Below are 1,153,433 nucleotides of genomic sequence, written 5' to 3'. Positions count from 1 at the left end.
TATACCAGATTATTTTCAACAGATATATTTGTGTCTGAACAATCTGGAGACACTACTGTTTTTCTTTACAGCAAAAAATGCAAAAAAGCAGGATAATACAGAGATTTGACCCATGGAACTGCAAAACCACACTTTTATTTCTCGGGCCTACACTGGACTATTTTCAAAAGATAAATTTGTGTCTGAACAATCAGAAGACACTACTGTTTTTCCTTACGGCAAAAAAGCAGGATAATGCAGAGATTTGACCCGTGGAACTGCAAAACCACACTTGTATTTCTCGGGCCTACACAAGACTACTTTCAACAGATATATTTGTGTCTAAACAATCAGGAGACACTACTGTTTTTCTTTACAGCAAAAAATGCAAAAAAGCAGGATAATACAGAGATTTGAACCGTGGAACTGCAAAACCACACTTGTATTTCTCAGACCTACACCAGACTATTTTCAACATATATATTTGTGTCTGAACAATCAGGAGACACTACTGTTTTTGTTTACGGCAAAAAATGCAAAAAAGCAGGATAATACAGAGATTTGACCCGTGGAACTGCAAAACCACACTTGTATTTCTCGGGCCTACACCAGACTATTTTCAACAGATATATTTGTGTCTGAACAATCAGGAGACACTACTGTTTTTCTTTACAGCAAAAAATGCAAAAACGCAGGATAATACAGAGATTTGACCCCTGGAAATGCGAAACCACACTTTTATTTCTCGGGCCTACACTGAACTATTTTCAACAGAAATATTTGTGTCTGAACAATCAGGAGACACTACTGTTTTTCTTTACGGCAAAAAATGCAAAAAAGCAGGATAATACAGAGATTTGACCCGTGGAACTGCAAAACCACACTTTTATTTCTCGGGCCTACACAAGACTATTTTCAACAGATATATTTGTGTCTAAACAATCAGGAGACACTACTGTTTTTCTTTACAGCAAAAAATGCAAAAAAGCAGGATAATACAGAGATTTGACCCGTGGAACTGCAAAACCACACTTTTATTTCTCTGGCCTACACCAGACTATTTTCAACAGATATATTTGTGTCTAAACAATCAGGAGACACTACTGTTTTTCTTTACAGCAAAAAATGCCAAAAGAAGGAAAATACAGAGATTTGACCCGTGGAACTGCAAGACCACAGTTCTAGTAATCTGGCCTACGCCAGACTATTTTCAACAGAGAAATTTTTGTCGGAACAATCAGGAGACACTACTGTTTTTCTTTATAGCAAAAAATGCAAAAAAGCAGGATAATACAGAGATTTGACCTATGGAACTGCAAAACCACGCTTGTATTTCTCGGGCCTACGCCGGACTATTTTTAACAGAAATATTTGTGTCTGAAAAATCAGGAGACACTACTGTTTTTCTTTATGGTAAAAAATGCAAAAAAGCAGGAAAATACAGAGATTTGACCCGTGGAACTGCAAGACCACACTTGTATTTCTCGGGCCTACACCAGACTATTTTCAACAGATATATTTGTGTCTGAACAATCAGGAGACACTACTGTTTTTCTTTACAGTAAAAAATGCAAAAAAGCAGGATAATACAGAGATTTGACCAGTGGAACTGCAAAACCACACTTGTATTTCTCGGGCCTACACCAGACTATTTTCAACAGATATATTTGTGTCTGAACAATCAGGAGACACTACTGTTTTTCTTTACAGCAAAAAATGCAAAAAAACAGGATAATACAGAGATTTGACCCGTGGAACTGCAAAACCACACTTTTATTTCTCGGGCGTACACCAGAAATTTTTCAACAGATATATTTGTGTCTGAACAATCAGGAGACACTACTGTTTTTCTTTACAGCAAAAAATGCAAAAAAGCAGGATAATACAGAGATTTGACCCATGGAACTGCAAAACCACACTTGTATTTCTCGGGCCTACACCAGACTATTTTCAACAGATATATTTGTGTCTGAACAATCAGGAGACACTACTGTTTTTCTTTACGGTAAAAAATGCCTAAAGAAGGATAATACAGAGATTTGACCCGTGGAACTGCAAAACCACAGTTCTACTAATCTGGCCTAAACAAGACTATTTTCAACAGATAAATTTGTGTCTGAACAATCAGAAGACACTACTGTTTTTCCTTACGGCAAAAAAGCAGGATAATACAGAGATTTGACCCGTGGAACTGCAAAACCACACTTGTATTTCTCGGGCCTATACAAGACTATTTTCAACAGATACATTTGTGTCTAAACAATCAGGAGACACTACTGTTTTTCTTTACAGCAAAAAATGCAAAAAAGCAAGATAATACAGAGATTTGACCCGTGAAACAGCAAAACCACACTTGTATTTCTTGGGCCTATATCAGACTATTTTCAACAGATATATTTGTGTCTGAACAATCAGGAGACACTACTGTTTTTCTTTAGGGTAAAAAATGCAAAAAAGCAGGATAATACAGAGATTTGACCCGTGGAACTGCAAAACCACACTTGTATTTCTCGGGCCTACACCAGACTATTTTCAACAGATATATTTGTGTCTGAACAATCAGGAGACACTACTGTTTTTCTTTACGGTAAAAAATGCCTAAAGAAGGATAATACAGAGATTTGACCCGTGGAACTGCAAAACCACGGTTCTACTAATCTGGCCTAAACAAGACTATTTTCAACAGATAAATTTGTGTCTGAACAATCAGAAGACACTACTGTTTTTCCTTATGGCAAAAAAGCAGGATAATACAGAGATTTGACCCGTGGAACTGCAAAACCACACTTGTATTTCTCAGGCCTACACAAGACTATTTTCAACAGATATATTTGTGTCTAAACAATCAGGAGACACTACTGTTTTTCTTTACAGCAAAAAAATGCAAAAAAGTAGGATAATACAGAGATTTGACCCGTGAAACAGCAAAACCACACTTGTATTTCTTGGGCCTATATCAGACTATTTTCAACAGATATATTTGTGTCTGAGCAATCAGGAGACACTACTGTTTTTCTTTACGGTAAAAAATGCAAAAAAGCAGGATAATACAGAGATTTGACCCGTGGAACTGCAAAACCACACTTATATTTCTCGGGCCTACACCAGACTATTTTCAACAGATATATTTGTGTCTGAACAATCAGGAGACACTACTGTTTTTCTTTACGGCAAAAAATGCAAAAAAGCAGGATAATACAGAGATTTGACCCGTGGAACTGCAAAACCACACTTTTATTTCTCGGGCCTACACCAGAAATTTTTCAACAGATATATTTCTGTCTGAACAATCAGGAGACACTACTGTTTTTCTTTAAGGTAAAAAATGCAAACAAGCAGGATAATACAGAGATTTGACCCGTGGAACTGCAAAACCACACTTGTATTTCTCGGGCCTACACCAGACTATTTTTAACAGATATATTTGTGTCTGAACAATCAGGAGACACTACTGTTTTTCTTTACGGTAAAAAATGCCTAAAGAAGGATAATACAGAGATTTGACCCGTGGAACTGCAAAACCACAGTTCTACTAATCTGGCTTAAACAAGACTATTTTCAACAGATAAATTTGTGTCTCAACAATCAGAAGACACTACTGTTTTTCCTACGGCAAAAAAGCAGGATAATACAGAGATTTGACCCGTGGAACTGCAAAACCACACTTGTATTTCTCGGGCCTACACAAGACTATTTTCAACAGATATATTTGTGTCTAAACAATCAGGAGACACTACTGTTTTTCTTTACAGCAAAAAATGCAAAAAAGCAGGATAATACAGAGATTTGACCCGTGGAACTGTAAAACCACACTTGTATTTCTCGGGCCTACACCAGACTATTTTCAACAGATATATTTGTGTCTGAACAATCAGGAGACACTACTGTTTTTCTTTACAGCAAAAAATGCAAAAAAGCAGGATAATACAGAGATTTGACCCGTGGAACTGCAAAACCACACTTGTATTTCTCGGGCCTACACCAGACTATTTTCAACAGATATATTTGTGTCTGAACAATCAGGAGACACTACTGTTTTTCTTTACAGCAAAAAATGCAAAAAAGCAGGATAATACAGAGATTTGACACATGGAACTGCAAAACCACACTTTTATTTCTCGGGCCTACACTGGACTATTTTCAACAGATATATTTGTGTCTGAACAATCAGGAGACACTACTGTTTTTCTTTATGGCAAAAAATGCAAAAAAGCAGGATAATACAGAGATTTGACCCGTGGAACTGCAAAAACACACTTTTATTTCTCGGGCCTACACCAGAAATTTTTCAGCAGATATATTTGTGTCTGAACAATCAGGAAACACTACTGTTTTTCTTAAGGGCAAAAAATGCCTAAAGAAGGATAATACAGAGATTTGACCCGTGGAACTGCAAAACCACAGTTCTACTAATCTGGCCTAAACAAGACTATTTTCAACAGAAAAATTTGTGTCTGAACAATTAGAAGACACTACTGTTTTTCCTTACGGTAAAAAAGCAGGATAATACAGAGATTTCACCCGTGGAACAGCAAAACCACACTTGTATTTCTTTGGCCTACATCAGACTATTTTCAACAGATATATTTGTGTCTGAACAATCAGGAGACACTACTGTTTTTCTTTACGGTAAAAAATGCAAAAAAGCAGGATAATACAGTGATTTGACCCGTGGAACTGCAAAACCACACTTGTATTTCTCGGGCCTACACCAGACTATTTTCAACAGATATATTTGTGTCTGAACAATCAGGAGACACTACTGTTTTTCTTTACAGCAAAAAATGCAAAAAAGCAGGAAAATACAGAGATTTGACCCATGGAACTGCAAAACCACACTTTTAATTCTCGGGAATACACTGGACTATTTTCAACAGATATATTTGTGTCTGAAAAATCAGGAGACACTACTGTTTTTCTTTACAGCAAAAAATGCAAAACAGCAGGATAATACAGAGATTTGACCCGTGGAACTTCAAAACCAAACTTTTGTTTCTCGGGCCTACACCAGACTATTTTCAACAGATATATTTTTGTCTGAACAATCAGGAGACACTACTGTTTTTCTTTACAGCAAAAAATGCCAAAAGAAGGATTATACAGAGATTTGACCCGTGGAACTGCGAGACCACAGTTCTAGTAATCTGGCCTACACCAGACTATTTTCAACAGATAAATTTTTGTCTGAACAATCAGGAGACACTACTGTTTTTCTTTACGGCAAAAAATGCAAAACAGCAGGATAATACAGAGATTTGACCCGTGGAACTGCAAAACCAAACTTTTGTTTCTCGGGCATACACCAGACTAATTTCAACAGATATATTTTTGTCTGAACAATCAGGAGACACTACTGTTTTTCTTTACAGCAAAAAATACCAAAAGAAGGATTATACAGAGATTTGACCCGTGGAACTGCAAGACCACAGTTCTAGTAATCTGGCCTACACCAGACTATTTTCAACAGATAAATTTTTGTCTGAACAATCTGGAGACACTACTGTTTTTCTTTACGGTAAAAAAGCAGGATAATACAGAGATTTGACCCGTGGAGCTGCAAAACCACACTTGTATTTCTCGGGACTACACCAGACTATTTTCAACAGATATATTTGTGTCTGAACAATCAGGAGACACTACTGTTTTTCTTTACAGCAAAAAATGCAAAAAAGCAGGATAATACAGAGATTTGACCCGTGGAACTGCAAAACCACACTTTTATTTCTCGGGCCTACACTGGACTATTTTCAACAGATATATTTGTGTCTGAACAATCAGGAGACACTACTGTTTTTCTTTATGGCAAAAAATGCCAAAAAAACAGGATAATACAGAGATTTGTCCCGTGGAACTGCAAAACCACACCTTTATTTCTCGGGCCTACACCACAAATTTTTCAGCAGATATATTTGTGTCTGAACAATCAGGAGACACTACTGTTTTTCTTAACGGCAAAAAATGCCTAAAGAAGGATAATACAGAGATTTGACCCGTGGAACTGCAAAACCACAGTTCTACTAATCTGGCCTAAACAAGACTAGTTTCAACAGATAAATTTGTGTCTGAACAATCAGAAGACACTACTGTTTTTCCTTACGGTAAAAAAGCAGGATAATACAGAGATTTGACCCGTGGAACAGCAAAACCACACTTGTATTTCTTGGGCCTACATCAGACTTTTTTCAACAGATATATTTGTATCTGAACAATCAGGAGACACTACTGTTTTTCTTTACGGTAAAAAATGCAAAAAAGCAGGATAATACAGAGATTTGACCCGTGGAACTGCAAAACCACACTTGTATTTCTCGGGCCTACATCAGACTATTTTCAACAGATATATTTGTGTCTGAACAATCAGGAGACACTACTGTTTTTCTTTACAGCAAAAAATGCAAAAAAGCAGGATAATACAGAGATTTGACCCATGGAACTGCAAAACCACACTTTTATTTCTCGGGCCTACACTGGACTATTTTCAAAAGATATATTTGTGTCTGAACAATGAGGAGACACTACTGTTTTTCTTTACGGCAAAAAATGCAAAAAAGCAGGATAATACAGAGATTTGACCCGTGGAACTTCAAAACCACAATTGTATTTCTCGGGCCTACACCAGACTATTTTCAACAGATATATTTGTGTCTGAACAATCAGGAGACACTACTGTTTTTCTTTACAGCAAAAAATGCAAAAAAAGCAGGAAAATACAGAGATTTGACCCATGGAACTGCAAAACCACACTTTTATTTCTCGGGAATACACTGGACTATTTTCAACAGATATATTTGTGTCTGAAAAATCAGGAGACACTACTGTTTTTCTTTACGGTAAAAAATGCAAAAAAGTAGGATAATACAGAGATTTGACCCATGGAACTGCAAAACCACACTTGTATTTCTCGGGCCTACACCAGACTATTTTCAACAGATACATTTGTGTCTGAACAATCAGGAGACACTACTGTTTTTCTTTACAGCAAAAAATGCAAAAAAGCAGGATAATACAGAGATTTGACCCATGGAACTGCAAAACCACACTTTTATTTCTCGGGCCTACAATGGACTATTTTCAACAGATATATTTGTGTCTGAACAATCAGGAGACACTAGTTTTTCTTTATGGCAAAAAATGCAAAAAAGCAGGATAATACAGAGATTTGACCCGTGGAACTGCAAAACCACACTTTTATTTCTCGGGCCTACACCAGAAATTTTTCAGCAGATATATTTGTGTCTGAACAATCAGGAGACACTACTGTTTTTCTTAGCGGCAAAAAATGCCTAAAGAAGGATAATACAGAGATTTGACCCGTGGAACTGCAAAACCACAGTTCTACTAATCTGGCCTAAACAAGACTATTTTCAACAGATAAATTTGTGTCTGAACAATCAGAAGACACTACTGTTTTTCCTTACGGTAAAAATGCAGGATAATACAGAGATTTGACCCGTGGAACAGCAAAACCACACTTGTATTTCTTGGGCCTACATCAGACTATTTTCAACAGATATATTTGTGTCTGAACAATCAGGAGACACTACTGTTTTTCTTAACGGTAAAAAATGCAAAAAAGCAGGATAATACAGAGATTTGACCCGTGGAACTGCAAAACCACACTTGTATTTCTCGGGCCTACACCAGACTATTTTCAACAGATATATTTGTGTCTGAACAATCAGGAGACACTACTGTTTTTCTTTACAGCAAAAAATGCAAAAAAGTAGGAAAATACAGAGATTTGACCCATGGAACTGCAAAACCACACTTTTATTTCTCGGGAATACACTGGACTATTTTCAACAGATATATTTGTGTCTGAACAATCAGGAGACACTACTGTTTTTCTTTACGGCAAAAAATGCAAATCAGCAGGATAATACAGAGATTTGACCCGTGGAACTGCAAAACCAAACTTTTATTTCTCGGGCCTACACCAGAAATTTTTCAGCAGATATATTTGTGTCTGAACAATCAGGAGACACTACTGTTTTTCTTAACGGCAAAAAATGCCTAAAGAAGGATAATACAGAGATTTGACCCGTGGAACTGCAAAACCACAGTTCTACTAATCTGGCCTAAACAAGACTATTTTCAACAGATAAATTTGTGTCTGAACAATCAGAAGACACTACTGTTTTTCCTTACGGTAAAAAAGCAGGATAATACAGAGATTTGACCCGTGCAACAGCAAAACCACACTTGTATTTCTTGGGCCTACATCAAACTATTTTCAACAGATATATTTGTGTCTGAACAATGAGGAGACACTACTGTTTTTCTTTACGGTAAAAAATGCAAAAAGCAGGATAATACAGAGATTTGACCCGTGGAACTGCAAAATCACACTTGTATTTCTCGGGCCTACACCAGACTATTTTCAACAGATATATTTGTGTCTGAACAATCAGGAGACACTACTGTTTTTCTTTACAGCAGAAAATGCAAAAAAAGCAGGAAAATACAGAGATTTGACCCATGGAACTGCAAAACCACACTTTTATTTCTCGGGAATACACTGGACTATTTTCAACAGATATATTTGTGTCTGAAAAATCAGGAGACACTACTGTTTTTCTTTACGGTAAAAAATGCAAAAAAGCAGGATAATACAGAGATTTGACCTGTGGAACTGCAAAACCACACTTGTATTTCTCGGGCCTACACCAGACTATTTTCAACAGACACATTTGTGTCTGAACAATCAGGAGACACTACTGTTTTTCTTTACAGCAAAAAATGCAAAAAAGCAGGATAATACAGAGATTTGACCCATGGAACTGCAAAACCACACTTTTATTTCTCGGGCCTACACTGGACTATTTTCAACAGATATATTTGTGTCTGAACAATCAGGAGACACTACTGTTTTTCTTTATGGCAAAAAATGCAAAAAAGCAGAATAATACAGAGATTTGACCCGTGGAACTGCAAAACCACACTTTTATTTCTCGGGCCTACACCAGAAATTTTTCAGCAGATATATTTGTGTCTGAACAATCAGGAGACACTACTGTTTTTCTTAACGGCAAAAAATGCCTAAAGAAGGATAATACAGAGATTTGACCCGTGGAACTGCAAAACCACAGTTCTACTAATTTGGCCTAAACAAGACTATTTTCAACAGATAAATTTGTGTCTGAACAATCAGAAGACACTACTGTTTTTCCTTACGGTAAAAAAGCAGGATAATACAGAGATTTGACCCGTGGAACAGCAAAACCACACTTGTATTTCTTGGGCCTACATCAAACTATTTTCAACAGATATATTTGTGTCTGAACAATCAGGAGACACTACTGTTTTTCTTTACGGTAAAAAATGCATAAAAGCAGGATAATACAGAGATTTGACCCGTGGAACTGCAAAACCACACTTGTATTTTTCGGGCCTACACCAGACTATTTTCAACAGATATATTTGTGTCTGAACAATCAGGAGACACTACTGTTTTTCTTTACAGCAAAAAATGCAAAAAAGCAGGAAAATACAGAGATTTGACCTATGGAACTGCAAAACCACACTTTTATTTCTCGGGAATACACTGGACTATTTTCAACAGATATATTTGTGTCTGAAAAATCAGGAGACACTACTGTTTTTCTTTACGGCAAAAAATGCAAAAAAGCAGGATAATACAGAGATTTGACCCGTGGAACTGAAAAACACACTTTTATTTCTCGGGCCTACACCAGAAATTTTTCAACAGATATATTTGTGTCTGAACAATCAGGAGACAATATTGTTTTTCTTTACGGCAAAAAATGCAAATCAGCAGGATAATACAGAGATTTGACCCGTGGAACTGCAAAACCAAACTTGTATTTCTCGGGCCTACACCAGACTATTTTCAACAGATATATTTTTGTCTGAACAATCAGGAGACACTACTGTTTTTCTTTACAGCAAAAAATGCAAAAAAGCAGGATAATAAAGAGATTTGACCCTTGGAACTGCAAGACCACACTTGTATTTCTCGGGCCTACACCAGACTATTTTCAACAGATATATTTGTGTCTGAACAATCAGGAGACACTATTGTTTTTCTTTACGTTAAAAAATGCAAAAAAGCAGGATAATACAGAGATTTGACCCGTGGAACTGCAAAACCACACTTTTATTTCTCGGGCCTACACTGGACTATTTTCAACAGATATATTTGTGTCTGAACAATCAGGAGACACTACTGTTTTTCTTTATGGCAAAAAATGCCAAAAAAACAGGATAATACAGAGATTTGACCCGTGGAACTGCAAAACCACACCTTTATTTCTCGGGCCTACACCAGAATTTTTTCAGCAGATATATTTGTGTCTGAACAATCAGGAGACACTACTGTTTTTCTTAACGGCAAAAAATGCCTAAAGAAGGATAATACAGAGATTTGACCCGTGGAACTGCAAAACCACAGTTCTACTAATCTGGCCTAAACAAGACTAGTTTCAACAGATAAATTTGTGTCTGAACAATCAGAAGACACTACTGTTTTTCCTTACAGTAAAAAAGCAGGATAATACAGAGATTTGACCCGTGGAACAGCAAAACCACACTTGTATTTCTTGGGCCTACATCAGACTTTTTTCAACAGATATATTTGTATCTGAACAATCAGGAGACACTACTGTTTTTCTTTACGGTAAAAAATGCAAAAAAGCAGGATAATACAGAGATTTGACCCGTGGAACTGCAAAACCACACTTGTATTTCTCGGGCCTACATCAGACTATTTTCAACAGATATATTTGTGTCTGAACAATGAGGAGACACTACTGTTTTTCTTTACAGCAAAAAATGCAAAAAAGCAGGATAATAAAGAGATTTGACCCTTGGAACTGCAAGACCACACTTGTATTTCTCGGGCCTACACCAGACTATTTTCAACAGATATATTTGTGTCTGAACAATCAGGAGACACTATTGTTTTTCTTTACGTTAAAAAATGCAAAAAAGCAGGATAATACAGAGATTTGACCCGTGGAACTGCAAAACCACACTTGTATTTCTCGGGCCTACATCAGACTATTTTCAACAGATATATTTGTGTCTGAACAATGAGGAGACACTACTGTTTTTCTTTACAGCAAAAAATGCAAAAAAGCAGGATAATAAAGAGATTTGACCCTTGGAACTGCAAGACCACACTTGTATTTCTCGGGCCTACACCAGACTATTTTCAACAGATATATTTGTGTCTGAACAATCAGGAGACACTATTGTTTTTCTTTACGTTAAAAAATGCAAAAAAGCAGGATAATACAGAGATTTGACCCGTGGAACTGCAAAACCACACTTGTATTTCTCGGGCCTACATCAGACTATTTTCAACAGATATATTTGTGTCTGAACAATCAGGAGACACTACTGTTTTTCTTTACAGCAAAAAATGCAAAAAAGCAGGATAATACAGAGATTTGACCCATGGAACTGCAAAACCACACTTTTATTTCTCGGGCCTACACTGGACTATTTTAAAGAAATATTTGTGTCTGAACAATGAGGAGACACTACTGTTTTTCTTTACGGCAAAAAATGCAAAAAAGCAGGATAATACAGAGATTTGACCCGTGGAACTGCAAAATCACACTTGTATTTCTCGGGCCTACACCAGACTATTTTCAACAGATATATTTGTGTCTGAACAATCAGGAGACACTACTGTTTTTCTTTACAGCAGAAAATGCAAAAAAAAGCAGGAAAATACAGAGATTTGACCCATGGAACTGCAAAACCACACTTTTATTTCTCGGGAATACACTGGACTATTTTCAACAGATATATTTGTGTCTGAAAAATCAGGAGACACTACTGTTTTTCTTTACGGTAACAAATGCAAAAAAGCAGAATAATACAGAGATTTGACCCGTGGAACAGCAAAACCACACTTGTATTTCTTGGGCCTACATCAGACTTTTTTCAACAGATATATTTGTATCTGAACAATCAGGAGACACTACTGTTTTTCTTTACGGTAAAAAATGCAAAAAAGCAGGATAATACAGAGATTTGACCCGTGGAACTGCAAAACCACACTTGTATTTCTCGGGCCTACATCAGACTATTTTCAACAGATATATTTGTGTCTGAACAATGAGGAGACACTACTGTTTTTCTTTACAGCAAAAAATGCAAAAAAGCAGGATAATAAAGAGATTTGACCCTTGGAACTGCAAGACCACACTTGTATTTCTCGGGCCTACACCAGACTATTTTCAACAGATATATTTGTGTCTGAACAATCAGGAGACACTATTGTTTTTCTTTACGTTAAAAAATGCAAAAAAGCAGGATAATACAGAGATTTGACCCGTGGAACTGCAAAACCACACTTGTATTTCTCGGGCCTACATCAGACTATTTTCAACAGATATATTTGTGTCTGAACAATGAGGAGACACTACTGTTTTTCTTTACAGCAAAAAATGCAAAAAAGCAGGATAATAAAGAGATTTGACCCTTGGAACTGCAAGACCACACTTGTATTTCTCGGGCCTACACCAGACTATTTTCAACAGATATATTTGTGTCTGAACAATCAGGAGACACTATTGTTTTTCTTTACGTTAAAAAATGCAAAAAAGCAGGATAATACAGAGATTTGACCCGTGGAACTGCAAAACCACACTTGTATTTCTCGGGACTACACCAGACTATTTTCAACAGATATATTTGTGTCTGAACAATCAGGAGACACTACTGTTTTTCTTTACAGCAAAAAATGCAAAAAAGCAGGATAATACAGAGATTTGACCCGTGGAACTGCAAAACCACACTTTTATTTCTCGGGCCTACACTGGACTATTTTCAACAGATATATTTGTGTCTGAACAATCAGGAGACACTACTGTTTTTCTTTATGGCAAAAAATGCCAAAAAAACAGGATAATACAGAGATTTGACCCGTGGAACTGCAAAACCACACCTTTATTTCTCGGGCCTACACCAGAATTTTTTCAGCAGATATATTTGTGTCTGAACAATCAGGAGACACTACTGTTTTTCTTAACGGCAAAAAATGAGTAAAGAAGGATAATACAGAGATTTGACCCGTGGAACTGCAAAACCACAGTTCTACTAATCTGGCCTAAACAAGACTAGTTTCAACAGATAAATTTGTGTCTGAACAATCAGAAGACACTACTGTTTTTCCTTACAGTAAAAAAGCAGGATAATACAGAGATTTGACCCGTGGAACAGCAAAACCACACTTGTATTTCTTGGGCCTACATCAGACTTTTTTCAACAGATATATTTGTATCTGAACAATCAGGAGACACTACTGTTTTTCTTTACGGTAAAAAATGCAAAAAAGCAGGATAATACAGAGATTTGACCCGTGGAACTGCAAAACCACACTTGTATTTCTCGGGCCTACATCAGACTATTTTCAACAGATATATTTGTGTCTGAACAATCAGGAGACACTACTGTTTTTCTTTACAGCAAAAAATGCAAAAAAGCAGGATAATACAGAGATTTGACCCATGGAACTGCAAAACCACACTTTTATTTCTCGGGCCTACACTGGACTATTTTAAAGAAATATTTGTGTCTGAACAATGAGGAGACACTACTGTTTTTCTTTACGGCAAAAAATGCAAAAAAGCAGGATAATACAGAGATTTGACCCGTGGAACTGCAAAATCACACTTGTATTTCTCGGGCCTACACCCGACTATTTTCAACAGATATATTTGTGTCTGAACAATCAGGAGACACTACTGTTTTTCTTTACAGCAGAAAATGCAAAAAAAAGCAGGAAAATACAGAGATTTGACCCATGGAACTGCAAAACCACACTTTTATTTCTCGGGAATACACTGGACTATTTTCAACAGATATATTTGTGTCTGAAAAATCAGGAGACACTACTGTTTTTCTTTACGGTAACAAATGCAAAAAAGCAGAATAATACAGAGATTTGACCCGTGGAACAGCAAAACCACACTTGTATTTCTTGGGCCTACATCAGACTTTTTTCAACAGATATATTTGTATCTGAACAATCAGGAGACACTACTGTTTTTCTTTACGGTAAAAAATGCAAAAAAGCAGGATAATACAGAGATTTGACCCGTGGAACTGCAAAACCACACTTGTATTTCTCGGGCCTACATCAGACTATTTTCAACAGATATATTTGTGTCTGAACAATGAGGAGACACTACTGTTTTTCTTTACAGCAAAAAATGCAAAAAAGCAGGATAATAAAGAGATTTGACCCTTGGAACTGCAAGACCACACTTGTATTTCTCGGGCCTACACCAGACTATTTTCAACAGATATATTTGTGTCTGAACAATCAGGAGACACTATTGTTTTTCTTTACGTTAAAAAATGCAAAAAAGCAGGATAATACAGAGATTTGACCCGTGGAACTGCAAAACCACACTTGTATTTCTCGGGACTACACCAGACTATTTTCAACAGATATATTTGTGTCTGAACAATCAGGAGACACTACTGTTTTTCTTTACAGCAAAAAATGCAAAAAAGCAGGATAATACAGAGATTTGACCCGTGGAACTGCAAAACCACACTTTTATTTCTCGGGCCTACACTGGACTATTTTCAACAGATATATTTGTGTCTGAACAATCAGGAGACACTACTGTTTTTCTTTATGGCAAAAAATGCCAAAAAAACAGGATAATACAGAGATTTGACCCGTGGAACTGCAAAACCACACCTTTATTTCTCGGGCCTACACCAGAATTTTTTCAGCAGATATATTTGTGTCTGAACAATCAGGAGACACTACTGTTTTTCTTAACGGCAAAAAATGCCTAAAGAAGGATAATACAGAGATTTGACCCGTGGAACTGCAAAACCACAGTTCTACTAATCTGGCCTAAACAAGACTAGTTTCAACAGATAAATTTGTGTCTGAACAATCAGAAGACACTACTGTTTTTCCTTACAGTAAAAAAGCAGGATAATACAGAGATTTGACCCGTGGAACAGCAAAACCACACTTGTATTTCTTGGGCCTACATCAGACTTTTTTCAACAGATATATTTGTATCTGAACAATCAGGAGACACTACTGTTTTTCTTTACGGTAAAAAATGCAAAAAAGCAGGATAATACAGAGATTTGACCCGTGGAACTGCAAAACCACACTTGTATTTCTCGGGCCTACATCAGACTATTTTCAACAGATATATTTGTGTCTGAACAATCAGGAGACACTACTGTTTTTCTTTACAGCAAAAAATGCAAAAAAGCAGGATAATACAGAGATTTGACCCATGGAACTGCAAAACCACACTTTTATTTCTCGGGCCTACACTGGACTATTTTAAAGAAATATTTGTGTCTGAACAATGAGGAGACACTACTGTTTTTCTTTACGGCAAAAAATGCAAAAAAGCAGGATAATACAGAGATTTGACCCGTGGAACTGCAAAATCACACTTGTATTTCTCGGGCCTACACCAGACTATTTTCAACAGATATATTTGTGTCTGAATAATCAGGAGACACTACTGTTTTTTTTTACAGCAGAAAATGCAAAAAAAAGCAGGAAAATACAGAGATTTGACCCATGGAACTGCAAAACCACACTTTTATTTCTCGGGAATACACTGGACTATTTTCAACAGATATATTTGTGTCTGAAAAATCAGGAGACACTACTGTTTTTCTTTACGGTAACAAATGCAAAAAAGCAGGATAATACAGAGATTTGACCCATGGAACTGCAAAACCACACTTTTATTTCTCGGGCCTACAATGGACTATTTTCAACAGATATATTTGTGTCTGAACAATCAGGAGACACTAGTTTTTCTTTATGGCAAAAAATGCAAAAAAGCAGGATAATACAGAGATTTGACCCGTGGAACTGCAAAACCACACTTTTATTTCTCGGGCCTACACCAGAAATTTTTCAGCAGATATATTTGTGTCTGAACAATCAGGAGACACTACTGTTTTTCTTAACGGCAAAAAATGCCTAAAGAAGGATAATACAGAGATTTGACCCGTGGAACTGCAAAACCACAGTTCTACTAATCTGGCCTAAACAAGACTATTTTCAACAGATAAATTTGTGTCTGAACAATTAGAAGACACTACTGTTTTTCCTTACGGTAAAAAAGCAGGATAATACAGAGATTTGACCCGTGGAACAGCAAAACCACACTTGTATTTCTTGGGCCTACATCAAACTATTTTCAACAGATATATTTGTGTCTGAACAATCAGGAGACACTACTGTTTTTCTTTACGGTAAAAACTGCATAAAAGCAGGATAATACAGAGATTTGACCCATGGAACTGCAAAACCACACTTGTATTTCTCGGTCCTACACCAGACTATTTTCAACAGATATATTTGTGTCTGAACAATCAGGAGACACTACTGTTTTTCTTTACAGCAAAAAATGCAAAAAAGCAGGAAAATACAGAGATTTGACCCATGGAACTGCAAAACCACACTTTTATTTCTCGGGAATACACTGGACTATTTTCAACAGATATATTTGTGTCTGAAAAATCAGGAGACACTACTGTTTTTCTTTACGGCAAAAAATGCAAAAAAGCAGGATAATACAGAGATTTGACCCGTGAAACTGAAAAACCACACTTTTATTTCTCGGGCCTACACCAGAAATTTTTCAACAGATATATTTGTGTCTGAACAATCAGGAGACACTATTGTTTTTCTTTACGGCAAAAAATGCAAATCAGCAGGATAATACAGAGATTTGACCCGTGGAACTGCAATACCAAACTTTTATTTCTCGGGCCTACACCAGACTATTTTCAACAGATATATTTTTGTCTGAACAATCAGGAGACACTACTGTTTTTCTTTACAGCAAAAAATGCAAAAAAGCAGGATAATAAAGAGATTTGACCCTTGGAACTGCAAGACCACACTTGTATTTCTCGGGCCTACACCAGACTATTTTCAACAGATATATTTGTGTCTGAACAATCAGGAGACACTATTGTTTTTCTTTACGTTAAAAAATGCAAAAAAGCAGGATAATACAGAGATTTGACCCGTGGAACTGCAAAACCACACTTGTATTTCTCGGGCCTACACCAGACTATTTTCAACAGATATATTTGTGTCTGAACAATCAGGAGACACTACTGTTTTTCTTTACAGCAAAAAATGCAAAAAAGCAGGATAATACAGAGATTTGACCCGTGGAACTGCAAAACCACACTTTTATTTCTCGGGCCTACACTGGACTATTTTCAACAGATATATTTGTGTCTGAACAATCAGGAGACACTACTGTTTTTCTTTATGGCAAAAAATGCCAAAAAAACAGGATAATACAGAGATTTGACCCGTGGAACTGCAAAACCACACCTTTATTTCTCGGGCCTACACCAGAAATTTTTCAGCAGATATATTTGTGTCTGAACAATCAGGAGACACTACTGTTTTTCTTAACGGCAAAAAATGCCTAAAGAAGGATAATACAGAGATTTGACCCGTGGAACTGCAAAACCACAGTTCTACTAATCTGGCCTAAACAAGACTAGTTTCAACAGATAAATTTGTGTCTGAACAATCAGAAGACACTACTGTTTTTCCTTACAGTAAAAAAGCAGGATAATACAGAGATTTGACCCGTGGAACAGCAAAACCACACTTGTATTTCTTGGGCCTACATCACACTTTTTTCAACAGATATATTTGTATCTGAAGAATCAGGAGACACTACTGTTTTTCTTTACGGTAAAAAATGCAAAAAAGCAGGATAATACAGAAATTTGACCCGTGGAACTGCAAAACCACACTTGTATTTCTCGGGCCTACACTGGACTATTTTCAAAAGATATATTTGTGTCTGAACAATGAGGAGACACTACTGTTTTTCTTTACGGCAAAAAATGCAAAAAAGCAGGATAATACAGAGATTTGACCCGTGGAACTGCAAAATCACACTTGTATTTCTCGGGCCTACACCAGACTATTTTCAACAGATATATTTGTGTCTGAACAATCAGGAGACACTACTGTTTTTCTTTACAGCAGAAAATGCAAAAAAAGCAGGAAAATACAGAGATTTGACCCATGGAACTACAAAACCACACTTTTATTTCTCGGGAATACACTGGACTATTTTCAACAGATATATTTGTGTCTGAAAAATCAGGAGACACTACTGTTTTTCTTTACGGTAAAAAATGCAAAAAAGCAGGATAATACAGAGATTTGACCCGTGGAACTGCAAAACCACACTTGTATTTCTCGGGCCTACACCAGACTATTTTCAACAGATACATTTGTGTCTGAACAATCAGGAGACACTACTGTTTTACTTTACAGCAAAAAATGCAAAAAAGCAGGATAATACAGAGATTTGACCCATGGAACTGCAAAACCACACTTTTATTTCTCGGGCCTACAATGGACTATTTTCAACAGATATATTTGTGTCTGAACAATCAGGAGACACTAGTTTTTCTTTATGGCAAAAAATGCAAAAAAGCAGGATAATACAGAGATTTGACCCATGGAACTGCAAAACCACACTTTTATTTCTCGGGCCTACACCAGAAAATTTTCAGCAGATATATTTGTGTCTGAACAATCAGGAGACACTACTGTTTATCTTAACGGCAAAAAATACCTAAAGAAGGATAATACAGAGATTTGACCCGTGGAACTGCAAAACCACAGTTCTACTAATCTGGCCTAAACAAGACTATTTTCAACAGATAAATTTGTGTCTGAACAATCAGAAGACACTACTGTTTTTCCTTACTGTAAAAAAGCAGGATAATACAGAGATTTGACCCGTGGAACAGCAAAACAACACTTGTATTTCTTGGGCCTACATCAGACTATTTTCAACAGATATATTTGTGTCTGAACAATCAGGAGACACTACTGTTTTTCTTTACGGTAAAAAATGCAAAAAAGCAGGATAATACAGAGATTTGACCCGTGGAACTGCAAAACCACACTTGTATTTCTCGGGCCTACACCAGACTATTTTCAACAGATATATTTGTGTCTGAACAATCAGGAGACACTACTGTTTTTCTTTACAGCAAAAAATGCAAAAAAGTAGGAAAATACAGAGATTTGACCCATGGAACTGCAAAACCACACTTTTATTTCTCGGGCATACACTGGACTATTTTCAACAGATATATTTGTGTCTGAACAATCAGGAGACACTACTGTTTTTCTTTACGGCAAAAAATGCAAATCAGCAGGATAATACAGAGATTTGACCCGTGGAACTGCAAAACCAAACTTTTATTTCTCGGGCCTACACCAGAAATTTTTCAGCAGATATATTTGTGTCTGAACAATCAGGAGACACTACTGTTTTTCTTAACGGCAAAAAATGCCTAAAGAAGGATAATACAGAGATTTGACCCGTGGAACTGCAAAACCACAGTTCTACTAATCTGGCCTAAACAAGACTATTTTCAACAGATAAATTTGTGTCTAAACAATCAGAAGACACTACTGTTTTTCCTTACGGTAAAAAAGCAGGATAATACAGATATTTGACCCATGGAACAGCAAAACCACACTTGTATTTCTTGGGCCTACATCAGACTTTTTTCAACAGATATATTTGTATCAGAACAATCAGGAGACACTACTGTTTTTCTTTACGGTAAAAAATGCAAAAAAGCAGGATAATACAGAGATTTGACCCGTGGAACTGCAAAACCACACTTGTATTTCTCGGGCCTACATCAGACTATTTTCAACAGATATATTTGTGTCTGAACAATCAGGAGACACTACTGTTTTTCTTTACAGCAAAAAATGCAAAAAAGCAGGATAATACAGAGATTTGACCCATGGAACTGCAAAACCAAACTTTTATTTCTCGGGAATAAACTGGACTATTTTCAACAGATATATTTGTGTCTGAAAAATCAGGAGACACTACTGTTTTTCTTTACGGTAAAAAATGCAAAAAAGCAGGATAATACAGAGATTTGACCCGTGGAACTTAAAAACCACACTTGTATTTCTCGGGCCTACACCAGACTATTTTCAACAGATACATTTGTGTCTGAACAATCCAGAGACACTACTGTTTTTCTTTACAGCAAAAAATGCAAAAAAGCAGGATAATACAGAGATTTGACCCATGGAACTGCAAAACCACACTTTTATTTCTCGGGCCTACACTGGACTATTTTCAACAGATATATTTGTGTCTGAACAATCAGGAGACACTACTGTTTTTCTTTATGGCAAAAAATGCGAAAAAGCAGGATAATACAGAGATTTGACCCGTGGAACTGCAAAACCACACTTTTAATTCTCCGGCCTACACCAGAAATTTTTCTGCAGATATATTTGTGTCTGAACAATCAGGAGACACTACTGTTTTTCTTAACGGCAAAAAATGCCTAAAGAAGGATAATACAGAGATTTGACCCGTGGAACAGCAAAACCACACTTGTATTTCTTAGGCCTACATCAGACTATTTTCAACAGATATATTTGTGTCTGAACAATCAGGAGACACTACTGTTTTTCTTTATGGTAAAAAATGCAAAAAAGCAGGATAATACAGAGATTTGACCCGTGGAACTGCAAGACCACAGTTCTAGTAATCTGGCCTACACCAGACTATTTTCAACAGATAAATTTTTGTCTGAACAATCAGGAGACACTACTGTTTTTCTTTACAGCAAAAAATGCAAAAAAGCAGGATAATACAGAGATTTGACCCATGGAACTGTAAAACCACACTTGTATTTCTCGGGCCTTCGACGGACTATTTTCAACAGAAATATTTGTGTCTGAAAATCAGGAGACACTACTGTTTTTCTTTACGGTAAAAAATGCAAAAAAGCAGGATAATATAGAGATTTGACCCGTGGAACTGCAAGACCACATTTGTATTTCTCGGGCCTACACCAGACTATTTTCAACAGATATATTTGTGTCTGAACAATCAGGAGACACTACTGTTTTTCTTTACGGCAAAAAATGCAAAAAAGAAGGATAATGCAGAGATTTGACCCGTGGAACTGCAAAACCACACTTTTATTTCTCGGGCCTACACTGGACTATTTTCAACAGATATATTTGTGTCTGAACAATTAGGAGACACTACTGTTTTTCTTTATGGCAAAAAATGCCAAAAAAACAGGATAATACAGAGATTTGACCCGTGGAACTGCAAAACCACACTTTTATTTCTCGGGCCTACACCAGAAATTTTTCAGCAGATATATTTGTGTCTGAACAATCAGGAGACACTACTGTTTATCTTAACGGCAAAAAATACCTAAAGAAGGATAATACAGAGATTTGACCCGTGGAACTGCAAAACCACAGTTCTACTAATCTGGCCTAAACAAGACTATTTTCAACAGATAAATTTGTGTCTGAACAATCAGAAGACACTACTGTTTTTCCTTACTGTAAAAAAGCAGGATAATACAGAGATTTGACCCGTGGAACAGCAAAACAACACTTGTATTTCTTGGGCCTACATCAGACTATTTTCAACAGATATATTTGTGTCTGAACAATCAGGAGACACTACTGTTTTTCTTTACGGTAAAAAATGCAAAAAAGCAGGATAATACAGAGATTTGACCCGTGGAACTGCAAAACCACACTTGTATTTCTCGGGCCTACACCAGACTATTTTCAACAGATATATTTGTGTCTGAACAATCAGGAGACACTACTGTTTTTCTTTACAGCAAAAAATGCAAAAAAGTAGGAAAATACAGAGATTTGACCCATGGAACTGCAAAACCACACTTTTATTTCTCGGGCATACACTGGACTATTTTCAACAGATATATTTGTGTCTGAACAATCAGGAGACACTACTGTTTTTCTTTACGGCAAAAAATGAAAATCAGCAGGATAATACAGAGATTTGACCCGTGGAACTGCAAAACCAAACTTTTATTTCTCGGGCCTACACCAGAAATTTTTCAGCAGATATATTTGTGTCTGAACAATCAGGAGACACTACTGTTTTTCTTAACGGCAAAAAATGCCTAAAGAAGGATAATACAGAGATTTGACCCGTGGAACTGCAAAACCACAGTTCTACTAATCTGGCCTAAACAAGACTATTTTCAACAGATAAATTTGTGTCTAAACAATCAGAAGACACTACTGTTTTTCCTTACGGTAAAAAAGCAGGATAATACAGATATTTGACCCATGGAACAGCAAAACCACACTTGTATTTCTTGGGCCTACATCAGACTTTTTTCAACAGATATATTTGTATCAGAACAATCAGGAGACACTACTGTTTTTCTTTACGGTAAAAAATGCAAAAAAGCAGGATAATACAGAGATTTGACCCGTGGAACTGCAAAACCACACTTGTATTTCTCGGGCCTACATCAGACTATTTTCAACAGATATATTTGTGTCTGAACAATCAGGAGACACTACTGTTTTTCTTTACAGCAAAAAATGCAAAAAAGCAGGATAATACAGAGATTTGACCCATGGAACTGCAAAACCAAACTTTTATTTCTCGGGAATAAACTGGACTATTTTCAACAGATATATTTGTGTCTGAAAAATCAGGAGACACTACTGTTTTTCTTTACGGTAAAAAATGCAAAAAAGCAGGATAATACAGAGATTTGACCCGTGGAACTTAAAAACCACACTTGTATTTCTCGGGCCTACACCAGACTATTTTCAACAGATACATTTGTGTCTGAACAATCCAGAGACACTACTGTTTTTCTTTACAGCAAAAAATGCAAAAAAGCAGGATAATACAGAGATTTGACCCATGGAACTGCAAAACCACACTTTTATTTCTCGGGCCTACACTGGACTATTTTCAACAGATATATTTGTGTCTGAACAATCAGGAGACACTACTGTTTTTCTTTATGGCAAAAAATGCAAAAAAGCAGGATAATACAGAGATTTGACCCGTGGAACTGCAAAACCACACTTTTAATTCTCCGGCCTACACCAGAAATTTTTCTGCAGATATATTTGTGTCTGAACAATCAGGAGACACTACTGTTTTTCTTAACGGCAAAAAATGCCTAAAGAAGGATAATACAGAGATTTGACCCGTGGAACAGCAAAACCACACTTGTATTTCTTAGGCCTACATCAGACTATTTTCAACAGATATATTTGTGTCTGAACAATCAGGAGACACTACTGTTTTTCTTTATGGTAAAAAATGCAAAAAAGCAGGATAATACAGAGATTTGACCCGTGGAACTGCAAGACCACAGTTCTAGTAATCTGGCCTACACCAGACTATTTTCAACAGATAAATTTTTGTCTGAACAATCAGGAGACACTACTGTTTTTCTTTACAGCAAAAAATGCAAAAAAGCAGGATAATACAGAGATTTGACCCATGGAACTGTAAAACCACACTTGTATTTCTCGGGCCTTCGACGGACTATTTTCAACAGAAATATTTGTGTCTGAAAATCAGGAGACACTACTGTTTTTCTTTACGGTAAAAAATGCAAAAAAGCAGGATAATATAGAGATTTGACCCGTGGAACTGCAAGACCACATTTGTATTTCTCGGGCCTACACCAGACTATTTTCAACAGATATATTTGTGTCTGAACAATCAGGAGACACTACTGTTTTTCTTTACGGTAAAAAATGCAAAAAAGAAGGATAATGCAGAGATTTGACCCGTGGAACTGCAAAACCACACTTTTATTTCTCGGGCCTACACTGGACTATTTTCAACAGATATATTTGTGTCTGAACAATTAGGAGACACTACTGTTTTTCTTTATGGCAAAAAATGCCAAAAAAACAGGATAATACAGAGATTTGACCCGTGGAACTGCAAAACCACACTTTTATTTCTCGGGCCTACACCAGAAATTTTTCAGCAGATATATTTGTGTCTGAACAATCAGTAGACACTACTGTTTTTCTTAACGTCAAAAAATGCCTAAAGAAGGATAATACAGAGATTTGACCCGTGGAACTGCAAAACCACAGTTCTACTAATCTGGCCTAAACAAGACTATTTTCAACAGATAAATTTGTGTCTAAACAATCAGAAGACACTACTGTTTTTCCTTACGGTAAAAAAGCAGGATAATACAGATATTTGACCCATGGAACAGCAAAACCACACTTGTATTTCTTGGGCCTACATCAGACTTTTTTCAACAGATATATTTGTATCAGAACAATCAGGAGACACTACTGTTTTTCTTTACGGTAAAAAATGCAAAAAAGCAGGATAATACAGAGATTTGACCCGTGGAACTGCAAAACCACACTTGTATTTCTCGGGCCTACATCAGACTATTTTCAACAGATATATTTGTGTCTGAACAATCAGGAGACACTACTGTTTTTCTTTACAGCAAAAAATGCAAAAAAGCAGGATAATACAGAGATTTGACCCATGGAACTGCAAAACCAAACTTTTATTTCTCGGGAATAAACTGGACTATTTTCAACAGATATATTTGTGTCTGAAAAATCAGGAGACACTACTGTTTTTCTTTACGGTAAAAAATGCAAAAAAGCAGGATAATACAGAGATTTGACCCGTGGAACTTAAAAACCACACTTGTATTTCTCGGGCCTACACCAGACTATTTTCAACAGATACATTTGTGTCTGAACAATCCAGAGACACTACTGTTTTTCTTTACAGCAAAAAATGCAAAAAAGCAGGATAATATAGAGATTTGACCCGTGGAACTGCAAGACCACATTTGTATTTCTCGGGCCTACACCAGACTATTTTCAACAGATATATTTGTGTCTGAACAATCAGGAGACACTACTGTTTTTCTTTACGGTAAAAAATGCAAAAAAGAAGGATAATGCAGAGATTTGACCCGTGGAACTGCAAAACCACACTTTTATTTCTCGGGCCTACACTGGACTATTTTCAACAGATATATTTGTGTCTGAACAATTAGGAGACACTACTGTTTTTCTTTATGGCAAAAAATGCCAAAAAAACAGGATAATACAGAGATTTGACCCGTGGAACTGCAAAACCACACTTTTATTTCTCGGGCCTACACCAGAAATTTTTCAGCAGATATATTTGTGTCTGAACAATCAGTAGACACTACTGTTTTTCTTAACGTCAAAAAATGCCTAAAGAAGGATAATACAGAGATTTGACCCGTGGAACTGCAAAACCACAGTTCTACTAATCTGGCCTAAACAAGACTATTTTCAACAGATAAATTTGTGTCTAAACAATCAGAAGACACTACTGTTTTTCCTTACGGTAAAAAAGCAGGATAATACAGATATTTGACCCATGGAACAGCAAAACCACACTTGTATTTCTTGGGCCTACATCAGACTTTTTTCAACAGATATATTTGTATCAGAACAATCAGGAGACACTACTGTTTTTCTTTACGGTAAAAAATGCAAAAAAGCAGGATAATACAGAGATTTGACCCGTGGAACTGCAAAACCACACTTGTATTTCTCGGGCCTACATCAGACTATTTTCAACAGATATATTTGTGTCTGAACAATCAGGAGACACTACTGTTTTTCTTTACAGCAAAAAATGCAAAAAAGCAGGATAATACAGAGATTTGACCCATGGAACTGCAAAACCAAACTTTTATTTCTCGGGAATAAACTGGACTATTTTCAACAGATATATTTGTGTCTGAAAAATCAGGAGACACTACTGTTTTTCTTTACGGTAAAAAATGCAAAAAAGCAGGATAATACAGAGATTTGACCCGTGGAACTTAAAAACCACACTTGTATTTCTCGGGCCTACACCAGACTATTTTCAACAGATACATTTGTGTCTGAACAATCCAGAGACACTACTGTTTTTCTTTACAGCAAAAAATGCAAAAAAGCAGGATAATACAGAGATTTGACCCATGGAACTGCAAAACCACACTTTTATTTCTCGGGCCTACACTGGACTATTTTCAACAGATATATTTGTGTCTGAACAATCAGGAGACACTACTGTTTTTCTTTATGGCAAAAAATGCAAAAAAGCAGGATAATACAGAGATTTGACCTGTGGAACTGCAAAACCACACTTTTAATTCTCCGGCCTACACCAGAAATTTTTCTGCAGATATATTTGTGTCTGAACAATCAGGAGACACTACTGTTTTTCTTAACGGCAAAAAATGCCTAAAGAAGGATAATACAGAGATTTGACCCGTGGAACAGCAAAACCACACTTGTATTTCTTAGGCCTACATCAGACTATTTTCAACAGATATATTTGTGTCTGAACAATCAGGAGACACTACTGTTTTTCTTTATGGTAAAAAATGCAAAAAAGCAGGATAATACAGAGATTTGACCCGTGGAACTGCAAGACCACAGTTCTAGTAATCTGGCCTACACCAGACTATTTTCAACAGATAAATTTTTGTCTGAACAATCAGGAGACACTACTGTTTTTCTTTACAGCAAAAAATGCAAAAAAGCAGGATAATACAGAGATTTGACCCATGGAACTGTAAAACCACACTTGTATTTCTCGGGCCTTCGACGGACTATTTTCAACAGAAATATTTGTGTCTGAAAAATCAGGAGACACTACTGTTTTTCTTTACGGTAAAAAATGCAAAAAAGCAGGATAATATAGAGATTTGACCCGTGGAACTGCAAGACCACACTTGTATTTCTCGGGCCTACACCAGACTATTTTCAACAGATATATTTGTGTCTGAACAATCAGGAGACACTACTGTTTTTCTTTACGGTAAAAAATGCAAAAAAGAAGGATAATACAGAGATTTGACCCGTGGAACTGCAAAACCACACTTTTATTTCTCGGGCCTACACTGGACTATTTTCAACAGATATATTTGTGTCTGAACAATTAGGAGACACTACTGTTTTTCTTTATGGCAAAAAATGCCAAAAAAACAGGATAATACAGAGATTTGACCCGTGGAACTGCAAAACCACACTTTTATTTCTCGGGCCTACACCAGAAATTTTTCAGCAGATATATTTGTGTCTGAACAATCAGTAGACACTACTGTTTTTCTTAACGTCAAAAAATGCCTAAAGAAGGATAATACAGAGATTTGACCCGTGGAACTGCAAAACCACAGTTCTACTAATCTGGCCTAAACAAGACTATTTTCAACAGATAAATTTGTGTCTGAACAATCAGAAGACACTACTGTTTTTCCTTACGGTAAAAAAGCAGGATAATACAGAGATTTGACCCGTGGAACAGCAAAACCACACTTGTATTTCTTGGGCCTACATCAGACTTTTTTCAACAGATATATTTGTATCTGAACAATCAGGAGACACTACTGTTTTTCTTTACGGAAAAAAATGCAAAAAAGCAGGATAATACAGAGATTTGACCAGTGGAACTGCAAGACCACACTTGTATTTCTCGGGCCTACAGCAGACTATTTTCAACAGATATATTTGTGTCTGAACAATCAGGAGACACTACTGTTTTTCTTTACGGTAAAAAATGCAAAAAAGCAGGATAATACATAGATTTGACCCGTGGAACTGCAAAACCACACTTGTATTTCTCGGGCCTACACCAGACTATTTTCAACAGATATATTTGTGTCTGAACAATCAGGAGACACTACTGTTTTTCTTTACAGCAAAAAATGCAAAAAAGCAGGATAATACAGAGATTTGACCCATGGAACTGCAAAACCACACTTTTATTTCTCGGGCCTACACTGGACTATATTCAAAAGAAATTTGTGTCTGAACAAACAGGAGACAAAACTGTTTTTCTTTACGGCAAAAAATGCAAAAAAGCAGGATAATACAGAGATTTGACCAATGGAACTGCAAAACCACACATTTATTTCTCGGGCCTACACCAGAAATTTTTCAACAGATATATTTGTGTCTGAACAATCAGGAGACACTACTGTTCTTTACAGCAAAAAATGCCGAAAGAAGGATAATACAGAGATTTGACCCGTGGAACTGCAAAACCACAGTTGTACTAATCTGGCCTAAACCAGACTATTTTCAACAGATAAATTTGTGTCTGAACAATCAGAAGACACTACTGTTTTTCCTTACAGCAAAAATGCAGGATAATACAGAGTTTTGACCCACGGAACTGCAAGACCACACTTGTATTTCTCGGGCCTACACCAGACTATTTTCAACAGATATATTTGTGTCTGAACAATCAGGAGACACTACTGTTTTTCTTTACGGCAAAAAATGCAAAAAAGCAGGATAATACAGAGATTTGACCCGTGGAACTGCAAAACCACACTTTTATTTCTTGGGCCTACACCAGAAATTTTTCAACAGATAAATTTGTGTCTGAACAATCGGAAGACACTACTGTTTTTCCTTACGGTAAGAAAGCAGGATAATACAGAGATTTGACCCGTGGAACAGCAAAACCACACTTGTATTTCTTGGGCCTACATCAGACTATTTTCAAAAGATATATTTGTGTCTGAACAATCAGGAGACACTACTGTTTTTCTTTACGGTAAAAAATGCAAAAAAGCAGGATAATACAGAGATTTGACCCGTGGAACTGCAAAACCACAATGGTATTTCTTGGGAATACACTGGACTATTTTCAACAGATATATTTGTGTCTGAAAAATCAGGAGACACTACTGTTTTTCTTTACGGCAAAAAATGCAAAAAAGCAGGATAATACAGAGATTTGACCCGTGGAACTGCAAAACCACACTTTTATTTCTCGGGCCTACACCAGAAATTTTTCAACAGATATATTTGTGTCTGAACAATCAGGAGACACTACTGTTTTTCTTTATGGCAAAAAATGCAAAACAGCAGGATAATACAGAGATTTGACCCGTGGAACAGCAAAACCAAACTTTTATTTCTCGGGCCTACACCAGACTATTTTCAACAGATATATTTTTGTCTGAACAATCAGGAGACACTACTGTTTTTCTTTACAGCAAAAAATGCCAAAAGAAGGATAATACAGAGATTTGACCCGTGGAACTGCAAGACCACTGTTCTAGTAATCTGGCCTACACCAGACTATTTTCAACAGATAAATTTTTGTCTGAACAATCAGGAGACACTACTGTTTTTCTTTACAGCAAAAAATGCAAAATAGCAGGATAATACAGAGATTTGACCCATGGAACTGCAAAACCACACTTGTATTTCTCGGGCCTACGCCGGACTATTTTCAACAGAAATATTTGTGTCTGAACAATGAGGAGACACTACTGTTTTTCTTTACAGCAAAAAATGCAAAAAAGCAGGATAATAAAGAGATTTGACCCTTGGAACTGCAAGACCACACTTGTATTTCTCGGGCCTACACCAGACTATTTTCAACAGATATATTTGTGTCTGAACAATCAGGAGACACTATTGTTTTTCTTTACGTTAAAAAATGCAAAAAAGCAGGATAATACAGAGATTTGACCCGTGGAACTGCAAAACCACACTTGTATTTCTCGGGACTACACCAGACTATTTTCAACAGATATATTTGTGTCTGGACAATCAGGAGACACTACTGTTTTTCTTTACAGCAAAAAATGCAAAAAAGCAGGATAATACAGAGATTTGACCCGTGGAACTGCAAAACCACACTTTTATTTCTCGGGCCTACACTGGACTATTTTCAACAGATATATTTGTGTCTGAACAATCAGGAGACACTACTGTTTTTCTTTATGGCAAAAAATGCCAAAAAAACAGGATAATACAGAGATTTGACCCGTGGAACTGCAAAACCACACCTTTATTTCTCGGGCCTACACCAGAATTTTTTCAGCAGATATATTTGTGTCTGAACAATCAGGAGACACTACTGTTTTTCTTAACGGCAAAAAATGCCTAAAGAAGGATAATACAGAGATTTGACCCGTGGAACTGCAAAACCACAGTTCTACTAATCTGGCCTAAACAAGACTAGTTTCAACAGATAAATTTGTGTCTGAACAATCAGAAGACACTACTGTTTTTCCTTACAGTAAAAAAGCAGGATAATACAGAGATTTGACCCGTGGAACAGCAAAACCACACTTGTATTTCTTGGGCCTACATCAGACTTTTTTCAACAGATATATTTGTATCTGAACAATCAGGAGACACTACTGTTTTTCTTTACGGTAAAAAATGCAAAAAAGCAGGATAATACAGAGATTTGACCCGTGGAACTGCAAAACCACACTTGTATTTCTCGGGCCTACATCAGACTATTTTCAACAGATATATTTGTGTCTGAACAATCAGGAGACACTACTGTTTTTCTTTACAGCAAAAAATGCAAAAAAGCAGGATAATACAGAGATTTGACCCATGGAACTGCAAAACCACACTTTTATTTCTCGGGCCTACACTGGACTATTTTAAAGAAATATTTGTGTCTGAACAATGAGGAGACACTACTGTTTTTCTTTACGGCAAAAAATGCAAAAAAGCAGGATAATACAGAGATTTGACCCGTGGAACTGCAAAATCACACTTGTATTTCTCGGGCCTACACCAGACTATTTTCAACAGATATATTTGTGTCTGAATAATCAGGAGACACTACTGTTTTTCTTTACAGCAGAAAATGCAAAAAAAAGCAGGAAAATACAGAGATTTGACCCATGGAACTGCAAAACCACACTTTTATTTCTCGGGAATACACTGGACTATTTTCAACAGATATATTTGTGTCTGAAAAATCAGGAGACACTACTGTTTTTCTTTACGGTAACAAATGCAAAAAAGCAGGATAATACAGAGATTTGACCCATGGAACTGCAAAACCACACTTTTATTTCTCGGGCCTACAATGGACTATTTTCAACAGATATATTTGTGTCTGAACAATCAGGAGACACTAGTTTTTCTTTATGGCAAAAAATGCAAAAAAGCAGGATAATACAGAGATTTGACCCGTGGAACTGCAAAACCACACTTTTATTTCTCGGGCCTACACCAGAAATTTTTCAGCAGATATATTTGTGTCTGAACAATCAGGAGACACTACTGTTTTTCTTAACGGCAAAAAATGCCTAAAGAAGGATAATACAGAGATTTGACCCGTGGAACTGCAAAACCACAGTTCTACTAATCTGGCCTAAACAAGACTATTTTCAACAGATAAATTTGTGTCTGAACAATTAGAAGACACTACTGTTTTTCCTTACGGTAAAAAAGCAGGATAATACAGAGATTTGACCCGTGGAACAGCAAAACCACACTTGTATTTCTTGGGCCTACATCAAACTATTTTCAACAGATATATTTGTGTCTGAACAATCAGGAGACACTACTGTTTTTCTTTACGGTAAAAACTGCATAAAAGCAGGATAATACAGAGATTTGACCCGTGGAACTGCAAAACCACACTTGTATTTCTCGGTCCTACACCAGACTATTTTCAACAGATATATTTGTGTCTGAACAATCAGGAGACACTACTGTTTTTCTTTACAGCAAAAAATGCAAAAAAGCAGGAAAATACAGAGATTTGACCCATGGAACTGCAAAACCACACTTTTATTTCTCGGGAATACACTGGACTATTTTCAACAGATATATTTGTGTCTGAAAAATCAGGAGACACTACTGTTTTTCTTTACGGCAAAAAATGCAAAAAAGCAGGATAATACAGAGATTTGACCCGTGGAACTGAAAAACCACACTTTTATTTCTCGGGCCTACACCAGAAATTTTTCAACAGATATATTTGTGTCTGAACAATCAGGAGACACTATTGTTTTTCTTTACGGCAAAAAATGCAAATCAGCAGGATAATACAGAGATTTGACCCGTGGAACTGCAATACCAAACTTTTATTTCTCGGGCCTACACCAGACTATTTTCAACAGATATATTTTTGTCTGAACAATCAGGAGACACTACTGTTTTTCTTTACAGCAAAAAATGCAAAAAAGCAGGATAATAAAGAGATTTGACCCTTGGAACTGCAAGACCACACTTGTATTTCTCGGGCCTACACCAGACTATTTTCAACAGATATATTTGTGTCTGAACAATCAGGAGACACTATTGTTTTTCTTTACGTTAAAAAATGCAAAAAAGCAGGATAATACAGAGATTTGACCCGTGGAACTGCAAAACCACACTTGTATTTCTCGGGCCTACACCAGACTATTTTCAACAGATATATTTGTGTCTGAACAATCAGGAGACACTACTGTTTTTCTTTACAGCAAAAAATGCAAAAAAGCAGGATAATACAGAGATTTGACCCGTGGAACTGCAAAACCACACTTTTATTTCTCGGGCCTACACTGGACTATTTTCAACAGATATATTTGTGTCTGAACAATCAGGAGACACTACTGTTTTTCTTTATGGCAAAAAATGCCAAAAAAACAGGATAATACAGAGATTTGACCCGTGGAACTGCAAAACCACACCTTTATTTCTCGGGCCTACACCAGAAATTTTTCAGCAGATATATTTGTGTCTGAACAATCAGGAGACACTACTGTTTTTCTTAACGGCAAAAAATGCCTAAAGAAGGATAATACAGAGATTTGACCCGTGGAACTGCAAAACCACAGTTCTACTAATCTGGCCTAAACAAGACTAGTTTCAACAGATAAATTTGTGTCTGAACAATCAGAAGACACTACTGTTTTTCCTTACAGTAAAAAAGCAGGATAATACAGAGATTTGACCCGTGGAACAGCAAAACCACACTTGTATTTCTTGGGCCTACATCACACTTTTTTCAACAGATATATTTGTATCTGAAGAATCAGGAGACACTACTGTTTTTCTTTACGGTAAAAAATGCAAAAAAGCAGGATAATACAGAGATTTGACCCGTGGAACTGCAAAACCACACTTGTATTTCTCGGGCCTACACTGGACTATTTTCAAAAGATATATTTGTGTCTGAACAATGAGGAGACACTACTGTTTTTCTTTACGGCAAAAAATGCAAAAAAGCAGGATAATACAGAGATTTGACCCGTGGAACTGCAAAATCACACTTGTATTTCTCGGGCCTACACCAGACTATTTTCAACAGATATATTTGTGTCTGAACAATCAGGAGACACTACTGTTTTTCTTTACAGCAGAAAATGCAAAAAAAGCAGGAAAATACAGAGATTTGACCCATGGAACTACAAAACCACACTTTTATTTCTCGGGAATACACTGGACTATTTTCAACAGATATATTTGTGTCTGAAAAATCAGGAGACACTACTGTTTTTCTTTACGGTAAAAAATGCAAAAAAGCAGGATAATACAGAGATTTGACCCGTGGAACTGCAAAACCACACTTGTATTTCTCGGGCCTACACCAGACTATTTTCAACAGATACATTTGTGTCTGAACAATCAGGAGACACTACTGTTTTACTTTACAGCAAAAAATGCAAAAAAGCAGGATAATACAGAGATTTGACCCATGGAACTGCAAAACCACACTTTTATTTCTCGGGCCTACAATGGACTATTTTCAACAGATATATTTGTGTCTGAACAATCAGGAGACACTAGTTTTTCTTTATGGCAAAAAATGCAAAAAAGCAGGATAATACAGAGATTTGACCCGTGGAACTGCAAAACCACACTTTTATTTCTCGGGCCTACACCAGAAAATTTTCAGCAGATATATTTGTGTCTGAACAATCAGGAGACACTACTGTTTATCTTAACGGCAAAAAATACCTAAAGAAGGATAATACAGAGATTTGACCCGTGGAACTGCAAAACCACAGTTCTACTAATCTGGCCTAAACAAGACTATTTTCAACAGATAAATTTGTGTCTGAACAATCAGAAGACACTACTGTTTTTCCTTACTGTAAAAAAGCAGGATAATACAGAGATTTGACCCGTGGAACAGCAAAACAACACTTGTATTTCTTGGGCCTACATCAGACTATTTTCAACAGATATATTTGTGTCTGAACAATCAGGAGACACTACTGTTTTTCTTTACGGTAAAAAATGCAAAAAAGCAGGATAATACAGAGATTTGACCCGTGGAACTGCAAAACCACACTTGTATTTCTCGGGCCTACACCAGACTATTTTCAACAGATATATTTGTGTCTGAACAATCAGGAGACACTACTGTTTTTCTTTACAGCAAAAAATGCAAAAAAGTAGGAAAATACAGAGATTTGACCCATGGAACTGCAAAACCACACTTTTATTTCTCGGGCATACACTGGACTATTTTCAACAGATATATTTGTGTCTGAACAATCAGGAGACACTACTGTTTTTCTTTACGGCAAAAAATGCAAATCAGCAGGATAATACAGAGATTTGACCCGTGGAACTGCAAAACCAAACTTTTATTTCTCGGGCCTACACCAGAAATTTTTCAGCAGATATATTTGTGTCTGAACAATCAGGAGACACTACTGTTTTTCTTAACGGCAAAAAATGCCTAAAGAAGGATAATACAGAGATTTGACCCGTGGAACTGCAAAACCACAGTTCTACTAATCTGGCCTAAACAAGACTATTTTCAACAGATAAATTTGTGTCTAAACAATCAGAAGACACTACTGTTTTTCCTTACGGTAAAAAAGCAGGATAATACAGATATTTGACCCATGGAACAGCAAAACCACACTTGTATTTCTTGGGCCTACATCAGACTTTTTTCAACAGATATATTTGTATCAGAACAATCAGGAGACACTACTGTTTTTCTTTACGGTAAAAAATGCAAAAAAGCAGGATAATACAGAGATTTGACCCGTGGAACTGCAAAACCACACTTGTATTTCTCGGGCCTACATCAGACTATTTTCAACAGATATATTTGTGTCTGAACAATCAGGAGACACTACTGTTTTTCTTTACAGCAAAAAATGCAAAAAAGCAGGATAATACAGAGATTTGACCCATGGAACTGCAAAACCAAACTTTTATTTCTCGGGAATAAACTGGACTATTTTCAACAGATATATTTGTGTCTGAAAAATCAGGAGACACTACTGTTTTTCTTTACGGTAAAAAATGCAAAAAAGCAGGATAATACAGAGATTTGACCCGTGGAACTTAAAAACCACACTTGTATTTCTCGGGCCTACACCAGACTATTTTCAACAGATACATTTGTGTCTGAACAATCCAGAGACACTACTGTTTTTCTTTACAGCAAAAAATGCAAAAAAGCAGGATAATACAGAGATTTGACCCATGGAACTGCAAAACCACACTTTTATTTCTCGGGCCTACACTGGACTATTTTCAACAGATATATTTGTGTCTGAACAATCAGGAGACACTACTGTTTTTCTTTATGGCAAAAAATGCAAAAAAGCAGGATAATACAGAGATTTGACCCGTGGAACTGCAAAACCACACTTTTAATTCTCCGGCCTACACCAGAAATTTTTCTGCAGATATATTTGTGTCTGAACAATCAGGAGACACTACTGTTTTTCTTAACGGCAAAAAATGCCTAAAGAAGGATAATACAGAGATTTGACCCGTGGAACAGCAAAACCACACTTGTATTTCTTAGGCCTACATCAGACTATTTTCAACAGATATATTTGTGTCTGAACAATCAGGAGACACTACTGTTTTTCTTTATGGTAAAAAATGCAAAAAAGCAGGATAATACAGAGATTTGACCCGTGGAACTGCAAGACCACAGTTCTAGTAATCTGGCCTACACCAGACTATTTTCAACAGATAAATTTTTGTCTGAACAATCAGGAGACACTACTGTTTTTCTTTACAGCAAAAAATGCAAAAAAGCAGGATAATACAGAGATTTGACCCATGGAACTGTAAAACCACACTTGTATTTCTCGGGCCTTCGACGGACTATTTTCAACAGAAATATTTGTGTCTGAAAATCAGGAGACACTACTGTTTTTCTTTACGGTAAAAAATGCAAAAAAGCAGGATAATATAGAGATTTGACCCGTGGAACTGCAAGACCACATTTGTATTTCTCGGGCCTACACCAGACTATTTTCAACAGATATATTTGTGTCTGAACAATCAGGAGACACTACTGTTTTTCTTTACGGTAAAAAATGCAAAAAAGAAGGATAATGCAGAGATTTGACCCGTGGAACTGCAAAACCACACTTTTATTTCTCGGGCCTACACTGGACTATTTTCAACAGATATATTTGTGTCTGAACAATTAGGAGACACTACTGTTTTTCTTTATGGCAAAAAATGCCAAAAAAACAGGATAATACAGAGATTTGACCCGTGGAACTGCAAAACCACACTTTTATTTCTCGGGCCTACACCAGAAATTTTTCAGCAGATATATTTGTGTCTGAACAATCAGTAGACACTACTGTTTTTCTTAACGTCAAAAAATGCCTAAAGAAGGATAATACAGAGATTTTACCCGTGGAACTGCAAAACCACAGTTCTACTAATCTGGCCTAAACAAGACTATTTTCAACAGATAAATTTGTGTCTAAACAATCAGAAGACACTACTGTTTTTCCTTACGGTAAAAAAGCAGGATAATACAGATATTTGACCCATGGAACAGCAAAACCACACTTGTATTTCTTGGGCCTACATCAGACTTTTTTCAACAGATATATTTGTATCAGAACAATCAGGAGACACTACTGTTTTTCTTTACGGTAAAAAATGCAAAAAAGCAGGATAATACAGAGATTTGACCCGTGGAACTGCAAAACCACACTTGTATTTCTCGGGCCTACATCAGACTATTTTCAACAGATATATTTGTGTCTGAACAATCAGGAGACACTACTGTTTTTCTTTACAGCAAAAAATGCAAAAAAGCAGGATAATACAGAGATTTGACCCATGGAACTGCAAAACCAAACTTTTATTTCTCGGGAATAAACTGGACTATTTTCAACAGATATATTTGTGTCTGAAAAATCAGGAGACACTACTGTTTTTCTTTACGGTAAAAAATGCAAAAAAGCAGGATAATACAGAGATTTGACCCGTGGAACTTAAAAACCACACTTGTATTTCTCGGGCCTACACCAGACTATTTTCAACAGATACATTTGTGTCTGAACAATCCAGAGACACTACTGTTTTTCTTTACAGCAAAAAATGCAAAAAAGCAGGATAATACAGAGATTTGACCCATGGAACTGCAAAACCACACTTTAATTTCTCGGGCCTACACTGGACTATTTTCAACAGATATATTTGTGTCTGAACAATCAGGAGACACTACTGTTTTTCTTTATGGCAAAAAATGCAAAAAAGCAGGATAATACAGAGATTTGACCCGTGGAACTGCAAAACCACACTTTTAATTCTCCGGCCTACACCAGAAATTTTTCTGCAGATATATTTGTGTCTGAACAATCAGGAGACACTACTGTTTTTCTTAACGGCAAAAAATGCCTAAAGAAGGATAATACAGAGATTTGACCCGTGGAACAGCAAAACCACACTTGTATTTCTTAGGCCTACATCAGACTATTTTCAACAGATATATTTGTGTCTGAACAATCAGGAGACACTACTGTTTTTCTTTATGGTAAAAAATGCAAAAAAGCAGGATAATACAGAGATTTGACCCGTGGAACTGCAAGACCACAGTTCTAGTAATCTGGCCTACACCAGACTATTTTCAACGATAAATTTTTGTCTGAACAATCAGGAGACACTACTGTTTTTCTTTACAGCAAAAAATGCAAAAAAGCAGGATAATACAGAGATTTGACCCATGGAACTGTAAAACCACACTTGTATTTCTCGGGCCTTCGACGGACTATTTTCAACAGAAATATTTGTGTCTGAAAAATCAGGAGACACTACTGTTTTTCTTTACGGTAAAAAATGCAAAAAAGCAGGATAATATAGAGATTTGACCCGTGGAACTGCAAGACCACACTTGTATTTCTCGGGCCTACACCAGACTATTTTCAACAGATATATTTGTGTCTGAACAATCAGGAGACACTACTGTTTTTCTTTACGGTAAAAAATGCAAAAAAGAAGGATAATACAGAGATTTGACCCGTGGAACTGCAAAACCACACTTTTATTTCTCGGGCCTACACTGGACTATTTTCAACAGATATATTTGTGTCTGAACAATTAGGAGACACTACTGTTTTTCTTTATGGCAAAAAATGCCAAAAAAACAGGATAATACAGAGATTTGACCCGTGGAACTGCAAAACCACACTTTTATTTCTCGGGCCTACACCAGAAATTTTTCAGCAGATATATTTGTGTCTGAACAATCAGTAGACACTACTGTTTTTCTTAACGTCAAAAAATGCCTAAAGAAGGATAATACAGAGATTTGACCCGTGGAACTGCAAAACCACAGTTCTACTAATCTGGCCTAAACAAGACTATTTTCAACAGATAAATTTGTGTCTGAACAATCAGAAGACACTACTGTTTTTCCTTACGGTAAAAAAGCAGGATAATACAGAGATTTGACCCGTGGAACAGCAAAACCACACTTGTATTTCTTGGGCCTACATCAGACTTTTTTCAACAGATATATTTGTATCTGAACAATCAGGAGACACTACTGTTTTTCTTTACGGAAAAAAATGCAAAAAAGCAGGATAATACAGAGATTTGACCAGTGGAACTGCAAGACCACACTTGTATTTCTCGGGCCTACAGCAGACTATTTTCAACAGATATATTTGTGTCTGAACAATCAGGAGACACTACTGTTTTTCTTTACGGTAAAAAATGCAAAAAAGCAGGATAATACAGAGATTTGACCCGTGGAACTGCAAAACCACACTTGTATTTCTCGGGCCTACACCAGACTATTTTCAACAGATATATTTGTGTCTGAACAATCAGGAGACACTACTGTTTTTCTTTACAGCAAAAAATGCAAAAAAGCAGGATAATACAGAGATTTGACCCATGGAACTGCAAAACCACACTTTTATTTCTCGGGCCTACACTGGACTATATTCAAAAGAAATTTGTGTCTGAACAAACAGGAGACAAAACTGTTTTTCTTTACGGCAAAAAATGCAAAAAAGCAGGATAATACAGAGATTTGACCAATGGAACTGCAAAACCACACATTTATTTCTCGGGCCTACACCAGAAATTTTTCAACAGATATATTTGTGTCTGAACAATCAGGAGACACTACTGTTCTTTACAGCAAAAAATGCCGAAAGAAGGATAATACAGAGATTTGACCCGTGGAACTGCAAAACCACAGTTGTACTAATCTGGCCTAAACCAGACTATTTTCAACAGATAAATTTGTGTCTGAACAATCAGAAGACACTACTGTTTTTCCTTACAGCAAAAATGCAGGATAATACAGAGTTTTGACCCACGGAACTGCAAGACCACACTTGTATTTCTCGGGCCTACACCAGACTATTTTCAACAGATATATTTGTGTCTGAACAATCAGGAGACACTACTGTTTTTCTTTACGGCAAAAAATGCAAAAAAGCAGGATAATACAGAGATTTGACCCGTGGAACTGCAAAACCACACTTTTATTTCTTGGGCCTACACCAGAAATTTTTCAACAGATAAATTTGTGTCTGAACAATCGGAAGACACTACTGTTTTTCCTTACGGTAAAAAAGCAGGATAATACAGAGATTTGACCCGTGGAACAGCAAAACCACACTTGTATTTCTTGGGCCTACATCAGACTATTTTCAAAAGATATATTTGTGTCTGAACAATCAGGAGACACTACTGTTTTTCTTTACGGTAAAAAATGCAAAAAAGCAGGATAATACAGAGATTTGACCCGTGGAACTGCAAAACCACAATGGTATTTCTTGGGAATACACTGGACTATTTTCAACAGATATATTTGTGTCTGAAAAATCAGGAGACACTACTGTTTTTCTTTACGGCAAAAAATGCAAAAAAGCAGGATAATACAGAGATTTGACCCGTGGAACTGCAAAACCACACTTTTATTTCTCGGGCCTACACCAGAAATTTTTCAACAGATATATTTGTGTCTGAACAATCAGGAGACACTACTGTTTTTCTTTATGGCAAAAAATGCAAAACAGCAGGATAATACAGAGATTTGACCCGTGGAACAGCAAAACCAAACTTTTATTTCTCGGGCCTACACCAGACTATTTTCAACAGATATATTTTTGTCTGAACAATCAGGAGACACTACTGTTTTTCTTTACAGCAAAAAATGCCAAAAGAAGGATAATACAGGGATTTGACCCGTGGAACTGCAAGACCACTGTTCTAGTAATCTGGCCTACACCAGACTATTTTCAACAGATAAATTTTTGTCTGAACAATCAGGAGACACTACTGTTTTTCTTTACAGCAAAAAATGCAAAATAGCAGGATAATACAGAGATTTGACCCATGGAACTGCAAAACCACACTTGTATTTCTCGGGCCTACGCCGGACTATTTTCAACAGAAATATTTGTGTCTGAAAAATCAGGAGACACTACTGTTTTTCTTTACGGTAAAAAATGCAAAAAAGCAGGATAATACAGAGATTTGACCCGCGGAACTGCAAGACCACACTTGTATTTCTCAGGCCTACACCAGACTATTTTCAACAGATATATTTGTGTCTGAACAATCAGGAGACACTACTGTTTTTCTTTACGGCAAAAAATGCAAAAAAGCAGGATAATACAGAGATTTGACCTGTGGAACTGCGAAACCACACTTTTATTTCTCGGGCCTACACCAGAAATTTTTCAACAGATATATTTGTGTCTGAACAATCAGAAGACACTACTGTTTTTCTTTACGGCAAAAAATGCCTAAAGAAGAATAATACAGAGATTTGACCCGTGGAACTGCAAAACCACAGTTCTACTAATCTGGCCTAAACAAGACTATTTTCAACAGATAAATTTGTGTCTGAACAATCAGAAGACACTACTGTTTTTCCTTACGGTAAAAAAGCAGGATAATACAGAGATTTGACCCATGGAACTGCGAAACCACACTTTTATTTCTCGGGCCTACACAAGACTATTTTCAACAGATATATTTTTGTCTGAACAATCAGGAGACACTACTGTTTTTCTTTACAGCAAAAAATGCCAAAAGAAGGATAATACAGAGATTTGACCCATGGAACTGCAAGACCACAGTTCTAGTAATCTGGCTTACACCAGACTATTTTCAACAGATAAATTTTTGTCTGAGCAATCAGGAGACACTACTGTTTTTCCTTACGGCAAAAAACGCAAAAAAGCAGGATAATACAGAGATTTGACCCGTGGAACTGCAAAACCACACTTGTATTTCTCGGGCCTACACAAGACTATTTTCAACAGATATATTTGTGTCTAAACAATCAGGAGACACTACTGTTTTTCTTTGCGGCGAAAAATGCAAAAAACAGGATAATACAGAGATTTGACCATTGGAACTGCAAAACCACACTTGTATTTCTCGGGCCTACACCAGACTATTTTCAACAGATATAATTGTGTCTGAACAATCAGGAGACGATACTGTTTTTTTTTTACAGCAAAAAATGCAAAAAAGCAGGATAATACAGAGATTTGACCCATGGAACTGCAAAACCACACTTGTATTTCTAGTGCCTACATCAGACTATTTTCAACAGATATATTTGTGTCTGAACAATCAGGAGACACTACTGTTTTTGTTTACGGCAAAAAATGCAAAAAAGCAGGATAATACAGAGATTTGACCCGTGGAACTGCAAAACCACACTTGAATTTCTCGGGCCTACACCAGACTATTTTCAACCGATATATTTTTGTCTGAACAATCAGGAGACACTACTGTTTTTCTTTACGGTAAAAAATGCAAAAAAGCAGGAAAATACAGAGATTTGACCCGTGGAACTGCAAAACCAAACTTTTATTTCTCGGGCCTACACCAGACTATTTTCAACAGATATATTTTTGTCTGAACAATCAGGAGACACTACTGTTTTTCTTTACAGCAAAAAATGCCAAAAGAAGGATAATACAGAGATTTAACCCGTGGAACTGCAAGACCACAGTTCTAGTAATCTGGCCTACACCAGACTATTTTCAACAGATAAATTTGTGTCTGAACAATCAGAAGACACTACTGTTTTTCCTTACGGCAAATAAGCAGGATAATACAGAGATTTGACCCGTGGAACTGCAAAACCACACTTGTATTTCTCGGGCCTACACAAGACTATTTTCAACAGATATATTTCTATCTAAACAAACAGGAGACACTACTGTTTTTCTTTACAGCAAAAAATGCAAAAAAGTAGGATAATACAGAGATTTGACCCGTGAAACAGCAAAACCACACTTGTATTTCTTGGGCCTATATCAGACTATTTTCAACATATATATTTGTGTCTGAACAATCAGGAGACACTACTGTTTTTCTTTACGGTAAAAAATGCAAAAAAGCAGGATAATACAGAGATTTGACCCGTGGAACTGCAAAACCACACTTGTATTTCTCGGGCCTACACCAGACTATTTTCAACAGATATATTTGTGTCTGAACAATCAGGAGACACTACTGTTTTTCTTTACGGCAAAAAATGGAAAAAAGCAGGATAATACAGAGATTTGACCCGTGGAACTGCAAAACCACACTTTTATTTCTCGGGCCTACACCAGAAATTTTTCAACAGATATATTTGTGTCTGAACAATCAGGAGACACTACTGTTCTTCTTCACGGCAAAAAATTCCGAAAGAAGGATAATACAGAGATTTGACCCGTGGAACTGCAAAACCATAGTTCTACTAATCTGGCCTAAACCAGACTATTTTCAACAGATAAATTTGTGTCTGAACAATCAGAAGACACTACTGTTTTTCCTTACGGCAAAAAAGCAGGATAATACAGAGATTTCACCCGTGGAGCTGCAAAACCACACTTGTATTTCTCGGGCCTACACAAGACTATTTTCAACAGACATATTTGGGTCTAAACAATGAGGAGACACTACTGTTTTTCTTTACAGCAAAAAATGCAAAAAAGCAGGATAATACAGAGATTTGACCCGTGGAACTGCAAAACCACACTTGTATTTCTCGGGCCTACACCAGACTATTTTCAACAGGTATATTTGTGTCTGAACAATCAGGAGACACTACTGTTTTTCTTTACAGCAAAAAATGCAAAAAAGCAGGATAATACAGAGATTTGACCCATGGAACTGCAAAACCACACTTTTATTTCTCGGGCCTACACTGGACTATTTTCAACAGATATATTTGTGTCTGAACAATCAGGAGACACTAGTGTTTTTCTTTACGGCAAAAAATGCAAAAAAGCAGGATAATACAGAGATTTGACCCGTGGAACTGCAAAACCACACTTATATTTCTCGGGCCTACACCAGAAATTTTTCAACAGATATATTTGTGTCTGAACAATCAGGAGACACTACTGTTTTTCTTAACGGAAAAAATGCCTAAAGAAGGATAATACAGAGATTTGACCAGTGGAACTGCAAAACCACAGTTCTACTAATCTGGCCTAAACAAGACTAGTTTCAACAGATAAATTTGTGTCTGAACAATCAGAAGACACTACTGTTTTTCCTTACGGCAAAAAAGCAGGATAATACAGAGATTTAACCCGTGGAACTGCAAATACACACTTGTACTTCTCGGGCGTACACAAGACTATTTTCAACAGATATATTTGTGTCTAAACAATCAGGAGACACTACTGTTTTTCTTTACAGCAAAAAATGCAAAAAAGCAGGATAATACAGAGATTTGACCCGTGGAACAGCAAAACCACACTTGTATTTCTTGGGCCTACATCAGACTATTTTCAACAGATATATTTGTGTCTGAACAATCAGGAGACACTACTGTTTTTCTTTACGGTAAAAAATGCAAAAAAGCAGGATAATACAGAGATTTGACCCGTGGAACTACAAACCCACACTTGTATTTCTCGGGCCTACACCAGACTATTTTCAACAGATATATTTGTGTCTGAACAATCAGGAGACACTACTGTTTTTCTTTACAGCAAAAAATGCAAAAAAGCAGGATAATACAGAGATTTGACCCATGGAACTGCAAAACCACACTTTTAATTCTCGGGCCTACACTGGACTATTTTCAACAGATATATTTGTGACTGAACAATCAGGAGACACTACTGTTTTTCTTTACGGCAAAAAATGCAAAAAAGCAGGATAATACAGAGATTTGACCCTTGGAACTGCAAAACCACACTTTTATTTCTCGGGCCTACACCAGAAATTTTTCAACAGATATATTTGTGTCTGAACAATCAGGAGACACTACTGTTTTTCTTTACGGCAAAAAATGCTTAAAGAAGGATAATACAGAGATTTGACCCGTGGAACTGCAAAACCACAGTTCTACTAATCTGGCCTAAACAAGACTATATTCAACAGATAAATTTGTGTCTGAACAATCAGAAGACACCACTGTTTTTCCTTACGGCAAAAAAGCAGGATAATACAGAGATTTGACCCGTGGAACTGCAAATCCACACTTGTATTTCTCGGGCATACACAAGACTATTTTCAACAGATATATTTGTGTCTAAACAATCAGGAGACACTACTGTTTTTCTTTACAGCAAAAAATGCAAAAAAGCAGGATAATACAGAGATTTGACCCGTGGAACAGCAAAACCACACTTGTATTTCTTGCGCCTACATCAGACTATTTTCAACAGATATATTTGTGTCTGAACAATCAGGAGACACTACTGTTTTTCTTTATGGTAAAAAATGCAAAAAAGCAGGATAATACAGAGATTTGACCCGTGGAACTGCAAAACCACACTTGTATTTCTCGGGCCTACACCGGACTATTTTCAACAGATTTATTTGTGTCTGAACAATCAGGAGACACTACTATTTTTCTTTACGGCAAAAAATGCAAAAAAGCAGGATAATACAGAGATTTGACTAGTGGAACTGCAAAACCACACTTTTATTTCTCGGGCCTACACCATAAATTTTTCAACAGATATATTTGTGTCTGAACAATCAGGAGACACTACTGTTTTTCTTTACGGCAAAAAATGCCTAAAGAAGGATAATACAGAGATTTGACCCATGGAACTGCAAAACCACAGTTCAACTAATCTGGCCTAAACAAGACTATTTTCAACAGATAAATTTGTGTCTGAACAATCAGAAGACACTACTGTTTTTCCAGATGGCAAAAAAGCAGGATAATACAGAGATTTGACCCGTGGAACTGCAAAACCACACTTGTATTTCTCGAGCCTACACAAGACTATTTTCAACAGATATATTTGTGTCTGAACAATCAGGAGACACTACTGTTCTTCTTTAAGCAAAAAATGCATAAAAGCAGGATAATACAGAGATTTGACCCATGGAACTGCAAAACCACACTTGTGTTTCTCCGGCCTACACCAGACTATTTTCAACAGATATATTTGTGTTTGAACAATCACGAGACACTACTATTTTTCTTTACAGCAAAAAATGCAAAAAAGCAGGATAATGCAGAGATTTGACCCATGGAACTGCAAAACCACACTTGTATTTCTTGGGCCTACATCAGACTATTTTCAACAGATATATTTGTGTCTGAACAATCAGGAGACACTACTGGTTTTCTTTACGGTAAAAAATGCAAAAAAGCAGGATAATACAGAGATTTGACCCGTGGAACTACAAAACCACACTTGTATTTCTCGGGCCTACACCAGACTATTTTCAACAGATATATTTGTGTCTGAACAATCAGGAGACACTACTGTTTTTCTTTACAGCAAAAAATGCAAAAAAGCAGGATAATACAGAGATTTGACCCATGGAACTGCAAAACCACACTTTTAATTCTCGGGCCTACACTGGACTATTTTCAACAGATATATTTGTGTCTGAACAATCAGGAGACACTACTGTTTTTCTTTACGGCAAAAAATGCAAAAAAGCAGGATAATACAGAGATTTGACCATTGGAACTGCAAAACCACACTTTTATTTCTCGGGCCTACACCAGAAATTTTTCAACAGATATATTTGTGTCTGAACAATCAGGAGACACTACTGTTTTTCTTTATGGTAAAAAATGCAAAAAAGCAGGATAATACAGAGATTTGACCCGTGGAACTGCAAAACCACACTTTTATTTCTCGGGCCTACACCGGACTATTTTCAACAGATTTATTTGTGTCTGAACAATCAGGAGACACTACTGTTTTTCTTTACGGCAAAAAATGCAAAAAAGCAGGATAATACAGAGATTTGACTAGTGGAACTGCAAAACCACACTTTTATTTCTCGGGCCTACACCATAAATTTTTCAACAGATATATTTGTGTCTGAACAATCAGAAGACACTACTGTTTTTCCAGATGGCAAAAAAGCAGGATAATACAGAGATTTGACCCGTGGAACTGCAAAACCACACTTGTATTTCTCGAGCCTACACAAGACTATTTTCAACAGATATATTTGTGTCTGAACAATCAGGAGACACTACTGTTCTTCTTTAAGCAAAAAATGCATAAAAGCAGGATAATACAGAGATTTGACCTGTGGTACTGCAAAACCACACTTGTGTTTCTCGGGCCTACACCAGATTATTTTCAACAGATATATTTGTGTCTGAACAATCAGGAGACGCTACTGTTTTTCTTTCCAGCAAAAAATGCATAAAAGCAGGATAATACAGACATTTGAACCGTGGAACTGCAAAACCACACTTTTATTTCTCGGGCCTACACCAGAAATTTTTCAACAGATATATTTGTGTCTGAACAATCAGGAGACACTGCTGTTTTTCTTTACAGCAAAAAATACCTAAAGAAGGATAATACAGAGATTTGACCCGTGGAACTGCAAAACCACAGTTCTAGTAATCTGGCCTAAACAAGACTATTTTCAACAAATAAATTTGTGTCTGAACAATCAGAAGACACTACTGTTTTTACTTCCGGCAAAAAATGTAAAAAAAGCAGGATAATACAGAGATTTGACCCGTGGAACTGCAAAACCACACTTGTATTTCTCGGGCCTACACAAGACTATTTTCAACAGATATATTTGTGTCTAAACAATCAGGAGACACTACTGTTTTTCTTTACAGCAAAAAATGCAAAAAAGCAGGATAATACAGAGATTTGACCCGTGGAACAGCAAAACCACACTTGTATTTCTCGGGCCTACATCAGACTATTTTCAACAGATATATTTGTGTCTGAACAATCAGGAGACACTACTGTTCTTCTTTAAGCAAAAAATGCATAAAAGCAGGATAATACAGAGATTTGACCCATTGAACTGCAAAACCTCACTTGTAATTCTCCGGCCTACACCAGACTGTTTTCAACAGATATATTTGTGTCTGAAAAATCAGGAGACACTACTGTTCTTCTTTAAGCAAAAAATGCATAACAGCAGGATAATACAGAGATTTGACCCGTGGAACTGCAAAACCACACTTGTGTTTCTCGGGCCTACACCAGACTATTTTCAACAGATATATTTGTGTCTGAACAATCAGGAGACGCTACTGTTTTTCTTTCCAGCAAAAAATGCAAAAAAGCAGGATAATACAGAGATTTGACCCGTGGAACTGCAAAACCACACTTGCATTTCTAGGGCCTACATCAGACTATTTTCAACAGATATATTTGTGTCTGAACAATCAGGAGACACTACTGTTTTTCTTTACAGCAAAAAATACAAAAAAAGCAGGATAATACAGAGATTTGACCCGTGGAACTGCAAAACCACACTTGTATTTCTCAGGCCTACACCAGACTATTTTTAACAGATATATTTGTGTCTGAACAATCAGAAGACACTACTGTTTTTCTTTACGGTAAAAAATGCAAAAAAGCAGGATAATACAGAGATTTGACCCGTGGAACTGCAAAACCACACTTGTATTTCTCCGGCCTACACCAGACTATTTTCAACAGATAAATTTGTGTCTGAACAATCAGGAGACACTACTGTTTTTCTTTACGGCAAAAAATGCAAAAAAGCAGGATAATACAGAGATTTGACCCGTGGAACTGCAAAACCAAACTTTTGTTTCTCGGGCCTACACCAGATTATTTTCAACAGATATATTTTTGTCTGAACAATCAGGAGACACTACTGTTTTTCTTTACAGCAAAAAATGCCAAAAGAAGTATAATACAGAGATTTGACCCGTGGAACTGCAAAACCACAGCTCTAGTAATCTGGCCTACACCAGACTATTTTCAACAGATAAATTTGTGTCTGAACAATCAGGAGACACTACTGTTTTTCTTTACAGCAAAAAATGCAAAAAAGCAGGATAATACAGAGATTTGACCCGTGGAACTGCAAAACCACACTTGTATTTCTCGGGCCTACACCGGACTCTTTTCAACAGATATATTTGTGTCTGAAAAATCAGGAGACACTACTGTTTTTCTTTTCGGCAAAAAATGCATAAAAGCAGGATAATACAGAGATTTGACCCGTAGAACTGCAAAGCCACAGTTGTGTGTCTCGGGCCTACACCAGAAAATTTTCAACAGATATATTTGTGTCAGAACAATCAGGAGACACTACTGTTTTTCTTTACGGCAAAAAATGCCAAAAGAAAGATAATACAGAGATTTGACCCGTGGAAATGCAAAACCACAGTTCTAGTAATCTGGCCTACATCAGACTGTTTTCAAAAGATATATTTGTGTCTGAACAATCAGGAGACACTACTGTTCTTCTTTAAGCAAAAAATGCATAAAAGCAGGATAATACAGAGATTTGACCCGTGAAACTGCAAAACCACACTTGTGTTTCTCGGGCCTACACCAGACTATTTTCAACAGATATATTTGTGTCTGAACAATCAGGAGACGCTACGGTTTTTCTTTCCAGCAAATAATGCAAAAAAGCAGGATAATACAGAGATTTGACCCGTGGAACTGCAAAACCACACTTGTATTTCTAGGGCCTACATCAGACTATTTTCAACAGATATATTTGTGTCTGAACAATCAGGAGACACTACTGTTTTTCTTTACAGCAAAAAATGCAAAAAAAGCAGGATAATACAGAGATTTGACCCGTGGAACTGCAAAACCACACTTGTATTTCTCAGGCCTACACCAGACTATTTTTAACAGATATATTTGTGTCTGAACAATCAGAAGACACTACTGTTTTTCGTTACAGCAAAAAATACAAAAAAGCAGGATAATACAAAGATCTGACCCGTGGAACTGCAAAACCACACTTATATTTCCCGGGCCTACACTGGACAGTTTTCAAAAGATATATTTGTGTCTGAACAATCAGGAAACACTACTGTTTTTCTTTACAGCAAAAAATGCAAAAAAGCAGGATAATACAGAGATTTGACCAGTGGAACTGCAAAGCCACACTTGTATTTCTCGGGCCTACACCAGACTATTTGCAACAGATATATTTGTGTCTGAACAATCAGGAGACACTACTGTTTTTCGTTACAGCAAAAAATGCAAAAACGCAGGATAATACAGAGATTTGACCCGTGGAACTGAAAAAACACAGGTGTATTTCTCGGGCCTACAGCAGACTATTTTCCACAGATATATTTGTGTCTGAACAATCAGGAGACACTACTGTTTTTCTTTACGGCAAAAAATGCAAAAAAGCAGGATAATACATAGATTTGACCCGTGGAACTGCAAAACCACACTTGTATTTCTCGGGCCTACACCTGACTATTTTCGCCAGATATATTTGTGTCTGAACAATCAGGAGACACTACTGCTTTTCTTTACGGCAAAAAATGCATAAAAGCAGGATAATACAGAGATTTGACCCGTGGAACTGCAAAACCACAGTTGTGTTTCTCGGGCCTACACCAGAAAATTTTCAACAGATATATTTGTGTCAGAACTAGAGATGAGCGTTGTTCGACTCAAACTGTTCGCCAATCTCAAATTCGAGCTGTTTTAGGCGGTGTTCGAGCCGTTCGGCGAACACGAACAATTTGAAAAAAATTCGGCTGTTCGAAGTTATGTTCGATAACTGTTCGTGCACAAAAATCATAACTGGATTTTTTCTCAGTAATGATGAAAATTAATGTTAATACGCAGTTTGAGTGTACAGCGGGGCGGGGGGAGGGGCAGGGGATGGATCTCTGCAGGAACAATGAAGATCTCCATTTTTTTTTCTCTTTCCCGCATTTGCAGTGGGGAGGTGCAATCTGTCAGCCTATCAGCAGCGCACACACGGAGCGAAGTGCTTTTTTTCACACAAGCAAGGGCATGTGTCATTGGCAGTGTATGTCACATGTCCTTGCCCTATAAGACCCAGCCATTTTCCCCGTCGCCACCATTTTCTCACTGCTGCAGCTGTGTGTTAGACGGCACCGCTGTGCGCTATACCTTGTTAATTTAAAGCCAATTTTCGCACAAATCTACAGATAGCTTGGGAGTAGGGAAGAGTTGTGATTGCAGTCCTTTTAAGGACTAGGTTACAGCATTTCCTACGACTTTTATCAGGCAGGTCTGTGCTCTTAAATAGATAGATTGTGGGAGTAAAGACTAATTGTAATTGGAGTCCTTTTCAGGACTAGGTTACATCAGTTCCTATCAGTTTTTGCCAGGCAGGTCTGTGCCAGTGCTGTGCAAGTTTTTTTCACAGCATTTGGCTGAATATAGCAAAGCTAATCCTTTTTGGCCTATTGCAGAGTGTGTTAGTCAGTGGAGTAGCCTATCTGTGTTGCAAGATATACCACCTGTGTATAGAATACCAATTTTTTTACTGCACCTAGTGAAGTAAAATCTTTTGGGCATAGCATCATTCTATTAGTCCATCTATACTGACCTCCATCAGGTTGCAAACTGAATATAATTTTTTTCTGCATCTAGCTCTGAAAAAATATTTGGGCTTCTAGCAGTGTGTGGGACTTGGTCTATTAGTCCATCTATACTGACCTCCATCAGGTTGCAAATTAAAAATAATTTTTTTCTTCATTTAGCTCTGAAAAAATATTTGGGCTTCTAGCAGTGTGTGGGACTTGTTCTATTAGTCCTTCTATACTGACCTCCAGCAGGTTGCAAATTGAATATAATTTTTTTCTGCACCTAGCTCTGAAAAAATATTTGGGCTTCTAGCGGTGTGTGGGACTTGGTCTATTAGTCCATCTATACTGACCTCCATCAGGTTGCAAATTAAAAATAATTTTTTTCTGCATCTAGCTCTGAAAAAATATTTGGGCTTCTAGCAGTGTGTGGGACTTGGTCTATTAGTCCATCTATACTGACCTCCATCAGGTTGCAAATTAAAAATAATTTTTTTCTTCATTTATCTCTGAAACAATATTTGGGCTTCTAGCAGCGTGTGGGACTTGTTCTATTAGTCCATCTATACTGACCTCCATCAGGTTGCAAATTAAAAATATTTTTTTTCTGCATCTAGCTCTGAAAAAATATTTGGGCTTCTAGCAGTGTGTGGGACTTGGTCTATTAGTCCATCTATACTGACCTCCATCAGGTTGCAAATTAAAAATAATTTTTTTCTGCATCTAGCTCTGAAAAAATATTTGGGCTTCTAGCAGTGTGTGGGACTTGGTCTATTAGTCCATCTATACTGACCTCCATCAGGTTGCAAATTAAAAATAATTTTTTTCTTCATTTAGCTCTGAAAAAATATTTGGGCTTCTAGCAGTGTGTGGGACTTGTTCTATTAGTCCTTCTATACTGACGTCCAGCAGGTTGCAAATTGAATATAATTTTTTTCTGCATCTAGCTCTGAAAAAATATTTGGGCTTCTAGCGGTGTGTGGGACTTGGTCTATTAGTCCATCTATACTGACCTCCATCAGGTTGCAAATTAAAAATAATTTTTTTCTGCATCTAGCTCTGAAAAAATATTTGGGCTTCTAGCAGTGTGTGGGACTTGGTCTATTAGTCCATCTATACTGACCTCCATCAGGTTGCAAATTAAAAATAATTTTTTTCTGCATCTAGCTCTGAAAAAATATTTGGGCTTCTAGCAGTGTGTGGGACTTGGTCTATTAGTCTATCTATACTGACCTCCATCAGGTTGCAAATTAAAAATAATTTTTTTCTTCATTTAGCTCTGAAAAAATATTTGGGCTTCTAGCAGTGTGTGGGACTTGTTCTATTAGTCCTTCTATACTGACCTCCTGCAGGTTGCAAATTGAATATAATTTTTTTCTGCATCTAGCTCTGAAAAAATATTTGGGCTTCTAGCGGTGTGTGGGACTTGGTCTATTAGTCCATCTATACTGACCTCCATCAGGTTGCAAATTAAAAATAATTTTTTTCTGCATCTAGCTCTGAAAAAATATTTGGGCTTCTAGCGGTGTGTGGGACTTGGTCTATTAGTCCATCTATACTGACCTCCATCAGGCTGCAAATTAAAAATAATTTTTTTCTGCATCTAGCTCTGAAAAAATATTTGGGCTTATAGCAGTGTGTGGGACTTGGTCTATTAGTCCATCTATACTGACCTCCATCAGGTTGCAAATTGAATAAAAAAAATTTCTGCATCTAGCTCTGAAAAAATATTTGGGCTTCTAGCGGTGTGTGGGACTTGGTCTATTAGTCCATCTATACTGACCTCCATCAGGTTGCAAATTAAAAATAATTTTTTTCTGCATCTAACCCAGCCAATAGTTTTGGCCTAATACCACAGTTTGGCCACTCAGCTCTGCTCGGTTACCATCCATTGTTTTTTTGTGCAAACAACTCCAGAGTTGTGAATTAGTTAACCACCAAAATGAGTGGAAAAAGGCCTGCTGCTGGTGGAAAGGGGAATAGGCGTGTTGGGAAGGGGAAAAAAGGTTGTGTCCGTGGGGTAGGTGCAGAAGAAAGACCATCTTCCAGCCAAACTAAAATGTCTACTTCTTTTAGCGGACAATGTGATAAGATCCCTTTCTTACGGCCACGCCAATCGCTACAAATTCCAGATGAGGCACAAAAACAGCAGGTGCTTCAACGGATATCAAGTGCTCCTTTAAGTGGGCTCTCCTCCACATCAACTTCAACATCACAAATACTCCAGTCCTCAAAGGTGTCACCCAAATCGCACTTGCTTCCTCACAGCTCCCAAATCTCCAGCTGCCCGTCTGAGTATGAGGTAGAACAGATGGTTGAGTCTGCAGAGCTGTTTACTCATACTATAGCCTGGGAATCAGAGGTCGACTCCAGCGCTTCTGTGAATCCAGACGAGGAAATGATCTGCACTGATGCCCAGAATCTTTATGAGTCGGATCCAGGACCAGACGCAGAAGGTTCTAACCATAATGTAGACCCTCATTCCCAAACTGTAACTCCTGTTGGTGGAGACAATGAGGAAGACGATGATAAGACTCAAATACCTGATTGGAGCGACAACTTTAGTTTTTTGTCAGGGCAGGAACAGGTTGGCTCTGAGGACGACGGGTATGATAACGCACAGGGTGATGATGATGAGGTCGGAGATCCCACTTACTGTCAACCCACAGTCAGCCAAGAGATGAGGTCAGCAGAGGAGGTGGAGGAAGATGCTAGTGACGACGAGGTCAGGTTGCGCCTTCCTGGACAGAGACGTAGTAATGGAAGCACGTCAACAACTGCATCCTCAAACACAACTCTGCCTCTCACCACAAGTCGTGGTGGCTCTTCAGGTCGCATGGGTGCTAAGCCTTGCATAGCCTGGGCATTTTTTCAGATCGATAAAGATGACCCAACTCGTGTTATCTGTAACATTTGTCAGCAAAAGCTAAGTAGAAGCCAAAAAATACATAGTTTGAGTACTTCATGCATGAACCGGCACATGGACATGAAGCATAAGTTGCAGTGGGAAGCTCAGTGTGCTACAATGCGGTCTAGCCGGCCGGGCCAACCACCGTCTGCCATATCTTGTGCATCCGCGGCCTCTTCATCCTCTGTGACTGGGGGGACAGCAGTCACACCTGTTTTGGGGCGCAGACCTGCCACCTCTTTACCCGCAACAGCCAGCGTGATTGGCAGGTCATCATTTTCTTTGGAGGTGGTAACACCAGCTGGTCTTGAGCGCTGTCCGACATCGATAGCACCACCTTTGGATCAAGGCAACCTAACATGTCCGCCTGCATCTTCCTCACAGACCGGCAGTTTGCCGGGGACACCCTTATCAACCCCGTCTAAGCACAATAGCCAGCCCTCGGTCCCTCAGATGTGGACAAGTAAAAGACCATTTCCTCCTAGCCATGAGAAAGCTAAGAGGTTGAATTTCACCATCTGCAAGCTCTTGGCTACAGAAATGCTGCCTTTCCGCCTGGTGGACACAGAGGATTTTCGAGACCTTATGTCCGTCGCAGTGCCCCAGTACCAGATGCCCAGTCGGCACTACTTCTCAAAGAAAGGTGTGCCTGCGCTCCACCAGCATGTCGCACACAACATCACCGCTTCTTTGAGAAACTCTGTGTGTGACAGGGTGCATTTCACCACAGACACTTGGACGAGTAGGCATGGACAGGGGCGTTACATGTCGCTGACTGGGCACTGGGTAACTATGGTGACAGCAGGACAAGGGGCTGCTGTCCAAGTCTTGCCGTCCCCACGAGTTGTGCGTCAATCCTCTTTATGTCATTTTTCCTCCACTGCTTCTGCCTCCTCAACCTCCTCTCGGTCTTCCACCTGCACCCAAAGCCTGTCTGGTCATGCCACAAGCTTTCTAACTGCGCAGAAGGGATCCTGCACACCTCCTTACTATGCTGGCAGTAGGGCTCAACGTCATCAGGCGGTTTTTACATTGAAATGTCTGGGAAATGTGAGTCACACAGCTGAGGAGTTGTGGTCAGCTCTGGAGAACCAATTTCATGAATGGTTGTCTCCACTGGACCTGAAACCAGGGAAGGCCGTGTGCGACAATGCTGCAAACCTGGGTGCGGCCCTTCGCCGGGGCAATGTCACACACGTGCCTTGTATGGCTCACGTGTTGAACCTGGTTGTCCAGCAATTTTTAGCCCACTATCCCAGACTAGATGGCCTTCTGCAGAGGGCACGGTCGCTGTGTGCTCACTTCCGCCGTTCGCATCCCGCAGCTCAGCGACTTACATCTCTACAGAAGTCGTTGGGCCTGCCACTTCACCGGCTAAAATGCGATGCGCCTACCCGGTGGAATTCAACTCTGCACATGTTGCAGCGACTGTGGCAGCACCGACAAGCCCTGGTGCAATACGTTCTGACGTATAGCCTGGGCCAACGAGATTCAGAGGTGGGGCAAATCACGCTGGAGGAGTGGTCTCAGATCAGGGACCTATGCACCCTTCTGCACAGTTTTGAAATGGCGACGAAGATGTTTAGTGCTGACGATGCCATTATCAGCATGACTATTCCGGTGATTTACATGCTGGAGCACATGTTAAACAGAATTCGGAGTCAGGTGGTGGCACAAGAGGAGGTGGAGGAAGTAGAGGAGGAGGAGTTGTATGCGGAAGGGCTAACATCTGCAAGGTCCAGACGGTCGGCAGCACCAAGGCGGCAGGCATGTGAGGGTGGGGGAGATGGTTTTACCAGGGCGCATGGTAGCAGCCAAACTAGTGAGGAAGGTGCAGGAGCCCAGGAAGAAGTGGAGGACGAACTGATGGAAGACTCATTAGATGAGGGAGACCTTGATCACATTTCTGTTGTGCGAGGTTGGGGGGAGAGGACAGAGGAAGGAAGCATGATTGTTACCTCGCCACCAACACAACAGGGACTTGGTGCTCCTGGATGCGCAACACACATGAGTGCCTTCTTGCTGCACTACCTGCAACATGACCCTCGAATTGTGAGAATTAGAAATAATCCTGACTACTGGGTTGCCACACTGTTAGATCCCCGGTACAAAAGTAAATTTGCAGAAATTATTCCTGCCATAGAAAGGGATGCACGCATGCAGGAGTATCAGCAGAGACTGTTGCAGAATCTTACATGTGCTTTTCCACAAAATACCAGTGGTGCACGTAGTGAATCTCACAGTTCCAACTTGCCAACCGTGGGACCGTCAAGTGTTCAGCACTCAAACCGTAACAGAACCACAGTATCTGCTGGTAACATCAATTTTGCGGAATCATTTCACCACTTTTTTAGCCCATCCTTTGCAAGGCCACAGGAGACAAGAAGTCTGACACATAGTCAACGCCTAGAGACGATGGTACAGGAGTATCTCCAAGTAAACATTGAAGCCACGACTGTGTCACTGGACCCTTGCTCTTTTTGGGCTTCCAATCTGGATAAATGGCCGGAGCTAGCCACTTACGCCTTGGAGATCTTGTCATGCCCTGCAGCCAGCGTTCTGTCTGAACGTGTGTTCAGCGCTGCTGGTGGTGTGCTGACAGATAAGCGCACGCGGCTCTCCACTGATAATGTAGACAGACTCACGTTCATAAAGATGAACAAATCATGGATCCGAAACGACTTTTCTACCCCTGTGTCATCCTGGGGAGAGTAAAAGCTTGATGATTGGTTAAAATCACCCTACCAACCGTTTTAAGCTTTCAAATTACTAATCATGTTTATCTGTATCTTGACTGGAAAATAATTTGGGCTTTGTAGCAGTGTGCAGCACTGATCCTATTAGGCCATCTATAATAAGCTTCACCAGATTTAAAATTAAAAATAATTTTTAGCTGCATCTAGCCCGGAAAATAATTTTGGGGCTCCGAGATGCGCAAGACACATAAGTGCCTTCTTGCTGCACTACCTGCAGCATGACCCTCATATTGTCAGAATTCGAAGTAATCATGACTACTGGGTTGCCACACTCTTAGATCCCCCAAACTTTTCGATCAACCTTTTCATTTTAATAAAGACCAAAAAAATGGTCATTTTTGAAATTATAAGCATTAGCAGGTTGTTAGAAACTGAAATCAAACAGTTTTCAACTCAAAACTTTATTCTAGGTGATGTTACATTTTCACATAGGACCCCTTGTTCGAAAGGAGCTTCTGAACTCTCTCGTCCATTGAATTTGTCAGGTTTTGGATGGTTTCTGCTTCAATTGTTTTGCATGAGGACAGAATACCCTCCCAGAGCTGTTGCTTAGATGTGAACTGCCTCCCGCCATCATAGACACTCCTTTTAATGATGCTCCAAAGGTTCTGAATGGGGTAGAGGTCAGGGGAGCATGGGGGTCACACCATAAGTTTGTCCCCTTTTATGCCCATATCAGCCAGAGATGCAGATGTTTTATGTGCAGCATGAGATGGTGCATTATCATGCAGAAAAATGATCTTGCTGTGAAATACACGGTTCTTCTTCTTGAACCATGGCAGGAAGTGCTGTTTGAGAAAATCCACATACATTATGGAGTTCATCTTTAGCGCCTTCAGGGATCCTAAAGGGGCCGACAATCTCTCTCCCCATGATTCCAGCCCAAAACATTACTCCACCTCCTCCTTGTTGGCGCTGTAGCCGTGTTTGCGTGGGGTGTCCATCAACCAGCCATCCTCCACTCCATTCATCTGGACCATCGAGCGCTGCACGGCACTCATCCGTGAACAAAACAGTTTTGAAATCAGTCTTCATGTAATGTTTGGCCCACTGGAGCCGTTTCTGCTTGTGTGAAGTGGATAGAGGAGGTCGACAGGATGGCGTATGCACAGCTGCAAACCTCTGAAGGACCCTGCATCTTGTTGTTCGGGGGACGTTGGAGGCACAAGCAGCTTCAAAAACTTGTCTGCTGCTATGACAAGGCTTTTTTGCCGCTGCTCTTTCAACCTGACGTAATTGCCTGTAGGAAAGAGTCCTCAATTTGCCCTTATCAGCACGCACACGTGTGTACTGTGAATCAGCTACATACTTCTTGATTGCCAAGACACTTCATCCTGATCATCGCACAATGTTGATTGTAGTCATGCCTTGACCTAAACACTCCACAATTTGTTGCTTCTCAGCAGCCGACACATCCTTTTTCTTTCCCATTTTGGCAGAAAATGTAGGCTGCTTAATAATGTGAGAGAGCCTTCTTAAGTAGTCTTGCCTTTCATTGGACACACCTGCCAAACTAATTAGCACAGGTGTCTGCAATTGCTTACAGTGATATAAAGAGCCCTGACACACATCACCATCAATGAGTTTAACTGACAAACAAACAAATTCTTCCCTTATCACTCCTAAACACTTTTTGCATAATAATTTGGAACGCGGTGTACATGTGCTTTTCCACAAAACACCAGTGGTTCACGTAGTGAATCTTACAGTTCTAACTTGCCAACCGTGGTCTGTATGGAATTGTTCAATAAAGGGCCCAAAATTAAGATAACATAGATGGGAGAGGTCTCTATGAATAGGAATTCCTAAGTATTTGATACCCTGTGAGGGCCAGGCAAAGGGAAAGTTGGACTGGATGGAATCCTATATGGATTTAGGGAGGGAGACATCGAGGGCCTCAGACTTCGCTGCATTGATTTTAAAATTTGACCATGAAACAAAGTGATCTATTTCAGCCATAACAGCAGGGATAAATGTGATTGAGTGATATATACTAGGACATCATCAGCAAATAGAGAGCACTTGTACTCGGTGCCTCCCACCTCAATCCACCTAATATTGGGGTTATGGCGAATTGATGAGAGCAGGTGCTCCGTCACTAGGATGTATAAGAGAGGGGACAGAGGACATCCCTGCCTTGTCCCATTGGTGATTATGAAAGGTTATGAAAATGTTCTGACGCGCCCCCTGGGCCTTGGGACACCCGGAGCTGGACCCTTTTTGGTGGATGCTGGTGGTTGTAGTCTCCGTGGCGGCGACCCGATTCCGTGGCTCAGGGCGGTCAAAAAAGTGGCGGAACTATTTATGTGGTCTTGATGTTTAAATGTCCGACTACGCCACCCGTGGATTGCGGTCAGAGTGAACCGCTGCTGTAGGGCAGACTGCTGAGGCTGGAGTTGTGGGTGCAGCAGAGCGTAGCATAAGTCCCAACAGGAGGAGTATAGCCTCAGGGCAGTGTATGCGGAGGATGGGGTGATGGTGCAGGGCAGCAGCAGTAGCGAGACGGAGTCAGTGATGCAGTCCAGGGCCTTTACTCACAGTTCTTATTATCCAGACCACTTCTGCAGGTAATGGCTGCCCACGTCGCACTGTGCTTACCTGGTGAGGGGCTCAGACAACTCCCAGATAACTTTGGAGCGCTTCACAGGACCCCCTTTGTGTGTCCTTTGTCTGGCCTTTCTTACCAAACCTTCTGTCCGGTTGCCTCGGGCCTCCTCTTGGTAAACTTGGCGCCAGTTTCCCTGACCCTATGTGGTGCCTTCCTAGCGGGTGTAGCGAGGGGCTGCGCCACATAAAATGTCACAGCCTCCGGTTTCTAGCTGAGGGTTGTTTCCCGCCTCCACTAGTTTCGGGGACCGGTCTCCCACTTTGGCCTGACCCCTTCACGGTGGTGGATTCGGGCGTGCGGTGGTGACTCGCCCGTCCGCACCCCTGGGTTCTCTTCGTTCCTCGTTCCTGGAGCCTTCTCCGCTCCTCTTCCTTCCTTCTCCCTCTTCCAGGCCTGGGCCTCTGTTACTAGGCCCGCCTCTGGAGCAGAGCTCATGCAGAGCCCCTGCTCCCTGTCACTTCTGCTCAGACTTCTCTGCACTGAACTAAGATGGTACCCACCTTTTATACTTTCTTCTCAATGCACCCAGGAACTGCTTCCTCCCTGCTCCTGCACTACAGGGTTCCCCTTCCTCAGTGTTCCCTCCCTCCCCCCCACTCTAGCCAGGGACAGGGACCCATCTCAGAGGCATATTGGTCGCCCTGCCCCACGACAATGTGGTGTAATGCATGCAGGTTTCGGGGTCCTGATACACACTCCATCCTTACCTGAGAGTGAGATATCACACCTCTGGGTGAGGTGCAAGACCTCTGTAGCAACCAAGCCCTCGGGGTGCTACAGTTCCATTTATCTTCAGCCTAGGTGACATATTGCGATACAGGGCCATGATTTTGGCTATTAAAGGGTCCCCTAGACCCCTACCCCAAGCTTTTTAAGAGAATAATATATGGCGTGCCAGGAGACTCTATGGAATGCTTTCTCAGCATCCAACGAGAGTATCTAATTACAAATTTTTAACTGCATCTAGCCCAGGAAATACTTTGTGCCTAGTAGCAGTGTCTGCTAGTCAGCGGATTATCCCAGCTGTTAAGCAAGCTACACCACCTGTAGTTTGGACACTTAATTTTTTCAAAGGAAATGCTTCGGGACCCCGGGATCCTCAGTGAAGAGCATCAGGAGGCACCCCAAGGCATAGGGGCTGGGACTGGCGGTAGGACTCCTTGAGGTGGACAGCCGAGCTCGATCCTTATAAAAGCTTTTTAACTGCAGCAGATTTAGTGGACGCTACTGGAGCTGGAATTACGGGGCTGCTGGCATGAGACTTGCCCTCCAATAGATCCTTGTAAAAGGATTTAAAGTGTATTCATTCAAATTAGAGAGACAATTTAAATTAAAAAGCTTAGACCTGCCTCCACCACAGGGGGCTCGCTCGACCCACAAGCTGACAGGCACCAGTATTGGGAGAGGGGGGCTGGCCGTCAGGGTCCACAGCGGCTCTGGCACAAACCCGGCGACACGGAAGTGGCACGGGCAGGAACGGACTGACCGTGTCGGCTTCTCACTTTTTGGATTTTAGAAGGGCATGACATGCCTATATCTGTGTCTCCCCCTCCTTTTACTCCTCCACCTCTTTTCTTTTCGCATGACTATATGTACTTGTCACTTTTCCATGTGTTAGTTATGTCTTCTGAGCAGTTTGTCAGCTTTTGGACACCTTTGAAGGTGTTTTCTATGTGTTTTTGTTTGCCTGCCATTGGTTTTAACGGTGTTCGAAGGTGGTCGACGAACAGTTCGACGAACAGTTCGGCGAACACAAGGGTGTTCGACGAACCGAACCGAACTCGAGCACTACGGGGGTGGCTCAACACTAGTCAGAACAATCAGGAGACACTACTGTTTTTCTTTACGGCAAAAAATGCCAAAAGAAGGATAATACAGAGATTTGACCCGTGGAACTGCAAAACCACAGTTCTAGTAATCTGGCCTACATCAGACTGTTTTCAACAGATATATTTGTGTCTGAACAATCAGGAAACACTACTGTTTTTCTTTACAGAAAAAAATGCAAAAAAGCAGGATAATACAGAGATTTTACCCGTGGAACTGCAAAACCACACTTGTATTTCTCGGGCCTACATCAGACTATTTTCAACAGATATATTTGTGTCTGAACAATCAGGAGACACTACTGTTCTTCTTTACGGCAAAAAATTCATAAAAGCAGGATAATACAGAGATTTGACCCGTGGAACTGCAAAACCACACTTGTGTTTCTCGGGCCTACACCAGACTATTTTCAACAGATATATTTGTGTCTGAACAATCAGGAGACACTACTGTTTTTCTTTACAGCAAAAAAATGCAAAAAAGCAGGATAATACAGAGATTTGACCCGTGGAACTGCAAAACCACACTTGTGTTTCTCGGGCCTACATGAGACTATTTTCAACAGATACATTTGTGTCTGAACAATCAGGAGACACTACTGTTTTTCGTTACAGCAAAAAATGTAAAAAAGCAGGATAATACAGAGATTTGACCCGTGGAACTGCAAAACCACACTTGTAATTCTCGGGCCTACACCAGACTACTTTCAACAGATATATTTGTGTCTGAACAATCAGGAGACACTATTGCTTTTCTTTACGGTAAAAAATGCAAAAAAGCAGGATAATACAGAGATTTGACCCGTGGAACTGCAAAATCACACTTGTATTTCTCAGACCTACACCAGACTATTTTCAACAGATATATTTGTGTCTGAAAAATCAGGAGACACTAATGTTTTTCTTTACGGCAAAAAATGCAAAAAAGCAGGATAATACAGAGATTTGACCCGTGGAACTGCAAAACCACACTTGTAGTTCTCAGGCCTACACCAGACTATTTTCAACAGATATATTTGTGTCTGAACAATCAGAAGACACTACTGTTTTTAGTTACAGCAAAAAATGCAAAAAAGCAGGATAATACAGAGATTTGACCCGTGGAACTGCAAAACCACACTTGTATTTCTCGGGCCTACACCAGACTACATTCAACAGATATATTTGTGTCTGAACAATCTGTAGACACTACTGTTTTTCTTTACGGTAAAAAATGCAAAAAAGCAGGATAATACAGAGATTTGACCCGTGAAACTGCAAATTCACACTTTTATTTCTCGGGCCTACACCAGACTATTTTCAACAGATATATATTTGTCTGAACAATCAGGAGACACTACTGTTTTTCTTTACAGCAAAAAATGCCAAAAGAAGGATAATACAGAGATTTGACCCGAGGAACTGCAAAACCACACTTGTATTTCTCAGACCTACGCCAGACTATTTTCAACAGATATATTTGTGTCTGAACAATCAGGAGACACTACTGTTTTTCTTTACAGCAAAAAATGCAAAAAAGCAGGATAATACAGAGATTTGACCCGAGGAACTGCAAAACCACACTTGTATTTCTCAGACCTACGCCAGACTATTTTCAACAGATATATTTGTGTCTGAACAATCAGGAGACACTACTGTTTTTCTTTGAGGCAAAAAATGCAAAAAGCAGGATAATACAGAGATTTGACCCGTGGAACTGCAAAACCACACATGCATTTCTCAGGCCTACACTAGACTATTTTCAACAGATATATTTGTGTCTGAACAATCAGAAGACACTACTGTTTTTCGTTACAGCAAAAAATGCAAAAAAGCAGGATAATACAGAGATTTGACCCGTGGAACTGCAAAACCACACTTGTATTTCTCGGGCCTACACCAGACTACTTTCAACAGATATATTTGTGTCTGAACAATTAGGAGACACTACTGTTTTCTTTACGGTAAAAAATGCAAAAAAGCAGGATAATACAGAGATTTGACCCGTGGAACTGCAAAACCACACTTGCATTTCTCAGACCTACACCAGACTATTTTCAACAGATATATTTGTGTCTGAACAATCAGGAGACACTACTGTTTTTCTTTACGGCAAAAAATGCAAAAAAGCAGGATAGTACACAGATTTGACCCGTGGAACTGCAAAACCACACTTGTATTTCTCGGGCCTACACCAGACTACTTTCAACAGATATATTTGTGTCTGAACAATCTGTAGACACTACTGTTTTTCTTTAAGGTAAAAAATGCATAAATGCAGGATAATACAGAGATTTGACCCGTGGAACTGCAAAACCACACTTGTATTTCTCGGGCCTACACAAGACTATTTTCAACAGATATATTTGTGTCTGAACAATCAGGAGACACTACTGTTTTTCTTTACGGCAAAAAATGCAAAAAAGCAGGATAATACAGAGATTTGACCCGTGGAACTGCAAAACCACACTTGTATTTCTCAGGCCTACACCAGACTATTTTCAACAGATATATTTGTGTCTGAACAATCAGAAGACACTACTGTTTTTAGTTACAGCAAAAAATGCAAAAAAGCAGGATAATACAGAGATTTGACCCGTGGAACTGCAAAACCACAATTGTATTTCTCGGGCCTACACCAGACTACTTTCAACAGATATATTTGTGTCTGAACAATTAGGAGACACTACTGTTTTCTTTACGGTAAAAAATGCAAAAAAGCAGGATAATACAGAGATTTGACCCGTGGAACTGCAAAACCACACTGCATTTCTCAGACCTACACCAGACTATTTTCAACAGATATATTTGTGTCTGAACAATCAGGAGACACTACTGTTTTTCTTTACGGCAAAAAATGCAAAAAAGCAGGATAATACAGAGATATGACCCGTGGAACTGCAAAACCACACTTGTATTTCTCGGGCCTACACTAGACTACTTTCAACAGATATATTTGTGTCTGAACAATCTGTAAACACTAATCTTTTTCTTTAAGGTAAAAAATGCATAAATGCAAGATAATACAGAGATTTGACCCGTGGAACTGCAAAACCACACTTGTATTTCTCGGGCCTACACAAGACTAATTTCAACAGATATATTTGTGTCTGAACAATCAGGAGACACTATTGTTTTTCTTTACGGCAAAAAATGCAAAAAAGTAGGATAATACAGAGATTTGACCCGTGGAACTGCAAAACCACACTTGCATTTCTAGGGCCTACATCAGACTATTTTCAACAAATATATTTGTGTCTGAACAATCAGGAGACACTACTGTTTTTCTTTACAGCAAAAAATGCAAAAAAGCAGGATAATACACAGATTTGACCCATGGAACTGCAAAACCACAGTTCTAGTAGTCTTGCCAACACCAGACTATTTTCAACAGATAAATTTGGGTCTGAACAATCAGGAGACACTACTGTTTTTCTTTACAGCAAAAAATGCAAAAAAGCAGGATAATACTGAGATTTGACCCGTGGAACTGCAAAACCACACTTGTATTTCTCGGGCCTACACCGGACTATTTTCAACAGATGTATTTGTGTCTGAAAAATCAGGAGACACTACTGTTTTTCTTTACGGCAAAAAATGCATAAAAGCAGGATAATACAGAGATTTGACCCGTAGAACTGCAAGACCACATTTGTATTTCTTGGGCCTACACTACTGTTTTCTTTACGGCAAAAAATGCATAAATGCAGGATAATACAGAGATTTGACCCGTGGAACTGCAAAACCACACTTGTATTTCTCGGGAATACACCAGACTATTTTCAACAGATATATTTTTGTCTGAACAATCAGGAGACACTAATGTTTTTCTTTACAGCAAAAAATGCAAAAAAGCAGAATAATACAGAGATTTGATCCGTGGAATTGCAAAACCACACTTGCATTTCTAGGGCCTACATCAGACTATTTTCAACAGATATATTTGTGTCTGAACAATCAGGAGACACTAATGTTTTTCTTTACAGAAAAAATGCAAAAAAGCAGGATAATACAGAGATTTGACCCGTGGAACTGCAAAACCACACTTGTATTTCTCAGACCTACACCAGACTATTTTCAACAGATATATTTGTGTCTGAACAATCAGGAGACACTACTGTTTTTCTTTACACCAAAAAATGCAAAAAAGCAGGATAATACAGAGATTTGACCCGTGGAACTGCAAAACCACACTTGTATTTCTCGGGCCTTCACCGGATTATTTTCAACAGATATATTTGTGTCTGAAAAATCAGGAGACACTACTGTTTTTCTTTACGGCAAAAAATGCATGAAAGCAGGATAATACAGAGATTTGACCCCTGGAACTGCAAAACCACAGTTGTGTTTCTCGGAACTACACCAGAAAATTTTCATCAGATATATTTGTGTCAGAACAATCAGGAGACACTACTGTTTTTCTTTAGGGAAAAAATGCCAAAAGAAGGATAATACAGAGATTTGACCCGTGGAACTACAAAACCACACTTTTATTTCTCAGGCCTACACCAGACTATTTTCAACAGATATATTTGTGTCTGAACACTCAGAAGGCACTACTGTTTTTCGTTACAGCAAAAAATGCAAAAAAGCAGGATAATACAGAGATTTGACCCGTGGAACTGCAAAACCACACTTGTATTTCTCGGGCCTACACCAGACTATTTTCATCAGATATATTTGTGTCTGAACAATCAGGAGACACTACTGTTCTTCTTTACGGCAAAAAATGCATAAAAGCAGGGTAATACAGAGATTTGACCCGGGGAACTGCAAAACCACACTTGTATTTCTCGGGCCTACACCAGACTACATTCAACAGATATATTTGTGTCTGAACAATCTGTAGACACTACTGTTTTTCTTTACGGTAAAAAATGCAAAAAAGCAGGATAATACAGAGATTTGACCCGTGGAACTGCAAATTCACACTTTTATTTCTCGGGCCTACACCAGACTATTTTCAACAGATATATTTTTGTCTGAACAATCAGGAGACACTACTGTTTTTCTTTACAGCAAAAAATGCCAAAAGAAGGATAATACAGAGATTTGACCCGAGGAACTGCAAAACCACACTTGTATTTCTCAGACCTACGCCAGACTATTTTCAACAGATATATTTGTGTCTGAACAATCAGGAGACACTACTGTTTTTCTTTACAGCAAAAAATGCAAAAAAGCAGGATAATACAGAGATTTGACCCGAGGAACTGCAAAACCACACTTGTATTTCTCAGACCTACGCCAGACTATTTTCAACAGATATATTTGTGTCTGAACAATCAGGAGACACTACTGTTTTTCTTTGAGGCAAAAAATGCAAAAAGCAGGATAATACAGAGATTTGACCCGTGGAACATTAAAATCAAACTTGTATTTCTCGGGCCTACACCAGAATATTTTCAACAGATATATTTGTTTCTGAACAATCAGGAGACACTACTGTTTTTCTTTACAGCAAAAAATGCAAAAAAGCAGGATAATACAGAGATTTGACCCGTGGAACTGCAAAACCACACTTATGTTTCTCGGGCCTACACCAGAAAATTTTCAACAGATATATTTGTGTCTGAACAATCAGGAGACACTACTGTTTTTCTTTACGGCAAAAAATGGCAAAAGAAGGATAATACAGAGATTTTACCCGTGGAACTGCAAAACCACAGTTCTAGTAATGTGGCCTACACCAGACTATTTTAAACAGATAAATTTGTGTCTGAACAATCAAAAGACACTACTGTTTTTCTTTGCGGCAAAAAATGCAAAAAAGCAGGATAATACAGAGATTACACCTGTGGAACTGCAAAACCACACTTGAATTTCTCGGGCCTACACCAGACTATTTTCAACAGATATATTTATGTCTGAACAATCTGGAGACACTACTGATTTTCTTTACAGCAAAAAAATGCAAAAAAGCAGGATAATAGAGAGATTTGACCCATGGAACTGCCAAAGCACACTTGTTTTTCTCGGGCCTACACCAGACTATTTTCAACAGAAATATTTGTGCCTGAACAATCAGGAAACACCACTGATTTTCTTTACGGCAAAAAATTCAAAAAAGCAAGATAATACAGAGATTTGACCCGTGGAACTGCAAAACCACATTTATATTTCTCGGGCCTACACCAGACTATTTTCAACAGATATATTTGTGTCTGAACAATCAGGAGTCACTAATGTTTTTCTTTACAGCAAAAAAATGCAAAAAAGTAGCATAATACAGAGATTTGACCCGTGGAACTGCAAAACCACACTTGTATTTCTCGGGCATACACCAGACTATTTTCAACAGATATATTTGTGTCTGAACAATCAGAAGACACTACTGTTTTTCGTTACAGCAAAAAATGCAAAAAAGCAGGATAATACAGAGATTTGACCCGTGGAACTACAAAACCACGCTTGTATTTTTCGGGCCTACACCAGACTATTTTCAACAGATATATTTGTGTCTGAACAATCAGGAGACACTACTGTTTTTCTTTACGGCAAAAAATGCAAAAAAGCAGGATAACACAGAGATTTGACCCGTGTAACTGCAAAACCACACTTGTATTTCTCGGGCCTACACCAGACTATTTTCAACAGATATATTTGTGTCTGAACAATCAGGAGACACGACTGTTTTTCTTTACAGCAAATAATGCAAAAAAGCAGGATAATACAGAGATTTGACCCGTGGAACTGCAAAACTACACTTGAATTTCTCGGGCCTACACCAGAATATTTTCAACAGATATATTTGTGTCTGAACAATCAGAAAACACTACTGTTTTTCTTTACAGGAAAAAATGCAAAAAAGCAGGATAATACAGAGATTTGACCCGTGGAACGGCAAAACCACAATTGTATTTCTCAAGCCTACAGCAGACTATTTTCAACAGATATATTTGTGTCTGAACAATCAGGAGACACTACTGATTTTCTTTACGGCAAAAAATGCAAAAAAGCAGGATAATACAGAGATTTGACCCGTGGAACATTAAAATCAAACTTGTATTTCTCGGGCCTACACCAGAATATTTTCAACAGATATATTTGTTTCTGAACAATCAGGAGACACTACTGTTTTTCTTTACAGCAAAAAATGCAAAAAAGCAGGATAATACAGAGATTTGACCCGTGGAACTGCAAAACCACACTTAGGTTTCTCGGGCCTACACCAGAAAATTTTCAACAGATATATTTGTGTCTGAACAATCAGGAGACACTACTGTTTTTCTTTACGGCAAAAAATGGCAAAAGAAGGATAATACAGAGATTTTACCCGTGGAACTGCAAAACCACAGTTCTAGTAATGTGGCCTACACCAGACTATTTTAAACAGATAAATTTGTGTCTGAACAATCAAAAGACACTACTGTTTTTCTTTACGGCAAAAAATGCAAAAAATCAGGATAATACAGAGATTACACCTGTGGAACTGCAAAACCACACTTGAATTTCTCGGGCCTACACCAGACTATTTTCAACAGATATATTTATGTCTGAACAATCTGGAGACACTACTGATTTTCTTTACAGCAAAAAAATGCAAAAAAGCAGGATAATAGAGAGATTTGACCCATGGAACTGCAAAACCACACTTGCATTTCTCAGACCTACACCAGACTATTTTCAACAGATATATTTGTGTCTGAACAATCAGGAGACACTACTGTTTTTCTTTACGGCAAAAAATGCAAAAAAGCAGGATAATACACAGATTTGACCCGTGGAACTGCAAAACCACACTTGTATTTCTCGGGCCTACACCAGACTACTTTCAACAGATATATTTGCGTCTGAACAATCTGTAGACACTACTGTTTTTCTTTAAGGTAAAAAATGCATAAATGCAGGATAATACAGAGATTTGACCCGTGGAACTGCAAAACCACACTTGTATTTCTCGGGCCTACACAAGACTATTTTCAACAGATATATTTGTGTCTGAACAATCAGGAGACACTACTGTTTTTCTTTACGGCAAAAAATGCAAAAAAGCAGGATAATACAGAGATTTGACCCGTGGAACTGCAAAACCACACTTGTATTTCTCAGGCCTACACCAGACTATTTTCAACAGATATATTTGTGTCTGAACAATCAGAAGACACTACTGTTTTTAGTTACAGCAAAAAATGCAAAAAACCAGGATAATACAGAGATTTGACCCGTGGAACTGCAAAACCACAATTGTATTTCTCGGGCCTACACCAGACTACTTTCAACAGATATATTTGTGTCTGAACAATTAGGAGACACTACTGTTTTCTTTACGGTAAAAAATGCAAAAAAGCAGGATAATACAGAGATTTGACCCGTGGAACTGCAAAACCACACTGCATTTCTCAGACCTACACCAGACTATTTTCAACAGATATATTTGTGTCTGAACAATCAGGAGACACTACTGTTTTTCTTTACGGCAAAAAATGCAAAAAAGCAGGATAATACAGAGATATGACCCGTGGAACTGCAAAACCACACTTGTATTTCTCGGGCCTACACTAGACTACTTTCAACAGATATATTTGTGTCTGAACAATCTGTAAACACTACTCTTTTTCTTTAAGGTAAAAAATGCATAAATGCAAGATAATACAGAGATTTGACCCGTGGAACTGCAAAACCACACTTGTATTTCTCGGGCCTACACAAGACTATTTTCAACAGATATATTTGTGTCTGAACAATTAGGAGACACTACTGTTTTTCTTTACGGCAAAAAATGCAAAAAAGTAGGATAATACAGAGATTTGACCCGTGGAACTGCAAAACCACACTTGCATTTCTAGGGCCTACATCAGACTATTTTCAACAAATATATTTGTGTCTGAACAATCAGGAGACACTACTGTTTTTCTTTACAGCAAAAAATGCAAAAAAGCAGGATAATACAGAGATTTGACCCATGGAACTGCAAAACCACAGTTCTAGTAGTCTAGCCAACACCAGACTATTTTCAACAGATAAATTTGGGTCTGAACAATCAGGAGACACTACTGTTTTTCTTTACAGCAAAAAATGCAAAAAAGCAGGATAATACTGAGATTTGACCCGTGGAACTGCAAAACCACACTTGTATTTCTCGGGCCTACACCGGACTATTTTCAACAGATGTATTTGTGTCTGAAAAATCAGGAGACACTACTGTTTTTCTTTACGGCAAAAAATGCATAAAAGCAGGATAATACAGAGATTTGACCCGTAGAACTGCAAAACCACACTTGTATTTCTTGGGCCTACACTACTGTTTTCTTTACAGCAAAAAATGCATAAATGCAGGATAATACAGAGATTTGACCCGTGGAACTGCAAAACCACACTTGTATTTCTCGGGAATACACCAGACTATTTTCAACCGATATATTTTTGTCTGAACAATCAGGAGACACTAATGTTTTTCTTTACAGCAAAAAATGCAAAAAAGCAGAATAATACAGAGATTTTATCCGTGGAATTGCAAAACCACACTTGCATTTCTAGGGCCTACATCAGACTATTTTCAACAGATATATTTGTGTCTGAACAATCAGGAGACACTAATGTTTTTCTTTACAGAAAAAATGCAAAAAAGCAGGATAATACAGAGATTTGACCCGTGGAACTGCAAAACCACACTTGTATTTCTCAGACCTACACCAGACTATTTTCAACAGATATATTTGTGTCTGAACAATCAGGAGACACTACTGTTTTTCTTTACACCAAAAAATGCAAAAAAGCAGGATAATACAGAGATTTGACCCGTGGAACTGCAAAACCACACTTGTATTTCTCGGGCCTTCACCGGATTATTTTCAACAGATATATTTGTGTCTGAAAAATCAGGAGACACTACTGTTTTTCTTTACGGCAAAAAATGCATAAAAGCAGGATAATACAGAGATTTGACCCCTGGAACTGCAAAACCACAGTTGTGTTTCTCGGAACTACACCAGAAAATTTTCATCAGATATATTTGTGTCAGAACAATCAGGAGACACTACTGTTTTTCTTTAGGGAAAAAATGCCAAAAGAAGGATAATACAGAGATTTGACCCGTGGAACTGCAAAACCACACTTTTATTTCTCAGGCCTACCCCAGACTATTTTCAACAAATATATTTGTGTCTGAACACTCAGAAGGCACTACTGTTTTTCGTTACAGCAAAAAATGCAAAAAAGCAGGATAATACAGAGATTTGACCCGTGGAACTGCAAAACCACACTTGTATTTCTCGGGCCTACACCAGACTATTTTCATCAGATATATTTGTGTCTGAACAATCAGGAGACACTACTGTTCTTCTTTACGGCAAAAAATGCATAAAAGCAGGGTAATACAGAGATTTGACCCGGGGAACTGCAAAACCACACTTGTGTTTCTCGGGCCTACACCAGACTATTTTCAACAGATATGTTTGTGTCTGAACGACCAGGAGACACTACTGTTTTTCTTTACAGCAAAAAATGCAAAAAAGCAGGATAATACAGAGATTTGACCCGTGGAATTGCAAAACCACACTTGTATTTCTCGGGCCTGCACCAGACTATTTGCAACAGATATATTTGTGTCTGAACAATCAGGAGACACTACTGTTTTTCGTTACAGCAAAAAATGCAAAAAAGCAGGATAATAGAGATTTGACCCGTGGAACTGAAAAAACACAGGTGTATTTCTCGGGCCTACAGCAGACTCTATTCAACAGATATATTTCTGTCTGAACAATCAGGAGACAGTACTGTTTTTCTTTACAGCAAAAAATGCAAAAAAGCAGGATAATACAGAGATTTGACCCTTAGAACTGCAAAACCACACTTGTATTTCTCGGGCCTACACCAGACTATTTTCAACAGATATATTTATGTCTGAACAATCAGGAGACACTACTGATTTTCTTTACAGCAAAAAATGCAAAAAGGCAGGATAATACAGAGCTTTGACCCGAGGAACTGCAAAACCACACTTGTATTTCTTGGGCCTACACTACTGTTTTCTTTACAGCAAAAAATGCATAAATGCAGGATAATACAGAGATTTGACCCGTGGAACTGCAAAACCACACTTGTATTTCTCGGGCCTACACCAGACTATTTTCAACCGATATATTTGCGTCTGAACGATGAGGAGACACTACTGTTTTTCTTTACAGCAAAAAATGCAAAAAAGCAGGATAATACAGAGATTTGACCCGTGGAACTGCAAAACCACACTTGAATTTGTCAGGCCTACACCAGACTATTTTCAACAGATATATTTGTGTCTGAACAATCAGAGGACACTACTGTTTTTCGTTACAGCAAAAAATGCAAAAAAGCAGGATAATACAGAGATTTGACCCGTGGAACTGCAAAATCACAGTTCTAGTAATCTGGACAACACGAGACTATTTTCAACAGATAAATTTGTGTCTGAACAATCAGGAGACACTACTGTTTTTCTTTACAGCAAAAAACGCAAAAAAGCAGGATAATACAGAGATTTGACCCGTGGAACTGCAAAACCACACTTATATTTCTCGGGCCTGCACGAGACTATTTGCAACAGATATATTTGTGTCTGAACAATCAGGAGACACTACTGTTTTTCATTACAGCAAAAAATGCAAAAAGCAGGATAATACAGAGATTTGACCCGTGGAACTGAAAAAACACAGGTGTATTTCTCGGGCCTACAGCAGACTATATTCAACAGATATATTTGTGTCTGAACAATCAGGAGACAGTACTGTTTTTCTTTACAGCAAAAAAACAGGATAATACAGATATTTGACCCGTGGAACTACAAAACCACACTTATATTTCTCGGGCCTGCACCAGACTATTTGCAACAGATATATTTGTGTCTGAACAATCAGGAGACACTACTGTTTTTCGTTACAGCAAAAAATGCAAAAAGCAGGATAATACAGAGATTTGACCCGTGCAACTGAAAAAACACAGGTGTATTTCTCGGGCCTGCACCAGACTATTTGCAACAGATATATTTGTGTCTGAACAATCAGGAGACACGACTGTTTTTCTTTACAGCAAAAAATGCAAAAAAGCAGCATAATACAGAGATTTGACCCGTGGAACTGCAAAACCACACTTGTATTTCTCGGACCTACACCAGACTATTTTCAACAGATATATTTGTGTCTGAACAAACAGGAGACACTACTGTTTTTCTTTACGGCAAAAAAATGCAAAAAAGCAGGATAATACAGAGATTTGACCGGTGGAACTGCAAAACCACACTTGTATTTCTCGGGCCTACACCAGACTATTTTCAACAGATATAAAGTATTTGTGTCTGAACAATCACGAGACACTACTGTTTTTCGTTACAGCAAAAAATGAAAAAAAGCAGGATAATACAGAGATTTGACCCGTGGAACTGCAAAACCACAGTTGTATTTCTCGGGCCTATGTCAGACTATTTTCAACAGATATATTTCTGTCTGAACAATCAGGAGACACTACTGTTTTTCTTTACGACAAAAAATGCAAAAAAGCAGGATAATACAGAGATTTGACCCGTATAACTGCAAAACCACACTTGTATTTCTCGGGCCTACACCAGACTATTTTCAACAGATATATTTGTGTCTGAACAATCAGAAGACACCACTGTTTTTCGTTACAGCAAAAAATGCAAAAAAGCAGGATAATACAGAGATTTGACCCGTGGAACTACAAATCCACACTTGTATTTCTTGGGCCTACACCAGACTATTTTCAACAGATATATTTGTGTCTGAACAATCAGGCGACACTACTGTTTTTCTTTATGGCAAATAATGCAAACAAGCAGGATAATACATAGATTTGACCCAAGGAACTGCAAAACCACACTTGTATTTCTCGGGCCTTTATCAGACTATTTTCAACAGATATATTTGTGTCTGAACAATCAGAAAACACTACTGTTTTTCTTTACAGGAAAAAATGCAAAAAAGCAGGATAATACAGAGATTTGACCCGTGGAACGGCAAAACCACAATTGTATTTCTCAAGCCTACAGCAGACTATTTTCAACAGATATATTTGTGTCTGAACAATCAGGAGACACTACTGATTTTCTTTACGGCAAAAAATGCAAAAAAGCAGGATAATACAGAGATTTGACCCGTGGAACATTAAAATCAAACTTGTATTTCTCGGGCCTACACCAGAATATTTTCAACAGATATATTTGTTTCTGAACAATCAGGAGACACTACTGTTTTTCTTTACAGCAAAAAATGCAAAAAAGCAGGATAATACAGAGATTTGACCCGTGGAACTGCAAAACCACACTTAGGTTTCTCGGGCCTACACCAGAAAATTTTCAACAGATATATTTGTGTCTGAACAATCAGGAGACACTACTGTTTTCCTTTACGGCAAAAAATGGCAAAAGAAGGATAATACAGAGATTTTACCCGTGGAACTGCAAAACCACAGTTCTAGTAATGTGGCCTACACCAGACTATTTTAAACAGATAAATTTGTGTCTGAACAATCAAAAGACACTACTGTTTTTCTTTACGGCAAAAAATGCAAAAAAGCAGGATAATACAGAGATTACACCTGTGGAACTGCAAAACCACACTTGAATTTCTCGGGCCTACACCAGACTATTTTCAACAGATATATTTATGTCTGAACAATCTGGAGACACTACTGATTTTCTTTACAGCAAAAAAATGCAAAAAAGCAGGATAATAGAGAGATTTGACCCATGGAACTGCCAAAGCACACTTGTTTTTCTCGGGCCTACACCAGACTATTTTCAACAGAAATATTTGTGCCTGAACAATCAGGAAACACTACTGATTTTCTTTACGGCAAAAAATTCAAAAAAGCAAGATAATACAGAGATTTGACCCGTGGAACTGCAAAACCACATTTATATTTCTCGGGCCTACACCAGACTATTTTCAACAGATATATTTGTGTCTGAACAATCAGGAGTCACTAATGTTTTTCTTTACAGCAAAAAAATGCAAAAAAGTAGCATAATACAGAGATTTGACCCGTGGAACTGCAAAACCACACTTGTATTTCTCGGGCCTACACCAGACTATTTTCAACAGATATATTTGTGTCTGAACAATCAGAAGACACTACTGTTTTTCGTTACAGCAAAAAATGCAAAAAAGCAGGATAATACAGAGATTTGACCCGTGGAACTACAAAACCACGCTTGTATTTTTCGGGCCTACACCAGACTATTTTCAACAGATATATTTGTGTCTGAACAATCAGGAGACACTACTGTTTTTCTTTACGGCAAAAAATGCAAAAAAGCAGGATAACACAGAGATTTGACCCGTGTAACTGCAAAACCACACTTGTATTTCTCGGGCCTACACCAGACTATTTTCAACAGATATATTTGTGTCTGAACAATCAGGAGACACGACTGTTTTTCTTTACAGCAAATAATGCAAAAAAGCAGGATAATACAGAGATTTGACCCGTGGAACTGCAAAACTACACTTGAATTTCTCGGGCCTACACCAGAATATTTTCAACAGATATATTTGTGTCTGAACAATCAGAAAACACTACTGTTTTTCTTTACAGGAAAAAATGCAAAAAAGCAGGATAATACAGAGATTTGACCCGTGGAACGGCAAAACCACAATTGTATTTCTCAAGCCTACAGCAGACTATTTTCAACAGATATATTTGTGTCTGAACAATCAGGAGACACTACTGATTTTCTTTACGGCAAAAAATGCAAAAAAGCAGGATAATACAGAGATTTGACCCGTGGAACATTAAAATCAAACTTGTATTTCTCGGGCCTACACCAGAATATTTTCAACAGATATATTTGTTTCTGAACAATAAGGAGACACTACTGTTTTTCTTTACAGCAAAAAATGCAAAAAAGCAGGATAATACAGAGATTTGACCCGTGGAACTGCAAAACCACACTTAGGTTTCTCGGGCCTACACCAGAAAATTTTCAACAGATATATTTGTGTCTGAACAATCAGGAGACACTACTGTTTTTCTTTACGGCAAAAAATGGCAAAAGAAGGATAATACAGAGATTTTACCCGTGGAACTGCAAAACCACAGTTCTAGTAATGTGGCCTACACCAGACTATTTTAAACAGATAAATTTGTGTCTGAACAATCAAAAGACACTACTGTTTTTCTTTACGGCAAAAAATGCAAAAAAGCAGGATAATACAGAGATTACACCTGTGGAACTGCAAAACCACACTTGAATATCTCGGGCCTACACCAGACTATTTTCAACAGATATATTTATGTCTGAACAATCTGGAGACACTACTGATTTTCTTTACAGCAAAAAAATGCAAAAAAGCAGGATAATAGAGAGATTTGACCCATGGAACTGCCAAAGCACACTTGTTTTTCTCGGGCCTACACCAGACTATTTTCAACAGAAATATTTGTGCCTGAACAATCAGGAAACACTACTGATTTTCTTTACGGCAAAAAATTCAAAAAAGCAAGATAATACAGAGATTTGACCCGTGGAACTGCAAAACCACATTTATATTTCTCGGGCCTACACCAGACTATTTTCAACAGATATATTTGTGTCTGAACAATCAGGAGTCACTAATGTTTTTCTTTACAGCAAAAAAATGCAAAAAAGTAGCATAATACAGAGATTTGACCCGTGGAACTGCAAAACCACACTTGTATTTCTCGGGCCTACACCAGACTATTTTCAACAGATATATTTGTGTCTGAACAATCAGAAGACACTACTGTTTTTCGTTACAGCAAAAAATGCAAAAAAGCAGGATAATACAGAGATTTGACCCGTGGAACTACAAAACCACGCTTGTATTTTTCGGGCCTACACCAGACTATTTTCAACAGATATATTTGTGTCTGAACAATCAGGAGACACTACTGTTTTTCTTTACGGCAAAAAATGCAAAAAAGCAGGATAACACAGAGATTTGACCCGTGTAACTGCAAAACCACACTTGTATTTCTCGGGCCTACACCAGACTATTTTCAACAGATATATTTGTGTCTGAACAATCAGGAGACACGACTGTTTTTCTTTACAGCAAATAATGCAAAAAAGCAGGATAATACAGAGATTTGACCCGTGGAACTGCAAAACTACACTTGAATTTCTCGGGCCTACACCAGAATATTTTCAACAGATATATTTGTGTCTGAACAATCAGAAAACACTACTGTTTTTCTTTACAGGAAAAAATGCAAAAAAGCAGGATAATACAGAGATTTGACCCGTGGAACGGCAAAACCACAATTGTATTTCTCAAGCCTACAGCAGACTATTTTCAACAGATATATTTGTGTCTGAACAATCAGGAGACACTACTGATTTTCTTTACGGCAAAAAATGCAAAAAAGCAGGATAATACAGAGATTTGACCCGTGGAACATTAAAATCAAACTTGTATTTCTCGGGCCTACACCAGAATATTTTCAACAGATATATTTGTTTCTGAACAATAAGGAGACACTACTGTTTTTCTTTACAGCAAAAAATGCAAAAAAGCAGGATAATACAGAGATTTGACCCGTGGAACTGCAAAACCACACTTAGGTTTCTCGGGCCTACACCAGAAAATTTTCAACAGATATATTTGTGTCTGAACAATCAGGAGACACTACTGTTTTTCTTTACGGCAAAAAATGGCAAAAGAAGGATAATACAGAGATTTTACCCGTGGAACTGCAAAACCACAGTTCTAGTAATGTGGCCTACACCAGACTATTTTAAACAGATAAATTTGTGTCTGAACAATCAAAAGACACTACTGTTTTTCTTTACGGCAAAAAATGCAAAAAAGCAGGATAATACAGAGATTACACCTGTGGAACTGCAAAACCACACTTGAATATCTCGGGCCTACACCAGACTATTTTCAACAGATATATTTATGTCTGAACAATCTGGAGACACTACTGATTTTCTTTACAGCAAAAAAATGCAAAAAAGCAGGATAATAGAGAGATTTGACCCATGGAACTGCCAAAGCACACTTGTTTTTCTCGGGCCTACACCAGACTATTTTCAACAGAAATATTTGTGCCTGAACAATCAGGAAACACTACTGATTTTCTTTACGGCAAAAAATTCAAAAAAGCAAGATAATACAGAGATTTGACCCGTGGAACTGCAAAACCACATTTATATTTCTCGGGCCTACACCAGACTATTTTCAACAGATATATTTGTGTCTGAACAATCAGGAGTCACTAATGTTTTTCTTTACAGCAAAAAAATGCAAAAAAGTAGCATAATACAGAGATTTGACCCGTGGAACTGCAAAACCACACTTGTATTTCTCGGGCCTACACCAGACTATTTTCAACAGATATATTTGTGTCTGAACAATCAGAAGACACTACTGTTTTTCGTTACAGCAAAAAATGCAAAAAAGCAGGATAATACAGAGATTTGACCCGTGGAACTACAAAACCACGCTTGTATTTTTCGGGCCTACACCAGACTATTTTCAACAGATATATTTGTGTCTGAACAATCAGGAGACACTACTGTTTTTCTTTACGGCAAAAAATGCAAAAAAGCAGGATAACACAGAGATTTGACCCGTGTAACTGCAAAACCACACTTGTATTTCTCGGGCCTACACCAGACTATTTTCAACAGATATATTTGTGTCTGAACAATCAGGAGACACGACTGTTTTTCTTTACAGCAAATAATGCAAAAAAGCAGGATAATACAGAGATTTGACCCGTGGAACTGCAAAACTACACTTGAATTTCTCGGGCCTACACCAGAATATTTTCAACAGATATATTTGTGTCTGAACAATCAGGAGACACGACTGTTTTTCTTTACGGCAAATAATGCAAGCAAGCAGGATAATACAGAGATTTGACCCGTGGAACTTCAAAACCACACTTGTATTTCTCGGGCCTATATCAGACTATTTTCAACCGATATATTTGTGTCTGAACAATCAGGAGATACTACTGTTTTTCTTTACAGCAACAAATGCAAAAAAGTAGGATAATACAGAGATTTGACCCGTGGAACTGCAAAACCACATTTGTATTTCTCGGGCCTACACCAGACTATTTTCAACAGATATATTTGTGTCTGAACAATCAGGAGACACTACTGTTTTTCTTTACAGCAAAAAATGCAAAAAAGCAGGATAATACAGAGATTTGACCCGTGGAACTGCAAAACCACACTTGTATTTCTCGGGCCTACACCAGACTATTTTCAACAGATATATTTGTGTCTGAACACACAGGAGACAATACTGTTTTTCTTTACAGCAAAAAATGCAAAAAAGCAGGATAATACAGAGATTTGACCAGTGGAACTGCAAAACCACACTTGTATTTCTCATGCCTACTCCAGACTATTTTCAACAGATATACAGTATTTGTGTCTGAACAATCACGAGACACTACTGTTTTTCGTTACAGCAAAAAATGCAAAAAAGTAGGATAATACGGAGATTTGACCCGTGGAACTGAAAAACCACAGTTGTACTTCTGGGACCTATGTCAGACTATTTTCAACAGATATATTTCTGTCTGAACAATCAGGAGACCCTACTGTTTTTCTTTACGACAAAAAATGCAAAAAAGCAGGATAATACAGAGATTTGACCCATATAACTGCAAAACCACACTTGTATTTCTCGGGCATACAGCAGACTATTTTCAACAGATATATTTGTGTCTGAACAATCAGGAGACACTACTGTTTTTCGTTACAGCAAAAAATGCAAAAAAGCAGGATAATACAGAGATTTGACCCGTGGAACTACAAAACCACACTTGTATTTCTCGGGCCTACACCAGACTATTTTCAACAGATATATTTGTGTCTGAACAATCAGGAGACACTACTGTTTTTCCTTACAGCAAAAAATGCATAAAAGCAGGATAATACAGAGATTTGACCCGAGGAACTGCAAAACCACACTTGTATTTCTCTGGCCTACATCAGACAGATTTCAACAGATATATTTGTGACTGAACAATCAGGAGACACTACTATTTTTCTTTACACCAAAAAAATGCAAAAAAGTAGGATAATACAGAGATTTGACCCATGGAACTGCAAAACCACACTTGTATTTCTCGGGCCTACACCAGACTATTTTCAACAGATATATTTGTGTCTGAACAATCAGGAGACACTACTGTTTTTCTTTACAGCAAAAAATGCAAAAAAGCAGGATAATACAGAGATTTGACCCGTGGAACTGCAAAACCACACTTAGGTTTCTCGGGCCTACACCAGAAAATTTTCAACAGATATATTTGTGTCTGAACAATCAGGAGACACTACTGTTTTTCTTTACGGCAAAAAATGGCAAAAGAAGGATAATACAGAGATTTTACCCGTGGAACTGCAAAACCACAGTTCTAGTAATGTGGCCTACACCAGACTATTTTAAACAGATAAATTTGTGTCTGAACAATCAAAAGACACTACTGTTTTTCTTTACGGCAAAAAATGCAAAAAAGCAGGATAATACAGAGATTACACCTGTGGAACTGCAAAACCACACTTGAATATCTCGGGCCTACACCAGACTATTTTCAACAGATATATTTATGTCTGAACAATCTGGAGACACTACTGATTTTCTTTACAGCAAAAAAATGCAAAAAAGCAGGATAATAGAGAGATTTGACCCATGGAACTGCCAAAGCACACTTGTTTTTCTCGGGCCTACACCAGACTATTTTCAACAGAAATATTTGTGCCTGAACAATCAGGAAACACTACTGATTTTCTTTACGGCAAAAAATTCAAAAAAGCAAGATAATACAGAGATTTGACCCGTGGAACTGCAAAACCACATTTATATTTCTCGGGCCTACACCAGACTATTTTCAACAGATATATTTGTGTCTGAACAATCAGGAGTCACTAATGTTTTTCTTTACAGCAAAAAAATGCAAAAAAGTAGCATAATACAGAGATTTGACCCGTGGAACTGCAAAACCACACTTGTATTTCTCGGGCCTACACCAGACTATTTTCAACAGATATATTTGTGTCTGAACAATCAGAAGACACTACTGTTTTTCGTTACAGCAAAAAATGCAAAAAAGCAGGATAATACAGAGATTTGACCCGTGGAACTACAAAACCACGCTTGTATTTTTCGGGCCTACACCAGACTATTTTCAACAGATATATTTGTGTCTGAACAATCAGAAGACACTACTGTTTTTCGTTACAGCAAAAAATGCAAAAAAGCAGGATAATACAGAGATTTGACCCGTGGAACTACAAAACCACGCTTGTATTTTTCGGGCCTACACCAGACTATTTTCAACAGATATATTTGTGTCTGAACAATCAGGAGACACTACTGTTTTTCTTTACGGCAAAAAATGCAAAAAAGCAGGATAACACAGAGATTTGACCCGTGTAACTGCAAAACCACACTTGTATTTCTCGGGCCTACACCAGACTATTTTCAACAGATATATTTGTGTCTGAACAATCAGGAGACACGACTGTTTTTCTTTACAGCAAATAATGCAAAAAAGCAGGATAATACAGAGATTTGACCCATGGAACTGCAAAACTACACTTGAATTTCTCGGGCCTACACCAGAATATTTTCAACAGATATATTTGTGTCTGAACAATCAGGAGACACGACTGTTTTTCTTTACGGCAAATAATGCAAACAAGCAGGATAATACAGAGATTTGACCCGTGGAACTTCAAAACCACACTTGTATTTCTCGGGCCTATATCAGACTATTTTCAACCGATATATTTGTGTCTGAACAATCAGGAGATACTACTGTTTTTCTTTACAGCAACAAATGCAAAAAAGTAGGATAATACAGAGATTTGACCCGTGGAACTGCAAAACCACATTTGTATTTCTCGGGCCTACACCAGACTATTTTCAACAGATATATTTGTGTCTGAACAATCAGGAGACACTACTGTTTTTCTTTACAGCAAAAAATGCAAAAAAGCAGGATAATACAGAGATTTGACCCGTGGAACTGCAAAACCACACTTGTATTTCTCGGGCCTACACCAGACTATTTTCAACAGATATATTTGTGTCTGAACACACAGGAGACAATACTGTTTTTCTTTACAGCAAAAAATGCAAAAAAGCAGGATAATACAGAGATTTGACCAGTGGAACTGCAAAACCACACTTGTATTTCTCATGCCTACTCCAGACTATTTTCAACAGATATACAGTATTTGTGTCTGAACAATCACGAGACACTACTGTTTTTCGTTACAGCAAAAAATGCAAAAAAGTAGGATAATACGGAGATTTGACCCGTGGAACTGAAAAACCACAGTTGTACTTCTGGGACCTATGTCAGACTATTTTCAACAGATATATTTCTGTCTGAACAATCAGGAGACCCTACTGTTTTTCTTTACGACAAAAAATGCAAAAAAGCAGGATAATACAGAGATTTGACCCATATAACTGCAAAACCACACTTGTATTTCTCGGGCATACAGCAGACTATTTTCAACAGATATATTTGTGTCTGAACAATCAGGAGACACTACTGTTTTTCGTTACAGCAAAAAATGCAAAAAAGCAGGATAATACAGAGATTTGACCCGTGGAACTACAAAACCACACTTGCATTTCTCGGGCCTACACCAGACTATTTTCAACAGATATATTTGTGTCTGAACAATCAGGAGACACTACTGTTTTTCCTTACAGCAAAAAATGCATAAAAGCAGGATAATACAGAGATTTGACCCGAGGAACTGCAAAACCACACTTGTATTTCTCTGGCCTACATCAGACAGATTTCAACAGATATATTTGTGACTGAACAATCAGGAGACACTACTGTTTTTCTTTACACCAAAAAAATGCAAAAAAGTAGGATAATACAGAGATTTGACCCATGGAACTGCAAAACCACACTTGTATTTCTCGGGCCTACACCAGACTATTTTCAACAGATATATTTGTGTCTGAACAATCAGGAGACACTACTGTTTTTCTTTACAGCAAAAAATGCAAAAAAGCAGGATAATACAGAGATTTGACCCGTGGAACTGCAAAACCACACTTAGGTTTCTCGGGCCTACACCAGAAAATTTTCAACAGATATATTTGTGTCTGAACAATCAGGAGACACTACTGTTTTTCTTTACGGCAAAAAATGGCAAAAGAAGGATAATACAGAGATTTTACCCGTGGAACTGCAAAACCACAGTTCTAGTAATGTGGCCTACACCAGACTATTTTAAACAGATAAATTTGTGTCTGAACAATCAAAAGACACTACTGTTTTTCTTTACGGCAAAAAATGCAAAAAAGCAGGATAATACAGAGATTACACCTGTGGAACTGCAAAACCACACTTGAATATCTCGGGCCTACACCAGACTATTTTCAACAGATATATTTATGTCTGAACAATCTGGAGACACTACTGATTTTCTTTACAGCAAAAAAATGCAAAAAAGCAGGATAATAGAGAGATTTGACCCATGGAACTGCCAAAGCACATTTGTTTTTCTCGGGCCTACACCAGACTATTTTCAACAGAAATATTTGTGCCTGAACAATCAGGAAACACTACTGATTTTCTTTACGGCAAAAAATTCAAAAAAGCAAGATAATACAGAGATTTGACCCGTGGAACTGCAAAACCACATTTATATTTCTCGGGCCTACACCAGACTATTTTCAACAGATATATTTGTGTCTGAACAATCAGGAGTCACTAATGTTTTTCTTTACAGCAAAAAAATGCAAAAAAGTAGCATAATACAGAGATTTGACCCGTGGAACTGCAAAACCACACTTGTATTTCTCGGGCCTACACCAGACTATTTTCAACAGATATATTTGTGTCTGAACAATCAGAAGACACTACTGTTTTTCGTTACAGCAAAAAATGCAAAAAAGCAGGATAATACAGAGATTTGACCCGTGGAACTACAAAACCACGCTTGTATTTTTCGGGCCTACACCAGACTATTTTCAACAGATATATTTGTGTCTGAACAATCAGGAGACACTACTGTTTTTCTTTACGGCAAAAAATGCAAAAAAGCAGGATAACACAGAGATTTGACCCGTGTAACTGCAAAACCACACTTGTATTTCTCGGGCCTACACCAGACTATTTTCAACAGATATATTTGTGTCTGAACAATCAGGAGACACGACTGTTTTTCTTTACAGCAAATAATGCAAAAAAGCAGGATAATACAGAGATTTGACCCGTGGAACTGCAAAACTACACTTGAATTTCTCGGGCCTACACCAGAATATTTTCAACAGATATATTTGTGTCTGAACAATCAGGAGACACGACTGTTTTTCTTTACGGCAAATAATGCAAACAAGCAGGATAATACAGAGATTTGACCCGTGGAACTTCAAAACCACACTTGTATTTCTCGGGCCTATATCAGACTATTTTCAACCGATATATTTGTGTCTGAACAATCAGGAGATACTACTGTTTTTCTTTACAGCAACAAATGCAAAAAAGTAGGATAATACAGAGATTTGACCCGTGGAACTGCAAAACCACATTTGTATTTCTCGGGCCTACACCAGACTATTTTCAACAGATATATTTGTGTCTGAACAATCAGGAGACACTACTGTTTTTCTTTACAGCAAAAAATGCAAAAAAGCAGGATAATACAGAGATTTGACCCGTGGAACTGCAAAACCACACTTGTATTTCTCGGGCCTACACCAGACTATTTTCAACAGATATATTTGTGTCTGAACACACAGGAGACAATACTGTTTTTCTTTACAGCAAAAAATGCAAAAAAGCAGGATAATACAGAGATTTGACCAGTGGAACTGCAAAACCACACTTGTATTTCTCATGCCTACTCCAGACTATTTTCAACAGATATACAGTATTTGTGTCTGAACAATCTCGAGACACTACTGTTTTTCGTTACAGCAAAAAATGCAAAAAAGTAGGATAATACGGAGATTTGACCCGTGGAACTGAAAAACCACAGTTGTACTTCTGGGACCTATGTCAGACTATTTTCAACAGATATATTTCTGTCTGAACAATCAGGAGACCCTACTGTTTTTCTTTACGACAAAAAATGCAAAAAAGCAGGATAATACAGAGATTTGACCCATATAACTGCAAAACCACACTTGTATTTCTCGGGCATACAGCAGACTATTTTCAACAGATATATTTGTGTCTGAACAATCAGGAGACACTACTGTTTTTCGTTACAGCAAAAAATGCAAAAAAGCAGGATAATACAGAGATTTGACCCGTGGAACTACAAAACCACACTTGTATTTCTCGGGCCTACACCAGACTATTTTCAACAGATATATTTGTGTCTGAACAATCAGGAGACACTACTGTTTTTCCTTACAGCAAAAAATGCATAAAAGCAGGATAATACAGAGATTTGACCCGAGGAACTGCAAAACCACACTTGTATTTCTCTGGCCTACATCAGACAGATTTCAACAGATATATTTGTGACTGAACAATCAGGAGACACTACTATTTTTCTTTACACCAAAAAAATGCAAAAAAGTAGGATAATACAGAGATTTGACCCATGGAACTGGAAAACCACACTTGTATTTCTCGGGCCTACACCAGACTATTTTCAACAGATATATTTGTGTCTGAACAATCAGGAGACACTACTGTTTTTCCTTAGAGCAAAAAATGCATAAAAGCAGGATAATACAGAGATTTGACCCGTGGAACTGCAAAACCACATTTGTATTTCTCTGGCCTACATCAGACTATTTTCAACAGATATATTTGTGTCTGAACAATCAGGAGACACTACTGTTTTTCTTTACACCAAAAAATGCAAAAAAGTAGGATAATACAGAGATTTGACCCGTGGAACTGCAAAACCAAACTTGTATTTCTCGGGCCTACACCAGACTATTTTCAACAGATATACTTGTGTCTGAACAATCAGGAGACACTTCTGTTTTTCTTTACAGCAAAAAATGCAAAAAAGCAGGATAATACAGAGATTTGACCCGTGGAACTGCAAAACCACACTTGTATTTCTCGGGCCTACACCAGACTATTTTCAACAGATATATTTGTGTCTGAACAATCAGGAGACACTACTGTATTTCTTTACAGCAAAAAATGCAAAAAAGCAGGATAATACAGAGATTTGACCCATGGAACTGCAAAACCACGCTTGTATTTCTCGGGCCTACACCAGACAATTTTCAACAGATATATTTGTGCCTGAACAATCAGGAGACACTACTGTTTTTCTTTATGGCAAAAATGCACGATAATGCAGAGATTTGACCCATGGAACTACAAAACCACACTTGTATTTCTCGGGCCTACACCAGACTATTTTCAACAGATATATATGTGTCTGGACAATCAGGAGACACTACTGATTTTCTTTACGGCAAAAAATGCAAAAAAGTAGGATAATACAGAGATTTGACCCGTGGAACTGCAAAACCACACTTGTATTTCTCAGGCCTACACCAGACTACTTTCAACAGATATATTTGTGTCTGAACAATCAGGAGACACTACTGTTTTTCGTTACAGCAAAAAATGCAAAAAAGCAGGATAATACAGACATTTGACCCGTGGAACTGCAAAACCACATTTGTATTTCTCGGGCCTACACCAAACTATTTTCAACAGATATATTTGTGTCTGAACAATCAGGAGACACGACTGTTTTTCTTTACAGCAAATAATGCAAACAAGCAGGATAATACAGAGATTTGACCCGTGGAACTGCAAAACTACACTTGAATTTCTAAGGCCTACACCAGAATATTTTCAACAGATATATTTGTGTCTGAACAATCAGGAGACACGACTGTTTTTCTTTACGGCAAACAATGCAAACAAGCAGGATAATACAGAGATTTGACCCGTGGAACTGCAAAACCACACTTGTATTTCTCGGGCCTATATCAGACTATTTTCAACCGATATATTTGTGTCTGAACAATCAGGAGACACTACTGTTTCTCTTTACACCAAAAAATGCAAAAAAGTAGGATAATACAGAGATTTGACCCGTGGAACTGCAAAACCACATTTGTATTTCTCGGGCCTACATCAGACTATTTTCAACAGATATATTTGTGTCTGAACAATCAGGAGACACTACTGTTTTTCTTTACACCAAAAAATGCAAAAAAGTAGGATAATACAGAGATTTGACCCATGGAACTGCAAAACCACACTTGTATTTCTCGGGCCTACACCAGACTATTTTCAACAGATATATTTGTGTATGAACAATCAGGAGACATTACTGTATTTCTTTACAGCAAAAAATGCAAAAAAGTAGGATAATACAGAGATTTGACCCATGGAACTGCAAAACCATGCTTGTATTTCTCGGGCCTACACCAGACTATTTTCAACAGATATATTTGTGTCTGAACAATCAGGAGACACTAATGTTTTTCTTTACAGCAAAAAATGCAAAAAAGTAGCATAATACAGAGATTTGACCCGTGGAACTGCAAAACCACATTAGTATTTCTCGGGCCTACACCAGACTATTTTCAACAGATATATTTGTGTCTGAACACACAGGAGACAATACTGTTTTTCTTTAGGGCAAAAAATGCAAAAAAGCAGGATAATACAGAGATTTGACCAGTGGAACTGCAAAACCACACTTGTATTTCTCATGCCTACTCCAGACTATTTTCAACAGATATACAGTATTTGTGTCTGAACAATCAGGAGACACTACTGTTTTTCGTTACAGCAAAAAATGCAAAAAAGTAGGATAATACAGAGATTTGACCCGTGGAACTGAAAAACCACAGTTGTATTTCTGGGGCCTATGTCAGACTATTTTCAACAGATATATTTGTGTCTGAACAATCAGGAGACCCTACTGTTTTTCTTTATGACAAAAAATGCAAAAAAGCAGGATAATACAGAGATTTGACCCATATAACTGCAAAACCACACTTGTATTTCTCGGGCATACAGCAGACTATTTTCAACAGATATATTTGTGTCTGAACAATCAGGAGACACTACTGTTTTTCGTTACAGCAAAAAATGCAAAAAAGCAGGATAATACAGAGATTTGACCCGTGGAACTACAAAACCACACTTGTATTTCTCGGGCCTACACCAGACTATTTTCAACAGATATATTTGTGTCTGAACAATCAGAAGACACCACTGTTTTTCGTTACAGCAAAAAATGCAAAAAAGCAGGATAATACAGAGATTTGACCCGTGGAACTACAAATCCACACTTGTATTTCTTGGGCCAAACCAGACTATTTTCAACAGATATATTTGTGTCTGAACAATCAGGCGACACTACTGTTTTTCTTTATGGCAAATAATGCAAACAAGCAGGATAATACATAGATTTGACCCAAGGAACTGCAAAACCACACTTGTATTTCTCGGGCCTTTATCAGACTATTTTCAACAGATATATTTGTGTCTGAACAATCAGAAAACACTACTGTTTTTCTTTACAGGAAAAAATGCAAAAAAGCAGGATAATACAGAGATTTGACCCGTGGAACGGCAAAACCACAATTGTATTTCTCAAGCCTACAGCAGACTATTTTCAACAGATATATTTGTGTCTGAACAATCAGGAGACACTACTGATTTTCTTTACGGCAAAAAATGCAAAAAAGCAGGATAATACAGAGATTTGACCCGTGGAACATTAAAATCAAACTTGTATTTCTCGGGCCTACACCAGAATATTTTCAACAGATATATTTGTTTCTGAACAATCAGGAGACACTACTGTTTTTCTTTACAGCAAAAAATGCAAAAAAGCAGGATAATACAGAGATTTGACCCGTGGAACTGCAAAACCACACTTAGGTTTCTCGGGCCTACACCAGAAAATTTTCAACAGATATATTTGTGTCTGAACAATCAGGAGACACTACTGTTTTTCTTTACGGCAAAAAATGGCAAAAGAAGGATAATAGAGAGATTTTACCCGTGGAACTGCAAAACCACAGTTCTAGTAATGTGGCCTACACCAGACTATTTTAAACAGATAAATTTGTGTCTGAACAATCAAAAGACACTACTGTTTTTCTTTACGGCAAAAAATGCAAAAAAGCAGGATAATACAGAGATTACACCTGTGGAACTGCAAAACCACACTTGAATTTCTCGGGCCTACACCAGACTATTTTCAACAGATATATTTATGTCTGAACAATCTGGAGACACTACTGATTTTCTTTACAGCAAAAAAATGCAAAAAAGCAGGATAATAGAGAGATTTGACCCATGGAACTGCCAAAGCACACTTGTTTTTCTCGGGCCTACACCAGACTATTTTCAACAGAAATATTTGTGCCTGAACAATCAGGAAACACTACTGATTTTCTTTACGGCAAAAAATTCAAAAAAGCAAGATAATACAGAGATTTGACCCGTGGAACTGCAAAACCACATTTATATTTCTCGGGCCTACACCAGACTATTTTCAACAGATATATTTGTGTCTGAACAATCAGGAGTCACTAATGTTTTTCTTTACAGCAAAAAAATGCAAAAAAGTAGCATAATACAGAGATTTGACCCGTGGAACTGCAAAACCACACTTGTATTTCTCGGGCCTACACCAGACTATTTTCAACAGATATATTTGTGTCTGAACAATCAGAAGACACTACTGTTTTTCGTTACAGCAAAAAATGCAAAAAAGCAGGATAATACAGAGATTTGACCCGTGGAACTACAAAACCACGCTTGTATTTTTCGGGCCTACACCAGACTATTTTCAACAGATATATTTGTGTCTGAACAATCAGGAGACACTACTGTTTTTCTTTACGGCAAAAAATGCAAAAAAGCAGGATAACACAGAGATTTGACCCGTGTAATTGCAAAACCACACTTGTATTTCTCGGGCCTACACCAGACTATTTTCAACAGATATATTTGTGTCTGAACAATCAGGAGACACGACTGTTTTTCTTTACAGCAAATAATGCAAAAAAGCAGGATAATACAGAGATTTGACCCGTGGAACTGCAAAACTACACTTGAATTTCTCGGGCCTACAACAGAATATTTTCAACAGATATATTTGTGTCTGAACAATCAGGAGACACGACTGTTTTTCTTTACGGCAAATAATGCAAACAAGCAGGATAATACAGAGATTTGACCCGTGGAACTTCAAAACCACACTTGTATTTCTCGGGCCTATATCAGACTATTTTCAACCGATATATTTGTGTCTGAACAATCAGGAGATACTACTGTTTTTCTTTACAGCAACAAATGCAAAAAAGTAGGATAATACAGAGATTTGACCCGTGGAACTGCAAAACCACATTTGTATTTCTCGGGCCTACACCAGACTATTTTCAACAGATATATTTGTGTCTGAACAATCAGGAGACACTACTGTTTTTCTTTACAGCAAAAAATGCAAAAAAGCAGGATAATACAGAGATTTGACCCGTGGAACTGCAAAACCACACTTGTATTTCTCGGGCCTACACCAGACTATTTTCAACAGATATATTTGTGTCTGAACACACAGGAGACAATACTGTTTTTCTTTACAGCAAAAAATGCAAAAAAGCAGGATAATACAGAGATTTGACCAGTGGAACTGCAAAACCACACTTGTATTTCTCATGCCTACTCCAGACTATTTTCAACAGATATACAGTATTTGTGTCTGAACAATCACGAGACACTACTGTTTTTCGTTACAGCAAAAAATGCAAAAAAGTAGGATAATACGGAGATTTGACCCGTGGAACTGAAAAACCACAGTTGTATTTCTGGGACCTATGTCAGACTATTTTCAACAGATATATTTCTGTCTGAACAATCAGGAGACCCTACTGTTTTTCTTTACGACAAAAAATGCAAAAAAGCAGGATAATACAAAGATTTGACCCATATAACTGCAAAACCACACTTGTATTTCTCGGGCATACAGCAGACTATTTTCAACAGATATATTTGTGTCTGAACAATCAGGAGACACTACTGTTTTTCGTTACAGCAAAAAATGCAAAAAAGCAGGATAATACAGAGATTTGACCCGTGGAACTACAAAACCACACTTGTATTTCTCGGGCCTACACCAGACTATTTTCAACAGATATATTTGTGTCTGAACAATCAGGAGACACTACTGTTTTTCCTTACAGCAAAAAATGCATAAAAGCAGGATAATACAGAGATTTGACCCGTGGAACTGCAAAACCACACTTGTATTTCTCTGGCCTACATCAGACAGATTTCAACAGATATATTTGTGACTGAACAATCAGGAGACACTACTATTTTTCTTTACACCAAAAAAATGCAAAAAAGTAGGATAATACAGAGATTTGACCCATGGAACTGCAAAACCACACTTGTATTTCTCAGGCCTACACCAGACTATTTTCAACAGATATATTTGTGTCTGAACAATCAGGAGACACTACTGTTTTTCCTTAGAGCAAAAAATGCATAAAAGCAGGATAATACAGAGATTTGACCCGTGGAACTGCAAAACCACACTTGTATTTCTCTGGCCTACATCAGACTATTTTCAACAGATATATTTGTGTCTGAACAATCAGGAGACACTACTGTTTTTCTTTACACCAAAAAATGCAAAAAAGTAGGATAATACAGAGATTTGACCCGTGGAACTGCAAAACCAAACTTGTATTTCTCGGGCCTACACCAGACTATTTTCAACAGATATATTTGTGTCTGAACAATCAGGAGACACTTCTGTTTTTCTTTACAGCAAAAAATGCAAAAAAGCAGGATAATACAGAGATTTGACCCGTGGAACTGCAAAACCACACTTGTATTTCTCGGGCCTACACCAGACTATTTTCAACAGATATATTTGTGTCTGAACAATCAGGAGACACTACTGTATTTCTTTACAGCAAAAAATGCAAAAAAGCAGGAAAATACAGAGATTTGACCCATGGAACTGCAAAACCACGCTTGTATTTCTCGGGCCTACATCAGACAATTTTCAACAGATATATTTGTGCCTGAACAATCAGGAGACACTACTGTTTTTCTTTATGGCAAAAATGCACGATAATGCAGAGATTTGACCCATGGAACTGCAAAACCACACTTGTATTTCTCGGGCCTACACCAGACTATTTTCAACAGATATATATGTGTCTGGACAATCAGGAGACACTACTGATTTTCTTTACGGGAAAAAATGCAAAAAAGTAGGATAATACAGAGATTTGACCCGTGGAACTGCAAAACCACACTTGTATTTCTCAGGCCTACACCAGACTACTTTCAACAGATATATTTGTGTCTGAACAATCAGGAGACACTACTGTTTTTCGTTACAGCAAAAAATGCAAAAAAGCAGGATAATACAGACATTTGACCCGTGGAACTGCAAAACCACATTTGTATTTCTCGGGCCTACACCAAACTATTTTCAACAGATATATTTGTGTCTGAACAATCAGGAGACACGACTGTTTTTCTTTACAGCAAATAATGCAAACAAGCAGGATAATACAGAGATTTGACCCGTGGAACTGCAAAACTACACTTGAATTTCTAAGGCCTACACCAGAATATTTTCAACAGATATATTTGTGTCTGAACAATCAGGAGACACTACTGTTTTTCTTTACACCAAAAAATGCAAAAAAGTAGGATAATACAGAGATTTGACCCGTGGAACTGCAAAACCACATTTGTATTTCTCGGGCCTACATCAGACTATTTTCAACAGATATATTTGTGTCTGAACAATCAGGAGACACTACTGTTTTTCTTTACACCAAAAAATGCAAAAAAGTAGGATAATACAGAGATTTGACCCATGGAACTGCAAAACCACACTTGTATTTCTCGGGCCTACACCAGACTATTTTCAACAGATATATTTGTGTATGAACAATCAGGAGACATTACTGTATTTCTTTACAGCAAAAAATGCAAAAAAGTAGGATAATACAGAGATTTGACCCATGGAACTGCAAAACCATGCTTGTATTTCTCGGGCCTACACCAGACTATTTTCAACAGATATATTTGTGTCTGAACAATCAGGAGACACTAATGTTTTTCTTTACAGCAAAAAATGCAAAAAAGTAGCATAATACAGAGATTTGACCCGTGGAACTGCAAAACCACATTTTTATTTCTCGGGCCTACACCAGACTATTTTCAACAGATATATTTGTGTCTGAACACACAGGAGACAATACTGTTTTTCTTTAGGGCAAAAAATGCAAAAAAGCAGGATAATACAGAGATTTGACCAGTGGAACTGCAAAACCACACTTGTATTTCTCATGCCTACTCCAGACTATTTTCAACAGATATACAGTATTTGTGTCTGAACAATTACGAGACACTACTGTTTTTCGTTACAGCAAAAAATGCAAAAAAGTAGGATAATACAGAGATTTGACCCGTGGAACTGAAAAACCACAGTTGTATTTCTGGGGCCTATGTCAGACTATTTTCAACAGATATATTTGTGTCTGAACAATCAGGAGACCCTACTGTTTTTCTTTACGACAAAAAATGCAAAAAAGCAGGATAATACAGAGATTTGACCCATATAACTGCAAAACCACACTTGTATTTCTCGGGCATACAGCAGACTATTTTCAACAGATATATTTGTGTCTGAACAATCAGGAGACACTACTGTTTTTCGTTACAGCAAAAAATGCAAAAAAGCAGGATAATACAGAGATTTGACCCGTGGAACTACAAAACCACACTTGTATTTCTCGGGCCTACACCAGACTATTTTCAACAGATATATTTGTGTCTGAACAATCAGGAGACACTACTGTTTTTCCTTACAGCAAAAAATGCAAAAAAGCAGGATAATACAGAGATTTGACCCGTGGAACTGCAAAACCACACTTGTATTTCTCTGGCCTACATCAGACAGATTTCAACAGATATATTTGTGACTGAACAATCAGGAGACACTACTATTTTTCTTTACACCAAAAAAATGCAAAAAAGTAGGATAATACAGAGATTTGACCCGTGGAACTGCAAAACCACATTTGTATTTCTCGGGCATACACCAGACTATTTTCAACAGATATATTTGCGTCTGAACAATCAGGAGACACTACTGTTTTTCTTTACACCAAAAAATGCAAAAAAGTAGGATAATACAGAGATTTGACCCATGGAACTGCAAAACCACACTTGTATTTCTCGGGCCTACACCAGACTATTTTCAACAGATATATTTGTGTCTGAACAATCAGGAGACACTTCTGTTTTTCTTTACAGCAAAAAATGCAAAAAAGCAGGATAATACAGAGATTTGACCCGTGGAACTGCAAAACCACACTTGTATTTCTCGGGCCTACACCAGACTATTTTCAACAGATATATTTGTGTCTGAACAATCAGGAGACACTACTGTATTTCTTTACAGCAAAAAATGCAAAAAAGCAGGATAATACAGAGATTTGACGCATGGAACTGCAAAACCACGCTTGTATTTCTCGGGCCTACACCAGACAATTTTCAACAGATATATTTGTGCCTGAACAATCAGGAGACACTACTGTTTTTCTTTATGGCAAAAACGCACGATAATGCAGAGATTTGTCCCATGGAACTGCAAAACCACACTTGTATTTCTCGGGCCTACACCAGACTATTTTCAACAGATATATTTGTGTCTGGACAATCAGGAGACACTACTGATTTTCTTTACGGCAAAAAATGCAAAAAAGTAGGATAATACAGAGATTTGACCCGTGGAACTGCAAAACCACACTTGTATTTCTCAGGCCTACACCAGACTACTTTCAACAGATATATTTGTGTCTGAACAATCAGGAGACACTACTGTTTTTCGTTACAGCAAAAAATGAAAAAAAGCAGGATAATACAGACATTTGACCCGTGGAACTGCAAAACCACATTTGTATTTCTCGGGCCTACAACAGACTATTTTCAACAGATATATTTGTGTCTGAACAATCAGGAGACACTACTGTTTTTCTTTACGGCAAAAAATGCAAAAAAGCAGGATAATACAGAGATTTGACCTGTGGAACTGCAAAACCACACTTGGGTTTCTCGGGCCTACACCAGAAAATTTTCAACAGATATATTTGTGTCTGAACAATCAGGAGACACTACTGTTTTTCTTTACGGCAAAAAATGCCAAAAGAAGAATAATACAGAGATTTGACCCATGGAACTGCAAAACCACAGTTCTAGTAATGTGGAATACACCAGACTATTTTAAGCAGATAAATTTGTGCCTGAACAAACAAAAGACACTACTGTTTTTCTTTACGGCAAAAAATGCAAAAAAGCAGGATAATACAGAGATTACACCTGTGGAACTGCAAAACCACACTTGAATTTCTCGGGCCTACACCAGACTATTTTCAACAGATATATTTATGTCTGAACAATCAGGAGACACTACAAATTTTCTTTACAGCAAAAAAATGCAAAAAAGCAGGATAATACAGAGATTTGACCCATGGAACTGCAAAAGCACACTTGTATTTCTCGGGCCTACACCAGACTATCCTCAACAGATATATTTGTGTCTGAACAATCAGGAGACACGACTGTTTTTCTTTACAGCAAATAATGCAAACAATCAGGATAATACAGAGATTTGACCCGTGGAACTGCAAAACTACACTTGAATTTCTCGGGCCTACACCAGAATATTTTCAACAGATATATTTGTGTCTGAACAATCAGGAGACACGACTGTTTTTCGTTACAGCAAATAATGCAAACAAGCAGGATAATACAGAGATTTGACCCGTGGAACTGCAAAACTACACTTGAATTTCTCAGGCCTACACCAGAATATTTTCAACAGATATATTTGTGTCTGAACAATCAGGAGACACTACTGTTTTTCTTTACGGCAAATAATGCAAGCAAGCAGGATAATACAGAGATTTGACCAGGGGAACTGCAAAACCACACTTGTATTTCTCGGGCCTATATCAGACTATTTTCAACCGATATATTTGTGTCTGAACAATCAGGAGACACTACTGTTTTTCATAACACCAAAAAAATGCAAAAAAGTAGGATAATACAGAGATTTGACCCGTGGAACTGCAAAACCACATTTGTATTTCTCGGGCCTACACCAGACTATTTTCAACAGATATATTTGTGTCTGAACAATCAGGAGACACTACTGTTTTTCTTTACACCAAAAAATGCAAAAAAGTAGGATAATACAGAGATTTGACCCGTGGAACTGCAAAACCACACTTGCATTTCTCGGGCCTACACCAGACTATTTTCAACAGATATATTTGTGTCTGAACAATCAGGAGACACTACTGTATTTCTTTACAGCAAAAAATGCAAAAAAGCAGGATAATACAGAGATTTGACCCATGGAACTGCAAAACCACGCTTGTATTTCTCGGGCCTACACCAGACAATTTTCATCAGATATATTTGTGCCTGAACAATCAGGAGACACTACTGTTTTTCTTTATGGCAAAAACGCACGATAATGCAGAGATATGACCCATGGAACTGCAAAACCACACTTGTATTTCTCGGGCCTACACTAGACTATTTTCAACAGATATATTTGTATCTGGACAATCAGGAGACACTACTGATTTTCTTTACGGCAAAAAATGCAAAAAAGTAGGATAATACAGAGATTTGACCCGTGGAACTGCAAAACCACACTTGTATTTCTCAGGCTTACACCAGACTACTTTCAACAGATATATTTGTGTCTGAACAATCAGGAGACACTACTGTTTTTCGTTAAAGCAAAAAATGCAAAAAAGCAGGATAATACAGACATTTGACCCGTGGAACTGCAAAACCACATTTGTATTTCTCGGGCCTACACCAGACTATTTTCAACAGATATATTTGTGTCTGAACAATCAGGAGACACGACTGTTTTTCTTTACAGCAAATAATGCAAACAAGCAGGATAATACAGAGATTTGTCCCGTGGAACTGCAAAACTACACTTGAATTTCTAAGGCCTACACCAGAATATTTTCAACAGATATATTTGTGTCTGAACAATCAGGAGACACGACTGTTTTTCTTTACGGCAAACAATGCAAACAAGCAGGATAATACAGAGATTTGACCCGTGGAACTGCAACACCACACTTGTATTTCTCGGGCCTATATCAGACTATTTTCAACCGATATATTTGTGTCTGAACAATCAGGAGACACTACTGTTTTTCTTTACACCAAAAAATGCAAAAAAGTAGGATAATACAGAGATTTGACCCGTGGAACTGCAAAACCACATTTGTATTTCTCGGGCCTACATCAGACTATTTTCAACAGATATATTTGTGTCTGAACAATCAGGAGACACTACTGTTTTTCTTTACACCAAAAAATGCAAAAAAGTAGGATAATACAGAGATTTGACCCATGGAACTGAAAAACCACACTTGTATTTCTCGGGCCTACACCAGACTATTTTCAACAGATATATTTGTGTATGAACAATCAGGAGACATTACTGTATTTCTTTACAGCAAAAAATGCAAAAAAGTAGGATAATACAGAGATTTGACCCATGGAACTGCAAAACCATGCTTGTATTTCTCGGGCCTACACCAGACTATTTTCAACAGATATATTTGTGTCTGAACAATCAGGAGACACTAATGTTTTTCTTTACAGCAAAAAATGCAAAAAAGTAGCATAATACAGAGATTTGACCCGTGGAACTGCAAAACCACGCTTGTATTTCTCGGGCCTACACCAGACTATTTTCAACAGATATATTTGTGTCTGAACACACAGGAGACAATACTGTTTTTCTTTACGGCAAAAAATACAAAAAAGCAGGATAATACAGAGATTTGACCAGTGGAACTGCAAAACCACATTTGTATTTCTTATGCCTACTCCAGACTATTTTCAACAGATATACAGTATTTGTGTCTGAACAATCAGGAGACACTACTGTTTTTCGTTACAGCAAAAAATGCAAAAAAGTAGGATAATACAGAGATTTGACCCGTGGAACTGAAAAACCACAGTTGTATTTCTGGGGCCTATGTCAGACTATTTTCAACAGATATATTTGTGTCTGAACAATCAGGAGACCCTACTGTTTTTCTTTACGACAAAATATGCAAAAAAGCAGGATAATACAGAGATTTGACCCATATAACTGCAAAACCACACTTGTATTTCTCGGGCATACAGCAGACTATTTTCAACAGATATATTTGTGTCTGAACAATCAGGAGACACTACTGTTTTTCGTTACAGCAAAAAATGCAAAAAAGCAGGATAATACAGAGATTTGACCCGTGGAACTGCAAAACCACACTTGTATTTCTCGGGCCTACACCAGACTATTTTCAACAGATATATTTGTGTCTGAACACACAGGAGACAATACTGTTTTTCTTTACGGCAAAAAATGCAGGATAATACAGAGATTTGACCAGTGGAACTGCAAAACCACACTTGTATTTCTCAGGCCTACACCAGACTATTTTCAACAGATATACAGTATTTGTGTCTGAACAATCACGAGACACTACTATTTTTCGCTACAGCAAAAAATGCTAAAAAGTAGGATAATACAGAGATTTGACCCGTGGAACTGAAAAACCACAGTTGTATTTCTGGGGCCTATGTCAGACTATTTTCAACAGATATATTTGTGTCTGAACAATCAGGAGACCCTACTGTTTTTCTTTAAGACAAAAAATGCAAAAAAGCAGGATAATACAGAGATTTGACCCGTATAACTGCAAAACCACACTTGTATTTCTTGGGCATACAGCAGACTATTTTCAACAGATATATTTGTGTCTGAACAATCAGAAGACACTACTGTTTTTCGTTACAGCAAAAAATGCAAAAAAGCAGGATAATACAGAGATTTGACCCGTGGAACTACAAAACCACACTTGTATTTCTCGGGCCTACACCAGACTATTTTGAACAGATATATTTGTGTCTGAACAATCAGGAGACACTACTGTTTTTCTTTATGGCAAAAATTGCAAAAAAGCAGGATAACACAGAGATTTGACCCGTGGAACTGCAAAACCACACTTGTATTTCTCAGGCCTACACCAGACTACTTTCAACAGATATATTTGTGTCTGAACAATCAGGAGACACTACTGTTTTTCGTTACAGCAAAAAATGCAAAAAAGCAGGATAATACAGACATTTGACCCGTGGAACTGCAAAACCACATTTGTATTTCTCGGGCCTACACCAAACTATTTTCAACAGATATATTTGTGTCTGAACAATCAGGAGACACGACTGTTTTTCTTTACAGCAAATAATGCAAACAAGCAGGATAATACAGAGATTTGACCCGTGGAACTGCAAAACTACACTTGAATTTCTAAGGCCTACACCAGAATATTTTCAACAGATATATTTGTGTCTGAACAATCAGGAGACACTACTGTTTTTCTTTACACCAAAAAATGCAAAAAAGTAGGATAATACAGAGATTTGACCCGTGGAACTGCAAAACCACATTTGTATTTCTCGGGCCTACATCAGACTATTTTCAACAGATATATTTGTGTCTGAACAATCAGGAGACACTACTGTTTTTCTTTACACCAAAAAATGCAAAAAAGTAGGATAATACAGAGATTTGACCCATGGAACTGCAAAACCACACTTGTATTTCTCGGGCCTACACCAGACTATTTTCAACAGATATATTTGTGTATGAACAATCAGGAGACATTACTGTATTTCTTTACAGCAAAAAATGCAAAAAAGTAGGATAATACAGAGATTTGACCCATGGAACTGCAAAACCATGCTTGTATTTCTCGGGCCTACACCAGACTATTTTCAACAGATATATTTGTGTCTGAACAATCAGGAGACACTAATGTTTTTCTTTACAGCAAAAAATGCAAAAAAGTAGCATAATACAGAGATTTGACCCGTGGAACTGCAAAACCACATTTTTATTTCTCGGGCCTACACCAGACTATTTTCAACAGATATATTTGTGTCTGAACACACAGGAGACAATACTGTTTTTCTTTAGGGCAAAAAATGCAAAAAATCAGGATAATACAGAGATTTGACCAGTGGAACTGCAAAACCACACTTGTATTTCTCATGCCTACTCCAGACTATTTTCAACAGATATACAGTATTTGTGTCTGAACAATTACGAGACACTACTGTTTTTCGTTACAGCAAAAAATGCAAAAAAGTAGGATAATACAGAGATTTGACCCGTGGAACTGAAAAACCACAGTTGTATTTCTGGGGCCTATGTCAGACTATTTTCAACAGATATATTTGTGTCTGAACAATCAGGAGACCCTACTGTTTTTCTTTACGACAAAAAATGCAAAAAAGCAGGATAATACAGAGATTTGACCCATATAACTGCAAAACCACACTTGTATTTCTCGGGCATACAGCAGACTATTTTCAACAGATATATTTGTGTCTGAACAATCAGGAGACACTACTGTTTTTCGTTACAGCAAAAAATGCAAAAAAGCAGGATAATACAGAGATTTGACCCGTGGAACTACAAAACCACACTTGTATTTCTCGGGCCTACACCAGACTATTTTCAACAGATATATTTGTGTCTGAACAATCAGGAGACACTACTGTTTTTCCTTACAGCAAAAAATGCAAAAAAGCAGGATAATACAGAGATTTGACCCGTGGAACTGCAAAACCACACTTGTATTTCTCTGGCCTACATCAGACAGATTTCAACAGATATATTTGTGACTGAACAATCAGGAGACACTACTATTTTTCTTTACACCAAAAAAATGCAAAAAAGTAGGATAATACAGAGATTTGACCCGTGGAACTGCAAAACCACATTTGTATTTCTCGGGCATACACCAGACTATTTTCAACAGATATATTTGCGTCTGAACAATCAGGAGACACTACTGTTTTTCTTTACACCAAAAAATGCAAAAAAGTAGGATAATACAGAGATTTGACCCATGGAACTGCAAAACCACACTTGTATTTCTCGGGCCTACACCAGACTATTTTCAACAGATATATTTGTGTCTGAACAATCAGGAGACACTTCTGTTTTTCTTTACAGCAAAAAATGCAAAAAAGCAGGATAATACAGAGATTTGACCCGTGGAACTGCAAAACCACACTTGTATTTCTCGGGCCTACACCAGACTATTTTCAACAGATATATTTGTGTCTGAACAATCAGGAGACACTACTGTATTTCTTTACAGCAAAAAATGCAAAAAAGCAGGATAATACAGAGATTTGACGCATGGAACTGCAAAACCACGCTTGTATTTCTCGGGCCTACACCAGACAATTTTCAACAGATATATTTGTGCCTGAACAATCAGGAGACACTACTGTTTTTCTTTATGGCAAAAACGCACGATAATGCAGAGATTTGTCCCATGGAACTGCAAAACCACACTTGTATTTCTCGGGCCTACACCAGACTATTTTCAACAGATATATTTGTGTCTGGACAATCAGGAGACACTACTGATTTTCTTTACGGCAAAAAATGCAAAAAAGTAGGATAATACAGAGATTTGACCCGTGGAACTGCAAAACCACACTTGTATTTCTCAGGCCTACACCAGACTACTTTCAACAGATATATTTGTGTCTGAACAATCAGGAGACACTACTGTTTTTCGTTACAGCAAAAAATGAAAAAAAGCAGGATAATACAGACATTTGACCCGTGGAACTGCAAAACCACATTTGTATTTCTCGGGCCTACAACAGACTATTTTCAACAGATATATTTGTGTCTGAACAATCAGGAGACACTACTGTTTTTCTTTACGGCAAAAAATGCAAAAAAGCAGGATAATACAGAGATTTGACCTGTGGAACTGCAAAACCACACTTGGGTTTCTCGGGCCTACACCAGAAAATTTTCAACAGATATATTTGTGTCTGAACAATCAGGAGACACTACTGTTTTTCTTTACGGCAAAAAATGCCAAAAGAAGAATAATAAAGAGATTTGACCCATGGAACTGCAAAACCACAGTTCTAGTAATGTGGAATACACCAGACTATTTTAAGCAGATAAATTTGTGCCTGAACAAACAAAAGACACTACTGTTTTTCTTTACGGCAAAAAATGCAAAAAAGCAGGATAATACAGAGATTACACCTGTGGAACTGCAAAACCACACTTGAATTTCTCGGGCCTACACCAGACTATTTTCAACAGATATATTTATGTCTGAACAATCAGGAGACACTACAAATTTTCTTTACAGCAAAAAAATGCAAAAAAGCAGGATAATACAGAGATTTGACCCATGGAACTGCAAAAGCACACTTGTATTTCTCGGGCCTACACCAGACTATCCTCAACAGATATATTTGTGTCTGAACAATCAGGAGACACGACTGTTTTTCTTTACAGCAAATAATGCAAACAATCAGGATAATACAGAGATTTGACCCGTGGAACTGCAAAACTACACTTGAATTTCTCGGGCCTACACCAGAATATTTTCAACAGATATATTTGTGTCTGAACAATCAGGAGACACGACTGTTTTTCTTTACAGCAAATAATGCAAACAAGCAGGATAATACAGAGATTTGACCCGTGGAACTGCAAAACTACACTTGAATTTCTCAGGCCTACACCAGAATATTTTCAACAGATATATTTGTGTCTGAACAATCAGGAGACACTACTGTTTTTCTTTACGGCAAATAATGCAAGCAAGCAGGATAATACAGAGATTTGACCAGGGGAACTGCAAAACCACACTTGTATTTCTCGGGCCTATATCAGACTATTTTCAACCGATATATTTGTGTCTGAACAATCAGGAGACACTACTGTTTTTCATAACACCAAAAAAATGCAAAAAAGTAGGATAATACAGAGATTTGACCCGTGGAACTGCAAAACCACATTTGTATTTCTCGGGCCTACACCAGACTATTTTCAACAGATATATTTGTGTCTGAACAATCAGGAGACACTACTGTTTTTCTTTACACCAAAAAATGCAAAAAAGTAGGATAATACAGAGATTTGACCCGTGGAACTGCAAAACCACACTTGCATTTCTCGGGCCTACACCAGACTATTTTCAACAGATATATTTGTGTCTGAACAATCAGGAGACACTACTGTATTTCTTTACAGCAAAAAATGCAAAAAAGCAGGATAATACAGAGATTTGACCCATGGAACTGCAAAACCACGCTTGTATTTCTCGGGCCTACACCAGACAATTTTCATCAGATATATTTGTGCCTGAACAATCAGGAGACACTACTGTTTTTCTTTATGGCAAAAACGCACGATAATGCAGAGATATGACCCATGGAACTGCAAAACCACACTTGTATTTCTCGGGCCTACACTAGACTATTTTCAACAGATATATTTGTGTCTGGACAATCAGGAGACACTACTGATTTTCTTTACGGCAAAAAATGCAAAAAAGTAGGATAATACAGAGATTTGACCCGTGGAACTGCAAAACCACACTTGTATTTCTCAGGCTTACACCAGACTACTTTCAACAGATATATTTGTGTCTGAACAATCAGGAGACACTACTGTTTTTCGTTAGAGCAAAAAATGCAAAAAAGCAGGATAATACAGACATTTGACCCGTGGAACTGCAAAACCACATTTGTATTTCTCGGGCCTACACCAGACTATTTTCAACAGATATATTTGTGTCTGAACAATCAGGAGACACGACTGTTTTTCTTTACAGCAAATAATGCAAACAAGCAGGATAATACAGAGATTTGTCCCGTGGAACTGCAAAACTACACTTGAATTTCTAAGGCCTACACCAGAATATTTTCAACAGATATATTTGTGTCTGAACAATCAGGAGACACGACTGTTTTTCTTTACGGCAAACAATGCAAACAAGCAGGATAATACAGAGATTTGACCCGTGGAACTGCAAAACCACACTTGTATTTCTCGGGCCTATATCAGACTATTTTCAACCGATATATTTGTGTCTGAACAATCAGGAGACACTACTGTTTTTCTTTACACCAAAAAATGCAAAAAAGTAGGATAATACAGAGATTTGACCCGTGGAACTGCAAAACCACATTTGTATTTCTCGGGCCTACATCAGACTATTTTCAACAGATAAATTTGTGTCTGAACAATCAGGAGACACTACTGTTTTTCTTTACACCAAAAAATGCAAAAAAGTAGGATAATACAGAGATTTGACCCATGGAACTGAAAAACCACACTTGTATTTCTCGGGCCTACACCAGACTATTTTCAACAGATATATTTGTGTATGAACAATCAGGAGACATTACTGTATTTCTTTACAGCAAAAAATGCAAAAAAGTAGGATAATACAGAGATTTGACCCATGGAACTGCAAAACCATGCTTGTATTTCTCGGGCCTACACCAGACTATTTTCAACAGATATATTTGTGTCTGAACAATCAGGAGACACTAATGTTTTTCTTTACAGCAAAAAATGCAAAAAAGTAGCATAATACAGAGATTTGACCCGTGGAACTGCAAAACCACGCTTGTATTTCTCGGGCCTACACCAGACTATTTTCAACAGATATATTTGTGTCTGAACACACAGGAGACAATACTGTTTTTCTTTACGGCAAAAAATACAAAAAAGCAGGATAATACAGAGATTTGACCAGTGGAACTGCAAAACCACATTTGTATTTCTTATGCCTACTCCAGACTATTTTCAACAGATATACAGTATTTGTGTCTGAACAATCAGGAGACACTACTGTTTTTCGTTACAGCAAAAAATGCAAAAAAGTAGGATAATACAGAGATTTGACCCGTGGAACTGAAAAACCACAGTTGTATTTCTGGGGCCTATGTCAGACTATTTTCAACAGATATATTTGTGTCTGAACAATCAGGAGACCCTACTGTTTTTCTTTACGACAAAATATGCAAAAAAGCAGGATAATACAGAGATTTGACCCATATAACTGCAAAACCACACTTGTATTTCTCGGGCATACAGCAGACTATTTTCAACAGATATATTTGTGTCTGAACAATCAGGAGACACTACTGTTTTTCGTTACAGCAAAAAATGCAAAAAAGCAGGATAATACAGAGATTTGACCCGTGGAACTGCAAAACCACACTTGTATTTCTCGGGCCTACACCAGACTATTTTCAACAGATATATTTGTGTCTGAACACACAGGAGACAATACTGTTTTTCTTTACGGCAAAAAATGCAGGATAATACAGAGATTTGACCAGTGGAACTGCAAAACCACACTTGTATTTCTCAGGCCTACACCAGACTATTTTCAACAGATATACAGTATTTGTGTCTGAACAATCACGAGACACTACTATTTTTCGCTACAGCAAAAAATGCTAAAAAGTAGGATAATACAGAGATTTGACCCGTGGAACTGAAAAACCACAGTTGTATTTCTGGGGCCTATGTCAGACTATTTTCAACAGATATATTTGTGTCTGAACAATCAGGAGACCCTACTGTTTTTCTTTAAGACAAAAAATGCAAAAAAGCAGGATAATACAGAGATTTGACCCGTATAACTGCAAAACCACACTTGTATTTCTTGGGCATACAGCAGACTATTTTCAACAGATATATTTGTGTCTGAACAATCAGAAGACACTACTGTTTTTCGTTACAGCAAAAAATGCAAAAAAGCAGGATAATACAGAGATTTGACCCGTGGAACTACAAAACCACACTTGTATTTCTCGGGCCTACACCAGACTATTTTGAACAGATATATTTGTGTCTGAACAATCAGGAGACACTACTGTTTTTCTTTATGGCAAAAATTGCAAAAAAGCAGGATAACACAGAGATTTGACCCGTGGAACTGCAAAACCACACTTGTATTTCTCGGGCCTACACCACACTATTTTCAACAGATATATTTGTGTCTGAACAATCAGGAGACACGACTGTTTTTCTTTACAGCAAATAATGCAAACAAGCAGGATAATACAGAGATTTGACCCGTGGAACTACAAAACTACACTTGAATTTCTCAGGCCTACACCAGAATATTTTCAACAGATATATTTGTGTCTGAACAATCAGGAGACACGACTGTTTTTCTTTACGGCAAATAATGCAAGCAAGCAGGATAATACAGAGATTTGACCCGTTGAACTGCAAAACCACACTTTTATTTCTCGGGCCTATATCAGACTATTTTCAACCGATAAATTTGTGTCTGAACAATCAGGAGACACTACTGTATTTCTTTACAGCAAAAAATGCAAAAAAGTAGGATAATACAGAGATTTGACCCATGGAACTGCAAAACCACGCTTGTATTTCTCGGGCCTACACCAGACTATTTTCAACAGATATATTTGTGTCTGAACAATCAGGAGACACTAATGTTTTTCTTTACAGCAAAAAATGCAAAAAAGTAGGATAATACAATGATTTGACCCGTGGAACTGCAAAACCACGCTTGTATTTCTCGGGCCTACATCAGACTATTTTCAACAGATATATTTGTGTCTGAACACACAGGAGACAGTATTGTTTTTCTTTACGGCAAAAAATGCAAAAAAGCAGGATAATACAGAGATTTGACCAGTGGAACTGCAAAACCACATTTGTATTTCTCATGCCTACTCCAGACTATTTTCAACAGATATACAGTATTTGTGTCTGAACAATCACGAGACACTACTGTTTTTCGTTACAGCAAAAAATGCAAAAAAGTAGGATAATACAGAGATTTGACCCGTGGAACTGAAAAACCACAGTTGTATTTCTGGGGCCTATGTCAGACTATTTTCAACAGATATATTTGTGTCTGAACAATCAGGAGACCCTACTGTTTTTCTTTACGACAAAAAATGCAAAAAAGCAGGATAATACAGACATTTGACCCATATAACTGCAAAACCACACTTGTATTTCTCGGGCATACAGCAGATTATTTTCAACAGATATATTTGTGTCTGAACAATCAGGAGACACTACTGTTTTTCGTTACAGCAAAAAATGCAAAAAAGCAGGATAATACAGAGATTTGACCCGTGGAACTACAAAACCACACTTGTATTTCTCGGGCCTACACCAGACTATTTTCAACAGATATATTTGTGTCTGAACAATCAGGAGACACTACTGTTTTTCTTTACGGCAAAAAATGCAAAAATGCAGGATAACACAGAGATTTGACCCGTGGAACTGCAAAACCACACTTGTATTTCTCGGGCCTACACCAGACTATTTTCAACAGATATATTTCTGTCTGAACACACAGGAGACAATAATGTTTTTCTTTACGGCAAAAAATGCAAAAAAGCAGGATAATACAGAGATTTGACCAGTGGAACTGCAAAACCACACTTGTATTTCTCAGGCCTACACCAGACTATTTTCAACAGATATACAGTATTTGTGTCTGAACAACCACGAGACACTACTGTTTTTCGTTACAGCAAAAAATGCAAAAAAGTAGGATAATACAGAGATTTGACCCGTAGAACTGAAAAACCACAGTTGTATTTCTGGGGCCTATGTCAGACTATTTTCAACAGATATATTTGTGTCTGAACAATCAGGAGACCCTACTGTTTTTCTTTACAGCAAAAAATGCAAAAAAGCAGGATAATACAGAGATTTGACCCGTATAACTGCAAAACCACACTTGTATTTCTCGGGCATACAGCAGACTATTTTCAACAGATATATTTGTGTCTGAACAATCAGAAGACACTACTGTTTTTCGTTACAGCAAAAAATGCAAAAAAGCAGGATAATACAGAGATTTGACCCGTGGAACTACAAAACCACACTTGTATTTCTCGGGCCTACACCAGACTATTTTGAACAGATATATTTGTGTCTGAACAATCAGGAGACACTACTGTTTTTCTTTACGCCAAAAAATGCAAAAAAGCAGGATAACACAGAGATTTGACCCGTGGAACTGCAAAACCACACTTGTATTTCTCGGGCCTACACCAGACTATTTTCAACAGATATATTTGTGTCTGAACAATCAGGAGACACTACTGTTTTTCTTTACACCAAAAAATGCAAAAAAGTAGGATAATACAGAGATTTGACCCATGGAACTGAAAAACCACACTTGTATTTCTCGGGCCTACACCAGACTATTTTCAACAGATATATTTGTGTATGAACAATCAGGAGACATTACTGTATTTCTTTACAGCAAAAAATGCAAAAAAGTAGGATAATACAGAGATTTGACCCATGGAACTGCAAAACCATGCTTGTATTTCTCGGGCCTACACCAGACTATTTTCAACAGATATATTTGTGTCTGAACAATCAGGAGACACTAATGTTTTTCTTTACAGCAAAAAATGCAAAAAAGTAGCATAATACAGAGATTTGACCCGTGGAACTGCAAAACCACGCTTGTATTTCTCGGGCCTACACCAGACTATTTTCAACAGATATATTTGTGTCTGAACACACAGGAGACAATACTGTTTTTCTTTACGGCAAAAAATACAAAAAAGCAGGATAATACAGAGATTTGACCAGTGGAACTGCAAAACCACATTTGTATTTCTTATGCCTACTCCAGACTATTTTCAACAGATATACAGTATTTGTGTCTGAACAATCAGGAGACACTACTGTTTTTCGTTACAGCAAAAAATGCAAAAAAGTAGGATAATACAGAGATTTGACCCGTGGAACTGAAAAACCACAGTTGTATTTCTGGGGCCTATGTCAGACTATTTTCAACAGATATATTTGTGTCTGAACAATCAGGAGACCCTACTGTTTTTCTTTACGACAAAATATGCAAAAAAGCAGGATAATACAGAGATTTGACCCATATAACTGCAAAACCACACTTGTATTTCTCGGGCATACAGCAGACTATTTTCAACAGATATATTTGTGTCTGAACAATCAGGAGACACTACTGTTTTTCGTTACAGCAAAAAATGCAAAAAAGCAGGATAATACAGAGATTTGACCCGTGGAACTGCAAAACCACACTTGTATTTCTCGGGCCTACACCAGACTATTTTCAACAGATATATTTGTGTCTGAACACACAGGAGACAATACTGTTTTTCTTTACGGCAAAAAATGCAGGATAATACAGAGATTTGACCAGTGGAACTGCAAAACCACACTTGTATTTCTCAGGCCTACACCAGACTATTTTCAACAGATATACAGTATTTGTGTCTGAACAATCACGAGACACTACTATTTTTCACTACAGCAAAAAATGCTAAAAAGTAGGATAATACAGAGATTTGACCCGTGGAACTGAAAAACCACAGTTGTATTTCTGGGGCCTATGTCAGACTATTTTCAACAGATATATTTGTGTCTGAACAATCAGGAGACAATACTGTTTTTCTTTAAGACAAAAAATGCAAAAAAGAAGGATAATACAGAGATTTGACCCGTATAACTGCAAAACCACACTTGTATTTCTTGGGCATACAGCAGACTATTTTCAACAGATATATTTGTGTCTGAACAATCAGAAGACACTACTGTTTTTCGTTACAGCAAAAAATGCAAAAAAGCAGGATAATACAGAGATTTGACCCGTGGAACTACAAAACCACACTTGTATTTCTCGGGCCTACACCAGACTATTTTGAACAGATATATTTGTGTCTGAACAATCAGGAGACACTACTGTTTTTCTTTATGGCAAAAATTGCAAAAAAGCAGGATAACACAGAGATTTGACCCGTGGAACTGCAAAACCACACTTGTATTTCTCGGGCCTACACCAGACTATTTTCAACAGATATATTTGTGTCTGAACAATCAGGAGACACGACTGTTTTTCTTTACAGCAAATAATGCAAACAAGCAGGATAATACAGAGATTTGACCCGTGGAACTACAAAACTACACTTGAATTTCTCAGGCCTACACCAGAATATTTTCAACAGATATATTTGTGTCTGAACAATCAGGAGACACGACTGTTTTTCTTTACGGCAAATAATGCAAGCAAGCAGGATAATACAGAGATTTGACCCGTTGAACTGCAAAACCACACTTTTATTTCTCGGGCCTATATCAGACTATTTTCAACCGATAAATTTGTGTCTGAACAATCAGGAGACACTACTGTATTTCTTTACAGCAAAAAATGCAAAAAAGTAGGATAATACAGAGATTTGACCCATGGAACTGCAAAACCACGCTTGTATTTCTCGGGCCTACACCAGACTATTTTCAACAGATATATTTGTGTCTGAACAATCAGGAGACACTAATGTTTTTCTTTACAGCAAAAAATGCAAAAAAGTAGGATAATACAATGATTTGACCCGTGGAACTGCAAAACCACGCTTGTATTTCTCGGGCCTACATCAGACTATTTTCAACAGATATATTTGTGTCTGAACACACAGGAGACAGTACTGTTTTTCTTTACGGCAAAAAATGCAAAAAAGCAGGATAATACAGAGATTTGACCAGTGGAACTGCAAAACCACATTTGTATTTCTCATGCCTACTCCAGACTATTTTCAACAGATATACAGTATTTGTGTCTGAACAATCACGAGACACTACTGTTTTTCGTTACAGCAAAAAATGCAAAAAAGTAGGATAATACAGAGATTTGACCCGTGGAACTGAAAAACCACAGTTGTATTTCTGGGGCCTATGTCAGACTATTTTCAACAGATATATTTGTGTCTGAACAATCAGGAGACCCTACTGTTTTTCTTTACGACAAAAAATGCAAAAAAGCAGGATAATACAGAGATTTGACCCATATAACTGCAAAACCACACTTGTATTTCTCGGGCATACAGCAGATTATTTTCAACAGATATATTTGTGTCTGAACAATCAGGAGACACTACTGTTTTTCGTTACAGCAAAAAATGCAAAAAAGCAGGATAATACAGAGATTTGACCCGTGGAACTACAAAACCACACTTGTATTTCTCGGGCCTACACCAGACTATTTTCAACAGATATATTTGTGTCTGAACAATCAGGAGACACTACTGTTTTTCTTTACGGCAAAAAATGCAAAAATGCAGGATAACACAGAGATTTGACCCGTGGAACTGCAAAACCACACTTGTATTTCTCGGGCCTACACCAGACTATTTTCAACAGATATATTTGTGTCTGAACACACAGGAGACAATAATGTTTTTCTTTACGGCAAAAAATGCAAAAAAGCAGGATAATACAGAGATTTGACCAGTGGAACTGCAAAACCACACTTGTATTTCTCAGGCCTACACCAGACTATTTTCAACAGATATACAGTATTTGTGTCTGAACAATCACGAGACACTACTGTTTTTCGTTACAGCAAAAAATGCAAAAAAGTAGGATAATACAGAGATTTGACAAGTGGAACTGAAAAACCACAGTTGTATTTCTGGGGCCTATGTCAGACTATTTTCAACAGATATATTTGTGTCTGAACAATCAGGAGACCCTACTGTTTTTCTTTACGACAAAAAATGCAAAAAAGCAGGATAATACAGAGATTTGACCCGTATAACTGCAAAACCACACTTGTATTTCTCGGGCATACAGCAGACTATTTTCAACAGATATATTTGTGTCTGAACAATCAGAAGACACTACTGTTTTTCGTTACAGCAAAAAATGCAAAAAAGCAGGATAATACAGAGATTTGACCCGTGGAACTACAAAACCACACTTGTATTTCTCGGGCCTACACCAGACTATTTTGAACAGATATATTTGTGTCTGAACAATCAGGAGACACTACTGTTTTTCTTTACGCCAAAAAATGCAAAAAAGCAGGATAACACAGAGATTTGACCCGTGGAACTGCAAAACCACACTTGTATTTCTCGGGCCTACACCAGACTATTTTCAACAGATATATTTGTGTCTGAACAATCAGGAGACACGACTGTTTTTCTTTACAGCAAATAATGCAAACAAGCAGGATAATACAGAGATTTGACCCGTGGAACTGCAAAACTACACTTGAATTTCTCAGGCCTACACCAGAATATTTTCAACAGATATATTTGTGTCTGAACAATCAGGAGACACGACTGTTTTTCTTTACGGCAAATAATGCAAGCAAGCAGGATAATACAGAGATTTGACCGGTTGAACTGCAAAACCACACTTTTATTTCTCGGGCCTATATCAGACTATTTTCAACCGATATATTTGTGTCTGAACAATCAGGAGACACTACTGTTTTTCTTTACACCAAAAAATGCAAAAAAGTAGGATAATACAGAGATTTGACTCGTGGAACTGCAAAACCACAATTGTATTTCTCGGGCCTACACCAGACTATTTTCAACAGATATATTTCTGTCTGAACAATCAGGAGACACTACTGTTTTTCTTTACACCAAAAAATGCAAAAAAGTAGGAAAATACAGAGATTTGACCCGTGGAACTGCAAAACCACATTTGTATTTCTCGGGCCTACACCAGACTATTTTCAACAGATATATTTGTGTCTGAACAATCAGGAGACACTACTGTTTTTCTTTACAGCAAAAAATGCAAAAAAGCAGGATAATACAGAGATTTGACCCGTGGAACTGCAAAACTACACTTGTATTTCTCGGGCCTACACCAGACTATTTTCAACAGATATATTTGTGTCTGAACAATCAGGAGACACTACTGTATTTCTTTACAGCAAAAAATGCAAAAAAGCAGAATAATACAGAGATTTGACACATGGAACTGCAAAACCACGCTTGTATTTCTCGGGCCTACACCAGACTATTTTCAGCAGATATATTTGTGCCTGAACAATCAGGAGACACTACTGTTTTTCTTTATGGCAAAAACGCACGATAATGCAGAGATTTGACCCATGGAACTGCAAAACCACAATTGTATTTCTCGGGCCTACACCAGACTATTTTCAACAGATATACTGTATTTGTGTCTGAACAATCACGAGACACTACTGTTTTTCGTTACAGCAAAAAATGCAAAAAAGTAGGATAATACAGAGATTTGACCCGTGGAACTGAAAAACCACAGTTGTATTTCTGGGGCCTATGTCCGACTATTTTCAACAGATATATTTGTGTCTGAACAATCAGGAGACTCTACTGTTTTCCTTTACGACAAAAAATGCAAAAAAGCAGGATAATACAGAGATTTGACCCGTATAACTGCAAAACCACACTTGTATTTCTCGGGCATACAGCAGACTATTTTCAACAGATAGATTTGTGTCTGAACAATCAGGAGACACGACTGTTTTTCTTTACAGCAAATAATGCAAACAAGCAAGATAATACAGAGATTTGACCCGTGGAACTGCAAAACTACACTTGAATTTCTCGGGCCTACACCAGAATATTTTCAACAGATATATTTGTGTCTGAACAATCAGGAGACACGACTGTTTTTCTTTACGGCAAATAATGCAAGCAAGCAGGATAATACAGAGATTTGACCCGTGGAACTGCAAAACCACACTTGTATTTCTCGGGCCTATATCAAACTATTTTCAACCGATATATTTGTGTCTGAACAATCAGGAGACACTACTGTTTTTCTTTACACCAAAAAAATGCAAAAAAGTAGGATAATACAGAGATTTGACCCGTGGAACTGCAAAACCACATTTGTATTTCTCGGGCCTACACCAGACTATTTTCAACAGATATATTTGTGTCTGAACAATCAGGAGACACTACTGTTTTTCTTTACACCAAAAAATGCAAAAAAGTAGGATAATATAGAGATTTGACCCGTGGAACTGCAAAACCACACTTGTATTTCTCGGGCCAACACCAGACTATTTTCAACAGATATATTTGTGTCTGAACAATCAGGAGACACTACTGTTTTTCTTTACAGCAAAAAATGCAAAAAAGCAGGATAATACAGAGATTTGACCCGTGGAACTGCAAAACTACACTTGTATTTCTCGGGCCTAGACCAGACTATTTTCAACAGATATATTTGTGTCTGAACAATCAGGAGACACTACTGTATTTCTTTACAGCAAAAAATGCAAAAAAGCAGGATAATACAGAGCTTTGACCCATGGAATTGCAAAACCACGCTTGTATTTCTCGGGCCTACACCAGACTATTTTCAACAGATATATTTGTGCCTGAACAATCAGGAGACACTACTGTTTTTCTTTATGAAAAAAACGCACGATAATGCAGAGATTTGACCCATGGAACTGCAAAACCACACTTGTATTTCTCGGGCCTACACCAGACTATTTTCAACAGATATATTTGTGTCTGGACAATCAGGAGACACTACAGATTTTCTTTAAGACAAAAAATGCAAAAAAGCAGGATAATACAGAGATTTGACCCTTGGAACTGCAAAACCACACTTGCATTTCTCAGGCCTACACCAGACTACTTTCAACAGATATATTTGTGTCTGAACAATCAGGAGACACTACTGTTTTTCGTTACAGCAAAAAATGCAAAAAAGCAGGATAATACAGACATTTGACCCGTGGAACTGCAAAACCACATTTATATTTCTCGGGCCTACACCAGACTATTTTCAACAGATATATTTGTGTCTGAACACTCAGAAGACAATACTGTTTTTCTTTACAGCAAAAAATGCAAAAAAGCAGCATAATACAGAGATTTGACCGGTGGAACTGCAAAACCACACTTGTATTTCTCGGGCCTACACCAGACTATTTTCAACAGATATATTTGTGTCTGAACAAACAGGAGACACTACTGTTTTTCTTTACGGCAAAAAAATGCAAAAAAGCAGGATAATACAGAGATTTGAACGGAGGAACTGCAAAACCACACTTGTATTTCTCGGGCCTACACCAGACTATTTTGAACAGATATACAGTATTTGTGTCTGAACAATCACGAGACACTACTGTTTTTCGTTACTGCAAAAAATGCAAGAAAGCAGGATAATACAGAGATTTGACCCATGGAACTGCAAAACCACAGTTTTATTTATCTGGCCTATGTCAGACTATTTTCAACAGATATATTTGTGTCTGAACAATCAGGAGACACTACTGTTTTTCTTTAAGACAAAAAATGCAAAAAAGCAGGATAATACAGAGATTTGACCCGTATAACTGCAAAACCACACTTGTATTTCTCGGTCCTACAGCAGACTATTTTCAACACATATATTTGTGTCTGAACAATCAGAATACACTACTGTTTTTCTTTACAGCAAATAATGCAAACAAGCAGGATAATACAGAGATTTGACCCGTGGAACTGCAAAACCACACTTGTATTTCTCGGGTCTTTATCAGACTATTTTCAACAGATATATTTGTGTCTGAACAATCAGAACACAATACTGTTTTTATTTGCGGCAAAAAATGCAAAAAAGCAAGATAATACAGAGATTTGACCTATATAACTGCAAAACCACACTTGCATTTCTCGGGCCTACAGCAGACTATTTTCAACAGATATATTTGTGTCTGAACAATCAGAAGACACTACTGTTTTTCTTTACAGGAAAAAATGCAAAAAAGCAGGATAATACAGAGATTTGAACCGTGGAACGGCAAAACCACACTTGTATTTCTCGGGCCTACAGCAGACTATTTTCAACAGATATATTTGTGTCTGAACAATCAGGAGACACTACTGTTTTTCTTTACGGCAAAAAATGCAAAAAAGCAGGATAATACAGAGATTTGACCCGTGGAACTGCAAAACCACACTTGTATTTCTCGGGTCTTTATCAGACCATTTTCAACAGATATATTTGTGTCTGAACAATCAGAACACAATACTGTTTTTCTTTGCGGCAAAAAATGCAAAAAAGCAAGATAATACAGAGATTTGACCTATATAACTGCAAAACCACACTTGTATTTCTCGGGCCTACAGCAGACTATTTTCAACAGATATATTTGTGTCTGGACAATCTGGAGACACTACTGATTTTCTTTACGGCAAAAAATGCAAAAAAGTAGGATAATACAGAGATTTGACCCGTGGAACTGCAAAACCACACTTGTATTTCTCAGGCCTACACCAGACTACTTTCAACAGATATATTTGTGTCTGAACAATCAGGAGACACTACTGTTTTTCGTTACAGCAAAAAATGCTAAAAAGCAGGATAATACAGACATTTGACCCGTGGAACTGCAAAACCACATTTGTATTTCTCGGGCCTACACCAGACTATTTTCAACAGATATATTTGTGTCTGAACAAACAGGAGACACTACTGTTTTTCTTTACGGCAAAAAAAATGCAAAAAAGCAGGATAATACAGAGATTTGACCGGAGGAACTGCAAAACCACACTTGTATTTCTCGGGCCTACACCAGACTATTTTCAACAGATATACAGTATTTGTGTCTGAACAATCACGAGACACTACTGTTTTTCGTTACAGCAAAAAATGCAAAAAAGCAGGATAATACAGAAATTTGACCCATGGAACTGCAAAACCACAGTTGTATTTCTCTGGCCTATGTCAGACTATTTTCAACAGATATATTTGTGTCTGAGCAATCAGGAGACACTACTGTTTTTCTTTACGACAAAAAATGCAAAAAAGCAGGATAATACAGACATTTGACCCGTATAACTGCAAAACCACACTTGTATTTCTCGGTCCTACAGCAGACTATTTTCAACACATATATTTGTGTCTGAACAATCAGAATACACTACTGTTTTTCTTTACAGCAAATAATGCAAACAAGCAGGATAATACAGAGATTTGACCCGTGGAACTGCAAAACCACACTTGTATTTCTCGGGTCTTTATCAGACTATTTTCAAAAGATATATTTGTGTCTGAACAATCAGAACACAATACTGTTTTTCTTTGCGGCAAAAAATGCAAACAAGCAGGATAATACAGAGATTTGACCTGTATAACTGCAAAACCACACTTGTATTTCTCGGGCCTACAGCAGACTATTTTCAACAGATATATTTGTGTCTGAACAATCAGAAGACACTACTGTTTTTATTTACAAGAAAAAATGCAAAAAAGCAGGATAATACAGAGACTTGACCCGTGGAACGGCAAAACCACACTTGTATTTCTCGGGCCTACAGCAGACTATTTTCAACAGATATATTTGTGTCTGAACAATCAGGAGACACTACTGTTTTTCTTTACGGCAAAAAATGCAAAAAAGCAGGATAATGCAGAGATTTGACCCGTGGAACTGCAAAACCACACTTGGGTTTCTCGGGCCTACACCAGAAAATTTTCAACAGATATATTTGTGTCTGAACAATCAGGAGACACTACTGTTTTTCTTTACGGCAAAAAATGCCAAAAGAAGAATAATACAGAGATTTGACCCATGGAACTGCAAAACCACAGTTCTAGTAATGTGGAATACAACAGACTATTTTAAACAGATAAATTTGTGTCTGAACAATCAAAAGACACTACTGTTTTTCTTTACGGCAAAAAATGCAAAAAAGCAGGATAGTACAGAGATTACACCTGTGGAACTGCAAAACCACACTTGAATTTCTTGGGCCTACACCAGACAATTTTCAACAGATATATTTATGTCTGAACAATCAGGAGACACTACTGATTTTCTTTACAGCAAAAAAATGCAAAAAAGCAGGATAATACAGAGATTTGACCCATGGAACTGCAAAAGCACACTTGTATTTCTCGGGCCTACACTAGACTATTCTCAACAGATATATTTGTGTCTGAACAATCAGGAGACACGACTGTTTTTCTTTACAGCAAATAATGCAAACAAGCAGGACAATACAGAGATTTGACCTGTGGAACTGCAAAACTACACTTGAATTTCTCGGTCCTACACCAGAATATTTTCAACAGATATATTTGTGTCTGAACACACAGGAGACAATACTGTTTTTCTTTATGGCAAAAAATGCAAAAAAGCAGGATAATACAGAGATTTGACCAGTGGAACTGCAAAACCACACTTGTATTTCTCAGGCCTACACCAGACTATTTTCAACAGATATACAGTATTTGTGTCTGAACAATCACGAGACATTACTGTTTTTCGTTACAGCAAAAAATGCAAAAAAGTAGGATAATACAGAGATTTGACCCGTGGAACTGAAAAACCACAGTTGTATTTCTGGGGCCTATGTCAGATTATTTTCAACAGATATATTTATGTCTGAACAATCAGGAGACACGACTGTTTTTCTTTACAGCAAATAATGCAAAAAAGCAGGATAACACAGAGATTTGACCCGTGGAACTGCAAAACCACACTTGTATTTCTCGGGCCTACACCAGACTATTTTCAACAGATATATTTGTGTCTGAACAATCAGGAGACACGACTGTTTTTCTTTACAGCAAATAATGCAAACAAGCAGGATAATACAGAGATTTGACCCGTGGAACTGCAAAACTACACTTGAATTTCTCAGGCCTACACCAGAATATTTTCAACAGATATATTTGTGTCTGAACAATCAGGAGACACGACTGTTTTTCTTTACGGCAAATAATGCAAGCAAGCAGGATAATACAGAGATTTGACCCGTTGAACTGCAAAACCACACTTTTATTTCTCGGGCCTATATCAGACTATTTTCAACCAATATATTTGTGTCTGAACAATCAGGAGACACTACTGTTTTTCTTTACACCAAAAAATGCAAAAAAGTAGGATAATACAGAGATTTGACTCGTGGAACTGCAAAACCACAATTGTATTTCTCGGGCCTACACCAGACTATTTTCAACAGATATATTTCTGTCTGAACAATCAGGAGACACTACTGTTTTTCTTTACACCAAAAAATGCAAAAAAGTAGGAAAATACAGAGATTTGACCCGTGGAACTGCAAAACCACATTTGTATTTCTCGGGCCTACACCAGACTATTTTCAACAGATATATTTGTGTCTGAACAATCAGGAGACACTACTGTTTTTCTTTACAGCAAAAAATGCAAAAAAGCAGGATAATACAGAGATTTGACCCGTGGAACTGCAAAACTTCACTTTTATTTCTCGGGCCTACACCAGACTATTTTCAACAGATATATTTGTGTCTGAACAATCAGGAGACACTACTGTATTTCTTTACAGCAAAAAATGCAAAAAAGCAGAATAATACAGAGATTTGACACATGGAACTGCAAAACCACGCTTGTATTTCTCGGGCCTACACCAGACTATTTTCAACAGATATATTTGTGCCTGAACAATCAGGAGACACTACTGTTTTTCTTTATGGCAAAAACGCACGATAATGCAGAGATTTGACCCATGGAACTGCAAAACCACAATTGTATTTCTCGGGCCTACACCAGACTATTTTCAACAGATATACTGTATTTGTGTCTGAACAATCACGAGACACTACTGTTTTTCGTTACAGCAAAAAATGCAAAAAAGTAGGATAATACAGAGATTTGACCCGTGGAACTGAAAAACCACAGTTGTATTTCTGGGGCCTATATCCGACTATTTTCAACAGATATATTTGTGTCTGAACAATCAGGAGACTCTACTGTTTTCCTTTACGACAAAAAATGCAAAAAAGCAGGATAATACAGAGATTTGACCCGTATAACTGCAAAACCACACTTGTATTTCTCGGGCATACAGCAGACTATTTTCAACAGATAGATTTGTGTCTGAACAATCAGGAGACACGACTGTTTTTCTTTACAGCAAATAATGCAAACAAGCAAGATAATACAGAGATTTGACCCGTGGAACTGCAAAACTACACTTGAATTTCTCGGGCCTACACCAGAATATTTTCAACAGATATATTTGTGTCTGAACAATCAGGAGACACGACTGTTTTTCTTTACGGCAAATAATGCAAGCAAGCAGGATAATACAGAGATTTGACGCGTGGAACTGCAAAACCACACTTGTATTTCTCGGGCCTATATCAGACTATTTTCAACCGATATATTTGTGTCTAAACAATCAGGAGACACTACTGTTTTTCTTTACACCAAAAAAATGCAAAAAAGTAGGATAATACAGAGATTTGACCCGTGGAACTGCAAAACCACATTTGTATTTCTCGGGCCTACACCAGACTATTTTCAACAGATATATTTGTGTCTGAACAATCAGGAGACACTACTGTTTTTCTTTACACCAAAAAATGCAAAAAAGTAGGATAATATAGAGATTTGACCCGTGGAACTGCAAAACCACACTTGTATTTCTCGGGCCTACACCAGACTATTTTCAACAGATATATTTGTGTCTGAACAATCAGGAGACACTACTGTTTTTCTTTACAGCAAAAAATGCAAAAAAGCAGGATAATACAGAGATTTGACCCGTGGAACTGCAAAACCACAGTTGTATTTCTCGGGCCTAGACCAGACTATTTTCAACAGATATATTTGTGTCTGAACAATCAGGAGACACTACTGTATTTCTTTACAGCAAAAAATGCAAAAAAGCAGGATAATACAGAGATTTGACCCATGGAACTGCAAAACCACGCTTGTATTTCTCGGGCCTACACCAGACTATTTTCAACAGATATATTTGTGCCTGAACAATCAGGAGACACTACTGTTTTTCTTTATGGCAAAAACGCACGATAATGCAGAGATTTGACCCATGGAACTGCAAAACCACACTTGTATTTCTCGGGCCTACACCAGACTATTTTCAACAGATATATTTGTGTCTGGACAATCAGGAGAAACTACTGATTTTCTTTACGGCAAAAAATGCAAAAAAGTAGGAAAATACAGAGATTTGACCCTTGGAACTGCAAAACCACACTTGCATTTCTCAGGCCTACACCAGACTACTTTCAACAGATATATTTGTGTCTGAACAATCAGGAGACACTACTGTTTTTCGTTACAGCAAAAAATGCAAAAAAGCAGGATAATACAGACATTTGACCCGTGGAACTGCAAAACCACATTTGTATTTCTCGGGCCTGCACCAGACTATTTTCAACAGATATATTTGTGTCTGAACACTCAGAAGACACTACTGTTTTTCTTTACAGCAAAAAATGCAAAAAAGCAGCATAATACAGAGATTTGACCGGTGGAACTGCAAAACCACACTTGTATTTCTCGGGCCTACACCAGACTATTTTCAACAGATATATTTGTGTCTGAACAAACAGGAGACACTACTGTTTTTCTTTACGGCAAAAAAATGCAAAAAAGCAGGATAATACAGAGATTTGAACGGAGGAACTGCAAAACCACACTTGTATTTCTCGGGCCTACACCAGACTATTTTGAACAGATATACAGTATTTGTGTCTGAACAATCACGAGACACTACTGTTTTTCGTTACTGCAAAAAATGCAAGAAAGCAGGATAATACAGAGATTTGACCCATGGAACTGCAAAACCACAGTTGTATTTCTCTGGCCTATGTCAGACTATTTTCAACAGATATATTTGTGTCTGAACAATCAGGAGACACTACTGTTTTTCTTTAAGACAAAAAATGCAAAAAAGCAGGATAATACAGAGATTTGACCCGTATAACTGCAAAACCACACTTGTATTTCTCGGTCCTACAGCAGACTATTTTCAACACATATATTTGTGTCTGAACAATCAGAATATACTACTGTTTTTCTTTACAGCAAATAATGCAAACAAGCAGGATAATACAGAGATTTGACCCGTGGAACTGCAAAACCACACTTGTATTTCTCGGGTCTTTATCAGACTATTTTCAACAGATATATTTGTGTCTGAACAATCAGAACACAATACTGTTTTTCTTTGCGGCAAAAAATGCAAAAAAGCAAGATAATACAGAGATTTGACCTTTATAACTGCAAAACCACACTTGTATTTCTCGGGCCTACAGCAGACTATTTTCAACAGATATATTTGTGTCTGAACAATCAGAAGACACTACTGTTTTTCTTTACAGGAAAAAATGCAAAAAAGCAGGATAATACAGAGATTTGAACCGTGGAACGGCAAAACCACACTTGTATTTCTCGGGCCTACAGCAGACTATTTTCAACAGATATATTTGTGTCTGAACAATCAGGAGACACTACTGTTTTTCTTTACGGCAAAAAATGCAAAAAAGCAGGATAATACAGAGATTTGACCCGTGGAACTGCAAAACCACACTTGTATTTCTCGGGTCTTTATCAGACCATTTTCAACAGATATATTTGTGTCTGAACAATCAGAACACAATACTGTTTTTCTTTGCGGCAAAAAATGCAAAAAAGCAAGATAATACAGAGATTTGACCTATATAACTGCAAAACCACACTTGTATTTCTCGGGCCTACAGCAGACTATTTTCAACAGATATATTTGTGTCTGGACAATCTGGAGACACTACTGATTTTCTTTACGGCAAAAAATGCAAAAAAGTAGGATAATACAGAGATTTGACCCGTGGAACTGCAAAACCACACTTGTATTTCTCAGGCCTACACCAGACTACTTTCAACAGATATATTTGTGTCTGAACAATCAGGAGACACTACTGTTTTTCGTTACAGCAAAAAATGCTAAAAAGCAGGATAATACAGACATTTGACCCGTGGAACTGCAAAACCACATTTGTATTTCTCGGGCCTACACCAGACTATTTTCAACAGATATATTTGTGTCTGAACAAACAGGAGACACTACTGTTTTTCTTTACGGCAAAAAAATGCAAAAAAGCAGGATAATACAGAGATTTGACCGGAGGAACTGCAAAACCACATTTGTATTTCTCGGGCCTACACCAGACTATTTTCAACAGATATACAGTATTTGTGTCTGAACAATCACGAGACACTACTGTTTTTCGTTACAGCAAAAAATGCAAAAAAGCAGGATAATACAGAGATTTGACCCATGGAACTGCAAAACCACAGTTGTATTTCTCTGGCCTATGTCAGACTATTTTCAACAGATATATTTGTGTCTGAGCAATCAGGAGACACTACTGTTTTTCTTTACGACAAAAAATGCAAAAAAGCAGGATAATACAGAGATTTGACCCGTATAACTGCAAAACCACACTTGTATTTCTCGGTCCGACAGCAGACTATTTTCAACACATATATTTGTGTCTGAACAATCAGAATACACTACTGTTTTTCTTTACAGCAAATAATGCAAACAAGCAGGATAATACAGAGATTTGACCCGTGGAACTGCAAAACCACACTTGTATTTCTCGGGTCTTTATCAGACTATTTTCAAAAGATATATTTGTGTCTGAACAATCAGAACACAATACTGTTTTTCTTTGCGGCAAAAAATGCAAACAAGCAGGATAATACAGAGATTTGACCTGTATAACTGCAAAACCACACTTGTATTTCTCGGGCCTACAGCAGACTATTTTCAACAGATATATTTGTGTCTGAACAATCAGAAGACACTACTGTTTTTATTTACAAGAAAAAATGCAAAAAAGCAGGATAATACAGAGATTTGACCCGTGGAACGGCAAAACCACACTTGTATTTCTCGGGCCTACAGCAGACTATTTTCAACAGATATATTTGTGTCTGAACAATCAGGAGACACTACTGTTTTTCTTTACGGCAAAAAATGCAAAAAAGCAGGATAATACAGAGATTTGACCCGTGGAACTGCAAAACCACACTTGGGTTTCTCGGGCCTACACCAGAAAATTTTCAACAGATATATTTGTGTCTGAACAATCAGGAGACACTACTGTTTTTCTTTACGGCAAAAAATGCCAAAAGAAGAATAATACAGAGATTTGACCCATGGAACTGCAAAACCACAGTTCTAGTAATGTGGAATACAACAGACTATTTTAAACAGATAAATTTGTGTCTGAACAATCAAAAGACACTACTGTTTTTCTTTACGGCAAAAAATGCAAAAAAGCAGGATAGTACAGAGATTACACCTGTGGAACTGCAAAACCACACTTGAATTTCTTGGGCCTACACCAGACAATTTTCAACAGATATATTTATGTCTGAACAATCAGGAGACACTACTGATTTTCTTTACAGCAAAAAAATGCAAAAAAGCAGGATAATTCAGAGATTTGACCCATGGAACTGCAAAAGCACACTTGTATTTCTCGGGCCTACACCAGGCTATTCTCAACAGATATATTTGTGTCTGAACAACCAGGAGACACGACTGTTTTTCTTTAGAGCAAATAATGCAAACAAGCAGGACAATACAGAGATTTGACCTGTGGAACTGCAAAACTACACTTGAATTTCTCGGGCCTACACCAGACTATTTTCAACAGATATACAGTATTTGTGTCTGAACAATCACGAGACACTACTGTTTTTCGTTACAGCAAAAATGCAAAAAAGTAGGATAATACAGAGATTTGACCCGTGGAACTGAAAAACCACAGTTGTATTTCTGGGGCCTATGTCAGACTATTTTCAACAGATATATTTGTGTCTGAACAATCAGGAGACTCTACTGTTTTTCTTTACGACAAAAAATGCAAAAAAGCAGGATAATACAGAGATTTGACCCGTATAACTGCAAAACCACACTTGTATTTCTCGGGCATACAGCAGACTATTTTCAACAGATAGATTTGTGTCTGAACAATCAGGAGACACGACTGTTTTTCTTTCCAGCAAATAATGCAAACAAGCAAGATAATACAGAGATTTGACCCGTGGAACTGCAAAACTACACTTGAATTTCTCGGGCCTACACCAGAATATTTTCAACAGATATATTTGTGTCTGAACAATCAGGAGACACGACTGTTTTTCTTTACGGCAAATAATGCAAGCAAGCAGGATAATACAGAGATTTCGACCTGTGGAACTGCAAAACCACACTTGTATTTCTCGGGCCTATATCAGACTATTTTCAACCGATATATTTGTGTCTGAACAATCAGGAGACACTACTGTTTTTCTTTACACCAAAAAAATGCAAAAAAGTAGGATAATACAGAGATTTGACCCGTGGAACTGCAAAACCACATTTGTATTTCTCGGGCCTACACCAGACTATTTTCAACAGACATATTTGTATCTGAACAATCAGGAGACACTACTGTTTTTCTTTACACCAAAAAATGCAAAAAAGTAGGATAATACAGAGATTTGACCCGTGGAACTGCAAAACCACACTTGTATTTCTCGGGCCTACACCAGACTATTTTCAACAGATATATTTGTGTCTGAACAATCAGGAGACACTACTGTTTTTCTTTACAGCAAAAAATGCAAAAAAGCAGGATAATACAGAGATTTGACCCGTGGAACTGCAAAACCACACTTGTATTTCTCAGGCCTAGACCAGACTATTTTCAACAGATATATTTGTGTCTGAACAATCAGGAGACACTACTGTATTTCTTTACAGCAAAAAATGCAAAAAAGCAGGATAATACAGAGATTTGACCCATGGAACTGCAAAACCACGCTTGTATTTCTCGGGCCTACATCAGACTATTTTCAACAGATATATTTGTGCCTGAACAATCAGGAGACACTACTGTTTTTCTTTACGGCAAAAAAATGCAAAAAAGCAGGATAATACAGACATTTGAACGGAGGAACTGCAAAACCACACTTGTATTTCTCGGGCCTACACCAGACTATTTTGAAAAGATATACAGTATTTGTGTCTGAACAATCACGAGACACTACTGTTTTTCGTTACTGCAAAAAATGCAAGAAAGCAGGATAATACAGAGATTTGACCCATGGAACTGCAAAACCACAGTTGTATTTCTCTGGCCTATGTCAGACTATTTTCAACAGATATATTTGTGTCTGAACAATCAGGAGACACTACTGTTTTTCTTTAAGACAAAAAATGCAAAAAAGCAGGATAATACAGAGATTTGACCCGTATAACTGCAAAACCACACTTGTATTTCTCGGTCCTACAGCAGACTATTTTCAACACATATATTTGTGTCTGAACAATCAGAATACACTACTGTTTTTCTTTACAGCAAATAATGCAAACAAGCAGGATAATACAGAGATTTGACCCGTGGAACTGCAAAACCACACTTGTATTTCTCGGGTCTTTATCAGACTATTTTCAACAGATATATTTGTGTCTGAACAATCAGAACACAATACTGTTTTTCTTTGCGGCAAAAAATGCAAAAAAGCAAGATAATACAGAGATTTGACCTATATAACTGCAAAACCACACTTGTATTTCTCGGGCCTACAGCAGACTATTTTCAACAGATATATTTGTGTCTGAACAATCAGAAGACACTACTGTTTTTCTTTACAGGAAAAAATGCAAAAAAGCAGGATAATACAGAGATTTGACCCGTGGAACTGCAAAACCACACTTGTATTTCTCGGGTCTTTTTCAGACTATTTTCAACAGATAGATTTGTGCCTGAACAATCAGAAGACACTACTGTTTTTCTTTACACCAAAAAATGCAAAAAATCAGGATAATACAGAGATTTGACCCGTGGAACGGCAAAACCACACTTGTATTTCTCAGGGCTACAGCAGACTATTTTCAACAGATATATTTGTGTCTGAACAATCAGGAGATACTACTGTTTTTCTGTACGGCAAAAAAAGCCAAAAGAAGAACAATACAGAGATTTGACCCATGGAACTGCAAAACCACAGTTCTAGTAATGTGGAATACACCAGACTATTTTAAACAGATAAATTTGTGTCTGAACAATCAAAAGACACTACTGTTTTTCTTTACGTCAAAAAATGCAAAAAAGCAGGATAATACAGAGATTACACCTGTGGAACTGCAAAACCACACTTGAATTTCTTGGGCCTACACCAGACTATTTTCAACAGATATATTTATGTCTGAACAATCAGGAGACACTACTGATTTTCTTTACAGCAAAAAAATGCAAAAAAGCAGGATAATACAGAGATTTGACCCGTGGAACTGAAAAACCACAGTTGTATTTCTGGGGCCTATGTCAGACTATTTTCAACAGATATATTTGTGTCTGAACAATCAGGAGACACTACTGTTTTTCTTTACGACAAAAAATGCAAAAAAGCAGGATAATACAGAGATTTGACCCGTATAACTGCAAAACCACACTTGTATTTCTCGGGCATACAGCAGACTATTTTCAACAGATATATTTGTGTCTGAACAATCAGAAGACACTACTGTTTTTCGTTACAGCAAAAAATGCAAAAAAGCAGGATAATACAGAGATTTGACCCGTGGAACTACAAAACCACACTTGTATTTCTCGGGCCTACACCAGACTATTTTCAACAGATATATTTGTGTCTGAACAATCAGGAGACATGACTGTTTTTCTTTACAGCAAATAACGCAAACAAGCAGGATAATACAGACATTTGACCGGTGGAACTGCAAAAGCACACATGTATTTCTCTGGCCTATATCAGACTATTTTCAACAGATATATTTGTGTCTGAAGAATCAGAAGACACTACTGTTTTTCTTTACGGCAAAAAATGCAAAATAGCAAGATAATACAGAGATTTGACCTGTATAACTGCAAAAGCACACTTGTATTTCTCGGGCCTACAGCAGACTACTTTCAACAGATATATATGTGTCTGAACAATCAGGAGACACTACTGTTTTTCTTTACAGCAAAAAATGCAAAAAAAGCAGGATAATACAGAGATTTGACCCGTGGAACTGCAAAACCACACTTATATTTCTCGGGCCTACACCAGACTATTTTCAACAGATATATTTGGGTCTGAACAATCAGGAGACACTACTGTTTTTCTTTACAGCAAAAAATGCAAAAAAAGCAGGATAATACAGAGATTTGACCCGTGGAACTGCAAAACCACACTTATATTTCTCGGGCCTACACCAGACTATTTTCAACAGATATATTTGTGCCTGAACAATCAGGAGACACTACTGTTTTTTTTTATGGCAAAAAATGCAAAAACGCAGGATAATACAGAGATTTGACCCATTGAACTGCAAAACCACACTTGTATTTCTCGGGCCTACACCAGACTATTTTCAACAGATATATTTGTGTCTGGACAATCAGGAGACACTACTGATTTTCTTTATGGCAAAAATGCAAAAAAGTAGGATAATACAGAGATTTGACCGTGGAACTGCAAAACCACACTTGTATTTCTCGGGCCTACACCAGACTATTTTCAACAGATTTATTTATGTCTGAACAAACAGGAGACACTACTATTTTTCTTTACGGCAAAAAAATGCAAAAAATCAGGATAATACAGAGATTTGACCGATGGAACTGCAAAACCACACATGTATCTCTCGGGCCTACACCAGACTATTTTCAACAGATATACAGTATTTGTGTCTGAACAATCACGAGACACTACTGTTTTTCGTTACAGCAAAAAATGCAAAAAAGCAGGATGATACAGAGATTTGACCCCTGGAACTGCAAACCACAGTTGTATTTCTAGGGCCTACAGCAGACTATTTTCAACAGATATATTTGTGTCTGAACAATCAGGAGACACTACTGTTTTTCTTTACGACAAAAAATGCAAAAAAGCAGGTTAATACAGAGACTTGACCCGTATAACTGCAAAACCACACTTGTATTTCTCGGGCCTACACCAGACTATTTTCAACAGATATATTTGTGTCTGAACAATCAGGAGACACTACTGTTTTTCTTTACGGCAAAAAATGCAAAAAAGCAGGATAACACAGAGATTTGACCCGTGGAACTGCAAAACCACACTTGTATTTCTCGGGTCTATATCAGACTATTTTCAACAGATATATTTGTGTCTGAACAATCACAAGACACTACTGTTTTTCTTTGCGGCAAAAAATGCAAAAAAGCAGGATAATACAGAGATTTGACCCGTGGAACGGCAAAACCACACTTGTATTTCTCGGGCCTACAGCAGACTATTTTCAACAGATATATTTGTGTCTGAACAATCAGGAGACACGACTGTTTTTCTTTACAGCAAATAATGCAAACAAGCAAGATAATACAGAGATTTGACCCGTGGAACTGTAAAACCACACTTGTATTTCTCGGGTCTTTTTCAGACTATTTTCAACAGATAGATTTGTGCCTGAACAATCAGAAGACACTACTGTTTTTCTTTACACCAAAAAATGCAAAAAATCAGGATAATACAGAGATTTGACCCGTGGAACGGCAAAACCACACTTGTATTTCTCAGGCCTACAGCAGACTATTTTCAACAGATATATTTGTGTCTGAACAATCAGGAGATACTACTGTTTTTCTGTACGGCAAAAAAAGCCAAAAGAAGAACAATACAGAGATTTGACCCATGGAACTGCAAAACCACAGTTCTAGTAATGTGGAATACACCAGACTATTTTAAACAGATAAATTTCTGTCTGAACAATCAAAAGACACTACTGTTTTTCTTTACGGCAAAAAATGCAAAAAAGCAGGATAATACAGAGATTACACCTGTGGAACTGCAAAACCACACTTGAATTTCTTGGGCCTACACCAGACTATTTTCAACAGATATATTTATGTCTGAACAATCAGGAGACACTACTGATTTTCTTTACAGCAAAAAAATGCAAAAAAGCAGGATAATACAGAGATTTGACCCGTGGAACTGAAAAACCACAGTTGTATTTCTGGGGCCTATGTCAGACTATTTTCAACAGATATATTTGTGTCTGAACAATCAGGAGACACTACTGTTTTTCTTTACGACAAAAAATGCAAAAAAGCAGGATAATACAGAGATTTGACCCGTATAACTGCAAAACCACACTTGTATTTCTCGGGCATACAGCAGACTATTTTCAACAGATATATTTGTGTCTGAACAATCAGAAGACACTACTGTTTTTCGTTACAGCAAAAAATGCAAAAAAGCAGGATAATACAGAGATTTGACCCGTGGAACTACAAAACCACACTTGTATTTCTCGGGCCTACACCAGACTATTTTCAACAGATATATTTGTGTCTGAACAATCAGGAGACATGACTGTTTTTCTTTACAGCAAATAACGCAAACAAGCAGGATAATACAGAGATTTGACCGGTGGAACTGCAAAAGCACACATGTATTTCTCTGGCCTATATCAGACTATTTTCAACAGATATATTTGTGTCTGAAGAATCAGAAGACACTACTGTTTTTCTTTACGGCAAAAAATGCAAAATAGCAAGATAATACAGAGATTTGACCTGTATAACTGCAAAAGCACACTTGTATTTCTCGGGCCTACAGCAGACTACTTTCAACAGATATATATGTGTCTGAACAATCAGGAGACACTACTGTTTTTCTTTACAGCAAAAAATGCAAAAAAAGCAGGATAATACAGAGATTTGACCCGTGGAACTGCAAAACCACACTTATATTTCTCGGGCCTACACCAGACTATTTTCAACAGATATATTTGGGTCTGAACAATCAGGAGACACTACTGTTTTTCTTTACAGCAAAAAATGCAAAAAAAGCAGGATAATACAGAGATTTGACCCGTGGAACTGCAAAACCACACTTATATTTCTCGGGCCTACACCAGACTATTTTCAACAGATATATTTGTGCCTGAACAATCAGGAGACACTACTGTTTTTTTTTATGGCAAAAAATGCAAAAACGCAGGATAATACAGAGATTTGACCCATTGAACTGCAAAACCACACTTGTATTTCTCGGGCCTACACCAGACTATTTTCAACAGATATATTTGTGTCTGGACAATCAGGAGACACTACTGATTTTCTTTATGGCAAAAATGCAAAAAAGTAGGATAATACAGAGATTTGACCCGTGGAACTGCAAAACCACACTTGTATTTCTCGGGCCTACACCAGACTATTTTCAACAGATTTATTTATGTCTGAACAAACAGGAGACACTACTATTTTTCTTTACGGCAAAAAAATGCAAAAAATCAGGATAATACAGAGATTTGACCGATGGAACTGCAAAACCACACATGTATCTCTCGGGCCTACACCAGACTATTTTCATCAGATATACAGTATTTGTGTCTGAACAATCACGAGACACTACTGTTTTTCGTTACAGCAAAAAATGCAAAAAAGCAGGATAATACAGAGATTTGACCCCTGGAACTGCAAACCACAGTTGTATTTCTCGGGCCTACAGCAGACTATTTTCAACAGATATATTTGTGTCTGAACAATCAGGAGACACTACTGTTTTTCTTTACGACAAAAAATGCAAAAAAGCAGGTTAATACAGAGACTTGACCCGTATAACTGTAAAACCACACTTGTATTTCTCGGGCCTACACCAGACTATTTTCAACAGATATATTTGTGTCTGAACAATCAGGAGACACTACTGTTTTTCTTTACGGCAAAAAATGCAAAAAAGCAGGATAACACAGAGATTTGACCCGTGGAACTGCAAAACCACACTTGTATTTCTCGGGTCTATATCAGACTATTTTCAACAGATATATTTGTGTCTGAACAATCACAAGACACTACTGTTTTTCTTTGCGGCAAAAAATGCAAAAAAGCAGGATAATACAGAGATTTGACCCGTGGAACGGCAAAACCACACTTGTATTTCTCGGGCCTACAGCAGACTATTTTCAACAGATATATTTGTGTCTGAACAATCAGGAGACACTACTGTTTTTCTTTACGGCAAAAAATGCAAAAAAGCAGGATAATACAGAGATTTGACCCGTGGAACTTCAAAACCAAGCTTTTATTTCTCGGGCCTACACCAGACTATTTTCAACAGATATATTTGTGTCTGAACAATCAGGAGACACTACTGTTTTTCTTTACGGCAAAAAATGCAAAAAAGCAGGATAATACAGAGATTTGACCCGTGGAACTGCAAAACCACACTTGGGTTTCTCGGGCCTACACCAGAAAATTTTCAACAGAGATATTTGTGTCTGAGCAATCATGAGATACTTTTGTTTTTCTGTACGGCAAAAAATGCCAAAAGAAGAACAATACAGAGATTTGACCCATGGAACTGCAAAACCACAGTTCTAGTAATGTGGAATACACCAGAATATTTTAAACAGATAAATTTGTGTCTGAACAATCAAAAGACACTACTGTTTTTCTTTACGGCAAAAAATGCAAAAAAGCAGCATAATGCAGAGATTTGACCCGTGGAACTGCAAAACCACACTTGTATTTCTCGGGCCTACACCAGACTATTTTCAAAAGATATATTTGTGTCTGAACAAACAGGAGACACTGCTGTTTTTATTACGGCAAAAAATGCAAAAAAGCAGGATAATACAGAGATTTGACCAGTGGAACTGCAAAACCACACTTGTATTTCTTGGGTCTACACCAGACTATATTCAACAGATATACAGTATTTGTGTCTGAACAATCACGAGACACTACTGTTTTTCGTTACAGCAAAAAATGCAAAAAAGCAGGATAATACAGAGATTTGACCCGTGGAACTGAAAAACCACAGTTGTATTTCTGGGGCCTATGTCAGACTATTTTCAACAGATATATTTGTGTCTGAACAATCAGGAGACACTACTGTTTTTCTTTACGACAAAAAATGCAAAAAAGCAGTATAATACAGAGATTTGACCCGTATAACTGCAAAACCACACTTGTATTTCTCGGGCACACAGCAGACTATTTTCAACAGATATATTTGTGTCTGAACAATCAGAAGACACTACTGTTTGTCTTTACAGCAAAAAATGCAAAAAAGCAGGATAATACAGAGATTTGACCTGTGGAACTGCAAAACAACACTTCTATTTCTCGGGCCTACACCAGACTATTTTCAACAGATATATTTGTGTCTGAACAATCAGGAGACACTACTGTTTTTCTTTACAGCAAAAAATGCAAAAAAGCAGCATAATACAGAGATTTGACCCGGGGAACTGCAAAACCACACTTGTATTTCTTGGGCCTACACCAGACTATTTTCAAAAGATATACAGTATTTGTGTCTGAACAATTACGAGACACTACTGTTTTTCGTTACAGCAAAAGATGCAAAAAAGCAGGATAATACAGAGATTTGACCCGTGGAACTGAAAAACCACAGTTGTATTTCTGGGGCCTATGTCAGACTATTTTCAACAGATATATTTGTGTCTGAACAATCAGGAGACACTACTGTTTTTCTTTACGACAAAAAATGCAAAAAAGCAGGATAATACAGAGATTTGACCCGTGGAACTGCAAAACCACAGTTCTAGTAATCTGGCCTACACCAGACTATTCTCAACAGATAAATTTTTTGTCTGAACAATCAGAAGACACTACTGTTTGTCTTTACAGCAAAAAATGCAAAAAAGCAGGATAATACAGAGATTTGACCCGTGGAACAGCAAAACCACATTTGTATTTCTCGGGCCTACACCAGACTATTTTCAACAGATATATTTGTGCCTCAACAATCAGGAGACACTACTGATTTTCTTTACGGCAAAAAATGCAAAAAAGCAGGATAATACAGAGATTTGACCCGTGGAACTGCAAAACCACACTTGTATTTCTCAGGCCTACACCAGACTATTTTCAACAGATATATTTGTGTCTGAACAATCAGGAGACACTACTGTTTTTCGTTACAGCAAAAAATGCAAAAAAGCAGGATAATACAGACATTTGACCCGTGGAACTGCAAAACCACATTTGTATTTCTCGGGCCTACACCAGACTATTTTCAACAGATATATTTGTGTCTGAACAATCAGGAGACACTACTGTTTTTCTTTACAGCAAAAAATGTAAAAAAGCAGGATAATACAGAGATTTGACCCATGGAACTGCAAAACCACACTTGTATTTCTCGGGCCTACACCAGACTATTTTCAACAGATATACAGTATTTGTGTCTGAACAATCACGAGACACTGCTGTTTTTCGTTACAGCAAAAAATGCAAAAAAGCAGGATAATACAGAGATTTGACCCGTGGAACTGAAAAACCACAGTTGTATTTCTGGGGCCTATGTCAGACTATTTTCAACAGATATATTTGTGTCTGAACAATCAGGAGACAATACTGTTTTTCTTTACGACAAAAAATGCAAAAAAGCAGGATAATACAGAGATTTGACCCGTATAACTGCAAAACCACACTTGTATTTCTCGGGCATACAGTAGACTATTTTCAACAGATATATTTGTGTCTGAACAATCAGAAGACACTACTGTTTTTCGTTACAGTAAAAAATGCAAAAAAGCAGGATAATACAGAGATTTGACCCGTGGAACTGCAAAACCACAGTTCTAGTAATCTGGCCTACACCAGACTATTCTCAACAGATAAATTTTTTGTCTGAACAATCAGAAGACACTACTGTTTGTCTTCACAGCAAAAAATGCAAAAAAGCAGGATAATACAGAGATTTGACCCGTGGAACTGCAAAACAACACTTCTATTTCTGGGGCCTACACCAGACTATTTTCAACAGAAATATTTGTGTCTGAACAATCAGGAGACACTACTGTTTTTCTTTACAGCAAAAAATGCAAAAAAGCAGGATAATACAGAGATTTGACCCGTGGAACTGCAAAACAACACTTCTATTTCTCGGGCCTACACCAGACTATTTTCAACAGAAATATTTGTGTCTGAACAATCAGGAGACACTACTGTTTTTCTTTACAGCAAAAAATGCAAAAAAGCAGGATAATACAGAGATTTGACCCGTGGAACTACAAAACCACACTTGTATTTCTTGGGCCTACACCAGACTGTTTTCAACAGATATACAGTATTTGTGTCTGAACAATCACGAGACACTACTGTTTTTCGTTACAGCAAAAAATGCAAAAAAGCAGGATAATACAGAGATTTGACCCGTGGAACTGCAAAACAACACTTCTATTTCTCGGGCCTACACCAGACTATTTTCAACAGATATATTTGTGCCTGAAAAATCAGGAGACACTACTGATTTTCTTTACGGCAAAAAATGCAAAAAAGTAGGATAATACAGAGATTTCACCCGTGGAACTGCAAAACCACACTTGTATTTCTCAGGCCTACACCAGACTATTTTCAACAGATATATTTGTGTCTGAACAATCAGGAGACACTACTGTTTTTCGTTACAGCAAAAAATGCAAAAAAGCAGGATAATACAGACATTTGACCTGTGGAACTGCAAAACCACATTTGTATTTCTCGGGCCTACACCAGACTATTTTCAACAGATATATTTGTGTCTGAACAATCAGGAGACACTAATGTTTTTCTTTACAGCAAAAAATGCAAAAAAGCAGCATAATACAGAGATTTGACCCGTGGAACTGCAAAACCACACTTGTATTTCTCGGGCCTACACCAGACTATTTTCAACAGATATACAGTATTTGTGTCTGAACAATCACGAGACACTACTGTTTTTCGTTACAGCAAAAAATGCAAAAAAGCAGGATAATAGAGAGATTTGACCCGTGGAACTGCAAAACCACAGTTGTATTTCTCGGGCCTATGTCAGACTATTTTCAACAGATATATTTGTGTCTGAACAATCAGGAGACTCTACTGTTTTTCTTTACAACAAAAAATGCAAAAAAGCAGGATAATACAGAGATTTGACCCGTATAACTGCAAAACCACACTTGTATTTCTCGGGCCTACACCAGACTATTTTCAACAGGTAAATTTTTTGTCTGAACAATCAGAAGACACTACTGTTTGTCTTTACAGCAAAAAATGCAAAAAAGCAGGATAATACAGAGATTTGACCCGTGGATCTGCAAAACCACACTTGTATTTCTCGGGCCTACACCAGACTATTTTCAACAGATATATTTGTGTCTGAACAATCAGGAGACACTACTGTTTTTCTTTGCGGCAAAAAATGCAAAAAAACAAGATAATACAGAGATTTGACCTGTATAACTGCAAAACCACACTTGTATTTCTCGGGCCTACACCAGACTATTTTCAACAGATATATTTGTGTCTGAACAATCAGGAGACAATACTGTTTTTCTTTACAGCAAAAAATGCAAAAAAGCAGGATAAAACAGAGATTTTACCCGTGGAACTGCAAAACAACACTTCTATTTCTTGGGCCTACACCAGACTATTTTCAACAGATATATTTGTGTCTGAACAATCAGGAGACACTACTGTTTTTCTTTACAGCAAAAAATGCAAAAAAGCAGGATAATACAGAGATTTGACCCATGGAACTGCAAAACCACACTTGTATTTCTCGGGCCTACACCAGACTATTTTCAACAGATATATTTGTGTCTGAACAATCAGGAGACACTACTGTTTTTCTTTACGGCAAAAAATGCAAAAAAGCAGGATAATACAGAGATTTGACCCGTGGAACTTCGAAACCACACTTGTATTTCTCGGGCCTACACCAGACTATTTTCAACAGATATATTTGTGTCTGAACAATCAGGAGATACTACTGTTTTCCTTTACGGCAAAAAATGCAAAAAAGCAGGATAATACAGAGATTTGACCCGTGGAACTGCAAAACCACACTTGGGTTTCTCGGGCCTACACCAGAATATTTTCAACAGATATATTTGCGTCTGAACAATCAGGAGACACTACTGTTTTTATTTACGGCAAAAAATGCCAAAAGAAGGATAATACAGATATTTGACCCGTGGAACTGCAAAACCACAGTTCTAGTAATGTGGCCTACACCAGACTATTTTAAACAGATAAATTTGTGTCTGAACAATCAAAAGAAACTACTGTTTTTCTTTACGGCAAAAAAAGCAAAAAAGCAGGATAATACATAGATTACACCTGTGGAACTGCAAAACCACACTTGAATTTCTCGGGCCTACACCAGAGTATTTTCAACAGATATATTTATGTCTGCACAATCAGGAGACACAACTGATTTTCTTTACAGCAAAAAAATGCAAAAAAGCAGGATAATACAGAGATTTGACCCATGGAACTGCAAAAGCACACTTGTATTTCTCAGGCCTACACCAGACTATTTTCAACAGATATATTTGTGTCTGAACAATCAGGAGACACTACTGTTTTTCTTTACAGCAAAAAATGCAAAAAAGCAGGATAATACAGAGATTTGACCCGTGGAACGGCAAAACCACACTTGTATTTTCGGGCCTACAGCAGACTATTTTCAACAGATATATTTGTGTCTGAACAATCAGGAGACACTACTGTTTTCTTTACAGCAAAAAATGCAAAAAAGCAGGATAACACAGAGATTTGACACGTGGAACTGCAAAACCACACTTGTATTTCTCGGGCCTACACAAGACTATTTTCAACAGAAATATTTGTGCCTGAACAATCAGGAGACACTACTGATTTTCTTTACGGCAAAAAATGCAAAAAAGTAGGATAATACAGAGATTTGACCCGTGGAACTGCAAAACCACACTTGTATTTCTCAGGCCTACACCAGACTATTTTCAACAGATATATTTGTGTCTGAACAATCAGGAGACACTACTGTTTTTCTTTGCGGCAAAAAATGCAAAAAAACAAGATAATACAGAGATTTGACCTGTATAACTGCAAAACCACACTTGTATTTCTCGGGCCTACACCAGACTATTTTCAACAGATATATTTGTGTCTGAACAATCAGGAGACAATACTGTTTTTCTTTACAGCAAAAAATGCAAAAAAGCAGGATAAAACAGAGATTTTACCCGTGGAACTGCAAAACAACACTTCTATTTCTTGGGCCTACACCAGACTATTTTCAACAGATATATTTGTGTCTGAACAATCAGGAGACACTACTGTTTTTCTTTACAGCAAAAAATGCAAAAAAGCAGGATAATACAGAGATTTGACCCATGGAACTGCAAAACCACACTTGTATTTCTCGGGCCTACACCAGACTATTTTCAACAGATATATTTGTGTCTGAACAATCAGGAGACACTACTGTTTTTCTTTACGGCAAAAAATGCAAAAAAGCAGGATAATACAGAGATTTGACCCGTGGAACTTCGAAACCACACTTGTATTTCTCGGGCCTACACCAGACTATTTTCAACAGATATATTTGTGTCTGAACAATCAGGAGATACTACTGTTTTCCTTTACGGCAAAAAATGCAAAAAAGCAGGATAATACAGAGATTTGACCCGTGGAACTGCAAAACCACACTTGGGTTTCTCGGGCCTACACCAGAATATTTTCAACAGATATATTTGCGTCTGAACAATCAGGAGACACTACTGTTTTTATTTACGGCAAAAAATGCCAAAAGAAGGATAATACAGATATTTGACCCGTGGAACTGCAAAACCACAGTTCTAGTAATGTGGCCTACACCAGACTATTTTAAACAGATAAATTTGTGTCTGAACAATCAAAAGAAACTACTGTTTTTCTTTACGGCAAAAAAAGCAAAAAAGCAGGATAATACATAGATTACACCTGTGGAACTGCAAAACCACACTTGAATTTCTCGGGCCTACACCAGAGTATTTTCAACAGATATATTTATGTCTGCACAATCAGGAGACACAACTGATTTTCTTTACAGCAAAAAAATGCAAAAAAGCAGGATAATACAGAGATTTGACCCATGGAACTGCAAAAGCACACTTGTATTTCTCAGGCCTACACCAGACTATTTTCAACAGATATATTTGTGTCTGAACAATCAGGAGACACTACTGTTTTTCTTTACAGCAAAAAATGCAAAAAAGCAGGATAATACAGAGATTTGACCCGTGGAACGGCAAAACCACACTTGTATTTTCGGGCCTACAGCAGACTATTTTCAACAGATATATTTGTGTCTGAACAATCAGGAGACACTACTGTTTTCTTTACAGCAAAAAATGCAAAAAAGCAGGATAACACAGAGATTTGACACGTGGAACTGCAAAACCACACTTGTATTTCTCGGGCCTACACAAGACTATTTTCAACAGAAATATTTGTGCCTGAACAATCAGGAGACACTACTGATTTTCTTTACGGCAAAAAATGCAAAAAAGTAGGATAATACAGAGATTTGACCCGTGGAACTGCAAAACCACACTTGTATTTCTCAGGCCTACACCAGACTATTTTCAACAGATATATTTGTGTCTGAACAATCAGGAGACACTACTGTTTTTCTTTACAGCAAAAAATGCAAAAAAGCAGCATAATACAGAGATTTGACCCGTGGAACTGCAAAACCACACTTGTATTTCTAGGACCTACACCAGACTATTTTCAACAGATATATTTGTGTCTGAACAAACAGGAGACACTACAGTTTTTCTTTACGGCAAAAAAATGCAAAAAAGCAGGATAATACAGAGATTTGACCGGAGGAACTGCAAAACCACACTTGTATTTCTCGGGCCTACACCAGACTATTTTCAACAGATATACAGTATTTGTGTCTGAACAATCACGAGACACTACTGTTTTTCGTTACAGCAAAAAATGCAAAAAAGCAGGATAATACAGAGATTTGACCCGTGGAACTGAAAAACCACAGTTGTATTTCTGGGGCCTATGTCAGACTATTTTCAACAGATATATTTGTGTCTGAACAATCAAAAGAAACTACTGTTTTTCTTTACGGCAAAAAATGCAAAAAAGCAGGATAATACATAGATTACACCTGTGGAACTGCAAAACCACACTTGAATTTCTCGGGCCTACACCAGAGTATTTTCAACAGATATATTTATGTCTGCACAATCAGGAGACACTACTGATTTTCTTTACAGCAAAAAAATGCAAAAAAGCAGGATAATACAGAGATTTGACCCATGGAACTGCAAAAGCACACTTGTATTTCTCAGGCCTACACCAGACTATTTTCAACAGATATATTTGTGTCTGAACAATCAGGAGACACTACTGTTTTTCTTTACAGCAAAAAATACAAAAAAGCAGGATAATACAGAGATTTGACCCGTGGAACGGCAAAACCACACTTGTATTTTTCGGGCCTACAGCAGACTATTTTCAACAGATATATTTGTGTCTGAACAATCAGGAGACACTACTGTTTTCTTTACAGCAAAAAATGCAAAAAAGCAGGATAATACAGAGATTTGACCCGTGGAACTGCAAAACCACACTTGTATTTCTCGGGCCTACACAAGACTATTTTCAACAGAAATATTTGTGCCTGAACAATCAGGAGACACTACTGATTTTCTTTACGGCAAAAAATGCAAAAAAGTAGGATAATACAGAGATTTGACCCGTGGAACTGCAAAACCACACTTGTATTTCTCAGGCCTACACCAGACTATTTTCAACAGATATATTTGTGTCTGAACAATCAGGAGACACTACTGTTTTTCTTTACAGCAAAAAATGCAAAAAAGCAGCATAATACAGAGATTTGACCCGTGGAACTGCAAAACCACACTTGTATTTCTAGGACCTACACCAGACTATTTTCAACAGATATATTTGTGTCTGAACAAACAGGAGACACTACAGTTTTTCTTTACGGCAAAAAAATGCAAAAAAGCAGGATAATACAGAGATTTGACCGGAGGAACTGCAAAACCACACTTGTATTTCTCGGGCCTACACCAGACTATTTTCAACAGATATACAGTATTTGTGTCTGAACAATCACGAGACACTACTGTTTTTCGTTACAGCAAAAAATGCAAAAAAGCAGGATAATACAGAGATTTGACCCGTGGAACTGAAAAACCACAGTTGTATTTCTGGGGCCTATGTCAGACTATTTTCAACAGATATATTTGTGTCTGAACAATCAGGAGACACTACTGTTTTTCTTTACGACAAAAAATGCAAAAAAAGCAGTATAATACAGAGATTTGACCCGTATAACTGCAAAACCACACTTGTATTTCTCGGGCACACAGCAGACTATTTTCAACAGATATATTTGTGTCTGAACAATCAGAAGACACTACTGTTTGTCTTTACAGCAAAAAATGCAAAAAAGCAAGATAATACAGAGATTTGACCCGTGGAACTGCAAAACCACACTTGTATTTCTCGGGCCTACACCAGACTATTTTCAACAGATATATTTCTGTCTGAACAATCAGGAGACACTACTGTTTTTCTTTACACCAAAAAATGCAAAAAAAGTAGGATAATACAGAGATTTGACCCGTGGAACTGCAAAACAACACTTCTATTTCTCGGGCCTACACCAGACTATTTTCAAAAGATATATTTGTGTCTGAACAATCAGGAGACACTACTGTTTTTCTTTACAGCAAAAAATGCAAAAAAGCAGCATAATACAGAGATTTGACCCGGGTAACTGCAAAACCACACTTGTATTTCTTGGGCCTACACCAGACTATTTTCAACAGATATACAGTATTTGTGTCTGAACAATTACGAGACACTACTGTTTTTCGTTACAGCAAAAGATGCAAAAAAGCAGGATAATACAGAGATTTGACCAGTGGAACTGAAAAACCACAGTTGTATTTCTGGGGCCTATGTCATACTATTTTCAACAGATATATTTGTGTCTGAACAATCAGGAGACACTACTGTTTTTCTTTACGACAAAAAATGCAAAAAAGCAAGATAATACAGAGATTTGACCCGTGGAACTGCAAAACCACAGTTCTAGTAATCTGGCCTACACCAGACTATTCTCAACAGATAAATTTTTTGTCTGAACAATCAGAAGACACTACTGTTTGTCTTTACAGCAAAAAATGCAAAAAAGCAGGATAATACAGAGATTTGACCCGTGGAACAGCAAAACCACATTTGTATTTCTCGGGCCTACACCAGACTATTTTCAACAGATATATTTGTGCCTGAACAATAAGGAGACACTACTGATTTTCTTTACGGCAAAAAATGCAAAAAAGTAGGATAATACAGAGATTTGACCCGTGGAACTGCAAAACCACACTTGTATTTCTCAGGCCTACACCAGACTATTTTCAACAGATATATTTGTGTCTGAACAATCAGGAGACACTTCTGTTTTTCGTTACAGCAAAAAATGCAAAAAAGCAGGATAATACAGACATTTGACCCGTGGAACTGCAAAACCACATTTGTATTTCTCGGACCTACACCAGACTATTTTCAACAGATATATTTGTGTCTGAACAATCAGGAGACACTACTGTTTTTCTTTACAGCAAAAAATGCAAAAAAGCAGCATAATACAGAGATTTGACCCATGGAACTGCAAAACCACACTTGTATTTCTCGGGCCTACACCAGACTATTTTCAACAGATATACAGTATTTGTGTCTGAACAATCACGAGACACTGCTGTTTTTCGTTACAGCAAAAAATGCAAAAAAGCAGGATAATACAGAGATTTGACCCGTGGAACTGAAAAACCACAGTTGTATTTCTGGGGCCTATGTCAGACTATTTTCAACAGATATATTTGTGTCTGAACAATGAGGAGACACTACTGTTTTTCTTTACGACAAAAAATGGAAAAAAGCAGGATAATACAGAGATTTGACCTGTATAACTGCAAAACCACACTTGTATTTCTCGGGCATACAGCAGACTATTTTCAACAGATATATTTGTGTCTGAACAATCAGAAGACACTACTGTTTTTCGTTACAGTAAAAAATGCAAAAAAGCAGGATAATACAGAGATTTGACCCGTGGAACTGCAAAACCACAGTTCTAGTAATCTGGCCTACACCAGACTATTCTCAACAGATAAATTTTTTGTCTGAAGAATCAGAAGACACTACTGTTTGTCTTCACAGCAAAAAATGCAAAAAAGCAGGATAATACAGAGATTTGACCCGTGGAACTGCAAAACAACACTTCTATTTCTCGGGCCTACACCAGACTATTTTCAACAGAAATATTTGTGTTTGAACAATCAGGAGACACTACTGTTTTTCTTTACAGCAAAAAATGCAAAAAAGCAGGATAATACAGAGATTTGACCTGTGGAACTGCAAAACAACACTTCTATTTCTCGGGCCTACACCAGACTATTTTCAACAGAAATATTTGTGTCTGAACAATCAGGAGACACTACTGTTTTTCTTTACAGCAAAAAATGCAAAAAAGCAGGATAATACAGAGATTTAACCCGTGGAACTGCAAAACCACACTTGTATTTCTTGGGCCTACACCAGACTGTTTTCAACAGATATACAGTATTTGTGTCTGAACAATCACGAGACACTACTGTTTTTCGTTACAGCAAAAAATGTAAAAAAGCAGTATAATACAGAGATTTGACCCGTGGAACTGCAAAACAACACTTCTATTTCTCGGGCCTACACCAGACTATTTTCAACAGATATATTTGTGCCTGAAAAATCAGGAGACACTACTGATTTTCTTTACGGCAAAAAATGCAAAAAAGTAGGATAATACAGAGATTTGACCCGTGGAACTGCAAAACCACACTTGTATTTCTCAGGCCTACACCAGACTATTTTCAACAGATATATTTGTGTCTGAACAATCAGGAGACACTACTGTTTTTCGTTACAGCAAAAAATGCAAAAAACAGGATAATACAGACATTTGACCTGTGGAACTGCAAAACCACATTTGTATTTCTCGGGACTACACCAGACTATTTTCAACAGATATATTTATGTCTGAACAATCAGGAGACACTACTGTTTTTCTTTACAGCAAAAAATGCAAAAAAGCAGCATAATACAGAGATTTGACCCGTGGAACTGCAAAACCACACTTGTATTTATCGGGCCTACACCAGACTATTTTCAACAGATATACAGTATTTGTGTCTGAACAATCACGAGACACTACTGTTTTTCGTTACAGCAAAAAATGCAAAAAAGCAGGATAATAGAGAGATTTGACCCGTGGAACTGCAAAACCACAGTTGTATTTCTCGGGCCTATGTCAGACTATTTTCAACAGATATATTTGTGTCTGAACAATCAGGAGACTCTACTGTTTTTCTTTACAACAAAAAATGCAAAAAAGCAGGATAATACAGAGATTTGACCCGTATAACTGCAAAACCACACTTGTATTTCTCGGGCCTACACCAGACTATTTTCAACAGATATATTTGTGTCTGAACAATCAGGAGACACTACTGTTTTTCTTCACAGCAAAAAATGCAAAAAAGCAGGATAAAACAGAGATCTTACCCGTGGAACTGCAAAACAACACTTCTATTTCTCGGGCCTACACCAGACTATTTTCAACAGATATATTTGTGTCTGAACAATCAGGAGACACTACTGTTTTTCTTTACAGCAAAAATGCAAAAAAGCAGGATAATACAGAGATTTGACCCATGGAACTGCAAAACCACACTTGTATTTCTCGGGCCTACACCAGACTATTTTCAACAGATATGTTTGTGTCTGAACAATCAGGAGACACTACTGTTTTTCTTTACGGCAAAAAATGCAAAAAAGCAGGATAATACAGAGATTTGACGCGTGGAACTTCAAAACCAAACTTGTATTTCTCGGGCCTACACCAGACTATTTTCAACAGATATATTTGTGTCTGAACAATCAGGAGATACTACTGTTTTCCTTTACGGCAAAAAATGCAAAAAAGCAGGATAATACAGAGATTTGACCCGTGGAACTGCAAAACCACACTTGGGTTTCTCAGGCCTACACCAGAAAATTTTCAACAGATATATTTGGGTCTGAACAATCAGGAGACACTACTGTTTTTATTTACGGCAAAAAATGCCAAAAGAAGGATAATACAGATATTTGACCCGTGGAACTGCAAAACCACAGTTCTAGTAATGTGGCCTACACCAGACTATTTTAAACAGATAAATTTGTGTCTGAACAATCAAAAGAAACTACTGTTTTTCTTTACGGCAAAAAATGCAAAAAAGCAGGATAATACATAGATTACACCTGTGGAACTGCAAAACCACACTTGTATTTCTCGGGCCTACACAAGACTATTTTCAACAGAAATATTTGTGCCTGAACAATCAGGAGACACTACTGATTTTCTTTACGGCAAAAAATGCAAAAAAGTAGGATAATACAGAGATTTGACCCGTGGAACTGCAAAACCACACTTGTATTTCTCAGGCCTACACCAGACTATTTTCAACAGATATATTTGTGTCTGAAAAATCAGGAGACACTACTGTTTTTCTTTACAGCAAAAAATGCAAAAAAGCAGCATAATACAGAGATTTGACCCGTGGAACTGCAAAATCACACTTGTATTTCTAGGACCTACACCAGACTATTTTCAACAGATATATTTGTGTCTGAACAAACAGGAGACACTACTGTTTTTCTTTACGGCAAAAAAATGCAAAAAAGCAGGATAATACAGAGATTTGACCGGAGGAACTGCAAAACCACACTTGTATTTCTCGGGCCTACACCAGACTATTTTCAACAGATATACAGTATTTGTGTCTGAACAATCACGAGACACTACTGTTTTTCGTTACAGCAAAAAATGCAAAAAAGCAGGATAATACAGAGATTTGACCCGTGGAACTGCAAAACCACAGTTGTATTTCTCGGGCTTATGTCAGAATATTTTCAACAGATATATTTGTGTCTGAACAATCAGGAGACACTACTGTTTTTCTTTACAGCAAAAAATGCAAAAAAGCAGGATAATACAGAGATTTGACCCGTGGAACTGCAAAACCACAGTTCTAGTAATCTGGCCTACACCAGACTATTCTCAACAGATAAATTTTTTGTCTGAACAATCAGAAGACACTACTGTTTGTCTTTACAGCAAAAAATGCAAAAAAGCAGGATAATACAGAGATTTGACTCGTGGAACTACAAAACCACACTTGTATTTCTCGGGCCTACACCAGACTATTTTCAACAGATATATTTGTGTCTGAACAATCAGGAGACACTACTGTTTTTCTTTGCGGCAAAAAATGCAAAAAAACAAGATAATACAGAGATTTGACCTGTATAACTGCAAAACCACACTTGTATTTCTCGGGCCTACACCAGACTATTTTCAACAGATATATTTGTGTCTGAACAATCAGGAGACACTACTGTTTTTCTTTACAGCAAAAAATGCAAAAAAGCAGGATAATACAGAGATTTGACCCGTGGAACTGCAAAACAACACTTCTATTTCTCGGGCCTACACCAGACTATTTTCAACAGATATATTTGTGTCTGAACAATCAGGAGACACTACTGTTTTTCTTTACAGCAAAAAATGCAAAAAAGCAGGATAATACAGAGATTTGACCCATGGAACTACAAAACCACACTTGTATTTCTCGGGCCTACACCAGACTATTTTCAACAGATATATTTGTGTCTGAACAATCAGGAGACACTACTGTTTTTCTTTACGGCAAAAAATGCAAAAAAGCAGAATAATACAGAGATTTGACCCGTGGAACTTCAAAACCAAACTTGTATTTCTCGGGCCTACACCAGACTATTTTCAACAGATATATTTGTGTCTGAACAATCAGGAGATACTACTGTTTTCCTTTACAGCAAAAAATGCAAAAAAGCAGGATAATACAGAGATTTGACCCGTGGAACTGCAAAACCACACTTGGGATTCTCGGGCCTACACCAGAAAATTTTCAACAGATATATTTGGGTCTGAACAATCAGGAGATACTACTGTTTTTATTTACGGCAAAAAATGACAAAAGAAGGATAAAACAGATATTTGACCCGTGGAACTGCAAAACCACAGTTCTAGTAATGTGGCCTACACCAGACTATTTTAAACAGATAAATTTGTGTCTGAACAATCAAAAGAAACTACTGATTTTCTTTACGGCAAAAAATGCAAAAAAGCAGGATAATACAGAGATTACACCTGTGGAACTGCAAAACCACACTTGAATTTCTCGGGCCTACACCAGACTATTTTCAACAGATATATTTGTGTCTGAACAATCAGGAGACACTACTGTTTTTCTTTACAGCAAAAAATGCAAAAAAGCAGCATAATACAGAGATTTGACCCGTGGAACTGCAAAACCACACTTGTATTTCTCGGGCCTACACAAGACTATTTTCAACAGATATATTTGTGCCTGTACAATCAGGAGACACTACTGATTTTCTTTACGGCAAAAAATGCAAAAAAGTAGGATAATACAGAGATTTGACCCGTAGAACTGCAAAACCACACTTGTATTTCTCAGGCCTACACCAGACTATTTTCAACAGATATATTTGTGTCTGAACAATCAGGAGACACTACTGTTTTTCTTTACAGCAAAAAATGCAAAAAAGCAGCATAATACAGAGATTTGACCCGTGGAACTGCAAAACCACACTTGTATTTCTCGGACCTACACCAGACTATTTTCAACAGATATATTTGTGTCTGAACAAACAGGAGACACTACTGTTTTTCTTTACGGCAAAAAAATGCAAAAAAGCAGGATAATACAGAGCTTTGACCGGTGGAACTGCAAAACCACACTTGTATTTCTCGGGCCTACACCAGACTATGTTCAACAGATATACAGTATTTGTGTCTGAACAATCACGAGACACTACTGTTTTTCGTTACAGCAAAAAATGCAAAAAAGCAGGATAATACAGAGATTTGACCCGTGGAACTGCAAAACCACATTTGTATTTCGCAGGCTTATGTCAGAATATTTTCAACAGATATATTTGTGTCTGAACAATCAGGAGACACTACTGGTTTTCTTTACAGCAAAAAATGCAAAAAAGCAGGATAATACAGAGATTTGACCCGTGGAACTGCAAAACCACAGTTCTAGTAATATGGCATACACCAGACTATTCTCAACAGATACATTTTTTGTCTGAACAATCAGGAGACACTACTGTTTGTCTTTACAGCAAAAAATGCAAAAAAGCAGGATAATACAGAGATTTGACCCGTGGAACTGCAAAACCACATTTTTATTTCTCGGGCCTACACCAGACTATTTTCAACAGATATATTTGTGTCTGAACATCAGGAGACACTACTGTTTTTCTTTACAGCAAAAAATGCAAAAAAGTAGGATAATACAGAGATTTGACCCGTGGAACGGCAAAACCACACTTGTATTTTTCGGGCCTACAGCAGACTTTTTTCAACAGATATATTTGTGTCTGAACAATCAGGAGACACTACTGTTTTCTTTACAGCAAAAAATGCAAAAAAGCAGGATAATACAGAGATTTGACCCGTGGAACTGCAAAACCACACTTGTATTTCTTGGGCCTACACAAGACTATTTTCAACAGATATATTTGTACCTGAACAATCAGGAGACACTACTGATTTTCTTTACGGCAAAAAATGTAAAAAAGTAGGATAATACAGAGATTTGACCCGTGGAACTGCAAAACCACACTTGTATTTCTCAGGCCTACACCAGACTATTTTCAACAGATATATTTGGGTCTGAACAATCAGGAGACACTACTGGTTTTCTTTACAGCAAAAAATGCAAAAAAGCGGCATAATACAGAGATTTGACCCGTGGAACTGCAAAACCACACTTGTATTTCTCGGACCTACACCAGACTATTTTCAACAGATATATTTGTGTCTGAACAAACAGGAGACACTACTGTTTTTCTTTACGGCAAAAAAATGCAAAAAAGCAGGATAATACAGAGATTTGACCGGTGGAACTGCAAAACCACACTTGTATTTCTCGGGCCTACACCAGACTATTTTCAACAGATATACAGTATTTGTGTCTGAACAATCACAAGACACTACTGTTTTTCGTTACAGCAAAAAATGCAAAAAAGCAGGATAATACAGAGATTTGACCCGTGGAACTGCAAAACCACATTTGTATTTCTCAGGCTTATGTCAGAATATTTTCAACAGATATATTTGTGTCTGAACAATCAGGAGACACTACTGTTTTTCTTTACGGCAAAAAATGCAAAAAAGCAGGATAATACAGAGATTTGACCCGTGGAACTGCAAAACCACAGTTCTAGTAATATGGCATACACCAGACTATTCTCAACAGATACATTTTTTGTCTGAACAATCAGGAGACACTACTGTTTGTCTTTACAGCAAAAAATGCAAAAAAGCAGGATAATACAGAGATTTGACCGGTGGAACTGCAAAACCACACTTGTATTTCTCGGGCCTACACCAGACTATTTTCAACAGATATACAGTATTTGTGTCTGAACAATCAAGAGACACTACTGTTTTTCGTTACAGCAAAAAATGCAAAAAAGCAGGATAATACAGAGATTTGACCCGTGGAACTGCAAAACAACACTTCTATTTCTCGGGCTTATGTCAGAATATTTTCAACAGATATATTTATGTCTGAACAATCAGGAGACACTACTGTTTTTCTTTACAGCAAAAAATGCAAAAAAAAGCAGGATAATACAGAGATTTGAACCGTGGAACTGCAAAACCACAGTTCTAGTAATCTGGCCAACACCAGACTATTCTCAACAGATAAATTTTTTGTCTGAACAATCAGAAGACACTACTGTTTGTCTTTACAGCAAAAAATGCAAAAAAGCAGGATAATACAGAGATTTGACCCGTGGAACTACAAAACCACACTTGTATTTCTCGAGCCTACACCAGACTATTTTCAACAGATATATTTGTGTCTGAACAATCAGGAGACACTACGGTTTTTCTTCACGGCAAATAATGCAAACAAGCAGGATAATACAGGGATTTGACCCATGGAACTGCAAAACCACACTTGTATTTCTCGGGCCTTTATCAGACTATTTTCAACAGATATACAGTATTTGTGTCTGAACAATCAGAAGACACTTCTGTTTTTCTTTGCGGCAAAAAATGCAAAAAAGCAAGATAATACAGAGATTTGACCTGTATAACTGCAAAACCACACTTGTATTTCTCGGGCCTATGTCAGACTATTTTCAACAGATATATTTGTGTCTGAACAATCAGAAGACACTACTGTTTTTCTTTACAGCAAAAAATGCAAAAAAGCAGGATAATTAGGAGATTTGACCGGTGGTACGGCAAAACCACACTTGTACTTCTCGGGCCTACAGCAGACTATTTTCAACAGATATATTTGTGTCTGAACATTCAGGAGACACTAATGTTTTTCTTTACAGCAAAAAATGCAAAAAAGCAGCATAATGTAGAGATTTGACCCGTGGAACTGCAAAACCACACTTGTATTTCTTGGGCCTACACCAGACTATTTTCAACAGATATATTTGTGTCTGAACAAACAGGAGACACTACTGTTTTTCTTTACGGCAAAAAATGCAAAAAAGCAGGATAGTACAGAGATTTGACCAGTGGAACTGCAAAACCACACTTGTATTTCTTGGGCCTACACCAGACTATTTTCAACAGATATACAGTATTTGTGTCTGAACAATCACGAGACACTACTGTTTTTCGTTACAGCAAAAAATTCAAAAAAGCAGGATAATACAGAGATTTGACCCGTGGAACTGAAAAACCACAGTTGTATTTCTGGGGCCTATGTCAGACTATTTTCAACAGATATATTTGTGTCTGAACAATCAGGAGACACTACTGTTTTTCTTTACGACAAAAAATGCAAAAAAGCAGGATAATACAGAGATTTGACCCGTATAACTGCAAAACCACACTTGTATTTCTCGGGCATACAGCAGACTATTTTCAACAGATATATTTGTGTCTGAACAATCAGAAGACACTACTGTTTTTCATTACAGCAAAAAATGCAAAAAAGCAGGATAATACAGAGATTTGACCCGTGGAACTGCAAAACCACAGTTCTAGTAATCTGGCCTACACCAGACTATTCCCAACAGATAAATTTTTTGTCTGAACAATCAGAAGACACTACTGTTTGTCTTTACAGCAAAAAATGCAAAAAAGCAGAATAATACAAAGATTTGACCCGTGTAACTGCAAAACCACACTTGTATTTCTCGGGCCTACACCAGACTATTTTCAACAGATATATTTGTGTCTGAACAATCAGGAGACACTACTATTTTTCTTTACACCAAAAAATGCAAAAAAGTAGGATAATACAGAGATTTGACCCGTGGAACTGCCAAACCACAGTTGTATTTCTCGGGCTTATGTCAGAATATTTTCAACAGATATATTTGTGTCTGAACATCAGGAGACACTACTGTTTTTCTTTACAGCAAAAAATGCAAAAAAGCAGAATAATACAGAGATTTGACCCGTGGAACTGCAAAACCACAGTTCTAGTAATCTGGCCTACACCAGACTATTCTCAACAGATAAATTTTTTGTCTGAACAATCAGAAGACACTACTGTTTGTCTTTACAGCAAAAAATGCAAAAAAGCAGGATAATACAGAGATTTGACCCGTGGAACTACAAAACCACACTTGTATTTCTCGGGCCTACACCAGACTATTTTCAACAGATATATTTGTGTCTGAACAATCAGGAGACACTACTCTTTTTCTTCACGGCAAATAATGCAAACAAGCAGGATAATACAGAGATTTGACCCGTGGAACTGCAAAACCACACTTGTATTTCTCGGGCCTTTATCAGACTATTTTCAACAGGTATACAGTATTTGTGTCTGAACAATCAGAAGACACTTCTGTTTTTCTTTGCGGCAAAAAATGCAAAAAAGCAGCATAATGCAGAGATTTGACCCGTGGAACTGCAAAACCACACTTGTATTTCTCGGGCCTACACCAGACTATTTTCAACAGATATATTTGTGTCTGAACAAACAGGAGACACTACTGTTTTTCTTTACGACAAAAAATGCAAAAAAGCAGGATAATACAGAGATTTGACCCGTATAACTGCAAAACCACACTTGTATTTCTCGGACATACAGCACACTATTTTCAACAGATATATTTGTGTCTGAACAATCAGAAGACACTACTGTTTTTCATTACAGCAAAAAATGCAAAAAAGCAGGATAATACAGAGATTTGACCCGTGGAACTGCAAAACCACAGTTCTAGTAATCTGGCCTACACCAGACTATTCCCAACAGATAAATTTTTTGTCTGAACAATCAGAAGACACTACTGTTTGTCTTTACAGCAAAAAATGCAAAAAAGCAGGATAATACAGAGATTTGACCCGTGTAACTGCAAAACCACACTTGTATTTCTCGGGCCTACACCAGACTATTTTCAACAGATATATTTGTGTCTGAACAATCAGGAGACACTACTGTTTTTCTTTACACCAAAAAATGCAAAAAAGTAGGATAATACAGAGATTTGCCCCGTGGAACTGCCAAACCACATTTGTATTTCTCGGGCCTACATCAGACTATTTTCAACAGATATATTGGTGTGTGAACAATCAGGAGACACTACTGTTTTTCTTTACAGCAAAAAATGCAAAAAAGCAGGATAATACAGAGATTTGACCCGTGGAACTGCAAAACAACACTTCTATTTCTCGGGCCTACACCAGACTATTTTCAACAGATATATTTGTGTCTGAACAATCAGGAGACACTACTGTTTTTCTTTAAAGCAAAAAATGCAAAAAAGCAGGATAATACAGAGATTTGACCCATGGAACTGCAAAACCACACTTGTATTTCTCGGGCCTACACCAGACTATTTTCAACAGAAATATTTGTGCCTGAAGAATCAGGAGACACTACTGATTTTCTTTACGGCAAAAAATGCAAAAAAGTAGGATAATACAGAAATTTGACCCGTGGAACTGCAAAACCACACTTGTATTTCTCAGGCCTACACCAGACTATTTCCAACAGATATATTTGTGTCTGAATAATCAGTAGACACTGTTTTTCTTTACAGCAAAAAATGCAAAAAAGCAGGATAATACAGACATTTGACCCGTGGAACTGCAAAACCACATTTGTATTTCTCGGGCCTACACCAGACTATTTTCAACAGATATATTTGTGTCTGAACAATCAGGAGACACTACTGTTTTTCTTTACAGCAAAAAATGCAAAAAAGCAGCATAATACAGAGATTTGACCCGTGGAACTGCAAAACCACAATTGTATTTCTCAGGCCTACACCAGACTATTTTCAACAGATATATTTGTGTCTGAACAAACAGGAGACACTACTGTTTTTCTTTACGGCAAAAAAATGCAAAAAAGCAGGATAATACAGAGATTTGACCGGTGGAACTGCAAAACCACACTTGAATTTCTCGGGCCTACACCAGACTATTTTCAACAGATATACAGTATTTGTGTCTGAACAATCACGAGACACTACTGTTTTTCGTTACAGCAAAAAATGCAAAAAAGCAGGATAATACAGAGATTTGACCCGTGGAACTGCAAAACCACAGTTCTAGTAATATGGCATACACCAGACTATTCTCAACAGATACATTTTTTGTCTGAACAATCAGGAGACACTACTGTTTGTCTTTACAGCAAAAAATGCAAAAAAGCAGGATAATACAGAGATTTGACCCGTGGAACTGCAAGACCACACTTTTATTTCTCGGGCCTACACCAGACTATTTTCAACAGATATATTTGTGTCTGAATAATCAGGAGACACTACTGTTTTTCTTTACAGCAAAAAATGCAAAAAAGCAGGATAATACAGAGATTTGACCCGTGGAACGGCAAAACCACACTTGTATTTTTCGGGCCTACAGCAGACTATTTTCAACAGATATATTTGTGTCTGAACAATCAGGAGAAACTACTGTTTTCTTTACAGCAAAAAAATGCAAAAAAGCAGGATAATACAGAGATTTGACCCGTGGAACTGCAAAACCACACTTGTATTTCTCGGGCCTACACAAGACTATTTTCAACAGATATATTTGTACCTGAACAATCAGGAGACACTACTGATTTTCTTTACGGCAAAAAATGCAAAAAAGTAGGATAATACAGAGATTTGACCCGTGAACTGCAAAACCACACTTGTATTTCTCAGGCCTACACCAGACTATTTTCAACAGATATATTTGTGTCTGAACAATCAGGAGACACTACTGGTTTTCTTTACAGCAAAAAATGCAAGAAAGCAGCATAATACAGAGATTTGACCCGTGGAACTGTAAAACCACACTTGTATTTCTCGGACCTACACCAGACTATTTTCAACAGATATATTTGTGTCTGAACAAACAGGAGACACTACTGTTTTTCTTTACGGCAAAAAAATGCAAAAAAGCAGGATAATACAGAGATTTGACCGGTGGAACTGCAAAACCACACTTGTATTTCTCGGGCCTACACCAGACTATTTTCAACAGATATACAGTATTTGTGTCTGAACAATCACGAGACACTACTGTTTTTCGTTACAGCAAAAAATGCAAAAAAGCAGGATAATACAGAGATTTGACCCGTGGAACTGCAAAACCACACTTGTATTTCTCGGGCTTATGTCAGAATATTTTCAACAGATATATTTATGTCTGAACAATCAGGAGACACTACTGTTTTTCTTTACAGCAAAAAATGCAAAAAAGCAGGATAATACAGAGATTTGAACCGTGGAACTGCAAAACCACAGTTTCAGTAATCTGGCCTACACCAGACTATTCTCAACAGATAAATTTTTTGTCTGAACAATCAGAAGACACTACTGTTTGTCTTTACAGCAAAAAATGCAAAAAAGCAGGATAATACAGAGATTTGACCCGTGGAACTACAAAACCACACTTGTATTTCTCGGGCCTACACCAGACTATTTTCAACAGATATATTTGTGTCTGAACAATCAGGAGACACTACTGTTTTTCTTCACGGCAAATAATGCAAACAAGCAGGATAATACAGAGATTTGACCCGTGGAACTGCAAAACCACACTTTTATTTCTCGGGCCTACACCAGACTATTTTCAACAGATATATTTGTGTCTGAACAATCAGGAGACACTACTGTTTTTCTTCACGGCAAATAATGCAAACAAGCAGGATAATACAGAGATTTGACCCGTGGAACGGCAAAACCACACTTGTATTTTTCGGGCCTACAGCAGACTATTTTCAACAGATATATTTGTGTCTGAACAATCAGGAGACACTACTGTTTTTCTTTACAGCAAAAAATGCAAAAAAGCAGGATAATTAGGAGATTTGACCGGTGGAACGGCAAAACCACACTTGTATTTCTCGGGCCTATAGCAGACTATTTTCAACAGATATATTTGTGTCTGAACAATCAGGAGACACTAATGTTTTTCTTTACAGCAAAAAATGCAAAAAAGCAGCATAATGCAGAGATTTGACCCGTGGAACTGCAAAACCACACTTGTATTTCTCGGGCCTTCACCAGACTATTTTCAACAGATATATTTGTGTCTGAACAAACAGGAGACTACTGTTTTTCTTTACGGCAAAAAATGCAAAAAAGCAGGATAGTACAGAGATTTGACCAGTGGTACTGCAAAACCACACTTGTATTTCTTGGGCCTACACCAGACTATTTTCAACAGATATACAGTATTTGTGTCTGAACAATCACGAGACACTACTGTTTATCGTTACAGCAAAAAATTCAAAAAAGCAGGTTAATACAGAGATTTGACCCGTGGTACTGAAAAACCACAGTTGTATTTCTGGGGCCTATGTCAGACTATTTTCAACAGATATATTAGTGTCTGAACAATCAGGAGACACTACTGTTTTTCTTTACGACAAAAAATGAAAAAAAGCAGGATAATACAGAGATTTGACCCGTATAACTGCAAAACCACACTTGTATTTCTCGGGCATACAGCAGACTATTTTCAACAGATATATTTGTGTCTGAACAATCAGAAGACACTACTGTTTTTCGTTACAGCAAAAAATGCAAAAAAGCAGGATAATACAGAGATTTGACCCGTGGAACTGCAAAACCACAGTTCTAGTAATCTGGCCTACACCAGACTATTCCCAACAGATAAATTTTTTGTCTGAACAATCAGAAGACACTACTGTTTGTCTTTACAGCAAAAAATGCAAAAAAGCAAGATAATACAGAGATTTGACCCGTGTAACTGCAAAACCACACTTGTATTTCTGGGGCCTACACCAGACTATTTTCAACAGATATATTTGTGTCTGAACAATCAGGAGACACTACTATTTTTCTTTACACCAAAAAATGCAAAAAAGTAGGATAATACAGAGATTTGACCCGTGGAACTGCCAAACCACATTTGTATTTCTTGGGCCTACACCAGGCTATTTTCAACAGATATATTGGTGTCTGAACAATCAGGAGACACTACTGTTTTTCTTTACAGCAAAAAATGCAAAAAAGCAGGATAATACAGAGATTTGACCCGTGGAACTGCAAAACAACACTTCTATTTCTCGGGCCTACACCAGACTATTTTCAACAGAAATATTTGTGCCTGAAGAATCAGGAGACACTACTGATTTTCTTTACGGCAAAAAATGCAAAAAAGTAGGATAATACAGAAATTTGACCCGTGGAACTGCAAAACCACACTTGTATTTCTCAGGCCTACACCAGACTATTTTCAACAGATATATTTGTGTCTGAATAATCAGGAGACACTGTTTTTCGTTACAGCAAAAAATGCAAAAAAGCAGGATAATACAGACATTTGACCCGTGGAACTGCAAAACCACATTTGTATTTCTTGGGCCTACACCAGACTATTTTCAACAGATATATTTGTGTCTGAACAATCAGGAGACACTACTGTTTTTCTTTACAGCAAAAAATGCAAAAAAGCAGCATAATACAGAGATTTGACCCGTGGAACTGCAAAACCACAATTGTATTTCTCGGGCCTACACCAGACTATTTTCAACAGATATATTTGTGTCTGAACAAACAGGAGACACTACTGTTTTTCTTTACGGCAAAAAAATGCAAAAAAGCAGGATAATACAGAGATTTGACCGGTGGAACTGCAAAACCACACTTGTATTTCTCGGGCCTACACCAGACTATTTTCAACAGATATACAGTATTTGTGTCTGAACAATCACGAGACACTACTGTTTTTCGTTACAGCAAAAAATGCAAAAAAGCAGGATAATACAGAGATTTGACCCGTGGAACTGCAAAACCACAGTTCTAGTAATATGGCCTACACCAGACTATTTTCAACAGATACATTTTTTGTCTGAACAATCAGAAGACACTACTGTTTGTCTTTACAGCAAAAAATGCAAAAAAGCAGGATAATACAGAGATTTGACCCGTGGAACTGCAAAACCATACTTTTATTTCTCGGGCCTACACCAGACTATTTTCAACAGATATATTTGTGTCTGAACAATCAGGAGACACTACTGTTTTTCTTTACAGCAAAAAATGCAAAAAAGTAGGATAATACAGAGATTTGACCCGTGGAACTGCCAAATCACATTTGTATTTCTCGGGCCTACACCAGACTATTTTCAACAGATATATTTGTGTCTGAACAATCAGGAGACACTACTGTTTTTCTTTACAGCAAAAAATGCAAAAAAGCAGGATAATACAGAGATTTGACCCGTGGAACTGCAAAACAACACTTCTATTTCTCGGGCCTACACCAGACTATTTTCAACAGATATATTTGTGTCTGAACAATCAGGAGACACTACTGGTTTTCTTTACAGCAAAAAATGCAAAAAAGCATGATAATACACAGATTTGACCCATGGAACTGCAAAACCACACTTGTATTTCTCGGGCATACACCAGACTATTTTCAACAGATATATTTGTGCCTGAACAATCAGGAGACACTACTGATTTTCTTTACGGCAAAAAATGCAAAAAAGTAGGATAATACAGAGATTTGACCCGTGGAACTGCAAAACCACACTTGTATTTCTTAGGCCTACACCAGACTATTTTCAACAGATATATTTGTGTCTGAACAATCAGGAGACACTACTGTTTTTCGTTACAGCAAAAAATGCAAAAAAGCAGGATAATACGGACATTTGACCCGTGGAACTGCAAAACCACATTTGTATTTCTCGGGCCTACACCAGACTAATTTCAACAGATATATTTGTGTCTGAACAATCAGGAGACACTACTGTTTTTCTTTACAGCAAAAAATGCAAAAAAGCAGCATAATACAGAGATTTGACCCGTGGAACTGCAAAACCACACTTGTATTTCTCGGGCCTACACCAGACTATTTTCAACAGATATATTTGTGTCTGAACAAACAGGAGACACTACTGTATATCTTTTCGGCAAAAAAATGCAAAAAAGCAGGATAATACAGAGATTTGACCGGTGGAACTGCAAAACCACACTTGTATTTCTCGGACCTACACCAGACTATTTTCAACAGATATACAGTATTTGTGTCTGAACAATCACGAGACACTACTGTTTTTCATTACAGCAAAAAATGCAAAAAAGCAGGATAATACAGAGATTTGACCCATGGAACTGCAAAACCACAGTTGTATTTCTCGGGCCTATGTCAGACTATTTTCAACAGATATATTTGTGTCTGAACAATCAGGAGACACTACTGTTTTTCTTTACGACAAAAAATGCAAAAAAGTAGGATAATACAGAGATTTGACCCGTATAACTGCAAAACCACACTTGTATTTCTCGGGCCTACAGCAGACTATTTTCAACAGATATATTTGTGTCTGAACAATCAGAAGACACTACTGTTTTTTGTTAAAGCAAAAAATGCAAAAAAGCAGGATAATACAGAGATTTGACCCGTGGAACTACAAAACCACACTTGTATTTCTCGGGCCTACACCAGACTATTTTCAACAGATATATTTGTGTCTGAACAATTAGGAGACACTACTGTTTTTCTTTACGGCAAATAATGCAAACAAGCAGGATAATACAGAGATTTGACCCGTGGAACTGCAAAACCACATTTGTATTTCTCGGGACTTTATCAGACTATTTTAAACAGATATATTTGTGTCTGAACAATCAGAAGACACTACTGTTTTTCTTTGCGGCAAAAAATGCAAAAAGCAAGATAATAGAGAGATTTGACCTGTATAACTGCAAAACCACACTTGTATTTCTCGGGCCTACAGCAGACTATTTTCAACAGATATATTTGTGTCTGAACAATCAGAAGACACTACTGTTTTTCTTTACAGCAAAATATGCAAAAAAGCAGGATAATAAGGAGATTTGACCCGTGGAACGGCAAAACCACACTTGTATTTCTCGGGCCTACAGCAGACTATTTTCAACAGATATATTTGTGTCTGAACAATCAGGAGACACTACTGTTTTTCTTTACAGCAAAAAATGCAAAAAAGCAGGATATTACAGAGATTTCACCCGAGGATCTTCAAAACCAAACTTGTATTTCTCGGGCCTACACCAGACTATTTTCAACAGATATATTTGTGTCTGAACAATCAGGAGATACTACTGTTTTCCTTTACGGCAAATAATGCAAAAAAGCAGGATAATACAGAGATTTGACCCGTGGAACTGCAAAACCACACTTGGGTTTCTCGGGCCTACACCAGAAAATTTTCAACAGATATATTTGGGTCTGAACAATCAGGAGACACTACTGTTTTTCTTTATGGCAAAAAATGCCAAAAGAAGGATAATACAGATATTTGACCCATGGAACTGCAAAACTACAGTTCTAGTAATGTGGCCTACACCAGACTATTTTAAACAGATAAATTTGTGTCTGAACAATCAAAAGACACTACTGTTTTTCTTTACGGCAAAAAATGCAAAAAAGCAGGATAATACAGAGATTACACCTGTGGAACTGCAAAACCACACTTGAATTTCTCGGGCCTACACCAGAGTATTTTCAACAGATATATTTATGTCTGCACAATCAGGAGACACTACTGATTTTCTTTACAGCAAAAAAATACAAAAAAGCAGGATAATACAGAGATTTGACCCATGGAACTGCAAAAGCACACTTGTATTTCTCGGGCCTACACTAGACTATTTTCAACAGATATACTTGTGTCTGAACAATCAGGAGACACAACTGTTTTTCTTTACAGCAAAAAATGCAAAAAAGCAGGATAATACAGAGATTTGACCCGTGGAACTGCAAAACCACAATTGTATTTCTCAGGCCTACACCAGACTATTTTCAACAGATATATTTGTGTCTGAACAAACAGGAGGCACTACTGTTTTTCTTTACGGCAAAAAAATGCAAAAAAGCAGGATAATACAGAGATTTGACCGGTGGAACTGCAAAACCACACTTGTATTTCTCGGGCCTACACCAGACTATTTTCAACAGATATACAGTATTTGTGTCTGAACAATCACGAGACACTACTGTTTTTCGTTACAGCAAAAAATGCAAAAAAGCAGGATAATACAGAGATTTGAACCGTGGAATTGCAAAACCACAGTTCTAGTAATCTGGCCTACACCAGACTATTCTCAACAGATAAATTTTTTGTCTGAACAATCAGAAGACACTACTGTTTGTCTTTACAGCAAAAAATGCAAAAAAGCAGGATAATACAGAGATTTGACCCGTGGAACTACAAAACCACACTTGTATTTCTCGGGCCTACACCAGACTATTTTCAACAGATATATTTGTGTCTGAACAATCAGGAGACACTACTGTTTTTCTTCACGGCAAATAATGCAAACAAGCAGGATAATACAGGGATTTGACCCGTGGAACTGCAAAACCACACTTGTATTTCTCGGGCCTTTATCAGACTATTTTCAACAGATATACAGTATTTGTGTCTGAACAATCAGAAGACACTTCTGTTTTTCTTTGCGGCAAAAAATGCAAAAAAAGCAAGATAATACAGAGATTTGACCTGTATAACTGCAAAACCACACTTGTATTTCTCGGGCCTATGTCAGACTATTTTCAACAGATATATTTGTGTCTGAACAATCAGAAGACCCTACTGTTTTTCTTTACAGCAAAAAATGCAAAAAAGCAGGATAATTAGGAGATTTGACCGGTGGAACGGCAAAACCACACTTGTATTTCTCGGGCCTATAGCAGACTATTTTCAACAGATATATTTGTGTCTGAACAATCAGGAGACACTAATGTTTTTCTTTACAGCAAAAAATGCAAAAAAGCAGCATAATGCAGAGATTTGACCCGTGGAACTGCAAAACCACACTTGTATTTCTCGGGCCTACACCAGACTATTTTCAACAGATATATTTGTGTCTGAACAAACAGGAGACTACTGTTTTTCTTTACGGCAAAAAATGCAAAAAAGCAGGATAGTACAGAGATTTGACCAGTGGTACTGCAAAACCACACTTGTATTTCTTGGGCCTACACCAGACTATTTTCAACAGATATACAGTATTTGTGTCTGAACAATCACGAGACACTACTGTTTATCGTTACAGCAAAAAATTCAAAAAAGCAGGTTAATACAGAGATTTGACCCGTGGTACTGAAAAACCACAGTTGTATTTCTGGGGCCTATGTCAGACTATTTTCAACAGATCTATTTGTGTCTGAACAATCAGGAGACACTACTGTTTTTCTTTACGACAAAAAATGAAAAAAAGCAGGATAATACAGAGATTTGACCCGTACAACTGCAAAACCACACTTGTATTTCTCGGGCATACAGCAGACTATTTTCAACAGATATATTTGTGTCTGAACAATCAGAAGACACTACTGTTTTTCGTTACAGCAAAAAATGCAAAAAAGCAGGATAATACAGAGATTTGACCCGTGGAACTGCAAAACCACAGTTCTAGTAATCTGGCCTACACCAGACTATTCCCAACAGATAAATTTTTTGTCTGAACAATCAGAAGACACTACTGTTTGTCTTTACAGCAAAAAATGCAAAAAAGCAGGATAATACAGAGATTTGACCCGTGTAACTGCAAAACCACACTTGTATTTCTCGGGCCTACACCAGACTATTTTCAACAGATATATTTGTGTCTGAACAATCAGGAGCAACTACTATTTTTCTTTACACCAAAAAATGCAAAAAAGTAGGATAATACAGAGATTTGACCCGTGGAACTGCCAAACCACATTTGTATTTCTTGGGCCTACACCAGGCTATTTTCAACAGATATATTGGTGTCTGAACAATCAGGAGACACTACTGTTTTTCTTTACAGCAAAAAATGCAAAAAAGCAGGATAATACAGAGATTTGACCCGTGGAACTGCAAAACAACACTTCTATTTCTCGGGCCTACACCAGACTATTTTCAACAGAAATATTTGTGCCTGAAGAATCAGGAGACACTACTGATTTTCTTTACGGCAAAAAATGCAAAAAAGTAGGATAATACAGAAATTTGACCCGTGGAACTGCAAAACCACACTTGTATTTCTCAGGCCTACACCAGACTATTTTCAACAGATATATTTGTGTCTGAATAATCAGGAGACACTGTTTTTCGTTACAGCAAAAAATGCAAAAAAGCAGGATAATACAGACATTTGACCCGTGGAACTGCAAAACCACATTTGTATTTCTTGGGCCTACACCAGACTATTTTCAACAGATATATTTGTGTCTGAACAATCAGGAGACACTACTGTTTTTCTTTACAGCAAAAAATGCAAAAAAGCAGCATAATACAGAGATTTGACCCGTGGAACTGCAAAACCACAATTGTATTTCTCGGGCCTACACCAGACTATTTTCAACAGATATATTTGTGTCTGAACAAACAGGAGACACTACTGTTTTTCTTTACGGCAAAAAAATGCAAAAAAGCAGGATAATACAGAGATTTGACCGGTGGAACTGCAAAACCACACTTGTATTTCTCGGGCCTACACCAGACTATTTTCAACAGATATACAGTATTTGTGTCTGAACAATCACGAGACACTACTGTTTTTCGTTACAGCAAAAAATGCAAAAAAGCAGGATAATACAGAGATTTGACCCGTGGAACTGCAAAACCACAGTTCTAGTAATATGGCCTACACCAGACTATTTTCAACAGATACATTTTTTGTCTGAACAATCAGAAGACACTACTGTTTGTCTTTACAGCAAAAAATGCAAAAAAGCAGGATAATACAGAGATTTGACCCGTGGAACTGCAAAACCATACTTTTATTTCTCGGGCCTACACCAGACTATTTTCAACAGATATATTTGTGTCTGAACAATCAGGAGACACTACTGTTTTTCTTTACACGAAAAAATGCAAAAAAGTAGGATAATACAGAGATTTGACCCGTGGAACTGCCAAATCACATTTGTATTTCTCGGGCCTACACCAGACTATTTTCAACAGATATATTTGTGTCTGAACAATCAGGAGACACTACTGTTTTTCTTTACAGCAAAAAATGCAAAAAAGCAGGATAATACAGAGATTTGACCCGTGGAACTGCAAAACAACACTTCTATTTCTCGGGCCTACACCAGACTATTTTCAACAGATATATTTGTGTCTGAACAATCAGGAGACACTACTGGTTTTCTTTACAGCAAAAAATGCAAAAAAGCATGATAATACACAGATTTGACCCATGGAACTGCAAAACCACACTTGTATTTCTCGGGCATACACCAGACTATTTTCAACAGATATATTTGTGCCTGAACAATCAGGAGACACTACTGATTTTCTTTACGGCAAAAAATGCAAAAAAGTAGGATAATACAGAGATTTGACCCGTGGAACTGCAAAACCACACTTGTATTTCTTAGGCCTACACCAGACTATTTTCAACAGATATATTTGTGTCTGAACAATCAGGAGACACTACTGTTTTTCGTTACAGCAAAAAATGCAAAAAAGCAGGATAATACGGACATTTGACCCGTGGAACTGCAAAACCACATTTGTATTTCTCGGGCCTACACCAGACTAATTTCAACAGATATATTTGTGTCTGAACAATCAGGAGACACTACTGTTTTTCTTTACAGCAAAAAATGCAAAAAAGCAGCATAATACAGAGATTTGACCCGTGGAACTGCAAAACCACACTTGTATTTCTCGGGCCTACACCAGACTATTTTCAACAGATATATTTGTGTCTGAACAAACAGGAGACACTACTGTATATCTTTTCGGCAAAAAAATGCAAAAAAGCAGGATAATACAGAGATTTGACCGGTGGAACTGCAAAACCACACTTGTATTTCTCGGGCCTACACCAGACTATTTTCAACAGATATACAGTATTTGTGTCTGAACAATCACGAGACACTACTGTTTTTCATTACAGCAAAAAATGCAAAAAAGCAGGATAATACAGAGATTTGACCCATGGAACTGCAAAACCACAGTTGTATTTCTCGGGCCTATGTCAGACTATTTTCAACAGATATATTTGTGTCTGAACAATCTGGAGAAACTACTGTTTTTCTTTACGACAAAAAATGCAAACAAGTAGGATAATACAGAGATTTGACCCGTATAACTGCAAAACCACACTTGTATTTCTCGGGCCTACAGCAGACTATTTTCAACAGATATATTTGTGTCTGAACAATCAGAAGACACTACTGTTTTTTGTTACAGCAAAAAATGCAAAAAAGCAGGATAATACAGAGATTTGACCCGTGGAACTACAAAACCACACTTGTATTTCTCGGGCCTACACCAGACTATTTTCAACAGATATATTTGTGTCTGAACAATTAGGAGACACTACTGTTTTTCTTTACGGCAAATAATGCAAACAAGCAGGATAGTACAGAGATTTGACCCGTGGAACTGCAAAACCACATTTGTATTTCTCGGGACTTTATCAGACTATTTTAAACAGATATATTTGTGTCTGAACAATCAGAAGACACTACTGTTTTTCTTTGCGGCAAAAAATGCAAAAAGCAAGATAATAGAGAGATTTGACCTGTATAACTGCAAAACCACACTTGTATTTCTCGGGCCTACAGCAGACTATTTTCAACAGATATATTTGTGTCTGAACAATCAGAAGACACTACTGTTTTTCTTTACAGCAAAATATGCAAAAAAGCAGGATAATAAGGAGATTTGACCCGTGGAACGGCAAAACCACACTTGTATTTCTCGGGCCTACAGCAGACTATTTTCAACAGATATATTTGTGTCTGAACAATCAGAAGACCCTACTGTTTTTCTTTACAGCAAAAAATGCAAAAAAGCAGGATAATTAGGAGATTTGACCGGTGGAACGGCAAAACCACACTTGTATTTCTCGGGCCTATAGCAGACTATTTTCAACAGATATATTTGTGTCTGAACAATCAGGAGACACTAATGTTTTTCTTTACAGCAAAAAATGCAAAAAAGCAGCATAATGCAGAGATTTGACCCGTGGAACTGCAAAACCACACTTGTATTTCTCGGGCCTACACCAGACTATTTTCAACAGATATATTTGTGTCTGAACAAACAGGAGACTACTGTTTTTCTTTACGGCAAAAAATGCAAAAAAGCAGGATAGTACAGAGATTTGACCAGTGGTACTGCAAAACCACACTTGTATTTCTTGGGCCTACACCAGACTATTTTCAACAGATATACAGTATTTGTGTCTGAACAATCACGAGACACTACTGTTTATCGTTACAGCAAAAAATTCAAAAAAGCAGGTTAATACAGAGATTTGACCCGTGGTACTGAAAAACCACAGTTGTATTTCTGGGGCCTATGTCAGACTATTTTCAACAGATCTATTTGTGTCTGAACAATCAGGAGACACTACTGTTTTTCTTTACGACAAAAAATGAAAAAAAGCAGGATAATACAGAGATTTGACCCGTACAACTGCAAAACCACACTTGTATTTCTCGGGCATACAGCAGACTATTTTCAACAGATATATTTGTGTCTGAACAATCAGAAGACACTACTGTTTTTCGTTACAGCAAAAAATGCAAAAAAGCAGGATAATACAGAGATTTGACCCGTGGAACTGCAAAACCACAGTTCTAGTAATCTGGCCTACACCAGACTATTCCCAACAGATAAATTTTTTGTCTGAACAATCAGAAGACACTACTGTTTGTCTTTACAGCAAAAAATGCAAAAAAGCAGGATAATACAGAGATTTGACCCGTGTAACTGCAAAACCACACTTGTATTTCTCGGGCCTACACCAGACTATTTTCAACAGATATATTTGTGTCTGAACAATCAGGAGCAACTACTATTTTTCTTTACACCAAAAAATGCAAAAAAGTAGGATAATACAGAGATTTGACCCGTGGAACTGCCAAACCACATTTGTATTTCTTGGGCCTACACCAGGCTATTTTCAACAGATATATTGGTGTCTGAACAATCAGGAGACACTACTGTTTTTCTTTACAGCAAAAAATGCAAAAAAGCAGGATAATACAGAGATTTGACCCGTGGAACTGCAAAACAACACTTCTATTTCTCGGGCCTACACCAGACTATTTTCAACAGAAATATTTGTGCCTGAAGAATCAGGAGACACTACTGATTTTCTTTACGGCAAAAAATGCAAAAAAGTAGGATAATACAGAAATTTGACCCGTGGAACTGCAAAACCACACTTGTATTTCTCAGGCCTACACCAGACTATTTTCAACAGATATATTTGTGTCTGAATAATCAGGAGACACTGTTTTTCGTTACAGCAAAAAATGCAAAAAAGCAGGATAATACAGACATTTGACCCGTGGAACTGCAAAACCACATTTGTATTTCTTGGGCCTACACCAGACTATTTTCAACAGATATATTTGTGTCTGAACAATCAGGAGACACTACTGTTTTTCTTTACAGCAAAAAATGCAAAAAAGCAGCATAATACAGAGATTTGACCCGTGGAACTGCAAAACCACAATTGTATTTCTCGGGCCTACACCAGACTATTTTCAACAGATATATTTGTGTCTGAACAAACAGGAGACACTACTGTTTTTCTTTACGGCAAAAAAATGCAAAAAAGCAGGATAATACAGAGATTTGACCGGTGGAACTGCAAAACCACACTTGTATTTCTCGGGCCTACACCAGACTATTTTCAACAGATATACAGTATTTGTGTCTGAACAATCACGAGACACTACTGTTTTTCGTTACAGCAAAAAATGCAAAAAAGCAGGATAATACAGAGATTTGACCCGTGGAACTGCAAAACCACAGTTCTAGTAATATGGCCTACACCAGACTATTTTCAACAGATACATTTTTTGTCTGAACAATCAGAAGACACTACTGTTTGTCTTTACAGCAAAAAATGCAAAAAAGCAGGATAATACAGAGATTTGACCCGTGGAACTGCAAAACCATACTTTTATTTCTCGGGCCTACACCAGACTATTTTCAACAGATATATTTGTGTCTGAACAATCAGGAGACACTACTGTTTTTCTTTACACGAAAAAATGCAAAAAAGTAGGATAATACAGAGATTTGACCCGTGGAACTGCCAAATCACATTTGTATTTCTCGGGCCTACACCAGACTATTTTCAACAGATATATTTGTGTCTGAACAATCAGGAGACACTACTGTTTTTCTTTACAGCAAAAAATGCAAAAAAGCAGGATAATACAGAGATTTGACCCGTGGAACTGCAAAACAACACTTCTATTTCTCGGGCCTACACCAGACTATTTTCAACAGATATATTTGTGTCTGAACAATCAGGAGACACTACTGGTTTTCTTTACAGCAAAAAATGCAAAAAAGCATGATAATACACAGATTTGACCCATGGAACTGCAAAACCACACTTGTATTTCTCGGGCATACACCAGACTATTTTCAACAGATATATTTGTGCCTGAACAATCAGGAGACACTACTAATTTTCTTTACGGCAAAAAATGCAAAAAAGTAGGATAATACAGAGATTTGACCCGTGGAACTGCAAAACCACACTTGTATTTCTTAGGCCTACACCAGACTATTTTCAACAGATATATTTGTGTCTGAACAATCAGGAGACACTACTGTTTTTCGTTACGGCAAAAAATGCAAAAAAGCAGGATGATACGGACATTTGACCCGTGGAACTGCAAAACCACATTTGTATTTCTCGGGCCTACACCAGACTAATTTCAACAGATATATTTGTGTCTGAACAATCAGGAGACACTACTGTTTTTCTTTACAGCAAAAAATGCAAAAAAGCAGCATAATACAGAGATTTGACCCGTGGAACTGCAAAACCACACTTGTATTTCTCGGGCCTACACCAGACTATTTTCAACAGATATATTTGTGTCTGAACAAACAGGAGACACTACTGTATATCTTTTCGGCAAAAAAATGCAAAAAAGCAGGATAATACAGAGATTTGACCGGTGGAACTGCAAAACCACACTTGTATTTCTCGGGCCTACACCAGACTATTTTCAACAGATATACAGTATTTGTGTCTGAACAATCACGAGACACTACTGTTTTTCATTACAGCAAAAAATGCAAAAAAGCAGGATAATACAGAGATTTGACCCATGGAACTGCAAAACCACAGTTGTATTTCTCGGGCCTATGTCAGACTATTTTCAACAGATATATTTGTGTCTGAACAATCTGGAGAAACTACTGTTTTTCTTTACGACAAAAAATGCAAACAAGTAGGATAATACAGAGATTTGACCCGTATAACTGCAAAACCACACTTGTATTTCTCGGGCCTACAGCAGACTATTTTCAACAGATATATTTGTGTCTGAACAATCAGAAGACACTACTGTTTTTTGTTACAGCAAAAAATGCAAAAAAGCAGGATAATACAGAGATTTGACCCGTGGAACTACAAAACCACACTTGTATTTCTCGGGCCTACACCAGACTATTTTCAACAGATATATTTATGTCTGAACAATTAGGAGACACTACTGTTTTTCTTTACGGCAAATAATGCAAACAAGCAGGATAGTACAGAGATTTGACCCGTGGAACTGCAAAACCACATTTGTATTTCTCGGGACTTTATCAGACTATTTTAAACAGATATATTTGTGTCTGAACAATCAGAAGACACTACTGTTTTTCTTTGCGGCAAAAAATGCAAAAAGCAAGATAATAGAGAGATTTGACCTGTATAACTGCAAAACCACACTTGTATTTCTCGGGCCTACAGCAGACTATTTTCAACAGATATATTTGTGTCTGAACAATCAGAAGACACTACTGTTTTTCTTTACAGCAAAATATGCAAAAAAGCAGGATAATAAGGAGATTTGACCCGTGGAACGGCAAAACCACACTTGTATTTCTCGGGCCTACAGCAGACTATTTTCAACAGATATATTTGTGTCTGAACAATCAGGAGACACTACTGTTTTTCTTTACGGCAAAAAATGCAAAAAAGCAGGATATTACAGAGATTTCACCCGAGGATCTTCAAAACCAAACTTGTATTTCTCGGGCCTACACCAGACTATTTTCAACAGATATATTTGTGTCTGAACAATCAGGAGATACTACTGTTTTCCTTTACGGCAAATAATGCAAAAAAGCAGGATAATACAGAGATTTGACCCGTGGAACTGCAAAACCACACTTGGGTTTCTCGGGCCTACACCAGAAAATTTTCAACAGATATATTTGGGTCTGAACAATCAGGAGACACTACTGTTTTTCTTTATGGCAAAAAATGCCAAAAGAAGGATAATACAGATATTTGACCCATGGAACTGCAAAACTACAGTTCTAGTAATGTGGCCTACACCAGACTATTTTAAACAGATAAATTTGTGTCTGAACAATCAAAAGACACTACTGTTTTTCTTTACGGCAAAAAATGCAAAAAAGCAGGATAATACAGAGATTACACCTGTGGAACTGCAAAACCACACTTGAATTTCTCGGGCCTACACCAGAGTATTTTCAACAGATATATTTATGTCTGCACAATCAGGAGACACTACTGATTTTCTTTACAGCAAAAAAATACAAAAAAGCAGGATAATACAGAGATTTGACCCATGGAACTGCAAAAGCACACTTGTATTTCTAGGGCCTACACCAGACTATTTTCAACAGATATACTTGTGTCTGAACAATCAGGAGACACAACTGTTTTTCTTTACAGCAAAAAATGCAAAAAAGCAGGATAATACAGAGATTTGACCCGTGGAACTGCAAAACCACAATTGTATTTCTCAGGCCTACACCAGACTATTTTCAACAGATATATTTGTGTCTGAACAATCAGGAGACACTACTGTTTTTCTTTACAGCAAAAAATGCAAAAAAGCAGGATAATACAGACATTTGACCCGTGGAACTGCAAAACCACATTTGTATTTCTCGGGCCTACACCAGACTATTTTCAACAGATATATTTGTGTCTGAACAATCAGCAGACACTACTGTTTTTCTTTACAGCAAAAAATGCAAAAAAGCAGCATAATACAGAGATTTGACCCGTGGAACTGCAAAACCACACTTGTATTTCTCGGACCTACACCAGACTATTTTCAACAGATATATTTGTGTCTGAACAAACAGGAGGCACTACTGTTTTTCTTTACGGCAAAAAAATGCAAAAAAGCAGGATAATACAGAGATTTGACCGGTGGAACTGCAAAACCACACTTGTATTTCTCGGGCCTACACCAGACTATTTTCAACAGATATACAGTATTTGTGTCTGAACAATCACGAGACACTACTGTTTTTCGTTACAGCAAAAAATGCAAAAAAGCAGGATAATACAGAGATTTGACCCGTGGAACTGCAAAACCACAGTTCTAGTAATATGGCCTACACCAGACTATTCTCAACAGATACATTTTTTGTCTCAACAATCAGAAGACACTACTGTTTGTCTTTACAGCAAAAAATGCAAAAAAGCAGGATAATACAGAGATTTGACCCGTGAAACTGCAAAACCACACTTTTATTTCTCGGGCCTACACCAGACTATTTTCAACAGATATATTTGTGTCTGAACAATCAGGAGACACTACTGTTTTTCTTTACAGCAAAAAATGCAAAAAAGCAGGATAATACAGAGATTTGACCCATGGAACTGCAAAACCACACTTGTATTTCTCGGGCATACACCAGACTATTTTCAACAGATATATTTGTGCCTGAACAATCAGGAGACACTACTGATTTTCTTTACGGCAAAAAATGCAAAACAGTAGGATAATACAGAGATTTGACCCGTGGAACTGCAAAACCACACTTGTATTTCTCAGGCCTACACCAGACTATTTTCAACAGATATTTGTGTCTGAACAATCAGGAGACACTACTGTTTTTCGTTACAGCAAAAAATGCAAAAAAGCAGGATAATACAGACATTTGACCCGTGGAACTGCAAAACCACATTTGTATTTCTCGGGCCTACACCAGACTATTTTCAACAGATATATTTGTGTCTGAACAATCAGGAGACACTACTGTTTTTCGTTACAGCAAAAAATGCAAAAAAGCAGCATAATACAGAGATTTGACCGGTGGAACTGCAAAACCACACTTGTATTTCTCGGGCCTACACCAGACTATTTTCAACAGATATACAGTATTTGTGTCTGAACAATCACGAGACACTACTGTTTTTCGTTACAGCAAAAAATGCAAAAAAGCAGGATAATACAGAGATTTGACCCGTGGAACTGCAAAACCACAGTTGTATTTCTCGGGCCTATGTCAGAATATTTCAACAGATATATTTGTGTCTGAACAATCAGGAGAAACTACTGTTTTTCTTTACAGTAAATAATGCAAACAAGCAGGATAATACAGAGATTTGACCCGTGGAACTGCAAAACTACACTTGAATTTCTCGGGCCTACGCCAGAATATTTTCAACAGATATATTTGTGTCTGAACAATCAGAAGACACTACTGTTTTTCTTTACAGCAAAAAATGCAAAAAAGCAGGATAATAAGGAGATTTGACCCGTGGAACGGCAAAACCACACTTGTATTTCTCGGGCCTACAGCAGACTATTTTCAACAGATATATTTGTGTCTGAACAATCAGGAGACACTACTGTTTTTCTTTACGGCAAAAAATGCAAAAAAGCAGGATAATACAGAGATTTGACCCGTGGAACTTCAAAACCAAACTTGTATTTCTCGGGCCTACACCAGACTATTTTCAACAGATATATTTGTGTCTGAACAATCAGGAGATACTACTGTTTTTCTTTACGGCAAAAAATGCAAAAAAGCAGGATAATACAGATATTTGACCCGTGGAACTGCAAAACCACACTTGGGTTTCTCGGGCCTACACCAGAAAATTTTCAACAGTTATATTTGTGTCTGAACAATCAGGAGACACTACTGTTTTTCTTTACGGCAAAAAATTCCAAAAGAAGGATAATACAGATATTTGACCCGTGGAACTGCAAAACCACAGTTCTAGTAATGTGGCCTACACCAGACTATTTTAAACAGATAAATTTGTGTCTGAACAATCAAAAGACACTACTGTTTTTCTTTACGGCAAAAAATGCAAAAAAGCAGGATAATACAGAGATTACACCTGTGGAACTGCAAAACCACACTTGAATTTCTCGGGCCTACACCAGAGTATTTTCAACAGATATATTTATGTCTGCACAATCAGGAGACACTACTGATTTTCTTTACAGCAAAAAATGCAAAAAAGCAGGATAATACAGAGATTTGACCCGTGGAACTGCAAAACCACATTTGTATTTTTCGGGCCTACACCAGACTATTTTCAACAGATATATTTGTGTCTGAACAATCAGGAGACACTACTGTTTTTCTTTACAGCAAAAAATGCAAAAAAGCAGCATAATACAGAGATTTGACCCGTGGAACTGCAAAACCACACTTGTATTTCTCGGACCTACACCAGACTATTTTCAACAGATATATTTGTGTCTGAACAAACAGCAGACACTGCTGTTTTTCTTTACGGCAAAAAAATGCAAAAAGCAGGATAATACAGAGATTTGACCGGTGGAACTGCAAAACCACACTTGTATTTCTCGGGCCTACACCAGACTATTTTCAACAGATATACAGTATTTGTGTCTGAACAATCACGAGACACTACTGTTTTTCGTTACAGCAAAAAATGCAAAAAAGCAGGATAATACAGAGATTTGACCCGTGGAACTGCAACACCACAGTTCTAGTAATATTGCCTACACCAGACTATTCTCAACAGATGCATTTTTTGTCTGAACAATCAGAAGACACTACTGTTTGTCTTTACAGCAAAAAATGCATAAAAGCAGGATAATACAGAGATTTGACCCGTGGAACTGCAAAACCACACTTTTATTTCTCGGGCCTACACCAGACTATTTTCAACAGATATATTTGTGTCTGAACAATCAGGAGACACTACTGTTTTTCTTTACACGAAAAAATGCAAAAAAGTAGGATAATACAGAGATTTGACCCGTGGAACTGCAAAACCACATTTGTATTTCTCGGGCCTACACCAGACTATTTTCAACAGATATATTTGTGTCTGAACAATCAGGAGACACTACTGTTTTTCTTTACAGCAAAAAATGCAAAAAAGCAGGATAATACAGAGATTTGACCCGTGGAACTGCAAAACAACACTTCTATTTCTCGGGCCTACACCAGACTATTTTCAACAGATATATTTGTGTCTGAACAATCAGGAGACACTACTGTTTTTCTTTACAGCACAAAATGCAAAAAAGCAGGATAATACAGAGATTTGACCCATGGAACTGCAAAACCACACTTGTATTTCTCGGGCATACACCAGACTATTTTCAACAGATATATTTGTGCCTGAACAATCAGGAGACACTACTGATTTTCTTTACGGCAAAAAATGCAAAAAAGTAGGATAATACAGAGATTTGACCCGTGCAACTGCAAAACCACACTTGTATTTCTCAGGCCTACACCAGACTATTTTCAACAGATATTTGTGTCTGAACAATCAGGAGACACTACTGTTTTTCGTTACAGCAAAAAATGCAAAAAAGCAGGATAATACAGACATTTGACCCGTGGAACTGCAAAACCACATTTGTATTTCTCGGGCCCACACCAGACTATTTTCAACAGATATATTTGTGTCTGAACAATCAGGAGACACTACTGTTTTTCTTTACAGCAAAAAATGCAAAAAAGCAGCATAATACAGAGATTTGACCCGTGGAACTGCAAAACCACACTTGTATTTCTCGGACCTACACCAGACTATTTTCAACAGATATATTTGTGTCTGAACAAACAGGAGACACTACTGTTTTTCTTTACGGCAAAAAAATGCAAAAAAGCAGGATAATACAGAGATTTGACCGGTGGAACTGCAAAACCACACTTGTATTTCTCGGGCCTACACCAGACTTTTTTCAACAGATATACAGTATTTGTGACTGAACAATCACGAGACACTACTGTTTTTCGTTACAGCAAAAAATGCAAAAAAGCAGGATAATACAGAGATTTGACCCGTGGAACTGCAAAACCACAGTTCTAGTAATATGGCCTACACCAGACTATTCTCAACAGATACATTTTTTGGCTGAACAATCAGAAGACACTACTGTTTGTCTTTACAGCAAAAAATGCAAAAAAGCAGGATAATACAGAGATTTGACCCGTGGAACTGCAAAACCACACTTTTATTTCTCGGGCCTACACCAGACTATTTTCAACAGATATATTTGTGTCTGAACAATCAGGAGACACTACTGTTTTTCTTTACATGAAAAAATGCAAAAAAGTAGGATAATACAGAGATTTGACCCGTGGAACTGCCAAACCACATTTGTATTTCTCGGGCCTACACCAGACTATTTTCAACAGATATATTTGTGTCTGAACAATCAGGAGACACTACTGTTTTTCTTTACAGCAAAAAATGCAAAAAAGCAGGATAATACAGAGATTTGACCCGTGGAACTGCAAAACAACACTTCTATTTCTCGGGCCTACACCAGACTATTTTCAACAGATATATTTGTGTCTGAACAATCAGGAGACACTACTGTTTTTCTTTACAGCACAAAATGCAAAAAAGCAGGATAATACAGAGATTTGACCCATGGAACTGCAAAACCACACTTGTATTTCTCGGGCATACACCAGACTATTTTCAACAGATATATTTGTGCCTGAACAATCAGGAGACACTACTGATTTTCTTTACAGCAAAAAATGCAAAAAAGTAGGATAATACAGAGATTTGACCCGTGCAACTGCAAAACCACACTTGTATTTCTCAGGCCTACACCAGACTATTTTCAACAGATATTTGTGTCTGAACAATCAGGAGACACTACTGTTTTTCGTTACAGCAAAAAATGCAAAAAAGCAGGATAATACAGACATTTGACCCGTGGAACTGCAAAACCACATTTGTATTTCTCGGGCCTACACCAGACTATTTTCAACAGATATATTTGTGTCTGAACAATCAGGAGACACTACTGTTTTTCTTTACAGCAAAAAATGCAAAAAAGCAGCATAATACAGAGATTTGACCCGTGGAACTGCAAAACCACACTTGTATTTCTCGGACCTACACCAGACTATTTTCAACAGATATATTTGTGTCTGAACAAACAGGAGACACTACTGTTTTTCTTTACGGCAAAAAAATGCAAAAAAGCAGGATAATACAGAGATTTGACCGTTGGAACTGCAAAACCACACTTGTATTTCTCGGGCCTACACCAGACTATTTTCAACAGATATACAGTATTTGTGTCTGAACAATCACGAGACACTACTGTACTTCTTTACAGCAAAAAATGCAAAAAAGCAGGATAATACAGAGATTTGACCCGTGGAACTGCAAAACCACAGTTGTATTTCTCGGGCCTATGTCAGAATATTTTCAACAGATATGTTTGTGTCTGAACAATCAGGAGACACTATTGTTTTTCTTTACGACAAAAAATGCAAAAAAGCAGGATAATACAGAGATTTGACCCGTATAACTGCAAAACCACACTTGTATTTCTCGGGCCTACAGCAGACTATTTTCAACAGATATATTTGTGTCTGAACAATCAGAAGACACTACTGTTTTTCGTTACAGCAAAAAATGCAAAAAAGCAGGATAATACAGAGATTTGAACCGTGGAACTACAAAACCACACTTGTATTTCTCAGCCCTTCACCAGACTATTTTCAACAGATATATTTGTGTCTGAAGAATCAGGAGACACTACTGTTTTTCTTCACGGCAAATAATGCAAACAAGCAGGATAATAAGGAGATTTGACCCGTGGAACGGCAAAACCACACTTGTATTTCTCGGGCCTACAGCAGACTATTTTCAACAGATATATTTGTGTCTGAACAATCAGGAGACACTACTGTTTTCCTTTACGGCAAAAAATGCAAAAAAGCAGGATAATACAGAGATTTGACCCGTGGAACTTCAAAACCAAACTTGTATTTCTCGGGCCTACACCAGACTATTTTCAACAGATATATTTGTGTCTGAACAATCAGGAGACACTACTGTTTTTCTTTACGGCAAAAAATGCCAAAAGAAGGATAATACAGATATTTGACCCGTGGAACTGCAAAACCACAGTTCTAGTAATGTGGCCTACACCAGACTATTTTAATCAGATAAATTTGTGTCTGAACAATCAAAAGACACTACTGTTTTTCTTTACGGCAAAAAATGCAAAAAAGCAGGATAATACAGAGATTACACCTGTGGAACTGCAAAACCACACTTGAATTTCTCGGGCCTACACCAGAGTATTTTCAACAGATATATTTATGTCTGCACAATCAGGAGACACTACTGATTTTCTTTACAGCAAAAAAATGCAAAAAAGCAGGATAATACAGAGATTTGACCCATGGAACTGCAAAAGCACACTTGTATTTCTCGGGCCTACACCAGACTATTTTCAACAGATATATTTGTGTCTGAACAATCAGGAGGCAATACTGTTTTTCTTTACAGCAAAAAATGCAAAAAAGCAGGATAATACAGAGATTTGGCCCGTGGAACGGCAAAACCACACTTGTATTTCTCGGGCCTACAGCAGACTATTTTCAACAGATATATTTGTGTCTGAACAATCAGGAGACACTACTGTTTTTCTTTGCAGCAAAAAATGCAAAAAAAGCAGGATAATACAGAGATTTGACCCGTGGAACTTCAAAACCAAACTTGTATTTCTCGGGCCTACACCAGAATATTTTCAACAGATATATTTGTGTCTGAACAATCAGGAGATACTACTGTTTTTATTTACAGCAAAAAATGAAAAAAAGCAGGATAATACAGAGATTTGACCCGTGGAACTGCAAAACCACACTTGGGTTTCTCGGGCCTACACCAGAAAATTTTCAACAGATATATTTGTGTCTGAACAATCAGGAGACACTACTGTTTTTCTTTACGGCAAAAAATGCCAAAAGAAGGATAATATAGAGATTTGACCCGTGGAACTGCAAAACCACAGTTCTAGTAATGTGGCCTACACCAGACTATTTTAAACAGATAAATTTGTGTCTGAACAATCAAAAGACACGACTGTTTTTCTTTACGGCAAAAAATGCAAAAAAGCAGGATAATACAGAGATTATACCTGTGGAACTGCAAAACCACACTTGAATTTCTCGGGCCTACACCAGACTATTTTCAACAGATATATTTATGTCTGAACAATCAGGAGACACTACTGATTTTCGTAAAGCAAAAAAATGCAAAAAAGCAGGATAATACAGAGATTTGACCCATGGAACTGCAAAAGCACACTTGTATTTCTCGGGCCTACACCAGACTATTTTCAACAGATATATTTGTGTCTGAACAATCAGGAGACACTACTGATTTTTTTTACGGCAAAACATTCACAAAAGTAGGATAATACAGATATTTGGCCCGTGGAACTGCAAAACCACATTTGTATTTCTCGGGCCTACACCAGACTATTTTCAACAGATATATTTGTGTCTGAACAATCAGGAGACACTAATGTTTTTCTTTACAGCAAAAAATGCAAAAAAGCAGGATAATAAAGAGATTTGACCAGTGGAACTGCAAAACCACACTTGTATTTCTCGGGCCTTCATCAGACTATTTTCAACAGATATATTTGTGTCTGAACAATCAGAAGACACTACTGTTTTTCTTTGCGGCAAAAAATGCAAAAAAGCAAGATAATACAGAGATTTGACCTGTATAACTGCAAAACCACACTTGTATTTCTCGGGCCTACAGCAGACTATTTTCAACAGATATATTTGTGTCTGAGCAATCAGAAGACACTGCAGTTTTTCTTTACAGCAAAAAATGCAAAAAAGCAGGATAATAAGGAGATTTGACCCGTGGAACGGTAAAACCACACTTGTATTTCTCGGGCCTACAGCAGACTATTTTCAACAGATATATTTGTGTCTGAACAATCAGGAGACACTACTGTTTTTCTTTACGGCAAAAAATGCAAAAAAGCAGGATAATACAGAGATTTGACCGGTGGAACTGTAAAACCACACTTGTATTTCTCGGGCCTACACCAGACTATTTTCAACAGATATACAGTATTTGTGTCTGAACAATCACGAGACACTACTGTTTTTCGTTACAGCAAAAAATGCAAAAAAGCAGGATAATACAGAGATTTGACCCGTGGAACTGCAAAACCACAGTTGTATTTCTCGGGACTATGTCAGAATATTTTCAACAGATATATTTGTGTCTGAATAATCAGGAGACACTACTGTTTTTCTTTACGACAAAAAAAGGAAAAAAGCAGGATAATACAGAGATTTGACCCGTATAACTGCAAAACCACACTTGTATTTCTCGGGCCTACAGCAGACTATTATCAACAGATATATTTGTGTCTGAACAATCAGAAGACACTACTGTTTTTCTTTACAGCAAAAAATGCAAAAAAGCAGGATAATACAGAGATTTGACCCGTGGAACTACAAAGCCACACTTGTATTTCTCAGCCCTACACCAGACTATTTTCAACAGATATATTTGTGTCTGAAGAATCAGGAGACACTACTGTTTTTCTTCACGGCAAATAATGCAAACAAGCAGGATAATACAGAGATTTGACCCGTGGAACTGCAAAACTACACGTGAATTTCTCGGGCCTACACCAGAATATTTTTCAACAGATATATTTGTGTCTGAACAATCAGAAGACACTACTGTTTTTCTTTACAGCAAAAAATGCAAAAAAGCAGGATAATAAGGAGATTTGACCCGTGGAACGGCAAAACCACACTTGTATTTCTCGGGCCTACAGCAGACTATTTTCAACAGATATATTTGTGTCTGAACAATCAGGAGACACTACTGTTTTTCTTTACGGCAAAAAATGCAAAAAAGCAGGATAATACAGAGATTTGACCCGTGGAACTTCAAAACCAAACTTGTATTTCTTGGGCCTACACCAGACTACTTTCAACAGATATATTTGTGTCTGAACAATCAGGAGATACTACTGTTTTTCTTTACGGCAAAAAATGCAAAAAAGCAGGATAATACAGAGATTTGACCCGTGGAACTGCAAAACCACACTTGGGTTTCTCGGGCCTACACCAGAAAATTTCCAACAGATATATTTGTGTCTGAACAATCAGGAGACACTACTGTTTTTCTTTACGGCAAAAAATGCCAAAAGAAGGATAATACAGATATTTGCCCCGTGGAACTGCAAAACCACAGTTCTAGTAATGTGGCCTACACCAGACTATTTTAAACAGATAAATTTGTGTCTGAACAATCAAAAGACACTACTGTTTTTCTTTACGGCAAAAAATGCAAAAAAGCAGGATAATACAGAGATTACACCTGTGGAACTGCAAAACCACACTTGAATTTCTCGGGCCTACACCAGAGTATTTTCAACAGATAATTTTATGTCTGCACAATCAGGAGACACTACTGATTTTCTTTACAGCAAAAAAATGCAAAAAAGCAGGATAATACAGAGATTTGACCCATGGAACTGCAAAAGCAGACTTGTATTTCTCGGGCCTACACCAGACTATTTTCAACAGATATATTTGTGTCTGAACAATCAGGAGGCACTACTGTTTTTCTTTATAGCAAAAAATGCAAAAAAGCAGGATAATACAGAGATTTGACCCGTGGAACGGCAAAACCACACTTGTATTTCTCGGGCCTACAGCAGACTATTTTCAACAGATATATTTGTGTCTGAACAATCAGGAGACACTACTGTTTTTCTTTGCAGCAAAAAATGCAAAAAAGCAGGTTAATACAGAGATTTGACCCGTGGAACTTCAAAACCAAACTTGTATTTCTCGGGCCTACACCAGAATATTTTCAACAGATATATTTGTGTCTGAACAATCAGGAGATACTACTGTTTTTATTTACAGCAAAAAATGAAAAAAAGCAGGATAATACAGAGATTTGACCCGTGGAACTGCAAAACCACACTTGGGTTTCTCGGGCCTGCACCAGAAAATTTTCAACAGATATATTTGTGTCTGAACAATCAGGAGACACTACTGTTTTTCTTTATGGCAAAAAATGCCAAAAGAAGGATAATACAGAGATTTGACCCGTGGAACTGCAAAACCACAGTTCTAGTAATGTGGCCTACACCAGACTATTTTAAACAGATAAATTTGTGTCTGAACAATCAAAAGACACTACTGTTTTTCTTTACGGCAAAAAATGCAAAAAAGCAGGATAATACAGAGATTATACCTGTGGAACTGCAAAACCACACTTGAATTTCTCGGGCCTACACCAGACTATTTTCAACAGATATATTTATGTCTGAACAATCAGGAGACACTACTGATTTTCGTAAAGCAAAAAAATGCAAAAAAGCAGGATAATACAGAGATTTGACCCGTGGAACTACAAAACCACACTTGTATTTCTCGGGCCTACACCAGACTATTTTCAACAGATATATTTGTGTCTGAACAATCAGGAGACACTACTGTTTTTCTTTACGGCAAATAACGCAAACAAGCAGGATAATACAGAGATTTGACCAGTGGAACTGCAAAACCACACTTGTGTTTCTCAGGCCTTCATCAGACTATTTTCAACAGATATATTTGTGTCTGAACAATCAGAAGACACTACTGTTTTTCTTTGCGGCAAAAAATGCAAAAAAGCAAGATAATACAGAGATTTGACCTGTATAACTGCAAAACCACACTTGTATTTCTCGGGCCTACAGCAGACTATTTTCAACAGATATATTTGTGTCTGAGCAATCAGAAGACACTGCAGTTTTTCTTTACAGCAAAAAATGCAAAAAAGTAGGATAATAAGGAGATTTGACCCGTGGAACGGTAAAACCACACTTGTATTTCTCGGGCCTACAGCAGACTATTTTCAACAGATATATTTGTGTCTGAACAATCAGGAGACACTACTGTTTTTCTTTACGGCAAAAAATGCAAAAAAGCAGGATAATACAGAGATTTGACCCGTGGAACTTCAAAACCAAACTTGTATTTCTCGGGCCTACACCAGACTATTTTCAACAGATATATTTGTGTCTGAACAATCAGGAGATACTACTGTTTTTCTTCATGGCAAAAAATGCAAAAAAGTAGGGTAATACAGAGATTTGACCCGTGGAACTGCAAAACCACACTTGGGTTTCTCGGGCCTACACCAGAAAATTTTCAACAGATATATTTGTGTCTGAACAATCAGGAGACACTACTGGTTTTCTTTACGGGAAAAAATGCCAAAAGAAGGATAATACAGATATTTGACCCGTGGAACTGCAAAACCACAGTTCTAGTAATGTGGCCTACACCAGACTATTTTAAACAGATAAATTTGTGTCTGAACAAACAAAAAACACTACTGTTTTTCTTTACGGCAAAAAATGCAAAAAAGCAGGACAATACAGAGATTACACCTGTGGAACTGCAAAACCACACTTGAATTTCTCGGGCCTACACCAGAGTATTTTCAACAGATATATTTATGTCTGCACAATCAGGAGACACTACTGATTTTCTTTACAGCAAAAAAATGCAAAAAAGCAGGATAATACAGAGATTTGACCCGTGGAACTACAAAACCACACTTGTATTTCTCGGGCCTACACCAGACTATTTTCAACAGATATATTTGTGTCTGAACAATCAGGAGACACTACTGTTTTTCTTTACAGCAAAAAATTAAAAAAGCAAGATAATACAGAGATTTGACCCGTGGAACTACAAAACCACACTTGTATTTCTCGGGCCTACACCAGACTATTTTCAACAGACATATTTGTGTCTGAACACTCAGGAGACACTACTGTTTTTCTTTACAGCAAAAAATTAAGAAAAGCAGAATAATACAGAGATTTGACCCGTGGAACTACAAAACCACACTTGTATTTTTCGGGTCTACACAAGACTATTTTCAACAGATATATTTGTGTCTGAACAATCAGGAGACACTACTGTTTTTCTTTGCAGCAAAAAATGCAAAAAAGCAGGATAATACAGAGATTTGACCCGTGGAACTGCAAAACCACACTTGTATTTCTCGGGCCTACACCAGACTATTTTCAACAGATATATTTGTGTCTGAACAATCAGGAGACACTACTGTTTTTCTTTACAGCAAAAAAATGCAAAAAAGCAAGATAATACAGAGATTTGACCTGTGGAACTGCAAAAACCACACTTGTATTTCTCAGGCCTACACCAGACTATTTTCAACAGATATACAGTATTTGTGTCTGAACAATCACGAGACACTACTGTTTTTCGTTACAGCAAAAAATGCAAAAAAGCAGGATAATACAGAGATTTGACCCGAGGAACTACAAAACCACACTTGTATTTCTTGGACCTACACCAGACTATTTTCAACAGATATATTTGTGTCTGAACAATCAGGAGACACTACTGTTTTTCTTTACAGCAAAAAATGCAAAAAAGCAGGATAATAAGAAGATTTGACCCGTGGAATGGTAAAACCACACTTGTATTTCTCGGGCCTACAGCAGACTATTTTCAACAGATATATTTGTGTCTGAACAATCAGGAGACACTACTGTTTTTCTTTACAGCTAAAAATGCAAAAAAGCAGGATAATACAGAGATTTGACCCGTGGAACTACAAAACCACACTTGTATTTCTCGGGCCTACACCAGACTATTTTCAACAGATATATTTGTGTCTGAAATATCAGGAGACATTACTGTTTTTCTTTACAGCAAAAAATTAAAAAAATCAGGATAATACAGAGATTTGACCCGTGGAACTACAAAACGACACTTGTATTTCTTGGGCCTACACCAGACTATTTTCAACAGATATATTTGTGTCTGAATAATCAGGAGACACTACTGTTTTTCTTTACGACAAAAATGCAAAAAAGCAGGATAATACAGAGATTTGACCCGTATAACTGCAAAACCACACTTGTATTTCTCGGGCATACAGCAGACTATTTTCAACAGTTATATTTATGTCTGAACAATCAGGAGACACTACTGTTTTTCTTACGGCAAAAAATGCAAAAAAGCAGGATAATACAGAGATTTGAGGCGTGGTACTGCAAAACCACACTTGGGTTTCTCGGGCCTACACCAGAAAATTTTCAACAGATATATTTGTGTCTGAACAATCAGGAGACACTACTGTTTTTCTTTACGGCAAAAAATGCCAAAAGAAGGATAATACAGAGATTTGACCCGTGGAACTGCAAAACCACAGTTCTAGTAATCTGGCCTACACCAGACTATTTTCAACAGATAAATTTGGTCTGAACATTCAGGAGACACTACTGTTTTCTTTACAGCAAAAAAATTTAAAAAAGCAGGATAATACAGAGATTTGACCCGTGGAACTACAAAACCACACTTGTATTTCTCGGGCCTACACCAGACTATTTTCAACAGATATATTTGTGTCTGAAAGATCAGGAGACACTACTGTTTTTCTTTACAGCAAAAAATTAAAAAAAGCAGGATAATACAGAGATTTGACCCGTGGAACTGCAAAACCACACTTGTATTTCTCGGGCCTACACCAGACTATTTTCAACAGATATATTAGCGTCTGAACAATCAGGAGACACTACTGTTTTTCTTTGCAGCAAAAAATGCAAAAAAGCAGGAAAATACAGAGATTTGACCCGTGAAACTGCAAAACCACACTTGTATTTCTCGGGCCTACACCAGACTATTTTCAACAAATATATTTGTGTCTGAACAATCAGGAGACACTACTGTTTTTCTTTACAGCAAAAAAAGCAAAAAAGCAGGATAATACAGAGATTTGACCCATGGAACTGCAAAACCACACTTGTATTTCTCGGGCCTACACCAGACTATTTTCAACAGATATATTTGTGCCTGAACAATCAGGAGACACTACTGTTTTTTTACTGCAAAAAATGCAAAAAAGCAGGATAATACAGAGATTTGACCGGTGGAACTGCAAAGCCACACTTGTAGTTATCGGGCCTACACCAGACTATTTTCAACAGATATATTTGTGTCTGAACAATCAGGAGACACTACTGTTTTTTGTTACAGCAAAAATGCAAAAAAGCAGGATAATACAGAGATTTGACCCGTCGTACGGCGAAACCACACTTGTATTTTTCGGGCCTACATCAGACTGTTTTCAACAGATATATTTGTGTCTGAACAATCAGGAGACACTACTGTTTTTCTTTACAGCAAAAAATGCAAAAAAAGCAGGATAATACAGAGATTTGACCCGTGGAACTACAAAACCACACTTGTATTTCTCGGGCCTACACCAGACTATTTTCAACAGATATATTTGTGTCTGAACAATCAGGAGACACTACTGTTTTTCTTTGCAGCAAAAAATGCAAAAAAGCAGGATAATACAGAGATTTGACCCGTCGAACTGCAAAACCACACATGTATTTCTCGGGCCTACACCAGACTATTTTCAACAGATATATTTGTGTCTGAACAATCAGGAGACACTACTGTTTTTCTTTACAGCAAAAAATTAAAAAAGCAAGATAATACGGAGATTTGACCCGTGGAACTGCAAAACCACGCTTGTATTTCTCGGGACTACACCAGACTATTTTCAACAAATATATTTGTGTCTGAACAATCAGGAGACACTACTGTTTTTCTTTGCAGCAAAAAAAGCAAAAAAGCAGGATAATACAGAGATTTGACCCATGGAACTGCAAAACCACACTTGTATTTCTCGGGCCTACACCAAACTATTTTCAACAGATATATTTGTGCCTGAACAATCAGGAGACACTACTGTTTTTTTACTTCAAAAAATGCAAAAAAGCAGGATAATACAGAGATTTGACCGGTGGAACTGCAAAGCCACACTTGTAGTTATCGGGCCTACACCAGACTATTTTCAACAGATATATTTGTGTCTGAACAATCAGGAGACACTACTGTTTTTTGATACAGCAAAAATGCAAAAAAGCAGGATAATACAGAGATTTGACCCGTGGTACGGCGAAACCACACTTGTATTTCTCGGGCCTACATCAGACTGTTTTCAACAGATATATTTGTGTCTGAACAATCTGAAGACACTACTGTTTTTCTTTACGGCAAAAAATGCATAAAAGCAAGATAATACAGAGATTTGACCCGTGGAACTGCAAAACCACTCTTGTGTTTCTCAGGCCTACACCAGAAAATTTTCAACAGATATATTTGTGTCTGAACAATCAGGAGACCCTACTGTTTTTCTTTACAGCAAAAAATGCAAAAAACCAGGATAATACAGAGATTTGACCCGTGGAATTGCAAAACCACAGTTCTAGTAATCTGGCCTACACCAGACTATTTTCAACAGATAAATTTGTGTCTGAACAATCAGAAGACACTATTGTTTTTCTTTACGGCAAAAAATGCCAAAAAGCAGGATAATACAGAGATTACACCCGTGGAACTGCAAAACCATACTTGAATTTCTCGGGCCAACATCAGACTATTTTCAACAGACATATTTATGTCTGAACAATCAGGAGACACTAATGATTTTCTTTACAGCAAAAAATGAAAAAAAGCAGGATAATACAGAGATTTGACCCATGGAACTGCAAAACCACACTTGTATTTCTCGGGCCTGCACCAGACTATTTTCAACAGATATATTTGTGTCTGAACAATCAGGAGACACTACTGATTTTCTTTACAGCAAAAAATGCAAAAAAGCAGGATAATACAGAGATTTGACCAGTGGAACTGCAAAACCACACTTGTATTTCTCGGGCCTGCACCAGACTATTTTCAACAGATATATTTGTGTCTGAACAATCAGGAGACACTACTGTTTTTCTTTACGGCAAAAAATGCATAAAAGCAGGATAATACAGAGATTTGACCCGTGGAACTGCAAAACCACAGTTGTGTTTCTCGGGCCTACACAAGAAAATTTTCAACAGATATATTTGTATCTGAACCATCAGGAGACAATACTGTTTTTCTTTACGGCAAAAAATGAAAAAAGAAGGATAATACAGAGATTTGACCCGTGGAACTGCAAAACCACACTTGTATTTCTCGGGCCTACTCCAGACTATTTTCAACAGATATATTTGTGTCTGAACAATCAGGAGACACTACTGTTTTTTAGTGTTGAGCGAACATGCTCGACACTGCTCGGTACTCGCCCGAGCATCACGCTACTCGGGATGTTCGGCGAGCACCGAGCATTTCCGGGTTACTCGGGCGGGAGCTCGGGTCTCCGCCCTGCATGTTTGGCACTCTTTACAGAGCCAATGAACATGCAGGGATTGCCAGCCAGTCACTGTAATCTGCCATGTTGTTTGTGGGCATTACAGTGATTGGCTGGCCGCACAGTGTCACCTCGAGTATTTAAAACCGGGCGCCGCCATCTTGGACACAGTCGCTCCGGATCAGACAGTGTAAGGACAGCGCTGCTGATTTAGGGAGAGATATATCCTGCAAAATATTTAGTGTAGGGTCTGTAAAGGCTGCCAGAGCAAACAAACAGTCCTTCTCAGGACTAATATCCATCCCAGGTATATCAGGCAGGCAGGCAGGCTGTATAGGAGATGCAGTGGTTATACCAGCAAATGCTGCATTACAGTCCTGTGTGCTGCTCCTGTTGCTGAAATTGCTGGACTTAGTTCCAGGTCCCGGGGGCCAGGAAAAATCCTTTTTTTTATCTAAATCCTCTTTTTTTTTCCTCCTTCACAATGTACAAATACCCATCTTATTAACCTTTTGGTGTCCCCCCCCCCAAAAAAAATCAGACACAAATATATCTGTTGAAAATAGTCTTGTGTCGGCCCGACATCCCAGTGTGGTTTCGCAGTTCCACGGGTCAAATCGCTGTACTATCCAGTTCTGGGCCTTTGTTATCTAAAAAAAAAGCAGTTTGAGTGTGTCGCTCACTGTTCAGCCGCAAATATCTCTATTTAAAAAAGTGTGGTATACCCCAGTAAACAATAACTGTGGTTTTGCCATCCCACGGTAAAAAATCTCTATTATTCAGGTTTTGGTAGTTTTTTCCGTAAGGAAAAACAGTAGTGTCTCCTGACTGTTGTGACACAAAAATATATCTGTTGAAAATAGTCTGGTGTAGGCCAGAGAAATAGAAGTGTGGTTTTGCAGTTCTATGGGCCATTTGTATCTAAAAAAACCAGTTTGAGTGTGTCGCTCACTGTTCAGCCGCAAATATAAATTTTTAAAAAAGTCTGGTATACACCAGTAAATTGTTACTGTGGTTTTGATGTTCCATGGTAAAACATCTCTATTATCCTGTTTTTGGCATTTTTTGCTGTATAAAAATAATAATAGTGTCTCCCTGATTTTTCAGACACAAATATATCTGTTGAAAATAGTCTGGTGTAGGCCAGAGAGATAGAAGTGTGCTTTTACTGTACCACGGTAAAAAATCTCTATTATCATGCTTTTTGCATTTTTTGCTGTAAAAAACAAAAATAATAGTGTCTCCCTGATTTTTCAGACACAAATATATCTGTTGAAAATAGTCTGGTGTAGGCCCGAGAAATACAAGTGTGGTTTTGCAGTTCCACGGTTCAAACCTCTGTATTATCCACTTTTGGGCCATTTGTATCTAAAAAAAACAGTTTGAGTGTGTCGCTCACTGTTCAGCCGCAAATATATATATATTCAAAAAAGTCTGGTATACAACAGTAAATTATAACTGTGATTTTGCTGTTCCATGGTAAAACATCTCAATTATCCTGCTTTTGGAATTTTTTGCCGTAAAAAATAAATAGCGTCTCCTGATTGTTCAGACACAAATATATCTGTTGAAAATAGTCTGGTGTAGGCCCGAGAAATACAAGTGTGGTTTTGCAGTTCCACGGTTCAAACCTCTGCATTATCCACTTTTGGGCCATTTGTATCTAAAAAAAACAGTTTGAGTGTGTCGCTCACTGTTCAGCCGCAAATATATATATATATTCAAAAAAGACTGGTATACAACAGTAAATTATAACTGTGGTTTTGCTGTTCCACGGTAAAACATCTCTATTATCCTGCTTTTGGCATTTTTTGCCGTAAAAAATAAATAGTGTCTCCTGATTGTTCAGACACAAATATATCTGTTGAAAATAGTCTGGTGTAGGCCCGAGAAATACAAGTGTGGCTTTGCAGTTTCATGGTTCAAACCTCTGTATTATCCACTTTTGGGCCATTTGTATCTAAAAAAAACAGTTTGAGTGTGTCGCTCACTGTTCAGCCGCAAACATATATATTTAAAAAAGTCTGGTATACACCAGTAAATTGTTACTGTGGTTTTGATGTTCCACGGTAAAACATCTCTATTATCCTGTTTTTGGCAATTTTTGCTGTATAAAAATAATAATAGTGTCTCCCTGATTTTTCAGACACAAATATATCTGTTGAAAATAGTCTGGTGTAGGCCAGAGAGACAGAAGTGTGCTTTTGCTGTTCCACGGTAAAAAATCTCTATTATCCTGCTTTTTGCATTTTTTGATGTAAAAAACAAAAATAATAGTGTCTCCCTGATTTTTCAGACACAAATATATCTGTTGAAAATAGTCTGGTGTAGGCCCAAGAAATACAAGAGTGGTTTTGCAGTTCCACGGTACAAACCTCTGTATTATCCACTTTTGGGCCATTTGTATCTAAAAAAAACAGTTTGAGTGTGTCGCTCACTGTTCAGCCGCAAATATATATATATTTTAAAAAGCCTGGTATACACCAGTAAATTATAACTGTGGTTTTGCTGTTCCACAGTAAAAAATCTCTATTATCCTGCTTTTGGCATTTTTTGCCGTAAAAAATAAATAGTGTCTCCTGATTGTTCAGATACAAATATATCTGTTGAAAATAGGCTGGTGTAGGCCCGAGAAATACAAGTGTGGTTTTGCAGTTTCACGGTTCAAACCTCTGTATTATCCACTTTTGGGCCATTTGCATCTAAAAAAAACAGTTTGAGTGTGTCGCTCACTGTTCAGCCGCAAATATCTCTATTTAAAAAAGTGTGGTATACCCCAGTAAACAATAACTGTGGTTTTGCCATCCCAAGGTAAAAAATCTCTATTATTCAGGTTTTGGTGTTTTTTTCCGTAAAGAAAAACATTAGTGTCTCCTGACTGTTGTGACACAAAAATATATCTGTTGAAAATAGTCTGGTGTAGGCCAGAGAAATAGAAGTGTGGTTTTGCAGTTCTATGGGCCATTTGTATCTAAATAAAACAGTTTGAGTGTGTTGCTCACTGTTCAGCCGCAAATATATATATTTAAAAAAGTCTGGTATACACCAGTAAATTATTACTGTGGTTTTGATGTTCCACGGTAAAACATCTCTATTATCCTGTTTTTGGCATTTTTTGCTGTATAAAAATAATAATAGTGTCTCCCTGATTTTTCAGACACAAATATATCTGTTGAAAATACTCTGGTGTAGGCCAGAGAAATAGAAGTGTGGTTTTGCAGTTCTATGGGCCATTTGTATCTAAAAAAAACAGTTTGAGTGTGTCGCTCACTGTTCAGCCGCAAATATATATATTTAAAAAAGTCTGGTATACACCAGTAAATTATTACTGTGGTTTTGATGTTCCACAGTAAAACATCTCTATTATCCTGTTTTTGGCATTTTTTGCTGTATAAAAATAATAATAGAGTCTCCCTGATTTTTCAGACACAAATATATCTGTTGAAAATAGTCTGGTGTAGGCCAGAGAGACAGAAGTGTGCTTTTGCTGTTCCACGGTAAAAAATCTCTATTATCCTGCTTTTTGCATTTTTTCCTGTAAAAAAAAAAAATAATAGTGTCTCCCTGATTTTTCAGACACAAATATATCTGTTGAAAATAGTCTGGTTTAGGCCCGAGAAATACAAGTGTGGTTTTGAAGATCCACGGTACAAACCTCTGTATTATCCACTTTTGGGCCATTTGTATCTAAAAAAAACAGTTTGAGTGTGTCGCTCACTGTTCAGACGCAAATATATATATATTTTAAAAAGCCTGGTATACACCAGTAAATTATAACTGTGGTTTTGCTGTTCCACAGTAAAAAATCTCTATTATCCTGCTTTTGGCATTTTTTGCCGTAAAAAATAAATAGTGTCTCCTGATTGTTCAGACACAAATATATCTGTTGAAAATAGTCTGGTGTAGGCCCGAGAAATACAAGTGTGGTTTTGCAGTTCCACGGTTCAAACCTCTGTATTATCCACTTTTGGGCCATTTGTATCTAAAAAAAACAGTTTGAGTGTGTCGCTCACTGTTCAGCCGCAAATATATATATAATCAAAAAAGTCTGGTATACAACAGTAAATTATAACTGTGGTTTTGCTGTTCCACGGTAAAACATCTCTATTATCCTGCTTTTGGCATTTTTTGCCGTAAAAAATAAATAGTGTCTCCTGATTGTTCAGACACAAATATATCTGTTGAAAATAGTCTGGTGTAGGCCCGAGAAATACAAGTGTGGCTTTGCAGTTTCACGGTTCAAACCTCTGTATTTTCCACTTTTGGGCCATTTGTATCTAAAAAAAAACAGTTTGAGTGTGTCGCTCACTGTTCAGCCGCAAATATCTCTATTTAAAAAAGTGTGGTATACCCCAGTAAACAATAACTATGGTTTTGCCATCACATGGTAAAAAATCTCTATTATTCAGGTTTTGGTATTTTTTTCCGTAAAGAAAAACAGTAGTGTCTCCTGACTGTTGTGACACAAAAATATATCTGTTGAAAATAGTCTTCTGTAGGCCCGACATCCCAGTGTGGTTTCGCAGTTCCACGGGTCAAATCGCTGTACTATCCAGTTTTGGGCCTTTGGTATCTAAAAAAAAAAGCAGTTTGAGTGTGTCGCTCACTGTTCAGCCGCAAATATCTCTATTTAAAAAAGTGTGGTATACCCCAGTAAACAATAACTGTGGTTTTGCCATTCCACGGTAAAAAATCTCTATTATTCAGGTTTTGGTAGTTTTTTCCGTAAAGAAAAACAGTAGTGTCTCCTGACTGTTGTGACACAAAAATATATCTGTTGAAAATAGTCTGGTGTAGGCCAGAGAAATAGAAGTGTGGTTTTGCAGTTCTATGGGCCATTTGTATCTAAATAAAACAGTTTGAGTGTGTTGCTCACTGTTCAGCCGCAAATATATATATTTAAAAAAGTCTGGTATACACCAGTAAATTATTACTGTGGTTTTGATGTTCCACGGTAAAACATCTCTATTATCCTGTTTTTGTCATTTTTTGCTGTATAAAAATAATAATAGTGTCTCCCTGATTTTTCAGACACAAATATATCTGTTGAAAATAGTCTCGTGTAGGCCAGAGAAATAGAAGTGTGGTTTTGCAGTTCTATGGGCCATTTGTATCTAAAAAAAACAGTTTGAGTGTGTCGCTCACTGTTCAGCCGCAAATATATATATTTTAAAAAGTCTGGTATACACCAGTAAATTATTACTGTGGTTTTGATGTTCCACGGTAAAACATCTCTATTATCCTGTTTTTGGCATTTTTTGCTGAATAAAAATAATAATAGTGTCTCCCAGATTTTTCAGACACAAATATATCTGTTGAAAATAGTCTGGTGTAGGCCAGAGAGAAAGAAGTGTGCTTTTGCTGTTCCACGGTAAAAAATCTCTATTATCCTGCTTTTTGCATTTTTTGCTGTAAAAAAAAAAAAATAATAATGTCTCCCTGATTTTTGAGACACAAATATATCTGTTGAAAATAGTCTGGTGTAGGCCCGAGAAATACAAGTGTGGTTTTGCAGTTCCACGGTACAAACCTCTGTATTATCCACTTTTGGGCCATTTGTATCTAAAAAAAACAGTTTGAGTGTGTCGCTCACTGTTCAGTCGCAAATATATATATATATTTTAAAAAGCCTGGTATACACCAGTAAATTATAACTGTGGTTTTGCTGTTCCACAGTAAAAAATCTCTATTATCCTGCTTTTGGCATTTTTTGCCGTAAAAAATAATTAGTGTCTCCTGATTGTTCAGACACAAATATATCTGTTGAAAATAGTCTGGTGTAGGCCCAAGAAATAGAAGTGTGGTTTTGCAGTTTCACGGTTCAAACCTCTGTATTATCCACTTTTGGGCCATTTGTATCTAAAAAAAACAGTTTGAGTGTGTCGCTCACTGTTCAGCCGCAAATATCTCTATTTAAAAAAGTGTGGTATACCCCAGTAAACAATAACTGTGGTTTTGCCATCCCACGGAAAAAAATCTCTATTATTCAGGTTTTGGTAGTTTTTTCTGTAAAGAAAATCAGTAGTGTCTCCTGACTGTTGTGACACAAAAATATATCTGTTGAAAATAGTCTGGTGTAGGCCAGAGAAATAGAAGTGTGGTTTTGCAGTTCTATGGGCCATTTGTATCTAAATAAAACAGTTTGAGTGTGTTGCTCACTGTTCAGCCGCAAATATATATATTTAAAAAAGTCTGGTATACACCAGTAAATTATTACTGTGGTTTTGATGTTCCACGGTAAAACATCTCTATTATCCTGTTTTTGGCATTTTTTGCTGTATAAAAATAATAATAGTGTCTCCCTGATTTTTCAGACACAAATATATCTGTTGAAAATAGTCTGGTGTAGGCCAGAGAAATAGAAGTGTGGTTTTGCAGTTCTATGGGCCATTTGTATCTAAAAAAAACAGTTTGAGTGTGTCGCTCACTGTTCAGCCGCAAATATATATATTTAAAAAAGTCTGGTATACACCAGTAAATTATTACTGTGGTTTTGATGTTCGACGGTAAAACATCTCTATTATCCTGTTTTTGGCATTTTTTGCTGTATAAAAATAATAATAGTGTCTCCCAGATTTTTCAGACACAAATATATCTGTTGAAAATAGTCTGGTGTAGGCCCGAGAAATACAAGTGTGGTTTTGCAGTTCCACGGTACAAACCTCTGTATTATACACTTTTGGGCCATTTGTATCTAAAAAAAACAGTTTGAGTGTGTCGCTCACTGTTCAGCCGCAAATATATATATATTTTAAAAAGCCTGGTATACACCAGTAAATTATAACTGTGGTTTTGCTGTTCCACAGTAAAAAATCTCTATTATCCTGCTTTTGGCATTTTTTGCCGTAAAAAATAAATAGTGTCTCCTGATTGTTCACACACAAATATATCTGTTGAAAATAGTCTGGTGTAGGCCCGAGAAATACAAGTGTGGTTTTGCAGTTCCACGGTTCAAACCTCTGTATTATCCACTTTTGGGCCATTTGAATCTAAAAAAAACAGTTTGAGTGTGTCGCTCACTGTTCAGCCGCAAATATATATATATTCAAAAAAGTCTGGTATACAACAGTAAATTATAACTGTGGTTTTGCTGTTCCACGGTAAAACATCTCTATTATCCTGCTTTTGGCATTTTTTGCCGTAAAAAATAAATAGTGTCTCCTGATTGTTCAGACACAAATATATCTGTTGAAAATAGTCTGGTGTAGGCCCGAGAAATACAAGTGTGGCTTTGCAGTTTCACAGTTCAAACCTCTGTATTGTCCACTTTTGGGCCATTTGTATCTAAAAAAAACAGTTTGAGTGTGTCGCTCACTGTTCAGCCGCAAATATCTCTATTTAAAAAAGTGTGGTATACCCCAGTAAACAATAACTGTGGTTTTGCCATCCCATGGTAAAAATCTCTATTATTCAGGTTCTGGTAGTTTTTTCCGTAAAGAAAAACAGTAGTGTCTCCTGACTGTTGTGACACAAAAATATATCTGTTGAAAATAGTCTTGTGTAGGCCCGACATCCCAGTGTGGTTTCGCAGTTCCACGGGTCAAATCGCTGTACTATCCAGTTTTGGGCCTTTGGTATCTAAAAAAAAAGCAGTTTGAGTGTGTCGCTCACTGTTCAGCCGCAAATATCTCTATTTAAAAAAGTGTGGTATACCCCAGTAAACAATAACTGTGGTTTTGCCATCCCACGGTAAAGAATCTCTATTATTCAGGTTTTGATAGTTTTTTCCGTAAAGAAAAACAGTAGTGTCTCCTGACTGTTGTAACACAAAAATATATCTGTTGAAAATAGTCTGGTGTAGGCCAGAGAAATAGAAGTGTGGTTTTGCAGTTCTATGGGCCATTTGTATCTAAAAAAAAACAGTTTGAGTGTGTCGCTCACTGTTCAGCTGCAAATATATATATTTTAAAAAGTCTGGTATACACCAGTAAATTGTTACTGTGGTTTTGATGTTCCACGGTAAAACATCTCTATTATCCTGTTTTTGGCATTTTTTGCTGTATAAAAATAATAATAGTGTCTCCCTGATTTTTCAGACACAAATATATCTGTTGAAAATAGTCTGGTGTAGGCCAGAGAGACAGAAGTGTGCTTTTGCTGTTCCACGGTAAAAAATCTCTATTATCCTGCTTTTTGCATTTTTTGCTGTAAAAAACAAAAATAATAGTGTCTCCCTGATTTTTCAGACACAAATATATCTGTTGAAAATAGTCTGGTGTAGGCCCGAGAAATAAAAGTGTGGTTTTGCAGTTCCACGGTACAAACCTCTGTATTATCCACTTTTGGGCCATTTGTATCTAAAAAAAACAGTTTGAGTGTGTCGCTCACTGTTCAGCCGCAAATATATATATATTTTAAAAAGCCTGGTATACACCAGTAAATTATAACTGTGGTTTTGCTGTTCCACAGTAAAAAATCTCTATTATCCTGCTTTTGGCATTTTTTGCCGTAAAAAATAAATAGTGTCTCCTGATTGTTCAGATACAAATATATCTGTTGAAAATAGGCTGGTGTTGGCCCGAGAAATACAAGTGTGGTTTTGCAGTTCCACGGTTCAAACCTCTGTATTATCCACTTTTGGGCCATTTGTATCTAAAAAAAAACAGTTTGAGTGTGTCGCTCACTGTTCAGCCGCAAATATATATTTATTCAAAAAAGTCTGGTATACACCAGTAAATTATAACTGTGGTTTTGCTGTTCCACGGTAAAACATCTCTATTATCCTGCTTTTGGCATTTTTTGCCGTAAAAAATAAATAGTGTCTCCAGATTGTTCAGACACAAATATATCTGTTGAAAATAGTCTGGTGTAGGCCCGAGAAATACAAGTGTGGCTTTTCAGTTACACGGTTCAAACCTCTGTATTATCCACTTTTGGGCCATTTGTATCTAAAAAAAAACAGTTTGAGTGTGTCGCTCACTGTTCAGCCGCAAATATCTCTATTTAAAAATGTGTGGTATACCCCAGTAAACAATAACTGTGGTTTTGCCATCCCACGGTAAAAAATCTCTATTATTCAGGTTTTGATCGTTTTTTGCGTAAAGAAAAACAGTAATGTCTCCTGACTGTTGTGACACAAAAATATATCTGTTGAAAATAGTCTGGTGTAGGCCAGAGAAATAGAAGTGTGGTTTTGCAGTTCTATGGGCCATTTGTATCTAAATAAAACAGTTTGAGTGTGTCGCTCACTGTTCAGCTGCAAATATATATATTTTAAAAAGTCTGGTATACACCAGTAAATTATTACTGTGGTTTTGATGTTCCACGGTAAAATATCTCTATTATCCTGTTTTTGGCATTTTTTGCTGTATAAAAATAATAATAGTGTCTCCCTGATTTTTCAGACACAAATACATCTTTTGAAAATAGTCTGGTGTAGGCCAGAGAAATAGAAGTGTGGTTTTGCAGTTCTATGGGCCATTTGTATCTAAAAAAAACAGTTTGAGTGTGTCGCTCACTGTTCAGCCGCAAATATATATATATTCAAAAAAGTCTGGTATACAACAGTAAATTATAACTGTGGTTTTGCTGTTCCACGGTAAAACATCTCTATTATCCTGCTTTTGGCATTTTTTGCCGTAAAAAATAAATAGTGTCTCCTGATTGTTCAGACACAAATATATCTGTTGAAAATAGTCTGGTGTAGGCCCGAGAAATACAAGTGTGGCTTTGCAGTTTCACGGTTCAAACCTCTGTATTATCCACTTTTGGGCCATTTGTATCTAAAAAAAACAGTTTGAGTGTGTCGCTCACTGTTCAGCCACAAATATCTCTATTTAAAAAAGTGTGGTATACCACAGTAAACAATAACTGTGGTTTTGCCATCCCATGGTAAAAAATCTCTATTATTCAGGTTTTGGTAGTTTTTTCCGTAAAGAAAAACAGTAGTGTCTCCTGACTGTTGTGACACAAAAATATATCTGTTGAAAATAGTCTTGTGTAGGCCCGACATCCCAGTGTGGTTTCGCAGTTCCACGGGTCAAATCGCTGTACTATCCAGTTTTGGGCCTTTGATATCTAAAAAAAAAGCAGTTTGAGTGTGTCGCTCACTGTTCAGCCGCAAATATCTCTATTTAAAAAAGTGTGGTATACCCCAGTAAACAATAACTGTGGTTTTGCCATCCCACGGTAAAAAATCTCTATTATTCAGGTTTTGGTAGTTTTTTCCGTAAAGAAAACAGTAGTGTCTCCTGACTGTTGTGACACAAAAATATATCTGTTGAAAGTAGTCTGGTGTAGGCCAGAGAAATAGAAGTGTGGTTTTGCAGTTCTATGGGCCATTTGTATCTAAAAAAAACAGTTTGAGTGTGTCGCTCACTGTTCAGCCGCAAATATATATATTTAAAAAAGTCTGGTATACACCAGTAAATTGTTACTGTGGTTTTGATGTTCCACGGTAAAACATCTCTATTATCCTGTTTTTGGCATTTTTTGCTGTATAAAAATATTAATAGTGTCTCCCTGATTTTTCAGACACAAATATATCTGTTGAAAATAGTCTGGTGTAGGCCAGAGAGACAGAAGTGTGCTTTTGCTGTTCCACTGTAAAAAATCTCTATTATCCTGCTTTTTGCATTTTTTTGCTGTAAAAATCAAAAATAATAGTGTCTCCCTGATTTTTCAGACACAAATATATCTGTTGAAAATAGTCTGGTGTAGGCCCGAGAAATAAAAGTGTGGTTTTGCAGTTCCACGGTACAAACCTCTGTATTATCCACTTTTGGGCCATTTGTATCTAAAAAAAACTGTTTGAGTGTGTCGCTCACTGTTCAGCCGCAAATATATATATATTTTAAAAAGCCTGGTATACACCAGTAAATTATAACTGTGGTTTTGCTGTTCCACAGTAAAAAATCTCTATTATCCTGCTTTTGGCATTTTTTGCCGTAAAAAATAAATAGTGTCTCCTGATTGTTCACACACAAATATATCTGTTGAAAATAGTCTGGTGTAGGCCCGAGAAATACAAGTGTGGTTTTGCAGTTCCACGGTTCAAACCTCTGTATTATCCACTTTTGGGCCATTTGAATCTAAAAAAAACAGTTTGAGTGTGTCGCTCACTGTTCAGCCGCAAATATATATATATTCAAAAAAGTCTGGTATACAACAGTAAATTATAACTGTGGTTTTGCTGTTCCACGGTAAAACATCTCTATTATCCTGCTTTTGGCATTTTTTGCCGTAAAAAATAAATAGTGTCTCCTGATTGTTCAGACACAAATATATCTGTTGAAAATAGTCTGGTGTAGGCCCGAGAAATACAAGTGTGGCCTTGCAGTTTCACAGTTCAAACCTCTGTATTATCCACTTTTGGGCCATTTGTATCTAAAAAAAACAGTTTGAGTGTGTCGCTCACTGTTCAGCCGCAAATATCTCTATTTAAAAAAGTGTGGTATACCCCAGTAAACAATAACTGTGGTTTTGCCATCCCTTGGTAAAAATCTCTATTATTCAGGTTTTGGTAGTTTTTTCCGTAAAGAAAAACAGTAGTGTCTCCTGACTGTTGTGACACAAAAATATATCTGTTGAAAATAGTCTTTTGTAGGCCCGACATCCCAGTGTGGTTTCGCAGTTCCACAGGTCAAATCGCTGTACTATCCAGTTTTGGGCCATTTGTATCTAAAAAAAAAGCAGTTTGAGTGTGTCGCTCACTGTTCAGCCGCAAATATCTCTATTTAAAAAAGTGTGGTATACCCCAGTAAACAATAACTGTGGTTTTGCCATCCCACGGTAAAAAATCTCTATTATTCAGGTTTTGGTAGTTTTTTCCGTAAAGAAAAACAGTAGTGTCTCCTGACTGTTCTGACACAAAAATATATCTGTTGAAAATAGTCTGGTGTAGGCCAGAGAAATAGAAGTGTGGTTTTGCAGTTCTATGGGCCATTTGTATCTAAAAAAAAACAGTTTGAGTGTGTCGCTCACTGTTCAGCTGCAAATATATATATTTAAAAAAGTCTGGTATACACCAGTAAATTGTTACTGTGGTTTTGATGTTCCACGGTAAAACATCTCTATTATCCTGTTTTTGGCATTTTTTGCTGTATAAAAATAATAATAGTGTCTCCCTGATTTTTCAGACACAAATATATCTGTTGAAAATAGTCTGGTGTAGGCCAGAGAGACAGAAGTGTGCTTTTGCTGTTCCACGGTAAAAAATCTCTATTATCCTGCTTTTTGCATTTTTTGCTGTAAAAAACAAAAATAATAGTGTCTCCCTGATTTTTCAGACACAAATATATCTGTTGAAAATAGTCTGGTGTAGGCCCGAGAAATAAAAGTGTGGTTTTGCAGTTCCACGGTACAAACCTCTGTATTATCCACTTTTGGGCCATTTGTATCTAAAAAAAACAGTTTGAGTGTGTCGCTCACTGTTCAGCCGCAAATATATATATATTTTAAAAAGCCTGGTATACACCAGTAAATTATTACTGTGCTTTTGCTGTTCCACAGTAAAAAATCTCTATTATCCTGCTTTTGGCATTTTTTGCCGTAAAAAATAAATAGTGTCTCCTGATTGCTCAGATACAAATATATCTGTTGAAAATAGGCTGGTGTTGGCCCGAGAAATACAAGTGTGGTTTTGCAGTTCCACGGTTCAAACCTCTGTATTATCCACTTTTGGGCCATTTGTATCTAAAAAAAAACAGTTTGAGTGTGTCGCTCACTGTTCAGCCGCAAATATATATTTATTCAAAAAAGTCTGGTATACACCAGTAAATTATAACTGTGGTTTTGCTGTTCCACGGTAAAACATCTCTATTATCCTGCTTTTGGCATTTTTTGCCGTAAAAAATAAATAGTGTCTCCAGATTGTTCAGACACAAATATATCTGTTGAAAATAGTCTGGTGTAGGCCCGAGAAATACAAGTGTGGCTTTTCAGTTACACGGTTGAAACCTCTGTATTATCCACTTTTGGGCCATTTGTATCTAAAAAAAACAGTTTGAGTGTGTCGCTCACTGTTCAGCCGCAAATATCTCTATTTAAAAATGTGTGGTATACCCCAGTAAACAATAACTGTGGTTTTGCCATCCCACGGTAAAAAATCTCTATTATTCAGGTTTTGATCGTTTTTTGCGTAAAGAAAAACAGTAATGTCTCCTGACTGTTGTGACACAAAAATATATCTGTTGAAAATAGTCTGGTGTAGGCCAGAGAAATAGAAGTGTGGTTTTGCAGTTCTATGGGCCATTTGTATCTAAATAAAACAGTTTGAGTGTGTCGCTCACTGTTCAGCTGCAAATATATATATTTAAAAAAGTCTGGTATACACCAGTAAATTATTACTGTGGTTTTGATGTTCCACGGTAAAATATCTCTATTATCCTGTTTTTGGCATTTTTTGCTGTATAAAAATAATAATAGTGTCTCCCTGATTTTTCAGACACAAATACATCTTTTGAAAATAGTCTGGTGTAGGCCAGAGAAATAGAAGTGTGGTTTTGCAGTTCTATGGGCCATTTGTATCTAAAAAAAACAGTTTGAGTGTGTCGCTCACTGTTCAGCCGCAAATATATATATATTCAAAAAAGTCTGGTATACAACAGTAAATTATAACTGTGGTTTTGCTGTTCCACGGTAAAACATCTCTATTATCCTACTTTTGGCATTTTTTGCCGTAAAAAATAAATAGTGTCTCCTGATTGTTCAGACACAAATATATCTGTTGAAAATAGTCTGGTGTAGGCCCGAGAAATACAAGTGTGGCTTTGCAGCTTCACGGTTCAAACCTCTGTATTATCCACTTTTGGGCCATTTGTATCTAAAAAAAACAGTTTGAGTGTGTCGCTCACTGTTCAGCCGCAAATATCTCTATTTAAAAAAGTGTGGTATACCACAGTAAACAATAACTGTGGTTTTGCCATCCCATGGTAAAAAAATCTCTATTATTCAGGTTTTGGTAGTTTTTCCGTAAAGAAAAACAGTAGTGTCTCCTGACTGTTGTGACACAAAAATATATCTGTTGAAAATAGTCTTGTGTAGGCCCGACATCCCAGTGTGGTTTCGCAGTTCCACGGGTCAAATCGCTGTACTATCCAGTTTTGGGCCTTTGATATCTAAAAAAAAAGCAGTTTGAGTGTGTCGCTCACTGTTCAGCCGCAAATATCTCTATTTAAAAAAGTGTGGTATACCCCAGTAAACAATAACTGTGGTTTTGCCATCCCACGGTAAAAAATCTCTATTATTCAGGTTTTGGTAGTTTTTTCCGTAAAGAAAACAGTAGTGTCTCCTGACTGTTGTGACACAAAAATATATCTGTTGAAAGTAGTCTGGTGTAGGCCAGAGAAATAGAAGTGTGGTTTTGCAGTTCTATGGGCCATTTGTATCTAAAAAAAACAGTTTGAGTGTGTCGCTCACTGTTCAGCCGCAAATATCTCTATTTAAAAAAGTCTGGTATACACCAGTAAATTGTTACTGTGGTTTTGATGTTCCACGGTAAAACATCTCTATTATCCTGTTTTTGGCATTTTTTGCTGTATAAAAATATTAATAGTGTCTCCCTGATTTTTCAGACACAAATATATCTGTTGAAAATAGTCTGGTGTAGGCCAGAGAGACAGAAGTGTGCTTTTGCTGTTCCACTGTAAAAAATCTCTATTATCCTGCTTTTTGCATTTTTTTGCTGTAAAAAACAAAAATAATAGTGTCTCCCTGATTTTTCAGACACAAATATATCTGTTGAAAATAGTCTGGTGTAGGCCCGAGAAATAAAAGTGTGGTTTTGCAGTTCCACGGTACAAACCTCTGTATTATCCACTTTTGGGCCATTTGTATCTAAAAAAAACAGTTTGAGTGTGTCGCTCACTGTTCAGCCGCAAATATATATATATTTTAAAAAGCCTGGTATACACCAGTAAATTATAACTGTGGTTTTGCTGTTCCACGGTAAAACATCTCTATTATCCTGCTTTTGGCATTTTTTGCCGTAAAAAATAAATAGTGTCTCCAGATTGTTCAGACACAAATATATCTGTTGAAAATAGTCTGGTGTAGGCCCGAGAATACAAGTGTGGCTTTTCAGTTTCACGGTTCAAACCTCTGTATTATCCACTTTTGGGACATTTTTATCTAAAAAAAACAGTTTGAGTGTGTCGCTCACTGTTCAGCCGCAAATATCTCTATTTAAAAAAGTGTGGTATACCCCAGTAAACAATAACTGTGGTTTTGCCATCCCACGGTAAAAAATCTCTATTATTCAGGTTTTGGTCGTTTTTTCCGTAAAGAAAAACAGTAGTGTCTTCTGACTGTTGTGACACAAAAATATATCTGTTGAAAATAGTCTGATGTAGGCCAGAGAAATAGAAGTGTGGTTTTGCAGTTCTATGGGCCATTTGTATCTAAATAAAACAGTTTGAGTGTGTCGCTCACTGTTCAGCTGCAAATATATATATTTAAAAAAGTCTGGTATACACCAGTAAATTTTTACTGTGGTTTTGATGTTCCACGGTAAAATATCTCTATTATCCTGTTTTTGGCATTTTTTGCTGTATAAAAATAATAATAGTGTCTCCCTGACTTTTCAGACACAAATACATCTGTTGAAAACAGTCTGGTGTAGGCCAGAGAAATAGAAGTGTGGTTTTGCAGTTCTATCGGCCATTTGTATCTAAAAAAAACAGTTTGAGTGTGTCGCTCACTGTTCAGCTGCAAATATATATATATTTAAAAAAGTCTGGTATACACCAGTAAATTATTACTGTGGTTTTGATGTTCCACTGTAAAACATCTCTATTATCCTGTTTTTGGCATTTTTTGCTGTATAAAAATAATAATAGTGTCTCCCTGATTTTTCAGACACAAATATATCTGTTAAAAATAGTCTGGTGTAGGCCAGAGAGACAGAAGTGTGCTTTAGCTGTTCCACGGTAAAAAATCTCTATTATCCTGCGTTTTGAATTTTTTGCTGTAAAAAAAAAAATAATAGTGTCTCCCTGATTTTTCAGACACAAATATATCTGTTAAAAATAGTCTGGAGTAGGCCCAAGAAATACAAGTGTGGTTTTGCAGTTCCACGGTACAAACCTCTGTATTATCCACTTTTGGGCCATTTGTATCTAAAAAAAACAGTTTGAGTGTTTCGCTCACTGTTCAGCCGCAAATATATATATATTTTAAAAAGCCTGGTATACACCAGTAAATTATAACTGTGGTTTTGCTGTTCCACAGTAAAAAATCTCTATTATCCTGCTTTTGGCATTTTTCGCCGTAAAAAATAAATAGTGTCTCCTGATTGTTCAGATACAAATATATCTGTTGAAAATAGTCTGGTGTAGGCCCGAGAAATAAAAGTGTGGTTTTGCAGTTCCACGGTACAAACCTCTGTATTATCCACTTTGGGGCCATTTGTATCTAAAAAAAACAGTTTGAGTGTGTCGCTCACTGTTCAGCCGCAAATATATATATATTTTAAAAAGCCTGGTATACACCAGTAAATTATAACTGTGGTTTTGCTGTTCCACAGTAAAAAATCTCTATTATCCTGCTTTTGGCATTTTTTGCCATAAAAAATAAATAGTGTCTCCTGATTGTTCAGATACAAATATATCTGTTGAAAATAGTCTGGTGTAGGCCCGAGAAATACAAGTGTGGCTTTGCAGTTTCACGGTTCAAACCTCTGTATTATCCACTTTTGGGCCATTTGTATCTAAAAAAAACTGTTTGAGTGTGTCGCTCACTGTTCAGCCGCAAATATCTCTATTTAAAAAATGTGGTATATCCCAGTAAACAATAACTGTGGTTTTGCCATCCCACGGTAAAAAATCTCTATTATTCAGGTTTTGGTAGTTTTTTCCGAAAAGAAAAACAGTAGTGTCTCCTGACTGTTGTGACACAAAAATATATCTGTTGAAAATAGTCTGGTGTAGGCCAGAGAAATAGAAGTGTGGTTTTGCAGTTCTATGGGCCATTTGTATCTAAATAAAACAGTTTGAGTGTGTCGCTCACTGTTCAGCCGCAAATATATATATATTTAAAAAAGTCTGGTATACACCAGTAAATTATTACTGTGGTTTTGATGTTCCAAGGAAAAACATCTCTATTATCCTGTTTTTGGCATTTTTTGCTGTATAAAAATAATAATAGTGTCTCCCTGATTTTTCAGACACAAATATATCTGTTGAAAATAATCTGGTGTAGGCCAGAGAGACAGAAGTGTGCTTTTGCTGTTCCATGGTAAAAAATCTCTATTATCCTGCTTTTTGCATTTTTTGCTGTAAAAAAAAAAATAATAGTGTCTCCCTGATTTTTCAGACACAAATATATCTGTTGAAAATAGTCTGGTGTAGGCCCGAGAAATACAAGTGTGGTTTTGCAGTTCCACGATACAAACCTCTGTATTATCCACTTTTGGGCCATTTGTATCTAAAAAAAACCAGTTTGAGTGTATCGCTCACTGTTCAGCCGCAAATATATATATATTCAAAAAAGTCTGGTATACAACAGTAAATTATAACTGTGGTTTTGCTGTTCCACGGTAAAACATCTCTATTATCCTGCTTTTGGCATTTTTTGCCGTAAAAAATAAATAGTGTCTCCTGATTGTTCAGACACAAATATATCTGTTGAAAATAGTCTGGTGTAGGCCCGAGAAATACAAGTGTGGCTTTGCAGTTTCACGGTTTAAACCTCTGTATTATCCACTTTTGGGCCATTTGTATCTAAAAAAAACAGCTTGAGTGTGTCGCTCACTGTTCAGCCGCAAATATCTCTATTTAAAAAAGTGTGGTATACCCCAGTAAACAATAACTGTGGTTTTGCCATCCCATGGTAAAAAATCTCTATTATTCAGGTTTTGGTAGTTTTTTCCGTAAAGAAAAACAGTAGTGTCTCCTGACTGTTGTGACACAAAAATATATCTGTTGAAAATAGTCTTGTGTAGGCCCGACATCCCAGTGTGGTTTTGCAGTTCCACGGGTCAAATCGCTGTACTATCCAGTTTTGGGCCTTTGGTATCTAAAAAAATAGCAGTTTGAGTGTGTCGCTCACTGTTCAGACGCAAATATCTCTATTTAAAAAAGTGTGGTATACCCCAGTAAACAATAACTGTGCTTTTCCTCTTCCACGGTTCTAATCTACTCTTTATTACCCTTTTTCCATTGATAGTGCAAGTGTAAGCTATTTTACTTCATTTACAATGGGCAAGGCGCGTGGCAAGGGACGTGGAAGTGGACGTTCTGGTGATGGTTCGTGCAGAGGACGGGGCCGTGGCCAAGGTGAAAATGTGCCACAACCAACAGCCACATCTTCTCGCTCCCACTTCTTGACTGAATTACTAGGGAAGCACAGAACAACACCAGTATTGAGAACTGATCAGTGTGAACAGGTTATTAATTGGATAGCAGACAATACTTCCACTTACCTGGGCACCACCACCTCCGGTCTGTTTTCCACACGGTCAACTCTTAGTAGCCGTGAGTCTCGACCGCATACTCCTCCTCACCCTGAAGCTCCTTCCTCCCACCATGCCGAGTGTTGTCAGACAGCAAGTGATCCCACACTTGGACACTCTGAAGAGCTGTTCACTGGTCCATTTCCATATTTGGGCCCCTCGCCTGATACGCTTGAAGTGGTGGAAGAGGAGATCCCATGTTGCGATGCCCAAATATTTGAACAGCCACGGCCACAGGAAGTCGACGTTGGCAATCTGTCACAAGAGGTGGACGATGACGAGACACAATTGCCAGGAAGTGAGGAGGAGGATCGTGGTGCTCAAATGGAAGAGGAGGAGGTGGTGGATGATCTAGTAACTGACCCAACGTGGAAGGAGGACATGCAGAGTGAGGCCAGCAGCACACAGGGGGAGGGAGGCAGAGTACCCCAACAGGCAGGAAGAAGCAGTGTGGTGGCCGCAGACAGAAGGCAGGCAACCGTTCCCCGTAACACCAACACGAGGGACGTTGCCAGTACAAGCGGTAGGTCTTCCAGAGTCTGGAATTTTTTTACAGACTCTGCTGATAACCCCAAAAAGGCCATATGTTCCACCTGCCATGCCAGCATCAGCAGGGGTGACAAAACTACCAGCCTGACCACCACCAGCATGATCAGGCACATGGCAGCAAAGCACCTGACTTTGTGGGGCAAAACCCAGGGTCCATGACCAGTGTCAGCGGGTGTCACCACTGCTTCTTCCACTGTTGTGCGTGCAATAGAACCCCCTGTTGTATGTGCAAGGCAATCCCCTGTCCATACTGCATGTAAAGATGCCCCCTCCTCTCAGTCTTCACTTGTTATGACAGTTTCTCAAGAAACAGCATCAACGTCCACGTCCACGTCCCACCGCAGCGTTCAATTGTCCATATCCCAGACCTTTGAACGAAAGCGGAAATTCGCAGCTAACGCCCCACAGGCCACAGTCCTAAATTCGCACATTTCACGACTGCTTGCATTGGAAATGCTGCCTTTTAGGCTGGTGGAGACGGAATCCTTCCGCAATCTTATGGCGGTGGCCGTCCCTCGGTACTCAGTCCCCAGCCGACACTATTTTGCCCGGTGTGCCATCCCCGCACTACACAAGCACGTGTCCTAAAGCATCTGCCGTGCCCTCAACAACGCAGTTACTGGGAGAGTCCACCTGACAACGGACACGTGGACAAGTGCTTGTGGCCAGGGACGGTACATCTCTCTGACGGCACACTGGGTAAACATAGTGGAAGCCGGGACCCAGTCGGACCTTGGGACGGAACACATCCTCCCCACACCGAGGATTGCGGGCCCTATGTCAGTCAGAGTTCCCCAACAGTGTACAGCTCCTGCGCATCCTCCTCCTCATGTTCAGCCTCCATCTCAGATATCACCACATCAGTTACAAGCTGGAAGCATTGCAGTACTGCCTCCGCCAAGCGGCAACAGGCTGTGCTGAAACTCATAAGCTTAGGTGATAAACCTCACGCTGCTTGTGAGTTGTGGACAGCTGTGAAAGAGCAGGCAGATCTGTGGCTGAGACCGCTGAACCTACATCCTGGCATGGTCGTGTGTGACAATGGCCGTAACCTGGTGGCGGCTCTGAGGCGAGGTGAGATCACACACGTACCATGCCTGGCTCATGTGCTTAACCTCGTGGTTCAGCGGTTTCTTAAATCGTACCCCGAGTTGCCAGATCTGCTCGTGAAAGTACGCCGCCTGTCAGCTCATTTTCGCAAGTCGACTACAGCTTCTGCCGCCCTTGCTGTGTTGCAGCAGCATTTGCAGCTTCCGGCACACAGACTGGTGTGTGATGTCCCCACACGTTGGAACTCTACCCTCCACATGTTGCAAAGGATTTGTGAGCAGAAGAGAGCAGTTGTGGAGTACCAGCTGCAACAAGGCCGTCGATATTCAGGTCAGACTCCACACATAAGACCTCAGGAGTGGACCTGGATGTCTGACATATGTACCATCCTGACAAACTTTGAGGAGGCCACCAAGATGGTGAGTGGCGATGACGCCATCATTAGTGTCAGCATCCCACTTGTCTGTCTTTTGCAACGCTCTCTGCAGAGAATTAAAGAGGAGGCATTGCAGCCAGAGTATGATGAGATTGATCAAGAAGCCGTAGCGGGCGATTACACACAGCCCAGCCTCATCTCATCCCAACGTGCATTGGGGGACAATGAGGGAGAGGAGGAGGAGGAAGAACAGGAGCTGCTATCATGCGCTGTAGACGGTAGTACCAGTACAAGTGTCATACCGTCGGTTCAGCATGGGTGGCCTGAGGACAGGGGGGAGGAGGAAGAGGAGGAGGAGGAGAGCATGGTCAGTCGTCATCTTGGTGAGGACATGGAAATCTTGCCCGTTACCAGTCTGGCACGCATGGCTGACTTTATGTTACGCTGCCTTAACCATGACCCTCGCGTTGTCAAAATGTTGAGTGACAGTCATTACTGGTTGGTGACACTTGAAGACCCCCGCTACAAGGAGAACTTTCACTCTCTTATTCCTGAGGTGGAGAGGTCTACAAAAATGGGGCAGTACCAGAAGGCCCTTGCTGCAGAACTCTTAAAAAAATTCCCATCTGAACACGCTAGCCCCACCAAGGCGTACAGGCGAGAGAGATGCAACTCCAATCCAGCAGAGGCAGGGGAACACTGTCAACGTTCTGGGACAGTTTTCTGACACCCGCCCAGCTTACAGGCCCTGAGGCGCGGGGTACTCTCACAAGGAGTGGAAAGTTTCAAAAGATGGTGAGGGAGTACCTTGCCGATCGTACCAGCATCCTCCGTGATTCCTCTGTGCCTTTTAATTATTGGGTATCCAAGCTGGACACTTGGAATGAACTCGCTCTGTACACCTTGGAGGTCCTGGCCTGCCCTGCCGCTAGCGTGTTATCGGAGCGTGTTTTTAGTGCAGCTGGGGGATTTATAACTGATAAGCGCACTCGCCTGTCAACTGACAATGCTGACAAGCTGACCCTTATCAAAATGAACAAGGGATGGATTGGGCCAGACTTCTCATCACCACCAAATGACAGCAGAGTAACATAAAGTCAAATCCACTGTGTTATTTCGGGAGGTGTATTCACATGCACCGCTTCACACCCACACATGGGTATATGCTTCCTCGTTTCGGCTGTTTAATCTTCTTCTCCTTATCCTCAGCCTCCACCACCACTATACCACCAGGGTGCCAGCATTGCAAGTTCCTCCATCCTAATTTTTGGCAGCTTTTGCTGGGAAAGCATAAGCAAATACTATGGGAGACCCACTCCCCAATAATGGGACTTATGTTTGTAATATGCTGTACTGCATGGCTCTTGTAAGGGGCATTGCAAGTTGCTCCATCCTAATTTTTGGCAGCTTTTGCTGGGAAAGCATAAGCAAATACTATGGGAGACCCACTCCCCAATAATGGGACTTATGTTTGTAATATGCTGTACTGCATGGCTCTTGTAAGGGGCATTGCAAGTTGCTCCATCCTAATTTTTGGCAGCTTTTGCTGGGAAAGCATAAGCAAATACTATGGGAGACCCACTCCCCAATAATGGGACTTATGTTTGTAATATGCTGTACTGCATGGCTCTTGTAAGGGGCATTGCAAGTTGCTCCATCCTAATTTTTGGCAGCTTTTGCTGGGAAAGCATAAGCAAATACTATGGGAGACCCACTCCCCAATAATGGGACTTATGTTTATAATATGCTGCACTGCATGGCTCTTGTAAGGGGCATTGCAAGTTGCTCCGTCCTAATTTTTGGCAGCTTTTGCTTGCAAGGCATAAGCAAATACGATGGGACACCCACTTCCCATTAATGGGACTTATGTTTGTAATATGCTGTACTGCATGGCTCTTGTAAGGGGCATTGCAAGTTGCTCCATCCTAATTTTTGGCAGCTTTTGCTGGGAAAGCATAAGCAAATACTATGGGAGACGCACTCCCCAATAATGGGACTTATGTTTGTAATATGCTGTACTGCATGGCTCTTGTAAGGGGCATTGCAAGTTGCTCCGTCCTAATTTTTAGCAGCTTTTACTGGGAAAGCATAAGCAAATACTATGGGAGACCCAGTCCCCAATAATGGGACTTATGTTTGTAATATGCTGTACTGCATGGCTCTTGTAAGGGGCATTGCAAGTTGCTCCGTCCTAATTTTTGGCAGCTTTTGCTTGCAAGGCATAAGCAAATACTATGGGACACCCACTCCCCAATAATGAGACTTATGTTTGTAATATGCTGTACTGCATGGCTCTTGTAAGGGGCATTGCAAGTTGCTCCATCCTAATTTTTGGCAGCTTTTGCTGGGAAAGCATAGGCAAATACTATGGGAGACCCACTCCCCAATAATGGGACTTATGTTTGTAATATGCTGTACTGCATGGCTCTTGTAAGGGGCATTGCAAGTTGCTCCGTCCTAATTTTTGGCAGCTTTTGCTGGGAAAGCATAAGCAAATACTATGGGAGACCGACTCCCCAATAATGGGACTTATGTTTGTAATATGCTGTACTGCATGGCTCTTGTAAGGGGCATTGCAAGTTGCTCCAACCTAATTTTTGGCAGCTTTTGCTGGGAAAGCATAAGCAAATACTATGGGAGACCCACTCCCCAATAATGGGACTTATGTTTGTAATATGCTGTACTGCATGGCTCTTGTAAGGGGCATTGCAAGTTGCTCCGTCCTAATTTTTGGCAGCTTTTGCTGGGAAAGCATAGGCAAATACTATGGGAGACCCACTCCCCAATAATGGGACTTATGTTTGTAATATGCTGTACTGCATGGCTCTTGTAAGGGGCATTGCAAGTTGCTCCGTCCTAATTTTTGGCAGCTTTTGCTGGGAAAGCATAGGCAAATACTATGGGAGACCCACTCCCCAATAATGGGACTTATGTTTGTAATATGCTGTACTGCATGGCTCTTGTAAGGGGCATTGCAAGTTGCTCCGTCCTAATTTTTGGCAGCTTTTGCTGGGAAAGCATAGGCAAATACTATGGGAGACCCACTCCCCAATAATGGGACTTATGTTTGTAATATGCTGTACTGCATGGCTCTTGTAAGGGGCATTGCAAGTTGCTCCGTCCTAATTTTTGGCAGCTTTTGCTGGGAAAGCATAAGCAAATACTATGGGAGACCGACTCCCCAATAATGGGACTTATGTTTGTAATATGCTGTACTGCATGGCTCTTGTAAGGGGCATTGCAAGTTGCTCCATCCTAATTTTTGGCACCTTTTGCTGGGAAAGCATAAGCAAATACTATGGGAGACCCACTCCCCAATAATGGGACTTATGTTTATAATATGCTGTACTGCATGGCTCTTGTAAGGGGCATTGCAAGTTGCTCCGTCCTAATTTTTGGCAGCTTTTGCTTGCAAGGCATAAGCAAATACTATGGGACACCCACTTCCCAATAATGGGACTTATGTTTGTAATATGCTGTACTGCATGGCTCTTGTAAGAGGCATTGCAAGTTGCTCCGTCTTAATTTTTGGCAGCTTTTGCTGGGAAAGCATAAGCAAATACTATGGGAGACCCAGTCCCCAATAATAGGACTTATGTTTGTAATATGCTGTACTGCATGGCTCTTGTAAGGGGCATTGAAAGTTGCTCCGTCCTAATTTTTGGCAGCTTTTGCTTGCAAGGCATAAGCAAATATTATGGGAGACCTACTCCCCAATAATGGGACTTATGTTTGTAATATGCTGTACTGCATGGCTCTTGTAAGGGGCATTGCAAGTTGCTCCGTCCTAATTTTTGGCAGCTTTTGCTTGCAAGGCATAAGCAAATACTATGGGAGACCCACTCCCCAATAATGGGACTTATGTTTGTAATATGCTGTACTGCATGGCTCTTGTAAGGGGCATTGCAAGTTGCTCCATCCTAATTTTTGGCAGCTTTTGCTGGGAAAGCATAAGCAAATACTATGGGAGACCCACTCTCCAATAATGGGACTTATGTTTGTAATATGCTGTACTGCATGGCTCTTGTAAGGGGCATTGCAAGTTGCTCCATCCTAATTTTTGGCAGCTTTTGCTGGCAAGGCATAAGCAAATACTATGGGACACCCACTCCCCGATAATGGGACTTATGTTTGTAATATGCTGTACTGCATGTGACGCGCCCCCTGGGCCGTGTGTACACGTGTGTGGGATACCCGGTGCCGGGTCTCTGGGGTCTGTAGTCTCCGTGGCGGTGACCCGGTCCCGTGGCTCAGGCTGGTCAAACTAGTGGCAGTCTTTCTTAGGTTTTGAGGTTAATTGTCCGACTGTGCCACCCGTGGATTGCGGTCAGGGAGTACCACCGCTGCGAGGCAGACCGCTGAGGCTGGTGTTGTGTGCGCAGCATAGAATGGGATAACTCCCCTCGGGAGTAGTACAGCCTCAGGGCAGTGAGTGTGGATGATGGGGGTGATGGTGCACGAGTGCAGCAGGAACGACTCAGAGTCTTTGCAGTGCAGTTCAGGGTCTTTACTGATGATTATAAGGTAGACCCTCCCAGGAGTACTGGCTAGCATAAGAGGCCTGGTCAGTCTGTGAGCAAGCAGGAGTTCCCCTGGCCAGGTGGAGTTGTAGGCCTCCCCGTCTGTCTGCACTCTTCCTGGCTACCTTGCTGTAAGTGGGTAGAAGTAGCCCACGTCCCTGAGTGTACCGTGTAGTGCTCACCCGTATGGCTGGTGACTTGGGGCCTTCTGTTAGCCTCTGCTCCACGACGGCGGTGCTGGTCTCTTGCTTGTGACTGAGCCTCCGGGCTTCTATGGCCAGAGGACCTGAAATCCCCTGCCGGCTGGTTTCTGCTGCTGGATATATAAGTCCTCACAGCTTCGGACTCCTGTGTCCGGTTCCTATTGTCTTCTGCCAGGGTGAGCTCTGCTCAGCTTCCAGCCCCTGGTCTTTAGCTCCTAGCTCCTACAGAGCTCCTTGCTGTTACTTTCCCTTGCTCTCACTCTGACTCTGACTGTTCTCTGACTCACTCAACCCCGCCCCAGATCCAGTTTATAAGGGCAGAATTCTCCCCTCCCAGGACTGGGGCAGGAGGATGTTGCATGTTTAAGGGATCCTGACCAGGAAACCTCCCACTTGCTCTCCGACGTAATATCTCTATTACTGTGGTGACCAGACCCCTGGGGTGCCACACATGGCTCTTGTAAGGGGCATTGCAGTTCCTCATAATTTTTGGAAAGCCTTCCATTCACTGCTTAGGCCAATAGTGCACGGGAGACCCAGTTGCTATAAATCGAAAAAAAGGTTTAGTTAACGCCCTCTGACCTCCATGTCATTTCCAAGGGGCATTGGAGTGGCTCGAAATTTTTGGTAGGCATTGCACTCACTGTATGCCCTATAACTGTGTAGCCGAGCCTTTTGTTACAGAAACATATCCTACAAGACATATCTGGTTGACTGGCCTGATATTGATGTGAATGGTCCCTGTTCCTCCTGCTCTTTCTCCTTTGCCACCACCTCATCCATCATTTATCACCTGAAGCTTTGTTTTAACGGGAGTCATAGAACTGGGATAGTAGCAGGAAAACATCCAGCAATCCTCGGAGGAGGTAGTATATGCGCCAAAACGCGGACCACCTCAGGCCTAGCCGCTACTACATACATGCGCTTGCATTCCAAGAAAACAAAGCAGATGCTAACTTCTATCATCATCATCATGCTCCTCACCTTGGCACTCTCAACTCCCCTGATGGAGAAGCCAGGGCCCACCGGAGGAGTCTGGTTCTCTGGTGGGCTCGTCCAATGCTGCCCTAAAGAAGGCCAGGCTAAGAAAAGTGTGGGGGAAGGTGACAGGAGAAATCAGGGCGGCTGGTGACCGAGTATGGACACCTGGCCGCCACCTGGCGGCTGGGGACCGAGCGTGGACACCCGGCCGCCGGGCAGCTGGGGACAGAGTATGGATACCTCGCTGCCGAAGCGGCCATGAGGTAGTGGCCAGCTTCGGCCTCCTCCAAACTAAAAGGCCCCATTTCAAGTGAAAGCTAGCAGTATGGTATTGCTGCCTGCGGGTGGGTAGGTGGCTGGCTGCATATTTTCGCTTGCATTGCAAGGAATGGGGGAGGTACAATTGAACACTGCCCTGGGACAAGGACTTGCATGGGGATAGTTGCAAGTCTGCATTTTCTGATGCGGCAAGGATCAATTCTGATGGGCACACTTTTAGACAGTGACCTGGGGGTCAGAGATGCTTCCAGGGGTCTTCCCCATGCTGATCCCTTGTCTTTTCAGCACTGTATGCATGTTTCACACAGCACTTGGCCAGATAAGGTTGTAAAATGTTAAAATGACATTTCCCGGTGAACGCATTTGTCACGGTTGAAAGCAATACAAAAGTGCAAAAACGCATGAAAAATGCTACTTGTGAACATAGCCCAAGGTGTGGAGGAGTATTTTTGTTTTTGGTTATTTATTTTACCTTATACACAAGTTTTTACCCTGGAAAGGAAATTCCTTAACATATTTCACAGGAAAACCGTTTCAGTTTCGTTTTTGAACGTTTTATTGTGAGCCCGCAAAAGTGGCTTAATACCTCTGACCACGTTGTTGACAGCAGTGACCTGGGGGTCAGAAATGCTTCCAGGGGCGATCCCCATGCTGCCCCCATGTCATTTGAGCACTGTCACTATCGTTTTGGGCACTTTTTAGGCTTTCTACAGACTGCCGGGGGTGCTGCCGCAAAAATGCTCGGGTCTCTCATAGACTAACATTGGGCTCGTTGCTCGGGTCGAGCACCCGAGTATCACGGTAAGCTCGGCCCGAGCTTCGAGCACCCGAGCATTTTAGTGATCGCTCAACACTATCAGTCGTCATCTTGGTGAGGACACGGAAGTCTTGCCCGTTACCAGTCTGGCACCCATGGCTGACTTTATGTTACGCTGCCTTAACCGTGACCCTCGCATTGTCAAAATATTGGGTGACAGTCATTACTGGTTGATGACACTTTTAGACCCCCTCTACAAGGAGAACTTTCACTCTCTTATTCCTGAGTTGGAGAGGTCTACAAAAATGGGGCAGTACCAGAAGGCCCTTGCTGCAGAACTATTAAAAAAATTCCCATCTGAACACGGTAGCGGCAGAGGTCACAGTTCGCTGCCCAACTAAGGCATACAGGCGAGAGAGACGCAACTCCAATCTAGCAGAGGCAGGGGAACACTGTCAATGTTCTAGGACAGTTTTCTGAGACCTGCCCAGCTTACAGGCCCTGAGGCACAGGGTACTCTCACAAGGAGTGGAAAGTTTCAAAAGATGGTGAGGGAGTACCAGCGTCCTCCGTGATTCCTCTGTGCCTTTTAATTATTGGGTATCCAAGCTGGACACTTGGAATGAACTCACTCTGTATGCCTTGGAGGTCCTGGCTTGCCCTGCCGCTAGCGTGTTATCGGAGCGTGTTTTTAGTGCCGCTGGGGGAATTATAACTGATAAGCGCACTCGCCTGTCAACTGACAGTGCTGACAAGCTGACCCTTATCAAAATGAACAAGGGCTGGATTGGGCCAGACTTCTCATCACCACCAAATGACAGCAGAGTAACATAAAGTCAAATCCACTGTGTTATTTCGGGAGGTGTATTTCCATGCATCGCTTCACACCCACACATGGGTATACGCTTCCTCATTTCGGTTGTTTTTTTCTCTTCTCCTTATCCTCAGCCTCCACGACCACTATACCACCAGGGTGACCGTGGTCCATGTTGCCAGCATTGCAAGTTCCTCTGTCCTAATTTTTGGCAGCTTTTGCTTGGAAGGCATAGGCAAAGACTATGGGAGACCCACTCCCCAATAATGGGAATAATGTTTTTAATATGCTGTACTCATGGCTCTTGTAAGGGACATTGCAAGTTCCCCCTTCCTAATTTTTGGCAGCTTTTGTTTGGAAGGCATAGGCAAAGACTATGGGAGACCCACTCCCCAATAATGGGAATAATGTTTTTAATATGCTGTACTGCATGGCTCTTGTAAGGGGCATTAAAATCGTCTTGTTAAGCTACTGTGACCTCCACATCTCTTCCAAGGGTCGTTAATATTGTCTTTTTATTCCACTGCGACCTCCACCACTCTTCCAAGGGGCATTAAAAGCGTCTTGTTAAGCTACTGTGACCTCCACGTCTCTTCCACAGGGCGTTGATATTGTCTTTTTATTCCACTGTAACCTCCACCACTCTTTCAAGGGGCATTGATATTGTTTTTTTATTCCACTGCGACCTCCACCACTCTTCCAAGGGGCATTAAAACCGTCTTTGTTAAGCTACTGTGACCTCCACGTCTCTTCCACGGGGCATTGATATTGTCTTTTTATTCCACTGTAACCTCCACCACTCTTCCAAGGGGCATTAAAACTGTCTTGTTAAACCACTCTGAACTCCACGTCTCTTCCAAGGGGCATTAAAACCATCTTGTTAAGCTACTGTGACCTCCACATCTCTTCCAAGGGGCATTAAAACTGTCTTGTTAAACCACTCTGAACTCCACGTCTCTTCTAAGGGGCATTAAAACCGTCTTGTTAAACCACTCTGAACTCCACAGCTCTTCCAAGGGGCATTGACATGTTGTTTTTAATTACCTCTAACCTCCACGACTCTTGCAACGGGCATTGCATTTCCTCCTAATTTTTGTCAGCTTTTGCTTTTCAATGCATAGGCGAACACTAAGGGAGACCCACTCCCCAATAATGGGTAGAAGGTTTTTAATACGCTGTAATCCACGTCTGTTTCAAGAGGCATTGCAGTGCCTAATAATATTTGGAAAGCCTTCCATTCCCTGCTTAGGCCAACAGTGTACAGGAGACCCAGTTGCTATAAATGGAAAAAACGGTTTAGTTAAGGCCCTCTGACCTCCATGTCACTTCCAAGGGGCATTGGAGTGCCTCGAAATTTTTGGTAGGCATTGCATTCACTGTATGCCTTATAACTGTGTAGCTGAACCGCTCCTTTTGGTACAGAAACATATCCTACAAGACATGTGTGGTTGGCTGGCCTGATATTGATGTGAATGGTCCCTGTTCCTCCTGCTCTTTCTCCTTTGCCACCACCTCATCCATCATTCATCACCTGAAGCTTTGTTTTAACGGGAGTCATAGAACTGGGATAGTAGCAGGAAAACATCCAGCAATCCTCGAAGGAGGTAGAATATGCGCCAAAACGCTGACCACCTCAGGCCTAGCTGCTACTACATACATGCGCTTGCATTCCAAGGAACAGAAAGCTAAGGAGGTGGATGGCCTCATGATCATGAATAATTTACTCGTTGTGTAGGAGGCCGACCACTGCTGCAGTCTACCTTCTGAACTTTGTGTTGAAGCCTGATTGACCCAGGACCCGCAATCCTCTATGTCTGGAGGACGTGTTGCATCCCAGTGTCCAACTGTGTCCCGGCTTCCACAATATTAACCCAGTGTGAAGGCGTCAGTGAGATGGACCATTCCTGGCCACATTCACTTGTCCACGTGTTTGTGGTTAGGCTGTCCTTCCCACTAAATGCACTGGGGAGGGCACAGGTAATGTTTTGCTATGCGCTCTTGTGTATAAGGCGCACCGGGACAAATAGGGGTGGCTGGGGACCGTTTATGGACACCCGGCCACCCCCACGCGGCTGGGGACTGTGTGTGGGCACCCGGCCGCGGGGCGGCTGGGGACTGAGTATGGACACCCGGCTGCCCCCTGGCGGCTGGGGACCAAACGTGGACACCCGGCCGCCGGGTGGCTGGGGACTGAGTATGAATACCAGGCTACCGACGCAGCCATGACGTGGTGGCCAGATTCCACCTCCACATGCCTAAAAGGCCCAATTTCAAGTGCAAGCAAGCTAGGAGTATGGTATTGCAGCCTGGGGGTGGGTGGGTGGCAGGCTGCATACTTGCGCTTGTATTGCAAGTTATGGGGGAGGTACAATTGAACACTGCCCTGGGACAAGGACTTGCACGGGGATAGTTGCAAGTCTGCATCTTCTGATGCGGCAAGGATCACTTCTGATGGCTACACTTTTAGGAAGTGACCTGGGTGTCAGAGATGCTTCCAGGGGTCTTCCCCATGCTGTTCCCATGTCTGTATGCATGTGTCACACAGCACTTGGCCAGATAAGGTTGTAAAATGTTAAAATGACATTTCCCGGTGAATGCATTTGTCACGGTTGAAAGCAATATAAACGTGCAAAAACGCATAAAAAATGCTACTTGTGAACATAGCCCAAGGTGTGGAGGAGTATTTTTGTTTTTGGTTATTTATTTTACCTTATACACAAGTCTTTACCCTGGAAAGGATGTTCCTTAACTCCTTTCCGACCTGGTCAGCAATAGTACGCACCAGGTCGGGAAGGCCGGTTTAGCGGTGAGCCCGCACTGAAGCGAGCACATGTCAGCTGATTATTGGAATCGCAATCCACCCGCGGCTGCTAACATGTTAAATCTCTGACAGTGGCATTTAGCTCGCGCTTCCGGGAGTCCTAAGCCCCGCCCATCAGTGACCCCGTCAAGTGATCGTGGTTCACCAATGGGTGGGCATGACAACTCAGGGTCTGCAGCAGACGCCTGTGGTTGCCATGTCTCAATTGCTATGAGCGCCACCTAGTGGTCAGCGCTCATAGCAAGTGAGCATTTCTCCTGCATACAAGCGATCTGCTCATCGCTTGTATGCAGTAGAAGCAATCAGACAACTGCTGCTTCTAGTCTCCTCTGTAGACTATAGAAGCAAGCAGAAAGTGTAAAAAAAAAGTTTTTAAAAAAATAAAAAAAATAAAAAATATATAAAAATTTAAGTCACCCCCCTTTCGCCCCATTCAAAATAAAATATATATATATATAAAAAAAAACACATACACATATTTGGTATCGCCGCGTTCAGAATCACCCGATCTATCAATATAAAAGAAGAATTAATACAATCAGTAAACGGCGTAACGAGAAAAAAATTTTAAACACCAGAATTACGTTATTTTGGTCGCCACAACTTTGCAATAAAATGCAATAACGGGCGATCAAAACATCGGATCTACCCCAAAATGGTATCAATAAAAACGTCAGCCCGGAACGCAAAAAATAAGCCCTCACCTGGCCCCAGATCCCGAAAAATGGAGAAGCTAAGGGTCTCGGAAAATGGCGTCATTTTTTTTTGTTTTTTTAGCAAGCTTTGGATTTTTTTTTCACCACTTAAATAAAAAAGAACCTATACATATTTGGTGTCTATGAACTCGTAACGACCTGGAAAATAATGATGGCAGGTCAGTTTTAGCAATCTGTGAACGTGGTAAAAAAAGGACCCAAAAAACAACTGTGGAATTGCATTTTTTTTGCAGTTTCACTGCACTTGGATTTTTTTTCCCATTTTCCAGCACACGATATGGTAAAACCAGTGATGGTGTTTAAAAGTACAACTCGTCCCGCAAAAAATAAGCCCTCACATGGCCATATTGAACGAAAATTAAAAAAGTTCTGGCTCTGGGAAGAAGGGGAGCAAAAAAGGAAAACACAAAAACAAAAAGACCCATGGTCGTTAAGAGGTTAACATATTTCACAGGAAAGCACTTTCACTTTCGTTTTTGAATGTTTTATTGTGAGCCTGTAAAAGTGGCTTAATACCTCTGACCACGTTGTTGACAGCAGTGACCTGGGGGTCAGAAATGCTTCCAGGGGCGATCCCCATGCTGTCCCCATGTCATTTGAGCACTGTCACTATCGTTTTGGGCACTTTTTAGGCTTTCTACAGACTCCCGGGGGAACCGCCGCAAAAATGTTCGGGTCTCCCATAGACTAACATTGGGCTCGTTGCTCGGGTCGAGCACCCGAGTATCACAGTGAGCTCGGCCCGAGCTTCGAGCACCCGAGTATTTTAGTGCTCGCTCAACACTAGTGTTGAGCCACCCCCGTAGTGTTCGAGTTCGGTTCGGTTCGTCGAACACTCGTGTGTTCGCCGAACTGTTCGTCGAACTGTTCATCGAACACCTTCGAACACCGTTAAAACCAATGGCAGGCAAACAAAAACACATAGAAACACATAGAAAACACCTTCAAAGGTGTCCAAAAGCTGACAAACTGCTCAGAAGACACAACTAACACATGGAAAAGTGACAAGTACATATAGTCATGCGAAAAGAAAAGAGGTGGAGGAGTAAAAGGAGGGGGAGACACAGATATAGGCATGTCATGCCCTTCTAAAATCCAAAAAGTGAGAAGCCGACACGGCCAGTCCGCTCCTGCCCGTGCCACCTCCGTGTCGCCGGGTTTGTGCCAGAGCCGCGGTGAACCCTGATGGCCAGCCCCCCTCTCCCAATACTGGTGCCTGTCCGCTGGTGGGTCGAGCGAGCCCCCCTGTGGTGTAGGCAGCTCTAAGCTTTTTAATTTAAATTGTCTCTCTAATTTGAATGAATACACTTTAAATCCATTTACAAGGATCTATTGGAGGGCAAGTCTCATGCCAGCAGCCGCGTAATTCCAGCTCCAGTAGCGTCCACTAAAGCTGCTGCAGTTAAAAAGCTTTTATAAGGATCGAGCTCGGCTGTCCACCGCAAGGCATCCTACTGCCAGTCCCAGCCCCTATGCCTTGGGGTGCCTCCTGATGCTCTTCACTGAGTATCCCATGGTCCCGAAGCATTTCCTTTGAAAAAATTAAGTGTCTAAACTACAGGTGGTGTAGCTTGCTTAACAGCCGGGATAATCCGCTGACTAGCAGACACTGCTACTAGGCACAAAGTATTTCCTGGGCTAGATGCAGTTAAAAATTTGTAATTAGATACTCTCGTTGGATGCTGAGAAAGCATTCCATAGAGTCTCCTGGCACGCCATATATGATTTTCTTAAAAAGCTTGGGGTAGGGGTCTAGGGGACCCTTTTATAGCCAATATCACGGCCCTGTATCGCAATACGTCACCTAGGCTGAAGATAAATGGAACTGTAGCACCCTGAGGGCTCGGTTGCTACAGACGTATTGCACCTCACCCAGAGGTGTGATATCTCACTCTCAGGTAAGGATGGAGTGTGGATCAGGACCCGACACCTGCATGCATTACACCACATTGCCGTGGGGCAGGGCGACCAATATGCCCCTGAGATGGGCACGACAGTCCCTGTCCCTGGCTGGAGTGGGGGGAGGGAACACTGAGGAAGGGGAACCCTGTAGTGCAGGAGCAGGGAGGAAGCAGTTCCTGGGTGCATTGAGAAGGGAGTATAAAAGGTGGGCACCATCTTAGTTCAGTGCAGAGAAGTCTGAGCAGAAGTGGCAGGGAGCAGGGGCTCTGCATGAGCTCTGCTCCGGAGGCGGGCCTAGTAACAGAGGCCCAGGCCTGGAAGAGGGAGAAGGAAGGAAGAGGAGCGGAGAAGGCTCTAGGAACGAGGAATGAAGTGATCCCAGGGGTGCGGACGGGCGAGTCGCCACCGCACGCCCGAATCCACCTGCGTGGAGGGGTCAGGCCAAAGGGGGAGACCGGTCCCCGAACTAGTGGAGGCAGGAAACGACCCTCAGCTAGAAACCGGAGGCTCTGACATTTTATGTGGCGCAGCCCCTCGCTACACCCGCTAGGAAGGCACCACATAGGGTCAGGGAAACTGGCGCCAAGTTTACCAAGAGGAGGCCCGAGGCAGCCGGACAGAAGTGTTGGTAAGAAAGGCCAGACAAAGGACACACAAAGGGGGTCCTGTGAAGTGCTCCAAAGTTATCTGGGAGTTGTCTGAGCCCCTCACCTGGTGAGCACAGTATGACGTGGGCAGCCGTTACCTGCAGACGTGGTCTGGATAATAAGAACTGTGAGTAAAGGCCCTGGACTGCATCACTGACTCCGTGTCGTTACTGCTGCTGCCCTGCACCATCACCCCCATCCTCCGCATACACTGCCCTGAGGCTATACTCCTCCCGTGGGGAGTTATGCTACGCTCTGCTGCACCCACAACACCAGCCTCAGCGGTCTGCCCTGTAGCGGCGGTTCACTCTGACCGCAATCCACGGGTGGCGTAGTCGGACATTTAAACATCAAAACCACATAAATAGTTCCGCCACTGGTTTGACCGCCCTGAGCCACGGAACCGGGTCGCCGCCACGAAGACTACAACCACCAGCATCCACCAAAAAGGGTCCGGCTCCGGGTGTCCCAAGGCCCAGGGGGTGCGTCAGAACATTTTCATCACCTTTCACAATCACCAATGGGACAAGGCAGGGATGTCCTCTGTCCCCTCTCTTATACATCCTAGTGACGGAGCACCTGCTCTCATCAATTCGCCATAACCCCAATATTAGGTGGATTGAGGTGGGAGGCACCGAGTACAAGTGCTCTCTATTTGCTGATGATGTCCTAGTATATATCACTCAATCACATATATCCATCCATGCTGTTATGGCTGAAATAGATCACTTTGTTACATGGTAAAATTTTAAAATCAATGCAGCGAAGTCTGAGGCCCTCGATGTCTCCCTCCCCAAATCCATATAGGATTCCATCCAGTCCAACTTTCCCTTTGCCTGGCCCTCACAGGGTATCAAATACTTAGGAATTCCTATTCATAGAGACCTCTCCCATCTATGTTATCTTAATTTTGGGCCCTTTATTGAACAATTCCATACAGACCACGGTTGGCAAGTTAGAACTGTAAGATTCACTACGTGAACCGCTGGTGTTTTGTGGAAAAGCACATGTACACCGCGTTCCAAATTATTATGCAAAAAGTGTTTAGGAGTGATAAGGGAAGAATTTGTTTGTTTGTCAGTTAAACTCATTGATGGTGATGTGTGTCAGGGCTCTTTATATCACTGTAAGCAATTGCAGACACCTGTGCTAATTAGTTTGGCAGGTGTGTCCAATGAAAGGCAAGACTACTTAAGAAGGCTCTCTCACATTATTAAGCAGCCTACATTTTCTGCCAAAATGGGAAAGAAAAAGGATGTGTCGGCTGCTGAGAAGCAACAAATTGTGGAGTGTTTAGGTCAAGGCATGACTACAATCAACATTGTGCGATGATCAGGATGAAGTGTCTTGGCAATCAAGAAGTATGTAGCTGATTCACAGTACACACGTGTGCGTGCTGATAAGGGCAAATTGAGGACTCTTTCCTACAGGCAATTACGTCAGGTTGAAAGAGCAGCGGCAAAAAAGCCTTGTCATAGCAGCAGACAAGTTTTTGAAGCTGCTTGTGCCTCCAACGTCCCCTGAACAACAAGATGCAGGGTCCTTCAGAGGTTTGCAGCTGTGCATACGCCATCCTGTCGACCTCCTCTATCCACTTCACACAAGCAGAAACGGCTCCAGTGGGCCAAACATTACATGAAGACTGATTTCAAAACTGTTTTGTTCACGGATGAGTGCCGTGCAGCGCTCGATGGTCCAGATGGATGGAGTGGAGGATGGCTGGTTGATGGACACCCCACGCAAACACGGCTACAGCGCCAACAAGGAGGAGGTGGAGTAATGTTTTGGGCTGGAATCATGGGGAGAGAGATTGTCGGCCCCTTTAGGATCCCTGAAGGCGCTAAAGATGAACTCCATAATGTATGTGGATTTTCTCAAACAGCACTTCCTGCCATGGTTCAAGAAGATGAACCGTGTATTTCACAGCAAGATCATTTTTCTGCATGATAATGCACCATCTCATGCTGCACATAAAACATCTGCATCTCTGGCTGATATGGGCATAAAAGGGGACAAACTTATGGTGTGACCCCCATGCTCCCCTGACCTCTACCCCATTCAGAACCTTTGGAGCATCATTAAAAGGAGTGTCTATGATGGCGGGAGGCAGTTCACATCTAAGCAACAGCTCTGGGAGGGTATTCTGTCCTCATGCAAAACAATTGAAGCAGAAACCATCCAAAACCTGACAAATTCAATGGATGAGAGAGTTCAGAAGCTCCTTTCGAACAAGGGGTCCTATGTGAAAATGTAACATCACCTAGAATAAAGTTTTGAGTTGAAAACTGTTTGATTTCAGTTTCTAACAACCTGCTAATGCTTATAATTTCAAAAATGACCATTTTTTTGGTCTTTATTAAAATGAAAAGGTTGATCGAAAAGTTTGGGGGATCTAAGAGTGTGGCAACCCAGTAGTCATGATTACTTCGAATTCTGACAATATGAGGGTCATGCTGCAGGTAGTGCAGCAAGAAGGCACTTATGTGTCTTGCGCATCTCGGAGCCCCAAAATTATTTTCCGGGCTAGATGCAGCTAAAAATTATTTTTAATTTTAAATCTGGTGGAGCTTATTATAGATGGCCTAATAGGATCAGTGCTGCACACTGCTACAAAGCCCAAATTATTTTCCAGTCAAGATACAGATAAACATGATTAGTAATTTGAAAGCTTAAAACGTTTGGTAGGGTGATTTTAACCAATCATCAAGCTTTTACTCTCCCCAGGATGACACAGGGGTAGAAAAGTCGTTTCGGATCCATGATTTGTTCATCTTTATGAACGTGAGTCTGTCTACATTATCAGTGGAGAGCCGCGTGCGCTTATCTGTCAGCACACCACCAGCAGCGCTGAACACACGTTCAGACAGAACGCTGGCTGCGGGGCATGACAAGATCTCCAAGGCGTAAGTGGCTAGCTCCGGCCATTTATCCAGATTGGAAGCCCAAAAAGAGCAAGGGTCCAGTGACACAGTCGTGGCTTCAATGTTTACTTGGAGATACTCCTGTACCATCGTCTCTAGGCGTTGACTATGTGTCAGACTTCTTGTCTCCTGTGGCCTTGCAAAGGATGGGCTAAAAAAGTGGTGAAATGATTCCGCAAAATTGATGTTACCAGCAGATACTGTGGTTCTGTTACGGTTTGAGTGCTGAACACTTGACGGTAACACGGTTGGCAAGTTGGAACTGTGAGATTCACTACGTGCACCACTGGTATTTTGTGGAAAAGCACATGTAAGATTCTGCAACAGTCTCTGCTGATACTCCTGCATGCGTGCATCCCTTTCTATGGCAGGAATCATTTCTGCAAATTTACTTTTGTACCGGGGATCTAACAGTGTGGCAACCCAGTAGTCAGGATTATTTCTAATTCTCACAATTCGAGGGTCATGTTGCAGGTAGTGCAGCAAGAAGGCACTCATGTGTGTTGCGCATCCAGGAGCACCAAGTCCCTGTTGTGTTGGTGGCGAGGTAACAATCATGCTTCCTTCCTCTGTCCTCTCCCCCCAACCTCGCACAACAGAAATGTGATCAAGGTCTCCCTCATCTGATGAGTCTTCCATCAGTTCGTCCTCCACTTCTTCCTGGGCTCCTGCACCTTCCTCACTAGTTTGGCTGCTACCATGCCCCCTGGTAAAACCATCTCCCCCACCCTCACATGCCTGCCGCCTTGGTGCTTCCGACCTTCTGGACCTTGCAGATGTTAGCCCTTCCGCATACAACTCCTCCTCCTCTACTTCCTCCACCTCCTCTTGTGCCACCACCTGACTCCGAATTCTGTTTAACATGTGCTCCAGCATGTAAATCACCGGAATAGTCATGCTGATAATGGCATCGTCAGCACTAAACATCTTCGTCGCCATTTCAAAACTGTGCAGAAGGGTGCATAGGTCCCTGATCTGAGACCACTCCTCCAGCGTGATTTGCCCCACCTCTGAATCTCGTTGGCCCAGGCTATACGTCAGAACGTATTGCACCAGGGCTTGTCGGTGCTGCCACAGTCGCTGCAACATGTGCAGAGTTGAATTCCACCGGGTAGGCACATCGCATTTTAGCCGGTGAAGTGGCAGGCCCAACGACTTCTGTAGAGATGTAAGTCGCTGAGCTGCGGGATGCGAACGGCGGAAGTGAGCACACAGCGACCGTGCCCTCTGCAGAAGGCCATCTAGTCTGGGATAGTGGGCTAAAAATTGCTGGACAACCAGGTTCAACACATGAGCCATACAAGGCACGTGTGTGACATTGCCCCGGCGAAGGGCCGCACCCAGGTTTGCAGCATTGTCGCACACGGCCTTCCCTGGTTTCAGGTCCAGTGGAGACAACCATTCATGAAATTGGTTCTCCAGAGCTGACCACAACTCCTCAGCTGTGTGACTCACATTTCCCAGACATTTCAATGTAAAAACCGCCTGATGACGTTGAGCCCTACTGCCAGCATAGTAAGGAGGTGTGCAGGATCCCTTCTGCGCAGTTAGAAAGCTTGTGGCATGACCAGACAGGCTTTGGGTGCAGGTGGAAGACCGAGAGGAGGTTGAGGAGGCAGAAGCAGTGGAGGAACTTTGACATAAAGAGGATTGACGCACAACTCGTGGGGACGGCAAGACTTGGACAGCAGCCCCTAGTCCTGCTGTCACCATAGTTACCCAGTGCCCAGTCAGCGACATGTAACGCCCCTGTCCATGCCTACTCGTCCAAGTGTTTCTCAAAGAAGCGGTGATGTTGTGTGCGACATGCTGGTGGAGCGCAGGCACACCTTTCTTTGAGAGGTAGTGCCGACTGGGCATCTGGTACTGGGGCACTGCGACGGACATAAGGTCTCAAAAATCCTCTGTGTCCACCAGGCGGAAAGGCAGCATTTCTGTAGCCAAGAGCTTGCAGATGGTGAAATTCAACCTCTTAGCTTTCTCATGGCTAGGAGGAAATGGTCTTTTACTTGTCCACATCTGAGGGACCGAGGGCTGGCTATTGTGCTTAGACGGGGTTGATAAGGGTGTCCCCGGCAAACTGCCGGTCTGTGAGGAAGATGCAGGCGGACATGTTAGGTTGCCTTCATCCAAAGGTGGTGCTATCGATGTCGGACAGCGCTCAACACCAGCTGGTGTTACCACCTCCAAAGAAAATGATGACCTACCAATCACGCTGGCTGTTGCGGGTAAAGAGGTGGCAGGTCTGCGCCCCAAAACAGGTGTGACTGCTGTCCCCCCAGTCACAGAGGATGAAGAGGCCGCGGATGCACAAGATATGGCAGACGGTGGTTGGCCCGGCCGGCTAGGCCGCATTGTAGCACACTGAGCTTCCCACTGCAACTTATGCTTCATGTCCATATGCCGGTTCATGCATGAAGTACTCAAACTATGTATTTTTTGGCCTCTACTTAGCTTTTGCTGACAAATGTTACAGATAACACGAGTTGGGTCATCTTTATCGATCTGAAAAAATGCCCAGGCTATGCAAGGCTTAGCACCCATGCGACCTGAAGAGCCACCACGACTTGTGGTGAGAGGCAGAGTTGTGTTTGAGGATGCAGTTGTTGACGTGCTTCCAGTACTACGTCTCTGTCCAGGAAGGCGCAACCTGACCTCGTCGTCACTAGCATCTTCCTCCACCTCCTCTGCTGACCACATCTCTTGGCTGACTGTGGGTTGACAGTAAGTGGGATCTCCGACCTCATCATCATCACCCTGTGCGTTATCACACCCGTCGTCCTCAGAGCCAACCTGTTCCTGCCCTGACAAAAAAACTAAAGTTGTCGCTCCAATCAGGTATTTGAGTCTTATCATCGTCTTCCTCATTGTCTCCACCAACAGGAGTTACAGTTTGGGAATGAGGGTCTACATTATGGTCAGAACCTTCTGCGTCTGGTCCTGGATCCGACTCATAAAGATTCTGGGCATCAGTGCAGATCATTTCCTCGTCTGGATTCACAGAAGCGCTGGAGTCGACCTCTGATTCCCAGGCTATAGTATGAGTAAACAGCTCTGCAGACTCAACCATCTGTTCTACCTCATACTCAGACGGGCAGCTGGAGATTTGGGAGCTGTGAGGAAGCAAGTGCGATTTGGGTGACACCTTTGAGGACTGGAGTATTTGTGATGTTGAAGTTGATGTGGAGGAGAGCCCACTTAAAGGAGCACTTGATATCCGTTGAAGCACCTGCTGTTTTTGTGCCTCATCTGGAATTTGTAGCGATTGGCGTGGCCGTAAGAAAGGGATCTTATCACATTGTCCGCTAAAAGAAGTAGACATTTTAGTTTGGCTGGAAGATGGTCTTTCTTCTGCAGATGTTACTGTTGCTTTAACACCTACCCCACGGACACAACCTTTTTTCCCCTTCCCAACACGCCTATTCCCCTTTCCACCAGCAGCAGGCCTTTTTCCACTCATTTTGGTGGTTAACTAATTCACAACTCTGGAGTTGTTTGCACAAAAAAACAATGGATGGTAACCGAGCAGAGCTGAGTGGCCAAACTGTGGTATTAGGCCAAAACTATTGGCTGGGTTAGATGCAGAAAAAAATTATTTTGAATTTGCAACCTGATGGAGGTCAGTATAGATGGACTAATAGAGAAAGTCTGACACACTACTAGAAGGCCAAATATTTTTTCAGAGCTAGATGCAGAAAAAAATTATATTCAGTTTGCAACCTGATGGAGGTCAGTATAGATGGATTAATAGAACAAGACCCACACACAGCTAGAAGCCCAATATTTTTTCAGAGGTAGTTGCAGAAAAAAATATATTCAGTTTGCAACCTGATGGAGGTCAGTATAGATGGACTAATAGAACAAGTCCCACACACTGCTAGAAGCCCAAATATTTTTTCAGAGGTACTGTAGATGCAGATAAAAATTAGTTTTAATTTGCAACCTGATGGAGGTCAGTATAGATGGACTAATAGAGAAAGTCCGACACACTACTAGAAGGCCAAATATTTTTTCAGAGCTAGATGCAGAAAAAAATTATATTCAGTTTGCAACCTGATGGAGGTCAGTATAGATGGACTAATAGAGAAAGTCCGACACACTACTAGAAGGCCAAATATTTTTTCAGAGGTAGATGCAGAAAAAAATATATTCAGTTTACAACCTGATGGAGGTCAGTATAGATGGATTAATAGAACAAGACCCACACACAGCTAGAAGCCCAATATTTTTTCAGAGGTAGATGCAGAAAAAACTATATTCAGTTTGCAACCTGATGGAGGTCAGTATAGATGGACTAATAGAACAAGTCCCACACACTGCTAGAAGCCCAAATATTTTTTCAGAGGTACTGTAGATGCAGATAAAAATTAGTTTTAATTTGCAACCTGATGGAGGTCAGTATAGATGGACTAATAGAGAAAGTCCGACACACTACTAGAAGGCCAAATATTTTTTCAGAGCTAGATGCAGAAAAAAATTATATTCAGTTTGCAACCTGATGGAGGTCAGTATAGATGGACTAATAGAGAAAGTCCGACACACTACTAGAAGGCCAAATATTTTTTCAGAGGTAGATGCAGAAAAAAATATATTCAGTTTGCAACCTGATGGAGGTCAGTATAGATGGATTAATAGAACAAGACCCACACACAGCTAGAAGCCCAATATTTTTTCAGAGGTAGATGCAGAAAAAAATATATTCAGTTTGCAACCTGATGGAGGTCAGTATAGATGGACTAATAGAACAAGTCCCACACACTGCTAGAAGCCCAAATATTTTTTCAGAGGTACTGTAGATGCAGATAAAAATTAGTTTTAATTTGCAACCTGATGGAGGTCAGTATAGATGGACTAATAGAGAAAGTCCGACACACTACTAGAAGGCCAAATATTTTTTCAGAGGTAGATGCAGAAAAAAATATATTCAGTTTGCAACCTGATGGAGGTCAGTATAGATGGATTAATAGAACAAGACCCACACACAGCTAGAAGCCCAATATTTTTTCAGAGGTAGATGCAGAAAAAAATATATTCAGTTTGCAACCTGATGGAGGTCAGTATAGATGGACTAATAGAACAAGTCCCACACACTGCTAGAAGGCCAAATATTTTTTCAGAGGTACTGTAGATGCAGATAAAAATTAGTTTTAATTTGCAACCTGATGGAGGTCAGTATAGATGGACTAATAGAGAAAGTCCGACACACTACTAGAAGGCCAAATATTTTTTCAGAGGTAGATGCAGAAAAAAATATATTCAGTTTGCAACCTGATGGAGGTCAGTATAGATGGACTAATACAACAAGTCCCACACACAGCTAGAAGCCCAAATATTTTTTCAGAGGTACTGTAGATGCAGATAAAAATTATTTTTAATTTGCAACCTGATGGAGGTCAGTATAGATGGACTAATAGAATGATGCTATGCCCAAAAGATTTTACTTCACTAGGTGCAGTAAAAAAATTGGTATTCTATACACAGGTGGTATATCTTGCAACACAGATAGGCTACTCCACTGACTAACACACTCTGTAATAGGCCAAAAAGGATTAGCTTTGCTAGATTCAGCCAAATGCTGTGAAAAAAACTTGCACAGCACTGGCACAGACCTGCCTGGCAAAAACTGATAGGAACTCATGTAACCTAGTCCTGAAAAGGACTGCAATTACAATTAGTCTTTACTTCCACAACCGATCTATTTAAGAGCACAGACCTGCCTGATAAAAGTCGTAGGAAATGCTGTAACCTAGTCCTTAAAAGGACTGCAATCACAACTATTCCCTACTCCCAAGCTATCTGTATATTTGTGCGAAAATTGGCTTGAAATTAACAAGGTATAGCACACACAGCAACAGCGGTGCCGTCTAACACGCAGCTGCAGCAGTGAGAAAATGGTGGCGACGGGGAAAATGGCTTGGTCTTATAGGGCAAGGACATGTGACATACACTGCCAATGACACATGCCCTTGCTTGTGTGAAAAAAAGCACTTCGCTCCGTGTGTGCGCTGCTGATAGGCTGACAGATTGCACCTCCCCACTGTAAATGCGGGAAAGAGAAAAAAAAATGGAGATCTTCATTGTTCCTGCAGAGATCCATCCCCTGCCCCTCCCCCCACCCCGCTGTACACTCAAACTGTGTATTAACATTAATTTTCATCATTACTGAGAAAAAATCCAGTTATGATTTTGGTGCACGAACAGTTATCGAACATAACCTCGAACAGCCGAATTTTTCTCAAATTGTTCGTGTTCGCCGAACGGCTCGAACACCGCCCAAAACAGCTCGAATTTGAGATTGGCGAACAGTTCGAGTAGAACAACGCTCATCTCTACTCAACACTACTGTTTTTCTTTACAGAAAAAAATGCAAAAGAGCAGGATAATACAGAGATTTGACCCGTGGAACTGCAAAACCACACTTGTATTTCTCGGGCCTACACCAGACTATTTTCAACATATATATTTGTGTCTGAACAATCAGGAGACACTACTGTTTTTCTTTACAGCAAAAAATGCAAAAAAGCTGGATAATACAGAGATTTGACCTGTAGAACTGCAAAACCACACTTGTATTTCTCGGGCCTATACCAGACTATTTTCAACAGATATATTTGTGTCTGAACAATCAGGAGACACTACTGTTTTTCTTTACAGCAAAAAATTCCAAAAAGCAGGATAATACAGAGATTTGACCCGTGGAACTGCAAAACCACACTTGTATTTCTCAGGCCTACACCACACTATTTTCAACAGATATATTTGTGTCTGAACAATCAGGAGACACTACTGTTTTTCTTTACGGCAAAAAATGCAAAAAAAGCAGGATAATACAGAGATTTGATCCGTGGAACTGCAAAACCACACTTGTATTTCTCGGGCCTACACCAGACTATTTTCAACAGATATATTTGTGTCTGAACAATCAGGAGACACTACTGTTTTTCTTTACGGCAAAAAATGCAAAAAAGCAGGATAATACAGAGATTTGACCCATGGAACTGCAAAACCACACTTGTATTTCTCGAGCCTACACCAGACTATTTTCAACAGATATATTTGTGTCTGAACAATCAGGAGACACTATTATTTTTTTTTACGGCAAAAAATGACAAAAGCAGGATAATAGAGATTTTTTACCATGGAACAGCAAAACCACAGTTGTAATTTACTGGTGAATACCAGATTTTTTTAAATATATATATTTGCGGCTGAACAGTGAGCGACACACTCAAACTGTTTTTTTTTTACATACAAACGGCCCAAAAGTGGATAATACAGAGGTTTGAACCGTGGAACTGTAAAACCACACTTCTGTTTCTCTGGCCTACACCAGACTATTTTCAACAGATAAATTTGTGTCTGAAAAATCAAGGAGACACTATTAGTGTAGCGTCGGCGTCCCTGCCCCCTGCTAGGCAGGGACGCCATTCCCCTCACCTCTCCGCTCCGTGCCCGGCGGCTTCCTCCCACTCTGCTGGCAGCGCGCGCTGCTTCTCGGCCTCTGTGCTTAGGGCGCGTGCGCGCGCTCCCCCTCTCTTAAAGGGGTCGCGCGCCGTCCTAAGGAGTCCCCGGCCAATGGCCAGAGGACCTCTCCATATATAAGGCACCTCCTCCAAAATGGAGGTGCCCGAGCAATGTTGTTGCAAAGCCTTCACTCTGCTTCAGCCCTCAGGTCCCGTTGCCAGTGACCTGCCAGTCACCTGCCTGATTCCTGCCTGTTACCTGCCAGTCATCTGCCAGATTCCTGCTTGATACCTGCCAGATATCCGCTTACCAGCTTGCAAGCCTGCGGTCCGACGGTCTGCTCTCCGACATCTGTCAGTCTGTCTATGGACCAGCCTGCCCGCTCACCTGGGAGCGCTCACCTGTTACTTGCCTGCTAGCCTACCTGGAGGCTCTGCCGTCACTTGCCGTGACAACCTGCCTGTCCAGAGACTCTTGCCCGCTCACCTGGGAGCGCTCACCTGCTACCTGCCTGCTAGTCTACCTGTAGGTTCTGCCGTCACTTGCCGTGACCACCTGCCTGTCCAGAGACTCTCGCCCGCTCACCTGGGAGCGCTCACCAGCCACCAGCCCGTTGCCCTTCTACCCAGAGACTGTCCCTGTCACTTGCCGTGACTACCTGCCCTTCTACCCAGAGTCTGTCCCTGTCACTTGCCGTGACTACCTGCCCCTCTACCCAGAGACTGTCCCTGTCACTTGCCATGACTACCTGCCCGTCTTCCCTGGGAGCCACCCGCTTCCTTACAAGGACTTCCCCCTTGTATAGTTGCACAGAGGTTCCACCTCCCAGACCCGTTACAGTTTGCTCGGGCCATGGAACCCGGTGGCCCCCAGATCTCCGATCTGCACCAGGAAGTCTTACGTCAAAAGACTCAGCAGGAGGTGGTACTGTCCTATCTACGTTCCGTTAACTCTCGTCTAGGCGCATTGTGTGACTCGTCTATGTCTACCTCTGGTCCAGCCGTGCCCATTCCTGCGGTACCGCAATCCAGTCCCTTCATGGTACCCGACTATGGACCTCGGCTTCTGGCACCTCCATGCTTTGCCGGCGAACCTACTTTAGCTCGGGGTTTCATAAACCAGTGCACCCTGCACTTTGAGCTATTGGCATACCAGTTCATCTCCGACCGGGCCAAGGTGGCCTTCATCATGTCCCATCTCACTGGGGAGGCACTGGCATGGCTAAATCCCCTGTGGGAGAGAGGGGATCCCCTGGTGTCCGACCTGCCGTCTTTCCTCGCTGCTTTCCGGAAAGTCTTCGATGAACCTGGACGGAAAACCTCTTCTGCCTCCTCTCTGCTACGTCTCCGCCAAGGGAGTCTCACCGTGGGCCAGTATGCCATATGGTTCCGCACCCTTGCTTCTGAGCTTGCCTGGGAGAATGAGGCTCTGGTGTCCGTCTTCTGGGAGGGTCTTTCCGGTCGGATTAAGGACGAGTTGGCTGGTCGGGACATTCCTACCACTCTGGATGACCTGGTGTTACTAGCTACCCGGATTGGCATCCGGTTCCAAGAACGTACCAGAGAGACTACCTGGGAGAAAGACTTTTCTTGCTCTGCTCCTACTTCCCTGAGACCTGCCTCTCAACCAGTCACTCCGCGGGCGCCCTCGCCTGAACCTATGCAGATCGACCAGACCAAGATGGTCAGATCTCGCCAAAAATCTCACCAAGCCGAGGGAAGCTGTTTCTATTGTGGCAGTATGGAGCACTTCATCCATTCCTGCCCGGAGAAGCCGGGAAACGCCAGTGTCTAGGACCGCTTGGAGAGGTCGTCCTAGACAAAAGTAAGCCCTCTCCGTCTCTGACTTAACCGGTCTCTATTGCTTGGGGAGAAAACCGTCACTTTGAACTCGCCCACCTGGATTCTGGAGCTGCTGGAAACCTCATCTCCCAGTCTCTGGTAGAGAGATACCGTATTCCCACCAAGTCCCTGGCTGAACCATTATCAGTCGCCTCCGTGGATGGAAGACTTCTCTCGGAGACCATCCTGCTCGTCACTGAACCCATAACCCTGCAGGTGGGAATGCTGCACTCTGAGGAAATCTCATTCCATGTGCTGTCCGGACTTTCTCACTCCCTGTTGCTAGGTCTACCTTGGCTCCAGACACACGAACCCGTATTGAACTGGCGATCCGGTGAAGTACTCCGATGGGGTCCAGACTGCCATAGGACCTGCCTGGTTCCGATCCGCCCAGCTCGCCCTCCGCCAACTCCAGCTAATTTACCAGGTCTCCCGGCTCCTTACTGGCCCTATGCGGACGTCTTCGGTAAGAAGGAAGCAGAGACGTTGCCACCCCATAGGCCATATGACTGCCCGATCGACCTGGTACCTGGCACCACTCCTCCCCGTGGGCGTATCTACCCGTTTTCTGCAGCCGAGACCCGGGCCATGTCTGAGTACATTGAAGAGAATCTGGCTAGGGGATTTATCTGAAAATCTATCTCCCCGGCTGGAGCCGGATTCTTCTTTGTCAAAAAGAAAGACGGCTCGCTACGCCCCTGTATTGACTATAGAGGACTCAATCAGATCACGGTTAAAAATAAATACCCCCTTCCGCTCATCTCTGAGTTATTTGATCGCCTTAAAGGCGCCAGGATCTTCTCCAAGCTGGATCTACGTGGAGCGTATAACCTGGTCCGTATCCGTCAGGGAGACGAGTGGAAAACAGCATTTAATACCCGGGACAGACACTATGAGTACCGTGTGATGCCCTTCGGTCTCTGCAATGCTCCTGCCGTCTTCCAAGAACTGGTCAACGACATCTTCCGTGACCTTCTTTACTCCTGCGTGGTGGTATACCTGGACGACATCTTGGTCTTCTCTCCGGATCTTCCCACACACCGGAGGGATGTTCACCAGGTCCTGCTTAGGCTCAGGCAGAACCGCCTCTATGCTAAATACGAGAAGTGCCTTTTTGAGCAGACCTCTCTTCCTTTCCTGGGCTATGTTATCTCCCAGACAGGCTTGAGAATGGATCCCGAGAAGCTCTCTGCTGTCCTAAAGTGGCCCCGCCCGGAGGGCTTGAAGGCGATACAGCAATTCCTGGGCTTCGCTAATTACTATCGTCTCTTCATTCCTCACTTCTCGTCACGGACTGCGCCCATATCTGCGCTCACCCGTAAGGGAGCTAATCCCAAGGTATGGTCATCCGAAGCTGAGGAGGCCTTCCTTTCCCTGAAACAAGCCTTCTCCTCTGCCCCTGTGCTGCACCGTCCGGACTGCAACAAACAGTTCTACCTGGAGGTTGATGCCTCCTCCTCTGGAGCCGGAGCGGTGCTCACCCTGAAGTCTTCCTCCGGGAGAATGGTAACCTGCGGCTTTTTCTCTAAAATCTTCTCCTCCTCTGAGCGCAATTACTCCATAGGAGACCGAGAACTGCTTGCCGTTAAATTGGCGCTGGAGGAGTGGCGTTACCTGCTTGAAGGGGCTCTATACCCGGTGATCATCTATACGGATCACAAGAACCTGGCATATCTCCAAAATGCCCAGAGACTTAATCCACGTCAGGCCCGGTGGTCTTTGTTCTTTGCCCGCTTCGATTTCATCCTTCATTTCCGCCCGGCGGACAAAAATGTCAAAGCTGATGCCTTGTCCCAATCCTTCCTGTCCTCCGACCAAGAGGAGGGGCCTATGCACATTATCGACCCCTCCAAGGTGATGAATGTGGCCCCCTTGGATTTGACTCGTCTTCCACCCGGCAAGACGTTCGTGGCGCCTCCAGACCGTGAGAGGGTTCTTCGCTGGGCTCATTCTTCTAAACTAGCTGGCCATGCCGGCCAAAAGAAGACCTTCCTACTCATTTCCCGGCATTACTGGTGGTCTACCCTGCGTAAGGATGTGGTAGACTTCGTCTCTGCCTGTTCATCTTGTGGCCGCAACAAAGTTCCCAGACACTTACCAGCTGGTCATCTCCTGCCGCTTCCCATACCTATTGCCCCGTGGCAACACATCGCTATGGACTTCATTACCGATCTTCCTGTCTCTGCCGGGTGTACTGTCATTTGGGTGGTCGTGGACCACTTCTCTAAAATGGCCCACTTCATTCCCCTGCCTGGTCTTCTGTCTGCACCTGAGCTGGCTAAGGACTTTATTCGCCATATCTTCCGTCTCCATGGCCTACCCCTCCACATCGTGTCGGATCGAGGGGTTCAGTTTACCTCACGCTTCTGGAGAGCCACATGTAAACTGCTGGACGTCACCCTGGACTTCTCCGCTTACCACCCTCAGTCCAATGGTCAAGTGGAGCGGATCAATCAGATCCTTACCAGCTATCTCCGGCACTTTGTTAATGCCCACCATTCTGATTGGGTAGACCTCCTTCCTTGGGCCGAGTTCTCTTATAATAACCACGAGAGCGAATCCTCTTCCAAGTCCCCGTTCTTTATTCTCTATGGCCAGCACCCCCGGATTCCGTTTCCCGTCTCCGCCTCTGTGGACAATCCTGCCGCGCAGTCTCTTGTCAGCGAGTTTTCTACCATTTGGGAGAGTACCAGGTCTGCACTTCTTCAGTCCTCCGAGCGGATGAAGCGTTATGCTGACAAGAGACGTCTGGATCCGCCTCAATTCCGTCCGGGAGACAAGGTTTGGCTCTCTTCCAAACATGTACGGCTCAAGATACCCTCCTACAAGTTAGGTCCTCGCTTCATCGGTCCTTTCGAAATCCTCAGGCAAATTAATCCAGTGGCCTACAAATTAAAACTCCCGGCCACCTTACGGATTCCCAACTCCTTCCACGTATCTCTCCTCAAACCCGTTGTCTTTAACTCTTTTTCCAACAATCCAGGTACTCCTCCTGCTCCGGTTTCCGCTGAAGACGTCTTTGAGGTAGAGAGTATTCTGGCCACTAAGAGGGTAAGAGGAAAGACCTTTTTTTTGGTAGATAGGAAGGGGTTTGGTCCTGAGGAGAGAACATGGGAGCCCCGGGAGAACATCCATGCCCTTCTCATCCTTGCTAAATTTCTCTCTGGCCTAAAAAAGGGGGGGCCTAAAGGGGGGGTACTGTAGCGTCGGCATCCCTGCCCCCTGCTAGGCAGGGACGCCGTTCCCCTCACGTCTCCGCTCCGTGCCCGGCGGCTTCCTCCAGCTCAGCTGGCAGCGCGCGCTGCTTCCCGGCCTCTGTGCTTAGGGCGCGCGCGCGCTCCCCCTCTCTTAAAGGGGCCGCGCGCGCTGTCCTAAGGAGTCCCCGGCCAATGGCCGGAGGACCTCTCCATATATAAGGCACCTCCTCCAAAATGGAGGTGCCCGAGCAATGTTGTTGCAAAGCCTTCACTCTGCTTCAGCCCTCAGGTCCCGTTGCCAGTGACCTGCCAGTCACCTGCCTGATTCCTGCCTGTTACCTGCCAGTCATCTGCCAGATTCCTGTTTGATACCTGCCTGATATCCGCTTACCAGCTTGCAAGCCTGCGGTCCAACGGTCTGCTCTCCGACACCTGTCAGTCTGTCTATGGACCAGCCTGCCTGCTCACCTGGGAGCGCTCACCTGTTACTTGCCTGCTAGCCTACCTGGAGGCTCTGCCGTCACTTGCCGTGACCACCTGCCTGTCCAGAGACTCTCGCCCGCTCACCTGGGAGCGCTCACCAGCCACCAGCCCGTTGCCCTTCTACCCAGAGACTGTCCCTGTCACTTGCCGTGACTACCTGCCCTTCTACCCAGAGACTGTCCCTGTCACTTGCCGTGACTACCTGCCCCTCTACCCAGAGACTGTCCCTGTCACTTGCCGTGACTACCTGCCCGTCTTCCCTGGGAGCCACCCGCTTCCTTACAAGGACTGCCCCCTTGTATAGTTGCACAGAGGTTCCACCTCCCAGACCCGTTACAATTAGCTTTTTTTTTACGGCAAAAAACAGGATAATAGAGATTTTTTACTGTGGAACAGCAAAGCCACAGTTTTAATTTACTGGTGTATACAAGACTTTTTTTAATTATATACAGTACAGACCAAAAGTTTGGACACACCTTCTCATTTAAAGATTTTTCTGTATTTTCTTGACTATGAAAATTGTACATTCACACAGAAGGCATCAAAACTATGAATTAACACATGTGGAATTATATACTTAACAAAAAAGTGTGAAACAACTGAAAATATGTCTTATATTCTAGGTTGTTAAAGTAGCCACCTTTTGCTTTGATGACTGCTTTGCACACTCTTGGCATTCTATTGATGGCCACTCATTTTTCTTTACTTAGCTGTTTTCAGCTGTGTATCCACCAGACTTCTGCACAACACAACTCATGGTCCCAACCCCATTTATAAGGCAAGAATCCCACTTATTAAACCTGACAGGGCACACCTGTGAAGTGAAAACCATTTCCAGTGACTACCTCTTGAAGCTCATCAAGAGAATGCCAATATTTGCGGCAGAACAGTGAGCGACACACTCAAACTGTTTTTTATAGATACAAATGGTCCAAAAGTGGATAATACAGAGGTTTGAACCGTGGAACTGCAAAACCACACTTCTATTTCTCTAGCCTACACCAGTCTATTTTCAACAGATATATTTGTGTCTGAAAAATCAGAGACACACTTTTTTTTTGGGGGGGGGGACACCAAAAGGTTAATAAGACGGGTATTTGTACAGTGTGAAGGAGGAAAAAAAAAGAGGATTTAGAAGAAAAAAAAAGGATTTTTCCTGGCCCCCGAGACCTGGAGCTAAGTCCAGAAATTTCAGCAATAGGAGCACACAGGACTGTAATGCAGCGTTTGCTGGTATAACCACTGCGTCTCCTATACAGCCTGCCTGACTGCCTGCCTGATATCTGGGATGGATATTAGTCCTGAGAAGGACTGTTTGTTTGATCTGGCAGCCTTTACAGACCCTACACTAACTATTTTGCAGGATATATCTCTCCCTAAATCAGCAGTGCTGTCCCTACACTGTCTGATCCGGAACGACTGTGTCCAAGATGGCGGCACCTGGTTTTAAATACTCGAGGTGACGCTGTGCGGCCAGCCAATCACTGTAATGCCCACAAACAACATGGCTGCGGCATTACAGTGACTGGCTGGCAATCCCTGCATGTTCATTGGCTCTGTAAAGAGCGCCAAACATGCAGGGCGGAGACACGAGCTCCCGCCCTAGTAACCCGGAAATGCTCGGTGCTCGCCGAACATCCCGAGTATCGTGATGCTCGGGCAAGTACCGAGCAGTGTCGAGCATGCTCGCTCAACAGTAGTAAAAGCAATGCACACATACTGAATGTAGCAGAATTGGGTCAAGTTCAGCCGAAACGAGTTTGTGATGTGGCCTGTGCAACTTTTAACAGGAAAAAGCAAATGAGGGAAAAAAGGAGCAAAACAAAAAAATTTACAAAATATTCTATTATCTGTCAAAATAAACGAGGTACATTGATTTCAATTCATTCTGTTTTGAAAACTGGATTAGAAAAGGGGTGCACCAGTCCTGGAGGTACTGCAATACCAGGTCAATGCGTGGAGTGGACAGTGCAAGCTCTTTTTCCATCTTCCTGTTCTAAAAATTTAATTATTATATATAGTCCCCAGATAGGGGACGTATGAGATAATAAACAGATAAGAACAGATTTTTTGATTGAAGCAGCATCCAAGGCACTGAAAAATGCAAATAAAGTCACACCAAAACACCACACAAGACGAGGATTCATGTGAACCCTTCCCGGAGGAGAGGGTGCCCAGTATAACTTCCCCATCCCTCTGAGCCATAAGGCCACAGCGAGGGTTGGTGTTCTCTGATGCTCTCCCTAGCCGAAGCAGGGGAAGAGCCGTTTTCATGCTCTCCCTAGCCAAAGCCAGGGAAGAGCGGTTTTCGTTCTCCCAGCGTCCAGCTAAGCTGCCACTCTAATGGAGCTGGGGGCCCTGTATTGGTTTCTCAGCTCAAAGCTGACCAGACCTCCAACCGGGTTTATAAAAATTCCCCTTCCTAGCCCGAAGGCCAGGAATAGTGGGGGTTGCTCAAAAAGTATGAATGGCTAAGGTGCGGCGTGCTACGAAGCCCGAGACTTTCTGGGGATCTCACTCTCAGTTAGCTCAGACTCCCACCAGGACGACCAACTCCTGAGGCACATTGCTCCATAAGCCCTCACACTTACCGAACCTTGTGGCTTTGACCCTGGGGGGCCATGCTTTCCACCAGATAACTATGTGAGCCACCTTGCATACTAACAAGTGCACCAACCCAGTGTGTATTGTGTATCAATTTACTAGGGTGGGAAGACGAAGTCCACCTTTTCGAAAGAAATACAAGGAAAGAAGAACTTGGGATGGCGCTTCCGTTTGAATGTGGAGATCAGCCAGTTCATATATCCATATTAAATGTATTGGTTTTAAAAACAGATTTTACTGTCAAGCCACATTTCTATAGTGACATATAGAAACTTTTATACCTTATACTTAACTAGTTGTGGGTGCAGTGTTCCCTCTCACAGATCCTAATCATCAGTATCTAGAATGGTGTCAGACACAGGGAACCTGGTATATATACTCCCGAGACAATGTTATTAAACCAGAACGATACTGGTACAAATATAAAATACATAAAAAAAAATTTAATTCACTTAAAAAACTACCTATGTTGGAATCTCCATTTGAGTATTAAAAAAAAAAATATATATATATATGTATATATATATATATATATATATATATATATATATATACAGTATATATACACTGCTCAAAAAAATAAAGGGAACACTCAAATAACACATCCTAGATCTGAATGAATGAAATATTCTCATTGAATACTTTGTTCTGTACAAAGTTGAATGTGCTGACAACAAAATCACACAAAAATCATCAATGGAAATCAAATTTATTAACCAATGGAGGCCTGGATTTGGAGTCACCCCCAAAATTAATGTGGAAAAACACACTACAGGCTGATCCAACTTTGATGTAATGTCCTTAAAACAAGCCAAAATGAGGCTCAGTATTGTGTGTGGCCTCCATGTGCCTGTATGACCTCCCTATAATGCCTGGGCATGCTCCTGATGAGGTTGCGGATGGTCTCCTGTGGGATCTCCTTCCAGACCTGGACTAAAGCATCCACCAACTCCTGGACCGTCTGTGGTGCAATGTGATGTTGGTGGATGGAGCGAGACATGATGTCCCAGATGAGCTCAATTGGATTCAGGTAGGGGGAACGGGCGGGCCAGTCCATAGCTTCAATGCCTTCATCTTGCAGGAACTACTGACACTCCAGCCACAAGAGGTCTGGCATTGTCCTGCATTAGGAGGAACCCATGGCCAACTGCACCAGCATATGGTCTCACAAGAGGTCTAAGGATCTCATCTCGGTACCAAATGGCAGTCAGGCTACCTCTGGTGAGCACATGGAGGGCTGTGCGACCCTCCAAAGAAATGCCACCTAACACCATTACTGGCCCACTGCCAAACCGGTCATGCTGAAGGATGTTGCAGGCAGCAGATCGCTCTCCACGGCATCTCCAGACTCTGTCACATGTGCTCAGTGTGAACCTGCTTTCATCTGTGAAGAGCACAGGGCGCCAGTGGCGACTTTGCCAATCCTGGTGTTCTATGGCAAATGCCAAGCGTCCTGCACGGTGTTGGGCTGTGAGCACAACCCCAATCTGTGGACGTCGGGCCCTCATGCCACCCTCATGGATTCGGTTTCTAACCGTTTGTGCAGACACATGCACATTTGTGGCCTGCTGGAGGTCATTTTGCAGGGCTCTGGCAGTGCTCTTCCTGTTCCTCCTTGCACAAAGGCGGAGGTAGCGGTCCTGCTGTTGGGTTGTTGCCCTCCTACGGCCCCCTCCATGTCTCCTGGTGTATTGGCCTATCTCCTTGTAGCGCCTCCAACCTCTGGACACTACGCTAACAGACACAGCAAACCTTCTTGCCATAGCTTGCATTGATGTGCCATCCTGGATGAGCTGCACTGCCTGAGCAACTTCTGTGTTTTGTAGAGTCCGTCTCATGCTACCATGAGTGTGAAAGCACAACCAACATTCAAAAGTGACCAAAACATCAGCCACAAAGCATTGGTACTGAGAGGTGGTCTGTGGTCCCCACCTGCAGAACCACTCCTTTATTGAGGGTGCATTGATAATTGCCAATAATTTCCATCTATTGTCTATTCCATTTGGACATCAGCATGTGAAATTGATTGTCAATCAGTGTTCCTTCCTCCTTCCTAAGTGGACAGTTTGATTTCACAAAAGTTTGATCTACTTGGAGTTATATTCTTTTGTTTAAGTGTCCCCTTTATTTTTTTGAGCAGTGTATATATATACAGTACAGACCGAAAGTTTGGACACACTTTCTCATTTAAAGATTTTTCTGTATTTTCATGACTATGAAAATTGTACATTCACACTGACGGCATCAAAACTATGAATTAACACATGTAGAATTATATACTTAGCAAAAAAAGTGTGAAACAACTGAAAATATGTCTTATATTCTAGGTTCTTCAAAGTAGCCACCTTTTGCTTTGATGACTGCTTTGCACACTTTTGGCATTCTCTTGATGAGCTTCAAGAGGTAGTCACCGGAAATGGTTTTCACTTCACAGGTGTGCCCTGTCAGGTTTAACAAGTGGGATTTCTTGCCTTATAAATGGGGTTGGGACCATCAGCTGTGTTGTGCAGAAGTCTGGTGGATACACAGCTGATAGTCCTACTGAATAGACTGTTAGAATTTGTATTATGGCAAGAAATAAGCAGCTAAGTAAAGAAAAACGAGAGGCCATCATTACTTTAAGAAATGAAGGTCAGTCAGTCCGAAAAAATTGGGAAAACTTTGAAAGTGTCCCCAAGTGCAGTTGCAAAAACCATCAAGCGCTACAAAGAAACTGTCTCACATGAGGATCACCCCAGGAAAGGAAGACCAAGAGTCACCTCTGCTTCTGAGGATAAGTTTATCTGAGTCACCAGCCTCAGAAATCGCAGGTTAACAGCAGCTCAGATTAAAGACCAGGTCAATGCCACACAGAGTTCTAGCAGCAGACACATCTCTACAACAACTGTTAAGAGGAGACTTTGTGAAGCAGGCCTTAATGGTAAAATAGCTGCTAGGAAACCACTGCTAAGGACAGGCAACAAGCAGAAGAGACTTGTTTGGGATAAAGAACACAAGGAATGGACATTAGACCAGTGGAAATCTGTGCTTTGGTCTGATGAGTCCAAATTTGAGATCTTTAGTTCCAACCACCGTGTCTTTGTGCAACGCAGAAAAGGTGAACGGATGGACTCTACATGCCTGTTTCCCACCGTGAAGCATGGAGGAGGAGGTGTGATGGTGTGGGGGTGCTTTGCTGGTGACACGGTTGGGGATTTATTCAAAATTGAAGGCATACTGAACCAGCATGGCTACCACAGCATCTTGCAGCGGCATACTATTCCATCCAGTTTGCGTTTAGTTGGACCATCATTTATTTTTCAACAGGACAATGGCCCCAAACAAACCTCCAGGCTGTGTAAGGGCTATTTGACCAAGAAGCAGAGTGATGGGGTGCTACGCCAGATGACCTGGCCTCCACAGTCACCAGACCTGAACCCAATCGAGATGGTTTGGGGTGAGCTGGACTGCAGAGTGAAGGCAAAAGGGCCAACAAGTGCTAAGCGTCTCTGGGAACACCTTCAAGATGGTTGGAAGACCATTTCCGGTGACTACCTCTTGAAGCTCATCAAGAGAATGCCAAGAGTGTGCAAAGCAGTCATCAAAGCAAAAGGTGGCTACTTTGAAGAGCCTAGAATATAAGACATATTTTCAGTTGTTTCACACTTTTTTGTTAAGTATATAATTCCACATGTGTTAATTCATAGTTTTGATGCCTTCAGTGTGAATGTACAATTTTCATAGTCATGAAAATACAGAAAAATCTTTAAATGAGAAGGTGTGTCCAAACTTTTGGTCTGTACTGTACATATATATATATATATATATATCATGAGCATTTCACAATGACAACATAAACATGTGGTGACCAAACTCAATTATTAATCACGGTACCTCTTATTAATTTTTTTTTTAATTTTGTCATTATTATTATTTTTTCTCTTTCTTTTTCTATTATTCGTTACATCCTATCTGTAACGGGTCTGGGAGGTGGAACCTCTGAGCTACTATACAAAGGGGCAGTCCTTGTAAGGAAGCGGGTGACTCCCAGGGAAAGTGGGCGGCTCCCAGGGAAAGCGGGCAGGCAGTCACGTCAAGTGACAGGGACAGTCTCTGGGTAGAAGGGCAGGAGGTCGCGGCAAGTGACGGGGACAGTCTCTTGACAGGCGGGGGGTCACGGCAAATGACTGCAGGATAAGAGTCTCTAGACAGCCGGGTGGTCACGGCAAGTGACAGCAGGGTAAGAGTCTCTGGACAGGCAGGTGGTCACGGCAAGTGACAGCAGGATAAGAGTCTCTGGACAGGCAGGTGGTCACAGCAAGTGACGGCTAAGCCTCCAGGTCGGCTAGCAGGCGGATAGCAGGTGAGCGCTCCCAGGTGAGTGGGTAAGAGTCTCTGGACAGGCTGGCAGGCAGGCAGGTATCAGGCAGGTATCAGGCAGGTATCTGGCAGGTGCTTCCTGGTCCCCGGGCGGACTGATCCATAGACAGACTGGCAGATGCTGGTAGGCAGACTGTCGGACCGCAGGATTGCAAGCAGGTAGACAGGTATCAGGCAGGTATCAGGCAGGTATCTGGCAGGTATCTGGCAGGTATTTCCTGGTCCGCAGGCGGACTGATCCATAGACAGACTGGCAGATGCTGGTAGGCAGACTGTCGGACCGCAGGATTGCAAGCAGGTAGACAGCACTGGAAAACAAGCTGGCAATGGGACCTGAGGGCTGAAGCAGAGTTGAAAGGCTTTGCAACAACATTGCTCGGGCACCTCCATTTTGGAGGAGGTGCCTTATATATGGTGAGATCCTCTGGCCATTGGCCGGGGACTCCTTAGGACGGCGCGCGCGGCCCCTTTAAGAGAGAGGGATGGCGCGCGCGCCCTAAGCACAGTGACCGGGAAGCAGCGCACGCTGCCAGCAGAGCGGGAGGAGGACGCTGGGCACAGAGCGGAGAGGTGAGGGGAACGGCGTCCCTGCCTAGCAGGAAGCAGGGACGCCGACGCTACACTATCCCTATGTAAGGTGTATAATCTGTCAATGGATTTCCCTGAGTATTCGTATTGTGTATGAACATTTGCAAGGAAACTCTCTCAAATTCCATCTCATGTTCACATCGGGTGTGGCTCAGGGAAAAAAACCAAGGTAAATGTGAACGGAGGGGAATTGAGTCCAAATAGTTCTCAAGCTTCTATTATTTCTTTTGAGGGGTTTGAATCTCATCCGTGAACATAGAGATGAGTTAGGTCACCGCATGTTTATGTTGTCATTGTGAAATGCTCATATATTTTTAATACTCAAATGGAGAATCCAACATAGGTAGTTTTTTAAGTGAATTTATTTATATATTTTTTTATTTATGTATTTTATATTTGTACCAGTATCATTCTGGCTTAATAACCTTGTCTGGGGAGTATATATACCTGGTTCCCTGTGTCTGACACCATTCTAGATACTGATGATTGAGATCTGTGACAGGGAACACGCCACCCACAACTAATTATGTATAAGGTATAAAAGTTTTTAGATGTCACTATTTCTTTTACACCAGATGATGACTTATAGAAGTTGAAAGGCATTGTGTTTTTAAAAGTTTTTTATAGTAAATGTGGTTTAACAGTAAAATCAGTTTTTAAAACCAATAAATTTATTATGAATATATCGACTGTCTGATCTCCTCATTCAAACTGAAGCGCCATCCCAAGTTCTTCTTTCCTTGTATACCTCCATGTGGAGTGGCTTCAGGGCCAGGAAAAGCACACTACCACGGCATTGGATAAGCAGCATACTGGAGGAGAAACTCCAGTCCTCTTCTAAATTTTCTGCCAGTGTTGTGCTTGTCCAGCAGAACCATTTTGGGTGAGTTCATTACATACACTTCACCTCTTCACAGTGTTACAATTAATTACTATGCTCAGGCAGCGCTCTCTGTTCTTTTTCCTTCTTTCATCTTCTTCTGCCAAGGATAACTACTGCTTTTCGAAAGATACTACACTTGATCTTAGGGAAAAGGTCGAGAAGCGATAACCTGAATTGGCATCGGCCTAGCGGTGCATCCTGGTGTCCAGAAGACACCCTTTGAGGAGATAGGCACAAGGACTCCCCTTAGGATGACATGTTGTCAAACACTAGACCCCTTAAATGCCACAACTTTCCTGATTGTTGCAGCTGCAACCCACACGTTTTATATCTGCAGAACTCCGCCTATTTTAACACAACCTCTCCTCCTCCCTGCTGTTCCCACACAGGTCAAGACCAAGAGCCGGAAGGGAGGGGAACATAGGCAACACTTTAAAACAACACCACAGACCAAACTTTTTTATATATTTTTTTTTAATCCACAGATAGAAAATTAAAGAAGTCAGTGCTCCACCAAAGGGAGACAGAATTTGACTAATGAAATCGTAGCAGCCCCAAAAACAAATTTAAAATGTGTGGTACTCAGCAACATCTACCTGAGGGGTCAATTAAAACAGTAAAAGCAGATGACAAGGGCACTGGCTAGGCAGGTGGTGTGTGTACAACAATGTACCAAAGGACATATATATTGTTGCAGCCTATCATACCACCTGTAGCTGGCAAACACACAGATCCTTGTCCGATCTGACTGTCCATCAAAATGGAAGGAAATAAGGGATAGATAGATAGATAAATAACATTGCATTACATTGGTAAAAGCAATGCACACATTCTAAATGTAGCAGAGTTGAGTCAAGTTTAGTCGAAACGAGTTTGTCATCTGGCTTGTGCAACTTTTAACAGGGAATAGCAAATGAGGGAAAAAAGAAGCAAACAAAAAAATGTACAAAATATTCTATTATCAATCAAAATAAAAGAGGTACATTGATTTCAATTCATTCTGTTTTTGGAAACTAGATTAGAAAAGGGGTGCATCGGTCCTGGAGGTACTGCAATACCAGGTCAATGCATGTGGAGTGGACAGAGCAAGGTCTTTTTCCGTCTCCCTGTTCTAAAAATCAATTTAATATATAGTGCCCAGATAGGGGAAGTATCAGATATTAAACTGATAAGAGCTGATTTTTTGATTTAATATAATCTTTATTAGCATTCATAAATAGGTTACCAAATAGTGTACAGCGCCGCAGCCCAGTACGCGCATCAGTCTACATCATTCGTACACAGCATAAGAATATGACACACTAACTATACATCACACTCCAATGCTACACAAAACACTCATGCTGAAAGAAAAAGCTGGTCAAACAATATAGTACAAAGAACCATGATAGGCGATGGGTAGTGGGAGAGAGGGGATAGGGAGGGGAAAATCAAGGCCTGAAGCTTTATAGAGAGACAAGACACATAAGGGGAAAGGAGGGAGGAGGAAAAGGGGTGTAACATCGGTGTCTCTGCCCCCTGACAGGCAGAGACGCCGTCCCCCTTACCGCCGTGCTCCCGGCCCGGCGTATTCCGGCTCTCCTGCTGCTGCTGCCGGCAGGCGCAGCTTCCTGGCCATTCGCTCCCTCTTAAAGGGGCCGCATGCGCTGTCCTAAGGAGTCCCCGGCCAATGGCCGGAGGACTTCTCATATAAAAGGCACCTCCTCCAAAATGGAGGTGCCCGTGCAAGGTTGTAGCTTTGTGTTCTAAACTCTGCTTCAGCCCTCAGGTCCCGCTGCTAGTCTGACTACCAGTCCAGTCCGCCAGCCTGACTACCAGTCCAGTCCGCCAGTCAGACTACCAGTCCAGTCCGCCAGCCTGACTACCAGTACAGTCTGCCAGACTGACTACCAGTCTAATCCGCCAGCCTGACTACCTGTCCAGTCCGCCAGCCTGACTACCAGTCCTATCCGCCAGCCTGACTACCTGTCTCCACCAGCCAAGTGTACTCTCCTGCCCGACGGTCTGCCTACGATCGAAACCCACCAGTCTGTCTATGGGCCAGGCTTGCCTGCCTACCCGGAGAACGTACCAGTTACCTTCCGTGCCTACCAGCCAGCCTACCCGGAGGCTCTTGCCAGTTACCCGTGGGAGTCACCTGCTCTCATACAAGGCCTGGCCCAGAGTAGCCGTGCAACCTTGATCAGTACGAGTTGATACCTAGTTATGCCCCTCTGGTCCCTCCTTGCACCGCAGCACAGAGGTTCCACCACCCGGATCCGTAACAGTTTGCACGGGCCTTGGAACCCGGCTGCCCCCAGGCTTCTTCGCTTTCTGAAAACCAATGAACACAGATCGAGGTTTCTTAAAAAATAACAATTCTTTATTTCATTCACAATAAAAAACAACAGAAAAAAATTATTAAAAAAGGCATAAAAGTATAGCATAAATAGGCATCACATGGCATGACCAAACACTCAATTGCATCTTTATTCAGAAGACAGGATAAACAGTACATAGATCTCCATAGTGAAAGAATGCCAAGGGATGGTGTTACAATATTGCCATCTAATGGCGACAAGCAGCAAGTTTTAAATTTAATAAATAAATAGAGAAATTACCTCTTTAATACAACTTGCTAATGTTATGTTCTGCTACCAAAGCTAAGGAAAGAGAGGAGATCTGTCCCTACTATAGGACTCAGCTGAATCCCTACGATGTAACAGGGAACCTGATCCTGCGATCAGACCTGCTAAAGTCCTAATCTAGTCTGTACGGAGACCTATAGATGTGGGGAGGGAATCCCTACAAGTACTAAGGACTGGGAGGAATATGGGACACCTCCTAACAGAAATAGTAGCAGACAGACGAACAAACAAAATAGATAGAACATAGAGGTCCGTAGACCAAGCAAACTAACAGAGCTAGATACAGAGCACAGGCTAGCTAGAAAGTAGATATACAATGAAGTCCAGCAAAGCCAGAAGGGCGGAGCAGGATTAAATAGGCCAACAAGGTCATGTGACCAGCAAAGGAAAAAAAAACTAACAGCAAGGTTCTAACAGCTAAATAATATATGTCCATCCATCATTTGGCATATTGATGGTGTCAAAGGGGCCTTAAACCTCAAATGTAACTTAGCACCTCATAACAGAGTAAACCCATGTCTAAATGGCACCATCCCTTTGAATAAATTCACTATGGATCTTCATAAATTCATTAAATATCCTATTAAAACATAATTACCAAACAAGGCGCAGTCAGCAATCAGCTATCAGTAATTGGCGGTCAGCCACGTAAGAATATCCCCCTTCGCTTTCTGACCTGTACCAGGAGGTTTTTCGTCAGAGATCCCAACAGGAAACCATCCTGACCTACCTGCGGTCTGTCAACTCTCGCCTGGACACGCTGTCTGTCCCACCTGTCCCTCCTCAAAATAAGCCAGTTCCTGGCAACCCAAATAGCGTCCTTGAAGCAGTTCATAAGGCGCCAAGCCTCCTAGATGGATCCAATGGTAAAAACCCCAGGGAAAAGTCTGCAAAACACAGAATGGTGAAAAGATGTTTCCTCCCCGAAGGGGCGCCTTAGGCAGTACCAAGTCTTACACAGGTTCTGGGCATGGATGAATGACCGGATGGGCAGTCTGCCCTGAATTGCCATCCACAACAAGTACTTGTGCCCGCTGCTCAGCCTTCTGGCTGCCTTCTTTGGGAGGGATATAGAGATATAAGTTGGGGGGGATATAGAGATTCTTCTCCGGTCTTTTTCTGGACAAATTTCCCAAAAAGGTTTTTGTCTTGATGGTTTTCTTCTTCAAAGATTCCTCAGGACAGCCCGATTCTTCTCCGAGTCTTTGTCTTTGCGTGGATTCTGTAGAGCTTCTTCCTCTGACCAATATACACCTTCCTTCTGTGATGTCAGCTGGGCTTCTTCTAAGTTCGATCGATCTCATCAAGTGTAGATCTTAGCTCTGTGTTCTTAAAAGAACAAATACTACACTTGATCTAAGTCAAAAGGTCTAGAAGCGATAACCTAAATAGGTTTCCCCAAAAAAAACACTGGATTTGAGTTTATGTTACGTTGCTATTATCCGCTGTTGTTGAGAAGTCTGGCTCAATCTAGTCCTTGTTCATTTTGATAAGAGTCAGTCTGTTAGCCTTTTCAATTGACAAGCGGATGTGCCTATCAGTTATAATACCCCCGGGTTGGCACTAAACACCCACTGACAAAACGCTAGCAGCAGTTCATGCCACATGTCAAGCTTGGATACTCAAGCTTGGATAGTTGTAAGGCACAGAGGAATCACGGAGGAAGCTGGTACAGTCAACAAGGTACTCCTTCAGCATCTTCCAAAACTTTTCCCTCCTTGTCAGAGTACCCCACGAATCAGGGCCATGGCGCTGGGAGGGTCTGAGAAAACTGTCCCAGATCTTTGACAGTGTTCCCATGCCTCTGCTGCATCTGGTTTGTTTCTCCCTCACCTTGGTTATCCAAGGAACTGTGACTTCTGCCATCAGCGTTGTTAGATAGGAATTTTTTTAATAATTCTTCAACAAGGGCCTTCTGGTACTGCAACATTTTATTAGAACTCTCCGCCACGGGAAGGAGAGATAGAAAGTTCTCCTTGTAGCATGGGTCTAGAAGTGTGACCAACCAGTAATTACTGTTGCCCAAAATACATACAACGCGAGGGTCACGGGAAAGGCAGCGGAACATAAACTCAGCCATGTGTGCCAGACTGTCAACAGCCAAGACTTCCCTGTCCTCACCAAGAGGACAACTGTTCATGTTCTCCTCCTCCTCCTCCTGGTTCTCTTCCTCGTCCATCCCCAGGCTATCCAACATGAACAGACGGCATGAATGTGGTGTGGTTACTCCCGTCTGTAGCGCAGGAAATCAGCTCCTGTTTATCCTCCTCCTCATTATCACTCAATCTGCATTGAGATGAAATGAGACTGGGCTAAGTAGCATTACCCTGTATAGTTCCATGCTCCATCTCATCGTGCACCGCCTGCAATGCCTCCTCTTTAATTGTGAGCAGCGAGCATTTCAGTAGACAGAGGAGTGGGATGGTGATGCTAATTATGGCGTCATCGCCGCTCACCATCTTGGTCGAGTCCTCAAAGTTTTGAAGAACAGCATAGATGTTAGACATCCATGCCCACTCATCAACTCTTCTGTGCGGAGGCTGACAGGAATACCGACGGGCGTGTTGAAGCTGGTACTCAACAACTGTCCTCTGCTGCTCACAAATCCTTCCCAACATATGCAACATTGAGTTCCAATGCATGGTGACATTGCACACCAGTCGATGAGCTGGAAGCTGCAAACACTGATGAACTGATGAAGCACTGCCAGGGCGGCGGAAGCTGTAGGTGACTTTTGGAAATGGGCACACGCAGCGTACTTTCACAAACAGTTCAGGCAGATCTGAGTAGGTTTTGAGAAATCACTGAACCACTAAGTTGAGCACATGGGCTAGGCATGGTATGTGTGCAAGGTTGCCAAGCTTCAGAGCTGCCACCAGGTTCCGGCCATTGTCACACACAACCATGACTGGCTGTAGGTTCAGCGGTGAGAGCCACAGATCTGTCTGCTCTATTACAGCTTTCAATAACTCTACAGCAGTGTGCGATTTGTTACCTAAGCAGATTAGTGTCAGCAGAACCTGTTGCCGCTTGGCCGACGCAGTGCTGCAGTGCTTCCAGCTTGCGACTGATATGGTCATTTTGGAGACGGAGGCTGAAGAAGAGGAGGAGGAGGTGCAGGAGCTGTAGAATGTGGGGCAACCCTGATTGACTCAGGGCTCGCAATTCTCATTGTCGGGAGGACGTGTTCCATTCCAGGGTCCGACTGGGTCCCGGCTGCCACAATATTAACCCAGTGTTCCATCAGTGAAATGTATCATCCCTGGCTACAAGCACTTGTCCACATGTCCGTGGTTAGGTGGACCTTCCCAGTACATTGGTGAGGGCCCGGGTAATGTTCTGTGACACTTGCTTGTGTAAGGCGGGGACGGCACACCAGGAGAAAGTGGAGGCTGGGGACTCAGTACCGAGGAACAGCCGCCACCATGAGAATGCGGAAAGCTTCCGTCTCCATTAACCTAAAAGGCAACATTTCCAGTGCAAGCAGTCGAGAAATGTGGCAGTTTAGTATTGTGGCCTGTGGGTGGGTGGCTGCGTATTTGCACTTGCATTCCAAGGACTGGGGTAGGGACAACTGAACGCTGCGCTGGGACAAGGACGTGGACGTGGTTGCTGATGGTGATGGTTGCAAGTGTGCAATGACAGGTGCAAGGTGGGAGGCATCTTCGCCTATGTCATGGACAGGGGATTGGCGTGCACGCACAACAGTGAAACAGGCAGCAGTGTCACCCGCAGACACCGTCTCTGGACGTTCAGCCCAACTAGTTGGGTGCTTTGCTGTCATGTGCGTGAGCATGCAGGTGGTGGTCAGGCTGGTAGTTTTGCTGCCCTTGCTAATGCTGACATGGCAGATATTGCAAATGGCCTTTTTTGGGTTCACTGGACAGCCTTTAAAAAAGAGCCAGACTCGGGAAGACCTAACAGTTGGACTGGCAACTTTCCTTGTATTGGTGTTTTGGAGAACAGTTGCCCACCTTGTGTCTGTGGACACCCCACTGCTTCTTCCTGCCTGTTATGGTGCTATGCCTCCCTCCCCCTCTGCGCTGCTGTCCTTGATATGCATGTCACCTTGCCAGGTTGGGTCAGTAACTTCATCGTCCACCACCTCGTCTTCCATGTAAGCTCCCTAGGCCTCCTCCTGACTTGCTGGCAATTGTGTCTCATCATCAACCACCTCTTGCAACAGTAATTGCACTTTCCCACCATCGCCTTCATGTGACCGTGGCTGCTCAAATATTTGGGCATCGCTATATGCGATCTCCTTATGCCCCGCTTGGAGCGGACCGAGCGAGAGGCCAGAATCTATAAATGGAAATGTGAACAGCTCTTTGGAGTGTCCAAGTGTAGGATCACTTGTCTCTGGGCACTTGGCATGTTGGCAGGAAGGAGGATCATGGTGAGGAATATGTGGTCCAGACTCATGGCTACTGAGACTGGACCATGTGGAAAACAGCGAGGTGGTGATGGCAAACTGACTGAAAGAATTATCCTCTCCGTTGACATCCCCACTATCCTCATGGGCGACTTTAACATCCCCATTGACACTTCCCTCTGTGCTGCCTCTAAGCTTCTATCCCTCACTTCCTCCTTTGGTCTTACTCAGTGGTCTTCCACTCCCACCCACAAAGACGGCCACACGCTGGACCTCATCTTCACCCGCCTCTGTTCCCTATCTAACCTCTCTAACTCACCTCTCCCTCTTTCTGACCAAACCTACTCACATTCTCTTCTCTCTCCTCCCCGGGGCAACAATCCCCACTCCACAAACTTGCATACCCTCGCAGAAATCTCAAACACCTTGACCTACACTCACTCTCTTAATCCCTCCTCCCTCTTACAGACATTAGTTCCTTACATGATGCAGATATTGCTGCCACTTTATACAACACCACAACAGCTGCAGCTCTCTATTTGTTCACCCCTCTCACACATACCAAGGCTCGCACAATCAAGAGACAACCCTGGCACACCAGCCTAACTAAAGAACTGTGACGGGTCTCCAGGGTTGCTGAGCGTAGATGGAAAAGGTCCCACTCCCATGAGCACTTCATCGCATTCAAACAGTCCATCACTACCTTCAAGTCCACACTCACTGCAGCAAAACAAACATACTTCACATCTCACATATCCTCCCTGTCTCACAACCCCAAACAACTATTCAACACCTTCAATTCTCTCCTCCGTCCCCCAGCCCCTCCCCACACCTACTCAACCCTCCTCGTCCGAAACCACATTCTACACCATTTCTGAATATCAACTTTCCTCCTTACTCTCCAGATCACACCTCACCACCTGTAAACTTGACCCAATCCTGTCCCACCTCATCCCAAACCTTACCATTATCTTCATCCCTGACCTAGCCCACCTCTTCAACCTGTCACTAACAACTGGTGTCTTCCCCTCATGCTTCAAACATGCCTCAATCACACCCATCCTCAAAAAGCCCTACCTTGACCCATCCTCTGTGTCTAGCTATCGCCCCATATCACTTCTCCCCTATGCCTCAAAACTACTGGAACAACATGTTCATTCTGAACTGTCCTCCCACCTCTCCTCCTGCTCCCTCTTTGACCGGCTACAATCTGGTTTCCGACCGCACCATTCTACTGAAACTGCACTGACTAAAGTCACCAATGACCTACTAACCCCCAAATCTAAGCGACACTACTCTGTCCTCCTCCTCCTAGACCTGTCATCTGCCTTTGACACAGTGGACCATTCCCTCTTACTACAGACTCTCTCATCTATCTGCATCACAGACTTGGCCCTATCCTGGATCTCCTCATACCTAACAGACCGGACATTCAGTGTCTCTCACTCACAGACCACCTCCTCATCTCGCCCCCTATCTGTTGGTGTCCCCCAAGGTTCAGTTCTAGGACCCCTGCTCTTCTCCATCTACACTTTTGGCCTGGGACAGCTCATAGAGTCTCACGGCTTTCATTATCACCTTTATGCTGATGACACACAGATCTACCTCTCTGGACCCGATATCACCTCCTTACTAACCAAAATCCCACAATGTCTGTCTGCGATTTCATCCTTCTTCTCTGCCATATTTCTAAAACTTAACATGGACAAAACAGAATTCATCATCTTTCCGCCATCTCATTCAACCCCCCCAACTGACCTATCTATCAACGTCAATGGCTGCCCACTCTCCCCAGTCCCTCAAGCTCGCTGCCTTGGGGTAACCCTGGACTCGGAACTCTCCTTCAAACCACATATCCAAGCCCTTTCCACTTCCTGCCGACTCCAACTCAAAAATATCTCCCAGATCCGCACATTCCTAAACCATGAATCTGCAAAAACACTTGTGCACACCCTCATCATCTCCCGTCTTGACTACTGCAACCTCCTGCTCTGTGGCCTCCCCTCTAACACTCTCGCACCCCTCCAATCTATCCTAAACTCTGCTGCTCGACTAATCAACCTGTCCCCCCGCTATTCCCCGGCCTCTCCTCTCTGTCAATCTCTTCACTGGCTCCCCATGGCTCAGAGACTCCAGTTCAAAACCCTAACCATGACATACAAAGCCATTCACAACCAGTCTCCTCCATATATCTCCGACCTAGTCTCCCGTTACATACCTGCACGCAACCTCCGATCCTCACAAGATCTCCTGCTCTACTCCCCTTTTATCTCCTCCTCCCACAACCATATAAAAGATTTCTCCCGTGGTTCCCCCCTACTCTGGAACTCTCTACCCCAACATATCAGACTCTCGCCTACCGTGGAAACCTTCAAAGGAACCTGAAGACCCACCTTTTCCGACAAGCCTACAACCTGCAGTAACCACCACTCCACCATACCGCTGCACGACCAGCTTTACCCTCACCTACTGTATCCTCACCCATCCCTTGTAGATTGTGAGCCCTCGTGGGCAGGGTCCTCGCTCCTCCTGTACCAGTCGCTGTCACATTGTGTTCAAGATTATTGTAATTGTTCTTGTATTATACCCCTTTTTCACATGTAAAGCACCATGGAATAAATGGCGCTATAATAATAAATAATAATAATAATCTGCTATCCAACCAACAACCTTTTCACACTGGTCTGGCTTCAAGAGTGATGTTTCACAGCCCCCTAGAAAGTGGGACAGGAAGCTAGGTTGACAAGATGTGGGTGCTTGTTGTGCTCCCTCAGCAGACATAGTTTCATGTTGTCCACAGCCTTGGCCTCTGAGTGCACCATCAGCATCACTTCCACTTCCCTTTATCACGCGCCTTGCCCATTTTAAATGGAGTTTAATATTTTTCAGCTTGCAAAAAATGTCAGGGTTATTACCGCTGTAATATTTGATCATGTCTGATGACCAATTTTTTAGGCAGTGCCGGTATAGCACTGGCAAAGGAAACCAAGGAGATAGGAGATAGGTGGGATGTGAGGCAAGTAAGGGGGAATGGGAGAAGTGAATATAATTAGGGTGGAGAGGGAGAAGAATAGGATGCTAAATAACCCCAAAGTTTTATCTTGCATGCTGACCAACGCAAGAAGCCTGACCAATAAGGCGGATGAGCTGCGGGCGCTTATATCGAAGGAGAGGTATGACATCGTAGGTATAACAGAGACTTGGCTAGACTATAGCTACGACTGGGCGGTAAATTTATTAGATTATAGTTTATTTAAAAGGGACTGGAAACAAGGGAAAGGCGGAGGAGTCTGCTTATATGTAAAGTCATGTCTAAAGCCCAGACTAAGGGAAGATATAGGAGAGGGAGAAGAGGGGGTCGAGTCCATGTGGGTAGAGATAGAGGGGGCAAAAAATAATAATAAAATATTACTGGGGGTCTGCTATAAGCCACCAAATATAACAGAGGAGAATGAGAATCTGCTATTAGGACAAATAGACAAAGTAGCAAAACATAATGAAGTGATTGTAATGGGGGATTTCAACTACCCGGATATTGACAGGGAAACAGAAACCTGTAGATCTCAGAAAAGAAAAAGGTTCTTGACAAATATTAAGGATAATTATCTCTCCCAACTAGTGCAGGAACCAACGAGAGGGAAGGCCGTGTTGGACTTAATATTGACTAATAGGCCTGATAGAATAACTGAGGTACAGATAAGGGGGCACCTAGGTAATAGCGATCATAATATTATCGACTTCAAAATGCCCTTCAGTAGGGTTATCAATAAGGGAACAACAAAAACATTAAACTTTAGGAGGGTGAAGTTTGATCAGCTGATAGAAAACCTTCAACTTATTGACTGGGACAAAGTTCTTAATCAAAGGAATACGAATAGTAAATGGGAAACCTTCAAATGAATTCTGAATACTCAGTGTGAGAGGTATATACCGTATGGGAATAAAAGGGCCAGAAATAAGAGGAAACCAATATGGTTGAACAAGAACGTAAAAGGGGCGTTAAATAGCAAAAAAGAGGCATTCAAGAGATTAAAACAGGAAAACAGTAAGGAGGCACTAATGTGTTACAAGGAAAAAACGAGAACCTGTAAAAAACAAATAAAAATAGCGAAGGAGGAAACAGAGAAAAGTATTGCTAGGGAAAGTAGATCAAATCCCAAACTGTTCTTTACGTATATAAATAGTAAAAGGACTAAATCGGATAATATTGGACCGATAAAAAGTGAGGAAGGCAAAATCATAGAGAAAGATGAGGATAAAGCTAATCTATTAAATAATTTTTTTCGACAACTTTCACAAAGGAAATAGAACTAACAGGAGAAATGAGAAGTGACAAGCTTAATCCTCCACGGATTTACAAACTATGTTATAGCGATGCTATTGGTCAGCGATCAAGTGTGGATATGTTTTGGACACACAACTGTCAGACTTTAAATGGAGTATAATATTTTGCAGCTTGTAAAAAATGCCAGGGTTATTACCATAGTAATATTTGATCATGTTTGATGACCAATTTTTTTAGGCAGTGCTGTTATAGCGTTGCTATTTCTAAGCGACCAAGTGTGGATATGTTTTGAACACACGACTGGCAGACTTTAAATGAAGTATAATATTTTGCAGCTAGCAAAAAATGTCAGGGTTATTACCACAGTAATATTTGATCACTTCTGATGACCAATTTTTTTAGGCAGTGCTGGTATAGTGATGCTATTGGTCAGCGACCAAGTGTGGCTATGTTTTGAACACCCAACCGGCAGACTTTACATGGAGTATAATATTTTGCAGCTTGCAAAAAATATCAGGATTAATACTGCAGTAATATTTTATCACGTCTGATGGCCACTTTGTTTAGGCAGTGCCAGTATAGCGATGCTATTGGTCAACGACAAAGTGTGGATATGTTTTGATTACACAACTAGCAGACTTTAAATGGAGTATAATATTTTGCAGCTTGCAAAAATATGTCAGGGTTATTACCGCAGTAATATTTGATCATGTCTGATGACCAATTTTTTTAGGCAGTGCCAGTATAGTGATGCTATTTGTCAGCAACCAAGTGTGGATATGCTTTAAACACACAACTGGCAGACTTTAAATGGAGTATAATATTTTGCAGCTTGCAAAAATATGTCAGGGTTATTACCGCAGTAATATTTGATCATGTCTGATGACCAATTTTTTTAGGCAGTGCCAGTATAGTGATGCTATTTGTCAGCAACCAAGTGTGGATATGCTTTAAACACACAACTGGCAGACTTTAAATGGAGTATAATATTTTGCAGCTTGCAAAAAAAGTCAGGGTTATTACTGCAGTAATATTTGACCACCTGAGATAATGGACAAGTTTCTCTGCTTGCACAATACAGCAATGCTATTAAAATCAACCAAATCTGGCTGTATGCTGCTAACAAGCAAATGGAGCAGTAAAAATAGTGTATTATATAGCTTTTCACTAATTTTATCAGGATTAAGAGCAAAAAAAATATTATTAGCCCTGATATCTTGGGCTATTGATAGGAGTCCCAGCAGCAGAAATAATGTGCAATGGACCCTATTCTGTACTATACTAGCTCTCCACAAACTCTGCCTAACTAGTTCTATCAGCAGGATTAATATTCATCAGAATGAGCCCTTACAAGGACTGTCAGTGTAGATTAATAATAGTGGTGTGGAATCCTTGTTTAAAATAAGCACCAATTCTCTCCCTTGCTCAGCTGCAGCTTTCCCTACTCTGTCTGTTTGATCGGTAGACTGTGACGAGCATAGGGTCCCAGGTGTTATATAGACCCGATTATGCTATGCGGCCAGACAATCACTGTAATGCCACAAACAACATGACTATGGCATTACAGTGACTGTCAGGCAATCCCTGCATGTTAATTGGCTGCCTAAGATGCTCCAAACATGCGGGGCGGGGACTCGAGCTCCAAACATTCAAAAAATACTCGCCGAGTAACGAGCATCTCGAGCACTGTGATGCTCAGGCGAGTCACGAGTAGTGACGAGCACGTTCGCTCATCAGTACTGGTAACATGATTCTCCAGTCAGCACGATTATGGCTTTATTAAATTTATATAGATTTCCATAGCTTCCACTCTAAAGGGGAATCGTTCAGCAAGTTTTTGTTATAAAATCTGAAAGCAGCATAATATAGGGCAATAAAGCCTGATTCCGGGGATGTATTACTTACTGGTCTACTTTGTGTAGTTTTAAGAGAATCCTTGGATGTTTGATGTAGATGTAGTAGAGCTGTGAATGCTGAGTTGTGTATAACCTCGCCAACACCCCTGACTAGCAGCTTCCTGTGTACACTGAGAATTGTCAGCAACCTGCTATTCAGTGGTGGGGGCAGGGTTACACAGATTAGCCTGACTACCTGGCACCTGAAATGTAGTCCTGTAGTGTTAATCTCCTGCTGATAAAATACTGATTGTATTAAAACTACATCACACAGTCTAATACTGACACATCCCTGTAATCAGAGTATTCTGTCCTATATCATGCTACTCTCAGATTAAATAGCATGGTGGCTCAGTGGTTAGCACTGCAGCCTTGCAACGCTGGGGTCCTGAGTTCAAATCCCACCAAAGACAACATCTGCAAGGAGTTTGTATGTTCTCCCCGTGTTTGCATGGGTTTCCCCCGACACTTCAAAGACATACTGTTAGGGAATGTGTGGCGCCCCTGCGGGTTCAGTCGCCACAGAGGTACTGCATCTCACCCAGAGGTGTGGTATCTCACTCTCAGGTAAGGAAGGAGTACTGCCCGGGACCCTAACACCTGCATCCAACACTAAACTACTCCAGACCGGCAGGAGGGGCAAGATGCGCTGCTCCTCTGCTAAGTGTTATGAACTGCTACAAGCACTAAGGAAAGATAGGAAAACTGTCCCTACAATAGGACTAAGCTGATACCCTACAATGCAGCGGGGGACCTGTTCCTTGTGAACAGACCCGCCTAAGTCCTCGGCTAGTCTGAACGCAGACCTATAAATATAAGGGAGGGGTCCCTACAAGAACTAAGGACTGGGATATAGTTGGACACCTCCTAGCAGAAATTGTAGCAGAGCAAAGACAAACAAACAAAAAGTACTAGTGGTCAAAAGACCAAGCAAACTACAGAGAAAGGTACAAGGCACCTGGCTAGCTTAAGAGTAAATGTGTTTATTCAAGTTATTCAGGTCTGAGGACGGCTATATATCTTTAATTTTAATAGCCGAAACGCGTTGTTTTATTTATAAGTTTTATCTATTTACTAACTTGAATAAATCTTCTGAAGAAGTAAATCCTTTTTTGGATAATCATTCCTTGTGACCCTGGAATCCTCAACCGCAGATTCTTAGAGGACAACCAAACCATGTCACCAACCGTAAACAAAACCTCTTGACGTTTCCTGTCAAAGTACCTCTTGGATTTTTTGTTAGCCTCTTGAAGGTTACAACGTACATCCGTCCAAACTCTCTCCAAATAACCGGAAAAATTCTCCTCCTCCGGCACAGCCGATACCAATTTAGAGAATGACCCAAACGACGGATGTCTCCCAGTACAACAAAAAAAAGGAGAACACCCAGCAGAAGAGGATGTATGGTTGTTAAGAGCAAATTCAGCCGGTGGCAGAAACTCAGACCACCCCTCTTCATTGTCAGCCACAAAACAAAGCAAAAACTGTTCAACATCCTGGTTCTTTCTTTCTGTCTGTCCATTAGACTCAGGATGATATCCAGATGAAAATGACAAATGAACTCCCAACCTGTCACAAAAGGCACGCCAAAAACGAGCCACGAACTGAGGTCCCCTATCGGAAACAATGTTGGTAGGAACGCCATGGAGCCTGACAATTTCCTTAACAAAAGCCTTAGCGAGTGTCTTAGCGCAGGGCAGTTTGATGAAGGGAACCAAGTGACACATCTTGCTAAAACGGTCCACGACCACCCAGATGACAGTGAAACCCACAGAGGCAGGAAAGTCAGTAATAAAATCCATAGCAAGATGCGTCCAAAGTGCACTAGGAACCTCCAGAGGGCAAAGCAACCCCACAGCAGGAGCATATGAAGACTTAGATCTAGCACACACAGTACATTGATGCACCCACTTAATGACTTCCTTCAGCCACCCAGGCCACAAAATACTGCGACCTTCAAGTCTCTTGTCTCCGAAATTCCTGGATGACCTGCCAACCGAGACTCATGACACTCCACAAACAAATCTCTCCTAAAGTTCCTAGGCACAAACAACCTCCCATGGGGAGTGTTAGATGAGGTATCCTCCTGGGCTTTCAGAATCCCATCTTCCAAAACGGAGTCCAATGCTGCTATCACAACACCTTCCTGTAAAATGCTCTCCTCCTCCTCGGTACCAACCATGGGAGAAAAACTGTGAGATAAAGCATCAGCTTTTACATTCTTTGTACCCGGGATGTAAGTAACAGAAAAATTAAACCGCGAAAAAAAAAGTGCCCACCTAGCCTGACGGGCATTCAAGCGCTTGCAGCATCAAGATAGATCAGATTCTTATGATCAGTGAAAACCTGAATGGGAAATTTAGCACCTTCCAAGAGATGACGCCAATGTTCAAATGCGAGTTTAATAACCAGCAATTCCTGATTACCGACATCGCAATTAAATTCGGTCTCAGAAATTTTTTTTGAAAAAAAAGCACAGGGATGTACTCCATCCTTGTTTTCCTGAGACAAAACAACACTGACCCCCACCGAAGAAGCATCAACCTCGACCAAAAAAGGCTTGGTCTCATCAGGCTGCATAAGGATGGGGGCAGAACTGAACCTCTCCTTGAGATACACAAAAGCTTCAATGGCCTCAATAGTCCACTGGACAGTATTCGCACCTTTCCTGGTGAGATCGGTCAGCGGCTTAACAATTATAGAAAAATTCTTAAAGAATTTTCTGTAATAATTGGAAAACCCAAAAATCTCTGTATTGATTTCAAACCAATAGGCCTAGGCCATTCCTGCACCGCCTGAACCTTCACCGGGTCCATCTCAAAGCCCTCGCTGGAGATAATGTAGCCCAAAAAACTAATTCTCTGCACAGCGAACTCACATTTCTCCAGCTTAGCAAAAAGTGAATTGTCACTTAACAACTGCAATACCTCAAGTACGCTCTGCCAATGAGACTCCAGATCCGGCGAATAAATCAAAATGTCATCCAAATACACCACCACATTCTTACCAATCAACGGTCTTAGGATGTCATTAATAAGGTTCTGAAAAAACGCTGATGCATTGGTAAGACCAAAAGGCATAACCAGATTCTCAAAATGACCCACCGGAGTGTTAAAAGCAGTTTTCCACTCATCACCCTCCTTCATACGTAACGAATTGTATGCCCCCCGGAGATCAATTTTAGAGAACCACTTGGCCCCCACTAACTGGTTGAACAAGTCAGGAATTAATGGCAGTGGGTAGGAATTGCGTACTGTAATTTTATTAATTTCGCGAAAGTCCAGACATGGACGTAAACCGCCGTCCATTTTTTTTACAAAAAAAAATCCAACAGCCACAGGTGACTTAGAAGGTCTAATGTGACCGGCGGCCAAGCTTGTCTGTATGTATTCCTCCAAGGCCTTTCTCTCAGGGATAGTAAGATTAAATAAGCGACTCTTGGGAAGAGTAGCTCCAGGGACAAACTCAATAGTACAATCATAGTCCCTATGGGGAGGCAAAACTTGCGACTCCTCCTCAGAAAAAAACTTCCAAAAATCCTGAATAGGTACAGGTAATTCCCCTCTTTCCACAGCAGCAATGCGACCGTTACAACATTTATCATAACACTTAGGACTCCAAGACTTAATTTCATTGGTAGACCAGTCCAGTACAGGATTGTGCAATTTTAACCAAGGTAACCCCAAAACCACTGGAGAAGGCAAATTATTTAATACCGCAAATCCAAATTCTCTTGGTGAATACCATTAATGGTAAGGGGAAATTCAAAAACCTTGTGAGTAATACATTTCAAGGGAGAGCCATCAACAGCAACCACAGAAATAGGAGATGACAAAAGTTTGGATTCTAATTTAAATTTTTCCAAAAATCCCTCATCAATCACATTCAGTGTAGAACCACAATCAACAAATACCCGAAATTCAATCAACTCCTCCTGGAATGAGGTGCTTCCAGAAAGAAATGCTCCTTTTGAGTTCAAACAAGCTATACGGGCGTAACTGACCTTTTTTTTTTCTTTGTTCAAACGAAGCACACAGTTCTTAATAAAGTGGTCAGATTTACCGCAATAAAAACATAATCCCTTAGCAAATCTGCGGTCTTTTTCCTGAGAGTGGGGTGACATCGCCCCAATCTCCATCGGTTCTCCACCTTCCGAGCAGACCCTCTGAAAACTAGGAGCTGCCATGGCAGTAGATTTCTCTTCATTAATCCTAGCACGCAGTCTCCTGTCCACACGTATAGCTAATTGCATTGCCTCCTGCATGGATCCAGGTTTTGGGAAGGCAATCAGCAGATCCTTAACCCTTTCACCTAGACCAGCAAGAAACAGGCTTTTTAATGCCGAGTCATTCCATTCCATTTCGGCCGACCATCTTCTGAAGTATGTACAATAATTTTCACATCACCTGATCCCTGCTTCAAACATCTTAATTCAGTTTCAGCAGATGAGACTAGATCAGGATCATCATACAACAACCCCATAGCAGAAAAAAAATCTTCCACAGATCTAAAACACGGATCATTAGGTTGTAAAGAAAATGCCCATCCCTGTGGTTCTTTGCGCAAAAGTGACATTATAAACCCAATGCGCTGTGATTCATTCCCCGAGGATCTGGGTCTTAAGCGAAAATATAATAAACAAGCGTTTTTAAAGGAAAAAAAATCTTGCTGTTTACTATAAAAAAAATCTGCCAGTCCTACCTTCGGTTCGAAAAAATGCGCTCCAGGACAGCTACTCACATGTTGCTGGAGCTCGGCCACCTCCAAAGACAGTCCCTGCAGGCATTGAGCCAACTCCTGAACCGACACCATGCTGATATCTGGATTTCTTTCCTTTGAGTGTTTTATTTATTTTGGTCTGGACTTACTGTTATGAACTGCTACAAGCACTAAGGAAAGATAGGAAAAGTGTCCCTACAATAGGACTAAGCTGATACCCTACGATGCAGCGGGGGACCTGTTCCTTGTGAACAGACCCGCCTAAGTCCTCGGCTAGTCTGAACACAGACCTATAGATATAAGGGAGGGGTCCCTACAAGAACTAAGGACTGGGATATAGTTGGACACCTCCTAGCAGAAATTGTAGCAGAGCAGAGACAAACAAACAAAAAGTACTAGTGGTCAAAAGACCAAGCAAACTACAGAGAAAGGTACAAGGCACCTGGCTAGCTTAAGAGTAAATGTAACACTGAAGTCCAGCAAGGCCAGAAGGGCGGAGCTGGATTATATAGGCAGAAAGTCATGTGACCAACAAAACAGAAAAAAACTAACAGGAGGGTTCTAACACTAAGCCCTGTCCCTGGCTGGAGTGGTGGGAACCAAAGTAGGGGGAACCATGTAGTGGGTGTGGGTGGAGGAAGAAGTTCAGGGGCGCTCAGTAGGAAATTATATAAAAGAGAGGGTGGAACATTCTAGAGTGAGTGGAGTTCTGAGGAGAGAGAGTCAGAGGAAGAGTTGAGGTGCTCTGCAGGAGCTCTGCTCAGGGAAGCGTGGCCTGAGTGAGGAGGCCCAGGAGAAGAAGAGGAGGAAGGAACAGGAGCAGAGAGAAGGCTCCAGGAGTGAAGAAGAAAGGATCCCAGGGGTACGGGCAGTGCTGGAGGCCACCCGTACGCCCAAATCTACCAGGCGGTGGATGGATCGGGTCGCAGAGCGGACCGGCCCCTAACTAGTGAGAATTGCAATATTCAACTAGGTAACTGGAGGGTGCAGCATTTAAGGAGCTGCAGCCACAAGCCACATCTATTTCACCGAGAAGATGGCCATAGAGGGCCCAGGGGACAGAGAAGACATCGCGCAACAAGGTCCGCGGTCACTGGATTGGGACACTGGGTGTGAGGTGCAGGCAGTGCAGAAGGAACACATAGAAGGGGGTCCCGTTATGTACTCCGTAGGTACTTGAGGGTTGGCTGAGCCCCTGCCCGGTGAACGCAGCACGACGTGGGAAGTTATGATCTGCAGTTGTAACCAGGAGCAAAGTGAGAACTGAGAGTAAATCCGGAAGACTGCATCCCCACTGTCTCTGTGAATTATTACTGCTGTGCCATCATCCCCTGCACTACACTGCACAGCAATACAACAATAACATCTACACTGCCCTGGAGCTAAGCTCTACCTGTGGAGAGCTGAACCAACTCTGCTGCACTAACATCAGTTCCAGAAGACCTGCTCTGCAGCGGAGGCTCCCTTTAGCCGCATACCGCAGGTGGCGTCACGAACTGTATATATAAACTTTATTTCCCCTGTAAATATCCCCTTTTATTGACCACCCTGGGTCACGGACCGGGTCACCGCCACTGTGACATCTCCCCTAGCAACGACCGGCCGGCACCGAGTACCCCACGGCCCAGGGGGGCGCGTTAAATGTAGATTGTGAGCCCCAATGGGGACAGTGCCCATAATGTCTGTAAACTGTCTGAATTGTAAAGCGCTGCGGAATATGTTGGCCCAATATAAATAAAAAGATGACTATTATTATTAAATAGCAAAAACCTGCTGACAGATTCACTTTAATTTTTCATTTGTGATTTCACCAAGAATAAATTCCACCTCCCATTACAGTAACATTTCATTTATAACTCTGTGTTCCAGTGTTAGTTTTTACATGATCGTGACACATTTTATACTTAAACAGTAAACATTCCAACTAAACGTGTCCGGCCTCACCCAATTCACTTGTATTGATCTAGGCCATGAACGCCTAGTCGACATGTGACCGCATGTATGCAATTCGGTTCTGGCGCTGGCACTGGAGAATTCTGAGAGCGTGCACTGTGAGGATTCACAAGTCCGCAGTCAAGTAGTGACTGCAGACTTGAACCCCAAGCCTGGACCATCCCTTTAAACCAAGAATTGTCTGCTTCTTTAACTCTTTAAAGAGATTAGATGCTTCAGATCTTTTGCAGAAATTTCTGTGACTGTCTCATTCATCTGAATAGGGTTGTAGAAATCTATATCTATACAGCATTAAAAAAAACTTCAGATACATGAAAAGGAATTTCATTTGCAAATCCCCCTCTAGCAAACTTACCCTAAGGCTTCATTCAGATATCCGTTTTTCACGGACAGAACACAGACGCATTATTACCTATGGAGATGTTCTCATGTTTGTGTTTTTTTGTGGCCTGTGTGTCCGACCACTGATTGACTGATCAACCACAGCCATTTCTTATTCAGTCAGAGCACATTTCCGCTTCCATGGAATAAAAAAATTGATGCAGTTGATCAGCGGCCACTGATTGGCAGCAGTGGTCACCAAGCGATCTTATGTCACTGCCAGAAAAACAGAGGAAAAATTACAGGAGCGACATCAGTCTGGGAGGTAAGTACTATATGTTTTTTGTTATTTTCTTATTGCATTTTTTATTCCCTTGTGACAAAGATGAGGCTTTTACATCTTCATATTTTTTTTAGTATTATATGGAGGAAAAGTTAAATAAAAACATAACAGTACTCCCTTTATAATTATAATAACTTTAACCCCTTTCTGACGTGGTACGTAATAGTACGCACCATGTCGGCACCCCCTGTTCAGAGCAGGCTCCGGCGGTGAGCCCGCACTGAACAGGGCACATGTCAGCTGATTTATACAGCTGACATGTGCCCGCAAAATCCGTGGGTGGAATCGCGATCCACACGCGGCTGTTAACCATTTAAATGCCGCTGTCAATCTCGGGTCACCGATGCGTGGGCATGACAACCCAGGGTCTGCAGCAGACCCCTGTGGTTGTCATGTAAAGATTGCTATGAGCATTTCTAATACATAGAGGCGATCTGCTCATCGCCTCTATGTAGCAGAGGCAATCATACTTCTGCTGCTTCTAGTCTCCTATGGAGACTATTGAAGCAAGCAAAAAGTGTAAAAAATATGTTTTTAAAAATATTACAAAAATTAAAAAAATATAAAAGTTTAAATTGTCCCATTCAAAATAAAATAATAAAAAATAAACCCCACATACACATATTTGGTATCGCCACATTCAGAATCGCCCGATCTATCAATATAATTTTTTTTTATCCAATCGGTAAATGTTGTCATGAGAAAAAAATTCCAAACGCCAGAATTGCGTTTATTTGGTCATCGCAACATTGCAATAAAATACAATAAAGGGCGATCAAAACATCGGATCTACCCCAAAATGGTATCAATAAAAACGCCAGCCCGGTGCGCAAAAAATAAGCCCTCACCCGACCCTAGATCCCAAAAAATGGAGACGCTAAGGGTCTCGGTAAATGGCGCCATTTTTTTAAAGCAAACTTTGGAATTTTTTTCACCACTTAAATAAAAAAGATCTGTACATGTTTGGTGTCTATGAACTCGTAGTGACCTGGAGAATAATAATGGCAGGTCAGTTTTAGCATTCAGTGAAAGTTGTAGAAAAAGAAAAACAACCGTGGAATTGCATTTTTTTTGCAATTTCACCGCACTTGGAATTTTTTTCCCGTTTTCCAGTACACAATATGGTAAAATCAGTGATGGCATTTAAAAGTACAACTTTTACATGGCCATATTGAACAAAAAATAAAAAAGTTCTGGCTTTGGAAAGAAGAGGAGCAAAAAACGAAAACGCAAAAACGGAAAATGTTCCGGTCATTAAGGGGTTAAATAAAATATTTCATAACACATTCCAGCCCTCTCATTCTTTTGTGTATAACGATACTAAAAACATGTACTTTTCTCAACAAAGGTTTTAAAGGATAACTGCTCTTCTTGTTGACAGTGCCAAACCAGCGTAAGGAGACTTATAGGTCATGCAATGCTCCTCTGGGAATTTAAGCATGCAAAAGTGGCATTCACTTTTTGGATTGATACATCCAATAGGTGGTGCTACAGTTCAAGTCCACTACCTCCTTAAAAAGACTATTGCTCAACACAGTAATGCAGGAAAATGTAAATGGAAAATTATTACAAACAGCTTGATAGAACTTGATAGAAAGTGTTATTTAAGCGTATGACTCATATAATGACTTAATCTACTACCAGACAAAATAGGGGCACTTCAAATGCAACGAGAGTTAGTGAATATACTAGTTTAACCGGTTATACTAACCTGTCAGGGTATGTGCACACGATGCAGAAATGAAGCAGAAAATTTCTGCATCATTTCTGCATCTCCCTGGCAGAAAAAACGCATGCAGATTGTGCATGCGTTTTTCCTGCAGAATACATGCGGATCCACATGCAGATTCACATGCGTTTCCACATGCAGATTGACAAGCGCTTTCCAGGCGATGTTAGCATCACCTGGAAAGTGCTTGATAACTAGGTCACACTATATAAATCCATGCAAACAGCATGGATTTATACAGTGTGAACCGAGAGAGTGTATATACTTACCTCCGATGGCCCGCGCTGTCCTGCTCACTCCGTTCTCCCGGCTGCCGGCAACTTTGAATTGAAAGACCTGCCGACGTCAGCGTCACGTGACCCGTCACATGACTCTGACGTCACCGCAGGTCCTACAACTCACTGCAAGTGCCGGGAACCAAGCGGGAGCGCTGCGCGGGCCGACAGAAGGTAAGAATACATTTATTTTTTATTTTATTCTTCTTTTTACAGCTTTTTTAATGGTACCTGGGTGTGGAGGAGACTCTCCTCTCCTCCACACCCGGGTACCATCCGCACATTAGAACGCACCAATTACGCAAGTACAAATGCTGTCTTGCGGAATTGGCGCGTTCTAATGCAAGTCAATGGCGGCGAAATCGCCGCGTTTCCGCAAAATTAATTGACATGCTGCGGATTTTTGACCGCAGCGTTAACGCTGCGGAAAAATCCGCATCATGGGCACAGCACATGCGGATTTCCATTGGGGAACATTGCTTCCCTTCTACCATGCGTTTTTCATGCGTTTCCGCGGCGTTTACGCAACTGCAAAAACGCCGCGGAAACGCATGAAATACGCATCGTGTGAACACAGCCTCATAATTCCCATATCATTGCTAAGCACTGTTCTTCAAATTAACTTCTTATTGTCCAGTCTGAAACACTATCAACAACATAATTTGGCTAGGTTGGCAGAATCATCTTTTTGTGCTATTGGACACATGCATTTCTTTCATATACTAGAAATAAAGGCATGGAACTGTGCACCAATTATACACTTCTTTTTACTGACTTGTCAAAAGGATGTGTTTGATGGATCCTTTTATTTTTTAAAGTGAAATGTAGATTTATTTTTGCCTGTCATAACTTATAAAGTGTGGTATGTATATCTCTTTGAAAACAAACTGCATCCAGATGTACACTTACCAAATGGGAAACAATATTGGCATGTGCCTTGCCAATAGAGACTTCTGAGTATCTTACAATATATTAACTGTATACTTTTTTCATCCAATAGATGGGCTTACATGAATCAGTCTTCATATAAAAGCTACTGTATGTTACTATAACTTTGCACAATACTGTAGTGCAATAGTAAAAACTTTTCTACTTCAGATATTTTCATTTGTTTTTCCCATGAGAAGATTATGGAACAAAAGCTAAAAAAAAAAAAACACCACAATGTTTTGAACATGCCAAGGACCCAAAAATCCATCAAAATGGTTTAAATAAAAAAAAATACACAAAACAATACATTGTTTACTGACTTACAAATAGAATCTGGCTGCCGTGTTTTGCAGCAAAAAAACCATCAAAGATCTCCAAGAAATAACAGCAAAAAAGGAATATTTTAGCGGAAACTGCTGATGGTCCAGTGTTTCATCAGTAGTGGTAAACTAAAATCCAAAGTGCAACCTACAGAGAGAAAAAAATACAATGATACATTCACACATCCATGTCAATTATACATCTGTGAGAAATAGACAATTTCCATCCATGTGGCATCCGATTTTTTGTCATCCATTTTTAAAAACTGTAGGAGGGGAGTTGTCTGAACCGTTCTTTCATCCATTGACACACATTTTTCCAGTGACTTTGCTCTTTAATGTAAAGCATGGAGAGGGGACGGCCTCCACACGTAAGAATGTTTCTGCAGTGCTTTGTCAGGTGGACTCTGGATGGAGTCTGAAAAAGACGTTGTGAGCACATAGCCTTTACAACTATTTTTGCCAAATTAAGGTGGATATTTTTAATGAATGTATTATTAGATTTTATGGGCCAGATGTTACATTAAAGTCTATAATCCTGTGAGGGGTTGTGTAACACTGAACAACCCTTTACTAACAAGCCCAGGAAGGTGAGGTATATAAAAAAATTGAGTCAACTCCTGGACTAGCACCGCTCTTCCATAGTCAGCACGGCATCCTCCTCTGGTCTGCTGGGATCAACATCGGTGAGAGCATCATGTGAACACTGCAGTCAATCAGTGGCCACTGAAATTACTACAGATAAAATTATTTAATTCCAAAATGTATAAATAATATTATATGCAGTTGAAACCAGAAGTTTACATACACTATATAAAAAGACACATATGCATGTTTTTCTCAGTATCTGACATGAAATCAGAATAAACCTTTCCTGTTTTAGGTTAATTAGGATTACCATAATTTCTAAAATTTGCCAGAATAATGAGAGACATTGTTTTATGGCAATTTTATTACTTACTGCAAAGTCAAAAGTTTACATACATTTCTTTAATATTTGGTACCATTGCCCTTAAACTGAATGACTTGGGTCAAACTTTTGGCATATCCTTCCACAAGCTTCTCACAATAGTTGGTTGGAATTTGGGTCCATTCCTCCTGACAAAACTGGTGTGACTGATCCAGGTATGTAGGTCGCCTTGCTCGCACCTGCCTTTTCAGCGTTGCCCATAAATTTTCAATAGGATTGAGATCAGGGTTTTGTGATGGCCACTCCAAAACATTGACTTTGTTATCCTTAAGCCACTTTCTTAGCATTTTGTCAGTATGCTTCAGGTCATTGTCCATTTGGAAGGCTCATTTCTGCCCAAGCTTTAACTTCCTGGCTGATGTCTTGAGATGTTGCTTCAGTATTGCCACATAATCTTCTTTTCATGATGCCATCTATTTTGTGAAGTGCACCAGTCCCTCCTGCAGAAAATCAACCCCACAACATGATGCTGCCACCCCCGTGTTTCACAGTTGGGATGGAGTTCTTAGACTTCCAAGCTTCTCCCTTTTTCCTCCAAACGTAACGATGGTCATTATGCCCAAAAAGTTCAATGCTAGTTTCATCAGACCATACGACATGTCTCCAAAAATTAAGGTCTTTGTTCCTGTGTGCATTTTCAAACATTAATCTGTTTTTTTTATGTTTCTTTTGGAGTAATGGCTTCTTCCTGGCAGAGTGGCCTTTCATCCCATGTTGATACAGTACTCATTTGACTATGGATAATGACACAATCTTACCAGCTTCTGCCATCATCTTCACAAGGTATTTTACTTTTGTCCTTGGGTTGTCGGACCAAAGCATATTCATCTCTGGGACACAGAATCCGTCTCCTTCCTGAGTGGTACGAGGGTCAGTCAATAAGTAATGCCTCCTATTTTTTTTACCCTCGTATAATGGCCGGACATTCCCATCTCGTTTGTACTTGCGTATAATTGTTTGTGCAAATGAATGAGGCACCTTCAGGTATCTTGAAATTGTACCCAAGGATGAGCCAGACTTGTGCAAGTCCACAATTCTCTTCCCGATATCTTGGATGATTTATTTAGACTTTCCCATTATGCTACCAAAGAAGCAGTGTGCTTCAGGTGTGCATTAAAATACATCCACAGGTGTGTCTCTAATTAACTCAGATGTTGCCAAAAAAACAAAAAATCAGAAACTTCCAAACACATGACATCATCATATGGACAGTCCAGAATTGTTTAAAGGCATAGTAATCTTCGTGTATGTAAACTTTTGACTTTGCAGTAGGTAATAGAAATGCCTTAAAACATTCTCTCTCATTATTCTGACATTTGGCAAATATTAAAAATTATGGTAATCCTAATTGACCTAAAACGGGAAAGGTTTATTCTGATTTCATGTCAGATATTGAGAAAAATATGCATATGTGTCTTTTTACATAGTCTATGTAAATTTCTGGTTTCAACTGTAGATTGGCACATTAGAACTTGGCAAAGAATAATCTAAATTACCTATATTTTGGTGTTTAACAAATTGTGCAAAATTTTTTTTGCAAAATAAAACTTATTTTATATCTCAGTTCTTAATCATCTATTTATATAATCATCTAATTCTGTCTGTTTGTCTGTAACGGAAATCCCGCGCCGCTGATTGGTCGCTCCAGCCGCCCGCAACCAATCGGTGACAGGCACAGTCCGGCCGCGAATTGGCACGGGATTTGAACCACCACACTTCACTGATTGGTCGCCCCCGGCCGGTCGCGACCAATCAGCGACAGGCACAGTCCGGCTGTGAATTGGCGCGGGATTTGAACCACACTTCGCTGATTGGTCACGCCCAGCTGGCCGTGACCAATCAGCGATATTGGCGTGGCTACTTTAAATTAACCCCCCAATGTATGCCCCGGGGCCCCTAATGAATTTCGTAAATACCTCATGCTGCCAATACTGCCTGTGCGCGGCGCTATCGCTGACCGTGCACAGGCAGCACGTGACCCCCGGCTGCAGCCGGCTCTTGCTTCCGCTTACGTCACGACTATTTGCGGCTACAGCCAGGGGTCTCCTGTTCCGCGTTCCACAGTGAGTGATGGGTTGTGGGCGGGGTTATTCCCCATCGCATCACACCCGGCATCCACCGCGCGCCCATTCATTGAGAAAGTGCGCGGTGGATGTCAGAAGCAAGAGCCGGCTGTAGCCGGGGGTTACGTGCTGTCTGTGCGCGGTCAGCGAAAGCGTCGCACACAGGCAGTATTGGCAACATGAGATATTTACGAAATTCATTAGGGGCCGCAGGGGGATACATTGGGGGGTTAATTTAAAGTAGTGGACAACCCATTTAAACCCCGCTTCGCTGATTGGTCACGCCCGGCCGGCCGCGACCAATCAGCGATATTGGTGCGCAATTTAAACCCTGCTTCGCGGCTTCGTCGTGCCCGGCCAGCTGCGACCAATCAAAAATATTGGCGCGGAATTTAACCCCCAGTCACAGTGAGACGTAGTTCACTCACGTTTACTGAACAAGTTCTGTCAGTCACAATGCCACGTAGTTCAGTCACGTTTACTGGACAATTTCTGTCAGTCACAGTGCCACATAGTTCAGTCACGTTTAATGGACAAGTTCTGTCAGTCACAGTGCCACGTAGTTCAGTCACGTTTACTGAACAAGTTCTGTCAGTCACAGTGCCACGTAGTCCAGTCACGTTTACTGGACAAGTTCTGTCAGTCACAGTGCCACGTAGTTCACTCATGTTTACTGAACAAGTTCTGTCAGTCAGAGTGCCACATAGTTGACTCACGTTTACTGGACAAGTTCTGTCAGTCACAGTGCCACGTAGTTCAGTCACGTTTACTCGAAAAGTTCTGTCAGTCACAGTGCAACGTAATTCACTCACATTTACTGAATAAGTTCTGTCAGTCACAGTGCCACATAGTTCACTCACGTTTACTGAACAAGTTCTGTCAGTCACAGTGCCACGTAGTTCAGTCACATTTACTGGACAAGTTCTGTCAGTCACAGTGCCATGTAGTTCACTCACGTTTACTGAATAAGTTCTGTCAGTCACAGTGCCACATAGTTCACTCACGTTTACTGAACAAGTTCTGTCAGTCACAGTGCCACATAGTTCAGTCATGTTTACTGAATAAGTTCTGTCAGTCACAATGCCACGTAGTTCACTCACGTTTACTGAATAAGTTCTGTCAGTCACAGTGCCACGTAGTTCACTCACGTTTACTGAATAAGTTCTGTCAGTCACAATGCCACGTAGTTCAATCACGTTTACTGAACAAGTTCTGTCAGTCACAGTGCCACGTAGTTCAGTCACGTTTACTGAATAAGTTCTGTCAGTCACAATGCCACGTAGTTCACTCACGTTTACTGGACAAGTTCTGTCAGTCACAATGCCACGTAGTTCACTCACGTTTACTGAACAAGTTCTGTCAGTCACAGTGCCACGTAGTTGAGTCACGGTTACTGAATAAGTTCTGTCAGTCACAGTGCCACGTAGTTCAGTCACTTTTACTGGATAAGTTCTTTCAGTCACAGTGCCACATAGTTCAGTCACGTTTACTGAATAAGTTCTGTCAGTCACAGTGCCACGTAGTTCACTCACGTTTACTGAATAAGTTCTGTCAGTCACAGAGCCACGAAGTTCACTCACGTTTACTGAATAAATTCTGTCAGTCACAGTGCCACGTAGTTCACTCACATTTACTGAATAAGTTCTGTCAGTCACAGTGCCACATAGTTCAGTCACGTTTACTGAATAAGTTCTGTCAGTCACAGTGCCACGTAGTTCACTCACGTTTACTGAATAAGTTATGTCAGTCACAGTGCCACGTAGTTCACTCACGTTTACTGAACACGTTCTGTCAGTCACAGTGCCACATAGTTCACTCACCTTTACTGAATAAGTTCTGTCAGTCACAGTGCCACGTAGTTCACTCACATTTACTGAATAAGTTCTTTCAGTCACAGAGCCACGAAGTTCACTCACGTTTACTGAATAAGTTCTGTCAGTCACAGTGCCACGTAGTTCAGTCACTTTTAATGGATAAGTTCTTTCAGTCACAGTGCCACGTAGTTCACTCACGTTTACTGAATAAGTTCTGTCAGCCACAGAGCCACGTAGTTCAGTCACGTTTACTGAATAAGTTCTGTCAGTCACAATGCCACGTAGTTCACTCACGTTTACTGGACAAGTTCTGTCAGTCACAATGCCACGAAGTTCACTCACGTTTACTGAATAAGTTCTGTCAGTCACAGTGCCACGTAGTTCAGTCACTTTTAATGGATAAGCTCTTTCAGTCACAGTGCCACGTAGTTCACTCACGTTTACTGGACAAGTTCTGTCAATCACATTGCAACATAGTTCACTCACGTTTACTGAATAAGTTCTGTCAGTCACAGTGCCACGTAGTTCACTCACGTTTACTGAATAAGTTATGTCAGTCACAGTGCCACGTAGTTCACTCACGTTTACTGAACACGTTCTGTCAGTCACAGTGCCACATAGTTCACTCACATTTACTGAATAAGTTCTTTCAGTCACAGAGCCACGAAGTTCACTCACGTTTACTGAATAAGTTCTGTCAGTCACGGTGCCACGTAGTTCAGTCACTTTTAATGGATAAGTTCTTTCAGTCACAGTGCCACGTAGTTCACTCACGTTTACTGAATAAGTTCTGTCAGCCACAGTGCCACGTAGTTCACTCACGTTTACTGAACAAGTTCTGTCAGTCACAGTGCCACGTAGTTCAGTCACTTTTAATGGATAAGTTCTTTCAGTCACAGTGCCACGTAGTTCACTCACGTTTACTGAATAAGTTCTGTCAGCCACAGTGCCACGTAGTTCACTCACGTTTACTGGACAAGTTCTGTCAATCACATTGCGACATAGTTCACTCACGTTTACTGAATAAGTTCTGTCAGTCACAGTGCCACGTAGTTCAGTCACGTTTACTGGATAAGTTCTTTCAGTCACAGTGCCACATAGTTCAGTCACGTTAGATATTCATGTAAAGGTTTATATATTTTGATGATCTGTTTAATAATTTCGTTCAGTTGTATTAAGTTCTATGAGCAATAAAATTTAATGATAATGTATATATTTTACCCAGAAAATCCTGTGTATTCATTGCATTATTCTTAAATCTTCATAAATAAACTACATACATATTCTAGAATACCCGATGCGTTAGAATCGGGCCACCATCTAGTATACCTATATACCTCATCAGCAATTGAATTCCTGAACTGTACAACTAACCTGTGAAATAATCTTTTATTTGGCAATGGTATTGCTGCTTGCAAAAGAATGTCTAGACAGAAAAGTCAAATAGTCATAGGGTAGTGAAGTGACACTGGCGGTGGGACCAGACTGCTGGTTTTCACCTTTGTCCTTAGTCTTTCGATTCAAACCTGAGTCCTCAATATGCGTTAATGAATTAATCTTACTTGTACAGTATATGAGTCTGCAATTAATTGTTCTGGAGATTATTGTAAGTATTTCACACATTTCTATACTGTATGTCTAGGAGAATCACAAAACCCCAAAATATCTCATCATGCACATGGCTGTATCAATAATACATGCATGCTATAGACTCATGTGTATCTCTGATGCTCTATAGACAGTTCCAGGGGTCAGTAATACAGATCCATAGGATAGCAACTCTGTGTCATGCAGGTGTAATTAGCACATTGTGAGAATTCCCCTGTATTTCCAGCTCGAACGGTCATCATGTGATTGTTTCATTCATAGTCTCTCCTCCACTTCTCTCAAAATAACATTGAGAGATACTGAAAAGTTGCTACTCGGCACATAACTGTGAGTATGCAAAATGCATACTTGCGCTCAGGTGCCAATATAGCCAGCGCAATAGAGGCTCTGAGGAAATTTGTGCTCAGTCTCGAAAACCTTTTTAAAAACATGCTTGTCTTTTTTCCAAGCGTTTTTCAAGCAGCACAGATAGGTTGATGGAGAAATAAACCTACTTTGTATGTAGTCCAAAAAAGAGGTGGACAGGCACATGCAATAATAAAAAATCTTCAAGCTTTATTCCAAATACATATCTTTAAAAATCAATACATGGATGATGTGGAACAGGAACTGCTCTGACGCATTTCTGGTGCCTACTGCACCCTTAGGCCGGTTTCACACGTCTGTATAGTTCTGGCACCACAGATATCCGTGTCCCGTGTGTCTGTATGTGTCACACGTGTGGCAACCGTGTGCCGCATCAGGATCACACGGACCGGAGCCTGGGAATTAGCGCTACAGTTACCGCTGTTCCCAAGCGCTGGGTGCTGATCACTGCCCCATCATAGTCCCCCGCGATCAGCACCAGCAGGGACAATGTTGACCCCTGCTGTAATCCTCTGACCGATGACGCCGAGGAGCCAGGGAGAATGAGCCACTACAGCAAGCGGACCCCAGAATTGCGCTCACTGAGTGACAGGACACCGCTCCTGAGCTCAGCTCGCTGGAGCAGCTCTTCGGCGTCAGCAGTCAGAGGATTACAGTGGGGGACATCTCCAGACAGATGAGTATATGGATTTTATTATTTTATTCTTATTTTTCCACAGGGACACTGTGAGAGCAGACTACTACTATGGTCCATGGAAACACACTGACATGTGTGCAGACCCATAGATTTGAATGGGTCTTCGTGTGTCAGTGTTTCCAGTACGGTTTTTTAAACTGTCACCACACATACAGGACACACTAATGTGTGAAAGAGCCCTTAGGCCACGGCCCCACTATCAGTATTTGGTCAGTATTAGGTCAGTATTTTTTTCTCAGGAGTGGGAGCCAAAACCAGGTGAGGAACAATCAGAGAAAAGGTATAATAGAAACAAGTGCACCAATTCTGCATTTATCACCCACTCCTGGCTTTGGCTCCCACTCCTGAGAAAAAATACTGACCAAATACTGATAGTGGGGCTGTGGCCTTAGTCATAGAGCATGAATACTGAGGTGTTACAACCACATTAAAAACACCAAACCACATCTTGTCATGTGCAAACTAATTAATCAGTAGAGATAAGCGGTGTTCGACTCGAACTGTTCGCCAATCTCAAATTCGAGCTGTTTTGGGCGGTGTTCGAGCCGTTCGGCGAACACGAACAATTTGAAAAAAATTTGGCTGTTCGAGGTTATGTTCGATAACTGTTCGTGCACCAAAATCATAACTGGATTTTTTCTCAGTAATGCTGAAAATTAATGTTAATACGCAGTTTGAGTGTACAGTGGGGCGGGGGGAGGGGCAGGGGATGGATCTCTGCAAAAATAATGAAGATCTTCATTATTTTTTCTCTTTCCCGCATTTACAGTGGGGAGGTGCAATCTGTCAGCCTATCAGCAGCGCACACATGGAGCGAACTGCTTTTTTTCACACAAGCAAGGGCATGTGTCATTGGCAGTGCATGTAACATGTCCTTGCCCTATAAGACCCAGCCATTTTCCCCGTCGCCACCATTTTCTCACTGCTGCAGCTGCGTGTTAGACGGCACCGCTGTTGCTGTGTGCGCTATACTTTCAGTGTTAATTTCAAGCCAATTTTCGCACAAATCTACAGATAGCTTGGGAGTAGGGAATAGTTGTGATTGCAGTCCTTTTAAGGACTAGGTTACATCATTTCCTACGACTTTTATCAGGCAGGTCTGTGCTCTTAAATAGATAGGCTGGGAGTAAAGACTAATAGTAATTGCAGTCCTTTTCAGGGCTAGGTTACATCAGTTCCTATCACTTTTATCAGGCAGGTCTGTGCTCTTAAACAGATAGGTTGGGAGTAAAGACTAATAGTAATTGCAGTTCTTTTCAGGGCTAGGTTACATCAGTTCCTATCACTTTTATCAGGCAGGTTTGTGCTCTTAAGTAGATAGGTTGGGAGTAAAGACTAATTGTAATTGCAGTCCTTTTGAGGGCTAGGTTACATCAGTTCCTATCACTTTTTGCCAGGCATGTCTGTGCCAGTGCTGTGCCAGTTTTTTTCACAGCATTTGGCTAAATCTAGCAAAGCAAATCCTTTTTGGCCTCTTGCAGTGTGTGTTAGTCAGTGGAGTAGCCTATCTGTGTTGCAAGCTACACCACCTGTGTATAGAATTCAAATTTTTTTACTGCACCTAGTGAAGTAAAACCTTTTCTATTAGTCCATCTATACTAACCTCCACCAGGTTGCAAATTCAAAATAATTTTTATCTACATCTAGCTCTGAAAAAATATTTGGGCTTCGGCTTGTAGCAGTGTGTGCGACTTGTTCTATTAGTCCATCTATACTAACCTCCACCAGGTTGCAAATTCAAAATAATTTTTATCTGCATCTAGCTCTGAAAAAATATTTGGGCTTGGGCTTGTAGCAGTGTGTGGGACTTGTTCTATTAGTCCATCTATACTAACCTCCACCAGGTTGCAAATTCAAAATAATTTTTATCTGCATCTAACTGTGGAAAAATATTTGTGCTTGGGCTTGTAGCAGTGTGTGGGACTTGTTCTATTAGTCCATCTATACTAACCTCCACCAGGTTGCAAATTCAAAATAATTTTTATCTGCATCTAGTTCTGAAAAAATATTTGGGCTTGGGCTTGTAGCAGTGTGTGGGACTTTGTCTATTAGTCCATCTATACTAACCTCCACCAGGTTGCAAATTCAAAATAATTTTTATCTGCATCTAGATCTGAAAAAATATTTGGGCTTGTAGCAGTTTGTGGCACTTGTTCTATTAGTCGATCTATACTAACCTCCTCCAGGTTGCAAATTGAAAATAATTTTTATCTGCATCTAGCTCTGAAAAAATATTTGGGCTTCGGCTTGCAGCAGTGTGTGGAACTTGTTCTATTAGTCCATCTATACTAACCTCCAGCAGGTTGCAAATTCAAAATAATTTTTATCTGCATCTAGCTCTGAAAAAATATTTGGGCTTGGGCTTGTAGCAGTGTGTGGGACTTGTTCTATTAGTCGATCTATACTAACCTCCACCAGGTTGCAAATTCAAAATAATTTTTATCTGCATCTAGCTCTGAAAAAATATTTGGGCTTCGGCTTGTAGCAGTGTGTGCGACTTGTTCTATTAGTCCATCTATACTAACCTCCACCAGCTTTGAAATTCAAAATAATTTTTAGCTGCATCTTGCCTGTAAACTAATTTTGGGCATATTAGCAGTGTGTGGTACTCATTCTATTAGGCCATCTATACTAAGCTCCACCAGCTTTGAAATTACTAATAATTTTTAGCTGCATCTTGCCTGGAAAATAATTTTGGGCATAGTAGCAGTGTGTGGTACTCATTGTATTAGGCGATCTATACCAAGCTCCACCAGCTTTGAAATTAATAATAATTTTTAGCTGCATCTAGCCCGTAAAAAAAATTTTCTTCCCAATAGTGGTAGCAATAGAAATATTTGGCGTGCTCCTGGCTAACAAAAATATACACTTCATAACAAAAAACACAAGCCTAGCGCACTGCATTAATAAGATGACATCATCGTCTCTCCCGTCTTCGCCGGCTAGCATTCCTGTGCCTAAAACACAATGCATGGGTCCGCGCTAGCCACGATGCTGAGGGGTCTAAAGCTGCTGCTAACGCTTTATCACAAGTCAATTGGCAGATTTTCACAGAGCTCCTCCCCAACGCCCACCCATCGGGCAACAGTTGCCCACCCTCCCTATGGGATCTAGTGGCGAATAGTTGATGCCATTAATCAGAGCGTCAGTTGCCCCGTCGACGTGGCAATCATACGGTAAGGCATGGGAAGAGTGGACACAACTAGTAGCAGGCAGACGGGTTGACCAATGTGAACAAGCCAGATTACAAGTCACCATAGAATTTCTCCACCAGCTAATGATGAGGGGCATATCAGGGGCGTCAGCGCAGCGGTGTCTGACCGGAGTAGCATTTCACTTCCAACTACTGAACTGGGGAGATATGACAAAGAGATTCATCATCAGACAATCCATAAAAGGGTGGAAAAGGGGTCAGCCAAGTCAGGAGTGTAGACGTCCCGTCCCGTGTCACTAAAACTGATTTCTCACATCATATCCCTAACACCATTAACATGACACTCACAATTTGAAGCAACACTACTGTCTACTGCATTTGCGATCACCTTCTTCGGGGCGCTATGCATAAGCGAATTAGTCCCTCAATCCATAATTACCACCAGTGGAGGCTTATTACACCAGGACGTAGTCATAGCCAATAATGCAATACGTCTACGCATACGCCAATCGAAAACGGTTCCAGTGGGCAGGGGCACTTGGGTACTTCTACAACCCACAAACGGTACACTGAGTCGGGTAACAATAGTAAAAACATATATAACCGTCAGATCACAAAGTAATTTCGTCCTATCACACATTGATGGAACGCCATTATCAAGATACCAGTTTCAAGCTATATTTAATAAATGCATAACATCGGCAGGGAACCACCCAAAAGATTACGGGGCACACTCATTCCGCATAGGCGCGGCCACAGAAGCAGCAAGAGCAGGACTGTCAGAAACGGAAGTTCAGAGGATAGGGAGATGGCGATCCACGTGTTTGGCGAGATACATAAGACCGTACTTGTTATCCTAACGTGGTTTGTTTCTTTTACAGGTGACGCTAAGCCAACAGTGTGGGTGATAGGCCACTCGTATATATATTAGGCAGAAAAAAGGGCGAAAGTCCACCCAGGCGGGAGGAAATTAGAGTTTCATGACACATATTTCAACTGAAGAGGTATTAGAGGCCTGCTATGGCCACAGGTACTAATGGAGGTAATCAAGGTAGGGAGAGAGGCAAGAGGTCCGGTCATCTTAGTTATACAGGCCCGGGGAAACGACCTGGGTCATCACAAGAGCGCATAACTAATGGCAATAATGAAACTAGACACTGAGCGCTTCAGAGAATTTTTTACAAAACTAACTATAGTATGGTCAGAGATTGTGCCGATAGCGGTATGGCAAGGTGCACGAGACATCACGGCCATCGAACGGACAAGGCGGGTAATAAATATTCGGATGGCAAAGTATAGAAAAGACAGAGGCGGTGTAGTGATACAACACCGACAACTGGAAGGAGATAAAGCAGGCCTCATACGGCCCGACGATGTTCATTTAATGGATATTAGACTGGACATATTCTTGTCAGGACTCCAGGACGGAGTGGAACAAGCGTTAAGAGTGATGGATGGGGGTCAGAGTCCTGCATACGAGTACGCAGGATCCTCCGTGGCCTGGAAATAGAAAGGACATGTTGGAGAGTTACACTTGTTTGCCAACTTGCCGGTGTGGAGACCCAGGGCATGCTGTAACAAGCTGAATTATTAAAATGCCTTTCTAATGGAATGAGTATAAAGAGTTAATAAAGCTGTGACCGATCCTCACCCATCCAGTTGTAAGAGTTACATTATTGTATTGTCAAGGAAAGAGGGGCGGTAGGGGGGCTGAGCGTCTGGGTTTGGTTGGGGGTCCCCACAGTCTGCCTAGGCTAGATGCATTTAAAAATTCTTATTAGATACACAGGCGGTGCAGCTTGCTTCGCAGCTGGGCTACTACGCCCAAAATATTGCCTAGGCTAGATGCAGTTAAAAATTCTACGCTGACTAGCAGACACTGAAGCTTTGGAGCAGACCTCTGAGTAAACAGCTCTTCAGACTCAATCATATGTGTTACCCCAAGTCATAGTGTATGTAGTTTCTTACAGTTAAAAGGGGGTGGGAGCGACCCAACCCAACTGGAATTGACGATGCCAACGTCACGTAAAACACAGCAAGGGGACTCCAAAAAGAGTCTCCATTTTTTCCAAAAATTGTGGCACAAACACCACTAAAGTGGCATCAATTGCCCCAGAGTTGCTTAAAACGGTTGTTTAGGTAATTTTGCCAAATCCTCAAGCTTTTAGTCTCCCCAGGATGACACAGGGGTAGAAAAGTCCTTGCGGATCCATGATTTGTTCATCTTTATGAACGTGAGTCTGTTTACATTCTCAGTGGACAGCCGCGTGCGCTTATCTGTCAGCACACCCCCAGCTGAACACACGTTCAGAGAGAACGCTGGCTGCAGGGCATGACAAGATCTCCAAGGCGTGAGTGGCGAGCTCCGGCCATTTTTCCAGATTGGAAGCCCAAAATGAGCAAGGGTCCAGTGACACAGTCATAGCTTCGATGTTCACTTGGAGATAATCCTGTACCATCCTCTCTAGGCGTTGACTATGTGTCAGACTTCTTGTCTCCTATGGCCTTGCAAAGGATGGTCTAAAAAAGTGGTGAAACGATTCCACAAAATTGCTGTTACCAGCAGATACTGTGTTACTGTTACGGTTTGAGTGATGAAGACTCGACAGTCCCACAGTTGGCAAGTTAGAACTGTGAGATTCACTACGTGCACCACTGGTGTTTTATGGAAAAGCACATGTAAGATTCTGCAACAGCCTCTGCTGATACTCCTACATGCGTGAATCCCTTTCTATGGCAGGAATTATTTCGGCAAATTTACTTTTGTACAGGGGATCTAAGAGTGTGGCAACGCAGTAGTCGGGATTACTTAGAATTCTGATCATCCGAGGGTCATGTTGCAGGTAGTGCAGCAAGAAGGCACTCATGTGTCTTGCGCATCCAGGAGGACCAAGTCCTTGTTGTGTTGGTAGTGAGGTAAGAATCATGCTTCCTTCCCCTGCTCTCTCCCCCCAACCTCGCACAACAGAAATGTGATCAAGGTCTCCCTCATCTGATGAGTCTTACATGCCCATTGCCAGTAAATCCTCCACTTCTTTCTCAGCTCCTGCACCTTCCTCAACAGTTTGGCTGCTACCATGCGCCCTGGTTCATCCCTCTCCCCCACCCTCCCATGCCTGCCGCCTTGGTGCTGCCGACCGTCTGGACCTTGGAGATGTTATCCCTTCCGCATACGACTCCTCCTCTACTTCCTCCACCTCCTCTTGTCCCCCCACCTGACTCTGAATTCTGTTTAAAATGTGCTCCAGCGTGTAAATCACCAGAATAGTCATGCTGATAATGGCATCGACGTCAGCACTAAACATCTTCGTCGCCATTTCAAAACTGTGCAGAAGGGTGTGTGGCGTCCCTGAGGGTTCAGTCGCCACAGAGGTACTGCATCTCACCCAGAGGTGTGGTATCTCACCCTCAGGTAAGGAAGGAGTATGGCTCGGGACCCTAACACCTGCATCCAACACATACCCGCAGTGGGGGTAGGGCGAGATTGCTCCTAAGGGAGAGCACAGTCCCAGGTCCCTAGATGGTGGGAGGGTCCTATGTAGTGGGTGTGGGTGGAGAAGGCAGCTTAGGGGAGCACATGACAGGGAGAGTATAAATGGGAAGCCATCTTAGAAAGAGCAAGCCAGTCAGAGGAGAAGTGACAGGAGCAGAGGCTCTGCATGAGCTCTGCTCCAGAGGCGGGCCTAGCCTGGGAGGCCCAGGGCTGAAGGAGAGAAGAGAGGAGTGGGAGCAGGAAGGCTCCAGGAACCGAAAGGGACCCTAGGGGTACGGTCCGTGCAGAAGGCCACCCGTACGCCCGCTGCTACCAGGAGGTAGAGGGGACAGGCCAGATAAGGGGAACCGGTCCCTCAAGTAGCGGAGAAGCAGCAAGGCTCAACTAGAAACCGGAGGCTGCAGAATTTCATGTACTGCAGGCCAAAGTCCACACCAGTCTCACTAAGAAGGTAGCCACATAGGGCCCAGGGGACGGAACACACGTTGCCCGCCAAGGCCCGAGGATACCGGATAGAAGTGTCACTGGGTGTGAGGTGCAGGGAGAAGGCCAGAGAAAGGACACACAGAAGGGGGTCCTGCTAAGTACTCCGGAGCTATCTGGGGGTGGACTGAGCCCCTCACTGAGTATGCACAGCACGACGGGGGAGATTGCTCTGGTACCTGTAATCTGGACTGCAACAACTGTGAGTAAAGATCTTGGGACTGCATCACACGGACTCTGTGTTCATTACTGACTCCCTGCACTACAACCACCATCATCCACCCACACTGCCCTGAAGCTACACTCTTCCAGTGGGGAGTAATAATACCATTGCTGCAAAACCACCAGCTTCAGAGGACTGTTCCGCAGCGGCGGCCCCTTTGGCTGCACTCCACAGGTGGCATAGTCGGACATTATAAAACTCATATATACAAATTACCCTTTTATTGAACGCCCTGGGTCACGGACCGGGTTGCCGCCACAGTGACTACAACCCCCAGCGTCTACCGGCCCGGCTCCGGGTACCCCATGGCCCAGGGGGCGCGTCAACTTCATAGGTCCCTGATCTGAGACCACTCCTGCAGCGTGATTTGCCCCACCTCTGGATCTCGGTGGCCCAGGCTATACGTCAGAACGTATTGCACCAGGGCTTGTCGGTGCTGCCACAGTCGCTGCAACATGTGCAGAGTTGAATTCCACCGTGTCGGCACATCGCATTTCAGCCGGTGAACTGGCAGGCCAAACAACTTCTGTAGAGATGTAAGTCGTTGAGCTGTGGGATGCGAACGGCGGAAGTGAGCACACAGCGACCGTGCCCTCTGCAGAAGGCCATCTAGTCCGCGATAGTGGGCTAAAAATTGCTGGACAACCAGGTTCAACACGTGAGCCATACAAGGCACGTGTGTGACATTGCCCCGGCGAAGGGCCGCACCCAGGTTTGCAGCATTGTCGCACACGGCCTTCCCTGGTTTCAGGTCCAGTGGAGACAACCATTCATGAAACTGGGTCTCCAGAGCTGATCACAACTTCTCAGCTGTGTGACTCACATTTCCCAGACATTTCAAAGTAAACACCGCCTGATGCCGTTGAGCCCTGCTGCCAGCATAGTAAGGAGGTGTGCAGGATTCCTTCTGCTCAGTTAGAAAGCAGGTAGCATTACCAGACAGGCTTTGGGTGCAGGTGGAGGACCGAGAGGAGGTTGAGGAGGCAGAAGCAGTGGAGGAACTTTGAGATAAAGAGGATTGACGTACAACTCGTGGGGACGGCAAGACTTGGACAGCAGCCCCTTGTCCTGCTGTCACCATAGTTACCCAGTGCCCAGTCAGCGACATGTAACGCCCCTGTCCATGCCTATTCGCCCAAGTGTCTGTGGTGAAATGCACCCTGTCACACACAGAGTTTCTCAAAGAAGCGGTGATGTTGTGTGCGACATGCTGGTGGAGTGCAGGCACACCTTTCTTTGAGAAGTAGTGCCGAATGGGCATCTGGTACAGGGGCACAGCGACGGACATAAGGTCTCGAAAATCCTCTGTGTCCACCAGGCGGAAAGGCAGCATTTCTGTAGCCAACAGCTTGCAGATGGTGAAATTCAACCTCTTAGCTTTGTCATGGCTAGGAGGAAATGGTCTTTTACTTGTCCACATCTGAGGGACAGAGGGCTGGCTGTTGTGCTTAGACGGGGTTGAGTAGGGTGTCCCCGGCAAACTTGCCGGTCTGTGAGGAAGATGCAGGCGGAAAAGTTAGGTTGCCTTGATCCAAAGGTGGTGCTCTCAATGTCGGAGAGCGCTCAACACCAGCTGGTGTTTCCACTTCCAAATGAAATGATGACCTGCCAATCACACTGGCTGTTGCGGGTAAAGAGGTGGCAGGTCTGTGTCCAAAAACATGTGTGACTGCTGTCCCCCCAGTCACAGAGGATGAAGAGGCCGCGGATGCACAAGATGGCATTGTAGCACAGTGAGATTCCCACTGCAACTTATGCTTCATATCCATGTGACGGTTCATGCATGACGTACTCAAACTATGGGTTTTTTGGCCTCTGCTTAGCTTTTGGTGACAAATATTACAGATAACACGAGTTGGGTCATCCTTATCGATCTGAAAAAATACCCAGGCTATGCTAGGCTTAGAGCCCATGCGACCTGAAGAGCCACTACGAATTGTGGTCAGAGGCAGAGTTGTGGTTGAGGATGCAGTTGTTGACGTGCTTCCAGTACTCCGTCTCTGTCCAGGAAGGCGCAACCTAACCTCGTCGTCAATAGCATCTGTGACACCCAGCTGCGCTTGTTATCACAGATCCTAGAAGAGTGCATTGAATCCTCCACAAGAGGCCCCCATAAACATTCACACATCTCCACCTTCCACCTCAGACCAGCAGAGGGAGCCCGTTAGGGATATAAATAGGGAAGGTGGAGCTAGGCAGTTCAGTTCCTCTGAAGAGTTCCTGCAGTAGAGAAGCCTAAGAGAGGTCAGTCTGCAGTGGAGCTCAGTCTAGTATAGAGAACTCAGTTAATAGCTCAGCAGTGGAGCACGAGGCTCCTGTTAGCTAGATTCAGGGAGCCCAGTTAGAGCTTAAGGTGTGCCGGTGCCATAAGATCGGTGAAGCGAGGAAGTTGCCGTTAGTGTGTATAGCCTAGTGAGGGCCCGAGTAGGCCGAAGGCGAGGGGAGAGTTAGTACATAGGGGGCAGAGGAGCTTAACCAGCTCACCCCTAAGCATTTACCGGACACCGGATCCGAGCTTACCGGGAGCTCTATGACCCAGTAAGGCATAACCAGAATCCCTGGAGAACTACAAGTCCCAGGATCGCTAAGGTGCTGATACGAAACAGAACCTGGAGACGCTTAGGCCCCGTATACTGGGAGCGTGAACTCCAAGACAAGGCCCTACCACAAGGTCAGCCAGCGCAGGACAGAGACAAAGTTAGGCCTAGCTCCAGGCAGGTCAGAAACTTACTACCCAGAGGCAAGAAACAGGAGGCCCTACACCCGCTCATTGGGGAGGATCCTGATATGCACCCTTCACCCTACAGTGCTCCGGGATGTGCCTGAATTTCCACCAGTAAAAGGTACTGAAGTGACTACCGTGTCCGTTCCCGTTCTTGCTCTGACCCAGCTGGGTCTCGCCTGTCCTGCATTCCCCCTGCATACGCTTTTCTGAGGCCTAGCTCCACCTGTGGGGAGCTATACCATCGAGCTGCCTTATCACCGGCCTCAGTGGACTACTGCAGCGCTGGTGCTTCTCACCAGATACCACCGGTGGCATCACAAACTCTTATAAAATTAACAATTATCCACCCTTTTAAAGACCGACCCCAGGGTACGGGCTCGGGAGCCGACCACCGCGACATCCCAAAGGCCAGGCAAAGGCCCGGGTACCGAGTCATCCCCATCCCCTGGGCTAGTCACATCCTCCTCCACCTCCTCTGCTGACCTCATCGACTGGCTGACTGTGGGTTGACAGTAAGTGGGATCTCCAACCTCGCCATCATCACCCTGTGTGTTCTCACACCCGTCGTCCTCAGAGCCAACCTCTTCCTGCCCTGACTGAAAAGTCAAGTTGTCGCTCCAATCAGGTATTTGAGTCTCATCATTGTCTTCATCATTGTCTCCACCAACAGGAGTTACAGTTTGGGAACGAGGGTCTACATTATGCTCAGAACATTCTTCATCTGGTCCTGGATCCGACTCATAAAGATTCTGGGCATCAGTGCAGATCATTTCCTCGTCTGAATTAACAGAAGCTCTGGAGCAGACCTCCATTTCCCAGGCTATAGTATGAGTAAACAGCTGTGCAGACTCAACCATCTGTGTTACCCCATACTCAGACGGGCAGCTGGAGACTTGGGAGCTGTGAGGAAGCAAGTGCGATTGGGGTGACACCTCTGAGGACTGGAGTATTTGTGATGTTGAAGTTGAGGTGGAGGAGAGCCCACTTGAAGGAGCACTTGATATCTGTTGAAGCACCTGCTGTTTTTGTGCCTCATCTGGAATTTGTAGCGATGGGCGTGTCCGTAAGAAAGGGATCGTATCACATTGTCCACGAAAAGAAGTAGACATCTTAGATTGGCTGGAAGATGGTCTTTCTTCTGCAGATGTTACTCCCCCCCACCGCGGGGGGGCTCGACCCACCAGCGGACAGGCACCAGTATTGAGAGAGGGGGGCTGACCGTCAGGGTCCACCGCAGCTCTGGCACAAACCCGGCGACACGGGCATGACTATATGTACTTGTCACTTTTCCATGAGTTAGTTTGTCAGCTTTTGGACACCTTTGAAGGTGTTTTCTATGTGTTTCTATGTGTTTTTGTTTGCCTGCCATTGGTTTTAACGGTGTTCGAAGGTGTTCGACGAACAGTTCGACGAACAGTTCGGCGAACATATGGGTGTTCGACGAACCGAACCGAACTCGAACACGAGTAGGAAAAAAAGAAAGAAAAGAAAAAAAAAATCCACAAAAAAAACACATATAACGATTTAAGTGTATCAATAGTTACCAAACATAGACCATTAATATAATATGGTAAGGAGAACCAAATGTATATATGTAGAAAGAAATGGCTTATTCATAACTGGTGTGAACTCCATTCAATGTATATACATTATGTCATTTCTGTAATTCAAACCTTGTCGTTGCTTCATGTCCAGGGAAATTATCCAAAAGGCTTCTCTCATGAAAAGCTTTTGCTGTCAGCTACCACCTCAATTTGGCTTAGCCCCTTTCTCCAAACCAAAATACTTTAAGCTATCGAAATTACCCTCATGTTTTTCTAAAAAATGTCAAACTGCTCCTGAATATGTGATGCTATTATTATTGATATTATAAATGTGTTCCAAATTTCTCTTTTTTAATTTGCAGCTTGTACACCCTATATACCTCTTTTCACAAGTATTGCAGACTATGCCATAAATTACATGGCTAATTTCACAGTTGTTAAAAGATGAAATATAAAAACGACCATCTATCTTGAGAGATTTTTGTGCAAAACGACACATTGCGTTTGTTTCCAAAGTATTTATGAAATACTTTACTAAAAAGCCATGTTGCATTATTTGTGCGATTTTTATATAGGTTTGGGGAAAGTGTGTTTCCTATTGATTTGCCCCTCTTGGCCACACATCTTGGCCACACATTTACTTAGGAATTCATGGAGAGTTTCGTCCTGATGTAACACAGGAATGTACTTCATACTAATTGTATGTAGTGCAATTAGTAATGTACTATAAAATTAAACAGCTTCCTAACATGGCGATTTTTTGTTTTTGTACATCAATGTTTTGCTTCCCTTCTTCCATTAGCTGTAACTTTTTAATTTTTCCATTGACATAGCAGTATGAGAGCTTGTTTTTTTGCGGGACAAGTTGTAATTTTGATTGCCATCATCGACATTATCATGTTATGTATTGGAAAGTGGGGAAAAAATTTCAAGGGCAGCAAAATAGTGGATAAAGCGCAATTCTGCAATGGTTTTTCGGGTTGTACAGTATATTTACAGGGTTTATTATGCAGTAAAAATGATCTGGAAATATGATTTTCCAGGTCAGTACAATTATGGAGATGCCAAACATGCATAGTTTATTTTTATTTAAGTGGTCATTTTTTTTTATAAATTTGTAAAAAAAAACAAAACAAATTAGCTTGTGTTGCCTTCTTCCAAGAGCCATAACGTTTTCAATTTTCGGGAGATGGAGCTATGTGAGAGCTTATTTTTTGTGCCATGAGCCAACATTTTCTTTTATACCATTTGTAGATGGACATAATTTTTGGATTGCCACGTTTTGCATTTTTTGCTCCGTTGGCTGAAAAAACGCAGCTTTGCCATTTTAAACTTTTTTTCTCGTTACACCGTATACTGACCGAGTTAATTAATTTTATATTTTGATGGATTGGACTTTTACGAATATGGCGATACCACATATGTGGGTTTTTTTATTCTTAATTTTTCATGGGGAAAAAGGGGAGTGGTTTGAACTTTCATATATATATATATATATATTTATTTTTTTTACTGTATTTTTTAGTCCCTTTAGGAACTTGATCCTGTGATTGACTGTGCTACATACAGCAATACCATACTAAAGCCATAGGCTGGCTTTCACAGGAGTACCACTGTCACGCATAGTTTGGGAAAGACTAAGTGCAACACGAAGGGATGAGGGGAAGGAAGCTCAGGCACTAGGGAACGGGGGTGTGGGGACCCCTAGGAAGATCTAATGATACCCTGCCTACCCTACCATCCCTTTATTGGTTCCACACCAATCGCCGAGCAGGAAACCTAAGCTCTGTATATCCCTGAAGCTTGGCCCTAGATAGGGAGGGGGTGAGCACTGGTCAGTCCCCACTATAAACTAAAGACAACAAGGGAGAAAACTTAGCTTGAGCAGACACCAGAGAGATAACACCAAATGTCCTACAAGGGCCCCAGAGAGGAAACTAGCTGACTGCTATAACTCCAAGCCTTCACAAGGGAAAATTAGAATATCACCGGCGACTCCCTGAAGCAGACTGAGAGTTTATAAACACCCAGACCAGGGTGTGTCAAACAGAGCAGGAGGGAGGTAGTTACTGGGTCCAAAAGTCAGAAGGATTAAGAAGGCGTCTGCAATGCCAAACGCACTGACCTTCTGCAGCCAGATGCAGAGAGACTGTCTGTTACATCTGACACATCTGTGACAACCACATGATAGTCACGGGGGTCTTCAGAAGACCTCTGGCTGTCACAGCTACCCATTGGTGCCCAATGATCACGTTTTGGGAGAGCTGAATGGCAGTTAGAATAGCGTGTCCACTGGAGCATGAACTGTAAATGCTGCTGTCACAGATGGATCTTTTGGCTAGTTACTCTTTCCCCTGCATGACGCTGACAAATCATAAGCAGGAGGCACTGTGCAGGGGTAAAAAAAAACACCTCCCAAAGAATGTCAGATCAGGCTTCCTCTGCATTACATATGATTACATACAGCCCTGCTCTCTTCACTGATCTCACCGCCACAACCTATAATAATAATAATCTTTATTTTTATATAGCGCCAACATATTCCGCAGCACTTTACATACATTATCATGGCTGTCCCCATTGGGGCTCACAATCTAAATTCCCCATCAGTATGGCTTTGGAGTGTGGGAGGAAACCGGAGAACCCGGAGGAAACTCACGCAAACACGGGGAGAACATACAAATTCCTTGCAGATGTTGTCCTTGGTGGGATTTGAACCCAGGACCCCAACGCTGCAAGGCTGCAGTGCTAACCACTGAGCCACCATGCTGCCCTCTATGATTACAAGTGGGTGAAAAAAGTAGAACAAAGCTGCGTGTCATTACAAACACTGCTTGTAGTGTTTCTCTCACGGCAGTCTTATGGGGTAGGTGGAGTAGAGCAAAGCTGGTAGCGCCATGAGAGATGAGCTGTAAGGTGTTTGTAATGACACACAGCTCTGCTCTACTCACCTCCCACACTTGTATTCACAGTAGATGCCAGTAGTGAGATCAGGGAAGAGAGCAGGGCTATGCGTTATAAAATGTCTGAAACAGAGAATGGGTTAATAATTGAGGACTTAGAAAAACTCAAGATAATAATGTTCACTAAATACTAAGATTTACTGACTGTGGTGAACAATAGGGTTGAGCGAGTATGTTCTGTCCGAGTATGCTCGGGCCGAGCTCCGAGTATTTACAGCTGCTCGGTGATATGGTTGAATCACTCCCGTGTGCATGATTTGCAACTGTTTGACAGCTTAATTACATGTGAGGAATGTGTAAGAAATAGACATTCCTCACATGTAATAAAGCTGTCAAACAGTTGCAAATCATGCATACGGGAGCGAATTAACCACATCAAAGTGCAGCTGTAAATATTCGGAGGTCGGGCCGAGCATACTCGGCGAAAGAGTTAATAGAACATACTCGCTCAACACTAGTGAACAACAATACTAAAATTTAATTTTTACTATGACATTAAAAATATTTTAATCGTCCACCATGCTTATAGACAGTCTATCAACTCTAATCCTTATAACAGGGACAAAGCAGATACTAATACCATTAAAAATATCAGATAGTGCAGACCCCAGTGTGGAACTTAATATTTGTCATTAATTTCATTACACATCATGTTCAAAAAGAACTTACTATTGCACTTAGCCGTGGCACTCCAAAATATTATTAGCTATTGAGTATTCTATTCCAATTTTGATTCACTCAACAAATGACTATTATATTTAGCATATCCATATATCCCCTCCTTTTTATTTTCCTCTCCAAAGCATGGGGTTTTATGCTATTGAGCCATCACCTAGGTTCATAGTCACTGCACTATAACACTTATATCATAGCTCATATCCACCAGTAGGTTTTATTATATCACAGTGCATGAGATACCGCTTCACTTCTACATTGAGAGCATTTAACATCCCGTTCTCAGAGACCTATCTCATTGCACTCATTCTAAGGCTGTTAATAAGCTGACATGATCGTATAACTACAGTACTTGCAGTTAAACTGCCTTAGTTATTCTACCTTGACGTGTTTCACTTATCATATTTCATAAGTACTCAGGAGGTTTATACAATATCTACTGTGAGCTGTACTGCTTTGTTTGTCACGCAGCACAGAGGCTAATCCTTCCGGCCACGATGGGAACCGCCTAGAGAATGCCAGGTATGAACTTCTTTGGGGTATTCTTTTCTCCTGCATGATGCCTCCTGTTTATGATTATTCACTGTCATGCAGAGGAAAAAGTAAATATCCCCAGAGATAAATCTCTAACATCCCTTAGGTTAAAGGGGAAATTAACCCCTTCACCCCGAAGGCTGTTTTTATCTTCATGACCAAGCCAACGCTTCAATGGATCCCAGTGATTCTGAGACGGTTTTTCATGACATATTGTACTTCATAGTAGTTGTAAAATTTTATTTGATATGACTTGCGTTTATTTGTAAAAAAAAATCGGAAATTTGGTGAAAATTTTGCAAACTTTGCAATTTTTAAACTTCAAGTTTTCAGAACAGCCAAACCACCTATAAGTGACCCCATTTTGCAAACTACACCTCTCAATGAATTAATCTGGGGATACAGTGATTATATTGACACCACAGGTGTGTCACAGCATTTTATACCATTTGACAGTGAAGAAAAAATAATTACATTTTCACCACAAAAATTTTGTTTTAGCCCCAGATTTTACATTTTCACCCTGGGAAATGAGTAAAAATGGCACCAAAATTTGTTCCTCAATTTCTGCTGAATATAGAAATACTCCATATGTGGCTGTACAGTACTGCTTAGCCATACAGCGAGACTCGGGAGGGACAGAGCGCTATTTGCCTCCTGAAGCACAGGTTTTCCTAGAATAGTATGCAGACTCCACATATAGAGCCACTAAGTGCTAGAAGAATCCCCCCTCAAGTGATGCAATTTTGGAAATTATACCTCTTTGGGAACTTATCTAGAGGTGTAATGACAATTTTGACAGCATGGGTGTTTTCCAGAAACAGGCAGTAGTGGATGTTGCCGAGTGAAAATTGTAAATCCCCCCTTATAGTGACCAGTATATTGTAGTGACCAGTACGTTGTAGTGACCAGTACGTTGTGCCCAGCTCATGCTTCTGGAGATACACACCTGTAAAATATGAGGGCTCTCATCATTACAGAAATGCCAAACATGTGGATTGTGGATGCTAAATGTGGTTTAGACACTCTGGAGCTCAGTAGGAAGGAGGGCATTTGGATTTGGGAGTGCAGAATTTGCTGAATTTCATTATGAGGGCGATGAGCCATAGCACTTTTCCAGAGCCTTTGTACTACCAGTAACGTGATAGCCCACTACATTTCCAATAACAGATGACGGACCTGAGCGGACTGAGTTAAAGCTTTTATTGGGAACATTTTGGATCACATTTATCCAGCGCTCTACGCTGAGCACTTACTTTGTGGTTTCCATCTAAATCTCCGAGAGACATTACAGATGAAACTTCCGACGGATCCATTCACTATATTGAGGCAGCAGAGTTACTCTGGACTCCGTCTAGCATCTGTTCAGTGTTGTCCTTCTTTTCAGAAGTGCACAAAACTGTGGCGGATGGCACTTTTATACATGCCTAAAAAGACAGACATGGCTGGATCACAGGTCAGACGGCAAACACAGTGTCTCCATTGGTCTCAATATAGGGAATCTTCCGCCAGGGGTTTCGTCTGAATCACTTATTTCAGAGATTTACAAAGAAACCCCGGTGTAAGCGCTCAGAGCAGAGCGCTGGATATATGTGAGTCGAGCCTTACTGCGATCTTTGGGAGGCAGAATGAACAAATCAACAGCAGGTGTAGAATTAGTTTTATTTATTTTTTACGCCGTTCCTCATGCGGTATAAGTGATTAGACGACTTTATTCTTCGGGTCGGTGCGATTACAGTGATTTCCAGATTTATATCCGGTTTCTATGTTTGTCAGCTGTCACACACTAAAATACGCTTTTTTTGCAAAAAATAGTTTTGCATCCCCATATTTTGAGAGCTAGAATTTTTCCATATTTCGGCTGACAGAGTCATGTGAGGGCTTGTTTGTTGCGGAATGACCACTAAACAGGTAAGTAAAGAGGTTGCACTTTAAAACATCCCCAAAGATCTTGATTACATATAGTACAATCACATATCTGTTGATTAGACAAAATACAACCTCAGAAAGTCAGCACATATTATCAATGGTCATAGCCACGTGGCTAATGAAGTCTAAGGCTATGTGCCCACGATGCAGAAATGCTCCAGATTTTTTCCTGAGCGTTTCTGCATCTCCCTGGCAGAAAAAAAAGCATGCAGATTGTACATGCGTTTTTCCTGCCAGGGACAAGCGGATGTGAAGCGTCCTTCACAAGCATTTCCGCATGCTTGTTGACAAGCGCTTTCCAAGCGATTTTAGAATCACTTGGAAAGTGCTTGACAACTTGTTCACACTATATAAATCCATGCAAAAGGCATGGATTTATGTAGTGTGACCGTAAAGAATGGTAAAAAATAAAGAAATATATACTTACCTTCTGATGGCCCCCGGAGTCTTTATTTGATCCGTCCGGGCTTGCCGGCAGCTTGCGGTACACTGAAGGACCAGCTGTCACATGACTAAATCACGTCAGCGCAGGTCCTTCAGTCTACCGTGATCTGCCGGCCAGCGAAGACAAGCACACCGCGGGCCATCAGAAGGTAAATATAATATTTCTTTTTTTCTTTTTTTAACAGGTTCTATGGTACCCGGGTCTGGAGGAGAGTCTCCTCTCCTCCAGACCCGGGTACCATCCGCACATTGAAATGCATGGATTCCGCATGTACAGATGCAGTGATGCATAATCCATGCGTTCCAATGCAAGTCAATGGCGGCGAAAAAGCAGCACTTCCGCAAAATAATTGGTAGTGCAGCGTTTTTTTCCGCAAAGATAATCCGCAGCGGAAATCTCCACAGCATGTGCACAGCACATGCGGATTATCATTGGGGAACATGGCAGACCTTCTACCAAGCATTTTTTAAGCGTTTCTGCAGCGGAATTGCCGCTGCGGAAACGCTTAAAAAACGCATCGTGGTCACACACCCTTACCCTTTTGGTAGTGAGACCCCCTCCTAAGCAATCAAACGCAGCCCCTTAAGTACGTTTTTTTTTTTTCAAGGAGAAGTGATGACCATTGATATTTGCTGACTTTGAGAGGTTGCATTTTGTCTAATCAAGATATGTGATTGTACTTTATGTAATCAAGATATTTGGGGATGTTTTAAAGTGCAACCTCCTTGTATCTTTACTTACCTGTTTATGTTAGAACCTTGCTGTTAGGTTTTTTTTTCCTTTGCTGGTCACATGACCTTGTTGGCCTATTTAATCCTGCTCCGCCCTTCTGGCTTTGCTGGACTTCATTGTATATCTACTTTCTAGCTAGCCTGTGCTCTGTATCTAACTCTGTTAGTTTGCTTGGTCTATGGACCTCTATGTTCTATCTATTTTGTTTGTTCGTCTGTCTGCTACTATTTCTGTTAGGAGGTGTCCCATATTCCTCCCAGTCCTTAGTACTTGTAGGGATTCCCTCCTCACATCTATAGGTCTCCGTACAGACTAGATTAGGACTTTAGCAGGTCTGATCGCAGGATCAGGTTCCCTGTTACATCGTAGGGATTCAGCTGAGTCTTATAGTAGGGACAGATCTCCTCTCTTTCCTTAGCTTTGGTAGCAGAACATAACAGTAAGTCCAGCCTGCAAATTCTCTAAGGAAAGATTTTTTTTTTTTTTTTTTGTTCCATCATGGTGTCGGTTCAGGATTTGGCTAAACACCTGCAGGGACTCTCTCTGGAAGTGGCCGAGCTCCGTCAGCACGTGAGTAACTGTCCTGGAGCATATTTCTTGGAGCCTAAGGTATGTTTGCCGGATTTATTTTTTGGTGAACATCGAGAATTTTTTTCATTTAAAAATGCTTGCTTATTGTATTTTCGTTTGAGACCCAAGTCCTCTGGGGATGAATCCCAGCGCGTAGGGTTCATAATGTCACTTTTGCGCAAAGAGCCTCAGGAGTGGGCCTTTTCTTTGCAACCTAGTGATACATGCTTCAGATCAGTGGATAGTTTTTTTTCTGCTTTAGGACTATTATATGATGATCCTGACCGTGTGGCATCAGCTGAGACTGAGTTGAGACGTTTAAAACAAGGATCAGGTAATGTCGAAAAATATTGTACTCATTTTCGTCGTTGGTCCACTCAAACAGGGTGGAACGATTCTGCTCTGAAAAGTCTATTTCTTGCTGGGCTCAGTGAAAGGGTTAAAGACCTGCTAATTGCTTATCCTACACCTGAGGATTTGCAACAGGCTATGCAATTAGCTATACGGGTGGATAGAAGACTGCGTGCTAGGGTTAATGAGAGCAAATCCTCTGCTATGTCAGTTTCTGGTTATGATAATGTGTGTACTAACAGTGGTGAACCGATGGAGATTGGATCGGTGGCACCTCGCTCTCAAGAAAAAGACCGTCGTTTTTCAGAAGGCTTGTGTTTCTATTGCGGAAAATCTGGTCATTTGATTAAAGGCTGTGAGCTTCGTATGAAGAAAGAAAAAAAAATGGTCAGTCACGCCCGTATTGCCTGTTTAAATTCCAAGGGTATATTTTTAGCTGCTTCCACGATTGCTCAGGAAAAATTAATGGAATTTCGGGTGTTTGTTGATTGCGGGTCTACACTGAATGTAATTGATGGGGGATTCGTGGAAAAACTCAATTTAAAACCTGAACCTTTATCATCCCCCATTGCTGTGGTTTCTGTGGATGGCTCCCCTTTGAAGAATATTACTCTCAAGGTCAGTGAATTTCCTCTCACTATTAATGGTGTTCACCATGAGAAATTGGATTTGGTAGTGTTGAATAACTTGCCTTCTCCAGTAATATTGGGTTTGCCCTGGTTAAAATTTCACAATCCTGTACTGGATTGGTCTACCAGTGAAATTAAATCCTGGAGCCATAAATGTTATGACAAGTGTTGTAACGGGCATATTGCAGCTGTGGATAGGGGAGAATTGCCTGTTCCTATTCAGGATTTTTGGAGAGTTTTTTCTGAGAAGGAATCGCAGGTTTTGCCTCCCCATAGAGACTATGATTGTTCTATTGAATTTGTCCCTGGAGCGACTCTTCCTAAAAGTCGTTTATTTAACCTTACCATTCCTGAGAGGAAGGCTTTGGAGGAATACATACAGACAAGTTTGGCCGCCGGTCACATTAGGCCCTCTAAGTCTCCTGTGGCGGTTGGATTTTTTTTTGTAAAAAAAAAGGACGGCGGTTTACGTCCTTGTCTGGATTTTCGTGAGATTAACAAAATTACGGTACGCAATCCTTACCCACTGCCATTGATTCCTGATCTGTTTAACCAGTTATTGGGGGCCAAGTGGTTCTCTAAAATTGACCTTAAGGGGGCATACAATCTGTTGCGCATGAAGGAGGGTGATGAATGGAAGACTGCTTTTAACACTCCTGTGGGTCATTTTGAGAATCTGGTTATGCCTTTTGGTCTTACTAATGCTCCTGCATTTTTTCAGAATCTGATTAATGACATCCTTAGACCTTTGATCGGTAAAAATGTGGTTGTGTATTTGGATGACATTTTGATTTATTCGCCAGATCTGGAGTCTCATTGGCGGAGCGTGCGTGAGGTATTACAGTTATTAATGGACAATTCGCTTTTTGCTAAGCTGGAGAAATGTGAGTTCGCTGTACAGAGAATTAGTTTTTTGGGCTACATTATCTCCAGCAAAGGTTTTGAGATGGATCCGGTTAAGGTTCAGGCTGTGCAGGAATGGCCTAGGCCTATTGGTTTGAAATCGATACAGAGGTTTTTGGGTTTCGCCAATTACTACAGAAAATTCATAAAAAATTTTTCTAGTATTGTCAAACCTCTGACTGATCTCACCAGGAAAGGTGCTGATGCGGTTCAGTGGTCTTCTGAGGCCATTGAAGCTTTTGTGTATCTCAAGGAGAGGTTCACCTCTGCTCCCATCCTTATGCAGCCTGATGTTACTAGGCCGTTTTTGGTTGAGGTTGATGCTTCCTCTGTGGGGGTTGGCGCAGTATTGTCTCAGGATAACGGGGATGGATTACATCCCTGTGCCTTTTTTTCAAAAAAATTTTCGGAGACTGAACTGAATTACGATATTGGTAATCGGGAATTATTGGCTATTAAACTCGCATTTGAACACTGGCGCCACTTCTTGGAAGGTGCGGAATTTCCCGTTCAGGTTCTTACGGATCATAAAAATCTGATATATCTTGATGCTGCCAAGCGCCTGAATGCCCGTCAGGCTAGGTGGGCACTGTTTTTCTCGCGGTTTAATTTCTCCGTTACTTACATCCCTGGTACTAAGAATGTTAAGGCGGATGCCTTGTCTCGCAGTTTTTCTCCCATAGTCGGTGCTGAGAAAGAGGAAAACATTTTACAAGAAGGTGTTGTGATAGCTGCTTTAGACTCCGTTTTGGAAGATGAGATTCTTAAAGCTCAGGAGAATGCCCCATCTAACACTCCTCATGGGAGGTTGTTTGTGCCTGGGACCTTTAGGAGAGATTTGTTTGTTGAGTGTCACGAATCTCGGTTGGCAGGTCATCCCGGAATCTCTGAGACCAAGAGACTGGTGGGTCGCAGTTTTTGGTGGCCTGGATGGCAGAAGGAAGTCATTAAGTGGGTGCGCCAATGTACTATATGTGCTAGATCTAAGTCCTCACATACTCCTGCTGCGGGGTTGCTTTGTCCTTTGGAGGTCCCCAGTGCTCCTTGGACACATTTGGCTATGGACTTTATAACTGACCTTCCCTCCTCTGAGGGTTTTACTGTTATCTGGGTGGTCGTGGACCGTTTTAGCAAGATGTGTCACTTGGTTCCCTTCGTCAAACTGCCCTGCGCTAAAACTCTCGCTAAGGCCTTTGTCAAGGAAATTGTCAGACTTCATGGCGTTCCTACTGACATTGTTTCTGATAGGGGTCCTCAGTTCGTGGCTCGTTTTTGGCGTGCCTTTTGTGACAGGTTGGGAATTCATTTGTCGTTTTCGTCCGGATATCATCCTGAATCTAATGGCCAGACAGAAAGGAAAAACCAGGATGTTGAGCAGTTCTTGCGTTGTTTTGTGGCAGACAATCAAGAGGGGTGGTCTGAGTTTCTGCCACTTGCCGAATTTGCTCTGAACAATCATACATCTTCTTCTGCTGGTTGTTCGCCTTTTTTTTGTTGTTCTGGGAGACATCCGTCGTTTGGGTCGTTCTCCAAGTTGGGATCTGCCGTGCCTGAGGAGGAGAATTTTTCCGGTGATTTGGAAAGAGTTTGGACGGATGTGCGTGGTAATCTTCAGGAGGCCAACAGAAAATCTAAAGACTACTTTGATAGGAAACGACAGGAGGTTTTGTTCGCTGTTGGTGACATGGTTTGGTTGTCCTCTAGGAATCTGCGGTTGAGGATTCCTTCTAAGAAATTGGGTCCCAAGTTTGTAGGACCCTTTAAGGTGCTTCAGGTTGTCAACCAATCTGCTGTTAGGTTGGAGGTTCCTACCTCCTGGAGAATTAATCCGGTCTTTCATGTCTCTCTGTTAAAAAAAGCTGTTGTGTCGGATGGTGACGCCTCTGCCTCTGTTCCTCCGGTGGTGGAGGACGGGGAATATGAAATTTCTCGCATCCTTGACTCTAGACGGTATAGAGGTAGTTTGCAGTATCTTGTGGCCTGGAAAGGTTTCGGACCCGAGGATAACTCTTGGGTGAGGTCAAATGATGTTTCCGCGTCCAGACTTATCAGAGCGTTTCACAGGAGATTTCCTGATAAGCCTGGTCCTAGGGGATCCGGAGGATCCTCTTAGAAGGGGGGGTACTGTTAGAACCTTGCTGTTAGGTTTTTTTTCCTTTGCTGGTCACATGACCTTGTTGGCCTATTTAATCCTGCTCCGCCCTTCTGGCTTTGCTGGACTTCATTGTATATCTACTTTCTAGCTAGCCTGTGCTCTGTATCTAACTCTGTTAGTTTGCTTGGTCTACGGACCTCTATGTTCTATCTATTTTGTTTGTTCGTCTGTCTGCTACTATTTCTGTTAGGAGGTGTCCCATATTCCTCCCAGTCCTTAGTACTTGTAGGGATTCCCTCCTCACATCTATAGGTCTCCGTACAGACTAGATTAGGACTTTAGCAGGTCTGATCGCAGGATCAGGTTCCCTGTTACATCGTAGGGATTCAGCTGAGTCTTATAGTAGGGACAGATCTCCTCTCTTTCCTTAGCTTTGGTAGCAGAACATAACAGTTTAGTGAGATTAACCCTCTATATACCTAGTAATTGTTTTTTTGTTTTTATAGTTTTTTTCTGGGTTATTTGCATTTTTCTGTCTTCATTGTTGGTGTATTTTTGATGAACCACCCATTCCGGTCCATCAATGTTTTCAATATTTGATCCATTTTAAATATATGAATAGAAGTTTTTTACTTTTCCACTTAAACTCCTTTGTTTTTTCTCCATGATAATATAAAACCTCTTTAACTTGTACACAAGTCTCATTTTTATTGCATTTCCCCTGGAACTATAAAAAAGTGCATATATAACAGAAGTGAATCATAGAGTAGTATATATCCACTATAAATGTAGAGAAATGATGCAGTAAGGCCCAATTCACACTGCATTCTTCCCCACATCCAGTGATCACGTCGGGGCTTATGAATGAACTCCACACAGTCTACTACGTCTGGGTGTCCTCCTCCAGTAGGTGCATACGCCCGAATATGATGCTCGGCAGATGACATGGTGAATCTGTGAGCACCACTATAGTCAAAGGCTCCGTCAGAGAATACGCCAAAAAAAACAATTTGCGGGGGGTTTGGATGTAAGCTTCGGTGGGATCACTGAACGATGGGAAGCACACTAATGGGTATGATACCGGGGGGCTCTGTGGACGCCACTGTCCCATTTTTACCTAACATATTTTCTATGTTGGTGAGAGAAGTGACAGTGGTATCGGGTGAACATAGGCAGTTGCAGGGCCCCGTGAATAAATCAGATTGGCCCCCTCTTCTCCCATAGCTCTTCACAAGCCAGCAGTAATTGTGGGTTATGAGGTTGATGGACCCTGCTGCAGGGAAAACATCACATAGTACAGTCAGGCTCTTGTGCGGACTGCATGGCCCGGTGACATCACACAGTACAGTCAGGCTCTTGTGCGGACTGCATGGTCCGGTGACATCACACAGTACAGTCAGGCTCTTGTGCGGACTGCATGGCCCGGTGACATCACACAGTACAGTGAGGCTCTTGTGCGGACTGCATGGCCCAGAGACATTACACAGTACAGTCAGGCTCTTGTGCGGACTGCATGGTCCGGTGACATAACACAGTAGAGTCAGGCTCTTGTGCGGACTGCATGACCCAATGACATCGCATAGTACAGTCAGGCTCTTGTGCGGACTGCATGGCACGGTGACAACACACAGTACGATCAGACTCTTGTGCGGACTGCATGGCCTGGTGACATCACACAGTACAGTCAGGCTCTTGTGCGGACTGCATGGTCCGGTGACATAGCACAGTAGAGTTAGGCTTTTGTGCAGTCTGCATGGCCCAGTGACATCACACAGTACAGTCAGGCTCTTGTGCGGACTGCATGGCCCGGTGACATCACACAGTACGGTAAGGCTCTTGTGCGGACTGCATGGCCCGGTGACATCACACAGTATAGTCAGGCCCTTGTGCAGACTGTATGGTCCGGTGACATCACACAGTACAGTCAGGCTCTTGTGCGGACTGCATGGCCCGGTGACATCACACAGTACGGTCAGGCTCTTGTGCGGACTGCATGGCCCGGTGACATCACACAGGACAGTCAGGCTCTTGTGCGGACTGCATGGTACGGTGACATCACACATTACAGTAAGGTTCTTGTGCAGTCTGCATGGCCCAGTGACATCACACAGTACAGTCAGGCTCTTGTGCGGACTGCATGGTCCGGTGACATCACACAGTACGGTCAGCCTCTTGTGCGGACTGCATGGCCCGGTGTCATCACACAGTACAGTCAGGCTCTTGTGCAGACTGCATGGTCCGGTGACATCACACAGTACAGACAGGCTCTTATGCAGACAGCATGGTCCGGTGACATCACACAGTACAGTCAGGACTCTTGTGCGGACTGCATAGCCCGGTAACATCACATAGTACAGTCAGGCTCTTGTGCGGACTGCATGGCCCGGCGACATCACACAGTACAGTCAGGCTCTTGTGCGGACTGCATGGTCCGGTGACATCACACAGTACAGTAAGGCTCTTGTGCAGTCTGCATGGCCCAGTGACATCACACAGTACAGTCAGGCTCTTGTGCGGACTGCATGGCCCGGTGACATCACACAGTACGGTTAGGCTCTTGTGCGGACTGCATGGCCCGGTGACATCACACAGTACAGTCAGGCTCTTGTGCGGACTGCATGGTCCGGTGACATCACACAGTACAGTCAGGCTCTTGTGCGGATGGCATGGCCCAGTGACATCACACAGTACAGTCAGGCTCTTGTGCGGACGGCATGGTCCGGTGACATCACACAGTACAGTCAGGCTCTTGGGCGGACTGCATGGCCCGGTGACATCACACAGTACAATCAGACTCTTGTGCAGACTGCATGGTCCGGTGACATCACACAGCACAGTCAGGCTCTTGTGCGGACTGCATGGTCCGGTGACATCACACAGTACAGTAAGGCTCTTGTGCAGTCTGCATGGCCCAGTGACATCACACAGTACAGTCAGGCTCTTGTGCGGACTGCATGGCCCGGTGACATCACACAGTACGGTCAGGCTCTTGTGCGGACTGCATGGCACGGTGACATCACACAGTACAGTCAGGCTCTTGTGCAGACTGCATGGTCCGGTGACATCACACAGTACAGTCAGGCTCTTGTGCGGACTGCATGGCCAGGTGACATCACACAGTACGGTCAGGCTCTTGTGCGGACTGCATGGCCCGGTGACATCACACAGTACAGTCAGGCTCTTGTGCAGACTGCATGGCCCGGTGACATCACACAGTACAGTCAGGCTCTTGTGCGGACTGCATGGCCCGGCGACATCACACAGTACAGTCAGTCTCTTGTGCGCACTGCATGGTCCGGTGACATCACACAGTACAGTCAGGCTCTTGTGCGGACTGCATGGCCCGGTGACATCACACAGTACGATCAGACTCTTGTGCAGACTGCATGGTCTGGTGACATCACACAGTACAGTCAGGCTCTTGTGCGGACTGCATGGTACGGTGACATCACACAGTACAGAAAGGCTCTTCTCACTGGTCCATGCAGACTGCACATCACACAGTACAGTCAGGCTCTTGTGCGGACTGCATGGCCCGGTGACATCATACAGTACAGTCAGGGTCTTGTGCAGACTGCATGGTCCGGTGACATCACACAGTACAGACAGGCTCTTATGCAGACAGCATAGTCCGGTGACATCACACAGTACAGTCAGGCTCTTGTGCGGACTGCATGGCCCGGTGACATCACATAGTACAGTCAGGCTCTTGTGCGGACTGCATGGCCCGGCGACATCACACAGTACAGTCAGGCTCTTGTGCGGACTGCATGGTCCGGTGACATCACACAGTACAGTAAGGCTATTGTGCAGACTGCATGGCCCAGTGACATCACACAGTGCAGTCAGGCTCTTGTGCAGTCTGCATGGCCCAGTGACATCACACAGTACAGTCAGGCTCTTGTGCGGACTGCATGGCCCGGTGACATCACACAGTACAGTCAGGCTCTTGTGCAGACTGCATAGTCCGGTGACATCACACAGTACAGTCAGGCTCTTGTGCAGACTGCATGGCCCAGTGACATCACACAGTACAGTCAGGCTATTGTGCAGTCTGCATGGCCCAGTGACATCACACAGTACAGTCAGGCTCTTGTGCGGACTGCATGTCCCGGTGACATCACACAGTACGGTCAGGCTCTTGTGCGGAATGCATGGCATGGCGACATCACACAGTACAGTCAGGCTCTTGTGCAAACTGCATGGTACGGTGACATCACACAGTGCAGTCAGGAGCTTGTGGGGACAGCATGGCCTGGTGACATCACAGTACAGTCAGGCTCTTGTGCGGACTGCATGGTCCGGTGACATCACACAGTACAGTCAGGCTCTTGTGCAGACTGCATGGTCTGGTGACATCACACAGTACAGTCAGGCTCTTGTGCAGACTGCATGGTCCGGTGACTTCACACAGTACAGTCAGGCTCTTGTGCAGACTGCATGGTCCGGTGACATCACACAGTACAGTCAGGCTCTTGTGCGGACTGCATGGCCCGGTGACATCACACAGTACAGTCAGGCTCTTGTGCGGACGGCATGGCCCAGTGACATCACACAGTACAGTCAGGCTCTTATGCAGACTGTATGGTCCGGTAACAACACAGTAGAGTAAGGCTCTTGTGCGGACTGCATGGCCCAGTAACATCGCACAGTACAGCCAGGCTCTTGTGCGGACTGCACGGCCCGGTGACATCACACAGTACAGTCAGGCTCTTGTGAGGACTGCACGGCCAGGTGACATCGCACAGTACAGTCAGGCTCTTCTGCGGACTGCATGGCCCGGTGACATCACACAGTACAGTAAGGCTCTTGTGCAGTCTGCATGGCCCAGTGACATCACACAGTACAGTCAGGCTCTTGTGCGGACTGCATGGCCCGGTGACATCACACAGTACAGTAAGGCTCTTGTGCAGTCTGCATGGCCCAGTGACATCACACAGTACAGTAAGGCTCTTGTGCGGACTGCTTGGCCCGGTGACATCACACAGTACGGTCAGGCTCTTGTGCTGACTGAATGGCCCGGCGATATCACACAGTACAGTCAGGCTCTTGTGCGGACTGCATGCCCCAGTGACATCACACAGTACAGTCAGGCTCTTGTGCGGACTGCATGGCCCGGCGACATCACACAGTACAGTCACGCTCTTGTGCGGACTGCATGGCCCAGTGACATCATACAGTACAGTAAGGCTCTTGTGCGGACTGCTTGGCCCGGTGACATCACACAGTACGGTCAGGCTCTTGTGCGGACTGCATGGTCCGGTGACATCACACAGTACAGTCAGGCTCTTGTGCGGACTGCATGGCCCGGTGACATCACACAGTACAGTAAGGCTCTTGTGCAGTCTGCATGGCCCAGTGACATCACACAGTACAGTAAGGCTCTTGTGCGGACTGCTTGGCCCGGTGACATCACACAGTACGGTCAGGCTCTTGTGCGGACTGCATGGCCCGGCGACATCACACAGTACAGTCAGGCTCTTGTGCGGACTGCACGGCCCAGTGACATCACACAGAACAGTAAGGCTCTTGTGCGGAATGCTTGGCCCGGTGACATCACACAGTACGGTCAGGCTCTTGTGCGGACTGCATGGCCCAGTGACATCACACAGTACAGTTAGGCTCTTGTGCGGACTGCATGGCCCGGCGACATCACACAGTACATTCAGGCTCTTGTGCGGACTGCATGGCCCAGTGACATCACACAGTACAGTAAGGCTCTTGTGCGAGCTGCTTGGCCCGGTGACATCACACAGTACGGTCAGGCTCTTGTGCGGACTGCATTGTCCGGTGACATCACACAGTACAGTCAGGCTCTTGTGCGGACTGCATGGCCCAGTGACATCACACAGTACAGTCAGGCTCTTGTGCAGACTGCATGGTCCGGTGACATCACACAGTACAGTCAGGCTCTTGTGCAGACTGCATGGTCCGGTGACATCACACAGTACAGTCAGGCTCTTGTGGGGACTGCATGGCCTGGTGACATTACACAGTACAGCCAGGCTCTTGTGCGGACTGCATGGTCCGGTGACATCACACAGTACAGTCAGGCTCTTGTGCAGACTGCATGGTCCGGTGACATCACACAGTACAGTCAGGCTCTTGTGCAGACTGCATGGTCCGGTGACATCACACAGTACAGTCAGGCTCTTGTGCAGACTGCATGGTCCGGTGACATCACACAGTACAGTCAGGCTCTTGTGCGGACTGCATGGCCCGGTGACATCACACAGTACAATCAGACTCTTGTGCGGACTGCATGGCATGGCGACATCACACAGTACAGTCAGGCTCTTGTGCAAACTGCATGGTACGGTGACATCACACAGTACAGTCAGGCGCTTGTGGGGACAGCATGGCCTGGTGACATCACAGTACAGTCAGGCTCTTGTGCGGACTGCATGGTCCGGTGACATCACACAGTACAGTCAGGCTCTTGTGCAGACTGCATGGTCCGGTGACATCACACAGTACAGTCAGGCACTTGTGCAGACTGCATGGTCCGGTGACTTCACACAGTACAGTCAGGCTCTTGTGCAGACTGCATGGTCCGGTGACATCACACAGTACAGTCAGGCTCTTGTGGGGACTGCATGGCCCAGTGACATCACACAGTACAGTCAGGCTCTTGTGCGGACTGCATGGTCCGGTGACATCACACAGTACAGTCAGGCTCTTGTGCGGACTGCATGGCCCGGTGACATCACACAGTACAGTCAGGCTCTTATGCAGACTGTATGGTCCGGTAACAACACAGTAGAGTAAGGTTCTTGTGCGGACTGCATGGCCCAGTAACATCGCACAGTACAGCCAGGCTCTTGTGCGGACTGCACGGCCCGGTGACATCACACAGTACAGTCAGGCTCTTGTGCGGACTGCACGGCCAGGTGACATCACACAGTACAGTCAGGCTCTTGTGCGGACTGCATGGCCCGGTGACATCACACAGTACAGTAAGGCTCTTGTGCAGTCTGCATGGCCCAGTGACATCACACAGTACAGTCAGGCTCTTGTGCGGACTGCATGGCCCGGTGACATCACACAGTACAGTAAGGCTCTTGTGCAGTCTGCATGGCCCAGTGACATCACACAGTACAGTAAGGCTCTTGTGCGGACTGCTTGGCCCGGTGACATCACACAGTACGGTCAGGCTCTTGTGCTGACTGAATGGCCCGGCGATATCACACAGTACAGTCAGGCTCTTGTGCGGACTGCATGCCCCAGTGACATCACACAGTACAGTCAGGCTCTTGTGCGGACTGCATGGCCCGGCGACATCACACAGTACAGTCACGCTCTTGTGCGGACTGCATGGCCCAGTGACATCATACAGTACAGTAAGGCTCTTGTGCGGACTGCTTGGCTCGGTGACATCACACAGTACGGTCAGGCTCTTGTGCGGACTGCATGGTCTGGTGACATCACACAGTACAGTCAGGCTCTTGTGCGGACTGCATGGCCCAGTGACATCACACAGTACAGTCAGGCTCTTGTGCGGACTGCATGGCCCGGTGACATCACACAGTACAGTAAGGCTCTTGTGCAGTCTGCATGGCCCAGTGACATCACACAGTACAGTAAGGCTCTTGTGCGGATTGCTTGGCCCGGTGACATCACACAGTACGGTCAGGCTCTTGTGCGGACTGAATGGCCCGGCGACATCACACAGTACAGTCAGGCTCTTGTGCGGACTGCACGGCCCAGTGACATCACACAGAACAGTAAGGCTCTTGTGCGGAATGCTTGGCCCGGTGACATTACACAGTACGGTCAGGCTCTTGTGCGGACTGCATGGCCCAGTGACATCACACAGTACAGTTAGGCTCTTGTGCGGACTGCATGGCCCGGCGACATCACACAGTACATTCAGGCTCTTGTGCGGACTGCATGGCCCAGTGACATCACACAGTACAGTAAGGCTCTTGTGCGAGCTGCTTGGCCCGGTGACATCACACAGTACGGTCAGGCTCTTGTGCGGACTGCATTGTCCGGTGACATCACACAGTACAGTCAGGCTCTTGTGCGGACTGCATGGCCCAGTGACATCACACAGTACAGTCAGACTCTTGTGCAGACTGCATGGTCCGGTGACATCACACAGTACAGTCAGGCTCTTGTGCAGACTGCATGGTCCGGTGACATCACACAGTACAGTCAGGCTCTTGTGCAGACTGCATGGTCCGGTGACATCACACAGTACAGTCAGGCTCTTGTGGGGACTGCATGGCCTGGTGACATTACACAGTACAGCCAGGCTCTTGTGCGGACTGCATGGTCCGGTGACATCACACAGTACAGTCAGGCTCTTGTGCAGACTGCATGGTCCGGTGACATCACACAGTACAGTCAGGCTCTTGTGCGCACTGCATGGCCAGGTGACATCACATAGTACAGTCAGGCTCTTGTGCGGACTGCATGGCCCGGCGACATCACACAGTACAGTCAGGCTCTTGTGCAGTCTGCATGGCCCAGTGACATCACACAGTACAGTCAGGCTCTTGTGGGGACTGCATGGCCCAGTGACATCACACAGTACAGTCAGGCTCTTGTGCGGACTGCATGGTCCGGTGACATCACACAGTACAGTCAGGCTCTTGTGCGGACTGCATGGCCCGGTGACATCACACAGTACAGTCAGGCTCTTATGCAGACTGTATGGTCCGGTAACAACACAGTAGAGTAAGGCTCTTGTGCGGACTGCATGGCCCAGTAACATCGCACAGTACAGCCAGGCTCTTGTGCGGACTGCACGGCCCGGTGACATCACACAGTACAGTCAGGCTCTTGTGCGGACTGCACGGCCAGGTGACATCACACAGTACAGTCAGGCTCTTGTGCGGACTGCATGGCCCGGTGACATCACACAGTACAGTAAGGCTCTTGTGCAGTCTGCATGGCCCAGTGACATCACACAGTACAGTCAGGCTCTTGTGCGGACTGCATGGCCCGGTGACATCACACAGTACAGTAAGGCTCTTGTGCAGTCTGCATGGCCCAGTGACATCACACAGTACAGTAAGGCTCTTGTGCGGACTGCTTGGCCCGGTGACATCACACAGTACGGTCAGGCTCTTGTGCTGACTGAATGGCCCGGCGATATCACACAGTACAGTCAGGCTCTTGTGCGGACTGCATGCCCCAGTGACATCACACAGTACAGTCAGGCTCTTGTGCGGACTGCATGGCCCGGCGACATCACACAGTACAGTCACGCTCTTGTGCGGACTGCATGGCCCAGTGACATCATACAGTACAGTAAGGCTCTTGTGCGGACTGCTTGGCTCGGTGACATCACACAGTACAGTCAGGCTCTTGTGCGCACTGCATGGCCAGGTGACATCACATAGTACAGTCAGGCTCTTGTGCGGACTGCATGGCCCGGCGACATCACACAGTACAGTCAGGCTCTTGTGCGGACTGCATGGCCCGGCGACATCACACAGTACAGTCAGGCTCTTGTGCAGTCTGCATGGCCCAGTGACATCACACAGTACAGTCAGGCTCTTGTGCGGACTGCATGGCCCGGTGACATCACACAGTACGGTCAGGCTCTTGTGCGGACTGCATGGCCCGGTGACATCACACAGTACAGTCAGGCTCTTGTGCGGACGGCATGGCCCAGTGACATCACACAGTACAGTCAGTCTCTTGTGCGGACGGCATGGCCCAGTGACATCACACAGTACAGTCAGACTCTTGTGCGGACTGCATGGCCCGGTGACATCACACAGTACAATCAGACTCTTGTGCAGGCTGCATGGTCCGGTGACATCACACAGCACAGTCAGGCTCTTGTGCGGACTGCATGGTCCGATGACATCACACAGTACAGTAAGACTCTTGTGCAGTCTGCATGGCCCAGTGACATCACACAGTACAGTCAGGCTCTGGTGCGGACTGCATGGCCCGGTGACATCACACAGTACGGTCAGGCTCTTGTGCGGACTGCATGGCACGGTGACATCACACAGTACAGTCAGGCTCTTGTGGGGACTGCATGACCAGGTGACATCACACAGTACGGTCAGGCTCTTGTGCAGACTGCATGGCCCGGTGACATCACACAGTACAGTCAGGCTCTTGTGCGGACTGCATGGCCCGGTGACATCACACAGTACAGTCAGGCTCTTGTGCAGACTGCATGGTCCGGTGACATCACACAGTACAGTCAGGCTCTTGTGCGCACTGCATGGTCCGGTGACATCACACAGTACAGTCAGGCTCTTGTGCGGACTGCATGGCCCGGTGACATCACACAGTACAGTCAGTCTCTTGTGCGCACTGCATGGTCCGGTGACATCACACAGTACAGTCAGGCTCTTGTGGGGACTGCATGGTCCGGTGACATCACACAGTACAGTCAGGCTCTTGTGCAGACTGCATGGTCCGGTGACAACACACAGTACAGACAGGCTCTTATGCAGACAGCATGGTCCGGTGACATCACACAGTACAGTCAGGCTCTTGTGCGCACTGCATGGCCAGGTGACATCACATAGTACAGTCAGGCTCTTGTGCGGACTGCATGGCCCGGCGACATCACACAGTACAGTCAGGCTCTTGTGCAGTCTGCATGGCCCAGTGACATCACACAGTACAGTCAGGCTCTTGTGCGGACTGCATGGCCCGGTGACATCACACAGTACGGTCAGGCTCTTGTGCGGACGGCATGGCCCAGTGACATCACACAGTACAGTCAGACTCTTGTGCTGACTGCATGGCCCGGTGACATCACACAGTACAATCAGACTCTTGTGCAGGCTGCATGGTCCGGTGACATCACACAGCACAGTCAGGCTCTTGTGCGGACTGCATGGTCCGATGACATCACACAGTACAGTAAGACTCTTGTGCAGTCTGCATGGCCCAGTGACATCACACAGTACAGTCAGGCTCTGGTGCGGACTGCATGGCCCGGTGACATCACACAGTACGGTCAGGCTCTTGTGCGGACTGCATGGCACGGTGACATCACACAGTACAGTCAGGCTCTTGTGGGGACTGCATGACCAAGTGAGATCACACAGTACGGTCAGGCTCTTGTGCAGACTGCATGGCCCGGTGACATCACACAGTACGGTCAGGCTCTTGTGCAGACTGCATGGCACGGTGACATCACACAGTACAGTCAGGCTCTTGTGCAGACTGCATGGTCCGGTGACATCACACAGTACAGTCAGGCTCTTGTGGGGACTGCATGGCCAGGTGACATCACACAGTACGGTCAGGCTCTTGTGCAGACTGCATGGCCCGGTGACATCACACAGTACAGTCAGGCTCTTGTGCAGACTGCATGGCCCGGTGACATCACACAGTACAGTCAGGCTCTTGTGCGGACTGCATGGCCCGGTGACATCACACAGTACAGAAAGGCTCTTGTCACTGGGCCATGCAGACTGCACATCACACAGTACAGTCAGGCTCTTGTGCGGACTCCATGGACCGGTGACATCACACAGTACAGTCAGGCTCTTGTGCGGACTGCATGGCCAGGTGACATCACACAGTACAGTCAGGCTCTTGTGCGGACTCCATGGTCCGGTGACATCACACAGTACAGTCAGGCTCTTGTGCGGACTCCATGGTCCGGTGACATCACACAGCACAGTCAGGCTCTTGTGCGGACTCCATGGTCCGGTGACATCACACAGTACAGTCAGGCTCTTGTGCGGACTGCATGGCCCAGTGACATCACACAGTACAGTTAGGCTCTTGTGCGGACTGTATGGCCTGGTGACATCACACAGTACAGTCAGGCTCTTGTGCGGACTGCATGGCCCAGTGACATCGCACAGTACAGTCAGGCTCTTGTGCGGACTGCATGGTCCGGTGACATCACACAGTACAGTCAGGCTCTTGTTCGGACTGCATGGCCCGGTGACATCACACAGTGCAATCAGACTCTTGTGCAGACTGCATGGTCAGGTGACATCACACAGTACAGTCAGGCTCTTGTGCGGACTGCATGGTCCGGTGACATCACACAGTACAGTAAGGCTCTTGTGCAGACTGCATGTCCCAGTGACATCACACAGTACGGTCAGGCTCTTGTGCGGACTGCATGGCACGTCGACATCACACAGTACAGTCAGGCTCTTGTGCAGACTGCATGGTCCGGTGACATCACACAGTACAGTCAGGCGCTTGTGGGGACTGCATGGCCTGGTGACATCACAGTACAGTCAGGCTCTTGTGCAGACTGCATGGTCCGGTGACTTCACACAGTACAGTCAGGCTCTTGTGCAGACTGCATGGTCCGGTGACTTCACACAGTACAGTCAGGCTCTTGGACAGACTGCATGGTCCGGTGACATCACACAGTACAGTCAGGCTCTTGTGGGGACTGCATGGCCTGGTGACATCACACAGTACAGTCAGGCTCTTGTGCGGACTGCATGGTCCGGTGACATCACACAGTACAGTCAGGCTCTTGTGCGGACTGCATGGCCCGGTGACATCACACAGTACAGTCAGGCTCTTGTGCGGACTGCTTGGCCCAGTGACATCACACAGTACAGTCAGGCTCTTGTGCAGACTGCATGGTCCGGTAACAACACAGTAGAGTCAGGCTCTTGTGCGGACTGCATGGCCCAGTAACATCGCACAGTACAGTCAGGCTCTTGTGAGGACTGCACGGCCCGGTGACATCACACAGTACAGTCAGGCTCTTGTGCGGACTGCACGGCCAGGTGACATCACACAGTACAGTCAGGCTTTTGTGCGGACTGCATGGCCCGGTGACATCACACAGTACAGTAAGGCTCTTGTGCAGTCTGCATGGCCCAGTGACATCACACAGTACAGTCAGGCTCTTGTGCGGACTGCATGGCCCGGTGACATCACACAGTACAGTAAGGCTCTTGTGCAGTCTGCATGGCCCAGTGACATCACACAGTACAGTAAGGCTCTTGTGCGGACTGCTTGGCCCGGTGACATCACACAGTACGGTCAGGCTCTTGTGCGGACTGCATGGCCCGGCGACTTCACACAGTACAGTCAGGCTCTTGTGGGGACTGCATGGCCTGGTGACATCACACAGTACAGTCAGGCTCTTGTGCGGACTGCATGGTCCGGTGACATCACACAGCACAGTCAGGCTCTTGTGCAGACTGCATGGTCTGGTGACATCACACAGTACAGTCAGGCTCTTGTGCAGACTGCATGGTCCGGTGACATCACACAGTACAGTCAGGCTCTTGTGTAGACTGCATGGTCCGTTGACATCACAGTACAGTCAGGCTCTTGTGGGGACTGCATGGCCTGGTGACATCACACAGTACAGTCAGGCTCTTGTGCGGACTGCATGGTCCGGTGACATCACACAGTACAGTCAGGCTCTTGTGCGGACTGCATGGCCCGGTGACATCACACAGTACAGTCAGGCTCTTGTGCGGACTGCATGGCCCAGTGACATTACACAGTACAGTCAGGCTCTTGTGCGGACTGCATGGTCCGGTAACATAACACAGTAGAGTCAGGCTCTTGTGCGGACTGCATGGCCCGGTGACATCACACAGTACAGTCAGGCTCTTGTGCGGACTGCACGGCCCGGTGACATCACACAGTACAGTCAGGCTCTTGTGCGGACTGCATGGCCCGGTGACATCACACAGTACAGTAAGGCTCTTGTGCAGTCTGCATGGCTCAGTGACATCACAGAGTACAGTCAGGCTCTTGTGCGGACTGCAAGGCCCAGTGACATCACACAGCAGAGTCAGGCTCTTGTGCGGACTGCACAGTCCGGTAACATCACACAGTACAGTCAGGCTCTTGTGCGGACTGCATGGCCCGGTGACATCACACAGTACAGTCAGGCTCTTGTGCGGACTGCATGGCCCGGTGACATCACACAGTACAGTCAGGCTCTTGTGCGGACTGCATGGTCCGGTGACATCACACAGTACAGTCAGGCTCTTGTGCGGACTGCATGGCCCGGTGACCTCACACAGCACAGTCAGGCTCTTGTGCGGACTGCATGGTCCGGTGACATCACACAGTACAGTCAGGCTCTTGTGCGGACTCCATGGTCCGGTGACATCACACAATACAGTCAGGCTCTTGTGCGGACTGCATGGCCCAGTGACATCACACAGTACAGTCAGGCTCTTGTGGGGACTGCATGGCCTGGTGACATCACACAGTACAGTCAGGCTCTTGTGCGGACTGCAAGGTCCGGTGACATCACACAGTACAGTCAGGCTCTTGTGCGGACTGCATGGTCCGGTGACATCACACAGTACAGTCAGGCTCTTGTGCGGACTGCATGGTCCGGTGACATCACACAGTACAGTCAGGCTCTTGTGCAGACTGCATGGTTCGGTAACATCACACAGTACAGTCAGGCTCTTGTGCGGACTCCATGGTCCGGTGACATCACACAGTACAGTCAGGCTCTTGTGCGGACTGCATGGCCAGGTGACATCACACAGTACAGTCAGGCTCTTGTGCGGACTCCATGGTCCGGTGACATCACACAGTACAGTCAGGCTCTTGTGCGGACTCCATGGTCCGGTGACATCACACAGTACAGTCAGGCTCTTGTGCGGACTGCATGGCCCGGTGACATCACATAGTACAGTCAGGCTCTTGTGCGGACTACATGGCCCGGTGACCTCACACAGCACAGTCAGGCTCTTGTGCGGATTGCATGGCCCAATGACATCACACAGTACAGTCAGGCTCTTGTGCAGACTGCATGGTCCGGTAACAACACAGTAGAGTCAGGCTCTTGTGCGGACTGCATGGCCCAGTAACATCGCACAGTACAGTCAGGCTCTTGTGCGGACTGCACGGCCCGGTGACATCACACAGTACAGTCAGGCTCTTGTGCGAACTGCACGGCCAGGTGACATCACACAGTACAGTCAGGCTTTTGTGCGGACTGCATGGCCCGGTGACATCACACAGTACAGTAAGGCTCTTGTGCAGTCTGCATGGCCCAGTGACATCACACAGTACAGTCAGGCTCTTGTGCGGACTGCATGGCCCGGTGACATCACACAGTACAGTAAGGCTCTTTTGCAGTCTGCATGGCCCAGTGACATCACACAGTACAGTAAGGCTCTTGTGCGGACTGCTTGGCCCGGTGACATCACACAGTACGGTCAGGCTCTTGTGCGGACTGCATGGCCCGGCGACATCACACAGTACAGTCAGGCTCTTGTGGGGACTGCATGGCCTGGTGACATCACACAGTACAGTCAGGCTCTTGTGCGGACTGCATGGTCCGGTGACATCACACAGTACAGTCAGGCTCTTGTGCAGACAGCATGGTCTGGTGACATCACACAGTACAGTCAGGCTCTTGTGCAGACTGCATGGTCGGGTGACATCACACAGTACAGTCAGGTTCTTGTGCAGACTGCATTGTCCGTTGACATCACAGTACAGTCAGGCTCTTGTGGGGACTGCATGGCCTGGTGACATCACACAGTACAGTCAGGCTCTTGTGCGGACTGCATGGTCCGGTGACATCACACAGTACAGTCAGGCTCTTGTGCGGACTGCATGGCCCAGTGACATCACACAGTACAGTCAGGCTCTTGTGCGGACTGCATGGTCCGGTAACATAACACAGGAGTCAGGCTCTTGTGCGGACTGCATGGCCCAGTGACATCGCACAGTACAGTCGGGCTCTTGTGCGGACTGCACGGCCCGGTGACATCACACAGTACAGTCAGGCTCTTGTGCGGACTGCACGGCCCGGTGACATCACACAGTACAGTCAGGCTCTTGTGCGGACTGCATGGCCCGGTGACATCACACAGTACAGTAAGGCTCTTGTGCAGTCTGCATGGTCCAGTGACATCACAGAGTACAGTCAGGCTCTTGTGCGGACTGCATGGCCCAGTGACATCACACAGCAGAGTCAGGCTCTTGTGCGGACTGCACAGTCCGGTAACATCACACAGTACAGTCAGGCTCTTGTGCGGACTGCATGGTCCGGTGACATCACACAGCACAGTCAGGGTCTTGTGCGGACTGCATGGTCCGGTGACATCACACAGTACAGTCAGGCTCTTGTGGGGACTGCATGGCCTGGTGACATCACACAGTACAGTCAGGCTCTTGTGCGGAATGCATGATCCGGTGACATCACACAGTACAGTCAGGCTCTTGTGCGGACTGCATGGTCCGGTGACATCACACAGTACAGTCAGGCTCTTGTGCAGACTGCATGGTTCGGTAACATCACACAGTACAGTCAGGCTCTTGTGCGGACTCCATGGTCCGGTGACATCACACAGTACAGTCAGGCTCTTGTGCGGACTGCATGGCCAGGTGACATCACACAGTACAGTCAGGCTCTTGTGCGGACTCCATGGTCCGGTGATATCACACAGTACAGTCAGGCTCTTGTGCGGACTGCATGGCCCGGTGACTTCACACAGCACAGTCAGGCTCTTGTGCGGACTCCATGGTCCGGTGACATCACACAGTACAGTCAGGCTCTTGTGCAGTCTGCATGGCCCAGTGACATCACACAGTACAGTCAGGCTCTTGTGCGGACTGCATGGCCCGGTGACATCACACAGTACAGTAAGGCTCTTTTGCAGTCTGCATGGCCCAGTGACATCACACAGTACAGTAAGGCTCTTGTGCGGACTGCTTGGCCCGGTGACATCACACAGTACGGTCAGGCTCTTGTGCGGACTGCATGGCCCGGCGACATCACACAGTACAGTCAGGCTCTTGTGGGGACTGCATGGCCTGGTGACATCACACAGTACAGTCAGGCTCTTGTGCGGACTGCATGGTCCGGTGACATCACACAGTACAGTCAGGCTCTTGTGCAGACAGCATGGTCTGGTGACATCACACAGTACAGTCAGGCTCTTGTGCAGACTGCATGGTCGGGTGACATCACACAGTACAGTCAGGTTCTTGTGCAGACTGCATTGTCCGTTGACATCACAGTACAGTCAGGCTCTTGTGGGGACTGCATGGCCTGGTGACATCACACAGTACAGTCAGGCTCTTGTGCGGACTGCATGGTCCGGTGACATCACACAGTACAGTCAGGCTCTTGTGCGGACTGCATGGCCCAGTGACATCACACAGTACAGTCAGGCTCTTGTGCGGACTGCATGGTCCGGTAACATAACACAGGAGTCAGGCTCTTGTGCGGACTGCATGGCCCAGTGACATCGCACAGTACAGTCGGGCTCTTGTGCGGACTGCACGGCCCGGTGACATCACACAGTACAGTCAGGCTCTTGTGCGGACTGCACGGCCCGGTGACATCACACAGTACAGTCAGGCTCTTGTGCGGACTGCATGGCCCGGTGACATCACACAGTACAGTAAGGCTCTTGTGCAGTCTGCATGGTCCAGTGACATCACAGAGTACAGTCAGGCTCTTGTGCGGACTGCATGGCCCAGTGACATCACACAGCAGAGTCAGGCTCTTGTGCGGACTGCACAGTCCGGTAACATCACACAGTACAGTCAGGCTCTTGTGCGGACTGCATGGTCCGGTGACATCACACAGCACAGTCAGGGTCTTGTGCGGACTGCATGGTCCGGTGACATCACACAGTACAGTCAGGCTCTTGTGGGGACTGCATGGCCTGGTGACATCACACAGTACAGTCAGGCTCTTGTGCGGAATGCATGATCCGGTGACATCACACAGTACAGTCAGGCTCTTGTGCGGACTGCATGGTCCGGTGACATCACACAGTACAGTCAGGCTCTTGTGCAGACTGCATGGTTCGGTAACATCACACAGTACAGTCAGGCTCTTGTGCGGACTGCATGGCCCGGTGACATCACACAGTACAGTAAGGCTCTTGTGCAGTCTGCATGGTCCAGTGACATCACAGAGTACAGTCAGGCTCTTGTGCGGACTGCATGGCCCAGTGACATCACACAGCAGAGTCAGGCTCTTGTGCGGACTGCACAGTCCGGTAACATCACACAGTACAGTCAGGCTCTTGTGCGGACTGCATGGTCCGGTGACATCACACAGCACAGTCAGGGTCTTGTGCGGACTGCATGGTCCGGTGACATCACACAGTACAGTCAGGCTCTTGTGGGGACTGCATGGCCTGGTGACATCACACAGTACAGTCAGGCTCTTGTGCGGAATGCATGATCCGGTGACATCACACAGTACAGTCAGGCTCTTGTGCGGACTGCATGGTCCGGTGACATCACACAGTACAGTCAGGCTCTTGTGCAGACTGCATGGTTCGGTAACATCACACAGTACAGTCAGGCTCTTGTGCGGACTCCATGGTCCGGTGACATCACACAGTACAGTCAGGCTCTTGTGCGGACTGCATGGCCCGGTGACATCACACAGTACAGTCAGGCTCTTGTGCGGACTGCATGGCCCGGTGATATCACACAGTACAGTCAGGCTCTTGTGCGGACTGCATGGCCCGGTGACTTCACACAGCACAGTCAGGCTCTTGTGCGGACTCCATGGCCCGGTGACATCACACAGTACGGTCAGGCTCTTGTGCGGACTGCATGGCCCGGCGACTTCACACAGTACAGTCAGGCTCTTGTGGGGACTGCATGGCCTGGTGACATCACACAGTACAGTCAGGCTCTTGTGCGGACTGCATGGTCCGGTGACATCACACAGCACAGTCAGGCTCTTGTGCAGACTGCATGGTCTGGTGACATCACACAGTACAGTCAGGCTCTTGTGCAGACTGCATGGTCCGGTGACATCACACAGTACAGTCAGGCTCTTGTGTAGACTGCATGGTCCGTTGACATCACAGTACAGTCAGGCTCTTGTGGGGACTGCATGGCCTGGTGACATCACACAGTACAGTCAGGCTCTTGTGCGGACTGCATGGTCCGGTGACATCACACAGTACAGTCAGGCTCTTGTGCGGACTGCATGGCCCGGTGACATCACACAGTACAGTCAGGCTCTTGTGCGGACTGCATGGCCCAGTGACATTACACAGTACAGTCAGGCTCTTGTGCGGACTGCATGGTCCGGTAACATAACACAGTAGAGTCAGGCTCTTGTGCGGACTGCATGGCCCGGTGACATCACACAGTACAGTCAGGCTCTTGTGCGGACTGCACGGCCCGGTGACATCACACAGTACAGTCAGGCTCTTGTGCGGACTGCATGGCCCGGTGACATCACACAGTACAGTAAGGCTCTTGTGCAGTCTGCATGGCTCAGTGACATCACAGAGTACAGTCAGGCTCTTGTGCGGACTGCATGGCCCAGTGACATCACACAGCAGAGTCAGGCTCTTGTGCGGACTGCACAGTCCGGTAACATCACACAGTACAGTCAGGCTCTTGTGCGGACTGCATGGCCCGGTGACATCACACAGTACAGTCAGGCTCTTGTGCGGACTGCATGGCCCGGTGACATCACACAGTACAGTCAGGCTCTTGTGCGGACTGCATGGTCCGGTGACATCACACAGTACAGTCAGGCTCTTGTGCGGACTGCATGGCCCGGTGACCTCACACAGCACAGTCAGGCTCTTGTGCGGACTGCATGGTCCGGTGACATCACACAGTACAGTCAGGCTCTTGTGCGGACTCCATGGTCCGGTGACATCACACAATACAGTCAGGCTCTTGTGCGGACTGCATGGCCCAGTGACATCACACAGTACAGTCAGGCTCTTGTGGGGACTGCATGGCCTGGTGACATCACACAGTACAGTCAGGCTCTTGTGCGGACTGCAAGGTCCGGTGACATCACACAGTACAGTCAGGCTCTTGTGCGGACTGCATGGTCCGGTGACATCACACAGTACAGTCAGGCTCTTGTGCGGACTGCATGGTCCGGTGACATCACACAGTACAGTCAGGCTCTTGTGCAGACTGCATGGTTCGGTAACATCACACAGTACAGTCAGGCTCTTGTGCGGACTCCATGGTCCGGTGACATCACACAGTACAGTCAGGCTCTTGTGCGGACTGCATGGCCAGGTGACATCACACAGTACAGTCAGGCTCTTGTGCGGACTCCATGGTCCGGTGACATCACACAGTACAGTCAGGCTCTTGTGCGGACTCCATGGTCCGGTGACATCACACAGTACAGTCAGGCTCTTGTGCGGACTGCATGGCCCGGTGACATCACATAGTACAGTCAGGCTCTTGTGCGGACTACATGGCCCGGTGACCTCACACAGCACAGTCAGGCTCTTGTGCGGATTGCATGGCCCAATGACATCACACAGTACAGTCAGGCTCTTGTGCAGACTGCATGGTCCGGTAACAACACAGTAGAGTCAGGCTCTTGTGCGGACTGCATGGCCCAGTAACATCGCACAGTACAGTCAGGCTCTTGTGCGGACTGCACGGCCCGGTGACATCACACAGTACAGTCAGGCTCTTGTGCGAACTGCACGGCCAGGTGACATCACACAGTACAGTCAGGCTTTTGTGCGGACTGCATGGCCCGGTGACATCACACAGTACAGTAAGGCTCTTGTGCAGTCTGCATGGCCCAGTGACATCACACAGTACAGTCAGGCTCTTGTGCGGACTGCATGGCCCGGTGACATCACACAGTACAGTAAGGCTCTTTTGCAGTCTGCATGGCCCAGTGACATCACACAGTACAGTAAGGCTCTTGTGCGGACTGCTTGGCCCGGTGACATCACACAGTACGGTCAGGCTCTTGTGCGGACTGCATGGCCCGGCGACATCACACAGTACAGTCAGGCTCTTGTGGGGACTGCATGGCCTGGTGACATCACACAGTACAGTCAGGCTCTTGTGCGGACTGCATGGTCCGGTGACATCACACAGTACAGTCAGGCTCTTGTGCAGACAGCATGGTCTGGTGACATCACACAGTACAGTCAGGCTCTTGTGCAGACTGCATGGTCGGGTGACATCACACAGTACAGTCAGGTTCTTGTGCAGACTGCATTGTCCGTTGACATCACAGTACAGTCAGGCTCTTGTGGGGACTGCATGGCCTGGTGACATCACACAGTACAGTCAGGCTCTTGTGCGGACTGCATGGTCCGGTGACATCACACAGTACAGTCAGGCTCTTGTGCGGACTGCATGGCCCAGTGACATCACACAGTACAGTCAGGCTCTTGTGCGGACTGCATGGTCCGGTAACATAACACAGGAGTCAGGCTCTTGTGCGGACTGCATGGCCCAGTGACATCGCACAGTACAGTCGGGCTCTTGTGCGGACTGCACGGCCCGGTGACATCACACAGTACAGTCAGGCTCTTGTGCGGACTGCACGGCCCGGTGACATCACACAGTACAGTCAGGCTCTTGTGCGGACTGCATGGCCCGGTGACATCACACAGTACAGTAAGGCTCTTGTGCAGTCTGCATGGTCCAGTGACATCACAGAGTACAGTCAGGCTCTTGTGCGGACTGCATGGCCCAGTGACATCACACAGCAGAGTCAGGCTCTTGTGCGGACTGCACAGTCCGGTAACATCACACAGTACAGTCAGGCTCTTGTGCGGACTGCATGGTCCGGTGACATCACACAGCACAGTCAGGGTCTTGTGCGGACTGCATGGTCCGGTGACATCACACAGTACAGTCAGGCTCTTGTGGGGACTGCATGGCCTGGTGACATCACACAGTACAGTCAGGCTCTTGTGCGGAATGCATGATCCGGTGACATCACACAGTACAGTCAGGCTCTTGTGCGGACTGCATGGTCCGGTGACATCACACAGTACAGTCAGGCTCTTGTGCAGACTGCATGGTTCGGTAACATCACACAGTACAGTCAGGCTCTTGTGCGGACTCCATGGTCCGGTGACATCACACAGTACAGTCAGGCTCTTGTGCGGACTGCATGGCCAGGTGACATCACACAGTACAGTCAGGCTCTTGTGCGGACTCCATGGTCCGGTGATATCACACAGTACAGTCAGGCTCTTGTGCGGACTGCATGGCCCGGTGACTTCACACAGCACAGTCAGGCTCTTGTGCGGACTCCATGGTCCGGTGACATCACACAGTACAGTCAGGCTCTTGTGCAGTCTGCATGGCCCAGTGACATCACACAGTACAGTCAGGCTCTTGTGCGGACTGCATGGCCCGGTGACATCACACAGTACAGTAAGGCTCTTTTGCAGTCTGCATGGCCCAGTGACATCACACAGTACAGTAAGGCTCTTGTGCGGACTGCTTGGCCCGGTGACATCACACAGTACGGTCAGGCTCTTGTGCGGACTGCATGGCCCGGCGACATCACACAGTACAGTCAGGCTCTTGTGGGGACTGCATGGCCTGGTGACATCACACAGTACAGTCAGGCTCTTGTGCGGACTGCATGGTCCGGTGACATCACACAGTACAGTCAGGCTCTTGTGCAGACAGCATGGTCTGGTGACATCACACAGTACAGTCAGGCTCTTGTGCAGACTGCATGGTCGGGTGACATCACACAGTACAGTCAGGTTCTTGTGCAGACTGCATTGTCCGTTGACATCACAGTACAGTCAGGCTCTTGTGGGGACTGCATGGCCTGGTGACATCACACAGTACAGTCAGGCTCTTGTGCGGACTGCATGGTCCGGTGACATCACACAGTACAGTCAGGCTCTTGTGCGGACTGCATGGCCCAGTGACATCACACAGTACAGTCAGGCTCTTGTGCGGACTGCATGGTCCGGTAACATAACACAGGAGTCAGGCTCTTGTGCGGACTGCATGGCCCAGTGACATCGCACAGTACAGTCGGGCTCTTGTGCGGACTGCACGGCCCGGTGACATCACACAGTACAGTCAGGCTCTTGTGCGGACTGCACGGCCCGGTGACATCACACAGTACAGTCAGGCTCTTGTGCGGACTGCATGGCCCGGTGACATCACACAGTACAGTAAGGCTCTTGTGCAGTCTGCATGGTCCAGTGACATCACAGAGTACAGTCAGGCTCTTGTGCGGACTGCATGGCCCAGTGACATCACACAGCAGAGTCAGGCTCTTGTGCGGACTGCACAGTCCGGTAACATCACACAGTACAGTCAGGCTCTTGTGCGGACTGCATGGTCCGGTGACATCACACAGCACAGTCAGGGTCTTGTGCGGACTGCATGGTCCGGTGACATCACACAGTACAGTCAGGCTCTTGTGGGGACTGCATGGCCTGGTGACATCACACAGTACAGTCAGGCTCTTGTGCGGAATGCATGATCCGGTGACATCACACAGTACAGTCAGGCTCTTGTGCGGACTGCATGGTCCGGTGACATCACACAGTACAGTCAGGCTCTTGTGCAGACTGCATGGTTCGGTAACATCACACAGTACAGTCAGGCTCTTGTGCGGACTGCATGGCCCGGTGACATCACACAGTACAGTAAGGCTCTTGTGCAGTCTGCATGGTCCAGTGACATCACAGAGTACAGTCAGGCTCTTGTGCGGACTGCATGGCCCAGTGACATCACACAGCAGAGTCAGGCTCTTGTGCGGACTGCACAGTCCGGTAACATCACACAGTACAGTCAGGCTCTTGTGCGGACTGCATGGTCCGGTGACATCACACAGCACAGTCAGGGTCTTGTGCGGACTGCATGGTCCGGTGACATCACACAGTACAGTCAGGCTCTTGTGGGGACTGCATGGCCTGGTGACATCACACAGTACAGTCAGGCTCTTGTGCGGAATGCATGATCCGGTGACATCACACAGTACAGTCAGGCTCTTGTGCGGACTGCATGGTCCGGTGACATCACACAGTACAGTCAGGCTCTTGTGCAGACTGCATGGTTCGGTAACATCACACAGTACAGTCAGGCTCTTGTGCGGACTCCATGGTCCGGTGACATCACACAGTACAGTCAGGCTCTTGTGCGGACTGCATGGCCCGGTGACATCACACAGTACAGTCAGGCTCTTGTGCGGACTGCATGGCCCGGTGATATCACACAGTACAGTCAGGCTCTTGTGCGGACTGCATGGCCCGGTGACTTCACACAGCACAGTCAGGCTCTTGTGCGGACTCCATGGCCCGGTGACATCACACAGTACGGTCAGGCTCTTGTGCGGACTGCATGGCCCGGCGACTTCACACAGTACAGTCAGGCTCTTGTGGGGACTGCATGGCCTGGTGACATCACACAGTACAGTCAGGCTCTTGTGCGGACTGCATGGTCCGGTGACATCACACAGCACAGTCAGGCTCTTGTGCAGACTGCATGGTCTGGTGACATCACACAGTACAGTCAGGCTCTTGTGCAGACTGCATGGTCCGGTGACATCACACAGTACAGTCAGGCTCTTGTGTAGACTGCATGGTCCGTTGACATCACAGTACAGTCAGGCTCTTGTGGGGACTGCATGGCCTGGTGACATCACACAGTACAGTCAGGCTCTTGTGCGGACTGCATGGTCCGGTGACATCACACAGTACAGTCAGGCTCTTGTGCGGACTGCATGGCCCGGTGACATCACACAGTACAGTCAGGCTCTTGTGCGGACTGCATGGCCCAGTGACATTACACAGTACAGTCAGGCTCTTGTGCGGACTGCATGGTCCGGTAACATAACACAGTAGAGTCAGGCTCTTGTGCGGACTGCATGGCCCGGTGACATCACACAGTACAGTCAGGCTCTTGTGCGGACTGCACGGCCCGGTGACATCACACAGTACAGTCAGGCTCTTGTGCGGACTGCATGGCCCGGTGACATCACACAGTACAGTAAGGCTCTTGTGCAGTCTGCATGGCTCAGTGACATCACAGAGTACAGTCAGGCTCTTGTGCGGACTGCATGGCCCAGTGACATCACACAGCAGAGTCAGGCTCTTGTGCGGACTGCACAGTCCGGTAACATCACACAGTACAGTCAGGCTCTTGTGCGGACTGCATGGCCCGGTGACATCACACAGTACAGTCAGGCTCTTGTGCGGACTGCATGGCCCGGTGACATCACACAGTACAGTCAGGCTCTTGTGCGGACTGCATGGTCCGGTGACATCACACAGTACAGTCAGGCTCTTGTGCGGACTGCATGGCCCGGTGACCTCACACAGCACAGTCAGGCTCTTGTGCGGACTGCATGGTCCGGTGACATCACACAGTACAGTCAGGCTCTTGTGCGGACTCCATGGTCCGGTGACATCACACAATACAGTCAGGCTCTTGTGCGGACTGCATGGCCCAGTGACATCACACAGTACAGTCAGGCTCTTGTGGGGACTGCATGGCCTGGTGACATCACACAGTACAGTCAGGCTCTTGTGCGGACTGCAAGGTCCGGTGACATCACACAGTACAGTCAGGCTCTTGTGCGGACTGCATGGTCCGGTGACATCACACAGTACAGTCAGGCTCTTGTGCGGACTGCATGGTCCGGTGACATCACACAGTACAGTCAGGCTCTTGTGCAGACTGCATGGTTCGGTAACATCACACAGTACAGTCAGGCTCTTGTGCGGACTCCATGGTCCGGTGACATCACACAGTACAGTCAGGCTCTTGTGCGGACTGCATGGCCAGGTGACATCACACAGTACAGTCAGGCTCTTGTGCGGACTCCATGGTCCGGTGACATCACACAGTACAGTCAGGCTCTTGTGCGGACTCCATGGTCCGGTGACATCACACAGTACAGTCAGGCTCTTGTGCGGACTGCATGGCCCGGTGACATCACATAGTACAGTCAGGCTCTTGTGCGGACTACATGGCCCGGTGACCTCACACAGCACAGTCAGGCTCTTGTGCGGATTGCATGGCCCAATGACATCACACAGTACAGTCAGGCTCTTGTGCAGACTGCATGGTCCGGTAACAACACAGTAGAGTCAGGCTCTTGTGCGGACTGCATGGCCCAGTAACATCGCACAGTACAGTCAGGCTCTTGTGCGGACTGCACGGCCCGGTGACATCACACAGTACAGTCAGGCTCTTGTGCGAACTGCACGGCCAGGTGACATCACACAGTACAGTCAGGCTTTTGTGCGGACTGCATGGCCCGGTGACATCACACAGTACAGTAAGGCTCTTGTGCAGTCTGCATGGCCCAGTGACATCACACAGTACAGTCAGGCTCTTGTGCGGACTGCATGGCCCGGTGACATCACACAGTACAGTAAGGCTCTTTTGCAGTCTGCATGGCCCAGTGACATCACACAGTACAGTAAGGCTCTTGTGCGGACTGCTTGGCCCGGTGACATCACACAGTACGGTCAGGCTCTTGTGCGGACTGCATGGCCCGGCGACATCACACAGTACAGTCAGGCTCTTGTGGGGACTGCATGGCCTGGTGACATCACACAGTACAGTCAGGCTCTTGTGCGGACTGCATGGTCCGGTGACATCACACAGTACAGTCAGGCTCTTGTGCAGACAGCATGGTCTGGTGACATCACACAGTACAGTCAGGCTCTTGTGCAGACTGCATGGTCGGGTGACATCACACAGTACAGTCAGGTTCTTGTGCAGACTGCATTGTCCGTTGACATCACAGTACAGTCAGGCTCTTGTGGGGACTGCATGGCCTGGTGACATCACACAGTACAGTCAGGCTCTTGTGCGGACTGCATGGTCCGGTGACATCACACAGTACAGTCAGGCTCTTGTGCGGACTGCATGGCCCAGTGACATCACACAGTACAGTCAGGCTCTTGTGCGGACTGCATGGTCCGGTAACATAACACAGGAGTCAGGCTCTTGTGCGGACTGCATGGCCCAGTGACATCGCACAGTACAGTCGGGCTCTTGTGCGGACTGCACGGCCCGGTGACATCACACAGTACAGTCAGGCTCTTGTGCGGACTGCACGGCCCGGTGACATCACACAGTACAGTCAGGCTCTTGTGCGGACTGCATGGCCCGGTGACATCACACAGTACAGTAAGGCTCTTGTGCAGTCTGCATGGTCCAGTGACATCACAGAGTACAGTCAGGCTCTTGTGCGGACTGCATGGCCCAGTGACATCACACAGCAGAGTCAGGCTCTTGTGCGGACTGCACAGTCCGGTAACATCACACAGTACAGTCAGGCTCTTGTGCGGACTGCATGGTCCGGTGACATCACACAGCACAGTCAGGGTCTTGTGCGGACTGCATGGTCCGGTGACATCACACAGTACAGTCAGGCTCTTGTGGGGACTGCATGGCCTGGTGACATCACACAGTACAGTCAGGCTCTTGTGCGGAATGCATGATCCGGTGACATCACACAGTACAGTCAGGCTCTTGTGCGGACTGCATGGTCCGGTGACATCACACAGTACAGTCAGGCTCTTGTGCAGACTGCATGGTTCGGTAACATCACACAGTACAGTCAGGCTCTTGTGCGGACTCCATGGTCCGGTGACATCACACAGTACAGTCAGGCTCTTGTGCGGACTGCATGGCCAGGTGACATCACACAGTACAGTCAGGCTCTTGTGCGGACTCCATGGTCCGGTGATATCACACAGTACAGTCAGGCTCTTGTGCGGACTGCATGGCCCGGTGACTTCACACAGCACAGTCAGGCTCTTGTGCGGACTCCATGGTCCGGTGACATCACACAGTACAGTCAGGCTCTTGTGCAGTCTGCATGGCCCAGTGACATCACACAGTACAGTCAGGCTCTTGTGCGGACTGCATGGCCCGGTGACATCACACAGTACAGTAAGGCTCTTTTGCAGTCTGCATGGCCCAGTGACATCACACAGTACAGTAAGGCTCTTGTGCGGACTGCTTGGCCCGGTGACATCACACAGTACGGTCAGGCTCTTGTGCGGACTGCATGGCCCGGCGACATCACACAGTACAGTCAGGCTCTTGTGGGGACTGCATGGCCTGGTGACATCACACAGTACAGTCAGGCTCTTGTGCGGACTGCATGGTCCGGTGACATCACACAGTACAGTCAGGCTCTTGTGCAGACAGCATGGTCTGGTGACATCACACAGTACAGTCAGGCTCTTGTGCAGACTGCATGGTCGGGTGACATCACACAGTACAGTCAGGTTCTTGTGCAGACTGCATTGTCCGTTGACATCACAGTACAGTCAGGCTCTTGTGGGGACTGCATGGCCTGGTGACATCACACAGTACAGTCAGGCTCTTGTGCGGACTGCATGGTCCGGTGACATCACACAGTACAGTCAGGCTCTTGTGCGGACTGCATGGCCCAGTGACATCACACAGTACAGTCAGGCTCTTGTGCGGACTGCATGGTCCGGTAACATAACACAGGAGTCAGGCTCTTGTGCGGACTGCATGGCCCAGTGACATCGCACAGTACAGTCGGGCTCTTGTGCGGACTGCACGGCCCGGTGACATCACACAGTACAGTCAGGCTCTTGTGCGGACTGCACGGCCCGGTGACATCACACAGTACAGTCAGGCTCTTGTGCGGACTGCATGGCCCGGTGACATCACACAGTACAGTAAGGCTCTTGTGCAGTCTGCATGGTCCAGTGACATCACAGAGTACAGTCAGGCTCTTGTGCGGACTGCATGGCCCAGTGACATCACACAGCAGAGTCAGGCTCTTGTGCGGACTGCACAGTCCGGTAACATCACACAGTACAGTCAGGCTCTTGTGCGGACTGCATGGTCCGGTGACATCACACAGCACAGTCAGGGTCTTGTGCGGACTGCATGGTCCGGTGACATCACACAGTACAGTCAGGCTCTTGTGGGGACTGCATGGCCTGGTGACATCACACAGTACAGTCAGGCTCTTGTGCGGAATGCATGATCCGGTGACATCACACAGTACAGTCAGGCTCTTGTGCGGACTGCATGGTCCGGTGACATCACACAGTACAGTCAGGCTCTTGTGCAGACTGCATGGTTCGGTAACATCACACAGTACAGTCAGGCTCTTGTGCGGACTCCATGGTCCGGTGACATCACACAGTACAGTCAGGCTCTTGTGCGGACTGCATGGCCCGGTGACATCACACAGTACAGTCAGGCTCTTGTGCGGACTGCATGGCCCGGTGATATCACACAGTACAGTCAGGCTCTTGTGCGGACTGCATGGCCCGGTGACTTCACACAGCACAGTCAGGCTCTTGTGCGGACTCCATGGTCCGGTGACATCACACAGTACAGTCAGGCTCTTGTGCAGACTGCATGGCCCAGTGACATCACACAGTACAGTTAGGCTCTTGTGGGGACTGTATGGCTTGGTGACATCACACAGCAGAGTCAGGCTCTTGTGCGGACTGCACAGTCCGGTAACATCACACAGTACAGTCAGGCTCTTGTGCAGACTGCATGGCCCAGTGACATCACACAGTACAGTCAGGCTCTTGTGCGGACTGTATGGTCCGGTGACATCACACAGTACAGTAAGGCTCTTGTGCAGACTGCATGGCCCGGTGACATCACACAGTACAGTAAGGCTCTTGTGCAGACTGCATGGCCAGGTGACATCACACAGCACAGTCAGGCTCTTGTGCGGACTGCATGGTCACGTGAGCTGTTAGCCGTCAGGTCGGGAAGTGCAGCCACCTGTGAGGTGAGACCAGCTACGGGGGCAGGTGCCGCCCCTCCACTATGGTCCTATTCCCCACACAGACATAACCTCCAGTGACCTTTCTGCCAGCCGGGCAAGCAGCAGAGTGCATTGCTGCGCCGTGCTCCCACTCATCCCTCACACTGCGGCACCTCCCCAGTCACAGACACTCGCTCCAGCACTCGGACCATGCTCCAAGGCACCGCCCCCTCAGCTTCCTATTGGTCGCCATCATGTGAGTTTCGGCTGAGAGCTCGCCGGTTCTAGGGGCGGGGCTGTGAGGTGAACGCTCTGAGGTAACCCTGATCACACCACTCCTGACTGGTGGAGGGGCGGGCTGTGAGTGAATGGGATGACCCTGCGCGCACACGCTGTCTCTGGCCTCCTGCTTCTTCATTCATTGGTTGTTGTGCTGCGGCAGGAGACGCGTCCCTGACTGTGCAGGTGAGTTTGTGGCGTCTGTCCTGTGCGCTAAATGGCTGCAGCGCCTGGAAGGAGAGGGAAGGGCTGTCCGCCTGTGTGAACAGTGACCTATACAATACATGTCCTCCCACACACTGACATAGGGGCTCACGGTGACAGCTTTTCCTACATCCTCTCGCCATATTCGGCAGGTGGAGCTGAACAGCATTGATGCTGCCTAGTAAACAGGAACTCCATCACCTGCTCTCCTGTCACTGGTGATCACAGTGATCTGGTCAGCTGTCGGCACAGGACCCCCATAATGAGGGGTGCTGGTTCTCAGTCCTGGGGTGTAGGTGGTCTCATGATCACTAGTCCCTCTGGTCAGGCTGCTGTGTCTGATGGAAGCCCCTCTGCAGTCTCCCTGCTCTCCAGACCAAGCTGCATAGAAAATATTCCGCTTCTTCTGCTCCGGGGACTTCATGGGGAGAAGACTTATTGCATAGAACTTCTCAGACAAGAACATGTCTGACACATCTAAGGTCTCCTGTCAAACATTGTGGTGGAGCCCCAGTCTGAGTTCTTTCTCTGTCCATGTAATTATAGGTTCACATATTCTCCTAATCCACACATATAACCTACTGTTATCATGTTGTTCTATATAAGAAGCTCCCCCAATGTCTGATTCTTTGGGCACTAAGTCTGTAGAGGTCACAAACTACTAAAACATGGATTTGTTTCTCACTTTCTGAAGTGTCTGTGCCATTGGCATTATTAATTTGGATTTCTGTCAGGATGTGCAATACTTTGCTTTAAAATCAGATATGACTAGTGGCTTGCACTGCTGGATCTTATATTATAATGGCCCCACATAGCATAATGTGCCCCCCATGGTCCTTCATACAATATAATGCACCCCCATAGTCCTCAATACAATATAATGCATCTTCCATGGTCGTCCATACAGTATAATGCACTCCCCATAGTCCTCCGTACAGTATACTGCAGCCTCCATAGGGCATCATTCAGCTCTCATAGTGTAAAACGCAGCCACAGTCCTCCAGTAATATGGGCACTCGCTGACTTAAATACAATTTCAATACTCACCCCCCCCCCCCTTCGTTCCCCTGCTGCTTCAGTCTGCAGCGCGTCTACTCAGCTCCGCTACTTGACCTAGCTTGGCGCGATGAAGCGACGTCATTGTGCTTGCTGCGTCAGATGCAGAGGGGGAATGATGGGAGAGGTAGTGTCACATGACGCTCCCTCCCCCATCATTGCTTTCAACTGTATCGGCATCTGCAGATACAGTTGAATGCTGGTCGGGGGGTGGCACTGGCTGACCGGAGGGGGCCCGATGCAGGCGCTGGCACCCGGCCCCCCTGGCTCATGGGCCCCATAGCAGTTGCGTGGCTTGCCGCCACGCCACTGCACTCAGCATAAGAAAACAAAAGACATCCTTTTCTCGGCACAGAGTGAAAACAGAAAATGAGCAGTCCGTTCAGTATTGCGAGTTCACCCGCTCAGGTCAGTGCCCTTTTACAAACGCACTGGAGGTCTCCATAGCTCCAGACACAGACACTGAATGAGACACTTGGTCTCCAATTCATCCACCAAACCATTCCACCCGGGGTGGGGATATGTGAGCAGCCATTCCCACCCATCTCTTTGACTGCTCGTGAAACCTGGCCTTGATACGTCCTATTAACTCTCTCAGCACTATACGTGCTGGAGCATGCTTTCCCTGGCTTACATCACCGAAGCTACCAACCTCGACGATACGACTCTCTCCTCAAGGACCTGTCCGGCGGCCATCTTACAGTGTTCAGATGTGACTGGAAGCTCACGGTACTTTATCTCTGTTGGTCCTGAGATGCTAATGTTATTTTGACAAGCAGATATTGGGAAGTGACAGCATTCCCTGGTTTTCTTATGAATATAGTGATTTGGCATTTAATAACTGCGGACACATACACAGCAGTAGAGAGATCCTATTGCCTCAGTGATTTCACTATTTTATTAGTGCTAAATGAAGCTGTGTATTTGAGTGTGAAAAATCTAGTGTTAATAACACCCTTATTAAAATGAATGTTAGAAGCTTCACATGTCTTTTTCTGCCTGTAAATTAACCTGGGCTGCATGTCCGTTTCCTCTGTGGCTTTTCCCATGTACCGTATGCAGATTTGCTGCGGATATACTGTAGAAAGTCTGAATCCTCCTCTTCATGTGCAGATACCTTATGTGACCTTTCTTAGTGAGCCTGTTATTTTGAGGTATGCGATGTTCTAAAGTCTGCTCTATTTTCTGTTCATTGTTGTCCCAATGTCGATTTTGTTTTATGAAACCTAGGATCCCATGTTCCAACAATAGAGGCTATTTGTGTTTCATCACAGACCACATAATAAAGAAAACAGAAAGGCTGTAAAACTTGCCATAGGTGGTCCTTTTCTCTCTTAATCCATCATTGACATTAAAGGATGGAAAATTGACAGCTCCTTCCTTACTGAAGCCACTGGGACAATATCAGTATTTTGTTAAAGTATCTTAAGTTGTAGTTTTAAAATTGAAAACATTTTTTTTCTTAAATAACTGTTTTGATATAATGAATTTATTCCTTTATTACAACGATTTGGCAAATCAGTATACCATCATTTGTTGATCAGTGTTTGATCTTCTAGCTGAAACCTCCAGCGATACTCCTAATGAAGAGGCCACATCCATGCTCACATACATCTGCTGATGGTGCATTGGCAGTACAGCTTTATTTCTCGGATGGGAAAAGAGACGAAAAAGCTTATGATGGGGAGTCCTGGAGGTAGAAACCTCACTGATATACCATAGTACACCCTCTTTAACAGGCGTTCTAGTAGATTTATCCTCTACATCTGCCTGCCTGCCACACTGAAAGCCCGGCTACCGGGAGGAAATAACTTTTTTTTTTCTCCTGCCAGCCTCCGGCTTTCAGTCATAAAGTTGTGCCCGCTTGGCTTCAGTTAGCACACCCTGGCACATTGACTGACACCCTGGAGGTTCGGAAACCCTAAAGCAGGTAAAAGTAGTGACATGCTTGTTCTTCAGACGGCTTCCGCTCTTTATACTTAGTAGTATAGAAAGAAAGACACTGACTGCAGAGCCACCAATGATGCTGCCTCCGGAAAATGACCGCTGGCTGCACTGGCAGCTGAAAGAAGCCATGTGCACATAGCCTAATGAACACTTGGAAATTGATATCTATACATTTCTAATTTGCTATTCATATGAGGAGTTTATTTTTTCCTTTTATCTGAAGAGGATTTGAAAAAGGTAAGGTGGAAAAATGTGCAATGGAATCTGTTCCAATTTAGGCACTAACTGTTATGTTCACCTTGCATCTATTTCAGGCTTTTTTGAGCATCTCTGTTGCTAAAAAGAGCAGAAAAAGTGCTTATACAATGTTCAAAGGAATCATCCTATTTATTTCTATGGAAAAATGACTTTATTATATGTTCAGGCTTTTTAATGTTTTTTTTAATTTTTAAAGTGAATCTTGTTAGCAGGTTTTTGCTATGTAATCTAAGAGCAGCATGATTTCAATGATTTATTACTTATTAGGCTGCTTGGTGCCGTTTTGATAGAATCCCTGTTTTCTCTGCTGTAGATGTAGCAGTGCCATGAATGCTGTGCTGTGTAACCCCGCCCACACCCCTGACTAGCAGCTTACTATGTACGCTGTACATTGTCTGTAAGTTGCCAATCAGTGGTGGGGTGGTTACATACAGTGAGGGAAATAATTATTTGATCCCTTGCTGTTTTTGTAAGTTTGCCCAGTATTTGCCAGAGGAATCAAATACTTATTTCTCACTTGAAAATGCAAAAAAATGTATCTAATTTATACAATGTGATTTTCTTTTTCTTTTCTTCTTTTTTTTTTTTTAAGATAGTCTATCTCTCAATGTTAAAATTAACCTACCCTTAAAATTATAGACTGTTCATGTCTTTGTCAGTGGACAAACTTACAAAAACAGCAAGGGATCAAATAATTATTTCCCCCATTGTAGATTAGCTGGTCTGTTTTGCATGTGAGACCTAGTCCTATAGTAGTAATCTCCTGCTGATAAAACACTGATTTGCATTGAAATTACAGCACACAGCCTAGTTAGTGACACATCCCTGGAATCGGGCTTCCTGCCCTTACATTATGCTGCTCCTAGATTAAATGGCAAAAACCTGACAGGTTCCTTTAGTCTGTGTGCCCATGATGAGTTTTTGGTGAGTTTTTGACGCTGCAAATTTTCGCTGCATCACAAATGCAGCGTCTTACATTTCCATCAAAGTGGAAGAGATTCAAAGAAATCTCCTGCCACTGTGCTTTTTTTTTTATTTAGCTTAATCTGACCTGTGGTGCGTGTTTCACATCTGCAAATTGTCTCTTCACTTGACGTGCTTAACACATCACTCTCCGCAAGAAGAAATATTTCACATCTGCAACATGCCAATTTCTCTTGCGGGTACGGTGAGTTTTATGGGCAGATATTCTCCGTAGACTTGCATTAAATGCGCAGGTAAAAAACGCAGATACGTTTTTAGTGTGTTTCCGCTGTGGAAAACCATAAACTCATGTAGTCCGCACATAACTTTATCAATAAAGTTTTGTCAAAGCCAAATACCAGGTAATGGATACCTAAGGTCCTGCAATGCCTGCACATGAGGAAAGAGACATAGAGAATCAAAAATACTATACTATATTTCTAATTGTAGGTATTTGCTATTATTATTATTATTATTATTATTATTACCCCTAATACTTAGTGGGATAGGATCTTGGAGATGGGAATACCCCTTTAAGTAGTTCGACTATTGGGTGGAGAACTAGATGTTTAATTAAGGCCACGTTCACACGTTCAGTATTTGGTCAGTATTTTACCTCAGTATTTGTAAGCAAAAATCAGGAGGGAACAATCAGAGGAAAAGTATAATAGAAACACATCACCACTTCTGTATTTATCACCCACTCCTGGTTTTGGCTTATAAATACTGAGGTAAAATACTGACCAAATACTCAGCGTGTGCACGTTGCCTGAACCTTTACATTTACTATTGTTTCCTTTTAGGAAAATTACAAAAAAACAGCCTTACCAACTCCAGGTTAGATTACCAATACACTAGCGGGATGCAGCAGACCCCCCCCAGGTGCAAAACACTGATGGAGCAACCACTCACAGACCTATCAATTCATGGAGGGGGTGGATGCCTAGTATTAAAAATGCACACAGATGGGTCTTGTATAGGGCACCAGTCAGACAGGTAGGTGTGATGCGCAGTGTCTGGCTTACAGCCTATTGATGACTCCCATTCTATTGGATCAGGCAGGCTGCCCAATACTATATTAGTGCACCCTACAAGGCAGACACCCCAAATCACTTTACCAATAGTAAACTGCCTGCTTGCACCCCCTCAAAAAATGGAAAAATATACAATAAAGAGTTGAAAAAATGATGTATAAAATGCATGAGGTATTAGTCGATATTTTGGCCAAACGCAAACCACATCAATGGTTTTCATACGTGTGAGTCCTAACACTAAATCCAAACACGGCTTGCAAAGGACAAGAATTCAAGAAAAATCACAAAAAAACAGTCTTACCAACTGCAGGTCAGATTACCAATACACTGGAAGGATGCTGCAGCCCCATGATAGAGGCGGGGGCAGCACAGGTGCAAAATACTGATGAAGCAACCACTCACAGTCCTACCAACTCATGGAGGGGGTGGTTGCCTAGTATTAAAAATGCACACAGATGAGGCTTGTATAGGGCGCTAGTCACACAGGGAATTAGCGGGGAATTAAGAAAGAGTAGGAAGTTATCGGCAAACAATGCACATTTAGTATATCCCGAATATTTGGGTCCCTATGAAAAATGAAGTGTTAATATCTCAAGTTTGGTTCAAAAGTTTAACAAGCAGTAAATTGTAAAATCTGACATGACTCATTTTATGAAGATGGGAATAATCTTTCAAGAAGAATCTGATATGTAAAATAATACTATTAACCTGCATTTATGGGGTTAATCTGCAGGTTAATAGCATTACTGATATGTAAAATAATACTATTAACCTGCATTTATGGGGTTAATCTGCAGGTTAATAGCATTTTGACACTGTGCGGCTGCTGCACAACATTCCTCCTGGCAGCCTTCGGTGTTCAGTCACAGAGCTGACGCCGGCATGGTTTCAGTAACCACTCGCGGCTGTAGGCATGTCTCCGCACTGACTGACAGCCGGCTCATCATTAGGGCCGGTTGTTAGTCAGTGCCAGGGGCACGGATACAGACGCCACTCTCTATACACTGAACGATGACTGAAACCATGCTGCGCCACATCTATGACCGAAAGAGCGAGCCTACCGGGGGTATAAAGTTAATTTCCTCCTGGCAGTGGAGCTCTCTGTTTGGCGGCCCACGGTGTCAGAACGCTATTAACCTGCAGATTAACCCCATATTCCCAAAATAATAGCATTATTTTACATGACAAGTTCCCATTAATCAACCAAGGGCCATGGGTAGGTCCAAAAGGACCTAGAGACATATAAAAGGAGTTGTCTTAAGACGACAACTCCTTTTTAAGTGAAAATTGGATATCAACCACTGCATGGGAAGTAGTCTTTCTGACCCTTTCTCAGTTCTATCTTAGAAGGCCGTCCTCTGCGATGTCCATATGCACTAATGGCGTTTATGAGGCATACACTGGCTAAAATGTATTCTTTGGCCTTCAGCATTTTTTCTCCATGTAGCATACCCCAACTCATTTTCTATATCTCTTTACCCTGCTTATGTGCAGTGTGTGAACCCAGACAATTCTCATATTGCAGCTGTATTTTCTTTGTTGGGTTTCCTAATATATTTCTGGTCTGCCCTCATCAAATATAGCAAGATCTAAGTATATGTTTTTCACAGACTGTATATTTATAGATCTACTCTAATTTTCTTCATCTCACTCTATTTGTTATTATTCCTGCAGAATTATTTCAGAAACTGTTGACGGATCCAGCTACTCTGCTGTAAGTAATACAATGTTTTATTTTTGTTTGTTTTTTTTTTTTTTGTAAGATTTACACCAAGCTCAAAAAGGATATTAATTGTAAATGTAATCTGTTGTGTGGAAGGATAACCTACAGTATATGCACCTCTTGCACTATTTAAGATGTTAAGGTAGTTCTCAATTTTTCCCCTATTCCTTCAGAAATATGTGTGATGTAGTGTGTGTATTAAAATACTTTCAGATTGATATTTCCTCTGATTTCTCGTACCACTCCGGTCCTCTTCAGACTGCTCTTCAGATCTGACAGTTCACGTGGTGTTTACTGTGCACAGCGATATCTGTGTTTGTGAGCCAGCTTGTCAGATCTGAAGTCATGTGGTCCAGAAGAGGACCAGCACAATGCTGGAAACCAGGTAAAACTGCCATCAGTAAGTATTTTTGTCATAGAAAATTTAAAAAATCTCTCTCCTTCCAAACCCCCCCCCCTCTACTATTTGTCAAAGGAGACAGAGCTCACACTCTTACCAGTTGCTTCTATGCAAATGGCAGTACACACACAAGAGGTGGAAAACTTAATTATCCAGGCTAATTACCATACAAATGTAGCCCCTAGTAGAAGAGGCCTGTGTTGAGTAGACACCTGGCTCAATAGGAAACCGCTCGTTAAGACTCAAAGGAAATCTACATCACCCCGCACAATAGCCAGGACGTTTTCATTTGCACATGTGTGGAATCTGCAGCCTCGTAGGCACCGACATGAAATATGAAGTATTGGAAGTTCTATAATTCCGATTGCGATAGGAACATATTTTTAGCGGCAGGGTTAGCTAAGGAACAATACGCATATTTTTCCATATCTGTACGCCCTGCCGGTGAGCTATAACGCAAAAGTTTACAAATTACTTACAGCAGCCAGGTCATGTCTGGTCTCTAAAGAAAGGTAAATTCACAATAAAAAATATGGCGTCACTTGCTAACTTCTGCAATCAACCAGCAAGAAGTTATTGCAGAAGTTAGAGATTTAATAAGAACCATGAAGGGCGGAGACCAGCCCACGTGAGGTCATCACAGGGGAGTGTGTGGGCAGGGCCCCTGTTCGGCATAAAAGATCGAGCTGAGCCTGAATCTACACTCATCCCAGGAGATACATATTTATGTGTAAGCAGGGGTCCCATTCCATAACGGCCAAATCAGTTGGAGTGCTTTCCTCCAGCTAAACTGAATCGTCTTTGTCATCGGTCTAGTAAGTCTTCTATTAATCCATTTTATTTTGTGTAACTGTATATGTATTGTGTTGTCCCCCTTTGTAAAATCTTTTGTATATTTTTCATAAATACTGCCTCCCTTTGGATTAAATATAAAATTTAATAGTTCTGTTTCTTCTGTTTTTTCATATACGCTACCAGAAAGCAGGCGTCCAATCAGGCTTGTCTTGTATTTGAATATGTAAATCTGATTGGTGGTGGCAGAGAATAAACTTAATTGGGTTATTGTGAAGCTGGCGGTGATCGTACAGGGACGTATACACATATTCCATTCGTTGGAATTCGGAGGTGTGTGCGCCATATGCTCACTGCTCGCTTGCTGATAACTACGTAGTGAGTAATAGGGATCGTGCGTGTGCGAATCCCTGACAAATTAGTGGCGTTCACTACATTGCATACATATTTAGAGAGGACTAGGGAAGAAATGCTAAGAAGCTTCTTTAAATTAAAATGTCCCTATTGTTTTTTTCTTTTAAGCCATCCTGCAGAAAAATGGAGGAAGCTAAACCTAACTTGAAAATGTTGGATTTGAATAACCATTCCCGCTTCATTATTGGATCTGTATCGGAGGACAACTCTGAAGATGAAATTAGTTCCATGGTTAAAATTGACCTTCTAGAAGACAAGGAGCGATCTTCTTCCCCAGCTTCTGTATCCTCAGACACCATTTCTGACATGGGCTTATCTAACTTTCAAGAAAACCTTGCACTGCAAATGCGGTATGTGAACTTTCCAACACTTTCTGTGTTGCAGTTATGGGCACACTGGTAGAATGAGCTGTTCTTCAGCTTTGGAATAAACTCAGGATGGTTCTCACTGCTGTGGCAATGGCTGATCGCTTATAATAAGAATTCTCATTGGAAAGTCATGTCAAATCATACAGTGATGATAAATACTTGTGTGTCATAAAAGAGAAACGTATTCTAGCAGTGGCGCCATTATTGGCTAATTAGAAAGATATTTACAAGTGCTTTGGGAATCGAGGGCTCTTCAACCAGGCAGTTTACCATTAAATGACTAGTAGATTTAAGAGATGTTACACCAAGACATTGTGAACGTGGTGATAAATAAGATAAGCCAAGGCCATAAAACTCAGGCTTTTGCTATAGATAGAAAGGCAATAAAGGTACAAGCCTACAAGTTCAGATATTTGGGGTCAGTCAATGATACATAGGTGTGAATTCTGTCCATACAATGGGTCATAAATATATGTGTTGGGTTGAGTTTTATATGTCTGTGACTGAAACTCTTATCTGCTTGTGTTCCCAGATTTTTTTCTGTCTTTCTTAAAATTACTTTTTAATATTAAAGGGAGTCTTTCTGAAAAGCTGAAATTGAACTATTTGGACATTTATATAGGGGACATAGCCACTATAATAATCATTCTGGTACTATAGGTTTTAGTTAAAGTTTTTTTTTTTTTTTTTTTTAGGAAAACAAAAACAACAACTTTTTATTACGGCCAAGCACTCGTATACATTGTGTCAGGTTGTTAAGGGGCATGTCATTGCAGGTGTGCGGTCATCTCACTCTCTTGCGTGTAGCAGCCACTCACTACACACAGAATCACACAGCAGCTTGCGGCCACTATACACAGGAAAGGAAGATGAGAGCGCACATACACTAACTCATAACTCATCACCTACACATACTGACACTGTGTGCAAGTGCTCGGCCACTTTAGTGTTATTATATGCAGGGCTGTCGTAGATCAGACAGTGCTTCAAAACTAGCACTTCCAATCTCCACAAGGGGAGGGGTGGACACTCTATTCAAGGTGCTGGGCAGAAAGAAGCATCAGGCGATTGCCCATGCCAAGGTTGCATTGCAGTTCACTTATTTACTAAAAACCTCTGTAACTGTATGATATTTTAGAAGTCAAGTCCCCTATATGAAGGTCTAAATAGTTCAGTTTCAGTTTTGTAGGTGACAGAATTCCTTTTAACTCCTTTATCCCCGAAGGTGGTTTGCACGTTAATGACCAGGCCAATTGTTACAATTCTGACCACTGTCACTCAGGTAATAAGTAATAACTCTGGAATGCTTCAACGGATCCCCCTGATTCTGAGATTGTTTTTTCGTGACATATTGTCCTTCATGATGGTGATAAAATTTCTCCAATATGACTTGTGTTACTTTGTGAAAAAAAACAAAACGGAAATTTGGTGAAAATTTTGCAATTTTCAAACTTTGAATTTTCATGCCCTTAAATCAGAGAGATATGTCACATAAAATAGTTAATAAATAACATTTCCCACATGTCTACTTCACATCGGCACAATTTTGGAACCAAAATTTAGGAAGTTATAAGGAAAGTTGATCAGCGATTTCTCATTTTTCCAACAAAATTTACAAAACCATTTTTTTAAGGGACCACATCACATTTGAAGTGACTTTGAAGGGCCTTTTTGACAGAAAATACCCAAAAGTGACACCATTCTAAAAACTGTACCCCTCACGGTACTCAAAACCACATTCAAGAAGTTTATTAACCTTTCAGGTGCTTCACAGGAATTTTTAGAATGTGGAAGAAAACACATTTAACTTTTTTTCACAAAAATATAATTTTTGACCCAAATGTTTTTATTTTCACAAAGGTAACAGGAAAAAAATGGACCCCAAAATTTATCCTGAGCACGCTGATGCCCCATATGTGGAGGAAAACCACTGTTTGGGCACACGGCGCTCCTTCCCTTCAGAGCCCTGCCATTTGACTTTTTGAATGTAAAATTTGCTTGAATAATTAGCAAACGCCATGTTGCGTTTGGAGAGCCTCTGATGTGCCTAAACAGTGGAAACCCCCCCCACAAGTGACACCATTTTGGAAACTAGACCCCCTCAGGGAACTTAGGCTGTTTTTCAGCCACCAGTTTTTCATTTTCATAAGGGTAACAGGAGGAATTGCACCATACCATTTTGCTGTGAAATTTCTCCTGAGTAAGCCGATACCCCATATGTGTGGGAAAACCACTGTTTGTGTGCACAGCAGGGTTTGGAAGGGGAGGAGCACCATTTGACTTTTTGAATGTAAAATTTGCTTGAATAATTAGCAGACGCCATGTTGCGTTTGGAGAGCCCCTGATGTGCCTAAACAGTGGAAACCCCCCCACAAGTGACACCATTTAGGGAATTTATCTAGATGTGTGGTGAGCACCTTGAACCCCCAGGTGCTTCACAGAAGTTTATAACATTGAGCTGTAAAAATAACATTTTCACATTTTTACCATAAAAATGTTTTTCCGCTCCCAGTTTTTCATTTTCATAAGGGTAACAGGAGGAATTGCACCATACCATTTTGCTGTGAAATTTCTCCTGAGTAAGCCGATACCCCTTATGTGTGGGAAAACCACTGTTTGTGTGCTCAGCAGGGTTTGGAAGGGGAGGAGCACCATTTGACTTTTTGAATGTAAAATTTGCTTGAATAATTAGCGGACGCCATGTTGCGTTTGGAGAGCCCTGATGTGCCTAAACAGTGGAAACTGCCCACAACTGACTCCATTTTGGAAAGTAGACCCCTCAAGCATTTTATCAAGGGGTATAGTGAACATTTTGAACCCAGAGGTACGACACAGAATTTGATAACATTAGGTTATCATATTGAATAAATTGTCATTAGTTGTGAGCACAAGTGCTCGCTACTTGAGTTTACATCGGGTACTCGGGTATGCACCATGTATCGCGAGTGCTCGAGTGTCTAGTGACATGCTCGAGTCCCAGCCCTGCATCTTTCACGGTTGTTAGACACCCAAAAATTAACATGCGGGGATCGCTCGTGCATGGCAGGCAATCCCCGCGTAATTTTTTTGGCTGTATAACAGCCGCAAAACATGGGGTGGAGACTCGAGCAGGTCTCTCGAGCACCCACGATACTCTGTGCATACCCGAGCACCCGATGCAAACTCAAGTAGCGAGCACTTGCATTCAACACTAGTCGCCATCATTTTTATTTTTTTCTTTGCACACAATCATGTAAGGGCTTGTTTTTTGCGGGACAAGTTGACGTTTTTATTGGTACCATTTTCGGGCATGTGACATTTCTTGATCGCTTTCGATTCCGATTTTTGGGAGGCAGAATAAACAAAAACTAACAATTCAGGAATTTGTTTTTTCCAGTACGTCCATTCTGACGGCACTATGGAGGTCGTCCTTCCTATTCTTTACAGGGACAGGAAATGCGAGAGGTTAAAAGCCCCTCCCACCACCCTCTCCTCAGTGTTTTTCCTGTCCCTGTAGATGACAGGTACGAGAGAGAAGAGCAGAAGCGCTGAAGAAACTTACTTGGGGCCCAGGAGGATTGGGGGGTTCCCGCCTCTCCTTTCCCTGTCAAGAAGCCCTGTGGCCGACACCCCCCCCAAGGGGGGTTACTCAGCCGTGTCCCAGTCGAGCGGAGGAGCTCCTGGGGTCTCGAACCGCTTCCCCCAGAGAGGGGGCTCTTGGCTCGCACCGGCCAGGGACGCAACTCATAAGCAGAGCGCGGGCGACAGAAGTTCGGCGCACTTCCAGTGACATCACCAGGGAGCGCGAACCGTCCTCTTCCGGTCCCGGCGTGCATTCCAGGCTGGGACGCAAGACGTTTTGGAGACATGAGGACAAAGGTAGGATAAAAGCTACCTGGCATCCGTTAAGGGGACAAGAAATCCCAGAGTTGAGCTGCACCATAGCGGACACAGCTAAGTCTGAGGCCCCAAAGGAGCAGTCCCCGGTTTCTGTGAGTAAACAGAGCGTATGAGGGAGGCTGGGGGAGTATTAGTGGGAAAAACTAACACACCTATATTGATGTTAGGACATGGCAACACCTACCCCATCCAAGGAGAAAGGATCAGGGAAGTCTAGGAGATGTGCCATATGTAACAAAAAGCTTGGCGACTTCGGCAAACCTCTATGTGCAACCTGCACCTCAAAGATCGTTAGGGAAGAAAGATCTACCCTTCTAACCTAAATGAAATCTTTGATTAGAGAGGAGGTGCAGGCTTCGGTTTCCAGCCTATTTCTCACTCCTACAACTCAGCCGGGTCCCCGTGCCAAACGACCCAGGTGGGAAATGGAAGCAAGTTCTGAGGACGATGTTCTGCCCCTTTCCTCGGATCCAGAGGAAGAAGGAGATATGGTGTCAGATACTCCAGAGATAGGCAAAAGATATCTATTTTCTTCAGAAAATACAGATAAACTCCTGAAGGCTGTAAAAAGCACTATGCAGCTAGAAGAAACCCAGAAGAATCATACAATGCAGGATGAGATGTTTGGCGGATTGTGGATTCAGAAACAGTCTTTCCGGTAAACCACCATATTCGAGAGATGATCTTGAAGGAGTGGGAAGAAGCAGAGAAAAGGTTGGTGGTGCCCAGAGATTTCAGGCTCTGACTCCCCTTTGAGCCAGAGGACATCAAGACCTGGGACGAGGTTCCAAAACTTGATGTTCCAGTGGCTAAGGTAGCCAAAAAGACATCTATTCCCTTTGAGGATTCATCAAGTCTAAAAGACCCGATGGACCGGAAAGCGGACGGACTACTTAAAAGAGCTTGGGAAGCATCGGCGGCAACAATGAATTCAAACATAGCTGCCACTTCAGTGGCAAGATCCATGTATTTGTGGATCGACAAACTGGAGGAACATATCAGAAATACGACTCCTAGAGAGGACATAATAGATTCTCTCCGATTGTTAAGATTGGCCACGGGATTTATGGTGGATGCTTCCGCTGAGTCAGTCAAGTTCGCAGCCCACAATAACTCTTTGTCTAATGCAGCCCGGCGGGCCATCTGGATGAAAACGTGGTCGGGGGATGTCCAATCAAAAAATAAATTATGTGCCATTCCATTTTAAGGTTTAAGGGTATTCTGGCCGATCCTAGATGATATCTTGGAAAAGGCCTCCGATAAGAAAAAGGGATTCCCTGAGGAAAAACCTAAAAAAAATTTCAGCCCTTTCACAAATCCTGCCTGCCCCAGAGACAAGAGTATTGGGGGAAGGGAAAAATTGGAAGATGAAGCTACTCTAAAGGGGGTAGAGGTAGAGCCCCTCTCTTTTTTTCCAGTTCTGAGTACAAAAGGCAATGACGCCATGGACCTGGGGGTGTCTTAGTTACTTTGCGAAAAAGTGGGGCAGGGTTAACTCGGGACCCATGGGTTCTAACGATAATTTCCCAAGGATATTTCCTAGAATTTATTCACCCGCCACCGGAAAGGTTCAGTATAACAGACCCCCACTCCCAGTCTTTAAATTTTCCCATGCAGTCAGAAGTTCAGGACCTCCTGGATTTGGGAGTCATAGTGCCGGTTCCCCTACCGGAGACGGGTCGAGGGCATTATTCAACATTGTTTACAGTAAAGAAAACCTTGGGAAAATCGCTCACGATAATAAATTTAAAACCCCTGAACCACTGGATAAAGTACAAACGTTTCAGAATGGAGTCGATTAAAAACAACCATCCCTTTAATAGACAAAAATGCATTCATGTGTGCAATAGACTTAAAAAAATGCATATAACCATGTTCCCATTCACCCCCTGTGTCAAAAAATATCTCCGTTTTGCAATAAGGGTTCAGGGAAAAATTTGCCACTTTCAGTTTCAGTGCCTTCCCTTTTGGCCTAGCGTCAGCGCCGAGAGTCTTCACGAAAATTGATTTCAGAAGTAGTTGCCTACCTGAGGAAAAAGGACATCATCATAGTGCCTTACCTGGATGACTTTCTTCTGATAGCCAGCTCCGAAGAAGAGCTTCAGAGTCACCTGAGCATAACCGTCACTACTCCTTCAGGATTTAGGTTGGATTATCAACCAGGAAAAATCAAATTTGATGCCGGGATCCAGGAAGATTTTTTTGGGGATACTTCTGGACTCCGAAGCTAGAATATCTGTCTTACCAGAAGAGAAGCAGAGGACTGTAAGGGACAGAGTCCAGGGATTTCCAAAAAGTCGGAATTCCATCAGGATGGCTATGAAGGTACTGGGCACCCTAACATCTTGCATTCCTTGTGGCTGCTGGAGCCAGTTCCACTCAAGGGATCTCCAGAGAGCAGTTCTATCTGCCTGGGACAGAAGGCAGATAACCTTAGACAGAGAGATCTGCTGGTGGTTGAAACCAGAAAATCTGAAGAAAGGGATCCCGTGGATAACATCCCCTTGTGTCATAATTACTACCGATGCAAGCAGATCAGGATGGGGAGCGCATCTACAGGGAGAATTTCTTCAGGGTACTTAACCAGAAGTCTAGGCATGCTCATCCAATTACAGAGAGCTACGCGCAATATGGGAGACGGTAATACGCAGCCAAGCTCTGTTAAGGAATCAACACGTGAAGATCTTATCAGGCAACATGACAGCAGATTCCTTCCTATGGCACCAGGGGGGCTCAAGGCACCCAGCACTCCAGGACCTAGTCACAAGGATTTTTTCCTAGGCGGAAAAACGATCTGTTTCATTTCGGCGGTCCATCTAGCAGGAACCAGGAACATAATGGCAGAGTATCTAAGCAGACAGAAGATTTCCCCACATAGACCTTTTTGCAACGAGGAAAAACGCCAAGGTCAGAAGGTTCTTTTCTCTAAGTCCAGCGGACAGACCAGATTGCGTGGACGCCTTGAATCACAACTGGGGCCTCAGTCCAGCCTATGTGTTTCCTCCTATAGCATTGACATCACGGACTCTTCAGAAAACTCAGGAGGACCAAGCAGAAGTCCTCCTAATAGTATCCTACTGGCCAAAAAGGAGTTGGTTTACTCTGCTGAAGAGGATGGCACTGGACGAATCCATTCTTCTGCCTTTGAGAGAGGACCTCCTCAACCAGGGCCCTCTCTTTCATCACGATTTGAAGAGACTTCAGTTATCGGCCTGGATCCTGAAAGGGAGATCCTGAAGGCTTGGGGTCTCTCAGACCAAGTAATATCTACGATGCAGGAAAGCCATCACCTCTGCAATCTATATGAAAATCTGGAAAAGGTTCTGTTCTGAGAGTGGCAATGCAAGGATAGATTTTTCTCACCCCAATATTCCTAAAATATTAGATTTCTTCCAGGCGGGATTTAATAAGGGTTTGAGACCTAGTACGCTGAAAGTTCAGGTTTCGGCCCTAAGTGTATTTTTCACTATCCCTTAACGCCTCATCCGTGGGTGGTCAGATTTCTTAAAGCCATTCAGAGACTAAGACCCAGAATTAGGAAATCTTTTGCTCCCTGGGATCTTAATTTGGTCCTTAACGCTCTATGCAAACACCCGTATGATACAGCGGAAGATATTACTATTGCAAATCTGTCCCTCAAAACGGCTTTTCTAGTGGCGATAACTTCGGCGAAGAGAATAGGGGAAATACAGGCCCTCTCTATTCAGGATCCTTATCTTCGTATCTTAGATGACCATATAGTGATTAGCTTTAACCCAGATATCATCAACCTTTCATAGATCTCATGAGATTTTTACCCTGCTCTGTAAACCACTTAAGCTGGCAGGGAGCCTCCACCTTTTAAATCTGTAGGTTTCCTGTCCTTGGGGCCGGATCCTCTCTCTCTGTAGTGCTGGTGTGGGTTCCGGAAAATCAAATTACCTGTAAGTTATCATTTGTCCTTTCCCCATGTCAGCAGAGGCTGTAACCGTGCTCCTGGCACTGACTGACAGCAGCTCAGCATTAGTGCCAGTTGTCGTTCAATGTGGGGGCTTGGTTACAGCCTCCACTCTCTATGCATAGAGCTGTGGCACCACCCCTGTGACTGCAACCCGAACGCTACCAGTAGGAATAAAGTTCATTTCCTTCCCTCACCTGGGGTATAAGTGCAGGCGCCGGGCAGGTTCACAACGTTATTAAACTGCAGATTAACCCCTTGTCTGCAGGTTAATAGCATTTTTTCACGTGACAGGTTCCCTTTTAATGTTTTGTGTGACCAGCTGTAGTATCTCAGTATCATTTTGGGGTTTGACCCTTAAAGCGACTGCTGATGGGGAAACTCTCCATACTGGTAACTGTCCATTTTGAAAGTTGCAAAAAAAATCTTCAAGGAAAAAACTTGTTTCAGGAAAAAAAAGCGTTTAAGGAAACTTAAAAAAAAACAAAAAAACAACAACAAAAACAAACGCCTCAAATCTTCTCAAAGGAGAAGCGTTTGCTAACGTGGTTTCTACTTAAAAACTTGTTTTTGAATGCCTCTATAAACTCTGTCTGCACATACTCCTAGGGACTTGTATTGTCGGCAACCAGACTGTTAAAATAGCTTATCCACAGAGAGAACAAATAACTGCTGGGCAAATAAACCAAATAGTAGAGAGACCCATAATAAAAGTCAAAATTTATTTAATGATGGCTTGTAAATAGTGTTGAGCGATACCTTCCGATATCAGTAAATATTGGATTGGATCGGGCCGATACTCAAAAAGTATCGGATATCGCCGATTCCGATACCGGAAACCAATGCAAGTCATGGGGACACAAATATCGGAATGAAAATAAACCCTTTCTTTCCTTGTAGGTTAATTCTACATGAAGGAAAACAACTAACAATAATGTAGAATGTATTGGGGGAGGTGGTTGCCCAAATCGATGGGAAGAGTGCTCACAGTGAAACATGAAAAGCCGGCAATTCAGCATCGGCATACACCGGTACCCGACAATTTAGAACAGAAAGAATAGAATTTCACACATAGATTAGATAGATAAAAACATGTCAGTCACATATATATGAAGTACAGTGACAGTGTTGCTTACTGTACTTGTCATTTAGTGTAAAGGATTTATTTAAAAAAATAATAGTGTTTTCATGCACCATCTCTTTAAAAAAGCCGGCCGGCCATTCAGCAGCGGTACCCGACAATTTAGAACAGAAAGATAGAGCATCACACATAGATTAGATAGATAGAAACATGTCAGTCACATATATAATAAGTACAGTGACAGTGTTCTAAATTGTCGGGTACCGATGCTGAATTGCCGGCCGGCTTTTTTAACGAGATGGTGCATGAAAACACTATTATTTTTTTAAATAAATCCTTTACACTAAATGACAAGTACAGTAAGCAACACTGTCACTGTACTTCATATATATGTGACTGACATGTTTCTATCTATCTAATCTATGTGTGAAGCTCTATTCTTTCTGTTCTAAATTGTCGGGTACCGGTATATGCCGCTGATGAATTGCCGGCTTTTCATGTTTCACTGTGAGCACTGTTCCCATCGATTTGGGCAACCACTGTAATGCCACAACCACCATGGCTGTGGCATTAACGTCTTAAAAAAATATTAATTCCTGCTATTCTATTTAATTGTAATGTAAGGGAGATAATGTAATGTCAGCGCTTGAGCAGGAGAATTCTCCCACGCTGGGATGGCATTCTGATGACAGGCTGGATCACAGCTGAGCGCTGCCATCATCCTTCAGAGACACTGCAGAGCGCAGGCATTATGTGAACTTCCGATTCCGGTATTCGATATTGTAAAAGTATCGGAACTCCGATACAGCGAATATCGGTCGATACCCGATATTTCAGTATCGGAATGCTCAACACTACTTGTAAAGGATTTTGGCCAATATTTGTAAGACTTATCACATCAAAATGTGTTCTAGCTACTTTTTTAGATATTGTTTTGTAACATATAGTCTCTTTTGTTTTCACTCTCCTCATTTTCTCCGCCAATTATTTGAAACTAGATGGTGGCCCGATTCTAACGCATCGGGTATTCTAGAATATGTATGCGGCCGACCGGGCACGACTAATAAGCGAAGCAGTGTTTAAATGGGTTGTGCACTACTTTAAATTCAGGACAGCGGTGTTTTAAATTTTGCGCCAATATCGCTGATTGGTCAGCGAACCGTGTTAGTGAAGACCGGGGAGCGGCGCTGGCTGTGTGGGTACTTCCGCTGCGAGCAGCCTGGAAATGACCGGCCAGCGCTGGTCATCTCCCGGCTGCATCGCCGCTGACCTCCATGCGGCAGATGAGCCGCTAACGGCCGCCATCTTGTTCTGAAATCCCGCGTCGCTGATTGGTCGTGGCCGGACCAATCAGCGACGCGGGATTTCCTGGACGGACAGACAGACGGGATAAGCCGATTATATAGTAGATTACTTTTAAATGTTCCTGATATTTTTTTTTTTTTCAAATGCTAAAAGGTAAAGAGGTGTCTAGGCGTAAGGTGCCCTATTCACATTGGATTAAAAACCGTGCTGATATTAGCGGGATCAGCCAACAGCCTAATTTGTAAGGCCTCCAACTCTTCCCCAACAGATTATATTGGGAGCAATAAGGCTATGTTCACACATGTTTTTTTTCAGCGTTTTTTATGGAAATTTTCAGCTGCGTTTTGCAGTACCAGCAAAGTCTATGAGATTCCATGATTTGTTGTTTTTTTTTTTTCAGGATTCTGTTCTTTTCCTTTTTTTTTTTTTTGCAAAATAGAGAATGTCACTTCTTTCAGCCTTTAGTCAGTGCTTTTTCACCTATTGGAAATAATGGGTGGTAAAAAAAAAAAGCACCAAAGACGCAGTTGTCAAGTTTTCAGCGTGTTTGTGCCGAAACCAGGAAGAGATTTTTTTTTTCACTGAACTTTATGTACATGCATAACAGACAAAAGGACAGTGAAAAAACGCACCGCAAAAAAGCAAGAAAACAGCAACAAGAATCCCGAACAACCTCCTGGTAAGAGTTCAGGTTTTGCTACAGAAAAAAAAACATGATGTGTGAACATAGCCTAAGGGTCGGGCTATGAATTTTAACTCCGTTTTGTAATTTGAGAAATAAGCCGCTGCCAAGCTTTCTCCACAGATAGTGCAGAATACCGCAGCTCTGTGCATGTACTGCAATTTGTCTCCAAGTCAGGTGCCAGCTGTATCATACTGCCACAGCTAGCATCCAGGATTGCTGATCACTCTGAGCCTGGTCATTTAACTACCCCTGTCAATGCTGATTGTGACATCTAAGTTTTTAGACAGAGGGGCAGGCCCTCTGTCACTCCATCGCACCCTCTGCAAAGTGATTGCAGGGTCAGATGGGTCACATTGACAGCTAAAAGACATAACTGCTTTATTATAGAAAAATTAAAAAGCACTAAGTGGTATTTCAGAATCTATAATGTCCCGAACTGTAAAATGGTTATTTATCTCGTGCAAAAAAAAGAAAGAAACTGAATAAATAAAAGTTTTGTAATAGTAAGTGATTTTAACATTGAAAACAATTATTTTAATCTGCATGTAATACCTGTTCATCTACATGCCTATTATATGATATTGCAGTATTACCTTCTCATGATGTGGATATAGACTTGTATTATCAACACAGTATCATTGCTATTTATTTCTTTTTTATGTGTAGTGTTGGGGATGGTCATTAACTGGATTAGTGTTGATTAGTGTTGAGCGATACCTTCCGATATCGGGAAATATCGGATCGGATCGGATTGGATCGGACCGATACCCAAAAAGTATCGGATATCGCCGATTCCGATACCGGAACCCAATGCAAGTCAATGGGACAGAAATATCGGAATAAAAATAAACCCTTTCTTTCCTTGTAGGTCAATTCTACATGAAGGAAAACAACTAAGAATAATGTAGAATGTATTGGGGGAGGTGGGGGAGACAAAAAAGGCATAGAGGTTTAGCCCAATCAAATGGAATAGAAGGAATTAATATTTTTTTTTTAAGACGTTCTGAGTTACAAAAAGATTGACTATGTTAAGTTTTTTTATATTTTGTCAGATATTTATGTTTCACTACTTCCATGCTCTTCACCTTCTTTTTTACTTCTCCCACACTTTCTCTTTCATCATCCTCAGCATCAGCATCTTTTTCATCAACTTCTTCTTCACCTTCTTCATCTTCTTCACCTTCTTCTTCTTATGATTTTTTTTACATTCTTCATATTCTTCTTATTCAACTATTATTCTTCTTCATATTCTACTTCTTCATCTTCTTCATATTCTTCTTCTTCATCATATTCTTATTTGTGACAGGCATTCCTGTAGTTGTTATCTATGAAAGTTTGAACATTACACCTTTTGTTCTGCCCATCACTAAAGATTTACAACAGGATTTGTCCGCGTTCAGTTTGGCCTGCAGCAGCAGGTCTTTTCCAGGGGCACCACGAGGAGGAACGGACTCACCCCCATACACTGCTTAGTCATCTTCTGCTTATAATTTAGATAATATCTTTTGCTCTGATTTTTAGTCTTATGCTTAATGTTCTTCCGCTTTTTGTTCTGCAGCTTCTTGTACTTCTGCTTCTTGGTTTTCTGTCTCTTGTTCTTCTGTATCTTGGTGGTTGTCTTCTTGTTCTTTGCCCTCTTGGTCAACTTCTTCAGGGTCATCTTCTTTTTCTTCTTCGGGGTGGTCTTCAGGGTCGTCTTCTTCGGGGTGGTCTTCAGGATCCTCGTGTTCAGGGTCGTCGTCTTCGGGGTCCTCATCTTCTTCGGGGTGGTCTTCAGGGTCGTTGTCTTCGGGGTCCTCGTCTTCTTCGGGGTGGTCTTCAGGGTCCTCGTCTTCTTCGGGGTGGTCTTCAGGGTCCTCGTCTTCATCGGGGTGGTCTTCAGGGTCTTCTTCGGGGTGGTCTTCAGGGTCCTCGTCTTCGGGGTCCTTGTCTTCATCGGGGTGGTCTTCAGGGTCATCGTCTTCATCGGGGTGGTCTTCAGGGTCCTCGTCAGGGAGATCCAGAGTGATTACCAAGAACCATTTCAAAAAGCTTGAACTTGAAAATGTAGCAGAAGGTACAAGAAGGCTGAGGAACTGCCGAGAACCAGCTGATGGTACTGGAACCCGGATGGGTAGCAGAAGGTACAAGAGCCAATGGAACTACCGAGGACCAGCTGATGGTACTGGAACTCGGTTACTAAGCAGGAGGTACCTGTGCCAGAAAGCACTACCAAGGACCAGCAGATGTTGGTGGAACTTGGATACCGAGAAGGAGGCACCTACGCTAAAGGCACTGCCGAGAACCAGCTGACGGTACTGGAACCCGGATGGGTAGCAGAAGGTACCCATGTAAAAAAAAGTTGCAAGGCCGCGAGCCGGCCACAGTTACCGAAACCCACAGTCCTACAGGGGGTGCTTGTCTTATTGGCACTATGGAACCAGCCTTCATTGCCAGATCCCGCAGCCCACATAGCAGTCACCTAAACTGCAGGCACCATAGAGTCGGCTAACCCGGCCCCAACACGACAGGACAACGCATTGGAGGCAAAGTGACGTTGACACTACCCGGAAACAGCTGGCGTGCTGGAACCAGGCTGGGCAGGAGGGAGTACCCGTGCCAAAGACACTGCTGGGAAACAGCTGGCGGTGCTGGAACCCAGGGTAAATACTAAAAACAGAGTGGAGCCAGAGGCGTAATTGGAGCAACTTTAAAATCTGTAGTAGTGTGAATGTGGACAGGAGAATTTTCCGGACACACAGCAGGGGAAGAGCTGACGTTACTGAACCCCAATAACACTGGAGCAAGCATTGACTGTGCAGATGGCACTTCTGAGCAGCAACTGGCGGTGTTGGAGCTCAGGGATTACAGTTCAGGTGGTAGAAACACGAACACAACAGGAGACCTGGATACTGTTGCCAACCAATTATTTATTCTGGAAGAGGACTGGCAAATTCATGCTAGATCCAGGCCTTGTTCATTTTGAGAAAAGTAAGCCGGTCAACGTTATCGGAGGATAGTCGCATGCGACGGTCTGTTAGTACACCACCTGCGGCACTAAAGACGTGTTCCGATAATACACTAGCAGCAGGGCAAGCTAGCACCTCCAATGCATACTGGCTAAGCTCTGGCCATGTATCCAGCTTACAGACCCAAAACTTGAAGGGAGAAGAGCCGTCTGGGAGTACACTGAGAGGGCAAGACATGTAGTCTGTCACCATCTGACGGAAACGTTGCCTCCTGCTGACTGGAGCCGTCTGTGGTGGTGTAGACATTTGTGGCGGCGGGGACACAAAACTTTGCCACATTTGGGCCATACTGGTCTTGCCTTGTGCTGAGGCGTTGCTTCTGCTCCCTCTTTGTGCAGAGCTTCCTCCACTGCCTCGACGCACTGAGCTGCTTTGTAAAGCACTAGCAGCACTGCTCTCGGTTGGAATGGAGAACATGATGGAATGCACCAGTGCGTCTTGGTACTCCCGCATTTTACGCTCCCGGTTCAACGGTGTTATGAGGCTTTGTAAGTTGTCCCGGTAGCGAGGATCTAGGAGGGTGGACACCCAATAATCAGCCGTGTTGAGAATGTGGGCGATGCGGCGGTCGTTTCTCAGGCACTGCAGCATGAAATCAACCATGTGCTGCAGACTGCCAACTGGCCAAGAAACGCCGTCCCCTGCTTGAGGCGTGATCTCTGCCTGCTCTGCATCACCCCACCCTTGCTCTAGATACTGACTACTAGAGCATTGTGTACCTCCCTCCTCTGGACAGATGTCTTCCTCCTCCATTGACTCCTCCTCATCCTCCTCACAAAGTGTCCCCTGCCTAGGCCTTTGTGAGGAACCACGTTGCGCAGACTGTAGAGAAGCAGATGGCATTTGTGAGTCCTCATCCTCCACCTCTTCCAAAACCTCGTCCCTTAGTGCTTGCAGTGTTTTTTCAAGCAGGCAGATAAGGGGGATAGTCATGCTGACTAGTGCATCATCTGCACTCGCCATCCGCGTGGAATAATCGAAGGCACGCAAAACGTGGCAAATGTCCTTCATAGCGGCCCACTCAGTGGTGGTGGTGAAGTGTGAACGGCGTGCACTGCGACTTGCTTGCGCCTGCTGCAGCTAGAGCTGCCACCAGATTTCGGCCATTGTCACACACTACCATGCCTGGCTGGAGATTTGCTGGCACAAACCACACGTTGCTCTGCTGCTTGATGGCATTCCAGAGCTCCTGCGCTGTGGCTTCAATTCCCCAAAGAAATTAATTTTAATACGACCTGTTGACGTTTGGCCACGGCTGTGCTCATATCGGTCATCATAACAGGTAACCGTTCACTGGTCGATGTGGAGTTAGACCGTGACAGCTCCTGCAGCGCTGATTCAGAGGAACTGGAGTATGAGGAGGAGTCAATGTGTACAGACTGGATTACTGCAATCCTTGGAGTTGGCAGAACACGTACAGCGCCACTCTCAAGATCTGTACCCGGCTCCACAACATTTACCCAATGGGCAGTGAGGGAAAGGTATCGTCCCTGTCCATGCTTACTGGTCCACGCATCGGTGGTCAGGTGGACCTTGCTACTGACGGCGTTTTGTAGCGCATGTTTAATTTTTCCCTCCACATGCTGTTGCAGGGCAGGGACGGCTTGCCTGCTGAAATAAAAGCGGCTGGGCACGTTGTATTGTGGGACTGCCAATGCCATAAAGTTACGGAAGGTGTCAGTCTCCACCAACCTGAATGATAGCATTTCAAGGGCCAGTAGTTTAGCAATGCCAGCATTCAGAGCCTGTGCTCGGGGGTGGTTTGCCGAGTATGGGCGCCTTTTCTCCCATGCCTGTGCTAACGATGGCTGTAGACTGGCCTGGGAGTGTGAGGATGACAGGGAAAGTGGTGCTGTTGGTGGAATTACACGGTGTCTCTGTACAACAGTGCCAGAGATTCTTCCATGGCGATCCGGTGAGGAAGCCGAACCAGCTGTGTGAGCTGGAGGAAGAGGCTACAACACGAGCTGAAGAGATAGTAGGTTGGCCTAGGTCTTCAGTGTGTTTTTGTAACTCCACCACGTGCTTGGTCCGCACATGTTTCCACATATTTGTGGTATTGAGGTTGCTGACACTTTTCCCTCTTTTCACCTTCTGATTACACAGCTTGCATTTGACAAAGCAAATTTCATCTGCAACTGTGTCAAAAAAGGACCAGGCACTGCAAGTCTTGGGAGCGCCCGCTTTGGATTTTGGAAGAGCCATGCTCCTAATGGGTGCCGAAGTGGAGGCTACAGGCAACCAAGTCTGCCCCCTCCCTCTCCCTCCTTTTTGGGCCATTCGGGGAATCTCTTCCTCAGAGCTGCTCCCACCACTTTCCTGTCCCTCACGCCATGATGGGTCAAGGACCTCATCATCTACACCACCCTCTTCAAACAACTGCTTCTCCTGGGTAGTCTCGACAGCACAGTACGCACCAGAAAGTGGCACCTGAGTCTCAGATAAGATTTGTCTATTAAAGTCTATGGGTGCTAAAAAAAAAAAAAAAAAAAAAAAATCCTCTAATGGATCAACTCCATTGCATTTAAGTTTTATTCTTAAATTCCAATTCTTTAACATAGGAAACAGTGTTTGGTCTTGTAAATTTTACTAACTACTGATGTATTAAAAATGGACACCATACAGATCACATAAGGATGAAAATACAGATGAAGATTTTTTTTATTTATTTTTTCTTCTGAAAATCGGCCGATTTTTTTTTTTTTTTTTTTTTTTTATATATTTGTATGAGTATAGCCTTAAAATGATTTATTTTTCAATGGAACGATGTAGTGTGAACCTAACCTTTGAAGTCCGCTATGCGAGCAAGTACACAGAACCACAGATGGAGCCAATAGCATCTACGATTTGTGGACATGACTGGCTTGTTTTTTGATACGCTTGTCTGAACACAGCCTTAATTTGTATATGGAAACTAACACACGTTTGAGGGTGTCATGTGCCTTAATTTTGCATTTTTTTAAGACCAGGGTGTGAATTGCTGGAATTCTCACTTTTACCCCCAGTTGTGAATTAATATCTTCTTCAGTATTGTATTGTTAATGCTTCATTTTTAAATGTTGTATTTTCTTCAGGCCTAGTATGTCTGGATTGCATCTAGTCAAGCAGGGACGTGAGCGAAAAAAAATAGATTTGCAGAGAGATTTCACTGTGGCTTCACCAGCAGAATTTGTCACTCGTTTTGGAGGAAATAAAGTTATTGAAAAGGTATACTTCTCCTAAAAGTTGCTTTCTATTGTTCTTTATATCCTTTATACGTATAAATGACAGGCCCAAATAACTTCTGCATTGTACAACAGGTGCTTATCGCTAATAATGGAATAGCAGCTGTTAAATGCATGAGATCAATAAGACGATGGTCCTATGAGATGTTTCGAAATGAAAGAGCAATTCGATTTGTGGTTATGGTAACTCCTGAAGACCTGAAAGCAAATGCAGGTACATGGTCTATCTTAATCCATTCATTTTATTTTTTTCTATTTACCCAGTTTTTTGCAGTTATTTTTTCCATTCTGTATAGACCAAGCCTGCACAGCATTTTGTTCGACCGGTGGCAATCTTTCTACGTTCAACTGTATTCGCGTCTTACAGACACAAATACACTTGAACTCTGGGGAACAAGGGCAGAGGAGCACTCGTCAGCTCGCCGCCCCGACGTGTAGCAGCGTGTCACATTGCGAATCTCATGCTCTCGTCTGCGCTGTGCCGCAGAGGCAGCGGAGATTGTGGGCAAGTCATACAGTAAACGCTTCATGAAGGAGTCGAAGGTTAAATGTCATATTATTGCAGGTGGGGGTTGTTACTGTGAGGGGTGTGTTATGAAGATAGGGCAGTAGTGAGAGGTGGCATCGAGGGGGGACGGTATGGAGTGGTGCCAGTGCAAGGGAGCAGTATGAAGAGGTGGGGGGACAATATGAAGTAGTGGGAGCATGGGGGAGGAGAAATATAAAGTTTTTTTTTGGGGGGGGGCAGTATGAAGTTTTGGGAGTATGGGGGACAGTATGAAGTTGTGGGAACAGTATGAAGTTTTGGGGAGACAGTTGTGGGAGCAGTTTGAAGTTTTGGTGAAACAGTATGAAGTTGCATTTATCTTATTGCATATATGCCCCAACTGTTTGTTGCTTATTTCTATAAACTAAAATCCAGGTACAACCGTAAGAAAAAGTACCGTAATTCTCGCAGATGTAACTTTAAGATAAAAATTGGAAATAAATTAAAACATTTTTTTTAATTTTTCAGAGTATATTAAAATGGCAGATCATTATGTACCTGTTCCTGGAGGTCCAAATAATAACAATTATGCAAATGTTGAGCTTATTCTTGATATTGCAAAAAGGATTCCAGTACAGGTAATATTTTCTTGTATCTACCATGTGCAATTTGTGAAAATGCAAGAATAGAGTAGAATTTTGTAAATCTATAAAATGTTTTAAAATACATTAGAAAAAATGTAAAAACTTTACCACAATATGAATGTGTTATTTATGAGGTTGTTTTTTTTTTTCATTTGACATTAGTGCATATTATTTTCTTTTTCTGGAATTTTTTTTTTTTTTTTTTTAGGCTGTATGGGCTGGATGGGGTCATGCCTCTGAAAATCCCAAACTACCTGAACTTCTTCACAAAAATGGCATTGCTTTTATGGGTAAGATTTAAAATGTGTTAAAGGGAAACTGTCAGCTTCCTCAGACTACCCAAAAAGCCATAATGTACTTATTGATGTCTTTATACTCCAACTAACAAGCCCCTTGTATTGGCTCATTGATTTCTGCATGTGCCTAAAATCAAGTTTATAACTGTGGTCGTGATGTGGTAATTAGTGGATGACTCGTTGTTTTCCCTAGCCTAATCATCCCACATATTATGTTACCACGCTCCTCTTGGCATGAATGACATCATTTGCAAGAACGGCATCACCGTCCCTTCTTTGTAATTCTCTGCCTTCCTTGTAACGTGTAGTAAAGCCAACTTCAATGGTACACTGTACATGCCCAGGGAAGCGGCAGTGACGTAGGACTGTGTACTGCAGTACTTTACTCTGTCCTAGTCAGGGCAGAGAAGAACGCCTGCACAGGAGCGCGATGCCGGGGACACTGTGTGAATGACGTAGGACACATCATCCACACAAAGCACAGGAGAGGGCGGCATCGCAAGAGAGGCAGATCAAGACAGCGACTTCCATTGAAATCTAGGGGAGAGAGCCATTTCCACTTCCAACCCACAGTGCAACACAAAGAATTGAATTGTTCTGCCTGTTATGTTAGATCAGCTGCCTGCTTTAAAGAGTTTTTCATCAACTTTCAATGAGATGATGAGTATATGGGACAATCTATTAAACCCAGCAGACACTGTTAAGGGTATAGAGGGGAATTCTACCATATCCTTCAGGAATCTTATCACCTATGCTCTGCAGTGAAGGGACACGGATTTGTTTGTAGATTAGTGCCATATGGCAACTTATATGCTTTTCCTTGTGGCAGTAAATATGGCTGAAGTATGTAGCGATCTTCTGTAATTCTAGAAATGCCTGCATTAAAGCAGTATGGTTGGTAACAAGAATATTTCCGAGATTACAGCCATCAAAATAAATAGTAAGATCAAGAATGTGAAATCACTGGAATCGAGCTATAATTGCCATGACTTGCTTATAGCTTTTACTATGTATCTTCTCATTCATAGTCTTCAGAGAGACTGATGAAGATGTAAACAATTGTGAATTGGCTAGTTATAGTTTGGTGAATGCTGGATTGTGACTGTTTACAATGTCTCATTACAGGTCCGCCAAGTCAAGCAATGTGGGCGTTAGGAGATAAAATTGCATCCTCAATTGTTGCCCAAACAGCTGGAATTCCAACTCTACCCTGGAGCGGCAATGGTGATTATCAATACCTTGTATACTTATTTAATTGTGTAAAAAGGTTTAGCTTTACCCCCTTTGATGAATGCTAGTGCTGAAATGACTTGGAATGGGACTGCGAGGTGTGCTCTTTATTTATTTAATTTTTGTTAAATTATGGATAGTAGTAGACATTAAACCCTTCACTCATTAGGACTTGGCTGGAGCTCACAAGAGTGGAGGGGACTCCACACATGGTAGATGTCGGTTGTATTACATAGCCTGCATATGTATCTAACAGCCGCGGCCTTGGCTAAGCTGTGGCTGCAGCTCCTTACCGTTTGGATGTGACAATCAATTTCAGATAACCCATCAGTGATCATGCCGCTATAGTGCAGTCAGGGCTGCCATCTTGCTACTCTTGTGAAGCTCAGACATAGGCTGAGCTCAACAGAAGATCGTGATTTTTCTTATATGCTGCAATCCTGTGCTATTGTGTTTTATAGTAGAAGCACATAAACAAACTAAAAAATAATATAAAAAAGGCTCTCTTTCACACATTGAACATAATAAAAAATAAACAAATTTGGTATCGTAGTGTCTGTAAAAGTCAAATTGATCAAACTATGTAATTAACTAACCGGTATGGTAAACACCATAAAGATGGAAGAAAAAAATCAAAATGCTGGAATTAAGGGTTTCTTTTGTTTTTACACCTCTTCTGCCTAACAAAATACAGTAAGGTGATCAAACGTCTTTGTTTCCCCCCTAAGATTAGCATCTATGAAATCGTCAGCTTGTCACGCAAAACATCAATCCATCCGACACATCCATCAATGAAAAAATAAAAATGCTATAGCCACATAAAGCAAAAAAAAATTTCCGTCACTTAAATAGAAAAAAAATTGATGCAAGTTTGGTATTGCCATAAACACAATGACCTGGACAAACATGTTTCTAGGTCATTTTTGCTGAACAGCGAATGCTGTGAACACAAAATACAAAAATCAATGTCAGAATTGCATTTTTTTAAAACATTTTTTACCATTTCATCCCATTTACAATTTCTTTTCTGTTTTTTTTTTCAGTATATTTTATGGCAAAAATTAATGGTGTCCTACGTTTTGGTTGAAGGGGTGGAAAAGTATATAGAGATGTTTCCCTCCTAACTTATTTAAAACAATTTCCAGGATATTATTTTTGCCTTTTTCAAAGTTAATTACCCCAACTTAATGATAAGCACTTTTGTAATGTAACCCTATGTAATATTCCATAATGATTAGGTGATTTAGTTACTACTGGCGTGATACCATTCATCTGCTTCCTTTTCCTATGCTGATCATTCGCCATAGATACAGCACATGATAGGTGCTAAATCAGATTAAAACATATGTATGTCATCCCTAGTGATGTCCTGTACATGGACCAGGTCTATAGCATCTCCACAACATGTCTGCGGTTCAAATTGCTGCATTCAGTGGCTTATGCTGAAGTCAAGCGCAACGTAGGAGATAGGACAGAGGAATAAAACGAGGGAGGGGTGGTGGACAGATGTGTGAGTTACATGTCTTAAAGGGAATCTTTTAGCAAGTTTTTGCTATATAATCTGACAGCAGCATGATGTAGTGGCCGAGAGCCTGATTCCAGTAATTTATCACTTACTTGGCTGCTTGTTGCAGTTTTGATAGAACACCTGTTTTCTCTGCTGTAGATGTAGCTGTGGTCAGAAAGCTGACCTCTGTATAACCTCACCCACACCCCTGATTGGCAGAGTCCTGTGTACACCGTGCTTTATTAGCAAACTGCCAATAAGTGCTAGTGGCTGGGTTACACAAATTAGCTTGACTGGCCTGCATGTGAGACCTTGTCGTCTAGTATTAATTTTCTGCTGATAAAACACTGCACACAGCCTAATAAGTGACACATCCCTGCAATCGGGTTCTTTTGCCCTATATTAAGCAGCTATCAGATTAAATAGCAAGAGCCTGGTTATAGGTTCCCTGTACTTTTACCTTTCCATGCTTATCATTTTTCTACTCTGTATTTTTCTTCTAGGTTTAAAAGTAGACTGGCAGGAAAGTGATTTAAAGAAGCGACTTTTAAATGTTCCCCAAGATATTTATGAGAAGGGCTATGTGAAAGATGTGGATGATGGATTGAAGGCGAGTTACCTATTAATGCTGATTAAACTAAACATTATAACATATTGCATTCAATTTAGTGGGTTATTTGCTCTGTATAGAACAGGTTTCTAATAAGTCTCTTCAAAAGCGTAAATGGGATCTTGATTTTTAATTTTCTACTTTATAGATGTTGTTGTACCATGTGGGATTGTTTTGGTTATATGAACATCATAGCACAATAACTCTTCAAAGTTAAAAAGGGCTCAATCCATATGTTTCTCCCTTATAAAATAATAACACTTTTATACTCCTCTTCGGAGCTTGTGCCGTATCAATGTAGTCAGCACTGGCTCTCCAGGTGATTGCGTAACATTTTTACGTCACGCTATCACTACGGCCAATCAGTGGGCACTTCACTCTCCCTGCCTTCAGACAAATCGCATACATCCGGAGGAAGTGAGAGCGCAGCAGGCAGGGAGAGTGAAGCCTATGTTGATTGGCGGCAGGGATTGCTTGACATAACAATGTTAAGCGATTCTCTGGTGAGCCAGTGCTGACCGCTGGAACGGCACAGACACCGAAGGTGAGTATAAGTGTTATTATTTTACTGGGGGCAAACATACAGATTGAGAAAGGGTTATCCTAGTAGTGGACGACCCTGTTTAAATGTTATGGTTCTTTCCAATTGTTTTATTTTTTTACCAATGTATCCAAAATGCAATAGTGAAACAACTCTGCAAAATCAATTAAAATATCCTTCTGCTTGTTTCTTCAGCTCCTATGTAAACTGTGACAGAGTCACTGGTTTTATATGCGAGGGGAGGTATGTGTCACTCAGGATGCTCCTGTCTGAACTAAGACCTACGGAATTTCTGCCAGCATGTTATACGCTGGGGGTTACCGCTTTAAAAGGGTGTGGTTTTATGGGAATGATGTAGAGATGGGAGGGAAGTTATTCCCCATACCTCCCCTCAGGGTGTGGCTGAACTCTGTTTAAATGTTCAGTCAGTTTGTTTTCGTGTGTGGTCTGGAGATTGAAGTCTCCAGGCTGTGTGTGGCAGATGCCAGAGAGCAACACCCGAGGTCTGGTGTTGCTGAAACTTCACAGGACTATCTGCAGCCGGCAAAGGCCTTGCTGGCTAGAGGGCTCTGTTATATTTCATCTTTTGTTTTCCCGTTAACCCCAAGAGGGACTGTTTATTTTTATGAGACTCTGCTGGAGTTTATGCCGCGCAATAAACCCGCAGGAAGTTTACCCAAACCTTTTGCTGAAAGAAGCACTCCTCCTATAACATTTTTTATCCTCTTAATATATTGCAGTCATCATATTATATAGCACTTACAATTGCTCATTTTGCCTTTCTACCCAGCTAATTCTTATTTTCCATTAGTTCTATGACATCACATGATTAAAACCTGACTAGCTGAATCCTTCTAAGATCTATGTAGAAACAGGAGGTCAATTTTCCCTTTATGAGTTGTAAGTCACTGCAAAAGTCCCTGACAGTGGGGAGGATGGAGCAGCTGGGTCAGGAGTTGAAGAGGAGAATGATAAATGCAGGGACAAGAGACTTCCTGTTTCAACATGGAGCAGAGAAAAGAGAAGAATTAGCTGGGTAGAAGGGCAAAATGAGCAATTCTAAGTACACAGTGCTATTTAATATGATGACTGCAATATATTAAGAAGATAAAAACTTTGACAGGGAGTGCTTCTTTAATTCGTAACGGACAACACACTAACCGTGTGTAGTCTGATTCTGTCGTTTTACCCCCTCTCTTTCTGTCCCCTTCAAGAAATAACAGCTCAGTGAACATTGTCAGCTTTTTTCCATGTGAAGGGAAATGTTAGGGCTATAGCATAGAATGACATTTTGGCCAATTTAATTTTCAACTTAAGGTAAACTACAAAAGTTAGGTATAGTCCCAATTGAGTACACCTTGTCACGATGCGATGGCCTTTGTGCTTTTTTGATCAAAATACTTTTCGCTAAGTACCCAATTTTATGTACATGTGCTATTACTATTCAATTGCTTATTTTGTTTTTATCTCAATTTCAACTATGTAACAATAGTTAAGTTTCATGACAGTTCCAACATGACCTTACCTTAATGCACAAAGCAGAGACATTCATTTGTGAGCCAGAACTTCTCATCCAAAATGAATGCTTGATCTCCCAAATGTTTTTTTGATTGAATTAGCACACTCCAAAATCTTGTGGAAAGCTTTCCAAGAAGGGAGGATGCTCTTATGGCTGCAGAGAGGCCCAAGTGGAAATTAATTGCATGAGTTTTAGAATGGGAGGTCCAACTGGCTTAAATAGATGTGATGGTCAAATCTCCATGCTGTTGGCTATATAGTGTACACTTGTTATGTTAGCCAGAAGCGGGGAACATATGGAAATTAGTTTGGTTGCATTTATACTGACCGATTATCGGGAAAGAAGTGTTCTTTGCTAACTAATCAGCCAATGTAAACATTCTGTCAATCACCTGAACAAAATGCTTGTTTGTCCACCTAAATTATTTTTTAGCGCTGGACTTGGTTGATTTCTTTGACTTTGATGTTTTAGACTACAGTTATATTCTCAAAAATATAGATTTTTTTTTTAATGGAAACTTATTAGACGTTTGTTTCATTTTACATTTTTGATAAATTTAAGGCGATAAAGCATTGTTCTGAAAGTGGACGTAATCCGTAAGGCTATTTAAACCCCTTAATGATTAGGCTTGAAAGGGCATTAATGACTGGCCAACCGCTCACTCTACACAATACTTGGTCCTGGTTTCCCTTTTTGCTCTGGGAAAACCCATCCCAAATCCTTCACCTATCTAATTTTGAGAGCAATTATTAGAACAGAAAAGTCTGATGAATGGTATTTACCTGAAACATTATGTTTTTACTATACTGATGGTAGTGTAATCTATGGATATATGAGATATTCTGTAAAAATACTAATTAGTATCTCCATGTGCCTTATAGTGTGCAGTTTGTTCCTTCCATTCACTATGGATCTACAAGAGCTCAGTGGTTGGCTCTAAAGGAATTGGCACCTGATAAGAGTTCATACCAATGGAGTGTGCCACCCACCCTATTGATTATACAATGTGATACTGAGATGCAGATACACAGCTCAGCGGACTGTATCATACATAATCTTGCATAATTGGATTAGATACACGGCTCAGCTGTCTGTATCCTACCTGGTCGGATTAGATGCATTGGTCAGCAGACGCTTACTTTGACCTGCGTTGAGCCGTCAAATCATTGGGGCTGCAGTGTTCAGATCCAGGTAATAACCAGTGAGAGCTCACCAGATCTGTGCATCAGGGCTGCAGTAGTAACTACATGTCACTGAATGAAGACACTGCAACAACCTTGGTGCCCTGACCTGTGCTCACAGATTACTGTGATCTGAGTGCCGCAATGACATGACTGCTCCGCTCAGATCAGTCATTACAGATAATAGTGGAAAATGGTAAGATAGAGCTGGGCTACAAAAAAGTTCCGGGCTGCACCTACTGCATTGAATTGGGCGTGCTTAGTTGATTCGGCCACAGTGTAAGTGTCGTGCTCTGACACAGCAAATAAAAATGGCAGCCCCCAGCGGCTCAGTTAAAAAGTTACATGGAAAAAAAAACATTACACCATTTAACTTTATGTACATTTGAATACATTTTTTAAAATAAAGTCCAAAAATTAAAAATCAATAATTTGTTACAAATTCCCTTTATTGCCCTCTTGCGTTATATAATTTATAAAATCAAGAATTGATAATGTATTTAATTTATGGCAGTGTAACATTGATAAGTTTGGTTTATTTTTTTCAAACAAAGACAGAAAAGTCCTTTGGTTATGATAAATCTTGGCCTGACTCACAAAACAAGGCAAAAGATGAGGAATGCATTTCTTCATCATTGTCTGGAACATAAATTCTTATTTGGCAAAGAAATAGATAAACAGTTTCGGCAATAAAATGGAATTTATGCTCACTTGATATCTGTGTTTGCATGATATAGTTTCTAGATTCTTCAGTAGGTTAAATTGTATTAGTCTTCTAGATATCTGCATATTTAGTGGATTTTTAACTTGCTATCATCCAAAGTTTTTTTTTAATTTTAGGGTTTCTACAGGGCTCTGCAGTGACCTGTTTTAATAGAGCTACACTCTACTATGTGTAACATTACTCCCTTCATTGTCTAATGGACTACCGGAAATAGCCAAGTAAAGCGCTTGGCCAGCAGTGTCATAGGCAATGGAGCCATTGTGCACATGTTTCATCATGACTTTATTTTATTTAAACAGGGCACTAAAGAGACCTTTTCTTGGGATTGTGGGCAGGGCTGTGGAGTCGGTAAGCCAAGCCACCGACTCAGACTCCACAGTACTGCCTCACTACTGAGCATGTACATAAATTGCTGCACAGATTCATTTCAACTAAAAATCAAGATCCTTAGATCAGGAGCAAAATAGACACTTATAGGACATTTCATAACTTTACCAAATTCTTATGAAAACATTTACAGCACATACTACATTGTACTACTGTACCCACTTTATTATATATTTTAGGAGTCAGTCGGTCCATTTTAAACCGATTCCGACTCCACCAAAATGGACTCCGACTCCACCGCCCTGGTCCGGGTCCGAGCAGAGGGACCCATAGCGATCAGCATGTTATAATCTATGGAGTGGGTAGCTTGGTATTATCGCTTCTCTCCTAATAAGTTTGCACTAATTTAATGTTGTTAGGGGGTTGTCCATTACTCGACCAACCCCTTTTCAATCACAATGTTCCCCACCTTAGAAAATAATAACAGCTATACTCCGGTGCCGCTGCTGTTCCAGTGGTGTCAACACTGGCTCTTCTGGGGCTCAATTGAAATTGGCTGCAGGGTTCACATGACATAACAATCAGCGGCTGCTTCACTCTCCCCATCTTTGGAGGAATCATACATCTGGAAGAAAGGATAGAGCAGCCGCAGCTGTCACTTCCTCCGGATATCAGTTAGATCCAAAGGAGAGGAGAGTGAAGCAGTGACCGCACCGGCCGGTGCCGGCACCAAAAGTGCGCATAGTTATTATTTTTTAAAGTGGAACATGATGATTGAGAAGGGGTTGTCCGAGTAGTGTACAACCTCTTTAAATAATAGTCAATACTCTCTCTTGCATCTGCCTAATAATTAGAATGTTTTTTCAAGAGTATCAAAATGATTTTTATTCATTGTATGTGTATTTCATGCACTGTCTGTATTGTAAAGTTCACTGCCTAGTCCAATTTATGACTCAAAGGTGGAAAATTGTATTTGTGCACCAAAAATATCACAACTTTTCATAAAGGAGTTGGTAAGATGCATCGTTTTGCTATAAAAACAATAAATATGACTTTTTGACTCTGATCTTTTTTCAGAAATCAAAGCACAAGTTAATAGCTATGGATAAACTCCTTAACGGAGCGTGGATAAGGAGAGTTTTTGCTGGGCTTCACAATGGTGGAGATCTCGGTTTAGGAGTTCATCAGTTCATGCACAGGTATTTTCTTGTGCTGCGACTAATCAGATTGAATAAAGACCCGGGAAGGTCGAAACATCATATTTATTGCTGGTATAGCCCCCAGCATCACTAATTCCTTCACCAGAGCGTTGTGAGATATTTGGTGTACAGATACATTTTCCACTTTTGCATCATAAATGCATTGGAATGTGCAGTGAACTTCCGGACACTGTTTCGGATCCTGTCCTGCTCTACCGTCACCTCCACCAACTATTTGCTTGAGTGCTCTCCAATAATCTTTTATACTATGTCTGTGTTGTAGGCAGCAGAAACAGTGGGATATCCTGTTATGATTAAAGCATCTGAAGGAGGAGGCGGAAAAGGTATTCGGAAGGTGAACAATGCAGAAGACTTTCCCAACCTTTTCCGACAGGTTAGATTTCAGTTGTTGAAAAGTAACATATTGCTATGCTTTAAAGGGAAGCTGTCATGGTGAAATGGTTTCTGAACAGCAGGCAGGATGTTATAGAGCAGGAGGAGCTGATCAGATTAATAGACATTTTTATGGGAATAGATTTGGTATAACTTGCTTTTTACTCATTGAAATCCCTGCTGTCTGCAGTCATGAGTCCAGTGGGCGATCCTATCCAGTGATTGACAGTCTTCCCTGTATGACTGTGGATGCAGATAGCTGTCAATTACTGAGTAGGACCATTCACTGGACTCGTATGCACACAAACAAGAAGGATTTTAATGAATAAAATACAAGTTATACTGAATCTTTTCCCACAAACATATATATATAATACTGCTCAGCTTCTTCTGTATACCATCCTGTCCACAAAACAGACTGGTTGCTTTAAATAGGATTCAATATAATTCTTCTTACTACAATTGTGCAAATTTTAGCATTTTCCCTTTAAACAGAACAGTAGCAGCTATAAAAAAAATGTGATATGGACTTTAGAAAACCATGTACAGCTTTCTTTTTATAAGAAAATGTTGATGTTGCCAGCAAGTCGCAGTAATACTGCAATATTAATTGTTTAAGTTATTGATGTGAAAGGCCCCTGCTTAGATTGGAACATTTAGATTTTGAGTTACACAATCATCTGATTGTGCCAAAGGGTTCTGAGTGTCTTTAGTTCTGGACTTTTGTTTTTGCAAAGCGGTTATTGTCAAAGCTCTTAATCATTTTCAATGAGTTCTTTTGCATATGTCTATAACATAGTCAGTAGAGTACATTGCACATAAGAGCTGTGGTGATGTGTACAAGAAATCATGACTAATTCCAGCATTCATCTCTTGCTGGTTTAAGGTTCAGACAGAAGTACCTGGTTCTCCTATATTTGTAATGAGATTGGCCAAGCAATCCCGTCATCTGGAGGTACAGATTCTTGCAGATCAGTATGGAAACGCAATTTCTCTTTTTGGACGAGATTGTTCTGTTCAGCGGCGTCACCAGAAGATTATTGAAGAGGCTCCTGCTTCAATTGCAACAAGCACAGTGTTTGAACAAATGGAGCAGGTAAGATATTATTGTTAATGTGTCTGCTGGAGAAAGCTTTGCTCTGTAGTTCCGGCAGGTGCACACAGTTGACCCGTTCTCAGGATTGGTGGTTGTTCCAATAGTTTGACCCCCCATAGATCAATAAGTTAGCTCCCAACCACGGTTAACTTATATAATTGGTACAAACCCTATAAGAAAAAAAAAGTAAGGTATAACCGACAAGGCCAACAAGTATCAAAAGTGGAGCAAGTCAGTCACACCTGCAACGAAGTTACATTAACACTGTCTAAACTGTCACAGTATCTAAATTATATTATTTTATTCACCATGCCTCTCTATCCCCCTTCTCTCCACTCTTTCTCCCCTGTCTACACCATAATTCCCCCTCTCTCTCCCTTCTCTCCCCCTTCTATCACCACTCTTTCACATCTCTCCCCACTATATCTTCCTTCCCTCTCATTTCTCCTTATCCTTCCCTATTTCTCCTTTTTTTGTTTTTCATTTCCATCTGACTTTCCCTTCCCCTCTCTCTTTACACTTTCTCCTATTTTCTCTTTCCTAATTCTCCTCTTTCTCCTCTTTGCTCTTTCTCCTATTTCTCGTTCTTTCCCCTCTCGTTCCTTCTATCCCCTCTCGTTCCTTCTTTCCCCTCTCGTTCCTTCTGTCCCCTCTCGTTCCTTCTGTCCCCTCTCGTTCCTTCTGTCCCCTCTCGTTCCTTCTGTCCCCTCTCGTTCCTTCTGTCCCCTCTCGTTCCTTCTGTCCCCTCTCGTTCCTTCTGTCCCCTCTCGTTCCTTCTGTCCCCTCTCGTTCCTTCTGTCCCCTCTCGTTCCTTCTGTCCCCTCTCGTTCCTTCTGTCCCCTCTCGTTCCTTCTGTCCCCTCTCGTTCGCCCTCTTTTTAGCTCCTTTCCCTCTTTCTTCTCTCTCTCTCTCTCTCGTGCCCCCTCTCTCTCTCTCTCTCGTGCCCTCTCTTCTTCACACATTTACATACATCACTGGAGGGGCTAGGGCTGTCGATGTTGTCGACGTCGGTGGGAGTGGAGCGTGGACTCCGCCTGCAAAATACGTCCTGGCACCGGCTAGCGTCAGCACGTAATCCTTCATTGCATGCCCCGCAGCGTTCAGTAGTGACCGTTATGTGCATGTGCTCGCAGTGTAAGACGCAATTAAAGGACCCGAGCAAAAGAAGAAAAGGACATCATCTACAGCCCATGGGCCGGAGGTTAACCACCCCTGTTGTATTGGAACAAGAGCTACAGTGGTGGCCAAAAGTATTGGCACCCCTGCAATTCTGTCAGATAATACTCTGTTTCTTCCTGAAAATGATTGCAATCACAAATTCTTTGGTATTATTATCTTCATTTAATTTGTCTTCAATGAAAAAACACCAAAAGAATTGTCCTAAAGCCAAATTGGATACAATTCCACACCAAACCTAAAAAAGGGGGTGGACAAAAGTATTGGCACTGTTTGAAAAATCATGTGATGCTTCTCTAATTCGTGTAATTAACAGCACCTGTAACTTACCTGTGGCACCTAACAGGTGTTGGCAATAACTAAATCACACTTGCAGCCAGTTAACATGGATTAAAGTTGACTCAACCTCTGTCCTGTGTCCTTGTGTGTACCACATTGAGCATGGAGAAAAGAAAGAAGACCAAAGAACTGTCTGAGGACTTGAGAAACCAAATTGTGAGGAAGCATGAGCAATCTCAAGGCTAGAAGTCCATCTCCAAAGACCTGAATGTTCCTGTGTCTTCCGTGTGCAGTGTCATCAAGAAGTTTAAAGCCCATGGCATTGTGGCTAACCTCCCTAGATGTGGACGGAAAAGAAAAATTGACGAGAGATTTCAACGCAAGATTGTGCGGATGGTGGATAAAGAACCTCGACTAACATCCAAACAAGTTCAAGCTGCCCTGCAGTCCGAGGGTGCAACAGTGTCAACCCGTACTATCCGTCGGCGTCTGAATGAAAAGGGACTGTATGGTAGGATACCCAGGAAGACCCCACTTCTTACCCCGAGACATAAAAAAGCCAGGCTGGAGTTTGCCAAAACTTACCTGAGATAGCCTAAAACGTTTTGGAAGAATGTTCTCTGTCAGATGAGACAAAAGTAGAGCTTTTTGGGAAAAAGCATCAACATAGAGTGTACAGGAAAAAAAAAGAGGCATTCAAAGAAAAGAACACGGTCCCTACAGTCAAACATGGCGGAGGTTCCCTGATGTTTTGGGGTTGCTTTGCTGCCTCTGGCACTGGACTGCTTGACCGTGTGCATGGCATTATGAAGTCTGAAGACTACCAACAAATTTTGCAGCATAATGTAGGGCCCAGTGTGAGAAAGCTGGGTCTCCCTCAGAGGTTATGGGTCTTCCAGCAGGACAATGACCCAAAACACACTTCCAAAAGCACTATGAAATGGTTTGAGAGAAAGCACTGGAGACTTCTAAGGTGGCCAGCAATGAGTCCAGACCTGAATCCCATAGAACACCTGTGGAGAGATCTCAAAATGGCAGTTTGGAGAAGGCACCCTTCAAATATCAGGGACCTGGAGCAGTTTGCCAAAGAAGAATGGTCTACAATTCCAGCAGAGCATTGTAAGAAACTCATTGATGGTTACCGGAAGCGGTTGTTCGCAGTTATTTTGGCTAAAGGTTATGCAACCAAGTATTAGGCTGAGGGTGCCAATACTTTTGTCTGGCCCATTTTTGGAGTTTTGTGTGAAATGATCAATGATTTGATTTTTGCTTCATTCTCTTTTGTGTTTTTTCCTTGCAAGCAAATTAAATGAAGATAATAATACCAAAGAATTTGTGATTGCAATCATTTTCAGGAAGAAACTGAGTATTATCTGACAGAATTGCAGGGGTGCCAATACTTTTGGCCAGCACTGTATGTATATATGGCACATACTAACAATTTGGAAATATGCATTTGTACATTGTTTTCTATCATTGAACACTTTGTTGTAAATGTAGATTGTGCTTACAACTGGTTTTAAACACTGACCTTTGTATTTTAGGTGTGGTATAGCTACAGTTTACAATGTAAAATTACCACATACCTTCCAATTGTACATGATTGATATGGCTGAATTCCATGCTTTCAAAGACATACAGACTGCACGGTGATTGCACAGGATCTCCTTTCTTGTGTGTTGTTGCAGTTAAATTGGGGCATTTAAACTTATATGTGAAGATTAGTGGAATAAATTGTCTATTCTTCACTGTGTGCACAATTATTAGGCAGTTTTTCTTTTAGATTAATTTTATTATTGACCAGCTACAGCGCTGTCGGTCAATCCAAAAGGTTAATAAACCTGAATATGTAAGAAAGTACAAGTGAAGTTTCGTCTTAGGAAAATATGTGTGCAGAATTATTGGGCCACTAAATGGAATATGTAAATTTCCCCATCTCAATTGTATATTTTTCATCTGTTAAAGTGAGAATGATAAGGTCAGATGAGGAAGGGGCCATGGAATTATTCTTTCATCTTTAAGGCCCTTGCTGGCAGCCAAGCAGTGGAGTACTTTGATGCATGCGATGGTTTTCTTGAAAGATCCAGACTTTTCCCTGTACCACTACATAAAGCGCCTTCTAAAAACATGCAGTAGATTAGGGAGTTTATTTCGAGTCCATCTTCAACCTGAAAAGGTCCAACTAGCTGGTGATGTGATTAAAATACTCGCTTGCTAAATAATTGTGCACACAGTGTAGACCACTACGTCCTGGGTCTGGGGGGTCTAGCAATTCATTAACTGTGGCCATTGTTTTCTGTCATTACAGTGTGCTGTGAAACTTGCTAAGATGGTGGGGTATGTCAGTGCAGGTACAGTTGAGTATCTATACAGTCAGGATGGCAGTTTTTACTTCCTTGAACTTAACCCTCGTCTGCAAGTGGAGCACCCCTGCACAGAGATGGTCGCAGATGTTAATCTTCCTGCTGCACAACTTCAGGTATTGAATGACTTCCATCTGACTAATAGAAGGGAATCCTGACTTAGGGAGGCCTATGTTACCTCAATATATCTAACACAGTCTTTAATAAGGATGGTCTGAATCCTTCACAGTTCATGTTGACAATATTAATATTCACCCAGTACTGTCATTTGTTAACATGTACATATGTGATCAAAAATTGTTGGTACCCTTCTGTTAAGCCCTAGACGACGGGGCCAATTTCCGTTTTTGTATTTTTGTTTTTTCCTCCCCTTCTTTCCAGAGCTATAACTTTTTATTTTTCTGTCCACATGGACATATGAGAATTTTTTGTTGTTGGATGAGTTGTACTTTTGAATGGCACCATTCATTTTACAACATAGTGAACTGGAAAATGGGGAGAAATTGTGAAACTGAACAACTCAATTCTGACATTGTTTTATGAGAATTGTTTTTAAAGTGTAAATTTTGTGATAAAAATGACCTGGCAATATGATTCTGCTCAGTACGATTACAGTGAATCCAAACATGTTCAGTTTTTTTATTATTTCAATGGTGAAAAAAAAATCAGAAGTTAGAAAATGGGGGTGTGTCGCCATTTTCCGAGACCTGTAACGTATTGATATCATATTGGAATAGATGGGACGTTTTGATTGCATGTTGCAGCATTTTTTGTGAAATTGCAGTGACCAAAAAAACGTAATTTTGACATTCTTGATTTTTTTTTTTTCTTTTCATTTATGGTGTTTTCCGATCACCTGGTATTTTTATAGATTGGACTTTTCTTAATGTGGCGATACCACGTGTAATTTTTTTTAATGGGGCAAAAGGGGGTGATTTGATCTTTTTATGTTTTTTTATTTTATTCATATTTTTTAAAACAGCTTTTACTTTTCACTATTCTTGTTAGTCCCCTTTGGGGACTTGAAGCTGCAATCGTCTGATCGCTTGTGCTCTATACAGTGATGTGACAGCAATTACAGGATACATCTTAGTTTTACATGTACTTTTGGTGAAATTATTTTCAATCTTTTCTATGGGTATCATTATTTTTGTCCAGGCCAGTTTTATTATTTATTTATTTTTCTGTTGAACCACAATTGAAAAGCAATGTCTGATTTTTATTAATTGAGTAAATTTAAATTGAAAATTACTTTTGTCAGTTTCAAGTTATCTCAGTGACCACGGTGGGATTTTCTTACTTTAGAAGAGTGCCAACAATTTTGTTTATCTGTATCTTAATATTAGTATACACAATTACAAAGTTATTAACTCATTTTCTTGTGTTCATAAATTTCCATCAGATTGCTATGGGGATCCCGCTTCATAGAATAAAGGACATTCGGATGCTTTATGGAGTCACAGCTTGGGGAGACACACTGATTGACTTTGACAACGCTCTGAATGCTCCCTGCCCTAGAGGACATGTGATTGCAGCCCGCATTACAAGTGAAAATCCGGATGAGGTAGCACAAATGTTTTGTCGCCGCTGTGTTTGTTTTTCCTGTGTGTTTGACTAAGGTTAAGTGCCCACGTAGCATTTTTGTGGCGTTTTTTATGGCTGCGAAAAAGCTTGTAAAACAGTCTGCCATGCAAAGCAATGTGAATTCGGATGTGCTGTGCACATGATGCGCTAATTTGCGCACCTAATTCGCATTGCGTTGCAAAACACAGCATGACCATTTCTACCGCGATTACGCTGCAAATTCGTGGCCATTGAGGAACCTTGAAACGCAGCAAACCCGCAGGTATATGTGGATTTGCTGCGTTTCAATTAAATTCAATGGCCGCGAATTTGCAGCGTAATCGCGGTGCGTGTGGTACCCGGGATGAAGAGGAGACTACAACTCTTCTTCATCCCGGCTACCACGCGGTGAAAAAGAGAAATAAAAAAGTTAAAAATAAACAAAACCTGTATATTCACCTCTCCGGCGGCCCCCGGTCTGCTCCCGGCCACATCCTCTCTGCTTGGCGTCCCGCAGTGTACTGTCAGGACCTGCGGTGACGTCATTTAGTCACCTGATGGTCACGCAACCGCTGATGTCGGCGGTCAGGTGATGGCCTCATGACCATCAGCTGACTAAATGACGTCACCGCAGGTCCTGACAGTACACTGCGGGACGCCGAAGAGAGAGGACGCCGCCGGGAGCAGACTGGAGGAGACCGGAGAGGTGAGTATACAGGTTTTTTTTTATTTTTAACGTTTTAATTCTCTTTTTTTTTACTATAGATGCTGCATTTAAAGCATCAGTTGTTCACACATTATAAATCCATGCCGGTTGCATGGATTTATATTGTGTGACCAACTTGTCAAGCACTTTCCAAGTGATTCTCAAAATCGCTTGGAAAGCTGCTTGTAAAAACGCTGAAAAAACGCTTCTCTGGCAGAAAAAACGCATGTAAATCTGCATGTGTTTTTTTCTGTCAGAGAGGCAAAAATGCTCTGCACCAAATCTGCTACGTTGGCACATAGCTTAATAGTTTTAGAATAATGCTGAATATAATTTATACTCAAAGTGGTATTTTTTATCTAAAGGCTTGGTCCTTATATTTTTTTTCTCAACTGTATGTAAAATAAAATAAAAAAATACATTGATTTGGGAATTAACAATATCATTCATTTGAAAGTAAAAAACAAAAAAATTCCTGAGTCCTCAAAGAAATTAAAGGGGACCTCTCAGCCACTTTATTCCGCCATTTCTGAGGGCAGTGCATAATAGTGACAAATCTGCTAATTTCACTGTCCGATGACTTATGTGTAGACAATTTATAGATGCCAGCTCCGTGAATGAGCAGTCCTATGTGTTCATTGTATTCACCACTGCCCACAGCTTTCTCCCTGTGCCCAGTAATAGGGACAAAGCTGTCAATCCGTAGCTGGGAGGATTAAGGTGGTGGCATATCGTTAATCTGCCGAATGCATCTAATCAAAATTTCCAGAAGGCTTCTAATAATTTACATTTGGACCTGTGTTGCCTGGTATATTTTCCATGGTAATTTACCACCCAGCATGCAGCGGTGTCGCACCATTCCAAATTGTAATATTGTGCTGAAGAAATTTTGGGTACGCTTTAAATACAACATTAAAAAAAAAATCTTCATTTGTTTCTCCGAGGGTTTTAAACCAAGCTCTGGAACTGTTCAAGAACTAAATTTCCGCAGCAGCAAAAATGTCTGGGGCTACTTCAGTGTTGCTGCTGCAGGAGGTCTCCATGAATTTGCCGATTCTCAGTTTGGCCACTGTTTCTCCTGGGGAGAGAACCGAGAAGAGGCTATTTCGTGAGTGTCTTTTTTTTATAATTAATTAATTACAATGTTTATTTTTTTTCTCCACTGTATCAATGAGTAAAGTAGGGGATGCCCAGCAAAGAAGAGTGGGAGTTATTTTTAGAAAGGCTACTGGTAAATTGAGGCTGTGTTTTACAGTTGTTCTTTACGATGGGTCCCCGTACCTCTGTAATTATGGGCTGGGAGCTTTCTGTATTCTGCTATGTGGCATGGTAAAACTGTATCTAGTGGATCCGTACTTGTCCCATAGATGGACAAGACCAGTCACTTGAGTAAATGAACCATTATGCCGGAGAACACATGCCTCCGTTCTCTTGATGGGTTAAGGTCTGAGAGGTAAACCTTTATTAATGCAAGTAAATTATGGACACATGCCATGACAAAATGTATATCAACAGCACCAACAATTACACTCACCAGCATCTCACTTTTGAAATAAGAAATCAGAAGCTGACATTTATCAGTGTATTTGCAACACCTTTTGGTGTGATGGGGCGTTGTTGATCCAGGGAACTAGTCCGATTGCCATGTGTGGAGTTGGGAAGGAATTTTTCCTGTTATATGGGGCTATTAGTGTCTGCCCCATAGGGTTTTTTGCCTTCTTCTGGATCCACATGTTAGTCTACGGCTTAAACTCGATGGACTTAAAGCGGTATTCCCATCTCCAAGATCCTATTCCAATATGTAGTAGGTGTAATAATATTTAGCAAATACCTCCAAATAGAAATGTAGTATAGTTCTTCTGATTTGCTATGTCTCTTTCCTCTTGTGCAGGCATTGCAGGTATCCATGGTGACGACCACTAACAATTAACTAAGTGTAATTAGTGCGTTTTTTCCTCGTCTTTTTTTACCAGCTTTGCTTTTTTTTTTAAATGCAGCTTGTCAATTCTTTCAGAGTTTTTAGTGCAGTTTTTTTACAAATAAAGATCAAAATGGCTTGGCACCAACTAACACATAAAAAACACGTTAAAAATGTAAAGCCATATGTGCAATGCATGTCATATTGTCAGTGTGCTTGGCTAGGATTTATGAAAGTCAAATTTTTTTTTTTAATGGCTAAAATATTTATCATAACAAAGTTCAGTAAGCTAGGCTTTTATAAATGTCTGAAGTTTCCGCTTGCACATTATCACTTAGTCATTCCAGTACAATACCCCATTGTGTCACAGTAACTCACACTTCAGGTGTTTGTGGAGGGCGGACATCTCACATGGCCTAATGTAAATCTAGGCAGTTGTTGGAATTTGTCCTGTTTAGCTTGTCTGTAAACTTACTTTGATGGTTGTATTTCTTCTTCAGTAATATGGTGGTTGCTCTGAAGGAATTGTCCATCCGAGGAGATTTTCGAACAACCGTAGAATATTTGATAAAACTTTTTGAGACTGAAAGTTTCCAGCAGAATAGAATTGACACCGGTTGGTTGGACAGACTGATTTCCGAAAAGGTGCAGGTAAGAAAATCATGTTGCACAAAGATGTTTCTATATGGCACATCTCAGAATAGACATTTTGGGAATTCAGTAGCCACTGTGCAGTAATGAAGGCAAACATCAGACGCAACCTGCTGTTCTGAAGCAGAATACTTTATGTACGGGATTGAGGAAACCTCTGATGCCCATTGTCATTTGCATTGATTTGGTTACCATTTTGCATTAGTAGACTTGGACAGAGCACGGCATGTAGCATCACTCATGGTTAGATTTCCTGTTTCCTAGGCTGAACGTCCTGACACGATGCTTGGAGTTGTATGTGGAGCACTGCACGTGGCTGATGTGAGCCTTAGAAATAGTGTCTCCAACTTCCTGCACTCTTTGGAAAGGTACACTTTAAAGACCTTGATTATATTATGGTGATTGTAAAGGATTTATTACATTGCAAAAGAAAAACCTATGTCTGCTCCAGTTTTTAAAGGGAACACATCCACTTTCCTGATGTCCCATGAAATAATACTTCTGATGGGTGTTCAGGTTGTACATTTGCAGTGGGATCCTTTTTCATTCCTTTCCAATATTTCTGTGTAAATTTGGCGTTACCATTCCTCTTGCAAAGTGGTGTGTACCTTGCTGTCTGCCTCCAGTAGGCATATACGGCCGAAAATAATGCACACTGTGACTCTGTCTGCATTATTATAGTCAGTGGCCTCGACAGGGGTGAACATAGCCTTAGGCTGTGTGCACACGATGTGTTTTTTATGCGTTTCTGCAGCTGTGGAAACGCATTAAAAACGCATGGTAGAAGGGCAGCAATGTTCCCCCAATGGAAATCCGCATGTGCTGTGCCCATGCTGCGGATTTTTCCGCAGCGTTTATGCTGCGCTCAAAAATCCACAGCATGTCCATTAATTTTGCGGAAACGCTGCGTTTTCGCCGCCATTGACTTGCATTAGACAGGCCAGGGTTTCATTATGAAATGTTTGCAAGCTGATTAAAGGTGAAATATGAATCTTTTACCTTTTCCTACATTTCAGGGGTCAAGTCTTACCGGCGCATACTCTGTTAAACACTGTAGATGTGGAATTAATCTACGAGGGGAAGAAATATGTGCTTAAGGTAATCAGTGTCTATATATTGCTATAATTCCCCACTCCCCCCTTCTACCCTCCACCCCCCCAAAAAAAAATGATCAGAAAAAGGTAAGAAATGAACAGTGTTTTAGAAGCCCATTTCACTAAATTTATGTTACGGTTTTGCTTATGGCAGGTATGTTTTGTCATTCTGTATCAGCACTAAAAATAAGGCGAAGAAAGGTATATATGATTTTATTACATGGCTGATGCATTCGGATAATTTGCTGGTTTTACGTTCCTCCAAATTCTGCTAGTCTTTTTAAGAGTAAGGAAAGTAGCGCAATCTATTGGTCAAAACACTAACTGTTGCCAGTATTGATTTTTTTTTTTAAGTTATTGATTTGTTTATTCGTATTAATTCTTTTTACTAAATATGTTATATAGCTCGTTGCTTGGTCCTGGTGCTAATATTTTTTTTTTGTAATGCTAAACTTAAAGAGTGACTGCCATTTTTGTTTTTCATAAATCAACATTACACATGAAAATAACTACCTTAACTTTGCAATATATCTTAATACAGAAATGTGCTTCTTTCTCATCATGGATAGATAATTCCTTTTCAAAATTGTCAATTCGCAGGTAAAATCTGTACTATGTTAATAAAGATTGTTACATTACTGAGATTGGAGATTGCAGTTACTATTGATATGAATCTATGTAGAGGGTAAGAGGCGAGGATGGGGAGGGGGAGTCAGGGCTCCTCTTTCCTCCCATCTACATTTTCTATATTTTCTTTCTCGGTAATGTAAAAATCTGTCTTCACTGAATACAGATTTTACCTGTGAATTGAGAAATTTGAAAATTATTAATCCACGAAGCAAAAGAAGCAGATTTTCTCTGGTAAGATATATTATTTTCACGTGTAATATTGCTTGTTTTAAATAAAAATTAAAATGACGGTTACACTTTAAAGATTTTTTTTTGTGTGCAATAGATTAAATGATTGACAGCTAGAGATTAGCAAATCAATTCACAAGACCCTGGTCAGCAGCTATGTCCATAGTCTGTTCCCTGGTCTTCTGACTCAAAGGCTCCGAGCAATGTCATTGTTGCAGCATGATGCACAAATGACGTCTCACGGATGGAGATGATGGCAGGTAAGAGGAGGTTTGCAGAGCTTCTGTAAAGCAGCCGCAAATACTGACATGGCCACTGGATCAGGGTCCTGCAAATCAGTTTGTTCTTTTCTATTGATAACCCTTTGGCTAATTCTGAACACAGCCACATCCCTAATTATAAGAGGGTGTTTACACTAATGCAATCACATTACTTTGGTTTAGTTATTTTTATGTTTCCCCTCAAAATGATTTCAGTTTTGGTTCTCAATGGATTTGTACAGATTATAGGTGGCATTAAAGATGGAAAAAGTTCTGAAATTATTCTTCTTGGTCTGATTTTTTTTTTAACTTTGTAAAACCTTGGTATTTTAATATGGGTGTGTAGACTTTTTATATCCACTATAGATTGAAAATCTTCCAATCCTTGTATATTATTTCTGAATTCATAATGGCTGCGAACCATGACGTTCAAATGTTTGGATTCATATTGTTATACTCAATATTGGCCGTCTTTAATGTATGCATTATTCTTTTGGAAATTTCAGGTTACACGTCAGTCTCCAAATTCCTATGTTGTGATAATGAACAATTCCTATGTGGAAGTAGATGTACATAGATTGAGTGATGGTGGTCTACTCTTATCCTATGATGGCAGCAGCTATACTACATATATTAAAGAGGAAATTGACCGGTACTACATTTTTATGCCTTTTTTCTTATCCCTAAAAGTTTGCTCGTAACAGGCCCTACCACTTCAACCTCACTGATCACTAAACTGACTTCCTGTTCCTCGACCACCACTCCATTCTTACTCCTCCTCACTGTGGTCATGAAGTGAGGAAGCATTTCGATGGAGTGGTGGTTGAGCATAGCTTCGTAAAATGCTTTATTTTCCACAGCTGAATAGACATTTAAAGGTGTGGCAACACTCAATTGCTGTTCTATTAACCACTTTAGGACATTTGACAAACAAGTGCTTCTCACGAAATTAGAATATCATCAAAAAGTTAATTTCAGTTCTTCAATACAAAAAGTGAAACTCATATATTATATAGAGTCATTACAAACACAGTGATCTATTTCAAGTGTTTATTTCTGTTAATGTTGATGATTATGGCTTACAGCCAATGAAACCACAAAAGGCATTATCTCAGTAAATTAGAATACTTTATAACAACAGCTCGATAAATCTTTTTAAAATCCGAAATGTTGGCCTACTGAAATGTATGTTCAGTAAATGCACTCAATACTTGGTCGGGGCTCCTTTTGCATCAATTACTGTATCAATGCGGCGTGGCATGGAAGCGATCAGCCTGTGGCACTGCTGAGGTGTTATGGAAGCCCAGGTTGCTTTGATAGCAGCCTTCAGCTCGTCTGCATTGTTGGGTCCGGGGTCTCTCATCTTCCTCTTGACAATACCACATAAATTCTCAATGGGGTTCAGGTCAGACGAGTTTGCTGGCCAATCAAGCACAGTGATACTGTTGTTTTTAAACCAGGTATTGGTACTTTTGGCAGTGTGGACAGGTGCCAAGTCCTGCTGGAGAATGACATTTCCATCTCCAAAAAGCTTGTCGGCAGAGGGAAGCATGAAGTGCTCTAAAATTTCCTGGCAGACGGCTGGGCTGACTTTGGTCTTGATAAAACACAGTGTACCAACACAAGCAGATGACACGGCTCCCCAAACCATCACTGATTGTGGAAACGTCACACCAGACCTCAAGCAGCTTGGATTCTGTGCCTCTCCACTCTTCCTCCAGACTCTGGGACTTTGACTTCCAAATGAAATGCAAAATTTACTTTCATCTGAAAACAACACCTTGGACCACTGAGCAACAGTCCAGGTCTTTTTCTCCTTGGCCCAGGTAAGACTCTTCTGGCGTTGTCTATTGGTCATGAGTGGCTTGTCACAAGGAATGCGACGCTTGTAGCCCATGTCCTGGATACGTCTGTGTGTGGTGGCTCTTGAAGCAATGACTCGAGCAGCAGTCCACTCCTTGTGAATCTCCCCCAAATTTTTGAATGGCCTTTTCTTATCAATCCTTTCAAGGCTGCGGTTATCCCGATTGCTTGTGCACCTTTTTCTACCACACTTTTTCCTTCCACTTAACTTTCCATTAATATGCTTGGATACCGCACTCTGTGAACAGCCAGCTTCTTTAGCAATGACCTTTTGTGGCTTACCCTCCTTGTGGAGTGTGTCAATGACTGCCTTCTGGACATCTGTCAAGTCAGCAGTCTTCCTTATGATTGTGGAGCTTACTGAAATAGACTAAGGGACCTTTTTAAATGCTTATGAAGCCTTTGCAGGTGTTTTTTGTTAATTATTCTAATTTACTGAGATAATGACGTTTGTGTTTTCATTGGCTGTAAGCCATAATCATCAACATTAACAGAAATAAACACTTGAAATAGATCACTCTGTTTGTAAAGACTCTATATAATATATGAGTTAAAATTGAAATAAATTACCGTATTTTTCGGACTATAAGACGCACCGGACCATAAGACGCACCTAGGTTTTAGAGGAGAAAAATAGAAAAAAATGTAAGCAAAAAATGTGGTCATGCTGACACTGTTATATGGGTAATGTCCCCCAATTATGTTAATATCCCCATCCTAGTATATATGGCCCCCTCCTTCCTGTAATACGTGGCCCTCATCTCCATCCTGATATGCATGGCACTCCAATCCACCATCCTGGTATGCATGGCACCCCAATCCCCCATATTGGTATGCATGGCAGCCCTAATCCCCCATCCTGGTATGTATGGCCCCACTCAACCCCATCCTGGTTTGAATGGCACCTTTCATCCCTGTATGTATGGCTCCCCTCATCCTGGTATGCTTGGCACCCTTCATCCCTGTATGTATGGCTCCCCTCATCCTGGTATGCTTGGCACCCTTCATCCCTGTATGTATGGCCCCCCTCATCCTGGTATGCTTGGCCCCCCGATCATTGTCACGCTGCACACAAAAAAAATAAACAATCATACTCCCCTCCTCTCACCTCCAGCGCTGCGTCCCACTCTGCTGCAGACGGGGTTCTCACTGTGTGAGCCGCGCATGGCGTCCCTGCCATGCGCCCTCGCACAGTGATCTGCTGTGCCAGAATAGTCACTGCTCCGCACGCCAGGACTGTGTGCGTGGGGAGCAGTGACTATTCATTCTCCCTAATAGCGTGCACACTGTAGCCGCAGCGCAGCTCCTGCTGCTGCTTTGCGGTCAAGTGTGCCCGCTATTAAAGTCCATGAATATTCACCTATGGACGTGGGGAGCAGTGAATATTTATTTTCTTTAGTAGCGGGCACATTGTATGCTGCAGCAGATGGCTGCTGCCTCCTGTGCCCCACTACTCCCCTGCTGTCGCTCCCCCCACATTCCCCACCACCCACAGCCACAGTATTTATGTATATTGGACTATAAGACGCAACCCCCACTTTCCTCCAAAATTTTGCATCTTATAGTCCGAAAAATACGGTAGCTTTTTGATGATATTTAATTTAGTGAGAAGCACTTTTACACTTGACATAATGGGAAAGGAGTTCCTGCATTGTGACCTACAGATATGTCATGGTGATTATTCTGGCATATGAACTGTGCTTGCACTCACAGCTTGGCTTTCCTGACAGCCGAGCTCCTGCAGTAGCATCCAAGGGCGCTGCCAGCTCCTTCCCTGGCTGTTTAACCCTCTAGATGCCATAATTAATAGCAATTGTGGTATTTAAAAGATTTTCTGAAGAGTGTTTCCCTCTCTCTCCTCCATCGGTCCCCCTCATCGCCTTGATAAATGTCATGGCACCCAAAGGTCAAAGAATTGCATTCGAGTCTGCAAGGGTACGATGCCTGTTAGGCCCTGCCTGAAGAAGGGTCTAACAGGCTTCCTGTCTGTGTACAACTGACAGGTCTTATACACTGCAATACATAAGACCAATGACCAGATAAGTGAAAATTGAAGTCATAATGGAACCAAGTTAAAAAGTAAAATAAAAAAAAACAACTTTTAACAGAAATTATAAAAATATGGACCCCTGTCAAAAATAAAAAAAGTAGAAATCACTGAAAAATGTTTTTGCTAATAATTGTTTTTATGTAAAAACAAAAATAAACAATTATTTGACATCGCTGCTTCCAGAATGACTTGTGCTATAAAATGGTCACCTTATTTAACCCCTACAGTGAACACTATGGGAAAAAAAATTAAAATCACAGTAAAAATTCTGTTTTACATCATTCAAGTGCTCAAAAAGTGGAGTAAAATGGGATAAAAATAAGTCGTATGTAAAAAAAAAAATAAAATTAAAATTAAGTGATAGCTCTGAGAATAAACAAAATTTCTTCTACAAAATCGTTCTTACTGTGTAAAAGTAGCAAACAATAGAAAAAAAACTGTATAAATGTGGAAAATGTTGCCTATAAAAATTGTGCTGTTTTGGTATTTCTGATCCTCTGCAAATACATGGTGTCTAAATCTTTTCCAGCCAAATTTGTTCTCGAGAAGTGAAATGGTGCTCTTTGCCTTCCAAGCCCGACCGTGCATCCAGTATTTGGAAGAAATTGCACAACAAATTCAGGGGTCCATTTTTTTTCTATTACCCTTTGTGAAAACAAACAATTTTGGGATAAAGCTGCATTTTAGTAAAAATAAAATGTAATACTTCCGTTATTCTTCACACTTTGCTTTAATACTGTGAAGCACCTGAAGTGTTAACAAACATCATGAATGTGGTTTTGAATACCTTGAGGGGTGCCATAATTAAAACTGGGTGTTGTTTGTGTTGTGTTTTTTTTTTCTTCTTACATATAAGCCTCTCAAAGTCCTCTTCAAAACTTAAGTGGTCCCTAAAATAAAAACTGGTTTTATAAATTTCGTTGAAAGAATGAAAAATGATTGTGAAACCTGAAAGGGAATCTGTCAGCAGGATTTCACTCCTCCAAACTATTTATATGTGTATGTAGCTCTTTCAGTGCTCTTTTGCCTGAACTCAGAGGCTGTCAGTCAAGCAGGAGGAGGTGGTGCTGGTTGGGGAATAGAGCTGGAGTGACAGAGGCTTCAGAGCTACCATAGCTATTTATATATCAATTCAAACACTGATTTCTCAGTAATAGAGGAACGGACTGGCCATATAAAGATCTTGCCGGACTTGTCTTTAAAAGAGTTACATGAGCATATCAATAGTTTGGGGGTTTAAATCCTGCTGACAGATTCCCTTTGGTGTCGCATTGCGACTTGCAACATACTGTGATTGCGACACAGAGCCGCACGTTTCCAAATTGGTTGGATTTTCTGCTTCTGGTCGCAAGTCCCCTGTGACACACTAGCCTTAGACTTCAGTGCAAGTTACGACTTGTTTGCAACTTGGCTGTTTTATTTACAGCAAAATCAGAGCTCTAAAATAGTTGCACGACAGCAAGTCGCAGACAAGTTTCACAGATGTTTTTGTTGTGAAACTTTCCTGAGAATTATGCCTTGTAGCCCTAGCTACAAGAGTTTTCTGTGCCAGGAATACATTTTGTCGAATCCTAACTGTGTAATATGCAGACTGTCAGGATTCCGCTCTGTTTGACCGTCTGAGTGATGTCATCTGCTTTCTCCTCCTATTTCTCTCAATGCTCCATCACTGCAGCATTCCTGAAGCCATGCTCATGATCACTGCATGAACACTTTGGGAATAATCGCTTTATTGCTAAATTATGAAACAACTATCTACAGAGTATTATGTGGAAAGTTTTTTTTCAGTCCACAAAATTTTCTGTAAGCTTCAAGAGTTTGTCCACTACTTTTAGCATTCATGACCTGTCCTTGGGACACCTGGCACCCCCACCAATCAGCTGTTATCGGTGTTGGCGACCGCCGACCAAAAGTACTCACTTGTGGAGCTGCTCTATCTTCTGGTAGTGGCCAGGGCTTGGTACTACTCATACCGCCTCCAATTTAAATCAATAGGAGGCAGATGTGCATTACCCTGCTGCCGCCACTATCAGAGGGCAAAAGGTTTCTGCTGCAATAAGCTCGGAGATCTGTGTTAGATATTCAGAACGCTGTGTCCTCTAGCACACATCTTGTTTGTATTGTTTTCCTGTAGCCTTAATGATTTTTTTTTTTATAGGTACCGTATCACTATCGGAAATAAAACATGTGTTTTTGAAAAGGAAAACGATCCTTCCATTCTTCGCTCTCCTTCTGCCGGCAAACTTATCCAGTATGTGGTGGAGGATGGAGGCCATGTCTTTGCAGGGCAGTGCTATGCTGAGATTGAGGTATTGCACAACAATAATTATTGCTGTTTTTAAGTACAAGATGATAATATAATTGCAATGTAATATGTGTTATATATAGTTCTTGCTTATAACCTTATCATTAGCAATCCAAATAACCAGACAGAGATGACTACAGAAACCTGTGGTACTAACTAGCGATTGCAATCTGTGTTAATCCTAGATCACCTGAGCGTAGCGCCACAAATGGTGCTTATATTATTGTGCTGGTGAGAACTTTAGAATGATTATAATGGGGCATACAGCATTGTAATTTAGGTGACACTATCTGGACATGTTAAATTATTAAATAGTGTAGATACCTTCTGGTGCATTTTTAAAGGAGTTTTCTGGTCTAAAATGAAAAGTCTGCAGTCACTTTGTGTGACTGCAGACTTGTGAATCCTCCCAGCGCAGGCACTGTGCCCTGGGAGGATTCTCCTGTGTCCTCAGCGGGAACGGCGGTCATTGTGTATTTTGCCCCAGTTCCTACATCCACTTGTAGCTGCATCCATTATCACAGCCTCTTAACTTTGCTTCTGTGCTTATGTTGGCACATCATTGCTGAGTGTAAAAGATGAATGGTTCATTTCAATAGCTAAGTTGGGCTGCTGTGTGAAGTTTAAAGAAAACAAGAATGCAAATATTTGTAAATCTCTTATAGCCATTTAAATTCACAATAGAATATAGAACACCAATCGGAAGTTGAAAGTTCAATATTTTTCCATTTCATTTGAAAAATTTGTTCATTTAGAAATTGATGGTAGCAACACATCTCAAAAAAGTTGGGGCAAGATTAACAAAAAGTTATGGTATTATTAAAAAACAACTGAAGGGTCAATTTTCAAATGTGTAGAAAAAAAAGAGCATGTGAAAGAGGCTGTCTCTCAGAAAGAAAGATGGTCAGAGGTTCACTTATCTGTTAACAACTGCGTCTATTGTGGAACAATTCCAAAATATGTTCCTCAAGGTAATATTGCAAAAACTTTGCATATGCTACCATCGACAGTGCATAAATCCTACAAAGATATGGAGTATTTACCCACAAAAATCGAAACAACAAATGAGCACCGTTCATTATAGAAATATGAATGTAAAAATGTGAATGTATAGTACAAATATCAAAAAAAGTAAAAGATGCATATAACAATGGGCTAACACTATATACACTTAAATGATAAGCCAGGTAGGTTTGTGGTGAGGACACAAAGAAAATCACCCAGGACAATGATATGTTTCAACTATGGGTATAAGGATAGCTCAGGGTATATCCATACATACAGAGGTTAGTGCAAAATACGAGACAAATCCCTAATTCTGAAAGAAGCACTGATCGATAGATAATATTGTAATATGGCCACAAGATGGCAATAGAGTAAAGAACAGTGTTTATATAGTAGTTTCAACCAGGGCTGTGGAGTCGGTAAGCCAAACCTCCGACTCCTCAATTTCCCCGTCTCCACAGCACTCCTCACTACAGAGCATGTACATAAAGTGCAGCACAGATTCATCTCACCTAAAAGCCGAGATCCATAGATCAGGAATAGAACAGACCTTTATAGGACATTCCATAACTTTCCCAAATTCTTCTGAAAACATTTACAGCACATGCTGCATTGTTTTACTGTACCTAATTTATTATATATTTCAGGAGTCGGTCCATTTTATACAAACTCTGACTCCACCAAAATGGACTCCAACTCCACACCACTGGTTTTAACACAGTGTTGAATAGGGTAAAAAGAATTCAAACTGACCACTGCGGTGGAAAATTACCACATACAGTGGTGGCCAAAAGTATTGGCACCCCTGCAATTCTGTCAGATAATACTCCGTTTCTTCCTGAAAATGATTGCAATCACAAATTCTTTGGTATTATTATCTTCATTTAATTTGTCTTCAATGAAAAAACACAAAAAGAATTGTCCTAAAGCCAAATTGGATACAATTCCACACCAAACCTAAAAAAGGGGGTGGACAAAAGTATTGGCACTGTTTGAAAAATCATGTGATGCTTCTCTAATTCGTGTAATAACAGCACCTGTAACTTACCTGTGGCACCTAACAGGTGTTGGCAATAACTAAATCACACTTGCAGCCAGTTAACATGGATTAAAGTTGACTCAACCTCTGTCCTGTGTCCTCGTGTGTACCACATTGAGCATGGAGAAAAGAAAGAAGACCAAAGAACTGTCTGAGGACTTGAGAAACCAAATTGTGAGGAAGCATGAGCAATCTCAAGGCTACAAGTCCATCTCCAAAGACCAGAATGTTTCTGTGTCTTCCGTGTGCAGTGTCATCAAGAAGTTTAAAGCCCATGGCACTGTGGCTAACCTCCCTAGATGTGGACGGAAAAGAAAAATTGACGAGAGATTTCAACGCAAGATTGTGCGGATGGTGGATAAAGAACCTCGACTAACATCCAAACAAGTTCAAGCTGCCCTGCAGTCCGAGGGGACAACAGTGTCAACCCGTACTATCCGTCGGCGTCTGAATGAAAAGGGACTGTATGGTAGGAAACCCAGGAAGACCCCACTTCTTACCCCGAGACATAAAAAAGCCAGGCTGGAGTTTGCCAAAACTTACCTGAGAAAGCCTAAAACGTTTTGGAAGAATGTTCTCTGTCAGATGAGACAAAAGTAGAGCTTTTTAGGAAAAAGCATCAACATAGAGTGTACAGGGAAATAAAAGAGGCATTCAAAGAAAAGAACACGGTCCCTACAGTCAAACATGGCGGAGGTTCCCTGATGTTTTGGGGTTGCTTTGCTGCCTCTGGCACTGGACTGCTTGACTGTGTGCATGGCATTATGAAGTCTGAAGACTACCAACAAATTTTGCAGCATAATGTAGGGCCCAGTGTGAGAAAGCTGGGTCTCCCTCAGAGGTCATGGGTCTTCCAGCAGGACAATGACCCAAAACACACTTCCAAAAGCACTATAAAATGGTTTGAGAGAAAGCACTGGAGACTTCTAAGGTGGCCAGCAATGAGTCCAGACCTGAATCCCATAGAACACCTGTGGAGAGATCTCAAAATGGCAGTTTGGAGAAGGCACCCTTCAAATATCAGGGACCTGGAGCAGTTTGCCAAAGAAGAATGGTCTACAATTCCAGCAGAGCATTGTAAGAAACTCATTGATGGTTACCGGAAGCGATTGTTCGCAGTTATTTTGGCTAAAGGTTGTGCAACCAAGTATTAGCTGAGGGTGCCAATACTTTTGTCTGGCCCATTTTTGGAGTTTTGTGTGAAATGATCAATGATTTGATTTTTGCTTCATTCTCTTGTGTTTTTTCCTTGCAAGCAAATTTAAATGAAGATAATACCAAAGAATTTGTGATTGCAATCATTTTCAGGAAGAAACTGAGTATTATCTGACAGAATTGCAGGGGTGCCAATACTTTTTGGCCACCACTGTATGTAAAAGTATTAAGAGCTTACCCATAAATTAGCGTCCTGGTGCACGTCAGTAGCTCCAACACATGTTTTGTGAGGGCTTCCTTGGGAGGGCTACTCGCATGGAGTTGAAACTACGTACTATATAAACACTGTCCTTTACTCTAGTGCCATCTTGTGGCCATATTACAATATTATCTATCAGTGTTTATTTTAGAATTACGGATATGTCTTGTATTTTGCACTAACCTCTGTATATATGGATATACCCTAAGCTACCCTTATACTGATGGTTGATACGTATCATTGTCCTTAGCCTTAGTGATTTATTTTCTTTGTGTCCTCACCACAGACCTATTTGGCTTATCATTTAAGTGTATATAGTGTTTGCCCATTGTTATGTGTATATTTTATCTTTTTTGATATTTGTACTAAAAATTTACATTTTTACATCCATATTTCTACAATGGATGATGTTCATTTGTTGTTTGATTTTTGGGGGTAAATACTCCATATCTTTGTAGGATTTATCTAGTTGGGAGTTCCCTATCAATTTAGAAACTATGGTCTCTTTATAGATCCATGGTTTTGGTGTTATGCAATTTCATCTACAGTACATAATATAAAAAGATTCAGAGATTCTGGAAAAATCCACGAGCACAAGGAACAGGGACAAGGTCAATATTGTTGCAAGTTAAAATTTAATCATGCAAAGAAGAAGCCATCTATCAACACAATCCTGAAACGCTGCATCTTCTTTGGGCCAAAGCTCATTTAAAATGGACTGAGGCAAAATGGAAAACTGCTCTGTGGTCAGAGGAATCAAAATGTGAAATTCTTTATGGACATCACAGACTCCATGTACTGTGAACTCAAGAGGAGTGGGACCTTCCAGCTAGTTATCAGCGCACACCACAAAAGCCTGTATCTGTAATGGGGTTGCATTAGTGCCTATGTCATGGGCAGCTTACACATCTTGAAAAGTACTATCAATGCTGAGCATAATATATAGAGGTTTTAGAACAACACTTGATTCAGTCCAGACAAACACCTTTCTCCCAGAAAATAATTGCAGTTACACATGTTTTGTTATACACATGTTTATTTCCTTTTGTGTGTATTGGAACAACACAAAACAGAAAAAAAGGTAAATTGGACATGACGTATTTTTCGGACTATAAGACGCACTTTTTTCCTCCAAAATTTTGGAGGAAAATGGGGGGTGCGTCTTATAGTCCGAATGTTGAGGGGGGTGTATATTTATGTGTGGTGTGGGGGGAGCGGTATCGTTGGAGGAGCGGGGCACAGGAAGCAGCAGCCGCCTACTGCAGCCTACACTGTCCCCGCTGCTAAAGAAAATGAATATTCATGCTCCTTAATAGCGGTATACAGTGTAGCCGCGCTGCGGCTGCTGCCGGCTATCTCCTGTGCCCGCTGTTAAAGGGCATGAATATTCAACCTCTTTCCACGCCCATGGGCGTGGGGAGGGGGTGAATAGTCATGCCCTTTAATGAGCGGGCACAGGAGATAGCCGGCAGCAGCCGCAGCGCGGCTCCGCTGTGTGCTGGCTATGAAGGAGAGTGAAGTCACTTCTCCCCGCGCTCACAGTGTGGGGAGCAGTGACTTCCGGCAGCTGATCTCTCCTTGTGAGCCGCGCATGGCAGTGACGTCATGCGCGACTCACATGGAGAGATCAGTGCAGGCAGACCGGACGCAGCACTGGAGGAGAGAAGAAAGGTGAGTAGGAGTGTTTATTTTTTTTTAATGTACAGCATGATAGGGATTAGGGGGACCATGCATACTAGGATAGGGATTAGGAGTGCCATGCATACCAGGATGGGGATTAGGGGTGCCAAGCATACCAGGACAGGGATTAGGGGTGCCAAGCATTCCAGGACAGGGATTAGGGGTGCCAAGCATACCAGGACAGGGATTAGGGGTGCCATGCATACCAGGATAGGGATGATGGGTGCCATGCATACCAGGATAGGGATGAGGGGTGCCATGCATACCAGGATAGGGATGAGGGGTGCCATGCATACCAGGACAGGGATGAGGGGTGCCATGCATACCAGGATAGGGATGATGGGTGCCATGCATACCAGGACAGGGATGAGGGGTGCCATGCATACCAGGATAGGGATGATGGGTGCCATGCATACCAGGATAGGGATGAGGGGTGCCATGCATACCAGGACAGGGATGAGGGGTACCATGCATACTAGCACAGGGATGAGGGGTACCATGCATACTAGCACAGGGATAAGGGGTGCCATGCATATCAGGATAAGGATGAGGGGTGCCCTGCATACCAGGATGGAGGGATGCCAGGCATACCAGGATGGGGATGGGGACCACATATAAAAGGAAGGGGGGCGGCATATATACCAGGATGGGGGATATTGTCAGAATTGGGGTACATTACCCCTATACCAGTGTCAGCAGAAGACCCCCTCCCCCTTAAAAGTGCATCATGACCACATTTTTTGCTTAAATTTTTATTTTTTTATTTTCCTCCTCTAAAACCTAGGTGCGTCTTATGGTTCGGTGCGTCTTATAGTCCGAAAAATACGGTAATCTCACACAAAACCCACAAAAAGGGCTGGACGTACTTGTTAGCACCCTCACCTTCATATTTGGTTGCACACCCTTTGGAATAAATAACTGCAATCAATCACTTCCTATAACTATCAACAAGTTTCTTACACCTTTCAACTGGAATTTTGGACCACTCTTCTTTTGCAAACTGCTCCAGGTCTTTCATTTTTGAAGGGTGCCTTCTCTCAACAGAAATGTTAAGATCTCTCGAAAGGTGTTCAACGGAATTTAGATCCGGACTCATTGCTGGCCACTTCAAAATTCTGCAGTGCTTTGTTTCCATCCATTTCTGGATCATTGTCCTGCTGGAAGACCCATGACCTAAGACGCAAACCCAGCTTTTTGACACTGTGCACTACATTGTGACCCAAAATCCTTTGGTAATCTTCAGATTTCATGATACTTTGCATACAGTCAAGACACCCAGTGGCAGAGGCAGAAAAACAACCCCAAAACATTTTTGAACCTCCACCTTATGTGTTCTTTTCTTTGTAGGCCTCATTCCGTTTTCAGTAAACAGTAGAATGATGTGCTTTACCAAAAAACGCTATCTCTGTGTCATCTGTCCACAAAACTCTTTCCCAAAAGGATTTTGGCTTATGTAAATGTTGGCAGCCTGCTGTTTAGCTTTTTTATGTCTGTTTCAGCAGTGGGGTACTCCTGGGTCTCCTGCCATAGCGTTTCATTTCATTCAAATGTTGACAGATAGTTCACGCTGACATTGATGCACCCTGATCCTGAAGGACAGCTTGAATTTCTTCAGAAATTGTTTGGGCTTCTTATCCACCATCTTTGCTTTGCAACCTTTCATCAATTTTTATCTGCCGCCCACGTCCAGAGAGATTAGCTGCAGTGCCATGGGTTGTAAACTTCTTGATTATGTTGCCCACTGTAGATAGAGGAACATCAAGATCTCTGGAGATGAACTTGTAACCTTGATATTATGGATATTGTTCAACAATTTTGATTCTCAAGTCCTCAGTTTCCTTCTCCTCTTACTATTCTCCATCCTTAGTGTGGCACACACAGACACACAATGCAAAGATCGAGTCAACTTTTGCCCTTTTTATCTGGTTTCAGGTGTGATTTTCATATTGCCCACACCTGTTACTTGTCAAAGGTTAGTTTGAACAAGCATCATATGCTTGAAGCAAAGTTGTTTACCACAATTTTGGAAAGGTGCCAACAATTTTGTCCAGCTCAATTTTGGGGTTTTGTGTGAAACATGCGTATTATAAAACATGTATAATTGCAATAATTTTGTGGGAGAAATACTTAATTTTCTGGAACAATTTCAAGGGTTCCAACACTTTTGGCCATGACTGTATTTCAGAGGCTTGCGTATTTCAGCAAGACAATGCTAATCCACATACTGCATTCATCACAACAGCATGGCTTTGCATTAGAAGAGTTCAGATGACCTTGCTGCCTGCAGTCCAGACCTTTCACCAATAGACAACATTTAGCGCATTAAGAAACAAATAATCCAGCAAAGATCCAGGACTTTTGAGCAGTAGAATCCTACATCAGACAAGAATGAGACAGCATTCCTCTCCCAAAACTCCAACAATTGGTCTCCTCATATCCCAGACGTTTACATACTGTTGTAAAAAGATATGGGGATGTTACACAATGGTAGACACAGCCCTGCCCCAATTTACTTGACATGTGTTGCTGCCATCAATTTCTAAATGAGTTATTTTTTTAAATGAAATGGAAAAATATCTCTTTCTACTTCTCTTAAATGTCCTATATTCTGTTGTGAATAAAACATGGCTGTAAGATATTTCCAAATCATTGCACAGCGTCCCAAGTTTTTGGAATTGGAGTTATACTTTGATAAAAGTCATATTTTGCAGGCCAGTTTTCAAGTGCACAGCAGAGGCACAAGTTTGCACTTATTGATAATAAAAGTAAAATTTTCACCAAATACCAGAATTTGTGTACTCTTCAATACAAAGGGCCCAATTTATGAAGAATGGCAATTTTTCTCACCGGTCTTGAGTGGGCGTTCTGGAGTCAGTGGCTCCTGATTCATGAAGAGGCGCACACTTCTTTATGAATCAGCAGTGTATGACGAGTGGTGTGCGCTGCCCCAGAAATTTTACACCAGAGCTCGTCAAGAATTAGTCAAGCTGTGGTGTCGCTCCCCCACCGCGGCCCCATCTCCCCCCATTTCAGGGGAGCTGGGAGACACTGGCATGAAAACTGTAAAAGTGGCCAGATTTGGGCACAACTCTTGAGTTGCTCCAAAAGTTTGTGACTTTTCAAAGCTTTTACATCAGACTTCTGTCATGAAAGCTTTAATGAATCGGGCCCAAAATATCTTCCATAACTGACACTTAACTGTTCGTGCATTTCCTAATGTACCGGCATTGTAATACATGTATGTCACTTAAGAAGTAACTGGAATCTTACATTCTATAACAGGTCATGAAGATGGTGATGACCCTGACGGCCATGGAGTCAGGATGCATACATTATGTGAAGCGCCCTGGGGCTGTACTTGAGCCTGGCTGTGTAATTGCTAAACTTCAGCTAGATGACCCCAGCAGAGTTCAGCAGGTAGGACATTATAGAAGTAAAACTTGAAAGTTTATTATGAGGTAAAGCTTCACAGCGCCTGGGTACTGTTTAGAAATGTACTTTTGTTAAATGTAACCTCAGGACTTTAAGTAACCGTATATGTGTAAGTTATCATCTGTCAGCCTGGAGGGGCACTTGTGGAAACCTAAATGTCAGGGGGCTCACAGATCCTAGCATGTGCTGCAGTTAATTTTTTGGTATCCTGATCATGAGGCTAGTTAGTTGGTGCCTTCTATTAGTAGGTCATCTTTAGATACCCTAACATAATGTTGTAGAAGAGTACTTTTCAAAATCTGGAAAAATGTAAAAGAACAGAGTCAAACAGCCTGATAGGTTGAAATACTATACGTTACATTAATTCTATGTACTCGATCAAGTACACCGTTTATCTATTGTATACATTTTTTACTCTACCAGTGCCATGCTTAGGATGGGGGCTATGTAAAGCTCTGCCTCCCCTCTCTGACCACTTCTGTTCTCTGTTGGTGCCATATTCCTAGACCTCAATGTATGTTACAATAAGAAGTGAGGAGTGATTGAGAAAGCCAGAGAATGAAGAATATGTTTCATGTGCATGCGCCTGTGTCTGCGGGTGGTCAGAATCGTTGTGTTATGCAGGCTACAGAAATTGGCTGGGTAACAATGGGAAATATTGCTTCTACTGTAAGTTAAAGGAAACCTGTCGGGTAAAAAAAAAATTGCTATTAACCTACAGAAATAGGGTAAATCCACCGGTTAGTAGTGTTCTGACACCGTGTGTCGCCGCACTGAGAGCCCTACTGCCGCGAGGAAATGAACTTTATACCCCCCTGGCGTCTTCTCCCTTTCAGTCCCAGTGGTGGTGCCGGTGTGGTTTCAGTCACTGCGGGTTTAACCGGCCCATGGCATTGACTCATAGCAGCTCAGCATTAGATACAACTGTCAGTCAGTGCCGGGGTCGCTTTTACAGCCGCCGATCTCTATACACATTGCTGTGACCTAAAGAGTGAAGCTGCTAAGGGAAATAAAGTTAACTTCCAACCGGCAGCGGGGCTCTCAGTGCAGCGGCCACATGATGTCAGAACACTAGTCACCTGCATGTTAACCCCATAGATGTAGGTTAATAGCGTTTTTTTTTACATGACAGGTTCCCTTTAATGTCCATTTACCACTGATAATGCATACTAGGAATTCTTCTTGATGATGGAAATAATGAAAATAAGAGAATACATCACTGTTTACTTGCTACCAGCTGAAATGCATTTACTGTGTATAATCCTCAAGCACTAGTTTCCTCGCATACACAGGGCTACAATTCTGTCCTTGATCGCTGGAAAACACTACAGCCATGGCTGCAGAGGAGAAATGTTATACATGTTACTATTTATTTGTTCCCCTCTTTCTAGGCTGATCTCCACACAGGACCTTTGCCAATAATACACAGCACTGCTTTGCAAGGAGAGAAACTACATCGGGTCTTTCACTGTGTTCTTGATAACTTGGTAAATGTCATGAATGGATACTGTCTTCCAGAACCTTACTTCAGCAACAAGGTAACTAACCGAAAATACATTTGGATGGCAATAGTTCTAAAATCATGTAAATAATAACTTGGCACTCAAGCGACTCGGTAAATACACTGCTCAAAACAATAAAGGGAACACTTTAACAACAGAATATAATTCCAAGTAAATCAAACTTCTGTGAAATCAAACTGTCCACTTAGGAAGCAACACTGATTGACAATCAATTTCACATGCTGTTGTGCAAATGGAATAGACAATAGATGGAAATTTTTGGCAATTATCAAGACACACTCAATAAAAGAGTGCTTCTGCAGGTGGGGACCACAGACCACATCTCAGTACCAATGCTTTCTGGCTGATGTTTTGGTCACTTTTGAATGTTGGTTGTGCTTTCACACTCGTGGTAGCATGAGACGGACTCTACAACCCACAGAAGTTGCTCAGGTAGTGCAGCTCATCCAGGATGGCACATGAATGCGAGCTGTAGCAAGAAGGTTTGCTGTGTCTGTCAGCTTATTGTCCAGAGGGTGGAGGCGCTACCAGGAGACAGGCCAGTACACCAGGAGACATGGAGGGGGCAGTAGGAGGGCAACAACCCAGTGGTAGCACTGCTACCTCTGCCTTTGTGCATGGAGGAACAAGAGGAGCACTGCGAGACCCCTGCAAAATGACCTCCAGCAGGCCACAAATGTGCATGTGTCTGCACAAACGGTTAGAAACCGACTCCATGAGGGTGGTATGAGGGCCCGACGTCCACAGATGGGAGTTGTGCTCACAGCCCAACACCGTGCAGGACCCTTTGCATTTGCCACAGAACACCAGGATTGGCAAAGTCGCCACTGGTGCCCTGTGCTCTTCACAGATGAAAGCAGGTTCACACTCAGCACATGTGACTGACGTGACAGAGTCTGGAGACGCCGTGGAGAGCGATCTGCTGCCTGCAACACCCTTCAGCATGACGAGTTTGGCCGTGGGTCAGTAATGGTATTGGGTGGCATATCTTTGGAGAGCCGCACAGACTTCTATGTGCTCGCCAGAGGTAGCCTGACTGCCATTAGGTACCGAGATGCGATCCTCAGACCCCTTGTGAGACCATATGCTGGTGAGGTTGGCCCTGGGTTCCTCCTAATGCAGGACAATGCCAGACCTCATGTGGCTGGAGTGTGTCAGCAGTTCCTGGAAGATGAAGGCATTGAAGCTATGGACTGGCCCGCCCGTTCCCCAGAGCTGAATCCGATTGAGCACATCTGGGACATCATGTCTCGCTCCATCCACCAATGTCACGTTGCACCACAAACTGTCCAGGAGTTGGCGGATGCTGTAGTCCAGGTCTGGGAGGAGATCCCACAGGAGACCATCCACAACCTCATCAGGAGCATGCCCAGGCTTGTAGGGAGGTCATACAGGCACGTGGAGGCCACACAATACTGAGCCTCATTTTGACTTGTTTTAAGGACATTACATCAAAGTTGGATCAGCCTGTAGTGTGTTTTTCCACTTTAATTTTGGGGGTGACTCCAAATCCAGGCCTCCATTGGTTAATAAATTTGATTTCCATTGATTATTTTTGTGATTTTGTTGTCAGCACATTCAACTTTGTACAGAACAAAGTATTCAATGAGAATATTTCATTCATTCAGATCTAGGATGTGTTATTTGAGTGTTCCCTTTATTTTTTTGAGCAGTGTATGCAGTGTATATTAGATATCAATTTAATGGGAAAAATATTTAAAGTCCGCTTGTTTCTAATGGCACCATTAGGAACCAGCTTTGGACACCACGTTCACACGCCAATATACCCAAATCTGGTCATTATACCATAAAGCTACCGCACCGTTGATGAATCTGCCTTACATGCTCCCTCACCTAATCATTCTGTACACCGATGAAGGTCTGCAGTGACCGAAATGTCTGCCTTTTTGTACTTTATATATTTTTCCCATTAAATTGATATCTAATATATGTACAGAGTTGCTTGAGTGCCAAGTTATTATTTACATAGCTATGGGTTTGAACCCTACTTGAGCACCTTTTCACTCCAGGAGTTCGGTAGTTTTTACTTACTCGATAGTTCTAAAATCAAACCACACCATGGCATAGTGTGCATAATCAGACACATTTTTCCTGGTGAGGAAACGGCAGACTTGTGTAACACAGTTGAAGGGAATCTGTCAGCAGGTTTTTGCTATAGAATCTGGTAGCAGCATGATGTAGAGACAGAACCTGATTCCAGGGATGTATCCCTTACTGGTCTGCTTGTGCAGTTTTGATAGAATCCCTGTTTTCTCTGCTCTGTTGTAGATGTAGCAGTGATCAGAGTGTATAACTTCACCCACACCCCTGAGGTGTAAACTCAGAAAAATCTGCTGCAAATACTAATGAGTTGGCAGGAAAGATGCAGCATAAAATACATGTGTTTTTACTTGTTTTTGATGCATTTTTTTGCATGCGTTTTTCCCATTGATTAGAATGGGTGTAATCTGCAGCAAAAACATTGAAATGCTCCAAATTTAAATAAATAAAGGAAAAACAAGCAACATGTGCATGAGGCTTCAGGACTCTCATTTACTTTGTTGGTACTAGGAAATCCTTTGTTTTTTTGTGTTAAAACTGCACAGAAATAATGCGTCAAAACCACATATGCACATACCCTTACAGGTCAAATCGTCAGACAATATCTGCTGCTATTATGAAGGATCCTAATAAATGCATTCACTCTTCAGCAAGCAGCACATTCTCCATCCTCTTCAGTGCTTAAGGTTATTTTTTGATGATATGTTAGGACTATTGTCATAACTGCTAAAAAGCCCAAACTTTCTCCAGCAGTGGTGCCGACCCTAGTACACCCTTGGATAATTTCTTTACAGCTATACTGTCAAGAGAAGAGGTAGTAGCTCTGTGTTACAATAGTCACTACACATGACTACAGACCCTGGAGTTGTGCGTTGTTGTGGCTGTCACAATTGTCACATGTGCTAATATTTCATGGTGGGGGACCTTCTCCGACACATGCCATTTTCCTGAGTATCCTGACAGCTTTAACACCTGACTGTACTGATGCGGAATTTAGACCTGTGTTGTCAATTCCATAGTTTTGCTTAGTTGTAGGGGCTGTAAACTGGGCTGATGAGAGAGTTGTTTTTTGTCGCCTGACAAACCCTGTTGACTTATGAGTGTGTTATTTGGGTCCTGTTCTGGTGCCACTCTGTTCTGGGCTATTCTTTTCATCACAGCAGTCTGAAACAGATTCACATGATAGAGCCTTTGATATGGATGTGACATCCCCCCTGGGGCCGTGGGGTTCTCCTTAGCCGGGCCGGTCCTGTATTGGGGTAGTCACGGTGGCAGTGACCCGGTCCGTGGCCCCAGGCAGTCAAATAATTAAAGAAAAGGAAAAAGGGGAATAAAGTTTTTGGGGAAAATGTTCGTGACGCCACCCAAGGTATGCGGCTATATGGGGCCGCCGCTGCGGTGCAGATCCACTGGGGCTGATGGTGACGCAGCAGAGTTGGTTTAGCTCTCCACGGGCAGCGCTAAGCTCCAGGGCAGTATATGGTGATTTTTAGAGGTAGATGTTGTCGGTGCAGTGTAGTGCAGGGCAGGTGACGCAGTAATTAGCCAAGGACACACTGGGGTGCAGTCTTCAGGTTTTACTCACAGTTCTTAAGTTCTCCAAGTTACAGTTACCGGTGTGTAACCGCTCACGTCACCCTGTGTCCGGGGTAGTGATCCAGCAAACTCTCAGGTATCTCAGGAGCACTTGGATGGGACCCCATTCTATGTACCTCTCCAGGTCGTCTCACTGTGCTGGCTCTCACCCTCCTGCCCTGTGCCTCACACTCAGTGTCCCGAGCCAGTGGCCGCAGGCCTTGTTGGGCGACGTCCTCTTTGTCCCCTTGGTCCTCTATGGCCACCTTTTCGGCGATTTAGTGTGGAGTGTGGCTGCAGCACCTGAAATGCTGCAGCCTCCGATTTGCTAGCTGAGACCTAAAGTACTCCACTAGGCTGGGGCCGGTCCCCTACTGCGGCCTGATCCCTCCACGTCAGCGTGAATTCGGGCGCACGGGTGGCCTCTGCACTCGCCGTGCCCCTGGGAACCCTTCTGTCTCTCTGGAGCCCTCCTCACTGCTCCCTTCTTCTTTCCTCTCTTTTTTTTCTCCTGGGCCTCTCTGACTGGGCCCGACTCCTCTCTCCTTCCTTGCTCTCCTGAGCAGAGCTCCTCCTGAGCTCCCAGCTCCCAACTGACTCCTCTCTCACTCCCAACTGACTCCCTCTAGAACTTTCTACCCTTTTTATACTCCTACCCTCTGTTTGCTCCCCTGAACTTCTTCCTCCACCCACCTCCTCTACCTAGTTCCACCCTCCACCTAGGTACCAGGGACTGTGCTCTCCCTTAGGAGCAATCTCGCCCTTCCCTACTGAAGTGGAGTGTATTGGATGTGGGTGTGTGAGTCCCGGGTAGCACTCCCTCCTTACCTGAGAGTGGGGTACCACACCTCTGGGTGAGATGCAGTACCTCTGTGGCAACTGGACCCGCAGGGGTGCCACATTCCCCCCTTGTTAAACACAGCATGTCCACGGGCTGGAACAGAGTAAAAACACAGGTATTTTAGGACATGCAAAATTTTGAGAATGCATTCACATAGAAGAACAATCATTTTCTTCCCTTTATGGGAGGCACTTTTCTTGAACGTTACTTGTTTCTATCAGTACATAAAACATTATAAAACCAGTACATAAAACATTATAAAACCACTTTTAATAACATTTTGTCAAACAAGTTCAGTAGGCTGTAGTGAGTTCCTTAACAGGGTGTCCATCTCACTGGTGAAAGTGCAACACGAGGGACCCGTCCGAAAACCCCCAACGTAGGCCCTGGGCGTGGCTGCAGGGCATAGCTGATCTACTTGTTGGACCACGTCGTCGGCCACGCCAAGCGGGTTTTTGTTCAATGGTCTTATAAAACCAACAGGAAGCACCTTAAGAAGTGCTAACTATGTACAAATAAAGTTTTTTGGCTGTTCAACGTCCCCAACCTATAAGTCCTTTTTTTTAACCGGGTATACTAAATAAACTATAACGTTTCAAACACATTAAATGATTATCAATACCCTTCCGGGTAACTATTTACAGTCCTTAATTTTCAAGTGAACAGTTTAGCCTTAATAGTGGTGTCCCTTCCGGGGAAGTGTTCCACCACTAGATGGCCCAGCCGGGTCATCAGCTCTAGATGACAGGGGCATGCTCTCCTCCACCACCACCCTGTGAACATGGAGGGCGTACCACCCACGTTCTCCGCGGTGCCGGGTATAAGTGACTTTATCACCAGGGTAAAGATCCCGTCCTGGGTGTCCCTACTGTAGGTGGGACTCCACATCACGCCTGTTGACGAAGAGGTCCGTGGCTAGCGGAGTGTCCAGGATGAAGCCCCATCCTCCTTGCTGGTCAAACTTGACCACGGTTCCCTCAGTGCGGGGACTGGGTTTGGCCAGCTTGACTTTGCGGGCCCGGGTCTTTGCCTGCATGTTTTGGACCTCCATTGCCTCCCGACTCTCCGCTGCCAGTTTTCGGAGCTCCCACTGGCAGTACTCCTCCCTCCTGAGGGCCTCGGTTTGGGTCTCCCGCGGGAATCCCATAAGGTCGCCCTTCGGGTTGTCCCACCTGAATTCCTCTCGTCTGGCGCAGGCAACCTGGGGTGCGGGCGAGGGCAGTAGAGGGGCTCCCTGCTGGTCCTCTATCTTTGCGGACCAGTCCCAGTTGGCGCGCCCATGCACCCAGCTGGGTGTGGGGGCAGGTGGTTCCTCAAGGGGGCCTAGGAGGGTGTCGCTGTCGTCGGCGCCCGGGGTAGGGGTGTTGTCATTACCTGATCTTGCGGCCGCTCCGCTACTGCACGGCGCCTCCGGGTTCAGGACAGTCTCCGCCGGGACTGGGGTGCTGGTGGTAGGGCAGGGTGTGATACGCTGCCAAGCTAACTTTACCAGCAGCTCATCCTTCCACTGCGCGACAGCGGCCTGCTGGGCTTCTTCCATCCGCCGGCCCAGCTCCTATACCTCGGCGCGCAGGAACCCCATATCCTCCAGGGGTAGATTGCGCAGGACCTCCTGCAGTTTGAGGGAGGAATCTGTTGGCTGCAGGCCACAGGCTGGAGTCTGGTCTTTTCTTGCTTGCATAGCGCCTGACAGGTGCACTCTGTCTCCACTGCCTGTGGCCCCGCCCTGTCTGCAAGGTTTTCCTTCTCTCCCCTTTCTGGGGTGGTTCCACTGCAGCTTGCTGTCGGCCACACCAGGGGGCTGTTCCCCCAAACTGATGGACAAGTCTAGGTATATAGCCGCAGGTGCATGGGGCAGGCTCCGCTTTTGGCGCCATTCCGGAACCCGGCCCACGATGGGAGGTTTCTTCTCGTCTTTTAGCACACACATAATGGCGCAATGACGCAGCAGAGTTGGTTCAGCTCTCCACGGGCAGAGCTAAGCTCCAGGGCAGTATATGGTAATTTTTAGAGGTAGATGTTGTCGGTGCAGAGTAGCGCAGGGCAGGTGACGCAGTAATTAGCCAAGGACACACTGGGGTGCAGTCTTCAGGTTTTACTCACAGTTCTTAAGTTCTCCAAGTTACAGTTACCGGTGTGTAATCGCCCACGTTGCCCTGTGTCCTCTCGGTGTAGTGATCCAGCAAACTCTCAGGTATCTCAGGAGCACTTGGACCCGACCCCGTTCTATATACCTCTCCAGGTCGTCTCACTGCGCTGGCTCTCACCCTCCTGCCCTGCGCCTCACACTCAGTGTCCCGAGCCAGTGGCCGTGGGCCTTGTCGGGCGACGTCCTCTTTGTCCCCTTGGTCCTCTATGGCCACCTTTTCGGTGAGTAAGTGTGGAGTGTGGCTGCAGCACCTGAAATGCTGCAGCATCCGGTTTGCTAGCTGAGACCTAAAGTACTCCACTAGGCTGGGGCCGGTCCCATACTGCGGCCTGATCCCTCCACGTCAGCGTGAATTCGGGCACACGGGTGGCCTCTGCACTCGCCGTGCCCCTGGGAACCCTTCTGTCTCTCTGGAGCCCTCCTCACTGCTCCCTTCTTCTTTCCTCTCTTTTTTTCTCCTGGGCCTCTCTGACTGGGCCCGACTCCTCTCTCCTTCCTTGCTCTCCTGAGCAGAGCTCCTCCTGAGCTCCCAGCTGACTCCTCTCTCACTCCCAACTGACTCCCTCTAGAACTTTCTACCCTTATTTTTATACTCCTACCCTCTGTTTGCTCCCCTGAACTTCTTCCTCCACCCACCTCCTCTACCTAGTTCCACCCTCCAACTAGGTACCAGGGACTGTGCTCTCCCTTAGGAGCAATCTCGCCCTTCCCTACTGAAGTGGAGTGTATTGGATGTGGGTGTGTGAGTCCCGGGTAGCACTCCCTCCTTACCTGAGAGTGGGGTACCACACCTCTGGGTGAGATGCAGTACCTCTGTGGCAACTGGACCCGCAGGGGCACCACAGATGTATACATAGTCTAGGTTCACAAAACGCCTGACTTCATGAACCTGAAATAACTAAAAGTAGACGATAAAGAAAGTATCCAAACAGAAAATATATCCAGCTGTATACTGTCAAAATAAATGTTATCTTTTCTTCAAACCTGTACTTTTGCCGTTGCCTCCCGTTAAAAAAATAAAAACATTTAACTCAACACACACATGTGCAATCTTCTTGTAAAAAGTTCTGCAGTTGACTTTTTTTCAATGCAAAATTAACCAAGAGCTGTGCAAAAAGCTGCATGTGCAAACATGGTGTGAGTTAGGCCTTGGGTCACGGCCTCACTATCAGTATTTGGTCAGTATTCGGTTAGTATCTTTTCTCAGGAGTGGAAGCCAAAACCAGGTGAGGAACAATCATAGAAAAGATATAATAGAAACAAGTGCAGCAATTCTGCATTTATCACCCACTCCTGGTTTTGACTCCCACATCTGTGAGAAAATACTGACCAAATACTGACAGTGGGGCGGTGGACTTAGAGTGGCCATAGTTTTATAGCCATCAGCATGCAGATATTACGAAATCAGGAAAATCTCTTCCAAAAATTTTCTTGAAAAAGCTTTGTCTGCTTATCCATGACAGGTTATGGTGCAGGTATTTGTAGTACAGCTTCATGCAGGAATGGTATATTTAGCACTGCCATTTGAATGCAACCTTTTTCACTTACACCTTTTCTTCTTGGCAGATAAAAGACTGGGTTGAAAGACTAATGAAAACCCTCCGGGATCCATCACTTCCCCTGCTTGAGCTTCAGGACATCATGACAAGTGTATCAGGGCGTATTCCACCGAATGTGGAAAAGGCAATAAAAAAGGAAATGGCGCAATATGCCAGTAATATCACCTCTGTTTTGTGCCAGTTTCCAAGCCAACAGGTAACATTTCAGTGTAGATGCTGCTATCTGGATATGCCATTCATTTTCACTGTATGTTCTTGTGGTTTGCTTTTGTCCAATGCCAGAAAGAAAGCTGCTGTTCCAAAAATTGTTTTATATGTATTTAAATCTAACTACCAGAGCTTGGAAGAAGCAACCGAGCTGGCGGGTGTCAGGAGCCGGAGTCCCAAGTGATTTCCCAGAACAGTAATTATGGCAATGAGCCGTCCAAAACCCTGGATGGAAGATGACTTGTTTGTATTCCATGCCTAGACTGGGGGACATAATGACCTGGATATGGTTCTTTTTTTTTAGTTAGGTCAACCCTATAGTTTACCACTCAAAAAAGAGAAAAAATATTGAACTTCCTTTTGGTTAATTTGGAGCAGTTCCCAAGTCCTTCATTGTAGCCTTGTGTGCCGGGCAGCCAGTTGGCAGATCTGTGGGAAAATTCCTAATGCAGAGTGACCTAATGAAATTAGAAGCACAAGAAAAATGCTTAATTTCAGTGTTTTTTCTTTTCTTGCTATTTTCAGCTGCTTTAAATTTAAACTGTTTTTAGACCCCTAATTTTTGTTACCTTTTTCATTTTTTTATGCATACACTTACCACTATACAGCCACAAGTATTGGGACCCACCTCTTAATAACTGAATTCAGGTTTTTAATTCAGTCCCATTGCAACAGGTGTATAAAATCCAACCCCAAGCGAAAGGCGTCATTCTTAAGAGCTCACTGAATTCGAGCAATTGTACTGTAATAGGATGCTACCATTGCAAGTTACCTTCCAAAATTTATTCTCTGCTAAATATTCCATAATCAACTGTGAGTAGTATAGCTGAAAAGTAGACATGTATAGGAAATGCTGCAACCATATAAAGTTAGAGTGGGGCCGCCAAATGACGCATAAAAGTTGCCTAGGGTTTGCTGACTCAGCTGCAGAATTCCAAGTCTCCATTGGCATTAACATCAGTATAAAGTCTATCTGTCTGCCGGGAGCCAACAGTAACATGTGGTGGTGAAGGGATAATGCTATGGGGTTGTTTTTCAGGGCTTTATCTAGTCGTCTTTGTTGTAGTGAAGGGAAATTTTAATGCTCCAATATAGCAAGACATGTTGGACAGTTGTATGCTTCCAACTTTGAAGAAACTGTTTGGGGGAAGCTCTTTTCTGTTCCAGCTTAAACTGTGGCAAAGTGCACAAAGCACTGTCCATTATGGCACGGTTAGGCAAATTTGGTGTGGAACAACTTGACTAGCCCACGCAGAGTCTTAACCTCAAATCATCAAATTTTTGGGATGAACTAAAATGAAGATTGCATTCTAGACCAACTGGTCCAACATCAGTGTCTAAGTTCACAAATGCTCTTCTGGATTACAACTGTTCCAGAAGAGTGGATGCTGTTTTAGCTTAAAAGGGCGGACTAATTCCATATTAATGTCTATGGATTTAGAATGGTATGTCATAAAAGCTCCTGTCCGCTTATTGTGCAGGTGTCCAAATACTACATGGTCACAACTATAAAACTGACCTAATGTATTTTTGCTGAACACTAGGGTATGTGCATATGTTAAAAGTCTTTACAGCAGAGATTTCTGCTCTATTTCTGCATCTCGTGACAGCAAATATATAAGTAGGCGTGTTTTTGCTGCAGATTTTTGCATATTTTTCCCACTGACCAGTGTGGGTGAAATCTAGAGCAGAAATGCCAGGTAAATTGACATACTGCAGTTAGTTTTTTATATACATCTGCTGCAAATCTGCAAGGACAAATGAGCAACATATGTATGGGACTTTGGGACTCTCATTCTTTGCTGGCACTGGGAAATCCTTCAGGTTTTGTGACAAATCTATGTAGAAAGAAAAGGTGTGACAAACTTGCAATGTGTTCACAGACCCTTCCTGGTATCCATTCTTCTCTCTCTCTATTTTACACATACATACAGATAAAAATACTTATCTGACATTGGTCACAATAAATTCTTTCATTATACTCCACCTTTACCTTTTACTGTTTAAACCCTCACCTCATATCCCTCTACACCAGCTATGAATAAAGTTGCTAACCCAAAATGCGTAAGCTTATGGATCCTTCATCTTTTTTTTTTACCTTTTTTTTTTTTTTCTCTCACCATGTTTTTACTTGCACAGTAAAAGTTCTGTTTTAACATTTTTTCATTGGTGCTGGAGCCCAGTCCTCATGGACCTTCTCACCAACTTTTGAGTACCTCTGCTTAGGCTAAATTCACATGTTGCGTTTTTGTTGTGTTTTTTTGCTGCTTTTTTATGCAAATTTTAAGCTGCTTTTTGCAGTACCAGTAAAAGCTATGAGATTTTAGAAATCTCATGTACACACGTTGTTTTTTTTTCCTGACTGAATTTGACAACTGCTGCGTTTTTTTAAAACTGCAGCATGTCACTTCTTTCAGTGTTTTTGTAGTGTTTTTTTCACCTATAGAAAGCAATAAGTAAGTGCAAAAATGCAGCAGAAAATGCAGGTATCCGTTTTGCTGTGTTTTTAGTGAAAAAAGCATGAACAGCAGGATGTGAAATGCATTTATTTTTGTGATTTTTCTTTTTTTTTCCCCAAGTTTAAACCATAATATCTTGGTATCATCACCTGAGATGGCAGTTAGGATTAGTACAGTTTAATTAAATTAGTGATATGTGTAAAGTAAACATTGGCTGTCCAAGGTGTGAAATTGAACATTACATGATCAACTTAAGGGCTGACAGTAGTGTGTCCTACAAACTCAGTGCTCTGCCAATGTGTTAGGTAAACTATTCCCAACCAATTCACCTCCCCCCGCTGTTACATTTGTAATGTAATACATTTGTGATTACATTTAACAAATGTAATCTTTTTCCACAGATTGCAAATATACTGGACAGTCACGCAGCTACACTGAATCGGAAATCTGAGCGTGAAGTTTTCTTTATGAACACACAGAGCATTGTGCAACTGGTGCAAAGGTGAGACGACTTTTAAAACAGTCTTCCATGACCATAGATTTGGTTCAAATACTTTGATGATTTTGACATACTTCAAATGTGTATTCTACCTTTGCATCTTTCTTTAAAGGGGTTTTCCCATCTCCAAGATCATATCCCAATATGTAGTAGATATAATAATAATATTAACAAATACCTCCAATTAGAAATTTAACACAGAGGGTCCATACATATGTCAGAACTAATTTGTACTTCTAAATTGAGTTTTACACAACACTTTACAAGGTGAATGGTTAATCATCAAGTAAAAATTAGAAGAAACCACAGTATAATATATAAAATTAATATTTTATTTTAGACCTGATAAACATACAATTAAAAAGGAACAAGGTACCAAAATAAGGGAAGATCAAGGAAGCCTTTTTTTATGTATAACCAGCGTGGCTGGGTGAATATAAAAGACACTAAAAATGGGTCATAGACCTCCTTCAATTATTAGCTACTAGATGGTGGCCCGAATCTAACGTATCGGGTATTCTAGAATATGTATGCGGCCGACCGGGCGCAATCAGCAGAACGTTGTTTAAATTTGGCGCCAAAATCACTGATTGGTCGCGGCCGCCACCCGCGACCAATCAGCGAACTGTGTTAGTGAGGACCGGAGAGCTTGTTTAAATTTGGCGATAAAATCGCTGATTAGTCGCGACCGCAACCAATCAGCAGAGCGGTGTTTAAATTTGGCGCCAATGTTGCTGATTGGTCACGCCCGCCGGCCGCGACCAATCAGCAGAGCGGCGTTTAAATTTGCCGTCCATATCGCTGATTGGTCGCGGCCGGCGGCTGCGACCAGTCAGCGAACCGTGTTAGTGAGTACTGGAGAGCGAGTTTACATTTGGTGCCCAAATCGCTGATTGGACGCGGGCGCTGTTTAAATGTGGCACCAAAATCGCTGATTGGTCGCGGGCAGCGGCCGCGACCAATCAGCACAACGGTGTTTAAATTTTGCGCCAAGATCACTGATTGGTCGCGGCCGCTATTTAAATTTTGCGGTAAAATGGCTGATTGGTCGCGGACGCTGTTTAAATGTGGCGCCAAAATCGCTGATTGGTCGTGGGCAGCGTCCGCGACCAATCAGCACAGCAGTGTTTAAATGTGGTGTAAGATCGTTGATTGGTCACGGTTGCTAATTAAATGTGGCGCCAAGATCACTGATCAAGATCACCAATCAGCGAATCGTATTGGTGAGGACCGGGGAGCGGAATCGTATTGGTGAGGACCGGGCAGCGGCGCTGCCTGTGCGGCTACTTCCGCTGCGAGAAGCCGGGAGATGAGCGGCTGCTCACAGCAGAAGTATCCCGACCGGCAGCGCCGCTCCCCGGTCCTCCCTTGACACCCTAGCCGCATGGAGGTCAGCGGCGCCGCCGCCGGTCGGGGTCCTTCTGCTGCTAGCGGCCGGGAGATGAGCGCCTCGCGCCGGTCATCTCCCGGCTGCATCGCCGCTGACCTCCGTCCTGCAGATGAGCCGCTAACGGCCGCCATCTTTTTCTCAAATCCCGCGTCGCTGATTGGCTGCGGCCGGACCAATGAGCGACGCGGGATTTCCCAGACAGACAGACAGGATAAGACGATTATATATATATATATATATATATATATATATATATATATATATATATATATATATATATATATATATATATATATATATATATATATATATATATATATATATATATATATATATATATATATATATATATATATATATATATATATATAATAATCCTTATACTGAAAAAATTATTTAACACCTCCAAGTCACATGAAATTAATAAAGATATATATATATATATATAGATAGATAGATAGCAGCATGTAATATTAATAAAGTGCTTAAGTGCATATAGATCACGTAAGCAGTCAAATCTACTGTAACATGCAATCACACTAAAGTCAATATCAAAATCATGTAACACTTCTGAATCATGTGAACTCTATAAGGTATATAGATAGCAGCATGTAATATAAATATCAGTAAGGTGCTTTAGTTCATACAGACCACAGCATGAATCAAAATATGGCATACAACCTTATAAATGGAAACTGACGCTTTCTAGGTCACTGGCACATTATATAGTAATAAAGAAAAGGAGACCCAAATAATAACCTGTTTTGTGTAGCACGCTCAAATATGAAGGCTCCTGCTTCCTGCCCCGACGCGCACGTTTCGCCTAGCTTCTTCTGGAGGCGATACGACCACTAGCAACTAGCTAACGAACTGTCACTATATCAGTGGTCGTACCCATGGATACCTAAGGTCCTGCAATGCCTGCACATGAGGAAAGAGACGTAGCGAATCAGAAGAACTATACTAAATTTCTAATTGGAGGTATTTGCTAATGTTATTATTACACCCACTACATATTGTGATAGGATATTGGAGATGGGAATAACCCTTTAATATCTTAAACTCATCTGAAAGAGGAAATAGAGTAAAATGTGTCATATAAAACATTGTACCATTTTGTCACTACATGCAGATCTATGTGTCTGTATCTTTTCAATTGCAAACAGATCCATTTGTCTCCTACCTCTTGTTAATCTACTGAATGCCACAGAAAAAAACAGCCTTTCAAACTCCAGGCCAGATTACCAATACAGTAGCGTAATGCAGCAGACCCCCATGATAGAGGCGGGGGCAGCACAGGTGCAAAATGCTGATGGAGCAACCACTCACAGACCTATCAATTCATGGAGAGGATGGTTGCCTAGTATTAAAAATGCACATGAGGCTTTTATAGGATTCTAGTCACACAGGTACGTGTGATGCGCACTGTCTATTGATGATGCCTATATTATTAGATCAGGCGAACTGCCCAGCATTATATAAGTGCTCCCCACAAGACATCTTGAAGTAGTGAAGAAAACCATAGATTTATTAAAAAAATACTATTTTTGCAAAGTTGCCAATTGTTTTTATTTCTTAATACTTTGAATACATTCATTGGAGCAATTTAAAAAACTGTTCTGAAAGTGTATACATAGTCTTAGATACTTTTGCTGTCACAAGCCTTTAATGATCTTCTCAGACTTTAGAATTCTGGTTTCATTTTTAGATGTCTAAAGTGAACAAGTTATATAATATTTTCTTCCCATATATTTCATGGAAATGGACAACTGGCTGATTATAATAAAAACGCCACCACTTTCTCCCATGGGAATATTCATGTAATTTTGCACCAAGTTATAACATTTAAAAGCAATACTTAAAGGGAATCTGTCACTAGGTTTTTGCTACCTCATCTGAGAACAGTATGATGTAGGAAAAGAGACCCTGATCCCAACGATGTATCACCAAGATTACAGGGTGCAGCAGTTGTGACAAATCAGGATTCTTAGATGTAAAATGCAGAAGAGCTCAGAAAGCTAACCTCGCTCACACCACAGCTTTCTATGTATATTGTATATCGACAGCTGCTCATCATAGAAGGGAATGTGGTTGGAGTGCTTGGCACAAGGCAGCTCGTCTGGGCAATGATAATGTCCCAGTGATAAAACCCTCCATTATAAGTAAACAACAGCACACAGCCTAATAAGTGATACATCGCTGAATTCAGTGTTTCAACCACTACGTCATGTTGCTAATCGATTTGTACCATATCTGCACAGGACGATTTGCTGCCAGAAATGATGATTTACAAGTCAGCTTAAAAATCATCTCACCTAACAAACAAGCATACTGCACGGTCTTATTATTGCCTTCCTCTTCAGAATACATGCTGCATCAGCCACTCTGTGGGGTCTTGAGACAACCATCTAAGGTGTTATAAGAAAAACTGGATATTGGAAACCGTATTTAAATAACCAAAATCAAATACACTATTGAGGGTACTGAGAAATTGTACATATTCCTATATATACCACCACCAAAAATATATATTAAAGTATAGGAAAAATATTTTATGAATAATACCAAAAACTTTATTAAAATACAATATAATCATAACTACAAGACACAATAAACAGCCTTAAAAAACACAATTAAAGGAAAAATGGGCACTGTGGTCAAAAATGCATGAGAAATACACATAAAAGCGGACAATATTATTAGGTTGGTACAGGTATGGAATGATGTATAAAAAAAAACTACCAGGAGCATATAGTGTATATATAACAACTATTATAACAATATGATTGTCCCTGGAAGAATGTGGCACCAACTCGGAAAACGGTCTTGTTATAAGTATATATAACTAGAAACCATGAGAGATAGCCCCCTATATTGGGACCTGCAGATAGTCAGTATATGGATAAGTCATCATACCCACCATGTGCCGTTATGAAGCAGAGACCACACTGCCCAAGTAACCCAATGGGTTTTTCACGTCAGCTTCGTCAGGGGGTTCTGGGTGAGTGGTATCAGCAGTTTAAATAGTGCCCATTTTGCCTAGCAATCCACCTGTGTAGTTCGACGCACGTGTGGCATTGGTCATTGCATCTCTCGCCGACGTCCCGGAAGTCACACTGCACATGTATGCGCAGCGCGACCTCCGATGAGACGCTGGGTGGGGAAGGAGGGAGGCATGTGGCCTGGTGGCCAGCATCTGTATAAACGTGGTCTCACAATTCAACTGATGATATGCATATGGATAACAAATACAGAACAATAATACATAATTATAAATACATGTATAATGCATAAAGCATTCAATTAATATAGACATATATATCACCATCTTGTGGGGAATTGTTATTATTACAACTCAGAAAAAATAAACATAGATTGCAGAGAGAATATTATACATACATAGTACAATAGGACAATAATATACACAAGAATATACATTAATTACAAGTATACAGATCTAAATGGCCAAAAATAAGAAATAAAATAAATAAAGATAATATTTATAAAGTCAGTAGTGTATAAAAAATCCTAAACTGCAAATTATAACACTGCTCAAAAAGTGCAAGATGTATGTGCAGAATATACTGTGCAGTGATGGTCCCATTGTTTGTAATTAAGTATACTGTCTGCTATTAGTAATAAACAAATCACCAATATGTAAACCCAGGTAAGAGTATAACTGTCCCAAATTGCACTAGGATCCATAAAGATACCAAAAACAAAAAATTGTGCTAGGAATCACACATTAAGTTTAAAAATTAATAATCTTTATTGAACAAATTATTAAAAAAATATTCCAAAATACAGCACAAAGACAAAGAGGTGGGTGAGTACTGTGGGGAGCCCTGATGGTTAATATGCATAAATATATATGCAGAGTGACAGATTAGTAACAATATGAATATAAATACATATGAATATAATAATTCTGTAAGTCACTCAATTCATATGATCTTAGAAATAGATAATAAATATGCACCTGTGCTGACCCTGTCTCTATCATGGGGGTCTGCTGCATCCTGCTAGTGTATTGGTAATCTGACCTGGGGTTGGGAAGAGTGGTTTCTTCTCTGTGATGTTTTTTGAATTTTTTGTCTTTTTCTGTGAGCCGTGTGTACATGATGTATGACAATTTTTCTGGACATTATATGACTTGTATTCTTATCAGTTTTCCATTATACAGGCTTTAGCTCTAATTTTCAGTTAACGCTGAACTAGTGCGGGGAAACTAGCTGATAAAGTATCGCCACAATCACTGCACTAAGAGACATGAGGGATTTCTCCCTTTCTCCTTGTTGCACATGTTCAGAAGCAGCTGTGTGGATGACAGTATGTAGTAGTAGTATGTAAATCTGACCCTAGGGCAAGGACATGCCTTTTTAATGAGATTTTTTTACTTAGTGCAGTGATTTTTTTTTATCTTTAATCCGTAAGTGTTTTTCCTCAATACATCTGCAACACAATGTAGAGAAAGATGCATTTTAGAATTGATTTTTTTTTCATGTGCTACTTCAAAGTTCTCCATAGAATCAGTCTTAAACATTTTCAAACATCACTGTTTTGTAACTTTACTATAACGCCTTCACCAGGTTACCTTATATTATCTATACATATTTGTCAGATACCGAAGCGGCATTCGAGGTCACATGAAAGCTGTAGTCATGGATTTGCTTCGTCAGTATTTGAAAGTTGAAACCCAGTTCCAGCATGGTATGTTCCACGCAATTACCTTTTATCTCATTGAGTAAGAATACATAACTTTGTATTCTTTTTCTTTGGCATCTTTTTTTTGGCATCTTTTTTTGTTATTACAATCTTAGCAAATGTCTCATTTTATCTTCATAGCAGTGCTTCTGAAAGCTGTAAAGCCTCCTCAAACACAGTAGACAGCTGTTGTCTGAACAGCCATCTCCCCTCGACTCCTCCATACGCAGGAGCGCTCGGCTCAGCTGTGCACTCCTGTCTTTTCTATGAAAGAGCCTCTGCCCGACTTATCTTGCTGCGTCTTATCTCCTGGAGAACATAATCATTCCCTCCTCTGACATCATCTTGTAGGAAAGCCTGGAGGCCCCATACACATTAGACTGTCAGCCAAACCTACCGACACGCTCCGCCGGTCTAATGTGTACAGTGGCATGTAAAAGTTTGGGTACCCCTGGCCAAAATTACTGTTATTGTGAACAGTTAAGCAAGTTGAAGATGAAATGACCTCTAAAAGGCGTAAAGTTAAAGATGAAAAAAGAAAGTGTATGTATGTGTGTGTGTGTATATATATATATATATATATATATATATATATATATATATATATATATATATATATATATATATATATATATATATATATATATAATTTTTTCTTCATTTTTTCTACATTTGAAAATGTACAAAAAGGAAGATGGGCCAATGCAAAAGTTTGGACACCCTCCATGACTAGTAGCTAGTAGCACCCCCTTTTGAAAGCATCACAGCTTGTAAACACTTTTTGTAGCCAGCCAAGAGTCTTTCAATTCTTCTTTCATCCATTCTTCTTCTTGGAAAATTCTTCCAGTTCTGTGAGATTCCTGGGTCGTCTTGCATGCACTGCTATTTTGAGGTCTAGCCACTTAATGTCAATGATGTTCAGATCAGGGGACTGTGGGAGCCATTGTAAAACTTTCAGCTCGCGCCTTTTGAGGTTGTCTATTGTGAATTTTGATGTGTGTTTAGGTTCATTATTCATTTATAGAAGCCATCCTCTTTTCAACTTCAGCTTTTTTATAGATGGTGTTATGTTTGCATCAAGAATTTGTTGAATTTTCATTGAATCCATTCTTTCCTCTACCCGAGAAATGTTCCCCGTGTCATTAGCTGCAACACAACACCAAAGCATGATTGATCCACCCCCATGCTTAATGGCTGGCGAAATGTTCTTTTCCTGAAATTCTGTGCCCTTTCCTCTCCACACATATCTTTGATCATTGTGGCCAAAGAGTTCTATTTTAACCTCATCGGTCCACAGGACTTGTTTCCAAAATGCATCAGGCTTGTTTAGATGTTCTTTTGCATACTTCTGACGCTAAATTTTATGGTGAGGAAGCAGGAGAGGTTTTCTTCTGATGACTCTTTCATGAAGGCCGTATTTGTGCAGGTGTCTCTGAACAGTAGAACAATGAACCACAAAGCTAGAGTCTGCTAAATCTTTCTGAAGGTCTTTTGCAGTCAAGCAGGGATTCTGATTTACCTCTCTGGCAATTCTACAAGCAGCTCTCGCTGAAATTTTGCTGGGTTATCTTTACCTCCACTGTTCCTGTTAACTGCCATTTCTCATTTAAATTTCGAACTGAGGAAAGGGCAGCTTGAAAACGTTTTGCTATCTTCTTATAGCCTTCTCCTGCTTTGTAGGCCTCCACCATTTTCATTTTCAGAGAGCTAGGCAGCTGATTAGAAGAACTCATGGCTGCTGTTTTTTGGCACAAGGTTAGAGGAGGCTGGGCTTTTATAACGCTGAGAAATTTGCATCACCTGGCCTTTCCTAACGATGACATGCCATATCTCTAACAGGCTAATTAAGGTCTGAAACCTTGGTCAAAGTTATCTGAGCACACAAATCTTCACGGGTGCCCAAACTTTTGCATCGGCCCATTTCCCTTTCATAATTTTTAAAATGAAAAAAAAAATGCCAATTTATGTTTTTGTGTTTTTTTGCCTAAAATGCAAAGGAAATACAGTATGTCATCTTTAACTTTAAGCCTTTTAGAGTTCATTTTATCTTCAACTTGCTTAACTGTTCACAATAACAGTAATTTTGACCAGGGGTGCTCAAACTTTTACATGCCACTGTATGGGGGGGGGGGGGGGCCTTTATGCTCCCTGGTTGTTACTAAGGCATAGCTGTGATAAGGGGGAAGAGGCAGTTTTTAGAAGTTATCATATGCTACGTAGTCTTTTCTCTGGCTGCAGCAATCTAGTTTAGATATTTTTAATGTAGACTTCCACTACAGATGGTGAGGCCAGACATTATCTTGGTCTATCAGGTGATGCCCAAGCTTTATCTCAGTTTGTCTGTTGGGCCAAGCCGACAATAGAATAAGTTTAAGAATCCTTGCAGTGAGACTTTGTTCATTAAAATGGTCTTTTGCTGCCATCTTCTGGTGAAGTCTGGTAGTGGCTGAGAACTATTGTACAAGCTACACTCGTGGCCAAAAGTTTTGGTTTTCACATTTTTGCTGTGTTTTTAGATCTTTTAGTTATATGTTTCTATGGTTACTGATGTACAGTTGTAAGCATTTCACATTTTTTTAAACTTTTATTGACCTATGTATAAAGTTTATGGGAAGTCTCAATGTGTTAACCTTTATTTTTCAAGACTTCTGCAATTCGCCCGGCTTATTGTGCACTTGACCACAGGTTCTCAATAGGATTGAGATCTGGGGAGTTTCCTGGCCATGGACTCAAAACTTCAATGTTTTGTTCACCAAGCCTTGTAGTTATCACTTTTGTTTTCTGACATGGTGCTCTGTCCATCACCACATTGCTCCTGGACCATTGGGAGAAGTTGCGCTTGGACTATGTTTAGATCCCATGTTTATTCATGGCAGTGTTCTTAGGTAAAATTGTGAGTGAGCCCACTCCCTTGGATGAAAAGCCAACCACACATCAATGGCCTCATGATGTTACTGTTGGCATGACACAGGACTCATGGAAGCACTTGCCGTTTCTTCTCCAGACAATCATTCTTCGATGGGTACATGGCCAGGAAATTCCCCAGATCTCAATCCCATTGAGAACCTGTGGACACTCCTCAAAAAGCGAATGGAGAAAAACAAAACATAGAAATGATATTAAACTCCAAGCCCTAACTAGACAGAAATGGGCTATCACCAGTCAGGTTTTGGCCAAACTGATAACCAACATGCAAGGGTGAATTACTGATGTCTTGAAAAATAACAGTCAATACTGCAAATATTCAGTCTTTAAATAAACTTGTTTTATCTGTCAGTAAAAGTGCAAACCCTTATGAAATGCTTATAATTGTACTTCATTAACCGTAGAAACATCTGACTAAAAAATCTAAAAATTTTGAAGCAGCAAATGTGTGAAAATCAAAATTTGAGTGTGTCTCTAAATTTTTGTCCATGACTGTACAGGAGATTGGAAATGCTCTTTGCGCTACAATTATTGTAGCAATATACAATTCAGCAAGTTATTTTTCGCCACTTACAGTAGATTCCTTTTTTCCAATTGCCTGTTATAATTGATACATGTATAGTGTGAAAACATTTTGTGCTTTTTTTATCTTTATGCTGAAACCAGTGATAAAGGAGTTGTCCTATAACACCACATTGATAACTTATCCGTCGGATAGGCCTTCAATACGAGATCGGTGGGCATCAGACTCCTAGCACCTGCACTTATCAATAGAAAACAGCTCCAGCAGTCGCCAGATGCAAACATGTGGAATCAAGCTAGAGAGCGCAGCTCCGTTTGGTATGTAGTGGCTGCTGCCGGGTACTGCAGAACAGCTACTACTCAAAAGTATAGGAATAGCGGCTAATGCCGGGTACTGCAGTGCAGCTCCTATTCAGAAGTATAGGAATAGCTGCTACTGCCGGGTACTGCAGAACAGCTCATATTCAGAAGTATAGGAATAGTGTCAGCTACTGGATACTGCAGAACAGCTGTTATTCAACAGTATAGGAATAGTGGACACTGCCAGATCCTGCAGAACAACTACTACTCAAAATTATAGTGATAATGGCCTCTGCCAGGTACTGCCGAATAGCTCCTATTCACTAGTATCGGAGCTGTTTTGCACTACCTAGCAGCAGCTGCTACACTGTGCAAGGAGCTGCATTCTGCAGCACTGTTCCATGGAGCAAATAATAGCTGATTGGTGGGGGTGTTGGGAGTTGGACCCCCACTGATCTTGTACTGATGATGCTATCTGTTATACAGCCAGCATTTACCAGTGGAGCTAAGCTTTGTTTGCTGCAGATAACCCCTTGAATGCCACCATCAGTCTCTCCCAGCAGCATTATAAAGCGTGCAGTCCCAGGTACTCATCAACTGCTGAGGGCCTGCTGTCATTGACATTATAGGCACAAACAAAAACCTTATTTGGTTTAGCCTTGTTAGTAAAAGTCTAAGTTCATCACTTAAAGCAAAACATCAAATGCCAGAACTGCTGTTTTTCTGTCACTGCACGAACTGCAAAACTGCAGTAAAAAGCAATCAAAACATCATATGTGGCCCAAAATGTTATCAGTTAAAAAATAACTCCCAGCTCAAAAGACAAGCTCTCGTGCAGTTCCTTTGCCCAAAAAATCAATAAATAAATAAATAATTGTGAGTCTAAGAGAATGGAGATATAAGCCTTTTTTTGTAAACAAATTTCTGATTCCTAATTTGGCATAAAGTACAGTTTTAATCCACCGAATCCACCAAATTGCAGATATAATCAGGCCATGTATAATTGAACATTTTTACATTTAGGGGTACTGCAACCCTACAAATAGTTTAGCGCTTTGACCATCTTTATTTGTTGCAGTGCTTGTGATCTTACAATTGGGGGCACTGCTGTATAACCAAGATCGTAATGACACATCGAGAGAAATCTACAGAGAAACCCCTGTCCAAATTCTTTACAAAAATGAAGGCTCTTCAGCTAGAGCATACTAATGCTATTGGCATGTGCTGGCCCTTTAATACTACAGAGAATTTGCAGTGTAGAAAATTTATTTTTTGGGTGCTGTTTTTGGCCACGTGGTTCTCACAGGTGAAACTTTACTCTGCATGCAACACTTTAGCTGCACATGTGAATACAACCCAATACTGAAAATGCTGTTCTACCCCAAAGTGCACTTTGTCTATCCGCAGTATTACTGTAATATATCTTTATCACGTCATCTGCAAAGTCAATTGACGCTTTCTCCATCTGATTGTCGTCTTCCAGGTCATTATGACAAATGTGTCTTTAGTCTTCGTGAAGAGAATAAGAGTGACCTGACATTGGTGCTGAATTATATCTTCTCCCATGCTCAAGTCACCAAGAAGAATCTGCTAATTACTATGCTGATTGTAAGTCACCTCTTATGGTAATTAACAAGTAAATGTAGAATAAAGGAAGAAAAACTACAGAGGAATGTTTTTTATAACTGGGTATGTTTTAGTTAAATTGAAAGTTTCACTGAATCGTACATGAGTGGCCATGTGACTGCTCTGCCTATTGGCTGCAATTCATGTATTAAAGAAACACTTCCATCAAAATTGTTATCCTCTTAATATATTACAGTCATAATATTATAAAGCACTGTGTACTTACAATTGCTCATTTTACCCTTCTACCCAGATAAATCTTCTCTTTTCCACTAGGTCTATGATGTTACATGATTAAAAACGGACTAGCTGAATCCTTCTAAGATCTATGTAGAAACAGGAGGTCAATTTAACCTGTATGAGTCATGAATCACTGCACAAGCCCCTGACAGTGGGGAGAAGCGGAGCAGCTGAGTCCGGAGCTGAAGAGGAGGATGGTAAATGCAGGGACAAGAGACTTCCTGTTTCTACATAGAGCAGAGAAAAGAGAAGAAATAGCTGGGTAGAAAGGCAAAATGAGCAATTGTAATATATAATGTGATGACTGCAATATATTAAGAGGATAAAAACTTTGAGAGGAGGAGGAGTGCTCCTTTAATTGCTCTGCACCAGATTTTGGAAAAGCAGCTGTGCGTGTAAGAGTGCATGCACACATCTATGTGAAATGTCCGAGTGCACTCTGACCCATAGAGTGTCATATGCAGGCACACATTTGTGAAAATCCAAGAATGAGATCCATGAAACTGCGAGCATGTCCTATTCTGTCCACAGTGCAACAAATGAGAACGTTGAATTCACCACGTAAATGCAAAGCACTCTGGTTGTATTCCCGTGGGTGCTGATCCAACTGCTGACTTGCCTTATAATGTAGAAAAGGATAATGGCACATCCACTTGTGAATAAAACATGAACTTCTTTAGTTCTGATCCATTAAAATATTACTCCTGTTGTCTCGGTATACACATCTGATGGCTATTTAACGCCAGAAACGTGTCAGGATGTGTGTACCGAGACAGCATGCGTAACCTCTATTAATGGAAAAGAGGAGGAGCAAAGGGAGTGAGTATAAAATATAATTTTTTATTAAATACTGGTTAAAAACAGTCTTACAAATAACCAGGACAGGCAAAATAGCAAGAAGCAAAAACCCTGGGGAAAAGACATGCAACATGCTAGTATAGAAGGTATTCTATTATGATAAGTGGGCTCTGCACTTTCTGCTTGTGCATTCCCTGGGGGGGCTTCACCTGCCACATGGGTAAGGTTTCTTTTTATTGAACTATTCGATGGTGGTTTTTCTGACATACTTTCATTTACACATGTGTGACATAGGTGGAATGTGGACATGTATACAATCAGTCGTAATATAATACCTTCTATACTTGCATGTTGCATGTGTTTTCCCCAGGGTTTTTGCCTGTCCTGGTTATTTGTAAGAATGTTTTTAATAAAAATTCATATTTTATACAAACTCCCTTTGCACCTCCTCTTTTGAAGTATTCATGTAGGAGTGTTCTAGATTTCTTTACATGCATGAATGATCTATGATGACCTAATTATTTGTATTTCATTATGCCTATGGGACTTGTATGTGTAACCTCTATTAATGTAGTGCCGTACGGTGTAGGTCTAGCATTATATTACTTGCACATGGAGAATAGAGCCACCCCATTACTGCAGAATGGCAGAAACACAATTTATTTTTCAGTTTCATTTTTTTTAAACCATGCAGTTGTGTAAAAAGAAGGCAAAAACATATATTAATACGAATGTGTCTGGTAATGATGCACTAAGATTACCACATGTGAGTGTACCCTTCTTAATGCTGGGTTTACATCCTGCTCTGATTTGCTTTTTTTTTCGCTGAGGCTTTTCAGGAAAATAAATACAAAAAAATGACAATTTGATCCCAATGTGTGAACACCGGTTTAGTCACATCTCTGGAAGCTATTACTGGACACCATTCAATCTCAAATTATGTTGGAATCAGTCAGAGATGGGGTTATGGATCCATGGAGGGCATCGAGCCTTCAGCAAAATGGGATGAGGTTAAATAGCCTAGCGACATTTTTGCTAACCCCAGGGACAAAGGCTAGTGATGTCAATAAAGAGGCCTAGTAATGATTCTAGGCTCCATAATAGACACCATGGCTCAGTTCTCATACACCAACTGCTCAGTAGTTATGACTGTATCAAAAAAATTCTTTGATTCTGATAGTGACCTGTAATTCTAAGAGTAAGGATGGTGCATAGCAGATGTCTAATTGTTATATTTCTGCCACATGAACATAACTTGTTCTCACCAGAGAACCCCTTTATCATCTATCCCCCACTGACCAGCAGCACAAGGGACACTTTTACTCCCACTTCATTCATTACCCCCATTCATTCATTCTCTGAGCTGCCAGATAAATCCTCACTCAGCGGACAACTAAGTGCACTGCCACTCCATACTAGCAGAAACAAAAGTGCCCCATTCTACTGATCGGTGCAGCTATCGGACCACCACCAATCAATAAGTTATCATCTATCCAGAGGATAGATGATAAAGGGGTTATCTGGTGAAAACACGTTCCGTCAGTGAGAATGGTGAAATGATTTGGACTCCATATTCACCTAACATATAATGGCCTCTCCTCGTGCTGAATGCAGGACCAGTGTTGGCCTTAGGAGCCAGCTATCAGCCTCAGATGTATTTACCGGGAGTGACTATTGATTAGTGGCCCTTACAGTTTGGGATAAATGATGCCTTCTGCTGCTAGTGGGTACAATATTGTACCACCAGGGAATAAACCAAATTACAATATAACAGTTCAGAGAGAAGTGTGGCATAGTAAATAGTTAGAGAAGGAAGGAAAGCCAGCTCCCCGGAGCTCGGGACAGCGCCACTACCATGGACGAAAAACAGGTGAATATAGAATTGGATCCCGCTCAAACTCAGTAAAATGTCAAACTTTAATTGATAAGTTAAAAAGTCATAATGGCATCAGAAAAATGTCCCAAAAAACAATAATTCTATATCTTCACATGATAACTACTTATGAGTGTCATGAAGTTATTGTGTCTGGTGCTGGAGGGGAGTATAAGCTTTTCTTATTTTACTCGGGAGACTAAGTAATTGTCTCCTATCTCAGTAATAGGAAAGTCTGTCTTCACTGATACAGATTTTACCTCAGAATTGAGAATTTTGATAATGAATGATCAATTCTGTCAAAAAAAGAAGTTGCTTATTCTCATGTGTACTACTGATTTATGAAATAAAAATGAAAACTAAAACAACGGTTGCTCTTTAAACTTTTAAAGCACCACTCCGGCGTTCTTTTTTTGTTGCAGTGCTGGAGTGGTGCTACTAATCGAATTTCCCTGCCTCTAGTCCTATACTCACCATCCGCTTCATCTGCTGTCAGCACTGCTCCAGTCCGTCACCAGCAGGTTGTGACCTGCCGGGATCGCTCCACTATTTGCTGGGCGATCCAGAAGTCACTACTCAATGTAAGTCTATGAGAGCCAGAATGAGCCTCTCATAGACTTCCATTGATAGCTGGCGACTGTCGCCCCTAACTTCCGGTCAGTCAGAAGTTGCGGTGACAAGATGGCGGCGCGGGTCTGGTGCCAGGAAAAGATGAAGACGACAGCTGGTAAGTATAAGAGTAGGTTCAGGGAACTTAGCTTAGTAGCACCAATCTAGTGCTAAAATAAAAAAAAAAATGCCGGAGTAGTTTTTAAGAATGGATTGTTCAAGGATGGGAGAACCACTTCATTGTCATCGAACAGGCCAAAGTTTTCTCCTCATGTGACTGCACTAGATATGTCCATTGTGCCAACCCCAAAGAGGCAGCACTGTTAGTTGTGAGTGAGGGAAGGAAACATTCTATGCAGTTTCTGTTAAGGGTTTTAAAGGAGATTTCCAGCTTGAAAAAAATTATCTTTAAAACCCCTTTCCGACGTGGTCAGTAATAGTACGCACCACGTCGTAAAGGCCGGTTCAGGGGGGGCTCTGGCGCTGAGCCCACCCTGAAACGGGCACATGTTAGCTGGTTTATACAGCTGACATGTGCCCCCAACAGCCGCGGGTAAAATCGTGATCCACCCGCAGCTGTTAACTAGTTAAATGCCGCTGTCAATCTCTGACAGCTTCATTTAACAGCGCTGCGTCACTTACCCCGCCTATCGGTGACCCCGTCACGTGATCGCGGGTCACCAATGAGTGGGCATGGCAACCCGGGTTCTGCAGCATACCCCTGTGGTTGTCATGTAAAGATTGCTATGAATGTCACCTAGTAGTTCGGCGCTCATACCATTTGAGCATTTCTACTGCATACAGGCGATCTGCTCACCTCTGCTCGCCTGTATGCAGTAGAAGCAATCAGAACACTGCTGCTTCTAGTCTCCTATGGAGACTATTGAAGCATGCAGAAAGTGTAAAAAAAAAAAAAAATGTTTTTAAAAATATTAAAAAAATATAAACGTTTAAATCACCCCCCTTTTGCCCCATTCAAAATAAAATAATAGGGGAAAAAAAAAACACATACACATATTTGGTACCGTCGCGTTCAGAGTCGCCCGATCTATCAATATAAAAAAATAATTAATCTGATCAGTAAACGGCGTTATGAGAAAAAGATTCTAAACGCCAGAATTAAGTTTTTTTGGTCGCCGCAACATTGCAGTAAAGTGCAATAACAGGCGATCAAAACATCGGATTTATCCCGAAATGGTATCAATAAAAACGTCAGCTCGGCGTGCAAAAAATAAGCCCTCACCCGGCCCCAGATCACGAAAAATGGAGACGCTACGGCGCCATTTTTTTTTTCGGTAACATGTTGCATTTGTTTTCCCTACCCTACCTAAAAACTTTTTTTTTTCACCACTTAAGTAAAAAAGAACCTATATATGTTTGGTGTTTACGAACTCGTAATGACAGGTCAGTTTTAGCATTCAGTGAACGTGGTAAAAAAAAAAATAACAACTGTGGAATTGCATTCTTTTTGCAATTTCACCGCACTTGGAATTTTTTTCCCGTTTTCCAGTACAAGATATGGTAAAACCAGTGATGGCGTTTAAAAGTACAACTCGTCCCGCAAAAAAATAAGCCCTTACATGGCCATATTGAATGAAAACTAAAGTTCTGGCTCTGGGAAGAAGGGGAGCAAAAAACAAAAATTGAAACTGCTCCTGTCATTAAGGGGTTAAAAGAGTTGTCCACTTCCAGATAACTCCAGCTCAATCTATTCAGTACCCTGTTAAAATTTAAAACAGTGGATACTCACCCTTGAAATGGCATTGTTGTGCCGGCTGCAGACAATAAGAGGCTTCTCGTTGGCTGCAGCCTTTACAATTTGTTCAAAGCAGATATCTGCCCAGGCAGAGTATTGCCGCAGCTGATGAGCGGCCGCTCATTGTCTGCACCCGGCAGACTAAGTTATGTGCCATGAACATGAGAATCTTATGAGAATATGAGAACTTACCCTTGATATCAATGAGATAGTGTCATTACCTTTCCAGGTTAGCTACCACAGCTATTCATTGCTAAATACAGCCGTACAACACTGAGAGCCTAAAGAGGCTACTATACTGCAATTGTCTTTGAAATAACTGTATATGGTGCATAGCACTGACAGTCCAAGTGGCCATATATATTCTATCCTATTCGTGTGATTTGCTGTATAATCTCATCTGTCACAATATGAATCTTTCATTAAGGGAATAAGACCATACTATTTGTGATATTAATTGAGCACATATTTATATTTCTGCATATCTATTGAAATCTTTATCTGGTTCAGCCTTCGAATCCAGTACTCTTGAGTTACAACGGGTGGTGAGTGATCTACATGAAAGTTCACCTTGTTAATGGGCCACTTGTTTTTCTTGTTATTTATCTATTAGGAAAGGCCTAGGAAAGTTAATGCAAAATATAGAAATAGAGAGTGTGCGCTTTGCAAGTCCCCACTACCAACTGACTGGCAGAAACAGCTCTGTGCATCATGCATACAGAAAACTATTTGCGAAGGGGCCCCCGATTTTGCAGTGAATCTGAAGTCAATCATTAAGGCAGATTTTAAGGACTCCCTCAAATCCCTTATGCAGGAAGGTGCTAAAAAGCGAAGAAAGAGACCTAGACCATTATCATCTGATTCAGATGAATCCTTTAAATCAGAGGGTGAATTTGAATCAGGCTCCTCCTCTTCTTTCTCTTCATCATCTGAGGGTGATGCAGTGGGTAGACCATGGTTCCCTCCTGAAGATTCAGGCAGGCTGGTTAAAGCAGAAAGGACCACTATGGGCCTCTCGGATGCTAAAACCCCTAAGTCGATAGAGGATGTTATGGTGGGCTGGAAAGAAGGAAAGAAGGAAAAAGCGTACGTTACCTGTGAATATGAAGATCCGAAAGCTCATTAAAGATGAATGGGAAAGACCAGATAGTAAATGTTCTCTGCCTTCATCCTTTAGAAGGAAGTACCCGTTTGAAGAAGAAGAAATCGCATTATGGGATAAAATTCCAAAAATTGATATTGTATTCTAAAGGAACCGTTAAATAGGAAGGCAGATGGTTATTTGAGGAATACCTGGGAAGCTTCAGCAGGTGCTTTGAGACCAGCCATAACAGGAACCTGTACAGAAAGATCCATGATCTTCTGGTTGTAGCAGCTGGAAGATCAGCTAAAAGATCACGTTCCCAGGGAAAGGATTCTAGCCAAATCTGCCTTTTGTACAGGATGCGGCAGCTTTTCTTGCAGATCCCTCAGACGACTCTGTGAGATTAGCGGCGAGGTAAGCAGGTCTCTCTAATACAGCTAGGAGAGCATTATGGTTGAAGTGCTGGCCAGGAAATGTACAGTCGAAAACTAAATTATGCTCTATTGCTTGTTCTGTTGTTCCTCTTTGGTCAGGTCTTAGATGACATCCTGGAAAAGGCTGGTGATAAGAAAAAAAGGTTTCCCAGCTTTTCCATTTCAGAGTACAAGAGGAGGTCCTTTCGGAAGAAAAGGTACAGCAGAGGAAAACCTCCCAGGAATCAAGGAAGATGGGAAGATTGTAAGAGAAAAAATCCAGGGTTCATCTTTGGGGGTCCCTTTTCAGGGGGAAGAAAATCTTCCTAGTGATGCCAGCACCCAGGTAGGGGGAAGGCTTTCCCTCTTTCTCCCAGCCTGGAGAAAAATTTCATCTAGTGGCTGGGTACTAGGGATAATACAAAAGGGGTTGAAGCTGGAATTACTTTCGGTCCCTCAAGAAACTCTAATGGTAACATCTACTAGAAAATCACACAAGGAACAATCAGAATTGGAAATGGAAGTTCTAAATCTAGTTCAGAAGCAGGCCCTGGGAGAAGTACCGGAAAAAGTCAGGGGATTCTATTCTCCCCCACCCTTTTTTTTTATATAGAAAAAACAGACTGGGCCTTTGGGGCCATTATCAATCAAAAGGGTCTAAACCGGTTCTTAATACATGGTCTCTTCAAGATGGAATCAATAAAAATTGCCATAAGACTTCTGATTCCGGACCTTTACATGGTTGTAGTGGATGTAAAAGACGCATACTACCATGTTCCTATACATGCAGATCACCAAATATGCCTTTGGTCTGTCAATGGTGCAAAGTTTTTGTTTTTTTTAATCAGATAATTTTTCTTAAGAAAATGATACAATACCATTTTTACAAAGAAAGATTAGAAGAACAAAATGATAATCAATGTTACATGGTATCAGATTAATTATATATTATTGTTATACATCAAATACAATAAAGTTGTCATCATCTTCCAAGTATTCGATTTTTTTCCATTCAAACAAACTAATACAACCCTCCCTCCTCCCCCCGATAACATTCCAGAAAAATCTATGTTCATACTTTTTTTTTTTTTTTTTTTATGTATATAGGTGAGAATATCTGCCATTTAGTTATAATTCGTTTGCATATGTACTGACCATTCTTATAACAGTTAACCTGGAATGATCATACCACAGGTGTTCATGAAACCAGAAATTGCCATATGCAATCTCTCAGGAGTACTCCAGATGGCAGGCCTAGAGCATTCAACCAGGGTTCCCAGATGCAAATTTCTTTTCCCTTTCTATACACCATGTGCAGAATTATTAGGCAAGTTGTATATTAGAGGATTATTGTTATTATTGATCAACAACTATGTTCTCAATCAACCCAAAAGACTCATAAATATCTAAGCTTAATATTTTTGGAAGTTGGAGTGAGCTTTTTTTCAATTTGGCTATCTTAGGAGGATATCTGTTTGTGCTGGTAACTATTACTGTGCAGAATTATTAGGCAACTTAATAAAAAACAAATATAATTCCATCTCACTTGTTTATTTTCGCCAGATAAACCAATATCAGTGCACAAAATTTAGAAATAAACATTTCTGACATGCAAAAACAAAAACCAAAAAAATTAGTGATCAATATAGCCACCTTTCTTTATGATGACACTCAACAGCCTTCCATCCATAGATTGTCAGTTCCTTGATCTGTTTTCGATCAACCTTTGCGTGCAGCAGCCACCACAGCCTCCCAGACACTGTTCCGAGAGGTGTACTGTTTTCCCTCCCTGTAGATCTCCCATTTTATGATGGACCACAGGTTCTCTATATGGGGTTCGGATCAGGTGAACAAGGGGGCCATGTCATTATTTTTTCTTCTTTTAGACCTTTACTGGCCAGTCACGCTGTGGAGTAGTTGGATGCATGTGATGGAGCATTGTCCTACATGAAAATTATGTTTTTCTTGAACAATACCGACTTCTTCCTGTACCACTGCTTGAAGAAGTTGTCTTCCAGAAACTGGCAGTAGGTCTGGGAGCTGAGCTTCACTCCATCCTCAACCCGAAAAGGTCCCACAAGTTCATCTTTGATGATACCAGCCCATACTAGTACCCCCACCTCCACCTTGTTGGCGTCTGAGTCGGAGTGGAGCTCTCTGCCCTTTACTGATCCAGCCTCTGGCCCATCCATCTGGCCCATCAAGAGTCACTCTCATTTCATCAGTCCATAAAACCTTTGAAAAATCAGTCTTAAGATATTTCTTGGCCCATTCTTGACGTTTTATCTTATGTTTCTTGTTCAAAGGTGGTCGTTTTTCAGCCTTCCTTACCTTGGCCATATCCCTGAGTATCGCACACCTTGTGCTTTTTGATACTCCAGTAACGTTGCAGCTCTGAAATATGGCAAAACTGGTGGCGAATGGCATCTTGGCAGCTTCATGCTTGATTTTCCTCAATTCATGGGCAGTTATTTTGTGCCTTTTTTGGCCAACACGCTTCTTGCGACCCTGTTGGCTATTTGCCATGAAATTGTTCGGTGATCACGCTTCAAAAGTTTGGAAATTTCAAGACTGCTGCATCTCTCTGCAAGACATCTCACGATTTTGGACTTTTCAGAGCCCGTCAAATCTCTCTTCTGACCCATTTTGCCAAAGGAAAGGAAGTTGCCTAATAATTAAGCACAGCTTATATATGGTGTTGATGTCATTAGTCAATACCCCTCCTCATTACAGAGATGTACATCACCAGATTTACTTAATTGGTAGTTGGCTCTCAAGCCTATGCAGCTTGGAGTAGGACAACATGTATAAAAAGTATCATGTGATCAAAATACTCATTTGCCTAATAATTCTGCACACAGTGTATACCCCTTTTTCCAACCAAATAACATATTGTTTAGCTTATTTATTAACACATTCACTGTCGGTGATTGAGCGTCTATAGCCCTCGGGGATTCAAAATCGACCGAATACCCCAAATATCCAAATATGCATATTTTGGGGTCTGCTTGGATTTGCACACCAAATACCCTTTTTGTTAAAGATAGTGTGTTTTTTCCAGTAGGAGCCCAATCTACTGCACTCCCAGAACGTGTGTAACAAATCTGTATCTCCTCTTCCACATCTTGGACAATCTGCATTTTGGCACCAAGGGTTTTTACCAAGATTATTGCGGAAATGACAGCTCATCTTCGGGAGCAAGATAAGCTGATCAACCCATATCTGGACAATTTTTTTTTTTGTGTAAGGTCAGTGGAGCACTGCAACTCTCAACTCTTAAGAGTCATGGCTATTTTAGGAGAGTTGGGTTGGTTACTGAATCTGAAAAAAATCAAGACTAAGACTGTTAAAAGTTTAATCCTTTCTGGGTCTTATGTTGGACTCGACAAGTCAGACATGCTTTCTCCCGGAGGAAAAGAAACACAAAGTAATGTCCTTAGTTTGCTCAGCAGTAACAGGGCTGGTTATGACTCTCAGGAAGGCAATGTCATTACATTATAAGGAACCCTGAACTCATGCATTCTGGCAGCTGCAGTGGGGATGTTGATGGGCCAAGAACGGCTAGGAGGGTGTTTACAAAGAAGTATAAATAATTATTTCTTCGGTAACAATAGACGCTCTGGTATGGTAGTTAAGCATAGAAAATCTGTCAGCAGGGGGGCCCATGGGTGTGTCCGACCATCCACATTATAACTACAAACACAATCACGACTGGATCAGGGGCACAACCATGTAGTCCAGGGCATGTCGTTATAACAGGAAAGGAAGAGTTCATCCAACAGGAGGGAACTATTGGCAGTAAAAAAGGCATTGGAAAAAAATTTGTTTTATCCTTCAAAGCCTTCATATTCGCATACTGTCGGACAATCCAGTGACGATCACTTATATAAACCATCAAGGGGGAACAAGATCTCGCTCCTTGATGGAGACTGCTGGGGACATTTTTTGGATAGCAGAAAAACACCTATCTTCCCTGACAGCTTTATACATAAAGGGGAAGGAGAACGACACAGCAGATTCCCTAGGCCAAAATCACTTAAGACAAGGAGAATGGTCCCTAAATCCAGCAGTATTCCAGCAGATGGAAGGTCTTTGGAGTCTCCCAGACATAAATCTGTCCAACTGGCAGAACGGAAAAGTGGACAGGTTCTGCTCGCTGAACCAAGGGGAAGAATCCTATGTGGTGGACGCCTTTCAGATCCCGTGGGATTTCGGACTAGCCTATGCGTGTCTTTCCACAGTAATGAATCCCGGCAGCACTGAAGATGATCAGGGAAGATCATGAGAGCATAATCTTAATAGCCCCATTCTGACTCAAAAGACCATGGTTTGCCTAGATGAGGCTAATGTCCATTTCCGATCCATGAGTCTTACCGGAGATTCCGGATCTTCGCTCATGGTCCAGTCTGCCACCCTCTGGTTTCAGGTCTCCATTTAACAGCCTGGAATTTGAGAGGCCACTGTTAACACAGAGGGGATTTTCCCAGGGCTTAATATCTTGTCGTCTTATAATCAGGAAGCCAGTGAAGACATGGATAAGGTAGAACTTGGAGGAAGTTTCTGTCTCGTTCAGGGGAGAAACTGTGCGAAGAGGTTCTGATAAAATCTATTCTAGAATTTCTCCAAAAAGGGTTGGAGCTTGGGTTGTTCACCAGCACCCTCAAGGTACAGATTTCGGCCCTAGGGACATTGTATAATTATAGCCTAGCAGCCAATAAATGGGTAACTAGGTTTATGAAGTCCTGTGATAGGTCTAAACCTATACCTAGTCCAAAGATTCCTCCCTGGGATTTGAATTTAGTATTTGAAGCATTGACAAAAAGTCCCTTTGCAGGAGTTATCCATTAAAAATTTCTCCCTAAAAGCCAAAATCCTGGGGGCGTTAACATCAGCTCGGAGAGTCAGTGATATTCAGGCTTTGTCAATGTATGCTCTGTTTTCTCAGTTTTTTCAGGACAGGGCAGTTTTGAAACCTGATCCTTCATATCTACCAAAAGTGGCTGGGAGATTCCATAGGAGTCAAGAGATTGTACATCCCTTCTTTTGTGATAACCCTAAGGACCCAAGGGAGGAAGTGTTCCACAAGCTGGTGTAACGGGTCCGGGAGGCGGAACCTCTGAGCTACTATACAAGGGGGCGGCCCTTGTAAGGGAGCGGATGGCAGTCTCTGGATGAACGGACAGGGAGATACGGCAAGTGATCAGGGCAGTCTCTGGGTGAACGGACAGGGAGATACGGCAAGTGATCAGGGCAGTCTCTGGGTAAGGGGTAGGTACGACCTGTGATGGCAGAGCCTCCGGGTAGGCTAGCAGGCAGATGGTAGATTGGTGCTCCCAGGTGAGCAAGCGAGAGTCTCTGGAATAGCAGGTGGTCACGGCACGTGACGGCGGAGCCTCCGGGCTGGCAGGCAGGCAGGTAACGGAGAAGCGCTCCCAGGTGAGCGGGCAAGAGTCTCTGGAATAGCTGGTGGTCACCGCACGTGACAACGGGACCTCCGGGCTGGCAAGCAGGCAGGTAACGGAGATGCGCTCCCAGGTGAGCGGGCAAGAGTCTCTGAGATAGCTGTTGGTCACAGCACGTGACAACGGAGCCTCCGGGCTGGCAAGCAGGCAGGTAACGGAGAAGCGCTCCCAGGTGAGCGGGCAAGCTGGTCCATAGACAGACTGACCGGAGTAGTAAGGCAGACCGTCGGACCTCAGGCAAGCAGGCAGGTAGCTGATATGCGCTCCCAGGTGAGCGGGCAGGCTGGTCCTTAGACAGACTGACAGGAGTAGTAAGGCAGACCGTCGGACCTCAGACTGGCAGACAGGTAACAAGTATTCAGGCAGGAATCAGGCAGGTAACTGGCAGGAATCAGGCAGGTAACTGGCAGGTAACTGGCAACGGGACCTGAGGGCTGAAGCACAGGTGAGACACAGGTGCAAACAACATTGCTCGGGCACCTCCATTTTGGAGGAGGTGCCTTATATATGATGAAGTCCTCCGGCCATTGGCCGGGGACTCTTTAGGGCGGCGCGCGCGGCCCCTTTAAGAGGAGGGGAGCGCGCGCGCGCGCGCCCTAAGCACAGGGGCCGGGAAGGAGCGCGCGCTGAGAGCAGAGCAGGAGGAGGACGCCGGGACGGAGCGCGCGCTGACAGCAGAGCGGGGGGAGGATGCTGGGCACGGAGCAGAGCGGTGAGAGGAGCAGCGTCCCTGCCTAGCAGAGGGCAGGGACGCCGGCACTACAGTACCCCCCCCTTTAGGCCCCCCCTTTTTTAGGCCAGACAGAAATTTAGCTAGGATGAGAGGGGCATGGATGTTCTCCCGGGGCTCCCACGTTCTCTCCTCAGGACCAAACCCCTTCCAATCTACCAGGAAAAAGGTCTTTCCTCTTACCCTTTTGGTGGCAAGAATGTTCTCTACCTCAAACTCGTCCTCAGCAGAAACCGGAGCAGGAGGCGTACCTGTAGACTTGGAAAAAGAGTTAAGCACCACAGGTTTGAGGAGAGATACATGGAAGGAGTTAGGGATCCGTAAGTTGGCCGGGAGTTTCAATTTATAGGCCACCGGGTTGATCTGACTGATGACCTCCAGTGGGCCGATGAACCGAGGCCCTAACTTATAGGAAGGGATCTTGAGCCGGACATATTTGGACGAGAGCCAGACTTTATCCCCAGGGCGGAATTGAGGAGGGTCCAGACGTTTTTTGTCAGCGTGTCTTTTCATACGCTCGGATGACAGAAGGAGTGCGGACCGGGTACTCTCCCATATGGAGGAAAATTTGTTAACAAGAGATTCCGCAGCCGGATTGTCCACCGAGGTGGAGACGGGAAACGGGATCCGAGGATGCTGACCGTAGACTACAAAAAACGGGGATTTGGAGGAAGACTCGCTCTCGTGATTGTTGTACGAGAATTCGGCCCATGGCAGGAGATCCACCCAGTCAGAATGGTGGGCATTAACGAAGTGCCGAAGGTAACTGGTCAGGTTCTGATTGATCCGCTCCACTTGACCATTAGACTGTGGGTGGTAAGCGGAGGAGAAGTCCAGGGTGACGTCCAGCAATTTACAAGTGGCTCTCCAGAAACGGGAAGTGAACTGTACTCCTCGATCCGACACGATGTGACGGGGCAGGCCATGAAGACGGAAGATGTGGCGAATAAAGTCTTTAGCCAGCTCGGGTGCAGACGGAAGACCTGGCAGTGGAATGAAGTGAGCCATCTTGGAAAAGCGGTCAGCGACCACCCAAATGACCGTACAACCGGCAGAGACGGGCAGATCAGTTATGAAGTCCATCGCTATATGCTGCCAGGGGGCAGCAGGTACTGGCAGAGGTAGGAGGCGGCCGGCCGGCAGGTGTCTCGGAACTTTGTTGCGGGCGCAGGACACACAGGCAGAAACAAAGTCAATTACATCCTTGTGCAGGTTAGGCCACCAGTAGTGCCGGGTAATAAGCTGGAGGGTCTTTTTCTGACCGGCGTGGCCAGCTAGTTTAGACGAATGACCCCAGTGTAGGATCTTCTCCCGATCAGGTACTGGTACGAACGTCTTACCAGGAGGAAGACGATTTAGACTCACGGGAGCCACCTGCATTACTCTGGCGGGATCGATGATGTGTTTCGGATCCTCCTCGAGATCAGACACCAGAAAGGATCGAGACAAGGCGTCCGCCTTGACGTTTTTGTCAGCCGGGCGAAAATGAAGGACAAAATCAAAACGAGCAAAAAACAAGGACCACCGGGCTTGGCGCGGGTTAAGTCTCTGGGCATGCTGGAGGTAAGCCAAGTTCTTGTGGTCAGTGTAAATTATTACCGGGTGAAGAGCCCCCTCGAGCAGGTAACGCCACTCCTCCAATGCCAGTTTGATGGCCAATAACTCTCGGTCTCCTATGGAATAGTTGCGCTCAGAGGAGGAGAAGAGTTTTGAGAAGAAGCCACAAGTTACCATCCTCCCGGAAGATGATTTTTGAGTAAGTACCGCTCCGGCTCCAGAGGAGGAGGCGTCAACTTCCAGGAAGAACTGCTTGTTGCCATCTGGGCGATGCAGCACCGGGGCGGAAGAGAAGGCCTGTTTAAGGGAAAGAAAGGCCTCCTCTGCTTCGGGTGGCCACTCTTTGGGATTAGTACCTTTACGGGTGAGCGCAGAAATTGGGGCCGTCCGGGAAGAGAAGTGTGGTATGAAGAGGCGGTAGTAGTTGGCGAAGCCCAGGAATCGCTGAATGGCCTTCAACCCCTCCGGTCGGGGCCATTTCTCGATGGCAGACAGTTTCTCAGGATCCATTTGTAGGCCGGTCTGAGAGATAATGTAGCCCAGAAACGGAAGCGAGGTCTGCTCAAAGAGGCACTTCTCAAATTTAGCGTAGAGATGGTTCTGCCTTAGCCTGAGCAGGACCTGACGAACGTCCCTCCGGTGAGTCTGGAGATCCGGAGAGAAGACCAAGATGTCGTCCAGGTACACCACTACGCAGGAGTAGAGAAGGTCCCGGAAGATGTCATTGACCAACTCTTGAAAGACGGCAGGAGCGTTACAGAGACCAAAGGGCATTACCAGGTATTCATAGTGGCCGTCCCGGGTGTTGAATGCCGTCTTCCATTCATCCCCCTGACGAATACGAACCAGGTTGTACGCCCCACGAAGGTCCAGTTTGGTGAAGATCCTAGCCCCCCTCAGACGATCAAATAATTCTGGAATGAGCGGAAGGGGGTACTTATTCTTCACCGTGATCAGGTTTAGGCCTCTATAGTCTATACAGGGACGGAGAGAGCCGTCCTTCTTTTTGACGAAAAAGAAGCCTGCTCCCGCCGGGGAGGTAGATTTCCGGATGAATCCTCTGGCCAGATTCTCCTCAATATATTCGGACATTGACCGGGTCTCAGCAGCGGATAAAGGATAGATACGCCCACGGGGAGGAGTAGTACCGGGTAGCAGATCGATGGGACAGTCGTATGGTCTATGTGGTGGTAATGTCTCTGCCTCCTTTTTATTAAAGACATCTGCATAAGACCAATAAGGAATCGGAAGTCCAGGTAGATTAGCTGGGGTAGGAGAGGGACGGACGGGATGGACGGGAACCAGGCAGGTTTTATGACAGTCTTGTCCCCAGCGAAGGACCTCTCCGGTTTGCCAGTCTAGCACGGGTGCATGTCTCTGGAGCCAGGGCAGACCTAGCAAGAGGGCGTGAGAGAGTCCAGGCAGAACATGAAAGGAGATACTTTCAGAATGCAGCATTCCCACCTGCAGGGTAATGGATTCGGTGAGGAGTTGAATGGGGCGAGGTAAGAGGCCCCCATCCACGGCAGCGACAGACAAGGGTACAGCCAGAGGTTTGGTGGGGATGCGGTATTTCTCAACCAGGGACTGTGAAATAAGGTTCCCGGCTGCTCCAGAGTCAAGTTGGGCTAGTTCGAAATAACGGTTCTCCCCGTAGATGATCGAAACAGACAACAGCAGGGATGGAGAGGATTTATTCTTGTCTAGGTGGACCTCTCTGAGCGAACCTAGACACAGGCGTTTCCCGACCTCTCCGGGCAGGCACGGATCCGGTGCTCCTTACTGCCACAGTAGAAGCAGCTCCCCTCGGCACGGCGTGAGTCCTGACGGGTTTTGACCATCTTGGTCTGGTCGACCTGCATAGGCTCAGGAGAGTGTACCTGGGGAGAAACGGAGGGAATGACGGGTTTCTGGAAAGTAGGAGCTAAACGTGGAATCCTTCTCTCACGGGTGACCTCTTTGGCACGCTCCTGGAACCGTAGGTCAATCCGGGTGGCAAGGGTTATTAGATCATCGAGAGAGGTAGGAATGTCCCGACCAGCAAGTTCATCTTTAATACGGCCGGACAGACCCTCCCAGAAGACTGATACCAGAGCGTCGTTATCCCAGGCCAGCTCCGAGGCAAGGGTGCGGAACCGTATGGCATATTGGCCCACGGTGAGACCCTCCTGACGGAGGCGTAGCAGAGAGGATGCGGATGAGGTCTTCCGTCCGGGTTCGTCGAAGACTTTCCGGAAAGCTGAGAGAAAAGCAGGCAAGTTGGACACCAGGGGGTCTCCTCTCTCCCATAGAGGATTTAGCCAGGCCAGGGCCTCCCCGGTGAGATGGGACATGATAAAGGCAATTTTGGCCCGGTCGGAATTAAACTGATGGGACAAAAGTTCAAAGTGCAGGGTGCACTGATTTATGAAGCCCCGAGCCTGGGCGGAGTCACCTCCGAAGCGAGGAGGTGCAGACAGCCGGGGTCCGGGATAGGTTACCATGGTATTAGTGGGTAGCGGAGCTGCCGGGTTGCGAGTCATGGTACTGGCAGTGGCTGCAGGTGGTGCAGTCAGAGTGTCCAGGCGAGTATTGACATTCCGCAGGTGACCCAGGATGGACTCCTGTTGGGACCTTTGACGGGATAGTTCATGACACAGGTCCGTGAGCGAGGGAGCTTGGGTGCCACCGGGTTCCATGGCCCGAGCAAACTGTAACGGGTCCGGGAGGCGGAACCTCTGAGCTACTATACAAGGGGGCGGCCCTTGTAAGGGAGCGGGTGGCAGTCTCTGGATGAACGGACAGGGAGATACGGCAAGTGATCAGGGCAGTCTCTGGGTGAACGGACAGGGAGATACGGCAAGTGATCAGGGCAGTCTCTGGGTAAGGGGTAGGTACGACCTGTGATGGCAGAGCCTCCGGGTAGGCTAGCAGGCAGATGGTAGATTGGTGCTCCCAGGTGAGCAAGCGAGAGTCTCTGGAATAGCAGGTGGTCACGGCACGTGACGGCGGAGCCTCCGGGCTGGCAGGCAGGCAGGTAACGGAGAAGCGCTCCCAGGTGAGCGGGCAAGAGTCTCTGGAATAGCTGGTGGTTACCGCACGTGACAACGGGACCTCCGGGCTGGCAAGCAGGCAGGTAACGGAGATGCGCTCCCAGGTGAGCGGGCAAGAGTCTCTGAGATAGCTGGTGGTCACAGCACGTGACAACGGAGCCTCCGGGCTGGCAAGCAGGCAGGTAACGGAGAAGCGCTCCCAGGTGAGCGGGCAAGCTGGTCCATAGACAGACTGACCGGAGTAGTAAGGCAGACCGTCGGACCTCAGGCAAGCAGGCAGGTAGCTGATATGCGCTCCCAGGTGAGCTGGCAGGCTGGTCCTTAGACAGACTGACAGGAGTAGTAAGGCAGACCGTCGGACCTCAGACTGGCAGACAGGTAACAAGTATTCAGGCAGGAATCAGGCAGGTAACTGGCAGGAATCAGGCAGGTAACTGGCAGGTAACTGGCAGGTAACTGGCAACGGGACCTGAGGGCTGAAGCACAGGTGAGACACAGGTGCAAACAACATTGCTCGGGCACCTCCATTTTGGAGGAGGTGCCTTATATATGATGAAGTCCTCCGGCCATTGGCCGGGGACTCTTTAGGGCGGCGCGCGCGGCCCCTTTAAGAGGAGGGGAGCGCGCGCGCGCGCCCTAAGCACAGGGGCCGGGAAGGAGCGCGCGCTGAGAGCAGAGCAGGAGGAGGACGCCGGGACGGAGCGCGCGCTGACAGCAGAGCGGGGGGAGGATGCTGGGCACGGAGCAGAGCGGTGAGAGGAGCAGCGTCCCTGCCTAGCAGAGGGCAGGGACGCCGGCACTACAGCTGGATGTTAGAATAGCCATAATTAAATGCATTGAAGTAACTAAAAAGTGGAGGAAGAGCCAATTATTGTTTATTTTCTTCCTGGGGCTAGAAAAGGGGTTAAAGTCTCAAGGGGCACCTTAGTGAGGTGGATTAGGGAGGCTATTAGGTTACTCTGCTAGTAATCTGTCAGTTCCAGAAGGTATAAGAGCTCATTCCACTCGAGCAATCGCAACCTCTTGGGCAGAGAAGGCGGAGGTGTCCATTGACCAAATATGTAAGGCAGCAATTTAGTCCTCTCCTTCAACCTTTTATAGACACTATAGGCTGGATTTGTCCTCTTTGCCTGATGTTACCTTTTATAGAAGAGTTCTGCAAGCAGTGGTCTTCTCCTTAAGGTGGATTGTTTTCTTTATAAATCTCTCAAGTGGTGCTGTCATGGGTGAAAGAAAAAATCTTAGTTACTCCCCGATAATGGGATTTTACAGAGCCCATGACAGCACCCTTATATTTCCCCCTGTAACTGATTGTGAGTGCATTATTTATGTTGAGTGTGGTGATAATTTGGTGTAGGTATGTACATATACAGTTATATGAAAAAGTTTGGGCACCCCTATTAATCTTAAGCTTAATGTTTTATAAAAATTGGTGTTTTTGCAACAGCTATTTCAGTTTGATATATGTAATAACTGTTGGACACAGTAATGATTCTGCCTTGAAATGAGGTTTATTGTACTAACAGAAAATGTGCAATCTGCATTCAAACAAAATTTGACAGGTGCATAAGTATGGGCACCCTTATCATTTTCTTGTTTTATATACTCCTACCTACTTTTTACTGACTTACTAAAGCACTTTTTTTGGTTTTGTAACCTCATTGAGCTTTGAACTTCATAGCCAGGTGTATGCAATCATGAGAAAAGCTACTTAAAGTGGCCACTTGCAAGTTGTTCTCCCGTTTGAATCTCCTCTGAAGAGTGGCATCATGGGCTCCTCAAAATAACTGTCAAATGATCTGAAAACAAAGATTATTCAACATAGTTGTTCAGGGGAAGGATACAAAAAGCTGTTTCACAGATTTAACCTGTCAGTTTCCACTGTGAGGAACATAGTAAGGAAATGGAAGAACACAGGGACAGTTCTTGTTAAGGCCAGAAGTGGCAGGCCAAGAAAAACATCAGAAAGGCAGAGAAGAAGAATGGTGAGATCAGTCAAGGACAATCCTCAGACCACCTCCAGAGAGCTGCAGCATCAACTTGCTGCAGATGGTGTCACTGTGCATCGGTCAACTATACAACGCACTTTGCACAAGAAGAAGCTGTATGGGAGAGTGATGCGAAAGAAGCCGTTTCTGCAAGCACGCCACAAACAGAGTCGGCTGAGGTATGCAAAAGCACATTTGGAGAAGCCAATTTCTTTTTGGAAGAAGGTCCTGTGGACTGATGAAACCAAGATTGAGTTGTTTGGTCATACAAAAAGGCGTTATGCACGGCGGAAAAAAAACACAGCATTCCAAGAAAAACACTTGCTACCCACAGTAAAATTTGGTGGAGGTTCCATCATGCTTTGGGGCTGTGTGGCCAATGCCGGCACCGGGAATCTTGTTAAAGTTGAGGGACGCATGGATTCCACTCAGTATCAGCAGATTCTTGACAATAATGTTCAAGAATCAGTGACAAAGTTGAAGTTACGCAGGGGATGGATCTTTCAGCAAGACAATAATCCAAAACACCGCTCCAAATCTACTCAGGCATTCATGCAGAGGAACACTTACAATGTTCTGGAATGGCCATCCCAGTCCCCAGACCTGAATATCATTGAACATCTGTGGGATCATTTGAAGAGGGCTGTCCATGCTCGGCGACCATCAAACTTAACTGAACTGGAATTGTTTTGTAAAGAGGAATGGTCAAAAATACCTTCATCCAGGATCCAGGAACTCATTAAAAGCTACAGGAAGTGACTAGAGGCTGTTATTTTTGCAAAAGGAGGATCTACTAAATATTAATGTCACTTTTCTGGTGAGGTGCCCATACTTATGCACCTGTCAAATTTTGTTTGAATGCAGATTGCACATTTTCTGTTAGTACAATAAACCTCATTTCAAGGCAGAAACATTACTGTGTCCAACAGTTATTACATATATCAAACTGAAATAGCTGTTGCAAAAACACCAATTTTTATAAAACATTAAGCTTAAGATTAATAGGGGTGCCCAAACTTTTTCATATAACTGTAACTGTTTGGAGGTCCTCTCATGCTCTGTAACTCAACTGATGCGGGGGAGAGGTGCCACTCTCTTTTATTTCAGTGGGTTTCTTGTCCTGGATGGTTAGATCCTCTCTCAGGTGGTGAGGTCACGGGCTCTGGAAAATCCCATTATCTGTGAGAAACTTCGATTTTTCTGTCAATAAGCATATTAAGGCTATGATAATGTAGGAATGGGAAGATGGTGAGAAAAGATTTTAAAATCTGCCTCTTCTTTGAACCCGAGGAGGTTAAGGTCTTGGAAGAGATCCCGAAAATCTATGTCCCAGTAGCTAGAGTGGGAAAGAAAAAGCCTAGGAAGCCTCTGCCGCTATGATTAGGGCCAGTATAGCTGCCACCTCTGTTGCCAGGTCTGTGAACTTATGGATCGATGAGTTGGAGAACCATTTAAAAACCAAGACCTCAAGAGAGGCCACTTTGGGGTCTCTTCTACTGCATAAGATGGCGACAGGGTTAATGGCTGATGAGTCAGCGAAGTCCATTAGATTTGCCGTCAGGAATAATGTTCTTTAAAATTCGGATCAGCACGCCAACTGGCTTAAAACGTGGTCTGGAGATAACCATTCCAAGAACAAGCTATATTCAGTTCCCTTCTCGGGCCTACAGGTGTTCAGCCCAGTACTAGATGAAATCTTAAGAGGGCCTCTGATAATAAGAAACATTTTCCAGAAGAAAGACCGAAAAGATTCCAGTCCCTTCGCAGGTCCCATCCATCCCAAAGACAGGAATATAAAGGAAAGGGGAACACCAGTAGATGGAGTTACCGAAAAGGGGGTAATGGTAGAGGGTTCTCTTTTCAGTTCAGGCCCTAGCATAGATAGACCTTGATGCCAGAAGAGTAGGAGAAAAGCTTTGTTATTTTCTAAGGGGTTGGCAGAAAATTACTCAGAATCAGTGGGTACTTAAGACTCTTGCAGAGGGTTACAAGATAGTTTACTCAGTTTCCACAAGATAAATTTCTGCTAACAACTACTCAGTCGCCAGAAACCCTTCAAAACCTCAGGAAAGACTTGGGAAACTAGCAAAATCTGAGGCAGTTATTCCTGTTTATCAATCAGAATGGTTCCAAGCCCACAGTTTGGGTCTCTTCTCCATAAAAAAATAAACCCTCAGGCGACTTTCGTACCTTAATAAACGTAAATCCCTTAAACCAGTGGGTTATATACAAAATATTCATAATGTAATCAATAAGATTGACAGTTCCCTTGATAAGGAAAGATTCAGTAATGTGTACTTTGCGCCTATTACCATGTGGCCATCCACTCCTCTCGACAAAATTTTTTAAGATTTGCAATAGATCGGGTACAGTCCCTCATTTCCAATTCCAGTGTCTCCCATTCGGTCTATCCTGTGCCCCGTGGATCTTCACAAAATTAACAGAGATAGTTGTCTTTCTGAGGAAGAAGAGAATAATCATAATTCCATATTTAAACGACCTCCTCTTAGTGGCAGACTCAGCACAGGAACTAGAAAGCCATTACTGTCTTTACCTTGGAAAGCTTAGACTGGGTGGGTAATAAACTGGGAAAAGTCTGATCTAAGTCCAAGGGAACTAAAGGTTTTTCTTGGGATCCTCTTGTACTCTCCCCCCAGGTTGTCTTTTCTTTCATCAATAAAGCAGGTGGAAATCGGAAACAAAATTCAGTCCTTTAAACAGAAGAGGCAGATTTCAATCCGATCTGCAATGAATATTCTGGGGGTAATGACATCCTCTATACCCAGAGTGTGATGCTGCCAGTCCCATTCAAGAGCACTTTAGCAGACAATTCTATCCTTCTGGGACAGACGGCCGTTAGGACTGGACAAGAAAATATGCCTATCTGCGGCAGTAAGGAATTCCTTGAATTGGTGGATGTCTCCAGAAAATCATCAGAAGGGAATCTCTTGGGTCTTCTCACCCTGCATCACTGTCCCCACCAATGCAAGTCAGCATGGTTGGGGAGCCCAGGTAGAATATCAATATCTACAGGGCATCTGGTCATCAAAATCCGGGGCCAAGTCCTCAAACAATAGAGAGCAACGAGTAGTATGGGAGACACTGTAGAAGTGTCAGGCCCATCTCAAAGACCAGCATCTTGGACAGTGTCACAACAGTTTCATTTCTTTGTCACCAGGGATGACCGAGACATCATATTCAATCTTTAACCTCAAAAATTTTTCTTTGGGCAGAAAAGACCATTCTATCAATCTTCAAAGACCAATTAGAACTGGCACCACATCAGTATAGGAGGATATTGTGCCATCAATTTTTTGATGATATTCTAATTTAGTGAAAATCATCTGTATATAGCCAAGATTTTATTAAGTATAAAAAAAAAAAATGCAAAACACATAAAAACATTTAAAAAAAGTGGACAAAAGCACAAAAATGCTGATTTCGTTATAATAAACAAAAACAGCAATGGAATAACAGATTCCCACATTCCATACAGAAAAATAAGGGGATTGCCTATGGTCTGTAGTAAACATGGTGAACACCTAAATTAATAAATTGCATGATTGTTTGAAACAATAAAAGTAGCAAAACATGATTATTTTAAATATAGCAAAATCTATAGATACATGATTCAAATGCCTACAGAATATAATAGTATACATAGAATCTATCCATGTATACATAGTTCTATCCCCCCTACTCTGGAACTCTCTACCCCAACACATCAGACTCTCGTCGACCGTGGAAACCTTCAAAAAGAGCCTTAAGACCCACCTTTTCCGACAAGCCTACAACCTGCAGTAACCACCACTCTACCAATACTGCTGCACGACCAGCTCTACCCTCACCTACTGTATCCTCACTCATCCCTTGTAGACTGTGAGTCCTCACGGGCAGGGTCCTCGCTCCTCCTGTACCAGTCGCCGTCACATTGTGTTCAAGATTATTGTAATTGTTCTTGTATGTATACCCCTTCTTCACATGTAAAGTGCCATGGAATAAATGGCGCTATAATAATAAATAATAATAAAAATGATAATCTCGGCCGCACACCTAAAAGGATTCCAGAACCAGGTGGCGGATTCCTCAGCTGAGAAAGTGTGTTGTCCTCAGAATGGGAATTGAGCTATACTGTACGACCAGAATGTGTGAGCTTCAGGGAGGACCTTCCATGAGCTTATTCAATTAGGAGGAGCTCATACAATAAGGACCTACTAGGAGCCCATACATTCAAGTCACTACACTATTGTACTGCCTAGAATGTATGGGGTCCAGGAAGGATCTTCCATGAGTTCATAAAATATGGACCTATTAGGGGCCCATATATTCTAGACACTTCACTGCTGTACTGCCTTGAATATATGGGCTTCATGGAGGACCTTCCATAAGCTCATATAATAAAGACCTATTAGGAGCCCATACATTCTAATCACCAGTGGCGTAACTAGAGTCCGATGGACCCTGGTGCAAAATTTGGACCTTGGCCCCAACCTGCATGTTGGTCTGATGTATGTAATTTCTTGTAGTAGTCGCCCCCATTTTGGGCTCCTTCCAGTAATAATGTCCCCACCCTGGCCCCTTACAGCAATAATGTCCCCTGTGAGGACCTGGCCACTTACTAAATATTTTGTCAGCACTGAGCACACATTTTCATCAATCTTAATTTTGTGTTTTGTTAGAAATTTGCTTGCTGTGTTTTGCTAGTGATTTGTTTGCTCATCAGTTCAACCTCAGGTATCTATTCCATTCAGTGACCATATCTCCGAGATCTTGGGCCATTGTTTTCTCCGTCACCACAGGTAGTCTCACATGCATACCTAGGGGATGGGTTCCACCTGAGAAAATATCTCCACTAAGGCACAATTAGCTGGGAGAGGGAGGGGTGAGCTCTTCTGCCGATTCAGGGGGCTGAACCCTGTGCCGGAGAAAGAGAAGATTCATTGCTAGTCGGACTGAGAGCTGGGTGGTATCACGGGCTGCGGTCGTGATATCCATCATCCGAAGGAGCATATGCTGTGACTGCCAATATACCGGCGGGAGATACAAAAAGCTGTGGGCCAACCAAAAGTTGGGGGACAGTGGGTATCACCTGGTACGGGGCAGTGGAACTACTGATCCCAGGTTGGAAACTCGAGGACTAAGAGAATTGCCTGACATTTACCTGGAATTGCTGTTCACCGTGGTCGGAAGGAATAAAACTAATTGCATCGATAACCTCCCTAGGTGATTATTAAAATCCACAACCGCACATCTTTACATCCCCCATCCTGGGCTCCATGCTATAACATTTTCCCCCATCCTGGGACCCTTCCTGGTATGTCCCCCTTGCTGATACAATGCCCCCCATGCTGTTATAATACCCCCCATCCTGGTATAATGTCCCTTTTCTTGTATAATGTCCCCCATTCTGGTATAGCACATTCTAAAAAGATAAAAATGTTTCTACTCGCCTCCCCGCTCCCATGCTGTGTAGCATCCTTTTCTGTAACTAGCAGCTGGCGTTGGCTTGCCGGCACAGGCAGTGTTACAGCCTTGCTTCTTTGATAGGCCTGTGGCGTGTACTTCAGTACAGGGAGCCGACGGGCCTTTTTGCCGCAATATATTTTACTTGACCGTGCGTCCTTGGGCACACATACAGGTCATATTGGCATCAGCGGGCCCCCTCCTGCATGGGCCCGGTTGCAGTCGCACCCCCTGCAACCGTGATTGCTACGCCCCTGCAAGTCACTTCACTACTGTACTGGCTAGAATGTATGGGCTGAAGGGAGGTCCTACTAGGAGCCCATGCATTCATGCATTGCATTCAGCACGGAGAGCGTGCAGTGGAGCTGAGTGGTGAGGTTAGTATTAGTCTTATTGTATTATTATTATTTTTTTTTTTTTTTACCTTTAGCCGGTCCTCTTAGGTTCAGCCAAATGGTGACTAGGTTGCTGACTTTGTAATTACAAAATATCCATATTCTGGAGAATAGGATTTTTGAAAGATGAGTAGAATTAAATTCCACACTAATAAATTTGCACATCTCTGTTCGGCAGCTCTAATTCCAGCTTAGTTTGGCACAGTACAGTATTTTCTGTGTCAGCACGTGACCATTGCTGTGTGTGAAGGACTGTCTTGTCTGGCTTATCAATCAATAAGCCAGCCCCCTTCACTGTCATGGCCGATACATGAACATTTGTTAGTGTGTAACATCTCCAAATCCCTTCACCACATAGTAATTATTGATTTAGGTATAGAAATTAGCAGTTATGGATTAGGTTTTCGATTTGGTATAGGGGAGTAGCAATAAATATATCAATATATTATGTCTCCTATCGTCCTAACGTGGACTACCAGACTGGACCTCTGAGAATATAATCCTCTTGCTTATGATGAAGGCTGTGATCTTGGCCTTGAATCTCATATGTTTTAATTTGTGAGAGGGGCGAGTGCTCGGTTAGCTAGTGTGATTCTAAGTAACGCTTGCCTTAAGAATCTCATTATTCGAACACAGAACTGTATTTCCTCTGAGAATTCTGGAGTAGCTTTGAGCTGGGCCTGTTCATTTCTCAAGCAATCATAGCTGCGTGATGGAGAGAGAAAATGGCAGCTGTTCCTAGCTCAGGCCTTCAATTTTCTTCAGTGTCCAGCCATTCAAGTGTGTAATTACACAGGGATGACGGGAAAACGTCAGGCCTTGTAAGGGAACTGCTTGCAGGCTTGTGCTTGCAGACTGTGAGAATGAGGACAAGAAAAATTCAATTAATGTGCCTGTATTTTGTGTGCTTCGTATATAATTATTAATGTATGCTGTACACCACTATAGAAAGGTCTAGCATGTATTGTAATTTAATCCTTTCCACCCTCATACACTTCTGGTGCTGAATGAAAATACATTCTTCTGGATGGAATGGGCTGAAATTAAACGATGAGTTTTGTATAGCCTTCTTTTATGCAATTTTGACATTTAGGACTATTGGTGGAGATTGTAGGGGAATATTATAAAAATTCATGAGGCTTTGTTGCTCAGAGAATCACTATTAATGCAAGTTATTAGGACAACTATAATATTAGTAAGAAACTTATCAGTCTACCATTAGTTATTTGTAACAACCAATCAGTGTTTCTCTTCACATCCCAATCTGGATATTTTACTATACATAAATATATTGGTCTTTTTTGCTCTCTGCAAAGTTTCCATGCTTTCCAAAAGCAAGCTTTTACATGTCACCCTCAGTGTAACCTAATTCAACAGTTCGGCTATTCACATTTTGAGAAACTTAAAAGGGTCGTCTACTACTCTGACAACCTCTTCTCAATTAGTATATTTTGCCATATATAAAATAAAAACACCTTATACTCCCCTCCAGTGCAGTCACTGCAGCTTCTGTGCATGCTCTCCCAGAGCTTGCATGACCTTGGCTACAGGGATCACGTGACATAACAATCAGCGGTCACTAATGAGCTGCCACACTCTCACTTCCTTCAGACATAACTGACATCCAGATGGAGTTAGAAAGCAATAGCAGTTCTAACTTATTCCGGATGTCTGCTTTCGTCTGACGGAAGTGTGAGGGAAGTAGTTGCTGATTGACTGCAGAGCTCACTTGACATAACAATGTCATGCAAGCCCCGGGAGATGAGGTGCCAAAGTGGCAGTAACAGCATCAGAACGAAGTGTAAGCTAATTTTATTGAGAAACCTATTAGCTTATCAATAGTTATTTGTAACAACCAATCAGTGTGGTCAAGGTAGTGGACAGCCCATTTAATTCCATCTAGCTGCCTTTTGCCTTGGCTGCACAGACTTCCACAAAAAGATACATGTGGCCTTAGCCCTCGAATTGAGCCTTATTGCTAGATTTAAAGGATATTCCCCAGGACCACATGACAAACCATTAAAGACTCACTTCTATTAATTTTGTTACTCCTTATATGGGTTTTCCCACAAACGAAAGTTAATTTTAATCAATAGATTTTGGAATAATAATAACCTCCACAATTTTATGTGTTTAAATAAAATGTTCCTGTGCTGAGATAATGTTATAAATGTGCCTCTGCTGTGTACTGTGTAATGGCTGTGTCTGACCACGCAGGAACATGGTCTGATCATACCACATCACCTGGGCAGGGGAGGAAGCAAAAGAGTATACAGATATTACAGCAGGGGATCACAGAGGATTCATTTTGTGAGGTAAAACATTTCACTGCCTGTTTTTAAACAATGTTTTACTTCAAAGCTGCAATCCCCTGCTGTAATGTCTGTATGCTTATCCCCCCTCCCCCACCCAGGAGCTGTGGTATGCACAGACCATGTTCCTACACTGTTGGGCTGTGTGCCCACTATGCGTTTTCTAAGCGTTTCCGCAGCGTAATTTCTGCCGCGGAAATGCTTAAAAAACGCTTGGTAATAGGTCTGCAATGGCCCCCAATGATAATCCGCATGTGTTGTGCACATGCTGCGGATATTTCCGCTGCGGATTATCATTGCTGAAAAATCCGCAAGCACGTCTATTAATTTTGCGGAATCGCGGCGTTTTAGCCACCATAGACTATCGTTGAGCCGCTTCAAATCCGCAAGCGTGTAAAAATGCTTGCGGATTTGAAGCGCATTTGCTGCGATTTTGTAGCACGAAACCGCAGCAAATGGGAAGTGACCTGCCATCCCATGAGCATCCCATAATCCATGAAGACGAGAATCCCATACCATTCCCGTCTTCCTGGATCATGGATGTTCACCTGGAGTGGTACAAGAGGATGGGTCTGTGTGCGGGTGTCAGCAGGCAGACATAGACCGATGTGAGACTATGTCTGTCCCCCGTTTAGTAGTGCCAGCAGGAGTAGCTCGATGGGAGCAGTAGTGCCCATCAGCCTGCTCCTGCTGTAAAATGTGCCCCATATTGTCTCCATATATTAGCCCCATAAATGTTTTTAATTTTTTCCCCCATATATTTTTATTTTTTGTCCACATCATTTTTTTAATTTATTGCCCCCATGATTATTTATTAATTTAATGTCCCCCTTTTATTTTTCTATTTTTTGTCCCAAGAAATTAATTTCATTGGTGGCCAGTGGTTACCTTAAAAAATAAATAAAAAATAAAGTAGTCCATACATTACCTGTCCCCGCCAAACGCCACCTAAAATAAAATTAAAAATAAAAAATTACACCTATACTCACTAAGACACCTAATTCCCCGAAGCCATCCATCTCCTGTAATAAAAAATAAAATAACAAACATCAACCTTATCCTTACTCCTCTGTAGTAGTCCAAATCGAGTGTCCCACGAAGATCTCCAGTTTAGAGCGGCCACATAAAATGTGACTGCTCTAAACGAGTGCCGCCGATTGCGTCAGCGTGTTCACCAGAGTTCAGCCAGCGCTGCTCCAGGGAGCTCCTTTACAGCCCTGCTGACCGTGAGAAATTCCCACGGTACAGCAGGGCCGTAAGGAAGGTCACCGGAGCTGCGCTAGTGACCTCATTCTGCGGCTCACACTGCCGCGGGGGCGGTCGTGTTCCCGGCAGTGTGAGCATACAGCAGCCATGCACAGCTGTCACATCTCCAGATGTAACAGCTGTGCATGGGAGATCATCGCTGGAATGTGGACAGGTAATTATTTTTTTTTAGTAAATTAAGAATTAATTATAGTGGTGTGTGTTATTTCAATTAAATTATTTTTTCTGGGTGTTTGTGTGTTTTATTTTTTTTTTTTTTTTTTTAACTTTTTGTAGGTTAGTAACGGGGGTGTATTATAGACGCCCCTCATTACTAACCTGGGCTTCATGCCAGCTGCCTCTGACATGAACCCCAATGCCATTTACCCCCTGCCACCGCACCAGGGCAACGTGGAATAGCGAGGCTAAGCGCCAGATTTGGCGCACAAATCTGATGCGCCAAATCTGGGGCGGTTGAGGGCTAATATTATAGCCTGTGAGGGGGCCTATAACCATGGCCCCTTTCTAGGCTATTAATATCAGGAGTCAGGTAACCAACACTTTGACCACTCACTCTCTTTTAACTATGTTTCTGTTAGCTCTCACTTTTTCCTCTATAGTCCTCCACTTTCTAATAACCCCTCAAATCCCTACACCTAGTAAGAAACTCTTCATCTCTCCCTCTATCCTCCCAATTCACCTCACCTCCTCCTCCAAATTATTCCTCAACATTCAATCCTGGATCTCCAAACACAGACAGCTACCTCATGCTCTCTCCTGCTTCCACCTGCTAACACTTTCTCTGCTCCTCCTCACTGCTGGAGATATCTCTCCAAATCCTGGTCCTCCTCGCCATATCCCCACAGTCACTTCTACCTCCTATCCACGACCTTCCTCAAACTGTCGCAACCCTTCTAACCTCATACCCATCCAACTAATACCCACCTCCTCAGCTATACTAACAGGAGCTCTATGGAACGCTCGCTCTGTCTGCAACAAACTTTCCTTCATCCACGATCTTTTCATTACAAACAAACTCTCCTTCCTCACCATCACTGAAACATGGCTCACCCCCTCTGACAGCCTCCCCAGCTGCCCTTTCATATGGCGGATTCCACCTTTCCCACACCCCCCGCCCCAATGGCAAACATGGTGGAGGCGTAGGTTTCCTCCTATCAGAACTCTGCGCTTTCACCCAAATCCCACTGCAACCCTCCGTTACACTCCCCTCTTTTGAGGTGCACTGTGTGCGCATCTATTCCCCCTCCAACCTCCAACTGTCCGTCGTTTACCGACCCCCAGGGCAAGCCACCACCTTCTTAGACCATTTCACCACCTGGCTGCTTCACTTCCTTTCCACTGACATCCCCACTATCATAATGGGTGACTTCAACATCCCCATTGACACTTCCCACTTGTCTGTCTCTAAGCTCCTATCCCTCACTTCCTCCTTTGGACTCACTCAATGGTCTTCCACACCCACCCACAAAGATGGCCACACACTGGACCTCATCTTCACCCGCCTCTGTTCCCTGTCTAACCTCTCTAACTCACCACTCCCTCTCTCTGACCATAACCTCCTCACATTCTCTATCCTCTCCTCTCCGGGTGCACAATCTCACACACCTTCGCAGAAATCTCAAACACCTTGACCTACACTCTCTCTCTGAATCCCTCCTTCCTCTCACAGACATAAATTCCTTACACGATGCAGACGTTGTTGCTGCCTCATATAACACCACAATAGCTTCAACTCTAGACTCGATCGCCCCTCTCACACACACCACACCTCGCACATTCAACAGGCAACCCTGGCACACTAAACTTACCAAAGAACTGCGCTGGGCCTCCAGGGTTGCAGAGCGGAGATGGAAAAAGTCTCACTCCATCGAGCACTTCATCGCATTCAAGCAATCCCTCACTAATTTCAAGTCCGCACTCACTACAGCAAAACAAACCTACTTCTCATCTCTTATATCCTCCCTATCTCACAACCCTAAACAGCTATTTAACACTTTCAACTCTCTCCTTCGTCCCCCAGCACCTCCTCCCTCTTCTTCTCATCTCAGCCGACGACTTTGCCTCATTCTTCAAACAGAAGATTGACACCATCAGACAAAACTTTTGCCTAAAGTCCACACAACCCCTCCTCATATCTACTCAGCCCTCCTCCTCCAAACCCCACTTCTCCACCATTACAGAAGGTCAAGTCTCCTCTTTACTCTCCAAATCACACCTCACCACCTGCGAACTTGACCCAATCCCATCCCACCTCCTCACTAACCTTACCACAGTCTTCATCCCAACCCTAACCCACCTCTTCAATCTGTCACTAGCAACCGGAGTCTTCCCCTCATGTTTCAAACATGCTGCAATCACACCCATCCTCAAAAAGCCCTCCCTTGACCCTTCCTCTCTGACAAGCTACCGCCCCATATCACTCCTCCCCTTTGCCTCAAAACTTCTAGAACAACATGTCCACCTTGAACTGTCCTCCCACCTCTCCTCCTGCTCCCTCTTCGACCGCCTGCAATCTGGCTTCCGACCGCATCACTCAACTGAAACTGCCCTGACCAAAGTCACCAACGACCTACTAAATGCCAAATCCAAGCAACACTACTCCATCCTCCTCCTTCTGGACCTGTCATCTGCCTTTGACACAGTGGACCATTCCCTCTTACTCCAGATTCTCTCATCTCTTGGCATCACAGACTTGGCTCTATCTTGGATCTCCTCATACTTAACAGACAGGACATTCAGCGTCTCCCACTCACGCACCACCTCCTCATCTCGCCCCCTATCTGTCGGTGTCCCCCAAGGTTCAGTTCTAGGACCTCTGCTCTTCTCCATCTACACCTTTGGCCTGGGACAGCTCATAGAGTCTCACGGTTTTCAGTATCACCTCTATGCTGACGACACACAGATCTACCTCTCTGGACCCGATATCTCCTCCCTACTAACCAGAATCCCACAATGTCTGTCCGCCATCTCATCCTTCTTCTCCGACAGATTTCTAAAACTCAACATGGATAAAACAGAGTTCATCATCTTTCCACCCTCTCATTCACATCCCCCATCCGACCTATCCATCAACGTCAATGGCTGTTCACTCTCCCCAGTCCCACAAGCTCGCTGCCTTGGAGTAACCCTGGACTCTGATCTCTCCTTCAAGCCACATATCCAAGCCCTTTCCACCTCCTTCCGACTCCAACTCAAAAACATCTCCCGGATCCGTGCATTCCTCAGCAAAGACTCTGCAAAAACACTAGTGCATGCCCTCATCATATCCCGCCTCGACTACTGCAACCTCCTGCTTCATGGCCTCCCTTCCAACACTCTTGCGCCTCTCCAATCTATCCTAAACTCTGCTGCTCGACTAATCCACCTGTCCCCCCGCTATTCCCCAGCCTCTCCTCTCTGTCAATCTCTTCACTGGCTCCCCATTGCCCAGAGAATTCAGTTCAAAACCCTAACCATGGCATACAAAGCCATCCACAACCTGTCTCCCCCATACATCTGTGACCTAGTCTCCCGGTACTTACCTGCACGCAACCTCCGATCCTCACAAGATCTCCTTCTCTACTCCCCTCTTATCTCCTCCTCCCACAATCGTATACAAGATTTCTCCCGTGCTTCCCCCCCTACTCTGGAACTCTCTACCCCAACATATCAGACTCTCGCCGACCATGGAAACCTTCAAAAGGAAACTGAAGACCTACCTCTTCCAACAAGCCTACAACCTGCAGTAAACACCACTGCACGACCAGCTCTACCCTCACCTACTGTATCCTCACCCATCCCTTCTAGAATGTGAGCCCTCACGGGCAGGGTCCTCCCTCCTCCTGTGCCCGTCGCTGACTCGTTTTGTTAAGATTATGTAATTGCTTTTGTTATGTATATGCCTATCACATGTAAAGCGCCATGGAATAAATGGCGCTATAATAATAAATAATAATAATAATATCAGGTAGCAGCTGTCCGCCGAGCCTTTGTTGTCATTTTTTTTTTTTTGGGGGGGGGGGGGGGTCTCCCTGTATAGTAGCCAGAAAAGGGAAAGCGGCTAGCCTTTGCTGGCTACAATTTATAGGGGGACCCCACATAATTTTTTTGGGGGGGTCCCCCTGTAGAATGGCCAGTAAAGGCTAAGCTAACTGCTGCGGCCTGGTATTAATAGCAAGGGAAGGGGCCATGATTTTTGGCTGCTTCTCAGACTATAACATCAGCCCTCAACCGTCTGCTTTCTCTCTGCTGGTTATTATAATTACACGGGAGCCCACGTAATTTTTTTTTTTAAATATTGAAATGTAATATTATTGTGCAGCTTATGTAGGTTCATTAACTGAAAGCTCCTGCATACGTTGTAAGGGCAGTTTCTCACGTCCGCATATCTACGGTACTGCTGATATGCGTGACCGAGCATACTTTGGAATGGGTGTATGTGTGTCAGTGTCTCCGGTGTGTGTGGAAAATGTCATCACCACTTGTACCGGAGATTCTGACGTGTGAAAGAGCCGTAATTGGATATGGGGAGGGGGGGTTGTTTGTGCGCAAAAGGTTCATGCATGGTCTGCTGAGGCGCAGGGGCTACAGTTCATGTGGCATTCTGTATATTGCAAAAAGCAAAATGGTGATGAGGGGTTGGACTAGGAAATGACATCAGAAGTCCCCTTTTTTTTTCACCTAACTTTATTGGTGTTCAAAAACACTTCAAAAATGCTTAAAAAAACGCATGTAAAATCCGCATGAAAAAAACGCGTCAAAAACGCACTTAAAATCCGCTTGCTTTTTTCTGGCAAGGGAGATGCAGAAATACTCAGGCAAATTTCTGCTTCATTTCTGCATCATGGGCACTTAGCCTAAGGCTATGTGCCCACGTTGCATTTATGAAGCAGAACATTTTTGCTGCATAAATGCAAGTCCTCTCCCGGAAAAACGCATGCGGAATTCCGCACGCGTTTATCGCGCATTTTTCGCACGTTTATCACGCGTTTTCCACATGCGGAATTGCCTTGCGTTTTTTATGCATTGGACAAAGGCAATTCCGCTTACGGAAACGCAAAATTAAATGACATGCTGCGGATTTTTGAACGCGGCATAAACGCTGCGGAAAAATCCGCAGCATGTGCATAGAATTTGCGGAATCCCATTGGGGACCATGGGGTGCGGATATACATGCGTTTTTCAAGCGTTTACGCTGCGGAAATTCCGCAGCATATACGCTTGAAAAATGCTACGTGGGCACACAGCCTTAGACACGGCCATTACGCAGCACATAGTAAGGGCACATTTCTAAGATTATCTCATCACAGGAACATTTTATTTAAACACATCCAATTGTAGAAGTTATTGTTATTCCAAGATCTATTGATTAAAATTGACGTTTGCTTGTGGGAAAACCCCTTTAAACCTGTGTAAATTTTAGTGTAGATCTCAGGGTCTTAATAAAATTCCCTAACACGGTCTTCTGCTTTCCCTCTTTTGAGTCACATGACTGCTATTCAGATTCTCTGATCCATACTGAGCTCTGTGTGAGAACATCATATGCTTACATTGTAAAAGAGACTTCCTGCTCACTCTCAGATCATAATATGATCCTTAGATTCAGAATCACTGTCATGTGACTCGGGAAAGGAGTTGAACATGCTGGTTACTGAATAAGACGGCGATTGGGGAGTATAGTAACTCACTGAAACCAGGGCTGTGGAGTTGGAGTCGGTGTCCATTTTGGTAGAGTTGGAATCGCAGTAGATATAAAATGGACTGACTCCAACTCCTAAAATATATAATAAATTGGGTGCAGTAGTTCAATGCAGTTTGTGGGGAATATTTTTTTCATAAGAATTTGGGAAAAGTTAAATCTCCTATAAATGTCTGTCCTATTCCTGATCTAAGGGTCTAGACTTTTAGCTGAGATGAATCTGTGCTACAGTAAATGTATCACTTAAACATGAGCCATGTATGAGGGAGTCAGAGTCCACAGCCCTGCTGGAAACTACCCTACACTAAAATTTACATGGGTTTAAGGAAAACAAAATATTAGGAGTGCTTCTTTAAAATGGAGGAGGAAAAGAGCAAAAAAAAAAAAATACTGTTTAGTTAAATAAAATACATACTTGCTATTGCAGATTTTTAGGCCAACTTTTTTGCACATTTTTCAGATCTAACCTTTTTCACACTTGACATGAACAAATAAAACCTAAATTACGAAATAATGCAAAAAATTAAACCCGAATACCCATATATATTCTGATACTAGACAACTGTCATATTGTCAAAATGTCACACTGGCACCTTTATGCGATTTGCATCAAAGTATAACTTTTCATACAAAATGCATACGATAAATGGTAGTGTTAGTGACTAAATGTGTGTACCAAGCAGTGTGTGTCCCAAGTATTAAAGTTTGAGTTGTATAAAGTCCATACATACCATTTAAGCCTATCTTCATAAAATCACCAGAACTGGAGAGATCAAAAGTCTGATTTTAAGCTAGTCTTTTTAAAAAAGTAACAGCTTGTATACCACATGTATTACATACCTTAAAAAGTATACTACTATAAGCTATTTCCTGAAAGCAGACAGCCGCCATTTCCAACTTAAAGAGGGGGGAGAAAAACTTGAGCAAGCTTCATATGCAAGGTCACAAAACGCACACATACAGTAGTGTTCAAAATAATAGCAGTCCAATATAACTAACCAGATTAATCACTGTTTTTGTTGTACATTATATTACCACATGTCAAACAATTTACAAGTTGGTGCAATAAGTTCTAAGAAAACCAACAGACTCAGCATTCACGATCTGCATGTTTTTGAGTCTGTGTATTTGAATAATTATTTGAAAGGGAGGGGGGTGTTCAAAATAATTTCCGTGTGGAGTTCAATTAGTGAGGTCAATCATTCTGTGAAGAAACTAGTGTGAATCAGATGGCCCTTATTTATGGGTGAAACCAGCACATGTTGCACATGCATTTCTCCTTGAAACCCTGAGAAATATCGGTCATTCGAGACATTGTTCAGAAGAACAGCGTACTTTGATTAAAAAGTTGATTGGAGAGAGTAAACCTTATAAAGAAGTGCAGACAATGACAGGCTGCTCAGCTAAAATGATCTCCAATGCTTTAGAATGGAAAGCAAAACCAGACAGATGTGGAAGAAAACTGAAGACTAGCATTTGAATGGATAGAAGAATATCCCTGAATGGCAAAGGCTCATCCAATGATCAGCTCCAGGATGATCAAAGACAGTCTCAAGTTACATGTGAGTACTGTGACAGAAGATGCCTGTGTAAAGCTAATCTGTTAGCAAGAAGTCCCCACAAAGTCCCACTGTTAAAAAAAGACATTTACTGAAGCAGGTATGATTTGCCAAAGAACACATCAACTGGCCTAAAGAGAAATGGAGAAACATTTTGTAGACTGATGAAAGTAAAATTGTTCCTTTTGGGTCCAAGGGCCACAGACCGTTCGTCAGACGATGCCCAAACTCGGCATTCAAGCCACAGTATACTCTGAAGACAGTGAAGCATGGTGGCACAAGCATTATGATATGGGCATGTTCCTCTTAATATGGTGCCGGACCTATTTACCACATACCAGGAATCATGGACTAGTTTGCATATAGTAAAATACTTGAAGATGACATGTTGCCTTATGTTGAAGAGGATATGCCCTTGAAATGGGTTTTTCAACTAGGCAACGACCCTAAAACCAGTAAATGAGCAAAATCTTGGTTCCAGTTCAACAAAATTGAGGTTATGGAGTGGCCAGCCCAATCCCCGGACCTTAATCCAGTAGAACACTTGTGGGGTGACATCAAAAATGCCATTTCTGAGGCACAGCCAACAAATGCCAAAAAATTGTGGGATGTAGGCAGAGCATCCTGGGCTGGAATAACAGTTGACTGTATGCAACATAGATGTGAATCAGTTCTAAAAAAAATTGTGGTTATACAACTAAATATTAGGTTAGTGATTCACATGAGTGCTTTCCTAAAAAAAAAAAAAGACTATATTGTGAGTATTTAAAGGCAAATGCAGACACTGCTATTTTTTTGAAGAGTCCAATGTTAATTTTTTGTTATTTTCTGTAGAGTAGTTAAAAATTATATACATTTCTCTTCATGTTTTAAATTGGAAAACAGTGTGCAATGTTCATGTTCCCAATGCATGGAAATAAAAACTAGTATAAAGATTTTGTGCTTAACTCATGTTTTTGAACACACTGCTATTATTTTGAACACTACTGTACAACATGTCTACATTCAGATGGTGTGTGTTAAAGAAGTATCATAACCGAAAAGAATGGTGATTATACAGGTATATAATACTCCATCCATATACAAACTCTAATTCCAATCATTAAAGGGAATCTGTCAACAGGATTTCACTCCCAAAACTATTTATATGCCCGTGTAGCTCTTTCAAAGACCAGTCCAGCAATCACTTTACATGGCCAGTCTGTTCCTCTGTTACTGAGAAATCAATTTCAATTGATATGCTAATAGCTATAGTAGATCTGAAGCCTCTGTCACTCCAGCTCTATTCCCCGCCCAGTACCGTCCCTCCTGCTTGACTGACTGCTCCTTTGCCTTCAGTGAACCAGCATATAGGCTGTCAGTCAAGCAGGATGAGGTGGCACTTGGGGAATAGAGCTAAAGTGACACAGGCTTCAGATGTACCATATATTTGCATGTCAAATGTTGATTTCTCAGTAATTGTGGAACGGACTGGCCATGTAAAGTTAATGCTGGACTTGTCTTTGAAAGAGCTACATGTACATATAAATAGTTTGGGGTGGGAAATTCAGCTGACATTCCTTTTGAAGGGATTTTCTAGGCACATAGTTTATTAAAGCATTGTAAAGTTTATTAGAAATGAAGAAACATGATAATTTGTTGTTAAAATTCTACTCTGTGCCCCATCTGTCACGTGTGGTGATTTGACCTCTAGCTCGTTGCAGTCTGTTCAAAGAACATAGAGCAGAGATTGCCTGTCTGTGCCTTGATAGGCTCAGCCAGAAACTCTGCAGAAAGATCTGAACATGTCGTGCAGGGCACTGAGCATCCTAATTAGCATATTTGATTATGCTGAAGTTTCTGCAGGACAGAGTCAGAAATTACAGCACTAGAGCTGCTATTTTTACTAGGGCTATGTGACTGTCCCTTACCAGGCTATGTGCTTAGTGTGTACTGTCAGTTTGGGTTGACAAACTCCCTTTTAAAAGAAACAATTTAGCTATATTATTCCTATTCTGAGTTGCTATAGGTTGAAGTTGAATTGTCAGCACTCCAATAGGTTCTATGAAGGCAGGATAGGTGTGATGCAGGCAGCACAACTGCAAGAGCACACTCGCTTTCTCTGCAAGAAAATGGGATCTTGTATAGAATTCAGACTCCAATATATTTATCTGTAAATAACTTGTGTATGTGGTCATATGGAAGTTACACAGAGGCTTTCAACCCCCCTAAATCCTAAAACATTTATACCCAGTCATGTTGCAAAGCTTAGGAATGGTTCAGATATTGACTTGTAAGATAGTTTGAGAGCTAATTTGCTTATATACATGGTGCTCTTTGTCTGTCAAAAATGCAGGCACTGTCTGTCCACATGATATTTATACATATTGAAATACTTTTCAGAACTAGATTGGTTTGACAGTCATGCAAACTCCTCACTCAGCTCTTTCTAACTCACTCCGTTCACCTTGCTAGATAAAGCTGACTGAAATGTGTGTAGCGGTTAGAACCGTGGTCTGGCTGTTGTATTATACTAGATCTCTGTTTAGTGTGTGACTTTTGCTTTGTTTCATTGTATCATGTAGATCTTTGCACTATACTGATTTGAACACTACTGTAAATTGCTTCGCTGCCATCTGCTGGTTAATTATATATTGCCTGTAGAATTTTTCTACACTTTTGTTTCATATTCATTAGTGATGAGCGAGCACTAAAATGCTCGGGTACTCGTTATTCAAGTCGAGCAAATTGGAATGCTCGAGTGCTCGGTCCGAGCAACGAGCCCAATGTAAGTTTATGGGAAACTCAAGCATTTTTCTGGCGGCTCCACGCGGCGGTCTGCAGAGGGCCTAAAAATTGCCTAAATCGATGGGAACAGTGCTCAAATGGCATGGGGAAGACCTCTGGAAGCTTTTCTGACTCCCAGGTCACTGCTGTCAATAATGTTGTCAGAGGTATTATGCTACTTTTACGGACTCACAATAAAACATACAAAAACGAAACCAAAATGGATTTTCCTGGGAAATATGTTAAGGAACATCGTTTCCAGGGTAATAACTTTGTATATAAGGCAAAATAAATAATCAAAAACAAAAATGGTTCTCCACACCTTGGGCTATATTCACACATAGCATTTTTGATGAGTTTTTGCACTTTTGCATTGCTTTCAAACGTGACAAATGCGTTCACCGGTTAATGTCATTTTAACATTTTACAACCTTATCTTGCCATGTGGTGTGTGACACATAATCAGACACATCCTGTTTCATTTATGATGGAGGGACTCTGAAAGTCACAAAGCCTATTTTTATAGGGCCATCAGGCGGCCCTCGCTATTGTTAGAGAGCCATCAGCCGGCTATGCTTTGTTGGTCCCATTATTAACGAGTGAGTCTCCTATGCTGATATTGTGTATGCAGTGACTGCAAGGGCTGCCATAAATTTGGACGCAACCCAATACCCCTTTGAAGAGACATAGAGGAGGGTCTCAGTAAAAAAAGAAATGTTACCATTATAAAGGAGCATGTCTTCTATAGTGGGAATTCCCCTTGCTGTGACTGCAAGGGCTGCCAAAATTTGGGAAAAACCCCACTAACAATTTAAAGACACATAGAGCAGGGCCTCAGTAACGACGTATTCCCATTAGAAAGGCGCGGGTCTCCCATACTGTTTGCCTATGCAGTGACTGCAATGGCTGTCAAAAATTTGAAGGAACTCCAATGCCCCTTGCTAGAGACCTAGAGGTCGGAGGGCTTCTGAAAACAATATTCCCATTATTAGGAAGTGGGTCTCCCCTACTGTTTGCCTATGCAGTGAAGCAACGGTTGCGCAAAATTTGGAGGAACTCCAATGCCCCTTGCAAGAGATGTAAATATGTTGATATGGTACATATGGTGGTGATATGGTAGTGGGGGATGAGGATGCAGAGAAGGAGGACAAGAGCAAATAGACAAAGTCAGGAAGCTTATACCCATGTCTGGGTGTGAAGACAGAGGTGCATGGGAATAGAGTTAGACCTCCTAAAAAAGACACTGTATTTGAGTTTGTTACGCTTCTATCATTCGGTGGTGTTGAGAAGTCTGGCCCAATCCAGTGCTTGTTCATTTTTATAAGAGTCAGGCTGTCAGCATTTTCAGTTGACAGGCGGATTCGCCTGTCGGTTATAATTACACCAGTGGCACTAAAAACCCGCTCTAACAAAGCGCTAGCGGCAGGGCAGGCCAGGACCTCCAAGGCGTAGAGAGCCAGTTCATGCCACGTGTCCAGCTTGGATACCCAATAATTATAAGGCACAGAGGAATCACGGAGGACGTTGGTATAGTCGGCAAGGTACTCCATCTGCATCTAATGAAACTTTTCCCTCCTTGTGAGAGTACCCCATGCATCCAGGGCTTATGCAAAGGGAGGGTCTGAGAAAACTGTCCCAGAACTTTGACAGTGTTCCCCTGCCTCTGCCGGATTGCATTTGTGCCTCTCTTGCCTGTACTCCTTGGTTGTCCGACGAAATGTGACCTCTGCCTCCAGCGTTTTCAGATGGGAATTTTTTAAATAATTCCGCAACAAGGGCCTTCTCGTACTGCCCCATTTTATTAGACCTGTCCTGCGCAGGAATAAGAGACAGAAAGTTCTCCTTGTAGTGTGGGTCTAGAAGTGTCGTCAACCAGTAATAACTGTCACTTAAAATTTGGACAAGGCTAGGGTCACGGGAAAGGCTGGGTAACATAAACTCAGCCATGTGTGCCAGACTGCAAAGAGGCAAGACTTTCGTGTCCTCACCAAGAGGATGACTGACCATGCTCTCCTCCTTATCTTCCTCCTCCTCCCGGTCCTCAGGCCATCCACGCTGAACAGACGGTATGACAGTCGTGCAGGTAGTACTGTCTATAGCGCAGGAAACTAGCTCCTGTTCTTCCTCTTCTTCATTGTTACCCAATCCACGTTGAGATGAGATGAGGCTGGGCTGTGTGGAATCACCCTGTATTGTTCCTTGCTCCATCTCATAGTGCTCCGCCTGCAACACATCCTCTTTAATTGTGAGCAGAGAGCGTTTCGTTTCAGAAGATGGAGAAGCGTGATTGTGACGCTAATTATGGCATCATCGCCGCTCACCATCTTGGTGGAGTCCTCAAAGTTTTGGAGGATGGTACAGATGTCTGACATCCATGTCCACTTCTGAGGTGTTATGTGTGGAGTCTGAACTGAATATCGACGGCCTTGTTGATGCTAGTAGTCAACAACTGCCCTCTTCTGCTCACAAATCCTTCCCAACATCTGCAATGTAGAGTTCCAATGCGTGGGGACATCGCAGATCAATCGGTGAGCTGGAAGCTGCAAACGCTGCTGAAGCACGGCAAGGGCGGCGGAAGATGTAGCTGACTTTCTAAAATGGGCGCACAAGCATCATATTTTGACAAGCAGATCCGACAGATCCGGGTATGTTTTGAGAAACCGCTAACTACGAGGTTAAGCACATGGGCCAGGCATGGTACGTGTGTGAGCTCGCCTCAGAGCCGCCACCAGGTTCCGGTCATTGTCACACACGACCATGCCTGGCTGTAGGGTCAGCGGTGTCAGCCACATATCTGCCTGCTCTTTCAGAGCTGTCCACAACTCTTCAGCGTTGTGAGATTTGTCACCTAAGCATATTAACTTCAGCACAGCTTGTTGGCGCTTGGCCGAGGCAGTGCTGCAGTGCTTCCAGCTTGCGACTGATATGGTCATTTCGGAGATGGATGCTGAAGAGGAGGAGGTGCAGGAGCTGTAAAATGTGGGGGCATCCCTGATTGACCCAGGGCCCGCAATCCTCGGCGTCGGGAGGACGTGTTCCGTTCCAAGTTACGACTTCCACTATATTAACCCAGTGTGCCGTCAGCGAGATGTACCGTCCCTGCCCACAAGCACTTGTCCACTTGTCCGTGGTTAGGTGGACTTTCCCAGTAACTGCTTTGTTGAGGGCATGGCTAATGTTGTGGGACACGTGCTCGTGTAATGCGGGGAGGGCACACCAGGATAAATAGTGGCCGCCGCCATCAAGTTGCGAAAAGTTTCCGTCTCCTCGAGCCTAAAAGGCAACATTTCAAATGCAAGCATTCGCGAAATGTGTGAATTTAGTAGTGGGGCATTGGTATTGTGTATTTGCGTTCCAAAGACTGGGGTAGGGACAACTGAACGGTGCGCTAGGACAAGGATGTGGACTTGCTTGCTGATGGTGCTAGCCATGGACAGGGGATTTTCGTGCACGCACAACAACGGAAGAAGCAGTGGTGTCACCCACAGACACTGTTGCTAGACCCTGGGGTTCGGCCCACTTAGTCTGCTGCTTTGCTGCCATGTGCCTGATCATGCTGGTGGTGGTCAAGCTGCTAGTTTTTCTACCCCTGGTGATGCTGGCCTGGCAGGTGGTGCAAATGGCCTTCTTGGGGTTATCTGCAGTGTCTTTAAAAAAATAACCAGACTCGGGAAGACCTAACAGTTGTACTGGCAACTTCCGTCATGTTGTCGTTGTGAGGAACGCTTTCCCGCCTTGTGTCTGTGGCCACCACACTGCTTCTTCCTGCCTGCTGTGGTGCTACGCCTCCCTCCCTCTGTGTGCTGCTTTCCTCGCTCTGCATGTCCCTCTGCCAGTTTGGGTCAGTTACTATATCATCCACCACCTCGTCTTCCACTTCCGCACCCTGGTCTTCCTCCTGACTTTCTGGCAATTGTGTCTCATCATCATCATCCACAGTAATTACACTTTCCCCCTGTCGCCTTCGTGAGACCGTGGCTGCTACCATATTTGGGCATTGCTACACGCATTCTCCTCTGAACTCGCTTGAAGCTGGCCGGGCGAGAGGCCCGAATCTACAAATGGAAAAGTGAACAGCTCTTCTGAGTGTCCAAGTGTGGGCTCAGTAGTCTCCGGGCACTCAGCATGGTGGGAGGAAGGAGGATCAGGGTGAGGAATATGTGGTCCAGACTCACGGCAACTGTGACTTGACCGTGTGGAAGACGGTGGTGGTGGTGGAAAAGTGACTGGAAGCATTATCTGCTAAACAACCACCAACCTTTTGACACTGATCTGGGATCAATAGTGGTGTACTGCAGTCCCCTAGTAATTGGAACAGGAAGTTCGAGCGACAAGATGTGGGTGTTTGTTATGAAACAATTTCAGCTTGGCCATGTCCTCGGCCTCTGCATGCACCATCATGTCCTCTTTTCCATCCTTTGCCACGCACTTTGTCCATTTTAAATGGAGGACAATATTTTCCATGTTCACGAGAAATGGCTGATTTTGGAATGCAATTATATGATACGTCTGACTGAGAACCACGGTTTTAAATAGCAGGCCTGTAATTTACTAATATTATTCTACACAGAAACCTAGTGTGACTAGCTTGACCAACACACTGCAACAGAATGGAAATGGAAGAAATGTCTGATTTTGGAACAGTCTTAGAGGTTATATGTCTGACAGAGAACCACGGTTTTAAATAGCAGGCCTGTATTTTACTAATACTATTCCTCACAGACACCTAGTGTGAATAGCTTGACCGACACGCTTCAACAGAATGGAAAAGGAGGCCAGTATTTTCCACGTTCAGTTCAAATTTCTGGATTTTCATCGCTGCAATATGTTACAGATTTGGCTTTATTCTGCAGTGCTAACAAGCAAATGGAGCAGAAAAATGGTGTACTCTGGATTGCTTTCTAAGCAAATAACCAGGATTAAGAAAAAAAAAATTGCCCTGGCCCCTCATATCTGGGGTTATGTCTACAAATATCTGTAATTATTACTGCAGCAGAGGTTCAATGGACCCTCTTGTGCTGTATCATACACTGCAGTCTGCCACATACACTGCCTGCCTGCCTAGCACTGATTATATGCTGCTGGATTAGTCCTCAGAAGAACTGTTCAGATGGACATATATATACACTGCTCAAAAAAATAAAGGGAACACTTAAACAACAGAATATAACTCCAAGTAAATCAAACTTCTGTGAAATCAAACTGTCCACTTAGGAAGGAACACTGATTGACAATCAATTTCACATGCTGTTGTGCAAATGGAATAGACAATAGATGGAAATTATTGGCAATTATCAAGACACTCAATAAAGGAGTGGTTCTGCAGGTGGGGACCACAGACCACATCTCAGTACCAATGCTTTCTGGCTGATGTTTTGGTCACTTTTGAATGTTGGTTGTGCTTTCACACTCGTGGTAGCATGAGACGGACTCTACAACCCACAGAAGTTGCTCAGATAGTGTAGCTCATCCAGGATGGCACATCAATGCAAGCTGTGGCAAGAAGGTTTTCTGTGTCTGTCAGCGTAGTGTCCAGAGGCTGGAGGCGCTACCAGGAGACAGGCCAGTACACCAGGAGACGTGGAGGGGGCCGTAGGAGGGCAACAACCCAGCAGCAGGACCGCTACCTCCGCCTTTGTGCAAGGAGGAACAGGAGGAGTACTGCCAGAGCCCTGCAAAATGACCTCCAGCAGGCTACAAATGTGCATGTGTCTCCACAAACGGTTAGAAACCGACTCCATGAGGGTGGTATGAGGGCCCTACGTCCACAGATGGGGGTTGTGGAATACCTATACTAACTATAAACAAGCAAATGCCCCCCTGACTCAGCAGCACATCTCCCTACTCTGCCTGTTTCCAGGGTAGACTGTGACGAGCATAGCGGCGCCAGGTCTCATATAGACCTGATGACGCTGTGCGGCCAGCCAATCACTGTAATGCCCACAACCAACATGGCTACGGCATTACAATGCGTGGCAGGCAAATCCCTGCATGTTCATTGGCTCTCTAAAGAGCACCAAACATACAGAGAGGGGACCCGAGTTCCTGCCCGAGCAACCCGGAAACGCTCTCCGAGCTTGTCGAGCACAGTGATGCTCGGGCGACTACCGAGCAGTGGTGAGCACGTTCGCTTATCACTAATATTCATCAATTTTTGTATTATTACTTTATCGTCTAATTACAGTGGTGTGAAAAGGTGTTTGCCCCCTTCCTGATTTCTTATTCTTTTGGATGTTTGTCACACTTAAATATTTCAGATCACAAAAAAATTTAAATATAAGACAAAGATAACACAAGTAAACGAAAATTGCAGTTTTCAAATGAAAGTCTTTATTATTAAGAGAAAAAGAAATCCAAACCTAAGGGTTAAATTAGCATGCTCACTCATCACTAATGGCCGAACATTCTCCTTCAGGAATTTTTGGTAGACAGCAGAATTCATGATTCCATTTACCACAGCAAGTCTTCCAGGTCCTGAAGCCGCAAAACAGCCTCAGACCATCACACTACCACCACCATATTTTACTGTTGGTATGATGTTCCTTTTCTGAAATGCTGTGTTACTTATACACCAGATGTAATGGGACATACACCTTCCAAAAAGTTCAACTTTTACCTAGTCAGTCCAGAGAGTATTCTCCCAAAAGTCTTGGCAATCTTCAAGATGTTTTCCGGCAAAACTGAGAAGAGCCTTTATGTTCTTTTTGCTCAGCACTGGTTTTCTTCTTGGAACTCTGCCATGCATGCCATTTTTGCCCAGTCTCTTTCTTATGGTGGAGTCATGAACACTGACCTTAACTTAGGCAAGTGAGGCCTGCAGTTCTTCGAATGTTCTTGTGGGGTGTTTTGTGACCTCTTGGATGAGTCGTCGCTGCGCTATTTGGGTAAATTTGGTCAGCCGGCAACTCCTGGGAAGGTTCACCACTGTTCCATGTTTTCGCCATTTTTGAATAATGGCTCTCACTGTGGTTCGCTGGAGTCCCAAAGCTTTATAAATGTCTTTATAACCTTTTCAATTACCGTATTTTCTGGAGTATAAGATGACTGGGCGTATAAGACGACCCCCAACTTTTCCAGTTAAAATATAGAGTTTGGGATATACTCGCCATATAAGACTACCCCTCTTCTAACGCACTTACGGAAAAAAAAAAAAATCAGATTTGATTTCAATATGGTAATTTTAAAGTGATGAACCTTACCGGCGATTTGCTGGTTGTTGTATACAAATCCTGCTTGGATTGGTCAGCTCTCCCTGCCTGCCGAGCCCTCCCTGTCTCCAAGACTATCAGAGCGGTAGCGCATCCCTCTGGCCCGCCCTTTCTATCCTATTACCGGTACCTCCTTCTCTGCCTCTCTGATCTCGCTCCTGAGGACTGCAGTGATGAGGTGAGGGGGCGCCTCACCGGGAAGGTGTAAGTGAAGCAAGCTGCAGGCGTCCGGGAAGCCCGAGGTATGGAAAAAAGAGAAAGAGCGGTGCTGTGCCCAGAAAAACATGCCTCTTTCACTTGTCTGGCCCGCCCTTGTATTACCTCCTTCTCTGTCTCAGATCTCGCACGTGCGCGCCTGCGCCGCTTCAATGCAGTCCTCAGGAGTGGGATCTAAGAGGCAGAGAAGGAGGTAATACAAGGGCGGGCCAGACGAGTGAAGGCGCGTTTTTCTGGGCACAGCACTGCTCTTTCTCTTTTTTCCATACCCCGGGCGTCTCGGATGCCTGCAGCTTGCTTCACTTACACTTTCCTGGTGAGGCGCCCCCTCATCTCGTCACTGCCGTCCTCAGGAGCGAGATCAGAGATGCAGAGAAGGAGGTACCAGTAAGAGGATACAAGGGCGAGCCAGAGGGATCTGCTACCACTCTGATAGTCTTGGAGACAGGGAGGGCTTATAAATTATGCCCTATAAGATGACACCCGGTGTATAAGATGACTCTTGACTTTTGAGGAGATTTTCAGGGGTTAAAAAGTCGTCTTATACACCGGAAAAAACGGTACTTTGTTTCTCATTTGTTCTTGAATTTCTTTGGATCTAAGCATGATGTTTAGCTTTTGAGGATCTTTTGGTCTACTTCTTTGTCAGGCAGGTCCTATTTAAGTGATTTCTTGATTGAGAACAGGTGTGGCAGTAATCAGGCCTGTGTGTGGCTATAGAAATTTAACTAAGCTTCCCAAAGATGTGATAAACCACAGTTAATGTATGTTTTAAACATCGGAGGGGGGGAGGTAATCACTTTTTCACACAGGGCCCTGTAATTTTGAATTTCTTTTTTTCCTTAATAATAAAGACCTTCATTTAAAAACTGCATTTTGTGTTTACTTGTTGTGTTATCTTTGTTTAATATTTACATTTGTTTAGTGATCTGAAACATTTAAGTGTGACAAACATTCAAAAGAATAAGAAATAAGGAAGGGGGCAAACACTTTTTCACACCACTGTATGTATTAATGGTTGTAGTGACCACTACTCTTATTGTTTTAAATTGTTTTTAATCATGTCCAATAGCATTTGTATATTTATATGAATTCATAAAAATAATAGTGTCTTTTGCTCATATTCATTTCATGGAGTTTTCTTTAGAGTTTTTCTTTTTGTGTTTATTTAATGTGCATATATCCTTAGACTAAAACCTTATTGGAAAGAAACCAAATACGGTCTATATGTTTTTTTATAACCTAATATCTATGATTAACATTAACAATATGATCGAGGATATGATCCAGCTGGTAACATTTATTCGGTTCTCATAATATCGCTATTAATGTTGAATTCCACCCAAAATGGAAAAAAAAAATCTTATTGTAAATGTCTTTTATATTTAGGATCAGTTATGTGGACGGGACCCTACATTAACAGATGAATTGCTGAATATCTTAACAGAGCTCACTCAACTGAGCAAAACAACCAATGCAAAAGTAGCTCTGCGAGCCCGTCAGGTATGCATCTGATTTTCTAATTATGAGCAGCCGGATCTATTTCACTGGCACTGTGGGTGCAATATTAACTTTTTAAATTTAACTTCCAGGTCCTTATTGCTTCGCATTTGCCTTCTTATGAGCTTCGTCATAACCAAGTGGAATCCATTTTCTTGTCTGCCATTGATATGTATGGGCATCAGTTTTGCATTGAAAATCTGCAGGTAATTTCTGACATGATGTTTGTGGAGCCTTGATGACTATTCATGTTGTAAAGTGCTTTAGTTAGTTAAACAGCATGAAAATAAGCAAGTTTTCAGTTGACTTGCTTTTTCTATCTGCCTTCATTCTCTTGGTGTGAGAGCTTTTATCTTAAATAGTGTACAGCTTGTTTCCAAGGAGCTTGACACCAGAGCCTTTGCCGAGTGTGCACAGTAGTTGCATTCCAGGAGAGGAGTGAACTTCTAAAATTCCAGCCATCTCTCCAGTCTATTGTTCATAGTAGAGGATTCCTTTGCACCACTCCCTCAATCCTGTGCTTTCTTGGGGTAACTCTCCATCATATTGCCGACAAATCCAATAGAAGGTTTTGGCCACAAACAGTCTTTATCAAGCCATAAATTAAAAAAGTGACTTCTATGGCTTGATAATAACAAGTTTTTGCTATTTTTATCTTTATATCTTGTGAGCAATAAATATGTTTTTTTGAGAAATATTCCTGGTCCTTTACAAACCTCTTCAACTCATTGATTTCTGAACAGCAGTTGGCTGCTCCCCTCTCTCTCAACTCCTGACAGGCCTCTTTTCACTCCTGCTTAATCACATGTTCCCGCCACCCAACATAATCAGTTTCCAGAGCAGTTCTCCTAATCACTACTCTCACTTTCCTCAGCCATTTTTTGTTCACATGCACTATTATCTCTACATGTGTATATATAGTGATATAACAGTGAAGACTCAGAACAAATATTGACTGACTGTTAGTGTTTTGAAGTAGTATAAAGATTTTGGATCAGAACTGTCACTCAGGGAGGAGTGCCTGCCCCCCTAGGAACTAGGAAGTCAGGAGACAGCAGAGCTGTGAGCTTCTCAAGACACAACTTAAGAACATCACTTTAATAATACACATATTATGCTGTTCACAAAAGTCAGCATAGGGTAAACAATTGTCAAATTGCCAAAAGCAAAAAGTCCCTAGCTAAAGACTAGTAAATTTTAACTATACTATTAAGAGGAATCCAAATCTAGAATTTGTATAAGTCAGTATGTGATATAGGACACCAAGATATATCATTGTAATCAACACACTATTCATTGTCCCACAAACAGTGTCTTTATTGTGTTATCAATATAATATGGTGCGGCTGCAACCTACTACCCTATATTCCTATATTCAACATTCACGCCAGTTAGTCTGGTGAAACATGTTGGGGAGGCTTAAGATTGTCTGTTAATAGCAACCTGTAAACATAGCTATACAGTTTCAGACAAAAAAACAACAGATACTGTAGAGCTCTAATGGTTCTACATACAAATCTTGGTATAAAGTTATACTCCAATGGGGAAAATAATGCTCAGGAGCCCATTGATGTGAATAGTACTACTAGAATAGATATGCTTACGGTAATAAATCCCATCTGGGGGGGCAATCATAATATTATGGTAAGGGCCATGGATAGAAGGAAGTGAAATCTGATCATAGTAGAGAGGACTCGGGCAAGACAGATGTAAAGTTTAATCTAATAGCAACTGCTCAACTGCTGTGGAGAATTAAAAAACTTGAATGAGATAAAGGTGCTTACTGGGTGGCCGTAATGGCCATAGGATAGGGATAATATCAAATGTATAAAGCGCTGTATTGGAAGAATGGTAGCTGCCATGAAGAGTGTAGCGTTATACATGGCCACTACCATTCTTCATTCACAGCGCTTTATTCATTTGATATTGTCCCTATTATATGGCAATCTGTCTGATGAAGGTCTGAATTTTAAAGGGCTACTCTGGGGAGATAAAAAATTATTCTAATGGCCATGCCTTCATAAACTTCTAAAGATAGCATGAATAGTGGGGTTTGTAACCATAACAGTACTTTCAGTTCAGTGATGTAACGATCCAAAAGGGCGGGGTATCACCGAGGAGCAGCTCCAGCAGCACATTGAATTGCAAGTACTGTCGGGGCTACAAACAGCACTATAGATGCTATCTCTATAGTTTATGAAGGCATGGCCATTAGAATATTTTTTTATCTCCCCGGAGTACCCCTTTAAGATCAAATTGTCACATTGTTTGTGATTGCATAATAAAACTCATGTTTCACTATGTACACTTGAGGAAGGCTAGATTCCTAGCATATTATAAATGGAGCTATAGGATGTTGTTTTCATGATAAATTGGAATGTGCTGTTACTAAGTGATATCAAAAGAGTGGAACATTGTAACAGTTTTCATGACTATGAAAATTGTACATTCACACTGAAGACAGTAAAACTATGAATTAACACATGTGGAATTATATATTTAACAAAAAAGTGTGAAACAACTGGAAAATATGTCTTATATTCTAGGTTCTTCAAAATAGCCACCTTTTGCTTTGATGACTGCTTTGCACACTCTTGCATTCTCTTGATGAGCTTCAAGAGGTTGTCACCAGAAATGGTCTTCCAACAATCTTGAAGGAGTTCCCAGAGATGCTTAGCACTTGTTGGCTCTTTTGCCTTCACTCTGCGGTCCAGCTCTCCCCAAACCATCTCGATTGGGTTCAGGTCTGGTGACTGTGGAGGCCAGGTCATCTGGCGTAGCACCCCATCACTCTCCTCCTTAGTCAAATAGCCCTTACACAGCCTGGAGGTGTGTTTAGGGTCATTGTCCTGTTGAAAAATAAATGATGGTCCAACTAAACACAAACCGGATGGAATAGCATGCCGCTGCAAGATGCTGTGGTAGCCATGCTGGTTCAGTATGCCTTCAATTTTGAATAAATCCCCAACAGTGTCACCAGCAAAGCACCCCCGCACCATCACACCTCCTCCTCCATGCTTCACGGTGGGAACCAGGCATGTAGAGTCCATCCGTTCACTTTTTCTGCGTCGCACAAAGACACGGTGGTTGGAACCAAAGATCTCAAATTTGGACTCATCAGACCAAAGCACACATTTCCACTGGTCTAATGTCCATTCCTTGTGTTCTTTAGCCCAAACAAGTCTCTTCTGCTTGTTGCCTGTACTTAGCAGTGGTTTCCTAGCTGCTATTTTACCATGAAGGCCTGCTGCACAAAGTCTCCTCTTAACAGTTGTTGAAGAGATGTCTGCTGCTAGAACTCTGTGTGGCATTGCCCTGGTCTCTAATCTGAGCTGCTGTTAACCTGCGATTTCTGAGGCTGGTGACTCGGATAAACTTATCCTCAGAAGCAGAGGTGACTCTTGGTCTTCCTTTCCTGGGGCGGTCCTCTTGTGAGCCAGTTTCTTTGTAGCGCTTGATGGTTTTTGCAACTGCACTTGGGGACACTTTCAAAGTTTTCCCAATTTTTCAGACTGACTGACCTTCATTTCTTAAAGTAATGATGGCCACTCGTTTTTCTTTACTTAGCTGCTTTTTTCTTGCCATAATACAAATTCTAAGTAAAGAAAAGCGAGTGGCCATCATTACTTTAAGAAATGAAGGTCAGTCAGTGCAAAAAATTGGGAAAACTTTGAATGTGTCCCCAAGTGCAGTTGCAAAAACCATCAAGCGCTACAAAGAAACTGGCTCACATGAGGAACGCCCCAGGAAAGGAAGACCAAGAGTCACCTCTGCTTCTGAGGATAAGTTTACCCGAGTCACCAGCCTCAGAAATCGCAGGTTAACAGCAGCTCAGATTAGAGAACAGGTCAATGACACACAGAGCAGACACATCTCTTCAACAGCCGTTAAGAGGAGACTTTGTGCAGCAGGCCTTCATGGTAAAATAGCTGCTAGGAAGCCACTGCTAAAGACAGGCAACAAGCAGAAGAGACTTGTTTTGGCTAAAGAACACAAGGAATGGACATTAGACCAGTGGAAATCTGTGCTTTGGTCTGATGAGTCCAAATTTGAGATCTTTGGTTCCAACCACCGTGTGTTTGTGCGACGCAGAAAAGGTGAACGGATGGACTCTTCATGCCTGGTTCCCACCGTGAAGCATGGAGGAGGAGGTTTGATGATGTGGGGGTGCTTTCCTGGTGGCACTGTTGGGGATTTATTCAAAATTGAAGGCATACTGAACCAGCATGGCTACCACAGCATCTTGCATCGGCATGCTATTCCATCCGGTTTGCGTTTAGTTGGACCATCATTTATTTTTCAACAGGACAATGACCCCAAACACACCTCCAGGCTGTGTAAGGGCTATTGGACCAAGACGGAGAGTGATGGGGTGCTACGCCAGATGACCTGGCCTCCAGTCACCAGACCTGAACCCAATCGAGATGGTTTGGGGTGAGCTGGATCGCAGAGTGAAGGCAAAAGGGCCAACAAGTGCTAAGCATCTCTGGGAACTCCTTCAAGATTGTTGGAAGACCATTTCCGGTGACTACCTCTTGAAGCTCATCAAGAGAATGCAAGTGTGTGCAAAGCAGTCATCAAAGCAAAAGGTGGCTACTTTGAAGAACCTAGAATATAAGACATATTTTCAGTAGTTTCACACTTTTTTGTTAAGTATATAATTCCACATGTGTTAATCATAGTTTTGATGCCTTCAGTGTGAATGTGCAATTTTCAAAGTCATGAAAATACAGAAAAATCTTTAAATGAGAAGGTGTGTCCAAACTTTTGGTCTGTACTGTGTATATATATATATATGTAATATATATATATATATATATATATATAATGTGTGTGTATATATGTATATATATATGTGTGTATGTATATATATATATATATATATATATATATATATATATATATATATGCATATACAGTACAGACCAAAAGTTTGGACACACCTTCTCATTTAAAGATTTTTCTGTATTTTCATGACTATGAAAATTGTACATTCACACTGAAGGCAACAAAACTATGAATTAACACATGTTGAATTATATACTTAGCAAAAAAATGTGAAACAACTGAAAATATGTCTTATATTCTAGGTTCTTCAAAATAGCCACATTTTGCTTTGATGACTGCTTTGCACACTCTTGGCATTCTCTTGATCAGCTTCAAGAGGTAGTCACCGGAAATGGTTTTCACTTCACAGGTGTGCCCTGTCAGGTTTAATAAGTGGGATTTCTTGCCTTATAAATGGGGTTGGGACCATCAGTTGTGTTGTGCAGAAGTCTGGTGGATACACAGCTCATAGTCCTACCGAATAGGCTGTTAGAATTTGTATTATGGCAAGAAAAAAGCAGCTAAGTAAAGAAAAACGAGTGGCCATCATTACTTTAAGAAATGAAGGTCAGTCAGTCCGAAAAATTGGGCAAACTTTGAATGTGTCCCCAAGTGCAGTTGCAAAAACCATCAAGCGCTACAAAGAAACTGGCTTACATGAGGACCGCCCCAGGAAAGGAAGACCAAGAGTCACCTCTGCTTCTGAGGATAAATTTATCCGAGTCACCAGCCTCAGAAATCGCAGGTTAACAGCAGCTCAGATTAGAGACCAGGTCAATGCCACACAGAGTTCTAGCAGGAGACACATCTCTACAACAACTGTTAAGAGGAGACTTTGTGCAGCAGGCCTTCATGGTAAAATAGCTGCTAGGAAACCACTGCTAAGGACAGGCAACAAGCAGAAGAGACTTGTTTGGGCTAAAGAACACAAGGAATGGACATTAGACCAGTGGAAATCTGTACTTTGGTCTGATGAGTCCAAATCTGAGATCTTTGGTTCCAATCACCGTGTATTTGTGCGACGCAGAAACGGTGAACGGATGGACTCTACATGCCTGGTTCCCACCGTGAAGCCTGGAGGAGGAGGTGTGATGGTGTGGGGGTGCTTTGCTGTTGGGGATTTATTCAAAATTGAAGGCATACTGAACCAGCATGGCTACCACAGCATCTTGCAGCGGCATGCTATTCCATCCGGTTTGCGTTTATTTGGATCATCATTTTTTTTTCAACAGGACAATGACCCCAAACACACCTCCAGGCTGTATAAGGGCTATTTGACCAAGGAGAGTGATGGGGTGCTAAGCCAGATGACCTGGCCTCCACAGTCACCAGACCTGAACCCAATCGAGATGGTTTGGGGTGAGCTGGACCGCAGAGTGAAGGCAAAAGGGCCAACAAGTGCTAAGCATCTCTGGGAACTCCTTCAAGATTATTGGAAGACCATTTCCGGTGACTACCTCTTGAAGCTCATCAAGAGAATGCCAAGAGTGTGCAAAGCAGTCATCAAAGCAAAAGGTGGCTACTTTGAAGAACCTAGAATATAAGACATATTTTCAGTTGTTTCACACTTTTTTGTTAAGTATATAATTCCACATGTGTTAATTCATAGTTTTGATGCCTTCAGTGTGAATGTACAATTTTCATAGTCATGAAAATACAGAAAAATCTTTAAATGAGAAGGTGTGTCCAAACTTTTGGTCTGTACTGTATATATAAATACATATACACACATATATATATATATATATATATATATATATATATGCATTTTTTTTTTTTTATTGTTTTGTTTTCTTGTATCAGTTACAAGACAGTGTAACTATATTTTCCATTGTATGATTGTAGATGTCTGTAAGTAATGTTTACTCTATTTTGTGTGCATCAGAGCACTGACTTCTGGGTTTTGTTTTTTAAGAAACTTATTCTGTCAGAAACATCCATCTTCGATGTCCTTCCAAATTTCTTCTACCACAGCAACCAGGTGGTCAGAATGGCTGCATTAGAGGTAAATGTTTTTCATATCCTTGGCTATAGTATTCAAGGTGTAGTGTATTAAACGCAAAGTAAAGTGGTATTTAACCAAAATGCAAGTTTTTAGAAGTACTATCTGATTCATGGAGCTTTGCGAGAAGGGAGTAAAGTAAGTGTAGGGCAGGGTTGCCAACCTAGTTTTTTCTGGACAACTTGACCAAACTTCAAGGATCATCCTTGATGAAGACCCACAGCCTTGAATTGCAAAGCCCCAGAGCCTAAAAAGGTTAACCATGTGTTAAAAAAAAGTAGTCGACTCTTGTATGTAGAAAAAAAAAAACACAATTGTCACCTGTTCTTTCCCCCACTGCCCCAGTGCCAAAGCTGTGTCTCCATTGTAGCAGTGATGATGTGCCATACTAAAAGTTCCTTTACACAAACCCAATAGAAAGAAGAAAGTGGGTTGGCACTACATTTTCCGTAGTGGTGCTAGTAGAGAAATAGCAGTAGATAAAATATAATCCCGGCACTCACATAATTGATGAAAGCCTGGGATGGGCTGAAACATCTAAGATTTGGATTTCCATATGTGCTTTAAATGAACTTCAATGCATGTAAGTGTCAGGATTTTATTTTATATATCCTTTACACCACACGTGTCAACCTCTGGCCCATGGGCCAAATCTGGCCTGCAGGGTGGTTTTATTTGGCCCTCGACACCAGAACCACCACCCCTATGTGGGGCCATTATTCTGTATTGAGGACTGTGTGGGGCCCATTATACTGTATGGAGGACTTTGTGGGGCCCATTATACTGTATACTGGATGGCCCGCGACTTTGTCCAAGTTTTTCATTTTGGCCCTCTAAGCGATTGAGTTTGACATCCCTGCTTTACACGAACCACCCAGCAGCATTAACCCCTTAACGCCCAATGACGAACACTGCACGGCATGAGCGGGTGTAAGTTAATGCTCATTGCCGTGCAGTGTCCGTCATGGCTTTAAACTGTCACAGCGTAAACACGCTGTGACAGTTAAGTGCCGACAGCTGAGCGACACGAGAAGGGGTGCAGGGATCCATGCCGGTGAAATTCTAATGCCCCCCCCTCTTTTCTGAGCGCCACTGTGTGTCTAAACCACATTTAGCATCCATATGTGTTTGGCAGGGGTATAATTTCCAAAATGAGGTCACTTGAGAGGGGATTCTGATCTTCTAGCACTTAGGGGCTCTCTATATGGAGTCCGCAAACTATTCTAGGAAAATCTGCGCTCAAGGAGGCAAATAGCTCTCCGTCCCTCCTGAATGTCGCAGTGTGGCTAAGCAGTACTGTACAACCACATATGAGGTATCGCCACATTTAGCAGAAATTATGGCACAAGTTTTGGTGCCAGTTTTATCCATTATCCCCATTTGAAAATGTAAAATCTGGGACTAAAACAAATTTTTTTGCGATAAAAATGTAATTATTTTTTCTTCACCGCCCAATTGAATAAAATTCTGTGACACACCTGTGGTGTCAATATGATCACTGCCCCCTAGATGAGTTCATTGAGAGGTGTAGTTTGTAAAATGGGGTCACTTACGGGGAATTCTGCTGTTATGGCACCTCAGGGGATCTCCTAGTGGGTCATGGCACCCCCAAAAGATAACCATAAAATCTGCACAATAATAGTGCGCCTTTCCTTCTGACCTTTTCACTATGCCTCAAAAGTAGTTCCCAATTACATGTAGGGTATTGGTGTACTCAGAAGAAATTGCACAACAAAATGAGATGTCAATTTTCTCCTGTTACCCTTGTAAAAATAAAAAATTTGGGGCTGAAAGAAAATTTTTGTGGAAAAAAATTGATTTTTTTATTTTCATGGCTCGACGTTATAAACTTCTGTGAAGCACCTGGTGGTTCAAAGTGCTCACCACACATGTAGATAAGTTCATTGAGGGGTCTAGTTTCCAAAATGGGGTCATTTGTGGGGGGTCTCTACTTTTTAGGTACATCAGAGGCTCTCTAAATGCGAAACAGTGTCCGCTCTTAATTCCAGCCAATTTTGCGTTCAAAAAGTCAAATGGTCCTCCTTCCCTTCCAAACCCTGCCGTGCGCTCAAACAGTGGTTTTCCCCCACATATGGGGTATCCGTGAACTCAAGAGAAATTGCACAACAACTTTTGGTATTCATTTTCTCCTGCTACCCTTGTGAAAATAAAAAATTGAGGCTAAAAGTTAATTCTTGCTGAAAAAGTTAGATTTTTTTATTTTCATGGCTCTATGTTATAAACACCTGGGGGTTTAAAGTGCTCACCACACATCTAGATAAGTTTATTGAGGGGTCTAATTTCCAAAATGGTGTCACTTGTGGGGGGTTTCCACTGTTTAGGCACATCAGGAGCTCTCCAAATGCGACATGGCGTCCGCTAATTATTCCAGCAAATTTTGAATTCAAAAAGTCAAATGGCGCTCCTTCCCTTCTGTGCTCTGCCGTGTGCCCAAACAGTGGTTATCTCCCACATATGGGTTATCGACATGCTCAGGAGAAATTGAACAATACATTTTGGGGTCCATTTTTATCTGTTACCCTTGTGAAAATAAAAAAAAATGGGTCTAAATTAAATTTTTTGTGAAAAAAAGTAAAATTTTAATTTTATTCTTCCTCATTGCTTCAGTTTATGTGAAGCACCTGAAGGGTTAATAAACTTCTTGAATGTAGTTTTGAGCTCCTTGAGGGGTGCAGTTTTCATAATGGTGTCACTTTTGGGTATTTTCTGTCATAAAGGCCCCTCAAAATCACTTCAAATGTGATGTGGTCCCTAAAAAAAATGGTTTTGTAAATTTTGTTGGAAAAATGAGAAATCGCTGGCCAACTTTTAACCCTTATAACTTCCTAACAAAAAAAATTTTGGTTCCAAAATTGTGCTGATGTAAAGTAGACATGTGGGAAATGTTATTTATTAACTATTTTGTGTGACATATCTCTCTGATTTAACCGCTTCGCGGCGGCCCACTGTAGATAAACGTCGGCGCTTGCTGGGCTCTGTGCAGCGCCGACGTTTAAAACGGTGGGTGGTCCCGCAGCACTCAGGACCCCCAGGGTCCTGCAAGCTCTGCGATTCCGGTGCAGAGCGTTAGCTCTGACAGGGGACATCATCGGGACCTGATTGGATCAGGTCCCAATGATGTTAACCCTTTGCTATGTTCTATATGCCGCGATCTATAGTGATCGCGGCATATAGAAGATAGACAGAGGAGAGGGGGTCGTCTTGCTTACCTCTCCGACGACCCCTGATACCTTCCAGGACCTGGCGTTGCTATGGCAGCTGGAGGTCACATGACTGCCTCCAGATCTGCCATATATGGTGTCCTGCCAGGCTCAGCCTGCAGCTGAAGCCTGGCAGGACACACTGACTGTGAAACAGTCAGCAAATATCTCATGTAATGTAATACATGTCTATTACATTACATGAGATCATTGATCAGAAAAATAAAAATTAATGTCCCATGCAGGGACTAAGTAAAAATGTAAAAAAAATGTTTTTAAACTGTTAAAAAAAAAATCACAAAATAAATAAAAATAAATAAATAAAATATTAAGCCAATAAATCCGTATATTTATGCAAAACCAAAAAAAGTACACATATTTGGTATCGCCGCGTCCGAAACAACCCGATCTATAAAACTGTCACACTAATTAACTCCTTCTGTGCACACCGTAATAAAAATAAAAAAAACGGAGCAAAAAAATATGCTTTTTCATCATATCGCCAAACAAAAAGTGGTGGTAAATGCGATCAGAAAGCAAAATGGAAATAAAAATGGTACCGCTGAAAACGTCATCTTGTTCTGCAAAAAAAAAGCCGCCATACAGCTCCATCAGCCGAAAAATAAAAAAGTTATAGCGCTCAGAATAAAGCAATGCAAAAAAAAATTTTTTCTATAAAATTGTTTTATACAGTAAGTGTAGTATCGCTGTAAATGTACTGACCCGAAGAATAGCGTTGCCTGATCACTTTAACCACACGCAGAACGGCATAAAAAAAACCTCAAAAAACAATTCCTGAATTGTTGGTTTTTGTTAATTTTACCTCCTAAAAAACGGAATAGAAAGCGATCAAAAAATGTCACGTACCCAAAAATGGTACCAATAAAAATGTCAACTCGTCCCGCAAAAAAACAAGCCGTCACATGACTCTGTCGGCCGAAATATGGAAAAATTATAGCTCTCAAAAAATGGCGATGCAAAAACTAGATTTTGCAAAAAAAAGCGTCTCTTAGTGTGTGACAGCTGTCAATCATAAAAACCCGATATAAATCTGGTATCTCTGTAAGCGCACCGACCCGAAGAATAAAGTAATCTCATCACTTATACCGCACGAGGAACGTCGGAAAAAATAAATAAAACCAATTCTTCACCTGCTACTGATTTGTTTATTATGTCTCCCAAAGAACGCAGTAAGGCTCTGCTCACATTTATCCTGCGCTCTGCGCTGAGCGCTTACACCAGAGTTTCCGTGTAAATCTCTGAAATACGTGAATCAGCCCATGACGGAAGATTCCCTGTAATGAGGCAGATATAGGCTACTGTGGATGCCGTCTGGCCTGTGATCCCACGGTGTCATTTGTTTTAGGCGTGCATAAAAGTGCGGTTGGCCACAGTTTTGTGCACTTCCGAAAAAAAGGACACCACTAAACAGAGGCCAGACAGAGTCCAGAGTAACTCTGCTGCCTCATTACAGTGAATGGATCCTGCAGGGGTTTCATCTGAATTACATCACTTGGAAATTTAGATGGAAACCCAGATGTAAGTGCTCAGCCTAGAGCGCCGGATAAATGTTACGTAAAATGTTCCCAATAAAAGCTTCAACTCAGTCCTCAAAAAAAGCTAGTCCCCACTCAGGCCCGTCATCTGTTAAAAATATTCCAAGTTACTGGTAGCAGAAAGGCTCTGGAAAAGTGAAATGGCCCTTGCCCCCCAAAAGAAATTCAGAAAATTTTGTGCTCCCAAATCCAAATGCCTATTCTACAATAATTTGTTCTCCAATTGTCAAATAGCGCTCCGTCCCCCCCAGTTCTCGCCGTATGGCTGAGCGGTACGATACAGCCACATATGGGGTATTGCCACTTTTAGAAGAAATTGTGTGACACATTTCGGCACCATTTTTACCCATTGCCCTATGTGAAAATGTAAAATCTGAGGGTAAAACATTTTTTTGTGGTAAAAATATAATTATGCTTTTTTCACTGCCCAATGGTATAAATTTAAAAATTAAATACTCCCTACTTCCCTAGATGAATTCCTTGAGAGGTGTAGTTTACAAAATGGGGTCACTTGTGGGGATTTCTGCTGTTTCGGCATGTCAGCGACTCTTCAAATGTGACATGGTGTCTGCAACCTATCCCTGCCAACATAGCGCTCCTTTCTCTTCCGAACCCTGCCGTACACCAAAGCAGTGGTTTTCCCCCACATAAGGGGTATCGGCGTACTCAGGAGAAATTGCACAACAAATTTCATGGTGCAATTTCTCCTGTTACCCTTATGATAATGCAAAATTAGGGAATGAAAAACATTTTTTTGTGGGAAAAATGTGAAAATCCTGTTTTTACAGCTCAATATTATAAACTTCTGTGAAGCACCTTGGGGTTCAAGGTGCTCACCACACATCTAGATAAGTTCCCTAAGGGGTCTAGTTTCCAAAATGGTGTCACTTGTGGGGGGTTTCCACTGTTTAGGCAATATCAGGGGCTCCCCAAATGCAACATGGCGTCCGCTAATTATTCAAACAAATTTTACATTCAAAAAGTCAAATGGCGCTCCTTCCCTTTCAAACCCTGCCGTGCGCCCAAACAGTGGTTTTCCCCCACATATGTGGTATCAGCGTGTTCAGAAGAAATTGCACAACAAATTTCATGGTGCAATTTATCCTATTACCCTTATGATAATGCAAAATTAAGGGATGAAAAACGTTTTTGTGGGAAAAATGTGAAAATTTTCTTTTTACAGCTCAATATTATAAACTTCTGTGAAGCACCTTGGGGTTCAAGGTGCTCACCACACATCTAGATAAGTTCCCTAAGGGGTCTAGTTTCCAAAATGGTGTCACTTGTGGGGGGTTTCCACTGTTTAGGCACATCAGGGGCTCCCCAAATGCACCATGGCGTCCGCTAATTATTCAAACAAATTTTACATTCAAAAAGTCAAATGGCGCTCCTTCCCTTTCAAACCCTACCGTGCGCCCAAACAGTGGTTTTCCCTCACATATGTGGTATCAGCGTGTTCAGAAGAAATTGCACAACAAATTTCATGGTGCAATTTATCCTATTACCCTTATGATAATGCAAAATTTAGAGATGAAAAACGTTTTTGTGGGAAAAATGTGAAAATTTTCTTTTTACAGCTCAATATTATAAACTTCTGTGAAGCACCTTGGGGTTCAAGGTGCTCACCACACATCTAGATAAGTTCCCTAAGGGGTCTAGTTTCCAAAATGGTGTCACTTGTGGGGGGTTTCCACTGTTTAGGAACATCAGGAGCTCTTCAAACGCAACATGGCGTCTGCTAATTATTCAAACAAATTTTACATTCAAAAAGTCTAATGGCGCTCCTTCCCTTCCGAACCCTGCAGTGCGCCCAAACAGTGGTTTTCCCTCACATATGGGGTATCAGCGTGCTCAAGAGAAATTGCACAAAAAAATTTGGGGTCCATTTTTTCCTGTTACCCCTGCGAAAATAAAAAAAATTGGGTCTAAAATAACATTTTTGTGAAAAAAGTTAAATGTTCATTTTTTTCTTCCACATTCCAAAAATTCCTGTGAAGCACCTGAAGGGTTAATAAAGTTCTTGAATGTGGTTTTGAGCACCTTGAGGGGTGCCGTTTTTAGAATGGTGTCACTTTTGGGTATTTTCTGTCATAAAGACCCCTCAAAGTGACTTCAAATATGATGTGGTCCCTAAAAAAATGGTTTTGTAAATTTTGTTGGAAAAATTAGAAATCGCTGGTCAACTTTTAACCCTTATAGCTCCCTAGCAAAAAAAAAATTTTGGTTCCAAAATTGTGCTGATGTAAAGTAGACATGTGGGAAATGTTATTTATTAACTATTTTGTGTGACATATTTCTCTGATTTAAGGGCATGAAAATTCAAAGTTTGAAAATTGCAAAATTTTCAAAATTTTCGCCAAATTTCAGATTTTTTTCACAAATAAACGCAAGTTATATGGAAGAAATTTTACTACTATCATGAAGTACAATATGTCACGAAAAAACAATCTCAGAATCATGGGGATCCGTTGAAGCGTTCCAGAGTAATTACCTCATAAAGTGACAGTGGTCAGAATTGAAAAAATTGGCCTGGTCACGAAGGCAAAAACAGGCTCTGGTGCGAAGTGGTTAAGGGCATGAAAATTTAAAGTTTGAAAATTGCAATATTTTCAAAATTTTCACCAAATTTCCATTTTTTTCACAAATAAACGCAAGTCATATTGAAGAAATGTTACCACTATCATGAAGTACAATATGTCACGAAAAAACATTCTCAGAATCAGTGGGATCCGTTGAAGCATTCTAAAGTTATTACCTCATAAAGTGACAGTGGTCAGAATTCATAAATTTGGCCTGGCCATTAACCTACAAAGTGGCTCGGTCCTTAAGGGGTTTAACAAACTCCGATCAGTAAATATTTACCGATCAGCGGTAATTTAATAGCCTGTTTACACACAGTTAACCATGCTCACTGAATGATCTGTAATAGATCACTTAATGCCCATAGACTGCCATTGTCTCTGCAGCTTGAGTGTTTTTTATACAGGACAATGAACTTTTGTACAGCACAAAAGATAATTTCACCTGATGAACAAGCATTTTGCTCATTCATCAGGTGATTTTCAGCCAGTTTACTCTGCAATATAATTGTTAAATAGCATTCTTGGGAATACTCCTTCACGATTATCTTCCAGTCTAAATTGACTTTTTATGTCGTTGTCGCTTCTGCCATGTAAACTGAACTTGTGTAATTCGAAAGGATTTAGAGCTCCAGGGGAATTAACAGGTGAATTTTTTTTCTTGGACAGTATATATCATACATTTACAATATAAATCATACTCCTTGAGGGATGAAAACCCGAGCTCACGGTTTGCACTGTGCATGGCATTTGCAGTTGATGGAGTATTTTTCACCTATCAGAAAGTCAGCAAAAAAAATGATTTTTTTTTTCTGAGGACCTGTCTTCATATTGATGGATAGTTGTCAGCAGAGTTGGGTAGTCTCCTCATGTATAGAGTAAGGTACTGAGAATTACACCCAATCATCAGTAGCATAGCCCCCTGCACATCGGTGATAGAAGGCCGAGAGCTGGTACCATAGATATTGCCTGAAAAATACAGCTTTCTACCATGTTAGCCAGTAGAAGAAAATATTCAAAATTGAGAGTCCTAAATCGTTGATACCCTTTATAATATTAGTCATTGTTACCTTGTACTGCTGAAGAGAGTTGTCTCCGACCCCGGTGGATCTAGGCTAATAAGAGTTCGGCTGCTCTGAATGGTTTGGAGAAAGACTGGCACGGTAAGCAAGTAGCTCCGGCTTCTAGGATTGGGTAGAAATGAAGACTCCTCCTAGTTCTTCCTTCTCCGTCCTCCTATGTTTGTACTTCATGTGGCAGCTGTGTTAGTGCACACGCACTAAACAGGGAAAAAAAAATAGTCACTCAAAGTTTTTTCCGAAATGTTTGTAGATTTACAGATGGTTTGCAACCCAGGTGTAGGAGACAATTTCATGATGTACCGTATTTTTCGGACTATAAGACGCACCGGACCATAAGACGCACCTAGGTTTTAGAGGAGGAAAATAAAAAAATAAAAATTTAAGCAAAAAATGTGGTCATGATGCACTTTTAAGAGGGAGGGGGTCTTCTGCTGACACTGGTATAGGGTAATGTCCCCCAATTCTGACAATATCCCCCATCCTGGTATATATGCTGCCCCCCCTTCCTTTTATGTGTGGTCCCCATCCCCATCCTGGTATGCCTGGCATCCCTCCATCCTGGTATCCATGGCACCCCTCATCCTTATCCTGGTATGCATGGCACCCCTCATACCTATCCTGATATGCATGGCACCCATCATTCCTGTCCTGGTATGCATGGCACCCCTAATCCCTGTCCTGGTATGCATGGCACCCCTAATCCCCATCAGGCTGCACATTAAAAAAAAAATAAACACTCCTACTCACCTTTCTTCTCTCTCCTCCAGCGCTGCGTCCGGTCTGCCTGCACTGATCTCTCCATGTGAGCCGCGCATGACGTCACTGCCATGCGCGGCTCACAAGGAGAGATCAGCTGCCGGAAGTCACTGCTCCCCACGCCGGGTCTGTGTGCGCGGGGAGCAGTGACTTCACTCTCCTTCATAGCCGGCACACAGCGGAGCCACGCTGCTGCTGCTGCCGGCTATCTCCTGTGCCCGCTCATTAAAGGGCATGAATATTCACCCCCTCCCCATGCCCATGGGCGTGGAGAGAGGTTGAATATTCATGCCTTTAACAGCAGGCACAGGAGATAGCCGGCAGCAGCAGCAGCTACACTGTATACCGCTATTAAGGAGCATGAATATTCAGTGCTCCCCACGCCCCTTGGGCGTGGGGAGCAGTGAATATTCATTTTCTTTAGCAGCAGGGACAGTGTAGGCTGCAGCGGGCGGCTGCTGCCTCCTGTGCCCCGCTCCTCCACCAATACCGCTCCCCCCACACAACACATAAATATACCCCCCCCCCCCAACATTCGGACCATAAGACGCACCCCCCATTTTCCTCCAAAATTTTGGAGGAAACAAGTGCGTCTTATGGTCCAAAAAATACGGTATTCAGTAGATCACTAGTGCTATTTCTTAGCTCTGTACTTGGAGGATGGAGCCTTAGTGATAAAACGGCAGTGATCGTTATTGCTATAATTAACAGGATACTTTTCCTTTTGGTTCCTCTTCCCTTTTCTATATTGCCAATATCTTGTGCAGCAATCATAGTGGCCAGATGTTATTAGTTTTATTTCCTAAATACCTTTTAGGATATGTGTCTCTGTATGTAAATTACAGATTGTACTCTAGAAAAAAAAATATAAGACTCTATGCGCTTTATTAGCTTTATTTACTCTTAGGCAAAAATTGTTTAATCCTAGTGAGAGGGGTCTGCAATACCGTACCCTTTACTTCCTTCTGGATGATGCCTGCTGCAGGACCAGAAGGATGGATAGCTCGATAGATAGTCGTTGGAAACACTTAGATTAAAACTGAGCTGGACTTTCAACATACTTTACATAAATCAAAAGTACGGGCTATTCTAAGAAACTTTGTAATGTACAGTACAGACCAAAAGTTTGGACACACCTCATTTAGAGATTTTTCTGTATTTTCATGACTTTGAAAATTGTACATTCACACTGAAGGCATCAAAATTATGAATTAACACATGTGGAATTATATACTTTACAAAAAAGTGTGAAACAACTGAAAATATGTCTTATATTCTAGGTTCTTCAAAGTAGCCACCTTTTGCTTTGATGACTGCTTTGCACACTCTTGGCATTCTCTTGATGAGCTTCAAGAGGTAGTCACCGGAAATGGTCTTCCAACAATCTTGAGTTCCCAGAGATGCTTAGCGCTTGTTGGCCCTTTTGCCTTCACTCTGCGATCCAGCTCACCCCAAACCATCTCAATTGGGTTCAGGTCTGGTGACTGGAGGCCAGGTCATCTGGCGTAGCACCCCATCACTCTCCGTCTTGGTCAAATAGCCCTTACACAGCCTGGAGGTGTGTTTGGGGTCATTGTCCTGTTGAAAAATAAATGATGGTCCAACTAAACGCAAACCGGATGGAATAGCATGCCGATGCAAGATGCTGTGGTAGCCATGCTGGTTCAGTATGCCTTCAATTTTGAATAAATCCCCAACAGTGTCACCAGCAAAGCACCCCCACACCATCACACCTCCTCCTCCATGCTTCACGGTGGGAACCAGGCATGTAGAGTCCATCCGTTCACCTTTTCTGCGTCGCACAAAGACACGGTGGTTGGAACCAAAGATCTCAAATTTGGACTCATCAGACCAAGACACAGATTTCCACTAATCTAATGTCCATTCCTTGTGTTCTTTAGCCCAAACAAGTCTCTTCTGCTTGTTGCCTGTCCTTAGCAGTGGTTTCCTAGCAGCTATTTTACCATGAAGGCCTGCTGCACAAAGTCTCCTCTTAACAGTTGTTGAATAGATGTGTCTGCTGCTAGAAGTCTGTATGGCATTGACCTGGTCTCTAATCTGAGCTGCTGTTAACCTGTGATTTCTGAGGCTGGTGAATCGGATAAACTTATCCTCAGAAGCAAAGGTGACTCTTGGTCTTCCTTTCTATGTGAGCCAGTTTCTTTGTAGCACTTAATGGTTTTTGCAACTGCACTTGGGGACACATTCAAAGTTTGCCCAATTTTTCGGACTGACTGACCTTCATTTCTTAAAGTAATGATGGCCACTCGTTTTTGTTTACTTAGCTGCTTTTTTCTTGCCATAATACAAATTCTAACAGTCTTATTCAGTAGGACTATCAGCTGTGTATCCACCAGACTTCTGCACAACACATCTGATGGTCCCAACCCCATTTATGAAACAAGAAATCCCACTTATTAAACCTGACAGGGCACACCTGTGAAGTGAAAACCATTTCCGGTGACTACCTCTTGAAGCTCATCAAGAGAATGCCAAGAGTGTGCAAAGCAGTCCTCAAAGCAAAAGGTGACTACTTTGAAGAACCTAGAATATAAGACATATTTTCAGTTGTTTCACACTTTTTTGTTAAGTATATAATTCCACATGTGTTAATTCATAGTTTTGATGCCTTCAGTGTGAATGTACAATTTTCATAGTCATGAAAATACAGAAAAATCTTTAAATGAGAAGGTGTGTCCAAACTTTTGGTCTGTACTGTATGTTAGCTAAAAAGTGAATGAAGAGCGGGCAATGCCATCTCTGTGCTGTGCTCCACCAAAATGGACACAGACTACATAGCCCTGGTTATTCCTCATGTACATACACAGGACACCTTATTCTGAATAGTTACTTGAAAGCAGTTACCCTTTAATAAAAATACTGTACATTTAGAAAATTTGCATGATGAACACTATACAACTTCACAAATGGTAATGATGCATTTTAACTGACATACAATCAATTTTTAACAACAAGGGATTTTTGTAGTATTTCTTTCATAAGCATCTGCCAGTAATTGGTATGATTGCATGTCAAAGTGTAAATTCTAACAATCATTGAAAACAAGTCATAACTTGTTATCACCAGACACCCCTTTATCAGATATGCACAGGATAGGTAATGATTTGTTGATCGGTGGGGTTCTGACCGTCAGACTCACACTGATTGGCATAATGGGTGCCTTTATCCCCCGTAGAATGGAGCGCATGCTCCACTGCAGCTCCATTCATTTCCTATTGGGCTGCTGATTGCTGCTTTTTCCGCTGTTAGGCTTTAAAAAATCATAAACGGAAACCCGTCGTCACATACAGGATGTCATTGAAAGGTAACACCTCTATATACAGTAAATAATTCTGAATCCATAATTCGCAATAGGGGTTGTCACCCCCACCTTTCCTCTGGACTTTGTCCATACAGAGCCTGGCCATAAAATATTTCTGTAGACGTCAATGAGTTAGAACCAGTCTGTTGATGCTATGTCCATGTGGCTGCTAAAGAGAACAGGGAGTGCGAGTCTATTTGGTTAAATGGCTAGCGTGAAATTGTAAGATGGCTGTCCTAACACATGGTTGTCTGTTTATTTTTATGTCATCTATAGATCCTCTGTGGAGCTTGTAAAAATGTACAGTATGAACCCTCTGCTGAAAAAGCCATATTATGATGTATGAGATATATTCTCAGTCACCGAAATTTCTGGCATGCGTGAACATATCTATATAGTCGAAATAGTTACATTGCTCCTTGTATGTATAGTAGAAGTATCTAGCGTAAGTGCTCCTGAGCAAAGAGGCAGAGTATGCAGGTGAAATAAGTATAGAACATTTTTATCGTAAACACTCTTGTTAGTCATGGTGGAATATTTTTGGGGTTTGCTGCGAGTCTGTCAATAGGATCCACCCTCCTAGACCATCTATATCGGCATGTAGGTGATAGGAAGCTGAATAACATGATACCTTGATATCTGTGATCCGATGTCTTATTCCACAGAAATCCATGTTTTCCTTATATGTAAATGAGCTGTTATGATCTATGGGCCGGACACTGATCTGCCTGAGAATCCGCGCCTAGAGCTATTTTTTTTAAATGAAAGGGGGAGTTACCATTGTAAGACATGTAGATCAGGAGAGCAGACTGTCAGTCACTTTATGTCTCAATTTGGTAACACCCTCTTTCATTTAAAATAAGCTGTGGTGGTGGAGACACATGCAGATCAGTGTCCGGTCCATAGATCATAATGGCTTATTTACATATTGAGGAAAAACGCGGATTACTCTTGAGTAAGACATCAGATCTCAGATATCAAGGTATCATGTTATTCAGCGTCCTATGACCTACATGCCCATATAGACGGCTTAGGAGGGTGAATCCTACTGACAGATTCCGCTTTAAAAAGTCTAATTTTCGCAGAGCTTTGTGCACACTTTGGGGGCTTGTACATGTAATGTTCTGTGCAGCTCCGAACCACGTGCTAAGTGATACAGTTTGTGATTTATTTGTATGCGCTGTGCAGCTTATAACCACTCTTGCCATCTGATCCCTGGTCTCAGCCTTGGCACCTTGCTGGGGATCCTCAGCCTTCTGTCATTTTGTTTTATACAATCGTTCTTTTGTCTTTCAGGTGTATGTACGGCGAGCATACATTGCCTATGAGCTGAATAGCGTACAGCATCGGCAGCTGAAGGACAACACCTGTGTAGTTGAATTTCAGTTTATGTTACCGACATCCCATCCAAACAGGTTAGTGCTTCCCCATATAAGAAGACTCTAAAAATATTAACATCGCTTCACGTCTGTGTTGGTGGTATAGTTTTCATCAGGTATTATCCTAAATTGTTGTCAAATTTCATATGCACATTTTCTGGTAACTGAGATTTAGTCAACTGATGGCAAGGTTGGTCACTTTACCCAGTTTACTTATTATAAGAGGTCTTCTCCTGATAATCTGTCGCTTGTCATGGGGATGAAGTGTTTGATGTCCCTGTTGCTCCACCACTAAAGCATGAATGTGCTGGGCTCTTCAGAGTAAGGCTAGGGTCACACAATCGTTTTTCTCTCATCTGAGAAAATCCGTCTGATTATAATAATCACAATCTGGTCAGAGTTTAATCAGAAGGTGATCAGAATGTATACAAATATCAAAAGACTGACCGTCCTTTCCAAAATAGAAAACAGGTGTGGACAGGTGCGTACTAAGAGTATCCATCTAACAAATAAAGTAGCACTCTGTAGATGATCAGAATGTCGTAAGATTTTCTCTGATGAGGAGAATTAAAAAAAGAAAAAGTTTCTCCATCTTTTTCATTCAGTCTGTTTATGAAAATCGGACCGCATTCAGATGTCATCCAAGTGCGGTCTGACATTTTCCACTGATCCGTAGACATGGGTAGGCAAGTGCCATCCGATTATCTGAGGCGAATTGTGCAAGCTGCAATTTTTTCCCTCTGAACAACTCAGTCCTAGGAAAAATGTAACATAGCCCCATAGAATAACATGGGGACTACAGCTAACATGCAGATGAGTGCTGATAGCACTCGTCTGATTTTTACGGTCGTGTGCACAAGCCCTAAGAGACATTGTTTGTAGCTAGTAGATAAATATCCTGCTTGACTTCTATAGGTGAAACAAGTTGAAAACACTTTTTTCACCTGTAGAAGATGTGTGGCCAAAAACTACATTGCAAACCTGCTGAAGTACTGCACTGTAAACATCAATGCAAAATTACATTGGGCTTGTTTGAATATAGTTTGGACCCAATTCATCAAAGTATTTTTTCCAGAGTTCTGATATATAACACCTTGAAAAAACACTGCAAAATATTTTCTCAAATTTGAGTTGCACCAACCTTTTTCGACTTTTTGCACTTTCACACCAGTCCCGAGCAGATCTGCAAAAGTGGGCTGAACAGGGCGTGGCGCAGCCGGCCCAAGAAAGTTTTCAAAAGTTATGACACTTTAGTGGTGTAGTTTACACCAGAAAAGTACTCCAGTTCCTGACTGGAGTTACATGTCTGGTGAGGCGAATGGAGGCACATGCCAGTGATAAGATGTGTCTAATTCATTAAGTGTGCCAATTAATGAATTAGGCACATGTTATTCCTGCACGCCCATCATTAATAATGAATGAATCGGGGCCCTTATCTGTTGTTTTCCGGCAAGTCAAACCTTTGTATGATCTGATTGGCAGACTGTAGTATTTACAGAACTATTAAATATAATTACAGCCCGGAAAAAGATCTGGAATTATTTTAAAACCTACAAGAATTTTCCTACACCATACTTATCTCCCCAAAATATCATAAAGTGCTGCTGATAAAGAAGCACAGAGCGTTTTAAAAGTGGCTATGGTTGAGCAGATGTACCTTATTTCATACTTCTCCTTCTTCCCTAGCTGTGATGTGCACAATGAGAGTGATTATTGGAGCACTTCCAATGGCGGCACTCTTGATGGCCGTAGAGTGGCTGATAATGATTAGCCCCTTAATGACTTTTGTGTGCCTCTTTCTTGATGGCTTCGTGTTTCCCCTTTGCTATTATGCAATAATAATCTGTACACGTAGTAAACGGCTCCGATTCATATACATAAGACAGTCATTTATCAAACAGTGCAGACTTGGTGCCTGTATGCCTAGCATAAATATATACATACATATATTCATCGTAGACACAAATTGTGCCCTTTCCACCTCTCGGACAGTAAATCTGAAGCGTCATAATTACTGGTGGTCATATTGGCTGCTCATGTGAAAGCCACATCTCTGCATTAGCTAAAGCAGTGCTCCAATGCTTTTCTGTTTGAGGAAAGAGGCTAATATGTTACCCTCAGCTGCTGTAATTGGTCCTTCACTAGGACCACCCGATATGGGTAATGGCTGCGTACACATGAACACAAACTGCCCTCAATTCCTGGATGCTACTTGGCATCCTTCTGCCATAGAGTATTCTGAGGAAGACATTAATTAATTTTCGGGATCATGATTGGGTTTGGAAAAATGTATCATTGTTTTTCACAATAGTAGAAATAAAACGTGTAGCTGATTGAGCATGGGGCTCCTCATGAAAGTAAGTCACACTTATTATGGTTACATTGGACAGTATTGTGGATCTCTGTAATAATAAATTATACTTGAAGCTTTGGATTTTATCCATGAATGGACTTTATTAGTAAAATAATAGTTAAAATCTTCTCTACTGCAGGTTTATATTTCCGGACCTTGAGGGTCCATTATAGGGATTGAAGGGAATGTGCGTAAACTGTAACACAGTAGTAAAAGTCAGATAATGATCTGACTTCTGCATCTACATAAGAAGCTAGATATTGTTTCTTATCTTGTACTAATCTTGGCTTACTGTTTTGATTCTGAGCATTATAGCTCTCCCTGTTGTTATTAGGCACACTGACGGCTGCATATCAGCCAGGCTGAGCTTTGAGAATGCAGTGGGACAACTCTCTGCTTCTCAGTGCTGCTCAGCCTTTTCCAGGATGCAGATCGCCAGAAGAAACTGTTTAGCCAGCAAAGAATTCTGGGAAATGATCGCCCTAATGCTGGCAGATTTGTGAATGTGTCTAGATCATGATTCAGGCTTCAATTCTGGATTAGTTCAAGATAAATAACCTGCTTTCAAGTAACAATCGGAATTATGCTTTGGATAAACTCAAGTAATCAGATTGATAATATTCCAGTATTCATGCACAAAATGGGAAAAGTAGAAAAGTGAAATCTCCTATAGGTTCTTGAAGAGTTAAAACATGCTGATCATATATATTCTTTCTAATTGGACTTCTTTTCTGTTTGAAAAAAAGAAAAAGTAATGCTCCTGGGTGAATAATCCACTTTATTGTAACATTTAAAAATTAATTCCAAAAAAATACATGGAGGAAAAAAAGAGAAAAGCTACGCGTTTCAAATGCTATCTGGCATTCTTTATCAAATCTCAGTGGGAAAATTTTCCCAGCAACCCTAAATATACCGGTGAACGAATCAAAACAGAATACTAGGAGCATGTGATGGCATAAGTCGTCATAGTAAAAACATAGATGTGAATTTAGAGGGGACGAGTCCCCTCTAATATTGTAAAGTGCTGCGGAATGTGTTGCCACTATAAAAATAAAAATTATTATTAATTGTTATTAAAACAGAAATAGTTACAAAGTCCAACAGGAAAATGGTATAAATATACAGTATATGATAATAAATGATTAAATTCAGACATTTCAATAGTGATATATAGTTTAAATCTGCACAGAGAAATCATCCGGAGATCTGGAGCCAAGATTAAAAATCCAAAAGGCTTCTCTTGTTAATAGGCGTCTCCTTATGTCACCTCCATGTGCTGGTCTATTAACCTTTACAATGCCAAATGCTTGAAAGGAAGAAACCTTTCGATGGTGATTAAAAATAAAATGTTTAGCAGCAGTGGATATAGATCTGCCTGGCAACAACAGGGAAATTTCCCTATTGGTTCATTTTGATCACTGTGATAAACCATATCACAGTGATCAAAATAAAAAAAAAATAAAGCAAACCCCCTCTTGTACCCCACTTAGCTAAATAAAAAATTATAAAATAAAAAAGATATATTTAGGGTTAGAGTTAGGGTTAGAGTTAGGGTTAGAGTTAGGGTTAGAGTTAGGGTTAGGGTTAGAGTTAGGGTTAGAGTTAGGGTTAGAGTTAGGGTTAGGGTTAGAGTTAGGGTTAGAGTTAGGGTTAGGGTTAGGGTTAGGGTTAGAGTTAGGGTTAGGGTTAGAGTTAGGGTTAGGGTTAGGGTTAGGGTTAGAGTTAGGGTTAGAGTTAGGGTTAGAGTTAGAGTTAGGGTTAGGGTTAGGGTTAGGGTTAGAGTTAGGGTTAGAGTTAGGGTTAGGGTTAGGGTTAGAGTTAGGGTTAGGGTTAGGGTTAGAGTTAGGGTTAGAGTTAGAGTTAGGGTTAGAGTTAGGGTTAGAGTTAGGGTTAGGGTTAGGGTTAGAGTTAGGGTTAGAGTTAGGGTTAGAGTTAGGGTTAGGGTTAGGGTTAGGGTTAGAGTTAGGGTTAGAGTTAGGGTTAGAGTTAGGGTTAGAGTTAGGGTTAGAGTTAGGGTTAGAGTTAGGGTTAGAGTTAGGGTTAGAGTTAGGGTTAGAGTTAGGGTTAGAGTTAGGGTTAGAGTTAGAGTTAGGGTTAGAGTTAGGGTTAGGGTTAGAGTTAGGGTTAGAGTTAGGGTTAGAGTTAGAGTTAGAGTTAGGGTTAGAGTTAGGGTTAGAGTTAGGGTTAGAGTTAGGGTTAGAGTTAGGGTTAGAGTTAGGGTTAGAGTTAGGGTTAGGGTTAGGGTTAGAGTTAGGGTTAGAGTTAGGGTTAGAGTTAGAGTTAGAGTTAGAGTTAGGGTTAGGGTTAGAGTTAGGGTTAGAGTTAGGGTTAGAGTTAGGGTGAGAGTTAGGGTGAGAGTTAGGGTGAGAGTTAGGGTGAGAGTTAGGGTGAGAGTTAGGGTGAGAGTTAGCCTAGGGTTAACTTAGGGTTAGGGTTAGCCTAGGGTTAGCTTAGGGTTAGTGTTAGCCTAGGGTTAGCTTTGGATTAGTGTTAGCCTAGGGTTAGGTTTAGCCCAGGCTTAGGGTTAGCTTAGTGCTAGGGTTAGCTTAGGGTTAGCCCAGGATTAGGGTTACGGTTACTATTAGGGTTAGGGTTGGAAGCTTTTCAAAAGTAAAGAAATAAAATGATGACAATATGGTGACCAGTGTTGAGCGCAAGTGCTCGCTACTTAAGTTTGCATTGGGTGCTCGAGTGTCATGCTCAAGTCCTCGCCCTGCATGTTTCGTGGTTGTTACACAGCCAAAAAAAACATGCGGGGATTGCCTGCCATACATGAGCGATCCCCGTATGTTTTTTTTGGGTGTCTAACAACCCCTGAAATGTGGGGCAGGGACTCGAGTACCCGCGATACTTGGTGCATACCTGAGTACACGATACAAACTCAAGTAGCGAGTACTTGCGCTCAAGACTATTGACAACTTATTCAATATGATGACCTAATGTTATCAAATTCTGTGTCGTACCTCTGGGTTCAAAATGTTCACTATACCCCTTGATAAAATCCTTGAGGGGTCTAGTTTCCAAAATGGTGTCACTTGTGGGGTTTCCACTGTTTAGGCACATCAGGGGCTCCCCAAACGCAACATTGTGTCCTCTAATTATTCAAGCAAATTTTACATTCAAAATGTCAAATGGCGCTCCTTCCCTTCCGAACCCTGTCGTGTGCCCAAACAGCGGTTTTCCCCCACATATGGGGTATCGGCGTGCTCAGGAGAAATTGCACAACAAATTTTGTGGCCCATTTTCTCTTGTTACCCTTGAGAAAATTAAAAATTTGTGGCCTTTAGTAAAATGTGTGTGAAAAAAATTAAATGTTCATTTTTTTCCTTCCACGTTGTTTCAGTTCCTGTGAAGCACGTGAAGGGTTAATAAACTTCTTGAATGTGGTTTTGAGCACCTCAAGGGGTACAGTTTTTATAATGGTGTCACTTTTGGGTATGTTATGTCATGTAGACCCCTCAAAGTCACTTCAAATGTGATGTGGTTCCTAAAAAAATGATTTTGTAAATTTTGTTGGAAAAATGAGAAAAAGCTGGTCAACATTTAACCCTTAGAACTTCCTAGCAAAAAAAAATTTTGGTTCCAAAATTGTGCTGATGTGAAGTAGACATGTGGGAAATGTTATTTATTGACTTTTTTGTGTGACATATCTCTCTGATTTAAGGGCATAAAAATTCAAAGTTTGAAAATTGCAAAATGTTCGTCAAATTTCCTTTTTTTTCACAAATAAAGTCATATCGAAGAAATTTTACCACTAGCATGAAGTACAATATGTCACGAAAAAACAATCTCAAAATCAGGGGGATCCGTTGAAGCGTTCCAGAGCTATTACCTCATATTACTAGTGGTCAGAATTGTAAAATTTGGCTTGGTCATTGAGTACATAATTGGCGCCGTCCTTAAGGGGTTAGTCCTGATAAATTCTTATCTGTGACCTTACTTACTGTGACCAATATGTTTACAAAACCTTATAATTAATTATATTTGCTAAATGATCAGGAAGAGGTGATGCTGGGCGGGGAATAGGGCTGGAGTGACGAGAAGCTTCGGATCTACCATAGTTTCTCGGCCTCATTTCTGGATCAATTCACATACATGGCCATGTAAAGGTATTGCTAGATTGGTACATGGTCATGTAAAGGTATTGCTAGATTTGTACATGGTCATGTAAAGGTATTGCTAGATTTGTACATGGCCATGTAAAGGTATTGCTAGATTGGTACATGGCCATGTAAAGGTATTGCTAGATTGGTGCATGGCCATGTAAAGGTATTGCTAGATTGGTACATGGCCATGTAAAGGTATTGCTAGATTGGTACATGGCCATGTAAAGGTATTGCTAGATTGGTACATGGCCATGTAAAGGTATTGCTAGATTGGTACATGGCCATGTAAAGGTATTGCTAGATTGGTACATGGCCATGTAAAGGTATTGCTAGATTGGTACATGGCCATGTAAAGGTATTGCTAGATTGGTGCATGGCCATGTAAAGGTATTGCTAGATTGGTACATGGCCATGTAAAGGTATTGCTAGATTTGTACATGGTCATGTAAAAGTATTGCTAGATTTGTACATGGCCATGTAAAGGTATTGTTAGATTGGTACATGGCCATGTCAAGGTATTGCTAGATTTGTACATGGCCATGTAAAGGTATTGCTAGATTGGTACATGGCCATGTAAAGGTATTGCTAGATTGGTACATGGCCATGTAAAGGTATTGCTAGATTGGTACATGGCCATGTAAAGGTATTGCTAGATTGGTACATGGCCATGTAAAGGTATTGCTAGATTGGTACATGGCCATGTAAAGGTATTGCTAGATTGGTACATGGCCATGTAAAGGTATTGCTAGATTGGTACATGGCCATGTAAAGGTATTGCTAGATTGGTACATGGCCATGTAAAGGTATTGCTAGATTGGTACATGGCCATGTAAAGGTATTGCTAGATTGGTACATGGCCATGTAAAGGTATTGCTAGATTTGCACATGGCCATGTAAAGGTATTGCTAGATTTGCACATGGCCATGTAAAGGTATTGCTAGATTTGTACATGGCCATGTAAAGGTATTGCTAGATTGGTACATGGCCATGTAAAGGTATTGCTAGATTGGTACATGGTCATGTAAAGGTATTGCTAGATTGGTACATGGCCATGTAAAGGTATTGCTAGATTGGTACATGGCCATGTAAAGGTATTGCTAGATTGGTACATGGCCATGTAAAGGTATTGCTAGATTGGTACATGGCCATGTAAAGGTATTGCTAGATTGGTACATGGCCATGTAAAGGTATTGCTAGATTGGTACATGGCCATGTAAAGGTATTGCTAGATTGGTACATGGCCATGTAAAGGTATTGCTAGATTGGTACATGGCCATGTAAAGGTATTGCTAGATTGGTACATGGCCATGTAAAGGTATTGCTAGATTGGTGCATGGCCATGTAAAGGTATTGCTAGATTGGTACATGGCCATGTAAAGGTATTGCTAGATTTGTACATGGTCATGTAAAAGTATTGCTAGATTTGTACATGGCCATGTAAAGGTATTGTTAGATTGGTACATGGCCATGTCAAGGTATTGCTAGATTTGTACATGGCCATGTAAAGGTATTGCTAGATTGGTACATGGCCATGTAAAGGTATTGCTAGATTTGCACATGGCCATGTAAAGGTATTGCTAGATTTGCACATGGCCATGTAAAGGTATTGCTAGATTTGTACATGGCCATGTAAAGGTATTGCTAGATTTGTACATGGTCATGTAAAGGTATTGCTAGATTGGTACATGGTCATGTAAAGGTATTGCTAGATTGGTACATGGCCATGTAAAGGTATTGCTAGATTGGTACATGGCCATGTAAAGGTATTGCTAGATTGGTACATGGCCATGTAAAGGTATTGCTAGATTGGTACATTACCATGTAAAGGTATTGCTAGATTTGCACATGGTCATGTAAAGGTATTGCTAGATTGGTACATGGCCATGTAAAGGTATTGCTAGATTGGTACATGGCCATGTAAAGGTATTGCTAGATTGGTACATTACCATGTAAAGGTATTGCTAGATTGGTACATGGCCATGTAAAGGTATTGCTAGATTGGTACATGGCCATGTAAAGGTATTGCTAGATTGGTACATGGCCATGTAAAGGTATTGCTAGATTGGTACATGGCCATGTAAAGGTATTGCTAGATTGGTGCATGGCCATGTAAAGGTATTGCTAAATTGGTACATGGCCATGTAAAGGTATTGCTAGATTTGTACATGGTCATGTAAAAGTATTGTTAGATTGGTACATGGCCATGTCAAGGTATTGCTAGATTGGTACATGGCCATGTAAAGGTAATGCTAGATTGGTACATGGCCATGTAAAGGTAATGCTAGATTGGTACATGGCCATGTAAAGGTATTGCTAGATTGGTACATGGCCATGTAAAGGTATTGCTAGATTTGTACATGGTCATGTAAAGGTAATGCTAGATTGGTACATGGCCATGTAAAGGTATTGCTAGATTTGTACATGGTCATGTAAAGGTAATGCTAGATTGGTACATGGTCATGTAAAGGTAATGCTAGATTTGTACATGGTCATGTAAAGGTAATGCTAGATTAATCTTTGAAAGAGCTACATGCATATATAAAGACTTTCAGAGGTAAAATCCTGCTGACAGATTTATTTTCGGCAAACACGTTTGTTCCCTTGATAAAAATTGACCACCATCCAGAGAAACATGGGCAGTGGTGACCAAAGAGCAGATGAAGATATGGCTATGGGTGGCCGCTGTATGAAGAAGGGTTTATGTCAAAACTTATTGGCAACACAAAATATCTCATCATTAGGCATTAAAAAAATATTTCAGCAGCTAATTTGCACATATACTGCATATATTTTAGATATGTTATTGAGTTCTGGCTGACGACCTTTGTACAATTAGAATGAGAATTTGTTATGCTGTACAGCTGTGACGAGTGCACTAGATGGCAGTGTTTCGCTGTGGTTAAATATTGAAAAGCATCAGTTTGGGTTATAGTCAGAACCTGGTAAGAGTACTGTTTGTTGGAAATGTCCACCTCCGTTTCACATAGAACAGTCTTTATAAACTGATCACAGTGACCTTCTTCTGAATTGTTTCATTGACATAACAAAGTTAAATATTATTTTGATGTAGTATAATTTGTTTAGCATACCCGCCATACAATAATCATTCAAAATATTATTATATGAATCGTGTACTCTGCAGAAATTGGATGAGACATATTAACATATTAAATCTAAAGTTAGGAGGAGGGATGACTTGAACATTTTAAGAAAAGGTTCTGAGATGCAGATCACTGGCGTGCTTGAAATGATTTAACTCAGAGCAATACATGGCTGCTTCAGATCTTAGCGAAGTGTCCTTTGTTTAGCAGAAGTTGTATGGTTGGGTATATATTTATTTTGTATGATTTTCATCCGTTTTTGGTCCGTGTGTCTGTTTTGACCACAAGCTTTTCACCAGAGCTTCCCCCACCAATTCATGCCCATATACTGTAATAGGTATGTACTATCTGTGAAAACATCAGATGGAACATGTGAAGTGTCAGACATCCGAATGAGGCCTAACCAGGAAATATTTCCGATTTTAGTTTAAAATATGAATAAAATGATCTTATTTTGTATTCGGCTAGACGTATATATGCTGTAATGAATCTGTCGTAAAGAGTATCGATTGTGAGGTTTATAGAAGAGATGAACAGAACGTCGTCTTCAGATATTGTACCAGCTTTCTTCTTTCATAAAATTCTCCATCATTTCTTTTTGCTGGAAATATTCTCTTCCCTAAGAATGTTCTCTACGTATTCGTCGCCAGGCTTATTCTACCAGCGGAGTTTTCTTAGCTGAGCAGCAGTCCATTAATTTTAGTGTAGCGTTTTTTAGGATGGGGTGAGTCTGCAATGAATAAATGAGCTGCAGACTCAAGGAAAGTAATCAAAATTGGAATAGGACACACAGCTGGGTCCATCTGCTCTCCCTACTCTCTGCACTCTTTAAAAAAAATGCAATCTTATTTTAATGCAATTTCTTCATAATGATCTTCTTTTTTTCCTCTTCTCAGCACCATTTAGCCAACAGTTTCTTTTCTTTTTTCTTTAGGGCAGTCGGCAATGGGTATTGTTTTGCAGGGAGTACAGATGAATTTTACATAGGTTGCTTCATACCAGATAAATGAGTAATTCCAACTTGATATTTTGAGATCATGAGAGGAATAAAGAACAAATTGATGAAATAATTAATATCAATTTCCACCTTTTATAGGATTTCTGTTTTGATCATGTCTGCTAGTGGGAATAGATACCTTGCTTGAATGTAAAGTCAAAAGATGTGTCAAGCTCTAAGTAATGTTTATCGCAGGGTTCACATTAAAAAACAGCTACTGTAATAATAGGTTCCAGATATTTGTAGAAGTCCTGTTCTGAACATACACATGTAGTGGCCAGATGTACGCCATGTATGGAGCCAGAACGGAGTGGCTCTGGTCATTGCTTAGTGGCTGCTCTGGGTACTGCACATAGCTGGGAGCAGCCGCTAATCAACATACAGAGCCACGCTATTCCACCTGCCCCAGCAGATAATAGCTGATTGGTGGGGTTGTCGGGTGTCAGACCCCCACACTAATCTGATATTGATGACCTATACTACTTATAGGTCATCAATATATCAATGGGGATTTAATTCAAGGGATTTTACAGTAATATGACATTATTAACCATTTAGGTAGTACATCCATCTTTAAAGAGATAAAGGGTCTGGAGTTGATTCTACTTGTAGAATTTGCATTATTTTCTTAGTTACAGACTTAATGGAGTCAGTGCAACTGGAACAGGCCTACAATAGGCTAACTACTGGTAGAGGAAGAATGACGTGTAGGTTATAAGAACATACCATTATTAAACAAAAACCTCTGATCTGTTGCAGAGAAATCGACTTTTAAAGTGATGCACAAATGAGGCTGGAAGTGATTTGGGCAGGACAGAGCACTTTCCACTGGCTTAGCTCACAGTTGCCACTGTAGGTAGCCAAAAAAAAATTGGGGCCATTACATGAGCATTTTTGCTGGATTAATGGGGGATTGAAAAGGTGATAGTTTTTATTTCTTATAGATGAACAAATAGCCTGTTTAAATCTTCAGGGAGCTTTGCATAATAAATACAGAGCTTAGGCTTCTGTGAAAAAAGTAGAAGCAAATTATTAGACTAGAATTGTTACCTAAAATCAACAAATTGTTTAAAGGAGAATATCCAATCAATCTCAGATGTGTGTATATAGAAAAAAGGCACAGAGGTTAGCCGCTCTCTTCACACTGCACAGCTCTCCTGTCCACACAATGGCGGCTGTGACCAGACCTGTCCATCAGTCTCCTCCTCACATGGACCAGCTGATTTTCTATGGGAGGAGGCTTATGTACCGCTTTGGTCACATGACAATCCACCAGCAGCCATTTTTGGATAGAAGTGCTCGTTGGTTTGTAAGGAAAGTGGCCAACCCCTTTAAATGTCTAAAATATTATACTTCAGGTTCTGATGTTTGCAGAAGCGATGTACCACTTTATTGAAAGTTTTCATGCTTTTTTTAAACAAAAGCTATAAATAATTGTCTATGTGTAAAAATATATAGTTGAACACTGATCCATTTTGATTGCTGACAATAGGAGATTTTTTTCAGTGTTGGGCAAATTGTTTTCTTTTGGCCCAATCACGGTTAACTATAATTGTTTTCCTCCATCACGTCGCCTCCTTCACCCCAGTTGTTCTTGATTGAAATATGTCTTTTTTTTTTTTTTTTCTTCTTTTAACCTTTTACAATATGCAACTACATAAAGAGCAGCCCGCAGCTCCCTAGTGTGAATTTTTAAATGGTGGTTGAAATGAGAAGTTTCTTGTACAGACTTATAGAACTAAATACACTGTGTGTATGTGTTATATATACACTATATATACAGTGCCTACAAGTAGTATTCAACCCCCTGCAGATTTAGCTGGTTGACACATGCGGAATTAACTTGGCATTGTGACATTTGTACTGTAGATCAGCCTGGAAGTGGGAAATGCACTGCAGCAAATTTTGCTTTTTTTTTTTTTAAAAAAACGTTAAAAGTTAATTCAGAGTGTCATTTATTATTCAACCCCTCAAACCACAAGAATTCTGTTTGGTCCCCCAAAAGTATTAAGAAGTAGTTCAGGCACCAAGAATAATGAGCTTCACATGTGTGGATTAAAGATCTCTTTTGCCAGCCTTTTCTGACTATTTAAGACCCTCCCCAAACTTGTGAACAGCACTCAGACATGGTCAACATGGGAAAGACAAAGGAGCATTCCAAGGCCATCAGAGACAAGATCGTGGAGGGTCACAAGGCTGGCAAGGGGTACAAAACCCTTTCCAAGGAGTTGGGCCTACCTGTCTCCACTGTTGGGAGCATCATCCGTAAGTGGAAGGCTTATGGAACTACTGTTAGCCTTCCACGGCCAGGACAGCCTTTGAAAGTGTCCTCCCGTGCCGAGGCCAGGCTTGTCCGAAGAGTCAAGGCTAACCCAAGGACAACAAGGAAGGAGCTCCGGGAAGATCTCATGGCAGTGGGGACATTGGTTTCAGTCAATACCATAAGTAAGGTACTCCACCGCAATGGTCTCCGTTCCAGACGAGCCCGTAAGGTACCTTTACTTTCAAAGCGTCATGTCAAGGCTCGTCTACAGTTTGCTCATGATCACTTGGAAGACTCTGGTTCAAGGTTCTATGGTCTGATGAGACCAAGATCGAGATCTTTGGTGCCAACCACACACGTGACGTTTGGAGACTGGATGGCACTGCATACGACCCCAAGAATACCATCCCTACAGTCAAGCATGGTGGTGGCAGCATCATGCTGTGGGGCTTTTTCTCTGCCAAGGGGCCTGGCCATCTGGTCCGCATCCATGGGAAGATGGATAGCACGGCCTACCTGGAAATTTTGGCCAAGAAACTCCGCTCCTCCATCAAGGATCTTAAGATGGGTCGTAATTTCATCTTCCAACAAGACAATGACCCAAAGCACACAGCCAAGAAAACCAAAGCCTGGTTCAAGAGGGAAAAAGTCAAGGTGTTGGAGTGGCCTAGTCAGTCTCCTGACCTTAACCCAATTGAAAACTTGTTGAAGGAGCTCAAGAATAAAGTCCACATGAGACACCCAAAGAACCTAGATAACTTGGAGAAGATCTGCATGGAGGAGTGGGCCAAGGTAACTCCACAGACCTGTGCCGGCCTGATCAGGTCTTATAAAAGATGATTATTAGCTGTAATTGCAAACAAGGGTTATTCCACAAAATATTAAACATAGGGGTTGTATAATAATTGACCCACACTTTTATGTTTAAAATTTAATAAAATTCAACTGAGCGACATAACTTTTTGGTTTGTAAGATTTATGCTTCTGTTCATAAAACCTACTCTCGTTTGCAGTTTGAAGGCTCTAACTTATTTGCATCTTATCAAACCAGCTAAATCTGCAGGGGGTTGAATACTACTTGTAGGCACTGTATCTAAACATATACAGTGTATGTAGTTCTATAAGTCTGTACAAGAAACTTCTCATTTCAACCACCATTTAAAAATTCACTGTGTGTGTATTTACACAGACAATAGCGACCAAAAGTTTTGCATTTTTTTTTCTAGTGTGATTCCTTCTGTCTGGTTGTTGTGATGCCATTTCCCTGGTGATGAATTGAATGTACATGAAGTTGTCATCATGCAAGACCTTAATTTTAACCAAAATGCTTTTGAATATAGGTATGATCATTTAATTAAAGAAAACGGACTGCCAAAAGTTTGGCATATACTATTTATAGATCACAACATAGAGAGTAATTCATTGTTTACAATGCCATAACTTAGTATTTTGTAGCATAACCTCTTGATTTAGTTACTGCACCACACCGACAGGGCATTGAAGCCACTAGGGTATTCAAGACATCTTGAGGGGTCTTACTCCATTCCATTTGTAAATCTGCAAACAATTCATCCTTATTGCTATGGATACGGGCCCCAACTTGTCACCCTAACTCGTCCCAAAGATGCTCTATAGGGTTTAAATCAGGTGATTGACTTGGCCATTTCAACAGGAGAACATTTTTCTTTGCTAACCAATTTTTGACGAAATTGAATGCGTTCTTAGAATCATTGTCTTGCTGGAATTTCCATCACCTGCCTACTTTAGTTTTACCATGTGGCAGCATTACATTCTCCATTATATCCTTGTACATGGTAGCATTCATATTTCCATCAATTCTATGCAGAGGGGCAATGGCAGATGCAGAAAAGCAGCCCCAAACCATGACATTACCACCACCATGTTTCACTGTAGGTGTTTGGTACCTTACATCATTTTTTTTCCAACTGGGCGGTATATATATTGCTTTCCATCACTACCAAACAGACTGAACTTGGATTCATCTGACCACAACACCTTAGACCAATCTGTTTTTTTCCATTGGCTGTGTTCTTTGGTAAATTCAAGTCGGACCTTCCGGTTTTTTGCAGAGATGAAAGTCTTCTTGACTGGAACTCATACATTCAACCCTACTGCTCTTAGCTGTCTTACCACAGTTTGGTGACTCACTTTGACCCCATATTCTTCGTTCATTTCGTGTGAAATCTGTACAGCATTTTTATAGACCTCAGATACTGATTTTTTCTTAATAATCAACTCTGGAGGAAGTTTTCCATGGTCGTCCACTTCTAGGTTTGTCAGCTGTTCCATAACCTTCTTTTTCTTTCTTTAATATATGTGACATGTGACTCTGAGAACTGTTGAATTCCTCTTTTTAGCTTTTGCCTGACTTCACTCTCAGAATAATAAGCTTCCTGACATCTGGTAATATATTTGGCTTTGTCTTTGCCATGTTTTAACCTAAAAACACACACACACACAAAAAATTTTTAGGCAAAGTTCGACTACCCCTGACAAAATATGCAAAACATTTGGTCCAGCAAATGTTGAAAACAGACACATAAAAGGATAAAACAATGTCGAACACAATTTTCGGCCTTATAGCTGACAACCATTTGCTTCCGGTTTACTAAAATCACCAGGAAAATGGCATCACAACAACCAGACAGAAGTAATCACACTTAAAAAAAAAAAAACTTTTGGACGCCGCACGCACGCACGCACGCACGCACGCACACACACACACACACACACACACACACACACACACACACACACACACACACACACACACACACACACACTGTAAATTTATAAAAGTGGGTGAAATTACAATTGTGTGTGTATATATGTGTGTGTATGCATGTATATATACACAGACACACACACCCAATCTCTCTCTTTTGTAGAAATACTGTGTATTCATCTGTATTCCACTCCACACATTCTTCACTGCTTTTTCAAGAGAATAAGCATAGTTCAAACACATACACCTTTTCTTCATAGGACTCGTCTTTAGGACCCATAAATTTGCTCCCTGCTGTGGTTTCAACAGGCATGAATAAGAGGAAGTGTAAATGCTTGGCATCCATTGTTCAGCTGTCCCTTCTCGGCATAGTCTAGATTTATTTTTCACATATTGCTGATGATTGCTGAAATGTGTGTCTTTGTAAGCACAAAGGTCAGTCAATGTACTGGAAAAGTAGTCTATTTTTTTCAAAACACTCCTTTTCTCCAGGTATTTGCCCATTTCTATAGATCGCGAGTTTGTTCAAGCTTCTTCCAATTGCATCTTGTGTTTTTCAATCTCTTAATTATACCAGTTATATTGTTACTTTATTATATCTTCCTTGTATATTGATGCTCTAAAACTGTGATTTGATGATGTTCTAGTTTTCTGGGTCAACTAGTAAATTTAATATCTTAAGTAATCAATCTAAAAATCCTGGAAAATGCTTTTAAGGTAAAAAAAAAAAAAAACAAAACTTAACATATCTGCTAACATGACCTATAGTATATTTTGTTTCCTCTTTTGTTATGGGGCTTTATGTTCAATACAGAGGACAACAAAGTGAGGTTGCCTTTAGATGAGAGACTTGGTTGCAGCTGTCCAGTCTAGGATGGCAGACACTGAACATGCAGGGATATGACAGCCTGAGCACACAAGAATTCAATACCTGACCAAATACAAAGCATCCAGTCGTGGATGGAATGTAAGTGTATATTTGAGGAGAGACTAGAACTCTAGTGCCACCTATAGGGAGTAGCAATCCTAAAAGTCAATATCGACCCTTCAACAAGCCTTGTCATATGACTTAGGATAAAAGCCAGAACCATAATCTCAACGTGCAAACACTGTGTTTCGGGGTACTGCTCCTCATCAGTGCAAAGTGTGAGAGACCATTTGCATATTTCCCAGAGGAGCATTGCTGCTTAAAAGTCTCCTCACCTTGACATGCTTATCATGTCACTCTCTGCAAGGAGAAACATTACCCCTTGGATATTTTTAGGAGGTCACGCCAGTTCATATCTCTGCAGACAAGTCTCGTCAAGATGCTCCATTTCTTTGGTTTCCAGATACTAATGTTTATAAAGTTATAAAAAAAATAGCTATAGAGTGTGCAAAGCAGTCATCAAAGCAAAAGGTGGCTACTTTGAAGAACCTAGAATATAAGACATATTTTCAGTTGTTTCACACTTTTTTGTTAAGTATATAATTCCACATGTGTTAATTCATAGTTTTGATGCCTTCAGTGTGAATGTACAATTTTCATAGTCATGAAAATACAGAAAAATCTTTAAATGAGAAGGTGTGTCCAAACTTTTGGTCTGTACTGTATGTGCGCTCTTGCTATATCCATATTCAGAGCTCAGCCAATACACTATATATGAAATAATCTCTACCATCAATGTGTTTTTTATTTCCTTTTCCCATTTTTTTATGAAAAAAACAAAAACTACAACATAGAATTTTTCTTTATTCTTAGGATGTACAAAGAAATAATTTAACATTTTTTACTTTTCTAACCCCTTAGTGACCAGACCAATTTTTTTAAATCAGACATGTCACTTTATGTAGTAATAACTCTGGAATGCTGCAAGATATCCCATTAGTTTTGAGAATGTTTTTTCGTGACACATGATACTTTATGATAATGGTGAATTTAGGTTGATATGTTTTGTGTTTATTTATAAAAATATCAGAAATTTGACAAAAAATTTTTAAAAATTAGCAATTTTCAAACTTTGAATGATTATCCCTTTAATCCAAATAGTGATACCACACAAAAACATTAATAAATAACATTTCCCTCATGTCTGCTTTACATCAGCACCATTTGAAAAATGTTGTTTTATTTTGTTAGCATTTTAGAAGGTTTAACAAAGAAGGAAATTTACAAAACTTATTTTTATAGGGACCTGTTCAGCTTTGAAGTGTCTTTGTGAGTCCTATATATTGGAAACCAGCCAAAAGTGATGCCATTTTAAAACCCTTAACCCTATACATAATCAAAATTGCTTTCAGGTAGTTCATGAACCCTTCAGGTGCTTTTCAGGAATTAATGCAAAGTGTCATGATAGGAATGAAAAAGTTTACTTTTGCCACCTAAATTTTGATAACTTTTGAATAGGTCACTACAAACGTCAGACTCTAAGGCCATTATTTTGCCATGAACTGCCATGGCAAAAATCAGGACCACACAATCAAGATCTTAGGGTGCCAATGGGGTTAAAGAGAAAGCCCCCGCACTCTGTTAACTATTTAGATTCTAAAGTCACTATTGAAAGCAGTATCTAAGGAGTTAAACAGCCATGGTTGGTGCCAATACTTATCAAGGCTGATGCAGCAAGTTGTCAGCTATAGTGTACAGGTGACAGCTACAGGATTGTCACCTGTTGGGGGATGCTAGTCTCTTATATCGCAGGTCAGTAAAAAGACGTATTGGTGGTCACTAAGGGGCTAATCATTTTTTTTCTTCACTTTAACTTCCTGTAAGATTGAGGCATTTATCTCAAGTAAAATATTGGCTTTATAACATAAAGTCTTATTTATTATTCAGAGTGTAAATTATCCCTTAATCCAAGACTGGATTTTTATCCTTTATCAACCACAGCCCAGGCATTGACATGACCTCCCTGGCTCTCAGAAGTGCTGTAACTTTGTGTGATGGGTGAAATATGGTGGTCCAAAATGGTGCTGGATCGTTGATGAGTTGTAGAATCTTGAAAATTTCCAATGAAATCTATATACGGTTATCGTGTTATTACTTCTCTATTAGTTCTGAGTCTTCCATTGGCTTTTCTGTAATTTGTATATATTGCCGTTTTTTTGCAACGTCGTAGACCTTTACTTATGCATAAAGCAGAGTCTACATCATTAACTTCTCAGCGAGTGAATGTGTTACTGGTGTACCTCTCCCCCGATCTTCTATACACCCCATTAGTTGCTGCTTTTTGTGCAAAAAAATGGTTTAACATAATGCACAGTGAAGAGTAATCATCATCTCATAGTTTCCATTTTGCATATCTGTGTATTTTCCTGGTCCTTGCTGTTTCATAGATTATTAGACATGAGTGAAGATGTAGGCAATGATACAATTTTCCAAGTATTTACTTTAGAGTTACATGTAAAGACCAAATTGTATATTTGCATATCATGACACAACATTTCTCATTGTGTAATTTGCTTTGATATTTGCTTTTAAAAATTACAGATTAACAATGTTGTATATGTATATAATGTGGATTAAAGATTGTGTCCACTACTGGACAACCCCAGCTAAATCGATTTAAGACCGAATTAAAATAACTCTCAGCGGTGCCATCCTAGCGATGTCAGCGCCGCCGTTTTCAGCGGTAATGTGATATTGTTGTGTCACTTGCCAGCTGAAGCCAACGAGTGGCTGCTTCTCCGGCACAGCTCATAATTCTTCCACCAGACCGGGCATCTGCATTGATGAAATAGTAAAGGCTGCAGCTGACGAGGGTCCGCTCATCTGGCACGTGACACAGCAATATCCCGTCGAAGCCAGATTCACTGGACTGTAGCCACTGCGTGAGGGGAGGATATACTGTTTTAATTTGGTCCTGAATTGATTTAGCTGTGTTTGTCTAGTTGTTACATATTGAAATTCTAATATGATTTTAGTAAAAAAGAAAAAAAAAATAGATTTTTTTTTAAAAGAAAAAATCTTCTGTGTTTGCTTACTTCAACTCCTAAAGAACATTGCAAGCTAGATGTAAAAAGCAAAAAATAGGGCTGGGAAGAATTTTAAAATATTAGAAATATGTTTGCAGATTTGTCAAATTCAACCATGCATATATTACATTGATGGTATTATTCTGTGGCCTTAAAGGTTCTGTTCACTCTCAGTGGATTTGTGACAGAAATGTTCATATATTTTAATGATATTGTTTCTGCAGCATGCACATTTATTTCTGCAAAACCTATTCAACTGAATGGGACGGTCGCAGAGATTTCTGAAACTACTTGGCAGCTTGTGAACATAGCCATTACGGTTATGGGAAAGTTTACATGCAGAACTCTTGCACGTGCCGCACTACAAGATACTTACTTGGTTTATGCTTTGTTGTGTTTTCTTTTTCTATTACTAAATGATTCTTCTTGTTTCTTTCCAGAGGGAACATCCCCACTCTGAACAGGTATGATATTTACATTATTTACTCAATAAAATCATTATCAATACCATGATCATTATGTAACATGCTAATGTACTGTAATTTAAAGCAGAAATAGAATAGTACGAGTCTAAGGGTCTGTATTTAACATACAGTAGTTTTGTAGATTTTTTGCAGAAATCTTTGTGACTGAAACATTTAAATTTATCTGAATTTGTTTTTTTGGCCACCAGCACATGATTTTCTGCAATTTAGAAATTTCTGCAACAAATCTGAGTATGATATGCCCTCAGGGTATGATTAAGTAAGAAATAAGTCACAAGCTACCTATTACAACTACAGAGCTCTAAGGATAGCTTCATTGAGATGTTAAGAGCAGAATATATTGTGCAACCTGTATATGGCTCTATGTTGGAGCCTTAAGTTTAGCGTCAAAACTGGATATTTATGTCTGTAGAATGTATAGTCATTCTAGAAGCCAGAAAGCATCATTAGAAGTAAGACGGGGAAAATGAATTTATGCATAGAAAGCTGAAATCAGTGGAATAGATATGGAGCGTGCACTATGGCCCTGTGGTCCAAGAGCTACAGATTATGGTGTGTCATGTAATATTGACTCAGATCAGACCTGTTTCAAGAGTAGTTAGTGATCTGATCAGGGAAAGCATGTAGAGAATTGCATTTGTTTTTATTTTAAAGTGAACCTGTCAGCTGATGCACGCTGCCTAATCCGTAGGGTAGTACGCATCAGGCACAGGCTGTATGAACTCAGCCAGGTATGTTTGACTCAGAAACGCTTCCGGGTTTCAGAGAAAAAAATAGTTCAATAGCCGTCGAGGGGACTGAGCCGCGCTGTAGACTAGTTGGACAGGCGGATCCCTGGCTGCTTCTCCCCGCCTGCTGCCCTGGATTGACAGGTTTCTGCCTATACGCGCACATACAGTGGGTACGGAAAGTATTCAGACCCCTTTACATTTTTCACTCTGTTTAATTTTTTTTTTCTCATTAAAGTACACTCTGCACCCCATCTTGACTGGAAAAAACCAGAAATGTTGAAATTTTTGCAAATTTATTAAAAAAGAAAAACTGAAATATCACATGGTCATAAGTATTCAGACCCTTTGCTTCTTGGGAATGATGCAACAATGGTGCTATCTTCGTCTCATCAGACCAGAGAATCTTATTTCTCATAATCTGGGAGTCCTTCATGTGTTTTTGAGCAAACTCTATGCGGGCTTTCATTTGTCTTGCTCTGAGGACAGGCTTCCGTTGGGCCACTCTGCCATAAAGCCCCGACTGGTGGAGGGCTGCAGTGATAATTGACTTTGTGGAACTTTCTCCCATCTCCTTACTGCATCTCAGGAGCTCATCCACAGTGATCTTGGGGTTCTTCTTTACCTCTCTCACCAAGGCTCTTCTGCCACGATTGCTCAGTTTGGCTGGATGGCCAGGTCTAGGAAAACTTCTGGTGATCCCAATCTTCTTCCATTTAAGGATTATGGAGGCCACTGTGCTCTTAGGAACCTTGAGTAATGCAGAAATTCTTTTGTAACCTTGGCCAGATCTGTGCCCTGCCACAATTCTGTCTCTGAGCTCCTTGGGCAGTTCCTTTGAGCTCATGATTCTCATTTGGTCGGACATGCACTGTGAGCTGTGAGGTCTTATATAGACAGGTATGTGCCTTTCCAAATCAAGTCCTGTCAGTTTAATTAAACACAGCTGGACTCCAATGAAGGAGTAGAACCATCTCAAGGAGGATCACAAGGAAATGGACAGCATGTGACTTAAATATGAATGTCTGAGCAAAGGGTCTGAATACTTATGACCATGTGATATTTCAATATTTCTTTTTTAATAAATTTGCAAAAATTTCTACATTTCTGTTTTTTTCAGTCAAGATGGGGTGCAGAGTGTACTTTAATGAGAAAAAAAAATGAACATTTTAGAATTTACCAAATGGCTGCAATGAAACAAAGAGTGAAAAATTTAAAGGGGTCTGAATACTTTCCGTACCCACTGTAGGTAGAGACCTGTCACTCCAGGTTAGCGTGAAGGGAGAAGGCAGCTTTTAAGTTAAGTATGTTTTTCTCTGAAATACTGCAGTGTTTAGGGTCATACCCACGTGGATGAGATCATACGGCCAGTGCCCGATTAATGCTGCCCACGGATTGGGCAGCGTGTATCAGCTGTCATGTTCTCTTTGATTGATTGATCTTATTTTCTCATTTTATTCATCAGAATGTCATTTTCTTCCAATCTTAACCATTATGGGATGGTGCATGTTGCTAGCGTCAGTGATGTTCTACTTGACACTTCATTTACTCCTCCATGTCAAAGGATGGGGGGCATGGTTGCATTTCGGACTTTTGATGATTTTCTCAGGTATGTATGTGATCTTTTTGTATAAGAATAATGAGAAGTCTAGGGTAAATAGCACTTTGACGCTAACTCACCAAGACTGACACATGCTACTTATTTAACTTGGTGCATCTTATTAGTAATGTGCATCTCGCCAGAAATGTTAATCCTGTCCGAGACCAGAGTAACACTTATGGCATAAAAAACAACACCACTTTCCATAAATTTGATAGGCGGGCGTAGCCATGTCACATCTCCTTGGCAGCTTTGACCTTTGTGGCGGAGCTGCTTGAAATTTTCAGGAAAACACCAAAAGACTCAACTGCAAGTGTTTTACAACAATTTTCTGGCAAAAAATGTAATGCTTCAGTCTTTTGTGTTTCTCTTTGTTGTTAAGATAAAAATCTTAGTTTTATGAGTATTAAACATTAAAATGACATATGTACATGTCCAACAAAACAGACAGAGGACAAATTTATGGGTGTGCCAATTGGGGTATCCCAATGGTAAAAAGGCACCAATCACTTAGCAAATATAAACAGATCAAAAAGTAGACTTGTGGAGGTACATAATAATCAATCTGAAGTAATATTAAGCCATACAATTATTAGGATTAGAGTACTAAACAGAGTAAAGCCCAAACATTGAGTCGAATGAGGTAGATGAAGAAAATATATGAAGTAGTAAGAGGCTTACCCACCGGTCACCTGACATGCGTTTGACAAATGCTGTGTTTCGCTGACCCCTGACAAAGCAATTGTGAAAAAAGCAGTGCTGCTGTATTTTCTGGCTATTCATGTGCTGAATAAAGTGTTCAATGGATCAGTATGATTATGGCAATTTCAAATACATATAATTTAATGTTTTAACTTTTGTACAATAAATGCATTGTATGCAAAAAATTATTTGCTTGTCACCATATTCTTTGAGCTTTTTTTTGTAGCGTGGCAAGATACAGTTTTCAGTGGTATAATTTTCTGGTACATATAACATTTTGATCATCTTTTATTACACTATGTGGAAGGTGGAATGAACTAAAACTGCAATTAAGATTTTTGTTCTTTTTAAACACCGTTCACTATTTAGTTTAATTGAGATGTTAACTTTCTTATGCAAGGTTTCACTGTAATTTTCACTGGTGCCATTTGTGGATACAAATAACTTTTTGATCAATTAAGATCAAAATGTAGACTGTAAAGCAAGGAGTGCACAAAGATTTCTGGTTCAAGGGCCTCATTGTCATATTAAACTACTGATAATGGAAGCAATACAAATTAAAGGGGAATTACCTTTTGAGAGGTTTATGGCACATCAAAAGTATATGCCATAAATATCTGAGAGATTCATCTTTCATTACCGGGACTACCATCTATCTGGAAAATGGGGGTTTCCTTCTCCCCCAAACAGTACTCTAGAGAGGAGGAGACCCTGTACATAACTATCTTGAAGACTATGGGTGAAGCAGTAGCTGGTTGCATTTCTACATAGAATAGTTAGAGATGCATGCATAAGCAGCCTCCACCTTAAAGCTACATTCACGCATACACATTCTCGCTGACACTGTGTGCTGTCTGATTTTTCAGCTTGTTAGTTGGAGAAAATATATTTCTCAAAATGTAACGATGGAAAGAAAAGTAAAAAGAAATTACAGAAAGAAAAGCCGGGTGTAGGGTATATTTAAATGAGTAAGGTCAATTTATACCCAGGCTTATCCTGCTTTAAGGTGTATTATGTGTCTGCACCCAGAAACTCGCTTTTTTGATTATGTACAATTTTTTTCATGTTGTGTTTTGGAAAATATAGATTTTTTTTTCTTGTGATAAAATAAGCACTGTTACCCCATGTAAGGTCCTTTCCTGGAACATGAAATTGCTTAATGTTGTGCCCCTGAGATGGCAATTTTAACAGGAAGGCTGGTGGTGTGGCACTAATGCTCACCACATGGGTCAAGAATCCTGTCTCTGCTATTTCAGCTGCATGAACAATTTTCTGTTTATATTGGCTCTGCCTATACATTAATGTAGCTTGCACTACTTTTTACCATATGAACTTTCATATAGGGAATTAAAGAATAAAAAGTTGTATATGCTACAATATAAAGTACTCCAGGAACGAGAGGTATTTTCATTCACCAAATAAATATATTCTCCTGCAGATCTGGTCAGCTACTTTACGGTTTACATCATGTCTTGAGTCTTCTCCTCTCAGTGGCTCCTGACTTATACATCATATGGAAGGGTGCATCATATTCCACTATTAGTCATGCACAACTGTCCATATACGGATAGTTGCATCACTGTAGCTGCCTGGGGAAGATGGGTTCCCAGCAGGTTACAGATTGTATGATTTCTGCAACCGTCTCCTGGATTCAACTCTACTCTGTAAAGGAGGTTAGCAGGAAGGTTACATATGACCGGATCCCTAACAGCATATATACACTGCTCAACAAAATAAAGGGAACACTCAAATAACACATCCTAGATCTGAATGAAATATTCTCGTTGAATACTTTGTTCTGTACAAAGTTGAATGTGCTGACAACAAAATCACACAAAAATCATCAATGGAAATCAAATTTATTAACCAATGGAGGCCTGGATTTGGAGTCACCCCCAAAATTAAAGTGGAAAAACACACTACAGGCTGATCCAACTTTGATGTAATGTCCTTAAAACAAGTCAAAATGAGGCTCAGTATTGTGTGTGACCTCCACGTGCCTGTATGACCTCCCTACAATGCCTGGGCATGCTCCTGATGAGGTTGCGGATGGTCTCCTGTGGGATCTCCTCCCAGACCTGGACTAAAGCATCCGCAAACTCCTGGACAGTCTATGGTGCAATGTGACGTTGGTGGATAGAGCGAGACATGATGTCCCAGATGTGCTCAATCGGATTCAGGTCTGGGGAACGGGCGGGCCAGTCCATAGCTTCAATGCCTTCATCTTGCTGGAACTGCTGACACACTCCAGCCAAATGAGGTCTGGCATTGTCCTGCATTAGGAGGAACCCAGGGCCAACCGCACCAGCATATGGTCTCACAAGGAGTCTGAGGATCTCATCTCGGTACCTAATGGCAGTCAGGCTACCTCTGGCGAGCACATGGAGGGCTGTGCGGCCCTCCAAAGAAATGCCACCCCACACCATTACTGACCCACTGCCAAAGCGGTCATGCTGAAGGATATTACAGGCAGCAGATCGCTCTCCACATCGTCTCCAGACTCTGTCAAGTCTGTCACATTTGCTCAGTGTGAACCTGCTTTCATCTGTGAAGAGCACAGGGCACCAGTGGCAACTTTGCCAATCCTGGTGTTCTGTAGCAAATGTCAAGCATCCTGCACTGTGTTGGACTGTGAGCACAACCCCCATCTGTGAACGTCGGGCCCTCATACCACCCTCATGGAGTCCGTTTCTAACCGTTTGTGCAGACACATGCACATTTGTGGCCTACTGGAGGTCATTTTGCAGAGCTCTGGCAGTGCTCCTCCTGTTCCTCCTTGCACAAAGGCAGAGGTAGCGGTCCTGCTGCTGGGTTGTTGCCCTCCTACTGCCCCCTCCACGTCTCCTGGTGTACTGACCTGTCTCCTGGTAGCGCCTCAAGCCTCTGGACACTACTCTGACAGACACAGCAAACCTTCTTGCCACAGCTCGCATTGATGTGCCATCCTGGATGAGTTGCACTACCTGAGCAACTTCTGTGAGTTGTAGAGTCCGTCTCATGTTACCACGAGTATGAAAGCACAACCAACATTCAAAAGTGACCAAAACATCATCCAGAAAGCATTGATACTGACATGTGGTCTGTGGTCCCCACCTGCAGGAACAATCCTTTGAGTGTGTCTTGATAATTGCTAATAATTTCCATCTATTGTCTATTCTATTTGCACAACAGCATGTGAAATTGATTGTCTATCAGTGTTGCTTCCTAAGTTGACAGTTTGATTTCACAGAAGTTTGATTTACTTGGAGTTATATTGTGTTGTTTAAGTGTTCCCTTAATGCAGTGTATGATAAATGTCTAGTTATGTCAATTAAGGTTTTGCAAAAATATATAGAAAGGTCATTAATGGATGCCATACAATGTTACAGCATATTCTACTATGATTTCTTTATTCTTTTTTCTCTGCAGTATATACACTGAGGTCCAGAAATATTTGGGCAGTGACACGAGTTTTGGCATTTTAGCTGTTTACCAATACATATTCAAGATAGTCACATAATACAGGTCTGCAAAAAATAAAATTTCAAATGCTTTTTTGAAAAATATTAAGATTTGAGAGTCCTCAGCTGTTTTGGTTATTCCACGTAATCTTTGTTTTATGGTGCGCTGAATCCGAAAATGACCTCCATTTTGTCATAGGACATCACATTTCCTGACAATTTAGTTAACTATTTTAAATAAGGCAATACCGTGAAATAAATGAAAATAGACTTATAAAATACATTTTTTATTACAAATTTTTCATGAAAATCATTTTTGAACTGAAATGAGCTCACTAACACTTACTAAAATCGATTTTTTTTTTCCCCTGTGAGGTTCCTCTTGGTACATTTACGCTTGTGAGTAGCATCTGGAATGTCTCTCTGAAACATCCAACAGTAGTCTGCCATCATTGCAATACTCCATTTTCCCTGGTATCATTTTTCCATTTTTTTAATGTCCTAGTGGAATTGTTCACTTTGCTCTTCACTCACAGCTCCCAAGTTTTCAGGAAAGTAGTCAAGGTGGAAATGGAAGAAATGCACTTTCAAACTATCAGGCAACGTAAAGCTTGAAATGCTTTCAGCTTTCGTCCGACGATCTTTTTGTAGTCAGGATCTTTTTTATTGCCTAAAAAATTTTCTACAACCTCTTTAAATGCAATCCACCCTTCTTTTTGAGGATACGTCATGGTATTGACAAACTCTTTATCAGCTATAAGCCTTCTAATGTCTGGTCCGACGAACACACCTTCCTTCAATTTTGCCTCCGAGAGGCTTGGAAACTTGGTGACCACGTATTTGAAGCATTCCCCATCTCTTGGAAGTGATTTTACAAATTGCTTCATCAAGCCCAATTTTATGTGGAGAAGGTAGTAGAAGAACTTTATAGGGAGGTACCAAAGTTTCTCGGAGGACATTTTTTTCACCAACTGTGAGCACCCTCGGCTGCAAACTATTCTTGGTCCAGTGATTTTGTCGGTCTCGACTGTCCCACAGACACAGAAAACAAGGGTATTTGGTTTACCCAGCTTGTTGCCCGAGTAGCATGCACGAGACCTTCAAATCCCCACACACTTGCCAACTGTGGTCTTCATATTTAAGTTTACGAAGAACCAATTCCAAGATCTCTTAGGTTTCCTTCAAGTGTACGGAATGACCTACAGGGATGGAAGCGTAAAAAACGCCTTTGTGGAGTAAAACTGCTTTGAGACTTCTTTTTCAAGAATCTATAAGAAGACGCCATTGCGCTGAATCATATTGGATTTTGAATTGACCCATCAAATCTTCAACATCAATGCAATAAACTAACTTGTCTTCCTGGGAAAAGTAAGGAACGAACTCCTTTTCACAATGTCTGTACCATGAAAAAGACACTCCTGATAGCAATAAATTCCTGCTTTTGAGCCTTGATCCGAGTAACTCAGTGGCATCTTTGGGAAGATTCAAGTCTCTTACTAAATCCTTCATCTCCTCCTGGGAAAAAATTTTGGTCTTGTATCATCTTCAAAGTCAGAACTTGATTCGTTATCTGGTTCAGGTATGATTCCACTTTCATCGGAGCCAGGTATCTCTTCCATGGTAGCAGGGGCCTTGGGTACTGGTATATCTGTGCTATGGTGGATGGGACAAATTGCTGAGTGAAGATTGGGGTATGAAATGGAATGCTTGCATTTGGAATTATACCCTTTCACATTAGATGAACAAAAGGAACAGTCGTCACTATGGTTCTTTTGCTCTCGCCATACAATAAGAATCCCATAACGGAAAGCTTTTTTTCTTACCCTTGAACCAATTTCGGAGGTCCTCAACACACCGATTGCACACTTTATGAGGCTCCCACAGTTTATCTTGATCTCCAAGTTTTAGTCCGAAGTATGCCAAGTATAATTTTTTCACAACGTTTGTAATATTCAGCTGTTGATTCAACACTGTATATCCATCACAAATTAAACAGAAACGGTCAGGCGAATTAATACACGTCCACAAAGCCATGATGCTAATTTGGGGAAACATGGTTGATGAATGAGATTCCAATGCAAGTTTCTTGAAAGCATAAGGACTAGGGTTGAGCGAGTATGTTCTGTCCGAGTATACTCGGGCCGAGCTCCGAGTATTTACAGCTGCTCGGTGATGTGGTTGAATTGCTCCCGTGTGCATGATTTGCAACTGTTTGACAGCTTTATTACATGTGAGGAATGTGTAAGAAATAGACATTACTTACATGTAATAAAACTGTCAAACAGTTGCAAATCATGCACACGGGAGCGATTCAACCATATCACCGAGCAGCTATAAATACTCGAAACTCGGCCCGAGCATACTCGGCGAAAGGGTTAACAGAACATACTCGCTCAACACTAATAAGGAACTTTCATTAGGTCACTAACCACCTGACTGCCACCTGCCAATCATGCAGTTCCTATTTGTTAATGGGGAAAGAAAATAAGCTGCCTGCCGATGATTAACACCAGAGTTTGCAGAAGAACCTATAGGTTTGTGGCAAGTCCTGATGTTTAGGATTTTTTTCAATATTTTTTTGGTTATCAAAACACCAAAATACATGGAAATTATATAAAAAAATAAACAGCTTTTTAGTCGCAGACATGTGTAATCAATAGGGGCTTAAAGTGCTGACTCTTAAAGTGAGCTTTAATTTGAGGGTATTCACATCCTAATTGGAGTAAGGGTTTAGGAATTACAGCTCTTTAATATATAGCTGACTCTTTTTTAAAGAGATCAAAAGTAATTGTACAATTATCTCAAAAGCTCTTTAATGAGCTGCATGGGCTATTCCTTCGTTAATCCGTCATCAATTAAGCTGGTAAAAGTTCTGGAGCTGATTCCAGGTGTGTCATTTGCATTTGGAAGCTGTAGCTGTGAACACACAACCTGCAGTCAAAGGAGATCTCAATGGTGGAGAAACAGACCATCATTAGGCTGAAAAAAAAAGAAAAAAATCCATCAGAGAGATAGCAGAAATGTTAGGAGTGTCCAAATCAACTGTTTGGTACATTCTGAAAAAAAAACGCACTTGTGAGCTTGGTAACTCAAAAAAGGCCTGGATGTTCCTAGATAACAACAATGGTGGATGATCTCCGAATCATTTCCATGGTGAAGAAAAACCCCTTCATAAGATCCATCCAAGTGAAGAACACTTTCCAGGAAGTAGGTGTTTCAGTATCTAAGTGTACCATAAAGAGAAGACTTCATGAGAGCAAATACAGAGGGTTCACCACAAGCTGCAAACCATTAATCCGCTTTAAAAATATAAATGCCAGATTAGACTTTGCCAAAAAAATATGTAAAGAAGCCAGCCAAGTTCAAGATCCAAAGCACACCACATGCTCTGTAAAACATGGTGGAGACAGTGTGATGGTGCGGGCATGTATGGCTTCCATTGCCACTGAGTCACTAGTGTTTATTGATGATGTGACTGAAGACAGAAGCAGCTGGATGAATTCTGAAGTGTACAGAGCTTTACTTTCTGCTCAGATTCAACCAAATGCAGCAAGGTTGATTGGACAGCACTTCCCAGTACAGATGGACAGTGACCCAAAACACACTGCAAAAGCAACCCAAAAGTGTTTTAAGGCAAAGAAGTGGAATATTCTGCAATGGCCGAGTCAATCACCAGATCTCAACCCCATCGAGCAGCATTTCACGTGTTTAATACAAAACTTAAGGCAGAAAGATCCACAAACAAGCAACAACTGAAGTCCGCTTCAGTAAAGGCCTGGCAAAGCATCACAAAGGAGGAAACTCCATGTTTGGTGACATCCATGGCTTCCAGACTACAGGCAGTCTTTGCCTTCAAATGATTCTCTACAATGTATTAAAAATTAACATTTTATTTATGGTAAAGTTATTTTGTCCAATTATTTTAGAGCCCCTGACATGAGGAAGCTTTGTAGAAAAATGGTAGCAATTCCTAAACATTTCACAGGCTATTTCTTTTGTACACTCTATACTTAAACCTGAAAGTCTACACTTCAATTGCATCTCAGGTTCATTTTAAATCCCAAATAGTGGCATCAGAGCCCAAATCACGCAGAAGCGATCACTGTCCAAATATTTCTGAACCTAACTCTAAATGTACACTGGCCAAACGGTGACGAACGGGGCCCTTTTTTTGTTCATTAAATTATGAAGGAAACCTTGGGATAAGTTAGCGTAAACACTGGGAAAGATTGCGATGTACGTGCTTAACAAAGAAGAAAAACTTGATGAACACTAGGACATACAGAAAAAGGAAAATAAAAAGCACAATATTGTAATACAGTGCCACAATCTCACTCTTGTCTATCAGTAGTGTGAACAATCCTCATAAATCATGGAGGCTAATTACTTCATCAATGATGTAAGAAGAGCTGGCAAACCACCTTTAGTTGGGAGCGTCCCTTATTGTACCCTGAAGTCTTTGTGGTTGTTGCTTTACAATGCAGGATTACTGACCAGGAGAAAGACAATGGGATGCAGTAGGCTTTGAATATCTCTAAGATATTGAATCTCTGTAGTATATTTTAAACATGAAGTGAGTGAAGCTAAATGGATACTGCTAATGTTTCTCCTCTGTTTCTGCATGACTCACCACACACATTTTGGTTGTGGAAGCTGGTGTCTGTTTTGGGAGTGGGGAATATTGGAATCTGCTTGCACAGTAAGGAATGAAATGTCAGGAAGAATTAGGCATAACTGTCGACTATGGCCCAGCAGGGACTATCTTCTCTTGAATCAATGAGTGTGGCATCTGTCTTTCCATGTGTGCAGATGCACGACCCCTGGGAAGAGAGGTGATTACACAGCTCTCATTGCTCACGTCATAAGCTTTTCTGTTATTTGCCTAATAAAGGCTGATTAGATTAATGCAAGCTTTCTGCATGTCAGCCTCTAAAGCTTTAAAATTTTAACTTTCTTAAACATTTCAAATGAAGTTGAGCAGGCTTTGCAAGTACAGCGAGGGATTTGGGGAATAGAAAGCACTTTGCAGGGAAACTGTACAGAATTCACACAAAATGCAGCTGATTTAAATGGGTTATCCAGTTTTGGAAAACCCATGTCCCCCTGCTGTAGTTTAAAAAAATAAAACTGTTCTTTACTCACCCTCTCCTGGTCCATTGCTCTACCTGAGCTAATGACTTGACCAACTCAGAGCTGCAGATCACTGATTGGCTGCAGCATTGCAGACAATAATAGACACCAGGTGAAGGATCAGACACATGGACCAGGGTGAGGGCGTGAGTAAAGCAGTGTTGTTTTTATTTCCCAAAATCAGAAAACCCCTTTAATGATACTTTTCAGTGTATAAGAGATAACTTTATTGTATGCTTTTTTTTTTTACAGAATGTTTGATGATGTCATGAGTTGCTTTTCTGACTCTCCTCCCCAAAGTCCGATATTCCCAGAGGCAGGTCATCCGTCATTGTATGATGAAGATGATAATAAGGTATGCACGTGGAAACACAATATTGTTTTACATTGTTAGCAATGGACCCAAGGCACAAGCGATTATTTTGTCTAACTTTTAATTTACAGCTATAGAGGCTAATAGTCAGTTTACCAATTACTCTAATCTATATATCAGGAAGGCGAGGGAAGGCATGAGCCACTACTAGAAAAAAAGATCACTTACATTTAAAACTTAACTTTTACAAGCTATAAATTTATACATTGATTCAAATTATTGAAAAGTAAGAGTTAACAACCAATTAGTACTAAGTATCCAGTTACATAGACTGACCAATAATAATAATGTTATTTCTATAGCGCCAACATATTTCACAGCACTTCAAAATTCAGAGGGGACTTGTACAGACAATAAAGACATTCAACAGTTATAGGATAAGTGAGTGCCCTGCTCGCAAGCTTACAATCTATAAGGAAAAAAGGGGAACACACAAGGTAAAAAGTAACCAGAATAAAAAGTACGGACCAACATTCTAGCTATAGTGGATGGGAGTACAAGGAGTGTCGGTGAAAAAAACATATTAACAGTATGAAACCTGTACATTTGCTCTCACCTACATGTGAATGCAGAAGAATCACAGTTGTATCCTGAAAGATGAGATCTGTTTGTGCAGTGGTGATGAAGTCCTGCCTCAATGGAGGTTACATGCATGGCCAAATACTGTACTTGATGATTCCACTTTACTTGCTAGCCAAGCATGCCATGCCATGGAGCTTTGTCAGGCACAAAAATCATTTTTTTCTTGACTTATGCGGACTTTTTCCTCTACGAGTGCTTAAAGAATGTGTCTTCTTAAAACTGGCAGTAGGTTTGGGAGTTGATTTGAGTCCATCTTTAACCCGAAAAGTTCAAACCAGCTCATCTTTAATAATACCAGCCCATAGCAGTGTCCCTCCTCTGCCTTGTCGAAATGGAGGTCTGTGCCCGTTACTGATCCAGCCATGGAACTATCCATCTGGTCAGTCAAGAGTCACACTCATCTTTATCAATCCATAAAACCTTTGAAAAATCTGTCTTCACATATTTCTTGGCCCAGTCGTGACGTTTGTGTCTTGTTCAGTGGTGGTCGGGTTTTAGCCTTCCTTACCTTGGTCATGTCTCTGAGCAGTGAACACCTTGTACTTCTGGGCGCTCCAGGAAGATTGCAGTTCTGGAATATGACAGCCCTGGAGGATAATGGGTTCCTGGTCGCTTCACGTTTGATTCTTCTCAAATATTTGGCGGTTAATGTGTCTTTTTTTCTCAACACGTTTTTTCTCACCCTGTTGACTATTTGCAGCAAAACATTTGATGGTTTTGTGGTCACACTCCAATACCTTAACAATTTCAAGAGTACTGCATCTCTCTGTAAGACTTGCAACTTTTTATTTTAAGTAAAAAGATAGGGGCGCAATAGCGCTGTTATCCAACAACAACCACGTGGGTAAAAAGAAAATGTGCTCACCTTAATGAGTTGTGAAATGCACAACTCATGTAAGAATTAGTGACGAAGGGCTGCAGCCAACACAGAATCCCTAGGGATCTTGTAGGTAGTCTGTAGTAGGATGAAGTAGGTGCTGGTAAAAAATCCGCGCTCCTCCGTAGTGAAGAATTATGACGAGAGATTGTATAATTAAACAATCTTGTGGTTTATTGTTAAAAGCTACGATTACTACGCGTTTCGTGGACGTCCCGTCCACTTCCTCAGGTACATAGCTGATGTAGACCGATTTATCAAACGGTCTTATATACATAAAACTACACGTGGTGAAAAAAAAAAAAGGAGAAAAGCCCGCTGTTATTCTTGGCGCCAAGACCAACCAACGGTTTACAGAGAGACAGTGAAATTACTTATAAATAGATTAAATAAAATTATTGGTCGACTAATTACACTCTTATGCAGATAAAATGAAAACCATAGAACAAATAATTAAAATGACCTCTGAAATGTAATGATCCAAATGTTTTAAAACATTTATATTAAAGCACATGGGATAAAACATTTGTAGTTGATCGAGGACCGCAGTGTATGCGATCCCAAAGTCCTAGCTATATTGTATCATGTGTGAAAGATCAGAGAGTCCAGACCGCTCTGCCAGACCTCACACCTCGTCGGCTGACAGGCAGAAAACCAAGAGCTGAAGGAATGGCAGAAGGTGCAAGCCTGCTACTGGTGTATTAGGTATGAGGTGTTTGTCAGTGAGGAAAGGGGGGGAAGGAGGGAGGACGGGCATGTAGAGATGACTGAGGACCGCAAGTGTGTAAACTCCTGAACGATTGGTATATTACAATGTATTGAAGATAAGATCTTCCAGATCGCTGTGCTGGATCTCACACCTCGTCGGCTGACTGACAGAGGACAGGGAACTAAAGGAAGAGAAGAAAATGCAAACTAGTCTCCGTGGGACGTACTAGTCTGCTAAAGGTATATTATGTGTGTTATCAGTAGCAGTGTAAATAGAAGGGGGCAGGTTGTAGGAAAGAGTGGGGGAATGAGGAGATGGCTGTGTGACTGTAGAATGCTGAGATACTTAATTCTTATTGTGTGCTGTGGCATATGTATATAGATGTTAGTGTAGAAGACCTCGGGAAATGCATGGAAGGAATTGGTATGCGAATTGCAAGGCTAGAAATCTTGCTGTTCTGTTATCATCAATATATATAATATGTATGGCAGGAATAAGGACGATAACGAATTTTGTGTTGTAGGAATTGTGGGGTTTGAGCCATGTGTCAGAATACATTGGGAATAAAAAAGGGGGGTGGGGTGGACATATGATATATAATTGAATTAGAAATGTATATAATGGGTATATGTGATAACTGACCTCAAGACTCATATAAAAACCTCTGTGATTTCATTTAGCCCTTGTGGCTTCAAAGTGTTGAGTTTATACATCCAATAAATTTCTTTACGATTCAGACATTGCACCCTATTAGGGGTGTCAGGCAAAACATGTTCAATAGGTAAGATCTTAAGATCCCTGTAATCCTGCTTGTGTTGCAGGACCATATGTCGGGACAGCCCATGTTTCATGAATCCTGTGGTTATATTATGTCTATGAGAATTGAGTCTATTATGTAGTGCCTGAGTCGTCCTGCCCACATATTGTTTAGGGCAACTACATTCAATAACGTATATCACATAATCTGTTTCACATGACATGGGATATGACATTTTGAAATTTTCACCAGTGGCCACCGAAGTGAAATTATCAGTGGAATGTATAATGGATTTACAACACATGCAGCTCTTCTTACCACATTTAGTAACTAAGTGTTTTTTTCCCTCTACCACAATATTTGGTTCCTGCCTACGTAATTTACTCGGAGCCAATATATTTCTTAATGTAGGTGCTCTCCTGAATATTATGGAGGGATTTCTTGGTAAGACCTGATTTAATAAACGGTCATTTTGAAGAATATGCCAATTTTTTTGAAGAATTTCTCTGATTTCCCTATGTTGTTGATTATATGTGGTGATGAATTTTAGTTCATGCTCAAAATTATCATTCTTTTTTCGTGCTGGTTCCCTCAGTAATGCTTTCTGCTTTCTCAACAATAACAATTGGGGTATTTCTTTTAATAAGGATAGTGGTGAAGAATCTATTAATTTTCTGGATCTTGTTTTATATGTAAAAGATGACAGAATTTTCACTAAAACTTATTTTAAATCAGTGGATACCAATAGCTACATCCATTTTTCCAGTGGACATTATAAAAAATGGCTTACTAATATTCCGCACAATCAATTCCAAAGAATCCGTAGAAACTGTACCACTGAAATAGATTATGACAAACAATCAGAGGTTCTGAAACAGAGATTTATACAGCAGAAATATCCCAAAGATTTGGTATTCAATTCATTCAAACAGGTGAGGGAAAAAAATAATCAAAGTTCATTACTGAGGGAACCAGCACGAAAAAAGAATGATAATTTTGAGCATGAACTAAAATTCATCACCACATATAATCAACAACATAGGGAAATCAGAGAAATTCTTCAAAAAAATTGGCATATTCTTCAAAATGACCGTTTATTAAATCAGGTCTTACCAAGAAATCCCTCCATAATATTCAGGAGAGCACCTACATTAAGAAATATATTGGCTCCGAGTAAATTACGTAGGCAGGAACCAAATATTGTGGTAGAGGGAAAAAAACACTTAGTTACTAAATGTGGTAAGAAGAGCTGCATGTGTTGTAAATCCATTATACATTCCACTGATAATTTCACTTCGGTGGCCACTGGTGAAAATTTCAAAATGTCATATCCCATGTCATGTGAAACAGATTATGTGATATACGTTATTGAATGTAGTTGCCCTAAACAATATGTGGGCAGGACGACTCAGGCACTACATAATAGACTCAATTCTCATAGACATAATATAACCACAGGATTCATGAAACATGGGCTGTCCCGACATATGGTCCTGCAACACAAGCAGGATTACAGGGATCTTAAGATCTTACCTATTGAACATGTTTTGCCTGACACCCCTAATAGGGTGCAATGTCTGAATCGTAAAGAAATTTATTGGATGTATAAACTCAACACTTTGAAGCCACAAGGGCTAAATGAAATCACAGAGGTTTTTATATGAGTCTTGAGGTCAGTTATCACATATACCCATTATATACATTTCTAATTCAATTATATATCATATGTCCACCCCACCCCCCTTTTTTATTCCCAATGTATTCTGACACATGGCTCAAACCCCACAATTCCTACAACACAAAATTCGTTATCGTCCTTATTCCTGCCATACATATTATATATATTGATGATAACAGAACAGCAAGATTTCTAGCCTTGCAATTCGCATACCAATTCCTTCCATGCATTTCCCGAGGTCTTCTACACTAACATCTATATACATATGCCACAGCACACAATAAGAATTAAGTATCTCAGCATTCTACAGTCACACAGCCATCTCCTCATTCCCCCACTCTTTCCTACAACCTGCCCCCTTCTATTTACACTGCTACTGATAACACACATAATATACCTTTAGCAGACTAGTACGTCCCACGGAGACTAGTTTGCATTTTCTTCTCTTCCTTTAGTTCCCTGTCCTCTGTCAGTCAGCCGACGAGGTGTGAGATCCAGCACAGCGATCTGGAAGATCTTATCTTCAATACATTGTAATATACCAATCGTTCAGGAGTTTACACACTTGCGGTCCTCAGTCATCTCTACATGCCCGTCCTCCCTCCTTCCCCCCCTTTCCTCACTGACAAACACCTCATACCTAATACACCAGTAGCAGGCTTGCACCTTCTGCCATTCCTTCAGCTCTTGGTTTTCTGCCTGTCAGCCGACGAGGTGTGAGGTCTGGCAGAGCGGTCTGGACTCTCTGATCTTTCACACATGATACAATATAGCTAGGACTTTGGGATCGCATACACTGCGGTCCTCGATCAACTACAAATGTTTTATCCCATGTGCTTTAATTTAAATGTTTTAAAACATTTGGATCATTACATTTCAGAGGTCATTTTAATTATTTGTTCTATGGTTTTCATTTTATCTGCATAAGAGTGTAATTAGTCGACCAATAATTTTATTTAATCTATTTATAAGTAATTTCACTGTCTCTCTGTAAACCGTTGGTTGGTCTTGGCGCCAAGAATAACAGCGGGCTTTTCTCCTTTTTTTTTTTTCACCACGTGTAGTTTTATGTATATAAGACCGTTTGATAAATCGGTCTACATCAGCTATGTACCTGAGGAAGTGGACGGGACGTCCACGAAACGCGTAGTAATCGTAGCTTTTAACAATAAACCACAAGATTGTTTAATTATACAATCTCTCGTCATAATTCTTCACTACGGAGGAGCGCGGATTTTTTACCAGCACCTACTTCATCCTACTACAGACTACCAACTTTTTATTTTTTCAGAGTCTGTTATATCTCTTTGCCTGAGGTAAACAAGCTGCCTAATAATTCTACACCCCTTGATAAAGGGTATTAATATCCTACACCCCCCTCATTAAGCAAATGCATTAAACATAACCTGATACGTGTTCTGCATAAAAAAAAAAAAAATGAAGTGAAAAAAAGTTTTTAAAAGTGTAAAAAAAACAAATTATATGCTTGAATTACTCCCCTTTTCACCATAAAAAATGAGCATATTTTTTATCACCACGTTTGTAAATGTCCAATCTTTCAGAATGTAAAATTTATTTAACTCGTAAGGGAAATGTCAATGAAAAACAAAGAAACAATACTCCAGAAATGCTGAACCTTCACTGAAAAACTGTAAGAAAAAAAGCTATCATAACCTGATGGTACCAATGGAAAACACAGTTCAGCATGCAAAAAGCAAGTTCTCATATCTTATACAATACCATCACTTAAAAAAGAAATGCGGGTTTCATAAAATGACAAAACACCTTTTTTCTTTTTTTTTTTTTTTTTTTTTTTTTTTTAAACAAGTTTTGACATTTTTTTTAAACTGCTAAAGTATAAAAATACTGTTCAAGTCTATTTCTGTAATCATACAGACATGAAGAATGAATACTGTAAAAAAAATCACCAAAAACAATGGCTAGATTGTATATTTTTTTTTACCATTGTATGCTTGAACCTTTTCCCCCATTTTTTCATACAGTATTTTTGATATGTTAGCTTTGCTTTAAGTGTGTAGCGAAAGCGTGATCCCATTACTTTTCACCAATCGTCTTTAATTTCTTTATCCCATTGTCTCCACAGCCAATTTTCATTTTTACGTTTGTATTTTTCCATGCCCTTTTTCCAAGAGCTATATTGTTTTTCGTAGACCTATGAGGGATTCTGTTTTGCAAGAAGAGTCTAAAGTTATTTTCCCGTTTTCCAGTACATTGTAAGGCAAAACGAATGGAGTCATTCAAAACTACAAGAGGGCTGGATGGTGAATAAGACTGCAATTCTACCTCTTTTTTTGTGTTTTATTTTTACAGTGTTCATTTTGTGTTAAACATGACCTGGAAACATGATTCTCTAGGTCAGTACGATTATGTTGATACCCTACTTGCATAGATTTTTTTGTTTAAGTTTTGAAAACAAATTCAGACGTTTGTGGAGAAAAAAAACGTAACGTGTCAGGTCTTGTTTTTTCCTTGGAGAGCTTGGTGGTTTTGTTACCAACTTGGGTATATATAATGCTTGGCCACTTAGCTTTTTTTTTTGGTGAAAAAAACCCTGCAATTCTAGCATTTAGATTTTTTTTCGGTTTACTGTTGTCACTATATGGGTTAATCTATTTTATATTTTGATTGAGCCTACTTTTACAGGCCTTCATGAGGAAGGAGGAAGCATTCCATTGTTTTTCAACACAACACCACCAGGTCGAATGTTGCTCATGCTATTGTGGGCAGCCTGCATGACCTAAACTTGCTACCAGGGCCAGCAGCATCTCTTGCATTGTCTCCCATGGAGCACATCTGAGATGTCATTGGTCAGCAGTTGTAAAGGCTGCTGCCAGCAGTGGATCCTGGTGATTTGCCCAAGTGCATTCAATGTGGCAGAAAATTCCTCAGATAACCATTAATAACCTCAATGATTGCAGCCAATACATGTAAGCTTGTGTATTTATGTGCATGCCGCTCATACTCTCTACTGAATAAATTTCAATGTTTTGAAAATTTCTGGTTCAACTTTTCATCATTTCCATATCATTAACAGGTCTAGCCATCCTGTGATTTCCATAACTCTGACTTTTCCTTCTTAGTGCTGAAATGTCAATGTTGAGGAGTGTTTTTCTTGCTATTTTTTATATATATATAAGACTTTATCCTAGCATAGCCGCAATGTGAATCCAGTTTCAGTGACACACTTTTCTTTACTCAAGTCTATCTAGAACCATGTGTCACATATATAGTCACCAGATCATGAAATTGCATGGACTGTTATACACAAGTTCAGTGCCTGGGATCTCCTGCAACTCGCATTGCTTTTTTTTGTTAGGTAAAGTTCATGAATTGACCAAAATTTTATGTTTTGGGATTGCTTTTCAATCAATGAGCTTGTACCTTAACACCGTAATGAGTCCTTCTGGTAATGCTATATGGGTAGGAACCTACTTGAGCACCTGGCCTTAGGACTGACTAAGTGCCATGTCCCTTTTTTGAATAATGAAGAAGATGGAGAATGGTTCAGCCTCACTGATGGTATAAATATGGTCTCAGTTTATTTAAAAGAAAATACAAAGGCATGATGATTACGCTGTCCTTCCATCAGGCAGATATGGCTGGCTATATGATGCTGTGGTGATGCATCAGGGGATTTAGGCTGTGTGCCCACGATGCGTTTTTTAAGCGTTTCCGCAGCGGCAAAAATGCTGCAGAAACGTTTAAAAAATGCATGGTAGAAGGCCTGCCATGTTCCCCAATGATAATCCGCATAGCACATGCTGCGGAAATTTCCCCTGCGGGTTATCATTGCGGAAAAAAACGCAGCACTACCAATTATTTTGCGGAAGCGCTGCGTTTTCGCTGCCATTGACTTGCATTGGAACGCTTGGATTCCGCATCACTGGATCTGTACATGCAGATTCCATGCGTTTCAATGTGCGGATGGTACCCGGGTCCGGAGGTGAGGAGACTCTCCTCCGGACCCGGGTACCATAGAACCTGTAAAAAAAGAATAAAATAAAAAATAAATATTATACTTACCTTCTGATGGCCCGCAGGGCGCTTGTCTTCGCTTGCTGGCAGATCGCGGTGGACTGAAGGACCTGCGCTGACGTCCTAGTCATGTAACGGCAGGTCCTTCAGTGTAGTGTACCGCGAGCTGCCGGCAAGCCAAGACGGAGCGAAGCAAGACTCCGGGGGCCATCGGAAGGTAAGTATAGATTTATTTTTTTATTTTTTAACATTCTTTACAGTCACACTATATAAATCCATGTCACACTATATAAATCCATGCCGTTTGCATGGATTTATATAGTGTGGCCAAGTTGTCAAGCACTTTCCAAGTGATGCTAAAATCGCTTGGAAAGCGCTTGTCAACCCGCATGCGGAAATGCATGTGAAGAACGCTTCACATCCGCATGTACCTGGCAGGAAAAACGCATGTACAATCCACATGTACAATCCACATGTACAATCCACATGTACAATCCGCATGTGTTTTTTCTGCCAGGGAGATGCAGAAATGCTCAGGAAAAAATCCGGAGCATTTCTGTATCGTGGGCACATAGCCTTATAGCTTACCACAAGGGAAAAATATACAGGGTGAAAGCTGAAACTCAAGATATTGTCTGATCAGAAATACTTCAAAGGCTGAAGTGCAGGGAAGTGAGTACAATATACACTGCTCAAAAAAATAAAGGGAACACTCCAATAACACATCCTAGATCTGAATGTTGAATGTGCTGACAACAAAATCACACAAAAATCATCAATGGAAATCAAATTTATTAACCAATAGAGGCCTGGATTTGGAGTCACCCCCAAAATTAAAGTGGAAAAACACACTACTGGCTGATCCATCTTTGATGTAATGTCCTTAAAACAAGTCAAAATGAGGCTCAGTGTTGTGTGTGGCCTCCACGTGCCTGTATGACCTCCCTACAATGCCTGGGCATGCTCCTGATGAGGTTGCGGATGGTCTCCTGTGGGATCTCCTCCCAGACCTGGACTAAAGCATCCGCCAACTCCTGGACAGTCTGTGGTGCAACCTGACGTTGGTGGATGGAGCGAGACATGATGTCCCAGATGTTCTCAATCGGATTCAGGTCTGGGGAACGGGCGGGCCTGTCCATAGCTTCAATGCCTTCATCTTGCAGGAACTGCTGACACACTCCAGCCACATGAGGTCTGGCATTTTCCTGCATTAGGAGGAACCCAGGGCCAACCGCACCAGCATATGGTTTCACAAGGGGTCTGAGGATCTGCCAAACCGGTCATGCTGAAGGATGTTGCAGGCTGCAGATTGCTCTCCACAGCGTCTCCAGACTCTGTCACGTCTGTCACATGTGCTCAGTGTGAACCTGCTTTCATCTCTGAAGAGCACAGGGCGCCAGTGGCGACTTTGCCAATCCTGGTGTTCTGTGGCAAATGCCAAGCGTCCTGCACGGTGTTGGGCTGTGTGCACAACCCCCATCTGTGGACGTCGGGCCCTCATACCACCCTCAGGAAGTCGGTTTCTAACCGTTTGTGCAGACACATGCACATTTGTGGCCTGCTGGATGTCATTCTGCAGGGCTCTGGCAGTGCTCCTCCTGTTCCTCCTTGCAGAAAGGCGGAGGTAGCGGTCCTGCTGCTGGGTTGTTGCCCTCCTACGGCCCCCTCCACGTCTCCTGGTGTACTGGCCTGTCCCCTGGTAGTGCCTCCAGCCTCTGGACACTACGCTGACAGACACAGCAAACCTTCTTGCCACAGCTCGCATTCATGTGCCATCCTGGATGAGCTGCACTACCTGAGCAACTTCTGTGAGTTGTAGAGTCCGTCTCATGCTACCACGAGTGTGAAAGCACAGCCAACATTCAAAAGTAACAAAAACATCAGCCAGAAAGCATTGATACCAAGATGTGGTCTGTGGTCCCCACCTGCAGAACCACTCCTTTATTGAGGGTGTCTTGATAATTGCCATTAATTTCCATCTATTGTTTATTCCATTTGCACAACAGCATGTGAAATTGATTGTCAATCAGTGTTGCTTCCTAAGTGGACAGTTTGATTTCACAGAAGTTTGATTCACTTGGAGATATATTCTGTTGTTTAAGTGTTCCCTTTATTTTTTTGAGCAATGTACATAAGTGTGTTAGACAATCAATTCAGGAGAAATATATCAAGTTGTGGTAACCTTTTTGACATGCCAGAAGTTTTTATTGTTGGGTATTTTAGGTTTAGACAACCATCAATTGCTAATATAGATGTGCATAAACAGTCAGCCAAGCACTGCCCTCCTCTGAGTCTGAAGTCAGACGTTATAGACGCACTAATGAGCCCGTCTTCCGTCTTGGAGGGGAACAGCTCTTTGCATGAGGGCTTCATCCTATCCATTTTAGTGATTGGTAAGCATTTAAGCACCTGAACCCCCACTGATCTATCAACGCTTCAAAAGTTTATTAAACGGATATTTACTCTTTAGGACTTAACTTACATGCTGGTGGCCATAAATTGTCAGACTATGCTTGCCAGATGCTCCTTTTCAAAAGCAAGCTTTTGATTTGTGTAATATCACAAGCCTCAAGAGATGATTGTACACTGAAAATTAGTATTCATGTACTTTTATTTGTGCTCTGTACCTCTAAATATACTGTCTTTCTACTTTTCCAGAGTTTTGAACTTTTCATTTTCTGTGTTTAATTATCTTTTACAGAGCAACCGAGATGAACCTATCCACATCCTGAACATTGCCATCAAAACTGACTGCGATATTGATGATAATGGTTTGGCTGCCATGTTTCGAGACTTTACACAAAATAAAGTAAGAACTTTGCAGATTTAAAATTCTGAATGTGACTATGGATTTATTGCTAGGCTACTTCTAGGATTGATCCAATGTAAAAAAAAAAAAAAAAAAAAAGTGAAAAATATTTGTTATAAAGCGACCTCTCCCAACTTTAATATTAGTTTGATGCTTTATTGATGCATTAACAGAAGTAGTATGTTAGATGCAGTGTTTTACTGTTCTTTATCACATTTATTGCATCGTGCGGCTACTAGTGATTGCAGATAGAAAAGACTAGATTGCTGCTCACTTTTTTACCCGTTGATTTTAAAATCCTTGAAACTACTTCCCTCTCCCCGCTGGGAGAAAAAAATCTGTATTTCTTTTCTTAAAAACAAATATAAGCGGAAAAGATAGTTTTGAATTTCATCTGTATCAAGCCTCAGGCAGTAGGAGGGAAAAAAACATTTAAACATCTACTAGAATAATCCCAATTGTCCAAATAATATCTCAGCCGCAGCATGTTTATAGAAATTAGGATCATATACTTGTAAATGACTTGCGGAGGAGATGGAAGCAGTCAGCGTTAATGGAGTTTCTCCAGGTGCTGCTGCCTAATCGCCTGCTTATAACTGTAGACTGACTGAGAAGCCCACATTATCACAATGTAATCAGAATCCTGTTGCTATGCTGTCATTATATGCCACTTGTGGAATTTTAAAAGCAATAACAATTTTGATGTTAAAACTCCAAGTATTAGAGTTATTTTCTCTCCCGGACAGTAATATTATGGCAAATGCTTGCTATCTGAATGTATTTTTTTTTTTTACTTAATTGCAATCCTCCTTCTCTGAATGCTGAGTGGATTGAGCTGTTAGCTCTTGTGATTTTCACTACTCTGAAATACAATAAATGGAAAGATGATAATTACTTGTAGTTTCTACAGCTCTCATGGGTGTGTTTATAGACAGACACTAAAGGTAGCTCTGTCCATTATGGTTGTTAACCCAAGAAATCCTAACAAGAAAGTCAACACCTCCTTGGTCAATATAAGGTTAGAGATTGTGTGTAGACACAGAAAACTAAAGCATGGGTAATATTTTTCTGTGGAGATTGTTTTTGCAGCATATTATCATCCAGATATTAATTTGGCAGATGAGGTCCTTGCGCTGAGACCCCAAACCAGCTGATAGAATAAAGGCACATACATGCATATTTAGTTATACTCTCAGCTGTAACTTTTGAAAATACCTTGGCTAATAGCCGAATGGAGTGCAATACCGCCCTGCAATGTAGACCAGGATATGATCAATAAGACCTGAAACTGAAATGTGCAAAATTTACAGGTAAAAGCTCAAGATAGGTAAGCAAGGTATCTCAAAGGCCAAGAAATTTCAGTCAAAGAGTAAGAAACTTTCAAGGCTACACTTAAAATTGTAACAATATTTGCTTAAAGGGAATTTGATACCATGAAAATACTGTCCAATCTGTAGGCATCATGTTATAGAGCAGAGGGAGTGGAGCAGATTGATATATAGTTTTGTGAAACAAGATTCAGTTTAACCTGTGTTTTAATTTAATTTAATCATCTGCTCTTTCTTGGATTTTGGGTCCAGTGTGTGGTCCTGTCAGTGACTGACTGCTATCTCAGTATGCACAATAATGCAAGGAAGGCCATCAGTCACTGGAATCAATCAGTGGACTGATAGCTATCTCTGTATGCACAATTATACAGAGGCAGCTGTCAATCACTGATTGGACAGCCCATGTGACCCATGTGACCCAGTCAGTGACTGACAGCTATCTCAGTATGCACACTTATGCAAGGAAGGCCATCAGTCACTGATAGGACCGCCCACTGGACCTAATCAGTGACTGACAGCTATCTCAATATGCACACTTATGCAAGGAAGGCCATCAGTCACTGATAGGACTGCCCACTGGACCTAATCAGTGACTGACAGCCATCTCAGTATGCACACTTACACAGAGACATCTGGCAATCACTGATGGTACCGCTCACTAGACCGAAAACCCCAGAAAGAGCAGAGGATTAAATGCTTAAATCACAGGTTATACTGAATCTTTTCCCGCAAAACTATATATCAATCCTAATTAACCTATCAAAACAAATCACTCAACATTAAAATGTACATCTCAAGCAACAAACATGACCAAATGCAGGATATAATCCAGAATGTATGTGTTAGAATCTATGTTGTTTTACTATTGGCCATCTTGTTGTGGTTTGCTAGCTTCTAGTCTTTTCCTCTGGTGCTGGGTTTCTTGGTCACGTGATCTCTGCACTCTTTATTACCCAGCACCTGGCCCCCATTCCCTGCTGGACATCAGTGTTTTTTCGCTCGTGCTCTAGCCTAATAGCCTGGTTTAGTTCTTCTTGCTTTTTACTATTGTTATCCTGGGATTTCTTGTTCCACCAGTTTTGTTTCCTTTAATTTTCGTTTCTGCAGCTAACTTTTCTGTTAGCAGGTCTCCTGCTTTTGCTCCCAGTCCTTAGATCTTTTAGGGACTCCTTTACCTTTCCTACAGGTCTTCGTTTGAGTTCAGTGCAGGAGTTTCGGTGGGGCTATTAAGGAATAGGGCACCCACCCCAGCGTAGGGTAAAGCTGAGTCTCAGTGCAGGGACAGCTTTTAACACCCCAGAAGGACATTTTGAGTGTTTGGTAATGCCTTTTGGGCTTATTAACGCCCCTGCATTTTTTCAAAATTTCATCAATGACATTCTGAGACCCCTGATCGGTAGGAGTGTTATTGTTTATCTGGATGACATTTTGATTTATTCATTGGATCTTGAGTCTCATTGGCAGAGAGTCCGCGAAGTTCTTCAGCTACTGAGAGATAACACACTCTTTCCTAAATTGGAGAAGTGTCAGTTTGCTGTCCAGAAAGTTAGTTTTTTGGGTTATTTTGTCTCTTGTGATGGTTTTAAGATGGACCCGGAGAACGTTCAGGCTGTGCTGGAGTGGCCGAGGCCTGAAGGTTTGAAGTCCATACAGAGGTTTTTGGGATTTGCCAATTATTACACTATTTTCAATGATCATAAGAATTTGATTTATCTGGACGCAGCTAACGTTTGAATGCCCGTCAGGCTAGGTGGGTACTGTTTTTTGCCCGGTTCAATTTTTCTGTAACCTTTGTCCCTGGGACAAAGAATGTTAAGGCTTATGCTTTGTCTCGTAGTTTCTCTCCAGCGGTGAATGCTGAGAGGGAGGAGTGTATTTTGCAGAGAGGGGTGGTGGTGGCCGCATTGGATTCGGAGTTGGAGAATAGCATCCTAGGAGCTCAGAGTGTGGCACCAACTAACACTCCATGTGGTAAATTGTTTGTGCCTAGAGCCTTGAGGAGAGCGTTGTTTGTTGAATGTCATGAGTCTCGGTTGGCGGGTCACCCAGGGATTTCGGAAACTAGGAAGTCTATTGGTCGGAGTTTCTGGTGGCCAGGGTGGCAAAGGGGAAGTCATCAAGTGGGTGCATCAGTGTTCTGTGTGCGCTAGGTCGAAAGCCTCTCACGCTCTGGCTGCGGGGTTGCTATGCCCCTTGGAAGTTCCTAATTCGCCATGGACACACCTTGCCGTGGATTTTATCACCGATCTGTCTTTATCGGAGAGTTTTTCTGTCATCTGGGTTGTTGTGGACCAGTTTAGTAAAATGTGTCATCTGGTTCCGTTCAACAAGTTACCTTGCGCCAAGACTCTTGCTAAGGCTTTTGTGAAGGAGATTGTCAGGCTCCATGGTGTTCCCACGGACATTGTTTCCGATAGAGGACCACAGTTTGTAGCTCGCTCTTGACGTGCTTTTTGTGACAGATTTAAAATTGATTTGTCATTCTCGTCGGGGTATCATCCAGAGTCCAATGGACAGACTGAAAGGAAGAACCAGGATGTCGAGCAGTTTTTGAGATGTTTTGTGGCAGACAATCAGGAAATGTGGTCAGAATTTCTACCACTTGCGGAGTTTGCCCTTAATAATCATACTTCTTCCTCGGCTGGTTGTTCTCCTTTTTTTTGTTGTACTGGCAGGTATCCATCTTTTGGTCCATTTTCCAAAGTTGGGGCTGCTGTACCGGAGGAGGACAATTTTTCTGGTGATTTGGAGAGAGTTTGGACCAGTGTACGCCTGAACCTTAAAGAGGCTAACAGGAGATCAAAAAAGTATTTTGACAAAAAAAGAAAGGAGTCCTTGTTTGCTGTTGGGGATATGATTTGGTTGTCCTCTAGGAATCTTTGTTTGAAGATTCCTTCTAAAAAACTGGGGCCTAAATTTGTGGGTCCTTTGAAAGTGGTTCAGATTGTCAACTCTGCAATAATGAGTTTTGTGTTTTCATTGGCTGTAAGCCATAATCATCAACATTAGCAGAAATAAACACTTGAAATAGATTACTCTGTTTGTAATGACTCTATATAAAATATGAGTTTCACTTTTTGTATTGAAGAACTGAAATAAATTAACTTTTTGATGATATTCTAATTTAGTGAGATGCACCTGTATATCAATCCGTTCAGCCCCCCCTGCTCTATAACATGATGCCTGCAGATTGGTTTGCGTTTTCATGGTGACAGGTTCCCTTTAACCAACAGTGTATTACTTGTTTGCTGTTGCTAATCATGCTTTGCTGAAACCATTTCCTTGATATTTGAAAAGTAGATGGTGGTAAATGCATATCCACAACGGACAGAGAGGCATATAAATATGTACTCCTGTATCAGTGCTGCAATAACGGAGTCAACATGCAACTATGCCCTGATAATTGACTGTGTGCAGTCATGTCTCTACAACATCACCATTTTGCAAGTGTCTACATAACCGATCTGCCTACAAAGGTGAAACAGTGAGAAAGGAATCTGCTGCAGATGTAGATGCTGACCTGAGGGCCGAGCATGCACTCCCTAGGATACATATAATACAGTTTGAGTGATTGTTGATCATGTTTATTAATAACATCGTATTGTGTACAATGTAAATTGGGGAGGGTAGTAGGCGAGCATTATGCCTAATTTAATACCAATAGCAAATCTGGTGCCTTTGGAAATGCCTTTGCCTATAAGTCAAAAAGTAAATTTACAGCTTCAATCCGCTCACTTTTTTCTGCCTGTTTTTGTGTTTTGGAGTAACAAGACAAATTTGGAAAATTTAGCACAATTTTACAAGTAAATTTCAACCTATGCGAATTTTGCTCAAATTAGGTATAAGCTTACAAAACCATTGTGGGCCAATGTGGCGAAGCTTGATTTCCACCTTTTAACAACCTGTCTTTTTAATATATTGTGCAATGAATAAGGGAGGCCAACAGCAGTTTTTAAAAAGTTAAAACTTCTTTACATGAACTTTCGAACAAGATCTTCCACATTTGATAACCGGCATCATTTTCTTGTGCAATTCTTCTGCATAAGGCAGAGGATCATACTTGATTTCAGTTGCAGACTGCATACTGTACAATTTCAGAGTAACTGAGCACTTCATGCGGCCTCTTGGCTCTGAACTTCACTGACTGTATCCTCTTCTACAATGCAACACTCAGTGCTCTTTCCTTGTCAAAATAGTATTTCACCTACACCTCCAGAACACATTGGCCTGTAGCCCACTCCTTGCTAGCTGCCTACAAGAATTCCGCCTCCCTCAGCTCTGTTTTTTTCTACAGTAGGTACTCACAGATGATGAAGGCTCTTTCTTGTACTTTTCCTTTCTCTCTCTGTCCTCCAGTCGTCTAGATGGGAATTTGTTCCTTTAATACTATTCAAACTTCCGTTAACCGTTGGGTTCTCCAGTTGCTAACAGATTCTCTCCACTTGTGGCCTTCTACTGGACAATACTACTTATCTATTCAGCAGCTTAATGATAACTAACTTCTAACAGGGACTAGCTTCCTCAGTGCCCATGTAACTCCTCCCCATCTGGGCCAGTTTCTGTTAACCCTATCCACAGGCTAGCTAGAACTGCTATTGCATAGAGTATATAAAATCACATATAAACAGGTTATTATAATACATTAGAACAAATAAATATCCAGAGAGGGTGCCAATAAAGCTTCTCCACCTTTGCCAGGTAAGAGGGTCATGTCTCATTTGGTTGGGCTGTCCTGGGGCTTTTAGGATGTATTTTGAATAATCCCTGAAATGACATGAGTTGTTATTGGTAATAACTCTGCTGCTTAATGTTAAATATATCACAGTCTATTAAAAAATTGCCACCTTTTACAAGCTGCCAAACAATTCTATCATGTCACTGGAAGTCTGCAGACCCCCAATTTTAGTGGAATGGTATTGTACAATGAAATTGCCCAGCACAATGTAAGGAAGAAGTGATTGCATTTATTTCTTTACAGACGTGAGCATTTATCTGTTTTCACTGGCTCAGTATACATTAAGTACTCTTATCAGTAAAATATATTTTTTTATTTTCACACTGAATTTTTTTACGTGTTTCTTTTTTCTTCTTTTTTGAGTGAACACTCTCCAAAATCCTCCTCCAAACATGCTTCAAAATCTCTTAGAAAACGCTTCCATTTAATTTCTATGGGAAATACGTTTTGAAAGTCACCGGTGGGGGGAAAAAATGCACTTCTTTGAAGAGTATCCTGAAGGAAACTTAAACCAACTAGGCACTGTCCAATCAAAAAAAGACACTTCAGGAAAAAAACTCTTCAGAAAACTCTCCAAGAAACAAAATCTCCTCCAAAAATTCCCCAAAACAGAAAGATGTATCCTGAAACGGTTTCTGCTTTAAAAAATTGTGGATTATTAAAGTCTCAAAAAATTGTGTGCACATACCCTTAATGGAATTCTTTTTACCATTGACTTAGATCAAATGCACTGAGTAAAGTCCTTAGGCCTCATTATGGCTTTTAATGTCCCTTTACTATCCTTCGCACGTTCAACGCTTTACTCATGTTCCTGCGTCATGTGTTCATATACAAGCATGTTTTTTTTTTTTCTTCTTGCTTTCATGTTTCTTTACAGTATTTAAAGGGGTTGTCTCTTTAATTACTGATAACCTGGTCTGAACATACCACAACTCCAGGCCAAGGAAGAAAGCAAAACAGAGTATCCAGACATTACAGCATGGAATCACAGTTGATTTCTTTCTGTGAGGTATACATGTTTTTATACATGTTTTCTCTTACAGAAAGAATCAGCTGTGATCCCCTGCTGTAATGTCTGGATACTCTTTTGCTTCCTCCCCTGCCCAGGCGATGTGGTATGATCAGACCATATCCCTGCACGGTCAGACACAGCCATTACACAGTACACAACAGGGGCACATTTATAACATTATCTCAGCACAGGAACATTTTTTTAACACATCAAATTGTGGGACTTATTTTTTTTACAAGAACTCTTGATTAAAATATACTTTGCTTATTTCCATTTTTTTTAGCAACCCTAGACATCTTGATCCTGCTTTTGTTTGATAAAGCTTCATTCAGACATCCATTTTTTTTTTTACATCTTGAGAAAAACTAAAATAATGTCATTCGTGTTTTGCGTGTCATTTGCTTTTCTCAGGATACAAGGGGTAACGTTTCTCCTCGAGGAGAATGGCGTGTCGAACCTGACATGCCAAGGTGAGGAGACTTTTAAGCCTCAATGCTCCTCTGGGAAATATGCAAATTGTCTCTTCAGAGAGGAAGAAGACTAGAACTCTAGTGCCACCTATAGGAAGTAGCAATCCTAGAAGTCAATATCAACTCTAACAAGCCTTGACACATGGCTTAGGATTAAAACCAAAATCTCAATTTGCAGACACCATGTTTCAGGGCACCGCCCCTCGTCAGTGTAAAGTGCAATCTGGTTTAGCTGGATGAGAGGCGTCTGACTGGAATAGAGTTCTAGTTCTCTTCCTCTCTGAAGAGACAATTCACAAACTTCCTAGAGGAGCACTGCGGCTTAAAAGTCAATTCACCTTGGCATGTCAGGCTTGACATGTGACTCTCCACAAGGAGAAACGTTACCTCTTGGATCCCAGTCAGACTCTTCTCACCCAGCCAAACCAGATCTCACAGTTTGCACTGACGAGGGGCAGTACCCAAAGACACAGCTCTTGCATTGGCTGCTAAGGGCATAAAAGGAGAGAAACTCATGGTGTGGCCACCATCCTCCCCTGACCTCAACCCTGTTCAGAAACTTTAAGGTATCTTCAAGCATAAGATCTATGAGAGTTGAAGACAGTAGCTCTGGGAGGTTATTCGGACATCCAGCAAAGAAATTCAAGTAAAAACTATCTGAAAACTCACAAGTTCAATGGATGCTAGAATTATAAAGGTGATATCAAAGAAGGGGTCCTATGTTAACATGTAACTTAGCCTGGTAAGATGTTTTTGATTGAAAAAGCTTTTGGTTTCAGTAATTGTGACTCTCAATGCTGTAAATTCAACAAATGGCCATTTTCAGTTCTTTACAACCAATAAAATGTTTAGAAACTCTGTTGTGCGTAATAATTTGGAACAGTGCATTTTGATTTTTTTTTTTTTTAGTTTTGAAATAAATACTGTTATTATTGTGAGGTTTGTCCAATAAAATTGGAATCATACTCTAAAGGTTGATCGTTTAAACATTGTTCTGACTTTGCATCAACTATTTAGGAAAATCTGAGAAAAATAGTGTTTTCGTAATAATGTGGAACGCGGTATATATAGTATTACAGGTCCGGCACAGACCTCCTCTTGATGCTGCAGCCTTCCTCACAGACTGCACAGCCTTAACTGCACAGACTGCCCTTATCTCTATTGAAAGGCGAGCAACTCATTACGTAATGTGGCCCTTAGATGTGGCCCTTTGTATTTCTGGACCACTCATTGTCACATTGCATTCAGTAGCAAAGCTCTGTGCTCACCGATAATTACAGTTTAAAACTGTTAGCACTAATCTGATGGCAACTGGTAACACCAATTGTAAATTTATCCGAAAATTTATGGTAGGATTAACACAACGCAGAGTTATAAGAAAAGATGCTCAAAAATTGTTATGGAATGGGGAATACATTTATTTATTTAATAGACATATCGGGAGAGAAGACAGGAACTAATACTGGGTCCACTTCTGGTTATGGGAATTCCATTTGTCTGTTCTGTTCTGCAAACAGACATACTGTATTAATGTCCAAAACAGATCATTTCCATAACTGATGAAAATAGAAGCAGAAGGGCCCTATTGTTGATTATGGGGTACTGTTCTATCATTTTTTTAGAACAAGAACAAAAAATTCCTCACCTTTTTTTTTTTCATTCTAAAAACTGACATATAATGAAACCTAGACGGACTATAAAATTGTTAATGGTGCCCATCTACTTCTGTTTGTATCAGTTACGCAACTGATCTGTTTTGGACATGAATTTAGTTATTCTATATCTAAAATAGAACAGACAAACTGAATTCTTAAACCCAGTTATGAAGAAATCCCAATATTGTCTATTGTTCTTAGGTCTTGAAGGTTTAAACATGTTTTGTATAATTATCAATAATTTATTATCTTTATGACAACCTAAAGTATACTCACTAAATATTTAAAGGGACTCTGTCAGCAAAAATAATGACTGTTCATACCAAGCATTGGCGCTTGGTGCACCCTTGGATCAGACAGGTAGTTCAGATCACATTTCCACTTATTTTGCATCTATCGCCAATCCTATGTTCCTTGATTGACAACTCTGGTTTTACAGGAGCAGCAGAAGGCGGAGATAGATACAAAACAAGTAGATGGGATGGCACACTGAACGCCACGGCCAAACCAAGGGTGCACGAAGCGCCTCTGCTTGGATTGATCATGATTTAAGGCCCAAAATAGATGGGTTCCTAAAAGGTCCAAGGTCATGTTTACACTGTACAGTGGATCCAAAACTTCTCTCTATACTTTTGTGTAGCCAAACCTGCATATTTTACTTTTTTTTTTTTTTCATCTGAAAAACAAAAATATGTTGCTCTTTTTCTTTGTATAGAAAGCTGTGCTAATGGATCATGGAATTCGTCGGCTGACATTTTTGGTAGCACAAAAGGTGATGTATTGCTTTGTTTTCTCTCTATCTGCATTGTAAGATGTCTACACTCATTCTGCGTGCAGACGCACATACACGTTTTTACACCGTTTTTATTACGTATAGCAATGGTTTTCCCAGAAAAGACATTTATTGCCTATGTACAGGGATGGATGATAAATGTGTGATCAACAGGGCTCGACCTCACAAAAGAAAGATGAAAACATTTTTTGAAAATGTTCCTCAGAAAACTTACAATTTATAATCCAAAACAACTTTGCCCGGACTACAAATTTCTTGCACCTTCCTCAGGCATTTTTAAGCTTTCTGCACACACATTTATTTCCAACTGTATTAAACACTTGTAAAAAAAAATGATTACATTTGTAAAATGCTGGTTTTGGGGGAGAATATTTTTCAAGTTCTGTAGAGAAACCTATGAGGAAAAAATCCCCCAAAAAACATAAATCCCGGGGTCTACTGTTCTTTGAAAATAACACTATTGACCAGAACTAAACATCAAAACAAAACTTATTAAATGTAGTCCATTTATATTTTAATATAGATTTTAAAGTAGCAGATTGCTCCGGAAATGTTTAGCCCCCAAAAGCATTTAAGAGACACCACAAAAATCTAAAACAAATGAACCAGTTTTAAAGCAGTTCAGATTCTGCCTCCTGTATGACCAACTATACCGTATTGTGCCTTTTATATTGCAATTATTTTCTTATATGAATTTTATTTTTGTCATCCGTGTCCAAATTATTATTGTTAGTTGGTAATATACTATACCAAATGTCTCTTCATTTTTTTCCAACAGGATTTCAGAAAGCAGATTAACTGTGAGGTTGACCAAAGGTTTCATGTGAGTCTGCATAAATAAAATTAACTGCTGATCAAATATTTTTTTTGAGACTTATGAGCTACCTAGTTGTGACTTTCATAATGCCTATAGATTATTAGCAGTTGTACCGTTTTTTCGGTGTCCAGCTCAGATTTACATCCAGCTCGTTCTGAGTGAACATATAAAAATAAAGCCATCAGAAAGCTTGCACACTTGCCTAAAAAAAAGAAGTGTTATCAGACTTGTAACAATTTTTTTTTAGAAATGACTGCCAATACTGTGAAAGTGGTCATGTGCCATTTTACTGACATCATTGGGAGCGATGATGCCAGTACTACTCATGTCAGCAGAGACCAGTAGAGGTGTAGGGTCCGCGCTAGGTTACTGGGGAAAAGAGTAGGTGATTCTTTAGATTCTTCTAGCCGGTAAAGCAATATAAAATATTGGTTCAAAGTGCATTTTTCTCTAAATAATTGCATCATAGCCTCAGCCCTTTATGCACTGTGAGACACCTCTCCAGCTTATGTGCTATTTGATACCTTCTGAATGAGAGAATGGGAAGAGTGTTGACTGTTAAAGAAGAATTCCAGGCTCCTAATACATGTCCGCAGTCACTCTTTTGACTGTGGATTGCAAAATTCTGACGCTGTGCAATTTGCACACAGTCAGGATTCTGCTCTTTTGCCAGCTTGAGCAGTTGGCATGTGACCACTGCATGCTGCCCGGATTCAGCATTCTGTTGTCACATAATGTGACTACAGAGATTCCAATGGAGCCCGGAAAACCATTTTTTACTATTGTGCAGTACGTCGTTTTTGTCAGACTGACTTGCCACAAGCCTAAGCATCCACTTGTCTGAGAGGGTGTTGGACACATGAATTGTAACTGCATCAGCAACTGATTGGAAAAATGTAAAGTTTTTAGTCCTATTATTTTTATGCAAACAGAACATATTTAATCTATTTATATGTATAGATCTCGCATATTTAGGTATATAGGCAGACATTGAGTTATTTTGCAAGTACAAGTTTTTTGTTGTGATTTATTACTTTTGTTTTTGAGTACCTTTTTAAAGTATGTGTGTGCATTACTATTTCTTTCTTTTTTTTGCCAAAAAACTGTTTAAATGTCAGAGAATGCTACTGGTTTTGGCAAGATGCACTGCTAATATCTAATATGTATAGGGCAGGCTCTAAGAAGAGTGAGAATCATGCATGTTGCACTGTAACATGCCCAATCCTGTGTTAAGTTGAAAGATAAGCCATTACCTGAAGAGATTGGCAAGGAATTTGTCATTTCCCTTCACCCCATGACCGCACCCGAGAGAGAGGAATCTTCCCTATCGCTGGACAGGAAGCCAAGAGCAAAAAATAAAAAAGACCCCTCCCACTTTCTCCTTCAGTGGTTTCTTGTCCTGCAGACAGAGGAGTGTTGAGCACACGGCTGTTGCAGCCGTGGATCATGGAGCATCTTTAGGGTGCTCTCTAGAAATCTCTAGCAAGAATCGTAGTGAGTACATTGGCCTAATTGGGCATTGAAATGTTATCATTAACTTTGTAAAAGCTAGATTTCATGTCTACAATACCGACTGCCTCATATTTGATATTTGGTCTACAGCTTCATGGTTTATGTGCAACTTGCGGCCTTATGGTTGGTGCCAAGTCTGGTGTTAGCTGTATGACCTGCAGCCTGGTGTTTAGCTGTGGCCTTGTGTTCGCTTTATGGCCTGCAGCTTTGTGTTAGCTGTATGACCCTGTAGCCTGGTGTTTTAGCTGCAGCCATGTGTTAGCTGCGTGGCTTGCAGCCGTGTGTTAGCTGCGTGACCTGCAACCGTGAATTTTTGCCTGCTTTCTCTGCCTCATTGCTTTGCTTAATGTGGCCTTTGACTGGGTATGACTTTCAGTGATATGCACTAACTTCGGGCTGTATGGCTTTGCCTGGTTAGACAGCTGACTCTTGGCTTGGTAGGTCTGGTGTTTCGTTACTGCCTCACAGTGTGTTGGCTTCTACATTTTCCTTGCCTGCGGCTCAATGCCGCTGAGCTTAGTAAAGGATGAGTTCCAGATTATACTGGGAGTCTGTTGTAAGTAGGGGGCCAAAATGCAGTCCTGCAGGAGGCTGCTGAGCCCAACAGATTCCCAGTCTATCACTCCTACTTGAAATGTGCATGTTGCACTAAATCAAATGTAAGTGTTAGACAAGTCATTTCTCCTATGTCTGGAGGCATAAAATGAACTGGTCAGCATAGTCATCTAGCGAATGATAAACGTTTTTGCTGGTCAAGATGAATACCTTGGGATTGCGGTAAGACTGTTCTGATTATTACACAAAACCAAGGTGAACATCAAATAAGGAACATTTTTGAAGGTGTAGACTCTATTAATACCCTTGGATTAAGTCCATCTGAGCTTCGACCAATGCCATATGAGGTCTCTATCTTTCTACCTTAGTCCCTTCTTCATGCTAAAGAAAAGACTAAGAGTTAATGTTTTAAAAAAAAAAAAAGGGGGAAAGATTGTATATCTCCCAGTCCTTTTTTTAGTTTTATAGGGATTATGGTTATCACTTTGTCGGTCTCTCTCTTGGCCAAGAGACTAATTTTGTTTTGCATTTAGCCTTTTTTGCTAACTATCTTCATGGTTGGACTATATTATAAGCATCCATTGAGGTTGGAGAATTGATGTCATTATAGAAAAGAGGATAAATTCTATCTTGTCTGAATGAGTGTTTGGTCATGGTTCTTCTTTATTTTGAATAACTCAGACCATTTTCTTTCTGCTCCAGTTGTGTCCGATTACTGTGCGGAGCTAGGAATACAGTAATCAGATGTTCTCCAAGATGGAATTCTTTGACTGCAGTAGTTCTTTTGGCTTAAGCACTATTTAACTTTCTTAGGGGATATACTGGGTGTTACCCTAATGGGTATACCAAAAAGAGAAACATACAAGATGGTGAAGTAGGATTAATGTCCTTTAGCTACCTTTGGAAATACTAATCTTTTGGTTTCTGAAACCAGGTCGGCATACTTACAGGCGCATCTGATTAAATTAGAATATCATCAAAAAGTTAATTTATTTCAGTTCTTCAATGCAAAAAGTGAAACTCATATACACTGCTCAAAAAAATAAAGGGAACACTTAAACAACAGAATATAACTCCAAGTAAATCAAACTTCTGTGAAATTAAACTGTCCACTTAGGAAGCAACACTGATTGACAATCAATTTCACATGCTGTTGTGCAAATGGAATAGACAATAGATGGAAATTATTGGCAATTATCAAGACCCACTCAATAAAGGAGTGGTTCTGCAGGTGGGGACCACAGACCACATCTCAGTACCAATGCTTTCTGGCTGATGTTTTGGTCACTTTTGAATGTTGGTTGTGCTTTCACACTCGTGGTAGCATGAGATGGACTCTACAACTCACAGAAGTTGCTCAGGTAGTGCAGCTCATCAAGAATGGCACATCAATACGAGCTGTGGCAAGAAGGTTTGCTGTGTCTGTCAGCGTAGTGTCCAGAGGCTGGAGGCGCTACCAGGAGACAGGCCAGTACACCAGGAGACGTGGAGGGGGCCGTAGAAGGGCAACAACCCAGCAGCAGGACCGCTACCTCCGCTTTTGTGCAAGGAGGAACAGGAGGAGCACTGCCAGAGCCCTGCAAAATGACCTCCAGAAGCTATGGACTTGCCCGCCCGTTCCCTAGACCTAAATCCGATTGAGCACATCTGGGACATCATGTCTGGCTCCATCCACCAACGTCACGTTGCACCACAGACTGTCCAGGAGTTGGCGGATGCTTTAGTCCAGCTCTGGGAGGAGATCCCACAGGAGACCATCCGCAACCTCATCAGGAGCACGCCCAGGCGTTTTAGGGAGGTCATACAGGCATGTGGAGGCCACGCACAATACTGAGCCTCATTTTGACTTGTTTTAAGGACATTACATCAAAGTTGGATCAGCCTGTAGTGTGTTTTTCCACTTTAATTTTGGGGGTGACTCGAAATCCAGGCCTCTATTGGTTAATAAATTTGATTTCCATTGATGATTTTTGTGTGATTTTGTTGTCTGCACATTCAACTTTGTACAGAACAAAGTATTCAATGAGAATATTTCATTCATTCAGATCTAGGATGTGTTATTTTGAGTGTTTCCTTTATTTTTTTGAGCAGTGTATTATATAGAGTCATTACAAACAGAGTGATCTATTTCAAGTGTTTATTTCTGTTAATGTTGATGATTATGGCTTACCGTCAATGAAAACACAAAAGTCATTATCTCAGTAAATTAAAATAATTAACAAAAAAAACACCTGCAAAAGGCTTCCTAAGCATTTAAAAAGGTCCCTTAGTCTATTTCAGTAGGCTCCATAATCATGGGGAAGACTGCTGACTTGACAGATGTCCAGAAGGCAGTCATTGACACACTCCGCAAGGTCCCAGAGTTCCAATTTTCATTTGAAAATCAAAGTCCCAGAGTCTGGAGGAAGAGTGGAGAGACACACAATCCAAGCTGCTTGAGGTCTAGTGTGAAGTTTCCACAATCAGTGATGGTTTGGGGGGCCATGTCATCTGCTGGTGTAGGTCCACTGTGTTTAATCAAGACCAAAGTCAGCGCAGACGTCTGCCAGGAAATTTTAGAGCACTTCATGCTTCCCTCTGCCGACAAGCTTTTTGGAGATGGAAATTTCATTCTCCAGCAGGACTTGGCACCTGTCCACACTGCCAAAAGTACCAATAACTGGTTTAAAAACAACAGTATCACTGTGCTTGAATGGCCAGCAAACTCGTCTGACCTTAACCCCATTGAGAATTTATGGGGTATTGTCAAGAGGATGATGAGAGACCCCGGACCCAACAATGCAGATGAGCTGAAGGCTGCTATGAAAGCAACCTGGGCTTCCATAACACCTCAGCAGTGCCACAGGCTGATCGCCTCCATGCCACGCTGCATTGATGCAGTAATTGATGAAAAAAGGAGCCCCGACCAAGTATTGAGTGCATTTACTGAACATGCATTTCAGTAGGCCAACATTTCGGATTTTAAAAACATTTATCAAGCTGTTGTTATGATGTATTCTAATTTACTGAGATAATGACTTTTGTGTTTTCATTGGCTGCAAACCATAATCATCAACATTAACAGAAATAAACACTTGAAATAGATCACTCTGTTTGCAATGACTCTATATAATATACGAGTATCACTTTTTGTATTGAAGAACTGAAATAAATTAACTTTTTGATGATATTCAAATTTAGTGAGATGCACCTGTAAGTGATTACTAAGTGGCTATTTCGAATACAATAGGAGTTCTTGTTAAAATTAATTAGCAAATTGCTAATGAATGAATTATGTTCTACTCTTATAAATACTAGAAGAGTTTCTTTAAGGTTCACAATCTTGGCTTTACGAGGCCTTATTTTAATATAGAAATGTCAACAGTATTCAGATTAATGTTAAATAATTTTTTGATCAGGTGCAGTTCTTTGGCCTGTCACCCCACTTAGAACCCTACTCTAGACCTTGTTAGGCTCACCAGGTTCCTTGGATCACTTGACTTCTGCTTCCATTAATATAATGAGTTTTACTACTGGTTCCTGACCACTTCAGTTGTTGAAGTACAGAGAATCTAATGAAATCCAGTAAGATAAACATGCATATATATCAAAGTAAAGTCTTTCCCTCGAAAAAGAAAAAAAAACCTGTTCAAATTCTTCCTTATCATGTCAGGCGTCTCTAGTGAGTTTGTGGACACTTACTTTGTTGGCGCTCCTAATCAAAAAAGTTATTTTCTTGATGGAACAATCTGAAGATCTTTCACTATCTGTTAAATCTGGATGTTCTTGAGATCTTTCTTCAGGTGTAAGATCTTACAAGAGGTGCTCCCTCCCTATCAGAGGATTTCTTTGTTATTGTCTCTAAGGTGCAGTCATGGGTCTTTCTCTTCTCCTAGTGGAGAAAGAGCTTGAGTGAATGTATAAATCATAACCAGAATAAGAATGGTAATCAAATTGGGTGACTCCTACTTGACTTCTTGGATACCACTGAAGGAGGAAGTAGGAGGTGCCTTTTTATTTTGTGCTCTTGACTTTCTGTCCAGTGATGATAGGATGGATCCCACTCTGTCAGGTGCTGTCATGGGTTCGGGAAAATCAAATTACGATTCAGTAATTATTATTTTTTTCTCCCAAAGTTAAAATCATACTGTACATCTCTATTTATATAGATTATATATTAGCAAGGAATGCAGGTTTGCTATGTAAAAAAAGCAGAAACCTTGATAATTATAGTGAATTTATTTAGTTTTCTTTAGAATAAATTGATAAAACATATCTGACTAGAAGTATTGTATGGCCGTAATGATTAAACCTGATAAGCAAAGCTTTTCAATCTACTGGATGGATATCCTTCTCCTCGAGGCTACAATGAGTCATTACTGCTGCATCACGTTATCACTTTAATGAAGTTATTTTCTAGAAATTGCTCTGCTAGTAAGGGCAGATATCACAATCAAAAACATCTCATTGCTTTTCAACATGAAAAAAACAACAATTCGCTTCCCATGAATGCAAATTATGCCCCTGCTGCGATCAAATAAGCCAACCATCGTCAAGATAATCAAAATAATTTGCCTAAATTAGCCAATCAAGACATCCTGCATATTAGAGAATGTGAAAACATGCAACACAAATCATCATAGCTGATTATTATACTAATAATCATGGTAAAAACCTAATGAGATGAGAAAATGGAAGTTAGCTGGAGCAAAGCTTTTCCACCTAAACATGCTGGGAAATAATTATATTGACTGTAATTAACACACTAAAAAAAATATAGGTCCTTTGAAAAGTTACAAGGAACTCTGGAAGAAAGGGTTGGGGTTGTTAGAATATATATTAGACATACATACTGTCCAAAAATTACAGTGGCATGTAAAAGTTTGGGCACCCCTGGTCAAAATTACTGTTATTTTGAACAGTTAAGCAAGTTGAAGATTAAATGATCTCTAAAAGGCCTAAAGTTAAAGATGACATATTTCCTTTGTATTTTAAGCCAAAAAAATACATATTTTCATGTTTTACATTACAAAAAGAAAAATTGGGTGATGCAAACATTTGGGCACCCTGCATGGTTAGTAGCTAGTAACACCCCCTTTTTAAAGTATCACAGCTTGTAAATTCTTTTTGTAGCCAGACAAGAGTTTTTCAGTTCTTGGTTGAGGGATATTTATCCATTTTTCCTTGGAAAATTGTTCCAGTTCTATGAGATTCCTGGGTCTTGCATGCACTGCTATTTTGAGGTCTAGCCACAGATTTTCAATGATGTTCAGATCAGGGGACTGTGAGGACCATTGTAAAACCTCCAGCTTGCGCCTTTTGAGGTAGACTTTCTGGACTTTGACGTGTGTTTAGGATCATTATCCTTTTGTAGAAGCCATCCTCTTTGTAACTTCCGCTTTTTTACAGATGGTGTTATGTTTGCTTCAAGAATTTGTTGAAATGTCATTGAATCCATTCTTCCCGCTACCCTTGAAATGCTGCCCATGCCATTGGGTGCAACACTACCCCAAAGCATGATTGATCCACCCCCATGCTTAATGGTTGGCGAGATGTTCTTTTCCTGAAATTATATGCCCTTTTTCCTTCACACATACCTTTAATTATTTTGGCCAAAGAGTTCTATTGTAACCTCATCGGTCCACAGGACTTGTTTCCAAAATGTATCAGGCTTGTTTAGATATTCTTTTGCATACTTCTGGCACTGCATTTTATGGTGAGGATGCAGGAGAGGTTTTCTTCTGATGACTCTTCCATGAAGGCCATATTTGTGCAGGTGTCTCTGAATAGTAGAACAATCTTTCTGAAGGTATTTTGCAGTGAAACGAAGGTTCTGATTTTACCTCTCTAGCAATCCTACGAGTAGTTCTCACTGAAATTTTGTGTTGTCTTCCAGACCTTATCTTGACCTCCACTTTACCTGTTAACTGCCATTTCTTAATTACATTTCGAACTAAGGAACAACTTGTAAATGCTTTGCTATCTTATAGCCTTCTGTTGCTTTGTGGGCCCTCCACCATTTTCATTTTCAGAATGCTAGGCAGCCGCTTAGAAGAACTCATGGCTGCTGTTTTTCGGCGCAAGGTTAGAGGAGGCTGGGCTTTTATAAAGCTGAGAAATTTGCATCACCTGGCCTTGCCTAATGAAGATGGTGAACCAGCCATAACCCTAACAAGCTAATTAAGGACTGAAACCTTGGTTGAAGTTATCCGAGCACACAAATGTCCAAGGGTGCCCAAACTTTTGCATTGGCCAATTTTCCATTTTGTAATTTTTAAAATGTAAAGCTTGTGTGTGTATGTATGTGTATGTATATGTGTGTGTGTGTGTGTAATATATATATATATATATATATATATATATATATACAGTACAATACAGACCAAAAGTTTGAACACACCTTCTCATTTAAAGATTTTTCTGTATTTTCATGACTATGAAAATTGTACATTCACACTGAAGGCATCAAAACTATGAATTAACACATGTGGAATTATATACTTAACAAAAAAGTGTGAAACAACTGAAAATATGTCTTATATTCTAGGTTCTTCAAAGTAGCCACCTTTTGCTTTGATGACTGCTTTGCACACTCTTGGCATTCTCTTTTGGTCTGTACTGTACATACAGTACAGACCAAACTCTCTTCTTAATAGTTGTTGTAGAGATGTGTCTGCTGCTAGAACTCTGTGTGGCATTGACCTGGTCTCTAATCTGAGCTGCTGTAACCTGCGATTTCTGAGGCTGGTAACTCTGATAAACTTATCCTCAGAAGCAGAGGTGACTCTTGGTCTTCCTTTCCTGGGGCGGTCCACATGTGAGCCAGTTACTTTGTAGCGCTTGATGGTTTTTGCAACTGCACTTGGGGACACTTTCAAAGTTTTCCCAATTTTTCGGACTGACTGACCTTCATTTCTTAAAGTAATGATGGCCACTCGTTTTTGTTTACTTAGCTGCTTTTTTCTTGCCATAATACAAATTCTAACAGTCTATTCAGTAGGACTATCAGCTGTGTATCCACCAGACTACAGCACAACACAACTGATGGTCCCAACCCCATTTATAAGGTAAGAAATCCCACTTATTAAACCTGACAGGGCACACCTGTGAAGTGAAAACCATTTCCGGTGACTACCTCTTGAAGCTCATCAAGAGAATGCCAAGAGTGTGCAAAGCAGTCATCAAAGCAAAAGGTGGCTTCTTTGAAGAACCTAGAATATAAGACATATTTTCAGTTGTTTCACACTTTTTTGTTGAGTATATAATTCCAAATGTGTTAATTCATAGTTTTGATGCCTTCAGTGTGAATGTACAATTTTCATAGTCATGAAAATACAGAAAAATCTTTAAATGAGAAGGTGTGTCCAAACTTTTGGTCTGTACTGTATTAAACCTGTCAAACTGTCGCAAATAATGCGCATGGAGCTACTCAAACATAACACCCTAGCACTCTGAAGATACTCGGAAAACAACCGAGCATGCTCATAAATCTCGAGTAACGAGCATGCTCGCTCATCACTACACAACAAGACAAAACAAAAGCCATTTGGCATTATACTACTCACAAAAAGTTAGGGATATTTGGCTTCCAGGTGAAATTTCAGGATGCTCCTAAAATGCACTCTAGCCTTTTTGGTGTACTTAATGTGACCTTCTCTAAACTTTTGAATGCACATGTTCAGCTGTTTAATGTCTCAGTACTTTTTGCACAACTTGCTGTTCTCTAACAAGGAGCTTAATGGCAAAATTCACAACAGGTGTTTGATCCATAAATCGCACAAAAAAATTCACAGCTCAATTAGAATTTTTATTTAAGCAGTCCTCCCCATCATGCTGTTCACATTTTGACATCATAAGACCAAGACGACACCTAACGATTGATCAACAGTACCTTGCCATTGTGAGGCTTTAAACAGGAAGTTCTCAGACGGAAGTGGCCACTGAGCTTAGAGTGGCAAAGAGTAATCTGCAGGTTGCAACAGAGATACACAACCCACAACGATGACCGCTTCATTGTGAACAATATCCTTCGTGTAACGGGTCTGGGAGGCGGAACCTCTGAGCAACTTATACAAGGGGGCGGTCCTTGTAAGGAAGCGGGTGGCGACCAGGGAAGACAGGCAGGCAGTCACAGCAGGTGACCGGGACAGTCTCTGGGTAAACGGGCAGGAGGTCACGGCAAGTGACCGGGACAGTCTCTGGGTAAACGGGCAAGAGGTCACAGCAAGTAACCGGGACAGTCTCTGGGTAAACAGGCAGGAGGTCACAGCAAGTGACCGGGACAGTCTCTGGGTAAACGGGCAGGAGGTCACAGCAAGTGACCGGGACAGTCTCTGGGTAAACGGGCAGGAGGTCACAGCAAGTGACCGGGACAGTCTCTGGGTAAACGGGCAGGTACGACCTGTGACGGCTGAGCCTCCAGGTAGGCTAGCAGGCAGATGGCAGATGAGTGCTCCCAGGTGAGCAGGCGAGAGTCTCTGGATAGGCAGGTGGTCACAGCATGTGACGGCGGAGCCTCCAGGTAGGCTAACAGGCAGGTAACAGATGAGCGCTCCCAGGTGAGCGGGCAAGAGTCTCTGGACTGGCAGGTGGTCACAGCACGTGACGGCGGAGCCTCCAGGTAGGCTAACAGGCAGGTAGCAGATGAGCGCTCCCAGGTGAGCGGGCAAGAGTCTCTGGACTGGCAGGTGGTCACAGCACGTGACGGCGGAGCCTCCAGGTAGGCTAACAGGCAGGTAGCAGATGAGCGTTCCCAGGCGAGCGGGCAAGAGTCTCTGGACTGGCAGGTGGTCACAGCACGTGACGGCGGAGCCTCCAGGTAGGCTAACAGGCAGGTAGCAGATGAGCGCTCCCAGGTGAGCGGGCAAGAGTCTCTGGACTGGCAGGTGGTCACAGCACGTGACGGCGGAGCCTCTAGGTAGGCTAACAGACAGGTAGCAGGTGAGCGCTCCCAGGTGAGCGGACAAGCTGGTCCATAGACAGACTGACAGGTGTCGGAAGGCAGACCGTCGGACCTCAGGCTAGCAAGCAGGAAAGCGGATGACAGGCAGGAATCAGGCAGCAAACTGGCAGGAGACTGGCAGGTAACTGGCAACGGGACCTGAGGGCTGAAGCAGAGTAGTGAACAGTGCAACAACATTGCTCGTGCACCTCCATTTTGGAGGAGGTGCCTTATATATGGTGAAGTCCTCCGGCCATTGGCCAGGGACTCCTTAGGACGGCGCGTGGGGCCCCTTTAAGAGAGGGGGGGGCGCGCACGCGCCTTAAGCACAGTGACCGGGGGAGAGCGGGCACTGCAAGCAGAGCGGGAGGAAGCCGCCGGGCACGGAGCAGAGAGGTGAGGGGAACAGCGTCCCTGCCTAGCAGGAGGCAGGGACGCCGACGCTACAGTACCCCCCCCCTTTAAGCCCCCCCTTTTTTAGGCCAGACAGAAATTTAGCAAGGATGAGAGGGGCATGGATGTTCTCCCGGGGCTCCCATGTTCTCTCCTCAGGACCAAACCCCTTCCAATCCACTAGAAAAAAGGTCTTTCCTCTTACCCTTTTGGTGGCCAGAATGTTCTCTACCTCAAACTCGTCTTCAGCAGAAACCGGAGCAGGAGGCGTACCTGTAGACTTGGAAAAGGAGTTAAGTACCACGGGTTTGAGAAGAGATACATGGAAGGAGTTAGGGATCCGTAAGTTGGCCGGGAGTTTCAATTTATAGGCCACCGGGTTGATCTGTTTGATAACCTCCAGTGGGCCGATGAACCGAGGCCCTAACTTATAGGAAGGAATCTTGAGCCGGACATATTTGGATGAGAGCCAGACTTTATCTCCGGGACGAAATTGTGGGGAATCCAGGCGTTTTTTGTCGGCGTGTCTCTTCATCCGCTCGGACGACTGAAGTAGTGCGGATCGGGTACTCTCCCAAATGGAGGAGAATTTGCTAACGAGAGATTCCGCGGCCGGGTTGTCCACAGAGGTGGAGACAGGAAAAGGGATCCGAGGATGCTGACCGAAGACTACAAAAAACGGGGATTTAGAAGAAGATTCGCTCTCGTGATTGTTGTAAGAGAACTCGGCCCATGGTAGGAGATCCACCCTGTCTGAATGGTGGGCATTAACGAAGTGCCGGAGGTAACTGGTCAAATTCTGATTGATCCGCTCCACTTGACCATTGGACTGTGGGTGGTAAGCGGAGGAGAAGTCCAGGGTGACGTCGAGCAGTTTACATGTGGCTCTCCAGAAGCGTGAGGTGAACTGAACCCCACGATCCGACACGATGTGGAGAGGCAGACCATGGAGACGGAAGATGTGGCGGATAAAGTCTTTAGCTAGCTCGGGAGCAGACGGGAGACCTGGTAGGGGAATAAAATGAGCCATTTTGGAAAAGCGGTCAGCGACCACCTAAATGACCGTACAACCGGCAGAGACGGGGAGGTCTGTTATGAAGTCCATAGCTATATGTTGCCACGGGGCAGCAGGCACAGGCAGAGGAAGAAGGCGGCCGGCAGGCAGGTGTCTCGGAACTTTGTTGCGGGCGCAGGACACACAGGCAGAAACAAAGTCAATTACATCCTTGTGCAGGGTAGGCCACCAGTAGTGCCGGTTAATAAGCTGGAGGGTCTTTTTCTGACCGGCGTGCCCAGCTAGCTTAGACGAGTGACCCCAGGTTAGAATCTTCTCCCGATCGGATTCCGTTACGAACGTCTTACCGGGAGGGAGACGATTTAGGCCCACGGGGGCTACCTGCATTACTCTGGCGGGATCGATGATGTGTTTAGGCTCCTCCTCAAGATCAGACACCAGAAAGGATCGGGACAGGGCGTCAGCTTTGATGTTTTTGTCAGCCGGACGAAAATGAAGAATGAAATCAAAGCGGGCAAAAAACAAGGACCACCGGGCTTGGCGCGGGTTAAGTCTCTGGGCGCTCTGGAGATATGCCAAGTTCTTGTGGTCAATGTAAATTATTACCGGGTGAAGAGCCCCCTCGAGCAGGTAACGCCACTCCTCCAGTGCCATCTTAATGGCCAACAATTCTCGGTCTCCTATAGAATAATTGCGCTCAGAAGAGGAGAAAAGTTTGGAGAAAAAGCCGCAGGTTACCTTTCTTCCGGAAGAAGATTTTTGGGTAAGTACCGCCCCAGCTCCGGAGGAGGAGGCGTCAACTTCTAGGAAGAATTGTTTGTTGCCATCCGGACGATGCAGCACCGAGGCGGAGAGGAAGGCCTGTTTTAAGGAAAGAAATGCCTCCTCTGCTTCGGACGGCCATTCTCTGGGGTTCGTACCTTTACGAGTGAGAGCAGAGATAGGGGCGGTCTGGGAAGAGAAATGCGGTATGAACAGGCGGTAATAGTTGGCGAAGCCCAGGAACCGCTGAATAGCCTTCAACCCCTCTGGTCTGGGCCACTTCTGGATGGCAGACAGTTTCTCAGGATCCATTTGTAGACCTGTCTGAGAGATTATGTAGCCCAGAAATGGAAGAGAGGTCTGCTCAAAGATGCACTTCTCATATTTAGCGTAGAGGTGGTTCTGCCTGAGCCTGAGCAGGACCTGACGAACGTCCCTCCGGTGAGTAGGAAGATCCGGAGAGAAGACCAAGATATCGTCCAGGTACACCACCACGCAGGAGTAGAGAAGATCACGGAAGATGTCATTGACCAACTCTTGAAAGACGGCAGGAGCGTTACAGAGACCGAAGGGCATCACAAGGTACTCATAGTGGCCGTCCCGGGTATTGAATGCCGTCTTCCACTCGTCCCCCTGACGGATACGGACCAGGTTATACGCCCCACGGAGATCCAGTTTGGTGAAGATTCTAGCCCCCCTCAGACGGTCAAATAATTCAGGAATAAGCGGAAGGGGGTATTTATTCTTCACAGTAATCTGGTTTAGGCCTCTATAGTCTATACATGGACGGAGTGAGCCGTCCTTCTTTTTGACAAAGAAGCCTGCTCCCGCCGGGGAGGTAGATTTCCGGATAAATCCCCGGGCCAGGTTCTCCTCAATATATTCAGACATGGACCGGGTTTCAGCAGCGGACAAAGGGTAGATTCGCCCACGGGGAGGAGTAGAGCCGGGCATCAGGTCGATTGGGCAGTCGTATGGTCTATGAGGAGGTAAAGTCTCTGCCTCTTTTTTATTGAAGACATCCGCATAAGACCAATAGGGAACCGGAAGACCGGGCAGATTGGCTGGGGTAGGAGAAGGACGGGCAGGACGAACGGGAACTAGACAAGTCTTATGGCAGTCCTGTCCCCAGCGAAGGACCTCTCCGGTCTGCCAGTCAAGCACGGGTGCATGTTTCTGGAGCCAAGGCAGGCCAAGCAATAGTGCGTGAGAGAGTCCAGGCAGAACATGAAAGGAGATGCTCTCAGAATGCAGCATTCCCACCTGTAGAGTCAGAGATTCGGTGATGAGTTGGATGGGATGTGGTAAGAGACCCCCATCCACGGCGGCAACAGATAAAGGTACGGCCAGAGGTTTGGTGGGAATGTGGTATTTTTCTACCAGGGATTGAGAGATGAGATTTCCAGCAGCTCCAGAGTCAAGTTGAGCCAGTTCAAAATAGCGGTTCTCTCCGCAGAAGATAGAAACAGACAGCATCAGGGATGGAGAGGGTTTACTTTTGTCTAGGGCGACCTCTCTGAGCGATCCTAGACACAGGCGTTTCCCGACCTCTCAGGGCAGGAACGGATCCGGTGCTCCTTACTGCCACAGTAGAAACAGCTCCCCTCGGCACGACGTAAGTCTTGACGGGTCTTGACCATCTTGGTCTGGTCGACCTGCATAGGCTCAGGTGAGTGTGCCTGGGGAGTAACAGAGGGAGTGACGGGTCTCTGGAAGGTAGGGACTAGACGTGGAATCCTCCTCTCACGGGTGACCTCCCTAGCGCGCTCCTGGAACCGGATGTCAATCCGGGTGGCAAGTGTAATCAAGTCGTCGAGAGTGGTAGGAATGTCCCGACCGGCGAGTTCATCTTTAATACGGCCGGACAGACCCTCCCAGAAGACGGACACCAGGGCGTCGTTATCCCAGGCCAGCTCCGAAGCAAGAGTACGGAACCGTATGGCATATTGGCCCACGGTGAGACTCCCTTGACGGAGGCGTAGCAGAGATGAGGCGGATGAGGTCTTCCGTCCGGGTTCGTCGAAGACCTTCCGGAAAGCCGTGAGAAAGGCTGGCAGGTCGGACACCAGAGGGTCTCCTCTCTCCCATAGAGGATTTAGCCAAGCCAGTGCCTCTCCCGTGAGATGGGACATGATGAAGGCTACTTTGGCCCGGTCGGAATTAAACTGGTGGGACTGGTGTTCAAAGTGCAGGGTGCATTGGTTAATGAAGCCCCGAGCTTGAGCGTAGTCGCCTCTGAAGCGAGGAGGTGCAGAAAGCCGGATTCTAGAGCAGGATACTATGGTATTGGTGGGCAGCGGAGCAGCCGGGCTGCGATTCATGACACTAGCGGTGGTTGCTGGTGGGGCAGTCAAAGTGTCCAGGCGAGTATTGACATTCCGCAGATGACCCAGGATGGACTCCTGTTGGGACCTCTGTCGGGACAGTTCATGACAAAGGTCCGAGAGCGAGGGAGCTTGGGTGCCACCGGGTTCCATGGCCCGAGCAAACTGTAACGGGTCTGGGAGGCGGAACCTCTGAGCAACTTATACAAGGGGGCGGTCCTTGTAAGGAAGCGGGTGGCGACCAGGGAAGACAGGCAGGCAGTCACAGCAGGTGACCGGGACAGTCTCTGGGTAAACGGGCAGGAGGTCACGGCAAGTGACCGGGACAGTCTCTGGGTAAACGGGCAAGAGGTCACAGCAAGTAACCGGGACAGTCTCTGGGTAAACAGGCAGGAGGTCACAGCAAGTGACCGGGACAGTCTCTGGGTAAACGGGCAGGAGGTCACAGCAAGTGACCGGGACAGTCTCTGGGTAAACGGGCAGGAGGTCACAGCAAGTGACCGGGACAGTCTCTGGGTAAACGGGCAGGTACGACCTGTGACGGCTGAGCCTCCAGGTAGGCTAGCAGGCAGATGGCAGATGAGTGCTCCCAGGTGAGCAGGCGAGAGTCTCTGGATAGGCAGGTGGTCACAGCATGTGACGGCGGAGCCTCCAGGTAGGCTAACAGGCAGGTAACAGATGAGCGCTCCCAGGTGAGCGGGCAAGAGTCTCTGGACTGGCAGGTGGTCACAGCACGTGATGGCGGAGCCTCCAGGTAGGCTAACAGGCAGGTAGCAGATGAGCGCTCCCAGGTGAGCGGGCAAGAGTCTCTGGACTGGCAGGTGGTCACAGCACGTGACGGCGGAGCCTCCAGGTAGGCTAACAGGCAGGTAGCAGATGAGCGTTCCCAGGCGAGCGGGCAAGAGTCTCTGGACTGGCAGGTGGTCACAGCACGTGACGGCGGAGCCTCCAGGTAGGCTAACAGGCAGGTAGCAGATGAGCGCTCACAGGTGAGCGGACAAGCTGGTCCATAGACAGACTGACAGGTGTCGGAAGGCAGACCGTCGGACCTCAGGCTAGCAAGCAGGAAAGCGGATGACAGGCAGGAATCAGGCAGCAAACTGGCAGGAGACTGGCAGGTAACTGGCAGGTAGCAGGCAACGGGACCTGAGGGCTGAAGCAGAGTAGTGAACAGTGCAACAACATTGCTCGAGCACCTCCATTTTGGTGGAGGTGCCTTATATATGGAGGGATCCTCCGGCCATTGGCCGGGGACTCCTTAAGGCGACGCGCGCGGCCCCTTTAAGAGAGGGGGAGCGCGCGCACCCTAAGCACAGTGCCCGGGGGAGAGCGGGCGCTGCAAGCAGAGCGGGAGGAAGCCGCCGGGCACGGAGCAGAGAGGTGAGGGGAACAGCGTCCCTGCCTAGCAGGAGGCAGGGACGCCGACGCTACACTTCGGAACCGAATGATGAATACTACACAACTCCAAGAACATTTAAGGGAGGTGAGAGGCACCCAACTGTCACGTCAGACAATTCAGAACCGTTAACATCAGAGTGGTCTGCGTGCTAGACAACATGCAAGGGTATTTGACCACACCACCAGGCACAGGCGTCATTGTCTTGTATGTACCAGGGAGCATCTATGCAGGACGGGGGAACCAGTGGTCCTCAGTGCTGTTCACTGATGAAAATCGATTCACTCTGAGTAGAAATGATGGCCGCTAATGATGTTGGAGACGTAAAGGAGAGTGCTATGCATCAGCCACTGTTGTCACTAGACGAGACTCAGGTGGTGGGGTTAGTGTGGGCAAGTGTGTCTAGTCCAGTGTTCCCCAACTCCAGTCCTCAAGGCCCACCAACAGGTCATGTTTTCAGGATTTCCTTACTATTACACTGATGATGGAATTATTGCCTGTGCAGGTGATGCAATTATTACCTGAGCAATACTAAGGAAATCCTGAAAACATGACTTTTTTGGTGGGGCCTGAGGACTGGAGTTGGGGAACCCTAGTCTAGTCAACACAGAACTGCCCTACAGTTTTTGAATGGTACAGTGACAAGCCCCTACTACTTGAATAACATCATTAATCCAGTCATTGTGCCTTTGTGTGAACAACACAGGCCTAATTTCATCTTCATGGATGGCAATGTTCCAGCTCATCGAGCTCGCACCATTACAGAACAGCTGCTAGAGACCTAGATCCCTCAAATGGAGTAGCCTGCAGTTTCTCCAGACCTGAATCCCATAGAAAACCTATTGGATCAGCTGAGTCGCCTTGTAGCGGTTCATAACTCTATACCCCGGAACCTCAGTGACCTGAGGGTCGCCCTTCAAGAAGAGTGGGATGCCATACCTCTGCAGACAATAACTCAACTTGTGAACAGCTGGAGGTGTCGTTGTCAAGCTGTAATTGATGCTCAAGGCCACATGACAAGTTATTGAGACATTTACATTTTTGGGGGGTATACCCACCACTGTGGTTGGCTTTTGTTGTAATAAATTGTTTGAGATGAGAAAATCACCATTGCATGCTTCTACTTATATGCCCTACTTTCATGATAAAATATCACTGTAGTGTGAACTTTTTACATTTTCCATAAATTTCACCTGAAAGCCGATAATATAATAATAATAATAGTTTTTATTTTTATAGCGCCAACATATTCCGCAGCACTTTACAAATTTTAGGGGGGACATATACAGACAATACAGAATAAGCATATCTCATATCGAAAGGAGTGAGGGCCCTGCTCGCGAGCTTACAGTCTATGAGGAAGTGGGGGAGACACAAAAGGTAAAAAGTACATATATTGTATAATGCAGCCTTGATATACTGAATAGGATAAATAATAATACATGGACTGGTCGCCAGCCAGTATGTGTGCAGTCCTGACAGAGGCTATTATGTGCATGGTTGGTCTGAACCCGAAGTTGAATTAGATTTTAATATGGGGGAAAACTGGGACGGACAGAGTGTGTTTAGGTGATACGCCAGTCTAAAGAAATGTGTTTTTAGGGTTCGCTTGAAACTGTGGGTATTGGGAATTAATCGAACTGTCCTGGGTAGTGCATTCCAAAGAATTGGCGCAGCACGCGAGAAATCTTGGAGACTGGAGTGGGAAGTTCGGATTATGGAGGATTTTAGTTTTAAGTCATTTGCAGAATGGAGGGCACGTGTAGGGTGGTAGACTGAGACAAGGGAGGAGATGTAGGGGGGTACTGAAGCATGGAGCACTTTGTGGGTAAGCGTGATAAGTTTAAATTGAATTCTATATTGGATGGGTAACCAATGCAATGACTGGCACAGGGAAGAGGCATCGGAGTAGCGGTTGGCGAGGAATATGATCTGATTATCCCTTACTTTTATTGAGTAGTATATATTGTAAAATTGGGCCCAGGAAATAAGGTGTTCTTGATGCAAGGAAGAGAGAGATGTCCCTAAAACATGTTTTTTAAAAAACTGCAACCTATTTGCTGCAATTTTGCACAATTACTTTAGCAGTAAATGAACAGCAAAACCAGCCAATAAACCTCACATACAATTGATAATTTATAATTGTATTATATGAATGAATTTCTTGTAAGGGTATGTCCTAGATGTTTGCTTTAAAAGGAACCTGTCATGATGAAAATTGCATCTGATCTGCCAGTAGTATCTTATAGAGCAGAGATCTCAAACTCTGCTTGATAAATGGGTTGCACATAGGAACAATTTGAAGTTGACGAGCCACATTCCTTGAAGGAAGAGATGACGTTTTCACTACTGCAATTTTTTTCTTTGTTTTTTTTTTTTAATGGTGTTCATTTTATGGGTTACGGTACAGTTCTATATCTTGAAATACCAAGTATATACTTTTTTTTCTACTTTCGTTTTTATGTAAAATAGCATTTTTGAAAATGTATCAGGTATACAAGTGACGGCCGCCGGCCTTTGAATCGTAATTGGCGTGTATTGCAGTTGCGGTGTAGAGCACCAGTGGCTCTCTGTGCCACAATACATTTCAGCTGAATGTGTGTCAAGACTACACATCCAGCTGAATAAGATGCTGGCGTTGGCGGGCTGCTTTCCCCACCTGGGCCTGTTTATTGTTAAGTCTCTGGTCTACGGTGCCCTGTGGGCCGCATAATGCAGCTTCAGGGCCCGTGGTCAGTTTGTTTGGGTCTTCTTCTCTAGAGCAAGAGGAGATGATCACATTTGTATACATTTTTGGGAATAGTTTCAGTAAAGCTTGTATTTTATTCTTTGAAATCCTTGGTGTTTGTATGTATATGAATCCAGTGAGCGGTACTATTCAGTGACTGACAGTCTTTCCTGTATGACTGCATGCAGAGATGGCTGTAAATCACTGAGTAAGACTGACCACTGGACTTTTATGCTTATAAACACCATGGATTTCAAATGAATAAAATACAATTTGTTGTTTTATATAACCTGTTGCAAAACAAAGTAAACCTAAAACATTGAACATGTACACCATGAAACAATGAAAATAATAATTCCATATGCAAATACATTAATACAATCTGGGAGCACATTCATAAAAAGAAAAAAGAAATAGAATAAAGGATACTCCAGCTGAATGAGACATCTGAACTGAATAAAAGATCCCTAACCCACTAGCAAAATGCCAGAGAAGTATAGCCAACCAGATCCTGACTTACCAGGCTATAAGAAAGTCAGAGAGAAAGGACACAAGAAGAGTCTTAACTTAATCATGGCTAAAACAGAAACTTGTGCTACTAGAATACTTCAGGATCAATGGTGATAAGGCTGGCAACCCAAGGACCCCAAACCCTGTGGAATTTAACCAGACATACTATATTATGGAACGTAATTCTCATGACACAATGGTATTAAGCAATGCTTTCCATTTACCTACAGTTGGGGGTCCGTGAGTTCACCATCAAAGGGCATTTGTCTTCCTGTCTAAAAAAAAAAAAAAAACTGTCTTTGATAAGGGTTCGAGCATGACAATGCCATTGTTCCTTGTCCAACAGCACTAGCTTACTGTCACAGGTGTGTCAGAGGCGACAGACAGTCGCCCTGCAGTGGGTTACAGGAGATCTCTACTTTTGGCATTGCAGACAGCCTTTTAGATAAGAGGCTGTTTTTAGGACCGAACGGCTACCTCTCTCTTGCTAATTATCTCTCTAGCCTGTGTGTATATATAACTGGTGTGTCTGAGAGGGAGTCGCCGGCTATATCCATTTCTACTTGTGAAGCTTAGCAGGAGCAGTACTTCGTCCTCTCTGGAGCTTGAGGCCGTGTGCTTATTTGGAGTACATCTAAAGCTAAGCCATTTTCCCTGTTTTGCCCACCCTTGTTGTCTATAGAGTTTAGTGGAGGTTGAATAGTTCTCATCTCCTTCCAACCCTAGCCATAACTATACGCGATTGCTGAGGAGGCAATATAGGGACGTTAGTTGAGACAGGGTGACTCTAGACCAGACTAGAAGGTCTCCACTTCCCCCCTTTCCTTAGTGTCTGGGCTCCCTTTCCCTTTTCCCTCTGTGTTGCACTTAGTCTTTCCCACACCTGGTGTGGCATTTATAGCCGGCCAAGCACATTTTGAAAAGAAAAAAAAAAGGGAGCTGACATTTTGTTTTGTTTTTTTTCTTTGTGTGTTTTTGAGCGTGCACCTTTTTTTTCCTTTCTCCCTTGGGTATTGGTTCAGTTGCAGAGCAGCTGCACAGGCTGTCTCTGGAGGTGAATGACCTCCGTGGTGAGGTACAGCAACATCAGTGGTTACAGATCACCAATATAGGGGTCTCTGCAGGTAGGCCTGTCCAGCCTGAACCCAAGGTTGCCTTTCAGGACAGGTTTTCAGGAGGTAGGGACATGTTTTTTGTATTTAAGGAGGCCTGCAAATTGTATTTTAAACTTCGTCCCTACTCCATCGGTAATGAGGAGCAACGGGTTGGTATTGTGATCTCTCTATTGCAGGGCGATCCTCAGTCATGGGCGTTTTCGTTACCGCAGGACATGGTTTGTCTCCAATCTGTGGAGGGTTTTTTTTTTTTTTTTTTTTAGCTCTGGCCCTCATCTATGATGACCCTGACCTAGTCGCCTTGGCTAAGTCTATAGGCTACATCGCCTTCAGCAGGGGGTTCGGTCAGTGGAAACATACAGTTCGGAATTCCGTAGATGGGCAACAGATTCCAAATGGAATGACTCAGCCCTTAAAAGTCAGTTTTGTGAGGGGCTTACTGAAAGGTTGAAAGATGTCTTGGCTGTATATGAAACTACTCAGTCATTGGAGGCTGCCATGTTTTTGGCCATATTTCTTGATAGATGCCTTCGGGATAGACGGGTGCGACCATCTTCTCCGGAGCTTTCTTGCTGGGGTTGTGTACCTCTGCCAGGGGAGCAGTCTGGGGGTGAATCAGTAATGGGGGAAGGGGAGAAACCCATTCAGTTAGGGGGTGTCTCTACATCATACATCTCCCCAGAGATTTTCAAGAAAAAAGGCGTATTTCTATTTTTGTGGGAAAAAGGGACACTTTGTTGGCATCTGTCCTTCAATTCTTAAACAAAAGGAGACTCTATTAACTCTCGCTAATCTGGAGTTGGATAAACAAGGGGTACATTTGTGGCCAAACTGCAGTTCCCGCTTTGTCCTGACAGCAGAGGTGGTGCTAGAGAGCAAAACCGAAAAAAAATTCTGTGTTTGTTAACAGTGGAGCCGGAGTCAGCATGGTTGATGCTGAGTTTGTGAAAGCGCATGGTCTTGCTTGCTGTGCTTTAGCTGAACCTATTCCCATCTTTGCCATTGACTCGGCACCACTGGCACAGAAAGCATTCACTCAGATTGTACATAATGTAAAACTACGGGTGGGGTCAGTTCATTGTGAAATCATCCCTTGCTATGTTCTGGACAATCTTCCTACTCTGATTGTCTTGGGCATTCCTTGGCTTGTTAAACATAATCCGTTGGTGGATTGGCAAACCAGGGAGATTATTGAATGGGGAGATTACTGCCATGAGAACTGTCTATATATTAAAGTACAAGTAAGGAGGGCATCATCAAAAAACAGGATCTCCCTGCAGCATGTCATGAAATAGCACAACAACCCAAAGAAAAAAGAAACATGCTTAAACATGCAGTGATCACCAAAAAATGAGTACAAACAATTTTTATTAGTCAAAAAACAAATATGTACACGTACACAGCATAAAGAGTAAAAACATTTAAAAAAACAAACAAACAATGACTGTTGAGTACAAGCTTGACCAAAAAGAGTCAATACCAGAGATGACCCCAGTATCACTATGCATATTTTATCACACGATCTAGTAGATGGTCAGCACACACAGGGCTCCTTTGCAGATAATAAAGGTAGAGTTTAAACCATACATTAATGTGCTGTCCTATAAATAATGAGGACTGCTAACAAAAAATATGTATGCGGCACTCAGTGGTGTCTCACAATTCCAAATAGATAAAAATATATATACAGGGTGGTCCAAAAGTAGGTGGACAGAAAGTGTACTAAGGTTATGAAGGGGGAGATTTATCAAACACTAAATTGCAGTCGCCTGTCTGGATCATCCTCCAATAAACCATGAATTAGACGTGGACGATAAGCTTTCCACCCAATAGATTTCAGGATTCGCATGATAGAAGCTCGTGAAATTCCCAATTCCAAAGAGGCTCTTCTGGTGGATTCTTTTGGACTCTGAACAAATGTTTCAGCAACAAGTTGTTTATTATCTTCTGTACAGACTGTTTTGGGTCGAGCAGTTTTTGGAGCATTAAGGATTGAGCCAGTGGCATTGAATTTGTCACGAATGTGGTAAATGGTTTGTCTCTTTGGGGCTTGAGTACCAAATGTTTCAACCCAATTTGCTCTAACGGTTTCAGCATTTTGAGATTTCCAATACTCTGTTAAAATCCATTTTCTTTGATCTGTATTTAAATTATTTGCCCTTATGTGTTATCTGAATTATCTGAAAAGAAAACAGATTTGGGGGAGATCTATCTGTGAAAACTAGATCTGTGAAACTGGCTCAGTTGCCCTTAGCAACCAATCAAATTCCACCTTTCATTTTCCAAAGAGTCTGTGAGGAATGAAAAGTGGAATCTGATTGGTTGCTAAGGGCAACTGAGCCAGTTTCACTTTACACCATGTTTGATAAATCTCCCCCTCCATAACCTTATTACACTTTCTGTCCACCTACTTTTGGACCACCCTGTGGATATGTATATATATATGTCACATGTCCAATCTCCGACAGCATACAAGATATAGTCACCAGCCAGGTCCAGTCAGTCAATTGCAATAAAGGAAAGTTTTTCCAAACGGATGCCCCTTGAATGCAGAAACAGAGTGATGTAGCCTATATAGGTCCTTGACATAGAGTGATGTAGCAGAGCCTATATAGGTCTTTGACCTATGTAGGCTCAGCTACATCACTCTGTCTGCATTCAAGGGGCATCCGTTTGGAAAAACTTTCCTTTATTGCAATTGACTGACTGGACCTGTAGTGACATTTGGACGCAGGTGACTATATCTGATGGGCTTATATACATTCTGGTCCCATCTGACCTGAGGCTTACAATGTACGCTGCCTGAGATTGGACATGTGACTTATGGTCTGGGGTATGTGCTATATATATATATATATATATATATATATATATGTATGTATATATATATATATATATATATAATATATATAATATATATAATCTATTTGGAACTGTGAGTTATTTATAGGACAGCACATTAATGTATGGTTTAAACTCTACCTTTATTATCTGCAAAGGAGCCCTGTGTGCTCTGACCATTTACTACATCGTGTGATATTACATGCATAGTGATATTGGGGTCATCTCTGGGATGTACTCAACAGTCATTGTTTTTTACATGTTTTTACTCTTCTTTGTGCTGTGTATGTGTACATATTTGTTTATTGACTAATAAAAATCTTTTGTACTCATTTTTTGGTGATCACTACACTTTTAAGCATGTTTCTTTTTTCTTTGGGTTGTTGAACTGTCTAGATATTTCCATTGCTACTGTCTCTACGGAAATATTACCTGCTTTTCTGTCTGGTTTTGAAGACATTTTTTCTGAGAAGGGGTGTCAGGATTTGCCTCCTCATCGTGCTTATGACTATCCTATTAACCTGACCCCTGGAGCTAAGCTACCGTAGTCCAGACTGTATAATCTTTCTGGTCCTGAGAGACAAGCTATGAAGGATTTCATTGTGGAAAGTCTGGAGAAGGGACATATCAGACCCTATCTTCGCCCGTGGCGGCAGGGCTCTTCTTTGTGAAGAAAAAATATGGCGGTCTACGTCCCTATTTAGATTTCCGGGAGTTAAATCAAATTACCATCCGTGATCCATACCCTCTTCCTCTGATTCCTGATTTGTTCAGCCAGGTTGAGGGAGCTAAGGTATTCTCTAAGTTGGATTCAAGGGGAGCCTACAATCTGGTTAGAATCAGTGAAGGGGACGAATGGAAGACGGCATTCAATACCCCAGAAGGACATTTCGAGAGTCAGGTTATGCCTTTTGGTTTGACCAATGCACCTGCGGTATTCCAGCATTTCATAAATTATATTTTCCATCATTTGGTGGGGAGGTTTGTGGTGGTCTATCTGGACGATATTTTGGTTTATTCACCTGATTTTGAGACCCATCGGGGACATGATAAGCAGGTGCTCCAGATATTAAGGGATAACAGACTTTATGCCAAACTAGAAAAATGTGTTTTCGCTGTTCAGGAGGTGCAGTTTTTGGGATACTTGTTGTAATCTTCAGGTTTTCGGATGGATCTGGAGAAGATCCTTTCAGTTCTTGACTGGGAACGTCCCGAGAATCTGTAGGCTCTACAACGTTTTCTGGACTTTACTAATTTTTACAGGAAATTCATCCAAAATTACTCTGTTATAGTGAAACCCCTTACTGACTTGACTAAGAAGGGGTCTGATTTTTCCAAATGGTCAGATTTTGGTCCGATTTTGCCACTGCACCTATACTCTGTCAACCGATATTTCTCAACCCTTTATTGTGGAGGTCGATGCTTCGGATGTCGAGGTTGAGGCTGTGTTGTCTCAGGGTTCGACCCCTGGTAAATGGCGTCCATACGCCACCTTTTCTAAAAATTTGTCTTTGGCTGAGAGAAATTATGACGTGGGTAATAAAGAACTTTTGGCGATCAAATTGACTTTCGAGGAATGGCGACATTGGTTGGAGGGGGCTGTCCATCCTATTACTGTTATTACTGACCATGAGAACCTGTCTTATCTCCAGTCAGCTAAACGTCTCAACCCTAGGCAGGCCAGATGGTCCCTGTTTTTACTAGGTTAAATTTTGTTGTCATTTTTCGTCCAGAGGTCAAAAATGTCAAGGCTGATGCTTTGTCCCAGAGTTTCCCTGGTGGTGGTGACCGTGCGTACCCTGCCCCGATATTACAGAAAGGGGTAGTCATTTCGACTCTTTTTCCTGAACTGGAGGGTCAGGTGTTGGAGGTTCAGGGGACTCTCCTACCTCCTGCCCTTCAGGAAAGTTATTTTTATCCTCTGATCTGCGCCGCAAAGTAATCAAGGAACATCATAACTCTGTGCTTGCTGGGCATCCAGGTGGTAAGACAACCACGAACCTCCTCTCTTGTCGTTTTTGGTGGCTGGGGTTCCATCGGGATGTAATTGAACACATAGCCGCTTGTAGTATTTGCGTTTGTTCTAAGGTTTCGCATACCCGTCCGTCTGGTAGTCTTCTTCAGCTACCTATCCCTAGTAGGCCATGGACACACTTGTCCATGGATTTTATTACTGACCTACCGGTTTCTGCAGGCAAAACGGTGGTTTTGGTCGTAGTAGATAGTTTCAGTAAAATTGTTCACTTTGCCGCATTTCCTGCACTTCCCAATGCCAAGACACTTACTCAGGTGTTCATAAATGAGATTGTGAAGCTTCACGGGTTTCCCTCCTATGTGGTGACTAATCAGGAGACCCAGTTTGTTTCCAAGTTCTGGAAGGCATTCTGTTCTCGACTGGGGGTGCAGCTGTCCTTTTCCTCTGCCTTCCACCCTCAGTCGAATGGTCAGACCAAGTGTGTCAATCACAACTTGGAGACATACCTCAGGTGTTTTGTCTCCGAAAATCAGGAGGACTGGGCATCCTACTTACCGCTGGCGGAATTTACCATCAATAATCATCGTCAAGAATCCACTGGCAGGTCACCGTTCTTCGGTGCATATGATTGTCATCCACAGTTTGGTACCTTCAGTGGGGGAGGAGCTTCAAAAGTTCCTGAGGAGGAACTGTTTCATTGTCACTCTCCTCGGTATGGCAGGGTGTTCTGTGTAATTTAAAGACCACGGAAGACAGGTATAAACGTATTACTGACAGAAAACGCTTGCCCGGTCCGGATCTGAATGTGAATGATTTTGTGTGGTTGTCTACCAGGAATATAAGATTGAAAGTTCCTTCTTGGAAGCTGGGATCTAGGTTTATTGGTCCCTATAAAATAACCACCGTCATTAACCCTGCAGTGTTTCGTCTTGAACTTCCTCAGGCCCTCAAGGTTCACAATGTTTTTTCACAGGTCCTTACTCAAAAGGCATGTGGAACCTCTTGAGCCCTCACCTCTACCACCACCCCCAGTAATGGTTGATGGTAATCTGAAGTTCCAGATTTCGAGGATTGTAGATTCTCGTCTCCAATGTCGTTTTCTACAATACTTTGTGCAGAGGAGAGGATGTGGGTTTCAGCGACAGAGGTGAACGCTCCCAGATTGGTTCGCTCATTCCGCAACTCTTTTCCTGAGAAACCCGGAGGCCACTCGTAGAGGGGTGGGTACCGTCACGGGTGTGTCAGGTGACAGACAGTCGCCCTGCAGTGGGTTGCAGGAGATCTCTACGTTTGGCACTGCAGACAGCCTCTTATAAAAGAGGCTGTCTTTAGGACCAAGCAGCTACCTCTCTCTTGCTAATTAGCTCTCTGGCCTGGGTGTATATATAATTGTGTTTGAGAGGGAGTCTCTGGCTATATCCATTTCTTCTTGGGAAGCTTAGCAGCAGCAGTACTTCCTCCTCTCTGGAGCTTGAGGCCGTGTGCTTATTTGGAGTTCATCTAAAGCTAAGCCATTTTCCCTGTTTTGTCCACCCTTGTTGTCTATAGAGTTTAGTGGAGGTTGACTAGTGCTCATCTCCTTCCATCCCTAGCCATAGCCATACGCCAGGGAGAGTAGGGCGAGGCATGTGTGTGACAATTGCTGAGGAGGCAATATAGGGACTTTAGTTGAGACAGGGTGACGCTAGACCAGACTAGGAGGTCTCCCCCCCCCCCCCCCTTTCCCTTTTCCCTTTGTGTTACACGAAGTCTTTTCCACACCTGGTGTGACATTTACGCTCTCTATGTAAACTAACAGGGTCAGGTAGATCTTGGTCCACTGGCAATGGAAAGGGGGCAATCTTAGCTGACAACAGGTGCATGTACAGGGAAGGAAGCGGCCACTTGCGAGCTTTAAGCATCTTATTGGTATTCTTGGGTCCTAAGTAATGGGGGCATTGGTTGGTGGGAATTGTGTATTCGACGCATTTTTCAATTGGAAGTATCTAAACAAATGCAGAAGGTCTCCTATAGTTCTGATACCTTGGGCAGTCCACAGGTCAGAATATGGGACAGTCTATAAAGAAGGCAGAGTCAGATTATTCCAGATGGGAAGATCAGGGATAAGTACCATAAGTTAGTTTAGTAATTTCTTAGAGGTTCATCTAATCTAGGGGACTAGTTTTTAGACTTGCAGAAGGAGCAAACCGTTGCCCACCACTCTGATAGTATGGAAGTAGTCAGCCACTGGAAGCGTGTGTGTGGCTGGAACCATGTCATAGTATTTTGTAACTGTCCCACCAAATAGTTTAAGCAAAAGTCCGAACAGTGTCATTCGAACACAATTTTAGCACAATTGTATTAAAGTTTGTGTACGCCTAATATTAGTAGTGGTGGACTACCTGGGCATAAAGCCCATTTGGTCTGGCTTGAAAGTAGAAAGGATTATGCAGTTAAATGGTAGGTTGGTTTGCCAAGATGTGACATGCAGTAGTAGTGCTGTTGCTTCAAAAGCATTTAGCCACTATAAGAGTTAACACAGTCACAGGAGATAGGAAGTGTTGTGCTTTAGAAGCATCCAGCAACTAGAGGGGTTAACACACTCACAAGAGACAGGGAGTGGTTAGTAGTGGCCATGGGAGATTGTGGGGAACTTGTTTACTATTCTGGCTGCAGCCAAATGGAGAAGTGGTGTGTGTGATCTGTATCTCACAGAAGTGCAGGAAAGAGACCAGGATTAAAGTCCAGGGTGAAGCTCAACACAGGTCAGATACCTTACACTGTTAGTTCAGGAAGTCTATCATCGGGCAGGAAGAAGAGGACTGGAAGGAATTGTGTCACATAGATCATCTCCCTCATCAAACCCTCCCCTCTCCATCCCCATGCAGGATAAAGAATGCTGTGTACTAGTGAGTTCTTGTGAAGGGAAAGCCTGCTGTTTATGCATAGAAGTGTGCTGCCAATATATCTAATCTGTGCTGAATTATGCTACTGAAGAGACTGACGTTACTGTGCCTGCTTTATTACTATAATGAAGATTGTTGCTGTAATATCCCTGAATTGCACTGGCCATGCTCCAGATTAAATTCCACTGTAAAACTGTTGGAAAAGACTCTTGTCAGATTTGTCTGGTCAGCAACTGAATCTATCGTGTGCCTGAGAGAAGCTGCAGCCTATGGTCGCCCTGAGTAACGGTTCCCCCAGTATTCCAATGAATTCATGAAACCCATCTCGCTCTACCTGAACCTAGCGGCGTGCGTGTAACAAAGATTTTAGTCAGTATTTTGTAATCTGCATTTACCAAGGATATTGGTCTGTAGAAGGCACAGTCTAGCAGGTTTTTATCAGGCATCAAGATCACAATAATGGATACTTCATACATGTAGGAAGAAAACTGGTCCACACAAAAGCATGTACCAAGGTGGAGAGCAATATTGGAATAGCATTTCTTTATAGATTTGATAGATTTCGATTGGAAACCCATCTGGCTCAATTGATTTATTCAGTTCCAAGTCTGAGATAGATGATTGAGTTATTGTGTCCAATTTGTAGAGCCATGAGGTGACTAGATTGGTTACCTAATACGAAGTAGGCTTGTTTAGAGAAAAAGGGCTTGTGGTTAGACTTAAAGTTCAACACATACCATGCTCAGCATAAAGATTTGTCAGCAAACCATTAGTTTCCTGTCAGAATCAACTTTTTCTATGGGATGCTGTACTACAAAATACTTCCACAAATGTGAGCCATTGATTGCAAGCAAGATTTGTTATTTTGCACACCCAAAGAAGTAATTTTCCTAACAAATATATCCAAGCCCATGTTGCAAAACTGAGTACAACCCAATGAATGTCTTGGGAGCTAAACTAAAGTTTAGACTACAATATTCTAATTAACAAGAATTAAACCACAGGTAAGTCTATTTTTTCATTAAACAAGTATCCAGCAGACAGTTGACTATAAAACAGCATTAATTAACAAAAAAAAAAACTAACATTTCATGTTGTCAGCCTTGGCACCACATAAAAGAGAAATATCACAAGACCAGAGCAAATATTTATTTACACAAGAAATGTGAAGGCTACAAGAAGATCAGCAAAGCTTTACTTATCAGTCAGAATACTGTAGCAAAAGAGATACAAAAATGTAACAATGATGAAACTGCAACCATATCAGTGAGACGTCCAGCCCGACCATGGTAGTTAACACCTAAGGCCATGTGCCCACGTAGCATTTTTGAGGCGTTTTTACGGCTGAGAAAACGCCATGAAAACGCTTGTAAAACAGTCTTTCCATGCAAAGCAATGTGAATTCGGATGTGCTGTGCACATGATGCGCTAATTTGCGCGCCAAATTCGCATTGCGTTGCAAAACGCAGCATGACTATTTCTACCGCGATTACGCTGCAAATTTGCAGCCATTGAGGAACATTGAAACGCAGCAAACCCGCAGGTATATGTGGATTTGCTGCGTTTCAATTAAATTCAATGGCCGTGAATTTGCAGCATAATCGCGGTGCGTGTGGTACCCGGGATGAAGAGGAGACTACAACTCCTCTTCATCCCGGCTACCACGCGGTAAAAAAAAGAAATAAAAAAGTTAAAAATAAACAAAACCTGTATATTCACCTCTCCGGCTGCCCCCGGTCTGCTCCTGGCCACGTCCTCTCTCCTTGGCGTCCCGCGGTGTACTGTCTGGACCTGCGGTGACGTCATTTAGTCACCTGATGGTCGCGTGACCATCAACTGACTAAATGACGTCACCGCAGGTCCTGACAGTACACTGCGGGACGCCGAAGAGAGAGGACGCGGCCGGGAGCAGACTGGAGGAGACCGGAGAGGTGAGTATACAGGTTTTTTTTTTATTTTTAACGTTTTAATTCTCTTTTTTTTTACTATAGATGCTGCATTTAAAGCATCAGTTGTTCACACATTATAAATCCATGCCAGTTGCATGGATTTATATTGTGTGACCAACTTGTCAAGCACTTTTCCAAGTGATGCTCAAAATCGCTTGGAAAACTGCTTGAAAAAACGCATTCGAAAACACATGTAAAAACGCTGAAAAAACGCTTCTCTCTGGCAGAAAAAACCCATGTAAATCTGCATGCGTTTTTTTCTGCCAGAGAGAGGCAAAAATGCTCTGCATCAAATCTGCTACTTGGGCACATAGCCTAAATAGGAATGTCTTCTGATGAGAAGGGTTGAGGAAAATCAACATGCAGGTTCACCTTAGTTACCTAAAGAAATAGAAATGCAAACTCGTGTGAGTGTTTCTTTTGGCACAATACCGTGTACATAGCAGATGAATGGCATACATGGGTGTCATCCACGACGGGAGCTTCTTCTAAAGCTCATACACAAAAAGCCCCAAATGCAATTTGCCTGAGCCAATGCTGAAAAATATGAAGGCTACTGGAGCTTTATACTCTGGAGAGATGAGACCAAGATAAATGTTTTTTAAACTGATGGCTTCAAAATAGTATGGCATGGCAAAGGTGAGGAATTCAAAGAAAAATGCGTGGTGTCTACAGTGAAACATGATGGGGGCAGTGACCAAATGTGAGGCTGCATGAGTGTTGCTGAGCTATACAGTTGAAACCAGAAATTTACATACACTTTATAAAAAGACACACATGCATATTTTTCTCAATATCTGCCATGATATCAGAATAAACCTTTCCTGTTTTAGGTCAATTAGGATTACCATGATTTTTAATATTTGACAAATGGCAGAATAATGTGAGAGAGAGAATGTTTTAAGGCATTTTTATTACTTACTGCAATGTCAAAATTTTACATACACTAAGATTACTATGCCTTTAAACAATTCTAGACTCCCCATATGATGATGTCATGTGTTTGGAAGCTTCTGATAGGTTTTTTGGCAACATAGGAGTTAGAGACACACCTGTGGATGTATTTTAATGCACACCTGAAACACACTGCTTCTTTGTGTAGCATCATGGGAAAGTCTAAAGAAATCAGCCAAGATATCAGGAAGGGAACTGAGGACTTGCACAAGTCTGGATCATCCTTGGGTACAATTTCAAGATACCTGAAGGTGCCGCCTTCATCTGTACAATTAGTTATATGCAAGTAAAAACAAGATGGGAATGTACAGCCATCATACCTCTCAGGAAGAAGACTAATTCTGTGTCCCAGAGATGAACGTGCTTTGGTCCGACATGTGCACATCAACCCATGAACAAAAGCAAAAGACCTTGTGAAGATGATGGTGGAAGCTGGTAAGATTGTGTCAATATCTACAGTGAAACGAGTACTTTATCAACATGGCCTGAAAGGCCACTCTGCCTAGAAGAAGCCATTACTCCAAAAGGAACATAAAATAGCCAGAATAATGTTTGCAAATGCACACACGAACAAAGACCTTCATTTTTGGAGACATGTCCTGTGGTCTGTTGAAACTAAAATTGAACTTTTTGGGTATAATGACCATCGTTACATTTGGAGGAAAAAGGGAGAAGCTTTGTAGCCTAAGAACACCATCCCAACTGGGAAACACGGTGGTGGCAGCATCATGTTGTGGGGTTGTTTTGCTGCAGGAGGGACTGGTAAACTTCTTCAAAAAATAGATTGCATCATTAGAAAAGAAGATTATGTGGCAATATTGAAGCAACATCTCAAGACATCAGCCAGTAAGTTAAAGCTTGGGCGGAAATGTGTCTTCCAAATGGACAATAACCCGAAGCATACTGCCAAAATGGTAACAAAGTGGCTTAAGGATAGCAAAGTCAATGTTTTGGAGTGGCCATCACAAAGCCCTGATCTCAATCCTATTGAAAATTTATGGACAAAGCTGAAAAGGCTGGTGCGAGCAAGGCGACCTACAAACCCGGATCAGTTGCACCAGTTTTGTCAGGAGGAATGGGCCCAAATTCCAACCAACTATTGTGAGAATCTTGTGGAAGGATATCCCAAATGTTTTACCCAAGTTATTCAGTTTAAGGGCAATGGTACCAAATACTAATTAAATGTATGTAAACTTTTGACTTTGCAGTAAGTAATAAAAATGCCTTAAAACATTCTCTCTCTCATTATTTTGGCATTTAGCGAATATTAAAAACTATGGTGATCCTAATTGACCTAAAACGGGAAAGGTTTATTCTGCTTTCATGTCAGATATTGTAAAAAAACATGCACATGTGTCTTTTTATATGGTGTATGTAAACTTCTGGTTTCAATTATATTTCATTGATAGTATCATGAATTCACAGAAGTACTGCTCTATATTGAAGGAGAAGATTCTACCATCACTCCATGCCCTTGCTGGACCTGCACTTTTCCAACATGACAATGATCAACTTGTTCACTCCATGCCTATAAGACTTGGTCCTGTCTTTTTTTTTTATAATCATGGAGATCATGAAAAATGCTAGATGTAGTAATTTTTGATGTGGGGGTATTTATTTTTGCATCAACTAATTTGAGTTAATCTGAAGATTTTGTAATGAAAGTTATATTATTTTCAAAATTCAATTTTTATTGAAAGATTATACAATTTTCATGTACAAAAAACAAAACAAAGAATAAACAGGACAATATCAGCATCAATATATCATAGAGTATAAGTATAATGGCCAATAAAGCATCAAGTTATAGGAAGAAAAAGGAGGGAAGGGATGGGAACATTTTAAGCCACCAGTATTACAATTATGAAGTTACTAAAATCCAATGGAAACCATACATAGTGCAGCCAGGAGCGGAGCATAATCAGTACAGAGAAGAAACGCGAAAGTTATATTATTAAAGGAAAGCGGTCACATGAAAAATGCTATTAACCTGCAGATTTGAAGGGGTTTAATCTGCAGGTGAACATTGGTCTGAACCCGCCGGCACCCACACTTAGACCGTCCCCCTGCCGGGAGAAAATAAACTTTCAGTCATGGAGGTGGTGCCAGTGCTGGTTCAGTCACTGCTATGTGTATAGAGAGTTGCGGCTATATCTTCGTCCCCGGTACTTACTGACAGCAGCTCAGCATTACTGCCAGCTGTCAGTTGGTCACCTTATGAAATTTTCAGAAAATGACTTCTTGTGTGCTTCGGGGCAGGATATGTGGGCAGTGTCCTCTTCTCCTTCTCTACTCCCCCAACAGTCTCAACTGTTTTATTTGCAGGTCACTGATTATTCAGTGACCTGCCTCCTTTTTAAAATTTAGTGCTGCTGCCATCATTGTGTGGGCGTACGCAGTGTGAGCCGGCATCCTGTTTGCCGGACTTCAATAAAATAGCGCCGGAGGCGGCGCATGCACAAATCGAGATCTTGGCTCTGAACTGAGCCGAGAATAATCAGTGACCGAAGAGAACGAAAAGAAGATCCCGCCTGCGCGTCCTGCCCCTAAGCACACTGGAGCACAGAAGATGTCATTTTCTGAAAACTTCATAAGGTGATTATTAACCCCTTAAGCCCCGAGGGTGGTTTGCACGTTAATGACCAGGACAATTTTTACAATTCTGACCACTGTCACTTTATGAGGTAATTACTCTGGAACGCTTCAACGGACCCCACTGATTCTGAGATTGTTTTTTCGTGACATATTGTACTTCATGATTGTGGTAAAATTTCTTCGATATCACTTGCGTTTATTTGTGAAAAAAGCGGAAATTTGGCGAAAATTTAGAAAATTTTGCAATTTTCAAAATTTGAATTTTTATGCCCTTAAATCAGAGAGATATGTCACACAAAAGAGTTAATAAATAACATTTCCCACATGTCTACTTTACATCAGCACAATTTTGGAACCAACATTTTTTTTTGTTAGGGAGCTATAAGGGTTAAAAGTTGACCATCGATTTCTCATTTTTCCAACAAAATTTACAAAACCATTTTTTTAGGGACCACATCACATTTGAAGTCACTTTGAGAGGTCTTTATGACAGAAAATACCCAAAAGTGACACCATTCTAAAAACTGCACCCCTCAAGGTGCTCAAAACCACATTCAAGAACTTTATTAACCCTTCAGGTGCTTCACAGGAATTTTTTGAATGTGGAAGAAAAAAATTAACATTTAACTTTTTTCACAAAAATGTTACTTTAGACCCAATTTTTTTTATTTTCACAGGGGTAACAAGAAAAAATGGACCCCAAAATTTGTTGTGCAATTTCCCCTGGGCACGCAGATACCCAATATGTGGGGAAAAAACACTGTTTGGGCGCACGGCAGGGCTCGGAAGGGAAGGAGTGCCATTTGACTTTTTGATTGTAAAATTTGCTTGAATAATTAGCGGACGCCATGTTGTGTTTGGAGAGCCCCTGTGTGCCCAAACATTGGAGCTCCCCCACAAGTGACCCCATTTTGGAAACTAGACCCCCCAAGGCACCTATCTAGATGCATAGTGAGCACTTGGAACGTCCAGGTGCTTCACAAATTGATTCATAAAAATGAAAAAGTGAAAAAAAAAACACTTTTTCATTTTTATGAATCAATTTGTGAAGCACCTGGGGGTTCCAAGTGCTCACTATACATCTAGATAGGTGCCTTGGGGGGTCTAGTTTCCAAAATGGGGTCACTTGTGGGGGAGCTCCAATGTTTGGGCACACAGGGACTCTCCAAATGCAACATGGTATCCGCTAACAAATTGTCGGCTCAAATTGTTAGCGGACACCATGTTGTTACGTCAGATGTTGTTAAGGGGTTAAACAACCAATGTGCGGATCCCTTCACATCAGGTATCATATTAATCAGCATCACAGCGCCATTATAGCCATGCCTTTAGCTTATAGGGCTAAAACCTGATGACCGCTTTCCTGTAAGTAGTATGATGCTCATCAGTTATATGCACCTTCCTTTGTTATATTTTATACATTAATGTTTTCCTGTTTTCGTTTGTGAAGTGTAGTATTTTTCTATTATTAATAATTCTTAACCTGTTTTTTTTTACTATCTCTAGAGGGAATTCCCTAAATTCTTTACTTTCCGGGCAAGGAACAAGGTATGTCTTCCATCACAGATGATTTTATTTTTTTATTTTAGAATGAATAAAATTAACAGGAGTTGTCTAGACAGAAAGAAAATAATCTTATTATAAAGCAAGCAGGGGCAATAAGTATAATAAAAACTTAAAGGGAACCTGACAAGTGATACAAGCTGCCCAAACCGTGCTATACGATCACAGTCATGTGGGTTTGCCTACATGCCATGTATGCCTACATGCGTGTATAGGCAGAGACCTGTCAGTCACGGTCAGCGAGTGGGAAGAAGCCGCCAGGGACCCGCCTGTACAACTACTGCTACATTGCAGCTTGGTCCCCGGCAGTCATTAAAAGTATGTTTTTCTATGAAACGAAGCAGTTTCAGAGACAAACATATATGGCTGTGATTGTTCAGGCACTGGCTGATGCCCACCGTTTGCGCAGCATTTTTTTACTTGTCAGGTTCCTTTTAAAATGCACCTGAGTAATGTTAGATGTTAGCCGGACCCAAAATTCATGATTTCATATTATAGTGCATGATTTGTAAATGATCATTTCAAACGTAGAATATAGCATCATAAGTTCTCCATTCATATATTTCTTTTAAATAATTATGTCAAAATTTGTGTTTTTAAAGTTTGAAGAAGATCGAATCTACAGACATTTGGAACCTGCCCTTGCTTTCCAGTTGGAACTGAACCGTATGAGAAACTTTGACTTAACAGCCATTCCATGTTCGAACCATAAAATGCATCTGTATTTGGGGGCTGCTAAGGTAGAAGAAGGAACTGAAGTGACAGATTATAGATTCTTTGTCCGCGCGATCATCAGACACTCAGATCTAGTTACCAAGGTGGGTATGACAGTATTTTTAATTTTTAATAACAACACTAAATACAGTTAGGTCCAGAAATGTTTGGGCAGTGACACAAGCTTTGGCATTTTAGCTGTTTACCAAAACATATTGAAGACACAGTTATATAATCAATATGAGCATAAAGTGCAGATTCTCAGCATTAATTTGAGGGTATTTCCATCCTAATTGGAGTAAGAGTTTAGGAATTACATCACTTTAATATGTTGCTGCCTCTTTTTAAAGGGACCAAAAGTAATAGGACAATTATCTCAAAAGCTCTTTAATGAGCTGCATGGGCTATTCCCTCGTTAATCCATTAGTTAAGCGGTAGTGATGAGCGAGTATGTTCGGTTAACCCTTTCGCCGAGTATACTCGGCCGAGTACCAAGTATTTATAGAATGCTCGGGCTTTAAGTTTTCGGCGCTCCCTGAACATGATTTGTGACTGTTTGACAGATTTAATACATGTGAGGAATGCCTGTTTTTCCAGCATTCCTCACATGTATTAAATCTGTCAAACAGTTGCAAATCACGTTCACGGAGCGACGAAAACTTAAAGCCCGAGCATTCTATAAATACTCGGTACTCTGCCGAGTATACTCGGCGAAATGGTTAAGCGAACATACTCGCTCATCACTATTAAGCAGATAAAAGGTCGTCTGGAGCTGATTCTAGATGTGGCATTTGCATTTGGAAATTATTGCTATGAACCCACAACATGCAGTCAAAGATGCTCTCAATGGAGAAAAAAAAACTGACCATCATTAGGCTGAAAAAAAAAAAAAAAAAAAGGAATCCATCGGATACCAGAAATGGCCAAATCAACAGTTTGGTACATTCTGCAAAAAAAAGCGCGCAATGCTGTGCTTGGGAACGCAAAAATGCATGGATGTCCAAAGAAAACAACAGTGGTGGATGATCGCAGGATTCTTTCTATGGTGAATAAAATCCCCTTCACAACATCCACCCTAGTGAAGACCACCCTCCAGGAAGTAGGTAAGTCTAGTATAAAGAGAAGACTTCATGAGAGGAAATACAGAGGGTTAACCACAGTGTGCAAACCATTAATCAGCCTTTGAAATAGAAAGACCAGATTAGACTTTGCCAAAAAAAAATCTGAAGAAGCCAGCCCAGTTCTGTAAAAGCATTCTTTGGACAGATGAAATTAAGATCAACCTGTACCAGAATGATGGTAAGAAGAAAGTATGGAGAAGGTTTGGAATGGCTCATGATGCAAAGCATATCACATCTTCTATACATGGTGGAGGCAGTGAGATGGCATGGGCATGTATGGCTTCTAATGTCACTGGGTCACTAGTGTTTATTGATGATCTGACTGAAGACAGAAGCAGCTGGATGGACTCTGAAGTGTACAGGGCTTTACTTTCTGCTCAAAATCAACCAAATGCACAGTACAGATGGACAATGACCCAAAGAATACTGCAAAAGCAACCCATGAATTTTTTTTAAGGCAAAGAAGTGGAATATTGTGCAATGGCCGAGTCAATCACCAGATCTTAACCCCAACAAGCACGTTTTGTGTAAAGCATGTTAAAAGCATAAGGCAAAAAGACCCACAAACAAGCAGTAACTGAAGTCAGCTGCAGTAAAGACCCGGCAAAGCATCACAAAGGAGGAATCCCAGCATTCAATGATGTCCATGGCTTCCAGACTTCAGGCAGTGAAAAGATTCTCTACAAAGTATTAAAAATTTACATTTTATTTATGATAAAGTTCATTTGTCCAATTACTTTTGGGCCCCTGAAATGAGCACGGTTTGTAAAAAAAATGGTTGCAACTCCTAAACGTTTCACAGGATATTTTTGTTCAACCTTAAACCTGAAAGTCTACACTTCAATTACATCTCAGTTATTTCATTGTAAATCCAAGATGGTGGCATGCAGAGCTCAAATCGCGAAGAATCGGCCACTGTCCAAATATTTCTGGACCTATGTGGAGCTACTCATAATGCAAAAGAATGCAGGACAAAATCCAACATTAAAAAGTCAATCCGTACAACAAATATGCCACTGACATCAAGAGGTACAAAGGATGTACAGTCTAAGTTCTAGAGGGAACCATAATACACCCAGGTAATTAGCCTGTGCTCATTTTTGGCTGTATTTCATCTTAAAAATGTCATTTTCAGTGTTTCCCTGGTCCTGTGTATTTTCTTTTCCACAGATTTCTTTGTACTTGTAATACACACGGTATCTATGGTTGCCTCAAGACTTGGACTCTAGTATTACTTTTGTGCTTCTTGGTGTAGGTGGTGTATTCGGTGTACAGATTCATGATCCACGACACACCAGACTTCCTACTTAACTAACAACATTATCTATTTTTGTTTGCTCACTTCTTGACATATTTTGAGATGTGTGTACCTTACCACAATATATTTATGACAATTACATGGAAAGTTTACCAGGTATTTTCTAACTTTACAGGGAACTTTCAGGTATTGTGTCCACCCTGAGTCTTTTTCATAATTTCTCCTCAATTTGTGTTATGTCTTGCTATTCTTATGACATATTTGTCTTGTATACGTTTATGACTAAATGAAGTGATTGATAATTTATTAACCCCTTTCTGACAAATAACTTACCGGTACGTCATGTCTTGCTGGTACTTCCAGCAAATGGACGTGCTGGTACGTCTTGGCGATCATGTGAGCACTGGTACTGTGCCCATACGATCGCCATCAGGAGCTCAGCTTAAACGATAGCCAAGCTCAGGCTGTAAAGGGCAGTGCACACACAGCCTCTGGCTGTTTAACCCTCTAAATGCTGTGGTGAGTAGTGATCACAGCATTTCGAAGGCTAGTAGTGGGATGGGGCTTCCTCTCCTTACCCGATCAGTACCCCCGCACCCAAATCTCAGTCTGCCAGCTATGGTGGAATATGCCAAGAGCATGGTCTAAAAGGCATTTTGCCAGTGTCACACTGACAGATATAATGCATTATTCCAGTGATCAAAATAATGAAAGTCCCGTAGAGGAACTAAGTAAAAAAGAAAAAAAAACTGTAAAAATATAAGACTAGAAAACAAAATTAAGGAAGTAAAATAAAAATATTATGCCAACACGTATATTTATGTATAAACAAAAATAAACAAAAAAACCTACAGGTATTTGGTATCGCCATGTCCGGAACAACCTATTAAACTGTTACACTATTTAATCCCTACAGTGAAGACCGTATAAAAAAAATAAAAAAAACGTAGCAAAATTTTTCATCATATTACCAGCAAAAAAAAGTGGAATAAAACACGATCAAAAAGTCTTAAATAAATAGGAATGGCATTTATGAGAAAACGTCATCTTGTCCTGCAAAATACAAGTTGCCATACAGCTCCGTCAGTGAAAGAATAGAAAAGCTATATATGTCAGAATAACATAGTAACATAGTTTTTCAGGTTGAAGGAAGACTAAGTCCATCTAGTTCAACCCATAGCCTAACATGTTGATCCAGAGGAAGGCAAAAAAAAAACATGTGGCGAACACTAAGCTCCACATTGGAGAAAAAAATTCCTTCCTGACTCCATACGACAATCAGACTAGTTCCCTGGATCCACACCCTATCAAGGAATCTAGTATATATAACCTGTAATATTATACTTTTCAAGAAAGGCATCCATATCCTTCTTAAATTTTAGTAGTGAATCACTCATTACAACATCATGCGGCAGAGAGTTCCATAGTCTCACTGCTCTTACAGTAAAGAATCCGCGTCTGTGATTATGATTAAACCTTCTTTCCTCCAGACGTAGATGATGCCCCCTTGTCCCTGTCTCAGGCCTCAGAGTAAAAAGATCAGTAGAAAGGTCTTTGTACTGTCCCCTCATATACTTGTACATAGTAATAAGATCACCCCTAAGCGTTCGTTTTTCCAAGGTAAATAAGCCCAAGTGTAATAACCTGTCTTGGTATTGCAGACCCCCCAGTCCTCTAATAACCTTGGTCGCTCTTCTCTGCACCCGCTCTAGTTCAGCTATGTCTTTCTTATACACCGGAGACCAGAACTGTACACAGTATTCTAAGTGTGGTCGCACTAGTGACTTGTATAGAGGTAAAATTATGTTCTCCTCGTGAGCATCTATGCCTCTTTTAATGCATCCCATTATTTTATTTGCCTTTGCAGCAGCTGCCTGACACTGGCCACCAAACGTAAGCTTGTCATCCACCAATACACCCAAGTCTTTTTCAGTGACCGTTTTGCCCAGTGTTTTACAATTAACCATATAATTATACATTTTATTTCCTCTACCCAAGTGCATTACCTTACATTTATCCCCATTAAAGCTCATTTGCCATTTATTAGCCCAAGCTTCTACTTTACATAGATCCTCCTGTAATATAAAATTGTCCTCCTCTGTATTGATTACCCTGCAGAGTTTAGTGTTATCTGCAAATATTGAAATACTACTCTGTATGCCCCCTACAAGGTCATTAATAGTGTTGAGCGAGAATGTTCTGAGCTCCGAGTATTTATAGCTGCTTGGTGATCAGGTTGAATCGCTCCGTGTGCATGATTTGCAACTGTTTGACAGTTTTTTTTACATGTGAGGAATGTGTAAGAAATAGACATTCCTCACATGTAATAAAACTGTCAAACAGTTGCAAATCATGCACACGGGAGTGATTCAAGCATATCACCGAGCAGCTATAAATACTCGGAGCTCGGCCCGAGCATACTCGGCGAAAGGGTTAATAGAACATACTCGCTCAACACTACTCATTAATAAATTGTAAAAAGAAGCAGGCCCAAACTGACCCCTGTGGTACCCCACTGTTAACTGAGACCCAGTCTGAGTGTTTTCCATTAATAACCACCCTTTGTTTCCTATCACTGAGCCAGTTATTAACCCACATGCATATATTTTCCCCTATCCCCATTGTTCTCATTTTATGTATCAACCTTTTGTGTGGAACTATATCAAAATCTTTTGAAAAGTCCATATACACAACATCCACTGCATTTCCTTGGTCCAGTCCGGAACTTGCCTCCTCATAAAAACTGATCAGATTAGTTTGACAGGAACGGTCCCTCGTAAACCCATGTTGATATTGGGTCATGAGGTTATTCTTCTTCAGATACTCTAGTATAGCATCTCTTAGGAAACCCTCCAGGATTTTACCCACAGTAGAGGTTAAGCTTACTGGCCTATAAGGCCATGAAAAATAATTTTTTTGTCTATAAAATTGTTTTATAAACATAAAAACAATATACATGTGGTATCGCAGATGAATCTGTTGGATCACTTTTACGACACTATGAACGGCGTAAAAAAAAATCCTGAATTGCTGTGTTTTTTTTGTTCATCTTGCCTTCCAAGAAGTGGAATAGAAAGCGATCAAAAAATGTGCCCAAAAAGGTACCAATAAAAACTCCAATTCATCCCACAAAAAACAAACCCTCATGTAACTGTCGGCCAAAAGATAAAAAAAAAGCTAATGCCTTCAAAATATGGTGGTGAAAATAACTTTATTTTGTAAAAAAAAGCCTTTTTAGTGTGATAGTAGCAAAATCGATATAAATCTGGTATTGCTTTAATCATAGTGACCTGAAGAATAAAGCTGCCTTATAACTTATACCACATTGTGAACAGCAGAAAAAAAACAAATAAATAAAACTAATTCTTCATCTGATGTTGATTTGTTCATTCTGGCTCCCAAACATCGCAGTAAGGCTAGGCTCACATTTATCCTGCACTCTACACTGAGCACTTACACCGGGATTTAGGTGTAAATCTCTGAAAACTGTGATTCAGACAAAATTCCCAACAGAAAATTTACTGTAATGAGGCAGATGGAGTCATTTTGAACTCCCTTCTGGCCTATGATTCACTCTTTTTATGTGTCTTTTTAGGCATTCATAAACGCGCAGTCAGACACAGTTTTGTGCACATATGGAACCAGCTATTGAACCCGTTCTACGCCCGGGTGGCGAGCATTTTTATTGGTATATTGTTTCCCATCCTGGCATATGCTCCCCCATCCTGCGGCCCCCATCCTGCGCCCCCATCCTGTTATGTGCTGAGCCCATCCTATTATGTGCCGCCCCCATCCTGCGCCCCCATCCTGTTGTGTGCCCCCATCCTGTTATGTGCTGCCCTCATCCTGCTCCCCCATCCTGCTATGTGCTGCCCCCATCCTGCGCCCCCCATCCTCTTTTGTGCAGCTGCCATCCTGTTATGTGCTGCCCCCATCCTGCGCCCCCATCCTTTTATGTGCTCCCCCATCCTGGTATTTGTGCTCCCCCATCCTGGTATTTGTGCTGCCCCCATCCTGCTCCCCCATCCTGGTATATGTGCTGCGCCCATCCTGGTATTTGTGCTGTCCCCATCCTGCTCCCCCATCCTGGTATTTGTGCTGCCCCCATCCTGGCCCCCACCCTGGTATTTGTGCTCCCACATCCTGGTCCCCCATCCTGATATTTGTGCTGCCCCCATCCTAGTATTTGTGCTGCCCCCATCCTGGCCCCCACCCTGGTATTTGTGCTCCCACATCCTGGTCCCCCATCCTGGTATTTGTGCTGCCCCCATCCTGGTATTTGTGCTGCCCCCATCCTAGTATTTGTGCTGCCCCCATCCTAGTATTTGTGCTGCCCCCATCCTAGTATTTGTGCTGCCCCCATCCTAGTATTTGTGCTGCCCCCATCCTGGTATTTGTGCTGCCCCCATCCATAGAACAAAATAAAAAAAAAAACACTCCTACTCACTTTTTTCCCCTCTCCCTTGCAGCGCGTCCTCGTTCTCCAGCGAGTCTGGAGGAGGAGTGTGAAGGCGCGAACTTCATCGCCATTCTCCTCCTCCAGACTCACCGGAGATCGAGGTATGTGTCCTAATGGCACCGAAGATAGAGGTATGCGGTCAGCGCTTTCGCATACCGCGATCTCGGGCACCACAGTCCTTCATCCTCGTCCTCCTCCCTCTCACCTGTAACGGCTGATGTTTCCTCCTGTCTGGCTAGACTGCGCAGGTGCATCAGACAGAAGGACATATCTACCGTTATATTATAGATATTGCTTCATTCAGCAGAAATTGTGTGAGAAATTTTGGTGCCATTTTTAACCATTTTCCCAGTGTGAAAATCTAAAATCTGGGGCTAAAACAAAATTGTTGTGTTAAAATCAGGATAAATTGCACAACAAAGTGTGCTGTCCATTTTTTCTAATTATCCCTTATAAAAATTAAAAACTTTGGGCTAAGAGAATATATTTAGTGGTAGCAATTACTGTTGAGGTAACGTGTCTTCTGCGTGCTCGTAAAATATGCTCTTGTCGCCGCAGCTGCATGTCTCGCGGTTGTTAGACAACCGCAACACATGCAGGGATAGCCTAATGAACAGCCAATCCCTGCATGTGTTGCAGCTGTTGAACAGCCACAGCGACTCAAATATAGTATACGTTCGCTCAGCACTAGTAACAATGTAATTATTCTTTCTTAACCGCCCAATGGCATAAAATTCTGTGAGCCACATGTAAACACGTTCACTGCACCCCAAGATTAATTTATTTGGGGGTGTAGTTTGTAAAATGGGGTCACTTATGGGGGATTTCTGCTGTTCTGGCTCCTCAGGGACTTTGCCAATGTGACATGGCACCCTTAATCCATTCCTGCAAAATCTGAACTCCAGTATGGCGCGTCTTCCCTTCTGAGCATTATACTGTGCCTGAAAAGTTGTTTTCGACCACGTATGGGGTAATGGCGTACTCTGGAGAAATTGCGTAACAAACTGTACTTTTCGTTTTCTCCTTTTTTTAAAAAAAATAAAATAAAAAATTTGAGGCCAGATTAACATTTTAGTGGAAAAAAATGGTAATTTGTTTCTTGCTCAGTCCAATGTTATACAATTCTGTGAATTGCCTGAGGGTCAAAAATTCTTACTACACCCCTATATTAATTCCTTGAGAAGTGTAGTTTCCAGAATTGGTTCCATTGTGCAGAAAAAATTCAAATAGTGCTCATTCCTTTCTATACCCTGCTATGTGTCCAACTTACCCAGGAGAAATCGCACAACAATTTGTGTGGTTCAATTGCTTCTTCTTTTCTTGTGAAAATGGGAAACTTGGGATTAAAGCAACATTTTTGTGTAAAAAATGTTATTCTTCATTTTCACATCACGATGTTATTAAGTTCTGTGAAGCACCTGTGTACCTAGATGCTCACAATACCCATACATGACTTCCTTGAGGGGTGTAGTTTCCAAAATGGGGTCACTTGTGTGGGGTTTCTGCTGATCTGGCATATTCAAATGATCTGATTTGGCTCTTCAAATGCAACATCGCGCCCATAGCCTATTCCAGCAAAATTGTGCTACTTCCCTTCTGAGCACTACCATGTGCCAAAAAGTAGTTCTCCACCAGATATGGGGTATCGGTGTACTCAAGAGAAATTGCACAACAATTTTGGGTCCATTTTTCCTGTTACCCTTGTGAAAATGAAAAATTTGCGGCTAAAAGCAACATTTTTGTGGGAAAAATTAAAATTTTCATTTTTTCCTTCCACATTGCTGTAATTCCTGTGAAACACCTAAACAGTTAATAAAGTTCATGAATGTGTTTTTGAGCACTTTGAGGGGTACAGTTTTTAAAATGATGTCACTTTTGGGTATTTTCTGTCACATAGGCCCCTCAAAGTCACTTCAAATGTGAAGTGATCTCTAAAAAAAAAAATAAAAAAATTGGCAGAAGAAGTCGGCACTCCGTTTTCCTTGGTTCAATACTTTATTAGAAATACAAGTGCATAAATGACATATAGTGCGGTTTTCATTACATCTTACTTGTTTCGGAATCATTCCGTAATGCATAAGATGTATTGAAGAGCGCACTATTTGTCATTTATGTACTTGGATTTTCAATAAAGTATTGAACCAAGGAAAATGCAGTGCCGACTTCTGCTGATATTTTTTTTTGCCTGCTCAGGCTGTTGTGCACCCAGATGCAAGTGGATGTGGGTGTGTTGAGCTGTCATTTTCGGTGTTTGAATGTAAAAAAATTGATTTTGTAAACTTTGTGCATGTAAAAAAAAATGCACTGATAAATGCAAGTAGCCTAATTTAGCTAATTGCTGAGGACATGCTGCAGAACATTTGCATCATCAAAACACACCAAATACTCATTTTGGGAGCTTAGCCTAAATGTCTATGACACAGCGTAAAAATTACATTATACAGCCAACCTAAAAATCTACCCCAAAATCTGCAATGGTCTACACCTGTGCCTCATACGCATTTCCGCAGCGAAAATGCTTAAAAAACGCTTGGTAATACGTGCCCCATGGTCCCCAATGATGATCCGCATGTGCTGTGCACATGCTGCTGAAATTTCCGCTGCGGATTATCATTGAGGAACAATACGCAGCATGTCCATTATTTTTGCGGACACGCAGCGTAATCGCCGCCATTGACTTGCATTGGACCGCGTGACATCCGCATCACTGCATCTGCACATGCGTATATCACACGGTTCAATATGCGGATGGTACCCAGGTCTGGAGAAGAGGAGACTCTCATCCAGACCTGGGTACCATAGAAACTGTAAAAAAAAAAGAATTTAAAATAAAAAAATAAAGATTATACTTACCTTCCGATGTCCCCCGGCCTCCTCAGCGATACGTGCGATGTGTTGGGCGGCTCGAGGTGGTGTGAGGACCTGACATGACGTCATTGAGTCATGTGACAGGTCACGCGACCGCTGACGTCGGCGGTCGCGTGACCTGTCACATGACTCAATGATGTCATCTTAGGTCCTTCACACCACCGCGAGACACCTTGGAGACTGGACGGAGCGGAGAAGGAGACCGGGGGCCATCAGAAGGCAAGTATAATCTTTATTTTTTACCATTCTTATTCTTTTTTTTAAACTATTACTTGGTCACACTATATAAATCCATGTCGTTTGCATGGATTTATATAGTGTGACCAAGTTGTCAAGCACTTTCCAAGTGATGCTAAAATCGCTAGGAAAAGCTCTTGATAACCCGCATGCAAAACCGCTTGACAAACGCTTCTACCTGGCGGGAAAAACGCATGTAAAATCCGCATGCGTTTTTCCTGCCACGGAGATGCGGAAAAAATATGCAGCATTTCTGCATCATGGGCACATAGCCTAACAGTAGCACTTTGGTTCAGACAGCTGTATTTCAAGGTCCAAAATGCAGTACTTTATAGATGTTGGACACGTCTGGGAGCATGTACTGGATTCTTATTTTCTTGCCAATAAATTAACATGAAAACAAATCTTCCTAAGGTGACCCTCTTCTGTTTTTACAAATAGGAAGCTTCATTTGAGTACCTTCAAAATGAAGGTGAGCGGCTTCTTCTGGAAGCCATGGATGAATTGGAAGTGGCATTTAATAACACCAATGTCCGCACAGACTGCAATCATATCTTCTTAAACTTTGTACCTACAGTAATCATGGACCCTTCGAAGGTATGTTTCCTTATTTATGTATGTTAGTCTCATTAGCTTTACATGCTGTGCATAATAAAAGCACATTCCATTTCTAAATATTAAAAAAGAACAGAATAGCTCTCCAGGTAATACAAAAGTATATGCTTTTGTTTTTCGAACATGTTTTTATTCCCTACCTTCTGGCCTATAAGACATTAGTATATGCTTTTATTAATAAACGTGCCTATTCAATAAAATGTGGTTGTCTATTGCACGACCAGATATGAATACCAATCTGTCTATTATATAGTTAAAAATATTCCTTTAACTGACTATCTACAGTCTTGATACTTCATATAGTGATATAAAGATAAAATATCTGTGACTTTAAAAACGTAAATAGGTTATCCGAAACGAAAATTAATTTTCATCCTAAATTTAATGTCATAATCTAATCTCTTCTGTAATATACAGTAATTAAGTCCCTATCGTTCCCTCACTATGCTATCTAACTGCTTTAGTTGTTTTTTTCTTTACCTACTTCTTGTTTGATGACGTTTTGTTTGAGACCCCCTAATGCATGCTGGAATACTTAAACTAGGCGTCATCAGGGGGGCAGAGGCTGCGGTCACCTGCAGGGACCTATTTAGTTAGTAATCTACTACTACATTATAAGCACATGTAGTGCACTTGCACTTTATATATCCTATAAATCCATTCTGTGTTGGGAATTCTTACCAACAGAATATATTTTGTAGTAGCTATACTTTTTTGGTCTGATGTATGATTTACCATTACATATGGGAGGTTATTAACATATTGATGAATTATCTGGACTGTTTGTTTTTCTTTGACGAATCATGCTTTTAGAATTACTGATGATTGAATTGTATGATGGTCTCAACCCCTATGACCTATACTTTTGTATTTATTCTTCTTTGCCATATATATGGTATACTGCTGTGGTTTTGTGGCACTATGGTGTCATACTTTCTCCCTTTACATTAATATCTTATATTTTCCTGTATTTTGGTTGATTTTATTTGAATTATTGTAATAAAATTTGCTTTTTTATTACATTTGCTCCTATTCCATTTTTTGGGGTTATATAACTATGGAAGAGCATATATAGAGACCGATTCCTTTTTGGATACTCTATTTAAATGAAGTAGTCCTCTTTGTAAAATTAAAATAGCAAACAATCACCCACCGCATCGGCACTGTTCCAGTGACATCTGCAGCAGCACTCGGGTGACATTGTTATACCACTGGGATGTAAGGGGTCTCCTTGTGGAGAGTAACATGCCTGACATGCAGTGTAAGGAGGTTTTTATGTCATGCAATGCTGGGAAATTAAATATGCAAATTGCCTCTTCAGAGAGGAACAGGACTGAACTCTACATCAGTAGGTGTTTCCAATATCAAAACTCTGTGTCTGCAAATAGAGATTCTGGTTTGGCTTTTATCCTAAGTCATATGGCAAGGCTCATTAAATAGTTGATATTGACTTGTAGGGTTGCTACTTCCAATAGGTGGCACTAGAATTCAAGTCCTCTTCCTCTCTGAAGAGGCAATGTGCATATTGATATACCACGTGAGCCCTGCAGCCAATCATTCACTGCTATTGGTCTGCTGTGCTCTCACTTCTTGAGTTTGTCCGATATTCATCCAAGGGAAATGAAAGTGCAGCAGCCTTATAGTGGCCGCTGATTAGCTGTAGGGCTCACATGGCATAACAATACCATGCGAGCCCCAGGAGACATCACTGGAATGGCACCAACGCAGGTGGGGAGTATATGTTTTTGTTCTTTTTTATTTAACCATTGGAATTACTTCACTTACAAAGGGTTATCCAGGTAGTGGACATTCCCTTTAACCTTTTCATCCTCTGTATGTATAGTGTTAATTGTATTTAAGGGCTTTTAAACGTAATCTCTTTTTAACAATTATTTCTTTATGCCATTCTTTTTCTGATAGATTGAGGAATCTGTTCGGAGCATGGTCATGCGCTATGGAAGTCGGCTGTGGAAACTGCGCGTCCTACAAGCCGAATTAAAAATAAACATTCGTTTAACACCAACTGGAAAACAGATTCCGATTCGCTTATTTTTGACTAACGAATCTGGGTATTACTTGGACATTAGCTTGTACAAAGAAGTGACAGACTCCAGAACTGCACAGGTAGGTAAAGGGTGGGCGCAGACGGTGCTTGTTGTTAGTACTGTTTTGTTTTTTCTTAATTTTGATTAGAGTTTTTTTCTGTTATACAGTAGGCTAAGAATTGGACACAATCTCAAAAATCCTAGTTTTGTGTCCCAGATTTCCATGAAAAGATAAAGGAGGTTTTAAACGAAGTTGAACATAAAAGCATACATTGACATTTAGGTGGGACTGCTCAACAGTCTAATGTGTTTATGTCCATAAATCCACTGAGAGGAACTCAGAAGACTAATAGTTATAAACTCTTCATTAGACAAGTTCACTGATGGATTTTCAGTCCACTCCTTCTGCAGCCAGCAATAGACAATGAAACATAGAGGCTGTAGAAGGGAAACAGTGCAAAATCTTTAATGAAACCCAAATGCAAAATAATTTTTAGCCAACGTACATGTTCCTAAGAGTATCTAGTTGTCTAACAATGCATAAAGCTAGCTTACTGTATTAAACACTTCTGTGTATTAAAGCAGTTGTCCATTACTTTATATTACCACCCCTAATGTATCACCCCGGGGCCCCTAAGGATTTTTGCAAATACCTTACGTTGCTTTTTCTGCCTGTGAGCGGCACTATCCTTGGCCGTTCACAGGCATCACGTGACCCCGCGCTGACGTCACGACAAGTGAGGCGTGACTCAGCGCTGGGGTCCCTGCGGTGGCTGCTGGGTTGTTGGCGGGGTTACCCCCGCGTTACACCCAGCATCCACCGTGCGCTTTCCCAATGAATGGGAAGAGGCAGAGCGCCCGGTGGATGCCGGGTGTGACGCAGGGGGGTAATCCCACCCACAGCCTGGCATCCACCATGGAACGCAGAAGACAGAGACCCCCGGCTGCTGCCAGAACTTGTCATGACGTCAGCGGATGTCAGTTCCGGCTACAGCCGGGGTCACGTGATGCCTGTGAGCGGCCAGTGATAGCGCCGCTCACAGGCAGAACCTGCAACAGAAGGTAATTACAAAAATCCTTAGGGGCCCCGGGGGGATACATTGGGGGGGTAAACTAAAGTACTGGACAACCCTTTTAAGTAACTAACCTATTGATACTGCGTGTGATGTCAGTAGTAACTTGCATCAGGTTTTATGTTACGCACAGGTAAAATATCATCCCTTTGATTGCTGCCTCTGTATCTGATTATTGAATTAATTATGTGATGACAGCAGTGGAAATCTACTTTCCCCAGAGATTTCAGCTGGTAAGGCAGGGAATCTAATGTCCCCCTGGTTTTCACTAGTGCATTGCAGACCGTGGGCCTCTGATCTCCCTCTGTTGGGTGCTGTATATAAAGAGCAATTCTAGTAAATTTCAGCTAGGTGGGAAAGTAAGATCAGGTGAACTGGAAAATGAAGGCGTAAAGCTGCATTCTCAAGGCACAGATGGACACGTGAAATCAGGTTTAGGCTGCGGTCAAAGCAGGTGGACAGCAGAACCAACAGCTCCATAGCCAAGATCTGCTCCCCGTGCTTTGGCAAGGAGCAGGGGACAGCGAAAGAGACCCTGACAAGTCAATGTGTGCAAAGGGCATTTTTTTCACCATGTTCTGATTGGCTATTCAACTTAGGATGTTTCTCATTTCGTTATATCTGACAGCTTGAGGATCTACAACAAATGCACCCTTTTATTTCTCTAGAAGAGTTCATATCAGGAGTAACTTACAAAGCATCAAAATGGTGTTAGAAAAATGTGTTCTCGTCTATTGATTCTAAATCTATCTTCATTGTCATTCGCTGATGCTTTCATATTTTCATCTATCAAATCTGCTGTTAATAGTGTTTTTTTTTTAAACTAGATTATGTTCCAAGCATATGGAGATAAGCAAGGACCGCTACATGGGATGCTGATTAACACACCGTATGTAACAAAAGATCTTCTGCAATCAAAAAGGTTTCAAGCACAGTCCTTAGGAACAACCTATGTATATGACATCCCTGAGATGTTTCGTCAGGTAAAGCTTTATACTCTGTTAATTGATAAAAATCAACTAATAACACTTCTAGTGTTTATAGCATTCTCCTTTTCTTGCAGGATTCTTTCCATAGCTGCCTAAGACGTTTACACTGTACTATAATGTGTATTTATGGAGAGATAGAATGAATATCTCAAAAATTGTATTTGCTTATTTACCTTTAGGCTTTAATCAAATTGTGGGAGTCAATGGATGCAACTGTCTATATCCCAAAGAGTCCTCTGCCTTCCGATGTTCTTATTTATACCGAGCTTGTACTGGATGACCAGGGCCAGTTGGTACACATGAATAGGCTTCCTGGAGGTAATGAGGTAAGCAGATTTTTTTTTCTTTCAACATATCTATGGTGCTGTAATATATCCTGACAAACAGGTAATCTTTTTGATAAAAATAAAATACAAACTCTGAAATTATGGAAAAAATTTAAATAGCCTAATGAAAGCGTCAGAAAAAAGATGTAGGGTATTGCCGAAGAGGAAGGAAGGGAAATTGACAAAAAAGATATGTCATGTTGTAAAAGTGAGTTTGCATTGCTGGTCTATATTTATAATTGTTTCCAGTGTATTTAAACTATTTATTGTATAGAAATGGTTTATGAAGAAAAACAATGCAATACAACAGGAATCTTACTAAACTACCAATGGTTAATCTGTATACATACAGTACCTACACCCTGTTGTGTAAACTGTCAAAATAATGCCCATAAAACTTACCTTAGAAGAGAATTGCAAGTCTAAGAGACTATATTGTGCATCATTCTCTTTTGTCAGATATGAAATACCTATGTTATTTTGTGTAACGGGCCACTATTCGACAGACAGATTGGTAAAATTTGCCATGTTGGATTGTTTGTTGCTACCGTATATTTGGAATGTCGATGGAGCTGCTCTGGGAGACTGGGGTGCAGCAGAGACCGGGAAACATCACTACTTCCTCTCTCCTCCGCTTGGAGACCATGATCCACATGTTTTGTATGTGCTCCTGTGATATAAATAAAAATCAAGCGATTTCTCCTTCTTTGTGATATTTCTCTTGCCAAACGTGGCAGTAAACTTGATATTCACAAACCTGTGTATCATCTTTTTCATTATTGTAAATATCAAAAACTGATCATCACTTCCAAACAGAAAAACAGGTGTGAACAGGTGCGAGCTGAGAGCCACCTCCATATGTAACTAATAAATTAAAGCTGCACTCTGTAACGCTACATTATGCAAACATGGAATATATGAAATTGGAATTGCATTGCTGCTCTAGAAAAAAGACAAAATGAAGGTACTTAGGGCATAAATTGGCCAGTTCATGTATGCCCAATAGTCATCGACAAGGCGACCTTCTTTGCTGGGAACCTAATCTAATATGATACCTCTCCTGGGCTGATAGCCACCATTAATATGGGTAGGTACTGTAGGATCAAACTGTGATTAAAACAGCCACAGGTTTTTCATTATTGTATCTTAAAGATTTGATGGGTTAATATTTTGCTAAAAAAATTGAGGTCTAGTTGTTCAAAGACTAGCAATATAATTAATATCCTCTAACAGTTATAATAGAAAGACGAATACAGATAGTTTCACAGTTTTTAACGTTGAAGGTAGACTTGATCCTATCCCAATTTGTAACAGGTGTAATGGTAATAATATTAGCAAATGCCTCCAATAAGATCTGTAGTATAGTTCTTCTGATTCACTATGTCACTTATCCCATGTGCAGGGCACAGCAGTAGCCTAGATACCCATAGTTATGACCACAAACTATTACTATATGAGTGGTTGTAACCATGGATAGCTAAGCTACATCAATGCTCTGCACATAGGCTAATCAGAAGAACTATATTACATTTCTAATTGGAGGTATTGCTAATATTATTACACCTACTACATATTGGGATAGTAGATTTGAGATGGAAGTACCCCTTTAAGTCCATCGAGTTAATCCTATAGCCTAACGTGCCAGACAAAACATTAGATACCAAAAATCAGCTGTAAAAACTAGAATTTTCTAACCACCAGTAATGAAAAGGAGAGATGGTGTAATGAAGAACTGTCACATTTAGTATTTTTGCAAGTGTGTGTCCTGTGGTAGCTCAGCTCACTCAACTGCACACGGAGGTAGACACAGGTACGCTGTCTCTTTAAATTTCTTGTTGGTTTATTAGAATGCGGCATAGACCAACATAGAGTCCATAAAAGTAAACATGGCCCTTTGGGCAAAACAGGAAAACAAAGCAAAGTGGTAACACAAAGCTCAGTCTTTGTGGTAACAGGGATCCGCCTGCTCAGAGTTTAGCAACTCCACATGGTTCAGGATGGCTCCACACAAACCTATCTGGAGATAGCCTCTCCAGACCTACTGAACAACTAATGCCTCAGTAGGCTGTCTATTTAAACCCTAGACCACACCCTGGGGTGGAGATATGGAGAACAACCTCTCACCCGCTCTATGGTTATTCTCAAAACCCAAGCCCTTAAAATGGCTGCTTAACCCCTAGACATTTAGTGTGCTGGAGCAAATCATTGAAGCTAATAGCCTCAGTGAAACATATCTCCCCTCCAGCACTTTGCCAGTGACTTTGTCACAGTCTGTAAAACTTCAAGCTATAGATATGTTCATTATTTTAACTAGTGAAAGTGTAGGGCTGAAATTTTATTTCCATATTTGCATTATAAGAATAGATCTATGTACATTTCCAATAAAATGTATGTGTAATATATTTACTTCACTTTTCTACAGATTGGGATGGTGGCATGGAAAATGACTTTGAAATCTCCAGAGTATCCAGATGGCAGAGATATCATTGTAATAGGGAATGACATTACATACAGAATCGGGTCGTTTGGGCCTCAGGAAGATTTGTTGTATCTACGAGCCTCCGAGCTCTCCAGATCACAAGGTATTCCACGTATATATGTTGCAGCAAACAGTGGTGCAAGAATTGGATTGGCTGAGGAGATACGACATATGTTCCATGTTGCATGGGAAGATGCTACAGACCCTTATAAAGTGAGTTTGTGTCATGGCATGGCAAAATTATCTGCCACCTCATTCCTTCTGTACTTTTGGACTTGAGATTGTTTCTAATTCATTATTTGTCTAAATTTCTAATAACATGGAGTTTACATGTAAAGGGGTTGTCCAGTACTTTTATAATGATGACCTGTCCTTAGGATAGGTCATCAATATCAGATTGGTGAGGTTGCAACACTTGGCACCCCTGCAAATCAGTTGTTCCTGGTGCCAACAGCAGCTAGCTGTGATCAGTTGCAGAGTGGAACATCACAGCTATTTAAATGAATAAGGGTGGATTTGCATTACCCCACTTTGGCCACGATGCAGATGATGGAGCTCTGCAACTGATCACATCCACCCACCACTGGGAACAGCTGAATGGCATGGGTGCTGGGTGTCGCACCCCACCGATCTGGCATTGATGACCTATCCTAAGGCTAGGTGCAAACGACCTTGTATTCTCTCATCCGAGAGAATCTGGCCAATTATGCTAATCACACTGATCAGAGTTTGATTCGATACTCTTGGATGAGGAGAAGATGGAGAAAAAAATGTCTTCATCCTCTCCATTCTTTCAGTTCGTGGAAATCGGAGTGCAGTCTGATGGCTTCCATGGACTCATTGATTTGCAAGACTGAGTGCAATCTGAATATCGGATCAAACTTGGGTATGCAGTGAATTTTTCCTCAGACCGGCCTGGTCTGAGGAAAATATCTGACTTGGTCCTCATACAATAACATCGGATTGCACCCGGACCAATGTTAAACCAGATCTCACTCTGAGCGATAATACAATGGTGTAAGTGAGCCCTCAGGAAAGGCCATCAATATAAAACTGACAGCCTCTATTATCTGAAAAGTGAAAGATACCAACTGTCTTTATGCTGAGGAAGGGAAGGAGGGGGTTGTTATTGTAGGCTTGAGTCCCAGAGATTAAAAGGTTAATCCCATCTCTTTTATCAATGTCTGAGATTTAAATATTCCCTTAAGGACAGGGTCACACAAGCATAGATTCTCTCATCCGAGAGAATCTGGCCGATAATGCAAATTGCACTCTGATCAAACTCTGATCCAAGTGTCAGCATAGTGTGATCCGATTCTCTCGGATGAAAGAAACATAGCACACTGTGAGAAGAAGATGGAGAACACAGTTTCCGCGAAATTCGGACTGCACTCAGCTGTCATCCGAGTGCGATCCGATGTTTTCCACGCACTCATGCACTTAAATGGGTGAGTGTCTTCCGATTTCAGAGTGAAATAACAGCATGCTGTGATTTTATTCACAGACAGATTCTCTTAGTGAAAACAATCAGTCATCAGCATTGCCCCATTGAATAACATTGGCCCGAGTGCTTCCCAATAAAAAACTGGACAGCAATCGTCCAATTTATATGCTCGTGTGACCCTGGCCTAAAAGGGGTACTCTGCTCCTCAGTAGTAATTATCTGCCATTCATGGAACATCAGTGTCCAGTTTAGATGATATTCAATGAAACATGAAGTAATTGTTAGAAATGGTGCAAACAATTACTGTAAACTCAATCACAGTCAGTCATTGGATGCTCTAGAACAGGGTTCCCCAACTCCAGTCCTCAAGGCCCACCAACAGGTCATGTTTTCAGGATTTCTTTAGTATTACACAGGTGATAGAATTATTGTTTGGGCAATCCTAAGGAAATCCTGAAAACATGACCTGTTGGTGGGCCTTGAGGACTGGAGTTGGGGAACCCTGCTCTAGAACACTCAGATTATTAAACCTGTTAGAAAAGAATGATAGACTGTTAACTGCAGAACCAATCTCGGGTCATTGGAGCAATTTTTAGCGTTGTACTGACCTACAAAAAAACAAAGCTATCATTATGAGCTCAACTGCAAAGCTACAGTATATAAAGACTAGAGATGAGCGTTGTTCTACTCGAACTGTTCGCCAATCTCAAATTCGAGCTGTTTTGGGCGGTGTTCGAGCCGTTCGGCGAACACGAACAATTTGAGAAAAATTCGGCTGTTCGAGGTTATGTTCGATAACTGTTCGTGCCCCAAAATCATAACTGGATTTTTTCTCAGTAATGATGAAAATTAATGTTAATACGCAGTTTGAGTGTACAGCGGGGTGGGGGGAGGGGCAGGGGATGGATCTCTGCAGGAATAATGAAGATCTCCATTTTTTTTTCTCTTTCCCGCATTTACAGTGGGGCGGTGCAATCTGTCAGCCTATCAGCAGCGCACACACGGAGCGAACTGCTTTTTTTCACACAAGCAAGGGCATGTGTGATTGGCAGTGTATGTCACATGTCCTTGCCCTATAAGACCAAGCCATTTTCCCCGTCGCCACCATTTTCTCACTGCTCCAGCTGCGTGTTAGACGGCACCGCTGTTGCTGTGTGCGCTATACCTTGTTAATTTCAAGCCAATTTTCGCACAAATCTACAGATAGCTTGGGAGTAGGGAATAGTTGTGATTGCAGTCCTTTTAAGGACTAGGTTACAGCATTTCCTACGACTTTTATCAGGGAGGTCTGTGCTCTTAAATAGATAGATTGTGGGAGTAAAGACTAATTGTAATTGGAGTCCTTTTCAGGACTAGGTTACATCAGTTCCTATCAGTTTTTGCCAGGCAGGTCTGTGCCAGTGCTGTGCAAGTTTTTTTCAAAGCATTTGGCTGAATCTAGCAAAGCTAATCCTTTTTGGCCTATTGCAGAGTGTGTTAGTCAGTGGAGTAGCCTATCTGTGTTGCAAGATATACCACCTGTGTATAGAATACCAATTTTTTTACTGCACCTAGTGAAGTAAAATCTTTTGGGCATAGCATCATTCTATTAGTCCATCTATACTGACCTCCAGCAGGTTGCAAATTGAATATAATTTTTTTCTGCATCTAGCTCTGAAAAAATATTGGGCTTCTAGCTGTGTGTGGGACTTGTTCTATTAATCCATCTATACAGACCTCCATCAGGTTGCAAACTGAATATATTTTTTTCTGCATCTACCTCTGAAAAAATATTGGGCTTCTAGCTGTGTGTGGGACTTGTATTAGTCCATCTATACTGACCTCCATCAGGTTGCAAACTGAATATAATTTTTTTCTGCATCTAGCTCTGAAAAAATATTTGGCCTTCTAGCAGTGTGTGGGACTTGTTCTATTAGTCCATCTATACTGACCTCCATCAGGTTGCAAATTAAAAATAATTTTTATCTGCATCTACAGTACCTCTGAAAAAATATTTGGGCTTCTAGCTGTGTGTGGGACTTGTTCTATTAGTCCATCTATACTGACCTCCATCAGGTTGCAAATTAAAAATAATTTTTATCTGCATCTAGCTCTGAAAAAATATTTGGCCTTCTAGCAGTGTGTGGAACTTTCTCTATTAGTCCATCTATACTGACCTCCATCAGGTTGCAAATTAAAAATAATTTTTATCTGCATCTACCTCTGAAAAAATATTTGGGCTTCTAGCTGTGTGTGGGACTTGTTCTATTAATCCATCTATACAGACCTCCATCAGGTTGCAAACTGAATATAATTTTTTTCTGCATCTAGCTCTGAAAAAATATTTGGCCTTCTAGCAGTGTGTGGGACTTGTTCTATTAGTCCACCTATACTGACCTCCATCAGGTTGCAAATTCAAAATAATTTTTTGTCTGCATCTAGCTCTGAAAAAATATTTGGCCTTCTAGCAGTGTGTGGGACTTTCTCTATTAGTCCATCTATACTGACCTCCATCAGGTTGCAAACTGAATATATTTTTTTTCTGCATCTACCTCTGAAAAAATATTGGGCTTGTAGCTGTGTGGGGGACTTGTTCTATTAATCCATCTATACAGACCTCCATCAGGTTGCAAACTGAATAAAAAAATTTTCTGCATCTACCTCTGAAAAAATATTTGGGCTTCTAGCTGTGTGTGGGACTTGTTCTATTAGTCCATCTATACTGACCTCCATCAGGTTGCAAATTGAATATAATTTTTTTCTGCATCTAACCCAGCCAATAGTTTTGGCCTAATACCACAGTTTGGCCACTCAGCTCTGCTCGGTTCCCATCCATTGTTTTTTTGTGCAAACAACTCCAGAGTTGTGAATTAGTTAACCACCAAAATGAGTGGAAAAAGGCCTGCTGCTGGTGGAAAGGGGAATAGGCGTGTTGGGAAGGGGAAAAAAGGTTGTGTCCGTGGGGTAGGTGTTAAAGCAACAGTAACATCTGCAGAAGAAAGACCATCTTCCAGCCAAACTAAAATGTCTACTTCTTTTAGCGGACAATGTGATAAGATCCCTTTCTTACGGCCACGCCAATCGCTACAAATTCCAGATGAGGCACAAAAACAGCAGGTGCTTCAACGGATATCAAGTGCTCCTTTAAGTGGGCTCTCCTCCACATCAACTTCAACATCACAAATACTCCAGTCCTCAAAGGTGTCACCCAAATCGCACTTGCTTCCTCACAGCTCCCAAATCTCCAGCTGCCCGTCTGAGTATGAGGTAGAACAGATGGTTGAGTCTGCAGAGCTGTTTACTCATACTATAGCCTGGGAATCAGAGGTCGACTCCAGCGCTTCTGTGAATCCAGACGAGGAAATGATCTGCACTGATGCCCAGAATCTTTATGAGTCGGATCCAGGACCAGACGCAGAAGGTTCTGACCATAATGTAGACCCTCATTCCCAAACTGTAACTCCTGTTGGTGGAGACAATGAGGAAGACGATGATAAGACTCAAATACCTGATTGGAGCGACAACTTTAGTTTTTTGTCAGGGTAGGAACAGGTTGGCTCTGAGGACGACGGGTGTTGTAACGCACAGGGTGATGATGATGAGGTTGGAGATCCCACTTACTGTCAACCCACAGTCAGCCAAGAGATGAGGTCAGCAGAGGAGGTGGAGGAAGATGCTAGTGACGACGAGGTCAGGTTGCGCCTTCCTGGACAGAGACGTAGTACTGGAAGCACGTCAACAACTGCATCCTCAAACACAACTCTGCCTCTCACCACAAGTCGTGGTGGCTCTTCAGGTTGCATGGGTGCTAAGCCTTGCATAGCCTGGGCATTTTTTCAGATCGATAAAGATGACCCAACTCTTGTTATCTGTAACATTTGTCAGCAAAAGCTAAGTAGAGGCCAAAAAATACATAGTTTGAGTACTTCATGCATGAACCGGCACATGGACATGAAGCATAAGTTGCAGTGGGAAGCTCAGTGTGCTACAATGCGGCCTAGCCGGCCGGGCCAACCACCGTCTGCCATATCTTGTGCATCCGCGGCCTCTTCATCCTCTGTGACTGGGGGGACAGCAGTCACACCTGTTTTGGGGCGCAGACCTGCCACCTCTTTACCCGCAACAGCCAGCGTGATTGGCAGGTCATCATTTTCTTTGGAGGTGGTAACACCAGCTGGTGTTGAGCGCTGTCCGACATCGATAGCACCACCTTTGGATCAAGGCAACCTAACATGTCCGCCTGCATCTTCCTCACAGACCGGCAGTTTGCCGGGGACACCCTTATCAACCCCGTCTAAGCACAATAGCCAGCCCTTGGTCCCTCAGATGTGGACAAGTAAAAGACCATTTCCTCCTAGCCATGAGAAAGCTAAGAGGTTGAATTTCACCATCTGCAAGCTCTTGGCTACAGAAATGCTGCCTTTCCGCCTGGTGGACACAGAGGATTTTCGAGACCTTATGTCCGTCGCAGTGCCCCAGTACCAGATGCCCAGTCGGCACTACTTCTCAAAGAAAGGTGTGCCTGCGCTCCACCAGCATGTCGCACACAACATCACCGCTTCTTTGAGAAACTCTGTGTGTGACAGGGTGCATTTCACCACAGACACTTGGACGAGTAGGCATGGACAGGGGCGTTACATGTCGCTGACTGGGCACTGGGTAACTATGGTGACAGCAGGACAAGGGGCTGCTGTCCAAGTCTTGCCGTCCCCACAAGTTGTGCGTCAATCCTCTTTATGTCAAAGTTCCTCCACTGCTTCTGCCTCCTCAACCTCCTCTCTGTCTTCCACCTGCACCCAAAGCCTGTCTGGTCATGCCACAAGCTTTCTAACTGCGCAGAAGGGATCCTGCACACCTCCTTACTATGCTGGCAGTAGGGCTCAACGTCATCAGGCGGTTTTTACATTGAAATGTCTGGGAAATGTGAGTCACACAGCTGAGGAGTTGTGGTCAGCTCTGGAGAACCAATTTCATGAATGGTTGTCTCCACTGGACCTGAAACCAGGGAAGGCCGTGTGCGACAATGCTGCAAACCTGGGTGCGGCCCTTCACCGGGGCAATGTCACACACGTGCCTTGTATGGCTCACGTGTTGAACCTGGTTGTCCAGCAATTTTTAGCCCACTATCCCAGACTAGATGGCCTTCTGCAGAGGGCACGGTCGCTGTGTGCTCACTTCCGCCGTTCGCATCCCGCAGCTCAGCGACTTACATCTCTACAGAAGTCGTTGGGCCTGCCACTTCACCGGCTAAAATGCGATGTGCCTACCCGGTGGAATTCAACTCTGCACATGTTGTAGCGACTGTGGCAGCACCGACAAGCCCTGGTGCAATACGTTCTGACGTATAGCCTGGGCCAACGAGATCCAGAGGTGGGGCAAATCATGCTGGAGGAGTGGTCTCAGATCAGGGACCTATGCACCCTTCTGCACAGTTTTGAAATGGCGACGAAGATGTTTAGTGCTGACGATGCCATTATCAGCATGACTATTCCGGTGATTTACATGCTGGAGCACATGTTAAACAGAATTCGGAGTCAGGTGGTGGCACAAGAGGAGGTGGAGGAAGTAGAGGAGGAGGAGTTGTATGCGGAAGGGCTAACATCTGCAAGGTCCAGACGGTCGGCAGCACCAAGGCGGCAGGCATGTGAGGGTGGGGGAGATGGTTTTACCAGGGCGCATGGTAGCAGCCAAACTAGTGAGGAAGGTGCAGGAGCCCAGGAAGAAGTGGAGGACGAACTGATGGAAGACTCATCAGATGAGGGAGACCTTGATCACATTTCTGTTGTGCGAGGTTGGGGGGAGAGGACAGAGGAAGGAAGCATGATTGTTACCTCGCCACCAACACAACAGGGACTTGGTGCTCCTGGATGCGCAACACACATGAGTGCCTTCTTGCTGCACTACCTGCAACATGACCCTCGAATTGTGAGAATTAGAAATAATCCTGACTACTGGGTTGCCACACTGTTAGATCCCCGGTACAAAAGTAAATTTGCAGAAATTATTCCTGCCATAGAAAGGGATGCACGCATGCAGGAGTATCAGCAGAGACTGTTGCAGAATCTTACATGTGCTTTTCCACAAAATACCAGTGGTGCACGTAGTGAATCTCACAGTTCCAACTTGCCAACCGTGGGACCGTCAAGTGTTCAGCACTCAAACCGTAACAGAACCACAGTATCTGCTGGTAACATCAATTTTGCGGAATCATTTCACCACTTTTTTAGCCCATCCTTTGCAAGGCCACAGGAGACAAGAAGTCTGACACATAGTCAACGCCTAGAGACGATGGTACAGGAGTATCTCCAAGTAAACATTGAAGCCACGACTGTGTCACTGGACCCTTGCTCTTTTTGGGCTTCCAATCTGGATAAATGGCCGGAGCTAGCCACTTACGCCTTGGAGATCTTGTCATGCCCCGCAGCCAGCGTTCTGTCTGAACGTGTGTTCAGCGCTGCTGGTGGTGTGCTGACAGATAAGCGCACGCGGCTCTCCACTGATAATGTAGACAGACTCACGTTCATAAAGATGAACAAATCATGGATCCGAAACGACTTTTCTACCCCTGTGTCATCCTGGGGAGAGTAAAAGCTTGATGATTGGTTAAAATCACCCTACCAACCGTTTTAAGCTTTCAAATTACTAATCATGTTTATCTGTATCTTGGCTGGAAAATAATTTGGGCTTTGTAGCAGTGTGCAGCACTGATTCTATTAGGCCATCTATAATAAGCTCCACCAGATTTAAAATTACTAATCATGTTTATCTGTATCTTGACTGGAAAATAATTTGGGCTTTGTAGCAGTGTGCAGCACTGATCCTATTAGGCCATCTGTACTAAAGCTTCACCAGATTTAAAATTAATAATAATTTTTAGCTGCATCTAGCCCGGAAAATAATTTTGGGGCTCCGAGATGCGCAAGGCACATAAGTGCCTTCTTGCTGCACTACCTGCAGCATGACCCTCATATTGTCAGAATTCGAAGTAATCATGACTACTGGGTTGCCACACTCTTAGATCCCCCAAACTTTTCGATCAACCTTTTCATTTTAATAAAGACCAAAAAAATGGTCATTTTTGAAATTATAAGCATTAGCAGGTTGTTAGAAACTGAAATCAAACAGTTTTCAACTCAAAACTTTATTCTAGGTGATGTTACATTTTCACATAGGACCCCTTGTTCGAAAGGAGCTTCTGAACTCTCTCGTCCATTGAATTTGTCAGGTTTGGATGGTTTCTGCTTCAATTGTTTTGCATGAGGACAGAATACCCTCCCAGAGCTGTTGCTTAGATGTGAACTGCCTCCCGCCATCATAGACACTCCTTTTAATGATGCTCCAAAGGTTCTGAATGGTGTAGAGGTCAGGGGAGCATGGGGGTCACACCATAAGTTTGTCCCCTTTTATGCCCATATCAGCCAGAGATGCAGATGTTTTATGTGCAGCATGAGATGGTGCATTATCATGCAAAAAAATGATCTTGCTGTGAAATACACGGTTCTTCTTCTTGAACCATGGCAGGAAGTGCAGTTTGAGAAAATCCACATACATTATGGAGTTCATCTTTAGCGCCTTCAGGGATCCTAAAGGGGCCGACAATCTCTCTCCCCATGATTCCAGCCCAAAACATTACTCCACCTCCTCCTTGTTGGTGCTGTAGCCGTGTTTGCGTGGGGTGTCCATCAACCAGCCATCCTCCACTCCATCCATCTGGACCATCGAGCGCTGCACGGCACTCATCCGTGAACAAAACAGTTTTGAAATCAGTCTTCATGTAATGTTTGGCCCACTGGAGCCGTTTCTGCTTGTGTGAAGTGGATAGAGGAGGTCGACAGGATGGCGTATGCACAGCTGCAAACCTCTGAAGGACCCTGCATCTTGTTGTTCGGGGGACGTTGGAGGCACCAGCAGCTTCAAAAACTTGTCTGCTGCTATGACAAGGCTTTTTTGCCGCTGCTCTTTCAACCTGACGTAATTGCCTGTAGGAAAGAGTCCTCAATTTGCCCTTATCAGCACGCACACGTGTGTACTGTGAATCAGCTACATACTTCTTGATTGCCAATACACTTCATCCTGATCATCGCACAATGTTGATTGTAGTCATGCCTTGACCTAAACACTCCACAATTTGTTGCTTCTCAGCAGCCGACACATCCTTTTTCTTTCCCATTTTGGCAGAAAATGTAGGCTGCTTAATAATGTGAGAGAGCCTTCTTAAGTAGTCTTGCCTTTCATTGGACACACCTGCCAAACTAATTAGCACAGGTGTCTGCAATTGCTTACAGTGATATAAAGAGCCCTGACACACATCACCATCAATGAGTTTAACTGACAAACAAACAAATTCTTCCCTTATCACTCCTAAACACTTTTTGCATAATAATTTGGAACACAGTGTACATGTGCTTTTCCACAAAACACCAGTGGTTCACGTAGTGAATCTTACAGTTCTAACTTGCCAACCGTGGTCTGTATGGAGTTGTTCAATAAAGGGCCCAAAATTAAGATAATATAGATGGGAGAGGTCTCTATGAATAGGAATTCCTAAGTATTTGATACCCTGTGAGGGCCAGGCAAAGGGAAAGTTGGACTGGATGGAATTCTATATGGATTTGGGGAGGGAGACATCGAGGGCCTCAGACTTCGCTGCATTGATTTTAAAATTTGACCATGTAACAAAGTGATCTATTTCAGCCATAACAGCATGGATGGATATATGTGATTGAGTGATATATACTAGGACATCATCAGCAAATAGAGAGCACTTGTACTCGGTGCCTCCCACCTCAATCCACCTAATATTGGGCTTATGGCGAATTGATGAGAGCAGGTGCTCCGTCACTAAGATGTATAAGAGAGGGGACAGAGAACATCCCTGCCTTGTCCCATTGGTGATTGTGAAAGGTGATGAAAATGTTCTGACGCGCCCCCTGGGCCTTGGGACACCCGGAGCCGGACCCTTTTTGGTGGATGCTGGTGGTTGTAGTCTCCGTGGCGGCGACCCGGTTCCGTGGCTCAGGGCGGTCAAACCAGTGGCGGAACTATTTATGTGGTTTTGATGTTTAAATGTCCGACTACGCCACCCGTGGATTGCGGTCAGAGTGAACCGCCGCTCCAGGGCAGACCGCTGAGGCTGGTGTTGTGGGTGCAGCAGAGCGTAGCATAACTCCCCACGGGAGGAGTATAGCCTCAGGGCAGTGTATGCAGAGGATGGGGGTGATGGTGCAGGGCAGCAGCAGTAACGACACGGAGTCAGTGATGCAGTCCAGGGCCTTTACTCACAGTTCTTATTATCCAGACCACGTCTGCAGGTAACGGCTGCCCACGTCGTACTGTGCTCACCAGGTGAGGGGCTCAGACAACTCCCAGATAACTTTGGAGCGCTTCACAGGACCCCCTTTGTGTGTCCTTTGTCTGGCCTTTCTTACCAACCCTTCTGTCCGGCTGCCTCGGGCCTCCTCTTGGTAAACTTGGCGCCAGTTTCCCTGACCCTATGTGGTGCCTTCCTAGCGGGTGTAGCGAGGGGCTGCGCCACATAAAATGTCACAGCCTCCTGTTTCTAGCTGAGGGTCGTTTCCTGCCTCCACTAGTTTCGGGGACCGGTCTCCCCCTTTGGCCTGACCCCTCCACGCAGGTGGATTCGGGCGTGCGGTGGCGACTCGCCCGTCCGCACCCCTGGGATCCCTTCGTTCCTCGTTCCTGGAGCCTTCTCCGCTCCTCTTCCTTCCTTCTCCCTCTTCCAGGCCTGGGCCTCTGTTACTAGGCCCGCCTCCGGAGCAGAGCTCATGCAGAGTCCCTGCTCCCTGCCACTTCTGCTCAGACTTCTCTGCACTGAACTAAGATGGTGCCCACCTTTTATACTCCCTTCTCAATGCACCCAGGAACTGCTTCCTCCCTGCTCCTGCACTACAGGGTTCCCCTTCCTCAGTGTTCCCTCCCCCCACTCCAGCCAGGGACAGGGACTGTCGTGCCCATCTCAGGGGCATATTGGTCGCCCTGCCCCACGGCAATGTGGTGTAATGCATGCAGGTGTCGGGTCCTGATCCACACTACATCCGTACCTGAGAGTGAGATATCACACCTCTGGGTGAGGTGCAATACCTCTGTAGCAACCGAGCCCTCAGGGTGCTACAGTTCCATTTATCTTCAGCCTAGGTGACGTATTGCGATACAGGGCCATGATTTTGGCTATAAAAGGGTCCCCTAGACCCCTACCCCAAGCTTTTTAAGAGAATCATATATGGCGTGCCAGGAGACTCTATGGAATGCTTTCTCAGCATCCAACGAGAGTATCTAATTACAAATTTTTAACTGCATCTAGCCCAGGAAATACTTTGTGCCTAGTAGCAGTGTCTGCTAGTCAGCGGATTATCCCCGCTGTTAAGCAAGCTACACCACCTGTAGTTTGGACACTTAATTTTTTCAAAGGAAATGCTTCGGGACCACGGGATACTCAGTGAAGAGCATCAGGAGGCACCCCAAGGCATAGGGGCTGGGACTGGCAGTAGGATGCCTTGCGGTGGACAGCCGAGCTTGATCCTTATAAAAGCTTTTTAACTGCAGCAGCTTTAGTGGACGCTACTGGAGCTGGAATTACGCGGCTGCTGGCATGAGACTTGCCCTCCAATAGATCCTTGTAAATGGATTTAAAGTGTATTCATTCAAATTAGAGAGACAATTTAAATTAAAAAGCTTAGAGCTGCCTCCACCACAGGGGGGCTCGCTCGACCCACCAGCGGACAGGCACCAGTATTGGGAGAGGGGGGCTGGCCGTGAGGGTTCACCGCGGATCTGGCACAAACCCGGCGACGCGGAGGTGGCACGGGCAGGAGCGGACTGAACGTGTCGGCTTCTCATTTTTTGGATTTTAGAAGGGCATGACATGCCTATATCTGTGTCTCCCCCTCCTTTTACTCCTCCACCTCTTTTCTTTTCGCATGACTATATGTACTTGTCACTTTTCCATGTGTTAGTTGTGTCTTCTGAGCAGTTTGTCAGCTTTTGGACACCTTTGAAGGTGTTTTCTATGTGTTTCTATGTGTTTTTGTTTGCCTGCCATTGGTTTTAACGGTGTTCGAAGGTGTTCGACGAACAGTTCGACGAACAGTTCGGCGAACACACGGGTGTTCGACGAACCGAACCGAACTCGAACACTACGGGGGTGGCTCAACACTAATAAAGACACAATGTCTCACCATGCTGGTAAACTAGGCACTTCACCAATTCTGAGGGCTCACACAGATGACATATGCAATTGTTATATTACATACTATATTCCATGTGTTCTTCACTGCCTAATCGGAGTTGTAGTCACTCCAACCTGTCCTTTCCCATTTCCTGTTTATTTTTGCTATGTGTAGATCACTTATTTGATGCTCTCCCTGCTCTTACCCCCATGGCATTGTACCCAGCTTTGACCTTTATGCCAGATCTACATAACTTTTTTTTATCTATATCTTTTTTTTGGGCGACATAGCCATTTGAGGGCCTGTTTTTCTCAGGATGAAAATAAATAAAGTCCAATTTATCTAGACGATATTCACATAGGTTGTCACCACCAATTACATAACTATTAGAAAATAGGAAGCATACTGAAGGAGTGAAAGAATGTGAATAAAATTTAACTTTTAATAATTAGGCTAAAACTATTAGTAAAACAAGAAATCATACATCTGTAGAGGATGTATATTGGGCCACTGCTGTATTGAAGTACAGACAGGTGTGACCCACGAGGTCCTGAATTTAATGTGACAGCACTGTATCAAGGTAATTCCACAACCAATGTCCCTACAATTACATGGTTGGGTATTATATACAGTACAGACCAAAAGTTTGGACACACCTTCTCATTTAAAGATTTTTCTGTCTTTTCATGACTTTGAAAATTGTACATTCACACTGAAGGCATCAAAACTATGAATTAACACATGTGGAATTATATACTTAACAAAACCGGTTCCCTGGCCTTTTGGATGTTTAATGTGGTGTTTTTTCCACCATGCACAGCAACCTTCAAAAACATCTCTTGTCAATTTTCCTCTTTCCTCCACGTCCAGGGAGGTTCTTGACGGTTCCCTGCTTGGTAAACTTCTTCATAATATTGCACACTGTTGAAACTGTCATACCAAGGTCTTTGGTGATGGCCTTATACCCTTTGGAAGACTTGTGTTTGCTAATAAAAGCAGTTTTGATGTCCTCAAACAGCTCCTTTGTTTTCACCATTGTGACAAAGGAACAGGGCCTACCATGCGGCTTTTTAAAACACTGAAATCATCATTCATTGGCTAATTCATGTCACATGGGCACAGATAATCACAGGTGAATCTCTTTTGTAATTTACCACAGGCGAGTCAAAATGCGTTTCCATACTAAATTAATGTAAAGGGTGCCAATGCCAGTGTCACTGTAAGGGGGAAGACCGGGGTGTAAGTACTGTCAGAGCTAGGGATCCGGAACTGCCGGGGCTGTGCATCTGGTTGCAGGGGGAAGACAGACTGCGAGCACAGGAGTCAGGTGACTGGGAAGCTGGGGGCGTGTCCAGAGTGGACCGGCGCATCTCGGGTATGAACATTGCCTGGTAATGACAGACCACTTCACCAAGTTTGCGATAGTGACCCCGACCAGAGACCAGACCACCGAGTCAGCTGCGCAGGCCATCTGCCGAGACTTCATTCGGGTGTACGGCTGCCCAAAGAGGATTCATTCCGATCAAGGCGCCTGCTTCCAAGGCCGGGTGATGGAAGAGCTGCACCGGTTGTACAAGATTGAGAAGTCACGGACTACTCCTTACCACCCTCAAGGAAATGGGGCCTGTGAACACTTTAATCGGACACTGATCCAAATGCTCCGCACATTGGAGGAAGATCGGAAGGTACGGTGGCCTGAGTTTGTGGCCGAGCTGGTGTGGGTCTACAACCGAGTGAATAGTATGACGGGGTTCACTCTTTATACCTTGCTGTTCAGGCGAAAGGGGTGAGAGATTACCGAGTTAGAGCTGGACCCCGAGGAGGACTACCCACGGACGGGGGTGTCTTCCTGGGTCCGGGAACATCGGCATTGACTGCAGACCCTCCGACGGTTGGTACAACAAAAGTTTCAGGAGCTCGAACATCATGAGACATTGCCTCTTCGAGGCACAGCTCTGAGGCCTCGGGAACGGGTGTTGGTTCGGGACAGGCGGCCCTGGGGCAAATTGAGAAGGCGGTGGGAACGGACTCCGCACCGAGTGAAGCGCAGGATTGGCGCTGAAGGACCTGTGTATGAAGTTCAACCCGAGGGGGCTGAAGGAGCCCCTACCAGAGTGGTTCAACGTAGTATGCTGCGACCCTGTCTGTCTAAAGATGACGAGGATGGAGAAGAATCACCTGCTTCTAGAGAGGGTCCTCTCACAGTTGCCCCAAGCCACGATGTGGACGAAGAAGAGTTGTTGATTCTTCCTCCGAGCCCCAGCACTCGATTACCTGCAGTCCCCAGTGCAGGCGGCGAGGGAACAACATCAGTTGAAGCCACCGGGCAGGCGGAGATTGGAAATCCGAGTGACCCTGCACCCCCCATTGGTCAGACTGAGTTACGCCGGTCAGAACGGACAACAGCAGGAGTGCCTCCTCACCGTTATGAACAAGATCAATTCATATGGTACCGTATCATCCAGTAAGTCCAAGAATGTGAACGTTTGATGAAGGAACTCTCGCCCGTGGAATGGCGAGTTAAAGGAGAGCGGGAGTGTAAGGGGGAAGACCGGGGTGTGAGTATTGTGAGAGCAAGGGATCTGGAACTACCGGGGCCGTGCCTCTGGTTGCAGGGGGAAGACAGACTGCGAGCACAGGAGTCAAGTGACTGGGAAGCTGGGGGCGTGTCCAGAGTGAGAGCTGGGAGGTCAGGTGACCAAGAGACTGGTGGCGTGGGTAGAGAGAGGAAGAGATGAGGACGTTTGCGTGGGAAAGCGGAGCTGGGTCCTGCTTAGCAGAGCAGTGTGAAAGGGTCCAGGCTCCTGGCTCCAGGACTGGGAGCAAGAGCCGAGTGCAGTGGACCGGAGGAGTCAAGCCGACTAGAGAAGAGACGCAGGGTCTGTGGAGCCGAGCACGTGAGGTGCTGTATTATGGACTAGGGGCTCAGCGGGTAAAACCGGAGACTGCCCATTGCCGCCAGAAGACGGAGCATTGTTTGGGTGGGGAAGCCTGAAGAAATCAACATCGGCCTCAGCTGGCAACTGCCTTGTGGAGGAAAAGAGTCAGCGAAGTGTAAAAACTGTAGTTTACAACCGGTTCGACTCTGCTACATCTAGTTAAACTGTGAACTGTCAGTTAGAGACTTCTACTTGCTATTTCCCTTGTTTTTCCCCATATTTTCCCCTGATACTCCCTGCGTGGAGATTTACCCTGTTATCATAAACTTCCCCTGTTTATTAACCCTGTATTGGCTGCTCTGTGTTTCTGTGTCACTGCATCTAAAGTACCCGTGTTACATCACAGCAGGCTTTAGGTTTTTCTATTTTTCCCTCCAATTGTTTTTTGCTTTAAATTGTTTATCATTTTCTCTTTTGTATTTAACACGAGTGCTCTATGCAAAAAAGTTTACTTGATTAATTTTTTCAGGCGATATTCTACATTATGTACTTAAACTTCATAAGTGCCAATAATGATGAGCAGGACTGTACGCCATATGTCATGAAGGGGTTAAAGGGAATCCATCATCTGATTTATGCTGCCCGAAAAACGTGAATGAGTCAGCGTCTGGCTGTACAATTGCAGCCATGTATGTTGTATTCTGAAACACTGCAGTTTTCAGAGTAAAACTACTTTGATCCCTTTGGGAAATGTCATACTGTAGTAATGACTATGTTTTATGCTTTTGCATTATCATTGATGTCTTCTGATATTAAACTATATATTTTATCTATTTCTAAAACTTACTTTTCTTTCAGGGATATAAATATTTATATTTAACGCCTCAAGACTACAAGAAAGTCAGTGCCCTGAATTCTGTTCATTGTGAGCATGTGGAAGATGAAGGAGAATCAAGGTAACTACATTTTAAGTGTATCTAAAATATGAGCTACAGGTTTCTGAACTGTACAAACAAGGGATACTTGTATCTCAAGACAAGTTTGCATCATGGTCCAGTAAACTTAAAAGCTATGGGCATGTTTAAAAGAAAAACGATCAGACCATATACCTACTTTTGCTGTTTCATACATGTTTCGCAAACAATCACAGCCTCTGTTGTGTAAATGTGGCCTAAAGCTTGCAGATTTGCAAGGAATATTAATTGGCAAAAGCTGAATATTTCTAATGTGCTTTTTTTGGGGGGTGCAGAGTATGGCAAAATATTTTTTTTTCATTAAAAATTTTGGTTTGACGCAAATCGCAATACTGCAAAGCCTCGAATTGCCTGCAAAAGGCATGTTTAACACTCTAAGGTCTATTAAATCTCTTTAATGCAAACGCAGCATTAGAAATGTGAACAATATCTGGCTAGGGGAAAACAGAAATATAAACGCAACTATTTTGTTTTTGCTCCCATTTTTCTTGAGCTCAACTCAAAGATCTAAGACTTTTTCTGTGTACACAAAAGGCCTTTTTCTCACAAATATTATTTACAAATTTGTCTAAATCAGTGTTCATGAGCACTTCTCCTTTGCCGAGATAATCCATCCACCACTTCCCTCACACAGTGCAGTACATCTCCTTCAAACAGAGTTGATCAGGTTGTTGCTTGTGGCCTGTGGAATGTTGGTCCGCTCCTCTTCAATGGCTGTGCGAAGACCTTCCATGGCCAGCATACTCAACGGACATGTCACCTGTTGAGCATGTTTGGGATGCTCTGGATTAGCGTGTACAACAACGTGTTCAAGTTCCTGCCAATACCAAGCTACTTTGCACAGATGAAGAGGAGTGGACCAACATTCCACAAGCCACAATCAACAACCTGACCAACTCTATGTGAAGGAGATGTGCTGCACTGCGTGAGGCAAATGGTGGTCACACTAGATACTAAATGGTTTTCTGCCCAGGTCACCCAGTACTGTAAAACTGCACATTTTAGAGTGACCTTTTATTGCGGCCTCCCTAAGGCATACCTGTGCAATAATTATGCTGTCTAATTAGCATCTTGATATGCCACATCTGTGAGGTAGATGGATTATCTTGGCAAAGGAGAAGTGCTCACTAACACAGATTTAGACAAATTTATGAACAATATTTTTGAGAAAAAGGCCTTTTGTGTACATAGAAAAAGTCTTAGATCTTTGAGTTCAGCTCATGAAAAATGGGAGCGAAAGCAAAAGTGTTGCGTTTGTATTTTTGGTCAGTGTAGTAACACACTGCAAACAGAAAAAGCTGTGGCTTTTTCATGAGGGATGGAACAAAAATTATCTGTTTGGGATGTATCAATCAAGAACTTTGTTCTTTGCTATATAAATAAGTGACCGATTTTCACAGGCCATTGATCTAAGGGGTAAAGTTTTTCTTCTTCACACTCCCGATGACAAAAAAAGTAAGTAACTGGAATGCTATGTTGATTGGTAAGGGAGATGTGTCACCAGTCAGCAGTATTGTTGTTGAGCTTACTGATAAATTGGACTTTTCTTGTGTGAATATACTTTGTTTTTCAAGAGGTTAGGGAGAAATAAAAAAAAAAAAAATTTGTAACCCTAAAAAGCTACTTTGCTAGATAGGTATACACTAAGAAAGGAAGGTGTGGCAAAAGCACTCAGTATTTTTGTGGAGAGTACGGTTGTTAAATTGTACTAGTAAACCAACTACGTAAAACGTTTGGCTTTTTTTTTTATTCAATTCTCCTTGTCCTGACAAAAAAATCCACCGTTGCACCATAAAACCAGTCCAAGGAGGGGAAGGATTTTTTAATTTTTGCAAACCTGTTTTACTAGTCCAATTTTTCAACCATATACCCTACAACAGTACTACACGCTGCAGCCGCATGTTCCTTTCTGGGCATGAACCTATGGTGTCTACCAACATTTTTACTGAAAAATCTTTTCTTTTTTTCTCTAAACCTAATATTATAACATTTTGTAAAGTCCCAGTGAGTTAAAGATGCTCATCACATTCCTAGATGAAATCCTTAACGGTGTAGTTTGCAAAATTGTATCACTTACAGGGGGTTTGCTGCTCTTTGTTACCTCGGGTTTTACAAATGATACATGGCATCCCCAATCTGTTCCAGCCAAACTTTCACCCCAAAAATCAAATATTGCTTCTTTACTTCCAAGCTACTACCATGTTCCCAAACATTAGTTTCCGACCACAAATAGGATATCGGTGAACTAGTGAGAAATGGCACAACACATTGTGGGATTAATTTTCTCTTGTTACCTTTCCAGCCGAATTTGCACTCCAAAAAATTAAATAGCAACCCTTCCCTTCATCATAGTTTTATCGTGTGCCCAAACAAAAAGAGGAAGAGGAGGAGTGCTTCATCCTGCATTGTTCTCAGTTTATATACATACTGTGTATATATATGTATGTATATGTATATATATATATATATATATATATATATATATATATATATATATGTATGTATATATATATATATATATATATATATATATATATATATATATATATATATATATATTTATATATATATATATATATATATATATATATATATATTAGTACAGACCAAAAGTTTGGACACACCTTCTCATTTAAAGATTTTTCTGTATTTTCATGACTATGAAAATTGTACATTCACACTGAAGGCATCAAAACTATGAATTAACACATGTGGAATTATATACTTAACAAAAAAGTGTGAAACAACTGAAAATATGTCTTATATTCTAGGTTCTTCAAAGTAGCCACCTTTTGCTTTGATGACTGCTTTGCACACTCTTGGCATTCTCCTGATGAGCTTCAAGAGGTAGTCACCGGAAATGGTTTTCACTTCACTGGTGTGCCCTGTCAGGTTTAATAAGTGGGATTTCTTGCCTTATAAATGGGGTTGGGACCATCAGTTGTGTTGTGCAGAAGTCAGGTGGATACACAGCTGATAGTCCTACTGAATAGACTGTTAGCTGCTTTTTTCTTGCCATAATACAAATTCTAAGTAAAGAAAAACGAGTGGTCATCATTACTTTTTAAGTATATAATTCCATATTAATTCATAGTTTTGATGCCTTCAGTGTGAATGTACAGTTTTCAAAGTCATGGAAATACAGAAAAATCTTTAAATGAGAAAGTGTGTCCAAACTTTTGGTCTGTACTGTGTATGCATGTATGTGCGTATATATATATATATATATAACTGAGGACAATGCAGGATGAAGTACTCCTCCTCTTCCTCTTTTTGTAACCCCTCCCTCCCTCTCTCACTCTGGCAAAGGGCTGTAAAAGAAGGGTCAAATTCATTTTTTCCATACACCTAAAGAAGGCTGGAAACAGCCGAAACACGTTGTGTATATAGGTTTTATTGTTGTATATTAGTTTAGAATAAAATAAAAAAAATTACTTGCGAGCAACCTGAAGTTCCTGCACCTTGATCTCAGTTGATGGCAAAGACAGTGCCATTGTAAAAATGACAAATTTCGGGTTAATGCAAAATTTTAGCAAAAACATTTTTTTTTTTCCTTCCAGTTTTCATTAATTCCTGTGAAGCACCTGAAGTGTTAACAAATGTTCTGAATGTGGTTTTGAATACTTTTTGGGGTGCAGTTTTTAAAATGGGGTCTTGTTTGAGGGGCATCTGTCAGAAAACCTGCAAAGTTACTTCAAAAGTGAAGTGGTCTGTAGAAAAACATGTTTTGTAAATTTGAAAAATTGCTGCTGAACTTTTAACCCTTCAAACATCCTAATAAAAAAGTTGTGTAATACAAAATGCTGATTTAAATTAGACGTAAGTATTTTGTGTGGTATGATTGTTTTAAAGGCATAAAAATTCAAGATTTGAAAACCGCAAATTTTTCCAAATTTATATCAAATTTTAGATATTTTTTGATGACCCCCATCTGATGATCCCAGGGTACAGCTTGTTGTTAGATCCTGCTAATAGCAGGGTCTAACAGGCTGAGTCAGTGAGACACAGATAGGTCTCAGGTCCTTCAGTACATGAGTACTGCACTGCTTGAGACCGGTAATCAAAGTAAAATATACTTTGACTCAGTGAAAAAGCAAAAAAAAAAAAAACCCGCAAAAAAAAGTACAAAAATTCTCGAAAAGCTGTTTCACCACTAAAAACGCAGCCTTTGTGTTAAACATAATTGGTATCGTTGTGTCCAAAATAACCCGAACTAAACAGCTGTTGCGTTATTTATTCCGTACAGCGAGCACCACAAAGTAAGAGTAAACACATCAAATGTTGCTTTTTTCATCATACTGACAAACTGAAAATGTTATAAAAAGCAATCAAAAAGTCATTTCTAAAAAAAAAAATAAAAAAATGGTACAAACGAAAACAAGCCCTAATATGGCTTATTCGGTCAAAAAAAATAAAAAAAAGTCACAGCTCTCAGAATGACTATGCAAAAAAAACAAATTTTTGTAAAATATTGTTTTAGTGTGTAAAAGCAGCAAAGCATAAAAAAAATTATATATGATATCGCTATAATCATACTGACCCGAATAATAAATCAGTCTTAACACTTTACCGCACGGTGATCGTGCAAAAAGAAATAAAAAACAATAACTGAATTGCTGGTTTTTGTTCATTCTGTGTCTGAAAAATCTGAATAAAAAGTGATCAAAAAATGTTATATACCCCAAAATGGTACCAAAAAACTTCAACTCCTCCTGCGAAAAATAAGCTTGCATACAGCACACTTCGCCAAAAAATAAAGTTACAGCTCTCAGAATATGACGACGAAAATTTTTTTTTTTTTTACGAAAAAGCATTTTTACTGTATGATAGTAGCAGAACATAAAAAATATATAAATCACTGGGATCGCACCGACCCGAAGAATAAAGCAGTCTTATCTCTAATGAATCTGGAAAAAAAAAACAACTATTCTTATACTGCTGTTTATTTGTTCATTCTGACTCCCAAAAATCGGAATAAGGCTTGGTTCACATTTATCCTCTGCTCTCCGCTGTAAATCCCACAATAACAAGATTCAGACGATACCCCCAATTGAACCACTCACTATAATGAGGCAGCTGGAGTCTTTTTGAGCTCCGTCTAGTCTCTTCTCGGGCAACGTACCATCATTTTAAGAGTCTTTTCAGCGTACAAGTGTGGACGATCACAGTTCTGTGCATACCTAAAAAGATGGATATCACCATAGCAGATGCCAAATGGAGTCCAGTGTTTCTCCACCTGCCTTATTTTATATTAAGTGGTTCCGTCAGGGTTTCATCTGAATCACATGTTTCTGGGATTTACACAAAAACCCCGTCAGAAGTGCTTAGTGTAGAACACAAGAGTTTGATCCCAGTCTTGTACTGATAGCCAGGGCTGTGGAGTCGGTAAGCCAAAACTCCAACATCTCAATTTCCCCTGACTTCTGTCTCAGACTCCGACTCTACAACTCGGACTCTGACTCCACAGCACTACTTCACTACTGAGCATGTACATAAAGTGCAGCACAGATTCATCTCAACTAAAAGCCTAGATCCTTAGATCAGGAATAGAACAGACCTTTATAAGACATTTCATAAGTTTCCCAAATTTTTATGAAAACATTTACAGCACATCCTGCATTGTACTACTGTACCCAATTTATTATATATTTTAGGAGTCGGTACACTTTATCCCGACTCCACAACTCCGACTCAACTGCGGCGCTGAAAGCGATCAAAAAAAGTTATGTACCCCAAAATATTACAAATAAAACCCCTAATTTATTCCACGCAAATCTGTCATCGGTCACTGGAAATATAGGGGGTTCCCACGTAACTGGTAGAACAAAGACTCAGGAAAAGCAACACTGCTCCCACTCCCTCAAATATAATCCGGTGAATTCTGCACTCCCAAAACCAAATACCCCCTCCTTCTGAGCCCCACTGTGCCTAAACCGTAGTAAGCGGCCACATGTTTGCCATTATTGTAGTGGGGAGAGCGCACTTCACAATTTACAGGATGCATGTCTAAAGAAACGCAAGCTGGGCAAAATGTATGGGCACTAAACTGGCATATTTGCGATTCTTCAGAAAAAAGCATGACGTGCATGTTACAAAATAGTCACTGCAGCCATAGATGAATTCATTGAGAGGTGCAATTTCTTCAATGGGGTCACTTCTGTGGTTTTTGTGTTGTTCTGGCACTTTCAGGGCTTCGCAAATGTCGCCCGCAAACTACTCTAGCAAAATCTGTGCCCCAAAAGCCAAATAGCGTCCCTCCCTTCTCAGCCCTGATGTGTAGCCAAGCACATCTGACAACATTTAGGGCATCGCCGCATTCAGGAGAAATTGAGCAATAAATTGTGGGGTACAGTTTCACCTATTAACCCTTATGTAACTGGCAAATTTGCAGCTAATCAAAAAATTACATTTATAACACTAAAATGTTATATTTCCACTTCCCAATGTTATAAAATTCTGTGAGGCTCCTGTGGGTTCAAAATACTCACTACACCCATTGATGAATTCCTTAAGCAGTGAAGTTTCCAATATGGGGTCACTTGGGGGGGGGGGGGGGTCTGCTGTTCTGACACCTCAGGGGCTTGACTAATGGAGTCCACAATCTATTCAAACGGATTCTGCGTTCTAAAAGCCAAGTAGCGCTCCTTCCCATCTGATTCCTGCCATGTGCTCAAACAGTAGTTTGGAACAGCATATGGGGCGCTCTCACATTCAGTAGTCTCCTATTACCCCTTGTGTGAATTAAAACTTTGAGACTAAAGTAACATTTTTAGCCAAAACGGTTAAGTTTTTCATTTTCACGGCCCAATCTTATAGAATTCTATTATGTACTTTGTGGGTTAAAAACACTGACTACACCCCTAGATCAATTCCTTATGGGGTTTAGTTTGCCAAATGGGGTCACTTTTGGGTGTTTCTGCTTTTTTGACACCTCAGGGGCGTTTCAGAAATTAAATAACGCTCTTTGCTTTCTGAGTTTTGCCACATATTAGTTTTTGACCACATATGGGATATCACTGTGTTAGGGAGAAAATGCATAACAAATTATGATGCCATTTTCTCCTGTTTAACCCCTTGTATAAAGTATAAATTTGATGTTAAACCAGGATCTTAATTGAAAAATTTATTTTTTTTGTTTTACAATCTAAATGGTAGAAAGTTTTGTGAATCACTTGTAGGTTACAAAGGTTCAATATAGCACTAGATTAATTCCTTGCAGAGTCTAGTTTCCAAAATGGGGTCACTTGTGGGGGGTTTCTGCTGTTTTAACATGTCAGGGGCTCTCCAAATGCGACATGGCATTCACAATTTATTCCAGACAAATTTACGCTCCAAAAATCAAATAACATGCTTTCCTTTCCGAGCCCTGCCATGTCGCCAAACAGTCGTTTTTGACTACATACAGGGTAGTATTGTATCTGGGAGACATTGCTTAACAAATTATGGGTCCCATTGTGAAAATTAGAAATTTGGGGCCAAGACAACATTTTAGCGGAAAAAAACTAATTTTCATTTTCACATCCATATTTTAAAAAGTTCTGTGAAGCACCTATGGGTTCAACATGCTCAATACACCCCTAGATGAATTCCTTGATGGGTCTAGTTTCCAAAGTGGGGTTTCTGCTGTTCTGGTACGTCGGAGGATCTGCAAATGAGACATGGTGTCTGCAATCTATAACAGCCAAATTTACATTCCAAATACCAACTGTCTCTTTTTCCCTTTCGATCCCTGGTGTGTGCCCAAAAAGAACTTTTGATTACATATGGATAATCGCCACCCCCAGAAGAAAATGGGTAACAAACTGTGGCGTCCACTTTTTTGTCTTACCTCTTGGAACAGGAAAATATTGGGGCCTGAAGCAACATTTTTGTGAAAAAAAAATGAAAATTTTCAGTATGACGACTTAATGTTATCAAGTTCTGTATAGTACCCGTGGGTTCAAAATGCCCACTATATCACTGGATAAAATCCTTGAGGGATGTAGTTTCCAAAATGGGGTCAGTTGTAGCCTATTTCTACTGTTTTTCCACCTTAGGGGCCATGCAAATGCGACATGGTGCCCACAATCTATTTCAGCCAAATTTGTGTTCCAAAATTCTCCTTCCATTCCGAGCCCTGCCATTTATCAAAGCAGAGGTTTATAACCATATTTGGGTTATCAATGCGCTCAGAAGAAACTGGGTAACAAATGCGGTCCACTTTGTTGTGTTATCCTTTGTAAAAGTAAAAAAATTAGGGCTAAAGCAACATTTCAGAGGAAAAATTAAAAAAAAATTTCATTCTACTCTACATTAATTCCTGTGTAGCACCTGAAGATTTAAAAAATTTCCTGACAGCAGTTTTGAAGTTTTTGAGGGGTGCAGATTTTAAAATGGTATCACTTTTGGGGAGTTTCTACTATATAGGCCCCTCAAAGTCTGTTTAAATCGGAAGAGATCCCTAAAGAAACAGGTTTTGTTATTTTTTTGAAAAACTGAAATATTGCTGCTAAATTTTTAACCCTTCCAACATCCTTACAAAATAAAATTACATTTGAAAAATTATACATATGTAAAGTAGACATATGGGAAATGTTATTTATTTATTTTTTTTACAGCGGAACTAACTGGTTTAAGGGTATAAAAATTGAAAGTTTGAAAATTGCAAATATTTAAAAAATTTTGACAAAATTCCGATTTTTTTCACAAATAAACGCAAAAAATATTGACCTAAATTTACCACTAACATAAAGTTCAATGTGTCACAATCAAACAATCAGAATCACTGGGATGCGTTGAAGCGTTCCAGAGTTGTTGCCACAACTCTGGTCAGATTTTAAAAATTTGTTCTGGTCATTAAGGTCAAAATTGGGTCCTTCACTTAGGAGGCAGTAAGGATGTGTTTGCACTGAAGGGCTGAAAAGATGTTCAATAAAGTCTTAGGAGACCTCCAAGTGTTATACACCTGTTTTCATGTCATTAAAGGCTTTGCAGTATTGAGAATCGAATTTCTGGGGAAAGTTCAGCAAAGCTTGCATATCTGAACTTCATACTATTTGATAGTCTCTAGTGGTTTAGTTTGTGTCCCCGATTGGCTATGCTGGACCATGTGATAGTTGAAAGACATTATTATGGGAAGTCCACCTTCTGACCGATACAATCTCCAGCAATGTGTGAAATGGTGTGAGGCTAGATTTTAAGTGATGTGTGTGAATCCAATAGCAAAATGTTCAAATTTGCGGGGACCTGCGAATTTCATGAAAGTCTACTCAGTCAATTCACAGTGGATCGATTCAATAATTTCTACGAAATATAGTAGGTTAATAAATATTTCTTACAGATTTGGCTTCTTTCATAAACTTTACTGCATGCTAAAAGTATGGTCCGTTCTTTTAGCGGACTTGAGGACTGTTTATTTTGTATTGGTTAGGCCTCCACAGGTATAATTTTACTAGAATATTTTTTATGTCTAGTTCTTAGGGTTTAGTATTATTATGCTGTTAAATAGAAATGTAGAAGTATTACTCTATGTATTTTTTAAAGCGTTGTCTCTGCAATTTCATTATTTTTTCCCAAAGCACAGTAAATGCATCCCTATTAATATACGGACTAGCAGAAAATATTATTTCTTGGACATTTGTGTCTTCTTTCATCTCCATTTGTCCCTCTGTGCATCCAGCTTCACAGCTGAATGGGTGGTCCTATTCTTACACTACTAAAATTACATTTCCAGCAGCACCCTGCTTCTTAGTGCTGCAGACTCCTCTTTCCCCATTTTGCTCCTGATTAACTCCATCTATCTGAATTAATGACTCAGAGTTAGGCTGGAAGCTGGCTCACTGATGAATGTGTAAAACAGCATAGGCTTTCAATGCCGCTCTGTTGTACTGTGCTCAGCTGCATGCATCATAGATATTAGGCATACACTCATATTCTTCTGTGATGCAAAATATTAAATGCCCCCATTGATTCATATGACAGAGAAATATCATCTGCCATATGCATCTCAGCACTGCTTGCGTCAGCTCTGCAGTGCTCCGTTGTGCAAGCAGAGTGGAGTGCAGGACTGTTGATCTCTGTTGGAATCCAGCTAACAGATCAATGATGTAAAAACATACATGCAGCTTTGTTGAAGATAAAATCTCACTGATGGAGTTGTGTACAGGACAATACAGTGCACAGAAGAATAGACTGAACTCTAAACGTAGAATTCAGTGTGTCACTGGTGGAGGCATAGCCGAGCTATTCTGGAAGCCAGCTGAGATAGACTGCAGTCACTGCGCGTGCTTAGCGAACATTAGTGGAACTACAGCAAGATGGATCCAGTGACATCTGGAGATTAAATAGAGCCTGGTAGAGGCGTCCTTAGGGGGGTGATATGTGGAAAATGGGGCAGATTTAACGTATTATATTGGCACAAATTAAGAAGTATATATGTACATTATTATCAGGCCACATTGTGATTTTGGGAATATCCTTTTACAGTGGCTTGTAAAAGTATTCACCCCCTTGGCTTTTTACCTATTTTGTTACATTACAAACTGTGTTTAAATATTTTTGTAATCTGATTTGTGTGTGATGCATCAGCACTAAATTGTCTAAGTTGGTGAAGTGAGAAAAATATAGACATAAATTAAATTTCTGAGATCAAATAACTAAAAATTGGTATGTGCATATGTATTCACCCTTTTTTGCTATGAAGCCCCTAAAAATTTCGGGGTGCAAGCATTTGCCTACATAAGTCACATGCTTAATGAAAGGAAGTCCAACTGTGTGCGGTTTAAGTGTCACATGGTCTGTCAGTATATACGCACCTTTTCTAAAAGGCCACAGAGGCTGCAACAACATTAAGCAAGAGAGACCACTAACCAAACAACACCATGAAGACCAAGGAGATCTCCAAAACAGTCAGGGACAAAGCTTTTGAGAACTACAAGTCAGATTTGGGTTATTAAAAAAAAGATCCCAATCTCTGATGATCCGCCGGAGCACCATTAAACAATTATCATCAAATGGAAAGAACATGGTACCTACCACAACAAACCTGCCAAGAGATGGCCGCCCACCAAAACTCTCAGCCCGGGAAAGAAGAGCATTAATCAGAGAGGAAGCGTAGAGACCAAAGGTAACCCTGTAGGCGCTGCAGAGTTCCCAAGCAGAGACTGCATTATCTGTCTATTCAACCACAATAAGCTGTACACTCCATAGAGGTGACCTTTATGGAAGAGTGGGCAGAAAAAAAGCTTTTACTTACACACAAAAATTGTAAGGCTCGTTTTGAGTTTGCCAAAAGACGTGGCAGACTCCCCGTATGTATAGAGGAAGGTGCTGTGGTCAGATGAGACCAAAATTGAACTTTTTTGCCAGCAAGGTAAACACTATGTCTGGCTCCAAACCAATACAGCTCGTCATCACCCCAAAAACACCATCTCCACAGTGAAACATTGTGGTGGCAGCATCATGCTGTGGGAATGTTTTTTACCAGCAGGGACAGGGAAAATGGTCTGAGTCAAGGGGACGATGGATGGTGTGAAATTCAATAGTATTCCTGAGCAAAATCTGCTTTAGTCTGTCAGTGATTTCAGACTGGGACAGACATTCACCTTCCAATAAAACAATGACCCAAAGCATACTGCTAAATCAACTCTTGAGTGGTTTAAGGGGAAACATGTAAATGTTTTAGAGCGGCCTAGTTAAAGCCCAGACCTTAATCTAATTGAGAATCTGTGGTCAGACTTGAAGATTGCTGTTCCCTAGAGGAAACTATCTAACTTGAAGGAGCTGGAGCAGTTTTGCCTTGAGGAATGGGCAAAAATCCCAGTGGCAAGATGTGGAAAGCTCAGAGACTTATCCAAAGCGACTCACAGCTATAATTGCCACAAAAGGAGACTCTACTAAGTACTGACTTTAGGGGTTGTGAATAGTTATGCACACTGAAATTTTCGTTTATTTTTTCCTATTTGTTTGCTTCAAAATAAAAAGAAAACCAAATGTTCACAGTTATAGGCATGTTCTTTACATGAACTGATGCAAACCCTCAAAAAAATCTGTGAAATTCCAGATTGTGAGGTAGCAAAACACAAAAAATGGAAAGGGGAAGGGGGTGGTGAATACTTTTGCAAGCCACTGTAACTTCTTAAAAAACAAATTTGACTATATGTACAGTTTATACTTTATTTTCATCTCACTTATCCTAAAATGTTTTGGCAGACATTAGTGCTGGGGAAACATTATCAGTGTTCTTGGTTTCATTTTTTATATCCTTATCACAACTTGGACATCATGACAAGTAAAGCTGTATTAATTTCAGATTTTGTCAAAATGCCAACAACTTTAGTTCGTAGAATACTTTTTATGAGTGTTAGTCTAATTTTCTATAATGTGTATTTATCACATAACTGATTAACATAAGTCACCTCTCACTTTGTGGTTATCAGTTTTGTTATTTTCTCATCAGGTACAAAATAACAGATATAATTGGCAAAGAGGAGGGTCTTGGAGTGGAGAACCTCCGAGGATCCGGCATGATTGCTGGAGAAACATCATTGGCTTATGAAGAAGTCATCACCATTAATCTGGTAATCCTAAGCATCAATTCATTGTTTGGTTTGAATTTTTTGTTTCTTTACTATATTTTTTGGACTAGAAGACTGTTTTGTTAATTTAATAATGACAGACTCTCTGACTGTTTAAAAATGATTTAGCAGACTGCATACAAAAAAAAACACAAGAGCAGCAAGAAGGGTGCGATGTGAAACTTTAATAAAATTATGGCACTGCCTATTGGTTTGGGGGTGACTGAGTATACACCATCAATGGTGGCCTCACAGCAGTGAATGGTGTCAATATGAAGACAGACAGCCAGGACAGGCTTGTGCGAATGATGTAGTTTAGTTGATGGAGGAGGCAGGGCTGTGGAGTTGGCAAGCCAAACCTCCGACTCCAACTCTGACTCTTCAATTTCCATGACACCGACTCCAACTCTAACTCCCTCATACGTGGCTTATGTTTAAGTTTAAGTGATAAATTTACTGTAGTAAAATGGTAACATCAGGCATTTAATCATTACTATGATACAATAATCAAGCTATTTAGATGGAACATAAAATATATTTATTGGAATACAACTTTAGAACAAAAAAACTTTTGCATCTTTACAATTTAAGTGAGAAAAAAACAGTTTCCAACAAAAATGTACTGAATAACATTTGTGCAGTCTATGAATTTGTTCTGAGAAATAGTATCGCCTCCATCAGATCCTCCTTCATAGATGACCTCAAATCTGATCTAATTATTTTAAGGCTAGAGAACAACCTCTCTACACTAACTTGAACTTGGGTTGGTGGCAAAGCAGTAACCACATGGGCAACATCTCTAACAGTTTCAGGATACAAAGGAATTGCCTCATGAACAGTCAGTTTTGATGAACGACTGAACTCTTCTACTTCTTTGAGAGCAAGTGAAAATTTTGTAATTCCACAATTGCCCCTTTTCCAGCACGTCTCTTCAAGATGGAATCAATTTTAGAGGTTCTGCTAGCAATAGCCAATTTCTTCATTTTGCTAATCAGAGTTGCAGCATGTCCCTCTTGCAGAATCTCTTATTGCCGGCTGCAGCGTGTGCACAATACAGTGCATGTGATGATTAGGAGAGCGGTGTGAAGCAGCTTCAACAAGATCATCTAATTGTAAAGAATCATTTTGCTGTTTTTCTGTAGTAATATCTGGTTGTTCCTCTGTTATGGGAACAGGACTGTGGCCTTCCATCTCCAACATACTGAATCTGAAATGTTCTTCTAGCTGCTGTTCACCTTCATTATTCTCATTCATCAGTTTAATTGTACTTATCATGTTTGAAGCATTGTCAGTTATAACAGGAAGAACCTATACTTTTTTGTTCTTAATCGTGCTTTCCTGTTCACTCCAGCAGTTCTGAGATGAGTGCAGGCATTCCCATTCCTTCCCTGTGTGTTTTTTTTTTTTTTCCCTTATCTGTAGAGGAGGAACTTCACTACTTATCATCTACATAAATTGCAGCATAGATTCATCTCAGCTAAAAGTCTAGACCCTAAAGCCCCAGTCACACTAAGCGAGATCGCTAGCGAGATTGCTGCCGAGTCACAAGTTTTGTGACGCAACAGCAACCTCAGTAGCGATCTCGCTACGTTTGACACTTAGCAGCGACCAGGCCCCTGCTGTGAGATCGCTGGTCGTGTCGGAATGGTCTGGACATTTCTTTGATCATTGAGGCCCTGCTGGGTAGCATGCATCGGTGTGTTTGACACCTTACCAACGACCTTGTTGACGACTCAGACACAGAAACACATAGGAATGCATCGTTATACAGATCGTTACGGGTCGCCGCATCGCTGCTGCGTCGTTAGGAAGATCTGACTGTTTGACCTCTCACCAGCGACCACATAGCGACGCAGCAACGATCCCTGACAGGTCGTATCGTTGTCGGGATCGCTGTAGCGTCGCTCAGTGTGACGGGGCCTTTAGATCAGAAATAGGACAGACATTTATAGGACATTTCATAACATTCCCAAATTCTTATGAAAAATTATTCCCCACAAACTGCATTGAACTACTGTACCCAATTTATTATATATTTTGGGAGTCGGTCCATTTTATACTGACTTCAACTCCACCAAAATGAACTCCGACTCCACAGCCCTGGCCGAGGAGGAACGCTAATGTGTTCAGTAGCAATTGGTGCAAAACCTTCACATTAAAGGCAGTCCGTCACCACCAAAATGCATTCTAAATGGGCTGTAAAACCATACTACACCTGTGACTAGTACAGTGTTGAGAAAATAATTTTTGATTCAAATGCAAATCAAGGGGCTACAGTTCACGCTTGGCATGGCCAAGAGTTTGAGGCTCCATTACACCTTCTCATTTGCACATTTGAGACCTCTGTCCGCTTCTGATTGACAATGCTCACTTCCCAGAACGAGCGCTGTCTGAATGCTGCCAGCGTGTGTGAGCATGTGGACTGCCTTTGCCTGGCTGCACGTGAGCACAGTGACTGGGCAAGTTCTCCTCCCTTCCTTCTTTCTGCTGATGCTACTTGCTACACTAACACACCTGGAAGTGTAGCGAGCTGCTTTTATAGGCTTATTTTCTCAGGCACTGTACTAGTAACAGCTACAGCGCTAGTATGGCTTTTATAGGGGCTACGTCCCCTACAACACTGTATAGCAGATTTAAAATGCATTTTGAGGGTGATTGAGTCCCTTTAACATGTCACCTGAGTACAGTTACTACTGTATACTGACAATAGTGTGCTGGTATATATAGTGTAACAAGACCAGGGGAAAAGTGTTTGGTGAACACATTATCCCTAGGTTCCTTTCTTAAACTTTATAAATAAACCAGTTAAGCAGGGAACTCTGTATTTTCCCAGCTCCATTTAGCCACTCCAAATGTTTGGGATGATTGTAACTAATCACCTGTAATGCTCATGTATGGCATAAAAGGGCAGAGAGTCCACAAACTGATGGCTGTCTCTGTATACTCCTGGGAAAACTATGTGCGTAAAGTAGTTGTTTGTTTAGGGATGCTGTGCACTAAGCCCAGCTCTTGTGACTCAGAAATTATGTATATAGTTAGCGACTAGCCCGCCTAGAATTTTACTTTGTATCCTTTGTGTTTTTCTTTTGCTGATTTATGTACAGAATTAATAAAACTGGTTGTGGCCAGTTGCATCAAACTTGCCTGGTGTGAACGGTGTCTTGGAGAATCTGAAGCGCCTGTTTGTGACGAGAGATTGCAATACTGTGAGCTAATCCCCTAACCAGTCACTCCCCTGATTATTCTGTTTGTTTTTTTAAATGTCCCATATGGTTCCAGAGATATGGCCTTTTTAATTAGTGCTAAATTTTATACTCTTTACAAGGGGACGTTGCTGAAAGGGTAATAATACAGAGTAGTCTGAAAAGATGCACCCAGAGAATCCTGTGAGCACCACCCCCTTAGTAAAACGATAAAAAATTACCACTAAATAAAATGTGCTATATCTCTGGAACCGACTGCTGAGGTTACCAACGGAATAAATAAGAGCAAAAAGTATCCACCTTTGACCTGGTGACAGGTCCTATTTAAGGAGGTTGATTGCTTCATCTTTAGCTTAACAATTGTGTTAAAAATATGATTTTATGGCCCTTACTAATATATTAGTACTAGTAGGTATGTTAATAAGTTTTAGACCGGGGTCATCCACTTTTCATCCAGAAAATGTGGAAAATTTTCATCCATATTGTCATCCATATTCCATCTGTGTGTCCGTATTTTACTTCTGTATGCCCTGTGTGTAGAATCCTTATTTACATGTCAACATTTTAAAATGTACAAAATCAAATACAGTTTTCTAGGTTAATAATAGTGATGTGTCCATAAAAATAAGGATTCTGTTCAGATGATCCAAGTAGAAGTCAATTTTTTTTTTGCACACTTGCAGACTTGAATGGGCATGTATGATCTGAAACACAGAAGAGAATCATGCAATTTTTTCATATGCACACTTGGTGGAAAAAAAATCATCTGAACAGCTGTATTGAATTGCATTGGTCAGATTTTTACTCGGACAGCACAAGTCCATGTAATGCGCTCATCTGTACAAGCCATTGCAGGTTCTGCTATCCAGACACAAAATGGTTGCTGATGGAGAAGTATGTCACTAGATTGTAGATGAAAAAGATGCTTTTCAGTAGAAGGAGACTGATGTTGACAAGTGCTCTGTGCATCATGGTGTGGCAATGACCCTATGTGAGCACGACTTCAGTGTCCATCTGCAGGTGCAGAGCCACTGATTGAGCTCAGCACTGTCAATCAAGATATGACAATCAGCCGCTCTGCAGCACCACATGGACACTGCGGCCACACTGTGTCATTGTCGGCTTTCATCGCTGCCTCCTGTGTGCAGTTGCCGCTCGGCACTGTCCTGCAGGCAGGAGCCGGCATTGAGAGATGGTGGTAATACAGTGTGAGCCCAGCCCCAGAGTTCAAGTAGTTCTCGCTTGAGTGCTGTCAATCAAGATATGACAGTGCTCAGTATACAAATTAAGGGGAAATCATGGTGCGCTGCGCCCTTGGCGCCACCAAGGATACACCAAAGCCCAGTCATTTGCATACAAAATAAATTGTATTTTTTTGGGTACTAAACCATTAAAAGCTGTACTACAGGCATGATTTTTATAGGGGCTAAGTCTCCCACATACCTGTATAAGGGGTTTAGTTAGCATTTTGTGGATGACAGACTCCCTTTAAAATAAAATAAAAAAAGCCTTTATTATGCAGTCTAAAAATCAAGAATTGTAATATTTTTTGCTATCACTTTGAATGTCTTACTTATTATTTACCCATTTAAAGCCATAATTATCTTCATCCCAGAAAAGCCGGCCTGGCTTTTTTTATCCCTCATTTAATGAAGGGTTCCCTTCAATAAAATCCATATACCTATGAACAGAGTTGTCTTACTAAGACCAACCTTCTAAGGGGTTAAGATAATCATGTCTGCATGTTTTTATTAATTTAGTTTTTGTTGTTTTACAACAATGACAACTATGGTACAGAAACTGCATTGACAATTTGTAGCAATTTGCCTTAAAAGGGTTGTGCCACTACCAAATTACCTTTTAATACATAAACCTTGGAATTAAAATATGTTCCACAATTGCATGTGTTAAAAAATGTGCCTGTACTGGGAATCTTATAAATGTCCCCTGCTATGTACTGTGTAATGCCTGTGTCTGACCGTACAGGAACATGTATAGAGAGTATACAGACAAGACAGCATGGGATCACAGCTGCTGCTTTTTGTGTGGTGAAACATTTCCCTGCTTGTTTTTAAATAGTCAGAGAAATGTTTTACCTCACAGAATCAGTTGTGATTCAATGCTGTCCTGTCTGTATACACTCTTGTTTCTTTTTCTGGCCAGGAGCTGTGGTATGTGCTAACCATAAACTGGAGCAGCTCTGCATGGTTGGGCAATAACCATTAACCGTACATAGCAGAGGCACATTTTTTTAAATAATAATCTTTTTATTTAGGGATTTTTACAATATAGGGGAAAGAGAAAATAAAATCTAATATAGTGTTACATCAACCTCAAGAAAACAAACTTGTAATTTAGAAGAGTACATGACACTTACCAATCCGCTGTTGCTACACTTAAAATGCTACCTGGGTGTTCAATTGGTCTTCTTACTGTTGAGTCTGGATAAACTTGTGATCACTGCAGTAGTCATATCTTCTTCAAACTGGATGTAGATGGACTGGTTCTGTACATCCTGTCAACACGAAAAATAGATCCAGCAGTATGATTGTTGATGAAAGGATTAGTTCTTTATTAGGAAAATTCAATAAAAACAAACACCATAAAAACGCACATTATGGATGCATGATGCATTTTGGATGTCAATCCTTAATCATGACTAAGGATTGACTTGCGAAATGCATTGACTAGAACATTCTGTACATTCTGTTTGGTGATTTGACTGTAGCAGCCTTCCTCTGGCTGCAGGGTTGACCTATACTTCACTACTACAGCCATGAATTGGCTGCAGCACACACATGACTTTTTGGACCTTAAATTACCAATTAGCCATCAAAGTGGCACCCATACCACACAATATAGGTGATGTGCCACTCTTTTTCTTGGTTGTTCAGAATTTTAGTTTCAAGGATATATTTTTATGCATTTTGTAAAAATGTCGAGCTTTGCTTCAAAATTACGTGATGATAATGCTCAGAAGTGTAAAAATGCTAGTTGTATATTTTCACATCGTACCATGGTGTCTACTTTCAGAATATATAGGTAATATGTTGGTTGAACTGTAACTAAAATATTTGATAACTTTTTTAATAAATTTGGTGCAATTTCTGACAATTTAGCAGTTCAGGCATCTTACAGCACTGGTAGGCTGTGTGCACACATTGCGGTTTTTTTTTCTGTGCAGATTTATCACAACACCTGAAGGGATTCCTGATGACAGCAAAGTGAATGAGATTCCTGAAGTCTCATGCACGCGTTGCTTATTTGTGACTTGCAGATTTAAATCTACAGCATGTTGATTTTTCAGTGTTTTTCCTGCAGATTTCACCCATATGAATGAATGGGAAAAATCTTCACCAAAAACGCAAGTAAAAAACGCATGTTTTTGCCGCTGGGTTTTTCCTGCCAAGAGATGAAGAAATGGTGCAGAAATTTCTGCACCAAATACTTAACGTGTGCACAAGCCCTTAGGCTATGTTCACACATCCTGGTATTTTCTGTGTTTTATTTCTGCTGCAAAACTGCAGCAAAACCTGATCTCTTGCCAGGAGGTTGTTCAGGATTTTTCTTGCTTTTTGCTTATTTTTTGGTGTGTTTTTTCTGCATATTTGGTCCGTTTTTTTTCACTGTCCTTTTGTCTCTAATATGCATGTACATAAAGTTCAGTGAAAAAAAAAAATCATTCTGGGTATGGCACAAAAAACACTGAAAAAATGCTGAAAAACCTGACACTTGCATTTTTGGTGCATTTTTTCGGTGTTTTTTTTCACCACCCATTACTTCCAATGAATGGGTGAAAAAACGCTGAAAGAAGTGACATGCTGTATTTTCCAAAAAAACATGCAAGGCACAAAAATCCTGAACGAAAAAAAAAACATGATGTGTTCATAAGATTTCTGGAATCTCATAGACTTTGCTGGTACTGTAAAGCCCAGCTGGAAATTTGCATAAAAAAACGCTGAAAAAAACATGATGTGCGAACATAGCCTAAGTGAATCTCCCACATTGTGTTTTATGAAAGTAAATAGTGTGTTGCAAAAAACTAATGATACAGTGACACCTAATGGTGAAAAGTAAAATTGTGTAAGCTCATGCATCCACTAAACCTTCATTTCCACAGTCTACTCTGTAATTGAATATCCGGTTTACTAAAAGGAAATGATGATCTTGATTTTGCATATTATACATAAAATGTAGAAGTAATCTGCAAGCACCACATCTTTCTCACAAATATATTGATATGGATATAGACGCTGTATGTATATTGCTAACACAGAAAAAACGGGTCCCAGTACAAATTTCAATTTCTTTATCTGTTTCCGGGGGTCTATAACCTCCGTTTATAAATGAGATATTTTACACAACCTCAGGTATTTTGAATGCAATGACTAATAGTGACCATTCTACAGTATTCTGACCTGTGCTTTTCTCTATTCTGTGGTGTGAAGCTTTGGAAACTCCATTTATAACATATGCATTCTCTGTTGGGCTCCTGGGCCTTTCCCCCTGCGGGTGGTCTGACGTGCTGGCGGTGTTCACTATGCACTGCTGCACTTAATAGAGTAATGGACCACTTAGAGGTTACCATGACATGGCAGCGGTTTATACGCTTTGATCATAATGATAGCAAGCATATTGATATTTGTACAGTTTGCTTAGCAGCAGTAGATCAATGTATACTATTTGGATGTAAGTTCCATTGGTTTTCTACCTTTGAATTGTATAATCATTATGTAGGTGAGCAAGGAGGCTCAGGGATATTTATGTTTGCACAATGGAGTAACTAGAGTCCGATATGCCCTGGTGCAAGATTTGGACCTGGACCTACAAGTAGAACTTCCTCCCCCAGTATGTAGTAATGTCCCCCATCTTGGGCTCCTTCCTGGTATATATGTCTCACATCCTGGGCCCATCCTAATATATATGTCCCTTATCCTGTCCTCATCCTAGTATTTACACTGCTCAAAACAATAAAGGAAACACTTAAACAGAATATAACTCTAAGTAAATCAAACTCCTGTGAAATCAAACTGTCCACTTAGGAAGCAACACTGATTGACAATCAATTTCACATGCTGCTGTGCAAATTGAATAGACAATAGATGGAAATTATTGGCAATTATTAAGACACACTCAATAAAGGAGTGGTTCTGCAGTTGGGGACCACAGACCACATCTCAGTACCAATGCTTTCTGGCTGATGTTTTGATCACTTTTGAATGTTGGTTGTGCTTTCACACTCGTGGTAGCATGAGACAGACTCTACAACCCACAGAAGTTGCTCAGGTAGTGCAGCTCATCTGACATCTGTCAGCGTAGTGTCCAGAGGCTGGAGGCGCTACCAGGAGACAGGCCAGTACACTAGGAGACGTGGAGGGGGCCTTATGAGGGCAACAACCCAGCAGCAGGACTGCTACCTCCGCCTTTGTGCAAGGAGGAACAGGAGGAGCACTGCCAGAGCCCTGCAAAATGACCAACTCCATGAGGGTGGTATGAGGGCCTGACGTCCACAGATGGGGGTTGTGCTCACCGCCCAACACCGTGCAGGACGCTTGGCATTTGCCACAGAACACCAGGATTGGCAAAGTCGCCACTGGCGCCCTGTGCTCTTCACAGATGAAAGCAGGTTCACACTGAGCACATGTGACAGACGTGACAGAGTCTGGAGACACAGTGGAGAGCGATCTGCTGCCTGCAACATCCTTCAGCATGACCAGTTTGGCTGTGGGTCAGTAATAGTGTGGGATGGCACTTCTTTGGAGGGCCGCACAGCCCTCCATGTGCTCGCCAGAGGTAGCATGACTGCCATTAGGTACCAAGATGAGATCCTCAGACCACTTGTGAGACCATATGCTGGTGTGGTTGGCCCTGGGTTCCTCCTAATGCAGGACAATGCCAGACCTCATGTGGCTGGAGTGCGTTAGCAGTACCTGCAAGATGAAGGCATTGGAGCTATGGACTGGCCCGCCCATTCCCCAGACCTGAATCCGATTGAGCACATCTGGGACATCATGTCTGGCTCCATCCACCAACGTCACGTTGCACCACAGACTGTCCAGGAGTTGGCGAATGCTTTAGTCCAGGTCTGGGAGGAGATCCCACAGGAGACCATCCGCAACCTCATCAGGAGCATGCTCAGGTGTTGTAGGGAGGTCATACAGGCACGTGGAGGCCACACACAATAATGAGCCTCATTTTGACTTGTTTTAAGGACATTACATCAAAGTTGGATCAGCCTGTAGTGTGTTTTTCCACTTTAATTTTGGGGGTGACTCCTAATCCAGGCCTCCATTGGTTAATAAATTTGATTTCCATTGATGATTTTTGTGTGATTTTGTTGTCAGCACATTCAACTTTGTACAGAACAAAGTATTCAATGAGAATATTTCATTCATTCAGATCTAGGATGTGTCATTTGAGTGTTCCCTTTTATTTTTTTGAGCAGTGTATATATAATATACAGTCATGGCCGAAAGTGTTGGCACCCTTGAAATTGTTCCAGAAAATTTATGTATTTCTCTCAGAAAATTATTGCAATTACACATACTTATTTCAATTTGTGTGTATTGGAACAACACAAAAAAAAACTGAGATAAAAGGCAAATTGGACATTATCACACAAAACCCCAAAAATGGGCCGGACAAAATTGTTAGCACCCTCAGCTTGCACTCCCTTTGGAATAAGCTGCAATCAATTGCTTCCTATAACCATCAGCAAGCTTCTTACACCACTCAACTGGAATTTTAGACCACTCTTCTTTTGCATGCTGCACCTGGTCTCTCAGATTTGAAGGGTGCCTTCTCCCAACAGCAATTTTAAGATCTCTCCACAGGTGTTCAATGGTATTTAGCTCCTGACTCATCGCTGGCCACTTCAGAACTTTGCAGTGTTTTGTTTCCATCAATTTCTGGGTGCTTCTTGAAGCATTTTTGTGGTCATTGTCCTGCTGGAAGACCCATGACCTAGGATGCAAACCCAGCTTTCTGACACTGGGTTCTTCATTGAGACCAAAATTCCTTTGGTAATTTTCAGATTTCATGATGCCTTGCACACAGTCAAGACACCCAGTGCCAGAGGCAGTGAAACAACCCCAAAACATCTTTGAACCTCTATCATTTTTGACTGTAGGTACTTTTTTGTAGGCCTTATTGCATTTTTGGTATACAGTAGAATGATGTGCTTTACCAAAAAGCTCTATCTTTGCCAAGATATATGTGATTAAGCCAAAATCCTTCTGGGAAAGCATTTTGTGGACAAATGAGACAAACTGCAGTCTAGCTTTTTATGTCTTTGTCAGCAGTGGGGTCCTCCTGGGTCTCCTGCCATAGCGTTGTCGACGGATAGTTCGCTCTGACACTGATGCACCCTGAGCTTACAGGACAGCTTGAATTTTTTTTGGAACTTGATTGGGGCTGCTTATCAACCATCTGGACTATTCTGCGTTGCAACCTTTCATCAATTTTTCTCAGCCATCCACGTCCAGCAAGATTAGCTACAGTGCTATGAGTTGTAAACTTCTTGATTATGTTGCGCACCATGGACAAAGAAACATCTGGAGATGGACTTGTAACCTTGAGATTCTTGATATTTTTCAACAATTTTGGTTCTCAAGTCCTCTGACAGTTCTCTTCTCCACTTTCTGTTCTCCATGCTTAGTGTGGCACACACAGACACACAATGCAAAGATTGAGTCAACTTCTCCCCTATTTATCTGGTTTTGGGTGTAACTTTCAAATTGCCCACACCTGTTACTTGTCACGCGTGAGTTTGAATTTTTGGGGGTTTTGTGTGAAATTATGTCCAATTTGCCTTTTTTTCCCTCTGTTTTTTTTGTGTTGTTCCAATGCACACTAAGGAAATAAACGTGTATAACAAAACAAGTGTAGTTGCAATAATTTTCTTGGCGTAATACTTCGTTTTCTGGAACAATTTCAGGGATGCCAACACTTTCGCCCAGGAATGTGTGTATATATATGTGTGTGTATATATATACTATAGTGTGTCCTTCTACCTTTTACATATGTCCCTCATCCTGGCCCCATCCTGGTATATATATCCCCCATCCTGGTATATATATCCCCCATCCTGGTTTGTATGTTCCCCGTCCTGGTATATATGTCCCCCATTCTGCCGCTGTTATTTAATGCATAGAGAAAAAAATGATTCTACTCACCTTTGCTATGCTCCCCCGCCCCGCGGTGTCCTCTTCTGAAACCGGCAGCTGACTTCAGCGTGCAAGCAACAATAGCGCATGATGTCACTGCCATGCGCCCCCAGTCACATGCATGCCAGCGTCAGCTGCTGGTCTCTGATTGGCTGGCAGTGTGTATTGCAGCGCACAGACCCAGCAGGTTGCTGCACCGCAATACACTTCAGTTGAATGTGCATCTGAAGATGCACATCCAATTGAAGTTTGCAGTGGCGTCAGCAAGCCCTTCACCCGCACTGGCCCAGTCGCGGTTATGACCTCTGCAATCGCAATCACTACGCCCCTGTGTTTGCATTTATTGTGTGTCTGTGAGCCCCATTAGACCTTTATCTAAAATTTGTTGAGATAATTACCTTAAAGGGCTTAGAAGTCTTCAAACAGAGGCTGGACAGAAATCTGTCTGAGATGGTTTAGTGAATCCTGTATTGAGCAGGGGGTTGGACCAGATGACCCAGGAGGTCCCTTCCAACTCTACCATTCTATGATTCTATTCTATACAGACAGGACAGATAAAACTGTGAGGCCAATAGTGCAGTTCTATTTCAGGAGCCTCTGTTGACTTCCTACCTTCATTCCTCTAAAGTCTCACAAAATGAGAACCATAGTGAAATTAAGTACGGAGATATTTCAGTTTGGATATGTTTATTTTTTCTTTCTTTTTTATTAAGATTTTACTTTTTTTTTCATTCATCTTCCAGGTGACATGCAGAGCAATTGGCATCGGAGCATATTTAGTGAGATTGGGTCAAAGAACAATTCAGGTTGAAAACTCACATATTATTTTGACTGGTGCTGGAGCATTAAACAAAGTAAGTAATATTGTCCCTGCAATAATATTACTTTTGCCAATTGCCAATGAATATAGCTTTGTCGCTTTAGCCTAGATTTTGTTAAACTTTTTGTGTTTAAATTCTGTATCCATTTATTTAAATTGAATCAGAGGTCTCTTGACGAGTGTTGACAAGGATGAGGGAGACCCACAAATGGCTGATCATAAAGATGGAATCTATGCATTAGTCTTCAACTAGAAAACTCATGCAGGAAATCTCCATATACAGTGGCATGTAAAAGTTTGGGCACCCCTGGTCAAAATGGCAGTTGTGAACAGTTAAGCAAGTTGAAGATGAAATGATCTCTAAAAGGGCTAAAGATTACACATTTCCTTTGTCTTTGAATAAAAAATATATATATTGTCATCTTTTACATTTTAAAAATGACAAATAGGAAAATGGGCCGGTGCAAAAGTTTGGGTGCCCTTGAAGATTTTTGGGCTTAGATTACTTTGACCAAGGTTTCAGACCTTAATTAGCCTGTTAGGGTTATGGGCCGGCTTGTTCACTATCATCGTTAGGAAAGGCCAAAGAAAAAAATAAAAGAAAGGTTCAAGGAATGGGAGTGACTGGTGAATGTCGGTGAGCATCCTAACATGACAGCTACTTCACTGTATAGGAAGTAATAATCTAAATCGACCTCGCTTCCACTTCTAGTCTGACTTCTCGTATAGTAGCTACAAATGAAAACTGTTATACAGGAGATTGTAAAAAAAAAATTCAATTACAGTATACAGTCTATAAAATTGAATTTAATCTTTTTGCCTCCATTGGTCTGTTTAAAAATGTCAACAATGGAATCCATTGTAAGTGACCATTTATATATGATTGGCAGAATCTCAATATGGGATCCGTAGACCCTACGACTCTGCAACTCTAAATATGGGGGTTTGAAACAGATGGTAAAGATGTGGAGAGTCTCTATGGAGTCTTGTTAGCATCTACATGTTGTCTCATGATGGTTAGATTTGGTACGGGTACTTTACATATGTTTTTATAATTAATGTAAAACGTAGTCTTGCTCTTGCGTCCAAGTGTTGATATATAATTACTTTCCTATTAGAGTTCTCTGATGTGGCAGTGCAAATGGGAAGATTTTAATAGTGGACTTCAAATGCGTTAGCCTCCTTAACATGTCCTTTACCCTTTTTTTCTAATGCATAGTTCACTAACACATTAGTATGTGTAAATGGACGACACATTGATGGGTATCCATATTGCATCCTTGTGGTTTATATTTCAAACATGAATTTGTGAAAAATGTAATATGTTTATCAAGAAAATCTAAATAATCTTCTTTAAGGGGAATGATCATTCATGTGGATGTGATATTGGGAGAGAATGAACCACTTAATAGTAATTGTTTGCAGAAGAGCATCCAAAAAGAAATGACACCACATGAACACTAGTAGTTGGTATGGTGTCAGAATATGTGTCACAAATGAAACCTGAAATATAAAATCTAGCAAGCTGTATCATTTTAATGTAAATCCGAAAGAAATGCATTCAATCGCAGAAAGTTTGATAGACACTGTCTAAACAAGAAAGCAAAAAGCAACCATCCATTTATCTACAGTCCTGCGGGAGGTTATAAATGGTGGTGCTCAACCTTAAAGCGGTATCTGTTTTGGTTAAAATATCTAAAAATTTACTATCACCCAATGTTGTTTAGTGTCTAAATTCCATAAATTATGATTTTTTTCCTCCTTTGTAATCCCTGTCAGCTACATACACAGTCAGCTCTGCTACACCAGACACAGAACAACACAGTTGGCCTTGCTACACCAGAAAGCACAATAGTCAGCCCTGCTACGCCTGACACAGCACAGTCAGCATGCGACACCAGGCGCGTCCATCCCTGCCATTCCAGGCGCAGCCGTCCGTGCCACTTCAGGCGGAGGCGTCCGTGGCACGCCAGGTGCAGGCGTCCCTGCCATTCCAGGCGCAGCCATCGCTGCCATTTCTGCCATTCTAGGCGCATTCATCCATGCCATACCAGGCGCAGCCGACCCTGCCATACCAGGCGCAGCCGACCCTGCCATACCAGGCGCAGCCGACCCTGCCATACCAGGCGCAGCCGACCCTGCCATACCAGGCGCAGCCGACCCTGCCATACCAGGCGCAGCCGGCCCTGCCACGCTAGGAGCAGCCAGCCCTGCCATTTCACCTGGAGCTGCCAGGTATAACACCCACTCAGCTCATCTTAGATTGAAGAACACCTTTATGGCTGTTGTCTCACATAAGTGTTGTAGGTGGGGATAAAATGAGTGCAGTATTGAGACATTCTCCTTTCTTGCTCATCAGACTGCAAGGACAGAAGAAGCTTCTTCTTGGTCTGTATATGCAATGTAGACATAGGGCTGGAGTGAGGCTGCAAACTGAAGAAACCCAGTGTCCCATGTGACTAGTTGACAGTGAAGTAATCACAACCAGATCACAACTGGAGAGTTCAGGTCACATGACAGCACTCCCGAAAAACGAGGACACACTTACCCATGTGCAAGTGCATTACAAGGTTGAAGAGGGAAATGTAGGGGAAAGATGTCTGAAAGCAGACAACCACTCTAATCATTCAACTATAGCCAATTCTTCAAAACAAAACAAAAAAGCAGTGGCACTCACCAAATTTATTTATCTTCTGTTATTCACAACACCATCTTGCAAACCACTGCCGTTGTCTCAGCGTTCAAGCTACCTCACTCACTGAATGTCTCTAAGATGGCATTGGGAATAAAAGAAGATGCATTAATTTGGTGAGTGCCAATGCGGTTTTCTTTTTTTGAACAAACCTGAAAGAACCCTTTTTCTCAGCATCGTAAATGATGTTTAAAAAAAAGATCAAAACTAAAACCCAACATTTTTCATGTCATTTTTTATAATCATTTTTGATGTTTGTTATTTTTAAACCATAAAATGTTTTAAAAATGCATTTGTTTGGCTTTTTTTTATAGTAAAAAAAAATCTACCTTATTGACCCCATAAAGAACACACAACCAAAATGCTATGTATGGAGACTTTTTTTTTTAATATTTCGCTATAGTGAAGTAACATCTAATCACATCAGTTTTAACCTAAGGAGAAAAACTGCCAATGGAAATGCCAGGAAAACACAATAGAACTTTCAACTGTCAGTGATTTTGGTCCTTATTTCTGTCCAAGCAGAATTTAGAATTTTTAATTTCCTACAACAGGAAAATTACTATAATGACACTTCTTTTAAATTTACAGAATGCTATGAGCTACATAGCAACATTATATAATAAAAATGACAAGTAAAATTATTGACTAAAATTTAAATGGTGCATGAAAAGTGCTAAAAATACTATATTTGTTTTACAATTTGAGTCATTCTCGTAGCAAAAAATGTATACTGTGACAAAGTCACTGCCAAAGTACTAGAGGGGAGATATGTAGCACTGAGGTGGTTAGCTTCAGTAATATAAACCTAGGAAAAATCATCCAGCACTCAAAGTAGTGAGAGTGGTTAATCAGCCATGTTTAGTGCTAGAATGATTGAATAGCTGTAGATAGGGAGAAGTCCAGAGGATAAATACACAGTTTTCTAGAGCAGTGTGTGTGGGGTGGGCCTGGAGGTACAAGCTCTGAAGCTGTGGTGTTCATGTTAAGGAAAGCTGGACGTTGTGTTTATTGTACCTGGAGCGGACGGATTCTCGTAACAACAAGAACTGTGCCATACGTAATGTTTTTGCTTTCCTGTTAGGCTGGGAAGGTCGTGTTTGTTTTGCTAACGTTGTCCTGGTTTTATACAGTACTTTTAATAAAACCAGTGGAATTTAAAGAGACAGTGTTCTTGTGTCTACCTGTATGTGCAGCCGAGTGAGCCGATCTACCACAATACATATAAGGAAATACATGGCAATTAATAATTCCATAATTTTACATTTCAAAGCTATGACGTATCGCGTGCTGTGCCAATTCTCTGTAATGCACTACCTATGACAAGTTGATTAATTCCCAATACCCACAGTGTTAAGCGTCCCTAAAAATGCATTTTTTTAGATTGGCTTATCGCCTCACCTTACTTAACTAACTATTTTGCCCTTCCAAAATTGCCCTCTAACTCCGGTTCCTCGTAGCATCGTAGCACACCCTCCATGCACTTACTGGCCCTCTGTGTCTGTCCTGTACACACTCTGGCTGGTGACCGGTTCATGCAGCGTTATGTAAATACCCTATTTATTATATTGATGGCTGGACCGTACAATACAAGCACTTTTTACCATTTGCCTTTTGTGCCCCCCCCCCCTATTTCCTCATAGATTGCAGGGCCCTCACCCCTCCTGTAACTGTTGCATTATGTTCATGCATAATAAAACATGGAGTAACCAGTCCATCCATAAAATGTAATAATATTTATTAACAATATAAAAAATGGCAACAACAAAAGAATGCCAAGAGTGTGCAAAGCAGTCATCAAAGCAAAAGGTGGCTACTTTGAAGAACCTAGAATATAAGACATATTTTCAGTTGTTTCACACTGTTTTGTTAAGTATATAATTCCACATGTGTTAATTCATAGTTTTGATGCCTTCAGTGTGAATGTACAATTTTCAAAGTCATGAAAATACAGAAAAATCTTTAAATGAGAAGGTGTGTCCAAACTTTTGGTCTGTACTGTACATACATACATACAGACAAAGTCAAAGGCAAGACACATGTGTCAAAAAAATGTACTAACCACAAATATATATTCAGGAAGAGTTAAATGTACAATGGGATTCTCTAAAGTGCTAGTGCTCAAGTCAAACAGGGTTTCTAAGTCTGTTGCATTATGTGTTACTATTGTCTGTACAAGTCCCCTCTGTAATGTAAAGTGCTGCAGAATATGTTGGAGCTATATAAATAAAAATTACCATTATTATATATATTTGCATGTCCATGTTTTCAACATGACAACACTCAGTTTATAAACATTGCATCCAGTTGGATGAACACGTAGGTGGGCTACGCTGCTGGAGTAAATCAATTCTTCAGAAATGCTGATGCGGAAATGATTTTTATTCACAATACGTTTCAACGCCGTACCCGCCTCTTTTTCAAGTGAAAAAAAGTAATGTTTTTTCGCTTGAAAAACGTATTGTGAATAAAAAGCCTTTTCCCCATCAGCATTTCTGAAGAATTGATTTACTCCAGCAGTGCAGCCCACCTACATGTTCATCCAACTGCATCCAATACCTCCTACTCTCCCTACATAGGGTATCACTCTATTGTGCGCTCTGATTTCCACTTCTAGATTTACACAGTTTATAAATATGCCATCTTTAATATTAAAGGTATAATTAAATCACACTTTAAAAATTAAGTTAAAGGGGTTGTCCACTATTAGAACATCCCCTTCTCAATCTAAATGTTTGCCCCGTGAAAATAAAAAAGGTTATATTCACCTCCGGTGACGGTGCCGTTCCAGCAGTATCAGCACTCGCGTTCTCAGGGCTCACATGCTGTTGTCATGACATGTGAGCCCTGCGTCCAATCAGCGCTGGCGTTACTGTAGCGCCTTTGAACGAATCAGTAATCAAGAGAGTGGCCAGCCGCAGTCCTGACTTCCTCTTGATTACTAATACTTCCTAAGGCGAGGACAGAAACACCAGCGCTGATTGGGCACAGGGCTCACATGGCATGATAGTAGTATGTGAGCCCTGGGAACCCGAGTGCCGACACCACTGGAACGGCGCAGGCATGAGAGGTAAATATAACCTTTTTTTATTTTCACAGTGGCAATCACTCAAATCAAGAAGGGGTTGTCCTAGTAGTGGACAACCCCTTTAATCATCATCTTGTCATTTCGTATGCAGAAGATCATGGTCTACAGTGACAACATACTGTAAAGTTGGGATATTGATACTCCGTGTAATCCCAGGACATCCATGGTGGTCTGGATATCTACATTCAGACAAATTATTTTATCAATAAAAGTGCAAAATGACTGTTCTCTCCGAAGTTTGTGCACTAGAACACTCTTTCTTCTACTAGTTTGGAGAGAGAACGGTCTACTGGCACTCTTACTATTGATTTATTTTGTCTGGATACAGCTATGCAGAGACCACTATTGATACATACCATGAACTGTTAGTCTATTATTTATTTATGATCATAAGTGCCACTTTGTAATATAAATGATATCTGACACAAATGGGGAATTATTATTGGTTATTTCATTGCAAAGTTGTATTTGATTTGGAAAAAACTCTGTTCATGAATGTAAAAACTACAGTATATTGTCAGTATAGACCATGATCCTTTGCATATGAATTGACAATGTGATGATTATCTGTATTTGTAAAGTTAGATTTGATTGTACTTGTTTAATATTTAATAAAAATGTCATTTTGATAAACTATTTGAGTTTCGTCATATTGTTGCCTTGTGTATGTGATTTTAGCGTGACCGTTCTTTAACATACTATTTGGTTTAATCTTGGCCCAGTGAGGAGGGGGGGTTCCAAAATTTGTAGGATTATAATTGCTGTATTTGTATGCGATGTTGATTGCAGTAATATTGTCTTGTAGAAAACAAACCGGAAATCGTGGCTACTGTGTATTCTTTTGAAGTAAGGGAGGTAATAATGGTGTCAAAAGTTGTCAATTATTAGCAGTACTATAATTGATAAAGATTAATTTTTTTCAATTATTACTTTTAATTTACAATATTTAAAATGTGTTCATCATTATATGAATGAATACATGTCATAGTAAATCAGATGATTATCCTCAGTATTACAGTGGGGCAGGTTTTATTTTCGTTTTACCAGAATGAGTGAATCTGGTGAGATGATGTTCTCTGGGAGGAACCTACCATAAGTGAGGAGGAGCTGATTCTATAGCATCCAAATGGGAAATGCTTAGATCTGCAGGATTTAGAGTGGTCTCGTCTGGCCACTTATTCCATAAGATCTAATTAAATAATCAATTCACATATTTTTCTCCAATGTTCGCCTAGACTCATTCAGGAACATGTTCAATCTTTCACCAATATATTCCTAAGAGCAGTGAATCAGTGAAAGCCCTGCAGACAGCAGCACGGGCTGAAATAGTGCATCAAATAGTGGCCAGTTATTGTACCTGTTTGCCATACGGACAAACACACATTGTATGGAGAAATTTGCATGCAATTTTTTAAAACTTGACCTGAAAGCAGCTTAACTTGTATTAATTTTTCAATTTGGGCTTGACAGCCAATTCTGCCTGTATATGTGCATGCAAAGATGGCTGCCAGTCACGGATTAAGACCACCCCCTGATTACTAAGTCAAAAATGAGCAAGCGTTTTGGTGAATAAAATATAATTTACACTAATTCTTTATACCCACAACCTGTTCCCATCAATAGCAAAATGTTGGCAGATCAGACTGCATGATCAATGTGACAAGTTCCCTTTAAAAAGCACCACCACTTTTAAAACTTTGAGTAATTGTGTCTGTGCACCTAACCTACAGTATACATCAGGAGCTTTTCCAAACATATACTGTAATGCTGCCATAGGTGACCATTCACCAGGGTGTCCTTTTGGGCCCTGTCTAGCCAATATTCGACGTGATTGAATGACTGTATAGGAAAGTGCAGCCATCTGTGCTTTCCTATACAGAGGGCCACTGAAAAGAAACCTATAACATGTGGTATATGTTCTATTCAGTGGGTCCCTATGATGTACGGATACCTCGCAGTCAGACAGTGTGCACAAATGTTTTTTGGACTTAGCCTAACTTTGCAAGTACATTGCAATTGTTTTGGTTTTAAGGTATAGCTTGTATTTCACTGCGGGGCATCATTCAAAAATTACAGCCACCGTAACAGAAATCTCCTTCTATTCCCTACTGTTATAGAGAGGTTGTTGGATTGGATAAATAAAAATCTGATATCACTGGACTCCTAGCATCGTCCACTCTGTGAGCCATAATTAAACTAACCAAGAATCAGCCAAACTACAGTAGGCCAAAGGCTTTCTGTGTATTTCCTTGCTAGCTTAGAGGTGCTATAGTTGCCCCTGAGGTAGACTAATCATCTCTAGTCCATACCAGTGACATCACATGGCAATGGAAATGCAATATTTCCCTGCCATAACTATAATAATCTGATATATATCAACACCATCCACAAATATCTTTGATCAGAGGACATAATAGCGTCTGTATGTTCAAGTACCAGTATTTTTAGCTTTGAGACACCACAGGAATGAAATACTAACCCGAAATATGGATATATAGTAGTCATATTTGGTATGTCTATGATGTGGACAGTATGCTCAAAAATATAACAGTCATGTTATTCCACAAGGTTGTTCTTGTTGGAAAATATGACGTAAATTAGAATTACGACCTTACATCTCTCTGTGCATACAATCAGCCATCCTCCATTCATCTGACCAGGAGGAGGGGTGATGGTGTGGATGAGACGCTTTAATATCTCATCCAGAAAAATTCATTGTCTGATTCTATGAGCGAAAACGTGAATTGTAGATCTGTCTCAATTTCTACTGTGATCTCCTCTGCAAACAATCGCTCACCAATCCAATTTCAAAAACCTTCTTTATCCATCCCTTTTGATTTGGCCTTCTGTGTAAACCTTTTTGTTAGTTCATCTTTTTGTTACTTTTTAAGCACTGTACATTTATTTGAGATATTAAATCTAAAATGTAGTTTGTTCCTTGCTGCTCTAAATTTACCCACAAACATGAAGAGGGAAAGTATAGCCCAGTTGTGTTACTCTCTTTATGCCGGAGTGCAAGAGGTGGACCTGTCAGGTGCTTGGTAAATCTTGGTGTGCATGTCTACTAGTGAGTTACTCAGCACAGACTTCTCTCTGGCCTAACAAAACGGCAAGTGGTGGCTCAGTGTCAGTCTTTTTGGATCAGTGTGTATAAGAGTGAGTTCGAGAAGTGGACTCCCCCTTTGAAATCACATCCTAGTGACCTGTGCAGAGAGGGGGCAGTGTTCATGACACCTACAATGATTTGCATTTAATTATTATTTTTTTTATACACCTAAGTGCTAAAAACTAATCTGCACTAGTAAATTGTATAACTGACGTTTATTATCTCTCCAGACTCCTGCATAAACATGTGTGCTGCTCTGAGGGAGATGTAAGGTGCTGGCAGAGAATTCTGTCTGGCTTTATCTCTCTAAGGACAGCAAAGGAAAGTATTTGAGGTCAATGTACCCAATCCTTCTTTCTGCCAACAGCAGTTTTCGATAATGCCTTGAGGTGTGTATCAAAAAAATGACATGAGAAAGTCATAGGTCTAGTCTTAAAGGAAGCCTGTCAGCAGGATTTAGCCCTATAAACTAAAGGCATGGCTATAATGGTGCTGTGATGCTGATTAATAGGATACCTGATGTGAAGGGATCCGCTGAGTGGTTGTTTAATACTCACCTTATGAAGTTTTCAGAAAATGACGTCTTGAGTGCTTCGGGGCGGAACATGGGGGCAGGGTTTTCTCGTTCTCCGCCCCCTCCCCCCCCCACCAGCCTCCTCTTTTTCTTGTGCAGGTCACTGATTATTTAGTGACCTGTCTCCTTTTTAAAATTCAGCGCCGCCGGCACCATCATGTGGACAGCAATGCGCGGTCAGAGCCAGAGTCCTGTGTGCAGGACTTCAATAAAATGACGCCGGAGTCAGCACTTGCACGGATCGAGATTTTAGCTCTGAACTGAGCCAAGAGTAATCAGTGACCTGCACAAGAAACAGAGGAGGCTGGTGGGGGGGAGGGGGGGGGGAACGAGAAGAAGATCCCGCCTACACGTCCTGCTCCTAAGCACACTGGAGCACAGAAGATGTCATTTTTTGAAAGCTTCTTAAGGTGAGTGTGCTGTCCAGCTCTTTGTTTGAAAAGACTTTCAGCCATTTTTGGCATTATCTAATGTTACATGATTATTGTATTGTTGTACTTTGCTGCCATCTACTGGCCATTGTTATGATACTGTATGTTATAACATGTATTATTCTTGTGTTTTACCCACAAACCCCTTCGGTCTGTAACTCCTCCTATCTCCTGCTCAGCACTTCCTTCTTCTTCATCACATCCATCTTGACTACACATGCTGCAGTACTGGAGAAAGGATTCTCTTGTTACCACTTTACCTGGCGCTTCTAATACCTACAATTCCTACCCTTTCCTCTTCCTTCACATTCCCTCATCTCACCTCATCAAGGACTGTAAATAAATCTGTTGAATTCATCATTGCATCATCATTCCGGGTTACCACGTGCAGTTCATGAGGAACAGGAGCGCAGGTCAGTGAGTTGACGCTATATGCCATTGCTTATACAGAGATCCGTGTCACATCCCTCAGACACATTTGCATGGAGCCCCAGACAGAGGAAGATTGACAGTCACCATGTGTTTCTTCCATTTTTTAATTGTGCCAACAGTTGTTGCCTTCTCACCAAGCTGCTTGCCTATTGTCCTGTAGCCCAACCCAGGTTTGTGCTGGACTACAATTTTGTCCCTGGTGTACTTAAACAGCTCTTTGATCTTGGCCATGGTGGAGAGATTGAAGTCTGATTGAGTGTGTGGACAGGTGTCTTTTATACAGGTTACGAGTTCAGACAGGTGCAATTAATGCAGGTAATGAGTGTAGAGTAGGAGGGCTTCTTAAAGAAAAACTAACAGGTCTGTGAGAGCCAAAATTCTTGTTGGTTGGTAGGTGATCAAATACTTATTTCAATAAAATGCAATTTAATTATTTTAAAATCATACAATGTGATTTTCTGGTTTTTATTTGTATATTCTGTCTCTCACAGTTGAAGTGTACCTATGATAAAAATTACAGACCTCTCCATTCTTTATAGGTAGGAAAACTTGCAAAATTCGGCAGTGTATCAATTACTTATATCCCCACTGTATTTTTTATTCTGTTGCTGCATTCCAGAGAAATTAGCCTTTTAATTCACTGCAAATGAGGCATTAAATGCTCTGGGTGTGACAGAGCAGCTCACAAGTCTCTGCCTTTCGCGCTTGTTTCCCAGTACCCACCTCTTAACTTGATTGCGAGCTCACTGACTGTGTGACCTCATGCACCAGGCAAGGAAATCAGATAGTGACCATTACACTAAAGAGGCTGGTGCTAGGTGGGGAAACATCCTCAGGAGACAGAGATGCCTGATGTGCTTTGTTACTCCTTGAGCACTTACCACCTCATTTGCATATGACTTAAAATACTGATTTCTTGGGAGTACAACAACTGATATAGATATAAAGGTGTCAATGGATTTGGCTTTCAATGACTTGCATACCCTTATAGGCAGTTTGGGGGGGGGGTGGGAGAGGGGGTTTGATATTACTGACTGCTTTAAAAAGAATCAAACTCACAGCCTAAATTACTGTATCTCTTGGGGCTAAAACATCTTGGTGATATAATCAATCTTTGTTTGAAAACGGGCTGGTCTTTATATCGTTCACCTTTGTAAGGCTCAACAACCTTTAGGATAGTTTTTCTTAACTTACACCAGTGAAATCTAAAACCAATTTGTATTTTTTTCCTATACTTGCGAAAACAATGACTTGCATGCGTGTGCATTACAAAAGAATAAGGTCATTTGCTGTGAAGCGCCAAGGAATAAATGGCGCTATAATAAATAATAATCATTTGCTGACTAATGCAATTCTGCTGATTTTAATCTTTTACTCATAAAATCAAATGACCCATTTGCACGTTCTTCTCATGCCTGTATCATCAGAATATTTTTGTGATTTCTTAAATCCTAGAGTAATGATACACTGAAATACGCCCGGTGGATAAATGTCTTCTTTTGTTGTCCCAGTGTGGATTCATTTATAATTTTGTATTTTATAGTGCATTATTTTTTTTTTTACAAACCCAATAAAATGTGGACTTCGATACAACATATCTTCTTTTGCACCTCCTTTCATTCTTTTTTTTTCTTTCCTGATGAACCTGCTGATCCCCTTGAAAATTGAAATAATGATAATGCCTGACTCGTAGCCGCATCAACTGTATCAGCACATAAAGAGCCAGGAGGCATAAAATGCAAATGATAAAGTGAAAGCATATGGATTGTGCATGATCGCCTGACGTCCAATGAATTTTAAAAGGTGCTGTCTAGCATGGAAAGGGAGGAGGAGATGGAGAGGGAATGAAGGGGGCTGAAATAAACATATTATCCCTGCACATTTTTTTTCTTTCATTCCTGACAATATTTTTTTTTCCACCTCGCTGAGCACTGGCTCTATTCCGCTCTCTCCTCACTTCCTTTCTCTTGGTACACCTCACACACATCTCAGGTCATGTCACTGCAGCTCCAGTGGAAATAATAAGATATAAACCACAAGGTTGTTATTTGCATAGAAATAGCATGGGGGCCTCAGGCTGCAAAAGAGAAGGACACCGAGATGGTTTGTCTAATGAAAACTTTTGCTGATGCAGATATTTTTTTTAAACCTTGAAGTGCACCTTAAACCTATTCTGCATTCACCTACAGGAAGTTTTACAATGAGCGGAACTTTGACCATTGTAGTCTTAAAAACAATTGCTGAAATACATGCATCGCTTCATTTTGTAATATGTAAATGTATTCAAACATTCGCTACATCTAAGGCTCTTTTCACACCTGCATTTTTCAATTCTGTTTCTATGTTTTCTTCGAGGAATACAAATATAGAATTCATGTGGAAAATGGGTCCATTAAGGGGTCTCTTTCCACCTTCAAATAGCATGTCATTTTCTTTCATAGACACAAACAGGGGCCCATATACTGTTAATGCACAGGGGCCCTATTCCATTTCTGTCTGCCACTGGTCCATTAAATAAATAACGAAAATTGAAGAGATCCGTCTGGTTTCCATCATGTGATCATTTTTATAATGGAACAAAAAGTGCTGCATGCTGTGCTTTTTTGTTTCGGTCTCAAAACGGACACATAGCCTAAACCAGACAAACCACAGTCTTTTAATTAGTAATCCTACATTTTATACACACATAATGGTAACTCACCAGCAATATTCTAGCAGTGCAATTGGCTTCATCTCAGCTTATTTGCAATCATACATTGTGGAATTTTTCATTATGGGCAGCTGTGTCGTATTATATTCATTCTGACCACTCCAATACATGCTCTTCTCCTTGAAGACAGGTCAGTCTATGAATTCCTGTGAACTACAGAATGAATTATCACCTATCAAGAGATCACTGATATCGTAGGTGTATTCCTACAATACTTAGCTGTTCATTGAGATCTGTATTTTGCTTACTGGAGGTGGAAAAGTAAATTTAAAATGGTATTCCCATCTCCAAGATGCCATCCCAATATGTAGTAGGTGTAATAATAATAATATTAACAAATACCGCCAATTAGAAATGTAGTACAGTTTTTCTGATTCTCTTTGTCTCTTTCCTCATGTGCAGGCATTGCAGGACCTTAGGTATCCATGGTTACGACCACTGATATAGGTGCAGTTAGCTAGTTGCTAGTGGTCATAACCATGGATATCTAAGGTCCTGTAATGCCAGCACATGAGGAAAGAGACATAGCAAATCAGAAAAACTATACTACATTTCTAATTGGAGGTATTTGCTAATATTATTATTACACTTATGACATATTGGGATGGGATCTTGGAGATGGGAATACCCCTTAAATATATACTACAGGACATGACAACTTTCAAGTAATCATCTATTTGAAACTGATCCAGTAAGCAAAAAAGGGATCCTTTTCAAATGAGAGAAAAATGGATGGCTATTCAACGGATTTGTTTTCCATAGACTTCAGTGTTAAAACCAAAAAAAAAAAACAGATTCAGTTGAAATCAGTTTTTTTTTCAGGTGGATAAAAAAGTTTGCACAATTTTTTTGTCAATGGATTGCCTCTGGATTCGTTCTAACTGATGATTGCTGGACATGTGAACATAGGCCTAATCTGTTCACTTTACCTCCTGCATGTGTATTTATGGACCTGAAGAAGACAATCAAAAGCAAGAAGCAGAAGAGAGACTACTGTACAACATCAGATACAGCAGGTGAAATAATTATTGAACACGTCACCAATTTTCTAAGTAAATAGATTTCTAAAGGCGCTATTGACATGAAATTCTCACCATATATCGGTAACAACCCATCCAATCCACACAGGCAAATAAATCAAACCATAGATGTCCAAAAATTAAGTTATGTGTAATAATGAGAAATGACACATGGAAAAAGTATTGAACACGTGAAGAAAGATGGGCACAAAAAGCCTTGGAAAGTCATGACACAAGCTAAAATGTATCAGTAATTAGAAAACAATCCTGCCACTTAGTGAAAAATATCAGTTTGTTCAACTGATGGCCTATAAAAAGGTATCTCATAACCAAGGTGGCACACAAGAAACATCTCATGATGGGTAAAAGCAGTCAGCTGTCTCAAGACTTTTGCAACTTTATTGTTGCAAAACATACTGATGTCATTGGTTACAGAAGAATTTCTAAACTACTGAAGGTACCAGTGAGCACTGTTAGTGCGATAATCCGGAAGTAGAAAGAACATAATTTCACCATAAACCAGCCATGACCAGGTGTTCCCTGCAAGATTTCAGACAAAGGAGTGAAAAGAATTATGAAAAGACTTGTCCAAGGGCCAAAAACCACCTGTGAAGGGCTACAGAAAGATCTGGAATCAGCAGGTACAATTGTTTCAAAGGAAACAATAAGTAATGCACTCAATCTCCATGGCCTGTATTCATGCTCACCATGCAAGACTCCATTGCTGAACAAAAAGCATGTTCAAGCACATTTAAAGTATGCTGTGAAATACTGGGAGAATAAAGTCTGGTCAGATGTGATCAAAATGGAACTCTTTGGATGCCATAATACACACCATGTTTGGAAGCCAAACGACACAGCACATCACATCCAAAACACCATACCAACAGTGAAGTGTGAAGGTGGGAATATCATGGAATGGGGCTGTTTTTCAGCATATAGCACTGGCAAACTTCATATACTTAAAGGAAGGAAGGATGAATGGACAAATGTACATAGCAGCAGATTTTTATCAAAAATGTCTATCTACCTGAATGATGAAGATAAAATGAGGCTGGACATTTCAGGAAGACAATTATCCGAAACACACAGCCAAGGATACACTCAATTGGTTTCAGAGAAAAAAAATAAAGCTGCTAGAATTGCCCAGCCAATCACTTGCCCTAAATCCAATAGAAAATTTATAGAAGGATCTTAAGGTCAAAGTTCATAGAAGGAGCCCACGGAACCACCAGGATTTGAAGAGTGTTTGTAGAAGAATGAACCAAAATCACACCTGAGCAATACATGTGGCTCATTTCTCCATACAGGAGGTGTCTTGAAGCTGTCATCGCCAACAAAGGCTTTTATATGAAGTATTAATTAAATAATTTTTTTATCAAAACACAAGAGTGCATACAAAAGAGAACCGCAGAAACCGCTGTTCTTCACCCTGGCGAGTGGCATCAGATATGCTGGATTTCTGTGAACTGTGTCCAAGTGACAGGACTTCTGGACTCAGGGTGTTTGGTAAGCCTGCAAGGGCCATAATTCAGTATGTGATAGTCAATGGGAGGGGTTTGGGGGTAAAGTGTATCCATTGAGATGCCAATAACTATCCCATGGTCCAGGTCGACATACGCACAGACTGTGTGTCCGTGTCCCACGTAGTGTGAGTGGCCAAAGACTTATTGCATGGTATTGTTATCGGACGGGATTTTCCATTGTTCTGGGACTTATGGGCTAAATCTGTAGCACCCAGTATTACAATATGCCACAAGGCGTCAGCTATAGTAGCAAATGCTGTTTTGAAGGCAAAGGAAGGTTACCCCAAATACTGATTTTATTTAGATTTCTCTTTTGTTCATTCACTTTGCATTTTGCTTGTTGATAAAAAAGAAGAGTGGTCCAAAATTCCATTTGAGAGGTGTAAGAATCTTGGTGGTGGTGTAGGGGTTTTACTCACTTGGGTGCAAAGGGAGGAAAACAGGGAGCATGTTCCTTTAAGAGTCCATGTCGGTTTATTGCTTCATAAACCAACAAGCAAGAAAAGAAAACAAACAGCCTTTAGTTCAGGCAAACAAAGTAAATGGTCTTTCGCAAGTGTCTGCTTAATCAGCCCTGTGGGTTCACATTATGCGTCATGTCCAGTATCCTGTCTCGGTCTGGAGCCAACCACACACAGGAGGCCTTCTCCCTCCAAACACACAGACCATGTGGCAAACAACACCCTCCATTTTATAGGCTATTAACCACACCCAGAGGTGAGGTATGTGGGTAGCTGGACCCACCCATTCTCTCCTAGCAACCCGTACCCCTGCTCCCAGCTGCACCAGTTAATCCTCTTAGTGCATGTGTGCACTAGAGAAAACACACAGGGCTACATCACAGAGTCCTGCCATCTCTGTGATACATACCTACCATTGACTACATGAACATTGGCCACCTTACAATGGTTACAGGATGCGATTGATTGCAGTTATTAATTCCAAAGGGTGTGCAACCAAACATTAAGTTGAGGGTGCCAACTATTTTGTCCAGCCCATTTTTGGGGTTTTGTGTGAAATTATGTCCAATTTGCCTTTTTTTCGGTTTTTTTGTGTTGTTCCAATACACACAAACGAAATAAACATGTGCAATTGCTATAATTTTCTGGGAGAAATGCTTCATTTTCTAGTACAATTTCAAGGGTGCAAACACTTTTTTGGCCATGACTTTATGTATGTATGTAATATATATATCTGCATCTCAACTTGCGTCAAGAATCAGTCTGAAGCATTTTTCAACAGCATTTACAAGTTCAGTCACATAAGAATCTTAAAGCTTCAGCCTCTAGACTCTTTCTGAAATAGGATTCTTGGAAATGATTTAAATCAGACTTTGCTGAAAAGTTCTTAATGGGAGGAGAAATATAAAAACATAACGTAGTATTTCAAAAATTACATGTTACTCTTATAGTAAATATAGTACAAATGTTTGATTGCATTAAAAAAATTGCCTCTTCAGGGCCTGCTTCATTAATGTGATTACACCAGAATTTTGGCCTAAATCACACGCAACATTTTTGCTCAACTTGGAAGTTAAGCAAAAAATGTTGTAACATTTGGCATTGACGCTCCAACCTTGCCCAATATGGGCATAGCATGGACGTGGCATGGCTACGGCTACATACATGCGTGATTACAGCCATGACATGGGGCATTGGCAGTGATCTTCTTCCTATGTGTACTATGTGTAAGTTACTTCCTTGGCGTAACACTGGGCAAACCTAAAGTCTGAATGACCAAGCTCTTCCCTCTGTGCTGCTTTGTTATTGTACTGAGCTGACAAGTAGTGATGTGTACTTCTGGCATGTACAGAGAACTTCTGCCTATGTGCCACTACTTACCGGCTCAGCACTACAACACTGCAGCGTGGCACTTCTGCTGTGAGATCACAGAGGGAAGCACTCGGATGGACAGTCTTCAGGTCTGCACAGTGTGATGCCAGGCCGTGGCACATAGGCAGAGGATCACTATGCATGCCTCTAGTCATGGTTACAACCATTCATTTGTGTGATCAGGGGAATAGCGATGAGGTGGAGGAGCACTACAGAGACTATATCCACGCATCCGTGGGCTTGATGTCGACTAGCTGGTTTGCAGCGCTTAGCACTAAGTGCATGCCTTTCAAACCAGTCTAATGAATTAGAATATGAAGCATTATAATATTAAGAAGCTGATTTTATGCTTATGCTAGCAACTTTTCCTATTCATTGGGGTTGCTGGAAGTCAGCGTTAAATGATGAATACAGCGCTGTAATTAATCGGGTTCCCTTTAACCAATAGGTGTAATTTTTCTGATGACACATTCCCTTTAATCTGCCCAATATACTGAATTTAAAAAGACTGCATAGTTTAGTTTTTGCCAGCGTTGTTTAATTTTTATTATTTTCTAGTGTGAAGAATACACTGATGGACTTAAGAGTATTGTGATAACATCATTAACAATGGTCTAAGTCAGGGGTCTCAAACTCTGCTGGGTATATGGGCCGCATATGGAAAAAAATTTGAATTTGGGGGGCTGCATTCTTTGTTCAATGTGACATTTTTAGTGATACCATTTTTTTTGTATACACCTTTTGAACATTTTTGCCGTGTTTATTTTTTTATAGCTTGGGCCGTTATGGATGTGGCGATAATAAACGTGCACTTTTTTGTGTTTAGTTTACATATAAAACAGCATTTTTAGTGTCCAATATTTTTTCATGCTTTATTTTTATTTTAATTTTTTTTTATTTTTACAATTTTGTTTCCCCCAATTGGCCACATACAATTACAATTAGCATCATATAGTAATAATGGCAAACATCTTGTAGTAATGGTCCCCATCCAAGTCCCCATCTTGTACTAATGTGCCCCATCCAGGTCCCCATCCTGTGGCTATGTGCCCCATCCAGGTCCCCATCTTGTGGCTATGTGCCCCATCCAGGTCCCCATCTTGTGGCTATGTGCCCCATCCAGGTCCCCATCTTGTGGCTATGTGCCCCATCCAGGTCCCCATCTTGTGGCTATGTGCCCCATCCAGGTCCCCATCTTGTGGCTATGTGCCCCATCCAGGTCCCCATCTTGTGGCTATGTGCCCCATCCAGGTCCCCATCTTGTGGCTATGTGCCCCATCCAGGTCCCCATCTTGTGGCTATGTGCCCCATCCAGGTCCCCATCTTGTGGCTATGTGCCCCATCCAGGTCCCCATCTTGTGGCTATGTGCCCCATCCAGGTCCCCATCTTGTGGCTATGTGCCCCATCCAGGTCCCCATCTTGTGGCTATGTGCCCCATCCAGGTCCCCATCTTGTGGCTATGTGCCCCATCCAGGTCCCCATCTTGTGGCTATGTGCCCCATCCAGGTCCCCATCTTGTGGCTATGTGCCCCATCCAGGTCCCCATCTTGTGGCTATGTGCCCCATCCAGGTCCCCATCTTGTGGCTATGTGCCCCATCCAGGTCCCCATCTTGTGGCTATGTGCCCCATCCAGGTCCCCATCTTGTGGCTATGTGCCCCATCCAGGTCCCCATCTTGTGGCTATGTGCCCCATCCAGGTCCCCATCTTGTGGCTATGTGCCCCATCCAGGTCCCCATCTTGTGGCTATGTGCCCCATCCAGGTCCCCATCTTGTGGCTATGTGCCCCATCCAGGTCCCCATCTTGTGGCTATGTGCCCCATCCAGGTCCCCATCTTGTGGCTATGTGCCCCATCCAGGTCCCCATCTTGTGGCTATGTGCCCCATCCAGGTCCCCATCTTGTGGCTATGTGCCCCATCCAGGTCCCCATCTTGTGGCTATGTGCCCCATCCAGGTCCCCATCTTGTGGCTATGTGCCCCATCCAGGTCCCCATCTTGTGGCTATGTGCCCCATCCAGGTCCCCATCTTGTGGCTATGTGCCCCATCCAGGTCCCCATCTTGTGGCTATGTGCCCCATCCAGGTCCCCATCTTGTGGCTATGTGCCCCATCCAGGTCCCCATCTTGTGGCTATGTGCCCCATCCAGGTCCCCATCTTGTGGCTATGTGCCCCATCCAGGTCCCCATCTTGTGGCTATGTGCCCCATCCAGGTCCCCATCTTGTGGCTATGTGCCCCATCCAGGTCCCCATCTTGTGGCTATGTGCCCCATCCAGGTCCCCATCTTGTGGCTATGTGCCCCATCCAGGTCCCCATCTTGTGGCTATGTGCCCCATCCAGGTCCCCATCTTGTGGCTATGTGCCCCATCCAGGTCCCCATCTTGTGGCTATGTGCCCCATCCAGGTCCCCATCTTGTGGCTATGTGCCCCATCCAGGTCCCCATCTTGTGGCTATGTGCCCCATCCAGGTCCCCATCTTGTGGCTATGTGCCCCATCCAGGTCCCCATCTTGTGGCTATGTGCCCCATCCAGGTCCCCATCTTGTGGCTATGTGCCCCATCCAGGTCCCCATCTTGTGGCTATGTGCCCCATCCAGGTCCCCATCTTGTGGCTATGTGCCCCATCCAGGTCCCCATCTTGTGGCTATGTGCCCCATCCAGGTCCCCATCTTGTGGCTATGTGCCCCATCCAAGTCCCCATCTTGTGGCTATGTGCCCCATCCAGGTCCCCATCTTGTGGCTATGTGCCCCATTCAGGTCCCCATCTTGTGGCTATGTGCCCCATTCAGGTCCCCATCTTGTGGCTATGTGCCCCATCCAGGTCCCCATCTTGTGGCTATGTGCCCCATCCAGGTCCCCATCTTGTGGCTATGTGCCCCATCCAGGTCCCCATCTTGTGGCTATGTGCCCCATCCAGGTCCCCATCTTGTGGCTATGTGCCCCATCCAGGTCCCCATCTTGTGGCTATGTGCCCCATCCAGGTCCCCATCTTGTGGCTATGTGCCCCATCCAGGTTCCCATCTTGTGGCTATGTGCCCCATCCAGGTTCCCATCTTGTGGCTATGTGCCCCATCCAGGTCCCCTCTTGTGGCTATGTGCCCCATCCAGGTCCCCATCTTGTGGCTATGTGCCCCATCCAGGTCCCCATCTTGTGGCTATGTGCCCCATCCAGGTCCCCTTTTGTGGCTATGTGCCCCATCCAGGTCCCCATCTTGTGGCTATGTGCCCCATCCAGGTCCCCATCTTGTGGCTATGTGCCCCATCCAGGTCCCCATCTTGTGGCTATGTGCCCCATCCAGGTCCCCATCTTGTGGCTATGTGCCCCATCCAGGTCCCCATCTTGTGGCTATGTGCCCCATTCAGGTCCCCATCTTGTGGCTATGTGCCCCATTCAGGTCCCCATCTTGTGGCTATGTGCCCCATCCAGGTCCCCATCTTGTGGCTATGTGCCCCATCCAGGTCCCCATCTTGTGGCTATGTGCCCCATCCAGGTCCCCATCTTGTGGCTATGTGCCCCATCCAGGTCCCCATCTTGTGGCTATGTGCCCCATCCAGGTCCCCATCTTGTGGCTATGTGCCCCATCCAGGTCCCCATCTTGTGGCTATGTGCCCCATCCAGGTTCCCATCTTGTGGCTATGTGCCCCATCCAGGTTCCCATCTTGTGGCTATGTGCCCCATCCAGGTCCCCTCTTGTGGCTATGTGCCCCATCCAGGTCCCCATCTTGTGGCTATGTGCCCCATCCAGGTCCCCATCTTGTGGCTATGTGCCCCATCCAGGTCCCCTTTTGTGGCTATGTGCCCCCTGTGTTGTTCTTCACACACATAAAATAGAAAAAAAAAGATGATTATCACCTATCCTCCGTTCCCTCGGCATCCTTCCTGCAGATGTGGCCCGCAGGCACAGACCCCTTGACGATCCCGACCTGGTCCAGGAGGAGCCGCCGACAGCAGCGCTGCATTGCCACGCAGAGACCGGCTCTCTGCTCAGCATTTCCAATGCCAACCACCGGCCAATCAGAGGCCAGCTGCTGACATCTGTGTATGGCCATGAAGTCATACTCGCTGCGCCGACACGCAGATAGCTGCTGGCCTCTGATTGGCCGGCGGCTGGCATTGGAAATGCTGTGCTGGAAGACGGTCTCTGTGTGGCAATTCAGCGCTGCTGTCAGCGGCTCCTCCTGGACCTGGTCAGGATCATCAAGGGGTCTGTACCTGCGGGCTGCATAAAGCAGCCTCAGGCGCCGCATGCGGCCCGCGGGCTGCGTGTTTGAGACCCCTGGTCTAAGTCATATCTACTTTTGATGTACATGCTCTCTTTAGAGAGATAAAGGTAAAGAGGGCTGACACGAGTCAATGTGATGTAAATGTATGGTAACGCCATTATATCTACTCTGACGAAATTACTGACAGTTCACTAGCACATTCTTTCAATGGTTCATAGGGATTTCATTTGCTGAATTTCTCACAATGTGCTGCCACTCCACTTGGATGTGTGCAGAGCACTAAGAATAGAAGGCATGGATTTATCTTGATCTCTGCAGAAAGATTTGGAGAAAAAAAAATACTGACAGTATATTAAACTACATCCATTGTCTGTCAGCCATGTTCAGTGTGAACTGTCAGGCTTGGAATGAGATAAGCAGCATCACGTTTGTAAGAAAGCAGTTTTGCATTCTTATTCAGCATTTCACTTGTAAGAAATTCTGCCTTTTTTAGACTTCTAGCCATATGAATTTATAATGTTTATTGTCAAAACAATTACATTCTGTATTGCAAATTTTTTTAGCTTTGCAGTTTTAAAGAAAGTTTGAGTCTTTTTTTTTTTAAATTCAGTTTAATCCTGTGCATTCATAAGATGAGAGCTCCCCGCCTCATTGTAGTGACAAGACAGGTTTCTGTGTGTATGTTCAAACACATTTAGCTTGTCAATCACTACCCAGAGAGGTAGGGAGCGCTCTTACCATGAAAACACCAAACTCTTTAATTATCTGTCCCGTATATATTCTTCCATTGCTCCTAATAGCTAAAAGGCTCAACTTCCTTGGCATTATTATCCAGTGAGTAAGGCTATGTTCACACGTTGCTTTTTGGTTGCGTTTTTCTCTGCAGCAATAACTTGATCTCTTGACAGTAAAAAAAAAATCTGCAGCCAAAATACATGTTTTGCTAGGGGGTTTTTGCTGCATTTTTCAGGATTTCAAAGTTCAGTTTTGCTTCCACATTGCAAACATAAACAGTTTAAGGTGTTAGGCCACCAATGCAAGACATATGAAACCATAAAACATTTTTGGCAAAAAGGACAATTTGATCAAGTTATTTAGGAGAAAAGGTTTGTCTGAAAACCTAGCGACTATTATAAACAAAACAGCTGGATTCTTGTATTAGGCACAGCTGTGAACTAAGCTTATGAGTTCATGAAAACATGCACAACTGCAAACATAGAAACAGCAGGGGGAAGTTGAATTGGTAGGACATTGTTTACTTAACACTTTGGTAGGGCATTGAATTGATAGGGCATATTTACTTAACACAATAGTAGGGCATTGTTTACTTTAACACATTACTAATTTAATAAAATTATTTTTAGTCAGAAGAAACAAAAGGATCTCTTTTAAAAATAATGTGTAAATACATTCTAAGTACCGTAAATTCTACAGGAAATTACGGTACTAACACCCATGCTTGTGATGACATAGTCAATTTGGTTTACACTTTACCTGTGTTTTATTTCACCAAAAACGCAGCAAAAACTGATAGTGGCATTTTTGCTGCATTTTTGCACTTACTCATTGCTTTCGATGGTGAAATTACAGAATTGACATGCTGCAGTTTTTAATAAGTCATTTTCCAATTCAGTCAGGAAAAACAATAAAACAAGCATGTGCATGAGATTTCTGAAATATCATAGGTTTTGCTGGTATTTTAAAAAGCAGCTTTTAATTTGCATAAAAAATGCAGCAAAAACACAACGTGTGAACATATCGTTACTGCATGTGCACTTGGTACAAACAATAAAAATTAGCACAAAATAAAAAGGCCCGTATCTCTATAACCGTATGTTCTAGTTGAACCTATACCCTAACATGTTGATTCAGAAGAAAGCAAGTAACCCCATGAGGCAGCTGCTAATTGCTCCATATTAAGAGAAAAATTATTTCCCAACCCCACATACAACAATCGGACTACGTCCTGGATCAACCTCCCATCACAGAATTTTGTACCCATGATATTATATTTATCAAGAAAGGCATCCAGGCCCTCCTTGAACTTTTGCAGTGTATCAACCATTACAACACTGTTGAAAAAAAACAATACTCTAGGGAGCAGCAGGAATATAAAATAAGAACAAAAACTGGCCACTTTTTAGATGATGACTAAGGCTATTTGGTGACTTTGGCGGCAAAACCTGCCAATGGCCAAAGTTTACTAGATGTTTCTGTCTTTGTTCATGTTGGCCATGCGGCAGGTTTTGCCTCTTTGAATTCCCAGTGGTCATGCCTTTTTTTAATTTATAGTGTAATTTTACTAGACTATTGTGTTTTTATCTATGTATCTAAATATCAACAGCTTGATCTGTCTATTTATCTATATTGCTGTATTAATACAGTATTATTTATTTTGGGAAAAGTTAAGGCAAAGAAAGCCATTTCCCTTTTGGTTTTTATTTTACGCTGCACACAATCTGTTATACAGATTATTGCTTTTGTGGGGATTCAAATAGATTTACTCTTTAGTGTCTTAAAACTTGACATTGTTGAAAAATTAGATGTCTGTACATTTTTTTTTATTAATCTGCTATGCTTTTGTTTATTTTTTTATTACAAAGGGATGTTTTATATTCCGTAAGTTTTTACTAGTTTACCATAGTAAACTATAATGTCATACATCCATATAGCAGTACCTTAGTGTAAGGATTCTGTTGTCCTTTTGCGGATTGACCACTAGTGGCTGCTGTTATTCACTTTGCTAAATTCTACTGCAATTCCACTCCTTTCCACTGGAGGCTGTTATTGTGTTCTGCAATCGCCCTTTAGTAAAATGGCCGATGTTAAACCTGTGAATGCCATCTGGTTTCCTGTTTAGGCCTAATTAAGGCCAAATGGATCAGTCATTCATTGCTTGAGTATTGTGTCTAGCCTTCTGTCTATTTCCAGTCTCCAGCTCCTATAACCGTCTTACCCAAACTGTTCCCACTGCACTCTTAATTGTTTCCTATGATCTCCATTGCTACAACCAATAACTCCAACTACGCTTGCTGTTCCTGCCCGTGTAGCTCTGGCCGTTGGTTTCCAGCCATGTTCCACCAGTGTCGTAACACTTAGCCTGTGTAGTACCTGTACACAGGTAGATATCAGGGCATAATAGTAGTATGCATTAATAATAGTCAACAATGGGCAATGTGACCAGATTCTACAACAAATCTAAAACTGTTAACCCTTAATTGATAGAGAAATTGATTGCATCAATCAGTGCAAAACCTGTGAATTGTCTACATTGTCTTCTACAGTTGGATTGGGGTCGAATTTAGTGTTCTTAGACATTGCACTTTATTTTTTTTTTTTTTTTACTCCTTGCATAATTTACATTATGTTGTTTTTTGCAATGGGATTTATCCTTTCTATTTTGGGTGAAAAAAGCAATGCATAAAAAAATAGATTGTGTATATCTGGTCTAAGGCCAATTGCAAACGACCATAAGGGTTTTGGTGTGATCTTAGTTACTTCCTGTAGAGCCATACAGGATTCGGGTATTTCAGCTGTAATACAAACTCTAAAATGTGACTGCTTTATGGCTGCTTTAAATTGGCCTAGGTATGATTTATATTGGGAGACTTTTTTTGAAGTTGAAAAATATATACTGTACAGTTGGCTTTTTAACACAATGACAGGGCCACCCAACCGCCCATATTATTGTTATTTTATTCATATTTCTTCAAGCGAGACATACAGCGATCAGTCATAACATTTAAAACCATTTTCAGATGAAGTTGACTTATTCCAAGTTCTTAAAGTTTCTGTGTTGGAAGCAGTAAATAATACCAGTATAGAATTCTGGGTAACTTTCACCAGTTCCAAATTGTGATAGCTACAGATGACTGTGTTACAGTGTCTCTAAAAAGGCAGGTCTTGTGGGATATTTTTGGTATGGAGAAGTTAATACCTACTAAAAGTGGTCCTAGAAAGGACAACCGATTAACTGGCGACAGGGACATGGGTACCCAAGGCTCATTGGTGAGCAATGTTGGCCTATCTGATCTGATGGGAGAGCTACTGTTGACTATGATAAAAAGTGTTTCAAACAGACAATGTGTAACAGCTTTTCGTTTATGGGCCTATGTAGCTGCAGACTGGTCTGAGTGCCCATGTTGACCTCAGTCTACCACCAAAAGCATCTGAACTACAATGTGTAACAATGGAAAACATGCTTAATCTAATGTATCTCCTCTTTTTTACGTAATGTGGGCAGGTCAGGTATGTGGGCATCACTTACCTGGGAACAAAATGATACTATAATGCATCATGAGAAGTATGCAAGAGAACAAAGGAATACTCTGGTCAGTGTTCTGCCAGTAAAGCTTGGGTACTGGTATCCATGTGGGTGTTACTTTAACATGTATCACCTGTTTCAGCCAAATAATGTACTGTACAACACTACAAAAATTGTTTTTAAATGGTTACACAACAGCTCAATGTGTTGATTTGGCCACATATGATGATGGATGGTTTGGAACATCAAGTCCAATCCATGGAGGTTCCACCTCCATAGGCTTTCATTGTAAAAGAGACTTCCGGTTCACACATAAAGCATAGAATGACCCAGCTAGTCAGGATTGGGCTATTGTCACTGAGAAGAGGAGCAAAACTGCTCTAGATCCTGGAGAGGGTCTCAGCAAGTGAGTATATTAACACACTCACGCTACACTACATGCATATATTCACAGATTTAATTAAAAAATATATAGATGGGAGTGGTTTTTTTTTTAAGGAGAGCTAGTGAGAGACAATGTGCATTAAGCTCTCTTTGCAACATTTGCCATCTTGTAAAAAAAATTATTAGAAACCTTGAAAAGTGAGTGCATTGTATGCACTGAATTCAGGGAAACTTACACAGAGCTTCTCAAACTTTTTCTACTGGAGCCTCATCAGACAGATAAAAAAGATGATCTTCTACATCTCATCCATACTTTCCAATTGTCCCAGATCCAACAGGACAGTCCCGTATTTGGACAGATCTCTCACTGTCCTGGGAGGTTTGGGCTATGTCCCAATTTAAAAATGCTTCACATCATGGGGGTCTGCTGCATCCTGCTTGTGCATTGGTAATCTGAACTGGTGTTCGTAAGGCTGTTTTCTTTTCTGTGATGTTTTTTGAATTTATGTCCCAATTTAAGCTCATGTCAGGACAGTCTGTGCAGTCTCCAGCTCTCCTGGCTGCACACTGCTGTGATTGTTCAGTTCCTCCTTGGGGGTGGGTCTGGCATCTGTTTGTGACCTGTACATTACATATGCACATAAATTCTCTGCTTACCTTGAAGTCTGGTCTTCTCCAGAATTTGAAATCACAGCTAGCATGGTAGGCAGTAGATTTAGCATTGAGCCGACAGGCTGCAATACCCATTATAGTAGAATGTAGTAAGGTAACCATTACTTCATGAGAACAGCATGCAGTAATGTAATCAGTGTGACAGCAGTGGGTGTGGACCCACTGCGCCACTGGCCGGGCTTACCCATGAGAGGCATAACTAAGTGGCTACGTGGTCTTCACTAGAGCATCTGATGGTGAGGTTAGACTTGGGCCGTTAGGGTAGCCATCTAGGGTATTGCCAGTATGAGCGGACAGTCACGTGACTGCATGTATGCAATTTGCATACTTGCAGTTACGTGCTGACTAGACACTGTGATAGTCACTGGTGATATATGTGAGGGGAGTTATGTTTCACTGCGGCTACTAGCTTCAGTGAACTAAACCTACAAATTTCCACCAGCATGTTATGTATTGGGGGTTAGACCACCATTTTAAAAGGGAGTGATTATTTGTGAATGACATTGAGATGGGTGGGAAGTCATTCACCATATCTCCACCTCAGGGTGTGGCTGGGCAAGTTAAATGCTCAGTCACTGTTTTTTTTCTCTGGTGTGGTCTGGAGAAGAAAGTCTCCAGACTGGATGTGTGCAAGTCAGAGAGCTCCACAGAAGGACTTGGTGGTGAAACCTTAATGTGCTACCCAGAGCAGGTGAAACCCTCTCGCCTATGGACTGTACTATACTTTATCATTTTCTTTTTCGTTATCCCGGAGAGGATGTGTTTATTTTGTGGAACCCTAATGAGATTTATGCCATATATCAATAAACCTGCAGGAAGTTAACCCGAGACGTGTTTCCTGTGTCTACTTCTGTAAGAGCCGAGCAAGTCACTTTACCACAGTTGGTGTGAGAGTGCGTGCAAGATTCCAGGAACACGTTTATCTGCCACAGAGAACGGTGGATGTCCTGGGTAAAGGCCATCAGCCAGCAAGAGATGTCCGGCAGCATGGAGGAGCTAATCAAGCACCTGGTCCGAAGTCAGCAGCATCAACGAGCGCAGAGCGGAGCCAGCAGAACTGGGAGCAACAGCAGGTGCAGCAGGAGACAAACTTTTGATGCTGCAGATCCAACAGCAACAACGCAGATGGAACTCCTAGCAGGGGAGATCGGCAGCAGAGAAACCGCCCCTCCACCAACTCCAGGTGATGTCTCCTATGTCCGGAAGGCGGTAAGGCGAGCTATGCAAAAGATGACCCCAGGTGATGATGTTGAGGCATTTTTGACTGTGTACTAAAGGGTAGCAGAGTGGGAAAAGCTGCCGCTGGAGCAGTGGGCGGAGGTGCTGGCCCCCTATTTAATGGGTGAAACCCAAAAGGCCTACTGTGACCTGGCCCTACAGGGTGCACAGGAATATGCCAAGTTAAAGACAGAGATATTGGCATGCTCAGGAGTGACCATGTCTGTCAGAACACAAAGGATCCACCACTGGGCGTATACTGGCGACAAACCTCCTCGCTTGCAGATGTTTGACTTCCTACATTTAGTCCAGAAGTGGCTGCAGCCAGAGTCTTCCACTCCTGCCCAGATGGTCGAGCGTGTGGTGATGGACAGATTCATCCATTCCCTTCTCAGGTCGGTGCAGACCTGGGTTGCCCAGGACGGTCCTCGGAACGCGGACAACCTTGTGGGCCTAGTAGAGAGGTACCAAGTGGTTGAGAAATCCCTTTGGAAACCAGATATAGCCACTTCCCCTACTGGGATATCCAAACTGGGGGCGGGTTCACCACGGAGGGGGTTTAGAGTCACAACTGGGGGACGTCCCAATTCCACTGAGGGTCCGGCAAAGACTGTTGTTAGGGATGTAGTCTGTTGGCGGTGTCACAATCCTGGACACGTAGTCGCCCGGTGTCATATGCCCCCCTGAGCCAATGGACTACGCCTAGGCAGACGTTATTCTTATTACGCTTATACGGCTTGCAGTGTGGACTGTCAATCCACAGACGGGCCGCAGGCGTGTGTTGTGTCCATTAATGGAGTGAGGGTGCTTGGACTATTGGACTCTGGGAGTCTGTTGACCCTAATCAGTGCTACCCTTCCCCATCAACTGATCCACGAGTCCTAGGACTACCCTGTGGCCAAAGTAACAGTTGGAACAGAGTGTTGCGCCCAATCCCACGAAGTCGGGGTGGTCAAGGACCCGATACATACCGTCATATTGGTGCGTGATTTTTCTTTGTTTTGGGACTTGTGGGGGAAGAGAACCGGACTGAGTCACGTAGACAAAAGCCAGGTCCCTAGGGAAGAACCCCCATCGAAATCTCAAGTGAATGAGCTCCCACTGTGTGTCCTTGCCAGTGACGAGGACAAGACGGTGACTGAGGAGGCCGACCTTGCTGAGTTAGAAGCGTCCGGAGAGAACTTTGGGACTGCTCAAGTTTGGGACTTGACCTTAAAGGGGGCGTTTAACCAGGTTACTGTCTGTAACGGGGTTGCACAAGAGCTGGGGGCCGACACCAGATTTTCTCACTTTGCAGTTCAGGGGGAGCTATTGTATCGGGTGACCAAACTTAAGGGGTGATGAGATAGTGGAACAGCTGTTAGTTACAGGGCCATACCGGCGGAGGGTATTAGATATGGCCCATTCACATGTTCTGGGGAGACACTTGGGGGTCGAGAAGACTCAGGAAAGGATATTTAGGAGGTTTTATAGGCCAGGGTGTTACTTGGAGATCCTAAACTATTGTAGGTCCTGCCCCACCTGCCAGATAACCGCCCCCTCTTCCCACTTCTGTAGTCCTCTAATCCCACTATCTGTGATAGAAATCCCCTTTGAGAGGATTGCCATGGACCTAGTGGGGCCATGAGTTAAATCAGCACAGGGCCACGAATACATACTTGTGGTCATGGACTATGCGACCCGGTACCCAGAAGCGGTACCACTAAGGACCTCGTCGAGTAGAAGCATAGCCCGGGAACTTGTCCATATATTTGCCAGGACCGGACTGCCGAAGGAGATACTAACTGTACAAGGAAACCCCATTCATGAGCATGAAGGAGCTGTGTAAGGTCTTCCAGATTGCCTAGCTGCGAACCTCCTTTTACCATGCGCAGACAGACGGCCTGGTGGAGCACTTTAATAAAACCTTAAAAGCGATGCTCAAAAATGTCATAGAGAAGGATGGTCGTGATTGGGACTACCTGCTACTGTTCCTTCTCTTCTCGGTAAGGTAGGTTCCGCAAGCCTCTACTGGTTTCTCCCCGTTTGAGCTACTGTATGGATGACATCCACAAGGGCACCTGGATATTGCCAAGGAAACCTGGGAAGCTGAGGTTACGCCCCACCGGAGCATCATAGAACATGTCGCCCAGATGCAGGAGAAAATGGCGAAAGTAATGGCGAAAGTGATGCCTATCTTGAAGGCGCCTCTCCTCCAGGCTCAGGAGGCCCAGGCAAGGGTCTATAACCGATCAGCGAAGCTGAGGGAGTTGCAGCCTGGGGACCGTGTTCTGGTGCTAATCCCCACAGTCGAGAGCAAGTTCCTGGCCAAGTGGCAAGGCCCTTATGAGTTGATGGAAAAACTCAGCGAAGCACCAGATATATCATGTAAACTTACTCAAGCCATGGCGAGATCGGGAACCCGTGGGAGCTCCTTGCCTGGGAGCCGCTACCGAAGCCAAGATGGAAGATGTCACGATAGCGAAGACTCTATCTCCGGCCCAGAAGCAACAGTGTAGAGAACTGATGCAGCGGAATTGTGACCTGTTCTCAGAGTTGCCGGGGCGTATGTAGGTGGTAAAGCATGATGTGCTAACAGAGCCGCATATAAGAGTGAATCTGAAACCCTATAGGATTCCTGAAGCACGCCGGGAGCCGATCTCAACCGAGGTGAAAAGGATGGTAGACTTCGGCGTGATAGAGGAGTCAAAGAGTGGATGGTCGAGTCTCATCGTTCTCGTGCCAAAACCCAATGGGGAGTGGAGGTTTTGCAATGACTACCACTGGCTGAATGAGGTATCCAAGTGTGACACATACCCGATTCCCCACGTCGATGAACTCATCGAGAGGCTTGGACCTTGGATCTATATTACCACCCTTGACCTGACGAAGGGCTACAAGCAGATCCTCATGTCGCTAATTAGAAGACTGCTTTCTTGACACCTAATGGATGTTTCCAATAAACTTGAATGCCTTTCGGACTGCAAATGGCCCCAGCCACCTTCCAGAGGGCCATGGATCGGATCCTTGCCCCACATAAGAAATATGCTGCAGCCTACCTTGATGACATAGTGGTCTTTAGCCCAGACTGGGCTAGTCATCTATTAAAGGTACAGATGATTCTGGGTGCTCTGAAGAAGGTGGGATTTACTATATAACTGAAAAAATGTGCTGTTGGGAAGGAGGAGGCCAAGTACTTAGGCTATGTCGTCGGGAGATTCTAGGCAATCCAGAACTGACCGCAACTGCTCTCCAAGAAGCAGATGAGAGTGTTTCTTGGAATCATGGGATATTACTGGCATTTTATCCCAAATTTTGCCATGATGGCCGCTCCACTTACGGATCTTCTCAAAGGCACAAGATCATCAATAGCGAAATGGATGGAGGAAACGGAGACGGCGTTTCAACAGTTGAAGATAGCACTGTGTAAGCAGCCGATCCTGGTCGCACCAGACTTTAATAAAGAATTTGTGGTCCAAACAGACGCTTCAGACGTTGGCCTAGGAGCAGTGCTCTCCCAAGAGATAAATGGGGAGTAACATCCCATCCTGTATCTGAGCCGGAAGCTCTCATCCTGCAAGAAAAACTACGCTATAGTAGAAAAAGAGTGCTTAGCCATAAAATGGACTGTAGATACGCTAAGATATTACATACTAGGCCGGAAGTTTAAACTGGTGTCAGACCATGCCCTTTGAGATGGTTGAGGAAAAAGAAGGGTAAGAATGCCCGGGTGACTAGGTGGTTCTTATGTCTCCAGGACTTTAATTTTCACGTGGAGCATAGGCCCGGGAAGTTACACGGTAATGCTGATGCCCTCTCCAGAATTCCCTGTTTGGTGTCTGAAGGTGCCCAAACCCTCGGCTTTGGGCAGAGGGGGACAATATGTGACAGTCACTGGTGATATACGTGAGGGGAGATATGTTTCACTGCGGCTACTAGCTTCAGTTAACTAAACCTACAAATTTCCTCCAGCATGTTATGTGTTGAGGGTTAAACCACCATTTTAAAAGGGAGTGTTTTTTTGTGAATGACATTGAGATGGGTGGGAAGTCATTCACCATATCTACACCTCAGGGTGTGGCTGGGCAAGTTAAATGCTCAGTCACTGTTTTTTTTATCTCTGGTGTGGTCTGAAGAAGGAAGTCTCCAGACTGGGTGTGTGGAAGCCAGAGCGCTCCACAGAAGGACTTGATGGTGAAACCTTAATGTGCTACCCAGAGCGGGTGAAACCCGCTTGCCTATGGACTGTACTATACTTTATCTTTTTTGTTATCCCAGAGATGACTTGTTTATTTTGGGGAACCCTGCCATGGTTTATGCCATATATCAATAAACCTGCAGGAACTTAACCTGATACGTGTTTACTGTATCTACCTCTGTGAGAGCCGAAGAAGTCGCTTTGCCACAACACCTAGACGCATTCGGCTTCTCTCCAAAGTAATTAATTGAGAGAAGTTGGATGAGTCTAGTCAGTACATGAATGCTAATATGCAAATCGAAAACATACAGTCACATGACCACTTGCTCGCATCTCCATTACTGGGGAATCTTAACAGCATGCACAACTCACACTGTCATGATTCAACAGTCTGCAGTCACATAGTGTCTGCAGACTTTTATCCCAAGCCTGGACAACCACTTTAGTCCAAAAAAAAGCAAAAACTAGGGCATGTACATCATATAAAATGAATGTGCTGGTGCATTTAATGTATTTAATTATTGCACCATTTTAAAACAGTGTACTGGTGCACAAATACGCTACGTGGCCAATATACAAAACTATACATACACTATGTGTCAGCACAATTAATAAATACATGAACTCCAATATTGCTATAAATGTTAAAAATGTAAGGTACTTGGTGTTTTGATCAAAAAGTGAAAAAGCCATCCAACAATGTTATAGTGTACCTAAATATACAACCCCTGGCAAAAATTATGGAATCACGAGCTCGGAGGATGTTCATTCAGTTGTTTAATGTTCTTGACAAAAAGCAGATCACAGACATGGCACAAAACTAAAGTCATTTCAAATGGCAACTTTAGGGCTTTAAGAAACACTAAAATAAATCAAGATAAAAAATGTGGTACTAAGTAAGGGTAATTTTTTTCAGACCAAGCCGAGGCAAAAAAATTATGGAATCACTCAGTTCTGAGGAAAAACTTATAGAATCATGAAAAACACAAAAGAACACTCCAATACATCACTAGTATTTTGTTGCACCACCTTTGGCTTTAATAACAGCTTGCGGTCTCTAAGGCATGGACTTAATGAGTGACAAACAGTACTCTTCATCAGTCTGGCTCCAACTTTCTCTGATTGCTGTTGCCCGATCAGCTTTGTCATGGACCATATTCTTCAACTTCCACCAAAGATTTTCAATTGGATTGAGATCCGGACTATTTGCAGGCCATGACATTGACCTTATGTGTCTTATTTCAAGGAATGTTTTCAGTTTTTGCTCTATGGCAGGATGCATTATCTTGAAAAATGATCATCCCCAAACATCCTTTCAATTGATGGGATAAGAAAACTGTCAAAAATATAAATGTAAACTTGGGCATTTATTGAAGATGTAATGACAGCCATCTCCCCAGTGCCTTTACCTGACATGCAGCCCCATATCATCCACGACTGTGGGAATTTGCATCTTCTCTTCATGCAGTCATCTTTATAAATCTCATTGCAACGGCACCAAACAAAAGTTCCAGCATCATCTCCTTGCCCAATGCAGATTCGCGATTCATCACTGAATATGACTTTCATCCAGTCATCCACAGTCCACGATTGCCCATTGTAACCTTGTTTTTTTCTGTTTAGGTGTTAATGATGGCTTATGTTTAGCTTTTCTGTATGTAAATCCCATTTCCTTTAAGCGGTTTCTTACAGTTCGGTCACAGACATTGACTCCAGTTTCCTCTCATTCGTTCCTCATTTGTTTTGTTGTGCATTTCCTGTTTTGGAGACATATTGCTTTAAATTTTCAGTCTTGACGCTTTGATGTCTTCCTTGGTCTACCAGTATGTTTGCCTTTAACAACCTTCCCATGTTGTTTGTATTTGGTCCAGATTTTAGACACAGCTGACTGTGAACAACCAACATCTTTTGCAACATTGCGTGATGATTTACCTTCTTTTAAGAGTTTGATAATCCTCTTCTTTGTTTCAATTGACATCTCTAGTGTTGGAGCCATGATTCATGTCAGTCCACTTGGTGCAACAGCTCTCCAAGGTGTGATCACTCCTTTTTAGATGCAGACTAACGAGCAGATCTAATTTGATGCAGGTGTTAGTTTTGGAAATGAAAATTTACAGGGTGATTCCATAATTTTTTCCTCAGAATTGAGTGATTCCATAATTTTTTCCCTCTGCTTGGTCTGAAAAATATTACCCTTACTGAGTGCAACACTTTTTATCTTGATTTCTTTTAGTGTTTCTTAAAGCCATAAAGTTGCCATTTGAAATGACATTAGTTTTGGGCAATGTCTGTGATCTGCTTTTTTTCAACAACATTAAACCACTGAATGAACATCCTCCGAGCCCGGTGATTCCATAATTTTTGCCAGAGGTTGTAGAATGCCCTTATCACTAATGTCCTGCCTCTCCATGTGCCAAACCAGACCTCATCTGAACTGGGAAAGAGAATGGAAACTAGGCATAGCTCGTAATTAAAACGTGGTCTGGAAAGATGGGTGGATAAAGGTGCTGAGCCCTGGAAGGGGCCACACCCCCAAAGTATACTACAAACAGCTAAAAATTAGGGCCCCACACGTTTAGTATTTAATCTGCCACGTGTGTAATCCTTCTTGTTTTTTTATGGTTTTCATTTTTCCCTCCCCTTCTTCCAAGAACCATAATTTTTTATTTTTTTTTCATTGACATAGCCATATCAGGGCTTGTTTTTTTGCAAAGTAATTTTGAATGACACCATTCATGTTTCCATACAATGTACTGAAATATGAGGAAAAAAAGTAAAAATCCAATGCTGGATGAAATGCTGAAAAAAGAAAAGTATGATGAAAATTTCAAAAAAATCTAAAGTTTCATATTTCAACTTTTTTTGGCCCTTAATCCCTTACCAACATCCGCCGTACATGTACGGCGTAAGTCGGTATCGGGTATATGCAGCGGGCTCACAGTGTGACACAAAGCCAGGACTAAGGGCTCATGCAGACAACCATATTATCAGTCTGAGTGCGATCTGACAAAACAAAGGATCGCCCTCAGATGGATGTTGGTCTATGGGACCATGCAAATGTACGATTTTTGGACCAATGTTAGGCTATGTGACCATGCTCATACCTGATGCAGCAAAAAATTGCTGCATGCCCAAGTTTGATCTGATATTCGGGTTGCACTCGGCTATGCAATTCAATGAATCCATGGAAACAATTGGACTGCACTCAGATGACATGAGTGCAGTCTGATTTCCAATGACTGACACAATGGACAAGATAGAGATTTTTTTCTTCCTCTATCTTCTCCACATCTGAGAAAATTAGATCACTCTATGATCAATTCTGATCAAAGTCAAATCAAAGCGTGATTAGCATAATTGATCCGATTTTCTCTGATGACAAAAAATATGCTAGTCTGCACCTGCTCTACACCTGCAGTTGGAGCATAGCTCTGCCCGCGACTGTTAACCCGTTAAAGGCCGCTGTTAAATTCAAACTCTGATAGCGGCATTAACAGTGTGCCGGCTTGGTGGCGTCTGTCATCATGTGCCTGTGTCTGTGGCTGGGCTTCAAAGTAGACCTTGATTTTTATTATATTCAGCAATACTATGGCATTGCTGTGTATAGTACAAGCGATCAGACAATTGCAGGTTCAAGTCCCCTAAGGGCTTTTGGAAGAAAGGAAAAAAGCAAAATTCAAAAATTGACCATGTTGGGAAGGGGTTAAACAAGATAGTCATCATTTATGTCTACTTTACATCAGCATCATGTTTCAAGTGTCTTTTTTTGTTGTCTTGTTAGAGGGCTTAAAGGTTTAGCAGCAATTTTTTTTTTTTTCAAGGAAAAAAATATTTTTTTTTTAGGGCCTATTCAATTTTTAAAGTGATTTTGAGGGGCCCATATATTGGAAAACCCTGCAAGACCCCATTTTTTGAAACTGCACCCCTCAAAGAATTAATCTAGGGGAGTTATAACCATTTTGAAAACACACCACACAACACACATCAATGAATTTCATAAGATTTGGCTGTTAGAATAAAAAAAAAAAAATGATGATATTTTCACTTCTGATTTTTCACTTTCACAAGAGGTAATGGGTGAAAATGAACTGCACAATTTGTTAGACATCTTCAGCCGAAAATTTCGTTACCACATATGTGGTCGGAAATTACTGTTTGGGCATACAGCAGGGCTCCGAAGTGTAGGTACGCTATTATACCTTTGAACTGCAGATTTTGCTGGAATAGTTTTCTAACACCATTTTCAGAGACCCTAAAGTGCAAGAACAGCAGAAACCCTATTCAAGTGACCCTATTTTGGAAATTACACCCCTCTGGGATTCATCGATTAGGATATGTGCATGTGACCTCTTTTTCAGGCAGATTCTTCTGTGGAGACCACCTGAAAAATTTATCAGAAAATGCTTAGAAGAATGAACATTGGCACTTCTATATACATTGTCTCTTCAGAGAGAAAGAGGACTAGAACTCTAGTGCCACCTTCAGGAAGTAGCAATCCTAAAAGTTAATAGTGACCCTTTAAGGAGCCTTATCACATGACTTAAGATATAAGCCAGAACCAGAAACTCAATTTGCAGACAATGTGTTTCGGGGTACTGCCCCTTGTCAGTGCAAAGTGTGAGTTCTGGTTTGGCTGGGTGAGAGGCGTCAGAACGGTATCTAAGGGGTAACATTTCTCCTTGCGGAGAGAGACACGTTAATCATATCAAGGTGAGGAGACTTTTAAAGCCGCAATTATCCTCATTTCTTTGTAAAAAGACTTGCTGCTCATATGTTCTGCTTTCCGCCTCAGGTTTCAAAAAACGCTACATGCCCATTCTTCTTGTAGTAGAACAGGTAAATAAAAAGCACTATAGGGTCGTATCCAAGGGTTAAAAACAGTAGGTTGAAGGAGGTACTCATCTGGTGCGGTCGTCTAATACAGAACAGTATTGTCAGCTGCTGCAGCCCCACAGGTTAAAAGACAGGTAAAGTGCCCAAACGGAATAAGTGTATCCTCTGTGCTGCTGATAAAAATCCAAAGGAAGAATCCAGGAAACAGGATTGGTAGCCTGCTATCAGCTTAAACCTGCGATAGTCTGATCACTTATATACTGTAAGTAGTGATGAGCGAGTGTGCTCGGATGTTATCGAAGTATCTCGGGCATACTCTAGTAACATCTTTTAGTCTCCGCGGCTGCATGTTTTGCTGCTGTTAGACAACAACAACACATGCGGAGATTGCCTGACAAACAGGCACGCTCTCTCATCACTAACTGTACTACAACAGTATAGCAGTACATAATTAAAATCACTAATGAAATTCGCAGTCTTCTATGAAACTTTTTCTGCCACTTAGGTTCACATGATTACCAAGGTGGCAGCAACAGGGGGTCTTCAGCAGGCCCCAGCTGCCATAGTAATCGATTTGTGCCCCACGATCATGTCACAGGGGATGATGGGAGCCAATGTGCATGGGCTCTGGCAATGGCTGGCAACATTTGACAGTGTCGGAAATATTAATGTCAGAAAAATGTTCTTCCATGTTTGCCAGACATATATGTTCACCCCCCTCTCTTATTCCCCTTCTGCTCAGTACAAAAGCCCCAATTAACACACGCCTGAGAAATAGCTTACACAAACAAATGCTAGCCAAGGAGTGTTATAACTTCATTTAGAAGCAAGCATCTTGTTCCTGGAAGAGGCAGGGGGTAATTACTGGCAGGGTTGCACTAATTTGCGTGTAACTGGGAAAGTTGCTTTCCCATGCTTCAAAGAGAGTTTAACAGAAATTTACATCCGCGCCGACTCCAAAATGAAATATGAAATATTATGAGTTCCATACGTCTGACCGTAATGGGACCCATATGTTTAGTGACCAAATCAGCCCAGGAATGTATATGTAGTTTTCCAGGGCTGTAAGCTAAATCAGGGAGTTGTAGCGCAAAAACACCAGAATAGCAGACTGCGACTATGCGATGTGTGGTCTCTAACTGAAGATAAAATCATAAGGAAAAAAATGGCGTCGTTTGCACGCTTCGGCGATCGAGCGATGAGTTATCGCAGAAGTTAGCGTTTTTAATAAAAATGTACAGGCTGGAGACCGGCCCACATGATGTCACCACAGGGGCGTGTGGACTGATCTCCCCTTAGAGAACCCATGGACAGTACAGACTCACTCATTGCCAGGGGGGGAATAAGAATTATAAACAACGGGTCTTGTTCGATAACTGCATAATCAACTGGGGAGCCCCTCCTCCACCTATACCGAGTCGTCTCAGCGAACTTTATAGTGTAAGTTTCACCTTTTTATCCTGTTTATTTTATGTTACTACTTGTATATTTTAATGTCTCCTTTGTAACATCCTTGTATATATTTTTCTTAAACACTGCCTCCCTTTGGGATTAAATATAAAATTTAATAGTTCTGTTTCTTTTGTCCTGTAATCGTTCCCTCCCCCGAAGCCACATACGCTACCAAAACGCAGGCGTCCGGCCAGGCCTGCATTATATTTTAAATCTGGACGGTGGTGACAGAGAATAATGTTAATAATCTGCTATCGTGAAGCTGACAGTGACGGTACGGGGCGTAAACACAGATTCCATGCGGTGGAATCTCGAGGTGTGACGCCATACTCTCACTGGTTGCTTGCCGATATCCACGTAGCGAGTAGTCTGGATCGCGTGCTCGCAATTCCGGACGAAATACTGATAGCATGACGGCACGGTGAGATATCGCGTGATCTCCCCGGTGTCGTCCCTGTGTGGTGATCCCTGACAGACAGTGATATTTAAAAGGTTAAAAGCAGTGATTGGAGCTGAGTTTGCATTGTAGAGTTAAGGTGAAGTAACTAATAATAAAATATGAAAAGTGATAGTGGCAAACAAAGAAACACAGAATATGCATTGCAGAGATATACTCACACACCAGAATTTAACATGTTGGATTAACAAATCAAAGTAAGAATGATCAAACCGGAAAATACTGTAAGCGATATTAAAACATTTCGTAGAGATATATTGGACTTTAAAAATAATGAGCAGTATACTCAAAGAACAGAAAATTACAATCAATTCTAAAATGAAGCCATAATAACAAAAAGCAAACCTATAGAGGGGCGAATCAGCTGAAAAAAACATGTTGCCATGTCAGATGATTATTCAAATCCCTTTTGAATTTATCTAGTTACGTTTTTTCTGTTCGATGGCAAAACCTAGAACTTACAGTGGTACTTGAAAATTTGTAAATACTTAGGAATTTTTCATATTAATGTATACATTTAAGACTTATGTGACAAGTTCTAGTTTTAGGTTGAAAGTAGAAAAAGGGAACCAAATCAAACAAATAAGTATAAAATATTGGAATATCAATTTTTAAGTCAGGAAAATGATCCAGTAATCATGTTAGTGAGTGGTAAAAGTATGTGAACCTATGCTTTGAATAACTTGTATGACTAGCCCCATTTTGCAGCAATTACTGCTTTTAATCATTAAAGCAAATCAGCTTGGATGAGGTTTAACCTATTTATTTTGGCGGCTTTTCTCCTATGAACTGCTCGAATTGGTTTCTTAATTGACATATCTATAGGCTTAAAGGGAATCTGTCACTCCCTGGGAGATATCAGACCTCTAATATGGGCATACAGGTTATAGAAAAGTAAATCTATACCTGCCTTTGTAGATTGTGAGCCCTCGCAGGCAGGGTCCTCTCTCCTTCTGTACCAGTTTGCCTTTGCGTTTTTGTTCAAGATTATTTTTTTACATGTAAAGCACCATGGAATAAATGGCGCTATAATAATAAATAATAATAATAATACCTGTATGGCCCATAGTAGAGGTCTGCTTGCAGATAAATGTAGTTTTATAAAATCTGTTTTCACATGCTTGGCGTCCCCCGGATGCCAAGAAATCCCTGCCTATCTGTTTAGTAAGGCAAGAAATCCTGCTTATTATGCATATTCCCCCCCCTCCTATGCACATCACAGATCCACAGGGCGTTTCCCAGCAGCACTTCCTTGGGATTAATCCACATGGTCCAGGGCACAGAGGGCGGAGGTGCTGCTCTCCTGTGATCCTCAGAGAGTCTCCATGACCACGATGAGCTACAGAGGCACTGCACAATAATACCATCCTTCTGCCACTGTCAGCTGCTCCTGGAGGAGGGGAGGAGATGGGGACCTCCGGTCACTGGATGTCCACATGGATCCCGGCGCTCACGGGTCACTGAGCGCTCATGACGCTAACATCAGGAGGAGATCCTCGCCTCCTCCAGGAGCAGCTGACGGCGGCAGAAGGATGGTATTATTGTGCGGCGCCTCTGGAGCTCATCGTGGCCATGGAGGCTCTCTGAGGATCACAGGAGAGCAGCACCTCTGCCCTCTATGCCCCGGACCATGTGGATTAATCCCGAGGAAGTGCTGCTGGCAAACACCTTGTGGATCTGTGATGTGCATGGGAGGTGGGGGATATACATAATAAGCAGGATTTCTTGCCTTAATAAACAGATAGGCGGGGATTTCTTGGCGTCCGGGGGACGCCAAGCATGTGAAAGCAGGTTTTTGTAAAACTACATTTCTCTGCAAGCAGACCTCTACTATGTGCCACACAGGTATGTATAGATTTACATTTCTATCACCTGTATGCCCATATTACAGGTCTGATATCTCCCAGGGGGTGACAGATGCCCTTTAAAGTCAGGACTTTCACTTGGCCAGTCCAAAACTTTAAAGGGATGGCCCTAAGTCCAAAGTAATTATCATCCTAAATCCATATCTATTTTGTGTATAATCTAAACTATTTTCCAATGTACTTGAATTAAAAATCCCCTATCCTTTCCTAACTACACTCTCTAACTGCTTGTCTTTTTGTTTTTACTTCTTCCTTTTTTGATGACGATTCGTTTAAGAATCTCTGTGCATGCTGGGATACTCAAAAGAAGCGTCATCAGGGGTCAGAGGCTTTGGTTACTGCTGCAGCCTTTGCCCCCTCCCTGAAGCTGAGCATCATCAAGTGACCTTCGTTTCAAGGGCTGGGCTAGTCTCTAGTGATGTGCACAATGATAGCACACTCTCCTTTGCCTGCTCATATCAGCAGTAATGAAAAGACAACAGAGCGCATCGTCAGAATACTCATTGTGCAGAGACCAGTGATGTCACTTGCGGGGATCGTTTATCTTTTGCATATATTTAAAAAAACAGCTGAAATTTGATGAATATTTAGCAAAATTAGCTAGATTAAAACTTTTGTTTATACCTTTAAACCAGATAGTCATACTAAACAAGTTAATAAATAACATTTACCCAATGTTTCCTTTACATGTCAATATCATTTTTCAGATGTCTTTTTTTTTAGTATGTTATAAGGTTAAAATTTTAGGAGCAATTTTTTTCAAGGGAATTTACAAAACATTTTTAGGGGTATATTCAGTTTTGAAGTAAATTTGAAAAGTCTATATATTGAATAACCCCCAAAAGTGATAAAAACTACACCCCTCAAGTATTAACAGTAGCATCTATGGAGTTTATTGCCCACAATCAGTATCAACACCCATCATAGCCAATACAAGAGTGTACTATAGCTGACACCAACTGCATTTTTGCCCATTGAGGGGCACAATTCTCTTATTCCTCAGGTCATTAAAAAGGCAAATTGATGGTTACTAAGAGGTTAACGCGAACGTATTCAATCTGAAATTCACGAGTGCAATAGATGACACAATTTCCTTGTTGCGGTGTTGATTTGAGACTCCATAACAGAAATTGTTCAAGTTTTACCTTTTATATAGGAAGCCTACTGCGACAGAGTCACTGGTGTTATATGTGAGGGGAGGTATGTTTCATTACGACTGCAAGCCTTAGTGAACTGAACCTACAACTTTTATCCAGCATGTTATATGTTGGGGGTTAAATCACCATTGTGAAGGGAGTGGTTTTGTGTGAATGACATAAAGATGGGAGGGAGTCATTCACCATAACTCCCCCACCCACCCACCCTCAGGGTGTGACTGAGCAAGGTTCTGTTTGGACAAACGGCCAGGCTTGGAACGGAAGGAGCAATATTTGAATTTTGGAACACAGATTGGCTGAAATAGATTGCGGGCACCATGTCGCATTTGCAGGGCCCCTAAAGCGCCCAAGTATGGCAGGGAATCCCCGCATGTTTTTTTTGACTGTCTAACAGCTGTGAAACATGTGGAGTGGGGACTCGAGCATGTCACTCGAACACTCGAGGTACTCCGTGCATACCTGAGCACCCGATGTAAACTTGAGTAGCGAACACTTGCGCTCAACTCCATCCCCAACCCTAACGCTAACACAGCCCAACCCTAACCACAACGGCAAGGAATGGCAAAAAATTTGAAAAAAATATTTTATAATTTTTATCTGACAGAGGGGGATTTGATTTACTAATTTTTTGCTTTTGATCACTGTGATAGGGTGTTTCACAGTGATCCAAAAGGAAAAACACCTCTGCCGTTGCCGGGTGCCGGCAAGCAGATCTCGGCGGGTGCACTGTACATGTGCCCGCCATTTTTTTCAGGAAGATGATGCGGAGGGCCGGGGGATAGAGCAGGAGGAGAGCAAGGGATGGCGGAGGTAGCGGGAGAGTTCGGGGACATAATTTCATTCTCCTCTGACATGTATATCATGTCAGAAGAAAGATGATTTGAACAGCGGGCCCTGTTTTGTTTTGTTTTTTCATGATCGCCGTTATTCACTGAATAACAGCGATCACATGTTCGGGGACCGGAAAATCCAGCCCTGATCATGTTCTCCAGGGTAGCATAGTGATGAAAAACAGAAATATAGTAATCGGGAGTCTAACACTGGAATTAATTACAAAGGTAAAATACAACATTGTCATTTCCATCATCAAGCAATACTTACTCCTCTTATAACAGGCTAGAGACAGTGTTACAAAAAATATTTAACCCAAAAAACTACCAGCCTTTGCATCTATTCTGTCAAATTTGCTCTCTAGTGAAACAAACCAAATAAAGAACACTTGACTTTCAGCAACCTTTTTTGGTTGAAGTCATGACCATTGTAAAGCATGCAAACATGTTGGTAAGTCCAGTAATTTCCATTTCAAACATATTTAGAAAATGTGTAAAATAAGAAGCTTTGTCCATTTTAATACTAGTTATGTGTGCCTACAGTACATGGGCTGCATTACTGGGCGCCTTCAGGTGAGGATAATAACTCACGTCTTGGGAGTAAATATATCCGCAATATCGAAACATTTTGCGCTGTTACACAATAGGGACGTCACTGCATTCAAGTTTAGGGGTATTGAAAGAGTATACAAACCAGCATGAGGTGGAGACCACAAGCGCAAACTGCTTACTACAGAGATCATCTAGATTTTTACACTGAACACATGAGCTTTGACTGGTTTAAACATCAGATAGGATTATTATTAAAAGGTAACTAGTTTGATCATTGTTACCATTTATTTTACGGTTTTCTGTATATTTTATCCTATTAGCTGAATTTAATAATGACATTTATATTGTTTTATACTTGTGTATCATGATTGGCCAAGGCATTTCTTATGATTTATCATTCCACTTCAAGTAGGAGATGATACGCTATTATAGCATACCCCCTATACTATTAAAGAATAGCGCTGAAATGCGAAGGTCTACTAATTTTTTGCTATATTGGAATATCTGTGTACATAATGAAGTTTTAATTGGATGAATGAAGATGAGTTTTATGCCCATGGTCTTCCCAGCTGGACATTGGATTATTTCTTTTATGGGTTAGTCAATTCTGTCTTGACACATCTATACTAGGGAAAATACCTGGACGTTGAATCCACAGGTGGTAAACGGACTTTCCATTTTAATCCAGTGGCTTAATATTGCCACCAAACCTTGATGGAGTAATACCACCATACAGTGAATTAATATGATCACCATAGAGTGGATGACTATTACAACCATACAGTCACTGGATATTTATCAACAAACTGTGATGGAATAATTCCACCATACAGTGAATTAATAATAACATCATACAGTGAATGACTATTACTTCCGTACTATGACTAAAGAACACCACCATGCCATGATTGCTTAATATTTTCATAATAATCCTAAAATTAGCCCCACACTGTGACTTTAATATCACAATAACGTAATGAAATAACATCACCATGCAGAATAATACCTCTGGCCACTGCTGCACTGACATCAGTGTATAAGTGTGGCATATTACAATGCTGTTATTTGTATTACAGAAGTTAAAGGAGTTGTCCAGGACTTTTTATTATCTGCCCAATGTATTCACCCTGTGCCCATAATTGTTTTTGTAAATACCTTTGGTTGTTCTTCTTGCCTGTGAGCCGCGCTATCACTGGCCGCTCACAGGCATCACGTGACCCAGGCTACAGCCGTCTCTGACATCCGCTGACGTCACAACAAGTTCAGGCTGCAGCCGGGCGTGACTCAGTGCTGTGTTCCACGGTGAGTGATGGGCTGTGGGCGGGGTTACCCTGCGCATCACACCCAGCAGCGCGCTTTCCCAATGAATGAGGAGAGGGAAAGCGCGCGGTGGATGCTTAGTGTGACGCACGGGGTAACCCTACCCATAGCCCAGCATCCACCGCGGGGACCGTGTCACTGACGTCATTCCTCACTTGATGTGACATCAGCGGAAGAAAAAGCCGGCTGCCGCCTGGGTCTGATGATGCCTGTGAGCGGCCAGCAATAGCGCCACTCACAGGCAAGAAGGACAACCAAAGGTATTTACAAAAGCACTTATGGGCACAGGGTGAATACATTCGGGAGATAATAAAAAATACTGGACAACTTTTTTAAGAGCTAACTCCAACCAAAAGAGCATTTCTTAATTTTCAAAGCAGTTGCCTCTACATGAGCAGACATTGTGATATTGTAATGTGGTGTGGGTTGGTAGCCGTGGGCGAGGTACGCGTCTTTCACACCCCAGCATGCTACATGAAGAAGGGGGTCCTGGCTGGGTGTATGAACTTCATTAATGGGGGCGCTACGACCTTGCAGGCTGCTACGCCCTTGCAGGCCGCATGTTACCGATGACTTTGGTGGTTCCCTCATTGAACTTTACAACAACTGGTCCTGGCCAACCAGTCAACAATAAACAGATTTTTTTTACTGAACAGCAACTTGGTGAGAACCATGTACAATATATAGCGGGTGCAGAACTTCACAAATGTTTCTTTTACAATACAGAGCATCTTTACACACAGTCTCTCTACTTCCTCTTCTTCTACTTGTTTCTGCCTCAACTAGTCCCTTAGTCTTCACCATATCCGGGCACAGTGCTACAGTCCAGTTAGTGAGAGTCCTATTCTCAACCTGTGGTTCTGCGTCATCTTCCCATTTAGGAAGTTACTTTGCCACTCTGGCCTTTTTTTACTTCTCTGTTTGCTAATGCCTTGGAACTCCCACCTGGGGCACTCTCTTCATCTCATGTTCCCTGTTCTGTCCTGGCTCGTTATCCCTCTGGCTTTCTGACTCGGGTCGGTCCCATTGGGCGTACTGTTACTGGAACCATCACCACTCGTGTCACTCAGCCGTACTACTGCCTTTCTTGACTTTACTCCAGGTCAGGCTATCTTCTGCCTCGGTCTCCACTCACGTCAGGGACACTGATGTTATGTGGCTCTGCTCCCAAGTGAAACCTTAGTTCTGCTTCTGTTGCACACTAGGCCTTAACTGACTTCCTGACAGGAATGAGCAGACATTTTAACGTGGCACGGGATGGTAGCCGTGAGCGAGGTACTCGTCTTTCACACCCCGGCATGCAACATGAAGAATGGGGGTCCTGGTTGGGTGTGTAGACTTCATCTATGGGGGTGCTACGCCCTTGCAGGCTGCATGTTACCCATGGCTTTGTTGGTCTCCCTCATTAAACTTTACAACTGGTCCTAGCCAACCAATCAACAATAAACCGTTTTTTTTTTTACTGAACAACAACTTGGTGAGAGCTGTGTACCATAGATAGAGGGTGCAGAAGTTCACGAATGTTTCCTTTACAATATAGTGCATCTTTACTCTCTCTACTTCCTCTTCTACTTGTTTCTGCCTTAACTAGTCCCTTAGTCTTCACCACACCCCGACACAGTAGTCCAGTTAGTGAGAGTCCCATTCTCGTCACCTTCCACTTAAGGAAGTTACTTCGCCACTATGGCCTTTACTTGGCTTCTCTGTTTGCTGATGCCTTGGAACCCCCGCCCGGGCACTCTATTCATCTCACGCTACCAGTTGACAACAATAAGCTGTCTCTGTCCCTTCACTTTAGCCCCTCCTACTGTGGGCTAGTCCCAACCATTAATTCAAACTGTCCCTGTCAACTACATGTTGCTGGGCAGACTACAGCTTCATCACTAACAATGCAAATCATTGAAAACACATATATTATAACGATACACATATCTTCAAGGGGGAGTTTGAGCAACACCTCCACCTCCTTAAAATATGATTAGAATTGCCTTATATGGGACATTCTTGGCTGGCTGAAGTAGGATGTCACTATGCTTGTGATGATTGCAGTATTACTTATGCCTTCCTGCAGATTTTGTGTGTAACTTCATCGCATATTTCCACCTTTACATTGCAAATCTGTGCACAAGAATACGCATAATATTAAATTGAAAATTTGCAGCATGCCGTGAAAGCAATGCAGATTTTATTTCTGCTGCATGTCGATGGTGTTTGGAAAATCCTGTCTACATGTATAGGTTGGATTTATGAACAGGAATCTGCAAAAAAAATCGGGTCAGTTAGCAACTTAGACTACGTTCCAACGATGAGTATTTGAGGTTTTGATGTAGATTTCTGCACTTATTAGTTAATTCTGCACCTATTCGCTAATTAGGTAACTTGTGTTTTTTTAATGTGTTTTTGACTGCATTTTTTAAGATGTGTTTTTATCGTGTTTTTGATTCTTCAGTTTTTGTCTCTTTTTGATATGTCATGTTTTAAATAAAGCTGCTTTGTTTTTGATACCCCCTGATATTTGGCTTTGGCAAAACTTTACTCCTACAGTCATGTGCAGATTACATGCGTTTTTAGCACTTTTCCTTAGCGTTAACACACTACAAACTCGTGTTTTTTTTACCTGCGGATTTTCAACATCTATTGTGATTTTATGGAGAAAATACGCTCCTATAACTTATCGTACTGGCAAGAGAAATTGACGCACCGCAGGTCAGTTTACGCTGCATTAAAAGTACAATGAGCATGAGATTTCTATAAATCAACTTTTCTGGAACTGTAAGATGCATTTTTTTTTACACAGGATTAAAAACTCGCCACAAACTCATCGTGGGAACATAACCTTAGGCAGCAGTACAGCAGTTCACAACCTCACAGTTGGCATATGTTCTAGTTTAAAATCAAAGCTCTTGGAGAACTAAAAGTGACAGCATGTTATATACAGCTGAGGTTGTTCTAGTCATTTATGCAGCAGCAGTAACAATTATTTAACTGTATAGTGGAGTTTTAGTGTGCAGTACATCAGGATAAAATAATTGATCATGCAAGTACTTTTACAACTCGTACCGATATGCTACACTCCTCAACATTGTAGTTGGAATGCCAAGAAGTAGAAGTCATGGAATTCCGTAAATCACAGGAGTGATAGACATGTTATTGATATGCAATTGATGAAAAAATGGAAACAAAATTTTCAAAGCATCTTGATTTATTCAGAAATGCATGCACTTGCACACCTTGGCATGTTATCAGTTAGGTTGTTAATTGTTGTCTGAGGAATGTGCTGCCACACTGAGGAAAACCATCAAGATCCGCTGCTGGCAGCTCCTTCTGCAATTGCCGGCCAATGACCTCCCACGTGCTCGGTGGGAGACAAGTCCAGAGACGCTGAAGGCCATGGTAACACATGTAGGCCACAGACACTGCTCACAGTAGCACCAGCTACATGTGATCCTGGAACGTTTTTGTAGTGGGGTAACATGATATTTTTGCACTTTCCAGGATATTGCAGAGCTTTTCTATAGCAAAACATTCAGTAGATTATGTTTAAAGGCCTTTTTATCTTATTTACCTATAAAGTGTAAAATGTGTTGCTTGTATTCAATTAATGAGCCAACTCATCCTTCCAGAGATCTCCAGGCAAGGTAGAAACACTTACATATGTATTGATTTAATGTAGTAGTGTGGACAATTTCTATGCGTACTGGAAAAATCCTCATAGTAGAAAAAAAATGTAATGTCCTTTATATATTTTCTATGGGCATAGCAGCCTTCAGAGATGCCATCTTCTGTCCATCATTTTAGAATGTGATACTGTTGTTTTGTTTCTTTTTCTTTGTGTATGGAAAATAAATGGGAGTAGCTGGAAGGTCGGAAGTGGTAGGTAATGCCCTCTCTAGCTGTTGAAAAAAATCCTGGAGTCATAAAAATAACAAACGACGTGTATTTGCTAGAGTGTCAAAGTTATGAGTTTATTTTGTAATGATGTGCTCCTGCTTTCATGAGGTAAACTGGCCGTGTCGGAGGTGTTATTAGTAATATGGACTCAGTGAAGCAGAAAGCAGAGTGACCGAGAGATCAGTGTATCAGTCAGCAAGAGGGCAAATGGGAAGAGACAGCAGGAGAATGAGAAAAGAGTAGTGGTGTTTGCACACAGATGAACCCTTTGAATACCAGGCTGGGATGACTGCAGACCATTGTGTTTCTAGAGTCTTATCGTTTATGGCATTGTACACCATGAAATCTTTAATTCTGTTTACATTTCAAACTAATGCTTGAAAAATAATTTAGTATATATCATGAAAGGGGGGTATATAATATGTAGAAATGGAAACGTTATGCCAAAATATTTGAGAGCTCATCCACACTATACTATTGAATTGTGAATATAGACCTCTTTTAATCACTCTAATGTTCTTATGCTATTTAGAAATATATGACCCTTCTTATTCTTCCCAGTAAAATTTGAGTAAATCATTCAATGTAAATTAACGTCTCTAGTCAAGCTAAATTGCTAGATGTTGAAATTATGTTACGCAGAATAACAAGAAATATTATTGCTGATGCACCCTGGATAATTGAAAATGCCAAGGAGTACAATGAAGAAATCAAAATGTGCTTCATTGGCAATAACAAAGCCTTGAGATATATTGTCCAGTTATATGGTGAAATATGCAATGGGTAGACTGAAGTAACACATTCTACTACATTAGAAACCTATGGACTGAGCAAAAAGCCCAGTTATGAATGCCTCTGTATGATATCACCATACTTTAATTTGAACCCTTAGAGTATGTTAAAGGAATAAAAATATTAATATTAGATTATAAAGATGATCAAGGGTCTAAAATGGTAACATCCTTCCGATGGCTAAAGAGAAAAGACATCTACTTTCATTGTTCATTGTGAGACTTGGTAGCTTTAGGCAACTTTTGTCATTTTGCTCAATCAAAGTGGTTTACCCAAATTCACATGTTACCTACTATCTGTCCAACCACTGGAAGCTTTAGCAATTTAGTGAACGGGGCTCTGGAGCCCATCTTGAATTGAGCAGAGGTGCGCATGCTCTGCCTCCTCTCCATTCTTTTTTTGGGGGGGACTGCCAAAAAAAGGTGGAGTACAGCACTTGGCTATTTCTAGTTGTCTCATTGTCAAAGAATGGAGCTGATATCAAGCATGGATATCTCTTCTTCAATCCAGATGAAGCCCTGCAGGGCCTTGTTGGGGTTCTATCCCATTCTGAGGATCGCAATAATCAGCAAGTTGTCGCCTCTTTAATGGATGGGGATAAATTAAGATTATGGGAAAAGCTCTTTAAAGGGAATCTGCCAGTATGTTCATACATATGGAGTGATACGGCTGTATAGACGCATAGCCCCTAATAAATATTATGCCTAATTATTATGGAGATATGATGTGCTGGCCATGAGAAATCTAGCATAGAAGCCATATGGAAATCACATTGGAAGTGCACTTGAAAGAAGAAGTACATATACATATGCATTGACTTGTTTCTAGGGCACTTCTAGCCTTAGTTGCGCCTGGCCTCCACGTTATATTTCTCCTGACTATAACATTGGTTGTCTATAAAGGAATAATGTATTTGAGAGGGCAAGCTTCTATATAGCCTTACCACTACTACCATAAGTGAAAAGTGCTGAAAGCTCTCTTTAACAATAAGGGCCCAGCAGGAAGACAATCTCAAGTGTTTCATAAAACATGCATGATGAAGTGTCAGTAAACACTAAAATTAGAATTATCCAGGATTTTATGGTTGGCAAAAACTTTCCTCTGGTGTAGTATCGAAGACATGGAAAACTAAACAAATAGGTTTAATTTTTACATAATCCATCTATTCAGTACAATATGTGAAAATATACCGTGTTGCCGCAAGAATAAAAAACTGCCGCCAGCTATATTGTTTTGTGACAAGCAGTAGATTTGGAATACAACTATTCATCACTGGCAAGATTTACTTTATGTGTAGAACTTTCCATTTTTTCTTTTACAGAAAGTATTTGGTCAATTAATTTTTATATTTAAGCTTCACATTTGTATTATACAAACTTTTTAGTGGTGGAATGTAGGTATTTATCTAATTTATTAAAATGTATTTCATAACTTTTTTTTTGCAGGTGTTGGGTCGGGAGGTCTACTCATCAAACAACCAGCTTGGTGGCATCCATATCATGCACAATAATGGTGTCACTCACAGTACAGTATATGATGACTTTGATGGCGTGTACACAATTCTGCAGTGGCTTTCCTATATGCCTAAGGTATATTTAAGATTATAATATACAGATTCAGACCAAGCTTGTATTGTTTACAGCCATAATTATTATGGTTTCCAATTAACTTTGGCGAATGGGTAGAATATTAAAAGATGACAAATGCCTAAAAAAATCTAGAAGTAAAATGATCAAGGAGTAATAATGAGTTAAGTGCACTGTTAATTTGACTATAGCTACACTGCAATGTGAAAAATCATACACAAAGTGTTTTTGAAACACCTTCACATTATACCTACAGTAGATGATATGCCATCCCAGTCTAAATCTATAGGCATTAATATGGAGTTACTCCGCCTTTGCAGCTGAAACAGCTGCCATTCTTCTGGGAAGGCTTTCTACAAGATCTTGGAATATGTCAGTGGGAAATTTTTCCCATTCATCCAGAAGAGTATTATTGAAGTCAGACACTAATGTTGGACAAAAGGTCCTCTTGTGCAGTCTCTTTTCTCCTTTATCCCTAAGGCATTCATTGGAGATATGGTTGGGGCTCTATGTGGGCCAGTCACTTTTTTCTACATCAGACTTGCCCATCCATGCCTTTATGGACTTTACTTTGGCACCAGGTCACATTCATGCTGGGACAGAGAAGGGCTTTCCCTAAACTATTCCCACAAGTTGAAAACATACAATTGTCCAACATGCGTTGGTATGATGAAGCATTAAGATTTTTCTTCAGTGGAACAAATGGGCATAGATCAACCCCTGAAAAACAGTCCCATTGCATTATTCGCCCCCCAACACCCACCACATAACTTTACAGTTGGCACAATGAATTCCGGCAAGGTAAGATTCTCCAGGCATTCGCCAAACCCAGACTCATGCATGTATCAGACTGCCAGACAGAGTGGTGGGATTCGTGACACGTCCCCACTGCTCCAAAGATCAGTGATGACGTGATTTACACCACTCAATCCAATGCTTGGCATTATGCTTGGCGATATGAGGCTTGTATAGAGCTACTCAGTCATGGATAATGTTAATGCCAGAAGACGTTAGAAACTTCTCAGTCATTGAATATGCACTAAATTAATATAATTCATACAAATTCATAAATAATAGAATCCGGGTCTTTAAATTTCATATAACAGCCATGTGCATGAGGAGAAATGAGCCTGGTGAATCAATAGCTGTGGTAATGCAACGTCCCTCGCTAAGGTGACAGGCTGGAGTCTCAGCATGGCTAGATGCTGTATTTTATACACCTGTGACAATGGAAATGAATGAAAAACCTGAATTCATTCCCAGTCCTTTTGTTCATACAAAATGCATGTGTGTGTATACAGTTTGTGTAATATACCTACATGTATATCTCTACAAGTTTTAGGCAGGTGTAGAAAAATTCTGTTAGCAATTAACAAAATGAAACGTGAATGAACAAAAGAGAATCTAAAGCAACGCCAAATTTGGTGTGACCACCCTTTACCTTCAAAGCTGCATCAAACCATTAATTCTTCTAGGTACACTTGCACAAAATTAGGTATTTTGTAGGATTATAGTCAGGTGTATGAGTTACCAGACAGGTAATATTGACCATCATTTTCATATGTAAGTTGAAACGGTTATTGAATGATACACAAACAGCTATTTAGGAGGCTTAAAACTGGGTGAGGAACAGCCAAACTTTGTTACAAAGATGAGACAGTTTGTCACAGATCATACCCCATGGCAAGACTGAGCACAGCAACAAGTCACAATATAGTTATACTGCATCAGCAAGGTCTCCCCCCAGGTAAAGCTTTCAAAGCAGACTGGGGTTTCACTTTGTGCTGTTTAAGCTGTTTTGAGGAAGCAACAAGAGATGACTAACGTTGAGGACCATAGACGCAGTGGTCAACCAAGGAAACTTGGTGCAGCACATGAGGACACATGATTTCTTTTCTTTGAAATTGGATGATGCCCTGCAGTGCTATTTGCTCAGAATTTGCAGCAACCAGTGGGACCTAGCTACACCCATCTACTGTTGAGGGAAGTCTGGCCAGGAGTGTTCTCCATGGAAGAATTGCTGCCAAAAAAGCCATACCGTCAACATAAAAACAAGGCCCAGCGACTCAACTATGCACAAAAACATAGGAACCAGGGTGTAGAAAAATGGCAACATGTGCTCTGGACTGATGAGTCAAAACTTGAAATATTTTGTCTATAACAAAGGTGGAGGTTCCTTGCAAATTTGGGGCTGCATTTCAACAAATAGATTTTGGGATTTGGTCAGGATTGATGCTGTCCTAAATGCTGAGAAATGCAGGCAGATATTTATTTATATATATATATATATATATATATATATATATATATATATATATATATATATATATACAGTCATATGAAAAAGTTTGGGCACCCCTATTAATCTTAAGCTTAATGTTTTATAAAAATTGGTGTTTTTGCAACAGCTATTTCAGTTTGATATATGTAATAACTGTTGGACATAGTAATGTTTCTGCCTTGAAATGAGGTTTATTGTACTAACAGAAAATGTGCAATCTGCATTCAAACAAAATTTGAAAGGTGCATAAGTATGGGCACCCTTATCATTTTCTTGTTTTAAATACTCCTACCTACTTTTTACTGACTTACTAAAGCACTTTTTTTGGTTTTGTAACCTCATGGAGCTTTGAACTTTATAGCCAGGTGTATGCAATCATGAGAAAAGCTACTTAAAGTGGCCACTTGCAAGTTGTTCTCCTGTTTGAATCTCCTCTGAAGAGTGGCATCATGTGCTCCTCAAAACAACTGTCAAATGATCTGAAAACAAAGATTATTCAACATAGTTGTTCAGGGGAAGCATACAAAAAGCTGTCTCAGAGATTTAACCTGTCAGTTTCCACTGTGAGGAACATAGTAAGGAAATGGTAGAACACAGGGACAGTTCTTGTTAAGGCCAGAAGTGGCAGGCCAAGAAAAACATCAGAAAGGCAGAGAAGAAGAATGGTGAGATCAGTCAAGGACAATCCTCAGACCACCTCCAGAGAGCTGCAGCATCAACTTGCTGCAGATGGTGTCACTGTGCATCGGTCAACTATACAAGGCACTTTGCACAAGGAGAAGCTGTATGGGAGAGTGATGCGAAAGAAGCCGTTTCTGCAAGCACGCCACAAACAGAGTTGGCTGAGGTATGCAAAAGCACATTTGGAGAAGCCAATTTCTGTTTGGAAGAAGGTCCTGTGGACTGATGAAATCAAGATTGAGTTATTTGGTCATACAAAAAGGCGTTATGCATGGTGGCAAAAAAACACAGCATTCCAAGAAAAACACTTGCTACCCACAGTAAAATTTGGTGGAGGTTCCATCATGCTTTGGGGCTGTGTGGTCAATGCTGGCACTGGGAATCTTGTTAAATTTGAGGGACGCATGGATTCCACTCAGTATCAGCAGATTCTTGACAATAATGTTCAAGAATCAGTGATAAATATGAAGTTACAAAGTGGATGGATCTTTCAGCAAGACAATGATCCAAAACACCGCTCCAAATCTACTCAGGCATTCATGCAGAGGAACAACTACAATGTTCTGGAATGGCCATCCCAGTCCCCAGACCTGAATATCATTGAACATCTGTGGGATCATTTGAAGAGGGCTGTCCATGCTCGACGACCATCAAACTTAACTGAACTGGAATTGTTTTGTAAAGAGGAATGGTCAAAAATACCTTCATCCAGGATCCAGGAACTCATTAAAAGCTACAGGAAGCGACTAGAGGCTGTTATTTTTGCAAAAGGAGGATCTACTAACTATTAATGTCACTTTTCTGGTGAGGTGCCCATACTTATGCACCTGTCAAATTTTGTTTGAATGCAGATTGCACATTTTCTGTTAGTACAATGAACCTCATTTCAAGGCAGAAACATTACTGTATCCAACAGTTATTACATATATCAAACTGAAATAGCTGTTGCAAAAACACCAATTTTTATAGAACATTAAGCTTAAGATTAATAGGGGTGCCCAAACTTTTTCATATGACTGTATATATATATACAGTACAGACCAAAAGTTTGGACACACCTTCTAATTTAAAGATTTTTCTGTATTTTCATGACTATGAAAATTGTACATTCACACTGAAGGCATCAAAACTATGAATTAACACATGTGGAATTATATACTTAGCAAAAAAGTGTGAAACAACTGAAAATATGTCTTATATTCTAGGTTCTTCAAAGTAGCCACCTTTTGCTTTGATGACTGCTTTGCACACTCTTGGCATTCTCTTGATGAGCTTCAAGAGGTAGTCACCGGAAGTGGTCTTCCAACAATCTTGAAGGAGTTCTCAGAGATGCTTAGCACTTGTTGGCCCTTTTGCCTTCACTCTGCGGTCCAGCTCAGCCCAAACCATCTCGATTGGGTTCAGGTCTGGTGACTGTGGCTATATATAAATAATAATCTTTTTATTTATATAGCGCCAACCTATTCCTCAGCACTTTACAATTCAGACAATATCGGCACAATCTACATTCCCTATCAGTATGCCTTTGAAGTGTGGAAGGAAACCGGAGCACCCGGAGGAAACCCACGCAAACACGGGGAGAACATACAAACTCCTTGCAGATGTTGTCCTCGGGGGGATTTGAACCCAGGACCCCAGCGCTGCAAGGCTGCAGTGCTAACCACTGAGCCACCGTGCAGCCCTATACACACACATATATACAGATATATATCTGTAGCACAATATATATATACTGCTCAAAAAAATAAAGGGAACACTCAAATAACACATCCTATATCTGAATGAATGAAATATTCTCATTGAATACTTTGTACAGAACAAAGTTGAATGTGCTGACAACAAAATCACACAAAAATCATCAATGGAAATCAAATTTATTAACCAATGGAAGCCTGCATTTGGAGTCACCCCCAAAATTAAAGTGGAAAACACACTACAGGCTGATCCAACTTTGATGTAATGTTCTTAAAACAAGTCAAAATGAGGCTCAGTATTGTGTGTGGCCTCCACGTGCCTGTATGACCTCCCTACAACACCTGAGCATGCTCCTGATGAGGTTGCGGATGGTCTCCTCTGGGATCTCCTCCCAGACCTGGACTAAAGCATCCGCCTACTTCTGGACAGTCTGTAGTGCAACATGACATTGGTGGATGGAGCCAGACATGATGTCCCAGATGTGCTCAATCGGATTCAGGTCTGGGGAACGGGCGGGGCAGTCCATAGCTTCAATGCCTTCATCTTGCAGGAACTGCTGACACACTCCAGCCACATGAGGTCTGGCATTGTTCTGCATTAGGAAGAAACCAGGGCCAACCGCACCAGCATATGGTCTCACAAGGGGTTTGAGGATCTCATCTCGGTACCTAATGGCAGTCAGGCTACCTCTGGCGAGCCCATAGAGGGCTGTGCGGCCCTCCAAAGAAATGCCACCCCACCCCGTTACTGACCCACCGCCAAACCGGTCATGCTGAAGGATGTTGCAGGCAGCAGATCGCTCTCCACGGCGTCTCCAGACTCTGTCACGTCTGTCACATGTGCTCAGTGTGAACCTTCTTTCGTCTGTGAAGAGCACAGGGCAACAGTGACTTTCCCTATCCTGGTATTCTGTGGCAAATGCAAAGCATCCTGCACAGTGTTGGGATGTGAGCTCAACCCCCCATCTGTGGACGTCGGGCCCTCATACCACCCGGAGTCGGTTTCTAACTGTTTGTGCAGACACATGCACATTTGTGGCCTGCTGGAGGTCATTTTGCAGGGCTCTGGCAGTGCTCCTCCTGTTCCTCCTTGCACAAAGGCGGAGGTAGCGGTCCTGCTGCTGGGTTGTTGCCCTCCTACGGCCCCCTCCACGTCTCCTGGTAGCACCTCCAGCCTCTGGACACTACGCTGACAGACACAGCAAACCTTCTTGCCACAGCTCGCATTGATGTGCCATCCTGGATGAGCTGCACTACCTGAGCAACTTCTGTGGGTTGTAGAGTCCGTCTCATGCTACCACGAGTGTGAAAGCACAACCAACATTCAAAAGTGACCAAAACATCAGCCAGAAAGCATTGGTACTGAGATGTGGTCTGTGGTCCCCACCTGCTGAACCTGCTGAACCATTCCTTTATTGAGTGTGTCTTGATAATTGCCAATAATTTCCATCTATCTACAGATATACAGTGTGTGTTTTACTGCTGTGTGTATACTTCTCTACTATAAAAGAATAGAAAAATAAGTATTTTAAATACGTGTATTAGTGGATTTCTATTTTATTAATTCATAAAACTACTGTTGATACACAGAATTATCAGTATGGCCTTTGTGATGTGGGTGATTATGTGCTTGTTGGAAACAGTATACTCTGGCTGTACAGGTGTGTGTGTGTGTATACACTTGTCTCTGCACAGCAATATAAGTTAGATTAGTTACGAACTGCACCTCTTTATTGAATTTATACTGTTTCCAACACATACATGGGCTCCACTAAGAATTCTGTGTATCAGCAGTAGTCTTATGTATTTCTAAAATCGAAACTCATTGATAAACCGGTATTTACAATATTTGTGAAGTACTGTATATCCCAGTCTCTCCCCAGCTGAATGGTATACAGTGCTGGCCAAAAGTATTGGCACCCCTGCAATTCTGTCAGATAATACTCAGTTTCTTTCTGAAAATGATTGAAATCACAAATTCTTTGGTATTATTATCTTAATTTAATTTGCTTGCAAGGAAAAAACACAAAAGAGAATGAAGCAAAAATCAAATCATTGATCATTTCACACAAAACTCCAAAAAAGGGCCGGACAAAAGTATTGGCACCCTCAGCCTAATACTTAGTTGCACAACCTTTAGCCAAAATAACTGCGAACAACCGCTTCCGGTAACCATCAATGAGTTTCTTACAATGCTCTGCTGGAATTGTAGACCATTCTTCTTGGGCAAACTGCTCCAGGTCCCTGATATTTGAAGGGTGCCTTCTCCAAACTGCCATTTTGAGATCTCTCCACAGGTGTTCTATGGGATTTAGGTCTGGACTCATTGCTGGCCAACTTAGAAGTCTCCAGTGCTCTCTCTCAAACCATTTTATAGTGCTTTTGGAAGTGTGTTTTGGGTCATTGTCCTGCTGGAAGACCCATGACCTCTGAGGGAGACCCAGCTTTCTCACGCTGGGCCCTACATTATGCTGCAAAATTTGTTGGTAGTCTTCAGACTTCATAATGCCATGCACACGGTCAAGCAGTCCAGTGCCAGAGGCAGCAAAGCAACCCCAAAACATCAGGGAACCTCCGCCTTGTTTGACTGTAGGGACCGTGTTCTTTTCTTTGAATGCCTCTTTTTTTTTCCTATACACTCTATGTTGATGCTTTTTCCAAAAAAGCTCTACTTTTGTCTCATCTGACCAGAGAACATTCTTCCAAAACATTTTAGGCTTTCTTGGGTAAGTTTTGGCAAACTCCAGCCTGGCTTTTTTATGTCTCGGGGTAAGAAGTGGGGTCTTTCTGGGTATCCTACCATACAGTCCCTTTTCATTCAGATGTCGACGGATAGTACGGGTTGACACTGTTGTACCCTCGGACTGCAGGGCAGCTTGAACTTGTTTGGACGTTAGTCGAGTTTCTTTATCCACCATCCGCACAATCTTGCGTTGAAATCTCTTGTCAATTTTTCTTTTCCGTCCACATCTAGGGAGGTTAGCCACAGTGCCATGGGCTTTAAACTTCTTGATGACACTGCGCACGGAAGACACAGGAACATTCAGGTCTTTGGAGATGGACTTGTAGCCTTGAGATTGCTCATGCTTCCTCACAATTTGGTTTCTCAAGTCCTCAGACAGTTCTTTGGTCTTCTTTCTTTTCTCCATGCTCAATGTGGTACACACAAGGACACAGGACAGAGGTTGAGTCAACTTTAATCCATGTTAACTGGCTGCAAGTGTGATTTAGTTATTGCCAACACCTGTTAGGTGCCACAGGTAAGTTACAGGTGCTGTTAATTACACGAATTAGAGAAGCATCACATGATTTTTCAAAAGGTGCCAATACTTTTGTCCACCTCCTTTTTTAGGTTTGGTGTGGAATTGTATCCAATTTGGCTTTAGGACAATTCTTTTTGTGTTTTTTTCATTGAAGACAAATTAAATGAAGAGAATAATACCAAAGAATTTGTGATTGCAATCATTTTCAGGAAGAAACTGAGTATTATCTGACAGAATTGCAGGGGTGCCAAAACTTTTGGCCAGCACTGTAGGTGAAAAATAAGTCCTGTGGAATTCATCCTTGGGCTGACTGAATAAGACTAAACTTGGCCTCCCCAAAACATGATGTATTCTCTAATATTCAAAAGTAGTCAAACGATAGTATTTATCCAGTTGTATCATCCATTATATTGTCCTGCTGTTTTTTTTGCATTGGTTTTTAATTATATCCTGGTCTTATTTTACAACAGTTTGAATTATATTGCTGACATTTTCTCTGCGTATGTCATTTCCTGTAAAGATCAATTATTACTGAATTTCTGTTTTTGTCTTATTAGTGCGTGTCCAGTCCCGTGCCCATAATTACCCCAAAGGATACAATTGAAAGACCAATTGAGTTTGTTCCCACCAAAACACCTTATGATCCTAGATGGATGCTGGCTGGACGACCTCACCCAAGTATGTATTTATGCCATGTCCAAAATGTGCAATTTGTATATGATTGATCTTAAAAATCAGACTGATAAGAGCATCCCGAGAGCTCAGTGAGGAAGTATATCCATCACTACACTGAAAACAGGGAGTATCAATTCCTTGCTTTTGATGCTACTTGGTTTCTTGGTCCACAACAATCTGTCTTGTAGAGTATGGACACACGAGGTAGATACACTGCAGATTTTACTGGTGGACAATGGGTTTGATTTTGATTTGCTGATGGTTTGTGGTAAAATTTACTATTCAATATCAGCACCTAAAAATGTATATTTGTGTACGTACCTCAAGGAACATGTCATTTGTAATGACACATCTACATCTACAAGAAAGCATCAAGAAATAATGGACAGAGCCATAAAACATGGTGATGGAACCCCAAGTGGGACCATTTCCACAGTGGTGTATATATCCACGTAGTTTGTAAGATTATGTAACCGCCAGGCTCATCACGGGTTACTAATATGCAGATGTAATTTATTGTAGCTCACTGCATTGTACTTTTCACTGTATTCATTAATTGTTGTTTCAGTATCCTGAAAGTTAGCAGATTATTACTTCTGTAAAAACCATTGTAACAGTAAACGGCAGCTTTATTTGTGCCGTTTCATGTAGAGCTTCATTTGTACTTTTATGAGCGGTTTCATTTTGTTATGGTTCTGACTGCATCTGAAAACCATGGAAGCTCCCAAACTTGCATCTATTTAAGACGGAAAATTGCTTCCCCAGCCTTCCCTTTGCGGTTTGGTTAAAGCTAATAACACCCCAATTCTGAGTTGTGCAAATGTCCTTAAACTCAGGGAAGAGAAGGTGAATGAGATTGAAGAAACACTAAATAGGTTTGTGGTTAGCTCCGTGTGCTCTATTTGGATAATATTTTTACATTCCCTCTGCGACTATTCATCCTCCTGTCTGAAATGCTAGCTCCAGCCAGGCTCCAAATCGGGTGGCTTTCAGATTTTAATTTAGTGGAGGCGTTAGGAAAAGCAGATGATTCCAGGTGATAAGTTAAAGTAGATATCTGGTAGGTGAAAAGTTAAAGCCATTTATTAGAGAAGATAGGGCTATGAGATTCTTCAATGTGACGCGAGACACTGGGCTGGAATCTAAACCAGCAGCTCCGGCTCATGATTGGAAGATAGGTCTGAATGGATGCTCACACTGTACATTGGGGCCAAGAAGCCTGCAATGTAGAACATAGTAATTACAAGGCTTTTTTCTCCATGATAAAACACTCTTGCCTGCCACTTTAAGTCAGGAAAGGTTACGGCACTTGGAGACATTGTTTTAATTGGTTTTGGGCTTATGATTTCAGAGGTTGGGGTTCAAATGAATCTGTTTTCTGCACTGACTGTTTGCCGTGCTTTAGCTTGTTTAAAGTGTCCGACGCAAGGAATAAGATGGAAACTATCAAGCATTAATCACTATGGTGCACTTTCCATACCTGCGATCATGCTGACTCAGGCATCTATGGGACACATGGCAGATTGCTTAGAGTTTGTCACAAGTCTTATTCCAACTTGGAAAAAAAAAAAAGATTTTGTTAATTGTATTATGATTTTCCAGCTTAATGAACTGTAGTGCAAATGAATATGAAAGGTTAATATTAGTTATTATTTCATACCTTGAAAGAAAAATTCTAAATGTTTGTCATTTTTCGTAGAAAATATCTGTAAATATCTCTTAAATTATGTATCATAATAATTATATCTAATAATTGTTATTTAAGCATTTACAGAACTGTGAGGGAGCAACTATTTCTTATTATTTCACCCCTACCGGCACCCTAGTGTTGTAGTACATGAAATGCCAATGGTAGTTATGGTACTCACTTGTACCGTTTCATCAAGGTGATCTAGTGGGCACGGCCACTGTACCAAGCAGCTTCTTATCAGTGCAAGCTTTGGTACTCCCCATCTCGAATAGTTTTTTTAAGCTTCTTCATTGATCATTCATGATTCTTTTTTTGTTTGTCTTCAGTTTTCCAACTGTTATCAGATATTTTAATGTGGGCCTGATAGAAGATTCATGTTGCCTGGCCTGATCCAAGTGAAGCATGAATTGATCACTGGCTGTTTTATTTCAGCCATGTGTGTTTTACTGTAATAAGTATTGTATTGTAATACTTTGAAAACCTGACTGGGATTGTGCATTTTGGACCTCTCCACACCCACTGTCCATGACTGACAGGTCCTCCTATGTGTGTTTAGGGAAAGACCGGTCAGTCTAAGGGAGTGGGGTAAGGAGAAACCGCCAGAGAACTGCCTCGTACTAGTCATCCGTGATGCTTAGTCCCCAGCTAGGCATTTCAGATATGTTTTCTCTGAAATGTAGCAGCAATTCAGAGCAAAATATACAATCTGCTGTCAAGTTCTCTTCCTCCTCTAAATTGTCCACCTTTCCACTCTTCAGCTGTGATGCACAGGATGGCTATCCGCTCAGCGTACATATTTATTTAAGAAAACCCATTTTTGCAGTTATCTCAATCCAAAACTAAGGATTGGGAATGTTGAAATCCAACATGCTTGATCCCATTTTCCACCCACATCTGCCATGAAGGGAAGAGTCAAGAGGCCCCAGATACATAAGCTTGCTCAAAATGGCAGGTTTGCTGGACAGTTATTTTATGTGGGTGCAGTTTTATAGTACTATATTCTGAAAAATTCTTGATATTTGCAGTGACGATCACTTTTATTGCATGTACTCTTCTAGGCCTTCTAGATCTGTTCTATGCCTTTCATCCTTCCTATACCAAATACTAATCTTCCTTGTGTGTTCTGCCGTATAGATATTGCAATAATTCTAATGTATGCCAAATAATGTAAAAACCTATTTATTTAATGTTTTCTTTAGCAGTGTCTACTGAAAGTTTACCTACTATAAGAGAATTGAAAATTGTGCCTTCCTATATGACCTTTTTCACTGAGTTATCTATTGAAGTCACGTAGGTAGATAGCAGTAGAGCCCATATCGCAAAGAGGCAACTGACAGCCAACATAAAAAGCAGGACTGAAATGGCACATGTGAATACAGTCTAAAACAAAATAGGAACTCAAACTTAGTAACTATGTTTCAATGGTATGATGCAAATTGTGTAATTGAGTATTTTTTCAGGTGCATTACCATGATGTTGTAAACCAAATGTCTTTACCTAGAACAACTTCTTATAGAAGATAGAATAATACTGATTTATAAAATTCAGAAAAAACGTCATACAATGAAACAAACATATAATTTTCTTGTTTCTATAGGTCAGAAAGGACAGTGGTTAAATGGATTCTTTGACCATGCATCTTTTCTGGAAATAATGCAGCCGTGGGCACAAACCGTAGTGGTTGGAAGAGCCAGGTGAGATGTAGTGTTCTACATTTGTACAGTAAATTATAGTTTTTATTTTACAAATGTTATTTGTTTGTTTTTTTAATTCTCTTCAGTTTTCCCTTTTCTCTATATACACCCATGCTAATCTTTGGTTTGCAAACAGTGTGTTCTCATACATTACAGCCATCCTGTTTTTTGGGGGTTTTTCATGATATGCACCTTACAGTAGGTATTTTTGAACCTTTAGGTTAGGCATAAATGTGTTGCCAATGGGGATGCTAATACTTGGGAGGCTTGCATTTTCATAATTTAATTTCATGTATCCCATGACACCAATCTGTGCTTATTTGTGGTCCTAGTCCTCTAACCCAATCATTTTTCTGTACTGATTATGCCTTCTCAGGAGAAATGTACAACTAGAGTTGTCTTCATCCAAGGGCAGGAAAAGCCGCACCATTTAAAAAGTAATTGGGGCAGATTTATGACAACTGTCGAAAATTAAAACAGTCTTTGTTGCCCATAGCATCCAATCACAGCACAGATCGGCTTTTCTTTTACCAGACAAGTTTAGGAAACTAGAACTGAACACTGAAATGTTGCTTTTGCAAACAAAAAGATATTCTCTTTTAGTTTTTTTTTTGCATGGAAAAGGAAAAAGGGGCCAAGTTCAAAGTAAAAAACCCTTGTGCCTAGTAGATTCCCAGAAGGTACTGATGTGTTGTCATATATGTGCACACAGCATCTTTATGAAGCCAGCACAGCTGCCAAGTTTTCCCAAGCGGCTTCCCAGCGGAAGATGCTGATTAATGAGAATGTCCCTTCTTTTAACCACTTTAGTGATGAAAGACTGAACATGTGCACAGCAATGTCTTTTTGACATTGCTGTGCATTATGTTCATTTTCTGAAAAATACGCAGTGTGACTGTGTATTTTTGCTGCATTCTTTTCTTCTGTGAACAAAGCCACTAAAAGAAAATATCCGGCAGAGGTCTTTTTTTAATAAAACAGAGTGCTATCAGGAAACTGCTGTGTTCAATTCTTGCGTTTTTACTTGTGTTTTTCAGCCATTTATTCGAATAGGTGAAACATGCTGCAAAAAACACTAAAAGCATTGAAATGCTGCATCTTGACAAAAATGCAACAAGGCTCAAAATATGTGCAGAAAAAAACAGTGTATACATAAGATTTCACAAATCTCATTGATTATGCTGGTGCTGGTAAAACGCTGTGTATTTTATGCACCAGATAGACTTTGTGAATAATGCAGCAAAATGACAATTGTGAAGATACCCTAAGGCCTCATTCAGATGTCTGTGTTTGTTCATGTACACAATAAAATAGTACTAGTGTCATCAGTATTTTGGATCCAAGTTTCATAAATGTTTGGTCAGTTTTTACCATCAAGATTCTCCTATTCTTGGCAATGTTAATCACAGACAGCACACCCATAGACTTGTATTGATACTTTTCATTAGCGATGCAGGTAAAAAATGGACAATCTCCTTGATTTTTGCATGGACACACGGTCTGCAAAAAAATAGACATGTGAACAGCCCCGTAGACTATAATGTGTACGTGTCATAGAACACATGCGTTACACAAGGATGTCTGAATGAGTCCTTAGACGGAGTGCTTCCAGTCCTTTAATTGTCCGGGGGGAAATAGCAATTGCTGAGTTCTTCAAAGAATATCTGAAGATGAGTTGTTCTTTGGTATATAATGCATATTATGCTCAGGATTCAGGATAAACCCTAAAAATAAAAAAAAAACTGCAATTTTCTGTCTGGAGTTGTTTGGCCGCTCTTGTGGTGATACACCGCAGTGAATGGTAAATGCACTTTCTGTGGTGCATGCTGTTAAAACAAATCAACTACTGAGTGAGAAAGGAAAATATGTCTTCTGTTCACAGTTTTCTTAGTATTACACAAGTCTACCTTACAAAAATAAATACAGATAAAAGGAATGAAAAACATAACACAAGAACAGCAATGAGCAAGATGAGGAAAACTTCGGACCATGTGAAAAAAAAAAAAAAACATTACCTTGATTTTTATTTGGCAATGTAGTGGTCATGGTCTGGTAGTATTGTGGCTTGCTTTCCGGACCTTTAAAGACCCTAGCAATGCCCCTAACATCGGCTCAATGTCCAAATATAGAATAACTTTGTCGGGGACCGTGCAGAGATCTGAGTCCCTCTGCAGTCTGCTCCATCTTTGATAATTCATGACTGTCAGATTCTGTGTAGGGAACTCACCATTTCCATGTACCCCTGACATTGGCTAAATATCCGAATATAGAATATGTGCAGGATCTGAGTCACTCTGCAGTCTGCTGGATCTTTGAGAATTCTGGACTTTCTGAAACTGCAGGGAACTCACCTTCCCATGCATGCATCAATATTCTGACAGCTATTGGTATTGAGGATGTAAGAGAGGGATGAAGATTTTTTGTATTATCGGGAGCACATCACCTGTTTACACAGGACGCTGTGCTGCCAAGAATGATGATTTTTTAAGCCTGATTAAAAATCATTGCACCCAATGAATGAGCGTTTTGCTCATTTGTCAATTTGCCGGGTGATTGTCCACCTGTTTAGACAGACCGATGATCAAGAATTACTGTTCCTATGAACACTCGTTTCCCGATTTCTAGCCCATCTGAATGGGCCTTAAAGGGGTTTTCCCACTAAGAAAAGTTCATTTTAATCAATAGATCTTGGAATAATAATAATTTCCACAATTGGATGTGTTTAAATAAAATGTTCCTGTGCTGAGATAATCTTATAAATGTGCTCCTGTGTAATGTGTGGCAAGACGACTCGCTCGGCTCTCCCGGAGGCAGACTCAGGACACACGTTCTCAGGATACCTTCCTGCTGGTTTATTATCTGGCATAAACTCATGCAGGGTTCCACAGGAAAAATAAACAAGACCCCTCTGGGTTAAACGGGAAAACAAAACAAAATGTAGCTCAGTCCATAGGTGAGCGGGTTCCGCCTGCTCTCGGTAGCACAAGGCAAAGTCCTTGTAAAAAGCTCTGCAGCTTCCACAGCACTATCTGGAGACTTCACTCTCCAGACCACGCTCCAGAGAAAAAAAAAGGGACTGAGCTTTTACACATTGCTCAGCCACACCCTGAGGGGAGGTAGGGGGAATGGCGTCCCGCCCTCTTTGCCATTCCCATAAAACCGCACACCCTTTAACAGTGTAAACCCACCAGCCTATAACACGCTGGCTGAAATAAAGTAGGTCTTAGTTCACACAGGAGAGCATCCTGAGTGACACATACCTCCCCTCACATATAAAACCAGTGACACTGTCACAAATGGCTGTGTCTGACCGTACAGAAACATGGTCTGATCATACCAAATCTCCTGGGCAGGGGAGGAAGCAAAAGAGTATACAGACATTACAGCAGGGGATCTCAGCTGATTCTTTCTGTGAGGTAAAAAATTTCCCTGCCTGTTTTTTAAAGCAATGTTTTACTTCAAAGAAAAAATCATTTAAGATTCCGCTGCTGTAATATCTGTATACTCTTTTGCTTCCTCCTCTGCCCAGGCGATGTGGTATGATCAGACTATGTTCCTGCATGGTCAGACACAGCCATTACACAGTACACAACAGGGGCACATTTATAAGATTATCTCAGCAAAGAAACATTTTATTTAAACACATCCAATTGTGGAAATTATTATTATTCCAAGATCTATTGATTTAAATGAACTTTTGTTTGTGGGAAAAACCCCTTTAAGCCTATAATGAAATGCTTTGCACGGGCTAGACAAACAACACAAGAAGTCTGAGACATTTAGTACTTTCTGTGCCCTCACATTGAATGGCTTTGATTGTAAGATGTAATATGTGTAATAGTGGATTTGGCCAATTTTTATCTTCTTCTCTTTAATCTGAGGAACTACAGCAAATGTTCTCCATGCAATGGGGTTCTGTGTCCCCAGTGTGATAGTGACTAATCCATAATAGAAGAGGTTCCCCAAAACTCCCAAGGGTTTCCTCATGGTAAAAAGGTTGGGAATCTTGGATAAGGCTACTAATTCAGCTGAACTTCTGCACACATGCCTTGTAAACTTGCTGGACATGCTGGTCCATTATTCTATATTTCATCCTTGTAACCTGGAGATGTCATTGTTACACGTATTTCATATTATTCATCGTACAAAATTAATAAATGTTATTTGTTTCATTCCACTGATTAGGTTCAAAAACTCGTTAGGGTATGTGCACATGATCAGTGTTCACTGCGGATTGGACGCAGCACACCTGCACTGCGTGCAATCCGCAGCAGCCAGATGTTACAGCATAGAGGATGGGTTTTATCCAAATCCCATGTCCACTATGCGTCTGCGGCACACCCACTTAAACTGACATGCGGCGCGTCTTTCCAGACCGCAGCATGCCAATTTCTCCAGCGGGTCCGCATGCAGGCTTTCCCCATAGATCTAATCTCTATACATGTGAGAAATAAAAAAAGAGGCCGGCGCTCATTTGCATAATGAGTGGAAGCCGGAGGTGGCTTCTCCGCAGCCTCGGGGCCGCAGCCGGCTCCGGATAGTCTGCACATACCCTTAGAAACCATACTGATCACTTAAGGTCCCAAAATATAATTAAATAGTGAATGGTTGTGGTGTTGGCAGACTGCCTGACGTGATGTAGTATCATGTCATGTTAGTTGCAGTGAAAGTTCCTGCCTACACAGATCATGTGATGATGTCATTTATGTAGCTGTGGGCTAAAACTGAAGGTGGGGCCGATGGTTTTTGCTTTTTTCTTCCTCTGGATCCAACATGGACTTCTGCCAAAGTGTATTGCAAGTAAATTAATAGGGAAGTTAAAGTGGTGTAAAAGCATGACTTTATTTTGTACCAATACATCATGACGAGTGTTGGTCACGCCAGTCTTGATGAGGAGATGTGCTGAAGTCAGACACTCCAGAATAATAAAGAGACATACACCTCTTCAGGAATCAGGAGCACCAAATTAGCAGCATGCACCCCTGTGTGTGCCTCGCCACAAATCCTACTCCAGTCCCTGCTGGAGTAAGATTTGTGGCATATGGAACGCTGTCATGAATTTGAGAGCGTCAGTCACCCCGTCCCTCCCCGGCTCCGCCCACTTTGTCAGAGCAGGGCAAAGTGGGGTGAGAACTCCAAAAGTCACATAATTTTAGCCCAGGCATCGTAAAAGCATTGGTGAATCGGGCCCTTTATGTGTAAGCTGTTGCTGTAATTACATTTTCAAATTAGTTGACATGGTTAGAAAAAATCTCTTTCTTAATATTAAGTAAAAATTAGTTTAATAAAACAATTTCCTTTATATTTGTGATTTTTTTTTTTTTTTTTTTAATAAGCCTTAGGGTATGTGCATACGGTATCTCATACAGTGGCTTGCAAAAGTATTCAACCCTCTTGGCATTTTTTGTGTTTTGCTACCTCACAACCTGAAATTTCCCTGTTTTTTTTTTTTTTTTGAGGGTTTGCATCAGTTCATGCAAAGAACATGCTGTTAACATTTGGTTTTCTTTTTTTCGTGAAGCAAACAACAAATAGGACAAAATAACTGAAAACTTCAGTCTGCCTAACTATTCATCCCCCTAAAGTCAGAACTTTGTAGAGCGTCTTTTTGCGGCATTTGAGCTGCAAGAGACTTATCCAAAGTGACTATGAGCTTTCCACATTTTGCCACTGTGATTTTTGACCAGTTCCTCAAGCAAAAGTGTTCCAGCTCCTTCAAGTTAGATGGTTTCCTCTCTTGAACAGTAATCTTCAAGTCTGACCACAGATTCTCAATTGGATTAAGGTCTGGGCTTTAACTAGACCACTTCAAAACATTTACACATTTCCCCTTAAACCACTCGAGTGTTGCTTAGCAGTATGCTTTGGGTCATTGTCTTGTTGGAAGGTGAACCTCCATCCCAGTCTCAAATTACTGACAGACTGAAACAGGTTTTGCTCAAGAATATTCCTGTATTTCACACCATCCATCTTCCCCTTGACTCAGACCATTTTTCCTGTCTTTTCTCCGCCGAAAAACATCCCCACAGCATGATGCTGCCACCACCATATTTCACTGTGGGGATGGTGTTCTTGGGGTGACAAGCTGTGTTGGTTTGGCGCCAGACATAGCAATTTATCTTGGTGGACAAAAAGTTCAATTTTGGTCTTATCTGACCACAGCAATTTTCTCCATACAATTGCAAAGTCTCCCACATGTCTTTTGGCAAACTCAACACGACACTTAAAATTTTTGTAAGTAAAGGCTTTTTCTGCCCACTCTTCCATAAAGGCTGCATCTCTTAAGTGTATGGCTTATTGCGGTCGCATGGACAGATACTCCAGTCTCTGATTGGGAACGCTGCAGCTCCTTCAGAGCTACCTTTGGTCTCCATGTTGCCTCTGTTTCAAGCTCTGCTTGCCCTGGGCGAGAGTTTTGGTGGGCGGCCCTTTCTTGGCAGGTTTGTTGTGGTGCCATGTTCTTTGCATTTGTTGATAATGGATTTGATGGTGCTTCGGGGGATTATCAAAGATTGGGATATTTTTTTATAATCAAACCCTGACTTTGTCCCTGACTTGTTTGGAGATCTCCTTGGTCTTCATGGTGGTGTTTGGTTAGTGGTGCCTCTTGCTTAATGGTGTTGCATCCTCTGTGGCCTTTCAGAAAGGTGTGTATATACTGACAGACCATGTGACACTTAGATTGCACATAGGTGGACTTCTTTTCACTAAGCATGTGACTTATGAAGACCATTTCTTGCACCAGAAATTTTTATGGCCTTTATAGCAAAATGAGTGAATACATATGCACATGCCAATTTTTAGGTATTTGATCCCATAAATGTAATTTATGCCTATATTTTTCTCACTTCACCAACTTAGACTATGTAGTGCTAATGCATCACACACAAATCGGATTGCAAACATATTTAAACACAGGTTGTAATGTAACAAAACAGGTAAAAAGCCAAAGGGATGAATACTTTCACAAGCCACAGTAAACCCTTGTTTTCCCAGAAGCGTCTTATTTTGTCGTCTTTTATGTAGTTTTTACAATGCCTTTTCTTATATAAAATAGTGGAGGCTTCCAAGCAGAAACCACTTAAAGAATGGACAGGTCACTTTTTTTTACCACTTCACGGCTCCAAAGCTTGAACTGGTTATGAGAAGTTAAAAAGACGGAATATATGTACAGCAAGTCTTTTCAACTTTGCTTTTTCAGTCAGCTTTCAGACAGAATCAGCCTGAAAAAGATGCCTATTGCACATACACTTTGGGTGGTTTCATACAGTATTTTTTAAGCTTTAGCCTGAAGTGGATCCAGCAAGAAGGCCAAGTTCCCACGATGAGTATTTGGTGCATTTTTTCCGCTGCATATTTTCATGCTCATGTAGCGAACTACAACTCAATTACAATGGATAAGATTCATGTGAATTTCATGATCACTGCTGTTTTTAACGCTGCTGAAATTGATGTGTGGTGCGTGTTTTAAATCAGAAAGATGTCCGTTTCTTTTGCGGTAAATATGCTGTTTACTTTTGGATTTTCCCTATAGACATGAATGAGGTGTGGAAAATGCACAGATAAAACCGTATATTAATTTCAACCCCTTAACCCCTTTCCGACCTTGTCAGTAATAGTACGTAGCTGTGCCCTGGGACTTATGGACCAGCTACGTATTATTACGTGCTCTGCGATCGCGCCCGCACACAAGCGGTGCGGGGTGATCGCCCGCCGGGTGTCAGCTGATTGTCACAGCTGACACCCGGTTCTATGTGCTGGGAGCAGTCCCGCACCGCTCCCGGTACATTAACCCCCGCAATGCTGTGATCGAAGTCGATCGCAGCATTGCGGTGGCAAGGGGGGAGGTGATCGTTATACTCACCTCTCCTGTCGGCGTCCAGCGATGTCTGCGGCGACTTCCGGATGTTGCCATGTCGACCCGATGTCGTCATGACAACATCCGGGTCACCAGGAGGCAGGACTTTACTTTGGTCATGCGCAGTGCGCGACCAAAGTAATGTCTCCCCTGTGTGCAGCGCTAACAGGCTGCATGGCATAGGGAGCTGCTGCTCTCTATGCCATGCAGCCGATCAGGCTGCAAAAAGTGAAAGTCCTATAGTGGGACAATTTGTAAAAGTAAAAAGAAAAGTAGAAAAGTGGAAAAAAAAATAAAAAAAAAAATTGTAAAAATATAAAAAAAAAATTAAAAAAATAATCCCCCCAAAATAAAAATATATTAAACCCATAAAATTTATTTATTATGAAAAAAAAATAAAACAATAAAAGTACACATATTTGGTATCGCCGTGTACGGAATGACCTGACCTATAAAACTATCCCACTAGTTAACCACTTTAGTGAACACGGTAAAAAAAACAACAACAAAAAACGAAGCAAAAAACAATGCTTTATCATCATACTTCCAAGCAAAAAATGGAATAACACGCGATCAAAAAGACGAATGTAAATAAAAATGGTACCGCTGAAAACGTCATCTTGTCCCGCAAAAAACAAGCCACCACACAGCTCCATCATCCGAAAAATAAAAATGTTATAGCTCTCAGAATAAAGCGATACAAAAAATGTTTTTTTCTAGAAAATCGTTTTTATTGTATAAAAGCGCCAAAACATAAAAAAACTATATAAATGCGGTACCACTGTAAACGTACTAACCCAAAGAATAGCGCTGCATTATCAATTTTACCACACGCGGAACGGCATAAAAAAAAAACGCAAAAAAAAAATTCCTGAATTGTTGGTTTTTTTTTATTCTGCCTCCCAAAAATCAGAATAGAAAGCGATCAAAAAATGTCACATACCTGGAAATGGTACCAATAAAAACGTCAACTTGTCCCGCAAAAAACAAGCAGTCACATGACTGTCGGCCAAAATCTGGAAAAATTATAGCTCTCAAAATATGGTGATTAGTGTTAAGCGAGTATGTTTTGTCCGAGTATGCTCGGGCCGAGCTCCGAGTATTTACAGCTGCTCGGTGATATGGTTAAATCGCTCCCGTGTGCATGATTTGCAACTGTTTGGCAGCTTTATTACATGTGAGGAATGTGTAAAAAATAGACATTCCTCCCATGTAATAAAACTGTCAAACAGTTGCAAATCATGCACACGGGAGTGATTCAAGCATATCACCAAGCAGCTATAAATACTCGGTGCTCTGCCCGAGCGTACTCGGCGAAAGGGTTAACAGAACATACTCGCTCAACACTAATGGTGATGCAAAACCTAGTCTCTGCAAAAAAAAAAGCGTCTTTTAGTATGTGACAGCTGTCAATCATAAAAACCCGATATGAATCTGGTATCGCTGTGGTCGCACCGACCCGAAGAATAAAGTCATCTAATCACTTATACCACACGAGGAACGGTGTAAAAAAATAAACTCTAGGGTTAGGGTTGTGCTAGGGTTAGGGTTGGGGCTAGGGCTAGAGTTGGGGTTGGGATTGGGCTAGGGCTATGGTTGTGGTTGGGGTTAGGGTTGTATTAGAGTTGGGGTTGGGATTTTTTCAAAATTAAAGAAAAAAAAAATGATGACAATGTGGTGACCAGTGTTGAGCGCAAGTGCTTGCTACTTGAGTTTGCATCGGGTGCTCGGGTATGCACTGAGTATCGCGGGTGTTCGAGTGATGTGCTCGAGTCTCTGCCCCATATGCTTTGCGGCCAAAAAAAACGTTGCTGGGATCGCCTGCCATGCAGGAGCGATCCCCGCTTGTTTTTTTTTGGGTGTCTAACAACCGTGAAACATGCGGGGCAGGGACTCGAGCATGTCACTCGAGCACCCGCAATACTTGGTGCATACCCGAGTACCCGATGCAAACTCAAGTAGCGAGCGCTTGCGCTCAAGACTAATGACAACTTATTCAATATGATGACCTAATGTTATCAAATTCTGTCATACCTTTGGGTTCAAAATGTACACTATACCCCTTGATAAAATCCTTGAGGGGCCTAGTTTCCAAAATGGAGTCAATTGTGGGGGGTTTCCACTATTTTGGCACATCAGGGGCTCCCGAAATGCGACATGGTGTCCGCTCTTGATTTCAGCCAATTTTGCGTTCAAAAAGTCACACAGTGCTCCTTCCCTTCTGAACCCTGACGTTACACAAACACAAACAGTGTATTTTCCCCACATATGGGGTATTGGCGTACTCAGGAAAAATTGCACAACAGTTTTTAGGTTCCATTTTCTCCTCTTACCCTTGCGAAACTAAAAAATTTGGGTCAAAAATATCATTTTTGTGGAAAAAGTTAGATTTTTTTTTATTTTCCCGGCTTCATGTTCTAAACTTCTGTGAATCACCTGGGGGTTAAGGGTGCTCACCACACATCTAGATAAGTCCCCACAGGGGTCTAGTTTCCAAAATGGTGTCACTTGTGGGTGTTTTCCACTGTTTAGGTACATCAGGTGCACATCCACTAATTATTCAAGCAAATTTTACATTCAAAAAGTCAAATGGCGCTCCTTCCCTTCCGAACCCTGCCGTGTGCCCAAACAGTGGTTTTCCCCCACATATGGGGTGTCTGCTTACTCAGGAGAGATTGCACAACAAGTTTCATGGTTCAATTTCTCCTGTTACCCTTATGAAAATGCAAAACTGGGGGCTGAAAAACATTTTTGTGGGAAAAATGTGAAAATTTTATTTTCACGGCTCCATGTTATAAACTTCTTTGAAGCACCTGGGGGTTCAAGGTGCTAACTATACATCTATATAAGTTCCCTGAGGGGTCTAGTTTCCAAAATGATGTACTTGTGGGGGGTTTCCACTGTTTAGGCACATCAGGGGTTCTCCAAACGCAACATGGCGTCCACTAATTATTCAAGCAAATTTTACATTCAAAAAGTCAAATGGCGCTCCTTCCCTTCTGAGCCCTGCTGTGCGCCCAAACGGTGTTTTTTTCCCCACGTACGGGGTATCTGCGTGCCCAGGGAAAATTGCACAACAAATTTTGGGGTCCATTTTTTCCTGTTACCCCTGCAAAAATAAAAAAATTGGGGTCTAAAGTAACTTTTTTGTGAAAAAAGTTAAATGTTAATTTTTTTCTTCCCCAATCCAAAAATTCCTGTGAAGCACGTGAAGGGTTAATAAACTTCTTGAATTTGGTTTTGAGCACCTTGAGGGGGGTGCAGTTTTTAGAATGGTGTCACTTTTGGGTATTTTCTGTCATAAAGGCCCCTCAAAGTCACTTTAAATGTGATGTGGTCCCTAAAAAAATGGTTTTGTAAATTTTGTTGAAAAACTGAGAAATCGCTGATCAACTTTCAACCCTTATAGCGCACTAATAAAAGATATTTTGGTTCCAAAATTGTGCTGATGTAAAGTAGACATGTGGAAAGTGTTATTTATTAACTATTTTGTGTGACATATCTCTCTGATTTAACGGAATAAAAATTCAAATTTTGAAAATTGTGAAATTTTCAAAATTTTCGCCAAATTTCCAATTTTTTCACAAATAAATGCAAGTGATATCGAAGACATTTTACCACTATCATGAAGTACAATATGTCACGAAAAAACATTCTCAGAATCAGGGGGATCCGTTGAAGCGTTCTAGAGCTATTACCTCATAAAGTGACAGTGGTCAGAATTGTAAAAATTGGCCTGGTCATTAACGTGCAAACCACCCTCGGGGGTAAAGGGGTTAATGACCAAGAAACATTTTTTTCGATCTGACCAATGTCATTTTATGTGGTAATAACTCTGGAACGCTTCAACTCATTCCAGTGATTCTCAGACTTTTTCTTCATGACAATACTTTATCTTAGTGGTAAATTTAGGTCAATATGTGTTGCCTTTTTTTGTGAAAATATCGTAATAATATTTTACCAATCATTTTGAGAGATTGCAATTTTTTCAAATTTTCAATCTTTATATCCTAAACAGCTAGTCATGCTGTACAAATTAATTAATAAATAAATAACAAATAATAAATAAATAACATGTCCCATATGCCTACTTTACATCTGCATCATTTTTCAAACGTCATTTTATTTTGTTAGAATGTTAGAGAAATTAAAAGGTTAGTAGCAATTTTTCATTTATTCAATAATTTTACAAAACCTGTTTCTTTAGGGACCTATTCAGATTTAAGTGGAGTTCGAGGGGCCTACATATTGGAAACTCCCCTAAAGTGATACCATTTTAAAAAACGCACCCCTCAAATACTTCAAAACAGCTGTCAGGAAATTTTTTAATCCTTCCAGCTAAATTTACATTCCGAATACCAAATGTCACTTTTTTATTTTTTTGCTGAATGAGTCATATTCGGGCTTGACTTTTGTGGGACAGCTTAGTGTTTTCATTTCTAACATTTTCTTTTGCATGTATTAGATGAAAAAGCGACATTTTTGGTATTAATTTTTTATGGTGTATGTTGTACGGAATAAATAACATGACTGTTTTATAGACTGTGCTCCTTCAGGCTTGGCAATACCAATTATGTGAATATTTTTGTTTTAACTCAAGCGCTACATTTTTAGTGGCGAACCAGGTTTTCAAGATTTATGTTTGCTTTCTTGGTGTGTTTTTTTTTTTTTTTTTACTCGTTTTGTGTAACTTTTTTACTTTTTCACTTCATCCCAATGTGGGACATGAATATTTTTTTACTTTCATCGCTGGTCTTATGCATTGGAGTACACGTGTACTGCAGGGCCTGAGACCTGTCAGTGTCTCTTACTCAGCTTTTACGCCCTGCTTATAGCAGAATCTAACAGGCCACTGTACCCTGGTGTCATCAGATGAACTCTGGGCACCATTGCAACCATAGGCACAATCGTGGGTGGCGATGGTGTCAAAAGGGGTCTGTTAACCCCCGTTTAACCACTTAGATGCCACTGTCGCGTTTGATAGTAATATTTAAGAGGTTAATCATCGCCAATCAGTTCCAAAATCGGTCCAGGGTGGTGCCGCAGTGTGTCAGCTGTCATATACAAATGTTACCTGTGGGATTTTTGGCCGCGTGGGGCGCTATTCACTGATTCCTGATTGCCGTTTTAATGTATATCGGAGGTCTTTAAGGGGTTAAGTGAGTTTCTTCAGCGGAAATGCAGTAAAAACCTATATAAACCACATGTAACTTTATAAAGTTTTATCAAAGCGAGGTAGTTCTTCAGAGATAGCAGGCGCTATGAAAATCAAATACACACAAGCATAATTGGAAAATTATAAACTTTTTATTAAATATAGAAAAACATAAAACCTATATATAAAAATGGAAACAATGGCGGAAAAAGGTATCATTGCCTGAAGGAAGCAGACCTACAGTATGAACCAGAGTGATTTGTCAATAATGCAATAGGTACAATAGGTGGAAGTACAAAGTATTATCAGATATGTTTGCACAAGCCCAATCAGATAAAGTGTAATGAAATGACGTGTTATTCGGCAAGTGCTGAAAAATAGTTCTAAAATAAAATCATATTTGGTTGTCTGCACATCATTACATATACTGGTCCATGATAACATGGCAAGATTGTGACTACCGAGGAAAAAATGGGGAGAGATGTCACAAAACTTGTCAAAGTACAAAACATCAGGGAAAAGGGAGAAATAAATACCCACAATGTGTCTGCCTCTTCTGATGGCCACCCCATAGAAGGCAGACACATTGAAGGTATTTATTCCTCCCTTTTGCCATGATCTCCCATCGGCACCCAAAGATGGAAATTGTGTGGTTCTGTTGGTTGATATGGCACTCAAGGGCAAGTAGTGTCCGTCCGCTATACTGGCCTGTTCTGATGTTAGCAATATTTTAGCGGTAAAAATATGATTTTTCATTCCTGTCAGTCTACTTTACATTAATTCCTGTGTAGCACCTGAAGGGTTAGCAAACTACCTGACAGCAGTTTAAACATATTTAGGGGTGCTTTTTTTAAAAAAAATGTTATCACTTTTGGGGGCTTTCCAATGTACATGTCCCCCAATGTCACTTCAAAACTGAATAGGTCCCTGCAAAAATAAGTTTTGTAAATTTCCTTGCTGCTAAATTTATAAACCTTCAAACCATCCTAACAAAATAAAAGAACATTTGACAAATGGTGTTGATGTCAGGTAGACATAAGGCAAGTGTTATTTATTAACTATTGTGTGCTATGACTGGATTATATGTAAAAATATTCAAAGTTTGAAAATTGCTAATGTTTTTGACACTGTCAAATTTCTGATATTTTTATAAAGAAAAGCAAAACATATCGACCTAAGCTTACCTGTATTATAAAGTACAATATGTCATGGAAAAACAAGCTAAAAATCACTGGGATATGTTGAAACTTTCCAAAGTTATAGCCACATAAACGGACACTGTCAGATTTGAAAAATGTGTCTTGGTCACAAACACGTGAAAGATCAAAAAAAGAGACAACATCTACAAAAAAATCTACAGCTTCAAAAACACACCAAATACTAAGGGTGGTAACTTAGACTATGGGTATGTACATGTGACACCCCAGGGGTCTGGTTGCCACAGTAACGTAATGTTATGTCTGAGAGCAGGTGGGAGGTCCTTTAGTCAGGGATCCTGTGCATGCCACACCTCCTGCCCAGTCTTGGGAGGGGAAGAACTTCCCCTATATAAACCTGGGGCTGAGGCAGGGTGAGTGAGTAGAAGAAGAGAAGAAGTAGAGACAGCATAGGAAGAAACAGCAGTTACAAGGAGTCAGGGGCTGGCAGCTGCAGAGTTCGCCCTGACTAAGAAGACTTTTTACCGGACCCGGAGTCCGAGGCTGTGGGGACTAATTCCTGCCCAGCAGCAGAATCCGTCAGGCAGGGGATTTCAGGTCCTCTGGCCCAGAAGCCCGAAGGCACGGTCACACGCGTGGGACCAGCACCGCCATCGTGGAGCGGAAGCCATTAGAAGGCCCCGAGTCACCGGCCATACGGGTGAGCACCACACGGTACACTCAGGGACGTGGGCTACTTACATCAGCTCCTAGCAAGGTAGCCAGAAGAGTACAGTCAGTTTGGGAGGCCTACAACTACGCCTGGCCAGGGGAGATCCCATCTGCTCAAGGACTGACCAGGCCCCATCCGCTAGCAAGTACTCCGGGAGGGTCTTTTGTTGTTACCAGTAAAGACCCTGAACTACACCGTACCGTCTCTGAGTGGTTCCTGCTACCCCCATCATCCACGTCGACTGCCCTGAGGCCATACCCCTCCCGTTGGGGGTTATACTATCACGCTGCACAATCCCACCATCGGCCTCAGCGGTCTGCCCTGCAGCAGCAGCCCCCTGGCTGCACTCAACGGGTGGCGTAGTCATCAACCATTTACTACTAATGGACTGCCGTCTAGTTTGACTCCCTGGGCACGGACCGGGTCACCGCCACGAGACTACAACCCTCCACAGATCCGGCTCCGGGTAAGCTCCCGCATGCGCAGCGCAGCGCGACACAGGCCCAGGGGCGCGTCAACTTTGGCGTAGTCGGCAGGATTTCGTGCCCGCAACCACCGGGTACTGCGTGCCTGAAAAGCAAAGACTGTTCAAACTTACCAGTGGTGAAGATTCCCGCTATCCGTGGAGGTTTCCCGCCATCCGGCGCCATCTTCTACCTTCTTCCCGCCATCCGCGAAGTTTTCCCGCCATCCGGCGCCATCTTCGACCTTCTTCCCGCCATCCGTGGAGTTTTCCCGCCATTGGACGCCATCTTGAGGACGCCGCGCGGGAAGAAGAGGGGCGTGGACTCCGAAAGCGCGCGAGAACTGAAGCCCCGCCTCACGTCCGGACGTTGCGTAAGGTCCTGGAAGGAGCCCAGCAGACGCCGACGTCACAGGAGCGCGACGGAAGGTCCTCAACCCTGACGATCCACTGCGGAGCCGCGGCCTACGGAAGAGGATCATCGCAAGGTAGGCCACGGTCCACTAGGGGGGAGGAAGATGTCGGATACGGAGGAGAGCTTCACTGCCTCAACCCCCGCCAGCGCTACCGCTGCTGCAGTTATGCCCTTCACCATGCCCTATATCCCGGGAGCAGCTTGGCTACCCCAGTACTCAGGGGAGTCACATACCCTGCATGACTTTAGAGAAAAGCTGGATAGCCTCTTCCAGGTGTACCCCCTCACAGAAGAGCAAAAAGTGAGCATCCTGGTGGCCCAACTAACCGGGGCAGCCAAAAGAGAAGTAAAATCTTGGCCACCTGGGAGGAGGACTGTCGCAGAGATACTAACCCGGCTGAGGGACACCTTCGATACCCGCACCTCAGCCGAGATCAAGCTTAGATTCTACGGGTGCAAGCAGCGAGCGCATGAGAGTATAAGGGACTATGCACTAAACCTACAAGAGGCCCTGAGGGCCATAAAGCAGACCGACCCTGATGGGGTGGGAAACGAGGACAGGCTGTTGACTGAACAATTTATAGAGGGTTTATATTGCAATGCCCACCGAACCCAGTTGCGGGCAATGGCCTTACAGGATCCCCATCTGGACTTTGCACAGTTCAAGGATAGAGCTATCCGGGTGCTCCGAGAACCAGCACCGGGTGGCGTTGTGACCCACAGGCGCCCAGCTATCACTTACCACCAGGAGGCGGCGCCCTTGTCGACAGGGCCTGTGGGAGCTCATGCGCAGGCTTTGGACAATGACCCGGCTCCAGACCTACACCATCAGGTCCAAGAGCTAGTTAAGAGCGTTGCTGCGCTAACCCGAACTGTGCAGTCTTTACAGGTTTCCACCCCAGGGAAGATCCAGCTGGCATCCGGACCGGAGGACATCCCGTGGCGTCGACCAAGGAGGACCCCACCGGCCAGAGGAAGACCCAGTGACCGATACAGCGAGGACGGACGACCCATCTGCCGCCGCTGCAATCAACCCGGACATATGGAAAGGTACTGTTCTTTAAACGGGCACAACCTGGGGTAGAGGGCCAACCCCCAGGAAAAAGATCACCAGGCCCATCGAACTGGCGCGACAGATATGTGGGAGGACGTCCAGTCTTGCCTGTGGTACTGGATGGCATTCCCATGAGTGCCCTACTGGATACCGGGTCACAGGTCACCACCATCCCGTACGTGCTCTTCAAGCAGTACTGGAATGACTCGGATATTACCCGCTACCCTGACGACGACTTGAGTATCATCGCCAGCAATGGCCAGCCCGTGCCACAGATCGGATTTAAAGAGGTGACCCTCAAAATCGGTAGAGTCGAACTGGCCGCACAGGGACTGATCATTGTAGATATTGATAAACATGAGAGTCACCCAAAAATAACTCTAGGAACTAACGTAATTGAAAATTGTCTTGCAGAGGTGATTTTCCTTTTACAGCAGGTTGCCAAGAACGCCAGCTCCGGCGAGCAGCGGGTGCTCCAGAAAGAGATCCGGGCACTGATGCAACGGCAACAAGTGGGACTCTCCGGCGGTGAGATTGGTAGCGTAAGAATGTGTGACCCTTTTCCTATTGCCATGCCCCCAAAAAGTGAAATGATGATTTGGTGCCGGGCAGCTATTGGTCTGAGAGGTAGAGATTACCAGGCAATGGTAGAACCAGTTTACTCAGACAGTAGGCCCACCATTTTGACAGCACGGGGGGTGGTCAATGTACGCCATGGGAGGGTGCCCGTTCGCATAATAAATATCGGGGAGAGGGAAGTGTACCTGCCCCGGTATGCCACGCTAGCCAAATTATATACCACTAATCAAAATTCTATACAATCTGTGGAACCCTTGCCTCCATCTCACCCGGAGGAAGGTAACGGCTCTAAGAAAGACATGGAGGACTGGTGTCAGCAACTACATCTGGGTACTGACTCCACTCCCTCACATCAGAAACAAGGAGTCTATCGGGTGGTTCAAGAGTATGAGAGAGTGTTTAGTAAACACCCGTTAGACTTCGGGCGAGTCAAGGGGGTAGAACACCGCATCCCCACGGGAGATCATCCTCCCATAAAAGAGAGGTATCGACCCGTACCCCCTGCACATTACCAACACGCCAAGGGGATGCTTAGAGACATGAAGGAGGCTGGGGTAATCCGGGATAGCTGTAGCCCCTGGGCAGCCCCACTAGTTTTAGTCAAAAAGAAAGACAACACCATGAGGATGTGTGTAGATTACCGGAAAATCAACCGTATCACACACAAGGATGCGTACCCCTTACCAAGGATAGAGGAGTCATTGGCTGCTTTAAGATCTGCTAACTTCTTCTCTACCTTGGATCTCACTAGCGGGTACTGGCAGGTTCCTGTAGCAGAGGCGGACCGGGAGAAGACCGCATTCACCACCCCGATGGGACTTAGCGAGTTCACCTGCATGCCGTTCGGACTCTGCAACGCCCCAGGAACCTTCCAACGATTAATGGAGTGCTGTCTGGGCCACAGAAACTTCGAGACGGTCCTGTTGTACCTGGACGATGTCATCGTATACTCCAAAACTTATGAGGACCACCTGAAACACCTGGCGGAGGTGTTCGAAGCTCTGGCGAGTTACGGCCTAAAGGTGAAACCCTCCAAGTGTCACCTCCTGAAACCAAAGGTGCAATACCTGGGACACGTGGTGAGCGCTGACGGAGTGGCTCCCGACCCCGATAAGATCACCGCAATTAAGGGATGGCCAAGCCCCTCCAGCGTAAAAGAAGTGCGGCAGTTCCTAGGGTTGGTAGGCTACTACCGAAGGTTTATTCCCGGTTTCACCAAAAAGGCAGCACCTATGCAGGACCTCCTGATAGGCCAGTCCCGGAAGGCCAAGAACCAGAAGCCGCCCTTCAAATGGGAAAAGCTAGAAGAAGAGTCCTTCCGCCAGCTGAAGATGGCCCTCACGGGGGATGAAATCTTGGCGTACCCGGACTATAGCCAGCCCTTCATCCTCTACACCGACGCCAGTAACATCGGGCTAGGAGCCGTACTGTCCCAGATTCAGCAGGGGAGAGAACGAGTAATCTCCTATGCCAGCCGAAAACTGCGACCCACCGAAAGGAACCCCGAAAATTACAGCTCATTTAAGCTAGAGTTCCTGGCCGTGGTATGGGCAGTCACCGAGCGCTTTAGGCATTACCTCGCTTCTTCCCGGTTCACCGTATACACGGATAACAACCCGTTGACACACCTGGACACGGCAAGACTCGGTGCCCTGGAGCAGAGGTGGATGGCCCGTCTGTCCAACTACGAGTTCACAATCAAATACCGGGCAGGACGCTCCAATACTAATGCGGACGCCCTGTCCAGGATGCCCAACCTGCCGGACGAAGGAGAAGATCCGGAGGGACTGGAAGAAGTTGAACTCCCTGCGTTCCACCGTCATGGGACTATCCAGTATTCCCACCGGGTAAGGGGTAAGCAGGCTGCTACGTTGAACCCCTTACCCCACTACAACTGGGCGGAAACGCAAGACAGCGACCCTGCCGTCCGACTGGTGAAGGAGATGCTGACTCGGCCGGAGGCTCGCCTTGAACCAGACGCTCCGGAGGAAGCCAAACAACTATGGGCGGAGAAGAGTCGACTATTCCTTTACAAGGGGAAGTTGTGCCGCAGAATGGTCAACTCCCGGACGCATGAACTACTCTGGCAAGTAGTGGTGCCCCGAAGAGACGCAGCCATGGTGATGGAGGCATACCACGACGGAGCTGGACACTTCGGGTGGAAAAAGCTGGAGTTCCTGCTGCGCGAGCGGTTCCACTGGGTAGGCATGAGGGGAACCATCGAGAAGTGGTGCAGAGACTGTGGCCCGTGCAATCTGAGAAGGAAGGACCGGGCCAGCCAGAAGACTCCCCTGCAGTCCATCGTCACCCGGCAACCGTTGGAACTGGTAGCCTTGGATCATGTAAAACTGACCCCAAGCAGAAGTGGCTACGTCTACGCGTTAACCATCGTGGATCATTACTCCCGGTTCTTGGTTGTCATCCCCGTCAAGGACTTAACGGCTCAAACAGCAGCTAGGGCCTTCCAGCAGCACTTCTGCCGTCCACACGGGTACCCGGACCAAGTGCTGACGGACCAGGGACCTGCCTTTGAAGCGGAGGTCTTCCAGGAATTCTGCAATCTGTATGGCTGCCGGAAGATAAGGACGACACCCTACCATCCGCAAACTAATGGACTTTGTGAAAAAATGAACCAGGTGGTAATGGATCTTCTAAAAACATTGCCCCTGGAAGAACGCAGTCTGTGGCCTGAGAAGTTGCCCGATCTGGTGGACCTATACAACCACATCCCGGTAGGTTCCACCAACTGTACCCCGGCTTACCTAATGAGGGCGAGACCTGGTAAGTTACCTGTTGACCTGGAAATGGGAGTCCTGACACCTGAGGACACTTCACCAGAAACAGACTGGGACACAGAGAGGCAGCAGCAGTACCGGAGAGTACAGGAGAGCGTGGAGCGAAGTCTCTGTCAGGCTAGGGAAAGACAAGAGAAGACTTACAACCAGTATGCTCCCGCTGTTCCCCTGGTACCCGGAGAGCAGGTCTTGAAGAGGAAAAGACGGCTCCACAAGTTGGATGACCAGTGGGAGAAGGACCCGTACACCGTACTGCCCTCAAGCCACGAGAACCCGAAGGTCTGTACCATCAGTAAAGACGGAGGGGAAACCACAGCCATTGTATCCCGGGACCACCTGAAGAAGTGTCCCGAACAACTGAGGAACCCTGAAGAGGAACAAGAAGACCATCGACCCGTGGGAGAAAGGGAAGATATGGTTAGTACCGTGCTCGGGGACTTCCCTCGGTCTTGGACTCAAGTCAATGGTGCAGTTGTGGTACCCGTACTCACCTTCCTCCAACCATCATTCCAAGAACCTACGGAGCAACGGGTAGAGCTGGAAGAACAGCCGGTCCAGGAGGCAGAAGACTCCACACAAGTAGAACAGGAGAATCAACCCTCTGCTTATAGTGAGCCTGCCGTACCCCTAGTGAGACAAAGAGCCGGTAGACAGCTGCCCAGTTTACCCTTGACAGCTCCTACACCCTGTAGTTCAGGGCCAGACAGTCAGCTCCGTAGGTCCACTAGGGCCACTAGAGGCCAGTTACCCGCACGTTGGAGGATCTAAATGTTTAAGCTATTTTATAATGTTTACCTGTCTATAGTTGCTTGTGTGTAATTTTGTATTTCTAGTTGTTTTTAGGAATCCTTGGTGGATTTACCGGGAATCCTTGTATATAGTTGGAGCGTAACCCAGGATGGACTAAAGACTGTCAAGGACTCGGGGTAGAACAGACCCCTACCTGGTTACGTCTCCCTGTGTTGGTGAAATGGACACCTTGCTTTCTTCAGAGACTGCACCCGGTTGCGGACACGCCGTAACCATCTTTATGTGTTTTCTTATTGTATTATTAATGTTTTGCCTTGTTATGTTTTCTAAATGTGTTTAGTCCCGGAGTACTAAATTTTACTAGGGGGGAATGTGACACCCCAGGGGTCTGGTTGCCACAGTAACGTAATGTTATGTCTGAGAGCAGGTGGGAGGTCCTTTAGTCAGGGATCCTGTGCATGCCACACCTCCTGCCCAGTCTTGGGAGGGGAAGAACTTCCCCTATATAAACCTGGGGCTGAGGCAGGGTGAGTGAGTAGAAGAAGAGAAGAAGTAGAGACAGCATAGGAAGAAACAGCAGTTACAAGGAGTCAGGGGCTGGCAGCTGCAGAGTTCGCCCTGACTAAGAAGACTTTTTACCGGACCCGGAGTCCGAGGCTGTGGGGACTAATTCCTGCCCAGCAGCAGAATCCGTCAGGCAGGGGATTTCAGGTCCTCTGGCCCAGAAGCCCGAAGGCACGGTCACACGCGTGGGACCAGCACCGCCATCGTGGAGCGGAAGCCATTAGAAGGCCCCGAGTCACCGGCCATACGGGTGAGCACCACACGGTACACTCAGGGACGTGGGCTACTTACATCAGCTCCTAGCAAGGTAGCCAGAAGAGTACAGTCAGTTTGGGAGGCCTACAACTACGCCTGGCCAGGGGAGATCCCATCTGCTCAAGGACTGACCAGGCCCCATCCGCTAGCAAGTACTCCGGGAGGGTCTTTTGTTGTTACCAGTAAAGACCCTGAACTACACCGTACCGTCTCTGAGTGGTTCCTGCTACCCCCATCATCCACGTCGACTGCCCTGAGGCCATACCCCTCCCGTTGGGGGTTATACTATCACGCTGCACAATCCCACCATCGGCCTCAGCGGTCTGCCCTGCAGCAGCAGCCCCCTGGCTGCACTCAACGGGTGGCGTAGTCATCAACCATTTACTACTAATGGACTGCCGTCTAGTTTGACTCCCTGGGCACGGACCGGGTCACCGCCACGAGACTACAACCCTCCACAGATCCGGCTCCGGGTAAGCTCCCGCATGCGCAGCGCAGCGCGACACAGGCCCAGGGGCGCGTCATACACGCACAGTGTTTTTTTTGTATTTTGTTTTATTTTTTTGAGGTGGTCAAAATGCCAACTTTTCTAGTACCATCCGTCTCCGGAAATGCTTGTTCTTAGAGAAGTTTTTAGAGGAGAGTTATTCATTTTCTGAAGCGATTTTAAAGCATTTTTCTATTTTTGTAGCCTTTTGATTGGACAGTCTCTAGTTTGCAGCATTTTTCTAACAGGAGATGCTTTAATGAAGTGATGTGCACGTTCTATTTTTCCCACCAGGTGTTGTTAGAAACCAGAAGCAGGAAAAAAAGACGCAAAAGACTGAACATATGACCAGCAAAGTGATTTTACAATAGAGATGAATAGAAATAGTCTTTCAAATATTTTTGAAGCAATTTTCAGGCGTTTTGAAAGCAGAACTGCTCAAGAAATCACTTACATACTACATACCCTAAGCCATTCCTTTATGTTTTCATTATTTTTTATCCATTACTTTAGAATCCTCTTATTGCTTTGGCTCATACAACTGCATAAAAAAACAAGCAGTACACTGACTCTAGGCTAGAATCTCACATGCAGCTTTTTAAAGCAAATATTTGATAAGATTCAAAAGAGAGAAATATCAGTATTTTATACGTTTTCTTTGTGGATACACTCCTGGCTTTGGCTCAAAGTGCATTAAAAATGCTTGTGTGATTCCATCCTACTGTAGAATAACGTTCAAAATAATAGCAGTGTATTCAAAAACATGAGTTAAGCACAAAATCTTTATACTAGTTTTTATTTCCATTCATTGGGAACATTGCACACTGTTTTCTAATTCAAAAGATGAAGAGAAATGTATATAATTTTTAACTACTTTACAGAAAATAACAAAAAATTAACATTGGGCTGTTCTAAAAAATAGTAGTGTCTGCATTTGTCTTTACAAACTCACAATAGGTACTCTTTTTTTTTGAGGATTTAGTATTCATGTGAATCATTACTATAATATTTAGTTGTATAACTACAGCTTTTTAGAACTACTTCACATCTATGTTGCATAGGGTCAACCAAATTCTGGCACCTGTCAACTGTTATTCCAGCCCAGGATGCTTTGACTACATCCCACAATTTTTTGGCATTTGTTGGCTTTGCCTCAGAAACAGCATTTTTGATGTCACCCCACAAGTGTTCTATCGGATTAAGGTCCGGGGATTGGGCTGGCCACCCCATAACCTCAATTTTGTTGAACTGGAACCAAGATTTTGCTCGTTTACTGGTATGTTTAGGGTCATTGTCTTGTTGAAACATCCATTTTTAGGGCATATCCTCTTCAGCGTAAGGCAGCATGACCTTTTCAAGTATTTTAATATATGCAAATTGGTCCATGATCCCTGGAATCCGGTTAATAGATCCGGCACCATAGTAAGAGAAACATGCCCATATCATGATGCTTGCACCACCATGCTTCACTGTCTTCAGAGTATACTGTGGCTTGAATGCCGAGTTTGGGCATCGTCTGACGAACTGTCTGCGCCCTTGGACCCAAACAGAACAATTTTACTTTAATCAGTCCACAAAATGTTTCTCCATTTCTCTTTAAGCTAGTTGATGTGTTCTTTGGCAAATTGTATTCGCTTCAGTCCATGTCTTTTTTTTTAACAGTGGTACTTTGCGGGGACTTCTTGCTAAGAGATTAGCTTCACACAGGTGTCTTCTAACTGTCACAATACTCACAGGTAACTTGAGACTGTCTTTGATCATCCTGGAGCTGATCATTGGCTGAGCCTTTGCCATTCTGGCTATTCTTCAATCCATTCGAATGATAGTCTCCCGTTTTCTTCCACATCTCTCTGGTTTTGCTTTTCCATTTTAAAGCATTGGAGATCATTTAGCTCAACAGTCTATCAATGTCTGCACTTCTTTATAAGTTTTACCCTCTCCAATCAACTTTTTAAAGTACGCTGTTCTTCTGAACAATGTCTCGAACGACCATATTTCTCAGGCTTTCAAGGAGAAATGAATATACAACATGTGCTGGCTTCACCCTTCACCCAGGGGCAGCACAGAGGATAGCACTGCAGCCTTGCAGCTCTGGGGTCGTGGGTTCAAATCCCACCAAGGACAACATCTGCAAGGAGTTTGTATGTTCTCCCCCATATTTGCGTGGGTACCTCTGGGTTCTCCGGTTTCCTCCCACACACCAAAGACATACTGATAGAGAATTTAGTTTGTGAGCCCCAATGGGGACAGCGATGATAATGTATGTAAAGTGCTGCGGAATAAGTTGGCGCTATATAAAAAGTAAAGATTAGATTATTAAATAAGGGCCACCTGATTCACACCTGTTTCTTCACAGAATGATTGACCTCACTAATTGAACTCCACACGGTGATTATTTTGAACACCTCCCCTTACAATTAATTATTCAAATACTCAGACTCAAAAACATGCAGATCGTGAAGGCTGAGTCTGTTGGTTTTCTTAGAATCTACTGCACCAACTGGTAAATTATTTGACATGTGGTAATCTAATTTATACCAACAGCAGTTAATCTGGTTAGGCATATTGGACTGCTATTATTTTGAACACTACTGTAAGTAGCCAATAAATATGTTTTGCTTCATCACTAATAGTTCATAAGAGTATGTTCGATAACATTTCTTGTTTGCTGATAGACCACATGATGATGTCTGCTTTGTAGACTGGGATTGACCTTTTACAGACTTATTTACATAGTTCTGTATATCGTGGTACGGGCTCAGATAGACAGCCGTATTTCTCGTGCGAGCATCGCATCGCAGTGCACGGACTTGCCCAGCACCTTTCCTGACCTAAGCTTCACAGCTTGACATACATCAGTCTGTCACGCTCAGGTCAGGAGAGGTGCTGGGCAAGTCTGTGCACTGCGATGTGATCCTCGCACGAGAAATACAGCTGTCTATCTGCGCCCTAAGGCTGTAGATCAATATCTGATCTTAGACTTTAAGAACAAGATAACGACACCTCGGCTCTAATTAGTATGACAATCTATGCTAGAGGTTTAAGGGTATGTTTACACTGGTTTTTCTTCTCCGCCAGCATTTTTTTGAGCGAGTCTGCTCACAAAACGCCAAAAAGAATTGTCCCATTCATTTGTATGAAAAAACGACTTTGTTCATGCGTTCAGGCTTTTGGGCGCCTTTTAACCCCTTCACGACTTATAGGTACGTCATAAGTCGTGTCCCAGCATTTGATGCGGGCTCCGGCATTGAACCCACATCTTTTCAGGCACATTACAGCTGATGTGATCACCACCCGTGGCTGTTAACATGTCAAATGTCGCTGTCAATCTCTGACAGCGGTATTTAACATGCACGCACCACCCTGTCACATGATCACGATGGGTTGGCATGACAGGGTCTACATGCTTGTCATTGCAGAACTGCTATGAGCACCACCCCATGGCCGGCGTTCATAGTAGATGAAGCCCTGCTATGTGTAGTACAAGCAATCAGGAGATCAAAGCTTCAAGTCTCCTAAGGAGACTATTGAAGCAAGTAAAAAAAAAAAAAAGTTTTCAAAAATATAAAAAAATATAAAAGTTCAAATCACATGCCCCATTCAAAATAAAACAATAAAAAAATACAGAATATACATTTTGTATCGCTGCATTCAGAAATGCCCAATCTATCAAAATATAAGAAGAATTAATCCGATCGATAAACGGCGTAACGAGACAAAAAAACAAAATGCTAGAATTACGTTTTTTTGTTTGCAGCAACAATGCAATAACAGGCGATCAAAACATCGTATCTACCCCAAAATGGTATCCATAAAAACGTCAGCTCTGTGCACAGAAAATAAGCCCTCATACAGCCCCAGATCCTGAAAAATTGAGACGCTACAGGTCTTGGAAAATGGCGCCTTGTTTTTTTACAAACTTTGCATTTTTTTTTCACCGTTTAAATAAAAAAGAACCTGTACATGTTTGGTATCTGCGAACTCGTAATGACCTGGAGAATGATAATGGCAGGTCAGTTATAGCATTTAGTAAATACGGTAAAAAAATGTAAAAAAATTTGTGGAATTGCACTTTTTTTGCAATCTCACCGCACTTAGAATTGTTTCCCGTTATCCGGTACTGTATATGGTAAAATCAATGGTGTCGTTCAAAAGTTAACTATATGGTAAAACTGACCTGGCAATATGATTTTCCAGGTCAGTATGATTATGCAGATACCAAACATGTATAGTTGTTTTTTTGTTGTTTTTTTAAGTGGTGAAAAAATATTTGGAAATTTGTAAAGAAAAGAAAAAAAGAATTTGGTTGTGTCACCATATTTCGAGACCCATGACGTTTTAAATTTCCATCACATGGGGCAGTGTGAGGGCTTATTTTTTGCCCCCTCAGCTGACATTTTTATTGATACCATTTTTGGGTAGATGAGATGTTTTAATTGCCTCTTAAAGCGGCTTAAAAAAACAAATTCTGGCGTTTTGATTTTTTTCTCATTACTCCGTTTACCGATCGGATTAATTTATCTTATGTTTTGATCGACGTCTTACGAATGCAGCGATACCAAATATGTGTATTTTTTTATTTTTAATGGGGCAAAAGGGGGGAGATTTGAACTTTTATTTCATTTTATTTTTTTGAATATTTTTAAACTTTTTTTTTTTTTTTTACTGTATTTAATAGTCCCCTTAGAGGAACTTGAATCAGCGATTGTCTGATCACTTATATTATACGTAGCAGTGCATCAACATTGCAATACATGGTGAAAAGTCAGTCTCCTATGAATGGCAGCTAAATGCTGGCTTCACAGGAGAATTGTCATGACAAACACGGAGGTGTTCAACAGACCCCTAGCTGTTATTGGCAACCTATCAGGGCTCCGCGATCACATCCCATAGATTGACAGCGGCATTTAACATGTTTAATCATGTTAAACACCCTCGGCTGTTAGGGACAGATGATGGCTGAATAATTCAGCCATCATCTGCCGGGAAAGATATGGCCACAACTTGCGAGCCAGCATCAAGGTCAGGGACCCAACATATGATGTAACTGTACGTCATATGTCGGTAAGAGGTTAAAAAATGAGAGTTTCATTCATTGCTTACTAGATAAAAATAAAAATAACAGAAAAATCCAGATAAAAAGATGCCCCCAAAAAAACTTTAAAATGTTAATGAAAAAACGCCAGCGAAAAAAGAAGACTACAAGGCGCTTCAACAAATGACAACAGTAATAAAAAAATGTTTAGAATTTCAAAAAGCCAGAGACAAGGAGCGATTCTTAAAGCATCTTTTGCTTGAAAAATGGGCATTTTGATTGCAGGGAACGATGCAGTGTGAACAGACCCTAACATGGACTACCTGGGTGGTTGTGCCCTTTTTCCTTTCCGTTAAGTTGTGAATTGAACAGATATGTGGTAGAAAAAGTCTGAATCACTGTGCGCTATGCATCTCCTTTTTCTCCTATAATGTGTCGGCCGACATATGATCAGATGTGCCTGGTCCTTCGTGAAATAACACAAACTGTTCAGATAGTTTCTTCTATGCAGGTACTAAACTGCAGAAACTTCCTCCGTTCAAGTTTTTGTTCAACTATTTTTTTCCCTTTGAACTACCTGGCACCAAGGTATAACTAATGTGTAAAAACTAGAATTGGTCTCTTTCAAAGCAGTGACATTTTGACAAGAAAAGGATGTAATAGACATAACTGTATTCTTCAGGGAATGCTTCCTGTAAGTGCCTCCAAAACTCATCTTTTTGTGTGTACTGTATGTTTGTAATATATGTGTTCTGGGCTGTAAATTGTCTTTTATTATACTCCAGCCTCTAGTCCGAGGATGTGCCATAAAACAAGATGTAGCATCTCCATGTGCAGAGACTGATAAAATTTATATGAAATATAATGGAAAGCAGAAGTTGTTTTGAGCTATTTGTCCCCATTTCATAAATAATAATCCTCTGATAAAGATATTTATTAGCTCCCAGCCTTATTACGTGCACCTTTAGCTTTGTATTTGGTGCAGTCGTGAGATGTAAAGTTATTAACCAGGAGTCTATAGTGGTCACTAGATCATGTAAAGAGTCAGACTACTCTACTACTACCCTACTCAGTTGATGATAAGTTTGGATAAAAATCTGCTTAATAAGCAAAAAACTTTTTATTTTTTGTTTGCTATATACCACTACTATTATTCTGCAGCCCTCTAAGGGCTCATTCAGACGTCCGTTTCTTTCGAGTACAAGTTCATTAATTCATTACTCACTTGTTCTATCCGTGTTTTTCACGGACAGCACTCGCACCTATGATAGTCTATGGGGCTGTTCACATGTCCCATTTTTTTCTTGCAGACCGAGTGGTTCGTGCAAAATCGCAGAGATATGTTTGATATTTATCTGAGTGTCGGACCAAATCGGTGAGTCTAAGGGTCTGTGAAAAAATTGGACACCAAGATTTTTTATTTTTAAGATCCAAGAAAAACTTATGAAACTAGGACCAAACTCATGTGACAACCTGATGAACCAAACCATTGGGTCCGTTTTTCATGGACGTCTGAAGGAGCCCTATTACAGCCACAGTGCTGACTACTGGGCAGCGGGATTTATTGGGCAAATCTTTTCCAGTGTTATTTTAATTTGACTTGTTTCCTTTGTGTACAGCTAAAACAGGTTTAACCCGTCAATGACCACAAATACGACTTAAAATTGACCTGTGATATAAGAGACTAGCATCCCCCGACAGGTGACAATCCTGTAGCTGTCACCTGTACACTATAGCTGACTACTTGCTGCATCAGCCATGATCAGTGTTGGCACCATGGCCTTTTAACCCCTTAGATACAACTGTCAATAGTGACTACAGCATCTAGATGGTAAACAGAGTGTGGGGGCTCCTTCTTTAACCCCATCGGCACCCTGAGATCTTAATTGTGTGGTCCTGATATTTGCCATGGCAGTTCATGGCCAAGTAATGGCCTTAGAGTCTGCCGGCTGTAGTGGCTTGTTCAGAAGTTGGAAATATTGACGTGGTAAAAATACATTTTTTCATTACTGATCTGCCACTTTACTTTAATTTCTGAAAAGCACCAGAAGGGTTAATAAATTACCTGAAAGTCATTTTGAATACGTTGAGGGCGCGGTTTTAAAATCGTATCACTTTTGGGGATTTCCAATATATAGGACCCCCAAAGTCACTTCAAAACTGAACAGGTCCCTAAAAAAATACATTTTGTAAATTTCCTTTAAAAAAAATGAAAAATTACTTCTACATTTTTAAACACTTTAAAATGATAAAATAAAACAACACTTACAAACAGCACAAATGGTACTGATGTAAAGCAGACATGAGGGAAATGTTATTAAAGTTTTTGTGTTTTATGACTATCTGGATTAAAGGGATAGTCATTCAGAATTTGAAAATTGCTATTTTTTTTTACATTTTTGTCACATTTCTGATATTTTTAAAAATAACCACAAAACATATCAACCTAAATTTACCACTATCATAAAGTATAATGTGTCATGAAAAAAAATCTCAAAATCAATGGGATATGTTGAAGCGTTCCAGAGTTATTATCACAAAGTGACACATGTCAGATTTAAAAAATTTGGCCTGGTCATTGTAACACAATATTTACAATAGAAAGATGTTTTCCCACCTTTACATAATCCTATCAAGTATAGAGCGAACATGGCACCTATAGGAACGTTATATATAGGAAAAATGGAAAACCTAATAATTTTGATGCATCTTTCAGGTTGCCTTTTTGCCTAAATCAGAAATCTACACCACTTATGAGCTGGAGTAGATTTCTGCTTTAATTTAGGCCTCTTTCTTATAAATAATAGACCCAGGTTGACCATATTAAGCCCTTGCCACATTTAAGAAAAGGGACAAGGATGGTGTAAAAATGATAAATCTCACAAATTCTATTCTTGCAATAATGTGTTGCGTAAATATTTGTGATTTTTATATATGGAGTACAATCTACCGTAATTAATTTTCCCATAGCGTTTGTCCTTTCTTCTCGTGAAAGACTTTTCTCTAGATTTTACGTAGCTGCAGAAATTAGCATTCTCTTAGATGCAGAGGCCTTACCAATGCTCCTCACTGATCTTGCGTGTAGTTATACGACTTAATGCTACACCCAGCTGTTTACAAGGTTCATCTACAATACCAGGGAACACAAATTCCACATTAGACTTGAAACTGCCACAGATCTGTGTTGGTGATTATAAAAGTAAGTACCTGACTGTGGTTTCTTACAGAGCTCCACCCTATGTAATTTTGTGGATGGAATCCTATAGCAGTAGCAGCTAATTACTTTGTCAGGGAACTCGTGCTTTGCAGTCAGTTTTCTTATTCATCCATAAGATTTTTGATGGGTTTCAGCTGCTCCATACTCCACCAGCAGAGTGTGGACCTTGTTTTCTGCAGATGGCATCGTAATGCTGAAAAAGGAAAGGACCTTCATCAATATAAAGTTGTTCCTTATTCCGTCTCCAACTCATGTCCCATTCTTATTTCCATTCTTATTTGCTGTTAAAAGAGAGTTTGCAGATCCCCATATGCATTTGATAGCTAGTTCTGCCCAAATCATTGTGTGTGGCCAGCTTTACTGTTGGAACTTTTGATAAACAATTGTTATTTTACTAATTTCACCATGCAACATAATGTGATTTAAAAGGAAACTTTCACCAGGTATTTTCCTCCTAATCTGAGAACAACATAATGTAGAGACAAAGACCCTGATTCCAGCGATGTGTCATTCACTGTGCTACTGCTGTAGTTTGGATTAAATCTATTTTATCAGCAGAACATTATCACTAGAGGATAGTAGACCTGCTACCATGTGATCCTCCATATTGATGAAGTCTGTATAACCACATTCCCACCACTGATTGGCAGCTTTCTGCCTATGCACAGCGTACACAAAAAAAAAAAAAAAAAAAAGGCTGGCAGCTAATAACTGATGTGGATGGGGTTATACAGAGCTCAGCATCCAGAAAACTGCAGGATCTGCAGAAGATAAAATGTGATTTTATCAAAACTGCAGTAAGCAACACAATGGTACATCACTGGAAGCAGGGTCTCTGCATTATGCTGCTCGGAGATGTGGCAGCAAACATATGGTGACAGATTCCCTATGAGGATTTGCTCCATTTTTTTTTTTTATTTTGAAATGTGTCAATTTTACTGTAACAGTATTTGCATTTCGCCGTGACCTTTAATGTTTGCCTTAGGCTAAATTGCCACTGCATCTACTCACTTAGCCTACATTATACCTCAGGAGCTTTTCCCAACATATACTGTAACGTTCCCTTAGGCCCCTATTCACCAGGTATGCATCTAAGCTTTCTTAGACTAGGCACATGCTGCGTCTGTACCCACTGTCAGGCTCTTATACTCAGGATTGAAAAAGGAGGAAAAATGAATATTGCGGCATAAAAGACATTAATTTTATTCAATCAAAATTACGTAATAGCAAGTACAAAAAAATCACATAACATGATAGGAGATATAAAGTGCAAGGTGCCAGGTATCAGAGGGTCAAACGGAAGATGGATCATACAAGTTGTGTGGATGTAAATACCTCCATATAAATGTAAAAGATGGGAGTTGGAATATATATCAGGAAGGTTTTGTGGGGATACATGCTTAATAGTATACTGCTCAGTGCTAATGGAGGGCTCTGAAGCCCAAACGTGTAGATAATTCCCTTTAGTACTTATCCCATCCCCCTAACAATTAATGGCTTTGAGACATGCGCCTCTTGAAAAAGATTGGCGAAACGCGCGTCGGGGCGCGTCGTCATCCTCATCACCACACCTGTCGGTGGGCCACTCCTGGGTGAGTTTTACAGGGGATACCATTAATTGTTAGGGGGTTGGGATAAGTACTAAAGGGGATTACCTACACGTTTGGGCTTCAGAGCTCTCCATTAGCACTGAGCAGTATACTATTAAGCATGTATCCCCACAAAACCTTCCTGATATATATTCCAACTCCCATCTTTTACATTTATATGGAGGTATTTACATCCGCACAACTTGTATGACCCATTCCGTGTGACCCTCTGATACCTGGCTCGTTGCACTTTATATCTCCTATCATGTTATGTTATTTTTTGTACTTGCTATTATGTAATTTTGATTGAATAAAATTATGTCTTTTATGCCGCAATACTCATTATTCCTCCTTTTTCAATACATTTATTATATGAGTAGGCAACAATCGGTCCAACATCTGGTACTTATGACCAGACACCATGGTCCGTCCAGCTTTGTAAGGTGGGCCACTGTTTGTTTACTTCTTATACTCAAGATGTAGAGTTATGTGCCCGACACAGTTAGGATTCATGCCTGGGTATCCATCAGACATAGGATCCCATTGTAAAAGAAATGTATACCAAATGTAATAAGTTTCTTTGCAGTGGTCCTATGTATAAGAAAGCCTGCTGCACTTTCCTATACTGTGAAATAAAGTGTATGTAGATGCATAACTGCCAGACGGGGGCTGAAAGAGCACACTTTTGGACTCAATGGGTGCCTTTAAAAAACTTCAGTTGTATGTTGTAGTCTGCGCACAGACAGCACTTAGCCTTATAAAGAGGGTAACTATAAAGGGCCATATACCATCTGGTATACTTTTTATTTACAATGGGCTCCTATAGTGGATGTATAGGAATCCATCCTGACGCTGGCCACTGTTGGGCATGTACCTCCAGGGTGTATGTTCCTGACAGTGGACACAGACACGATGTATAACTAGCTTTACTTAGCTATATATACATTTAGTTAAAAACTTTTTTAAATGTTAGCCTTAAGGCTGTGGAAAACTTTGACACAGGAATTGTTTTTTGCACATGGTGGTGGTTAATTGGTGTAAGAAACAAATCCTTAGGCTGCAATCTTTATTTCACCATTAAGGTTAGAATCCATTGATATGCAGTTTGTAACTTGCCCCTAGTTTAGTATTTTTCCCATATGTGTGTTTCCGTTCTAGTAATACATGCTGGATGTCAGGTCTGTGTGTCCAGGATGCTGCAGCTTCTGCTAGGTTTACTGTTGATATGGAAATATACTCTACTGGCAAAGAACCGGTCTTCACAGTTGATTTGAATGAAAATAAGATTTATCTAGAATAAGTTACAATTATACAGTTCATGAATAAATAAAGATAACGGTTAATAAAAGTATACAGAGATCCATATGAATGTCCTTCAGTTATAGAGTAGAAGTCTCTGTGCCTACAGAAATGTATATATATAGATATGTCTGTGTTTATATGAATGTATTTATGTGTGTATATATATTTACACATTTGTGTGTATATATGTGTTTTTTTGTGTGTATGTATTGTGACTGAGTCACTAGTGAAGTATGTGAGGGGAGGTATGCTTCTCTATGGCTGTAGGCCCTAGTGAACTGAACTATGACTTTTCTCCAGCAGGTTTTATGTTGGAGGGTTTAATCACCATTTTGATAGGAGTGGTTTTGTGTGATTGACATAGAGATGGGGGGCGGGAGTCATTCACCCTACCTCCACCTCAGGGTGTGGCTGAGCAAGGTTAAATGCTCAGTCACTATTTTTTTTTCTCTGGTGTGGTCTGGAGAGTGAAGTCTCCAGGCTGTGTGTGGTGAAGCCAGAGAGCTCCACCGAAGGACTTGTGTTTGGTGGGACTTCACTGTGTTACCCAGAGCAGGCAGAGCACCGCTTACTTATTTACTTTGCTATACTTTATCTTTTGTTTTCCCATTTTCTCGGAGATGACTTGTTTATTTTTGTGGAACCCTGCTGGAGTTTATGCCTTATAATAAACCAACAGGAACCCGAGGCGTGTGTCCTGTGTCTGCCTCTGTGAGAGCAGAGCAAGTCGCTATAACCACAATATGTATAAACAGGTGCTTCTCACAAAATTAGAATATCATCAAAAAGTTAATTTATTTCAGTTCTTCAATACAAAAAGTGAAACTCATATATTATATAGAGTAAGTACAAACAGAGTAATCTATTTCAAGTGTTTATTTCTTCTAATGTTGATGATTATGGCTTACAGCCAATGAAAACACAAAAGTCATTATCTCAGTAAATTAGAATAATTAACAAAAAACACCTGCAAAGGCTTCAGATGCATTTGAAAAGGTCCCTTAGTCTGTTTCAGTAGGCTCCACAATCATGGGGAAGACTGCTGACTTGACAGATGTTCAGAAGGTATTGACACAGACACACTCCACAAGGAGGGTAAGCCACAAAAGGTCATTGCTAAAGAAGCTGGCTGTTCAGAGTGCTGTATCCAAGCATATTAATGGAAGGTTTAGTCGAAGGAAAAAGTGTGGTAGGAAAAGTTGCACAAGCAATCGGGATAACAGCAGCCTTAAAAGGATTGTTAAGAAAAGGCCATTCAAACATTTGAGGGAGATTTACAAGGAGTGGACTGCTGCTGGAGTCATTGCTTCAATAGTCACCACACACAGACATATCCAGGACATGGGCTACAAGTGTCGCACTCCTTGTGTCCAGCCACTCATGACCAATAGCCAACTCCAGAAGCATCTTACCTGGGCCAAGGAGAAAAAGACCTGGACTGTTGCTCAGTGGTCCAAGGTGTTGTTTTCAGATGAAAGTAAATTTTGCATTTCATTTGGAAATCAAGCTCTCAGAGTCTGGAGGAAGAGTGGAGAGGCACACAATCCAAGCTGCTTGAGGTCTAGTGTGACGTTTCCACAATCAGTGATGGTTTGGGGAGCCGTGTCATCTGCTTGTGTTGGTACACTGTGTTTTATCAAGACCAAAGTCAGCGTAGCCATCTACCAGGAAATTTTAGAGCACTTCATGCTTCCCTCTGTCAACACGCTTTTTGGAGATGGAAATTTCATTCTCCAACAGAACTTGGCACCTGTCCACACTGCCAAAAGTACCAATACCTGGTTTAAAAACAACAGTATCACTGTGCTTGATTGGCCAGCAAACTCGCCTGACCTTATTGACAAGAGGAAGATGAGACACCAGACCCAACAATGCAGACGAGCTGAAGGCTGCTATCAAAGCAACATGGGCTTCCATAATACCTCAGCAGTGCCACAGGCTGATCGCCTCCATGCCACGCCGCATTGATGCAGTAATTGATGCAAAAGGTGCCTCTACCAAGTATTGAGTGCATTTACTCAACATACATTTCAGTAGGCCAACATTTTGGATTTTAAAAACATTTTTCAAGCTGTTGTTATAAAGCATTCCAATTTACTGGGATAATGACTTTTGTGTTTTCATTGGCTGTAAGCCATAATCATAAACATTAACAGAAATAAACACTTGAAATAGATCACTCTGTTTGGAATGACTCTATATAAAATATGAGTTTCACTTTTTGTATTGAAGAACTGAAATAAATTAACTTTTTGATATTCTAATTTTGTGAGAAGCACCTGTGTGTGCATATATACAGTGGGTACGGAAAGTATCCAGACCCCTTTAAATTTTTCACTCTGTTTCATTGCAGCCATTTGGTAAATTCTAAAACATTCATTTTTTTCTCATTAAAGTACACTCTGCACCCCATCTTGACTGAAAAAAAAACAGAAATGTAGAAGTTTTTGCAAATTTATTAAAAAAGAAAAACTGAAATATCACATGGTCATAAGTATTCAGACCCTTTGCTCAGACACTCATATTTAAGTCACATGCTGTCCATTTCCTTGTGATCCTCCTTGAGATGGATCTACTCCTTCATTGGAGTCCAGCTGTGTTTAATTAAACTGATAGGACTTGATTTGGAAAGGCACACACCTGTCTATATACGACCTCACAGCTCACAGTGCATGTCCGACCAAATGAGAATCATGAGGTCAAAGGAACTGCCCAAGGAGCTCAGAGACAGAATTGTGGCAAGGCACAGATCTGGCCAAGGTTACAAAAGAATTTCTGCATTACTCTAGGTTCCTAAGAGAACAGTGGCCTCCATAATCCTTAAATGGAAGAAGATTGGGATCACCAGAAGTTTTCCTAGACCTGGCCGTCCATCAAAACTGAGCAATCGTGGGAGAAGAGCCTTGGTGAGAGAGGTAAAGAAGAACCCCAAGATCACTGTGGCTGAACTCCAGAGATGCAGTAGGGAGATGGGAGAAAGTTCCACAAAGTCAACTATCACTCAGCCTTCCACCATTCGGGCCTTTATAGCAGAGTGGCCTGACGAAAGCCTCTCCTCAGTGTAAGACATATGAAAGCCCGCATAGAGTTTGCTCAAAAACACATGACTGACTCCCAGACTATGAGAAATAAGATTCTCTGGTCTGATGAGACGAAGATAGAAATTTTTGGTGATAATTCTAAGCAGTATGTGTGGAGAAAACCAGGCACTGCTCATCACCTGCCCAATACAATCCCAACAGTGAAACATGATGGTGGCAGCCTCATGCTATGGGGGTGTTTTTCAGCTGCAGGGACAGGACGACTGGTTGCAATTGAAGGAAACATGAATGCGGCCAAGTACTGAGATATCCTGGATGAAAACCTCTTCTGCTCTGGACCTCAGACTTGGCCGAAGGTTCACCTTCCAACAATACAATGACCCTAAGCACACAGCTAAAATAACAAAGTAGTGGCTTCAGAACAACTCTGTGACCATTCTTGACTAGCCCAGCCAGAGCTCTGAGCTAAACATAATTGAGCATCTCTGGAGAGACCTGAAAATGGCTGTCCACCAACGTTCACCATCCAACCTGACGGAATTGGAGAGGATCTGCAAGGAAGAATGGCAGAGGATCCCCAAATCTAGGTGTGAAAAACTTTCCCAAGAAGACTCATGGCTGTACTAGCTCAAAAGGGTACTTCTACTCAATACTGAGCAAAGGGTCTCAATACTTATTACCATGTGATATTTCAGTTTTTCTTTTTTAATAAATTTGCAAAAATGTCTACATTTCTGTTTTTTTCAGTCAAGATGGGGTGCAGAGTGTACTTTAATGAGAAAAAAAATGAACTTTTTAGAATTTACCAAATGGCTGCAATGAAACAAAGAGTGAAAAATTTAAAGAGGTCTGAATACTTTCCGTACCCACTGTATGTGTGTGTATGTATGTATACATATATATATATATATATATATATATATATATGTATATATATATATATATATACGCTAGTTAAGAACATAATAAACCTAGACAATATTGGCAATTTATAGATTACAATATCTTTATTGATTATTTAACACTGTGTCTCCCAAAAAAAAGAACTTTATATACGACCAAGAGAATGCCAAGAGTGTGCAAAGCAGTCATCAAAGCAAAAGGTGGCTACTTTGAAGAACCTAGAATATAAGACATATTTTCAGTTGTTTCACACTTTTTTGTTAAGTATATAATTCCACATGTGTTAATTCATAGTTTTGATGCCTTCAGTGTGAATGTACAATTTTCAAAGTCATGAAAATACAGAAAAATATTTAAATGAGAAGGTGTGTCCAAACTTTTGGTCTGTACTGTATATGCAGCAATATGATTATTCCGTCCTAGGTGCATTACTCTACATTTATCAACATTAAATCTCATATTCAAAGTGTATGCCCATTCAGTCATCTTATCCAGATTGTTCTGCAATATTGTAGTGTGAAGGTCAGATTTTAATATCCTACATAGTTTTGTGTCATCAGCAAAGACTGACACTTTACTCTGTCTCATCCACAAGGTCATTAATAAAGAGGTTAAAAAGAATCGGTCCTAGCACAGATCCCTGCGGTCCCCACTGCTGACTATATCCCATTTAGACAAAGTACCATTTATGAAGACTTTGTTTCCTGTCATTTAGCCAATTCCTTACCCATCTGCATATAGTTTCTTCCAGACCTTGTTTCTGTAGCTTCAGTATAAGACTGTTATGTTGTACAGTATCAAATGCCTTTGCAAAGTCCAAATAAATCATATCAGCCGCATTACCAACATCCAGATTAGCACTTGCCTCCTCATAGATACCCAACATGTTGGTTAGACACGACTTATCTTTCATAAATCCATGCTGGTTGTCAGTTATTATATTATTCTCTGTGATATATCTCTGCAGGTCATCTTTTAAAATGCCCTCAAAAACTTTGCACACTACTGATGTCAGACTTATCGGATGGTAGTTACCTGGATCCACCTTCTTACCTTTCTTAAATATCAGCCATCCTCCAATCCTGTGGCACCAACCCTGTTACAAGAGAGTCTAAGAAGATGAGATACATTGGTCTGTCAATTATTGAGCTCAGTTCCCTCAGTATCCGTGTATGAATGCCATCTGGGCCAGGGGATTTGTCAAGGTTTAATTTGCTCAGACGCAGGCGTACTTCTTCTTGTGTTAAACTAGTTATATCAGGTGGTGAACTTTGTTTTTTGCCTTGTTGAAAGATCCCTGGAACAGTCATTTCATTGGTGAACACGGATGAAAAGTGACTGTTTAATATCTCAGCCTTTTCTTTGTCCTCTATAATTATTTTGTTATTATTGTCTTTTAAGAGGCTGATACCTTCTTTTTTTTAATTCTTGCCATTGATGCATTTATAAAAAAAATTAGGATTTATTTTAATATCGCTGGTGATTTGTTTGTCTGTCGATAACTTTGCTAGCTTTATTTTTTTTTTTACATTTCTTATTGAGATCTTTATACTCCTGAAATACTATTTCTGTATTCTCGGCCTTCAAGATTTCGAATGCCCTTTGTTTTTGTCTTATTAAACTTTGTACTGTTTATTTATCCATAATGGCTTATTTTTATTCCTTCTCATTTTTTTACCAGAGGGTATAAGTTTTCTACAGGATTCTAGTAGTATTTCCTTAAACATTCCCCATTTATGTTCTGTATCCATAGTTACCATGACATGGTCCCAATCAACACGATTAAGCTCTTCCCTTAATTTGTTGAAATCAGCTTTCCTAAAGTTCCAGGTTTTTGCATTTCCCTTTTTGAGTGTTTGATTGAAAAGAGAGCAGTGTGTGCGGTTGGGGAGTTATTGCCCATATTTGTTGAAGGGTTTATTCACTACTTTCATATTGATGCCCTATCCATAGGATAGGGCATCAATGTATGATCGGCGGGGCCCCGCACCCAGCATCCCCGCCGATCAGCTATGATTGGTGCCGCTGGCCGGAAGTGCTTACCTGCGGTGCTTGGCCGTCAAGTTGCAGTGGCCGACGCTTGTTACTGCATATCCCCCTCCTATTCAATTCAATGGGAGGCGGATGTGCAGATGCCCGCGGCGGCCACTACAGATGGACGGCCAAGCACCGCAGGTAAGCACTTCCTGCCGGTGGCCACCGCCGCCGGCACTGATAACAGCTGATCGGTGGGACCCAGGTTGCATTGATATGGCATCAATAGGATAGGGCATCAATGTGAAAGTAGTGGACAACTTCTTTAAGTGGTTGAAGCAAGTTGTTATTCCATAGTTGTCAACTGTCATAGATTTTTTGTGATGAAAGGGGTGGCGTTTATGTAAAGCCCATTCAAAAGGGCATTCTGGGTGTTGCCAGGAAAGGTGAGGGTGTTGTAATGGGTTAGGAAGCAGAGTTGGGGAGATGACTTAAATGCCCAAATAACTGCAGTTATATATATCTGGGGTTTATGGACTCTTAGACTATGTGCACATGATGGCTTTTCCGCAAGCGTGAAATAAATGTTAAAAGAATGAACCTATGATTAAAAGTGTAAAACCGACTTGCTGTTCTTATGTTCAGTCTTTGGGGCTTCTTTTAACCGCTTCATATTTTTAAAAATGCAGGAAGTGACCTGATTATTCTTCAGGCGGCTTCTGCTTGAAAGACGTTCATTATTTTATACAAAGAAGTAAAAAATAAAAACCACCAGTGGCAAAGCCACTGCAAAAAATGAACGCAATGGCACAAAAAATTGCTTCAGGATAAACATTTGTTACCCACGCGCCGCTAGGTTCAGATAGGGACGAGACAGGTTACATGAATTCTTTGGAATCCTGGGGGAACTGTTACTCAGGGCGACCATAGACCATGTGCTGCAGCTTCTCTCAGGCACACAGGGGTATTGACCCTCAGGCATAGGAACATAGATTGTTTCACTTGCTGACCAGACACACTTGACAAGAGTCCTCATAAACGGTAAAACAGTAGCATTTAATAAGAAGCCACACAGCCAGTGCAAGTTAAGTCTTATGAGCAACAGGCTCCAGTGCCAAACCGTACAGTTTCCTTAGCTGCACAGCAGTTCACAGTCTTCCCATTAGTACAAGACAGCACAGTTATAATGCAAAGGCACATTAATGAACACAACATTCTTTACAGCACAGTGAGATGGAGGAGAGGGGAGGGTTTGCTGAGGGAGATGATCCCTGTGACACCATTTCTTACAGTCCTCATCTTTCTGTTTGTCAATATTCTGCACTGCTAGTTCAGGAACTCTACCTGACCTGTGCTTAGCTTCACTCCTGACTTGAATCCTTTTCACTTGCAGGGGCGCTTCTGTGAGATACAGAACACACACCACCTTTCTCTTCGGCTCCAGCCAGACAGTAAACAGCTTCCCCACAATTCCCCTGGGGGTCTGCTAAAACACTCCCCTTCTCCTGTGACTGTGTTAACCCCTCTAGTTGCTGGATGCTTCTGGAGCACAACACTTCCTGTCTCATGTGCTTGTGTTACTTCTAATAGTTGCTGAATGCTTTTAAAGAAACAGCACTACTTCTGCATGTCACACTCTGCAACAGCACTACTTCTGCATGTCACACATTGCTGGAGTTTTCCTGAAATGTCTTCTGCTTGAAAAAGTGGGAAGGTATAGAATCATAGAATGGTAGAGTTGGAAGGGACCTCCTGGGTCATCTGGTCCAACCCCCTGCTCAAAGCAGGATTCACTAAATCATCTCAGACAGATATCTGTTTGAAGACGTCCATTGAAGACGAACTCACCACCTCTCGTGCCAGCCTGTTCCACTCTTTGATCACCCAAACTGTCAAAAAGTTTTTTCTAATATCTAATCTGTGTCTCCTCCCATTCATTTTCATCTCATTGCTTCTAGTCTTTCCTTGTGCAAATGAGAATAAAGATGATCCTTCTACAATGTGACAGCCCTTGAGATATTTGTAGACAGCTATTAAGTCTCCTCTCAGTCTTCTTTTTTGCAAGCTAAACATTCCCAAATCCTGTAACCGTTCCTCATAGGACATGGTTTGCAGACCGGTCACCATTCTGGTCGCTCTTCTCTGAACTTGCTCCAGTTTGTCGATGTCTTTTTTAAAATGTGGTGCCCAAAACTGGACGCAGTATTCCAGATGAGGTCTGACCAAAGAGGAGTAAAGTCCGATAATGACTTCACGTGATCTAGACTGTATGCTTCTGTTAATACATCCCAGAATTGTATTTGCCTTTTTTGCTGCTGCATCACACTGTTGACTCATGTTCAGTCTATGATCTATTAGTATACCTAAGTCTTTTTCACATGTACTATTGCTTAGCTCTGTTCCTCCCATTTTATATACGCTTTTTTCATTTTTATTGCCCAGATGTAGTACTTTGCATTTTTCCCTGTTAAAAACCATTCTGTTAGTTACTGCCCACTGTTCCAGTTTATTTAGGTCTTTTTGAATCCTCTCTCTCTCTTCTCTAGTGTTAGCTATCCCTCCTAGCTTTGTGTCATCAGCAAATTTAATCAGTTTACCCTCAATTCCTTCATCTAAATCATTGATAAAGATGTTGAACAATACAGGTCCCAGGACAGAGCCCTTTAGTACCCCACTTGAGACATTCATCCAACTGGATGTGAAGCCATTTACGACCACTCTTTGAGTCCGATCACTAAGCCAGTTATGAATCCACCTAACAGTTGCCTTGTCCATTCTCCCTGATGAGTGTAGCAAGACAACTTCCAAATACAGGTTTTCCAGTCTTCGTAAGGTGCACCCCATCTCTAGCAAGTAGTCCATCATATAGGTAATTCATTCCGTGATCCAGAAATCCAAATCCTTGTTGCATGCACCATCGACGTAGCCAGTTGTTCACCTGTAGAATCTTATTCCACCTCATTGTTCCATGGCCATCCACTGGGAGGATGGATGAGAAGACCACCTGCGCTCCCAATTCTTTCACTTTCTTGCCTAAGTCTTCAAAGTCACTGCAGATGGTTTCCAGGTCCTTTCTTGCGGTGTCATTTATCCCCACATGTATTAGCAGGAATGGGTAGTGATCTGTAGGTCTGAAGAGTCTTGATATCCTGTCAGACACATCTTTAATTTTTGCTCCTGGAAGATAGAACATTTCTCTTGAGGTTATGTCTGGTCTGCAGATAGCGGCCTCTGTTCCTCTTAACAGGGAATCCCCCATGACCACCACTCTCCGTTTTTTCTTCACAACATTTTTCTTTCTCCATCCAGGAGGATTCTGGGGGCTTACAAGGTTATTCATTGTGGGCAAAGTCTTATCTTGCTGTATTTCTTCATGGTTCTCCTGCGTGAGAGCCTGGTACTGGTTCCTGAGCAGTATAGGTGCTGACTGCCTCTTGATTCTCCTGCTAGCATCGAAGATGTCATGTGAACATACCCTCAAATTGTGATCTCTGCTTTTTGATTTGCAGGCTGAGTGAAAGGTGAGTGCAAGATTGAGTGACCTTCAGTGAATGTTTTTCAGCTGCTGGTGAGGATGTTGCATGTCTTTGGGGCTTTCTTAATGGCTCTCTTCCATGTTCCCAATTGGCAAAGTTGGCAACTACGTAGACCCTTTGTGAGGTTAAAATTAAAAAAGCATAGTGTTAAATAGGTCTTCCCATCGCTTAAACCATCCATTTCCATTCAATTCATTACTAACATTTAAATAGGAAAAAAAAGTACGCTAAAAATGTAAGTAACTCCAGACAAAGAACAAATAGACTATTACTCAGACAGGGTGCATGAGGGAATTCTTTCACTTCGCAGCCCCTGCTTCTCATGAGTCACTGGTGTTTTACACTCTGTGCATACATCACTATATGAGCATCATCTTCTTTCCTAAATGTATGGTCTGTGCACAAGGAAATATGAAGGCTCTTTTTATTTCTCTATCATTCCCTGCCTCGCATTCCCTTCTCAGCGGAGCAATCAAAGTAGTCTGGTTGCTTCATCTGAGAAGTAGGGATGGAAATAACTGTAAGAAGAAAATGGCTTTGTGTAAAGTGAAAAGGAATTCAAATAGGGTGCAGAAAACTGGAGCAGTGTTGATATGGTGCTGCCTTTTAAATGCTCTATATTATGTTTTTTTACAGACAACAATAGATAGATAGAAAGATAGATATGTAACTAGATAAGATAGATCTTCCCCAGCTCCTAAAATGTAGCAGCCAGGAATGACACGGCCTGAAAATACTGAGATGCTAAACCCATAGCCCAACATTGTGCACTTTGCATATTGTGAGCGCTCTGCCCTCCTGATCAGTGACTTTCTAACCTAATCTTGAATTCTTTCCATAATCTAGACTGGGCGGCATACCTGTAGGGGTTGTTGCAGTAGAAACAAGGACCGTGGAATTGAGCACACCTGCTGATCCAGCTAATCTGGACTCCGAAGCAAAGGTTAGTTTACAATTATATACTGTGAAAACCATATGGGCAATAACCACATAGCAAAATTGCGACAATTTGTGGTAAAACACTCACAGATTGGCTGCTCTACACTCTACCACTAGATATGAACCCAGCTACACAATTGAGAATCCTTGCACAGTTAGCGTATATTCACATGTATCATTCAGGTTTTGACTTCAGAAACTGCATAAAAACTTACGACATTGCCTGATCAAAACGTGAATGTGTGAATATACACATAATGGGGTTGTTTCTATAGCCCATGATTAAAATACTTCCGATTCCTTTAAAAAATGTCTCCAACAAATCTATTGCATGTGAATATTCTTTTAGAGTCACTTTAAACTTATGTCGAATTATTTTGTCCAAAATCATGTAGTATAGATTTACTACTCAAAATCACTCTTATGAATGGAAGCATTATGCATTTCAGAGAAGGAAACCGCTTTCCAACATCTGCAGCAGAATATAGGTTTGTTATAGGAGCTCATGTACTCTGTGTGAGCAGAAACGCTGTCTTAGGCCTCATTCAGTGGCATATCACCAATGATGGCAGACCATGCAGCCGCTATGGGGCTCGTGAATCGGGTGGCTTTTTGCCAGTGCTGGCAGCGTCACCCCCCCCTGGCATTGAACTTTCAACTGTATCTGCATCCTTATCCTGGAGACCGATATAGTTGAAAACAGTGATGGGAGACGGAGCCATCATTCCCCCTCTGCTTCTGAACTCTGTGATGTCTCAGCGCAGAGGGCGCGATGATGTCACTACAGCGCACCATCTGTGCTGAGCAGTGCAGGGTGTCAGAAGACGCGCTGCTAAGACCAGAGCAGCAGGGAATGGGGAGAGGTGAGTATTTATTTTTAATGTGGGGCCTCAGCTGCGGGGATCTCAATGCGGGCGCCGCACATTGTTAGAACTCTATCAACCTGCAGATTAACCCCATATCTTCAAGTTAAAAGTGTTATTTTACATGACTGGTCTCCTTTAAGCATTCTGGATGCCATTGCCTGGATGAAAAATATTAGAAACAGCCGTTACTCCCCCTCCCCTGTTCCAGAACTGCTTCTCCAACGATGCTCCAGTGATTGGTTACTAACTGCAGGAGTGAAGTTCCATCAAAAGGGCTGTAGATAATCACTAGACTCAGCAGTGGTTGACTGCGGCGCTTTTAATGTGACTTCACCTCTGCGATTGGCAAACAGTCACTAGAGCAGTGACTAAAAGACAGCACTGGATCCAGTGAGGATGAGTATCAGCTGTTTCTATTATTTTTTAACAAGCACACTGATGCCGTGCAGAATAGTGACAGGCTAGCACCCCTCTAAAGGGCTTGTTCGCTTTCAGTAAATGAATGTCCCCCACCGCTGGTTGCATTGGCTTGGCTCAGTCTACACTGGCAGAGCTGCTGAGCTCACTGGTTGGCTGCCGCACTGTCAATGTGACGTCTGCACCACAGCCAATGCCAGACAACAGGAGCGGCAGCGGAGACTTGTCGGTGCACCCGGGGAAGGGGAGTACAGTGCGGTTTCTTTTCTTTATAATAACCAGCAGCCAGGGACAGTCATGTAATTTAAGGGAACAACGCCTTTAATGCTGTGGTGGCCGGTGCAACCGATTTGCTAGCTGATTTGCTTTAATTGCTCATATTAGTAGGCAGCATCGAGTAGTGTAACCACAATATGTGTTTGTGTGTGTCCAGTAGCTTTAATTGTTGAATATTGTGATGTTGATGTTATTTGTGCACTGTCAAGTTGCTGTTGGAAAATTGAGAGCGTAACAGTATTTTGAAAATGAACCATCTTGTTGTTTTCTGTAGATAATACAGCAAGCAGGACAGGTGTGGTTCCCTGATTCCGCCTTTAAGACTGCGCAAGCAATCAAGGACTTCAACAGAGAAGGACTCCCACTTATGGTGTTTGCTAACTGGAGAGGTTTTTCTGGTGGAATGAAAGGTAATTTTTCTGAAGTGCTACTAACAACTTCTTTATTATTGGACTGGGTATCACAGGATATTGTCCTTCAATATGTACATATCCCGTATGGGACAAAAATAACTTAATATTATATTAATCATTTGTATTACTAAAAATAATAAATTTTATATATAAAACTTAAACTATATATCATTATTTTTAAATGATTGACTCTTTCTCAAAAGATAAACCTATTATCACAGGAACCTGTTCCTAGACGCTCTACAGTTATCACAGCTCCACTTCCTATGCATTTTGCCAGATCCTTACCAGAATCTGGGAAGTGTGGTTACAGTGTATACAATGTATGGGTAATGTCAGAAGCCTTGCCCTGTGGCGTAATACTCTTGACATGCATAAATACTGTTCAGAATTCATTAAGCAGAAGGATATGCATTAGTTTGTTATTAACATCAATACCTAGTCTTTAAAAGGAATCTGTCAGCAGGTTTTTGCTACCTCATCTGAGAGCAGGCTGATGTAGGCATAGAGACCCTGAATCCAACGCTGTATCACTTAGTTCATGGAGTGCAGCAGTTATGATACAATCAGAGCTTTTAGATGCAGAATGCAGCAGAGTTGAGAAAGCTAACCCCACCTACACCAGGCTCTCTATGTACATTGTCTATGGACAGTGAGCTGCTTATCCCAGGAGGGGGTGGAGTTAGACTAGCTGTCGTGTGCACATCAGACCTGGCAATGATAATCTAGTGATGAAAGCTTCACTGTAAGAAAAAAAACAGTACAAAGCTTAATAAACGACACATTGATGAATTCAGTGCTTTAACCCCTACATGGTGCTGTCCTTAGATTACATAGCAAATACCTGCTGACAAATTCCCTTTAAGTGAATTTATCCCGCAATGCCTTTTCAGGAGCATAGCTCTCCCCTGCCTCCTGGCTTCCTACTTGCTTGGTGGTGGTATGCAACCTGCTGTATTGAGGGCAAGGCAAGCGGTAATGTCTGTTGGCCTGAACTGTGCCCTCTCAACAATGCTATATGAGACCGCATTACATATGCAGTATTGGAGAAGCACAATATTACCTGAATTTGGCTGGAATGTGAAGCTAAAAGTGCGCGTCAGTGATTATAGCCAATTTCAGTGCAGTGCTTACAAGCTTGCAAACACAAGTGATCATGATTTTATGGCTTTTTGTACTGCTGTGCAAATGAAATAAAAAAGGTTTATATTTTTCACCAACAGAACGTGCTGGACTTCTCTATTTCTATTGTGCTTACAAGCTCTATTGAAAATAACTTGTAAGTGCTGATCATATTGGTAACTTGGGCAACAGGCCATAAAGTATAAAATAAAAAAATAACTTAAAGGGGTATTCCATCTCTAAGATCCTATCCCAATATGTAGTAGGTGTAATAATAATATTAGCAAATACCTCCCATTAGAAATGTAGTATAGTATTTTGGATTCACTATGTCTCTTTCCTCATGTGCAGGCAATACAGGACCTTAGGTATCCATGGTTATGACCACTAGCAGCTAGCTAACTGTCACTTTGTCAGTGGACGTAACCATGGATACCTAAGGTCCTGCAATGCCAGCACATGAGGAAAGAGACATACCTAATTGGAGGTATTTGCTAATATTATTATTATTATTACACCTATTACATATTGGGATAGGATCTTGGAGATGGGAATACCCCTTTAATTCTTGAGCATGGAGAGGAATTTTAATAATGAGTAAACTGCATAGTTTGTTCTTAAAGGACTTTGCAATTTTAAATAAGTTGTCCACTACTTTATCATTGATGACCTGTACTTAGGATAGTTCATCAATGTCTGATCGGTTGAGGTCCGACACTCGGCACCCCCGCCGATCACCAGTTTTCTGTGTCAGTGGCGGCGGTTGCCAGCCAGAACTGCTTAGTTACTGGGCTGCTCAGTCTTCTGGTAGTGGCCGCAGCCAGGTACTGCACATCCGCCTCTTATTTAATTCAATAGGAGGCAGATGGGTAGTACCCAGCTGCCACCACTATCCGAAGACTGAACAGCTCTGCAACTGAGCAGTCCCGGCTGGCGGCCGCCGCTGATGCCAAGAACAGCTGATTAGCGGAAGTGCTGGGTGTCTTATCCCGACCGATCAGACATTGATGACCTATTCTAAGGGTAGGTCATTGATGACAAAGTACTGGACAACCTCTTTAACCAGCTAAGAAGATGGGAATAATGAAAGGGAATGTGAATTTGGAAAAGTCTATCCTGCAATGAACCCGCTCAGTGTATTAGGATTGCATTGTTTTATGTTTTTCCTCTTCTGTGATATTACTGCCTGCGCAGAACAAGGAATCTTGTGGAAAGGTTTTTTCTTTTCTTAACCCGACTTGAAGGAGAAAAGAAATCGTTAAAGATTTCCCATTAGTTTTCGGGACATGGCTCTATTGCTATTATCCTGTGTATAGAAGCATGTTTAAGTGTAGCTTGTCAGTCTTGGAAGCCCTTTGGGTGTTCCTGAGCATTTCTGGTTTCAGTGCTGGAAGGGTATTATGCAGGAAGGCAAAATAAACAATTACACCACCTCTCAAAGCACACAAACACACCACGAGAAGCCAATTGCACTGTGGGTAAAATTACTCCAAAATTGTGTGTAATGAGTAGGAAAAGATTAAAGAAAGCTCTGGCTATGCTGAAAATTGACATTAGTGAGGAGAGAAAAAAAACTCTTTACTGTGCGGCCTGGGAGGTCTAATTCAGGCAAGGAACAAAAAACATATCAAGATTGTGCTCAGAGTTTCTCCAATGAGTTGTCTATGGCCAGAAGGCTATTCCATATAATGTAAAATTAAATTATAAAATTCAAGTGAATATTTTTATGAAATAACCATTTGCAAGCAGTTTATTTAGATGAAGTGGCAATGACCCACAACAGTAAGACATCAAGCGTGAAATTTACTAGAAATTAGCAGTAGGGCCCCAGACTCTGCATGATTTGTCTGAAAGGATGTAAATTTATGTGAAATTAACCCCATTGCTACTGTTCACAGACAGATGTTTAATAGTGCTGCACATCTCTTAGTATTTAATTAAAGAAATATTCCACTAAAACAAAAATAAGAAAGTGCGTAGATAACGTGAAAGTAAAACATGAAACAGAGAATTGTGTATTTTTTATATTTGTTCTATAGATTATTTAACGTTAAAGATTTCATCATTGTAAGTTGTTACTTTACGCCCCTTCTCTAAAGGGTTACAGTGCAGCATTCTACAGCTTGCTGTATGACTAGCTAGCAATAACATACAGTACCATGCAAATGTCCCTTCATTGATCCCTTGACTATCAGTGTGTCGTAATGTCCCCCCAGATACAGGCATGCTCTCATACTCAGGAGCTGTGCTATATCTCATGAGCAGCAACCTTAGCTGATTGTCGCATACAGGGGTGAATTAAGAGTAGCAAGGGCCCCGGGCAGTTTAGAAGGCGCGGGCCCCCCCCCCACACACACACACCTGATTTATCACGTGACATGTCACATGATCCCCTGTAATAGATCATGTGATAGTTCACGTGAAACTAATTTGGCACAATATTAATTATAATATTTTTTTTTAGGCTGTGTGCCCACTATGCGTTTTTTAAGCGTTTCCACAGCGGCAATTCCGCTGCAGAAACGCTTAAAAAACGCTTGGTAGAAGGTCTGTCATGTTCCCCAATAATAATCCGCATGTGCTGTGTACATGCTGCGGAAATTTCTGCTGCGGATTATCATTGCGGAAAAATCCGCAGCATTACCAATTATTTTGCGGAGGCGCTGTGTTTTCGCCGCCATTGACTTGCATTAGAACGCATGAAATCCGCATCCCTGCATCTGTAGATGCGGAATCCAAGCGTTTCAATGTGCGGATGGTATCCGGGTGTGCAGGACAGGAGACTCTCCTCCAGACCCAGGTACCATAGAACCTGTAAAAAAAGAATAAAATAAAAAATAAATATTATACTTACCTTCTGATGGCCCCCGGTGTCTTTATCCGATGCGTCCTGGCTTGCCGGCAGCTCGCGATGGTCTGAAAAGGACCTGCCATGACGTCATTTAGTCATGTGATGGGTCACGCGACCGCTGACGTCGGCAGGCCATCAGAAGGTAAGTATATATTTTTTATTTTTTACCATTCTTTTACAGTCACACTATATAAATCCATGCTTTTTGCATGGATTTATGTAGTGTAACCAAGTTGTCAAGCTCTTTCCAAGTGATGCTAAAATCGCTTGGAAAGCGCTTGTCAACCCGCATGCGGAAATGCAAGTGAAGAGCATCCGCATGTCCCTGGCTGGAAAACGCATGTACAATCCGCATGTACAATCCGCATGTACAATCCACATGTAAAATCCACATGTAAAATCCGCATGCATTTTTTCTGCCTGGGAGATGCAGAAACGATCAAAAAAAATCCGGAACATTTCTGTATCTTGGGCCCATAGCCTTACATTAATTGTATGACTCAATATTGAGCACACGTAGCCATCTATACACAGCGGGAGGCCGCACGTAGCCATCTATACACAGCGGGAGGCCGCACGTAGCCATCTATACACAACGGAGGCCGCACGGCGCCATCTATACACAGCGGGAGGCCACACGGCGCCATCTATACACAGCAGGAGGCCGCACGGCGCCATCTATACACAGCGGGAGGCCGCACGGCGCCCCCCCCCAGAGACAGCAGGAGGCCGCACGGCGCCATCTATACACAGCAGGAGGCCGCACGTAGCCATCTATACACAGCAGGAGGCCGCACGGCGCCATCTATACACAGCGGGAGGCCGCACGGCACCCCCCCAGAGACAGCAGGAGGCCGCACGGTGCCATCTATACACAGCAGGAGGCCGCACGGCGCCATCTATACACAGCAGGAGGCCGCACGGCGCCATCTATACACAGCGGGAGGCCGCACGGCGCCATCTATACACAGCGGGAGGCCGAACGCCCCCCCCCCCCCAGAGACAGCAGGAGGCCGCACGGCGCCATATATACACAGCAGGAGGCCGCACGTAGCCATCTATACACAGCAGGAGGCCGCACGGCGCCATCTATACACAGCGGGAGGCCGCACGGCGCCATCTATACTCAGCAGGAGGCCGCACGGTGCCATCTATACACAGCAGGAGGCCGCACGGCGCCATCTATACACAGCAGGGGGCCGCACGGCGCCATCTATACACAGCGGGAGGCCGCATGGCGCCATCTATACACAGCGGGAGGCCGCACGGCGCCCCCCCCAGAGACAACAGGAGGCCGCACGGCGCCATCTATACACAGCAGGGGGCCGCACGGCGCCATCTATACATAGTGGGAGGCCGCACGGCGCCCCCCCAGAGACAGCAGGAGGCCGCACGGCACCAATTATACTCAGCAGGAGGCCGCACGCAGTCACGCATGCAGTCACGCTCACACACAAACATATACAGACATATACATACACGCATAAATACATTTGAAACACAAAAATACATATAAACAGACATCACACAATGATATCTGCCTGCACACACACACACACACACACACACACAGACTCACCATCCCCAGGCTCCATTCTTCCTGCCTGCTCTGACTTCTCCGTTGCAGCAGTGCAGGCCGGGCGTGCACTGCGTGACGTCACAGCTAGGAGACACGGCCGTGCACAGGGCCGTGTCTCCTAGCAGTGACGCGGCCGGGCCAGCACAGGGAAGTTAACTGCTGCAGTGCTGGCCCGGCCGATGAAGAAGTAGCAGCGGCCGCTGCTGGGGGAGCGGTCCGAGGCCCCCCCTCCCGCCACTGCTACCGGTATGTGCCGCGGCGGCCCGCACATATAATGAGGGCAATCCGGCATTAGACACCCCGCCTGGAGCCGCGGGCCCCCTGCAGGCTCGGGGCCCCAGGCGGTAGCCCAGATTGCCCTCATTATAATCCGCCTATGGTCGCATACAAAACCACTGCTTCTTCTATACCTATAACAATTTTCCTATGGCTCCGTATATTTTCCCCAAAATATTTAGGATCTTATGTTAAATCTGCTTAAAGGGAGATACCAGATTAAATGGTCACTGTCTCCATCTGATAGCTAATGAGCGAGACAGCAAATCACTTTATGTAAAAATTATTTAACCCCTATAAAATGTCTCCAATGTGTCCACCTCTAGAGGTCTCGCCTCCAATTTTCTTTCACATGCCTCTTGATAAGGCCAATCCTTCTTCTGAATGCCTGTTTTCTACTATCAGGCATTACAGAGAGGCAAATTTTTATTGTTTTTTGAGGTGGGGGGGCATGCATCGGATTCAGGGACAGACATACCATTGGTGCAACCTGTACAGCTGCACAGGTGCCCGGGAGGTAAGGGGGCCCAGTTCCACCTACAAAACAGGTGGAATTGTTCATTATGATGAGCTAGTGGACTGCGAAGGGCCCATATACTGTTCTTACACAGGGGTCGGCTTATGTCTGTGTCCATACCTGATGTAATTGGATATCTCTCTCCTGATAAACGTCCAATGCATTATTGGTAGATAGTTGGGATTATTGCACAAAATAAAAAAAAATGGATTAATGCACACCCACTATTATTTCAGTGTAAACAACATCAATCTTCAGTATAATTTTCACTCCTTTTAGTCTCTCTGCTCACTTCTCTGCAGCTTTGGTCTCTTCACTTCCTGTGAGTGGGTACCTGCTTGTCCCAATGACCAGGAAGCAGCAGAATCTCCTAAGTGTAGAGTGGGGAAAATAAGTATTTGATACACTGCCGATTTTGCATGTTCTCCCACACACAAAAAATGGAGAGGTCTGTGATTTTTATCGTAGGTATACTTCACCTCTGAGAGACAAAATCTAAAAATAAAAAACAGAAAATCACATTGTATGATTTTTAAATAATTAAATTGCATTTTATTGCATGAAATAAGTATTTGATCACCTACCAACCAGCAAGAATTCTGGCTCTCACAGACCTGTTCGTTTTTCTTTAAGAAGCCCTCCTACTCTGCACTCCTTACCTTGTATTAATTGCACCTGTTTTGAACTCATTACCTGTATAAAAGACACCTGTCCACACACTCAATCACACTCCAACTTCTCCGCCAAGTGCAAAATTGTAGACCTGCACAAGGCTGGGATGGGCTACAGGACAACAGGCAAGCCGCTTGGTGAGGAGGGAACAACAAGAATTACACAAGAGGACCAGATAATCCAGAGGAGGCATGGAAGAAGGTGATGTGGTTAGATGAAACCAAAATAGAACTTTTTGGTATCAACTCGACTCGCTATGTTTGGAGGAAGAAGGATGATTACAACCTCAAGAACACCATCCCAGCTGTGAAGCATGGTGGGGGAAACTTCATGCTTTGGGGATACTCTTTTACAAAGGGGACAGGACGACTGCACCGTATTGAAGGGAATTTGGATTCGGTCATGTATCGCGAGATTTTGGCCAACAATCTCCTTCCCTCAGTAAGAGCATTGAAGATGGGTCGTGGCTGGGTCTTCCAGCATGACAATGACTCGAAATACACAGCCAGGGCAACTAAGGAGTGGCTCCATAAGAAGCATTTCAAGGTCCTAGAGTGCCCTAGGCAGTCTCCAAACCTGAACCCAATAGAAAATCTTTGGAGGGAGATGAAACTCAGTGTTGCCCAGTGACAGCCCTGAAACCTGAAAGATCTGGAGAAGATCTGTATGGAGGAGTGGGCCAAAATCCCTGCTGCAGAGTGTGCAAACTTGGTCAAGAACTACAGAAAACGTCTGACTTGTGTAATTGCAAACAAAGGTTTCTATACCAAATATTAAGTTGTTTTTCTATTGTATCAGATACTTATTTCCTGTAATAAAATGCAAATTAATTATGTAAAAATCTTACAATGTGATTTTCTGGATTTTTTTTCAAGATTCTGTCTCCCACAGTTGAAGTGTATCTGTGATAAAAATTACAGATGTGACGCTGAGTCACTTTTCACGGCCAAGCCGTGAAACGGGATAGTCAAGGAGTCTGAGGTCAAAAACCAGAAGGGTATGTCATAAACAGAAGGAAGAGACAGGCGTAGTCAGGTAATATTCCGAGGTCAGAATACCAGGAGGATAGCGGGTCCAAGCAGAAATGGTTAAACAGACAGATGGTCAGAATGAGGTCCATGGTCAGGCAACGAAAGATCAATTCAGAGAACACAAGGCACGGAGAAACAAACTGAATGTACGTCTGGCAGAAGTCTGGCAGTAACAGCCCAGTTAAGTAGTCACCTGGGATAATGAACACCTGGAAATAGCCAGCGCCTCCCAGTCTCATATTGGACGGCCGAGCTGTCAATCAATATACTGACAACTCAGCACGCCCCTGCACCAGACTGGGTGACAGCTGTCAAAGTACTGACCGCTTTATTTTCCCCACTGTATATTTCAGTCTGCTTCTGCTAACTCTTATTTATTGTCTCACTCGCCTGACCTGCAGAGAAAATAGTCTCTCACACATAGCCTTAGTGATCCCACTAATAAATAGCTAATGCCCCCCTTTTATCTATCTATTGTGGTCGATCCATTCACTTGGCTGCACATGGAGGTAAACGCGGAACACTGTCTCTTTAAATTTTCACTTGGTTTATTGTGCGGCATAAACCAATGCAAAGTTCATGAAAATAAACATAGCCAATCTGGCATCACGGCAAAACAAAGTAAGAAAAAAATGTCCAGCAAAAGTCCTTGCACCGGCCGGCGGCCGGCCACTCAGGATTAGCAACACACACAGTTCAGGTAAGCACAACCAAACATAAGCTCCTCACTCTAGAGCTGATCTCCAGGTACTGACCAACCCTTGAGTCCAAAGGCTGTTTTTTTATAGCCCCTAAACCACGCCCTGTAGAGGAGATAGGGTGGATACCATCCCTCTCAGCACTTAGCTATTCACCTGTAAAGCATGCCCTTGTAACTCTGGCAATTAACCCTCTCTGCACTTAACATGCAGGAGAAACCTCCATGTTTTACATGACTGAAGCATCCCACTTTTGCTTTTTACATACACCTCATCCTGCTAGCTCCATTTCTCCAATTATAATATTACTACAGAGTATAGATCTTTGATAGATCAGTATGCAACATGAAGGGGAAGATCAGAGCAAGGAAGTCATCTAGCATGTTGGTCCACCACTGAATACAGAAGACAGTGGATCAAATTCTGGCCCCGGGAGAATCAGGATTACTACCTCAAGCAAAAATGTAATGTATATACTAACCCCACATTATTTTAATGATGTAGCTAGATTTTGGAAACTAATGAAAATCCAATAGTATCTGTTGATTATCTTAACTAATGTTTTATTTTTACCTGATCTTTATTTGCTGAGTATGGCATTATTGCTGAAGATCACTTAACAGTAGAGATGTAGACAAATGATAATAGTCAGTGAAAAGTGCAGTGACAGTACAGTGGTTAGATGAGTATCACCAGTAGCAATCCTTCATGCAGCTTTATAATTTTTCTTCTTGATCAGCAACACAGACCAGGAGGTCAGTACGCGAGGGCATTTCTACTTTCATTCTGTAGCAATGATTGAGCAATGTCATAAGAGCTTGGCTAACCTAGCAAAGCACATACGATAACTGTTGCCAGACAAATAATTTTTTTCTCATTAGAAATGGGCAATTTTCAACAAACGCTGTGCTTTGCACATAAAGGTAATTTATAGTAATACATTGCCACTCGATAATAAATTCCACTTACCCAAGTTCTCAGTAGACTGAGGAGAATAAACTGTATATTTACAATGGAGATTAACATTTGTTCTGCACACGCTCCTCCAAATGTTGAAAATTAACTAAAAAAAAATCTGAAAAGTCTGTCTGGAGTTTAAGAGCTCTAAATTTCCCTAACTATCTAATCAGTCCCTATGGATAGATCCAAGGGGCCTTCTTGAAGAGCCCGCAGGCCTCTCCTTTAACTTTCTGCATTTCTTTGTATCATTACAAATGTAGTAATAGTCAATGCTGCAATATAGACTCTCTGGACTGTGGTTTTGACCTAAGCTGTACTCTAGCTGTATATATTAATCTAAGCAGCATCTTGACAAACTCAGTTTAGCAAGAAGCTACCCCAACAACATGTAAACAAACATTCTCAAGCTGTCTGTGGTGTAGCTCACAGTTTTGCAGTCTCCTTACTTTCTGGCTGCTGAAGAGGCAGGCATTCCTCCTTGATTTACATTACTGGTTAGTTTCCTTCTGCTACTGTCATTGTTGTGAAGTCTAAACTTTTATCACCATATTTGCATATAGATATAACACTGCATTTGAACAAGCACATGGCTCAGGAAAGTGAGAGCCATAATTAGATCTGCTCTGGAAACTGCCGGTTCAAGGGGTTGGGGGACTTGTGGTTATGCAGGACTGATAAAAGCAGCTTGGTCAGGAGCTGACTGGGAGGGATGCTAAAAATCAATGGGAGCAGCCGAGCAGGAGAATGGCAGCAAATGGAATAAGAAAGTAAATTGAAAAGTTGCTTATTTTCTTGTTATCTCTCTAAAACAATTGAATAACATGAGAATACTCCTTTAACCCATTCCAAATTATATATATTTATGGCTAGCATGATTTAAATACTATTGCAAAATCATCTGAGAAATATAATGTCCCAGACAGCAATGTACAGTCACCAGCCTCCAGGGCTGCATTAGGGTATGTTCGCACAGAGTTTTTTCAGAGTTTTTATTGACAAACTTCAAAACAAGCCCCATTATTTTTAATGGGAAATTTCCATGGGCATAAATGCAGCATGTTTTTCTGGTGCAGTTTAACCACTTTCTGACTTATGATGTACAGTTTACATCATATGCCTGCTCCCTGCCTTTGATGCAAGCTTAGGAACTGAGCTCGAATCTTTCCAGGCAGATGATGGCTGTGATATTCAGCCATCATCTGCCTTCAACAGCTGCAGGTGGAGTTGAGCTCTACCCACTAGTTCTAATCTCTTAAATGCCGCTGTCAATCTCTGACAGCTACAGCGCGCTGGCAGGGGGACGCGTCATTTTATGCATCTGTAGGCGAACCCATGCCAGAATCGCAGGATGTCGATGAGTTGCTATGACAGTCGGAAGACTGCTGAAGACAAACTGTACTTGTCTTGTTGGTACTCCTGTGTATGCCAGCTTCTGGAGACCTTCATTTTTGCTATATACAGCAGTACTACGGTACTCATCTCTGAGGCTGTGTAGACATACCCTTATTGTGATAAATACTACCTGTAGATTCCCACATTAATGTCATTATAGAGAAAACTGGCACTAGTTCTCTTTAGAGTTAAACTTCTTGAGAAAAGTATGCAAAATAGCACTCCTCTAGTGCCAGGCAAAGGTGACTGTCCTCATATAAACAGTAAATCAGAGTGGACATTCCTGATCAATAGGTAGTGCCCAGTATCCCTATATTAAAAACAAAACAGTGTTCCATGAAGTATATGTAGTATAAAATCCAATAATAGACAATAATTGTTTAACATTTTTATTCCATTAAATATACAAATTCCACGACCATTGGGGCAGGTGCGATGATGACAGGTTCTGTTTAAATTAAATCACTTTAAGGCTGTGTGAGCACAATCAGGATTTGAAGCAGAAATTTCCTGAGCATTTCTGCATCTCCTTGGCAGGAAAAACGCTGCGTAAAAGACGCGCAGTTTTGACGCGTTTTTTTATGCGGTTTTTGAAGCTTTTTTTTGGAGCATTTTTGTACATCAATGAATGCTTTTTGGAGCTAAATTTAGTTATTTGGTGGGACATTGCTTAAACCCTTGGATTACCGTCAGAACTGGGGTCAGTATATTGGTTAATTTAAATGATTAAAGAATGTGTCTGTTGTATTTCAAATAAAGTGTTTGCTCTGTGTCTGTGTGTTTATTTAACTCTTTACTTTTTGTTAATTAGGTTTGGTCATGAAAGGGTCTGATTGACACCTTGTAATTACCAAACAAAAGAGGTAGGTGTCAGCTGATCCTATTCACCCAATCTCATTAGCATTCCCATTCATGTAATTTATGCGGCAGCTGTGAGCTGCTATTTTTAGTCTAGGAAGGTGCCATTTGCAAACATGGTCCCTGGCCATTATTAACAGCTCACAGCTGTTTTTTATCCGCTACGTCCTCACAAACAGCACTCAGCAGCGCTTTGGATGCAGCACATTATTGCTGCGTCCAAAACGCGGTGTTCATGTGAATCTACCGCATATAATGACACTTCAATCGGTCAAAATTTGTAGCGGAGACTAGCGTGTCCGCTATAGAAATTGACATGCTGTCATTGATGTGAGTTTGGGTACGTGGCCTCGATCAGGAGCCGCTGCGGGTTTGACGCTGCATGTTTATACAACGTCAAACTCACAACGTCCAGATGTTACAGGATAGTGGATGGGATCTCTAGAAATTACATGTCTTCTATGCATGCATCAGAAGCTGCGAATCACCCGCGGAGTACCTGAGCGTGCTTGTTTAAAGGGTTAAACTAGCACGCTTGCTCAACACTATTGCTTGGTTATTTTCACTCTTAACAGATTAAAATAAAAAATTAAGGTGCACACACAGATACCCTACTAAGACAAAATGTCACGTTTACATTTTTAAATATTCAGGTTTCAGGATTATTAACCATTTGGATTGACTGACCACTTAGTTGTTCAATAATAAAATTAATCATCAAAAATACAAATTGCCTAATAATTGTGCAAACAGTGTAATATAGAGATTACCCTATAAAGCACTTTGCCGGTTAGATGGCTGATTCTATTGATTCCATGTTACAGTTAGCTAACGGTTGTACTGCGGAAAGTTAATTTGGGCTAAAATTCTATTATTTACTTTTCCTATAAAAGTAATACCAGAGCCTTTTTATCCACAGATATGTATGATCAAGTCCTGAAGTTTGGAGCATACATTGTTGATGGCTTACGTGAATACCAGCAGCCTGTGCTGGTGTACATACCCCCTCAAGCTGAACTGAGAGGAGGATCATGGGTAGTGATTGATTCCACAATTAACCCAAGGCACATGGAAATGTATGCTGACAAAGAGAGCAGGTAATGCCTTTTAATGTGAATGTATGTGTGCTTTTAGTTTTTGTAGTAGTAGCTTCCCTGCTTTCTACCTCTGGCTGCGGTGCCAGGAATAGACATTGCGGTGCTTGCTGTGGTTATATAGCAGTGTTGAATGATGACCGTTTCATTCTATTCTTATTTTAGTCCTTCATGAGCAACATTCGCTTCTGGCAACAAGAAACTTTCTACTTTATAAACAAGGATATCATCCTGTACATTGTAAGCCTTCCTTCTAGGGCACCTTCAGAATAATTTGTCATCTTAAGCAAACAGTTTCACCCTAAGAGTGTTGTTCTGCCATATAAACAACACAATGATGATATCCCGAGAACATTCGGTCACATTCTATGAGATTTATTTTACCTAAAATAAGTGTGTATGCGACATACATTTATGTAGCTTCATGTAACATTATTTTTTCCTGCAGAGGTGGGGTTTTGGAACCCGAAGGTACTGTTGAAATAAGGTTCAGGAGAAAAGATTTGGTAAAGACAATGAGGAGAGTGGATCCAGTTTACATTCACCTGGCGGAGAGGTTAGGTGAGTGCTGATCATTTTAAAGTCACAGTCCATCGTTGTGATGTCACAAAGGTTAGTCAGCCCACACTTAAAATGAACTAAGGGCAAGTCTTCCTGAAGCAACTTCAAGGCTCAGATTTTTATTTTATTTTAAACCCTACAGCCATCGTATACAGTGGCATGTAAAAGTTAGGGCACCCCTAGTTATAATTACTGTTATTGTGAACAGTTAAGCAAGTTGAAGATGAAATGATATCTAAAAAGCCTAAAGTTAAAGATGACACATTTCCTTTGTATTTTAGGCCAAATAAAAAAATAAATACATTTAATTTTTTACAAAAGGAAAATGGGCCGATGCAAAAGTTTGGGCACTCTTGGAGATTTTTGTGCTCAGATAACTTTGACCAAGGTTTCAGACCATAATTAGCCTACTAGGGTCATGGCTTGTTCACTATCATCGTTAGGAAAGACCAGGTGATGCAAGTTTCTCATCTTTATAAGAACCTAGCCTACTCTAACCTTGTGCCAAAAAACAGCAGCCTTTGGTTCTTCTATGCAGCCACCTCGCACTCTGAAAATGAAAATGTTGGAGGCCCAGAAAGCAGGAGAAGGCTATAAGAAGACAGCAGAGTGTTTTCAAGTTGCCCTTTCCTCAGTTCGATATGTAATTAAGAAATGGCAGTTAAGAGGAACAGTGGAAGTCAAGATAAGGTCTCTTCCAGACCCAGCAAAATTTCAGTGAGAACTGCTGGTAGGATTGCTGTAGAGGCAAATCGGAACCCCCGCTTGACTGCAAAAGACCTTCAGAAAGATTTTGCAGACTCTGGAGTTGTGGTACACTGTTAGGCTGTGTGCCCACTATGCGTTTTTTAAGTGTTTCCGCAGCGGCAATTCCGCTGCAGAAACGCTTAAAAACCGCTTGGTAGAAGGTCTGCCATGTTCCCCAATCATAATCCGCATGTGCTGTGCAGATTATCATTGCGGAAAAATCCGCAGCACTACCAATTATTTTGCAGAATCGCTGCGTTTTCGCTGCCATTGACTTGCATTGGACCGCATGACATCCGCATCACTGCATCTGTACACGCGGATAACATGCGGTTCAATGTGCGGATGGTACCCGGGTTTGGAGAAGAGGAGACTCTCCTCCAGACCCGGTACCATAGTACCTGTAAAAAAAAGAATAAAATTAAAAATATACATTATACTTGCCTTCTGATGGCCCCCGGTGTCCTTGTCCTGGCTTGCCAGCAGCTCGCGGTAGACTTAAAGGACCTGCGGTGACGTCATTTAGTCATGTGACGGGTCACGCAACCGCTGACGTCGGCGGTTGCGTGACCCGTCACATGATTAAATGACGTCATGGCAGGTCCTTTTAGTCTACCGCAAGCTGCCACTCTTTCGGTCACACTATGTAAATCCATGCTGGATTTATATAGTGTGACCAAGTTGTCAAGCACTTTCCAAGTGATGCTAAAATCGCTTGGAAAGCGCTTGACAACCCGCATGCGGAAACGCATGTGAAAACGCTTCATTTCCGCTTGTCCCTGGCAGGAAAAACGCATGTAAAATCTGCATGCGTTTTTTCTGCCAGGGAGATGCAGAAACGCTCAGGAAAAATCCGGAGCATTTCTGCATTGTGGGCACATAGCCTTACACCTGCACAAATATGACCTTCATGGAAGAGTCATGAGAAGAACACCTCTCCTGCGTCTTCACCATAAAATTCAGCGTTGGAAGTATGCAAAAGAACATCTAAAAAAAGCCTGATGCATTTTGGAAACAAGTCATGTAAGACTGATGAGGTTAAAATAGAACTATTTGGCCACAATGATCAAAGGTATGTGTGTAGAAAAAAGGGCACAGAATTTCAGGAAAATAACATCTTGCCAACCATTAAGCATGGGGATGGATCAATCATGCTTTTGGGTTGTGTTGCAGCCAATGGCACAGGGACCATTTCACGGGTAGGGGGAAGAATGGATTCAATGAAATTTCAACAAATTCTTCATGCAAACATAACACCATCTGTAAAAAAAAGCTGAAGTTGATAAGAGGATGGCTTCTATAAATGGATAATGAACCTAAACACACGTTAAAATCCACAATAGACTACCTCAAAACGCTCAAGCTGGAGATTTTACAATGGCCCTCACAGTCCAGTGATCTGAACATCATTGAAAATTTGTGGTTAGACCTCAAAATAGCAGTGCATGCAAGACGACCCAGGAATCTCATAGAACTGGAAGAATTTTCCAAGGAAGAATGGATGAAAATCCATCAAACAAGAACTGAAAGATGTTTGGCTGGCTACAAAAAGCGTTTACAAGTTGTGATACTTTCAAATAGGGGTGCTACTATGTACTAACCATGTAAGGTGCCCAAACTTTTGCATCAGCCCATTTTCCTTGTTGTAATTTTTAAAATGCAAAAGATGAAATATAAAGGAAATGTGTCATCTTTAACTTAAGCCCTTTTAGAGGTCATTTCATCTTCAACTTACCAGTAATTTTGACCAGGGGTGCCCAAACTTTTACATGCCGCTGTACACTGGGATCAATTCTCAATGTATACACCATGCATATAGACTAAAATATGCTACTGCATGCAAACAGTTCCATACATCACGCCCATTGCATCCCTTGTAATTAAGATGTATGCTGCCTGTTGAAGGTTGCATCAGCAGGATTCCTTCTATTAAAAAGGCACTAAATTTCAAGGAGTCTTTCCATTGTGTACTTTTATGACATATCCACAGTAATTCACGTGCCACCAAGTATCCCATTTTACACATGACAGTAAACTGCTTTGTTGTTCTTTAGTTTAAAGTGGTATTCCCATCTCTAAGATCTTTTTCCAATGTGTAGTAAGTGTAGTAATAATAATATTAGCAAATACATCCAATTAGAAATGTAGTATAGTTCTTCTGATTCACTATGTCGCTTACCCCGTAGCTTAAGTATCCATGGTTACGACCACTAACAGTTAACTAGCTGTTACTATATGAGTGGTCGTAACTATGGATACCTAAACTACTGCAATGCCCTGCACATGGGGTAAGCGACATAGCAAATCAGAAAAACTATACTACATTTCAAATTGGAGGTATTTGCTAATAATATTATTATTATTATTATTACACCAACTAGATATTGGGATAGAATCTTGAACATGGGGATACTCCTTTAACTTTGACTTTGTCACCATGGCATTTATAACCTATAGGATGACAGATTACCTTCTTCTTTTACGTCACCACATTATTGAGAAGCTGTGAGGAATCGAGGGAGTAGCAGGCTGTGCACGCATTCACAACATTTTTAAGAACCTTCAGCACAGCCTGAGACGACAAAAATGACTCTATGGAAATAATGAGTTTTGACACTTTTTTAGCAATGAAACCCATATAACACTGCTCAATGTAAAAGTTCTGATTACCTGAGAGAAGGAGAGATGTATTTCCATATGCAGAAGGCTCGAACTGCCTAGGAAATGCTGGTCTATGGTAACTAATGTATAACTTGGGGTATTGAATATACGTGTGCTTATATCCAAATGGGTATGCAGATTCCTGATTGCTGCTTTCTTGCCTTGATATTTGGCTGCAATCATGTTTTTCCAGTGTTCCTGCTTTTTTCACAAGCCCTTTTCTTCCTCCCTAATTTCTCACACTATTCTCTTGCCCTCCCGTTCCTTGCTCTTGAGGTTCACTGTTTGATTCTGTGTCTTCATTATTAAACAAGCTTTGAAGACATTAGAATATTAGACCCATTTTCATGAAGGCATATGTTTATGAATGACTAGAGAGAATTAAGCGAGTCTCGTGCCATAGATAAACATCTTCTGTAAGCTATCCAAAATTGCTTACCAACTCATTTGTTTTCTCATATTGTTCGGCTACTTATTCAGTACAGTTGAATGGAGGAAAGATTGTAGAATACAGGGTAATGCATTTTTTCAGATTTTTCTTTCTGGCCAATTTAAAATTTGTCAAAGTTGGTCTTCTTCTGGATCACTGCCCCTTGATATTTCACGCACTCCATTTGCCACAAACAAGCCGTGGGGTCACGGTTCATGCTGACTTCAGCAGAAATGGGGAGAGCTCCATTTATCATATGCTGCCTGCTGAATTTCTATCATTAACCAGGGGTTCACTGCCTTCTTTAACCCCTCAGACTCTATTACCCTAGGAGATTATCTTTATGAAAGTCAGTGGGAGATTTTGTATTTTTCATATACTTTTTCTGAATTTATTTTTATTTTTACAGTAGAACTGGGAGCATGGAATTTACTGCTCTTCTAATGCTAATTTATCATAGAATGTAAACTAACTAAGGATAGCAAACATTAATGATTAGAGCGTGTTTACACATGCCTTTTTTTTATTTCCTGACACATACCATGACTGTGCTTACCAACCTAGCAGCTTGATGTACTTTTTTATTTCTGTTACCTTTAGGTCTTGATTTAATGACTAAATGACTAACACCTTTTGCGCTAAGTGCACATATGGGGTTTCCTATTGCTGCACATAAAATATTTATATTCATGTACTTCGCGGCCAGTAACAGGCCATAGTTTTGAGCGATATTTAGCTGCAATGCTTTCCTTACAGTATAAGTTGCAGATGACTGTTTTGAGAAACACTAATAAATGTAACTGGTAAATGTTGTCCCCTTTAGTGGAGGAAAGGCTAATTCAGCTTCAGCTAGTTTGTTGCTTTTATGCTAAGCTGCTATGACCTTATATAAGTAGGACCTGTCACCAGGTCACAAGTGGACAGTTTTTTATCTTATTTTATTCCCGCTGCTCCCCCCAGTATTCTTTTTTAGTTTGTATAAATTCGCCACACAGTTCTAGGGCTGAGGGCCTTATTATTTATTTCTAATTTTTTATGATCTTTACCAATAGGGCATCGCTTACAGGGTAATTATTCAGAGCAGCCTAAATACACACCCCCACCCCCAGAGAATCCTGTAAGTAAAGTTGGTAAAGACCACAAAAACTAGCACTAAATAAAAATGCCCTTCTCTCTTTGACTGTGAGGTTACTCAGGGGAGAAGCCGGAATAACACAAGAGCTTAAACTAACCACTTTACACCTGGTGACAGAGCGTCATTAAAACTGGTATTCCTATCTTCACAGATGGATATTGTTGGACATTAAAATTTTGCAGCCATATTTGGGCTATTAACGCTTTTGTTTACATCTTGTTGTTGTCACGAGGGTGTCACATCCTCTTGGGAGATCTGGACTTAGAAGGTCACAACGGGTAATGAATCGCAGGTCCTCTTGAGACTGGTGTGATTCGTGTCCTATTTTAAATAATTTTCCTTTCCATCGTGCTGAAAGGGTTAAGTACTCTTTCCATGCTGGCTGGCAACATACAGGTGGTTGATCACAGCTGTAGCTGCTGACATCCTCTCATCTCCCTATATATATCCTGGCTCTAGGTGTTTCTCCCTTGCCGGTGAAAGCATCTTCTTCCTGGAAAGCGCAGTGCTGTGTAGTTGGAGTTGGTAGTAGTTATTGGAGAGTTCTGTGTGCAGTAAGTTTGTGTGAGTTTATCTCCTTGTCCTCATTCCTATTTGGTTTGCTCCCTTTTCCTCCCTTTTTCTGGTGAGTGTTTTGCATGATAGTGATTTTCAGTTATCACCTGTCTGTTTTTGTGTATGGTTTCCTTTACATTTCCGTCTCATGCCTCATGAGGTGTGGGAGTGGACAGATTAGGGTTTTACAGGAGCATAGTAAGGTTGGAGACCCAGGCCTTTCTACCATCAAGAGTACCCCTGGGACATGGAAAATTAGGGTCCCAGTTCCAGGGACATTTTGATGCCCCTCTCCCTTTCTTCAGACCGTCACAGCATGGCAGATGTCTAGGAGATTGACCACCACTATTGTCTAGCTAGTAAGCACTGCTCTGAAGTTGTCTGGGATTAGTAGGTAGCAGTGCCCTTTGATGATCCGCGCCAGCTCCAGAACAATGGATACAAGCTCAATAGAAAGTTGGTAGTAAGCACTGCTTATGTCCTGCTGACTAGCAGCGGTGGTCGGTCCCCAAGACAACAAGCTGTAAGCAAAAGAAAAGTGTTAAAGGGAACCTGTCACGTCCTCGTTGCTATGTACACTGCCCCCATTGCTTTGTTAGTGATGCAATGTGCATCACTAATAAGCTTTTTTCATTAAAATCGATGGTAGTATAATGATGTTATAACATTATATATACTTTGTCCTACCTGCTGTTTTCAGTCATAGGGGTGTGATTCTCTCATTCAGTCATGGGCGGGCGCAGCATTCAGTCACTGCTGGTGCCCCCCATGTATTTGAATACTGCTCCCGGCAAGGTTGTGTCTAGATCGGAGTTGATTTTTTGAGGCCCTCACTCCAGCAACTACGATCTAGTCTCCTCAGCAGTGAAGTGTCTAGATCAGAGTTGATTTTTTGTGCTCCTCACTTTAGCCACTCCGATCTAGACGCTTCACTGCTGAGGAGACTAGATCGGAGTTGCTGGAGTGAGGGCCTCAAAAAATCCCCTCCGATCTAGACAGTTCAGCACTGACACCACTAGATGGCGCTGATTCCAGGATCCTCATACTCACTGCTGTCTAGTCACCTCTACTGGCTTTTTAATGTTTTTCTTATGCTTTTTTTTATGCAATTGCTCATGTTTCTAATGAAGCAAGCATCACAAATCAAAAATGATTTTTTTACACTGTTATATATTTTATGGATTTGGGCAAAATTCTTTTTTTTCCTGATTAATGAAACTTACATTTTTATTGTCGCTTTATGTAATATAAAAAATTCCCCTTATTGCTGATTGTTGAGTTTTGCCAGAATGTGACTCTTCCCATTTGTCCACAGTCCAGTCAGCAGCACCAACATTGTGAAGAGTGGGCGGAGCTCCGCGGGGAGAGGCGTAAAAGAGCGCCCCCGGCAGTCACCATGATGTAAAACACAGAAGTGACAAATTATTACAGGAATGTACGGGGTCACTGGAGAACACTGCTGTTATAATTTACGCCACTTTTGTGATGTCAATTATGATGATTCTGTCGGCTGCTCCGTCACTAGCTGAGACTTGTTGACATACAGGAAAATTTTAATTCTATCAAAACTGAACAATCAGAGCTATCTGTCATTTTTTATATTACAGAAAGCGATAATAAAAACACTCACTTTATTAATTAAAAAAAAAATTCACCAAGTGGCTGAGCTTTCTCCCTCTTACCCTTCTTTAAAGGGGATATCCAGGACTTTATGAAAAACAAAAAGTGTGTCTAAGCACTAACAGGCAGGTAATTGCTACCTACCTGCCTGTTGTACCTGGCGGATTTCTTCCCCAGCATAGAACACTCACAGACCGTTCCTGTCGGGGATTCAGCTGCCTCTGCTGAGGGGCAGAGCGCATGATGTCCGACTTATTCTGATCGACAGCCTTCTCCCCCAGTTAGACAGTGGGCATCCAGCTGTCAATCAGAATGACGTTGTCAGTCTCGCCCTGTATACACAGTGGAACAGAAATGAAGCCTCTGCTCTGTCGACGTGGCGTCAGCAGAGGCAGCTGAACGACAGGAACGGATATCCCCTGTAATGAAGGGTGAGAGGGAGAAAGCTCGGCCACTTTGTGAATTTTTTTTTTAAATAATAAGGTGAGTTTTTTTATCGTTTTCTGTAATATAAAAAATTACACATAGCTCTGATTATTCAGTTTTGATAGAATTCATATTTTCCTGTATGTCCACAAGTCTCAGCTAGTCACGGAGCAGCCGACAGAATCATCAGAATGTACAGGACAAAAGTGGCATAAATTATAACAGTTCTCCAGTGATATAGATAGATAGATATATATATATATATATATATATATATATATATACATACACGTAATTACTATTCAATAAAACAAACCACCTGTAATCTCATTTATTCCGGGGCCTTGTTACATCCCCACACTGCAGTAACTGCATTCTAGCCACTTCTACAAGGAGCCGTCTAGGTTGGAGATGATTATTTGAGGACCTCATTTTAGCCTCCACTGTAGGCAGCTCACTAGTGAGGTGAGCAGAGCGGAGGTGATTTTATGAGGACCTGGCCGTAGCCTCACTCTAGACGGTTTAGTGCCAAGGTGACTACAGTGGAGTTGCTGGAGCGAGGTCCTCAAAAAATCTACTCCGATCTAGACACAACCTTGCCGGGAGCAATATTCAAATACATGGGCAGCACCAGCAGTGACTGTATGCGGCGCCCGCCCCTGAATGAATGAGAGAATCGCACCCCTATGACTGAATACAGCAGGTAGGACAAAGTATATATAATGTTATAAAATCATTATACTACCACCAATTTGAATGAAAAAAGCTTGTTAGTGATGCACATTGCATCATTAATATGTAACCAACAACATTTTAAGAATCATAATTGCTTGTATTTACAAGCATTACCCAACAATACCAATTTTTGAAGATTGGAATAACCCTTTTAGATAAACTTTGGATCCATACTTGTAGAAATGTGACATAATGGACTACTTTAATTAGAGGTAAATAACACCTCAGTTCATAAGTAAGCTTGTTTGATCAACTTGCTCTGCTGTCTATTAGCGTAGATGAAATACAAAGAATAATCGACTCAAATGGGAAATAAGTAGGATCGGCATTCTGTAAGCCATTTGTATAAGCTGTAGATATGTGTAGTATTGTATTTTATAAAAAGCGGTACAATATTTCTATGATATCATCTGCAGTACCTTAGGCATTTTTGCTAATCTTAGACTGCAGCTCATTTATGTGATCTGTGGCTCAGGACTTATAAACCTGCTGGTAGTTTACTGCCATTGTATCTGGCATCATTCTGCTGCATCAATTACAGTGTTATCTTCCATTCCTAATATTAAATTCAGTGCATGGTGCATAAAAACTGTTTTGGATGGGGGCATGTTTTTATGTAGAGCACCTCCTTATGTCTTAAATAGAGGTCAACTCTCCAGGCATTTACCCGACCACAGGAGTTTATAGCACTGAACTCAGGCACTTGCAATTTTCTTTTTATTATCTGCTTTAAAATAAATGTGGTCATCCAAGTATGTTCACATATATTTGCCCTGGTAGTGAAGCCCAGTCCATGGCACAACTGGAATATGAGTAACTATGTTCTAATCTTTAAAAATGATAATATGTTCACAAAGGGACTGTGTGAAATCTTTAGCTGCTCCAACATTAAAGATGATACTCCAAAACTCAGTGGAATTTTCTGCGTATCAATTTATGCCAAATGATATCACATCTTATGGTGCTTTGAAAACTAATGTTGAGATCAGAGGTTCAGCTACTACAGTTCCTGTAGTAATATGAAAATGTACCGTTTATTACCTAAAAAGCTGTAAACAATGTGCACAAGCTAAAATTATAGTGAGAAAAAAAATCTGCATCTATTTTTACATTTGTGGGGATCCAGATTTAATTGTAAGTTTTCTATGGAACTTGATATATACATTGTACAACCTAATGATTAAAGTGCCCCCACCCACATCAACACTGAACTTTCATATTTAGTTCCTAAATTCTGTCCTGATAAATACCTTTTCCTAGGTCAGGGGTCCCCAATCTGTAGGTTGAGAGCCACATGTTGCTCGCAGGTCCATGATGTGTGTGACTACCTTCCAACTAGGCCTAACGAATAGCTATGAAGATTAGGTCTCCAGAAGGTGACATCTGTGAGTTCCCCTACTCAGTAGCCCCCTTCTGTATGTTCATATACTGGTGGTGGGGGGATAAATATGTTGGGCTTTTGGGTAGTTAGAGGGATGTTAAAGCTAGTTGTGATAGTTTGGCGGGAGTGCTTCATGCGAGTATTCCAAATGGGGGTAAAGTGGGAACCCCTGGATATAAGTATGGTAATATGCTTGTAATTGCTGTATGCATGTGTGTAAGACTGAGAAGGGCTGTAATGTAACCTGTGAACATATAGGCAAATATCAGGATTTCTAAAGTACTGCTGTTTTTTATATATGTCCCCTTTGGCTTGTACACACCTGTTTAAAGGGGATGTCCCAAATGATTAACCCTGTCCCAACATGTGATATAACAGTACATCACATGTCCCATGCCCTTTTATGCAGCGTGCTCAGGACCTGAGCCCAAGTCATAACAGGGAAATGCTAGCTGATACATGGCCAGCATCTCCCTGTGATAGAAGCAGCTGGAGCTTGATACAGTTGTTGCTCTTTAACCGTTTACAACATATGAAATAATATTATATCATATGTCGGGTCCACTTCTTTGATGCAGGCTCAGGAGCTGAGCATGTATTAATGCTGGTAGACACTAACTATGTTATTCAGCCAGCATCTGCCACTTACAGCAGCAAGTGGAGCTGATCCTCGCCCGCTGCTGTTAATTTCTTAACCCCTTTCTGACATATGATGTACAGTTACGTCATATGCCCCAGGTCCCTGACTGATGCAGGCTTGCAAGCCAAGCCCGCATCTTATCTGGCAGATGATGAATATGTTATTCAGTCATTATTTGCGTCTAACGACCGCAGGTAGAGCATTTAATGCTTGACAGGCAGATGGTGCGTGTCATTCCATGCGCCTATCGGCGCGTCCGTGAAATGATTGCTGGGCGTCAATGGATTGCCATGACAGCTGGGGATCTGATGAAGACCCCTATGCTTGTCATGATGGTTCTCCTGTGAAAGTCAGCCTGTAGCTGGTGTTTATAGGACACCGTGATTTACCCTATACATAGCAGTACTGTGGTATTGCTGTGTATAATAGAAGCGATCAGACAGTCACATGTTCAAGTCTCCTAATGAAAGTATTGTACAATAAAAAGTGAAAAAAATGTTTTTAAAAATATGAAAAAAATAAAATAAAAGAAGCTTAAAAGTTCAAATCACCCCCTTTTCGCCCATTAAAAGTAAAGAAATAAAAAAAAATATACACACATAATCCGGTCCTTAATTAGAAAAAAATCAAACAACCAGAATTACTGTTTTTCAGACACCGTAACACTAGAATGCAATAACTTCTGATCAAAACATTGTATCTACCCTAAAATGGTATCAATAAAAATGTCAGCTCAGTGCATGAAAAATAAGCCCTCACTCAGCTTCATATCTCAAAAATTGAAAACGTTACAGGTCTTAGAAAATGGAGACAAACAAAAATATTTTATTTTTATTTATTTTTTTTACAAATTTCCATTTTTTTTTTCACCACTTAAAAAACAAAACAAAAAAAACTATCCATGTTTGGTATCTGTGCAATCATTCTGACATGGAGAATCATATTGCCTGACAGTTTTACCTTGTAGTAAACACGGCTAAATAAACCCCCCTCTCACACAAAAATAAAATAATGTGAAGTTGCACTTTTTTTTGGCCATTACAACTCACTTGGAATTTTTTTCCCACTTTCCAGTGCATAACATGATAAAACTGATGATTTCATTCAAAAGTCCCACAAAAACCAAGCCCTCATACGGCTATATGGATGGAAAAATAAAAAAGTTATGGCTCTTGGACGAAAGGGAGGAAAAAACGGAAAATCGCCAGTGGCTGAAGGGCTACAAACTTATGAACCACAGAAACGTCTGACTAAAAGATCTAAACAAACTAAAACCGCAAACTTTGTGAAAACCAAAATTTGTGCCATCACGCACATATCCTCGCAATGCATTGGCACCATCTAATTTGTTGCAGGGCATTAATGTTCTACCAGAGGGAGCCCCTCACCCTATATAAACTTGGGTACCATGGTTGCTATTGACAATGGCTTTTAGGAGGTTAAATGACTCAGGCCATGGCCTGAAAATGAATGGCACTGATCCCAAGTCTGTATGGAATACAGTTAACAGATCTTCTACAAAAAGTATTATGTTAAAACTGAATTAAAGCTGGACGTGTCTTTTATTCTTCCATGACCGAAGTATAGCTCTGTTTTGAAATCTAGAATGTGTCTTCTCCTGCTGCTTTTCTTTATGGATATATTTGATCACCTTAGGAACTCCAGAGCTTAGTCCTGCTGACTGCAAAGAGTTGGAAAACAAGCTTAAGGAAAGAGAAGAATTTCTGATCCCCATTTACCACCAAGTGGCTGTGCAGTTTGCAGATCTGCACGATACGCCAGGTAGAATGCAAGAAAAGGGAGTTATAACTGTAAGTAAAACCTTCATAGTTTTTTATTGTAACTCTTACCATCTTTCTTTCTTTCTCATATGATTTTTGTTACTGGTTTATTTCTCACAGGATGTTCTTGAATGGAAAACGTCAAGAACATTTTTTTACTGGCGGTTACGGCGATTACTTTTGGAAGATGTAGCAAAAAAGAGGATCCATGCTGCAAACCCAGAGTTAACCGATGGGCAGATTCAAGCAATGTTAAGACGATGGTTTGTTGAAGTAGAAGGTACCGTGAAGGTAAGCTGGTAATCGGCATATATTTGTATATTTAAGTTCACTCTTAAAAACCAACCACATCAAGTGTAATAATTAACTATTTTGCCAAGACTAGCAATTACATTTTCATAGTAATAATCTTACTAAAGGTTTGGTTTCTTATAGGGCAGCTGACTCCTGATTTATAGTGCCCAAATCACAGGCAACATGAATCAGACACTGGTTCTGTCATTACAGCAAGGTATATTTTACTCTGAAACAGAGGTGTAGCTAGGGGTTCAGCTCGGGGGGTGGGGATGAGGTCCAAACATCTCAGGGGGCCCTTAACTGCTAACCCTGATTATAACTATGGTTGCGCACCCTAATTGTGGTTATAGGAGAATCTCAGCAGATGACTGCGCTGTTACTGCAAATAAATCTACACAAAGGCCTAGACCGATATTATTGCCTTATGTTAGGTAATAGGTGTCGCTCAACTGTAGGTATGCTCATTCTGGGGAAAGGCGCCAAAATTAGACGTGGCAATAGGTAAAGCCTATAAATAATTTTCCCTGCCATTTGAAGACATGGGGGTACTAAAGGACCCATTGGACAAAAAGCTGACACCTTCCTAAAAAGGGATTAGTAGACCGCAGGGGGAGGGTTAAAACCCGCAGTTGCAGCCACATGTAGAGCCAGATCTTTGATGGTCTGGCTAGATCAACTAGAGACACAACTTAAGAACAAAACATCCAGGGATAACATACTAGGCTCCATCCCACTAATGAAGGGCGCAGCAGCATTTTTGGCTGATGGATCAGCCAATTATGTTAGGCTGGCAGCCAGAGCTGCAGGCTTCTCTAACGCTGCGAGGTGGGCCCTCTGGCTTAAATGCTGGCCGGGTGACCACCAAACAAAATCTAAACTGTGTTACAGTCCTTGCTAGGGAGAGTTCCTATTTGGACCTACTCTGGACGAGATCCTTGACAAGGCTGGGGATAATAAGAAACGTTTCCCGGTCCTCTCTAGTACTTCATTCAGGAAGTCCTTTCGGAGCAGAAAATTTATGTGCAGGAAACCCCCCAAAGACCTGGATAGATGGGAGGATAGGAAGAAAAAAGCCAAAGGATTTATGTTTAACAGGCCCCCCAGCGACAACAGGAAACCCGCTCAATGAGAGTCAGCCCCAGGTGGGGGGAGACTTCTTCATTTCCTCCCAGCCTGGGAAAAAATATCAAACAGCTCTTGGATTTTAGATCTGTTAAAAGCAGGGCTAAAATTTCAGTTTCACTCCATTCCCCGTCCGAACTTTGTTATAACCCCCAAGAGGTCATCAGAGGTAGAACAATTAGCACTAGAGCAAGAAATTCTAGGCCTAATAGAAAGAGCAGTCCTTCAAGCAGTCCTTCTAAATCAGAAATAGAATAATCAGAGGAAAAGTATAATAGAAACACATGTACCACTTCTGCATTTTTCACCCACTCCTGGTTTTGGCTTACAAATACTGATGTAAAATACTGCACAAATACTCAACGTGTGAACGTTGCCTCAAAGAGGACTTTTCGCCAAATTTTTCATGTTGAAATAGACACTGGATGTAATAGTGGCTGCAAAGCAGAAAGAAACTTCTCTTGACAGACAGAGTGACTGAGTGGCAGTACAGCAGAGGTGACAGTGCTGTGAGAGAAGGAGAGCTGATAGAAGGCTTTGTAATGTAAGACAGCTAAATTCAGATGCACTGCCCCCCCCACACACACACACACTGACTCATGCAGGACATTAGACCAGGAAGTGAGAGCTGTATCATTACATCTCACAGACTGAGAAACCTGCTCTAAGCTATGGTGGGGGCGTCTTCTTCTTTCTCCTATGTGCTTCTACCTGCTTATGGTTGCCCAGCATCATAAAAGGGATGAAGTACACGCCCCCAGCGAAAACTATCTGATAACACCCATATGGACTTAAAGAAAATTAACTTATTAGGAGTCAAACACTTTGATTGCTAATATATATATGTGTGTATGTATATATATATATATATATATATATATATATATATATATATATATATATATATATACTAGATGGTGGCCCGATTTGAACGCATCAGGTATTCTAGAATAGGTATATGACCGACGGGGCGCAATTAGCAGAGCGGCGTTTAAATTTGGCGCCCAAATCGCTGATTGGTCGCGTTCGGCAACCGCGACCAATCAGCAAAGCGGTGTTTAAATTTGGCGGTAATATCGGTGATTGGTCGCGGGCGGCGGCCGCGACCAATCTGCGAACCGTGCTAGTGAGGACTGGAGAGCGTGTTTAAATTTGGCGGTAATATCGGTGATTGGTCGCGGGCGGCGGCCGCGACCAATCTGCGAACCGTGCTAGTGAGGACTGGAGAGCGTGTTTAAATTTGGCACCAAAATCGCTGATTAGTCGCGACCGCGACCAATCAGCAAAGAGGTGTTTAAATTTGGCAACAATACTGCTGATTGGTCGCGGCCGGCGACCGCGACCAATCAGCAGAGCGATGCAGAGCGGTGTTTAAATTTGGCGCCAAAATCGCTTATTAGTCGCGACCAATCAGCAGAGCTGTGTTTAAATTTGGCGCCAATACCGCTGATTAGTCGCGGCCGCCGACCGCGACCAATCAGCAGAGCGATGCAGAGCGGGGTTTAAATTTGGCCCCAAAGTCGCTGATTAGTCGCGTCTGACGGCCGCGACCAATCAGCGATTTTGGCGCAAAATTTAAACAACGCTCTGTTGATTGGTCGCAGCCGTCAGACGCGACTAATCAGCGACTTTGGGGCCAAATTTAAACCCCGCTCTGCATCGCTCTGCTGATTGGTCGAGGCCGGCGACCGCGACCAATCAGCAGAGCGGTGTTTAAATTTGCCGCCAAAATCGCTGATTGGTCGCGGGCGGCGGTCGCGACCAATCAGCGAACCGTGTTAGTGAGGAATGGAGAGCGTGTTTAAATTTGGCACCAAAATCGCTGATTAGTCGCGACCGCGACCAATCAGCAAAGAGGTGTTTAAATTTGGCAACAATACTGCTGATTGGTCGCGGCCGGCGACCGCGACCAATCAGCAGAGCGATGCAGAACGGGGTTTAAATTTGGCCCCAAAGTCGCTGATTAGTTGCGTCTGACGGCCGCGACCAATCAGCAATTTTGGCGCAAAATTTAAATATCGGCCGCGACCAATCACCGATCTTGGCTCCAGATTTAAACACCGCTGTGCTGATTGGTCGCGGCCGATATTTAAATGTGGCGCCCAAATCGGTGATTGGTCGCGGGCAGCGTCGGCGACCAATCAGCACAGCGGTGTTTAACTTTTGCGCTAAGATCAGTGATTGGTCGGGTCCGAAGACCGCGACCAATCATCGAATCGTCTTGGTGAGGACCGAGGAGCGCCGCTGCCTGTGCGGGTACTTCCGCTGCGAGAACCCGGGACATGAGCGGGCGCTCGCAGGAGAAGTATCCCGACCTGCAGCGCCGCTCCCCATTCCTCTCTTCCGCATGGAGGTCAGCGACGCCGGCGGTCCATCCGCTGCTACCGGCCGGGAGATGAGCGCCTCGCGCTGCTCATCTCCCTGCTGCATCTCCGTCCCGCGGATGGGTCCGGCGGTCGGGTTCCTTCTGCTGTTGCCGGCCGGGAGATGAGCGCCTCGCGGCGCTCATCTCCCGGCTGCATCGCCGCTCAGCTCCGTCCCGCAGATGAGCCGCTAACGGCCGCCATCTTTTTTCAGAAATCCCGCGGCGCTGATTGGCTGCTGCCGGACCAATGAGCGACGCGGGATTTCCTGGACAGACAGACACACAGACGGGATAAGACGATTATATATATAGATATATATATATATAAATATATATATATATATATACAGCCATTATTACATCGTGTATCCAGTTCAACATGAGAAATTTGGTGTACGGTCCTCTTTATGGATAGTTGTACTACATGTGAATATGACAGTGTATGACTGCAGAGCGCTACTTTTTGAATATCTTTTTTGTTTATTTTTTCAAATTTATTGCTGAATGTATTGTATGAGTTTGGCCAAGGCCGCCATAAGTAATTTCTTGGCCCCATTCAGCCAAGGATTCTGGAAACCTTGCCATTTATGATAAACATGTAATGGGGCAACAAAAAATCTTTGACCGGAGAGTTAGTACATAAGGAAGATAAAGCAATGTGGCAGGGTCCGGAGAAAGGTAGGTTAACAAGGAGATGCAACATGGTTTCTTTGGAGGATCAGGTAGGAGACCAAGTGCCTGTGGTCAATGGAAATGTAGGTTGGACAGTATATTGCTGCTTCTTGTACAGAGCATAGTTACTCTTTTTTTTAATAAAATAATTTTTATTGAAAAACCTCCAAATACAAATTTTCCATCTTTCAAATAACATAAATGACATAGTAATTCCATAGTATAAAACATGAACAAAGTATCTCAACTTCAATTCCCTAACCCACCCTAAACCCAAATCCCAGCATTCCAGAGAAAACCATTTTCAGAATAGTTCTAGAATACCGGAGTATAAATTTCATAGAAGGGGAAGAAAATAAAAAAAAAAGTGACTAGCAAAGGGATAGCATCGTTAATTTTCTATCTCAAATTAGAAGATTGGTGGGCAACCCTGGAGTATCCAACCAAGGACTCCATATCTTTTCGAATTTGCGAATAGAGTTACGTTTATGATAGACTACTCTTTCCAACCAGATTATATTATATATCCTTCGTTGTAGCTCTCCCTTAGATGGAGATTGTGTGTCTAACCAGTGAAATGCAAGAAGTTTACGTGCTTGAAATAAGATACGAGAGATGCCTATGAATAAGGGCAAGTCGGAATCCACTCCATGGTCAAATATTCCCAATATACATATACGGGGATATGTTAATAATTTCACTCCATACACCTTTTCTATCAAGGATATGACCTCATTCTAAAATGGGCCTATCTTTCTACAGTCCCACATCATATGCATCAAATGTGCCTTATCAATCCCACACCTAGGGCATTTTGCATCATGGCGATATCCTATCTTGTGCAAAAAGCTTGCAGTTTTGTATACGCTGTGAATTAAATGAAGTTGAGAGAGCCTTTGGGCCTCACGGGGAGATAATTTAGGAACAGTTTCTAAAATCTCTCTCCATTGCTCCATCCATATAGGGCTTATGTAACGGGTCTGGGAGGCGGAACCTCTGAGCTACTATACAAGGGGGCGGTCCTTGTAAGGGAGCGGGTGGCGACCAGGGAAGACGGGCAGGCAGTCACAGCAGGTGACCGGGACAGTCTCTGAGTGAACGGGCTGGAGGTCACGGCAAGTGACCGGGGCAGTCTCTGGATGAACGGGCAGGAGGTCACGGCAAGTGACCGGGGCAGTCTCTGGATGAACGGGCAGGAGGTCACGGCAAGTGACCGGGGCAGTCTCTGGATGAACGGGCAGGAGGTCACAGCAAGTGACCGGGGCAGTCTCTGGATGAACGGGCAGGAGGTCACGGCAAGTGACCGGGGCAGTCTCTGGGTAAAGGGTTGGTACGACCTGTGGCGGCTGATGGTAGACGTGAGCTCCCAGGTGAGCAGGCAAGAGTCTCTGGATAAACGGGTGGTCACAGCATGTGATGGCGGAGCCTCCAGGAAGACCAACAGACAGGCGGCAGATGAGCGCTCCCAGGTGAGCGGGCAGAAGTTACTGGACAGGCGGGTGGTCACAGCACGTGACGGCAGAGCCTCCAGGTAGGCTAGCAGACAGGCAGCAGATGAGCGCTCCCAGGTGAGCGGGCAGGAGTCACTGGACAGGCAGGTGGTCACAGCACGTGACGGCGGAGCCTCCAGGTAGGCTAGCAGGCAGGTAGCAGATGTGCGCTCCCAGGTGGGCGGGCAAGTTGGTCCATAGACAGACTGACAGGAGTTGGAAGGCAGACCGTCGGACCTCAGGCTAGCAGGCAGGTAGCTGATGTGCGCTCCCAGGTGAGCGGGCAAGCTGGTCCTTAGACAGACTGACAGGAGTTGTAAGGCAGACCGTCGGACCTCAGGCTAGCAGGCAGGTAGCAGAATATCAGGCAGGAATAAGACAGCAAGCTGGCAGGTATCTGGCAGGTAACTGGCAACGGGACCTGAGGGCTGAAGCAGAGTAGTGAACAGTGCAACAACATTGCTCGGGCACCTCCATTTTGGAGGAGGTGCCTTATATATGGTGAAGTCCTCCGGCCATTGGCCGGGGACTCCTTAGGACGGCGCGCGCGGCCCCTTTAAGAGGGAGGGAGAGCGCGCGCGCGCGCCCTAAGCACAGTGGCCGGGAAGGAGCGCGCGCTGCCAGCAGAGCGGGAGGAGGACGCCGGGCACGGAACAGAGAGGTGAGGGGAACAGCGTCCCTGCCTAGCAGAGGGCAGGGACGCCGGCGCTACAGCTTACATCCACCTCCCATTTAGCTTTAACTGTCAGAGGGTGATTATCCAGTTGGGATGACAATTGGCATTTATATATGGTAGAAATTAAACCCTTTGTATGACCTGTAGAAGCAATGGTATCTATTAGGGGATGATGTTGTATGCTAAGATCCTTAAGACCCGATTGAGCTGAAAAAGCATGTTGGATTTGTATGTATTGGTAAAAAGTGTTACGCGATAAATTGAATTTCTCTTGGAGCTGTTGAAAACTTTTAAGGACATAGTTTGTGAATAATTGTTCTATAGTCCAGATCCCTTTTAGCTCCCAATCAGAAAAAAACCCTTTAACTTTGATACTCCACCCAAATTGTGATTATGCCATAGCGGTGTGTATTTGGAGAATCCCGTAATACCCATAACTTTCTTTCCCTGTCCCACACTTTATAGACTAATGCCAGTGTGGGAGTAAGAGGATTCCCTCCGGGAGAAACCCCAGACTCCCGAAGACACAGAGATGAGGCCCATTTCATATACTGTAAAATAAGAGCACCCAACTTGCCCATGTCATCTCTACTTCGCCATCCATGGAAGTGTTGTATTTGGGATGCAATAAAATACAGCCATGGATCAAGAATGGCCATTCCACCCTCATCCTTATTACACTGGAGAGTTTGTAGTTTTATTCGAGCTTGCTGTTTACGCTATATTAATTCCCTGAACATGGTTTGTACTTTATGAACTATGGGGGAAGGAAGCCAACAGGGAGCATTATGTAGCACATATAACAATTGTGGCATAAGGATCATCTTGATAAGATTTCCTCTACCTATAACTAATAGGGGGAGTTTGGACCATGCATTCACCTTAGTTCTAAATGTATCTAACAAAGGGTCTATGTTTAATGTTACATATTCTTTAGGCTTGGTACTGACAGTTATTCCCAAATGTTTAAACTTATCTACAATTTGTAACTGAGATTGTTCCACTATCGGAGAATGGGGTAGAGGCTCTACTGGCATCAGGACAGATTTATTCCAATTAATTGATAAACCTGACAACCTTCCGAAGTCTGTTGAGCATTGTTACTCTTGAATATAAAGTGTGACACCTGGCTCATTACAGGCTCTAAGATTTCTATTCGCTATTGCATGCCTGACCAAAGTCTTCACATGTGGCACCCACATTACATGTGTGGTCCCCAGCGAAGATGCAAAAATGAATCACTACCCCAAACCAGACTCTTAAATAAAATCAAGCACCTGACCAAACCTCAGAATTTAATCAGAGCCCCTACCGGATCTCTAAATAATTCAGACCCCTAATCAGGCACCCAAATTATATCGAGCGTCAAACCAGACTGCTGCATACACTATATTTACTCCTTATTGTACCAAAGTCTTTACTTCCAGGACTGCTGTAATAGCATCAGTACATTGAGTCTGCCCACTCAGGACTTAGTACAGTAGCATCAGAAGCAAATAGGAATATGGAGCAAGCAGCTTTGAGACTTTCCCACACATGGACACACACTTAACACCACAGTGGAGCAGAAGGACATGAATAGAAAAGGGGGTTGTGCGGCCAGCTAAAGAGTAGTGGAAGGCTTTCCAACAGGCCCCTATACTTTTACACTGGTGGAAAGCCCTGTGATAGGGTCAGTTCCTTTCACCAAAGATAAATTATATAGTACCAATTGTAGTAGCTATTATGATGCATGTGGCTCTGAGCTTGACTGATGCCGAGATTGTAATGTAGACATCCCCTTATTCTAGATTTGTACTAACATTGTATAATATACTGTTAGGATACCGTTGCTTACAAACGCTCCATGCTTGTCAGATGAGCACTCCATATGCAGTTTGCGTAAAGATGATCTCATGCTGGCCACTTGGTCACACTTGAGAGAAGCAGAAGAGAAAGAAGCATGTGATCATAAGTATACCAACCATATATGGAGTAGTTTAAAAGTTTAACAAAAAACAAAGTTTTTGTCAGCATTACATGCTGTTTGATGAATAAGGCAGAAGACATCCTTTTTCTGTTTTGTTCCTGTATTTATGTAGTAATATCCGTTCTTTTCACTCAATCTTGGTTCTTTTTCCGTATCTATGTAGTAAGCTTGTTTCTTTTACAGTATCTATATACAGTAGTTAGCTTTGGTGGGTAGCTTTGGTGGGTTCACGTGTCTACAATGGATATGTATATGGAATATGGATATGAAATGAAAACGTCTATACATCCCTGTTAATATGCTAGGTATTTGCCATGTAAAAAATCATGCCAAGAAGAATTTCAGAACTTTTTCCTCTTTAAATGTTAATCATAATCTGTACAATTCCATTGGGAAACAAACTGAAATCATTTTAAGAAGGAAAATTAAAGTAACAAAATTAAAATAATGTGGTTGCACAAGTGTGAATACTCTCTCTGTGGTTGTGTTCCGAATTAGCCAATCATATTTAAACTCATAAGAAATAGTAATTTGTAGACACAGTTGCCATCATTTACAGTGATTCACATTAACACCATATAAAGTTTACCTATTCTAGTAGGGTTTTCCTGACATTTTCTTAGTTGCATTTACAGCAAAAGCCATGGTTCGTAAACTCCTTACAACACAGCAAAGGGATTTTATTGTTGAAAGTTATCAGTCAAGAGGAGGCTACAAAGAATTTCCAAGGCATTAGATATAACACAGAACACAGTGAAGACTGTTACCAAGAAGTGGCTTAACCGCTTCCCGACTGCCCACTGTATATAAACGTTGGCGCTGCCTGGGCTCTGTGCAGCACCGACGTTTATAAACGGTCAGTGGTCCTGCAAGCGCTACGGGTGCTGTGCAAAGCGACAGCTCTGACAGGGGACATCACCGGGACCTGATTGGATCAGGTCCCAATGATGTTAACCCTTTGCTATCTTCTAGATGCCGCGATCTATAGCAATCGCGGCATTTAGAAGATAGTGAGAGAAGAGAGGGTCGTCCACTTACCTCTCCGACGGCCCCCCTGATGTCTGAGGGGACCTGCTTGGCATTGTCATGGCAGCCAGAGGTCACATGACCGCCTCTGGGTCTGCCATGTATGGTGTCCTGCTAGGTTCAGCCTGCAACTGAGTCTAGCAGGAGATAATGATAGTGTAAAACTGTCAGCTGAGCTCTCATGCAATGCAATACATGTCTATTGCATTGCATGAGAACAGTGATTAGAAAAATAAAAATTAATGTCCCATACAGGGACTAAGTAAAAATGTAAAAAAAAAGTCTAAAAAATGTTTTCAAACTGTTAAAAAAAAAATCCCAAAATAAATAAATAAAATATTAAACCAATAAATCCGTATATTTATGCAAAAACAAAAAATGTACACATATTTGGTATCGCCGCGTCTGAAACAACCCGATCTATAAAACTGTCACACTAATTAACTCCTTCTGTGCACACCGTAAAAAAAAAAAAAACGGAGAAAAAAACTATGCTTTTTCATCATATCGCCAAACAAAAAGTGGAGTAAAATGCGATCAAAAAGTCAAATGGAAATAAAAATGGTACCACTGAAAACGTCATCTTGTTCCGCAAAAAAAAAGCCACCATACAGCTCCATCAGCCAAAAAATAAAAAAGTTATAGCTCTCAGAATAAAGCGATGCAAAAAAATTATTTTTTATATAAAATAGTTTTATTGTGTAAAAACGCCAAAACATAAAAAAACTATATAAGTGTAGTATCGCTGTAAACATACTGACCCGAAGAATAACGCTGCCTTATCACTTTTACCACACGCAGAATGGCATAAAAAAAAAACCTCAAAAAACAATTCCTGAATTGTTGGTTTTTGTTCATTTTACCTCCCAAAAAACGGAATAGAAAGCGATCAAAAAATGTCATGTACCCAAAAATGATACCAATAAAAATGTCAACTCGTCCCGCAAAAAACAAGCCATTACATGACTCTGTCGGCCGAAATATGGAAAAATTGTAGGTCTCAAAATATGGCGATGCAAAAACTAGATTTTGCAAAAAAAAGTGTTTTTTAGTGTGTGACAGCTGTCAGTCATAAAAACCCGATATAAATCTGGTATTGCTGTAATCGCACCAACCCGAAGAATAAAGTAATCTAATCACTTATACTGCACGAGGAACGGCATAAAAAATAAATAAAACCAATTCTTCACCTGCTACTTATTTGTTTATTATGTCTCCCAAAGATTGCAGTAAGGCTCTGCTCACATTTATCCTGTGCTCTGCGCTGAGCACTTACACCACAGTTTCCATGTAAATCTCTGAAATGTGTGATTCAGACAGAACCCATGACGGAAGATTCCCTGTAATGAGGCAGATATAGGCACTGTGGATGCCGTCTGGCCTGTGATCCCACGGTGTCAGTTTTTTTAGGCGTGCATAAAAGTGCAGTTGGCCACAATTTTGTGCACTTCTGAAAAAAAGGACACCGCTTAACAGAGGCCAGACAGAGTCCAGAGTAACTCTGCTGCTTCATTATAGTGAATGGATCCCGCAGGGATTTCATCTGAATTACATCACTTGGAAATTTAGATGGAAACCCAGATGTCCTCAGCCTAGAGCGCCAGATAAATGTTATGTAAAATATTCCCAATAAAAGCTTCAACTCAGTCCTCAAAAAAAGCTAGTCCCCACTCAGATCCGTTATCTGTTAAAAATAAAAATATAAGGGACTTCCAAGTTCCTGGTAGCAGAAAGGCTCTGGAAAAGCGAAATGGCCCTTGCCCCCCAAAAGAAATTCAGAAAATTTTGTGCTCCCAAATCCAAATGTCTCCCTCCCTTCTGAGCCCCATAATGTGCCTAAACTACATTTAGGGTCCACATGTTTGGCATTCCTGTAGCGATGAGAGCTTGTCTAATTTATAGGTGCATGTCTCCAGAAGCACGAGCTGGGCACAACGTACTGGTCACTACAGCGTACTGGTCACTTCAACAGCAGTTTGAAATTTTCTCTCTGCAACATCCACTGCTGCTTGTTTCTGGAAAAGACCCATGGAGTCAAAATCGTCACTACACCTGTAGGTAAATTTCCAAAGGGGTATAATTTCCAAAATGGGGTCACTTGAGGGGGGATTCTGCTTTTCTAGCACTTAGGGGCTGTGTATATGGAGTCCGCAAACTATTCTACAATAATTTGTTCTCCATGAGTCAAATAGCGTTCCTTCCCTCCCGGATCTCGCCGTATGGCTAAGCGGTACGGTACAGCCACATATGGGGTATTGCCACTTTTAGAAGAAATTGTGTGACACATTTCGGCACCATTTTTACCCATTGCCCTGTGTGAAAATGTAAAATCTGAGGGTAAAACATTTTTTTGTGGTAAAAATATAATTATGTTTTCTTCACTGCCCAATTATATAAACTTAAAAATTAAAAAATACTCACTACTTCCCTAGATGAATTCCTTGAGAGGTGTAGTTTACAAAATGGGGTAACTTGTGGGGGTTTCTGCTGTTTCGGCATGTCAGCGACTCTTCAAATGTGACATGGTGTCTGCAACCTATCCGAGCCAACATAGTGCTCCTTTCTCTTCCGAACCCTGCCGTACACCAAAGCAGTGGTTTTCCCCCACATATGGGGTATCGCCGTACTCAGGAGAAATTGAACAACAAATTTCATGGTGCAATTTCTCCTGTTACCCTTATGATAATGCAAAATTAGGGTATGAAAAACATTTTTGTGGGAAAAATGTGAAAATGTTATTTTTACGCCTCAATATTACAAACTTCTGTGAAGCACCTGGGGGTGCAAGGTGCTCACCACACATCTAGATAAGTTCCCTAAGGGGTCTAGTTTCCAAAATGGTGTCACTTGTGGAGGGTTTCCACTGTTTAGGCACATCAGGAGCTCCACAAATGCGACATGGCGTCCGCTAATTATTCAAACAAATTTTACATTCAAAAAGTCTAATGGCGCTCCTTCCCTTCCAAACCCTGCAGTGCGCCCAAACAGTGGTTTTCCCTCACATATGGGGTATCAGCGTGCTTAGAAAAAATTGCGCTACAAATTGTGTAGTCCATTTTTTCCTGTTACCCTTGTGAAAAAAAAAAAATTTTGTCTAAAGTAACATTTTTGTGAAAAAAAGTTAAAAGTTCATTGTTTTCTTCCACATTCCAAAAATTCCCGTGAAGCACTTGAAGGGTTAATAAACTTCTTAAATGTGGTTTTGAGCACCCTTGGTGTCACTTTTGGGTATTTTCTGTCATAAAGGCCCCTCAAAGTCACTTCAAATGTGATGTGGTCCCTAAAAAAATGTTTTTGTAAATTTTGTTGGAAAAATGAGAAATCGCTGGTCAACTTTTAAGCCTTAGAACTTCCTAACAAAAAAAAATGTTGGTTCCAAAATTGTGCCGATGTAAAGTAGACATGTGGGAAATGTTATTTATTAACTATTTTGTGTGACATATCTATCTGATTTAAGGGCATGAAAATTCAAAGTTTGAAAATTGCAACGTTTTCAAAATTTTCGCCAAATTTCCGATTTTTTCACAAATAAACGCAAGTGATATCGAAGAAATTTTACCACTATCATGAAGTACAAGATGTCACAAAAAAACAATCTCAGAATAAGGGGGATCCGTTAAAGCGTTCCAGAGCTATTACCTCATAAAGTGACAGTGGTCAGAATTGAAAAAATTGGCCTGGTCACGAAGGCGAAAACAGGCTCTGGCGCAAAAGGGTTAAATTTGATACGAGAATGACCTTACGTAGAACTGGACATCTCTCAAAACTTGATGAAAAGACATGATGAAAATTGGTCTGGGAGACTGCCAAGAGGTCTGCAGCAATATTAAAGGAACTGCAGGAATATCTGGCAAGTACTGGTTGTGTACTGCATGTGACAACTATCTCCTGTATTCTTTATATATCTGGCCTTTGGATAGGGTGGAAAGATGAAAGCCTTTTCCTACATAGAAGAACATCCAAACCCAGCTATGTTTTGCCAAAACTTACATCAGGTCTGCCAAAAGAATGTGGGAAAATTTGACATAATTCCAAAATATATATGTCTGTTGCAAAGCCAACACTGCATATCACCAAAGAACACCATACCCACAGTGACACATGGTGGTGGCAACATTATCCTTTAGGGCTGTTTTTTGGCAGCTGGAAATGGGGTTTTAGTCAAGATGGTGGGAATTATGAACAGTTCCAAATATCAGTCAATTTTGCGACAAATCCTTCAGGCCTTTGCTAAAAAGCTGAAGATTAAGAGGAATTTTACTTTTCAGCAAGACAATTATGCTAAGTATACCTCCAAATCAACAAAAGAATGGCTTTAGCAGAAGAAATTCAACGTAATGGAATGGCTTAGCCAGAGCCCAGACTGGCATCCAATAGAAAATATGTGGATTGTCATGAAGAGGGCTGTACACAGGAGATGACCTCGCAATCTGAAAGATGTGGGTCTCTTTTGCAAGGAAGAATGGGCAAAGATTGCAATTTCTAGATGTGCCATGCTGATAGACCACCTACCCAGAAAGATTGAATGTTGTCATAAATTCAAAGGGTACTTCAATAAAGTATTAGTGTCCAGATTAACGGGGAAGGTCACGCCAAACCACCCGCTGTGATCTTTGAGTGAAAATCTCTCTGCTGCCAGTTATTGGAAAACTAACAGTGCGTGTATGATATATACACCTAAGGATTCCAATACATGAAATATATGTGTATGCCCCCTTACGATCACTGCTTCAAGATAACCCAAGAAAGATTATTAGCTGCCACCACCAGTTGGGTTTTATACAGGCTGACTGGACTTCTGGTTCTGGTAGCGTATGGCTTCATGTGCAGTTTACAGAACAAAAGGAACAGAACTATTAAATTTTATATTTAATCCAAAACGATAGGCAGTGTTTATAAAAATATACAAGAGATTTACAAAGGGGACAAAACAATACAGAATATACAGTTACTTAAAATAAAAGGATAAAACAAGAAACTTACTAGACCTGTCGTCACAGCAATGGCTTAAGATTTAGGGAGGGAGACGCTCCAAGGAAAAAATGGACAACACCCACAGTGAACTGTGCCTCCACGTACTGACACGCCCAAAAGTTGACAGTTGCCTTTTATTAGCTCCTAAGTTACACCCACACCCCCTCCCATCATTACATCTACAGGGTTGGACTTTTCCGTTTCAGAAAATTGAGATTCCCTAAATTGACTATATCTTTGCTTCGGAAAGTTGCATGTGCTTGATATCGGTCATATTTTGTATCATGATTTTATCTTCACATAGAGACCAAATACACCAGGTGTAGCCTTGTATATCAAGTCTGTATTCAATTGAAAGAATTCTGGTCATCGTGCAGCGACTTGAAACTGTGCTTTGCATTCGCCACTTCATCACGTTTCCGAAAATATGATTTTTTTATCTATTGGATCAGCGCAGTTCATGCAAACCTCCCTTCTTACATTTCTGGTCGGCAGACAAAGAAAATCCCAAATCTTTATGCTTCTAAATCTCTCATCTCTATCATAAATCTGCTCCACATTCCTGAAGCAGGGCCTCACATCTGTTTAGCCATTGGCGTGTCTATGGTTACCTAATTCCAAAGGAGGGGGTCAACTGCACAGAGGAGAGTGCAAGCTCTTCTCTCTAATCTCTGGAAACATTTTACTTTTCTCCATGACAATTCATTTAAGGGTGTGCATATATATACAACCACATTATTTTAGTTTTTTCTTTTTCCACCGGAAAAGATTTCAGCTTATTTTTCATTTGAATTCTACAAATTATGGGTGACATTAAAGTTAGAAAAAGTTCTGAAATCATTCTCCTTGGTATGATTTTTTTTACATGACCTTAAACTAGCATTTCAACATGGATGGTAGACTTTTTATATTCACTGTATGTAGTAAGCTTGGCTCTTTTCCTATATCTGTGAAGTAACTTTGGTTCTGTTCCTGTATTTATGTAGTAAAATTGTTTCTATTACCATATCTATGTAGTAAGCTTGGTTATATTCTTATGTTTATGCAGTAAACGTGGTTCTGTTCCCATATCTATGTAGTAAGCTTGGTTCTAGTTCCATATCTATGTAGTAAGATGGTTTCTGTTATGATATATACAGTTAGGTCCAGAAATATTTGGATAGTGACCGAATCTTCATGATTTGGGCTCTGCATGACACTATTTTTTATTTAACATGAAACAACTGAGATGCAATTGAAGTGTGCATTTTTAATCAAGGGGTTGAGCAAAAATATTCTGTGAGATGTTTAGGAATTGAAACCATTTTTCTACAAAGCGTCTTCATTTCAGTGGCTCAAAAGTAATTGGACAAATTAACTTTATCATAAAATATTCGTTTTTAATCCTTTGTGATTCTTTGCCAGGTCTTCACTGCAGCTGACTTCAGTTACTGCTTGTTTGTGGTTCTTTCTACCTTAAGTTTTGAATTAAGTATGTGAAATGCATGCTCAATGGGGTTGAGAACCAGTAATTGACTCTGCCATTGCAGAATATTCCACTTCTTTGCCTTAAAAAACTGGGTTGTCCTCGCAGTATATTTTGGGTCATTGTCCATCTGTACTGTGAAGCGCCATCCAATCAACCTTGCTGCATTTGGTTGAATCTGAGGAGAAAGTATAGTCCTGTACACTTCAGAATTCATCCGGCTGCTTCTCTCTTGAGTCACATCAGCAATAAACATTAGTGACCCAGTCCACTGTAAGACATGCATGCCCATGCCATCACATCTTCCACCATGTTTTATGATGTGGTATATTTTGGGTCATGAGCCGTTCCAAGCATTCTCCATATTTTCTTCTTCCCATTATTCAGGCATAGGTTGATCATAGTTTCATCTGTCCAAAGAATAATTTTCCAGAACTGGGCTGGCTTCTTTAGATGTTTTTTTGGGCAAAGTAGATTCTGGCCTTTCTATTTTTAAGGCTGATTTATGGGTTGCACCTTGTGGTGAACCCTCTTTATTTGCTCTCATGAAGTCTTCTCTTTATGATAGGCTTAGATAATGAAACATCTACTTCCTGGAGAGTATCCTTCGCTTGAGTGGATTTTGTGAAGGGATTTTTCTATCCAATTACTACTGGTCCCTTTAAAAATCGTAAGCTACATATTAAAGAGCTGTGTTTTCTAAACCCTTACTCCAATTAGGATGTGAATACCCTCAAATTAAAGCTTAGAGTCTGCACTTTAAGCCCATACTGATTTTTTAACTGTTTCTTGAATATGTTTTAGTAAATTACTAAAATAATAAACTGTGTGTCACTGCCGAGTATTTCTCAACTTAACTGTATGTAGTATAGTTAGTTCTGTTTAGTAACTTGGTTCTATTCCAGTATTTATGTAGTAAGCTTGTTTCTGTTCCCGTACCTATGTAGTATGCTTGGTTCTGTTCCCGCACCTATGTAGTAAACTCAGTTCTGTTTCCATAGTTACAGTTGTGCTCAAAGGTTTACATACCCAAGCAGAATTTTTCCTTTCTTGGCCTTGTTTCATAGAATATGAATGATAACAAAAATACTTTTTCTCCACTCATGGTTATTGGTTGGATGAAGCCATTTATTGGCAAACTACTATGTTTTTTTCCTTTTAAATGTTAATGACAACCAAAAACATCCAGATGACCCTGATCAAAAGTTCACATACCCTGGTGATTTTGGCCTGATAACATGCACAGACTTTGACACAAATGGGTTTGATTGGCTACTAAAGATAACAAATTCACCTGTGACCTGTTTGCTGGTAATCTGTGTGTGTGCTTAAAAGCTGAGTGAGTTTCTGGTATCCAGACAGACTATTTTCATCTTTCATCCAGCCACTGACTTTTCTGGATTGTGAGTCATGGGGAAAGCAAAAGAATTGTCAACGGATCTACGGGAAAAGGTAGTTGAACTGTATAACACAGGAAAGGGATGCCAAAAAATATCCAAGGAATTGATAATGCCAGTCAGCCGCATTCAAACTGTGATTAACAAATGGAAAATCAGGGGCTCTGTAAAAACCAAACCACGGTCAGGTAGACCAACAAAAATTTCAGCCACAACTCCCAGGAAAAATTTTAGTCATGCAAAACTAGCGGTGTGGCTGTTTCAAGATGCACAATAATGAGGCACTTGAAGAAAAATGGGCTGCATGGTCGAGTTGCTAGAAGAAAGCCATTACTGCGCAAATGCCACAAAGTATCTTGCCTACAATATGCCAAACAGCACAGACACGAGCCTCAAAACTTCTGGTACAAGGTAATTTGGAGTGATGAGACCAAAATTGATCTTTTTGGCCACAACCATAAACGTTACATTTGGAGAGAGGTCAACAAGGCCTATGATGAAAGGAACACCATTCCTATAGTAAAGCACAGAGGTGGATGGCTGATGTTTTGGTGATGTTTGAGCTACAAAGGCACAGGAAACTTAGTAAAAGTTGAAGGAAAGATGAATGCAGTATGTTATCAGCAAATACTGGAGGCAAATTTGCACTCATCTGCCTGGAAGCTGCGCATGGGACGTACTTGGACGTTCCAACATGACAACGATCCAAAACACAAGGCCAAGTCGACCTGTCATTGGCTACAGGAGAACAAAGTGAAGGTTCTGGAGTGGCCATGTCGGACTCCTGACCTCAAAATCTTTGAGCTCCATTGGGGAGATCTCAAGCGCGCAGTTCATGCTAGACAGCCCAGGAATTTACAGGAACTGGAGGCTTTTTGCCAAGAAGAATGGGCAGCTTTACCATCTGTGAAAATAAAGAACCTCATCAACAACTACCACAAAAGACTTCAAGCTGTCATTGATGTTAAAGGGGGCAATACATTGTGTTAAGAACTCAGGTATGTGAACTTTTGATCAGGATCATTTGGATGTTTTTGTTTGTCATTAAGATTTAAAAAGAGAAAACACAGTAGTTTGACAATAAATGGCTTCACCCAACCAATAACCATGAATGGAGAAAAAGTTTTTCTTGTTATCATTCATATTCTCTAAAACTAGGCCAAAAAAGGAAAAATTCTGCCGCGGTATGTAAACTTTTGAGCACAATTGTATATAGAGTCTCTATGTTGAATTTGGTAGAGTGGACTACTAGATTTGTATTTGGTTGCTGATATTCTACGTCTGAGGCAGACGACTAATCTATAATACAACACCTGGCAAAAATTATGGAATCACCGGGCTCGGAGGATGTTCATTCAGTTGTTTAATGTTGTTGAAAAAAAGCAGATCACAGACAGGGCACAAAACTAAAGTCATTTCAAATGACAATTTTAGGGCTTTAAGAAACACTAAAAGAAATCAAGATAAAAAATATGGTACTCAGTAAGGGTAATTTTTTTCAGACCAAGCAGAGGGAAAAAATTATGGAATCACTCAATTCTGAGGAAAAAATTATGGAATCATGAAAAACAAACACACAAAAGAACACTCCAATATATCACTAGTATTTTGTTGCACCACCTTTGGCTTTCATAACTGCTTGTAGTCTCTGAGGCATGGACTTAATTAGTGACAAACAGTACTCTTCATCAATCTGGCTCCAACTTTCTCGGACTGCTGTTGCCAGATCAGCTTTGCAGGTTGGAGCCTTGTCATGGACCATATTCTTCAACTTCCAACAAAGATTTTCAATTGGATTGAAATCTGGACTATTTGCAGGCCATGACATTGACCTTATGTGTCTTCTTTCAAGGAATGTTTTCACAGTTTTTGCTCTATGGCAGGATGCATTATCATCTTGAAAAATTATGTCACCATCCCCAAACATCCTTTCAATTGATGGGATAAGAAAACTGTCCTAAATATCAATGTAAACTTGGGCATTTATTGAAGATGTAATGACAGCCATCTCCCCAGTGCCTTTACCTGACATGCAGCCCCATATCATCCACGACTGTGGGAATTTGCATCTTCTCTTCATGCAGTCATCTTTATAAATCTCATTGCAACGGCACCAAACAAAAGTTCCAGCATCATCTCCTTGCCCAATGCAGATTCGCGATTCATCACTGAATATGACTTTCATCCAGTCATCCACAGTCCACGATTGCTTTTCCTTAGCCCATTGTAACCTTGTTTTTTTCTGTTTAGGTGTTAATGATGGCTTATGTTTAGCTTTTCTGTATGTAAATCCCATTTCCTTTAGGCGGTTTCTTACAGTTCGGTCACAAACATTGACTCCAGTTTCCTCCCATTCGTTCATCATTTGTTTTGTTGTGCATTTCCTGTTTTGGAGACCTATTGCTTTCATTTTCCAGTCTTGACACTTTGATGTCTTCCTTGGTCTACCAGTATATTTGCCTTTAACAACCTTACCATGTTTGTATTTGGTCCAGATTTTAGACACAGCTGACTGTGAACAACCAACATCTTTTGCAACATTGCGTGATGATTTACCTTCTTTTAAGAGTTTGATAATCCTCTCCTTTGTTTCAATTGACATCTCTAGCGTTGGAGCCATGATTTATGTCAGTCCACTTGGTGCAACAGCTCTCCAAGGTGTGATCACTCCTTTTTAGATGCAGACTAATGAGCAGATCTAATTTGATGCAGGTGTTAGTTTTGGAAATGAAAATTTACAGGATGATTCCATAATTTTTCCCCTCTGCTTGGTCTGAAAAAAATTACCCTTACTGAGTACCACATTTTTAATCTTGATTTCTTTTAGTGTTTCTTAAAGCCCTAAAGTTGCCATTTGAAATTACTTTAGTTTTGTGCTGTCTGTGATCTGCTTTTTTTCAACAACATTAAACAACTGAATGAACATCCCAGGATTGGGGGATGAGGGTTGCCATACATACCAGGATTGGGATGAGGGGTGCCATGTATATCAAATTTGGGATGAGGGGTGCCATGCATACCAGGATGAGAGATGGGGTGCCATGCATACCAGGATTGGGGATGGGGGGGTGCCATGCATACGAGGATTGGGGGATGAGGGGTGCCATGCATACCAGGATTGGGGGATTAGGGGTGCCATGCATACCAGGATTGGGGGATGAGGGGTGCCATGCTTACCAGGATTGAGGGGTGCCATGCATACCAGTATTGGGGGATGAGTGGTTCCATGCATACCAGGATTGGGTGATGAGGGGTACAATGCATACCAGGATAGGGATCTGGGGGGGGGGCATGCATACCAGGATAGGGATGAGGGGCCATGCATACCAGAATAGGGATGAGGGGTACCATGTATGCCAGGATAGGAATGAGGAGTACCATGCATACCAGGATGAGGGGTACCATACATACCTGGATAGGGATGAGGGATGGGGTACCATGCATACCAGGATTGGGTGTGAGGGAGCCATGCATGCCAGGATTGGGATGAGGGGTGCCATGCATACCAGGATTGGGGGTGAGGGGTACCATGCATACCAGGATGAGGGATAAGGCTTGTCATGCATACCAGGATAGGGATGAGGGCAGCACATAACAGGATGGGGGAACAGGATTGGGAAGCACAAATACCAGGATGGGGGCAGCACAAATACCATCATGGGAGACCATATACCAATAAAAATGCTTGCCACCCGGGCGTAGAACAGGCTCAATAGCTAGTACATTATTATCATCTTATGTCACTGAAATGCCACTGCACCACCTAAAAGTAATGCAAATTATAGCATTAAATAGCAATACTATTTCTTGGTGCCTCTAAAAGATTGTGCTGCCAAGAGCTCAATAATGTGTGTAGGATTGCACGCGTGTGCGATCCCAATATAAAAACACCATCCATCATTGTTTTTCAAACCTTGTTACCTCCTCTGCTTTTATGCAGTAACTAGAGGTTAAAGATTGGTCCCCATCAACTCCTAGGCCAGGGCTATGTGATTCCCCCTCAGGCTAAAATTTGCCAACCCCTGCCAATAACAATCTATTCTGTTTCATTCTTTTTGTTATGCTGGAGAAGTGGGTACAGAGTTCTGCTGTTTGGTGGTTGTATGCCATTAGCTGAAGACTGGTCCATCCCAGTTTTTCTTTTATAAATGCAGCAAGCACTGGTTGTAGTGTTTTTTTTCTTTTCTGGTGCTTTTCTCATCAGTTTCTGTATGTCACTAATAACACAAAATGAAAACATCACCAAAAATTCATGTATAATTATGGTGTATAAATGCATTTTTGTCATGCAGTCTCAGTGGATGAAAATGACACTGTGAAGGAGCCCGAACAGCAAGGCGGCACATCCCTGAAATCTAAAATAGGCAAAACGGGTGAAGGCAGTTCCATATTTTCCTGTATGCCGTGAACCTCGTTATATGTAATAAACACTTTTATGTACATCAGTCGCTGCTAGCATTTAATCATAACTTGGGTAAATAACAATAATGCAGTTCCCCAAATATTTTCTATCTATAAGATTTTTTCTGTTCACCAATTTAGGGTCAGTTGATATCTTTTATAACATTTCACGGGATTCACAATAGTGCTTTCTCTCCTGACTGTGTCCTGTTATTGTTCATCGTTGGCAGACCCCATCAACATTTCACAATGACCATTCTCGAGCTAGCTGCTAGGCATTTTCAACAATTTAAGATAGATGTGGCTGAAAAGGTTGAGGTGGGGGAGCATGGCTGCTGGGGGATTGCTTGAGCATTTCCAGGCAATGCTTGCATGTGTTTTGGAGCTTGTGCCTTGTTAGCTAATACATTACACCAATCAAGGCAAGTTATCTTAAGCTACAATTAATCTGCTCCCTGGCATATGTTGATAGGAAAGCATCATGCTGTTTCTTAATTAAAAGCAAACGGATTAAAAATGATTAATAACAGTATTAAATATTCACCCAAACTAAAAGCTTTGGGATTCCTGGTTAAATCTTGCTTTGTGCGGGATTTACAGCAAGTGTAATTTCTATCCAGATATTTTGCTTTTTATTTATTTATTTTTTCCTCTTTTGCAGTCTGCTCATTCTAACTGCTTTTATATAAGATATATTTTAAATCATGATATTCTAGTATTAGTGTATAGCCTGTCCCTTGACTGATAAAGAAATATGTGCTGGGCTTTTTTGTGTTTTATTTTTTTTATGCCATATTTATTGTATTTTTCACTACTATACTAAAAATAATCAGAACCGATCACTGAAATTATAATAATACTGGTTTAAAATGTTATTTTTTTCAGTAATGTTTTAAAATGCTACCATAATTGTGTATGACGTGAAGATTTAGTGCTGCTGAAATTAACAGACATGGGATTTAGTGTTTTACATTCTGTATTGAAAACATAATTTAACAGTAGTATTACTAGATTTAATTCATTAGCACCATGAATATGCAATGTTAGTTTTCCACTCTCAAAAGTCTGAAAGGCTGGTCACCTTCTGCTGCCAGTGCCTAGCAGATCTCCCCCTATTCATATGCAGGGAGACATCTGTCACTCAAGGGGAGCGAGCAGGGAGGAAGCACCAAGGTCCAGCCTTTCTGACTAGTCACCAGTGGGGATTGGTCCCCAGCTGGTTATTAATGGATGTTTGTCGATGAAACTCTTCAGCGTTTGAGTCAAACATACCTGGCTGAAATCATGCAACCAGTGTCTGATATATGCTGTCCGTAGTTCAGGCTGCATGTCTCACATGTAAGGTTCCCTGTAAACATCAGTCCCTTTTTGCAGAACTATTGTAGACATAGTCCATATTTCATGATAGTTGATATGTATCCCAGATTTCTTAAAAAAAAGTCATATTCTTGGGCTGCTTCCTCTACCTCTGATATCACAGGATTACATTCTCTGTACAATTATAGTGATTATAATTTCACTGTTTTCTCTTGTGAAGTCCGCATGTTCCCACCATTAGCACTGTTGGCCTTATTCACACAGTGGAGAATTCATGTTTTCTTGACAAGGTCCTGCAGCTTTGTAATATTAACTTGTCTCTCATAATTGTTGGCAAGGTGTTTTATCTGTGAATGTAAACTGTAGAGAATTGGCAAATTTCAAGGGGTTTCATCATCTGGGACATTTATGGCGTTCGCAAAGAAAATGCCATAAAGTTGTGATAGATTTTGGTCCCACTACTGGCAACCAACTCTAACATGAGAACAGGGTCCTGTCATGTGCCACTCACCATGGAGAGGCAGGCGTATGTTTGTGTCTCTATTAATTTGTGTGAGAATTTCAGAAATGGATGTGCATACCTGCACAGAAATTTTGAAATGCCCATAAAAGTTAATGGAGAGAGACCCAAATGCATGGCCTCTTCTCCATTCCCATGGGGGCCATTCTTGTGATTCTGTGGCTATGCCATAAATAGCCCACATTGAAATAACCCTCTAATGGGGTTGGCATATGTATCTGGCACACACAGCAGTGGACTTCACCATTCATCACACCTGAGAGATTACCATATATTATGTTGGAACTGAAATCTGTCTTTAATAGTCTGGTTGGCCACTATCTTCTATATCTACATTCAGTAAATGGCTTTCCTGCATGTTGGAATATACCAATATCTTGGGCATGCTTATTTATATTAAGGATTACATATTCAAATATATTAACATAGTAAACAGAATATTTCTCACTGAAATTCTGTGTTAAGTAAAGCACATTTTCTTCTTTTACAGCAGTCTTGTGTCCTGTTTTATATCACATAGAATAATGTATGCAAAGCTCCCCAGGCTGCACTTTTCTGCATTACAATAGGTTTATGATGTAGTTAATCATAGCGGCTCACTATGGGATTTTACTGTATGAATGGTAAAGCATCACTTTCAAATCTTGGCACAAACATTTTCTTAGGTGAGGTGGATTTGCTAGCTGTTATAAACAGTGGAATCCTTCGGTATTAATAAAATGAATATACTCTGGCTAAGGATAGTGGTGCAATGTCTTTACATTTGTTTTTTTTTGTATGGATGATTTTTTTGCAATTCTAAATTAGATCGACATTTAAAAAAAAGTGCATACAACATATTTTACTTGTTTTTTTCACCTAGAATATAAATATTTTATGGATCTTGTCTATTGTGAATGTAAAAATTCAGTTAGTACTAGGCCAAACAAATATGAAGAGCCACAATAGGAAGAGATTTGTTACTGGACCCTAATTTTTTTGTTCACATGCAGCAGACATGCTACAGGCGAAAATTCACAGCAGCCCTGTGCTACTGCAGACTTTTAATAATAATAATAATAATGTGCCTATGCTCAACCACTTAAATGAGTTGTCTGTCATTGGGACAATTATTATTTATTTCATTACTTAAAGAGGTTGTCTGCTACCATATATGATGCCCCCATCGATTTAAAGAGTGGAAAGTAGTGTTTTTGTAATTACCTTGTGTTGTCACAAGGATGTGGCTGCTGGGCTGTGATGTGCGGCGAAACGCTGCCCACAGCCCATCAATCAGGGGGGAGTGCATCACTGGGTCACGCCTGGCTGCAGCCGGTACTTGACGCGACATCAGCGGATGTCAGCCGAGGCTGCAGCTGGGGTCATATGATGCCTAGTGATCGGTCAGCGATAGCGCCGCTCACAGGCAAGAATGACAACACAAGGTAATTATAAAAACACTTCTTTCCACTCTATAAATCGGTGGGGGCATTATGTATAGTAGTGGACAACCTCTTTAAATGCACAACTGTTTATTTTTAGAAGTCCTTTTTACCCTGTACATTCTACTTGTGGTTATAAATCCGCTGAGGAGAATCCAGAAGGATACTGATAAGAGTTACCAACTCCCAGTCAGACCTATAGATAACAAACTCTGACAAATTTTTAATGAAACCCAATTACAAAATTAATCTTGACTGCTGCAGAGTGTTTGCAAAAGGCTGCTTTGCTTTGCATAGGTAGGGATCAAGATAAGAGCTCACTTCATGAAATTGAGCTTTGTCATCTAAAACTCCGCCTAGCAAACTCATCTTGTCTGTTGTGCTCTGTATAAGCAGCATCGGGTGGGCATTCACTGGTGGCTACAAGAAGAAGTTGCACTTGCAGGTGCCGATAACATGTGAGGTGGCGCGGGAGTGTGAGCCACACTTTGAGACCTATAGACTTTGGTGCATGGCACAACGGCACCTGTGCCCTGTGTTGCATTATTGGTCTTGGCCTTACGATGTGTAGTGAAAGTCCATGCTCAAATTAAAAATATCGTTCAAATTTACCCTTTTTCGTCTCCTGAACCCAATATAACCTTAAAATAGGTACAAATGGAGTCAGCTATATTGCTAAACTACAGATTGCTGTAGCCATAGAAAGGACTATGCAGAATGGAATCACTTCTATTAAAACTGTCTGCTTAGCTGTGCCTCACCAGCAACTATGGGTGCCTGTCTGGTGAGGCCAGACAAACCGTTTTAAGACGCACTTTATTACACTGATAATACAAAAATATTTCCAGACTCCAAATATGGCAAATAAAATCTAAAAAAGTGTTCATTGACACACCGTTCCAAAACTGGAAATTCCTGTTCGGTCTACACCTTTGGCTCCTGATGAGTAGTAAATTCAAAAAAGCATCCAAAGTGTGCAGCTTAGGGAATTAAAAAAATAACAATTTGTTTCATTCTTCATAAAAAAAAAGAAGAGATCCAGTGGGCATCACAGACAAGAAAAGAATGCATAGAATATATCATAACGCAGTGACATTATATACAGATAATCACAGTGGTGATTTAATTTAAATTTTCACCTTCTGAGATCATAAAATCGTATGGCTAAAACCATTAGACAAGCTTGAATCTATATGTGAAATTTGTACTCAATAGGATATAGAACATGAATAATGTTTTCAAATATAAAGTAATGAATTTAATATACAAATGTTTCTTAATTTTCCTGCTTAAATTCATACTCAAAGAAACGCATGTGGTAGGGAATTTTATAATAAAGCAAATTTCAAAAGTGATTAGGACTTAAAGATATTTATTAAAGAAGCACTCCCATCAAAGTTTTTATCCTCTTAATATATAGAAATAATCATATTATATAGCACTGTGTACTTACAATTGCTCATTTTGCCCTTCTACCCATTTAATTCTTCTCTTTTCTATTATATGGCATCACATGATTAAAAACAGACCAGCTCAATCCTTCTAAGCTCTATATAGAAACAGGAAGTCTCTTTTCCCTGCATGAGTCATCATTAGAACTACAATTCTACATAATTGCAAAGTCCCATGCGATCTTTGTTTTCCACTAAACAATGGGCTCTATGTAACATCCATTTTGGGTTTCCTCTAGCAACCAACCATGAGTGAATGATTTAAGATTCATTTTTTAAATTATTTTTAGAACTACCTGCTTCTGGGAGCACTTATTGCATGAAAGATTGTATTTCCTGTAGATGGTTTGCAGTACATGGCAGTGATAATTGATTCTCCTGGAATATCACATAATTATATATCCAGAAACGATATTTGTGACTTGTACATTTGATCTGTAAAATGGAGATTATTGATTTTCTGAAAACTAATATTTATGAACATTGGTACAGCAGACACATCGTCCAACCAGACGAATAACAAATCATCTAGGTATCTGCCATACCAATGAATATTGTCGACAAAACCATTCTGCCCAACGTATATTGTATTGTCCTACAACCACCCCAACATTAAGCCCAAAAAGATAAGGCTATAGAAAGACCCCCATAGAAACACCTTGTGTTTGTATATAGTATTTTTTGTTGTTAATAAATACAAAGTAGTTTGCATTATGAATTTGTGAAGCTCTTCACTATAATTACCATAATTGTTCTTATGATATTTTAAGGATTGAACTGTATGGAATAGATGTTTAAAGGGCTGATACATCACAGCTTAACCAAAGAACTCTGACCACTGAACGTTATTTAGTTGTCAAAGTAGTTCAGCTAAAGGATGGAGGGGCGAAACATCTGAGAGGGCCCCTAACCAGTAACCCTGATTACAACTATATTGGCGCCCCCTAATTGTGGGCATAGGGGAATCTCAGCAGATGACCTTCCTGTTACTGAAAATAAATCTACGCAAAGAGCTACACTGATATTACCGCTATATGGCAGGTGATAGGTGTCGCTCAACTGTTGATAGGAGGTGCTCAGAAGTAGGACATCAGTTGCGATATGGTGACATGGAGTGGTAGATACAAGTCCTGCAGAACATATCAGAGATTATAGTACAGTTATAGATGGTGACTTAAATGTGCCATTTTTTCTGATGCCCCCACAGCTCCCATATACACAGTATGATGGGCCCACCGCTCCCCTATACTTAATATAATGGGCCCACACCTCCTATACATAGTATGTCTGTATGTGTACGTATTTGTGTATGTGCGTGTCTGCATAATGTATGTGTGCATATCTATGTACCATGTGCATGTGTGTATGTCTGCTTACTATGTGCGTGCATGTCTGCATACCGTGTGCGTGCATGTCTGCATACCGTATGCGTGCATGTCTGCGTACCGTGTGCGTGCATGTCTGCTTTCCATGTGCGTCATGTCTGCGTACTGTGTGTGTATGTCTGCGTACTGTGTATGTGCATGTCTGCGTACTGTGTGTGTATGTCTGTACTGTGTGTGTGTGTGTATGTCTGCGTGCTGTGTGTGTGCATGTCTGCGTTCTGTGTGTGTGTGCATGTCTGCATTCTGTGTGTGTGTGTGCGCATGTCTGTGTTCTGTGTGTGTGTGCGCATGTCTGTGTGTGTGTGCGCATGTCTGTGTTCTGTGTGTGTGTGCGCATGTCTGTGTTCTGTGTGTGTGTGCGCATGTCTGAGTACTGTGTGTGTATGCATGTCTGCGTACTGTGTGTGTGTGCATGGCTGCGTACTGTGTGTGTGTGCATGGCTGCGTACTGTGTGTGCATGGCTGCGTACTGTGTGTGCATGGCTGCGTACTGTGTGTGCATGGCTGCGTACTGTGTGTGCATGGCTGCGTACTGTGTGTGCATGGCTGCGTACTGTGTGTGTGCATGGCTGCGTACTGTGTGTGTGCATGGCTGCGTACTGTGCATGTCTGCGTACTGTGCGTGTGCATGTCCGCGTAGTGTGCGTGCATGTATGCGTACTGTGCATGCTTGTCTGCGTACTGTGTGTGATCGCATGTCTTACTGTGTGTGATCACGTCTGCGTACTGTGTAAGTATGCGCATGTCTGCGTACTGTGTGTATGCGCATGTCTGCGTACTGTGTGTATGCGCATGTCTGCGTACTGTGTGTATGCGCATGTCTGCGTACTGTGTGTATGCGCATGTCTGCGTGCTGTGTGTATGCGCATGTCTGCGTGCGGTGTGTGATCGCATGTCTGCGTACTGTGTGTGATCGCATATCTGCGTACTGTGTCTGATCGCATGTCTGCGTACTGTGTGTGTATGTGTGTGCGTGCGTGTTTGCATCCTGTGTGTACGTGTTTGCATATGTGAAGGATGAGGGGACAGCCTGGGCCCTGTGTTGTATACCTATATTTCTCTGCCGTATCTGTGCATCATGAATCGTCGTATGTGTTAAAGGGACCCACGAAAACCTGGAGCCAGCCCTGGTTGAAATCAATGATGGGAGGAGGGAGATTCATGTGACACTCCCTTTCCCGTCATTCCTCCTCTGCATATGATGCAGCGGCATGATGACGCGCCACACTGTGTCCGACAGTGGAGCTGTCAGCTGCTGAGGTGATGAGAGAGACGCTGCAGAGACTGAAGCAGCAGGGAACGAGGAGCGGTAAGTGTGTATTTATCTATTTTTAAATCTGTGTGTACTGATAATACTGGAGGACTGGAGCTGCATTTTACCCTATGGTGGGGGGGCTGCATTTTACCCTATGGGCTCTGCATTATACTGCGTACAGGAGCATGGGGAGTGCATTATACTGCATACAGGACCATGGGGTGCATTATACTGTGTTGAGGACCATGGGGTGCATTATACTGTGTTGAGGACCATGGGGAGTGCATTATACTGTGTTGAGGACCATGGGGAGTGTATTATGCTGCGTGGAGGACCATGGGGAGTTCATTATACTGTGTGGAGGACCATAGGGAGTGCATTATATTGTGTGGAGGACCATAGGGAGTGCATTATTCTGTGTGGAGGACCATGGGGCATTCATTATACTGCGTGGAACACCATGGGGAGTGCATTATACTGTGTGGAGGACCATATGGAGCGCATTATACTGTGTGGAGGACCATAGGGAGCGCATTATACTGTGTGGAGGACCATAGGAAGTGCATTATACTGCATGGAGAACCATGGGGACTTCATTATAATGCGTGGAGGACCATAGGGAGTGCATTATACTGCGTGGAGGACCATGGGGAGTGCATTATACTGTGTGAAGGACCATGGCGAGTGTCTTATACTTTGTGGAGGACTATGGGGACTGCATTATACTGTGTGGAGGACCATGAGGAGTGCATTATACTGTGTGGAGGACCATGGGGAGTGCATTATAATGCGTGGAGGACCATAGGGAGTGCATTATACTGTGTGGAGGACCATGGCGAGTGTCTTATACGGTGTGGAGGGCCATGGCAAGTGCATTATACTGAGTGGAGGACCATGGCGAGTGCATTATACTGTGTGGAGGACCATGGGGAGTGCATTATACTCTGTGAAGTGTGGAGAGGTGTGGGGCCATTATGCTGTATGTAGGCCCACTATACTTCATGGAGGGCTGTGTGGGGGTCACATTTGGGGGATCATACTGTGTTGGGGTGACCATACTTTGCCTTGGGAGTTGAGGTGGGGTACAGTAGGGTCATCATACTGTGCATGTGGAGTAATTCACCATAAGGGGATCATAATGTGTCTGGGGGGCACTTTTGTTGGCATCATACTTTATGGGGCAATCAAAAAGGAATCTTGGACTTCAGCAGGAGGAAAATTACTACGTAAAGGCTGGAAGGTTGTGAGATCTGCTCTTCTATGACCCCGACAATTATTTCCTTTTTTTGGGGGGGGGGGGGCCCAATTAGAACTTCTGCTATGGGGCCCTTATGATTCCTATGTATGCCCCTTGTGGGCCCCACACTGTATGAGGGTCCCTTATTGTTTCTGATGCCCCCACAGTCATACCACAAGTTTTATTTAACATAAAAAACATCATGTACTCATCTAATCTAGGATCCTGACGAGGGCTTTGTGGACTAACGCGCTCTTGTTATAGCGCCGATGAACCTCAGGACTTCAGAGTTCCAATGCGGCATGATGATGCCACCGTGCCGGGACTCTGACGTCCTGTGTGTGTGACGGAGCCTCTGTACCTGCCATTCTGTAGACTGCAGGCTCAAAGCGACCCGAGGCGTAAATAACGGAGAGCAGTAGTGCAGGGAGATCATGTCTCCCTGCTCTTCCTCAGAGCTTAACTATATCAGCTCTGAGTAGCAGTGGCTCCAGGTAGGCCCATATGAGTGTGGGGCTTGTGGCAACTGCTCCCTCTTCCTGATAGCTGCACTACTGGCCCAAGTACATCCTTGGTGCCTTTTAGGACTTTTGGGGACCAGTAAACCAGAGGCTGGAAGAGGATGTCAAGCCATTCCTCCAGCCTTTAATAAATGGACCCAATTCCCAATATAATTGGTCTATAATGCAGTGGTTTTGTACCTTTTGTGTATTTTTGGCCATTCATGTATAATGGGGATTACTGGATGTGAAAATGTTTGCCAACCCTTTACTCTGGGAGAAAACATGGCCAGAGAAGCTCCCTTGTCAATTAAAAGGCATTCTCAAATAAAATATATCCTGGATCAGTGACCCATGTCCAACAATTTAGTACACCTAACCATAATGAGAAATTTTTTCTTTAAAAAATGCATACAAAACCCTTTAATGGCTTTTCTTTCCCTTTGACAAGAAACTGCTAATCCCCACAGTTACTTGATAACATTTTATGTGTTATTAGTCCAAACTAGAGGAAGCTGCATACAGATACTTGTAGCTGTCATAGAAGTCATTGACTCAGAATCATCTCTCCTGTATATCTATCATATCCAAGTATCAATAGATTCTAACTGTCCAACATGCAGAATAAATTATTGGTCAAAACATCAATTATGTAATTAATCTGAAAACATGATGCATTTTACATACAGTTATATGAAAAAGTTTGGACACCCCTATTAATCTTAAGCTTAATGTTTTCTTAAAATTGGTGTTTTTGCAACAGCTATTTCAGTTTGATATTTGTAATAACTGTTGGACACAGTAATGTTTCTGCCTTGAAATGATGTTTATTGTACTAACAGAAAATGTGCAATCTGCATTCAAACAAAATTTGACAGGTGCATAAGTATGGGCACCCTTATCATTTTCTTGTTTTAAATACTCCTACCTACTTTTTACTGACTTACTAAAGCACTTTTTTTGGTTTTGTAACCTCATTGAGCTTTGAACTTCATAGCCAGGTGTATGCAATCATGAGAAAAGCTAGTTAAAGTGGCCACTTGCAAGTTGTTCTCCTGTTTGAATCTCCTCTGAAGAGTGGCATCATGGGCTCCTCAAAACAACTGTCAAATGATCTGAAAACAAAGATTATTCAACATAGTTGTTCAGGGGAAGGATACAAAAAGCTGTCTCAGAGATTTAACCTGTCAGTTTCCACTGTGAGGAACATAGTAAGGAAATGGAAGAACACAGAGACAGTTCTTGATAAGGCCAGAAGTGGCAGGCCAAGAAAAACATCAGAAAGGCAGAGAAGAAGAATGGTGAGATCAGTCAAGGACAATCCTCAGACCACCTCCAGAGAGTTGCAGCATCAACTTGCTGCAGATGGTGTCACTGTGCATCGGTCAACTATACAACGCACTTTGCACAAGGAGAAGCTGTATGGGAGAGTGATGCGAAAGAAGCCGTTTCTGCAAGCACGCCACAAACAGAGTCGGCTGAGGTACGCAAAAGCACATTTGGAGAAGCCAATTTCTTTTTGGAAGAAGGTCCTGTGGACTGATGAAACCAAGATTGAGTTGTTTGGTCATACAAAAAGGCGTTATGCATGGCGGCAAAAAAACACAGCATTCCAAGAAAAACACTTGCTACCCACAGTAAAATTTGGTGGAGGTTCCATCATGCTTTGGAGCTGTGTGGCCAATGCCGGCACCGGGAATCTTGTTAAAGTTGAGGGATACATGGATTCCACTCAGTATCAGCAGATTCTTGACAATAATGTTCAAGAATCAGTGACAAAGTTAAAGTTACGCAGGGGATGGATCTTTCAGCAAGACAATGATCCAAAACACCGCTCCAAATCTACTCAGGCATTCATGCTGAGGAACAATTACAATGTTCTGGAATGGCCATCCCAGTCCCCAGACCTGAATATCATTGAACATCTGTGGGATCATTTGAAGAGGGCTGTCCATGCTCGGCGACCATCAAACTTAACTGAACTGGAAATGTTTTGTAAAGAGGAATGGTCAAAAATACCTTCATCCAGGATCCAGGAAATCATTAAAAGCTACAGGAAGCGACTAGAGGCTGTTATTTTTGCAAAAGCAGGATCTACTAAATATTAATGTCACTTTTCTGGTGAAGTGCCCATACTTATGCACCTGTCAAATTTTGTTTGAATGCAGATTGCACATTTTCTGTTAGTACAATAAACTTCATTTCAAGGCAGAAACATTACTGTGTCCAACAGTTATTACATATATCAAACTGAAATAGCTGTTGCAAAAACACCAATTTTTATAAAACATTAAGCTTAAGATTAATAGGGGTGCCCAAACTTTTTCATATAACTGTATATGACTTTATTGCCATTTTTAATATAAGGTATGGCTTCACTAAAAAGGCCTTATTCAAGTTTAAAGAGGACCTGTCACTTGCTCAAAAAAATGAGTTAAATTCTTTGTTAAAATCCCTGAGATATTCACATTTATTGCTTTTGGAAATCTCTGAAGAAGCACCCATTTGAATTGCAAGCAGCGTTTTCTCTGGGGGCATGTACTTTCATCCCTCCATCCCAGACGCTATCAATCAAATCTCAAGATCCCATAGAAGCCTCTGAAGAAACGCCCAATTGATCTACGAGCAGAGATTTCACATACTGCGCTCCAAATGCAATATCTCTGCAATGGAGTGACACAGCACAAAATGAAAAAAAATATCAGAATCAGGAGAGCGCAGGGATTTTTCAGATATTTCTATTATTATTGTATTTTTTTTTTATAATGTATTTCACTCAGGTTTTTTGAGACAGGTCCTCTTTAAAAGGTTTTGAAAAGTTAACTAGTATTAAATTTAATACTTGTGCTTAGAAGTGTGTTCTTGCCACAGCATATTTCCTACTAGAGATGAGCGAATCCGACCTTAAAAGTTTGGGGTTTGTACCGGACTGTTATTGTCCGGCACTAAACTCCGAACATGGACTTTTTCCAGCTCAGAAGATTAGGTCCCCATTATTTTCAGTGGAGTTCTGGTACCCGAACGGAACTTTGGAATAAAATTTGTGTTGGGAGTCAGAATCCGAACTTCCATGAGTCCGCTCATCCTCATTTACTACCACTCATTACAAAACAAGTTAACAAAGCAAACCATGCACAAGCCACATATGCATACTTAGGGTATGTTCACACAACGTTTTGTTTTTTTTTTCAGGTGATTTTGTTTTGCATTATTCCTGCATTTTTGTGACTTCTTTTTACTGTTGTTTTCTGTACGTTTTATTAAAGCCATTCAACAATGAAAACTGCAAACAGTTTGTCAAGCAAAAAAGCTGACAAAATGCTCAAAAACATTCCTGAGTTTCTACTGGGGGTCTTTAGAGCCTTACATTGACTTGTATTGTAAAATGCCAGAAGAATGGACATGTCATGTCTTTTATCTGCTTGACATCTTTTAGAACCTGAAGCTGTTAAAAGACCCTCAAAAGCCTGATCATATGAACAGCAAATTATTTTTATTTTTTTACATGGAAATGAATGTCCATTTTTCTTACTGTTTTGCAGGGCTTTTTCAAGCCAGTTTTAGAGCGGGCTCACTCCAAACCTGCTTGAAAATACATTGTGTGAACATACCCTTATGGTGGATTCGGGATACACATATGTCAGCCCACAGCTATCTTCAGATGTAATGGCCTATACGAAGAAGCCTAAAAATGTAGAATTAAATCTCATTTTATTTTTTCTGTTATTTATTGAACCCCTTCACAACAAAAAATGATGTGTGTAGCTTCCTATTTGTATGGGCCCAGGGGTTAATTAAGAGTAGAAAGGGCCCCGGGCAGTTTAGAAGGCGCGCCCCCCCACCCCATACACACACCTGATGTATCACGTGACATGTCACATGATCACGTGAAATTAATTTGGCACAATATTAATATATTAATTATAATAATTTTTTTTACATTAATTGTATGACTTAATATTGAGCACAATTAAGTATGCTGACATCCCCTATATACAATATGAGACCCTACACACAATGTGAGCTGCCGCAGTCCTCCTATACACAGCAGGAGGCCGCACGTAGCCATCTATACACAGCGGGAGGCCGCACGTAGCCATCTATACACCACAGGATGCCGCACCGTGCCATCTATACACAGCGGGAGGCCACACGGTGCCGTCTATACACAGCGGGAGGCCGCACGGTGCCCCCCCAGAGACAGCGGGAGGCCGAACGGTGCCCCCCCAGAAACAGCGGGAGGCCGCACGGCGCCCCCCCAGAGACAGCGGGAGGCCGCACGCAGTCACGCACACACACACACAAACATATAAATACACGCATAAACACATTTGAAACACAAAAATACATATAAACAGACATCACACAATGATATCTGCCTGCACACACACACACACTCTCACACACACACACACACACACACTCTCACACACACACACACACACACTCAACACTGACACACTCACTCATCATCTCCCGGCTCGGCTCCAGTCATCCAGCTCCTCTCCGGTGGTAAGCAGCAGTGCAGAGCGCACACTGCGTGAAGTCACACTAGCAGACACGGCCACGCACAGGGCTGTGACGCGGCCGAAGAAGCAGCGGCCGTGCGCAGCTGCTGGGGGAGTGGTCCGGGGGCCCCCCGCCTCTTACTGCCGGTATGTGCCGCGGCGCCGCACATATTATAATGAGGGCAATCTGGCCATGGGCCCCCGGTAGCCCAGATTGCCCTCATTATAATCAGCCTATGTATGGGCCTCATACAGCTGATACATGAAATAATGTCTTTTACTTCACACGCAGCCATTAGATCACTATACTGTGTAATGTTTTTATGAAGAAAAACTACATCAAGTCAGACATTTAAGAAAGAATTATTAACAATTAAAAGGCACTGATTCATGCTATAAAACTGGCGTTGCATATGTGAGGGACAGAATGAGGCTGGTTAATATTGGCATAGTATTGTTGTTTGAAATTATGTGAATCTGACCAAGAACGGACTCAAATTTTGAATGGCTGCAGAGATAAAACAGTATTGTTATTATAATAACTAATCTTATAGAAATCATGATGTTATGACCGAACGTTCATAAAATGTCAGATTACCATCTATTGATGCTACAGTACTGCTAAAATAACATAAGATTCTTCAGGTACCTAGTATTAATATTGCTGTGGAGCAGGTGTGTATATATACATACCGTAATTAATTTATGACCTGAGCAGGTTTGTTACTAGCCCCTGCAGTGGAGTTTAATTATATGCTGCAAGTGTCATATAGTACTGTAGTAGTGTGCTTGTATGTGTGGGTGTGTGTGTGCATATATATATATATATATATATATATATATATATATATATATATATACACACACACACACACGCTGCTCAAAAAAATAAAGGGAACACTCAAATAACACATCCTAGATCTGAATGAATGAAATATTCTCATTGAATACTTTGTTCTGTACAAAGTTGAATGTGCGAACAACAAAATCACGCAAAAATCATCAATGGAAATCAAATTTATTAACCAATGGAGGCCTGGATTTGGAGTCACCCCTAAAATTAAAGTGGAAAAACACACTACAGGCTGATCCAACTTTGATGTAATGTCCTTAAAACAAGTCAAAATGAGGCTTAGTATTGTAGTATTGTGTGTGGCCTCCACGTGCCTGTATGACCTCCCTACAATGCCTGGGCATGCTTCTGATGAGGTTGCGGATGGTCTCCTGTGGGAACTCCTCCCAGATCTGGATTAAAGCATCCGCCAACTCCTGGACAGTCTGTGGTGCAACGTGACGTTGGTGGATGGAGCCAGACATGATGTCCCAGATGTGCTCAGTCGGATTCAGGTCTGGGGAACGGGCGGGCCAGTCCATAGTTTCAATGCCTTCATCTTGCAGGAACTGCTGACACACTCCAGCCACATGAGGTCTGACATTGTCCTGCATTAGGAGGAACCCAGGGCCAACCGCACCAGCATATGGTCTCACAAGGGGTCTGAGGATCTCATCTCGGTACCTAATGGCAATCAGGCTACCTCTTGTGAGCACATGGAGGGCTGTGCGGCCCTCCAAAGAAATGCCACCCCATACCATTACTGACCCACTGGCAAACCGGTCATGCTGAAGGATGTTGCAGGCAGCAGATCGCTCTCCACGGCATCTCCAGACTCTGTCACGTCTGTCACATGTGCTCAGTGTGAACCTGCTTTCATCTGTGAAGAGCACAGGGCACCAGTGGCGACTTTCCCTATCCTGGTATTCTGTGGCAAATGCCAAGCGTCCTGCACGGTGTTGGGCTGTGAGCACAACCCCCATCTGTGGACGTCAGGCCCTCATACCACCCTCATGGAGTCGGTTTCTTACCGTTTATGCAGACACATGTCATTTTCACTTGTTTTAAAGACATTACATCAAAGTTGGATTAGCCTGTAGTGTGTTTTTCCACTTTAATTTTGGGGGTGACTCCAAATCCAGGCCTCCATTGGTTAATAAATTTGATTTCCATTGATGATTTTTGTGTGATTTTGTTGTCAGCACATTCAACTTTGTACAGAACAAAGTATTCAATGAGAATATTTCATTCATTCGATCTAGGATGTGTTATTTGAATGTTCCCTTTATTTTTTTGAGCAGTGTATATATACAGTGCATTGTGAAAGTATTTGGCCCCCTTGAACTTTTCTACCTTTTGTCACATTTCTGGCTTCAAACATAAAGATATAAAATTCTAATTTTTTGGGGAAGAATCAACAACAAGTGGGACACAATCGTGAAGTGGAACGAAATTTATTGGATATTTTAAACTTTTTTTAACAAATTAAAAACTGAAAAGTGGGGCGTGCAATATTATTCGGCCCCTTTACTTTCAGTGCAGAAGTTCAGTGAGGATCTCTGAATGATCCAATGTTGTCCTAAATGACTGGTAATGATAAATAGAATCCACCTGTGTGTAATGATAAAATATTGGACAACCTCTTTAAAATGGGGTTTGTCGTGGGAGTCATCATTTTGAAGACAAGAATGCCACTACGTGCTGCACTTTTCTTGCCCTCAATAATGCTCTTTGACATATACATTGGTGTCTAGGGGAAGTGCTGCTTAATAGGTATCATAATAGCACCTAGTGTAATGATCACATATTAGGAACTCCTAAAAGAGACTATGGACACTGACGCAGGGAGACATCTGCCTATTCTTGAACTTATAAACTTTTGTTTTATTCCAGAGTACCTGAAACGGTGGACATCAGCCTTCTCTTTTCCATATAAAAAACACTGTTTCTTCAAACAGAGGCTTTTGCACATATTATAGGGTTATGGTGTTGCTGGTATTTTTGTATTCATATAGAAGGAATCTACTTTTCCTTTTTTATATCTCAATAGTAATGCCAGGCTGATACTATTAAGCAAGGCTGGATGTACTATTCCATTTTAGTCATCTTTTACAGAGCATAAATTTGCTAAAAATTGTTCTTTTATTGAATGATACTATACTCTAAACTCATTGACATCAAGATTTTCTTTTACAAATACCAGAGACTTCTGCTTTTAAAGACCGAGCTTTGTGTTTAATTACCCAAACAAAATTGCATAAATATGAATGAGCACTAATGGTAGTAACTCTGCTTGGTGGTAGGCAAAACAAACTGATTTCTAAATGATTTGTACAGAAAATGAGGAGTGAGAGTGGCCATTAGGTTTTAAACACTCTTAAATGATAATGTGGTCATCCATCCGTTAAGATGGAAAGTTGGAAACTGAGGGATAACTGCATGAAATGCCTTGCCTGCAGATGTAAATGATCTTAATGTTTTAACTAGGTATTGCGGGCATTGTTATATGGAGTCCTACTGCGATTTATGTATAAATGTATATAATTTGAGGATTTTGGTATGCAAAATGATCAATCTCTATTTCTAAAGGCCTATTTACACGGCCGAAGGAGTGCCAGTCGTGGATACCACAATTCAGCCAGCATTAATTCAAAGGCCTGTGTTTCAGAACAAACGTTTTTACATTTGTTTGGTCAATTGTCGGCCCATGTAAAAGGGAATTTAGTGTTTTACCTTTTCATTGAGAGACATCATTGGGGATTTGTTGTCTTCTCAGTTTTGTTCTTTTGTTTGTTTGTTTTTTTTCTTCTTTTTTTTACAGCAACACTAGTATAGTCTTCAGTCCTATTGTTGCCGTCAAATACAAGCCCCCCAAAAAAACTATAGGTCCTTTGGGGTTTACTGGTATCAACTTGAAAGTGAACTTATTAACCCTATGGTAGATAGCGTGTCTATGAAACCTGAAACATGATTCAAAATACTGTGTACATACCACAATGCAGCAGAACTATACAAGCTAGGAGAGATTTCATAGCTCATATGGGTTTACATTTTGTTAAAGTATACCATTTAGAATAATAATACACCATGTTCCAAATTATTATGCAAATTATATTTTTCTCTGATTTTCCTAAATGGTCGATGCAAATAAATATAATGTCCAAATCAGAGTATAAATCACACTTTATTGGACAAACCTCCCAATGATATACATACAGCATACAGCGACTAATGAATACATGAGCTCTACTATTGTAAACGTTAAAAACGTAAGGTACTTAGTTAGCAGTTTTCAATCAAAGAGTACAAAAGCTATTCAACCATGTCAAGGTGTACCTTTTAATATGGATGGTTCCTAATCACTATTTAACCTAAAAGGAAACCAGGTGTAGCTCGCAATTAAAACCTTGAATGGGAAAGATAGGTGGATAAGGGTGCTGAGCAGCCCTGCAGCGGGCCACACCACCCAATATGTATTCATTAGTCGCAGTGTGTTGAAGCGCTGTGTATGCATATATTTGTATATTAGCCACATAGCATATTTGTGCACCTGTACAGGAAGTTCATTCTGAAGGTGTGTGGCCCTATGTTTTTCTTTTTTTGCTTGTTCTCAATGATGCCAGTATTTTTTTTTTTTTCAAAACTAAAAAAACTTGAAATGCACTGTTCCAAATTATTATATACAACAAACTTTCCAAAGTTTTATACAGTTAAGTCCATATATATTTGGACAGAGACAACATTTTTCTAATTTTGGTTCTAGACATTACCACAATGAATTTTAAACAAAACAATTCAGATGTAGTTGAAGTTCAGACTTTCAGCTTTCATTTGATGGTATCCACATTAAAATTGGATGAAGGGTTTAGGAGTTTCAGCTCCTTAACATGTGCCACCCTGTTTTTAAAGGGACCAGAAGTAAACAGATTAAATACTTGTAAATAAAATGTTCATTTCTAGTACTTGGTTGAAAACCCTTTGTTGGCAATGACTGCCTGAAGTCTTGAACTCATGGACATCACCAGACGATGTGTTTCCTCCTTTTTGATGCTCCGTCAGGCTTTCACTGCGGTGGTTTTCAGTTGCTGTTTGTTTGTAGGCCTTTCTGTCTGAAGTTTAGTCTTTAACAAGTGAAATCCATGCTCAATTGGGTTGAGATCAGGTGTCTGAACTTCAACTGCATCTGAATTGTTTTGTTTAAAATTCATTGTGGTAATGTCTAGAACCAAAATTAGAAAAATGTTGTCTCTGTCCAAATATATATGGACCTAACTGTAGGTTGTAAAATGGTCATCTGTTGAATTTTCAGCATTAAGAGGTCACAATTACTGACAGCAAAACATCTTAAGAGGCCAAGTTATCTTTGATATCTCCTTCACAATTCTTGTATCTATTGATCGTGTGAGTTTTTGGATAGTTTCTGGTTGAACTATTTTGCAGGATGTCAGAATAGCTTCCCAGAGGTGCTGATTTGATGTGAACTGCCTCCCACCCTCCTAGTTCGTTTGCTTGAGGATACACCAAATGGAGTTGAGGTCAGGGAAGGATGGTGGTCACACCATGGCTTTCTCTCCTTTTATGCCCAAAGCAGCCAATGACTCAGATATTATTTGCAGCATGAGATGGAGCATTGTCTTGCATCAAGATGATTTTGCTACAGACGGCACGGTTCTTCTTTTTGTACCATGTAAGAAAGTAGTCAATCAGAAACTCTATATACTTTGCCAAGGTCATTTTCACATCTTCAGGGACCCTAAAGGGGCCTACCAGCTCTCTCGCCATGATTTCTGCCCCAAAAGTGACTCCCCTATCTCCTTTCTGATATCTCAGCCTTGTAGGGACATGGTGGCCATCCACTAACCATCCACTACTACATCCTGGGTTGCACGGTACTCATTACTAAACAAGACTGTTTTAAAATTAGTCCTCATGTATGTCTAGGCCCACTGTAACTATTTCTGCTTGTGAGCACTGTTTAGAGGTGGCCAAATATTAGGTCTATGCACAACTGCAAGCCTCTGGAGGATCATACACCTTGAGGTTCACGGGACTCCAGAGGCATCGGCAGCTTCAAATACCTGTCTGCTGCTTTTATTTTAGCAGCCGTTCTCTTAAGGATTTGTCTGGCAGAAGCCTTTCCTCATTATGCCTTTATCTGCACGAACTTGTCGGTGCTTTGTATCAGCCATCAATTTCTTCACAGTATGATGATCACGCATAAGTTTTCGTGAAATATCTAATGTTATCATACCTTGTCCAAGGCATTGCACTATTTGATGCTTTTGGCAGCAGAAAGATCCTTTTTCTTTCCCATATTGCTTGAGACCTGTGGCCTGCTTAATAATGTGGAATGTCCTTCTTAAATAGTTTTCCTTTAAATGCTAAACTAAATATCACTGGTGTTTCAGATTGATTTTAGTGATCCAAAAAGCTCTGAGACATATGGTAATATCATCCATAAGTTTATTTGAAAAACAAAATTGTAATATAAGAAACTTGATTATTAAGCCCAATATTCGACTAACCAGACTTGGAGTAGGTCACCAGTCTAGGGCTGTGGATTTTCTAAATAACGCTTAACAAAAGAGATCCCATGTGTCCCTAATGTCTGAAAAATGGCCCAACTTTCTCACAAAAGTCGGGTCCAAACTTCCGCTGTGTGGGATCTGGTAACTCTCCACAGCCATCATCACTATGAAAGAGAGAGATCTCACAATGCCTTGTTCGTTGCTGTAACACAGCACTGCTGCGCGTTTTACTAAGCTGGTACCGAATGGTGACATCAGGGCAGTTACCGTTCAGCTTAGTAAAGTACGTGGCAGTGCTTGGTTAATGAGCAAGATCTCTGACCATTCTACGGCTGCCCACTGTTTTTTTTTTTATAAAGGACAGCTGGTGATGGGTATTCTTTAAAAATATAATGTTGTAATGATTTGCAAATGAAGGAAAGTACCAGACACTAATACAAATATGTTTGCATTTCCAGGCTTATCTATGGGATAATAATAAGGATGTGGTAGAATGGCTGGAAAAACAATTGACTGAAGATGAGGGGACCCGTTCTGTTGTTGATGAAAATATCACATACATTTCTAGAGATTATATCCTCAAACAAATTCGCAGGTACTGAGTTATTTTTTTATTACAAATGATTATACATATTCATAGGCAATTTATTTATTTTTAACTTGACTGCATGTATTTTGAGCTAAGAATAATTTTTGCAAATGTCTTACATTAAAAACTTTGCATTAAGGCAGTTAGCTTTCCTGCTCATTGCTACTGCAGAACAAGATTAACTTAGGCTGCATTCACACTGAAAGATAATCGTGAACAAGTGAGCAAAAGCTCCTTCTGAGTTTGTAACTTTTGTTTCCTCTCCTTTCAGCTGATTTATGACCACCAATCACTTGAAGGGAGAGCTGAACTTTCCCTGTGACCATAAGCTAAGAGGAGCTCAGTAATAGACAGATAAGAGTCACAAACTGTCAGAATGGTCTGACTGATTGTTAGTTAAAGGGAACTTGTCACCAAATTTGTCACATAGCTTAAAATATCAACTTATTCAGTATCTGCGCTGCTTTCCCCAAATCGTTATGTAATCCCCTGACTCCTCCTGTATACCCCAGAAAAAACTTTTTAAGTTCTCCCTTGTTGTGTTCTAACTGGGTCCATCCAGTCCGATGGACATGGCTTCAGATTTTTAACCCCCTGATCAGTGACTGGAGCTGCACGATTCTATGACTGACCAGCAGGATTTCAGTTTCTCCCGATAGCTGGGTTTTTCTGTGCAACATCCGGGTACCTTTGTAACTCTACTAACCTGCCGGTTAATGGTATTTAGAGACATAATAAGTTCCCCTTAAAAAAAAAGGCCAGAAGTTGTCCATATTTTTTAAATAGAACCCTTACTTTATCAATCAAGCATACATTGCCATATGCGTAGCATTTTTTTCCCTAGCTTTGAATATAGTGATCCAACATTAGTGGCGTGTTTTATTATCATTCTTACTTTTAATAAATGCAGAAAGATTTGTGCTTTTAATATTCTTATCTTTTGCTATTTAATATAGCTGTGATATATTTTACATTTTTTTTTAGTAAACCAAAGCACATTTTTTTATGTAGACTGCTACTATGAAGTAAAAGGAGAAAAGGGAGTGGATGAGGGGGTGATGATAGCTGCAGAGGATGCAATCTCCGATATTGATTGTTTCAGTATTGCTGCAAAGATTGTTATCCCAGGGATTATTGTAGACCTATTCTGGATTATAATTTTTGTTGGTTTAACATCAACATATTAGTTTTCCTTATTTTTATCTCAGTAGTTTTTATGACCTGCAGCAGTTCTCCTACTGAACCCATCTATGGGCAAAGGGCACTACTTAATAAAATGTCCGTATGGGAATAAGTAATTATCTTGAAATAAAGTATGAATATAGGTATGAGACGTTTAAGCCTTCATTCATCCTCTGCTGAATTTTTGCTTTGTAGAATTTGTCTTTTTCTTTTGTCTCGTACAATAATTGTACTCATTTATAATCTGTTACTATCCTTACAGCTTGGTGCAAGAAAACCCAGAAGTTGCCATGGATTCAATTGTTCATATGACACAACACATTTCACCTACACAGAGAGCTGAAATTGTGCGAATTCTGTCAACCATGGATTCCCCGACATCTACATAGAGCTCTGTTTGGAGTTCAACCTCAACATGTACAACTGTTCTGTTTCGGAACGAAGAAACATTCTAGAACGATGAATAACATTTTAAAATTCAATTTTTTATATATATTAGTTATGTGATGCAAAATTTGTATAAAATGAGAACACACCTCTTGTAGATATATTATATTGCTTGAAAATGAGGAAACATGCAAATCTGCCATCTCTCTGTCCTGATTCCATTTTTCAAAGGGGCTTAGTCTATTGGAGATATCCAAAGGTGCAAGTGTCCTAGACCAAGAGAGTAATTGACCCATTGCTTGGGAGCATACTTACTGTGACTTAGTTGCACCAGAATCTTAGTCGTGGGTGCTTGTCGGTTAGCATGTAAGCTTTGGATGCTTGTGGAGTAATTAGAAAAAAGTCTAAATTTGTGTGTTTGCTTCATTGCGTGTGCTAAGAATTTTAAAATAAGGTGTGAAAGGATAAGGATTGTGTTACCACTTAGACCTTTCCTTGTCGTTCTAGTATTTTTGCACCTATAGTACAAGCTATTTCATAGAGATATGCATCCTTTATCAGTGTTTCACTTTAAGACCCATTTCTAAAACTGTCCTCAAAGCTCACTTGGTCAATGTACACTATTGTATTATATTGTATATGGGAGTGTAAATCTCATATTTTGGACAAGGTCATTAACCCGTTTTCTGACTACCATTACCAATCCCAACTTGAGGTGAAACGTGCTCATGGTTTGTGTTGGTTGTCTATATGCAGTGTGCAGTCTAGGTTCTTTTTATGAAGTTACAGTAGTGTATGCCATGGCCACTCAGCTTTGCCGAAAATAGGTATAGTCACCTTCAACTTTATATCTACACTAAGCTCCTCTGTAAATGTAATAGGATTGTCATGGAGGCTACTTCCCTGTATAATACTCACGTCAGCTTGACAGAGACCGGAATCCGCCACATTCGCTTGGTGGTGGTGGCTCACTTCTCACCCAGAAATAAGTAAAAATGACAATAAACATGTTACAAAAATAGAAGCAGCAGCCAAATATTAGCAAAAATAGTAGTCCGTTAGCTCTTTTACATATATAGTGGACCTTCTGTTGTTTTTTTGTGATATTTTATAAGAATATGGAAAGTTTCTTTAAAAGAAGCATTATATGCTAGTTATATTTTGGTGACAAAACTTACATGACTATATATATATATATATATATATATATATATATACATACATATGCACATGATTTGCGACTGGTCCTCACATGTATTAAAGCTGTCAAACCGTTGCAAATCATGCGCACGAAGTGACTAAAACATAACACCTGAGCACGCTGAAGATACTCGGCGAGCACCCGAGCATGCTCGCCGAAAGGGTTAACCGAACTTACTCGCTCATCACTAGTGTATATATATCTATAGTCATGTGTGTGTATATATATATATATATATATATATATATATATATATATATATATATACATACACATTCAGAGAGATATCTATATAGCTATTTACATATAGATATATAGATGAGCAGTTATCTGTTTTCACACCTATTAGCATCTTGTTTAATTGTGTTACCAGACACCAGCAAAAAGAGGCTAGTAGAAGTCTGTAGTGTCAGGCTGACCCAACAAGCTGCATATTTACTAATCATCTAAGTTATAAAGTAGGATATATGATTCCTCCTCCCCGGAATCTCATGTCCCAGCATCTCATTACTAGAAATAACAATTGTGTAATATTCATTGACCTTTGTAAAATAACACTTCTACACATCACATTATACAAATGCGTAGTGAGAAATGTGTCAGTGCCTGTCTGAGCCATGTCAGCACTAAATTAAAGGACACTTCAAATGTTTAAAACGTATCAAATCCATCTCTCCATGGAGTATTAAACACAATTTATTTTCATTTGCTCAGGTGACTGCATCTCTTGTCAGTGGTTTCTGTGTCTCGCTGCCACTCATAAGTATCGGCAGCCCCAGCAACAATGAAATAAAACTGTATTTAATAGTGTGGAGAGGGAAGCAGCCTTACAACCAGCACATTTATATTTCTGAAAATATATATCACGGATAGGTTTGAAGTTTTTAAAGGGGAGCATGACAATTCCCTGCCATAAATCGGCAGGGATGGTACAAAGAATGACGTGGAATAAATACGTTACACTTATCACTGCTAAATCCTCAACATAGACTTAGCAAAGCAGAAATAGTGTTAATGATCTACTGATGAAAACTGTTCTATTACGGTTTAATCCTGGCTGTTAGCCGAATCCACAAAGTACTAAATTAATAGACAGCTGCATATCCGCTGTACTCAGAAGTACACAGACAATAGAATTTAGAATCCAGTTATTTGACTGTTATGTTTTCTGTATTTTAGAAAGGCTTTTTAGTTTTTGTTTTAGCAGTGTTCTAACATCTCAGTGTTTTTAGAGATTTATTTATTACATTTACTGACTTTTATATTAGGATTTTTTTGGGATGTCATAATTGATGTTTTGCTCCCCTCTATCTTTATATCTTAATAAGCCGTGTTCGTTCTCCACAGTATTTCTTCGTTCTGCTTTAAGACGCTTTAATATGGATATTTATTGCTTTTCCCAATCCTTTCATGTTCATTTACTCATAGTGAACGTAGTGAGCACTTTTTAAGCCCTGTTACAGTACAATGTTGTGCGTTGCCAGTGTTGGGGGGCTTGAATTATTTGCAGTTTACAAGTTTGTACTTCCTAAAATCTGTCATAATAATCTTCAGTGGGATCACCACTATCTAAAATTCACCTATTTTGTTGCATTCAGACAAGGCAAAAACCCTTGTTACAGAATAAACATTCCTAGCGGTGTGATTTTCTGTTTTCTTTTAATGTCTGTTCTTTAGTTTTTGTTATCTTACACTGTTACCAATAACTTCTATCCTATATTACGTAAATGAAAGATATTTGCCCGGATATTCTGGTCAGATCTGAACGTTGATGGCCTGCTGCATGTTCCGCACTGGGTTATGATGTGACTTGAATCACTGATATTCAGTTTTGTGTGACATGTGTCCAGTTTCTAGAACAATTCAAAGTTGCAACTTGATCATAAATGATTTATTTTACTTTATAATACTATACCAACTGGATCGTTGGCCCACACAACAAGCAAATGCTGTAAATAACTGTGACCGGCCTGCCAGTAGCTAACGTTTAGACTGTACAGTAGGAGATCTCCAACTTGAGAAGTAAACCACCATTAAATAGTATTCACTCAATACTAAGTGTTCTACGTCAAGAGCACTAGAAGTAAAGCACATTCCAAGCATGTGGTGCGATATTGATTTCTTGCTCACAAGAAGAGGGTATGAGCATTTAACACAGACCCACTCATAATAACAGTTATTGGGCATACATAAAATTGCCTGCAGATGGCCATCCCTATAATTCATGACAGTAATGCTACAGATTAAGCTTTTTATTTAGTCTGTATTGACTTTTTATGTTATCAAAGCTTGTTTGGACAGTTCACCAGATGTATGGTATAATAAAGTAATGGTATATTTGTATTGATCTAATGCAACAGGTTGTTTGATATATCCTGATGTGTCAATAATTGCATTGATGAGTCTTAATATAATACTCAGAATTCTGCTGGCACCTCTGTAAATGTGTAGGATAGCAGTAAATGCCTGTGCTGTTCATTTTGCGTGATTTCTCTTGATGGTTAATCATTTTCTGTAAATTAGTGTAGGTAATTTTTACTGAAAGCGGTTAGACACTACATGTACCCGACATCAGGTAATGGGAAAAGTTGACCAGTAGTATGGTTTTATGTACAGGCAAAGCAACACTTATCCCAGACATGTCTTTTAGAACATATGCTATATTCCATACAAAACTTTTCTCTTAATAGAAATTGTGTCATGGAGCTTTTTGTGAAAGGCACAAACATTGAAGAGTGTTCTTTGAAAAAGAAAAAACTTTTTTTTTTATCTATCTCTTCGATATTCCACAAACAAGTATCCAGTCTCTAATCTGTAGAGTTAATCATCATTATGGTCTCGTTTACACATGGCATTCAAAGCTGTAGCACTTTCGTACCATAAAAGAAACATAAGTTTGTTTGAGCAATAGTGTATATTCATAGGAATATTGATGGGACTGTTTATATGGTCACATTGCATAACGCACATTTTATTTTGGTTTTGTTTTTTTTCCCAAGTCGATACAAAACAAAATTCAACATCCTCTCAAACAAAGGATGCCCTAAAATGGCTCAAACAAGTCAATTTTGTCTAAAAACTTTGAGAATAAAAAATTATTTTCCCATTTGCGCACGTTTAACATTTGCCCACTGAGTTTCTTCACATTAAATCAACAATAAAAGGCATTTTGTGTGAACCAGACATAAAGGTAAAATTTTGGATAACATTTTTAAAACATTTCACAGCTTAAACATAAAATGCTGAATAACATTTTTTTTACTCAACTACCTTAAGTTAGTTTTCATTTTCACAAACATATGTCATTGATCTCCAAATATGAAGCTAATTTTTTGTCGAGCTATTTGCAATATATTTTTTATATCTGTAGAATGCTATTTTGTCTTCTGTATATATTGTTTACCCACAGAAGTCAATAAAGCAAAAAATGTTACTTTATATTTTATGCATTTTTAATTGTGAAGTTATCTTAAAAATGATTAAGTATAATTCAGTTTTTGGGTCTGTATTTATATCTGTACTTTAAAGGGACTCTGTCACCACTTTGGAGTCATCAGACCTCTACTATGGCCATACTAGGGCCCTGTGACGTGCAGGGGAGGGGGGAATAGGATAATTAAGCATATAGGTGGGGATTTGGGGGAATAATAAGCACATAGGCGGGAATTGCTTGGCATCCACCACCAAGCCTGTACAAAATAGAATTGATTAAAGTGCTTTTCTCTGCAATCAAACCTCTACTATGGGCCATACAGGTAAGTATATATTTACTTATCTATACACTGTGTGGCCATAGTAGAGGTCTGATAACTCCAAAGTGGTGACAGATTCCCTTTAATATATATTTTCCTCTCACTTTAAATACAAAACTAAATACAGATTTCTAAAGCCTTCTGTATGTACAAATAATCATCACGTACGTGCTGGAAACAGTAAACCAGCCAGTTGGAGATTAAAGGGGACTGCTCATTTTCCGCATTGGGAAGTGAGCAGCACTAATAATGTTTCCACACTCACCCCAATGTGGAAGTGAGCAGTGCCAAAGCCCCCCCCCCCCCTTTTTTTAACGTAATGTGTGATCAGATAATTTTTTTTTTTTTAATCAAGATTTAAGTAAATTGGATATTTAAAAAAAAAGATTGATAGGATATGATACATACTATATCCCCCCCAAAAAAAACAATCTTGCAAGTTTTTTACTGGCCACTTATCCTCATTTTAGACTCTTCCTATTCTTTACAGAAAACTTTTCAGCAGTCTCATGATCATTACAGACAGGATTACAATAAAAGAGGATATGTCTACTTAGAGCAGATAACGCATAATCCACTATTCTCATTGTATACTTGAGTACAATGAAGTATGGTCTAAGTTAGTTTTTTTGCTACTCATGTCCACATGGTTTTCCTGAAAGAAGAGGCAGAATAAGTCTAAAATTGGGCAGCCTAGTAGCCAGAATGAAAATTTCAAGATTTCTAAGTTGTTGTTTTTTTATATTATTTGTGATATGAAAAAAAAATTAACAAAAATATAAAATACTTTTAACCTAAAACCCTGATTTAAACAATAGTTAATTTTCTGATGACACATTACATTTAGTTATTAGTTTGAGTGTCTGAGGACTGCAGATAAATTGCAGAATTTATATATAATTTATCTATACACTAATTGTTGTGCAAGTTTAAACTGACATGTTTAAAAATTAGAAAGCAAAGAATTAAGATGTAAATGTAAGTGATTACACATTATATCTGGAAATACTGGAATTCTATAAAATGTTGTATTTATTGCAAATACCTCAACAGACAATAAGAAACAGTTTACCTACAATGTTTGAAATATTCTTTATTAAAAAAAACTGCAAGAATAATGCAATTTGTTTGTCTTGTATGTTTAAATGTATTCTGGTCATCGTCTAACTCCGATAAAAAAAAAAAAAAAACACAATAAAGGTGCACTATAGATCTGATATTATGTGCTGATTATTTTAATAAAAATCTTTATGGATGTTAATGAACCTGTCACTTCCAAAAACGCTATTATCCTACAAGTGTAGTGGTTTTCTGCAGGTAAATAGCATATAATCATGTCTGGTAGGCTACCTGAAAGCACCGCTACAGTGAGATAGAGAAGTTTTATGTTCCCTGTAGCCTCGTACCATCTCGCTTCCAGTCATTGGGGCAGTGCAGGATGCGATTACAGTCACTGCTCACTATACTGTACTTTAACAGCCTGTTTTGTAAACAATCGCTGCAGAGCAGGCTGTCAGTCAATGTACTGGGTAGTGATATCCGCCACACTCACTATGTAATTGTAAGGAATTGGACAAGAGAAAATAATACAGTTGAAGTTGATGCCTAGCTGAGTAATTGCAAGAGAACACCGCCATCTGCTGGTCAAAGGCGAAAGTAAAGAAAAAAGTAGGAACCTATTATTGGAAACCTATGTTCCCAGAAGAGGAGATTAAAGATGAGAGCTGGTCAGGTGACATCTGTGTCGCAGTTACTAATTATAAAATGCTGGGCCGAGAAGAGGCAGTTGGTACCAGAACCTGTATTAGGACAGGTTGTGTGGCTGTTAGATGGGCTTACAGCCACCATTGCCACAGAAGGGTCTGAGAGCAGTCAGATATCGGAGAAGGCCTGAGCTGTGAGGAAGATCCATGCCCAGTGCTAGTAGGAGTCCATAAGCAGTGCCAGTAGAAGTACATGGGCGGTGCCAGTAAAAGCCCATTACCAGATCCGAACCAAGCAGAGGACTGTTCCTGTGGGCTGTTACTTCCAGCGCAGACATATGGTACAGGGTGTGGGCTGGGTCCGTGCTTCAGGGAACGGAGACAGCCTGTGCGACAAGCACACTGTATATCTAGGACTTACTGCCTAGTGGGAAATACCGGTGACCCCCACTAAGGCCATTGTAGTGATCAGATGTGTTTACAGAGACTATGACTGGGACAGACCTAGTACTAAAAGTGACGCTTGTGAAGTCGAGACATAAAGGTATTAACAGTCATTTAACTGCTAGATAACAAGAACAATATGTAGTTTAATGTTGCATAGATATTGTATTTAGTCATAATGCTGTATCATAATATACTGTATTGACATAGCTCCAAACTGTCCCGGATTCAGCGGGACTGTCCCACTTTGAGGGCTCAGTCCCGGCACTTCAAAGCTTTTGTCTCGGCTTCTATACTCGCCTCTCTGATGTCTTCATCTCTTTTCTCAGCTCAGTGCATAAATTAAATTATATCATTCACTTTTTATCCATCCTGTGATCAGGTTTCCCCCACGTCTCCATGTTCACAAGCTGTAGCTGTATCTAAGAGCCACAGTCCACAATGATGTAGATAGGAGAATTTGATGATCTTGACATCTACTGCAGACAATGAACCCAGAAGATTATTATACATGTCCATAAAGATACATTGGGTATAACAATGTATTTCTATGTTTCCTGTATACTGAGGTGAAGAAAAAGATTTTTTTTTCTTATAAAAGTAGTAAAATGAATAAGAAGCAATTACAAAAATGTCATTTTTTATTTTTTGTGAGAGTCTCCCCAGGTCTCGAGCCCACAACCTTAACATAACAGACAGGAGCTAAAGCTACGGAGCCATAGCCTGAAGTGATGTAATGAGGAGAATTTTGTGTACTTGATCTGTATTTCAGGCTCTAACTCCACAGGAAGATTATACTGATACATGGTACACAGCAGTGTATTTCTATGTATTTGTATTCTAGAGGGAGAATAAGAGATTTTTTTCATACTGTAAAATGACTAAAAAGTGAAAACACTTGATAATGAAAAAAAGTCATTTTTATGCGTTTTTTTTTAAATAATAAGCATCACAAATCAGCAAATAACACAGACACATAACGACCCACACAACACAGCGATCAGATTATTTTCGGGAATCGGTAAATGATGTAAAAAAAATGGCATGATTGATATCTTTCCTCTATTAATCCCATAAAAAATGTAATAAAACTGTAACACTGAGGCCGTGTTCACACGTAGCGCAAATGCTGCGTTCTTTCTGCTGCTTTTTTTCTGCAGGTGTCCTCACCACATGACATAGTAACAATCTTCTTTGATTTTTGCGTGTGTGCTGCATTTCTTTTATGCGTTTTCCTCCTTATTTTGGTGCAGATATGAAGCAGAATTTCTAACGCTTTTTTAATAGTACAGAAAAGATCTGATTCTGCTTGTAAAAATGCAACAGTTTTTTTTTTCATGCATTGTTTTTCAGAAGTCTTTAGAGAAAAAATGCCCCAAAACCGCAGAGTTCAGCAGAGTCTTTAGATGCACCGAGGGCAGTGATTTCATGGAATCACATCCACTTTGCTTCTAAGTTTAGACCCTGTTCACATGTAGAGTAAATGCTGCGAATTTTCTTCTGCTTTTTTTTGCACAAAAATTCTGCTGTGTTTAACTGTCCAAGCAAAGTAGATGTGTTTCATAAAAACTGCGCCCCTTGTAGTCTAAAGACGCCACTGAACTGTGCGGTTTTGGTCCTTTTTTTCTCTAGATGCTTCTGTGTGGAGCCTAAAAAACTGCAGTTAATTTTTTAAGTGAAGTATCAAAACTTTTCTGTAGTATAAAAAACACATTAAAAACGCGGCTTTACATCTGCACTAAACACTCATCAAATATGGGGCGAATATTGTGTAGTTTGGTGCAGACACCTGCAGAAAACAAAAAAACATAGTATTTATGCAATGTGTGAACACGGTCTTACAGACACAAAAAGCCGGATGTATTATAGTGAAACTACATAAAGATGAGAAAGTTCTGGCTGCTCTGACTGTGAAGAAAGGAACAAAAAATAAATACACAGGTCTCTACTAGAAATGAGCATATCACATTACGTTGCGCTGTCCAGACTAATCAAAAGCCACACAGGAAGGTAAGAGATTCTTGGCCTCCCATCCTGCCGCCAGGTACCACGAACCTGGACACTGGACCGCAGTCCAGTAAATTCTCTCATCTCTAGTCCTAACTGTCCCAGATACAGCGGAGAGTCCTGGATTTGGGTCTATGCCCTGCAGTCTCGAGCGTCTGCTGAATGTCCCTCACTACCACCTCCCTTCTGACATCTACTGCCAGTGTAGAAAGAAATGGTAAATTGGCGTGGACTGGGGTGTGGACAAAATGTGCCGCAGCATGCTCTATTCTTCAAAAGTTGATAGGTATGGTATTGACCCTGTTACTGTAACACACCATATAGTGCTTGTTTACATATACAGTGAGAAAAATAAGTAAAAAGTGTATAATAGTTGATACTTTCCAATTTTGCAAGTTTTCCCACCTACAAAGAATGGAGAGGTCTGTCATTTTTATTGTAGGTACATTTGAACTAGGAGAGTTAAAATCTTGAAAAAAATCCAGAAAATCACATTGTATGATTTTTACATAATTAATTAGCATTTTATTGCATGAAATAAGTATTTGATACAATAGAAAAACAGAACTTAATATTTGGTACATAAACCTTTGTTTGCAATTACAGAGGTCAGACATTTCCTGTAGTTCTTGACCAAGTTTGCACACACTGCAGCAGGGATTTTGGCCCACGCCTCCATACAGACGTCCTCCAGATCTTTCAGGTTTCAGGGCTGTCGCTGAGTAACATTGAGTTGCAGCTCTTTCCAAAGATTTTTTAATGGCTTCAGGACTGGAGACTGGCTAGGCCACTCCAGGACCTTGAAATGCTTTTTACGGATCTAATCCTTAGTTGCTCTGGCTGTGTGTTTCGGGTCATTGTCATGTTGGAAGACCCAGTCACGACCCATCTTCAATGCTCTTACTGAGGGAAGGAGGTGTTAAATATTAATTACAGATATTCATTTTATTCTGAATTCTGTACCATACATTGCATAAGATTGCATCAGCCATCGTGCTAGGGTTTCTAGATGACATGCGCTATTTGTGTGTATTTAGTTCAGTACCATAAGTAGAAGAACAGCTGGTATGACCGGCTATATAACCCATACATGAAGGGGGGCTCAGGGCTTGCCATTTCACAGGAAACTGGATGACACATGGTGTCATCCTGACACACATGCTGGACACAGACAGACGCAATCTACAATCCAGGATCCCAGGAAAAGATGGGTGAATCTCAACTATAAAGCTAATTATCGGCAAATGGACAATCACTTTGTAACTATTTAACTATTTTATGTAACTGCTGCAATCATTCTTTTTAATGGACAATCCAAGAATAAATCTATACTTTTTTTTATAGGAATATCGTGATAGTCATTGATCGATCGCATCTGATGAGAAGTCCTCGATAGAAAAAATACAGAAATAAGTATTTTTTTTTACATTGGCGAGTCTCAGCCAGTTCTGATTTTTCGTGTTTTCAAGTGAATTTCCTTCTTGAATAAAGGGGGGAGAGACGAAACGAGCTGAACAGCTGTTGTTCAAGTGTCAGGAAATCCACTAACTTTGTCACAAGAATCAGAAAGAACCTACTGATTGAGGACTGATACATTCTCCAGATGGATTGACAGGCACCAGAGGTATTACAAAGATCAGACGAGCTGAAGATAGCTAAGAAATCTGAAGGTAAGCAAAATATGGATATAATTTCTTCTTTTGCTAAGCAAAGTAAATTGAAATTTAAGGATACTGACGAAACTGACTTAAATGTTTTGTGGCTTAGTTTATATAGAGAATGTGAATTGGAGAATTTACAGTTAGATTCTAAGTTGGTATCTTTACAGTTATATTCTAAGTTGGTATCTTTTCATAGAGACAAAAATTAAGAAATATTTTACAGTTGGTTGATGTATTTCATAGTCTTGTGTTAGAAAAGTCTAAGCAGGACAATTGTGTAGAAATAGTGTCAAATGGTGATACGGATTCTGACTGTAGTGTGGAAATTGAACAAAATGCATGACACGTGTCTGTAACAAGAACTGAAGGTGACCTTGCGTCGGACGAAGAGACGGACATACACAAAACTGACATGGGAGGAGACATGACTGACATACGAGAAACTGACATACTGTATTAGGTGATTTGGGAGGAGACATGAGTGACATAGGAGGAGCTGATGTACAAGGGCCACTAAAAATAGCAGAAAACTACATAGCAACTACAGAGGCCCAACTCCTAATTAAAGTTGGGAAAAATTTGTTAAAATTATACAAAATCATGCCAAAATATCATATCAAAATCCATGTCTGTAGAAATTCAGAGATATTTGAGAGCTTTTCTGATAAGTTTGATGTATCCAATGAGGAGAGGAATCCATTATTTAAAATGTGGATTTCAGTCACATTTGCCAGACGTTTAATTTTAATGCCCTGTGAAAATGAATAAAAAAATGATTCGGACAGATTAAAATATTTGATTTATTGTGCCACAAAGGATTTCCCAGACATAGATGATCTGCAAAAATTAAGGATTGGTAGGAAAGAATGTACATATACATTCATGTCCATATTTGAACGGTTGTACAAAGCTCTCATCAAAAATGGAAAATTACAACAAATGATAACAACTTTTGTACAAAAATTCAAATTCTTAAATCCAGTATCTCGAGTTATTGTGCCACATAAAGTTCTTTATTTGAATGTGCGCAGTTGCTTGATTTTGTTAGAAAACATGAAAATCGTGAAAAGAAAATAAATCAAGCTAAATTTGTAAAACCAGAAAAGGGAAAATATCAAAAGCCAATGAGTCATCCTCAAAATGAAATCCGTAGAAAATTTCATATATGTTATAAGTCATATGAGATGATTCAAAAGTCAATTTCTTCACAGAAAGAGTTAAAAATTCAAAGCTGTGACTTCTCCCTAAAAAGAAAAATGGCCGAAATTGACAGGCAGAGACAGGTGAGACCAGCTCACAGTGACATCATGGAATGTAGACTGAAGAACAGGCAATTATCTGAGCCTTTGAAGGAGAGGAAAAAATTTTTTCTAAACAGAGCTTTTCTGGAGATTTTTGACAGAGACATAAGATTTGGTTTACGGAGTGACTAAGGAAAAACTGTAATTATATGTTGTATAAAAGTGTTTTACAATGTATCATTAGTTATTAAATTATACAGTAAAATTGTGAGGTTATATAGTTGTATATATATATATATATATATATATATATATAGATAGATAGATACAGTACAGACCAAAAGTTTGGACACACCTTCTTATTTAAAGATTTTCCTGTATTTTCATAACTATGAAAATTGTACATTCACACTGAAGGCATCAAAACTATGAATTAACACATGTGGAATTATATACTTAACAAAAAAGTGTGAAACAACTGAAAATATGTCTTATATTCTAGCTTCTTCAAAGTAGCCACCTTTTGCTTTGATGACTGCTTTGCACACTTTTGGCATTCTCTTGATGAGCTTCAAGAGGTAGTCACCGGAAATGGTCTTCCAACAATCTTGAAGGAGTTCCCAGAGATGCTTAGCACTTGTTGGCCCTTTTGCATTCACTCTGCGGTCCAGCTCACCCCAAACCATCTCGATTGGGTTAGTGGTTTCCTAGCAGCTATTTTACCATGAAGGCCTGCTGCACAAAGTCTCCTCTTAACAGTTGTTGAAGAGATGTGTGTAACGGGTCTGGGAGGCGGAACCTCTGAGCTACTATACAAGGGGGTGGTCCTTGTAAGGGAGCGGGTGGCGACCAGGGAAGACGGGCAGGCAGTCACAGCAGGTGACCGGGACAGTCTCTGGGTGAACGGGCTGGAGGTCACGGCAAGTGACCGGGGCAGTCTCTGGATGAACGGGCAGGAGGTCACGGCAAGTGACCGGGGCAGTCTCTGGATGAACGGGCAGGAGGTCACGGCAAGTGACCGGGGCAGTCTCTGGATGAACGGGCAGGAGGTCACGGCAAGTGACCGGGGCAGTCTCTGGGTAAAGGGTAGGTACGACCTGTGATGGCTGAGCCTCCAGGTAGGCTAGCAGGCAGATGGTAGATGTGTGCTCCCAGGTGAGCAAGCGAGAGTCTCTGGATAAACGGGTGGTCACAGCCTGTGACGGCAGAGCCTCCAGGTAGGCCAACAGACAGGCAGCAGATGAGCGCTCCCAGGTGAGCGGGCAGGAGTCTCTGGAATGGCAGGTGGTCACAGCACGTGACGGCGGAGCCTCAGGGTAGGCCAACAGACAGGCAGCAGATGAGCGCTCCCAGGTGAGCGGGCAGGAGTCTCTGGGATGGCAGATGGTCACAGCACGTGACGGCGGAGCCTCCAGGTAGGCTAGCAGGCAGGTAGCAGATGTGCGCTCCCAGGTGAGCGGGCAAGCTGGTCCATAGACACACTGACAGGAGTAGGAAGGCAGACCGTCGGACCTCAGGCTAGCAAGCAGGTAGGAGGAATGTCAGGCAGGAAACAGACAGCAAACTGGCAGGATTCTGGCAGGTAACTGGCAGGTAACTGGCAACGGGACCTGAGGGCTGAAGCAGAGTAGTGAACAGTGCAACAACATTGCTCGGGCACCTCCATTTTGGAGGAGGTGCCTTATATACGGTGAAGTCCTCCGGCCATTGGCCGGGGACTCCTTAGGACGGCGCGCGCGGCCACTTTAAGAGGGAGGGAGCGCGCGCGCGCCCTAAGCACAGTGGCCGGGAAGGAGCGCGCGCTGCCAGCAGAGCGGGAGGAGGACGCCGGGCTCGGAGCAGAGGGGTGAGGGGAACAGCGTCCCTGCCTAGCAGAGGGCAGGGACGCCGGCGCTACAGTACCCCCCCCTTTAGGCCCCCCTTTTTTAGGCCAGAGAGAAATTTAGCTAGGATGAGAGGGGCATGGATGTTCTCCCGGGGCTCCCACGTTCTCTCTTCAGGACCAAACCCCTTCCAATCTACTAGAAAAAAGGTCTTCCCTCTTACCCTTTTGGTGGCCAGAATGTTCTCTACCTCAAATTCGTTTTCAGCGGAAACCGGAGCAGGAAGCGTACCTGTAGACTTGGAAAAAGAGTTAAGTACCACAGGTTTGAGGAGAGATACATGGAAGGAGTTAGGGATCCGCAAGTTGGCCGGGAGTTTCAATTTATAGGCCACCGGGTTGATCTGACTGATGACCTCCAGAGGACCGATGAACCGAGGCCCTAACTTATAGGAAGGAATCTTGAGCCGGACATACTTGGACGAGAGCCAGACCTTATCCCCTGGACGGAATTGAGGAGGATCCAGACGTTTTTTGTCAGCATTTCTTTTCATACGCTCGGATGAAAGAAGGAGTGCGGACCAGGTACTCTCCCATATGGAGGAAAATTTGTTAACAAGAGATTCCGCAGCCGGATTGTCCACCGAAGTGGAGACAGGAAATGGGATCCGAGGATGCTGACCGAAGACTACAAAAAACGGGGATTTGGAGGAAGATTCGCTCTCGTGATTGTTGTAAGAAAATTCGGCCCATGGCAGGAGATCCACCCAGTCTGAATGGTGGGCATTAACGAAGTGCCGGAGGTAACTGGTCAGGTTCTGATTGATCCGCTCCACTTGACCATTAGACTGTGGGTGGTAAGCGGAGGAGAAGTCCAGGGTGACGTCTAGCAATTTACAAGTGGCTCTCCAGAAACGTGAGGTGAACTGTACCCCACAATCCGACACTATGTGGAGGGGCAGTCCATGAAGATGGAAGATGTGGCGGATAAAGTCTTTAGCCAGCTCGGGTGCAGACGGGAGGCCTGGCAGGGGAACGAAATGAGCCATCTTGGAAAAGCGGTCAGCGACCACCCAAATGACCGTACAACCGGCAGAGACGGGGAGATCAGTTATAAAGTCCATTGCTATATGCTGCCAGGGGGCAGCAGGTACTGGAAGCGGAAGGAGGCGACCGGCTGGCAGATGTCTCGGAACCTTGTTGCGGGCGCAGGACACACAGGCAGAAACAAAGTCTATTACGTCCTTGTGCAGGGTAGGCCACCAGTAGTGCCGGGTAATAAGCTGGAGGGTCTTTTTCTGACCGGCGTGGCCAGCTAGTTTAGACGAGTGACCCCAGTGTAGGATCTTCTCCCGATCAGGTACTGATACGAACGTCTTACCGGGAGGGAGACGATTTAGACTCACGGGAGCCACCTGCATTACTCTGGCGGGATCGATGATGTGTTTCGGTTCCTCCTCGAGATCCGACACCAGAAAGGATCGGGACAAGGGTCCGCCTTGATGTTTTTGTCAGCCGGGCGAAAATGAAGAATAAAATCAAAGCGAGCAAAAAACAATGACCACCGAGCTTGGCGCGGGTTAAGTCTCTGGGCATGCTGGAGGTAAGCCAAGTTCTTGTGGTCAGTGTAAATTATTACCCGGTGAAGAGCCCCTTCGAGCAGGTAACGCCACTCCTCCAATGCCAGCTTGATGGCCAATAACTCTCGATCTCCTATGGAATAGTTGCGCTCAGAAGAGGAGAAGAGTTTGGAGAAGAAGCCACCAGTTACCATTCTCCCGGAAGATGATTTTTGGGTAAGTACCGCTTCGGCTCCAGAGGAGGAGGCGTCAACCTCCAGGAAGAACTGCTTGTTGCCATCTATGCGATGCAGCACCAGGGCGGAAGAGAAGGCCTGTTTTAAGGAAAGAAAGGCCTCCTCTGCTTCGGGCGGCCACTCACTGGGATTAGTGCCCTTACGGGTGAGCGCGGAAATTGGGGCAGTCCGGGAAGAGAAGTGCGGTGTGAAGAGGCGGTAGTAGTTGGCCAAGCCCAGGAACCGCTGAATGGCCTTCAATCCCTCCGGTCGGGGCCATTTCTCGATGGCAGACAGTTTCTCTGGATCCATTCGTAGGCCGGTCTGAGAAATAATGTAGCCCAAAAACGGAAGCGAGGTCTGCTCAAAGAGGCACTTCTCATATTTAGCGAAGAGGTGATTCTGCCTGAGCCTGAGCAGGACCTGACGAACGTCCCTCCGGTGAGTCTGGAGATCCGGAGAGAAGACCAAGATGTCGTCCAGGTACACCACTACGCAGGAGTAGAGAAGGTCCCGGAAGATGTCATTGACCAACTCTTGAAAGACGGCAGGAGCGTTACAGAGACCATAGGGCATTACCAGATATTCATAATGGCCGTCCCGGGTGTTGAATGCAGTCTTCCATTCATCCCCTTGACGGATACGGACCAGGTTGTACGCCCCACGGAGGTCCAGTTTGGTGAAGATTCTAGCCCCCCTCAGACGATCAAATAATTCTGGAATGAGCGGAAGGGGGTACTTATTCTTCACCGTGATCTGGTTAAGGCCTCTATAGTCTATACAGGGACGGAGAGAGCCGTCCTTCTTTTTTACGAAAAAGAAGCCTGCTCCCGCCGGGGAGGTAGATTTCCGGATGAATCCCCTGGCCAAATTCTCCTCAATATATTCGGACATCGACCGGGTCTCAGCAGCTGACAATGGGTAAATACGCCCACGGGGAGGCGTAGTACCGGGTAACAGGTCGATAGGACAGTCGTATGGTCTATGAGGGGGTAATGTCTCTGCCTCCTTTTTATTAAAGACATCAGCAAATGACCAATAGGGAATCGGAAGTCCAGGTAGATTAGTTGGGGTAGGAGAAGGATGGGCGGGATGAACAGGAACCAAACAAGTCTTATGACAGTCCTGTCCCCAGCGAAGGACTTCTCCGGTCTGCCAGTCAAGCAAGGCTGCATGTCTCTGGAGCCAAGGTAGACCTAGTAAGAGGGCGTGAGAGAGTCCAGGCAGAACATGAAAAGAGATGCTCTCAGAATGCAGCATTCCCACCTGCAGAGTTATGGATTCGGTGATGAGTTGGATGGGACGTGGTAAGAGGCCCCCATCCACAGCAGCGACAGATAATGGTATAGCCAGAGGTTTGGTGGGAATGCGGTATTTTTCTACCAGGGCCTGTGAAATAAGATTCCCGGCCGCTCCAGAGTCAAGTTGCGCTAGTTCGAAATAACGATTCTCCCCGCAGATAATTGAGACTGACAGCAGCAGAGATGGAGAGGATTTATTCTTGTCTAGGTCGACCTCTCTGAGCGAACCTAGACACAGGCGTTTCCCGACCTCTCCGGGCAGGTACGGATCCGGTGCTCCTTACTGCCACAGTAGAAGCAGCTCCCCTCGGCACGGCGTAAGTCCTGACGGGTTTTGATCATCTTGGTCTGGTCGACCTGCATAGGCTCAGGAGAGTGTACCTGGGGAGAAACGGAGGGAGTGACGGGTTTCTGAAAAGTAGGAGCTAGACGTGGAAACCTCCTCTCACGGGTGACTTCTTTGGCACGCTCCTGGAACCGTAGGTCAATCCGGGTGGCAAGAGTTATTAGGTCATCGAGAGTGGTAGGAATGTCTCGACCGGCGAGTTCATCTTTAATACGGCCGGACAGACCCTCCCAGAAGACAGATACCAGAGCGTTGTTATCCCAGGCCAGCTCCGAGGCAAGGGTACGGAACCGTATGGCATATTGGCCCACGGTGAAACTTCCCTGACGGAGGCGTAGCAGAGATGATGCGGATGAGGTCTTCCGTCCGGGTTCGTCGAAGACTTTCCGGAAAGCCGTGAGAAAGGCAGGCAAGTCGGACACCAGGGGGTCTCCTCTCTCCCATAGAGGATTTAGCCAGGCCAGGGCCTCCCCGGTGAGATGGAACATGATGAAGGCAATTTTGGCCCGGTTGGAGTTAAACTGGTGGGACAGGAGTTCAAAGTGCAGGGTGCACTGATTTATAAAGCCCCGAGCCTGAGCGGAGTCGCCTCCGAAGCGAGGAGGTACAGAAAGCCGGGGTCCGGGGTAGGATACCATAGTATTGGTGGGCAGCGGAGCTGCCGGATTGCGAGTCATGGCACTGCCGGTGGTTGCTGGTGGAGCAGTCAGAGTGTCCAGGCGAGAATTGACATTCCGCAGGTGACCCAGGATGGACTCCTGTTGGGACCTCTGACGGGACAGTTCATGACACAGGTCCGAGAGTGAGGGAGCTTGGGTGCCACCGGGTTCCATGGCCCGAGCAAACTGTAACGGGTCTGGGAGGCGGAACCTCTGAGCTACTATACAAGGGGGAGGTCCTTGTAAGGGAGCGGGTGGCGACCAGGGAAGACGGGCAGGCAGTCACAGCAGGTGACCGGGACAGTCTCTGGGTGAACGGGCTGGAGGTCACGGCAAGTGACCGGGGCAGTCTCTGGATGAATGGGCAGGAGGTCACGGCAAGTGACCGGGGCAGTCTCTGGATGAACGGGCAGGAGGTCACGGCAAGTGACCGGGGCAGTCTCTGGATGAACGGGCAGGAGGTCACGGCAAGTGACCGGGGCAATCTCTGGGTAAAGGGTAGGTACGACCTGTGATGGCTGAGCCTCCAGGTAGGCTAGCAGGCAGATGGTAGATGTGTGCTCCCAGGTGAGCAAGCGAGAGTCTCTGGATAAACGGGTGGTCACAGCCTGTGATGGCGGAGCCTCCAGGTAGGCCAACAGACAGGCAGCAGATGAGCGCTCCCAGGTGAGCGGGCAGGAGTCTCTGGAATGGCAGATGGTCACAGCACGTGACGGCGGAGCCTCAGGGTAGGCCAACAGACAGGCAGCAGATGAGCGCTCCCAGGTGAGCGGGCAGGAGTCTCTGGGATGGCAGATGGTCACAGCACGTGACGGCGGAGCCTCCAGGTAGGCTAGCAGGCAGGTAGCAGATGTGCGCTCCCAGGTGAGCGGGCAAGCTGGTCCATAGACAGACTGACAGGAGTAGGAAGGCAGACCGTCGGACCTCAGGCTAGCAAGCATGTAGGAGGAATGTCAGGCAGGAAACAGACAGCAAACTGGCAGGATTCTGGCAGGTAACTGGCAGGTAACTGGCAACGGGACCTGAGGGCTGAAGCAGAGTAGTGAACAGTGCAACAACATTGCTCGGGCACCTCCATTTTGGAGGAGGTGCCTTATATATGGTGAAGTCCTCCGGCCATTGGCCAGGGACTCCTTAGGACGGCGCGTGGGGCCCCTTTAAGAGGGAGGGAGGGAGCGTGCGCGCACCCTAAGCACAGTGGCCGGGAAGGAGCGCGCGCTGCCAGCAGAGCGGGAGGAGGACGCCGGGCTCGGAGCAGAGGGGTGAGGGGAACAGCGTCCCTGCCTAGCAGAGGGCAGGGACGCCGGCGCTACAATGTGTCTGCTGCTAGAACTCTGTGTGGCATTGACCTGGTCTCTAATCTGAGCTGCTGTTAACCTGCGATTTCTGAGGCTGGTGACTCGGATAAACTTATCCTCAGAAGCAGAGGTGACTCTTGGTCTTCCTTTCCTGGGGCGGTCCTCATGTGAGCCAGTTTCTTTGTAGCGCTTGATGGTTTTTGCAACTGCACTTGGGGACACTTTCAATGTTTTCCCAATTTTTGGACTGACTGACCTTCATTTCTTAAAGTAATGATGGCCCCTCGTTTTTCTTTACTTAGCTGCTTTTTCTTGCCATAATACAAATTCTAACAGTCTATTCAGTAGGACTATCAGCTGGGTATCCACCAGACTTCTGCACAACACAACTGATGGTCCCAACCCCATTTATAAGGCAAGAAATCCCTCTTATGAAACCTGACAGGGCACACCTGTGAAGTGAAAACCATTTCCGGTGACTACCTCTTGAAGTTAATCAAGAGAATGCCAAGAGTGTGCAAAGCAATCATCAAAGCAAAAGGTGGCTACTTTGAAGAACCTAGAATATAAGACATATTTTCAGTTGTTTCACACTTTTTTGTTAAGTATATGATTCCACATGTGTTAATTCGTAGTTTTGATGCCTTCAGTGTGAATGTACAATTTTCATGGTCATGAAAATACAAAAATATCTTTAAATGAGAAGGTGTGTCCAAACTTTTGGTCTGTACTGTGTATGTATATATATATATATATATATATATATATATATAATATATGTGTGTGTGTGTGTATATACACACACTTGTATACAGTAGAGATTGTGTATGATTGTATTTATTGTAAGGTAGCGCTATTCATCACGCTGGGGGGTACTCGCTTCACCGGATAAATTAAAGCACACATGCCACGTTTTCCGGTAATATGTAGTCCAGCAGTTTATTACACATCATAAACCGCACATAACATAGTCCATCTCAGTGGCTCGCAGGTATGTTAAACATGTATCCTAGAGCCTTTTCAGTGGCAGCTATGCCCGCTTGGCTTCAAATACAGACTTCAGCGAGGTACAGCAACAATATTCACTTATAGCGCCGATTTACCTTTGCCGGGTGTCAGCTGCTTCTGTCAGCTCGGTTCTGCCACAGCTGTGGCTTTAAGGCTTCCCAGATGTGGCCTCCAGGACACGTGCCTTCCAAGGCTACTGGTATCTCAACCACAGGGATCCAGCCTCTGCCTTCCAGGCTAGTGGAGTCCCACACAGGGACCAGGCCTCTTGCCTTCCAAGGCTACTGGTATCTCAAACACAGGGATCCAGCCTCTGCCTTCCAGGCTTCACCAGGCCTCACCAGGCCTCTCTCCCCCTTTCAAAAACTACCTGGATTTATATATCCTTTTGTGCACACAGGACCTGTGATGATGTCACAGTCATGTGATCAGTCACCTGAGGGGGAGGTAAATGGTTAGCCAGAACACACCCCCTGGACATTTTAGCAATGCAGCAAGCCTCTGCATTACATATCCCCTCCCCTCTGTTCAAACTTCTGGGGTTGAACACATAATATGCACAATCATTATAACCTGCAGTTCATACAGAGACCATGTACTTGATATTTGCGCTGCTCAGCCCCTGGAACATTAGTCATCAACATTAGCCCATTCCTTAGGGACCTACCATCTGTCATTGTCACAAACTTCGTCAAGTCACATTTCCGAGTCGTAACCTTGTCAGACCTCCCCCGCTCCCAGCGGTCAATACAGCAGTGTGACTCATTTGCCCTTGTATCTAAGGTCAGGTCTGACTTCGTGCTGTCCCATACTCTATTGGGTCGTTTGTATGGGCCTCTCAGACCTGAGTTACTGGAGGTCTCACTACTAGTGTTGAGCGAGCACTAAAATTCTCGGGTGCTTGAAGCTCGGGCCGAGCTCACCGTGATACTCGGGTGCTTGACCGGAGCAACGAGCCCAATGTTAGTCTATGGGAGACCCGAGCATTTTTGCGGCGGCACCCCCGGCAGTCTGTAGAAAGCCTAAAAAGTGCCCAAAACGATAGTGACAGTGTTCAAATGACATGGGGACAGCAAGGGGATCGCCCCAGGAAGCATTTCTGAACCCCAGGTCACTGCTGGCAACGTGGTCAGAGGTAGTAAGCCACTTTTACGGGCTTACAATAAAACGTTCAAAAACTAAACTGAAATGGTTTTCCTGTGAAATATGTTAAGGAACTTCCTTTCCTGGGTAAAGACTTGTGTATAAGGTAAAATAAATAATCAAAAACAAAAATACTCCTCCACACCTTGGGCTATGTTCACAAGTAGCAATTTTTATGCATTTTTGCACTTTTGTATTGCTTTCAACTGTGACAAATGCATTCACCGGGAAATGTCATTTTAACATTTTACAATCTTATCTGGCCATGTGCTGTGTGACACATGCATACAGTGCTGAAAAGACATGGGAACAGCGTGGGGAAGACCCCTGGAAGCATCTCTGACACCCAGGTCACTGCCTAAAAGTGTGCCCATCAGAAGTGATCCTTGCCGCATCAGAAGATGCAGACTTGCAACTATCCTCATGCAAGTCCTTGTCCCAGTGCAGTGTTCAATTGTACCTACCCCATTCCTTGCAATGCAAGCGCAAGTATGCAGCCTGCCACCCACCCACCCCCAGGCTGCAATACCATACTGCTAGCTTGCACTTGAAATGGGGCCTTTTAGTTTGGAGGAGGCCGAAGCTGGCCACTACCTCATGGCTGCTTTGGCAGCGAGGTATCCATACTCAGTCCCCAGCCGCCTGGCGGCCGGGTGTCCACGCTCGGTCCCCAGCTGCCAGGTGGCGGCTGGGTGTCCATACTTGGTCCCCAGCCGCCCCGCGGCCGGGTGTCCACACACGGTCCCCAGCCGCCCCTATTTCTCCTTGGAACTTCCCCCCACACTTTTCTTAGCCCAGCCTGCATTAGGGCAGCATTGGACGAGCCCACCAGAGAACCAGACTCCTCCGGTGGCCCCTGGCTTCTCCATTAGGGGGGTTGAGAGTGCCAAGGTGAGGAGCATGATGATGATGATAGAAGTTAGCATCTGCTTTGTTTTCTTGGAATGCAAGCGTAAGTGTGCAACCTGCCACCCACCCACCCCCAGGCTGCAATACCATACTGCTAGCTTGATTGCACTTGAAATTGGGCCTTTTAGGCATGTGGAGGCGGACGCCGGCCACCATGTCATGGCTGCGTCGGCGGCCTGGTATCCATACTCAGTCCCCAGCTGCCCGGCGGCTGGGTGTCCACGCTCGGTCCCCAGCCGCCAGGGGGTGGCCAGGTGTCCATACTCGGTCCCCAGCGGCCCCGTGGCCGGGTGTCCACACATGGTCCCCAGCCGCCCTTATTTCTCCTGCGAACTTCCCCCATATTTTTCTTAGCCTGGCCTGCTTTAGGGCAGCATTGGACGAGCCCACCAGAGAACCAGACTCCTCCAGTGGGCCCTGGCTTCTCCATCCAGGGGAGTTGAGAGTGCCAAGGTGAGGAGCATGATGATGATGATAGAAGTTAGCATCTGCTTTGTTTTCTTGGAATGCAAGCACATGTATGTAGCAGCGGCTAGGCCTGAGGTGGTCAGCGTTTTGGCGCATATCCTACCTCCTCCGAAGATTGCTGGATGTTTTCCTGCTACTATCCCAGTTCTATGACTCCCGTTAAAACAAAGCTTCAGGTGATGAATGATGGATGAGGTGGTGGCAAAGGAGAAAGAGCAGGAGGAACAGGGACCATTCACATCAATATTAGGCCAGTTAACCACGCATGTCTTGTAGGATATGTTTCTGTACCAAAAGGAGCGGTTCGCTACACAGTTATAGGGCATACCGTGAGTGCAATGCCTACCAAAAATTTGAGGCACTCCAATGCCCCTTGGAAGTGACATGGAGGTCACAGGGCCTTAACTAAACCGTTTTTTCCATTTATAGCAACTGGGTCTACTGTGCACTGTTTGTTAGAACTCTCCTGTTAGTTTTTTCTATTTTGGTCACGTGACCTGTTGCCTATTTATTCCAGCTCCGCCCTTCTGGCTTTGCTGGACTTTTGTACCTATCTCTCTAGTTCGTTTGGTCCTTTGGACCTCTAAATACTTTTTGTCTGTTTGTCTTTTTTCTCCGCTACAACATCTGCTAGGAGGTGTCCATCTTTGTCCCAGTCCTTAGTTCTTTTAGGGACCCCTCCATTTATTCTATAGGTCTGCGTTCAGACTAGCTGAGGACGAAGGCAGATCTGTTCACAAGGAACAGGTCGCCCGCTGCATCGTAGGGAATCAGCTTAGTCTTATTGTAGGGACAGATTCCCTTTCTTTCCTTAGTTCTGTAGCAGATCATAACACTGTTGGCCTAAGCAGTGAATGGAAGGCTTTCCAAAAATTATGAGGAACTGCAATGCCCCTTGAAACAGACGTGGATTACAGCATACTAAAAACCTTCTACCCATTATTGGGGAGTGGGTCTCCCTTAGTGTTCGCCTATGCATCGAAAAGGAAAAGCTGACTAAAATTAGGAGGAAAAGCAATGCCCGTTGGAAGAATGGTGGAGTTCGCAGTGGAATAAAAAGACAATATCAATGCCCCTTGAAAAAGTGGTGGAGGTCGCAGTAGCTTAACAAGATGGTTTTAATGCCCCTGGGAAAAGTGGTGGAGGTCGCAGTAGCTTAACAAGACGATTTTAATGTCCGTTGGAAGAGACGTGGAGGTCGCAGTGGAATAAACAGACAATATCAATGCCCCTGGGAAAAGTGGTGGAGGTCGCAGTAGCTTAACAAGACGGGTTTAATGTCCCTTGGAAGAGACGTGAAGGTCGCAGTGGAATAAAAAGACAATATCAATGCCCCTGGGAAAAGTGGTGGAGGTTGCAGTAGCTTAATAAGATGGTTTTAATGCCCCTGGGAAAAGTGGTGGAGGTCGCAGTAGCTTAACAAGACAGTTTTAATGTCCCTTGGAATAGACGTGGAGGTCGCAGTGGAATAAACAGACAATATCAATGCCCCTGGGAAAAGTGGTGGAGGTCGCAGTAGCTTAACAAGACGGTTTTAATGCCCCTTGGAAGAGACATAGAGGTCGCAGTAGCTTAACAAGACTGTTTTAATACCCCTTGGAAGAATGGTGGAGGTCACAGTAGCTTAACGAGACGGTTTTAATGCCCCTGGGAAAAGTGGTGGAGGTCGCAGTAGAATAAAAAGACAATATCAATGCCCCTTGAAAAAGTGTGGAGGTTGCAGTAGTTTAACAAGATGGTTTACATGCCCCTTGGAAGAGACGTGGAGGTCGCAGTAGCTTAACAAGACGGTTTTAATGCTCCTTGGAAGAGACGTGGAGGTTTCAGTAGCTTAACAAGACGGTTTTAATGCCCCTTGGAAGAGACGTGGAGGTCGCAGTAGCTTAACAAGACGGTTTTAATGCCCCTTGGAAGAATGGTGGAGTTCGCAGTGGAATAAAAAGACAATATCAATATCCCTGGAAAAAGTGGTGGAGGTCGCAGTAGCTTAACAAGACGGTTTTAATGCCCCTTGGAAGAATGGTGGAGGTCGCAGTAGCTTAACAAGACGGTTTTAATGCCCCTGGGAAAAGTGGTGGAGGTTGCAGTAGCTTAACAAGATGGTTTTAATGCCCCTTGGAAGAGACGTGGAGGTCGAAGTGGAATAAAAAGACAATATCAATGCCCCTGGGAAAAGTGGTGGAAGTCACAGTAGCTTAACAAGACGGTTTTAATGCCCCTTGGAAGAATGGTGGAGGTTGCAGTAGCTTAGCAAGACGGTTTTAATGCCCCTGGGAAAAGTGGTGGAGGTCGCAGTGGAATAAAAAGACAATATCAATGCCCCTGGGAAAAGTGGTGAAGGTCGCAGTAGCTTAACAAGACGGTTTTCATGCCCCTTGGAAGGATGGTGGAGGTCGCAGTGGAATAAAAAGACAATATCAATGTCCCTGGGAAAAGTGGTGGAGGTCGCAGTAGCTTAACAAGACGGTTTTCATGCCCCTTACAAAAGCCATGCAGTACAGCATATTAAAAACATTATTCCCATTATTGGGGAGTGGGTCTCCCATAGTCTTTGCCTATGCCTTCCAAGCAAAAGCTGCCAAAAATTAGGACGGAGGAACTTGAAATGCTGGCAACACGGACAACAGTCACCCTGGTGGTATAGTGGTGGTGGAGGCTGAGGCTAAGGAGAAGAGCAAAATACAGCCGAAATGAGGAAGCGCATACCCATGTTTGGGTGTGAAGCGGTGCATGGGAATACACCTCCCAAAATAACACAGTGGATTTGACTTTATGTTACTCTGCTGTCATTTGCTGGTGATGAGAAGTCTGACCCTTATCAAATCCAGCCCTTGTTCATTTTGATAAGGGTCAGCTTGTCAGTTGACAGGTAAGTGAGCTTATCAGTTATTATTCCCCCAGCAGCACTAAAATCATGCTCCGACAACACTCTAGCGGCAGGGCAGGCCAGAACCTCTAAGGCGTACAGAGCGAGTTCATTCCAAGTGTCCGGCTTGGATACCCAATAATTAAAAGGCACAGAGGAATCACGGAGGATGCTGGTACAGTCGGCAAGGTACTCCCTCGCCATCTTTTGAAACTTTCCACTCCTTGTGAGAGTACCCCGCACCTCAGGGCCTGTAAGCTGGCCGGGTCTCAGAAAACTGTCCCAGAATGTTGACAGTGTGTTCCCCTGCCTTTGCTGGATTGGAGTTGCATCTCTCTCGCCTGTATGCCTTGGTTGGTCAACGAACTGTGACCTCTGCCGCTAGCGTGTTCAGATGGGAATTTTTTTTAACAGTTCTGCAGCAAGGGCCTTCTGGTACTGCCCCATTTTTGTAGTTCTCCTTGTAGCGGGGGTCTAAAAGTGTCACCAACCAGTAATGACTGTCACCCAACATTTTGACAACGCGAGGGTCACGGTTAAGGCAGCGTAACTTAAAGTCAGCCATGCGTGCCAGACTGGTAACGGGCAAGACTTCCGTGTCCTCACCAAGATGACGACTGACCATGCTCTCCTCCTCCTCCTCCCTCCTGTCCTCAGGCCACCCACGCTGAACTGACTGTATGACAGTTGCACAGGTACTACCATCTACTGCGCATGATACCAGCTCCTGTTCTTCCTCCTCCTCCTCCTCTCCCTCATTGTCCTCCAATGCACGTTGGGATGAGATGAGGCTGGGCTGTGTGTAATCGCCCATTACGGCTTCTTGATCCATCTCATCATACTCTGGCTCCAATGCCTCCTCTTTAATTCTCTGCAGAGAGCGTTGCAAAAGACAGACAAGTGGGATGCTGACGATAATGATGGCGTCATCGCCACTCACCATCTTGGTGGGCTCCTCAAAGTTTGTCAGGATGGTACATATGTCAGACATCCAGATCCACTCCTGAGGTCTTATGTGTGGAGTCTGACCTGAATATCGACGGTCTTGTTGCAATTGGTACTCCACAACTGCTCTCTTCTGCTCACAAATCCTTTGCAACATGTGGAGGGTAGAGTTCCAACATGTGGGGACATCAGGACATCACACACCAGTCGGTGTGCTGGAAGCTGCAAACGCTGCTGCAACACAGCAAGGGCAGCGGAAGCTGTAGCCGACTTGTGAAAATGAGCTGACAGGCGGCGTACTTTGACGAGCAGATCTGGTAACTCGGGGTACGATTAAGAAACCGCTGAACCACGAGGTTAAGCACATGAGCCAGGCATGGTACGTGTGTGATCTCGCCTTGCCTCAGAGCCGCCACCAGGTTACGGCCATTGTCACACACGACCATGCCTGGATGTAGGTTCAGCGGTCTCAGCCACAGATCTGCCTGCTCTTTCACAGCTGTCCACAACTCACAAGCAGTGTGAGGTTTCTCACCTAAGCTTATGAGTTTAAGCACAGCCTGTTGCCACTTGGCTGAGGCAGTACTGCAGTGCTTCCAGCTTGTAACTGATGTGGTGATATCTGAGATGGAGGCTGAATATGAGGAGGAGGAGGAGGATGATGTGCAGGAGCTGTACACTGTGGGGGCAACTCTGACTGACATAGGGCCCGCAATCCTCGGTGTGGGGAGGATGTGTTCCGTCCCAAGGTCCGACTGGGTCCCAGCTTCCACTATGTTTACCCAGTGTGCCGTCAGGGAGATGTACCGTCCCTGGCCACAAGCACTTGTCCACGTGTCCGTTGTCAGGTGGACTCTCCCAGTAACGGCGTTGTTGAGGGCACGGCAGATGTTTTGGGACACGTGCTTGTGTAGTGCGGGGATGGCACACCGGGCAAAATAGTGTCGGCTGGGGACCGAGTACCGAGGGACGGCCACAGCCATAAGGTTGCAGAAGGATTCCGTCTCCACCAGCCTAAAAGGCAGCATTTCCAACGCTAGCAGTCGTGAAATGTGCGAATTTAGGACTGTGGCCTGTGGGGCGTTGGCTGCAAATTTGCGCTTTCGTTCAAAGGTCTGGGATATGGACAATTGAACGCTGCGGTGGGACGTGGACGTTGATGCTGTTTCTTGAGAAACTGCCATAACAAGTGAAGACTGAGAGGAGGGGGCATCTTTGCATGCAGTATGGACAGGGGATTGCCTTGCATGCACAACAGGGGGTTCTCTTACACGCACAACAGCGGAAGAAGCAGTGGTGACACCCGCTGACAGTGGTTGTGGACCCTGGGGTTCGTCCCACAAAGTCGGGTGCTTTGCTGCCATGTGCCTGATCATGCTGGTGGTGGTCAGGCTGGTAGTTTTGTCACCCCTGCTGATGCTGGCATGGCAGGTGGTACAAATGGCCTTTTTGGGGTTATCAGCAGAGTCTTTAAAAAAATTGCAGACTCTGGAAGACCTACTGGTTGTACTGGCAACGTCCCTCGTGTTTGTGTTACGGGGAACTGTTGACCGCCTTCTGTGTGCGGCCACCACACTGCTTCTTCCTGCTTGTTGGGGTACTCTACCTTCCTCCCCCTGTGTGCTGCTGGCCCCGCTCTGCGTGTCCTCCTGCCACGTTGGGTCAGTTACTTAGATCATCCACCACCTCCTCCTCTTCCACTTGCGCACCACGATCCTCCTCCTCACTTCATGGCAATTGTGTCTCGTCATCGCCCACCTCTTGTGACAAATTGCCAGCGTCAACTTCCTGTGGCCGTGGCTGTTCAAATATTTGGGCATCGCTACATGGGATATCTTCTTCCACCACTTCAAGCGGAGCAGGCGAGGGGCACAAATATGGAAATGGACCAGTGAACAGCTCTTCAGAGTGTCCAACTGTGTGATCATTTGCTGTCTGACGACACTCGGCATGGTGGGAGGAAGGAGCATCAGGGTGAGGAGGAGTATGCGGTCGAGACTCACGGCTACTAAAACTTGACCATGTGGAAGACAGACCGGAGGTGGTGGTGCCCAGGTAACTAGAAGTATTATCTGCTATCCAATTAATAACCTGTTCACACTGATCAGTTCGCAAAACTGGTGTTGTAGTGTGCTTCTCTAGTAATTCGGTCAAGAAGTGGGAGCAAGAAGATGTGGCTGTTGGTTGTGGCACATTTTCACCTTGGCCACAGCCCCGTCCTCTACACGCACCATCACCAGAACGTCCAGTTCCACGTCCCTTGCCACGCGCCTTGCTTACACTCGCACTATCAATGGAAAAAGGGTAATAAAAAGGAGATTAGAACTGTGGAAGAGGAAAACCACAGTTCTATTCCTCTGGTCTACACCAGACTCTTTTAAACAGATATATTGGTGTCTGACCAGTCAGGGAGACACTATTACAGTTTTTTTTACGACAAAAAAATGCCAAAAACAGGATAATACAGAGATTTGACCCGTGGAACTGCAAAACCACAGTTCTATTTCTCTGGTCTACACCAGACTCTTTTAAACAGATATATTGGTGCCTGACCAGTCAGGGAGACACTATTACAGTTTTTTTTATGGCAAAAAATGCCAAAAACAGGATAATACAGAGATTTGACCCGTGGAACTGTTAAACCACAGTTCTATTTCTCTGGCCTACACCAGACTCTTTTAAACAGATATATTGGTGTCTGACCAGTCAGGGAGACACTATTACAGTTTTTTTATGGCGAAAAATGCCAAAAACAAGATAATACAGAGATTTGACCCGTGGAACTGCAAAACCACAGTTCTATTTCTCTGGCCTACACCAGACTCTTTTAAACAGATATATTGGTGTCTGACCAGTCAGGGAGACACTATTACAGTTTTTTTTACGTAAAAAAATGTCAAAAGCAGGATAATACAGAGATTTGACCCGTGGAACTGCAAAACCACAGTTCTATTTCTCTGGCCTACACCAGACTCTTTTAAACAGATATATTGGTGTCTGACCAGTCAGGGACACACTATTACAGGTTTTTTTTACGACAAAAAATGCCAAAAGCAGGATAATACAGGGATTTGACCCGTGGAACTGCAAAACCACAGTTCTATTATTCTGGCCTATACCAGACTCTTTTAAACAGATATATTGGGGTCTGAACAGTCACAGACACACTCAATTTTTTTTTTTGGTGGGGGTGGGGAATACCAAAAGGTTAATAAGACGCGTATTTGTACAGTCTGACTGAGGAAAAAAAGTACAGGATTTAGATAAAAAAAATAATAATTTTTCCTGGCCCCTGAGACCGGGGTGATAAGTCTAGCAATTTGACCAACAGGAGCACACAGGACTGTTATGCAGCGTTTGCTGGTATAACCACTGTGTCTCCTATACAGCCTGCCTGCCTGCCTGATATCTGGGATGGATATTAGTCCTGAGAAGGACTGTTTGTTTGATTTGGCAGGCTTTAGAGACCCTACACTACCTATTTCGCACTATATATCTCTCCCTAACTCAGCAGCACCCTCTCTACACTGTCTGATCCGGAGCGACTGTGTCCAAGATGGTGGCGCCTGGTTTTAAATACCAGAGGTGACTCTGTGCGGCCAGCCAATCACTGTAATGCCCACAAGCAACATGGCTGCGGCATTCCAGTGACTGGCTGGCAATCCCTGCATGTTCATTGGCTCTGTAAAGAGCGCTAAACGTGCAGGGCGGAGATCCGAGCTCCCGCCCGAGTAACCCGGAAATGCTCAGTGCTCGCCGAACATCCCGAGTAGTGAGATGCTCGGGTGAGTAACAGGCAGTGTCGAGCATGCTCGCTCAACACTACTCACTACCTCTAAACCCACGCCCACTATCCTCTGGACATCTTGAAAGGTGTCTAACTTCTACTGTAGCCGTCCTATTATTTGAAGGGCCCTTTCTCTGTCTGATCTCACAATTTCTAGACGGCTGCCACCTTCTGCTGCTCAGGCGATGCTGTCTTTCCATTCGCACTCTGGCGATATTCAACTGTTCTACCTCTCGCAGGTAGGTCACTCGGTACTCCATCAGCATGCGTATATATGCAAGACTTTCTTCCGTTCCGACAGCGGAGAATGACACCATTCCGTCTTCATCTGGTATCCAGTCCTGACGATCACGTGGACTGCTTACTTTCCTCACACCTGACTTCTTTACCATCATTTGCATGGTTCGGCCATTTCTCCCAATGAGCTTTCTTACCAAAGCATGAGGCACCCGGATGACTTCTTTCTGCAGACTTTGAGCTTTTCTCATAAGCTCCAGTTGTATAATGGCTTGTTCCGTCTTCAACCAGACAAACCGCTTCGTGTGAACACATCGCCAGTGCATGTCACTTAGGATAGCCACCCTCTTCACTGTGACTTCGGTTGTGGATAGGACCACCAGCTGTTTAGCTTCTGAGGTCGAGTACACCTTACAGGCTCCCACGGCGTTCTTAAACTCTTCATGCACTGACTCTCTGGTGCATTCTGTCAAATCTCCGGGTACATCTATGAGGCACTTGTACCGAGACGTTTCTTTCTCACCAGTGGCTTCCAAACGATCATCTGGCTCAGGTTTCAGGAACAACTGACTTTCAGCTTCTTCACCCTGTATGCTTCCCCAGAGCTGACTCACAGCTATGAACTCAAGAATTCTCATCTTGACCACTTCCATTTCATACTTATCTTCTTTTAACACACTCTCAGCTCTCCTCAGGTCCACCTTCTCATGATATAAAGGATTAAACGCAACTTGTTTGCCCTTTTCCTTCTCCAAGGAGGCCTCGTTCACTGATTGGTACTTTGCCAGGCGACCTTTGAGCTCGAAAACTTCTTCCTCTAGCTCAGCTACTCGCCTCTCTGCAACCCATCTCTGAAGCTCTTCCGGCTTCAACTGCTCCTTTATCAGCAGAATTTTCTCAGACCTCTCTGTCTCCAATGCGCCCACTCGGCTCTCGACAGCCAGTCTCTCAAGTTTCTCTTGCTTCAAATGGGCTTGTAGCATCTCCTTGAGGCACACAACATTGCATTTTCTTTATTTGCCCTTTCAGCAAAGGCTACAGGAGCAACTTTTTTGTGGCCCTTGCGCCGTCGACGACGAGAGGGGGACTTTCTCACCTCGTCTAGCTCCTTCTGACTGAACTCTCTTTCTACTTTCGCAGTGTCACCGTCAGCTATGGGGTCTGTGTCACTCTCCATGGTGTTGTGGACCAACAAGTCACCTCCCACTTTGATGTCAACCCCTTCTACTGGAGCTACCACGTTATCAACGGTCAAATTGTCATTTTTAGGCGGTACCAACCCACAACCAGTAACCAATTTTGGTTTTCTATACTCCACGCTCTTTTGAGACTCCACCCCCTTTTGGACACCCACACCTGTAGGGGGATTTTTACAACAAAAACCAGCAATAGTCTTAGGACCCAGTTCACAACATCTCTTACCACCTCCCCGGGCACTCTAGGACAACACCAGCGCCCCAGGAGAACTCACAGAATGGTCCTCTGCCGCCATTCTGTAACGTGCCAACTGCTCCTGCCGTTCCTGTACCATGTCCTGCTGCTGCTGCAACAGGCACTTTAATCGCTCAATAGCTTCAGTCTCATTTTCTGCTCCCTTCACAGCCATTTTCATCTACTCCTGCACCTCTTCAGAAAACTCTATTTTGCTGAAGAGCGTTTGCAGCTGGTCATCTAACCACTTCTCCATTCTGCCTGGGGATACTGCTCCATTAATAGCCATCACGGTACACTGTTCGCACTAGACACTTCACACCGCTCTCCCCGGAAAATTTTCATGGCCCCAGCAAGCCACAGCAAACCAGGTTTGAGTGCGACGACAATTTTCGTAACCCCGCCAAGTTACAGCCAGATGCTTTAATCTTCGTGACCCCGCCAAGCCACAGCAAGATGCTTGCATCCACAATCGTTGTCCTGTGCCGTTACCCCTAGCAACCAGGCTGCAGTTGCCCGCATTCTCCAACCACATGTAAGGTAGTGCTATTCACCACGCTGGGAGGTACTCGCTTCACCGGATCAATTAAAGTACACATGCCACGTTTTCCGGTAATATGTAGTCCAGCAGTTTATTACACATCATAAACCGCACATAACATAGTCCATCTCAGTAGCTCGCAGGAATGTTACACATGTATCCTAGAGCCTTTTCAGTGGCAGCTATGCCCACTTGGCTTCAAATACAGACTTCAGCAAGGTACAGCAACAATATTCACTTATAGCGCCGATTTACCTTTGCCGGGTCTCAGCTGCTTCTGTCAGCTCGGTTCTGCCACAGCTGTGGCTTTAAGGCTTCCCAGATGTGGCCTCCAGGCCACGTGCCTTCCAAGGCTGCTGGTATCTCAACCACAGGGATCCATCCTCTGCCTTCCAGGCTAGTGGAGTCCCACACAGGGACCAGGCCTCTTGCCTTCCAAGGCTACTGGTATCTCAAACACAGGGATCCAGCCTCTGCCTTCCAGGCTTCACCAGGCCTCTCTCCCCCTTTCAAAAACCACCAGGATTTATATATCCTTTTGTGCACACAGGACCTGTGATGATGTCACAGTCATGTGATCAGTCACCTGAGGGGGAGGTAAATGGTCAGCCAGAACACACACCCTGGACATTTTAGCAATGCAGCAAGCTGCTGCATTACATTATATATATTTATAGTAATAATTAAAATTTAATAAATTAGAGCCTCATATAAAAATTAAAGTAGCAATATTTTGAATTACATTAGAACCAATATATGTATAATATATTTAAATCTGTTTCTGTATGAATTTGATATTTAATCTTATCTTTTATGTTTCCTTAGAATTTTCATTCCAAAGCAGGATTTGATCAAACAACTCTAAAATGGATTTATTTCTTTATTCACACAGGAAGTTGTAAAAAATTGCATGATTTTATGTGTAGAACATTTTAAAATAATAACAATATACCTAGTTGAACTATATTATGTGTAACACTTCTTAATTATTTCTTTTGTGCTTTATAACTAAAGTAACTTTATTGCATGACGTGTGACAGCTGCAGCCTTTGAACTTTGAGCAAATAATATGGATTTCCATTCATCCTATCTTTAGTTGGTGTAATTTCAACCTGGTAGCCAGTAAAAAAGAATCTAAGGCATTTCTATTTTTGCAAGTCAAGAGCATTTTTTTTCAAGTGTCTTAAGTTTCAGAAAAATCTTATATCATATTATATGTACTTGGGGAATATTCAAAGAAATATTAAGATATTAAATGTAATAGTTTACAATGCGCATTGATAATCAGGATACAAAAATTTGGGGTTAAATATGTATATATACAGTACAGTCTAAACGTTTGGACACACCTTCTCATTTAAAGATTTTTCTGTTCTTTCATGACTATGAAAATTATACATTCACACTGAAGGCATCAAAACTATGAATTAACACATGTGGAATTATATACTTAACAAAAAAGTGTGAAACAACTGAAAATATGTCTTATATTCTAGGTTCTTCAAAGTAGCCACCTTTTGCTTTGATAACTGCTTTGCACACTCTTGGCATTCTCTTGATGAGCTTCAAGAGGTAGTCACTGGAAATGGTCTTCCAACAATCTTGAAGGAGTTCCCAGAGATGCTTAGCACTTGTTGGCCCTTTTGCCTTCACTCTGCGGTCCAGATGACCCCAAACCATCTCGATTGGGTTCAGGTCTGGTGACTGTGGAGGCCAGGTCATCTGGCGTAGCACCCCATCACTCTCCTTCTTGGTTAAATAGCCCTTACACAGTCTGGAGGTGTGTTTGGGGTCATTGTCCTGTTGAAAAATAAATCATGGTCCAACTAAACGCAAACTGGATGGAATAGCATGTCGCTGCAAGATGCTGTGGTAGCTATGCTGGTTCAGTATGCCTTCAATTTTGAATAAATCCCCAACAGTGTCACCAGTAAAGCACCCCCACACCATCACACCTCCTCCTCCATGCTTCACGGTGGGAACCAGGCATGTAGAGTCCATCTGTTCACCTTTTCTGCGTCGCACAAAGACACTGTGGTTGTTCAGTTATTTCACACTTTTTTTGTTAAGTATATGATTCCTCATGTGTTAATTCATAGTTTTGATGCCTTCAGTGTGAATGTACAATTTTCATAGTCATGAAAATACAGAAAAATCTTTAAATGAGAAGGTGTGTCCAAACTTTTGGTCTGTACTGTATATCTATAACTTCATATGTGGAATGTTTGAGTTGAACGAATCTGTGACAGTCAGAGTGAAATAGCAGATGCTCATTTACCTCATCTGCTAAGTGTGATTTGTGTGACAGAGGCCTCATGTATGTTTGGAAAAAAAATGTTTCTTTATGTGAAGGTACAAAAATACATTTAATTCTGAGAAAATTATGATACATAATTAAGTATTATCTACATAATATATATATTTCTGTATTTCTTTAGTAATTATTATTTCTTGATTTAGCTGATAGTGGATAAGGGCAACCACACATCAAAATGGTTTATAAAGCAAATTTACATTTAGAATAATTTTTCCACATGATAATTTTATAGTATTCAAGGATATTATTTTTTTTAATGGTTACCTAAGTAGGTACACACCACTTCAGACAAATATATGCTACACATTGATATGAAATTTATGCAAAATATTTCTAGAAGAATAATTATTTTTAATTTAGGCTCTGATACATAAATTATTTTATAAAATAATATTTTTTGATATTAAGGGGAAAATGTGTTTTTGATCTTGATTACATAAGCACTTTTGACCAATACTTATTTTTCACACATTTTATTGAAGAAGAAATATTAATAAGGTACAATGGTATAATTAAGAAGGGTATTAGATGCAAAGTTGCATAATTTAATCATTTTTGGCAATACAGGGTTATGAAAAATATGAAATCATCCAGATAATGGACATATAAGGGTATTTTTATGGAGAATAGAATTACTTTGCATTTGTCATTAACATATACACTGTGTTCCAAATTATTATGCAAATAATATTTTCTCAGATTTTCCCAAATTACCTATATGAATTGCAGTCATTGTAATTTTCCAGTCAAATAACTATTAGAGTACAATTGAAAGTTTGTTGTACAAACTGCCTATGATAACAGTATATTTTTAAAAAAATAAAAAACTCAAACTGCACTCAAAATGCATGTTCCAAATTATTATGCACAGCAGAGTTTTCAACCTTTTCATTTTAATAAAGAACAAAAAAATTGTCATTTTTGAAATTATAAGCATTAGCAGGTTATTACAAACTGAAATCAAACAGTTTTCAACTCAAAACTTTATTCTAGGTGATGTTACATTTGCACATAGGACCGCTTGTTCGAAAGGAGCTTCTGAACTCTCTCGTCCATTGAATTTGTCAGGTTTTGGATGGTTTCTGCTTCCAATTGTTTTGCATGAGGACAGAATACCCTCCCAGAGTTGTTGCTTAGATGTGAACTGCCTCCCACCATCATAGACACTCCTTTTGATAATGCTCCAGAGGTTCTCAATGGGGTTGAGGTCAGGGGAGCATGGGTGCCACACCATAAGTTTGTCCCCTTTTATGCCCATAGCAGCCAGAGATGATGAACCCATCTACTTTGAGGATTTCAGTTGATGTCTGTCATCCTCAAAAGGGGGAATTGTTAAATATTAATTACATAATACATCTGCTTATATGTAAAGTCACGTCTAAAGCCCAGACTAAGGGAAGATATAGGAGAGGGAGAAGAGGGGGTCGAGTCCATGTGGGTAGAGATAGAGGGGGCAAAAAATAATAATAAAATATTACTGGGGGTCTGCTATAAGCCACCCAATATAACAGAGGAGAATGAGAAACTGCTATTAGGACAAATAGACAAAGTAGCAAAACATAATGAGGTGATTGTAATGGGGGACTTCAACTACCCGGATATTGACTGGGAAACAGAAACCTGTAGATCGCAGAAAGGAAAAAGGTTCTTGACAAATATCAAGGATAATTATCTCTCCCAACTAGTGCAGGAACCAACGAGAGGGAAGGCAGTGTTGGACTTAATATTGACTAATAGGCCTGATAGAATAACTGAGGTACAGATAGGGGGCACCTAGGTAATAGCGATCATAATATTATCAATTTCAAAATGCCCTTCAGTAGGGTTATCAATAAGGGAACAACTAAAACATTAAACTTTAGGAGGGCGAAGTTTGATCAGCTGAAAGAAAACCTTCAACTTATAGACTGGGACAAAGTTCTTAATCAAAGGAATACGAATAGTAAATGGGAAACCTTCAAAAGAATTCTGAATACTCAGTGCGAGAGGTATATACCGTATGGGAATAAAAGGGCCAGAAACAAGAGGAAACCAATATGGTTGAATAAGAACGTAAAAGGGGCGTTAAATAGCAAAAAAGAGGCATTCAAGAGATTAAAACAGGAAAACAGCAAGGAGGCACTAATGTGTTACAAGGAAAAAACGAGAACCTGCAAAAAACAAATAAAAATAGCAAAGGAGGAAACAGAGAGACGTATTGCTAGGGAAAGTAGATCAAATCCCAAACTGTTCTTTACGTATATAAATAGTAAAAGGATTAAATCGAATAATATTGGACCGATAAAAAGTGATGAAGGCAAAATCATAGAGAAAGATGAGGATAAAGCTAATCTATTAAATAAATTTTTTTCGTCAACTTTCACAAAGGAAAAAGAACGAACAGGCGAAATGAGAAGTGACAAGCTTAATCCTCCACTAAGTATGACAAATCTAACCCAAGCTGGGGTACAGAAACGCCTCAGTAACATTAAAATAAACAAATCACCAGGACCTGATGGCATACACCCACGGGTACTAAGGGAACTAAGTAATGTGATAGACAGACCGTTATATCTTATATTTAAGGACTCTGTTGAGACTGGGTCTGTACCACTTGATTGGCGACAGGCGAATGTAGTGCCAATATTCAAAAAGGGAGCAAAAAGTAACACCGGAAACTATCGGCCGGTGAGTCTGACGTCCGTTGTGGGCAAAATTTTTGAAGGCTTTATTAATGAGGCAATCATGGAGCATCTTGATGCTAATAATCTATTAACCCCGAACCAACATGGATTCATGAGGAATCGCTCCTGCCAAACAAACCTGATTGACTTCTACGAGGAGGTTAGCTCTCGAGTAGATCAGGGGGAACCAGTGGATGTCGTGTATCTCGACTTCTCAAAAGCGTTCGATAGCGTGCCACATAATAGGTTGGTATACAAAATGAGAATGATGGGGCTGGGGGAAAATGTCTGCAAGTGGGTAGCTAACTGGCTAAAGGATAGAAGGCAGAGGGTGGTTATAAATGGAATATACTCAGATTGGGTAAGCGTCACTAGTGGGGTACCACAGGGGTCTGTACTAGGCCCAATGTTATTTAATATCTTTATTAACGACATAGTCAACGGGATAAATAGTAAAATATCAATATTTGCAGATGACACAAAGTTATGTAAAACAATTAATACAAAAGAGGATAGTGAAGACCTACAGAGGGATTTGGATAAGCTGGGTAGGTGGAGCATTAAATGGCAAATGAGGTTTAACGAGGAGAAATGTAAGGTCATACACATGGGAAGGAAAAATGGAAGTCACCAGTACTCACTGAATGGGAAATCATTGGGGAATTCAGAGATGGAGAAGGACTTGGGCATCTTGATTGATAGCAAACTAAATTGGAGTGCCCAAAGTCAGGCCGCTGCTGTAAGGGCAAACAGGGTAATGGGATGTATCAGAAGAGGTATAGCTGCAAAGGATGAGAACATTGTTCTTCCACTGTACAAAGCACTGGTCAGACCACACTTGGAATACTGTGCTCAGTTATGGGCCCCAATATATAGAAAGGATATAAATGAGCTTGAAAAGGTACAAAGGAGGGCAACAAAATTAATAAGGGGAATGGAGGGACTGCAATACCCAGAGAGGTTGGCAAAACTAGGACTATTCAGCCTGGAAAAGAGAAGGTTGAGGGGGGACATAATAAATGTGTACAAATATGTTAGGGGACAGTATAGAGACCTTGCCCGGGATTTGTTCAAAAGGAGGGATATTACGGTAACAAGAGGGCATTCACTAAGACTGGAAGAGAAAAGGTTTCAGCACCAGCATAGGAAGGGGTTCTTTACGGTAAGAGCAGTGAGAATATGGAATTCACTGAGTGAGGAGACGGTAATGTCGGATTCACTAAACCAGTTCAAGCGGGGACTGGATGCTTTTCTAGATACCAGGCAGATTTCTGCATATACTTAAAAATAGAATAAAATAGTAGGTTGATACAGGGATTTATTCTGACTGCTGGTTTCAGAGTCGGGAGGGAATTTTTCCTCAGGTGAAGATTGGCTAAATCATTTGGGGTTTTTGCCCTCCTCTGGATCAACTTTAGCAATTACAGAACTAACAGGTCGAACTTGATGGACGCAAGTCTTTATTCGGCTTTACTAACTATGACTATGACTATGACCATATATTCATTTTATTCTGAATTCTGTACCATACATTGCATAAGATTACATCAGCCATCGTGCTAGGGTTTCTAGATGACATGCGCTATTTGTGTATTTTTAGTTCAGTACCATAAGTAGAAGAATAGTTGGTATAACCCATACATGAAGGGGGGCTCGGAGCTTGCCATCTCACAGGAAACTGGATGACACATGGTGTCATCCTGACACATGTGCTGGACATTTGGGGGGTTCTGTTCGAATTGTTACCTGGATTGGGGTGGTTTTCTCACTCCCCACCCGCCCTTTTTTTTTTTTCTTCTCCCTGTCTAGTTTTCTCTTTTTGTCTGAGATTCTACTCTTTTCTATCAGCTCTTCTTCTCCTTCCTGTTTTAATATAAAAATTGGAAGAAATTAAAGTCACAATGTGGATTCTTGCTCACATTACAGATATTTTTTTTGTTATATATTTTGACAGTTCTATGATAGTTTTCTATTCTATTGCATTACTGTGTCAAAAATATGCCTAATGTATGGCTTTATCTATACACTTGCTGTGTTTTTGTTTTGTTTCAAAAGAAAAAATATATATGTATTTCTCCTAATAAATCTCATTAGTGTTCCCACAAAAAAAAGTAAGAAAAACACATTATATATTTTTTTTCTGCTGTGTTTGGCCTACACCCAAATGAGTTTGCTTGGCAGCTGAGTGGGGCCTACCAAAGGCCTCCTTTCCTTGTGTTCTTCTCCTTGTGTCTAAGCTTTGTAGGATTTGGTCATTACAAGCGCAGGTTCAAGTTACCAATGAGAGGCTATAACAAAAGTAAAGGTTAATTAAAAAAAAGATTTTGAAATAAATAAATTTAAAAAATTTAAAACGTAAACATATTGTGGATCAAAGCGTTCATAAAAGTCCAATCTGTAAACATATATAATGAATAAACATATATGGTAAAGAAAAAAAATCAAAGTGCTCAATCCCAAACATATGGAATAAGAAGCAATTGGAATATCAAGTAGCCAAAATATAATGGCACCAATAAAAACTACAGTTCAGCATGCAAAATTAACCTCACACAGAATCATTGATGAAAAAAAAATTGCAGGTCTTAGATATTGGTGATACACGCCAATTTTATTTTTCAACCATTAAAAAAACTATATAAGTTTTGTATGGCCTTAATCATATTGACTTGAAGAGTCAAGTGTTCGGGTCTTTTTTTACTGTACAATGAATGCAGTAAAAATGAAACCCCAAAAATATTTTTTTCCACACATTTTACCGAACTTCAAATTTGTTTTGTTTTTAGTATATTATTTGGTAATATGCATAGTGTCATTCAAAGTTGCAACACTTCCTGCAACAATCATACGCTCATACAGCTTTGTCAAAGGAAAAATCAAAAAATTCATAAAATTCATAGCTCTTGAAAGAAGGTGAGGGGGGAAAAAACCCTCAAAAGACCATAAATTAAAATTCACCTGACTGGGAAGGGATTACATTTAACAAACAAATTATTGACCAACATAAATTACATTTCAAGATTTGATAATTGTAATGGTAGGTTTCACAATTTTAGTTTGATGACTTAAAAGGGTTGACCACTATTCAGACAGCCTCTTGTCAATCACTGTGCCCCACACCCCTTATAAAATAACACTTATACCTTTGTTGGAGGCACTCTTCTAGCAGTGTCGGCACTGACTCTTGCGGGGCTCGCGTGACATTATGTCATATGAGCCCTTCAGCCAATCAGTGGCCGCTTTACTCTTCCCTCCTTTGGACAAAACAGACATCCAGAGAAAGTGAGAAAGCAGCCCCAGCTCTCACTTCCAAAATCTGATTTGTCTGAAGGGGGGGGGGGGTGAATCTGGAAATAAGGATTTAGGTTTAATTGTTGATAATTGTCAAAACGTAATGTATTCACTTTAGAAGGGGGGCATTGAGGGGGGCTTAATACTTAATAGAAAAAGTTCCCATCAACACCAGTATTGAAGTTGTCTGGGGAAGGGCAATTTCATCTCAACATTGGAAAGCATTTATTGTTGAAGCTTTAATGTTTTGGAACATGCCAGTAATGCCAAAAGCAGTAACAGAACAGAAATGGCTCCACTGAAATAGCATAGAAGTATTGAACCTTAGTAGGTTTTTAAAGTGAACCTGTCATCAGAATTATGTTACCTGAACCAGACGCTGGTGGTGCGATTGCAGCCAGGTATGTGTCTTGGCTGACTAGTCCGGGGTAGGTTCCTCACTGGCTTCTCCGTTTCTCATTCCTTTTGACTTGCGTCTCTCACTATGTTATACAAAGGGAACTCTGTCAGTCAATTGGGAGCGGGGCAGGGAGAAACCAGCCTCGGACTAATCAGTCAAGACACAGTCCCTGAGCGGCTGTTCAAAGTATGTTGTCTAAAACGCTGCGTAACTCATACCTGGTTGCAATGACTCTGATCATTGGTTTCCTTTCAATTTTAAGCATAGATTCATTTTAAATAATAGTCATTCTTTCTTTGATTGTCAATGGGTAAAATGTCCTACAAAGTAGAAGCAACAAGGTAAGATTTCATGCTGAGCCACATTCCCTTTCCTTCTTCTACTATGAGACTGCTCTTTGATGTTTTTCCCTTTCCCTCCTTCTGCTTGGTCTCGTTCTATAAGGTACAGTAATCATTGCCCTCTCTGGGGACCCCCAAAGTGGCCAAACTATCAGCCACACAATTTAAACAACTCAATCTCTGCAGAAATGACACCTAGCTCGCTAGTTCCCCGAGTCTCTCAGTAATATTTCTCTTTACATTAGGACTAATTGGTATCACTCTCACATTGGTTTTCTATGTGCCTCCTTCTTTCACATAAGCACTGTTGAATACTGAATATTTCTATTGTGTTTTCTATGGGTGTGTTTAAACAGACCTTTGGGTAGTTTTATAGTGCATTACTATAATTAATATTATGGTAAAAAAAAACATTTTGATCCAAAATCCAAGATTCTGTACTGATTAATTTCGTAGAATAGCCTCTAAAACAGCCCTGCTTCCCTGCACATAGCAATAAATTGAATGGCAAAATTCTGACTGCCTTTTGCCACCATTAGGTGGAGCACACACATTTATTGTTTAAAGGGAATCCGTCACCGGTTTTTGCTACCCCATCTGAGAGCAGCATAATCTAGGTGCAGAGACCCTGATTTCAGCGACTTACAGAAAACAGAGAAGTAAGTGATATATTTGTTTTACATCACTGTTTTATCTGCTGCAGATCTACCAGTTATCTAAATATAAAGCCCTGTATATTCCCACTCATACAGCGGATTGGCAGCTTTCTGGGTACACTCTAAATAGGCAGAAACTGCCAATCAGCAGTGGGGCTGGGGTTATACACAGTTCATGAATTTGGAGGACTACGGCAGCAGCTTTCCTAGTCCTCTAGAGATAATCATCTGCTCAGGGATTTTATCAAAACTACAGTGAGCAGCCCGGTAAGTGACAAATCGCTGAAATCAGGGTCTCTATTTCCACATTATGCTGCCTGATTAGGTGGCAAAAACCTGGTGACAGATTCCCTTTAAGGAAATATTTCATCAGACCTATTGCAATGTTTGATTTCCTTTTCTATATCCCTATGTTGAACAAAAAAAACAATTATACTAGTTTCAGTCTTCACAATAGTCCTGGCATGTCCTGTTCTGTGATGTCAATTTTCAATACTCATCTCATTATCATTACAGGCAGGGCTACAATTAAATGGTTTTGCCTATATATAGATAACACAGGATCATCCTATCACAAAGCTGATGGTCTCCGCTCCACCACCCTCTCTGCATAATCACAGATCACATAGCAAGTCTAAGAAGCTCTCCCATAGCAGTTAATGGACATCTCCAGTTTATTTTTTCCTTGCTGTGAAGAGCAGCTCATGCAAAATGACCACCCCTATAATGAGGGGCAGATAAATTGGCATAAATAGAATAAAAACAGAATAGAAAAAGTATGTATGTCCCTATCTGATTTTAATTAAGAAAAATAATATGACACCTGAATCCCAAATTAACTTAATGTTAAGTATGTGAAGAAATAAGCAAAAATATTCTATAAATAAAGACTTTCCAAAATTCTCTTAGAACTGTGCTTTATTTTTAGCTTTCTATTGCTTAATGCTTCAAATGCAAAAGATCAAAGTAGCTTCTTTTAATTTAAACCTTTTGTTAAATTACAGTCAAAAAGGGACAAGAGATCAAAAAAAGAAAAAAAAGGAAACCAACTGAAGCTTTGTAGCTGTTTGTGTTTTGCTGCACTCTCCCAATTTGAGCCACAAAATAGGTCAGCTGCATAACAGATCAATCTCCGAACAAATATTTAAAAACAAATTGAATTGCACACCCAATACCCATCACAATTAGACCAGGCACAATAACTAAATTAGCAATTCAGCAAAATAATTGGAAATGTGATTCCGCTTGTTCTACTACTATCCCTCGAGGCTTTATCCCATCTATAGGAGGAGGGGATTGAGGGAGAAACTCGGCTTCGCTAATTCTGCAACTAATTAGACACATACTTGTAAATGAAGTTGTTTGTTGGAAAGTTGAAAATTTTCTAATACGGAAGTGGAGAAGTCATTTCATTTTGCCACTGTGGTTATTATTTTTTATGAAAACTAGTTTTTATATGATATCATGATGTTCATATCTCTCTAACAGTCATCACAACAAACATTAGTTCCACATCTAGCTGTCTAGATCATTTCTAAATAGCATAGCCTGCAAATAAGATATATAGATGGATACCTTTGAATTATCGGCATAGAAATGAGCTAAATACTCTCAATAAACCACATACTTAAGGAGCAATATTTATGGGTGAACAATGGGGTAAACGTTAATGGTTTTATTTTCACACTGTGTTTTTTCAAGTAACATTTTGTAAAGGTCATGCTCAATAGTTCATGTTCTGCTTTGAGTTTTTATTTTATTTTCAACTCTTTCTTGAAGGTGGCGTTTGGCAGTGGATTATGAAACTTGGAAAATAAAAACCCTCAAAATTCAACTAGTGTAGTTCTATAACTATGAAATACGACTAGTCTAGGTATTTTCTTTATCATTCCCATTGTATGTATGGTAAAATGACACTGTTTTGTAGACCTTTGTGTGATACTTAGGTCTTCTTTACCACATGGCTGCTGTATTTCACCTATCTTCAGCTTCCTTAACATGCCCAATTTAAATAATCTGGGAAGTGTTACCATTTCCAGTCAATTATTATTTTATTGGTAATATGTGTAAAGATTTTCCAGGAGGAATGGAAGAGTTCAGAGTTCTAAGAATCAATACTCCAATAACTTTATTTCTTGGAGAAGACAATTGCTTACAAAAACCAGCATGTTAGAAGAAGGTCCACTTTAAGTATCAGGAATAGTGTTGAGCATTCCGATACTGTAATATCGGGTATCGGCCGATATTCGCGGTATCGGAATTCCGATACTTAATTCCGATACTTTTACAATATCGGATACCGGAATCGGAAGTTCCCATAATGCCTGCGCTCTGCAGTGTCTGTGAAGGATGACAAGTTGGATGGCAGCACGATCCAGCCTGTCATCAGAATGCCATCCCAGCGGGGGAGAATTCTCCTGATTGTTTAAAAGCCGGCGGGCGGTATAAAGCCGCCGGCTTTTAAACAATCACACAGCCCCATACTGCTTCCCCGCAGCCTCCCACCCCGATCCTCCGCTCCCCTCGCCACCTCCCATCCCGATCGTAAGTTAGGACCGGGCGGGGAGCGCAGCTCCAAGGAGCGGGGAGTGAAGGACCCGGGCGGGGAAGCCGGCAGTGAAAAGACTTCACCGCCGGCTTTCCTGTTCTGTGCTGCGCTTTCCCGCCGGTTATTTCAAATGAACAGCTGAGGTATCAGCTGATGCCGATCAGCTGTTCATTTGAAGTCGCCGCGTTGCCCTCAGAGGGTTCATGTGAGTTCATGCTTGACTGCATGAACTCACATGAACTTTCCCACGGCCGCACAGGTCAGCCTCACCTCCCAGACCATCAGCCCGTCATGATTAGTGTGTGTGCGGGGTGTGTGTGCGGGGTGTGTGCGCGATGTTTGTGCGGGTGTGCGCGGTGTCTGTGCGATGTCTGCGGGTGTGCGCGGTGTCTGTGCGATGTGTGTGCGGTGTGTGTGCGTGCAGGCAGACATAGGCCGATGTGACACTACTACTCCCATCGGCCTATGTCTGTCCCCCGTCCACTCCTGCCAGCAGGATCAGCTCGATGGGAGCAGTAGTTCCCATCAGACTGATCCTGCTATTTAAATTGCCCTACTGTGTCCCCAATAAATGTTAAATACATGTCATTGGTGGCCAGTGGTTACCTAAAAGAAATTAGTTCATACATTACCTGTCCCCGCCGATCGCCACCTAAAATAAAGTAAAAAATAAAAAACTACACCTATACTCACCAAGACACCTAATTCCCCGAAGCCATCGATCTCCTGTAATAAAATATAAAATAATAAACCACAACCTTATCCTTACCCCTCCGTAGCAGTCCACGAGTGTCCCACGAAGATCTCCAGTTCAGAGCAGCCACATAGAATGTGACCGCTCTGAACCACTGCCGCCGCTAGAATGACGGGGCCGTAAGGGTTCACCGGAGTTCAGGCAGCGCTGCTCCGGTTAGCTCCTTTACGGCCCTGCTGTATCGTGAGAAATTCCCACGGTACAGCAGTGCCGTAATGGAGGTCTCCGGAGCTGCGCTGCCTGAATGCACTCCGGTGACCTCAGTCAGTGGCTCCCGCTGCCGGGAGCGGACGTGTTCCCGGCAGCGTGAGCTTACAGCAGCCATGCACAGCTGTCACCATCTCCAGATGTGACAGCTGTGCATGGGAGATCAGCGCAGGAACGTGGACAGGTAACTATTATTTTTAGTAAACTAAGAATTAAATAAAATTGTGTGTTTTATTTCAAATAAATTATTTTTTTCTGGGTGTAGTGTGTTTTTTCTTTTTAACACTTTGTAGGTTAGTAATGGGGGTGTCTTATAGACGCCCATCATTACTAACCTGGGCTTCATGGCAGCTGGCGCTGACATGAACCCCACCACTATTACCCCCTGCCACCGCACCAGGGCAGCGTGGAAGAGCGAGGCTAAGTGCCAGAGTTGGCGCATCCTATGGATGCGCCATTTCTGGGGCGGCTGACGACTGGTGTTTCTAGCCTGGGAGGGGGCCAATATTCATGGCACCCTTCCTGGGCTATTAATATCAGCCCCCAGCTGTCTGCCTAGCCTTTGCTAGCTATTAAAATAGGGGGGACCCCACGTCATTTTTTTTGGGGGGGTCCCCCATTTTAATAGCTAGTAAAGGCTAGGTATTCAGCTGGGGGCTGATATTAGTAGCCTGGGAAGCTCCGTGGGTTTTACCCCCTTCCCAGGCTTCAAACATCTGCCCCAGCCGTCTGCTTAACCTCCGCTAGAGACTAAAATTATGGGGGATCCCACGCTATTTTTTTTTTAAATAAATCCATTATTTTAACACTAAATGACATTTGAGGAGTTAATAAAGATGCAGTCCCTAAATTATTATTTATTTTTTAATTAATTTTTCCCAAAACTTTTGACGTGGGCTTCGCCATATTTTTGTATGCCAGCCAGGTACAGCATCCAGCTTCTATGAACGCGCCATTTTACGGGGCGGCTGCGGACTGCAATTTTCAGCGGGGGGCAGAAAGCTTGGGCCTCCCTGCGCTGCAGATTCCATCCCCCAGCTGCCTAGTTGTACCTGGCTGGACACAAAAATAGGGAGAAGCTCCACGTTTTTTTTTTTTTAATTATTTCATGAAATTCATGGAATAATTAAGAAAAAAAGGGCTTCCTTATATTGTTGTGTCCAACCAGGTACAAATAGGCAGCTGGTGGTTGGGGGCAGCCCGTTCCTGCCTGCTGTACCTGGCTGGACCCAAATATAGTGCAAAGCCCCACGTCAATTTTTTTTTAATTATTTCAGGAAATTCATGAAATAATTAAAAAAAAATTATGTGGGGCTTCGCCCTATATTTGTGTCCAGTCAGGTACAGCAGGCAGGAACGGGCTGCCCCCAACCACCAGCTGCCTATTTGTACCTAGCCGGACACAACAATATAGGGAAGCCCTTTTTTTCTTAATTATTCCATGAATTTCATGAAATAATTAAAAAAAAAAATACGTGGGGCTTCGCCCTATTTTTGTGTCCAGCCAGGTAAAACAAGGCAGCTGGGGGCTGGAATCCGCAGCGCAGGGAGGCCCAAGCTTTCTGGGCCCCACCCGCTGCAAATTGCAGTCCGCAGCCGCCCCGGAAAATGGCGGGTTCATAGAAGCGCCATCTTCTGGCGCTGTACCCAACTCATCCAGGGCCCTGGTGCGGTGGCTCACTGGGTAATAAAGGGGTTAAGGCCAGCTTGGCATTATCAGCTGGCCCTAAGCCCGAAATTCATGGGGTCACGCCAATATTAGACATGACCACCATGAATTTCTAGTAAAGTATTTAAAAAAAACACAAACACCCAGAAAAAAGTCCTTTAATTGAAATAAAGACACAATTCTTTATTGTTCTAAATTAAACCATACTTACAGTCACGCCCATTCCAGCTGAAGCCAACGATCTCCTGCAATAAAAGTAAAATAATAAAGCAACCTCATCCTTACCTTTCCATGGTTCCCAGGACAGCTTCAGCTCTGCTACATCGAGATGACAGGCTGGACCGCAGCAGAACGCTGCCATCCAGCCTGTCATCCCGCAGACACTGAGAAGCGCAGGCATGCTTGCGCTCCTCAGTGTCTCGCTGTGACGGCATCCAGATGAGCCGAGGTCATGTCCAATGAACTCAGCTCACCTCATGCACGTCACTGACAGCGTGGGAAAATTCTCCTGCACTCAGCACTTCAGCGTGAGAATTTTCCCACGCTGTCAGTGACGTGCATGAGGTGCGCCGAGTTCATTGGACATGACCTCACCTCATGCACGTCACTGACAGCATGGGAAAATTCTCACGCTGAAGCGCTGAGTGCAGGAGAATTCTCCCACGCTGTCAGTGACGTACATGAGGTGAGCCGAGTTCATTGTTGGCTCATCTGGATGCCGTCACAGCCAGACACTGAGGAGTGGAAGTATGCCTGCGCTTCTCAGTGTCTGCGGGATGACAGGCTGGATGGCAGCGTTCTGCTGCGGTCCAGCCAGTCATCTCGATGTAGCAGAGCTGGAGCCGTCGTGGGAGCCATGGAAATGTAAGGATGAGGTTGCTTTATTATTTTTCTTTTATTGCAGGAGATCGTTGGCTTCAGCTGGAATGGGCGTGATGGTAAGTATGGTTTAATTTAGAACAATAAAGAATTGTGTCTTTATTTCAATTAAAGGACTTTTTTCTGGGTGTTTGTGTTTTTTTTAAATACTTTACTAGAAATTCATGGTGGTCATGTCTAATATTGGCGTGACCCCATGAATTTCGGGCTTAGGGCCAGCTGATAATGCCAAGCTGGCCTTAACCCCTTTATTACCCAGTGAGCCACCGCACCAGGGCCCTGGATGAGTTGGGTACAGCGCCAGAAGATGGCGCTTCTATGAACGCGCCATTTTCCGGGGCGGCTGCGGACTGCAATTTGCAGCGGGTGGGGCCCAGAAAGCTTGGGCCTCCCTGCGCTGCAGATTCCAGCCCCCAGCTGCCTAGTTGTACCTGGCTGGACACAAAAATAGGGCGAAGCTCCACGCTTTTTTTTTTTAAATTCATGAAATTCATGGAATAATTAAGAAAAAAAGGGCTTCCCTATATTGTTGTGTCCGGCTAGGTACAAATAGGCAGCTGGTGGTTGGGGGCAGCCCGTTCCTGCCTGCTGTACCTGACTGGACACAAATATAGGGCGAAGCCCCACATCAATTTTTTTTAATTATTTCATGATTTTCCTGAAATGACTTAAAAAAAAATTGACGTGGGGCTTCGCACTATATTTGTGTCCAGCCAGGTACAGCAGGCAGGAACGGGCTGCCCCCAACCACCAGCTGCCTATTTGTACCTGGTTGGACACAACAATATAGGGAAGCCCTTTTTTTCTTAATTATTTCATGAATTTCATGAAATAATTAAAAAAAAAAAATACGTGAAGCTTCTCCCTATTTTTGTGTCCAGCCAGGTACAACTAGGCAGCTGGGGGATGGAATCTGCAGCGCAGGGAGGCCCAAGCTTTCTGCCCCCCCCGCTGAAAATTGCAGTCCGCAGCCACCCCGGAAAATGGCGCGTTCATAGAAGCTGGATGCTGTACCTGGCTGGCATACAAAAATATGGCGAAGCCCACGTCAAAAGTTTTGGGAAAAATTAATTAAAAAATAAATAATAATTTAGGGACTGCATCTTTATTAACTCCTCAAATGTCATTTAGTGTTAAAATAAAGGATTTATTTAAAAAAAAATTGACGTGGGGCTTCGCCCTATATTTGTGTCCAGCCAGGTACAGCAGGCAGGAACGGGCTGCCCCCAACCACCAGCTGCCTATTTGTACCTGGCCGGACACAACAATATAGGGAAGCCCTTTTTTAAAAAAATTATTTCATGAAATAATTAAAAAAAAATTGACGTGGGGCTTCGCACTATATTTGTGTCCAGCCAGGTACAGCAGGCAGTAATGGGCTGCCCCCAACCACCAGCTGCCTATTTGTACCTGGTTGGACACAACAATATAGGGAAGCCCTTTTTTTCTTAATTATTCCATGAATTTCATGAAATAATTTAAAAAAAAAATGCGTGGGGCTTCGCCCTATTTTTGTGCCCAGCCAGATACAACTAGGCAACTGGGGGCTGGAATCCGCAGCGCAGGGAGACCCAAGCTTTCTGGGCCCCACCCGCTGCAAATTGCAGTCCGCAGCCGCCCCAGAAAATGGCGCGTTCATAGAAGCGCCATCTTCTGGCGCTGTACCCAACTCATCCAGGGCCCTGGTGCGGTGGCTCACTGGGTAATAAAGGGGTTAAGGCCAGCTTGGCATTATCAGCTGGCCCTAAGCCCGAAATTCATGGGGTCACGCCAATATTAGACATGACCACCATGAATTTCTAGTAAAGTATTTAAAAAAACACAACACCTAGAAAAAAGTCCTTTAATTGAAATAAACACACAATTCTTTATTGTTCTAAATTAAACCATACTTACCATCACGCCCATTCCAGCTGAAGCCAACGATCTCCTGCAATAAAAGTAAAATAATAAAGCAACATCATCCTTACCTTTCCATGGCTCCCACGACAGCTTCAGCTCTGCTACATCGAGATGACAGGCTGGACCGCAGCAGAACGCTGCCATCCATCCTGTCATCCCGCAGACACTGAGAAGCGCAGGCATACTTCCACTCCTCAGTGTCTGGCTGTGACGGCATCCAGATGAGCCGAGGTCATGTCCAATGAACTCAGCTCACCTCATGTACGTCACTGACAGCGTGGGAAAATTCTCCTGCACTCAGCACTTCAGCGTGAGAATTTTCCCACGCTGTCAGTGACGTGCATGAGGTGAGCTGAGTTCATTGGACATGACCTCACCTCATGTATGTCACTGACAGCGTGGGAGAATTCTCACGCTGAAGCGCTGAGTGCAGGAGAATTTTCCCACGCTGTCAGTGACGTGCATGAGGTGAGCTGAGTTCATTGGACATGAACTCGGCTCATCTGGATGACGTCACAGAGAGACACTGAGGAGCGCAAGCATGCCTGCGCTTCTCAGTGTCTGCGGGATGACAGGCTGGATGGCAGCTTTCTGCTGCGGTCCAGCCTGTCATCTCGATGTAGCAGAGCTGAAGCTGTCGTGGGAACCATGGAAAGGTAAGGATGAGGTTGCTTTATTATTTTACTTTTATTGCAGGAGATCGTTGGCTTCAGCTGGAATGGGCGTGATGGTAAGTATGGTTTAATTTAGAACAATAAAGAATTGTGTCTTTATTTCAATTAAAGGACTTTATTCTGGGTGTTTGTGTTTTCTTTTAACTTTGACTATGGGGTTAGTAATGGGGGTGTCTTAGAGACGCCTCTCCATTACTAACCTGGGCTTGATGTCAGCTGGAATTATAAGCTGACATCAACCCCAACCCTATTACCCCCTGCCACCGCACCAGGGCAGCGTGGAAGAGCGAGGCTAAGTGCCAGAATTGGCGCATCCTATGGATGCGCCATTTCTGGGGCGGCTGACGGCTGGTGTTTCTAGCCTGGGAGGGGGCCAATATTCATGGCTCCCTTCCTGGGCTATTAATATCAGCCCCCAGCTGTCTGCCTAGCCTTTGCTAGCTATTAAATTAGGGGGGACCCCACGTCATTTTTTTGGGGGGTTCCCCCATTTTAATAGCTAGTAAAGGCTAGGTATTCAGCTGGGGGCTGATATTAGTAGCCTGGGAAGCTCCGTGGGTATTACCCCCTTCCCAGGCTTCAAACATCTGCCCCAGCCGTCTGCTTAACCTCCGCTAGAGACTAAAATTATGGGGGATCCCACGCCAATTTTTTTTTAAATAAATACTTTATTTTAACACTAAATGACAAGTACAGTAAGCAACACTGTCACTGTACTTCATATATATGTGACTGACATGTTTCTATCTATCTAATCTATGTGTGATTCTCTATTCTTTCTATTCTAAATTGTCGGGTACAGATGCTGAATTGCCGGCCGGCTTTCTTAAAGAGACGGTGCATGAAAACACTATTATTTTTTTAAATAAATCCTTTACACTAAATGACAACTACAGTAACCAACACTATCACTGTACTTATTATATATGTGACTGACATGTTTCTATCTATCTAATCTATGTGTGATGCTCTATTCTTTCTGTTCTAAATTGTCGGGTACCGCTGCTGAATTGCAGGCCGGCTTTTTTAAAGAGACGGTGCACGAAAACACTAATATTTTTTTTAATAAATCCTTTACACTAAATGACAAGTACAGTAAGCAACACTGTCACTGTACTTCATATATATGTGACTGACATGTTTCTATCTATCTAATCTATGTGTGAAGCTCTATTCTTTCTGTTGTAAATTGTCGGGTACCGGTGTATGCCGCTGATGAATTGCCGGCTTTTCATGTCATTCTACATTATTCTTAGTTGTTTTACTTCATGTAGAATTAACCTACAAGGAAAGAAAGGGTTTATTTTCATTCCGATACTTGTGTCCCATTGACTTGCATTGGTTTCCGGTATCGGAATCGGCGATATCCGATACTTTTTGGGTATCGGCCCGATCCAATCCGATACGATATTTCCTGATATCGGAAGGTATCGCTCAACACTAATCAGGAACAAAAAGGGATCCTTTTATGTCACAGCAGAAACTTTAACCAATTGAAACATTTGAGGCCTGAATGTAGCCAAAAAGGGAAACTCCAGCTAGAAAAGAAAATGTGAATTGATGTAATTACAACGTTGGGTGACAGTGCTGTAGGTTTCTGAAAAAAATAACTACATATTTTCTCAGCTTTTGTGACTTTATTCTCCTTTTCTGGGCCATTAAAAAAAATGAGTGAATGTAATATGCGGAAAAATATGTGGGGAAAATAAGTATTTGATACTACACCGATTTTGCAAGTTTTCCCACCTACAAAGAATGGAGAGGTCAGTCATTTTTATCGTAGGTACACCTCAACTGTGAGAAGCAGAATCTTATAAAAAATGCAGAAAATCACATTGTATGATTTTTATGACGCGCCCCCTGGGCCAGTGTTGTTTGGGGGATACCCGGAGCCGGATCAGATGGGGGTTGTAATCTCCGAGTGGCGATGACCCGGTCCGTGCCCAGGGTGTCAAGCTCAGTGTGTGGCAGTCCTACAGATGTTGCTGGATGTTCTTCAGTGTCGACTACGCCACCCGTTGATTTGCGGTCAATACGGCCGCCGCTGCAGCAGGGTCCGCTGAGGCTGGTGGTGTGTGTGCAGCTTCTGGTAGTATAACCCCCAACGGGAGGGGTATAGCCTCAGGGGGTCAGTTGTAGAGGGTGGTGGTTGTGGTGGTGCAGTGAGGATGGTATTGAGACTCAGAGTCGGGCTGTGCAGTTCAGGGTTTTTACTTACTGCTGTTGTTCTGGTCACTCCGGCCTTGAGTGACCGCCCGAGCCGTGCTGCGTCCACCAGGTCCTGGACTCGGCCAACCCCCAGGTAATTCTGGAGCGTTATCCTGAGCTCCCTTTCTGACGTTCCTTTTCTCTGGCCTTCCCCACCAGGGATCCACCTATGTCCGGCTCCCTCGGGTCTCTTGGTGGGTACACCTCTTCTGGGTTCCCTGACCCTATACTTGGTCTGCCTTCCTGGTGGATTTAGTGGCTGAGGATTAGTGCCCTCCACCAGCTTGGGATCCGGTACCCTTGTGCCAACCCTTCACCCTGTTGCTTGTATTTGGGCTCTTGGGGTTCCCTCTTCTTCCCCTCTGGGTCCTTCTGACTCCTCTCTCTCTTCTTTCAGGACTGCTTGACCCTCTACAACAGACTGTCTAGTAGCTGTCTGCCTGTCTGACCCTGATCTAAGATGGTTCCCACCTTATATACTCCCTCTATGTGTGAGCTCAGGTGACCAGCACCCAATGAGCTCCTAGCATTACCCAGACTGCTCCCCCTATCTGCCCCTACACTACTGGGATGTTCCACCCCCCTCCCACTCCAGCCAGGGACAGACACTATCGTACCTGCACATAAACTGGTGGGAGTACCGTCGATCTGTCCCCCGGAAATGGGATGTATGTAGTGTATGCAGCCTACTGAGCTCAGTTCCACACTCCATCCTTACCCGGGAGTGGAATACCACACCTCTGGCTTGAGGTGTAATACCCCTGTAGCAGCCGAATCCTCAGGGTGCTACATTCCCCCCTGGTAAATCACAGCACGTCCTCGGGCTGTAAAAGAATAAACATCCATAAACATATAATTTTTTTTTTTTTATAAAACATAAACATATAAAACATCATATATACTATCAGCATAAAACTTTTTATAAATAACATTCTTGTTCCTCCGGCCACGGTGCAACTTGTGACCGGGTAAAGTGCGACAGTCTCTTCAAGAAAAAACAACAGTTTCCTATAAAACCGGTAGGGGGCGCCTTAGGAAGCGCAACTATATACAAGGGGATATGGCCGCTCTCAGTCCTCGGCCAGGTATAAGGAAGGAATGACCGCTCTCAGTCCTCGGTCAGTTGGATTAAGGGACACACAGGTTAACAATTTACACTTGTCCCAACGGGGACATATTTAAAGCAGCAACAGTTCACTGTACCCCGACAGGTAACTATTTACAGTCTCTTTACCGTACTTTAACGACGGCGTCCTCCTGCTCCTTCTTTATCTTCAGACCCGTCTGGGTCCTCTTGCTTCTCCTCACACCGCAGCTCCTCCTCCGTCAGGCGATGTACATGGAGGGCGTAGGGTCCTTTGGCACATTTGTGCCGGGTGAACGTGACCTCGTCCCCTACGTACAGGTCACGACCTCTGTGTCCCTCCGGCAGATGGCTCTCTACGTCTCTGCGGGTTACAAAGACGTCGCCGGGGGTATGATGGTCTCTTATGAAGCCCCACCCATGCTGCAGGTTGAATTTAATCACAGTCCCGGTGGTACGGGGACCATGAGCTGCACGGGGGTTCCTCCTGGTCCGGCTCTTCTGCCCTGCGCTCTGTTCCTGCAGCCGCTGCTCTCGGATCCGCCTCTCTTTCCGCTCTTGCTCAAAGGCTGCCAACTGCTGGCGGCAGCACTCCACTCGCTCTGCTGCAGCTGCCCGCGTTTCTTGAGTGAACCCCATGAGGTCTCCTCCGATGGGGTCCCACTCGAATTGTGCTTCTTCTAGCGGGAGCGGGGTTCTCCTGACGGGCTTCGGAGCCGGAATCAGGGGCTCGCACAGGGGCCTTGCTCTTTGGAGTTCCAGTTGGTAGTACTCCTGGGGCCATACAAAGGGCTGCCCATCCGGGCACGTGTGCTGGGCAAATAGATCTTCGCCCAGGTGCGGCACTCGAGATGTTGAGGGCGCGGTGGTGGAAGCGGCGCCCGGATTGACCAGGCCTTGCGACCAGGCCTGGGGTACCCTGAACGTAAAGGGCACCGTGAAGACGGCGGCGCCCGGGGGTACTCGGCCCTGCGACCAGGCCGGTGGCTCCGCGGGGGTAGGGGGCGCTGTTGGAATTGCGGCGCCCGGAGGTACTAGACCTTGCGACCAGGCCGATGGTATTTCCTGTTTCGTCGCGCTCAGGGTCGAGGCGTGTGACGTCACAGGGGTCGCGGCCGCGGCTTCTACTTGAGGCCTAGTCTGGCACGGTGACGATGCAGCGACGGGCACGGCAGGGGGAATTTCGGGCTCTGCGACGGGGAGCTGGGACAGGTACACGGTTTCTCGGCTCGGGGTAGTGACGTCCCCTTTACCTGCCTCCAGTTGTCCAGCTCCCTTCTCGGCGCCGTCTCCGGCCTTCACTCCTCCTGCACCATCCTCAGAGGCGGTCTGTCTCCTCGTCTCGGGTGGCGTGCTCCGCTGACGGGTTCCAGTCTGCTGGGCCATCTCACGGCTCCACTCCGTCAGCGTGTCTTGCTGCACTTGGGCCATCCTCCGTGCGAGGCCCTCCAGCGCGGTCTGTGCACACTCCCGGTCTCGGGGGAGCTGTGCTAGGATCTCCACTAAGCCTAGTGGGGTTGTTGCTTGCAACAGGCTCCTGACCACTGGGTCGGTGCTGCCTGCCTCTCCCTCCATCTCCGGGTACGACTTCTCCGGAGTCCTCTCCAGACTTCTTGTCTCCGGGTGCGCTCTCTCCAGACTCCTCCAGGCTGCACCCATCTTCGTTCTTTTGTTCAGTCTCCGCCCACATTGAAGGTGGTCCCGGGGCAACTTTGTGATTGTCAGTTCCAGGGGCAGTTCTCTCACGCTGATGGACACTTCCAGCATCACAGTCTCTGTTGGTGGGCGCGGTTTCCGCTTTTGGCGCCATTCTTCGACCTGGCCCACGATGGGAGGTGGCCTCTTGCCACCCTCTGGCACGCCCATAATGGCGTCCGCTCTTCCAAGGCGGGAAATCTTTGGAAATGGCGGGAATCGTCTCCCAGTGGCGGGAAACTCCATGGATGGCGGGAAAAAGCTGCAAATGGCGGACAACCGGCGGGAAACGACCTGTGATGGGGTCCGTTGGCGGGGACCCTCCGGAACCGGCGGGAGACTTCTTTTTGAGGTAACGATGAACTTTTCTTCAGGCACGCAGTACCCGGTTGTTGCGGGCACGAGATCCTGCCGACTACGCCAAAGTAGACGCGCCCCCTGGGCCAGTGTTGTTTGGGGGATACCCGGAGCCGGATCAGATGGGGGTTGTAGTCTCCGAGTGGCGGTGACCCGGTCCGTGCCCAGGGTGTCAAGCTCAGTGTGTGGCAGTCCTACAGATGTTGCTGGATGTTCTTTAGTGTTGACTACGCCACCCGTTGATTTGCGGTCAATACGGCCGCCGCTGCAGCAGGGTCCGCTGAGGCTGGTGGTGTGTGTGCAGCTTCTGGTAGTATAACCCCCAACGGGAGGGGTATAGCCTCAGGGGGTCAGTTGTAGAGGGTGGTGGTTGTGGTGGTGCAGTGAGGATGGTATTGAGACTCCGAGTCGGGCTGTGCAGTTCAGGGTTTTTACTTACTCTGTTGTTCTGGTCACTCCGGCCTTGAGTGACCGCCCGAGCCGTGCTGCGTCCACCAGGTCCTGGACTCGGCCAACCCCCAGGTAATTCTGGAGCGTGATCCTGAGCTCCCTTTCTGACGTTCCTTTTCTCTGGCCTTCCCCACCAGGGATCCACCTATGTCCGGCTCCCTCGGGTCTCTTGGTGGGTACACCTCTTCTGGGCTCCCTGACCCTATACTTGGTCTGCCTTCCTGGTGGATTTAGTGGGGGGTCGTGGCAGATCCTGCCCACAACCTCCGGTCTCTGGCTGAGGATTAGTGCCCTCCACCAGCTTGGGATCCGGTACCCTTGTGCCAACCCTTCACCCTGTTGCTTGTATTTGGGCTCTTGGGGTTCCCTCTTCTTCCCCTCTGGGTCCTTCTGACTCCTCTCTCTCTTCTTTCAGGACTGCTTGACCCTCTACAACAGACTGACTAGTAGCTGTCTGCCTGTCTGACCCTGATCTAAGATGGTTCCCACCTTATATACTCCCTCTATGTGTGAGCTCAGGTGACCAGCACCCAATGAGCTCCTAGCATTACCCAGACTGCTCCCCCTATCTGCCCCTACACTACTGGGATGTTCCACCCCCCTCCCACTCCAGCCAGGGACAGACACTATCGTACCTGCACATAAACTGGTGGGAGTACCGTCGATCTGTCCCCCGGAAATGGGATGTATGTAGTGTATGCAGCCTACTGAGCTCAGTTCCACACTCCATCCTTACCCGGGAGTGGAATACCACACCTCTGGCTTGAGGTGTAATACCCCTGTAGCAGCCGAATCCTCAGGGTGCTACATTTACATAATTTGCATTTTATTGCATGAAATAAGTATTTGATACAATAGAAAAACAGAACTTAATATTTGGTACAGAAACCTTTGTTTGCAATTACAGAGGTCAGATGTTTCCTGTAGTTCTTGACCAAGTTTGCAAACACTGCAGCAGGGATTTTGGCCCACTCCTCCATATAGTTCTTCTACAGATCTTTCAGGTTTCGGGCTGTAGCTGGACAATATTAAGTTTCAGCTCTCTCCAAAGATTTTCTATTGGGTTCAGGTCTGGAGACTGGCTATGCCACTCCAGGTCCCTGAAATGCTTTTTACGGAGCCACTCCTTAATTGCCCTGGCTGTGTATTTCGGGTCATTGTCATGCTGGAAGACCCAGGCACGACCCATCTTCAATGCTCTTACTGTGGGAAGGAGGTTGTTGGCCAAAATCTCGCAATACATGACTCCATCCATCCTCCCTTCAGGGTGCAGTCATCTTGTCCCCTTTGCAGAAAAGCACCCACAAAGTATGATGTTTCCCCCACCGTGCTTCACGGTTGATACTGTGTTCTTGGGGTTGTACTCATCCTTCTTCCTCCAAACACAGCGAGTGGAGTTGATAGCAAAACGTTCTATTTTGGTCTCATCTGACCACATTACCTTCTCCCATGCCTCCTCTGGATCATCCAGATGGTCACTATCAAACTTGAAACGGGCCTGGACATGTGCTGGAGTGAGCAGGGGAAACCTTGTGTGCCCTGCAGGATTTTAATCTATGACAGTGTAGTGTGTTACTAATGGTAATGTTTGAGAATGTGATCCCAACTCTCTTCAGGGCATTGACCAGGTTCTTACTTGTAGTTCTGGGATGATTCCTGACCTTTCTCAGAATCATCCTTACCCCACGAGGCAAGATCTTACATGGAGTCCCAGACCGAGGAAGATTGACAGTCATCTCGTGTTTCTTCCATTTTTTAATAATTGTGCCTTCTCACCAAGCTGCTTGCTTATTGTCCTGTAGCCCATCCCTGCCTTGTGCAGGTCTACAATTTTGTCCCTGGTGTTCTTAGACAGCTCTTTGGTCTTGGCCATGGTGGAGAGGTTGTAGTGTGATTGAGTATGTGGACAAGTGTCTTTTAAACAGGTAACGAGTTCAAACAGGTGCAGTTTATACAAGTAGAGTGTGAGTGTAGAGTAGGAGGGCTTTTTAAAGAAAAACTATCAGGTCTGTGAGCCAGAATTCTTGCTGGTTGGTAGGTGATCAAATACTTATTTCATGCAATAAAATGCAATTTAATTATTTAAAAATCCTGCAGTGTGATTTTCTGATTTTTATTTTTAGATTCTGTCTCTCACAGGTGAAGTGACCTACAATAAAATTACAGACCGCTCCATTCTTGTCTTCCCTTGAGAAAGCAAAGCACAGGCAACGTGAAACGTGCGTTGGGAAGACGCCAATCCACCCCAGCTACCGGTCTGAGGGTCTTTGGGACACTACAATTAGGGTAAGCGGTCTTAGGCTTTGTGGTACAATACTCTGGTACTTATATATGCGTTGATGGTGGCCCTGGGAGTTTGTATTTTAGCAGGCACACTGTGTGCTTATACTCCTATTACTTGCTTTATATACACTACCTAGATTAACCTGTTATGATTAGCATTAAATATTCCGCTTTTCCCGGCCCATACCTAGTATACAATCATAGATAACCTCTGACCCATTTTTTCGTTCTGGAAGAGGGGGGGGGGGTTCCTGACACTGCTCCTTATGCACACTGCTTTTACCCATATTGTCTTCTTGCTAATATGTATACATGTGTATTTAATAAAGATTTTGTTATATTTTTGTACAAGAAACTCCTAGTTTCTCTGTTTTTTTTCATGTTTTTGGAGTTACATGGGCACACTCTTACTTATGCATGCTGATGTGCCCTAGTCTAATATGATCTTGGGAAACCTTTATATACCTCTCCATTCTTTGTAGGTGGGAAAACTTGCAAAATTGTCAGTGTATTAAATACTTTTTTCCGTACTGTACTCACTATAGGATTCCTCTCCGTTTCACAGTCCCGGCTGTCCGGTTGTCATTAGACCTCTCATATCCACACTTGCGATCATGTGCAGATAACTCTCTCTGCTGCTTCTATCAGTTGTTTGGTGATATAAAATGTATATATTTTTTTAATGTTTTACTACTTTTTTAATGGATTTTAAAAGTTACTTGTATTTTTTTCTACCATATTCAAAGAGCTATAAACTTTGTATTTGTCCATTCATGAGGGCTTGTGGTTTTGTAGGAAAAAGTTTAGAAAACTGGAAACATTTTGTGGTGTACATGACAAATGACCACTTGTAATTCCATTTTTTGGGTGTAGTGCAAGCAGGAAACAGCAATTCCTTTTAGCTTTATTTTACAGCATTCACCCTGTGGTATAATTGACACGTTATGTTTAGTCTGCAAGTGCATTCTGTTATGATGATATAATTGTATCAGAATGCATGTATTTCCACTTCTGGCCATTGAAGTGAGAGTACAACAGTCAGTTACAGTCACAATTACACTGTATTGACATACTATTATGGTATGGCACATTATGGTATGGTTCCCTGTCAAAATAGTAGGACATGAAGTGTAAGGTGTTAAAGGTATTGTCTCATCAAGTCAACCCCTATCCATATGCCAATTGGCAGGTCTGGTCTATTCATGTATTACATGTAATTCTGTTTACTTGAACTGATGGTATGTAATACTACAGTTCCCTTAGTTTAAGGATCTACCAAACCCATGGCAATTAGTGGAACACAAGGATTGCTGTCCTTAACCCCTTTACCCCCGAGGGTGGTTTGCACGTTAATGACCGGGCCAATTTTTACAATTCTGACCACTGTCACTTTATGAGGTAATTACTCTGGAACGCTTCAATGGATCCCCCTGATTCTGAGATTGTTTTTTCGTGACATTTTGTACTTCATGATAGTGGTAAAATTTCTTCAATATCACTTGCATTTATTTGTGAAAAAAATGGAAATTTGGCAAAAATTTTGAAAATTTAGCAATTTTCAAACTTTGAATTTCCATGCCCTTAAATCAAAGACATATGTCACACAAAATAGTTAATAAATAACATTTCCCACATGTCTACTTTATATCAGCACAATTTTGGAACCCAATTTTTTTTTTTTATTAGGGAGCTATAAGGGTTAAAAGATGACCAGCGATTTCTAATTTTTCCAACAAAATTTACAAAACCATTTTTTTAGGGACCACATCACATTTGAAGTTACTTTGAGGGGTCTTTATGACAGAAAATACCCAAAAGTGACACCATTATAAAAACTGTACTCCTCAATGTGCTCAAAACCACAGTCAAGAACTTTATTAACCCTTCAGGTTCTTCACAGGAATTTTTGGGATGTGGAAGAAAAAAATGAACATTTAACTTTTTTCACAAAAATGTTACTTTAGACCCAATTTTTTTTATTTTCGCAGGGGTAACAGGAAAAAATGGACCCCAAAATTTGTTGTGCAATTTCCCCTGAGCACGCAGATACGTGGGGAAAAACCACTGTTAGGTCGCACGGAAGAGCTCGGAAGAGAAGGAGCGCCATTTGACTTTTTGAATGTAAAATTTGCTTGAATAATTAGCGGACTCCATGTTGCATTTGGAGAGCCCCTGATGTGCCTAAACAGTGGAAACCCCCCACAAGTGACACCATTTTGGAAACTAGACCCCTCAGGGAACTTATCTAGATGTGTGGTGAGCACCTTGAACCCCCAGGTGCTTCACAGAAGTTTAGAACATTGAGCCGTAAAAATAAAATTTTCACATTTTTCCCACAAAAAATGTTTTTAGCCCCCAATTTTGCATTTTCATAAGGGTAACAGGAGAAATTGCACCATGCAATTTGTTGTGCAATTTCTCCTGAGTAAGCATATACCCCATATGTGGGGAAAAAAACACTCTTTGGGCACACGGCAGGGTTCGGAAGGGAAGGAGCGCCATTTGACTTTTTGTTTGTAAAATTTGCTGGAATAATTAGCGGACGTCAAGTGGCGTTTGGAGAGTCCCTGATTTGCCTAAACAGTGGAAACCCCAAACAAGTGACACCATTTTGGAAACTAGACCCCTCAGGGAATGTATCTAGATGTGTGGTGAGCACCTTGAACCCCCAGGTGCTTCACAGAAGTTTAGAACATTGAGCCGTAAAAATAAAATTTTCACATTTTTCCCACAAAAAATGTTTTTAGCCCCCAATTTTGCATTTTCATAAGGGTAACAGGAGAAATTGCACCATGCAATTTGTTGTGCAATTTCTCCTGAGTAAGCATATACCCCATATGTGGGGAAAAAAACACTCTTTGGGCACACGGCAGGGTTCGGAAGGGAAGGAGCGCCATTTGACTTTTTGTTTGTAAAATTTGCTGGAATAATTAGCGGACGTCAAGTGGCGTTTGGAGAGTCCCTGATTTGCCTAAACAGTGGAAACCCCAAACAAGTGACACCATTTTGGAAACTAGACCCCTCAGGGAATGTATCTAGATGTGTGGTGAGCACCTTGAACCCCCAGGTGCTTCACAGAAGTTTAGAACATTGAGCCGCAAAAATAAAATTTTCACATTTTTGCAACAAAAATGTTTTTCATCCCCCAATTTTGCATTTTCATAAGGGTAACAGGAGAAATTGCACCATGCAGTTTGTTGTGCAATTTCTCCCGAGTAAGCAGATACCCCATATGTGGGGTAGAACCACTGTTTGGGCACACGGCAGGGCTCGGAAGGGAAGGAGCGCCATTTGACTTTTTGAATGTAAAATTTGCTTGAATAATTAGCAGACGCATGTTGCATTTGGAGAGCCCCTGATGTGCCTAAACAGTGGAAACCCCCCACAAGTGACACCATTTTGGAAACTAGACCCCTTAAGGATTTTATCAAGGGGTATAGTGAACATTTTGAATCCAGAGGTACGACACAGAATTTGATAACATTAGGTCATCATATTGAATAAGTTGTCATTAGTCTTGAGCCCAAGTGCTCACTACTTGAGTTTGCATCGGGTACTCGGGTATGCACCAAGTATCGCGTGTGCTCGAGTGACATGCTCGAGTCTCCGCTCGCATGTTTTATGGTTATTAGACACCCAGAAAAAACATGCGGGATCGCTCGTGCATGGCAGGCAAGTCCCGCAAGTTTTTTTTGGCCACGAAGCATATGGGGCAGAGATTCGAGCATGTCACTCGAGCACCCGCGATACTCAGTGCATTCCTGAGCACCCGATGCAAACTCAAGTAGCGAGCACTTGCGCGCAACACTAGTCGCCATATCGTCATCTTTTTTTTTTTCACTTTTGAAAAAAATCCCTAGCCCAACCCTAACCCTAGCGCAACCCTAACCCTAGAGTTTACTTTTTACGCCGTTCCTCGTGCGGTATAAGTGATTAGACGACTTTACTCTTCGGGTCGGTGCGATTACAGCGATACCAGAATCATATCAGGTTTTTATGATTGACAGCTGTCACACACTAAAAGACGCATTTTTTTGCAAAATCTAGTTTTTGCATCGCCATATTTTGAGAGCTATAATTTTTCCATATTTTGGCCGACAGAGTCATATGACAGCTTGTTTTTTGCGGGATGACTTGACGTTTTTATTGGTGCCATTTTCAGGCACTTGACACTTTTTGATCACTTTCTATTCCGATTTTTGGGAGGCAGAATAAACAAAAACCAGCAATTCCAGAATTTCTTTTATGTTTTTTTTTTATGCTGTTCCGCGTGTGGTAAAATTGATAAGGTAGCTTTATTCTTCGGGTCAGTACGTTTACAGCGGTCGGTACCACATTTATATAGCTTTTCTATGTTTTAGCGCTTTCACACAATAACAGCTATTTTATAGAAAAAAATATTTTTTTGCATCGCTCTAAGAGCTATAACTTTTTTATTTTTCGGCTGATGGAGCTGTATGGCAGCTTGTTTTTTGCGGGACAAGATGATGTTTTCAGCAGTACCATTTTTATTTATATTTGTCTTTTTGATCGCGTGTTATTTCATTTTTTGTTTGGCGGTATGATGATAAAGCATTTTTTTTTTTGCTTCATTTTTTATTTTATTTTTTTACCGTGCTCACTAAAGGGGTTAACTAGTGGGACAGTTTTATAGGTCAGGTCGTTCCGGACGCGGCGATACCAAATATGTGTACTTTTATTTTATTTTTATTTTTTTTTCATAATAATATTTATTGATGGGTACATTATATTTTTATTTTTGGTGGATTCTTTTTTTATTTTTTTTTATATTTTTACAATTTTTTTTATTTTATTTTTTTTCATTTTTTAACACTTTTGGGACTTTTATTTTGTGTCCCACTCTGGGACTTTCTCTTTTTTTATTCTGATCGCCTGTATAGCACAGGAATGCAGCACCATTCCTGTGCTATACAGGCTGTCAGCACTGCACAGTGAGAAGATAGTTTGGTCATGCACTGCGCATGACCAAAGAATCTTCCTGCTGTCTGGTGACCCGGATGTTGTCATAACGACATCGGATCGTCATGGCAACTTCCGGGAAGCCGCGGCAGACAGCGCTGGAGGCCGGAAGAGGAGGTGAGTATTGCGATCACCTCCCCTTGCCACCGCAATGCTGTGATTGACTTCGATCGCAGCATTGAGGGGGTTAATGTGTCGGGAGCGGTGCGGGACCACTCCTGGCACATAGTACCGGGTGTCAGCTGTGACAATCAGCTGACACCCGGCGGCCATCACCTCGCACCGCTTGTGTGCGGGCGCGAGTGCCATATGACCTAATAGTACATCATTGGTCCAATTGGCCCAGGTCACCAAGACGTACTATTAGGTCATACGTCAGAAAGGGGTAAAAACAAATAATGACATTTTATAATTACATATTACATTTTTATTTTTTTAGGGAATTGAAAACAGAAAATCTTAGAGAAATCAGCAATTGAAACCTAATACAATATCTTAGAGGAAATGTTCTCTTAAAGTAATTTGTAGGATAGGATATATACACTTGATATGGAAATCTTGGGATTTGATTAAAAAAGAAATTCATTGAAAATAAGAGTTAGGGCACAGTCAGACGGCTGTATAACACAGACGACAATCTCATCACAATGCTCGGACTGGCCGGCGGCTCTCCTGTCCGGGTGTGACAGCTGCATAGAAATACATGCTGTGATGCTTGGGTCAGGAGAGCCGCCAGGAACTGTCGCCCGTGTTATACAGCCGTCTGACTGTGCCCTAACCATTTAAAAAGGATAGTTAAACAGAAGAAATAAAAAGCTATTCAGAGACCCCTATGGATGTGAGAGAGGGATCTGACCTTCTGTAAAAAGATGCAGTATTTAAGTCCGTATTCTGGCTGACGTTCGTGGAGTTTCTATGCATGCCCAAGTCAAAGACTGTTGCACATCAATAACAATTAAACTATGCATAAGCAAAATATAAACAACCATTAGATTCCAAGAACCGTTGGCCTCAAAATACATCAAGATACCCGGTTTCTGTGAGTACAGATTATCTAAAGACATTATCTTATAGAACAGTCCAAGGATGTCCACAGGTCTAACTGGTTTCTTTACCTGAAATTAGCAAAACATAATTCTACAAAGCTTTATTTAGACAGCGTATGACAAGTAATATAACACATTGACAAAGGAAAGATTATAATTAATAATAGCTGTATTGATTATTTTTCTTATCACACTGACTATAGTGACATGAGTATCACAATAGAGGTAAGTACAAAAAAGGTTCAAGTTTTTTTTTGTTTATAACAAATTCATAGCTTATTTTTATTATACTATGAAACAATATAATAGGGTAAAATACAACTCAACAAATGAGATTTGTTGTATTGAAAGTTGAGGAAAAATAGGATTTATTCCCCTTGTGTGACAGGATGCACAGATAGCTTGCTAAAAATGTGAATTCTTTACATTTGTGGTAAAGAAAGAACAATATTGTGTTTGCATTGTTTCACATGGGAAATCATTATTTAGGTTGTGTTTAACCTTTTAATAACAATTACTGTTAATATAAAATGTTTAACTAGTCATGGAGGAATTAAATTATGTTAAAGCAAGATCAAAGCACATAGTACACCAACCACTTACCAAAGAAATACAGTCTACACCATAAACAGCAGAACAAGTGAAAGAATATTAATGGGAATGTAGCAGAACAAATAACATGAAGTGTTCAAGCAGGGAACCTGGGACCCTCCACTCCGGCTCCCAATGTCGTACTAACCCTATAAATGCACCTTTTGGTTTCTCTTCTGCTGCTTTTCATTTATAAAAATAAAGTAGAATTAGTACAAAGTGCATTGGTCACTGGCGGTTCGATTCCTCCAGTGCATATACCAATAGGCCTCACATCCAGTGAAATGGATTCTGATACGTTGTGTTCTTGTCATCTGTACAATGAGATTTCAGTCCTGCTGCTTTGTGTCCTCTAGAGAATGACAGGAATAAGTAGACATTAACAGCTTCAGTCCCTGGAATCCTGGATGCAGGCAAGTGAACCGTCCTTCCATTTTCTCTTTGAACACTGTGACATTTCATGTTGTTTTAAAGTCATGAGAAGAACCGTTTGTCAAACATGGTGTGTTTCATGCTTTGTGCAAATATCAATAGCTGTTGACGCTCAAGGTTGAATATTGACTTTTCTTCATACAAATATGTGTCTCTTGCCTGTTCCTCTGGTTCAGCTAAACAACAATTTCTGAATGCCCCATATCGAAGTATTGATTTTTTTCTTCTGCTCTGTGAGTGGCCAGACGCAGCCATGCAGAAAGTTACTAAATGTCACAGTCCCTGGATTTCTGTGTCTATATCAAAATAATGATAGGACTCATTTTTATTTATCAGGACAGCAGTTCCCAGATTGCTCATATTCACTTATGCAAGGGATAAAAACTGTACAGCATCTTAGTAAAAAAAAAAGGAGAGTAATATGAAAATATATAATGTATACCACACATTGCTCATTTGCCCGGCACATCGCTTGTGTGTAGAAGAAATCTATAGGCCATAATAATTAAACTCAATCACTGGGTCAAAGGCGTTGTCCAGTCTTGTTTAATTGAAACCTGATCATTGCATCACGTTTTCACACACTAGTACAATGTTATAATGCCCGAGATAATATGGTGTGCTGAGGACTCCCGTGTACCACATTGCAGCTCACCGCCTACCATAGTGCAGCTCCTGTACAGCTCCCTGCCTGCCTACCAAAGGGCAGCTCATCGCCTACCAAAGTACAGCTCCCCGCCTACCACATTGCAGCTCCCCACCTGTAACAGTGCAGTTCCTGTATAGCTCCTTGCCTACCACAGAACAGCTCTTCTACAGCTCCGCTCGTACCACAGTGCAGCTCCCCACCTACCACAGTGCTGCTCCTCGACTACCACAGTGCTGCTCCCCGACTACCACAGGGCAGCTCCTGCACAGCTCCCCGCTTACCACAGTGCAGTTCCCTGGCTACCACAGTGCAGTTCCTGTATAGCTCCGTGCCTACCACAGAATAGCACTTGTACAGCTCCCCTCATACCACAGTGCAGCTCCCCACCTACCACAGTGCAGTTCCTGGCTACCATAGTCCTGCTCCCCACCTACCACAGGGCAGCTCCCCGCCTAACACAGTGCAGCTCCCCACCTACCACAATGCAGCTCCCCGCCTACCACTGTGTTGCTCCCCACCTACCACTGTGCTGCTCCCCACCTACCACAGTGCAGCTCCCCGCCTACCACAGTGCAGCTCCCCACCTACCATAGGACTGCTCCCCGCCTACCACAGAGCAGCTCACCGCCTACCACAGTGCAGCTTCCCACCTACCACAGGGCAGCTTCCCACCTACCACAGTGAAGCTCCCCACCGACCACAATGAAGCTCCCCACCTACCACAGTGCAGCTCCTGTACAGCTCCCTGCTTTCCACAGTGCAGCTCCCCACCTACCACATTGCAGCTCCCCGCCTACCACAGTGCAGCTCCTGTACAACTCCCCGCCTACCACAGTACAGTTCTCAGCCTACCACAGTGCAGCTCCTGTACAGCTCCCCGCCTACCACAGTGCAGCTCCCTGCCTACCACAATGCAGCTCCCCACCTACCACAGTGCAGCTCCCCGCCTACCACAGTGCAGCTCCTGGACAGTTCCCTTCTTACCACAGTGCAATTCCCTGCCTACCACAGTACAACTCTCCGCCTACCACAGTGAAGCTCCTATACAACTCCCCTCATACCACAGTGCAGCTCCCCGCCTATCACATTGCAGTTCCTGTATAGCTCCAACCTACCACAATGCAACTCCTGTACAGCTCCCTACCTACCATAGTGCAGCTCCCCATTTACCACAGTGCAGCTCCCCGCCTACCACAGTGCAACTCCACCCCTACCACAGTTCAGCTCCTGTACACCTCCCTGCCTACCACAGGGCAGGTCCCTGCCTACCACAGTGCAGCTCCTGTATAGCTCCCTGACTACCACAGTGCAGCTACCCGCCTACCACAGTGCAGCTCCTGTATAGCTCCCTGCCTGGTACAGTACAACGCCCCACCTACCACAGTACAGCTCTCCACCTACCACAGTGCAGCTCCTCGCCTACCACAGGGCAGCTCCTGTACAGCCCCCCTCGTACCACAGTGCAGCTCCCCACCTACCACAATAAAGCTCCTGTACAGCTCCCTGACTACCACAGTGAAGCTACCTGACTACCACAGTGCAGCTCCCCGCCTACCACAGTGCAGCTCCCCACCTACCACAATGCAGCTCCCTGCCTACCACAGTGTAGCAACTGTACAGCTCCCCGCTTACCACAGTGCAGTTCCCCACCTACCACAGTGCAGCTCCCTGCCTCCCACAGTGCTGCTCCCCGCCTACCACACTGTTGCTCCCTGCCTACCACAGTGGTGCTCCCCGCCTACCACAGTGCAGCTCTCCGCCTACCACAGTGCAGCTCTCCGCCTACCACAGTGCAGCTCTCCGCCTACCACAGGGCAGCTCCCCGCCTACCACAGTGTAGCTCCTATACAGCTCCCCACTTACCACAGTGCAGTTTCCCACCTACCACAGTGCAGCTTCAAACCTACCACAGTGTAGCTCCTGTACAACTCTCCGCTTACCACAGTGCAGTTCCCCACCTATCACAGTGCAGCTCCCTGCCTACCATAGTGCTGCTCACCACATACCACAGTGCAGCTCCCTGCCTCCCACAGTGCTGCTCCCCGCCTACCACAGTGCTGCTCCCCGCCTAATACAGGGCAGCTCCCCACCTACCACAATGCAGCTCCCCACCTACCAGAGGGTAGCTCCTGTACAGCTCCCCGCTTACCACAGTGCAGTTTCCTGCCTACAACAGTGCAGCTCCCCACCTACCACAGTGTAGCTCCCGACCTACCACAGTGTAGCTCCTGTACAACTCCCCGCTTACCACAGTGCAGCTCCCTGCCTACCATAGTGCTGCTCCCCACCTACCACAGTGCAGCTTCCCGCCTACCACAGGGCAGCTCCCCACCTACCACAGTGTAGCTCCTGTACAGCTCCCCGCTTACCAAAGTGCAGTTCCCCACCTACCACAGTGCAGCTCGCTGCCTACCACAGTGCTGCTCCCCACCTACCACAATGCATCTCCCCGCCTACCACAGTGCTGCTTCCCACCAACCACAGTGCAACTCCCTGCCTACCACAGTGCAGCTTCCCACCAACCACAGTGCAGCTCCCCGCCTACCACAGTGCTGCTTCCTACCAACCACAGTGCAACTCCCAGCCTACCACTGTGCTGCTCCCCGCCTACCACAGGGCAGCTCCCCGCCTTCCACATTGCAACTCCCCGCCTACCACAGTGTAGCTCCTGTACAGCTCCCCGCTTACCACAGTGCAGTTTCCCACCTACCACAGTGCAGCTTCAAACCTACCACAGTGTAGCTCCTGTACAACTCTCCGCTTACCACAGTGCAGTTCCCCACCTATCAAAGTGCAGCTCCCTGCCTACCATAGTGCTGCTCACCACATACCACAGTGCAGCTCCCTGCCTCCCACAGTGCTGCTCCCCACCTAATACAGGGCAGCTCCCCACCTACCACAGTGCAGCTCCCCACCTACCACAATGCAGCTCCCCACCTACCACAGTGTAGCTCCTGTACAGCTCCCCGCTTACCACAGTGCAGTTTCCTGTCTTCCACAGTGCAGCTCCCCACCTACCACAGTGTAGCTGCTGTACAACTCCCCGCTTACCACAGTGCAGTTCCTCACCTACCACAGTGCAGCTCCCTGCCTACCATAGCGCTGCTCCCCACCTACCACAGTGCAGCTCCCTGCCTACCATAGTGCAGCTTCCCGTCTACCACAGGGCAGCTCCCCACCGACCACAGTGCAGCTCCCCACCTACCACAATGCAGCTCCTCGCCTACCACAGTGTAGCTCCTGTACAGCTCCCCGCTTACCACAGTGCAGTTGCCCATCTACCACAGTGCAGCTCCCTGCCTACCATAAGTGCTGCTTCCCACCTACCACAGTGCAGCTCCCCGCCTACCACAGTGCAGCTCCTGTACAGCTCCCCACTTACCACAGTGCAGTTCCCCGCCTACCACAGCGCTGCTCCCTGCCTACCACAACGCTGCTCCCCGCCTACCACAGTGCAGCTCCCTGCTTACCACAATGCTGCTCCCTGCCTACTACAGTGCAGCTCCCTGCCTACCACAGCACTGCTCCATGCCTACCACAGTGCAGCTCCTGTATAGCTCTCTGCCTACCACAGTGCATCTCCTGTATAGCTCCCCGCCTACCACAGTGCAGTTCCCTGGCTACCACAGTACAGCTCCTGTATAGCTCCCTGCCTGCCACAGTACAACGCTCTGCCTACCACAGTGCAGCTCCTGTATAGCTCCCCATCTAACACAGTGCAGCTCTCTGCTACCACAGTGCAGCTCCTGTATAGTTTCCTGCCTACCACAGTTCAGCTCCCCGCACTTGCCTTTCCCATAAGCAGAAGACAATAATCTCAGTGGACTGCAACTCCACTTGGAACAAGGAATAATACAGAGACTTAACTGTCTTGGTTATTGTCACTGGCATGCTTCTATAGTCTCAATGGGAGGCTAGAAGCAGCACTTCTCCGATTGCCTCTGTTACACACAGGTGATGATCAGATCGCCTGTGTGTAGCAGATTTGCTCACTTGCTATGAGCGCCGACAACTGGGCAGCACTCATCGCAATCTGGCAGTGACAACCACATGGGTCTCCTGCAGATCCCGGGTTGTCATGCCAACACATCGGTGACCCGCGATCATGTGACAGGGTCACCGATGGGTGGGGTAATTGACGTGCATCTGATTTGCGCAAGTTAAATGCCGCTGTCAGAGATTGACAGCTACATTTAACTAGTTATCAGCCGCGGGTGGATCGAAATTCCACCCGCGGCTGTTGCGGGCACATGTCAGCTGTATAGATCAGCTGTCGTGCCCGGTTTAGTGGGGGTTCAGCGCCATAGCCCGCGCTGAACAGGGGGTTATGATGTGGTGCGTACTATTACGTACCACGTCATAAAGGGGTTAAAGGCCTGTTTACACTCACCAAATTATTGTTACAATTCACTTATTTTAAGTAATCCTAATAAATTGGTCAGTGATAATTATTTTGCTGCTGTTTTTGCTATGTAGTTAAAATGATTATTAGTGTCATGCTTCATAAATTTAAGTGCACCTCAGCAACTGGTTGACAGAAGGGACCTTTTTTATATCTTTTAAAACTGTTATATTTCTTTAAAACATAACCAAATCCAATGAAAGAAAATTATAAATACAACTGAAAGAATATTTAATTAATAGATCTTGGAATAATAATAATTTCCACAATTGGATGTTTAAAAAAAATGTTCCTGTGCTGAGATAATCTTATAAATGTGCCCCTGCTGTGTACTGTGTAATGGTTGTGTCTAACCATGCAAGAACATGGTTTGATCATACCACATCTCCTGGGCAGGGGGAAAGCAAAATCTTATATTGCAAGCAATCTATCTGCCTGGGTAAAAACCAATAGGATGCTCTGATTGACAGACATAGGTAGCACTTTAAAACAACATCTCAGACCAAACTTTTTTTTATCTTTTTTTCATCCACAGATAGAAAATTAAAGAAGTCAGTGCTCCACCAGAGGGAGCCAGCATTTCACTAAAGAAATCGTAACGGCCCCCACATTTTTTTTAAATGCGTGGTACTCAGCAACACCCAACGGATGGGACAGTTGAATTAAAAGACATTACAGCATAGTGTAATGATCGGAGGTCCGAGAGACATCCAGTGAGTCACAAACTGAGACAGAGACATTAATAAACAACACTTTCTTTACTAAAACAGGGATTAGACTAAAATTCAGTATTGCATGAATTAGTCTCAGGTTCTACCTGGGACACTGTCTCTACTAACTACGCAATCAGCAAAAGCTGAAATCAATGTGCCAATCTCAAGGTTTCCAGTTTATGTGAATTACACTAAAAATCTGGAGCAATTTTACCTAAACACTGTGTCAATCTAGTGAGGGCGGCCTATAGGGACCCCTGAGATGGCACGCTGAGTACAATCCTACCACTATTAATAATAACAATGCATGAAACTTTACCAATTGCTCCTATACGCATAGCATAGGGATACCGGGTATCTTAAAGTAACAGTACCGTTAACCTCAGATGTGGTCTATCACAGGCCTGTGAATCGCAGTGGCTGCAGCTAGTCCCGGAAAACTTTGGAGCCCAAAAAAAAGCAACATTTACAAAAACAGCAAACGTTCCTTGTCTTGTCGGCCGAAGCCGAGCCCACACGCAGGGGACTTTAGTCCTGTAGCCTCAGGTTAAGGTCCGGGAAGAACTCTTCACCAGGCTTGTCAGTATCCTCTCAATGTGAATGGCACCGGACCCCGTCTCTCCTCTCGCAGTCACTCACTGTTTTCCAGACCACCGATCACGTGCTCTGTCACAGAGATGATATCCTCCGTCTCTTTCCCTTCACTCGACACTTGGCTCATTCAGCACAAAGTCTCTAGTCCACTCAGCATGGATTTCCACAAAACTCCAAAGAGCCACACAGCTTTCCCCTGCTCAGCACTCGTTCTTAAGCAGGGACACAGCTTCACCAAGGCCAGAGGTTAACAACCCCCACAGGAAAGCTTGTACAGAAAGAGTCTTGTTGAAGTTCAGTCCTCACAGTTCTCCCCAGACTCTTCTTCCAGCGTCTCACACAACAGACACCCTCAGAACACACAGGATCTCCCGATCTGCCCCTGCTCTGAGCTCAGCCAGGCAAAACCCACAGGGTCCTAATGCTCTCCTGCTGCTATCACAGTTCACACTCTCATAGCAGGATCACAGATTATTCTTTTTGTGAGGTAAAATATGGCATAAAAAGAGTCTGTGAAATGTTTTACCTCACAAAAAGAATCAGCTGTGCTCCCCTGTCCAACAGCTATGGTATGATCAGACCATGTTCCTGTCCTGTCAGACACAGCCATTACACAGGGGTATATTTATAAGATTATCTCAGCACAGGAACATTTTTTATTAACACATCCAATTGTAGAACTTATTTTTTTATTGCAAGCTCTAATAATTAAAATGAACTTTAAAGGGGATTTTCCAGGAACAAAGGGAATCTGACATCGGGATTTTCACACCCCAAGCTAAGGGGTGAATACATATGTGAAATGTGGACGAGGGAAGGCCACAGGATGAGGGGTACAGCAGCAATCAGAAGGCACCCACAAAGATTAGATAATATAATATGAACATTTACTAACCAGTTTATAAAACAAAGGAAAGGATGGTAGGCAAACAGTGTATATACAGTGGGGAAAATAAGTATTTGATACACTGGCGATTTTGCAAGTTTTCCCACCTACAAATAATGGAGAGGTCTGTAATTTTTATCGTAGGTACACTTCACCTGTGAGAGACAGAATCTAAAAAAAAAATCCAGAAAATCACATTGTGTTTGGACCACAGTCTCACACATTACTGTTAGTAACTAGTGTTGAGCGAGCATGCTCGACACTGCTCGGTACTCGCCCGAGCATCTCACTACTCGGGATGTTCGGCGAGCACCGAGCATTTCCTGGTTACTCGGGCAGGAGCTCTGGTCTCCGCCTTGCACGTTTGGCGGTCTTTACAAAGCCAATGAACATGCAGGGATTGCCAGCCAGTCACTGTAATGCCGCAGCCATGTTGTTTGTGGGCATTACAGTGATTGGCTGGCCGTACAGCATCACCTCGAGTATTTAAAACCGGGCGCCGCCATCTTGGACACAGTCGCTCCAGATCAGACAGTGTAGGGAGAGTGCTGCTAAGTTAGGGAGAGATATATAGTGCGAAATAGGTAGTGTAGGGTCTCTAAAGCCTGCAAAATCAAACAAACAGTCCTTCCCAGGACTAATATCCATCCCAGATATCAGGCAGGCAGGCTGTATAGGAGACGCAGTGGTTATACCAGCAAACGCTGCATTACAGTCCTGTGTGCTCCTGCTGGTCAAATTGCTAGACTTATCCCCCAGTCTCAGGGGCCAGGAAGAATCCTTTTTTTTCATCTGAATCCTGTATTTTTTTTCCTTCAGTCAGACTGTCCAAATACGCGTCTTATTAACCTTTTGGTATCCCCCCCCCCCCCAAAAAAAAAAAAAAAAATTGAGTGTGTCTGTGACTGTTCAGGCACAAATATATCTGTTTAAAAGAGTCTGGTGTAGACCAGATAACCAGAACTGTGGTTTTGCAGTTCCACGGTTCAAATCTCTGTATTATCCTGCTTTTGGCATTTTTTCTGTAAAAAAAAACAGTAATAGTGTCTCCCTGACTGTTCAGACACAAATATATCTGTTTAAAAGAGTCTGGTGTAGGCCAGAGAAATAGAACTGTGGTTTTCCTCTTCCACGGTTCAAATCTCTGTATTATCCTGCTTTTGGCATTTTTTCCGGAAAAAAAAATAGTAATAGTGTCTCCCTGACTGTTCAGACACAAATATATCTGTTTAAAAGAGTCTGGTGTAGGCCAGAGAAATAGAACTGTGGTTTTCCTCTTCCACGGTTCAAATCCCTGTATTATCCTGCTTTTGGCATTTTTTCCGTAAAAAAAAACAGTAATAGTGTCTCCCTGACTGTTCAGACACAAATATATCTGTTTCAAAGAGTCTGGTGTAGGCCCGAGAAATAGAACTGTGGTTTTCCTCTTACACGGTTCAAATCTCTGTATTATCCTGCTTTTGCCATTTTTTCCGTAAAAAAACAGTAATAGTGTCTCCCTGATTGTTAAGACACAAATATATCTGCTTAACAGAGTCTGGTGTAGGCCAGAGAAATAGAACTGTGGTTTATCTCTTCCACGGTTCAAATCTCTGTATTATCCTGCTTTTGGCATTTTTTCCGTAAAAAAAGCAGTAATAGTGTCTACCTGACTGTTCAGACACAAATATATCTGCTTAAAAGAGTCCGGTGTAGGCCAGAGAAATAGAACTGTGGTATTCCTCTTCCACGGTTCTAATCTCCTTTTTATTACCCTTTTTCCATTGATAGTGCGAGTTTTACTTAATTTACAATGGGCAAGGCGCGTGGCAAGGGACGTGGAACTGGAGGCTTTGGTGATGGTGCGTGTAGCGGCGGTGGCCAAGGTGAAAATGTGCCACAACCAACAGCCACATCTTCTCGCTCCCACTTCTTGACCGAATTACTAGGGAAGCACACTACAACACCAGTATTGCGAACTGATCAGTGTGAACAGGTTATTAATTGGATAGCAGATAATACTTCCAGTTACCTGGACACCACCACCTCCGGTCTGTCTTCCGCACGGTCAAGTTTTAGTACCGTGAGTCTCGACCGCATACTCCTCCTCACCCTGATGCTCCTTCCACCCACCATGCCCAGTGTCGTCAGACAGCAACTGATCCCACACTTGGACACTCTGAAGAGCTGTTCACTGGTCCATTTCCATATTTGTGCCCCTCGCCTACTCCGCTTGAAGTGGTGGAAGAGGAGATCCCATGTAGCGATGCCCAAATAATTGAACAGCCACGGCCAGAGGAAGTCGATGCTGGCAATTTGTCACAAGAGGTGGACGATGACGAGACACAATTGTCATGAAGTGAGGAGGAGGATCGTGGTGCGCAAGTGGAAGAGGAGAAGGTGGTGGATGATCTAATAACTGACTCAACGTGGCAGGAGGATATGCAGAGCGAGGCCAGCAGCACACAGGGGGGGGGGAGGCAGAGTACCCCAACAGGCAGGAAGAAGCAGTGTGGTGGCCACACACAGAAGGCGGGCAACAGTGCCCCGTATCACCAACACGAGGGACATTGCCAGTATAACCGGTAGGTCTTCCAGAGTCTGGAATTTTATTAAAGACTCTGCTGATAAGGCCATTTGTACCACCTGCCATGCCAGCATCAGCAGGGGTGACAAAACTACCAGCCTGACCACCACCAGCATGATCAGGCACATGTCAGCAAAGCACCCAATTTTGTGGGGCGAACCCTAGGGTCCATGACCAGTGTCAGCGGGTGTCACCACTGCTTCTTCCGCTGTTGTGCGTGTAAGAGAACCCCCTGTTGTGCGTGCCGTCAACAACGCCGTTACTGGGAGAGTCCACCTGACAACGGACAAGTGCTTGTGGCCAGGGACGGTACATGTCCCTGACGGCACCTTGGGTAAACATAGTGGAAGCCGGGACCCAGTAGGACCTTGGGATGGAACACATCCTTCCCACACCAAGGATTGCGGGCCCTATGTCAGAGTTGCCCCCACAGTGTACAGCTCCTGCGCATCATCCTCCTCCTCATGTTCAGCCTCCATCTCAGATATCACCACATCAGTTAAAAGCAGGAAGCACTGCAGTACTGCCTCAGCCAAGCGGCAACAGGCTGTGCTGAAACTCATAAGCTTAGGTGATAAGCCTCACACTGCTTGTGAGTTTTGGAAAGCTGTGAAAGAGCAGGCAGATCTGTGGCTGAAACCGCTGAACCTACATCCAGGCATGGTCGTGTGTGACAATGGCCGTAACCTGGTGGCGGCTCTGAGGTGAGGCGAGATCACACACGTACCATGCCTGGCTCATGTGCTTAACCTCGTGGTTCAGCGGTTTCTTAAATCGTACCCTGAGTTGCCAGATCTGCTCGTCAAAGTACGCCACCTGTCAGCTCATTTTCGCAAGTCGGCTACAACTTCCGCCGCCCTTGCTGTGTTGCAGCAGCGTTTGCAGCTTCCGGAACACCAACTGGTGTGTGATGTCCCCACATGTTGGAACTCTATCCTCCACATGTTGCAAAGGATTTGTGAGCAGAAGAGAGCAGTTGTGGAGTACCAGCTGCAACAAGGCCGTCGATATTCAGATCAGACTCCACACATAAGACCTCGGGAGTGGACCTGGATGTCTGACATATGTACCATCTTGACAAACTTTGTGTCGACCAAGATGGTGAGTGGCGATGACGCTATAATTAGCGTTAGCATCCCAATTGTCTATCTTTTGCAACACTCTCTGCAGAGAATTAAAGAGGAGGCATTGCAGCCAGAGTATGATGAGATGGATCAAGAAGCCGTAGGGGGCGATTACACACAGCCCAGCCTCATATCATCCCAATGTGCATTGGGAGGCAATGAGGAAGAGGAGGAGGAGGAAGAACAGGAGCTGGTATCACGCTCTGTAGACGGTAGTACCTGTACAACTGTCATACAGTCGGTTCAGCGTGGGTGGCCTGAGAACAGGGGGGAGGAGGAGGAGAGCATGGTCAGTCGTCATCTTGGTGAGGATACCAAAGTCTTGCCCGTTACCAGTCCGGCACGCATGTCTGACTTTAGGTTACGCTGCCTTAACCGTGACCCTCGCGTTGTCAAAATGTTGGGTGACAGTCATTACTGGTTGGTCACACTTTTAGACCCCCGCTACAAGGAGAACTTTCACTCTCTTATTCCTGAGGTGAAGAGGTCTACAAAAATGTGGCAGTACCAGAAGGCCCTTGCTGCAGAACTGTTAAAAAAATTCCCATCTGAACACGCTAGCGGCAGAGGTCACAGTTCGTTGACCAACCAAGGCGTACAGGCGAGAGAGATGCAACTCCAATCCAGCAGAGGCAGGGGAACACTGTCAACATTCTGGGACATTTTTCTGACACCTGCCCAGCTTACAGGCCCTGAGGCACGGGGTACTCTCACAAGGAGTGGAAAGTTTCAAAAGATGGTGAGGGAGTACCTTGCCGACCGTACCAGCGTCCTCCGTGATTCCTCTATGCCTTTTAATTATTGGGTATCCAAGCTGGACACTTGGAATGAACTCACTCTGTACGCCTTGGAGATCATGGCCTGCCCTGCCGCTAGCGTGTTATCGGAGCGTGTTTTTAGTGCCGCTGGGGGTATTATAACTGATAAGCGCACTCGCCTGTCAACTGACAATGCTGACAAGCTGACCCTTATCAAAATGAACAAGGGCTGGATTGGGCCAGACTTCTCATCACCAGCAAATAACAGCAGAGTAACATAAAGTCAAATCCACTGTGTTATTTCGGGAGGTTTATTCCCATGCACCGCTTCACACCCACACATGGGTATACGCTTCCTCATTTCGGCTGTATTTTGCTCTTCTCCTTATCCTCAGCCTCCGCAGGGTGACTGTGGTCCGTGTTGCCAGCATTACAAGTCCCTCCGTCCTAATTTTTGGCAGCTTTTGCTTGGAAGGCATAGGCAAAGACTATGGGAGACCCACTCCCCAATAATGGGATTAATGTTTTGTATATGCTGTGCTGCATGGCTCTTGTTTGCCAGCATTGCAAGTTCCTCCTTCCTAATTTTTGGCAGATTTTGCTTGGAAGGCATAGGCAAAGACTATGGGAGACCACTCCCCAATAATGGGAATAATGTTTTTAATATGCTGTACTGCATGGCTCTTGTAAGGGGCATTAAAACCGTCTTGTTAAGCTACTGTGACCTCCACGTCTCTTCCTAGGGGCATTAAAACCATCTTGTTAAGCTACTTCGACCTCCACGTCTCTTCCAAGGGGCATTAAAACCGTCTTGTTAAGCTACTGCGACCTCCACCACTCTTCCAAGGGGCATTGATATTGTCTTTTTATTCCCTTGCGACCTCCACCACTCTTCCAAGGGGCATTGATGTTGTCTTTTTATTCCACTGTGACCTCCACGTCTCTTCCAAGGGGCATTTAAACTGTCTTGTTAAGCTACTGTGACCTCCACGTCTCTTCCAAGGGGCATTAAAACCGTCTTGTTAAACCACTCTGAACTCCACAGCTCTTCCAAGGGGCATTGAAATGTTGTTTTTAATTACCTCTAACCTCTACGACTGTTCCAACGGGCATTGCATTTCCTCCTAATTTTAGTCAGCTTTTGCTTTTCAATGCATAGGCGAACACTAAGGGAGACCCACTCCCCAATAATGGGTGTAAATACTTGTATGCCAAAAATGACAAAAGTATTCTTGGGGTGATACCACAATATAACTTTGTATTGTACATCCCAATAATGGGTAGAAGGTTTTTAGTATGCTGTAATCCACGTCTGTTTCAAGGGGCATTGCAGTTCCTCATAATTTTTGGAAAGCCTTCCATTCACTGCTTAGGCCAACAGTGTACAGGAGACCCAGTTGCTATAAATGGAAAAAACGGTTTAGTTAAGGCCCTCTGACCTCCATGTCACTTCCAAGGGGCATTGGAGTGCTTAGAAATTTTTGGTAGGCATTGCACTCACAATATGCCCTATAACTGTGTAGCCGAACCGCTTCTTTTGGTACAGAAACATATCCTACAACACATGTGTGGTTGACTGGTCTGATATTGATGTGAATGGTCCCTGTTCCCCCTGCTCTTTCTCCTTTGCCACCACCTCATCCATCATTCATCACCTGAAGCTTTGTTTTAACAGGAGTCATAGAACTGGGATAGTAGCAGGAAAACATCCAGCAATCCTCGGAGGAGGTAGGATATGCGCCAAAAACGCTGAACACCTCAGGCCTAGCCGCTACTACATACATGCGCTTGCATTCCAAGGAATAGAAAGCTGAGGAGATGGTTGGCATCATGATCATGCCTCACGTCATGTCCACGCTGGGGACCGAGCGTGGACACCCGGCCGCCGGGCGGCTGGGGACTGAGTATGGGTACCAGGCCGCCGACGCAGCCATGACATGGTGGCCGGCATCTGCTTCCACATGCCTAAAAGGCCCAATTTCAAGTGCAAGCAAGCTAGCAGTACGGTATTGCAGTCTGGGGGTGGGTGAGTGGCAGGTTGCACACTTACGCTTGCATTCCAAGAAAACAAAGCAGATGCTAACTTCTATCATCATCATCATGCTCCTCACCTTGGCACTCTCAACTCCCCTGATGGAGAAGCCAGGGCCCACCGGAGGAGTCTGGTTCTCTGGTGGGCTCGTCCAATGCTGCCCTAAAGCAGGCCAGGCTAAGAAAAGTGTGGGGGAAGTTCCCAGGAGAAATAGGGCTGGCTGGGGACCGTTTATGGACACCCGGCTGCCCCCAGGCGGCTGGGGACCGTGTGTGGGCACCCGGCCGCGGGGCGGCTGGGGACCAAGTATGGACACCCGACCGCCCTCTGGCGTCTGGGAACCGAGCGTGGACACCCGGCCGCCGGGCGGCTGGGGACTGAGTATGGATACCAGGCCGCCGACTCAGCCATGACATGGTGGCCGGCGTCTGCCTCCACATGCCTAAAAGGCCCAATTTCAAGTGCAAGCAAGCTAGCAGTATGGTATTGCAGCCTGGGGGTGGGTGGGTGGCAGGCTGCATACTTGCGCTTGCATTGCAAGGAATGGGGGAGGTACAATTCAACACTGCCCTGGGACCAGGACGTGCACGGAGATAGTTGCAAGTCTGCATCTTCTGATGCGGCAAGGATCACTTCTGATGGGCACACTTTTAGGCAGTGACCTGGGTGTCAGAGATGCTTCCAGGGGTCTTCCCCATGCTGTTCCCATGTCTTTTCAGCACTGTATGCATGTGTCACACAGCACATGGCCAGATAAGGTTGTAAAATGTTAAAATGACATTTCCCGGTGAATGCATTTGTCACGGTTGAAAGCAATACAAAAGTGTAAAAATGCATAAAAAATGCTACTTGTGAACATAGCCCAAGGTGTGGAGGAGTATTTTTGTTTTTGGTTTTTTATTTTACCTTATACACAAGTCTTTACCGTGGAAAGGAAGTTCCTTAACATATTTCACAGGAAAACCATTTCAGTATCATTTTTGAACGTTTTATTGTGAGCCCGTAAAAGTGGCTTAATACCTCTGACCACGTTGTTGACAGCAGTGACCTGGGGGTCAGAAATGCTTCCTGGGGCGATGCCCATGCTGTCCCCATGTCTTTTGAGCACTGTCACTATCGTTTTGGGCACTTTTTAGGCTTTCTACAGACTGCTGGGGGTGCCGCCGCAAAAATGCTCGGGTCTCCCATAGACTAACATTGGGCTCATTGCTCGGGTTGAGCACCCGAGTATCATGGTGAGCTCGGCCCGAGCTTCGAGCACCCGAGCATTTTAGTGCTCGCTCAACACTATTAATATCACACTACGCCGTCATGGATTAAAATCCTGCAGGGCACGTAAGGTCCCCCTGCTCACACCAGCACATGTCCAGGTCCATTTGAAGTTTGCCAATGGCCATCTGCATGATCCAGAGGAAGCATGGGTGAAGGCCATGTGGTCAGATGAGACAAAAATAGAACTTTTTGGTATCAACACCACTCACCATGTTTGGAGGAAGACGGATGAGTGCAACCCCAAGAACACTGTCCCAACCGTGTAGCATGGTAGAGGAAACATTCTTTGTGGGTGCTTTTCTGCAAAGGGGACATGATGACTTCACCCTTAAGGGAGGATGGATGGGGTCATGTATCGCAAGATTTTGGCCAACAACCTCTTACCTCAGTAAGAGCATTGAAGATGGGTCATGGCTGGGTCTTCCAGCATGACAATGACCCGAAACACACAGCCAGGGCAACGAAGGAGTGGCTCCTTAAGTACACGGCCCCATTTTCAATATTTGGTCAGTATTTTTTCTCAGGAGCGGGAGCCAAAACCAAGTGAGGAACAATCAGAAAAAAGGTATAATAGAAACAAGTGCACCAATTCTGCATTTATCATCCACTCCAGGTTTTGCCTCCCATTGCTGAGAAAAAATACTGACCGAATACTGACCAAATACTGATAGTGAGGCCATGGCCTAAGAAGCATTTCAAGGTACTGGAGTGACCTAGCCAGTCTCCAGACTTGAACCCAATAGAAAATATTTGGAGGGAGCTGAAACTCAATGTTGGCCAGTGACAGCCCCGAAACCTGAAAGATCTGGAAAATATCTGTATGGAGGAGTGGGCCAAAATCCCTGCTGCAGTGTTTGCAAACTTGGTGAAGAACTACAGGAAACGTCTGACCTCTGTAATTGTACACAAAAGTTTCTGCACCAAATATTAAGTTCTGTTTTTCTATTGTATCAAATACTTATTTCATGAAATAAAATGCAAATTAATTATGTTAAAATCATACAATGTGATTTTCTGGATTTTTTTTAGATTCTGTCTCTCACAGTTGAAGTGTACCTACGATAAAAATTAAAGACCTCTCCATTCTGTGTAGGTGGGAAAACTTGCAAAATCAGCAGTGTACCAAATACTTATTTTCCCCACTGTATAATAAATACAATGTCAGTAGTTACTCAAAATAACACTGCCTAAGAGTACACACAGGTACAGTTAACAGAATTAACAGCAAAAATACATGCGATTAACCCTTTCTTTGCATATATCCATAAAATGACAGTGTTGTGCCAGTACTTTAGTAATTGCATACTTGGAGCAGTTTTTTGAATGTCTCTTACAGAAGAGGCCTTGTCTCCTAACTATCTAGACCTCTATAAAGTTATTTATATATGTGCATACATATTCAGTTGTAAATGGTACCAGTACGTCCTGAGATTGAAGTGTCCTTGCTGGACTGAGTCCCAAATAATCAGAAACGCTGAATTGAATCTCTTAGAGAACGCCGATCCCTCAAACACAGGGCTTCTCTAAGTCCTTAGAAATAAGGCCTCACGTGGCCTAGCCCAAGATGCTGTGTCGTTGGTTGTCCTCACCGAGTTGGCTCATGTCAAGCCAAAGAACACCTCCCAGAGTCACCAAAAACAGATCAGAGTCGCACCGCTCTATCCAGACCTTTTTCCAATGATGCGTAGCTTCACTCTCTCCTTGAACTACCCTAGCAACAGTCACCAACTGCCAAACCCCTGCGTTGCAACTCTGGCCTCTCTACTGGCCAGATCATATATTACATCACCAATCTCCAACAATACAGTAAACTGTGATTAACCCTTACATATGCAAATGGCAATTTTTAGTTATTTGATCCCATGAATTTAATTTATGCCTATATTTTTCTCACTTCACCTTAGACTATTTAGTACTAATGCATCACACACACAAATCTGATTATAAACATATTTAAACATAGGTTGTAATATAACAAAATAGGTAAAAAGCCAAGGGGGGTAAATACATTCGTAAGCCACTGTACAGATGGAGTGACCAAGGTTCATCTATACTGCCTCTTTTGCATATCAATTCAAATGCTAATTTCTCAGTATCAGAGAAACGGACTGGTCATGTAAGGCTGTGTGCCCACTATGCATTTTCCAAGCGTTTATGCTGCGGAATTTCCGCAGCATAAACGCTTGGGAAACGCTTGGTAATCCGCCCCCCATGGTCCCCAATGACAAGCCGCAAAGTCCATGCCCTTGCTGCGGATTTTTCCGCAGCATTTATGCTGCGCTCAAAAATCCGCAGCATGTCCATTAATTTTGCGGACACGTAGCGTAATCGCCGCCATTGACTTGCATTGAAACGCATATAATCCGTGTCAGTACATTTGTACACACGGATATTATGCGTTTCTATGTGCGGATGGTACCCAAGTCTGAAGGAGAGGAGACTCTCATCCAGACCTGGGTACCATAGAAACTGTAAAAAAAAAGAATTTAAAATAAAAAATAAAGTTTATACTCACCTTCTGATGTCCTCCCGGTGTTTTGTCTGCTCCGTCCGGTCTCTTGCAATGCTCGCGCTGTTGTGAAGGACCTGACATGACGTCATTGAGTCATGTGCAGGTCCTTCACAACAGCGCGAGCCGCCCAACACACCGGACGCAGCGGAGATAACACCGGGAGGACAACGGAAGGTGAGAATAAACTTTATTTATTTATTTATTTATTTTTACCATTCTTATTCTTTTTTTTAACTAACTTGGTCACACTACTATAAATTCATGCCGGTTACATGGATTTATATAGTGTGACCAAGTTGTCAAGCACTTTTCCAAGTGATGGTAAAATCGCTTGGAAAAGCGCTTGATAACCTGCATGCAGAAATGCATGCAAAAACGCTTGACAAACGCTTCTACCTGGCGGGAAAAACGCATGTAAAAAACGTATGCGTTTTTCCTGCCAGGGAGAAGCGTAAAAAATATGCAGCATTTCTGCATCGTGGGCACATAGCCTAAAGGTATTGTTGGACTTGTCTTTAAAAGAGCTAGATACAAATATAGTTTGAAGTGACAAAACCTGCTGACAGATTCCGTTTAGAGGAAATCTGTCAGCAAGTTTTTGTTATATAATCTAAGAGTTTAATAATATAGGGCAGAGGGCTAGATTCCAGTGATGTATCACTTAGTGGGCTGCTTGCTACAGTTTTAATAGAATCCCTGTTTTCTTTGTTGTAAATGTAGCAGTGTTGAGAATGTATGACCCTGCCCACACCCCTGACTGCTTCATGTGTGCGCTGTGCATAGTTAGCAAGCTGCCAATCAGGGGTGTGGGTGTCAGTATACAGATTGGCTTGACTGGTCTGCACATGAGACCTAGTTAGGCAGTGATAATCTCCTGCTGTGATTGTATTGAAACTACAGCACACAGCCTAATAAGTGACACATCCCTGGAATCAGGCTCACTTGCTCTACATTATGCTGCTCTTAGATTAAATAGCAAAAACTTGCAGAGAGATTCCCTTTAATACTAAAAAAATTGGAAGCAATCACGTTCTCCTTCTCTGATGGAACTAGACCCATGTAGCCGAAATGTATGTACCATAGGAGATCTTACTCCAATGCTAAACAATAGGATTGAGTTGTTTAATTCAACTTGGTCAAGGTGGGATAACTATTGGATTGTGTTAGCTATAGTATGGTCTGGATGACTCTTTACCTATGTGGTTCTAGAGAATATATTTACTCTCTAAATAGCGCTTAGTCCTATCCTGTCATTTTCCCACCCCTAATTGTGTCTAAATCTTGTCCTGTATTATTTTTTTTCAGACATACTTTGTCTTACTGCATATTGAGAAAGGCATCTCTGAGGTCTTTGTTTTTGTCACATATTTCTTCCTTCTGGATGTTGACAAGATATTTGATTAGAAAGCAGAGTTATGACAATGCAATTCTCTTTTTCTGACTCTCTTTGTGGCTTGCCATGGGACAGTGAATAAAGAAGTGTAATATAAAGCAATGAGACTCAAGAAACATGGTTTTCTTGTTCATTTGTTGCTGTTTATTTAATCTTGAACTGGATTATATTATATATTATTATATTACATAGGAAAAAGTATGTTATTAATTGGTTATATAATAAAACTTTCAATTTAAAAAATTGATCTATATAAAATAACATCGACAGACTGCAAAAAAAAAAAAATTTTTGCAGACAGTCCCAAAAGCACCACTTATGGGGTCTCAGAAGCAATATACTAACTGTAGATGTCTCTTTGGGGGTTAATTTGGCTCTTCAATTTTGAACTTAACCCCAGGGACCACTAGGAGGAGCAAGTACTGTATGGGGGGGAGCTCATTACACTTGGGGGAATATTGAAGCAGGGCAACCTGGCTGCTCCCATGCTGCTGGTTATAAGACAAATAAGTCAGTATAACATATACAGAACACAGAAAGTCCATCAGTCCAGGACTTGACCCATCCATGGAAAACAAGCAAGGGGAGGCTTTGTTTTCGCTACAGGCGTTCATCTACAAGAGATAAGCATAGCAGATGAGTGCGTCAGACTGATTGGAAAAAATTATTAAATAAGGTTATGAAAATATTCTAGAAAGCTGCATACACGTTCTGATCCTCTGGAAGATATGTAAATCACAGTATGATCCTAGGATATATTGATGACAGATGACACTTTTAATCTGTTGTTTTTAATCCAGCATAGCAGAGCTGCAGATTATCTCTCCTTACTGATGATGTAAATCAGCCCCCAGAGGAACGCACCGACCGCCTGTTCCTGTGTCCCACAACTCTATACACAATTATCTGAAGCCAACAGTGTAAGGGTACGTTCACACACAGTGTTTTACTGCACAAGTAAAATGAGTGAGATTCCTGAAGTTTCATGCACACGTTGCTTATTTTTTCCTTGCAGATTTGAAGCGGTTTCATATCTGCAGCACGTCAATTTTTTCAGCATTTTTCACCCATTCAAATGTATGGTAAAATAAGTGTCAAAAGAACGTATTTTATGCAGCATTTTTCCTGCCAACTTTCCAGTTTTTGCAGCAGATTTTTCTCCTGCAAATACTGAATGTGTGCGCATATTCTAAGGCTACGTTTGCATGATGAGTTCTGCCCTCATTAAGTAAAATAGGTTACTTGCATTTTTTGAAAATATGCTGCGTGAAAAACTCATAAAAACTCATTGTAGGAGCGTGGCCTTAGCGTGCTACATACAGATTTATGCATTTATGCCTCACGATTATCCGGAATGCTCGTTTCCCAAGAATCAGGACGGGTAAACAGGTTTAATCACCTGATGATTTTAAGCTTGTTGACAGCCTATGCGCACAGATTGATCTATTACTGACAGTTCTGTGAACATTGGAAGCAAAGTCGGCCGGTCTAAATAGTCTATTAAATGATCAGCAATCGTTTAATGCCATGGGTCGGTTAGTGTAAACTCACCCTTCTGATGCATTTACACTGGCTGATGGCGGCCATAGAAGCCAGTGTTCATTTAAAGGGAATCTTTCATATTCCCAAACACTATTAACTTGCAGATATGGGGTTAATAAAGTTCACTTTCTCCCATGTACACAGAACAATTGGTAATGCCACCATTCAGTGCACACAGACTGTCTTTGTTCTCAGCAGCACATATCTTCTTTACATGATGATGTGCTGCCAAGAACGATGATTTTTAAACAAGCTTAACCCTTTAACCCCTTTACCGCTGAGGATGGTTTGCACGTTAATGACCAGGCCAATTTTTACAATTCTGACCACTGTCATTTTATGAGGCAATTACTCTGGAACGCTTCAATGGATCCCCCTGATTCTGAGAAAAAGAAGTTGACCAACAATTTCTCATTTTTACAAAATTTACAAATCATTTTTTTTAGGGACCACATGACATTTGAAGTCACTTTAAGGGGCCTTTATGACAGAAAATACCCAAAAGTGACACCATTCTAAAAACTGCACCCCTCAAGGTGCTCAAAACCACATTCAAGAAGTTTATTAATCCTTCACGTGCTTCACACCAATTAATTGAACGTGAAAGGAAAAAATGAACATATAACTTTTTTTCACTACAATTTTATTTTAGACCCCAATTTTTTATTTTCACAAAGGTATCAGGAGAAATAGGACCCCAGAAGTTGTTGAGCAAATTCTCCTGAGTATGCCGATACCTCATATGTGGGGGATAGCCATTGTTTGGTCGCACAGCAGGGCTTGGAAGGTAAGTTGCGCCAATTGACGTTTTCAATGCAAAACTTGCTGGAATTGAAAGCGGACCCCATGTCGCGTTTGGAGAGCGCCTGATGTGCCTAAACAGTGGAAACCCCCCACAAGTGACCCCATTTTGGAAACTAGACCCCTTAAGGAACTTATTTAGATGTGTGATGAGCACTTTGAACCCCCAAGTGTTTTGCAAAAGTTTATGACGTAGAGCCGTGAAAAAAAAAAAAAAATTTCCACAAAAATGATCTTTTTGCTGCAATATTTTTATTTTCACGAGGGTACCAGGAGAAATTGGACCACAAAAATTGTTGTGCAATTTCTCCTGAGTACGCCGATACTTCATATGTGGGGGAAAGCCTTTGGTTTGGCGCATGGCAGGGCTTAGAAGGGAAGGAGCGCCAATTGACGTTTTCAACGCAAAACTCGCTGGAATTGACAGAGGACCCCATGTCGCATTTGGAGAGCCCCTGATGTGCCTAAACAGTGAAAATCCCCCACAAGTGACCCCATTTTGGAAACTAGACCCCTTAAGGAACTTATTTAGATGTGTGGTGAACACTTTGAACCCCCAGGTGCCTCACAAAAAATTATAATGTTGACTTGTGAAAATAAAAAAAAAACATTTTCCACAAAAATGTTAAAAAAAAATATTTTCACAAGGGTAACAGGGGAACGTGGACCTCAAAATCTGTTGTCCAATTTCTCTTGAGTACGCTGATATCCCATGTGTTGGAGAAAACTACTGTTTGGGCGCATGTCAGGGCTCGTAAGGGAGGGAGTGACGCTTTGGAATGCAGACTTTGATGGAATTGTCTGTGGGCGTCATGTCACCTTCTCAGAGCCCCTGATGGGCCTAAACAGTGGAAATGCCCAATAAGTGCCCTTTTTTTTGGAAACTAGACCCCCAATGAATTTATCTAGATGTGTGGTGAACACTTTGAACCCCCAGGTGCCTCACAGAAAATTATAATGTTGACTTGTGAAAAAAAACAAAAAAACATTTTGTGCCTAAACAGTGGAAATACCCAACAAGTGCCCCCTTTTTGGAACTGATACCTGATTTGTGAAGTGTATAATGTAGCGTCACACATCAGTTGTGTAGGACAACCTGACGAACACTACACAACTGACGTATGACAACATGACGAACACTACGTCAGTTAAGTAGTGTTCATCAGGTTGTCATACGTCAGAAATTAATTTAGTAGTGCATGTAAGTATGGTACCTTTTGAAGCATTCTTTCATGCACAGGCCAGGTTTGTTGGGGCTGGTGTCACATTGATAAATAGTGTCCTCGCGTATTCCCCTTTTATAACACACTCGGCACCTCTTTTGTGACTTACCTTTTTTTTGCAACTTGAGGGATCTCCCCTGGGAAATGCTGGCCTGGTACAGTCCTTCAGTTCCGGAGGTACTGGGGCTCGCTCCATCACCGCTGCCAAATATCAGGGCAGTCTCCTGGAAGTGAAGGTACGACGCAGAAGTCTGGCCTGCACATTGTGACAGAAGGAAAGCATTGTGCATTGCCATCTGCACAAGGTGCACCGTCAACTTCTTGTACCACACCTTGGTCTTTCTCAAAGCACTGTAAGGCTGGAGGACTTGATCAGAGAGATCAACTCCCCCCATGTACTTGTTGTACCCCACTACACAATCTGGTTTGACGACCTGTATAGTGGAACCTGAGGGTGCTGCCATCACCATGCATGGTGGTCAAGATAAGGACATCCCTCTTGTCCTTGTACTTAACCACCAGCAGGTGGTCGCTACATTGGGCTCTGCCCTCACCCCTTCTGAGCAGCTGTCAATCAATGTCACCAATCAGATGGCTGGGGCAGAGCATGCATCACAGGGGGGCACAGGGAGATGACAGCTCCCTGTGACCGCCCTGTCACCTGTATTCAGGTACTCTGATTGGAGCGATCGATGTTATCATCGATCGCTCCAATCCGAACAGTCTGGGGACTTTCATCACATTACAGGGAGTCATGGGGAGGTGACAGGCAGGTCACAAGCCGGTCACCACCCCATGACCGCTCTGTCACCGCGCGGTCACGCTACGATCGATGCGATCGATGTGATCGGCGATCACACCGATCATAGCGCTTTGGGCTGGGGTCTCCTAGCAACAGGCTAGGATCGGTGCTCTTAGGTGCACCGATCCTAGGCTGCACATCACTGTTTCCGGCAATCTGATTGCTGGAAACAGTGAGAATGCTGTGATTGGCTGTTCAAAATTGAACAGCCAATCACAGCGATCGTGGGTGCAGGGGGGCTGCGACACCCCCCGGGATGCCGGCGCCATCTACCCTGAGGTAAGATGGCACCGGAAATTTAATGCAATCACCGCGACTGTAGTCACGGGACCGCATTAAAGACCATGACCTAATAGTACGTCATTGGTCCAATCGGCCCAGGTCACCATGATGTACTATTAGGTCACATGTCAGAAGGGGTTAACAACCCTGTCGACAGCAGTTGCTGATGGCTGAGCGGCACGGCCAAAGATGTAGAGACCCATTTCAGTGGTCCCCGTCCTTTGATTGCTGCGATCACCAGGGAGTGCTGAAATATCAGCACTTCTCTACATGATCACCGCCAGGAGCTTGGCGCAGCTGACAGCAGAGCTCTGTGGTAACAGCCAGGGCTGGTGCCCACAGCGCCCCTGGCTGATTAACCCTCCAGATGCTGCGATCGATAGCGATCACAACATTTGGAAGGTTGTGAGAGGGGGAGGGCTTGCTCTCTCACCCCCATCGGCAACTCCGTGACAAAATCACAGAGAGCCGATGGTTGTCATGGCACCCGGAGGTCAAACAATGACCTCTTAGTGTGCCAGGAAGGTTCTCCTGTTAAATCCAGCCATAGGCAAGGTGTATCCTATGTAATATCACAAGTCTCATGCATTGCAGTGCTGGTGCATTGCAATGCATGAGAACAGTGGTCAGAGTAATAAAGTTTAAGATTAAGTAAAAAAAAGAAAAAAGTTAACTTTTAAGTAGAAGATTGAAAAAAAAATTATTAAAAGAAAACAAAAACCCACCCACAAAATAAAGAACAAAAAATATTACACCAATAAATACACATATTTATGTGAAAACAAAATAAACAAAAAAGTACACATATTTGGAACAACCCAATCTATAATACTGTCAAACTAGTTAACTAGTACAGTGCGTGATCAAAAAGACGAATGTACATAAAAATGGTATCTCTGAAAACATCATCTTGTCCCACAAAAAACAAGCTGCCATACAGCTCCATCAATGGAAAAATAAAAAAAAGCTATATGGCAGTTTTAATCATAGCTTGATGCTACTTATCTTTCCCGGGCTGAAAGTTTACAATTATATGGGTATCATACACTCCCAGACAGAAGTTATGTCGCTTATCCATGTTATGTAAATAAAAGCTTATAACCTGACGTTAAATTCATCCATTGGTTTTATAAATTACTCTTGAAAGCTGAAACCCTTCCAAATTTGGTTTAGGTTAAGAATATAAATTGGCATCAATGCTGAAATATTGATCATTTAATGAACACAGAATGGTCAGATTTTGGCAAGACAAAAGTTTTGTCGCCCACAGAAAGTAATGTGATATTCAAACAAATAATTATCTTAAAATACAAATATATGTTGCATAACATTGGTGAATGAAGTTGTGCTGCTATTAGAGTCATATTTAATATTTTGTGTGACTTCCATGAGCTTGAAGGACTGCATCCATGCGGTTCAACAATGATTCATACAATTTATTAATGAAGTCATCAGGAATAGCAGAGAATGCAGTCTTACATGCCTCCAGAAGTTCATCTAGATCCTTTGGTTTTGTCTTCCAAGCTTCCTCTTTCATCCTACCCCAAACATATCTCTGCATTGATGCCAGGTTATAAGCTTTTATTTACATAACATGGATAAGCGACATAACTTCTGTCAGGGACTGTATTAGGTTAGGTTCCCAGCAAAGGTCGCCTTGTCGTTGGCTGTTGGGCACACATGAATTGGCCAATTTATGCTCCAAGTATCTTAATTTTTAACTTATTTTCTATAGCAGCAATGCAATTCCAATGTGATATATTCCATGCTTGCATACTATAGCATTATAGAGTGCAGCTTTAACTTAAGCACATAAGCACGGTCAACAACAGTTTTGCGCATCTCTGAAAAGGACACTACTGAACAGAGGCCAGATGGAGTATAAAGTAACTCTGCTGTCTCATTAGTGAATGGATCCCTCTGAGGTTTTATCCGAATCATGTATTTTGTAGATTTAGATGTAGACCCTGATATAAGTGCTCAGCGTAGACCACAGGATAAATGTGATCCAAAATGTTATGTAAAATGTTCCCAATAAAAGCTTCCAACTCAATCCACCAAAAAAGCAAGTTCCCTCTCTGATCAGTCATGTTATAGGATATATAGGGGGCTTCCACATTACTGGTAGCACAAAGGCTCTGAAAAAGTGAAATGGCTCCTCCCCAAAAAAATCCAACAAAGTCTGTGCTCCCAAATCCAAATGCCACCTCCTCCTGAGGCTCGCAGTGTGCCTAAACCGCAGTTAGCGTCCACATGTTTGGCATTAACGTAGTAAGCAGAGTCCACTTCATTTACAGGGTGCTTATCTCCAGAAGCACAAACTGGGCACAATGTATGGGCACTATAATGTACTGGCAACTACAATGACAGATTTGCATTTTCACTCAGCAACATCCATTGCTGCTTGTTTCTGGAAAACACCCATGGAGTCAAAATTGTCACTATACCTGTAGATAAATTGCCGGGTGTAATTTCGAAAATGTGGTCAATTGAGGTAGGGTTCTGCTCTTCTGGCACTTAGGGGCTCTGTAGATGGAGTCCGCAAACTATTCTATGAAAATGTATCCTCCTTGAGTCAAATAGTTCTTCTTCCCTCCCGAGTGTCGCCGTGTGGCCAAACAGTACTGTACAGCCACATATGGGGTATTGCCACATTCACAAAAAAATGTGTTACACATTATGCGGTCATTTTTACCCATTTCACCTTGAGAAAATTTTAAATCTGGGGCGAAAACAACATTATAGTGGTAAAATAGTTATTTTTTTCTTCATCACTCAATGGTATAAAATTTTGTGAAACACATGTGGTGTCAAAATGATCACTGCACCGCTAGATGATTTCATTAAAAGGTAAAGGTGTAGTTCGAAAATGAGGTCACTTATTGGGGGTCCTGGTGTCCTGACACCTCAGGGGCTTTGCCAATGTGACATGGCACTGGCAAACCATTCCAGGCAAATCTGTACAATATGGAACTCCTTCCCTTCTGAGCTTTGGACTATGCCTAAGAAGTAGTTTTTGATATATGGGGCACTGCCGTACTCAGGAAAAAATGGACCACAAAATTTGTTACGCAATTTCTCCTATGAGCACTTTTGGAAACTAAAAACTTGAAGCTAAAACAACATTTTAGTGGAAAAAAATTAAACTTTTCACAACCCAATGTTATACAATTCTGTGAAATACCGGTGGGTTTAAAATGCTCACTACACCACTAGAGGAATTCTTCAAGAGGTGTAGTTTCCAAAATGGGGTCACTTTGTGGGGGTGTCTGCTGTTTTGGAACCTTGGCAGCCCTCCAAATGTGACATAGTGTCCGCAATCTATTCCAGACAATTTTGCACTCCAAAAATCAAATAGCGCTCCTTCCCTTCTAGGCCCTGCCGTTTGCTCATACAGGAGTTTCTGACCACATGTGGGGTATCCCTGTGAAAATGGACCACATAACTTGTTGTGTAATTGCTCCTGTTACCTTTCTGAAAATGAAAAATTTGGGCCCAAAACTATTTTTTGGGGAAAACACATTTTTAATTTTCACGGTACAATGTTTTAAAATTCTGTGAAGCACCTGGGGGTTCAAGGTGCTTACCACACATCTAGATAAATTCCCTGAGGGGTGTAGTTTCCAAAATGGGGTCACTTCTGGGGGGTTTCCACTGTTTAGGCACATCAAGGATTTTGCAAACACGACATGACGTCCGCTATCTACTCCATACAATTTTGCACTCCAAAAGTCAAATGGCGCTCCTTCCCTTCAGAGCCTGGCTGTGACCCCAAACAGTGGTTTTCCATCACATTTGGGGTGTTGTTGTACACAGGAGAATATGGACCATACAAACTGTTGTCCAATTTTTTCTGTTACCCTTGTGAAAATGAAAAATTTGGGATAAAGCAACATTTGAAGGAAAAAGTAAAATTTTCAATTTTTCCTTCTACATTGTTTTAATTCCTGTGATGTGCCTAAATAATTAATATACTTCTTAAATGTGGTTTTGAGCACCTTGAGAGGTGCAGTTTTTAAAATGGTGTCACTTTTGGTTATTTTCTGTCATAGAGGCCCCTCAAAGTCAATTCAAATGTGCTGTGGTCCCTAAAAAAAATAGGTTTTGTAAATTTTGTTGGAAAAATGGAAAATTGCTGATAAACTTTTAACCCTTCTAACTTCCTAACAAAAATAATTGTTTAAAAAATTATGCTGATGTAAAGTAGTCATAAATATGAAATGTTATTTATTAACTATGTTGCGTGGTATAAAAGGGCATAAAAAGTAAAAGCTTGAAAATTGCAACATTTTCAAATTTTTGTAAAATTTTTGATATTTTCATAAATGCAAGTCATATCGAACAAATTTTTGCCATTAACATGAAGTACAACATGTCCCAAAATAATCTCAGAATCACTGAGATATTAAAATGTTCCACAGTTATTACCACATAAAGTGACACTGGTCAGATTTTAAAAATGAGGCTTGGTCCTTAAAGGGGTTAAAACTAATTTCACAAGACGAGCGTTTTTCTCATTGTTCAGGAACGATTCAATGACCTGATTAACAGCCACTGTGAATTCACGCATACTGTTAGTAGCCTGTATGAATGTGACAGATGAACAGATAGGGACTTCCTCTCAGTGGGACTCTTTGATTTGACACAGCCAATCAGTGGCAGATAGATATGAATAGTGTTCTACCAGTTCATTTACACTACATGGAGATGCAACCACAAAACACTCACACCTCTCCACATCAAAGCCCCTCTCACTGACAAGCCTAAACCTCCATGAGAGCAGCACTCTGATAAGGACACAATGGAGGGAAGAGGTCATGCAGGAAGGGGTGTCAGGGACTGAAAGTGGCTTCAGATGATTCTCCACCATTGCTTCCTCCTAGGCTGTGATTGTCAGTATTTGTTAATCTGGTTGTTGAACCAGCAAACCAATCAGCTGGTGAGAGGAGGATCCCGCCTCTGTTCCCTTTCCAACCTCTCTAATTCACCCCTCCCTCTATTTGACCACAACCTACTGTACTTACATGCTCTTCCATCTCCTCTCCAGTTGCACAATCCCCACTCCACAAACTTGCATACTCTCGCAGAAATCTCAAACACCTTGACCTGCACTCACTCTCTGAATCTCTTCTCCCTCTTACAGACATTAGTTCCTTACATGATGCAGATGTTGCTGCCGCTTTATATAACACTACAACAGCTGCAGCTCTCAATTCAGTCGCCCCTCCTCACACATACCAAAGCTCGCACAATCAACAGGCAACCCTGGCACACCAGTCACTGAAATATCATATTTTAAAGTGTCCCCAACCACTATGAACCCAATTCACTGTCAAATCCAATTGGAGTAATATATTTATAAAATTTAACTTTTAATACTTATTCATACTAAAATTCTAAATGAACACACACATAAGTACTTACTGATACACTTCAGCACTGTTGTATTACTTCTGTGTCAATTATTATCTTACTGTGGAAACAAGATATATTAATGGTTTATATATCTAACATTGTCATTTATTGTTGTGGCTTAATTTGCTAATAATTTGCCTCTTGATGTAACCACTATTTCCACTCTCTAGCACTTAGCGCCCAGTACCATTAACTTCTGCTATTTTCTGGGTACTATCTGGTGCTATATAGATATAGCCTAGGGCACATTACTTGTAAATTCAATCACTTACTATTTTGATACATTTAATTTGATATATTTGCTACCTCTACTAACTATAATGACAGTCAGTGCCCTTAGCTATTATAGCCCTACGCGTTTCATCAATCTGTCATTCCTACCTTGATTCTTCAGGGGCTAGGCAGCTCATAAAGTGTACATAGTGCAAGATGCAATCAAATCACTGATGTGTCTCAATGCTCATAACATGTCAGCATGGTTGCTAGCCGTGTTCGGCTGCCAAACCATCACCTTTATATAGGTAGGAAACCCCACCTCTCATTGTTCACCAGTGCCTCCCTTTCATTATACACAGCCAATCATCTGCTGTCATCGCATATCAATTCCAGCGTTTGGGGACAGCTTATCCCATCCTCCATTCAGTGAGCACCGCCTCTTCACGTCCCTCTTCAATTGCAGTGGATAGGGGTGTGAATGTTGCGATTACATCAGTGCTCATCCCATAATATCATATATGCTCGCCCGCATCATCATTCCCCCGTCCAGCCACAGCAGCGGGGAGCGTGGTTAGTGCAGCTGCATCATCATTCCCCCATCCAATCAAGGCAGCGGGGAGCGTGTTTAGTGCAGCTGTATCATCATTCCCCCGTTCAATTACGGCAGCAGGGGTGTGGTTAGTGCGGCTGCATTATCGTTCCCCCATCCAATCACGGGAGCGGGGTGCATGGGCGTGGTTGTTGAGCGGAGATGGAAAAAAGTCCCACTTCAAAGAGCACTTCATTGCAAACAGTCCCTCACTACTTTCAAGTCCACACTCACTGCAGCAAAACAAACCTACTTCTCATCTCTATCCCCAGTCACACAACCCTAAACAGCTATTCAACACTCAATTCTCTCCTCCATCCCGCAGCGCCTCCTCCCTCCCCTCTCATCTCAGCTGAGGACTTTGCCTCATTCTTCAAACAGAAAATTGATGCCATCAGACTAAGCTTTTGCCTAAAGTCCCCACAGCCCCTTCCCATTTCTACTCAATCCTCCTCCTCCGCCATTACGAAAGATCAACTTTCCTCCTTACTCTCCAAGTCACACCTCACCACCAGTGAACTTGACCCTATCCCGTCCCACCTCATCCCTAACCTTACTAGTCTTTATCCCAACTCTAACCCACCTTTTCAACCTGTCACTAACAACTGGTATCTTCCCTTCATGCTTCAAACATGCCTCGATCACACCCATCCTCAAAAAACCCTCCCTCAACCCATCCTCTCTGACTAGCTATTGCCCCATATCACTTCTCCCCTATGCCTCAAAGCTACTCGAGCAACACATCTATTTTGAATTGTCCTCCCACCTCTCTTCCTGCTCCCTCTTTGACTGCTTACAATCTGGCTTCCGACCGCACCATTCTACTGAAACTGCCCTGACTAAAGTCACCAACGACCTACTAACCGCCAAATCCAAGCGTCACTATTCTGTCCTTCTCCTCCTGGACCTGTCATCTGCCTTCGACACAGTGGACCTTTCCCTCTTACTACAGACTCTCTCATCTCATAAAAGACTTGGCCCTACCTTGGACCTCTTTATACCTAACAAACCAGACATTCAGCATCTCCCACTCACACGCCACCTCCTCACCTCGCCTCCTACCAGTTGGTGTCCCCCAAGGTTCAGTCCTAGGACCTCTGCTCTTCTCAATTTACACTCGGCCAGGGACAGCTCAGAGTCCCACAGCTTTCAGTATCATCTCTATGCTGACGACACACAGATTTACCTCTCTGGATCTGATATCACCTCCTTACTAACCTGAATCCCACAATGTCTGTCCACTATCTCACCCTCCTTCACTGCTATATTTCTAAAACTTAACATGGATAAACTGAATTAATCATCTAACCCATCTCACTCCTCCCCCCCACCTGACCTATCCATCAAAATGGCTGTTTACTTTCACCAGTCCCACAAGCTCGCTTCCTCGGGGTAACCCTGGACTCTAACCTCTCCTTCACACCCCATATCCAAGTCCTTTCCACTTCCTGCCGACTCCAACTCCAAAATATTTCCCTGATGCGTACATTTCTCAACCACGAATCTGCAAAAACACTAGTGCACGGCCTCATCACCTCCCGCCTTGACTACTGCAACCTCCTGTTCTGTGGCCTCCCCTCGAACACTCTCGCACCCCTCCAATCTATCCTGAACTCTGCTACCCGACTAATCCACCTGGCCCTCCGCTACTCCCCGGCCTCTCCTCTCTATCAATCACTTTACTGGCTCCCCATTGCCCAGAGACTCCACTTCAAAACCCTAACCATGGCATACAAAGCCATCCACAACCTGTCTCCTACATACATCTGTGACCTAGTCTCCCGATGCATAGACACGCAACCTCCGATCTTCACAAGATCTCCTCTTCCCACAATCGCTAACAACATATCTCCCGTGCATCCCCCCTACTCTGGAACGCTCTACCCCAACGCATCAGACTCTTGCCTACTGTGGAAACCTTTAAAATTAGCCTGAAGACCTACCTCTTCCGACAAGCCTACTTCCTGCAGTAGCCATTACTCCACAACACCGCTGCACGACCAGCTATACCCTTACCTACTGTATCATCACCCATCCCTTGTAGATTGTGAGCCTTCGCAGGCAGGGTCCTCTCTCCTATTGTACCAGTTTGCCGTTGCGTTTTTGTCAAGATTTTTGTAATAGTTTTTGCTATTTATAACCCCTTTTTCACATGTAAAGTGCCATGGAATAAATGGCGCTATAATAAATAATAATAATGTGAATGTTGCTTCTCTCTGCAGCTACCAGACGGAGACCGCTTACTTTCTGTCCACCTGTCTGATTCGTTGGTCCGGTTTCAACAGGGCATGCCTTGGTTGCAGATACCTAAAGAAAGCATCTCTCGGAACTTGATAGAGCTGTTGACAGTGATCAAAGGAATTAAGAACACCCTGGATATATACAGTACCTGAGCCAGTGTCTTGACCTTTAAGATCCTCAAAAACTGAGCATCTCTGGAAAGAGCATGGTTTTGCCATAAGGGGGACTCAGCCATTATGTTCCTGAATTGAAAATCTCTTTGGTGGCTCTCCAAACTTGAATCACGTAATCTGAATGGGCAAATTGTTGCTCTGGTGTGTCTAAGACTCCCTATGAAGACTCAAACACTGCGCAAGATGGTGTTCAGAGTTAAGCAAATAATTATCTGCTATCCAATATTGTAGACAGTGAGGTTGGCCAGTAACTATAAAAGAGGTCTGTGAGTGCCACGCCTGCCTCATTCCTGGGTCTCTGAATCGTGGTCAGTTTCAGTTTGTGTCAGATTGTGTCCCCTACTTTCCATACCATAGTGCTCAGAGGTAACAATATGGATTTCTGAGTTTATTTTTAGCCTGGAGAACCGGCCAAATTCAATCAATCAAATCCGTTGCCAGGCAGTGTAACTCTTGGACTGGCCATGAACAGGATTAAATTAACCGCATGTAACCCCAAGCAGTCTTCACAGGATCCTACCTTAATCTCTTGATACCCTAACCCTGCAGTCTGCCAGGGAACCACTGGCTGTTAGAATGCATCAAATAAAAGGGAGGGAGGGGACAAAGAGCACCCCTGTCTGGTCCCTCTCTACAAAGACACAAAACCATGAATCAGGACCATGGTCTTCGGAGATCGGTACTGAAATCCATCTTCTGCAGTCTGGTCCATGCGACTGAATCAAAAATCTTCGCGCCATCCAGAGATGCCAAGGCCCAATCTTCCCGTCCTTTCCAACCCAACTGTGAAGTTTAAGCTTTATTGTGGTCATAAATCAGCTCCGATTGTAGCTCTTATTTCTCTTCTCCTTAACAATCTCTGCTATAAGACAAGTTTATGGACAGATTTGACAGGTAAATGCATTCTGCTATGTAATGTGATACATAAAGGATGTAAGAAGCTAAAAGTTCTAAAATATTTAGACAAAAATATGCATTAAAAAATTCTTATGATGCTGTATATATTCTTTAAAGAGTAAAACTTTTAATATGTTTTTTTCAAATTTGGCAGGCATTTTTATTGCCTGCATATTGGTGGAAGTCAGTCCTGAGACCCCCACTGATGGCTGATCTACTCACTGTTTGGGGGTCTAGTGAGAAAACAAGTGCTATATATGAAATCAGTATCCCGCAAGGTGTCTGTGCACCACTTGGGAGGTCTATTGACTGATCAGTGGAAGACCTGGACACCTACTGATCTGCAGGCAATTAGGCTGCATGCCTAATTGATAATCCACATGTGCTATGCACATGCTGTGGAAATTTCCGCTGTGGATTATCATTGCGGAAAAATCCACAGCATGTCCATTAATTTTGCCGAAACGCAGCGAAATCGCCGCTATTGAGTACAAGACATATGCGGATATTAAGCGATTCAATGCGCGGATGGTACCCAGGTCTGGAGAAGAGGAGACTCTCCTCCAGACCCGGGTACCATAGTGCCTGTAGTTAAAAAAGAATTAAAATAAAAAAAAAACATTATACTTACCTTCTGATGGCCCCCGGTCTCCTCAGCGATGCGTCCTGGCTCCCCGGCGGTTCGCGATGGTGTAAAAGGACCTTCCATGACGTAATTTAGTCATGTGACAGGTCACGCGACTGCAGACGTCAGCGGTTACCATCAGAAGGTAAGTATAATGTTTTTTTTTTTTTACTATTTTATTCTTTTTTTAACTATTAACTTGATCACACTTTATAAATCCATGCCGGTTGAATGGATTTATATAGTGTGACCAAGTTGTCAAGCACTTTTCCAAGTGATGCTAAAATCGCTTGGAAAAACGCGGGACATACGCTTCTACCTGGCAGGAAAAATACATGTAAAATCTGCATGCATTTTTCCTGGCAGGGAGATGCAGAAAAAATCCGCAGCTTTTTTTTCAAAGTTTAGTTACTCTTTCAGCAATGGCCACTCAAACTAGGGAGTTTGTTTTTTTTATAAATATTTTAAAGTACATACACACACTTCCTCTATTTTAATGTAGTTCACAGATGTAGGTTGATGTTCTGTAGTGCTGCTCTTTAAAGACCTGTTAGGCTAGGGTTTCATCTGCACCATCAGGGGTTGAACAATTGGATTGTTTCAGGAAGTTTTTTTTATCCCTTTGGGACTGGGCACGTTTTAGTTTTTGTGTTTTCATTTTGATAACTTTATTGCACTCACTGGGAGGAAGTGTGGGCTTCACAGTATGGATTATTGGACATTGCATTAGTTTTGGCAATTACACACACCACAATACATGTTTTATTTTTTACATTTTACCATTTACCTTTGGAAAAAGGCAGGTGATTTAGGCTAGGTTCCTCTGAGGAGTTTTTCATCAGTTTATTATGCTGTGTATTTTTTAAAAAGTGCAAGTAACCCATTTTATTGAATAGAGGCGCAGAAAACCTCCACCACCAAAAACTCACCAAAAAGCTAATTGTGGGAACGTAGCCTTAAAGTGCATCTTAATTTAAACTACGTACCACCTTCAATTGGCACTGCTTCACTAATTCTTGAAAAGTTTTTCTTTTTATTCTGTTCCAAAGTTATGCCCACTAGTAATAAAATGCACTGAATATGCAATTTTTTTCCTTCAACCAACTGGGCACATAACAGAACTTCTCTTCGGGCATTTGCGTTTTCTCCTTTGATGTTGGCCAATCAAAACATGGTATTGTCAGAGGGAAAACATGGAAGTTCACAGCTAGTCTGGCTCAGCATGGTATTGTGAGATGCGATTGGTCTCATGTGAACATGCTGAGAACTCCACTGTCGATGCTGCTGTGACTGCCGGAACATAGAGCAGCAGCGCTGGGCATGAATGCGTTACAATCACCGTTTCTTTTTTCCTGTGCTCCAATAGCAGCTAAGGACACGGCTAATGCGTAGTGAGAATATGCTGAGCCAGACTGCAGCTGTGACCTTCTCTGTGGGAGTTTGCTCCCCCCAGTCTATGATGCAGCAAAGTTTCCATTGTCCACCATCACAGAGGAGAAACTGCCAACTCCCACAAAAGTTCTGTGGTATACTGCCAATTTGTTCGAATGAAAATTTGCATATTGGGAGCTTTTTATTACCAGGGGCCATAACAATGGAGCAAAGGGCCACAGAAGAAAAAGAAAACCTTTTCCAGAATCAATGGAGCAGCAGGAATTGGAGGAAGTACTTTGTTTAGTTAAAATCCAGCTTAAATTTCTCTTTAAACTTTATATTAAAAAATAAATAAAAATGTTTTACTATTTTTTTTATACCGTTTCCTAGTCCTCTCTGCGATCTCTCGATCACTTATACAATACACTTCAATATTGCTGGCTTGTTTTCGTAGGAATACCACCCATGGCAGACACGAAAGCCTTCAAGGACCCCCAGTTGTCATCCCATTCCCCATTTCCACCATGTTAGGGACCTTTTAAATGCTTGACAGTAGCGTTTAGGAGGTGAACCTAATGCATTAGTAATCTGGTTAGCACCAGAGTAATGCAACTGTCACCTGCGTTGTATGGCGAGGGCTCAGCTCATGAGCACGTTCCATTTAGTAAAAGCGCAGACAGCAGGCTTCACTAAGGGGTTAAACTGCAACCAATGCTGTGATAAGACGAATGTAAATACATAGTAATTACATAGTAATTATTTATGACTTGGGGTAGCTGGAATGAATGTACTCCATGGGCGGGCCATGTTCATGTACTGCATGGGCAGGCCAAGTCAACTTAAGCCACTCTCTGTTCTCACTCATGGAGGGGTGGGGAGGGATCCTGAACAGCATCACCATGTGTATGATATCCTTTTGGACTAGTTGGTCTTTGAGATTCCTGTTATATCTTTAATGGAAATGTTTTTCACTTTTTTTTGTGTGCGAAAAAGATAGAAGAGAACACGTAGAAAGAAAAAATGTGACAACTAAAAGATTTAAATTTAACACTAATTTATAAAACAAAAAGTTATTTCATTACTTATTAACAAATTTAAAGCAATTTTCCAGGACTTGAGTAAATTGTGCACCTTGAGTAAATTTTCAGTAAGCCATGCAGTTTGCTGAATAGCAACAATGGGTAATATACACAGCATTAGGATTTGGCTCCCCTTGCTGCTTCCAATGGTCGTCATACTTGTGGTCATATGTAGACTAGAGTTTCAGAAGTTTCTCTCAATGATATGAGCTGCTCAGTTTGCTGAAAATGTAGTTAGGGTGGACAACCCCTTTAATAATGATGAACTATCCGTAGATTTGGGTACTGCATAGTCCAGGGGTCGACAAAGTTGTTCAGAATCTAGGAGCCAGCCAAAAAATTTAGGAGCCAGAATTTTTTTTGTTGACAAACTGTACATATAGACCCCCTCACACATGGCGTCTCCCCGGGGAGCACGGCCTTTGTATGTACTTACACAGGTAGCGGGAGATGAGAACGGGCCCCCGGCCACAGCGATCCTTCCCCCCCAGGGCCGGCTCCAGGTTTTTCTGGGCCCCGGGCGAAAGAGTCTCAGTGGGCCCTTTTAACACATACACGATTCATGATGCACAGATACGGCGGAGAAATAAATATAAATATATATATTTATTTATTACACATGGCCCAGCCTGCCCCCTCATCCTTCACATACGCAGACATATGCGCGCGCACACACGGTACGCAGACATATGCGTGCGCACACACGGTACGCAGACATATGAACGCACACACGGTACGCAGACATATGCACGCACACACGGTACGCAGACATATGCGTGCGCACACACGGTACGCAGACATATGCGTGCGCACACACGGTACGCAGACATATGCGTGCGCACACACAGTACGCAGACATATGAACGCACACACGGTACGCAGACATATGCACGCACACACGGTACGCAGACATATGCGTGCACACACACGGTACGCAGACATATGCGCGCGCACACACGGTACGCAGACATATGCGCGCGCACACACGGTACGCAGACATATTTACACATACAGACATACACATAGATAAAACAGACAAATATATATACACAGTCATATACACTGACATTCACATACATGCACTCACACAGACCCATTACTAATATTTTTAATATGGGGATTGGGGAAGCCTCACTCACCTGTCCCCGGTCCAGTGTCCTGTCCAGCAGCTCCTCGGGTATGGGGCAGTGCAGGGCCCCCGGCGTGTCACAGACTTCATGGCCCTGGAACATCAGAGGGGCCCACTTGCGGTCGGGTCCGGGCCCCTCCCGCCCATCTGTGCAGGACCTCCGCTCCGACGGTGTTTGATTGCCGGCACTCCCCCAGACATGGCCGCGCGCTGTGCAGCTGTGTCTGCTAGTAATGACGCGGCAGGAGCGACACACAAGCACAATTAAAGGTGCAGTGCCGTCGACCCTGCCGTGTCATTACTAGCAGACACAGCCGGACAGCGCGCGGCCATGTCTGGGGGAAGTGCCGGCAATCAAGCAGCGCCTGCGTCCCTGAACAGGTGCCGAGGAAGCGGCCAGGGCCCCGACAGTGAGTGGGCGGGTGGGTGTGTGGGCCCGGCCCCGACAGTGAGTGGGCGGGTGGGTGTGGGCCCGGCCCCGACAGTGAGTGGGCGGGTGGGTGTGTGGGTCCGGCCCCGACAGTGAGTGGGCGGGTGGGTGTGTGGGCCCGGCCCCAACAGTGTGTGGGCCCGGCCCCGACAGTGAGTGGGCGGGTGGGTGTGTGGGCCCGGGCCCCGACAGTGAGTGGGCGGCTGGGCCCCGACAGTGAGTGGGCGGCTGGGCCCCGACAGTGAGTGGGCGGCTGGGCCCCTCTGATTTTCCAGGGCCCCGGCACTTGCCCGGGTACGCCGGCCCTGCTTCCCCCGTAACCCAACTCTCCCTGTCCAGTCCCGGAGCATAAGGGGGGCGGAGCAAAGTGGAGAAGGCGGCCTGAGCGATACTGTCCCTGCTTCCTCCGATTGGATGACTCCGTGCAGGAGGTGGGATTGGATTGAGAGTATTTTTTTTTCTTCTCAACTCCTCAAGCACCAGGCAACATTTTCTAGGCGCCAGACAACATTTTCTAGGCGCCACTGGCGACCAGGCGCCTGGGTTTGTCGAGCCCTGGCATAGTCACATGTATGGCACAAAACTTGCAGAACCTTCAATGCCACTACACAATGTACAAAGCAACACTTAATCATTGAGGGTGCTGGGAGTAAGACCTCCCCCCCTTACACATGGTTCTGATATTGATGGCCAGTCCGAAGACTAGGTAATCAATAATAAAGTCCTGGACAATTCTCTTAAGCACAAACATAGAATTTGCATTTATATTCTTACATTGTAGATACAGCTGTAGACCACAAGCAATATCATAAATATTATGCATAATTGCAGAGAAGCCGTGAAACATAATGACGGATATCAAAGAATTTATTTTACATTGTTTTGTAGCTTATTTTACAAGAGTAGATAAGTAAGTAGAAAGCAAACAAAAAAACTCATTGGGGCACGTCTCTTTCAGTTGCAGAAGAAGTTCATTGGGTCCCGAATAAATATCTTCAGTAAACTTATCCTGCATGTTCATATTTTCTAATCCATCTCTAAAGGCTTTATCTGTCCAAATAATGACTGGTACAGTTCAGTCCTGTAAAAAGAAGACAGAATATTGGTGAAAAGTGATAAACAGGTACAAATTACATGTTTATATGACACATTTCTACAGTTGCTCTATGTGAATGCAGATTACCAAATCATGACTGTGTGCTCAGTGCACACTGCTACGATGCCTCTGTATTCCCAGGGTGAATGGGTGGTCACAGGCCCTTTGAGATGCTCATCCGTTCGAACAGTTGTATACTTAGTCACATGCTGACTAGTTTCACATTCGTTTCTCAATAAAACATTAAGTAGACGAAAATCTAGTTGACATGTGACTGCCCACTCGTGTTTGGAACGCAGGAGTGTTGTGACAGTGTGTTGACTCCTGGCAGTCTGCAATGCACAATCCGCAGCTACTAGCTGGCTAGAGCCCAGAAAATTTGTTTCACCATTTCACCCCCAGTTAATTTTCATCATGGATACATACACACAATGCATGTAGAGGGGTTCGGCATATTGGTATAGTTAGGACCTTTTGATTATTCTATATATTTAATCCTTCAAGAGAAGATGCTTCTCTACTATAATAAAAAATATCAAGCAGCAGAGGATTTCTACAGTTATTTAGCTTCATGATCTTTTCCTCCCAATGATCCCGTTCTATATATAAGTTGACCATTTCACTTCTAAGTGTGTGAAAATCTATATTTATGCCTTACACAGTGACACGTCCTTCACTAGAGTCCTGCCTGTAGACACCTTGAAGTGATCCGATTCTGTAGTCTTTGTAGATTTTATTGTATTTTTAGACTTCAAGACTAACGCTCAATATTGATTAAACAGTCATAAGAGAAAACAATTAGAGGTCGGGGAATGTGTCATTTCGTAGCCATTAGGATTCCTACATCGGGTCTGAACATCTTGCTTTCAAGCAAATCTCCTTGCACTGCAATGCCAAGTGTAATTCCTAGGTTGTAAGCACCACTTACTGTCCCCAGCAGGGTTCACATGTCAGCAGCTGCCACTGAAACGCTGAAGCCAGTCTTTCCACAGCATCATTTCACACACAGGTAGGCAGGGCTGATGAACATGCAGTTTCTCTTCCATCAAGCACACTGAAAGGCTGACTACATCCACAGCAGAGCAATCCTCTGGGTCAGTGTGTATGCCATGAGACGCAAAATGCTCACACTGGATTCTGCTGTTACATTGGAAGAAGTCGCCCCTAATAATCACAGTAAGCTATGCTGGGCTATGGAGAGCAACCCCAATCTATCCAGAAGTATTCAGCATTTATCCTATCTACACAAAAAACTACAATTTAAAAAAAATATAGCATTAACCATTTATGAACTGCAGCTTTTTTTTTTTTTTTTTTTTTTTTTTTTACAGTCTATCCAATTGTTTCTACACCTGTAAAAATGGAAAAACTATTAAAAATATAAGTATTGTTTTAATTCCTGGACACAAACTTTGCAGTCAGTGACTGAAGTCTGGAACCCACGGAAATCTATAAGTACTGAGATTTCTGCCTTGAGATGCTTGCTCAGGTTATGGTCAGGTGACTGACGCAGCCATTGAAGAATATTTCATGACTTTGGCTTAAAGGGGTTTTCCCACAAAGCACACAATAATCAATAGATCTTAGAATAATATTAACTTCCACAACTGGATGTGTTTAAATAAAATGTTTCTTTGCTGAGATAATCTTATAAATGTGCCCCTGCTGTGTACTGTGTAATGGCTGTGTCTGACCATACAGGAACATGGTCTGATCATACCACAGCTCCTGGGCAGGGGAGGAAGCAAAAGAGTATACAGATATTACAGCAGGGGATCTCAGCTGATTCTTCTGTGAGGAAACACATTGTTATTATACAGGCACTCCCCACCATGAGATCTGCTCTGGCAGCAATATACAGATCGCACATTAATTTTTTTACTGCCTGCTGCCGAGTACCGCAGTTTGTTTCCTATTAAAATGAATGGGAGATAAACTGCAGTGCTGTATTAGCTTTTCTGTTTGATCGGCTAATTTTCACTCCCCGGTGCATGATTGAGCCCTAGGCGCCCCTGGCCCTGCCGGCACGTCGCTGCGCACCCTTGGACTACTTCTGTTAGGTACTGCACACAGCATACTGGGAGCACTTCATCCAGACATCCCAATTTGGCCTTTGTAAATGTTTCTGAGATCCTCATACTTGCTCATTTTTCCTGCTTCAAACAACATCAACTTCAACAATTGACTATTTATTTGCAGAAAATAAATGCCACCATCATGGGATTAACAATGTATTTAACTCACTTTATACTTTTCACCAACAGCTTATGTTTGTGTCCGGTTATTTGAATATTGTAAAATGGAAACATGGAGAAGAATGCGCACCTTCCCTATAAAGAGTTTACAGCCCAGGAACATCACTGGTCGGGACTGCTCACAGGTAGCCATGTGCATCAATGGATTTCATGGTCAAAGAGCTGAACACATTGTGGTATATGTATCAATACTGTGACTTTTAGACAGTGGAAACAAAGTAAACAGTCTTAAAGGGAATTGTCACCAGGCTTTTGCTACTTCATCTGAGAGTGATGTATTACTTACTGAGCTGCTTGCTGCATTTCTCTGAATGTTGAGCTCTATAACCCCGCCCACACCACTGATTGGCAGCTTTCTGTGAACACGGCACATAGGCAGAAAGCTGTCAATCAGTGGTGGGGACAGGGTCCTACAGAGGTCATGATTATGGAGGACTACATGGCAGCAGGTTTACTAGTTTTATAGTGATTTTCTCGTGATGATAAATTAGTGATTTTACCAAAACTACAGCAAGCAGCCCAGTAAGTGACATCACTGGAGTCAGGGACTCCGTCTCTACGTTATGCTATATGGCAATAATTTGGTGACATATTTGGAACATCTTTATACGGGCTAAGCCAAGTTCACCCCACCTATTCCCTTACTTTGTGGCACTTTAAAATGGGATTTCCACTAATGGCATTCTGACCAATATTAGGCAACACTGGGTTGAAAAAATATAATCTGATGGTAGGTACTGTCCCTCGGACCAGCACTAGTTATATAGTCCATTTACTGGCTGCAGGGTGACGCGATGACTACAGCACACATCACCGCTGCAGCCATTCACAGAGTTCTGTAAATGGAGACCAGAGCCAGTGCTGGACTGGATGAGGGTAAATACTATATGATTTTATTTTAACCCAGTGCTGGCCATTAGTGCCCAGAACACCAAGTGGAAAACCCCTTTAAGTCAGGTGCCTTGTCCACTGACAAATTGCAGAAAGCGCCTAAAACACAGATATCTGGTACAGGGCTTGGAAGTTTTTGGGTGGAAATTCTACCAGAATTCTGGCTCATTTACCCTAATAAATCTCCCCCAGCCAGGTTCTAATTCCTCCTAAATTGTAATTCATGACTGCACTGACCACAATCCAGGTCTTTCTCTTTATCCAGAAGTGCCAATCATTATTAATTATTTGGAAGCTTAATTGATACAAATATCAGTAGTTATTAAAGACAAACAAGTTTTATTCCTTTGGAAATAGTAATTTGCACACTAAGGATTACAGAGAGTGCATTTATATATAATGACATTTATTTATATTGTATTTATTTTTGTTCAACCTTTTCCATGACCACAAAGGACACAAAAGGTTCAAGTCTTAAATGCAACGTGCAGATAAGATGTATATTGTGTATAGTTACACACACTATGAATCATAGAATCATAGAATGGCAGAGTTGGAAGGGACCTCCTGGGTCATCTGGTCCAACCCCCTGCTCAAAGCAGGATTCACTAGATCATCTCAGACAGATGTCTGTCCAGCCTCTGTTTGAAGACGTCCATTGAAGGGGAACTCACCACCTCTCGTTGCAGCCTGTTCCACTCATTAATCACCCTAACTGTCAAAAAGTTTTTTCTAATATCTAATCTGTGTCTCCTCCCATTTAATTTCATCCCATTGCTTCTAGTCTTTCCTTGTGCAAATGAGAATAAAGATGATCCTTCTACAATGTGACAGCCCTTGACATATTTGTAGACAGCTATTAAGTCTCCTCTCAGTCTTCTTTTTTGCAAGCTAAACATTCCCAAATCCTGCAACCGTTCCTCATAGGACATGGTTTGCAGACCAGTCACCATTCTGGTCGCTCTTCTCTGAACTTGCTCCAGTTTGTCTATGTCTTTTTTAAAATGTGGTGCCCAAAACTGTACACAGTATTCCAGATGAGGTCTGACCAAAGAGGAGTAAAGACCGATAATGACTTCACGTGATCTAGACTGTATGCTTCTGTTAATACATCCCAGAATTGTATTTGCCTTTTTTGCTGCTGCATCACACTGTTGACTCATGTTCAGTCTATGATCTATTAGTATACCTAAGTCTTTTTCACATGTACTGTTGCTTAGCTCTATTCCTCCCATTCTGTATATGCTTTTTTCATTTTTATTGCCCAGATGTAGTACTTTGCATTTTTCCCTGTTAAAAACCATTCTGTTGGTTGCTGCCCACTGCTCCAGTTTATTTAGGTCTTTTTGAATCCTCTCTCTCTCTTCTCTAGTATTAGCTATCCCTCCTAGCTTTGTGTCATCAGCAAATTTAATCAGCTTACCCTCAATTCCTTCATCTAAATCATTGATAAAGATGTTGAACAATACAGGTCCCAGGACGGAGCCCTGTGGTACCCCACTTGAGACATTCATCCAGCTGGATGTGAAGCCATTTACAACCACCCTTTGAGTCCGATCACTAAGCCAGTTATGAATCCACCTAACAGTTGCCTGGTCCATTGCATACTTGGTCATTTTTTCAATAAGGATGGTGTGAGATACTTTGTCAAATGCTTTGCTGAAGTCAAGATATACTATATCTACAGCATTTCCCTGATCCACCCAGTCAGTGATTCTGTCATAGAAGGAAATTAAGTTAGTCTGACATGACTTGTTAGTTACAAACCCATGCTGACTCTGGTTAATCACTTCATTCTTATCCATGTACTTACATACATGTTGTTTAATAATTTGTTCAAAGATCTTTCCTGGTATAGAAGTCAGACTCACCGGCCTATAGTTCCCTGGGTCCACCTTCTTCCCCTTTTTGAAGATAGGAACATTTGCTCTTCTCCAGTCTTCTGGGACTTCTCCTGTTCTCCAAGAATTTTCAAAGATTATGGAGAGTGGTTCTAAAATTTCTTCTACGATCTCCTTCAGTACTCTGGGGTGTAATTCATCTGGACCTGGAGACTTGAACTCATTTATGTTAGCTAAATATTCCCTCACAATCTTTCTGTTTACAGATAACTTGGATTCCTCTATTCCTTTAAAAGGACAGTGAAGATCAGTTGATGTTACATTTTCTTTCTGAGAGAAAACAGATGCAAAATAGGAATTAAAAAGTTTGGCCTTCTCAACATCCTCTCTTACCATTTCTCCATTTTCATCCTGTAAAAATCCTATAGCATCTTTGACTTTTCTTTTACTTTTGACATACCCCCAAAATCCTTTTTTATTGCTTTTGACATCTCTTGCAAGCCTTAATTCATTGTCAGCTTTAGCTAACCTGATACGTGCCCTGCAGGATCTGCAGACTGCATTATAATCTTCTTTAGATATGCCTCCCTCTTTCCATTTAATAAACATTTCTTTCTTTCTTTTTAGCATGTGTTTAAGTTTTGTGTTCATCCATCCTGGTTTCCTTAAAAGCTTCCCATTCTTCCTACTTTTCGGGATTGTTAACGATTGTGCTTTGAGAATCTCATTTTTAAAAATTTCCCATCCTTCCTGGACATTTTTGTCCTTAAGGACATCCAGCCATTGAATCCCTCCTATTCTCTTTCTTAGTCTCTTAAAATCTGCCTTTCTAAAATCTAACCTTGAAGTTTGAGTCTTCACATGTCTTCCTCCTCTAGTTATCCAAAATTCTATAATAGCTTGATCGCTGCCTCCTAGGGTCCCAGCCAACTTTACCTCCTCAACCATTTCCTCCCTGTTTATAAGGATTAGATCCAAAGTAGCAGATCCCCTTGTTTTCTCCCCTACCTTTTGGAAGATAAAGTTGTCAGCAAGAGAGGATAAGAATTTGCTTGACCTGTTAGTTTTACTTGAGAGAGATTCCCAACAAATGTCTGGATAGTTGAAATCTCCCATGACCACTACGTCATATTTTTTGGAGAACTTGGTCATTTGATACATAAAGAGTTCACCCATATCTTCAGCTTGCCCAGGTGGCCTGTAGTATATGCCTACAATGGTGTCCTTTCCGTTGTTCTCTCCTTGTATTCTTACCCAAACAGTTTCCACAGAACTCCCAGTCTCTGAAGCTTCAATCTCTGTGCAGATATACGCTTTTCTAACATACAATGCAACACCTCCTCCTCGTTTATCAAGTCTGTTTCTTGCAAATAAGTTGTATCCTTTTAGCCTTTTATTCCAATCATGTGTATCGTCCCACCAAGTTTCAGTGATTCCAATGACATCATATTCCTTTTCCTGCATTAGTAGTTCCAATTCTCCTTGTTTGTTGCCCATGCTTTGTGCATTTGTATAAAAACATTTTAGTTTGTGATTGGTTTCTCTTCCTCCCATATTTTTATTATTTAAATTGTTTTGTCTTTGTTCTTTTCCACTTCCAGTAGCAGAGATCTCAATAGTATTTGTCAGCTGTATGGCTTTTTCTGGCCTTTTGCTTCCCTTCCCACATTGTTCTAGTTTAAAGCTCTTCTGATGAGTGTAGCAAGGCGACTTCCAAATACATGTTTTCCAGTCTTCGTAAGGTGCACCCCATCTCTAGCAAGTAGTCCATCGTATAGGTAATTCATTCCGTGATCCAGAAATCCAAATCCTTGTTGACGGCACCATCGACGTAGCCAGTTGTTCACCTGTAGAATCTTATTCCACCTCATTGTTCCATGGCCATCCACTGGGAGGATGGATGAGAAGACCACCTGCGCTCCCAATTCTTTCACTTTCTTGCCTAAGTCTTCAAAGTCACTGCAGATGGTTTCCAGGTCCTTTCTTGCGGTGTCATTTGTCCCCACATGTATTAGCAGGAATGGGTAGTGATCTGTAGGTCTGAAGAGTCTTGATATCCTGTCAGACACATCTTTAATTTTTGCTCCTGTAAGACAGCACATTTCTCTTGAGGTTATGTCTGGTCTGCAGATAGCGGCCTCTGTTCCTCTTAACAGGGAATCCCCCATAACCACCATTTTCCGTTTTTTCTTCACAACATTCTTCTTTCTCCATCCAGGAGGATTCTGAGGGCTTACAAGGTTATTCATTGCTGGCAAAGTCTTATTTTGCTGTATTTCTTCATGGTTCTCCTGTGTGAGAGCCTGGTACTGGTTCCTGAGCAGTATGGGTGCTGACTGCCTCTCGATCCTCCTGCTTCTGTGGGTCACATGCTTCCATTCCTCGGTTTCGTCAGGTGCAGTTCGAATTTCTTCTCTTTCTGAATCATGAAGAGATAATTCTGCTCTGTCTAAGAACTCTTCACCTTCCTTAATGATTTTCAAGGTAGTTAACCTCTCTTCTAGATTTCGCAACTTTTCCTCCAACAGGGACACAAGCTTGCATTTCTGGCATGTGAAGTTTGGCTTTTCCACTGGCAAGTCTGTGAACATGTAGCAGGATATGCAGCTCACCAAATGGCTCCTGGACTCTTTCATGTTCTTATTGTTAATGTTCTGAAAACAGTGAAAAAAGCTTAAAAAAAAAGCTTCAAAATGCGCGGTTTACCGATGTCCTCTTTTCAGCTCCAACAGCCAAAATCCAGTGTTCTTTGAGCTCGCGGAGACTCTTCACTTACCCCAAAATGCAGTGGGAATATGCAAATTATCTCCTCAGGACTCCTCCCCTGGTTTACCGATGTCCTCTTTTCAGCTCCAACAGCCAAAATCCAGTGTTCTTTGAGCTCGCGGAGACTCTTCACTTACCCCAAAATGCAGTGGGAATATGCAAATTATCTCCTCAGGACTCCTCCCCTGGTTTACCGATGTCCTCTTTTCAGCTCCAACAGCCAAAATCCAGTGTTCTTTGAGCTCGCGGAGACTCTTCACTTACCCCAAAATGCAGTGGGAATATGCAAATTATCTCCTCAGGACTCCTCCCCTGGTTTACCGATGTCCTCTTTTCAGCTCCAACAGCCAAAATCCAGTGTTCTTTGAGCTCGCGGAGACTCTTCACTTACCCCAAAATGCAGTGGGAATATGCAAATTATCTCCTCAGGACTCCTCCCCTGGTTTGAGGACACACCTCCATTACATTAAAGGGAATGTGTCAATTATTTTTTTTTAATTAATAAAAAGTATTTATGATTTTTAATTAACGATTTAAATATACAGTTGTTTTTAATAATTGTATTTCTTGCTGCTGGGGGCTGCCGAGTCTGTACTGTGTCAGTGCACACCACTTACAGTCAATACGGTATACTAGAAGCATAGGGAAGTAGTGACAGTCCCTGATCCCTATGCTGTGGTGGTATTATGTGAGCACTACGCACGCGCTGTAGCGTGCACAGTTCAGATGTGGAGGGGTAGGCTGGCTCTAAGCTTTTAAAGCTATTGAAGCTCCATTCAGCCTCTGCCGGCTAGAACCTGTTAGCGGAAACAATGGCAGTGCAGGCTTGTGACAGTACAGGTCTTCGCTGATGCAGATGAGTTATAGGGGGGCTGCAAGAGCGGATTTTGGCATAGCAGTTTGCCATTCAGAAGTACCTGGGACTGGGAGAACACTCAGAGGGGCCACAGAAGTGGATTGATCGAGGTCCTTGGCACAGCTATAAAGGGTGTGGCTGTGAAGAGAATTGGCTGCTAGGGCTGACACCTGTAGGTTCACCCAACTGCTCCTGAATTGTAATCACTGCGCAGTTACCAACAAAATGGCGCTTCACTGTGATTTGAAACTTTATCTTTCCCCCTCCTTCTACAACCACCCAATCAAACCTGAGGGATCACTTCTGGCCCACATTTGCAGAGATTATAATGGTACACAGCATTAGGCTATGTGCCCACGATGCAGAAATGCTGCATATTTTTTCCGCATCTCCCTGGCAGGAAACATGCATGCGGATTTTACATGCGTTTTTCCTGCCGGGTAGAAGATTTTGAGAAGCGTTCTTCACTTGCATTTCTGCATGTGGGTTGTCAAGCGCTTTTCCAAGAGATTTTAGCATCACTTGGAAAGTGCTTGACAACTTGGTCACACTATATAAATCCATACAACCGGCATGGATTTATATAGTGTGACCAAGTTAATAGTTTAAAAAAAGAATAAAAATGGTAACAAATAAAAAATAAAGATTATACTCACCTTCCGATGGCCCCCGGTCTTTCTCTGCTGCGTCCGGTCTCTTGTACGGCTCGTGGTGGTGTGATAGGACCTTTCATGGTGTCATTTAGTCATGTCAGCGGTCGCGTTACCTGTCACATGACTAAATGACGTCACCGCAGGTCCTTTTAGACCATCGCGAGCTGACGGGAAGCCAGGACGCATCGCTGAGGAGGCCGGGGACCATCGGAAGGTAAGTATAATCTTTATTTTTTATTTTAAATTCTTTTTTTTTTAACATGTACCATGGTACCTGGGTCTGGAGGAGAGTCTCCTCTTCTCCAGACCTGGGTACCATCCGCACATTGAATCGCTTAATATCCGCATGTGCTCATGTAGTCATGCGGATATTAAGCGATTCAATGCAAGTCAATGGCGGCAATTACACTGCGTGTCCGCAAAATTAATGGACATGCTGCGTATTTTTCGGCAATGATAATCAGCAGCAGAAATTTCCACAGCATGTGCACAGCACATGCAGATCATCATTGGGGACTATGGGGCACGTATTACCAAGCGTTTAAGCATTTTCACTGCGGAAATTCCACGGCAAAAACGCTTGAAAAACGCATAGTGGGCACGCAGCCTCACTATTGCCTTCTTGGCAAATGTGAACGACTGCTCCCCCTAGTGACCAACTGTGGTAAATATAAAAATTGAATTACATTTTTCACATTTTCAACAATAAGGAAACAAAAAAAAAAATAAAAAAAAATAGATCAAAATGCATTTTTTGTTGCAATAAATTCTTTAACTCCCATTGCCACCTGAGTATGAAATCCAGCCTTCAGCCATACAGTCGGCCTTTACTAACATTAGCTCTTTAAAAGGGGTTGTTTTAAAAAGCTCATTGAATTCAAGCATGGTCTTCTACTAAGAAGTCAGCGGGCTTTCCTCCCATCTAAATATGCCATCTGTGGCTGGTGTCAATGAAAAGTAGAAGCATTCAGGTGCCAGGTTTGAATAACAAACTATGCTATCAGAAACTCACTTTCAACCCCTTGTGGCATACTACATCGGGCGACCAGCAATGGAGTAATTACTAGTGGGGTAGCTCAGGCTCTCACTGTAACTGAACCTACAATTCCCACTATGTATCTATTACCCAAACTCCATAAAAACATCAACAAACTTCACTATAATATCAGGGAGGGGGAATTTCCTGGAGCCGGTCAGTAAATGGATTGATTCAAAGCTCCAGCCACTTGCAGAATGCCTACTGTCCTTTCTCAAAGCTACGGGTGACCTTTTGAGAAAAACTGATGGTCTATATATAGAGTCAGATACCATCTTAGTTACAGCAGACGTCGAGTCGCTTTATACGAATATAAAAGAACATGGACGGACTTAGAGACACTCGTTTTTTTTCTGGAGGGTTCCAGTTTTTCTATGGATATGGTATCTTTGATACTGGAATTATTGGAGTTTGCATTAACGCACAATTTTTTTCTTTTCAAGGGGTCCTTTTTCCTGCAGCTCCAGGGGACAGCCATGGGGCGGCCTTTGCGCCGTCCTATGCTAACCTGTTCCTGGGGCTGTGGGAAAGGGACCTCTCCATGCCCGATTGGGAGTCGTCGATGTGCCGCATCCATTGGTGGACGCGGTACATCGACAACATTTTCCTAATCTGGCAGGGCCCTCGAACCGAGTTGAATTAATTTATGACGGATTTAAATAATAATTTGGTGAATATTCACATTACCTATCAGTGTGATACTGACAAAGCCAAGTTTCTTGATGTGAGTCTGCTAGGTGACAGTGAGAACACTATCCAAACTAAGATTTTCCGTAAACCAACATCTACGAATGCATTATTGCATGCATCCTCATCTCATCCCAGCCATATTTTACAACCTGTACCAATAGGGCAATTTTTGCAATTACGCCGTCTGTGTTCAACCAATGAAGAATTTTTGATTCAGGCCAATGACCTTAAGGAACGATTTTATGAACGGGGATATAGTCGTAGGATGGTTTTGCTTTCAGAGAGCAAAACATTCGACTCGCCATAATTTATTATATAACACACATAATAAGAAAACAAGTAACGAGATGGTAAGATTCATCACTAAATTCCATACTCAAGTACCTGCAGTAAGACGAGCACTCTCCAAAGCATGGCCAGTCCTCAGAGCAGATCCCATCCTTGCAAAATATATCCCTGATAAACCTGCGATAACATTTAGGTGGGCGAAAAATCTGAGGGATCATCTCGTACATAGTCATAACGAGGCTATACCAACACCATCTTTTTTGATGTGATCCCAGACTGGCGTGGATGTAGTCCATGTGGCCATTGAGTCGCATGTCCCAACATAGATCGCTGTAATAGTTTCTCAAATTCAGATGGTTCATGCACATACTCTATTAAGAAATTTATATCATGTCAGACACGTAATGTCATCTATTATGCTACATGCCCGTGCAATCTCATATATATTGGTCTTACTACACGACAATTTAAGGTACGTGTCCGAGACCACGTGGACACATCCACTTTAAAAACTATTCAGCGGCACTTTAAACTCCATCATGCCTGTGATGCAAGGTTACTAAGAGTGAGAGGTATCGATAATATTGTGGTAATATACGTGGAGGCCCTGTTTCCCAACGTTTAGCACAAATGGAATCCAGATGGATTTGGACACTTAAAACTTTGCATCCATCTGGATTAAATGAAAACATTAGCTTCATCCCTTTCTTGCAGTTACCGGCCTGCTAGATGTCCAGTGTTACATCCTGACATATAGATGTTTTAATAATGCTTTTAATATTTTTTTATCATGTTCTATTCACACCAGGTTATATATATCATCTTGCACCGGTCCGCTTCGGCTATATTTTTATATCTACCATCCACGATCGTTATCAAAGGGCACGAAAAGAATGGATGGAATAAAAAGTGGACATGGAAATGAATTAGATGAACGATATTAACCAACCAAAGCACGACTAAGAACGATAAGAAAGAAGTAATATAATAATCCTGGGTTTCACACCCGTGTTGCTTATTTAAACTATTGTTATGTGACATGGAGTGTACATGGCTAATTGTTTAAATCACAATAATATAAGCGCTTGACGTATCGTCTGCCAATTATAGATGTATTACAGTTTGATAACATCATTCTTTTTTTGACAGGTATGGAATATACATTGTACATGGCATGTGTGACTGTTCGTAACGTATTGGCACTGCATTGTCACATATTGATATGGAATTCTCTTGTATAGATGCCACACATATATATAATATGATGAATAGATGTACATAGTGGTTATTTTATAACTTCTTGGTGTGGCTTCTAGCATACATAGAGATATGACATATCAATGGACATTGTATATGTAGATCTTATCTATATATTTAATTGAACTTGCGGGGGTTTATTATATGCTTGGTTTATTCTGTCGTTTTTTTGAATGTTTTTTTTCTGATTAATTAATTTTCTTGCTGATTATCACTTTTTCGCCACTTGTGTTGCCACATCTCTAATTTACATCTCCCATATATCCCTGTAAAAACCATTGACCCTTTAGTAATTTTGGTTTGCACGCACCGTGATGTCTGAAAGCTGTAGTGTCACGGTCCCTCTGCACCAGCGGGCTCTCGGCATCTTTTCACTGCGTGAGTGTGATGCCGACGCCCCCGGGTGCCTTGGTAACTGACGCTCCTGCGTCACACATGGACACGCGCGGTGTGGGATCCGAGGCATGTGACGCGCACTGGGTCACTATCGGTGACGCGTTCAGCGTCATCGAGCACATGCGCAATATACAACGTGCCGCGCCAGTTCTGAGGATGTGGCCAGCGCCATTACAAACATGTGCAAGGGACAAAACTTGGGTGATTACGCCCTGCACAACATCTCAGCATTAGCGTTGTTTTGTTGGGGGCGTGCCCATCTTGGCACATGTGCAACAATATTTTCGGACCCTATTTATAGCAGACCAATACAAGGGATAGGTGGTTTTCGCCGAAACGCGAGTCGGGGGACGTGCACTACGTGGCTGGTCTGGACTTTAAGCTACTGAGGTAATATTGCTATGTTCATATGGTGTAATATAATTTATGCAAATAGGTAATATGTAGCCATGTGACCTATGGGTAGCACATGATTCACCATATTTGCATTGTATACTGTTTACATCCATTGCATGTCCTTATATCTATATATCAGTCCAGTACCTGCCACTATGTGCACTCTAGTTGTTTTTATTATGTATTTGTCTGATGCACTTTATTCTACCTGTTTGTAATTATGCTATCAATAAAGTTATTATATATTTTTCTATTCCTTGATGACCCAGTATCGCTCAATTCTGACCTTCGGGTCACCCCTCTCCTTCATAGTGTTTAAAGAGGCCGGTCTATATAATAGTCCACATAGTGGCATAAAACAATATGGTTATTTCATACATGATTTTGCTACGCTTTTCTCAAAGCTATCTCTTATTTGCCATAGAAACCAGCAGACCACAAAGTGCAGAGTGTCGAGGCCCATAATCACTCAATAACAGCAGAGATCCAAGTCTACTCGGTCATTAATGGGGTCGGCCATTTTGTGGTTAGTGCAGCTTTCCTCATACACTGCACAGTTCTTCCGTCCATACAATGGCTGCTGGTGGTAGGGCATGTTATCAGACCTGTCCATGAGCCTCCAATAGAAAAGCAGCTATACCACCCATGTGAGGTGTTTTACAAATGAAGGAGGCTGAAGGGCAGGTCCGGGCACATGATCCTCTGCATTTTATTTACATGAAGTACTAGTCAGTTTTGGAGGAAAGCCGCACTAACAAAGTGGTCGACCCCTTTAAAAACTGTGCCACGATTTTCATGGCATACTGTATGTTTCCATGGCCAAGCAGCTGCACACAAGCCTTACATCACCAAGCACAATGCCAAGTGATGGATAGAGAGCATAAAGGACGACACCGCTGGACTCAGATCATATTTGCGCTGTTCCAGTGAAATTTGATGGATGAGTCTGAGTTTGCTGAATGTTAAGAGAACGTTACCTGCCTGACTTCATTGTGGTAACTGTAAGGTTTGGTGGAGCAGGGATAATGCTGCGGGGATGTTTTTCAGGGAGTTGTCTAGGTCCCCTAGTTCCAAAGAATAGAAATCTTAATGCTCCAAATACGAAGATATTTAGGACAAATGTATGCTTTTAACTTTGTGGGAATGGTTAAGGAAAGGCCCTTTTTTGGTCCAGCATGACTGTGCCCCAGTGACAAAGCACAGTCCATAAAGGCATGATTGAGTGAGGCTGGTGTGCAAGTACCACCATGAATGACCCACAAAGAACCCTGACCTCATGGAACACCTTTGGGGAGAACTAGAAGAGAGATTGCAAGCAATCTATCTTGCCAACAGCAGTGTCTGACCTTACAAATGCTTTTCTGAATGAATGGGCAAAAACTCCCACCGACGCACTCCATAAAATATGAGATCTGTTTCTCAGAAAAAAAAGGCCTGTTTTAGCTGCAAAGGGAAGACCTACTCCATATTAATACCTATGGCTGTAGAATTGGAGGTAACAGAAGCTCCTGCATGAATGTATCTATACTCTCATCCATATAATGTTCACTGTAGTATTTCAATGACAGATGTATATGGCTCTAGAGGCGCACAAAAATAAAGATCTAATGTGTAATACAAAGTACACAAATTTGCATCTATATACCAAATAAGCATTGATTTGTATGATTTGGCTTATTACTTGGAATTACAAACGCACAAAAAAGAAATTTTGCCCATTAATAAATTTTTTATACACGGAATGGCACTGTCTTATTTTGGGAAGGAAGGTATGACTATTTAATCATAGATTGTATTTTTTAAAAAAAAATATGGAATTTTGCATTTACGCATGCCCATGTCCAACTGGAGAGGACATACATGGTTATGAATGGATTTGTATGGGGCTAAACCAAGAAGTGAGTCTTCAAACCCTTAACCCCCACGAATCAGTAAGCAAAGGAGGAGGTACTCAGAGTAAATTAATAAAAAAACAAGTGAAAGGTCCTCTAATATACCAACACAACATGCAGAAAAGGTAGTTGGAGGAAGTCAAGGCTGGCGGGGTCTTTTGTATACATAGAGCAGGCAGGACAGGGCTGGCAGCAGATAGGAGTACAAAGTCAGAAAAATGAGCCTAGTAGTTACTGGTAATAGGAGCAGATGCACACCAAGGTAGACTACAACCACAAGGATATTTTTAATCTCATACCGAGCACTATGGAAGGACCCTTACAAAGCCAGGGGGATTACGGCAGTTTTTAAAGGTAAGAATACTGTCTTTTAAGGTTAGAAGCTGGTGCAGGCAACACCATGCCCAGCCAGTGGCAGGGCAAGGATTGCACACATCTAGGTATGTAAGCTGGTAAATTGTCACAACGGCTTTTAGCCATGAAGAGGTTAAAGCCAAATCCATGAGCGAAATAAGCTATAATGAATATATCCATGCCTCTTCTGCATCTGAAGTTTGTTGTACTTGTTAGCCCATAAAGAAAATCCTCAAAAAGAGCGGACTGAGACTGACTGGTGAAAATCTAGAACCCCATTTCTCGGTCAAAAATGACTAGTGGCTCATCCTGTTTAAATACTTTGGGTTGATCCACTCCTGGACTTGGATGCCCATCTCTTTGGCAAGTACAGTCATGGCCAAAAGTATTGAGAATGAGACAAATAGTAATTTTTCCAAAGTTTACTGCTTCATTTTTTGTAATGGCAATTTGAATATACTCCTGAATGTCAAAGAGTGATCAGCTTAACAGCAATTACTGTACTTGCAAAGTCAATATTTGCCCAGAAAATGAACTTTAACCCCCAAAACACATTTCAACATCATTGCAGTCCTGCCTTAAAAGGAGCAGCTAACATCGTTTTAGTAATTGATCCATTAACACAGGTGTGGGTGTTGATGAGGACAGGGCTGGCGATCAATCAGTCATGATTAAGTAAGAATGACATCACTGGACACTTTAAAAGGAGGCTGGTTCTTGGTATCATTGTTTCTCTTCAGTTAACCATGGTTATCTCTAAAGAAACACGTGCAGCCATCATTGCACTGCACAAAAATGGCCTAACAGGGAAGAGTATCGCAGCTACAAAGATTGCACCTCAGTCAACAATCTATCGCATCATCAAGAACTTCAAGGAGAGAGCTTCCATTGTTGTCAAAAAGGCTCCAGGGCGCCCAAGAAAGACCAGCAAGCGCCAGGACCGTATCTTAAAACTGTTTCAGCTGCGGTAAAGGACTACCAGCAGTGCCGAGCTTGCTCAGGAATGGCAGCAGGCTGGTGTGAGTGCTTCTGCACGCACTGTGAGGCGGAGACTCTTTGAGCAAGGGCTGGTTTCAAGGAGGGCAGCAAAGAAGCCACTTCTCTCCAGAAAAAACATCAGGGACCGACTGATATTCTGCAAAAGGTACAGGGAGTGGACTGCTGAGGACTGGGGCAAAGTCATTTTCTCTGATGAATCCCCTTTTCGATTGTTTGGGACATCTGGAAAACAGCTTATTCGGAGAAGAAGAGGTGAGCGCTACCACCAGTCTTGTCTCATGCCAACTGTAAAGCATCCTGAAACCATTCATGTGTGGGGTTGCTTCTCAGCCAAGGGAATCGGCTCACTCACAGTCTTGCCTAAAAACACAGCCATGAATAAAGAATGGTACCAGAATGTCCTCCAAGAGCAACTTCTCCCAACCGTCCAAGAGCAGTTTGGCGCCCAACAATGCCTTTTCCAGCATGATGGAGCACCTTGCCATAAAGCAAAGGTGATAACTAAATGGCTCATGGAACAAAACATAGAGATTTTGGGTCCATGGCCTGGAAACTCCCCAGATCTTAATCCCATTGAGAACTTGTGGTCAATCATCAAGAGACGGGTGGACAAACAAAAACCAACAAATTCTGGCAAAATGCAAGCATTGATTATGCAAGAATGGACTGCTATCAGTCAGGATTTGGTCCAAAAGTTGATTGAGAGCATGCCAGGGAGAATTACAGAGGTCTTGAAGAAGAAGGGGCAACAATGCAAATATTGACTTGCTGCATTAACTCATTCTAACTGTCAATATAACCTATTGGTACTCATAATATGATTGCAACTATATTTCTGTATGTGATATAAACATCAGACAAACACTAATAAAAACCAGAGGCCAGCAGATCATGTGAAAATATAATTTTAGTGTCATTCTCAAAACTTTTGGCCATGACTGTACTAGGATGGTTGCAGTCTTTCCGCAACCAGGAGGGCGGCTTCTGTATTTTGTGGACACTCCTGGTTTTGACTTACAAACAGATCCCAAATACTGCCCAAAATCCAGCCACGTGAAAGCGGCCTTAATTGGCCTACTGATTGTGTTCTTCTCCTTCCTCATGCAAACATTTAATAAGAATAAATGACTACTGACATTGGTCCCACAGCACAATTTGTGGGGTTTTCTTTTTACTGCAAACCATCTCATGTTTATCTCCTATACTTTCACACAATTACACTGATTCTTGCAATACTAAAAGCCCCTAGTAAAATGTGAAGTAACAATCTCTGGCTTTTATTCCTGTAACATAATACAAATATATTAGATTTAGCTGCATAGTCACAAGGTGGCACTGCAACATTCATTTCCAGAAGGGCTCGAAAACTATATGTTTGCAACTTAAGGCTATAAATTACACAGTAAGCCAGCCATCATCATCACCATCATCCAAGCGCTTGGAAAAGATTCAGAAAGGTCTGCTTCAATTCCCTCTCTTTTGGTCAGGTCAGGATTGGGTACTTTAAGCCTGTGCAAATGCTTTTAGCCCTGCGGCTTTAAATTACAAAAGATGACATGTGACCTGTGCCTTGCCTCTCATGAGATCAGCTGGAAGATTTATAAATATTTAAGGAGGTCAGAATTGGCCTAAACAACAGGACATACTGGAAGACTGATGGCAGGTAACAGAAGCTGAAATACTAGGTTTACGACTAAGGCAAACCCTAAATATTCATTGGAATAGAAATATAAAAAGCTTCGCCTCATTATTAAGTAAGACGTTGGACTAAACAGGAAACAGTCTACTAAATCCAGTTTACAAGGGAAAAATATTTGCCGTGATCAGCCAGCCCCAATATTGTGAACACGTACTACACAAGAAGAGATGTTCCAGTCTTTTACAGAAAGCAAATCTTGCTTTAGTTACTGAGAAATTTCTAATAAAAAAAATAATTACCATATTTAAATGTGCATTAGGAATCTATCAAAGAAACTGCACACTATGACAGCGGTGTTCGTCCTTTGAAGCCAATATGTCAAAGAGCAGAAATGAATGAATCGATTTGCAGGACCCTGGTGAGGTGGTCAGGTTAGTATTCTGTAGCTGTAAACCGCCTCCAACCTGCAGGCATCTCTGGCTCCTCTTTCTAGTAGTTGGCATGGCGCGACAATTGTTGCAGCCTGACGCACACATCGCACCAGACCAGCTGATCTAAAGAGCAGCGATGGATGCCGGCAGGTAGGAAGTCATCTGCAGAGATCCCGCCGAGGGTCCACAGAGTGCTGACCTGGCGGCTGGACCACGGTCTTGTGAATTGATTCGCTCATCTCTACCACTTAGTAAATCTTCCGACCTATATAACTAGATTAACAGACAAAAAGTCTTATTATGTGAATATGGCTGGTATATATGGTTCGTGATTTTTTACATCAAACAGCGCAGAACAAAATCCTCATGATCATTTGTCACTTTCTGCTTGCGGACCATTTGCTTTATAAAGGGTTCTCCCATGAATATGTAAAACAAAGCGTGGTCAGTGACAAACTATAAAATCTAAAGTTATTTATGGCCCAAAAACTTTTCCAAAACAAATTTTTGCATTGTTTTTAAAGCAGTCACCCTTCTGCTCTATTCTAGTCCGGTGGGTAGGCAGCAGAGCAGCACCACCCTGACCAACCCTGCTGCTTCTCAAATGAGTACTTTGTGGTCTCCAGCAAATCAACCTGGAGCACCAAGCAGGTGCTAAGGATGCTTTCACATTGCCTTCCAGCACTCGTTCGGTGGCCCTGTTGGGACTTGATTCTGAACTGCCTGCAAAATGGTATTCGGACATATGTGCTGTAGACTACAATGGATAGAGAGACTTTATTGACCAAGTCTGATCTGCAACTCTATTAAGAATAGTACAAGCTCAGAGTCTCACTGACCCGTTTTTAAAACTGATGTGTGCACAGCACAAACTATGGGTTAGTGTGCTGTCCGAGAGACAAAAAGGACAGCACTAGGGCATGTCAGACTGGTGTGGAAATGTTGCCCAAAAGAGAGGCAGGCTTCCAATTCAGGGCAGAAGGCCGTTGGGCAATGCATGCTGGGAAGTAAAAGAAAGTTCCTACATCTATAATACTGGAGAAATGCTGATGAAAATAAACCGCCCACCCAAAAAGAATGGATGGCAAGTTGCAGAGCATAAGAATTTGGGACAGTTCCACATTAGGCTGTATAAGCAAAGTGTGAGGAATAAGGGCAGCACACTAATATTCTACCGGTTTTGTACGAAAGAATAAGCCAAGGGGTAGTCTACGTAATTAGCATACATGCTAAGTGTCCCAGAATGACAGCCCTTCTTTGGATCTGCTCTCTGTGCAGGCGAACAGATGAGGTTCCAGTACAGGATCCATTCACTTGAATGGGGACAAATATCCTAAAATGTCTTCTGTTTGACGGCAGTCCGTTGCAATGTTTTTTGTTTGGCCAAAATAAACCAATAGCAACTGTATCTTTTGAAGTCTACGGGAAACAGATCATAACGGATGGTTGTCTATTAAGGATCTATTTTTTAAGCACTGTGCAAACCCAGCACAGTAGTACACATGGATTGCCAATCAAAAACAGATGCTAAATGGAAACTAAAGAGTGCATCTGTTTTTGCCTTGTTTGTAACATTCAGTTTTCTTTTTTTATATTGGATTTGTTACAAACAGATGACAACTGGACATGTGAACAAAGCCTATTTTTAATTATAGCCTTTACCAATGAACTACCAACTGGGTACAGACAAAAAAATGCGTATTACTTTTTTGGGGTAGAAAGTGCTTGTAATGTGGTTGACATCACAATAGGATAGGATGACTGATCCAACTATTGTTCTTATGATATCAAAGTTACTGAATAAGGTTTCACTAAAGAAAACATTCTTTTTGAGAAGCAGGAATAAAGGATGATTTTCAAATTACTTTTTATTGTTATCGTGATTATGGGAATTAACGCTCTGTTACGTTCTGCTGGAAATTACTACAAAGAAAAATATCATTCATTTTTAAATCAATAATGATCATTTAAAATGTAGCTCTTTAAAGCAGGGGTGGGCAATTCATTTTCCCAAGGGGCCACATGAGAAACTGGGCCTGTTGTGGAGGGCCGAATGAATAGGCTGAACGTAAGGCCGAGTTTTATGGTTTATCTTCTTTTCAGTTGGCTGTATTGAAAAACGAGCCTGTCTCGGGACTGTGTGCTTGTCTGCAGCGCGGGAGCTGCCTTCACATCGCATGCATTATTCTCATCCACACAATACTGCCTACTGAGATTTGCTTTTTCCCATGCATAGCATTGGTCAGAGGGGAATATCGGTCATGTGCATTGCCATACTGGCAATATTGGGCCTGTGTGCAGTCCGTGGCTCACACAGACCAATTATATGTGTCTGAATTCTGCTCAATATTAATTTTATTGCTGCAGTTAGTCACTGTGACTTGATGATTAGCTGCAGCCGTTATGTGACATCGTTACGGTCACAGAAACGGTGGGGGATATAGGCTAGTATACTTTTTTTGTAGCAGTCTGGGGTTATTTAAAAGGGGTTCTCCAGTGGTGGACAATCCCTATAAAGGGTGGGCTTACACATTATGATTATGTAATTGATATACATTTTTCATCTTCTTGAAATGGATATTTGGGAATCATGCACATGTGACAAGTCTTTTCATTCCACATGTGCATGAGGCCCAGATATCCTTTTATCCAGGCTTTGGGTCTGGGGTAGAGATATCTGGTGGGACATTCCACATGTTCAAATAGTTGCTGATGGTGTCCTGCTCATGCAGTGTGGCCATATATTCTCTAGCGGTACTGCTCATTTGGAAAGGAGCAGCTATGGCATCGTAACGAGCACCAGTAGACAGGTGTACACACTGTACACCTGACCTGCGTCTGTACGCATCCAGTCTGGTCAGGCGCACACCGTACCATAGATCTCTGCAGCATTTATTTCTATCCTTTTGGTTGTCCCTGATCACGATCTGGAGAGGACAGCCAGAGGGCCGGATGTGGTTCACGGAATGCAGTTTGCCAAGTTCTGCTTTAGAGGATCAAAAAGTTATCAGTGAGCGAGTCTGCACATTGGTCACAGTATATTAGTGTCTACTTTTCATTTTTATTGTGTGTCTTTGCTGTACCATTTACATGTTCCTGCTGGACAACTCCAAAAATTCTAAAAAATTCATATCCTATCCCTTTAAAGACCAGGTTTTTTTTGTTTTTTTTTGGTTATCATTGTGCTCATAACGAAAAAAAATATAAAATGAGCATGCTATTTATCCCACTTAGCGAACACTATATTTATCTATATATACAGTAAATGAAATATATATTATTAGAATTGCTGTTTTAGGTCATGTCTCTCAAAAGAGTGAAAATTGATCTGCATGCTAGAAGTGCAAAATTAAAAAAATAAAAATAAAAATAAACTTGCAGTGGAGTTTTAACAGTGTTTACTGTGCAGCACCTCAACGTTAGGACTCATTCGCAAATCAGTTTTTGACATATGCGTTCTTAAAGTCTTTCAATGAGCAGAACGTGCACAGATTGATTTCAATTTGTATATTGATATGTCCAAGTAGCACTTGGTTGCCATCCATAACCAAAGCACATTTAAAAATTGGGGATTTTTTTTTTTTTTTGCTGATGTGGCTGTATGAGAGCTTATTTTTGGCGGAACAAGACATTTTTAATTGGGGAAGATGTGACTGACAAATTTGGCATAATTTTTCATGCTGTTTACTCGTAGTGATAAAAATTGTGTTAGTTGTATAGTTTAGGATATTATGGATTCAGCTTATTTTTTTAAACTTAGTTTTTATTATAATATTCGGTTCATTAGTCCCACCAGAGGACTTGAACAACATTTTTGATCACTTCTAATACTAGTAGAAATCCCTTAGTGACGGAGCCAATTTTGACCATAATGACTAAGCCCAATTTTTGAAATCTGACCAGTGTCACTTCTGGAGTGCTTTAACATATTCCAGAGATTCAGATTGCTTTTTCGTGACACATTGTACTTTGTGATAGTGGTACATTTTTACATCGATATGTTTTTATAGACTTAAAACAGTTAGTTATGCTGTACAAAATAATTAATAAATAACATCTCATATCTACTTTACATCTGCATAATTTTTGAAAAGTAATTATATTTGGTTATGATGGTAGAAGGGTTAAAAGTTTAGCAACAATTTTTCATTTTTTTCAAGAAATTTACAAAACTTGTTTCTTTAGGGACCTATTCAGATTTAAATGGACTTTGAGGGATCTATATTTTGGAAACTGCACAAAAGCAATACCATTTTAAAAACTGCACCCCTCAAATACTTCATAACTGCATTCAGGAAATTTATAACCCTTCAGGTGCTACACAGGAATTAATGCAAAGTGGAATGAAAATAAGAACCTCTAAAATGTTGCTTTAGTCTTAAATGTTTCACTTTTGCGAGCAGTAACACGAAAAAGTGGACAACACAGTTTGTTACTCACTTTCTTCTGATCACAGTGATACTGCACGTATAGTCAACAACTTTTGTTTGGACACAGGGCAGGGTTCGAAAAAAATATTTTAGCCTCAATCTTTTAATTCACACAAGAAAATGGGAGAAAATGGACAGGACAATTTGCTATGCAACTTTTACTGAACACGGCAGTGGGCCATATGTGGATGTACACTCCTGCTTTAGCACATGGCAGGGATCAGATGGGAAGGAGCGCTACTTGGCTTTTAGAAAGCAGATTCCATTTGAATAGATTGTGGGCTCCTCTAGCCGAGCCCCTGAGGTGCCAGAACAGCAGTAACCCCACCCAGTGACCCCATATAGGAAACTTCACTGCTTTAGAAATTCATCTAGGGGTGTAGTGAGTATTTTGAACCCACAGGTGACTCTCAGAATTTTATACCATTGGGAAGTGGAAATATAACATTTTAGTAGTAAAAATGTAATTTATTAACTGCAAGTTTGTCAGTTACACAAGGGTTAATAGGTGAAACTGGACCCCACAATTTATTGAGCAATTTCTCCCAAACGTGGTGATGGCCCATATGTCTTCAGAAACTACTATTTAGCCACAAGTCAAGGCTGAGAAGGAAGGAGAGTATTTGGCTTTTGGAGAACAGATTTAGCTAGAACAGCTTGCGGGCAACATATGCAGATCCCCTAAAGTGCCAGAAAAGCAGAAAAAACACAAAAATTATCCCATTGTATAAACTGAACCTCTCAATGGATTCATCTATGGCTGCAATAACTATTTTGTAACATCCATGCTTTTTTTCTGGTAAATTGCAAATCTGACAGTTTAGCGTACATACATTGTGCCCAGCTTGTACTTCTGGAGACATGTACCTCGTAAATTGTTAATTGGACTATCCCCACTACAATAATGCCAAACATGTGGCCGCTTATTACGGTTTAGGTTAAGTGAGTCTCAGAAAGAGGGGGGGCGTTTGGATTTTGGAGCTTAGATTTCACTGGATATTATCTGAGCGGGTCGGAACCATGTTGCATTTCCAGACGGGGTCCAAAGTGACTCCATTTGACTCTTTATAGCAAGTGGTTCCATCAGGTGTTTTGTCGGAATCGCGTTTTTGTGGATTTACACAGAAACTCTGAAGTAAGCGCTCAGCGGAGAGCACAGGATACATTTGAGCCAAGCCTCAAGATTTTTGGGAGATAGAATGAACTAATAGACAGCAGTACAAGAACAGTTCTTATTTTTGTGCTGTTCATTGTGGTGTATAAGAGATAAGACAGCTTTATTCTTTGGGCCAGTATGATTACAGTGATTACCTTTTGGCGAACAGAGAAGTATTAGAGCTTATGTTTTGCGTAAAGAGTTGAAGATTTTTTTTTTGCCACCATTTTGGGGCATATAACATTTTTTCATTGCTTTTTATTCAGATTTTTCAGACGCAGAATGAACAAAAATAATTCTCATATTTTTTTGCACCGTTTACCGTGTGGTAAAAATTATAATACAGATTTATTCTTTGGGTCAGTATGATTATAGCGATACCAGATTTATATAATTTTTTATGCTTTGCTAATTTTACACACTAAAAACAACATTTTTCAAAAATTTATTTTGACATGAGCCATATAAGGGCATGTTATTTTGGGAGACGATTTGCCGTTTTCATTATTTTTTTTACATATGACGCTTTGATTGCTTTTTATTCAATTTTATTCCCATACACAATAGATAGCTGTTGGCTGAACAATGGTTTAGTTTGACACACCTACTCTTCTCAAATGGGACACAAGTCCCTCGAGAAAAGAAAACGAGTATTTAAACCTTAAAAAATCAATATTTTATTAAGACAGCATTAAAACATGGTAAAACAAATCACAGTGCTTCACATATAAGAACGGGCTTATGTATATATACACAACCACTGTTGCTATGGATATGGAGTTGCAAATTTGCAGTATACTACTCACAAATGCGACCGTATTGCTTGTTCAAAGATATAAGTGAAATTAAACATAGTAGTGCCAATAAAATTATCTATCTTTGTAAAGCCATGGTCGCTAGTGGAAGGAATGTTATAAAATATTGTGCAAAAAGATGCAGGAAAAAGCCCATAAGCATCAAAACATAGACAACAGTGGAAAAACCTAATTAGGTCACGCCAACAGGGAAATACTAAATGTAATTACCTGAATCTGTATATTGACGCTAGAGCCCGTCTGTCGCCCCGACGTACGTTTCAAATATCTTTCCTCAGGGAGCTAGAGTTGATATGTCGCGTGGTGGTATATATATGGGCGGGTGTCCCTCATGGATGAGCGTGTTGCCGTTTCCGGTTACCTTAGACCTTGAATGACGCATGCGCAGACTGTCACCCCCTTTACAGCGGAACTTCCGTTTTCGGCCGGTGGAACGCAAGCCACAAGTTGCCAAGCGGCACTGGTGCGCTCGCGAGCACAGTGGCCGAGTCAGGAAGTATCCAAGGAGCTGCAGTCCAACGCATGCGTACAGGCCACGGGCAGAGTGGCCGGATCAGGGGGTATCCAGGGAGCCGCAATCATACGCATATGTGCAGATCCAGGAATGACAAGTATATAAAAAAATATATGTTGTTATGATATTGTGGAAATTAGATGTTTATCTAATATATGAGGCATATAGATTATATATTATGCTTACAGCCTAGACGCGCTCCTCCTGCACGTGATCCTCTTAGTATAATGTTTGCTAAATGAGAGATGTATCAAATAATTAACAGTTTTTATGTCCTCATTATACATTCTGCTTACAACTAGGAAGTGTCCTTCCTGTGTATATTCCTCTTAATATTATATTTACGTGCATTAAAAAAATATATACTAGAAGAAAAGTGTATCCCAAAATTGACGTTTTATATCCAAATTAAATGTGAAGTTGTGTGAATTGTGTGTTGTATATGTGCTAAAAGGTAAAAAAAAAAACACAAAGCGTGATGACAAGTGAATGATACTGCATGTGTGTGTGAATGGTGAGGGTATGTGGTGCGTCTACTAATATAAATAGATAGAAAAACAATCACGTAAATAAACTATTTATGAAAATACAATAACTAATACTACTCGTGAGAATGTGAAGTGATCAATTTGTTAATGGGGAATCCATGTTAATGTGTGTGTGTGTCAATAGTGAAAGTGTATGGTGCATGAAAAAATTCTGTATTGTTGCTTATATGTGTGAGTGGTGAAAAATTTGCAGGTGCATGTGTGTGTGTGAATGGTGAAGGTGTATTGGAAAAAAAAAAAATAATAATTTTTGTATTGTTACTTGTACTTGTGAGTGATAAAAAATGTGCAGGTGCATAAATTAAGTATAAGATAAGAAGATGGAATGGTAATACGTAAACAAATCGTATGTAAATAAAATGACGGTAATAACACACGAAACTTGTGACGTGATCCTACCGTTCATGTATTAGTCTACAGCACATGAGCATTTTAAAATAATCATGACGTGCATGTGATGACTAAAAACGCATTACAAAGTTGTGAAATAAACATGACATGCATATAATAACTTAGTAAATACACAAATCTACCATTACAGAAATCCCAATGTTCATATTGGCGAATTACATGTTCGGATCCAGGTAATCATGTCTTCAGTATAAAGTTATATCGGAAGTGGGTGCTCCAAGTTTTGTAAATCTTATATATCATTCCTCAAGATAGAAAATCAACTGGAACCTCGCTGGTATCAGCAACATCACGATACATGGTGGACTCCACACCAACTATGTATATGAATATCTGCATCTGTGTATAATGAAACTCGTATTAAAAACACATAAAAAACACATAGAAAAAAACCCATTAAAAAATCTTGAGAAATGATATATAAGATTTACAAAACTTGGAGCACCCACTTCCGATATAACTTTATACTGAAGACATGATTACCTGGATCCGAACATGTAATTTGCCAATATGAACATTGGGATTTCTGTAATGGTAGATTTGTGTATTTACTAAGTTATTATATGCATGTCATGTTTATTTCACAACTTTGTAATGCGTTTTTAGTCATCACATGCACGTCATGATTATTTTAAAATGCTCATGTGCTGTAGACTAATACATGAACGGTAGGATCACGTCACAAGTTTCGTGTGTTATTACCGTCATTTTATTTACATACGATTTGTTTACGTATTACCATTCCATCTTCTTATCTTATACTTAATTTATGCACCTGCACATTTTTTATCACTCACAAGTACAAGTAACAATACAAAAATTATTATTTTTTTTTTTTCCAATACACCTTCACCATTCACACACACACATGCACCTGCTAATTTTTCACCACTCACACATATAAGCAACAATACAGAATTTTTTCATGCACCATACACTTTCACTATTGACACACACACACATTAACATGGATTCCCCATTAACAAATTGATCACTTCACATTCTCACGAGTAGTATTAGTTATTGTATTTTCATAAATAGTTTATTTACGTGATTGTTTTTCTATCTATTTATATTAGTAGACGCACCACATACCCTCACCATTCACACACACATGCAGTATCATTCACTTGTCATCACGCTTTGTGTTTTTTTTTTTACCTTTTAGCACATATACAACACACAATTCACACAACTTCACATTTAATTTGGATATAAAACGTCAATTTTGGGATACACTTTTCTTCTAGTATATATTTTTTTAATGCACGTAAATATAATATTAAGAGGAATATACACAGGAAGGACACTTCCTAGTTGTAAGCAGAATGTATAATGAGGACATAAAAACTGTTAATTATTTGATACATCTCTCATTTAGCAAACATTATACTAAGAGGATCACGTGCAGGAGGAGCGCGTCTAGGCTGTAAGCATAATATATAATCTATATGCCTCATATATTAGATAAACATCTAATTTCCACAATATCATAACAACATATATTTTTTTATATACTTGTCATTCCTGGATCTGCACATATGCGTATGATTGCGGCTCCCTGGATACCCCCTGATCCGGCCACTCTGCCCGTGGCCTGTACGCATGCGTTGGACTGCGGCTCCTTGGATACTTCCTGACTCGGCCACTGTGCTCGCGAGCGCACCAGTGCCGCTTGGCAACTTGTGGCTTGCGTTCCACCGGCCGAAAACGGAAGTTCCGCTCTAAAGGGGGTGACAGTCTGCGCATGCGTCATTCAAGGTCTAAGGTAACCGGAAACGGCAACACGCTCATCCATGAGGGACACCCGCCCATATATATACCACCACGCGACATATCAACTCTAGCTCCCTGAGGAAAGATATTTGAAACGTACGTCGGGGCGACAGACGGGCTCTAGCGTCAATATACAGATTCAGGTAATTACATTTAGTATTTCCCTGTTGGCGTGACCTAATTAGGTTTTTCCACTGTTGTCTATGTTTTGATGCTTATGGGCTTTTTCCTGCATCTTTTTGCACAATATTTTATAACATTCCTTCCACTAGCGACCATGGCTTTACAAAGATAGATAATTTTATTGGCACTACTATGTTTAATTTCACTTATATCTTTGAACAAGCAATACGGTCGCATTTGTGAGTAGTATACTGCAAATTTGCAACTCCATATTCATAGCAACAGTGGTTGTGTATATATACATAAGCCCGTTCTTATATGTGAAGCACTGTGATTTGTTTTACCATGTTTTAATGCTGTCTTAATAAAATATTGATTTTTTAAGGTTTAAATACTCGTTTTCTTTTCTCTAGGGACTTGTGTCCCATTTGAGAAGAGTAGGTGTGTCAATGTGAATTGAGTTTAATAACCAGTAACAATTTTCAGGATTCCAAGTGCGGAACTTTGTTGTTAATAATGGTTTAGTTTGGCAGGAAGCTACCTCTCATGACTCCTCAATAAAGAGGAGTGCTCCTACGTGCTCTAGGAGAGAGATGCCCATCAGTCTTTTTTGGCGGCGGATTTTCTTGAAGAAAACCCAAGGATCAGCAGACTGAAGCAGGACAGGCCAGATCCTTATAATTTAGAACAGATGATTGTCAGGAGAGTTGGGAGACCCCCGTGACTGCAATGTGTCACTTACTGGGCTACTTAGTGAAGCTTTGAGAAAATCACTGGTTTCTTTGCTGATCTAGCAGCTCTCTGAATACTGAGCCCTGTCCATCTACACCAATGATTGGCAGCTTTCTATGTACACAATAAATCGGCAGAAATCTGCTAATTAGTGGTAGGTTACATCAAGTATCTTTCCCTACATCAACCTGCAGACAGATTGCCTTTAATAGTTCCAAATGAGAGAATATTTAATTAAGATTATAATCATGTACAAATGCCTTTAAATTTTATGCTATATAGATTCCCAGCTAGTTTAGTGATATCAACACTTCCAGGTCAATTTCTACTGAATGTGCATATCCTTGATGGGAAAAGTTATATATTTTTAGTTTCCTATAATAGAACAAGTCTCAGTCTTATTTCGTGCCCTCCGTAATTCCAGCAGAAGAAACCTCTCCAGCCCGAGTGTTGCATGCCATCTTTAATGATGATATATGGCTGTCCTTTTCAATAGCTCAACTGAGAGGAGGTGTAGGGGGTCAAACATGTGACAGTGTTAGGATGGGTATCAACAATCGAATTATAAACCGTGTCAATCTGAGTTAATGCAAAGCTATAATCCTCTTTAACAAGAGATCAAATCAGTGCCATGAGTTATGTTCAGTCTGTAATCAGATAAGAAACAGAGCAAGCCTCTAATAAAAGAGTAATGAGAGGCCTTAATGATGCTGTTAAAAGGTATCCCAAGTTAAAATATTGCTCTTGTTCTAACCGATTAAATCATTGTTGCATATTTGCAATCTTGTCTTACCTGTCAGACTAACCCGTGACTTCAGAAGATAACACTGCTTGACGCTTCCACAAATTTAACCTGTTAATTCTAGAAAAGTAGAATGTCGCCAAAATATACCTGCTGATTTACAGAATTAACAGATTCGATTTTTTGCCTTTCTAGAAATATACTGGAATTTAGGCCATCACCGATTCTATGAGGTACAAGAATTCCCAAAACACAAAAACCACTGCCTTGTTCACTTGGACACATTTGGAGCCATTTTTTTTTCTTAAATCAAAAGTAGTAACAGGAGCATATTGCATCCACCTTGGCTTTAATTTATAATCTAAAGATGCAAAAAAAAATTCAATCTGGATTAGTTTCAGTACTACCACCAAGTACATATTTTTTCCCTTCAGTCTACATTAGGAAAGACACTACAGCTTGATGCTACTGTTCGATCTATAGAAAAACCATTTAATGTTTTGGGTTGGTCTTTTAAAAAAAAAAAAAAAATACGAAAACAACCACCACAACAACAACCACAACAAGCACCACCACCACCACCACAACCACCACCACCACCACCACCACCACAACAACCACCACAACAACCACCACAACATGCTATGGAGCTTTTCTTCTGCAATTTTAACCACATGCATCCCAAATAGACTAAAAAATATTAAATAGCACATGCAAAATGTTTTGAAATGCCACCAAAAAATCCTTTTTTCTGAAGGAAAAAAACAAAAAAAACATGAACAGATGCCTGAAATCAATGACAATTACTACAAGGGTTAAACAAAGTGCATTTGTGAAAGAGCTCAAAAATTGCAAAGATACAGAATTCTTCATCAAGTAATTAAAACTATGTCATCTTACCTAGAATTGTCCATCATAATAAATTTCCCTTACCTACAGTACATTAGAAATACCATGCACTCAAGAGTACACACTTAGTTAATAGGTTAAAATCTACATACAAAGCAATCCTTATGTGTAAAGGGAAATTTCCACATATCAATGGAAATTAATATTCATTTATGTAATGTAAAGACAGAACTACAAAGAAAAGATAAAGGAAGTGTGAACATGTAGCATACAGCTGTAAACACTGATTATCTATGAGAACTACGATAAAACAAGGGTTAAAATTACACATGACTGGCGCTGGTTGTAAATTACTTTAATACTGGACTAAAGTGCTGTATTTCATAAAAAACTTCCTGTTCCCTTAAGTATTGATCTTGGTCCAAAAATACAACTTGGGATAAATCCAGATACATTACAACAAAGGAGCTGGAGAGAAATTAACTTGGATAATGCTGACAGCTGCAATAAGCATTTGTACAGGACTCTGGAAATTGGAATCATTTAGGGATGTAGAGGCTTGATGGACGGAGCTAAGGACGTACTGCAGTATAATAGAGTTATGTCTTGACAAGGAGAAAGAAAAAGCACTTGCACAACTGATCTAAAGCTTTTCTTTCCCTAACATAGATGCCACATAATTTTTAGTGACCAAGCACCTGAAAGCCATCATCATTGTTGAGAATATGCCTAATATATGTAGCCATATAGAAGGTCTGCTCTCATACTGCAATGCAGATGGTTTGGCAACTGATGGTCACCACCTCATGGTCCCTCTCTCCCCTCCCAGCATTTACCCTTGAACTGCTTGAGTGGTTTTTGGCACGAGTCTCCGCACTCAGATCTATATTTTCTATACTGGGACCTATGTATTCCTGTCTATTCTCGTATCTCTTTACTGCGTGTATTTTGTTTCTTCACATTCATGGCTTTTGATAACCTAGAAGATGAGCTGCATTCTCATAAAAGGTTACCATATAAGAGGATATACTTTGTGTTGATGTACAACCTCTGATCATTCCATTAGTCTGATTCTTGATTGGAGTTGGCCAACTTCTTTAAGGATCAGTTGCCCAGTTTGTGTGTTTTTAATCTTGACTTTTGCATTAGTTTTTAATAAAAATTATACGGATTGTGTTTATTTCTGTTATTTTTTCATAAGACTGGAGGAGAACATTTTATTTTTTGCTGTCAACACCCCATGGAAGGTACCAGTACCGAATGATTGCGCTGGACTCCTATTTTCCCATTTGCTCTTGGTACTGAATGCCTGAGATCTTGCTTTACAGGACAACACGCCCCCTATTTGTACATGTAATATATAAATATATCAGAAGAACATTTGGTATAATAGCACGAGGGATTGTTTTATTTAATGACTACGTACATCCTTACGTTCCTATAATAAGGACAGGATTGTAGAATACGTTTGCCCAGTGAATGTCCTCTTGTGCTCTTCTCTTTTTCATTTCCATCTCCTATACCTCTGTGAGCGGTCACGTTCGTGGTCGCGGTGTCGCCCTACCGGTATAATGATTGTAGCTTCCGGGTGAGTGAGACGGCTGCATGCAGCTATAAAGCACAGGGATCATTAGCAGCAGGTTACTCTCCATACTGCAGTGGAACGCTGACGCTCAGTTATGCCGACACCGCCGGATGAAGCATTGGCCCATTTATGGGAAACAACAAAAATCATCCAAAACAACGAAGCAACAGATAAAACATTGTCAATGAGCTGTATGGTGGGAAATCAAATGATATCTGTAAACCACAGGCAGCAGAAATGCACAAGTACAGATGGTATGCTCTACTCTACCTCTACATACAAATAAGGGTTAAGCATCAGCCAGAGAAACCTCGTCTAAATTATTGCAGGTTACACTGATATTGTAATGAAAACTAACACTAAGGGAAAAAGTGAAACATGCACACACAAAATTTACAAAAGGCGCATTTGTTATTTAAAGGGAATCTGTCAGTAGGATCCAACCTCCTAAGCCGTCTATATGTGCATGAAGGTGATCGGAAGATGAATAACATGATACCTTGATAGCGGAGATCTGATGTCTTATTCCACAGAACTCCATGTTTTTTTTTATATGTAAATGAGCTGTTACAGGCTATGGGCTGGATACGGCAGAGATTATTTTAAATAAAAGAGGGCGTTACCAGTGTGAGACATGTAATGACTGACAGTCTGCGCTCCTGGTCTACATGTCTCACACTGGTAACTGCCCCTTTCATTTAAAATAAGCTCTGGAGGCAGATTCTCAGGCAGATCTGTGTCCTGTCCATAGATCTTAACAGCTCAGCTATATATTAAGAAAACCATGAATTTCTCAGGAATAAAACATCTTACTGACAGATCGAACAAAATATAGATCCCGAAAACAGGTAGGCCACCTTCCAGAAGGGGATAGCAAAGTAACCTGGTAGTAAATGAGTATTCAGTTACCACAAGTGTGGCAATTCCGTACTTCTAAGGGCACTCATAGAAGTTAAAAAAAACACTGACGTAAACAGACAGGGGTGTGCGTGTTAAGTGAACAAAGGGGAATTTTGTAATCTGCTTTAGCTCATATAAGGGGATAAATGGCAGAGATTTAATAAAGGAAAATATGTATTCAACTAAAAAGGAATATAATTACAGCTTATTTCAAGAGAATCTGTCACCAGGTTTCTGCTATGTATGAGAGTAGTATGATGTAGGGACAAAGATCCTGATTCTAGTGATGTATGATTTACTGGGCTGCTTGCTGTCATTTTGATAAATCACCGTTTTATCTGCTGCAGATCTGGCAGTCCTCTGAATACGAAGCTCTGTATAACCCTGCCCACACCACTGACTGGCAGCTTTCTGTGCACACTGTGCATAGGCAGAAAGATGCTAATCAGTGGTGGGGGAGGCGTTACACAGAGCAAGAGGACAACATTGTATGCAACAACTAATTCCCCTAGTGATAATCTCAATGATTTTGTTTGATCACTGACAGTGACTGAAATCAGGGTCACTGTCTCTACATTATGCTGCACTCAATTAGATAGCAAAAACCTGATAACAGATTTCCTTTTACTTTGGCAGAAAATAATTCTGAAATAAAAAACCAACAAGAGCTAAAAAATTGGAATATACATCAGCAACAAAAATCAGGTAGGCTGCATAACAGGAATTTATTGTCTGGATGCCAAGAGAACATCCCCTCGCCATGATCTCATCACCACTTGAATGAATGACATGAAGGATAGATCCCCGGATTCATTTGGTTTTTGGCAAGCACCCTACTATCTGCAGAAGGAACATAAGATGCAGATCAGGCTATGTTCTTCTAACGTGCAAAAACTCAATGGTTCTATTACAGCAACATGGAGCAGAACACCGTTATCCTGCATATGAAATGAACTCATATTGAATAAAAACGTCCATCAGTTTTCATGTAGAATTCATTTTGTCAGATTTCTATATGGTTTTAGGTTACAAGTAAACAGAGATGCTGCAGGGTTTCCGCAATGCTATTCATTATAACAATACCATCTGGATAAGAAGGCCAAGGCTGGTGTACAGTGTGCCGCTATGACAGTTGTGACAAATGCTGAACTGATCAGGAAAAAACAGGACACCAGAATGAAGAACAAGTCAATGTCACACTGTCATGGAGCCATTTGATAAGCATTATTAGTCTATTACTCACCTGGCCTCATCATTCATTGAGCTGTGGCCAAGAGGAGCCATGAAGCTCACCAACTTGCTATGAACATGATACCTGTATAAAGCAACACAAGCAGCAGCGTTAAACCATGGAGGAATTGGAAATAATGGTATTATGTGCAGGACAGAAGCTTACAATATATTAGTCCGCTGTCTATAAACCAATACATACAAGATTGGAGCAAAAAGCTCATTTAATATGTCAGAAAAATAACTGTTTGGGTGATCAGATTTACTGTATTATTTCACAGCCCCCTTTCTTGAAACACACAGACACCACTGTGCAAATGTTTTAGGCATGTGTATGTTTTTTTTTTATAGCCTTTTTGGCTTTTGACAATAATCAACCAAACGTCTTGGAAGAGTTCTTGACTTCCCTAGACCTGAAGCTTTCTTTTGTCTTATGTCTGGTGTTACTGAACTCTCCAGTGCTTTCCATCTTTTACATAATGACACACCTAAAACCACAATCAATATAACTGGGGTCTGGTCACACATCAAATATACCACCAACAATAAATAACCTATTGGAACATATATAGAAATGTGGCAGCAAACAGTGAGGCTGAAGGTGGGAACCACTGGACATCTACATGTATATCCCTCACAGTGCCACAAAATATATCATATGAGGTGTATAGTGACATCCAGCTGAATAAGAAAACGATCAATGCTATTAATAAGTATATATGGTACAGTGGGGATGATCAAATAAACTAAACAGCAAGGAGATCTATGCCTAAAAGGAGTACAAGAAACAAGGATATATACCTGTGGAGGAGACAGCCAGGGGCCCACCGCACCAGACGCACGTTTCACAATGAATGCTTTGTCTGGGGGGCTTTTACATAATGTACAGAAATGTTGATCTGATCACTTATACATTATACAATTTTTTTTTTTTTACAGCTCTTTAAACCGCATGTACTAAGGAAAACAAAAACGTACCTGGTCAGCAACAGAGGTAAATGGCCTCGTCCTGAACAGTTTAAAAAATGCACCGCTGGTATGTCAAAAAATGCAAGGAAATAAAATGTGCCATGTAAATGAGAGTTTAGAAAGGTCATTCATTTTACTGTTACTGTAAAACTGTGAATTGTACACAAAAAATCCCACAAAAATGCTAGGTGTGAACAAATCTTTAAAAAGGTACAAAAATGTAATAAAGGTAGTTTTTAATGAGTGAATAAAAATAGCCAGCTGTCTATGGGGAGGACGACCCATATACTGATAGAAATATGGATGCTGGGGGTTTCCCAATGTGCACGTAGCGTCCTCCCTCCCTCTAGTCTGACTGTTGTCTCAGGTTTACTGTTCTTGCTTTGTGTTTTATGGATGGAAACCCTCCGCACATGAACAGCGCCTTGGAATTAATGGTGCTTTAAAATAAACAAGAACATGTATCCAAGATGGATTTGGATCCTTTGCACACAGAACACTGATAATTGGCCTTGTATTGGTAGATATAATCCAGCAATGCATTAACAACCTGGAACACAATGCAGGAGCGTAATAGTCTTTGCTTGCTGCTGTTCACCAAGAACATTGCATTCCCACATGGTACCAGACCTTGTTACCTCCGTACAGTAAATTCTCTGGATCTAAAGCACACATTTATGAATGCATCAGACGGTAGGTGACTTTTTGATCGTAAAATACAATTATTTATAAATAAAAAGATTTCCGGCATCATAGTATTTATGAGTCTTAAAGGGAACCTGTCCGAAAGATAATGCTGCCAGGTGTTCGGATCCAGCACTGTAAGATTAGTCCAGCCTAAAAACTCTGGCTCTGATCAAATGTTAAAACTATGATCTCTTTAAAAAGATTGTGTTTGGGAAAGAATCTGAAGATGCATCTATAAAATAGGACCGCCAACGCAGAAATTCTGATCATGCTACAAACTATGCGGGTCTGTCATTTTTCAGATAAAGGCGGCAAACAAAAGGAATTGCTTTTCCCCCCTCCTAGGCTTCTGTAAAAGAATTTGAAAAAGTGCAAGTATGAATGTAAGCCACCTATTAGGCTTGAAAAAAAATGCTATGAAAAAGCTTAAAATTCATGGAAATATTTACAAACATTTTTTTTTAAATGTGTGTGAATAAGACCTTAATCTTCCTCGAAATGGTTCCTAGATATCTCAATAGTCAGGAGATGAAAATTTTTCACCAAATATGTGTTGCATTTTTTTTTTAAACATTTAAGCCGCCCCCTGCGGGATTAAATAGCTGGCAGCTAACCAATCGTTTGTCAGACAGCCATCTCTCATGACAACCCCGGGAGAACTAAAAGGATCAGCAGGCCAAAATCATACATGCTAGATACTTCTCTCCCCCGACACAGGCGACGGAGGAAGGCCGCATGATCCCTCCGAAATTGGTGGATTCGGGCAATGTTGTTCTAATGTGTATGGGGGCCTTTAGCTTTGCTTGTTATTCTGTGATAAAATCTCAGTTTTTTGGTTGTTTTAGAAACACCACTGACTGTAGGTTCTCTCATTTTGCACAGAATTAAACACTATAATGCAATTTCATGTATATAGGCCACAGAATTAGATCTGTGAATCCATGACATTCTCTCTCTAAATCCTTTATTTGCATCTTTCTGGCTATAAAGTACAACATGCTTAAACTTTTCACAGAGGAAGGATGTTTCGCTCAAATTGTAATTGAACATTTTGTTCATCTCCCTGCTACTGATGATCTGGCCCAGACTGTTCAATTGTTATCTGGAGCTGGGTAATAAGATTGCCATGGTAGGGCCTTGATCTCACGGTGAACGAGTACAGCCCGTGTCGCACACACTGAAATGGTCGGCATTATTTCAAAGGCTTTGAGAGTGTGACTCAGTTGTGTGATGTTGTCAGCGGCTTTTGACTGAATCATGAATACATCCAATTATGTGTGATGGTGACAGAAAAGAATATTGATAGCCAATAATTACAGGCTTCTCAGGCCAACAAAGCAGCTCTTTCCTCTTTTAATAAATTATCCAAGAACATCAATCTTAAAAATTACTATGCCACAACTGACCCAGACTGACTTGCATGACTTTCCATCTGATGTGTTTGCAACCAAGGATGATCCTGGACATATTCAAGCTTTTTATTACAGCGAATATATGAAATAGCCTAAAAATATGTTCTATGGATATAAAATGGCAACGGTTTAGTAGAAAATATTCTGCTGGTCTCAGTCTCTGATTTATGGCTGGATTATAGGAGGCCACCATGCATCAACTCTGTGTTAAAGTTGCATACAGAAACATGTAGTGGCATCACTGTGGCACTGCATAGAGTTCAAGAGGAGTGCGGCAATGTCTAAAAAAATTTATTAGTGATGGTAGCTGCCAACATAACAGTAAAAATCACCCTTATGCAGACTAAACCCTAAGAAGGAGGCTCAGCTTGGATGAGCTGTGGAGACTTTGACATTGCCTGTCATCATTTTTATCAGAAAGACATCTCCATGATTAGTGCTACTTGAAAGCTGTCTGGACATTGTACCAGACGTGTTCAAACATTTTACTGCCACAATGTCTCATTAATTACCACTTCTATTTTCCTAATAACGCATTTCACTGAGAAAATAAGACGTATAATAATAGACTTCGGATGACTATCATGAAATTTAGAGGACAGAAATAGGAGAAGATCTAGTACACTTCATGTAGGCTGCTGGAGGTCTTACTTGCTTTCTATTTCAGAGCTGTTGCATTATTTACCTTAACATAGACCCAAGAAATCACAGAAGTCGGAAAACGGATCAGTACTTCTGGTACACAATGTCACCTAGCTGTTTTCTTTCTATTTTGCAGCAAATATATTAATCACAATGGGGGAGATTCATCAAAGCTTTTTCACCAGATTTCTGGCAAAAAAAGGCTTTGAAAGTCACATTTTTTGCGCAAACACAAGATTGTGCAGCAAATTATGACTTTCAACATGTTCACGCCATCCTCGCCCTAGCTCCGTCAAAGTGGGTGGAACTGGGGCGTGATGACCCCCGCTTGTCAAATTCATGACGAGTGGCGGTGTTCGTTATTTCACAGATCTTACTCCAGCACTGGCTGGAATAATTTTTGTGGCGAGGCACACAATGGTACACGCCACTACACGCCTCACCTAATTCATTAAGAAGCATTAGCCTTTTAATGAATCAAAATGCTCCAAAACGCCCTGTCACACCGGTAACCTGTGTGCCTCCTCAGTGCCGCCCAACTCAGCACGGTCACCGCTCTGCGTCTCCTCTCATCAGGTCAGTTCACTAAGGTTCGTTTCCTGCTGCACTCCTTTGCACTGTTACTAAAGCATGGTGTTTCCATCTGGCCTTAGGAATGCGTGGCAGGTCTTTGCAGGAATTTAACCCTGCTGTGTCCTGCAGAGATCTGGCTCGCCGGCCTATCCCATGCAAGCAGGATCTATATTAAGACAGCTCCTTCCACCACCCCTTGCCCGAACGTTTGGTCCCTACCCAGTTTGTTCATGTGTATGCCTTCTTCTCTATTCCGCTTCCTGTTGCCGACCCAGCTAGTTCTACCGTCCTGCCTGACCGCTCCACTTCTGACCTCGGCTACTTCTACTGATCATGTGGTCAGACCTCGACCGTCTGACCACATTTAGTCTTTGCCCTTCTGTACCAAGCACCCATGCCTCTGACCCTCCGGTTAGCTGCTACAGACCCGGGGACTGCCATGGAGTGGTACCTGGCGACTATCTGCAGCTAAGCCTAACCTCACCACCAGAGGCCCTAGTGAAAACCAGGTAGTCGCTTAGTCATGCCCCTCCAGTAGCACAGTGGGTGGACACCCACTAGTGTTACACGCCCACTGATCAAGACCAGCAAGAGAATTGCCAGTCTTGATGAATTGCTCCCAATGTCTAAAGAGGATCAATCACTAGAACAACCTTGCTCAACTAAGGTCACCACAGTGTCAAGTTTAAAAGAGGTTCTACATTTTCAGCAAAGCGCATCCAAAACACTTAAAGGCATGCAAAATAAACCCAGATGGCACTCATCTCCGACTCCAGTGCAGGCTCTCCGCTGCTGCTCTGGTCTCTGTTTTGGCTGACGTGGTGATGTCACGTCGACAGCAAGAATCACAGTTGTAGCAAACCACTGAGCTCTGCATCCTGCCGATGTAGAAAGCTCGAGCTATGGAGCTCAGTGATTAGCTGCATCTATGATTTCCACTCTCCGTGCAGAAAACAAGCCCTCACTCTGCCCCATCAACAGAAATTGAAAAATGTTACGGGTCTTAGAAAATGGTGACCAAAGCAAAACATTTTTTTTTTTACAATACTCTTGTTTCTTTTTCCATCACTTAAGGCCCCGTCACACTTCGCGACGCTGCAACGATCCCGACAACGATACGACCTGTCAGGGATCGTTGCTGCGTCGCTATGTGGTCGCTGGTGAGCTGTCAAACAGGCAGGCTCACCAATGATCAGGGGAGCAGCGACATCGTGGAAAGAATCTTTCCACGATGTCCTGCTCCTGGTTACCAGCCTGCTGCTGAAGCAGGAGAAGGCTGGTAACCATGGTAAACATCGGGTTACTAGGGGCACACGCGCACCTAGTAACCAGTTGTTTATCATGGTTACCACTCTGCTACAGTGAGCGGGAGGTTACCGCTCACTTTAGCAGGCTCGTAACCATGATAAACAACGGGTTACTAGGGGCACGTGTGCCCCTAGTAACCCGCTGTTTATCATGGTTACCAGCCTTATCGCTGCTCCCGCTGGTCACACACCAAAAAATGGTCCAGGACACTTTGCAGCGATCAGCGACCTCACAGCAGGGGCCTGATCGCTGCAAAGTGTCACACATAGTGACATCGCTGGTGAGGTCGCTGTTGCGTCACCAAAACCGTGACACAGCAGCGATCTCGCTATGTGAGACGGGGGCTTTACACAGAAAAAGGTCTAGTATCACTGTAATCACACTGACCTGGACAATCAAGTTTCCAGGTCATTTACAGTATAATGAACGCTGTAAAAACAAAACTCAGGAAAAAAAAATGGCGGAATTAAATTTTTTCCATCATTTCATCCCACTTCAAATTAATTTTCAGTTTTTCAGTACATCGTGTGGTAAAATGAATGGTGTCATTCAAAACTACAGCTTGTCCCGCAGAAAACAAGCCCTCGTGGGTAATGTCGACAGAAAAATAAATGTGCTATGGTGCTTGAGAAAAGGCAAGGTAAAAAACAAAGGAGCAAAAATTTTAAAAAATTCCCTGGTCTTTAAAGAGTTAATGAGTGGGATAGTTTTCTTCAGGCAGCCATCTTTATTTTATTAGAGCAGAATCAGACAGAAGTTGCAGTATCATCTCCTTGACCAATGCAAGTTTGTGGTTCACCACAGTGTCACGTTCAATATATTTTACACACAATTGACTGGGAACTACCATGATAGAAAATGTATCTTGAAGGAGTTTTACAATAATTTTCATTGTTTTAACTGACAACTCTCTTGGGGGCCGATGGTTTTATCACCCAAGTCCAACTGCTCATTCAGTCTATGAACAGACTCATTTACATCTTTAGACTTATGCTGATATTTGTTTTAAAAATGCCAATTACAAGATACTAATACAATTTTTCTTCTACCTGGAAAAACATAAGCTATTAAATAAACTGATTTACTGTCATTTTAGACATGGGGTTTAAGATTTGGTCTGCATTAATGACGCCCTCAATTCATGGAATACAGGCAGATACTTATTCGTTATGCAACCCTGTCAGGGAGGTGAATGAACGACCTCAAACATACAACCAAAGTCATTAAGGACTATATTTAGTGTAAAGAACAGTTAGTCCTGGAAGTGATGATATGGCCCCCCATAGAGCCCTGATCTCCACATCAACAAGTCTGTCTGGGATTAAGTGACGAGACAGAAGGATCTATGCAATCCTACATCCACAGAAGATCAGTGGCCAGTTCTCCAAGATGTTTGGAACAATCTTCCTGCCAAGTTCCTTTAAAATCTTTGTGAAAGTGCACAGAAGAATTGATGCTGTTTTGAAGGCAAAGAGTGGTCACACTAAATATTGATTTTGTTTAGATTTCTCTTTTGATCACTAACTTTGAATTTTGTTAATTGAAAAAAAAAATAAACCATTAACATCTCTATTTTTGAAAACATTCTTTCTTTGCAGCATTTTTCCCACATCTGCCTAAAACTTTTGCACAGTGCTGTATGCATTTTCTGAGTAATTAATAAAGAAATATATTTTCACATGTTTAAATATAGCTAGTTGGTCCTTTATTTATCCATAAAAGAGAATGTAGAAACTCTAACCCCAAATTTTCTCCAGGGATTTTCCTAAAGGGGCTTTCCGGTTATAAGGGTCTGTCTTCAATGGGCCCACAGTGGGTCTAAAACATATAAAATCCGAGTTTCCTCACCCTCCCCGGGCCCCGCGCTGCCTCTCCCCCGCTGCTGCAGTCTATGTTTACTAGCTGCAGCGGCAATGTCATGGCTACAACGCACATCACCGCGGTTGGCAATCACTGAGCTCAGTGGCTGTGCCAATGTAGAAGTAAAAGAGGCTAGCTAGGCACTGTAGTTGTAGTGACCTCTCAATTTATTATGTTAACCCAGTGCATGCCCATAGAGGACAGAACCTTATAAGTGGAAAACATCTTTAACCCTAGAATCATCCATGAAATGTGGATAACTGGGTTTCTTCATATATGACAATGGTAAAGATCAGTTCCTGTCTATCCCATTGTTTTTTGATAGGGACCAAGTCTGCAAGTCTATCAGATGGTCATGTTTTAAGGGTGTTGCCAGAACAAAGTGATTAAACACCAAAAAAATGTAAAATGCACTCTCTCAAACTGTATTCATTTTTAGTATGTACTTATATAGAATATTATTTACCTGGAAATCTCATGACTTGCACAAACCTTTTCAGAGTGATTAGGTTACGCTTACCTCAATTTTCTCCCTTTGCTTGCCTTGGTGTCCACTTTCTTCTTGATCTTGCTCCTCAACTTCTGTATGGCAAGCCATTGCCTAGAAGACCAGGGCAAAGAGTGTGAACACAAGAAAGCTATAGTCTAGTACTAGGAGTCCAGTCTTCCATCAGAAAACACGGCCTTCTAGCAGAAGTCACAAATGTCATTGCCAAAACCACTTACATCTCCAACTATATAGCAGTTGTAGCACAACTGTTCAATTTCTGTGTGCCCGGTTTCCATGAACAATACTGTAATAAAAATCATTGTTCATGGAAACTGACAATTTAACAAGTGTCTTACTGGCCAGGCTGTGTTGGATGTAAGCCTTAAATACAATTTGGTAATTTGAAGGACCCAAGATGACGGATATTGGGAATCTGAATATTTCCTACATTCCAAGTGTACAATAATCTTCAGTGCTCTTTTTGCAAGAAAGGAAGAATTGTACAATTGCATCCAATGCTAGCTTTCACCAATAATTTACCTTCGTCTAGGGAGTTTAGCTGCAGAGTTGACGCTAGAGAGTTAAATAATAATTATGGAGATGATCAATGGTTAATCAATAAAGGGTATAGCTACCTGCCCTGACAAAGAGCAAGAGGTTTCAGAAGCTACTTCAACGTGTGAACCAAACACTATTATGAATACATATTTTAACTGCAGTAGCAGAGTAGATTAAAATGGAAAAACAGGTATTGAAAATTCATTTTTCCACTATTCCAGCAATTTTAGCTTTTGTTAAAAATTTCACACATTTCCCAATAAAACATTAGAAAAGAAAATCAAAGCCATGATGTAAACGTGGACCCTAGAAATGGCATGGGAATACATAGGATTTTGTAAGATATTCTCTGAAAATGAGATTTGCAAATTCCAACTTTGTATGAAGTATACAAAACAAATGTACAATTTATTATATTGATCCACTGAGGATATAGATGGATATTAATTTAATGGATCACAAGTTTCTTTTGTTTTTCCTCTGAGCACTATCTATATTTTTCACGTTCAAAGAATATGTAGTATCCTGTATTGTCCAACCCCTATAACTAGCATTCCTTTATTTCCAACAAATCTGATTTTATAATATATTACAGTATCATTCATCAAAATCGATGCTGGGGGGCTGCCCCATCCTATTCTGCTTGTTCATGTGTACCTGTCTGTACAATCTGAACTCACTCAGCAGATACGGAATATAGTGGCTTGCCCTCTCCAGTGCTCACTATCTTTAGTAGTGAGGAATTCTTTGCTACTGGTGAAGAAATGTAAAACTTACAAGCCAAACATCCACCTAGTCAGTAACATTTTCTACCAGCCTTATAATTTCAGCAAATTATGCAGCAAATGTTCATGTTTCAATAGAATACTCATCCTACACTTTATTAAAATATATGGTTTCGATTAATGAGGACTATGCGTCTTCATATATCAGCACTACACAACAGCAGGGTGCATAAGGGGCAATGCAGTTATTGCACGTTCAGGACGGGGGGCTGAATGAAATTTCTCTTGAAAAATAATGGCTATGATATCATCGGAAACTTTTACTGGCCATGATTAATGCCAGGAAGAATGGTTTTATCCAGTCTTTATGGCTCATATAATTGTGCTTGACCTTTGAGCCTGCCTAGTTTTTCCTGTTAACTAGACAGCTCAGATGGTAACATATAACAGATTGCTCATTTCTTAGACTTACCTGCCCATGGCCACTTGGTCATTGGGATCCAGAGAGGTTGTCTTTCGCTCTATCAATTCCCGCAGTAACTGAAAAGATGGAAATACTGAATCATGAATCACAAATAAAACCACTGTAGACTAATTAGCTCTAAAAGTTCAATAAACCCCGAGAATACCCCTCTAAAATCACAGTCCCATCAAAGTCTTATAAAGCTGACACACAATCCCCGAAAAGTCCTGCATTTTATAATGGACTGACATCAACTTCAACTGTCACTGTATTTTCATTGTAAAATTACTAATAAATCACATCATATGGTTCTGCATTTCAGCGCACAACACAAGATGACATTAACTATTTGAGGAGTCCTAAAACTTCATTAACTCTTTTCTGTTAAGAAAATAAGACAATATTACAAAGCTTTTTTTATGTTATAGTTTTTAAATATAATAGATATGCATACAAACTATTGTAATTACGGCTGGTTTTTACTTTGTTATATGAAATATCTTAATATGTAGGCTAGCAAACTTACCGTACATCTTAGCAGTTTTGGAGCCTGTTAATGTGTACAAATCTATACATCTTCCTAACTGTAGCCATGGTGACCAGAATAAATCATTGAAAGCCTACCCTTAAAATGTCAATATTAAAGGTTTATACACACAGCAAGGTGTCCGTATTGTTGACTGTGTGCAGTATTGCAGCTCAGTCCCATCTGCCTGAAGGTGGATGGGGGGGTCTTATCAAGACAGCAACTCCAAACAGTCTGTGGTATGACTTGCTCAGCGTGAGTTTTGCTTTTCAGGACCACCCCTCTGAGCCAGATCCGTGAGAAGATCTTCGAGGGCGGCTTTTGCTCTGGTAGACTTCAGCAGCTCCTGGCGAGAAATGTCTGGCTAGCCATGGCTTCCCCTGCAAAGTCAGCTGTTTGCTGATGGTGTCAGGAGCTGATCAACGTCAGACAGTCATCTCAACCGACACTCCCATACGCAGAAGCGTTGGCGTGGCCGAGTGCCCCTGTGTTCCCTATAAGAAAGTCGGCGACTGACACGTCGGCTGGCGGCCTATCATAGGGAGAACAATGCAATAGACAGTCCGAAATCGGACATGCGTAATTGATATCTATGCTTCCCAGCAGTCAGCCGGCGACCCCATGCCCATTAGACCTTCGGATTAACGCTTTGAAATTGGTGGTTTAAGCCATCAGTCTAATGTGTATGGGGCCTTACGTCAATCCAGTGTTAGATTGAGAGCAGCAATGGTCTTGCGTGTTGGACAACAACATAGCAGTTGTTGCTAGTCCATTCCTAGAGCTGTTCAAAAACACCTGCACACACGTGGCTGCTTATTCTGAAAGTATGCTATAAAGGGATTGTCCACTGTAACAACATTGTTTAAAGCTTAGAACACATTAAAAAAAAAAAAAACAGAGCAACTAACATTTCACAGGTCTTTGCCAGCCCTGTTTTCTAGCTACCTGGTTCCCTGCTGGTCTCTACTTCCCATTGCAGCCATGACATCCTGCCATAGGGACAAGTGACCTATGCAGTTAATCACTGACAAAGATGGGGCACCACTCCGGCCACTGACTGGCTGCCAGCAGTTTCCTATGTCTCAAGGGAGACCAGAAAGTAGGAACCAAAAAAACATCTGAAACTACAGTGATGGGAATTGGCAAGAAAGGACCATTTTTTTTTGTCTAAATATATATATATCATAATAGATATATATATATATATATATAAAAAAGAAAAAGAGCAGCACAAGCAAACAACTTGTAAATAAGTGCCCGTCCTCAGGTAAATACCAAACCTTCTTACATATGAAAAAAATAGTAGAAACAGCACTCCATAAATAGATGATTTATTAGCTCAGCAAGAGCTGTGGCAACGTTTCTACTGAAGGGCTTGAAAAAGGCTGTATTCAGCCGAAACGTTGCCACAGATCTTGCTGAGCTAATAAATCATCTATTTATGGAGTGCTGTTTCTACTATTTTTTTTCATATACACATTATATATATATATATATATATATATATATATATATATATATATATATATATATATACACACACACAGATATACATGAATATATAGGTATATACATCTATTGATGGATATAGATATCCCTCTATCGATAGATATATATACACCGCATATAAAAAATAAAAAAAAGCATTCAACAAGTATACCTGTAGTTCTGTCACTCCACTATCTGACAACGGCATAGGGTAAAATGTTTATTAGTTATTCATCAATCATACCTCACACCCCTCACACTATATCAAATAGGGCGTTCCTCTAACTCAGAATGCTTACGATGTCATGACATAGATGCTGCCTTTGTTCATTTAATTTGGGACTGCTCAATTATTAGGTCCTTCTGGCAGGAAGTAACCTCTTTATTATCCTCCTTAATATCCATCCCAATTCCATGCGATCCTTTGATTTGCCTTTTTGGGGTAGTGGAAGATAATGCCTGGGATCACTATATTAAGATTTTCTTGAGAGAAACCTTATTATTGGCCAACAAATTGTTGGCATTGAGATGGATGGGCAATTCACAGCCAACATTGCGATCTTGGATCGCATTGGTTAACGCAATCATCCCATTCGAAAAGATAGTATACAAAATAGAGGTTGTCCGTTAATATCTGGGACTATTGGAATTCTTGGTGTCTTACGGTCTCTACTTAGGCAAAGGGTCTGAGCTGGGAGAGTAAATCTGAAATGGATGTGAGAACAAATAGAAAACCACAAGTTATAAGTGACAAATGTTGCTTATAGGGGCAGGCATGTAGGTCCACATATATTATGATGAGAGTCAATTTGAGCATGGAAAGGATAAAGACAGCACAAGTTTGATAAGTTGTGGTTGAGGGTTCAAAGTCTGAATTGTATCCTAATTAGGTAAATACCCTTTTTTCTTTCTTTCTTTATATAAACCCAGAAGATGCGACATCCACAGGGCAAAGAAACCACTCATATGCACGTGATAACTAACCTGACCAGTTTATTTTAATGTGTTCTCATTGCTGTAAGAGATGTAGATCTGTGTTGATGTGATGTCTCTGGATGTTTTCTATTACCAAATGTAATGGGTAATTGTTTATAAGATTGTTTAATAAAACAAATTAAGTTTAAAAAAAAAATGTATATTAGCATGCAGGCTCATACCTGCATGAAGACAGCCGTTTATGAGTTTACCAATTTATAGTATTTACATCAAATATACGATCATAAAATTAGCATTATTTTGAGCAACATTAAACTGGCTACAAAATGACCATGGTCAAATGAACCCGGAGGCTCCTTCGCTTACTGTTATTAGCACATTTAAAGGGAATGTGTCAGCAGGTTTTTATTAAATAATCTGAGAGCACCATAATATAGGAGCAGAAATCCTGATTCCAGTGATGTAATTTACCGGGCTGTGTTTTGCTGTTTCAATACAATCAGTGTTTTATCAGCAGGAGATTATCACTACAGGATAACTGCCTCCTCTATCCACGCCTCCAGCGCGGATTGGCAGCTGTCACTATACAGTATACATGGAAAGCTGAGGTGTGCTGTGTTCTGTTAGATCTGCAGCAGAGAAAAACGTGATTCTATCTTAACTGCTGCACCCAGTAAACTAAGTGACATCACTGGAATCAGGGTCTCTATCCCTAACCTCATGCTGCTGTCAGATTACATAGGAAAAACCTGCTGACATATTCCCTTTAAATAAATGCTGTAATTTCAGGACAACTGTCTACTATAAGGTGGAACAGACTGCATGCAGAATGGCAGCATCGTCTCTGCAAGCTAGAGAATACACATTGTATCTAAGAGAATGTGAGAAACGAAAACTTTACAATATACGTTTAAATTCAGTTTTAATAACATTTCATCAATGGAAATAGCACATATGCGTGGAGCCCAGGTGTATGAAGGCATTCAGCGATGTGGCCCCCAGGGGCCATCCATGTTACATTCAGTGTAGAAGACACTAGTAGAACATGCACAGCCAGTGATCACCGTTATTTTTTCTTCTTTGTATCACAGCACAAAACTCCCATCATCTCCAGCTCTAGGTAACAGTAAATTATGTGTTTCAACCCAATTTTTTCTACTAGTGCAATACTACACATCCCCGATCTGACAATGAAATGCGAGTCATGTTTATGCAAAGAAAGCATCTAAAAGAGGTTTATCGGGGATTTTAGCAGAACCTGTATTGAAGGGTAAACTCCCACCCTCCTCCTCACCTAAGACGCTCCATTCATCATCCTGTTTTATGCTCTGAATTTATTAGTCAAAACAGAAATATCTCTCGTCAAAACTCAATATATTCTTTGGAGAGTGATATATGATGTCTCCCTATGTCTAATAATTAACTAGGAAGTGTGAGTAAATCATGCTGAGCATTAGGCTCTGATGTGTGAACAGAAAACAGACTTTTTTAACTCCTAAATGGCCAGCGCCAGCCGCACATTTATGCACGGATTCCACCTGACATCACCAAGTAGGGTCTATGGCTAAAGCATCAGAATATTATACAAGTGCGTTTTGATCCAGTTGTCCCCCCCCCAAAAAACAGAAAAAAAACCCACATGAACGATATATAATAATATGTATAAAAAAATTAAAAAAAGCAGAAAGCACCGAGAATAAATGAGTGGCCACAAACAGATCGGTGCTCCTTCCCCAGCTCTGGAGACAAAGCTTTGTGATTGTGGTGCATGGTACACTATGTAAATGGAGCACTCGTCACAAGCCGTCCGTCCTGACATAAAGGACGCACAATCATGTAGGAGGTGACAGAAAACATAAAGCAATTTTCTTTCTCCTTATTGTTGAATTGGCTTCAGCCTGAATGTCTGCCTAATCCCACTCCGCAGCAGAAATTAACCCGGTCAGCTGAACAGGTGCTATACCATGGCTGTCAGGCCCGTCGCCCTACAATTACCCGCACACATTTAAGTGCTAATCTTTACAGATCATCTTTCCCAAGGAATACTCTTGTGGGGGAAAGGAACAGAAGGAGGAGCTGGTCAAAGGGGAAAGTCAAGGTGCTGTGTGTATAATGGTAGTGGGGGTGGCTGCAAAAGGAAGGGGGTTGGGAGGCAAGAAAACAAAATGAATGTGTAGCTGCCTTACGGCTCAGCAGATGTCCGCGTGTGATGAACGAGGCTGGAATATGCTGCTGCCAAGGAGCGGTAAGTGATTAAAGCCTCCGCAGCTTCCAGCACCATACTTGTGATCTGCAGGGTTCCCCAGCCTTGCACCCATGCCTTGCTGTGCTGCCAGATGTTGACAACTGCTCCTGTGCTCAGTCACTCACTACGGATGGCAGCAGTTGGCACGGAAGTTCTGCAATCTGGAACATTTGTGGAGACGCTGTGTGCTGACAAGTGTCGCCCATTATTCACCTTTACAGAACGCCAGAGCGACTTTAATTCTCTGCCAATCGCCTCCTGGGAGCCAGCCAAGATAAAGTTGCGGCTGGCAGCCTCATTTGTTTTACTCAGGTGTTTCTGTTGCCTTACTGACCTCTATTAGTTTAAGTTTTAATTTAGATTAACCCCGCCACCCCAATTAACCAGTCACTGAGAAAAGAGATAAGATGTGACTACTCATAACTCTGAATTTGGAAATTATCAGAGTTAAAATTATGAAGCACCATAAGAGACGGGTCACCCGGTGCCATCTGTCTCTGAACTCATCACTTCCAGTTGAAATAAAGATTCTCCTTGTAGGGGTGAGCTTAAAGAATAAACCTACACCTGAGAAAGGATAAAGACGACCTACATCTACACAAGTCCCAGTAACAGCAACTGGAACCAGACTAGCAATAGGACAATCTGGACATGATAATATTAGATGAGCCTCGCAAAAGTATTTTGCTCAATTGAATTATTTGTTTATTTTGGTGCAAATCATCCAACATTTCTGTGTGCGCCCAGCAAAGCAATGCACAACCGTCTGCAAGTCTCATTGGCGTACATTCACCCTTCACAACCAGCGTAAAGGTCCTTGGCACACCTGTAATCTGCTTTCCGAAGTTGGGAATGTGACATCGGAAAATTACCTCGGGTTAGAGGGTTATATACATTTTTAAAAACTCTCTCGTAATGCTTTTATGTTTACATTTTTCCATATTAGTATTTATATTAAAAAAAATAAATCTGAAAATATTTTAATTTTCCCACCGGGCCTAATTCTAAGTGGCTACTTGCATACTTTTCAGCTGTCTCGTTATCATTACAGACAGGATACATAGTAGTTAACGCAGCAGCCACTGTTAACTATTACTAGAATTCACCTCCTGCACAATGACCTTTGCTCAGCTTGGAGCATACTAAGATATTACTTCTTTACAACTATATAATATCGGACACAGTCTATTGCAGCTTTAAGTCCACATGGCTGCTGAAAAGTACAGAGATAAGTATATTAGGCCTAATGACCAGTGTGAATACTGCAAGATGTTTCTTATGAAAAGTATAATAAAAAATAAAAATTTCCCATGGAAACCTGAATTAGACGGTAATTAATATTTTAATGACATATTGTGGCCGATTCATTAAGAATTGCGTTGCACATACCAGTCTTAATGAAAGGCTCGCTGGAGTATGATGTGCTGAATTCATTAAAAGGCACAAGCCATTTTAGTGTATTTGGCGCTTCTTCTCTGTCGAGTGCACCTCATCAGAAATGGTACTCCAGTTAACGACTGGAGTACTATTACTGGAATAACAAAATGCCAGCATATATGTTGAATTTGACTGGTGTTGCCACACCCTGTCCTTCCCACTCCCCAGATCCACAAAAATAGACTTTTTTTTCTTTTAAAGTCATTGACTGCAAAGTTCTGAATCCCCAACAGCATGACAGAGGTGAGAGCAGGCAGACATGTGACCACAATTGTATTGAGAGAGGCAGGCAGAAGATGTCTAGTTGGAATGTGGCCAGAAATATGTAAATCAAATACATTTGCGGTCAGGTGACCCCCCCACTCTGGCCATCAACACCGGAAAATCCCGACAGGATGCAGTGCACACACTGTTAGGCAATGGTCACATGTTGCGTTTTTGCTGCATTTTTATGCAAATTTTTGTAAATTAAAAGCGGCTTTTACAGTACGAGCAAAAGCTATGCGATTTCAGAAAGCTCATGCACACACACATTGGTTTTCATTCCTGATGGAAATGGAAAACTGCTGCGTTTTTGAAAACTGCAGCATGTCACGTCTTTCAGCGTTTTTTCACCCATAAAAAGCAATGAGCAAGTGCAAAAATGCAGCAAAAAAAACACAGGTATCAAGTTTTGCTGTGTTTTTAGTGAAAAAAAGCATGTACAGCAGTATGTGAAACCCATTTATTTTGTGATTTTCCCCAAGTTTAAACCATAATCTCTTGGTATTGTCACCTGAGATGGCAGTTAGGATTAGTACAGTTTAATTAAATTAGTGATAGGTGTAAAGTAAATATTGGCAGACCAAGGTGTGAAATTGAACAATGCCCATGGCAGACCAAAGTGTAAAGTAAACCGTTTACTACAAACTCAATGGTCTGCCAAGGTCTTAGGTAAACTATTCCCAACCCAACCTCCCATTGCTGTTACATTTGTAATGTGTATTTTTTCATGAGCATATGTCTTGCATTGATGACCTGTGTTCATGCTTTTGTGGTGGAAGCAAAGCTCAACTTTGGGACCCTGAAAAATGCAGCAAAAACACAGCAAAACCAGCTTTTAGTAAGCTGCTTCTTTACTGCCAAGAGATCAGGTTTTGCCTGCAGAAAAAATGCAGCAAAAACACAATGTGTCAACATAGCCTAAAGATTCAGAAGTCTGAAGTCCTGCAGACTTTTAGCAAAAGTCAGGACAACCCCCTTTAATTATTTACCTTCCTCTCCAATACACAAACCCATCCACAATTGAAAATCGCTGAAAATCACTTCAATCTTTATGCAAAAGAGGTTGCGATTGTGTCACGCGTATAATGGGCGAATTCACAGTTAAAGTATTTATTCTCTGCAATATTTCCCACCTAGCATTCACTCCATAGGCTTCACTGACATGTCGGCTCTCTCGATAACAGTGACGTAACACTGTTGAATGTACATCAATTAAGTCCATTGGCGTGACGCTATTCAAGGAATAATGTAGAGGATTGGCTGGGAATTGTCCAGCTCTCAGGGCACTTACATGAAAATCCATTTTACACCAAAGAAGGCATGTTTTAACTGGTCTATTAATACCCTACCCAGCAATGCAATCAGTCTGATTAGCCTAAGGCTCCTTGATAGGTTCCTTATAACAGATGGTGATGGAAAAATGGTGTTTAGATAAGTGCTGTGTAATCAGGGGCTGGGGGTGTTTTTTTATAGGGATCTTTGTGGTTGGTGGTCCCCAGCCCAGACCAGGGACATCAAGATGGCACAATGAAAATGTCTACAATAATCCAATTTCAAAACAATCTATGGATAGATATATCCATAATCAAGGAACATAATTGCTTCAGTGGTTTAAAGTGCTGGGATTTTTAGCCTTGGGAAACCACAGAATTGTATGTAGGATGGTAAACAAATGCTTCGAAACATGGCGGTCATATTATTCCATTAGAGGCTACTATGTGAAAACTTGACAAATTAAAATTGACAAAATAAAATTATGTCCTGCAAACGTATTTCATTGCATGTAACTAGCCATCATCCTTTACCCTGACGAGGAAGAGGGGAGAGGGGTCTGGTTGGGACCCTTTAAAATATCATCTAAAGATACAAAGGGTCACCCCCAGAAAAATGGAGGCAGGACTGTAGATCTGTTCAAAATTCAGTGATTCTGCTCCGCAGAATCATTCACCGATCCAATCAGTAAGGGGTTTCTTTCTTTAGCCTTTTTCTGATGTATGATTTTGCCTTTTGTGTGTGTTTTTATTTCATCTTTTTTTATTTTGTAAGCACTGTACCTTTTGTACATTAAATCTAGAATGTAATGAGTTTGTTCCTTGCAGCTCTAAACGCACCCACAACATTGGAGAGGGAAAGTTTAGCTGAGCGGTCACCCTGAGTGCTAGAAGTGTACCTCTCTGGAGCTAGAACGCATACAGATTACATAGACGTCTCTAAAGCATGGTTTCTGAAGCGAATGCTGACATGCATGAACACTGCAGACTCGAACTCCGTACAATAAAACCTGTAACCTCTCTTTTGTTAAAGGCTACACACATAGCTGTGTAAAATGCAAGTGTGGACGCCTCGTACGTTTCCACTGTATAGACACACTGTGGCAAATGTCATCTGCAAACAAACAAAACTTAAGTACATGTGTTCGTGCAGGACGCCTCTGACTGGAATAGAGGAACATACTACTCTCTACAGTTGAAAAAAGGTATATTGCAATGTAGGCTTATGGCGGCCTCCAATGTACAGGGTGGGCCATTTATATGGATACACCTAAGTTAAATGGGAATGGTTGGTGATATCAACTTCCTGTTTGTGGCACATTAGTATATGGGAGGGAGAAAAATTTTCCGGATGGGTGGTGACCATGGCGGCCATTTTGAAGTCGGCCATTTTGGATCCAACTTGATTTTTTTCAATGGGAAGAGGGTCGTGTGACACGTCAAGCCTATTGAGAATTTCATAAGAAAAACAATGGTGTGCTTGGTTTTAACGTAACTTTACATGAGTTTTTTACAATTTACGACCACTTATAAAATGTGTTCAAAGTGCTGCCCATTGTGTTGGATTGTCAATGCAACCCTCTTCTCCCACTCTTGACACACTGATAGCAACACCGCAGAAGAAATGCTAGCACAGGCTTCCAGTATCCGTTGTTTCAGATGCAGCACATCTTGTATCCTGATGGTATGGTGTGGTATACGGGGTACAAAGATAGTGGGGCCATTCTTCATTAATAGAACCTCAATGCCACTGGATATCTGAAATTGCTACATGATGCTGTGTTGCCCTCTTTATGCACTGAAGATGGCATGTTCCCTGAGTTTTTCCAACAAGATGGTGCAGCACCACATTATGGGTGTCAAAATTTGCACTGTTTGCCTCCAACAGCTGCTGTATTACCCTGTGTATTACTGGCTGCAGAATGTGTTAATGGGGTCAGCCACATTATCCTTATTTTATTAGATGTGTTGAGGACATGATTTTGAGACACTATTACATAGGTATGACCGGTTCTCCTCCCGCTCCTGTTAGTGCAGCTTTCCTCAGATCTCCAGTCAATAAAATGGCTGCTGGTGGAGGAACAAGGGCCCAGACCTGTCCATCAATCTCCTCCAACAGAAAAGCAATTTTCTCATCTGAGGTGTTCACTTGGATAAGACTAATTGACAGGACTGGTCACATGTTCCTCCATCAGCAGCCATTGTATGGACTGGAGATCTGAGGGAAGCTGCACTAACAGGAGCGGGAGGAGAACCTGTCATACCTATGTAATAGTGTCTCAAAATCATGTCCTCAAGACATCTGGTAAAATACAGATAATGTAGCCAACCCCGACAACTCATTCTGCAGCCAGCAATAGACTGTGTAATACAGCGGCTATAGGAGGCAAACGGTGCAAAATATTTAGCGAAAACGAATTACGAAATTATTATTAGCCCCAGCTGCATGCATTTATGCATTTAAGTAAGAAAAACAATCAAATTCTATTTAGGAAAGATACATTTTTGTCTCAAACTCAACTGAGTCAGGAAGTTGACACTCAATAGGGTCAGGTTCAAAACAGCGCAGCCATGATATCATGGTGCCACCAATTATTCCTGAAAAAGTTTAGACATTAAGTGCATTTATTCCTCCTCCATTCTAATCCTTGATACAGAGCTATAATGCAAACTCTGAAGCATGTGAGCATTTACATCGAGATGCAGTTTGCAGCGTTGACCTCTAGGGGAAGCAGTGCCGCTCTACAAATCCACAATCCCTTATAGGTTACTTAGATTAATTCTCACCTGGTGATAGAAGTCATCATCATCAAAAATCTCTTCATCAAATTCTTTCAGTTGAGAATTTGACTTTCCTTCTGTCTGGACTTCCTGTATTAAAAAAAAAAGCATCTGACATCAACTGGATAAAAACAATACAATTATACAGAAATATTTCTAAAATGCTTCTTTAATTCTTGTCCAAGTAATTTTCTGAGGATAGATTCACTTTAAAGGGGTTGTCTAGGCCATGTATTAAACTAGGAATGAAGTGTAAAATGCTGAGCTTAAACAGTGTGTAACATGCTCACTGTTAAGATTCTGCTTTGCTTCACACTAACCTGCGCTCATCACATGACTGCTCATGTGATCACAAGCTGACCGCTTTTTTCTCTTTTGCATTTCTCAATGGTCTAAATTGAGAGAAGTGGAAAAGTAGTCACATAATGACCTCCAGGAGTATGAAACTGAGAGGAATCTTAAGGCCATGTTCGCACATTCAGCATTTAGTCAGTATTTTACATCAGTATTTGCAAGCCAAAGCCAGGAGTGGGTGACCTGTTTCTATTATACTTTTCCTCTTACTGTTCCACTTCTGCTTTTGGGTTACAAATACTGATGTAAAATACTGACCAAATACTGGATGTGTGAACATATCCCAACAATGAGTATGTTACACACTGCCATCCTAGATTTATACATGGCCTGGACAATCACTATGAGGCTTTGTTCACATTTGCATTTTGAAAAAGCAATTTTTTTATAGCTTTATTTTTTTACTTTTTGGGGTGCTAAAATTACTGCAGCCAGATGTTAATTTAAACTTTATATCAAAATATAAAAACCTACAAAGAACATACAAAACTTCAAAAAAGCAACTGCAAACTGTTACAGAATAAAACCGACCACTGAAAACACTTATACCTACTAAGAAAAACCGCTTAGAATTCACGGCGCTTTTCTTACAAGCGCTTACGGTGATTCAAACATTGGAGAAATGAAACAAATTGTGTGTGAACATGGTTTTAAGCAATAAGCATATATACCATTGTTTCATCAGGTACGCGCTCCTGTTCAGGTGCTGAATCCTGGCGAGCTTTTCCTAAAATCCTGTATAGTGAGCGTTTAGTCTGGGTGCGCCTCAGTAACCTCTCCTTGTCCATCATAATCTGCTCCACTTGCATCAGTATGGACCGTTCAGAACCAGTAAAGCCCTTAAAAAAACAGATACAAATTAGACCGTTGGCGTTACGTATAGGATGGAGGGGTTCTGATGGAAACCGATGGTTACCTTGTTTATTTTACCACTGAGCTTTGTCTTGTCATGCCATTTCTGTAAAGTGGTATTTCTGTACGCTTGAAAATCTGCAAAGCGTTTTGCCATGAATTCTGGGTAATCTTTAACTTCCAACTTTCGCTTAGGAGGGCGGGCGTTTTTATCTATTTCCGAATCTTCCTTTCCCATCTCATCATCACCATCATCACTTGGGATTTCTTCATCACTGAAGCGAGTAAATAAAGGTATACATCAGATTATGGCTTTTCATTTGCCGGTTATAATCAAGAAGCTATGGTAGAAATCTATCATATTCTGAAACTGGCTCATGTTTTAGAGATTGGTAAATTACCTGCTTATTCAAAGAGCTAGGTAAACATTTGGGAGGTGGACTGATTAGTAGCAGTTGGCTAGCTATGGGCTAGTGCAGTGCTGGCGAACCTATGGCACGCAGAGCCCTCCCGATGCACATGCGCGCCATCACCGCAGTACTAGCGCTACTGGATCGGGCCCGAAGGGTGAGTATTCTGAACCCGCCGAGAGCCGACGCCAGCCCCTAATTCAGCTAGATGTGCGTTCTCGGACGCACGAACTTGCCAGGCCCAAGCGCCGCAATACACACTGCTGGCCGATCAGAGGCCAGCAGCTAGCAGCTGATGTCAGCGTAGAAGCGTCTGGGCGCATGGCAGTGACGTCATGCGCCCCCATTGTTAGGACGCTGGAGTCAGCTGCCGGCTACAGGAGAGGACGCTGCGTGGGAGAAGAAGGAAGGTGATTTGGAGAGTTTATTATGGTTTTTTTTTTGTTTTTGTTTTTTTAATATGCGATGAACAGCAGCGCCAGCAGGCTGGGGGAAGCAGATATACATGGACTGGGGGAGGGGGGAGCACATATACATGGACGGGGGGAGAGGGAGCACATATACATGGACGGGGGGAGAGGGAGCACATATACATGGACGGGGGGAGAGGGAGCACATATACATGGACGGGGGAGAGGGAGCACATATATATGGACGGGGGAGAGGGAGCACATATACATGGACGGGGGGAGAGGGAGCACATATACATGGGCAGTGGAAGAGGGAGCACATATACATGGGCAGTGGGAGAGGGAGCACATATACATGGACGGGGGGAGAGGGAGCACATATACATGGACGGGGGGAGAGGGAGCACATATACATGGACGGGGGGAGAGGGAGCACATATACATGGACGGGGGGAGAGGGAGCACATATACATGGACGGGGGGAGAGGGAGCACATACACATGGACGGGGGGAGGGGGAGCACATATACATGGACGGGGGGAGGGGGAGCACATATACATGGACAGAGGGAGGAGGAGCACATATACATGGACGGGGGGAGGGGGAGCACATATACATGGACAGAGGGAGGAGGAGCACATATACATGGACGAGGGGAGGGGGAGCACATATACATGGACAGAGGGAGGAGGAGCACATATACATGGACGGGGGGAGAGGGAGCACATATACATGGACGGGGGGAGAGGGAGCACATATACAAGGACGGGGGGAGAGGGAGCACATATACATGGACGGGGGGAGGGGGAGCACATATACATGGACGGGGGAGGGGGAGCACATATACATGGATGGGGGGAGAGGGAGCACATATACATGGACGGGGGGAGAGGGAGCACATATACATGGACGGGGGGAGAGGGAGCACATATACATGGACGGGGGGAGAGGGAGCACATATACATGGACGGGGGAGGGGGAGCACATATACAAGGACGGGGGGAGAGGGAGCACATATACATGGACGGGGGGAGAGGGAGCACATATACATGGACGGGGGGAGAGGGAGCACATATACATGGACGGGGGGAGAGGGAGCACATATACATGGACGGGGGGAGAGGGAGCACATATACATGGACGGGGGGAGAGGGAGCACATACACATGGACGGGGGGAGGGGGAGCACATATACATGGACGGGGGGAGGGGGAGCACATATACATGGACAGAGGGAGGAGGAGCACATATACATGGACGGGGGGAGGGGGAGCACATATACATGGACAGAGGGAGGAGGAGCACATATACATGGACGAGGGGAGGGGGAGCACATATACATGGACAGAGGGAGGAGGAGCACATATACATGGACGGGGGGAGAGGGAGCACATATACATGGACGGGGGGAGAGGGAGCACATATACAAGGACGGGGGGAGAGGGAGCACATATACATGGACGGGGGGAGGGGGAGCACATATACATGGACGGGGGAGGGGGAGCACATATACATGGATGGGGGGAGAGGGAGCACATATACATGGACGGGGGGAGAGGGAGCACATATACATGGACGGGGGGAGAGGGAGCACATATACATGGACGGGGGGAGAGGGAGCACATATACATGGACGGGGGAGGGGGAGCACATATACAAGGACGGGGGGAGAGGGAGCACATATACATGGACAGAGGGAGGAGGAGCACATATACATGGACTGGGGGAGGGGGGAGCACATATACATGGACGGGGGAAGAGGGAGCACATATACATGGACGGGGGGAGAGGGAGCACATATACATGGACGGGGGGAGAGGGAGCACATATACATGGACGGGGGGAAAGGGAGCACATATACATGGACGGGGGGAGGGGGAGCACATATACATGGACAGAGGGAGGAGGAGCACATATACATGGACGGGGGGAGGGGGAGCACATATACATGGACAGAGGGAGGAGGAGCACATATACATGGACGGGGGGAGAGGGAGCACATATACATGGACGGGGGGAGAGGGAGCACATATACAAGGACGGGGGGAGAGGGAGCACATATACAAGGACAGGGGGAGGGGGAGCACATATACATGGACGGGGGAGGGGGAGCACATATACATGGACGGGGGGAGAGGGAGCACATATACATGGACGGGGGGAGAGGGAGCACATATACATGGACGGGGGGAGAGGGAGCACATATACATGGACGGGGGGAGAGGGAGCACATATACATGGACGGGGGGAGAGGGAGCACATATACATGGACAGAGGGAGGAGGAGCACATATACATGGACTGGGGGAGGGGGGAGCACATATACATGGACGGGGGGAGAGGGAGCACATATACATGGACGGGGGGAGAGGGAGCACATATACATGGACGGGGGGAGAGGGAGCACATATACATGGACGGGGGGAGAGGGAGCACATATACATGGACGGGGGGAGAGGGAGCACATATACATGGACGGGGGGAGAGGGAGCACATATACATGGACGGGGGGAGAGGGAGCACATATACATAGACGGGGGGAGGGGGAGCACATATACATGGACAGAGGGAGGAGGAGCACATATACATGGACTGGGGGAGGGGGGAGCACATATACATGGACGGGGGGAGAGGGAGCACATATACATGGACGGGGGGAGAGGGAGCACATATACATGGACGGGGGGAGAGGGAGCACATATACATGGACGGGGGGAGAGGGAGCACATATACATGGACGGGGGGAGAGGGAGCACATATACATGGACGGGGGGAGGGGGAGCACATATACATGGACAGAGGGAGGAGGAGCACATATACATGGACGGGGGGAGAGGGAGCACATATACATGGACAGAGGGAGGAGGAGCACATATACATGGACGGGGGGAGGGGGAGCACATATACATGGACAGAGGGAGGAGGAGCACATATACATGGACGGGGGGAGAGGGAGCACATATACATGGACAGAGGGAGGAGGAGCACATATACATGGACGGGGGGAGGGGGAGCACATATACATGGACAGAGGGAGGAGGAGCACATATACATGGACTGGGGGAGGGGGGAGCACATATACATGGACGGGGGGAGAGGGAGCACATATACATGGACGGGGGGAGAGGGAGCACATATACATGGACGGGGGGAGAGGGAGCACATATACATGGACGGGGGGAGAGGGAGCACATATACATGGACGGGGGGAGAGGGAGCACATATACATGGACGGGGGGAGAGGGAGCACATATACATGGACGGGGGGAGGGGGAGCACATATACATGGACAGAGGGAGGAGGAGCACATATACATGGACTGGGGGAGGGGGGAGCACATATACATGGACGGGGGGAGAGGGAGCACATATACATGGACGGGGGGAGAGGGAGCACATATACATGGACAGAGGGAGGAGGAGCACATATACATGGACTGGGGGAGGGGGGAGCACATATACATGGACGGGGGGAGAGGGAGCACATATACATGGACGGGGGGAGAGGGAGCACATATACATGGACAGAGGGAGGAGGAGCACATATACATGGACTGGGGGAGGGGGGAGCACATATACATGGACGGGGGGAGAGGGAGCACATATACATGGACGGGGGGAGAGGGAGCACATATACATGGACGGGGGGAGAGGGAGCACATATACATGGACGGGGGGAGAGGGAGCACATATACATGGACGGGGGGAGGGGGAGCACATATACATGGACAGAGGGAGGAGGAGCACATATACATGGACTGGGGGAGGGGGGAGCACATATACATGGACGGGGGAGAGGGAGCACATATACATGGACGGGGGGAGAGGGAGCACATATACATGGACGGGGGGAGAGGGAGCACATATACATGGACGGGGGGAGAGGGAGCACATATACATGGACGGGGGGAGAGGGAGCACATATACATGGACGGGGGGAGAGGGAGCACATATACATGGACGGGGGGAGAGGGAGCACATATACATGGACAGAGGGAGGAGGAGCACATATACATGGACTGGGGGAGGGGGGAGCACATATACATGGACGGGGGGAGAGGGAGCACATATACATGGACGGGGGGAGAGGGAGCACATATACATGGACAGAGGGAGGAGGAGCACATATACATGGACTGGGGGAGGGGGGAGCACATATACATGGACGGGGGGAGAGGGAGCACATATACATGGACGGGGGGAGAGGGAGCACATATACATGGACGGGGGGAGAGGGAGCACATATACATGGACGGGGGGAGAGGGAGCACATATACATGGACGGGGGGAGAGGGAGCACATATACATGGACGGGGGGAGAGGGAGCACATATACATGGACGGGGGGAGAGGGAGCACATATACATGGACGGGGGGAGAGGGAGCACATATACATGGACGGGGGGAGGGGGAGCACAAATACATGGACAGGGGGAGGGGGAGCACATATACATGGACGGGGGGAGGGGGAGCACATATACATGGACAGAGGGAGGAGGAGCACATATACATGGACTGGGGGAGGGGGGAGCACATATACATGGACGGGGGGAGAGGGAGCACATATACATGGACGGGGGGAGAGGGAGCACATATACATGGACGGGGGGAGAGGGAGCACATATACATGGACGGGGGGAGAGGGAGCACATATACATGGACGGGGGGAGAGGGAGCACATATACATGGACTGGGGGAGGGGGGAGCACATATACATGGACGGGGGGAGAGGGAGCACATATACATGGACGGGGGGAGAGGGAGCACATATACATGGACGGGGGAAGAGGGAGCACATATACATGGACGGGGGGAGAGGGAGCACATATACATGGACGGGGGAGAGGGAGCACATATACATGGACGGGGGAGGGGGAGCACATATACATGGACGGGGGGAGAGGGAGCACATATACATGGACAGAGGGAGGAGGAGCACATATACATGGACTGGGGGAGGGGGGAGCACATATACATGGACGGGGGGAGAGGGAGCACATATACATGGACGGGGGGAGAGGGAGCACATATACATGGACGGGGGGAGAGGGAGCACATATACATGGACGGGGGGAGAGGGAGCACATATACATGGACGGGGGGAGAGGGAGCACATATACATGGACGGGGGGAGAGGGAGCACATATACATGGACGGGGGGAGAGGGAGCACATATACATGGACGGGGGGAGAGGGAGCACATATACATGGACGGGGGGAGAGGGAGCACATATACATGGACGGGGGGAGAGGGAGCACATATACATGGACGGGGTGAGAGGGAGCACATATACATGGACGGGGTGAGAGGGAGCACATATACATGGACGGGGGGAGAGGGAGCACATATACATGGACGGGGGGAGGGGGAGCACATATACATGGACAGAGGGAGGAGGAGCACATATACATGGACGGGGGGAGGGGGAGCACATATACATGGACAGAGGGAGGAGGAGCACATATACATGGACAGAGGGAGGAGGAGCACATATACATGGACTGGGGGAGGGGGGAGCACATATACATGGACAGAGGGAGGAGGAGCACATATACATGGACGGGGGGAGGGGGAGCACATATACATGGACAGAGGGAGGAGGAGCACATATACATGGACTGGGGGAGGGGGGAGCACATATACATGGACGGGGGGAGAGGGAGCACATATACATGGACGGGGGGAGAGGGAGCACATATACATGGACGGGGGGAGAGGGAGCACATATACATGGACGGGGGGAGAGGGAGCACATATACATGGACGGGGGGAGAGGGAGCACATATACATGGACGGGGGGAGAGGGAGCACATATACATGGACGGGGGGAGAGGGAGCACATATACATGGACGGGGGGACGGGGGGAGAGGGAGCACATATACATGGACGGGGGGAGGGGGAGCACATATACATGGACAGAGGGAGGAGGAGCACATATACATGGACTGGGGGAGGGGGGAGCACATATACATGGACGGGGGGAGAGGGAGCACATATACATGGACGGGGGAGAGGGAGCACATATACATGGACGGGGGGAGAGGGAGCACATATACATGGACGGGGGGAGAGGGAGCACATATACATGGACGGGGGGAGAGGGAGCACATATACATGGACGGGGGGAGGGGGAGCACATATACATGGACAGAGGGAGGAGGAGCACATATACATGGACTGGGGGAGGGGGGAGCACATATACATGGACGGGGGGAGAGGGAGCACATACACATGGACGGGGGGAGAGGGAGCACATATACATGGACAGAGGGAGGAGGAGCACATATACATGGACTGGGGGAGGGGGGAGCACATATACATGGACGGGGGAGAGGGAGCACATATACATGGACGGGGGGAGAGGGAGCACATATACATGGACGGGGGGAGAGGGAGCACATATACATGGACGGGGGGAGAGGGAGCACATATACATGGACGGGGGGAGGGGGAGGACATATACATGGACAGAGGGAGGAGGAGCACATACACATGGACTGGGGGAGGGGGGAGCACATATACATGGACGGGGGGAGAGGGAGCACATATACATGGACGGGGGGAGAGGTAGCACATATACATGGACGGGGGGAGAGGGAGCACATATACATGGACGGGGGGAGAGGGAGCACATATACATGGACGGGGGGAGAGGGAGCACATATACATGGACGGGGGGAGAGGGAGCACATATACATGGACGGGGGGAGAGGGAGCACATATACATGGACGGGGGGAGAGGGAGCACATATACATGGAAGGGGGGAGAGGGAGCACATATACATGGACGGGGGGAGAGGGAGCACATATACATGGACGGGGGGAGAGGGAGCACATATACATGGACGGGGGGAGAGGGAGCACATATACATGGACGGGGGGAGAGGGAGCACATATACATGGACGGGGGAGAGGGAGCACATATACATGGACGGGGGGAGGGGGAGCACAAATACATGGACAGAGGGAGGAGGAGCACATATACATGGACGGGGGGAGGGGGAGCACATATACATGGACAGAGGGAGGAGGAGCACATATTCATGGACTGGGGGAGCACATATACATGGACGGGGGGAGAGGGAGCACATATACATGGACGGGGGGAGAGGGAGCACACATACATGGACGGGGGGAGAGGGAGCACATATACATGGACGGGGGGAGAGGGAGCACATATACATGGACGGGGGGAGAGGGAGCACATATACATGGACAGAGGGAGGAGGAGCACATATACATGGACTGGGGAGGGGGGAGCACATATACATGGACGGGGGGAGAGGGAGCACATATACATGGACGGGGGGAGAGGGAGCACATATACATGGACGGGGGGAGAGGGAGCACATATACATGGACGGGGGGAGAGGGAGCACATATACATGGACTGGGGGAGGGGGGAGCACATATACATGGACGGGGGGAGAGGGAGCACATATACATGGACGCGGGGAGAGGGAGCACATATACATGGACGGGGGGAGAGGGAGCACATATACATGGACGGGGGGAGAGGGAGCACATATACATCGACGGGGGGAGAGGGAGCACATATACATGGACGGGGGGAGAGGGAGCACATATACATGGACGGGGGGAGAGGGAGCACATATACATGGACGGGGGGAGAGGGAGCACATATACATGGACGGGGGGAGGGGGAGCACATATACATGGACAGAGGGAGGAGGAGCACATATACATGGACTGGGGGAGGGGGAGCACATATACATGGACGGGGGGAGAGGGAGCACATATACATGGACGGGGGGAGAGGGAGCACATATACATGGACGGGGGGAGAGGGAGCACATATACATGGACGGGGGGAGAGGGAGCACATATACATGGACGGGGGGAGAGGGAGCACATATACATGGACGGGGGGAGAGGGAGCACATATACATGGACGGGGGGAGAGGGAGCACATATACATGGACGGGGGGAGGGGGAGCACATATACATGGACAGAGGGAGGAGGAGCACATATACATGGACTGGGGGAGGGGGGAGCACATATACATGGACGGGGGGAGAGGGAGCACATATACATGGACGGGGGGAGAGTGAGCACATATACATGGACGGGGGGAGAGGGAGCACATATACATGGACGGGGGGAGAGGGAGCACATATACATGGAATGGGGGAGGGGGGAGCACATATACATGGACGGGGGGAGAGGGAGCACATATACATGGACGGGGGGAGAGGGAGCACATATACATGGACGGGGGAGAGGGAGCACATATACATGGACAAGGGGAGAGGGAGCACATATACATGGACGGGGGGAGAGGGAGCACATATACATGGACGGGGGGAGAGGGAGCACATATACATGGACAGAGGGAGGAGGAGCACATATACATGGACGGGGGGAGGGGGGAGCACATATACATGGACGGGGGGAGAGGGAGCACATATACATGGACGGGGGGAGAGGGAGCACATATACATGGACGGGGGGAGAGGGAGCACATATACATGGACGGGGGGAGAGGGAGCACATATACATGGACGGGGGGAGAGGGAGCACATATATATGAACGGGGGGAGAGGGAGCACATATATATGAACGGGGGGAGAGGGAGCACATATATATGAACGGGGGGAGAGGGAGCACATATACATGAACTGGGGGAGAGGGAGCACATATACATGGACGGGGGGAGAGGGAGCACATATACATGGACGGGGGGAGAGGGAGCACATATACATGGACGGGGGGAGAGGGAGCACATATACATGGACGGGGGAGAGGGAGCACATATACATGGACGGGGGGAGAGGGAGCACATATACATGGACGGGGGGAGAGGGAGCACATATACATGGACGGGGGGAGGAGGAGCACATATACATGGACGGGGGGAGGAGGAGCACATATACATGGACTGGGGGAGGGGGGAGCACATATACATGGACGGGGGGAGAGGGAGCACATATACATGGACGGGGGGAGAGGGAGCACATATACATGGACGGGGGGAGAGGGAGCACATATACATGGACGGGGGGGAGAGGGAGCACATATACATGGACGGGGGGAGAGGGAGCACATATACATGGACGGGGGGAGAGGGAGCACATATACATGGACGGGGGGAGAGGGAGCACATATACATGGACGGGGGGAGAGGGAGCACATATACATGGACGGGGGGAGAGGGAGCACATATACATGGACGGGGGGAGAGGGAGCACATATACATGGACGGGGGGAGAGGGAGCACATATACATGGACGGGGGGAGAGGGAGCACATATACATGGACGGGGGGAGAGGGAGCACATATACATGGACGGGGGAGAGGGAGCACATATACATGGACGGGGGGAGAGGGAGCACATATACATGGACGGGGGGAGAGGGAGCACATATACATGGACGGGGGGAGGGGGAGCACAAATACATGGACAGAGGGAGGAGGAGCACATATACATGGACGGGGGAGAGGGAGCACATATACATGGACGGGGGGAGAGGGAGCACATATACATGGACGGGGGGAGAGGGAGCACATATACATGGACGGGGGGAGAGGGAGCACATATACATGGACGGGGGGAGGGGGAGCACATATACATGGACAGAGGGAGGAGGAGCGCATATACATGGACTGGGGGAGCACATATACATGGACGGGGGGAGAGGGAGCACATGAACATGGACGGGGGGAGAGGGAGCACATATACATGGTCGGGGGGAGAGGGAGCACATATACATGGACGGGGGGAGAGGGAGCACATATACATGGACTGGGGGAGGGGGGAGCACATATACATGGACGGGGGGAGAGGGAGCACATATACATGGACGGGGGGAGAGGGAGCACATATACATGGACGGGGGGAGAGGGAGCACATATACATGGACGGGGGGAGAGGGAGCACATATACATGGACGGGGGGAGAGGGAGCACATATACATGGACGGGGGGAGAGGGAGCACATATACATGAACGGGGGGAGAGGGAGCACATATACATGGACGGGGGGAGAGGGAGCACATATACATGGACGGGGGGAGGGGGAGCACATATACATGGACAGAGGGAGGGGGAGCACATATACATGGACAGAGGGAGGAGGAGCACATATACATGGACTGGGGGAGGGGGGAGCACATATACATGGACGGGGGGAGAGGGAGCACATATACATGGACGGGGGGAGAGGGAGCACATATACATGGACGGGGGGAGAGGGAGCACATATACATGGACGGGGGGAGAGGGAGCACATATACATGGACGGGGGGAGAGGGAGCACATATACATGGACGGGGGGGAGAGGGAGCACATATACATGGACGGGGGGAGAGGGAGCACATATACATGGACGGGGGGAGAGGGAGCACATATACATGGACGGGGGGAGAGGGAGCACATATACATGGACGGGGGGAGAGGGAGCACATATACATGGACGGGGGGAGAGGGAGCACATATACATGGACGGGGGGAGGGGGAGCACATATACATGGACAGAGGGAGGAGGAGCACATATACATGGACGGGGGAGGGGGAGCACATATACATGGACAGAGGGAGGAGGAGCACATATACATGGACAGAGGGAGGAGGAGCACATATACATGGACTGGGGGAGGAGGAGCACATATACATGGACTGGGGGAGGAGGAGCACATATACATGGACGGGGGGAGGGGGGAGCACATATACATGGACGGGGGAGAGGGAGCACATATACATGGACGGGGGGAGAGGGAGCACATATACATGGACGGGGGGAGAGGGAGCACATATACATGGACGGGGGGAGAGGGAGCACATATACATGGACGGGGGGAGAGGGAGCACATATACATGGACGGGGGGAGAGGGAGCACATATACATGGACGGGGGGAGAGGGAGCACATATACATGGACGGGGGAGGGGGAGCACATATACATGGACAGAGGGAGGAGGAGCACATATACATGGACTGGGGGAGGGGGGAGCACATATACATGGACGGGGGGAGAGGGAGCACATATACATGGACGGGGGGAGAGGGAGCACATATACATGGACGGGGGGAGAGGGAGCACATATACATGGACGGGGGGAGAGGGAGCACATATACATGGACGGGGGGAGAGGGAGCACATATACATGGACGGGGGGAGAGGGAGCACATATACATGGACGGGGGGAGGGGGAGCACATATACATGGACAGAGGGAGGAGGAGCACATATACATGGACTGGGGGAGGGGGAGCACATATACATGGACGGGGGGAGAGGGAGCACATAAACATGGACGGGGGGAGAGGGAGCACATATACATGGACGGGGGGAGGGGGAGCACATATACATGGACAGAGGGAGGAGGAGCACATATACATGGACTGGGGGAGCACATATACATGGACGGGGGGAGAGGGAGCACATATACATGGACGGGGGGAGAGGGAGCACATATACATGGACGGGGGGAGAGGGAGCACATATACATGGACGGGGGGAGAGGGAGCACATATACATGGGCAGTGGGAGAGGGAGCACATATACATGGACGGGGGAGAGGGAGCACATATACATGGACGGGGGGAGAGGGAGCACATATACATGGGCAGTGGGAGAGGGAGCACATATATATGAACGGGGGGAGAGGGAGCACATATACATGGACAGGGGGAGAGGGAGCACATATACATGGACAGGGGGAGAGGGAGCACATATACATGGACAGGGGGAGAGGGAGCACATATACATGGACAGGGGGAGAGGGAGCACATATACATGGACGGGGGGAGAGGGAGCACATATACATGGGCAGTGGGAGAGGGAGCACATATACATGGACGGGGGGAGAGGGAGCACATATACATGGACGGGGGGAGAGGGAGCACATATACATGGGCAGTGGGAGAGGGAGCACATATATATGAACGGGGGAGAGGGAGCACATATACATGGACAGGGGGAGAGGGAGCACATATACATGGACAGGGGGAGAGGGAGCACATATACATGGACAGGGGGAGAGGGAGCACATATACATGGACAGGGGGAGAGGGAGCACATATACATGGACAGGGGGAGAGGGAGCACATATACATGGACAGGGGGAGAGGGAGCACATATACATGGACGGGGGGAGAGGGAGCACATATACATGGACGGGGGGAGAGGGAGCACATATACATGGACGGGGGGAGAGGGAGCACATATACATGGACGGGGGGAGAGGGAGCACATATACATGGACGGGGGGAGAGGGAGCACATATACATGGACAGGGGGAGAGGGAGCACATATACATGGACAGGGGGAGAGGGAGCACATATACATGGACAGGGGGAGAGGGAGCACATATACATGGACAGGGGGAGAGGGAGCACATATACATGGACGGGGGGAGAGGGAGCACATATACATGGACGGGGGGAGAGGGAGCACGTATACATGGACGGGGGGAGAGGGAGCACGTATACATGGGCAGTGGGAGAGGGAGCACATATATATGAACGGGGAGAGGGAGCACATATACATGGGCAGTGGGAGAGGGAGCACATATACATGGACGGGGGGAGAGGGAGCACATATACATGGACGGGGGGAGAGGGAGCACATATACATGGACGGGGGGAGGGGGAGCACATATACATGGACAGAGGGAGGAGGAGCACATATACATGGACTGGGGGAGGGGGGAGCACATATACATGGACGGGGGGAGAGGGAGCACATATACATGGACGGGGGGAGAGAGAGCACATATACATGGACGGGGGGAGAGGGAGCACATATACATGGACGGGGGGAGAGGGAGCACATATACATGGACGGGGGGAGAGGGAGCACATATACATGGACGGGGGGAGAGGGAGCACATATACATGGACGGGGGGAGAGGGAGCACATATACATGGACGGGGGGAGAGGGAGCACATATACATGGGCAGTGGGAGAGGGAGCACATATACATGGACGGGGGGAGAGGGAGCAAATATACATGGACGGGGGAGAGGGAGCACATATACATGGGCAGTGGGAGAGGGAGCACATATATATGAACGGGGGGAGAGGGAGCACATATACATGGACAGGGGGAGAGGGAGCACATATACATGGACAGGGGGAGAGGGAGCACATATACATGGACAGGGGGAGAGGGAGCACATATACATGGACGGGGGGAGAGGGAGCACGTATACATGGACGGGGGAGAGGGAGCACGTATACATGGACGGGGGGAGAGGGAGCACGTATACATGGGCAGTGGGAGAGGGAGCACAAATATATAAACGGGGGGAGAGGGAGCACATATACATGGGCAGTGGGAGAGGGAGCACATATACATGGACAGGGGGAGAGGGAGCACATATACATGGACGGGGGGAGAGGGAGCACATATACATGGACAGGGGGAGAGGGAGCACATATATATGAACGGGGGGAGAGGGAGCACATATATATGAACGGGGGGAGAGGGAGCACATATATATGAACGGGGGGAGAGGGAGCACATATACATGAACTGGGGGAGAGGGAGCACATATACATGGACGGGGGGAGAGGGAGCACATATACATGGACGGGGGAGAGGGAGCACATATACATGGACGGGGGGAGAGGGAGCACATATATATGGACGGGGGGAGAGGGAGCACATATACATGGACGGGGGGAGAGGGAGCACATATACATGGACGGGGGGAGAGGGAGCACATATACATGGACGGGGGGAGGGGGAGCACATATACATGGACAGGGGGAGGAGGAGCACATATACATGGACTGGGGGAGGGGGGAGCACATATACATGGACGGGGGAGAGGGAGCACATATACATGGACGGGGGGAGAGGGAGCACATATACATGGACGGGGGGAGAGGGAGCACATATACATGGACGGGGGGAGAGGGAGCACATATACATGGACGGGGGGAGAGGGAGCACATATACATGGACGGGGGGAGAGGGAGCACATATACATGGACGGGGGGAGAGGGAGCACATATACATGGACGGGGGGAGAGGGAGCACATATACATGGACGGGGGGAGAGGGAGCACATATACATGGACGGGGGGAGAGGGAGCACATATACATGGACGGGGGGAGAGGGAGCACATATACATGGACGGGGGGAGAGGGAGCACATATACATGGACGGGGGGAGGGGGAGCACATATACATGGACAGAGGGAGGAGGAGCACATATACATGGACGGGGGAGGGGGAGCATATATACATGGACGGGGGGAGGGGGAGCACATATACATGGACAGAGGGAGGAGGAGCACATATACATGGACTGGGGGAGGGGGGAGCACATATACATGGACGGGGGGAGAGGGAGCACATATACATGGACGGGGGGAGAGGGAGCACATATACATGGACGGGGGAGAGGGAGCACATATACATGGACGGGGGGAGGGGGAGCACATATACATGGACAGAGGGAGGAGGAGCACATATACATGGACTGGGGGGAGCACATATACATGGACTGGGGGGAGCACATATACATGGACGGGGGGATAGGGAGTACATATACATGGACGGGGGGAGAGGGAGCACATATACATGGACGGGGGGAGAGGGAGCACATATACATGGACGGGGGGAGAGGGAGCACATATACATGGACGGGGGGAGAGGGAGCACATATACATGGACGGGGGGAGAGGGAGCACATATACATGGACGGGGGGAGAGGGAGCACATATACATGGACGGGGGAGAGGGAGCACATATACATGGACGGGGGGAGAGGGAGCACATATACATGGACGGGGGGAGAGGGAGCACATATACATGGACGGGGGGAGGGGGAGCACATATACATGGACAGAGGGAGGAGGAGCACATATACATGGACGGGGGAGGGGGAGCACATATACATGGACAGAGGGAGGAGGAGCACATATACATGGACTGGGGGAGGGGGGAGCACATATACATGGACGGGGGGAGAGGGAGCACATATACATGGACGGGGGGAGAGGGAGCACATATACATGGACGGGGGGAGAGGGAGCACATATACATGGACGGGGGGAGAGGGAGCACATATACATGGACGGGGGAGAGGGAGCACATATACATGGACGGGGGGAGAGGGAGCACATATACATGGACGGGGGGAGAGGGAGCACATATACATGGACGGGGGGAGAGGGAGCACATATACATGGACGGGGGGAGAGGGAGCACATATACATGGACAGAGGGAGGAGGAGCACATATACATGGACTGGGGGAGGGGGGAGCACATATACATGGACGGGGGGAGAGGGAGCACATATACATGGACAGAGGGAGGAGGAGCACATATACATGGACTGGGGGAGGGGGGAGCACATATACATGGACGGGGGGAGAGGGAGCACATATACATGGACGGGGGGAGAGGGAGCACATATACATGGACGGGGGGAGAGGGAGCACATATACATGGACGGGGGGAGAGGGAGCACATATACATGGACGGGGGGAGAGGGAGCACATATACATGGACGGGGGGAGAGGGAGCACATATACATGGACTGGGGGAGGGGGGAGCACATATACATGGACGGGGGAGAGGGAGCACATATACATGGACGGGGGGAGAGGGAGCACATATACATGGACGGGGGGAGAGGGAGCACATATACATGGACGGGGGGAGAGGGAGCACACATACATGGACGGGGGGAGAGGGAGCACACATACATGGACGGGGGAGAGGGAGCACATATACATGGACGGGGGGAGAGGGAGCACATATACATGGACGGGGGGAGAGGGAGCACATATACATGGACGGGGGGAGAGGGAGCACATATACATGGACGGGGGGAGAGGGAGCACATATACATGGACGGGGGGAGAGGGAGCACATATACATGGACGGGGGGAGAGGGAGCACATATACATGGACGGGGGGAGAGGGAGCACATATACATGGACAGGGGGAGAGGGAGCACATATACATGGACGGGGGGAGGGGGAGCACATATACATGGACAGAGGGAGGAGGAGCACATATACATGGACGGGGGGAGGGGGAGCACAAATACATGGACAGAGGGAGGAGGAGCACATATACATGGACTGGGGGAGGGGGGAGCACATATACATGGACGGGGGGAGAGGGAGCACATATACATGGACGGGGGGAGAGGGAGCACATATACATGGACGGGGGAGAGGGAGCACATATACATGGACGGGGGGAGAGGGAGCACATATACATGGACGGGGGGAGAGGGAGCACATATACATGGACGGGGGGAGGGGGAGCACATATACATGGACAGAGGGAGGAGGAGCACATATACATGGACTGGGGGAGGGGGGAGCACATATACATGGACGGGGGGAGAGGGAGCACATATACATGGACGGGGGGAGAGGGAGCACATATACATGGTCGGGGGGAGAGGGAGCACATATACATGGACTGGGGGAGGGGGGAGCACATATACATGGACGGGGGGAGAGGGAGCACATATACATGGACGGGGGGAGAGGGAGCACATATACATGGACGGGGGAAGAGGGAGCACATATACATGGACGGGGGAGAGGGAGCACATATACATGGACGGGGGGAGAGGGAGCACATATACATGGACGGGGGGAGAGGGAGCACATATACATGGACGGGGGGAGAGGGAGCACATATACATGGACGGGGGAGAGGGAGCACATATACATGGACGGGGGGAGAGGGAGCACATATACATGGACGGGGGGAGGGGGAGCACATATACATGGACAGAGGGAGGAGGAGCACATATACATGGACTGGGGGAGGGGGGAGCACATATACATGGACGGGGGGAGAGGGAGCACATATACATGGACGGGGGGAGAGGGAGCACATATACATGGACGGGGGCAGAGGGAGCACATATACATGGACGGGGGGAGAGGGAGCACATATACATGGACGGGGGGAGAGGGAGCACATATACATGGACGGGGGGAGAGGGAGCACATATACATGGACGGGGGGAGAGGGAGCACATATACATGGACGGGGGGAGAGGGAGCACATATACATGGACGGGGGGAGAGGGAGCACATATACATGGACGGGGGGAGAGGGAGCACATATACATGGACGGGGGGAGAGGGAGCACATATACATGGACGGGGGGAGGGGGAGCACATATACATGGACAGAGGGAGGAGGAGCACATATACATGGACGGGGGGAGGGGGAGCACATATACATGGACAGAGGGAGGAGGAGCACATATACATGGACTGGGGGAGGGGGGAGCACATATACATGGACGGGGGGAGAGGGAGCACATATACATGGACGGGGGGAGAGGGAGCACATATACATGGACGGGGGGAGAGGGAGCACATATACATGGACGGGTGGAGGGGGAGCACATATACATGGACAGAGGGAGGAGGAGCACATATACATGGACTGGGGGAGGGGGGAGCACATATACATGGACGGGGGGAGAGGGAGCACATATACATGGACGGGGGGAGAGGGAGCACATATACATGGACGGGGGGAGAGGGAGCACATATACATGGACGGGGGGAGAGGGAGCACATATACATGGACGGGGGGAGAGGGAGCACATATACATGGACGGGGGGAGGGGGAGCACATATACATGGACAGAGGGAGGAGGAGCACATATACATGGACGGGGGGAGGGGGAGCACATATACATGGACAGAGGGAGGAGGAGCACATATACATGGACTGGGGGAGGGGGGAGCACATATACATGGACGGGGGGAGAGGGAGCACATATACATGGACGGGGGGAGAGGGAGCACATATACATGGACGGGGGGAGAGGGAGCACATATACATGGACGGGTGGAGGGGGAGCACATATACATGGACAGAGGGAGGAGGAGCACATATACATGGACGGGGGGAGGGGGAGCACATATACATGGACAGAGGGAGGAGGAGCACATATACATGGACTGGGGGAGAGGGGAGCACATATACATGGACGGGGGGAGAGGGAGCACATATACATGGACGGGGGGAGAGGGAGCACATATACATGGACGGGGGAGAGGGAGCACATATACATGGACGCGGGGAGAGGGAGCACATATACATGGACGGGGGGAGAGGGAGCACATATACATGGACGGGGGGAGAGGGAGCACATATACATGGAAGGGGGAGGGGGAGCACATACATGGACAGAGGGAGGAGGAGCACATATACATGGACGGGGGGAGAGGGAGCACATATACATGGACGGGGGGAGAGGGAGCACATATACATGGACGGGGGGAGAGGGAGCACATATACATGGACGGGGGGAGAGGGAGCACATATACATGGACTGGGGGAGGGGGGATCACATATACATGGACGGGGGGAGAGGGAGCACATATACATGGACGGGGGGAGAGGGAGCACATATACATGGACGGGGGGAGAGGGAGCACATATACATGGACGGGGGGAGAGGGAGCACATATACATGGACGGGGGGAGAGGGAGCACATATACATGGACGGGGGGAGAGGGAGCACATATACATGGACAAGGGGAGAGGGAGCACATATACATGGACGGGGGGAGAGGGAGCACATATACATGGACGGGGGGAGAGGGAGCACATATACATGGACGGGGGGAGAGGGAGCACATATACATGGGCAGTGGGAGAGGGAGCACATATATATGAACGGGGGGAGAGGGAGCACATATACATGGGCAGTGGGAGAGGGAGCACATATACATGGACGGGGGGAGAGGGAGCACATATACATGGACGGGGGGAGAGGGAGCACATATACATGGGCAGTGGGAGAGGGAGCACATATACATGGACGGGGGAGAGGGAGCACATATACATGGACAGGGGGAGAGGGAGCACATATACATGGACGGGGGGAGAGGGAGCACATATACATGGACAGGGGGAGAGGGAGCACATATATATGAATGGGGGGAGAGGGAGCACATATGTATGAACGGGGGGAGAGGGAGCACATATACATGAACGGGGGAGAGGGAGCACATATACATGGGCAGTGGGAGAGGGAGCACATATACATGGGCAGTGGGAGAGGGAGCACATATACATGGACAGGGGGAGAGGGAGCACATATACATGGACGGGGGGAGGGGGAGCACATATACATGGACGGGGGGAGGGGGAGCACATATACATGGACAGAGGGAGGAGGAGCACATATACATGGACTGGGGGAGGGGGGAGCACATATACATGGACGGGGGGAGAGGGAGCACATATACATGGACGGGGGGAGAGGGAGCACATATACATGGACGGGGGGAGAGGGAGCACATATACATGGACGGGGGGAGAGGGAGCACATATACATGGACGGGGGAGTGGGAGCACATATACATGGACGGGGGGAGGGGGAGCACATATACATGGACAGAGGGAGGAGGAGCACATATACATGGACTGGGGGAGGGGAGAGCACATATACATGGACGGGGGAGAGGGAGCACATATACATGGACGGGGGGAGAGGGAGCACATATACATGGACGGGGGGAGAGGGAGCACATATACATGGACGGGGGGAGAGGGAGCACATATACATGGACGGGGGGAGAGGGAGCACATATACATGGACGGGGGGAGGGGGGAGCACATATACATGGACGGGGGGAGAGGGAGCACATATACATGGACGGGGGGAGAGGGAGCACATATACATGGACGGGGGGAGAGGGAGCACATATACATGGACGGGGGGAGAGGGAGCACATATACATGGACGGGGGAGAGGGAGCACATATACATGGACGGGGGGAGAGGGAGCACATATACATGGACGGGGGAGAGGGAGCACATATACATGGACGGGGGGAGAGGGAGCACATATACATGGACGGGGGGAGAGGGAGCACATATACATAGACGGGGGGAGGGGGAGCACATATACATGGACAGAGGGAGGAGGAGCACATATACATGGACGGGGGAGAGGGAGCAGATATACATGGACGGGGGGAGAGGGAGCACATATACATGGACGGGGGTAGAGGGAGCACATATACATGGACGGGGGGAGAGGGAGCACATATACATGGACGGGGGGAGAGGGAGCACATATACATGGACGGGGGGAGGGGGAGCACATATACATGGACAGAGGGAGGAGGAGCACATATACATGGACTGGGGGAGGGGGGAGCACATATACATGGACGGGGGAGAGGGAGCACATATACATGGACGGGGGAGAGGGAGCACATATACATGGACGGGGGGAGAGGGAGCACATATACATGGACGGGGGGAGAGGGAGCACATATACATGGACGGGGGGAGAGGGAGCACATATACATGGACGGGGGGAGAGGGAGCACATACACATGGACGGGGGGAGGGGGAGCACATATACATGGACAGAGGGAGGAGGAGCACATATACATGGACTGGGGGAGGGGGGAGCACATATACATGGACGGGGGGAGAGGGAGCACATGTACATGGACGGGGGAGAGGGAGCACATATACATGGACGGGGGAGAGGGAGCACATATACATGGACGGGGGGAGAGGGAGCACATATATATGGACGGGGGGAGAGGGAGCACATATACATGGACAGAGGGAGGAGGAGCACATATACATGGACGGGGGGAGAGGGAGCACATATACATGGACAGAGGGAGGAGGAGCACATATACATGGACGGGGGGAGAGGGAGCACATATACATGGACGGGGGGAGAGGGAGCACATATACATGGACGGGGGGAGAGGGAGCACATATACATGGACAAGGGGAGAGGGAGCACATATACATGGACAAGGGGAGAGGGAGCACATATACATGGACAAGGGGAGAGGGAGCACATATACATGGGCAGTGGGAGAGGGAGCACATATATATGAACGGGGGGAGAGGGAGCACATATACATGGGCAGTGGGAGAGGGAGCACATATACATGGACGGGGGGAGAGGGAGCACATATACATGGGCAGTGGGAGAGGGAGCACATATACATGGACGGGGGAGAGGGAGCACATATACATGGACAGGGGGAGAGGGAGCACATATACATGGACGGGGGGAGAGGGAGCACATATACATGGACGGGGGGAGAGGGAGCACATATACATGGACAGGGGGAGAGGGAGCACATATATATGAACGGGGGGAGAGGGAGCACATATATATGAACGGGGGGAGAGGGAGCACATATACATGGGCAGTGGGAGAGGGAGCACATACAGTGCCTACAAGTAGTATTCAACCCCCTGCAGATTTAGCTGGTTTGATAAGATGCAAATAAGTTAGAGCCTTCAAACTGCAAACGAGAGTAGGTTTTATGAACAGAAGCATAAATCTTACAAACCAAAAAGTTATGTTGCTCAGTTGAATTTTATTAAATTTTAAACATAAAAGTGTGGGTGAATTATTATACAACCCTATGTTTAATATTTTGTGGAATAACCCTTGTTTGCAATTACAGCTAATAATCGTCTTTTATAAGACCTGATCAGGCCGGCACAGGTCTCTGGAGTTATCTTGGCCCACTCCTCCATGCAGATCTTCTCCAAGTTATCTAGGTTCTTTGGGTGTCTCATGTGGACTTTATTCTTGAGCTCCTTCTACAAGTTTTCAATTGGGTTAAGGTCAGGAGACTGACTAGGCCACTCCAACACCTTGACTTTTTCCCTCTTGAACCAGGCCTTGGTTTTCTTAGCTGTGTGCTTTGGGTCGTTGTCTTGTTGGAAGATGAAATTACGACCCATCTTAAGATCCTTGATGGAGGAGCGGAGGTTCTTGGCCAAAATCTCCAGGTAGGCCGTGCTATCCATCTTCCCATGGATGCGGACCAGATGGCCAGGCCCCTTGGCTGAGAAACAGCCCCACAGCATGATGCTGCCACCACCATGCTTGACTGTAGGGATGGTATTCTTGGGGTCGTATGCAGTGCCATCCAGTCTCCAAACGTCACGTGTGTGGTTGACACCAAAGATCTCGATCTTGGTCTCATCAGACCATAGAACCTTGAACCAGTCTGTCTCAGAGTCCTCCAAGTGATCATGAGCAAACTGTAGACGAGCCTTGACATGACGCTTTGAAAGTAAAGGTACCATACAGGCTCGTCTGGAACGGAGACCATTGCGGTGGAGTACGTTACTTATGGTATTGACTGAAACCAATGTCCCCACTGCCATGAGATCTTCCCGGAGCTCCTTCCTTGTTGTCCTTGGGTTAGCCTTGACTCTTCGGACAAGCCTGGCCTCGGCACGGGAGGACAATTTCAAAGGCTGTCCAGGCCGTGGAAGGCTAACAGTAGTTCCATAAGCCTTCCACTTACAGATGATGCTCCCAACAGTGGAGACAGGTAGGCCCAACTCCTTGGAAAGGGTTTTGTACCCCTTGCCAGCCTTGTGACCCTCCACGATCTTGTCTCTGATGGCCTTGGAATGCTCCTTTGTCTTTCCCATGTTGACCATGTCTGAGTGCTGTTCACAAGTTTGGGGAGGGTCTTAAATAGTCAGAAAAGGCTGGCAAAAGAGATCTTTAATCCACACATGTGAAGCTCATTATTCTTGGTGCCTGAACTACTTCTTAATACTTTAGGGGGACCAAACAGAATTCTTGTGGTTTGAGGGGTTGAATAATAAATGACACTCTGAATTAACGTTTAAAAAAAAAAAAAAAAAAAAAAAGAAACAAAAACAAAATTTGCTGCAGTGCATTTCCCACTTCCAGGCTGATCTACAGTACAAATGTCACAATGCCAAGTTAATTCCGCATGTGTCAACCAGCTAAATCTGCAGGGGGTTGACTACTACTTGTAGGCACTGTATACATGAACGGGGGGAGAGGGAGCACATATACATGGACAGGGGGAGAGGGAGCACATATACATGGACAGGGGGAGAGGGAGCACATATACATGGACGGGGGGAGAGGGAGCACATATACATGGACAGGGGGAGAGGGAGCACATATACATGGACAGGGGGAGAGGGAGCACATATACATGGACGGGGGGAGAGGGAGCACATATACATGGACGGGGGGAGAGGGAGCACGTATACATGGACGGGGGGAGAGGGAGCACGTATATATGAACGGGGGAGAGGGAGCACATATACATGGGCAGTGGGAGAGGGAGCACATATACATGGACAGGGGGAGAGGGAGCACATATACATGGACGGGGGGAGAGGGAGCACATATACATGACGGGGGGAGGGGGAGCACATATACATGGACAGAGGGAGGAGGAGCACATATACATGGACAGAGGGAGGAGGAGCACATATACATGGACTGGGGGAGGGGGGAGCACATATACATGGACGGGGGGAGAGGGAGCACATATACATGGACGGGGGGAGAGGGAGCACATATACATGGACGGGGGAGAGGGAGCACATATACATGGACAGGGGGAGAGGGAGCACATATACATGGACGGGGGGAGAGGGAGCACATATACATGGACGGGGGGAGAGGGAGCACATATACATGGGCAGTGGGAGAGGGAGCACATATACATGGACGGGGGGAGAGGGAGCACATATACATGGGCAGTGGGAGAGGGAGCACATATATATGAACGGGGGGAGAGGGAGCACATATACATGGACAAGGGGAGAGGGAGCACATATACATGGACAGAGGAGCACATATACATGGACTGGGGGAGGGGAGAGCACATATACATGGACAAGGGGAGAGGGAGCACATATACATGGACAGAGGGAGGAGGAGCACATATACATGGACTGGGGGAGGGGGGAGCACATATACATGGACGGGGGGAGAGGGAGCACATAGACATGGACGGGGAGAGGGAGCACATATACATGGACGGGGGGAGAGGGAGCACATATACATGGGTAGTGGGAGAGGGAGCACATATATATGAACGGGGGGAGAGGGAGCACATATACATGGACGGGGGGAGAGGGAGCACATATACATGGACGGGGGGAGAGGGAGCACATATACATGGGCAGTGGGAGAGGGAGCACATATACATGGACGGGGGGAGAGGGAGCACATATACATGGGCAGTGGGAGAGGGAGCACATATACATGGACGGGGGGAGAGGGAGCACATATACATGGACAGGGGGAAAGGGAGCACATATATATGAACGGGGGGAGAGGGAGCACATATATATGAACGGGGGGAGAGGGAGCACATATATATGAACGGGGGGAGAGGGAGCACATATATATGAACGGGGGGAGAGGGAGCACATATATATGAACGGGGGGAGAGGGAGCACATATACATGGACGGGGGGAGAGGGAGCACATATACATGGACGGGGGGAGAGGGAGCACATATACATGGACGGGGGGAGAGGGAGCACATATACATGGACGGGGGGAGAGGGAGCACATATACATGGACGGGGGGAGAGGGAGCACATATACATGGACGGGGGGAGAGGGAGCACATATACATGGACGGGGGGAGAGGGAGCACATATACATGGACGGGGGGAGAGGGAGCACATATACATGGACGGGGGGAGAGGGAGCACATATACATGGACGGGGGGAGGGGGAGCACATATACATGGACAGAGGGAGGAGGAGCACATATACATGGACGGGGGGAGGGGGAGCACATATACATGGACAGAGGGAGGAGGAGCACATATACATGGACTGGGGGAGGGGGGAGCACATATACATGGACGGGGGGAGAGGGAGCACATATACATGGACGGGGGGAGAGGGAGCACATATACATGGACGGGGGGAGGAGGAGCACATATACATGGACTGGGGGAGGAGGGAGCACATATACATGGACGGGGGGAGAGGGAGCACATATACATGGACGGGGGGAGAGGGAGCACATATACATGGACGGGGGGAGAGGGAGCACATATACATGGACGGGGGGAGAGGGAGCACATATACATGGACGGGGGGAGAGGGAGCACATATACATGGACGGGGGGAGAGGGAGCACATATACATGGACGGGGGGAGAGGGAGCACATATACATGGACGGGGGGAGAGGGAGCACATACACATGGACGGGGGGAGAGGGAGCACATACACATGGACGGGGGGAGAGGGAGCACATACACATGGACGGGGGGAGAGGGAGCACATACACATGGACGGGGGGAGAGGGAGCACATATACATGGACGGGGGGAGAGGGAGCACATATACATGGACGGGGGGAGAGGGAGCACATATACATGGACGGGGGGAGAGGGAGCACATATACATGGACGGGGGGAGAGGGAGCACATATACATGGACGGGGGGAGAGGGAGCACATATACATGGACGGGGGGAGAGGGAGCACATATACAGTACAGACCAAAAGTTTGGACACACCTTCTCATTTAAAGATTTTTCTGCATTTTTATGACTATGAAAATTGTACATTCACACTGAAGGCATCAAAACTATCAATTAACACATGTGGAATTATATACTTAACAAAAAAGTGTGGAACAACTGAAAATATGTCTTATATTCTAGGTTCTTTAAAGTAGCCACCTTTTGCTTTGATGACTGCTTTGCACACACTTGGCATTCTCTTGATGAGCTTCAAGAGGTAGTCACCGGAAATGGTTTTCACTTCACAGGTGTGCCCTGTCAGGTTTAATAAGTGGGATTTCTTGCCTTATAAATGGAGTTGGGACCATCAGTTGTGTTGTGCAGACGTCTGGTGGATACACAGCTGATAGTCCTACTAAATAGACTGTTAGAATTTGTATTATGGCAAGAAAAAAGCAGCTAAGTAAAGAAAAACGAGTGGCCATCATTACTTTAAGAAATGAAGGTCAGTCTGTCCGAAAAATTGGGAAAACTTTGAAAGTGTCCCCAAGTGCAGTTGCAAAAACCATCAAGCGCTACAAAGAAACTGGCTCACATGAGGACCGCCCCAGGAAAGGAAGACCAAGAGTCACCTCTGCTTCTGAGGATAAGTTTATCCGAGTCACCAGCCTCAGAAATCGCAGGTTAACAGCAGCTCAGATTAGAGACCAGGTCAATGCCACACAAAGTTCTAGCAGCAGACACATCTCTTCAACAACTGTTAAGAGGAGACTTTGTGCAGCAGGCCTTCATTGTAAAATAGCTGCTAAGAAACCACTGGTAAGGACAGGCAACAAGCAAAAGAGACTTGTTTGGGCTAAAGAACACAAGGAATGGACATTAGACCAGTGGAAATCTGTGCTTTGGTCTGATGAGTTCAAATTTGAGATCTTTGGTTCCAATACCGTGTCTTTGTGCGAGGCAGAAAAGATGAACGGATGGACTCTACATGCCTGGTTCCCACCGGGAAGCATGGAGGAGGAGGTGTGATGGTGTGGGGGTGCTTTTCTGGTGACACTGTTGGGGATTTATTCAAAATTGAAGGCATAGTGAACCAACATGGCTACCACAGCATCTTGCTGCGGCATGCTATTCCATCCGGTTTGCGTTTAGTTGGACCATCATTTATTTTTCAACAGGACAATGACCCCAAACACACCTCCAGGCTGTGTAAGGGCTATTTGACCAAGAAGGAGAGTGATGGGGTGCTACGCCAGATGACCTGGCCTCCACAGTCACCAGACCTGAACCCAATTGAGATGGTTTGGGGTGAGCTGGACCGCAGAGTGAAAGCAAAAGGGTCAACAAGTGCTAAGCATCTCTGGAAACTCCTTCAAGATTGTTGGAAGACCATTTCCGGTGACTACCTCTTGAAGCTCATCAAGAGAATGCCAAGAGTGTGCAAAGTAGTCATCAAAGCAAAAGGTGGCTACTTTGATGAACCTAGAATATAAGACATATTTTCAGTTGTTTCACACTTTTTTGTTAAGTATATAATTCCACATGTGTTAATTCATAGTTTTGATGCCTTCAGTGTGAATGTACAATTTTCATAGTCATGAAAATACAGAAAAATCATTAAATGAGGTGTGTCCAAACTTTTGGTCTGTACTGTACATGGACGGGGGAGAGGGAGCACATATACATGGACGGGGGGAGGGGGAGCACATATACATGGACAGAGGGAGGAGGGAGCACATATACATGGACTGGGGGAGGGGGGAGCACATATACATGGACGGGGGGAGAGGGAGCACATATACATGGACGGGGGGAGAGGGAGCACATATACATGGACGGGGGGAGAGGGAGCACATATACATGGACGGGGGGAGAGGGAGCACATATACATGGACGGGGGGAGAGGGAGCACATATACATGGACGGGGGGGAGAGGGAGCACATATACATGGACGGGGGGAGAGGGAGCACATATACATGGACGGGGGGAGAGGGAGCACATATACATGGACGGGGGGAGAGGGAGCACATATACATGGACGGGGGGAGAGGGAGCATATATACATGGACGGGGGGAGAGGGAGCACATATACATGGACGGGGGGAGAGGGAGCACATATACATGGACGGGGGGAGAGGGAGCACATATACATGGACGGGGGAGAGGGAGCACATATACATGGACGGGGGGAGAGGGAGCACATATACATGGACGGGGGAGAGGGAGCACATATACATGGACGGGGGGAGAGGGAGCACATATACATGGACGGGGGGAGAGGGAGCACATATACATAGACGGGGGGAGGGGGAGCACATATACATGGACAGAGGGAGGAGGAGCACATAAACATGGACGGGGGGAGAGGGAGCAGATATACATGGACGGGGGGAGAGGGAGCACATATACATGGACGGGGGTAGAGGGAGCACATATACATGGACGGGGGGAGGGGGAGCACATATACATGGACGGGGGAGAGGGAGCACATATACATGGACGGGGGAGAGGGAGCACATATACATGGACGGGGGGAGAGGGAGCACATATACATGGACGGGGGGAGAGGGAGCACATATACATGGACGGGGGGAGAGGGAGCACATATACATGGACGGGGGGAGAGGGAGCACATATACATGGACGGGGGGAGGGGGAGCACATATACATGGACAGAGGGAGGAGGAGCACATATACATGGACTGGGGGAGGGGGGAGCACATATACATGGACGGGGGGAGAGGGAGCACATATACATGGACGGGGGAGAGGGAGCACATATACATGGACGGGGGGAGAGGGAGCACATATATATGGACGGGGGGAGAGGGAGCACATATACATGGACGGGGGGAGAGGGAGCACATATACATGGACTGGGGGAGGGGGGAGCACATATACATGGACGGGGGGAGAGGGAGCACATATACATGGACGGGGGGAGAGGGAGCACATATACATGGACGGGGGGAGAGGGAGCACATATACATGGACAAGGGGAGAGGGAGCACATATACATGGACAAGGGGAGAGGGAGCACATATACATGGACAAGGGGAGAGGGAGCACATATACATGGGCAGTGGGAGAGGGAGCACATATATATGAACGGGGGGAGAGGGAGCACATATACATGGGCAGTGGGAGAGGGAGCACATATACATGGACGGGGGGAGAGGGAGCACATATACATGGGCAGTGGGAGAGGGAGCACATATACATGGACGGGGGGAGAGGGAGCACATATACATGGGCAGTGGGAGAGGGAGCACATATACATGGACGGGGGAGAGGGAGCACATATACATGGACAGGGGGAGAGGGAGCACATATACATGGACGGGGGGAGAGGGAGCACATATACATGGACGGGGGGAGAGGGAGCACATATACATGGACAGGGGGAGAGGGAGCACATATATATGAACGGGGGGAGAGGGAGCACATATATATGAACGGGGGGAGAGGGAGCACATATACATGGGCAGTGGGAGAGGGAGCACATACAGTGCCTACAAGTAGTATTCAACCCCCTGCAGATTTAGCTGGTTTGATAAGATGCAAATAAGTTAGAGCCTTCAAACTGCAAACGAGAGTAGGTTTTATGAACAGAAGCATAAATCTTACAAACCAAAAAGTTATGTTGCTCAGTTGAATTTTATTAAATTTTAAACATAAAAGTGTGGGTGAATTATTATACAACCCTATGTTTAATATTTTGTGGAATAACCCTTGTTTGCAATTACAGCTAATAATCGTCTTTTATAAGACCTGATCAGGCCGGCACAGGTCTCTGGAGTTATCTTGGCCCACTCCTCCATGCAGATCTTCTCCAAGTTATCTAGGTTCTTTGGGTGTCTCATGTGGACTTTATTCTTGAGCTCCTTCTACAAGTTTTCAATTGGGTTAAGGTCAGGAGACTGACTAGGCCACTCCAACACCTTGACTTTTTCCCTCTTGAACCAGGCCTTGGTTTTCTTAGCTGTGTGCTTTGGGTCGTTGTCTTGTTGGAAGATGAAATTACGACCCATCTTAAGATCCTTGATGGAGGAGCGGAGGTTCTTGGCCAAAATCTCCAGGTAGGCCGTGCTATCCATCTTCCCATGGATGCGGACCAGATGGCCAGGCCCCTTGGCTGAGAAACAGCCCCACAGCATGATGCTGCCACCACCATGCTTGACTGTAGGGATGGTATTCTTGGGGTCGTATGCAGTGCCATCCAGTCTCCAAACGTCACGTGTGTGGTTGACACCAAAGATCTCGATCTTGGTCTCATCAGACCATAGAACCTTGAACCAGTCTGTCTCAGAGTCCTCCAAGTGATCATGAGCAAACTGTAGACGAGCCTTGACATGACGCTTTGAAAGTAAAGGTACCATACAGGCTCGTCTGGAACGGAGACCATTGCGGTGGAGTACGTTACTTATGGTATTGACTGAAACCAATGTCCCCACTGCCATGAGATCTTCCCGGAGCTCCTTCCTTGTTGTCCTTGGGTTAGCCTTGACTCTTCGGACAAGCCTGGCCTCGGCACGGGAGGACAATTTCAAAGGCTGTCCAGGCCGTGGAAGGCTAACAGTAGTTCCATAAGCCTTCCACTTACAGATGATGCTCCCAACAGTGGAGACAGGTAGGCCCAACTCCTTGGAAAGGGTTTTGTACCCCTTGCCAGCCTTGTGACCCTCCACGATCTTGTCTCTGATGGCCTTGGAATGCTCCTTTGTCTTTCCCATGTTGACCATGTCTGAGTGCTGTTCACAAGTTTGGGGAGGGTCTTAAATAGTCAGAAAAGGCTGGCAAAAGAGATCTTTAATCCACACATGTGAAGCTCATTATTCTTGGTGCCTGAACTACTTCTTAATACTTTAGGGGGACCAAACAGAATTCTTGTGGTTTGAGGGGTTGAATAATAAATGACACTCTGAATTAACGTTTAAAAAAAAAAAAAAAAAAAGAAACAAAAACAAAATTTGCTGCAGTGCATTTCCCACTTCCAGGCTGATCTACAGTACAAATGTCACAATGCCAAGTTAATTCCGCATGTGTCAACCAGCTAAATCTGCAGGGGGTTGACTACTACTTGTAGGCACTGTATACATGAACGGGGGGAGAGGGAGCACATATACATGGACAGGGGGAGAGGGAGCACATATACATGGACAGGGGGAGAGGGAGCACATATACATGGACGGGGGGAGAGGGAGCACATATACATGGACGGGGGAGAGGGAGCACATATACATGGACAGGGGGAGAGGGAGCACATATACATGGACGGGGGGAGAGGGAGCACATATACATGACGGGGGGAGGGGGAGCACATATACATGGACAGAGGGAGGAGGAGCACATATACATGGACAGAGGGAGGAGCAGCACATATACATGGACTGGGGGAGGGGGGAGCACATATACATGGACGGGGGGAGAGGGAGCACATATACATGGACGGGGGGAGAGGGAGCACATATACATGGACGGGGGAGAGGGAGCACATATACATGGACAGGGGGAGAGGGAGCACATATACATGGACGGGGGGAGAGGGAGCACATATACATGGACGGGGGGAGAGGGAGCACATATACATGGGCAGTGGGAGAGGGAGCACATATACATGGACGGGGGGAGAGGGAGCACATATACATGGGCAGTGGGAGAGGGAGCACATATATATGAACGGGGGGAGAGGGAGCACATATACATGGACAAGGGGAGAGGGAGCACATATACATGGACAGAGGGAGGAGGAGCACATATACATGGACTGGGGGAGGGGGGAGCACATATACATGGACAAGGGGAGAGGGAGCACATATACATGGACAGAGGGAGGAGGAGCACATATACATGGACTGGGGGAGGGGGGAGCACATATACATGGACGGGGGGAGAGGGAGCACATATACATGGACGGGGAGAGGGAGCACATATACATGGACGGGGGGAGAGGGAGCACATATACATGGGTAGTGGGAGAGGGAGCACATATATATGAACGGGGGGAGAGGGAGCACATATACATGGGCAGTGGGAGAGGGAGCACATATACATGGACGGGGGGAGAGGGAGCACATATACATGGGCAGTGGGAGAGGGAGCACATATACATGGACGGGGGGAGAGGGAGCACATATACATGGACAGGGGGAAAGGGAGCACATATATATGAACGGGGGGAGAGGGAGCACATATATATGAACGGGGGGAGAGGGAGCACATATATATGAACGGGGGGAGAGGGAGCACATACATATGAACGGGGGGAGAGGGAGCACATATACATGGACGGGGGGAGAGGGAGCACATATACATGGACGGGGGGAGAGGGAGCACATATACATGGACGGGGGGAGAGGGAGCACATATACATGGACGGGGGGAGAGGGAGCACATATACATGGACGGGGGGAGAGGGAGCACATATACATGGACGGGGGGAGAGGGAGCACATATACATGGACGGGGGGAGAGGGAGCACATATACATGGACGGGGGGAGAGGGAGCACATATACATGGACGGGGGGAGAGGGAGCACATATACATGGACGGGGGGAGGGGGAGCACATATACATGGACTGGGGGAGGGGGGAGCACATATACATGGACGGGGGGAGAGGGAGCACATATACATGGACTGGGGGAGGGGGGAGCACATATACATGGACGGGGGGAGAGGGAGCACATATATATGAACGGGGGGAGAGGGAGCACATATACATGGACGGGGGGAGAGGGAGCACATATACATGGACGGGGGGAGAGGGAGCACATATACATGGACGGGGGGAGAGGGAGCACATATACAGTACAGACCAAAAGTTTGGACACACCTTCTCATTTAAAGATTTTTCTGCATTTTTATGACTATGAAAATTGTACATTCACACTGAAGGCATCAAAACTATCAATTAACACATGTGGAATTATATACTTAACAAAAAAGTGTGGAACAACTGAAAATATGTCTTATATTCTAGGTTCTTTAAAGTAGCCACCTTTTGCTTTGATGACTGCTTTGCACACACTTGGCATTCTCTTGATGAGCTTCAAGAGGTAGTCACCGGAAATGGTTTTCACTTCACAGGTGTGCCCTGTCAGGTTTAATAAGTGGGATTTCTTGCCTTATAAATGGAGTTGGGACCATCAGTTGTGTTGTGCAGAATTCTGGTGGATACACAGCTGATAGTCCTACTAAATAGACTGTTAGAATTTGTATTATGGCAAGAAAAAAGCAGCTAAGTAAAGAAAAACGAGTGGCCATCATTACTTTAAGAAATGAAGGTCAGTCTGTCCGAAAAATTGGGAAAACTTTGAAAGTGTCCCCAAGTGCAGTTGCAAAAACCATCAAGCGCTACAAAGAAACTGGCTCACATGAGGACCGCCCCAGGAAAGGAAGACCAAGAGTCACCTCTGCTTCTGAGGATAAGTTTATCCGAGTCACCAGCCTCAGAAATCGCAGGTTAACAGCAGCTCAGATTAGAGACCAGGTCAATGCCACACAAAGTTCTAGCAGCAGACACATCTCTTCAACAACTGTTAAGAGGAGACTTTGTGCAGCAGGCCTTCATTGTAAAATAGCTGCTAAGAAACCACTGGTAAGGACAGGCAACAAGCAAAAGAGACTTGTTTGGGCTAAAGAACACAAGGAATGGACATTAGACCAGTGGAAATCTGTGCTTTGGTCTGATGAGTTCAAATTTGAGATCTTTGGTTCCAATACCGTGTCTTTGTGCGAGGCAGAAAAGATGAACGGATGGACTCTACATGCCTGGTTCCCACCGGGAAGCATGGAGGAGGAGGTGTGATGGTGTGGGGGTGCTTTTCTGGTGACACTGTTGGGGATTTATTCAAAATTGAAGGCATAGTGAACCAACATGGCTACCACAGCATCTTGCTGCGGCATGCTATTCCATCCGGTTTGCGTTTAGTTGGACCATCATTTATTTTTCAACAGGACAATGACCCCAAACACACCTCCAGGCTGTGTAAGGGCTATTTGACCAAGAAGGAGAGTGATGGGGTGCTACGCCAGATGACCTGGCCTCCACAGTCACCAGACCTGAACCCAATTGAGATGGTTTGGGGTGAGCTGGACCGCAGAGTGAAAGCAAAAGGGTCAACAAGTGCTAAGCATCTCTGGAAACTCCTTCAAGATTGTTGGAAGACCATTTCCGGTGACTACCTCTTGAAGCTCATCAAGAGAATGCCAAGAGTGTGCAAAGTAGTCATCAAAGCAAAAGGTGGCTACTTTGATGAACCTAGAATATAAGACATATTTTCAGTTGTTTCACACTTTTTTGTTAAGTATATAATTCCACATGTGTTAATTCATAGTTTTGATGCCTTCAGTGAGAATGTACAATTTTCATAGTCATGAAAATACAGAAAAATCATTAAATGAGGTGTGTCCAAACTTTTGGTCTGTACTGTACATGGACGGGGGAGAGGGAGCACATATACATGGACGGGGGGAGGGGGAGCACATATACATGGACAGAGGGAGGAGGGAGCACATATACATGGACTGGGGGAGGGGGGAGCACATATACATGGACGGGGGGAGAGGGAGCACATATACATGGACGGGGGGAGAGGGAGCACATATACATGGACGGGGGGAGAGGGAGCACATATACATGGACGGGGGGAGAGGGAGCACATATACATGGACGGGGGGGAGAGGGAGCACATATACATGGACGGGGGGGAGAGGGAGCACATATACATGGACGGGGGGAGAGGGAGCACATATACATGGACGGGGGGAGAGGGAGCACATATACATGGACGGGGGGAGAGGGAGCACATATACATGGACGGATGGAGAGGGAGCACATATACATGGACGGGGGGAGAGGGAGCACATATACATGGACGGGGGGAGAGGGAGCACATATACATGGACGGGGGGAGAGGGAGCACATATACATGGACGGGGGGAGAGGGAGCACATATACATGGACGGGGGGAGAGGGAGCACATATACATGGACGGGGGGAGAGGGAGCACATATACATGGACGGGGGGAGGGGGAGCACATATACATGGACAGAGGGAGGAGGAGCACATATACATGGACTGGGGGAAGGGGGAGCACATATACATGGACGGGGGGAGAGGGAGCACATATACATGGACAGGGGGAGAGGGAGCACATATACATGGACGGGGGGAGAGGGAGCACATATACATGGACGGTGGGGAGAGGGAGCACATATACATGGACGGGGGGAGAGGGAGCACATATACATGGACGGGGGGAGAGGGAGCACATATACATGGACGGGGGGAGAGGGAGCACATATACATGGACGGATGGAGAGGGAGCACATATACATGGACGGGGGGAGAGGGAGCACATATATATGAACGGGGGGAGAGGGAGCACATATACATGGGCAGTGGGAGAGGGAGCACATATACATGGACGGGGGGAGAGGGAGCACATATACATGGGCAGTGGGAAAGGGAGCACATATATATGAACGGGGGGAGAGGGAGCACATATACATGGACAGAGAGAGGAGGAGAACATATACATGGACAGGGGGAGGGGGGAGCACATATACATGGACGGGGGGAGAGGGAGCACATATACATGGACGGGGGGAGAGGGAGCACATATACATGGACGGGGGGAGAGGGAGCACATATACATGGACGGGGGGAGAGGGAGCACATATACATGGACGGGGGGAGAGGGAGCACATATACATGGACGGGGGGAGAGGGAGCACATATACATGGACGGGGGGAGAGGGAGCACATATACATGGACGGGGGGAGAGGGAGCACATATACATGGACGGGGGGAGAGGGAGCACATATACATGGACGGGGGGAGAGGGAGCACATATACATGGACGGGGGGAGAGGGAGCACATATACATGGACGGGGGGAGAAGGAGCACATATACATGGACGGGGGGAGAGGGAGCACATATACATGGACGGGGGGAGAGGGAGCACATATACATGGACGGGGGGAGAGGGAGCACATATACATGGACGGGGGGAGAGGGAGCACATATACATGGACGGGGGGGAGAGGGAGCACATATACATGGACGGGGGGGAGAGGGAGCACATATACATGGACGGGGGGAGAGGGAGCACATATACATGGACGGGGGGAGAGGGAGCACATATACATGGACGGGGGGAGAGGGAGCACATATACATGGACGGGGGGAGAGGGAGCACATATACATGGACGGGGGGAGGGGCAGCACATATACATGGACAGAGGGAGGAGGAGCACATATACATGGACTGGGGGAGGGGGGAGCACATATACATGGACGGGGGGAGAGGGAGCACATATACATGGACGGGGGGAGAGGGAGCACATATACATGGACGGGGGAGAGGGAGCACATATACATGGACGGGGGGAGAGGGATCACATATACATGGACTGGGGGAGGGGGGAGCACATATACATGGACGGGGGGAGAGGGAGCACATATACATGGGCAGTGGGAAAGGGAGCACATATACATGGACAGGGGGAGAGGGAGCACATATACATGCACAGGGGGAGAGGGAGCACATATACATGGGCAGTGGGAGAGGGAGCACATATACATGGACAGGGGGAGAGGGAGCACATACATGGACGGGGGGAGAGGGAGCACATATACATGGGCAGTGAGAGAGGGAGCACATATACATGGACGGGGGGAGAGGGAGCACATATACATGGGCAGTGGGAGAGGGAGCACATATACATGGACGGGGGGAGAGGGAGCACATATACATGGGCAGTGGGAGAGGGAGCACATATACATGGACGGGGGGAGAGGGAGCACATATACATGGACAGAGGGAGGAGGAGCACATATACATGGACGGGGGGAGAGGGAGCACATATACATGGGCAGTGGGAGAGGGAGCACATATACATGGACGGGGGGAGAGGGAGCACATAAACATGGGCAGTGGGAGAGGGAGCACATATACATGGACGGGGGGAGAGGGAGCACATATACATGGACAGAGGGAGGAGGAGCACATATACATGGACGGGGGGAGAGGGAGCACATATACATGGACGGGGGGAGTGGGAGCACATATACATGGACGGGGGGAGAGGGAGCGCATATACATGGACGGGGGGAGAGGGAGCGCATATACATGGACGGGGGGAGAGGGAGCGCATATACATGGACGGGGAGAGAGGGAGCACATACATGGACGGGGGGAGAGGGAGCACATATACATGGACGGGGGGAGAGGGAGCACATATACATGGACGGGGGGAGAGGGAGCACATATACATGGACGGGGGGAGAGGGAGCACATATACATGGACGGGGGGAGAGGGAGCACATATACATGGACGGGGGGAGAGGGAGCACATATACATGGACGGGGGGAGAGGAAGCACATATACATGGACAGAGGGAGGAGGAGCACATATACATGGACAAGGGGAGAGGGAGCACATATACATGGACGGGGGGAGAGGGAGCACATATACATGGACGGGGGGAGAGGGAGCACATATACATGGGCAGTGGGAGAGGGAGCACATATACATGGACAGGGGGAGAGGGAGCACATATACATGGGCAGTGGGAGAGGGAGCACATATACATGGACAGGGGGAGAGGGAGCACATATACATGGACGGGGGGAGAGGGAGCACATATACATGGACGGGGGGAGAGGGAGCACATATACATGGGCAGTGGGAGAGGGAGCACATATACATGGACAGGGGGAGAGGGAGCACATATACATGGGCAGTGGGAGAGGGAGCACATATACATGGGCAGTGGGAGAGGGAGCACATATACATGGACGGGGGGAGAGGGAGCACATATACATGGACGGGGGAGAGGGAGCACATATACATGGACGGGGGGAGAGGGAGCACATATACATGGACGGGGGAGAGGGAGCACATATACATGGGCAGTGGGAGAGGGAGCACATATACATGGACGGGGGGAGAGGGAGCACATATACATGGACGGGGGAGAGGGAGCACATATACATGGGCAGTGGGAGAGGGAGCACATATATATGAACGGGGGGAGAGGGAGCACATATACATGGACAGGGGGAGAGGGAGCACATATAGATGGACGGGGGGAGAGGGAGCACATATACATGGGCAGTGGGAGAGGGAGCACATATACATGGACGGGGGGAGAGGGAGCACATATACATGGACGGGGGAGAGGGAGCACATATACATGGGCAGTGGGAGAGGGAGCACATATATATGAACGGGGGGAGAGGGAGCACATATACATGGACGGGGGGAGAGGGAGCACATATACATGGACGGGGGGAGAGGGAGCACATATACATGGACGGGGGGAGAGGGAGCACATATACATGGACGGGGGGAGAGGGAGCACATATACATGGACGGGGGGAGAGGGAGCACATATACATGGACGGGGGGAGAGGGAGCACATATACATGGACGGGGGGAGAGGGAGCACATATACATGGACGGGGGGAGAGGGAGCACATATACATGGACGGGGGAGAGGGAGCACATATACATGGACGGGGGGAGAGGGAGCACATATACATGGACGGGGGGAGAGGGAGCACATATACATGGACGGGGGGAGGGGGAGCACATATACATGGACGGGGGGAGGGGGAGCACATATACATGGATGGGGGGAGAGGGAGCACATATACATGGATGGGGGGAGAGGGAGCACAAATACATGGGCAGTGGAAGAGGGAGCACATATATATGAACGGGGGGGGAGGGAGCACATATACATGGACGGGGGAGAGGGAGCACATATACATGGACGGGGGAGAGGGAGCACATATACATGGACGGGGGAGAGGGAGCATATATACAAGGATGGGGAGGGCAGCATATATACAAGGATGGGGGAGGGCAGCATATATACAAGGATGGGGGAGGGCAGCATATATACAAGGATGGGGGAGGGCAGCATATATACAAGGATGGGGGAGGGCAGCATATATACAAGGATGGGGGAGGGCAGCATATATACAAGGATGGGGGAGGGCAGTATATATACAAGGATTGGGGGAGGGCAGCATATATACAAGGATGGGGGGAGAGGGAGCACATATACATGGACGGGGGGAGAGGGAGCACATATACATGGACGGGGGGAGAGAGCACATATACATGGACGGGGGGAGAGGGAGCATATATACATGGACGGGGGGAGAGGGAGCACATATACATGGATGGGGGGAGAGGGAGCACATATACATGGACGGGGGAGAGGGAGCACATATACATGGACGGGGGGAGAGGGAGCACATATACATGGACGGGGGGAGAAGGAGCACATATACATGGGCAGTGGGAGCGGGAGCACATATATATGAACGGGGGGAGAGGGAGCACATATACATGGACAGGGGGAGAGGGAGCACATAAACATGGACAGGGGGAGAGGGAGCACATATACATGGGCAGTGGGAGAGGGAGCACATACATGGGCAGTGGGAGAGGGAGCACATATACATGGACAGAGGGAGGAGGAGCATATATACATGGACGGGGGAGAGGGAGCACATATACATGGGCAGTGGGAGAGGGAGCACATATACATGGACTGGGGGAGGGGGGAGCACATATACATGGACGGGGGGAGAGGGAGCACATATACATGGACGGGGGGAGAGGGAGCACATATACATGGACGGGGGGAGAGGGAGCATATATACATGGACGGGGGGAGAGGGAGCATATATACATGGACGGGGGGAGAGGGAGCATATATACATGGACGGGGGTAGAGTGAGAACATATACATGGACAGGGGGAGAGGGAGCACATATACATGGACGGGGGGAGAGGGAGCACATATACATGGGCAGTGGGAGAGGGAGCACATATACATGGACGGGGGGAGAGGGAGCACATATACATGGACGGGGGAGAGGGAGCACATATACATGGGCAGTGGGAGAGGGAGCACATATACATGGACGGGGGGAGAGGGAGCACATATACATGGACGGGGGAGAGGGAGCACATATACATGGGCAGTGGGAGAGTGAGCACATATACATGGACGGGGGGAGAGGGAGCACATATACATGGGCAGTGGGAGAGGGAGCACATATATATGAACGGGGGGAGAGGGAGCACATATACATGGACAGGGGGAGAGGGAGCACATATACATGGGCAGTGGGAGAGGGAGCACATATACATGGGCAGTGGGAGAGGGAGCACATATACATGGACAGAGGGAGGAGGAGCACATATACATGGACGGGGGGAGGAGCACATATACATGGACGGGGGGAGAGGGAGCACATATACATGGACGGGGAGAGGGAGCACATATACATGGACGGGGGGAGAGGGAGCACATATACATGGACGGGGGGAGAGGGAGCACATATACATGGACGGGGGGAGAGGGAGCACATATACATGGACGGGGGGAGAGGGAGCACATACATATACATGGACGGGGGGAGAGGGAGCACATATACATGGACGGGGGAGAGGGAGCACATATACATGGACGGGGGGAGAGGGAGCACATATACATGGACGGGGGGAGGGGGAGCACATATACATGGACGGGGGAGAGGGAGCACATATACATGGATGGGGGGAGAGGGAGCACATATACATGGATGGGGGAGAGGGAGCACATATACATGGGCAGTGGAAGAGGGAGCACATATATATGAACGGGGGGAGAGGGAGCACATATACATGGACGGGGGAGAGGGAGCACATATACATGGACGGGGGAGAGGGAGCACATATACATGGACGGGGGAGAGGGAGCACATATACATGGACGGGGGAGAGGGAGCACATATACATGGACGGGGGAGAGGGAGCATATATACAAGGATGGGGAGGGCAGCATATATACAAGGATGGGGGAGGGCAGCATATATACAAGGATGGGGGAGGGCAGCATATATACAAGGATGGGGGAGGGCAGCATATATACAAGGATGGGGGAGGGCAGCATATATACAAGGATGGGGGAGGGCAGCATATATACAAGTATGGAGGAGGGCAGCATATATACAAGGATGGAGGAGGGCAGCATATATACAAGGATGGGGGGAGGGCAGCATATATACAAGGATGGGGGGAGGGTAGCATATATACAAGGATGGGGGGAGGGTAGCATATATACAAGGATGGGGGGAGAGGGAGCACATATACATGGACGGGGGGAGAGAGAGCACATATACATGGACGGGTGGAGAGGGAGCATATACACATGGACGGGGGGAGAGGGAGCACATATACATGGATGGGGGGAGAGGGAGCACATATACATGGATGGGGGGAGAGGGAGCATATATACATGGACGGGGGAGAGGGAGCACATATACATGGACGGGGGAGAGGGAGCATATATACATGGACGGGGGACAGGGAGCATATATACATGGACGGGGGAGAGGGAGCACATATACATGGACAGGGGGAGAGGGAGCACATATACATGGGCTGTGGGAGAGGGAGCATATATACATGGACGGGGGGAGAGGGAGCACATATACATGGACGGGGGGAGAGGGAGCACATATACATGGACGGGGGAGAGGGAGCATATATACATGGACGGGGGGAGAGGGAGCACATATACATGGACGGGGGGAGAGGGAGCATATATACATGGACGGGGGGAGAGGGAGCACATATACATGGACAGGGGGGACAGGGAGCATATATACATGGACGGGGGAGAGGGAGCACATATACATAGACGAGGGGAGAGGGAGCATATATACAAGGATGGGGAGGGCAGCATATATACAAGGATGGGGGAGGGCAGCATATATACAAGGATGGGGGAGGGCAGCATATATACAAGGATGGGGGGAGGGCAGCATATATACAAGGATAGGGGGAGGGCAGCATATATACAAGGATGGGGGGAGGGCAGCATATATACAAGGATGGGGGGAGGGCAGCATATATACAAGGATGGGGGGAGGGTAGCATATATACAAGGATGGGGGGAGGGCAGCATATATACAAGGATGGGGGAGGGCAGCATATATACAAGGATGGAGGAGTGCAGCATATATACAAGGAGGGAGGAGGGGGCGGCATATATACAAGGAGGGAGGAGGGCGGCATATATACAAGGATGGGGGCATATACCAAGATGAGCACATTCTTTATTTCTGCAGTCTCATACCCCTGCTCCTTTCTGTGGCTGCTCTATGGTGCCCTCGCCTGCTCTCTGTACAAGTTTTTTCTTAACTAAAACCTCAGTATTCGGGTTAATTTGCCGTATTGGCACTAGGAGATAAATAAGTGGGTTTTGGGTTGCAGTTTGGGCACTCGGTCTGTAAAAGGTTTGCCATCACTGGGCTAGTGTGTAGGTTCCCCAGGCTTTAGCTCACAGTGACGCTGATAACCAGTGTAGGGATGTCAGCTTTCACTTTAAAGGGGATAGTCTTTAATTTACCACTATAAATGTCGAAGTCGGTAAAATAATCATTATTGGCTGCATGATAGGTATAAAATAAATTCAGCTTGTAGAGAAATTTACTCTCCAGGGAGCTGTTGGTAGCAGCAATGATGCTGTTTATGGATATATGTAAATCTGTACATTAACCCCTTGACTTTGCAAACAATTTTCATTTCTGCGTTTTAGTTTATTCCTCTCACTTCTTCCAAGAGCCATATATATTTTTTTTATTTTTTAGTCAACATAGCCGGATGAGAAAATTTTTCCCAAAAAAAAAAAAAATGTTTTTTTCTCAACAGGAGTTTTAGTTTTGAATGACACCATTCACTTTACCATAAAATGTACTGGGAAACTGGAAAGAAATTTGTGGGATGAAATGGTGAAAAAAAAATGCAATTCTGCAGCAGTTTTTTGTTTTTATGGTGTTTATTGTATGGTAAAAATATCCAGGTCAGTATGATTATGGCGATACCAAACTTGTTTATTTTTTTTAATTATTATTATTTTAGTGGTGAAAAAAAAAATCTTGACATACAGTACAGACCAAAATTTCGACACATCTTCTCATATGAAAATACAGAAAAATCTTTAAGACTATGAAAATTGTACATTCACACTGAAGGCATCAAAACTATGAATTGACACATGTGGAATTATATACAGTTATATGAAAATGTTTGGGCACCCCTATTAATCTTAAGCTTAATGTTTTATAAAAATTGGTGTTTTTGCAACAGCTATTTCAGTTTGATATATGTAATAACTGTTGGACACAGTAATGTTTCTGTCTTGAAATGAGGTTTATTGTGCTAACAGAAAATGTGCAATCTGCATTCAAACAAAATTTGACAGGTGCATAAGTATGGGCACCTCACCAGAAAAGTGACATTAATATTTAGTAGATCCTCCTTTTGCAAAAATAACAGCCTCTAGTCGCTTCCTGTAGCTTTTAATGAGTTCCTGGATCCTGGATGAAGGTATTTTTGACCATTCCTCTTTACAAAACAATTCCAGTTCAGTTAAGTTTGATGGTTGCCGAGCATGGACAGCCCTCTTCAAATGATCCCACAGATGTTCAATGATATTCAGGTCTGGGGACTGGGATGGCCATTCCAGAACATTGTAATTGTTCCTCTGCATGAATGCCTAAGTAGATTTGGAGCGGTGTTTTGGATCATTGTCTTGCTGAAAGATCCATCCCCTGCGTAACTTCAACTTTATCACTGATTCTTGAACATTATTGTCAAGAATCTGCTGATACTGAGTGGAATCCATGCGTCCCTCAACTTTAACAAGATTCCCGATGCCGGCATTGGCCACACAGCCCCAAAGCATGATGGAACCTCCACCAAATCTAACTGTTGGTAGCAAGCGTTTTTCTTGGAATGCGGTGTTTTTTTGCCGCCATGCATAACGCCTTTTTGTATGACCAAACAACTCAATCTTGGTACATCAGTCCACAGGACCTTCTTCCAAAAAGAAATTGGCTTCTTCCAATGTGCTTTTGCACACCTCAGCAGACTCTGTTTGTGGCGTGCTTGCAGAAACGGCTTCTTTCGCATCACTCTCCCATACAGCTTCTCCTTGTGCAAAGTGCGTTGTATAGTTGACCAATGCACAGTGACACCATCTGCAGCAAGTTGATGCTGCAGCTCTCTGGAGGTGGTCTGAGGAATGTCCTTGACTGATCTCACCATTCTTCTTCTCTGCCTTTCTGATGTTTTTCTTGGCCTGCCACTTCTGGCCTTAACAAGAACTGTCCCTGTGTTCTTCCATTTCCTTACTATGTTCCTCACAGTGGAAACTGACAGGTTAAATCTCTGAGACAGCTTTTTGTATCCTTCCCCTGAACAACTATGTTGAATAATCTTTGTTTTCAGATCATTTGACAGTTGTTTTGAGGAGCCCATGATGCCACTCTTCAGAGGAGATTCAAACAGGAGAACAACTTGCAAGTGGCCACTTTAACTAGCTTTTCTCATGATTGCATACGCCTGGCTATGAAGTTCAAAGCTCAATGAGGTTACAAAACCAAAAAAAGTGCTTTAGTACGTCAGTAAAAAGTAGGTAGTAGTATTTAAAACAAGAAAATAAGGGTGCCCATACTTATGCACCTGTCAAATTTTGTTTGAATGCAGATTGCACATTTTCTGTTAGTACAATAAACCTCATTTCAAGGCAGAAACATTACTGTGTCCAACAGTTATTACATAGATCAAACTGAAATAGCTGTTGCAAAAACACCAATTTTCATAAAACATTAAGCTTAAGATTAACAGGGGTGCCCAAACTTTTTCATATAACTGTACTTAACAAAAAAGTGTGAAACAACTGAAAATATGTCTTATATTCTAGGTTCTTCAAAGTAGTCACCTTTTGCTTTGATGACTACTTTGCACACTCTTGGCATTCTCTTGATGAGCTTCAAGAGGTAGTCACCGGAAATGGTCTTCCAACAATCTTGAAGGAGTTCCCAGAGATGCTTAGCACTTGTTGGCCCTTTTGCCTTCACTCTGCGGTCCAGCTCACCCCAAACCATCTCGATTGGGCTCAGGTCTGGTGACTGTGGAGGCCAGGTCATCTGGCGTAGCCCCCCATCACTCTCCTTCTTGGTCAAATAGCCCTTACACAGTCTGGAGGTGTGTTTGGGGTCATTGTCCTGTTGAAAAATAAAGGATGGTCCAACTAAACGCAAACTGGATAGAATAGCATGCTGGTTCAGTATGCATTCAATTTTGAATAAATCCCCAACAGTATCACCAGCAAAGCACCCCCACACCATCACACCTCCTCCATGCTTCACGGTGGGAACCAGGCATGTAGAGTCCATCCGTTCACCTTTTCTGCGTCGCACAAAGACACGGTGGTTGGAACCAAAGATCTCAAATTTGGACTCATCAGACCAAAGCACAGATTACCACTGGTCTAATGTCCATGTCTTGGGTTCTTTAGCCCAAACAAGTCTCTTCTGCTTGTTGCCTGTCCTTAGCAGTGGTTTTCTAGCAGCTATTTTACCATGAAGGCCTGCTGCACAAAGTCTCCTCTTAACAGTTGTTGTAGAGATGTGTCTGCTGCTAGAACTCTGTGTGGCATTGACCTGGTCTCTAATCTGAGCTGCTGTTAACCTGCGATTTCTGAGGCTGGTGACTCGGATAAACTTAATCCTCAGAAGCAGAGGTGACTCTTGGTCTTCCTTTCTTGGGGCGGTCCTCATGTGAGTCAGTTTCTTTGTAGTGCTTGATAGTTTTTGCAACTGCACTTGGGGACACTTTCAAAGTTTGCCCAATTTTTTGGACTGACTGACCTTCATTTCTTAAAGTAATGATGGCCGCTCGTTTTTCTTTACTTAGCTGCTTTTTTCTTGCCATAATACAAATTCTAACAGTCTATTCAGTAGGACTATCAACTGTGTATCCACCTGACTTCTGCACAACCCAACTGATGGTCCCAACCCCATTTATAAGGCAAGAAATCCCACTTATTAAACCTGACAGGGCACACCAGTGAAGGGAAAACCATTTCCGGTGACTACCTCTTGAAGCTCATCAAGAGAATGCCAAGAGTGTACAAAGCAGTCATCAAAGCATAAGGTGGCTACTTTGAAGAACCTAGAATATAAGACATATTTTCAGTTGTTTCACACTTTTTTGTTAAGTATATAATTCCACATGTGTTAATTCATAGTTTTGATGCCTTCAGTGTGAATGTACAATTTTCAAAGTCATGAAAAATCTTTAAATGAGAAGGTGTGTCTAAACTTTTGGTTTGTACTGTACGTTAAAAACAATTTTTTTTTGGTGTCACCATTTCTAATTTTTCCATTGACTGAGCTGTGTAAGGAATTGTGTCCCATTTTTATTAGGGGACTTGAACCTGCAATCATCTGATCGCTTGTCCTATGTACTGTAGTAGAGCTGTATTGCAGTGTAGACAGAAAATCACATTCTCCTATAAGCCTCTTTTGTTATGTTTTCAAATGATACAATATTTTGTCACAAAATATATAATATTCAGAAAATTAACACTTTACACTATCAAAAAGCTTTCTGTACCTATCTGCTTTGCATTGCTTTCCATCTATGAGGTGGCGTGATTCTGGAAACTGGAAAAGAAGTTCATCTTGCAACTGGACCAGAGATCTCATTAATTCCTTCAGAGCTTTGTAGCCTAAAAAAATAACAAAAAACACCAAAATATGTAAAAACTCATGATAAATACTTGCTGAAAGTGTGCATGGGCTTCTAGCGTGCAAGGTTCGCGTACACCTTTCTGCAATTCCAGTGCGCCTCTGAAGCCAGGAAGCGCCCACCCAGTTTCAGAGGCTCAATGACGCTGCCGAATAGAGCCGCGCGCAAGGAGCTGGCGGTTACGCCGACTTGTGCAAATCATGTTACCATGCCAGAAGGGCGCGATAACATGCAAAGAGGACAGACTAATCTGAGGAAACAAACTAACTGACTAGTTAAAGCCATAATTGGCGCAAGAAAAGCGGAGGTTATAAATACTTTTTTAACATGGATTTAAGTGAATAACATGATAAAGGGTTGGTTAGGCAGGGAATTTAGTAATATATATGTAAATGATGCTGGGTTGGATGGCCTAGGGGACCTGACAGGTTCCCTTTAAACATCCCTGTAAGAGTTTTTTTTGCCAGCACCGAGGGGGGGGGGGGGGGGCTGCTATATGATTGACACTTGGACAACACTAAAGATTATGCTATGAAACCACATAAGGGTGTGTGCCCATGATGTCTTTTTCAGACAAGGAAACGCTCAGAAGAATAGACATGCATTTCAATGTGAAAACGACTTCCTGTTCATACGTCCAGGCTTTTTAATGTCTTTTAATCACATCAGGTTTCTAAAAACGTCAAGCGGTTATACAAGAATTGACAGGTCCATTCTTCTGGAGTTTTCCACTTGGAAGACACAATGTACTATACAAGGCAATGGGAAAGCTCAAAAGACGCTCAGAAGATGCACAGATGTGCTTTGGAGAGTTTTGCCACTGTTTTTGCTTCATTATTCAATGGAATAAAAAAAAAAAACAAACAAACAAAAAAAAAAAAAACGGAAAACAGTAGAAAAAAAAAAAAACAGCACAAAAACCATGGGAAAACTGTCCAAAAAAACACTGGTGACCAAAACTACTGGAAAACAGCCAGAAAATGACACAAAAGACGCTTTACATTTGCCATATGAGTAGAAAGATTGTGGCTTTATTGGCTACCTTCAGTAGTTGAAAATGCAAGCTTTAGGTTTCTTGAGCACGCTAATGTGTTTCAAAACCTTGAATTTTCAACCTACTCAGTTATGTAATAAAAGTTCAAAGCTCACTGCTAATGGGGTTTTCAAGGATTACAATACCCCACTCCCTTGGCTGCTCACAGGGTCTGTTACTGTCTGCAGCGGTGAAGTCACATTGTCAGCACAGCAGTCAATAGCGGAGCTCAGAGGCTCTGCCAGAGTTGACGGTACAAGCTGTGGAGATCACAGATTGGCTGAAAAGCTGTCGAGAAGTCAGCACTGCAGACAAAACACCGAAAGCAGCAGCAGAGACCCTGCATTGGACCTTTGGAGGGAAAGTGTATTTGTTTTTAAACCGCTGGGGGGACAGGATTTTTCCGAAACCGGAAAACACTTTTAAAATAAGATCTTTTACTAGCTACCTATGAAGTATAACACTCCGCTTCTGATCTCAATATTAAAAAATAATAAATCACCTCATTACTACAGAGACTACTGGTACACACACATTTAAAACGGTCTGTCTACTACACCTAAAATTATCAACAATAATATGGGTGCCATGATGATGAATGGTAGCAACATGACTTTTCATTTTCTGATAATCCAACTGTGCCAAAGATTTTTTTTTATATCCAACAGAAAAACTTATATTAAAGGAATATTCAAGTTATTACATTATTTTAATTCTAGTTAACTAAAGCAATCAAGTTTGCAGCTCACTTGCTTTTTTATCTACTGTCATTCTCCTGCAAAGAGAGCTCTTATCTTTCATAGTGTACAGCTGGTTTCTACAAAACTCTGCCACAGGTGCCTGTCCAGACCCTGGCTGAGAGTGCTCATAAGCTACATTCCAGGAGAGACATTAACTCCTATCATACCATTTAAGTCTCTACGGCCCATTGATTTCTATACCGCAGTAAGCAGTTCATATCCTTACCCTTCCCTCTCAGTTCCTGACAAGCTGTTCTCATCAGTCCTGTACAATAAGTTCCCCAGAACCCAGCAACATGGCTCTTACTTTCCCGAGCCTTGAGGTTGTTTAAATGCATTGTTATTGCTATATACAAATAGAAAGAAAGCAGTCTACACTGGACAATAAACTCCATTTTCTTAATGTGTTACAGCAGAACTTGTGCGGAGTTTTCTAGTTCTACTAATACTGCAGCTGTTACTTACTAGAACTGTCACTCACAAAGGAATGCCCACCCACCAGAAATCAGGAAGTGAGAAGACTACAGACTTGTGAGCTGCTCAAGAGACAACTTGAGAATAACCCTTTAAAGGCATGGTGACAACATGCTATGTTGTCACCATGGAGCCGAGCGGATGTCCGCTCTGAGAGAATAGTGAAGATCAGCGGCTGCCAAACAGCAGCAGCAGTAATCTGCCAATGTCAGGTGACCACTTGGAGAAATATTTGAGGAGCTGCACCATTCCGGCAGGTAAGCATATATTTTATTATGGCCACTTTTGTAGTTAAGATGCTGTTGTCCAGTAATGAACAAACGCTTTAGGCTTCAGTCAAACATCCATTAGTCATGAACATGTTCTGCATTTTTCACGAATAGAACACATACCCATTATAATATATGGGTCATGGATTAAAATTGCCCATACAAGCCTACGGATCTATGAATATTGCAAAGGATATATTTTTATCAGGTAAAATTGACACATTGATCAAACACCAATTAAACTTGGATCCAAAACACTGAAGAACGACAGTCCGTGTTTTTACGTACAAGAAAAACCTTGAGAAAGGTTCTCACTTTTTGCATTGAAAGTCGCTGCCACGATGGGCTATTAAATCACTAATTTTTCTATGATTCTAATTGGTGTGCTGCCTCCATTCTTTCATTCTATATTCAAGAAAAATCACAGACATCTGAATGAGGCTTTAAGGAGATCATGCAGATGGGCATAGCTAACGGTCACTCACCAGGCTATGCTCATATACCTTCTAAGGCAGGAAGAGCTTGGGAATACAGAAGAATATATCTTTAATCCTTTTATTTTTATGCCTCCACATTTATATATTCTAAGGTGGTGGGGGGCTGGCAAGAAAAAAAAAAAGTCAGCAGAATAGTTAGTTATTTCTATTTTTATGTATACATGTGCAGAGTTGGATCCGTATTGGAATGGATTGAATTGTAGAATAGGGCCCTTGCAATGAAGGGTCCATGCACCTTTTTACTGATACATTTTTATAATATATAAAATGTCTGTCTCGCTGCACTTTCGATGTCTATTTCTTATCTGAAGAACAATAATCATTTACCTCCACAAAGACTACCAATTGCACTGGTCATCCCCAGCAATTAATCCCCCAAGAAACATCGGATTAAATCTTTTCAGGCAAATCCGTAGCTTTGCTTTTGTTGGCTCTCTTCTTGTCAACATCCATTAAAATATGCCTTTAATTCTCCCACAATCTTAAAAAACACAGATTCCACCGTCTTCAACTTTAATCAACTCTAGGGCCGGCATTTTTCATTTCATAATAATGTGCTGCTTGGAATTCAAGAGGCAGGGCTGACATCAATCATTCGGTAAGAATTTTTCCACTGCAATAAATATGCAAATGAGGAAAGCCAGTCAGTCGTATTTCAGATCCGACTTTGCTAGTTTTTTTTTTTTTTTAAAGAAAAGACACAAATTTATTAATTGCCAGTGGCCAGAGGAATCCTATTACTATGGGCATTGATTACAAAGCTGTGAGAGAGTGATTATTGTGCAAGTTGCGGCCAATCCAGGCATAAGAAAAAAATTATTAAAGCACGACGGAGATTATAAACTCTGAATAACAATAAGCTTTTAACATTTAGGCCTTTATATTCCTTAAAATACATAAAATGGTAGGAGTGCATGGGACATGGAAGCTTAAATGAATAGAAATGAACAAATATATATAAATGCTCCACAAATGAGAGCGTGTGCATGTCATTTAGCCAGGGATTCATTTCATCTGGCTGCACTGTACATTATCACTGACCTACAATACAACAAGGCCTACGCGCTCTGCATAAATACAGCGGTAAGGCTTTATTCATGAAAGGGCTATTGTGACACAGCTCAAGAAGCAAACTCATTTATTTTTATAATTTTGTCCAGCATGGAAAGTTATAACACTTTGCAAATCCCTTCCTGGGAAAAAAAAAGTTGCATGTAGGTGGCTTACAAACTCCAAGTTACTTCCCCTGGTTATTTGCCTGACTTCAGCTGCATTGATAGCAGGACCTACTCATTTGGAGTACAGATGCTGGCAGTGAAAGGGTCAGCACCTGTGCCCTTTGATTGTTGTGCTCATCAGAACAATCTCTTGCAGCAGGCTTATCCCCAAAGTTCAAGGGGTATTAGCAAGTTCTTAAATTGCTTTAATTTGGGAGAAAAAGCAAACCAATTTCAAACTTATTTTCATACTGCCTATCTGCTGTCAATCTCCTGTAATAACATCTTTTATCATTTATAGTGTAAAGTTGGTTTCCATGGAGCTTGGACTACAGACCCTGGCATAGTATGAGCAGTGGGTACATTCCAGGAGAGTGGTTAACTCCTAACATACCAGCCACCTCTCTCCAGTGTACGGATTTCTATATAGCATATCTGCTCACCTCCCTCCTCCACCTTCTCAGCTTCTAAATAGATGCAGTTATAAAATCACCAGCCCTGCAGCTTTCAGAGCTGGTCTGCTAATCTCAGCTCTCTGCTCTGGCTGTCTGGAGCTGTGTATTTGATCAAATGCCCTGATTTCTATATATGTAAATCCAGTGATAGCTGTGTACATCGGCGTACCCACCGTGGGGCAGGGGGGGGCAGCTGACCCCCCCTAGAAGCAGAGAAGCACGCCGCCGCCCAGGGCTCCAGGGTGTCTATGGCCAGATTGCCATCATTATATGTGCGGCGCCGTGGCACATACCAGCAGACAGTGGCGGGGGGGCCCCCGGACTGCTCCCCCAGCAGCGGCGCACGGCCGCTACTTCTCCTTCGGCCGGGCAAGCACTGCAGCTGTTAACTTCCCTGTGCTGGCCCGGCCGCGTCACAGCTGTGACGTCACGTAGTGCGCGCCCGGCCTGCACTGCTGCACCAGAGAGGAGCAGGAGGACTGGATCCGGTGGATGGTGAGTATGTGTGAGAGTGTGTGTGTGTGAGTGTGAGTGAGTGAGTGTGTGTGTGTGTGTGTAGGCAGATATCATTGTGTGATGTCTGTTTATATGTATTTTTGTGTTTCAAATGTGTTTATGCGTGTATGTATATGTTTGTGTGTGCGTGACTGCGTGCGGCCTTCCGCTGTGTATAGATGGATACGTGCGGCCTCCCGCTGTGTATAGAGGACTACGTGCGGCCCCCCGCTGTGTATTGATGGATACGTGCGGCCTCCCGCTGTGTATTGATGGCTACGTGCGGCCTCCCGCTGTGTATAGATGGCACCGTGCGGCCTCCCGCTGTTTATAGATGGCACCGTGCGGCCTCCCGCTGTTTATAGATGGTACCGTGCGGCCTCCCGCTGTTTATAGATGGCACCGTGCGGCCTCCCGCTGTTTATAGATGGCACCGTGCGGCCTCCCGCTGTTTATAGATGGCACCGTGCGGCCTCCCGCTGTTTATAGATGGCACCGTGCGGCCTCCCGCTGTTTATAGATGGCACCGTGCGGCCTCCCGCTGTTTATAGATGGCACCGTGCGGCCTCCCGCTGTTTATAGATGGCACCGTGCGGCCTCCCGCTGTTTATAGATGGCACCGTGCGGCCTCCCGCTGTTTATAGATGGCACCGTGCGGCCTCCCGCTGTTTATAGATGGCACCGTGCGGCCTCCCGCTGTTTATAGATGGCACCGTGCGGCCTCCCGCTGTTTATAGATGGCACCGTGCAGCCTCACGCTGTGTATAGATGGCTACGTGCGGCCTCCCGCTGTTTATAGATGGCACCGTGCAGCCTCACGCTGTGTATAGATGGCTACGTGCGGCCTCCCGCTGTGTATAGATGGCTACGTGCAGCCTCCCGCTGTGTATTGATGGCACCGTGCGGCCTCTCGCTGTGTATAGATGGCTACGTGCGCCCTCCTGCTGTGTATAGATGGCTACGTGCCCAATAGTGAGTCATACAATTAATGTAAGGCTATGTGCCCAAGATGAGGAAATGCTTCAGATTTTTCCTGAGCGTTTCTGCATCTCCCTGGCAGAAAAAACGCATGCGGATTTTACATGCGTTTTTCCTGCCAGGGACAAGCGGAAGTGAAGCGTTCTTCACATGCATTTCTGCATGCGGGTTGACAAGCGCTTTCCAAGCGATTTTAGCATCACTTGGAAAGTGCTTGACAACTTGGTCACACTAAATGAATCTATGCAACCAGCATGGATTTATATAGTGTGACCGTAAAAGAATGGTAAAAAATAAATATATACTTACCTTCTGATGGCCTGCCGACGTCAGCGGTCGCGTGACCCATCACATGACTAAATGACGTCACGGCAGGTCCTTTTCAGACCATCGCGAGCTGCCGGCAAGCCAGGACGCATCGGATAAAGACACCGGGGGCCATCAGAAGGTAAGTATAATATTTATTTTTTATTTTATTCTTTTTTTACAGGTTCTATGGTACCTGGGTCCGGAGGAGAATCTCCTCTTCTCCAAACCCGGGTACCATCCGCACACTGAAACGCATGGAATCCGCATGTACAGATGCAGTGATGCAGATTCCATGCATTCCAATGCAAGTCAATGGCGGCGAAAACGCCGCGCTTCCGCAAAATAATTGGTAATGCTGCGGATTTTTCCGCAATGATAATCCGCAGCGGAAATTTCCGCAGCATGTGCACAGCACATGCGTATTATTAATGGGGAACATGGCAGACCTTCTACCAAGCGTTTTTTAAGCGTTTCTGCAGCGGAATTGCCGCTGCGGAAACGCTTAAAAAACGTATAGTGGGCACACAGCCGGAGCTGCGCAGTGTCACTGCATGGGGTCCGGCCGGGATTACCTTTAACGCACGCTGAGTGACACAGCATGCCGAAATGCCGCATGTCACCTGATCAGGGTCCTGACTCCTGAGGCGTGCTGACGTAGCACGCTGCCTGCCTCCCCTGTTTCCTGTCTCTGAGAATCCCGCCGGAGAGGAAAGCTTGTCTTGTTACTGTGGGCCGGCTGCCAGTGACTGTGGCAGCCAGCCAGTGTAAATTACACAATACACTCACTCACTGTGTAATTATTGAAATTTGGAAGGGCCTGGGGCCTGAGCCTTGGGAGTAGGAACCGGACCTGGAGAAAGGACAGGTGGTTAATGCTGGGCCAGCTGGGGGGGACGTTAATTATTATAGCAATAGCACTATTATATATAAATAAAATATAAATAAAATCCCGTACCCCGAGTGTCAGCGCAATTATCCCGCACCCCGAGTGTCGGCGCCATTATCCCGTATCCCCAGTGTGGGCGCCATTATCCTGCACCCCGAGTGTCGGCATCTTTATCCTGTACCCCCAATGACAGCACCATTATCCTGTACCCCCAGTGTCGGTGTCCTTATCCTGTACCCAGAGTGTCAGCGCCATTAATCCGTTCCCCGAGTGTCAGCGCCATTATCCTGTACCCCGAGTGTCAGCGCCATTAATCCGTACCCCGAGTGTCGGCGCCATTAATCCGTACACCGAGTGTCGGTGTCATTATCCTGTACCCCCAGTGTCAGCGCCATTATCCTGTACCCCCAGTGTCAGCGCCATTATCCTGTACCCCGAGTGTCAGCGCCATTATCCTGTACCCCGAGTGTCAGCGCCATTATCCTGTACCCCGAGTGTCAGCGCCATTATCCTGTACCCCGAGTGTCAGAGCCATTATCCTGTACCCCGAGTGTCAGAGCCATTATCCTGTACCCCGAGTGTCAGCGCCATTAATCCGTACCCCGAGTGTTGGTGTCATTATCCTGTACCCCCAATGTCGGTGTCATTATTCTAGGCTATATGTAATTACACTACGGGGAGGCCTCTATATGTGATTACCTGGATTGGTGCTCTAAATGTAATTCTCCTGCTCCATCTTATACTCACCCTCCGGTGTCTTATCTGTTTCCAGCGTTGCACCTTATTCGTTTTAAAATTTTACAACCTGAATGACCATGGCCCCTCTAGTTTTTATCCTGGGTACGCTCATGGCTGTGTAGACCCCAGAACAACAAATGATAGCTGGATGTGTTACACCAGAACTTGTACTACTACTACAGTTCTACTATTCATCAGAGCCATCACTCAAGGAGGAGTGCCTGCCCTGCTAGAAACCAGGAAGTAATGAGACAGACTGTAAAGCCCCCGTCTCACATAGCGAGATCGCTGCTGTGTCACGGTTTTGGTGACGCAACAGCGACCTCACCAGCGATGTCGCTATGTGTGACACTTTGCAGCGATCAGGCCCCTGCTGTGAGGTCGCTGATCGCTGCAAAGTGTCCTGGACCATTTTTTGGTCGTTGCCCTCCCGCTGGTCAGCACACATCGCTGTGTGTGACCAGCGGGAGCAGCGATCAGGCTGGTAACCATGATAAACAACGGGTTACTAGGTGCGCGAGTTCACCTAGTAATCCGATGTTTACCATGGTTACCAGCCTGCTAAAGTGAGCGGTAACCTCCCGCTCACTGTAGCAGAGTGGTAACCATGATAAACAACGGGTTACTAGGTGCGCGTGTGCCCCTAGTAACCCGATGTTTACCATGGTTACCAGCCTGCTCCTGCTTCAGCAGCAGGACATCGTGGAAAGATTCTTTCCACGATGTTGCTGCTCCCCCTGATCGTTGGTGAGCCTGCCTGTTTGACAGCTCACCAGCGACCACATAGCGACGCAGCAACGATCCCTGACAGGTCATATCGTTGTCGGGATCGTTGCAGCGTCGCTAAGTGTGACGGGGCCTTTAAGACTCCATAGCTCTGAGCTGCTCAAGAGACAATTTGAGAGTACACCATTAAGAAGCATTAGCACTGCAAGATAATTGTGAACATGTATTGTTAAAAACGATCATTTCATGATTATCTTGATGTGAATATCAACCAATGAATGAGCAAAGCTTGTTCATCAGGTGAAATTATCTTATGTGCAGCACAAAAGATTATCACTCCCGGCGGTACATCATCCCACGTAAAAAGGCCTCGCACTGAGAACTCTGACAGCCTATGTGCACTGAGCGATCTACTAACTTATGTTTACTTTCGTCTGCCTGTGTAAACAAGCATTTAAATGATGGACCTTTAATGAGACAGGTGCTGAGCTGTTAAACAACACACCCTGTTTTGTCAGAGAACAGACTTTTTCCATGAATTTTCTCCAGCTTGGGTAATTTGCTTAAAATCAGTAGGCCAATTTTTAGTTATTTTACTTTCTCTTTAAATGCAGCTGATATATAGATGACTTGTTTTGCTTTATTGTTTTCTTTTATCAGCACATCTGAATTGCTTGTGTGTGGCTTTCTAGTTAATTGCAGTTTATACCTTGCATACTGTCTGTCTTATGAAGAAGATTGCTGTCAGAAAATCGGGATGTAGACATGATGGATTATAGTTTAGCTGCCCTTCACTGCATGCATGACTGAAGCTCTATGAACACATGAGCAGAAACTGTGATAACTCTCCTTCAAATGTTATTTTTACTACATATATGGTTCTCTTAATTCTATGTAATAAAATGTAAGGTATGGTTCATGGAGCCGCTGACTGTTGGAAGACTGTATGCAAGTGGAGAAGCTGGTTTTCCTGGACTTGTTTATTATTTTGATTACGCTTGCTTATATAGTGCCAACACAATCTGCAGCAAGGAAAATACAAACTCCAAGCGAATGTGCGTTATTAAACCTTCTAACCTCATTACATTTGCTATGCGAGTCTACGCGAGAACTCAGAAAAATGCTTGCCAGAAACTTGTGCACCTTAAGGGTAAGAAAGTCTAGAAAATGTCGATTTGAAGTTAGTGATCAGTTTTGGTTTTCATTTGTGATGTTACGCATAATAAATACTAAAGGGGTTGTCCGGTCTAGAATGCTAAGTCTGCAGTCACTCTGTGTGACTGCTACCAGCGCGCGCACTGGGCGCCCATTAGACGGGTTCTGGCTGGGAGTATTCATATCACATACTTGACCGCCGTTCCTGGAGGAGACACCGGCGAATCTTCACATAGCACAGGGCGTGCGCTAGAAGGATACTCTGCGTGACGGCAGACTTGCGTGACGGCAGACTTGTGTGACGGCAGACTTGCCATTCTAGACCAGACAACTCCTTTCATTTAAATTGCTTGCAGAATTACGATAAGTGATCCCAGAGAAACTTAAATGAAGATTCTTTTAAAAATTGTTATACAAATATTTTTCATGTGTACTGAAATCAAACATAAAAATGGACACTCTATAAACTGATACAGAAAAAAAACAGCACTGAAAAAATTAGCTATGATAGACAGCAACGACAAGGAAATTTAAGTGAGGATATGATCAGAAACCTAGACCTAATGAAAATGAGGGATAATGCTATATAAATTAACATAAAAAACTGGGGCTCATTTATAAAGACATTCTCCAGCACAGGGAGAATGTAAGTACAGTTACCAGTCAACTCCTGGTTCTACATGCCAGTTTTTAGAAACTGCTACACATCCATCTATGTATATTCATTGCCACATTACTTGTACATAGAACAAATCAGGTGCAGAACTAAATAAGATCTGCTTATTTCAATGCAGCTAAAGGAAGAGTACACCATTTATGGAAGAAACGCAGCATTTGAGCCACCACACCTTATTGAAGCTAGATCAGGGAAAGACACGTCATTGATGCAACCGTACAGGGGTCCAAGAGGTAAGGGGGTCATTTCCACCTCCAAAACAGGTGGGATTGTGCATTATGATGAGAAAATTGGACTTCAAAGAGCCCATTTACTGTTTTTGCACAGGGGTCCTCTCCTGTCTGTATCGGCCAGTGAGCTAGATGCATCCAATAACTTTAAGGCTGTGTGCCACAATGAGTTTTTAATGCCTCTAATTTTTGCTGTGTCAAAAACACAGCGTTTTACAGTTCCAGCAAAGTGGATGGGATTTATAGACATCTCAAGCCCATTGTGTTTTGTTTTTTTTTAACTCGGAATAAAAACTAACCTGTGTTTCATATCCGCAACATGTCAATGTCTCCTGCAAGTACGCTGAATATTATGTGTGGATTTTTCCCATAGAATAGCATCAGATGCTAAAAATCCGCCGGTAAAAAAAATGCACATGGGATTAGGACGAAGGATTTTGGAGATAAGCAGATCACAGGGAATCCCTGCTAGGACTGTGATCAGCTGATATTGGCAGAGCAGCGCTCCACTTCCATGCTGAGGATCTGAATCACCTTCATTCCCCGTGCAGTCCTGCTTATTAACATATCAATACCTGATGCAACTGACTCAATCATTTAGATAGCTTTGCACAAAGGGCTAATGGCAATTTAGATGTCTCCGGTGCTCTATATTTCTGTATTAGATAGGAAGTGATGTATTGTGAATTTGTCTAGAAATAATTGATTGTTGGCACTAAGTAGATTGCTTGACAAAGACCCGTTTGGGGCTGAAATGCTGCATATGCTGAGATGTTAATCTATATATACAGTGGATTTTCATTATGGAGACGGGTGGACCTCTTCTTTATACCTCATGCAGCCTGACTTACTAAGGGTAACAGATTTTACTCCATTACCAACATATAAATATGTATCTGCTTTCTGGTCTAGTGAAGATCTAGGCCACAAGGTCCAGAAAGAGAGACAGTGAACATTTGTGCCAAGTCCCTATATCAGTGGTTGTAACCATGGATACCTGTGCTACTGCGATGCCTGCACATGGCGCAAGTGACATCGTGAATCAGAAGAACTATACTACATTTCTAATTGGAGGTATTTGCTAATATTATTACATCTACTACATATTGGGATAGGCTCTTGGAGATGGGAATACCCATTAAAGTTCATATTACTGTTCACAAATCCATGTTTTTTTTTCCATGACTATGAAGTCCACAACAACAAGGATGCCGTGTCTGTTTTTGATCTTTGATGGTAATTGCGGATCACACTCTTCCATTCAAGACTGTCTGTAATAAACTCAGGCCAGCACTGGAATGCCATCTTAGTGCTGACTGTTCTTTATTTCATAGGAAAAGCTTGAGAAACCTGCACTTAAATTTCGTATACAAGAAAAACTGCTAAAACAGTAATGGTAAAAAGTGACACACTGACCGACAAACGATGATCCAAAACACTGATAAACAACGCTCTGTGCTTTTACAAAAGGGGTCTCACGTCCCACAGACATTGAATGGAGAGGCGCCATTCAGTCTCTGATTACAGTGAAGAACAGGGATCCCAAGCACCGGTGTTTGGTAAAGGTCTAATCTCATCTCTGGGAAGGAGAAGGGTTTTGTTCTTTTTACATTTCCAGGTGTGGAAAACCCCCTTGAATAACTGGTTAAAAAAAAAAAAAAAACCTCTATAAATAATGGAAATGACCAAGTAAAAAAAAATGTCCATTAAATACATCTACAAGCTCTAAAAAAAGAGGCTTCTGATTCTTCCTATAAGTTCATTCCAGGTGCCAGATGTAGGTAAATGTTCTAAATGTCCACATCTGTACACTAAATAAAAGATTTTATTTTGTGGGGAGCTTTTGTACCTACAAAGCCTCTAATTTTACATGGAACCAGTCTCAAAACCTGCATGTTTATAGATGCCAGAGGAAATACATTTCTACACATGTAAAAGAATAAAATCTTAATAATCAGTACGGGATGGTGAAGTTAAAGGTTTCAACAAAGCTAGGCTGTCCTTTTAATAGATATTTTTCCTATAAAAATTATTGCCATACAGTTTTCCTGCCGAGAGTCTAATTAATTCTTGTTCCATACACAAAGGGAAATGCTGGGTGACAAATGGGTGCAAGGCTTGAAAGCTGCCAGGTCTGCAAAACATTTTCTACTTCAATTTAGAAGCAATTTTGCAGTAAATCATCAAGCTAAACTTGGGATCTCAGATTTCATAGGACAGTAAAACCTTGTAAAGTCGCGAATGGCAAAAATAAATTAATGCGATGTCCCTTTAACATACCGTGGTTTTGTGTTTGGTTTTTTACATTGCAGATTATGCTTTACATTTGATAAAATAAGACATTACGGTGTACTGGAGTTTCATTAAAAGGCATTTATAGTTCTAAAAAAAAACATGAGACAATGTGAACTGAGGTCTAAGATGGCAGACATACAAGAAACAGAGGCATGTTCACACTAGCAAAAAAGAAGCAAGACAAAAATATATCTCATACCCTACCATAATTATATATAAATGTAAAGCAAAATTGCATAATAAATATAGGGTACTTAGTGAACTATTTTTGATCAAAAAAAAAGTATACAAGCCGTCCCACCAGCGGCAAGGTGACCCTAAATTGGGACGGTACCTATACTGCCTATATTAAAAACCTTACTGTATATCAAAGTTGAAGTAATGCATATAAAAGGGTAGACAAATAGGACCGGGTCCCAACTCCAGACCACCTAGGCCCGTGGTAAGCTACATATATACCAATCAGCTCAACAAAGGGCATGCCACACCCTTAAATTGCACAGAATGCAAACAAGTCAAAAAAACAGACAATGTGAACTGAGGTCTAAGATGGCAGACATACAAGAAACAGAGGCATGTTCACACTAGCAAAAAAGAAGCAAGACAAAAATATATCTCATACCCTACCATAATTATATATAAATGTAAAGCAAAATTGCATAATAAATATAGGGTACTTAGTGAACTATTTTTGATCAAAAAAAAGTATACAAGCCGTCACACCAGCGGCAAGGTGACCCTAAATTGGGACGGTACCTATACTGCCTATATTAAAAACCTTACTGTATATCAAAGTTGAAGTAATGCATATAAAAGGGTAGACAAATAGGACCGGGTCCCAACTTCAGACCACCTAGGCCCGTGGTAAGCTACATATATACCAATCAGCTCAACAAAGGGCATGCCACACCCTTAAATTGCACAGAATGCAAACAAGTCAAAAAACCAGACAATGTAAACTGAGGTCTAAGATGGCAGACATACAAGAAACAGAGGCATGTTCACACTAGCAAAAAAGAAGCAAGACAAAAATATATCTCATACCCTACCATAATTATATATAAATGTAAAGCAAAATTGCATAATAAATATAGGGTACTTCGTGAACTATTTTTGATCAAAAAAAAGTATACAAGCCGTCCCACCAGCGGCAAGGTGACCCTAAATTGGGACGGTACCTATACTGCCTATATTAAAAACCTTACTGTATATCAAAGTTGAAGTAATGCATATAAAAGGGTAGACAAATAGGACCGGGTCCCAACTCCAGACCACCTAGGCCCGTGGTAAGCTACATATATACCAATCAGCTCAACAAAGGGCATGCCACACCCTTAAATTGCACAGAATGCAAACAAGTCAAAAAACCAGACAATGTGAACTGAGGTCTAAGATGGCAGACATACAAGAAACAGAGGCATGTTCACACTAGCAAAAAAGAAGCAAGACAAAAATATATCTCATACCCTACCATAATTATATATAAATGTAAAGCAAAATTGCATAATAAATATAGGGTACTTATATTTATTATGCAATTTTGCTTTACATTTATATATAATTATGGTAGGGTATGAGATATATTTTTGTCTTGCTTCTTTTTTGCTAAAAAAAAACATGAAATATTTTCTGGTTATTGGTAGTGCTGAACTTTTTCTTATAAATTCATATACTGAATGACATATTGATTAAACACTGCCAATAAAGCTTTATAGCCTGAGAAACATGGTCAATTCTAAGCAGTTTCTCTTGGGATACCATGTACAGACACATTACTAGAGAAAAGCCAAGATTAGAAAGCGGTTCACTGATTAAATCAGGTTTGTGTGTTAGCGTATGTGCACACTAAGTATTTACAGCAGATTTTTCTGCAACAAAAATCAAAACGCTGGCAGGAAAACGAGTAAAATACACACATTTTTTGCCAATTTTTACTTAAAAGAGGTTGTCCACTACTTTTTCATTGATGACTTATCCTTAGGATCGGTCATCAATGTCTGATAGGCTGGGATCCGGAACCCAGCACCACTGATCAGCTGTTATCTGTGTCGGCGACCACTGACCGGAAGTACTCACTGGCGGAGTTGGCAGTCCTCTGATAGTGGCCGCCGCAGGGTACTGCACATCCACCTCCTATAGATTTGAATAGATGGCGGATGCGTAGTACTAAGCATCGGTCACTACCAGAAGACTGCCAGTTCCGCAAGCGAGTACTTCTGGCCGGTAGCCGCCGCCACTGATAACAGCTGATCGGCGAGGGTGCTGGGCAGGGCTGTGGAGTTGGTAAGCCAAACCTCCGACTCCTCAATTTCCATGACACCGACTGCAACTCCCTCATACATCGCTCATGTTTAAATGATAAATTTACTGTAGCACAGATTCATCTCAGCTAAAAGTCTAGACCCTTAGATCCTTAGATCAGGAATAGGACAGACAATTATAGGACATTTCAGAACGTTCCCAAATTATTATGAAAAAATATTCCCCACAAACTGCATTGAACTACTGTACCCAATTTATTATATATTTTAGGAGTCTGAGTTGGTCCATTTTATACCGACTCCACAGCCCTGGTGCTGGGTCCCGGCCGATCAGACATTGATGACGTATCCTAAGGATAGGTCATCAATGAAAAAGTAGTGGACAACCTCTTTAATTTGCATGGTTGAAAAAACACTGCAAAAACTCTGAAAAGAATTGACAAGCTGTAAAGCTCAAAAAACACTTTCATAGCTTCATGGTTTTTAAAGTTCTAAGTAGACAAATCCATTGAGTTCAACCTATACCCCAACATGTTGATCCAGAGAAAGGCAAAAAACCCATGGGACAGATGCTAATTGCCCCATATTAGGTGAAAAATTTCTTCCCGACTCCACAAACAGAAATCAGACTAGTTCCCTGGATCAACGTTCCATCACAATCTCGTACCCATAACTTGTAATATTATTTTTAAGATTGGCATTCCGGCTCTCCTTGAACTGTGTTAGTGAATCCGCAAGGAAAAAAACAAGCCGCATTATGCATGAGATTTCAGAATTCTAATTCAATTTACTGGTAAAGTGTTTTTTACCCTTGAAAAAGTGCAGAAAAAAAGCGGCAAAAACGAAGCATAACAACAAGCCTTTAAATGCATTTTTTACATATCACTAGCTGTATTAAAAAGAAAAAAAGAAAAAGAATAGAAATATTGAAATTTCCACATGGCCACTGCATTTTTTGGTTTCAGGAAACAACACAAGTACTTAGCCACAATGGTCAGGTTCCAACTATCTTTTCTATTGACTTTGTACAAAAATTATTGTGAAGCGAGAGGGCATAAGGTCAGCTATGACATCGCCTATTGTGATTGGTGGATCCTGTGTGATCCGCTGTGTATAGAGGTGTTACCCCTCATTGTAACCCTGTCTCTGTTGATAGGCAGCCTTGCTGTAAACCATCCCTGAAAGGCCTGGAAGTAAAAGTCTAAAAGAAGCTCTATTGGCCAGTGTGAAAATGACAAGATTACTAATTTTATTTATTTTTAATAAAGATTGTGATTAAAAAAACAAAGAACACTGCCTTTTTTTTTAATTTAAATACATGCAACACAAAAACCCGATTTAAACAATAGGTAATTTTCTTGTGCTGCCTTCCCTTAAACCCCAAAAGCTCATTTTTGTTCATATAAAACACTGCAGCCGGTAAGAATAAAGTCTAATAGGAATCAATGGCGTCTGACAGCTGGATTTTGCAATGTCTATGAGAAAACAGTTCCTTATCCACAGATGAACACAAGGAATTGTGCAGTTTACACAGGGCTATATTTAAACCATGTACTTATTTAAAGCATGAAATGTCAACTATTGTTTCTATTAAATACCTACAGTCATAGTGTATTTGGTACCCATAAATTAAAGTGTACCACTTGCAGCATATCCTATTAAACGTATTAATGGCTTGTGTTGGAAGTAAAGGTCACCTTATTAAGAGTTATTTGGGATTTGTTAATCATTTTGAGTAAGGCAACCCACTGCAAGGGAAAGCAGCTCATAGAAATAGTTAAAAATCAGTATAAGTTACACAAACACCCTACACATTGCACACAAGAGAAGCCTCGATTAAATGGTTTCGGCATTCTTAAAAAGGAGACAGTGGCACCAATTTTCTAGCTGCTGAATTTTTTTTTAAATGGTTTAGAATGGTATAAAACAAGAAAGCAATTCTCACCCTCACCTATCTCCCACTCCACACCGATCTCTTCATCCAAAGCCCATCTCAATCACTAGCTGACCCTAGTAGCCGGCGACTGGATGAGTTGGTGATATCCAACGTGTTAGATGGGACAAAAGCAAAGACCACAGGGAGCCCAGTAAGAGTCAGAATAGGTGCCATGGAGGGATCGGTGAGGGTGGATATTGATTCATGTATTTTATATTAGTATTAGCACTTTTAAAGAATATTTTTGTCCATTGGATAAGAAAAACAATGTCTATCCTAAAGTCAAGGTCCTCGAGAACCCGTTTAAAGTGAATGGATCATTATTAACATTTTTAATATATTTCTTTTATCACTATTTTGAGAGCAGGATTTATCCATCTGGACTCCATTTTAGTTGTGTCTATGTGCATCTCCTCCTTTGTAAAATGGAAGCTGACAGTGTATGTTTAGCTTAGGAGTCACAGGCATTTCTTTGTATATGTTCTAATGCCAGAATGTATGTAAAGATAAGATGAGCCCATTATATTGCTACAATGTATGTCCAAGAAATGCCTATATAAAGAGTGTCCATGATGTAATAAACAGAGTTCAGCTTTGATACATAAACATGTCAACGTGGCTCTTTCCCAGTACGTACTTGGATTTTGCAATTTAATTTGGAACATGCACATCGTCTCAGAACGTCCCACACTATCAACCAGGGCTGTGGAGTCGGGGTCGTGGAGTCAGAGCCCATTTTGGTGGAGTCAGTATAAAATGGACCGACTCCAACTCCTAAAATATATAATAAATTGGGTACAGTAGTTCAATGCAGTTTGTGGGGAATATTTTTTCATAAGAATTTGGGAAAGTTATGAAATGTCCTATAAATGTCTGTCCTATTCCTGATCTAAGGGTCTAGACTTTTAGCTGAGATGAATCTGTGCAACTGTAAATTTATCACTTAAACATGAGCCATGTATGAGGGAGTCGGAGTCGTGGAGTCGGTGTCATGCAAATTGAGGAGTCGGAGGTTTGGCTTTCCGACTTCACAGCCCGGCTATCAACATTTACAAAAATTCCAAACCTTTGCAATTTTTATAATGGCCACCATGCCTAATATTAGACTCATATCTCCAGGTCTATACAGAAGACTTTTCAGCAGTCTCGTTATCATCACAGGATGACAATGAACAGTACTTGCTGTATAAAAATAGTATTCACCATTCACAGTAGGAAATGGTCACAGCTCACCTCCTTCCCCTCCCTTCACAATAACCCCTGCCCAGGTTAGAGCATGAGCAGACAAAAACTTCTAATGAGGCTCATCTCCATTTGGCTGCTGAAAAGAATAGGAAATACAAGTCTAATATTAGACTCGGACCAGTGAAAATCGCTTCTGATTTACTTTGCAATAGTTTTTATTTACACATTTATGTGATGTATTACTTATTTTATTATTTCCGAGTGGAAAAAAGAACCTCGAGCTGTAACTTTGTAAATTCCTTTCATAAAGTGGCCTTTACCAAGGACAAAGGTAGCACAATGATAACATAAGATTATTCCGAACCTTAGTATTATCAGTATTACAGGTATTTTGATATTTGCTCCCGACAGATATATATGCATCTAATGATATATGAATTCTGGTGTGATACACAGCAAAATAAGAATGAAATCTTGCTAGTAAACTACAGGTCAGATAGTGAACATTAGCATAGTGGCGCTGTATCAAGCCAGTGTTACTCCACCTGCTTATGAAGTCATGCTACCACTGACTTGTAATAATTAGTGGATACACATTTTCATTACTCATCACAGCATGGACACAGCGTGCAATTTCTCTCTCATATCTCCATCGCAAATTGGGGTTAATCTGCAGTGTCCTATCATAGTTCCTTTCCTAATGTATAATTAGGACTCACCAGTGTAGTAGTGGTGCTGTGCCTGTCTCACAATCTAGATCTCGCTTTTTTAGGAACAATTAGAGTATATAAGAGGACATCATCGGTCTCCTAATGAAATGACATTGTGACTCCATATGACAGATTACAGATTGTAACGGAATCAGGACTTTGGCTTAGCAAATTCCTCAGCAATTCCATTACCACAACTGTTTAAAATACAGCTGGGAATCACTATTCGCCTTTGCTCTGAGGCTTATTCCACAGTGTTTGGGTAATCTTCTGACTAGTTTTATCATTGCCAGAAGCAAAGAAAGAAGACACCTGTAATAACTGTACAGTTATATAAGGCCAATGATAATCGACCAAAATTCAAGCTCGTGCCCAATTACTGCCAAATGTAGATACGCCAAGACGACATGCAAGAAAATCGCTCCTTTGTTGGCTGATTGGATCTTTTAAGTTGAGCATAAAGCCATCATTTGTCAGCAGCACATCCTCTTGTGTTAAAGGGTATCTGTCAATAAGATCAACCCTCCTAAGCATGTAGATAGGCATGTAGGTCCTAGGAAGCTGAATAAAATGATACTCTGATATCCAGGGCTGTGGTGTCGGAGTCGGTATAAAAAGGACTGACTCCAACTCCTAAAATGTATAATAAATTGGGTACAGTAGTTCAATGCAGTTTGTGGGGAATATTATTTCATAAGAATTTGGGAAAGTTCTGAAATGTCCTATAAATGTCTGTCCTATTTCTGATCTAAGGGTCTAGACTTTTAGCTGAGATGAATCTGTGCTACAGTAAATGTATCACTTAAACATGAGCCATGTATGAGGGAGTCATGGAGTCAGAGTCGGTGTCATGGAAATTGAGGAGTCGGAGGTTTGGCTTACCGACTCTACAGCCCTGCTGATATCTGCCATCCGATGTCTTATTCCAGAGAATCCACATTTTTCTTATATGTAAATGAGGACTATGGGCCAGACACTGATCTGCATGAAACTAAGCCTTCAGAGATACTGCAGGGTATGAGAGCATACACATTGTCAGTGTGCGCAGGTGCATTCACATCCCTCTGCTGCGTGTAGAGGCCACTCGTAGCACACAGGATCATAAAGCAGCGGGCAGCCGATTCTGACAGAGAGAGATGAGAATGCACACACACACTGTCACTGTATGTGCACACGCTCTCATCTCCCTCTCCATGGTGTAGCAGCTGCTCACTGCAAACAGGATCATACAGCCGTGGGTGACCAATGCTGACAGAAGAAGGAGGTAAGTATGACATTGTGTGCAATCTCATCTTCCTCTAATGTCAGCATTGGCCACACACTGCTTTATGAGCTTGTATGTAGCGAGCAGCCGCTGCACACAGCAGAGGGATGAGAACACACTGACAGTGTGTGTGGACTCGGACCTGCAGTGTCAGTGTGTGCAGGTCGGGGGAATTAGATCAGGCAGGACTCCAAATCCAGTGTTGTCAATCACCATAAGGGGAGGTGTGTAAGATGGTAATTGAGGGGCAGAATGGTGCACTGAGCCCTTGGCCAAAGGTGTACTGAAGCTCCTCATTTACATTAATTATGCAAAGTTCATTGAAATAACAATGCTTATTCAATTTGGATACAATGGTAGAATAGCCATTTTAGGCTCGATTGTCATAACAATCATAGCCACAGACACAAAACTATCCCCATTGACCATTTCTAGAATTTGACTGGACATCTGAGAAAACATGCACTTACCATTTGTTAGGGGGGCTGAGAACTCGGCTCCTCCTTCTTTCTTGAACAATGCAAACATGTCTTGTTGAGGAAGCTGATTTGCGGAAACAAGAACTTTCTGTAATTTTATTCGTCCTTCGAGAAGCTGATCCCAAATGGCTGGGAAAAAAAAAATGGAATTAATACACTTATTATATAATGCCAAATACTAACCAAATCCAGTTTGTGACTTATAAGTATTAGATTATCTAGAAAAAGAACAAACTTTTGTGCTAGAAAGAATAGCCTATACTTCTGAAGACACATCTAGGCACACACATACTAACTTTAAAGATGGAAAAACGATGAATTCAGATGTTCAGGAGATGCTGAGAACATGATCTGCTCTTAGATTTCTAACACTGTTTCCATGAATTCTATATCTGCACAGACTATTGAATTTATACAGCTGCACAGTAGTTGAAAAACTCAAAAGTCTACCACCCCCCTTTTTTTTTCTATTCTCTAACAAAATTGGTGAAGAAAGGTTGAATGTGATGGACCTAGGTATTTTTTCAACCTGTGTAACTATCTAAATATAATATATATGTTTTTAATGTTTTTTTTCAATAAAATGTGAATTTTAATATATATTTTTTTCTTGAGATTGCTGCATTCCTCTCTTCGACAAGTACTCCACCCAGTGACCATGCATGCATCCCTCAACAAATTTGTGGATCCAGCAGCTACACCAGACCGTGTGAGAGCTGATATAAATCAACTCCCTCCCATTAAAAATAAGCAATTAAAAAAAAAATTAAAATAGACATTTCATATTGTCATGCCAGTAAATGTCCGATCTATTAAAATAAGATTAATTAACCCAAAAACACTTTATATCAAAAAATGTACAAACTGCACTTTTTAGGGCACAATATGGCCATAAAAAAAGCCCTCACATAGCTCTATTGATAGAAAAATAAAAATATTACGCATCTCAGAAAATGACAAAAAAAAAATGTTTTGGCAACACAAACTTTTGAAATTTTTTCACCATTTAAGTGAGAAAAAAAATCCACCGGATGAGCCACTTTCCAAAGGGATTGCATGAAAATAAAAGGGGTATTACTCCCAATGTGAAGTCTACTACTAGATCGGAGTATTGTACCCATCTCTTGTTTTTATACAATTACTGGAAAGACGTCTTTCACTGAAGACTGTCTTCAAAAACCAAGTACCACACAAGGTATTCCCCAGCTTTTACAGTAAAGAAGTCATTTTGCTGGCTTGTCCTGTACGTCTAACAGTACAGTGTAGATACAGATACAGGCTGGAGCAGCCCATATTCCTTAGCTACATTGCTAACAGAGGTCGGGTCATCCTTCTAGACGGCACCGCTACATCTCTCCTGAGCACATCATTGGCGAATGAATGGATGTATTTTCTTACTAGCACTTTTAGGACACTTGTCATGTCTTACAGGCCTGCAGATTGTGAGAATACTTTTGTTTGTAAATTGATGATGAATAAATGGTGGACTGTGAGAGCACTTTATGTATCCTGACTCCATCTTGGATATTCTAAGTAAATCTTCTGCTTTCTGAAATGCAGTTTGAGCCAGTATGTGTGTGTGTGACATAAGGAGTCTTTGGAATGTCTTTATCTAAAGAGAAAATATAGGAAAGTAGAAGAAAACGAAACCTAAGTGAGACACACCTAGACTGTTCTTATGGGTGTAGACAGAATTACCTTTAGCCAATGAGATGTATGGATGCTAATGTCAGCACATATTTAGAGATAAGCTGAGCCAATTATATTGTTACCATCTATGACTATTAACAAGCTACTGTATATAAGTGACCGATTGTGTAATAAAGTCAGATCTGCCCTGATGCTCAATGTATCAGACGTGGTTCTTCCGTGCACGTATTTGAATTTTACTATTTAATTTGAAACAGGCATAACGTCTCAGAATGTCCCACATTACGTGGGGACGACAGGACTAATGGTCACTGGACAACATATAGGGGAACGTTATGAATCTTCACCAACACATGCAAAAGTTCAGCATATGTAACAGATTTTTCCACTGCAAAAAACACCAAGTTGGCAGGAAAAACATTTTTTGTTTTTATTGCGTGCGTTATTACCTGCAGTTTTTTTTCTATTCATTTTAATGAGTGAAAAACGCTGCAAAAATGCTGAAAGAATTGACATGTCAGATACTCAGATTGGTTAAAAAGTGCACGCCTCTTAATGAATCCGATGCATCTGAAAAGTGGTGCACGCCTCGCACAAATCTTAATCATCATCATCATTAGACAATCTGTGGTATCACATGCTTGGTCCAGCTTTGCCCATTTTGAGGATCTGGCCAAAACTGGTGTGGGAACACCAAAAGCTGCAACATGTTTGCAAACATTTTGCAACTTTTCAAAGGGATCCAAGCTAGAATTCTAACAATCACTTTGATGAATCGGGCCATAATCTTTTATAAGTCTCTACGTTGATAAATGCCAACTATTAGGGTAGATGCACATGACTGTTTTCTCTCCATCCGGAAAAAAAGATCAGATTATGCTGATCAGAGGTGGATCAGTTTTTCTCAGATGTGGAGAGGATAAAAAAAAGTTTCTCCATTCTGTCAGTTTGTGAAAATCAGACTGCAATCAGGTTGAGGTTTTCCACAGACCCAAAGACTAACATCGCCGATTTTGAAATGACACTCTGATCAAAATCGAATATGTCGCTGAGGGAAACAAAATAATCGGACATGTACACAGCCCCACAGAATAACATGGGTAACGAGTGCTCTCTGTGAAAACCACGTATAGCACTCGTCCGATGTAATCAGTCGTGTGCACGGGCCCTTGGAATGGGACATTTTAATCGATTCTCCCCAATTCTATCGGTCACAATAGTGGTCTGTGGCTGCTGGAATGGGGGAGGGGGTACCGCCTCTTACCTGACAACATCCATGTGGCATGCCACAACGACATAACATGCTGGTTAATCAAAGGAAGAGCAGCGGACGCCATCAGGTAAGACGTGCGTATAACTTCGTACCAACTACTGATTATGCATATGGCACGTTATTTACATTTAATCTGTTTCTTCACCCTGCATGTACATCCCTCTCGGCTCCGCTTCCAGCAGTTTTTATGTGTGTGATTTTAATAAATGTTTCTTTTTATATTTAATAAAAGATTAGATTTTTGTGTAACGCTTTGGCTTGAGTACTTACCTGTCTTCAATACTAGATTCCATGTGTTATTTTGATAACTGAACTGTACATAAATATAAGTTATTTGTAGTTAGCTTGGTATCATGTACACTGTTGACTTATGAATTACTAAAATAAAAAGGCATCTATGATATCATAAAGGTTAAAGGGATTATTCAGGAGTTAAAAATTTTTTTCGATGGGGTTAACTAGCTAAGAACTTACCGGCCAACTACTTGCCTGTTCTGCCCCGAGACTATCTGTTCCAGCTCAGAGGGATTCAGGGACCGTTCCGGCCGGCGATATTATGTAGATGGGGAGAGAAGGATTGGCTCTATCTGCTCTGTGTAGGTGGCATCACTGCTGATGTCAAGATAGCCAGCTCTCCGCTGCGAGGAGCCAGCTGTCTATCAGCATGACATCGGCAGTGCCGCCCTGATGACAGAGCAGACTGGAAGAAAAATAGCTGCTCTGTTGATATGCGGTCAAATGAAGACAGACAATCTGCCTGAGCTGGAACACATCATCGAATGGCAAAACAAGCAGGTAGTTAGCAACTACCTACTGGTAAGTCCTTAGCCTAATCACAGGGAAAATCCCTTTATCTTGTAGTCTGGTATATGCAAGATTGCGAATGCAAGAACAAGATTGACTCCTTACACTGAAGACAAAGTCTGTATCTTCAGTAGTGTATAAAACACATGGGGCGGACTCAATTTTTTGAAACCTGTGCAGCCATACAAGAGCCTAAGAGGCACCAGGTTCCACCTCTAAAGCAGATGGAATTGGATGGGAAAGCGCCCATATACTGTTCTTGCACGAGGACCCTCTTCTGTCTATGTCTGCTCCTGATAAAATGTTACGTTTTTAATTACTTCAGGACTTATGATGACATTCATCCTCAAAAGGGGAAAGGGATGGTGGTGTTGGGTTCATGTGATCTCCTACAGCTTCAAAAGACAGTCACATCTGGGCAATAGCCAAAATTAGAATTCACATAATTAAAGAGAGTGCGTCTGAACCATGGGGCGGTGCATTATGTATAGTGAGCCAGCAGGATTACTTGTCAAACCTGCCGGGATGTGTTGGCTGCAGAAAATTAATGATTTAATTCTTTAAAACAATTACCTCCCAAAGACACCTTCAAACGAACTAATAAAAAGGATTACCTTTTGAGTAACTCACATTTTCATCTATTATCTTGATCCTTACCAAAACCTTTAACTTACACAATATTATGCAGTAGAATTTAAGACAGCTTAGTCCATGCAATGTTCATCACGTACGGCAGGTACTTTAGGAGGAGAATAAATCAGCTACATTTTAACAATACAACTTAAGGAGACACTTCATTGTACTTGAAGAAAAAGGCAACACAAACTTGTGGAGACATATGGCAAAAAGCCCAGTTTCTGGACATCAGCCATTTTATACAAGGTCAGAGACACTTGAGGCTGCAACAACATGAAAACTACAAATCTTAATAACCTTCAATACTTACATGTTCATTCTAAAGCAAAAAAGGCTTTTCACTATAGATTTTATTTTTCGCAAAGTAACATGCATTTTCCCAAAGATTGAGTATGCTCCCATATCGTCTTTGTTCCGCTACCAGAGCTGCAAAATTTTTGTAGGCGAAGCTGCTTAAGAAAAAGCCACTTCAAGGTTTCTGAACCCTGAAGCTGTTAAAAGCAGTAACAAAAGACTGAACATGTGCACAGCAATATTGTTGTTTTTACATTGCTGTGCAGTATGTTCGTCTTTAGCTGCGGTTCGGCAGCGTTTTTTAAGGCAGATTGCACCTGAAATAGCAGTTGTGTGCACATACCCTTATTGTGGATTTGTCTTGGTTGGAAATTATCTGTCACCTCTGGACATAACCTACAGGGCCCATTTATTTATACAAGTCAATAATCAAGAACGAGTGTTCCTATGAACGCTCTTTTCCAGATTACTAGCCTGTCAAAACAGTTGTTTATTGGGTGCGATAACTTTAGAGAAGGCTTAAAGGGAATCTGCCACCCCCTAGCACTTATCTAATATGGGCATACAAGTGATAGAATGTAAATCTATTCATACCTTTATGCCTCATATTAGAGAAATCCCTGCCTCCTGTATTAATTATAATGTTTCCCCCCTCCCCTGCACGTCAGTGTGCCCTGTAACGTGCAGTCGCCGCGGTCAAATCGCGCACTTCACCTTTTACGTAAGGCGCATTTCTTCCTGCCATCTATGTTCATTGTAGAGCAGGGATCTTGAGTGCAGGCGCCGGGAAGTCACAGTGACTCGCCTGCCCACAACATCCCTGCTCTACAATGAACATAGATGGCAGGAAGAAGTCAGTACCACCAGTCAAAGGAGAAATAATGTTTAGCAGTGAAGACAAATATTGCACAAAATACTGTGTCAAAGTAAGCCATTCATGATGTAAACAATATGGCACTTATATATGTATAAATAATCCTTTTCTGATATCACGCTTATTATAAACAAATTTGATGTCTGGGGACTGTTTAGGGCACAGTCTTCATTGGGCAGGGGCACCATTGTTGTATCTTTTAGGATGCCAACCTCTGTGGTCAGGTAGCAATAAATATTAAGGGGACTGTAGGTCCCCATCTATATTTTGGTACGTTACTACAAGACAACTCTATTATTGAGTCTTGAGCAATAAATTCTTATTATAATAAGCACAAAAAGCAAAGCCACACTAAAAAGAATTAAAATTCCCCCAAGATTCAAGAAAAAATACAGCAAAAAAAGGGCAGAAGTGTTTACCTGCCCAGATCTCAGAACTAAATTTACCACCAGGGTGCAGCAAACCCACATAAAGATGGCGGCTACACAGGTGCAAAATACTGATGAGACAACCACTCACAACCTACCAGTTTACAAAGCATGAGGACCCTTGACGCAGGTTACGAGCTTACATATTTTGGCCAAAATAATGACTAATACCTCATATAATATGCATTTTGCACTTTTTTATTCTGGGGTACAGCCAGGCCCATCAGTGCTGGCATTGTACACTGGGGTGTCTGTTCCCATGGGGTGCACTTGGATGGTACCGGGCAGCCCGCTTTGTCTAATAGTATGGGCGTAACTAATAGGCTGTAAGCCGGATAATGTGTGAACAACACCCTATACAAGTCTTTTTGTGTGCAATTCAAATACTAAGCAGTCACCCCCTCCATGAAATGGTAGGTTGTGAGTGGTTGTCTCATCAGTATTTTGCACTTGTGTAGCCGCCATCTTTATGTGGGTTTGCTGCACCCTGGTAGTGCATTAGGATTGAGATCTGGGCAGGTAAACACTGCTGCCCTTTTTTGTTGTGTTTTTTCTTATTAGAATAAGGAATTTTGGCCTCTGCAGATAATATTGTTGTGATTAATCACAGGTGTGTTTTTTTTTTTTAATACTGTTTAACCCTTTCATGCAGTGGCCAATTTTCTTTTTTTTTTTCCCACCCCTTTTTCCAAGAGCCATAACTTTTTTATTTTTCCATCAACATAGCTGTATGAGGGCTTGTTTTTTGGTGGGACGAGTTGTACTTTTGAATGACACCATCCATTTTATCATGTGATGCACTGCAAAGCGGATGAAATTCCAAGTACAGCAAAATTGCAAAAAAAAAGTGCAATACCACAAATTGTTTTGTTTTTTATTTATCATGTTCACTATATGGCAAAACGGACCTGGCAATAGAATTCTCCAGGTCAGTACGATTACACAGATACCAAACATGTATAGTTTGCTGATGCAGCAGGGACCCGGTATACGACGTAAAATGAATATTTTAATGGGGTTTTTGTCTTGGTTTGCAATTACACAGCAAAGTTTATATATCACAAACAAAGGAAACTTCTCGCCGACAGATACAGCCAATAGGAATTAAGGGGAGTGAACATGAATGTGAAAGTTCTATGCCCAGCAGTATTACCTATTGATCAAAATAAAACCGGAGTTTTGAAACAAGATGGACACAACAGAGACAATATGGAGTATGTTCTCTCAATAATGAGCACATTCACAATTGGTTAGAATGGACAATGAAAGGCTAAGTTAACCCCACCTATTTGTTACAGGTACGAATAAAGATATGAGGCGCTGTTCTGACTACTCATTAACTAACTATTGGCCAGCTCAGGAAACTGCTAAGGCTTCAAGGATTATTCCCAAAATCACAATATTTACCTGTCATAATGATGTACACATTTTTATTTATTTGTGCCAATGTAACTCATTTGTAAATTTGCCCTGTTTTTTTACATATTATTATTTCCAGACTATTTAAAACTTCCAGCTGACGTTGGAATCGTGAGGCCATAGCTCCACAGCTCCTGGTCAATCATATGCACTGCAGCCTCTCTCTGCTGGCTTCCTGCTAGCATAGTTCTGGCTCTGTCTCCACCTCTGACACAGAACAAACTCTACCTTTATGATACACTCTGCTCCTATACAGTATTATGCCTGGCAGATTTTATCTTCTGTTATTCACATTAGTATAGTTGACTGGTTGTTTTTACATCACTGTTCTGTTGGTTTCTATAAAAGCTCAACTCTCCTGTACTTCTCCACAATGGAGTTTGTAAAAACATGGCACTGTTGAGCTGTGTTGGTTGCTTGCAGTAGACAGCCCAGTGATGGGAAACTGCAAATACTACTCTGTTGATGCAAGTGGCAGAAGATAATCCTCTTCCATGTGCATCGTTACAGCAGCTTCTGCAGATTCACATTACTGATCTGTCAGCAGCAGGCAATAAACACAGCTCAGCCTGTGTCTCAGCTCTACAATGCCTAGTTAGTACATTGCTGTTGTGCTGTTTACTTCTGCTATAAATCAGATAACAATGAAATAAAACCACACTGATGTAGATTCAGAAGATACAAATCAGCCAGGCAGGGTTCTGTATAGGAGCAGAGGATGCACAGAAGCATAAGGTGAATTCTAAACTTAGATTAGCCTGATGATAACTATGTGGGCTAATTGGTATCACACAGGAAAAAGTGTGTGTGTGGGCAACTGAAGCAAGTGCTGCTGGGAAATGTAGTTTTAGCAGATATGAATAAGACCACCCATTCAGCTATGTGAAATTGGATACAGAGAGGGTTAGGTAAAGATTTAAAAAAAGACACAGAGGTACAAGACATACAATTTTTGTTGGGCTTAGTCCGTATATTAACAAAAAGACACTTAAAGTGCTTTGTATAAAATGTGATTGTGGGAATAACCCTTTAAATAAGGCTCACACCTGACCTACGCTAACATCTTTAATAACCCAGTTTGGAATACCCCTTTAATGATCAAGTCAATTTGCTGCATTTATACATAACTTTTTCTTCCAATGTAAAGTTTGTAACAAAATATGATCCCTCCCACTTACACTTACAGGATTCCCTCCCCATGTAAAACTGAGGGCTTTCAGGTCCATACATGAGCACCGGCAGATACTAATACATGCACATTCTACCTGCTTGAATCAGTGTTGATAAGGCAGTAATAAGGTGGTTAGCTAGCAAGTCATCTTTATACATATATAGACAACTGAAATTATTAGAGGTAGCAGCATAACTCTCAAATCAGTTAACAGTATTGAGCACTTATTTTATTCAAGATTAAAAACAGAAGGTCTTAGGAGAGCATCACTGAAGGCTTTTCCTCTGTCCTGAAGTGAATGGTGTATAGTCTGGTTGGATGGATGGAAACTATAAATCACTCACTCAAAAGGGTACAACATAAATGAATTGAAGCAATATCGTAAAATAATGGCTCACCTAATTGGTTCTTAATTCCTTGTCCTTTAGCAACATCTGCTGACACCTTCTCTTTAGAGAATGTCTGTACGGTGTCATCTGGAAATGCTGACCCATCCATGTCATTCTGGCCTTCATCAGAATCCCGCCTTGTGCTGTAAATGCCACCATCATCGTCATCCTCATCTTCATCATCATCATCACTGTTGTCCCCATCGTCATCGGACCCATCATCTTCATCACTTCGTAATATGTTTTCAGCAACATCATCATACTCGACCTCATGTGATAAGTCTTCATCTAAATCAATATAAAAACATTTGATATTTAATTTTTGGCTTTTGGCTCATTAATAGAAATCCACAATTTAAAAAGGAACACTAAAAAAATGAGACACAAGAAATAGAAACACACACTTGTAAGCCTGTCATGGTGTCTGTGAGGTACTGAAATAAAGCTTTAACGTTGTTGGGTGTGCTGAAGTAATCGCTCATAGTATTGCTACTCATTACTGTGGCAGTAAAGTGCCTGTGGTCACTTCGACTAGCCAGCAACTTGTACCAGCACCCGAATGCTCAGTTTACTTTAGCTTTCAGAGTGTGTATGGTTAGATTCAAATTTAGAGTATAGTCATACAGAGTTTGGGCTACATGTCTGCCGCTTCATCGGGGCTTCTATCTGAAGCCCTAAAAAAGATATATTGGGCGGCCATTCACTTTAATGAGGTAGACTGAGTGACACTGCGCACTGTCTGGCCTCCGTTTTGACAGAGATCATCTTTTTAAAGCAGGCACAAAACAGTGGTTGACCATCATGCCCCACTGAGCCACTGATGTGGGGCCCAAAAGCAATGTGAACTTGGACTTGCCTAAATTTATTTTATTTATTCTACTAACTTGTATAGCGCCATTAATTCCGCAGCACTTTACAGACATCAGCACTGTCCCCATTGGGGCTCACAATCTAAATTCCCTATCAGTATGTCTTTGGAGTGTGGGAGGAAACCCACGCAAACACGGGGAGAACATACAAACTCCTTGCAGATGTTGTTCTAGTTGGGATTTGAACCCAGGACCCCAGCAGTGCAAGGCTGCAATGCTAACCACTGAGCCACCGTGCTGCCCAAGGGTCAGGTTGTGCATGACCTTGTGGTACAGCAATCAATCTCATTGTTATCATAGTGAGAGCTCAGGAGGAGGTAGAAGGAATGCCTCCAAATGAATAAAGGTGTTGCTTTTTTGGCAAGGGCATTTAGAACAGAAAGGAAAGTGGTGGATACATCGCCAGTATTTCTGGGGTATGAATGATAGGTATCCCTATTTTTATGAGGCTCCCAACCCAAGTATTTTACTGCATGCATATCAAAAAGATGGATTAACTTTCAAAAAATGTTACCAACTTCCGATACTTCTAAAAACTCCATGCGGATGTTGCCCTGGTAGGATAAGGACCCAGAAGAGCCCAAAGTAGAGCACAAAGAGAAATTGTACAAGACTGGTTATACTTGTTAGAATCTACATACCATATATGAAGAATATGTATTACACCCATATACTACACAACCTCTATTCTACTGGGAACCATATCAAAAGGCAAGGATCATCATTACAGCCCAGGGAAGTAAAACAAAAATGGATATATACAATGGATTAGATATTGAAATTCATGACGGCAGCAGGGTGGCAGGTTTACGGCAAATAACACTAAATCTGTATAAAAAATTCAATGTACAAAATAATGTATTATTTTATACTAGCACTTTTATGATGGAAATGTTGATATTGAGGATGAGGATAGAACACCTCTATACACAGTATATAACACAGGGTCCACCACTGGTACTCATCACAGGTCTTTTTTGGGGGAGGGGGAGGGGGGGGAAGGGGGAAGCATTAGTTATGCCATAAAAAAAAAAAAAAAAGGCCTAGCAACGTGATTCTATGGGTCAGTACAATTATGGAAATACCAAACTTAAGGTTTTGCTTTTTTTAATGATTAAAGGAAACCCGTCACCTCGAATGGTATTATTTACCTGCAGATAAAACCACAGACAAAAACAAAATAAACACGTACCCTGCCGCAAGTAAATAAGTAAAAGAAATAGTGCATATAAACATTGGGTCCTTAGTGAACACCGCTTTTGATCAGAAAAAGTGTAAAAGCCTTCCCACAAGCGTCAAGGTATACCACAATCGGGATGGTCCTACCGTTTAGCATTAAAGCCTTACCATGCATCATAGTAATGTTAGTGTGAATAAGGGCTGAGCAGGACTGGGTCCTGAACGTGGACACACAGCAAATGAGCAGCTATTTAAATGTAATGTTACCTGCAGATATAGGGTTAATCTCTAAGTAAATAGCATTACAATGCTGAGAAGCCAACTTTCTCATAGCACGGCTACCAGGAGAAAATGAACGGTTTTCTTCCCGGAAGCCTCCAGTTTTTAGTCATGAGGACGGTGCAGGGAGCGGGTACAGTCACTGCTCACACCTAGTGCTCACAAATGTAGTGAGTGTAAGTACACCCTGGCACTTGGATTGACAGCACGCACTGCACAGATGCAGATCCCTGGAGGAAATAGTCATGAGTTACTTACCGGTAACGTGATTTTTCGGAGACCATGACAGCACCACGAGAGAGGGGATCCGCCCACCAAGGACAGGAAACCTACAGGCTTAAAAGGAGCGGCCCTCTCTTCTCGCCTCAGTTTGGATTACAGAGCATTGAGAGGACCACCAGGTTAGTAGACATAGCAAAACATGATAAACCAACATTTCTATAAATCACCAACTTAAGAGTGAAAATGAATAAACAAGGAGAGCTCCCACCAATGTGAAGGGAGGGAATATAAGGGTGCTGTCATGGTCTCCGAAAAAAACTGTTACCGGTAAGTAACTTATGACTTTATCGGTCGACCATGACAGCACCACAAGAGAATTACAGAGATGAAGAAGTTTAGGGAGGGACTACAGCTTGGAGCACCCGTCTCCCGAAAGTGAGATCAGACGAAACACCCGAATCCAGTCTATAGCGCTTATAGAAGGTAGACGAAGAAGACCAGGCAGCAGCCTTACATATGTCTTCTATCGAGACACCCGTCTTCTCCGCCCAGGAGGTAGTCACTGCCCGGGTGGACTGAGCCTTCAATTCTTGTGGTATTTCCTCACCGCTGGATGTATAAGCTAGGGAAATAGCCTCCCTGATCCATCTAGCTATGGTGGACTTTGTGACTTTAGAGCCTTTCCTAACACCTGGGTAGGATATAAATAACGAACTATCTTTTCTAAACTCTTGTGACCAAGAGGTACCTAATTACACATCTCCTTACATCTAGTATATGAAACTCTTCTTCTTTCCGGTTACCCGGATTAAGGCAGGGGGAGGGTAGGACTACTTCTTGGAGTCTGTGAAAATGGGTAGCTACTATAGGGAGATAGGCGGGATCAGGTTTAAGATTTTATTATCCAGGATCTGAGTTAAGGGCAAGGCTGAAGACAGGGCATGAATATCACTAACTCTCCTAGCAGATGTTAAAGCTATCAGAAGTGCTGTTTTAAGGGAGAGGGACTCAAGAGTGGCTAACTATTGGCTCAAAGGGTGGACCAGTTAAGGCTTTAAGAACCAAATTTAGATCCCAGGGTACCAATTTGCTTTTGACAATGGGCCTGGACCTAAAGGCGGCTTTAATGAAACGAGAAATCCAATAATTACTCGCCAGATCACAGCTATATAAGGCGCCTAAGGCGGACACCTGAACCTTCAGGGTGCTAGTGGCTAGCCCTAACTCGAGACCTTTTTGCAGAAATTCTAGAATTTTACTTATTGGAGCCTCCTCACCGACTGTGGAACCAGAAAAAGATAAAAACTTCTTCCAGGTTCTCACATAAATTCTGGTTGTAATAAGCTTAAGGCTACACATTAAGGTTGTCACTAAGCCTTGGGAGAATACCTTTTTTCTTAATAGCCCCCCTCTCAAGTTCGATACCGTCAAGTGGAGGCCAGACACTTGAGGATGGACTATAGGACCCTGGAAGAGGAGATCCGGAACTTCTGGTAGAACCCAAGGATCTGACACAGACATGCTCCTGAGGCATGACAACTAGGGCCTCCTGGGCCAAAAGGGTGCAACCAGCAGAACTCTCGCCTTGTCCTCCCTGATCTTCCTGATAACCATAGAAAGAAGGGTTAACGGGGGAAAGGCATAGGCTAGACTGAACCCCCAATGTATCTTAAGAGCGTCTACTGCCAGGGGTTTTTCTTTGGGATCCAGGGAACAGAAGAGCTGAGTTTTCCGATTTAACTTTGTAGCAAACAAGTCCACTACTGGAGGTCCCCATCTTTGGACAATTTGGGAGAAAATGTCCTGATTTAGTTCCCATTCCCCCTGTCTCAGGGTATAGTGGCTTAAGTAGTCTGCCCTTGAATTTTCTTTTCCCTTTATATGAAGGGCTGTTAGGGAACGAAGATGGCATTCCAAGACCTGAAAGAGATGATAAGCCACTCTCATCAGAGATCTTGATCGTTTACCCCCCCCCCCCCCCCCCCTCTTGGTGGTTCACGTAAGCTACTGCGATTTTATTATCAGAGAAAACTTTTACATCACGATTTTGAACAAAAACTAGAAAATAATTGACTGTCCTGTCTATCGCTAGCAACTCTTTAGAGTTGGAGGAGAGACTCTTTGCCGAATTAGACCATGACCCCTGGGTTACCATATCTCCCAGATGGGCCCCCCACCCACTGGAACTGGCATTGGTAGTAATTGTTCGGGTTGTTCTAAAAACCCAGGGGACCCCTCTGGATAAGTTCACTTCAATATCCCACCACTGTAAGGATTCAACTGACCGGGAAGACAAGGAAAACCTCCCCCTCCAAGCGCCCCTTCAACATAACTTCATTATGCAGTACATCCCATTGTAAAACCCTAGAGTGATAGAGCCCACAGAACCCAGAGAAGGCAAGATGTCAGGGTACCTAACAGGCACATCGCAGCTCTAGGGGACATGACTGGGTTTGACACTGCCCTTCTTACTTGATCCCTTAGTTTTTTGGCTTCAGGGAGGTAACATGTCTGAGAATCTGAATCTAGCATAACTCCTAAGAACTGCTGAACTTTTGTGGCCGTTAACCTAGATTTATTTAAATTGAGGACCCAGCCCAGGTTCTCTAAGATGGAGATCACTATTTTTAGATGCTTACTACATTGAAGGGCCGAGTTACCAACTATCAGGAAATCATCCAGACAAGGGATAATTAATATGTCATGCTCTCTAACATGAGCCATTACCTCTGCCACGATTTTGGTAAATACCCAGGGGTCTATGGCTAAACCGAATGGCAGGGCCCTATATTGAAAGTGCTTGATGACCCCATATATAACCATGGCCACTCTAAGACATTTCTGGTAATTTGAATGGATAGGTACATGGCAATAGGCGTCTTTTAAATCCAAAACTACCATGTAACAATCTGGAAACAGCAATTTTATTGTTGACCTTATCGATTCCATTTTGAAGGTGGGGATTATCAGGAATTTATTCAGGGCTTTTAAATTTATAATACATCTGAAAGAACCGTCCGGCTTAGAGACCAGAAAGAGAGGGGAGTAAAATCCCAACCCCCTTTCGGACGCCGGGATCTCCACCAGGACTGCTTTTTGAACAAGGTACAGTACTTCTTCCTGAAGAGCGAGTTGTTCTGATATAGAGGAAAGGACCGGGGTCAAGATAAACCTTCCACGAGGAACTGCTAGGAACTGGAATCTCAGACCCGAACCAGGGCTATGAGTTATTGACTCGATTTCCGGGGCTCCCGAGTGGAAGAAGACGTACTGAACAGAAGACCTCTACCTTTTGGTTTACGGTTTTCCCATTTATCCTGGTCTCTCTGTGGCCTTTTACGCACAAATCTTCTCCTGCGAAAAGACCGCTTATTGGCAGGCATAAACAGGCTAGAGAAACCTTTCTTCCTGTCGCTTGCTTTGTCTAGGATTTCATCCAGGACTGGACAGAAGAGATGTTCCCCTTCGCAAGGTATAGCACAGAGTCTAGTTCTAGCCTGGATGTCATCCGGCCAACACTTGAGCCACAGGGCCCTGCGGGCTGCATTAGACATGAGGGCCGATCTAGCAGCTAACTTAGAGTCCGCGGAAGCATCCACTAGGAAGGCTGCTGCCCCCTACACGAGTGGGATACTAGACAAGATCTCTTTCCTGGATGTGTTGTTTTCTAAATGCGATTCCAGCTGATCTAGCCATATCATCAAAGACCTAGCTGTGCAAGTCGCAGCAATTGCCGGTTTTAAAGCCCCAGCGGTTGTCTCCCAGGTGCCTTTGAGAAACACATTTTCTGTCCAGAGGATCTTTAAGGGCCCCCATATCATCAAAGGGGAGAGATGACTTTTTAGAAGCTTTAGTTATGGCTGTGTCTAGTTTGGGAGCCTTCTCCGAGGAGGAGGAGGCCGAGTCCTCAAAGGGGTACTTTCTTTTAAAGAATGGGGGGAGAGAACCATTTATTTCCGGCTTTTGCCACTCTCTATGGATTAGACCCTGAAGTTTATCATTAAACGGGAAACATTTTCTCTTCCTCTGCCCCAGTCCTCTGAACATGACGTCTTGGACTGACTTCTCTGGTCTGAGGTCCGTAATGCCCATGGTTGAGCGGACCACTTTAACCAACCCATCAACTTCATTTCATGGAAAGCAGTGCCGGCCTGAACCACTAAGATGAAGAAGATGAATCATCAGAGTCCACCTCCTTGGCTGATGATAGGGAATAATCAAGAGTTGGGCAGACCTCATGGTTAGCTTCCTTCCTCTTAGACTTTTTAGAGAGGAGTTTGCTCACCTCTGATTTAATTAGGATTTTTAAGCCTGAGGCGAAACTAGGGGTCTCAACCGCCAAAGTTTGGTTTATGCAGGACTGGCACAGTCTTTTGGAATATGAGTCCGCCAAGAGGGCCTCGCATAACACACATTGCTTGTGTTTGGTTTTGGAGGTACACTTCTTCCCCTAAACGGATAAGAAGAAGGGACACCTTATTACCCAAGTGAACTTCCTCGAAGATCACTTACCCATAGCTCAAATAGCCGGTACCGGTTTAACTGGAGGACCTTTCTCAGCCGGGGGATCGTCCCTAGGGGCTGCAGATTAGTCCGTCTTGTTAGAGTCACGATGCCCGGACCGGGTTCGTCTACCTGCAGTCCGAGAATTGCTGGTGACTCGAGGGGGTCGTGTCTCCTGGAGCTCCCCAGGTGACCGCTGAGATGGAGAAAGCGGTGGTCGCTGGATTTGCTGCTGCTCGTCTTCAGAATCCATTAACAATAGAGTTCTGAAGTAGCTGGGAAGCCTAGAGCAGCGATATCTGGACGCTTAAATAGGAGCGTCTACTTTCCATTAAATTTCCCCTCTTTTTTTTTTTTTTTTTTTTTTTTTAACATTGCCATCTGCTGGTTGGAGGGGAGAATGCAGCACTCACGCGGCGTCTGCATGCATGTGGACTGGACCGCCCGACATCAGGCCCCGCCACAGCCTAGTAAAAGATCGGAAGCATGCGGCGCCGGTCATAGAGGAGCTGCTCCTGTAATCGGGCTTTCTCCCTCCAGCTGCCTGCTCCAGCTAGCGTTCACCTGCTGCTAGGGGCGGCCCTACCCCGGCCGGGGTGCCGCTTCCCCAGCCTCCTGCGGGCAGGTCTGGGGCTGCCAACCCCAGACAGGGGCACAGCCCCCCAATACTGTGACCACCTCAAGTTGGCCTCCGTCATCACGATCCATCTGGCTGGAGCTGCCACCCCAGACAGGGGCGCAGCTCCCACAGCCCATGGCACAGGACGGTACTGGAGCTGCTGATCCCAGACAGGGGCGCAGCTCCCACAGCCCAGGGCACAGGACGGTACTGGAGTTGCTGATCCCAGATAGGGGCGCAGCTAGACAGTACGCTTCTTCCGGACATCTTCACAGGTAGGCCTGTCCGAGGTTTCCTCCATCAAGGACAGGAAACCAAACTTACTTTTTAGCCTGTAGGTTTCCTGTCCTTGGTGGGCGGATCCCCTCTCTCGTGGTGCTGTCATGGTCGACCGATAAAAACTCATTTTCTTCCAGTTAGGTAGTCGGGCAGCATTGTAACACTATTTATCTGCTGAATTTGCAAGTAAATAGCATATTTCGAGGAGACCGGATCCCTTTTAAGAAAAAAATAAAATATACACAAACATTATTTATATACATATTTAAAGGGGTCTAACTACTTTCCGTACCCAGTGTGTGTGTGTGTGTGTGTGTGTGTGTGTGTGTGTGTGTGTGTGTGTGTGTGTGTAGAACCATCTCAAGGAGGATCACAAGGAAATGGACAGCATGTGACTTAAATATGAGTGTCTGATCAAAAGGGTCTGAATACTTATGACCATGTGATATTTCAATTTTTCTTTTTTAATAAATTTGCAAAAAAAAACAACTTTCTAGAATTTACCAAATGGCTGCAATGAATCAAAGAGTGAAAAATTTAAAGGGGCCTGAATACTTTCCGTACCCACTGTATAAATATAATAAAAAAATAATATATATATATATATATATATATATATATATATATATATATATATATATATATATATATATATATATATACACACACACATTATATATATATATATATATACACACATACAATATATATATACACACATACAATATATATATACACACACACATATATATATATATACACACACACACATACACACACACAGTACAGACCAAGAGTTTGGACGCACCTTCTCATTTAAAGATTTTTCTGTATTTTCATGACTATGAAAATTGTACATTCACACTGAAGGCATCAAAACTATGAATTAACACATGTGGAATTATATACTTAACAAAAAAGTGTGAAACAACTGAAAATATGTCTTATATTCTAGGTTCTTCAAAGTAGCCACCTTTTGCTTTGATGACTGCTTTGCACACTCTTGGCATTCTCTTGATGAGCTTCAAGAGGTAGTCACCAGAAATGGTTTTCACTTCACAGGTGTGCCCTGTCAGGTTTAATAACTGGGATTTCTTGCCTTATGAATGGGGTTGGGACCATCAGTTGTGTTGTGCATAAGTTTGGTGGATACACAGCTGATAGTCCTACTGAATAGACTGTTAGAATTTGTATTATGGCAAGAAAAAAGCAGCGGAGACTTTGTGCAGCAGGCCTTCATGGTAAAATAGCTGCTAGGAAACCACTGCTAAGGACAGGCAACAAGCAGAAGAGACTTGTTTGGGCTAAAGACATTAAACCAGTGGAAATCTGTGCTTTGGTCTGATGAGTCCAAATTTGAGATCTTTGGTTCCAACCACCGTGTCTTTGTGCGACGCAGAAAAGGTGAACGGATGGACTCTACATGCCTGGTTCCCACCGTGAAGCATGGAGGAGGAGGTGTGATGGTGCTTTGCTGGTGACACTGTTTTATTCAAAATTGAAGGCATACTGAACCAGCATGGCTACCACAGTATCTTGCAGCAGCATGCTATTCCATCCGGTTTGCGTTTAGTTGGACCATCATTTATTTTTCAACAGTACAATGACCCCAAACACACCTCCAGGCTGTGTAAGGGCTATTTGACCAAGAGGGAGAGTGATGGGGTGCTACGCCAGATGACCTGGCCTCCACAGTCACCAGACCTGAACCCAATAGAGATGGTTTGGGGTGAGCTGGACCGCAGAGTGAAGGCAAAAGGGCTAACAAGTGCTAAGCATCTCTGGGAACTCCTTCAAGATAGTTGGAAGACCATTTCCGGTGACTACCTCTTGAAGCTCATCAAGAGAATGCCAAGAGTGTGCAAAGCAGTCATCAAAGCATAAGGTGGCTACTTTGAAGAACCTAGAATATAAGACATATGTAGCGCCGGCGTCCCTGCCCTCTGCTAGGCAGGGACGCTGTTCCCCTCACCTCTCTGCTCCGTGCCCGGCGTCCTCCTCCCGCTCTGCTGGCAGCGCGCGCTCCTTCCCGGCCACTGTGCTTAGGGCGCGCGCGCTCTCCCTCCCTCTTAAAGGGGCCGCGCGCGCCGTCCTAAGGAGTCCCCGGCCAATGGCCGGAGGACTTCACCATATATAAGGCACCTCCTCCAAAATGGAGGTGCCCGAGCAATGTTGTTGCACTGTTCTCTACTCTGCTTCAGCCCTCAGGTCCCGTTGCCAGTTACCTGCCAGATACCTGCCAGATTCCTGCCAGCTCGCTGTCTTATTCCTGCCTGATATTCTGCTACCTGCCTGCTTGCCTGAGGTCCCACGGTCTGCCTTCCAACTCCTGTCAGTCTGTCTATGGACCAGCTTGCCCGCTCACCTGGGAGCGCACATCCGCTACCTGCCTGCTAGCCTACCTGGAGGCTCCGCCGTCACGTGCTGTGACCACCTGCCTGTCCAGTGACTCCTGCCCGCTCACCTGGGAGCGCTCATCTGCTGCCTGTCCGCTAGCCTACCTGGAGGCTCTGCCGTCACGTGCTGTGACCACGCGCCTGTCCAGAGACTTCTGCCCGCTCACCTGGGAGCGCTCATCTGCCGCCTGTCTGTTGGTCTTCCTGGAGGCTCCGCCGTCACATGCTGTGACCACCCGTTTATCCAGAGACTCTCGCCTGCTCACCTGGGAGCTCACGTCTACCATCAGCCGCCACAGGTCGTACCAACCCTTTACCCAGAGACTGCCCCGGTCACTTGCCGTGACCATCTGCCCGTTCATCCAGAGACTGCCCCGGTCACTTGCCGTGACCATCTGCCCGTTCATCCAGAGACTGCCCCGGTCACTTGCCGTGACCTCCTGCCCCTTCTTCCAGAGACTGTCCCGGTACCTGCTGTGACTGCCTGCCTGGTCGCCACCCGCTCCCTTACAAGGACCGCCCCCTTGTATAGTAGCTCAGAGGTTCCGCCTCCCAGACCCGTTACAACATATTTTCAGTTTCGCACTTTTTTGTTAAGTATATAATTCCACATGTGTTAATTCATAGTTTTGATGCCTTCAGTGTGAATGTACAATTTTCATAGTCATGAAAATACAGAAAAATCTTTAAATGAGAAGGTGTGTCCAAACTTTTGGTCTGTACATATATATATTTATTATACACACACAGTGGGTACGGAAAGTATTCAGACCCCTTTATATTTTTCACTCTGATTCATTGCAGCCATTTGGTACATTCTAAAAAGTTTTTTTTTTTTGCAAATTTATTAAAAAAGAAAAACTGAAATATCACGTTGTCTTAAGTATTCAGACCCTTTTGATCAGACACTCATATTTAAGTCACAAGCTGTCCATTTCCTTGTGATCCTCCTTGAGATGGTTCTACTCCTTAATTGGAGTCCAGCTGTGTTTAATTAAACTGATAGGACTTGATTTGGAAAGGCACACACCTGTCTATATAAGACCTCACAGCTCACAGTGCATGTCAGACCAAATGAGAATCATGAGCTCAAAAGGAACTGCCCAAGGAGCTCAGAGACGGAATTGTGGCAAGGGACAGATCTGGCCAAGGTTACAAAAGAATTTCTGCATTACTCAAGATTCCTAAGAGCACAGTGGCCTCCATAATCCTTAAATGGAAGAAGTTTGGGACCACCAGAAGTCTTCCTAGACCTGGCCGTCCAGCCAAACTGAGCAATCGTGGGAGAAGAGCCTTGATGAAAGAGGTAAAATAGAACCCCAAGATCACTGTGGCTGAGTTCCAGAGATGCAGTAGGGAGATGGGAGAAAGTTCCACAAAGTCAACTATCACTGTAGCCCTCCACCACTCGGGCTTTTATGGCAGAGTGGCCAGACGGAAGCCTCTCCTCAGTGCAAGACATATGAAAGCCCGCATAGAGTTTCCTCAAAAACACATGAAGGACTCCCAGACTATGAGAAATAAGATTCTCTGGTCTGATGCGACAACGATAGAAAAAGTTTTATCTTTGTCTATCAGTCTAAGCGGTATGTGTGGAGAAAACCAGGCACGGCTCATCACCTGCCCAGTACAATCCCAACAGTGAAACATGGTAGTGGCAGCATCATGCTATGGGGGTGTTTTTCAGCTGCAGGGACAGGAGAACTGGTTGCAATTGAAGAAAACATGAATGCGGCCAAGTACAGAGATATCCTGGATGAAAACCTCTTCCAGAGTGCTCTGGACCTCAGACTTGGCCGAAGGTTCACCTTCCAACAAGACAATGACACTAAGCACACAGCTAAAATAACAAAGGAGTGGCTTCAGAGCAACTCTGTGACCATTCTTGACTGGCCCAGCCAGAGCTCTGACCTAAACCCAAATGAGCTTCTCTGGAGAGATCTGAAAATGGCTGTCCACCAACGTTCACCATCCAACCTGATGGAACTGGAGAGGATCTGCAAGGAAGAATGGCAGAGGATCTCCAAATCCAGGTGTGAAAAACTTGTTGCATCATTCCCAAGAAGACTCATGGCTGTACTAGCTCAAAAGGGGGCTTCTACTCAATACTGAGCAAAGGGTCTGAATATTTATGACCTTGTGATATTTCAGTTTATCTTTTTTAATAAATTTGCAAAACTTTCTACATTTCTGTTTTGTTTTTTTTCAGTCAAGATGGGGTGCAGAGTGTACTTTAATGAGAAAAAAATGAACTTTGTTTCATTGCAGCATTTGGTAAATTCTAAAAAGTAAAAAATTTAAAGGAGTCTGAATACTTTCCGTACCCACTATACATACATACTGTGTATACATAAATAATAAAAAATTGTATTTGTGTTGTAATTTTTTTTGTGACCGATAATTTTTATTTTTTTGTCCAGCAGTGCCATCAGCTCAGAACTAGCAAATACCAGCAAGTCCCAGCTACACCCATCTGCTCTGCTATTTGTAGAAGTATAGCCAGAAATGGACATCATGGGGAAAAAAAAAACATACCTTTGACATAGAACCAAGGGAAAGCGACTGAACTACACACAACACAGGAAATAGGGAGTAGAAATTTGGTAGCAGTTGCTCAGCACTAAGGAATCAAAAGGAGAAATATTTGGCTGAAGCAGAAGGCCATTTATTTGCCAAAGGGCTCAAGAACGATAAAATAATGTGGGTCAGCAGACAACAGTGAGAATAACCTTGGCACTCGACAGTATATTCAAGTAGTGAAAATTTATTGCAGTCCATTATATACAATACAAAACGTTTCGGTCACTTTGGACCTTCTTCAGTTGACAGTATATAGACTGTAGTAGGATTAATAGACAAAAGCAGGTATCTTAAGTGGGTCCATAAAGGACTGCCTGGTTAAGTGGAGTAGACAGTAACGGCGTCACAATGCTGTATCCACCGCTGAACAACCAGCGCTGGATACCACGTTGTGACGCCGTTACTGTCTATTCCACTTAACCAGGCAGTCCTTTATGGACCCACTTAAGATACCTGCTTTTGTCTATTAATCCTACTACAGCTTGTGACCATTATCTCTATGTTAGCCGGGCAGTCGGAAGTTGCGGTTGCAAGATTGCGGCACGGGACCGCAGCAGCGCTGAGAAGAGCTGAGGACAGTGGCTGGTAAATATAAGACCAGGGTCAGGAAACGTAGATTAGTACCACTCCAGCGCTGAAATAAAAAAAAAAAACGCTGGAGTGGTGCTTCAAGAATTATCTTTAGTGTTAGGGCTCATTCAGACATCAGGTTTTTTGACGTACGAGAGAAACTGACCGAGTTTCACCAATCATTGTCATCAGAGTGCCCTCAGATTTTCAGAGTTTTGTCAAATTTCATCAGTTTTTTTCCAGTGAAGAGAAAAAAAACAAAAACAAAGTTTCTTCACCTTTTACAATCAGTCAGTGAAAAACGGACAGCACATGGAAGGCATTCAAATGCTGTCAGATTTTTTCACTGACCCATAGACAGGCATTGCAGATTTTGATCTAACACTCGGATCAATATCGGACATGTCTCCGTAATTTTGCATGGATCACTCTGAGGAAAAAATCTGACATGTGAACAGGCCCATAGGGTATCATATGTCCATCATTCTGTCCATGAAAAAATGGATAGCACTGGTACGTGAAGAACTGACGAGTGACTGAGCCCTAAAGCAGAATAAAGAGTCATAGAAATAATGAGATGGCCACCCCAGAGCCCTGGTCACAACATCAAGTCTGTCTGGGATTATATGAAAAGAAAGAGGGATTTGCACAAGCTTACATCCACAGATCTGTGGTTCTCCAATATGTTTGGAACAACTTCGTTGCCGAGTTCCTTCATAAAATGTGTACAAGTGTACCTAGAAGAATTCATACTTTCATGCTGTTTTGAAGGCAAAGGGTGGTCAGGTCACACCAAACATCAATTTCCTGTACATTTCTCTTCTGTTCATTTACTTAGCATTTTGTTTAAGGGAATCTGTCAGCAGGATTTGCTATGTAAACTGAAGACAGCAGGAGATAGAGGCTGAAACACAGAATTCAGGGATGTGTCACTTGTCAAAGTGCTTGCTGCTGTTTACTAACTGTGAAGGATTTGCCACTAACAGATTAACATTGCCCTCTCCTGAGAGCAGCTCACCGTCTATGGACCTGGTACATGGAGAGCCTGGTGTGGGTGGGGTTAGCTTTCTCAGCTCTGCTTCATTCTAAATCTAAAAGCTCTGATTGTGTCAGAACGGCTCCACCCAGTAATCTAAGGGTATGTGAACACAGTGTGTTTTTGATGCATTTTCACGGCGGAAATGCACGAAAAACGCTAAGTAATCCATACACCAGCTAATGCAATGACAATCCTGATGTGCTGTGCACATGATCAGGAATTTCCCGTCAGGATTGTCATTGCGTTTAAATCTGCAGTATGTCCATTCTTTATAGCTTTTCTGCAGCGTTTTCCGCCCATTAAGTTCAAATGAACTGCAGCAAACCCGCAGGTATAAATATACTTGCGTATTTGCTGCATGTGTTTGCTGCGTATTTGACTGACTCAATTCAAGTCAACGAGTCAAATACGCCGCAAAAACGCACAAAGAATGGTACCCGGGCCGGCCAGGGAAGACTCCTCCTCCCATCATCTGACCACCGCTCCCGCTGATAATAGCAGGAGCAGGCACGGCTGAGAGGAGAAGTAGTCTTGTCAGCCAACGCCTGTGCGCGGTGTTTAAAAAAAAAAGTAAAAATCTATATTAAAATAAAAGCACCTTTCATTCTCACCTGTCCGGCATCCTCCCAATGTCCCACGGCAATCCGACCACCTGGCAGCCAGCAATACACTGACAGGAGCACGATCGCTCCCGGCAGTGTACAATCCTACGCTGCTGGGACTGAGTTCACCTGAGTTCATCAGCTGAAGAGCTCCAGGACCTCACTTTATTGCACCGGTGTTGCATGCGAATTTTCCCACACATCAGTGATGTAGTAAATGAGGTCACTGGGGCTGATCAGCTGATCTTCAGCTGATGAACTCAGCCCCAGCAGCGATGTACTCAGCCGGGAGCGATCGTGCTCTCGTCAGTGTATTGCTGGCTGCTCGGTGGTCGGATCGCTGTGGGACATCGGGAAAACGCCAGACAGAGGAGAATGAAAGGAGTTTTTATTTTAATATAGATGTTTACTCTTTTTTTTTTTTCTTTTTTTAACACCGCACACAGGCGCTGGCTGAGGAGACTACTTGTCCTCTCAGCCGCGCCTGCTCCCGTTGTTACCAGCGGAAGTGGTGGTCAGATGATGGGAGGAGTAGTCTTCCCCGGCCGGCCCGGGTACCATTCTTTGTGCGTTTTTGCGGCTTATTTAACTCATTGACTAGAATTGAGTCAGTCAAATACGCAGCAAACATCCGCAGCAAATCCGCAAGTATATTTATACCTGCGGGTTTGCCGCAGTTTAATTAAACTCAATGGGCGGAAAACACTGCAGAAACACTATAAAGAATGGACATGCTGCGGATTTAAACGCAATGACAATCATGTCAGGAAAATTCCGGATCATGTGCACAGCACATCAGGATTGTCATTGCGTTAGCTGGCACACGGGTTACCTAGCATTTCCGTGCGGAAAAAAACGCAGCGAAAACAATCAAAAACGCACAGTATGCACATAGCCTAATACTTATATTTTCGAAAGCATTCTTATTTTTTTTTTTTTAAACCAAATAAAGTTTAATCAACGAGAAATAAAGGATGCATGCGGATGTTATGTGGTTCAATGCAAGTCAATGGCAGCGATTTCGCCACGATTACACACAAGAAATGGTTGTGCTGTGGATTTTTCCGCAATGATAATCCGCAGCGGAAATTTCCACAGCATGTGAACAGCACATGCGGATTATCATTGGGAAACATGGCAGACAACTTATCAAGTGTTTTTAATGCGTTTTCGCGGCGGAAATGCAGCGCAGAAACGCATTAAACCTGCATCGTGGGCACACAACCTTACTGTATTAAAGGTAATGTAGAACAAATACAGATAGTCTATTCAAGTTATCACAAAACATGCATCAGTGGGTTCTGCCCACAAACAGATCATTATACCAAATAAACTGAGTTAACCATAGTCATGGTGCCTGTCTACTTCGGTTTAGTGAGATAGGCAGATTCGAAGACCACATAGAAGAAAGTGTGGCCCCAGAAGTCTTCTTTCCTCCCTTCCCCCTAGTCGGCCACCACCCCACCGGTTTTGGCAATCAGGAGGGAATCAATCTAACCGAAATTTGTGGCAATTTTCCAGGGCAGCACCAGCGTAATTCTTGCTTTGCAGGAATCTTTCCATAGCTGCCTAAAACTATTGCACAGTACAGTTTGAAATAATGAAGACAGCAGTATCCTGAACGTACACAAACCTCTCATTCAGCCTATATTGCACCCCTACAAAAGAAAAATCTGAGGCTTGGAATAGGCTACAAACTGCATACCATGGAGTCTGAAAATGAATAAAGGAATTAAAATTGCAGACTGAAGCTAATGAAGCTTTATTATCTAAAGGTAACCACTATCAGATGAAAAAAACTTCCTTTTTCATATCAAAAGTTGTCCATACTATTTAACTACTATACAGGCCTTTAAAATCTATTCTGCCTTTTGGAAACCTACCCAATAGATATTTTCAGAGTACCATACAAACATATGCCACGGTAGTACAGTACCAGGATGTTGACATTTTTAAAAACAGGAATTCATTGTTTCAACCCTTTACATTTTTTACTGGATTTATTGAAACTAAGTCTATATATAAGGAAAAAAAACAATAAATATGTCACTGTATACCATTTTACATTATGCTGCTTTTCATGAGAACAATACTACTAAATACGTGTGTCTTATTTACTATATGCACCCACTGCAGGGCACAAGATAGGAGTACGTCAATTTGGCATTTCACGCCAAAGATAATTTTAGGGCACCGCGCTACATTTACCAGTACTGCAGTCCCAGAATATTTAACTTTATCAAAAATGACAACGCTACAAAAAAAAAAAAAAAAAAAAAAAAAAAAAAAAAAAAAAGGGGGGGGGGGTTCTCCTAGGGGTCCCTGCATGTTAAAAGCCTCTACAATACTTTCACCTTTTCGCATTTTTTTTTTTGCATGTTTGTCAGACTTAAATGTTTCAGATCACAAAACAAATTTAAATATTAGATAAAGATAATACAAGTGAACACAAAATGCAGTTTTTAAATGAAGGTCTTTATTAAGGGAAAAAAAATCCAAACCTACCTAAAATTGATTGCCCCCTAAACCTAATAACTGGTTGGGCCACCCTTAGCAGCAACAACTGCAACCAAGCGTTTGCGATAACTGGCAATAAGTCTTTTACAACGCTCTGGAGGAATTTTGGTCGACTCATCTTTGCAAAATTGTTGTAATTCTGCGACATTGGACGGTTTCCGGCATGAACTGCCTTTTTAAGGTCATGCCACAGCATCTCAATCGAATTAAGATCAGGACTTTGACTAGGCCACTCCAAAGTCTTAATTTTGTTTTTCTTAAGCCATTCAGAAGTGGACTTGACGGTGTGTTTTGGATCATTGTCCTGCTGCATAACCCAAGTGAGCTTCAGCTTGAGGTCACAATCCTTCAGGATTTTTTGGTAGACAGAAAAATTCAGGGTTCAATTTACCACAGCAAGTCTTCCAGGTCCTGAAGCAGCAAAACAGCCCCAGACCATCACACTACCACCACCATATTTTACTGTAGGTATGATGCTCCTTTTCTGAATATGCTGTTTTACTTCTACGCCAGATGTAATGGGGCATACACCTTACAAAAAGTTCAACTTTTGTCTCGTCAGTCCACAGAGTATTCTCCCCAAAATATTGGCAATAATCAAGCTGTTTTCTGGCAAAACTGAGAAGAGCCTTTGTGTTCTTTTTGCTTAACAGTTGTTTTTGTCTTGGAACTCTGTCATGCATGCCATTTTTGCCAAGTCTCTTTCTAATGGTAGAGTCATGAACAGTGACCTTAAATGATGCAAGTGAGGCCTGCAGTTCTTTGGATGTTGCTGTGGGGTGTTTTGTGACCTCTTGGAGGAGTCGTCGCTGCACTCTTGGGGTAGTTTTGGTCGGCTGGCCACTCCTGGGAAGGTTCACCACCGCTCCATGTTTTCGCCATTTGTGGATAATGGCTCTCACTGTGGTTTGCTGGAGTCCCAACGCTTTAGAAATGGCTTTAGAACCTTTTCCAGACTGAGAGATCGCAATTACTTTGCTTCTCATTTGTTCCTGAATTTCTTTGGATCCCAGCATGATATCTAGCTTTTGAGGATCTTTTGGTCTACTTCACTTTGTCAGGCAGCTCCTATTTAAGTGATTTCTTGATTGAGAACAGGTATGGCAGTAATCAGGCCTGTGTGTGGCTAGGGAAATTGAACTCAGCTACCCAAAGATGTGATAAACCATAGGTAATTTATGTTTTAAGGAGGGGGCAATCACTTTTTCACACAAGGCCCTGTGGGAGTGGTGAATATTCATGACCTTTAATAACGGGCACACTGCTACTTCGCCACTGTCTTTTCCCCCACATCCCCCACCACCCACAATATTTATGTATAATCGGACTATAAGACGCACACCCCACTCTCCTCCAAAGTTTAGGAGTAAAAAAGTGTGTCTTATAGTCCGAAAAATACGGTAATGGCTTTGGAAACAAGGGAAGCAAAATGGAAAAGCAAAAACCCAAGGTGGTGAAGGGGTTAATCTAGTTCTTAAAAAAAAAATTTTTTTGAAAAGGTAGAACAATAGTACAATGTGCACATGCAGGATGCCCAAGTACAAGCTTTGCAGGTGTGTAGATACTTTAGATACTTCAGGGAAACTGAAGTTTAAAAAAACAACAAAAAAAAACACATCAACAACTTCCTACTTAATAATTTTTACTTATATAGCGCCAACATATTCCGCAGCACTTTACAATTTTATCCTTTCTTACATCTTATCCTTTCTTTTGACCCTGTTTGAAACTACCAAATATATAAAGAATTATATTCCATGTCCCTCAGGAGCTATACACCGCCTACCACCCTTGTGTCTTAATGTGCAACAAAGGGAAGTAAATGGAAGCTGAGCTGCATTACCTGTGAACGGCCACCATACATAGTGCAGAACTGTGGTGTCCCAGCTCCAAGCTATTATCCACCTACCAGATCAGAGTCAACTGCAGATGAAAGATAGAGCCTGCAGAGGTGAAAACTAGTAAAAAATGTAGGATACAAGTCACATAATGGCCAGAAATGCTGTTATTCCTTGTGCACAGACACAAAGCTTATTCTGAAAAGTTACTTGAAAGTATCGATTTGTAGGAGAAATGTAGCAATAGATAATCAGTGGTTGGCAGAGATGTCAATCCATTACAGTTATTTACTAGTCTTTTCTGTATATACAGTAGTTTTGTAGAACTAAATATTAATACCATAAGAATTGGTTGACCTAGATGGAAAATGTTCGTTTTTTTAACTTAACTGTAAAACATGATTAAAGGAACGATAAAATAATAAGATAAATGACCACAACAAAACACTAACCAACTAAAACTCACCAGAATTTTCAGAGAAAGAGTCCTCGCCAAATTCTACTTTTAAATCTTTCCGGGATGTAGCTTTCCCTAAGTACTTTTTATCGGTATCACACAGGAAAGTAACTGTGCTTTTCTTGAGGTTTCGAAGTATAACTCCATCATCTTCATCAATTCCACCTTCGTCAAATTTGTCGATAACCTTAGCAGTAGTAACTGAAAAAAACAAAAACATACATGAACACGCACAAGTGATACATATACAAAATAGTCAAGTATTGTATAAAAACCCAAGCGGAATTTATGTCAGTGGATTTGTTGAGATCAGTTTGAAAAAACTGTGGTGGTGGAGCACGACCATTAAAGGATGCACCAAATTCATTAAGGAGGCACACATCTCTTAATAAACTTGGCACATCTTACTCTAGGACTCCCTTTATTAACCCATAGAAAACACCAGTCTTAATTTATCAGGGCCATTGAACTTAATGTTAGTGGTAATATTTGGATGTGTTTTGCGTTAAAGAAAATATCTCAAATTTGACCAAAATTAACAATTTTTTAAACTTTGAATTTTTATACCTTGGAACCAGATAGTAATATCACACAAACAAAAAGTTAACAAATAACATTTTCAACATGTCTACTTTATGTCAGCATCATTTTCTCAAATGTCCTTTTATTTTGCTAGAATGTTTGAAGACTTAAAAGTTTAGAAGTAATTTTTTTTTTCCAGAACATTTTTTTATGGACCTATTCAGTTGTAATGTGCCTTTGGCGAGGGCTTATTTATTGGGAAATCCCAAAATGTGATACTATTTTAAAGATCATACCCCTCAAAAAATTCAAATCTGCTGTCAGGAAGTTGACAGGAAATAACACTAAGTGGAATAAAAATAATTTCTATAGAGACAACATATTCCACAGCACTTTAAATAGAGGGGACTTGTAAAGACAATAAAGACATTACAGAGTGACAATTCAACAGTTATCAAGATGATTGAGGACCCTGCTCACAAACATACAGATTATGAGGAAATAGGGGGGACACGAAAGGTAAATGGTAAAAAGTGCTGGTATTGTACGGTCCAGCTATCAATATAATAAATAGGGTATTTACATAACGCTGCATGAACCGGTCACCAGCCAGAGTGTGTACAGGACAGACACAGAGGGCCAGTAAGTGCATGGAGGGTGTGTACACAGATGCTACAAGGGTCCTGATTTGGAGGATAATTTTGGAAGGGCAAAACGGGAATAGTTAGATAAGTAAGATAAGGCGGTAAGCCAGACTAAAGAAGTGCGTTTTTAGGGCACGCTTAATACGGTGGGTATTGGGAATTAATCAAATTGTCCAGGATAGTGCATGCCGTAAGATTATTTTAGGTCATTAGCAAAACAAATGGCATGGGTAGTGTGGTAAACAGAGATGAGGGAGGAGATGTAGGGTGGTGCAGAACTGTGGAGAGCTTTTGTTGGTGAGAGTGAGAAGTTTATATTGGACTCTGTAGAGGATGGGCAACCAGTGCAATGAGTGGCACAGGGTAGAGGCATATGTTTAGCAGTTGGAGAGGAATATAATCCTGGCTGCTGTATTCAGCATGAATTAGAGAGAAAAACTTAGTGGAATGAAAAATCACATTGTTGCTTTGGCGTTAAGTTTTTCCATTTTCACAAGGGGTTATAAAACAAAATGCACCTCACAATTTTTACACAAATTTCTCTTAAAGGGAACTGGTCACCAGAAATAACGCTATTAACCTGCAGTTATGCGGTTAATCTGCAGGTTAACAGTGTAATTATGCTGCCTGGCGCCTGCACGCAGCCGAATGCAGCGGGAAGAAAATGAACTTTATTCTCCCCACCAGCATTCGGCTTCAGTCATTTCAACTGGCTGTCAGTCAGGGCCAGGGGCGCAGTTACAGCGGCCGCTCTGTATTCTCAGAGCGATGACTGAACCAGTATAATTGTAATTTTTTTATTCCCTAAAATATTGGGGATATCTATTTTTTTGCAAATTATGTGCAATATAAACCTATCAGGGGTCTCCATATAGCCTTAGAGCATCGCTAGCTGATATTTTCCTATGCTCGGAAAGGGAAATATACTGATTTGTCACCCCCGTGACTGAAACCAAATGTTGGTGGAGAATAAAGTTAAGTTCCTCCCGGCTGCGCGCAGACGCCGGGCAGCATAACCATAATAACACTGTTAACCTGTAGATTAAACACATATCTGCAGGTTGATAGCGCCATTTCTGGTGACAGGTTCACTTTAAAATGTGGTTATACCTGATACTACTGTCTGGGCACACGGCAGGGCTTGGAAGAGAAGATGCGCTATTTAATTTTTGGAGCACAATTTTGACAATATCTACCAAATGCATCTATATGCAGTCATACACTACTCTTCAAACACAAGGAATACAGATTTTGATGGAATAGACTGTGTATGGCATTTGCAATGCCCATGAAGTGCTGAAACCGCAGAAATCTGTCACAAGTGACCCTATTTTGGAAATTATATATCTCAAAGATTTCATCTGGGGGTCCAGTGAGCATTTTGACAAAACAGGTTCCTCACAGAATTTTTTGAATAATGGGTCAAAAGCATTAAGAAAATAATAATTTTTAGTACTAAAATGTTATATTAGTTATAAATTGTTAATTTTCAGAAGGGTTGACAGGAGAAAAAAGACCCCACAATTTTTCATGCGATTTCTCCCAAACATGACAATTCACCACATGTGGTCAAAAACCACTATTTGACTAGACAACATGACTTAGGAGGAAGGAGCACCTTTCCTGAAATTGCTTAGGGCGCTGCCATTTTTTTTGAGCCCCTAAGGAGGCAGAAAATCCCCAATAGTGACCCCATTATGGAAACTGGTGAATTCATTGCGGGTGCAGTGACTATTTTGGTCTCACAGGTGTTTTCCAAAAAAAAAATATGGAGTGGATGTTGCAGAGTGAACACTGTAAATATGCCAGCTGAGTGCCTAACACATTATACCAGCTTGTGTTTCTGGAAATAGGGTCACCATAATCTATTCAGCGGGTTCTCCCCCAGCTCGCTACAGCAACGCCAAACATGTGGATGCTGACTGCAGTTAGGGCATTGTGAGGTATATAACATTTTTAACTGCTTTTAAGGCTAGGTTCACATTTATCCTGTGCTTTACGTTGAGCACTTGTGTTGGGGTGTCCAACTAAATCCCTAGAAAACAGGACTTGAGATGTATTTTGGGGATTTTATAGCAGATTGAGTCACTTTGGACTCTTTCAGGTCTCTGATGTAGCGGTGTCCTGTCATTTTAGGTATGAACTTAACAGTGGTCGACCACACGTTTGTGCGCACCGACAAAGACAACACGGGGGCCAGATAATCCAAAGTGACTCCATCTGCCTCATTATCCTTAGTGGTTTCATTGGGGGTTACATTTGATTTACATTTTTCACAGAGTTAAACGGAAACCCTTAGGTAAGTGCTCAGTGTAGATACCGGATAAATGTGAACCGAGGTTTATTCCAATTTTTTGGGAGGCAAAATAATTACACCACAGTTCAAGAATTTGTTCATTTTGTTTCACAACATGCACAATGTGGTAAGGATTTGCAGTAAATGAGAAGACTGCTTTATTATTCAGGTCAGTATGATGAGACTAGATTTAGAGGGGGCTTTTTTTAGGTTCCGGTATTGTTGCACACTATAAACGTTTGTGGGGGGGTTTTCGTCACCATATTGACAGCTGTGTGAGTATTTGTTTTTTGAAATATTGGTATGTGCAATAATTTGTGGATAGCTTTTTATTCACTTTTTGGGCAAAAAATAAACAAAAACTAGCAATCAGTAATTGTTTTTATATATTTTTTATGCCATTCACTGTGTGGTAAAAGTGAAAAGACAACTATTCTTCAGTTCAGTAAGATTACAGTGATACAAGATTTATAAGGTGTTTTTTTTTAGGTTTTGTAATTTTTGTTCTCTGAGCAATTTTTTGCAAAGAGTAATTTGGATCTGCATTGCCATATTTTGAGAGCTAGAACATTTTTTTTTTTATTATTTTTACGCCTGCAGAGCCACATGAGGGCATGTTTTTCATCAGATGAGTTGACATTTTTAGTGATATTTTTCTTTTGCATGACTTTTTGATCCCTTTATATTCTATTTTTGTGTGTCAGTATTATGAAAAAAAGCTATATTTTTGTCTTGTTCTTTATGCTAACCTTATGGGTTAAATAATGGGATAGTTTATTACATGGCTATGAAATAAACGATTATTAATTTATTTTTACAATACAACCTGTGTTTGCATGGGACTTCCAACATTTTACAATTTGAGCTCTAATCTAATGCTTGGCAATACTTGTATTCTGCAATGGATATAACCCGTCATATACTGACACACTGCCGGAAGGATCCTGGTTATGACAGGGCTTAAAAGGCCACCAAAGTTGGTGAATAGTGATGAGCGAGTATGTTCCGTTAACCCTTTCGGCGAGCATGCTCGGGTGCTCGCCGAGTATCTTCAGCGTGCTCGGGTGTTATGTTTTAGTCGTGCTGTGTGCATGATTTGCGACTGTTTGACAGCTTTAATACATGTGAAAAATACCTAAGAAACAGGCATTCCTCACACGTATTAAAGCTGTCAAGCAGTCGCAACTCATGCACACAGCGTGACTAAAACATAACACCCGAGCACGCCGAAGATACTTGGGAAACACCCGAGCATGCTCGTAAATCTCGAGTAACGAGCATGCTCGCTCAATCACTATTGGTGAACTCTGGGGCCATTACTTGGCTTTTTGGTTCGCATTGCAAACATCGCTACCCCTTGATTGCATTGCGGTGGTGCCGATGGGATAATACCGATCGTGTATGATGCAGCAGTATATCCACTGTGTTATAAAATTTACACCCACTCACCCTGCACACAATAGGGATCACTGAGTCAGGGCTGTGGAGTCGGTAAGCCAAACCTCCGACTCCTCAATTTGCCTGCCTCCCGTCTCCACAGCACTCCTCACTACTGAGCGTGTACATAAAGTGCAGCACAGATTCATCTCAACTAAAAGTCTAGATCCTTAGATCAGGAACAGAACAGACATTTATAGGACATTTTATAACTTTACCAAATTCTTATGAAAACATTTACAGCCCATGCTGCATTGTACTACTGTACCCAATTTACTATATATTTTAGGAGTCAGAGTCAGTCCATTTTATACCGACTCCACAGCCCTGATTATGCGCTAGGTACTTAAACGTCTGAGAAATAAGGACCCTTAATAACTGCAGTAAAACAATGTAAATCAGCAGTCGTTAGGAGGTTAACGTATGGATTAAATACTTTTATATTTTGATTGACCAGACTGGATCTATTCTACATGACAAACAGAATCTATCATAGCAAGCTACTGCTAAACCCCAATATATGGTATATCTTTTCCTGTATGCTTTAATTGATTGATGCAATAGCCTTTGTTCTCAATACATTAATGGTCTATGCAACATTTCCCTATAAAACTCAACATGTACGTTTAATGCGCGCTATAAAGGATGCCATACAGCGGCCTCAGTCAAGGTGTCGGACACTCCACCATCTTTGTTTCTTTTGAGCCGAGATTGGTTTCCTTGTATAAATTGGCAAAGTCATTTCAATTATAAATTTCCTAATTTATAGTCATTTCTAGAACCACTGTTCAATTAAAGGGGTTGTCCACTACTGAACAAACCATTCTTAAAAACTAAAGTGAACAATGTAAACGTAATAAAAAAAAAGATGATAAAAAAAAAGTGTATACTCACCTCCCAGACCGCTACGTTCCAGAAATGTCGGCATTGTGTCTGCCAGCACTCAAGTAACATTGTTATCTCATCTGAGTGCTGCAGACCATAACTCAGACTGACGGAACGATGAAGGCTACAGTCCATCAGCATCCGCGGATATCATGTGAGCGTTGGCAGACAGCGCTGGAATGGCACCGGTCCGGAAGGTTAAGTATACTTATTTTACATGGGGCATCTTAGTGTATAAGGAGTTGCCCAACCGTGGACAACCCCTTTAAACCCAAATTTGATGAGGATTTGGAATCTATTCAATATAAAATTGGCCTAAACATCTGATGTGCATATTGTACAGTTCAGATTTCTTCCTGGTCATAAAACTTCAATACAATACAATATCTAGAACTTTTTTGCTAACAGAAGTCAATGAGTTTGTTTGGAATTTGCTGGAAATAAAGCAACACTTGCTCTTTGCAGCCTGTTATGTGGACATTTCCAGACTACAGTCAGTGGAAGTGATCATGTCTGCACACCGCTGGGTATTTAGAAGAATGACAACAAAGTGACAGGGTTTCTGGAATACTGCCTTTTGTCTTCAGCGGTTGCAAATCTCAGCCACATGTACATATCTGTCATGTTCCACGTCTAACACTGTGATGCACGATATTTAGGTCATCGTGCTGTCTCCCCAACAAATCACACTGTCTGGAAAACCCAGACCTCCATTTTACACAAAAAAAGAAATAAAAAATCAAATGACAGAATTAAAAATTATGCCATTTTCTTCTGTAACACAAATGTTTGGTAACCTCTACATTAATGGCACTCATCATGGCGCATGCAGACAGCTCAGATTTTAGGTCAGTATTTCGCATCCACTGATAAAGGCAGAAAATAAATTAAATATTTACACATTTGTTCTTCCTAACATTCTATGGCCCCGATTCATCATTACCGCTTCTCCACATTCTCGATACGTTTTGTGACACTTTTTGCATAGGCCTTTTTTAAGGCTAAGTTCACATGTCCAGGTTCCAGCAGCAATCAGTCATCTAAGAAGAACAAAAAGATTGTGTAGACAACTTTTTTGTCCAGCTAAAAATCTGATTGCAACTGGATCTGTATTTTTTAAACATTGAAGTCTATGGAAAAAGGATCCATGAAATAGCCATTCATTTTTCTTCCATTTGAAACATCCATTTTTTGCTCACTGGATCAATTTCCAATGGATAATTACTTTATAGTTCACCTGCCCAGTAGTCGTCAGTTTGAAACGGATCCAGTAAGCAAAAAATGGATGTTTCAAATGGAAGAAAAATGCATGTCTATTTGACGGATCCACGACATGTAATGACATTCAATCGTTTAAAATCTGCAGGGGAGACCAGCATCTCCACTGCAGAAAGTGACATGCTGCAGCTCATAAACCCGCACCGTGGGTGAGTTTATGCAGCGATAAAAACAAGACAGACAAAAACCATTTTTGATATGGTGCCAAATTCATAAACCGCGTGTGCCATTTTGAAGAGTTTGGTGCAAAAAACATCAGAGAAAAGCACAAGACAAGAAAAAAAAAATAATGAAAAAAAGACTTCAATAAATCACAAATGATGATTTGGAGTCAATGTCTTCATGGATAAAAAATATGAAAAAAATCTGCTTGGGGTAGTAGGGATCCAAACTTGGGATTTTTTAAGCGAATAGAACAAGAGAAATACGCCAGTTCTATCTCCCCCAAGCGCTATATTACTTTGTCTTTTCCACACGGACATAAAAAAAATCCGAAATCTGAAGGTCTTATTGTGAGACCAAAGCGTCACATTTTGCTTGGAATGCTCTACAATAAACCAAATACAGAACTGGCAGGTTTTCTCCGAATGCATCGATCTTTCACAATGTAATATACAGTATCTCATGAAATCTAGAGTATGACTGAAGCAGGTATATCACACCAGTTGGGCACCGCTACGCCACACGAAAGTCAAAACCCCCACATCCGAACAGGTGAGGGGCCTTACAGCACACGAGCGCAGGTCTCCCCCCCCTCCCCTCCACCTTGCACCACACATGCGCGGTCCCCCCCCCCACCTTGCACCACACGCGTGGGTCTCTCCCCCCCCTCCACCTTGCACCACACGCGTGGGTCTCTCCCCCCCCCCTCCACCTTGCACCACACGCGTGGGTCTCTCCCCCCCCCCTCCACCTTGCACCACACGCGTGGGTCTCTCCCCCCCCCTCCACCTTGCACCACACGCGTGGGTCTCTCCCCCCCCCCTCCACCTTGCACCACACGCGTGGGTCTCTCCCCCCCCCCTCCACCTTGCACCACACGCGTGGGTCTCTCCCCCCCCCCCCTCCACCTTGCACCACACGCGTGGGTCTCTCCCCCCCCCCCTCCACCTTGCACCACACGCGTGGGTCTCTCCCCCCCCTCCACCTTGCACCACACGCGTGGGTCTCCCCCCCCCCTCCACCTTGCATCACACGCATGGGTCTCCCTCCACCTTGCATCACACGCGTGGGTCTCCCCCCCCCTCCATCTTGCACCACACGCGTGGGTCTCCCCCCCCCTCCACCTTGCACCACAAGCGTGGGTCTCCCCCCCCCTCCACCTTGCATCACACGCATGGGTCTCCCTCCACCTTGCATCACACGCGTGGGTCTCCCCCCCCCTCCACCTTGCACCACACGCGTGGGTCTCCCCTCCCCCTCCACCTTGCACCACACGCGTGGGTCTCTCCCCCCCCCCTCCACCTTGTACCACACGCGTGGGTCTCTCCCCCCCCTCCACCTTGCACCACACGCGTGGGTCTCTCCCCCCCCCTCCACCTTGCACCACACGCGTGGGTCTCTCCCCCCCCCCTCCACCTTGCACCACACGCGTGGGTCTCTCCCCCCCCCTCCACCTTGCACCACACGCGTGGGTCTCTCCCCCCCCCCTCCACCTTGCACCACACGCGTGGGTCTCTCCCCCCCCCCCTCCACCTTGCACCACACGCGTGGGTCTCTCCCCCCCCCCCCTCCACCTTGCACCACACGCGTGGGTCTCTCCCCCCCCCCTCCACCTTGCACCACACGCGTGGGTCTCTCCCCCCCCCCCCTCCACCTTGCACCACACGCGTGGGTCTCTCCCCCCCCCCCCCTCCACCTTGCACCACACGCGTGGGTCTCTCCCCCCCCCCCCTCCACCTTGCACCACACGCGTGGGTCTCTCCCCCCCCCCTCCACCTTGCACCACACGCGTGGGTCTCTCCCCCCCCTCCACCTTGCACCACACGCGTGGGTCTCCCCCCCCCCTCCACCTTGCATCACACGCATGGGTCTCCCTCCACCTTGCATCACACGCGTGGGTCTCCCCCCCCCCTCCACCTTGCACCACACGCGTGGGTCTCCCCCCTTCCACCTTGCATCACACACGTGGGTCCCCCCCTCCACCTTGCATCACACACGTGGGTCTCCCCCCTCAGTTTATCGTTCTCCTTTTACAAAAACACTAAAGCACAGCTATACATGGCCTCATGCCACCCCCGTACCTTCATCGGGATCATCCTCAGGATCCCAAAACCGGGGCTGTGGATTTAGTAAACTCTCCAGCTCCAGAGACAAGGGCGCCGCCATCTTGCTGTAGCACGCTCCCCGGACGCCACGCCCCTATGTGCTGACGTCACGTTTCCGCGGTGAGTTCTAGGTGCGAGGTTGCAGTGTCCCGGGCCGTGCTGTGCGCGGCACCACCATGCAGGGGGATGGCTGCGCATCTCCCCAGACGATTAGCTCCGAGCAGCTGGTTACCGGTCCGTGTACACAGCACAATGCCTAGTCTGCTGCTCCGGAGACACAGGACCGCGGGGCCGGCATGGTGCTCCTGTGTGACAGCGGCTATACGGTTCTGTGTCATCTCTGTAATGGAGCTCTAGCTACGGACGCCACACGGTTAATGCCCCCATTGACTTCTATGAGTATGCTCATCAGTAGCACAGAAGAGCCCGCACTGCTCCATGCTCATCCCTTCTGGGCCGTCTGCTGCTGACTGACAGCTCGCTGTCTGAACAAGGCCTTCTAGTAACTGCCTTCGAGTAACAGCGCTGTGCGCACGAGGAATAGCCCAATTTGCTGGCCATTACCGGGCGATTTGCCAAAGCTACAAAGGTGTAAAAGGTTTAGAAAGTTGCACAAATGTAGCAACTTTTGCCGGTTTTACAACAGTTTTAATCAGCTCCATCATAAATGCTGGCATTTTGTGCACCAGAAATACCGTGCCGGTCACTGACAGCAGCGCTGGTGCCCGACCCAATGTGCGCTCACCGTTAATTACTGCGATCTGAGCGCCGCTGTGACATGACTGCTCCACTCAGATCACAGCAGTCACAGGTGACAGAGGGACGTTGTAACACTGCGCTAGACTACAATAAAATGGAGACCGCCTCCAACTACAGCCATTAACTGGGCCTGCCAAGTTATTATAGTGCCATTTATTCCATGGTGCTTTACATGTGAAAAGGGGTATACATAATAAAAACAAGTATAATAATCTCAAACAATACGTCAGCGACTGGTACAGTATCAGAGAGGACCCTGCCCTCTAGGGCTCACAATCTACAAGGGATGGGTGAGGATACAGTAGGTGAGGGTAGAGATGGTTATGCAGCGGTATGGTGGAGCGAGGGTTACTGCAGGTTATAGGCTTGTCGGAAGAGGTGGATCTTCAGGCTCCTTTTGAAGGTTTCCACAGTAGGCGAGAGTCTGACGTGTTGGGGTAGAGAGTTCCAGAGTAGGGGGGATGCACGGGAGAAATCTTGTATGCGATTGTGGGAAGAGGAGATAAGAGGGGAGTGGAGAAGGAGATCTTGTGAGGATCGGAGGTTGCGTGCAGGTAAGTACCGGGAGACTAGATCACAGATGTATGGAGGAGATACAGTGGGTACGGAAAGTATTCAGACCCCTTTAAACTTTTCACTCTTTGTTTCATTGCAGTCATTTGGTAAATTCTAAAAAGTTCATTTTTTTTCTCATTAAAGTACACTCTGCACCCCATCTTGACTGAAAAAAACAGAAATGTAGAAATTTTTGCAAATTTATTAAAAAAGAAAAACTGAAATATTACATGGTCATAAGTAGTGTTGAGCATTCCGATACTGAAATATCAGGTATCGGCCGATATTCGTGGTATCGGAATTCCGATACTTAATTCCGATACTTTTACAATATCGAATACCGGAATCGGAAGTTCCCATAATGCCTGCGCTCTGCAGTGTCTCTGAAGGATGACAAGCTGGATGGCAGCGCTCAGCTGCGATCCAGCCTGTCATCAGAATGCCATCCCAGCGTGAGAGAATTCTCCTGATTGTTTAAAAGCCGGCGGGCGGTAAAAAGCCGCCGGCTTTTAAACAATCACACAGCCCCATACTGCTTCCCCGCAGCCTCCGACCCCGATCCTCCGCTCCCCTCGCCACCTCCCATCCCGATCGTAAGTTAGGACCGGGCGGGAAGCACAGCACAGCACCAAGAAGCGGGGAGCGAAGGCGTCGGGCGGGGAAGCCGGCAGTGAAAAGACTTCACCGCCGGCTTTCCCGCCGGTTATTTCAAATGAACAGCTGAGGTATCAGGTGTGCCGATCAGCTGTTCATTTGAAGTAGCCGTGGTGCCCTCAGAGGGTTCATGTGAGTTCATGCTTGACTGCATTGCATGAACTCACATGAACTTTCCCACGGCCGCACAGGTCAGCCACACCTCCCACACAGCCCGTCATGATTAGTGTGTGCGCGATGTCTGCGAGTGTGTGCGCGGTGTCTGTGCGATGTCTGCGGGTGTGTGCGTGCAGGCAGACATAGGCCGATGTGACACTACTTCTCCCATCGGCCTATGTCTGTCCCCCGTCCACTCGTGCCAGTAGGATCAGCTCGATTTGAGCAGTAGTTCCCATCAGCCTGATCCTGCTATTTAAATTGCCCTACTGTGTCCCCAATAAATTTTAAATGCATGTCATTGGTGGCCAGTGGTTACCTACAATAAATTAGTTCATACATTACCTGTCCCCGCCGATCACCACCTAAAATAAAGTAAAAAATAAAAAACTACACCTATACTCACCTAGACACCTAATTCCCCGAAGCCATCGATCTCCTGTAATAAAATATAAAATAATAAACCACAACCTTATCCTTACCCCTCCGTAGTAGTCCACGAGTGTCCCACGATGATCTCCAGTTTAGAGCAGCCACATAGAATGTGACCGCTCTGAACCGCTGCCGCAGCTAGAATGATGGGGCCATAAAGCAGCCCCGTCATTGCATAAGCGGGTTCGCCGGAGTTCAGGCAGCGCTGCTCCGGTTAGCTCCTTTACGGCCCTGCTGTATTGTGAGAAATTCCCACGGTACAGCAGTGCCGTAAAGGAGGTCTCCGGAGCTGCGCTGCCTGAATGCACTCCGGTGACCTCAGTCACTGGCTCCCGCTGCTGGGAATGACGTGTTCCCGGCAGTGTGAGCTTACAGCAGCCATGCACACCTGTCACCATCTCCAGATGTGACAGCTGTGCATGGGAGATCAGCGCAGGAACGTGGACAGGTAACTATTTTTTTTTTAGTAAACTAAGAATTAAATAAAATGGTGTGTTTTATTTCAATTAAATTATTTTTTTCTGGGTGTAGTGTGTTTTTTTATTTTTAACACTTTGTAGATTAGTAATGGGGGTGTCTTATAGACGCCCATCATTACTAACCTGGGCTTCATGGCAGCTGGCGCTGACATGAACCCCAACCCTATTACCCCCTGCCACCGCACCAGAGCAGCGTGGAAGAGCGAGGCTAAGTGCCAGAATTGGCGCATCCTATGGATGCGCCATTTCTGGGGCGGCTGACGGCTGGTGTTTCTAGCCTGGGAGGGGGCCAATATTCATGGCACCCTTCCTGGGCTATTAATATCAGCCCCCAGCTGTCTGCCTAGCCTTTGCTAGCTATTAAAATAGGGGAGACCCCACATCATATTTTGGGGGGGATCCCCCATTTTAATAGCTAGTAAAGGCTAGGTATTCAGCTGGGGGCTGATATTAGTAGTCTGGGAAGCTCCGTGGGTATTACCCCCTTCCCAGGCTTCAAACATCTGCCCCAGCCGTCGGCTTAACCTCCGCTAGAGACTAAAATTATGGGGGATCCCACGCCAATTTTTTTTAAAGAAATCCTTTAACACTAAATGACATTTGAGGAGTTAATAAAGATGCAGTCCCTAAATTATTATTTATTTTTTAATTAATTTTTCCCAAAAATTTTGACGTGGGCTTTGCCATATTTTTGTATGCCAGCCAGGTACAGCATCCAGCTTCTATGAACGCGCCATTTTCCGGGGTGGCTGCGGACTGCAATTTGCAGCGGGGGGGGGGGGGCCCAGAAAGCTTGGGCCTCCCTGCGCTGCAGATTCCAGCCCCCAGCTGCCTAGTTGTATCTGGCTGGACACAAAAATAGGGAGAAGCCCCACGTATTTTTATTTTTAATTATTTCATGAAATTCATGAAATAATAAAGAAAAAAAGGGCTTCCCTATATTGTTGTGTCCAACCAGGTACAAATAGGCAGCTGGTGGTTGGGGCAGCCCGTTCCTGCCTGCTGTACCTGGCTGGACACAAATATAGGGCGAAGCCCCACGTCAATTTTTTTTAAATTATTTCATGAAGCGCCATCTTCTGGCGCTGTACCCAACTCATCCAGGGCCCTGGTGCGGTGGGTAATAAAGGGGTTAGGGCCAGCTTGGCATTATCAGCTGGCCCTAAGCCCGAAATTCATGGGGTCACACCAATATTAGACATGACCGCCATGAATTTCTAGTAAAGTATTAAAAAAAAAACACAACACCCAGAATAAAGTCCTTTAATTGAAATAAACACACAATTCTTTATTGTTCTAAATTAAACCATACTTACCATCACGCCCATTCCAGCTGAAGCTGTGTTTATTTCAATTAAAGGATTTTATTCTGGGTGTTTGTGTTTTTTTTAACTTTGACTATGGGGTTAGTAATGGGGGTGTCTTATAGACGCCTCTCCATTACTAACCTGGGCTTGATGTCAGCTGGCATTATAAGCTGACATCAACCCCAGCCCTATTACCCCACTGCCACCGCTATAGGGCAGTGGGAAGAGCGAGGCTAAGTGCCAGAATTGGCGCATCCTATGGATGCGCCATTTCGGGGTGGCTGACGGCTGGTGTTTCTAGCCTGGGAGGGGGCCAATATTCATGGCACCCTTCCTGGGCTATTAATATCAGCCCCCAGCTGTCTGCCTAGCCTTTGCTAGCTATTAAAATAGGGGGGACCCCACGTCATTTTTTTGGGGGGGTCCCCCATTTTAATAGCTAGTAAAAGCTAGGTATTCAGCTGGGGGCTGATATTAGTAGCCTGGGAAGCTCCGTGGGTATTACCCCCTTCCCAGGCTTCAAACATCTGCCCCAGCCGTCTGCTTAACCTCCGCTAGAGACTAAAATTACGGGGAACCCCACGCCAATTTTTTTTTTAATAAATCCTTTATTTTAACACTAAATGACAAGTACAGTAATCAACACTATCACTGTACTTCTTATATATGTGACTGACATGTTTCTATCTATCTAATCTATGTGTGATTCTCTATTCTTTCTATTCTAAATTGTCAGGTACAGATGCTGAATTGCCGGCCGGCTTTTTTAAAGAGACAGTGCATGAAAACACTATTATTTTTTTAAATAAATCCTTTACACTAAATGACAAGTACAGTAAGCAACACTGTCACTGTACTTCATATATATGTGACTGACATGTTTCTATCTATCTAATCTATGTGTGATTCTCTATTCTTTCTATTCTAAATTGTCGGGTACCGCTGCTGAATTGCCGGCCGCCTTTTTTAAAGAGACGGTGCATGAAAACAGTAATATTTTTTTTAATAAATCCTTCACACTAAATGACAAGTACAGCAAGCAACACTGTCACTGTACTTCATATATATGTGACTGACATGTTTCTATCTATCTAATCTATGTGTGAAGCTCTATTCTTTCTGTTATAAATTGTCAGGTACCGGTGTATGCCGCTGCTGAATTGCCGGCTTTTCATGTTTCACTGTGAGCACTGTTCCCACCGATTTGGGCAACCACCTCCCCCAATACATTCTACATTATTCTTAGTTGTTTTCCTTCATGTAGAATTAACCTACAAGGAAAGAAAGGGTTTATTTTCATTCCGATATTTGTGTCCCATTGACTTGCATTGGTTTCCGGTATCGGAATCGGCAATATCCGATACTTTTTGGGTATCGGCCCGATCCAATCCAATCCGATATTTCCTGATATCGGAAGGTATCGCTCAACACTAGTCATAAGTATTCAGACCCTTTGCTCAGTATTGAGTAGAAACACCCTTTTGAGCTAGTACAGCGATGAGTCTTCTTCGGAATGATGCTTTTGGGAATGATGAAGTTTTTCACACCCAGATTTGGGAATCCTCTGCCATTCTTCCTTGGAGATCCTCTCCAGTTCCGTCAGGTTGGATGGTGAACGTTGGTGGACTGCCATTTTCAGGTCTCTCCAGAGATGCTCAATTGGGTTTAGGTCAGGGCTCTGGCTGGGCCAGTCAAGAATGGTTACAGAGTTGTTCTGAAGCCACTCCTTTGTTATTTTAGCTGTGTGCTTAGGATCATTGTCTTGTTTGAAGGTGAACCTTCGGTCAAAACTGAGGTCCAGAGCACTCTGGAAGAGGTTTTCATCCAGGATATCCCTGTACTTGGCCGCATGCATGTTTCCTTCAATTGCAACCAGTAGTCCTGTCCCTGCAGCTGAAAAACACCCCCATAGCATGATACTGCCATCACCATGTTTCAATGTTGGGATTGTATTGGGTAGGTGATGAGCAGTGCCTGGTTTTCCCCACACATACCACTTAGAATTTTCACCAAAAAGTTCTATCTTTGTCTCATCAGACCAGAGAATCTTATTTCTCATAGTCTGGGAGTCCTTCATGTGTTTTTAAGCAAACTCTATGCGGGCTTTCATATGTCTTGCAACTGAGGAGAGGCTTCTGTCGGGCCACTCTGCCATAAAGGCCCGACTGGTGGAGGGCTGCAGTGATAGCTGCCTTTGTGGAACTTTCTTCCATCTTCCTACTGCATCTCTGGAGCTCAGCCACAGTGATCTTGGGGTTCTTCTTTACCTCTCTCACCAAGGCTCTTCTCCCACAATTACTCAGTTTGACTGGATGAGCAGGTCTAGGAAGACTTCTGGTGGTCCCAAACTTCTTCCATTTAAGGATCATGGAGGCTACTGTGCTCTCAGGAACCTTGAGTAATGCAGAAATTCTTTTATAACCTTGGCCAGATGTGTGACTTGCACAATTCTGTCTCTGAGCTCCTTGGGCAATTCCTTTGAGCTCATGATTCTCATTTGGTCTGACATGCACTGTGAGCTGTGAGGTCTTATGTAGACAGGTGTGTGCCGTTCCAAATCAAGTCCTATCAGTTTAATTAAACACAACTGGACTCCAATGAAGGAGTAGAACCATCTCCTGGAGGATCACAAGGAAATGGGCAGCATGTGACTTAAATATGAGTGTCTGAGAAAAGGGTCTGCATACTTATGACCATGTGATATTTCAGTTTTTCTTTTTTAATAAATTTGCAAAAATTTCTACATGTCTGTTTCTTTCAGTCAAGATGGGGTGCAGAGTGTACTTTAATGAGAAAAAAATGAACTTTTTAGAATTTACCAAATGGCTGCAATGAAACAAAGAGTGAAAAAATTTAAAGGGGTCTGAATACTTTACATACCCACTGTAAGTTGTGGATGGCTTTGTATGCCATGGTTAGGGTTTTGAACAGGAGTCTCTGGGCAATGGGGAGCCAGTGAAGGGATTGACAGAGAGGAGAGGCTGGGGAATTGCGGGGCGTAGGTGGATTAGTAAGGCAGCAGAGTTTAGAATAGATTGGAGGGGTGCAACAGTGTTAGAGAGGAGGCCACAGAGCAGGAGGTTGTAGTAGTCGAGGCGGGAGATGATGAGGGCGTGCACTGGTGTTTTTGCAGATTCTTGAATAAGGAATGTACGGATCCAGGAAATATTTTTGAGCTGGAGTCGGCAGGAAATATAAAGGGCTTGGATATGTGGTTTGAAGGAGAGATTAGAGTCCAGGGTTACCCCGAGGCAGCGAGCTTTCTGGCCTGGGGAAATTGAGCAGCCATTGACTTTGATGGATAAGTCTGTTGGGGGGGTTGAGTGAGATGGTGGCAAGATGACGAATTCTGTTTTATCCATTGTGGCAAGACGACTCGCTCGGCTCTCCCGGAGGCAGACTCAGGACACACGTTCTCAGGATACCTTCCTGCTTGTTTATTATATGTCATAAACTCATGCAGGGTTCCACAGGAAAAATAAACAAGACCCGTCTAAGTTAAACGGGAAAACAAAATATAGCTCAGTCCATAGGTGAGCGGGTTCCGCCCGCTCTCGGTAGCACAAACTGCAAAGGCAAAGTCCTTGTAAAAAGCTCTGCAACTTCCACAACACTATCTGGAGACTTCACTCTCCAGACCACATTCCAGAGATAAAAAAAGGGACTGAGCTTTTACACATTGCTCAGCCACACCCTGAGGGGAGGTAGGGGGAATGGCGTCCCGCCCTCTTTGCCATTCCCATAAAACCGCACACCCTTTAACAGAGTAAACCCACCAGCATATAACATGCTGGCAGAAATATAGTAGGTCTTAGTTCACACAGGAGAGCATCCTGAGTGACACATACCTCCCCTCACATATAAAACCAGTGACACTGTCACATATGCCCCCCCTCTGCCCAAAGCCGGGGGTTTGGGCACCTTCTGAGACCAGGCAGGGAATTCTAGAGAGGGCATCTGCATTCCCATGTAACTTCCCGGGCCTATGCTCCACATGAAAGTTAAAATCTTGCAGCCCTAGGAACCATCTAGTCACCCTGGCATTTTTACCCCTCTTCTCCTTAAAACTCCTCTTTAAACTTCCGGCCTAGTAGGTAATATTTCCGTGCCCATTTTATGGCTAAACACTCTTATCTACTATGGCGTAGTTCTTCTCACAGGAGGACAGCTTTCGGCTCAGATAGAGAATGGGATGTTCTTCCCCATTTATCTCTTGAGAGAGTACAGCACCTAGACCAACCTCTGAAGCGTCCGTCTGGACCACAAATTCTTTCTTAAAGTCTGGCGTGACCAGGACTGGCTGCTTGCACAGTGTTAGCTTCAACTGTTGAAAGGCGGACTCCGTTTCTTCCGTCCATTTCACCATGGTTGATTTGGTGCCTTTTAGAAGATCCATTAGTAGCGCGGCCATCATGGTGAAATTCGGGATAAACCAGGAACGCTCTCACCTGCTTCTTGGAAAGCGGTTGCGGCCAGGTTTGAATTGGCTCCACTTTCTTGATTTGCGGCTTTATTTCGCCTCTCCCAACGATATAGCCCAAGTACTTGGCCTCCTCTTTTCCGATGGCACACTTTCTCGGATTTATGGTAAATCCCGCCTTCCTTAGAGCCTCCAGAACGGCCTGTAGTTTAGGTAGGTGACTAGCCCAGTCTGGGCTAAAGACCACAATGTCGTCAAGGTAGGCTGCGGCATACTTATGTGGGGCTAGGATCCGATCTATAGACCTCTGGAAAGTGGCTGGGGCCCCCTGTAGTCTGAACGGCATCCGCCTGTATTGAAAACACTCATCAAGTGTTGAGAAAGCCGTCTTCTCCTTGGCCATCTGGGACATGGGGATCTGCCAGTAGCCCTTCATCAAGTTAAGAGTGGTGATGTACCTCGCCGGTCCAAGCCTCTCGATGAGTTCATCGACGCAGGGCATCGGGTATGCGTCACACTTGGATACCTCATTCAGCCGACGGTAGTCATTACAAAACCTCCATTCTCCATTGGGTTTCGGCACGAGGACGATTGGGTTCGACCACCCACTCTTTGACTCCTCTATTACCCCGAGGTCTAACATCCTCTTCACCTCAGCCGAGATCACCTCCCGGCGTGCTTCCGGAATCTGGTACAGCTTCAGATTCACTCATACGTGCGGCTCTGTTAGCACGTCATGCTCTACCACATGAGTATGCCCTGGCAACTCTGAGAACAGCTCCCGATTCCGCTGTAGTAATTCTCAACACTGTTGCTTCTGGACCGGTGATAGTCTCTGCAATAGTGACCTCCTCCACCTTGCCTTCTGGTGCGGCTACCAGGCTAGGAGTTTCCACAGGTTCCCGGTCCAGCTACGGCCTGAGCAAATTCACATGATATATTTGATGTGGCTTTCTTCGGCCAGGCTGGTGGACTTTATAATTAACCTCGCTGACTGTCTCCACCAACTCGTACAGACCTTGCCATTTAGCGAGGAATTTGCTCTCAACAGTAGGGATTAGCACCAAAACACGGTCCCCGGGCTGGAGGTGTCTTAGTCTCGCCGACCAGTTATATACCCTCGCCTGGGCTTCTTGTGCCTGGAGGAGATGTTCCTTCATGATGGGCATCACCTTTGACATTCTCTCCTGTAAGTGGGCGACATGTTCGATGATACTCCGGTGTGGCGTGACTTCGGCCTCCCAAGTTTCCTTGGCGATGTCTAGGAGACCTCTTGAATGCCGCCCATATAGGTACTCAAACGGAGAGAAGCCAGTGGAGGCTTGAGGAACTTCTCTGAACAAGAAAAGCAGAAATGGGAGCAGGTAGTCCCAGTCTCGCCCATCCTTTTCAACGACCTCCCTGAGCATCGCCTTTAAGGTCTTGTTGAAGCATTCCACTAGGCCGTCCGTCTGTGGATGATAAACCGAGGTCCGAATCTGAGTTATCTGAAGGAATCTGCAAGCTCCTTCATCACCTTGCTCATGAAGGAGGTTCCTTGGTCTGTCAGAATCTCTTTTGGCAGACCTGTTTTTTTTCAGTCAAGACGGGGTGCACAGTGTACTTTAATGAGAAAAAAAATGAACTTTTTACAATATACCAAATGGCTGCAATGAAACAAAGAGTGAAAAATTTAAAGGGGTCTGAATATTTTCCGTACCCACTGAATGTTTTTAATCATTTTGTTGCTGCTCTTTACCAGTTACAGTGGTGTGAAAAAGTGTTTGCCCCCTTCCTGATTTCTTATTATTTTGCATGTTTGTCACACTTAAATGTTTCAGATCACAATATATTAGACAAAGATAACACAAGTAAACACAAAATGCAGTTTTTAAATGAAGGTCTTTATTATTAAGGGAAAAAGAAATTCAAACCTACAGGGCACTGTGTAAAAAAAAAAGTGATTGCCCCCTAAACCTAATAAATGGTTGGGCCACCCTTACCAGCAACAACTGCAATCAAGCGTTTGCGATAACTGGCAATGAGTCTTTTACAACGTTCTGGAGGAATTTTGGCCCACTCATCTTTGCAAAATTGTTATAGTTTAGCCATATTGGAGGGTTTTCGAGCATGCCACAGCATCTTAATCAAATTAAGGTCAGGACTTTGACTAGGCGACGCCAAAGTCTTAATTTTGTTTTTCTTAAGCCATCCAAAGGTGGACCTGCTGGTGTGTTTTGGATCATTGTCCTGCTGCATAGCCCAAGTGTGCTTCAGTTTGAGGTCACGAACAGATGGCTGGACATTCTCCTTCAGGATTTTTTGGTGGACAGCAGAATTCATGTCTTCCAGGCCCTAAAGCAGCAAAACAGCCCCAGACCATCACACTACCACCACCATATTTTACTGTTGGTATGATGTCCCTTTTCTGAAATGCTGAATTACTTCTACGCCAGATGTAATGGGACATACACCTTCCAAAAAGTTCAACTTTTGTCTCTTCAGTCCACAGAGTATTCTCCTAAAAGTCTTGGCGATCATCAAGATGTTTTCTGGTAAAACTGACATGAGCCTTTATGTTATTTTTGCTCAGCAGTGTTTTTTGTCTTGGAACTCATGAACACTGACCTTAACTGAGGCAAGTGAGACCTGCAGTTCTTTGGATGTTGTTGTGGGGTCTTTTGTGACCTCTTGGATGAGTTGTCGATTTCGTTTTTGGGGAAATTTTGGTTGGCCGGACACTCCTGGAAAGATTCATCACTGTTCCATGTTTTCGCCATTTATGGATAATGGCTTTCACTGTACTTTGCTGGAGTCCCAAAGCCTTAGAAATGGCTTTATAACCTTTTCCAGACTGATAGATCTCAAATACTTTTTTCTCATTTGTTCCCGAATTTCTTTGGATCGCAGCATGATATCTAGCTTTTGAGGATCTTTTGGTCTACTTCACTTTGTCAGGCAGGTCCTATTTAAGTGATTTTTTTGATTGAGAACAGGTGTGGCAGTAATCAGGCCTGTGTGTGGCTAGGGAAACTGAACTCAGCTTCCCAAAGATATTATAAACCACAGTTAATTTATGTTTTAAGGGGGAGGAGGGAGCAATCACTTTTTCACACAGGGCCCTGTAGGATTGGATTTCTTTTTCCCTTAATAATGAAGACCTTCATTTAAAAACTTAATTTTTTGTTTACTTGTGTTATTTTTGTCTAATATTTAAATTTGTTTTGTGATCTGAAACATTTACATGTGACAAACATGCAAACGAATAAGAAATCAGGAAGGGGGCAAACACTTTTTCACACCACTGTATGATTTTAATCAGAACAATAAACTTAATTTCTACGGAATACTAGGAGTGCTGGCTTCTATGTGGATCTACTTGCTTGAGATTTATTTCAGTATCCTAAGAGCCCTGAGACACAATACCATCCATGAGTTTATTTGAAAAACAAAAAATTAAATCTTTATGACACTTAAATCCAATTTGCATAATAATTTGGAACACAGTGTATATATAAAAATTTGAATCACACCACTTTTCCCCTATTAAAAATAAAGAAATATACCGTATTTTTCGGACTATAGGATGCTCCGGACCATAAGACGCTCCTAGGTTTTAGAGGCGGAAAATAGAAAAAACGAAAGCAAAAATGTGGTCATAATGCACTGTTATGGGGGAGGGGGTCTGCTGCTGACACTGTTATTAGGGTCATGTCCCCAATTCTGTATCTATATCCCCACATCCTGGTATATATGCCCCCCCCTTCCTTTTATACGTGGTCCCCATTCCCATCCTGGTATACATTGTCCCCCATCCTGGTATGCTTTTCACCCTCATCCCCATCCTCATATGCATAGCACCCCCATCTTTGTATACATGGCACCCCCATCCTGGTATACATGGCCCCAATCCTGGTATGCATTACACCCTCATCCCCATCTTGCTATGCATGGCCCCCTCGTCCTGGCATTCATGGCACCACCATCCCCATCCTGGTATGCATGGCACCCGCATCCTGGTATGCATGGTACCCCCATCCTGGTATGCATGACAGCCCCAGCCTGGTATGCATGACAGCCCCAGCCTGGTATGCATGGCAGTCCCATCCTGGTATGCATGGCACCCCTCATCCTGATATGCATGGCAACCCCATCCTGGTATGCATGACACCCCCATCCTTGTGCATAGCACTCCCATCCTGGTATGCATGGCCCCCATCCTGGTATGCATGGCACCCCCATCCTGGTATGCATGGCACCCCCATCCTGGTATGCATGGCACCCACGTCCTGGTATGCATGGCACTCACATCCTGGTATGCATGGCATCCCCATCTTGGTATGCATGGAACCCCTCATCCTGGTATGCATGGCATCTCTCATCCTGGTATGCATGGCACCCCTCATCCTGGTATGCATGGCACCCCTCATCCTGGTATGCATGGCACCCCCATTCTGGTATGCATGACATCCCCAGCCTGGTATGCATGGCACCCCTCATCCTGATATGCATGGCATCCCCATCTTGGTATGCATGGCACCCCTCATCCTGGTATGCATGGCATCTCTCATCCTGGTATGCATGGCACCCCTCATCCTGGTATGCATGGCACCCCTCATCCTGGTATGCATGGCACCCCCATTCTGGTATGCATGGCATCCCCATCACTGTGCACACAAAAATAATAAAAGGATTCTACTCACATTCCTTTAGTCTGCTCCAGCACTGCGTCCTGTTCTTCTGCCAGCAGCTGATTTCAGCGTATGAACCGCGCATGACGTCACTGCCATGCGTCCTCAGACGCCGAGATCAGGTGCCAGAATAGTCACTGCTCCCCACACCGGGACAATGGACTTGGGGAGCAGTGACTAATCACTCTTCTTAATAGTGCGCACAGTGTGAGCTCAGCCGTGGCTCCTGCAGCGGGTAGGCGATCACGCATACCCGCTATTAAAGAGCATGAATATTCACTGGTGAATATTCATGCACTTTAATAGCGGTCACACGTGACTGCCAAGCCGCTGCAGGAAGCCGGTGGCTGGACTAACACTGTGTGCGCTTTTAAGGAGAATGAATATTCAGTGCTCCCACGCCAATGGGTGTGGTGAGCAGTGAATATTCATTTTTTTTTAACAGCTGGGACACGCAAGAGCTGCAGCCGCCGCCACCTGCCCCCTGTGCCCGCTACTCCGCCGCTGCCGCTCCCCCCTATCCACAGCCACAATTATACATTCGGACTATAAGACGCACCCCCCACTTTCCTCCAAAATTTTGGAGGAAAAAAGTGTGTCTTATAGTCTTGAAAATACGGTATACAGTACAGACCAAAAGTTTGGACACACCTTCTCATTTAAAGATTTTTCTGTATTTTCATGACTATGAAAATTGTACATTCACACTGAAGGCATCAAAACTATGAATTAACACATGTGGAATTATATACTTAACAAAAAAGTGTGAAACAACTGAAAATATGTCTTATATTCTAGGTTCTTCAAAGTAGCGACCTTTTGCTTTGATGACTGCTTTGCACACTCTTGGCATTCTCTTGATGAGCTTCAAGAGGTAGTCACCGGAAATGGTCTTCCAACAATCTTGAAGGAGTTCCCAGAGATGCTTAGCACTTGTTGGCCCTTTTGCCTTCACTCTGCGGTCCAGCTCACCCCAAACCATCTTGATTGGGTTCAGGTCTAGTGACTGTGGAGGCCAGGTCATCTGGCGTAGCACCCCATCACTCTCGTTCTTGGTCAAATAGCCCTTACACAGCCTGGAGGTGTGTTTGGGGTCATTGTCCTGTTGAAAAATAAATGATGGTCCAACTAAACGCAAACTGGATGGAATAGCATGCCACTGCAAGATGCTGTGGTAGCCATGCTGGTTCAGTATACCTTCAATTTTGAATAAATCCCCAGCAGTGTCACCAGCAAAGCACCCCTACATCATCACACCTCCTCCTCCATGCTCAACGTTGGGAACCAGGCATGTAGAGTCCATCCGTTCACCTTTTCTGCGTCGCACAAAGACACGGTGGTTGGAACCAAAGATCTCAAATTTGGACTCATCAGACCAAAGCACAGATTTCCACTGGTCTAATGTCCATTCCTTGTGTCCTTTAGCCCAAACTTGTCTCTTCTGCTTGTTGCCTGTCCTTAGCAGTGGTTTCCTAGCAGCTATTTTACCATGAAGGTCTGCTGCACAAAGTCTTCTCTTAACAATTGTAGAGATGTGCCTGCTGCTAGAACTCTGTGTGGCATTGACCTGGTCTCTAATCTGAGCTGCTGTTAACCTGCGATTTCTGAGGCTGGTGACTCGGATAAACTTATCCTCAGAAGCAGAGGTGACTCTTGGTCTTCCTTTCCTGGGGCGGTCCTCATGTGAGCCAGTTTCTTTGTAGCGCTTGATGGTTTTTGCAACTGCACTTGGGGACACTTTCAAAGTTTGCCCAATTTTTTGGACTGACTGACCTTCATTTCTTAAAGTAATGATGGCCACTAGTTTTTCTTTACTTGGCTGCTTTTTTCTTGCCATAATACAAATTCTAATAGTCTATTCAGTAGGACTATCAGCTGTGTATCCACCAGACTTCTGCACAACACAGCTAATGGTCCCAACCCCATTTATAAGGCAAGAAATCCTACTTATTAAACCTGACAGGGCTTGTGAAGTGAAAACCATTTCCGGTGACTACCTGTTGAAGCTCATCAAGAGAATGCCAAGAGTGTGCAAAGCAGTCATCAAAGCAAAAGGTGGCTACTTTGAAGAACCTAGCATATAAGACATATTTTCAGTTGATTCACACTTTTTTTGTTAAGTATATAATTCCACATGTGTTAATTCATAGTTTTGATGCCTTCAGTGTGAATGTACAATTTTCAAAGTCATGAAAATACAGAAAAATCTTTAAATGAGAAGGTGTGTCCAAACTTTTGGTCTGTACTGTATATTTGGTATTGCTGCATCCGTAAAAGACCAGTCTAGCAAAATTATCATAGTATAAAAATGATTAACCTTTACTGTGGAGAGCAGAGAAATCCAAATGTTATTTGTACTCAAAATTGGTGTCAATAAACACATGAACTCAATAAGCACAAAATAAGCCCTCACACAGCTCCATAGATGGAAAAATACATATCTATGCAGACCACAATTGCGCTTGAAATATGATGATAAAAAAAGCGGGAAAAAAATGGGTTGTCATGAAGGCAAAAAGTGGCTGCAGCTGAAAGGGGTTAAAATGGAACTGTACTTTCAACAAGCTTTGCATAAAGCAATAGTACAAGCAAATACAAGAAACTTTCTAATATATTTTATCAGATAAATCTGCTTCCTTCCTAACTTACCAGGCTCTTTTTCCTCTCCCCCTTGCCTCCTGAACTTGTCATCCACTCAATAAAAAAACCCATCTGAAATCTGTTTTACTCAAACAGACATGCTGCATGTTCATAACTCATTATACTCTATGGAAAAGGAAGGGGGAAGAGGAGATGAGCAGGGAGAAAAAAACAGGCAGAGGTAGACACAAAAAGATTGTGTTGAGCTTTCCAACAAGTCTTTTACTTCCCATCAGAGCTAGATTCAAATCCAGACAACTCAGTGCTGATGTGTAGTGTCCTCCTTTCTGCTGCTGCTTGTTTTTTGTGCCAGAAAAATAATGAAGAGGAAGAATCCCTCCTTGTATGCTGAACTGTGTAAAAGAGAGATCATTCCAGGCCACATGTTGCTTATGCTACTGTAAGCAGCCTGTGTGGCTTAAATGTGTTACCATGATCTGCAGCGTCTCTAGACTTGTCTTCCATCAAGCATATCTGGGATGTCAATGATCAGCAAATGCAAATGCGGCTGCTAGTAGTGGATCTTGATGATTTGCTTACCCAAGTACATTGAACATGGCAGAACATTCCTCAGATAACCATTGATAGCCTCATTGATAGCAGCCAAGGTGTGCACGTAGACCTATTCAAATGAATGGGTATGTGCACATGTCAGTGTGTTTCCACGGACCGTGACATGTCAGTTTTTTACATGCATCACGGGTTGCAAAATGTCCCACACATGTGCACACTGATGACACACGGATGACATCCATGTGTCATCAGTATCACACGTACCGGCACCTGGGAATCAGCGGTACAGTTAGCGCTATTTCCAGCACGGGGTGCTGGAGGCAGCTCTCATCATTGTCCCCTGTCTGCACTGCGATCAGCATGAGCAAAGGACAATGTTGAGAGTAGTATTCTGCTCCCACTGTCTCCAAGTGTAAAAATCAGAATAAAATAAAAAAAAACCATTGTACTCACCTGTCCAAAGATTAAATAAGTGTCCTACGCTGTAATCCATCTGACCGACATTTCTTCATCTGAGTGTGCGGTGGCTTGAGGCGAACGCACACGCTGAGGAGCAGAGGAGAATGACTCACTGCAGTGAGCGGGTCCCTGAGCTACATGAACTCACTGAGCGGTGTCCTGTCACTCACTGAGCACAGTGTGTAAAGGACATATTGATACTCATGTTATAGCAACTCCATTTTGTCTGCTTGCTTTAAAATCATGTTATTATACTCCTTGCCTAACATGCATTCTTTCCTTCCTTTCTCATGCTTCACATGCATCTTTCCCACACTAACCTTTTCTCACAAGAACATTCTGTGAGACACCCTGCTCCCGTTATATAACTAGTCTGAGCCGGGATGGGTAACCTTGTAAATTTCCATCATGCGCCGAACTAACGATCATATATGACCATATGTGTGTTTCCGTGATAATTGCACTAACATTGGCCTAAGCCTGTAGTACTGTAGTACGGCTGTAGATGATTGGCTATTAATAAACTCAAAACAATATAAAATGCTAAGTAGAAATAAACGGGATTAGAGATTCTCTGAATCCTCCCATACAGAGCACTATCTCCGTTTGGTTTTCTGTGGATTGCACAATCAACCTTGTAACATAATAATTTGACACTTACTTGGTCAACCGTGAAGGGACGTTGGTGCCCTCCCTCAACAAGTGTACTTCAGTGGCCCGCTCGCTGCAGCAAGTCATTCTCCTCTGCTCCTCATCGTGTGCGTTCACCTCAAGCCACCGCACACACAGATGAAGAAATGTTGGTCAGATGGATTACAGCATGGAACACTTATTTCATCTTCGGACAGGTGAATATAATGATTTTTTTATTTTATTCTTATTTTTACACTTGAACACAATGAGAGCAGAATACTACTCTCAACATTGTCCCTTGCTCATGCTGATCACAGCGCAAGCAGGAGACAATGATGAGAGATTCCTTCAGCATCTGGTGCCTTGGAACAACGCGAACTGTACCGCTGATTCCCAGGTGCTGGCACGTGTGACGTATGCCATACACGGACACGGATATCTCCAATACTTGTTTTTCCAGTACCGGAAATATCTTGATGTGTGAAAGAGGCCTAAGTGTGTGTATTTCTGCACATGGAGCTGATTCTCGATACTGAAAAAGTCGGGGTGTTTTGAAATTGTTGTCTTCATTTCTTCATCAGTTGCATAACATTAACATTTCCATCGATTCTATGATTTTATAATTAACATCAGCCTGACGTCAGAGCAGACTGGGAGTGAAAGAGCTGCTCTGTGAACGTGAGGTCAGATGAAGCTGGAGAATCTACTGGTAAGTTCTTAGCCCATAGCTTAAAAGACCCCAAAGTCTCGGATAACCCCTTTAAGTTTATTGACTAGCTTCAACTGCTAGTACATATTAACATAGGGCTTATTATAACATATTGTTATTTGTAGAAACAAATCAAAACCATATAATTTCCTACTTTTTATAAATATTAAACTGGAGTTTGGGAAACACTGAGTGTGAATGATGGTGTCATAGTGGTGGAGTAAAATGTACTGTTAAAATATAACACAGTGTAGTAATAAAGTATAACCTTTAATAAAATATGAACATTAACTAGTTGATGGACAGGAGTCCCAGTATATATTTATTTTCACACTAAGCACATATTTGTCTGCTTGTTTTTATTTGTGGTGATCTATTGTCTTCGTATTATTAGCTTGCATTGGATTCAATTGGCTTCTGTCAGCTTCAGTTGTAAATTTCCATGAGCACAGCTGATGGGGCATTACAAGTCCATTGATTTCAATGGTAATGCTGTCAGCTTTGCTCAGAGATGCAGAATGCTCTGAAGCTGAAGGGGCATGGCTTTATCCAAAGCACTGCAGCCCATTATTATAGTCATCAGTAGGCCAGTTGTAGACCTGTTAAAACATTGAAAGAGCAAACTGGTCCATATATAGAGATCAGTCATATCATTAAACCATTGACTAGTGACGTGAACAACATTGATGATCTTGTGACAATGACACCTATGAAAGAGTGGAATATATTAGGAAGCAAGTGAAAAGTCAGTTCTTGAAGTTGCTATGTTGGAAGGAGTGCTATCCCTGTTTTCCACAGATAGCACTCATACCTATGATGGTCTATGGGGAAGTTCGCATGTCTGAATTTTTCTTCAAATCGAGCGGTCCGCACAAAAGCACGAATTCTTGTCCTATATTGAAATGAGCGTCAGATCAAACTTTCCAATACCAGTCTATGGATCCGTGCAAAAATCGGACAGCACTGAGATGCTATCTGATGGCAAGCTTGAGAAATCTCCTTCAATTTTTTTTCATATGAGAAAAACTGATGAATTGCTAACCAAATTCTGATGGTAAAAACTAACACACTGTTACTGTGGTAATTGCAAGTTCTGTCCGTGGATTAGACCTTGTAAGAGCTTCACGGGTGCTTTGAGGAACAAAGTCTTCTATATGAGGGACTTCGCTAATTGTAAGTCTGTGGGTGTAGTTTACATGGCGACCTGTTCGTGTCCCCGCAGCTACATTGGTAAAACCAAGAGGGAGTTGCGGAGACGAATACGGGAACACCTGGGGGGGACATAAGACATAAGAGGGACACACCCTTAGCCCGACATACTAGGGAATATCATCTGAATGATTCTAAATCCTTGTCATTCTGTGTATTGGAAGTGGTAAGGAAAAATCCCCGGGGGGGAAATTGGGTTAGGCTACTCCTTCAGGAGTGCCAATGGATATTCAGATTGGATACTCTCGCACCTATTGGACTCAATGAGCAGCGGAATTTTTGCTGCTTCATTTGATTCTTTGACCCATAAAATACCGGCCTGCATGGGTTTAGTTATTTATTATTTTGTGCTTATCAAATATCATGATTTGGATATCAGATTATGTATATACATTGGACATATATGACTATCCCCAACTCGAGGTGTCTCTGTTCTTTTGACTCGGGGACATGTGGCGCCCCTGAGGGTTCAGTCGCCACCTCACCCAGAAGTGTGGTGTCTCCTTCTGTCAGGTAAGGAGGGAGTGCTGCCCGGGACCCCAACACCCGCATTCAACACTACACTGCTCCAGGCCGGCTGGAAGGGCAAAATGCACTGTGTTTCTGCTGAGCCCTGTCCCTGGCTGGAGTGGGGGGAACCAAAGGTAGGGGGAACCAGTAGTGGGTGTGGGTGGAGGAAGTAGAGTAGGGGAGCACCATCATAGGAGGTATATAAAGGGAGGCCATCTTAGGGTGGCAGGTCAGTAAGAGGAGTTAGTGAAGACAGTCAGTTGGGGAGCAGAGTCTCTTTAGGAGCTCTGCTCCACAAGTGGGGCCTAGTGATAGAGGCCCCGGGGGGGAGCAGAGGAGGAAGGCTCCATTCTATAGAAGGGATCCCAGGGGGTACGGTGAGTGCAGGACGGCACCCGTACTCCCCGAATCTGCCCAGTGTCAGAGGGATCAGGCCGCAAGAAGGGGACCGGCCCATGGACCAGCCGTGTTACTCCAGGTCTCGGCTGGAAAAACCGGAGGCTTCTGCACTTCCTTGGTGCAGTCGCCACAGTCTCATCCTAGTCGCCGTGAGGGTCAAGCAGGTCCGGGAACTCCAGGTTACCCAGAGGGACTTCAGAGCACCCGAGCGGGACTGAGTGTGTGGGAAGCGCAGGGCAGGAGGGAGAAGACCCAGCGTGGGAAGTCAGTCTAGTTAGGAACTTAAAGAAAGCGGGGTTCTGTCAAGCGCTCCTGACATATCTGAGGAAGAGCTGAACCCCTGATCTGGTAGACGCAGTGTGACGTGAAGGCGGATACCCGTACAGTGTACCTGAGAACCTTGTACAAGAACTGTTGAGTAAAGCTCGGATGACTGCACTGCACTGCCTCCGTCAATTATTTCAGCTGCGCCATCTCTCTCCCCGCACTACAAGCCCCAGCAACACCACCCACCATCAAACTCCACACTGCCCCGGGGGCCTGTGGGGAGCAGAAACGTCCCAGCTGCCATCCCATCACCCCCCGGAGGTCTGCAGCAGTGCTGGTAATCCTTACCAGGTACCACAGGTGGCGTCACAAACTACTTACTTTATTTTTATTTCTATCCAAGTTCCAATCCCCTTTTTCAAGAGTGACCCCAGGGTATGGGCCCGGGAGCCGACCACCGTGACAGCCCCAAACCAGGCAAAGGCCCGGTTACCGAGTCGTCCCCATCCCCTGGGCGCCTCAGACACATCGAACCATGTATTATAAGGCGAAAACACTCCATTAAAGCTGTATGCCCTTTATTAAATATATCTGTAGGCATTGGGATTTGCGACAGTAATATAAAAAGGATGGCAGCCATATATTTATGGCAGGTGCCTTTATGTTACCAGGCTGATCCATCTGTGAGTAAGAAGGGAATATGTCAGATGTTGATAACAGCAAATCCTCTATTATAGACATTGTTGTGGAGGGTGTCTACATGTAGTGTATGCTATGACCAGACCACAAGGAATGTACAAAGCGGCGTGTGCGCAGTGATATGGAGGGGCTGCGCTTTGATTCATGTTGAGCGCCGGACTTGTGTGATGTCTGAGCAGCTTCCTTGCGCATGTGCAATAGTGGCGTGAGCACCACTACAGGTAGCAGATCCTAAGCCCCGGCAGGAGGGGCGGACATGCGCAGTATATGCAAAAACACCTGTAGTGGTGAGATCGGCCCAGGGACAGGAGACTGTGCTAGCCCTGTAATATATGGGTAGTGTAAACTCCAGGGCTCCGGTGGGAGGAGCAAATATGAGCAGTACACACGAGGATACCTCTAGTGGTTAAGTCCCGGTTAACGCAGGCGCAGTTTGATTGAAGGACAGGAGACCATACTGGCCCAGGAATTAGAATTTACCCTGAATTAGGGAAGTAACACTATCTGGATATGGCGTGGTGAGCCTTTATATGGAAGGGGATGTGATGAAGGAGTGTAGCTCTCTGCAGGATGACTGGATCTTCTCCTGATGAACTAAATACCAAAGGGGGAAACGCGTCGAGGAGCACTTGGGGCACCCTAACATTTTTGCAAGATAAGTTCTACTTTTTCCCTACATGTTATATTATTATCATGTAACGGCAGATGTGGCAGAAGTATTTGTCCGCCACTCCAAAGCAACAGCTGTGGGTCTGTCAGTGTTACGAACCACAGCAGTGCTGCATTTATAGATAAGGTATGTTGATATCTCTTTAGCTTATCTTGCGGGTTGTACCCTTGATATTTTTGTGTCATCTATTCATTGAATGTAGTTTGGGGGGCTGGATCAGTATGATCCACCAACATCAGATATGAGAATGTACCCTCTAGCTACATTTTCAGCTGATTTTAAGAATAAGTAACTTGGAGCTTACAACGTGTTTTTTGGTTAACCCCATACTAACATATTGTATATCCAGTGGCAAAAAAATTCTTCTATCGCCTCTGGTATGTGTGGGGGGAAATGACCATATAGGGCCAATATCTGTGTACCTACCTGCACTAAGTCACTTTTTTATGGGCACTTTATTCGTGTTGTATGTGTCATGTTGTGATTATTAAATATTATCTTTTATGTAAAAGGGTTTTTTCTTGTCAGACGTTAGATTATTTTCCCTTTATTTTCAATCAAGACCGTGTTATCTTACTAAAAAGTAGCACACTGGCCAAACTCTGATGGCACTCCGATTAAAAACATTGATGAAATTCGGACATCTTTTTTGTATGAAAAAACCCACTGATGTCTGAATGAGCCCTGAGTTTAAGGATCTAAGCGACTTTGGCAAGGGCCAATTTGTGATAGTTACACAACTGGGTCATTTCCAGAACGTCAGGTTTTGTAGGATGTTCACAGTATGCAGTGAGTGATACCTTCTGGTGATGAGTTGATCTTACAAAATTTGAATTCCCCAAATCGTACTTCATTGCGCACCTGTCCTGGCACACCCGCTGCCTTTGGTGCCCACTGATCACCCTTTAGGGAATCAGGGCCTCTTCTTTCCACAGTTGAGTGCCAGTGTCGTCATTGTAGAATAGGACTTTTGGCCGTGACCACCAGGCCTCGGAGGTCACGGCGCTTTGTAACAGAGCAACGCACATCTTGACGTCGTGATAGGAATTCCAAGCATGACCAGGCCTCAGAGCCCACAGAACAATGTCCTGTTCTAAAGTGAAGACACCAGTGCATGATTGACAGTGTTGCTGACTTGACCCTTTATTGTTTCTGGACAGCTCATCAAAAAATCATGGACATAAAATATTTTTATGGACACATTGGAAAATCATAATAAACATTATGATTATAAGTGATACATGTCTACAGCCCAAAATTCTTTTTACGGACAGGGCAAAAAGTTACCAATTTTTACAGACGGTCGTGGAATTTCTAGGCAGTTGTCAACTCTGATGACTGTTGAAAGCAAAGTTCCTGAGGACCGAACAGCAGGTAGTAAGCTCTGGAGGCCGTGGAAATGCTGGGACAAGTGAGTAGTGAAGTATTATTTATTTTAATTTTTTTAACCTTTTGCCAACTCTCTCAAGTTTACCATATAGGGGCCACAGCTGGCTGCTATTTTGCTGAATTTGCGTGAAGGCGAATTATAAAAGATCTGTATTCTGGAGAATGTGAATCTTTGTAAAATTTGAGTAGAATTCCACTCGAATAAATGTGACAATTTTTAATACCCACCAGAAGTTATCCAAGGAAAGACAACCTATGACAGGGTTACAACAGATGCCAGATACAACAGGACACCTCCACAAGTGTATGGGAGTCCATGCCTCTACAGGTCAGAGCAATTTTGATGGCACAAGGGGTGACCTACACACCATTAGGCAGGTGGATTTATTATTATAGCTGATCAGTGTATAGGGCAAGTACTGCACACATTTTCTATTCATTAGAATAGCACATGTGCACAATGCATGCTGATGCAACATCATCAGTTCCTTTCAGTGAGCTGCACTGGAGAACCACTTTGAATTCCATTTTTAAACCCTTTAGACCACAGGCTGTTTTCACCTTCCTGACCTGGTCAAATTTTTAAATTCTGACCAGTGTCACTTTATCAGGTAATAACACTGGAATGCTCCAACGTATCACAGTGTTTCTGAGATTATTTTTTTGTGACACATTGTAATTCATGGTAGTAGTAAATTTAGGTCGCTATGATTTGCATTTTTTTATGAAAACATTGAAAATTTGCCAAAATATTTGAAAAATTTGTAGTATTTTAACTTTTAATTTTTATACCCTCAAATAGTCATGCCATATTTCCTATATGTCTATTTCATGTCAGCATCATTTTTTAAACATTTTTTTTTTCTTAGGAAGTTAGAAGGGATAAAAAATTATCAGTAATTTTTCATTTTTCCAACAAAATGTACAAACCCTTTTTTTTTAGGGACCACTTCACTTAACCCCTTAACCCCCGAGGGTGGTTTGCACGTTAATGACCAGGCCAATTTTTACAATTCTGACCACTGTCAATTTATAAGGTAATTACTCTGGAACGCTTCAACGGATCCCCCTGATTCTGAGAATGCTTTTTCATGACATATTCTACTTCATGGTTGTGGTAAAATTTCTTCGATATCACTTGCGTTTATTTGTGAAAAAAATGGAAATTTGGCGAAAATTTTGAAAATTTTGCAATTTTCAAAATTTGAATTTTTATGCCCTTAAATCAGAGAGATATGTCACACAAAAGAGTTAATAAATAACATTTCCCACATGTCTACTTTACATCAGCACTATTTTGGAACCAAAATTTTTTTTTGTTAGGGAGCTATAAGGGTTAAAAGTTGACCAGCGATTTCTCATTTTTCCAACAAAATTTACAAAACCATTTTTTTAGGGACCACATCACACTTGAAGTCACTTTGAGAGGTCTTTATGACAGAAAATACCCAAAAGTGACACCATTCTAAAAACTGCAGCCCTCAAGGTGCTCAAAACCACATTCAATAAGTTTATTAACCCTTTAGGTGCTTCACAGGAATTTTTGGAAGGTGGAAGAAAAAAATTAACATTTAACTTTTTTCACAAAAATGTTACTTTAGACCCAATTTTTTTTATTTTCACAGGGGTAACAAGAAAAAATGGACCCCAAAATTTGTTGTGCAATTTCCCCTGGGCACGAAGATACCCCATATGTGGGGAAAAAACACTGTTTGGGCGCATGGCAGGGATCGTAAGGGAAGAAGCGCCATTTGACTTTTTGATTGTAAAAATTTGCTTGAATAATTAGAGGACGCCATGTCGCATTTGGAGAGCCCCTGTGTGCCCAAACATTGGAGCTCCCCCACAAGTGACCCCATTTTGGAAACTAGACCCCCCCAAGGCACCTATCTAGATGCATAGTGAGCACTTGTAACCCCCAGGTGCTTCACAAATTGATTCGTAAAAATGAAAAAGTGTTTTTTTTTTTACTTTTTCATTTTTACGAAACAATTTGTGAAGCACCTAGGGGATCCAAGTGCTCACTATGCATCTAGATAGGTGCCTTTGGGGGGTCTAGTTTCCAAAATGGGGTCACTTGTGGGGGAGCTCCAATGTTTGGGCACACAGGGACTCTACAAATGCAACATGGTGTCCGCTAACAAATTGAATGGAAAATCGGCTCAAATTGTTAGCGGACACCATGTTGCGTTTGGAGTGCCCCTGTGTGCCTAAACATTGGAGCTCCCCCACAAGTGACCCCATTTTGGAAACTAGGCCACCCAAGGCACCTATCTAGATGCATAGTGAGCACTTGGAACCCCCAGGTGCTTCACAAATTGATTCGTAAAAATGAAAAAGTGAAAAAAAAAACACTTTTTCATTTTTATGAATCAATTAGTGAAGAACCTGGGGGTTCCAAGAGCTCACAATGCATCTAGATAGGTGCCTTGGGGGGTCTAGTTTCCAAAATGGGGTCACTTGTGGGGGAGCTCCAATGTTTGGGCACACAGGGGCTCTCCGAATGCAACATGGTGTCCGCTAACAATTTGAGCCGACAATTTGTTAGCGGACACCATGTTGCATTTTGAGAGTCCCTGTGTGCTCAAACATTGGAGCTCCCCCACAAGTGACCCCATTTTGGAAACTAGACCCCCCAAGGCACCTATCTAGATGCATAGTGAGCAGTTGGAACCCCCAGGTGCTTCAAAAATTGATTCGTAAAAATGAAAAAGTGGAAAAAAAATACTTTTCCATTTTTACGAATCAATTTGTGAAGCACCTAGGGGTTCCAAGTGCTCACTATGCATCTAGATAGGTGCCTTGGGGGGTCTAGTTTCCAAAATGGGGTCACTTGTGGGGGAGCTCCAATGTTTGGGCACACAGGGACTCTCCAAATGCAACATGGTGTCCGCTAACAAATTGAATGGAAAATCGGCTCAAATTGTTAGCGGACACCATGTTGCGTTTGGAGAGCCCCTGTGTGCCCAAACATTGGAGCTCCCCCACAAGTGACCCCATTTTGGAAACTAGACCCCCCAAGGCACCTATCTAGATGCATAGTGAGCACTTGGAACCCCCAGGTGCTTCACAATTTGATTCGTAAAAATGAAAAAGTGAAAAAAAAAATACTTTTCCATTTTTACGAAACAATTTGTGAAGCACCTAAGGGTTCCAAGTGCTCACTATGCATCTAGATAGGTGCCTTGGCGGGTCTGGTTTCCAAAATGGGGTCACTTGTGGGGGAGCTCCAATGTTTGGGCACACAGGGGCTCTCCAAATGCAACATGGTGTCCGCTAACAATTTGTGCCGACAATTTGTTAGCGGACACCATGTTGCATTTGGAGAGTCCCTGTGTGCTCAAACATTGGAGCTCCCCCACAAGTGACCCCATTTTGGAAACTAGACCGCCCAAGGCACCTATCTAGATGCATAGTGAGCAGATGAAACCCCCAGGTGCTTCACAAATTGATTCGTAAAAATGAAAAAGTGGAAAAAAAATTTTTTTCCATTTTTACGAATCAATTTGTGAAGCACCTAAGGGTTCCAAGTGCTCACTATGCATCTAGATAGGTGCCTTGGGGGGTCTAGTTTCCAAAATGGGGTCACTTGTGGGGGAGCTCCAATGTTTGGGCACACAGGGGCTCTCCAAACGCAACATGGTGTCCGCTAACAATTTGAGCCGACAATATGTTAGTGGACACCATGTTGCGTTTGGAGAGTCCCTGTGTGCCCAAACATTGGAGCTCCCCCACAAGTGACCCCATTTTGGAAACTAGACCCCCCAATGCACCTATCTAGATGCATAGTGAGCACTTGGAACCCCCAGGTGCTTCACAAATTGAATCATAAAAATGAAAAAGTGGAAAAAAAATACTTTTCCATTTTTATGAATCAATTTGTGAAGCACCTAGGGGTTCCAAGTGCTCACTATGCATCTAGATAGGTGCCTTGGGGGGTCTAGTTTCCAAAATGGGGTCACTTGTGGGGAAGCTCCAATGTTTGGGCACACAGGGACTCTCCAAATGCAACATGGTGTCCGCTACCAAATTGAATGGAAAATCGGCTCAAATTGTTAGCGGACACCATGTTGCATTTGGAGAGCCCCTGTGTGCCCAAACATTGGAGCTCCCCCACAAGCGACCCCATTTTGGAAACTAGACCCCCCCAAGGCACCTATCTAGATGCATAGTGAGCAGTTGGAACCCCCAGGTGCTTCACAAATTGATTCGTAAAAATGAAAAAGTGGAAAAAAAATACTTTTCCATTTTTATGAATCAATTTATGAAGCACCTAAGGGTTCCAAGTGCTCACTCTGCATCTAGATAGGTGCCATGGGGGGGTCTAGTTTCCAAAGTGAGCAGTTGGAACCCCCAGGTGCTTCACAAATTGATTCGTAAAAATGAAAAAGTGGAAAAAAAATACTTTTCCATTTTTACGAATCAATTTGTGAAGCACCTAGGGGTTCCAAGTGCTCACTATGCATCTAGATAGGTGCCTTGGGGGGGTCTAGTTTCCAAAATGGGGTCACTTGTGGAGGAGCTCCAATGTTTGGGCACACAGGGACTCTCCAAATGCAACATGGTGTCCGCTAACAAATTGAATGGAAAATCGGCTCAAATTGTTAGCGGACACCATGTTGCGTTTGGAGAGCCCCTGTGTACCCAAACATTGGAGCTCCCCCACAAGTGACCCCATTTTGGAAACTAGACCCCCCAAGGCACCTATCTAGATGCATAGTGAGCACTTGGAACCCCCAGGTGCTTCACAAATTGATTCGTAAAAATGAAAAAGTGAAAAAAAAAATACTTTTCCATGATTACAAATCAATTTGTGAAGCACCTAAGGGTTCCAAGTGCTCACTATGCATCTAGATAGGTGCCGTGGGGGGTCTAGTTTCCAAAATGGGGTCACTTGTGGGGGAGCTCCAATGTTTGGGCACACAGGGGCTTTCCAAACACAACATGGTGTCCACTAACAATTTGAGCCGACAATATGTTAGTGGACACCATGTTGCGTTTGGAGAGTCCCTGTGTGCCCAAACATTGGAGCTCCCCCACAAGTGACCCCATTTTGGAAACTAGACCCCCCAAGGCACCTATCTAGATGCATAGTGAGCACTTGGAACCCCCAGGTGCTTCACAAATTGAATCATAAAAATGAAAAAGTGGAAAAAAAATACTTTTCCATTTTTATGAATCAATTTGTGAAGCACCTAGGGGTTCCAAGTGCTCACTATGCATCTAGATAGGTGCCTTGGGGGGTCTAGTTTCCAAAATGGGGTCACTTGTGGGGAAGCTCCAATGTTTGGGCACACAGGGACTCTCCAAATGCAACATGGTGTCCGCTAACAAATTGAATGGAAAATCGGCTCAAATTGTTAGCGGACACCATGTTGCATTTGGAGAGCCCCTGTGTGCCCAAACATTGGAGCTCCCCCACAAGCGACCCCATTTTGGAAACTAGACCCCCCCAAGGCACCTATCTAGATGCATAGTGAGCAGTTGGAACCCCCAGGTGCTTCACAAATTGATTCGTAAAAATGAAAAAGTGGAAAAAAAATACTTTTCCATTTTTACGAATCAATTTATGAAGCACCTAAGGGTTCCAAGTGCTCACTATGCATCTAGATAGGTGCCATGGGGGGGTCTAGTTTCCAAAGTGAGCAGTTGGAACCCCCAGGTGCTTCACAAATTGATTCGTAAAAATGAAAAAGTGGAAAAAAAATACTTTTCCATTTTTACTAATCAATTTGTGAAGCACCTAGGGGTTCCAAGTGCTCACTATGCATCTAGATAGGTGCCTTGGGGGGGTCTAGTTTCCAAAATGGGGTCACTTGTGGGGGAGCTCCAATGTTTGGGCACACAGGGACTCTCCAAATGCAACATGGTGTCCGCTAACAAATTGAATGGAAAATCGGCTCAAATTGTTAGCGGACACCATGTTGCGTTTGGAGAGCCCCTGTGTACCCAAACATTGGAGCTCCCCCACAAGTGACCCCATTTTGGAAACTAAACCCCCCAAGGCACCTATCTAGATGCATAGTGAGCACTTGGAACCCCCAGGTGCTTCACAAATTGATTCGTAAAAATGAAAAAGTGAAAAAAAAAATACTTTTCCATGATTACAAATCAATTTGTGAAGCACCTAAGGGTTCCAAGTGCTCACTATGCATCTAGATAGGTGCCGTGGGGGGTCTAGTTTCCAAAATGGGGTCACTTGTGGGGGAGCTCCAATGTTTGGGCACACAGGGGCTTTCCAAACACAACATGGTGTCCGCTAACAATTTGAGCCGACAATATATTAGTGGACACCATGATGCGTTTGGAGAGTCCCTGTGTGCCCAAACATTGGAGCTCCCCCACAAGTGACCCCATTTTGGAAACTAGTCCCCCCAAGGCACCTATCTAGATGCATAGTGAGCACTTGGAACCCCCAGGTGCTTCACAAATTGAATCATAAAAATGAAAAAGTGGAAAAAAAATACTTTTCCATTTTTATGAATCAATTTGTGAAGTACCTAGGGGTTCCAAGTGCTCACTATGCATCTAGATAGGTGCCTTGGGGGGTCTAGTTTCCAAAATGGGGTCACTTGTGGGGGAGCTCCAATGTTTGGGCACACAGGGACTCTCCAAATGCAACATGGTGTCCGCTAACAAATTGAATGGAAAATCGGCTCAAATTGTTAGCGGACACCATGTTGCGTTTGGAGAGCCCCTGTGTGCCCAAACATTGGAGCTCCCCCACAAGTGACCCCATTTTGGAAACTAGACCCCCCAAGGCACCTATCTAGATGCATAGTGAGCACTTGGAACCCCCAGGTGCTTCACAATTTGATTCGTAAAAATGAAAAAGTGAAAAAAAAAATACTTTTCCATTTTTACGAAACAATTTGTGAAGCACCTAAGGGTTCCAAGTGCTCACTATGCATCTAGATAGGTGCCTTGGGGGGTCTGGTTTCCAAAATGGGGTCACTTGTGGGGGAGCTCCAATGTTTGGGCACACAGGGGCTCTCCAAATGCAACATGGTGTCCGCTAACAATTTGTGCCGACAATTTGTTAGCGGACACCATGTTGCATTTGGAGAGTCCCTGTGTGCCCAAACATTGGAGCTCCCCCACAAGTGACCCCATTTTGGAAACTAGACCGCCCAAGGCACCTATCTAGATGCATAGTGAGCAGATGGAACCCCCAGGTGCTTCACAAATTGATTCGTAAAAATGAAAAAGTGGAAAAAAATTTTTTTTCCATTTTTACGAATCAATTTGTGAAGCACCTAAGGGTTCCAAGTGCTCACTATGCATCTAGATAGGTGCCTTGGGGGGTCTAGTTTCCAAAATGGGGTCACTTGTGGGGAAGCTCCAATGTTTGGGCACACAGGGACTCTCCAAATGCAACATGGTGTCCGCTAACAAATTGAATGGAAAATCGGCTCAAATTGTTAGCGGACACCATGTTGCATTTGGAGAGCCCCTGTGTGCCCAAACATTGGAGCTCCCCCACAAGCGACCCCATTTTGGAAACTAGACCCCCCCAAGGCACCTATCTAGATGCATAGTGAGCAGTTGGAACCCCCAGGTGCTTCACAAATTGATTCGTAAAAATGAAAAAGTGGAAAAAAAATACTTTTCCATTTTTACGAATCAATTTATGAAGCACCTAAGGGTTCCAAGTGCTCACTATGCATCTAGATAGGTGCCATGGGGGGGTCTAGTTTCCAAAGTGAGCAGTTGGAACCCCCAGGTGCTTCACAAATTGATTCGTAAAAATGAAAAAGTGGAAAAAAAATACTTTTCCATTTTTACGAATCAATTTGTGAAGCACCTAGGGGTTCCAAGTGCTCACTATGCATCTAGATAGGTGCCTTGGGGGGGTCTAGTTTCCAAAATGGGGTCACTTGTGGGGGAGCTCCAATGTTTGGGCACACAGGGACTCTCCAAATGCAACATGGTGTCCGCTAACAAATTGAATGGAAAATCGGCTCAAATTGTTAGCGGACACCATGTTGCGTTTGGAGAACCCCTGTGTACCCAAACATTGGAGCTCCCCCACAAGTGACCCCATTTTGGAAACTAGACCCCCCAAGGCACCTATCTAGATGCATAGTGAGCACTTGGAACCCCCAGGTGCTTCACAAATTGATTCGTAAAAATGAAAAAGTGAAAAAAAAAATACTTTTCCATGATTACAAATCAATTTGTGAAGCACCTAAGGGTTCCAAGTGCTCACTATGCATCTAGATAGGTGCCGTGGGGGGTCTAGTTTCCAAAATGGGGTCACTTGTGGGGGAGCTCCAATGTTTGGGCACACAGGGGCTTTCCAAACACAACATGGTGTCCGCTAACAATTTGAGCCGACAATATATTAGTGGACACCATGTTGCGTTTGGAGAGTCCCTGTGTGCCCAAACATTGGAGCTCCCCCACAAGTGACCCCATTTTGGAAACTAGACCCCCCAAGGCACCTATCTAGATGCATAGTGAGCACTTGGAACCCCCAGGTGCTTCACAAATTGAATCATAAAAATGAAAAAGTGGAAAAAAAATACTTTTCCATTTTTATGAATCAATTTGTGAAGTACCTAGAGGTTCCAAGTGCTCACTATGCATCTAGATAGGTGCCTTGGGGGGTCTAGTTTCCAAAATGGGGTCACTTGTGGGGGAGCTCCAATGTTTGGGCACACAGGGACTCTCCAAATGCAACATGGTGTCCGCTAACAAATTGAATGGAAAATCGGCTCAAATTGTTAGCGGACACCATGTTGCGTTTGGAGAGCCCCTGTGTGCCCAAACATTGGAGCTCCCCCACAAGCGACCCCATTTTGGAAACTAGACCCCCCCAAGGCACCTATCTAGATCCATAGTGAGCACTTGGAACCCCCAGGTGCTTCACAAATTTATTCGTAAAAATGAAAAAGTAGAAAAAAAATACTTTTCCATTTTTACGAATCAATTTGTGAAGCACCTAAGGGTTCCAAGTGCTCACTATACATCTAGATAGGTGCCTTGGTGGTCTAGTTTCCAAAATGGGGTCACTTGTGGGGGAGCTCCAAAGTTTAGACACGCAGGGGATCTCCAAACGCAACATGGTGTCCGCTAACAATTTGAGCCGATTTTCCATTCAATTTGTTAGCGAACACCATGTCGCGTTTGGAGAGCCTCTGATGTGCCTAAATAGTGGAGCTCCCCCACATGTGACCCCATTTTGGAAACTATACCCCTCAAGGATTTTATTAATGTGTGTAATGAACATTTTGAACCCAGAGGTACGACACAGAATTTGATAACATTAAGTCATCATATTGAATAAGTTGTCATTAGTCTTGAGCTCAAGTGCTCGCTACTTGAGTTTGCATCAGGTACTCAGGTATGCACCATGTACTGCGTGTGCTCGAGTGACATGCTCGAGTTCCCGGCCGGATGTTTCACGGTTATTAGACACCCAAAAAAAACCATGCGGGGATCGATCGTGTATGGCAGGGAATCCGCGCAAAGTTTTTTGGGCCGTGAAGCATATGAGGCGGAGACTCGAGCATGTCACTCAAATACCCACGATACTCAATGCATACTAGAACACCCGATGCAAACTCAAGTAGCGAGCACTTGCGCTCAACACTAGTCGCCATATCGTCATCTTTTTTTCTTACTTTTGAAAAAAATCCCACCCCTAACCCCAACCCCAACCCTAACCCCAACCAACCCTAACCCTACCCCTAACACAACCCTAACCGTAGCACAACTCTAACCGTAGCACAACCCAAACCCTAGCACAACCCTAACCCTAGCACAACCCTAACCCTAGCACAACCCTAACCTGAGAGTTTACTTTTTACGCCGTTCCTCATGCGGTATAAGTGATTAGACGACCTTATTCTTTGGGTCAGTGAGACTACAGCGATACCAGAATCATATGGGGTTTTTATGACTGACAGCTGTCACACAGTAAAAGACGCATTTTTTGTAAAATCTAGTTTTTGCATCGCCATATTTTGAGAGCTATAATTTTTCCAGATTTTGGCAGACAGTCATTTGTCGGCTTTTTTTTTTGCGGGATGAGTTGATGTTGTTATTGGTGCCATTTTCATGCACGTGACATTTTTTTATCGCTTTGTATTCCGATTTTTGGGAGGCAGAATAAACAAAAATTCAGGAATTGTTTTTTTTGTTTTTTTTTATTCTGTTCCGCGTGTGGTAAAATTGATAAGGCAGCTTTATTCTTGGGGTCAGTACGTTTAGCTTTATTCTGAGAGCTATAACTTTTTTATTTTTCGGCTGATGGAGCTGTATGGCGGCTTGTTTTTTGCGGGAGGAGATGACATTTTCAGCGGTACCATTTTTATTTATATTTGTCCTTTTGATCGCGTGTTATTCCATTTTTTGTTTGGTGGTATGGTGATAAAGCATTGTTTTTTGCGTCGTTTTTTTTTTACCGTGTTCACTGAAGGGGTTAACTAGTGGGACAGTTTTATAGGTCAGCTGTTCCGGATGCGGCGATACCAAATATGTGTACTTTTATTGTTTTTTTTTGTTCTTTGTTTTTTTTTTATAATAATATTTATTGATGGGTACATTATATTTTTATTTTTGGTGGATTATTTTTTTATATTTTTTTTTTTAATATTTTTACAATTTTTTTTTTTATTTTTTTTTTCACTTTCTGATAGTTTTTATACTTTATTACTTTGTCCCACTATGGGACTTTCACTTTTTTTTCTCTGATCGCCTGCATGGCACAGGAATGCAGCACCATCCCTGTGTCATGCAGGCTGTCAGCGCTGGACAGGGAGAAGATTGTTTGGCGATGCACTGCGCATGTCCAAAAAATCTTCCTGCTGTCTGGTGACCCGGATGTTGTCATGACGACATCGGGTCATCATGGCAACATCCTGGAAGCAACGGCAGACGGCGCTGGAAGCCGGAAGAGGAGGTGAGTATCTGCGATCACCTCCCCTTGCCTCCGCAATGCTGCGATCGACTTTGATCGCAGCATCGCGGGGGTTAATGTGCTGGGAGCGGTGCGTGTCCGCTCCCTGCACATAGTACCGGGTGTCAGCTGTGACAATCAGCTGACACCCGGCGGCGTTCGCGCCCGCACAGCCTGTGTGCGCGCGCGATCGCCATGACGTACTAATACGGGTCTGGCTCTTAAGTCCCAGGGCACAGACGCGTATTAGTACGTCAAATGTTGTTAAGGGGTTAAAGAGACTACGAGGGTCCTATATTTCAGAAAACCCACAAATAATACTCTATTGTAAAATCGGCACATCACATATTGTTTTCATCACTTTTGTATTCAGATTTAGGGAGGCAGAATTAGCAAAAAACAGCAATTCACAAAAATTTTTATTTTTTTTTATGTCATTCACCATGTGGTAAAAGTGATAAGACCGCTTTATTCTTCAGTCTTCAGGTCAGTATTACAGCGATAGCACATTTATATCAATTTCTTTATGTTTTGCTTCTTTTACACAATAAAAACAATGTTATAAAAAAATTGAAAAGTTTTTGCATGGCCTCGCTCTGACAGCTAACACTTTTTTAATTTTACGCTGACGGAGCTGAATGAGTGCTTGTTTTTGGCGGGACAAGATGACGTTTTCAGGGATACCATTCATATTTATATCCAAATTTGTGATCACATTTTATTCCATGTTTTGTGTGATGAAAAAAATTAGGTTTTGCTACATTTTTATATTTTTTTTACATTGTTAACGGAAGCGGTTAAATAATGTGACAGTTTTATAGATCAGGTTAATCAGGTAGTTGGCTATACCAAATATGTGTGCTTTTTTTCATTTAATTCTGTTTTTACATAAATATGCGACAATTTTTTTCTTTATTTTGTTTTTTTTATATTTTTATTTAAAAAAAATATTTTTATACTTAGTCCCTCTATGGGACTTCAACTTTTAATTCTCTGATGATTGCAATGCACATGTACTGCAATGCACATATTACACTGACAGAACGCCTTTTAGGCCATACTCCTGGCATGGAGCTGCCAAGATGCCATTCGCCACCAGTTTTGCCATATTTCAGAGCTGCAACGTTACTGGAGTATCAAAAAGCACAAGGTGTGCGATACTCAGGGACATGGCCAAGGTAAGGAAGGCTGGAAAACGACCACCTTTGAACAAGAAACATGAGATAAAACGTCAAGAATGGGTCAAGAAATATCTTAAGACTGATTTTTCAAAGGTTTTATGGACTGATGAAATGAGAGTGACTCTTGATGGGCCAGAAGCTGGATCAGTAAAGGGCAGAGAGCTCCACTCCGACTCAGACGCCAGCAAGGTGGAGGTGGGGTACTGGTATGGGCTGGTATCATCAAAGATGAACTTGTGGGACCTTTTCGGGTTGAGGATGGAGTGAAGCTCAACTCCCAGACCTACTGCCAGTTTCTGGAAGACAGCTTCTTCAAGCAGTGGTGCAGGAAGAAGTCGGTATAGTTCAAGAAAAACATGATTTTCATGCAGGACAATGCTCCATCACATGCATCCAACTACTGCTGGCCAGTGAAGGCCAGTGAAGGTCTAAAAGAAGAAAAAATAATGACATGGCCCCCTTGTTCACCTGATCTGAACCCCATAGAGAACCTGTGGTCCATCATAAAATGTGAGATCTACAGGGAGGGAAAACAGTACACCTCTCGGAACAGTGTCTGGGAGGCTGTGGTGGCTGTGGTGGCTGCTGCACGCAATGTTGATCGAAAAAAGATCAAGCAACTGACAGAATCTATGGATGGAAGGCTGTTGAGTGTCATCATAAAGAAAGGTGGCTATACTGATCACTAATTTTTTTTTATTTTTGCATGTCAGAAATGTTTATTTCTAAATTTTGTGCACTGATATTGGTTTACCTGGTGAAAATAAACAAGTGAGATGGGATTATATGTGGTTTTTATTAAGTTGCCTAATAATTCTGCACAGTAATAGTTACCTGCACAAACAGATATCCTCCTAAAATAGCCAAATCTAAAAAAATCCCACTCCAACTTCCAAAAATATTAAACTTGGATATTTATAAGTCTTTTGGGTTGATTGGGAACATAGTTGTTGATCAATAATAAAAATAATCCTCTAAAATACAACTTGCCTAATAATTCTGCACACAGTATATATATATATATATATATATATATATATATATATATATATATGTATATATATATATATATATATATATATATATATATATATATACACTGCTCAAAAAAATAAAGGGAACACTTAAACAACAGAATATAACTTCAAGTAAATTAAACTTCTGTGAAATTAAACTGTCCACTTAGGAAGCAACACTGATTGACAATCAATTTCACCTGCTGTTGCACAAATTGAATAAACAATGGTCTCCTGTGGGATCTCCTCCCAGATCTGGATTAAAGCATCCGCCAACTCCTGGACAGTCTGTGGTGTAACGTGACGTTGGTGGATGGAGCGAGACATGATGTCCCAGATGTGCTCAATCGGATTCAGGTCGGAGGAACGAGTGGGCCAGTCCATAGCTTCAATGCCTTCATCTTGCAGGAACTGCTGACACACTCCAGCCACATGAGGTCTGGCATTGTCCTGCATTAGGAGGAACCCAAAGCCAACCGCACCAGCATATGGTCTCACAAGGGGTCTGAGGATCTCATCTCGGTACCTAATGGCAGTCATGCTACCTCTGGCGAGCACATGGAGGGCTGTGCGGCCCTCCAAAGAAATGCCACCCCACACCATTACTGACCCACTGCCGAACCGGTCATGCTGAAGGATGTTGCAGGCAGCAAATCGCTCTCCACGGCGTCTCCAGACTCTGTCACGTCTGTCACATGTGCTCAGTGTGAACCTGCTTTCATCTGTGAAGAGCACCGGGCGCCAGTGGTGACTTTGCCAATCCTGGTATTCTGTGGCAAATGCCAAGCGTCCTGCACAGTGTTGGGTTGTGAGCACAACCCCCATCTGTGGATGTCGGGCCCTCATACCACCCTCATGGAGTCGGTTTCTAACTGTTTGTGCAGACACATGCACATTTGTGACCTGCTGGAGGTCATTTTGCAGGGCTCTGGCAGTGCTCCTCCTGTTCCTCCTTGCACAAAGGCGGAGGTAGCGGTCCTGCTGCAGGGTTGTGGCCCTCCTACGGCCCCCTCCACGTCTCCTGGTGTACTGACCTGTCTCCTGGTAGCGCCTCCAGCCTTTGGACACTACGCTGACAGACACAGCAAACCTTCTTGCCACAGCTCGCATTGATGTGCCATCCTGGATGAGCTGCACTAACTGAGCAACTTCTGTGGGTTGTAGAGTCCGTCTCATGCTACCACGAGTGTGAAAGCACAACCAACATTCAAAAGTGACCAAAACATCAGCCAGAAAGCATTGGTACTGAGATGTGGTCTGTGGTCCCCACCTGCAGAACCACTCCTTTATTGAGGGTGTCTTGATAATTGCCAATAATTTCCATCTATTGTCTATTCCATTTGCACAACAGCATGTGAAATTAATTGTCAATCAGTATTGTTTCCTTAGTGGACAGTTTGATTTACTTCGAGTTGTATTCTGTTATTTAAGTGTTCCCTTTATTTTTTGAGCAGTGCATATACAGTACAGACCAAAAGTTTGGACACACCTTCTCATTTAAAGATTTTTCTGTATTTTCATGACTATGAAAATTGTGCATTCATACTGAAGGCAACAAAACTATGAATTAACACATGTGGAATTATATAGTTAACAAAAAAGTGTGAGACAACTGAAAATATGTCTTATATTCTAGGTTCTTCAAAGTAGCCACCTTTTGCTTTGATGACTGCTTTGCACACTCTTGGCATTCTCTTGATGAGCTTCAAGAGGTAGTCACCGGAAATGGTCTTCCAACAATCTTGAAGGAGTTCCCAGAGATGCTTAGCACTTGTTGGCCCTTTTGCCTTCACTCTGCGGTCCAGCTCACCCCAAACCATCTCGATTGGGTTCAGGTCTGGTGACTGTGGAGGCCAGGTCATCTGGCGTAGCACCCCATCACTCTCCTTCTTGGTCAAATAGCCCTTACACAGCCTGGAGGTGTGTTTGGGGTCATTGTCCTGTTGAAAAATAAATGATGGTCCAACTAAACGCAAACCGGATGGAATAGCATGCCGCTGCAAGATGCTGTGGTAGCCATGCTGGTTCAGTATGCCTTTAATTTTGAATAAATCCCCAACAGTGTCACCAGCAAAGCACCCCCACACCATCACACCTCCTCCTCCATGCTTCACGGTGGGAGCTAGGCATGTAGAGTCCATCCATTCACCTTTTCTGCGTCGCACAAAGACACGGTGGTTGAAACCAAAGATCACAAATTTGGACTCATCAGACCAAAGCACAGATTTCCACTGGTCTAATGTCCATTCCTTGTGTTCTTTAGCCCAAACTTGTCTCTTCTGCTTGTTGCCTGTCCTTAGCAGTGGTTTCCTAGCAGCTATTTTACCATGAAGGCCTGCTGCACAAAGTCTCCTCTTAACAGTTGTTGAAGAGATGTGTCTGCTGCTAGAACTCTGTGTGGCATTGACCTGGTCTCTAATCTGAGCTGCTGTTAACCTGCGATTTCTGAGGCTGGTGACTCGGATAAACTTATCCTCAGAAGCAGAGGTGACTCTTGGTCTTCCTTTCCTGGGGCGGTCCTCATGTGAGCCAGTTTCTTTGTAGCGCTTGATGGTTTTTGCAACTGCACTTGGGGACACTTTCAAAGTTTTCCCAATTTTTCAGACTGACTGACCTTCATTTCTTAAAGTAATGATGGCCACTCGTTTTTCTTTACTTAGCTGCTTTTTTCTTGCCATAATACAAATTCTAACAGTCTATTCAGTAGGACTATCAGCTGTGTATCCACCAGACTTCTGCACAACCCAACTGATGGTCCCAACCCCATTTATAAGGCAAGAAATCCCACTTATTAAACCTGACAGGGCACACCTGTGAAATGAAACCCATTTCCGGTGACTACCTCTTGAAGCTCATCAAGAGAATGCCAAGAGTGTGCAAAGCAGTCATCAAAGCAAAAGGTGGCTACTTTGAAGAACCTAGAATATAAGACATATTTTCAGTTGTTTCACACTTTTTTGTTAAGTATATAATTCCACATGTGTTAATTAATAGTTTTGATGCCTTCAGTGTGAAAGTACAATTTTCATAGTCATGAAAATACAGAAAAATCTTTAAATGAGAAGGTGTGTCCAAACTTTTGGTCTGTACTATATATATATATATATATATATATATATATATATATATACTGTGTGTGTGTATGTATATACATATATATATATATATATATATATACATATTCTTTCAACAAGTACAGTGTTATACTGGTGTGGATACAGATTTACACAATTATATCACTCTGGTGAACCGACACACATCTCACGCTTACACAATGGAGAGATGGAGAAATTTTGTTCTCTATATTCTCTTCACCTGTGCTACGATTCATCCCAGACAATCGAATCATACTGCACACACTCAACTCAAACTCTGATCCGAGTGTCATTTACATAATCAATCCGATTCTCTCGCATGAGAGAATCTACTGCCATCTGACCGTAGCCTAAGACAGCTAAATCTCCAGCATTATCTGGATCCGTTGTATTGCTTGTTTAGAGCTGTGCTACCACTATTAACATTCCAACCCTTGTAAACTGCCAATTTTTTTTTTGCCCCCAAATTAAAATTGAACAACATTTCTTTGAGAAGACACTCCTCTGGCCTATTACAGATGATACAAGTAACACCAATGTCATCGTGTTCATGAAACAGCATTATTTACTTGCAAGCAATCTCTCTTCTAGATCCATCACAGTTTGGCTTCCACCCCCTACATTCTACAGAAACTGCACTAATCAAAGTGACCAATGACCTTTTGACAGCAAAACGTAACGGTGACTACTCTGCTCATTCTTCTTGACCTCTTTGCTGCTTTAGACACTGTTGACCACTCTCTCCTACTCTCTATGCTCCACTTAATCGGCATAAATCACACTGCTCTCTCCTTGTTCTCTTCCTATTTTTCTGACCACTCCTTCAATGTATCGTTCACTGTCTCCACTTCTTCTCTTTCTCTCACTATTGGGGTCCCTCAGGGTTCAGTCATTGAATTAGGACTAACCACAACTTACACAGTTTTAGGCGCTCCATAAAAACACATCTGTTTAGGACGGATTATCACGTTCCCTAATCGAAGTGCTTTTATACAGTATAAAGCCCATTCTTTATTTCTCTAAACAGCACCCAAAAGGACTACATCTATCCTCCATTTCCTTAAGATGGCTGGACCATCACTGTAAATAATCACCTATACTTTGAGTCACCCCCACCTCATTGTAGATTGTAAGCACTTACGAGCAGGGTCGTCATTATTTTTGCTTTAATTATTGTATTATCTTTAACTATGTTACATATGACTGTTGTATATGAACCTGTGAATTGTTAATCGCTACGGAATATGTTGGCACTATATAAATAAAGATTATTGTTTTTATTATTATTATTATTATTATTATTATTAAACTGCCATCAACCTTTGCGTTGGATCACTCATTGCCAATGTTCTTATGGATATTCTTGGAAGTATATTACTGTGCATCATCGTAGGTAACCATCAGAAAAGGCTCTTTGAAAAGTTGCAGATCTCTCTAAAAAAAGTGGCTACACATTGCTTACCTTTGGTGTTTGGAAACCTCTTAAAATCAAGTTGCACAACTGACTCTGAATGATCCATAGTTGACATTTATAACTTTTATTGTGCAGTATGTAGTGTCTATTTTCGAGATGAAACGAAGATTATGTTCCCCTGATTGAACATTTGTGTCAAATGAAGTTTATGCCCTTGGGGAACATGATCTTTGCTTGATCCAATAAATCTTGTGATCGATAAGTGTCCCAAATGGCTTGTACTGCTAGTTGCTGACCAGAGAAGATAGACAAACACACAGATGTAACAATCCTTAAACACCAAAAACTTATCACAAACACCTAAACGCTTGTTTAACACACAAACATTCGGACGCAATTTGCAGTTCATGAATATATTTCCAAAAGTAATAACTGAGGCATGGCACAATACAGATTTATAAAAAAAAGATTCTCCAGCAATTACATTTCATAAAAGGCATGACTATTGGAAAAGGGGGAAAAAAACAATAGAACAAAGACTAAAAATTGGCAACAGCAGGAAGGAGTTAATTAGCAAATCACAATTCTGTTGTATTGGGAGGTAATCATTGTAGTACATCTAAATGGCTGCTTACCAGTGGTTCTATCATTCTCCCTGTGCATCTGACATCTCTGCGCAGCAGACACAATGATGCGCCTGCTGTGCAGAACTTCAGAACACACACTACAGAGATCTGGGCAGCAGGGGAATGGGCAGAGGTGAGTCGTTTTCTTTCTTTTTTTATTTTATCAATGCGTGTAGGGCCACCATACTGTGTGTAAAGGAATGTGATGCCATCATAAAGTGTGGGGAGCTTTGGAGGCCATCATCTGTATGTGGTGGTGATCAAAATGTGTGGAGGGCTCTATGGAGACCATTATACTGTGTGTGTGGGGGGGCATTTTCTGTGTCTGGAAAAAAGTATCCTTTTTGTGGTACAGATACCTGTCTTGCTGCTGTTTTATACACAGGTGGTAAACGGAAGAAGCCATTACTTTTTCACAAGAGGTGGTGCAAAAATGATCTCTCTTTGAGGGTATCAATAGGTTTGTTTTTTTGCTAACTAAAGAAGGGATATCTTTTCTACAAGTCATCCAAAAATGATCTCTTTATTTAGGGAGCACAAACAAGTGCGCTGTTTTGAAAATGAAGAAACAATGGCTTCTCAACTATGAGTGAAAAAATGATCCCTTTTTTTGGGGAACCGCAACAGGTTTGCTATTCTCAAAATAACTATATAAATACAATGGCTTTTTTTCCAGCCGTCCAAAAATTGTCCCTTTATTTAGGGAGCAGGGACAGGTTAGTTGTTTTTTTTAAAATGAAGAAGCAATGACTTGTCAACAAGTCATGAAAAAATTATCCCTATTTTGGGGATAGTTTCATGTTTGTGTACTCTGAAGAGATTACAATTCACAATACCAGTATAGTATTGTATAGATATACAGTACACTGGACAAATGCATGAGATGTGTGTGGGCATCTAGTGGAAGTAGCAGCAACAACACAGAAAAGGACAGGGCAGGTAAAGAGATGTCTGGTAGTGTAGGGCCAGCAATGGCAGCAGCAGTACAGTATAGCACTTTAAAACACAATGGTCAGCCTGGAAATATGCGGCTGCCATGGCTGTTCAGTAAGAGAAGCCACACAGTACAAAAATATAACCGAGCAGGAAAGAGATGTTTCACAGTGTAGGGCTAGTAACGGAAGCCCCAGCTGCAGAACAGTATAGAAGTCATGATGGACAGGCATTAGATAAACGTGGGCCGTCGGCAATGGTGGCAGGAGAAAAGTGTAGAAGACAATTGATAGGCAGGCTGGTAAATGATACAGCTGATCTAAATATTGTCATCAGCCATAGTTAAATGAAAGTTGACACTAAACCATACCTGACTTATTTTGACAGAGGGAAAGTTTTCTACGTTTTCGAAAAATAACCTGGTTCTCGTGGGTGTAACAAAGCCACTGGTCGCTCAGACAGTACATTGAAGGCTGGGCATAACAGTACGTACATAGCAAATTAGGCCACTTCTTGCCACTGTTTCAAACTACTGAGCCAGAAGTCCATGAATTTCTGACTCAGTGTATCTCCCAGAGAAAGGACAAAGTCTAGGTATGACTGAACCTGACTGTTCAACCAGTGTGTTTCTGAAGTGCATCAGGTTGGCACAGTGGCAGATAAAAATCTAGTCCATAATGTCAAATATGCTATAGTTGTAGCTTCTGATGCTATTTGCTGATGCTGTAGAGCTGGCACAGGTGAGGGAGCATTGATGCAGCAGGAAGTGAAGAGAGGTCTTCTGGTTAGTCGTGTGATTGGCAGGTGTCTACTCTGCAAAAGGTTCACCAAAAAATCCTAAATAAAGCTGTTAGCTCAGGTACGTATGCCTGAATATATCTGTAACATACCTGGCGGCGTCCTTGCATAGTGGTCCATCTCCCACTGTGCAAGAGCGCGCACTTGATCTCCAGTCCAGAATGTCTCTCTGGCTTCCCTCCATGCTGTCTGTTTGCCTCTGTGTCTGCTGCTTAAGGGCGGCGCCCGATCACTTCCTGCTTTTTGTACCTGCTGTAGGTCACACCCCTTGTGCGTCCTCAGCCTATTGCTGTCTGTCTCCTGGTATTTAAAACAGCTGCTCCAATTAACCCACGCCTGAGCATCTTGCCCTGTCAGTTGGCTTTTGTCTCTGACATGCCAGGTCCTGTCTATGTTACCTGTCTTGCAGTATCTGTTTCCATGTCTGTACTGTGTCCTATCTGTGTACCTTAACCTGCAGTCTGTACTCGTTCCTTGCCTGTTCGTTCCGCCTTCCTGGAGGCTGTATTTCCAGGCCAGTCTGAACACGCTCCTTGCCTGTTCGTCCCGCCTCTCTGGGGGCCGTATTCCCAGACCCGCTCCTGTATCCCGCTGTAGTGTTGGTCTCCTCCGTACACTCAGTTCCAGTCTGAACTCTCTCCTATCTTTTACCTGTTTTTTTCTCTATGTCCGTTCCTTTCCTTTTTCTGCAGAGTCTGTACTCGTACCTAACTCCTGCTCGTTGTCACTGTACTTCCGTTTGTGAGTTTGTGAGTTTGTGGTCCACTCGCTACTTCTCTGCAAGTACCCTGTGGGTATCTGGTTCTGCCTTTCCCTTCTAGTCTGTTCTGTGTGAACAGAGCCTTGTCCACCGCGTCTGGGGTTTTCGCTTTGCTCTGCTCTGTCCACCGCATCTGCGGTTTTCGCTTTGCTCAGCTCTGTCCACCGCGTCTGCGGTTTTCGCTTTGCTCAGCTCTGTCCACCGCGTCTGCGGTTTTCGCTTTGCTCAGCTCTGTCCACCGCATCTGCGGTTTTCGCTTTGCTCAGCTCTGTCCACCGCGTCTGCGGTTTTCGCTTTGCTCAGCTCTGTCTACCGCGTCTGCGGTTTTCGCTTTGCTCAGCTCTGTCCACCGCGTCTGCGGTTTTCGCTTTGCTCAGCTCTGTCCACCGCGTCTGCGGTTTTCGCTTTGCTCAGCTCTGTCCACCGCGTCTGCGGTTTTCGCTTTGCTCAGCTCTGTCCACCGCGTCTGCGGTTTTCGCTTTGCTCAGCTCTGTCCACCGCGTCTGCGGTTTTCGCTTTGCTCAGCTCTGTCCACCGCGTCTGCGGTTTTCGCTTTGCTCAGCTCTGTCCACCGCGTCTGCGGTTTTCGCTTTGCTCAGCTCTGTCCACCGCGTCTGCGGTTTTCGCTTTGCTCAGCTCTGTCCACCGCGTCTGCGGTTTTCGCTTTGCTCAGCTCTGTCCACCGCGTCTGCGGTTTTCGCTTTGCTCAGCTCTGTCCACCGCGTCTGCGGTTTTCGCTTTGCTCAGCTCTGTCCACCGCGTCTGCGGTTTTCGCTTTGCTCAGCTCTGTTCACCGCGTTTGCGGTTTTCGCTTTGCTCAGCTCTGTCTACCGCGTCTGCGGTTTCGAATTTGTCTCCTAGTCTGTACTGGACCCTACCCAGCCTGTGCTCTAGTCTGCCTGTTCCTGTATTCCCCGGTGTGGGTCAACAGCCGTGTCTGGAGTCTGACCTGGAGTAGACCCTGGTTCCTCTGCTCGGTTCCTCCCTGGTGCACTGGCGTCGTATGCCGTCGTGCGACCTTGGTCGGATCGGGCAGATACTTAGTTACGCCCCTCCAGGCACTCTCCGGTTCATGGCACAGTGGAATCACTACATAAACACGCACACGCCAGTCAGTCCGGGCGTGTGCATAACAATATCTATATCTATGAATTTATCATGTGCCTGTATATAGGACAAATAACTAAAGTACCAAAACAGCATATAGAAAAATACTCACACAGAACTTACAAGTTAAAAAAGGTAACAATTTATTAAATTCAAAAATAATATAGAATAAAAAATTTTGGACAGGTGATGTATAGCAAAATGACCAATGAGTGGCACCACAGCACAGCTAGGTCAATAGAATGAAATACAAAGCATACAGTACATGGGACAGACATTGTATAATATGCAATATCAGCAGATAACTGAATCATTCATAACTAGTAACCATGAGGTAAAGTAGTAAAGTAAAATGAATGGCAACATCATATAGCTAACTATAAAGTAGAATGTATTGCAGACATAAGTGATATGCAACTAGCCCAATGCATGCTTAAAGACATGTAAATGAAATATGATAGCTTAGCCTAGCAGCGATGCCACTTCCCCGACGCTCGTTTCGGCGGGCGGGCCTTCTTCTGGGGGTCATTTTACTGTACATCACCCCTGTCCATAATTTTTTATGTTATATTATTTTTCAATTTAATAAAATTGTTAACTATTTTAACTTGCAAGCTCTGTGTGTGCATTTTTTATATGCTTTCAAAAGCTGCACCAAGAAGGGAACACACCTTGTCCTGTTAATACAGCAATTTGGGCTCTCTTTTGAAAGGCATAAAAAAGTCCCCCATTTTGCTTTTATAGCAAGGGTCTAAAATCATGGCTATCCAATATTTATCACTTTGCTTGATGGTAACAATATCTCTATCATCCCACAAGCATTCCAGCAAACAGCATGCCATGCTCGCTAGCCTGACTGAGGGACTCAGTTCACTTCCCGCACCCTGTTGTGACAGTTAGTTCTCATGGCCATCATCATCACCATTTTCTATCTGGCTATGAGCCTCATTCTCTCCCTGTGCTTGGGATAATTCCACCCCCCTTCACATAAATGTGCTGCTGCTTCTCCTCCTTCTTTTAACAATAAGACAGGAGGAGAAAGGGTTGGAGAATAACTTGAAGTTTGCTTTGATTGCTCCAGTTTGCTTTTCCCAAATGAGCAGGTAAGGTTGCTTCATGTAGTTCCTAGTCTGTGTGTTTCAGGACATTCACAGTTTACTTTCCTCCTGCAGAATCTGCAGACTAATCTGCAAAGATTAGTCTGGCAGTAATATACAAAAGAACTTCAACACAGGAGTTTCTCTGGCTTTGTTGAATCTCCTCAACCAACAGCACATGCGGCATCAGTTGTCTAGAGCTAATCACAGAAGGAGATTTTGCCCTTGAGGATCTTTATTTATTTATTTTACTCGCTTATATTTATTTTACTCGCTTATATAGCGCCATTAATTCCACAGCGCTTTACAGACATTAAGGGGCACTGTCCCCATTGGGGCTCACAATCTAAATTCCCTATCAATATGACCTCGTGAAGATGATGGTGGATGCTGGTAAGATTGTGTCAAAATCCACAGTGAAACAAGTACTGTATCAACATGGGCTGAAAGGCCACTCTGCCAGGAAGAAGCCATTACTCCAATAGAAACATAAAAAAGCCAGATTAATGTTTGCAAATGCACACAGGAACAAACACTTTAATTTTTGGAGACATGTCCTGTGGTCTGATGAAACTAAAATTGAACTTTTTGGGCATAATGACCATCGTTACATTTGGAGGAAAAAGGGAGAAGCTTGGAAGCCTAAGAACACCATCCCTACTGTGAAACAGTATCATGGTGTGGGGCTATTTTACTGCAGGAGGGACTGGTGCACTTCACAAATTAGACGGCATCATGTGAAAAGAAGATTATGTGGCAAAACTGAATCAACATGTTACACGCACGCTGCTAGGTTCAGATAGGGCGAGACGGGTTTCATGAATTCGTTGGAATCCTGGGGGAACCGTCACTCAGGGCGACCATAGGCTGCAGCTTCTCTCAGGCACACAATAGATTCAGTTGCTGACCAGACACATCTGACAAGAGTCTTTTTTAACAGTTTAACAGTGGAATTTAATCTGAAGCACGGCCAGAGAAATTCAGGGATATTACAGCCACAATCTTCATTACAGTACAGGTTAATAAAGCAGGCACAGTAACATCTGTCTCTTCAGTAGCATAATTCAGCACAGATTAGATCTCTTAGCAGCACACTTCTATGCATACACAACCACAGGTTTTCCTTCACAAGGACTCAATAGTACACAGCATTCTTTATCCTGCATGGAGATGGAGGGGGGAAGGGTTTGATGAGGGAGAAGATCCCTATGACACGATTCCTTCCAGTCCTTATCTTTCTGCCCGATAATACTCCACACTGTTAGCTCAGGGAGTCTATCTGACCTGGTTTTTGCTTCTCTCCTGACCTGAATTCTGTTCCCTTGCCTTCTGTGAGATACAGATCACACACCACCTTTCTCTTTGGCTCCAACCAGACAGTAAACAACTTCCCCACAATCCCCCTGGGGCTCTGCTAAACACTCCCTGTCTCCTGTGACTGTTTTAACCCCTCTAGTTGATGGATGCTTCTGGAGCACAACACTTCCTGTCTCCTGTGCTTGTGTTACTTCTAATAGTTGCTGGATGCTTTTGAAGCAACAGCACTACTTCTGCATGACACAAACATCTCAAGACATCAGCCAGGTAGTTAAAGCTTGGGCGGAAATGGGTCTTCCAAATGGACAATGACCCGAAGCATACTGCCAAAATGGTTACAAAGTGGCTTTTCTGATAACAAAGTCAGTGTTTTGTAGTGGCCATCACAAAGCCCTGATCTCAATCATATTGAAAATTTATGGGCAAAGCTGAAAAGGCAGGTGTGAGCAAGGCGACCTACAAATCTGGATCAGTTACACCAGTTTTGTCAGGAGGAATAGGTCCAAATTCAGACCAACTATTGTGAGAAGCTTGTGGAAGGATATCCCAAACGTTTGACCTATGTCATTCAGTTTAAGGGCAATGGAACCAAATACTAATGAAATGTATGTAAACTTTTGACTTTGCAGGAAGTAATAAAAATGCCTAAAAACATTCTCTCTCATTATTCTGACATTTGGCAAATATTAAAAAATTATAGTAATCCTAATTGACCTAAAACAGGAAAGGTTTATTCTGATTTCATGTCAGATATTGAGAAAAACATGCTTCTGTGTCTTTTTATATAGTGTACGTAAACTTCTGGTTTCAACTGCATCTATGTGGAGTGCAGTGATTGTGCTGCTTTCCACAGATGAGGACATTGCTCTGTTATTTCCAATACTGGAGTGAGTGTGCAGAGGGCGATGCAGGACACTGAGGATGGGAGGTGCTAGCTCTGGCTGTGAGGTTAGATAATAAAGCACAAGTTTGGTAGAGCCGCAGGTAAACATTGGAAGTGCAGGGAATGCAGTGAAATTCAGGAGGAATGAAAGGCAGAAACAAAAAAAAAATTTATAGGGGTGCTATTACAATGCAGCACAGATTAGCTTTAAAAAATTGGATTTTGTGGTCGGACAACTTCTTTAAAGTTAAATCATTAGGTGCAAAATACTAATAAATCTGCAACGGAGAGGCAAAATTAGAAAAAAAAAGTTAGATTTAACTCTGCAGCCACTATTACATCCTGTGTACAGCTCCACATGAAAAATTTGGTTAAAGGTTCTCTTTAATGAATCAGAAATTGGACGCGTGACATGCTCCCCTCTGTGTACCTCTACACAAATCCTACTCCAGGCTCTGCTGGAATAAGTTTTGTGTTGTAAAACATCACAGAAATAAGACAGCATACCTTACACCAGGTCACAATAACAATACGCTACAGGATGCAGCAGCCCCATGATAAAGGCAGAGGCGACCCAGGTACAAAATACTGTTGAAACAACCACTCACACACCTACCAATTTATGGAGGGGGTGGTTGCATAGTATTATATATGGATATGGATAAAGCTTGTATAAGGTCAGTCACACAGATAACTGTAGTGCACAATGTCTGGCTTACAGCCTATTAATGATGCCAATAGTATTCGATCAGGTGGACTGCCCAATACTATGTGCACATCTCAAGGACAGATGCCTCAATTTACCCAGCCAACACTAAAGGGCTTGGCTGCATCCTACAAGCCTCATTTGTGTTCATTTATACTAGGTAACCACCCCCTCCATGGATGGTTGGTGTGTGAGTGGTTGTTTCATCAGTATTTTGCACCTGTGCTGCCTCTGCCTTTATTACGGGGCTGCTGCAGTGCATTGTTATTGTGATCTGGTGTTGGTAAGGTAGGCTGTCTTTTTTCCTGTGATGTTGTCTGAGTTTTATGTCCTTTTTTGTGAATTGCTTAAGATTTGTGGTGTAATGAAAGTCGTGAATTTGATGAATGGCAGTCGCCACACCACTGTCCCACTCAGCTCTGCCCACTTTGTCTTGGCGAAAATGGTGTGAGAATGCCAAAAGTTGTAACATTTTAGCAGTCTCAAATTGCTCCAACATGTTGTGACTTTTCAAAGCTTCTATGCCAGAATACTTTTGTAAAATGGACCTATCGACCAGGGTAAACATTGCAAGATTTTGAGATTTTGGTGTTTTTCCTCTATTTTTATACTAGATAGAGATAAGGAGGAAAAAAAACATGCAGCCAGTTTTGAATTTTGCTATTTCATCGTTTACCACTCTTCTTCCAAGAGATATATCATTTTGTTCCATTATCGGGGCTTCCACCTGCTCCTCAGTTGGTTCAAATATTTTTCAAAGAAAATAAATTTTCCTGTACCACATTTTCCCAGCTCACATAGCCTTTGACTATGGTGTGCAATTTGTTTACAGGTTCTGGAGAGTGCTCTGCAAAAATACAAAGATCACCTTAGATTTCTCCTCATCCTATCACCCTCAACGCAGTAAGCAAATTTAGAGAAGCAATCAACCTATGGAACAATAGCTACACGTTTTCAACTCCCATAAAGATAATTGGCTGGATTTGCCAATTATACCACCACCGAGAAGGATCATTTTTTGTGGTACGCAAAAGATCTTTTCACGTTTTGCTCATTCATCGGGTGATAAACACTACAAGATTATTGTGAAACTAATGTTTTTAAAGAAACACTCCCATCAAAGTTTTTATCCTCTTACTGTATTGCAATCATATTATATAGCACTGTGCACTTACAATTGCTCATTTTCCCTTTCTACCCAGCTAATTCTTATCTTTTCTCTGCTCTATGTAGAAACAGGAAGTCTCTTGTCCCTGCAGAAATCATTCCCCTCTTCAACTCCTGACTCAGCTGCTCTGCTTGTCCCCCCTGCCAGAGACTTTTGCAGTGACTCATGCATTATACAGAGAAAAGAGACTTCCTGTTTTTACATAGCGCTTAGAAGGATTTGGCTAGTCAGTTTTTAATCACATGATGTCATAGACCTAATAGAAAACAGAAGAATTAACTGTGTAGAAGGGCAAAAAGAGCACTTGTAAGTACACGGTGTGTGCCATCCCGGCCGGGCCGCTGCGGTCATGGTACTGGTGTATGCCGGTCCGAGTGCTGGTATGGTCCGACCGGGGGCGCGCTCTAGTCTTTATCAATTGTGGGAGTTAATAATAAAATAATAAAAAGGGTTAGTGACGCCAGTTGGGATGTTCGGCCTGGTATGGCCGGGCACTGATGAGGGCACCTGAGAGTTAGGTGGTGATGAGCAGTACCAGATGATTAACCCTTCCAACCAGGGCTGGCTCACAGGGGAGTTCGAGGAGGAACGGCACAGCATTGGAATAATCAGCTTGAGACAGGGTAATAACCATTTTGTACCTTTTACTGGAGTTCTGCAAACAGTTCCAGAAGCTTCTATACAGTTCACATACAGCGTTTTGGACAGACCTGCATAATGAGGGTTCAGATTCTCTGCTGTGAGGTTGTGTAGCCTTCCTGCTGCTAATTATACTTCTGGTAGACGATTCCTTGGATCCTCAGGGGTCCAAGGTACACAGTTACTGGATCTGTGATCCCTTCCAGTGAGCAGGCAGCTTGAATCCTTGGAAAACACCTACTTTCTCTTGTAGTAGTGTCCCTGATTCTATGCACCGCTGAACTCCTAGGAAAAAGCACTCTTCTGACAGTCATAAAGACTGAGCAGTCTTTCAGTTTAGCATGGACCCTAGAAGTCTCTGTGCTCTCTGGACTGAGACCCGGCCTTGTGCAGGTTGTCCTTGCAGAGGGAGCACGCTTCTCTCCCTTGCACCAGGACCCTCCATGATGCTACATATCTTTCTTCCTAACACTAGAACTTCCACTACTAAAGCACCTCCTCCCCTCTCTAAGGGATCGTGCATAACTTCCTGGTTTGGACAAAAGTGCACAATCCTCCAGTAACGGATCGGGTAACAATATGTGTATGTAATGAAAACAGCAGAGAACTTATCCCTCACCATTGCTGGCAATACCTATGAATTATATTACACATGCAGGCATTTTGTGGCGCTATAGACACGGGTGCCACAAGTGCTATATAATATAATGATTGCAATATATTAAGAGGATAAAACATTTGATGGGAGTGCTTCTTAAGAATGCTTATTCATAATTATTTTACAGTGTAAATGCAGCTTTAGTTCCTTATCTAAGTAGAAATATGAAATTAGTGGATAAGTGGACACAGCATGGTTTGTCAAGCACTCTACGGAAGTCAGTCAGGAAATTAAGTAAAAGAATACATCATAGGATCATCCAGTTTCTGGACATAGAGAAAAAATGTTATGATCTGCAACATGTACTAAGGAAAGATAAGGGAAAACTGTCCCTACATTAAAATTAAGCTGAATCCCTACGATGTAGCGGGCTGCCTGTTCCTAGCAAACAGACCCGCCTTAGTCCTCGGCTAGTCTGAAGGAAGACCTATTGCATAAGGGGTGGGGTCCCTAAAAGAACTAAGGACTGGGACAAAAATGGGACACCTCCTAAACAGAGAAGTTGTTGCAGAACACAAAAAGACAGACAAAAATGTACTAGAGGTCCCAGAAGGACCAAACAAACTGACAGAGAAAGGCACAGAAGCACCTGGCTAGAGAAACAGTCAAACACTGAAGTCCAGCACAGCCAAAAGGGCGGAGCTGGAATATAAAGGCAGATGGTCACGTGACCACAAAACACAAGATGGAAAAAACAAACAGGAGGGTTCTAACAGTACCCCCTCTTTTATGAGGATCCTCCGGATTCTCCAGGCCCAGGCCTTTCCGGAAACCTCTTGTGGAAAGCTTTAACAAGCCTAGGAGCAGAGACATCATCCGTCCTTACCCAGGAGTTGTCTTCGGGACCGAAACCCTTCCAGGAGACAAGATACTGTAATCTCCCTATATGCCATCTAGAATTCAAGATACGAGAAATTTCATATTCGCCGTCTTCCACCACAGGAGGAACTGAGACTGTGGCATCCCTATCTGATACATCAGCCTTTTTCAACAAGGAAACATGAAACACAGGATTAATCTTCCAGGAAGTAGGGACATCCAACCTAACAGCAGACTGGTTAACAACCTGAAGCACTTTAAATGGACCCACAAACTTAGGACCCAGTTTTTTAGAGGGAATCCTCAACCGCAGGTTTTTTGAGGACAACCAACCCATGTCACCCACAGTAAACAAAACCTCCTTACGTTTCCTGTCAAAATACTTCTTGGACTTCTTGTTAGCCTCATGAAGGTTGCAACGTACATTAGTCCAAACTCTCTCCAAATCACCGGAAAAATTCTCCTTCTCCGGCACCGCTGACCCCAATTTGGAGAATGAACCAAAAGACGGACATCTCCCAGTACAACAACAAAAAAAAGGAGAACACCCAGCAGAGGAGAATGTATGATTGTTAAGAGCAAATTCTGCGAGAGGCAGAAACTCAGACCCCACCTCTTGATTTTCCGCCACAAAACAACGCAAAAACTGTTCAACATCCTGGTTCTTTCTTTCAGTCTGTCCATTAGACTCAGGATGATACCCAGACGAAAATGACAAATGGACTCCCAACCTGTCACAAAAAGCACGCCAAAAGCGAGCCACAAACTGAGGTCCTCTATCAGAAACAATATCCGTGGGAACGCCATGGAGCTTGACAATCTCCTTAACAAATGCCTTAGCGAGTGTCTTGGCACAGGGCAACTTAATGAATGGAACCAAATGACACATCTTACTAAAACGGTCCACGACCACCCAGATGACAGTAAAACCCTCGGACACAGGAAGATCAGTAATAAAATCTAATGTGAGATGCGTCCAAGGCGAACTAGGAACCTCCAGAGGGCAAAGCAACCCCGCAGCAGGAGTATGTGAAGCCTTTGACCTAGCAGACACAGTACATTGACGCACTCACTTGATGACTTCCTTCTGTCATCCAGGCCACCAAAAACTGCGACTGATAAGTCTCTTAGTCTCCGAAATTCCTGGATGACCTGCCAACCGAGACTCATGACACTCCACAAACAAATCTCTCCTAAAGGCTCTAGGCACAAACAACCTCCCATGGGGAGTGTTAGATGGAGCATCATCTTGAACTTTCAGAATCCCATTCTCCAAAACGGAGTCCAATGCCACCACCACAACTCCTTTCTGTAAAATGCTCTCCTCCTCCTCTGCACTAACCGTAGGAGAGAAGCTGCGAGATAAAGCATCGGCTTTAACATTCTTAGTACCAGGGATATAGGTAACAGAAAAATGAAACCGGTAAAAAAAAAAGTGCGCACCTAGCTTGACAGGCATTCAAGCGCTTGGCAGCATCCAGATAGATCAAATTCTTATGATCTGTGAAAACCTGAATAGGAAATGTAGCGCCTTCCAAAAAATGATGCCAATGTTCAAACGCGAGTTTAATAGCCAGCAACTCCCGATTTCCAACATCATAATTCAGTTCGGATTCCGAAATTTTTTTCGAAAAAAAGGCACAAGGATGTACTCCATCCTTGTTCTCCTGAGACAAAACTGCTCCGACCCCCACCGATGAAGCATGGACCTCGACCAAAAAAGGCTTGGTCTAGTCAGGCTGCATAAGGATAGGGGCAGAACTGAACCTCTCTTTGAGATACTCAAACGCTTCAATGGCCTCAGTAGTCCACTGGACCGTATTCGCACTTTTCCTGGTGAGATCGGTTAGAGGCTTAACAATTACAGAAAAATTCTTAATGAATTTCCTGTAATAATTGGCAAAACCCAAAAATCTCTGTATAGATTTCAAACCAATAGGCCTAGGCCATTCCTGCTCAGCCTGAACCTTCACCGGGTCCATCTCAAAGCCCTCGCTGGAGACAATGTAGCCCAAAAAAATAATTTTCTGCACAGCGAACTCACATTTCTCCAGCTTAGCAAAGAGTGAATTATCACTCAATAACTGCAAAACTTCACATACACTCTGCCAATGGGACTCTAGATCTGGTGAATAAATCAAAATGTCATCCAAATACACAACCACATTCTTACCAATCAAAGGTCTCAGGATGTCATTAATAAGGTTCTGAAAAAATGCAGGTGCATTGTTAAGACCAAAAGGCATCACCAGATTCTCAAAATGACCTACCGGAGTGTTAAAAGCAGTTTTCCATTCATCACCCTCCTTCACTCGTAACAAATTGTATGCCCCCCGGAGATCAATTTTAGAGAACCACTTGGCCCCCACCAACTGGTTAAACAAGTCAGGAATTAACAGCAATGGGTAGGAATTGCGTACGGTAATCTTATTAATTTCACGAAAATCCAGACATGGACGTAAACCCCCGTCCTTTTTTATAACAAAGAAAAATCCAACTGCCACATGCGACTTAGAAGGTCTAATGTGACCAGCAGCCAGGCTAGTCTGTATGTACTCCTCCAAGGCCTTTCTTTCAGGGATAGTCAGATTAAACAAGCGACTCTTGGGAAGAGTAGCTCCAGGAACAAACTCAATGGCGCAATCATAATCCATATGAGGAGGTAAAACTTGCAACTCACCCTCTGAAAAACCCCTCCAAAAATCTTGCATAGGTACAGGTAATTCCCCTTTTTTCCACAGCCGCAATGCGACCATTACAAAATTTATCATAGCACTTCAGACTCCAAGACTTAATCACATTAGTAGACCAGTCCAGCAAAGGATTGTACAGTTTTAACCAAGGCAATCCTAGAACGACCGGATAGGGTAAATTATCTAATACAACCAAGTCCAAAATTTTTTGGTGAACTCCATTGATAGTGAGGGGAAATGCAGCAACCTTGTGAGTAATACTTTTCAAGGGAGTGTTAATTGCAATCACAGAAATAGGTGATGACAAAGGTTTGGATTTCAATTTAAGGTTTTCCAAAAACCTTTTATCAATCACATTAAGTGTTGAACCACAATCCATAAATACCTGAAATTCAATCAAATTTTCCTGCAAAGTAGTTCTCCCAGAAAGAAATACTCCTGCAGAGCGTAAACAAGCTATATGGGCGTAACTGACCTTTTTTTTTTTCTTTACTTAAACGAAGCTCACAATACTTAATCAAATGGTCAGCTTTACCACAATAAAGACACAATCCATTGGCGAACCTCCGTTCTCTTTCCTGAGAGGGGAGCGACTTCGCCCCAACCTCCATCGGTTCTCCGCCGTCAGAGCAGATTTTCTGGGGACTAGGACCTGGCATTACAAGAGTCTTTACCTCATTCTGTCTAAATCTCAGTCTCCTAGCCACACGAACAGCTAATTGCATGGCATCCTGCAGAGTCTCAGGTGCGGGGAATGCAATTAGCAAATCCTTAACCCTTTCACTCAGACCAGCAATAAATAGACATTACAGAGCTGGATCATTCCATTTAACTTCTGATGCCCATCTTCTGAAACGTGTGCAATAATTTTCAACATCACCTGACCCCTGATTCAAACGCCTGAGTTCTGCCTCAGCAGATAAGATTCGATCAGGATCGTCATATAATAGCCACATAGCAGAAAAAAATTCTTCTACAGACCTTAAACATGGATCAGTAGGTTGGAAAGAAAAGGCCCACCCTTGTGGTTCTTTGCGCAAAAGTGACATAATAAAACCAATGCGCTGTGATTAATTCCCAGAGGACCTTGGTCTCAAACGAAAACATAACAAACAAGCATTTTTAAAGGAAAAAAAATCTTGCTGTTTACCATAAAAAAACATCAGGCAGTCCTACCTTGGGTTCCACAAAATGAGCTTCAGAACAGCTACTCACGTGTTGCTGGAGCTCGGCCACCTCCAGAGACAATCTCTTCAGACGTTGAGCCAAATCCTGGACGGAAACCATACTGATCCCCGAATTTCTTTCCTTTTATTTTTTTTTGGGCTGGACTTACTGTTATGATCTGCAACATGTACTAAGGAAAGATAAGGGAAAACTGTCCCTACAGTAAAACTAAGCTGAATCCCTATGATGTAGCGGGCTGTCTGTTCCTAGCGAACAGACCCGCCTTAGTCCTCGGCTAGTCTGAACGAAGACCTATTGCATAAGAGGAGGGGTCCCTAAAAGAACTAAAGACTAGGACAAAAATGGGACACCTCCTAAACAGAGAAGTTGTTGCAGAACACAAAAAGACAAACAGACAAAAAAGTACTAGAGGTCCCAGAAAGACCAAACAAACTGACAGACAAAGGCACAGAAACACCTGGCTAGAGAAACAGTCAAACACTGAAGTCCAGCACAGCCAAAAGGGCGGAGCTGGAATATAAAGGCAGATGGTCACGTGACCGCAAAACACAAGATGGAAAAAACAAACAGGAGGGTTCTAACAAAAAATATATGACCCTTTCGACCTGTTCAAAAAAATTATTGGGTACAAAACTAATAGTGTATTGTGCATTTTTTTCACAAATCTACAGCAGGCCTTAGGATTGCCAAAATGGGCAGGTATACCTGCTCTGACCCATAGGTCGGCTTTTGCAGTTCCGGGGACTGCCCTGGAGTAGTACCAGGTGTCTACCAGCGGCCTAGCCTATCCTCACCATCAGAGGGTTTAATGAATACTCGAAAAAAGCTAAAATAAAAACAAAATCAGCAAATATACTGCAGTAAATAAATAGCAATAGTGCATGAAAATAATAAAGGGTACTTAGCATAATTTTGACCAAAAAACATAAGCCATCCCACCGCGTCAAGGTGACCCTATTCGGGACGGTCCTAATCTCTAGTATTAAAATCTTACCATATTTCCTATGACGTAATGTGAATAAGGGCTGAGAAGGACTGAGACCCGGCTAATGGACACTCTAACATGGGGAAATATATGACTTAAACGCTCAGAAGAAGCATAGGCGAAAGGGAGGCATCGGGGGTCCGCACACATATGGCCTGTTCCACACATCAGTAAGTGTAATCAGCGTTTATCACCATGTACCTTCAGGATTCTTGATGTACAACCATTTATATGTTGCTCTTACTCTTGTATCAGCTCACTGCAGCTTTATTACTCTACAATAGGCGCTTGTTCAGTTGTGATTAGTTTGGCTGCTGTCTTTCTGCTATATGTATAACTTTTGATAGATGTAAAATATTTGCTTATATTTTTGCCTAGGGCATTTACTCTATTGCAATATGCACTTTATTTTGGCCCCTTTTTTGAGGTAAATTACTGTTTCTATCATTATATGCAAGTGTTCTTAGATGCTTGATATTGCTTGCAGGCGACAGCCTACAACTCTATATGCTATTATTAATTACAGACTGTTTTCTGGCTATCTGTGCAGAGACATTGCCAGCTATTCGTATTATAGTTGTTATTTGGTGGCTTATGGCCCATATGTGCACGGGTTATACGGTTCCCTTTTAACTTTTATTTTGCATTATTTTAATTTCATTAATAAAAAACTTGATTTTATAATTACCTTTATTCCTCTTCTTGAATATAACAAAGCTGTAGAAAAAAATATGGACCGTACATTCAAAAATCTTATGTTGATCTAATCCTGCTAGGCAAAAATTTACAAAACTGAACATGAGGTTCTTAGCGTAGCAATATTTTCCAATATTTTGTTTAACATAACATTCTGTTAAAATAAAAATATAAATCTTGAAATTTTCAAACTGGCCACTGGCCTTTGTTAGACTCTAGCTTCCTTTTTTCAGGAAATAACATGTACATAGCCACAATGGTCAGACGCAACCCTATCTTTTGTTTTGAAGAATCTAATGAGCATGTGCAAAGGTCATTGTGAAGAGCAGGGTCATCTGTGACATCACTTATATAGGTGGATCCCGTGTTATCTGCAGTGCATAGAGGTGTTACCTCTTAGTGTAAACCTGCCTCTTCTGATAAGAAAACTCCTGGAAACTCTTCTGGAAAGGACAGGAAGAAAGAGTCTAAAAAACACTAGTGGCCAGAGTGAGATCTGCAAGATTAATTATTTTATTTTATTTTTTTTATTAAAGATGGTGGTGATATGGAAGAAAAAAACAAAAAAAAGGCCAATATTTTTTTATTAATACATACAACACAACAACATGATTTATGCAATTGGTCATTTTCTGATAATACTCACTTGTTGAGTATTTGGTCAGTATTTTACATCAGTATTTGTAAGTAGAGATGAGCGGTGTTCGACTCGAACTGTTCGCCAATCTCAAATTCGAGCTGTTTTGGGCGGTGTTCGAGCCGTTCGGCGAACATGAACGATTTGAACAAAATTCGGCTGTTCGAGGTTATGTTCGATAACTGTTCGTGCACCAAAATCATAACTGGATTTTTTCTCAGTAATGCTGAAAATTAATGTTAATACGCAGTTTGAGTGCACAGCGGGGCGGAAGGAGGGGCAGGGGATGGATCTCTGCAGAAATAATGAAGATCTCCATTTTTTTTTCTCTTTCCCGCATTTACAGTGGGGAGGTGCAATCTGTCAGCCTATCAGCAGCGCACACACGGAGCGAAGTGCTTTTTTTCACATAAGCAAGGGCATGTGTCATTGGCAGTGTATGTCACATGTCCTTGCCCTATAAGACCCAGCCATTTTCCCCGTCGCCACCATTTTCTCACTGCTGCAGCTGCGTGTTAGATGGCACCGCTGTTGCTGTGTGCGCTATACTTTGTTAATTTGAAGCCAATTTTCGCACAAATCTACAGATATCTTGGGAGTAAAGACTAATTGTAATTGCAGTCCTTTTCAGGGCTAGGTTACATCAGTTCCTATCACTTTTATCAGGCAGGTCTGTGCTCTTAAACAGATAGGTTGGGAGTAAAGACTAATTGTAATTGAAGTCCTTTTCAGGGCTAGGTTACATCAGTTCCTATCACATTTTGCCAGGCAGGTCTGTTTTAGTGCTGTGCAAGTTTTTTTCACAGCATTTAGCTAAATCTAGCAAGGCAAATCCTTTTTGGCCTATTGCAGAGTGTGTTAGTCAGTGGAGTAGCCTATCTGTGTTGCAAGCTACACCACCTGTGTATAGAATACAATTTTTTTTACTGCACCTAGTGAAGTAAAACCTTTTGGGCATAGCACCATTCTATTAGTCCATCTATACTAACCTCCACCAGGTTGCAAATTCAAAATAATTTTTATCTGCATCTAGCTCTGAAAAAATATTTGGGCTTCGGCTTGTAGCAGTGTGTGGGACTTGTTCTATTAGTCCATCTATACTAACCTCCAGCAGGTTGCAAATTCAAAATAATTTTTATCTGCATCTAGCTCTGAAAAAATATTTGGGCTTCGACTTGTAGCAGTGTGTGGAACTTGTTCTAGTAGTCCATCTATACTAACGTCCACCAGGTTGCAAATTCAAAATAATTTTTATCTGCATCTAGCTCTGAAAATATATTTGGGATTCGGCTTGTAGCAGTGTGTGGGACTTGTTCTATTAGTCTATCCATACTAACCTCCACCAGGTTGCAAATTCAAAATAATTTTTATCTGCATCTAGCTCTGAAAAAATATTTGGGCTTCGGCTTGTAGCAGTGTGTGGGACTTGTTCTATTAGTCCATCTATACTAACCTTCAGCAGGTTGCAAATTCAAAATAATTTTTATCTGCATCTAGCTCTGAAAAAATATTTGGGCTTCGGCTTGTAGCAGTGTGTGGGACTTGTTCTATTAGTCCATCCATACTAACCTCCAGCAGGTTGCAAATTCAAAATAATTTTTATCTGCATCTAGCTCTGAAAAAATATTTGGGCTTCGGCTTGTAGCAGTGTGTGGGACTTGTTCTATTAGTCCATCTATACTAACCTCCACCAGGTTGCAAATTCAAAATAATTTTTATCTGCATCTAGCTCTGAAAAAATATTTGGGCTTCGGCTTGTAGCAGTGTGTGGGACTTGTTCTATTAGTCCATCTATACTAACCTTCAGCAGGTTGCAAATTCAAAATAATTTTTATCTGCATCTAGCTCTGAAAAAATATTTGGGCTTCGGCTTGTAGCAGTGTGTGGGACTTGTTCTATTAGTCCATCCATACTAACCTCCAGCAGGTTGCAAATTCAAAATAATTTTTATCTGCATCTAGCTCTGAAAAAATATTTGGGCTTCGGCTTGTAGCAGTGTGTGGGACTTGTTCTATTAGTCCATCTATACTAACCTCCAGCAGGTTGCAAATTCAAAATAATTTTTATCTGCATCTAGCTCTGAAAAAACATTTGGGCTTCGGCTTGTAGCAGTGTGTGGGACTTGTTCTATTAGTCCATCTATACTAACCTTCACCAGGTTGCAAATTCAAAATAATTTTTATCTGCATCTAGCTCGCTCTGAAAAAATATTTGGGCTTCGGCTTGTAGCAGTGTGTGGGACTTGTTCTATTAGTCCATCTATACTAACCTCCAGCAGGTTGAAAATTCAAAATAATTTTTATCTGCATCTAGCTCTGAAAAAATATTTGGGCTTCGGCTTGTAGCAGTGTGTGGGACTTGTTCTATTAGTCCATCTATACTAACCTCCAGCAGGATGCAAATTCAAAATAATTTTTACCTGCATCTAGCTCTGAAAAAATATTTGGGCTTCGGCTTGTAGCAGTGTGTGGGACTTGTTCTATTAGTCCATCTATACTAGCCTCCAGCAGGTTGCAAATTCAAAATAATTTTTATCTGCATCTAGCTCTTAAAAAAATATTTGGGCTTCGGCTTGTAGCAGTGTGTGGGACTTGTTCTATTAGTCCATCTATACTAACCTCCAGCAGGTTGCAAATTCAAAATAATTTTTTCTGCATCTAGCTCTGAAAAAATATTTGGGCTTCGGCTTGTAGCAGTGTGTGGGACTTGTTCTATTAGTCCATCTATACTAATCTCCAGCAGGTTGCAAATTCAAAATCATTTTTATCTGCATCTAGCTCTAAAAAAATATTTGGCCTTCGGCTTGAAGCAGTGTGTGGGACTTGTTCTATTAGTCCATCTATACTAACCTCCAGCAGGTTGCAAATTCAAAATAATTTTTATCTGCATCTAGCTCTAAAAAAATATTTGGGCTTCGGCTTGTAGCAGTGTGTGGGACTTGTTCTATTAGTCCATCTATACTAACCTCCAGCAGGTTGTAAATTCAAAATAATTTTTATCTGCATCTAGCTCTGAAAAAATATTTGGGCTTCGGCTTGTAGCAGTGTGTGGGACTTGTTCTATTAGTCCTTCTATACTAACCTCCAGCAGGTTGCAAATTCAAAATAATTTTTATCTGCATCTAGCTCTGAAAAAATATTTGGGCTTCGGCTTGTAGCAGTGTGTGGGACTTGTTCTATTAGTCCATCTATACTAACCTCCAGCAGGTTGCAAATTCAAAATAATTTTTATCTGCATCTAGCTCTGAAAAAATATTTGGGCTTCTGCTTGTAGCAGTGTGTGGGACTTGTTCTATTAGTCCATCTATACTAACCTCCAGCAGGTTGCAAATTCAAAATAATTTTTATCTGCATCTAGCTCGCTCTGAAAAAATATTTGGGATTCGGCTTGTAGCAGTGTGTGGGACTTGCTCTATTAGTCCATCTATACTAACCTCCAGCAGGTTGCAAATTCAAAATAACTTTTATCTGCATCTAGCTCTGAAAAAATATTTGGGCTTCGGCTTGTAGCAGTGTGTGGGACTTGTTCTATTAGACCATCTATACTAACCTCCAGCAGGTTGCAAATTCAAAATAATTTTTATCGGCATCTAGCTCTAAAAAAATATTTGGGTTTCGGCTTGTAGCAGTGTGTGGGACTTGTTCTATTAGTCCATCTATAATAACCTCCAGCAGGTTGTAAATTCAATATAATTTTTTTCTGCATCTAGCTCTGAAAAAATATTTCGGCTTGTAGCAGTGTGTGGGACTTGTTTTATTAGTCCATCTATACTAACCTCCAGCAGGTTGCAAATTCAATATAATTTTTATCTGCATCTAGCTCTGAAAAAATATTTGGTCTTCGGCTTGTAGCAGTGTGTGGGACTTGTTCTATTAGTCCATCTATACTATCCTCCACCAGGTTGCAAATTCAATCTAATTTTTTTCTGCATCAAGCTCTGAAAAAATATTTCGGCTTGTAGCAGTGTGTGGGACTTGTTCTATTAGTCCATCTATACTAACCTCCACCAGGTTGAAAATTCAAAATAATTTTTATCTGCATCTGGCTCTGAAAAAATATTTGGGCTTCGGCTTGTAGCAGTGTGTGGAACTTGTTCTATTAGTCCATCTATACTAACCTCCACCAGGTTGCAAATTCAAAATAATTTTTATCTGCATCTAGCTCTGAAAAAATATTTGGGCTTCGGCTTGTAGCAGTGTGTGGGACTTGTTCTATTAGTCCATCTATACTAACCTCCACCAGGTTGCAAATTCAAAATAATTTTTATCTGCATCTAGCTCTGAAAAAATATTTGGGCTTCGGCTTGAAGCAGTGTGTGGGACTTGTTCTATTAGTCCATCTATACAAACCTCCAGCAGGTTGCAAATTCAAAATCATTTTTATCTGCATCTAGCTCTGAAAAAATATTTGGGCTTCGGCTTGTAGCAGTGTGTGGGACTTGTTCTATTAGTCCATCTATACTAACCTCCACCAGGTTGCAAATTGAAAATAATTTTTATCTGCATCTAACTCTGAAAAAATGTTTGGGCATTGGCTTGTAGCAGTGTGTGGGACTTGTTCTATTAGTCCATCTATACTAACCTCCACCAGGTTGCAAATTCAATCTAATTTTTTTCTGCATCTAGCTCTGAAAAAATATTTTGGCTTGTAGCAGTGTGTGGAACTTGTTCTATTAGACCATCTATAATAACCTCCACCAGGTTGCAAATTCAATCTAATTTTTTTCTGCATCTAGCTCTGAAAAAATATTTGGGCTTCGGCTTGTAGCAGTGTGTGGGACTTGTTCTATTAGTCCATCTATACTAACCCCCAGCAGGTTGCAAATTCAAAATAATTTTTATCTGCATCTAACTCTGAAAAAATATTTGGGCTTCGGCTTGTAGCAGTGTGTGGGACTTGTTCTATTAGTCCATCTATACTAACCTCCAGCAGGTTGCAAATTCAATATAATTTTTTCTGCATCTAGCTCTGAAAAAATATTTCGGCTTGTAGCAGTGTGTGGGACTTGTTCTATTAGTCCATCTATACTAACCTCCAGCAGGTTGCAAATTCAATATAATTTTTTCTCCATCTAGCTCTGAAAAAATATTTCGGCTTGTAGCAGTGTGTGGGACTTGTTCTACTAGTCCATCTACACTAACCTCCACCAGGTTGCAAATTCAAAATAATTTTTATCTGCATCTAGCTCTGAAAAAATATTTGGGCTTCGGCTTGTAGCAGTGTGTGGGACTTGTTCTATTACTCCATCTATACTAACCTCCAGCAGGTTGCAAATTCAATATAATTTTTTTCTGCATCTAGCTCTGAAAAAATATTTCGGCTTGGAGCAGTGTGTGGGACTTGTTCTATTAGTCCATCTATACTAACCTCCAGCAGGTTGCAAATTCAATATAATTTTGTTCTGTATCTAGCTCTGAAAAAATATTTCGGCTTGTAGCAGTGTGTGGGACTTGTTCTACTAGTCCATCTAAACTAACCTCCACCAGGTTGCAAATTCAAATTAATTTTTATCTGCATCTAGCTCTGAAAAAATATTTGGGCTTCGGCTTGTAGCAGTGTGTGGGACTTGTTCTATTAGTCCATCTATACTAACCTCCACCAGGTTGCAAATTCAAAATAATTTTTTTCTGCATCTAGCTCAGAAAAAATATTTGGGCTTCGGCTTGTAGCAGTGTGTGGGACTTGTTATAATAGTCCATCTATACTAACCTCCAGCAGGTTGCAAATTCAAAATAATTTTTATCTGCATGTAGCTCTGAAAAAATATTTGGGCTTCGGCTTGTAGCAGTGTGTGGGACTTGTTCTATTAGTCCATCTATACTAACCTACAGCACGTTGCAAATTCAAAATAATTTATATCTGCATCTAGCTCTGAAAAAATATTTGGGCTTCGGCTTGTAGCAGTGTGTGGGACTTGTTCTATTAGTCCATCTATACTAACCTCCAGCAGGTTGCAAATTCAAAATAATATTTATCTCCATCTAGCTCTGAAAAAATATTTTTGCTTCGGCTTGTAGCAGTGTGTGGGACTTGTTCTATTAGTCCATCTATACTAACCTCCACCAGGTTGCAAATTCAATCAAATTTTTTTCTGCATCTAGCTCTGAAAAAATATTTCGGCTTGTAGCAGTGTGTGGGACTTGTTCTATTAGTCCATCTATACTAACATCCACCAGGTTGCAAATTCAATCTAATTTTTTTCTGCATCTAGCTCTGAAAAAATATTTTGGCTTGTAGCAGTGTGTGGAACTTGTTCTATTAGACCATCTATAATAACCTCCACCAGGTTGCAAATTCAATCTAATTTTTTTCTGCATCTAGCTCTGAAAAAATATTTGGGCTTCGGCTTGTAGCAGTGTGTGGGACTTGTTCTATTAGTCCATCTATACTAACCCCCAGCAGGTTGCAAATTCAAAATAATTTTTATCTGCATCTAACTCTGAAAAAATATTTGGGCTTCGGCTTGTAGCAGTGTGTGGGACTTGTTCTATTAGTCCATCTATACTAACCTCCAGCAGGTTGCAAATTCAATATAATTTTTTTCTGCATCTAGCTCTGAAAAAATATTTCGGCTTGGAGCAGTGTGTGCGACTTGTTCTATTAGTCCATCTATACTAACCTCCACCAGGTTGCAAATGCAAAATAATTTTTATCTGCTTCTAGCTCTGAAAAAATATTTAGGCTTCGGCTTGTAGCATTGTGTGGGACTTGTTCTATTAGTCCATCTATACTAACCTCCACCAGGTTGCAAATTCAAAATAATTTTTATCTGCATCTAGCTCTGAAAAAATATTTGGGCTTCGGCTTGTAGCAGTGTGTGGGACTTGTTCTATTAGTCCATCTATACTAACCTCCACCAGGTTGCAAATTCAAAATAATTTTTTTCTGCATCTAGCTCTGAAAAATTATTTGGGCTTCGGCTTGTAGCAGTGTGTGGGAATTGTTCTATTAGTCCATCTATACTAACCTCCAGCACGTTGCAAATTCAAAATAATTTATATTTGCATCTAGCTCTGAAAAAATATTTTTGCTTCGGCTTGTAGCAGTGTGTGGGACTTGTTCTATTAGTCCATCTATACTAACCTCCACCAGGTTGCAAATTCAAAATAATTTTTATCTGCATCTAGGTATGAAAAAATATTTGGGCTTCGGCTTGTAGCAGTGTGTGGGACTTGTTCTATTAGTTCATCTATACTAACCTCCAGCAGGTTGCAAATTCAAAATAATTTTTATCTGCATGTAGCTCTGAAAAATTATTTGGGCTTTGGCTTGTAGCAGTGTGCGGGAATTGTTCTATTAGTCCATCTATACTAACCTCCAGCACGTTGCAAATTCAAAATAATTTATATCTGCATCTAGCTCTGAAAAAATATTTGGGCTTCGGCTTGTAGCAGTGTGTGGGACTTGTTCTATTAGTCCATCTATGCTAACCTCCAGCAGGTTGCAAATTCAAAATAATATTTATCTCCATCTAGCTCTGAAAAAAATATTTGGGCTTCGGCTTGTAGCAGCGTGTGGGATTTGTTCTATTAGTCCATCTATACTAACCTCCACCAGGTTGCAAATTCAATCTAATTTTTTTCTGCATCTAGCTCTGAAAAAATATTTCGGCTTGTAGCAGTGTGTGGGACTTGTTGTATTAGTCCATCTATACTAACCTCCACCAGGTTGCAAATTCAATCTAATTTTTTTCTGCATCTCGCTCTGAAAAAATATTTCAGCTTGTAGCAGTGTGTGAGACTTGTTCTATTAGTCCATCTATACTAACCTCCACCAGGTTGCAAATTCAATCTAATTTTTTTCTGCATCTAGCTCTGAAAAAATATTTCGGCTTGTAGCAGTGTGTGGGACTTGTTCTATTAGTCCATCTATACTAACCTCCACCAGGTTGCAAATTCAATATAATTTTTATCTGCATCTAACCCAGTCAATACTTTTGGGCTAAAACCACAGTTTGGCCACTCAGCTCTGCTCGGTTCCCATCCATTGTTTTTTGTGCAAACAACTCCAGAGTTGTGAATTAGTTAACCACCAAAATGAGTGGAAAAAGGCCTGCTGCTGGTGGAAAGGGGAATAGGCGTGTTGGGAAGGGATAAAAAGGTTGTGTCCGTGGGGTAGGTGTTAAAGCAACAGTAACATCTGCAGAAGAAAGACCATCTTTCAGCCAAACTAAGATGTCTACTTCTTTTAGCGGGCAATGTGATAAGATCCCTTTCTTACGGCCACGCCAATTTCTACAAATTCCAGATGAGGCACAAAAACAGCAGGTGCTTCAACGGATATCAAGTGCTCCTTTAAGTGGGCTCTTCTCCGCCTCAACTTCAACATCACAAATACTCCAGTCCTCAGAGGTGTCACCCCAATCGCACTTGCTTCCTCACAGCTCCCAAGTCTCCAGCTGCCCGTCTGAGTATGGGGTAGAACAGATGGTTGAGTCTGCAGAGCTGTTTACTCATACTATAGCCTGGGAATCAGAGGTCGGCTCCAGAGCTTCTGTGAATCCAGACGAGGAAATGATCTTCACTGATGCCCAGAATCTTTATGAGTCGGATCCAGGACCAGACGCAGAAGGGTCTGACCATAATGTAGACCCTCATTCCCAAACTGTAACTCCTGTTGGTGGAGACAATGAGGAAGATGATGATGAGACTCAAATACCTGATTGGAGTGACAACTTTAGTTTTTTGTCAGGGCAGGAAGAGGTTGGCTCTGAGGACGACGGGTGTGATAACACACAGGGTGATGATGACGAGGTTGGAGATCCCACTTACTGTCAACCTACAGTCAGCCAAGAGATGAGGTCAGCAGAGGAGGTGGAGGAGGATGCTAGTGACGACGAGGTCAGGTTGCGCCTTCCTGGACAGAGACGTAGTACTGGAAGCACGTCAACAACTGCATCCTCAAACACAACTCTGCCTCTGACCACAAGTCGTGGTGGCTCTTCAGGTCGCATGGGTGCTAAGCCTTGCATAGCCTGGGCATTTTTTCAGATCGATAAAGATGACCCAACTCATGTTATCTGTAACATTTGTCAGCAAAAGCTAAGTAGAGGCCAAAAAATACATAGTTTGAGTACTTCATGCATGAACCGGCACATGGATATGAAGCATAAGTTGCAGTGGGAAGCTCATTGTGCTACAATGCGGCCTAGCCGGCCGGGCCAACCACCGTCTGCCATATCTTGTGCAACCGCGGCCTCTTCATCCTCTGTGACTGGCGGGACAGCAGTCACACCTGTTTTGGGACGCAGACCTGCCACTTCTTTACCTGCAACAGCCAGCGTGATTGGCAGGTCATCATTTTCTTTGGAGGTGGAAACACCAGCTGGTGTTCAGCGCTGTCCGACATCGATAGCACCACCTTTGGATCAAGGCAACCTAACATGTCCGCCTGCATCTTCCTCACAGACTGGCAGTTTGCCGGGGACAACCTTCTCAACCCCGTCTAAGCACAACAGCCAACCCTCGGTCCCTCAGATGTGGACAAGTAAAAGACCATTTCCTCCTAGCCATGAGAAAGCTAAGAGGTTGAATTTCACCATCTGCAAGCTCTTGGCTACAGAAATGCTTCCTTTCTGCCTGGTGGACACAGAGGATTTTCGAGACCTTATGTCCGTCGCAGTGCCCCAGTACCAGATGCCCAGTCGGCACTACTTCTCAAAGAAAGGTGTGCCTGCGCTCCACCAGCATGTCTCACACAACATCACCGCTTCTTTGAGAAACTCTGTGTGTGACAGGGTGCATTTCACCACAGACACTTGGACGAGTAGGCATGGACAGGGGCGTTACATGTCGCTGACTGGGCACTGGGTAACTATGGTGACAGCAGGACAAGGGGCTGCTGTCCAAGTCTTGCCGTCTCCACGAGTTGTGCGTCAATCCTCTTTATCTCAAAGTTCCTCCACTGCTTCTGCCTCCTTAACCTCCTCTCGGTCCTCCACCTGCACCCAAAACCTGTCTGGTCATGCCACAAGCTTTCTAACTGCGCAGAAGGGATCCTGCACACCTCCTTACTATGCTTGCAGCAGGGCTCAACGTCATCAGGCGGTTTTTACTTTGAAATGTCTGAGAAATGTGAGTCACACAACTGAGGAGTTGTGGTCAGCTCTGGAGAACCAGTTTCATGAATGGTTGTCTCCACTGGACCTGAAACCAGGGAAGGCCGTGTGCGACAATGCTGCAAACCTCGGTGCGGCCCTTCGCCGGGGCAATGTCACACACGTGCCTTGTATGGCTCACGTGTTGAACCTGGTTGTCCAGCAATTTTTAGCCCACTATCCCGGACTAGATGGCCTTCTGCAAAGGGCACGGTCGCTGTGTGCTCACTTCCGCCGTTCGCATCCCGCAGCTCAGCGACTTACATCTCTACAGAAGTTGTTGGGCCTGCCACTTCACCGGCTAAAATGCGATGTGTGGAATTCAACTCTGCACATGTTGCAGCGACTGTGGCAGCACCGACAAGCCCTGGTGCAATGCGTTGTGATGTATAGCCTGGGCCAACGAGATCCAGAGGTGGGGCAAATCACGCTGAAGGAGTGGTCTCAGATCAGGGACCTATGCACCCTTCTGCACAGTTTTGAAATGGCGACGAAGATGTTTAGTGCTGACGATGCCATTATCAGCATGACTATTCCGGTGATTTACATGCTGGAGCACATGTTAAACAGAATTCGGAGTCAGGTGGTGGCACAAGAGGAGGTGGAGGAAGTAGAAGAGGAGGAGTTGTATGCGGAAGGGCTAACATCTGCAAGGTCCAGACGGTCGGCAGCACCACGGCGGCAGGCATGTAAGGGTGGGGGAGATGGTTTTACCAGGGCGCATGGTAGCAGCCAGACTAGTGAGGAAGGTGCAGGAGCCCAGGAAGAAGTGGAGGACGAACTGATGGAAGACTCATCAGATGAGGGAGACCTTGATCACATTTCTGTTGTGCGAGGTTGGGGGGAGAGGGCAGAGGAAGGAAGCATGACTGTTACCTCGCCACCAACACAACAGGGACTTGGTGCTCCTGGATGCGCAAGACACATGAGTGCCTTCTTGCTGCACTACCTGCAACATGACCCTCGAATTGTGAGAATTAGAAATAATCCTGACTACTGGGTTGCCACACTGTTAGATCCCCGGTACAAAAGTAAATTTGCAGAAATTATTCCTGCCATGGAATGAGATGCACGCATGCAGGAGTATCAGCAGAGACTGTTGCAGAATCTTACATGTGCTTTTCCCCAAAACACTAGTGGTGCACGTAGTGAATCTCACAGTTCCAACTTGCCAACCGTGGGACCGTCGAGTGTTCAGCACTCAAAACGTAACAGAAACACAGTATCTGCTGGTAACATCAATTTTGCGGAATCATTTCACCACTTTTTTAGCCCATCCTTTGCAAGGCCACAGGAGACAAGAAGTCTGACACATAGTCAACGCCTAGAGACGATGGTACAGGAGTATCTCCAAGTAAACATTGAAGCCATGACTGTGTCACTGGACCCTTGCTCTTTTTGGGCTTCCAATCTGGATAAATGGCCGGAGCTCGACACTTACGCCTTGGAGATCTTGTCATGCCCCGCAGCCAGCGTTCTGTCTGAACGTGTGTTCAGCGCTGCTGGTGGTGTGCTGACAGATAAGCGCACGCAGCTCTCCACTGATAATGTAGACAGACTCACGCTCATAAAGATGAACAAATCATGGATCCGAAACAACTTTTCTACCCCTGTGTCATGCTGGGGAGAGTAAAAGCTTTATGATTTGTTAAAATCACCAACCGTTTTAAGCTTTCAAATTACTAATCATGTTTACCTGTATCTTGGCTGGAAAATAATTTGGGCCTTGTAGCAGTGTGCAGTACTGATTCTATTAGGCCATCTATACTAAACTCCACCAGATTTAAAATTACTAATCATGTTTATCTGTATCTTGGCTGGAAAATAATTTGGGCTTTGTAGCAGTTTGCAGTACTGATTCTATTAGGCCATCTATACTAAGCTCCACCAGCTTTCAAATTAATAATAATTTTTAGCTGCATCTAGCCCGGAAAAGAGTGCCTTCTTGCTGCACTACCTGCAACATGACCCTCAGATTGTCAGAATTCGAAATAATCCTGACTACTGGGTTGCCACACTCTCAGATCCCCCACACTCTTCGATCAACCTTTTCATTTTATTAAAGAACAAAAAAATGGTCATTTTTTAAATTATAAGCATTAGCAGGTTATTAGAAACTGAAATCTAACAGTTTTCAACTCAAAACTTTATTCTAGGTGATGTTACATTTGCACATAGGACCCCTTGTTCGAAAGGAGCTTCTGAACTCTCTCGTTCATTGAATTTGTCAGGTTTTGGATGGTTTCTGCTACAATTGTTTTGCATGAGGACAGAATACCCTCCTAGAGCTGTTGCTTAGATGTGAATTGCCTCCCGCCATCATAGACACTCCTTTTGATGATGCTCCAGAGGTTCTGAATGGGGTTGAGGTCAGGGGAGCATGGGGGTCACACCATAAGTTTGTCCCCTTTTATGCCCATATCAGCCAGAGATGCAAATGTGTTATGTGCAGCATGAGATGGTGCATTATCATGCATGAAAATGATCCCCATGATTCCAGCCCAAAACATTACTCCACCTCCTCCTTGTTGGCGCCGTAGCCGTGTTTGCATGGGGTGTCCATCAACCAGCCATCCTCCACTCCATCAATTTGGACCATCGAGCGTTGCACGGCACTCATCGGTGAACAAAACAGTTTTGAAGTCAGTCTTCATGTATTGTTTGGCCCACTGGAGCCGTTTCTGCTTGTTCAGTGGATAGAGGAGGTCGACAGGATGGCTTACGCACAGCTGCAAACCTCTGGAGGACTCTGCATCTTGTTGTTCGGGGGACGTTGGAGGCACCATTTGCTTCAAAAACTTGTCTGCTGCTATGACAAGGCTTTTTTGCCGCTGCTCTTTTAACCTGACGTAATTGCCTGTAGGAAAGAGTCCTCAATTTTCCCTTATCAGCACGCACACGTGTGTACTGTGAATCAGCTACATACTTCTTGATTGTGCGATGATCAGGATGAAGTGTCTTGGCAATGTTGCTTGTAGTCATGCCTTGACCTAAACACTCCACAATTTGTTGCTTCTCAGAAGCCGACACATCCTTTTTCTTTCCCATTTTGGCAGAAAATGTAGGCTGCTTAATAATGTTGGACAGCCTTCTTAAGTAGTCTTGCCTTTCATTGGACACACCTGCCAAACTAATTAGCACAGGTGTCTGCAATTGCTTACAGTGATATAAAGAGCCCTGACACACATCACCATCAATGAGTTTAACTGACAAACAAAAAAATTCTTACCTTATCACTCCTAAACACTTTTTGCATAATAATTTGGAACACAGTGTACTTGTGCTTTTCCACAAAACACCAGTGGTTCACGTAGTGAATCTTACAGTTCTAACTTGCCAACCGTGGTCTGTATGGAGTTGTTCAATAAAGGGCCCAAAATTAAGATAACATAGACGGGAGAGGTCTCTATGAATAGGAATTCCTAAGTATTTGATACCCTGTGAGGGCCAGGCAAAGGGAAAGTTGGACTGGATGGAATCCTGTATGGATTTGGGGAGGGAGACATCGAGGGCCTCAGACTTCGCTGCATTGATTTTAAAATTTGACCATGTAACAAAGTGATCTATTTCAGCCATAACAGCAGGGATGGATATATGTGATTGAGTGATATATACTAGGACATCATCAGCAAATGCAGAGCACTTGTACTCGGTGCCTCCCAGCTCAATCCACCTAATATTGGGGTTATGGCGAATTGATGAGAGCAGGTGCTCTGTCACTAGGATGTATAAGAGAGGGGACAGAGGACATCCCTGCCTTGTCCCATTGGTGATTATGAAAGGTGATGAAAATGTTCCATTTATCTTCAGCCTAGGTGACGTATTGCGATACAGGGCCGTGATTTTGGCTATAAAAGGGTCCCTTAGACCCCTACCCCAAGCTTTTTAAGAGAATAATATATGGTGTGCCAGGAGACTCTATGGAATGCTTTCTCAGCATCCAACGAGAGTATCTAATTGCAAATTTTTAACTACATCTAGCCCAGGAAATACTTTGTGCCTAGTAGCAGTGTCTGCTAGTCAGCGGATTATCCCAGCTGTTAAGCAAGCTACACCACCTGTAGTTTGGACACTTAATTTTTTCAAAGGAAATGGTTCGGGCCCCCAGGACACTCAGTGAAGAGCATCGGGGAGGCACCCCAAGGCATAGGGGCTGGGACTGGCGGTAAAACGCCTTGCGGTGGACCGCCGAGCTCGATCCTTATAAAAGCATTTTAACTGCAGCAGCTTTAGTGGACGCTACTGGAGCTGGAATTACGCGGCTGCTGGCTTGAGACTTGCCCTCCAATAGATCCTTGTAAAAGGATTTAAAGTGTACTCATTCAAATTAGAGAGACAATTTAAATTAAAAAGATTAGACCTGCCTCCACCACAGGGGGGCTCGCTCGACCCACCAGCGGACAGGCTCCAGTATTGGGAAAGGG

At 42.6% G+C, this 1,153,433-nt stretch overlaps 2 protein-coding genes and 2 non-coding genes across 6 annotated transcripts; 1 reads left to right on the top strand and 3 right to left on the bottom strand.

The window, feature by feature from the left end:
* Positions 1–237,418: 237,418 nt before the first annotated feature.
* Positions 237,419–237,602, bottom strand: LOC141254814 (U2 spliceosomal RNA). Its single transcript, XR_012315841.1, has one exon. It is a non-coding gene; the product is annotated as a U2 spliceosomal RNA (small nuclear RNA).
* Positions 237,603–244,965: 7,363 nt separating this feature from the next.
* LOC141254930 (U2 spliceosomal RNA) lies at positions 244,966–245,165 on the bottom strand. The gene has a single exon (XR_012315952.1). It is a non-coding gene; the product is annotated as a U2 spliceosomal RNA (small nuclear RNA).
* An 83,174-nt stretch (positions 245,166–328,339) lies between these two features.
* On the top strand, positions 328,340–815,075 carry ACACA (acetyl-CoA carboxylase alpha). 2 transcript variants are annotated; one of them, XM_073666704.1, is made up of 56 exons: positions 328,340–328,521; positions 335,472–335,511; positions 337,235–337,476; positions 354,464–354,596; positions 354,689–354,827; positions 355,629–355,738; positions 355,953–356,034; positions 357,166–357,264; positions 359,281–359,387; positions 365,162–365,272; positions 366,158–366,367; positions 370,131–370,301; positions 371,588–371,749; positions 373,399–373,562; positions 374,873–375,023; positions 375,288–375,391; positions 376,040–376,121; positions 377,742–377,887; positions 383,307–383,457; positions 391,874–392,008; positions 393,415–393,561; positions 401,739–401,927; positions 404,799–404,899; positions 410,908–410,996; positions 416,221–416,345; positions 464,157–464,270; positions 464,360–464,473; positions 471,010–471,099; positions 484,909–485,027; positions 504,952–504,975; positions 507,190–507,333; positions 516,849–516,951; positions 528,270–528,377; positions 538,293–538,349; positions 539,149–539,193; positions 575,123–575,164; positions 575,782–575,997; positions 586,278–586,433; positions 588,372–588,575; positions 590,397–590,552; positions 590,738–590,884; positions 593,307–593,576; positions 609,710–609,807; positions 622,262–622,382; positions 634,491–634,601; positions 685,509–685,652; positions 694,126–694,246; positions 697,531–697,627; positions 741,315–741,411; positions 743,241–743,376; positions 756,255–756,432; positions 756,878–756,990; positions 768,977–769,131; positions 769,222–769,392; positions 811,368–811,504; positions 812,943–815,075. In XM_073666704.1, the coding sequence occupies exons 3-56, from the start codon at positions 337,250–337,252 to the stop codon at positions 813,067–813,069; spliced, it is 7,050 nt and encodes a 2,349-aa protein (XP_073522805.1). In that variant the 5' UTR covers positions 328,340–328,521; positions 335,472–335,511; positions 337,235–337,249; the 3' UTR covers positions 813,070–815,075. The 2 variants fall into 2 exon arrangements, with proteins under 2 accessions (XP_073522805.1, XP_073522804.1); XM_073666703.1 differs by having other exon boundaries at positions 359,281–359,391; positions 365,166–365,272.
* A 102,552-nt stretch (positions 815,076–917,627) lies between these two features.
* AATF (apoptosis antagonizing transcription factor) lies at positions 917,628–1,080,198 on the bottom strand. 2 transcript variants are annotated; one of them, XM_073666701.1, is made up of 12 exons: positions 1,080,042–1,080,198; positions 1,070,746–1,070,937; positions 1,050,797–1,051,075; positions 1,041,841–1,041,978; positions 1,020,707–1,020,821; positions 974,231–974,441; positions 973,986–974,153; positions 972,967–973,050; positions 962,022–962,089; positions 960,297–960,377; positions 952,339–952,410; positions 917,628–917,859 (listed from the first exon to the last, which is right to left on the bottom strand). In XM_073666701.1, exons 1-12 carry the CDS (start codon positions 1,080,124–1,080,126, stop codon positions 917,805–917,807), a joined length of 1,548 nt encoding a protein of 515 aa, XP_073522802.1. In that variant the 5' UTR covers positions 1,080,127–1,080,198; the 3' UTR covers positions 917,628–917,804. The 2 variants fall into 2 exon arrangements, with proteins under 2 accessions (XP_073522802.1, XP_073522803.1); XM_073666702.1 differs by lacking the exon at positions 952,339–952,410.
* Between the last annotated feature and the right edge of the window lie 73,235 nt (positions 1,080,199–1,153,433).

The sequence above is a fragment of the Phyllobates terribilis genome, unplaced genomic scaffold (assembly GCF_046119375.1).
Source record: "Phyllobates terribilis strain yellow unplaced genomic scaffold, ASM4611937v1 Scaffold_2__4_contigs__length_985480577, whole genome shotgun sequence".
Classification (NCBI taxonomy): Eukaryota; Metazoa; Chordata; class Amphibia; order Anura; family Dendrobatidae; genus Phyllobates; species Phyllobates terribilis.
This window is presented reverse-complemented; position numbering and strand designations above follow the sequence as displayed.

Coding starts and splice junctions, on each gene's coding strand:
- ACACA (XM_073666704.1), top strand. CDS start 337,250: ATGGAGGAAGCTAAACCTAACTTGAAAATGTTGGATTTGAATAACCAT. Junction 371,750..373,398: donor CAAGTGAAAATCCGGATGAG/GTAGCACAAATG, acceptor TGTTTCTCCGAG/GGTTTTAAACCAAGCTCTGG. Junction 383,458..391,873: donor AGTGCTATGCTGAGATTGAG/GTATTGCACAAC, acceptor ATTCTATAACAG/GTCATGAAGATGGTGATGAC.
- AATF (XM_073666701.1), bottom strand. CDS start 1,080,126: ATGGCGGCGCCCTTGTCTCTGGAGCTGGAGAGTTTACTAAATCCACAG. Junction 1,051,076..1,070,745: donor CTCTTTCTCTGAAAATTCTG/GTGAGTTTTAGT, acceptor ATATTGATTTAG/ATGAAGACTTATCACATGAG. Junction 962,090..972,966: donor ATGATGACTTCTATCACCAG/GTGAGAATTAAT, acceptor CCATCTTTTCAG/TTACTGCGGGAATTGATAGA.